The sequence below is a fragment of the Schistocerca nitens genome, chromosome 9 (genome assembly GCF_023898315.1).
Source record: "Schistocerca nitens isolate TAMUIC-IGC-003100 chromosome 9, iqSchNite1.1, whole genome shotgun sequence".
Lineage (NCBI taxonomy): Eukaryota > Metazoa > Arthropoda > Insecta > Orthoptera > Acrididae > Schistocerca > Schistocerca nitens.
Window position 1 is genome coordinate 506,680,838 of NC_064622.1, and position 1,153,433 is coordinate 507,834,270.

General features: G+C 44.8%; 2 protein-coding genes, 1 long non-coding RNA gene, 2 other non-coding genes and 5 pseudogenes across 5 annotated transcripts; 3 read left to right on the forward strand and 7 right to left on the reverse strand.

Annotated features, from left to right (window-relative positions):
• Positions 1–38,259: 38,259 nt before the first annotated feature.
• Positions 38,260–149,518, reverse strand: LOC126203263 (ankyrin-1-like). The gene is made up of 3 exons (XM_049937518.1): positions 149,439–149,518; positions 58,822–59,398; positions 38,260–38,833 (listed from the first exon to the last, which is right to left on the reverse strand). The coding sequence occupies exons 2-3, from the start codon at positions 59,385–59,387 to the stop codon at positions 38,347–38,349; spliced, it is 1,053 nt and encodes a 350-aa protein (XP_049793475.1). The 5' UTR covers positions 59,388–59,398; positions 149,439–149,518; the 3' UTR covers positions 38,260–38,346.
• Trnaa-cgc (transfer RNA alanine (anticodon CGC)) lies at positions 64,467–64,539 on the reverse strand. Its single transcript has one exon. It is a non-coding gene; the product is annotated as a tRNA-Ala (tRNA).
• Positions 149,519–234,189: 84,671 nt separating the features above from the next.
• Positions 234,190–339,102, reverse strand: LOC126204381 (bifunctional heparan sulfate N-deacetylase/N-sulfotransferase). The gene is made up of 16 exons (XM_049938753.1): positions 338,945–339,102; positions 327,087–327,287; positions 326,540–326,792; positions 326,214–326,420; positions 318,941–319,144; positions 315,354–315,480; positions 314,417–314,532; positions 305,408–305,593; positions 301,401–301,529; positions 289,794–289,976; positions 287,310–287,530; positions 267,346–267,472; positions 264,273–264,424; positions 254,478–254,654; positions 252,657–252,777; positions 234,190–239,725 (listed from the first exon to the last, which is right to left on the reverse strand). The coding sequence occupies exons 1-16, from the start codon at positions 339,100–339,102 to the stop codon at positions 239,609–239,611; spliced, it is 2,679 nt and encodes an 892-aa protein (XP_049794710.1). The 3' UTR covers positions 234,190–239,608.
• Positions 339,103–339,309: 207 nt separating this feature from the next.
• On the reverse strand, positions 339,310–903,329 carry LOC126203868 (uncharacterized). Its single transcript, XR_007540400.1, has 3 exons — positions 902,692–903,329; positions 672,170–672,240; positions 339,310–339,428 (listed from the first exon to the last, which is right to left on the reverse strand). It is a non-coding gene; the product is annotated as an uncharacterized LOC126203868 (long non-coding RNA).
• On the forward strand, positions 397,697–397,769 carry Trnas-cga (transfer RNA serine (anticodon CGA)). The gene has a single exon. It is a non-coding gene; the product is annotated as a tRNA-Ser (tRNA).
• LOC126204484 (5S ribosomal RNA) lies at positions 874,485–874,602 on the forward strand (annotated as a pseudogene).
• Positions 887,164–887,281, forward strand: LOC126204823 (5S ribosomal RNA; annotated as a pseudogene).
• Positions 903,330–933,127: 29,798 nt separating the features above from the next.
• LOC126204801 (5S ribosomal RNA) lies at positions 933,128–933,244 on the reverse strand (annotated as a pseudogene).
• A 113,464-nt stretch (positions 933,245–1,046,708) lies between these two features.
• LOC126204382 (ankyrin repeat and MYND domain-containing protein 2-like) lies at positions 1,046,709–1,048,355 on the reverse strand (annotated as a pseudogene).
• Positions 1,048,356–1,150,741: 102,386 nt separating this feature from the next.
• LOC126204509 (5S ribosomal RNA) lies at positions 1,150,742–1,150,859 on the reverse strand (annotated as a pseudogene).
• Positions 1,150,860–1,153,433: the final 2,574 nt, after the last annotated feature.

Consider the following 1,153,433-nt stretch of genomic DNA (forward strand, 5'->3'; position numbering starts at 1 on the left):
TGTGGTCCAAGTCCACATTTGCCCTTGGAAATGTCTTAAAATTTAAAACCTGGGTTCCTTAATCTCTGTCTCACCATTATGTAATCTATCTGATACCTTCTAGTATCTCCAGGCTACCTCCATGTATACAACATTCTTTCATGATTCTTGAACCAAGTGTTAGCTATGATCAAGTTATGTTCTGTGCAAAATTCTACCAAGCGGCTTCCTCTTTCATTTCTTACCCCCACTCCATATTCACCTACTATGTTTCTTTCTCTCCCTTTTCCTGCTATCGAATTCCAGTCACCCATGACTATTAAATTTTCGTCTCCCTTCACCATCTGAATAATTTCTTTTATCTCATTTCATCAATTTCTTCGTCATCTGCAAAGCTAGTTGACATATTAACTTGTACTACTGTAATAGGCGTGGGCTTCGTGTCTATCTTGGTCACAATAATGCGTTCATTATGCTGTTTGTAGTAACTTACCCGCACTCCTATTTTTTTATTCAATCCTACTCCTGCATTACCCCTCTCTGATTTTGAATTTATAACCCTGTATTCACCCTACCAAAAGTCTTGTTCCTCCTACCACCGAACTTCACTAATTCCCATTATATCTAACTTTAACCTATCCATTTCGCTTTTTAAATTTTCTAACCTACCTGCCCGATTAAGGGATCTGACATTCCACGCTCTGATCCGTAGAACGCCAGTTTGCTTTCTCCTGATAACGACGCCCTCTTGAGTAGTCCTCACTCGGAGATCCGAATGGGGGACTATTTTACCTCCGGAACAATTTACCCCAAAGGACGTCACCATCATGTAACCAAACAGTAAAGCTGCATGCCCTCTGGAAAAATTACGGCCGTAGTTTCCCCTTGCTTTCAACCGTTCGCAGTACCAGCACAGCAAGGCTGTTTTGATTAGTGTTACAAGACCGAATCGGCCAATCATCCAACCTGTTGCCCCTGCAACTACTGAAAAGTCTGCTGCCCCTCTTCAGAAACCACACGTCTGTCTGGCCTCTCTACAGATACCCCTCCGTTGCGGTTGCCCCTACGGTACGGCTATCTGTATCGGTGAGGCACGCAAGCCTCCCCACCAACGGCAAGGTTCATGGTTCATGGTACAAACGTTTTTCATATTATGTGCATGATGCTGCCACCTACACCCAGGTACTCCATATCAGCGACCTCAGCAGTCCACTGTTTCCGATGTGATGGTGAAGTGGAAACGTGAAGGGGCACGTAGAGCACAAAAGCGTACAGGCCGACCTCGTCTGTTGACTAACAGAGACCACTGACAGTTGAAGAGGGTCGTAATGTGCAATAGGCAGACATCTATCCAAATCGTTACACAGGAATTCCTATCAGGGTCGACTGCAAGTACTATGACAGTTAGGCGGGAGATGAGAAAACGGATTTCATGGTCGAGCGGCTGCTCATAAGCCTCTCTTCACGCCTTTAAATGCCAAACGACGCCCCGGTTGGTGTAAGGAGCGTAAAAATTGGACGACTGAACAGTGGAAACGTTGTATGGAGTGACGAATCACGGTACACAATGTGGCGATACGATGGCAGGGTGTGTATATGACGAATGTCCGGTGAACGTCATCTGCCAGCGTGTGTAGTGCCAACAGTAAATTTCGGAGGCGGTGGTGTTACGGTGTGGTCGTGTTTTTCATGGAGGAGGCTTGCACCCCTTGTTTTTTTGCGTGGAAGTACCACAGCACAGGCCTACACTGATGTTTTATGCACGTTCTTGCTTCCCATTGTTGAAGAGTAATTCGGGGACGGCGAATGCATCTTTCAACACGATCGAGCACCTGTTCGTAATTCACGGCCTGTGGCAGAGTGGTTACACGACAGTAACATCCCTGTATGGACTGGCCTGGACAGAAAACGGATGACTCATTTTTCGTCTACAAAAACTACGTACAAAAGCTACTGGTCTCCCCTATGTATATCGTAACTATTGACAATTACTTTACCAAATTCTAAAAAAGGTGTGTGAAATCTTATGGGACTTAACTGCTAAGGTCATCAGTCCTAAGCTTACACACTACTTAACCTAAATTATCCTAAGGACGAACACACAGACACCCATACCCGAGGGATGACTCGAACCTCCGCCGGGACCAGCCGCACAGTCCATGACTGCAGCGCCTAGACCGCTCGGCTAATCCCACGCGGCACCAAATTCTACTATTGGTGGGAAACAATAAGTTTATTCACCTTCCTCATAAAACGATTGGTCTCTAAGTCAATGTTTTTCTGCACTCGGAAAGGGAAGAGGATGTACCCTCAATTAAACCTACACAAACACTGCCTCGCTAAGCTCTCCTTCATTCCCTTGAGTTGGAAAAAAACGGAATAGCAGAATAGGAACGTGACCACTCGTAATAGTCAAGCACGCTGTCCTCAAATTTGGAAATTTACACAGGCCATTGCTCAGACTATTATTACTTTGTCACAGCTCCTAACAGGACCATTTCTTTTCTTTCACATAACCAGTCCGAGTCTAAACAAATTTAATTAAGCAGTAATATATTTCCTTTCCAAAATAAAAATTCATGAGCTAGTTAATCAAGCCACACACTGAGTAGTACGACTTAAGACTGCACTCGCCAACCTTGACTGAATTCAGATCAAGCACACTCTCATCATAATTATTGTCTGCCCACCCAGCGGCCACGAGGTCCGCCACTGACAACGAGAGTTCAACGTACTCACATTGTGTACTTGCTGGTCGGTACATTTAATTTCGCACGATAGTAACCTCAGCTTAATATTACGCTCTACACGCAAATAATCCCACCTTCTTATCTGCATACGCAAAACTCGAATTCGGATCCAGCACGCTATGTGGAAATTGTATGTGTAACCAGTGACCACTACAGATAGTAGATTTTCAAAGTACCCACCATACACTCGTGGTTGCCTGTTGAAAGGAAATCACACTCAAATAGCTTACCATCCGTACGCGCAAGCCTCCTTAGAATTCGGACCAGGCACAATCTGTCCACTTTGCCCGCGTAGCTAGCGACCATGAGGTCCACTGGAGACAAAGTGTTTTCAGAGTACTCACCATATATTCGTACTTGCCCATTCAAAATATATGACACGCAAGTAAACTCAGCTTAATTCTACACTCCACACCCTTAGACTTGACGGTGATTTGCCTGCTGTCACACTGCTATGCATTCCAGCGTCGGTCCACTATCATATCTTAAAGCCCGCCAGATCTGGATATCACATGATTCGGCCAGCAGGCTACATTGAGCCTCATAAAGAGACCCTTATCAAACTCCGCCAGGTGTTGATTATGCAGTCTCACAGGAGGATGTGGCACCTCCCTGCCCCTCATAGTTATGTGACGCTGCTCTCGCCCTTTACATACCCTACCAGACCTGGTAACAATACTACACACCAACAACTCTAATGCACTCTGTTGGCGCTGTACATGACCCAGAGATCTGTAACTTGAATCATTTCTCTGGGTGCTTCACTTTTTTTGTCAGGCGATGAGTTTGGCTTTTGGTGTTCTAACAGGCTACGATCCTCTCCCCCCACCCACGAACCAACTACAAAGTCAAAGCTTCCTTCCTGAGAAACCTTGTATTCTTGCCTCATTCCACTGGCAGCCTGTGGAATGTTCTCACTTTCTGTTCCATCCCATTCAATTCGACAAGTATGAATCAACCTTAAATTGCGAACATGTATCTGGAAGTCAGAAACTGGCAAGGAATGGTCCGTTAATTCCGCTACCATAATTTTATAACTTACTCTTCTGGTAGCAGAGCACTTGCATTTATTTGCACAGACGAGTCCTCTGCACTTTGGAGAACTACAGATGCATGATTGAGTTTTCATTCTTTTTTTTAACTCCATGTTTGTGTCTGCTGATCCTAACATTTACATCTTTGCAAGTAACTTGAGGAGAGAACTAGGAGATTCTTACATTCAATGTGTGTGTGTGTGTGTGTGTGAATTCCTAAGGGACCAAACTGCTTAGGTCATCGGTCCCTAGACTTACACACTACTTAAACTATGTTAGGAACAACACACACACCCATGCCGAAGGGAGGACTCGAACCTCCGGCGGGAGGGGTCTTACATTCAATTAAATATTGTTGACACTGGTTCTGTATAAAAAAAAGTCACGAAAATCAATGAAAAACATCCATCCTGAATACGATTTTTCAGTGGTGAATTGGTGAAATGGAAACATTACGGTACTGTATTTCGTACAAATCTTAATCGTTATTGATAGCTTAAAAATATCTTCAAAATAGAAGTAGTTGTAACTGAATCTCGATATTATATACCCCCTCTCCGTTAAACAGGTTTTCGTTGTCTTTTAGTAAATACTTGGGTATTTGGGACAATAATTTACGTTTTCTTTTTGTTACCCTTTCAGACCCCCTGGGTGCAATTGTGACATTAATGTCTGCTGTTTATTAGCTGAAACAGAAATATTTTTCCTCCAGGGAAACTTCACGTACACAAGCGCTACCACCTGTTGCGCATAACTATAAAAATCAACAAGTGAAGGTATGCAGTATGCAGTAGTTTGTGGCTGCCAAAATAGACAGAAATGGTTGGTTAGTTATATTCCACTGTACAACTTAATACTATTATTGTGGTTTGCATGGTAATTTTTGAATGATCAGTTTATTTATAACAACAGTGAATTTTGCAAAATTTATTATTTTTTAATATAAAAAGAAGCCAAGTGTACAAAGTATGTTTTGAAAATGGGTACATATATATGCATATATCTGGCATCTAAATCATTAAAAAATCACCTAAGAGCATCAGATCATGAAGAAAAATTTTCCTTCCTCCAGAAAACGTTCAGGTCTGAGAGGGTTAAATTCTGTCATAAGTATGTAACAGTACTCTTTAGGTTAGCAGTACTACATTGCTACAATCTTGTTCTTGTGGTCTTCAGTCGATGACTTGTTTCCTCCTGCTGTCATGGCTAATCTATTCGGTGCAAACCTCTTCATAACTACTGCAAAAAAAAAAAAAAAAAAAAAAAAAAAAAGGGTTCAAATGGCTCTGAGCACTATGGGACTTAACATCTGAGGTCATCAGTTCCCTAGAACTTAGAACTACTTAAACCCAACTAACCTAAGGACATTACACACATACATGCCCGAGGCAGGATTCGAACTTGCGACCGTAGAGGTCGTGCGGTTCCAGACTGAAGCGTCCAGAACCGCTCGGCCACATTGGCCGCCCATAACTACTGCAGCCTATATCCATTTAAACCTACTTGTTGTATCCATTCATATGTTTCCCTCTGCAGTTTTTGTCTCCCAAATTTCCCTCCATTACCAAACAGACTATTGATTGATAGCTCAACATGTGTCATGTCAGCTCACTATGAACAGCACTGCATACATCCACCCTCAATGGTAGGGGTGCTGCCACTGCAGACCATTTTAACCCCACTCCCCCCCTCCAACTGCTACTGCTACATGGGATGCAGGCATCATGGCGTGCTTCCTATCTCTGCACTGCCAGGAAGTGGAGCAGGAGCAGCAATCCACTGAGAAAGCCGACAACAGTCGCGACCATAAGACCAGTCTGTTTCCATCGTAAATCCAATTTTCCAGTGTAAGTACCGTGTTCTTTTATATTAAAGCAGAGGAATCTGTGTGTGTGAAGCTACATTTGGCGCCATAGACGCTGCCAAGGCAGAGTATTTTAGTGAGGTGACAGCTCACATCCTCCTAAGAATTATTTTTAATGTATTTGTGTTGTGAAATGTTACAGACTTTATGTATGTGGATCTTTATACAGGTGATGTGCTTAATTTCCAAGATTGCATCATTGACGGACCGACTCTAAGAGAGGCCCTTGATGTGGTGTTGATGGCATGTGAGGTGGTGGGCATTCAATTCATCCCCGTAAATAATAGCTGTAATGTGGTTGAGCTACCGGGGGATGATAAACCGTAGCTCCTTCAGATGGTGGACGACATCATAGGTGATGATGTGCAGCAGCATAAATATATGGGCAATGACATTACCAGACTAGCAGCAAGCAGCCATGGACAATGATTTAGTCGTCACAGACAAGGGTGTGCAGCAGCAAATGGTTCAAATGGCTCTAAGCGCTAGGGGACTTAACATCTGAGGTCATCAGACCCCTAGACTTAGAACTACTTAAACCTAACTAACCTAAGGACATCACACACATCCATGCCCGAGGCAGGATTCGAACCTGCGACCGTAGCAGTCGCGCGGTTCCGGACTGAAGCGCCTAGAACCGCTCGACCACAGCGGCCATAGAGGTGTTCTGCACCACAGTGTGTTTTCCTGCTAAATTTATCAGAGCGTATGTTCCTGGAAGAGTCAGGCGCTTTATTGCTTCCTCTTATACGAGGGTCACTCCAAAAGAAATGCACACTATGCTTGTAAAAATACAGTTTTGATTCTGCACATGTGAAAGTTTTACAGTGTGTAGATACATGCTTCCCGCTTGTTTTCAAACTTATTTCAACCTTTTCCCGTGAGTGGCGCCGTCACAGGATGTCTTCAAGATGGCTGCTACACTTGACCTTCGTCAGAAGCAACGTGCTCTCATGGAATTCCTGTGCTATGAAAACGAGACAGTGGGAAATATCCACAAGAGGTTGAAAAAGGTGTATGGAGATGCTGCTGTCGATCGCAGTACAGTTAGTCGGTGGGCAAGCAGGTTACGTGATGAAAGCGGGCACGGCAATATTGAATATTGTCCTCGCCGCGGCAGGCCTCGTACTGCACACACTCCAGACAATGTGCAGAGAGTTAACGAATTGGTGACTGCTGACAGACGCATCACAGTGAACGAATTGTCACGCTACGTTGGGATAGGGGAAGGAAGTGTTTACAGAATACTGAAAGTGTTGGCTTTAAAAAAGGTTTGTGCCAGGTGGGTTCCCAGGACGTTGACAGTGGCTCACAAGGAAACAAGAAATACGGTAAGCAGAGAACTTTTGGAACGGTACGAGCATGATGGAGATGAATTTCTGGAAAGAATTGTGACAGGTGATGAGACATGACTCCATTATTTTTCACCAGAGACGAAGAGGCAATCGGCAAAAGCAGGATGTTTTGCTGTTGCACGACAATGCACGGCCACATGTCAGTCAATAAACAATGGAAGCGATCAGGAAACTCAGATGGACAACACAGAAACACGCGCCTTACAGTCCAGACATGGCTCCATGTGACTATCATCTCTTTGGGAAGCTGAAAGGTTTGAAGATGATGACTCCCTTGTGGACGCTGCCAAACAGTGGCTCCAACAGGTTGGTCCAGAATTTTACCGTGCGGATATACAGGTGCTGGTTCCAAGATGGCGTAAGACAGTTGAAAGGGATGGAAATTAAGTGGAGAAATGAAAATATTGTTCCTAAACGATGTATCTACACACTGTAAAACTTTCAAACATGTAGAATAAAAGATGGATTTAGGAAAAAATAGTGTGCATTTCTTTTGGAGGGACCCTCGTACATATCTCACGAAAAGACAATAAAGTTAAATTTAGTGTCAAGCTCCCATGGTGTCTTACCAAAAATCATTTTTCCAATTTTTAGACGAGACTTACGATGTCACTGTCAAACAAAACGTACCCTCCACCATAAGTTTGCTTGTGGAATATTTATGTATACATGGAGAAGCTTTCCTGTAGATTAGGGTCAAATGAATTTTGGAAGTCAACAAATACGGCCTCCACCTGAGAGGAGTGAGCCATTGTTTTCAGAATTTCATGTGAGAAAAGTGGGGTTTGGAGTACGCATGACTGATGTTTTCTAATTCGCGCTGGTTGTCATGGATAAATTCCTTGCTTTTGAGATACTCATTTACTGAGTAAAACTGAGCTTGCCAAATTTACATTGTAAGAGGCTGTCCTCGTTATCTTTTAGAAGTCAGATATGCGACTAGAGATGGACTTAGTTCACATGCTGTGCCGGCTCCATACAGCGTGTATTGGGTCACTAAATCACGTTGCAGTATCTTATTTACTTTGGCCATTCCACTGCACCGACTCTAATAAACTTCTACCCAATGTAACATTTAATTTGAAGATGGTAATTATAGTGATTTTGGACATATAAAAATATACATAACGCTGAATATTCAGTCTTTCTAAGGAAAAGCTCCGTGCTATAGTAATATGTCATTCTACGCTTATCACAGAAGTGCTCTAGCTAAAGTCGTTCAAACTCATTTGAAGTTGTTATCAGTTAGTGATACACATTTGACAAACTGTCAGAAGATGTGGTGCTGCGCCTCAAGAGTGTACATCAAGAAATGATCATAAAATTTGCATGTAAATATGGTGCGTAAATAGGTCGTGGCTCACATACACCATGTGAAAAGAGTTTTATAAAAGAGTCACTATTCAAGGAATTAATATTTTTACTTTAGTCCTTCAGACACGTAAAGAAATTATTGTTTGAAGTTTGTGTGTGTGTTTTTTTTAGACACCATGATGCGGCAAAAAACTAAAATAATTTGAAAACTTACTGTCTAAGTACATAATTTACACAAGGGCAGAAGCAACACTCGGTATCAGTAACTGTCCTCAGTTAACGACAAACGAGTGCAGTCCTGCAGACGGCATATTTAGCTGATTCTAGAGGAGTAGGGATACAGCTGTCACGGGGCTAAAATCGCACTGATGTTGCTCTGAAAAAACATTCCCGGAAAAAAATTAGTACACGCTTTTAGAGGCTTCAAATTCACTCGAGATTTATTGTTGCAGCAGTGCATATGGAGTACAGAAAATAATTACATTTACAGATCAATAGCCAAGCAATTCTAAGCTACCTGATGAAACACCCATACTACGAGGATGGTTTGAGAAGTTCTCGGAATCACCACGAGACGTCAGCACCAGCGTAACGAGTTGTTCACGTGACGTTCATTGGACTTTTGCCTGTAAACACGTGCCACGTCAGTGCTCTTGGAAGAGAGCTGTGGCGGTGACGTGGCTCCGCTGTTGTTCCCACATAGTGATTTGCGAAGATGAAAAACATCGAGATTCGAGCAGTTATTAAGTACTTCGTAAAGAAAGATATGACAGCAAAGGACATTCATGCCGATTTCCAGAATATGCTGGGGGACTCTGCTCCTTTATATTCAACAGTTGTAAAGTGGACAACTGAATTTAAATTCGGTGAGGAGAGCTTAGATTATGATCCGTGCAGTGGTCGGGGTCGGTGAAGATGTGTCACTACTCCAGAAATCATTGCAAAAGCGCACAAAATTGTCATGGAGGATCGCCGATTGAATGTGCATGAAATTGCTCATGCTTGCCAGATGTCATCTGAAATGGTATACCACATTTTAACTGAAGAATTAGAAAGGGAAAAATTGTCTGCAAGATGGGTACCGCGACTCTTGACGCTGGATCCAAAACGCATAAGAATGGAGATATCGGAACAATGTTTGGCCCGTTTTAGGAGAAACGAACAATATTTTTTGCGCCGATTTGTGACCGCAGATAAAACCTGTGAGCACTACTACACCCCAGAGACAAAAAGACAGTCAAAGCAGTGGAAACACGCCGATTCTATGCCACCAAAAAAAGCAAAGACAATTCCTTCGGCAGGAAAGGTCATGGCATCAGTGTTCTGGGATGCGAAGGAGATTCTGTATGTAGATTATCTCCCCACCGGGAAACAATTACTGTAGAATACTATGCTAACCTCCCGGACAAATTGCAACAAAAGAGTCGCGAAAAAAGGCCAGGTTTATCAAGGAAGAAAGTCATCTTCCATCAAGATAATGCGAGCCCGCACACATGTGCCGTCGTCATGGCAAAATTACGCGAACCAAGGTATGAATTGTTCTCATGCCCACCTTATTCACCTGGTATGACTCTGTCAGACTTCCATCTATTCTCAAAACTGAAAATTGTTCTTGGTGGACGAAGATTCACTTCAAACGAAGAATTGATAGCTGGTGTTGACAACTATTTTGCAGGTCTGGAGGAAACTCATTTTCTACATGGGATCGAGGCAGTGGAACACCGTTGGACCAAGTGCATTAATCTACAAGGACACTACGTTGAAAAATAAAAAACGTTCCAGTGATGTAAGTACCTTTTTTCTATTCCTTTGTCAGAACATTTCAAACCACCGTTCACGGGGGGCAATGGACGTACTGAATCTGGCATCCAGATCGATCGTACGGATGGCGAAGACTGTCCTGGGATACGTTATGCGATGCCTGCTCGATGTGTTCACGTAGATCTGTAAGAGTTGTTGGTTGACGAGCCACAAAAGTTACTTCTCATCCCATCATATACCACATGTGCTCGACTGGAGACAAGTCCGGTGGTTGTGTTGGCCAGGGAAGTCGCTACACGTCTTACAGAGCACGTCGAGTTACACAGGAAGCCATGGGGTTCTAGGCGCTACAGTCTGGAGCAGAGCGACCGCTACGGTCGCAGGTTCGAATCCTGCCTCGGGCATGGATGTGTGTGATGTCCTTAGGTTAGTCAGGTTTAATTAGTTCTAAGTTCTAGGCGACTGATGACCTCAGAAGTTGAGTCGCATAGTGCTCAGAGCCTTTGAACAGGAAGTATGTGGGCAAGTATTATCCTGTTGAAACAACATATCGCCCTGCTCTTGCAAGAACGGTAAAAGAGTGGGTCTAACAACATTCTGCACATACTAAGCACTGGTTACTGTCTCCTCTAGAAACAGCGCAGACCATAAGATCTCGAGGGGGGCCAGTGTGTCTCGGACGAATCCACGCTACGAGACAGAGCTCAGCAGGTCTGCATCGTACGCGCAAATGACCATCACTTGTGTGCAGCCAGAATCTGCTTTCATCGCTGATGACCACGACGCGCCAACCCGTCTCGCAAGTGATCGTATGACGACACCAGTTGAGCCGTGCGAGTCAGTGATGTGGCGTCGGTGGAAGATGGGCTACGGATGTGCGTGCCCATTGTCCCACTGGTAATAACTGGTATGCAATTATTGGTGCTGACATGTCTGGGCTCAGAAGCCCTCGTATCTGCACTGTGGTAACTGTACGAACTGCCACTGTTGCCCTTACGATATGACGATCCTGGCAGGCAACTGTGCAGCATGGACGTCCAGAACCTCACCTACGAGTGGGAGGATGTTCACGTGACCCGTGATACCAGCACCATTGCACAACTGGCGCAGCGCGTCCAACTTGTGTGGCAGTTCTCTGAAAGGACAACTGTACAACTTGGAAGGCCACAATTTGACCCCTTTCAAACTTGCTCAGTTGCCTGCATCTCCATGACATGGTTGCCTGCTTGCTTCACGTCTATCGACCGTACTGATCCTTCTGACTGTGAGCACTCCCTATTAAAGGGTAGATGCAGATGGCGCTCTGGTAGCTATGCCTCTATACTACACTACTGGCCATTAAAATTGCTACACCACGAAGATGACGTGTTACAGACGCGAAATTTAACCGACAGGAAGAAGATGCTGTGATATGCAAATGATTAGCTTTTCACAGCATTCACACAAGGTTGACGCCGGTGGCGACACCTACAACGTGCTGACATGAGCAAAGTTTCCAACCGATTTCTCATACACAAACAGCAGTTCAGCGGCGTTGCCTGGTGAAACGTTGTTGTGATGGCTCGTGTAAGGAGCAGAAATGCGTACCATCACGTTTCCGACTTTGATAAAGGTCGGATTGTAGCCTATTGCGATTGCTGTTTATCGTATCGCGACATTGCTGCTCGCCTTGGTTGAGATCCAATGACTGTTAGCAGAATATGGAATCGGTGGGTTCCGGAGGGTAATACGAAACGCCGTGCTTGATCCCAACTGCCTCGTATCACTAGCAGTCGACATGACAGGCATCTTATCTGCATGGCTGTAACGGATCGTGCAGCCACGTCTCGATGCTTTAGTCAACAGATGGGGACGTTTGAAAGACAACAACCGTCTGCACGAACAGTTCGACGACGTTTGCAGCAGCATGGACTATCAGCTCGGAGACAATGGCTGTGGTTACCCTTGACGCTGCATCACAGACAGGAAGGAACGCCTGCGATGGTGTACTCAACGACGAATCTGGGTGCACGAATGGTAAAACGTCATTTCTTCGGATGAATCTAGGTTCTGTTACAGCATCATGATGGTCGCATCCGTGTTTGGCGACATCGCGGTTGGAAGCGTGTAGCCGTCATCGCCATACTGGCGTATCACCCGTCGTGGTTACACGTCTTGGTCACTTCTTGTTCGCACTGACGGCACTTTGAAGACTGGACGTTACATTTCAGATGTGTTACGACCCGTGGCTCTACCCTTCATTTGATCCCTGCAAAACCCTACATTTCAGCACGATAATGCACGACCACTTGTTGCAGGTCCTGTACGGGCCTTTCAGGATACAGAAAATGTTCTAATGCTGGCCCGGCCAGCACATTCTCCAGGTCTCTCACCAACTGAAAACGTCTGGTCAATGGTGGCCGAGCAACTGGCTCGTCACTATACGCCAGTCACTGTGGTATCGTGTTGAAGCTGCATGGGCAGCTTTACCTGTACACGCCATCCAAGCTCTGTTTGACTCAATGCCCAGGCGTATCAAGGGCGTTATTACGGCCAGAGGTGGTTGTTCTGGGTACCGATTTGTCAGGATCTATGCACCCAGATTGCGTGAAAATGTAGTCACTTGTCAGTTCTAGTATAGTATATTTGTCCAATGAATACCCGTTTATGATCTGCATTTCTTGTTGGTGTAGCAATTTTAATGGACAGTAGTGTATTAGTTGTGGAGGACGTTGAAAGCATTATCAGTACACCTACTATCCCAAAGGTGATATATGCCGTCATCGTATCAAAATCAACGTTGTTTTTTCAGGTGTACTAATTTTTTTTGTTTGGGCAGTGTATTAAAAAGAGGTCTCAGTCAAGTGCTTGTGTGAACAACAGTGTGACACAAGACAATGTAAAGCGTGCACAGTCGTAAATGTCCGATTTCATTAACAATTTTAGTAAGTTATTCGAAGATTGTCATTCTACCTCTAGGTCGTATCATTGCTTGTGCTTTGACATGCTGGTTTGCTACGAAGTATACTAAGGTACTGAGTTATTTTGACGCTCAAATCTTGTCACTGAATACTGTGAGAACAGTTTTCACAGAGACACTGACTTTAACTGCGGTTTCTAGCCGGTAAGTCATTGGTTCGATATGGATGGTGGCCGTTGGTGTGAATGTGCTGGATGACAAAATTAAATAACCATTAACATTTCTACCAAGAACTTTGCGCTAGATACATATTATTACTGTTAAGTACCAAATTGGTGTGTTGTATTTGTGACCTTTTTTGAAAATACGGCGTGTCTTCTACACCACAGATCACACTGCTTTGCACAAAAAAATCTTTTACTGACTTTTCTTTGTAACACTGATATGTTTTCAGTTTCTATCATTAAAAGTTTTACAGTGAACAAATTTATAATGTTATTGTTGGCATTCGAGGTGATACCAGGCTATCGATTATCTAGTTCATCAGCATCCGTGGGAAACTTACGTTTTTTGGGAGGATACTCTGAAAGTGTGGTGCATCTGTGTAATAAGTGGCATATCATGGCGACGTATTCTAGGGCTCCGCCCCAACGTTTGTAAACATTATCAGGCAGGCAGGACGTCAGCCAGTAAAAGAGTTTTAAGGTGTGTTGCAGTGGCTTTAATAGATCAGAATTCTGTACAGCAAAGGGTAACTGGGATAATCAGAAGATAAAGGTAGCACCCCCAAAGGCTGTACTCAGTGGCAATAGGTTTAATAAGTGAGGGGTTCACGATTCATTTGCCACGGTCGCCAGCCGTCGGATGCCACTCATGAGCCCTTTCTGTGCCCGCTCTGTTTTGACTTTGCAGAGAGTACCTACGCTGGGGTCAGAGGAGAACAGTGCTTGCGACATTCATTATAGGTTACATCCATGCCCCATCAAGTAAATCCTCCTGTCGCATAGCTTCAGCCATTTGAACCTCTGCAGGAAGTTGGACTGATGTATCAATGGATCACTGCACGTGTTCGGTACAATGTGTCAATGGTGCGTCATTGATTTCAACAGTCGTCTTTGCAACATTCTCATACCTGTAGACCAGGATCTGGATGTCCATGTAGAACAGACCCATGTCAAAATAGATGTATTGCACTAACAATCACACATCATCAAAGGACGAAATCTAGGCACATGGTGCTCATGCTGTGTTGTCATGTACCATTGGGAACAGCCCACTTGCAGCGGACCTAAGAATGTGATGAACGTGGCAATGCTCCCACTGGCACAAAACGACAATGACGGCTACTCTGGTGTCGTGCAGGAGTCGACTGGACACTTGAACAGCACTCGCTCAAGACACGCAGGTCCTCCACAGGATTCAAGATGGCACGGAAAGGGGGTTGTGCATCGGTTACGACTTGCAGCTGCATTTGGTGTTTCTGCGGCATAAAGTAATCAGTGACTGCTACATTTCAGAGGCTGTTACCCTGAGTGCCACTAGCATTTCCTCATCGGGTAGGTGATGTGGATTCTCAGCAGGAAAGTGCACTGCACGGCAGCGTGCTCCTCATGGTGTACGAGAACTGACCTGGCCAGCAAGAGCACCAGACCTCTCGCCAACTAGATGTTGTAAGTAGGCTGTTTAGGTTTTTTTTGGTAACGCCACCTCTGTATGAAAATCACTGGCTGTGCTGTGTGCAGTCTGTGGCTGCTTTGCATTGTTGTAATACTCGCCATTGTAGCGTTAGGCAGCTGGCTGTGAACAGCGCGTAGCGTTGCGCAGTTGGAGGTGAGCCGCCAGCAGTGGTGGATGTGGGGAGAGAGATGGCGGAGTTTTGAAATTTGTCATGAACTGCTATATATATATATGATGATATTAAGGTAAATACATTGTTTGTTCTCTATTAATATCTTTCATTTGCTAACTATCCCTATCAGTAGTTAGTGCCTTCAGTAGTTTGAATCTGTTATTTAGCTGGCAGTAGTGGCGCTTGCTGTATTGCAGTAGTGGGAGAAACGAAGATTATTGTGAGGTAAATGATTTAGTGATTTGTGAAAGGTATAGTTTAATGTTAGTCAGGGCCATTCTTTTGTAGGGATTTTGTGAAAGTCAGATTGCGTTGCGCTAAAAAAAAATACTGTATGTCAGTTTAAGCACAGTCGTGTATAATTGTTCTAAGGGGACGTTTCATATGGCGACCCTGCCAGGATACCTCACTGGAATCTTCTGATTTTTTCTTGTAGTTTGTGTAATTAGTGTAGCTTTTGTTTATTGCCAGCATGTAATTATAGAGAGAATTTCCATTGTAGTTGTAGTTTTTCATTGTTGTACAGTAAAACAGTTGTGGCATGCATGTAGATTTGCACCAAGTATTTCGCAGCTGCAATTAACTAGATATTATTTTCAGTGTTATGTTAATGTGTTCTCTTATTTTTGCTCTTCAAATTGTGCTTTTCTGTGTTGTCGTGTGAAATATTGTGACAATAATGGCGTGTGAAAAACGTAATACTAGGCTCCAAAGTAAACTGAGAAATGACAGTGAAAACGAAAGCAGTGTGTTAGCGCCACCGAGTAATGAATTAACTGATGTTCAAAGTAGTAATTTGGTAATTGTGCATAGGGAAATGGAGCGGGCGGCAAACAATGGCGTGGACAGTGAAACAATTAGTGAGCAGGGAAGCATTATCGATCGATCGGTCGGCAGTAGCTCGGCTCAGGAATCCGAAATGACACGACACGATCTCGCAAATACTGTAGATTCAGGTTTTGGATCCTCACCGTTTTCTCAAATAAGTCAAGACACATTTTCTACTTGTCAAAATGTGAATGTTTCCGTTGCTAATTCACTGCCGAAAAGCACTGAGGAACATGTTTCAGACACCAATGCATTGTTATTACAATTAATGCAACAAATGGGACAAAAGCTTGAAAAGTTAGACACAATGGAACAAAATCAGAGACAAATACAGCAACAGTTAGACAGAATGGAACAAAATCTTCAAAAGTTAGACACAATGGAACAACACCAGAGACAAACACAGCAACAGTTAGACGCAATGGAACAAAATCTTCACACCACGCTTGAACAAATACGTGAAGAGTCAAAAAGTCTGTAATGACGTAAAAACTCAAATTTGTGAGCATTTTCTACCTATTTTTTCGCGGCATGAAAATGCATTACAGAATCACGAAGCAGCCATAAAAGAACTGCAAACTATTGTTCATGAAAATCATGAGACCTTGCAAGCTAAAATTGACTCAGTTGCGTCTACCGATTCGGTTACGCAACTTGCAAAAACTCAGGAAAACTTAAAGGACACAGTAGAAAGACACATGGAGGAAATTAGTACATTATCAGAGAAAGTAGTTGAACTTTCGGATCAGCTAAATAATTTATCTACGAAGGTAGATGATAATCTGAATAACACAAAACCGGTAGTCTTTAATGAGACAGAAGAGTGCGAACAAATTAGGAAACTGAAACAAAATCTGAATCAAATTAATACGCAACACCAAAGAGAAATCCGCGAAGTACAAGATCAGCTGACACAGTTAATACAAGAATTACGTATTTCAGAGGACACTCGCGCCCCAATACGGGAAGAGGGACATAGAAATACGGAAAAGACGCAAAATTATAACACAGGGCATTTCGGAAGTTATGAAAGAAACTGGCAATGTGCACCGAATTTTGAGATGGAACCGCCGACACGACCTAACAGTGACCGACATGCGACTCGCCGACATGATGATTTTGACTATAAGCTGTTCATTACTACACGTAAATTCAAAACATTTAAGAATTCTGCCAACGACATTCATCCACAAGCGTGGCTCCATCAATTCTCTCATTGTTTTCCTCCCAACTGGTCATTGCAGCACAGATTAGAATTTATGTGTGGGTATTTGGAGAATGAACCAGCTGAAATAATGCGATCGGTCATTCACGATTGCCACAGTGAAGGAGAATTTTATCATGCGTTCCTCTCAGCATATTGGTCTCAAGCTACACAAGACCGAGTAAAACATAGCATCATGATGATGAAACACTTTGAACAATCTGAATTTTCCAGTCTTGTCAAATATTTTGGAGACATGTTGCATAAGAATCAATATCTTTCAAACCCATACAGCCCTTCAGAACTCATCCGCATTTGCTTAATCAAATTACCTGAACATTTACGACATATTATTTTGGCAGGACGTTGCAAAGACGACATTGAAGCTTTTCAGGGACTCTTACAAGAATTAGAAATTGACACAGACAGTCGCGGGATGCGAAAACAGGAAAACAATCACTACAGGTCACATCCGTCACAATTCCGTGACGACAGAAACAATAACTGGACACGACAGGTCTATTCTTACAACGCAAATCGTGACCAAAATAGACACCACCCGTACGTCAACCGTTGGCAGAGTAGTAATAATTACAGAGAAAGATTGCATTTCCATAGTAATGACTATCACAGAGACAGCCAGAGAAACAGACGATATAGGAACCAAAATAAATATTATCAGGGGAGACAGAATAACTTTAGACGCAACGGTCCAGCGCGCAGTTACGACTCAGGGAGAAATTCTCCACCACATGACCAACAAACAAGAAACTATGTAAACTACCGACATGACGACAGACGATATATTCGTAACGACAGACCTGAATTGCATCAGAACTGGCGGGATTTAAACAGGGCAGTGCCTTCTCGTCAAAGTGAATTTGTAGAAGTTAGGTCTCCTAATCCCAATAACTGCGCGCGCCAACAAAGAGACAGACAATGACTCGCACAGCAGGCAGCCGCGTGCGCCAGCTGGCTCAGGGAAAAATAACATAGACGCTAACCTTGAGAAAAATTCCAGTATTCTTTAGCAACGTATACCACTTGACAATTGCGTTAAAGTTGAAAATCTGCCTACTAGGAAGAGCAAAGGGTTACACCATATTTCACATGTAAAACCATTTATTGAGAGATAATCTGCTTTTTAACTTAGTCTTTGTTATAAAACTTTTCACTTTACATTACTAGTATGCTTTGTAAGACTTAAGAAACTGTTAACATGTAACAATGTTTGAAGTTAAATATCCAGTCAAGAACCAAGAGAGCTTATTTAAACAGAAATTACGAATGCATTGTTATTGTGAACAGACGACACAGTGTTATTGTGTGTGTGCATTCTTGCTTGTTTGTTGCACGATTACGTAACGACTATAAGGCTTACATACTTAGGACACATACTGGTACTGCTAATTAGATTTTAATGCAACATTTTGGTTTATTTGAAAATACATTCTGAATTTAAAGTGCTTTCTGAGAGATACCAGATGACACAGAGGTTAGTTTATGTGACAGCTACACGATTTTTATCACGACGCTACTAATGAGTGACAATTTACAATGTTGCTTTTGCGGTGTATCTGTTTTATATCTGCACAATTTTTCTGAATTCTTCTGGAAAGTAAAACAGGTTTTAGTAGTAACTTTTGTGGTATAGCTACAAGGAGACAGCCTTTTCCGTAGCACAACAATACGTTACAGCACAATACTTTCTTCATCACAACAATAAGCGTAATAACTAAGATATCTATACTCGAAGCATTTCACTTTTGTTTATCATCAGGTAAGTACATTGACTTCTGCAGAACTTAGCTTTCAGAGGACGATAATTACGACACTTCCACAGAATTATCTCACAGGAAGACGCACATTTAGCGCTACAGGACACGCATTTGAGTGATTAATTTTGTACTTAAAACATTTATTTTTTTAAGATATTTGAAGTACAATGATATAAAGGTTTTCCGTGATACATTTCATTCCGTTGCTGTAATAGCTAATATGGTATTTGCTTATACAACTTTACACATCGGTACCATATTTCTCTAACACAGAATTACACAGCTATCTGATCATTTAACAGAGAAACAAACATTTTTTTATTACATCAGTGACACATGTTTACGCAATTTCACAGTTGGGTAATTTGACACTTATGAAATTGTATTTTGTCTGTACTTTGTAAACTGTTCATATTTTTTCGGAACCATTGTGATACTATGAGAGCTTTGAATGATGTATTTGGTATGGGATCATGATTTCTAAAGTACGTTTGAGGTAGATGACACTATTGAAATGAGCAGAGAATTTTTTTTTGGTTTCTTAATTATTGCAGAAAGCTATGACTTTTTCAAGATTTGACTGAGGTGTTATGATGTTATTATTACGACGACGATGTGTATTATGCTATTGAGGTATGTTTATGATCAATAAGCTGATGCTATATAAGGAATGTGATTACGTGTTTATATGTATATGAATAATGAATAGAAGTTAGGGACTATGGTTTGTGAAGAAGGTTGTTGGAAACCAAGAATCGTACTTTAAGAGTTATGAAATGTGTGTACATGTGTGAATGTATCACAATGCCACTGAAAAATTTTTGGACGCTTTTATATTTATAGGATTTTGTTTCTACAGATTTGTAACGCAAATTCTTGACCTATGAAATTTTTATATGAGACTGTCGCTGTAGCGAAAACTGCTGTCGTAAATATTTCGTTAAGAAAGGTAAGTGACCGTGAAGTAATTCGTTGTGAGCGGCCAGGTGTGTCAGACGCCTGGAGAAAAAGCCATTATTGCGAGCCCTTTTCAGCGGTACAGGTAGAAAAAAAAAAGGGGAGGCCATTATCCTCGCTATTGACGTTCCTTTGTAGAGAGCATCGCAAAAACGACACGGTCGAACTTGAAAACATATGTTGACACTGTGGAGCTCTTAATTTATGATATTTACAGAAATGCCTAATGAAATGACGAGAAATATTTTTACATCTGCACACCTGATTATGACAAGCGTCTTTCTTCGAGAGTTGAGAGAATGTCTACTAACTTATGAAATGTCACATGACTATTGAATGATATTTTTATGCTTTGGTTTGCGTAATTGCTTATTTCATTTGATATCTAGTTTCTAGCTGCACTGCAGCATTGGTTAAAATAAAATTTTATAGATGTACTAATATAAATATTTTCTGTCTACAGATCGAGTAAATAATAATTTTTTCAAAAAAAATGAGGGAGCACAAAAAGACATTTACCTTCACAGGAACTGCAATCATAGTTTTCTTTTCAAGTACTTGTTAATTTCTTTCGTAGGATAAATTGTGATGCATCACTCTAGTGTTAAGATGTGACATAGGTATTAGACATGGCCATTTTTAGTGTAATACTTTTTCTGCTTGAACTTTGTCATGTTTAGGTATAAGTTATGCTGTTTGCCAGGCATAGTGCTACTGAATTTTAATTTGTGTTACTCTGCTAAGCCAGATTTATTTTTCTTGTTTGCTGCACATTGCCTTATATTAGTCGTAATATTGCAATTGCTTCGCTAATTTCCTAAAATGCTGCTTCCTTTGCAAATCTGCACTTTTTTGTCATTGCTGTTTGCGTTAATTGTTTTATGTGCTGCTGCATTGCCTCGTCCCTTAGTTTAGAATCTGAGCTCAGTAGATTTAAGTTAGCTTAAGAGGGGATAGACTATATAAGAAACTAGTTGTGATGAATGGAAAGAAATGCATTGAAGGTATATGAAAACGTTTTGGGCCAAAATGAGTATTGTACAATGATCCGTAATTATTTTGAAAGAAATATGAACAGAGTAGAGAAATCAGGTATTGATAGGACTTTTTGGAAATAATGAGGAACGAAGGGAGATCTCCGAGAAGTAAAGAAAGTTTTGTTTGCAAAATACTGCAGTAAAAGAAACCCTGTCCTTTCCTTGTGTTATTCCCCTATGTGTTTGTGTACCCTTGTGTATTTGTTTTGCACTGTTGTATTACTTATCACCTCTCTTGTCAATTAAATAACCTTGTCCTTGAGGGTGTTGCATTTTTTTCTGCCAGTGTAGGACTCTTCTAGAAGACATATGACGTTTCTCCAAAACCCTGTTAAGGGAAAGTAGAAAACCCGTATTCCAGGTAAAATGTACAACTTTTCTGCCATCTGCTTTTTTGATCAGTGCAAAGATCTTTGGAATAATGTAAGGGTATTATGCCACATATGTGAAGGCATTACAATCTTTCTCCCTGCCCCACTAACGAAAGGAATCAATAGATTTGTGTAATAAGTACACTCTGCCATTTACTGTGCATTGCTCAGCAGGTTTCTGAAAATATCAGTATTCTGCAAACCACTGAAGTGCAAGGCAATGGATGTTTTCCGTTGTACCACATAGCACCATTTGTTTCCTTTTCATTCACATATGGAGTGCAAGAAGAATGACCGCTCACTTGGCTGTGTGTGCACTGTAATTAATCTAATCTTACCTTTGCTGTCCTTTACACAGAGGATTGTACTGTTTTCCTAGCTTCTTCAAGTAATACCTCTTTGCCACACTTTCTAGTATATTTTGTGGGATGTTTTGTGTCTTCTTTCAAGCATCTGCCGGGCCAAATATTCAAGTATGTCTGTGACGATTTCCCATGGATCAAATAAACCTACAACCATTCATTATTGATCTTTTTGTGTACATTTGGTATCTTCTGTTAGTTCTATTTCCTATGAATCCAAGACAATAGAAAAATATTCAGGTATGGATTGTACATGTAGGTACGGGAATAAAGCCAACGTGACACAAGTCTTCCGGATTGTTGCCCATCCCCCCAGTTCCTGTCCATGAGAGGGGGAGGGGGGGTAGATGTGGCAGTTTCTCACTGTTGATCTCACTACTCCCTACTCTTCCCTTCTTCCCCATTCCCTATAACCTCCCCACTCACCAATTCCTCTCCCCGACTTCTCCTCTCCTCCCCCACTTGGAAATTGGTGGGAAAAAGTCTTAGTCTTTATTGAGCTGCTGGAGAGGAAAGACGTAAGGTATTGTTTTGGGCGTTGTGTTTATTTGTTTGTATGTGTATTATCCTGCTGGAAGAATTTCCTAAATTTTGGCAGGGAAAACACTGAAAATTACCCTACAACCCTGCTGCTTGAAATTAAAATAAACACAACTTCTTAACATCTACATCCATGTGTGCCATGGTGGATCAGTCACGTCTCTTATCAACTTATGGGGTATGAATCTATCAATTGCTGTCGATACTGTATCTTTCAGTTTGAGCCATATCTGGTCTACACTTACATAATTAGCTTGAAAGGAATGGAGACTCTATGTTAGGAAAGCATCAAGCGAATTTTTATCTGCTGTTTTAGATAGATATATTTTGCCTTTATTTTTAGCGGTTTTGGTTGATATGATTTTGAACCTCGCTACAATGACCTTGTGTTCACTAATCCCTGTATCCTCTATTAGATCAGGATTATTTGTGGCTATGAGGTCAAGTGTGTTTTCGCAACCATTTACAATTCGTGTGGGCTCATGAACTAATTGTTCAAAGTATTCTCAGAGAAAGCATTTAGTACAATTTTGGAAGAATGTTTTCTGTCTACCACAGACTTTGAACATATATTTTCGCCAACAAATCGAGGGTAGATTGAAGTCTCCACCAATTATAACTGAGTAAAATTGGATGAGTGATAGAAAAATGCTCTCGTGAAATCTCGTGACTCGAAATGGGCTACAAATTCAATAAATATGTTGTTTATTTATTTTAACATTAGTTAAATTAATTAATTGAATTGATGGGGTATGTTTTCAACTGACGAGATGTTGATGTTGGACAAAGAGAAGATTAAAGGAGATGTGTATTCTATTACCTGTAACCATACAGCTGAGATTACGTCCATAGCCTTCTACATGAGGAATGAAAGAAAGATAATGGATAATCATAGGGTAAATACTATTCAGCAAATAATAGTGATGCAGCAGGATGGACTGGGGATGCATTTTGCAACTCCGCCTGTGTCGGAGCTGTTCATGTTCGCTTTTGTTTTTCAATTGCTAGTGAATCCACAGTGCAGGAGACGACATCGCCCTATTCCGCTACTCCAGACTGAATTAACCACGAATGTTCGCCTTGTTGTATGGGGCCAACTGAGGACGCTTGAAATAGGTTTTGTTCGCGTGTGTGTATACATTCACCTTGCTATATGCCCTAATCCACAATACCACATGAAATTGGTGGGGAACTGTCCTACAATCGCTGCCAGAAGAATTCCCTCCTACTGAACGACAAGTGTATAGCTGCTGAGGAACTTGAACACACACACATACATACTTGGTAAAAAGGGATGGGACAGCAGGCAATCACTAAAGTGCAGGAAGCCAACACACGCTTCGACAACTTATGGAAAATGCTTCACTGCTGTAATTACACATCGGAAACATCGTGAAAAACCCACCACTCATAAACAACGAATTATAATGCAACATAAACACTGGAAATTTAGAAAGCATGATACAGCCCTCTGCCCTATGTGATCAAAAGTATCCTTATACCTGACTGAAAATGACTTACAAGTTCGTGGCGCCCTCCATCGGTAGGGCTGGAATTCAATATGGTGTTTGCCCATCCTTAGCCTTGTTGAAAGCTTCGTCGCTCAGGTGCTGGAAATTTTCTTGGGGACTGGCAGCCCATTCGTCACGGAGTGCTGCACTGAGGAGAGGTATCGATGTCGGTCGGTGAAACCTGACACCAAGTCGGCGTGCGAAAAGTTCCCAAATGTGTTCTATAGGATACAGGTCAGGACACTGTGCAGGCCAGTCCATTACGGGGATGTTATTGTCGTGTAACCACTCCGCTACAGGCTGTGCATTATGAACAGGTGCTAGATCGTGTTGAAAGATGCAATCGCCTTCCCCGAATTGCTCTTCAACAGTGGAAATGGCTCTGAGCACTATGGGACTTAACTTCTGAGGTCATCAGTCCCCTAGAACTACTTAAACCTAACTAACCTAAGGACATCACACACATCCATGCCCGAGGCAGGATTCGAACCTGCGACCGTAAGCAGTCGAAAGCAAGAAGGTGCTTAAACCATCAATGTAGGCTTGTGCTGTGATAGTGACACGCAAAACAAGGGGTGCAAGCCCCCTCCATGAAAAACACGCTCATACCGTAATACCACCGCCTCCGAAATTTACTGTTGGCACTACACACAAAAAAATGGTTCAAATCGCTCTGAGCACTATGGGACTCAACTGCTGAGGTCATAAGTCCCCTAGAACTTAGAACTACTTAAACCTAACTAACCTAAGGACAACACACACATCCATGTCCGAGGCAGGATTCGAACCTGCGACCGTAGCGGTCGCGCGGTTCCAGACTGTAGCGTCAGAACCGCTCGGCCACCAGCGGCCGGCGCACTACACACGTTGGCAGATGACGTTCACAGGGCATTCGCTATACCCACACCTTACCATCGAATCGCCACATTGTGTACCGTGATTCGTCACTCACGCAACATTTCTCCACTGTTCAGTCGTCCAATGTTTTCGCTCCTTACACCAAGCGAGGCGTCGTTTGGCATTTACCGGCGTGACGTGTGGCTTGTGAGCAGCCGCTCGACCATGAAACCCAAGTTTTCTCACCTGCTGCCTACCTGTAATAGTACTTGCAGTCAATCCTGATGCGGTTTGTAATTCCTCTATGATTAGCTGCATAGATGTGTGCCTATTACACATTACGACCCTCTTCAACAGTCGGCGGTGTCAGTCTACAGACGAGGTCGGCCTGTACGCTTTTGTGCTGTACGTGTCCCTTCACTTTTCCGCTTGACTACCACAACGTAGACAGAGTACCTAGGGATGTTTAGGAGAGTGGGCATCTCGCGCACAGACGTATGACACGAGTGACACCCAATGACCTGACTACGAAGCCCGTGAGTTCCACGGAGCGCCCCACTCTGCGCTGTCAAGATGTCTAATGACTACTGAGGTCGCTGATATGGAGTACCTGGCAGTAGGTGGCAGCACAATGCACCTAATATGAAAAACGTATGGTTTTCGGGGTGTCCGGATACTTTTGATCATTTGGTGTACGTCTCGCTGTGGGAAGAAGCACCTCCAGAGGGCTGCACCCACCAGAGGGGTGGGCGCCGTGAGCAGCAGCCATTAGGTCAGTGCGGGCAGTCGATATTCAATACGCCAGTGCTGACCACCACTGCTGCTGCTGGCTGCTTCAAAAAATGGTTGAAGTGGCTCTGAGCATTATGGGACTTAACATCAGAGGTCATCAGTCCCCTAGAACTTAGAACTACTTAAACCTAACTAACCTAAGGACAGCACACACATCCATGCCCGAGGCAGGATTCGAACCTGTGACTGTTCCCGCCTGGCTGCTTCCAGCAGTGTCCCATATCGTAACACCCGTCAGCAAGCTACAACTCCTATCCATTCCCTCCTCGCTGTTTCATAGTATCCAAGTGACTGAAATTATGAACTCATTCTATGGACTGTTGTCTATGACATATAAGCAAACTGCCGAGGTCGGAGCTCTATAAGAAGCATTATTGTTGTTGTTTCCTCAGCTTGACACCCATTTTGGCAATTTTACCAGGTTTTCCCTAATTTTGACACATTTTACCTAAGTAACCGAATTCCAAAGTGCTGTTGTCGACGACTTGTTGTAGTATCCTGCCCACTCATCAAATACAGGGTGGCTAGGAATCTGTTTTTTTCGAATCGGTAGACAACAATTCAGGTAGATCATATTAATGGAGTTTATTAAGGGGAGCCGGAACGATGAAAATGAGTAAATTAAAGTTTTTTTCATTATGAAATTATTTGGAGTTTTCTGAATAAAACAAATCAAGTTTCACCCTTCTAGGTGAATTCTAAGTGTGTTTTTTATCGCTGCAAAGTTGACGCGCCGCGTAAACGGTTGTAGCGACTTGGTGTGTCACCTCTGATGGCGCCGTTCACTGGCTGCAAGCAGGGCATCTTTGCGGAATTAGATAGTGTTTTGTTTTCCGACGTTGTATGGCTTTATCTCTGTCACAAGTGACCGTTCATATCTGTAAACATAAACGCTATACCGTGTGTGTTGACTTGTGGAGTTTGCTTCGTGTTGTTTAGCTGTTCAGTTTCCTGTATTTGACAAATTCTGCTAGTACCTGTTTTACGTATTTGGTTTGTGGATATCAATATGCCCCGTTTCATCAATCGAGTGTTTAAGAAAAGGCACGACGAGTGGAAGAAGAAATCTTTTGTTGTTTCGAAGGGAGATGCTGCTCAGACTGCTTCACAGACTACTCCAAATGAATGTGTTAGAACTTCTTCCAGCAAGAAACTTTGTGACAGCAAAGAAAAATTTGAAAACTATGAAAGTGACAGTAATGATGTGAATGAAATAATTAACATTTCCTTGCTCTCTAATATTTTGAAACATAACGTATTATGCCAAGTTTGCAAAGAAAGAGGACTGGAATTGAAAATAACTTCACACATTGGTTTGGCGTGTAAAATGTTATTGAAGTGTAACAAGTGTGCTGCAGAAGGCTTGTTTTCTAATTCTAACAGTATTCCTCGTAGTGGTAATAGTGGAAAGAAGATGTATGATATAAATGTTAGGCTAGTGTATGGTTTGCGTTGCAATGGCAAGGGCAGTGCTGCAGGGACAATGTTATGTGGAACTATGAACTTGCCAAAACCACCAACCAAGTTTGGATTTTATAATGAATTGGTGGGATCTTCTGCTGAAGATATTGCTCAAGCAACAATGAAGAAAGCAGTTGAAGAAGTTGTGACAGATAATGGGAATTGCATAGATTTAACTGTTGCTTTAGATGGATCATGGCAACGTAGAGGTCATAAATTTCTAAATGGAGTTGTGACAGCTACCAGTGGAGACAGTTGCAAAGTAATTGATGTTGCTATTCTCTCAAAACATTGTAGATGTAAGGGCAATACCAAGGACGAACATAGTGAAAGTTGTGAAGCAAATTATCACTGCACGAGTGGAGTGATGGAAGTAGAGGGAGTAAAAGCAATTTTTTCCAGATCACAGGAGTGGTATAACGTTCAATACACTAACTATCTAGGAGATGGTGATTCTAAGGGATATAAAGCTGTAGAGGAACTCAAACCTAATGGCAATGAAATTCACATTAAAATACAGGAGTGCATTGGACACGTGCAGAAGCGCATGGGGGCTCGCTTGCGCAAACTAAAGCAGACGTTAGGATCCCACAAGCTTAGTAATGGTAAAACCCTTGGAGGAAGAGGAAGATTGACAGATGAAGCAATTGATAGATTGCAGAGGTAATATGGATGTGCAATTAGGCAAAATACAAGAAGCATTGAGCATATGAGGAGAGCAGAATAGTCATTATTTTTTCACACTGCATCAACAAATGAGCATCCACAACATGCACTGTGCCCAGAGGTGATGACACATGGTGCAAGTACCAATCAGGAAAGGAATATGCCCATAAAAACAGTTTGCCAAATGCTGTAATTGATGTAATTAAGCCCATATTAAGAGATTTATCACAGCCAAGTTTATTGGAAAAGTGTTTACATGGGAAAACATAAAATACAAATGAAAGTGTAATAATTTAACTTAGATTCGGATTCCCAAAAGTGTGTTTGTACAGATAAAAACATTGCATTTTGGAGTATATGATGCAGTGGCAACATACAATGAAGGAAACATTATCAAATGTGATGTGCTGAAACGTTTAGGTTTCCAACCAGGACACAGCACCATTTCCACAATACGCCTAATTGATGAAGAAAGTCTCAGAGGTGCAGGAAGAAGAGACAAAAGCTTACAACATACAGCAAAATGGAAGAAAAAAACAGTTAAAAGGAGACTAACACTGGAAAAAGAAGAGGATGGTGATAATCCATCATATGGGGCAGGAATGTATTAAAAAACTTTGGAAGCCATTTCCCATAACTTTAAAATTTTCATCTTTGAGGAACATTTTCTCAAAAACTGCTAATAGTATATCAATGAAATTTGTACGCAATATTGTGTACTTCTTTTCCTTCATTTTTATAACAAATTGTAAAAAAATATTGTACAATTCAAGAGTTGTAGAAGAAAAAGTGCATAATTTTAGAAAAAAAGTCTTTTAAAAAAAATTGTAAAACAAAAACCAATAAATATTTCTTAACATGGCATTATAACTTTGTGGAGAAATATTCACTGAACATGTAGTCCAAATTTCAGACCAATATGTTTCATGGTTTTAGAAAAAATGTTCCTTCTGTTTGCTGAAATCAACATGGAGGAGATGAATCGTTAAGGCTCCCCTTTAAGTAGGTTAAATTGACAATAATTAACATTGCGTATTCACAAACGTGTGCCGCAAGCAAATGGCGACTGGCAAATAATCAATATGCTTCGGTACATACAATTGCAATGCAATGAAAACAAAACAAGTCATTAAGTCACTGCTGTGGCGTTTGTACGACGGCTCGTGGTCCACTGCAGCCGCGGCTGGGCGGCGCAGCGCTTGTATTCTCTTCGTGTAGAGGCCGCTCCTGTCGTGGTATCAGCTTACTATTGGCTGACGTCGTCTCACAGCCCTCTCTGCTCTTCTGTTCTTCTGTTCTTGACCGTCGTGCCGGCGCTTGTCGTTACGCCGGAACACTTGTCACTTCAACAAAACGTCTCATTACGTCAGTCTCGTAGTGCTAGCTGTCAATGATATTGCAGCATGGTTCTCAATTTCTATATCATTGCTAAATCACCCCCTCCGTTACTTTGAGAGTACTAAATTGATGTTGACATATCCTGAATCCTGGTAACTGCCTACATCACATGATGTAAATACTATTTTGTGGTGTGAGAAATAGCCACCAGTAGAGAGGAACGTCAAAAACTACATTTCTTAGCCGAAATAATTACAAATACGGTCAGATTTTATTACGATTGGTCATCGTTCCCTATGTGGATGGTAGTCACAATGTATTCCTTCATTCGTAGGATAAAATTGAACATTGAAACATCTCAGTAATACCTTTGATGATTACTACCCCAACAAAAGAATCAGATCCATAGCAGCACTCTGTCCTCTATTTCGAAACGAGCTGCCCCTTTGGTGAACTTACCAGCTAAGGATCCTGAGCAAAACTCTACATGATCGCTGTGTGTGCGTCTTACAACTCTTCCTCTGTTTTTAACCAACCCTTCCTGCAACGTTGTCTCTGATTTAATTTGGATCCGGCCAGAAGTGGGAGAGCACTAGGCCCACTACATACGACGTCTCATTAAGGAAAAGAATGAGCTGAGCTTCATGTAGTCTGAAAGAGTATAACGCGTATTCCAAAGTTGCACTGCTGACTGTCACTAGTGATATGGACCAGTATTCTCATTCCACTTTGTACACCAACGTACATTTTGATTTTCTGCCATCACTTAGAGATCTGTGCCAGGTACTAAACCGACATTAACAGGTTTCGTTCCAATGAGCCTCGCAGAAAGCTGGACATCGCATGCTTTAAGCTCTTCCCACAATACACACGATGGTTGAAATAAAAGACAGAGGTGGTGTTTCTTATTGAAAAAGCTGAAGAAGACGTCGCAACATATGGAAATTTGAAGTGTCTGCAGCATCGTGGAGCGTTTCCAAACAGTTGTCCAAAGTTGATCTCTACATTTGATCTCAGGTTCCACAGTGGTGGGACAGCAGACGTCCCAGTGTCCCGTTTTCGAAGAGAGCTAGAATATTGATTCCTCATAATGATGGTGTGTATTGCACCCAAGTATATGATCACTATTTCGTTGTCCTAGTTGGTGGTCATCCTGATCACCAAATCTTTGTAAACTGCTTCTTTCATTTTTATGGCTTACAATGTATAGCTGCATGTGGAACAAGACTGTATCCTGCCCATAGAGTATCGATAGTATGCACCATCAGTTGTCTATCGCACAGGTGAAGAAACCGAATAATTTTCATACATCCTGGTTAGTAGGTAGGTACCCTTATTCTTTCACGTTTTTGTCACATTTTCGTCAATTTTACGTATTTGCTATTAATTTTCGCAGTTTTACCAAGTTTTTTTTTCCTGGTTTCAACGTATTCTACCCTATTACTCTAGTTCCAAACCACTGCTCTCGACAACTTGTCACATCAACAAAACGTCTTACTGCGTCGATCGCGTGATGTTAACAGCCAATGAGATTGCAGTATAGTTCTCAATTTCTGTATCATTGCTAAAGCACCCCCTCCATTACTTGCGACTGCTGTATACATGTGGGCATATCGTGAACCCTGTTCCACCGCCTGCACCACATGACACAGATACTGTTTCATGGTGTGGGAAATAGCCATCAGTAGAGAGGAGGTGCAAAAATGACATTGATTACCTGAAACACTTCATAAATTCGGTAAGATTTTATTACGATTGGCCTTCTCTCCCTATGTGAATGGGAGTCACAAAGTAGTCTCACATTCCTAGGACAATGTCAGAGATTGAAATATCTCACCAGCACCTTTGATTTTTACCACCCCAACAAACGAATCACGTCCATACCAATACCCTGCCCTGTATTTTGAACCGAGCTGCCCCTTTCTTGAATTTATCAGCTAAGTATCCTGAATAAAAATTTAGATGGTCTCTTTATGCATCTTGTAACTGTTCATCTGTCTTTAAGCAATCTTTCCTGCAATAATGTCTTGGAACTGACCAGAAGTATATCTGCTACATTCGACATCTCGTAATGGAACAGTATGAGCTGAGTTCCTCATAATCAATACACTTCGATATTCTGATTGTGGAAAGAGCATAACAGGTGTTCCAAACCTGCACAGCCGACTCATGCTAGTGATATTGAGAGAGTGCAAGATACTCTCTCACCAATTTTTCATAAAGATTTTGTTACAACGTTACGCAAGTTGAGCAAGACTAGAAAGTTAACAGCCTGAGCAGGCGTTGATGGAGCCTAGTAGGGCGCTAAAAGCATGAGGTATTTTTATGGATCTTAGTTGGTAGAAAAGGCATGTTGGAAGTTGAAAGCAAGTGGCGGTGAGTCCATCCCTCAGTAAATCTTGCTGGACAGGCCCACAGCCGTACAGAGCAGACAGAGCACCCCCTAGTCGAGACAGGTCTCCAGCAGGACAATGCCGTTATACCTACATTGGCGCCAGCTGAAGGCTGGGCTGGGGACGACGGACTGAAGGGACGTGTCTACACAGTGGAGTCATAAACCGGGCATTGTGTGCAGCGCCACGCCTAATAAAAATTCGCAAGTTTTAGTGTTCGCTGATACTGCAAATAGGCCTGTGACCCACTTCCATCGGTGCCTCGGTCGTATAAGAAACTCTGGCATCCGAGAAACGTTATAGACAGAATCTTTATGACACCTCATTACTAGGACTAACATGCTCCAAGGCACAGGCGATTTAGATAAAGATCTTTAAGATTCTATCTGCTCGCTTGTTGCCATGAGAAGCGATGTGACTTTGGAAAAAAAACATCTTCTCCACCCGTGAACACTTAAAAAGGCCAGTAATTGATGGTTTCTTTTTTTTTCAGAGACGGAGGTTTCTTAACTCTTGTGCTAGTTCGACATTGGTTTGTACTGTCGTGTAGCAGAGGAGATTTAGCGCCTCTAAAGCCCTGTGATTGGCTCAAGACAGGGTGTAAGTGGTGTCCTTCGTGCATTCTGCGGAAAAACGGAATTGTTTTATCCGGAGAAGTGCGAGCACTCCGGTGTTGGACTTCGGTCAGGGAGCAACGTCTGGTCGAAGATCTGGCATGTGAGGTTGGTACTTGGGACCTGTTCTAAGACTGACTTCACTTGCGAGTAGTTAGACTGGGGAGCCTGTGGTGAAGTTCTTACTGTACCGACAGTGTGACTTCAGACGTCTCGGACTACTCGTTTGCCGAGGGCACACTTATTCGTTTTTGGTTTACCAGTCTTGACGTTTGGTATCCTTGTGCTGTCGTATAAGTGAGCCATGGGTATGACCAGCGAACGGGTGTGTCACACACTGAAATCTACCGTGACTTCAGAGCTCTGGTAGAGAGTAAACAGCGATCCATCTGCCTGATCGCTATACCGTGAGATTTTGCATTTCTTTCGTGGCCACGATCGATTCCCAGGTGCCGCCTTACGCCTCGCCCCCGTCACACACACCTCGCCAGCTGCAACTTACATCACTACACGAAGCAAACAGGGTAGCGTACTGCAGCTCCGGCCTTGTCAGGGCGTACATATCACAATCGCCACTTGCTCTCAGCTGCAGCTGTTGTATCCACGGACCCAACCAACCAACCAATCAACCAAGTCGAGCACGCGCGCCCTGACCGTGACATCGCTGGCCACAGTTCCCGTCGCGGCCGTCGGCGTCTCAGGGCGTTACCGCCGATGGAAGAGGTCGCGCCATGGCTGGGCTCGGGTCCGCAGCGCCCTCTGCCTTCTGCATATAAGGAGGAGCGCTGGCCCCGAGACGGACAGTCTGTTGTCGATTGTCTATTGGTAGCCTTTCGTGGAGTTTATAGCGGAGCCATTGCAGTGTGATATTTGCTATTGTATTCGACTAGGCTCAGTACACGGAATACTCTGGGATATTACTTTGACTTGTTTTGCTGGTGCACGTTTCGTCAGAAATAAAGATAAGTTATCTCTTTATTCTAGCTGGCGCATTTCTTGTCATTAATAATTTTTCGGCCAACAGACATAGCTACATCCTGGTCACTACCCACGCTTTATACAATTTGTGGTGGCTGCCCCGAAAGTACCGCCGAGTACCTTGGGTTAGGGAGCCGTCACAAAGCAACTTCTGTAGATTTGAACAGTCAAAGGCTGCTTAGCGTGAGATTAATTCAGATTGCGTTATCCACTTTTTTTTAGGGCCGGAGTACTTGACTCGCTTTTGCCACCAGGATCCTTGTCCATTGTGGTCTTAAACCACCTGTGAGTTGTTAACGATATTCTGTCATAACGTGTTATGCATAAATTATGTTAGTCTTTGTTTTTTGGGAAAATAAATGTTGTCAGTAAACTAGATTTTGCATACATTCGCAATCATTTTTATATAGCCCACAAACAGGACTTTCATTGAGGCGTCCCATGCCAGATTAACTTTCATTCTGGCGTCCCATGCAGGATAACTTTCAATATAGGTCGGTATTATCATTCCAATATTGTAGCTGCCGCTCTATGAAGAATGTTCCGTGCCAATATTACTCACCTCACTCATCTAAGTACACAAAATCTCTCTAGATGCATGCATGAATGCTGAGGAGATTAGCACTCCTAATTGCTGCATAACAAATACGAGCCTGTAATCCTTGTTTTGTCACTACATGAGACTGAGTGAGTGCTGTATGCGAAGGATATAGTGGAAACATGAAGTCTGGAAACAATTAATTGTCCTACTGCGGTGCATCAGAAATCATGAGAGCAGACTCATGTAGTGATGCAGTTGATGGAAGCTCAAAGTCTGGTTCAAATGGCTCTGAGCACTATGGGACTCAACATCTTAGGTCATAAGTCCCCTACAACTTAGAACTACTTAAACCTAACTAACCTAAGGACATCACACACACCCATGCCCGAGGCAGGATTCGAACCTGCGACCGTAGCAGTCCCGCGGTTCCGGACTGCAGCACCAGAACCGCACGGCCACCGCGGCTGGCTCAAAGTCTGGAAACAGTTCTCTGTGTTGACTTGATTCCCACTCCAGTGTGTACAGAGCTGTGAACACAATGCAATTACGCTATCTCATGTGTTGGGTTCCCAGGCAGACGCCCCTGCGCTGTCTCACTCTCACTAAACCGACACTTAATGCGTGATGTGTGGTGGTAGCGCTCTGGGACAGTTTCCGATATTTTTAATTTTAATTAATTAATATCATAAACGTTTAGTCAAATAAAAAGCATACTGCTCTAATGTCATGAGATCCGTTTTTCACAATAGCGTTTTTCTGTCATCTGCCATTTTTAAGCAGTTGTGTTTTTTTTTTCAAGCAGCAAGGCTGTAGGGTAATTGTCGTTTTCTGTAAAAATTTTGCAAATTCTTCCTGCAGGATAATAAACATGTAAATAAATGGACATTATTCCCAAGACAAGTCCTTCCTCTCCAGCAGCTCAGCACAGACCAAGTCTTTTCCTATCAATTCCCAAGTGGGGAAGGGGAGGGGTTGATGAGGGGAGGGTCGAAGTGAAGGAAGGGAGGGGAAGGGGGTGGAGAGGGGGTGTGACGTTGCCACATCTACCCCCATGAGGAGGAGGTGGGGGGACCATCCAGGGAAAGCCGCCATTTTGAATAAAATTGTCAACAATGCAGACTGGTGTCACTTTACCTTTCTACCGCTACTCATGTGATATAAAACAATCTCCTTTGCAGACTCACAGTACTTTCTCAGTATCCTGTCAATGAACAAAAATCGGCCACATGCTATACCTGTGAATGAATCCACATGACTGTTGTGCTGATATCCTTGTAAATTGTTACCATCAGTTGTACAGGTTGATAGTTTTTGTTTTTGATTATTTATAGCAATATGGTAACATTTGCGCAACTATTAACTCTTGTCCAGATCTGAATATCTGTGCAGTTCTTGTGTCATATAGAACTTCATTCTGGATACCTGTATCTGCAACATTTGAGGTTATGAATATTGTGATACCATGTCATTAATGTACAACATACACAGCAACGGGTACAAGACACTTCAGTGGGGGACACCGGAAGTTACCTGAAATTCTGTCGATGACTCATCATTCAGCCGTGTCAGTCCCAAATTTCGTTTGGTATCCCACATGATGGTACTTTAGTTAACAACAGTATGTATGACGCCTAGAAAATGTTAAGATAAACTACTACACCTAGCAGCCTTGTTCTGTTGCTTTTTGGGTGTCATGTGAGACAATCGTGAGATGTGCTTTGTTGGCTTGCCTTTTTTGATAACTGTGCTGGTTGGTTCGGGTGAGGTCATAGTCTTGGACATTTTCATTCAATGAATATACTAAACCATGAGAAATATATATTTGCTGATCTAGTGATTTATCAACTGTACATTATGCATACAAAATCTAGGTCATTTACACTAAAACAACTCTCATATATGTATTAAATAAAGATTTAAACCTGTGGCTGATGATGCCCCAATGTAAGTACATAATACAAAGTGTCCATAAAGTCCATTTACAATTTCAAAATTTTATTACAACGGCAGTTGTTGAAGTATTTTAACAAAACTCCTTTTATTGTAATCACTGTTTACTAAAGTTTCTATATATACTAAAATTATGTGTTTCAGATACTCTGTTGATGGAAGGAACTGAACCTCTACAAAATGGCAACTATTCAAGAGGAGGCACAATGTGTGTCCTGGTTTATTGAGACAAAATCGAATGTTCAGACTCAACGAAACTTCAGAACGAAGTATGGAAGAGATCCACCATTGTGCCCTTCAATCCGTGCATAGCACAAAAAATTTATGGAGACCGCGATGGTCCAAAAGCGAATGTGTGGTGTGGAATCATGTGCAATTGAATAATTGGTCCATTTTTCTTCAACGAGTCAACAGTTACTGCAGATGTTTACCTCGACCTTCTGACCGAACACGTAACGCCACAGCTGATTGACTTACAATGAACCATCATTTTCCAGCAAGATGGTGCACCATCACATTGGGGACTGCATATTCGTCGGTTCCTCAATGAAACACTTCCAGGCAGATTGATTGGCAGGGATGGGCCAATTCCTTGGCCACCGCGTTCGCCAGATATCACTCCCTTGGACTTCTTTTTATGGGGGTACGTAAAAGATATCGTATATCAAACACAGATGCTGGACATTGCTGACTTGAAGCAAAGGATTCGTAATGCCACTACCCACATTGTTCACGCTATGCTACAGCGAACATGGCAAGAAATCGAGTATTGTCTTGATGTCCTTCGTGCAACTGAAGGTGCCCATACAGAGGTCTATTAAACACTGTCGAAAAAACCTTTATAAACACTGATTACAATAAAAGAAATGTTGTTAAAATATTTCATCAACTGCCGTTGTAATAAAATTTTGAATTTGTAAAGGGACTTTATGGACACCCTGTACTATTGCTGCATCGACGTACTGGAGTATGGAAGGCTCACTGCCTGTTCCTTTTGTTACTTGCATAGACGCACTAGAGCCTAATACATACAAAAATCCTGAAAAAATATTCCACTATAAGGTTAAAAAGGAAGTCAGAGAATTCGCATAATTACATCAATAAGGATATCAACAATTCAATCAATTAACGTAAATTTACTTGATTTATGGAGCAAAATATAGAACTTTGGTCGTGTACTTATGTTATTTTAATTACTACGTCAGGTGCGCCATTCTGCTTGACGTGTGTTTCATTTCATGTGTAGCATTGTGTAATATGTATGACTGTGTTGTATTCATAGTTGACAATCGGTTTCCTAACTAAGTCCAACTCTTTTTCTTTTGATAGTTGTAGTTTGATGACAAAGAAGATGCAAAGCTATCACGGTGATACTGGAATTACCCTTACTTTTCGCATTTACTATTTTTCATTTATGATTCCGTTACTGCATCTAGTTACTGGTTCAGTCTTTCTTACTGAAAAAAATGGACCTTTGATACTTGTTTAACTGAAAAATCACTTTTTTGTTGAGAATCTGTCACAAACAAGGTTGTATTACATTGCCATCATATAACAACTTAAAGGATAGGCTGCATGTACTGCCCCGTAGACAGCTGCTAATGATAATATTTTATCGCTCATTTTAGCGAACTGCAAACTTCTTTTCAGCTTGCCATTTTTAAAATAATATTAATACTACTGGCTTGCATACCTTCGAGGTGGAGTAGCGTTCCAGTGTCGTGTACTACGCTCAGTTTTCTGATCGGATTGCCCAGACAAATAGTCAGTTCTGTTTTACATTTCCCACGTGCCATATTTCCTGTGGACTGCAGCCTGGGGCAGCTGATGTGCCTGTCCGACACTGGTTCCTGTGCGGCGTGTTACATGGCGGCCCCCGCAGACACCCTGATTACCTGACACGGAGCTGACAGAAATGTACTGAAAGTGGACAGAACAAAAATGTGGAAAGAAGGAAGGTCGTCTGTAACATCCTGTAATGTAGGACTCAATATCTGTGTAGCTTGACACATGGTAATAAATCCTAACAGCAGCATTAAAGTTGTGTGGAGACTGAATTAATTAGGATAAGCACAACCGCTAGTTACAGGTCCTGTACGGGCCTTTCTGGATACAGGAAATGTTCGACTGCTGCCTTGGACAGCACATTCTCCAGATCTCTCACCAACTGAAAACGTCTGGTCAATGATGGCCGAGCAACTGGCTCATCCCAACGCGCCAGTCACTACTCTTGATGAACTGTGATATCGTGTTGAAGCTGCATGGGCAGCTGTACCTGTACACGCCATCCAAGCTCTGTTTGACTCAATGCCCAGGCGTCTCAAGGCCGTTATTACGGCCAGAGGTGGTTGTTCTGGGTACTGATTTCTCAGGATCTATGCACCCAAATTGCGTGAAACTGTAATCACATGTCACTTCTAGTATAATATGTTTGTCCAATGAATACCCGTTTATCATCTGCATTTCTTCTTGGTGTAGCAATTTTAATGGCCAGTAATGCACAAATAAACTGATAATACCATTTTAGATGATAAGCACATAACACTGTGAGAATATTAAACCCAATGAAACTTCCTGGCAGAGTAAAACCGTGTGCCCGACCGAGACTCGAACTCGGGACCTTTGCCTTTCGTGGGCAAGTGCTCTGAGCTACCGAAGCTCGACTCACGCCCGGTACTCACAGCTTTACGTCTGCCAGTATCTAGTCTCCTACCTTCCAAACTTTACAGAAGCTCTCCTGCGAACCTTGTAGAACTAGCACTCCTGAAAGAAAGAATATTGCCGAGACATGGCTTAGCCATGGCTTAGCCTAACCCAATGTCACATTCTAATTGAATACATTACCTACTGAACCGCCTGTATTGCGGAAACATGAGTAAATTTAGTCTGGAATTAGGACTTACGTGGTGTGAATATTGAGAATAATATCACACTGTAATTGCAGACACAAGTTACTGCACTATCTGCATGCCAGAAAAAGAAGTAAATTCAGTCTTACATATGAACTGAAGACACATCATAACTATAGAATTTATGTGTCAGTAAGCTGTGTAAGGTGAAATTTACAGTAGTTCACATAGCAGCAGTCACGTTCCTATGAAGTACTTTTCACTAATTAAACATTGCAGAAAACGTATGTTTATTAGTAATAGTACATTTTTCGATTTTTGTTAGAGTTTTTATGAAATGAAGTGTGCCTTTTGTTATTTACATTAGTTTATAGACATGTAATATATCACTATTGTGTGATGTTACTAGTGCAGTTATATGTACCACGTTGAAACAGGTACAATGAATAACTGCATAATTAACGTTTATTGTATTCTTCAACTAAAAAATAACCAAAAATGTTCTTTTCAGACTTATTTTTCGGACTGCTGGCTTCATCTTAGAATTTCTATCAGCTGCTGATGGTTCTTCTCCCAGGCGAGGTCGAGTGCCGTCTTGCCTTCATTATTTCTGGCTCTCCGGTCGGCCCCTGCCTGCAGCAGTGCAGTCGCCGCCTGCGCGTGGCCATTGAACGCCGCATCGTGCAGTGGCGTCCACCCGCCCTCACTCCAGGCGTTGGGGTCGGCGGAAGACGCCGTCAGCAGCCGCACCACTGCTGCGTGGCCGTTCCAGGCAGCCCTGTGCAGAGGCGTGTTCCCACGGGACGTCCTGGCACCCATTTCTGCGCCAGCCTCTACCAAACACCTCGCAGCCTCGACGTGTCCCTCTGCTGCTGCATAATGCAGGGCGGTTCTCCTGGTGCCGTACTCTTCTCTCGCCCCCACATCCGCCCCTGCTGCGAGCAGCGTCCGCACATCATCCACGGTCCCCTGCTTAGCTGCCTTGATTAGTCTCCTGTCCTTCTCTTTTGTACAAAGGCTCCTGCACAAAACAATGGGGTTATCACTCGTCTGTCCAAACACACTGAAGAAAACATACAACTACAGGGTGAAAAGTATTTAAACAGACAAACTCTGGGAGGTTGTAAGGGACATCAAAACAAATATTTTTCCCTAATGTCATTTTTTCCTACGAGGATTATTTAAACCGGTGCAGGCCATATTACGCTCTTCAGTTGTTAGAGGTCGTATTACCATCTTCAGTTGTAGGCAACTGCTGTCCACCAGTGTAGTAGTGCATTGTCTCTGTTTACTAATGGAGCGATACACCTGGAGCGAGTACACTGATATGGTTGGTGCGTACTACGTAGTGCACCACAACGGACGAGCTGCACAGTGGGTTGATCAACAACCATATCCTAATTGCCGTATCCCACATCATACGACCTGTGCTGCTGTCTACCAACGTCTGCGTGAGACCGGGTCATTTAACAGATTACCTGGACGGGGTCGCCGTCGCACGGTAAGAACGCTGCAATTTGAGGAAGCTGTCTTGCAGCACGTGGAGCAGCATCCTTCAATCAGACCTCGTGCAATTGCACGTAACATGGGGACGAATCAGACGAATGTAAGAACAGTCATTCAAGAGCAATTGTTACGTCCATTTCACTTACAGCATGTCCACAACCTGGAACCAGTTGACTATCCACCCAGAGCACAGTTTTAGCAGTGGTACCTGGAACAGTGTGAAACGCATCCTACATTTCCATCCTCTGTGTTGTTTAGTGATGAAGTAACGTTCGGGCGTGATGGAGTCTTCAACATGCACAATTCGCATGTTTGGAGTGAGGATAACCCACATGCCACAGTTACTAGCGCTCATCAAGTGCGGTTCTTTGTTAATGTGTGGGTCAGTGTCGTTGGGGACTGTTTAATTGGGCCGTAACTGATACCTCGGTCATTAAATGGGAGGCACTACTACAGTTTTCTAGCCAGAGTATTGCCAGAATTGCTGGAAGACGTCCTGCTCCCTACAGGACAACGCATGTGGTTCCAACATCACGGGGCGCCAGCACGTTTCAGTCGTCGTGTGAGTCGGTTCCTGGACCGACGGTTCCCAGAAACGTGGATTGGCAGAGGTGGTCCTGTACCATGGCCTGCTGGATCCCCAGATATGTCCCCTCTGGACTTTTTTGTGTGGGGAGAGATGCGCAACCTTTTTTACGCAACCCCTGTTGCATCAGAAGAGGATCTGGTTGCCCGGATAGTAGCAGCAGCAGGAAAAATTCAGAATACTATGGGGTTTTTCCCCATGTCAGACAGAACATGATCCGACGGTGTAGCCTTTGTTTACATGTCAATGGAGGCATTTTTGAAAATCTACTGTAATTGAAATTGGGTTGTGTTAATGTGTTGTCTCTTGGTCCTGAAAAAAATGGAAAAGTGTTTGTTTGTTTAATTTGCCGCCAGAGAAATCTTCCTCTACCGGTTTAAATACTCCTCATAGGAAAAAATGACATCAGGGAAAAATATTTGTTTTGATGTCCCCTACAACCTCCAGAGTTTGTCGGTTTAAATACTTTTCACCCTGTATAACTGTGAACTGTTCCAACAACCATCTGCCCAGTGACAACCAACGAATCTATTGTAAATTTTCTTCCTTCTATGACACAAAATGTTGGAAGTTCTCTGTATATTAAGGGACATATGCACAGCTGTACCATCCTCTCAAAAGTTTTCACCCAGTATCCTTTAAATATTCCTATATTCTATCTCTCAATGAAATCCGTTAACCCAAGCTACGACATAAAATATGCTTCATGCAATCAATACTAGTTCTTTGTGTGCAGTAAACCCTTCTCATGCTTGCAAATGTGACACACAAAAGTAAACATTTCTCTAGGTATTTAAAGAAAATTTCCGGTCATCTCAGAATAAAAGTTACTCAGTGGATTCAAAAATTCCATCACACAGTCTCGTCAGAGAAATTTACTGTCTCTCAGTACACGATTAAGTGGAAATATTTCTTATATAGCAATGACACTAACGCAATACCCCTGCCCTACACACAACCACACTTTCTGGTGTATGCACCCATGCACCCTTGCACACAGATAAAGGTGTTTCCATTAAAACCAGCATCCATGCATGCACACACGCGCACACACACACACACACACACACACACACACACACACACACACACACACACACACACACACACACACACACACCTTTAACAGCTTTCAAAATACATGGCTGCAATGTGCGTGAATGCAACGGCAAAACTGACGGGTTACGTGAGTAATATAACGTTTTATTCACTCTTCCAGATTATCATTCAAAATACTGCTTCAATCAAATCTTGGCTTGTTGAACAGACTGAAGATTTCAGTCACTAATGTACATACTGAGAAACACTTCGTTTCGTTTCCAAGCGACAGCCTCACTACAATAAGCCTAACAGACAAAACTTACATTCTGATACTACACACTGCGTACTTCCTCTGCTCCAGGATAAAATGATGCAAATTCTCCGTAGACTAAATATAATTTACAACACAGTCATTGTATTAATCTGCCAAGTGACTTATTACCGCTGATAAATACAATATCCATCAATCGATCAAGTACTCATCTTTTTCTGTAGCTATTATGCATACATACAGTTTATAAATTCGCTGTCTGTACTCGAAGTCCTACAGTTTATTTATTCAACATTGATATTAGTTTAGTAACAAGTATGTGAAACGCTTCTTGATGTTTTCTGTCGAATGGTGAGAACAGAAGACGTTAATTCTCAACTACTCTTCGTCAGCCAATGGCCTGAGTATCACTTTGACCCCATAGTGCTTTCCTAAGCCCAGTGCTGGTGAAGGCATGCGCCTTTGAGTGCCTCTAATCTGTATGCCGATTCATACATATCCACAGTCTTAAATGGAGTACTAGCAGTGGTGCTACTAAGTTTTAAGTCACATGGTTTATCGTTTAGCACAGTCCTGTTTGTGAGTAACAAGATGTAACATCTGTTTTCTTCGGGATCTTTAACTACTGATTATTTCCTTACATAAGGATAAGGTAAAGTTTCAACTTCGTACCTTATCTACTTTATGTTTCTGCATCTGGCAGTCATTATTGTGTCTCCTGACTACATTAGTTTCCCTACATACGTATCGATTCAGTTACTGCACCTCCTGGAGTAGTTGTATGTTATCTTGTTGCTGAGATTATCTGACATAAGTCCTTGAAGAGTGCCACTTCTATGAGCGTGAGCAATTTAACTCATTTCCACTGAATTGCTCGCCTATTTTCATTCCCTTTTAGGTCTTGGTGTTCTGAACTGTATATTGACGTCCACTGAAATGCAGAGGTGCTGCGACTAATGGTTTGTTGCCTCTTAGAATGTAGCTGAGTCACTCTGTTTATGATGAGCTTTTATGTAGACACATTTTTGTGTTTATACTTATATGCACACAGTGTGCTTTTAGACGTAATAACCCTGAGAAATATTTAACCCATAGTAATGAAATTTCGGTAATACATGAAGGGCTTATTTCAGTAGTGGTACAAGTCCTTTTTGATCATTCTGAGAGACAGAGTCTTAAAGTTAAAAGAGCGCTGAAATATCTGCAGTTGAGATACCAGAAATATCAAGTATATGTCTCAACTGCAGATTTTTCAGCGCTCTTATAACTTTAGGACTCTGTATCTCAGAATGAACAAAAATGGACTTGTACCACTATTGAAATAAGCCCTTCACATGTGTCTCGGTAATATATTTAAGTAATTGTCATCGCAAGATCATAGGTTAATGTTAGTGCCAGGTAAGCCATTGCAAATGGGAAAAGCATGTACATTAATAACCCGTGTAGCAGCCAGAACGTTCAATGGAAGCATGCAAGCGTGCTTGCATTCTGTTGTACAGGTGCCGGATCTTGGTTTGTGGGATGGAGTTCCTGGTCGGCCAATACAGGAACGGTTAATGCTGGCTGTTGTGATATTCGCTATTTTTGACTTCATTAAAACAGCAAATAGTTAATACTTTCATCCAGAAGGCAAATACTTGTTTATAAATAATGATTAATGTATAATAAGGCGTCGCATAGCGACGGTGGAATTTTCTAAATAATGTAATTCGTCGTCTTTGGGCGGCAATATAAACAGAAAAATACGGATAGATATGCGATCCTTCACTATTTTGTTCACTGGAGAACAAATGAAGCCTTGAGCGCTAAAGACTTGTACTGTTTTTCTTAAGTAATACGGACGCAGATTTGTGGCGGTCTGATCTAATTTTTTACTAAATAAATAAAAACGTGTTCCGTCGAAGTTTGAGTGAAGTGTAAGAAGAACTGTAAAACTTATCGTGACGACGCACGAGCGACTCAAGAGGACAATTGCTACACTCCTGGAAATGGAAAAAAGAACACATTGACACCGGTGTGTCAGACCCACCATACTTGCTCCGGACACTGCGAGAGGGCTGTACAAGCAATGATCACACGCACGGCACAGCGGACACACCAGGAACCGCGGTGTTGGCCGTCGAATGGCGCTAGCTGCGCAGCATTTGTGCACCGCCACCGTCAGTGTCAGCCAGTTTGCCGTGGCATACGGAGCTCCATCGCAGTCTTTAACACTGGTAGCATGCCGCGACAGCGTGGACGTGAACCGTATGTGCAGTTGACGGACTTTGAGCGAGGGCGTATAGTGGGCATGCGGGAGGCCGGGTGGACGTACCGCCGAATTGCTCAACACGTGGGGCGTGAGGTCTCCACAGTACATCGATGTTGTCGCCAGTAGTCGGCGGAAGGTGCACGTGCCCGTCGACCTGGGACCGGACCGCAGCGACGCACGGATGCACGCCAAGACCGTAGGATCCTACGCAGTGCCGTAGGGGACCGCACCGCCACTTCCCAGCAAATTAGGGACACTGTTGCTCCTGGGGTATCGGCGAGGACCATTCGCAACCGTCTCCATGAAGCTGGGCTACGGTCCCGCACACCGTTAGGCCGTCTTCCGCTCACGCCCCAACATCGTGCAGCCCGCCTCCAGTGGTGTCGCGACAGGCGTGAATGGAGGGACGAATGGAGACGTGTCGTCTTCAGCGATGAGAGTCGCTTCTGCCTTGGTGCCAATGATGGTCGTATGCGTGTTTGGCGCCGTGCAGGTGAGCGCCACAATCAGGACTGCATACGACCGAGGCACACAGGGCCAACACCCGGCATCATGGTGTGGGGAGCGATCTCCTACACTGGCCGTACACCACTGGTGATCGTCGAGGGGACACTGAATAGTGCACGGTACATCCAAACCGTCATCGAACCCATCGTTCTACCATTCCTAGACCGGCAAGGGAACTTGCTGTTCCAACAGGACAATGCACGTCCGCATGTATCCCGTGCCACCCAACGTGCTCTAGAAAGTGTAAGTCAACTACCCTGGCCAGCAAGATCTCCGGATCTGTCCCCCATTGAGCATGTTTGGGACTGGATGAAGCGTCGTCTCACGCGGTCTGCACGTCCAGCACGAACGCTGGTCCAACTGAGGCGCCAGGTGGAAATAGCATGGCAAGCCGTTCCACAGGACTACATCCAGCATCTCTACGATCGTCTCCATGGGAGAATAGCAGCCTGCATTGCTGCGAAAGGTGGATATACACTGTACTAGTGCCGACATTGTGCATGCTCTGTTGCCTGTGTCTATGTGCCTGTGGTTCTGTCAGTGTGATCATGTGATGTATCTGACCCCAGGAATGTGTCAATAAAGTTTCCCCTTCCTGGGACAATGAATTCACGGTGTTCTTATTTCAATTTCCAGGAGTGTATATAAAAGAGCGCTCAATGGACATGAAACGGACATAAAAATCTACCATCAATGTAGTACTAAGCTTAAGGTACAATATATGTTCTAATTATAATAAATATTTGTTCTGGGAATACTGAATCATTTAGCAGTGCTCCTTCCTATCATCTCCTCAGTACTATTTTCATTTTAATTATGCATTTTGCTAAGATTACAGACACCAAGATCAGCAGTCCAATGTGCGTGTTACATTGATACAAAGAATGTTTTATCGTCTTCTTGCATCAGCTTTAATATTGAATTTCCCTTTTGTGTGATGTTACAGTTGTTTTTGTGCCCTTAAGAACTTTCTGGTCCCTAAGGAAATTGTTTTGTCATAACAATAACTTCACAACCGGGTATGATCGTATCTACGATCATGAAGTAATTAGAAAGGCGAAAATGCAATTTCTTAATCAATAACACGCTAGCTGTGACTGCTTCAAGCCACGCGAAACTGCAGGTAAAAACTATTCATATTTCATAATGCAATATTTTATGACAATGGTCAATCCATGATTCTTACGCCAATTGTGATCGATAAAACAGTAAGAGAAATCTCAAATTCCAACTTTTCCATTGAATAACAACATCACTTTTATTTTGTTACATCACACTGTGGATGACGCTGGAGCTGTTCTCCGATAATGTCACCGTGATCTAGGGGTAGCGTCTTTGTCCTTGGGGTGAGAAGCTGCCCCTAAAGGTGGAAGAATCAGTAATGGTCAACGGTATGAGGATGAAGAAGGCAATGGAAACCACAGCATTAAAGACACATAACGTGTATCCACAGGACATGCGGCCTTTAACTGAAAAAGTGTCATCGTGATCTCTCCAGTGGCAAAAGATTCCGGAATAGTCCGTCATTCGGATCTTCGGGAGGTGAGTGCCAAGGGGGGAGGTGACTGTGAGACAAAGATTGAATAACCAGCGAAAGGATAACGTTCTACGAGTTGAGACGTGGAACGTCAGAAGATTGAACATGGTAGGGAAGCTCGAAAATTTGAAAAGGCAAAGACTCAGTCTAGATATAGTAGGGGTCAGTGAAGTGAAATGGAAAGAAGACAAGGATTTCTAGTCAGATGAATGTAGGGTAATATGAGCAGCAGCAGAGAATGGTGTAACGAGAGTAGGAGTCGTTCTGAGTAAGAAGATAGGGCAGAGAGAGTGTTACTGTGAACAGTTCAGTGGTAGGGCTGTTCTAATCAGAATCGACAGCAAACCAACATCGACAACGACAGTTCACGTATACATGGCGACGTCGCAGCCTGAAGTTGAAGAGATAGAGAAAGTGTGTGAGGATACTGAGAGGGAAATACAGTACATAAAGGGAGATGAAAATCTAATAGCCATAGGGGACTGGAAGGCAACTGTAGGGAAAGTACAGAACAAATGGTTACAGGAGAATATGGGCTTGGGACAAGAAGTGAGAGGGCAAGAAGTGAGAGAGGGTACAGACTAATTGAGTTCTGTGACAAATTTCAGCTAGTAATGGTGAATACTCTGTTCAAGAATCACAAGCGGAGGTAAACCTGGAAAGTCCGGGTGAATCGGAAAGATTTCAGTTAAATTACATCATGGTCAGACAGAGATTATGAAATCAGATACTGGATCGTAAGGCGTTTCCAGGAGCTGATATAAACTCAGATCACAATGTAGTAATGATGAGTAGGCTGAAGTTTAGGAGATAAAGAAAGGAGTGGGATACAGAAGTACTAAGAAATGACGAGATTCACTTTAAATTCTCTAAGGCTGTAGATGCAGCAATAAGCAATAACTCAGTAGGCAGTACAGTTTAAGAGGAATGGACATTCCTAAAAAGGGCAATCACAGGAATTGGAAAGAAAAACATAGGTACAAAGAAGATAACTGTGAAGAAACCACGTGTAACAGAAGAAGTACTTCAGCAGATCGTTGAAACAAGGAAGTACAAAAATGTTCATGGAAATTCAGGAATACAGAAATAAAGGTCACTGAGGAATGAAATAAATAGGAAGTCCAGCAAAGTTAAGACGAAATGTCTGCATGAAAAATGTGAAGAAATCTAAAAAGAAAAGATTGTCGGAAAGACTGACTCAGAATACAGGAAAGTCAAAACAACCTTCAGTGAAAATAAAAGCAAGGATGGTAACATTAAGAGTGCAACGGGAATTCCACTGTTAATGCAGAGGAGAGTGTGTAGGTGGAAACAGTACATTGAAGGCCTCTTTGAGGGGAGATTTGTCTGATGTGATAGAAGAAGAAACAGGAGTCGATTTAGAAGTGATAGGGGATCAGAATTTAAAAGAGGTTTTGAGGACTTACGATCAAATAGGGCAGAAGGGATAGACAATCCATGAGAATTTCTAAAATCATTGGTGGAAGTGGTAACAAAACGGCCGTTCAGGTTGGTGTGTAGGATGCATGTGTCTGGCGACATACCATCTGACTTCCGGAAAAGCATCATCCACACAATTCCGAAGACTGCTAGAGCTGAAGCAAGACTAAAGAAAAATCGAGATCCGTTCATAGGATTTGTTGGCCTGGAAAAAGCATTCGACAGTGCAAAACGGTACAAGATGTTCGAAATTCTGAGAAAAATAGGCGTAAGCTGTGGGGAGAGACAGGTAATATACAATATGTACAACAGCCAAGAGGGAATAATAAGAGTGGACAACCAAGAACGAAGTGCTTGGATTGAAAAGGGTGTAAGACAGGGATGTAGTGTTTCGCCTCTACTGTTCAATCTGCACATCGAAGAAGCAGTGATAGAAATAAAAGAAAGGTTCAGGAGTGGAATAAAAATACCAAGCTAAATGTTGTCAGTGATACGATTCGCTGATGACATTGCTATCCCAAGTGGAAGTGAAGAAGAATTACAAAATGTGCTGAATGGAATAAGCAATCTAATGAGTACAGAATATGGATTGAGAATAAATCGAAGAAAGACAAAAGTAATGAGAAGTAGCAGAAATGCGAACAGTGAGAAACTTAACGTCAGAATTGATGGTTACAAATTGGATGAAGTTAAGGAATTCTGCTACCTAGGCAGCAAAATTACTCTGACGGACGAATCAAGGAGGACATCAAAAGCAGACTAACACTGGCAAAAAGCGCATTCCTGGCCAAGACATATTTGCTAGTTTCAAACATAGGCCTTGATTTGAGGAGGCATTGTGTGGTGGTGAAACATGGACTGTAGGAAAGCTGGATAGAAGAGAATCGAAGCATTTGAGATATGGTGGTAAAGAAGAATGTTGAAAATTATGTGGACTGGTAAGGAAAGGAATGAGGAGATTCTGCGCAGAATCGGAGAGGAAAGGAATATGTGGAAAACACTGACATGGAGAAGGGACAGGATGATAGATCATCTGTTAAGACATCAGGGAATTACTTCGAAGGTACTAGAGGAATGTGTAGCGAGGAAGAACTGTAGAGGAAGACAAAGATTGGAATACATCCAGCAAATAATTAAGGACGTATGTTGCGAGTGCTACTCTGAGATGAAGAAGTTGGCACAGCAGAGGAACTCATGGTAGGCCACATCAAATCAGAAGGCTGATGACTCAAAAAAAAGTCCGATATGTTCTGGATTGGACACCGATCTGGTGAACGAACAGGCCAAGGCATATGTCGACACTCTGTAGAGCATGTTGGGTTGTGTGTGCGTGCGTTATACTGTTGGAAAGCACCCGCTGGAATACTGTTCATAGCCGGCCGGAGTGGCCGAGCGGTTCTAGGCGCTACAATCTGGAACAGGGCGACCCATACGGTCGCAGGTTCGAATCCTGTCTCGGGCATGGATGTGTGTGATGTCCTTAGGTTAGTTAGGTTTAAATAGTTCTAAGTTCTAGGGGAATGATAACCTCAGACGTTAAGTCCCATAGTGCTCAGAGCCATTTGAACCATTTTTTAATACTGTTCGTACAACAGGTGGAATCACCAGATTGACGTCCAAATTTACAGTCAGGTGCGTGGCATAAGCAAGAGAGTGCTCCTGTTGTCATACGAAATCGCACTCCAGACCATAACTCCAGGTACAGGTCCAGCGTGTCTAGCACACAGACAGGTTGGCTGCATTCCCTCAACTGTTTTAACCACCATACGGTCATCACTGGCACCGAGACGGAACTAACTTTCATCAGAAGACACAGGAAACCTCCACCACGCCCTGCAGACAGCTCTCACTTGACACCACTAAAGTCGCGAATGGCGGTCAGTGGAATGCACAGGGCGTTTGGCTTGGACCTGTCCTTGAAGTAGCTCAGATTGCTGCTGCAGATACAGTACGAGGCACCAGAGCCCTAAGCCGAACACGATTGTTTCCATAGCCCTATTACATGATCTTGTTCAAATTCAGTGAGGTGTTGATAATGGCATTCTTGTCACCTTATTGGCATTCTTCATTAACATTAACTCACTACGTCTAATCTCAAAGTTCACTAAGGCTCACGACCCTTACAGCGTTTATTTAAAGCAAATCTGATTTGCATCGTTATAGTGGCGCTTGTACCGCGACTCTTACGCGACTGACACGAAATCTGAATATACATCATCTTTCAGACGTAGAAGGACTCCTACCAACTTTCGTTTATGTTGGGCAACCCCTTTTTGATGTTGCAGTAGTTTTCCGTCACATTTTTTAAATTTTATTTTCTTATATAGCACATAATGGTGATGCAAACATTAGATGTTCTTACGTTGCAGTCCTTTGTTTAACCAATTACCCACTGACGTATCCATTTACTGGTGATGTAGCTTTGTGTAACAACTGGTCATTTCCTGATATTATCCAGTTAATTTCATTTTCCACAATTTCAATGAGAATACCGTTTTTGTAACTGCTTTTATTCACTTTTTGTGTAAACACTATACTGTCTTTCCTTGGTTGGATGCAATTAATTCATATTCGCTCCTGTGATCAGTTTCTGTTTCATGTATGTAATGTTGGTGCACCTGTGCATAAGCTTTGGCATTTGTTCTTTTATTGTGCAGGAACGCAAAAAGTTCAGCGCAACTCACTTCTCTAGACCTAACCAGATGCTATTTTTACTTTTTTTATATGCTCAATGGCAACCCATTATTTGATGTATGCCAAACGCTCATTTAATTTCATTTCATGTAATTGCTTTTACGCTGTAGCCATGATCATTTTAAACAATCATAATTACTGGTTCTGTTACATTGTGCATTGTTATTCGACAATCGATTGATGAATGAGTTGTATGGCTCTATGAACCTAGTGACAATACAGGTTTATATAACACCAGCATTTGTTCTCTTCTGTTGTCAACAACTCTAGTTAGTTCAACGAGACTAGCTTGCTATATTTTTAGCAATACACAATAGACACCAGGGTAGTTGCTTTAGGTCTTTTACATTTTCAGTCACAATGCCCTTTCTGTAACTAGTTATTCATTATGTACGATCGTTCCACGAGTTTTTATTAGGTTCCCAGATTATTTTCACAATTAGTTCATAACTGTATTTTATACCTAGCTACTAACTGTCACATGTGTCAACTGACGATGCAGTTTGGTGTAAGCTTTCACCTGTTCCCTTGTTATAGCTCATAGTTGTACTGTAAACATTTGTTAATATCTGTTTTTCAATTGTTGAATTAATTGTGGAGTGGATTTTATTCTTTGTCTCTTCTGTACTTGTACATAATGGTAGCAAGCTTAACACAGCGTTTCATTGTAAATACACCACTGAAACTACCCACGTTAATTATTTTAGTATTCCACATATTCAGTGACAACAAGTTGTTGTAATTGGTTTTATATCTTTGCTCACGGTCACTTTCTGTGAGCACGTTTATTGTTTTTTGCTATATTGTGTGTGTGAAAGTAGTTACTCACTGTTTTATCTGTCTACGCCATCTTGTGTAATCTTTGGCATCTGTTCCGTTATTGTACAAACATGTATTAAATTCAACATTGCTCGCATGTAGTCTGTTATGACCGTACAAGAACTGCGCAGCTCTTTTTATATGTTCAATGACAAGACGTTTTTTTGTTGTAACTGCTTTCTATTGTATAGAATTGATCACTTTGTACGAGCATAATTATGGGCTCAGTTGCATTATATGCAATTACTTCAATATCGTGATTCTTGAAGTTTTCCGGCGTACCGAATATTCTATGAGATTTCGTGATTGCAGCCGGATCATGTTGACTTCTTGCCACAGTATTTCGGCTGGAAAACGTCCGGAACCGCACTACGAAAGTTACGACAAAATTCTCGCACGATGGTCTTACCAGCCGATGATGGAAACGCCACCGTGCTGTTGGCACGGTGGTGGGGGGGAGGGGGGGGGTTATGGACCTAACTTGCTGAGTGAACCAATGTATCGAAAGACTGACACCAAAACATTTAGGTCTCATAGTTCCGTGCCACCCAGGTTATATGGGCTTCCGAAAATTCATAAAAAAGAGGTTCCGTTACGGCCGATCGTCAGTAATATCGACGCCCCCACGTATGATGTAGCGATACATCTTGCCTCTACTTAGACCTTTAGTGGGGAAGTGCGCGCATCATGTTCGCAACTCTGCTGACGTTATCAATAGACAGAAGTCACTTCAACTCAGTGAAACTGACTTACTAGTGAGCTTCGATGACATCTGACTTTTCATTAAGGTTCCTCTTATGGACTCACCAGGAAGAAGTTCACGGCCTATACAACAGCACTTTTGCATCATGTCCTTTCGTCAACGTACTTTTTATTTAACAACGAATATTTTGAGCAGAAAGACGGTATTGCCATGGGCAGTCCACTCTCCCCTCTGGTAGCAAACTTTTTTATGGAAGACTTTCAGGAAAGGGCACTTGTTCGACAGAACTTAAACCGGGAGTCTCCCGCCGATATGTAGGTCACACTTTTGTAGAATGGCCCTATGGTAAAGAAGAAATGTCACGCCTCTTGCAACATCTGAATTCATTCTATAAGAACATCCAGTTTACGATGGAATAGAGAAGGATCGTTGCTTACAGTTTTTGGACGTCTTGGTTACTAGGAGAGCGGATGGAAAATTAGAGCATTCTGTCTACCATAAGTCCATACATGCGGACCTTTACCTGGAAGCGTCGAGTTGCCATCACCCTTCACGAACTAACGGCGTCCTTAGAAGGTTGGTGCACCGGGCTCATGTTGTTTCTGATGGAGACAGCCTTACGAAGGAGCTAGAACACCTATAGTCGGTATTCAGAGGCAATGGTTACTCTCCACGTCACATTAGTACAACGCTAAGAAGGAAGAAACGTGACCACCCGCAACATGAAGAAGGCAAGCAGCTGTTCAAGTCCAGGGCGTTCCTTCCATACGTCGGCAACCTTTCGTCTAAAGTAGGCAGGATCCAAAGGAAATATCGTGTAAAATTAATTTTCCGGCCACCGGCGAAGATAGGTGTCCTTCTCGGTTCGGTCAAGGACGATCTGGGTCTGCGGAAGGCCGGGATTTACAAAATTTCTTGCCAGTATGGCAAAGCGTACATAGGTCAGGCGATACGCACAATACACGAAAGGTGCGTTGAACATGAGCCTGTCGCAGCCCAGTAAGTCGGCCATAGCTGAGCATTGTATTTTTTTCCTTTCTTGAATTTTGAATTTCGATTCGATTTATTGAATTTCTATTAATACGCCGCTCTTCAGCCGATAAAAGAGTTAAAAAACATAATAGGAAGATAACAAACAATATAATACAGGGGATAAAACAATGACTTTGTTAAAAGCAGTAAAGTGGCGGAAAAGTTGCGGAAGTTAAAATAGAAAAAAAAAACATGGGGTTGACGATGCTAACGAAGACATATAGTAAGTACACAGGCACAAGTTTAAATTGACTGTCACCTCGACTGGATCCCTCATCTCCGCTCTCCAATCCAAACCAAACAACCGCCTCCACCTCCTTAAACTCCTCTCTGGCCAGACATGGGGGTTGAACCCCTCTACCATCCTCCACACCGACAAATCCTTAATCCGTCCCACCCTATGTTATGCCACTTCCGCCTGGATATCCACCCCCCCCACCCCCCCCAAAGTCTATAAGTCCCTCTAGATTGTCGAGCACCATGAACTCTACCCCACCTTCCATATACACCTCCCGGCCCCCACGCGGTTCCTCTATGACCTGATTCCTTTCCCCAATCTGCTCCTTTTCCTCGAACATATCTGAGTCCTCTACACCTCCTGCCGACTTGGTCCCCCCTCCCCATCCCCTGGTTGCTCCTCTCTTCTCCAACCCCAGCCCACTGTCGCGCCTTCAACATTGTGTCCCCCCTCCCTCCCCCTCTACATCCTTCATCTCCTTTCCCAAGGAGGTTTCCGTCAACTCCCCCTCCCAGATGATGCTCTCTCTCTCTCTCTCTCTCTCTCTCTCTCTCTCTCACTCCCTCTCTCTCTCTATTTACCCCTCTTATCGACTCTGATCATCTTTCCCTCTGTCCTTTCCCCAGGCTCCCTCTCCCTCCCTCCATCATGTTTCTTCACTGCCTACCTTGTCTTTGACTCCATTCTCTCTCCCAAGTCCTTTTTCTTTCCCCTCAACTGCCTTCCCCACTCCTTCTCTCATCTGCCCTACCCCCCCTTTTCTGTGTCCTCTCCCTCCATTGGCATCTGTCCAGGTCCCCCACTCACCCATATGCCGTTGTACTCTATAGTTCAGTTTTCCATGAGCGTCCCCTTGAGGATGCAACGAGTGTTGCGAACAGCCATCATACTGTCGCTAGGTGTGTTTTTAACTGCTGTGAACAGGAACCAGACTGTCCTGTGTTGTTTAATTGTGCATATCTATTTGTTTTAATCAGCATCGCCAGCCGGAGTGGCCAAGCGGTTCTAGGCGCTTCAATCTGGAACCGCGCAACCACTACGGTCGCAGGATCGAATCCTGCGTCGGGCTTGGATGTGTGTGAAGTCCTTAGGTTAGTTAGGTTTAAGTGGTTCTAAGTTCTAGGGGCCGATGACCGCAGCAGTTAAGTCCCATAGCGCTCAGAGCCATTTGAACCATTAATCAGCATCACTGACCCTTTGTTTTTATATTTTCTTCGCACCTTTTCCACCATGTTTCAGTTTTAACAGTCGCCATTTTATTGTCTGCTTTTATTTTTATGATATCTCTGTTTTCTAATTTTTCTGTAGGCTGCAGAGGGGCGTATTGTACTGCTGCCAGCCCCCCCCCCCCCCCCTCCCGCCACCCCTTTGGAGGAGAATCGAAATCCAATAAAGAAAAAAAGCAGCCTCCCAGGTCATTCAGGTTGGAGCCCTGACAGTGTTTACTTGTGAGTACATGCGTGTTGTTCATTACAGTCATTAGTGTTGCTCAGCATTGTCTAGTTGTAGTGTGAGTCGTCATCGATTTGTCGTTCACTGAGTAAGGCAGCTTCGTTATTTTGAATTCATTATTTTGTATTCATCCCGTTGTACCGGGTATAGACAGGCGACAGGCATTCATGCCGATAGCCTGCCACCAGCAACCTGACTACATCAGTCAGGCTGGGGCTAAACATGAATAGGGCCAAGGACAGGAATCCCGGCCACTCAACAGCCATCGTGGCAAGCTGCCGGCTGTGCTGATACTGACACCACCCAATGAGCTAAGGACCGAGCGCATCTGCTTCCCACCACAAGTCACTGATAACCACTGAGAGTGATACTGATTCACATGAACCCTGTACACAGTATCGTGTGAGGGACCGATCGTCCTCTTCGTCATCTATTCCCGTGGCTGCCTGGTGACAGACCTCTCACCTATGGATAGTCAAGCCATGTTGGCCCCCAGCATTATTTCAACCAACCGTCATGCAGACGCCTTGCCAGGTGATGCTTCAACTCCACCATCTCGTCGCCCCTACAGTGCTATCTGGGGATTCTGACCCTGGTGGTCCCCTCCACGGTCGACACTCTATATGGTCTTCCACTCACGCCCGTCACTGCGGCCATGATTCAGATTCCGATGCCTCCGCACCTGCAGCAGCGACACCTGTTGCTGCCATGGACCAGGACATGGGTCCCCATCCCGACCCCACTTCTCAGAATCCGCCTCCACCACCACTAAAGAAGGAGAAGATCGCTCATATCATTGTTTACAATCCCAAAAACTACATGAAACTGAATACTGAACTGCAATGCCTTATTGCAACCCAACTGCATGCAGTATACCAGAAAGACCACGTCAAGTACCTGCTTAACACCATGGATGATTATCTCCAAGTCCTCAACTTTGTAAAGTCCAGGGCTTTGGACTACTACACTCAGGCTTCTACTGACAAAAGAACAAAAAACGTCATCAAAGACCTTCCTTGCGGAGTTACAGAGACAGATGTCAGGGTGGATTATTTCGTCTCAATTTCCTGGACCCTTTAGTCGACCAATACAACAAGAGGGACCCTGAGACCCGGAAATTTATCCCTACGTCCACCCATGTTTATTCGGAGGAAGGGCTTCGAAAGCATTTTCCAAATCAGGTATCTCCTGTGCACCAAGGTGCGTATTGAATCGTATGAAGGCTGTAAAGACCCCTCTATCTGCCGTAGCTATTAACATTCAGTCCACACCAGCAATTACTGTTCACTGCCTTTTCGTTGTGTCTAGTGTGCTGGCTTGCCTCCGTCAGGGGACTGCAGCCTCCCGGCCTCAGAAAAACCCACGTGTCCCCGCTGTTTGGGCACTTCTCAGGATCTCCACCACCTGGCTCCCTGGAAGGTTTGTCCTATATACCAGAAGGTATATACCACAAAGGAAACAAAGCATCATGCTCCACACCTATTTCCCCATCTCCAGCGTGAATTCTGCCACTGGCTCGCCAACTGGAAAACACAACAATGGGAGGACAAGATGTCTGCCTTCCTCCTCCAACATAAATCCAAATGGGCTTTTGTCTGAGTCCTGCATTGCTCCACAGTAAAGAACAACCATCCCATCCGCAGTGTTGATGGCTTAACTTATGATGCCCTCCATGTGGTAGAAACTCTGGCTGATGAATTTGAGGCCCAAACCCAGTCGCTCGTCCAGCCTCACGCCTGATAACCTACAAGATGCACACGATATTCTAGCGGCCATTGCCGCCTTAAGACAAAGACCACCTCAATCTGTCCCTCAACTTACGTCCACAGGGCAAATCCAGCGGATCCTCTAGTGGAAGCAGGGACAGTTGGCTCCAGGTTTAGATGGTATTTTAAAGGAACACCTCCATCGGCTCCCTCACAAGCCACTGGTCTTATTTACCAGTATGAAGAACTGCTGTCTCACAACTGGCGTCTTTCCCCCACAGTGGAAGTGGGCCAAAATCTTTGCCATTCCCAAGCCCACAAATGATCCCGCAGTCCCTTACTAACAATAGGCCCATTAGCCTTCTGAATTCTATGGTCAAGGTTCTCAAATCTTTGGTCCTTCATCACATTTCCCAGTCTCTGGTGGCAGCTGGGACAATCTATCCACAACAAATGGTTCAAATGGCTCTGAGCACTATAGGACTTAACATCTATGACTGAAGCGCCTAGAACCGCACGGCCACACCGGTCAGCTCCCATCCACAACAGTTTGGATTCGCTTCCCACCTGTCGGCCAAACTCTAAGTCCTTTGGATCACAGAACATGTCAGCAAGGGCTTTAACTCCACCGTGTCGACGTCAGATGTTTTCCTGTACCTGCAAAACGCATATGATAAGATCTGACAGGACAATCTTGTGTACAAAATGCTGACATAGAAGACCATCCCCGACATCTATGTGAAGATAGTGAATAATTTCCTCCATGATAAGACTTTCTCGGTTACTGAGCAAGGTCGACGCCCCAGCTTACGTCACATGTCGATGGGTACCCCTCAGGGCTCTGCGTTGTCTCCCACCCATTTTAACATTTGTGTTAATGATAGGCCAGTCCTCCCATACTGCCACCTGGCGCAATACGCCAATGATACAGCTCTCTTACCACCGGCTGCAACACAGACCAGCTTATTGGTCGCCTCCAGAGGGAGGTGGACGTGGTGTCGTGCCAACAAGATTTCCCTCAATGCCGCCAAAACTACGGCCATCTACATCACTAAATAGCGCCCCATCCTCTGCCACAACATCACTATTGCACGCGTCCAGGTCGTATGATTGCATGATACCAAATACCTAGGTGTCTGGATGGATAAGAAACTGTTCTTCCATCGCCATGCTGAATATGTAACGCAAAAGGGACTCAAGCTGATAAAAGCGTTGTACCAATGTTCACCAGCAGGAAACTGAACCTCGACACAAAGCTCTGCCTGTACCAGATGGTCATCCACCCTTCCCTCACCTATGGCTCCACTGCATCGGCTACGATTAGTGCCTCCTGGATGCAGACCCTCCAGCACCTGCAGAATAAGGTGCTTTGGTGGAGTCTGCATGCTCTTACCTTCACAAGGGTGGTTACTATCCACGAGGAAATGGGCATGGTCACTCTTAAGATGTCCATGCGAGAGAAGGCAAGGCGTCTCTATACCAAAGTAGAAGCCATATGTGACACAGTTGCTGGCTTACAAAACTTTGGCACAACGCCTCCCCGGCACTGGCACAGACACCTTGTTCCTCTCACCATCCTTGAGGACTCCGATTCCAACCATGGTTAACATTAGCCTTCTTACAGCCACTCATGCAGCGTTAGTATTGACTTGACCACTCGATGGGTGTCGATCATCATAAACCGCCGATGTTGATACCTAATGTGGTTCGTCGTTATGTTACCTCTCACCTGCACCTGAACTACCACCGTCAAAGGGTGATATCGGACTTCAAGTCCCACCGCCACACCTTCAACGTGCACTCCAGTGATGTCTTTAGAAAGGCATCACAGTCGAGTGGAACAGTTTTACCATCCACCAACATAGTAAGACCGTGGGCAACCAGTGAAGCTGTATTCCAAACTCGCAGAAAAAAAAAGCAGCCTCCAGTGGCAGACACTCACCTGAAAATGGCTGTACGGTTGCCAGCCGAACTATTGTGTCAAGAAGTCAACATGATCTGGCTGCAATTCCGAAACTTCACAGAATATTTCAATATCAGTTGTGTAATAAGTCGTATGGCGTTTGAAAATAATAATGATGCAGATCTGTGCAAACACTGGTGCATGTTCTCCTCCATAGTGAATAACTGTAGTTAATTTAACAGCATATGATAACCTTCAATTTGGTCGCTTTAGCTCTTTTTTATTCCCATTATTAATGGCTTAAGATCGTTCCGTTCGTGACATATTTTAAAGAAATATTTGAAACTGTATTTTATAATTATTCACTTATTGTCATAGCTGTCTCAATTGACGATGCAATTTGGTGTAAGCATCGTTACCTATCCTCTTGTTATTGTGAATAACTGCGTTTTTAACTTTTGTTCGGATCTATGTTTCAGTTGTTTCGATTAACTGTGCTCTCTTCAGTGTCAGTCTCGTACTTAAGGTTATGTCATTGTAACGACTATGAACGGACAGTCGACTGCCGCACTTGACAGAGGCTAAACATTACAAGTTTACCTCTGTTGTGGATCTGGCCTGTCTACACAGCTTGTGGTGTCTGTTCACCATACTTTTGCCAGGCGGTCGGAAAAACATTTTGTGACCAGTTTTTGGATTTGGTCTTTGACATTTTTCCCGACCACTTGTGTCGTGACTGCAGCACAAGTCGGTGAGGGTTTAGTATACGGCTGTTATCTATTCCTTAAGATTCTGTAGCTTTAGCGCAATTTTCTGGTCTGTTCAACTGCTGAAGACCTGAAGATGTTCACTGAACGAAGTCAGTGGTAAAACGATAAATACAGCTGAGGTGGTTGTGATTAAGCATCATCATTAGTGTCAGCTTTGGTGCTCGACATCCTCAAGGTTATGTCGTTCAGCGGCATTGGTTCAAATGGCTCTGAGCACTATGGGACTTAACTTCTTAGGTCATCAGTCCCCTAGAACTACTTAAACCTAACTAACCTAAGGACATCACACACATGCATGCCCGAGGTAGGATTCGAACCCGCGACCGTAGTGGTCACGCGCTTCCAGACTTTAGCGCCTAGAACCGCTCGGTCACTGTTCAGTGGCATTATGGCAGACCCTAGGTAATAGCGACTTGTACACATACAATTTGACAGCACAGATACATGTAAGGGAACTCAATGGCAAACATCATACAGTAGTTGCGGATGTACACACGCACGCACACATACATACAAATGGCAAACATCGACGAATGGCTGCTAACGCGCTTACCTGGTTTCTGCTGGTAGCTCTGAGAGCAGCCGACTGACATGGACCACGTCTTCTGGCTGGGAGCGGACTGCGTCAGCCCAGCCCTGCGTCGCCATCACTGGAACCAGGTGGGCCTTCATGAAGTTTACGGCGGCCTTTGTGAGGCTGGCCCCGGAGTGCCTGACTGCGAGAACGGCTGTGGTCGCCACATTCTCGACTGACAGCTGCGCGGCCACCTGGCGCTCGCAGTGAGCCTTCAGCACCAGCAAGCCGTACTTTTCTGCGGCTACCAGCAGCTGGGCGGCCATGCCGGGCAGCTGAGGGGCCTGGAGGGTGTAGAGGTAGGCGACCAGCTGGCGCAGCACCGCGCCCTCCACGTCTGGAATCGTGACCAGGCCGCTGCTGGCCTCCAGCGTCTCGTGCCGGAACATCGCGGCGAACACGGGACTCCTATCGGCCAGTACGGCCCTGTGCACCACGAGACGGGTGTCGCCCGCCGCCAGAATCACCACGGCTCCGTCCCCCGCGTCTAGGAGGGCGCCCAGGTTCACAGCTGTGGTCTCCTTAAATTCCTGAGTGGACTCCATTCCCGATGATTCTGAAACACCGCGTCACTAAGCAGTCCTTTGTCTTTAGACAGTATCCTCTACAATTGTCTTATTTACTGGCAGATCTGTATCTATGACAGCTCTAAATGTTATCAGTTGTACGTCAATAGCAGCAATGTAGTTTCCTTGCTGTGTCAGAAGGATGCCATAGGTGAACAGCTGCAAATAATTAATAATACCATGTAAGTCAGTCCCTATTTGTTTCAGCACATATCATTCTCAGGACAAACTCAAAAAGCGAAGGAGACTTCGTTTCCTTAATATCTTTCTACAGTTATTTCCTTGAGATGTCAGTGAAATGGGCATCTGGCATAATATTAACAAGGCCAGAATGCTCTACGATAGTACATTATTCTGTGAGCCATGTTCCTGACTTCTCCAGTTGCTTAAGGAAACAAGGATGTTTTGAGAATGGAATCTGCAATATTCTGCTCTTACAAAGATGGTTTGAAAAGTTCTCGGAACGGAATAGAAAAAAAGGACTTACATCACTGAAACATTTTTTATTTTTTTATTTTTTGATGTAGTCTCCTTGTAGATTAATGCACTTGGTCCAACGGTGTTCCAGTTCCTTGATCCCAACTCGAAAATGAGTTTCCTCCAGGCCTGCAAAATAGTTGTTAACTCCGGCTACCAGGTCTTCATTTGAAGTGAGTCTTCGTCCACCAAGAAAAATTGTTTTGGGAACAGGTGGAAGTCTGACTGTGCCATGCAAGGTGAATAAGGTGGGTGTGGCAACAATTCATACCTCAGTTCGTGTAATTTTGCTATGCCGGCGGCACATGTCTGCTGGCGCGCGTCAAGAGTCACGGCACCCATCTTACAGATCGTTTTTTCATTTCTAATTCTTCAGTTAAGCAAGCGTTAGAAATTTCATGCACTTTCAATAGGTGATCCTCCATGACCATTTTGTGCACTTTTGCAATGATTTCTGGAGTAGTGACACATCTTGGCCGACCACTTTCCGAACCATCATCTAGGCTCTCCGGACCAAATTTAAATTCATTTGTTCACTTGGCAACAGTTAAATATGAAGAAGCAGAGTCCCCCAGTGTATTCTGGAAATCGGCATCAACGTCCTTTGCTTTCATACCTTTCTTTACGAAGTACTTAATCACTGCTCGAATTTCGATTTTTTCCATCTTCGAAAATCACTACGCGGGAACAACAACAGAGCCACGTCACCGCCACAGCTCTCTTCCAAGAGCCCTGACGTGGCACGTGTTCACAGGCAACAGTCCAATGAACATCACATGAACAACTCGTTACGCTGGTGCTGACGTCTCGTGGTGATTCCGAGAAGTTTTCAAACCACCCTCGTAAAAGTTAGTCTTTCATGTTGTCATGAAGGTGTTAGTTAACACAGAGAATCAACCATAACCTACCAAAGACTGTGGTGCCTTTCCACCAAGCAAAACCTCCATGGAACAGGGGTAACCAGACTGCAACTCATTCTCAACATTCGTCACATAGTCCAACAGGACAATACGCAACCATACATAGGGCGATACATAAGGGCCAATCATAGAGAATATGCCCTTTTTGCGACTTATATATGTGTTATGGTCTTCTAGCTGATGTCACGCTACAACAGGTTTGGTAGTGGTACTGATAGGCGAGTACATAATTCATATTAATATAAGTTCTCAATTAGAAGCTCTGGTTCTCTTTCTCATACTCACTATCTAGAGTATCTACATTAGACGGTCAGGGTTAAATCACCTTCAGTTTATTACAGTTGTCTTCTATCAACCAACCGCAGTCATTGAGGGATTCATTTTAGAAGAGGAATCTGATCTACCTCTGCAACACCCAAGAAACCAAGCCCAGGAGTAAACAATTTTCCTCCAAACTTCTTAAAGTGGGAGGAATGGAAATCAAAGTCAAGTTATACACTGTGCTGTGTAACGCATCTGCATGGGGAAGTTACCAACAGATTTTGAGGTGAATCTCTTAAAGAACTGATAGGCTCCATCGTTTCAAAGAGTTGACCCCATGTTCTCAAAAAATCAGTTTGGTTTTGGAAGAAGCCAAATAATCTTAGAAGGAATATTGGCCTTAAAAGTAATTATAGAGAAATGTAAGCAAAGGAATTTAACAACATACATGAATGGTGACAAAGTTTGACAAACCAGTGTTCGAGTACATGTATGTAATGAGCTTCTGTATCACTCTGACTAATTTAGGAAGCAATATCACAGGAAGTGAAAGAATCAAAGAAGAAATACGAAGAATAACTCCCCAATAAAAAGAAGATATTAACATCTCAAGTGGTTGATTTGGGGGAGGGGATGAAGTAGCGATCGGTCCCATCTGATTAGGAAAGGATGGGGAAGGAAGTTGGTCGTGCCCTTTCAAAGGAACCATCCCAGCATTTGCCTGAAGCGATTTAGGGAAAACACAGAAAATCAGGATGGCCAGACGCTGGTTTGGACCGTCGTCCTCCCGAATGTGAGTCCAGTGTGCTAACATCTGCGTCCCCACGCTCGGTAAAGCTTAATGTAAGGACCAATAAATCGGGAAAAGCCTCCCAAAAGCATATGTTTGGAGTGTGACGGTGTATGGCTGTAAGAACTTGACTCTGGAGACAGAGGAAAGAAAAATACTGAACTTCATTGGGGTGTTGTGTTACAGGTGCATACTGGAATTCAGAAACGACTCTTTGGATGAAAAATGGCAATCTTTTAAAGAGTGAGGACAAGAGGAGTTTATAGAATTCCGTTGTAAACTATTTTGAGGGACATCTATTGAGATGTGAGGAGTTCCTAAACGCAGCAACAGACAATAAATCTCAGTTGTAGCGTACCGAGCGTATATGGGCGGTGTATTGAGTCAGCGCTGGCGGTAGGTGAGTGCCGGATGTTGTCAGTGTAATAACTGAACAAGGTCGACGCAGTTTCGCGAGACAGGTTCGTTTGTTGAAACAGCGAACTTAGTAGTACTGCACAGATTAGTGCAGCAAGGGTAAGCCAGATATCCACACTGGCAGCAGCAATGGCATTTTAGACTACGATAAGTTGGTGTCGTATAAGCACATCAGACGCGTTGCTGCTGGCTATAGGCACGGGACATTTTGTAACAAATTTGTTCTCAATGTTGCAGCCCCACCGGGTTTACTGGGCTGTGTCACACGAGATCACGATACGAACCTGCTAATGGAAGTCACCGGTTCGAGGCCATGGCAGGGCAACAGTTGTAAGCACTATCTCTCCCACCCCCCACCCCCCCAATAGTGCCAGACCAACACCACAGCCACTGCTCCCTGCATTGTGGGTGCCATAATTTGGTGTCAGAATTTGCATCAGCATCTTCAACCGACATGGAGTCTGAATCACGAGCTACTGTTATCAACGAGGTGCAGTTAGCGAAGAACTGATTGGTTTGTGAGACCTGAGTTTCTCCTGGCGTATACAACTTTCAAATAACTTCCGGGAATTCAGCCAGGTAACACTTTCAGCAACCGCGGTTGCTGAACGTGTTACCTGGCTGAATTCCCGGAAGTTATTTGAATGATTGGTTTGTGTTTTGGAGAGTGTAATAGACATGGACATGAGGCGTGACTGTCATCGTAATATAAAGGCTACCTTGTTTAGGCCAGAGGAGCCGACTGACTTATCTGAGTTTGGGGGTAACTGTAGAGAGCAGTATTTGGCGTCTGTACGGTGCACACAACTTGACTTACCTGCGCATACTGCGCAATGCTTGTAGTCTGTGCCTCTACTCCGTTGTTCATGTCGTTAATGGTGTCATATTGCAAGGCACTGTAGACAGTCTAGGTGGCTCATGATACAACGTAAAGATTGAGTCTGTGATCACTTTATTGGAGTTGCGACTTCTTGTTGTACTAGTGTACGAGATGAGAGTACTAATATTGTTACGAAAGGTTTCACAGCTAACAGCTGATAACAAGCAGCTACATGGGCCGATGACAGCCAGGGACGAACAGTTAGCATTGCTTCAGGTACCACAGTATGAGGTGGATCCAACTATGCGGGAATTCCCTATTCTGGAAAATCATCTGAGGATATGCTGTTGTTCGTAGAGGAACTGAAAACCTCGGCGGAGATGGGTGGTTGGACTGCAACTAGAGTGAGAAGCAAAGAGGTACGTGAGGTGTACAGAAGCATTAAATAATGTAGCAAGCTTCCAGCAGTTGGAGAAAGGGCTTTTGCAAAGCCACAAAAGAACAGAATAGTGCACGGTATTTTCGGGACCAGTTGAGCGCTATCGTGAAGAGTCATGGGGAAACTGCGGAGGATTTTGCTGATAGGACACGTATGACTTGAGGCAGAGTAATGAAGCACGCACAGTTTTGTTGCAAGAAGATGGGCAGATGATAGTCGAAATTGATACATCAAGAGGTTTATGACATATACATGTTGTATTTTCTGCAAACACTGTTCCAGGGGCCGGCCGGAGTGGCCGAGCGGTTCTAGGCGCTAGAGTCTGGAACCGCATGACCGCTACGGTCGCAGGTTCGAATCCTGCCTCGGGCATGGGTGTGTGTGATGTCCTTAGGTTAGTTAGGTTTAAGTAGTTCTAAGTTCTAGGGGACTGATGACCACAGCAGTTAAGTCCCATAGTGCTCAGAGCCCTTTGAGCCATTTTGAACTGTTACAGGTGTAGACAGAAGTGGAATTTACAGAGGCAGTTCCCCCAATCACAGGGAAGCAGAGGATATGGAAGGTATCAGTAGTCGAATTTTGGTCATGGACGAAGTGGTTGATGAGGAGGTGGTAAGCGGCCGTTAAATGCAGGGGGGAACCCAAAGTCCAGCTAAATGCATTCCTGTTCAAATTAAATGCAACAAATACGTATGCAGAGATGGAGTGTGGAGTAATGGGTGTTGTGAAAAATGGGAAGTACTTTTGTTTAACACTGGGCAGCAGATGTGGTGGTTAGTGTTTAACGTCCCGTCGACAACGAGGTCATTAGAGACGGAGCGCAAGCTCGGGTTAGGGAAGGATTGGGAAGGAAATCGGCCGTGCCCTTTCAAAGGAACGATCCCGGCATTTGCCTGACACGATTTAGGGAAATCACGGAAAACCTAAATCAGGATGGCCGGAGACGGGATTGAACCGTCGTCCTCCCGAATGCGAGTCCAGTGTGCTAACCACTGCACCACCTCGCTCGGTGGGCAGCAGATGTCGGTTGCCTCTAGAGGCTACAGACTTAGTGAATCAGAGGCAATCGAACCCACAGCCCTATGCGATTCGCGGGGTCAGCGATAACGATTTAAGACGGCTGGGTTCAGCAGACGTAAATTCTCATACAGGGGCTACTCGATTTAAAAAGTATGTAGAGACAGTGCTACACCTAAGAAAGGGCTACAGCCTGATCCTGAGATTTGACTTTTTTCGACCGACGTTGTGCTAAAACTGATCTTAGGCAATGTGTACTAGAATGACATTTACATCTACATCGGTACTCCGCTATCCACTGTGCAATGCGTGGCGGAGGGTACCTTGTACCACTACTAGTCATGTCCTTTCCTGTTGCCCTCGCAAATAGGAGGAGGGAAAAACGACAGTCTATATGCCTCCGTTCAAATGGTTCAAACGGCTCTGAGCACTATGGGACTTAACTTCCGAGATAATCAGTCCCCTAGAACCTAGAACTACTTAAACCTAAGTAACCTAAGGACATCACACACATCCCTACCCGAGGCAGGATTCGAACCTGCGCCTAGAGCCACTCGGCCACACCGGCCGGCTATATATCTCCGTATGAGCCCTTATTTCTCATATCTTACGTTCGTGTTCTTTTCGCGCAAAGTGTGTTGGAGGTAGTAGAATCGTTCTACAGTCAGCTTCAAATGCCGGTTCTGTAAATGTTCTCAATAGTTGACCTCGAAAAGAATGTTGCCTTCCCTCCAGATATTCCCGCTGAATTCCCGAAGCATTTCCCTAACGCATTCTTTCGAAGTTACCAATAACAAATCTAACAGCACGCCTCTGAATCGCTTCGATGTCTTTCTTTAATCCGACGTCACACAGATCCCAAACACTCGAGCCGTACTCAAGAATAGTTCGCATTAGCGCCCTATATGCCGTCTCCTTCACGGATGAACCGTACTTTCGAAGAATTCTCCCCATAAACCAAAGTCGACCATTTGCCTCCTCTCCCACAACCCACACGTGCTCGTTCTATTTGATTTCGATTTGAAAGGTTATGCTCACTTATTTAAAGGATGTGACTGTGTCAAGCAACTGTGTCGTTCTACTCATCCACATTAACTTCCATTTTTCTACATTTAAAGCTAGCTGACACTCATCATATCGACTAGAAATTTCGTTTAAGTCATCTTGTATCCTCCTACAGTCACTCAACTTTTGACTGTGCACTACGGCATCATCAGCAAACAACGTCAGATTGCTGCCCACCCTGACCGCCAAATCATTTTCGTATAGAGAGAACAACAGCGCTCCTATCACACTTGTGTGGGGCACTCCAGACGATACCTTGTCTCTGATGAACACGCGCTGTCGAGGACAACATACTGGGTTCTGTTACTTAAGAAGTCTTCGAGCCACTCACATATCTGTGAATCTATTTCATATGCTCGTACCTTCTTCAACAGCCTACAGTGGGGCATCGTGTCAAACACTTTCCGCAAATCTAGAAATATAGAATCAAATGGTTCAAATGGCTCTGAGCACTATGGGACTTAACATCTATGGTCATCAGTCCCCTAGAACTTAGAACCACTTAAACCTAACTAACCTAAGGACAGCACACAACACCCAGCCATCACGAGGCAGAGAAAATCCCTGACCCTGCCGGGAATCGAACCCGGTAACCCGGGCGTGGGAAGTGAGAACGCTACCGCATATATACACTCCTGGAAATGGAAAAAAGAACACATTGACACCGGTGTGTCAGACCCACCATACTTGCTCCGGACACTGCGAGAGGGCTCTACAAGCAATGATCACACGCACGGCACAGCGGACACACCAGGAACCGCGGTGTTGGCCGTCGAATGGCGCTAGCTGCGCAGCATTTGTGCACCGCCGCCGTCAGTGTCAGCCAGTTTGCCGTGGCATACGGAGCTCCATCGCAGTCTTTAACACTGGTAGCATGCCGCGACAGCGTGGACGTGAACCGTATGTGCAGTTGACGGACTTTGAGCGAGGGCGTATAGTGGGCATGCGGGAGGCCGGGTGGACGTACCGCCGAATTGCTCAACACGTGGGGCGTGAGGTCTCCACAGTACATCGATGTTGTCGCCAGTGGTTGGCGGAAGGTGCACGTGCCCGTCGACCTGGGACCGGACCGCAGCGACGCACGGATGCACGCCAAGACCGTAGGATCCTACGCAGTGCCGTAGGGGACCGCACCGCCACTTCCCAGCAAATTAGGGACACTGTTGCTCCTGGGGTATCGAGGACCATTCGCAACCGTCTCCATGAAGCTGGGCTACGGTCCCGCACACCGTTCGGCCGTCTTCCGCTCACGCCCCAACATCGTGCAGCCCGCCTCCAGTGGTGTCGCGACAGGCGTGAATGGAGGGACGAATGGAGACGTGTCGTCTTCAGCGATGAGAGTCGCTTCTGCCTTGGTGCCAATGATGGTCGTATGCGTGTTTGGCGCCGTGCAGGTGAGCGCCACAATCAGGACTGCATACGACTGAGGCACACAGGGCCAACACCCGGCATCATGGTGTGGGGAGCGATCTCCTACACTGGTCGTACACCACTGGTGATCGTCGAGGGGACACTGAATAGTGCACGGTACATCCAAACCGTCATCGAACCCATCGTTCTACCATTCCTAGACCGGCAAGGGAACTTGCTGTTCCAACAGGACAATGCACGTCCGCATCTATCCCGTGCCACCCAACGTGCTCTAGAAGGTGTAAGTCAACTACCCTGGCCAGCAAGATCTCCGGATCTGTCCCCCATTGAGAATGTTTGGGACTGGATGAAGCGTCGTCTCACGCGGTCTGCACGTCCAGCACGAACGCTGGTCCAACTGATGCGCCAGGTGGAAATGGCATGGCAAGCCGTTCCACAGGACTACATCCAGCATCTCTACGATCGTCTCCATGGGAGAATAGCAGCCTGCATTGCTGCGAAAGGTGGATATACACTGTACTAGTGCCGACATTGTGCATGCTCTGTTGCCTGTGTCTATGTGCCTGTGGTTCTGTCAGTGTGATCATGTGATGTATCTGACCCCAGGAATGTGTCAATAAAGTTTCCCCTTCCTGGGACAATGAATTCACGGTGTTCTTATTTCAATTGCCAGGAGTGTAGAATCCGCCTGTTGCTCTTCATCCATAGTTCGCCGTATGTCATGTGAGATAAGGGCAGGCTGTGCTTCGCATGAGCGATGCTTTCTAAAACCGTGTTGGTTCGTGGACATACGCTTCTCGATCTCAAGAAAATTTATTATATTCGAACTGAGAATATGTTAAAGAGATCTGCGGCAAACCGGTGTTTGGGATATTGGTTGTAACTCTGCAGGTTCGTTCTTTTGCCCTTCTTGTATACAGGAGTCACCTGATCGTTTCCCCAGCGGCTTGGACCCTTGTACCAGGTGAGAGATTTTTAATAAATGCAAGTTAGGTAAGGCGCCAATGCCGTGAAGTACTCTTCGGAAAACGGGATTGGGATTCCATTCGGTCCTGATGACTTATTTGTTTTCATCTCTCTCTGTTGTTTGTCTACGCCAGGAATGCTTATTACTATGTCGCCTGTTCAATGTTCAAAGGACAGCACGTCTGTACAATTATCCTGCGTGAACGATTTCTTGAACGTGAAATTTAAAACTTCGGCTTTCGTTTTGTTATATTCAAGTACCACATCAAACAGGTCGACAGGTAAATGGAAATGAGCGTTTGGCATCATTGGTCGGAAGGCCCCTTACGGGGCAGGTCCGGCCGCCTTGCTGCAGGTCTTATTACATTCGACGTCACATTGGGCGACCTGCGCGCCGGATGGCGATGAAATAATGATGAAGACAACACAACACCTAGTACCTGAGCGGAGAAAATCCCCGGCCCAGCCGGGAATCGAACCCGGGCCCGTAGGACGGTTATCCGTCACGCTGACCACACAGCTTTCGGAGCGTACGGTCGACAGGTGATTGAATGAAAGCTTTAAACTCTCTTAGTGATTTCATGTAGGCCCAGAATTTTCTCGGCTTGTCTGCCAGATCTTTTGCTGAGGCATGACGGTGGTAGTAGCTGTATGGTTCACGCATAGATCACAGACGCATGAGTCTCCACTAACCTTTGCTTGTTGTCATTTGCGGATTCTCTTCCGAACCAAGAGCACAACAGCCTCTGCATCCTGGGAATTTTCTTAATCTCGTTATTAAACCATGGTGGGCCTTTTCCATCCTTAATCGATATAATAGCACTCCGTCTTCAGGCCACGAGTGGCCTACCGTGACCATCCGACCGCCGTGTCATCCTCAGTGGAGGATGGGGATAGGAGGGGCGAGGGGTCAGCACACCGCTCTCCCGGTCATTATGATGGTATTCTTGACCGAAGCCGCTACTATTCGGTCGAGTAGCTCCTCAATTGGCATCACGAGGCTGAGTGCACCCCGAAAACTGGCAACAGCGCATGGCGGCCTGGATGGTCACCCATCCAAGTGCCGATCACGCCCGACAGCGCTTAACTGCGGTTATCTCGCGGGAACCGGAGTATCCACTGCGGCAATCTACATAATAAGCATCACATAATTTTCCAGACCGTGATTTACAAACTGCTTAAACTTTGGATGTAACTCCTATATGTCTATTGTACTAGAACTAAGTGAAGTCGTTTCACTGTCTAGGCGAGATGCTAATAATTGCTTATCTGTTCTTTGTAGAGTACACTCTCCTATCCTTTTAACTGATTTATTAATTTTCGAATGCTTAATTGCTGTAATGACATCATCCCGGTTTCTATACTGATGCTGTCGATAAGGTGTAGCCTGTTTGTAGTTACATCGTCTAAGACATTTCCATTGCATGTGGGCTACAAACCACAGTCCGCCTCATGCGGAAAGGCGGCCCTATTTTCAGCCGTTCTGTGCATCCCCCACCATTCATCGAAAAAGTTCAAAGAAGGGCAGCTAGTTATGTACTGTCGCGATATAGGGGAGAGACTGCCAGGGATATCATAGGCTAATTCGGATGGCAATCACCAAAACACGGGTGTTTCTCGTTGTGGCAGGATCTTCTCTTGAATTTTCAGTGCCCTACTTTCTCTACAGAGTGTGAAAATACTTTGTTGACGCCTACCTGCAAAGGGAGTAATGATCATCATAATAAAATAAGCGAAATTAGACCTCGCACGGAAAGATTAAAGTGTTCATGTATCAAGGGCGCTGTTCGAGAGTGGAACGGTACAGAAATACGAGGGCCGTTCAGAAAGTAACCTCCGGTTGATTTAAAAAAATACACCAAGTTAAATAAAAATATTTTAATATATACATCTTACAACTACATCTTTGCACTATTTTTCTACATAGTCTCCATAGCGATTGAGGCACTTATCGTATCTCTTCACAAGCTTTGAAATTCCTTCTGCATAAAAATCACCCGCTTGTGCCTGGAGCCAGCCTGTGACCGCATCTTTGAGCTCTTCGTCGTCATCAAACCGCTGTGACCCGAGCCATTTCTTCAAATGCATGAAGAGGTGATAATCACTTGGCGCCAGGTCTGGGCTGTAAGGTGGATGGTTGATAACGTCCCTTTTGAAGGACTCAAGAAGGGCCGTTGTTCTGCGAGCAGAGTGAGGACGGGCGTTATCGTGCAAAAAAACGATACCGGAAGTCAGCATACCACGGTGTTTGTTCTGTATAGCCCGTCGTAACTTTTTTATTGTTTCACAGTACACGTCTTGATTAATGGTCGTACCACGTTCCATGAATTCAACCAACAACACCCCTTTGGCATCCCAAAACACCGTTGCCATCAGTTTTCTGGCAGAAAAATCTTGCGAGGCTTTTCTTGGTTTGGTAGGCGAATTTGAATGTGCCCACATCTTTGATTGTTCTTTTGTCTCAGGGTTCACGTACTTAATCCAGGTTTCGTCACCGGTCACGATTCTGTTTAACAATGGTTCTCCTTCGTCCTCATAACGTGACAGAAAGTCTAATGCAGACGCCATTCTTTGAGTTTTGTGGTGGTCGGTAAGAATTTTGGGCACCCATCGTGCACAGAACTTACGGTAACCCAATCTTGCTGTCACTATCTCGTACAAGAGAGTCTTAGAAATCTGTGGAAAACCAGTAGACAACTCCGACATTGAGAAACGTCGATTTTCACGAACTCTTGCATCAACTGTCTGAACGAGTTCGTCAGTCACCAATGATGGTCTACCACTCCTCTCTTCATCATGAACGTTTTCTCGTCCACTTTTAAATAAACGTCCCCATTCACGGACAACTCCTTCACTCATAACTCTTGGTCCGTACACGGCACAAAGCTCACGATGAATAGCTGCTGCAGAATATCCTTTGGCTGTAAAAAACCTTATGACAGCACGCACTTCACATTTGGCGGGGTTTTCTATTGCAGCACACATTTCAAACTGCCATAAAAAACTAGCGCAGGTACGACGTTCACTCGACCACGGCTTGATGCCGACTGACCTGTTGAGTGCGTGAACGCACAGATGGCGTCGCTACTCCCACCACAACCCGCACTGTGACCAATCGGAGGTTACTTTCTGAACCGCCCTCGTAGCTTGAAGGTGGTTCGATGAACCCTCCACCAGGCACTTAATTGTAAATTGCATAGTAAGCAAATAATTCCTTGCAAGCAGTCGAGATGTTTTATAACCTTTTCAAATGTGAATATGAAAGTGAGACTTATATTTTTGAAGACTCAAAAACGAACGGCAGAAAACTCGCCTGCAACACAAATAGATGGTTTTGACAATGGTATTTTAAAGCACTCCGTGTTTGAAATGTGTATAAGAAGGGAATACTCGCCATCACAAAAACTCGTTGCAATTATGCCTGAGCAAACTGGCTTCACAGGTAACGCTTCGTCAATGCAAAGAATTTTAAAAGACGTTTGTTTCAAATCTGTTAAGAAGAGAGTTTTTAACTGAAATAAGTGACACAGAAACAACACGAACCACGTCCCTCATAAAGATGCACCATACAAGAGGAGGAGGTAGTTCTACAGTGTATTACCTTGATGAAATATAAGTGAACCATTCCATGAACGCGTGCAAGGTTTTCGGATACTTCTTCTGCAAACTTGTATTTAGGTGTAAGAGAAACAGTAGTAACTACCAGTCGCAAATGAACGCTGTCACTTTCAGGAAGTGGTTCACTGAACGATTGTTGCCGTACATTGCTTCGAAGTCGATCATTGTAATTACCTTGTCAGTTGTCATTCCGTTGTTACACAAAAAAGATCAACTACGAGTACCAGAAAATGGGATATTGTGCTCTGGCTGAAAAATAAAAATATCCCGGACAATATAAGCCAGACTCGTGTGCTGAACTCGCGCAGCCCGTTAATTTATAAGAGTCACGCGACGGAAGGTACAAACTGACTTTCATGCGTGTGAATGCGGCCACACAGTGCGTTTACCCACATATCACTACCAGTATAATCCGATAGAATTAATTTGTCGACAGGTTTCAAGCTATGTGCGAAGAAAAAAACAAAACATTCAAGATAACAGACACTGAAACGTTTTTGCACGAAGCAATAGACAGTACGCCCCTTCAGTGTGGGCACAATGTGTGTGGCACGATGAAAAGTTTCAGAAATAAGACTGACAGGGAGGCCAATATGGATAAACCCCTTGCAATTTTCATTCTAAATTTACAGTCAGATTATGCAGACATGGGCAAATGGTACTACGATGTAGACATTGAAACAAAGCAAAGCAATAATCATTCTTGGTTTTGAAGACTCATGATTTAAAAATGTTTTTGTCAACCTATCATTTGCATACATAGTACATGAGAACTTCCTAGCTTTTATTGGTTAGGAATATGTAGCCTTTGAAGTATTCAGACAATAATGGTCAACAAATTGCCCAAGGAGAAGTTAAGCTTTACCCAGCGTGTTGTATGCTCTAATTACTCGCGAGAATCCGGCCGGATAAATTCGTCAAAAACTCCAGTCATTCGACATGTAAAGTCCTGTTATTTTCAAGGCACGGTTTAGAAAATGCCTTAAAATAAAAGGGAAAGTCATCTGTCAAGGTATCTGCGGTTTTCGACGTTATCGGCCAGCATTACGTCGGCTTATTTACAGAAGATAGTTAATTGTTTGCTTCTTCAGTGGATTATAAATGCGTTCTTCCACTATAATATCGAACATACTGACTGCTTTTACGATAGTCTTTTGCACTAAACTTTGCTACCAGTAACTCCTTTATACACATAGTGATTTACATTGAACTACATTGAAACACACCCACCTACGCGCATTATACACAGCTAAAAAAACTGTATGCAGTAGAAGCAGTTATCAAACAAATATAATTATTTCGGTTTGAGTTTGAAGTTTATTTTGTAGTGTATTACATTTTACTTGTATTATTGTCCAAATCGCAATAAATAGTAATTATTGGAACCATTTTCGGTGATCTTGCCATTGGACACTCGTCGTTTTAAGTAAAGTTGTACTTGACGTCTTCACAGAGCTGTGTCAGCTGTTCTCGCCTTCTGACCTTTTTCAAGCAATGTCAGTCAGTTGGTTTATGCTTCATATGTCATTCTTTCTCCGTGTGTTGTGGGTATGGTCACTAGCATTTGCAGTCCACTCTGCACTATCTTTTGTGGTGTATATTACAGTTTTATATATGTACAAGGATGTAAAAGTTAATATGCCTAGTCTTTTGAAGCAGTTTCTGTATACTTTCATAAGTCTTTCTTCTCAATATGATCCTGCCTTTTTTTCTTTAATGTGAACACCCTTTATGTCTTGAATGTTTGAGTTTCCTGACACTATAACTCTACATTGCATGTATGGTTCAGAGAGTCCATGTTACATGGTGCACAGACGCTGTTTGTCTGTATAATGTGATAGCTGCCTCACTATGAATATGACAGAGCTGACTTCCTTACAGACAGTATTATATATTGTTTCCATTTCGGCTCGTTTTGCATTGTAATGCCTAAGAATATAGTGGATTCTACTTCTTCCAGTCTCGTTTCATCCACTTCTAAACCCATGTACACAGCCTTCCCTTTATTTCTGAACGCTGTACATATAATCTTTTTTAGGTTTATAACAAGTCCATTTTCCAGGCGCAACTGAGCTCTGGTGTTCGCTGACATGTATGTTCTTCTCTCAAGCTGTACCACATTTTGGTCATTGTTCAGATTGTCACACTATCTGCGTGTAGTACTTTCTTCTAATTCTCCTCAACACCAATGGCCTATTAAGAATCCCTGCAGCGCTCCATATTTGATGGCTTTAGTTTCTGACTAATATGCATCACCTATTGATACATGATATGTTGCGCAGCTTCAGGAAAAGAACTATATACTCTATCCAGCTAGTTGTTTTATTAAGACAAGTGTAGTACCCGTGCAAATGAGGTATGGCAGGAGAAATGTATCCATAATTGCAGATAATTTTGGCACAAACTAATTGACGTTAAGGAAGGGGATGCTGATAGCGAGTTTTGACATTCCAGATAAGGATGAATGGTACATAAGATGATGTAAACCACAATCAGCTGCAAGGCGCCATTAAGACTAGGGCTCTAATTCGAATTTGAGGATTTATTTTCCCCATGGGGCCTGTTGCCAGTGATGTCTGTGACACGAATCAGAATAGGGAATAAAGCACCGATATATAAGAAACTATATCACATAGCTAGATATTGGCAGCTGATTATAGAATATTTTATTAACCTGTAGTTAGCTGAGAGGATAAGAGAAGAGAGTAGTTATCTATGGAGTGCAGGAGTCGTGGTCATACAAAAAAAGTCTACAAATGGCCCTAGACAATACAGGTGCTGCTGTGATTACAGTCGCTTGAACATCGAGACCCCTGAGACTATCGATAATTTAGGACTGTGCAGTCCTCAAGTGTCAACTGCGCACCGACCACAGCAGCGCCACGAAACAGCATCAAGAAAGCGCTGACCAGCGCGGCAAAGAAAAGAGCGGGCAGCGCCACACCTCCAGAAAGAGTTCAGCGTCCCTCACCAACGCTGACTTAACCAGCTGCCCATCGCTGGTCTGGCCCAGTTCGGTCGCAGTCTTCGAGAGTATCAGTACTGAGTAATACAAAGATGATACTTACCCTGCATTCTGCGAGTGGTAGTAGAGAATAAAAGTAAATGCATGTAGGAAGCACAGGTAGCCACTTAATAACGTTTTTAGAAATGAATTCTGTTAATTTAAAAGTGTTGTGTACAGATCATTTTGCATTCCTGCCACTGACCATCGCAACTTCTCTCCATCCTTGTTTATGTCAGTGCTGACTTCCACAGTAGACAACACAACAAGGACAATACTGGTACTTTTCGACCATGGATTCAAGGAGTGGTTACCACAAATTTGAGGTTGTTCCTGAATACCAGCCGAAGATAGAATATTCGGTAAAATGAGCGTGCTATTAGTTCAGGAGAATGCTTTGGATTGAAAAATGTACCTGCAACGTTTCAGAGGTTATTGATGATGTACTGAGAGATTAAAAACTGGCCCTGTACCTAGTTTACTTAAACGATATCATCATATACTCAAAAAGGCATGGAGCAGGCACTACAGATAGCCACTGTAGGAAGTGTTTAAGAGACTGAGGGTTGCACGTCTGATGTTGAGCACAGAGAAGTGCCATTTTGCATTAGAGGAGGTAGGGTATTCAGACCAAGTAATTAGTAAAGATGGAGTACAGACAGACCCGAGGCTGGTGCAAGCTTTGCAAGGCTTCCCAGTGCATAAGTCGAATGGGAACTGGAATCCTTTCTAGGGATCTCAAGTTACTACAGAAAATTCGTGAAAGGGGTGCCGACACCAAGCAGTTGCTAAGCAGTGGTGTGAAATTCATATCGATATAAGAGTGCTGCGGTGTGTTTGAAGAGTAAGAGGGGACTCCGACATCCAGCGCAGTTCTAGTATTTCCAGACTTTCAGAAGGAATTCATTCGTTCATATGATGCTTCCAATAGTGTTTCGGGATGTGTTTAATACGGAAGATTAAGAGTGAGAAGCGGACTGTCGCCTATGTCTCGAGACAGCTGAATGCAGCAGAGAACAGTTATTCAATGACAAAGAAAGAAAGAGATGCTGAGTTTCGTTTATCGTGTCACGTATTTTAGATGTTATCCCTACAGGAAAAAAATACTGACCACCATGTTTTGAACCGGTTATCGGGCCTGACGGGACCCATCCAGCAGCCTGGCAAGATAGGTCCAGAGACAGCAAATTCGACTACGAAGTGGTACACAAGCATGCGATGAAGCGCAGGAGTGAAAATTCATTACGCAGGCGGGCAGCAGTGTTGAAAGCTCTAGGTAATGGTCTTTCAGTATAGCAGAGAGCTCACAGTGGCTGTAAACAGAAGAAGATGCAGTCAAAGTCTGCCAAATGTGATGAACTGTTGTGCAAGGGAAGGAGGCCAGGACTGCGGGTGGCAGTACAAATGAATTTTAAGGAGTTATCTGGTCATGCTGGTCATGAAGAGAGCAGAGCAACAAACCAGAGTGTGGCCAGGAGATACTGGTGGAGAACAAGAAAAACGGATGCAGATAAATACATGAGGAACTGCGTGCGATGTCCACAGCCAGCTCACTTGAATCGTAAATGTGTAGCCTGCAGAGGCTAACAGAAGCGTCAAAATCATTTGAAATGCTTTGAGATGACGTATTAGGACGGTTCAATCAAATGCCAACAGAACACCAATTCGTATTTGTTGTGTACATAGTTCCGCGTAGTCAGCGCGTACACAACTTTCCCAATAGAGCGCGCCCCGCTAAGCACAACAGCGCAGGCGCAGCGCTCGTCCGTCTCCGCACCACGAGATGGCGTTGCCTTAAAGACGGACCAAATTCTGCTTCCGCCGATCCGCGTATTAATATGTAACGCTGCTAATGAGATTGCTGCTAACGTAGAACCTTTTCTCCTCGCGGATCACACTCGCGCAGTGATACCTGAACGCTCGAGGTATTATAACGAGTGTACAGACCTCCGATTAGTCAGTCTGCATTTGTCTGCACCAGTCTGTACCAGTCCGCATTAGTTTGTACCAGTCTATAGTCAAGTTTCAGTCTGCACCTAATAAGATTATCATATTCCTGTACATAGCCATGAAGAGAAATGTATAGACACTTTGTCAAGTATGAGAGATATGTGAGAATAATATTAACGTACCAAGACCAAAGGAACTTCAGATTGTCAATTGTAAACAGCATCGAGAATCAAGTTAAGTAATTTTATGCTTGTTATTATTTTAATAAATGTGTGTGAAAATTAATCAAGTTCTGTTTAAAGTGGGTCACCGTCAATCTGCTACTCTAAGCGTGCAAATGGTATTTCTATCGTCTGACCTAACAGCAGAAGATAAACACGCCACAATAAGACCACGAGACATATTGCTGCCACTTGCCTACTTCGTTAGAGCGACAAGTCAAATAATCTGATGGTGTGTGTACCAAAGGTCTTACAGTACGCATAACACAGTATTAACGATGAGAGTATGCTTTACTCAGTATGTGGTGATCGTTGCTGTGCTGAACCAGCAGTCAGAGACAGTTGCACAAGCAATCTTTAACAGCTGGATGTTGAAGTTTGGCGTGCCAGGTACGATAAGTATGGACCAGACTACGAATTTCATGTCAGACTTACTGAAGGAATTGTGTCGGTTATTGTACGTGAAGAAGTTAAGAACTAGTCCTCTTCATGGACAGGCCAATGGTAGGATGGAATGGACACATAGAACGATTGGGAAAACTTTACGTTACTATGTGAATGCTCATGATAGTGACTGGGATTCATATGTAAGGTATGTCGTGTCAGCGTATAGTTAAAATTACACACTAATACTGGGTTTCCTCATATGAGGTTTTGTATGGTCGGAAAATGCCATCACCGCTTGATTTAATAAAGACAAAGAAAGGTAAAGATGGAGAGGCGGCACGCGGGTATGCGGAAAAATTTCGGGAAGTCGAGAACAGAATACCAAAACAAAGGCAAGGGGAATCAATGCTTCGCTGATTACTCCTGCTTGTCTGTCGCGTCTGTACCTGTACTTACCGTACGGCAAGTTTACCGCAGTACAAAGTGACATTAGCGAGTCCTTATACGCCGGAAGGCGAATACGAATAACCTCATCACTAGGTATCGAGCACCCTATCAGATGGTGGTGGCTACTTTGTCAGTTACGTGAAGCTTCAGTTGTCAACAAGAACGGCAGTTGTCTGAGGCAGCCTGGAGTGCATTCCAGGAGTTTCAAGAACGGAAGCGGAAAAGAATGCGAAGAGAAGGAATCATAGGAAAAGACAAGATGATGTGGTAGAGTCTGTGCACGAAGTAACGTATTCGTTAAGATCAAGACAATGAGGCTTGTTTCTGAATGATTTCTTTGGTGTTTACATTTGTGTGTGTATAGGACTGTAGCGAATACATTTTTTTAGTGTAAAGATTCTTCTGTTATCTTTTGTTGTTTGTGAATCGGCTTGCTAGTGACAGAGGCCTTCTAAGCAGGGGCGGGGGTGTGTGATATTTGTTCCCTTCACGATGAAAGTAATAACAATATTACATTTCGTCGCCTGGATTGGGGCGGGGCCTCTGCAGAACCAGTACCTGGAAAGATGAAAGCTGTTCTCGAGGCAACAGGATGTGATGGTTGCCAGCCGTCAGTGGGCGCTGTGGTTGCCAACACATGGGAAATGCGGAATGAAGTGAGGACGTTGAAAGAAGCGTTCAACGGACTTCGCGAAAGTGGTCAGAACATGGAAGTACTCAAGGAAGTTTCAGGGGAATGTCATAAACGAGGGACAAATGAGACAAGTAGTGGAGGCTGTGCTACATACACGGAGAAAGAGAGACTTAAAAACTGTGGAAAGAGTGAAAATACACAGATAGCGAATTTGGAGAGTGAAGTGTTGAAGAATGCACAGTTGATATGAAAAGTGACGATTAGAATAATGGATTATGCTAAGGCATCGGAGAACGTGATGAACCGGAATTTGGGATTGCTGCAAGCATAAGTGTTGTGACGCTTCCAAGCAGTCTTACATCTTGCCTTGCATGTATAACTGAGCTTAATCTTTTGTCACATGAACAGCACTTGTCGGGGTTAGAGAAAGCAAGTAGCGAACTATCGCTGAGTTAAGCCTAATTTGGTAACCCAGTAGAAAAAACTTTCCCTCTTACCGCCACATAGCATTGGAAGTGAAAGAAGACCGAGCACCATTATACAGGGTGTCCAACATAACTCTACCACCTCATATATTTTAGAAGTGAAACAAAACGGAGAAAATGCAATTGGCCAGGAATGCACTTGTGACAGGGGCAGGTACGAGGGGCGTTTGAAAAGTCCGTGCGAATTCCGAGAGATGGCACCATCGGCGTGTATCGAGGTCATGTTTAGTTAGTAGCATCTTTGGAAAGAACGCACACCAAGTTTCAGCCATATTGGTCTATTTTTTTGCGTTTGGCAGTCGTGTGACTCAAGAAAGTCGGATGATTGTCAAAAAAATTGACGAAAAAGAATTTCCTGTGGTGATTAAACATTACTTTATGAACGGCAAAACGCCTCAGGAGACTAAAGAGAAGTTTGATAAACATTACGGTGACTATGCATCTTCGATCAGAACAGTTTATAAGTGGTTTCAACATTTTCAGAGTGGCCATATGGGCACAAGTGATGCTGAACGTTCTGGACGCCCTGTGGAGGTTACGACTCCAGAAATCATTGATAAAATCCATGATATGGTGATGGATGACAGAAGAGTTAAGTTGCGTGAGATTGCTAGTACTGTGGGCATCTCGAATGGACGGGTACATAATATTTTGCGTAAAGATTTGGACATGAAAAAGCTATCCGCAAGATGGGTTGCACGGTTGCTCACGCTTGACCAAAAACGGAATCGTGTGAAGTGTTTCAAGGATGGTTTGCAGCGGTTCAGGAAGAATCTGTAGGACTTTAAGAGTCGTTTCGTCACTGTGGATGAAACATGGATACATTACTATACCCCTGAGACTAAACAACAATATAAAAAATGGGTTACCAAGGGTGAATCTGCACCAAAAAAGGCGGAGACCATTCCTTTGGCCAGAAAGGCTATGGCGACTGTCTTTTGGGATTAGCAAGGTATAATCCTCATCGACTATTTGGAAAAGGGTAAAACTATTACAGGTTCATATTCTTCATCGTTATTGGACAGTTTGAAAACGAGCTGCAAGAAAAACGCCGGCGATTGGACCACAAAAAGTCATTTTTCATCACGACAATGCACCAGCACACACATCAGCAGTTTCAGTCGCAAAATTAATGGAAATAGGATTCCAATTCGTTTCACACACGCCCCCCCCCCCCCCCCCCCGCTCCCTGTTCTCGAGACTTGGTTCCCTCAGACTACTATTTGTTCCCAAATTTGAAGAAATGGCTGGCGGAACAAAGATTTTATCCAAATGAGGAGGTAATTGCAGCAACTAATAGCTATTTTGCAGACTTTGGACAATTCCTATTATTCGGAAGGCATCAACAAATTAGATCAGCGTTGGACGAAGTGTATAAGTCTAAAAGGAGACTATGTCAAAAAATAAAAAAAGTTTACCCCAAACAGGTAAGTAGTTTTTAGTTTTGCTCGGACTTTTCAAACCATCCTCGTATTGTCAATTCAAAAATGTAAACAAACATGATTTTCAACGCAATTTCACGTTTCTTTTTTTTTTGTAATGGCACATGTATGTTTTTCTACGGAAATGAAAAATGGAGGTGCAATTAGTGAGGGCTGACTTGTTTTCACTGTTATGAACCTTATACCTACACAGACTTTTAAGAATGGCAACGGCGCCACAGTCTCTGCTGCAAAGTGCAGAGCAAGGGGTTGCCCAGTGCAGGCTTCAGGACATTGCTGACAACCCGCATTACGCCATTACAGCATTACGGCAGAAACTGTGTTACCATGCCAGTTACTTAAGGTCAATGTATTCCAGAAAGTATTAGAGCAGTGAAACCAAGTCTGCCTTCAGTAATGATACCTCTAGTTTTCATTTCAGTAGAAAAACATACACCTGCCATTTAAAACAAACGTAACTTTGCGTTAAAAGTGATGTTTGTTTACTTGAAGGTACTGTGCATTCCTGCCCATTCTATGATTTCTCCCCCCCCCCCCCCCTGACAGGTGTATCCATGGCCAGTCGTATTTTTCATATTTTGTTTCATTTCGGAAAAGTAAAGCTCAGCAGATTCTAATTCGATTCACAGTAACATGGAAATATGTACAGTTTAAGTGTTATGCCGTTCACACGTACCCAGTAAAGTCGGAAGATCTTGGAAAATTCATTTAGGTGAAGGTCCACGAGACGTTATTAATTTCGGGACATGGTAGCTGGGATGCAATAACGACGAAGGAACTATTGCAACACTGTCAAGGAGGGAAAGCTCAAGGAGACCAGACTGATTCAACTCAAGGATAGTGGGTTACTAATCAAGGGGACTACGTGCAACATAACGGGGCCGACCCATCTACTGGCCAGGATTTGGGAATGACACAAGGAAACGTCTCAGAATTGCTGTGGTTTTGGCCAGATGTAGCCCTGGAATTATTGCCAGCACCGAATATCACACTCCCAAATGAAACTTTAGAACCTGACCTAAACCATTCCCTGGATCGGATCATTGCTATGCAGGAAGGGCGCATTTCGGCTGAGCAATTAATGCACCACCGAGGAAAATTCAGAGAAAGACAGTGACACGTGGTGGCAATTTTGAGTGCCGCAATAGCAAGCGCCAGAGCGGTTTTAACTGTGCTGCGCATTGCTTTTATTCTTATGAGAGGGAGGGCTGACTGAGTATAAACGATCCAGATTCAGTTGACTGTATCTCGAGTGCATAAGAAAGAGAATGAAACTGTAACCTTGTGAAGTGAATGTAGAAAAGTGTAAATTAATTTGAGGGGGAAGGAAGCAGCTGGACAAGCCACCGAAGGTTAAATTGCCAGAAGCGCAAAACAAGTGTAGTAAATAGTCTCGTAAGTAACGTAGCAATAGGCAGCATAGTAAGGAAAATTGGATGTCGTATCTAACATGTGTGGGCAACCTGCCAGTTTCTTTTAATATCAGTTTCTCCGTATTTTGCACGAACATGTAGTGTAATGTAGAACTGATTTTGAGGGCGACTCAAGGAACCCGGACTCGTTCACGGAGGGGAGCTAACGTAGCACACCGACAAAATACATGTACACACAGATGAGCCAAAACGCTATGACCACCTGCTTAACAGCTTGTTTGTTCGTCTTTGGAACGAAATACATTACTGATTCTACATATCAGGGATCCGACGGTTTATTGGTAGAACTGCGGAGGTATGTGCCATTAGATGTCTACGCACAGGTCACGTAATTCGCGTAAATAACGGGCCGCTGATTTGAGTACGGGTGATGACGCCCGACAGTGACACAAATGGGTTCTATAAGATTTACATCACGCAAATCTGGTCGCCGAGACATCAACGTGAGTTCACTATAACGCTCCGCAGACCTCTGTAGCGCCGCTCTGGCTCCGAGACACGGACTGCTGACTTTGCCATCGGGGAAGACATCAAGCATGAAGGGATGCAGGTGGTTCGCAGCTGTCAGCTAGTTTTCGATTACTACCACAAGTTCCACGTATGGGCATGTCCATGTCCCCCATAACATAATACTGCTCGCAGCAGTCTGTGTGCATAGCACGTTGCACGTTTCGAGTTGCCGTGCACCTCGATGACGGCGTTAGTGGAGACGACCAGCGACCTAGTGTAGCAAAAGTGTGGTTCACCCTGTAACCACCCCCTTCCTAATCGGCCTACACAGATATAATTAACCGTGATCGCGTAAGGCTAATGAAATCTTACAGACAGTAAGACTATGGTTACCGAAGGAAAATAATATCGATTAGTTGGAGGAAGGTGTACAACAGACCCTTCTGAAGGAAAAATCTATTGTAAATCTAATCTAAATTATTGATGATACTTTTGAAATGGATGGAAATTTTGTGCAATCACTCACGAACCACACAGGGGGCGTGGCGAGGGGGGAGGGGAGGGACGAGGAGGGGGGAATGGTACCACGTAATATTTAATATAAAGCAAATACTGATTAGGAACAAAAAAAGGATAAATAAACGATCGCCAGCCTGTTACGGCAATGAATATCAGAAATCCTACGAAAGATTATGGTAAAGAAAATTAAGCAAATAATCACTGCCGTGGAAACAGAAGGTTGTCACCCTTTTCCAGAACACAACAGGTCACGAAAAAATAAATGAATCAGAAAGCACTGCGTTTGCAGTTAGTTATTCTGAAATTCTAAATTTTGAAGGTGAAGTTAAATCAAGTTACTGATTAAATAAATGATTGACTGAAACTGAAACTTTGTTTGTTCAGTAACCTCAGCGTAGCGTAATGCAAAATTTACCAAAAGGCAAGCAATTTACTTTTGATTATTGAGAGAGTGAACTGAATTTACTTTAAGCAAATGAGGAACTGATTTTACTTTTAATACAACAACAATAAAATACATACTAAGCCAGCAGAAGTCACTCGCTAAATACAGAATAAATGAAATTTCGCTCTCTTACTTTATGCTGTATGTTTAGTTATTAATTTTGCCAGTGAAATTTTACGTTATTTTAAGTGAGTGAAGTTAGTACTCAAAATTATAAATTAGTTAAGTCTCTGTTATGGAATACAAGAATGAACAATTACTGATGCAGCAGAATTTAGATTGAAACTGGTCATTAACAAGCAAACAAAACTAGCAGTAAGCAGTAAATCAATTTTCATACTTTTGCGACACTAGGTGACTGCTTGGAGATGAAAGGGACTCTGCTTGGTAATAATGTCTGAGGACAATGACAACACAGGTGTCCCAAAAGTTTTAACTATTGCAGGTAATTATTAATGGAAGTTAGTCGAAAACTGTGAATGCAATGCCATTGTGTACTGCCTCTATAATATTAGTTATACTTTGTCACTTAACAATTTTACGATATTGTAACTGCTGGGACGACGAAGAATGTAGCTGCTGCTGGTTGAGAACTACGAGTCGTCTCCCGAGCCACGGATAATTATGAGACAGGCAACAGATAGAATTGAAGCTCTCCTCCGCCAGTTCACTCCTACTGTGCTCCCAGGACTCGGGGATTAACAAAGTAGGTGCACTGGTACCTACACTGGCGCGATCATAGCTGCACACCGCGTTAGCGGAAGAACCCAACAAATTCTTCCTCACTCTTTCATGTCAAAAGCTACCCTGCTTCCTCTCTGTTCGCAGCGTGATAGAGACTCTCCATATGCAAAGATAAACAACGACACAGCTAGTGCTCTTTCGTTGTTGCTATCGATACATTTAAATAAAGTTACCTTGGCTATTACCGAACAATTTCCAATATTTACATTACAATTACAATCAGTTTCATACAGTCAGAAATAAATACATTGTTACATCCATTACATATTAAATACAGTTCCTGTAATAAGGCTTACAGATTCAGAATTACAAGTACAGTACAAGTTATCGACGGATACTAGACGGCGAAAAATTTTGGAATGATGCAGAAGGTACTTTACCTGCATTTTCGATGTTACAAGCCGAGAGGCCTATACGGTCGAATCCCGAAGGTCCCGTGCCCACTCGAATCGTAACTACCGATGTCGCTGGGTCAGTACGTGAACACGTAGGGGTAATATACTGCGGAGCTCCATGTTCGACAATGTACGATGAAGTGTGCGCTCCGAAACACTCGTGCATACACCAACATTGTGCTTTTTCGGCAGAGATGTCACAGATCATGATCTATCCTATTTTAAAGAGCGCAGAAGCCTCCGAGCCCCACGTTCTGTGAAGAGTCCCGGACGACCAACCATTCAGCGCGAAGTGGTAGTTTCTGTCCTACCCCTTTCCATACACGCTCACGATAGTAACACGTGAACATTCGACCAGCTTCGCCGTTTTCGAGATACTCGTTGACAGGCTCTGCTTAATAATAATCTACCCTTTGCCAGAGTCGCTTATCTGGATGGATTTCCCCATCTGCAGCCCGCGTCATCGTTAGGGTGATCCCCTGTCCGTGTCTGCTCCGCTTACATACTTTTGTTACCGCGACACGTGGAGACTGAACTAATTAGGATAATGCACAAGCGTATGTTGCAGGTCCTGTACGGGCCTTTCTGGATACAGAAAATGTTCGACTGCTGCCCTGGCCAGCACATTCTCTAGATCTCTCAGCAATTGAAAACGTCTGGTCAATGGTGGCCGAGCAACTGACTCGTCACAATACGCCAGTCACTACTCTTCATGAACTGTGGTCTCGTGTTGAAGCTGCATGGGCAGCTGTACCTATATACGCCATCCAAGCTCTGTTAGACTCAATGCCCAGGCGTATCAAGGCCGTTATTACGGCCAGATGTGGTTGTTCTGGGTACTGATTTCAAATTGCGTGAAAATGTAATAACATGTCAGTTCTAGTATAATATATTTGTCCAATGAATACCCGTTTATCACCTGCATTTCTTCTTGGTGTAGCAATTTTAATGGCCAGTAGTGTAAATTACACGTCTGTAAGACACTTTCAGAACTGCGAAAAGTATTGTCGACCCTCATCCTCCACAAAACATCAGAAGTCTCTCATATGTACTGCAAGATTACAATTAATCAGAAAAGTGGCCGACCCACTTCAACCTTGCCCATGAATTTTCAGCACCAGGCTGCTGCTGTGAGGTATACGATTCAAATATGTCAGCGGAAAGATGTGCACGTTTAATCACTCCAGATTTTAAGGTAGTTAATTTACCTCACGGTCCGAATGGGTAAGCAAACCATCTTCTTTCTATTTTAATTTTTACATGATTCGCTCTTAAACTTGAACTGTTGTAACTTACAAATGGTTAGAATTTTATGAGTCTTTTTGTCACAGTACCTTGTGATCTCATATGCAAGATCAGGAGCAATATTCCTGTAACACAGAGATGAGTTCTTTGACTGTATGTCACAAAATGTAGATAATTGCAGAGGACGAAACAGCAGCTCCCTGTCACCACAGGGGCACTGTCTTTAACATTTCTGGATGTTTCTATCACTTATATATTCCACACAAACTAACGTACTTTCGATATGTGACTAAGAGCTGTTATACTAGTTTATAGCTCTGGAGTCTATTACACACCGTTTCCCTCATGGAGCCAAAGTTACAGTTTTGAGATGTTTGATTACATTCCATTTATAGTTTTCTTCGCAGACTTCTGCAATTAATTACCCGCAGAGGGTAGCAATCACAATGTTTTGGCTCTTCGAGGTTTTCGTGTGAGACCGAGTGGTGTATTACGGCACCGCTGACACGAGACGAGCATGAGATGTTGTCACTGTTGTAATTCGAGAAGGCTGATGCAGTGTCGCAAGCTCGTCGAAGCAGCGAACTGGGGAGAACTGCTCTGACTAGTGCAGCAATGGGCAAGCCGTATTTTCTCAGTGATAGTGGCAGAAGTGTGTTAGGATACAGACAGGTAGTCCAGTGTATGTACAACGGGCGGGCTGCTGATGACTACATGCAGTGGACATTTTTTATTCTCAATCTTGCAGCTTACCAGGATTACTTGGCTGTGTCGAACGAGATGACCGTATGAACCTGCCTGTGGGAGGCCACGGTTCGAGGCCACGGCATGGCGACAGCAACCTGCGCCTTAAATTCCCCCGCCCGCACACACAGTGCCACAGCACAGCTGCGCGGCCGTCCCAGCTCGACACCAGAAGCACGTAATGCCCAGGGGACAGCGGGTCGTTGCCCGCGCAGACCAGCCGTCTACCGCCGCTGCAGGACGGGCGTGTTACCGTGGCAATCATTCAGACGCCGCGTGGACCCACTGCAGATACAGCACCGTCCAGCCTGCCGGCGATCGGTGGAGCAATGGCGACAGCAGCGCAGGACACGCCGGCAGCCGGTTGCCCACCGAGCCGGTAGCAGCGCAGCTGCGTCACTAGAGAATCGGTTACGTTTGGAGCTCCCTTTGTCTGGAGCCTCCAGACTCTTACCCCGCCTCCACCATCCGCTCGCACCATCCTATCTCGTAGCTGCTCGTCGTTGCACTGGTGACGCTTCACAGTGGGAATAGGTCTGTAGGAAGACCACGACTGCAGTATATGGATCACACAATGAAACACTTCAGCTTCAACTGCCACACGGGAACGAAGAAGAAAGAGACAAAGCGGTAGGTGGATCAAAACAAAATGTCCAGACACTCTGTGACCAAAATGGTACTGAAACAGAGGATGACAGACTAAAGAACGAAATACTAAATGTCTTTTTCCAAAGCTGTTTCACAGAGGAAGACTGCACTTCTATAGATTGTCGCACAGATGACAAAATTGTAGATATCGAAATAGACGACAGAGGGATAGTGAAACAATTAAAATTGCTCAAAAGAGGAAAGGCCGCTGGACCAGTTCGATTTTACACAGAGTACGCGAAGGAACTTGCCCCCCTTCTTGCAGCGGTGTACCGTAGGTCTCTAGAAGAGCGTAGCGTTCCAAAGGATTGGAAAAGGGCACAGGTCATCCCCGTTTTCAAGAAGGGACGTCAAACAGATGTGCAGAGCTATAGACCTATATCTCTAACGTCGATCAGTTGTAGAATTTTGGAACACGTATCATGTTCGAGTATAATGACTTTTCTGAAGACTAGAAATCTACTCTGTAGGAATCAGCATGGGTTTCGAAAAAGACGGTCGTGTGAAACACAGCTCGCGCCATTCGCCCACGAGACTCAGAGGGCCATAGACATGGGTTCACAGGTAGATGCCGTGTTTCTTGACTTCCGCAAGGCGTTCGATACAGTTCCCCACAATCGTTTAATGAACAAAGTAAGAGCATATGGACTATCATACCAATTGTGTGATTGGATTGAAGAGTTCCTAGATAACAGAACGCAGCGTGTCATTCTCAATGGAGAGAAGTCTTCCGAAGTAAGAGTGATTTCAGGTGTGCCGCAGGGGAGTGTCGTAGGATCGTTGCTATTCACAATATACATAAATGACGTTGTGGATGACATCGGAAGTTCACTGAGGCTCTTTGCGGATGATGCTGTGGTATATCGAGAGGTTGTAACAATGGAAAATTGTACTGAAATGCAGGAGGATCTGCAGCGAATTGACGCATGGTGCAGGGAATGGCAATTGAATCTCAATGTAGACAAGTGCAAAGTGCTGCGAATACATAGAAAGAAAGATTCCTTATCATTTAGCTACAATATAGCATATCAGCACCTGGAAACAGTTAATTCCATAAATTATCTGGGAGTATGCGTCAGGAGTGATTTACAATGGAATGATCATAAAAAGTTGATTGTCGGTAAAGCAGATGCCAGACTGAGATTCATTGGAAGAATTCTAAGGAAATCCGAAAACAAAGGAAGTAGGTTACAGTACGCTTGTTCGCCCACTGCTTGAATACTGCTCAGCAGTGTGGGATCCGTACCCGATAGGGCTGACAGAAGAAATAGAGAAGATCCAACGGAGAGCAGCGCGCTTCGTTACGGGATCATTTAATAATCGCGAAAGCAGGGGACACGCTCAGTAGCTCGGTAAGGGCTTTTGTTGAAATTTCGAGAACATACCTTCACCGAGGAGTCAAGCAGTATATTGCTCCCTCCTACGTATATCTCGCGAAGAGACCATGAGGATAAAATCAGAGAGATTAGAGCCCACACAGAAGCATACCGACAATCCTTCTTTCCACGAACGATACGAGACTGGAATAGAAGGGAGAACCGATAGAGCTACTCACCCTCCGCCACACACCGTCAGGTGGCTTGCGGAGTATGGATGTAGATGTAGACGTGAAGACACATCTGCTCCCAACTCATCCTCGGATTGAGCACTAATGAGGAAGATGAAACTGTGTGCGATCTACAGTAGGCAACGTAAAACATATTGCTGTATTGTACCAGTTTCAGTTCCTTGTACCTGCTTTAGTGTATCCTATCTCAGTCTCTTGAACTGTCACAGCCGTGTGGCGTTAACATTAATGGTCTGTGTGTTTGTAGCAACAGAGCTCTTCTTTGTCGTCAGGCACACTTCCGTCCAGGTAAATGCTTCCTCTTTTCCTGTACCTTGACTAGCAATTATAACTCCTCAAAAAGTGTGATTTTAAACTATGACAGCCTTCACGATGTTGATGAGTACTGTTTCGCATCAAAAACCAGACTTCTTGCATGACCCACTGCTGACTGGTCTATATAGTCTGCAACGACAGATGTCAACTGAACAGTCTTGCGAAGAAAATGGCATTCGTCATCTAACAAGTGCTCCGTTTCAGCCTCAGTCCAACGGAAAAGCAGAACGCTCCGTACGGGAACAGTCGCTGCAACTCTTTCTCGCCTCCTGTCGCCCCCAGCCACGAGGCGGAACTTCTGCACGACCGCCGCCATGGGACGCTGCTACACTTGCTACACCCACAGCAACATCAGGCGCCGCCAGTGGTGAGGAAGTATCGTTTTGCGACTCGCGATCTCGTTTTTCTTTTTTTCTTTTTTTTCAGGTTTTATGGAAACTGTGGGCGCTGGGAAAGAGGCGTGACCCAGGAACGCAATGGCTCTTTTATGTACTTGATTGCAGGTCCTTATGGTTTGCAGCACCGGCTCCAGAGCCAAATTCGTGTGTGTCATTTGCCCCGTGATTCTGCTGCTTTTCTTCCCGCAGATTCACGGGACGGCGCGACCTTCGCAGCCGGCCACTGGTGCCACCAGGGCACCCCAGGAGGAGCGGATGGCCATTGCGCCCTCGACCCCGCCGTCCCCGCTCGCCGACTCGATGGACCTGGACCCGCCATCGCCCCAGCACACGCCCTCAGGCCTGGACCTGTGCCGTGGCAGCAGTTTTCTGGAGGATGCTACCTCGCAAGCCAGATGGCGGGGTACTGTCGGGGGTCCGCCGTTCTCCACAGATACGGGGGCGGGATGGATCGGCATAAGCTGTCAGCAGCACACCAGTTGGCAAAGACGCGGCGTGAAGACTGGCATTAGGCGCTGGATCAAGCACGCCTATCACGAGAGAGGCCAGAGACAGACTTGCAAGCAACACGCCGCCAACGCCCTCTCGACAGCAAGTAATTAGGCCGCCGTCGCTGACCGGAGGGCCTCACTAGCTCCGTCACTGACGCACTAACTCACTCGGGTTACGACAGTGCATAGCGATCAGATCGAGACTAGCACTGTGACTAAAGTCTGTAATAGCAACATACCGATATAGTCAGCAAGAGGACTATTATGGATGAACTTGCACCACAACACATGGACTCTATTAAAGTTAAGTAACAGCTCTCTGTTCATGTAAATAAACAACTGTGTTAACCCACGTGTGCAGTTGTGTTGCAGAAAGAGGATACCAGCCACCAAACAACTCTCTCCCTTCAATCCTACGGTACAAGACGTCATAGTGGCGACGAAGACAGTTCATTAACACTCATGTACTCGCCCGCTCCGAGCTCTTGCGAGTATCTACCAGGAACTTCGAGACAAAAGCAAACCACTGTAGAATCCCAAAAGCATGCCAGGGTTCTAGAAAATTTTCCTAACGATGTTTTATGACAAGACGTGCTGAAAATATATGAAACCAATTTCCTTTTAATATTGGTGTCTACATTTAAAGCAAGGTTTACATACTAACAATGAAGTCCTATTTTTATTTATTTTTTTCCTTACAAAATAAATGCACGGATATCTCAAATTCGTGAGTGGAATAAAATTCATAAATACTTTATTATAAAATAAATTTTTATTTATCTGTGAAACAAAGAAGCGAAAGAGGAGAATTACACTACTGGCCATTAAAATTGCTACACCACAAAGATGACGTGATACAGACGCGAAATTTAACCGACAGGAAGAAGATGCTGAGATATGCAAATGATTAGCTTTTCAGAGCATTCACACAAGGTTGGCGCCGGTGGCGACACCTACAACGTGCTTACATGAGGAAAGTTTCCAACCGATTTCTCATACACAAACAGCAGCTGACCGGCGTTGCTGGCGAAACATTCTTGTGATGCCTCGTGTAAGCAGGAGAAATGTGCACCATCACGTTTCCGACCTTGATAAAGGTCGGATTGTAGCCTATCGCGTTTGCGGTTTATCGTATCGCGACATTGCTGCTCGCGTTGGTCGAGATCTAATGACTGTTAGTAGAATATGGTGGGTTCAGGAGGGTACTACGAAACGCCGTGCTCGATCCCAACGGCCTCGTATCACTAGCAGTCGAGATGACAGGCATCTTATCCACATGGCTGTAACGAATCGTGCAGCCACGTCTCGATCCTTTAGTCAACAGATGGGGACGTTTGAAAGACAACAACCGTCTGCACGAACAGTTCGACGACGTTTGCAGCAGCACGGAATATCAGCTCGGAGACCATGGCTGCGGTTACCCTTGACGCTGCATCACAGACAGGAGCGTCTGCGATGGTGTACTTAACGACGAACCTGGGTGCACGAATGGCAAAACGTCATTTTTTCGGATGAATCCAGGTTCTGTTTACAGCATCATGATGGTCAAATCCGTGTTTGGCGACATCGCGGTGAGCGCACATTGGAAGCGTGTATTCGACATCGCCATACTGGCGTATCACCCGTCGTGATGGTATGGGGTGCCATTGGCTACACCTTTCGGTCACCTCTTGTTTGCATTGACGGCACTTTGAAGAGAGGACGTTACATTTCAGATGTGTTACGACCCGTGGCTCTACCCTTCATTCGATCGCTGCGAAACACTGCATTTCAGCAGGATAATGCACGACCGCTTGTTGCAGGTCCTGTACGGGCCTTTCTGAATACAGAAAATGATCGACTGCTGCCCTGGCCAGCACATTCTCTCACCAATTGAAAACGTCTGGTCAGTGGTGGCCGAGCAACTGGCTCGTCACAATTCGCCAGTCACTACTCTTGATTAACTGTGGTATTGTGTTGAAGCTGCATGGGCAGCTGTACCTGTACACGCCATCCAAGCTCTGTTACACTCAATTCCCAGGTGCATCAAGGCCGTTATTACGGCCAGAGGTGGTTGTTCTGGGTACTGATTTCTCAGGATCTATGCACCCAAACTGCGTGAAAATGTAATAACATGTCAGTTCTAGTATAATATATTTGTCCAATGAATACCCATTTATTATCTGCATTTCTTCTTGGTGTAGCAATTTTAACGGCCAGTAGCGTAAATTACACTTGTGTAAGACACTTTCAGAACTGCGAAAAGTATTGTCGACCCTCACCCTTCACAAAACATCATAAGTCTCTCACATATACTGCAAGATTACAATTAACAATAAAAGTGGCTGACCCACTTCAACACTGCCCATGAATTTTCAGCACCAGGCTGCTGCTGTGAGGTATACGATTCAAATACACTCCTGGAAATGGAAAAAAAGAACACATTGACACCGGTGTGTCAGACCCACCATACTTGCTCCGGACACTGCGAGAGGGCTGTACAAGCAATGATCACACGCACGGCACAGCGGACACACCAGGACCCGCGGTGTTGGCCGTCGAATGGCGCTAGCTGCGCAGCATTTGTGCACCGCCGCCGTCAGTGTCAGCCAGTTTGCCGTGGCATACGGAGCTCCATCGCAGTCTTTAACACTGGTAGCATGCCGCGACAGCGTGGACGTGAACCGTATGTGCAGTTGACGGACTTTGAGCGAGGGCGTATAGTGGGCATGCGGGAGGCCGGGTGGACGTACCGCCGAATTGCTCAACACGTGGGGCGTGAGGTCTCCACAGTACATCGATGTTGTCGCCAGTGGTCGGCGGAAGGTGCACGTGCCCGTCGACCTGGGACCGGACCGCAGCGACGCACGGATGCACGCCAAGACCGTAGGATCCTACGCAGTGCCGTAGGGGACCGCACCGCCACTTCCCAGCAAATTAGGGACACTGTTGCTCCTGGGGTATCGGCGATGACCATTCGCAACCGTCTCCATGAAGCTGGGCTACGGTCCCGCACACCGTTAGGCCGTATTCCGCTCACGCCCCAACATCGTGCAGCCCGCCTCCAGTGGTGTCGCGACAGGCGTGAATGGAGGGACGACTGGAGACTTGTCGTCTTCAGCGATGAGAGTCGCTTCTGCCTTGGTGCCAATGATGGTCGAATGCGTGTTTGGCGCCGTGCAGGTGAGCGCCACAATCAGGACTGAATACGACCGAGGCACACAGGGCCAACACCCGGCATCATGGTGTGGGGAGCGATCTCCTACACTGGCCGTACACCACTGGTGATCGTCGAGAGGACACTGAATAGTGCACGGTACATCCAAACCGTCATCGAACCCATCGTTCTACCATTCCTAGACCGGCGTGTGTGTGTGTTGGGGTTTATGGGCGCTCAACATCGAGGTCATCAGCGCCCCCTAGACCGGCAAGGGAACTTGCTGTTCCAACAGGACAATGCACGTCCGCACGTATCCCGTGCCACCCAACGTGCTCTAGAAAGTGTAAGTCAACTACCCTGGCCAGCAAGATCTCCGGATCTGTCCCCCATTGAGCATGTTTGGGACTGGATGAAGCGTCGTCTCACGCGGTCTGCACGTCCAGCACGAACGCTGGTCCAACTGAGGCGCCAGGTGGAAATGGCATGGCAAGCCGTTCCACAGGACTACATCCAGCATCTCTACGATCGTCTCCATGGGAGAATAGCAGCCTGCATTGCTGCGAAAGGTGGATATACACTGTACTAGTGCCGACATTGTGCATGCTCTGTTGCCTGTGTCTATGTGCCTGTGGTTCAGTCAGTGTGAACATGTGATGTATCTGACCCCAGGAATGTGTCAATAAAGTTTCCCCTTCCTGGGACAATGAATTAACGGTGTTCTTATTTCAATTTCCAGGAGTGTATGTCGGCAGAAAGATGTCCACGTTTAATCACTCCAAATTTTGAGGTAGTTAATTTACCTCACGGTCGGAATAGGTAAGCAAACCATTTTCTTTCTATTTTAATTTTTACATGACTCGTTCTTATACTTGAACTGATTTAACTTACAAATGGTTAGAATTTTATGAGTCTTTTTGTCACAGTACCTTGTGATCTCATATGCAAGATCAGGAGCAATATTCCTGTAACACAGAAATGAGTTCTTTGACTGTGTGTCACAAAATGTATATAATTGCAGTGGAGGAAACAGGGGCTCCCTGTCACCACAGGGGCATTGTGTTTAACGCGGTGCTGCACACATTTCTGGATGTTTCTATCACTTATACATTCCACACAAACTTACGTACTTTCGATATGTGAGTAAGAGCTATTATACTAGTTTATAGCTCTGGAGTCTATTACATACCATTTCCCTCATGGAGCCAAAGTTACAGTATTAAGATGTTCGATTACATTCCATTTATAGTTTTCTTCGCGGACTTCTGCAATTAATGTTCACATCTAGGATGACTGTTACACCGAGAGATGCTGTGTCTACTACTGAAACACTGAGGTTTGTTTGAGAAGAAACAAGTACACTGAGGCCGGTTATCATTTAGTTTTTTCGTTTTCAGTGTTCGGTAATGTGAGCTGTTCTGCAGTCCTGTCCTGTTTGGATAATGTGTGTAAGACGCAGTAAACAACAGGACACCCAGTTTTTGGTCTCTACATAACTGAGAGCGAGTTATCGACAATTTGCTTTTCTGATCGAAGGAGTACAAATGAATGTGTTAGTCAAATGAAGAAAATTTTTTGATGAAGTAGTGTACCAATTAGGTCACAAATTGATGGGCTCCGAATCTGAATGACTTTTTTTCTGATGTCTACCCTACATTTACGGCAGTTTGTTACATTCACGTCTTCTACCATAAATAAAAACATTTTTCTGTGTATACCAATACAATACCAACGTAATCCTATGGCTGCAAGACAAGAAAGCATAAGTCCGCCGAAAAAACATCTACACCATGCATACCAGCTTGTCACAGGTACAAGTATAGTGGCAGCCATTGCCTATATTTCGGCCTTGGTCTGTGTTCCTCCGCTAATTGTAGGACTACCACATACAGACTAAACCGAGTCCAAAGCTGGAAGAGGAATTATCGACTGACAGTGCAATGGGTGACCTGCTCAGTATATCAAGAACCCGTACGAGTAATCAGGGCAGTCAGGTAGTGCAGAGCCGTTACTCACCCTAGAGTGAGGGAGGGGTGTCTCCAGTCGAGTGATGCTCGTTGCCGCAGCCAACAGGCAGAGTGTCCCTTCAGCTGCTGGAGTCGCAGTGTGCTCAGCGTCACTGCCCCCCCACCCCCCCTTCCTTATATATCTGCGGGTGGCCGATGCGGCCACGTCTCGCCACTGTGTCTTGCACATGCTCCTCGCGTGACCATCTTATCTCGAGTGCCTGTCATCGTTTGTGACAGTCTTAAATCAAGATTGCACCAAGCGACTGGGTTTATGCAGTCCGCGTATCAACTTTCACATGGACATTCGATTTCTCGGAATCCAAAATATAGGAAAGCATTGCGAATCTTACTAAAACTGGTACTGTGTGAATATTTTGCCCTGATCTCAGTTTTGATAACAGAAAACCGTTTTGGCACGGTCTGTAGAATGGTGTGATTGTGTTTCACATCTTTTTTGATCAGTTTTGTTTCACCTGAGTGATTAGTCTGACCTCAAACCGACTCAGCAGGACAGATATCCCATCAATAATTTACAAATCTTTTTAAATGAAATTAAATATTTTTGGTCTGCTGGCCAAAACAATTGCAACGCCAGGAGAGATAGCAAATAAAAAAATTAGTTAATGTATAAGTACAATACAGTAGTGAGAGTATATGATAAAATTTTAACATTATTTGGGCGTACAGAGGATGCCAAAATTAGTATACAGGATTGTCATGTCTGACATTAGCAGTGGCTGTAACCTGACTGGGTATTAGAAAGAACTGCACTAGGATGATAGACACAGACATGCGTGTCACCACGCTGCTCAAACTGTATGCGACAGTCCGTCACCCGTGGTGGCTGCTGAGTTGTGGCATGCCGGCCTCTAAATGACCAGTGAACACCTGCTTTCCAAGTGTGAGGAGAGGGATGTGGAGAACATACTGCCCTGGACAATAGTCGAACACGATCTCTACTGAGGTACATCAGGACTACATGGGCAACATGCAGCCTCGGGTTGATCTTTTGATTGATAATTTTAGGTTGACGTCGAAAGTTCGGCACAGCCATCAGCCTTAACAATCAGCAATGTAACGGCTACTGCCCATATTACTGTCCATGCATAATACATGTTGTTGTGTACCTAAGGGCATACAACAGCATCATAGCAATTATTGCACCTATATGATGACAAATTCAGTCTGTCCGTTCTCCTCACAACGCCCACACACAGACACATCTATCGTGGTGTCAGATGCAGAACGGGGAGTAGTCCGGAAAGACAGCACAATGTAACTGCTATGTACACTCCTGTTTTTTGGCATTCCTCTCTGCTGTTACATCAAGGGCATCTGCAATAATGGTCACCGTGTTGACAGCTGTAGCTATCCTTCAGCTGCAGGCATCACGAAATCATTCAAAAAATTCATCGCTCTTGCAGACCCTATCGCTCTGACTATTATAGTATCCTGACATTGTTACACTATCCGTGTGGATACTTGCCTCACCGCCAAGAAGCCCACTTCATGACTCAACGTACTTGGCATGGTTGTACATTACGAAATGGCCAAGGAAACAGTGTGGTTGTCCCCCAAGGCACCAATCGCTGAGGCTACTGAGATTTTGCATGGCGCTGAATATCTCCATCCTGAACTCGTCGATTTCATATGTCAATCGTGGTCTCCTGAAGGACAGCTTCGTAGCTTTGGAGAGAGACAGCAAAGGTGGTCACAGCCATTTTAGGGCAGTCGCTGCAGGCACTGATGAGAACTGGTCAAGCCTGACGTTACGAAGACATGGTTGCCACAGTTGCTTCCTGATCCTTATGACAGCCACACTGCCTCCCTGCATCTCTGACTGCATGGTACAGGCCCTGACCTATTATCCTGTCCTGACGGTGCTATAAGATAGATACGGTGCATGCAGTAGAGTCAGAGCACAGCATACTGTAAACACTACTTCCTTAAATACAACTCAACACGATTTTGCTAGAATAGCGTCATCTTTCTGTCTGACACTCGCAACCTAAGTTCACTAACCATTTGCGGTACACTTTGGTTCGAGCGGTACAAATCTGTTATGGCCCTATGGTCACGTATCTGAACTCGATGCCCGCCATCAGACCCAGTTAACCCAAATACTGGAGCAGTACTCCACAGCAGCTCCCACTGCGGTCCCTTGCATGGTGCTCTGAACAGATGCACTGCACTTTTCCGGAAGCCTTGCTCCTCCACTTTTAATTTCTCGCATTCCTTGATTTCATAGGGATTCATAGTCTCTATATTAAAAAACTAAAAACCCGCCTCGATTGCGAAAAAAGCACCTAGTGTTAACTGTTAACCCAGGTTTCGGCGTAGATAACTACACCTTCTTCAGAACAACAATAAAACCCACAAGTGCCTATGAAGACCTTTGTCAATGAATAAAAGAAAACTGCGTAGTTTATAGGCTAGTGTGAGGTGGAGCGTACACCATTAAGTTAAGTCAAATGTTGATGGTGTTAGGACAGCAACCAGCCACAAATTTACTTTGAGTTCCTTTATTCAAAGGAAACCGTTACCGGTTTCGAATAGTTGCGATTCATCATCAGACGGTTTACACGCTTTCTTTCTACATTTGGTGTGTTTTTATAGATTAATTGTCCTAAAATATAAATAAAACATAATTACAAACACGCCACACACAGATGGTTGCGTTGCAGATTTTCGTTGCTAGAATAGCGTCATCTTTCTGTCTGACACTCGCAACCTAAACGAAAATCTGCAACGCAACCATCTGTGTGTGGCGTGTTTGTAATTATGTTTTATTTATATTTTAGGACAATTAATCTATAAAAACACACCAAATGTAGAAAGAAAGCGTGTAAACCGTCTGATGATGAATCGCAACGATTCGAAACCGGTAACGGTTTCCTTTGAATAAAGGAACTCAAAGTAAATTTGTGGCTGGTTGCTGTCCTAACACCATCAACATTTGTCTTCAAAAACAGCCACGGTCTCCAACATGTCATCATATGACAAAATTGCATTAAGTTAAGTACTGGTTTCGACTTTGTACATATGTACTGTTTGCGTTTCCTTTTCTTTTTCGTTTATAAATGCATAGCTATGGTGTTCTTTAATCATTGACAAACGTCTCCTTAGGCAATTGTGGGTTTTATTGTTGTTCTGAAGAAGGTGTAGTGATCTACGCCGAAACCTGGGTTAACAATTAACACTAGGTTCTTTCTTCGCAATCGAGGCGGGTTTTTAGTTTTTTAATACAGGGTGATTCAAAAACAATACCACAACTTTAAAAATGTGTATTTAATGAAAGAAACATAATATAACCTTCTGTTATACATCATTACAAAGAGTATTTAAAAAGGTTTTTTTTCACTCAAAAACAAGTTCAGAGATGTTCAATATGGCCCCCTCCAGACACACGAGCAATATCAACCCGATACTCCAACTCGTTCCACACTCTCTGTAGCATATCAGGCGTAACAGTTTGGATAGCTGCTGTTATTTCTCGTTTCAAATCATCAATGGTGGCTGGGAGAGGTGGCCGAAACACCATATCCTTAACGTACCCCTATAAGAAAAAATCGCAGGGGGTAAGATCAGGGCTTCTTGGAGGCCAGTGATGAAGTGCTCTGTCACGGGCTGCCTGGCGGCCGATCCATCGCCTCGGGTAATTGACGTTCAGGTTTCATAACTAACCTTTTTCGTAGGACTCTCCATACAGTTGGTTGTGGAATTTGCAGCTCTCTGCTAGCTCTGCGAGTCGATTTTCCTGGGCTGTGAACAAATGCTTACTGGATGCGTGCTACATTTTCATCACTCGTTCTCGGCCGTCCAGAACTTTTCCCTTTGCACAAACACCCATTCTCTGTAAACTGTTTATACCAACATTTAATACACCACCTATCAGGAGGTTTAACACCATACTTCGTTCGAAATGCACGCTGAACAACTGTCGTCGATTCACTTCTGCCATACTCAATAACACAAAAAGCTTTCTGTTGAGCGGTCGCCATCTTAGCATCAACTGACGCTGACGCCTAGTCAACAGCGCCTCAAGCGAACAAATGTACAACTAAATGAAACTTTATAGCTCCCTTAATTCGCCGACAGATAGTGCTTAACTCTGCCTTTTGTCGTTGCAGAGTTTTAAATTCCTGAAGTTGTGGTATTCTTTTTGAATCACCCTGTATATTGACCAACTATTGCTAACGCGCTGCGATGTTGAAGGTTCTTAAATTCATAGTGTTACCCCCAAACATTTTTTACACTGTAAGTACCTCCAAAAATAGAATCATTGTTCATATAAACATCAATAGCTCCCGAAGTTTAGTAATCGGGTAACATGACGCAATTCTTTTTTATTTATATAAATATAGATTTTTGCAAAAAACGAAACCAGAAAAGCCATCAACAATTCTGTGCACTCATCCTGAGGTACTCTTTCCTGTAGACAACGATATAGTCTGCAAATGCCTGCAAATGCTGCTAGTGCTCTGATAAAACATTTAGTTCGTTAAGAATATTGGAGTCCTATTGTACCGTGTGTGAGGCTCATGAGGAGACTGGTTTCCATTGCGTTTCCGCCGTCTGTATAACGTACTGAGCGGAAAATTCTCTGATCTAGGTACAAGTTTCAGGAGGTGGATCATATGACTTTCTCGTAATAACCAATCGATAATGAGATACAGTAGCTAATGGATTTAGGCCTGTGCGAAGGTCTACTAGACATACATACGTGGCTGATATTTGCGGTACATCGAGTACGATAGAAATGGATGATCTGTCATTCGAGTGCTATTCCGTGAGTCCGTGCAGTGTCAGAGACGCATTCAGTGTCGCCGACGAATTTGCATTCTAATTCGGAATTCCCCTGCAGAGCCTTCTCCCCTACACTCGCTGTTGCCCCCCTGTAGTCCGCTGCCCACCTCCAGTAGGTACTGACCTCTCAGCTGCTCGGTCTGTCGGACTGTGCAAAATGGAACCCACGACCCTCTGTTCGGTCCTCACTGCTCCCGAAGGAGCAGAACGCAAAATCATTTCACATGTGTCTCCAATAATAGGGACTCCCATATCAGCTTATTGTTTACTTAGAGAGCTGGTTGCCAGGTGCGCTGTATGCAGAGAAATGCCAGCCTATTAGTCAGGTGACGTGGCATGACTTACACAGAATGTCTTTCTCTTCTTGTGTAAACAATGTAATTTTCTCACCAAGAGCTCGGTGTCCTAAGGATTTATAAATTCATTATTATGCAAGTTATAATAAGATATGCGAAATGCCATTACTTCCAGTGTCGCCATTTAAAAATCGAGGTGTGAGAATGGTCATTGCAACACATTTGAATGTGAAAATCATCGTTCAGTCACTTGTGGCGTCATCTGTACGACTGGTGTCGTTGTAGTCGTGGCGTTAAGATGAATTCCGTTTCATGTGTCTAAATAGCGTCCTATTAAACATATAGAATGGCTCATACTTTTTCTACAAATAATGCGCAGATTTTTAACAGTACATTCAATGTTTCAAAACTTTATAGAGCATTATCGGTGTGTTATGGAGCCGGATTTTCACCAAAAAATGTATTTCTTGCGATTAAATTTCTAACAATTATAGATTTGCTCTTTTAAATGTCCGATAAGCAAAAATCAGAATGTCAAATGCCTCAGACTGTAATGCTTCCCGCTGTTTATCAGTTTCGTTTCAGAATTAGATACCCAGATTATATCGGAGGGATATGAATTAGAAGTGTTCACCTCCATTATCCATAGTTGGGAACCAGCGACTCAAACCGCAGCTTCCGCTCTGCCTGTTGGTCAGACAGCTGTGGGACGGTGGCTGCCCTCCACCTCAGCCGTTGCTCTGCCGGCGCCGCCTCGGCCCACCACAGAGGCTGGACTCAGTGTCCAGTGCTGGCAGCCAGAGGCACTCGGGCGTCCAGAGGACCTCCCGAGGACAGTGTGCGGGGCGCAGGGACTGCAGACATCCCAGATGAAAGCTTTCAGACTAGGGCCAGCGGTCGGAACACTCTTTACAGTCAGCCATTCATTTCAGTCTTCCATGTGCTTCTCAGCTACACTACGTGTCGGACAGTCTGCAGTTTATCAGGCACTCCTGACACTAAAAAGTATTCATACTGAAAGCCAAGGGATGTGTGGCTTACAATTACCTCAATGAAGTGCATGGCAATACTAAATATATGTAAACTTTTCGAGATAATAATTCCAGGACAGGAGTTACAATTCTTGCTTTAACAAAACATTCAAAATCCTTAGAGATTGTTGGATATGAAGAATTCTGAATACTCTAACATGCAATGTAAATACTAGTAACTCTGATACAGTTTTCTATGTAAAGTCAGAAACATTATATAAAGCACTCCGTCTTCAGGCCACAAGTGACCCATCGGGACCATCCGACCGCCGTGTCATCTTCAGCCGAGGATGTGTATAGGAGGGGAGTGCGGCCAGCACACCGCTCTCCCAGTCGTTGTGATGGTTTTCTTTGACCAGAGTCGCTACTATTCGGTCGAGTAGCTCCTCAATCAGCATCACGAGAATGAGTGCACCCAGAAAAATGGCAACAGCGCACGGCGGCCCGGATGGTCACCCATCCAAGTGCCGGCCAAGCCCGACAGCGCTTAACTTCGGTGATCTGACAGCAACCAGTGTGCCCACTGCGGCAAGGCCGTTGCCAGAAACGTTACATGCCGAACGTTAAATCAAAAGAAACAGGAAAGCTGCCCTTAGTGTTGTGAAGTGTCTCGGATTTCAGTGCTCAATACAATTTGTTATGCTATGCCATCGGTTTACAGGACGCCATTCATATTTATTTTCCATATACTTTGTAACTTTTAATTACACAAACAGTTCACGACGAACCTAGGTTTTATTATTTAAATAAGTAGCTTTGGCAGCCATCTATTCGATCGGTGGTTCCAGTGAAACCAACCGATTCACATCTCTGTAGTCATCTGGTGGCTACTGTTAATAGAAGAAGTAATCAGACAGTGTTTGCGAAATACAGTTGCTTCTGATGGAGCGATATCCAGTAACAATCCTATTATTTCCACATGATCCCTTGTTATTCCTTATACACTTTCTTTCAGTTACATGTAAGAGACATATTATAAACATGAAATGTTATTTTCTCATTTCATGGCAAACAGTTCTTATTTTTGTCTGATTTTTATTTGCTTTAAAATTTCGCCTCATTTACTAAACACATCAACCAGGCATCAAACAACCTTTCCAAGTAAACAGCTTATAATGTCAAAGGTGCAGCTATCTACTCCTACTCGTATGTTTGTGACACGAAGAAATTTCTAGGAAGTAACATTTCTTGAGATACTTGATAGGTGGCCTTACGAAGATAACGTATTTACCGTGGTCATTTCACAAAGCTCAAGTGGGGACACTGCCCAAGCAAAACCTTAGTTGATAAGGAACCTCAGTTACTTACAACTTGACAGTTTTCAGAACTTTCTCAGTTATTTTGACGGTAATGAACACTGTACTCCTTGTCTATCATAAATTATACTCTGTTGTACTGACATTAAGAGGTGTTTATGTTAAAAAGTCAAATACAGCTGGAATAGCAAAGAGATACTAGCGAATTCAGTGGTATATGAAGTATGATTTTTCTCAATAATTTTTCTCAATACCCAACCTGAGGGAACTTATACGACGTAGACTTGTAGGGAGTTTTGTGTTCTGCAGGCAGACGCTGCGATTATTATGAAATCCCGCCCAACGTTTCCTGTCTGCTGCCTTAGCATACTTAGCGCTTCCTTTCCACGTCTACATCAATATTCCACAAGCCACCTTATGGGGTGTAGCGGAGGGTACCTCTGACGCCTCTCGTTTTCCGCCTCCTCCATTCCATTTCCGAATGGTGCGTGAAAAGAACGACTGTCTACAAACTTCTGTATGAGCTTTGATTTCCCTGATTTCTGATTGTGCACATGTCGCGAGATGTATGTGGCAGGAAGGAATATACTGCCGAACTCTTCTTCCAACACACTCTCTTAAAATTTCAAGAATAAACCTCAACCTGATACACACCTCTCTTGTAGCGTCTGAGACTGGAGTTTGTTGGGTGTCTCCATAACTCTGTAGCGTCGAGTAAAGGATTCCTTGATGAGATACGTCGCTCTTCGTCGAATCCACTCTCTTCAATTAATTCCTCTGTCGCACTGTCGTATGCTGGGGACTGTGCTCTGCTGTCACGCGGAGGCTGCAAAATTCGTCACCACATCTACAACCGTGTTTTGTGTATTTGTGCAAGCCAACAGAAACACCTCATCATGGATCTGTCAGCACTAAAGCTTCGTTCACACCCAAAGATTTGTAAGTCTAATTCTCACATATGTCATAAGGTTAACTCAAGAAACAGTCCATCATATTTTATCAGCAGGAAGCTATAAGACAGGTTCAACAACTTTTATATGTATAAAAAGAATTTTTCAGTTAATAATAGCTATGATCTTATAGAAGATATCATAGATGCAGCAATACCAGAGGGTGGCTAATTTGCCTCAATGGACACCAATATACCAGTTCTTGACACAATGCAGATAATGGAAAGCAATCTATTAAAACAAAAGTCGTCAAAGGCTGAGATACATAAACTCAATGAACTGTTAGAACTAATCCTGTCATATAACTAATTCTCTTTTAACAACCAAATTTACAGGCAAGAAGATATCATTGCAATGGCCAGCAATTTGGCAGGAATAACTACTGACATTTGCATGGATCACATAGAAAATTAATTCTTCAGGTTATATGTTTATTTAAAGACAACACAATTTGTTACAAAAGGTATGTTGATGTTACCATTATCCTGTATGCTGATGTAACTGAAGAGATTGAAAAACATGGAAATGCTCTCAGTAGCATGCACAACAAAACTTTACTGTAGAAAATCAAATAGATTATGCAATCAATTTTTTTATGTTACACTGTCAAATGTAAAAAACAGACCTGCCTTTCAAATTTACCAAAACTCCATCCCCAGAGGTTTGCCATAAGCATCTCCTCCTGTCACCCAACACAAAAAATGGAATTTTTCAGATCTAGACTTAATCATATACATCATGTCCCACTCAGTCTGCTAGATGAACAATAATAAATCAACATTATCAACGGAATAGATACAACCCAGATATATTTCATAAACTTGATAACAAAATTAATCAAAAGCAATGAACCCCTACCTAATAAATCAGAATCACAAGAACAACACATTTGCTAACATCCTGTTTATTCGAACCTTCTTCATAACAATGGTATTCAAATATCCTTCAAAGGTGACAATGTGCTATAGCAGCACTCATTTTATGGGGTTCTCTGTGCTTCTCTATCCTGTGCAGTATTAGTTTCTGAAAAACTACATCAAAGTACATTCTTATGAATCTGCTTACAGTATTCATCTTTTGCTCTCCCTCTTCAATTTTTATCCCACGTGCTCCCCTCCAACATGAAATTGGTGATCCCTTGATTCCTCATAATTTGTTCTTTCAGCTGATCCCTTCTTCTATTCCAGTCACAAATTTCTTTTCTCTCCAGATCTGTTCAGTACCTCCTCATTAGTTACATACTCTACTCATCTAATCTTCAGCAGTATTCTCTAGTATCATATTTCAAAAGCCTCCGTGTCTGAACTGTTAATCATCCATATTTCACTTTTATTCATGGCTACACTCCACACTAATACTTACAGAAAGACTTCCTAACACTTAAATCTATATTCAATATCAGCCAATTTCTCTTCTTCAGAAACACGTTTCTTTCTATTGCCAGTCTACATTTTATATCCTATTTCGGCTATAATCAGTTATTTTTCTGTTCAAATAGCAAAACTCATCTACAACTTTAAGTATTTGCTTTCTTTATATAAATCTCTTAGCATCAGCTGATTTAATTCTGCTGCATTCCATTATCCTTGTTTTGCTTTTGTTGATGTTGATCTTGTATCCTACTTTCAAGATGCTGTCCATTCCATTCAATTGCAACTGCATCCATTCTGTATATAATAAGTAATTGTGTGGTTCCACAAACATGTAACAATTACAGTTTTGTAATTTGTAGTATCTGGTATGTATCTGCAGGTGTAACAACTCTCTCCTTTTCCCCCAAGCTCTTTGACCATAACCTGTTTTCCAAAGTAAACACGTTGGATGTTGTGAGTGTATGTGCTCCCTAAGTTAATAATGTCTAATGTGTAACTACATTGTCAAAGACATAATATGGAAGCACCAGAAATTACCATGGTGGCTAATATAGGTTTAATGCGTAAAAACTGAAATATTTTAGGAAAAAATGGTGATACAAATAATGTGAAAATGATATGGGTACACCAGCTATATGTATTTATTACCATATTTTACAACAGATGTCAGTTTTTACATCCAAATGTTTCATTTGTGTCTAGTCATCAAGACAAAAAATTTTTTCTGATTTAAACAGTGATATCCAACACCAAGTATGGATACATGTACAACAATGTAAACCTCCTGAAGATGGGCAGAAACCGGCAACTGGTTGTGTGTTAAATAAAATCGCCTTCTGTTGTGACTATTAGCAGTTACTATTCTATGTCCTAAATTCACTAGGTTTTTCATTAACTACAGCCTACTAAAAAAAATTATAAATATTTCTGTGTAGTCAAATTTGTTAACAGTGGGTCCTTTACAGTAATAGTCTAACATTGTTCTTTTATTTTTTCTCTATGTCTTTCTTTTTTTCATATATATTTCAAGAGCAACAGTTGTGTCATTTAGTTTATCTTGTGCTGCTTCCAACACTGTCATGTTTTCATACCAGGCACATCATTAATTTTTATGGTACAGTTAATTCTCTGATTTGCCTCAGATAAAAGTTTGTCATAGTCATGTAATTCTAATTTGATACGTATTTCCTCCTCTTCCAATTTTTTTTCTTTCATGAAAGTTGCTTTTGATTTTTCTAGAATATATTTTTCTGTTTTTCTTCTTCTTCCACTTTTTCCTTCCTCTTTTCATATGCTTCTTTCCTCTTTGTTACACACTCTTCTTGTAACTGTTTTTCTTCCTCAAGTCTAGCTATGTAATGCTGATGAGCTGTACAATCTCTTTTCAAAAATACTTACATTATGGGGTCTTTGTGCATTTCATAATTGTATTGTTTCAATTAACCCTTGATAAACTCAATGTCACCTACGCAATTCTGGGAAAGATGTATTCTGGTGTTTGTGAGAAAATTATTATTATTTGAAAATCCTGTTTCTGGATCTGCATTACGGTGTGACTGTACTAATACATCTTTCGTCAGTCTCTTCACATTTGAGAACATATCACTACCTACTGAATTTTTATGGAAAATATTTTTTTCCAGTAGTGGTTAATTCTCAACTTCTTCATGTTACCACCAATGTCATTTATAATATACAAATCACCTCATATTGTTTGATAATGAAGAATTTTCCGCTCATTAGAAATGATTTCAAGTTACTGGAGGAGTTAGCACAAAGTGCCCAAGAAGAATATTTGTCAATGATGTCATCTTATCACATAAGACATGAAAATAAAAGTTCTTCACCCTGAAAAAAACAGAATATATTTCCCTGGCTATTTAAGAAAATGTAACTGAAGTAAAATTTTATCCAGTTTACACTGAATAATTCTATAAAATGTTGAGTTATCTTTGAATCTGTGTTTTCAAGACAAGATGTATTTCTGAAGAACAGCCCTCTGACATAAAATTCTTTCAGTATTCAGAAAGAGTGTTAACCATCTACAGCGTGCATGTCTGAGAAATTTCAACTTTGGAAGCAGAAAACATCCTGAATTTTCTTGAATTCAGTCAGTACAAGTTTTTCTGGGTATGTGACCACATTCTCAACATGTAAAATCCTCAAATCTTTGGGCCGCTGTTGTAAATGGTCTTCCTCAAGGTTTTTTTGCACTTAGCAGTTACCAAAAATATCCTAAGGCCATCTGCAACAGTGGACGAATCCTAGAAGCATTTTACACATTGGCATTGTGGTCACATAGCCAGAAAAATTTTATTCACTGTGACAACGGCTGCAGAAGTCTACATTTACATTTCTTGAATTTGCCTCTTCTTATCTGAGAAAGTTTAAAAAATTTTGTACATCAATCATTAAATCCACAGCTTCCTGCCCAGGAAATGCGATCCATTTTCCACAAGTACCGTGTACTTTATGTAACGTGCTGGTGCCAATGTCAATTATTTCTGGATAGTTTAACAGCTTCTTTTGTGCATGAATAATTCTATCAATTGCTTTGTTTACATTTGATTCATCACTTCCCAACATGATTAAATCTCTGATGACCTCTTGATTATTAACATTAGTTTTCATGATATTCACGGATGTGTCTTTTGCTGTAGTATGAGACATCAGGTAAGTGTTGAAATGACGAACTGTAACTTTATCACTGACCTTCATTTTATATTGAGCTGCTTTTTATGTTCTTCTATTTATTTAGTCTTCATTTACATAAGTATAAGGGCCTGATTTCACCTAATAATAGTAAATGGAAATGTGACCCTATGGCATCCGGTATGAAACAGAATAATTTCGAAGTAGACAGAGACATTATGCCAGCAACTGTACTATCAGGGAACATCGCCATGAACAGTTCATTCAAGTGCTGGACGGAATTGTAGCTTAAATTATTGTATGCCACTTGCATAGCACAAAGAAGTTACGTCTTTTTTGAGTTATTCCTAACAGACCCGCAGGTTACGTTTATTTACTGTTTCTCTTTCCATCAGGGAGAGATACTTGCAGTGTTGTATTCCTAACAAGAATAGTGGGTGCGTTCGCCTGGTTGTCTTCGACATGCCTGTGGGTTTTGACCCATATTTTGATGAAATCTTTGCTGTTCTAGGGATGTAGCGGAGCCACACAATTGAAATAAACGCTAAGGATGAGAGATGCCAAACGGAAACCAAATCCCGCAGTGTTGTCTAAAATAAGTTCATTGTGCTGAAGTCTCTTTCTCAACTGGATGTGTCAAAACAAAAACACTGGCTTCAGGTTTTCAGGAATTATCTCTCCACTGTTGTCTATATATTTTCTGAAACCTTTTCTTAAATTTGGATACGAAAGAATAAAACTGTCAGACATTTTTCTTAGATTTTCTTCCTCTTCTGGCCATAGGCTCACAATGTCATTGGGCGATTTTTTATTGTCCAAAATATCGAACTCTTTCACGAAGGATGTGAATTCTTCGCTGTTATTCCAAGTTAGCCTTTGCCTCAAGATGTCGCTCAGACTCCGACAGAACAGTTTACTATTAATTCGGGTAGTCATTCTGCTTGATTCTCTTCTGGGAACCACTGAAACTCCTTCGAAGCACCCTTCAGAAATAGCTTTCCCTGCCTCCTTCATTGAAACACCTGGCATTTCCTTCAGTTGTTCAAAGGCTGTTACTGACTTCTTAACTGCTCTTTATGATGAGACAATATTAACACTGTCCTTTTTTGGTAACTGTGATTACTAATCTCTTCACAAACATCAGAAAACTGTGCTATATTGATCACTAATTCAGGGCTAGATAGTGTTTTCTGCAATCCCTTGAACTCTACCCTTACAACTGACATTCTAGTGATATCATTCGACCTTCTGTTGAGCATTGAGAGCCTTGTAGGACTTCCATACTGTTTGTACTGCTCTAACGCTTGAGGCCACCCAACACACTGAGAATACTTTAGATATCTTCTTAAGTTTTGCATCTAACTCTTGTGCAACAGCTGACAGTTCATGGAGATTCTTTGGAGATTGATGACACAATGCACACAGCTTGTTAAAAAAAATTATAATACGATTCACACCAGTAACCTCTTCGATTGCATCAGCAACCACCGGCCGCGGTGGTCTCCCGGTTCTAGGCGCGCAGTCCGGAACCGCGCGACTGCTACGGTCGCAGGTTCGAATCCTGCCTCGGGCATGGATGTGTGTTATGTCCTTAGGTTAGTTAGGTTTAAGTAGTTCTAAGTTCTAGGGGACTGATGACCACAGCTGTTAAGTCCCATAGTGCTCAGAGCCATTTTATTGCATCAGCAACCCCTAATTCAGTTCGGTGGAACAAACAATGCTTTTTGAATAATTTGTTGTACTCCTTTCTAAGTCGTTCCGAAACACTTGATTTTTACCTAGCATTACACTAGCACCATCTCTGCAAGCTACAATCAAATTGTTATTCAAATAGCTTGAAGAAAAACCAGAGACATTTTAGAAGTTTTCCTTCTATTATTTTGCATCCGGTCTTTTAAGTTCAATAATATCCAAGAAGAAGGTATCCACACAACCATAACTGATTTCGGACCTTAAATACACTATTCAAACGGAGTGTGAACCAACAGATGTAGACTCATCAATGAGATCAATGAGTACAGAGAGTTTGGAATTCTTCATTATAATGGATGAACAGAGCTTATTCCTCACAGCGTCCACAATGCAGTCTATGATGTTGCTACAACTGAGTTTACTATGCAGTGTTTTGCCCATGTGGAGGCAATTTTGAATTTGAAAATCCACAGGCTTGTGAAAGTCTGAATATGGTTTGTTATTTTTTGCTACAAAATATGCTGTGCAAAACATTTTCCTTGTACTTTCAATAATGTTTTCCTGCTATTCAACTACAAGGTTTTCTGGAACATTGTCTTGTCATTCTTTTCGTTGTCTGCAGTTAAATGTGCTTCGAAATTCCTATGTTCATGAATTTTTTCTCATTAATGTTAACTGAGCTTGTTTACTTGCACAAACTGGACCCACCGAAATACTACTCCATTCTTTATACATGTACACTCCCTGTGATTTACTCACTTCCATGTTATCACTGAGCACCCCTGCTTGCCTTCCCTACACATTAACCTTTCATACTTAGTCTTAAATTCTCTCCATGTACTATCGTTCCAACAAACAGGATAACAAGGAATAACAAAGAATTACATCACATGGCTGGCTTTTATCTCCAACAACACTGGTTCCGGTGCTAATGTTCGTATACCAGCTTCAAGTTTTTTCGTACCATACGGACCACCTTCTGTAGCTGAAACCCCGGAACTAAATTTACTGAATTAATCTACTATACTGAGTTTCACACTGAAAAATCGCAACTTTCAATTACTGGCACAGTTCATACACTTTTCTCTTAAAAACGTATTATGACAGGCTTTAAAACGGCGAAGTATTACGTAGAACCGAAGGAGTCAGCAGAGCTGTTCACTACAACGACTATAACTCCACTGAAAACAAAGCTGAACAACAATATCGGTGCCGGCCTTGTACTGGCTAACGATTAACGCTGATAACAATCGGACTGTAAACGCACAAACGAAAGGCACGACAATGACTCGAAATAATAAATAGGTCTACCGTAATAATATCATAGCATAGAGCGAAGTCAAGAGCAAACATTCGATATTGTGGATGGATCGCTGAAGATCGCAATATCAGCATAATGACGCGGGAGATGTTTTTATTTTACTTATATCTTATCTTACAGATTAAGTTTCAGATAGAGGTCAGGTTTTGTTGTGTTATTAACCTTCAGGCACTCGCGGAATTTGAAGCAACGCTCGAGCGGTGGCATTTACTCCATCACGAATTGGTTTTCGTTTTCGAATGCCCATACATTACTACATCGGTCTACCGGAGCTCGTGATCTTGCGGCAGCGGTCTCCATTCGCGCGCACGGGGTCCAGGGTTCGATTCCCGGCGGGGTCAGGTATTTTCCCTGCCTCGAGATGGAGATGACTGGGTGTTATGGTGTCGTCTTCGTCATCATCATGTAATTGTCATCGTCGGAGGAAGACAATAGCAGACCACCTCCGCTAGGACCTTGCCTAGTCACCGGTGCGGGTCTTCCGCGTCGTCCCCTACGCTCCTAGGAGTATACCTCATCATCATCATAGAGTCAAATCAACCACATACCATAAGGTGAGCCGACAGATAATCAGGGATTACCTGAGAATAAAATGCGTAGAAAGTTACATGTTCAGAAGGTGGAGAAAATGCCGCCCACGCGAGCACCCCGAGGTGAAGAAGGCAACATCAGCGTGCCGAAGAAAGGAATTAAGTTTTCAGACATTATTATCATGTCAAACGATGTGAGCATCTAAATGCGGGTCAACATCGGATGTGCAACGCCACGCAGAACTGCACAGAGCTAGGATTGCCAGCTGTCGGGTTTTAGATTGGACTGTCCGGTTTTTAAATAAAAACTGTGGTGTCCGTTCGAACGTCCCGATTGGACGTCAAACGTCCGGTTTTGGGCTCCATTAAATTAGGCAAAATTTTTATTTACAAATTTCAGTTTTAAATTTTTGTACGGAAGCCAGATATTGAAAATGGAGTCAGTTAAACTTTACAGTTTGATTATTCTTTGGTTTCAATATTTTGTATTAGATTGAGTCACAATTTGGAAGCATCGTGGATTTGTCACAACGATTTCCAATTTATTTTAATGTAAGTTGGCGCGATCATTTGTTCGACAAGCTGTGTCAAAGTTCAAAGAGGCTTTGTATTTTTATTACATATTGGTCTCCTTGTCGTTAAATCATTTGAAGACTGCTCCAATAAGAGCGAACTAGGAAAGACAGGCCAATAACAGCTTGTATTTACTTACAGCTGCATGTCACTTCCACCTGGACAATAAAGCAAAATTGCCATACCAGTTTATGTGTGTGTGTTCTTCTTCACACACATATTATACAGCGGCAAACAACAACGAACAAAAGAGGTCGTGACAATGTTGCATTTTCATTTTATTATCGGTGCTTACAATAAAGACATACTAATTTTAAAAGGAATACCGCTGTCGAACTAATGTACGCACCAGTCATACCCACTGTTGCGCGCAACTGATTGATGCAGGTAAAGTATTTTATCATGAACCGCACACAGCATGTGTTTAGTTTAACATTGGAGTGTTTAAGAACGGCACTGTAGTGACTGAGTGATATGTGTACGTAAATAGCATCGTGTTGTAGTGAGCTTCTCAGATGCAGCATGCTGAAAATCACCGCCGTGAGTGTCATTCCAATGACAAATGGCTACAAGAAACAGATTTTAAAGATGGTGAATATACCGTATATTTTAAAACATGGCGTGTGAGTTTTACAATGAAATACGACTCAGTGAAATCGATAAAGCATCATGCAGTTCCAAGACACACATGACAAGGTGCGGGATGTGTTGCGAAACTCTGCTATTCAAAGGTATTGCGTGACAGTGGGAACTTTTCAGGTAGAGGAAGAGTCAGCAACGGAACTAATATTAACATATAATGGAGTGAAACAACATCACAGTTACCTTTCATAAGACTGTGGAAATCTTTTTGTTTCAAGATTGGAAACTGTCATCCAAAATTCACTGTGGACAGGCTAAAGCTGATGCTATTGGCGGTACATTCTCTGCAACAAATTTTGAAAAAAATGAAATGCTAAAACTTTATTCCCGATAGCATTTGATGCTTCAAATAAAGGAAATATGAATTTATTTCCAGTTGCTATCCGGTATTTCGACCAAGAAACCGGAACAACTTCAGCTATTATTGACTTTTAAGAAGACAGTGAAGAAACAACTTCTACAGCGAAGAAGCTTAAAGAGGGCATCATTAAGACTAGTCTTCCAGGATTGCAAATAGTTGCTTCTGGTGCGGACAACTGTTCCATCAATTACGGGAAAAACCAAACTGTTTTCATGGAGCTAAAAAAAAGTGTTTGTAGCACCACATCACTACATCTGACCGCAGGACATTGTCACATACATATACGCCACGATCGAAATATGGACTGAAACTACTGTCATACAATGTTGAATCGTTAGTGGTTAAGATATTTAATGAGCTTTCTTCAGGCGCGAAGATGGTGAGTGAGCTGAAGAATTTTTTGCTTCTGCACTGACAGTACTCCACACTACTCCAGCATGTTCTTATATACTTTTTGACTGTTTTTTCTTCTCTAGACAGATTGCTCCAGAAGTGACCTGTTTTCAAAGCCAGGATGAAACAGCATTGCCAAACTTATTTGGACATTTGTAGCCTATGAAAACTACAGTGAAGTGTACGATGAAGTAACACTCCCAGAGATTTACATTCATTTATTAAATACAACAATAAAGCATCTGGAAAATGATTGTATAAAAATAACATGAACCATGGACCTTGCCGTTGGTGGGGAGGCTTGCGTGCCTCAGCGATACAGATGGCCGTACCGTAGGTGCAACCACAACGGAGGGGTATCTGTTGAGAGGCCAGACAAACATGTGGTTCCTGCAGAGGGGCAGCAGCCTTTTCAGTAGTTGCAGGGGCAACAGTCTGGATGATTGACTGATCTGGCCTTGTAACATTAACCAAAACGGCCTTGCTGTGCTGGTACTGCAAACGGCTGAAAGCAAGGGGAAACTACAGCCGTAATTTTTCCCGAGGACATTCAGCTTTACTGTATGATTAAATGATAATGGCGTCCTCTTGGGTAAAATATTCCGTAGGTAAAATAGTCCCCCATTCGGATCTCCGGGCGGGGACTAACAAGAGGACGTCGTTATCAGGAGAAAAAACTGGCATTCTACGGATCGGAGCGTGGAATGTCAGATCCCTTAATCGGGCAGGTAGGTTAGAAAATTTAAAAAGGGAAATGGATAGGTTAAAGTTAGATATAGTGGGAATTAGTGAAGTTCGGTGGCAGGAGGAACAAGACTTTTGGTCAGGTAAATACAGGGTTATAAATACAAAATCAAATAGGGGTAATGCAGGAGTAGGTTTAATAATGAATAAAAAATAGGAGTGCGGGTTAGCTACAACAAACAGCATAGTGAACGCATTATTGTGGCCAAGATAGACACAAAGCCCATGCCTACTACAGTAGTTCAAGTTCATATGCCAACTAGCTCTGCAGATGATGAAGAAATTGATGGAATGTATGAAGAGATAAAAGAAATTATTCAGGTAGTGAAGGGAGACGAAAATTTAATAGTCATGGGTGACTGGAATTCGTCAGTAGGAAAATGGAGAGAAGGAAACATAGTAGGTGAATATGGATTGGAGGGAAAAAATGAAAGAGGAAGCCGCCTTGTAGAATTTTGCACAGAGCATAACTTAATCATAGCTAACACTTGGTTCAAGAAACATAAAAGAAGGTTGTATACCTGGAAGAATCCTGGAGATACTAAAAGGTATCAGATAGATTATATAATGGTAAGACAGAGATTGAGGAACCAGGTTTTAAATTGTAAGACATTTCCAGGGGCAGATGTGGATTCTGACCACAATCTACTGGTTATGAACTGCAGATTGAAACTGAAGAAACTGCAAAAAGGTGGGAAGTTAAGAAGATGGAACCTGGATAAACTGAAAGAACCAGAGGTTGCAGAGAGTTTCAGGGAGAGCATAAGGGAACAATTGGCAGGAATGGGGGAAAGAAATACAGTAGAAGAAGAATGGGTAGCTCTGAGGGATGAAGTAGTGAAGGCAGCAGAGGATCAAGTAGGTAAAAAGACGAGGGCTAATAGAAATCCTTGGGTAACAGAAGAAATATTGAATCTAATTGATGAAAGGAGAAAATATAAAAATGCAGTAAATGAAGCAGGCAAAAAGGAATACAAACGTCTCAAAAATGAAATCGACAGGAAGTGCAAAATGGATAAGCAGGGATGGCTAGAGGACAAATGTAAGGATGTAGAGGCTTGTCTCACTAGGGGTAAGATAGATACTGCCTACAGGAAAATTAAAGAGACCTTTGGAGAGAAGAGAACCACTTGTATGAATATCAAGAGCTCAGATGGCAACCCAGTTCTAAGCAAAGAAGGGAAGGCAGAAGGGTGGAAGGAGTACATAGAGGGTTTATACAAGGGCGATGTACTTGAGGACAATATTATGGAAATGGAAGAGGATGTAGATGAAGATGAAATGGGAGATTACTGCGTGAAGAGTTTGACAGAGCACTGAAAGACCTGAGTCGAAACATGGCCCCGGGAGTAGACAACATTCCATTAGAACTACTGATGGCCTTGGGAGAGCCAGTCATGACAAAACTCTACCATCTGGTGAGCAAGATGATTGAGACAGGCGAAATACCCTCAGACTTCAAGAAGAATGTAATAATTCCAATCCCAAAGAAAGCAGGTGTTGACAGATGTGAAAATTACCGAACTATCAGTTTATTAAGTCACAGCTGCAAAATACTAACGCGAATTCTTTACAGACGAATGGAAAAACTGGTAGAAGCGGACCTCGGGGAAGATCAGTTTTGATTCCGTAGAAATGTTGGAACACGTGAGGCAATACTAACCTTATGACTTATCTTAGAAGAAAGATTAAGAAAAGGCAAACCTACGTTTCTAGCATTTGTAGACTTAGAGAAAACTTTTGACAACGTTAACTGGAATACTCTCTTTCAAATTCTGAAGGTGGCAGGGGTAAAATAGAAGGAGCGAAAGGCTATTTACAATTTGTACAGAAACCAGATGGCAGTTATAAGAGTCGAGGGGCATGAAAGGGAAGCAGTGGTTGGGAAAGGAGTGAGACAGGGTTGTAGCCTCTCCCCGATGTTATTCAATCTGTATATTGAGCAAGCAGTAAAGGAAACAAAAGGAAAATTCGGAGTAGGTATTAAAATTCATGGAGAAGAAGTAAAAACTTTGAGGTTCGCCGATGACATTGTAATTCTGTCAGAGACAGCAAAGGACTTGGAAGAGCAGTTGAACGGAATGGACAGTGTCTTGAAAGGAAGATATAAGATGAACATCAACAAAAGCAAAACGAGGATAATGAAATGTTGTCGAATTGGGACGGGTGACGCTGAGGGAATTAGATTAGGAAATGAGACACTTAAAGTAGTAAAGGAGTTTTGCTATTTAGGGAGTAAAATAACTGATGATGGTCGAAGTAGAGAGGATATAAAATGTAGACTGGCAATGGCAAGGAAATCGTTTCTGAAGAAGAGAAATTTGTTAACATCGAGTATAGATTTTAGTGTCAGGAAGTCGTTTCTGAAAGTATTTGTATGGAGTGTAGCCATGTATGGAAGTGAAACATGGACGATAACCACTTTGGACAAGAAGAGAATAGAAGCTTTCGAAATGTGGTGCTACAGAAGAATGCTGAAGATAAGGTGGGTAGCTCACGTAACTAATGAGGAGGTATTGAATAGGATTGGGGAGAAGAGAAGTTCTGGCACAACTAGACTAGAAGAAGGGATCGGTTGGTAGGACATGTTTTGAGGCATCAAGGGATCACAAATTTAGCATTGGAGGGCAGCGTGGAGGGTAAAAATCGTAGAGAGAGACCAAGAGATCAATACACTAAGCAGATTCAGAAGGATGTAGGTTGCAGTAGGTACTGGGAGATGAAGAAGCTTGCACAGGATAGAGTAGCATGGAGAGCTGCATCAAACCAGTCTCAGGACTGAAGACCACAACAACAACAACAACGAAAAATTCTGCATTCTTGAAGTTGCGTACAGAAATTATTAACTGTAAAAGGAAAAACTTGTTCAGATTCAGGAGCTGAAGAAATGTCTACAATATGAACAAGCAAAATTTATCAGTAAAGCTCAGCAGTTCTATACTAATATTGTGGAATACCTACAAAAACGGTTTGACTTCAGCGAAGATTCAATTTTGAAGTTTAGCTCTCAGTTAAATCTTAAAGAGCCCCTTAAAATGGAGAAAAGAATGAAATTTATAGATTTCAACATAAATAAAAACGGTGACGAACTATTTTTGAAACACATGCACTGAATGTCGTCATGCCTTTCATTAAGGACTTAGCATACTCAAACATTTCAAACAAATGGGTGACATTTTTTATGGGATGCAAAGCGCAAAATTTGCTGAAAGATGTTCAACATGTGCTACCAGTGCCACCGTCCAATGCGTTTGTAGAGCGGATTTTCAGTGTGATGCTAAATATCTGGAGCAATGAAAGGAACGGAATGAAAGTGGAAATGATGAAAGCCGAACTCTCTGCGAATTTTAACTAGTGTATGAAATGTTCTGAATTTGCTAAATTTGTCAAATGCGACAATGGGAAATAACTTGTTAAAACTGTGAAGTCAGAAAAGAAGTATAACTTCAAAATACATCTAGGAAAGAAACTAGAAGCTCACAGAATTGGCTCTATTCACAGTATTATCGTGTTTAATAAATGCATGCTTCCTGTTCTAGCAGCTATAATGTATGTATTGTGTAATGTGTTGTGAATAATAATAAAAATAATAGTAATATATTAATAGTCATACATTTTTTAATTGTCCGGTTTCGGCTCCAGTTAAAGTTGGCAAGCCTGTGCAGAGCAGGCCATAAATGCCAAGAACGGAGCAGAGTCTTTGTAGGTGCACAGCAATGCTCCAGAATGTGCGCGCACGTTTGTGTCAATAATAATGGAAAATGAGTAATGCCGTCAAAACAAAGCACTCATTTCCTTTGATGTTCCGGCACTGCACTGAAGTTTTCATTGTTGTTGTTCATTGAGCGGCGTGGTTTGACGCCCACACCCGCGGCGCTGCGCCGAACCTTCTTCTGGGCTTTGCGCGGATGCCAGACCCCAAGCACCTGATGTTCATTGTTCTGTTTTATGGCGTTGTTTGTCTCTGGCCATTTATTAATGCTTACTTCACTTCACAGCTAATATGTCCTATGAGCTGTAACTCAGAATTGACGGTAATTTAGTTTAGAGAAACGGCGAAAGAGAATTTCTGTAACAATAAAATATTCTCCGTTTAAAATAGTAAGGGGGCGTTGTGAATCAGAAATATTACACCAGTTTCGAAGTAAATGTTCATTGCAATCCTTAACATTCAACCAAGCGCCACTAAAAGAGGTCAAATTCTTTGGATTTTTTATGCTTCATGTACAAGCTAAAAATAAACACACGCGATAATAAGTTTTGTTTCACACGCTAAAAACAATAACTTTTGTCTTTCATGCGCCAGTTTGTTTATTTTGATCTGAAAACTCATCAACATTTGTAAAAAGCTATAATTATTTCGCATTTCTAACACTACGCATGTATAGAATTTATGGACATGGAAGGCCATTAACGGATAAATATCGCATACTGGTTAAATGAATACGTCATTGTTCAGCCAGAGCCTAAACATGTCATCTTGAGCCCACCAAAACAAATGAAGCTGTAACTACCGTCTTGTGGTGACGTCATCCGCAAAAGTGCTAATCTGTTCAGGACACCGATTTACTTACTGCATTCAACATTCGCAACATTTCTTTTGTTGCAAATGAACTGATGCTGCTATGTAGCAATAATACTGAGCGCTACACTACCCATAACGTCTTGAAATTGCGGGAAATTCAAAATGAGACTTAAAAATGAAATTATTATTCTTTAAAGCTAAGAATAAAAAGTATCGAAAAAATATGTAAAGAAAAAGTAGGAGCCTTCCTACTTCAGAAGTAGGTCAAACGCAGGAGGAATATGATGCCTCAAATTCTCGACCTGTCAAACAGGCATAGCTAGTTCGGTAAGTGTCGTCTTACACATGGCTGCATCGAATACACACTAGGAATTTTTAGAGTTGCCGTCAGGTAGGGTGGAGTACTCTGTGTGCAGAAACCAAAAAAGTTCTTCAGCTCACTCACCTTCTTCGCGCTTGAAGAAAACTTGACCATTAACGATTCAGCAGTACAAATGCCGCTTGTATCAGCCATGTCGTGCCTATCGTTGAGAGGTTCTGCTGTTCAAATCGCTCTGAGCACTATGGGACTTAACATCTGAGGTCATTAGTCCACTAGAACTTAGAACTACTTAAACCTAACTAACCTGAGGACATCACATACATCCATGCCCGAGGCAGGATTCGAACCTGCGACCGTAGGAGTGGCGCGGTTCCGGACTGAAGCGCCTAGAACCGCTCAGCCACCGCGGCCGGCTGGTTCTGCTGTCATCAAACAAAATTGGTGATACCTTGTAGTAGTGTGAACAACGTAAGCAGTGACAGGGAAGGGAGTCTTGTTATTCCACAAGGCATATAGCTGTGATTCAGCGGACGGGATTAATTAACAAGAGCGTGACGTCTATGCAGAACGAGTTGCTCGATTGCACATTCCATCCGAAAAAAAAATATTCAAATGGTTGTTCGAACGGTTTTCGGACACGGGATCATTGGAACAAGATCGAGGGGTCGCGGTAGTCACTGCGCATTTGGCATGACCTGTATGGAGGAGTGAGTGCTGCAAACAGGGAGACGACAAAAAAAATTGTTCCAATGTGTGTGAAATCTTATGGTACTTAACTGCTAAGGTCATCAGTTCCTAAGCTTACACACTACTTACCCTAAATTATCCTAAGGACGAGCACACACACCCATGGCCGAAGGAGGACTCGAAGCTCCGCCGGGACCAGCCACACAGTCCATGACTGCAGCGCCTTAAACCGCTCGGCTAATCCCACGTGGCAGGGAGACGACAGTCTTGACACATGTGTGCGAAGAATTGGAGCTGCTGACGGCGCAAACCACTGTGTCCTGTGCGAGACGGTATTTAATCCGTATCTCTCACGTGCAAGCTCTCAGGCCACATGACCACCAAGCTATATTACAGTTATGCCAATGCATTCTGAGGCGGACCGCTGAAGATCCGCAGTTAAAAGCTCCAATTTGTTTACGAATGAGGGACGATTCACACACAGTGGAGTAAAGTATTATCATAAAAACCACGTGTGGGGAAAAGGCATCAGGTTCTCTTTAATATCAACGAGTTTTCAGGACTTGTATGTGACAATCTCATAGGATCAGATACATTACGCGGAAAATGCTGATATAATAAGTCTCTGGTCGACATATTAGCTACATTTTTGGGTAATATTGGGTGTATCAAAAAGAATCACCCAATTCTTTTAAAAAATCATAACTATATGTTATTTGAGATAAGTGCGTCAACAACGTTCTGTTGGAAAGAGCAAACTCTCGAGTTTTACACGGTTTCCGCTAGGTGGCAACAGTGTGCGCACGCTTCAATTCTAGTAGAAATGGTGTCGGGGCAATAGCGTTTTGTGTTCTATGTTTTGCGCATTGCAGGTCAGTAATAACTGTTCAGCATGACTTTAGTACTAAGTATGATGCGGCTTCTGCACAGAGCATTAGACGATGGCATGAATAATTCCGAGAAACAAATTGTTTGTGTAAAGACAAATCGCTGGACAGTCCCCGAGTGTCCGACACAGACGTCGACCGTATCCGCCTTAGTTTGACAAGGAGTTCGCAGAAATCCGTTCGCCGTGCAGCTCGACAGCTCAACATGCCCCCGGTGTCCGTCTGGTGTGTGTTGCATCGACGTTTACATGAAACCATACAAAATTCAGCCATTGCAAGCTCTCCGTGAAGATGAGAAACAACCACGTGTGGACTCCCTAAATTTCGGTCTTGGAAAGTTGGAGGATGACAGTTTTCTTCCACACTTAGTGTTTAGTGACGAGGCAACATTCCATTTAAATGGAAAAGTGAACCGTCACAATGTGGGGAATGGAACAATCACATGAAATTGTACAACTTGAGGACTCTCCAAAATCTACTGTGTTTTGTGCAGTTTCTCGTTAAAAGTTATTTGGTCCATTTTTCTTTGCCAAGAACAATGTTACAGGAAGCACGTTTCTCGATATGCTTGAGAACTTTCTTTTGCCACTGTTGGAGACTGATTCGAACGACTTCATTTATCAACAGAATGGGGCACCGCCACACTGACATCTGGACGTGTCCGAATTTTTAAATCAGAGGATTACTGAGCGATGGATCGGTCGCACTAAACCAAATGATTCAGCCGTACATTACTGGGTTCCAAGGTCACCGGACCTGACTGTATGTGATTATTTCTCGTGCGGGTTTGTAAAAGACTCTGTTTATGCCACTCCGTTACCAACAATAATGAATGAACTGAGACATTGCGTAACAGCAGCTGTGGAAGCTGTAACTAAAGACATGCTCGCTGCAATATGGGAACAATTTGAATATCGCATTGACATATACTGTGTATCTCAAGGGGAGCATATTGAACACCTATGAAAAGATACAAAAAGAAACTTTTTGAGTTTCCCGTTCATCAAAAATCAAAATTCGTTGCATATGTTTATTAGTTTCAGATATATAAACGTGGCAATCGGATGATTCTTTTTGATACACCCTGTATTACTCTCAAAGCAAAACAACGGCTGAGGTTTATGCACGACAGGGACCCGCCTCATTTTCTAAACCTCGCACGGCAGCGCTTAAAATACAAGTTTAACGAGCGATGATTTTGTTGGAAATATCCAAAAACGTGACTACCACCTAATTTCGATCCCTGAGATTTGTGGCTACACTTAAATACGTTGGTGGTTCACATATCCATTGACAGTTAGTACTTGTTCCAGGAGTGTGGGTCCCCAGTAGGTGAAATAATCCGAGGGCAACCACGTGTGTTCGAAAGATTTTGTGACTCTTTCCTTAGGGAAGGCTGGAGATGTGCAAGGATGTGTGGTGTGCTCATTGAGCAGCACCCATACCGCCACCAGACGGATGGCTGTCACTGGACAGAATAACCCATGGCTGACTATGTTTTTAGGCATCTTACTTTTTTTCTACACTTGAGGAGTGCTACATCCTTCAGCAATGTGGCACACTTATTCTGTAAAAATTCCTTATACTTGCCAAATCAAGGGGTCGGTCCCTGGCGGGCACAACTCTGTACCACTGTCATCCTGTTCCCATCTCGCGTACCGATGTATGGAGGAATGTCTGTCTGTGCACTTCCCTCATGTTGTACTCATTTCATGTGCAAGCCACTCTTTGGAGGCAGCAGAGTAGTTCCACAGCCTACAGTGTATACTGGTTCCATAAACTTAACCACAGGATTACGAGAGGACAGCGTCCCTTTTCAGCTAAAGATACCCGTTAGGTTCGCCCAGCATCTTGGAGCCTTATTTCTGGGAGAGGGGGAGGCGTTCGATAGGTTTGACGCGGGATGCCGCGACTTTCTCTCCGGTGCAAGACTCGTCACCTCAGAGCAGCTCCTACATACCACGTCCTCAACTGTTCGTGTCTGTGTCACGCGGCTGCCTTTATCCTCTACGGCACGCTCTGTAGTCTCCCTTAAATTAGATCACACCTGATCTTTAAGGTCTCGAGTTGCATTGTGGCCACGACAGGTAGTCCAGTCTCCTCTCTCTCTCTACCAAGAGGGAATTTCTTAAGCTTCTGCAAGTCGTACAAAAACCACGTTAAAGTCTGAAATTCACGTATGTTTTAAATTTCTAAAGTTTCTCGATGCATGTAGAAAATCTGCTCTTAAGTGTATTTTTTTTCGTTTCTCTTTTTCTTAACAGAGTTGTGGCTCTGCTTAATCGAGTGAAATTTTTCCATGCGAAATTCCCTATTTTGAAAACGGCTTGAAACTGATCACGTCATATTTTGAAAATATTGAACTCGCAGAAACACTTCGTTTTCGTTGGTTACTAAGTGTGTCTGTTGTGCGTAAGCTTCGGAAAAGGCTTTTCTTAATGTAATTTTCCCAATATTTTTCTCCAAACAAGTATAATGTTTAGATCCCCTACAAATATTCCAAACTTACATATGATGCATAGGTCTGCAGTGTCTCCTTAACGTAGCCCTTAAGATACGTTCCTGAGAATTCCCTGCCGCCGCGGCCCACCGAAATCCGCCAATGGCAAAGCGGTTGGTAGCCGACAGTTAAACCACAACGAACCTTTGGCTGTAAAATCATAACTAGTTTAATTCGTACTACATGACCATGGGAGTTACCCACTAATGTTTCAACTCGTGGTCTTCCGTCCTTTTGCTTTCTTCTAGTCTGTGTGTTCCACATATTCATTTCCCTGTCGATTCATCGGAGAACCGATTCATCACATCTGTGTAACATTATATCTGAAGCGGCTCGATTGTCTTCTCTTCTGGTTTCCCCGTGGGCCATGATTCTCTTGCATAGAAAACTGTCTACCAGATGTGATCCCTACCTCTTGTTGCCAATATCATTTTTGCTACGCCTCATTACTATCGTTTTTGATTTACCCTCCTCCCACATTCACTGTTCATTCTATTCCTCACGTTCTGCAATTCGAAATCACTGTCATAAAAGGTTGCAAGATTTGTCGTGCAGTTATTGGTTATTTTTGAGCATAGTTTGTAGCCAGTGTATAAAACACTGATGGCACGATAGCTTTTACTGTCAATATGTTTCCCTTCCTGGAAAAGAGAAATTAGTTCTGCTATACACCAGGAGTCTGGGATCATCGCAACATAGACTTATCACTTGTAAAAAGCTTTTACCTAGTGATAACCCTCCATATTTATTTATTTCTGCATTTATTCCTTCTATTCCAGTTGCTTTTCTGTTCTTCGTGCCTCTTAAAGCCTCTTTTAGCTCCTTCATAGTAACCGTATCCACCGTTCCACTGCACATACTGTCTCCAGTGATCACCTTCGGCCTTCTGTGTACACTTGTTCATTGGTTATAATGTTCAGTGATGCAGTACCTTTTTTCTCCTTGTTCAGGCTTTGTGGGATATATTTACTACGTTTCACACAGTTGCTGTTTCACTCAACGAGAATTCGCTGAGGTAATATGCTGGACTCTCGTCTGGGAGGACAGTGGCTAAAATCTCCAAATTTGGGTTTCTCTTGATTCCGGTTATGGCTGACACTCGCCTGTTGTCTGTGAGAGAGTCTTGCGCTCATCAGAATATGAGGCGTCAACTTACAGTAATGACAGGATGTATGGACAAAATGGTTCAAATGGCTCTGAGCACTATGCGACTTAACTTTTGAGGTCATCAGTCGCCTAGAACTTAGAACCAATTAAACCTAACTAACCTAAGGACATCACACACATCCATGCCCGAGGCAGGATTCGAACCTGCGACCGGAGCGGTCGCTCGGGTCCAGACTGTAGCGCCTAGAACCGCACGGCCACTCCGGCCGGCGATTTATGGACAAAAACACCGTTTGTTCCCTTGCATTTTGCGAGCTTATGCTTGGCTGTACATTTGAATCCAAAATTTCCTTTATCACGCCTGTTTGTTGTTCCCAGATGAAATATTAACTACCATTTTAAGATAGGATTATAAGTTACCAACGATTACCGAGTGATGGGAGACGGGCAGCAAGTGGAAAGAAAATATTTTTATTTATCATTCTGTGAAAACCTGTTTGATATTTCTAGAATGAAATTTTCACTCTACAGCGGAGTGTGCGCTGATATTCTCAGGCCCTGGGTGGAGAGGTACGTCACCCGGCAACACGGAGGATACGGTTCGCTGTTGCCGAGCCCAGGAGATGGAGAAATGAGCTGTTATTCCGGCACTCGTTGATTTGTGTTCTTCCAGATCTGATCCGATTATCATTGCACAAGGCTTTTGTCAAAATATCTAATATCTCAATCGGGGCTGACAGTTTCTTATGTATTAATATATCTAATCTATGAAAAGGCAGCTAGGAGTTTATTCATACACAATGCTTTGCTTGTAAATTTTATTATGAATATAATTGACAATCTCGTGTGCAGAAATAAGTTTCTTATAGCAGTTGATTCTACGACAAAAATGTGTTAGCCTTCATTCCAGTCACTCATTTCATGTACAGTTTCTTAGCTCCACTGAGCAAACGTGCGAGATCCACTTATTCTTACTTTTGTGTTGTGGTGTTTTTTGTTTTTATGAGTCACGTCTAGAGCAGCAGAGCTCGATTGGCGCAGGGAGTTGAACATTTCATTACGCAGTAGTCAGTTGGATATTCTCATAGGATTTTGATGCTAGGCCTCTAATAATGCTGGTTCCTCGAAATAAACTTTAAATTTTTACGGCATTCTCTAGAGCTAAAGATTAAGGCGCAGTGTAGTGAGCTTTCCTTACAGTGTAGGGGTCACATGCCACGTGTGCTGTTCCCGATGTACATCAGAGACGCTGCCCCCCCCCCCTCCCTCTACGAACTCCTCTGAACTACGCGGTTTCTCCAGCCGAGCAAGGCGACCTTCACTCCTCGAGAGAGCACGCATGACCTGTAATTTTTCGACTGGTTTCATAAGAGCGGAATTCCGATGAAGTCCACTCGATCATTTTAAATGTTTACTGGCATGAACCAGTAACCTACAAAACCCCATTGTCCCTCTGCCTGAGCAGAAATACCTTCTTGCCTAACTTTATGTTCCTTTTTACAGCCGTGTCTAGTGATTCTGTAACGGCCTTATGATTTCCTCTTCTACACTGAAGAGCCAGTGAAACTGGTACACCCAACTAACGTCGTGTAGGGCCCCCTCGAGCACGCAGAAGTGCCGCAACACGACGTGGCATGGACTCGACTTATGTCGCAAGTAATGTTGGAGGGAAACTTCCTGGCAGATTAAAACTGTGTGCCCGACCGAGACTCGAACTCGGGACCTTTGCCTATCGCGGACAAGTGCTCTACCATCTGAGCTACCGAAGCACGACTTACGCCCGGTCCTCACAGCTTTACTTCTGCCAGTATCTCGTCTCCTACCTTCCAGACTTTACAGAAGCTCTCCTGCGAACCTTGCAGAACTAGCACTCATGAAAGAAAGGATACTGCGGAGACATGGCTTAGCCACAGCCTGGGGGATGTTTCCAGAATGAGATTTTCACTCTGCAGCGGAGTGTGCGCTGATATGAAACTTCCTGGCAGATTAAAACTGTGTGCCCGACCGAGACTCGAAAGGCAAAGGTCCCGAGTTCGAGTCTCGGTCGGGCACACAGTTTTAATCTGCCAGGAAGTTTCATATCAGCGCATACTCCGCTGCAGAGTGAAAATCTCATTCTGAATGCTGGAGGGAACTGACACCGTGAATGCTACAAGAGTACGAGGCGGTGGTCATCTCTTCTGAACAACACGTTGCAAGGCATCCCAGATATGCTCAATAATGTTCATGTCTTGTTAGTCTGGTGTCCAGTGGAAGTGTTTAAACTCAGAAGAGTGTTCCTGGAGCCACTCTGTAGCAATTCTCGACGTGTGGGGTGTCGCATTATCCTTCTCGAAATGCCCAAGTTCGTCGGAATGCACAATGACGTTAATGGATGCAGGTGATCACACAGGATGCTTACGTACGTGTCACGTGTCAGAGTCGTATCTAGACGTATCAGGGGTCCCATATCACTCCAACTGAACACGTCCTACACCATTACAGAGCCTCCACCAGCTTGAACAGTCCCCTGCTGACATGCGAGGTCCATAGATTCAAGGGGTTGTCTCCATCCGCTCGATACAATTTGAAACGAGACTCGTCCGACCAGACAACATGTTTCCAGTCATCAACAGTCTATTTCGGTGTTGATGGGTCCAGTCGAGGCGTTAAGGTTTGTATCGTGCAGTCATCTAGGGTACACGAGGGGGTCTTCGGCTCCGAAAGCCCATATCGATGATGTTTCGTTGAACGGTTCGCACGCTGACACTTGTTGATGGCCCAGCATTGAAATCTGCAGTAATATGCGAAAGGGTTGCACTTCTGTCACGTTGAACGATTCTCTTCAGTCGTCGTTGGTCCCGTTCTTGCAGCATCTTTTTCCGGCCGCAGCGATGTCGGAGATTTGATATTTTACCGGATTCCTGATATTCACGGTACACTCGTGAACTGGTCATACGGGAAAATCCCCACTTCATCGCTACCTCGGAGATGCTATGCCCCATCGCACGTTCGTACTCACTTAAATCTTGCAGCAACAGTAACCGATCTAATAACTGCGCCAGACACTTGTCGTCTTATACTTAGGCGTTTCGACCGCAGCGCCGTTTGTGCCTATTTACATATCTCTGTATTTGAGTAAGCATGCCTACACCAGTTTCCTCGCCGCTTCAGAGTATATTAACTAACAAGGGGTGGTCTGACACGCGGATCACCGTTTATGATCAAATTTTGCAAGGCCATTCTATACTGAATATAAAGACAGGTGTTTCGACGTTTTACAAGACAGTCCTCAGTTTCTGAAAAAAAAATTCGAGTTCAATGTTATAGAAAGAGGCAAAACATGTATTTGTCGCACACACAAACGAAATCTCGCACCTATTGACATGCTTTCCGGTATGTTGTTCGTGGAAAGCATATCTGTTTCACGTTGTTAAAAATAGAGCTGTCAGATATCAATTCCAATGGACGCCAAGCGTATGAAAGCAAATCTTAAAAGACAGATGTAAACAACTGGTTAAGGACCAACACAAAAAATTTTGATAGCATTCGCCCTATGTTGTAATTATCAGCTCTGCCATGATGTCGCATAATTTTGAAATCATGGAATGTTATTCTTTAAATGTCGAAAACAGTAAATATCACACGGTTGAAAAATGTAGGTACATGTCGGTGTTATCACTTCTACTGTGCAATTCGGTTGACCATCATCATCTACGAAAGTTCTATCTAGCGCGTCACGTATCACGGTGAAAATTACTGTTAGTGCATTTTATACATTTACTTGATTATTGATCACCCCCCCCCCCTTCCGCGGTTTTATTTCAAAATAAGAAAGGACAGGTATGCCCATTATCATAATATTGTCACATATACCGAAAAATTCAGAATGACAAAAAAGCCATGAACAATAATCGAACACAGACCAGCAGTTAGGTAATCTAGTGTTTTTCCGTCCGACCGCCGACTTCGCTCTCCTAGACACACTGAATGACGGGTACCCAACCTACAGCATCAAAACACAAAAACGCTACTACCTCAATTGCTATTAACGTTGGATTTGATATTACATTAATAAAAACATTTGTTTTTAGACGATCTTCCGGTGACAGCATTAAAAACACAATTTTACTTCGTGAACTTTGACCTAGTTTTTTTCACAAACTAGTTTTTTTTTTCAAAAACTAGAGAGTGTCTAGCAAAATCCAAAACACGTGTCTCATTCCTTCAGTATAGGACGTCCTTGCAAAACCTGATCAAATTCTGTGACCCCCTTATCAGATCCACCCCTTGTGACTCAAAAAAGTTCGTAGCAAATAGGAAATCAAAGACGTCATTTTCACGAGATGGTCCTCTGGCTCCTCAATGTAATTGTAGGATAAGGCTTTTAGAACAAGTTCGAGCTATTCCCTACCACACGCGATAATCACTTATCCCAGGCTACAGCTGACCACTGAAATTTCCCACCAATACTATAACAAGGCGAGGAAATTTACGGTAAACGTTCCCCAAATTTCCTCTTAAATATTCCGCTACTACTGCTCCTGAAATAGGGAGTGTATAAAAGGGCCAGACTATCATAATGGCCCCACCTTAATATTACTCCACCTTAATATTATCTCCATTCAAATTATTTCCCATTCGGGATCTGTAGTAATCTTCGTAAACATTATCGTATTTTTTCCAATTACAAACACAACCACCATGCCATGTAATTCCCGCCACGTCTGCTCTTAACATTTTCGTCCAATGCGGCGATTACGCCTTTCCCTTCCTCTGCTTACATGCCAGTATTTCATCCTGTTAATGCGAATACACACACACAAGGCCGATTCAAGAACTTTGTTGCACATGTCAGCCTAGTACAAGGCTGCAAACATTTTTTTTTTAAAAAAAATCGGCGGACTGAGCAGGATCTACTTGAACTGGGGTACTACCCGGCTACGCGACTACCTTCATCGCGTTTCGGCAGATAAAGAAGAACGACGGTGAGATGGAAGAAACAGACACCTTCCAAACCGGCGTGTGTAAGTAACGGACTGTTCGCCGCTTACGACACGAGTCCTCGAAGGCTATCGACAGCCAATGTCAACAGTGAGTCAAGACACTGACTGTAACTTATGGAAGTAAATAACTAATTCTGGATCTTCTTTCACTGCACCTACCGGCGACAACAGGTCACCACCATCCTTCCGAGGATAACTGGCAAGCAATGAACTCGGAGAGTGCCTCCTGATAACAGAACCATCACTACATCCGCCCTCCCAACATTCGCCTCATGCAATATTTTCCACAAGCGACTTATCATTTGTCGCTACGCCTTGGAAGAGTTAAGCAGAAGTACACTCTGAGACAAAAGGAAAAACATAGGAAAAAAAAGATCACGAAGGTATTATCAGAATGAGACAGAAATCGGTAGATGTGATATACAAACGAATGGTTACTATTTACGATAAACTGGATGATTTATTCAAGAGAAAGAGCTTAACAAATTGAGCAACTTAACAACGCGTTGACACACTTCAGGCTCTTACGCAAACATTTATTCACGTCGTCAATGACTGAATGCATTCAGGGACATTGTGCCAATTTATGTCCAATTAGACAGTGAAATTCTCGAGTTAGTTGGAGGACCCTGCCCATAAAGCTCCAAACGTTCTCAACCGGGGAGAGATTCGGCGATCTTGCAGGCCGAGGTGGGGTATGGCAAGTAGTAGAAATTCTCGCCGTGTGCGGGTGGGAGTTATCGTCGTGAAATGTAAGCCCTGGATGACTTGCCACGAAGGGCAATAAAACGGGATGTAGAATATCGTTGACCTACTACTCTGCTGTCACAATGGTGAGAAAAGAAATGGCACGCCAGACCAGCTCTCTGGGATTTTGGGCTGCCGGGGACGTCGCCAGACACTGACTGGAATAAACTGTCTACAGTGATGAGTCCAGCTTCCAACTGAGCCTTAATGATCAGCGAAGACGTGTCTGGACACGCCCTAGACAGTGTTGAAACACCAAACTGTCTTCGGCCATACAGCTTGATAAGAAGGATGGTCTGCCTTGCCAGCTTATTTCATAGTAGGATCCGCTTGGTTGTCACCCCAGCAGTCGTACATCACAGCGGTATGTGGACGATATTCTATGCCCCGTTTTGTTGCCTTTCACGACAAGCCGTCCTGGGCTTACATCCCAGCAGAGGTAAGGCCCACCTGCACACGGGTAGAGTTTCTCCTGCTTTGTCTTGATGCTTGCCAATCCAAACTTGGCCAGCAAGGTCGCCGAACCTCTCCCCAAAGGAGAACGTTTCAAGCGGTATGGGGTGGGCCCTCAAACTGTCTGGGGATGTTGATGATCTAACTCCATCCAACGACTCTTTCAAACATTCCCAATCCGAATACCTGATTGCAAAAGGGCCAGAGGTGGAACAATGCGTTATAGACGAGCTCAATTTTTGAATCTCTCTCTCCTGAATAAAACATCCAACATTTCTGGAATTGCATCATTTGTTCGTCCATACAAGTACATCACATCTTACACATTTCCGTCGCATTCGGATGATTCCTTCGTAGAGCGTCAGTATTTTTTAGTGTATTTGGAAAAAAACGTACAAAACTCAGTACAAATACACTGACGGGAAAAAAGTCGCAACACCAAAGAATAATTAATGTACAGTAATGAAACTTGTGGAATACATCTGTCTAGGTCACATCTGTAAGTGATTAACATTGCAAGATCATAGGTTAATGCAAGCGCGAGATAAGCCATTGCGAGATAACCCAGAATATTGAATGCAAGCATGTAAACATGCACGCATTGTGCTGTACAGGCACCGGATGACAGTTTGTGGGATGGAGTTAGATGCCTGTTGCGCTTGATCAGTCAGTACATGGACGGTTAATGCTGATTGCGGATGATGGAGTTGTCGTCCAATGATGTCCCATAAGTGCTCGATTGGAGACAAGCCTGGTGATCGAGTAGGTCAAGGCACCACGTCGACACCCTGTGGATCATGTTGGGTTACAGAAGCGTTATGCGGGCGAGCGTTATCCTATTGGAAAACACACTTGGAATACTGTTCGTGAATGGCACACACCAGGTCGCATCACCAGACTAACATGTCAATTTGCAGTGTGTGGGATAACCACGAGAGTGCTCCTGGTATCATACGAAATTGGACCCCGGACCTTAACTCCAAGTGTAGGTCAAGAGTACCTAGCACTCAGACAGACTGGTTCAAAATGGTTCAAATGGCTCTGAGCACTATGGGACTTAACTACTGTGGTCAGTCCCCTAGAACTTAGAACTACTTAAACCTAACTAACCTAAGGACAGGACACACATCCATTCCCGAGGCAGGATTCGAACCTGCGACCTGAGCGGTCGCGCGGCTCCAGACTGTAGCGCCTAGAACCGCTCGGCCACTCTGGCCGGCGCAGACAGACTGGTTGGAGGCCCTGAACTGACCTCTTCCATGTGGTTTTGACTTTTGACAGGCTCGATGCTTTCCTTGAAGTAACTGATTTGTAACAGTTCATTGTGTCACTGTGAAGCCAACTGCTGCACGGACTCCTTCCTCTGTTCCAATACGATGCGCCAGAGCCATACACCGAACACTGTGGTTTTCCCTGTCGGTGGTGACACGCGGCTGTCCGGAGCCCAAGTCTTCTTGCGACAGAACATTCTGGTGACCACCGCTGCCAGCAATCATATACAGTGGCTACATTCCTGCCAAGTCTTTCTGGAGTATCGCAGAAGGAACATCCGGCTTCTCGAAGCCCTATTACACGAATTCCTTCAAACCTAGTGAGGTGCTGATACTGGCGTTTTTTCACGTTAAAAGCATTCTCGACTAACATCAACTCAACATATCCAATCTCAAAGGTAACGTCCGCTCGCGACCGTTACCGCGTGCATTTAAGGCAAACCTGAGTTCAATCCTTTTCATATCCTCTTTTAGATGTAGCAACACGCCTACCAGCTTTCGTTTATATCGCACAATTTCTTCTTGGTGTTATGATTTTTTGCCGTCGGTATATAAAGAGTCTGATAGAAAAGTTCAACAGGAAACAAAATTCTTCTTTTTATCACAGAATTTGAAGTTACACTACTGGCCATTAAAATTGCTACACCACGAAGATGACGTGATAAAGACGCGAAATTTAACCGACAGGAAGAGGATGCTGTGATATGGAAATGATTAGCTTTTCAGAGCATTCACACAACGTTGGCGCCGGTGGCGACACCTAAACCGTGCTGACATGAGGAAAGTTTTCAACCAATTTCTCATACACAAACAGCAGTTGACCGGCGTTGCCTGGTGAAACGTTGTTGTGATGCCTCGTGTAAGGAGGAGAAATGCGTACCATCACGTTTCCGACTTTGATAAAGGTCGGATTGTATAGCCTATTGCGATTGCTGTTTATCGTATCGCGACATTGCTGCTCGCCTTGGTTGAGATCCAATGACTGTTAGCAGAATATGAAATCGGTGGGTTCAGGAGGGTAATACGGAACGCCGTGCTGGATCACAACGGCTTCGTATCACTAGCAGTCGAGATGACAGGCATCTTATCAGCATGGCTGTAACGGATCGTGCAGCCACGTCTCGATGCCTGAGTCAACAGATGGGGACGTTTGCAAGACAACAACTATCTGCACGAACAGTTCGACGACGTTTGCAGCAGCATGGACTATCAGCTCGGAGACCGTGGCTGCGGTTACCCTTGATGCTGCATCACAGACAGGAGCGCCTGCGATGGTGTACTCTACGACGAACCTGGGTGCACGAATGGCAAAATGTCATTTTTTCGGATGAATCTAGGTTCTGTTTACAGCATCATGATGGTCGCATCCGTGTTTGGCGACATTGCGGTGAACGCACATTGGAAGCGTGTATTCGTCATCGCCTTACTGGCTTATCACCCGGCGTGATGGCATGGGGTGCTCTTGATGAACTGTGGTATCGTGTTGAAGCTGCATGGGCAGCTGTACCTGTACACGCCATCCAAGCTCTGTTTGACTCAATGCCCAGGTGTATCAAGGCCGTTATTACAGCCAGAGGTGGTTGTTCTGGGTACTGATTTCTCAGGATCTATGCACCCAAATTGCGTGAAAATGTAATCACATGTCACTTCTAGAATAATATATTTGTCCAATGAATACCCGTTTATCATCTGCATTTCTTCTTGGTGTAGCTATTATAATGGTTAGTAGTGTATTTTAGACACATCTAATAATAAAACGCTTAAGGCAAAAAAACTTCATGAATAGAACAAGAAGCAAATCTGTCTGCTGCTGGACAACTGAATCGTCAGCAGGACTACAGTAGAAATACGCAATGGGAAACTAATGGATATGGGTAGCGACAGTGGCATAAGGAGCAGAAGGGGGAATGCATCACAACTGTTCAGAAAGCCAAAACACAGTCGTAAGACATTCCTTCACTAAACAAGACGAAGTGAATATTTCATAATTCGAGACAGGAACAGCTGCCAAAATGTGTAACTTAGAAGCAGATATCCCCGGAGTAGAGAAGCAGCTTAAATCACTTAATAAAAGGAAGTCTTCTGGTCCAGGCTGTATACCTATTAAATTCCTTTCAGAGTATGCTGATGCAATAGCTCCGTACATAACAGTCACATACAAGCGCTCGCTCGACGAAAGGTCCCTATCCAAAGACTGGAAAGTTGCACAGGTCGCAGCAAATTCAAGAAAGGCAATAGGAGTAATCTACTAAATTACAGGCCCATATCATTAACGTCGATACGCAGAACGGTTTTGGAACATATACTTGTGTTCAAACATTATGAATTACTTCGAAGAGAACGATCTATTGACACATAGACAACAAGGTTTTTTGAAAACATCGTTCATGTGAAACGCAACCAGCTCTTTACTCACACGAAGTGTTGACTGTTAACGACGAAGCATTTCAAATTGATTCTGTCAGAAGGCTTCTAACACCGTACCTCACAAGCGGCTTGTAATCAAATTGCGTGCTTATGGAATTTGGACTCAGTTATGCGACTGGATTCGTGACTTCCTGTCAGAGTGGTGACAATTCGTAGTAATTCACAAAAAGTCATCGAGTAAAACAGAAGTGATTTCTGACGTACCCCAAGGTACCTATGTTGTTCCTTATCTTTATAAACGATTTAGGAGACAATCTAAGCACCCGTCACAGATTGTTTGCAGATGATGCTGTCGTTTATCCCTAGTAAAATCATCAGAAGATCAAAACCAACTGCAAGACGATTTAGATAAGATATGTGCAATTGACCCTAAAAATGAAAAGTTCGAGGTCATCCAAATGAGTGCTAAAAGGAATCCGTTAAACTTCAGTTACACGCTAAATCAATCACATCTAAAGGCCGTAAATTCAACTAAATACCTAGTAATTACAATTACGAACAACTTAAAATGGAAAGAACACCGAAAATGTTGTGGGGAAGGCGTTTCATTGGCAGAACGCTTAGAAAATGTAACAGATCTACTAAAGAGACTGCCTACAATACGCTTGTCCGTCCTCTTTCGTAATACTGCTGCGCGGTATGGGATCCTTATCAGATAGGATTAACGGATTATATCGATAAAGTTCAAAGAAGGGTAGCACGTTTGTACACTCCTGGAAATTGAAATAAGAACACCGTCAATTCATTGTCCCAGGAAGGGGAAACTTTATTGACACATTCCTGGGGTCAGATACATCACATGATCACACTGACAGAACCACAGGCACATAGACACAGGCAACAGAGCATGCACAATGTCGGCACTAGTACAGTGTATACCCACCTTTCGCAGCAATGCAGGCTGCTATTCTCCCATGGAGACGATCGTAGAGATGCTGGATGTAGTCCTGTGGAACGGCTTGCCATGCCATTTCCACCTGGCGCCTCAGTTGGACCAGCGTTCGTGCTGGACGTGCAGACCGCGTGAGACGACGCTTCATCCAGTCCCAAACATGCTCAATGGGGGACAGATCCGGAGATCTTGCTGGCCAGGGTAGTTGACTTACACCTTCTAGAGCACGTTGGATGGTACGGGATACATGCGGACGTGCATTGTCCTGTTGGAACAGCAAGTTCCCTTGCCGGTCTAGGATTGGTAGAACGATGGGTTCGATGACGGTTTGGATGTACCGTGCACTATTCAGTGTCCCCTCGACGATCACCAGTGGTGTACGGCCAGTGTAGGAGATCGCTCCCCACACCATGATGCCGGGTGTTGGCCCTGTGTGCCTCGGTCGTATGCAGTCCTGATTGTGGCGCTCACCTGCACGGCGCCAAACACGCATACGACCATCATTGGCACCAAGGCAGAAGCGACTCTCATCGCTGAAGACGACACGTCTCCATTCGTCCCTCCATTCACGCCTGTCGCGACACCACTGGAGGCGGGCTGCACGATGTTGGGGCGTGAGCGGAAAACGGCCTAACGGTGTGCGGGACCGTGGCCCAGCTTCATGGAGACGGTTGCGAATGGTCCTCGCCGATACCCCAGGAGCAACAGTGTCCCTAATTTGCTGGGAAGTGGCGGTGCGGTCCCCTACGGCACTGCGTAGGATCCTACGGTCTTGGCGTGCATCCGTGCGTCGCTGCGGTCCGGTCCCAGGTCGACGGGCACGTGCACCTTCCGCCGACCACTGGCGACAACATCGATGTACTGTGGATGTTGTGTCTAGACCATACAGCCCAGACACAATGCTGTAGCCGATAGGGCACGCAAGGCTAACGCAGACGGGCGTGAAGTCTGGAACATGAGACTTATAAATGCACTAAAGAAAAATACGTAGCTTTTTTAATACTTAACTTTATTCTCTTGTTGGAATACATCTCTCCTGCATACTCGTAGGCTATTGGCACTGATACAAATGGCGCCTTGCTAGGTGGTCGCCATTTAACTTAGCAGAGGGCTATTCTACTGTCTATCTCTCGGCAAATGAGAGCAAGGCTTAGCACGTCCAATCGCTAGCTATGTTGTCCGTACAACTGGGGGCGAGGTCTCCTCAGTCTCTCGAGACCTGCCTTGTGGTGGCGCTAGGTTTGCGATCCCACAGTGGCGACACGCGGGTCCGACATGTACTACAGGACCGCGGCCGATTTAAGTTACCACCTAGCAAGTGTGGTGTCTAGCGGTGACACCACAAATTCCAATGGACGCCAAGCGTATGAAAGCAAATCTTAAAAGACAGATGTAAACAACTGGTTAAGGACCAACACAAAAAATTTTGATAGCATTCGCCCTATGTTGTAATTATCAGCTCTGCCATGATGTCACATAATTTTGAAATCATGGAATGTTATTCTTTAAATGTCGAAAACAGTGAATATCACACGGTTGAAAAATGTAGGTACATGTCGGTGTTATCACTTCTACTGTGCAATTCGGTTGACCATCATCATCTACGAAAGTTCTATCTAGCGCGTCACGTATCACGGTGAAAATTACTGTCAGTGCATTTTATACATTTACCTGATTATTGATCACCTCCCCCCCCCCCTTCCGCGGTTTTATTTCAAAATAAGAAAGGACAGGTATGCCCATTATCATAATATTGTCACATATACCGAAAAATTCAGAATGACAAAAAAGCCATGACCAATAATCTGAACACAGACCAGCTGTTAGGTAATCTAGTGTTTTTCCGCCCGACCGCCGACTTCGCTCTCCTAGACACTCTGAATGACGGGTACCCAACCTACAGCATCAAAACACAAAAACGCTACTACCTCAATTGCTAATAACGTTGGATTTGATATTACATTAATAAAAACATTTGTTTTTAGACGATCTTCCGGTGACAGCATTGAAAACACAATTTTACTTCGTGAACTTTGACCTTGTTTTTTGCACAAACTAGTTTTTTTTCAAAAACTAGAGAGTGTCTAGCAAAATCCAAAACACGTGTCTCATTCCTTCAGTATAGGACGTCCTTGCAAAACCTGATCAAATTCTGTGACCCCCTTATCAGATCCACCCCTTGTGACTCAAAAAGTTCGTAGCAAATAGGAAATCAAAGACGTCATTTTCACGAGATGGTCCTCTGGCTCCTCAATGTAATTGTAGGATAAGGCTTTTAGAACAAGTTCACGCTATTCCCTACCACACGCGACAATCACTTATCCCAGGCTACAGCTGACCACTGAAATTTCCCACCAATACTATAACAAGGCGAGGAAATTTACGGTAAACGTTCCCCAAATTTCCTCTTAAATATTCCGCTACTACTGCTCCTGAAATAGGGAGTGTATAAAAGGGCCAGACTATCATAATGGCCCCACCTTAATATTACTCCACCTTAATATTATCTCCATTCAAATTATTTCCCATTCGGGATCTGTAGTAATCTTCGTAAACATTATCGTATTTTTTCCAATTATAAACACAACCACCATGCCATATAATTCCCGCCACGTCTGCTCTTAACATTTTCGTCCAATGCGGCGATTACGCCTTTCCCTTCCTCTGCTTACATGCCAGTATTTCATCCTGTTAATGCGAATACACACACACAAGGCCGATTCAAGAACTTTGTTGCACATGTCAGCCTAGTACAAGGCTGCAAACATTTTTTTTTTTTTTAAATCGGCGGACTGAGCAGGATCTACTTGAACTGGGGTACTACCCGGCTACGCGACTACCTTCATCGCGTTTCGGCAGATAAAGAAGAACGACGGTGAGATGGAAGAAACAGACACCTTCCAAACCGGCGTGTGTAAGTAACGGACTGTTCGCCGCTTACGACACGAGTCCTCGAAGGCTATCGACAGCCAATGTCAACAGTGAGTCAAGACACTGACTGTAACTTATGGAAGTAAATAACTAATTCTGGATCTTCTTTCACTGCACCTACCGGCGACAACAGGTCACCACCATCCTTCCGAGGATAACTGGCAAGCAATGAACTCGGAGAGTGCCTCCTGATAACAGAACCATCACTACATCCGCCCTCCCAACATTCGCCTCATGCAATATTTTCCACAAGCGACTTATCATTTGTCGCTACGCCTTGGAAGAGTTAAGCAGAAGTACACTCTGAGACAAAAGGAAAAACATAGGGAAAAAAAATCACGAAGGTATTATCAGAATGAGACAGAAATCGGTAGATGTGATATACAAACGAATGGTTACTATTTACGATAAACTGGATGATTTATTCAAGAGAAAGAGCTTAACAAATTGAGCAACTTAACAACGCGTTGACACACTTCAGGCTCTTACGCAAACATTTATTCACGTCGTCAATGACTGAATGCATTCAGGGACATTGTGCCAATTTATGTCCAATTAGACAGTGAAATTCTCGAGTTAGTTGGAGGACCCTGCCCATAAAGCTCCAAACGTTCTCAACTGGGGAGAGATTCGGCGATCTTGCAGGCCGAGGTGGGGTATGGCAAGTAGTAGAAATTCTCGCCGTGTGCGGGTGGGAGTTATCGTCGTGAAATGTAAGCCCTGGATGACTTGCCACGAAGGGCAATAAAACGGGATGTAGAATATCGTTGACCTACTACTCTGCTGTCACAATGGTGAGAAAAGAAATGGCACGCCAGACCAGCTCTCTGGGATTTTGGGCTGCCGGGGACGTCGCCAGACACTGACTGGAATAAACTGTCTACAGTGATGAGTCCAGCTTCCAACAGAGCCTTAATGATCAGCGAAGACGTGTCTGGACACGCCCTAGACAGTGTTGAAACACCAAACTGTCTTCGGCCATACAGCTTGATAAGAAGGATGGTCTGCCTTGCCAGCTTATTTCATAGCAGGATCCGCTTGGTTGTCACCCCAGCAGTCGTACATCACAGCGGTATGTGGACGATATTCTATGCCCCGCTTTGTTGCCTTTCACGACAAAGCCGTCCTGGGCTTACATCCCAGCAGAGGTAAGGCCCACCTGCACACGGGTAGAGTTTCTCCTGCTTTGTCTTGATGCTTGCCAATCCAAACTTGGCCAGCAAGGTCGCCGAACCTCTCCCCAAAGGAGAACGTTTCAAGCGGTATGGGCAGGGCCCTCAAACTGTCTCGGGATGTTGATGATCTAACTCCATCCAACGACTCTTTCAAACATTCCCAATCCGAATACCTGATTGCAAAAGGGCCAGAGGTGGAACAATGCGTTATAGACGAGCTCAATTTTTGAATCTCTCTCTCCTGAATAAAACATCCAACATTTCTGGAATTGCATCATTTGTTCGTCCATACAAGTACATCACATCTTACACATTTCCGTCGCATTCGGATGATTCCTTCGTAGAGCGTCAGTATTTTTTAGTGTATTTGGAAAAAAACGTACAAAACTCAGTACAAATACACTGACGGGAAAAAAGTCGCAACACCAAAGAATAATTAATGTACAGTAATGAAACTTGTGGAATACATCTGTCTAGGTCACATCTGTAAGTGATTAACATTGCAAGATCATAGGTTAATGCAAGCGCGAGATAAGCCATTGCGAGATAACCCAGAATATTGAATGCAAGCATGTAAACATGCACGCATTGTGCTGTACAGGCACCGGATGACAGTTTGTGGGATGGAGTTAGATGCCTGTTGCGCTTGATCAGTCAGTACATGGACGGTTAATGCTGATTGCGGATGATGGAGTTGTCGTCCAATGATGTCCCATAAGTGCTCGATTGGAGACAAGCCTGGTGATCGAGTAGGTCAAGGCACCACGTCGACACCCTGTGGATCATGTTGGGTTACAGAAGCGTTATGCGGGCGAGCGTTATCCTATTGGAAAACACACTTGGAATACTGTTCGTGAATGGCACACACCAGGTCGCATCACCAGACTAACATGTCAATTTGCAGTGTGTGGGATAACCACGAGAGTGCTCCTGGTATCATACGAAATTGGACCCCGGACCTTAACTCCAAGTGTAGGTCAAGAGTACCTAGCACTCAGACAGACTGGTTCAAAATGGTTCAAATGGCTCTGAGCACTATGGGACTTAACTACTGTGGTCAGTCCCCTAGAACTTAGAACTACTTAAACCTAACTAACCTAAGGACAGGACACACATCCATTCCCGAGGCAGGATTCGAACCTGCGACCTGAGCGGTCGCGCGGCTCCAGACTGTAGCGCCTAGAACCGCTCGGCCACTCTGGCCGGCGCAGACAGACTGGTTGGAGGCCCTGAACTGACCTCTTCCATGTGGTTTTGACTTTTGACAGGCTCGATGCTTTCCTTGAAGTAACTGATTTGTAACAGTTCATTGTGTCACTGTGAAGCCAACTGCTGCACGGACTCCTTCCTCTGTTCCAATACGATGCGCCAGAGCCATACACCGAACACTGTGGTTTTCCCTGTCGGTGGTGACACGCGGCTGTCCGGAGCCCAAGTCTTCTTGCGACAGAACATTCTGGTGACCACCGCTGCCAGCAATCATATACAGTGGCTACATTCCTGCCAAGTCTTTCTGGAGTATCGCAGAAGGAACATCCGGCTTCTCGAAGCCCTATTACACGAATTCCTTCAAACCTAGTGAGGTGCTGATACTGGCGTTTTTTCACGTTAAAAGCATTCTCGACTAACATCAACTCAACATATCCAATCTCAAAGGTAACGTCCGCTCGCGACCGTTACCGCGTGCATTTAAGGCAAACCTGAGTTCAATCCTTTTCATATCCTCTTTTAGATGTAGCAACACGCCTACCAGCTTTCGTTTATATCGCACAATTTCTTCTTGGTGTTATGATTTTTTGCCGTCGGTATATAAAGAGTCTGATAGAAAAGTTCAACAGGAAACAAAATTCTTCTTTTTATCACAGAATTTGAAGTTACACTACTGGCCATTAAAATTGCTACACCACGAAGATGACGTGATAAAGACGCGAAATTTAACCGACAGGAAGAGGATGCTGTGATATGGAAATGATTAGCTTTTCAGAGCATTCACACAACGTTGGCGCCGGTGGCGACACCTAAACCGTGCTGACATGAGGAAAGTTTTCAACCAATTTCTCATACACAAACAGCAGTTGACCGGCGTTGCCTGGTGAAACGTTGTTGTGATGCCTCGTGTAAGGAGGAGAAATGCGTACCATCACGTTTCCGACTTTGATAAAGGTCGGATTGTATAGCCTATTGCGATTGCTGTTTATCGTATCGCGACATTGCTGCTCGCCTTGGTTGAGATCCAATGACTGTTAGCAGAATATGAAATCGGTGGGTTCAGGAGGGTAATACGGAACGCCGTGCTGGATCACAACGGCTTCGTATCACTAGCAGTCGAGATGACAGGCATCTTATCAGCATGGCTGTAACGGATCGTGCAGCCACGTCTCGATGCCTGAGTCAACAGATGGGGACGTTTGCAAGACAACAACTATCTGCACGAACAGTTCGACGACGTTTGCAGCAGCATGGACTATCAGCTCGGAGACCGTGGCTGCGGTTACCCTTGATGCTGCATCACAGACAGGAGCGCCTGCGATGGTGTACTCTACGACGAACCTGGGTGCACGAATGGCAAAATGTCATTTTTTCGGATGAATCTAGGTTCTGTTTACAGCATCATGATGGTCGCATCCGTGTTTGGCGACATTGCGGTGAACGCACATTGGAAGCGTGTATTCGTCATCGCCTTACTGGCTTATCACCCGGCGTGATGGCATGGGGTGCTCTTGATGAACTGTGGTATCGTGTTGAAGCTGCATGGGCAGCTGTACCTGTACACGCCATCCAAGCTCTGTTTGACTCAATGCCCAGGTGTATCAAGGCCGTTATTACAGCCAGAGGTGGTTGTTCTGGGTACTGATTTCTCAGGATCTATGCACCCAAATTGCGTGAAAATGTAATCACATGTCACTTCTAGAATAATATATTTGTCCAATGAATACCCGTTTATCATCTGCATTTCTTCTTGGTGTAGCTATTATAATGGTTAGTAGTGTATTTTAGACACATCTAATAATAAAACGCTTAAGGCAAAAAAACTTCATGAATAGAACAAGAAGCAAATCTGTCTGCTGCTGGACAACTGAATCGTCAGCAGGACTACAGTAGAAATACGCAATGGGAAACTAATGGATATGGGTAGCGACAGTGGCATAAGGAGCAGAAGGGGGAATGCATCACAACTGTTCAGAAAGCCAAAACACAGTCGTAAGACATTCCTTCACTAAACAAGACGAAGTGAATATTTCATAATTCGAGACAGGAACAGCTGCCAAAATGTGTAACTTAGAAGCAGATATCCCCGGAGTAGAGAAGCAGCTTAAATCACTTAATAAAAGGAAGTCTTCTGGTCCAGGCTGTATACCTATTAAATTCCTTTCAGAGTATGCTGATGCAATAGCTCCGTACATAACAGTCACATACAAGCGCTCGCTCGACGAAAGGTCCCTATCCAAAGACTGGAAAGTTGCACAGGTCGCAGCAAATTCAAGAAAGGCAATAGGAGTAATCTACTAAATTACAGGCCCATATCATTAACGTCGATACGCAGAACGGTTTTGGAACATATACTTGTGTTCAAACATTATGAATTACTTCGAAGAGAACGATCTATTGACACATAGACAACAAGGTTTTTTGAAAACATCGTTCATGTGAAACGCAACCAGCTCTTTACTCACACGAAGTGTTGACTGTTAACGACGAAGCATTTCAAATTGATTCTGTCAGAAGGCTTCTAACACCGTACCTCACAAGCGGCTTGTAATCAAATTGCGTGCTTATGGAATTTGGACTCAGTTATGCGACTGGATTCGTGACTTCCTGTCAGAGTGGTGACAATTCGTAGTAATTCACAAAAAGTCATCGAGTAAAACAGAAGTGATTTCTGACGTACCCCAAGGTACCTATGTTGTTCCTTATCTTTATAAACGATTTAGGAGACAATCTAAGCACCCGTCACAGATTGTTTGCAGATGATGCTGTCGTTTATCCCTAGTAAAATCATCAGAAGATCAAAACCAACTGCAAGACGATTTAGATAAGATATGTGCAATTGACCCTAAAAATGAAAAGTTCGAGGTCATCCACATGAGTGCTAAAAGGAATCCGTTAAACTTCAGTTACACGCTAAATCAATCACATCTAAAGGCCGTAAATTCAACTAAATACCTAGTAATTACAATTACGAACAACTTAAAATGGAAAGAACACCGAAAATGTTGTGGGGAAGGCGTTTCATTGGCAGAACGCTTAGAAAATGTAACAGATCTACTAAAGAGACTGCCTACAATACGCTTGTCCGTCCTCTTTCGTAATACTGCTGCGCGGTATGGGATCCTTATCAGATAGGATTAACGGATTATATCGATAAAGTTCAAAGAAGGGTAGCACGTTTGTACACTCCTGGAAATTGAAATAAGAACACCGTCAATTCATTGTCCCAGGAAGGGGAAACTTTATTGACACATTCCTGGGGTCAGATACATCACATGATCACACTGACAGAACCACAGGCACATAGACACAGGCAACAGAGCATGCACAATGTCGGCACTAGTACAGTGTATACCCACCTTTCGCAGCAATGCAGGCTGCTATTCTCCCATGGAGACGATCGTAGAGATGCTGGATGTAGTCCTGTGGAACGGCTTGCCATGCCATTTCCACCTGGCGCCTCAGTTGGACCAGCGTTCGTGCTGGACGTGCAGACCGCGTGAGACGACGCTTCATCCAGTCCCAAACATGCTCAATGGGGGACAGATCCGGAGATCTTGCTGGCCAGGGTAGTTGACTTACACCTTCTAGAGCACGTTGGATGGTACGGGATACATGCGGACGTGCATTGTCCTGTTGGAACAGCAAGTTCCCTTGCCGGTCTAGGATTGGTAGAACGATGGGTTCGATGACGGTTTGGATGTACCGTGCACTATTCAGTGTCCCCTCGACGATCACCAGTGGTGTACGGCCAGTGTAGGAGATCGCTCCCCACACCATGATGCCGGGTGTTGGCCCTGTGTGCCTCGGTCGTATGCAGTCCTGATTGTGGCGCTCACCTGCACGGCGCCAAACACGCATACGACCATCATTGGCACCAAGGCAGAAGCGACTCTCATCGCTGAAGACGACACGTCTCCATTCGTCCCTCCATTCACGCCTGTCGCGACACCACTGGAGGCGGGCTGCACGATGTTGGGGCGTGAGCGGAAGACGGCCTAACGGTGTGCGGGACCGTAGCCCAGCTTCATGGAGACGGTTGCGAATGGTCCTCGCCGATACCTCAGGAGCAAGTGTCCCTAATTTGCTGGGAAGTGGCGGTGCGGTCCCCTACGGCACTGCGTAGGATCCTACGGTCTTGGCGTGCATCCGTGCGTCGCTGCGGTCCGGTCCCAGGTCGACGGGCACGTGCACCTTCCGCCGACCACTGGCGACAACATCGATGTACTGTGGAGACCTCACGCCCCACGTGTTGAGCAATTCGGCGGTACGTCCACCCGGCCTCCCGCATGCCCACTATACGCCCTCGCTCAAAGTCCGTCAACTGCACATACGGTTCACGTCCACGCTGTCGCGGCATGCTACCAGTGTTAAAGACTGCGATGGAGCTCCGTATGCCACGGCAAACTGGCTGACACTGACGGCGGCGGTGCACAAATGCTGCGCAGCTAGCGCCATTCGACGGCCAACACCGCGGTTCCTGGTGTGTCCGCTGTGCCGTGCGTGTGATCATTGCTTGTACAGCCCTCTCGCAGTGTCCGGAGCAAGTATGGTGGGTCTGACACACCGGTGTCAATGTGTTCTTTTTTCCATTTCCAGGAGTGTATTATCGTGAAATAGGGGAGAGAGTGTCACGGACATGATACAGCATTTGGTGTGTGAATTCATGATTAACTAATCTTCAAATTCCAAGAAAACTATCAGCATGGCTTTGACATTTGACTTGACGAGTTCTTTTGTCTTGGAGACAAGACTGATGCTTGGTCTCAATATCACAGCCGTAGAGCCCCGTCTCATTACCAGTTATGACTCTCTTAAGGAATATCTCGTTTTAATTTGCGCGGTCCAAATACTCTTGACAGATTGCGCGGTAAAGGTCTTTCTGGTTTTGACTCACGAGTCGTGGGAACAACTCGGCGGCAACACGATGCCTTGCAAGATGGTGTGTCAGGATCTCATGGGGTAATCCAACTGAAATGTTGCATTCTTCTGCAATCTCTCGGACAGTCAGTCTTCGATTGGCACGTACAATATCGTTGACGTCCTTGACATGAGCGTCGTCGGTAAACGTGGAAGGGCGTCGTAAACGAGGGATTTGGCGTGTCTCTGTAAAGGTTTTCTTGAGTTTCACGCAAAATTTAATCCAGACACGTTGCTCTTCTAACTCTGCCACATCGAAATTCGCAAACTGTGCGACACAACGTTCTACTCAATACAGTACTGAACAATAGCTAACAGACATACAACAATGAAACTTCCGGCAGTTGCACATTAAACATGTGCGGCTGCCTCACGAAAGAACGTATATGCTGTTGCCTCAAAGATAAGACACTTCTGCTAGAGAGAGAGCGACAGAGGAAGTGCCACTGATAAGAGCTTGCGCGCAGAGCGCTGCGAAATCGAGTTATTTCCTGCCCTCGCCCGTAAGAATAATGTAGTGTCGGCAGACTTGCCAACACTACGCACACTAATTGAAAGAGGCGGCCAAGATGCACGCGCTAACTCACGAAGGATGGAGTGAGGTCTGAAACAGGAGACTTAATGAATGCTATAAAGAAAAGTACGTAGCTCCTTTGGTACTTATCTTTTAATCCATCCTTTGTATACATCGTTCTTGATGAGACATCTGGAGATTGTGGCGATACAAGTGAGACTCTTTAGATACAAGCTATATAAGGCTAATGGCGCCTTGCTAGGTCGTAGACATGGATTTAGCTGAAGGCTATTCTAACTGTCTCTCGGCAAATGAGAGCAAAGGCTTCGTCCGTATAGTCGCTAGCAACGTCGTCGTACAACTGGGGCGAGTTCTCGTACGTCTCTCGAGACCTGCCGTGTGGTGGCGCTCGGTCTACGATCACACAGTGGCGACACGCGGGTCCGACATGTACTAATGGACCGCGGCCGATTTAAGCTACCACCTAGCAAGTGTGGTGTCTGGCAGTGACACCACAAATAACATAGCGGGAAGTTTTGATTTTCGCCCGGCGGGGCTGTAGTAAAATTGTATATAGGGTTTCTTAAAACACTCATCGAAGTCTCCAAAAACACAAAATGAGATAAGAGCACAGTTAGATAGATAAGAAAGAGAGGATCAAATATATACCTATAACAATATAGTTTAGATAAGAAATAACAAAGTTATAAGCAAAATATATAACTAAAGGCCCTACTTGATTTTGGAGCGGCGGGGCTCGTAAAATCTAGCAGCCCCGCGCCGCAGGGCGCCCCCTCTTTAACCACAGTTAGGTTATATGGAACATAAGTTAGTATACTAACAACTATATATATACATATCGGAGATATATATCACAGATAATGTCAAGTGCTGCTGCAATGTATATAAAGAAGCAGAGGGGGTGTTAAACATGTTCTTTAAAAAAAGTAACACATTGATCTTGCCAAAAGCCGAGAAGCGATTCTTCAGGGGCACTCTGGGATGCACTCTAGCCTAATCATATTTCGCTCCAACACATCACTGTCGCGAAATTACGAACGTTCTGGAATTTCTTGAACAGACCACGAATTGTGATGGAGGAAGATGCATAAATAAATATTTAGACATCTACAACTCAGAACGGTGCACGGTGTGTGGCGGAGAGCACCTCCGTCGAGTCAGCCTCGCTGCCGCACATTCTCCTCCCTCCCCTCCCCCCCTTATTCGGCCTACTACTGGCACTCTGCCCTCCTCCCCTCCCCCTACCCCCCCCCCTCCCACCATTGCCCGCATTGCTTGAGCAGTACGAGGAGGTCCCGACCTGTGGCGACGTGCAGCAGTTAGTTATTTCCTAACAGCGGAGGCCTGCATCCTGCCGCCAAACCGCTGTCCCGTGTGCGGCAGCTTTCAACGAGATGCTAGCAACGTTTGATCTCGCTGGCAAATCAGACGCTAGTGCCCACGGTGGGGATTCCATTTCCTCTCTTGCACAGTTCTGGGCCGAGCAATCCACCCACGCAATACAACACATAAATACGTCTCATAAATTTAAAGCATCTGGAAGTTTTACAATCACACAAGGTACAATGCCAGGTTAACGATTCAATGAGAGGTATGGATATCCATATGGAAGGTATTGAAGCCTCGCATGAGACACTGCAATGACAAACATTTATGTAATGACAATTTATGCTGAAGCCATTTCATTTAAAAATTGGTAGGTAAGTAACAAATAGCCTTGTGAAAACTCTACATTCGCATCGCAGGTACTTACAGATGAGAAATCCATACATATTATAAACGTTGATGTATGTATGTATGTATGAAATGTTGTTCATGCAAGACGGAACTCAACCCCATCAAAGTGGTGACAATTATTGAACTATATGAGATAAAAACGTAAATTAGTTAAAAATTAGGGCGTGCACTCACCTTATTTAACTTGTAAATGTCACTACAGATATTCGGATTTAGTTTATAACATGTTCGATATGTGTGCCATCATTGGCGATGATGTGGCGCTGACGAATAGCGAAATTCTGCATGACCCGCTGAAGTGTCAGAACATTGATGCTGTCGATGACCTCCTGAATGACTGGTTTCAGCTGATTAATGGTTTTGGGGTTATTGCTGTACGCCTTTTCCTTAATATAACACCACAAAAAGGAGTCACATGTGTTCAGATCTGGAGAATATCGCGGCCAATCGAGGCCCATGCCAATGACCTCTGGGTACCCCACAGCCAAAATACGGTCCCTAAAGTGCTCCTCCAGGACATCAAACACTCTCCTGCTTTGTTGGGGTTGAGTTCCGTCTTGCATGAACAACAGTTTGTCGGAATCAGGGTCACTTTGGATAATGGGGATGAAATCATCTTCCAAAACCTTCACGTACCATTTGGTAGTCATTGTGCCATCAAGGAATATCGCACCGATTATTTCGTGACTGGACATTACACGCCACACAGTTAGCTGTTGAGGGTGAAGAGACTTCTCGATCGCGACATGCGGATTCAGTCGCTCAAATGGTTACTTTTGCTCATTGACAAACCCATCCAAATGAAAGTGAACTTAGTCGTTAAACCAAACCATACAGCTCACACTAATTCCCATCATGCCCCGCGGCCAACCGTGAAGTTTGAATGTCGTAACGCAAACTGTTCAGAAGTTATGAGGATTTTCTTTCATATAGTTCAATAATTGTCACCCTATATGTACCACATCTCTTTCTTACCCAATGGATTAATTTCTGCCAAACCTGATGGCCTACACATATCACAAACTGTCTGAAAAGAACCACTGTGGGGTAAGAACCACCTCTCTCCCATCCGCGCGGGGTAGCCGAAAGGTCTCGAGCGCATTGTCACGGTCCACGCAGCTCCTGCCGTCGGAGGTTCGAGTTCTCCCTCGGGCATGGGTGTGTGTGTCGTCCTTAGCGTAAGTTAAAGTTAGATTAAGTAGTCTTTAAGCTTAGGGAATGATGACCTCAGCAGTTTGGTCCCATAAGATCTTACCACAAATTTCCAAAACCTCTCTCAAAGGGGTGGGGTTGGGTGAAGGAGTATCTTAGCTCGCGAAGAGCAAGTAGCCAGAATATATTCATCCACTGAGAATGGGAGCATTTAGTGATTTTCAGCAGTCTTTACACTCAATTGCAAACCCTTACGAGACCTTTCCTCGCTGACAACCCGTACAAAATGATGGAAGGAAAAAGGTTCATCGCTTAATACATTTTCTCTATTAATGGTGTAAAATGGCAACATCAGAAATGGCGTTGTAATTTCTTACTTCTTCATTGCTAAATATTTCCAATATGTTTCGTATACAGGATCCACGTATACCGCTGGATCTACCAACAGAATTGTATCACTGTACGTTGTAGTTTAGGAGATATGAGGTCAATAAACATTGGCCTGCGTGAAAACGAAACTTCAGGGCGAAATTCGCTAGTGTACAGATGAAATATGTGTGCAAACGCGAGTGAAATATATTAAATATATATGTGACATGTATGTATATATGAAACATATATATGGAATATAAGAGAGAGAGAGAGAGGAGATGTTCAGAAAGACCGGTAGGAGAAGGACAGAGAGAGGAGATGGGCAGGAAGAGGGGTAGGAAGACATGGACAGGGAGAGGGAGATGAACTAATAGAAGTCTGGAATAAATTCTACCAGGGCAACTCGGGTACACAGCTAATGGTTTTATATTTGCTCGAAAACTACCAGATACGACTTTAATTCGCGCCAGAATGTAATTCAACATGTTTTAAAAATGAATACGAGTTACTGTGAATTGATAGCGCCAAGAAAACCACAGTCAGTTACCAGCTGATGTGGAGTAGTAGAAGGAAACATATGTTGATACAAGTTACACGATTATTTAGAAATTAAATGTGCGTAATTACCTGACACAAACCACCAGCAGAGGTCGGTATTTTACGATGTAAATGACTGAACCAGATTACAGACCGCCAGCAATTTACACTGACTGCCTGCACACACGATACAACGCACTGGTCCGCTCCCCACTTTCTCAGCCTTCACAGGGAAAACGTGCGACGTTCCTGTGTCGGCTACAGTTGCCAATCGACTTTGCTGTGTATGGCTGCTGATGTTACGGCTGTCTAAGTGTAAACATGTTTGTTATAGAGACATGCCTTGTGTAATATTTTGTTTGATAAAAGGCTATCTTCACGGAAGTTTATGCAGTCAAGGCGTACACCGAACTACGTTAACTATTTCATCAGGAGTATCTTTACTCCCAGTTTGTTTTCTAAACATGAAATAAAATTTGTTGCGGAACAGCGCTGTTACGAGGTAAACCCTTCCTTTCACTTATATTCCGGCATTTAGTAGCAGGTCGAATTACTTCCACGACAATGGTGGCAATAAAAAAATATGCTATACATTCATGTCTTTTCATATTACATAAAGAATGAGAAAACACGTTGTTCCTTTTCAAACTGAACACAGTGAATATTTAAAATAGTAAAATACCTCTTTTGTTTGCCTGTGTAAACTGTTGTAACATAATTACTACCAGTAACAGTTACTGGATGTTATATGAATAAAGTCTATACATACCACAGGGCAACACAGGATACACACACAGATAAATATGCCACTGGATGCGTAGTATACTGTCTATGAAGTTTCGTCCATATCTAGTCTACATGATCCTGCTTTGAGCTTTAAAATAATTTAGATATGTCACAGACACTCCTTAACCAACATTGCACAACCTAAGATTTACCAATAGTAAAGCAGCCAGCGACTGCTTTAGCTAAGTCTACGGATTACGTTCCGTGGACTATTTAAACACCAAGTATCATAATAGCTGTGAATGGAAATATAATTGCATCAGTGACAAGTAGCGATGCGATGAAACTATTACTACCAACCAGTTTTCTCAAAAGCGCATGAGATATTATTACTGCCTTTGACAACGTCATGGTCATACGCGCTGTGATAAGAAGAAGGCCAGTGGCGAATGACTCGGGAAACTAGGGTTCTTTAGTCCGGGCTCGTAACGTTTATGTTGCACGCCCTTCATACTTTGAATAGGTAGAATGTAAGTTGTTCGTTTCGCAACGAAACTCTGTCAAGTGTCTTGCCTGCCATCGTCCAGCTACACGACCATATTATTCAGCTGATTTGCGGGAAAGAATTCATCAGTGCAATTCGCATTCTCGTAACAAACTGAGGTGGCAGTTCTGGAGAATCGTAAAAGTTGTCTGCGCCTCTCCTGCGGTGAAAATCGCCACCTCACTCGCGACAGGACGAACTTCATGGCTGCATGGCTCACACGGCACCAGAAACATCGCCTCCCTTAATTTTCGCGAGTGTGGTTTCTATGACGAGTAAACAGCCACGGCGTAAGTAGGCCAGGTCGGAGGGCGGCCCACACGAAGCAGAAATCGAGCGCCTACCTATGCAGTTACTCACAACACCAGACGCTGGAGACGGGTTGACATCACTCGCTAGCAGTCTGGCTCTGAGGCATGTTAATAAATTCACGTCTTACGAATCTGGAATGTGTAGAGAAACAGCCGCGCCGGCTCAGCGCTCCTACCTGTTGTGTATGTTTATTTACACCCGCTGCTGGTTCGAGATGAGACACGCCACTAGCTGCTTGCCACGCCTCGCGAATGATGTTCCGCAAAGTCTTACCGTCACGTGACTCCCCCCCCCCCCCACACCAAGTGCTGGAGGAGAAGGCTACTCCGCCTTCACCAGTAAAGACCCGACTGACTAATCGTTTCTTGCAACACGCTGGAGCATACTCTCCACTGTGACGTTGCTGGCGGACCACGAGCTCAGCTCCTCTCGAAGAATGAGCTCGCTTCACTGGGCATGGGGCTCGCACAGTTTTCGCATGTAACCCCAACATGTTTCAGCGCTACTATTCCATCACCATTAGGATTTATTTAAAACTGTAAATTGTAAAGATAAGTAGTCTACGAAAACTAGGCGTAAGGACAGATTTTATTTCTGTCAGTACTTTAATTTTACATTATACAGTTATGCAGGAGCATCTGCGCAGATAATCATCTGCTGCCAAAACATGTTAATACGAATTTCGTTGATGGGTTAACATGTAATAAATTGAAAACGCATTAGGGATAATTTACAAACTTATACGGGAATCACTGGAAGACAGGCATCGTAGTTGTCGAGTAACCCTCTCGTCTAACTCCAGAGGCCTGGTGCTGAAGAGAGACAGTGATAGCAAAAAAATGGTTCAAATGGCTCTGAGCACTATGGGACTTAACATCTATGGTCATCAGTCCCCTAGAACTTAGAACTACTTAAACCTAACTAACCTAAGGACATCACACAACACCCAGCCATCACGAGGCAGAGAAAATCCCTGACCCCGCCGGGAATCGAACCCGGGAACCCGGGCGTGGGAAGCGAGAACGCTACCGCACGACCACGAGATGCGGGCAGTGATAGCAAGACAAGCTGGTGGGAAGCAATTAGAAGTAATTCATTTGAAGTGGTCATTTAGGACATCGAAACGTTCCGGTCGACTGCTTATTGTGCTGCTATCCCAGCTTCCCTAAGCGCCTCCGCTTGTCCGACACCTGCCCTGTGATACGGCAAGTACCGTAGTTTGCAGCCACGCCAACGCAGTGCAGCGTGGGTCCAGTGTTTTGGTTTGCTGCTTCTGGACTGGCGAGTCCCTGGTTCGATTCTCGCTTCGCTCGGCGGCTGCGTGTGTGTGTTGGCCTCATCGTTTCATCTCATCTTCAGCGACGCCCAAGTCGCCGAAGTGATGCCAGATAGCAGCCACCCCAACAACCCCAGATGGGGGCTCGTGGCCGAACGTTTCATTTCAGTCTGGCTGACCGGCCATTGTGAGGCGCCAGTTCTTGCAGTAACCGTTATTTTTTTAGAAAAAAACGGCGGCGTAAGTAGGCCAGGTCGGAGGGCGGCCCACACGAAGCAGAAATCGAGCGCCTACCTATGCAGTTACTCACAACACCAGACGCTGGAGACGGGTTGACATCACTCGCTAGCAGTCTGGCTCTGAGGTGCAAAATTTGCTAAGACGGCAGAGAGTTAGTTGAAAGTCGGATGTGGACTTGTAAAGACGGACATATGGGACGGTCTCTGATAAATGAAAGTTACCTGTGCTGCGATTGGTGGATGGAGAACAGATCGAGTAATCGTCATATCTGTTATGATACCAAAGTGCTTGTGCCAAGGCCATCCGGTGAGACCGAGCGGTTCTAGGCGCTACAGTCTAGAATCGCGCGACCGCTACGGTCGCAGGTTCGAATCCTGCCTCGGGCATGGATGTGTGTGATGTCCTTTGTCCTCGTTTAAGTAGTTCTAAGTTCTAGGGGACTCATGACCTCAGCAGTTAAGTGCCATAGTGCAGAGGGATCTGCATTAAAATTTATCTGAAACTAAAAACTAACGATTTTCTACAGAATTTTTTGAAATATAATGGTGGAAAATACAATGACGTTATTTAAAAACTTTACCTCCGCAACCTTCAGTTACTTTAGGTAAAATAGCACATTTAATTTCAGCAGCTAGAGTAACTTTAACAACGTGCACAACCACAAAAAAAAGCTAGCTGAGCCGACGTGAAAGTAGATTCGTTTACTCCTGCGCTAAATATTTCTTTTGATAAAAGCTATAAAGACGATGGCAAAATTTAGAATGAAATACTGAAGTGCATATTAAATTTTTTTCAAAGCTTGCATAATGTTCTCTGCACATGTAAGTCACCATCTGACTGTAGCGTCGTTCACTAAATCGTCGCCGGCCGGAGTGGCCGAGCGGTTCTAGGCGCTACAGTCTGGAACCGCGCGACCGCTACGGTCGCAGGTTCGAATCCTGCGTTGAGCAGGTTCCATAGCAGAAATATAATGTGTGCAAAATTTGCTAAGACGGCAGAGAGTTAGTTGAAAGTCGGATGTGGACTTGTAAAGACGGACATATGGGACGTGTTGTTTTCTTAGTAGATGTCGGAGTGTGTGCTGTGGACAAACGCATTGTAGTACAGAGGCAGTCTGAGCACACAGAGACCGGTGAAACGAAGAAGTAGCCAGCAACATTGCTGCAGTAAAGCCGGCCAGTGTGGCCTAGCGGTTCTAGGCGCTTCAGCCTGGAGCGGCGTGACTGCTACTGTCGCAGGTTCGAATCCTGCCTCGGGCATGGATGTGTTTGATGTCCTTAGGTTAGTTAGGTTTAAGTAGTTCTAAGTTCTAGGGGACTGATGACCTCAGATGTTAAGTCCCATAGTGCTCAGAGCCATTTTTTGTTTACCGATATTGTGACTGAGAGAATGGACAGTGATGGCCTGATTAACTATTATCAAATTATTTAATGAGAGAGCCAAAGCACACGCTATTCAAAAGTGATAGTTCAAACAAAATGACGCCACTTGAGTGTCCATTGTACATGAAAAACATATACATCCATTTGCACCACTTTACATCATACTGTATATTAATGAAACTGAACTTGATAAACATGATAACACACTGAGGTGATGGCATCGCGTAGATAAGGTCTAAAATGGAAGTTCATTGGCGGAGCCGTCATTTGTACCCATCTGAAATGTTTCCGTCGTTATTACCGCTGCTTGACAGGAACTAACAGACTGAACGCGGAATTGTAGTTGGAGGTAGATGCACGGATGGGACATTCCATTTCGGAAATCGTTAGGGAATTCAGTATCCGAGATCCACAGTATCAAGAGTGAGCCGAAAATACCAAATTTCAAGTATTAACGCAGACGCCGACGGCCTTAAATTAACGACCGAGTGCAGTGATATTTGCGTAAAGTGCTAACAGACCAGCAACGCTGCGTGAAACAACCACGGACGTCAACGTGAGACGTACAACGAACGTACACATTAGGACAGTGCGGTAGTGGGCTGTGGCAGCAGACGACCGACGCGAATGCCTCTGCTAACAGAGCGACATCGCCTGCACCGCGTCTCCTGGGATCGTGCCCATAGCGGTTGGGCCCTAGACGGCTGGAAAACCGAGGCCTGTTCAGATGGGTCCCGATTTCACTTGGTAGCAGCTGATGGCAGGGCTGAAATGTGGAGCAGACCAGCCAAGCCACAGACCTAAGTTGTCAACAAAGCACTGTGCAAGCTGGTGGTGGCTCCATAATGGTGTGGGCTGTGTTTACACTGAATATACTGGGTCCTCTGGTCCAACTGAACAGATAATTGACTGGAAATGGTTATGTTCGGTTACTTGGAGACCATTTCCAGCCAAACAAGGATGGAGTGTTTATAGATGACAATACGCTATGTCACTGGGGCACAGTTGTTCGTGATTGGTTTGAAGAACATTGAGGACAATTCAAATGAATGATTTGGCCACCTAGATCGCCCTACACGAGCCCCATCGAACACTTATGGGACACAGTCCAGAGGTCAGTTCGTATAAAAAATTCTGCGCCTACAACACTTTCGAAATTGTGAACGGTAACAGAGGCAGCGTTGCTCAATATTTTTGCAGGGGGACGTGCAACGACTTGCTGAGTCATTGTACAGGGTGGTCCATCTGAAGTTCCGGATGAGATTATCTCGAAAACTATACATCGGGTAAAAATAGTGGGCAAGACAAGTTCGTAACCTCAAAGGGGGACATCAAATGACACTACACGTGACGTCCAGGCCCCGCCCCCTTGGGTGGGGCGGGGGGGGGGGGGGGGGTAGCGTTTAAATCTTAAATGGAAACACCCATTTTTTATTGTAGATTCGGATTCTCCATAAAAAAAGTAATCAAGTTTTGTCTGAAAAAAGTTTTTAAACCATTGACAGATGGCGCTGAAATCGAGAAAAATTAAAACTGGGGAAGAACTCCGATTTATTTAGAATGGTCCGAGAAGGACGCATCAAATCTATACAAAACGTGCACCAATTCTTTCATTACGCTAAATTAAGCTATTTTTTTACAAAATGTATCCTACCCGCCAGTTTTTGATGGAGTGAGGCCAGTATCCTCCTACAGAGGTTGTTGATATGATGTTAATTTTAGCTGAATGTCATAACAATTACGCTGCAGCTGCGCAATTGTACGCGGATCGTTTCCACACAGACGACATGCAAGCGAAAACATTATTCGAAATTGCACTCAACGTGCTCGAAATGGATACGTGCACCGTCCACCTCGTCATCGCGAATTCAATGAAAGTGACGCTCGTATCCTTACCGTTCTCGCGTGTGTTCAACTGGATCCCGAAATGACTAGTCGTGCGATTCAGAGACAAACTGGAATACCGAAATAAACTGTTTTGAGGATTTTGAAGGCACATAAATATCATGCATCTTATATCACACTGATACAGGCATTAACGCCGAAAGATATGCAAATACGCGTGCATTTCTGCCAATGGGCCTTGGAAATGGTAAGAGATGACAATGATTTTTTTTAATACGTTATGTTCACCGATGAAGCCACATTCAAAAACAATAGCGAATTAAATAGTCATGACGGTCATTATTGGTCCCCTGTCAATCCACACTGTCACAGGCCCGTTGGTACTTTTTTGACTGAAATGTTACAGGGGAATCTTATTTACAACAATGAAGCATTGTCTCAAAATATGATAGAAAACCCAAAGAGATTCTGGTCGTATGTAAAGTACACCAACGGCAAAAAACAGTCAATACCGTCACTGCACGATAGCGATTGAAATGTTACCGATGATGGTGCCACTAAAGCGGACTCACTAAATACAGTTTTCCGTAATTCCTTCACGAATGAAGACGAAGTAAATCTTCCAGAATTCGAAACCAGAACAGCTGTTAGCTTGAGTGACATAAAAGTAGATATCTTAGGTGTTGCGAAACAACTCAAATCACTTAAGAAAGGCAACTCTTCCGGTCCAGATGGTATACCAATCAGGTTCATTTTAGAGTATACGGACACAATAGCGCCTTTCTTAGCAATCATATAGAACCGCTGACTTGACGAAGGGTCTGTTCCTAAAGACTGGAAAGTAGCACAGGCCATACCAATACTCCACAAGGGAAACAGGAGTAACCATTGAATTACAGACCCATATCATTGACCTCAATTTGCAGTAGGATTTTGGAGCATATACTTTACTCGAACTTTATGAATCACCTTGAAGAAAATGACTTATTGATACTTAACCTGCACGGATTCAGAAAATATCGTTCTAGTGCAACACAGCTAGCTCTTTATTGCCATGACGTAATGAGTGCTGTCGACAAGGGATCTCAGATCGATTCCATACTCCTAGATTTCCAGAAGGCTGCTGCTACCGTTCCTCACAAGCGACTTTTAATCAAATTACGTGCATATGGAGTATCGTCTCAGTTGTGTGACTGGATTCGTGATTTCCTCTCAAAGAGGTCACAGTTCGTAGTGATAGACGGTAAATCAGGGAGTAGAACAGAAGTGATATCTGGTGTTCCGCAAAGTTGTCATAGGCCCTCTGCTGTTCCTGATTTACATAAATGATCTAGGTCATAATCTGAGCAGCCCTCTTAGATTGTTTGCAGATGACGCTGTAATTTACCGTCTAGTAAAATCATCAGACGATCAATTCCAATTACATAATGATCCAGAGAGAATTTCTGTATGATGCGAAAAGTGGCAATTGACACTAAACAAAGAAAAGTGCGAGGTCATCCATATGGATACTAAAAGAAATCCGATAAATTTTGGGTATACGATAAATCGCAAACATCTAAGGGCTGACAGTCGGACTAAATACCTAGGAATTACAATTATTAGCAACTTAAATTGGAAAGACTACATAGATAATATTGTGGGGAAGGCGAAACAAAGACTGCGCTTTGTTGGCAGAACACTTAGAACATGCGACAAACCAACTAAAAAGACAGCCTACATTACACTTGTCCATCCTCTGCCGGAATATTTCTGTGCGGTGTGGGATCCTTACCAAGTGGGATTGACGGAGGACATCGAAAAAGTGCAAAGAAGGGCAGCTCGTTTCGTGTTATCGCGCAAAAGGGGTGAGAGTGTCACTGAGATGATACGCGAGTTGGGGTGCAGTCACTGAAACAAAGGCAGTTTTCTTTGCGGCGAGATCTATTTAGGAAACTTCAATCACCAACTTTCTCTCCCGAATGCGAAAATATTTTGTTGACACCCACCTACGTAGGGAGAAATGATCATCATAATAAAATAAGAGAAATCAGAGTTGGAACGGAAAGATTTAGGTGTTCCTTTTTCCCACGCGCCATTCGAGAGTGGAGTGGTAGAGAGTAGTATGAAAATGGTTCGATGAACCCTCTGCCAGGCACTTAAGTGTGAATTGCAGAGTAACCATGTAGATGTACATGTAGGTGAACGCATTCGAAGAGCGTGTGCAACCATTCAACGGGATGTGCTGCTCAAAAGTGTGGACAACTTTTACAGACGATTGATTTATGCATTGAAGCAAATGGGGATAATTTTGAACAATTACTTCATGGTTAATTTCATTAATTAAGCACCCCAAATGGTGAGAGGCATGGGGAATCACACTAATGAAGCAACCAACATGTGAGGGGCAAGGGGACTCACACTAATGAAGCGAAGCAGTCCATGGGAGCATCATTATACTAGGTCCATGTTCCATGTTCCATAGGTTCCTGGGCAACGCTAACAGTAGCATACAGTACATTTTGTACAAAATAGTTTGGCGTAACGAAAGAATTGGTGCACATTTCTTATCGATTTGATGAGTCTTTCTCGGATAATTCTAAACAAATCAGAGTTCTTCCCCAATTTTACTTTTTTCCCGGTTTCAGCGCCATCTGTCAATGGTTTAGAAAATGTTTCAGACAAAACTTGATTACTTTTTTATGGAGAATCCGAATCTACAATAAAAAAATTAAGATTTAAAAGTTGCTCCCCGCCCTACCCAAGGGGGTTGGGGCTGGAGGTCATGTGTAGTATCATTTGATGTCCCCCTTTGAGGTTACGAACTTGTCTTGCCCACTATTTTTACCCGATGTGTAGTTTTCGAGATAATCTCATCCGAAACTTCAGATGGACCACCCTGTACTACGCTGGGAAAAAGGAGGTCGGATAGGATGTTTGGAGGCATCCCCATGATATTTGTCAGCTCAGTGTACACTGCTGTAGCAATCGTACGACAGACATCTCTTATTACTTTTTCCATACAATCTTCACTTTTACATACGGATTGCTCAATAGATACAATGGCTCATAACAGTTTATACCCATAAGGTAATGGCCTCTGGTTATACTGATGCACAACCATTCAGATGAAACACGGAAATAACTAATCTATTTAAGTTGTTGTATGAATATTGTGGTCTTGTATTTGTACATGTTTTGGGTGCACATTTGTACATGTGGAACTGAATCATCTGTCATGAACAAGAGCAGACGGCATACCAGCCACGCACTGGATTGGTTAAACCATTTGTTTAGCACTGAATTTTTTTGGCGAAACGCGGTACGTTAGATGGTAGGATTCCGTGAGTTTCTTATTGACAGTGACTGCATGTATTCAGTGGAATTCTAGCATACGAAAGCAGTACTCCGAGGGTACGAGTATTTAGGCAGTCAGTTAACCAATTAGCGTATATATTAATATATTAATCATTTTATCTTCTTTCATAGAACTGTTTTCTCTGGCGGTGCACCTAAAGCAAATAAAGTGTTGACTCTGCAGAAGCGAACAGTGAGAATACTGCATCAACTAGATAACCTTGCAGAACCCGGTTCCCAACACATTTACTCTTGAATGTGTTTTGTCAGTGACTACAAAAATCTGTTTTGGCCGAACTGCTATTTGCACAACACAACGTAAGACGCAAAAATCATTCAGACTTACCTGCATCTCCAGGGCTCAGAGTGGAATTGCATACTCTAGTGGGAAGATGTTCAAGGAACTTCCGTCTAATATGAAACAGAAAATTGGAAATCTGTATAAGTACAAAATAAAATTAAAAGCAAACCTCATTAGCCACCCTTTCTAAATGTTATCTGAATATCTATGTTCAGGAATTGAAATGCATGACACGTAATAAGGTGCTGTAAAGAGGAGTCAGTAAATATTGTCTTTGAGATAAAACGTTATAGATAAACAACAGCTGTCTGGTCTGTCTGGATAGGCAGCAACTCTTTTCAAACTACCAGTCCCCTTTCTGGTCTAGTCGATTAAATTTAGATGTCACAAGCGTGAAAGCATCAAGCAGATAGTCGATGGTTATTATAGTAAACCTATTGAGTTTCTGTGATTTGCCTGTCTTTTGTTAATGTATACCTCGACTCGTCCCACATCCGTGAATGCCCCCCTCCTTGACAGAATCTACGGAACACGACTGCTGAATAAATGTGCACAACTGGTCTGAGGGTCATCCGGGATGGCTGTGAACGTGCGAAAGGTCTACAGACATTGGAAGGCGGACAATTAAGTACCAATGACATAAAATTGTCTTGACTGAGAGAAGAGTGTACGTATTATTTTTCTGCCAGGCGTATGATATTCTTTTACACAAATACTTCTTAAATTCTCAGTTTTACTAGATTTTGGCGTGCTTGGAAACACGAGAAGAATAGTCGCAAATTGAAGGAACAATACCACTGGTAGCTTTCAGAAAATGTTCAGTTGCAAACAGACTATCGGAGAATGATGAAATAGTTTCGAGATCTCATGACAAATGGCTATTGGCTGTATTTGCTACCAGTCAAGTACATCCATTATATGTTGTGGCTTCTTTCAGACACATAGAGAACTGCCTATTAGGGTGCTTGGCACGTCTAGACGCAAGGTCAGTTTGAGTAGTTCATTTCTTTTTCCGAGTGATGGCTGGAAGGGAGATGGGGAGGGCATAAATCCAAAGTTGCGCTCTGAGATGATACAGTGGTTTGTAGGCCACACCATCCGTCTTCCTAACGCGTGGGGTAGCCGCGTGGTCTTGGGCGCCTTTCCACGGCTAGTGCGGCTGCCCCCTCGGAGGTTCGAGCCCTCCCTCACGCATGGGTGAGGATCGCCATTTGCGTAAGTTAGTTTCAGTTAGACTAAGTAGTTTGTAAGCCTAGGGACAGATGACCTCAGCAGTTTGGTCCCATAGGAACTCACCACCACCACCACCACCACCACAACCACCGTCTTCCTCCGAAACACAATACATGACCAGTAAGTAGTTGCAAGTTTCGTAACAGTAATGAGAACGAAAAGATTTTGTATGCTGATTATTGTGATATGATACTGTAAAAATATATGTTGTTTCTTCAGTTTCACGATACGAGCGTGGAGCGTGGAATTGGGGGAAGGTTCTGTCTTCGTACAATGACCCAGCTACCATTGCTGGGACACATTGCCATTGACTCGAAAGCCGTCTTCCAAGAAAGACACACTGAAGCACCACGCCCCACCTTATGGTCTCAATGAAAACAAATGAAATTTATAACTTTGAAATGAGGTGGATTGAAATATCTGTTCAGTTTTTGTTCAGGTTTGGGCACGGTCAGTTGTACGTCGTAATGTTTCAGACTTGCCCATGGAACAAAAGCATGTAATACTTGTTTAATATCTGGAATTTGGAAGGAAAAGGGCTCAGACTGTGGTAGGCTGCCAGATAGGATACAGGTAAGTCTTTCTTTTCTATGCATTGCAGTACATTGTTTATGTAAACAATTTCAGTTGTGCACCTAGTTCACAACAATACCACCAGAAGGCCCTGCACCCCTCCCCACCCATAACGTAATCCAAGACGGCGGTCTGTGGAAAAACAGGCGTGGGAAATTCGCTCAGTCCGTGCTGAGCTTCACAAGAGGACAGACGTAATTGTTTACTGTGTACTATGCGTTCAGGGAATGGGATGTCAGTGCTGGAGAAGGAGGAGTTTTTGAGTAAATTAGCTGTAATCATGCAGCTGAGGATTGCGTACATAACCACTTCCACAATGCTTGGAAAGGCAATGATATTTGGTGAATGTATGAAGAAGATGAATATGCTTATCAAATAATAAAGATGCAGCAGGATGGGGCTAAATTAAACATTGCAACTCATGCTGATAAATGCATGTTCTATAACTGTAGATCATTTGATAAAAGTCCAGTCAGTCTTCCGAAGTGCAAGAGGCAAGACGTTCAGCCACTATGGCCTGCGTGCCCCCTGCCCCAGAGTCTCCTTGCCCCGCTGGATGATGCCACGCACTGGGCTCACAGCGCCAGCATGTCGCAGCCGAAGGGGTGGCCGTTCGATAGGTACTCCCTGTTGCATTATAAATACCCGCAGCCTCTCACCTTCCAACCGCCAGTGCACGGATACCCTTTGTCACTGAACATGGTTCAGTTTGGGAGAGTGCTTAAGCAATGTGCGGAATATTGTTACGAGACCTAAAAGCACTACTGCACTCAGAGAGATAGAGCTTTGCAGCTGATGCAAGAATATTTAAACAATTTGCGATATAACTACATGTTTTATTAAGAGGAATACCACCACCGCACTTGAACACAGACTCTTAAAAAAGAACACGACATACTTGTGGAACCATCCCATTTCATACGAGCGCTCAAAAAAAAAAAAAAAAAAAAAAAAGTGGTACTGTTACATTAACTCAGTTCAACCTGTTTGTCCACAGATTGCAGAAGGTGCTCTCCTACTTCTGCTCAGTTTCCGCTTAAATTGGGACGATCACACGGACAAAACTGCTGGGACGGCGGAGAGAGACAGAGGAACAGTTACAAGATTCAGAGGGGAGTTTTACTGTAGCAGATAGGTGCGAGAAAGGTGACTCGTTTCGAGATGTGAGACAGTGTCAAGAATATGATTCACTAGTGACTGTAATCATTAAAAGATATCTCCATAGGATACAGTGCAGGTATATGATTGAATGGAAAGACTTGATTCCAAATCGCAGACAGAATTTCTGCCAGAAAGAGTGACACTATAGATCCAAAAAGCTTGTATTTTGGTGATATGATTTTGTACATTTTTTACGAACTCAGTCTAGTAAGTGATTCATCGCATAGCACACCATCTACTGCATGTGATCATTCTCAATGAACCATCTCCCTCCCCGCCCCCCCCCTTATAACTCAGTGGACACGTAGCAAAACCTCTGACATGTCATCTAGACAGGATGCGTTACTAATACTGTTTGTTAGAGTCAGATATATTTAGCGGTTACATCAAGGAGTTGCAAATACTGGCTTAGTACCACGTTCCTTAGCCGAATCACTGTTTAAATTCGTTGACAAGTTGGATTTTATTACATGCATACACCTACTGCAACACCACTTTTTATGCAGGGGAACAGTAACATAGTCACTGTGAGAGTGTTTTTAATGGGTGGACGATTATAAGAAGATACGTGTCTGTTGCTAAGGCACACTGGTACTACTCACAAGAAAAACAAATGAGACACGTCCAGCCATCACGAATTTTGACTAAATATTATTTGGTGTCACCAGCAATCACTTATTGATGAACTATTTTACTTAGTAGGGAATGTGTAATATATTCGCTGTGATCAGCAGATTTATAAAGGATGTATTGGGGTGTAAAATTAGTGTGGTCAGTGTTCCAACATGTGCAAAGAAAATGAATATGTCCTGTCGTAAGGGAAGGTATATTTAGATGTGGAAAATTGCAATAGCCGTAAGGGGGGTGAAAGATTTTACATGGGAAATTATGTCCAGTCATAATGATGCTACAGATTTTGATTATTCCGGAGACACACCCACCAGGAGAAAGCTTTCCCAGTGCTTTGCTCATTGTGGAATGTCATCAGATTGAAGCTGCAACCATAATATTTAATTGTAATTACAGTAATAAATATGTGGCTAGTTTCCTAGGACAATTCTGACTGCAGTGCGGGAGGGCGCGTGGCGAAGGTAGCCTGTGGCTTATGGTGGGAACGTCCGAATTAGACGAGCTGGGGTACAATGCGCTACTGACCTAACCATGTCGCCCTCTAGGCGGAGAAATGTCGAACTAATACACAGTATACGTTACGCAGCCTTCATTATTGCGTGTGTTGGGAGTATCGTTATTGGAAATTTGTGAAGATTCAAAAAGGGCGACTATTTGCACTCGACAATTATTCTCTCCCTTTTAAAGTATCATCTGCTTGACTGCTTCTACACGTTTCCCCGTCTTCATTTGGTTGAGAGAACATCGATTGCAATGTGTGTTCTGTGCATCTTGATGGTGAAAAACAGGTGGAACAGATGTTTGCTGGTTCTCTAGACATGCGAAACACTTTAATTGACTTTGTAAAGTTATTTGGAATCTCTTATATCATTGACATCGGCATTCGTTAAAAAAATGCGAGTGGAAGTACCAGTCTCCTCTATTTCTTTCAATTTTTACATAAAGGTCTTCGCAGACGTGATACGTTTCCAGTTACTCAATGGTTTGCAGCATGTTCCACCTCGCTAAAGTTTCGGGTTTCCAGAAATATAATTTGCACTCTTTATCTTCGGAATCATACTGCTCAAGTGATTGGTAGCATACTGCTATGTGGTTGATATCGAGAACTACCGCGTAAATGCTATCATATTCTAGAAAATAATGTGAAAATACACAGGTTCTAGTAATCTCAGAGTCTGGGGATGGTTGTAGAAAGCATGGCAGCAAGCAAGCAATTGGGTCAGCATGGAAACGGCAACGCCTTTGTGCAATGGAAACAAGCCCAGCCTTTGTATGTCAGTTTCGAGAGTGACTGCCGTCCGTGGAGGTCGTTCTGATCGCGCATCAGGCAAGCTTGTGCTCTGTGCAGTTGCCTGATAACCGTTGGCCACAGTGGATGACCGACCAGCATCACGAGAAATGTCTATGTTTTTTGGGATGTGTCTGTCTTCGCAGTATATCAGTGAGTGTCTGGTAGTCGATAGCTACATGCAGGATGTAGAAGTGTTGATTCTGGATGGTGCAGGATATCAATTGTGTTTACTATTTCGGTATGGTAACCGTTTGTGGTGATGTAGCGCGGTTGCGAAAGGGGTTTCACGCTGACACACTTAAGTTGTCCTCGACAGTAGCAGAGCATTGTAATTGAGGAACTGTCTTTGGCGATGGTTTCCGTATTTCACGATCTGTAGATCACTTTTGCAGGGTGTAAGTGTCAGTGCAATATGACTGCTGTATGTTTTTTTTTCTTTCCTGTACACAATAGTTTTGCCACTGAAAGACTCGTAAATTGTCCGACTGCAGAAAATGGCGGATAGTGCTACCGCACTGGCAGCAACAGCAGTTTGGCGGGTAAATTCAGTAAGAACGATTCAGAATGCTCCATTCACAGGAAGTTCCATGACGTTAGTGAGTCAGAGGACATACTTCATGTGGGGCACGGGAAACTCTAGAGACTGGTTCGAACAAGACAGGGGCAAAGTATCTATGTAAAGTTTCGTGACGTCAGAGAGTCGCGTGGTGTCTTCTTTATTCGAGCGTTAAGAGAAAAGCCCAAGCAGAGCATCCTTCTCTGGTCCGGGCAGGCTGTATGCTGTCCTCCCACCCGCCATTGAGGCTTTGGAGCTTCTCCAGACCAGCAGCTGTAGGACATCGGAAATTCACCGAAAATTGCAGTCGTTTTAGGACAGTGTTCCCAATTCTATTGTTTAATTGTTCTGATTGTCATATCTGTGCTTGGATACCAGCGTGCTCCAAGAAGTGAGGAAAATAGTGCACTGACTCCAGCAGCAAATACAAACTACGCCCACTCAGCGTTTCAGAAATGTGATGAACACCTCTGCAGTTGTACGACTCAGAAATTTTTCTTTCGCTGGTAGTGCTTCAAACAAGCAGCTAAAACTCGAAATGTGGGCATCTTGTTTAGAGTTACAGAGGTATTTATTTTGACTTCGAAACGTCGTCGTTTTGGCGAGTAAAATCGGAATGTGCTGCCGTTTCTGCTTTGGGATCTATTTCTTATAAAAGTGCGCTAAGTGTCTCAGGGAGGCTTCAGAATTGTGCTGCGATGTTTTCAGAGTCTGTGTTCAAGTGTGGCGGTATACGTCGCAAAATAGGCAAACTACTGTGCAGCGATCTTTTTGTAAGCGTGTTTAGAGACAGATTCAACTGGTTTTAGTAACTCCTGAAGAAGCTTGTGGTGAAAGACAAGGGAAGCATGTGGTACTTCCCACAAAAGCGTTAAAGGTGTCTCAGGGATGGTTCCACAAGTGTGTCGTGTTCTTTTTTAAGAGTCGGTGTTCAAGTGCGGTGGTGGTATTCCTCTTAATAAAACATGTAGTTATATCGCAAATTGTTTAAATATTCTTGCATCAGCTGCAAAGCTCTATCTCTCTGAGTGCAGTAGTGCTTTTAGGTCTCGTAACAATATTCCGCACATTGCTTAAGCACTCTCCCAAACTGAACCATGTTCAGTGACAAAGGGTATCCGTGCACTGGCGGTTGGAAGGTGAGAGGCTGCGGGTATTTATAATGCAACAGGGAGTACCTATCGAACGGCCACCCCTTCGGCTGCGACCTGCTGGCGCTGTGAGCCCAGTGCGTGGCATCATCCAGCGGGGCAAGGAGACTGGGGCAGGGGGCACGCAGGCCATAGTGGCTCAACGTCTTGCCTCTTGCACTTCGGAAGACTGGACTTTTATCAAATGATCTACAGTTATAGAACATGCATTTATCAGCATGAGTTGCAATGTTTAATTTAGCCCCATCCTGCTGCATCTTTATTATTTGATAAGCATATTCATCTTCTTCATACATTCACCAAATATCATTGCCTTTCCAAGCATTGTGGAAGTGGCTATGTACGCAATCCTCAGCTGCATGATTACAGCTAATTTACTCAAAAACTCCTCCTTCTCCAGCACTGACATCCCATTCCCTGAACGCATAGTACACAGTAAACAATTACGTCTGTCCTCTTGTGAATCTCAGCACATACTGAACGAATTTCCCTCGCCATTTTTCCCCAGACCGCCATCTTGGATTACATCATGTTAGGGTAAAGGAGGTGGGCCAACAGTCCTCTCTGGTGGTGTTGTTGTGAGCTATGTCAGTTGAATTCTGGATCTCAAGGTGAATACACTGGGTGGAACTACTCTCTATGACAACTCAAATTATTTATATAAAGAACATTTCACAATGCATACAGCACAGACTGAATATTTTCCCTCCAGTTTTCAGATGGGTCAGGGAGGAGAGGGGAGCTGTAGAAGGTAGCGGTTAAGTAACCGATCAATTTAATTAATTAGTCAATCAAACTTATATCAAAACTGTTCTTCGATCGCTGAGCGGAGTTCCCTGAGGGATGGGGGAGGAGGAGGTGTAAAGGGAAGGCGTGGGGTATGAGTGACATGGAAAAGCACTTAACTGAACATTATGTTAAGGACCTGTCAATCGAAAGGACTGATTGTGCACAGAGGATCATAATCCTCTTAGCAGAACAAAAGGTCAAGGACCTATCAGTCAAAATTGAACAATAGGTTTACCGCTGAATGTATACTTGACCCTGATGTAGGCAACCTGCCCTACTAGCACACTGTAGCAAGTGCAGCAGGAGTCAGACGAACCTCATCATGTGCTGCAAGTACCCTGGCGAGAATTGCTTCTTTATTGGGAACTTGTGTCACGTGTGTGAGGCGTTTCATACGGGGAAAAGAATCAAGAGACGTCAGATATTGGGAATGAAGGGGCCATGGAAGTTGACCTTTCGATCTAATGACTGGGATATGTGGCACTGAGGAGAGCACGTAATTGCATGGGAAAGTGAGCAAGTTCTCCATCCAGTTGTCATTTGTAAACCTCCTGTAATACATAAAATTGTTGAGTAAAGAGTACAGCATCATTTCAATTTTGGGAATCACCATTTTCACTTTAATAAATTCAACGTTCAACTTTCCTCCACGCTCCTACTTTCTTTAGGAAAAACATTATGAACCCTGAGTACTTGAAGTTCTGCCAACTGGCAAATATGTGATACATATGTTACAACTTTACAGAAGTCCACTAACAACTCTCCACTGCTATTATTGTCCTTCGCCTCTGACACGTTTAATCAAAAGTAACATTCGTTCTGAAACCTGTATAAAAAACATAGAAAATTTAACAGTAATATATTATGCTGCAAGAAGCAGTAGATGGCAAAGTGTGTAGCTGATGTGAACAGCTACAGGAGTATTTAAGCAGAATTGGTGCACTGCAGGCCTTGGAAAATAGGTGGGAAAAGAGAAAAATAAAGCTCCGGTCTTACTCTAGCTTTCATACACACCACTTTTAAGAACGGTGACACTGAGAACAGTGTCAATCTGAGGAAAGTGGCGTAAATACGTAGATACTTAACGAAACACGTCCACTCCACGCTGTAGCAGGCTGTGCCGTGGCGGTCGATCGCGGGTTCAGCCTTTTGTCCTTATCCTGATCGCGGCTGGGCCAGGCTGCCACCTTCTACTCATTTCGTCCACACTCTGCCCTGTGCCCCAGGCATCTCCCTCAACGATAACCTCTGCACGTGACAGACGGTCGATCAGTTCCCTCTCAGTCCCACACACCACAGCCGCCGAGCCCGCCAGACGATTGCAGCGCCTGTTGCGCAGCTCGTCCTCAGCATGCGGTCTCCACCGACTCTACGGCAGCCAAGGACGTGCACGCTGTAGTGAGGTCATTCCGGTGCCCGTTCTCTGAACTCCTCTCAGATACGCCCACTGTACTATTGTCGTAGTGGTTAGTGTTCAGAGAGATCTGGATGAATGGCAGAGTAATGCTAAGAAAAACGCTCACGAAAGTCACAGAACCACCTGCTGCGTGAACCGCGCCCTCCGCTCACGCTGGTTGAACGCCTCAATGCGCCGTCGGTGCACTCGATGCCTCACTTCATTTTATAAGAGGCCGAACCGTGACACGTCAGGCTATGTTACACACCTCTTGCCAGCTACTGCACAGTTTCTGTTGTTTGGCCTGTTAAGGGGGGTAGGACGTCAAACGGGCCGACTTGGAGCAGGAGAAGCACCACAGGACATTTTAATTTCCAGTGTCGAAACTTTTACAAATAAATTCATAAAAGTTTGTCAGCATGACCAGGAAGGATTCAAGATTTACACTCATTGCAGTGGAAGTTCAAAAACATAACAAAATAAATCTTTTTGCTTGTGAAAATTCATCATTTTTTCACTTACTAATGGCTGCATTTGTTGCTAAAGGTACACTTTTCTTCATAAGTTAGAGAGATTCTTCGATGAATTTTGCACAGCATACATACCATACTTACAGGTACATGAAACTCTAGAATTTATTTAATTTATGAAAAAACGAATGAGCTGTTGTATTTTAAACTTCATGTTTAGAGAAAAACGCAAATTTTGTAGTTAATTACCTCAATTTTTACCACAGTTTTTAATAGATTTGGAAAATTCTAGAGTTTCATACACCTCTAAGTATGGTTTGTATGCTGTGCAAAATTCATCGAAGAATCTCTTTTATTTATGAAGAAAAGTGTACTTATAGCAACAAATACTGCCATTAGTAAGTGAAAAAAATGATGAAATTTCACATGTAAAAAAAAATATTTCGTTACGTTATACAACCTACACTGCTAAGAGTGTGAATTCTGAATCCTTCCTGGTCATGCTGACAAAGTTTTATAAATTTATTTGTAAAATTATAGACAGTGGAAATTGAAATGTCCTGTGGTGACTCTCCTGCTCCAAGTCGGCCCGTTTCACGTCCTACCCCCCTTAAAGATCTTCAGTCTTGCGTGCTGTTCTGAGAAACGGCCTGTTTGCGAAGTATTTGATTCGAAGTGTCCTTTCCATGAAGTTCCCTTCTCAGTGCTCGCTCGGAAACTTCTAGCGAATGGCCAGTGTTACGTGTCAGCACGAATTCCTGTCGGGTTTGAAAATGAGTGTAAATGACAAAGTATGGTGTTTGTCTTCCGTCCCTCTCGCCTGCGAGTGGTACATCGTTACTCGTACAAATGTCACATTGATCTGATTGGTACACATGTAAACCGAGCAACTACGTTCAAGGTATGGTCAGAGGTACTTGTACATACAAACATGAAAACTCCTCTCTGGAAATTTATCACGTCACCACATCGATCTTTCTTACTGTGATGATTCCATACAAACGACTGCATCTTACGTATCACTTCACTGCCTTTTTGAGTTGCGTTTTCCTCCATTTCTCAGGAATCCAAACTGACATTTCCCAACGTCGGCTTCTATCACTTTTTTCATTCTCTAGTAGATAATTAGTGTTCTGTATTGCCACAGTGCTCCATAGCTCCATAGTATTCACACTTGACAGTATCTGCTTTCCTTGGAATTGAGATTACCACATTCCTCCTGAAATCTGAGGGTAATTCGCCTTCCTCGTGTATCTTGCACACAGAATGGGGTAATTTCGTCTTATCTAGCTCCCCCAAGCACCGCAATAATTCTGAACCAATGTCGTCTATTACAATGGCTTTCTTTCGATTTAGATCTTTAAGTCATACCTCAAATTATTATCGCATTGTCATATCTCGTACGATATATTCTCCTTCTTCCTCTAGTGTTTCTGTAATAGTGTCCTCAGTTTTTTCCCTTCATACTGTCATGTAGCAGCGTGTCCGCTCTACTTGCATTACACACTCAGAATATTCGTAATTCCGCCTTTCACTCTTCCGTGTTCCCAGATACATTTCTTTCGTTTCCTATCTCTCCCAATACTTCCCAACCGGCATCTCTCGGAAGTTCCGTCAAAAACATTCACATTTATAACAGATTTCACATGGAAATTCCGTGTCTCACTGCCACAATTCATTATTAATTACATAAGCTGGTTGTAAAATAACCATTTTAGGCGTATCAAAATTTAGTTCCGCGAACTCTGGTTATTTCACCAAAATCTCTCATGCCGTTTGTGTTCTCCTACTTCGTATTTATTTATTACTCACTCCAATCAGTCATAACCTTGAATGGTCTTAGTTACAAAATATGAATTGTCCCCATGACTTACTTATTCATTTACGTTGTTTCTTTTTCGATGTGTTCATTATACACTCCTGGAAATGGAAAAAAGAACACATTGACACCGGTGTGTCAGACCCACCATACTTGCTCCGGACACTGCGAGAGGGCTGTACAAGCAATGATCACACGCACGGCACAGCGCACACACCAGGAACCGCGGTGTTGGCCGTCGAATGGCGCTAGCTGCGCAGCATTTGTGCACCGCCGCCGTCAGTGTCAGCCAGTTTGCCGTGGCATACGGAGCTCCATCGCAGTCTTTAACACTGGTAGCATGCCGCGACAGCGTGGACGTGAACCGTATGTGCAGTTGACGGACTTTGAGCGAGGCGTATAGTGGGCATGCGGGAGGCCGGGTGGACGTACCGCCGAATTGCTCAACACGTGGGGCGTGAGGTCTCCACAGTACATCGATGTTGTCGCCAGTGGTCGGCGGAAGGTGCACGTGCCCGTCGACCTGGGACCGGACCGCAGCGACGCACCGATGCACGCCAAGACCGTAGGATCCTACGCAGTGCCGTAGGGGACCGCACCGCCACTTCCCAGCAAATTAGGGACACTGTTGCTCCTGGGGTATCGGCGAGGACCATTCGCAACCGTCTCCATGAAGCTGGGCTACGGTCCCGCACACCGTTAGGCCGTCTTCCGCTCACGCCCCAACATCGTGCAGCCCGCCTCCAGTGGTGTCGCGTCAGGCGTGAATGGAGGGACGAATGGAGACGTGTCGTCTTCAGCGATGAGAGTCGCTTCTGCCTTGGTGCCAATGATGGTCGTATGCGTGTTTGGCGCCGTGCAGGTGAGCGCCACAATCAGGACTGCATACGACCGAGGCACACAGGGCCAACACCCGGCATCATGGTGTGGGGAGCGATCTCCTACACTGGCCGTACACCACTGGTGATCGTCGAGGGGACACTGAATAGTGCACGGTACATCCAAACCGTCATCGAACCCATCGTTCTACCATTCCTAGACCGGCAAGGGAACTTGCTGTTCCAACAGGACAATGCACGTCCGCATGTATCCCGTGACACCCAACGTGCTCTAGAAGGTGTAAGTCAACTACCCTGGCCAGCAAGATCTCCGGATCTGTCCCCCATTGAGCATGTTTGGGACTGGATCAAGCGTCGTCTCACGCGGTCTGCACGTCCAGCACGAACGCTGGTCCAACTGAGGCGCCAGGTGGAAATGGCATGGCAAGCCGTTCCACAGGACTAAATCCAGCATCTCTACGATCGTCTCCATGGGAGAATAGCAGCCTGCATTGCTGCGAAAGGTGGATATACACTGTACTAGTGCCGACATTGTGCATGCTCTGTTGCCTGTGTCTATGTGCCTGTGGTTCCGTCAGTGTGATCATGTGATGTATCTGACCCCAGGAATGTGTCAATAAAGTTTCCCCTTCCTGGGACAATGAATTCACGGTGTTCTTATTTCAATTTCCAGGAGTGTATATTATTTCCATCCAGTTGCAACTGCTTTTAAGACCAACTTTCAAATTTGTTTAAAAAGTGTTTCCATTTGTTTTTGACTTTCAGTTGCACGAGGAAAGCAGTACGAAGTCTGCCGCAATATGAAGGCCCCTTTAAGATACGTTCCATTAAAACGGATTGTTTGTTTGTTTGCTTGCTTGTTCTCCCACTGTAGCGAGCTGGCAGCATCCACTAGATACATATTCGCGACAAGCTGCCAGCTGCAGCAGCGACCAATGTATCACAAAAAAGTATTTGTTTCAGTCTATAGTGGCACTTTTTGTTTACTTTTCGTGCTGGCTACCGGTTTCGGTTCCCAGTACCATCATCCCCAGATCCTGCCGTGGAACACACGCGTGACACACGCTTGCATCTCAGCCAGGTGTGTCAAAACGTCAGGTAACTGGGAGGCAAGCGTGAGGGCCATGTGCCAGGGGACGGCTGGGGGATGACGGCACTGGACACCGAAACAGATAGCCAGGAGGCAAAATAAGGAAACACTGCGGCCGTAGGCTGAAACAAATAGCTTCCAGTGGCGCTGCTGAGATCAGCTCCGGCGATGTGGACTCCTGCTTGCTTCGCTGCCGTTATTATCTCCATTTCTGCGTTTCTCACTGCAGAAATGCAATGCAATGCAATGCAATGCAAACTGTGGCACTGGCATGTTCGTACACTGTTCAGTACACGAACACACGCTGAATCAGTTTCTTCGCCCTCAAGGGTAATCAGTAAGTTTTTGTTAAAACCGAAGCTAAGGCTTTTATCAAATATATTAAAACTGAAAAATGTGTTAGTTAATGGTTGTTCCTTTGCCCCACAACTACATCCACGACTTGCAAGTGCTCCACGGCCATGTATCCACTTCCAAAGTCAATTTCTTTCTTGCTATTTTTAAAGTGCACTGCTTTACATTTTCAGCGTGATGATCATAATTTTAGTGATTATCTTGCATATCATGAAGTTGATAGGTGAATAATTATTTATGTCTTGTCTCCTTTTTTCTAAAGTAAAGCAGTTACATTATAGTCATAGTATTATTGAGGTTATGACATTGTGGCAGTAACGTCAAAATGTTTGGATAAAGACACCGTGCCGTGGACGGAGGGAAGAAACCAGGAAATAATAAAGATGATGATTCAACAGAAATTGCAAAACAGTAATACTGGAGAAGATATGTAGGCTACATAATTCTTAGGGAGTGGAATACTTCCCAGATGCCATGCAATGGCAAAAGAAGGTTGGGATTGGGTTGTTTGGAGGAAGAGACCAAACTGCGAGGACATCGGTCTCATCGGATTAGGGAAGGACGGGGAAGGAAGTCGGCCGTGCCCTTGCAAATGAACCATCCCGGCATTTGCCTGGAGCGATTTAGGGAAATCACGGAAAACCTGAATCAGGATGTCCGGACGCGCGATTGAACCGTCGTCCTCCAGAATGTGGCAAAATAAGGATTCAAGAGGAAAAAGAAAGTACTTTGCGGACCACTAAACAAAGATTTGAGGAAAAGACTTGCCAAATGTTACATCTGGAACGTTGCACTGTGTGGTGCGGAGACCTGGACATTGAGGAAGGAAGATGTAAGAAGATTGGTGGCACTAGAGATGTGCATATGGAGAAGAATGGAAAAAGTGAAATGGGAAGACCGAGTAAGGAATGAAGTGGTCCGTTTCTCTTGTACTGCCTGTATAATCCTTTCTTCTTTAACTTTTGTCGTGCTGTGGAACCAGTTGCGTCTGGTATTTTGTTGATAATTTTCACACTAGGTCATTTATCTACAACTAAACAGAATAACCAGTTTCCTCCCCCCCCCCCCTTGCCGGCCGCGGTGGTCTCGCGGTTCTAGGCGCGCAGTCCGGAACCGTGCGACTGCTACGGTCGCGGGTTCGAATCCTGCCTCGGGCATGGATGTGTGTGATGTCCTTAGGTTTAGTTAGGTTTAAGTAGTTCTAAGTTCTAGGGGACTAATGACCACAGCAGTTGAGTCCCATAGTGCTCAGAGCCATTTGAACCATTTGAACCTCCCCCCCCCCCTTCCATTTCCTCTTCCTCCATCCCCACCATTCCTCCACCTCTTCTTTCCTAATAACCTCATAGTGACATTTCTTTTTCAGGTTTTATTGCCATGTACCGAGTTCAGTTAGCGACTTTTACATCCACCTGCCCGGAAGTCATGATGGCTTCGGTTACACAGCTTGAGGCTGCAGTGGATGGGCACCACTATTGTGAGCCGGCAGTGGGGATCCAACCGACGCCCAGCATGTCCGAGTCCTCCGATCGGTCCTCACCAGTGGCCAGCCCGGTTACTGCTCGCACTGAGGTTGACCCCTCACCTGTGGTCGAGTGGGAGGTCGCCCCGGGGCGAAGCAGGCGGCGAAAGACCGCACGTAAGGCCTCCCCGGTTTGTCTGACAAACAGGTTTCAGGTGCTGTCTGTGGCGGACACTGTCACTGAGCCAGATGCAGTCGCTCGTCCTATTTCAGAGGAAACCACTCAGCCTGCAAGACCCGGACAATCATAGAAGGTGGGATTATTGATAGCTGGGAGCTCCAACGTTAGGCACGTTATGGGGCCCCTTAGGGACATGGTTGCCAAGGAGGGGAAGAAAACCAATGTGCACTCTATGTGCATACCGGGTGGAGTCATTCCAGATATAGAACGGGTCCTCCCAGATGCCATGAAGAGCACAGGGTGCAGCGAACTGCAGGTGGTTGAACACGTTGGTACCAATCATGTGTGTCACTTTGGATCACAAGAGATTCTCTCTGGTTTCAAGCGGCTACGGAAGTGGCAAAGGCTGCCAGTCTTGCTTGCAAGATGAAAGCAGAGCTGACCATTTGCAGCATAGTCGACAGGTAAATAGCCGAATGGAACATCTGAATCAGAGGCTCAGGCGGTTCTGCAACCGGATAGCCTGCCGATTCTCAACTTGCACCAAAGGGTGGTTGGGTTTCGGTTTCCACTGAATGTCAGGTGTCCACTATACGCAAGGAGGCGGCTACACGGGTAGCTGGGGCTGTGTGGCGTGGACTGGGCGGTTTTTTAGGTTACAGTAGCAGTAGTATGGAATTCTGCCTTACGGCAGGTTTTGTCATGGGTTAAGCCTCTTTCACTTTTGGCTCTCCATAGCCAGTCGCCGGCCGCGGTGGCCGAGCGGTTCTAGGCGCTACAGTCAGGAACCGCGCGACCGCTACGGTCGCAGGTTCGACTCCTGACTCGGGCATGGATGTGTGTGATGTCCTTAAGTTAGTTAGATTTAATTAGTTCTAAGTTCTAGGGGACTGATGACCTTAGAAGTTAAGTCGCATAGTGCTCAGAGCCTTTGAACAGGAAGTATGTGGGCAAGTATTATCCTGTTGAAACAACATATCGCCCTCCTCTTGCAAGAACGGTAAAAGAATGGGTCTAACAACATTCTGCACATACTAAGCACTGGTGCTCAGAGTCATTTGAACCATAGCCAGTCTTTTCATTTCTGAATATTTGTCTCCTTTGATATTTTCCAGCATTTGATATCTTCTTTCTTCTCTTCCCCTTTTCCCTCCACCAGTCCTTCTATTCCTTCCTTCAATAAATAGTCCCTTCTCAATGTCCAATCCAGTTCCGTTTTCTCTTTCTGATGACTTTTAGCATGTTTCTTTCTCCTCCAGCTCTTCTTAATACTTCTTTATTCCTTACTCGGCCTTACCATTTCACTTTTTCCTTTCTTCTGAATATCCACATCTCTAGTGCCACCAATCTTATCTTCCTTCCACAATGTCCAGGTCTCCACACCACACAGTGTAACGCTCCAGGTGTAACATTTGGCAAGTCTTTTCTTCAGATCTTTGTTTAGTGGCTCGCAAAGTAATTTCTGTTTCCTCTTCAATCCTTCTTTTGCCGTTGCAATTTTTTTCCTAATTTCTGTTGGGCAATACGTGACATCCATTATTACACTTCCCAAGTAACTGAAGTTATTCACTTGCTCTATTTCCTCTCCTCCTATTTTCATATGGCATTTTCTCCCCTTTCCTCCAATTACCATGCTTTTCGTTTTCTTCTTGTTACTCTTCATTCCATATTCTCCTAATTTTGTGTTCAGATGATCTAACACTTGTTCCATCTCTCTTGTACTCTCTGCCATCACAACGTCTCGGGAAAGAACAAGAAGAGCTTCAGTCATAGAGGGTGCAGGCTGAACACACGAAGAACGTAGATACAGGTACCATTGGTATAAAAGTTGTAAATTGCCATAGCTGTGTTGGGAAACTACCAGAGCCCCAAGCGCTGATAGAAAGCACTGAAGCTCAAATCGTTATTGGCACTGAAAGCTGGCTAAAGCCAGATATAAGCTCAGCCGAAATTCAGCCTAAAGGTGTTCCGAAAGGATAGGCTAAATACGGTTGGCGGTGGCGTGTTTGTTGCTGTTAGAAGTAGTTTATCTTGTCGCGAAACTGAAGTTGGTTGTTCCTGTGAGTTAGTATGTGCAGAGGTCATTGTTGGCAACCGGAATAAAATAATAATTGGATCCTTTTAACGATCTCGCAATTCAGATGATACAGTTGCTGAAATGTCCAAAGAAAACTTGAGTTTGAATTCAAACACGTACCCGATTCATACAATTATAGTTGGTGGTAACTTTTAATTTACCCTCTATATGTTGGCGAAAATACATGTTTAATTCCGAAGGTACGCATAAAACATCATCCGAAATTGTGCTCCGAAAATTATCTCGAGCAGCTAGTTCATGAGCCCACGCGAATAGTAAACGGTTGTGAGAACACACTTGACCTCTTAGCAACAAATAATCGTGAGTTAATAACGAGCATCAAAACGGATACAGGGATTAGTGAACACAGGGTTGTCGTAGCGAGATTGAATACTGTAACCACCAAATCCTCCAAATATAAACGAAAAATATACCTATTTAAAAAAGCAGATAAAAATTCAGTTGACATCTTCCTGAGTGACAATCTCCACTCCTTCCAAATTCATAATATAAGTGTAGACCAGGTGTGGCTTGAATTCAAAGAAATAGTGTCGGCAGCAATTGAGAGATTTATATCAAATAAATCAACAAACGACGGAGCTGATCCTCCTTGGTACACAAAACGGGTAGAACACTGTTGCAGAAACAACGAAACCCATATGTCAAATTTAAACAGACGTGAAATGCCCAAGATTGGTGATCTTTTACAGAAGATCGAAGTTTAGTGCGGACTTCAATGCGAGATGCTTATAACAGTTTCCACAACGAAACTTTGTCTCGAAACCTGGCAGAAAGTCCAAAGAGATTCTGGTCGTATGAAGTATGTTAGCGGCAAAAACAATCAATGCCTTCTCTGCACGATACCAATGGAGATACTATCGAAGGCAGTGTTGCCAAAGTAGAGGTACTAAACACAGCCTTTCGAAATGCCTTCAGAAAAGAAGAAGAAGTAAATACTCCAGAATTCGAATCGAGAACGGCTGCCAACAAGAGTAACGTAAAAGTAAATAACATCGCAGTAGTGAAGCAACTTAAATAAATTAATAGAAGAAAGTCTCCTGGTCCAGACTGTGTAGCAATTAGGTTCCTTTCGGAGTATGCTGATGCATTAGCTCCATACTTAACAATCATATACAACCGTTCGCTCGACGAAAGATCCGTACCAAAAGACTGGAAAGTTGCACAGGTCACACCAATATTCAAGAAAGGTAGTTGGAGTAATCCACTTAATTACAGGCCCATATCATTAACGTCGATATGCAGCAGGGATTTGGAACACATATTGTGTTCGAACATTATGAATTACCGCGAAGAAAACGGTCTATTGGCACAAAGTCAACTTGGATTTAGAAAACATCGTTCTTGTGAAACACAACTAGCTCTTTGTTCGCATATAATGAGTGGCATTGACAACGGATTTCAGATTGATTCCGTATTTTTGGATTTCCGGAAGGCTTTTGACACTGTACCACACAAGCGGCTTGTAGTGAAACCGCGTACTTATGGAATATCGCTTAGTTATATGACTGGCTTTGTGATTTCCTGTCAGATAGGTCACAGTTCATAGTAATTGACGGAAAGTCATCGAGTAAAACAGAAGAGATTTCTGGCGTTCCCCAAGGTAGTGTTATAGGCCCACTGCTGTTCCTTATCTATACAGGGTGATACAAAAAGGTACGGCCAAACTTTCAGGAAACATTCCTCACACACAAATAAAGAAAAGATGTTATGTGGACATGTGTCCGGAAACGCTTAATTTCCATGTTAGAGCTCATTTTAGTTTCGTCAGTATGTACTGTACTTCCTCGATTCACCGCCAGTTGGCCCAATTGAAGGAAGGTAATGTCGACTTCGGTGCTTGTGTTGACATGCGACTCATTGCTCTAAAGTACTAGCACCAAGCACATCAGTACGTAGCATCAACAGGTTAGTGTTCATCACGAACGTGGTTTTGCAGTCAGTGCAATGTTTACAAATGCGGAGTTAGCAGATGCCCATTTGATGTATGGATTAGCACGGGGCAATAGCCGTGGCGCGGTACGTTTGTATCGAGACAGATTTCCAGAACGAAGGTGTCCCAACAGGAAGACGTTCGAAGCAATTGATCGGCGTTTTAGGGAGCACGGAACATTCCAGCCTATGACTCGCGACTGGGGAAGACCTAGAACGACGAGGACACCTGCAATGGACGAGGCAATTCTTCGTGCAGTTGACGATAACCCTAATGTCAGCGTCAGAGAAGTTGCTGCTGTACAAGGTAACATTGACCACGTCACTGTATGGAGAGCGCTACGGGAGAACCAGTTGTTTCCGTACCATGTAGAGCGTGTTCAAATGGTTCAAATGGCTCTGAGCACTATGGGACTTAACATCTTAGGTCATCAGTCCCCTAGAACTTAGAACTACTTAAACCTAACTAACCTAAGGACATTACACACATCCATGCCCGAGGCAGGATTCGAACCTGCGACCGTAGCAGTAGAGCGTGTGCAGGCACTATCAGCAGCTGATTGACCTCCACGGGTACACTTCTGCGAATGGTTCATCCAACAATGTGTCAATTCTCATTTCAGTGAAAATGTTCTCTTTACGGATGAGGCTTCATTCCAACGTGATCAAATTGTAAATTTTCACAATCAACATGTGTGGGCTGACGAGAATCCGCACGCAATTGTGCAATCACGTCATCAACACAGATTTTCTGTGAACGTTTGGGCAGGCATTGTTGGTGATGTCTTGATTGGGCCCCATGTTCTTCCACCTACGCTCAATGGAGCACGTTATCATGATTTCATACGGGATACTCTACCTTTGCTGCTAGAACATGTGCCTTTACAAGTACGACACAACATGTGGTTCATGCACGATGGAGCTCCTGCGCATTTCAGTCGAAGTGTTCGTACGCTTCTCAACAACAGATTCGGTGACTGATGGATTGGTAGAGGCGGACCAAATCCATGGCCTCCACGCTCTCCTGACCTCAACCCTCTTGACTTTCATTTATGGGGGCATTTGAAAGCTCTTGTCTACGCAACCCCGGCACCAAATGTAGAGACTGTTCGTGCTCGTATTGTGGACGGCTGTGATACAATACGCCATTCTCCAGGGCTGCATCAGCGCATCAGGGATTCCATGCGACGGAGGGTGGATACATGTATCCTCGCTAGCGGAGGACATTTGAACATTTCCTGTAACAAAGTGTTTGAAGTCAAGCTGGTACGTTCTGTTGCTGTGTGTTTCCATTCCATGAGTAATGTGATTTGAAGAGAAGTAATAAAATGAGCTCTAACATGGAAAGTAAGCGTTTCCGGACACATGTTCACATAACATATTTTCTTTCTTTGTGTGTGAGAATTGTTTCCTGAAAGTTTGGCAGTACCTTTTTGTAACACCCTGTATAAACGATTTGGGATGGCCGCGCGGAGTGGCCGCGTGGTTTGAGGCGCCATATCACGGATTGCGCGGCCCCTCCCGTCGGAGGTTCGAATCCCCCCTCGGGCATGGGTCTGTGTGTGTGTTGTTCTTACCATAAGTTAATTTAAGTAGTGTGTAAATCTAGGGACCGATAACCTCAGCAGTTTGGTCCCTTAGGAATTCACACACAGTTGATTTGGGAGACAATCTGAGCAGCCGTCTTAGGTTGTTTGCAGATGACGTTGTCGTTTACCGACTAACAGAGTCATAAAAAGATCAAATCAAATTGAAAACGATTTAGAAAAGATCCCCGAATGGTGCGAAAATTGGCAGTTGCCCCATAATAACGAAAAGTGTGACGTCATCCACATGAATGCTAAAAGGAATTCGTTAAACTTCGGTTACACGATAAATTTGAAGGAACACACAGAAAATGTTGTGGGGAATCAAACCAAAGAGTGCGTTTCCTTGGTAGGACACTTAGAATAGTAACAGATCTACTAAGGAGACTGGCCTACACTACGCTTGTCCGGCCTCTTTTAGAATAATGCTGCGCGGTTTGTTATCCTTACCAGACAGGACTGACGGAGTACATAGAAAAAGTTCAAAGAAGAGCAGCACGTTTTGTATTATCACGAAATATAGGCGAGAGTGTCACTGAAATGACATAGGATTTGTGCTGGCCACCATTGAAAGAAAGGCGTTTTTCGTTGCGACGGAATCTTCTCACTAAATTCCAATCTCCAACTTGTCCTCCGAATGCGAAAATATTTTAGTGACACAGTAATACATAGGGAGAAACAATCACCACGATAAAAAAATAAGGGAAATCAGAGCTCGTACGGACAGATATAGGTGTTCGTTCTTTCCGCGCACTATACGAGATTGGAATAATAGAGAGTTGTGAACGTAGTTCGATGAACCCTCTGCCAGGCACTTAAATGTGATTTACAGAGTAAAAAATGGTTCAAATGGCTCTGAGCACTATGGGACTTAACTGCTGAGGTCATCAGTCCCCTAGAACTTAAAACTACTTAAACCTAACTAACCTAAGGACATCACACACATCCATGCCCGAGGCAGGATTCGAACCTGCGGTCGTAGCGGTCGCGCGGTTCCAGACTGTAGCACCTAGAACCGCTCGGCCACCCCGGCCAGCGATTTGCAGAGTATCCATGTAGATGTAGATGAAGTGTTAATTTTATTGTTGGCTCGTACCGTTGTTGTATTAATTTTTGTATTTTTTATTACTGGATAATATTATAAGGGGGTAGTTTGCGTTGTTGCTCCGGATGAGAATTACACGAATATTTTGCCAGGATTTGTAAGCGGTGGGTCCTTGAGGTACGGCAATACGCGATCACGAGAAGTAAGTTTAAACAGTTATATAAACAAAGGCTGATTGTAAAACACACACGCTACGCACACCCACTATCACTGTATGTGACATCCTAACACCGGTTAATTACGGTCGTATCGAAAGGCTCCATGGTGAGCTAAGGAAAGAGATATCCGCGCCCGAGGCCGCGCTACTTAACACTGCCCGCTGCGGACTGCGGCCAGTCGCGTACTCTCCGTTACATTGCGGCCAGATGCGCGTCTACTGACCAAGCAAACTGTCAGCATTCCAGACAGGTCGGCTGGCGAGAGCGTCTTACGTACCGTACGGCTGCGCGCACTCCGTAGACCCTTACAATACTGTAATACACTACTGGCCATTAAAATTGCTACACCACGAAGATGACGTGCTACAGACGCGAAATTTAACCGACAGGAAGACGATGCTGTGATATGGAAATGATTAGCTTTTCAGAGCATTCACACAATGTTGGCGCCGGTGGCGACACCTACAACGTGCTGACATGAGGAACGTTTCCAACCGATTTCTCATATACAAACAGCAGTTGACCGGCATTGCCTGGTGAAACGTTGTTGTGATGCCTCGTGTAAGAAGGAGAAATGCGTACCATCACGTTTCCGACTTTGATAAAGGTTAGGATTGTAGCATATCGCGATTGCGGTTTGTCGTACCGCGACATTGCTGCTCGCGTTGGTCGAGATCCTATGACTGTTAGCAGAATATGGAATCAGTGGGTTCCGGAGGGTGATACGGAACGCCGTGCTGGATCCCAAGGGCCTCTTATCACTAGCAGTCGAGATGACAGGCATCTTATTCGCATGGCTGTAACGGATGGTGCAGCCACGCCTCGATCCCTGAGTCAACAGATGGAGACGTATGCAAGACAACAACCATCTGCACGAACAGTTCTACGACGTTTGCAGTAGCATAGACTATCACCTCGGAGACCATAGTTGGGGTCACCCTTGACGCTGCGTCACAGACAGGAGCGCCTGCGATGGTGTACTCAACGACGAACCTGGGTGCAGAAATGGCGAAACGTCATTTTTTCGGATGAATCCAGGTTCTGTTTACAGCATCATTGTGGTCGCATCCGTGTTTGGCGACATCGCGGTGAACGCACATTGGAAGCGTGTATTCGTCTTCGCCATACTGGCGTCTCACCCGGCGTGATGGTATGGGGTGCGATTGGTTACACGTCTGGGTCACCTCTTGTTCGCATTGACGGCACTTTGAACAGTGGACGTTATATTTCAGATGTGTTACGACCTGTGGCTCTACCCTTCATTCGATCCCTCCGAAACCATACATTTCAGCAGGATAATGCACGACCGCATGATGCAGGTCCTGTACGGGCCTTTCTGGATACAAAAAATGTTCGACTGCTGCCCTGACCAGCACATTCTCCAGATCTCTCACCAATTGAAAACCTCTGGTCAATGGTGGCTGATCAACTGGTCGGCACAATACGCCAGTCACTACTCTTGATGAACTGTGGTATCGTGTTGAAGCTGCAAGGGCAGCTGTACCTGTACACGCCATCCAAGCTCTGTTTGACTCAATGCCCAGGCGTATCAAGGCCGTTATTACGGTCAGAGATGGTTGTTCTGGGTACTGATTTCTCAGGATCTATGCACCCAAATTGCGTGAAAATGTAATCACATGTCAGTTCTAGTATAATATATTTGTCCAACGAATACCCGTTTATCATCTGCATTTCTTCTTGGCGTAGTAATTTTAATGGCCAGTAGTGCAAATACAAAAGATATTTCCTGTACCCTGGCAGGACACCCCCCTGTAGGACATCCTCTTCCCAAGATTTTCTTACAGCAGTGGGAGGAGTAGACTGCCAGTTATCTGTATGCTCTGTAACTGTTCTTATATTTTGGGAAATACCGTTTTGACAGTCTGATACGTATATTGTGAAACACTACATTCTGTATTTTAGTTCATCTCTTAATAACCTGTGTTGTACATGATTATAATTTTGGTTTTTAAATTAATTTAATAATACGTCCCATCCAGAAACTAGTCATCAACTAAAGAAAATTGAAATCTGCAATTTTGGCTGTTTGCCTGTTGTATTGATTAACACAAGTTGCTGGCCTGCAATTATTCCAGCACGCTGGAAGTTCACAGCTTTATGTGTTCTACGCCTGTATAGAGAAAAAAAAGCAGTGCTCTGTGTGATGGTGAAAAAGGTTGACGTCCTTCAGAGGCATTTTACTGACAATACTAAACATCACCTTCTAATATAAACATTAATACTAATTACAATAATAGTAATATACTAAAACATGGAAAGTCTCAGTTACATTCGTACCTGTGTACGAGTTAACAATGGCTACGCTGTGTGCCCATAGGCTTCAGTGCAGTGCTGTGTAACGAGACCGTCCACGGTGATGTGTGTGTGAAATCTTATGGGACTTAACTGCTAAAGTCGTCAGTCCCTAAGCTTACACACGACTTAACCTAAATTACCCTAAGGACAAACACACACACCTATGCCCGAGGGAGGACTCGAACTTCCGCCGGGATCAGCCGCACAGTCCATGACTGCAGCCCCTAGACCGCTCGGCTAATCCCGCGCGGCACACGGTGATGTCACAGCTCACAGCCCACCTGCACGTGATCCCTGCTGTGTGTTCTAGCATCTGTGCGGCCATCTACAGGTCACCGACTTCACGGATACTAGAACACACGGTACGGGTCAAGCACAAGAGGGTCTGTGACGTCACTGTGGACCCTCTCGTCCCGCCGCATTCCGTTGAAGATTACAGGCACACAGCACGGTCGTGTTTAACTCGTACTAAGATACGAACGTAATCAAGAATGTTTTAGTAGATATATTACTGTTCTTCTTTTTATTATTAAGCTTTATGTTAGTTCCATTATTTTTTTCTATTGCCAGAGAAATGACAGTGGAAAGCCTCTGAAGGAGTTCACTCGCTTTCACCATCTCAGAGCATGCCGCTTTTTTCTGTGAGGGAAGACGCTCAAACAGGCTTAGACCATATTGACCTCTAGCATGGAGAAACCTCCTTATAATACTATTTTAATCTCTTTAACTGTATTAACAAGTTTTCTTTTTCTATTCTCGAAAGTTGTGTTATGACCTTCCTTAAACTTTTATCAGTTTTTGCCTTTGTTCAATTCAGTTTGCTTTTTTTTTCGGTATTCCCTCATTTTCTCCCTATGAAGTCTCTTCCTTTATTCTGTCCATGTTGTTCCCGATTTTTTATTTCTTCTGCTTTGAAAGCCTTCCAAATTTAGGATTTTAGTTTTAAAACGGTTTCTTTCTGCTATTTATGATTCCTTGATGTTGTTTCTTTCTCGATCTTTCCTTACTTCTGTAGTCCATGCTATTGTCGATTTCTTCTTCCAGAAATATAGGAGTATTTGTTTTGTTAGTCTATTTCCATCCATTCAGTAGAGGTGTCCGAAAAAGGTTAATCTTCGTTTGGCCATTCCTTCAGATATTTTCTCTGTATTTTTGTAGACCTCTTCATTACTTATTTTCCAACCATCTGCAATTTTTATCACACCCATTATTTTTCTAATAATCCTTCTTTCCAGTACCTCTAGACTGTCCATCTTATAGTTCATCGTTCGGCCTTCAGATCCATATAAGCATTTTGGTCGTACCACTGTGGTGTAGTGTTTTAGTTTTGTTTTTCTAGATATACATTTTTTGTTGTAAATATTTTTGGTCAAACAGTATGCTCTTTCCATTTCGTTAATTCTTACATGTATTGCAGATTTTTCTAGTCCATTCTGTTGTATACTCTCTCCAAGATATTTAAATTTATTTACTCACTCTATTTTACCGATTTGTGTTTCTATGAATTTTGCCGCATTTTTTTATACTTGTCATTAATTTTGTTTTTTCAGCTGAAATTTTGAGACCAGTTCTGTTTACTGTTTTATCCAGAAGGTTTATTTGAATAACTGCTTCTGTCAGGTTTTCTGAAAGTATTGCAAAATCGTCCGCAAAGCCAAGCAGTTTACTTTAATTCCATTTGTTTTTCTTCCCAGAGTTATTGGTTCAATTTTGTGATTTTTTTTAGCTCCGAATTCCAGATCCTTACAATTTTTTCTAGAATACAGTAAAGGTGATAAACCATCACCTTGCCTAACACTAGTTTTTATTTCAAATAGTTGAGATACTTCTCCCATAAATTTGACTTTAGATATTGTACTTGTTAGTGTTTCACGAATTATATTTGCTAATTTTGATTTAACATCAAATTCCCTAATGACTTTATCTATTGTTTCTCTGTCTATACAATCAAATGCGTTCTTGAAATCAATAAATGACACTATTACTGGTTTGCTGGTAAGCATTCTATGGCCAATATTGACTTTAAGTTAAAAATTTGTTCTGCACAGGATCTTCCTTTTCGAAAACCACCCTGATATTCTCCCAGTTGTTTGTCTAAAGTATGTACCACTCTGTCCTGGAGAACTTTTGGCAATATTTTGTATGCCACTGGCAGAAGTGACACTCCTCTGTAATTATTGACATTTTGTTTGTCTCCCTTTTTATGCAGCGAGCGGGTCAATGCTGTTTTCCATTCAACTGTAATCTTTTCAGTTTTCCAAATGTTCTCAAAATTCCGCTGTAGATCTTTTATGATTTTTGGTTCTGACCACTTCAATAATTCTGCTGTAATGGAGTCTTCACCACTTGCTTTATTGTTTTTGAGTGTTTTAATGGCTTCATTAATTTCTAACTCCGTTGGAGGGAAATCTTCCTCTGGATTTTGAGGTGTCTTTGGAAATTTTATTTATGTGTTGGAACTGGACATTTTGACAGCTTTTCAAAAAAAATTTCTACATTTTCAAAATTTTCTTTATTATTTAATCCCATTTTCCATTTTCTTTTTTGAAACAAATACTTGGTGCCTGATATCCCTGAAGTATGTGTTTAAAGGTTTGGTAAAAATTTCTAGTATTATTTTTGGTGAAATTTTCTTCTATTTCAATAAGCTGAAAATTTTCAAAGTTTCTTTTGATTTTCCGGATTATTTTTGATGTTTCTTTTCTTTGTTGTCTGAATTGTTCAAGGTCTTCCTCTCTTTTCGAACATCTCCATTTTCTCCATTTTTGAGCTCTTGCTATTAGTGCTTCTTCACACTCCTCATTCCTCCATATCTTCTTTTTATTCTTGACCTATCCTAAAGTTTTCTCTGCTGCTTGAGTTATTTGCATCTGGAGTTCACGCCAATCACCTTCCTTACTTGTCTCAATTTTTCTCTAAACTTTTCTATATTTTCTTTTGTAATATTAGCTGTAATGGTGTTGTATCTGATCACTTTCTTGATCGCCTTTTGTTTGCTTATTGCCTTTGCATTTTTTTCTTGATGATAACTTTCATTCCAATGAAAATGCGTACCTTTATGAAACACGTCATAGAAAAGTCTTCCATTCCTGGAACTTCTCATTTACAACGTCCTTTAACCTTATAAAAACTTTTGGGTTACGATCAATGAGACTGCTGTGGGATGCTGAAATTGTCTTTCCATTTTCAAAACAAATTCCATAAAACTTTCAATTGGCTTCATTAAAGATCCTATTGAAATTGTTTGAAGTCAGTTCTGTCCCGAAACATTTACATGATCAATTACTTTACCATACAAATGTGCTAATCGAGGGAGATTGTGTTTAACCCTGTCAGTAGCTGTGGAACATTTTCCCCTTTGTATCCGATGAAATTCTGAGAAGTTTCTCCCACTTCTGAAAAAAATCTCTTCAACTCCCTCGTAGTCACATTCACTTTCCTGTAGACAGTAAGTGTCTTTCTTCTCAGAAGATGACCCTTCTACAGTCGTATCCCAAGTTTCTGGCAATATATTAGCACTTGAAGCATCAGATTCTTTCTCAGCGTTGACAGAATTTTGCTCGTCCTGGCGTAATTCTTTGGGAGACAGTGATAGGCAAGGATGGTCATAGAATTTCCTCAGTCCTCTTACTTTGAAAAAGTAACTCTCAAGAAAATCTTGACTGCAACGTTGTCTTGTCCCGCGGAGTATGGATGTAGATGTAGATGTAGACATGACGTAGTTGTAGCCTTCCAATGTTAACTTCTTAGACAAAGATTCTGCATCGCCGTTCTTCTCAGAAGAATTTTCCACGGCCTTATCTGTGACAACATGCTATGTTGTCTTGGTTGGGGTGCCAGATGGGACCACCAGAGAAGCAAGCCTCTTCGGTAGGCAACCTGTCACATCCTTCACTTGGTTCAGCGCCCCTTTAAACAATCTGTGCAACCATTCTACACCTGAGGTGGAACAAGGGGGAGCACACCCTGGAAAGACACGTGCCACTTCTCCACATCTGAAGTGCTGCCGTCGTCTTGTCCCGTTCCTTACGCAGCCGCAAACGTGTCCACAGATATTCATAAATCTCAAGCATTTCACCACTACTAGCAGAGCTATATTTCTAATTATTTTATGTCGAGAATGTAAATAAAGACTTTCCTCATATTGCAACATTAGATTCTCTTTGCATCATGTGTCTGTGGCGGTTTCAGCTTTTTGATCTCCAGTTCAGGATTTTAATAATATTGTGTATCAACGAACAGATGGCTTTACTATGGGTAATTGCATCTCAGGCTTACTGGCTGACATTTTCACCAATAACTTGAGAACAGAATTTTTAATCTGAATCAGGATCTCTCTGATGACATTGTTTTTATAGAAGATATTTTCACGATTATGAGGAGCACTTATGATAAGGCTAAGTCCCTTTTTAATTTATTCAGTGTGCACCACGTGAAGACTAAAAACATGTTGGAACTTGGGGTTGATAGGAAATTGAGTTTTCTGGATTTACTCATTGGCTCTGAACACTATGGGACTTAACATCTATGGTCATCAGTCCCCTAGTACTTAGAACTACTTAAACCTAACTAACCTAAGAACATCACACAGCACCCAGTCATCACGAGGCAGAGAAAATCCCTGACCCCGCCGGGAATCGAACCCGGGAACCCGGACGTGGGAAGCGAGAACGCTACCGCACGACCACGAGCTGCGGACGGATTTACTCATTACAAGAAGAGATGAAAGCCTCAGCTTCTCAATTTTTTGAAAGCTGACATAATCTGGTGCTAATATACGCAATAATTCCAATCATTCCATTATACACAAGTTCGTTTACTTTTATAGTATGGTATCATGACTATTGAGTGTACTTCTAAAGGAGGATGAAGTTAATAAAGAGTTTAACATTTTGAAGCAGATTGTGGTGGCTAATGGTTATAAGCAATTGCTGATTTCCAATTTGCCTAGGAAGCATAGGCACATGAAACCACCATGGATACATGATGTAAAAACGTATGTAATGTTGCAATATGAGGAACCAATCTCTGAAAAGTTGGTCTGCTACTCCCCTAAAAGATTTAGGATAGAATTCTGGATGTGTGAGCCACTGAGGTATAAGTTGACTCGTAGACTCGGTAATCAGGAAGGTGATCAGGGGGATGGTAAATATCAGTCGTATATAAGATGCAATGTCAATCCTGCGAATTATTTTATATTGAACAAATGGGAAGAAGATTTGTCATTGTTTAAAAGAAAGAAAAGCATATGTGATGGGTCCTTCTAAAATGACGTGTTTGGACAGCATTTAGAAAATGAGGGTAATATAGATAACACTATAGGTTTTGCATTACGCATAAAAAGATATGCAGTTGGTTATTTCGGAAGAACTTTAGATTTTTAAGAGCAAAATCAAGAAAATGGAAAAAGTTTGGAACGAATAAGTCAATTTTGAGTTTAATCAATTATTTGCCCTATTCGATGATGATGGATAATTCTTACTCTCTTTCCCTTCCACTAATCCCTCTGTCGTCTCCACCAACCCATTGCTGCAAGTTCTTTTATACCCAATTTCCTACCCACCCACCCTTTTCCTATTCCTATCTCCCCCACCACCACTCCGCCAACTCTCCTTTTCTAATAACCTTGTACCAATATTTCGTTCCCTAGTTTTATTGTCATGTAAGAAGTCCAGCTTCTGACATTTTCATCCATCTGCCTACCGCACACAGCTCTTGAAACCCCCACACTTCCTACTTTTGCATTCTGCCGCCTTTCCCTCTCTCCTTCCACTTTCCCTTGACCCATCTGTCTGTAGTTCGGTTCTTTCAATTACATTGGTTTGGAATGTACTCTCCCTCATTAGTGTGTTCCATTGCTGATATACTGAGGAGTAAAACTTTTGATTTCAGTAAACACTATTGTCTGTGGTGTGTGGGGCTGGACGACAAGGGTTCTGTGTGTATTGTGCCTTTATGTCACATATGTTCCATGATTCGTATGCAGATTATTACACGCATTTTACTAGTTGATCATGTGGTCTTCACTACTAAATTATTTTAAAAATTGTTTGGTTTTTTTTTTGCTAGCATATTTCCATATGATTACGCCAGTAAAATATACAATGGAAATTCAATTTTATTTTCTCTGATTTTGCGTTTTTCACATTTCTATGCCATAAATTCATAGCCCCTTTCAGAAAGATCAATGCTAAAAATTCCCAGATTTTATGTACGATCTTCTCACTAAGATTCACCTCGATTTTACATTCTTACTTAACATCTCGCTTGACTATGCCGTATTCTTCATATTGACATTTGATGTGACTGAATGAGTTATAAGAGGCACAAAAGATAGACAATTTGCATCTGACGTGGGAATATTTTAGGCCATTGCGGACAGGGGACATATGAGAGAGGAAGTGCTGACATCATCCACGATCAGCATTGCCAACACAGCTTCCAGGGTATAGCTTCACCACCCAGTTATGATACAACTACTGGTAGGAGGCGGCAGCAACGGAGAAACAAGGCAGGAAATGTGAAGGAAGTGTTCTGGACTGAGCCAATACGTGATGAAGAGGCAGAGCTGGTATCTATCCTTGTGCCAATAATAGGTCAGTCTCATCTTTTTGCACGTATTTCCGATGCACCATATTCAGCAAGAATACCAATCACCATCCTTTTAAAGTCACACGCTGAGTCTCAAAGAATATGCTCGATTGGAATCCAGGAAACGTCGGCTATTTCCAGCTAGTGAGCTCTCATTGGCTGATGACTTCTGTCACCCAATACCCAGTGCCGTAACTTACACCACACTAATACATATAAAATGAGCTCGCCTGCAGTCAACGTAGGCTATTCCATTTGCTATGTGTGGCACCACAATTAACAATATGTTTTAAGTTAACAGATATGCAATAGCTTGCTCAGCTCTGTTGCAGTACTCAGTGATGATGGCATTGTGATGGCAGACAAATTGTTATAAATGTAACAAATGGCTGGGACATGGAAACATTGAAATCCATTAGTTGTACATATACGTGCTTTCACAAAACCTAGTGTGTTTACACTACAGCAAGTGGAAAGTTTGAAGGCAAATTGTGTGTTTTGACAATACTTCAAAATGCTCCACTTTGACCACTCAGCACAATGAACAAGTAAAAGTTTACAAGCAGTGAAATAAATACACTAGACACCACCATGGTATGTTGCACGATTTTCAAACCTATATCCCAACTGCATATGTTTTTGCTCGTCTTTAACATTTTCCTTGATTCTGAATTTCCCTCAATTTTCCACTTTTTAAGTCTGCACTGCTCAAAAACATAAAACAGGGTTTCATTTTTGATTATAAAAATGGCAAATAGTAGCTTTTGGTCCAATTTTAATAAGCTTGTTTTACTACTGTTGATTGTAAATTATTTACATTCTTGACATGATATACTGCCTGTTGGCTTCTGTCTTGAATTCTTCGGCCGATATTTGTTTAGTGGTTTTTCTAACAATTCGCCAGCATGAGTGGCTGGCGTTGTCTAAGCTGCACCATCCATTGTTGGTGGTGGACTGGAGTTAAGCTTGTCACCACAGATTACATGTACCTGGTGCGCCATTGTCCAAAGTCATTCCCTTCTTGCTACATGCGACAGTCATTTGCTGCAGCACAGTAATACATGATCTGTTCACCTTGGAGCTTTCTGCTTTCTTGTTGAAGCTATTGTCATGTTTGTGTACGGTATTTCTATAGCTTCTCTGAACAAGCAGGTATGATAGCTCTTCTCTACAGCGAGAACGTCCGTGTCGGCGAATTTTACTACGTGGTCGTTCTTATACAGCGTGTGCCCTGCCATGGCCAGTTTCTGCATCTGACCCAACTTGCAATTCCGCTTATGTTTGTTGATCCTGTTGCTGATTGATCATCCAGTCACTCCAACATAGACTTTTCCGCATGTATATAGTATTCGGCATATTCCCAACATTGCAAGTGGGTTCCTTTTCTCATTTTCAGATCTGAGACACTCTTTGTTCTTGTTTGTCAGTTTATAAATAGTGTTTCCACTTCGTTTGTGCATATATATGTAGCTGATTCTGTCCATCACTCTGGGATCTTCTTCGTGCAACTTTTTTAACCACAGACACTGGGCTTAGCACCTTGTAAACCTAGGGGTGATACAGATAAATCAGTGGTACCTTTGTTATGTGGAGCTGTCATGACGAACAGCTCAGTGACTTCCTAAGCCACTTGAACAGTCTCCATGCCAACATAAAATTTGCCATGGAGGTACAAAAGAACAAACAGCTACCCTTTCTAGATGCGCTGGTCATGAGGGATGATGAAAGCCTGGGACACAACATGTACTGAAAACCAACACACATAGACTGATACCTGCAAGGAGTGTCAAATTACCACCCAATCCAGAAAATAGGCATCATTAACACACTTGTAATGTGAGCGAGATGAATATATAAGCTGCAGCAACTCACACGTGAGATGCAACACCTGGAAAGTGTTCTGAGGATCAATGAGTCATCCACAAGTTACATAGAAGGTGTCGGGGAGTCAAACACTCACCACACATAGGAAAAAGAAATGTTGAGTACGGCCTATCTGCCATACATTCGCAGAGTGATGAAGAGTATTGACCTTATATTGCACAAACACGGATATTATAGATCTTATATTGCACAAACATAGTGTATAGACTATTTCTAAACCGATAAAGGTCAAAGAGCGTCTCAGATTCACAAAGGGAAAAAGGAACCCACTTGCAATGTTGGGAATATATCGCATAATACGTACATGCAGAAAAGTCTATGCTGTAATGACTGAATGATCAATCAACACCAGGATCACTGTACATAAGCAGCACTGCAGGTTATGTCAGATGGAGAAATTGGCCATGTCAGGGCATGCATTGTGTGAGGCCGACCACATAGTAAAATTTGCCGACATGGAAGTTGTCACTGTAGAGAATATCTATCACATCTGCTTGTTCAGAGAAGCTATATTGTTGTTCTTATGTACTTCAGTTCAGTGACTTCTTATACAGCTCTCCATGCTATTCTAACCTGTGCAAGCTTCTTCATCTCCAAGTACCTACAACAACCTACATACTTCTGAATTTGCTTGGTGTATTCATCTCTTGGATTCCCTCTACGATTCTTACCCTCCACGCTGCCCTCCAGTACTGAATTGGTGATCCCTTGATGCCTCAGAATATGTTCTACCAACTGATCCCTCCTTCTAGTCAAGTTGTGTCACAACTTCTCCCCAATTCCGTTCAGTACCTCCTCATTAGTTACGTGATCTAGCCATCTAATCTTCAGCATTCTTCTGTAGCACCACATTTCAAAAACTTCAATTCTCTTCTTGTCTAAACTCTTTATCGTCCACATTCCACTTCCATACATGGCTACACCCCACAACATTACTTTCAGAAAAGGCTTCCTGACACTTAAATCTACACTCGATGCTAACAAATTTCTCTTCTTCGGAAACGCTTTCCTTCCCATTGCCCTTCTACATTTTATATCCTCTCTGCTTATTTTGCTCCCCGAGTAGCAAATTCCCTCAGCATCACCCGATTTAATTCGACTACATTCCATTATCTTGGTTTGCCTTTGTTGATGTCACTCTTATATCCTCCTTTCAAGACACTATCCATGCTGTTCAACTGCTCTTCCACGTCCTTTGCTGTCTCTGACAGAATTACAATGCCATCGGCAAACCTCAATGTTTTTATTTCTTCTCCATGGATTTTAATTCCTACTCCAAATTTTCTTTTGTGTCCTTTATTTCTCGCTCAGTATATTGATTGAACAACATCTGAGATAGGCTGCAACCCTGTCTCACTCCCAACCACTGGTTTCTGTACAAATTGTAAACAGCATTTTGCTTCCTGTATTTGACCGCTACCACCTTCAGAATTTGAAAGAGCGTATTCCAGTCAACATTGTCAAAAGCTTTCTCTAAGTCTACAAATGCTAGAAAGTTAGGTTTACCTTTGCTTAATCTAAGATAAGTCGTACGGTCAGTATCGCCTCACCTGTTCCCACATTTCTAGGGAAACCAAACTGATCTTCACCGAGTTCGACTTCTACCTGCTTTTCCGCTTGTCTGTAAAGAATTCGTGTTAGCATTTTGCAACTGTGCCTTATTAAACTGATAGTTTGGCAATTTTTGCACCTGTCAGCACTTGCTTTCTTTGTGATTGGAATTATTATATTGTTCTTGAAGTCTGAGAGAATTTCGCCTGTCTCATACATCTTGCTCACCAAATGGTAGAGTTTTGTCAGGACTGGCTCTCCCAAGGCTATCAGTAGTTCTAATGAAATGTTGTCTACTCCTAGGGCCTTGTTTCAACTTAGGTCTTTCAGTGCCCTGTCAAACTCTTCACACAGTATCATATCTCCCATTTCATCTTCATCTACGTCCTCTTCCACTACCGTAATATTGCCTTCAAGTACTTCGCCCTTGTATAGACCCTCTATGTACTCCTTCCACCTATATAGAAGCTATAGAAATACACAGATATGAAAATAGCTTCAACAAAAAAGGACGCCTCAAGGTGACCACATCATGGATTCCCGTGACGCAGCACATGATCATTGGATGTAGCAAGGGGAGAAACACATCGGAAATGATCACAGATATGCCATGGGACATTGGTGGGTCAGGAACATATAACCAGAGGCTGCGAGACTGACTTCAGTCCACCAACAGCAGTGTGGGGTGAAGCTTTGACAATGCCAGCCACTTGCGTTGACGATACTGTAGTTCCTTGCGGTCGGCACGAAAGAACTAACAGTCAATTTGAACACACTTTATTACAATTAAAGGAAATAACGCTTTCTTGGCATAAACTAAGTTGTAAATGCAAAACCAACAAAAAACTCATAATGTGGTAGCAAACAGATACGGAAAACTAGACAACTAAGGAAAACACAGACCAAAACTATTCTGCAAAATACAAGTTGCTACAACAAGACTACGGCGAGTGAGTACACGGCTAGGGCCGGCTGAAGTACTGGCTGTAGCTGTAACTAGCGGTTGGTAAACACTGCCGGTCTGACTGTCTAGGCGTGCGTATAAAGCCAGGTCGGCGGAGTGCTACAACAGTCATATGAGTTCTGATTAGTAGAACACTTGTCACATGTTGGTCGGCGAAGTAGTTCCGTGCTTATTTGGAAAGTCTGTCACTGTTTCTGTCCACTGGCGATGTTTCTCTCCGCGCTGCTGAAAAGGGGTTTGCAACCCGTCTTGCGTGTCGGTTCTGCGAGTCCTCTAACAACAAGGGCCCGCCACGAAAGAAACGTCAGAAAAATCATCAAACACATGTCATCCAAAGAAAGGGAGACATAAAGACTGGAGCCAACAGGCAGTTTGTCCACAAGTGACCACATATGCCTTAACAATGTTGTCACATTTTCCCACTTGACCCATTTCTGGGCTCCTTCATCTTCATGCTTCCCTACCCCCATTTTCCCAGTCCTCCATCCTCCCTCCTTGTCTCTGCCCTTAAATCCACCACTCTTCCTTCAAGCTCTTCCAATTCCACCCACACCCCCATATGCCTGTGAGTGTGGTTGTGGTCTGCCTTCCCCTAGGATGACCAGTACAATTTTTGGCGCACTGTGAAAAACAGCTTAGCAAGTAAATGTCTGTTTTTATCTGGGAAATTGAAAAATCATTTTATCTTCTGTAGCTGTTCATTTACACTTTGTTATACATATGTGTATGTCATCTTGACAAGGTTGGGAAATACCATTTTAATATTGTGGCATATATAAGCCGAAGTGTTATGTTCTTTGGTTTTGATGTGCACTTAATAATTTGGTAACACCTGTATTGTACATTATTGTAATTTTAGTTTTCTGTCCTGTAGGATGATTTGAAAATAGGTCCCAACCTGAAATTAGTTGTTGAGTGAATAAAAGTGAAATTTGCAACTTTTGCTGATTTCTGTTGTATTGACATAAACTGTATCAATGAGAAACTCATATAATGCCATATTAAACTCTTTAACTGTATTAACAAGTTTCCTTTAACTATTCAGGGAAATTATGTTACCGCATTTTTCATTTTTTTTTTCAGTTAAGTGCATGACCTTAAGAAACAAATTACAGGAAAGTCCTCTACTCCTGAAATATCTCATTTACAGCGTCCTTTATCCTTACAAATCCTTCTGGCTTATGATCAATGAAATTGATGTGGAATTGTTGAAATTGTCTGTTTATTTTTAAAGTGAATTCCATAAAACTTTTAGTTTGCTACATTAAAGGCCATTTCAAATTGTTTGACGCCAGTTCATTCCCAAAAGATTCACATGATCAATTACTTTATCATGTTGTTGTTGTTGTTGTCTTCAGTCCTGAGACTGGTTTGATGCAGCTCTCCATGCTACTCTATCCTGTGCAAGCTTCTTCATCTCCCAGTACTTACTGCAACCTACATCCTTCTGAATCTGCTTAGTATATTCATCTCTTAGTCTCCCTCTACGATTTTTACCCTCCACGCTGCCCTCCAATACTAAATTTGTGATCCCTTGATGCCTCAGAACATGTCCTACCAACCGATCCCTTCTTCTAGTCAAGTTGTGCCACAACCTCCTCTTCTCCCCAATTCTAATCAATACCTCCTCATCAGTCATGTGATCTACCCATCTAATCTTCAGCATTCTTCTGTAGCACCACATTTCGAAAGCTTCTATTCTTGTCCAAACTATTTATCATCCATGTTTCACTTCTATACATGGCTACACTCCATACAAATACTTTCAGAAATGACTGGCATTTAAATCTATACTCGATGTTAACAAATTTCTCTTCTCCAGAAACGCTTTCCTTGCCAATTCCAGTCTACATTTTATATCCTGTCTACTTCGACAATCATCAGTTATTTTGCTCCCCAAGTAGCAAAACTCCTTTACTACTTTAAGTGTCTCATTTCCTAATCTAATTCCCTCAGCATCAGCCGAATTAATTCGACTACATTCCATTATCCTCGTTTTGCTTTTGTTGATGTTCGTCTTATACCCTCCTTTCAAGACACTGTCCATTCCGTTCAACTGCTCTTCCAAGTCCTTTGCTGTCTCTGACAGAATTACGATGTCATGGGCGAACCTCAACGTTTTTATTTCTTCTCCATGGACTTTAATACCTACTCCGAATTTTTCTTTTGTTTCCTTCACTGCTTGCTCAATATACAGATTGAATAACATCGGGGAGAGGCTACAACCCTGTCTCACTCCCTTCCCAACCGCTGCTTCCCTTTCATGCCCCTCGACTCTTATAACTGTCATCTGGTTGCTGTACAAATTGTAAATAGCCTTTCGCTCCCTGTATTTTATCCTTGCCACCTTTAGAATTTGAAAGAGAGTATTCCAGTCAACGTTGTCAAAAGCTTTCTCTAAGTCTACAAATGCTAGAAATGTAGATTTGCCTTTTCTTAATCTATTTTCTAAGATAAGTCGTAGGGTCAGTATTGCCTCATGTGTTCCAACATTTCTGCGGAATCCAAACTGATCTTCCCCGAGGTCCGCTTCTACCAGTTTTTCCATTCGCCTGTAAAGAATTCGCGTTAGTATTTTGCAGCTGTGACTTATTAAACTGATAGTTCGGTAATTTTCTCATCTGTCAACACCTGCTTTCTTTGGGATTGGAATTATTATATTCTTCTTGAAGTCTGAGGGTATTTCGCCTGTCTCATACATCTTGCTCACCAGATGGTAGAGTTTTGTCAGAACTGGCTCTCCCAAGCCCATCAGTAGTTCTAATGGAATGTTGTCTACTCCCGGGGCCTTGTTTCGACTCAGGTCTTTCAGTGCCCTGTCAGACTCTCACGCAGTATCGTATCTCCCACATTTATCATACAAATGTGTTAATTTTAATTTTTTTGGTTCAACTCTATTGCAACATATTCTGCAATCATATGTAACAGCTCAGATTTTCTTTCAAATCTGGAACATTTTCCCCTCCATTTTCAGTGCACTTCTTAAAAATGTCTCCTACCTCAGAAACAATCACTTCTGTTTCCTTTTTGCCACATTCACTTTCCTGTAGACAATAAGTGCTTTGCTTCTCAGAAGACTGCACTTCTACAGCTGTATCTCAAGATCCCACCAATGTAGTGAAGTATCAAATTCTTCCTCATTCTGTCATATACCAATTGATAGCATTTTGCTCACATTGCGGTTTTTGACTATTGAGTGTGGATTTTTTGATATTTGTAGTAGTTTCTTTACAGTACTTCCACAGAACTTTTAAAATATATGTGCAATTTCTTGTGGATTAGTGACTCTAGAGTTGTTGTGGATCAGAGTTATGTTTTCACATTCACAAGGCAGTCGGTTTGTTTTATTTCTTATCATATTCCACACCGCCATTGCTTTGTTTGAGGGAGTTGTCACACAGTTGTGATTTGCTGTTTGCTTGACTTGTGCTATGACTTTCTTAAGGATTTTGACAAATTTCTTAATATTCTCTCTTTAGAGGGGTTAATATTCGTATTTTTAAGTGCTTCAGCAGATCTCTCTTCCTTCTTCAAGTAACCTTAATGCCAGTTGTTATCCATGGCTTCCTTTTGTGTTCTTTTGATTTAATATCTTGGAATTGGAGAAAAAAAGGAATATTAAAGTGGCACAGGATTGTATTCTATATTTTGTCTGCTTCATACACATCATTCCATTTTATTGCTGCTAGGGCATCATTGATCATTTTCATGAATGAGATATTCACTCCGCAGCGGAGTGTGCGCTGATATGAAACTTCCTGGCAGATTAAAACTGTGTGCCCGACCGAGACTTGAACTCGTGACCTGGTAGGTAGGAGACGAGATACTGGCAGAAGTAAAGCTGTGAGGACCGGGCATGAGTCGTGCTTCGGTAGCTCAGATGGTAGAGCACTTGCCCGCGAAAGGCACAGGTCCCGAGTTCGAGTCTCGGTTGGGCACACAGTTCTAATCTGCCAGGAAGTTTCAGATCATTTTCATATTTTCACTGCTCCAACTTCTTGTTTTAGTTGTGTATTTTTTGTTGCAGCTTGAAGGAAGGATATTTTGTAAGGTAAAGGACTTGGGTACAGAGGTTGCCTGTATCCGGAGGTTCTAAGGTCTGGTAATGACAGTTTATTAAATATCTATTCTAGAGTTGTTTTGGAATGCTTTTTGCATCTTATGGGGAAAGTTATCGTAGCTTTCATACTGAATGAGCTTGTGAGATTCAATAGAGATTCTCTTACACGCAATGAAGACCAAAAATCAACATCAATGCTAGTTGTGACTCTATCACTACTTCTAAAATGTGTCTGTACATGTGTGGACCTGACATCTCCTTAATTTTGCCTCTTCTGGGATAGGAGGCTTGACCATAAATTTTTTTCTAAATTAAACACTCTAATTTGCATTATCCATGTGTTGTACTCTGCTTTTGCCTTAGATAAAAAGTTTGCCTTAGTGATGTTTTGTTCTTAATAACTGAGTGGCATTATGGGGCAATTTCTCTGCCACCAAGGTAAAAAAAGGTGATTATTTTCTTTTTCAACTTTTGCAATATTTTTCTTGTGACTACCACTGCACTTTAATGTCATGATGTAGGTTACATAGCAGGTCTGCAGCACCAGGAATGGATCCCACACTCTATTCCATTGAGATAGTGATGCTGTCCCCAGGGCTGCTGAGCAAGTAATACTTTCAGAAGATTCGAAGCCAACCAATGGGAGAGAAGAGACAGGCCACATGGGGTGTATGGGTTGGCCGTGAGACAGTGGCTGCAGCAGTGGATATCTCTCCTGTCTGCCAGCCTTCCTACGCTCAGACGTGTCCACCTGCTCCTCCTATTGAGGGCAAAATGGTTTTTTTTTTTCCTACTCTCTTTTCCATTACATATGCTAGAGTGAACAGGATCAGTCCTGGATGCCCATTTACACTCCTTAGCCTGTCCTGATTCCTAATGCATACAGTTGCAGACATCATTTGGTCCTGTTGCAATTACCACAATATCAGAAGCGCATGTTTTGAGTGTGTTGTGGTTAATGTTTTACAGGATGGAATCTGGATTACCTTGAAGGTAAACATAACCTAAAAATCAGTGTGAGCTTCTTCATTTAGAAATCTTGATACATCATGGCCTAGGCTGTCACCCTAGATGATAGCCTTAAACTTTTGGTCATTTGATTTTTGTTTTCCACAAAATTTCAAACTTCTGCTGTGTTTTGGGAATTACTGATAGATAAATTTGAGTTTGTGAGATGTATTCACATTGTTTTTGGGCAGATATTGGTTTCAGCTGATGATAGACATGGCTGCACTTTGTCTGAGCTTCTGATGATATCCACATTATTCCTGGAATTATCATTTGAAGCACTAGAATCATGATCCTCTCTCACAGTACTGAGATTGCTATTTCTTCTTTAGTGAAGTCAGATGGAATGGCTGATGGAGATTTTAAAAGAGTAAATACTGCGTAGTACATCACTGACACTCTAGGTCAAGTTGGACACCTGTTATGAGAAATGGAGGCAAAATTAAAGCCATTAGAGAAAATAATAAGTCAAGGACAGTAGAAAATGAAAAGTGAAAATAAAAATGCTACAGAGTAGGCCTATTACAAAAATTATGAATGGAGAAAAGGAGACAATGGAAAAATAGATGAGTTAATAATAAAATTCTGAAAAGCACCCTGAAGAAAAATGAGTGGATGAGTAGGAAAGGAGGTGGCTATGGGGTGGGGGTGGGGGTGGGGGATTGTGGCAACAGAGGTCAAGTCCAGGAGTGTTATGGAATGAGAGTGTATGTTGGAGAACAAGTCCTCATATTTGAAGATCAGTGAAATTTCATTGAGAATCCAAAAAGTCTTGCTGCTATGGCAGGCAAGCAGGTCTCATAGTCTTGCAGTACAGTATGTACAGGTGGACAATTTGCTTTGTATTCTAGCTGCCCAGTTTGGTGGTGATCATCACCATTAACAAAAGCTGTATTGTTCTCAACTGACATAAGTTCACTGCACTCTCTCAAGGAAGAACATGTAGTTCCAGAACCTGGTAGTACTGCTTTGCATTTTAAGCATTTCTATTAGGAGTACTGGGAGATGGCCTCCTGGAGCGCTTCTGTCTCTCTATAATTTTAAGAAAATATTGGAATACCCTGAAATGAAGTTTTCATTTTATATAATGGTAGAATCAGCTTGTTACTTCCTTCATGGCTAAAAACCACAAAACAGGAAGACTTCAGCCAACATTTGTACATGCATCAAAAACGTTTTGGACCTTCCATGTCAGCAGGGGACTCTTCAAGCTGGTGGAGGCTCTGTCATGGTGTGGAACATGTGCAGTTGGAGTGATATGGGACCCTTGATATGTCTAGATATGACTCTGACAGGCGACATGTGTATAAGTATCCTGTTTGGTCACCTGCGTCCATTTGTGTCCATTGTGCATTCCGACAGACTCACGCAATTCCAGAAGGACAATGTGACACCCGACATGTCACAAATTGCCACAGACTGTCTCCAGGAACACTCTTCTGAGATTAAACACTTCCAATGGCCATCAAACTTCCCAGATATGATCAATATTGAGCATATCTGAGATGCCTTGCAACATACTGTTCCCATGTTGTGTCTCCACCCCATCACACTCTTGTGGATTTATGGATGCTCTGCAGGATTCATGGTGTCATTTCCCACCAGCACTACTTCAGACATTAGTTGAGTCCATGCCATATCATGTTGCGGCACTTCTGCATGCTCACTGATGCTGTACGTGGTATTAGGAGGTTTACCAGTTTCTTTGGCCCTTCAATGTGTGTGTGTAAGGTGGGTGTGTGTGTACACACACACACACACACACACACACACATACACACACACACACACACACACACACACACACACACACACCCTGGCAAAAGTTAGCATCTGTTAACCCAAATGCCAAGAAATGTTGCCACAGGCATTTATTGTAAGCATTCCTGTCTTCTGCTGAATTGCCGTATGCAGGGAATGGCAATGGATATGTTTTTGGTGGGGTCATAGGTTGTGCCACTGTAGTCGTTAAACTGGAAACAGCACACAACAGCGACTGCTGTTCCACAAGAAGAGATTTAAGCACTGTCTCCATGTAAATTAAACTCAAAGAGCCAGTAACTGAAGTGGAACACATGGAATCAAATATCGTATGCATCACCGAAAAGTGTTTTAACCGAAGTGTGGAGTCATGCCCACTTGTCCCTTATGCTGCTGCATGCTGAAGGATGCTGCTTTCTCAGATAATGATAGAACAATTCAAGCATATCACATTAATAGTTTTTATTACAATAAAGAAGGTTGACTATATTTAACTTTGTATTTACAACAAGTTGTCACAAGCGATGTGCAACATACAAACAGTCAGTGTCCTTTGCTGTATAGAATGTTCATGCAAGTTTGTCACACAGTTTGTGGATCACTAATAATGGCTATCTTAGTGCTCTCTTCTAAAGTGTGTTTCTACTAGTCCGTCTTCTACTGCCCTTCTACTGCCCCCGAGGCTGGCAGGAGCGGCACTTATTTTCTCTTCATATAGAGGCTGCTCCTGATGTGGTACGCTCCTCGTCAATGAGCTGTTGGCTGACATTCTTCATTTTTGTGCTGCTGGTTGTGGCTAAGTCGGAACACCAAAAACACTAATTTACTGCTCGAACAACACACACATGAAAGATAAGGTACAATACAATTGTCAATACACAAGTGGCTGGTGTAGCCTTCCACTCTGGCCCATAAAATCGTTAGTTACAATATGGGGTACAAGCGGCTGGCAGTGCATGTAACTGCTGTTATATTAGCAGGCCTGGTTGCTGAAATGAGCACAAACTTTGTGTGTGAACTATGAAGTGATGCACACACAGAACTGTTAATTACAGCACAGGATTTCCTGAAACATCAAGTATAATGAATGAAAATAAGTTTGTAGAAATGTTTTTGAAGAATTACTCATTTAAATTACCACTTCTCAGTACATATAGTGTACTGTGGTACGTATAGCAAACTCACAATCAAACTTTGAACTAAATAAGGCCTCCAGCAACAGCACAAGGCGATTTTCCTTACTCTTGGGAGCCAAATTAGTTCAGAAACAAACTTACATCAAAACAAAAATTTTTAGACACATGCACAATGATGTAAAATGTCTGGAAAATAGCAAATTTAACATAGTTTGCATAAGTATAATGAGGAAACATAAGAGAAATGAGGGTGTGTTTTGAAGGATACAGGCAGTAATTTTTGTCTTGCTCCACACATGAAAGTAATTGCATAGAAAATTATTGAAATACTCTCTGCCATGCACTGTCCTTGACTATTACTGTATATATGTAGATGCAAATGTGGAATATACTGGTCTGATTATCCATGAGTCACATCATAAACAATGCAAGTCCAATGTTGTCTATTGTCTGTGACACTGTACGTCTGCCACAGGTCGCAACAGACACGGAAAATCAGTTCAATGTGATTGGCAGTGTCTCTAAAAGAGGTTATAAAATAAACATTGAGAAAATTAAGGGAAGGACAATGAAATAAAGTCAAATTAACACAGGTGTTGCTGAGAGGATTTGTTTACAAAATAAGATTCCGAAAGTGGTCGATGAGTTTTGTTACCTGGGTAGCAAAACAAACTGATGAAGGGAAAGTAGAGATGATATAAAATGCAGAGTTGCAAAAGTAAGAAAAGAATTTCTTAAAAAGATAAAACTGTTAACATCAAATATAAATTTAAGCATTACATGTTGTTTTTGGGAAGTATTTGCGTAGAATGTGTAATCTTGTACGGAAGCAAAATGTGGAGGATAAGCATTTCAGTCAAGAAGAGATTAAAAACTTCCAAAATGTCACAACACAGCAGAGTGCCAAAGATTATAGGGATAGATCAAATAACTAATGACAAGATACTGAATCGAATTGTGGAAAAAAGAAATTTATGGTACAATTTTACTAAAAGTAGGAACGAGTTGAGGCATTCCAAGGCATCACAAAATCATCAGTTTGGTAAAGAGGGAGAATGTGGAGGTAAGAACTGTAAAGGGAGACCAAAGCTTGACCACAGTAAGCAGCTCCAAATGGGTGTAGGCTGCAATAGCTGTGAAGAGATGGAGAGGCTTGCACAGGATAGACCAGCATGCAGAACTGTATCAAACCTGTCTTTGAAAGATATCACTTCATCATCAACAAAAACAACAATGTGGTACACCCAATGATACACCTCACTCTATTTCTTCTTCAGGAAATTGTTACACTGTGTACAAATTCTGGATGTGTCAGTCTGGGCAGTATCAGTACAGCATTTTTACAGGTTACATGCTTCCATTGGTAGGTGAAAACAGACACAGTACCATAACTGCAGATGTTCCTACTCACCAGTAAGCCATTACATATGAATTATTACTTTATGAATCAAAAGATGCGCAACTCTGATATATTATTCTACAATTATCGCTCTGATAACATCTGTAATCCAAATAACTTCATTTATATTGCAATAGTACCACAACCTCTTGCTAATGCTGTAGTTGGTGAGGAATAAATGTTTCATAAAAATTGCCAAAATTAAAGTCAGTCAGTTCACTTTCCCTCTACTAATGAGCTCAGAGCCCCCACATGCTGATGCTGGAGAATATCATCCACACACTACCTAGCACAATACAGTTCAATGGGCCTCTGTAGGATATGGCGGGACTTAATAATGTAGCTGTGTTGTGTGTCTAAGGGCATCAACTCACACTTGTCTCATTGCACCATTTTTTTTTTTTTAATGCAGGCAGGAAGTGCTACACTAGAAATTACGTACATACCCACAATTGGTTAAAGTATTTTGTAACTGAAGTTTACTGCTTCTCCCATAAACACTAAAAAATAAAAAATATAAATGACAATTTATTCTTGAAAACTCACAGTCTGATCAAGAGTTTATATATCAGTGCAGGCTATCACCTAATTCATTACAAGTTTCATGAGCTTGCCCCAAGAAAACTGTTGAAGTTCCACAACATCAGTTCAAACTAAAAGTCCCACACTTGCTTCCCACTAAAATTATTCTGACTCCAACTTGTAGCTGGATGCAAAAATCTAAAACTGATGAAGCTCCCACCAGCTTGTCCTACTCGTAACTGACACAGCACAAAATTCTCTAATCCAGATTATGCACTTATAGTAATTCCACACATGCAAAAACAAAAAAGTTCCCACAATTTACCCACCACAAAATTATCTAAGTCCAGAATTGGGGACTCAGAATAATAATTCAATGTTCACAAACTGCAGCTATGTTACCACTCATCAAACACAACAACTGAGATTGCCATCGAGACAAGTCTGTACAAAACTCATCATTTAAAGATAGACGCTGCCCTTAAACACCACTGGTCTATGACTTAGAAAGACAATTGCTGAAATTCACAATTCAAATATTTAACATTCCTCTTATATATCAGTTTTTATGGAAATTTTCTTAGACATCTCATGCTGTCATTTGTTTCCTTATATTTCACATAGTTTCTTTACAAATGACATTTTTCTGTGGCTATTCTTGTTTTTTCAGGTTTTTAGGAATAGGTATAAATAAATAATTTAAACTATACATTCTAATTATTTCCTCCTTTTTTTCTGTTCTATAGTACTGCCACTACTTTTAGGATTTTTATAGTTATTTAGCAAGAAAACTGTTTTTACAGCATCAGATGCACATTTTGGCCTGTCATTTAAAATGTTACCATGCCAGTGAGTCTACTACGATTCTCTGATACAGCTTTGAGACGTATCCATAGACACCGTATTTGTTGTAATCGCACAATGCATTGCCAAAATATTTGCTTTTGTAGTTAAAAACTATACATAATATTTAATTTACAATAACTTACAAAGTACCCCAGATACCAAAAGTGTGTCTTCAATCATGTGATCATCTCTTTCTTCTGCTTAAGATGAGCCTACTAACTCCTCACTGACACATATGGATCAATAGTTATTAATTTCTGAATAAGTTTCTTTTTCACAGTCATACAAATGCTGGCACGAGAAGATATCCATCGCCCGCTTCAAATGCCCAGGTTTTCTCCACTCGTAATCAGTGTGTCTCTCTCCTTGGGCTCTTCATGTCTCAAAGACACAGCCATCTGTGAAGAGAAGTGAACTGTTCCCTCCCACCCACCTCCCCATGAGCTCCAAACAAACTGATCTCAGCTGCCAAAACACGTGAACCTTGATCTTAATCTCTGCCTAGACACTTGCAATCACATGTTTACATTGGAAATCAAGGTCTCTTGCCTTCCCAGTGGGATGTCTCCTTACAATACTCCCACTTGCTAGACCATATATGCAGTAAGTAAATGGTGTCACAAGTAGCACTAAACACAGTATTGGCTCTCAGAAATGAATTTACACAAATCTCTTCCACTGCATACCAGAAATTTAACTAGATAAACTTATGAACTAACTTATGTGGCAGCACTTCCTATCTTAATGTAATTATTATTATTATTACAGAATTAATTAATACAGAGATCAATTAAAAACAACATTTTGTTGTATTCCTGCCAAGCCTCTTTATTCAGTATCTCCTGTATCCTGCAATATTCCATTATTCCATTGATGTTGTCATTACAAGAACATTATCATAGTCTCCTATATTTATGTTCACCAGGTGGTTTCTATTCAAAAATTTTCTTCGGTCATCAATATTCTGGCATTCTCAACAGATGTCGATACCACTTTAGAGATTTTCTTTCCATTCTGGTTATCAGCGTTTCATCTGCCTTCATTCCAGCTCTCATTTTTTCATTGGTTTTCTTTTCAGTTTTTGGTATTCTGGCACTCTTTTATAAATAATCCATTTCCACAGCTATTATTCTTCTTTTCAAGTCAGCTTTTAAACCAATAGTTCTGACCCATAGCATAGAACAGATTCAACCATTGGCCTACCCACTCTCTTCTTATTGTTATTAGAGATGTTTTTGTCCCACTAAAAAGAATTCATACACCCTGTAACTTTTCTGCTTTGTTGTATTCTCAATTTTATTTCTGCAGTACACAGTCCACTTAGTCAATATATGCCAATCGATATTTAAATTTTTATACCTGTTTCATAACTGCTCCTTCACTGCTGTGAACTTCAAATTTAGTGTCCCTATACCAGATATTTGGCTTTTGTCAGACCCATTTGCAGTTCCCATTTATCATATTCCTGATATAAACACTGTATCATGAACTGAAGATCAAACTCATCTTGTACTGGAACAGCTTGATCGTCAGAAAAATTTAACAAAAACAGCTGAGCCTCATTAATAATAATTCCCGTTCCTCCACAGCTGTTCTTCCGCCTTTGGAGAGCCACTTCTACACATAAATTGAACAAGGTGGGTGACGTACTACAACCCTGTCTCAGCCCTTTTCTGACATTAATAGGTTCTGATAATTTGGACTCTCTTTTAATCTGTACCCTATTATCTCTGTACATTTCAATAACAACCTGTAAAAGATGGTCATCCATATCTAAATGTTTCAAAGCTGCTTAGAGTTTTGCTCTAGGAACTGTGTCATAGGCTTTAGCCGAGTCTACAAAGACGATGTGTAACTCCTTCCCTAGTGCTATGAATTTATCCACAGGTACAGGAGGTTATCTTTACAGGATCTGTTCTGTGTGAACTCACTCTGGTCTTCTCCAATATGGTGTCCAACATTCTGTCTTGTTTTCACATACAAAATTTGGCCAAATAAACGGCTTATCATGCAGTTCATACTGCTGCCTCTGCAGAAATTAGCATCTCTTTCACTTCCCTTCTAGAAAATGGAGACTATATATGATCTTTTCCATTCCAATAGAACTTCAGTCTGTTCACAGCAGTTGTTCATAAAGTGTAGTATTCTTTTCTTCAAATGGTGTCCTCCAGCTTTCAATAATTCCACTGGAATATCTCCAGGGCCAGGTGACCAGCCATTCTTCATTTTAGCTCATGCGCTGTGTACTTTCTCTATCATTATGGTCATGTTTCGAACTGTTTGTTCAGTCCTACCTTCTTTGTCTCTAGTTTACTGGGGTCTGTCTTCAGTTAGAAGATCTGTATAATGCTTTTCCCATTCGCTTAAAGGAATTAAATTGTTTAGTGCTTTGTTTCCTGGTGTTTTCTATGCACCAGTGATTTCCTTCATACTTGTACTTCTGTCATTTGTGATCCACCTAGTAAACTCTCAATTTGGAGGCATTTGTGTTCCCACAGCTTGTTCTTTTCTGATTTAATTCTGTTCCTTAATTCCTGATTTATAGTCTTGTAATTTTGTCTGTCTTGAGGTGATTTAGTTGATAACCATTTTTGCATAATTTTTTATTTTCCCATATCAACTTCTTAAGGCCATCTGACATACATCCTGGAGGGTCCTGTTTGTCTACATGCTTACTCTCAGGCTCCAGTACCTCTAGAGCAATTTTTGTAATTGCTTGTTTAGTATTTACAGATTCCTTCTCAACATTTTCATCTTATGGCACCATTTTTTTACTCTAACCTTCATTGAAATAAATCCTTTATGCTGAATCACTTTGTTCATTTACTATCCCATGCATACCAAAAATCTGTACATTTTGTGTGGTAAACAAAATCAGCACATTTTGTATGGTAAACACAATAAATAAAGAAATCGGAATTAAATGTATGTGGCCATAGTTCCAGCAGCAAATGTACTTATAGTTCTCTACTTTATAGTGTTTGTCTTCATTCCTATTTTGCCAATTTGACCATTTTTATCATTGCATACATATACTGTGTAGCTCATACACTTCACACAACACCTTTTGCTGTCTGACTTCAGATGTGCCTCTGACTTGTGTCTATGATACAGCTTAGACCTTTGGTACAGTTGTCCGAGCCATCCTGCCAGCCAGTCCTCATGACACTAGGAAGAAACAAAAATTACCTAATGAATTTCATATCACCAAATGTGTCTGGGTGGCAAGGCCGTCTGTTTGAAAACCACCCCCTCTGCTATACAGACTCCACACAATCAGAACTACATTCAAGTGTGAAATTCAGCACAAACAAGCAAATAGTAGTATATGCAAGGAATGCATGCTAACTACAGACTTTTCATTCTTGATAACAGCAACTTGTGCCATTGAAGGACAGAAAAGCCCATATCATTGCAACTGCATAACATTGAGACAAAGCTTCTTCAACCAAACATGAAATCCTTTGCATTACTGTTAAATCATAAGTTGTTTTACTAATGAAAGAAAAAATAAAGTATATCAATTAACACCTATTTCACAATGCTACACAAAAAAATAATCTACATCCACTGAACAAATGATTCCATCAAAGAGCAAAAAAAATCTATATATCTACTTATACACAAACAACAATATTGTGTTATTCACTATAAATCATTTCAGTCCCATTCTCTTATAAGTAATTTTCTTCCCAATTATGGGCTGCACCCCAATGCACCAGAAAAGCTTGGTGTGTGATCAAAATAAAATCAGCTAGCAGCTGGACCCTCACCCTCACCCTCACCCCCCACCCCCACTGCCCAATACACCACATTGGTGTGTGATCAACAATAAAGAATAAACATTCATGTAAACAATGCATATGTACCTATCATATCTTAAATAATACACTCATGTTCAGAAAGAGTGGAACAGCTTGAATGACTGGAGATAGGATATGTACACTAGCATGATTAGCATTTCAGTCACATTGGTTCAGCATGTGTCCTGTTGCCTAGCAGGTACAAGGTCCACAATGGGCACTGATAATTTGTTCCATGCTTGATGTCACTGATGTGCATAAGGCACAAATGGTGTTGTGTGGTATGTCCATCCATGCTCTTTTCACCTGGTTCCAAAGTTCATTTATGGTGTTTGGGATTGTGTCACCTGTTGTTCATCATATCCCAAAAATTTTTGATTGGCAATAGGTCTTGTGACCTTGCAGGCCAGAACAAAAGGCTGACATCAAGAAGGCATTTGCTCATGCAGCAACATGTGGTCGTGCACTGTCTTGCTGAAAAATAGTGTCTGGGGTGTTGTGCAGAAAGGGTCATGGCTGAGGGTCACAGAATGTCATTAATGTTGGTCACATTGGTCGCAGTGCCCTGGACGTGCACCAACTGTGAATTGTTGTTGTACCCACACCGTAAGGCCTTTGATTTGATTTGTGCGAATGCAGTCACTGTGGTACTGCTTTCAGTCTGGGTGAATCGAGATATGGCCATCATTTTCAAACAAACAGAACCTGGATTCATCCAAAAACACCATCTGATGCCATTCCTGTCCCCAGGGATGTTGTGCCATACACCACTGCCATCTACCGTGTTTCTGCACATTCATCAAGGTAGGGGGAGAAGGCGACACGCACGTAACACTTGCCACAATAAATAGTGACAGACTGTCACCTTTTATAGTGTACAATGTGTTCCACTGTTCCACTGTTGTGCCAGAACCAAGGAGGATGCAGATCTGTCCTGCGATGGCATTTGTATGAGCTGTTGATATGTTTTTGGGGGGAGGGGGTTGGGATGGTGCAATCTGCCACATCTCATCATGTTCTACGGCCTTCCAAGAACCATTCTGTGCACACCCATTGCATCAGCAAAAGACTTCATCCCAAATAAGCAACAATTTCCCGGATGGATGTACCTCATTCTCTCATGCCATTAATGTACCCTGTTTCGAACTCATTGATTTGAAGGTATGGTTCACACAACATGAGTGTAATATACAGAATCATACTGTTGTGTACATAGTTCTGCATAGTCAGTGCGTACACAACTTTCCCACTAGAGCGCGCCCCGCTAAGCACAACAGTGCAGGCGCAGCACTCGTCCATCTCCGCACCACAAGATGGCGCTGTCTTAGGGACGGACCAATTTCTGCTTCCGCCGATCCGCGTATTAATGTCTCGCAGCCAATGAGATTGCTGCTAATGTAGAACCTTTTCTCCTCGTGGATCACACTCGCGCAGTGATACCTGAATGCGCGAGGTATTATAACAAGTGTACAGACCTCCGATCAGTCAGTCTGCATTAGTCTGCATTAGTCTGCATTAGTCTGTAACAGTCAATAGTCAAGTTTCAGTCTGTGCCTAATAAGATTATCATATTCCTGTACATAGCCATGAAGAGAAATGTATAGACACTTTGTCAAGTATCAGAGATATGTGACAATACGATTAACATACCAACACCAAAGGAACTTCAGATTGTCAATTGTAAATAGCATCCAGAATCAAGTTAAGTAATTTTATGCTTGTTATTATTTTAAAAAATGTGTGTGAAAATTAATCAAGTTCTGTTTAAAGTTGGTCACCGTCAATCTGCTACTCTAAGCGTGCAAGTGGTATTTCTACCTAACGGCAGAAGATAAACACGCCACAATAAGACCACGAGACATATTGCTGACTCTCACCTACTTCGTTAGAGCGAAAAGTCAAATAATCTGATGGTGTGTGTACCGAAGGTCTTGCAGTACGCACACCATACATACCCTCTACAATTTCCATTCAGTTACGTCATCAGGTGCTGTAAAGTAACTACAACTGCTGTATCCCATGTTACAATAATCATATCAGCTTCTGTCAGCTGTGGCCTATTTTTATAGGTGTTCTATCACTTAAATACAAATATATTCTGGTAATCCTTCCGAAAAATCTTAATTCTACCATCCCACATACAGAATATATCCCAAAAATAAACACATAAACACATATGCACAGTAGAAAAATACCTTTTCAAAAAAATCTTAAACTGAACACAAGGAAAATATCCATCAAAGTCTTCCCACAAAAACTTAGCCTCACACACACCTAAGAATATGACACAATTCTTAATCTACACATACACAAATAAATCATCTTTATAAAATTATTGTATTCATCATTAATACATCAGTTATAGTGGCTGTTCATATAACCATATTCCTGTCATATTTCTTAATCTGAAATGCTTCCCTGACTTAGGGCAATTTAACCTGTTTGCATCAGGGCAGGGACAGCTTTCTACAATGAATGGACTATAGTGCAGCTCAAATATTTTTTTTAATCTTCTTTTGTTGTTACAAGCATCAGGTCACTCACTTTGTATTAAGTAGGCTTGTACCTCGGATCGTGCCTATGCTTCTGCTGTAAAGCCCCCATTGTCATTTGTTCTGCAATATACTTTTGTCTTTCCTGTTCAGATATAGATGTTCCAGATGGGAAATCTGAGGTTGGCTTGTTTTTGTGTTCCACATCACCGCAAATTCCATGAACCCCATTGCACTACTGTTCACCCTGTTCATCACATCCTCAAATGTGGCAAACTATTCAGCCCAATACGTATCTTTATGACTGCAGTACTTCAACATGATCATCCAAGCTCACACATAAAGTGTTCTGCGGGATGTCCCGACAGGAGGTATACTGAGATTCTTATGTGGTTTATAACTGCCTGTTGCATGAAGTTTCCCCATGGTTTAAAGATGAACTGGGAGTCATTATCTGAAAACAATGCCTTTGCTTTCCCAATGTTCTTAAAATACTCTGTCTCCAGTTTCCTAATCATTGTCTTGTTGGTGGCCTTGTTCATTCCATATATTTTAACATATTTGGCAAATGCATCCACAGCAATTAGAATGTATTTTTGCCCACCCCTACTAGTTGGTAATGGACCAAATACATATAATAAATGGCCCCTACATTACAGGGCAAGATTTTCCGCATTTCCCCAAGACTACCACTGGTGCTGTGCTTCTCACTGGCACATGTCGCCTGCACCAAGCTGCTTCCACATCCTACAGTCCATGTTATGAAAAAGAACATAGTCCTATACACTTATGTTGCCCATAATGCCCATGACTAAGAAGCGCATAACTTATGAGTGACTGTACATGCTCCTCAGGCCAGTACAGTTGCCACTCTCCTTTGTTCTCATCCTTCCTGTCAAATAACACCCCCTTATAAATTTTATAAAATTTAGACAGCTTTCTTTGCCCATTAGTCCCTAAACTGATTTTCAATCTGCATCCATCTAATGTCTTTACATATGCTCCTAATTTGTTTCTCCCATGTCTTTGGTGTCATTTGCTGTAGAAATTTAGCAAAGTCCACCAAATCTTCAGCTTCATAATCACACATATCTTTCCCCATCCATTCAGTATTTAACCCATCTTCATTCATACCAACTTGTAATAAATTCTTAGGAACCAGAAAGGTATGAATTTCATTATCATTCTCACCATTCCCACTAAGTGAACTTCTGCTCACAGTACTATCATTCCCTAAACTGTCTTCCCTCATTATAAATACATGCTTTCCCCCCAATAATTCAAGATCTGTATCCCCATTAAAGATTTCTTTGGAAACATTTTTGTATTTGCCATTTCCTTCATTCAGTTCTGTGATATGCATAGCAGAATCATGCTTACTAAGCTCCCAGTCCTCATGTGCCCACTTTTGAAACCACTTGGCTTCTTTGTTATCCAATCTTAAGAATCAAAATCATTCTCTGTTTTATTCTCCCATCCCTCCTAAAATATATGTGCTGCCCAACTAATTCACTCATACCACTAGCAGCAGAATTTACGTCACTTTGATTTATTGAATCACTCACAATCCCTTCCACACAATCATTATCTGCGCATTACAACCACCACCAACAACATTATCTGATACGGGAAACATTGTCTGCTTACCAAAATTACATCCTCTGGGAACCACTGCCTGGTCACCATCAAATTCACACACATTACTGGAGGATGTGCTTTACTTTACACTTCCACTCACAAGAGAAACTAGATCCAGGCACAATTGTCTCCAAATAACTAACACTGACATGGTGACGGGCTGTCATCCCTGATTAGTGTACAATGTGTTACATTGTTCCAATGTACCTATATAATTTCTGTAGCTATTCACAAACTCATTTCCAATTCTACAGCACACATTCACTGTCTCATATTGCAAAGCTGATTCTGATTCATTAAATACAGATTCCAAACCAACACTATTTTCTTCAGAATTCACAACATGCCACCCCCTTCATTAAATAAACCATAGTATCAACTTGTCCCACAAGAGTTCTTGATTCTTTGCAAAATTTTCTCTTATTAGCCTTCCTCCTATCATGCTGCTTAAAATGACCCTCAAATAAACCATTTCCTAAAACCGCATCTGTTCCACAATTCTTCCTCCCCTTATCTCTTTGCTTTTATTATTATTATTGATAAATCCTGTGTTATTTTACCTAAAATTATTTTTCCATAATTTCTCTTAACTTGTTTCTTTGCTCCTGTTACTATTGAAAGAACCCTTGTTATTTCTCCTGCAGTTAATTTCCCATCTCATGTTCCGAGTTCCTCCATAATTCACTGTCTCAAAGTGGACTCTGTTTGGAACAAATCCTAGTTTAAAGAACCCTGTCCCTGTGGCCCTCCTTCATTAATCTCCCCTTTCCTGTCTCTATTCACACACCCTGGTCTCTGCTCATTTCTGTTATCATTGCTCCTAATTTCCATTCTCATCATCATATCTTCCCCTGTTCTCTCTTCATTACTCATTCTGACTTCTCTTCTCCTTAAAGTGGAAATTTCAGTTAGCACCCCCAATGGTCAGTCTAAATGCACCAATTTTCTCAATTCCTGCTGACGAAATTCCCTCGTACTCTTTCTGCCCCTGTTATACACTGCATCATTCAGAAATTCATTTCTAATCTGCTTTGTTTGTCTTGACCCCAATACCAAATTTGTTGTTGTTGTGGTCTTCAGTCCTGAGACTGGTTTGATGCAGCTCTCCATGCTACTCTATCCTGTGCAAGCTTCTTCATCTCCCAGTACCTACTGCAACCTACATCCTTCTGAATCTGCTTAGTGTATTCATCTCTTGGTCTCCCTCTACGAGTTTTACCCTCCACGCTGCCCTCCAATACTAAATTTGTGTTCCCTTGATGCCTCAGAACATGTACTACCAACCGATCCCTTCTTCTAGTCAAGTTCTGCCGCAGCCTCTTCTTCTCCCCAATTCTATTCAATACCTCCTCATCAGTCATGTGATCTACCCATCTAATCTTCAGCATTCTTCTGTAGTACCACATTTTGAAAGCTTCTATTCTCTTCTTGTCTAAACTATTTATCATCCATGTTTCACTTCTATACATGGCTACACTCCATACAAATACTTTCAGAAATGACTTCCTGGCATTTAAATCTGTACTCGATGTTAACAAATTTCTCTTCTTCAGAAACGCTTTCCTTTCCATTGCCATTCTACATTTTATATCCTCTCTACTTCAACCATCATCAGTTATTTTGCTCCCCAAATAGCAAAACTCCTTTACTACTTTTAGTGTCTCATTTCCTAATCTAATTCCCTCAGCATCACCTGACTTAATTCGACTACATTCCATTATCCTCATTTTGCTTTTGTTGATGATCATCTTATATCCTCCTTTCAAGACACTGTCCATTCCGTTCAACTGCTCTTCCAAGTCCTTTGCTGTCTCTGACAGAATTACAATGTCTTCAGCGAACTTCAAAGTTTTTATTTCTTCTCCACGGATTTTAATACCAACTCCGAACTTTTCTTTTGTTTCCTTTACTGCTTGCTCAATATACAGATTGAATAACATCGGGGAGAGGCTACAACCCTGTCTCACTCCATTCCCAACCACTGCTTGCCTTTAATGTCCCTCGACTCTTATAGCTGCCATCTGGTTTCTGTACAAATTGTAAATATCCTTTCGCTCCCTGCCACCTTCACAATTTGAAAGACAGTATTCCAGTCAACATTGTCAAAAGCTTTCTCTAAGTCTACAAATGTTAGAAATGTAGGTTTGCCTTTCCTTAATCTTCCTTCTAAGATATGTCATAGGGTCAGTATTGCCTCATGTGTTCCAATATTTCTGCGGAATCCAAACTGATCTTCCCCGAGGTCGGCTTCTACCAGTTTTTCCATTCATCTGTAAAGAATTCACGTTAGTATTTTGCAGCTGTGACTTATTAAACTGATAGTTTGGTAATTTTCACATCTGTCAACACCTGCTTTCTTTGGGATTGGAATTATTATATTCTTCTTGAAGTCTGAGGGTATTTCACCTGTCTCATACATCTTGCTAACCAGATGGTAGAGTTTTGTCACGACTGGCTCTCGCAAGGCTGTCGGTAGTTCTAATGGAATGTTGTCTACCCCCGGCGCCTTGTTTCGACTCAGGTCTTTCAGTGCTCTGTCAAACTCTTCATGCAGTATCATATCTCCCATTTCATCTTCATCTACATACTCTTCCATTTCCATAATATTGTCCTCAAGTACATCACCCTTGTAAAGACCCTCTATATACTCCTTCCACCTTTCTGCTTCCCCTTCTTTGCTTAGAACTGGGTTTCCATCTGAGCTCTTGATATTCGTACAAGTGGTTCTCTTTTCTCCAAAAGGTCTCTTTAATTTTCCTGTAGGCAGTATCTATCTTACCCCTAGTGAGATAAGCCTCTTTATCCTTATATTTGTCCTCTAGCCATCCCTGCTTAGCCATTTTGCACTTCCTGTCGATCTCATTTTTGAGGCGTTTGTAATCCGTTTTGCCTGCTTCATTTACTGCATTTTATATTTTCTCCTTTCATCAATTAAATTCAATATTTCTTCTGCTACCCAAGGATTTCTACTAGCCCTTGTCTTTTTAACTACTTGATCCTCTGCTGCCTTCACTATTTCATCCCTCAAAGCTACCCATTATTCTTCTACTGTATTTCTTTCCCTCATTCCTCTCTCTGTACAACCTCTGGTTCTTTCAGTTTATCCAGGTCCCATCTCCTTAAATTCCCACCTTTTTGCAGTTTCTTCAGTTTTAATCTACAGTTCATAACCAATAGATTGTGGTCAGAGTCCACATCTGCCCCTGGAAATGTCTTACAATTTAAAACCTGGTTCCTAAATCTCTGTCTTACCATTATATAATCTATCTGATACCTTCTATTATCTCCAGGCTTCCTCCATGTATACAACATTCTTTCATGATTCTTGAACCAAGTGTTAGCTATGATCAAGTTATGCTCTGTGCAAAATTCTACCAGGCGGCTTCCTCTTTCATTTCTTAGCCCCAATCCATATTCACCTATGTTCCCTTCTCTCTCTTTTCCTACTACCGAATTCCAGTCACTCGTGACTATTAAATTTTCATCTCCCTTCACTACCTGAATAATTTCTTTTATCTCATCATGCATTCCATCAATTTCTTCATTATCTGCAGAGCTAGTTGGCATATAAACTTGTGCTACTGTAGTAGGTGTGGGCTTCATGTCTATCTTGGTCACAATAATGCATTCACTATGCTGCTTGTAGTAGCTTAACCGCACTCCTATTTTTTATTCATTATTAAACCTACTCCTGCATCATCCCTATATGATTTTGTATTTATAACTCTATATTCACCTGACAAAGCCCACACCTACTACAGTAGTACAAGTTTATATGCCAACTAGCTCTGCAGATGACGAAGAAATTGAAGAAATGTATGATGAAATAAAAGAAATTATTCAGATTGTGAAGGGAGACGAAAATTTAATAGTCATGGGTGACTGGAATTCGAGTGTAGGAAAAGGGAGAGAAGGAAACGTAGTAGGTGAATATGGATTGGGGCTAAGAAATGAAAGAGGAAGCCGCCTGGTAGAATTTTGCACAGAGCACAATTTAATCATAGCTAACACTTGGTTTAAGAATCATGATAGAAGGTTGTACACATGGAAGAACCCTGGAGATACTAAAAGGTATCAGATAGATTATATAATGGTAAGACAGAGATTTAGGAACCAGGTTTTAAATTGTAAGACATTTCCAGGGGCAGATGTGGACTCTGACCACAATCTATTGGTTATGACCTGTAGATTAAAACTGAAGAAACTGCAAAAAGGTGGGAATTTAAGGAGATGGGACCTGGATAAACTGAAAGAACCAGAGGTTGTACAGAGTTTCAGGGAGAGCATAAGGGAACAATTGACAGGAATGGGGGAAAGAAATACAGTAGAAGAAGAATGGGTAGCTTTGAGGGATGAAGTAGTGAAGGCAGCAGAGGATCAAGTAGGTAAAAAGACGAGGGCTAGTAGAAATCCTTGGGTAACAGAAGATATATTGAATTTAATTGATGAAAGGAGAAAATATAAAAATGCAGTAAATGAAGCAGGCAAAAAGGAATACAAACGTCTCAAAAATGAGATCGACAGGAAGTGCAAAATGGCTAAGCAGGGATGGCTAGAGGACAAATGTAAGGATGTAGAGGCTTATCTCACTAGGGGTAAGATAGATACTGCCTACAGGAAAATTAAAGAGACCTTTGGAGATAAGAGAACCACTTGTATGAACATCAAGAGCTCAGATGGAAACCCAGTTCTAAGCAAAGAAGGGAAAGCAGAAAGGTGGAAGGAGTATATAGAGGGTCTATACAAGGGCGATGTACTTGGGGACAATATTATGGAAATGGAAGAGGATGTAGATGAAGATGAAATGGGAGATACGATACTGCGTGAAGAGTTTGACAGAGCACTGAAAGACCTGAGTCGAAACAAGGCCCCCGGAGTAGACAACATTCCATTGGAACTACTGACGGCCTTGGGAGAGCCAGTCCTGACAAAACTCTACCATCTGGTGAGCAAGATGTATGAAACAGGCGAAATACCCTCAGACTTCAAGAAGAATATAATAATTCCAATCCCAAAGAAAGCAGGTGTTGACAGATGTGAGAATTACCGAACAATCAGTTTAATAAGCCACAGCTGCAAAATACTAACATGAATTCTTTACAGACGAATGGAAAAACTAGTAGAAGCCGACCTCGGGGAAGATCAGTTTGGATTCCGTAGAAATACTGGAACACGTGAGGCAATACTGACCTTACGACTTATCTTAGAAGAAAGATTAAGGAAAGGCAAACCTACGTTTCTAGCATTTGTAGACTTAGAGAAAGCTTTTGACAATGTTGACTGGAATACTCTCTTTCAAATTCTAAAGGTGGCAGGGGTAAAATACAGGGAGCGAAAGGCTATTTACAATTTGTACAGAAACCAGATGGCAGTTATAAGAGTCGAGGGATATGAAAGGGAAGCAGTGGTTGGGAAGGGAGTAAGACAGGGTTGTAGCCTCTCCCCGATGTTATTCAATCTGTATATTGAGCAAGCAGTAAAGGAAACAAAAGAAAAATTCGGAGTAGGTATTAAAATCCATGGAGAAGAAATAAAAACTTTGAGGTTCGCCGATGACATTGTAATTCTGTCAGAGACAGCAAAGGACTTGGAAGAGCAGTTGAATGGAATGGATGGTGTCTTGAAGGGAGGATATAAGATGAACATCAACAAAAGCAAAACAAGGATAATGGAATGTAGTCGAATTAAGTCGGGTGATGTTGAGGGTATTAGATTAGGAAATGAGACACTTAAAGTAGTAAAGGAGTTTTGCTATTTGGGGAGCAAAATAACTGATGATGGTCGAAGTAGAGAGGATATAAAATGTAGACTGGCAATGGCAAGGAAAGCGTTTCTGAAGAAGAGAAATTTGTTAACATCGAGTATAGATTTAAGTGTCAGGAAGTCGTTTCTGAAAGTATTTGTATGGAGTGTAGCCATGTATGGAAGTGAAACATGCACGATAAATAGTTTGGACAAGAAGAGAATAGAAGCTTTCGAAATGTGGTGCTACAGAAGGATGCTGAAGATTAGATGGGTAGATCACATAACTAATGAGGAGGTACTGAACAGGATTGGGGAGAAGAGGAGTTTGTGGCACAACTTGACCAGAAGAAGGGATCGGTTGGTAGGACATGTTCTGAGGCATCAAGGGATCACCAATTTAGTATTGGAGGGCAGCGTGGAGGGTAAAAATCGTAGGGGGAGACCAAGAGATGCATACACTAAGCAGATTCAGAAGGATGTAGGTTGCAGTAGGTACTGGGAGATGAAGAAGCTTGCACAGCATAGAGTAGCATGGAGAGCTGCATCAAACCAGTCTCAGGACTGAAGACCTCAACAACAACAACAACATTCACCTGACCAGAAGTCTTGTTCCTCCTGCCACCAAACTTCACTAATTCCCACTATATCTAACTTTAACCTATCCATTTCCCTTTTTAAACTTTCTAACCTACCTGCCTGATTAAGGGATCTGACATTCACACTCCAATCTGTAGAATGCCAGTTTTCTTTCTCCTGATAATGACGTCTCAATTTCACTTTCATCACTCATCCCATGTGTGAAACAATCTTGTGTGCAGCAATGAAGTTCGCAGCATGGTATTTCCTTTCACCCTGTTGTGGTTATACCACTGGGTGCCTGTATAATGGGCCAACCCATATTTCCAGATGCACTGCATAATTCTAACTAACTTAATCTTAATATAACAGAGGGAAACATTCCACGTGGGAAAAATATATCTAAAAACAAAGATGATGTGACTTACCGAACGAAAGTGCTGGCAGGTCGATAGACACACAAACAAACACAAACATACACACAAAATTCAAGCTTTCGCAACAAACTGTTGCCTCATCAGGAAAGAGGGAAGGAGAGGGAAAGACGAAAGGATGTGGGTTTTAAGGGAGAGGGTAAGGAGTCATTCCAATCCCGGGAGCGGAAAGACTTACCTTAGGGGGAAAGAAGGACGGGTATACACTCGCACACACACACACATATCCATCCACACATATACAGACACAAGCAGACATATTTAAAGACAAAGAGGCAACAGTTTGTTGTGAAAGCTTGAATTTTGTGTGTATGTTTGTGTTTGTTTGTGTGTCTATCGACCTGCCAGCGCTTTCGTTTGGTAAGTCACGTCATCTTAATGTTAACTTCGTCAATTTCGACATTATTCTTTATCGTAACAGCACCAACATCTTCCATTTCCTTCCTCAGAATGCTATCTGTGCCTGCCATTTCACCCGTCAATAAAATTTTTATTTCATCACAGGTATCCACAATTTTTCTAACCTCCTCAACAAGAGCTTGCTGAGTCTCCTCATCCCTTGTATTACACAACTCCTTGCCTGAATCAGTCGAAACCCTCAATTCAGCTCAAGTTTATCAGTTCTGGCAAACACATTTCCCCTCCACTTACCCAAACTTTCCTTTTAAATCCTCCACGTGACTGGTTCATCCCTCAATTTTATCACTCAAATCATCTTTTAAATACCCAATAGAATTATCTGTTTTACTCCCTACAGAACTTTCCAAATTAGCCAAAGAATTTTCGATTTTACTATCGATATGAATCATCAACCAAATGACCATATCTTCCACAGTCATTTCCCTTGCTTCTTCCTGCTTCTGCAGGCCCCAAGGCTCACTTCCACTAGCATGGATTCACAGTCATTAACTCACTTTTTAGTTTCATGATCAGTTCCTTTGGCTGGCAAAGGAACTAAATAATTACAAAATTAATGTGCCTGCTGCGCTGCAAATGCTTAACTTTTGATGTGTCTATACTTCTGCTCCATTGTTGAGTCATCTGATGATGTGCATTGCAAAAGAAAGAAGGAAGGAAGATTAGGGTTCAGCATGCCTTCGACATAGAGGTCATTAGATATGGAGCACAGGCTCAGATTGTTTCAAAGCTTGGGAAGGAAATCAGTCATGCTCTTTTCAAAGGAACCAGGAAATCATGGAAAACTAAATTCAAGATGGCCAGATGCGGGTTGAACCATCATCGTCCTCAATGTGAGTCCAGTGTGTTAACCACTGTGCTGCCTCACTCAGTGATGTTTTGCACTGGCAAAGGACAGCACAATGTGGTGTGGGATGCCATACTGGTTAGCAGTGACTGACCAGATAGCTGGTTGGTGTGGGCTTGGACAATGGTCGCCGCAACTGCATTTCTAAAATTTATCGTAGATTTTCACACTAGTTCCACACAATCCCGCACTGCCTACTGAGTCCATTCAGTCTGAATTACACTGGATTGACCTCACAAACTGCAACCATACCATGGACTTTTGTTAACATTGTGGTGAGTGATGAATAAATGTTTTGTAAAATTTGCCAAAATTAGAGTCAGTCAGTTCACCTTTTCTCTATAAATCAGTTCAGAGCACGCACATGTAAGACACAAAAATATCACCCACACACAACCCAGAACAATACAGTTCAATGAGCATCTGTGGGATGTGGCTGGACTTAATAAAGCTGCTGTGTCCAAGGGCATCAACGACCATCTGTCTCAATGTACCCCTCCTCCCCCCCCCCCCCCCCCCGCCCCCCAAAAAAAAAAATTAAAAAAAAATGGAAAAAAATTACAGGAAGGAATTGCTGCACTAGAGATTACATATGCACTCATGGTTGGTTAAAGTTTTTTGTAACTCGAGTTCATTGTGTCTCCCATAAATATGAAAAATATAAATGACAGTTTATCTCTGAAAACTCACAATGCCATTGAGGGCTTATATACCAGCTATCGCCTAGTTCGTGATAAGTCCTGTGAGCTTTCCTCAACAAAATAATTAAAGTTTCATAGCACCAGTTCAAACTACAAGTCCCATGCTTGCTTCCCACTAAAATTACTGAAGTCCTTCTTATAGCTGAGTGCAAAAGCCTAAAATTGATAAAGTTCCCATGAGTTTGTCCTAATTGCAATAAACACAACACCAAATTCTCTAAGTCCAGATTGGTCACTTAAAATAATTCCACACATAAAAAAGGGTCATAAGTTCATACACAAGACCTATCACAAATTTTTCTAAGTTCAGAGTTAGAGACTTAGAATGATTCAGCATTTACAAATCATGACTATGTAGCTACTCATTGAGCAACAACGATTCACAGAGACTGCCTCTAAGACAAGTCTACACTGAACTTCCTGTTTAAAGATGGCCACCACCTTTAGAAGCTCTTGGTCTAAGACCACTAAAATCAAATCAACAACTCAGTAACGCAACTGCTGAAATTCATAATTCAAACATTTAACATATCTATCATACACCTATTTATATGTAAATTTTCCATGAATGTCATACTACTGTTTGTTTTCTCCTACTTGGCATAGTTTCATCACAAATAAGATTTTTCTGTGGCTGTCCTTAGCTTTTCAGGTTTTTAGGAATAAATAATTTAAACTATACATTATAATAATTTTCTACTTATTTCTAGTCTATAGTACTACTGGCACTTTCAGGATTTTAATAATTATTTAGCAAGAAAAACTGTTTTCACTGCACAAAATGTACATTTCGGTCAGTCATTTAAAAATGTGTACCATTTTAGGGAGTCTATGATGATTATCCAATAGAGTTCTACAAGATGTAGCCATAGACACATTGCTTCTTGTAATCACACAATGTGTTGCTGAGATAATTGTATTTATGTTTCAGAAAATATACATAATAATTAATTTACAATACCTCACAAACTAATGCAGATATCAAAAGTGCATCTTCACTTACATAATCATCTCTTTTTTTCTGCTGAAGGTGAGCTTACTAGCTCCTCAGTGACACATATGAATCAATAGTTATTAACTTGTAAATAAGTTTACTTTTCACACAGTCACAATAATATGACTATGAGAAGGTCTCCATTGTCCCCCTTGAACTGTTGAGTTTTTGCTGTTGGGAAGCATGTTGTGTCTCTCCTTTGTGTCTCAAAGGCCCTATCTGTAGAGAGAAGTGTGAACTGGCCCTCACATGCTCCTGTCAAACTGCTCTATGTGTGAAATCAGTCTCTCTTGCCTTCCCAATAGGCTGTCTCCTTAAAAGGCACAAGACAAATGTCAAACATTTGTAGCAAAATTTCACTACAAACATGGAACTGGTGCTAGTAACACTATCCTAAAATGTAACAGTTTTGTTATAGGAAAAATAATCTATTACACATAGCTCCAATTGCAATGTGTTCTTCTACCAAATAGTAACATCTGTCCCACAAAATATTCTGCATCCCTATTTTTAAATGCTCTAGCTTCAAATTAAGCTTTTTTTGCCTATTAATATTCATAATATGTTTTATCCCCATATGCTGGGAGACCGTGGATGTAATTTAAAAGTGTGTGTGTGTGTGTCTGTGTGTGTGAGAGAGAGAGAGAGAGAGAGAGAGGGGAAGTGAGTGAGTGTGTGCTGGCATCACACCAGTCAGCACTACGAACACTCTATAGTAGACGCTGTACTAAATGCGCCTATGACAAGATAAAACCAAGACATGTCTCCAAGCTACATAACTATAACACCCCCTGGGCAGCATGCATATTGGCTGCTGCCGCTGAGCGAGCTGTCTCAATCTCTCAGTCTAAGTACCTCAGTATGTCACAGCGGCACTCAGTTTGCATAGCATCTCAATATATCGCACTGTGCTCTCCTCTTCCACATTGATAGTCATCATCTCACACCTTAGCTAGCTATGAGGGAATGTTAGTCATTGCACATAGCTGTGATATGGACACGGACAAGATTCAAGAATCAGTACACGTTATTTTATTGCTGTAAACCACAGAACTTCAGACTGAACATAATTGAAGTTAAGTACCCAATTGGTTCCTATAATAAAAAGTATTTTAATCACCTGTGCATTTCGTGTTGTAGTGAGAGGAACCCAGCCACCCACCCATCATACCACCCTCTCCTCATCCAGCCCGGAACCACAAAACACTAGAAGAGGGCACAGCCACAACAAGTGGCACTGAATCTGACCAGCAAGTATTGTTTGCTTTTCATGTGCTGCAGGGGAGCTGCCACTACAGTGATTCTATTTGATAATTTGTTCTTGTTGTTGCATGTATTACAGGAGGGGAGCTGCAGAAGTAATCTATTTCTCTTTTCAGAGGTTTTGCACATTGATTTTCTATTTGTCTTTTAATATTTTGCTGTAATTTGTCTGTGTTAGAATGGCTACCTTGCCCCCTCTGCCCACTGCTCCTGCTCCTCAGCCTTGGACTGCTCCTGCTCTGGAACTAAATCAGATTTTTCAGTTTCAGAACCAGCAAAACACCACACTGCTGTCTACTGTACAGCAATTGCTTGCCGCACAAGTTGCATCGGCTGCCCAACTGACCAATCAACAAATACGACCAAACAGCATTCCACAGTTTCGGCACTTCGATGAAAAAGAAGAAGAATGGCTTGAATATCTCACCTATTGTCAAGTCCATAGATTTCAAGGTACTGTGATATCTCATTTCCTGTCCATCACGGGAACCCCTGTATTTCACTTAATTCAAAAACTCTTCCCTACATTATCTCCCAATGCACTCTCCTATGATGAAGTAGTAGGTGCATTAAGTCACTATTATGAACAGCAGATTCAGGTCTCGGCAACCAGATTTTAGTTCGTTTGTCTTAAGAAAAAGCCAGAACAGACCTTCTGTCAGCAGTATACCGACTTGCAGGTTCTCACTATGAAGTGTAAATTCAAATGTAGTTTGGCATCTTTTACAGTGACATGATGATCCGTGATGCGATCACATACAGCATCCCTGATAGCAGAATTAGAGAACAGATTCTCCAGTACTCAGATCCTTCACTCCATCAAGTGTTGCAAATATTAGAACAATTCCATTCAGTCGCCCTAGACGCCGATAAACGTGATCGGGTCCCAATTTGTCGGGTCAAGTCGAATCTTGCTCGTGACCTCTCCACCGAGCCACCACAACGAGCATACACACGGATCAGCAGGCAGCCTAGTGAACAATTAGCCAGGCCTGTAAATCTAGTGAAGTCTTGCCCTCACTGTTTTGCTCACCATAAGCAGCAAGATTGCCTATCACACAATGCGATATGTTACTCCTGTGGAAAGAAAGGCCACGTCCAGGCAGTTTGCTTGCAATTGCAAAAGAACACCAATTCTGCCCAATCTCACAACAACAAGCCTTATGCACATTCTGTGAAAGCAGTGTTTTCAAAACCAACTACAGGTTCTAGCAATAATTCAAATAAGGTTGTGCTCTCGTCTCACACCAGTGCGGTTTATTTATTTATTTACACATCAAGTACTGTGGGACCAAACTGAGGAGCAAATCTCCAAGGTCATGGAACGTGTAAGTACATGAAATTACAACATAAAAGTAGTAACAGATAAAAATAAAATGTTTATGAACTGAGAAAATGTCAAGCCATAAGATTCAGTAAATGCAGTCATAAATGTAACATAAAAATCAGCTTAATTTTCCAAGGAACTCCTTAACAGAATAGAAGGGGTGACTCATGAGGAAATTCTTCAGTTCTGATTTGAAAGCACACGGATTACTGCTGATATTTTTCAATTTTGTGGTAGTATATTGAAAATGGATGCAGCAGTATACTGCACACCTTTCTGGACAAGATTTAAGGAAGTGCGATCAAAATGCAGGTTGGACCTCTGCCAAGTATTAACTGAGTGAAAGCTGCTTGGGAATAAGCTGATATTGTTAGCAAGAAATGACAGTAAATAATATATTTATTGAGAGGCCAATGTCAAGATACCCAGACAAGTGAACAGGGGTCAACAAGAGGTTCGCGAACTTACACCACTTATTTCCCAAACAGCCCATTTCTGAGCCAAAAATATCCATTTAGAGTTGAATGAGTTGTACCACCATAATACCATATGACATAAGTGAATGAAAATAAGCAAAGTAGACTAATTTTCATGTCAAACAATCACTTACTTCAAATACCGTTCGAATAGTAAAAATTGGTAGTATTAAGTCTTTGAACAAGATCTTTAATGTGGGATTTCCACGACACTTTACTATCTACATAAACACTAACAAATTAGAACTGATCTGTTTCACTAATCATATGCCCATTCTGTGAAATTAAAACATCGGGTTTTGTTGAACTATGAGCTATACACTGTAAAAACTGAGCCTTACTGTGATTTAGCATTAGTTTATTTTCTACAAGCGATGAAATTATGTAATGGACTGCACTATTTGAAACTGAGCGCCCCCTCCCCCCCCCCCCCTCTCCCGAGACCCCACATCACAGCCACTGTGAATAGTGACTTTTTGCTGTCTGTCGTTAAAGTAAGAGGTGAACCAATTGTGGGCTACTCTCTGTATTCTGTAATGATCCAACTTCTGGAGCAATATTTTGTGATCAACACAATCAAATGCCTTAGTTAAATAAAAAAATTCATCTAGCATTCAAAACATATTGTTTAATCCATCCAGTACCTCACAGAGTGAAGAGAATATAGCATTTTCAGTTTTTAAATGACTTCTAAAGTCGAACTGTACATTTGATAACAAATTATGTGGTATAAAATGATCAATTATCATTACATACATAGCCTTTTCAATAATGTTAGCAAACACTGATGGCATAGGAATAGGTCTACATTACCCCTTACTTCATTTTTATAATGCGGCTTTACTACCGAGTATTTTAATCGTTCAGGAAAATGACCATTCCTAAAGGAAAAATTACAAATATGGCTAAGTACAGGGCTAACATGTGCAGCACAGTACTTTAATATTCTGCTAGGCACTCCATCATATCCATGAGAGTCCTTAGTCGTCAGTGCTTTAATTATTAGTTCTATCTCCCCCTTGTCTGTATCTCAGAGGAGTGTTCCAGACATCAATTTCAGAAATGCATTTGCCAAGAGAGTTATATGATTCCCTGTAGAAACTAATTTTTTATTTATTTCGCCAGCAATGCTCATAAAATGATTGTTAAATACTGTACATGTATCTGATTTATCAGTAACAGAATTATTTTTACTACGAACTGAGTTTATATCATCAATCCTGTGCTGTTGACCAGACACTTCCTTTCACAACTGACCATATGGTTTTAATTTTGTCCTGTGAATTAGCTATTCTATTTGCACACCACATACTCTTTGCCATCCTAACAACATTTGTAAGCACCTTACAATACTGTTTGTAATGGGCAACTGTAGTTTGATTGTGACTACTTCTAAAATTTTGATTATAATTCCCACTTTGGTGTACATGATTTCCTTATCCCACTAGTCAGTTACCCAAGCTGCATTTCACTGTTAGTACCCTGTTTAGAATGTTCTAATGGAAAGCAACTCTCAAAAAGCATGAGATATGACTAAGGAAACTGATCAACTAAGAAGACTGTCTAACTATGCTTGTCCGTCCTCTTTTAGAATACTGCTGCTTGGTGTGGGATCCTTACCAGATAGGATTGACGGAGTACATTGAAAAAGTTCAAAGAATGGCAGCATGTTTTGTATTATCGTAAAATATGGGAGAGAGTGTCATTGAAATGATACAGGATTTGGGCTGGACATTATTAAAACAAAGGTGTTTTTTGTTGCAACAGAATATTCTCACGAAATTCCCATCACCAGCTTCCTCCTCTGAATGCAAAAATATTTCATTGACACCAACCAACACAGGGAAAAATGATCACCATGATAAAGTAAGGGAAATCAGAGCTCTTACGGAAAGATATAGGTGTTCATTCTTTCTGTGCACTATACAAGATTGGAATAATAGAGAACTGTGAAGATGGTATGATGAACCCCACTGCCAGGCACTTAAATGTGATTTGCAGAGTATCCTTGAAGATGTAGATGGAGATGTAGATTTTATTTGTCATCGATGTTATCAGCACTATAAATATCCTGCCACTCTTGTTTCTTGACAAGTTTTAAAAAGGTTTCTATTGCCATTGGATTAACTACCTACAGAGTATGTAATTATATGAGACATTCATTTTAGTACAAAAGCCTTTTAGTGTTAAAATTTGTTCATCATGGTCTGAAAGGCCATTCACCCATTTACTAACAGAATGCCCCTTTAGTAATGAAGAATGAATAAAAATATTGCCTGTGGCTGTGCTACTGTTCCTCTGCACCCTAGTCGGAAAAAACACAGTCTGCATTAGATCATATGAATTTAGGAGATCTACCAACATCCTTTTTCTTGCACAATCATATACAAAATTAATATTGAAGTCACCACATATAAATAATTTCTGGCACTTCCTATAAAGTGAATCAAGAACCCTCTCTAGCTTGAGCAGAAATGCTCAGACCTATAAAGAACAAAAATTAGAAATTTAGTTTCATTAAATTCAACTGCCTCTGCACAACATTCACTGCAGTGCTGCTATACGTCCATGGGCTCAAGTGAAATACTGTTTTTTTACATACATGGCCACTCCGCCATCCTGCAAGGAACTCCTTGAAAGACAGCCAGCTAATCTGTATCCTGGTAAAGGAAGCCTCCGAATTGTCAAATTATTTAAGTGATGCTCTGATTACCAATAATTTCATAGTCAACATCTATAAGCAGTTAACTAAGTTTATCTCTAATGCCTCTTATATTTTGATGAAATATGTTAATTCCTTCTCTACTTGGAAACATGACATCCTCTGAAGGTGATTTCTTAGCTAGAGGAACCTCCTTTAAGCAGGTATACCTATCAGTTGACTTTGGTCTACAAAAGGTGCAGCTCTAACACCTATAGGAATTTTTCCATGAGTGATCCCACCATGCTCCACTACATTGTCACCTATAAGCTTTGTCAGCCTCCCCTTCTCAAAGCTATTGAGGTATACAACACCATTCCAACAAACCACTTGTAACACTACAAATTGCTGGCCATCGTGTTGACTTTCAATTGGACACAGGTGCTTCTGTAGCTTTGCTTAAATGTGCCACAAACGAACAGTTAGGCTCACCATGCCAGTCAAGATCTAACATGCACCTCACTGCATTCAACAGACAGCAAACACCAGTACTTGGACAGTGTAGTTTGCCTGCCACTCACAGATCTCGCACTAGGACAGTGAAATTTACTGTGTTGCAATCAAGAGACAGTGAAGATATTTTTGGCATAGATTTTTTTTTCTTGTTTGGCCTTAGCATCCAAGACAACATACTTTCAGTGACTACTTTAATCCAAAAGACAGTCAGTTAGTTTGCTTAAGGAATTTCCTGAACTCTTTTCTGATGGACTCATAGAAGCTAATAATTTTTTAGTGCACATTACCCTGACAGACAATGCACAGCCTAATTTTTTCCTGGCTCGCCCTGTTCCCATTGCTTTATGAGACAAAGTAGCCAGTGAATTAAAAGAATTGCAAGACAATGGTGTGATTGCTCAAATACAAGCTAGTCAGTGGCCAAGTCCATTGGTTTTGATGCCCAAGCCTTCTTGTCGCTTTCACATTTGTGCTAACTCCAAAACTACCATCAATCCATAGACAATAATTGACACTTATACGCTGCCTTGCCCTGAGGAACTTATGGACAGGCTTGGTGCAAGGAATTACTTTTCTAAGATAGATTTGTGTGATGCTTATTTGCAAATACCACTAGATGAAGAATCACAGAGTGTTTTTTCTTAATATAAACTTATGCCTGTTCAAGTATTTGCATTTGCCCTTTGGCAGTGCAGCCGCACCCACCATTTCTCAACATTACTTGGAAAAGGTGACTGCTCAGGTGCCATTCTGTTCGAACTATCTTGACCATATTGTCATCTCAGGTCATACACCGGAGGAACACATTGCCAATTTGTGAACTCTTTTTTGAGTGTTGTCAGATTCAGGGCTCAAGTGTCATCTGAAAAAGTGTGACTTTTTTCAGACAAAACTACAGTACTTAGGTCATGTGATAAACAGTCAAGGTTTGCACCCCCTCCAATCTCATCTGCTTGCAATCTGTGACCTGCCTGTTCCTCACAATGTATCTGAACTGCAGTCAGTGCTAGGCAAGTGGACATACTACATTTGTTTCATTCTGAATGCTTCACAGATTGTGGCTACATTGCATCACTTGTGTTCAAAAAATGTGCCTTTTGTGTGGACCAAAGGGTGTCATGATGCATTTCAAAAACTCAAAAATGCCTTGCTCAGTGACAGAGTTTTAGTGCATTTTGATCCTGCCAGACCATTGATTTTGCAAGTAGATGCTTCCTCTTACGTAATCAGTGCTGTGCTTTCACACAGAATTGGTGTACAAGATAGACATATTGCTTTTGCCTCAAAGTTGTTAACTCAACCTCAGTTCAATTATTCAAAAATTGAAAAAGAATCTCTTGCTATTGTGTATGGTGTGACAAAATTCCATCACCATCTGTTTGTTCACAATTTCTATTTAGCGTTGTATCACAAGCTTTTGCAGTCCTTTTTTCATCTGTCAAAGCCGGTTCCTACACATACTGCTCAAAATTTCAGTGTTGAGCATTGCTTCTCTCCCAGTATCAGTATGAAATTGTGTGCAGACCTATGGCACTTCACGGCAATGTTGCGCCCTTTCTCGCCTTCCAATTGGCCCTGACTCTGATTCTGATTCCTCTGACACATCTTGTTGCCAGATCGATGTGCAGGACTCTGAATCGTTGCAATCTTTTCCATTTAATTACAGAAAAATTTTACAGGCCACACAAGCAGATCCTGGTCTGAAATTTTGTTGCATTACATTCGCACCTCTTGGCCTCGCTCGTTGAACAGTATTCAGAACTCAGTAGTGCACCAATATTTTGCTCACCAGCATAGCCTTTCAGTACAACAAGGTGTGAGCTTAGTATACTCTGACAGTGGACAATTGTGTGTTCTCATTCCCAGAGTGTTGCAAAAGGATGTGTTACAACTGCTTCACCAAGGACATTGGGGAATTGTTCGCACTAAACAGTTAGCAAGCCGTCTCTGTACTTGGCAGGGCATCGACTGCCAAAATGAACAGATGACGTCACTGTGTCATGCGTGTCCAGAAAACAAATCCGCTCTGCCACATACATTCACAGTTTGGCCTAAAACTCAATCCCCATGGCAATTAGCACACATAGACCTTGCAGGACCATTTTGGAACACTCATTGGCTCATAGTGGTAGACTGTTTTAGCAAGTTCCCTTTTGTGGTGCCTATGAACTCTAGCATGTTACATAGCACCATTCAAGTATTTTCCTCAATTTTTTGCATTGAAAGATTGCCTGAAGTCATCATTATGGACAATGGACCACAGTTCATGTCACATAACTTTGAACAGTTTTGTGAACAAAATGCCATTCGTCATCTAACAAGTGCTCCGTTTCACACCCAGTCCGACGGAGAAGCAGAACACTTCATACAGACTTCTAAGGAAAAAACTGGCAAGCTTTGTGTCTTCCACACATTGGAACAGGCGCTGCAACTCTTTCTCGCCTCCTATCACTCCCACTCACGCGACGAACCATCACCGGCGGAACATCTCCACGGCCACCCCTATTGGACACTACTTCATTTGCTCCACCCAAGCAGCATCCGGCACCACCGATAGTCCACAAGTCTCACTTTACAGGATTTTTGGCTGACATCAGCACTGGGAGTGAGGCAATATCCAGAAATGCATTGGCACATGTATGTATCTAATTGCAGGTCCCAATAGTTTGCAGCACCATCACCAGAATAAAATTCACATCTGCCCACGATTCTGCTGCTTTTCTCCCCCAGATTCATGACTTCATGGGACCAGGTGACCTTCACAGCTGCCCTCTAGTGCCGCCACGGCACCCCAGGATGAGCCTATGGACGTCGTGCTCTCGCTGCCGCAACTGCTGCTCTCTGACCCGACGGACCTGGACCCACCGTCGCCGTCACTGTCATCACCTAAGGAGACGCTCTCAGGACTGGATGTGTATCCTGCGCAGTGTTTTCTAGAAGACGTTCCTCTGCTCTCGCAAGCCAGATGGTGGGGTATGGCTGGGAGTACTCCATCCTCCACAGCTACGGCTCCCGGCTAATCTCTATGTCCAGCTTTCTGCCTCCCCCACCATTGTCATTCACATGTCCAGTACACGACAGTGGTGCAGCATTTCAGAGGGAGAGGAGGGGGGGGGGGGGGGGGGGGGGAGGAATGTGCTGGCATACACCTTCACCAGCACGCTGGTCGACACTGGGAAACATTGGATAGCTGAACTAAGCGCGCCTATGACAAGAGAAGACCAAGAGACTATGCGCCGAAAATACCCCCTGGGCAGTATGCATACAGCAGGGTTGCCACAAGTTTCCCCAAGTGAAATTCCCAGATATTTCCCTGACTTCCAGACAGGTTTTAGTATTTTTCCCTGACAAATTTTGAGATCTCAAGGGTAGGTAAAGACACAAGTTGACAAAAAAATGCAAGGACTTCTGTATTCCTCCCCCATGTGAGCAAAAATCTTACGTACTAACATGAACATCTTTTGAAATGAACTGTTTTTAGATGGAGAAAGCAAGCGAAAAGGTATGTGTGTTTCATTAAGACCACTGTTGTTATTTTATTTCAATAAAATGAAACATCTTGTGACAAAAATATACATTTCCTTGGAGTTGCAAGACCGATTTGGAATACCTTCACTGATTTCAGAAATCCCTCTCTTTCTAAGAATTAATCCAGACTTGCGGGGTCTGCTGGTTAAACCGATGTGGCATGTTAATTTGAAGGCCTTCCTGTCACCACCCTGTACCCCCTGGGAAGGAATTAGTGTACCCCAACCATCTGCATCCAGTGTAATCCGTGGAAGAGTGCGAGTGTGTTCAGATGTTTGTGAGCTGTGTAACTGGGGCAGAACGTGGGGGCCAGCCCTATAGTCACCTAGCGGTATGTGGAAAACTGCCTAAAAACCACATAAATGCTAGCCAGCACACTGGCCCTCATCATTAATCTGCCGGGCGGATTCGATCCGGGGCCAGTGCACCTACCCGAGTCCAGCAAGCAGCACGTTTTTGGCGGGTCACCGATTTCAGAAATAACCTTATAAAAAGGTAGGCCTCTCGAAAGAAGTGTATAAGGCATGGAAGAGTTGTGTAAATCAACACTATAGATGACCACCCATAAAATGTTGGTCCTACTATGTTTGTTATTGTTGGTTATCACCCACTGTGTTATCTATATTATTTTACAGGTATTGTCCGATTTTTCTTTCGAGAAATATACGAGTACCTAGCATACAGACTGCCAGCAACTGCCACAATTTTCTTTTTCTTATCAACCACACTTTCTAATGTGTAAACTACTTTCAGAGTGCCAGAGTGTACTACAATAAATAAAATGTCTATAAAATGCCGCACTGAACAATGTACTTGTGGTGAGACAGTTGCAATTTCTGAAATCCATTGCCCAGGAGGAGTGCCTCAGTCCTGGGTCCATGGATAAACCAAGAAAACCTGCGGGCAGATCGGTGAGACCAGATTCGACGTGCAGTGCCTGCACATTAGTGGGAAACGGGCTTCAGATTGGCAGGCCCGATCCAGCAGAAATGGGCAGCGGTTTTGGCCTGTCACAGAAATCCACTCATATGGGCAGCTATTCACATGTCACAGATGATGAAACGAGACCACAGTGGTCAATCCGTGCAACAGATAAATGCTCAATTTCTTTTGAGAATCAATACTAATGAGGATAGGTAGCAACTTACCATAAAGATGATCACTGAGCCACAGACAGGCACAAAGAAAAGACAATCACACTCTCATAACTAAATTTTTGACAATAGTCTTTGTCAGAAAACGAGATCACATACGCGTTCACACAATCACTCAGACACAACTTGTGCACACACAACTGCCATCTTTGGCCTGAGAATCATATCCTAACAAACCACTCCTTATGCCTTCCCACCTCTCAGCAGCAGCTGATGGGCTAGTGGCAAGCAGTGGTTGCAGCACTGACTGCAAGCCGAGGGGAGTGGGAGGAAGGGGAGTGGCAGCAGGAATGAGGGAGTAGGGAAGTGGCGCACATTCTCAGCTGCACCCAGACAGCAGCAATGCATGACATCTCAGTAAACAAGCTATTTAATCTAGTGAGACAAAAATGAGATTCTTCCAGTGTTTTTTTATTTTCAAACTTCCCTGATATTTCCCTAATTTCCCTGACACGTTTGAAATTCCCTGATATTCCCTGATTTTCAGAACTTGTGGCAACCCTGTATAGGCCACTGATGCTGACTGAGCTGTCTCAATCTCTCAACCTGAGTACCTCAGTACGTCACATTGAGACTCAATTTGCATTGCACCTTAACACGTCGCACTGTGTTCTAGCCTTCCACAGTGACAGTCGTCACCTCACACCTTATCTAGCTGTGAGGAAACCTTAGTTATTGTATGTAGTTGTGACATGGACACTTTGACACAGAACTTCAGATTGGACATCTTTGAAGTTAAGTACTCAATTGGTTCCTGTAATAGAGTGTATTTTAATCACATGTGCATTTAGTGTTACAAGAGGTCACAGCCATAAAGAGAGAGAGAGAGAGAGAGAGAGAGAGAGAGAATCATAAGAAGGGTACTGTGGAAGGATTGAGACTACTGGTGACATCTCCATAGGAGTTCACAACAGATGGCTTAGCAGTCTTTTTGTTGTGCCAGTCTGCAACTTAACATCTGCTGTACGAGGTAAGTAGCAATCTATCTTTCTCATAATACTGCCATTATTCCATCATGGATTTCCTATTATTTGACAACATACAGTAAGATGCACAATACTGAAAACATGACAGGTGGATATGAATTTCCAGGTAGATTATTTATTTACATTGTTTATTGTCATCTTTTGCTTTCTTATATCCATTTAAATATTCTGTTACAATGCATAATACAGTTTCAATTGATATAAGTTCTATTTATATATGTACAGAAATAAGATGGCACAATTTATATACAATAAACTGTTTAGCACAAAAGGTAGCTTCACTTATACAGTATTTATGATTTCCAATGTATAAAACCTGGGTGATTTTGCTTTGCCTCTGTATTTAAATCTTGTAATTAATGGTTGCTAAATGTGTGTCTAAGAATTGTTGTAGCTTTGAATTGCATTCATGTAATACCTAATAAAATGCATTTAACATTTAATGACTGCAACCATAATCAGCAAGGCTGAATGTGGAGAAGTCCCCTTCATTTTCTTGACTCAGAGTGTGTGTGTGTGTGTGTGTGTGTGTGTGTGTGTTGATTTGTATGTGTCAATTTCCCAAGTAGTCAACGTGTGTGTTCAGAAATGGGAAAATGGAAATAAACATAACAAATTACAAACACTTAACATTTTAAATATCAGAATGATGCAATCATAATTAAGCTGTTGTGTAAACCCTTTCTGGCATGTTTAGTAAGATCAGTACTAATCTAAAACAAACAAAAAGGTGATAAATGCCTACCATAACATATTAGTAATCTGTCATATGCTGCAATAATCATAAACACACATTTAACTTTGTTAGCACTATTACCTATGGCATACATAATATATACATAAAGGTATAACAACAATTTTATTCTTTATAAATGAGAAACAATGTCTTTGATAGTAAAAAATGGAATAGCTGAATTAAACAACTACTAATCAATCATTGAAATTAATCAATAATTCTTTAGGAGCTGGCTGGCTTTGTGACATACATCATCTTCCCAATTTTATGTACACTCTCTTCATTGGTTATTTTACATGCATGGAGTACCAACTATATAATGAGGATTATAATTTGAAATATGAACAATTTGTTGTCCTGCTGCACACACACGTAAACCAGCTTGAGCCAGACTTTTGGGATCAGTGAGCAAACAGCAGTATGAAATAGACCATACTGCATGAGTGAAGCTTTACCCATTACAAAACGAACACATCAACAAATGAATTAATGATTAGTAAACACACATTATGTGACATTAAAAGTTTAGGTATTAGGCATACAGCAGCTGCGCTGAACACAGTCTTGGGTACAAAATTGCTCAGAAAGTTAAACAAAATGACAGCACTTTGTGAAAACCAGATATTGACTAGATAAAAATAATTAATCTCAGCTTCTGAAGATAGAGTAAACTCATACAATTCTATCAGACCCTTGAATTACACAGAGTGTCCTTTTTTGTGTGCTGAACTGGTTTGTAACATTCTTCAGTGTGCACTCCAGCTAAAGTAAACTTCACTACAAATATATTAGTAAAATCAGTTTCCTTCTCACAAATATTCTGCTAATCATCAACAGGAAAGATAGCTTTCTTGTGAACTGTTTGATGACATATAACTTAAAACCTGGATGCAATGTGTTGAAATATTTCCCTCATGTGTATCATGTTTGAAAGCCTGAACTTCAGAACTGGCACAGAAGAAAGTTTGTTCATTTTCAGTATCACTATGACAAGTTCACCAAGCAAATGCAGTGGAATGGTTATGATCATTCCATGTGCTTTAGTGTCAAGCTTTTAACTTTCCTAAGCTAATTATAAGAAAAAATGTTAACAGCTCCACATTTCAAAATAACAATTATTCACAAAAAGGAGAGAAACTGTGTTTTCAACATAAAGAGTAGTGAATGTTGCATGAATTTACTTTCTTTGCTGCAACAAGCTAATTTTTCTTGCATACATAAATTAACCATATTTTCAAAAAAAAGTTACTTGAAAAGCTTGTCAGCAAAATGGTGGAATGTTTTTAAATAGATTCACTGGTCTTTTGGTTAGCCACAAGAGAAATAACTTTAACATCATCTGCATCATGTTCCACATAATGTCCATCAAAATACTTTTTAATAGCTACACATTAATGATGTTTCAGTTTCAGTAGAGTATAGCCAATACACTGTTTATCTGAAAACTAATGCTGAACATTTATATATATCATTTACATTTACTATCACTCAGTAACAGATTAAAAAATCAATGTTCATCAGTATTACACAAATATTGTTAAAACACAAGCTGTGCAATACATTTACAAATCCAAATTGTTGCACCACTGTCCCTAGCAACACGAATCTTTTGTTATGGAAATATTTCCATTTGTATAATCAATTTGAGGTTTCTGTAGGTACATATGAAATCAAAGTTTTCAGAGTTTCTGCATTTGGTCTCCTTTAGAAAAGTGAAAAGGGTATTAACCAGAAATAAATATCTCCTTCAAACACAAAAATTACATTTGTTAACAAAGGGCTAGTTCTTGTTTTTGGTACTTAAGTTGAAATAACTCAACTAGAAACAGAAGAATTATTGACTTACCAGTTTAATGAGCTGCCAAAGTGACAGAGCTAATCTAGCAACAATTTTCACAATGTTTGTTTGTAAATCTGGATGAAGCACAGCTGACAGCCAGAGTTAGCTTCATACAATAGGTCAATCAATGCTGCCATGTTGTTACCATTTTTATTTCTGTTACAGCTACAGTACGATATGACGACATTCGAGAATTAATTATTGTCAGAATCTTGCAATGTTAGTATTAAGAGACTGCAGCAAAAATCATGAACAGTTTTTGAAGATGGTGACAGTGATGGTAAGACTTTGTACATACACTGTCCTATCACTGTAGATCTTCCTGATGCAAATAATTCATAATCTAGCTTAGTGACTGAAATAAAGGCTCAGATCTCTGATGATTATTCATCTATTTCTCTATGGTAAAAACAGTACATCTGTGTACCATCCATCCAGCTTTAAAAAAATATTTCAAAGTAAGGGGGGAAGGGAGTGTACAATAGTTTTGAGGTACATGAACTACAAGATGTCTCATAAACTATATATACCAGTGTTTCTCTATAATAGCTTGTGTAAAGTGTTAATAACAGTTAACGACAAAAAGTCTTTTGGATTCTAGCAAATTTTTAAACTTATTCCTTGATCAGAAAACCACACTGAAGAGTAATTATACTATTTCTCAGAAGGTCATGAGCACAATCATGGCAAATTGTGGTGTAACAGAATGAAGAAAATATTTTTTCAATAAGTTTCCGCAGTGCCCTGACTGAAAAATGTTGCCCTATATAATATGAAAAACATAGGGGAAAGTACATAATATTGAACAACAGCTGAGGTATAATAATTGTGAGAGAAATTTCTAGTTTGTAAGAGCTCTTAGCAGAGCAGGTAAAAGACAACTTACTTTCTGAAGTATGCAACATTCTAGAGAGCAGCATTTTGAGAGCTGAAAGTCAGTTGCTGTAAAGAATTGCGAATAATGAAAATAACATATAAAACAGCCATGTAGCAGCTGAAGAAATTACTGTTTTTATGGTAAATGGAGAAAGATAGGAAATGAATTCTGCCAGTTTTACTACTTTTTACTAATCCCAATTCTAAAATTAACTGCTATTTGACAAACAACAAGTCCACTCATGTTACCAAAACAACCCTAATTAATAGTTGGTCAGCCATGTAACAAACTATTATAGCTACTGAAATAAGCTGATGGATAATTATTGCTGTTCATATATTACAACTTTTAGAACAAAGTTGTCATGACAAGAGCTTCATTTTGAAAGCTGTACTTCTATTTCTGATATTGTTTTAATTTATTGCACTGAAGATTTCACAAATACATAGTAGTTCTATGTCGTTCCTGTAGAACACCTCACATTCTACTTTTTTTTTTTTTTTTAATGGGAGGCTGCTTTATGTAGTTGCGTACACTGATTTCTGGTAGCATGTTTGTTTTGAGTTTTCAGTGGAAATATATTTCTATAAACTGCTGATCACAGTCATGAGAGAAAGATAAAAATATTTTCACACATTTTTGTCCTTCACAATGTACACCAAATCAGAGGCTAAAACATGTTGATATGAAATGGGCAACTGCATACAGTTTAAGTATGCCCAGATGAGTGTGTCAATTATGAAATCTGTCAACAAGGTGTGATTAACATTCAGATGCAACTATGGGAGAAATGGGCTCTTTTTGAAATACAGTGGAATGTATTAATTGGAATTTAATATACTCTGTCATTAGTGGTAATATATTAGGGAAGTGTTTTGTTATCTTGGGCAACACAGTCACATATATAAATGGCAGGCTTTATGCACAAAGGCTACTTTACACCAATAGACATTTAAAAATGATTTACATTTTTACAGGAGACCAAATAGTGATACATATTGAAAACTGTTTTTCAAACTGATATGTTCTCTAAGAACTGACTGCTGTCACTGATTTAAGGCAAAAATAAAATGTGTAACAATGTTGTAATGTCTAGAAAGAATGCCATTCTAGATATGGTAAAATTACGAACATAATGTTGTGAGAAAATACCATAAATGAAGAGGTAATCTCTGAATTTTTTGTACACGACTTTTCAGGCAATCACTATAAAACCCCTACAGTTTAAGGAACATGTATCTGCAAAAACTTTGCTAGGGGGAAAAAACTTTCTCTACTAATGAAACTGTTGGGTTAAAGCTGCCAGACAGAAGTAGTATTTGGTACCTTCACTTCTTTCATGTCAAATGAGCATACCAACCTATGTCTCAACATAGACAAAAATTGTGTAGTGATACAATGTCGGCATACACAAATAAACAGCTCAACTGTAAATATTTTTATCAAATATAATGCTACAAATAGTAACATTCTTGTTCGCCTATCTCCAAGTGAAACACCTCGACCACTCTAGATTTCCTAAGTGCTTTTGGTTAATATGAACACCTAATATGACACGGATGTAATACAGTACAAGAAATCCAAAAGGCCAGTGCTGGTAACATGAGATCCCTGATAAATCAAAAAATACAGTAATCAAATATTAATGATCACAGAACAATGTTGAAATATGCACTGGTTCCAACATTACATGGTGCAGTGTCCATTTAATACACATGTACCACAAACAAAATTAAAATCACAGCCTTGCAGCTGCCATGTCCTTCAGAAGTCATTAAAAAACAAAGTACAATTTGCACAGTACCAAAACCGGCATCACAACACGAATGACAGTAAATCAGCAATGCCACTCCTGCACCACTGCTGTCACACTTGCTGCTTCCTCAAGTGTTCCACTTACGAACCAGAAACAATTTACACCCTCTCGAGTTGTAGATACTATACAGTGCATCACAATGAGAATACGTAGTCACTGATGCTGATACCACTGTCAGTCTAAGGTGGATTCTGTTTCTACGTACACACGTTACCACTTCCTCTGGAAGGACGCCCTTCGGTGAGGGCGCCGGAGACGGTGTCACGGTGGTGACACTACGGTGTCACTCAGGTCCTCTTTCAGCCACTGGGGTATTGTCCGCATACCCAGTTTCTTCAGCAGCTTCACCAGAGCTGTGTTGTGGGAAAGGTAGTACCGCTGCAAATAAGTAACGGATACTATACAATCTGTCAATTACAACCTAATGACATTGATATTTTCAAGGAACAATAAATAAAAGCAAAAAACATGCCATCTAACAATGAGTGGTAAACTTAATGAATAATGTGTAATACAAGTTTCATAATTTTGTATTTACTTTAACAAGCATCTTATGCCCATCATCAATAAAATTATGTTCAGTTTATGCTTCTCTAAAACACCTGAGGCCAGTCTTGTCAAATAACTTTAGTAACATGAGAGTGACAGTCTGTTCACCTGTAGTAATGTCACTAGAATAAGAAAATAGAAAATTCTATAAGTAAATACCAGCAAAGATAATTAAGCACCATTCTGTTGTGGGAACATGCTTGTGGTTCATTAACCAATGATTCTCACCAAACATTTTTTTATTTCCTGGCTAAAATATGCTTAAGTCTAGCCTATGTATAAGAAATAGGGTAAAAGGTTCATATCTAACTTGGATCCAATTTCATTTTTGCCAAAGTTCTCATAAATTCCTTAATTATCTGACCACAAATAACACACCAAAGCCATAGTTTAGATGTCTGAAAGTAGTTCATCAGATCATTCATAGATCATTGGCATTTGTGAGATGTCTGCAGGTAAAATATTAGAAATGTTTGAACATGTGAATCACACCATCCTTTCACATAAATCAGGATATCATCATATCGGAAGAAGTACTAAAAAATGGTTCGAGCCATACTTCTCTCAGAACAGATGAAGGATTTCAATAAAAAACAAATTAATAGATTAAGCTATCAGTCACTTCCTGATTGTAAATACAAACTATCCACATAAAGACATATTACTTTTCCCAAAAAAGGTGTCCATTACTCAGGTCACACATATTTAAAAACTTTCTAGCAAACATATTAAGTTTAGCTACTACCAAAGTATAGTTTCAGCAGAGCCTGAGGAGTTTATGGTAGCCAATTTCTTTTACTCTACTGACAATTTCACAGGACAACTAACAAAAAATATCACACAATGTGAGTTCTCTGTAATATTCAACTTCTGCGAAAAGTGTAGTAATACCTACTTTATAAAGAAACACTTTAAACTATTTTCTTTTGTCATTACTTGGCTACAATGGCCTAGGAACACAGTTTTAATCTGCCAGGAAGTTTCATATCAGTGCACACTCCGCTGCAGAGTGAAAATCTCATTCTGGAAACATCCCCCAGGCTGTGGCTAAGCCATGTCTCCGCAGTATCCTTTCTTTCAGGAGTGCTAGTTCTGCAAGTTTCGCAGGAGAACTTCTGTAAAGATTGGAAGGTAGGAGACGAGATACTGGCAGAAGTAAAGCTGTGATGGCCAGGTGTGAGTCGTGCTTCGGTAGCTCGGATGGTAGAGCACTTGCCCGTGAAAGGCAAAGGTCCCGAGTTCGATTCTCAGTCGGGCACACAGTTTTAATCTGCCAGGAAGTTTCATATCAGTGCACACTCCGCTGCAGAGTGAAAATCTCATTCTGGAAACATCCCCCAGGCTGTGGCTAAGCCATGTCTCCACAGTATCCTTTCTTTCAGGAGTGCTAGTTCTGCAAGTTTCGCAGGAGAACTTCTGTAAAGTTTGGAAGGTAGGAGACGAGATACTGGCAGAAGTAAAGCTGTGATGGCCAGGCGTGAGTCGTGCTTCGGTAGCTCGGATGGTAGAGCACTTGCCCGTGAAAGGCAAAGGTCCCGAGTTCGATTCTCAGTCGGGCACACAGTTTTAATCTGCCAGGAAGTTTCATATCAGTGCACACTCCGCTGCAGAGTGAAAATCTCATTCTGGAAACATCCCCCAGGCTGTGGCTAAGCCATGTCTCCACAGTATCCTTTCTTTCAGGAGTGCTAGTTCTGCAAGTTTCGCAGGAGAACTTCTGTAAAGTTTGGAAGGTAGGAGACGAGATACTGGCAGAAGTAAAGCTGTGATGGCCAGGCGTGAGTCGTGCTTCGGTAGCTCGGATGGTAGAGCACTTGCCCGTGAAAGGCAAAGGTCCCGAGTTCGATTCTCAGTCGGGCACACAGTTTTAATCTGCCAGGAAGTTTCATATCAGTGCACACTCCGCTGCAGAGTGAAAATCTCATTCTGGAAACATCCCCCAGGCTGTGGCTAAGCCATGTCTCCACAGTATCCTTTCTTTCAGGAGTGCTAGTTCTGCAAGTTTCGCAGGAGAACTTCTGTAAAGTTTGGAAGGTAGGAGACGAGATACTGGCAGAAGTAAAGCTGTGATGGCCAGGCGTGAGTCGTGCTTCGGTAGCTCGGATGGTAGAGCACTTGCCCGTGAAAGGCAAAGGTCCCGAGTTCGATTCTCAGTCGGGCACACAGTTTTAATCTGCCAGGAAGTTTCATATCAGTGCACACTCCGCTGCAGAGTGAAAATCTCATTCTGGAAACTTCCCCCAGGCTGTGGCTAAGCCATGTCTCCACAGTATCCTTTCTTTCAGGAGTGCTAGTTCTGCAAGTTTCGCAGGAGAACTTCTGTAAAGTTTGGAAGGTAGGAGACGAGATACTGGCTGAAGTAAAGCTGTGATGGCCAGGCGTGAGTCGTGCTTCGGTAGCTCGGATGGTAGAGCACTTGCCCGTGAAAGGCAAAGGTCCCGAGTTCGATTCTCAGTCGGGCACACAGTTTTAATCTGCCAGGAAGTTTCATATCAGCGCACACTCCGCTGCAGAGTGAAAATCTCATTAGGAATGCTACCTACCGGCTGCTGTCTAGGTCCACACGTTCTGGAGGGCTTTCAAACTCGACAGGCCCTGAAATGGGTGATTAGGACCTGAAGTGCCCTGGACAATGCTGCAGAAAGCGAGTCGGTCACACAGTCAGTGTGCCGGCTGTGGAGCCCTCCAGCTGAGAGAAGGAACGTGGGACATCAGGCAATTCACTGGGAACAGCAGTGTGGGAGATGACTGTTGCGGGGATGGACGCTGGGGCAAGGTCTCAACTTCTAAACCCGCATCCATGTGAACTGCTGAATTGTACCCATGTGCTTGAGGGGTTTGCGAGGGCAAGGACTCCAATTCTGAGTTACCCACTGGTGGTGGTGCAGTCAGTAGGCAAGGACAGAGTTAGTCAGCGTGCCAATGCTCCAAACTATTGACCATCATATGGTCCTACCAATGGGTATCCACAATCACAGCCAGTACCCACAAAGGTTTTGCTCCACAGGAATGTGACCAGATCACTGAACCTTAGGGGTATCATCCAGCATGTCGGATCGATGGTTCTCAGGCCTGTGGTGGTGGAGGAGAATATGTGGCTGGCACCCACAGAGAAGCTCTGCTGGGGTGGCTGGCACCCACAGAGAAGCTCTGCTGGGCTGTGGTCACGAATAGGGGTGGTCTGGTAGGTGTTCAGGAACATTGTGAGTGCCACTGTGGTGACAGATGTGCCCAATGCTTTCAACATTTGTTATTTAAACGTACGCACCATCTGCTCTGCTTCACCATTAGAGGAATGGTGAAAAGATGGGCTAAACAAATGTTTAATGCCATTGAAAACTGTTCAAAGGCCATTGGTGTGAACTGGGGCTTGCTGTTGGACAACAGAGTGTGGGGAAGGCCTTCGATAGCAAGAATTTGGGAAAGAGCATCACGTGAGGCAGTTGTAAGGGTGAATACCAAGTTAACCACATAGAGTTCAAAAAGAGAGCAGCAAATGAATGCGGTCTCAGGGACAAGGAGTGGGCCAGGGAGTGAAAGACTGAGAAGGAGCAGCCTGATGTTGAACACATGCAGAACAGCGCAGAACAGCTGCGCACCATAGCCTCTATGTTTGTGGTCAGTCCTGGCAAGTAGATATGTTGCCTGTCGAGGGCTTTCATCTGCCCGTGATGGAGGAGTTCCTAGATATGAGAGCATAAAGTATATGGGATGACAACAGGTAGATATCTGCCTCTGCCTCTGCATCCAGCAGGAGAACATTGAAGACAATGAGGAAGACTAACTCAGACATGGAGTTCTGAATCAGCAGATTTGGACAAATAAGTACACCACCCATGTAGCACACAGTGCATAACATGCCATAAGATAGGGTCACATCATGTGTCTGTGGCGATGTGAGTAGCAGTAGTGAGAAACCCATCCAAGGCATGTTGTTCTATGTCAATGTGGAAACAGGAGATCTCCTGCTGGACCAATACTGGAGTCTTTGAGCCATCCACTCTGGAAGCTGAGAGTGTGGCCCAAAGAGTGCTATCAATGGTTTGGGGTCAGTAATGAGGGTAAACTTAGTCCGAAAGAGGCACACGTGGAGTTTTTTAATGGCAAAGATGATCATTAAATCCTCTTTCTCGATCTGTATTGAGCACTAGCACTACACCAGTGCAACAGCAGGAAATATCAGCAGCCAAAACAAGGGGCATGATGAGGTAAATGGAGTAAAGCAGGGCACTGAACATAATGTGTGCTTCACCTGGATGAGAGCGTGCTCACAGGCTGTTGAGAACTGGAACTGAATGCCCTTCTTCTGCAGCTGCTTGGGTGGGTGCCCAATGTGAGCTACTTGTAGAATCAACTTAGAATAATAATTCACTTTACCCAAAAAAGCCTGTAGCTCCTGTAAGTTTATGGGAGGTGGGAGACAGTTAACAGCCAAAATGTTGTAGATAGTGTGCTGAATCCCATCTTTGTTGAGCAAGTGTCCAAAGTATTCCACTTGCCCCTGAAGAAACTTACATTTTTATTTAAACGTACGCACCATCTGCTCTGCTTCACCATTAGAGGAATGGTGAAAAGATGGGCTAAACAAACGTTTACATTTGTGTACACAACACCTGAGCCCTGCACCATGCAACATAGTAATGATGGTGCAGAGGTTGCACTGGGGTCTTGGCACTTAGCACCCATAACTATTAAGTTATCTCAGTAACTGGTATAAGCAGGAATGAACATGGTTAACTGTTCCGTGTATCGCTGGAAGATTGCTGGACCAGAAAGGTCCCAAAGGGCAAACATTTGTATTTGTAAAAAACAATGGGAGTATTGATGACCATAATGCACTGTTAATCCTGATCCAGTGAGATCCGTAAATAAGCATTGGCAAGGTGTATCTTACAAAAATGTTTATCACCGATGAGCTTTGTAAGGAGGTTCTCCAGACGTGGTACGGGGTAGGTTTCCACATGTGCCTGGGCATTAATTGTTGACTGAAAATCTCCACATAGCTGGAGAGAGCCATTTGGTTTCTTACCCACCCCCAGGGGTGTGGCACAAGCACTAGTTATGACAGATTCAAGTATCCTGCCTCCATGAAGGTGATAGAGTACAAGTTTAGCTGCTGTCCATAGAGAGACTGGAAGGGGATGTGCCCAACAAAAACAGGGCACTGCATCTGGCTGTAGAGAAATATGCACCTCAAAATTGGTGTCACACCCCAGGCCAGATTTGAATAAGGAGACACAAAGGTCATCACATTCCTGGAAGTAACCGTGTCTGACACAACCTGAACTTCCTCTGTGATGGAGAACTCAAACAGTGAGAAGGCACCTAGGCCGGAAATGTCACCAGCTGAGTGACTATTGACAACAAACAGCATTATTGGCTGTGTAACGTCCTTGTACACTGCCATATTCATGAACTGAGCTCCGAGGGGAACTGAGCTGTCAACATGTGCAATCAACTTGCGGGAGGGCAGGGTCTAAGCTGGGTACCCAGACAAGCTTATGTTAGGCCAGCACAAGAAACTTGATATGTTTGGAGATTTACCAGGGAAATTGAAACTCACATGTCTACCTGGAAACAAACATCCTGATGCACAGTTATGAGGTCAATAAACAACCCAGTGGTGAGAGGATTTCCCTGGGGAACAATGGTCTGGAGTTCACACACCATCCCTTGATGCAAGAGCACAATGCAGTTTGACTGTCCCAGTACTTGATGGAATACAGTTCGGAGATGCCCATCCTTTCCATAATGTGTGCAGTGTGACCACCAATCTGTACAGTCTGCATCATGAAACAATCAGGACAAGATGGAAGACCCTGTTGCTTATGTCTAGACAGTGTTACTGGCTGTTCAAAGGTTGCTGACATGTCTGAAAATGGTGAATCACAACACTGCTGTCAGGAAAAGGACTTATGAGAATTTCGATCCCTTGGTGGTGATTGAATCACTACCACCTGGAGACAAGCCATAAGATGTTCATTTGTCATCTGGGCAATCTTGAAAGAGTGCACGATTTTCAAACTGTTGTCCACAGAAGGATCATCCATCTTGAGAGCTGCAGTGCACAACTTCACATCAGGGGCCAATTGGACCACCATGTCTCTAATCGAGGAACCAGCATACAAGGTATTGCAAGACGGGTTTGCACAAGTGAAATCACAACATTGACCCAGTCCCTGAAAATCTGTTGCCTATGAGCAGTATGATTGACCAGGTTGATTGTGGTATTGATGTAATTCAAGGCATGATGTGATCACAAGGAAACTTTGTGAACACGATGTGAGTTAGTCGCCACGAAACAACGTATTTGCACAGGTTCTATTATGAAATATATTGCATGCAGAGGGGCATGCACAAGAATTCCATAATATTTCATTTTAAAAACAACAAACAATCAGGAATTTATTGAACAACATTAATATTTAAATAATATTATCATACAAAAGTATCATTTATAAATTATTTTACATTTTGCTATTACTGTAAACATAAACAATCAGGTATTGATCCAAATGTTTGGTAGTAAGATTGTGTCTTTGATCACTCAAAGCATGTTTATAATCAGAAAAGGACTGTTTTACATCAACTGAGGTAAATGGACAGTATTTGAATTTGGGTCCTATGTTCGCTCTTATTATTTCTGGCAAAAGTTCACTCATCCCGTTAACAAAACCATCAATTTGGGACAAGGGTTCAATGCCTGGGTTATAGCTCAAAACAATGAGAAGTTCACTACATTAATTTCATTCATTAACTGAATAGATTCATTTAGTGCCAAACCTTTAGTTTTAGCTTTTCAATACTCACAGGTACATGGGAAAAATGAGTGCTAAATACAGTAAAGTCTTTTTTCTTTTTTAATGCTAGCATCATCAATGGAATCATTAAATGCTTCCTTGCACTGGCAAACTGCCAAACCCTCTGTGCTATCAAAGTCATTTACTATGCCACTGATGGCCTTGAAATGTTCACTGTAAGACAACATAGCTTCAACACACATATCCCAACAAGTTACCACTGGTGTGTGAGATAAAGTCATATTTGACAGTTTTTCTTTGTAGGTCTTGATGCACACAGGCACCTTAAGAAAAACTTTCTCTGTGGATTATTTACAATGCCAAATGTGGGCCGTACTTCTTCAGAAAGGCGATGTACTCCCTGAGCAAAGCACATCACATGAATCGACTTGAGGTAAAATACTGTGAGGGCTTTCCTTGCTTTGATCATAAAGGGAGCAGTGTCTGAGGGAAGCACTCTATCATCTGCAGAAGATTTTGGAAATATTTTTCTAATACCCTCATTCACAAATCTGGTGATCATAAAAGATGTAATGTCCACATCTATCGTTTGTTTCATCAACTGAAACCCAAATAATGTTGTCCTTGAGTTCACTGCATATTTCTTCCAGCACATGTAGGTAAGTTGTCGGTACATAATTTATATGCAATTTGATTCATCTGGTATATTTTGATTTGAGCAATATTTCCACAGAAAACCTTTGAGGATAGGGTTTGTAAGTACTTGAAGAGGAAGGAATATTACTAGCAATGAATGCTTCACATAGACCCATGTTAATGCAATTTTTTTTTAAGTTCTTTTGAGGTTAAATCCTGCTAGTGCTACTTGCCACTGTCATAAGTTGTTGTCGTGGGCCTAAAAGGGCTTCAGCCAGAAAGGGTGCAGGCCGAAGAACACAGGAAGAATGTAGATACAGGAACCATCAGTATAACACTTGTAAACTGTCGTAGCTGTATTGGGAAAATACCAGAACTCCAAGCGCTAATAGAAAGAATTGATGTTCAACAGTTGGCGGTAGCATGTTTGTTGCTGTTACAAGTAGTTTATCTTGTCACAAAATTGAAGTAAATAGTTCTTGTGTGTTATTATGGGCAGAGGTCATTCTTGGCAACCAGAATAAAATAATAACTAGATCCTTTTACTGACTTCCCAATTCAGATGATACAATTGCTCATATATTCAAAGAAATCTTGAGTTTGATTTCAAACACACACTCGACTCACACAATTATAGTTGGTGGTGACTTCAATTTACCCTCAATATGTTGGCGAAAATACATGTTTAATTCCAGAGGTATGCATAAAACATCATCCGAAATTGTCCTAAACACATTCTCAGAAAATTATTTTGAGCACTTATTACATGAGCCCACACAAATAGTAAACAGTTGTGAAAACACACTTAACCTCTTAGCAACAAATGATCCCGAGTTAATAACAAGCATCAAAATAGATACAGGCATTAGTGACCACAGGGTTGTCGTAGTGAGATTGAATACTGTAACTTCCAAATCCCCCAAAAATAAACAAAAACTATACCTATTCAAAAAATCAGATAAAAATTCACTTGATTCCTTCTTGAGAGACAATCTCCATTCCTTCCAAATTAACAATCTATGTGTAGACCAGATGAATTCAAAGAAATATTATCAGCAGCCATTGAGAGATTCATACGAAATAAATTAACAAATGACGGGGAGCTGATCCCCCACGGTACACAAAACGGGTCAGAATCCTATTGCAGAAACAACAACAACAACAATAACAACAACAACAACAAACATCAAATTTAAACAGACACAAAATCTCCAAGACTGACGATGATTTACAGAAGCTCGAAATTTAGCATAGACTTCAATGCGAGATGCTTATAATAGTTTCCACAATGAAACTTGTCTCGAAACCTGGCAGAAAATCCAAAGAGATTCTGGTCGTATGTGAAGTATGCTAGTAGCATGACACAATCAATGCCTTCTCTGTGCGATAGCAATGGAGCTATGATCAAAGAAAGTGCTGTGAAAGCAGAGTTACTAAACATAGCCTTTCAAAATTCCCTCACAAAAGAAGATGAAGTAAATATTCCAGAATTCAAATCAAGAACAGCTGCAAACATTAGTAACCTAGAAATAGATATCCGTGGAGTAGTGAAGCAACTTAAATCACTGCATAAAAGAAAGTCTTCTGGTCCAGACTGTATACCAATCAGGTTCCTTTCAGCGTTTAACAATCATATACAACCATTTGCTCGATGAAAGATCCGTGCCCAAAGAGTATAAAGTTGCACAAGTCACTAACAAATTACCTTGAAGAAAATGGTCTATTGTCACACAGTCAACACAGATTTAGAAAACATCATTTTTATGAAACACAACTAGGTCTTTACTCACACGAAGTGCTGAGTGCTATTGACACTGTACTACACAAGTGGCTTGTAGCGAAATTGCCTGCTTATGGAATACCATCTCAGTTATGAGACCGGATTCGTGATTTCCTGTCAGAGAGATCACAGCTCGTAGTAATTGACAGAAAGTCATCGAGTAAAAGAGAAGTGATTTCTGGCATTCCCCAAGGTAGTGTTGTAGACCCTTTGGTGTTCCTTACCAACATAAGTGAATTAGGAGACAATCTGAGCAGCTGTCTTAGGTTGTTTGTAGGTGATGCTGCCATTTATTGATTAGTAAAGTCATCAGAAGATCAAAACAAATTGCAAAATGATTTAGAAAAGATATCTGTATGCTGTGAAAATTGGCAGTTGACCCTAAATAATGAAAAGTGTAAGGTCATCAACATGAGTGCTAAAAGGAATCCATTAAACTTCAGTTACATGATAAATCAGTTAAATCTAAAGGCCATAAATTCAACTAAATACCTAGGAGATACAATTACAAACAACTTAAATTGGAAGGAACACACAGAAAATGTGTGCATTTTTTGGCAGGACATTTACAAAATGTAACAGGTCTACTAAAGAGACAGCCTACACAATGCTTGTCTGTCCTCTTTTTAGAATACCACTGCATGGTGTGGGATCCTTACCAGACAGGACTGCAGAGTACATCAAAAAGTTCAAAGAAGGGGAGCACATTTTGTATTATCACAAAATAGGGAAGAAAGTGTCACTGAAATGATACAGGATTTGGGATTGACATCATTAAAACAAAGGCATTTTTCATTGCAGTGGAACCTTCTCACAAAATTTCAATCACGAATTTTCTCCTCGAAATGTGAAAATATTTTGTTGATGCCAACCCACATAGGGAGAGATGATCACCATGATAAAATAAGGGAAATCAGAGCTTGCACGGAAAGGTATAGATGTTCGTTCTTTCCGAAGGCTTTACAAGATTGGAATAATAGAGAATTGTGAAGGTGGTTCAATGAACCCTTTGCTAGGCATTTAAATGTGATTTACAGAGTATCCTCGTAGCTGTAGATGTCAATGAATGGACATGTGACTAACAACTTGCATAATTTAATGTAATTGTTGCTGACACGTGCAGTGTGACAGGGGAGAGGATTAAGTGGGGGCATGGGTGGCAGGTGCATTGACACTGCCTGCCTGTTCATGTTCAGTAGTTAGCTCGCCAACCCCTTTTCGGGTAGTTGATTGCACACACTTATAGGTCGCAGTACTCTGTGACACATCACAACTTGATCGAGCTAGAGCCTGTGTGTCTAGATTTTTAAAATGTCGTAAATATAGAGCAAAAATATGCATCATCAGCAGTTTTTAGTTAAAATATGCAATAATTGGTGAAAAAGAGCCAAATATGCAAATACATGTGGCAACATGCAAATGCACATAATCCAGTCTCTAGTCATCAACAGTCTGAAAAGGATCAAAGTGCTGTTTCAGCCATTGCATGTACATGTCCCAACGTTCTTTAGCATTATTAAATGGTGGAAATACGGGTGGGTGGGACTCCACCTGGGAAATGACCACAGCTTGAATGGGCTGTGCCCCTGAAGCTGCAGTGTTCCAACAAAAGCTGAATTTCCCATTGTAACTGTGGTGTCACCACCAGACACCACACTTGTTAGGTGGTAGCCTTTAAATCAGCCGCGGTCCGTTAGTATACGTCAGACCCGCGTGTCGCCACTATCAATGATTGCAGACCGAGCGCCGCCACACGGCAGATCTAGAGAGACTTCCTAGCACTCGCCCCAGTTGTACAGCTGACTTTGCTAGCGTAGGTTCACTGACAAATTACCCTCTCATTTGCCGAGACGATAGTTAGCATAGCCTTCAGCTATGTCATTTGCTACGACCTAGCAAGGCGCCATTATCATTTGATAGTTATCTTGGGATGCATGTACAGTCAGACCGATGTTCACCAATTATGGATTAAAGTTAAGTATTCCAGCAGCTATGTACTTTCCTTGATAGTATAATTACTTTACCTGTTCCAGACCTCACGCCAGCCTGCGTGAGCTTAAACGCGTGCCTTTCAGCTTCCTCCAAACCCCGTGAATTGGCTCCTGCCAATTCACAACAGTAACAAGTCGGTTTGCTGCTGTAATTGCTGCTCAGAGTGCTGTTGTGGAATTGGCGACATTCATCTTGAGGCCATAATTGTTGAAGTATTTTGTTAATTTTGTTACCCCACTAGTAGAAAAAAATTCTAGCTCCTTGTATTCTCTACCATCAAATAAAATCAAGGTTTCATCTGCATAGCTTCTGTTATAAATACATATGATGAAGCAAATGGGACAAAGTACTGAGCCATGAAATACACCTTGAATTACTGGATCACTGGTGGACTGAAAGCCCATATCTGTAACTAATTTGTATATTAGTTTAGTTAACTGCTTACCATTGCTATTAAGATGCACAGAAGGATCCCTGACATGACTTCCAGTTTTTTTAGAAGTAACTTACAGTTTACTGTGTCAAATGGTTTTGTCAGGTCTAAAAATGTACCTGCAGTTTGTATCCTCTGGTCCAACAGACAATGCATGTCATGGAAGAACTGCAGGGCTTCTCTGCTCATGATTAGCCCTTTTCTAAGGCCATGCTGAGAATCTATATGCAGTTTATGTTTTGTGAAACAGGCACTAAGCTGGAATAGGATGATACTTACTGAAGGAGGAAGTTAGTGATATTGATCTATAGTTTCTTCCATTTTTATACACTATTTTCATGATACTGGTTATAACAGCAAGATATGTGGTTTCTCTAGTGCTGCAATTAATCACAGGGGTAAGAGGTTTTGAGATTACTTTGATGCACAGCTTATTAATTGCACTGGATATGGCATCCCATCCAGATGAATTCTGTTCTTATCATGTTTATTACATTTCATACTTCCTGCTCAGTTCAGCTTTTCCTCGAGTGAACATTACTCAGGCATGCCTGAACAACATCCCTGGCCACTAGTTTGATGGTCCTTTATCCTCATGGCTGTAGTCTAAGGCTAATAGCTTACTCAAACAGTTCACTTAACTGAGAGAGTAGTTTGGCCTTTCTGTTTCTGTTTAAGTGCAGTCCACAGCTTATGTGTACAGCTCAGTTCATTTTACTTAAATCTAGCAAACATACATGGTTATATAATCTAATCTACATCTTGTTACATGGATACAGCTGCAAAACACACAAAATCCAGGATTATTATCCAAAATTATATTTAGAGGAAAAAATATGGTGTCTGCTTTCACAGAATGACCATGGCAATGCTCTAGAAATCTCTGTTGTGAGGAATAGATGACTGGTAACACACAATACAATGCACTGGTGTGAACTCTGAATATTTCCTTTGATATGCAGCGTACAGGTCAGTATGTGATGTAGAAGCAGAAACACAAAACGGGAAGTGTGAGTACACAGTCATATGAAGTGAACTGGAATTGTGCACAACTGAATTTTTCTGCTTTACTTATTTCAAACATTATCTCTCTTTTGAAAATTATTCTTCTTCTTATTCGTTTGATAAAAAGAAAATGTTAATTAACATGAAACACACCTGCAACAACTTGTATGACTTTTCTTCCATTGGAGGGTATTGCCTCCCTTTGCTGCGTCCAAGGCATTTTGTATGATCTCCATTTATCACCTGGCAGAAGAAACCCTTTTTGGGATCATATCTGTGTAACAGAAAACATTTTTTAAAAAAAGGTTTTTCAGTTATGAATTACATGAAAATTCATTTATAGATACAACATAGTATACACTTCCTTTTCTCATAAATGAAAATTGACATTCCCTTTCTCACAAAAACTTTTGTACCAAACACAGAAACACATTTCCAATCATGAAAATTATGTCCAAAATATCCTTTCAGGCCAGTAAAATTTTTAAAGTTACACAAGAAACTGTCTGATCTATGAAGCAATTACTCATGTTCAGCTGCATCATTCTAGAATACTGTAAAAAAAACTGTCATATGATTATCACATTTCTGATAATCCAATGAAAGACATTCTGGAACATTCCAACTACAAACAGGTAACGCCATTGTGAATGGGTACAAATTTACTTACCGGTATATGAGTTGGGTTGACGCTATGCTAATATATCCTATGTGTCTACAGTAACCAAATATCTGCTATATGTAACAGTTTTACAACTGAACAAAAAGGCATATTTAATCTTTACAGCTCATCAATAAGTCCCACAATTTTCATGGAAAACTTTACAAATTTTGTATTGTTCCCAAACTTGTGTGTGAGATAAAATACTTCTCATAGTTTTGCTGAAAGTATAACTGTTAATCTTTCTGTTGACAACATCTGAATATATTGAGAACACACACACACTTTATTACCTCATTGCTTATAGGAAATTAAGGCTGGAACACAAGCTAATGATCATAAGAACTGTGGAAAGTAATGACTGTGACCTTGTTAAACTAACCATCCCAAATTTCATATGAAGCACTGGAAATCTAACTCAAGGAATATAAATTTTTAGCTGGCACACCTGGAACACTATAAAAGTGTGTCACAGTTGCACCGCCTTACTTAGTACAAAAACTGTTTCTTTATTTCCCCCTTCCTGTAAGTGACAAGTACTGATGATGTGTATGTGCACATAAATTATGTGTGTAAAAAAACACAGTTCAACAAATAGAGTTCAAGTTACAAGACAAGGTTAAAGTGCTTAGCAAACCACTGATAATCTAAATTGTAGTGGTTGCACAAAACAGAAAATTTAGTTTCTTTGGAATTTTTATAAAGACCTTCACAATGGCACAACCTAATTCCCCTCACTTTTTTCTCCAACAAGTGATGCTACACTTTGTATACTTAAATACAGTCAGGTCCACAGAAAACATGCTATTCATAATATGCTGAGCACATTCCAAATATATCATCTGACAGGTCTTACTTGACTTTATACGCTACACTAAAACCTCCAGGACATGATCATCTTATTTTTTTCAACATATGTAATCTTATTCCAGCAATAATAAATTTCAATACTCAGTGACAGGAACACCAATTGACAATATAACTGAAAAATTAATTTCTACATAAAGATATTATGAAAAGGATAGTTGCTATTTACCATACCATGAGTCACAGATAGGCACAACAGGAAGACTGTCAAAAAATGAGCTTTCGGCCAACAAGGCCTTTGTCAGAGATAGAACATGCACAAATACATTCATGCAAATTCAATTGATGCACATATAACAGCAGTGTCTGGCTGATGAGGGCACCTGGCCTCAGCATCTTCATTCGCTATATGGTGAGTAGCAACTATCCTTTTCATAACATTGTTACATTTTTTTCATTATTGAATTTCTACATAAAGATTATGATAATTGTATGACCAAAATTACCTCAAGTGCTGGGAATAGTTAAATGCTGGCTGTATTTTCAAGAAACGTTGTAAGTCATTCATAGTTTCTACTGGATCTGATCGTAGCTGATCACCGTCAATTATATGCAGCTGGTTTGGGAGATAGTACGTCAGCCACCTCTCTAGGTGCTGTGCATATTTTCCAGGATTCAGACACCTGCAAAAAACAAACACATCTCTTCTTAAGATGTATATATTTCTGAGTTAAACAGCTCATTCACAACTGAAATACAGACTGAGAACATTGCATTCGGTTACATTAGATTATACGAGCAATAGTTCACAGACTGACTAGGAAGAATGTCTGGGCCATGCAAAGTAACCAAGGAAATATATTTTATTTAATTATAATTCAGACCAAAGAAAGCACCAGGGGAAGGTGGTGTAATTGCTGAAATACTGGAGATTGGAGGAAAATTCATGACTGATGGACAACACTGTAAAATATATAAGAGTGACAAGATGGTCCCGGAAAATTACTGAGACATTTCTCTTCAGACAAAACTATTGTCTCATGCCTTTCTTACCATATTAAGGCAATAGACATAATGTAAGGCAGGTGAATACCTGACAGCCTTTTGACAAGGCTGACTTTGTGCAGATCTGCTGGTCAATTTGCACAGTGGCCTCATTTGTGGATTCTAGAAAACCCTATGGCTTGACTGACAGCGACACTCTGTTTACAGCACTGCGTGAATATGTCACAGATAACAAAACAACTAATTTAGCCAAACAGATTTCAAGAAACACTATTTCTAAAATAAGATTCATGGGCAAAATTTCCAAATCATTGTTAGAAAAATGGGCTTAAGGCAAGGGGGTGTGTTATGTAAGACTCCCCTTCAATCTGGTACTAAATAAGCCCATGACAATATTGCTGAAAGAATACTTGGTATAAATTTTTAGCTGGCACACCTGGAACACTATAAAAGTGTGTCACAGTTGCGCTGCCTTACTTAGTACAAAAACTGTTTCTTTATTTCCCCATTCCTGTAAGTGACAAGTACTGATGATACCTGGTATACTTGGTATAAATATGGGAACAAAAAATAAAAGAATCCATAAAGAATTCCTATCTCTGTTGATTACATAGCATCACTGAATATGACAACATCACTCAGGTTCACTACCCAACACTTAGTGAAATTACTGGGAAGACTAACAATGTCAAATAAAGCAAAAAATCTCATACAGAAAAACTGTTTAAGGCCTACACAATCATTTGGAATATTTGTAACAAGAAATCACTTTCTACCACAGTCAAACTATGCCACTTTCAGTGAGTTATTTTTCCAGGAGCATTCTATACAGCTGAGACACTATTATCAAGTACCGAGGCCTAAAATGAGACAAATTTTTATTAGGAAAATTTTAGAAAAAAAGGTGCCTTTATCATCCACTGCCTTTCTGATGATGCAACAACAGCCTACCAGTTCACACTGGAACAGACTGAATCATCATCAGCAAAGCTGCCCAACCCAACAAATCATGCTGCAGGATAACCTGACTTGTGAGACTGAGGAATAGGTTATCTGTTATTTTAATGGCTTGTATTATTTGCTGGTATTTGTCATTTTTAATTAGGTGGTGTAGGTCATACCTCCTCTTTGCTTTATTAGCTTTTTCATTCTTTTTCTTCAACTGAGTGAATTTGATTTTAATTTTAATTAAGTCGTGGTCTGAGCCTGTGTCTACTCCTCTCAATACTTTAACACTGTATATTCTCTTATGAAAATTTTTGTTTATACAGACATGATTTAGTCAAGTGTTTCCATGTTTCAAGTTTACTTGGCTTCCACCTGAAGTATGCTGATTTAGAAATAAGGTTGTGTTCTCTGCAGAATTCTGCAAGTCTTTGGGCATTCTTGTTTGGGAAGTTATGTGAACTCCATTTTCCAATTATATCTTTATATTTCCTTTCTTTTCCCTGCTGGTCACTGAAGTCTCCCAATAAGATTTTTACTTTCCTTTTATTTATTCTGTTCACAGTTTGTTCGAGAAGGTCCCAAAATGTATCTACTTCATCCTTTGTTTTTGTGAGGAATTTTTTTTTTTCATTTGTAGGGACATGAGCATTTATAATTTGTAGGTTTTATTCATTATTTTAAAAGTCAGAGTTGCAATTCTTAGTGATATTGCATGAAAATTAGTTACTGAATCTATTATTTTTATGTTCACTATAAATCCTGTTCCAAATTGGGAACATTGCTTCATAACCCTCTGTCCTGGTTTCCCATTACAAATATCTGAATCGAGATTTGAATGGGTCCTATATCGTGCTTCTCATTTCTTGGAGCCCTGCTATTAAAAGTTATTGTTTGTTTAATTCGTCTGTGAAATTCTTGAGTTTATGTTGTGTGTTGCTATATAATTTATTTGCTTATATTGAATCTTCTTTTTGTGTGTCAGTATGCATTTGGCTGCCTAGTTGGCTACCCACCGAATCCAATGTAGTCTTTACCTGCCTTTTTGGGCAGGATGGTGGTATTTTTTCCTTAAAGGCCATTCCATATTTGACCTTCAAAGGTAATTAACCTTAGCTGGAGCAAGCTCCAATTTACAAAAATGGCTGTTAACCACATAGGGTATGTTTGGCCTACAAGAGCTATTTTATTTCACTCAAGTCCACCAGTAAGCTGGTTAGGACACCCCCCCCCCCCTCCCCTCCCCTATCTGCCTCCCGGGATGCGCCACTTAGGAGTATCACCTCTTCTCCTGCTATGACAGTGCAGTAAGTTTGTGTCCAGACATAGTATAATTGCTAGTCCTGTCATTGATCTCACCCAGTACATGCCAGTTTTTGAGCAAACTGACCCCTCTCACAAACCAGCAAACTTGACCTTTTATTAAAGGCATGCTCTATTAATTACCTACTTTCACCATAACAGCCATGTCACTGGATCCCGTGTGGAATTTTATCGATGTCATAAACATGTAAACAGCTTAGCCAGACATACCACACATGGATTGTTAAACTGCAGGGACTCGGCAGGAAATGTCATTTTGTAAACGCAGTATATAAGGAATCGTATGCAGAGGAGATGATTAGGGACACAGTCATTTGAGCAGCTCCAGATACAGAGGTTCATCAGAAGGCTCTTCAATATGAGGACCCTACTTGGGAGGACAGACATAGCTGCAGGCCACCAATTAGAATTCTGAGGTGAGGAGCGGCCGTCACAAAAGACACGGGAGAGGGCTCCAACTCTGCCGGTGCGGCAAATGTGGCAACAGTTGAGCACAAACACTGCTGCACTCTGGCTCTATCTCATAAACAAGGAAAGAAGTCCCAGCCTCCAGACCAATGCTCGTCTCCATCGTACCCACTGTTTTCAAACACGTGTCAGAGAAGACTGCCCCGACAGGCGAGCACAGTGCAAGGCTTGCCGGAAGGAAGGACGTCCTGAGTCTGTCTGTCACTCTTTTTCAGCTTTTGAATTTATCATCAAAGATTTGGTCCACATGGTCTTGAAACAAGTACCATTTTGAGAATCACATATTCTCAGGTTGAAGTACTCTCACATTTCCTCTGGGGGTATGGGAAAAGCAAAGAACTTTACCGGTGTGAATTACTTTAAAGAAATCAATGTGTCCTCACTTTTTCCTTGCATGACCCGTGTCCCTTGCACTGCAGGATGCTATCAAAATTGAGCCAAATTAATTGACAGTCTTCGACATCACTGAAACCATGTCTTCAACTCCTTTGCTTATTTAATAGAGGGAAACATTCCATGTGGGAAAAATATATCTAAAAACAAAGAAGCTGTAACTTCCCAAATGAAAGCGTTGGTATGTTGATAGAGACAATATAAACAATAAAAAACACACAAACACACACAAATTTCAAGCATTCGCAACCCAAGGTTGCTTCATGAGGAAAGAGGGAAGGAGAGGGCAAGACGAAAGGATGTGGGTTTTAAGGGAGAGGGTAAGGAGTCATTCCAATCGCTGGAGCGGAAAGACTTACCTTAGGGGGAAAAGATCTCTGCCCAAACTCTTTGTCTTTAAATATGTCTGCTTGTGTCTGTATATGTGTGGATGGATATGTGTGTGTGTGTGCGAGTGTATACCTGTCCTTTTTTCCCCCTAAGGTAAGTCTTTCTGCTCCCGGGATTGGAATGACTCCTTACCCTCTCCCTTAAAACCCACATCCTTTCGTCTTTCCCTCACCTTCCCTCTTTCCTGATGAGGCAACAGTTTGTTGCCAGCGCTTCGTTTGGTAAGTCACAGCATATATATATATATATATATATATATATATATATATATATATATATATATATATATATATATATATATATATATAAATAAATAAATAAGATTATGGAGTTGCAGCTTCAACAATTGGCAAAAATGTGACACAGCAGCATTATCGTCAAATAAATTTGTAGCGAACATAATCGCTGCGTTATTGGGGTGGTGATCAATGTACAATGCAAATGATTCCCATGATTTAAGAATTCCTCTTATTGTGACAGAAGATTACTGCTTTGCTGTTACTGCCGCTGCCTCCTCCTCCTCCTCCTCCTCCTCCTCTGAACTCCTATTCACAGTCCCTGCTGTGAAACAAACTGCAACTCCATAAGTTCTTCCATGGTCATTTCATGACTGTGATCTTCCACAAGCTCATTGATATCATTGTTATCCACTTCTAGTCCTATGCCCTTGGCCATAGACGCAATCTCGTTGACTACAGGCTCCACAGGTACTGACTGAAATGCATTTAAAAATGCACTCCAGCCAAAGCTTCTTCCAAGTAGAAGTGAGGGCTCTCTTAGTAACCCTTCTCACACCTTTTTGACCATCTTGATGCAAGCAACAATGTTGAAGTGATATTTCCAAAACTCTCTGAGAGTGAGATTCATAGCTTCAGTCAACTCAAAGCAATGCTCAACGAGTGCTTTGGCGTAGAGCTTCTTAAAGTTAGAAATAATCCACTGGTACATAGGCTGGAGTAACAGAATGGTGTTGGGAGGCAGAAACTGGATCCTGATGAACTGAAATTCTTCAAGGAGGTGGTCTTGTAGGCCTGAAGAATTTTCCATAACAAGCAAGATATGGAGAGGCAGATTCATCTCAGGCAAGCATATTTTCAACGAAGGACCAAACACTTCATTGATCCAATCACAAAAAGATCACGTCACCCAAGCCTTGTTATCAGACCTCCTCATCATATTTAATCTGCTATTCTGCACTTTAGGCTTCTTGAAGTCTCATGGAGTTTCTGAATGGTAAACAAGCAGTGGTTTAATTTTCAAATCACCACTTGTACTGGGCACAGATTAGCACTATGAGGCAATCTTTCATTGGCTTCTGACCATGCAACGCATTGTCCTCTGCTGTTATAAATGTGCAATTTGGCATCTTTTTCCAGAACAGACCCATCTCAACACAATTATAAACCTATTGTGGCAGATAACACTCAGAATCTACGAGCATCTTGAAGTTGGTGATGACATTCTCTGCTGCCTTTGAGTTAAAGCTGGCTGCTTCGCCGTGCCTCACAACATTGTGGATGCCAGTTCTTCTCTTAAACCTCTCAAACCACCCACACCTTACCTTAAACATTTCTTCAGCTGCTGATGATCCTGGCATCTTCAGCAAAAATCAATCTCGCCTTCTCACAAATGATGTTCTGGTTAATAGTGTTGCTTCATAATTATTTCATTTATACATATAAGGAGCAACCTTTTGACTTTGTGCAGAATACAAAACCATTGTTTAGGTACTCTAGTCATTTCCTTTGAAACATCTATCTCCTTAATCTTGTCCTTGTTCTAGAGGATAGTGCAAATAGTAGATGTAGAGTGATTGTATGTGTATGTTAAATCAGCACTGCTCGCAACATGTTCATGTTTTACAGTGATTTTATGTTTCATTTCGAAGATCATTTTCTTTCTGTTATGGTCGTCCTCTTGTGACTTTATCTTCCAGGATATTTCTATGAAGGTTATTTAAATTTGCACACAGAAAAAAAACAAAAAACACTGGGTGAACACAAGCTTCACTAAGATGGTAGCAGAAATAGCACTAAACCCAGACTGCAGTATGTACCAAAGACATTGTTCATATGCTGCTGCTGACAGTGAAAGAAAGGTGTTCATATTGTTGAATGTTTCCCCCACCACGCATGAACGGCTGGTGACGTCACACTAAATTTCAGCTTGTCATTATACTCTTTAAGCAAGTCATTTTTTTTTTTTTTTTTTTTTTTTTTTTTTTTTTTTTTTTTTTTTTTTTGCTTGTTATGTGAATTGTGTGCTATATGAGGTGCTAGTTAAGTGAGGTTCCACTGTAGTTTAATTTTGTACTGGAAAACATTTCCACCAGAAGCTGTGGTTTTTGAGTTCTTCAAACGAAACATAAAAAAGTGACCTTTAAAAGCCCCAACGCCATGCTCACACCCCACAGGTGAGGATTTTTTGTATGTTGTTCACACACTCTCTCCTACCACTGTACTAAAATTCCCCCAGTTTTCCTTCTTTGACGGGACTGACAGATATATTTGAAAATGTAATTGGATAAATAATTACTCACCAAGCTGTAGCAGGAGAACACACATAAAAGTTAAGGAAGTGTGCAAGTTTTCAGAGCCAGTCACTCCTTCTTCTGGCAGACAAGTTGAAAGGGAGGGAAAAAGGGATTAAGGAAAAAGACTGGTAAAGTTTACGAAATGGGGAGAGTTATGGAAAAGTAACGCAGAAATTTGGGTTAGGTAAGACTTAGCACGTCAACCCAGCTTTTTACATAAAATGATACATAACAAGACCTGGTGAACTACTCAGCCCATCAGGCAGCTTGTTGAGATTTTATGATCAGAAATCTGCCGTTTTCATCCTTTACGGGTCCATTTGAAATACTATAGGCAACAGTAAGTTGTTGAATAATACAGTATAATGCCCTGATGTTATTTTGACAGGCAGCATTTTGTGCCTTTCTGCTTTCTGTTCAAACCATTCTTTTTTGTTGGCTCTGTAACTGCTTTTGACTTAGCTGTGTAACTCTGCATATTTTCATCTAGCTATTTGAAGCTCTTCTTAATCTTTAGTTTGCTCATACTGTTGCTCTGACATCTTTCTTTAATCTGTCAGATGCGAAGTCCATTCTCAAATCCATTGCTTTTTCTGTGTTCCTCTCCATCATCCAACTGTTTCCTCCGCACATGTACTAACATCACTCTTCAATTTAAACCATTGAATTTCAGCCTCATCAAGCAGATACTGAAGTGCCTGGAATCAGTTTTTCAGGCTGACACAAATGAATTTTTTACTTCCTTATCTTTAAACTTTCCCATGTCAAATAGTTGCTCAGATTGTTGGCATTTTGTTATTTGAACTTTACTTTCAGGTCCACTCTGACAAAGATGACTTCCACTGGCTATTTATACAAGCATAATAAATTTCATTTACAATGTTTGTATAAATAGCCAGTGGAAGTCATCTTTGTGAGACACATGAACCTATCATGCTGCACATGTAAGTACAGACTATTTCTCAGTCTGAGTGGACTTGAAAGTCAAGTTCAAATAAAGGCACGAAATGCTTCATCTCGAAATGACATCAGGACATTATATCTTATAATTTGAGAACTTCCTGGTGCCTATAGTATTTCAAATGGCCCCATAAAGGATGAAAATGGTAAACTTCTGATCATAAAAGCTGAACAAGCTGCCTGATGAAAAAAAAAAATGGTTCAAATGGCTCTGAGCACTATGCGACTTCTGAGGTCAACAGTCACCTAGAACTTAGAACTAATTAAACCTAACTAACCTAAGGACATCACACACATCCATGCCCGAGGCAGGATTCGAACCTGCGACCGTAGCGGTCGCTCGGTTCCAGACTGCAGTGCCTAGAACCGCACGGCCACTCCAGCTGGCCTGCCTGATGAGTTGAGTACTTTAAAGAAATCTCAAACCAGCTCAACCTACTTCATGCCTGCAACTTCAAAAGTACTGTAGGTAATGGTAAAGAAAGGTGATATCACATAAGCCAAGATGTGTGCAACAATCACAACATTTAAAAGCAGTAAAGCAGCTGGTTTGGATGCAACCTCAGTGGAAATTCTGAAAAATGAAAGTCTGGACCTAATTCATCACTGTATGAAACTATTCAATACCTATTGGCAAACAAGGCAAGTTCAGGAATATTGGAGGTGAGGCGTCATTGTTAAACCACCAAAGAAAGGAAACCTAACCGAATGTACAAACTGAAGAGGTATCATGTTTATCTTGGTGCCAAGTGAAGTCTTTTGCCTTGTTCTTCTAAAATGGATACAAGAAGCAGCAGATTATTGACTATGAGAAGAACAGACAAGCTTCTGAATTATAAGATCCTTCTCCAAACAAATACTTTTTCTGTGAAACATAATAGAACAATGCATAAAATTCAGTGCAATTCAACTTCATTAATTTTTAAAAAGTTTTTGACATGTCACATCAATAATCACTGTGGAATATTGTAAGCCTATGTGAAATTCCTCACCTCTCACTTATATTTGTAATTCCTCACCATCTCCCTAATATTTTCAGAAATCTGTATCTAGAATCAAGTTGCGGTACTCCTCTATCATCCTACCAATGAGCATACAGTACATGCATATGAGACCTGGAAAATGTCAGCAATATCAGCACATTTGCTCAGTGTTTTCCACCACTGATACTTGAAGCAAAAATAAGCACATAAAATCAAATGACCAAAATCAGCACATAAGCTCACTGTTTTTCGCTGATAATGCTCGAGCAGGACACTGAATATCAATTTTTGTGATCATGTTTCAAATTATGAAGTGCTGAGAATAAGCCTGCACAAAATCATTGCTGAAAGAAGACTGAAGTCTGCAGGGCATCTTCTGTGCTTTAAAGACAGAAAAATCCCCTAATTGGAACTGTTGTGGAAACCAAAGGATGGAAACAGAAGCAAAGGAAGAGCTCATAACATTGGGAATGATCTTTTACAAAGCGTCTTCTATGCACAGACATGAAGTGGGAGGAAGCTGAAATCCTGGCAGCCAAGTTTGCTGGAGGAAGCTTGTTGCCCAATATGCTGCCTAGCAGTGAAGGAACTAAGTCTAGATACACAAATCAGGCTATTCAATCAATATGTACTGTAAATTCTCTCAATACTTTCACCAGACGTTCAACCAACACATTTGTGAGCACTAGAAGAAGAACAGGTGAAGTTCTTATCTATATCTAAGTAAAAGCCACCTCACTTATATAATTTAAATCCTGTCAGAGATCTCAAAGTCAAGCCAAACTGTTGAGCAGTTCAGTTATTGCTGTCTGCTTTATTTAATATCAACTTTTCTAATTTGAAACCTGCTTCTTTCCTGCTGAAGTTTATCTCATATTTATGAATTTGTATGGTATCCCTATATATTCTTGCATAATAATGATTATGTATCAGTAAAATTTTAGTAACAGAGAGTCACAATTTGTAGTACCATAACTACAGTGCTTGATCTGCCTCTGGTGATATATCTTTGCTACTTATTCAAAATTCCACTCTCCTCCCTTGAAAGATACATTGATGTCTGTTTTGGTAATTCCACGTATTGGGAATCGTTTATACTTCTGCTTTTGGCAGCTGTTCACTTTCACACTACGTATCTTGGCACATGTTGGAGGACAAGATTTAACATACCTAATGATGAGGATATTAGTGATAGAAGCACACGTTAACAATTGTTGTGAGAAGCACAGCAACATAAACGTTAAAGCGAGAGACCGGGAATTAAAATAAACTAAAGCTAATAACTGTAATAAACACTTTACCTGTTGCGAAGCTCTCGTAGTGGCTTGGGTGCCGTATCACTGGCTGTGATGACCTGATGGAATGAGTAGTTGAGTGCCACTGGATCTCTGTGAGCTCGAGTGTGCTGATACCAGCTGTAAGCCCTCTTTGCTGGAGATATGAGAATTGTAACCTTCACAAAAACAAACACAAAAATTTTTTAAACTCCTACATGTGCACACTCACACACAGACACACATTACATATACCTGTTGTGAATTAGTGCTTTGACAATTTTGGAAATGAAAAATGAATAATTTTCACTGAGACATCAAACTTCAGCTCTCTTTTCACACAGAGTTTCTTTCTACTCACAAATCAAGTCACAAAGTGACCATTGTATCCTCAGGAACATAAATATAGAGACAAAACAATTACTAACACACACATTACATTCGCTGTTTCCTAATCCAAGGAATTAATGGTACGATTTACCAAAAATGATTCAGTGTAATATTTTTAAATAGTTGGAATCACACAAGATACAGCAAGATGCAAAACTAGTAAAAAAAATTACCATCTGTTTTGTGAGCAAGGGAGGCCAACACAAGAAATATGATTCTTGCATGAAACATGTGTTGCAAAATAATAAAGAAAATTTGGCAGGCAGACAGAAATCAACTAGATCATCACATCAATCTTTGCACAGTAAAGCAATCGACAAGGTATAATGACATTGGACAGTAACGGAATTAAAGACACCTGTTTCAGGTTACCTTTTCTTCCAAGTGACAAGAAATTAATGTAAATGTTTAGGCTAATTATTTGATGAAAGATAAACAGTCTGAAGTATTTTACAATCTAAAGTATTTTACAGACAAGTGAAATACAGTATTTAAGATCAGAAATATCACATGATGTATACTGAAAGCTGAACAGGATAATCTTTCTCCAACAATCTTGAATAAGGACATGATGATAGACATTATCAACATCTGATAAATTTTAAAAGGTTGGTTGGTTGGTTTGGGGGACGAGACCAAACAGCGAGGTCATCGGTCTCATCGGGTTAGGGAAGGACGGAGAAGGAAGTCGGCCGTGCCCTTTCTAAGGAACCATCCCGGCATTTGCCTGGAGTGATTTAGGGAAATCATGGAAAACCTAAATCAGGATGGCCGGACGCGGGATTGAACCATTGTCCTCCCGAATGCGAGTCCAGTGTGCTAACCACTGCGCCACCTTGCTCGGTATAAATTTTAAAAGAATTGCTGTGATGGATGAGAGGAAGCAGAGACTGGAGGTTATTGATGGCTTCCAAAGATAAGATGCAGATAGATGACAATCTAAAAAGAGGACTTCAAATGATTGGTTCCATTTATTGACATATTAATGCATTTACCTATGTCACCTTTTTGTAAAGAGCTGTGGCCCCTCAGTAGGATGGTGCATTTTATTTCCCTCTTCCTATGGACTTTTCATATACTGCATAATCTTTTACTTTATCTTTAAGTAATATTTTTTTTTTACACATGTCAATTAAATTAAAAAATATAGGCAAAAATAAATAAGGACTAAAGTTTCTCCATGGGTATGTACTGGTGAAAGCTGACAGCTGCAGAAGCTGTTTCCTCTGATATTTAAAGAATATTTTTCAAACCCACAGCTTTGGTTCCCTTAATATACATATGATTTCACATTATGAAGACTGTGCTTCCATGCTGCTGTAGATGCAAGAATCAGATTCCTAACAGCTGATAAAAAAGTACCTCATGATATGCTATGTATACCATCTATAACATATAAGCAAATGGTCTTTAGTCAGAGTATCATGCCTCAACCTTTTCCATAGTTTGAAAACACAGAAAAATTTACTCTTCCACAGTTAAGGGATTGGCTTTTCCTAAGTTGGCAGTATTAGCTTCAAGAAGGAAGGAAGAAATTTTATAGTTTAACATCCTATAAACAAGATAATTACATACACGTATAAAGGCACTGGGGAAGAAATGACTCACAACCTGATGGGAGCAACAGCTTAGCATTCACTTGAAGCAAAACCACAGAAAAACTACATGCTTAAATTAACCTGGCCTGTGAGGTATTTGATCATCATCAGACTTAGCAATGCAATTGCACATCCAAAACAATCAGGCCCTTCTTTCATTAGGTGGTTTCTTGTGTGTCTTAATGGCCTGGACAAGCCACAATTAAAAGCACTGCGAGTGTGACCTTTAATTGTAGAAATATTTGCAGGATTATTTGCAATATTATCATTCATTAACTCCATTTATGAGAATCAAAACACGCACACATGCACACTGGGATTACAAAATAATGTACTTAATGACATTAATTGTTTCAACAGTTTTTACAGCATGTTTCATGCTAACATGGTAATCACAATCCATTATTAAGCAGCATATCAAAAAAGTGCCCAGTGTGATGATTTGGGCACCATTGGATGTAACATACAATTTAAACTCCAACAAGCGCTACACCAGAGAAATTTTTTGAGCCTCGGTACTGCTCCTGCTTCAGACAAACCACAGTCCAATGTCCTCTGGAAAACACCTTATGCTATAGATCTGTCCACCTAACATATCACACACTGAACAGGTCTGGATACAATTTGTTGATGACTTTCTTATCATGATCCTCCAACAATCAGTGTCAAGACATTATTGACTCAAATACAAACCTTACAGTGAGATTTTCCAGATGAATACATCTTTACCCTCCAAATCTATGCCACAATGTTCAGAAGCTCTGATTGCAGCATACTAGACTCTCAAAGTCTATGTTATCATGCACAAATTGGTAATCATAATGATTTCTGTATTGTTGAGCAGTTAAATTAGGATTTATGCTCATTTCAATCACATGTGTTCCTACTGCTGTTGCAGTTTTCATAAATGTTACTACATTTATTGAATTCTGATCAGACAGCAGAGATTTACCAGTGTGGCTACATGGTTCAGTTTTAAGAAAACATTTTCTTTCGTAGACAATGATGTAAAAGGAATTAATTATTTAAAAGCATTATTTTCATTGTGTATGTCTCACTAGAAAAAAAAAAGTTTAAGTGGCTATATTATGCACAGAAACAAAAACACTTACAAGCTTAGCATGAGGAAGCAGAGCACTTGCTCTTCTTGGTACAAGGTCACCATCAAAGTAAGTGGCACTTTTTTCAAATAAGTACTTTGCAGTGCCATTCTTCGGGACAGGGAAGAAGTTCATGTACCTGAAAAAGTAATTTTCAAGTTACAAAAGTTACACAAATAACAACAATGGAAAATAGCATTACTGAGAAAACATACTCTCACTTTACGCCAGAATGAATAAGCACTGAAAACATGGGTGGTTACTTAAGCTTTCAGTTTCACCAGTTACTTCTTGCCAGTTATTTTTGAGTGTGTGCTATTACTTCACTGCAAACAGCTGATTAGGGTGCTTTTTATATATTTACTATTGGATGGTTGGAATACGCTATTAAGTAAATATGTTTAAGGACTTAAACTCTGTAATGATGCATAAGAGGGAGGCCAACAAAATGATAAAAGTCAAAAGAAATTTGTGTTACACACATATCTTTCTCTAGCCTGCACAGAAATGTGATCAGCAACCCATCTAGCACACAAAATGGAAAACTGTAAAAGAAAATTGTTCATTTTACACACAAGTTTAGGAGCTTGGTTTGGATGAGGAGAGGCAATTAAGGGTGGTAAATAATAAAATATGCAAGGACGGAATGGGAGGAGTAACACCTTGTTAAAAAACCTGCGTCCAACTGGCTACAGATGGTATTACGCTGTGAGGGTCCCTGCCTAGGGTTACAGATGAAACCTGGCCAAAGGTCTTGAAGACATAAGAGGAAGTTTTATTTAATTCCCAATGGTGGAGAGAATGGAAGAGCCTAGTGGAGTGACCATGAATAAAATATCAAATTTCGAACTAATATCTTATCTGGGACTTCAGTTCCCTACGTTGTATGTAATACAATTTCAACTGCGGCATGGAAAGTCTGCAAAATGAATGCTTTACCCCACGTGGTAACTTGAGAGAGAAATCCACCACTGCATCACACAGTGCACTGGGACCAGGGGTTCTGGGGAGTCCCAACAACTGCAATCAGAAGGTTGAATCAAAGTAACCTTGGAATCCTTCTAAAATAAAATTCAAAATGAAATTCTTTCTGGGCACTTAAAATGTAAATTCTCTAATCAACATTGGTAAAGAAAATGAACTAGTAATACTTTTAGAGAAAAACAAAACTCAAATTTTAGCAGTTCAAGAAACATGATTTCTAATAGCAAATGCAGTAGATACTTGTAACTACAGAATCTTCAAAGGCAAACCAGCAATCAAAATCATGAATCAGATGCCATCATTGGGCACAGCTTTCTATGTTCATCAAAGTATAATAGGAAATGCAACAGAATTTAAGTCCACCTCAGAGAGAATGTCTTTCTTATCAGTTAAATGCAAAAACAAGATATACACCCTTGTTAATTGCCATGCACCAATAAATGAAGTCAATAGGAAAAATCCACAAAAAAGAGGAATTCTGGGATCCTTTAGAAACTGAAATATCTAACATTCCACAATGCAAATGGTATGAGGCTAATCAGTTTCTGTCAAAGCTCTCACTTGCAATGAAACTCAGTCTTTTTTAGAAAACTCCCAAGAAAAGCTAAAACTTAAGTATCTTTCAACCCAATGTTAGGAGAGTTTCAGTTAGATCATTTGGCTATTTCGCAAAAAAGTACAATGGAAGCTGTGAATGTGAAAGTAATAAGGAATGGTGAATTTGATTCTAATCATTATTTCTCTAAAATTAAAGCCAAGCGCCTACCAACTAAAGAACAAAGAAAGTCACAAAGGTTAATAAAAATTAATACAGGTAGACTTACTACACTCCTGGAAATTGAAATAAGAACACCGTGAATTCATTGTCCCAGGAAGGGGAAACTTTATTGACACATTCCTGGGGTCAGATACATCACATGATCACACTGACAGAACCACAGGCACATAGACACAGGCAACAGAGCATGCACAATGTCGGCACTAGTACAGTGTATATCCACCTTTCGCAGCAATGCAGGCTGCTATTCTCCCATGGAGACGATCGTAGAGATGCTGGATGTAGTCCTGTGGAATGGCTTGCCATGCCATTTCCACCTGGCACCTCAGTTGGACCAGCGTTCGTGCTGGACGTGCAGACCGCGTGAGACGACGCTTCATCCAGTCCCAAACATGCTCAATGGGGGACAGATCTGGAGATCTCGCTGGCCAGGGTAGTTGACTTACACCTTCTAGAGCACGTTGGGTGGCACGGGATACATGCGGACGTGCATTGTCCTGTTGGAACAGCAAGTTCCCTTGCCGGTCTTGGAATGGTAGAACGATGGGTTCGATGACGGTTTGGATGTACCGTGCACTATTCAGTGTCCCCTCGACGATCACCAGTGGTGTACGGCCAGTGTAGGAGATCGCTCCCCACACCATGATGCCGGGTGTTGGCCCTGTGTGCCTCGGTCGTATGCAGTCCTGATTGTGGCGCTCACCTGCACGGCGCCAAACACGCATACGACCATCATTGGCACCAAGGCAGAAGCGACTCTCATCGCTGAAGACGACACGTCTCCATTCGTCCCTCCATTCACGCCTGTCGCGACACCACTGGAGGCGGGCTGCACGATGTTGGGGCGTGAGCGGAAGACGGCCTAACGGTGTGCGGGACTGTAGCCCAGCTTCATGGAGATGGTTGCGAATGGTCCTCGCCGATACCCCAGGAGCAACAGTGTCCCTATTTTGCTGGGAAGTGGCGGTGCGGTCCCCTACGGCACTGCGTAGGATCCTACGGTCTTGGCGTGCATCCGTGCGTCGCTGCGGTCCGGTCCCAGGTCGACGGGCACGTGCACCTTCCGCCGACCACTGGCGACAACATCGATGTACTGTGGAGACCTCACGCCCCACGTGTTGAGCAATTCGGCGGTACGTCCACCCGGCCTCCCGCATGCCCACTATACGCCCTCGCTCAAAGTCCGTCAACTGCACATACGGTTCACGTCCACGCTGTCGCGGCATGCTACCAGTGTTAAAGACTGCGATGGAGCTCTGTATGCCACGGCAAACTGGCTGACACTGACGGCGGCAGTGCACAAATGCTGCGCAGCTAGTGCCATTCGACGGCCAACACCGTGGTTCCTGGTGTGTCCGCTGTGCCGTGCGTGTGATCATTGCTTGTACAGCCCTCTCGCAGTGTCCGGAGCAAGTATGGTGGGTCTGACACACCGGTGTCAATGTGTTCTTTTTTCCATTTCCAGGAGTGTATAACAAAAGAATCAATTAAAAACTATCAAGAAAAAATTAATGTTGCTAAACATGGCAACCAGCAAGAAATATCCTAAATGAGCTTTTTGTGGGAATCACTGCACAAAGAATAGATCACACATAGTGTATTTTACATGTCTGAAATGGACGCTGTTGACGACATGTTTACTCTTTGGAACTGGACACTACTCTTAGACTTGTTTGGTTCACTTTCAACAGTTTTAATAGTGAGTTATGCAAAATTAAAAACTTTCATTGTAGCATGTACAAGAGGGTTTTCACTGTTAAATGATGAACATGCAGGATCACTACATCCTTGTGACCCCGAAAATGCAGAAAAAGTCACAGGCAACAAAGACCACACAGAGTCATATGACATTGTATCAAGACATTGATTGAGCTCATGGCCCACTGCATCTGTTAAAGGTACCAGAGAACTTGCACAAGCAGATTAAGGATCTTGAAGATGCAACAGAAATGCAAGCTAGAGAAGAGACATGTCCACAATCACTGAGAAAAGACAAAGATTCAATACACAGACATGCTGACAAATAAGAGTTGCAAGTCAGCCCTAGAAGGCAAACTCCGTGGTTCTTAACTGACAAACCAGAATTATGGGTGGCAATGTTAGACCTAGCTGTAACCAGTTTTGACACTAGAGCTGCCACTATGGTCACAGGTGTCATATTGAAACCACTACCAAAAACAACAGTATACACAGCTAAGGAAAATGCTAATTGATTGGTTGTGTAAGTCAGTGCACAGAAAGCAGATAGGCAACAGAACACTAGCAGAATTCTGCCAACATTTATGAAATATCATCAGTGAAGAGGAGTTATCAGATGCCATGCTACGTTACGTGTGGATAGCACAGTTGCCAGTTATGGTGCAAGCAGCTGTTGTTACCTACAGCAGTACTGACACCAACACGATAACTCTGGTTGCAGACAAAGTGTACATAATGTTAGACAAGACAAATGCACTGAGTGCAATTAAACTGCATGAGGAAAGCAACATGTAAGAGACTGTGGCTGTATGAAAAGAGTGACACACAGATGTTAACAGGCAGTACAAACACTTGAAAGAGCAGATAGAAGCATTGCAGAAACAGGTAGTGGCACTGGTAGAAGATACAGAGGGTATACACCAACAAGACAGTGGATGTAAGAAGAGGAAAGATTCAACATGTTGTTATCATCGGTGTTTTAGGGAGCAATCCAGGAAGTGTCCTTCTCCGTGTTCAGTTTATATCCAAATGGCACCAGCAGTCGCCAATAGGTGCTGCACACCACAGAGCTCAACAAAAGCACCATACTAAGACAGTCAGTGTCTTAACAGAACCCCTAGTGAGTAACCAAGCCAGTCTACTAACATTGTCATGCAGATTGTATGTAAGAGATGTTAAGATGAATCACTACTATCTCGTCAATTCAGGTTCTGATGTTAGGACATTAAAAGTATGCACAGAAAAAAGAACACCCAGCCAAACCTACTCAGCTCATGGCTGAAAACAGTTTGCCCATAGCAATATATGTACATCACAAAATAGAACTGGATCTCAGATTTAGGAAAAATTCATGCAGAATTTCATGCTGTCAGATGTCTCAGAGCCTATCCTGGGAGCAGATTTTATTTGTTAACAGAGGATAGACATGAACCTCAATGCAGAACAGATAAAAATGAACAGTGAGGTCATCACAGGATCTCTGGGCCGAAGTGCTGTGAGCACCTCGGGTAGTCGAGAACAAGTAAACGCAGTGTTGCCAGTACACCACGTTAAGACCACACCGGGACAACGAGTCTCACAATGGCCGAGACGACTAGCTCCCAATTGTTTTGCAGCAGCAAAGGCGGGGTGCAAAAATGTGCAACAAACAGGCGTCATCTGCAGGTCAGATAGCCTGTGGGTGTCCCCACTACATCTAGTAAAGAAGAAAGATGGCATTTGGAGGCCCTGTGGGGAATACTGGGCCCTGAACAAACGAACAGTCCCAGACTGATATCTGGTTCCAAATATTAAAGACTTCACAAACGTACTAGAGGGATCCACAATATTCAGCATAATCGACTGCAAGAAGGCGTATGACCAAATACCAGTGGTGAATGAAGACATACTGAAGAGTGCTGTGGTAACTCCATTTTGATTGTTCGAGTTTTTATAAATGCCCTTCCAGTTAAGAAGTGCTGCACAGATATAGCAATGTTTTGTGGACAAAGTCCTTAGACAGCTGAATTTTTGACTTGCATACCTAGACGACATCTTGATATTTTCCAGAATGACTACAGAGCATAAAGAACACCTCAAAGCAGTCTTTGACCAAATACAGAACTATGGCATAGTGGTCAATGAAGCAAAGTGTTCTCTGGATCAGATGCAGGTAAATTTCCTCAGCTACTTCATTTCAGCATCTGGCATCCGACCTTTGGAAGACAAGATTGAAATCGTAAAGGACATCCCCACCCGACATACTTTCTTCGGCTGAGAAGATTCCGAGTAGTCATAAATTTCTACCGGTAGCACCTACCGGGAACATCTGAGATACAAACACCACTGACAGCAGCTCTAGCAGATGAACATGCTGCAGGTGAGCTGCCACTGCACTGGATAGCGGAGATGCAGTGAGCTTTCAACCTGGTAAAAGCTAGCTTGCAGAAGGCAATTTTGTTAGCCCATCCTGTACATGACACACCTTTAGCAGTAGTCACAGACACCAGCCAGCAGGCAATTGGTGCTGCCCTTCATCAATATGTTGATGATTGTTGGCAGCCCTTGGATTTTTTCTCCCACAAGCTCACAGCATCCCAAGTCAAATGGAGCACTTTTTATCGCGATCTATTAGCTGCATATCGAGCAGTGCGGCACTTTTGCCCGTGCACTGGAGCCGGACCATTCTTCATATACATGGATCACAAACCTGTAACTTTTGCCTCCAGCACACATAAGGACAACTATCCCCAATACAATTTTGGCAACTTGAATTTATTGGGCAGTTCAGTGCAGATATTAGGCACATAAACGGGGTCAAAAATGTGGTGGCTGATTTTTTTTCATGGGCCAGAGCCATCTCCTACATGGCAGAATACAGGTAGCTGACCACAGCACAGGACACCAATGCTCGGCTAACTGCTAAAAGAATATTTACGTTGTGAATTGACAGGACTGCAATTTAAACAGATACAGCCAGCAGGGGCTAAGGGAAATATCTTGTGTGATAAGTCACAAGACAAACCCAGGCTTATCATACCAGAACAATGATGCAAAGTTGTTTTTGATGGAATTTGTGGTTTAGCTCATCCTAGTGCAAACACAAGCATTAGGCTGCTGACAGAGCAGTTCATATGGCCCGGCATAAATAAGGATTGCTGCAGGTGGGCAAAATCATGCGCAGCATGTCAATGACGCAAAGTGAGCATGCACATCAACAAGAAAGTGGGAGAGTTTCTGGAAACAACAGACCGCTTCTCCCATGTTCACTTGGGTATTGTAGGACTGATGCCAGAGTCAGAAGGGTGCCAATAATTGCTGTTAGCAACTGACTGTTATAGTCAACGGGTAGAGGCAGTACCCGTCACTCACATCTCGATGGAGACAGCAGCAAAAATTTTCTTAACATCGTGGATAGCAAGTTTTGGCTATCCGTCACACATTACCACAGACAAGGGGTGACAGTTCGAATCAACGCTGTTCCTAGAGCTGGCTAAGTTTGTAGGTCCTGCCATCATCATACAACCAGCTACCATCCAGCAAGTAATGGGATGGTGGAACACTGGCAGATGACATTGAAAGCAGCTATCCTGCGTCACGAAGACAAGTGGACCTCTGCACTGCCACTAGTACTCGGCACCATACATAAACAAGATATATGAGTGTCAACAGCAGAGATGGTGTACGGGTAGACCCTACGTCTGCTGTCAGAATTTTGTTTGACACCACCAGAGCAGACATTCCATAATCTGCCATACTTTCTGCAACGAGTACAAAGCCACATTTCGAAAATTCAACTGCCATCAGCAACATGACATGGTGAACAAAAGTTTTTTATGCACTGGGAACTCAGCACATGTTCACATGTAATGCTGAGGACAGATGCAGTAGGTCCTTCTCTGCCACCACCATGTGCAGAGCCATACAGAGTCATAACACATGGCAAACATATGATGCAGATACAATGTAATGGCAAACAATAGACAGTGTCCCTAGAGTGGGTGAAGCTGGAATGTATATTGGCATCAGACAATGAAAAGCAAGGGGAAACTACACTCGCAACTGCAGAACAGACAGAGGGAGGAGAGCATGTGGAGCAAATGAAACACTCAACATGGCAAGCAGACCCAGAAGAAATGCCAGGAAAGCCAGTAGTTTGCACCAGGACCGGCTGATGTGTATAACACCAATACCCATACATTCCAGGAGCTCTGCTCTATTGGGGAGGGGAGGGGGCTGTGTGGGAATCACTGCAGAAAGAATAGTTCACATGTTTGGATTGGGCACTGTTGACAGAATGTTTACTCTTTGGAATTGGACACCACTCTTAGACTTTCTTACTTCACTTTTGATAGTTTTTAATAGCAAGTTATGTAAAAATAAAATTTTTTGTTGTAGCATCCCCAAGAATGTTTTCATTGTCTGCAGCAATGAACAAGCAGGATCACTACACTTTGAAAAGTAGAAACTTTTGGAAATAGACAAAAATTTCATAAAAAATAATACTTGTGACTTTTATCAAACTTTTAGGAACAAATTAAAGAGGTACCAAACTCCAAATGTCCAATTCAAAACTGAAAACAGCAAAATTGGATTAAGCAATACTGATAATTACGAAATACCAGGAAGATATTTTCATCAGCTTCTGAACTGTCCTGAGCCAAGTTGTAAATTTGTAAATTGGAGTTGTCACACATTAATGAAAGTTTGGGAGATTTACTACCAACTATTGAAGAAACTGAAGAAGTAATTACAACCCTCTAAAACAACAAAGCTGGTTGAGAAGATTCTATTACAGCTGAACTTCTGAAGTGGTCCTTGTCAAATATAGCAAAGGAGTTGAATTTACTCTTTGAAGAAATATGGAAAACAGAAAAAATCCCAGAGGAAAGGAAAATTGCCTTCATATATCCACTTCACAAAAAAGGTAATAAAGATGATGTAAACAACTACAGAGGAATCTCTTTACTGCCAATAGCGTACAAAGTATTTTCTGACAGTTTATTAAGCAGAATAAAAACAACACTAGACAGTATTTTAGGTGAATATCAAGGTGGTTTCAGGAGAGGGAGGTCATGCTCCGAACAAATATTTACTCTCAGTAATTCGCCACAGATTACTTAATTCAAAGGATACTGTAGTTATACATGTGAATTTCAGAAAAGGCTATTGATTCCATTAGCAGAGAAACTACAGATAAAATAATTCAAGAGTTTTGTGTAAGGTATAAACTGGCAAACCTAATCCATGAAACACATACAGATATAGTCTATAAAGTAAAATTTATGAGTGAAATTTCACAGCCTTTCAAAATACAAACAGATGTATGACAATGTGACAGCTTATCCCCAATTCCTTTTAACAATGTGTTAGAGAAAATGGTGAGAATTTGGAATGAAAGAGTTATTGAACTCAACATCTCATCTATAAGGTTAGGAAAAAAAATCACTTGTCTTGCACTTGCAGATGATTTTTCGATACTTTCAAAAAATGTAGCATTCGCTATAACAAAAATAAATGTCCTGGAAGAAATAGCCAGGACTGGCTTAAGGATTTCTGCACAAACAACAAAATTTGTAACAAATGTTAAGGATGCTCCAAAATATAGAGGGTAAAAAAATTTAAATATCTGTGGGAGATAATCCAAGAAAATGTTTTGGAAAAATCTGCAATAGAGAAAAGGTTGCATAAAATGGGGAGAGCACATAGTATCATCAACAACCTCTACAATAAAAAGTGCGTGCCCAAAAATGCAAAAATAAGGTGTTACAGCACTGTAATAAAGCCAGAATGCCTATGTCCAAGCAAATGCCTAGCATTAAAATATAATTTAGATAAATTAGAAGTGCCAGAAAGGGAATTATAAGGTAAGTATTATGACCACAAAGAACAGCAGAGGGGGGGAAATTGCAAAGTAATGTTGAAATATACCAAAATATAGCAAATATTTCAAATGTAATGAGAAAAATAAGACTCATGTTTTTTCGACATTTATTTCAAATGCAAGACAGTAGATTAACTAATAATATGTTCAAATTTTTGAGGGATAAGAAGTCCACAACAAACTGGGTCAACAAAGTAAAAAAGGATTTAGAGAGAAACAATATAAAAGCAAAAGATATAAGCAACAGAGAAGCCATTTGGGAAAAAGGATTCCAAGGCAGGGTAACTACAAAGACTGGTTCTAAATGGTCTGAAAACAGAAAGAAGAACCACAGTGAGCAGATGAAAGCATCCTGGAAGAAAAGAAAAGAACAACGAATGAAGAACTGAAATTGGAACATGGTCTTCAGATTGTCTAGTCACAGGGGAAAAAATGCAATGTTAATATTAACATGAAGTTTAAGATAGTCAATCAGAATACAATGACAAAAAAATAAATGTCACAATACAAATGACTCTGGTAGTGATGTATAAATGGTGAAAGTTGCTGTACCTACCCTCTCTTGACAACCACTACACACACAAAAATTATTTCAGCTGATAACACCACACAAAACAATCAAAAGGTTAGACTAATATTAACATGATTGTTAACAGTCTAAGGACAGAGTTGTATCACTGACAACTGAATGTACACTGGCACGAAGCTGGTTCAACTTGAGAATATTTGCATGCAGCAGAGAAGATGTAAGTGGACAAGGCCCCACTGGCAGTGTCACAGTGTCTTAGTATTTTCTGGCCGAGGCACTGGCAGTGGACAACAGTGACAGGAGCTCAACCTGGCCGCCACTGGTGCCGGATACAAATACTGCGATGCCAGACTGCACGGGCACACCGCCACATCCCTTCCCACTTCCACAGAGCAGGTGCCAAGGGCATCAGTAAACAAAACCACAAAGCACGACTATGCTGACTGAATCACTGCTGATGGAAGGTTGGCAAAGGTGAGGTAGCCACCACATCCACCCAGGTGTCACAACAAATTTTGACAGCAGTGACAGCAGTTGCGCAAATGCAGCTGCATGGCAATGGTGTCATCTGAAGTGGTGTCGCCCCCAGAAAGATTGATGGCCAGCTGTCTCCAGCCAACAAGGTGTGCCAACGGAAGTGTCCTAGATGATGGTGTGCCAAATGTGCAATGATCTCACATGTGAGGTCTCTGTGGACCATGTAGTGGCAAGAGACAGAGGCAGCAATGCCAAGGAAATGTCCACCCTTTGCCTCGATGAATGCCCAATGTCTGGGCAGCCGTCATTATTGACACCATTACGACCAGCACATCTGAGGAAAGAGCCTCCGTGGTATCCAGCCTGTGCGAGATGGTGACATCAGCAGGCGGATCTCCGACGGTGTCCATTGCAGTTGTGGCAGATCGTTACCCCTCCGAAGGCATAGTTGATTCGGACTGTGGGAGAAATATGCCTCACCAACATTCACACTGAATATTTGCCAGTTATGCATCTCATGAACAATAGCTGGCACCCATTCTGGCCACTGGCTGGATTGCCCACAGCATATTTTGAAGGCATAGCTGTGCCACAAGCTGTGGCACAGGATGGAGCAGGTGTAGCAGCATCCAGGGTTGTCATCTGGGTAGAACCTCCACTGGGTTGCAGGCATTCAGCACAGAGGTTGTGTGGGTGCTCAGGAAGGGAGACAATGCTATATCGGCAAGTGAGTCAAATGTGTCTTAAATGCACACACTGTATGTTTCACCTTGCCATTTGAGAGAGTGTGGAATGGGGTGGATGTGAGGTGAGTAATACCATTCTGGGTGCAGAAATCATGGAACAGTGCAGAGGCAAACTGTGTACCATTATTGTCAGTGGCAATCCTTCGATTGCATTAGAGCCCACACAGTAGTATCTGCCAAGGTGGAGTAAATGTGCACGACATACAGGTAATTAGAAAGTACATCCCCGTGCCACAAATGATTTATGGTTTGTGATGAGATGGAATTTGTTTCCATAAAGGAAAATGTGGCACTCGCACACCACACAGATGATCACCAATGCTAATATGACTACGAAGTCTTTTGCGACGGAGTCCTTGCATAAATAGTTCTCGGTTTACTTGCCACGTCAAATTTGGATAAAATCCTGAGCTTTTGGTGACTACTTCAGTTTTACCCCTGATGAAGATCACCAATGCTTCCTTTTCTATTTGCAAATAATTGCGTTGAGCCGCTGTCAACATCTTTGTGACGTATGGCAGAGGTTGATCCATTAGCTTCTCTGTGCGACAAAACTGACCTACTCCTTACTGGGATCCATCTGTGGCAAGACCCAGCAGGTACTGAGACATGGGGAAGACATTAGCAACAACTTGATGTGAGTCAACACCTTGTCACAGTCCACCGACAAAACAAAAGGAACACCTTTCTTCCACAAGTTGTATATGGGATGAATGACATCTGCCACATTGGGAATAAATTTTGAGTAGTAACTGATTCTTCCCAAAAATGCTCAGAGTTCTTTCAAATTCCATGACTTAGGAAGGCTGGCAATAGCCACTAGATGCTGCTGCCTAAGATGGACACAGTCCATCAAAAGACGATGGCCAACATATTCTACTTCTGCCTGAAAAGACTTTGACTTCTGCATGTTGCACTTAAGGCCTGCCTCTTGTAGTTTAGTGAAAAGACTCTGAAGGTTGTCAAGCTCTTCATGCCATGAGGACCCAGTGACGATAATGTCATCTAGAAGATTACACGACAGGGGACGTTGCCTAATAACTGATCTAAGACTTGCTGAAAAACAGTGCACAATCTTGTACTGACTGCAGCAATACCTGTGTGTATTGTGATATATTGTGAAATTCCGAACATTCATGAGTGCCATGATAGAATCGTACTTTTATTGTCAATTATAGGCTTAAACCTAATTGTGCTCTTTTCAAATTTTTGAGAACAGTGCATCTGTCCTCATTCAAAACAATCATTCTCTAATTTCATTGTACAATTACATGAGAAATAGGTTATTTTTAACAATTTCTGGATGCTTACAAAACTATATTTTCATATGTTACCATTACGAGTGTGTTGGATAAATAACTTGCTTTGTAGCAAATCAGTGTTTGTGGCTAACAGTCAGCCAAAGAATACATCACCCTTAAATTTTACTGCATATCAATGCAAATAAATGTACATTTTTGAGAATTTTCGGAAGCTACTGTTGTCCTTTGAATAATTTATGAGTAATCTGTGGTAAATTGGCATTTACCATTTAGTTACTGTAGCAGATATTCTAAATAAACATACTGTGTTACATCTACTTTTACCTTAAAGAGGAGTGGTCCTATATATTATCTGCATTTATTGTAAATTAACTCTGTTTTCAAGTTTGCTAACATCTGTAATTAACCTTAAACATTTTAGGAAGCTAGTAATTTTATCACAGGTTTTTGATTTGCCTTAATAGATATCTCATTCTGTGTATTTGCTTCAATTCTTGTAGGGAATTAGCAAGTTCTTAGCTCAACAGATTGAAAAACAATCAGCAGGCTTAATTTAGAGTTATTTGTTCACTGCCTTGTAATACATTGCACCAGCAAAAATGCAGCCCCACTGTGAATGCTATTAAAACACACGGGGCGAGTTGGTTGACGTTTGTAAGTAGCTGGAAATCACCCTGACTACTGTCAAACAGTTGGCAGCTGCTGCAAATTGGTGTGTTGGATGAGCTCCTGAGAGTCGTGTACATGCGATACCTGTACCAGAGGTAGAGTCCACACAGGATATGGTTGCCGATGATGAGTGACCAATTTTTGACCAGTGCAATGGGCGAGTTCATTGGTTTGTTCAGAGGGGGAGGCCTACACTGTCTGCCAACTTTCGGCTGGTTGGGAATGACAGAATCGAGGCACAAATCAAATGTTTTTACAGAAACTATTTGGTAAAAAAATTTAATTTTTACTTTACTTGTAGCTTTATATGACAGGTTCATGACAATGTACCCATCATTTCGTTAAAGGTCATGGTTATTATGATATTTACATGGAAATAAGACACTGCACAAAATTTGAAAAAGCCTGCAATGAAAAATAGGGGCCGCTATGATTTTGCATTTGGTGCATATTACATAATACGTTACTGTTTATGAAATGTAGCTAACATATTGAATTTTTCTTTAGACTTTGGTGGAGGTCTCCATCAGTCACTCAAGGAAATTGATCTGATGTAGAACACTCATTTTTGATAACGCCTTGCTAGCCATAAAAGCCAGAGTGAAATATCCACAATATTTCTCATATTTCACAAATGGTTTAAGATATCAAAATGAGATTTTGGCAAATGATAGTATGAAAAGAAAGGAATATTTTCCCTGTATGGTTATTATGCAAAACTTCATGATCTGCCGTGTTATTCCACTAACTACAGACTTTTTTGATGAGATAATGTAATGTTTAAGGGCTATCAATAGCTGGTGAAACGAGAAATGCTATGGGTTTTGGAACATAAGTGAAGACCCTTCATGTTCAGTTTGTACCGAGGATGTGTTTTTTGTAAGATACAGACCTTATGTTTCCTCAGTTCCTCACTTAATAAAGCACTTTTTCAAAATTCTCTCACAACTGTGTCTGCGCAACATGTTAGCAAGGTAAGAATGCAGAAACGCTGCTGTGTTTTGGCAAAAGAAGCAAATTTTAACATGGCAAGAAGAGAAATATGTTGCTTTTACTCAAAACTCACCACTCAAGATGCTTCTCTAAAAGTTACAAATGGTTAACAAGCCACGTAGAAATAAATCACTGCATTTTGAGCAGAATTCTTTTTCGGTACTAACCAAAGTGGAGGCGACAGACCTTTTTGAATGGTCATCACACAAGGGTCTCAGTTAACATTTACAAAAAATGTTAATGCAGGCTGCAGTTTAGAACGGCACTTCCCCCCTGGCACTTGGCACTTCCCCTACAGTGCCTGCCCACAGCGCACTACCACTGTTGGCATGTGTACCCTGCTGTCTGCGCAACTACCAGCCATAGTATTCTGCGCAGACTCTGCTTCAAGTACTATCCTCTCCTGTGCATCCTGTCTCCTCTGCAGGTAGTACAGGATCTGTCATTACTCATCCACTTGGCTGCAAATAGTGTGTCAGTGGTAGATCTCGGCATCCTGTACAGGGTGGATGGAGACCAGGGAGGACTCGGGGTGTTGTACTGGTCCCCCCTAACCAAATAGTTTGATATGCTGTCTTTTGTTGAAACCAAAACTGAGCCACTGGAACTCACTTCACCTGTTGGGGGAAACCTGTTTTGTCCAGTGTCAGGAGGAAGCAAGTGCAAAGGAGTAGGGGCCCATTAATCATCAGCAGTTCAAAAATATGGCGAATGATGGTACCCCTTAGCAAAAGGCAGAAAGAAGCAGGAAAGGACACCAGGTGCACTCAGAGTGTATGCCTGGGGGCCTCATTTAACATGTTGAAGAGAGGGAACTGGGTGTACTCAACTGCAGAGTGTAGCGCATGTTGGAACAAATGATGCCTGGCATCTGAGATCTGAGCTCATACTTTGGTCATTCCAGTGACTGGCATAGATGGCCAAGAAGACAAGCCTTGCACATGCAGTTTCAATGAAGCTCACAATTTGCAGCATGGTCCCCATAACTGATCATGGCCCTTTGCTCTGTGTCAAGTAGAAGGACTGAAGCAGAGACTATGAAGGTTCAGTGACAAGCTAGGCTGTGACTTCCTGGACTTGCACCATAGGATTGAGAACTGTAGGGTCCTTCTAAATTGGTCAGGTGTGCACTACAAATCAGAGGCTGCTACCCAGTGTGGAGTGCACACAAGAGTTTTCTACATTAGGTGACTCTTCATCTGATCCAGATAACGATAGCTGTATGAAACCCAGAAGTATCAGGGTAAGATCTAAAGAAATGCCTCCCACAGGTGAGAGCATTAAAATCCTAATGGTACGGTGGCCAAGCATTCACAACAGAGTGCCAGAGTTTGAAGCACTCATGAAAAGCGGTGGAGCTCACATAATACTAGGGACAGAGAGCTGGTTGAAATCTGAAATTGGTTGCAGTGAGATTTTTGGTGAAAATTTAAGTGTATGTCAAAAGGATAGGCAAATCGGAAATGTAGGTGGTGCATTTGTTGCAGTAGACAAAAAACTCAAACCCACTGGGATAGAAATTGGAGCTGCATGTGAGATTGTTTGGGCAAGACTCAATATCAGGTGTGGATCCTTCTATCGGCACCAGACTCATCTCCTGATGTAACAAAAACTTTAGAGAGAACATCAGTTCATGTGTACACAAGTTCCCCAACCATACTGTAATCATGAGTAAAGACTTCAATCATCCAACAATTAACTGGGAAAATTACAGTTTTCTTAGTGATGGGCATGATAAGACATCCTGTGAAACATTACTAAATGCCTTCTCTGAAAACTACATAGAACAGATAGTTAGGAATCCCACTCATGATGTAAATATATTGAATGTAATGACAACAATTACACCTGACCTCCTTGAGGAGATCCACATCAAAATTGGTTTCAGTGATCATGATGTGGTTGTGGCAACAACAGTTCCAAAGTACAAAGGACAATTAAAACAAGCAGACAGATAAATATGTTCAGCAAACTAGATGAAAGTCAGTAGTGACATATCTCAGTGAGGAACTTGAAATTTTCAACACAGGGCAGGAACATGTAGAGGAACTATGGCCAAAGTTTAAAAGAATAGTTGACCATGCACTAGATAGATGTGCACCCAATAGAACAGTTTATAATGGGAAGGAACCTCCACGGTATACAGTCACTTAAAAGAAACTTTAAAGAAACAGAGATTACTGCATAACACGTGTAAAAGAAAGCATAGGGCTATAGACAGAGAAATGATATATTAAACGTGTTTGGCTGTCAAGAGGGCAATGTGAGGTGCTTTCAATGACTAACATAGCAGAATATTGTCATATGAGATTTCACAAAACTCAAAGAAATTCTGGTGATATGTAAAGGCTCTTAGAAGCACCACAGTTAGTGTCCAGCCTGTAGTGAATGAGACAAGAACTGAAACTGAGGGTAGCAAAGAAAAAGTTGAGATGCTCAACGATGTTTCTCTATTTCCCTATGTTCCTTTACAAAGGAAAACCCAGGAGAATTGCCCCAATTTAATCCTTGTACTGCTGAAAAGATAATGAAATATGTATTAATGTCAGTAGTGTTGAGAAACAGCTAAATCATTAAAAGTGAACAAAGCTCCAGCGTCATGGAATTCCTGTCAGATTCTACGCTGAATTTGTGGCTGATTTTGCTCCTCTTCTAACTAAATCTATTGTAGATACCCACGACTGAACTTATGTGTTCATTCCATTTCATATCCCTACAAAGTGTTACACCCAGGTGTTCGTATGAGTTGGCTGATGTCAACAGTGGCTCATCAATATTATGGTCATAGAATACTACATTTTTTTCATTTTGTGAAGTGCACAATGCTACATTTCTGAACATTTCAATCAAGTTGCCAATCTTTGCACCACTTTGAAATATTTTCATAATCGACTGAATATTTATGCAGCATATTTCAGATAGTAGTTCATTATAGATAATGCATAATCTGCAAAAATCCTGATTTCCCTATTAATATTGTCTGCAAGGTCATCAAATCACAGCCTGAACAGCAAGAGTCCCAACACACCTCCCTGGGGCACACCCGAAGTTATTTCTACATCTAACAATGACTCTCTATCCAAGATACCATGCTGCATCCTCCCTACCAGAAAGTCCTCAATCCAGTCACAAATTTTACTTGATGCCCCATACAAATGTAGTTTTGACAGAAAGTGTAGGTGTGGTGCTTTTCAGAAATCAAGAAATACAGCATTTATCTGTTTGCCTCGGAACAAAACTTTCACTATATCTTGTCATAAAAGTGTGAGTTGTGTTTCAAATGATGATGTTTTCGAAACCCATGCTGGTTGGCACTGAGGAGGTCATTCTGTTCAAGATACCTCATTATGTCTGACCTCAGAATGTGTTCTAAGATTCTACAACAAATGGATGTCAAGGATCTTGGAAGGTAGTTTTGTGGATTTCTCCTACTATCATTCTTGTTGATGGATGTGACCTGTGCTTTCTTTTCCAAGAACTGGGAATGATTTTTTGTTTGAGGGATCTACGATAGATTATAGTTAGAAGCCATGAACCTCAAGGTGTTTTGCACAGTAAGGATGTAGATGTAGACAAGGTGGGTGGTAGCAATGCCAAAAGGCAAGTGCCTGTAACAATATATCTTGAATGGGGGTGTTGACATCTATAATCTGTCAGCATTAGGAGTTCAGATGAAGCTGTAGATATTCCGCCACCATACCAATTTTGTAAAAACATTTGCCACACGCCAGTTTTGCGAGGATTTCATCAGTCCGCATAATTGGATAAGAATCTCCTACCAAACGAGTTTCAATGGTGGATCTGAAATCTCCACACAAATGAAGAGTCCCTGAAGATTTGTAAACGACAACTAATGGCATAGCTCATCGGATAGAGGGAACAATGATGTATGTGCCCTGCAACCCATCAAGTTCCTCCTCGACTGTCGATCTCAGGAGGGAGCTGATCGTGATAAAATTTAGATATTGCCATTGGTTTGAGGGTGATGTGTGTCTCAAAATCCTTTGCTGCCCCCAAACCTGGTGTAAACAGGAGACCAAACTCACAGCAGCTGTCATCCAGTTCCTGGAACAGAATAGCAGAAACGAGATGGACCACATCTTGAATTTGAAATAAAGAAACCGTGAAAGCATCAAAACCAAAAATGTTCTCCGACATAGTACTGTCTACATCCATAAACATAATACCCCTCAGGGTACTTGATGGTTGACATCAATCGTAAACTCTCCTTCAACAGGAATGGGCTGGTTTCCATAACTGACCGAACGACAATTTGTGGACGAGAGAGCAGGTCGACCGAGACTATGATATGTTTCCAGTTTCACAAGGAACACAGAGGACCCAATGTTGATCTGGAAATAGATAGGTTGTTGCTGAATCAACAGCGTAAATGTAAATCTTGCTGGGGGTGTCAAGCTCTTGGTCACGGACAGGCATAAAACTACGCACTTCCGTGAACCCCGTGTCTGTGTTTGAGGCCCGGCTACACAGGGAACTACGACTTGGACATATGGCCTTGTCTGTCACAAGCATCACACACAGTGTGTTTATGCAGGTAACAACACAGAGAGTGTACACGGAAACAGTCACGACATGACGGAAAAGCGGGGTCGAAAACAGAGACATTCTATTGTGACCCAAATTAATTACGGAACAAATTGAGGGCATCAGGGAATGCTGCCAATGTTGTGGCAACAGGAGTGTGGATGTAATGTCTGTGACATCACCAAACTGTTCAGGTGCAACTTCTGACACTTCGAAAACCTTAGCTACAGCTAAAACCAACCATCGGATCTTCTAAACACAATGCCTCCCGATGGACCGGTCTGTCCAGGGCAGAACAAACAATGATATTGTGAATCACAGAACTGGCACAGGAGTGTTGGCAGTGGGCAAACACAAATTTACACTTTCTACTGATCCCGTAGAAGTTCGCTAGCCACGCTTGATAGGACTGGCCCAGTTTGTTTTGCCACTGGTGGAACTACATATGGGAAACCATCACGCAGGTTTGCTTAAGATAATAAGCACTAAGCAAGTCTTACATTTCAGAAAATGATAATGCTGATGGATATTTCAATGGGGAAAGTTTTCTAAGCATGTAAAACATTTCAGGCACAATCCATGACAAGAAAAAGGCTTTCCAGAATGACTGATCCTCTACCTGAAATGCTGCTGCAGATGTTGCTGGTATGTGTCCCAACCTTCCTTTGCTTTTTGGAATGGTGAGAAAGCTGGGGGTCAATGGGTGAGTAGGCAGGAGTAGCTGGAGGGCCATTTCTCCTAGCGAATATGCAAAGAATTGACAAAACAAGTCTAACTGCTACTACTGTTGTTGTAGCAATTGAACCAATGCCAGATCTATTTCACTCGTGAAAGACATGCACAGAATGTACTACTTCTTCACCAAAACTGCTGTATTTACAATATTTATTGACAACTCCTACATATACAAAAAACACTACATACACAAAAATGATGTCGGTTGACAACTGCACACCAAATAATAACAAGGGTAGAGAAGCACTGACACAAATATTAACAGGCAAAGTACAGAGTCCTATCACTGACAACTGAATGCACACTGGTATGGAGCTGGTCTGGCTCGAGAACCTTTGTGTACAGCAAAGAAGATACAAGTGGATGAGGCCCCAGTGGTAGCAGCCCTACGTGGCTGTATTTGTTGTCCAGGGCAGTGGCACGCTTGCTTCACTGGGCCACCACTAGCACCAGATACGAGCACTGTGGTGGTCGACTGTGTGGGTGTGCCACCACAGAAGAAGCTTATTGGCCAGTACGAGGAGGATGGGGAGGGAGAATTTAGTAAGGAAAGTGTGAACGAAGAAATCATAACTTAACATAATTTTGTCTATATTGGCTTTGTTCTGAAATAATGGTATGTGGATAACTATCTTCTCTTAAACATTATTAATCATTGTATTTTGGTAAATTTATATACAATAGCAAGTTAAAGTACCAGTCGAGGCCACGATAGTAGTTCTTCCCATTGAAGAACTGGATTTCCTCAAAGGTGTCTGGGCTGGGAAAGTTACTGCTGATGTCTGGATGCATAGAGAGAAACATGTAGAGGGCAGTCGTCCCAGTTTTCTGTGGTCCTATCACCAGGAAACGAGGCAGCTGTTCACAGGTTTTATTCCGAGACCAGATCCGTTGATGACGTATATCATTGCAAGGATTCTACGAAATATAAAAACGTGTAAATTAGGTTTTGTCATTGAAACATTTCTTACTATGGTAAGTGATGTAAATGGCTTCAACAGATTACAACACTAAATTATGTGTAAATGGAGCCAGAAGTTACAGACTATATTAACACAAAATACACAAGATAATAAGGATCCACTATTTCATAAGACAGTAAGTGGCAGCAGTATGAAATACACATATTTCGGCTTTTCTATCTAAATGTTCTATACTACAAAGGTAACTAAAAGACAATGCACATCCATAAGTTTCATAAAACAGAGAGTTGCAAATTATTTCTTTTTCTCCCTGTTAGCTGCTATAGAGATAAATCCTAGTTCCAAAAGCTTAACACTTTTTTTAGTATTTGTTACGGCACTACTAGCTGCTATTTTGGCCAATATAGTAGCTATTTATTTCAATTAGGTTAATTTCTCATTTTAATATCACTGTCTGATTTACGGAAATAACAGTTCAACAGCTTGATGTATCTAATATGTTGCATTTAAAAAAGATGATAGGTAAACAAGTTCATACTCTTCCCTATCTCTTCTGTTCCATGAACATCATGTATCACAGATGAAATTCTTAGAACATTCCATTATGACGAATTACACTACTGGCCATTAAAATTGCTACACCAAAAAGAAATGCAGATGATAAATGGGTATTCATTGGACAAATATACTAGAACTGACATGTGATTACATTTTCATGCAATTTGGGTGCATAGATCCTGAGGAATCAGTACCCAGAACAACCACCTCTGGCCGTAATAATGGCCTTGATATGCCTGGGCATTAAGTCAAACGAAGCTTGGATGGCGTGTACAGGTACAGCTGCCCATGCAGCTTCAACATGATACCACAGTTCATCAAGAGTAGTGACTGGCATATTCTGATGAGCCAGTTGCTCAGCCACCATTAACCAGATGTTTTCAGTCGGTGAGAGATCTGGAGAATGTGCTGGCCAGGGCGGCAGTCGAACATTTTCTGTATCCAGAAAGGCCCATACAGGACCTGCAACATGCTGTCGTGCATTATCCTGCTGAAATGTAGGGTTTCGCAGGGATCGAATGAAGGTAGAGCCACGGGTCGTAAAACATCTGAAATGTAACATCCACTGTTCAAAGTACTGTCAATGCGAACAACAGCTGACCAAGACATGTAACCAATGGCACCCTATACCATCACGCAGGGTGATACGCCAGTGTGGCGAAGACGAATACATGCTTCCAATGTGCGTTCACCACGATGTCGCCAAACACAGATGCGACCATCATGATGCTGTAAACAGAACCTGGATTCATCTGAAAAAATGACGTTTTGCCATTCGTGCACCCAGGTTCATCGTTGAGTACACCATCGCAGGTGCTCCTGTCTGTGATGCAGTGTCAAGGGTAACCAGAGCCATGGTCTCCGAGCTAATAGTCCATGCCGCTGCAAACGTCATCAAACTGTTCCTGCAGATGGTTGTTATCTTGCAAATGCCCCCATCTGTTGACTCAGGGATCAAGACGTGGCTGCACGGTCCATTACAGCCACACGGATAAGATGTCTGTCGTCTCGACTGCTAGTGATATATTCCATATTCTGCTAACAGTCATTGGATCTCGACCAACGCGCTTTATCAAAGTTGGAAATGTGATGGTACACATTTCTCCTCCTTACGCGAGGCATCACAACATCATTTCGACCAGGCAACGCCGGTCAAGTGGTGTTTGTGTATGAGAAATCGGCTGGAAACTTTCCTGATGTCAGCACATTGTAGGTGTTGCCACTGGGGCCAACCTCATGTGAATGCTCTGAAAAGCTAATCATTTGCACAGCAACTTCTTCCTGTTGGTTAAATTTTGCATCTGTAGCACGTCATCTTCGTGGTGTTGCAATTTTAATGGCCAATAGTGTAAATATTATCTAGCGTGTTGTGGGAAAATTTGTTTTCTTACAGAACTAAAGAAAAGATATGTCTCCCAGCACATAAGAGGCAAAGCAGTTTTAAATGATCTGATAATGGTACAACTTCAGGTGCTTCAAAAGCTCTGTTTTGTATGTTTTATTCATAACTTGTCATCTTAGTTGTAATTACTTACATTGCTGAATATATATTAAATTGTACAATAATTATGGAAATAGATGGTCATAACCAATTACAAAACAGAATAGAGAGGATTATGAGTACTGTGACTGACGGTAAATAAAACTGATATCTGAACATACTTGTCCACGGAGAAACAAGGTCGTATTGGCATACATACCCCCCAGATGGGATCCACTTCTTGTGGGTAGAGCTGAAAGTATCGTTCACCGAGCTGCAAGGGAGGTGCAGTTTTCAACCTGAGATTTGTCCAGCACTGCAGGAACTTTATCACAGACTCAAATGTGTATTGTGCCAGGCGGTCATTCCCATAATTTGACATGTGTGTCATAAATATGTTAATCTGGAACAAGGATATTGTTAATAAAAATTGTTTTACAGAGGTAGCATATGGTCAGTAGTTATCACACTGTGAAATCAACATGTTAACACAGAATACAAATTTTAATGATGGACCTCCTCCATTACATTTCATAAGCTCACGAAAGTCTGAAATTTAAAGTGCAGCAGCTCTGTCCAGAATAAATCTAATAAGTGCATCGTTATTGAGCATACGAAATGCACTGAAAACATGAATCTCCAAAGCATACTATTTGTGTTGATGGTCACACCATTAGGTTAATATTTCATTGCTTCTTTTACTACTTACAATCACTTTCCTTATTATTTATGTCAGTACTCATTTTATGCCAATAGATAAAAGCACCCTTCCTCAAAATTGATTAGCGGTAACATAAAATATCTTACATGATAAATTATTCATGTCTAAACCCTTTTTTAAAATCAGGATCTAAAACAATCAAATGAAAAAAAAAATGTATAAGAGAAGGAAAAATGACTAAGCATTTCTGGAAATTAATGACACATATGTAATGGAAGAATTTAACTATCCACATACCACTCCTAGGAGAACAATACAATATCCGTGCACAGCAAAATGGCGCTATCAGCAACCAGTGCCACGGCAACTGTAGTTCACTACAGGCCATAGATTACAGGGTGCATGGCGGCTGCAGACGTGTGTACAGGTGAACAGACATGCAACTGTTGAGCAACACACCACCGAGGTGAACTGAGGGGCTACCAATAGTGTCTCCTGAAGAACCGTTCGGAGAGTCTTACTGCGTACAGGCCTCCGTAGCAGGCACTCGATTCGTGCACTTGTGCCAACTGCTGTTCGTCAGCAATAGAAGTTGGAATTTGCGTGCCAATACTGCAACTGATGGTCCACTGAGTGGCAAAATATGGCCTTTTAAAATTAATCACATTTTATGCAACATCATGCAGATGGCCATTGGCATGAAATGTCTGAAAGCAAACATCCTGTAACCAGGAGGCAGTGTTACGGTCTGGGGAATGTTTTTGTGTGATTCCCCGGGTAGTCTCATCATTCTGGAAGGTACAATGGAACAACACGAGTACATCTCTGTCCTCGGAAACTGTGTCGACCCCCACAGACAGTTTGTTTTTCCTCGGTACGATGGCATTTACCAGCAGAACAGTGCAATGAGTCCTACAGCTTGCAATGTACGTGTGTAATTCGAAGAGCACCGGGATAAGTTTATCGTGCTCCCCTTGCAATGAAACTCCCTGGGCTGAAACCCAATTGGGAACCAGTGGGACCACCTCAATCAGGCTGTTTGCATCGTGGATTCTTATCTGAGAAACATCCCTTCCAGAACCAAACTGACTCTCTTCTTGCACGTCTCACAGTAACCTATGCTCTAAAGGTGGTTATTCAGGTTTTTGACAGTTGCTCACATTAACGTGCCTGGACAGTGTAATGTAGGTTATGTAATTTTTAAGGACAATAAAGAGTAATTCCAAATTGCTGCACTATTATGTGTAAAAACTGTAGTGAAGGTGGTGTCACGTCTAGTATTTCTGATAAATGAAGGCAGAGAAAAACAGTGGGTAATCAAAATTAAACCAAATACGAAAATTGTAGAGGCAGTATGTGGAAACTTTCTCCAAAGCCCTGCTTTCAAGACTTGAGAATGAAAAATGGAAAAAAATAAGTAGTACAGTGCCCGACTACAAATCCACAAACTATGGGTTCAAAACTAGGTCAGCCCAACATTTTTCTCTTACCCATCAATTATCACTTCCTTCAATTTTGGTTTTGTTAATGGGAGGAAATGGCTTTATGTCTTGTGTGATATGTCTCTAGTAATACATTGAATTTACTGGTAGCACATTTTTATTTATAGACTGATTTCTTACATTACTATTTATTGACGCTCACAGGACAAATTATTGGTTTGGGAAAATAAACGTCAAGGAATATAAATCTGTCAGTGGGTATCTTGCTAGCATGTATAACATGGATAATCAATGACCTGCATTACTATTACTGTGTCAATATAGAAAGTATATGTTTAGTTCTCGAAAATCAGTTACAGTGAAATTGCTTTTTCCAATTTTTTTATGTTTTTGCAGAAACATATTTTCCAGATTTCCCCAGTATACGAGAAGGTTATTAGGTTCACAATGACTCACTGACAAAACATTAATGCGGGGATGAAAAAGATATATTCAAAGCTTATAAGCTACTAACTTCGACCACAAACATCTCAGCAGTAAAATCTGAAATGGCTTCAGAGAATACGGAAAAAAAGCTTTATCTGGTTGCTTCCATTATTCACGAAACATCAAGATAACTGAAATAAAGGCCTATTCTTGGTGTTCATCAAACATGTACCGTGCTTCACACCAGACTATTCAGTACATTCTATTAAATGAGTAGCCATATATGAATGTCATTCTCTTAAGCCATCTACCAAATAATGAAAGCCATCTACCAAATAATGAACTACATCATTCACTTAAGCCATGTGCCAAATAATGAACTATGTCATTCACTTAAGCCACGCATCAGATTATGAACGAGAAGTGCTGTTTTGGTGTCACTTGGCAGACCGATGCCTTTCTCTAATCAATAGGTGACTGCATTTCACATCATGACACTATCTAGTTGTACATATACCCCACACGCAGTCTGGAAGAAAACACGGTGGCACTGTGACGATTGGCCACTCTCTCTAACACAGGTTCCATAGGAGCTCCCTCCGATGAAATGTGCCAGAATCTGACAAATTAGCTAGCCCTGTGTCAGTCTGAGTCAGTTGTGATACTGTATGTGGAGTGTGCCACCAGTCTGGCTTACGTGCATTCTGCTTATTGTAGGTGTAACTTGTTCTTACAAATGTGCTAATATTAATAATATTATAAAGAACTAATTTAGTTTTAAATGTTTCTGTGGAAATCCTCCTCAGTGGGGTATAAAAAGAGTTGGACCACACAGAGTTCATGAATTCAGTCTCACATACTACTGTATCAACCATATGTTGGGACAGTTAAGTATTGTTTAAAAAATAAGACAATGAACAACTTGAAATCAGTGGTTTTTTAGAAAGTAATGGGAAATCTGTGATTCATAGCAACACAACACAAAATCAGTACTGTTTAGTGGAATGTCACAGAAAATAGCATTTTTGCCTCTTCTCTGCGAAAAATGTCCTAAATCTGAGGATGTCAGCAACAGATGGTAGCTATTTAATGTTGAAAATAGATATAAACTTTTTCATCTGGGCTAATTGTGGCATATAATCTAGTTTAGGATAATAGTTCATTTCCTGCATTAAGAAGTGAGCTTGTGTGTAACTCATTCTTACAAAAGTGCTAATATTAATAATATTATGAAGAACTAATCTAATTTTTAAATGTTTCTGTGGGAATCCTCCTCAGTGGAGGAGCCTCTGCTTCCTGACAAATAATAATAGTAGCAGTATTGAATATGTAAATATATTACATAATTTAAATTTCCATTCGGCTAAACATTTCAACATTTGTCATGTAGGCAAAAGCACCACAAACTCTTATACATGTCACTGTGTACTCAGCATGAAATGCATAGAGACTTATGAAAATATTATTTGATATCTCCATAATTTTAAGGATATTGTTTCCAAAAGATGTTGCAAGAGTTTCTGCAATCAGAGACAAATCTGTGGCATTGTTTATCAAGTCAAAATTTGTCTTGCTGGACATTTTTTGTTCATGTAGTTGATTCACATAGATGTTCAAAGTTTTCAGCAGTGCAGCAAAATAGACATTTTCTCCAAAATTCTTATGAAATCTGGAATGGGAGAAAGTTCTGCCTCTATTCAAATACAGTAGTCATTCAGCTTAAACTCATTGACAAGCATGTGTGTTGACATAATTCACGATTGTGAAAATGTCAAAGCCTGCACTGACTGCTATTGGATAGGCATGGGAATCTGAAACCACACAGTCAAGACACTATTTTGAAACATGTGCAGATTGGAAAGTACAAGACAACAAAATTAAGCAGTCTAGTTTGCCAATAAAGTGGCAGTCTTCAATTAGCACCATTTTTGAAGCAGGGGAAAAAAAACAAAATGCAACTGTGGATATGTGGACCACAGCACTGTGGAAACATTTTTGAGGGACAAAATTCCACTCCAAAAACTGGAAAACCAAGATTGTAAGCAGTGGATGAATGAATACATTTAAGACAAACAGCTTTTTGTTAACAGCAAAAAGATACTTCACTTAAAAACTTCAGGGCTGGTAGGCCATGGTCAATGTGTAAAACTTATCCCTGACGTTTTGTCTCTGACTGCAGGAGACATCCTCCAAGGTAAAGTGGTGAGCTGCGAAAAGAACTTGAGGAAGCACTGATTATATAGGCACTACAGAGGGCACCACTGTCCATCACATGGTGTCGGCTATGAGACTGTCTCTGGTAATGCCAACATTCTCTATTGAAAATAATTAATCGTCATGCTTCCGGCGCAACGCTGACATTCAAATTTTACCCAGTTTAACACCTTCATCTTTCCTGTTAAAATTATTACAGTGTTTATCAATCCCGATAGCCTCACTACACATGTGGGCGAGGTTTTAGATATGACGCTCATCTCGCTGAATATATTTCATGATTACCTTCCTGGTAAACATGTTCTGCTATGGCTGATTTATCCATGTGACCCAGGCAGCAGTTCCTCGTAGGTTCAACAAGATGGGTGTTCACACTTCTCTTTGTGGGACCGATATAAACCTGTCCACAACTAGAAGGAATTTTATATGAACAGATTGACAGGGTGGCTATGGGAAGTCCTCTCATTCCTGCTGTGGCTAACTGTTTGTGGAGACTTTTGAACAATGGGCGTTGCAGACTGCCAGTAAGAGACCAGCCAGATGGTATCGCTATGTCAATGACACATTTGTAGTATGGACGCAAGGAGCAGAGGAGTTGGATGCCTTCCTGACACATCTAAACAGCATTAATCTGAAAATCAAATTTACTATGGAGGCAGAGTAATGGGCAACTGAATTTCCTGGATGTGTCTGTGATTAAATGACAGGACAGAATGTTTGGCCATAAAATGTATAGAAAGGCCATACATACTGATCGTTATCTGCGTAAAGATTCAAACCACCAACCTAGACAAAAAAGACAGGGTGTACAAAATTTGTAAACCTGTTTACTTAAAAGATGAGATTGAACATATATGGTGAACTTTCATGAAGAATGGCTATTCTACCAAGGATATACATTGAGCATTTTGCTCTAGGCAGAGAATCAGGAGCAAAGGCGAACAACAGTTGCCTAACGGCAAGGTTTTTCTTCCATTCATTAGTAAGGTCACAGATCGCATTGGGAAATTGTTAAGCGAGTATGGAGTAGAAACTATTTTCAGACCCACCAGGTAAATAAAGGAATATTTAAGATCAGCAAAAGATACATGACACCATTTGGCTACAGTGGGGGTATATAAAATTCCTTGTAGTTGTGGACAGGTTTATATTGGTACAACAAAGAGAAGTGCGAATACCTGTCTTGTTGACATAAGAGGAATTGCTGCCTGGATCACATGGATAAATCAGCCATAGCAGAACATGTTTACCAGGAAGGTAATCATGAAATAAAATTCAGCGAGATGAGCACCATATCTAAACCCTGGCATTATTATGCGTGCATATATATAGAGGCTATTGAGATTGATAAACACTGTAATAATTTTAACAGGAAAGATGAAGGTGTTAAACTGGATAAAATTTGGATGACAGCATTGCACCAGAAGCATGATGATCGATTACTTTCAATAGAGAATGTCGGCATTACCAGGGACAGTCTCATAGCCGACACCACGTGATGGACATTGGTGCCCTCTGTAGTGCCTATATAACCAGTGATTCCTAGAGTTCTCTTCACAGGTCACCACTTTACCTTTGAGGATGTCTCCTGCAGCCAGAGACGAAATGTCAGGGGAGAGTTTTACACATAGACCATAGCCTATCAGCCCGGAAGTTTTAAGTGAAGACAATACCGGCCGTGAAAGCCTAAATTGTATGAGCAAAAATAAAATGTTAAAGCTTAATATTTAACAGAGTAATATATTTTACTCTAGCAAAAAATTAAACTATTTCAAAAATCAGATACCTACTGTAATAATTGTTTCTGTTTAGGTGCTGGTAACATCCCATGTGCAAAAACAATGAGAGGAAGTATCTTGTCTTCAACACAACTGCTATGAAAAAATGGTAGGGAGCAGCTAGCAGAAAAAGATGAGCACTGATGAAGAGGCCATTTTGTTTTCATCATATTGTTTAAACTTTTTGTTACAAGCACACAGTTTCTCAAGATAGCAAACCGACACAGTGTGCTCGTACAATTTTGGGGCTCTTCAGAAATACAGTATACAGTACGATAATGTGAAAGCCTGCTAAGTGATGGTGCTACAATGAAAAAATGTGTTGATTCCTTGAAGACAATAAAAGGTGATCATTTAAACCAAATTGAGTGTAGAGCACATACACTGAATACAATTCCAAACTTTTTTTCCAAAGGAACTTAGTAAGTTGATCACTATGAAACATTTGTACTCGTAGTTTGTCAAGGAAAAGAACATTGATGCAAGGCTTTCTCCTCTTCCAGTTTTAAGACACTAATACACCTCCACAGTCACTTACATAGCAGAATTTTTTGAAGAAGTGATTGAATTCTTTCAGGGTGAGACATTTGGTAGCTACCTAACACAGGCATTGAGTATGTCAATTTGCCGTTAGATGACGAAGTGACTTGGATTTTTGTAGTGGCCACGTTGATTGAAGAACATACCAGTGACTTAATATGACAGTCTTCTTAGAGATTTTGAAATATCCAACTTCATATGAACTTTATTCAAAGTTATAAGAGCTTTAAGAATGTTTCAGTATTGTGGGGAAAGGAATTTTTGGTGATGTACCAAATAAGATTTTGAAATGTACAGAAATTTCTGGTTGAAAATTACGAGTTATTTAGGAGTAAAAGAGACAACTCACTGAAAGGCAGAAGCATCGCATTGTCGATAGGCACACAAACGAAAGGTACAGAGCTTTGCTAGCTTTCACAATGCACTTCCTTTTTCTAGGTGTAGGTAAAACATGGACACAAACACACTCACTCACATGAAAACACCTGGCTCTCTACTTTGTGCTCAGTTGATTGCCAGCTCTTTACTGGCTCACAGTGAGTGTACTGAGGTAAGGTGGGGGTGTGGTGTGGGATGCAGTGAGGGATGGAGAGAGGTGGGAGGCATAGGGGGGTTGATTGTCATACCAATGTAAAATGCTGTGCAGTGGTGGGGCGGCGGGTGGTATGATTGTTTATATATAATGTAGAATTGTAATGTAAATGCAGAAAAGATGCATTTCCCGGCCGATTAACCATATGTGGGGCGGCGGGTGGAATTAATTGTTATATAAATGTTCCTATTATTTATGCTGTCTTTTGCCGTTCTCAACACTGTCTCTCTAACTACAATATTGGCAACCAGAAAGTGATTAGCAAAACGTGAAGCCTGTAATTAGAATTCCTAGTGCCCACTTCATCTGAGAAATACATTTATAGCTACAGCTTATAGCTCTGAGGAATTAGGAGATTGTCTGGGATTCATAATCAAAAAACGATCCTGTAAAAACGTTCGCTATATTCTGAAAGTCACAGATCAAAAAAAAAAGCATCCACACAATCCAACTACCAGAGGAGTTCAGAGTCTAATGCGCTGATGCAACTATAACTGTCCAAATTAAATGTTTAAGTGAATGCTCGCCATAATTTGATGATAATGTTCATCAAACGCCACGCTAAATAATGGTAGGATGTCTGTCCCGTGGCGGCATGTGAAAATACGACATACGCAAACTGAAGATAGGTCATTAAAGTCATCCCACAATTAACACTTCACTCGAAAAGCGATTTCATGGTTACGCGTATCCCGAGTGACTTATTATGGCATCCGAGGCTGTTTATAGCAATGATACCGACGCGACGCGACTCCCGACACAGGTGGTGTGCTATTCAGCGTCTGGAGAGAACTGGGGCCTTTTCTCCTCGTGCAGCATTCTTATATATAAAGCCGCGGTGCGGACAGCTAAGGGAACGCCTGATCAAATCGGCTCTCCCGACTAGCCGCTGGGCTAGTAATGCACCACTTTAAGTTATTGAATAAATCATTGCTTCCTTTGCTGATGGCCGATGAAGCTCTCAATTTAAATGTGCATTCAGCACACAGGTAAGTAATCATAATAAAAGTCTGACGTGGCTAAGTCAAATATTAATTTAATTACACTACACGCAGTAGACGAGCTCTGAACTTGCCCTTTGGAGATACGCTATCGTTATAGTTATATAGTTAATGAGTTGAAACTTCTCACATCTTTATGATTACAGCGGATCTCCATTCTACTTAAATTTAAACACCCTAGCCTTATTTATTAGCCTACTTAATCTATCTTGCTTCCTTAATTTTTAAGATAAAAACCAGAAAATCATGAATTTCAACTAAAATCTTAATTTGTGAGATCCAGAAGACTGTTCCTACTAAATTATTATGAAAAAGGAATCTAAATATAAATTTTTAAGTCTCTAGCTCTTTTCTGTTGCGCCAATGATTTTTACAGAAAAACGTCCAACTTTCGAAAATGGTTAAAGTTATTGAACTGACATTCAACACATGTTGATTTAGTATTACTCCTGACATTCTAGAAATGTTTCAGGTTATTTACTTGATTTTTAAAGTATTGCGCAACATTTATGACGTCAGAGCTAGTTACAGCGGACTAGGCTGGCACACAATGGAAAGACTGATGTGAATTTTATACAGCATGAGTAGGCTGCTTCCCTACACAGTGGTTGCAACAGAGCTAGTATATAACATGGCTGCATTCACAGATGGCCCATGCTCTGATGGAGTAGGATAAGACTGTCACAGGACTGGAGTACGTGGTGCTGGGTGGCTGGATTGGGCAGGTCTTGCATCTGGGTCTTCCACAGGTGTATGATCACTGTGGTACGGGATTGGGGGTGGGAGTGGCATAGTGATGAACTAGGATATTGCGGAAGTTGGGTGGCCAGCGGAACACCACTCTGGGACGAGTTGGAAATATCTTGGATAGGATGTCTGTCATTTCAGGGCATGATGATAGATAGTCAAAGCCCTGACAAATGACGTGGTTAAGTCGCCCGAGTCCAGGGTGGTATTGGGTGGTGGGGGTGGGGGGGGGGGCACTTCTTAGTGGTGGCCAGGGCAGATGTTAATCTCCTCTCAGATGTCTCCATCCACACCTCAGTCCACATCCAAACCCACCAATCACCAACAGCACCTGCACTCTGACAGCTGCTACCCCTCCCACACCAAAACATCCTTCCCATACAGTCCCAGTACCCCACCCAATTTGTGTCCCCACATCAGTTAGTTGTGTGCTGTTATCTCATACCCTAATCATGGGCCCAGTCATCTGCCACCTATTCCCTATACCTGCACTGCTAGCTAGCCCATAGACAGCTTCCCACTCTCCCATGAGCTGCTAGGCACTTGCCCCCAACCCCATGGCTCCCACCTCATTCCTTGCCTCACCCCACTGCATCCCACACCCCCATCTCACCCCAGTACACTCACTGTGGGCCAGTAAAAAGCTAGCAGCCAACTGAGCCCAACATAGGCAGCCAGGTGTGTGTGTGTGTGTGTGTGTGTGTGTGTGTGTGTGTGTGTGTGTGTGTGTGTGTGTCTTCATGTAAGGGTGCCAACTCTCATGGCCCCGAATCAAGCCTTAGATTCATGTTTTACCCAAGGGCAATAAGCTTGTATGCATTAATGCACACATAGCAAGTGACTGACCTCTATAGTGCAGATACTCAGAAGGGGTATAAATCTCTTCAGAACTTTGCTGAAAAGCAAATGTCCATGTACCCAGGAAATGTTGACATAGTCAAAAGTCTGCAGGCCACAAGAACTGATAATCAGCCATTTTAAACTGTTGCACTAAAGGTTATTTACATTCCCTGATACAAAGTAGACAATGAGAGCCTATTTTCTAACTACAATGAAGTGTTAAAACATTAATATCACAATCTCTTGGAAGATAAATAAGGAATCATGTGAATGCCATCATTTGAAAAACTGTCTTCAGTGCTTTGGCCGAAAACTTACTTGCCTTAAAATGTTATTTTTTATTTAATTATCAAGTATAACAAATATTTTCTTCCCTTTTTCTTCTTCTGAAGTCAGCATAATACGAATAAACATAATGTTTATGGTGTAATAAATATAATGTACATAATAGATATAGTTTCATTTTCAGCACTGGAAAATGGTTAAATAACTTGAATATAAATAATCAAAAAAAGAAAGCTGTAAATATCACCAAAAAATAACAGCAAAATTTGCAAATCATAACACAAAAATTGGTCATAAATAAAATGACTTTTTTCTGTCCCTACCCATAAAGAATCCAACCTGTCTGATCGTTAAATAAATCTGCACTCACACATTTGAGTCCTTTTTGCCCTAATATTAAATCCTTAAAATCCATCTAGAATTAGATTTGATGCTAGTATTATGTTCAAGGTGGCAGTATTTTTTTAGAAAACTGGTAAGAATGAAGGACATTAATGTATGAATGTATTTTGAAACAGTTATTAAAAAAAAGAAAATGAAGAGATATCTGAAGAATGTTCTGGCTAGAGTAAACACTGTATAACCTGTATAATTTTTATAACATGCTTTTGTGTCCTGAAAATACTACTGCTGTAAATTGAGATGTCCCAAGAAAGTATTCCATGACTCAGTAGTAATTGAAAATATATGGAATAAGTGTATACAGAATGTACAGTCATTTATATTTCAAGTGTAGCTGAACTAAGTTTCTTCATTAATGTGGGTTATGGCTGTGGTTTATCTGCAGACCTAAAAAGTAAACATTGTCCAACAGACTGTGGCATTCTGCAAAGTATTTACTGGCTCTTGCCAAAATGTAATGATAACAGTCTTGGGTCCTCTGTTGATGCTCTCTAATATTTCCTTACATGCATTTCTTTCTTCCTTCTGAATGTTAAAGATAACTGTCCAACATAAGAAGAAGTTAGCATTAACATATGAGATTAGAAAGAGTCAAAATATCATACTCTAAAGTAAATCACTATCAGTCCACCACGTACTTACAAAAAGAAAAACAGTAGAATAGAGTTGCACATTCTCAGGAACAGATGGCACAGCAATTCAGTAGCCAAAGTTTCTTTGTGCGACTGAAGCAAAACATGTTTGTATGCTCTACTTTCTTGAGAGAGAAGCAAGTAGATTGGAAACTGAAGATAGTATTATGGAATGTTGAAAGTGAATATGTTATGATCTGAAGATCACAAGGGATAAATTGAGTACTAAACAATGTTGCTAAAGTAAACTGCATTATATAAACTCACAGGATTGTAGACGATAGTTTGGAAAAGTTCTCCGCCTTGAATAATCTCGTCTAGTTTTGTAGGTCCCCCAGGATAATCTCGCATCATAATAGTATGGGTGAAGAGGCCACATGTCTGGCGTGGCAATACCTGTTGAAGAAAGACTTAAATGAGTAATACCTAATCATCATACCCAAACTTACATTTTTCACAACTGTTTGTAAAGAGAGAAAGCTTTTTCTATTTTCTGTGTTTTTTATGACACACTTATAGTTAATAATCTAAATACCTTAAAAACTAAAAGAATATGCAATTAATCAATTATACTTCATATTTGGCTCATCAGATTACACTTCATATAATTTATCATGCTTGGACAGTCTTACTTTCACACAGAGAAAATGAATAATGTGAAATTAGGAAGAAAAAAGTTACGGAATGTTGAAAATAAATTTGATTGCATGAATGGATAAGCAATGAAATCAAAATTTTATTAAGAGGATTGTATGTAATAAAGCTTTGTCAGGGAGTGATTATTTCATAGAATATTATCTTTACTGAAATTAGAGTGAAGTGTGTTTTGTTTCACAGAATAGCTATGTCTACACATCACAAAATGTTTGACTGTCAACATTATGCAATGATTTCTGTGTGCATGTGTGAATCAAATGAGGAGGTAAGTAATCATTTATATAACACTGACATGATCAATGTGAGCTTTCATGACTGACACTATGATTTACTTCTTTGAAAACATCTCTATATTTGGGACTTACTCTTATGGCACAATTTTCTTGCTAATGTATTTTTTCCTACTGATGGAGACATTGTCAGAGACTGTAAAGATAGATGTGTAAATCCTCTGGCTTTAAAATGTTTCAGAAACTGATTATAGTAAATCCCTAAATTAACAAAGTTGCTTTTAAGGAAGTTCTGCTTTTAATTAATATTTCTAGTGGTCCCAGCAAAAATCCCGTAACAACAATGTTATTTCACCCTGCTTTAATGAACATCGCTTTATGAAAAAGTCCCCTCTTAAGGAATAAACATGAAACGTTTCACAATTTTAAATCAGTTTTTATGTAATTCCTAACATGTTCTAGTGAATTTATGCTTTCTTTCCACTTCACACATCATAATTTTTGTAGTGTGGCACAGTAAATGGTAATCGATTTAGCTGTTTGATATGTCAATAACTTAACTTCTCTTGTAATGGTACTGACAGATGTGTCAAAAGAATTTCTGTGCGACTTTGCTCATGTGATCTGATTTCAAAGTCACTGAGGCTATGAAACACAAAAACTATAGTTGTTTCATTAGTAAAGTGTCAGAGAAATCAATTTTACTTTTTTGGAGTTGTGGCCTGCAAACAATTCAGAAAAAGCTGATTTTGACAATCTTAACATGAATATTTTGAACAACATGGAGAAGGAATCTGATTTAGTGCAGTCTACATGTGTGGCATATTCAAAATTAAGAAGCAGTCTTTAATGCTGAAGCTAATGATTCCTGTGGATCCAAAAAAGAACATTCATATGTCTATGTTCAGTGATGTGGAAAGTTGTTTTCTGAAGTTGTTTCACAGACTGAGCAGCTGAAGAATCACTATAAGGGGAAACATACTGCAACGGAAGGCCCATGAAATTGCTTTGTCAAGTAACTGTTCAAATCATTTAAAAAGAAATCTGTAGTTTCAAAGTGTATGTGGAGAAAGTGAGGCTCTGGTCACAGAAAGTGTGAAGAATGTTACACTGCCATGACTGATACAGGGTTATGAGACCAGACACATTCTGAATGCTGATGAAACTGGCACCTTTTATAATTTACTTCCTGCAAAATCGTTGTGTTAAGGCAAAAAATGCCATGGAGGTAAAAAAAAAGGTAAAGAAAGGATGGCAATGCTACTGTGTGTAAATTGTGATGGAAGTGAAAAAATGCCACCACTATTAACTCCCGGATGTTTTGAAAACATAAAAATGCTACCAGTAGTTTGCACTTACGGTACAACAGCAGTCTCTGAAGATGTCAGAAATCTTTACAACTTTTTTGGGCGTTTAGATGCCGAGATCAGTGCATTGTGAAGGAAAGTTGTATTTATTATTGACCGATACTCTGTAGGCCTAAGCATGGAAGAAATAATTTCTGAGGAATGTAAATATTGTGATCTTTCCTCTATGCCCTGGACTTGGGCATAGTACAGTCTGTTAAAGCCAAATACAGAGTAGCAGTTGTTCAGAAGTCAGTTTAATTCTTTGAGAGAATTCAAGTGAAGAGACAGCACTGTACAAGCTACACATACGTTTGTTGCACTCTGGAATTCTGTACCACAACAGACCATGTTAAATTGTTTCACAAAGGCTGGCTGTAGTACACCAGTTTCTGTTGAAGACATCATTGCAGAAGAACAACACAGTAGCAAAACTAATTTTATGAAAATGCAACATTCCAGGACATTGTTTGTTGTGATGATGACATACTGACCTCCAAAATCAAGACTAATGCAAGTGAAATCCTTATGACAAAACGCAGGTAGGAACTGGCAGTGACAATGAAGAAGAAGAAGAAGAAGAAGAAGAAGAAGAGGACATTGCATCAAGTTTTGTTGCTACTGTGCAAAGAATTGATACTATCAGGAATCTCTTTTCCTCTTTTAATGTAGATGAGTCAACTCTAACTTACATCAACCAGCTGGAGCAACTGCTTCTTTCATTACAATATGTTGGAAGAACAAAATAAACACGACTTATTCATTTTTAAAAACATTAAGGCTGTGTTCTGTGAAAAGTGTAATAATTATATTTTTGCTTCATTTAAATTTGTAGCACAGGGTATAGCTATTTTTGTAATTAAACAGCACATCACCAGGGCCAACAGCCTTGCTGCAGTGGTAACACTGGTTCCCATCAGATCACTGAAGTTAAGCCCTGGAGGGCTGGGCTAGAACTTGGATGGGTGACCATCCAGTCTGTGGAGCACTGTTGGCAAGCGGGGTGCACTCATCCCTTGTGAGATAAACTGAGGAGCTATTTGATTGAGGAGTGGCGGCTCCGGTCTCGTACACTGACATACGGCCAGGAGAGCGGTGTGCTGACCACATGCCCCTCCATATCCACATCCAGTGATGCCTGTGGGCTCAGGATAACATGGTGGCTGATCAGTACTGTTGGGCCTTCCAAGGCCTGTTTGGATGGAGAGTTGTTGTATATCACCAAAACATGCTTGATTTACGATTCTCAGTCACTCCTTCCACGTACTCTGGCAAAACCCTCATTTTAGGAAAATCACTATTTAACAAAAAAATATTTGGGCCCCAGAGATTGATTAAAATGAGTTTTACTGTACTTCCAATGCTTCACTAAGAAATAGTGAAGCAGCTGAACAGCTTCCTCATACACGCATGGTGGCCACCACATTTGAAATCATTCGAATGTTACCAAAGACCACTGTGTTGAACTGAAGTGGCATCTCGAGCTTTTTCAGTGCATGAATTACTGCCATTTGTTTTATTTAATCACAGAACACAAAACTTGTATAACATTACTCTTTCTTCTTTGAAGTTCCATTAATGTTTCAAATTTTTATCACCACTCTGCACAGTCTGTTTCTACCAGTAAATTATCCTCTCTATACACTCAATTTCTACCAATAAAGTGTTCAAAGTTTTGCTTTATGAAGGACAAAACTTCATAAAATGTAAACACCTATTTCCATAAACAATGAGAATATCTTCAACACATGGAGACAAAATTTGAGGCAGAAAATTATGCCTCAGACCACAGAGGAAAACTCAAAATGCCATGAGCCATCACAAAGTGATATAAAAAAAGAAAGAAAGAACAATAACAACAACTCAAATTACATTAAAGATACTTAAGTATAACACAAGTGATTCCTCGATGTTGATATTTTTAGAGGTAGTAAAAACTGGTGAATCCTTTTCATCTTTATTGAAATTGTTTCAGTGTACATAAGGAAACAAACAATATTGATCCAAAGATATTTATTCACAAACACAATTAGTTTCTCACCATTATATTTCGGTGAATAAATCCACGTCTCAGTCTCGCTGGTCGCAGATGTGGGTATTCCTCTGTCGAAGTTACCCGAACGTTCCACACTTTCTTCCAGGCCTCATACAATATCTCATGAACAGGATACACACCAGAGTGGTGAGGTGCTATAGAATAACCAGAATCCACTGGGATACCATGTTCCTGTCAAAAAAAAGTGTAACAGGTAACAGAGGCATTTCATAAAAGACAACTGGGGAAATTATACAAATGTAAATCATTTATAAATTGTGGCACAACAGAACTGGTAGCCAGTACTTACTGGCCATCTGATTCTGCTGTGACAGTTTTAGAATCATTCAAAGAAAGTATCTGCTCTGTAGTTCATAAATACCCAGATTGTCCAGCACTGGTTGTAGGTGACTTTAACCTACTGAGTATAGAAAGGGATCTCTACAAATTCATTCTGGGTGGTACAGACAGGTAATCTTTTGAAATACTTTTCAACATGTTTTCTAAAAACTGTCTCAAGCAGTTAGTTCAACACTCTACACACAACAGAAATACTTTTCCCCTTGTAGCTACAAACAGGCCTGATTTTATCAAAAAAATCAGTATAGAAACATGGATTAGTGATCACAATTTGTCATTATAGCAATGATGGGTAACTAAGTTAATAAATGATATCAATATAATAGAGGGAAACATTCCACGTGGGAAAAATATATCTAAAAACAAAGATGATGTGACTTACCGAACGAAAGCGCTGGCAGGTCGATAGACACACAAACAAACACGAAGATGATGTGTGTGTGTTTGTGTTTGTTTGTGTGTCTATCGACCTGCCAGCGCTTTTGTTCGGTAAGTCACATCATCTTTGTTTTTAGATATAAGTTAATAAATGCATTGAGAAGGCAGGAGAGTATTTTTTTCTAGAAAGTGTTGCTAGCATCTCACTTTGGCCACACATGGACATCATTTTGTTCCAGTTTGATGGACATAGAGGAACTGTGGGTAAAGATTAATCAGATTGAGAATAGTGCTTTTGAGAAGTATGTGCTGAGTATGTGGAATAAGGATGCAAAAGTCTAACCATGGTTTAATAATAAGATTCAGAAAATGCTGAGAAAGTAAAGACTATTGCACTCTTGTTTCAAAAAAGAATGCTCAATGATGGCATGCAAAAATTATTAGAGATTCATGACTCTTTAAAAATATCGATGCACGAGGCATACAACAATTACCACCGTCGCACCTTAGCAAAAGATCTTGCTGAGGACCTGAAAAAATTCTGGTCCTGCATAAAATCACTAAGCAGATTGAAGGTTTCTACCTAGTCACTTGCTGAGTAGTCTGGCGTGACAATAGAAGACAACAAAATGAAGGCCAAAGTTTTAAATTTCTCATTTACAAAATCATTCACACAGGAAGATCATACAGACATATAATCATTTGATCATTGCAGAGACTCTTGCATGAAGCATAGGCAACCAACTAAAAAGCTGGAAATAAATATCACCAAGTCCAGATGGAACCCCAATTCGGTTTTACAGAGAGTACTTAGCTCGCATCACAAATTTCTCGCCCATCAAAAATTCCCAAGTCAATGGAAAATAGTGTATGTGACACCTGTATATAAGAAGAGTGAAAGAATGGACCTGCAAAATTCAATACTAATATCTTCAATATCTATTTGTTGCAGAATTCTTGAAAATGTTCTCATTTCAAATATAATAAATTTCCTGGACACAGAAAAGCTTTTGCCTGAAAGCTTGTCATTTTCTAACACAACATCCTGCAAACCATGGACAAAGGACAACAGGCAGATCCCATATTCCTAGATTTTCAGGAAGTGTTTGATATGATGCCCCACTGCAGACTGTTAACAAAGGAACAAGCTTACAGATTAGGTTCCCAGATATGTGGGTGGCCTGAATACTTTTTAAGTAATAAAAACCAGTTTGTTATCTTCAACGGCAAGTGATCAGATATGGGGACATTATCAGAGTGGCAACACGAAGAGTAATGGGACCACCCTTGTTCTCTGGCATAATCTGTCAGACAGGTTAAGCAGCAATCACTGGCTGTTTGCTCATGGTGCCAAGGTGTACAGGAAGATGTCAGCATTGACTGACTATAGGAAGATACAAGATGATCTGGCCAAAATTTGTAGCTGGCGTAATGAATGGCAGATTGCTCTAAATGTAGAAAAGTGTAAGTTAATGCAGATAAATATGAAAAACAATCCCGTAACATTTGAATACAGCATTAGAAGTGGCTTGCTTTACACAGTCGTGTCTTTTAAATATCTGAGCATAATGTTGCAATGCAGTATGAAATGGAATGAGCATGTGAGGATTATGGTAGGGCATGTGAATGGTCAACTTTGGTTTATTGGAAGAAATTTGAGAGAGTGTGGCTCATTTGTAAAGAAGACTGCATTGCTGGTGTGACCTATTCTTGAGTACAACTTGAGTGTTTTGAATCCACACCAGGTCAGATTAAAGGAAAACATCAAAGCAGTTCAGAGGCAGGCTGCTACATTTGTTACCAGTAAGTTCAAACAACATTCAGGTATCATGGAGATGCTTCGGGAACTCAAATGGGAATCCCTGAAGGGGAGGTGACATTTTTTTTTTTTGAGGAACATTACTGAGAAAATTTAGAGACCAGCATTTGAAGCTGACTGCAGAACAATTCTACTGCCGCCAACACACATTTTGCATAAAAACCACGAAGATACAAGAAATTAGGGCTCATTTGGAGGCATATAGACAGTCATTTTTCCCTTGCTCTACGTGTAAATGGAACAGGGAAGAAAGTGACTAACAGTGGTATAAGACCTCCACCACACATGTGGTGGCTTGTGGAATACGTACGTGGATGTAGATATTGCATCTCCTGCATGTAGAAATGGGCTAGCATTTCTGTCTCATTATTTATTAGTCTTCTTGACTGAATTTTACTTTTGATACAAATAATTTGTAGCATGCTCTTATTTCATTTTAAAATGAAATGGATGATCTACTTCAATCTGTTTATTACATTTCAGTACATTTCTGTGAACCAGTTACTTTCTTCCATTAATTCTAACATGACTTCACTGTTGTACAGTTTTCCTGGCGTAATTTAAGATTCCAAGAATGAGCCCTCATCTCACTTGATCGGTGTTATTTGATCTGTGATATGTTTGTACAGCTATAATGAAAACTGCATGATACTGACAAGTATTTCTAGTTACTGCAGAAGTATTATGAACTGCTTCTACAAGAAAAAAATATTTTTAAAGAACAACAAAGACAGGCCAGAACAGACTACACAGTGAGATATATACAGTTCTCACAAAATATGTTTATAATGACTCATCAATGTTTTCGGGTTGATTTTGATACATTTCATATTATCTACCTCCTCTGTTAAACACTGACCAATCTCTCTGAATAGGGTTCTTATAATAGTTCTTCATTCCTCATTTCCTTTTAAATTTCTATCTTTATTTCCCCTGTTAAAAGGGACATTGCATTAAGAGTCCTGACACTCATTTTAATTCCACATTCTATTACTATCCAAATCGGTGTTCAAGAGCTAGATGACATTTTTGGTATTGTATGTTTTCAAATCTGTTCTCTGACAGATAATGAATGTTAATGTTAACTGAAAACTAGGACCATTACCTATAAGGTAATTAATATAATAAAAAATACTATTACATTACATATTTACACCATTCTTCTCCCTCCAAATTTTGTTGTAATAGGCTATACATGTAGTATTCATTAATATAAAACACTATGTATCACACAGGGTATCCACATGAAACCTCCCCAGTTTCCAAATGAAATTAAAGAAATTTGAGACACAAATATTTTGAGTCTGTGGCTGCATATAAGGAGTCTCAAAAAGTTTTTAGTTGATTTTTTCACAGTCCCTCCCATTTTGTTTCGGATGCTAAATAATTACCAGCTATGGAGTAGCCACAATTATATAAGTCCATTTTGTAAAATGAAGGAATCGCACAACAGTTGCTTAATCTATAGTCTTTTACTCTGTACACAAATGGTTTTGGAAGACTTGAAGTCCAATGATCTGGTGTAAACTATAATAATGAAAATATTATGTTACATGGTAATGGGAGGGAATCCTCAAGTCTGAAATGTCCAATGAAGAAGTATGTGGCTACTATTTCTAAAATGTATTAAAATAAATTAAAAGAGAGATCGGGATGTTACTTACAAATAAAAGCACTTTAAAATCTGAGGTCACACTCAACACAGTGTTGTCATGGAACGAAATGTTCCGTGTCAAAAGGATAAAAATGACCTTGAGAAATCTGAAAAAAATTGACATCCTGACCAGACAGAAAATGTCACCAGAATCTTGAAACATGCAAAATGGAATACAAAAAGGAGGAGAGAAATCACACATTGCATAGAATTACTTACAGAAATTCCATAAAAACAGTTCCTCTGTGCTGTATGGCTGGGAACACAAACAGGGAGTCTAAATACTAGCCGTGAGTACTGAGGCTGCACACAACCCATACCATAGATGCGGTATGTGATTGGTGAAATGTTAAACCTGGAAGAGTGGGAAGTAACAGCAGAAAGGAGATGGAACCATCACAACAATAAGTGGGAAGAAGACCTGTACATTTCTTTTTCTTTATTTTTATTTTAAAGGAAAAAATAATACATTATATGGAAACCTTATGCTGCCTATGTTGTTCTATATGGAGGCAGCAGTTAAAGGTGTGGCAATTTGCAAAACAAACTTAATACATTCCATGGAAAGATTTCTTTTTCTGTTCAGCATCAGATAATGGGGCCTTGCTATATTTAGACTAAAGATCACCTTCAATTATGGCAAGATGGAGATTGGCATCTACAGAAAAGAGCCTACCGCTGATTTAGTCCTGAATGTAGCTTCAAACCACCCATTTAAACATAAAAGTGCTGCCTTTCAATCCCTCCTAAACAAAATAATGGTCCCCTCAGATCACAGACACATGAGTATGAAAGGAAGTTCAGCATAACCAAGAATATTGCTCTGCATAATGGGTATCTGGGGTCTATGATTGAGAAATTGGAGGGGAAAAAATACTAGTGAAGTGTGGGGAAGCATGGAAGGGAGAGACTCTAAATTCAGTAGAGACAAAGATAAAGAAGAAGTTTTGTATGATTCCATGTCATGGATATGTAACAAAGAGCCGGCCGCTGGTGGCCGAGCAGTTCTAGGCGCTTCAGTCTGGAACCGCGCGACCGCTGCAGTCGCAGGTTCGAATCCTGCCTTGGGTATGGATGTGTGTGATATCCTTAGGTTAGCTAGGTTTAAGTAGTTCTAAGTTCTAGGGGACTTATGACCTACGATGTTGGGTCCCATAGTGCTCAGAGCCATTTGTAACAAAGAGGAATAGAAAGCCAACATAGCTCCAGCATATTCACACTGAAAAATTCAGGCAGTAGGTTAAGGAAATGTGAAGTGTTCAATAAGGATCCTTGAGTGTGATACAAGCCAGTTTTATAAGAGCAGATATATTGGCCACACATGCAAGAATTTTTATATGAGATTTAAAGAAGATAAGGACCTGGCCAATTCCAGATCAGCTGCTCAGCTGCTCTGACAATGCATTTGATTGATAACCAGCATCTGCTGCAGTGGGTTAGCAATAACTTAACTGTCTTACATGCCACAGAGAAAGGTTGGATATTCAGTGGCCTGGAAGAAACTGAAATCTTAAGAAGTCTTCATTCCCATCCTCTCAATACACTGCACAATGCACTGACCTGCACAAAAAAAATATTTTAGTTAAGTATAGCATTATTCAGGCAGATTAAGTGATCCATATAACATAATATTTTTTTCCTTGGTCTCTCTCTCTCTCTCTCTCTCTCTCTCTCTCTCTCTCTCTCTTTTTCAATGTACTGGCCCTCATCCCTCTTAATGTTGCAATGGTTCCATCTTCTTTCTGCTGTTACTTCCCACTTTTCCAGGTTAAACAGTTCACCAATCATATATCTGTCTCATACCATGCCTGCACCATGGGGTGTGTTTGGTCTCAGTGCTCATGGCTATATATACAGTTTTTCTGTTTGTGTTCCCAGTCATGGGAACTGTTTTTATGGAATTTATGTAAGTAATTCTATGCAATATGTCATTTCTCTCCTTCCCCCCTTTTTATTGCATCTGACATGGTTAACATTCTGGTTATTTTTGGTGTCTGGGTTTTTTAGATTTTTCTATGTCCCTTTTATTCTTTTGGCATATAACCTTTGGTTCCCCAAAAACACTGAGGTAGGTAATGCCCTGTTCTCTCTTTTAATTTATTTTAATTCATTTTAGAAATTTTAGTCACATAGCTCCTTCTCTGAAATTTCAGACTTGAGGATCCCTACTCCACTCATTGTCATGTAATAGAATATTTTCATTATCACACTTTACACCAGATGATGGAACTTTAAGTGTTCTGAAATCAGTTGTGCACACAACAAAAGAGTGTGTATTAAGCAACTGTTGTACAGTTTTGCAATTTTACAAAACTACCAGATATAATTACACATTAAGAGAGAACCCAGTGTATGGTGTGGTACATGGAAATGAAATCACTCACTGCTGTTCAGAGAGATTTCTGATGATAATTTCAAGGGTAGCCACCACATGTTAACACATTTAAGGCTTGGTATGACAAATTCCTAACCAGTGGGATTGTAAACAGAAAATCAATTTCTGGCAGAAAATGCACATCTGATAATCTTTCCAAAAACGTCCATCAAAGTCAGTTCAGCAAACATCACAAGAGCTATACATCCCTCACTCAACAGCTTACAAGGTGCTGCATAAACAACTTCACTTACACACTTACAAAGTAAAAACTTTCTAAGCACTGAAGCGAAATGATGCCCCATGAATCTGCTACTGAAATGCTGGACTGGATTGGAAAAAATGCCTATTATCTAGGAAATGTCTTTTCCCTGATGAAGCAACCTCCCAGAAATGTGGGAAGGTTAATCTGCACAACATTCACATTTGTAGTTCAGAAAACCCCTACAGTTTCAGGAAACATGCCAGAGACAGAGAAAAAGTGAATGTGTTGTTTGTACAAATGAAAGACAGCATAGCTGAACCATTTTTCTTCACCGAGCAAACACTAACAGGAATCATTTATTTGGACATGCTTCAGCAATTGGCTTTTTCTTTGTTTCTTCCAGGATGATGGTGCACTGCCACACTGGAATTTCCATGTTTGTAACTTCCTGGACCAAATATTTTCACAGCAACAAATAGGACGTGACAGACAAACTTAATGACCCCTGCAAACTCCTGACTTAACACCTCTTGATTTCTTGCTGAGGGGTTCTATGAAAGACAATGTGCATGCTTCATCTAAAAGTTACATTGGTAATCTCTACAGAAGAATTGTGGATGCAACAGCCTCCATCACCCAAGACATGCTTGTGCACATGTGGGTCAAGACAGAGTATTGTCTAAGCATTTTACAGGTTATGAAAGAAGCACATGTACCAGGTGTACAAATATGAAATATGGATTTCAGACACAGATGTCGCACCAATGCAGTTTGTGCTATAAAGATTTGACACTGCACCATTTTGTTGTGTTATCAACAAGTGACAGATATGCATGTGTGATAAATTGGAAAAGTTTGTGCATAGTGTTGTGTTGTTGTGTTCAATATGTCAAAATTTATACCAAACTAAGAGCATTCCTGACAGCATTATTTTTTTGTTTTCATTTGAAGAAAACTGTTGCTTAATCATACCGATTACTTCAAGAAGCTTAGGGTGAACATGCTCCATCACAAAATATGTGTAAACAATGGTTTCAACATTTCAAAAATGGTGTCTTCAGTGTCGCAAGCAAAGAACATGGAAAATTGGCAAAAAAAATAGGAAGATGTGGACTTGGAAGCACTGTTGAAAGAAGATAATTTGCAAGCACAAAAACAACTCACCAAGCAATTGGAAGTTAGTCAACAAGCTGTTTCCAATCAGCTATGAGAGATGGGAAAGATTCATAACAGTAGATGGGTACCACACGAGTTGAATGACAGGCAAATAGAACAGCACAAAAACGCAAGATTTTGCTCACTCAGTACAAAAGGAAGCCATTTTTGCAATGTATAGTTACATGGGATGAAAAGCGGATTTATTATGAGAATACCAAGCACAAAAAATCATGGGTAGACCTAGGAACATGATCGACATCGATTACAAAACCAAATAACTTTGGCAGAAAGATGATGCTCTGTGTTTGCTGTCTATTATGAGCTGTTAAAACCTGGGAAAATGGTTAATACTAAACATTACCAACAACAGTTAACTGATGTAGACTGTTTGCTGCTTGAAAAAAGGCCACATTACTGAAAGAGGCAATGCAAAGTCATTTTTCTTCATGACAATGCTCCTACACATACAGCAAAACCGGTTCACAACACGTTGGGAGCACTTGGCTGGGAAGTTCTACCCCATGCAGCTTACTCACCAAACTTGGCTCCTTCCAACTACCAGTTTTCTGCATCGATAGGTCACACATTTGGTGAGCAGTGCTTTGATTCATAGGAAGATGTGAAAAAATGGCTCAGTGAATGATTCACAGCAAAAGTGGAAAATTTTTACTGGCATAGTATTCACAAATTGCCTGAAATATATTTTTATATAACAAACAATGGAGTGTACTTTGAATAAAGTACTATTTATCATTCTTCTGAATTTAATATACATATACAAAAAAGCCATGTTTCATACTTTTATACCTGGCAAAGGTGAATTAATTTTTTGTACAAAACTTTCTGAGTTACTTTACATGTTGTTCCAAACTGCAAATATCTTCATCTCATTTTTTTTAACTGTGTTTGGAAATCTGTGGTGTTTCATGTGAACACCCTATACAATAAATATTATGCTTATAGAAGGAAAATGTCACACTAGTTGGAAGATAGACAAGTGGATCCCAAATGCAGCTTCAGCTTGGCCCACATAACGACAAAAGAGGCAGTAAAGGGGATCACTGTACCTTAGCAAACTGCTTGTTGAGTGCCATGTCGAGCTCCAGTTGTGTGAGGTTGTCATACAGATGTGGCTGCTGGTGGTTCCACATGTGGCTGAACCACATGAAACTCCCAACATTTTCTGCAAACACAATATTAGTTAGGTACTCTTTACTGAGAGAAACAGTGTGTGTGTGTGTGTGTGTGTGTGTGTGTGTGTGTGTGTGTGCACATGTGTGTGTGAGAGAGAGAGAGAGAGAGATATGAAACAGGAGGGGGCAGGATGACAAAAGCTCATGGGGAAGAGAAAAAAGAGCTTTCAGTATCGTAAAGGTGACATCCAAACAAGCAGAATACACTGATGTACACAGTAGAACTGTCCGCCCTGGGGCTGTCCAGTACACAGGCACTGAGCATGTTACACCATACGGGACACATGGATCTTGCCTTCCAACACTAATTTCTGTAGACATGGGAACATGCTAGACAATGTATCCTCCTACATTATCAACATTCCAGACATAAATTTCATTAGCAGTCATTACTCTTCCTTTAAATATATGGTGTTTATCAGATTTTTTTAAAGGAAAGAGGAAAACAGGAATTTAAATCAGAGCATAACGATTAGGAACTAAAAGCAGAATTTACATATGGCTAACCATATATTAATCACTTTACTATTATCTATAAAAATATGAAGCTAAATTATAATTAACAGTGGTAACAGAGAATACAGAAAAAGAATAAAATTATGCACAGAATGGGGGGAAGGAGAGGGAGAGAGAGAGAGAGAGAGAGAGAGAGAGAGAGAGAGAGAGAGAGAGAGATGTTATTACTTTACTTTGATCAAATTCCATATTATATTGTTACAAGACTGTTTACAAACTCTCATTTGCTTTGCCTGCCAGTCAAATTTGTAGAACATTTCAAACTGAAATAAATCATTCACATATTACAACTTACCAAGCAACATGTCATCTCCCAGGTTTTCTTCCGCATTCCCATGGTGGAAATATTTCCCCGAGAAACCGAGGTTGAACTTGAAACCAGGTACCAGCTGTTGAATTCTTTCCTGTGTCTCTAAAAGTGCCTGTGTGGAGATAGATAGAACAAATATTACACAAACAGCAAGTGGAATATTACTCCCAACCAATTCAGCTATCACATGAAAAGTGAAATGATTAAACTACACCACTGGCCATTAAAATTGCTACACCAAGAAGAAATGCAGATGATAAATGGGTATTCACTGGACAAATATATTATACTAGAACTGACATGTCATTACATTTTCACACAATTTGGGTGCATAGATCCTGAGAAATCAGTACCCAGAACAACCACCTCTGGCCGTAATAACGGCCTTGATATGCCTGGGCATTGAGTCAAACAGAGCTTGGATGGCATGTACAGGTAAAGCTGCCCATGCAGCTTCAACATGATACCACAGTTCATCAAGAGTAGTGACTGGCGTATTGTGATGAGCCAGTTGCTCGGCCACCACTGACCAGACATTTTCAATTGGTGAGAGATCTGGAGAATGTGCTGGCCAGGGCAGCAGATGAACATTTTCTGTATCCAGAAAGGCCCATACAGGACCTGCAACATGCGGTCGTGCATTATCCTGCTGAAATGTAGTGTTTCGCAGGGATAGAATGAAGGGTAGAGCCACGGGTCGTAACACATCTGAAATGTAACATCCACTGTTCAAAGTGCCATCAATGCGAACAAGAGGTGACCGAGACGTGTAACCAATGGCACCCCATGCCATCATGCCGGGTGATATGCCAGTATGGCGATGACGAATATATGCTTCCAATGTGCGTTCACCGCGATGTCGCCAAACATGGCTGCGACCATCATGATTCTGTAAACAGAACCTGGATTCATCTGAAAAAATTACGTTTTGCCATTCATGCACCCAGGTTTGTCACTGAGTACACCACCGCAGGCAGCGTCAAGGGTAACCGCAGCCATTGTCTCCCAGCTGGTAGTCCATGCTGCTGCAAACTTCATCGAACTGTTCATGCAGATGGTTGTGCCTTGCAAACGTCCCCGTCTGTTGATTCAGGGATCGAGACGTGGCTGCATGATCCGCTACAGCCATGCGGATAAGATGCGTGTCATCTCGAATGCTAGTGATACGAGGCCAATGGGATCCAGCACAGTGTTCCGTATTACCCTCCTGAACCCACCGATCCAACAGTCATTGGATCTCGACCAACGCAAGCAGCAATGTCGTGAGATGATAAACCGCAATCGCGATAGGCTACAATCCAACCTTTATCAAAGTTGGAAATGTGATGGTGCGCATTTCTCCTAATTACACGAGGCATCACAACAACGTTTCATCAGGCAACGCTGGTCAACTGCTGTTTGTGTATGAGAAATCGGTTGGAAACTTTCCTAATGTCAGCACGTTGTAGGTGTTGCCACCGGTGCCAAGCTTGTGTGAATGCTCTGAAAAGCTAATTATTTGCATATCACAGCATCTTCTTCCTGTCGGTTAAATTTCGCGTCTGTGGTACGTCATCTTCGTGGTGTAGTAATTTGAATGGCCAGTAGTGTAGTTTCATTGTTACAAATTAGCATACAAATATTTTAATATGGCTTAGTGTGATAAGAAAGATACTATAAGCACAATTCACTGCCAGATTGTTAACGGACTATGCCAATGTTAAATGGGCTGACCCAGACATATTTAAAATTACTAGTTTCTGTACTTTGTTCTATAGAATACTAATACCAGCTATAATTGCTGAAATTTGTAGAAAAATTCTCTAGACTAGTATTAGTGTCAAATATTACAATCTACGTTACACAAAATGGTCTATGTGCACATTATTTTGTGTTTCAATTAATTTGTAAGTTCAGCTACATGCAGATAGTGACACTGCAATATTTGGCTAAATGCATTAATGTAGTCACTTACTTCAGGCACTATGCTAAAATAGTTTGTTGTTATAGATCAAAAAGGAAATGCACAGGAATTACTCTTTATCAGTCCTGGAATATGGGCAGTTCCAGTGCAGCTGATATGAATAACTTTGGAAAAAAAATTGGGAATAAGGTATTCATTTTGCAACTGAACCTGGACTTCTGTATGATTTTCCATCCCATCTGCACACTATTTCTGTATCACTGCCATTCCCCCTCCATTGTCTTCATTTTCTTTGAGGAATCTATCCATGTCAAAAGCATGAGACTTTTCTGTTAGAATTTTCTTTCACACTGTTGATATTCTTGCTCTGACAACATTGATGGACGGTTACTGTCTTTTGTTTTATAATGTCAGAGACAAGCCTCAATTATGAAAATTGTCACAAAAATGGAACTGCATTCCACAGAAACAAAATCGTACATAGATGGTCACTAATAAATGCAAGAGTTTGGATTCCCCCAAAACACTAACACCATATTAAGAGGTCTCAAGAACAGACTAACTACTAATGCATCAGAAGAACAGTGGATACAAACTTAAACAAGGGACTGCTCAATATTCTTATGTGCGTTGTGGAACTAATGTTTGTATCCTACACTAAGACAGTCTTTTATTACATTAAGTAGCCTTGAAGTCATCTCTTGCAGCTAGTTCCAAAATCTCTTTGCTCAGTAATCTCTCGTGTTCTGTACAACTTTCCTTATCCATTCTGTCAACTACTTAGCAAACATGTGTCACTACACTAAAACGTAGGTTTTTAGGTTTCTTTCATGTTTGATACAAGTTCTTCTCATAAAAAATTTACCTTGTCATCCCTCATTCATGTTACTCTCTATTGGCATTCTCCTTCAGTAGGCTCATTTTTCCCCCTTGCATTGATTATACATTTTTGTTTGATAAGATGCATCTCTAATTCACATGACTACAGTATGCTCTTTTTGTTGTCCAGGATTTCATTTCTTTTCCACAAGTAATTTACAGTGTTTTCACTCTCTGTTGTCTCTGTAATGGTTCTGTAGCCTTTTCATGCATATTAATAGATGCGATTGTGAAAATAAATTTATGTTGGAGGTGATGCTCTATATTCCGCATGTAGATTCAAATTTCATAACAATAACTGTATTTCACTGTCATGCATAACTAACTTCCTTTGCCAAGTAAAACCATGAACATTTCCTTGCCTATTACAGTTTACTTCCTTATTATTAGTGTAGATTTCTTTATGTGCATCTCAAAGTAGTAGTACAATAAATAAAAGAATATGTAAGTGAAAACACCATATATTATACTCCGATCAATATTAATTTGTGATTGACAGACTGTCATTGTGTGGAGCAGTGTTGCCAGTCTGCAGCCAGTCATGCTACACAAGGTGCCGTGTGCACCTATAAAACAGGCAATGCAGCACGCACGTGGGACTCAAGAAAGAGTTATGATTGGACAGCGGCTGGCCCCTACCACTCAACTCACAGAACGTTGATCACATAGTAATTTTAATCGGATTATTGCAAAGTAATTGTTTATTTCTCCATTGATATATTGTAATCTTTATTTCCTATTGGATATTTCTTCATAGAAATGACATCCAAATTCTAAACAACAAACTGACCTCAACATCATCTTTCTTGAGCCGTGTGCCCCTCTCGCCGACAAAGATATCATCAATGTCCACCAGTATGTATCTCTTGAGGCTTATGCTCAGCTGCCCGTGGCTCAAATAGGAAAGGCTGTCAAGGAACAGCAGTTTGTGCATCCAGAAGTTCAGACCACTTCCAAACAGTACTCTTTGTATTCCATCAAAGAGTCCATGATCCTGAAAAAGTTTCCTATTTTCATTAATTATTATCCTAGGTTGTAATCCCAAAGGCTAACTCAGAACTCAGACATGGTTAAGAATTCATTACTTGAATCAGCTTATTACTGGATTAATACAGTATTTTCGAAAATGAATAGGAAACATTCTGTGTTATACTGCTGGTAAAAATAAAAAAGAATAGTATCAACATGTCTATTCTGAACAGCTGTAGGTATTTAACTGTCTGAATGAAAACATCATTACACTATACTTTACTTCCCAGTTACATCCAAGAGGCTAATGTTTTACAGTACACTCATATCCTACTGCACCAATACTTTTTATTTAGAGATGTGTTTTTCACCTGAAAATTAAAATCTACATCATATTACAGACATAAATTTTCACTTATTTCTGAATCAGTGTATAATAAGTTTTCAGAAATTCATAATCTTTTTTGCTCTGAAAATTGCTGACTGATACTGTGTATAGGGTTCAGTTACAAACACAGACACCTCACCTTTCACAAACAGCACACTTGCCCTCCAGGTTACCCATGTACTTCTCATAGTCAGATTCAAACCTTCAACTTGCCCAAAGAAAGGTACAGATCAAGCCCTGGTTTGCCACAAAGTTTTAATCTGTTAGCAACGTGGTGTGATTTAAGACATGACTTGCTATTACAGGAGGTGAGGAGACACATTTAAATCTTGATAATTTTACCACTGAAAACAATAAGAGTAAAACACAAACACAAAGAAACTTATACTGGACCGACACTATTTCTCATCAGTTTGTACGCCACTGTCTTTTCTAGAGTGATTCCTACTCACATTAACGAGGCCAAAACAATTGATAAAACCAGTCCATACAAAGAAAGGGCACGTTTTAAATGAATTCGCCTGAATTCAAGTCACAGATTTTAACAGCTAATGAAATCAAGGATCAAATGACCACAATCATGTGTTGAATACAAAAATATAAAGCAAGAACATAAACTTAATATGCAAACTTCCCCCAGTAAATTAACAGTGCACAGAATTGTGAAACTAATTACATGTTGTAGAAAGATAAGACTAATAGTCAGTGATGTCAGAATAATTATGTGATTACCATAACTCACTCTTATTAAAATTCCCAATGTGGCACTGGCTGTTAGGAAAAGCTGTTTCCATTCAAACTTTGTTTGCAGTCCACACGAGTGTAGAGGGAGACATTTACCTACATGTTCTCACATCCGTGTCACGTGGAGGTGGACAACCCTATAGCTCAAGAAGTCCTCACCCCTGTCACAAAGACATAACAGTGGTAGGTCAATGCAGAATGCAGTCTCCCTGCACAGCTTGCAAGGCAGATTCTGTTTCTAGTTGTGGAAGTACACTATACATATTTAAAACAGGTGGGGACACCCTGATCTGGCTAACTAGCTACTCAGTTGTATCTCATTCATTTCTCATTTGTTTACCATGACTTCTTTGTTGATGTGAACTCAGGTGCAGCAATCTGATACCATGATAGTTGACAGCACACACTATCTCCTTTACCTCGGAGTAAGACTTGCACTTGCGAAGCCTGACATCGCTATTAATTCTAAAACGTCATGAGAATACTGCATTGACAGACAGCATAATTGAAGCCATGCACACTACAAACTGCCTGCCACCATCATGTTGTCTCTAAGCTGACTCTCTCACTGTGTAACCCCCCCACCTTATCCAAGGGTATTTGAAATTCAATTCATTTTCTTTATTTCTTACGCAAGCATGGTAGTCAATTTGTCTGCTGCCCTCTTGTCATTTCATTTTAACATGTGCAATGGATTAAGTGAACTTATCTATATTTCTTATTTTCTTTCTTTCTTTTTTTATTTTCAATTTAAATATTTTCCCATGCATACCAGGATTAGTTCCACTGTCAGTCCAACATCATGGACTAGTGTCTCCATAATGGAAAGGCCGCCACAAACTTTATTTGTGTTGAACAGTAGATCTGAATTATGTTAAAATTCGCTCTGATTTGTCTGTAGCCACCCCACCTGTCCTAATATAATTCATACAAATTTCAACAGAAACATCTACAACACGGCAAGAAGTTTGACCCTACCATAAGTGTAGTGGCAGGAGAATTATCTTGAAGCAAGAAATTACTTATCTGAGAGTAGGGAAAGAAGCAACAGTTTGAGAATCAGGCCAAGTCATATGAATATTTTTAATATTCCACAAGAAGTATTTAGTCAATTCTTTCATCAGAGTGAGTTTACAAAATTCTACCCAATTAATCAAACTCAAAGTTTTCAGACTGACCCCAAGTGATAAAAGTTAAGATCGTAAAAGGCACAGTAACTAAGAATGGACAGAAATCTGTACAAGATTCCAAGATTGCATTAAAGGGCCATACAGTTTAAGAGATGAATCAGAAACACAGACATGAAAATAAAGACTCTGGTAGTAACGCCATACGAGATGTATAAAACCACTAGTGCTATCAAGTAAGGAATGGCACTTGGAGATGACTGCGTTTCAATGGAAACTGGGGACAAAGTAACACAGAAGTAAGCTGAAAAATTATTTTCAGTTTATCTTCAGAAAACAGACTCTATCTCAAAGCTGGGGCAACAGTTCTGCAATTTTTCTGCTCCAAAGGAAACAAGACAGTTTATTTGGGTTTTGTTTTTGTGTTTCAATTCTTAAGTGTCTATTGATAGTTCCACACGTCACACTAACCTTGTTCATTTTCTTTTGGATAGCACAGCCCTAAATTAAGTCACAATTTGGGTAGTTAAAATGGTTTACCTGGCAGTATTTTTAGTTCAGATAAGATTTTCGACAAATGAGTAACTATTTTATATGGAATCAGAAATGAAGGCTTCATGAAAAAATTTCAGGTAGAAAGCTTTCATGAAAACTTAGAAGAAAATGAAAGAATACGGAATGAACATTTCAAAAGAATGAATTCAGAAAAACTATCAAGGAACTAAAAAAATTGTAGCCAAGGAGATCTTGACAGTTGACAGACCAAGAGAAAGATGGGGACTGCAACAGCCAATAAATGGACCCACTTGCGCAGTGAAAAAGAAGAACATGAAAGAGAGGAATTATCTAAGATTCATGCATATTTGAATTCTGAAAAATATCTGAATCTTCTAATAGGCACAGCAAGAGTATACAGGATCCCTCATACGTACGCTTAGGTGTACAGTGAAACCAACAAGAGAAGGCTGGTTGAAATTCTAGTCTTCACATGCCCTTCAGGCAATTATTGTCTTTTCTATACTTATGCTATTATATGTTCCACACAAATGCTTTCTGTGAAAATGGCTGATACATAATTATACAATACCCAAACTATCACACACAGTATTTCATGAGCAATGATGTCCATATGATTTCCCAATTCTCATCTCACATGAGATAACACAGTGATTAAGATAAAAGACTCAAAATCAGGTGTGGGATTCTAATGCCAGTCCAGCTACGCCCATTTGAGCTTCCAATGGTTTTCCTAAGCTAACGTGAATCCTGAGATGATTCATTTGAAAAGCACGTTAGTTGACTTTATTCCCCATCTGTATGCTAATCTCTAATGACATTAATGTTGAAGGTAAATTAAGCTCTAATCTTACATCATTCTAATGTCTAGGACTATGCTGTATCTGAACAAAGAAAAAGAAAAAATCTAATGTTGAAACATCTTTGTGTCAATATACAATTAAATCCATTCTGCTCCATACAGCATGTCTGAATGGATACTGTGTTTGTATGGGCACTGGTTTTAGTTCATCAATTTAAAAATCTGTTTCGTATAACATAAAAACACTAACACAAAGCACCCAAGTAAATGGACAACATATGACTGAGAAGATAGTTTATACAAGATTTCAATGGGTCAACTATCCACCATCTTCAGGGCAATATGCTGATACACTATCTCACTGGAACTATCTGGTGGGATACTACATCAGCATACTCACTTGAAGATGGCAGCCAGGTGGTTCATTGAAATATCATGTCAAGATGACTACAGTATCAAGCTGCATATCCAAGAAGAGTATTTTCAGCCATTATTCCAGGAATAAATTATGGGAAATAAAGGCCCCCGGAGTAGACAACATTCCATTGGAACTACTGACGGCCTTGGGAGAGCCAGTCCTGACAAAACTCTACCATCTGGTGAGCAAGATGTATGAAACACGCGAAGTACCCTCAGACTTCAAGAAGAATATAATAATTCCAATCCCAAAGAAAGCACGTGTTGACAGATGTGAAAAATACCGAACAATCAGTTTAATAAGTCACAGCTGCAAAATACTAACAAGAATTCTTTACAGACAAATGGAAAAACTGGTACAAGCTGACCTCGGGGAAGATCAGTTTGGATTCCGTAGAAATATTGGAACACGTGAGGCAATACTGATCCTACGACGTATCTTAGAAAATAGATTAAGGAAGGGCAAACCTACGTTTCTAGCATTTGTAGACTTAGAGAAAGCTTTTGACAATGTTGACTGGAATACTCTCTTTCAAATTCTGAAGGTGGCACGGGTAAAATACAGGGATCGAAGGGCTATTTACAATTTGTACAGAAACCAGATGGCAGTTATAAGAGTCGAGGGGCATGAAAGGGAATCAGTGGTTGGGAAGGGAGTGAGACAGGGGTGTAGCCTATCCCCGATGTCATTCAATGTGTATATTGAGCAAGCATAAAATCCATGGAGAAGAAATAAAAACTTTGAGGTTCGCCGATGACATTGTAATTCTGTCAGAGACAGCAAAGGACTTGGAAGAGCAGTTGAACGGAATGGATAGCGTCTTGAAAGTAGGATATAAGATGAACATCAACAAAAGCAAAACGAGGATAATGGAATGTAGTCGAATTAAGTCGGGTGATGCTGCGGGAATTAGTTTAGGAAATGAGACACTAAAAGTAGTAAAGGAGTTTTGCTATTTGGGGAGCAAAATAACTGATGATGGTCGAAGTATAGAGGATATAAAATGTAGACTGGCAATGGCAAGGAAAGCGTTTCTGAAGAAGAGAAATTTGTTAAAATCGAGTATAGATTTAAGTGCCAGGAAGTCGTTTCTGAAAGTATTTGTGTGGAGTTTAGCCATATATGGAAGTGAAACATGGACGATAAATAGTTTGGACAAGAAGAGAATAGAAGCTTTCAAAATGTGGTGCTACAGAAGAATTCTGAAGATCAGATGGGTAGATCACATAACTAATGAGGAGGTATTGAATAGGATTGGGGAGAAGAGAAGTTTGTGGCACAACTTGGCTAGAAGAAGGGATCGGTTGGTAGGACATGTTCTGAGGCATCAAGGGATCACCAATTTAGTATTGGAGGGCAGCATGGAGGGTAAAAATCATAGAGGGAAACCAAGAGATGAACACACTAAGCAGATTCAGAAGGATGTAGGTTGCAGTAGGTACTGGGAGATGAAGAAGCTTGCACAGGTTAGAGTAGCATGGAGAGCTGCATCAGACCAGTCTCAGGACTGAAGACCACAACAACAACAACTACAACAACAACAACAATGCCAGGAAAGCCTATGCAGTCACAGTTCCCACATGCTATTGAGTTCCATGGAACATGGAAACAACTGGCTAACCAATTAGTAAAAATGTGTAAAATGTGGCAGTATACACATCAACACATTTATGTTGACATCAACACATTTCTGTATTAGTAGCGCAGTACAAGGGTGAGTCACAAATGCCAGAATACTACAGACTGTTTAAAATTTTGCATTTCCAGAGGATAATAGCATATACTGGGTGGATGAGATCCAATACATGAGTATTTTTGGGCCAACATTTAATGAACTGCAACCAGCGCAAGACAGCAGATGTGCCACAGGAGTGTACACATTTAGAAGAGTACAATGTTGTGAGATCCTCCTTTGCCAAAGGATTATCCAGAGATGAGTTTCATCATGAAGAGCTTCATGTGTATGGCAATATCTGTATATTACACAGATCTGTGTGGAAGTTCCTACAGGAATTTAACAAACAATGGAAAAGGATCACAAACAAGGACTGTCTTTGTCATTCTGTGAAGTGACGCTACATTACTATGTGTGGAGTAAATGATCTGATGAGCATCATGTGACAATCAATGACATGGGACATGCCATAGATTGTCATAACATAACTGCAAACATCAAAACTGAAAATCAGTTGAATTTTAATAAAATTTGTGAACAATGCTTACCCCACTAGTTTACTTCAGAGTGGAAATGGTAGAGCTTGGACATACCCATGCAGGTCTCCCCTAGCTACAGTAAAGAAGGAGACAATTTCCTATCATGGAGAAAAAATCATAGGTTCAGTACTATCAACCTATTTTAAAGTGATCTTCCATAGCACAGAAAGACACCATTCCCAAGGGAATGAAAAGCAACCTCAAGACAAATCAATTGGATCAGAAGTATTATCTTAAAGAAATTCCAGCCTCATTGTGCAACTGTTAATGCCACATTTTGCTCTACCACTCAGCACGGTGTATGACAGGCACTATGTCACCAGTAGCCTGGACAATTGACTTCTTGTTCTTCCGAATGAAATTTCCTGCCCTCACACGGCAAGACCATTAGGCAAGATTTATTACAAACATTTCATTGGTAACACTTGGAACATCCACCATAGAACCCCAAAGTAGGGCTCAGTGATGTTCACGTTTGGATCCCTTTAAAAGCATCCAGGTGGAGAGAGCACTTTTGAAGATTTTGTGCCTGTAGCCTGATAGCTCACGCATTGGATGTGACAGATACGACAAGAATTCTTTGCTGCAGGTTTTTGAGGCTGTGTCAGATGGTGGGATAAGCACCTGAATTCACTGGGAAGTCTACTGAATAGTACAATGAATTTCTACCTAGTACCTGTGGGATTGGTGCTGCTATCCTGTTTTCTGACTTACTTATTGACTCATCCTCATTTATTAGTAAGCAGTTGAAATTACAATTGTTTTTAAACTAATGATGGCAGGAACGTTCTTCCAACTGATGGCAACAGTTTGTCCCCTCCAGTCACTGTACTAACAAACAAAAAAACACAATTGCTTTTCCTACAACCTGAGACTTCACTTCACCTGTATGACTGTGATGAGAGGCTGGTGTGGTTCATGGTAGTTTGAATTCTGCATATCTTCTTGCCTGCGTGTTGCCCATGACAGCGGCTCATATGTAGAGTGGTTTGGGGTAAAGACAGTCCAATCTTCACCTGGAAGAGGGCCCCAAGCTGTCTCTCCAGCACGTGTCAGTCGGAGAATAGGTGAAGCGGCATTTAAGCTGGCATCCTACAAAATCACAACTTAGATTAATTAAGTATCTATATCTGATATTAATACTGGTGCAGTAAAGATAAGACACAGAGAGGGAGAGAGGGGGGGAGGGGAGGAGAGATTCATCTTTTTACCTGGAGCCTTAGATTGGTATGCACAAACAGTGGGAAACCATGCAGTTCTGCACCGACAAGGGTCTCTTCACTCGGAGGAATGAAGCCAACTATTCCCACAGAGTATTCACGGCAGTACTTGTCCAGCAGCTCTCTATTCCATTTGTCCATCTGCAGATACTTATAGAGGTTCTCAAACACTATGACACCATATTTTCCTTTGTCCAGGTTTGTTAAGACAGGTAATGACTTCCCTGAGACTTCCACTTTGTACCTGTGGAAAAACATATTTTTTGTTATTAACCCATTACCGATAAAGAGAGAAGCGAAGGAAATCAATTACTCAGTATAATTGAAGTTCCATTAGAATTAATAGCATTTTGTGTTTGTATCTCAAGAGCAAGGCTCTAAACTCCAATGAGACCCACTTTGGTACAAAACATCTACATGAGAATTAAGGCTCATGCCTCAAACTAATTGCCACGCAGAAGTAATTACTGTGGAATAACTGAAAAATACTTCAGACAAACATTTCAATATTTCTGTACATTACAAGCAAAGCACTCACTTAATCCTGTTGTAAACAAGTAGTTCGGAGATCTCTCGGCCGAGGCGGGAATAAGTAGTCTCCACGAAAACTAGTACTTTCGGATCGATGCGGAGACGGGCATCTGATCTGTGGTCGTGTGCAACACCAGGGACCCTTGTTGCTCCTGACAGGATGGCACATTTAATGGATGGCTCAGGTCGCTTCCCATGTCCGATGAAACTGAAAGAACACATTAATACAGAGTTTATCAAATTCAGTTGTTTTCATTTGCTTAAGAGCAGTACTATTTGAGTATGCAATGTACATTTGGGCATTATAACACATGGTGTTGCAAAACAAAAATGAAAATCCTTATAGCAAGCTGGTATTTTTGAAGTAATTAATTTCTTACATACATATGTACTACAATACATAGACCAACGACCAAGCAGTTTGGTCTCTTTCCCCCCTTTTTAAACCAACCAACCAACTACAATACAATTTCAAATTTAACACATGATGAAAAATACTTTTTTGCGTAAATTTTGGAGCGTTATCTTTATGTCAGTCAACTTTGGAGTGTAGTATAAACTACAAGTAATGTAGCAGTACAACTCTGATAGCACACAGAAACCTCATAGTGTTACATTACTTGTGAAATAGAAAAAAACTGATTAAAGATGGATAGGGAATATGCCCATCGTGTACAGCTGTTGGGGGGACGGACCACTGTTTCAAACAGCTGGTAGCTGTGTCGGTAGGCAGGCTTCAGGCTGCTGCCCGGGTTGTGATTGCAATGGAGCAGCTGAGACGAACGATTTGGCATCTCCGGGCCTACAGCATCACCCGGGATCCCCGATATCACGATGCCTTCCGATTTGTACATCTCGTATGCTCGACACTTACCAGCTGGTGACTGGCCGACAGGGGCAGAGTCACGAGTCTCTGGGTAGAAGGTAAAAGTGGGTACCAGCTGTATAGCTGTTTCTTTACACCTCAAAAAGAGATTTAAGGTACTGCCCACTGAGTCGATGTCAGATGCCTCACCTTATGGTACTGGGGCTGTGGCGACTCCTTTCATCACCTCCATCTGTAGCAGCATATTACAGGCTGCTAGACCACAAACCTGCCCTCCAACACCCTCACTGGACACTTCCACCGGAGAGAGAAGTTAGACGGCCACACTTTCTGGAGTCTAGGCCCAGTCGTGCTCTCAGAATTTCGCCAGGATACGTGACAACTGCAGAATTCTTATCCCGCACTCGTTATCATCATTCTGTCGCAGTTCATTTATTAAGAGGAGTGCTACCACATTTTTTCTGAGCTGCCTTCCCGAGGTGCCTCTCCTCGAGGTGCTTCTACTGACTACAGGTGTACAAAGCCTGATGCCGGACACCTTGTACATCCTCCCAGTATCAGCAATTGGGATACTGCATGTAGTGTCGTGCAAATAGGGCGATGAAGTTCAGTACACGCCAGGAATACCGGGCTGATTTGTTACTATTCTATACCCGGCCATTTCGGCACCCCTTTGCTGCCAAGCACGACGCCGAACAAAGGTTGTACGCCACCCACGGTCCACCTGGTCCAGACCCTCCTCAATTAACATGTATTAGCTTTTGGGTTAATATGTTACAACGAGCCCACACAGTTCTTCCAGCACATATTGCTGTTTTTTTTTTTTTTTTAACTAGCACTCCGCTTAGGCATGTGCACCCATTATGTGAGTAGAATTGAACATAAATCGTTCCTTCAGGACCCAACTTTCTAATAGGACCGGGCAAATCCAGATGGTGGAGTTCCTTGTCATCAGGAGCTCCAATGTTAGGTAGGTGTCGGGGTCCCTCAAGGAAATAGCAGGCAGGTCGGGGTCTCATCTGCGATGTGGAGGAAGCTCAGCCGACAGCGAATGAGCACACCGGGTGCACCCTGGTGCAAATTGTGGCTCGTGTCAGCACGAATGATGCCCGCCACCTGGGTTGAGAATCCATACTCGGTTCTTACAGGCATCTGGCTGATTTGGTTGAGACAGCTGCAAGCAGAGCTAGCACTTGTATTCCCATAACCGATCAGGGTCCTCTGGTTTTGGGCAAAGTGGGAGGCTTAAACCGGAGGCTCAGACTATTCTGGGGCGATCTCGGATGCGAATTTCTCGACCTCCTCCATCGGGTGGAGAAATATGGGTCTCCTCTTAATAGGTCAGGCGTACACTAGGAATGGGAAAAACTGATGGGTTAAAACTAATACCAGTATTTTTGTTCCGAATAAGCGGTAATTTTTTGGTCTCTGTTGTAACAGGTGCTTTTTATTTTTACTAATAACTGAGTAAAAAACTGAGATATCAATTAGGCATAGCAGAAATGCTAAAATTTTTAGTTTTTAAATAAACCTATTTCAAAAAAAGGAGTAATTTTTATTCGTAAAATTTTCATTGGCTCGATATATTGCGTTGTTACAGAAAATGAGAGAAGCGATCAGTACTGTTTTAATAACAATGCCGACAGAAAAGAGCAACAAAGACACGGCATAAGAAGTGACACAGCACTGCTGAGACAGTAATGTCCGTGTCGCCGTGTGTTGTGGCTTCAGGTACGCTAGCAAGTGCATAGCGCGGGACTTGACTAGATTTGCTGGTGACAAACAGACCTCAACTTTTCGTCAAAGTTAGCATAGAAAAAGGAATCAGTGCTCGTACGACCGTCACAGCGTCACTTAATACGACTGTAAATAGGAATACAAGGAAAGAGGTAGGAAAATCAATCTGCTTAGGAAGAGCGGCAAGGAACTGATTTCAGGTTGCCTGAGAGGCCAGCACGAAAATTTCTTTCGCGGCAATGACAATGTTGAGCATCACTGGACAAAGTTCAAGAGCTTTCTACGACCCGGTTTAGACAGCTATGTGCCAACCAAAGGTGTGAAGGAGGATAAGACCCGACGTGGTTCGACAACCATATTAGAAAGCTGCAGCGAAAGTAAAGAGAGCTTCATTGCAAATTTAAATGTGGTCGAATCGTCACAGAAAAGCAAAAACTAAACGAAGCCGTGGGTGAAGCGTTCGACGAATTCGAATGTAAAATTCTGCGTGCCGACTTCGACAGACAATCCTTAGAATTTCTGGTCTTGTGTTAGTAAACGGATCGAAGCCATCTGTCCAGACATTCTGTGACCATGGAGGATGGCACAGAAAAGGTCGAAATACTAAACGTCTTTCTCCAAAACTGTTTCACAGAGGAAGATTGCACTGTAGTTATCGAAATAAGTGACCATGGGATAGAAAAACAACTGAAATGGGTCAACAGCGGAAAGGCCAGTGGGCCTGACTGGATATCAGTGCGATTCTACGTAGAGGATGCGAGAGAACTCGCCCCTCTTCTAGCAGCAGCGCACCGTAGGTCTCTGGAGGAGCGAAGGCTTCCTAATGATTGGAAAAACCACAGGTCATTTCCGTTTTCAAGAAAGATCGTCGAACAGACACAAAAACTACAGCATTATACTTTTGACGTTAGTCTGTTGTAGAATTTTCGAACACGTTTTATGCTCACGTATTATGACATTTCTGGAGATCAAAAATCTCTTCTGTACGAATGACAATGGGTTCTGAAAACAACGATCGCTTGCTTGCTTGCTTGCTTGCTCCGTTCGTCCATGTGACCCAGAAAGCAGTTGATACGAGCGCCGAGGAAGATGCCATGTTCCTTGGCTTCCGGAAGGCATTCGATACAGTTACGCCAGTTACACACTGTCGCCTAATGAAGAAAATACGAGCATATGGAGTAACAGACTAACTGTGTGACTGGATGGAAGGATATTTGGCAAACAGAACACGGCATGTCGTTCTCAACATGGACGAGTTTTCAGACTTCTGGAGTACCCCAAGGCAGTGTTGCGGTTTCATTACTTTTCACAATGAACACAAATGTAATAGTAGACAATGGCGGAAGTTCCAAGAGGCTTTACACGGATAATGTTGTAGCGAAATGCAGGAAGACCAGAAGAGGATCAGTGACTGGTGCAGGAAGTGTCAGTTGAGCCGTAACATAAACAAACGTAACGTGTTGCGAATACATAGACAGTAAGATACTTTACTGCGTGATTACAATATTGCATAACAATTGTTGGAAGCAGTTACTTCCATAAAATATTTATGAGTATGCCTACAGAGCGATTCAAAGAGGAATGACGACATCAAATTAAACGGGAGTAAGGTAGAAACCAAACAGATACATTGGATGAATCCTCAGCAAATGTAATCCGTCAATAACAGAATTAGTTTACAAAACACTCGTTTGATCAATACTTGAATATTGCTTGGCAATCTGAGATCCGTCACATAGGATCGATAGAGGAAATAGAGAAAGTCCAAACATGATGATGACTGGTTTGTGGGGTGCTCAACTGAGCGGTCATCAGCGCCCGTACAAAGTCTCAATCTTTTCACACGCCAATATTTTATGCAGCCCAATCTAGCCACTACCTCGAATGATGATGATGATGAAAACACAAACACCCAGTCCTCTGGCAGGCAAAATCCCCAACCCGGCCGGGAATCGAACCTGGGACACTTGATCCAGAGGCTCCAAAGAAGAGCAGCATGTTTCATTACAGGTTGATTTGGTAGGAGCGATAGCGTTACGGAGACGATCGGTTACCTCCAATCGCAGACGCTGCTGCAAGAGGGGTGCTCTGCATCACGGTATGGTTTACTGGTGAAGTTCCGAGAGGATATATCGCAGCAAGAGTCAACAAATATAATGTTTCCTCCTACGTATATTTCGCGAAAAGGTCACGACGATAAAATTACAGAGAATCGAACCAACATAGAGGATCACCAGCGGAACATGAAGCCTATGAATGACTTGAAATGGTCTTAAAGTAGCCGAACATAACCATTTCCAGCCAATGATCGGTACAGTTGGACCAGAGGTCCCAGTCCATTCCGTGTAAACACAGCCCACCAACATCTTGCACAATGCCTTCTTGACAACTTGGATCCATGGCTTCGAGGGGTCTGCACCACACTTGGACCCTACCATCAGCTCGTATCAACTGAAATTTGGAGTCATCTGCCAGGCCACGTTTCTCCAGTCGTCTAGCATCCAACCGATATATTCACGCGCCCAGGGGAGGCGCTGTAGGCGATGTCATGCTATTGGTAAAAACACTCGCATCGGTCGTCTGCCGCCATAGGACATTAACGCCAGATTTCGGCATACTGTTATAACAGATACGTTCGGCGTATGTCCTACATTGATTTATGCGGCTATTTCACACTCTGTTGCTTCTCTGTTAGCACTGACAAATCTAAGCAAATACTGCTGCTCTCGGTGGTTAATTGAATGCCGTCGGCCATTGCGTTGTCCGTGGTGAGAGGTAACGCCCTAAATGTCGTATTCTCGGCACACTCTTTGTACTGTGGATATCGGAATGTTGAATCCCCAAACTATTTGTGAAATGGGATGTCCCATGCGTCTAGCTCCAACTACAGTTCTGCGATCAGAGTCTTTAATTCCCGTCGCGCGACATAATCACGTCGGAAACTTTTTCACATGAATCACCCGAGTACAAATGACAGTTCCGCCCATACACTGCCCTTTTATATTTTGTGTACGCGATACTACTGCCATCTGTACAGTGTGACACAGAGTAACGGGAATGTTTGAAATGAGTAGTGGCAGCCATGGGCAGGTGGCAGCGCTGCGCGTTCGTGACAGCGTGTAAACAGTCCGCCATTTCAGTAACATTGGAGCAGTGGAACGGGCAACTGCGTGCGTTAGCCATAAAAATGTTTTATAAAAACAGTGATAAGTTTGGTAGCGGCGCAGGAGTTTCGACGTTTTTATAATTTGAGTCGTCATGATGCCGTTCCGTCGAAACACGCGATAAAATGTTGGATTAATAACTTTGAAGAGACTGGATCTGCCCTCACAACAGCTCAATTCATGGAATCAATACTAGGAATAAGAATAATCTTCACAAGGATTTAAAGTCACTTAGTCTAGTACAAAAAGGTGTGCACTATTCAGGAACACACATTTTCAATAACTTGCCAGCAGCCATAAAAAGCTTAACAACCAATGAAATTCAGTTTAAGAGAAGCCTAAAGGATTTATTGGTGACCAACTCCTTCTACTCCATTGATGAATTTCTTAGTAAAACCAACTTATTTGTATATAAGTACAACATAACTTCTGCACAATTTCAGTGCAGTAATGTGTTCATTGTAAATAAGCATTACAGTAGTTGTATTACATGTTTATTACCTTATAAGTAAATAAAAAACTTTTTTATTTTAAATTCAGTGCATTGGTATTTGTAAAATGACTTAGTGTTCATTAAAAAATGACGATCATTCCACTTAGGACCTGTGGAACGGTACATTGGCTTATTTGTTTTAGTTGTAAATATTTGTCACGTATTGTTGTTTTTCTGACATGTTCCACATCCTGGAGGACCTCCTCACTACGGATCAATTGGAATGAAAGTAAATCTAATCTAATCTAATCCAGAAGAAACCAACAGGACTACCAAGAAGAGTGCGTTCTCCAGCGAAAATTGATGTACACGAGTCTGTCATACGGAGCCCACGGCGTTCAATTCGTAAGCAAGCAGCAGTGGTTGGAATGTTCAAGGGGGGAGTGTTTGCAGAATTCTTCATCTTGTTTTAAAATTTCATCTGTACGAACAAGAGGGTGCAACAGTTTAAGGACAACGATTTCCGATTACGATTAGGATTCTGTCAACAAATGATAAGAAAAATAAACAATGACGATGAATTTCCAAACAAGTTGGGGATGTCACATGAGGCACCTCTTGATCTCACAGGTTATGTGAATAAACAGAACTATCGTTACCAGGCAAACACAAATCTTAATGACGTTCATTAGCGCCCTTTACACGCTCGTAAAATGACAGTATGATGTGGTACTTCATCACATGGAATTATCTGACCGCATTTTTTCGCAGACGAACAGGGAAACACAATAACTGTCAAAGCCTACCGTTACGTGGAGACGTTACGAACTTTCCTTAAACCTGCACTGAACAACTTTCCAAACGTCAAGAAGCTCGGTTTCAACAGGACGTAGCGACATCTCACACTGCAGGGCAATCAATGGCATATGTGCGAGAATTGTTTGGCAACCGTGTGACCTCACGATTCGATAACATTCCGTGGCCCCCTGGATCGCCACATTTATCCGTCTATGATTTTTTCTTGTGGGGCTACCTCAAGAGCAAAGTATACACGACTCGACCAACAACCATGGATGAGTTAAAACAGAGAATTCGGGATGTAATTCACAGTATCCCAGCTGAGATGTTGCAGCGGTCAGTGAGGAATCTCAACAGCAGATTTCACGAATTTATTCGTAAGGAAGGACGCCATCTAAAGGACGTAATTTTTAAAAAGTTTTAAATGCCATCAACGTTTCGAAAATGACAAAGTTGTAAGGTTAAAATTACTTCGAATGCAATTTCTTTCCTTCATCACTCTGAGTTTTATTGGAGTCAAGAAATGTTCCCGTTTTTCTGTGTCACCCATGTGTATATCGCTAGCCCCATTACGTTCCTCACCTCAGTGTACGTTCAGAAAAGACTTCTAAACATTTAACTCTATATTCAATGTTGGAAAACTTTTATTTCTTAGAAACTGTTCCCATGCCGTTGCTAGTCTGCATTTGATATCTTTTCTACTTCGGTTATTTTGCTGCCCAAACAACAAAACTCATCTACTACTTTTAATGACTCATTTCCTAATCTAATTCCATCAGGATCGCCTCATTTAATACGGTTGCAGTCCATTACCCTTCTTTTACTTTTGTTCATGTTCATATACTCCCAAATTCTAAAGGTGGCAGGGGTAAAATACAGGGTTGTACAGAAACCAGATGGCAGTTATGAGTCGAGGGACATGAAAGGGAAGCAGTGGTTGGGAAGGGAGTGAGACAGGGGTGTAGCCTATCCCCAATGTTATTCAATGTGTATATTGAGCAAGCATAAAATCCATGGAGAAGAAATAAAAACTTTGAGGTTCGCCAATGACATTGTAATTCTGTCAGAGACAGCAAAGGACTTGTAAGAGCAGTTGAACGGAATGGACAGTGTCTTGAAAGGAGGATATAAGATGAACATCAACAAAAGCAAAACGAGGATAATGGAATCTAGTCGAATTAAGTCGGGTAATGCTGAGGGAATTAGATTAGGAAATGAGAAACTTCAAGTAGTAAAGGAGTTTTGCTATTTGGGGAGCAAAATAACTGATGATGGTCGAAGTAGAGAGGATATGAAATGTAGACTGGCAATGGCAAGGAAAGCGTTTCTGAAGAAGAGAAATTTGTTAACATCGAGTATAGATTTAAGTGTCAGGAAGTCGTTTCTGAAAGTATTTGTATGGAGTGCAGCCATGTATGGAAGTGGAACATGGACGGTAAATAGTTTGGAGAAGAAGAGAATAGAAGGTTTCGAAATGTGGTGCTACAGAAGAATGCTGAAGATTAGATGGGTAGATCACATAACTAATGAGGAAGTATTGAATAGGATTGGGGAGAAGAGGAGTTTGTGGCACAACTTGACTAGAAGAAGGGATCGGTTGGTAGGACATCTTCTGAGGCATCAAGGGATCAGCAATTTAGTATTGGAGGGCAGCGTGGAGGGTAAAAATCATAGAGGGAGACCAAGAGGTGAATACACTAAGCAGATTCAGAGGGGTGTAGGTTGCAGTTCGTACTGGGAGATGAAGAAGCTTGCACAGGATAGGGTAGCGTGGAGAGCTGCATCAAACCAGTCTCAGGACTGAAGACCACAAGAACAAAACAACATGTTCATGTTATAAGCTGTTTTCAAAACATTATCCATTCTGTTCAACCAATCTTTCAAGTCCTTCCCTTTCTCTGACAGCATTATGATGCCGTTAGCAAACATCTTTTTTATACGCGATTGCAGACTTTCCAGGCGTGCGCTGCTGACGAAATGTTCGGGCTTCCACCAGGATGGCTGCACTGAAATTCCGCGACGTTTGTGTGTCACTCTCATCATATCCTGGCGAAGTGTGCGCGGGCTTCCCATATACACAGGATATCCCAAAAAGTGCCGACAAGCTTTAGGGACAATTGCTTTACACCAAAACAGGAGAAAAAAATGTCTGTTAAATATGGGTTCTAAAATGCATACCTTAGAGCTATCATCAGTTTTCCAGCAGAAGAGACGCGTTTCACAATAGCGACGATGAACACGTTCTCATAGCTCTTCAGGTACGCATTTTAGACCCCTTTTCCCGTCGCTCTATTTGCGTATAGGACAGAAAAGGAAATGACTAGTGGTGGCCATCGCTCAGTGGCTTGTGGAGTATGTACAGGGTGACAATTATTAAACTACGGCGCGCATACACTTTATTCAATACATAAACGTCACTACAGTTATGCGCATTTAGGTTATGACATGTTCGATATGCCTGCCATCATTGGCGATGATGTGGCTCTGACGAATAGCGAAATTTTGCATGACCCGCTGAAGTGTCGGAACATCGTTGCTGTCGACGGCCTCGTGAATGGTTTTTTTCAGCGCAGCAGTGGTTTTGGGGTTACTGCTGTGTGACTTGTCTTTAATACAGCCAAACAAAAAGGAGTCGTGTGTGTTCAGATCTGGAAAATATGGCGGCCAATCGAGACTCACATCAGTGGCCTCTGGGTATCCCAGAGCCAGAATGCGGTTCCCAAAGTACTCCTTAACGACATCAAACACTCATCTGCTTCGATGTGGTCGAGGTCCGTCTTGATGAACCCTATCTTGTCGAAATCAGGGTCACTTTGGATAATGGGGATGAAATCATCTTCCAAAACCTTCACGTACCATTGGGCAGTCACCGTGCCGTCAAGGAATATCGCGCCGATAGTTCGGTGGCTGGACATTGCACACCACACAGTCGCCCGTTGAGGGTTAAGAGATTTCTCGATCGCGAAATGCGGATTCTCAGTCCCCCAAATGCGCCAATTTTGCTTATTGACGAATCCATCCAAATGAAAGTGGGCTTCGTCGCTAAATCGAACCATGCGTGTGCATACTAATTCCCCATCATGCCCTGCGGCCAACTGTCAAGTATGAACATCTAACGCAAACCGTTCAGAAGTTATGACGATTTTATTTCACACATTTCAATAATTGCCACCCTGTATGTAGAAGATTCAATATCATCGATTTTATTTCCGGTCCCATTAATTTAATTCCCTTTCCAAATTTCACAGTAGTTTCCTTCACGGCTTGTTCAATGCAGAGAGTGTATAGCATCGGGAATAGATCACAACCCTGTCTAAATCCCTTCTGAATTATTGTTTCCTTTGACATGTACAACTGTAGTCTTATTACTGTAAAAGCTGTAGGTAACTTTTCACTCTCTGTTTTTATCCATGCTATCTTCAGGATTACAGAGAAAGTACTCCAAAGATCAACATCCAAACCTTTCTCTAAATCTAGAAATGTACTGCCTTCAGTGTTCCTAAATGTCTCCAGAACCGAAAATGATCTGCTCCAATATTGGCTTCTATATCTGCACACTAATTTTTGTGTCTGAGGTAACAATGTGGCCATCTTCAGTTGCCAATGTTTCATTTACGTAGACACTATCTATTATCACGCTCGCATTTCTGTTATTTTACATGGCACGACAAGCACAGTTTTCCTTCACCTAAAGATTAAAATTTAATCTTCGACGAGCGGTAACATCGAAAGAAAATCATCAGCAAATTTGGAAATTCGCCCCAATTTGACGAAAATTACAATCTCGCAGTTATTTGCTAAGTAAAGAGTACATCTGTTAGAGAAGATGGCCAAAAAGTGAGGTTTCAAGTCTAACATGTGATATATCGTTTTGCAGAATAAGTTGCAAATGGCCATTTCATCAAGGAAATCCTATAGAGGGACAAAAGCTGGGAATTATTCTGAATTTTGAGCTAGGGTTATTTCCTTTACACGAGTTAGGAGAAAAGATGAGGGTACCTACTTCCTGACAATCATCATGTTACAGGCCGCGAAAACTGCGAAAACTTTAAATATTTCACAGACAGAATCCCGTGGGAGCATTGGTTAGTGTCACAGGTATTTGGGTATAAGTGCCCTCTCTGTCCGATGAAGTACTTTGCTAGCACAAAGATAGAGCAGTAGCTGCCCCGCCTCTGCAACAGGGGAGCAATGCCAAATGAGGTGCCCGTATGTTGGGGCACGATATGCAAGACATGAGGGGAGGGAGGGATGGAGAAGATGGGCGGAAAAAGGGGAAGACGAGATGGAGAGAAAGAGGGGGAGAAAGAGGAGACCAGGTGAATGTTGGGAGTAGGAGATGGGCAGATAGAGAGGCAAGGAGATGATGGGCAGAAGGAGAGGAGGAGATGGACCAAGAGATACGTGCATTACACATGACATATATGTAGACAGGAGAACCTGTGGGGGAAAAGGCTACTGTATACATGTGTGTGTGTGTGTGTGTGTGTGTGTGTGTGTGTGTGTGTGTGTGTGTGTGTGTGTTTATGTTAATGCAGGTACATGTGTATGTGTCGTATCTCCTCCTAAACTAGTCAATCGGTTTCACTCACATTTTGTACACATACAAGTTGTCTGAAAGGAAGTGCTGTGAGGACAGAACGGGTCAGTAATGCCCGACATCTAGGCAGCCCTGCACGACTGAAGTGTCACGGGGGTAGTATCGCAAGACTGAAGTGTCACGCGGGTAGTATCGGAGTGCATTCCAGAGTGTTTGCATGTGGACAGGCACAGCTGAGCAGTGAGAAGGGAGAGGAGGAGATGGATAAAAAGAGTGGGAGGAGAGGGGGGGGGCAGGAGAAGACGGATCGGGAGAGGGCAGAGGAGGAGATGTCGACTGAACTGGTGTGAAGGGTTACCCGACTCACCTGGTGAGCGGGGACAGGGTGAAGTACTGGGAGTAGCCCAGCACGGAGATGGCGCTGGCGGCCAGCAGGCAGAGCAGCAGCCGCTTGACGGTGGTGAGCTTGGCGGCGCGGGGCCGCGGGCGGCGCGCGGGCAGCAGCGGCTCGCTGGAGCCGGCCATGGCGGGGGTGGCGGCCGGCGCCTCCTGCCCCACACCCAGGCCCAGGCTCGCTCGGGGCGGCGGTGGCGGCGGCTGCGGCTGCGGAGGCGGCAGCGGGGGCGGCGCGGGCTAGCCGCCATGCCGGCCCGGCGCGACCGCCCGCTCGACGCGGCCCGTGCTCCCTGCCGTGGTCGCCGACGGCGGAGGCGTCGCTGGCGCCGTCGCCCTGTCGCCGCTGCCGCTGACGCTGCCGGGCACCGCGCTCTCGTCTCTCACTGCTGGGCGCCCCTCCGCTTCAATCAGCATCGCCCCGCACCCAGTCCGGTAGCCTCACACTGGCTGCGACTCTGGACAGACGTGTCAAAATGTTACCATTTGCAGTTCATTCTGATAGGAAAATTAAGTAAGGCTTACGTACAGGATTTGACTGGACAAACTTGATGACATCTAGCTGCCTTACCCAGAAAAAAATAGTGCGTGATACACAGGATTTGTCCAGTACACTGAGGCGCTAAAAGTCGTGAGAATAGTACTGAGCCGTGGTAAAATTTGCTATTTTGAAGAGCCCGCCGCAGCGCGCAGCGTAAAGCAGGCGCCTTCCGTTTCTGGCGGTGGCAATCGCAGCTTTGTGGGAAAGGGGAAAACTTGCTTGTTCACGTGCATTTAAGGGGCGCTATGAGCTCGGCAATTAGTCAAACTGAGTCGGTCAGTTGGAGTGAGTGTGGGGTCACACTGTCATTCTCGGCGAGTCTGGTCAGTTGGTCAGCCGGGGCAGTGTGGGGCAACCGGAGTCTGCCTGTCGTCCAGAGTGCTAGTATGTGTTAGGCCGCCAGTCTGCTCGAGTTTGTTCAGGCAATGGGCATTGGCTGTTAGATCGATCAGTTGATCGGTCGCGCACTGGGACACAAGATGACTTGTCCGTCTTGAGCGTCGGCGCATGTGAGGTCGCCACGTCAGTCCAGTGGGCCTCGGCGTATAGCGAGGGGTAGTGACTTCGCGGTCGAGACGAGAGCAACAGGAGTCAAACCACGACGTCGGTCTGGCCGGTGCGAGCTGCAACGCCGTGAGACGGGAGATCGGCGCGCCTCCCTGCGTCCGTTGAAGCGGCTGGCGGCGGACGGTTCGGGAGAGCGTTTTGGGGGTGCTGCGCCAGGTGTCCGCTAGCCATCGCAGTTTATTAGAAGTTTAGGTGATTCGTGATGTTGTTTCATTTACTTGTCAAATTCTACTAATTTTCTTGGTCAGTCTCTCGTCACCAGCTTGTTCGTCAGTCTCTCGTCCGCATTTGTTAGGCAGTTAGTGTCTGTCTGTCTGCCGTACGTTAATAGTTGCCTCTGTCATGTTTGTCGGATTCGTTGTTAACGAATGTATTGCTTAAGGTGTAAAAGCCGAATTCTTGATATATGTTTTTATCTTGCTTATCATCTTGAGAGGCGGTATATGTGTGATGTAGACCATGTTTGTACATTTTATGTAAGACTGCATTTCATGGCTTTTTATTTTAATGGTCATTTTAGTATATAAGGTTGCCACCCTTCCACCGCAAGAGTTCTTTTAAAAACAAGTTGCACCTTCGGTGGCAAGTTAATTTTTTCTAATGTTAGTGTTTTGTACCATTTCTATCCCTCCTGCAGGGTGCATAGTTTATGTGCTTCTGTGAGTTGTTAAAATTTTTAGTTTAAATAAATCTGGTGTGTTGCAGATTTGCACCAGTGTAGTCTTTGAGAGGTTGTTGTGAGCGGTCGTGACTACGGCCTAGTTAAAAGGGAGTGGCAAGCTTCTCAGCCCGAAAGCTAATTCTCTAAAGTCATTTCTGCCTATCAATAAATTGTAACTTGATATTTAGAGGGTGCTTTCTGATTATAATTTTAAATCTGTTTTTTTCTTTACAGAAAAGGTTTTTAGGAATAAAATTTCCATATGTTGAAAGAAATTTCTTTTCATCAGTTACTCATAGGCAACTGCTTCCACGCTCACGGAGTGTGATTAAATGTGTTAATATTCTTGATGAATCGCTAGTAAATAAAGTAGTCTTTAAGAAAAGATTTTGAAATTAAATTCACGGTTCAAGTACGTGATACACAGGATTTGTCCAGTACACTGAGGTGCTAAAAGTCGATAGAGTATCGTGTCCGGCATCCTTTTGCCCGCTGTGGTGCAGCAAGGCGACATGGCACGGACTCAAAATGTCGTCCGAACACCCCTGCAGAAATATTGAGCCATGCTGCCCCTACAGGCGTCCATAATTGTGGAAGTATTGCCGGAACAGGATTTTGCGCACGAACTGACCCCCAGATTGCGGCCGACAGCCGCTGTGGCCGAGCGGTTCTAGGCGCTTCAGTCCGGAACCGCGCTGCTGCTACAGTCGCAGGTTCGAATTCTGCCTCAAGCATGGATGTGTGTGATGTCCTTAGGTTGTTTAGGTTTAAGTAGTTCTAAGTTCTAGGGGACTGATGACCTCAGATGTTAAGTCCCATAGTGCTACACTACTGGCCACTAAAATTGCTACACGAAGAAGAAATGCAGATGATAAACGGGTATTCATTGGACAAATATATTATACTAGAACTGACATATGATTACATTTTCACGCAGTTTGGATGCATAGATCCTGAGAAATCAGTACCCAGAACAACCATCTCTGGCCGTAATAACGGCCTTGATACGCCTGGGCATTGAGTCAAACAGACGTTGGATGGCGTGTACAGGTACAGCTACCCATACAGCTTCAATACGATACCACAGTTCATCAGGAGTAGTGACTGGCGTATTGTGACGAGCCAGTTGCTCGGCCACCATTGACTAGACGTTTCAAGAGTGTCAGGCATAGGGGGGATAAAAACGCGTAACCCCACAAATGAAAGTGACAAGGTGAGGTCTGGGGGCCTGGAAGGTCACTGGCGATGAAGTTCATCTCCTGCTCCTCCTCTTCCAATCCATCTTCCTGGAATGGTGCCACTGAGGTAATGTCGGACGAGCTTAAGAGAACTGTGTGAAATAACCGAAGAAATCAGTATGGGACGTACGACGAACGTATCCGTTAAGACAGCGCTGCGTTAATGGTCTATGGCAGCAGACGACCGACACGAGTGCATGACATCGCCTGCAGCGCCTCTCCTGGGCTCACGACCGATATCGGTTGGACCGCAGACGACTGGAAAACCGTGGCCTGGCCAAGCTAGTCCCGATTCCAGTTGGTGAGAGCTGATGGTAGGGTTCGAGTGTGACGCAGATCCCACGAAGGCATGGACCCACGTCAATGAGGCACTATGCAAGCTGGTAGTGGCTTCATAATGATGTCGGCTGAGTTTACGCGGAATGTTCTGGATTCTGTAGTCACACTGAACCGACCATTGACTGGAAATGCTTATGTTCGGCTACTTGAAGGCCGTTTCAAGCCATTCGTGGGCTCATCTGCCGAAACAACGATGGAATTTTTATAGATGGCAATGCGTCAAGTCACTTAGCCACAACTGTTCGCGACTGGTTTGAAAAGCATTCTGGACAATTCAAGCGAATGATCTGGCCATCCAGATCGCCCGACATGAATCACATCGCAAATTTATGGGACCTAATCGAGAGGTCAGTTCTTGAGCAAAATACTGCATCGGCAACAGATTCGCAATTACGGTCGGCTTAAAAGGCAGCACGGTCCGATATTTGTGGTGGAGACTTGCAGTGACTTGTTCAGTCCCTGCCACGCCCACTTGCTGTACTACGCCAGGCAAAAAGAGGTCCGACACGATATCAGGAGGAAATTAGGATTAATACCTTCAGCTGCTGACGGGCGTTGATATATATCAACGGCGACAGGTGAAAATGTGTGCCCCGACCGGGACTCGAATCCGGGATCTCCTCCTTTCGTGGCAGACGCTCAATCCATCTGAGCCACCGATGGCACAGAGGACAGCGCGACTGCAGGGACTATCTCGCGCACGCCTCCCGCGAGACCCACTATCTCACCTTGTATGTCCACACACCACATTCGTAGTGTCCCACCCCAACACACTCATTACTCGTGGAGGACATTCTTCGCAAGTCCCGTAAGAGTTCGAGGAATATGTGTGCATCCGCAAAGAAGAAGAAGGTCATGGCCGGTATTGCCAGAAGTATATACTTACATGGATATATCTGTTCTTTTGGACATGTCCGAAGGAACAGACACCATATCCATATCTTAAGTAATAGAACCCAGTACGTTGTCCTCGATGGTGAGTGTTCATCGGAGGTGACGGTGTCATCTGGAGTGCCCCACGGAAGTGTGGTAGGTCCGCTGTTTTCTATCTACATAAATGATCTTTTGGATAGGGTGGACAGCAATGTGCGGCTGTTTGCTGATGATGCTGTGGTGTACGGGAAGGTGTCGTCGTTGAGTGACTTTAGGAGGATACAAGATGACTTGGACAGGATTTGGGATTGTTGTAATGAATGGCAGCTAACTCTAAATATAGATAAATGTAAATTAATGCAGATGAATAGGAAAAAAATCCCGTAATGTTTGAATACTCCATTAGTAGTGAAGTGCTTGACACAGTCACGTCGATTAAATATGTGGGCGTAACACTGCAGAGCGATATGAAGTGGGACAAGCATGTAATGGCAGTTGTAGGGAAGGCGGATGGTCGTCTTCGGTTCATTGGTAGAATTTTGGGAAGATGTGGTTCATCTGTAAAGGAGACCACTTATAAAACGCTGGTGCGACCTATTCTTGAGTACTGCTCGAGCGTTTGAGATCCCAATCAGGTCGGATTGAGGGAGGACATAGAAGCAATTCAGAGGCGGGCTGCTAGATTTGTTACTGGTAGGTTTGATCATGACGCGAGTGTTACGGAAATGCTTCAGGAACTCGGGTGGGAGTCTCTAGAGGAAAGAAGGCGTTATTTTCGTGAATTCCTACTGAGGAAATTTAGAGAACCAGCACTTGAGGTTTACTGCAGTACAATTTTACTGCCGCCAACTTACAAAGATAAGTTAAGAGAGATTAGGGCTCTAACAGAGACATATAGGCAGTCGTTTTTCCCTCGTTCTGTTTGGGAGTGGAACAGGGAGGGAAGATGCTAGTTGTAGTACGAGGTCCCTCCGCCACGCACCGTATGGTGGATTGCGGAGTATGTATGTAGATGTAGATGTATATATCAGGAGGACGCGTCCCGCGACTTTTGTCGCGTCTGTGTACGTGTCACTGCTACATTAGCAGCAATTTAAACTGCTCCCTCAGGTTCCAGCATAACCATCACATTCTCGGGTATAGCGACATATTCGGAAATGAACAGCCAAATATCTGAGACAAGCGAGGAATTATAAATGTCATGTACTCTTATGTTACTGCCTAACCACGTACTCGGAAACCACTACATACTAGCAAATGAAGTACAAAATATTTATCTCATTCCTAGTTTCTTATCAGACCAATATAAAATTTACGTAGCACAGTATATGGCAGAAAATGTTTGTATTGCATTCATACGAAAATCATAGAATGTGCTAAAAAAAGAAAAAACACAGCAAGACGCGAACCTACGGACCTACTTCCTTCGGCACTGCAAACCACGACATTCCGAACACGCTTTCAGCCTTTTTGTTTTGGGTATCATAGTGTCTCTCGAAGGTTTATGTCGATGATGCGTCGGTAACTGTCATTTGGTGATAGGGACGACGTGTTTGTTGCAAATCCTCAATGCCTCCTTGTCTTGAAACGGCATACTGCAGGTTGAAGTACAAAACAGCAACAAATGCCAATGTACGCATGACGTCTGCCGCATCAAGTCACTCCTCTGCCATACTCTGCCTGTTTATATCCTGGGATGGGCGGGGAATCTGAATCACCGCCGAAGACAACGCAGTTGTCAGGTTCGGCTAAACCTCGTCACAATGTAACACAAAAAAACACGCCGCGACAAATAGTCCCTCAGCAGAAAGGACAGCTTCGTTTCTCTCGCGTCAGACTGGTGTTTTTAGGCGGCTTGCGACACTCGGTCTGTGAATTAGCAAACTGCGATGCACTAGTCGTTCCGCGCAGGACACTTGAGGCAAGAGAAAGCTCCTTTGTCGGTGATCAATGCTCTGTGAAAGAACACCGGACGGCCAGAACGATAGAGGAACGGCCACAAAGAACGCTTCGAGGACCGCTGTCTACCTTGTGTCTCGGGAACTTTATGTTGCACTGTCCCATCCTGCCGCAGAGTTCACTACAATCAACATTAACTTGCTCAGTCTTACTATGAAGTCATACAACTCACCAAGCAGAGCTACGGCACAACGAGTAATAGCGATACCATTCCATTTATAACACTTTTAAATACAATTTTCGGTACACGTAATGTGTTTTTCTCTGGTTTCTCCCCGTACTCTGTAAGCCATTCGTCGAACGATTCTCTTCGACTGTCTGGTTGCAACGGAGGGTATCCATCGTCCCGTGCAAGAAAGTTGCCGACATTTCAAACAATCTTTCACTGCTGTAGGCAAAGCAAACTCACACGGGTTTGTAGATCGAGGAATAGTGGTGTAAAATGTCTGGACGTTCGTAAGCTGGGACAAGTGCCCAGGACAAAAAACCTGGGCTAATGCCTACAGTTCATAAATGCCCGGACATTCATGCGTTTTAAAGATTAACTGATAAGCGGCGCTTATAAAAAATTTTATGCTGATATTTTGTATCGGAAAAGTTGTTTTGCAACACTGTTTCTGTAGTGGTTGTGCAACCATGTTGAAAAACCTGCTTGAGATATAGGGAAGAGTTATTAGAGGAAATAAATTGGACTCGAAACATAACTTTTTACATTTTTAATTAGGTCAATTCTTGGGATAATACATAACAAAACTAAAGTTTAAGAACAATTTTTGAAATAAAGTATAGTTTATATTAAGTACCTAGTCTGTAAGTAGGATTTTTACTTATACCACGCTACTGCAAAAAATAAGAGTAAAAAAAGTTTATTCATAATGATTTTAATTAGGTCTGCGTCATGTGCCGATTCCGATTCCACGATTTGAAGAATTCCCGATTCTCTAGGAATCGATTAGTAACGGAATCCAACGATTCAGCGTCTTGGGTATCGATTCTTTGCTGTTAAACCTTTTTCTTTACGTTAGTGTTCTCATTCTGCCCTCACAGCAGTGCAGTCATATGCGAGTAGTAAATGAAACGAGCAGAACAGTAAGCTACAGTTGTCTCAAATCTCGCTACGTCCGACAATAAAGCATTTTTCTTTGCAAAAACAGACATAATGTCTGATGAGATAACCGCAGTCGCTGGTTTTTTCAATGTTATTTATAATCCGTCTTGATTGCAAAAAATGTTTATTCACATGACCCGTTTCAGATCCTCTAGAACCATCTTCAGATCTGCAACGATAATTATATTAATTTACTATTTCACAAATGCAAACCTTTTTCATCCTATCCAGTCAACATCAAATGTACCAGAACGCACCTGCAATTTCGGGTCTAAGGCGCTGCAGTCATGGCCTGTGCGGCTGGTCCCGGCGGAGGTCCTCCCTCGGGCGTGGGTGTGTGTGTTTGTCCTTAGCATAATTTAGGTTAAGTAGTGTCTAAGCTTAGGGACTGATGACCTCGGTTCTAGGCGCTTCAGTCTGGAACCGTGCGAGCGCTACGGTCGCAGGTTCGAATCTTGCCTCGGGCGTGAATGTGTGTGATGTCCTTATGTTAGTTAGGTTTAAGTAGTTCTAGGGGACTGATGACCTCAGATGTTAAGTCCCATAGTGCTCAGAGCCACTTTTTTTGAACAACGAAACTTCACGAGAATGGCTGCATCCGCGGCGCTGGAGATGCCACTGAGCACTTTGGCGGGTTCCCTTCTTCCAGCCCCTGCCGCGAAGCAGCAGCGCAGGCCGTATCGCAGGGACAGCGGCGGGAGGCGCGCGCCTCGGGTCCCCGGCTCACGCATTACGCATTCATCGCGACAACTGTGCGTCGCGCCACGCACGGCAGCCGTGCGTCATACGTAAGCGAGCCGAGGCGTCGCCCGAGCGAGGAGCCACGTTCTGGTCGTGAACGGAACAAGGGAGAACGTCACCCTGAGGTGGCGCTGTGTTCACAGCGTGCGGGGCGCCTACATAGCGTCACCTAGCGAAGCCCTTTACCTAACAACCCAAGTCAGGTCCTAACCAATCGCCCGTGTTACAAAAACTCGGAATATATACAGAAATGGGGGGCGGGGGTAAATGAAACATCGGGCGTACGAGCATTATTGCAACCAATACCCTGTCTGACGAAACGTATCCAGGCACCTACCAGCGGATACTCGCTTGAACTCTGGTGGAGACGCTTCCAGTGAGGTGTTACGTCTATGGAGGAATGGCAGCTCATTCTTCCTCAAGACAGAGACAAGAGAAGGTAGTGATGCTGGACACTTGGGTCTGGAGACAAGTCGACGTTCAAACTTATCCCAAAGGAGTTCTACTGACAAGAGAACCTCCCCATCGCACCCCCCTCAGATTTAGTTATAAGTTGGCACAGTGGATAGGCCTTGAAAAACGGAACACAGATCAATCGAGAAATCAGGAAGAAGTTGTGTGGAACTATGAAAAAAATAAGCAAAATATACAAACTGAGCAGTCCAATGGCAAGATAGGCAACATCAAGGATAATGTGAGCTCAGGAGCGCCGTGGTCCCGTGGTTAGCGTGAGCAGCTGCGGAACGAGAGGGCCTTGGTTCAAGTCTTCCCTCGAGTGAAGAGTTTACTTTCTTTATTTTCGCAAAGTTATGATCTGTCCGGTCGTTCATTGACGTCTCTGTTCACTGTAATGAGTTTAGTGTCTATGTTTTGCAACCGCACCGTAAAACCGTGCGATTAGTAGACGATTTGATCGCAAGGTCATAGGACAACCGATTCCTCCACAGGAAAACACGTCTGATATATTCTACACGACACAGGGGACGGCAAGTGCGTCACATGACAGGAATATGATGTCGACCCGCCTAACTTGTACACTTGGCGAATGGGTAAAAAGATTCTTCTACCTTGCCCGATTTAGGTTTTCTTGTGGCTGTGATAATCACTCCCAAAAAAGTGATGAAAACATAAGAGTTTGTCACATAAACTGCAACAAATGAATGCAACAGTTTCACAGTCGCACACTTTTCCCTGTGCTCTGTCAAAACATATGTTTTTAAAGTTTTCAAAATTTTCCGTGTGTAGACCGTCAAATTCTGCATATGTTCAAGCAAATCTGAACATGTCCTGGTATTTTGGAGAGCGAAATTGATTATGTGTGAGTGCCTGAACTTTGATAATTGTCTGAAAATAAAAAAAAAATTAAACTTTTCACTAGAGGGAAGACTTGAACCAAGGATCTCTTGTTCCGTAGCTGCTACGGCTAACCACGGGACCACGGCGCTCCTGAGCTCACACTCTCCTTGATGTTGCCTATCTTGCGCATGGACTACTCAGTTTGTATATATTGCTTATTTTTTTCATAGTTCCACACATCTTCTTCCTGTTTTCTCGATTGATCTGTGTTCAGTTTTTCAAGGCCTATCCACTTTGCCAACTTATAACTAAATCTGAGGGGGGTGCGATGGGGAGGTTCCCTTGTGAGTTCAGTTTGGGACTCTGGGCAGGCCAGTCCATTTCAGGAGTATTACTGCCTACCAACCATTGGCTCGCCTTTGCGACAGGGTGCACTGTCGTGTTGATACGAACAGTCATCCATCGTATGCAGTACACAGTACTGTACGATGTGCTCACACCCTTTCTTTAGTGCAGTACTGGGACCTCACCCTAATCACCAAAAACATACCAATACGTTAACGGCACCTCCTTCATACTGCGATGTTGGGTCTACATCCGATGGGAGGTGACTTTCTACAGGCATTCGCCGACTCTGCACACTCGGGTTGCCAGAAAGTACAGCGTGATTCGACAAATAACTTTTTTGCAGTCATCCACTACAGAGCGGCGTCCGCCTTTACGGCACGTCAAGCGTGCCTCAGCACCGTCTGTCGAAATGTGTCGATTATGAGGAGCTGCCCCACCAGTGGATCGCACTCTTTTTAACACTTTTACGCACACCCATCGCGGTAGCTAGAATGCCGGTAGCACTTGCAGATCACGAGTGATTTCTTCTTCTAATTTCTTGCAATTCATATCATACTCAGCAAGCCACCTAATGGAGTGTGGCGGCGGGTACTTTCGGTACTAGTATCTGATCCCTCCAACCCTGTTCCACTCGCGAATAGTGCGTGGGAAGAATGATTGTCGGAAAGCCTGAGTATTGTCTCTAATTTCTCGAATTTTCTCCTCGTGGTCAATACGAGAGATATACGTCGGGGGAAGTAATATGTGTCCGACTCCTCCTGAAAAGTGCTGTCCCGAAATTTTAATAGTATATCTCTCCGTGATGCAGAACGCCTCTCTTGTTAAGTCTGCCAGTGGAGTTTAACATCTCCGTAACGCTCTCCCGCCAGCTAACCGATCAGGTGACGAAACGCGCCGCTCTTCGTTGGATCGTCTCTATCTCCCCTGTCAGTCCTACCTGATAGGGATGCCAAATAGACGAGCGACACTCAAGAATCGGGCGAACAAGCACCTTATAAGCCACTTCTTTCGTGGATGAGTTACATTTCCTTAAGATTCTTGCGATGAATCTGAGTGTGATATCTGCTTGTCCCACTATCTGTTTTATGTGGTGACTCTGCAGAGTTACGCCTAGATATTTACAGCAGACGCTGTCTCCTGCTGTTTATCACCAGCAGTCTATCTGTACAGTAGTCGATTTATTTTCCTATGTATGCGCAATATGTTACATTTATTTACGTTCAGGGTCAACTGCCAGAGCCAGCACCATTCATCAATTCTCTGGAGATCGTTCTGCTAGTTCTTACTATCTTCTTGCGTTGCTACTTTAGTATAAACGACTGCATCATCTACGAATAACCTTAAAGAGCATCCGACGCTTTCTATTACATCATTTATGTATATTGTAAACAGCAACCGCCCTATCTCACTTCTCTGTGGTACTCCGCATATTACCTTTACATCTGTCGCCGGCCGGAGTGGCCGAGCGCTTCTAGGCGTTGCAGTCTGGAACCGCGCGACCGCTACGGTCGTATTTTCGAATCCTGCCTCGGGCATGGATGTGTGTGATGTCCTTAGGTTAGTTAGGTTTAACTAGTTCTAAGTTCTATGGGACTGATGGCCTCAGAAGTTAAGTCCCAAAGTGCTCAGAGCCTTTTGAACCTTTACATCTGTCGATTTTGTTCCGTTAAGAGCGACGTGTTGAGTTCTATCAGCAGGAAGGTCTGGAATCCAATCGCAGGCCTGCCCCGATACTCCGTAAGCTCGTATTTTTTCATTAAACGGCAATGCAGGAAGGTGTCAAATGCCTTACTGAAGTCAAGGAAAACTGCTGCAATCTGAGCGCCGTTGTCCACTGCGCTGTGGATCTCATGGAGGAACAGAGTGAGCCGAGTTTCGCGGAATCCATGTTGATTTTTATAGAGGAGCTGTTCATTTTCCAAGAACGTCATAATTCTTGAGCATAAAATAATTTCCATAATTCTACAACAGATTGACGTCAACGATATAGGTCTGTAATCCTGTGGGTCAGTCTTACGGCCTTTCCTGAAAACGGGAATGGCCTGAGACTTCTTCGAGTCGCTAGGTACCATTCGTTACTCCAGCGATCACCGATAAATTACTGCTAGAAGAGGCGCACGTTCTTTCGTATAATCTTTGCAGGATCTTATAGGTATCTCATCTGGTCATGACGACTTTCCACTGCTAAGCGATTGTACATGCTTTTCAGTTCCGCGATCGATTATCTCAATATCTGCCATTTCGACGTTCGCACGACGATCGGAAGGAGGGACAGTGTTACGATCTTCCGCGGTGAAACAACTTCGGAAGACCGAATTTAGTATTTCGCTCTTCTCCCTGTTATCTTCCGTTTCGGTGCCGGTGTGGTCGCTGAGAGAATGAATAGATGATTTCGACCCACTTAGTCAGTCTAATACGACCAAAATCTCTTAGGATTTTCACTCAGCAGTGCTCAGCGGTGCCTGTCCATTGGCACACGATGTGCGCCTGGTTCTGGTGTGGCTGTGGCTGTCCCTTCGCCTTTCCACTTCAGTGACGTCACTGACAGCAGACTTTAACATTCTGGTAGGATGAAATGTTCCAGGTGACATCCAGTGTCCATCCGCGTTCGAAGCCACTGACCTCAGCTGACCGACCGCTTCTGCTGTCGCTCATTGCTCCACTGTTGACAACGCGATACTCCCCGTGTCCTTTTGTTCTGACAGATCAGCCTCTCGTGACTTTTAGCCGTCAGTTCCGCGTTACATAGGGGCGCACGGATGCTTCTGATCAGATGGTGTACAAACAGATAACTTAGATGTACTTATATTTCGGTATCGATTGGCTTTCCTGCTCCATTCGCGACTGTCACGTGAAAAGCACGGCTACCGGTAAAACCTCCGTATGAGCGCTACTTTCTTAGATCTTCTCCTCATGGCAATTTCGCGATACGTGTATGTGAGAAAGTAAAATATAGCCGCTGCCTCTTGAAATTTCGACAGCAAACCTCACCGCGATAGACAACGACCCTCTTGGAGTCCGTTGAGCATCTCTGCCCCGTTGTCATGCTTGCTGAACAATCCCGTGACGTAACGTGCCGCTTCTCTTCGGACCGTTTCTGGTAAGGGCACAAGTTAAATCGCATAGTGCTCAGAGCCATTTGAACCATTTGGTAAGGGCACTGAGACGCCCGCTAAACCCGTTGGGCAGAACAGGTAATAGGATTGTGGAAAGGGCCAAGGGTTGAGGTCAGTTTCGGCTTCTAATTGTCATTTATTGTAATTTAGCAACTCTTTCACGGCTGAAGGCCTCCGACAAGAAATCTTAACAAGATAAAAATCCAATTAAGATAGTAATAAAATAATTCAAAAAACAACATACGCAAAGTGCAATACAAATGGCTGAGGGCCACAATTAATTTCCAAAATTTTAGAACATATTACCACAGACCTTTAAAGGCAGATGGCCAATAAGAAATCTTTAAAAAATCAAAAATTCATTTAAGATAGCAATAAAATAATTTAAAACCGACATATGCAAGGTGCTGTGGCCTTCTCCACCAGACATCACAGCGCCTAGAGTATCAGCAACCAAACTGACAGCCTGCAGCCGCGGGTTGCCGCCTCGCAGGCACACCGAAGCACTACACAACCGACAGGCAAAATTGAGGAACGGCCACAACAACAACAGCAATAACAACAACACAGCAAAGACACCAGCGGCCACCAGGGGCCACTACCGGCCCACATAAACATAAGAAAGAGGTCGCTGCAGATCCCGGAACTATTTTCATACGTCAAACCACGTGATCGAAAATAGTTCCGAGGTACTCATCCGCCGAAGCGCTATAAAGGCCGGCGCTCGGCCGCACGTCGGATCCTGTACACCTCCCGTACACTCGACCCTCCTCACCCGCTCGTCTCCCCGATCCTCTCCCACCCTCGCCCGCTGCCGCGCCTGTATTCCCACGTCCCGCCCGGTCTCCATCCGGCCACCCTCCTTACCCTCTCCCAAGGTGGCTTCCGCCAGCTCCCCCTCCCTGATGATGCCCTCCTCCCCTCCATCTACCCCTCCTACCAACTTTGATCCTCCCGCCCTCCTCCTGTGCTTGCTCCTCTGGGCACCCTCCCTCCCTTCTCTCGCTTTTTCCCACCCTCCTCCTTTTCTCACCCCTCCTCCCCCGGGCCATCCCTCCCCTGTCCCTCTCCTCCTGCCCCCGTCTCCGCCGCCATTGGCATCCTTTTTCTCCCCTCTCCCCCACCTCACCCCTGTTCACCTCTTGGCAGGTCCCCGGACTCGCACACGCTAAGTGGACATTCGCGCGCCGGAGATCACCGCCGTCAGTGTTTCGTGTGTGCCGTCATGTTTAGTGTTCCGTGTTCACTGTCGCACTCCCTCGTTCACCAGTGCCATCGTCATCTTCAGTGTTTGTGCGTCGTCTCATCTGTTAGCAGTGTGGATTATCGACGAGTGTGAACGGCTCCGTATTTGTCTCTCTGTGTCTCCTGTTTTATTGCCCACCTTTTGTAACTTTTATGTTTTCTCCTGTTTGTATATTCTATGGCTGAACAGCAGCGTAGTGTGCTGCTGACAGCCTGCCTGTTGTACAGGCTTTAAAGTAACAATAAAGTAAAAAAAAAAAAAAACAGCCGCACGTCGGCAGTTCATCGACCGCCAGCAGATGTGGATAGCTGCCGCCCCGGCAGCTCGGCTTGGATCCTCTCGCTGATCTCTGGATTAGGCTTGGCATATCGGAGAAGTCTCTGGCGGAGACTAGTAGGAAATTAATTCAGTTGTTTTCTATATTATTCTTGTATGTAGTTGTGATTCGAAGACGGATCACTGTTTTGTGTTGGTGTTATACTTGGAGAATATGTTTTGCTTAATTCAACAGTCCAATAATTTGATTTCGCACTTTGATCGTTAGTTTCATCTGCTTACGCAGACATATCACAAGGTGCAACACAAATGGCTGAGGGCCACAATTAGATTTAAAAACTTCAGAATATATTAGCATAGACCTTTAAAGACAGAAGGCCAGCATGTTTAACAACAAGAAATCTTAAAAATCAACAAGATAAAAATCTAATTAAGATAGCAATAAAATAATTTAAAGAAACAACATATGCAAGGTGCAATACCAATGGCTGAGGGCCACAGTTAAACTTCAAAATTTCAAAATATATTTCCATAATCTTTAAGGCAGAATGCCGCAGTGTTTAAGCTTGACAGATTAATTTAAAAATTAATTTTGCAAAATTTTCAGAAACGATAACAAAAAGCCCTAAAATTTGAAATAGCTGACAACAGATAATTGAACACCGGTGGCACTCAGAAGGCCTCCAGGAAGGTCGGTCTGCCCTCGTTCAGTTAGGTGAGACAGGTGGTGAGCCCAACTACACTTCAGCCGTCGGAACCCAACCAGGGGGCAGTCACGGACCGACCGACACAACAACTTGTTACCCGTCAATCAGTACATGAGAACCCCAAGCGGCAATGTTGCACAAGCGTGATAATCCACAATGGAGTACGTATTAGTTGTCAAAATTACACACTATGTTGGACAGCGACAACAGGTAAGGAAAGGACGCTGCCTGAAATTACGTTAGTGGCCAGGGCAGGTAACCGGAACACTCAAAATGGTTCAAATGGCTCTGAGCACTATGGGACTTAACGTCTGTGGTCATCAGTCCCCTAGAACTTAGAACTACTTAAACCTAACTAACCTAAGGACATCACACACATCCAAGCCCGAGGCAGGATTCGAACCTGCGACCGTAGCGGTCACGCGGTTCCAGACTGAAGCGCCTAGAACCGCACGGCCATACCGGCCGGCAACCGGAACACTAACGGCCAGTAGGCAGAAAATTCCGTTGGTACACTTGAATTTGAAACATGGTAAAAGTTAACTCGCTCAAAAGAACACAGCCTGAATTTACGTCAGTGCCCAGGTCAGTTAACCGGAACACTAACGGCCACAAGACAGAAAATTCCATTGGTGAACTCAAATCGTAGTCGACCAAAATACTTAATTGCACCGCATGGCGGCTAAATCTCAGCAGTAGAACGATTCGTTGTTGCTCACCGGAAAACCTCCCCAACAGCAAATCACCGAAGCGAACCACCACAACATGAATAGACGTGGCTTGGGTAGTTGAAACCACTACTCAACTTGGACGTCCTGAGTCGGAGAACCACGAAGCTCACAGCGATCGGACAGCTCCACACACGCTCCGACACTGCGTAGGGACTGCCAGCGGCCCCAGCCGACTGCACCGCGCGGAGAACCTCCCTCGTCCGCAACAACCGACCGACTCACTCACTCCAGACCCCCTTGCCGGAAAATAAATGCACCACACCAAAGATCGTACACGGCGCAAATATCGATACACATGCTGAAGGACGAAAAACCGCGACAAGGGCGGGAAACCAAACACAGATAGCGAAGTTCACGAAAACGCATAGTTGGGAGAGAGCACGGATCAGGCACCAGACTGTCGACCAATGCTCAATAATCAGACTTACTAGTATTTTGTAAAAATCTAAAGCGTTTTGTGAGCCAAGTCTGTCGGGGATGAGTTACGTTTCCTTCTCAGCGTGGCATCTGCTTTTCTTACAATTAGCTCTAAGTGGTCGATTACTCTAAAGCTTCTACATCTACATCTACATTATTACTCTGCAATTCACATTTAAGTGCTTGGCAGAGGGTTCATCGAACCACAATCTTACTATCTCTCTCCCATTCCACTCCCGAACAGCGCGCGGGAAAAACGAACACCTAAACCTTTCTGTTCGACCTCTGATTTCTCTTATTTTATTTTGATGATCATTCCTACCTATGTAGGTTGGGCTCAACAAAATATTTTCGCATTCGGAAGAGAAAGTTGGTGACTGAAATTTCGTAAATAGATCTCGCCGCGACGAAAAACGTCTTTGCTTTAATGACTTCCATCCCAACTCGCGTATCATATCTGCCACACTCTCTCCCCTATTACGTGATAACACAAAACGAGCTGCCCTTTTTTGCACCCTTTCGATGTCCTCCGTCAATCCCACCTGGTAAGGATCCCACACTGCGCAGCAATATTCTAACAGAGGACGAACGAGTGTAGTGTAAGCTGTCTCTTTACTGGACTTGTTGCATCTTCTAAGTGTCCTGCCAATGAAACGCAACCTTTGACTCGCCTTCCCCACAATATTATCTATGTGGGCTTTCCAACTGAAGTTGTTCGTAATTTTAACACCCAGGTACTTAGTTGAATTGACAGCCTTGAGAACTGTACTATTTATCGAGTAATCGAATTCCAACGGATTTCTTTTGGAACTCGTGTGGATCACCTCACACTTTTCGTTATTTAGCGTCAACTGCCACCTGCCACACCATACAGCAATCTTTTCTAAATCGCCTTGCAACTGATACTGCGAACAACCTATGAGAAATGCTCAGATTGTCACCCTGGCCATTTATATACATCAGGAACAGCAGAGGTCCCAGGACGCTTCCCTGGGGAACACCTGATATCACTTCAGTTTTACTCGATGATTTGCCATCTATTACTACTGCATTTTAGTGTTGTTACTGTTTACAATCGGTTATCGGAAATAGTACAATCCAACAGTAGTGGATCTCATGTTCGGCTTATATGTTACATTTACTTACGGTCTTGTCAACTGGCAGTCACTGTATTATCGATCCTCCGCAGATCCTCTCGTACCTCGCTAGTCTTCTCACATTGCAACCTTCCTACAGACAACGTAATTACAGTGCTTACAGGTAAATGCACTATAAATGTACATTGCACTTTTTTGGCTTTTTCAGAAATGCCATTTTCGACTTTTTGCTGACTTGAAAATGGATCGCGACCCGAAACCAGCCATCGAATGAAAAGTAAAATATTTGCAGCTTGGACTGGTTTCTCGTATTGTCTGAGACTGGTTTGAAAAACATTCTGCAGAATTCGAGTGCCCCACATGAATCCCATAAAACAATTTAAGGGGCATAATCAAGAGGTTAACTCGTGCACAAAATCCTTTACCTGCAACAATTTCCCAGTTATGGACGGCTATAGAGGTAGCATGGCTGAATTTTTCTGCAGCAGACTTCCGATGACATGGCGAGTCCAAGCCACGTCGAGTTACCGCACTGCGCCGGGCAGAAGCAGATCCGACACGATATTAGGAAGTATGCCGTGACTTTAGTCCCCTCAGTGAATTCTTGTGTAGTGCTGCTAACGAATACGTTACTGAAACTGGGAAAGTTAAGACAAGAGACAGGTAATGGGATTAATAAAATGCTTTTTAAAAGTATTTGTGTCTGGTTACGCTCTTCGCCAATAATCCTCAACGGCCGCGGAGTTCGCTTGGATCCAGTACGGATAAAGTAATTCTCGGCTTGCCAGAGTTAAACCGATTTTACAACTACGCTGTACATTTGTCACTGTAGCACGTGAAGGACGCGCGCTGGGGTTACGCGCGGCTGGAGGGTGGGTGGGTGCAGTCGGTGGCTGGCGCGTCCACCTGCTAACTGTTCTCCAAACACGGCAGCCGCCGCCACCGGCGCTTCATTTATTTGCCCTGGGCGCGGGATCCGGCCCATTGTCATTCTAATCGAGCAACTGGGGGAGGGAGAGGGCAAATAAGTACCGTGGGAGGCGAGGGGGGGGGCGCTAATGGGGAGGGAATGCGCCGGCTGTTGGCTCAGGTGCGGGCTGCCGGCGCGCGTCTCTGGCCGAACAGTCCGAGCGCGCGTCACAGCGGCAGTGTCGCTTCCACCTGCGCACTCGAGGCGCATTATTCTGACAGTCAGTCACGACGGTGGTCAGTAATGGGACATATCGAGGCAAATAAAATAAATTAAAAATCCTACATTTTTGACGTAGAACAATTAATAAGACACTTAACGAAGAGTTTTAGTACACTTAGGTTGTACAACCTTCACTGGCTGAACGCACACCGAGCCTGACCACCTCAAGGCGTCGAGCTGCTTTCTCGAATGTACACTTGAAGACAGAAAAAAATGACGCATACCCAAGAAGCAACGCCAGAAGATCGTAAAAATTTCCAGAACGACCTGCAGAGAACTGATGAATGGTGCAGCCTCTGGTAATTGATCCTGAACGTAAATAAATGTGACATATCGCGCATACGTAGGAAAAGAAATCAAAAAAAAATGGTTCAAATGGCTCTGAGCACTATGGGACTTAACATCTGAGGTCATCAGTCCCCTAGAACTTAGAACTACTTAAACCTAACTAACCTAAGGACATCACACATATCAATGCGTAGCGGTCGCGCGGTTCCACACTGAAGCGCGTAACACCGCTTGGCGACACCGGCCGGCCTAAGTGGAATGACCACATAAAATAGATAGTGGGAGAAGCAGATACCAGACTCAGGTTCATGGGAAGAATCTTAAGGAAATGTAACTCATCCACGAAAGAAGTGCCTCATAAGGCGCTTGTTCGCCCGATTCTTGATTACTGTTCATTTATCTGGGATCCCTATCAGGTAGGACTGAAACAGGAGATAGAGAAGATCCAATGAAGAGTGGCGCGTTTCGTCACAGGCGAGAGAGCGTTACGGAGATGCTAAAGAAACTCCGCTGACAGACGTTACAAGAGAGGTGTTGTACACCACGGAGTTGTTTTGCGTGGCACATCACAGTACAGACCTCTACACTCATGTTTTAAGCACCTTCTTGCTTCCCACTGTTGACGAGCAATTCGGGGATGGCGATTGCATATTTCAAGACGATCGATCACTTGCTCATAATGCACGGCCTGTGGCGGAGTGGTTACACGACATAAACATCCCTGTAATGGACTGGCCTGCACAGAGTCCTGACCTGAATCCTATAGAACACCTTTGGGACGTTTTGGGGTAGCCGACTTCGTGTCAGGCCTCACCGACCGACATCGATACCTCTCCTCAATGCAGAACTACGTGAAGAATGGTCTGCCATTCCCCAAGAAACCTTCCAGCACCTGACTGAACGTATGCTTGCAACAGTGAAAGCTGTCATCAAGGCCAAGGGTGGGCCAACACCATATTCCACCATTACTAATGGAGGCCGCCACGAACTTTTAAGTCATTTTCAGCCATGTTTCCGGATACTTTTGATCACATAGTTTATTATTTCCCGCCACATATATCTCGTGTATTGACCACGAGGAGAAAATTCGAGAAATTAGAGGCAACACAGAGGCTTACCGATAGTCATTCTTCCCACGTACTATTTGCGAGTGGAGCAGAGTTGGAGCAATCAGATAGTGGTACCGAGAGTACCCTCCGCCAAACACCGTTAGGTCGCTTCCGGGGTATGATGTAGATGTAGGTTCACGACGGACTTATCGGAATGGTACAGAAAATGGTAGGTGTGATGTACGTGTACTGACAAACAAATGATTGCAATTTCAAAAACATTGCATCCTTCATTCGAGACGAATGAGGGGTATCGTACCGTATTCTGTCCTTCTGGCGTGTCAGAGCGTCAAAATCCCGACCTGGTTGGAGGACCCTGCCCATAATGCTCTCAATTTGGGACAGACCCGGCGACGTTGCTGACCAATGTAGGGATTGCCAACCAGGAAGACAAGCAGCAGAAATTACCGCTGTGTGCGGTCGATCATTATCTTGCTGAAATGTAAGCCCAGGTTGGCTTGCCATTAAGGGCAACAAAACGGTGTGCACAATACCGTCGACGTACCACTGTGCCTAAGATGCCGCGGATGACAACCGAGGGGTCCTGCCATGAAGGAAATGGCATTCCAGACAGTCACTACACGCCGTCAGGCGGGCAGCAGTCCCGTTGGTGTCCTACCGCTGCCCGGGGCTCCACCACACACATCTTCGACCTGGAATCTCATTGACTGGAACAGAACTGCCTTCAGTAAGGGTCCCGCTTCCAACTGAGCTCCGACGCCAGCGAAGACGTTCTTCGAGATGCTCGGACAGCGGTGGGGCACCAACTCGACAGCCCAATAACCAGGAGCTGTGGTCTGTAGGTCTCGAAGCCACACCAACTGAACGGCTAACAGAAGAAGAAACATCTACAGCAGCTTGTCCGCATTTTGGGAGGCGTGCCATGTACTGGTAAGGGCTAACGTGGGCTATATGATCTCGTCAAATATAGGAACCTTTTCAAGTTTGATTTGGCACGATACATTCATGCTGTAAATTTCTTGAAATATTTTACTGATGTTTTATCCTATTATTGAAATGAATATGGAAAGAGTGTATTTATCAAGAGCCGCGTCAGTGTCGAAGCTCTTATTTGGGTGGTAGTAACTGTTGAGGACTGTCATACAGTAAATGAGTTTGAAAGTAAGTTTCTGTCGAAGGTTTGTCGGCATGTTATACTCAGGTATATTAGAAGAACAGGGAGTCCAAAGATATTGCTGTCCTATAATGGGCTATAATTTGTTTCTGTAAGACTTGAAGAATGCTTGGAAAGGATAAATACGATACAATTGCGTATTTTTGCCATGGTAATATGAGTGAGAGATTAACGAATTAATTAAATGGCTTATACAGGGGGTACTGTTACGGAAAGCATTCAGGCTGGGCCAGTCATATTACCGTTCTTGGGAAATTTGTTAATGACTTGTGGCACGAAACCACAGGGTTTGTGCCGTGTGACCCGAGTAATGTTATTTTCGTGATAAGAAAACTGGGTTTGCAGGAAAAGAGGAGGTTAGCTCAGGGAAGGATGAAAAGGAAGCTGGTGGGAGAAAAAGAGAGAAGATAAGATCAGCCCCGTCACCTCTGAAGCAGCGCATCTAAGTTTGCTGAAGACTAAGGAGAAATCCAAGCGAATAAATGCGAGGTGGAGGAATTCTGTGTCATTCATCATGGTCCGTTGCAGATAGTAGGTAAACGACACGACACACCTTTTCCCTTCATCATTTTGTGGATAGTGTCGGAGAGAAGATGTTTCGTAAAGGTTTGAAATTTTGTCTGAAGTTTATTGCAAATCACTGTGTGTGCTCGCATTCTGAAATGCTGGACGAGTATACTCTGGGTACTAGCGCCGCTTCATGGCATACAGAGAGACGACAACAGTAATACTTCTCTTACAGTGTTCAACATTTCACATAAGATTATACCACCCAATTACGTCATCATTTTAAATTTTTAAATTATGTGTCTAGTTATAAGAAATACCGAAAATCAAAACTTCCGTTGCCCCTGGAAGCCTTAAACATCTAGCCCGCAACTGGGTCCGGGTTCCGTCACCCAGTAATGCAGACTCATCTAGCCAATAACATATTTGTGAAGAGACTCCGCCGGCGACGTGATACAGCGTCGTAAGTCTTCCGGAAATCTAGGAAGACGTACAACACTGTGTGTCGAACACGGATTCTTGCCAAAATCGAAGCTGTTTAGCTGGGACCCTAGTCACGGATGCGTAAGTCAGTAACAACGGTGTTGCGCACAGGCAATGTTTTGAGTTCAGAGTCCCGGTGGGGGACACATTTTAATCCGTTAGCGAATTTCGTCGCGGTTCGCTGCAGAGTCAAAGGTCTGGGGGCAAACAGTGAATAGTCAGGGCCACACTACGTGCCGGAAGTTTGCAACCACCTAACCCTGAATTTGTGCGTACAACGGTCTCTGTGATGGTCTAAAGCGCCACATTGTTTACGTTGCGATACGAGCACACAAGCCCCTGTCGGAGGGCCTGTATCCTTCCGGGCTACCACGATATTACCGCTGCCCTGCACGTCTTCCGTACAATGCTACCAGCGGCACACGTACGTCGCTTCATTCGCGCTGAGCAGCTGGCGTGTCAAGACGGCCATTAAACGATCCTTGTCATACATCTCGCACATGTCTTCGCGTTTCAGAAGAATCGGAAGCTTGGAACGTCGTAAAAGACAGTTTCATGTTAAAAATCCGGCAAGTGCGCGTAGCACTGGCGCTCTAACTGTTGCGCACAAACTGAACTATGTACACGGGAGCGCCAAAAAACTGGCATAGACACGCGTATTTAAATATTGACATATGTATAGTGGCAGAATACGGCGCCGCTGTCGGCAACGCCTGTATAAGACGACACGTGTCCGGCGCAGGTGTTAGATCGGTTACTGCTGCTACAACGGCAGGTTGTCAACATTTAAGTGATTTTGAACGTGGTATTGGCACACGAGCGATGGGATACACCATCTCCGAGGTAGCAATGAAGTATGAATTTTCCAGGATGAACATAGTACGAGTGTACCGTAAATATCAGGAATCACCTAAAACATCAAATCTCCGACATCGCTGCGGCCGGAAAAAGATCCTACAAGAACGGGACCAACGACGACTGAAGAGAATCGTTCAGCGTCTCAGAAGTGTTGATACTCTTCCGCAAACTGCTGCAGATTTGAGTGCTGGGCCATTAACAAGTGTCAGCGTGCGAACCATTCAACGAAACATCATCGATATGGCCTTTCGAAGGTATTCTTGGTGACTGCACGACACAAAGCATTACGCCTCGCCTGGGCCCGTCAACACCGATATTGGACTGTTGATGACTGGAAACATGTTGCCTGATCGGACGAGTCCCGTTTCAAATTGTATCGAGCGGATGGACGTGCACGGGTATGGAGACAACCACATGAATTCACGGACCCTGCATGCCAGGAGGGACTGTTCAAGCTGGTGGAGGCTCTGTAATGGTGTGGGAAGTGTGCAGTTGGAGTGATATGGGACCTCTAATACGTCTAGATACGACTCGACGGGTGACACTTTCGTAAGCATCCTATCTGATCACCTGCACCCATTCATGTCCATTGAGAATTCCGACGTACTTGGGGAATTCCATCATGACAACGTGACACCCCATACGTCCAGAATTGCTACAGAGTGACTCCACGTACACTCTTCTGATTTTTAACACTTCCGCTGGCCATCAAACTCCCCAGACATGAACATTACTGAGCATATCTGGGATGCCTTGCAACGCGCTGCTCAGAAGAGATCTCCATCCTCTTGTACTCTTACGGATTTGTGAACAGCTCTGCAGGATTTATGGTGTCAGTTCCCCCCAGCACTACTTCAGGCATTAGTCGAGTCCATGCCACGTCGTGCTGCCGCACTTCTGGGTACGCGCAGAGGCCCTACACAATACTAGGCACGTGTGTCAGTTTCTTTCACTCTTCAGTGTAAATGGATAGAAAGTAGTTAATCTGTCAGTTTTGGTGATGAGTGACTTTGCGAGTACCAAAATACGTGACACAGCCGTATCTTTTGATTGGACTGACTTGGAAGCTTACATTTTTTATAGCACCAAAGGTCCGTAGTGTGGTCTTCACTCCTGAGACTGGTTTGATGCAGCTCTCCATGCTACTCTATCCTGTGCAAGCTTCTTCATCTCCCAGTACCTACTGCAACCTACATCCTACTGAATCTGCTTAGTCTATTCATCTCTTCGTCTCCCTCTACGATTTTTACCCTCCACGCTGCCCTCCAATACTAAATTTGTGATCCCTTGATGCCTCATAACATGTCCCACCAACCGATCCCTTCTTCTAGTCAAGTTGTGCCACAAAGTCCTCTTCTCCCCAATTCCATTCAATACCTCCTCATTAGTTATGTGATCTACCCATCTAATCTTCAGTATTCTTCTGTAGCACCACATTTCGAAAGCTTCTATTATCTTCTTGTCCAAACTAGTTATCGCCCATGTTTCACTTCCATACATGGCTACGCTCCATACAAATACTTTCAGAAACGACTTCCTGGCGCTTAGATCTATACTCGATGTTAACAAATTTCTCTTCTTCAGAAACGCTATCCTTGCCATTGCCAGTCTACATTTTATATCCTCTCTACTTCAACCATCATCAGTTATTTTACTCCCTAAATAGCAAAACTCCTTTACTACTTTAAGTGTCTCATTTCCTAATCTAATTCCTTCAGCACCACTCGACTTAATTCGACTACATTCCATTATCCTCGTTTTGCTTTTGTTGATGTTCATCTTACATCTTCAAGATATTATCCATTCCGTTCAACATTTGGCATAAATATCAACTTGATACCTCTATCCGTTCATACGGAAAAGGAGGCTTAGCAGACGGACTACAAATGGCAAAAAATTGTTATGTGACATAATTAAAAAATAACAAATTTCTAATCTTCTCCTTTCCTTGTACTGTGAAAACTTGCTCCTTGCCAAATTTCATGATTCTACGTCAACTGAAAGTATGCAATAGGTTCTGATGAGTGAGCCTGAGAGTATCAAAATACGTGACATAAATTGAATTTTTTAACCGCCAAGACATTTCAGAATTTGACATAAATTTCAACTTGATATCTCTATTCGTTCATTAGAAAAAGTGGTCTTCGCAGACGCACAGACAGACGGAAGACAAAGTGATCCTACAAGGGTTCTATTTTTACCGACTGAGATACGAAACCCCCAAAACCACCTCAAGCTGCCAAAAATTTTTATTTCCATTATTATGCAACCAGTTTCAATCTGGGGTCATCGTTTGGCAGAACATGCAGGAAATACATAACACGAGAATAAGTGGTGAAGTTCTCTGGTAGAAAAAGAGAGGGCGTAACTAGGTGCCCAGTGAAAGTAAATCCTTCTTTCACCTCGTAACTTACATCATCACATCCTACTTCTTCATACTAGACTGCACATCACCCCGCCGCACGGGCTAGCCGCGCGGTCTTGGGCGCCTTGCCACGGTTCTCGCGGCTTCCCTCGTCGGAAGTTAGAGCCTCCCTTGGGCACTGGTGTGCGTGTTGTCCTCAGCCTAAGTTAGCTTACGTTACATTAAGTAGTGTGTGAGCCTAGGGACCGATGACCTCAGCAGTTTGGTCCAATAGATCAGTATACCACATGAATGAAATATGCAAGTAATAAAACTTTAAAATTTCTAGTAATAAAACGAAAATAATGGCATCCTGACGAAAATACCGGTCCGATCAAAAACTATTTTGGATAATTCCATTTTAAAACAAGTCTCTCAAATCACATATTTAGGCAGTTCTATAAGCTGCGATTTTAACTCTGATATTGTAAACAAAATACACAAATTTCAGGTTGTCTGTGGTATTTTAGCGGAACATTGGGCCATAAACTACAAAAAATTATATAAATGATGACGGTTCCTGTGTTATCCTATGGAAGTGAAAGCTGGGTTACCACAAATAAGTAAATAAATAAAATTAAAACAGCGGAGATGAGATTCCTTAGGACGACGAAAGGCTGCTCAAGAAGAGACATTATTAGAAATGAGGATATAAGAACAGAATTAAATATTTTCGTTGTGAAATAAAAAATTTTAATAGTCGTAAAGATTATAGACGACGTCGCATCATAATTTTCCAGAAGATACTGAACTACAAGCCGAATGGGAAAAGGAGACATTGGAAGACCTCGAAAAAGATGGTAATGATTTTGTTTGTGAGTTCGGTACAGGCAACATCCTTTTCAAGGTGGTGGTGATGATGATGATAATGATGATGATGCGTAGATTGCAGTGCTACTTACCACATACATTGACAGTTCGTGATATGCTGTCTAACCTCTAAATAGATTGAGTGTAGAGCCCTAATTCAGCTGTTTTCTAAAGCAAAGTAAACAGTAAATAGTTGAAAGGCTTCCCGTTCATACACAACCCGGTGAGAAAGTTGACTGTACAGTATGTAATGCGAAATTTTGCACTGGACTCAAATAACTCGTGTGTAGCCAAACAAATACGAACTGTTCAGACCAAACCATCGAGAGGTGAACTAATTGATCCGTAAAGGTGAAGTCAGCTAAGGATTTCAAAAAGCCATTAACGCAGGTGTGAATCAAACTGTGAGGCACAATCATTGTTTCAGGTTGATCACCTTCGACAAAAATTAAAACGCTACTTCACAGAAAGTTTTCATGCTCTCGAACTAAAACGGAATCAACCATCGTAAATGTACCTGCGCCATCCTTCGGCTGGCTTCTTCCCAGTAACCATTCTTTCTAGTGCATCCTTCGTTCGGCAGTCTCTTCTCATCCAGTGTCCTAGTCAATTTCTTTTCCTGCTCTTGTTTTCAGTATCCTCTTTTCTCATTGGTACACTATGCGTAATACAGCTTCAATTGTTATTGTCTTTGTCTATTTTACACCTTCCACTCTTTTACAAATCTCAAAAACCCGTAAGTAATGCATCTGAATTTATGTTAAAACATTTGAAAGCTTTTTAAATAAAACAAATTTTACTAACATTCGACATCTCTATTCTTCATGTCTACAGATTTATTCTGATTTGATCCATTATACATGGTTTTTGAAAGCCTGCGACTGTGAAAACAATAGGTTTGTTTGTAAATAAATCTTCTGCTACCAGTCACGATTTTCTTTATTTACTTTTAACACGACGAGTTTCGTGAAATGATTCCCAATTCCGAATGCGTTTTTTTGTGTGTATTATGCCACTTCTATTGATGTCGTCGATGTGTGAGAGTCTGCTTCATTTCGTTGACTTTACTGCAATATATAAGGATCACAGTCGATATCTTACATAAATAAAACCGTTACATAGATGTTCTTACAAGTACCGGTAGTCCACCGAGATAACATTACAGGTCGCCCACAGATTATGACAGTCGCCCACAGATTATGACAGTCGCCCACAGATGCTTTTGTACAGAGGTTATTTGCCTTAACAATTTGGATCATAATTTAGTTATACAGATTTTACAATTGTGCTTATACAGGACACCCATTCGGAAAAATAGAGCAAATTGTCAAAGTACTCCACCGACAAAATAAAGGACATAAAATGGATTTACTAGAAGAACTGGATATATATTCACATTACAGAAAATATGAACATAACATATTAAACGAAAAACTTGAAAGTGAATCAGTGAATTTTTCAGATGTTTCGATAGTATATTTAAATAAAAATAGTAACATTTAGAAATAAGCACAATTGTAAAATCGATATAAGTAAATTATGATCCAAATTGTTAAGATAAATAACCTCTGTACAAAAGCATGTCATAATCTGTGGAAGACCTATAATGTTATCTCTCTGGACTACTTGTAAGAACATCTTAGTAACTGTTTTGTTTATGTGAAATATTTTCGATGTTTTAAGTGTACAACAAGTTGCGTATGATGTTTATTTTTTGTGTGAGACTCTGCACAAATGGACCAGTAGAAAACTGTAAGTACAAATTCTTCTAAATTTCGCCACTAAATTCACAAAAGAATCGATAACCAACTAAAAAATGGGGTGTTTCTCGTATATTGCAGTAAGGTCAACGAAATGAAGCAGACTCCCACACATCGACGACATCAAATAGAAGTGGCGTAATACACACAAGAAACCCACTTGAAAATGGCAATCATTTCCCGAAAATCGTCGTGTTAAAAGTAAATAAAGAAATCGTGACTGATAGCAGAAGATTTATTTATAAACAAACCTATTACATATTTATTTCTGAACATAGTCACACTGGCGACGAATATACTGCTCCCAATGAGAGACCAGTGAGGCTAGTGTCTTGATACCGTCACTGAATGACTTTGTTTACGGAGCAGCATCCTCACCTCTGCTGGCACCGCTTCATCACTATCACAGTGAACAGATGAAAATTGGAGGAGCCAAGTCGGGGGAATGTACGGAGGGTGATGGGCGACAGCGAACCCGACACGTCGGCGCAGTACTCACCACACACAGCTTTCAGTCTTGTGGGATTTCAACCGGGGAGGGGCACGGTTTGCGCAGTCCGAAACTCGATTTCAGCACGCTGTTCCTCATCGTTCTGTTACGTTAGGCACCGCCACGTGTCACGCAATAGATGGGGGAAGCTCTCTGGAGGCAGAGGGTTGGAACTTACGTCAGCGAAGCGGGAAACACGACCGAGTAATATGCATGACACGTAATACCTCAACCGATATTGGCTCCAGAATAAAAAAACTCGGAGGCGTTATTTTTCAGCAGCCCTCGTGTTTTTCCTATGTCTGCCGTAATGTCCACAGTTCGGCACCACATATGGCAACGCTCCATGCAAAACACTTCACTAAAATTTTCTTAACATTTTTTAAGGAAAACGTTTCGTAATGTATTGCAAAATTATATGTAATTGGTCATGAACCGGATTTCAGCTTGTTAGACCATCTTCGGTGACAACTGAATGTCGCAAACAAACAAACTTGTTGTGCGACATACACAGATATTATTTGTAGAGAAGATAGAGAAGATACAGAAATTACATAAACTACGAAAATGAGAAGAAGGGAGTTTTTATGTGCAGATACATGTAACAACTGAAGAGAAATAAGATGAATTTACATTATGAATCTAGTATTTATAGCGAAAACTTAATTTAACGAATGAGGAAAAGGAAACTTATCATTTAATATTAAGCTGTTATTCTTTCTCACGTATTTGTTTTTTTTCCAGTATTTCTACTTTTCTTAAGAGAACGTAAAACTACCTAGTCTACATCACATGAATGGTTTTCTGTTAAAAGATGATCGGAAAAGGCTGAATCCTCCTTTTTTTAATCTCCAGCTTCTTTCATGTTGAGATAACTTAATTGCCACAGCTCTGCCTGACCGATCAATACATACCTTTTACACACCGCTTGCGCGTGATTTTATACTCACCCCTCTGTGCCAAGGGCTGCAATTTGTCTTTACTACTGAATAAAAATTTTGATATGCTGATGGTTTTATAAAATGCAGGTCTGTAGTTGCGATGCTTTAACTTTTTTGCGAGGTTGTCTGAAATGTTGCCAATATATGGGATTTTGCACCAGGCTTTGTAACTACTGACTGCTGTTGGCCAGCGTACAGAACTGATGTAACTTTCCGCTTTATATATTTTGTAGTACATTATCAATCACGGCAGAGCTATAGCCATTGCTGGAAGGGACATGTTTGATGTTCCGTAGTTCTATTTGAAGGGCTGGCTCAGATAATGGAACAGATGACGAGGCGATGCACCATCGAATGCAAAACTGCATGTTTGTGGCAGTATGGATGTTTAATTTTATAATGATCTTAATGAAACATAATTCACATCACCAGCCACTCGATTTCAGTTTCATTTACTTGCTGTTTATCTACATAAAGACATCGTAGTTATTGTATCTGGTCTACTCCCTCAATTCTTGTTCAAAATTTGCAGTATTGGTGTTGATACCCAAACTGTGTGCCCAAAATCTTTATTAATCTCCTGATTTGCTGAAATAAATTAGTAGTAGTAGTAGTAGTAGTAGTAGCAGTAGCAGTAGTGTGTGTGTGTGTGTGTGTGTGTGTGTGTGTGTGTGTGTGTTTGTACGACAAAAATTCAACCAAGGTCTGATTTTCATTCAATTGTGTTGGATTTTTTTGTGCAATGTTATGCAAATGAACCGGGTCTGGCTAAACTTGGGGTCGCGTTTAAAAATATGAACTAACTTTCTTCTGTAATTAAATATAGCGAAATTCGAGAGCGGTGGCGTTTTACTGCTGACGGATGACTCGTGACAAAGCACTGCATCAGCTCTAGCGGAAACAAGAAACAATGAGGGCCCTATCTAGCGAGAAGATACGTTCGACGCGACACGTAACCGCAATAACGCTCGCCAGCCACTGTGAATAACAACTGTCCGTCGATACCGGCTCGTCATTTCCGAACTGATGCTTCGGAAGGACAAAAGCAGCAAAAAGAATGGAAAGCACTTAACGACACTGTGTATTCTCTTTGCGAAACAATAGCACGCTACCGGTTGGTCGGCGCTTCGGCAGGACTTTATTGTATCCCGTCCGCAGCCAGGGCTGCCAAAGTAACACGCACAACGCGTCGGCAGGTACGATTCAATTACGGCGATAAACGGATAGCGGCGCTTTCTTAAAAAGTCCTGAAAACGCACCGTTCTGTTTCGCGTCGATGGGTACTGCAAATTTCAACAACGATACGTTAACAGTTCTCCCATTTTCAAGCCACCAGTGTCTATATGTTCCGTTCGCAGCCGTATTTAGAATTTATAGCTGCTACGGGGAGCCTGTTGTGTGGGCTACACCAGGGCAAGTTTTGTGATAACGAAATCGCGAAAACGTGGTTTCAGAACAATATTAGAACTAAAATCCTGTAATGCAGAATTTAACGTTTATTATCCCACTGGATTAAATTCTACTGTAGAACTGTGTGACTTCATGAACTGATGAGGTTCAAAAGTGATAGTATTTAACGCCATTTACTGACACCGTTATGAAAAACTATATTAAAACAAAAGGAACACCGTTAAGATTTAGGACTACACACAGTCAACGTTTCAGTTTAAATAATGATACATCGTAGCTGTGCGCTATTGGCAGTGGTAGAATTATTACGACCAAACTATATTTATTCAGGGTGTTTGTTTCAACTTGGAACAAATGTTCCAGATGCAAAGTTAATGGTTTCGGGAAGGACATCTGTCCGTAATAAAACTGGTCGTACATTAACCCGCCAGTCGTCACATGGCCGGGATCGACTATTTTTAGAAATGGGAACCCCTTTTTTATGATATATTCGGATTCTACACCAAAATACCTAGGATTTACTAGAAACATTTTTTTTCCATTCATGGTAGATGGTGCTGTTATCGACAAATACACTCCTGGAAATTGAAATAAGAACACCGTGAATTCATTGTCCCAGGAAGGGGAAACTTTATTGACACATTCCTGGGGTCAGATACATCACATGATCACACTGACAGAACCACAGGCACATAGAGACAGGCAACAGAGCATGCACAATGTCGGCACTAGTACAGTGTATATCCACCTTTCGCAGCAATGCAGGCTGCTATTCTCCCATGGAGACGATCGTAGAGATGCTGGATGTAGTCCTGTGGAACGGCTTGCCATGCCATTTCCACCTGGCGCCTCAGTTGGACCAGCGTTCGTGCTGGACGTGCAGACCGCGTGAGACGACGCTTCATCCAGTCCCAAACATGCTCAATGGGGGACAGATCCGGAGATCTTGCTGGCCAGGGTAGTTGACTTACACCTTCTAGAGCACGTTGGGTGGCACGGGATACATGCGGACGTGCATTGTCCTGTTGGAACAGCAAGTTCCCTTGCCGGTCTAGGAATGGTAGAACGATGGGTTCGATGACGGTTTGGATGTACCGTGCACTATTCAGTGTCCCCTCGACGATCACCAGTGGTGTACGGCCAGTGTAGGAGATCGCTCCCCACACCATGATGCCGGGTGTTGGCCCTGTGTGCCTCGGTCGTATGCAGTCCTGATTGTGGCGCTCACCTGCACGGCGCCAAACACGCATACGACCATCATTGGCACCAAGGCAGAAGCGACTCACATCGCTGAAGACGACACGTCTCCATTCGTCCCTCCATTCACGCCTGTCGCGACACCACTGGAGGCGGGCTGCACGATGTTGGGGCGTGAGCGGAAGACGGCCTAACGGTGTGCGGGACCGTAGCCCAGCTTCATGGAGACGGTTGCGAATGGTCCTCGCCGATACCCCAGGAGCAACAGTGTCCCTAATTTGCTGGGAAGTGGCGGTGCGGTCCCCTACGGCACTGCGTAGGATCCTATGGTCTTGGCGTGCATCCGTGCGTCGCTGCGGTCCGGTCCCAGGTCGACGGGCACGTGCACCTTCCGCCGACCACTGGCGACAACATCGATGTACTGTGGAGACCTCACGCACCACGTGTTGAGCAATTCGGCGGTACGTACACCCGGCCTCCCGCATGCCCACTATACGCCGTCGCTCAGAGTCCGTCAACTGCACATACGGTTCACGTCCACGCTGTCGCGGCATGCTACCAGTGTTAAAGACTGCGATGGAGCTCCGTATGCCACGGCAAACTGGCTGACACTGACGGCGGCGGTGCACAAATGCTGCGCAGCTAGCGCCATTCGACGGCCAACACCGCGGTTCCTGGTGTGTCCGCTGTGCCGTGCGTGTGATCATTGCTTGTACAGCCCTCTCGCAGTGTCCGGAGCAAGTATGGTGGGTCTGACACACCGGTGTCAATGTGTTCTTTTTTCCATTTCCAGGAGTGTACAAAGCGTGCTTGTCTTTGCAATCAGAAACCGGCTCATTTGATTCTGCTTTTCTATAAAAATGTAAACTCTTCTGTTGCAAACAGTTGGTATTATTGATAAAATTTTAATTTAGCATTGCAAATTTGATGCTACAGTAAAAGTATTACGTTTAGACATTCAAAAGCTTGGCAAGGTAGCTACATTTAAAAGTACGGAGTTTCCCGTTGCCTTCGGCGACTCTTCACACCGCCGGGAAGCCCGATCTCGGCAAATTCCCTCGAGCGTCACTGCAGCGCCATCTGTTACGAATGGAAAAAACTGTGACAGATAAACCTTTGGTATTTAGCGACCTAGGATCCGAATCTGAAAGAAAGGAGATGCTTCCGATTCTTAAAAAAAAAAAAAAAGTTTACCGCCATGAGGAGTGGTGGTTCAGTGGGTGGTCAGTTTCGACAGACAGATGTCCCCTTTCAAAATATTAACATTTCATCTAGAACCTTTTTTTTTCGTACAACGTATATTTTTCGAGATATCTAGTTGATCCAAGATAAAACAAATACCCCGTATAAAACACATTGGTATTTTCTTAAATGCATTTGCTTATCTACGCTACTAAACTATCTACTAAGTACGCACGGTGTTCGCTTTATGTGACGAGTCAGTAGGTTATTTGTTATGCGCTATGGATCTTAAGCCATCTTGTACGTTTCCGACATTTCTTTAAGCAGACTAACAAATCTAAAGGCTATAAATTCAAATAAATACTTAGATTTACCATTACAAATAACTTAAATTGGAACGATCACATAGATAATGTTGTGGAGAAAGGAAACGGAAGACTGCGATTTATTGGCAGAATAGCAAATACGACAGGCCTATTACAGAGACTGCTTACACCACGCTCGTCAGCCCTCTTCTGAATTACTGTTCTGTTTCGCGATCCGCATCAGACAAGCTTTACGGAGGACACTGAAAAAGTTCACAGAAGGACAGCTCGTTTTGTATTCTCGCGAAGTAGAAGTGAGAGAGTGCCACGAATATGACAGCGGAATTGCCATGGAAACCATTGAAACAACGCCGTTTTTCGCTGTGGCAGAATCTTCTCATGAAATTTCAATCACGAACTGTGTCCTCAGAGTGAGAAAATCTTTGTTGGCGTCCACGTCCACAGCCATCGCAACAAAATAACAGAAATCAGGACTCACACGGAAAGATGTAAGTGGCGCCAGCTTATCGAGAGTAGAACAGCATGAAGTTGGCTCGCCAAACCCTCTGCCAGGCACTTAAATGTGAATTGCTGAGTAATCGTCTACATGTAGACGTGCGTGGGTCGGCCAAGAGAGCGCAGAGACTTCGAAAGTGGACACTAGATATCACCTGAGGAACAGATCCATCAGGGACATTTGCACCCTTATAACGCTGCCCAAATAGTCCGTTACTGACGTGACTGTGCAATGGAAACGCGAACCCGTAATTGAACCGTCGTCCTCCCAAAGGCGAGTCCAGTGACAGCGCCTTGATGAACTTGTGGATAGTATCCCACGATGAATACAGGCATGCATCAATGCAAGAGGACGTGCTACTGGGTATTAGAGGTACCAGTGTGTACAGCAGTCTGGACCACCACCTCGAAGGTCTCGCTGTATGGTGGTACAACATGCAATGTGTGCTTTTCATGAGCAATAAAAAGGGCGCAAATGATGTTTGTGTTGATCTCTACCCCAGTTTTCTGTACAGGTTTCGGAACTCTCGGAACCGAGGAGATGCAAAACTTTTTTTGGTGTGTGTACAATAATGTTGGAAGCTGAATAAATGAATTAAAGTTTGTGCCGCGGTGGGGACTCTAATTTGCTTAGTAGGCAGAAATGCTGACCACTACACCACCACAGCAGTATGGTCAACATTGCTGCACGAACTACCCATGTAGAATGCCCTCCACAACACAAACTTCAATTCACATCTCCAGCTTTGTGCTGTGGAGGGCACTCGACGTGCGTGGTGCGTGCACCAATGTTGACCATAGTGCTACGGTCGTGTAATGGTCAGCATATCTGTTTGGTAATCAGGAAGACTCCGGTCAGAGTCCCGGCCGCGACACAAATTTTAATTCATTTCTTCAGCTTCCAGCATTATCATATAAAGATGAGACTTATAAATCTCTTGGGGAAAATTTAATTATAAGATCGTGACGCAATCTTTTCTGGCTGACATATATTGGCCACGACATCTTGGTAGATGATTGTTGCAGTGTCTGTGTGTTTATGGGTTGCATGTTTTCATATGACTTGTCAAGCCAATGGCAGCACGGCATTTCTTGCCGCAATTATCACGAGTGTATCTGGCTGCTGAGGCGGGAGCAGTGGTAGCATTGCGAAGCTTTTTCTGCCTTGATCAGTCTAACAAGCCTTCATCATGCTTCGACATTCCAGATGATATATCATCACGCCACTCTGGTCTCATGCTAGCCCGTGCCTCCCATCTGTTTGTGTCGATTCCAAACCTCTCCATACCTCGTTTACAAGAGTCCTTGAACCATAATACAGGATGTCCTACAGGTCATTTAGGTATAGCATCACCTCACGTGGTAATCTGTCAGGATCCATACGGTGGACATGTCCCAGCCAGCGGAGTCGTCTCTCCTTCAAGATAGCTGAAATACTGTTCCAGTTAGTTTTAGATAGCACTGCTTCGTTGGTCTCTCGGTCCTTCCACGTTACTCCGAGGATGGATCTCAGGCACCGCATGTGGAAAGCATTAAGGCGACGTTCTTGTTTGGCATAGGTAGTCCACGTTTCCGATGCATACAAAAGGATGCTGATAATATCCCTCAAATGGACTGGCCTGCGCAGAACCCCAACCTGAACCCCATAGATCAGCTCTCGGCTCAGTCAGAACGTCGAGTACGCTGTAGACCCCAGCGTCCAACATGCTACCTCCCCTGGTTTCGGGTCTTGAGGAATAATGGGCTGTCATTCCTACACAGACATTCAAGACACGTCACTGACATTGACCCGAGCAGAGTTCAAGCTGCCATACAGACGAAGGGTGGACTTGCCCTACATTAACGACCACTAATTCGTGATCAGATAGCCTGCACAGACACGAGGCAATCCTCTTCCCTGACAATAAGGGCGAACTCCTGACTCGCGTGGCGACAGTGGGGCAGCGGTTGGCGGGCTGCCCGGCTGCGGTGTTACAATTCTGGTCACGGGCTGGAGCGCACTGGAGCGACCAGCTCGGAGTTTTTGTCCCTGGTTTCCTAGCCGGGTGATCGAGCAATATCGCCACCGGCGCTCAGCGCCCAATGTCCGGCCCTGGCTCATTCCCCGCACCCAGCCGCAGCCGCCTTAATATCGGCCACGAGGAGGGCGAAAACCACTCCCCGTGTGCACCACCACGGCGCCCACGCGTCAACCGCCGACCGCCGCGTGCAAAAGTTCTATCTGTCCTCTTTTACTACCCCGAGTAAAACAAACACTAAAAACCTCATATTTATAACCGCGAGACCGCCGTTCGAGGCAAAAATCTCTGTCCAAGGTTTCGGCTTTAAAAAGCTGGACACATCTACAGGGGCTTTAACATGCTTCGGCGCAATTCCGTAATATCAACCAGCGATACGAACTGACCGTTGCGTGGATACGTAACTTAAACACAAGACTTGCCGAGCTTGTTTCAGAGTGTAACTGCTTTCTGAGTCGCCGGCCGGAGTGGCCGAGCGGTTCTAGGTGCTACAGTCTGGAACTGCGCGACCGATACGGTCGCAGGTTCGAATCCTGCCTCGGGCATGGATGTGTGTGATGTCCTTAGGTTAGTTATAGGTTTAAGCAGTTCTAAGTTCTAGGGGACTGATGACCACAGATGTTAAGTCCCATAGTGCTCAGAGCCATTTGAACCATTTTTTTGCTTTCTGTCGCTAAAGCGTCTGATGGCGTCTCGAGCATCGGGGAACGAAACGTCAGGCAGAGAATTACGCACTGGATCACGTCCTAACTTTCATAAAACAAGTATCAGCAGTAACGCAAATACCGGCCGTGGAAACGTGCATTCTATGAGGAAAAACTCAGTTCCGACGTGGGTTTCTTCCCTTGGGCCACGTCTGCAGCGAAATCGTGCTACCGACGAAAGTTGAAGGCGCGCTTGTTGCTCCACCATATACCAGGGGTAGTTCAAGTTTGAATTATCACATAAAAAGGTTACATAATTAATTTTTTCAATTATCCTTACCAGGTGGGATTGACGGAGGACATCGAAAGGGTGCAAAAAAGGGCAGCTCGTTTTGTATTATCACCTAATAGGGGAGAGAGTGTGGCAGATATGATACGCGAGTTGGGATGGAAGTCATTAAAGCAAATAAGTTTTTCGTCGCGGCGAGATCTATTTACGAAATTTTAGTCACCAACTTTGTCTTCCGAATGCGAAAATATTTTGTTGAGCCCAACCTACATAGGTAGGAATGATCATCAAAATAAAATAAGAGAAATCAGAGCTCGAACAGAAAGGTTTAGGGGTTCGTTTTTCCCGCGCGCTGTTCGGGAGTGGATTGGTAGAGAAATAGTATGATTGTGGTTCGATGAACCCTCTGCCAAGCACTTAAATGTGAATTGCAGAGTAGTCATGTAGATGTAGATGTAGAATTATCATTTGTTGTTGTTGTGTCTAGACAAGACAGCCTAGACACAATGAGAGGAAGCCGAAAGGCACGCGCTTAAACTCACGCAGGCTGGCGTGAGGTCTGAAACAGGATACGTAATGAATGCTATAAAGAAAAGTACGTAGCTTCTGGAATACTTAACTTTAATCCACATTTGTGGAACATCGCTCTTGATGATACATTAATAGAATCTCAATATCAACTGAATACGGCGCCTTGCTAGGTCGTAGCAAATGTAGCTGAAGGCTATCGTCTCGGCAAATGAGAGCGTATTTGTCAGTGTGGCTTCGCTAGCAAAGTCTGCTGTACAACTGGGGCGAGTGCCAAGACGTCTCTCTAGACCTGCCGTGTGGTGGCGCTCGGCCTGCAATTACTGACAATGGCGACACGCGGGTCCGACGTATACTAACGGACCGCGGCCGATTTAAAGGCTACCACCTAGCAAGTGTGGTGTCTGGCGGTGACACCACAGTTGTTTTTACAGTCTTAAGCGTACTGCTATTTGAGAATGTTTACACCTGACGCTTTCGTTTGTACACTGATGGTAATAAAATCGCAACACCACGGAGAAGTTGTGCGACACAGACGTAAGTTGGTAGGCGTGTTTCTACACGTGAAACATAATGTATATTCAAATTTCACGCCAGTCGCATGAGAGTGGTGCAGGTAGCGCCACTATGAGGATACGGATCTGGTTTGCTTTAAGTACACTCCGTAACGGTCGTCAGCGTTAGTCACCTTTGAGATACGCCGTGGTGAGCTGATGTTATTCAAGAATGCCTTTAACGCTACAAAGATGCCATTATCAACACCTCTCTGAATTTCAACAGGGACGTATAATAGTGCTATGGTTGCTGGCAGCGATGGTCTCGAGAATGTACGGTCGCAAGAAGACCTGACTCTGTACAGTCACGTGGCACTTCCGACAGGAAAGACCATCGTGTTCGGCGAATGGGACTGATGCATCGTACTGCATCTGCAGCAGCAATGTAAGCAGCACTTGGCATCATAGTGACACAGTCAATTATTACAGCAGGCCGCAGTGACAGAGCGGTTCTAGGCGCTACAGTCTGGAACCGCGCTACCGCTACGGTCGCAGGTTCGAATCCTGCCTCGGGCATGGATGTGTGTGATGTCCTTATGTTAGTTAGGTTTAAGTAGTTCTAAGTTCTAGGGGACTGATGACCTCAGATGTTAAGTCCCATAGTGCTCAGAGCCATTTGAACCATTTAACAGACTGGTGGTTACACCGGCTATCAATGTACCAGGACTTCACATTTGCAATAGCTTATCTCGCGCTTACATTAACCTGTGATCTTGCAACGTTAATCAGTTAAATGTGTTACCTAGACAAACGGATTCCCTAAATTTCTACAGTAAGTTTTTGTTTTGTGATTTTTTCCGTCAGTATATCAGCATTAACGCAAATACTGACAGTGAAAGCATGTATTCGATAATGAAAAACTTGTTCTAATATGGGTTGTTTCCCTTCAGCCAACTTACTACCGCTTCTTTTTTTTAATGGAGTATATGCAATTTTGTTTATAAATTTGGAGTACAGTTCCTCTTTTTTATGTATTCTGAAATAGAAAGGATTTTATCCCGTTGGTGGTAGAGGATACAGTAGCAAAATTTGGCTCTACATTCTCCCTTAGCGGCTTCGCAGATTTCACGGACTCATTTTGCACTTCTTTTTCGTATACGTGTGTGTGGGGGGGAGGGGGGGAGGGAGGGTAGGACTGGGAAGAGAAAGGGGGGCAGGGAAGAGAAAAAACAATGTTCCGAAAAACTTTTTTCCATCGTCATTAGTTTTCGAGTGAACCGCAGGACACTGATAACAAAACTGCCGACAAAAATGGGGGATGCCGCAGATTATAGTGTACTAAAATAAGTGAAACAGCTTTTTGGCAGACTGCCACGAAACACACATACTGTAGTAATTTCGTCCTGCTTATCATTATATTCAGTAAACAACAGCAGCAACTTTGAACTAACGGAGGGCATTTTGAACACTTTACCTAACAAATTGTTACATTTTGTAATCGATAGGGCCTTATGAACATTTTATGCAAGAAAAGATGGTGGTGCACTTTACACACCAAGAAATTGACAAAGGAGAGAGAGCACACCACGAAATAGCCTAGATTGACAAAGGAGAGAGAATTAGCTCACTGCCCATGTTTCTGTAATTCGTGATGTAAACAGATCGCTCACTAACATCACTGCGGCATCTACTCGCAATAACAGCAAACCAGGTACATAGAATAAAGTATTACTTCCCAGAATAAAAGAAATTAAGATGGTTTCTAACTTTATGTACGCACAAAGTAGTAATCTTTTTTTCAGCAGGTCCGATGTTAACGCCGTTCCAATGGGTCTCTGCATTTTGATGTAGTGGCGATCATTTGTACAGGAACTCCAGTCATCTTTCCTTCATCTCTGCAAATTTTTCAATCACCCTTTGATTGAAGTGAGAAAGTACTAAATCGAACATTGCGAGAACTGATAGTCTTACTGGTCCACAGTATACCGCAAGAACGTTTTGATGCGTTTCAGTGATGAAAAACAACGCTCTGCTTCTGATGTGGTTCAAATGGCTCTGAGCACTATGGGACTTAACTTCTGAGGTCATCCGTCCCCTAGAACTACTTAAACCTAACTAACCTAAGGACATCACACACATCCATGCCCGAGGCAGGATTCAAACCTGCGACCGTAGCGGTCGCTCGGTTCCAGACTGTAGCGCCTAGAACCGCTCGGCCACACCGGCCGGCTCTGATGTGGTCATTGTAATTGTAATTACTGTTACCAAGAGTTTCACTGTTCCGCTCCACGTATCACAAAGATTATTATCTATTACGTAATGCAGCAAGGTCAAAGCTCCACGCATACTTCTGAACTCCTTATTCTCTTTCATAAATAACACTTATTTGTTTCCAAAAAAGAACAGCGTTCAATTGGAGCTCTGGGAGAACTTTCTGGTTCAAATGGTTCAAATGGCTCTGAGCACTATGGGACTCAACTTCTGAGGTCATTAGTCCCCTAGAACTTGGAACTAGTTAAACCTAACTAACCTAAGGACATCACAAACATCCATGCCCGAGGCAGGATTCGAACCTGCGACAGTAGCGGTCTTGCGGTTCCAGACTGCAGCGCCTTTAACCGCACGGCTACTTCGGCCGGCGAACTTTCTGGAAAACTGGAAGAGTAAGTATTCAAGTTCTTTGGTAGAAAAAGAGGGGACGTAACTAGGTGCCTAGTGAACGCAGATCTTTCTTTCGCCTCACTTCTTCTTCGTACTAGACTGCACATCACTCCTCCATCTTCAGTTCTCCCTCTTTTGAGATACCCGTACAAATCTGTTGAATTTTCATTCACTTCTGTAATTTTGTAATTTCACACACGTAAGCTGTCAGCTGATCTCGTGCGTAAGATGGGCCAGTATTCCTTTTCTGTTGATGCTTATACAAAATACCGAGATGGATCACAAATTTGTGAGTAGACGAGAGTCAGGAAATGAATCTTTTGTCCTTTAAAATCGTTACTATGCCACAGCCTTGTAGGACGGAGTTTTCTTTACACAGTTTTTCCCCGCTGCTGCTGTAAATCAAGCACTTGATAGTATCTTCCCTACATTCGAAAACAGTATTTACACTTCTTGACAGGAAATTCCGTCGACTAGGCACTGAACGTGGCAGTCGTTTTCGTACTATTTCGTCGAGAATTGCTGTTCTTTCTGGAGATGCTGAAAAGAAGCTGCAAACTTTCTGAAGTTTAATGAAAAATATTTGCACATTTTTTACTAATCGAGGCGGCAATAAGCATAATGAGATTCATCTGGACATAACAATGAATGTATGAAGTACTGGAAAACTAATCCTGATCGAGATCGTGCACTCCACGTCACGTGGCACCCTTCACACGTTGGAGCCGTTAATTTTTGCGGACAGTTCTCCAAGTGGTCATTTATCTGTTCTGTCGTGTACATTGCAAGGACTGGACATCGTGCTTTTCTGGTGCTATGAAGTCCCAAAATCATTCAACTGGTCTTCCATTAATGATGGGTCTACACACTATAAGCAGTTGGAAATCGCAGGCTGCACATGTGGTTTCGTGAGCTTTTTTTTTTTTCCTCCATCAGTAGCACTTGCAACCTACGTCCTCAATTATTTGCTTGACGTATTCCAATCTCTGTCTTCCTCTACAGTTTTTGCCCTCTACAGCTCCCTCTAGTACCATGGAAGTCATTCCCTCATGTCTTAGCAGATGTCCTATCATCCTGTCCCTTCTCCTTATCAGTGTTTTCCACATATTCCTTTCCTCTCCGATTCTGCGTAGAACTTCCTCATTCCTTACCTTATCGGTTCACCTAATTTTCAACATTCGTCTATAGCACCACATCTCAAATGCTTCGATTCTCTTCTGTTCCGGTTTTCCCACAGTCCATGTTTCACTACCATACAATGCTGTACTCCAGACGTACATCCTCAGCTATTACAGCTAAAAACTCCGCATCTTTCCTTTCCTGTCTTCGTCTCGGCAGACTTAGAAGCATGCAGTCTGGATGGCTTTAGAGGCGCCTTTGAAAACTGTTGCTTTTTCTATATGCGATTTTCACAGTCTAATTCTTCACTAAAATTAGTCAAGGCGCGGAAACCACGATTCAGTCTCATCACGCTCTCTGAGTGCAAGTTCCAACGCACCACAGAAACGTATAAAGACAGTAATTAGATTTAGTATGTATATATTAACAATAACTTTTTGGTCGTGTAATGCAACAGATCTTCTGTGCCCACTCTGCAATTGGGGAGCCATATTTACATTCGCGAGACTTTACAGATTCGAAACGTTATTCACATGAAACTTGCTGATGGTTAAAACTGTGTGCGGGACCGAGGCTCGAACACGGGACCTTTGTCTTTCGCGCTATTCACATGGACTGAAAAAAATCATGTAGGGGCGCTGAATGTCACAGACGCCATTTTTAATCGAAGCAAGCTCTCCTGCAAATAATAAGCAAGGAAAACAAAATAAAGCGTTTTTCAAATGACAACCACAAAGTAATTCATGTTTTCTGTGCAGTTCAGAGTTAAAATTTCTACTGAGTTGAGGACTTTTCGTTTTAACTGTCTGCGAAATAGTCAAAGCAGAAGTCGACCTACCTCGCCTCTCGATTTCTATTTTTTCATCAAACTGCATAAACTTAACGGTTCAGGGAGCAACGTAATTTGTGACTCATTATTTCACGGGTTTACTAGTTACTCGAGCTCCAAGATTAACTATAACACGGTCGCAGCTAAACGTGAACTGGTAAGAAAGGATGAGAATCCCGCTCTGTTCGAAGATCTGACAGTTCGGATTCTCACCGGAAGAGTTCGGGTCCTGTTTCTGCGGCCGGCAGGTTGGCTGGGGAGACGTGTTTGTACACACAAGGCCCGTATGCGAGAACGCTGTTGCCAAGCGTCGGCCCGCACCCCGCAACCCCGATCGCGGGCGCACTGCAACCCCTGGCCGTTGTCGGCACATTTCCGTCAAACTCTGCTGCGTTCGGCGGGAAGAGCCGGAGCCCCGATAATTCGAAAGAGATAAACGGTGCGCTACTACCGCGTTTGTATAGAAAGCTCAAAAAGCAAACTCAGTCGAACAACATTATTTCTGGGGGCGGAAACCTGTAAGCGATGCAGGAGCCATCCCTGGTTTCTGGAACGTCAGTGTAATACGAGGGCTATCCACAAATTACATTACGTATGGAATTAAAAATAAAGTATTGGAAATATTTTTTATTATATACAGATGAAAGCCACACTTAAATACTACTTTTCTACATAGTTGCCATTTAAATTAAGGCACTTATCGGAGCAATGGACGAGCTTGGAAATTCCTTCGTCGTAAAATTCGGCCGCCTGCGCCTTCAACCACATGGTTACCTCTTCTTGAAGCTGTGCGTCGTCATCAAAACGCTGCATAGCTATCCACTTCTTCATTGCTGGGAATAAGTGGAAGTCGCTCGGTGCCAGGTCGGGACTGTACGGCGGATGAGGAAACCCACTTAAAAGATTCGAGAACCTCACGAGCGGCATTTGCCGTGTGGGCCCGGGCGTTTTCGTGAATCAGCAAGATGTTTGAGCCCAACTTTCCCCTGCGCTTGTTTTGTATTGTTCTTCTGAGGTTGTGCAGAGTTTGGCAATACCTTTGAGAGTTTATTGTAGTGCCTATTTCCAGGAAATCCACAAAAATCACACCTTTTCTGTCCCAAAAGAGGTAACCACGTGGCTGAAGGCGCAGGCGGCAGAATTGTACGACGAAGAAATTTCCAAGTTCGTCCATCGCTACGATAAGTGCCTTAATTTAAATGGCAACTATGTAGAAAAGTAGTATTTAAGTGTGGCTTTCATCTGTATATAATAAAAAAAAATCCAATACTTTATTTATTTTTAATTCCAATACGTAATGTACTTTGTGGAATGCATTCGTTTATTCTTCTTCTAGGCGGGAGGAATGTTCCCTAGAGGTCTGGCCATGGCTTTCTGTGACGCCCTGTGAATACTGCTACTGTCATCCAGGAAAAGAGGAAGACGAGAGGGTATACATCCATATGAAGATGTAGCAAAACGGGCACACCTTGGTCCAACGAGAATGATAAACATCCTGGTTAATTTTCACGGTAATCTGAATGAGAGGGCCGAAGTCGAGCTGCGAAAAAGACCCCCAAGACATGACACAATCATCTTCGGTCTGAACTCCAGAAGTCTCATTGGGCCATCGATGCTCTCGACCTCTCGGATCACTGGAAGCGGCAAAACTGCGACTCGTCGGTCCACACGAGACGCCTGCAGTCAGCCTCTGTCAACGGCTGGCCCGCTAAAGACGTGCAGCAATATGTGCCATTGTGAGCTGTGCCCTACTGTGAGACATTCGACTCCAAACGTCGGCTGAATGACGCTCGCTTCGCAACGCTCACCAAGAAACTGGTTTAGAAGAACTGCATTCACTGACAGCCACAATGGCTGTCGGGTTTGGAAACGATTGTGCTCAGGTCGAAGTCGGTTAGAACCTCGTAACGACAACTGTTGTTACGCAGTGTTACACGATATACAGGGTGGTCCATTGATAATGACAGGGTCAAATATCTCACGAAATAAGCGCCAACGAAAAAAACTACAAAGAACGAAACTCGTCTAGCTTGAAGGGGGAAACCAGATGGCGCAATGGTTGTCCCGCTAGATGGCGCTGTCATAGGTCAAACGGATGTCAACTGCGTTTTTTTTAAAAAAAGGAACCCCCATTTTTATTACATATTCGTGTAGTACGTAAAGAAATATGAATGTTTTAGTTGGACCACATTTTTCGCTTTGTGATAGATGGCGCTGTAATAGTCACAAACCGATAAGTGCGTGGTATCACGTAACATTCCACCAGTGCGGATGGTATTTGCTTCGTGATACATTACCCTTGTTAAAATGGACCGTTTACCAATTGCGGAAAAGGCGATATCGAGTTGATGTATGGCTATTGTGATCAAAATGCTATGTAGGCTGCTCGGTATCCTGGACGACATCATCCAAGTGTCCGGACCGTTCGCAAGATAGTTACGTTATTTGAGGAAACAGGAACAGTTCAGCCACATGTGAAACGTCAACCACGACCTGCAACAAATGATGATGCCCAAGTAGGTCGTTTAGCTTCTGTCGCGGCTAATCCGCACATCAGTAGCAGACAAACTGCGCGAGAATCGTGAATCTCAAAAACGTCGCCGCTGAGAGTGTTACATCAACATCGATTGCACCTGTACTATATTTATATGCACCAGGAATTGCATGGCGACGACTTTGAACGCCGTTTACAGTTCTGCCACTGGGCACAAGAGAAATTACGGGACGATTAAAGACTTTTTGCACGCGTTCTATTTAGCGACGAAGCGTCATTCACAAACAGCGGTAACGTAAACCGGCATAATATGCACTATCGGGCAACGGAAAATCCACGATGGCTGCGACAAGTGGAACATCAGCGACCTTGGCGGGTTAATGTATGGTGCGGCATTATGGGAGGAAGGATAATTGGCCCCCATTTTATCGATGGCAATCTAAATGGTTCAAATGGCTCTGAGCACTATGCGGCTTAACTTCTGAGGTCAGCAGTCGCCTAGAACTTAGAACTACTTAAACCTACCGAACCTAAGGACATTACACACATCCATGCCCGAGGCAGGATTCGAACCTGCGACCGTAGCGGGCAATCTAAATGGTGCAATGTATGCTGATTTCCTACCTAATGTTCTACCGGTGTTACTACAAGATGTTTCACTGCATGACAGAATGGCGTACTTCCAACATGATGGATGTCCAGCACATAGCTCGCGCGCGGTGGAAGCGGTATTGAATAGCACATTTGATGACAGGAGGATTGGTCGTCGAAGCACCGTACCATGGCACGCACGTTCACCGGATCTGGCGTCCCCGGATTTCTTTCTGTGGGGAAAGTTGAAGGATATTTGCTACCGTGATCCACTCACAACGCCTGACAACATGCGTCAGCGCATTGTCAATGCATGTGCGAACATTACGGAAGGCGAACTACTCGCTGTTGAGAGGAATGTCGTTACACGTATTGCCAAATGCATTGGGGCTGACGGACATAATTTTGAGCATTTATTGCATTAATGTGGTATTTACAGGTAATCACGCTGTAACAGCATGCGTTCTCAGAAATGATAAGTTCACAAAGGTATATGTATCACATTGGAATCTTCAAAAGTACCAACGTTCTGTATTTTAATTTAAAACACCTACTTGTTACCAACTGTTCGTCTAAAATTGTGAGCCATATGTTTGTGACTATTACAGCGCCATCTATCACAAAGCGAAAAAAGTGGTCCGACTAAAACATTCATATTTCTTTACGTACTACACGAGTATGTAATAAAAAATAGGGGTTCCTATTTTTAAAAAATTCAGTTGATATCCGTTCGACCTATAGCAGCGCCATCTAGTGGGCTAACAATAGCGCCATCTGGTTTCCCCCTTCAAGCTAGATGAGTGTCGTTCTCTGTAGTTTTTTCGTTTGACGCTTATTTCGTGAGATATTTGGCCCGGTCACGATCAATGGACCATCCTGTATAGTAACTTCATTCACGGTAAGGCCATGGGGCACGTCCAAAGACGACAGCTCTTTTCTGCCTTTCTGTTACGTCTCCATGTCAATGCGCTTTACTGCGATGATTCCACGCAACCGAATGACATCTACAAACACCACTTCTCTGTCCGGGGCCCACGAGAAATGTAGACCCCGCAATGAACTTGTGACGTCACACTAGTCCCCTCCTTCGTCACGCTTCGCGAACGTTCGGCTCCTTGCAGGCCGCACGGGAAACCAATATGTCGTTGAAAAGGTGCCCACTAAACGTCTTACCTTTGTCGTGTGTTATCGAGGGCTAGCATTCATGTCAACGCAAGAACTACTAAACTCGTCTGAAGTAGTTAATCGCTCCCCACCGGAGACTGTTTGCTGGTCTCGTCACTGACGTCATGGGCAGATGGTCACGTGACTGCCTGGTCCCAACTACACGTCATCTGTACCGCTCCAAATCGACCAGCGTATTATTGTAACCGGATCACTAATGTTTTCCTTTGTGAGCGAACAAGAAACCCCTCGAGTGCGCGGTCGCAAGTTCAATATGGCTCATTTGAAAGTGTTGTGTTAACAATTACGGCAGGAAAAATCTTACGCGGTAAGGCTTCGCCATGTGCATCAGGAGGGCAACAGAAAATGAATGTCCCGGAGATGCTGAGACCAACCTTCTATGCGATGTACATATTACACTTCACAAAATGGACATCGTCGACATTCAAGAAATGTTCAAAACAAACTATTAACTTGCAGTGTGAACACCTAACTAAAAATGGAGCGTCACAGTGACCACAAAGGTTCGCACCTGGTCGAAGGCTAAATCCTTGGGAATTACACTGAAGAGCCAAAGAGATTGATACATGCGAGCGTACTCAAATACTGAGACGTGTAAACAGATGGAATATGCCGCTGCGGTCGGCAACACTTATATAAGAGAACAAGTGTCTGGCACAGTCGTTAAAGCGGTTAATACTGCTACAGTGGCAGGTTATCAAGATTTAAGTAAGTTTGAACGTGCTGTTAGAGTCGGCGCACGAGCGACGGGACACAGTATCTCCGACGTAGCGATGAAATGGAGAGTTTCCTGTACAACCATTTCACGAGCGTACCGTGCATATCAGGAATCCGGTAAAACATCAAATCTCCGACATCGCTGCGGCCGGAAACAGATCCTGCAAGAACGGAACCAACGACGACTGAAGAGAATCGTTCAACGTAACGGAAGTGCAACTCTTCCGCAGATTGCTGCAGATTTCAACAGGACCATCACCAACTGTCAGCGTGCGAACCATTCATCGAAACATCATCGATAACGCAAAGTTTTACGCCTCGCCTAGGCCCGTTAACAACGACATTGGACTGTTGTTGATTGGAAACGTGTTGCCTTGTCGTACGAGTCTCGTTTCAAATTGTATCGAGAGGATGGACGTGTACGAATACGGATACTCTAGATACGACTCTGACAGTGACATGCACGTAAGCATCATGTATGATCACCTGCATACATTCATGTCCATTGTGCATTCCGACGGACTTGGGCAATTCCGGCAGGACAATACGACACCCCATTCATCCAAAATTGTTCAGGAACACTTCCGCTGGCCACCAAACTCCCCAGACATGAAAATTATTGAGTAGGTCTGTGATGCCTTGTAATGTGCTGTTCAGAAGTGATCTCCACCCCTCGCAATCTTACGGATTTGTGGGCAGCCCTGCAGGATTCGTGGTGTCAGTTCCCTCCAGCACTGTTTCAGACATTAGTCGAGGTCATGGCACGTCGTGTTGCGGCACTTCTGCGTGTTCGCAGGGGCCCTACACGATATTAGCTACGTGTACCAGTTTCTCTGGCTCTTCAATGTACAGACTATGCAAGACATTCAGTTAGGTATCCACTATGAAAGAACGCATTGATGAAACGGAGTGATGAGAACTGGTGGAATGTTATGACATGCAACCGAATGCGAAACAGTCTCTCGTGGAGCTTATCGTGAAACTGGCTATCTTTTAAGGTGTACCTGCACATAGTGCGACAATTTGTTTTATAGGCACGGAAGAAGCAAACATCCAGAGGTTGAATTTGCCCAGTCGTTCCAGGGAGTACGAATTGCCATGTGACATACTTTTCAGGAGGGATAGTTTGCTCTAAAGGAGCTTAATTTTTATATACAGGCCACGAATCAAGCAAAATTAAGTTGACTAGCTATTGGCCAAAAGGAGTGCTCATACCATAGTTATAGTTCTCTTACTCCCTTGTCCTACTCTTGCTTACTATCCCCTACTGCACTTGCATGCAACGCACACGAGAAAGAATCGTAGGGATCAGAGCCTTTCCAACATCTCGCAGCAAAACAAGTAACATTCCAGCAAATTTACCATCGAGACTAACAGTCGGTATAGCTGTACACGAATGCATAAAATGATCTTGATACAACTCTCTTGCTACATCCAGTTTCCAGGGTTCCTTTAATATGCAAATCCCGATTGGCCGAAATGGAAATAAATTCCTTACTGAACGATGGGAAAGCTTCTTTAGCTCATCTATAAATTTTCTGTCCGATTCCGCAGTTTGCTGTGCATCATCAAGTTAACGCTTTGTTTGAAATTTCTTGAGCTTACGTCCTCCAAAACAGTATCACTGTTTGAAGTTATCCACCCATCCACTCCTTCCCTTGGAATCACTGTAATCTGTGTCACGCTAATCTGATGTGCATAACATAGTAGGTCATCATGCACATCCTGTAAATTGTATTGGGCATACCTGAAACGCGCAAACACCAGTTTTCGTAACAAGTCTGCGTTGTCCTCCCATGAAGATCCGTAGTTTTTCTTATGCACTACAAGGCCATATTGCTGTGTACTTAGTGGAAATCTGTTTTTTTTTTTTTTTTTACTGCGCTGCGGATGAACTTCCATGTAGGTAATTATGTTTAGTACCTCCTCCTTGGACAACAATTCTCCTTTACTACGTTTCGTTGGAGACAGCATTTGTGGCTCCCTGTACGGCAAGGATGATGGAACTACATGGCTCGACATCTGTTTCAATATGACTTCCACTTGTAAAACACGTAGCGACATCACTGTACTCCCCATGTACATTGTCCACAGAGTTCAGTGTATACAAAACCACAGATTCCACTGACTCACCTTGCAGAAACGCTCGTATTTCATCTGCCACTTCTTTCTCACGCTGATGGCCGGAGTGGCCGAAGCGGTTCTAGGCGCTACAGTCTGGAACCGCGAGACCGCTACGGTCGCAGGTTCGAATCCTGCCTCGGGCATGGATGTGTGTGATGTCCTTAGGTTAGTTAGGTTTAAGTAGTTGTAAGTTCTAGGTGACTGATGATCTCAGAAGTTAAGTCGCATAGTGCTCAGAGCCATTTTTTTTTTTAGTTACTCGTCGACTGGGGAGTTTAACAACGCTCCGTAGCCTCATGCTGTGCTCATCATTGGATATCTGCGGTCCCGCCCTATGTTGCCACTGGCAGCCAATATTTTGGTTCCGTGTAAGTGGGTGACTCATATTTTACTTGGCGAGCTTACGTGAAGTCTGCACTCTGCACGACTCTCTATTAGGTTAAAGAGCTGTACCGAAAATGATACTGACCCAAAAATCATGTGCGATACTATACTGTTTTGAGCCGACACGTGCAGAACATGTACGGAAAATGTACTCCACCATTCAAAGCGAATTATTTTACAACATATAAAATAATTGTGTTTCCTGGTATAAGAAACTCGTGCTTTTTGTCTTTTCATGGTATGTTCGGTAATGATAAAAAATTAAAATTATATTAAAAACGTTTAACCATCTGTCCGGTTGCACGTATCTAATTAAACGTCCTCGTAATGAGTCCCTATTGGGCCTGCATAACGCCATAATAATTTGAAAAAGAATAATGTTATGCGAGCTGAACGAATATGTTCGCATTCAGACGACCCTCCAATTACGGAGCTCTAATTACGCCGTTCCGAAATTACGCTTCTGCTAATGGAGCCGGGGGAGCGCGCATCACTCGCTTTGCCTCCGCTGTTTTGTTTTCGTTAAGCGATGTTTATCGAGCAGCTCTGTAGGCTAGTGAATACAAACTGCTTTTAATAATGTTTTAACAGTTCCAATTAACAATTTACCAATTAAACGCTCGGGGCGGACGCTGAAAGCGGCGAGCCCCGTGTCTTCAGCGGATGCAGTTGGCCTTTGCTCCAGCGCCGTGAGGGGCGGCCGGCTGCGCACGGGGTCAGAAACGAGAAGGCCCGAAATCTGTGTCGGCGCTCGATTTATTCCTGTCTCGTATCAAAAAGCTTAAGCTCCGCATCCAACGCATTTCAAATGTCCTTTTATATGCGACAGTACAGAGAGACACGCAACCGTAGCTGGGCACCGTTAATCAGAAAGTTAACTTCGCCGACCGGCGTGACCGAGCGGTTCTAGGCGCTACAGTCTAGGACCGCGCGACCGCTACGGTCGCAGGTTCGAATCCTGCTCGGGCATGGATGAGTTTGATGTCCTTAGGTTAGTTAGGTTTAAGTAGTTCTAAGTTCTAGGGGACTGATGACCTTAGAAGTTAAGTCCCATAGTGCTCAGAGCCATTTGAACCAAAGTTAACTTCGCTAATCGTTACTAAAATGTTAACTTCGTTACACGTTAAAGCGTTACTTTACAGCAGATGTATGGAACCTTTAAGTTGATCGCTAACTCGTAACAGTAAAGTTCATGTTGCGAGCCTAGTGGGATGAGCGAGAGAATCAAACATTTTACGGCTGGACAAATAAAAACGTTTTGGTTAGGGAAGTTTAAGTAGGACACTGAATGTAAATAAAAATGCATTGGTCCACACTAGCTTGAGACACACCGCTACCAACTGGTGCGATGCCAAAAGACTCTGAGTCGTTCTCTTTAAACACGATTACGGCTACTGGCTCCGCTGTCGATACTGGAATGTCCACGATCAATTTCTTTTTCTGCTTTTGTCGACAGGACACTGCCTTCGCTGTTTCTTCAAACCGTACACAACGCGATTCATGCGCTCCTTATGTGTTGTTTCAAATTGTTAAGGTTTGAAGTGTGATCCCTAACTGTTGATTTTTACAGGCAATCACAATTTACAATGGAAAAGTACTTGTTCTCCCGATCACCATCATCATCATCATCATCATCATCATCATCATCATTATTTAAGACTCATTATGCCTTTCAGCGTTCAGTCTGGAGCATAGCCCCCCTTATACAGTTCCTCCATGATCCCCTATTCAGTGCTAACATTGGTGCCTCTTCTGGTGTTAAACGTATTACTTCAAAATCATTCTTAACCGAATCCAGGTACCTTCTCCTCGGTCTGCCCCGACTCCTCCTACCCTCTACTGCTGAATCCATGAGTCTCTTGGGTAACCTTGCTTCTCCCATGCGTGTAACATGACCCCACCATCTAAGCCTGTTCGCCCTGACTGCTACATCTACAGAGTTCATTCCCAGTTTTTCTTTGATTTCCTCATTGTGGATACACTCCTGCCATTGTTCCCATCTGCAATCATCCTAGCTACTTTCATATCCGTAACCTCAACCTTGTTGATAAGGTAACCTGAATCCACCCAGCTTTCGCTCCCATACAACAAAGTTGGTCGAAAGATTGAACGGTGCACAGATAACTTAGTCTTGGTACTGACTTCCTTCTTGCAGAAGACAGTAGATCGTAGCTGAGCGCTCACTGCATTAGCTTTGCTACACCTCGCTTCCAGTTCTTTCACTATGTTGCCATCCTGTGAGAATATGCATCCTAAGTACTTGAAACCGTCCACCTGTTCTAACTTTGTTCCTCCTATTTGGCACTCAATCCGTTTATATTTCTTTCCCACTGACATTACTTTCGTTTTGGAGATGCTAATCTTCATACCATAGTCCTTACATTTCTGATCTAGCTCTGAAATATTACTTTGCAAACTTTCAATCGAATCTGCCATCACAACTAAGTCATCCGCATATGCAAGACTGCTTCTCCCGATCTGGATACAAAATTAACGTAATCACTCAAATGTGGAACGAATTTTTTATTCTGTGTTGTCAAAGCTTTGCAGTACCTAAGCAAACGGTTCGATTTTACTGACAAAAACTGGTTATTTACAATAAGCGATATGAATTTAAGAATCAGTGTTGAATTTGTTCCGGCGTAACGAAAAGCGACGGCACGAAGATGAAGAACGCGACAGCAGAGAAGGCTGAGAGACGACGTCAGCCAGGAGCCCGCTGACTACGACCGCACCACGACAGGGCGGCCAGAATGAGATTTTCACTCTGCAGCGGAGTGTGCGCTGATATCAAACTTCCTGGCAGATTAAAACTTTGTGCCGGACCGAGACTCGAACTCGGGACCTTTGCCTTTCACGTGCAAGTGCTCTACCGACTGAGCTACCCAAGCACGACTCACGCCCCGTCCTCACAGCTTTACTTCTGCCAGTACCTGGTCTCCTACCTTCCAAACTTTACAGAAGCTCTCCTGCGAACCTTGCAGAACGAGCACTCCTGAAACATTCGCAGGAGAGCTTCTGTAAAGTTTGGAAGGTAGGAGACGAGGTACTGGCAGAAGTAAAGCTGTGAGGACGGGGCGTGAGTCGTGCTTGGGTAGCTCAGTTGGCAGAGCACTTGTTCGCGAAAGGCAGAGGTCCCGAGTTCGAGTCTCGGTCCGGCACACAGTTTTAAGATGCCAGGAAGTTTCAGGAACGGCCTTTAGAAGAAGAGAAAATAAGCGCCGCTCCTCCAGCTTCGGCCGCAAAGTAGTAGACCCGGTCTGGCAGACAGGACAGTAGGAGACGGACACTAGTGGAGCAGTTATTAGTGATCCATATCCATTGCTTACATGGACATTGTATATAGTGAAGGACACTGACTTATTTGGATATGGACCATCGGTTGCGACACCACTGTAAATCCAAAGTTAAGTATTGTCAATCTTCTTTATTGTAATAAAAACTATTACAGTAATTTGTTGGTATCGTTGTACAGCTATCTGAGAAAGTGGCATCCTTCAGGCATCCTATAAGAGACGAGTGGGCCGGACCCCACAGAATTTGACTATTATGTTAACATAGTCGAAAATTAAGAGCTAAAAAAATTCAATTTAAATATGGATAGTCTATGAGGAAACTGCGTTAATGTATTAAACAACATTATATGATCGAATATATACTGTACTTCTGAAGGTTTTGACATATACCTTGCACAAAAATGGCAACAAATATTTAATAACACAGAAGATGATTTTAGAAATTTATACAAATTAATTTCGTTTGTACTGTCGAATCACGCCACTTCACCACAGACAAAGACAGAGTTTATCTGATCAATATTACGTGCCAAGACGAAAGAAACGAAGCATCTGTGAATTTTCTATGAAAAGTGAATTATTTAATTACGTTACCTTAAATATTGGCTGCAAAGTAGCTCTGATGCTATTTAGCAGTGACAGTTATTTATCAGATATTGCTAGAAGTAATGAAATATATATTTAAAAAAAAATAATCAAGCAAAATAAGTAATACTTTATTTTGGTACACTGTACTTTTTTCCTACCTTTAACAACCAATATTCCTCATTTGCTAAAAAATGTTGTAACTCAGCACCTGCAGACCCGAACTAAAACATGATTTTTGCGGGCGGCGCGGCGTCAATTTTGTCCAAAGTACTAGGTAACTAAGTAACGAATAACGGACTGATGGAAATTTAACAGAAGTTAAAGAGACATTTAACGTTTTCTCAAATTAACTTAAAAAGTTAATCCATCACCCAAAAAGTTAATTTCGTTAATAACGGATTGATGGTCTTGTGCCAAGCTATTCATGAAACTTGAGACATTCATGACCCAATACGCCATCACTTGCCAAATACTGATGATTAAAGCTACCACCTCCACCACCACCACCAGGATTCGATCTGGCGACCTTTGGCTCGAGCACCAGTGCACTGGTGTGGGTTAGCCACTTCAGCTACAGACGTGGATGTGTGGCATATACCGAACTCGAGAGAAAAAATACTTGCCCCACAAGGGCAAGATTTTGCCGCATAGGTCAACTAACAGAGCTTTTTTTTCCTCCTGTTGAGCCCAGACATTATAATGTTTAACTACAGCAGTTCTCGAACCTAATGGACAGCTTCCCCGAAGCCTGAGACATCTATAGGCCGGTCGCCGTAACCTGCAAGCCACCGTACGGAATGTGGAGGAGGATATTTCCGATAGAAGGCGCACAAACTGACTTGGCTCTTGCCTGCGCAGTTGGCGCAACTGTGGACGGGATGACGATGGTGGGGGCTGGGCGGGGAGAGGGGCTGCTGTCGTGAACGACCGCCGCACTGTAGGGGAGCTGCAAGTCGAGCCTCTGCGCAGACGCGATCTCGTTTAATGTGTCAGCTGCAGCTAGCCACTGTGCAAACAACTGTATCAAAAACATCAAAAGGCTCTGAGCACTATGGGACTAAACATCTGAGGTCATCAGTCCCCTAGAACTTAGAAGTAGTTAAACCTAACTAACCTAAGGACATCACACACATCCATGCCCGAGGCAGGATTCGAACCTGCGACCGTAGCGGTCGCGCGGTTCCAGGCTCAAGCGCCTAGAACCACTTGGCCACACCGGCCGGCAAACAACTGTGTCGACAGGTGCTACGCTCCAGGCTAATATCCCCGACGGAGACTAAAAATTCGTCCAAATGTTACCTCGGGAACTCTCCGAAGACAAAGTTCCCAAGTCAATGATGATGACGTTTGGTTTGTGGGGCGCTGAACTGCGGGGTCATCAGCGCCCGTACAAAGTCCGAATTTTTAGACAGTCCGATTTGTACACAATAGAATCTAGCCACTGTCACGAATGATGACGAAATGATGAGGACAACACAAACATCCAGTCCCCAGGCAGAGAAAAACACCCAATCCGATCGGGAATCGAACCCAGGACACTGTGATCCAGAAGCAGCAACGCTAGCCACTTGACCATTACCTGCGGACCTGAGTCAATGAACGGCGGACTGCCAGGTGGAGGCAAATGCTGAGGATGATGATGCCGTGCGGCTAGGGCCTCCCGTCGGGTAGACCGTTCGCCTGGTGCAAGTCTTTCGATTTGACGCCACTTCGGCGACTTGCGCGTCGATGGGGATGAAATGATGATGATTGGGACAACACAACACCCAGTCCCTGAGCGGAGAAAATCTCCGACCCAGCCGGGAATCGAACCCGGGCCCTTAGGATTGACATTCCGTTGCGCTGACCTCTCAGCTACCGGGGTCGGACAATGCTGAGGAAATCGACGCAAACACAGAAGCTACTGCAGCACTTGGGAACAATCGGAGAGCCGGAGTCTGCAAACGGAGAGTGACGTTATCGTGGCGGCTGAGAGACACTGTCTCACTATAGTCATGTCGAGGCACGGACGAGGATTGCGTTGTTGACGATTCCAAGCAACAGCTGGGGTAGGCACACGCGCGTGCTTTCTGCTCGAAGAAAGCGTATATCCTGCAAGTTATGACTTGCCTATGCGGAATGTGTCACTTACCACCAATATCAGCGACGTCAACCCGAAACAAATGGAATAAAAATTCACTAAACAACTCGCTACGATAACTTTTAATGCCGGCATTAGCTACGGAATTCCGAGCAGAGCGCTCACAAACCTACTGAGCTGTCGGAGGTGCGCAGAACAAGTCTAAACTCGACCGCCACCGTTTGCGACTCCCAAGTATAGGCAAAGCGGGGTGTCGCAAGGCGGGCCTAGGCACAGTGCGACAGTAAGCATTCGGTCACCGAACCGGCAGAAAAGAACCTTTGATAGGGGAAGTTGGCTAAGTCTGAAGGCATTAGGAGAACTGACAACGAGGGAAAACCAGGACACGCGATGTCAGAGCCATCCCCACAGCCGCAGGACGCACGGGAAGCGACAACATAAATACTCCGGCCTTCTTAAGGAATATCAGATTGCCGAGTCCAGATTGTAAGTGCATAGTCTTCGTTTCAGTTAACCTATCCGGTGAGGGAGGAGGCTACGGAAGCCGACCTTTCGGCACACCTAGACCTCTCGGTTCGTCTACGGAGCCACGTGTCTCACCGAAAGGACTCGGCCACTGCCGACTTCCGAGTCGACGCTGACGGGGAGCGAAGACTGCCGTCGACCGGAAGGTCTGACATGGGCTCCACCCGCGCGAATCGTATGCTGTCCGTCGTCTGCCTCCGAGAGGGAGCACCCCTGCTGCCGTTCGTCCCGTTTCTGTGGCAGGCGCCGGTGCTGCCAGCTTCCGTCCCGTCGGTGCGTCCGAGGGCTGACATCTGCGTGACAGCGGGTGAGATGGCGCGCGCCGCTAACCTGTCATCTTCTTCAGAGCGCGCACTGTATCGATTATAGTTCGCTGTCCTGGTGCGGGTGGCACTGCGTTGGCGATTTGCTATGACGTCGCTGGCGTGTGTTTGCGGTGGCCGGCGGAAAGCGAGAGGGTAGTTGGTTTTTCCGGGTATTGCATGGAACGTGAAGTTCGCTCTGCCTGACCGCCTAGTGACTAGCGGCAAGGTGGTTGTGCCTCGCAATATGAGCAGAGTGGTCTGGGGCGGAGGCGACTCGAAGCTGTGCTGGCCATGCGGTGGTGATTAATTGGAGTCGGCGTACTTGTTCTTCCTGCCTGTCTGATGTGGAGGTCCGGTCGGGTCCTGTGATACTCTGGCCCGGAGACAACTAGTTGCTGAATTTTGGAGTCGTCTGCCAGGTTAGGGTGTGGGCTCGTTTGGCTCTTCAGATTTTCCCCTGGAAGCTCCAGCAGCGGTTTCTGAACTTTTCTGATGTGGGACGGTGTTGTTGGAACCTTTTTCTGTGTGTGTGGCTCGTTACGATATTTGTTGGTACTAATTTATTTGCTCAACTGGAGTCCTGCCCGGAGTTGCGTTCTTGTATGGTACGTTTGGCAGTCGATGTGTTAGGTAAAGTCTGCCTAAGAAGTGCGTTTTTGTACAGTATATACACGGTGAATTACTGCTGCTTGGTATATGTGGTCTTCTGGGACCTGAACAACCTTGGCTTTTATTTTTTCGTTTTAGGAAGCGAGAATTGTTTGAGATTTCTGTGTTGGCTTCCGGCACTTATTAAGAGCGCCCGAGTTAACGGCAATGTGGTCATCATGTGCTGTCGGGATGTTATACTGTATTTTGAATTTTACCTTGTGTTGATATTATCTGTCGTGTGTTACAGAACATAACCAACGTGCGTAAGTGATGGGCAGTTGTGGGAGGCACGTCGGGGAGCTCTCAGCGGTTTATTTCGGGGACCGTTTCTAGTGGGAAGGCTCCGAAGCGTTGAGAGCTCGCTCGTCTGTGATTGCGTTGGGAGTTGCCCGCGCCCTTTGGTTGTACCGAATTATTATTTTGTTATTATATTTATTGCCTGCGTGTTGCGTTTCTTTCATTTTATGGTGCCAAGCGCCATTATATTTATCAAAGTTTTTTTTATATAAATCATTTTAAATTGTAATGCCAATTTAACTTATTATTGGATTTTGTCTTCTGGATAAACTCTAAAAGCACTATTGTAAAAGGTTCTTGATTTTACGGTGGCAAGCCGCCGTTATTGTTTTTAAAGCTCATTCTTTAACAATTTGTTAAGTTTTGTAAGTTACATGAATTTGTTGTTACTTAAAACTGTTTAGTATTGGCAATTTAATAAATTGTGTACAGTGTCTGCTGTTTGGATATTATTGGGTGGAACTCATTGGATAGTCGTCCTATAAGAAATTCATATAAGTTGCAAAACTTAACAAATGCTTAAAGAATGAGCTTTAAAAACAATAACGGCGGCTTGCCACCATAAAATCAAGAACCTTTTACAATAGTGCTTTTAGAAACTTCCTGGCAGATTAAAACTGTGTGCCGGACCGAGACTCGAACTCGGGACTTTTGCCTTTCGCGGGCAAGTGCTCTACCAACTGAACTACCCAGGCACGACTCACGCCCCGTCCTCACAGCTCTACTTCTGCCAGTACCTCGCCCCCTACCTTCCAAATTTAACAAAAGCTCTCCTGCGAACCTTGCAGAACTAGCACTCCTGAAAGAAAGGATATTGCGGAGACATGGCTTAGCCACAGCCTGGGGGATGTTTCCAGAATGAGATTTTCACTCTGCAGCGGAGTGTGCGCTGATATTCTGGAAACATCCCCCAGGCTGTGGCTAAGCCATGTCTCCGCAATATCCTTTCTTTCAGGAGTGCTAGTTCTGCAAGGTTCGCAGGAGAGCTTCTGTGAAGTTTGCAAGGTACGAGACGAGGTACTGCCGGAATTAAAGCTGTGAGGACGGGGTGTGAGTCGTGCCTGGGTAGCTCAGTTGGTAGAGCACTTGTCCGCGAAAGGCAAAGGTCCCGAGTTCGAGTCTCGGTCGGGCACACAGTTTTTATCTGCCAGGAAGTTTCATATCAGCGCACACTCCGCTGCAGAGTGAAAATCTCATTCTGGAGTGCTTTTAGAGTTTACCCAGAAGACAAAATCCAATAAGAAGTTAACTTGGCATTACAATTTAAAATGATTCCAGCGGGTAGTTCGGGTGGGTCCGGAGGCGCGTCTCCCGAGTGCAAATCTTCGCAGAGCACTTTGGTGATCTATACGTGGAGCTGGAGGCCACCGGCGTCCACTGCTGCCACCCGACGCCTCACCGCGCTGGAGGAACTGCCAGTGGAGCGCGTGCAGACCTCCCCCTGCAGACGAGGCTGCCGACTGGACCGCAGTTACTCGTTCATAGACGTGTTATTGCCAACAATGTTCTGACGGCGTTCTCGAGCGCAGCTACGTCCTCACCACCGCGTCCTGCCCGGCTCTTTCCTGACGACTGTAGGGGTCCGTGACTGGATCCCTGTACAGCTTACATCAGTGCGACCGGTAAATCGGCAACTGTAGACGTTCAGAGGCACTGTGCGGGTAGTAACGCCAGTGACAACCAAATGTGGCTTTTATTGGCACTCTCTCTGAGGAAGCGAAGGAAGAATCCACATCATAACTAAAAACACTAAGGTAAATTTCGTCACCGAACTGTGCTGTCGCGAAGACAATTTCTCATTTATTTGCAAACGCCTCGTGAAAAATTCGAAATGTTATACAATCGCATTGAACCGAAAATCTTGTGTAACACCAGTCGTCGATCATCAACTGTCCAGCCACAACACAGAAAGGAAAACTAATTAAACATCTGAGACTTTTATTACCTGGTTTTCCACAAGCAACAGCTTATTTTCTGTGTACGAATAATTATCATATAGAACTGTTGACTATAAGTTTGTGCAAAATCTTCCGAACAAGAATATGTAGTAGTATATATTACACAACTATGCATTTATTAATTTTTTTCCCACCAGTCTTCCAAAGTTTGATGCATCCCTCCACAACCTCACTCCTGCACCAACTTCTTCAACAGGAGAGCTGTGAAACACTGAGGCGTCGCCAAAGCGACCTTAACGCACTCGTATTTCCTTACTGGTCGAGGTAACCGCGTGAAGCGAACGCGCCGAGCCCACTGTGACTGTCAGGCCGAGCAATTTTTTTTCGTGAGTCATGTCTTCTGACTGGTTTGATGCGGTCCGCCACGAATCCCTCTCCAGTGCCAGCCTCTTTATCTGAGAGTAGCACCTGCGACCTACATCCTCAATTACTTGCTGGATGTATTCCAATCTCCGTCTTCCTCTACAATTTTTGCCCTCTACTGCTCTCTCTACTATCATGTAAGTCATTCCCTCACGTCTTAAAAGATGTCCTATCATCCTGTCCCTTCTCCTTGTCTCTGTTTCCCACATATTCCTTTCCTCTCCGCTTTTGCGTAGAACCTCCTCATTCCTTACCTTATCAGTCCACCTAATTTTCAACATTCGTCTGTAGCATCACATCTCAAATGCTTCGATTCTCTTCTGTTCCGGCTTTGCCACAGCCCACTGTTTCCCACATATTCCTTTCCTCTCCGCTTTTGCGTAGAACCTCCTCATTCCTTACCTTATCAGTCCACCTAATTTTCAACATTCGTCTGTAGCATCACATCTCAAATGCTTCGATTCTCTTCTGTTCCGGCTTTGCCACAGCCCACTGTTTCCCACATATTCCTTTCCTCTCCGCTTTTGCGTAGAACCTCCTCATTCCTTACCTTATCAGTCCACCTAATTTTCAACATTCGTCTGTAGCATCACATCTCAAATGCTTCGATTCTGTTCTGTTCCGGCATTGCCACAGCCCATGTCTCAGTAACATACAATGCTGTGCTCCAAACGTACATTCTCATAAATTTGTTCCTTAAATTAAAGCCTATGTTCGATACTAGCAACCTCTCTTGCCCAGGAATGCCCTTTTTGCCAGTGTTGTCTGCTTCTGATGTCCACCTTGCCCCATCCGTCAATGGTTATTTTGCTCCATAGATAGTAGAATTCCTTATCTTCATCTACTTCTTGACCATCAATCGTGATGTTAAGTTTCTCTCTGTTCTCATTTGTGCTACTTCTCTTTACTTTCGTCTTTCTTTGATTTACTCTCAATCCATATTCTGTACATATATACTGTTCATTCCATTCAGCGCATCGTGTAATTCTTCTCCAGTTTCATTGAAGATAGCACGGGCAGAGGGATAAGTAGCGCGGCCACTGCGGCGTAACAGGATGTGAGGCGGGAAATGTTTGTCTTCCAGTAGGATAATTCACGGACGTGCGCGAGTCGGACCGATCATCTGCTATGATATAAATTTTGACACGGAAGTAACATGGATTCGTGAATGCGCATTACAGAGTGGGTCATCTTCAAATGCGGTACATACTCGCTCCAAGGAATGTGAAATGAAATTAAAGATGTAATACATCGCAATGAGTACAATAAAAATGACATTCAACACTTAGTAAACGTGTGTAACCGTCTTTCATACTGCATAACGCATTTAAACGTAAGTACAGTTAGTGTTATTAATCAATTAATCATCCGCTCACAAAGAGAAAGCAACAGAACTTCGCCAGACACTTACAGTGTCACTACTCTTGGATAGCTGAGGGCGGCAGCAGTCTGAAACAGACAGCAGGCGACGCCGAATGAGCCAGCTTTCGCTCACCTCTGTTTGGGGGCCGTTAACCGCGCCCTTACCGCAGCGCTGGAGGCTCGTAACACACTAACATAACACACTAAGTTATGTAGGTTACCAACCCTACACATGCGACTCTAAGTGCCGACCTATAATGTCAGTATTGGCTTCTGAGCAAGAACGTTTGACAACAATCGCTGAACAGGGGCCTCCAAGATACCCACTCCAATTTGTCACCTGTTGGCCCAGTTTCTTGTGCGAATTGCTAAGCACCACACCTGCAAACACAAATCACCTAATTACCGTAAATACCGGAGAGGGGGGCGATGAGCTCTGACGCCACGTTAAATCGCATTTCAGACAGATGTGACGAGTTGGGGGACCATCATATCAAATGGAACTCGCCACTGTGTTTCTCGAACCAATCCACCTTATTTCTGGCCTTGTGACAGTGCGCGTTATCTTGTTGAAACATGCCACCGTCGGCTAGCGAGGCCCATCGTTAGGAGCGTTCGTTGCATTGTGTGTTGAGATACACTTGTACCCTGTCCAGCATTACAGTCTGATGTTAGTTCCACCACAGTTCGCCACCTGTCCTGTTTTACCAGTCTGCCCAGCCTACGACGTACGAAATCTGTAACGAGGGATGGCCGCCCATCCCCACGACGTCTGGACATGGCTTCACCTTGGTCTCACCACCTTTTGAAGACACTAGCCACAGCACTCCTCGAACACCAGACAAGTCGCGCATTTTCCGAAATGCTTATGCCGAGCCTCCGGGCCATCACAACCTGCTCTCGGTCAAACTCAGACATATCGCGTGTCTTCCAAATTATACACATGGACAGCACGCTCACTGACAATACAAGCAGCGTGCGATTCTCTGACTAGCAGTCATTCCTCGCCAGATGACGCTACTGTTGCCTGGACGCTTTTAGATCGATAGTAGGTAGGTGGTTATTATGTTCTGGTTGATCAGTGTATACAGATGACGGTAGTATTATGTAAACAAGGCACAAATGGGCAGTGCATTAGCGGAGTTATTATTTGTACTCAGGTGGTCCACGTGAAAAGATGTCCGACGTGATTGTGGTCGCACGAAGGGAATTAACAGACTTTGAACGCGGAATGGTAGCTGCACGGGATATCCCATTTCGCAAATCGTTAGAGAATTCAATATTCCGAGATCGAAAGTGTCAAGAGTTCGTCCACAATACCAAATTTCAGGCAATACCTGTCATCATGGACAAAGCAGTGGCCAACGGCCTTCACTTAACAACCGAGAGCAGCGGCGTCTTCGTAGAATTGGCACTGCTAAGAGACAAGCGGCACAGTGAGAAATAACTGCGGAAATCAATGTTGAATAGACGACGAAGGTATCCGTTAGGACAGTGCGGAAAAAGTTGGCGTTAATGGATTATGGCACCGACCGAGTGTCTTTACTAACCGCAAGACAGCACGACATCGCCTACAGCGCCTCTCCTGGGACCGTCACCATTTCGGTTGGACCGTAGATGACTGGAAAACCGTGGCCTTTCAGATGACTCCCAATTTCAGCTGATACGAGGTGATGGTAGAGTTCGAGTGTGGCGCACACCCCACGAAGCCACGGGCCCAAACTGTTAACAAAACACCGTGCAAACCGCTGGTAGCTCCATAAAGGTGTGCGCTGTGTTTACATGGAATGGACAGGGTCCTCAGGTCAAAATAAACCGATCATTGACTGACAATGGTTCAACTAATTGGAGACCATCTGCAGCCATGGCGTCATGTTCTCAGACAACGAGGGGATTTTTATGGATGCACTTCTCACTTGGCCACAATTCTTCGAGATTGGTTTGAGTAACATTCTGGACAATTCGAGGGAATGATTTTTCACACAAATCGCCCGACGTGACTCTCATCGAACATTTATACGACATACCGAGGGAAGTTGGTTGCATACAACCCTGCACCAGCAACACTTTCCCATTTATGTACGGCTATAGAGGCAGCACGACTCAGTATTTCTGCAGGGAACCTCCAACGACTTGTAGAGTCTATGCCACGTCGAGGTGCGGCGCTACGCCGGGAAAAAGGAGGTCCGTCACCATATTGGTAGGTGTCAGACGACTTCTTTGTCTCCTCAGTGTAGTTACTTTTCAGCGAGTTCAATATACACCGAAGAGCCAAAGAAACTATCACACCCGCCTAACATCGTGCAGAGAACCGCCAGTACGCATAATTGGTATGGACAAACGTCTGAAGTAGTGCTCGAAGGAACTGACTCCATGAATCCTGCAGGGCTGGCTGTAAATCCATAAGAGTACGTTGCAAGACATCCCAGATATGCTCAATAATGTTCATATCTGGGGAGTTTGGTGGCCAGCGGAAGTGTTTAGACTCAAAAAAGATACTCTGTAGTAATTCTGGACATGTGGGGTATGCTGGAAATGCACAGGTCCGTCGGAATGCACAATGGGCATGAATGGATGCAGGTGATCAGACAGGATGCTTACATACGTGTCACCTGTCAGAGTCGTATCTAGACGTGTCAGGACTCCCATATCACTCCAACTGCACACGCTGTACACCATTACAGAGCCTCCAACAGCTTGAACAGTCCCCTGATGACATGCAGGGTCCATGGATTCATGAGGTTGTCTCTGTACCCGTACACGTCCATCTGCCCAATACAATTTCAAGCGAGACTTGTCCGACCAAGCAACATGTTTCCAGTAATCAACAGTCCAATGTCGGTGCTGACGAGCCCAGGCGAGGCGTAAAGTTTTGTGTCGAGCAGTCATCAAGGGTACACGAGTGGGCTTTCGACTCCGGAAGCCCATATCGATGATGTTACGTTGAATGGTTCGCACGCTGACACTTGGTAATGGCTGTTGGCACAACTGGCTCTGAGCACTATGGGACTTAACATCTGAGGTCATCAGTCACCTAGAACTTATAACTACTTAAACCTAACTAACCTAAGGACATCACACACATCCATGCCCGAGGCAGGATTCGAACCTGCGACCGTAGCAGTCGCGCGGTTCCGGACTCAGGCGACTAGAACCGCTCGGCCACCGCGGCCGGCACACTTGGAAATGGCACAGCACTGAAATCTGCAGCAATTTGCGGAAGGGTTGCACTTCTGCCACGTTGAACGATTCTCTTGGTTCGTCGTTGGTCCCTTTCTTGCAGGACCTTTTACCGGCTGCAGCGAATCGGGGAGATTCGATGTTTTACTGGGTTCCTAATATTCATGGTACATTCGTGAAATGGTCGTGCGGGAAAATCCCCACTTCATCGCTACCTCGGAGATGCTGTGTCCATCGCTGGTGGGCCGACTAGAACACCATTTTCAAACTTAGTTTAATCTTGATAACCTGCCACTGTAGCAGCAGTAACCGCTCATACAACTGCGTGAGACACTTGTCTGATACAGGCGTTGCCGAACGCAGCGCAGTATTCTGCCGGTTTACATATCTCTGTATTTGAATACGCATGCCTATACGTTTCATTGGCGCTTCATTGTATTTTACCCTGTCCGCCAGGAAGGGCATGATCATTTGGGTAGATGAAATGCTGCATGTCAAGGTATAACAAACAAAATGAGTCGAGACCTCCTGCTTTAACAACCCAAGTACCGGTAGCTGTGTTCACTGAGTATTGAGACTGGCCACAGTGAGCCTCGCGGCGGTCAGCAGTGGAGCGAAGCTGCGCCGGCGGCACTGCTGGACACGCCATCCCACCTGCCGACAGCAGCCGCGGCGCCTACGGCCACAGAGGCAGGCTGCCCGCCCCACCGCAACGTCAAGCGGGAAGCCGCAGCCTCGCCATCAGGCGCTGCGGTGCACAGTACTGGGGCGGACGGAACGGTGAAACACAAATGATGCCTGACGCTCCCCAACGAAGTGCTTGTTATTGGCCCTATCACGTTCCTATCTCCGTAAACGATTCAGGAGACCATCTGAACAGCCCTGTTAGACTGATCGCAGATGGTGCTGTCGTTCACCACCCAGGAAACTCAATAGAGAATCAAACCTAACCGTAAAATGATTTGGACAAGATATCAGCTTAGGCGAAAAACAAATTTATAGGTTGTCGATTGAACTAAATACCTAGGTAGTACTACTATGCACAACTTAAATTGGAACCATAACAATGAAAAACGTTGCGGGGATGGCAGAAAGAGTGCGCTTTATGGGCAAAACCACTTAGAAGATGTAACAAAACAGACTACCTACAATAAGCCTGTCCGTCCTCTTCTGATGTACTGCTGTGCGTTAAGAGATACTTACTACACAGAACTGGCGGAGGACATTGAAAAAGATCACAGAAGAGGTGCTCCTTTTGTATTATCGCTAAACTGGGGGCAGTGTGTCATGGGTGAGATATGTGAGCAACTATTAAAACAAAGGCGTTATTTGTTTCTTTTCACAAAATTTCTATCAAGAATGTTCTATCACGAATGAGAAAATATTTTTTCCGACTCAATTTGTACAGGGCGAAATGATAATCGTAAAAAAATAAGATAAAGTAGAGCTCGCATTGAAACATTTCAGTATTTATCCAGGTGCTGTTACACAGTGAGACAGTCGAGAAGTACTCTCAACGTAGTTCCATGACCCTCTGCCAAACACTTCAATAGTCGCCGGCCGATATGGCCGAGCGGGTCTAGGCGCTTCAGGTCGGAACCGCGCAACTGCTACGGTCGCAGGTTCGAATTCTGCCTCGGGCATGGATGTTTGTGATGTCCTTAGGTTAGTTAGGTTTAAGTAGTTCTAAGTTCGAGGGGACTGATGACCTCAGATGTTAAGTCCCAAGTTGGTACTGGTTATGCTGCCGTTGCGTTCCACTTAGCGTCGTCCCAGACAGTTCTAACACAATTTTATCCCTATATGTAATTATTACACACGTCAAAAGAAGGTTTGTATCACCCCAGTTCCCAGAACTTCAGAAGATAGACGTTGACTGTGAATATTCTATCACAGACACAGTCCCTTTGACTGTCCAGACATGTTACTATACCCGCCCAAAGATGTAAACAACCATACATGAGCAGCGCCTATTAGACGGAGGGGGGGTCCGAGAGCCGATCAGTTCCAGTCATTCCACCAGAAAGGAGGTACACGGCTCCTGTTGTCGGCAGTTCAACCATGCCTAGACGGTCAATACCACGCTTCGATCGTGTCCGCATTGTTACTTTGTGCCAGGAAGGGATCTCAACAAGTGTCCAGGCATATCGCAGTGAATCAAAGCGATGTTGTTCGGACATGGAGGAGATACAGAGAGACAGGAACTCCCAAAGACATGCCTCGCTCAGGCCGCCCATGGGCTGCTACTGCAGTGGATGACCGCTACCTACGGATTATGACTCAGAGGAACCCTGACAGGAGCACCACCATGTTGAATAATGCTTTTCATGCGGTCGCAGGACGTCGTGTTACGACTGAAACTGTGCGCAATACGCGGCATGATCCGCGACATCACTCCTGACGTCTGAGGCAAGGTCCATCTTTGCACCCACGACACCGTGCAGCGCGGTACAGATGGGGCCAACAACACGCCGAATGGACAGCTCAGGATTGGCATCACGTTCTCTTCACCGATGAGAGTCCCATATGCCTGCAACCAGACAATCGTCGGAGAATCGTTCAAATTGCTGCAGATTTCAATGCTGGGCCATCAACAAGTGTCAGAGTGCGATCAAATCAACGAAACATCATCGATATGGCCTTTCGAAGGCAAAGAATCACTGGTGCACTCTTAATGACTGCACGACACAAAACTTTACGCCTCGCCTGGGCCCGTCAACACCGGCATTGAACTGTCGATGACTGGAAAGATGTTGCCTGGTTGGAGAAATCTCGTTTCAGATTGTATCGAATGGATGGAAGTGTACGGGTATGGAGACAGCCTCATGAATCCATGGACCCTGTAAGTCAGCAGGGGATTGTTCATGCTGGTGGAGGCTCTGTAATGGTACGGAGCGTGTGCAGTTGGAGTGATTTGGGACCTCTGGTACGTCTAGATACGACTCGACAGGTGACACGACAGGTGGCATTCTATCTCATCACCTGCATCCGTTTATGTCCATTGTGCATTCCGACGCACTTGGCCAATTCCAGCAGGACAATGCGACACCCCATATGTCCAGAATTGCTACACAGTGGTTCCAGGAACAGTCTTATGAGTTTAAACATTTCCGCTGGCCACCAAACTCCCCAGACATGACTGTTATTGAGCATATCTGGATGCCTTGCAACGTGCTGTTCAGAAGAGATCTGCACCCCTCGCACTCTTAAGAATTTATGGACAGCCCTGCGGAGTTCATAGAATCAATTCCCTCCAGCACTACTTCAGACATTAGTCGAGTACAAGCCACTCGTGTTGCGGCACTTCTGCGAACTCGCGGGGACCCTACACGATATTGGACATGTGTACCAGTTTCTTTGGCTCTTCAGTGTACATCGGCAGCGATACGACCCGGCCGAGTTCTCTTCTGTGCACCGCGGCAGCCACTAGTCATCAGTCACGAGCCGAGGAGACGGCGTCCGACCGCCCACACCGCGGCCGATGACTCGTGGAGGCGACGGCCAGGAAATAACTCCGGAGTACCGCGACCGCGGCCGCTCCTCGAACGGAAGCGGCGCCGTTACACCCGGGACATCGCCTCTGTGATCCTCGCTGGCGATAAAATTAATTAACACGCTCCGGCCTCCAGAACAAAAACACCCGGTATGTGACTGGACTCACACGGTGCATCGATCCCGTACGTTGATAAAGAGTGCTCCGTCACGGGACGCGGAAGTGGAGATCGCGTGGGAGACTGGCTCCCTCTATAGCAATGACATATGGATGAAATAAATCGAAACTAATTCATTTCTTTTTTAACGGTGTATTTGGGCGACCTATGGCATCATTCCATTTCGGTTTGGCTTTCGAATTAAATGTCTAAAAAGTGAATAACTACTGTGACACTTACTGGCAGATTAAAACTGTGTGCGGGACCGAGAATCGAACTCGGCACCTTTGCTTTTCGCGGGCAAGTGCTCTACCATCTGAGCTACCCAAGCACGACTCACGCCCCGTCCTCACAGCTTTACTTCTGCCAGTACCTCGTCTCCTACCTTCCAAACTTTACAGAAGCTCAGACGAGGTACTGGCAGACGTAAAGCTCTGAGGACGGGGCGTGAGTCGTGCTTGGGTAGCTCAGATGGTAGAGCACTTGCCCGCGAAAGGCAAAGGTCCTGAGTTCGAGTCTGTGTCCGGCACACAGTTTTAATCTGCCAGGTAAGTTTCACATCAGCGCACACTCTGCTGCAGAGGGAAAATCTCTTTCTGAATAACTACTGTTTATTTCGTCCATTTTAATTGTCTTGCATGGTGTTCTAGATCTTTGTTATGGATCAAGAACGACGAATTGTGCACATATACTAAATGCATTGGTACAGCGTAAGCTTTTCAGGGAGGGTGGCACGGATGTTAAGAGGCACAGACTGTTTGCACTTAAACATAGATGGGCCTCTTATCTTGCTACTAGCAACTCGACAATCTCATTTCTCACGCCATTCACCCTCTCAAATTATATTTAGTAATTGTTTCGTTTACCTTTCTGTTCACATTGTCTCCACTGCCCCTGCCATTACGATACTGTACACAGAGTGCATACCGTATTACCTTTCGCTATAGACCAGTGGTTACCACCAGTTCTAAGAACATTAAGACTCAACGACATTAATTGTCATCCGATACTCCCAAGTAAGTTAAGTACTCAACTAAACTTCGAGTTGGAAAACGTAATTAATCTATACAATTATAAGATTAATAAAATGCTCGAATACATCGTGTATTGAAATAAAAATCCCGATTAGTGGCTGAAGACGATTTGTTTCATTTTTTATAAAAAATAATGTTTTGTAGATGTTGTATTACACTAGGAAATAATTAATCATTGAGACAGTTGGTACTGCTTATTTCTATCATCCTATTTTAAATTATATTTCATCTAGGTCACTGCACATTATTCAAATACCCACGTTCACACGTCTAAGAGTTGTGCCGAATGGAATCGGTATTCCCATTGCTTTTTCCAAAGATAACAGTCGCAATCAAATTTTTGCCAGTGTGTTTGCTGTTCTACTGTATCAAAGATTATCATCATTACGTCCTCCTCGCGAAGATAAAGACGTTGTACTTTCAATTAAATTACGTATATGACAATATTACTTCGTTTGCTGAAAACTGCCTTAGAACTCGAGAGTTTATCTTTTTCGATTCCCCCACGCAGTAAGTACAATTTATTGCTGACTTACTTTATGTGTGTTGTTTTCTCGAATATCATTAACAAATGGCTCTGAGCACTATGGGACATCTGAGGTCATCAGTCCCCTAGAAGTTGGAACTACTTAAACCTCACTAACCTAACGACATCACACACATCCATGTCCGAGGCAGCATTCGAACCTGCGACCGTAGCAGTCGCGCGGTTCCGGACTGAAGCGCGTACAACCTCTCGGCCACCGGAGATTTGCGTCGTTAAGTCCTAAGTTTACTGCGAACAACTCCAACCTTATTGTGCGCTGTTAGACTATTCGGCGTTTTCCGTATTTATTGCTCGAAAGAAATCAACAGGGTGTGCCACTTTGGAAATAAATAACCTGTCAGGCTGGGTCGTTCGGCGGACGACAGCTGTCTGGCGGATCACTGGACGACGCGCGAGGCGATCATTCGGTCCGACCATTGGACCACGCGCCCAGCAGAGACAGAGAGACACAGAGCGTGCCCTCAGTTTAGCGCAACCAGACGTTCGTATTTGACAATTATACAAAAAAAAAGAGAAATACTGTAATGCCGCACTCGCAAGGGATGTGATGTCATGCTTATAACTACACTGCGCTTGCGGAAAAGTAGTAGTTATCAGAGTTGAAAATCAGTAGCGAAACTACCAAAAACAATGCAACAGTGCAAAATGTTTTCTTTTATTTTATGAACGGTTCCGATCTGTACGTTCATCATCAGGTATGTCTGTCATTGCGACTAGGATATAAAACATAAGAAACCTGCTGGCAAGAGGAGCACTTCCAAAAGATGTGAAAAAAACTACGTATGATAAACAGATACAACTGACTAGCAGTGTGCGACCACAGATAGTATACTCACGTACAAGTTTTTTTACGCCTTATGTACTAGTTTAGAACGCAGTCGTATTTGACGACTATCGTTATGAATCGAAAAAGAGTCATAAAGTAAGAGAAAAAAAATTACACCTGACTGTTTGATATTCTACAAGTTTTACCCATTACGATGCTATGAGGTGCACTTAATTACGCCAATTTCATCAAAACTTTGTTATTTGTAAGTACTGAAATTCCAATATTTATATATGTTCCCAAGGTGATCCAGAAATGACAATACCCTCAGGTACAGGTGTATCTTTCGTCGATTTCTTTTCTTTTTTTGCGACTCAGTAAGTAATTATTAACATTAATAACTTGGGAATTACCGCCACCACCGCGATTCTGTTAAAACGAAGTGTTTGTGGTAAGGAGCTCATCCTCACGCGTCGGTTGTGGTGGTAAAAAAATCTTTCACTCTTTCACTGCCTTTTATTTTTTCAGGGTGATGGTTATTCTAATTAACCTCATTGTCAGAAGTAATACCACGGGAAAAAGATTTCCGGCCGTCTCGTTTTCCAGCGTGGGGAGGAGAAAGAGATACAAGATTATTGATAACTACCTCTGGGTGACCACTACAAGACACACAGAAAACACACACCAGTTTTTAAGACACACTACAGGTGGTCAACACGGACACAGTTTGTCGCACAGCAAATGTCAAAACGAGCACCTAACTCACTGACACGAGTTGTCTGAGAACGCGCGGCAGGTCCCGCATTGCAAATCTTTTTATTGGTTTCCTACCTCCAGGCGCGCACTAACTCGACGCGACAATACGGAGTCGAGCCGGGCGGAGGGAAGCATGGGATTAACAATGAAACATAAATGATACATGCGTCCCAAGGGTTGTGGCAGGGGCAAACAGAACCCAGGGAGAACTGCCACGTCAGGGAATAACGTCCACGGTAGTAGAGGGAGCTGTAGAGGGTAAAAACTGTACAGGAAGGCGCAGCCTGGGATACATTTAGCTAATATTTGAGGATGTAGGCTGCAAGTGCTACTCTGAGATGAAAAGGTTGGCACCGGAGAGGAAATTGTGGCGTGCCGCATCAAACGAGTAAAAGACTGATGACTGGAAAAGAAAAAATCATGTCTGATGATAGGAGCAATCTTCAGTGCTACTACCTGAGATTCAGTTGTGTATACACCTGCAGACAAGCAATCTCTGTTTTATTTGTGTCTGAGTGCGGCATTTCCCTGACTGGTGTCTGTTAAGCTACCCTCTTGTCCAGTAATTTTATTTGTTGTCCTAATCATGACTAAGGAGAAAGAAATGATCATAGTTTCAACCCGACAGCAGCAAAAGAAATCTGGTGTTTTGATATCACAGTCCCTACAGTAATTTTTCAAGCGGTTTCCTACTTTCGATAGAAATAGACAAAGGGCAGACGATAACGGAGACACTATGCCGAGATAACAAAGGAAGCATTTATAATACATCAGAGTTTAACTGAAATACTTTGAATAGAAACCAACCCCCAGTTACAAGGGTCGAAAGACATGGAAGTGAATCAGTGGTTGATGAGGTAGTTAGATGGTGTTATAATCTATCGACAACGTTATTGAATCAGAACATTGAGGAAGTTGTAAAAGAAAGGAGGAGGAATTTGGAGAAAGAGTTAAAGTTCACGGAGAAAACAAAGTCAGGTTTGCTGACGACACTTTGGTTCTATGAGACATGGAAAAGCGAGTTGGAAGAGCACGTGAACGCAATGGACGGTGCCTCGAAAAGATGTAAGTAGACCTACATTAACAAAAGTAAAGGAAGGGCAATGGAGTCTAGTCGAATCACACCATAAGATGCTGAGGGACTTGGATTAGGAAATGAGATATTAAAATTAGAAGTTGAGTTTTGCTATTCGGCCAACAAACTAACTGATGGTGGAAAAACTAGAGAGGATATAAAATGCAAACTGGCAATAGCAATAAAAGCATTTCTGATAAAAAGGAATTTCTTAAGATCTTATATAAATTTGTGCCAGGAAGTCTTTTTTGCAGGTATTTGTCTGAAGTGTCACCTTGTATGGCATTGAAACGCAGACAGTTCAGAAAAGAAGAGAACAGAAGATTTTGAAATGTGGTAGTATAGAGGAGTGCTGAAGATTAGATCGGTGGACAGAATAAATAATGAGGATGTTCGGAATCGAATTTGGGGAAAAAAAAGAAAATTATCGCACAACTTGACTAAGTGGAGGATCGTCGATAGGACACGCCCCGAGGCGTCAATGAGTGTTAAATTTGGTGAAGGGGATGAAAACTTCAGAGAGAGACCAGAGCTCGAATACAGTGACCTAGCTCAAATGGATGCAGGTTGCAGTAGCTGTATGCAGTTGAACAGGCTTGCACAGGATAGACCAGCGTGGAGAGCTGCTGCAAATACCAAGTCTTCGAACCGTTGATCAGAACGAAATAGTGATGATAGATGTGACTATTTATAACATAATTTTGTTTTCGAGTTTATCTTCCCTGAAGTAATTACCCCACGGCGAGAACCACTGCTGAAGGCTCATCGTCGTTTGTAATTCTTGGAATGTTAGTAAGAGCAGCTTCCTCAGAAGCGCGGCTCTGCTACAAGAGTATGAATCCGAAACCTCCACAACTTCCTGCCATTCATGTAGCATTTAGCTTACACACACCCCCTCACCATACTCAGGCTGACAATCATGAAGGGCACTCCACGGTTATCGAACATTCTCTCTCTCTCTCTCTCTCTCTCTCTCTCTCTCTTTTTTTTTTTTTTTTTTTTTTTTTTTTTTTTTTTTTTTTTTTTTACGGGACATGAAATTCAGAGGTAAAATATCATTCTCATGAAGCAGTTTAATGTGGCTGGCAAACGATCTCGACAGAATCGAAGTTTTCCGAGCGTCTTCAGTTCACCAAAACTGGCACAATATTCCGATGGACGGCGTGGATCTGTCGTAGAGTACTCCTCTATTATGTGGGCGGAACCGGTTCGATCTCGAACCGACAGAAAAGTTTAAACGAAGGTGCAGGTTCTGGGAGCATTTTCTCGAAGCGTAAAATGCACAAAAACGGAAAAAGGGCGGTAACGCTCTAAAGTGATAATTGCTGGTTCAAGTCTCGAATTAGTCATTATTTTTTCCATTTTTTCGTTAAATTAGAATACCCACGTCATTTAAATATACAATTCATCATATACAGGGTTTATCTGAAATTTGTGTAGAAAATAAGATGGATGGTAGAGGGTAATAACAAATCTATTTCAAATAGCAACCATGTGCGCTACCCTTAGCGTACAGCGCTAGGCTTCGCACCAAGCGTCGCGCACTGTCAAGAGGGTTTAAAAATGGATCAAATGACTCTGAGCACTATGGGACTTAACATCTGAGGTCATCAGTCCCCTAGAACTTAGAACTACTTAAACCTGACTAACCTAAGGGCATCACACACATCCATGCCCGAGGCAGGATTCCAACCTGCGACCGTAGTGGTCGCACGGGTTCAGACTGTAGCGCCTAGAACCGCTCGGCCACCCCGCCGGCTCAAGAGGATAGGCACGCAACATCGCATCCGAGACGTCATGGTAGCATGTCTGTAGGGCAACGTTTTCAATGTATCTGTGGCACCAAGGTAAATGGGAAGTCGGTGTGAAGTTTTATTTGAAAACAGTTACAAAACGTGCTCGAAATTACTCCCTCCTGCTTGAAGGTAAGACGTGCAACGACGCTGGAGTGACTGTCGCACTCTTTCAAACACCCCTGGTAAAGTGGACATTGCCACGGAAGCTGCCATAATGTGCAATGTCAGCTCTTCATCAGTCTCAATGGTTGTTTCATAGACAACAGACTTCAGGTGGCCCCAGCAGAAAAAATCAGTGGGCGTCAACATGGGAGAACGTGCAGGACATGCCACCGGCCCACCCCGCTCTGTCCAGGTCTCACAAAAGATTTCATCCGAGTGCGTACGGAGTGCGCAGCTGCGACATCGTCTTGGTACCCCGAAGAAAGGCGGCGTGCGCGGTTTCCCGTGCCCACACGTCTCTAGTGTAGCTGTTGAATATGCCCTCTCGTGTAAAGGAGTCCTCATCCGTAAAAGATACGCGGTTCAGAAAGTTCGGTTGAATGACACACCTTTGCAAAAACTACTGGCAGAATGCAATTCGACGTGCAAAATCGTCTGGGTTAAGGCCGTAAACCTTGTGAAGGCGGTAGGGGAACAAATCATCTTCGTACCATCCAAGCCAAATAGTAGAATGGCTCACATCCATTTCCCGTACAACAGGCAGCGAGCTTATTGAGGGTGTGTTTTCCAGCAGTGACAACGCCTCCTCTCCAAGCCCTGGTGCACGCACTGTGCGTTGACCACCGCGTCCGTCAGGCCTTCGCACCAATAACACAAAATTAGTACATCGGGTTTCGAAGTAGGCCTCAGATACACATGTGCCATTACGAGAACGTGCCAATGGAAAACGTACAACCTCTCTCATAGGGACCTGTGGATGGCAGTAAATGTGCGTGGATCTAGCCGAACGTACAAACGTTGGGCATCCGCCGCCTGCTAAGCACAGTGCATATCTGCCCTTTCGTCCAAAGAATAGCGCTCCATACCCTGCCCGCTCCACACGATAACAAACTGACGCATGGCGAACCAGACTCCGGAGTGTGTACAGGTGCTTCCGTCTATGCAACTCCAATCAAACAGGCATTTGCACGGCCAAAAGCAACGCGTCCACGTCTTAGTAAGAGGCTGAAACGCCGTAGTGTTATCGCGCCAGGAATATCCGCAATTATGTCGACTACAGCGTTTCCAAATAAAGGTCATAAAACTTCAACCCGACGTCTCTTTTGCCTTGATGTCACAAATACATCGAGATCGTTGCCCTGCAGACCTGCTACCATGACGTCTCGGGTGGCATGTTGTATGCCTACCTTCTTGGCGACGCGGTATGCTGATCAAAGATGCCTACATGGGTTGCTGTGTAAAATATACTACCAGCCCCCTCATTTTCTACATTCATTTCAGATACACCCTGTATTGCTACTTAACACACATCTAATTATCGTTTTCATAAAAATCACATGTGAAGTACAGGGGAAATGCAATAAAAATGCAACATTTGTACCGAGAGATCGATGACGCGAGAATTATGGTTTTCCGTGTTTTTCGACGCTTATTGCTCTGGCTCCTGCAAGCCCACATCTGTGGTAAATAGCAATGGACAACGTCCAGATGAAGAATATTTGATTTTTCATTTTTGCTCAAAAAATTTAATCTGAAATTTTTAAAATCTACGGTCTTTATTAGCAATCTTTTATAAAAGATCGTTAATTAATAATTTATGTTAGCAATTAAAACTGGAATTACTCCGTGAGTATGAAGATACGCAGGTTTCATAAAAAATGATGGTGCCATAAAAAATAACTGGCACATACCAGCTGAATCTTATATTTAGATGCTGTGGGTATTCAATTTGAATAGAAAAAAAATAACATGACTGAGACCGGAACCAGCGATCAAGTCTCGAGCGCAACCAGTCTTTTTCGTCTTTATTTATTTTAAGCTCACAGAGCATGCAACTTTCTTCAAAGAATTGCAGTAGTCGGTACTTGCACCCAGGCTGCACTCGTGGGAGGCAAGCATTTCACCACAAAGCCACGAACCCTCTAACATTCTGCGTGGTGTCTGTTTGTTCTAAGTCGTGTCTCCCTACCACTTTCGCGCAACGACGCTCTGAGCGTGTCTTTTAGGGAATTGACTAGTTTGAACATGGGACCTGTTGCTGGTAAGGAGACGCCAGACCACACATGACATGTAGAGTTCAGAAGAGTTCAGTGAGACTAGCGATGATATAACCAAATAATGATTTCAGCGTCAGCTCCACTGCACTCCCTGTAAAAGAATCTTAATACTAACTAAATTTAGTGGAAGGGGTTCAAGGCTTTCCTATTTTTAGGTAGCTGGTAAAATAACGTCGAAAAAGCAGTTAAGTTTACCATTCGAATTTTTATTCTACTCACAAAACATTGTTTATAAATTGCACTATTGATAAAAGGAAATATTTTAATACAGGATGATAAAAACCAACTGCGTTCAACAAAAATGTGAACGAATATTCCCTGAATGGGTTTCCAAGTTCTACAATGGATCGAAGGATGACCAATGCCATATCACATCTATAATCTAGGTTTAAGTTAAGTTTCATAAAAGAGAAAACTATCAAAATGGTCTACAGTGACCCTCAATTATCTTTAATCATTTAACTTGTCGTAAATTACAGTGGCTGATGTGGCTTCTCAATAATTATATAACAGAAAAATCATCGCGTTTCAGATTTTAACTTCTAGTAGCAAATGTGAACACCATGAGCTTTAATTGACGATCGACACTAGTATTACGTAAAAAGGGGATGTAACAGATGAGACTTCTGCAGTTCTGAGTGAGGAGTTATGCGCTGTTATGCGGCATCGTGTGCGTTCATGACGGTGTTTAGGCAGCGTCAGGGGGCGGCGGACGGCACAGCTCCATGCATCTCGCCGTCTCGGAAGCATCTCTCTCTAACCTCTCCTTACTACAATTTACCGAAGTTGGTTTAAAAAAAGCTATCTGGCTGTGTTTTCAACTGACCAATCAGGGTCTCAATGTTAACCTTAAGCTCCGCCAACAAAAATTCTGTCTATCCAATGAGAAACGTTATACTTTTCGTGGTGGGGCAATGTTTTTAACGTTTGCAACGTAACAGAGACGCGATAAAGTCTCACGCTAAAACTTGCAGCTGGTGTGGCCCTTTTAGTGTTATTGTAAGATATATACTGTTCTTCTGGAGGGCTCTATCTTTTAACATGGGCTGGGGGGGTGGTTCTGGCGGTCGGCTGGCGACGTGGGTGTCCGTCCCTTATCGTAGGGCCTCCTAGTCTACACGATTCTGCTCTCGGCTTCTGTTCTCGTTTCTCCCCTCGGAACTGCGTCTGTTTCACAGTGGGGAGGTATGACATGCATTTAGGCATTCTTGTGTTAGTCTGTGGTATTCCATTTGCTCACTCGTTGATCGTATTAATTAGGATAATTTAATGTCAGGATTTATTCGGAACTATGTGACATACTATCGGATTTGCTATCATGTCACGGTTTTCATGGAAGGTGTTGGATTTGCCTGACACCTTACAACCCCGTCGAAAAATTCCTTTAACTTGTGGTAAACTAAAGACGCTCAGTTACCCTCCAAGTCAATTTAGTCGAGAATTTTTGACAGTTCCATCGAATTGCTTTGCCGGACTGATGCTTGACTTGCGAACATCGCGTTCCAAAAATATAAAAAAACTACAAAAGTCTAATTACCGTGTGTTCGCCTCGTTAGCCACACAGCGCAGCTGCGAGCACACGGACAGACGGAAACGACCAGCAGGCGTCTGCCTCATTCCCTCGTCGCTGTCGCGTTGCCAACTGTTCGGCCACTAACCTCGGGAGGCGGCTGCCAACTTTCCCGCGACGAAGGGCGATCTGTGGGCGTGGCGCCACTGGCCGCAGTTGCGAAACGGGGCTTCCACCGGCCAGCAGCGGTCGGGCGTGGATGACAGCCCGCATTACGACCACACGATATCAGGAAGTTGGTGGAAAATATTCGATACCATCAGGTGTGTGGATATAACTAAGTTTAAACGCTACTTGACAAACGTAACGATTGATGGGAACACGACGGTGCTTATGTAGCTCTGTCGGTGTTGGTAGGCCAGCGGTCTTGCCGCAGTGGTGGAACCAGATCCCTTCCGTACACCAAAGTGAAGTGCCGCCACGTTGGCTGGCTCTACGATAGGTTACCGTCCAGGTCTGCCTAGTGCTGTTGGGAAGTGGGGCGCACTCAGCCCTTGTGAGGCCACTTGAGGAGCTACATGACTTAGAGAAGTGCCGGCTCCGAACACGAAAACTGACAACGACCGAGAGAGCAGTCTACTGTCTACATAGGCCCTCCTTCTCCGCATCCAGTGAAGCATATTGTTTGAGGTTGACATGGCGGTCGGTCCATACCGTTGCGACTTCCGAGAGCTGTTCAGACCGGGTTTACTTTAGATGTTCGTAGTGGTGAAGCCTTGTCTTGTTGTGGTGTGCGTACTGTAAGACCTTCGGTACACACACCACCAGATTATTTGACTTTTCGCTCTAACGAAGTAGGCGAGTGCCAGCAATATGTCTCGTGGTCTTATCGTGGCGTATTTATCTTCTGCCGTTAGGTCAGACGATAGAAATGCCACTTGTACGCTTAGAGTAGCAGATTGACGATGACCCACTTTAAACAGAACTTGATTAATTTTCACACACATTTATTAAAATAATAAAAGGCATAGGCATTACGTAACTTGATTCTGGATGCTGTTTGCAATAGAGAATCTGAAGTTCCTTTGGTCTTGGTACGTTAATCTTATTCTCACATATCTCTGATACTTGACAAAGTGTCTATTCATTTATCTTCATGGCTATGTACAGGAATATGGTAATCGTATTAGGCGCAGACTGAAACTTGACTACAGACTAGTACAGACAAATGCAGACCAATGCAGACTGATGCAGACAAATGCAGACTGACTAATCAGAGGTCTGTACAATCGTGATAATACCTCTCGCGTTGATGTATCACTGCGCAAGTGTGATCCGCGAGGAGAAAAGGTTCTACGGTAGCAGCAATCTCAATGGCTGCGTTACATATTAATACGCGGATTGGCAGAGCAGAATTTGGTCCATCTCTAAGGCAGCGCCATCTCGTAGTGCGGAGACGGACGAGCGCTGCGCCTGCGCTGTTGCGCTTAGCGGGGCGCGCTCTAGTGGGAAAGCTGTGTACGCGCTGACTACGTGGAACTATGTACACAACACTTGTAATCTAGACTGAGGTGAAAAGAAGTCATGGGATAACGATATGTACATATATACATGGCGGCAGTATCGCGTACACAAGATAAAACGGCAGTGCATTGGCGGAGCTGTCATTTGTATTCAGGTCATTCATGTGAAACGGTTTCCGATGTGATTATGGCCGCACGATGAGATTTAACAGACTTTCAAATCTGAATGGTAGTTGCAGCTATACGCTTGGGACATTTAGTTTCGGATACAGTTAGGGAATTCAATACACTGAGATCCACTGTGTCAAGAGCCTGCCGAGTATACCAAATTTCGGGCATTATCTCTCACCACGGACAACGCAGTGCCCAACGGCCTTCACTTAACGATAGAGAGCAGCGGCGTTTGCTTAGTTTTGTCAGTGCTAACAGACAAACAACACTACGTAAAATTACCATATAAACCAGTGTGGGATGTACGACGAACGTATCCTTTATGACAGTATTGGGAAATTTGGCGTTAATGGCTGAGCCCTGCGTGGCTCGTGTTCCGCCATCATGCATTTTACACCCTGTATTTAACGTACTTGCACCTCACTACGTTAATTTAAATTACTACTGTCACTGAGTTGTTGCTTTGCCTGACCGTGAGCGGCAACAGCAGTGCGTATCGAGATATCCCCTCTCGTAGTATCTTTGCTCGACTGCTATGACTTTCCGGTCGTTGTCTTTCGTAAGCGAGTTCGGGCCGCGAGTTCGTGTCTGCCAGTCAGTTGGGACGTGTCTGGAGCACAGTCCGGACCTGCCAGTCGGGGAGTTGCAATGCGGCGCTAGAGCAGTCGGGGTGGAGCAGCAGTGAGGTCTGCGTCGACATGGCCCGCCCGACCATTGCCGCCACGCACCACTTGATCCGGGCCACGGTCTTGCTGGATGGTCGGTTGGTCGTCCTACCGGACGATCCGTTTTGGCTCGCCGATCGTTCATGAGTCGGCTGTGTGTGTGCGCGCATCGACTCCCGCTTTGTCTTCCTACGTGCTTAGTTATTGTTGTGTATCGTTCAGGTCATCGTGTAAGTGTTTGTCCGGTTGTGTGTGAAGTTGGCCTTATTTCCACTGAGGACTATTTTATATGTTGTCGGCATTCTGGGAGGAGTCGGTCGGTCGCTGCGGACCAGGGAAGTTATCTCCGCGCCGTCCAGTCGGCTGAGTCCGCTGGCGGTCCCTGCGCAGTGTCGGGGCGTGTGTGGAGCTGTCCGATCGCTACGAGCTTCGTGGTTCACCGACGCAGGACGTGAAAGTTGAGTAGTGGATTCAACTACCCAAGCCACGTCCATTCATGTTGTGGTGGTTCGTTTCGGTGGTTTGCCGTTGGGGAGGTTTTCCTGTGAGCAACACCGAGTGTTTCTAATGCTGAAATTTAGCCGCCATGCGACGCAATTAACTATATTTGTTGAGTACAATTGGAGTGCACCAGCGGAATTTTCTGCCTTGTGGCCGTTAGTGTTCCGGTTACCTGCCCGGGCCACTAACGTAATTTCAGGCAGTGTCCTTTCATCATCTGTTGTTGCTGTCCAATATGGTGCGTAGTTTTGACAGCTAATACATGTTTCATTGTGGATAATCACGTTGGTAACCTTTTGTGTTTGAGTTTTCATGTACTCCGTTGTGGCAAGCAAGCGGTTGGTCCGTGACTGTCCCTTGGTTGGATTCGCACGAATTAAGTGTAGTTGGACTCACCACCTGTCTCGCCTAAGTGGACGAGGGCAGGCCGACCCACTGGAGGCTCCTGAGTGCCGTTATCTTAATTATCCTTTTGGCAGTGTTAATGTTGTCGTAATTTAAATGTATTTTATATTTTTAATTTGGCAAGGCTAGTTGTGATCCTTCAGCCCTGGAAACATGTTCTCAGAGTTTGCTTCAAGTCCAAACATTATCGCCTTCTGCTCTTGAAAGGTTATTGCAATTTCCTCTGAAAGATTTTACAAGTTATTGTGGGCCTTCCGCCGCTGGTGTTGCGAAAAGCAAATTTTTAACTTAATTTACTGTTTTACCGATTGTTCCAATATATGTTTCCTTAATTTGCAGAATTTAACTTTGCGGCCTTCATCCATCTTATTGGGTTTGTTTATCTCTTTCTGTGCACCTTGTTGGCCATCAGCCCAGTCAGCATCTTAAAACATTGTGGCCGTCTGCCTTCAGTAATCATCATAGTATAGATTTAATCCGGCGACTTTCAGTCGCTCCGCATGCTGATCTCATATATGTATACGATTTACCTTATTCGTGAATTTAACTGTGTGTCATGTCTTTTCAAAATTGAACTTATTCTAAAGCATCTGCTTGACCATATCGATTGGACCCTAGACTACTGGAAAACCGTGAACTGGTCAGAGGAGTCCGGATGTAAGAGCTGATGGTAATGTTCGAGTATGGTGCATACCCCACGAAGCCATCGACGCAAGTTGGAAGCAAGGCAGAGTTGGAGGTGGCTCCATAATGGTGGGGGCTGTGTTTACATGGAATGGACTGGTCCCTCTTGTCCAGCTGAATCTATCACTGACTGTAAATTGCTATATTCGGCTCCTTACAGACCATTTGCAGCCATTCACGAACTTAATGTTCCCAAACGACGATGGAATTTTTATGGATGACACATTTCCTCGTGATTGGTTTGAAGAACGTACTGGACAATTCGAGCGAATGATTTAGCCAACCAGATCGCTCGAAATGAATCCGATCGAAAGTTTTTAGGGCATATTCGAGAGCTCAGTTCGTGCACAAAATCCTGCAGCTTGGCTCAGTATTTCTGCAGGCGGCTTCCAACGACTTGTTGACTCCGTGCGACATCAAGGTGCTGCACTACGCCGAGCAGAAAAGATCAGAAACGATATTAGGAGATATGCGATGACTTTTGTCACCTCAGCGTACGAACTAAGCCCGCTAGTCTTGTCCCGTGGGGAACTACTGGCCGTAGGAGTACTAGTGCGGGACTCTTTCCTGACATTGAACTGTGTGCTAACTCTGTGACAAGTTTCGTCAAAGCCGTCGTACGCAGCTCAGTGGGAGAGGTGGAGATGTTCGCCGCAGACGAATTCTTCTGCTCCGCCAGACGGCAGAAAAGAGAGAGTTCCGGCACAGCTTCACTGACGCAGACACACACAAACGTTCTCTTACAGCAAGAAACGAACCCAGGCGAATGTGGATTGAAACTGGTTCTACTTCGAAGGTTACAGTCAGTACCTCAACATACCTGGTATGTATACTAATTAGATGCATCAGTCTCGTTTCTTTAGGGTTAGATGTTGTCCGCTCTAAAGAAATTTTCCACCGCTATTGAATAAACTTTGTCACGGCAGTTGCTATGCGATTCCAAAGACGTATACGTAAGATGAAAACAGGAAGCGATGCGCTGCAGCAGAGATGCGGTTAGATGAGAGAGATGTGACTTGTCACTTTTTTTTTATTTTAAGTCGGCGACAGAAAATGAATCCGGCCATCGTCTATCACAAGTACTGCATTTTCAAGAAAGATATGCCGACCCCACGAAGACATGTGATAAGGAGAGGAAGAAGAAGATGGAAGCAGAATAGCGAACATAAGAATGGTGAATATGAAGTAAGATAAAGCAAGTACGGAACATGGTCAAGATGCACAACTACAACAGTGAAGCCAAGTGAGGAGAAAGCTGGTCAGAAAAGGAGAATGGTAAAGCTGAAAAAGGGAATAGTGGTCGTAAGAAGTGACGTTAAGAAAGTCGAGAAACGCGAGAGTGTTCATAAAAGGTGTATACCGAAGCCTAGCGATGAGTATAGAAGCAAAACAATATTAAATGACAAACTTCGACAATGAGAATGGCGAAGTTGAGCAAAGAAAGGAGAACGACGATGTAGAAACTGGAGAACGGTCACGCTGAAAGTGGATGAGAAGGCATAATTGGAAGTGGTAGGAGGTAAAGCAGACAGTGGACAGGGCAAAGCTGAAAGTGGAGGACAGGGAAAGGTTGAAAGAGAAGGACGGCACGGTTGAAAGTGAAACTTGCCAAAATCTGAATGTGGAGGATGGTAATTTTTGGAAATGCAGGATGACTGATTCGATATGGAAGACAGTGAAGTTGAAGTACAGAACAGCGAAGGTAAGGGCAATGTCGAAGTTGAATATGAGCAATGATAAGAAGGAACGCGAATTCTTTACAGACGAATGGAAAAACTGGTAGAAGCCGACCTCGGGGACGATCAGTTTGGATTCCGTAGAAATATTGGAACACTAGAGGCAATACTGACCCTATGACTTATCTTAGAAAATTGATTAAGGAAAGCCAAACCTACGTTTCTAGCATTTGTAGGCTTAAAGTTTTTGACAATGTTGACTGGAATACTCTCTTTCAAATTCTGAATATGGCAGGGGTAAAATGCAGGGAGCGAAAGGCTATTTACAATTTGTACAGAAACCAGATGGCAGTTATACGAGTCGAGGGACATAAAAGGGAATCAGTGGTTGGGAAGGGAGTGAGGCAGGGTTGTAGCCTCTCCCCGATGTTATTCAATCTGTATATTGAGCAAGCAGTAAAGGAAACGAAAGAAAAATTCGGAGTAGGTATTAAAATCCATGGACAAGAAATAAAAACTTTGAGGTTCGCCGATGACATTGTAATTATGTCAGAGAGAGCAAAGGACTTGGAAGAGCAGTTGAACGGAATGGATAGTGACTTGAAGGGAGGATATAAGACGAATATCAACAAAAGCAAAACGCGGATAATGGAATATAGTCGAATTAAGTCGGGTGATGCTGAGGGAATTAGATTAGGAAATGAGACACTTAAAGTAGTAAAGGGGTTTTGCTATTTGGGGAGCAAAATAATTGATGATGGTCGAAGTAGAGAGGATATAAATTGTAGACTGGCAATGGCAAGGAAAGCGTTTCTAAAGAAGAGAAATGAGTTAACATGGAGTATAGATTTAAGTATCAGGAAGTCGTTTCTGAAAGTATTTGTATGGAGTGTAGCCATGTATGGAAGTGAAACGTGGACGATAAATAGTTTGGGCAAAAAGAGAATAGAATCTTTCGAAATGTGGTGCTACAGAAGAATGCTGAAGATTAGGTGGGTAGATCACATAACCAATGAGGGGGTATTGAACAGAATTGGGGAGAAGAGGAGTTTGTGGCACAACTTGACCAGAAGAAGGGATCGGTTGGTAGGACATGTTCTGAGACATCAAGGGATCACCAATTTAGTACTGGAGGGCAGCGCGGAGGGTAAAAATCGTAGAGGGAGACCAAGACATGAATACACTAAGCAGATTCAGAATGATGTAGGTTGCAGTAGGTACTGGGAGATGAAGAAGCTTGCACAGGGTAGAGTAGCATAGAGAGCTGCATCAAACCAGTCTCATGACTGACACAACAACAACAACAAGAAGAAGGATCGTGGAGAATAGAGAATTTTTTTTTAAAGTTGAGAAACTCGTAGTAAATGTTTACATATATGATAGATATGAGCGGTTTTTTTCTGTCGGATTAATGGGCGAGGGGTCGTTGCCGTGCGGCGGATGTTTGGGTGTGACGGAAAGAGTGGTCGGATGACGAGGCGGTTAAGGCAACCGTTCTAGAGAAGCGGAGCATCGAGGTTCGATTCCAGGCATGGCGTTGCCGCAGTACAGTGTGCTGCTGTGAGGCTGACTAAGTCGGAGGAGTGGGAAGATAGGAAATACGGTGCAGCCTCGTGTGAGGCGAGGAAGCGCCGTGCCTCAGCGAGAGTGTGTCAGGCGACGGCAACAGGTTGGGAGCGCCGAGACCTGGGAGTCGGCCTCACAGGGCAGCAGCGCCCGCCAGACACACACATTCCGCCGGCAGGGCAGGGCAGGAACGCCGCACCGCCTTTGATGCTGCCTGAGGCGGCCGCATTCCTAGCGGGCCATACCTGGCTGGCCCGCCTCCTTACAAGCAGGGCGCGGCGCGGCGCGGCGGCCCGTCGATAAAGTAATCACGGCCTCCGCTCCCTGCTTGCAGGCGGGGAGCCCGCAACAGCAGTCTGAGTCGGGGCGCAAGGAGCACTCCCACCCCCTGCATCCAGACTTCACTAGCAGTGGACGGTATACGTGTTCTTCCTGGCTCTTTGTATCCATTTGGCGCGATATTCTGCTTGGCCAGGATGGAGACCAGCCACACGGTCGAATCACGTTAATGCGACCACCGCCTATGTTCGACGACAACGTGCAACAACCACTGATAGGCAGTGGCAGTGCTAGCAGCGGAGGGTACATAGGGCGTGTCGGGGTGGCGGAGGGGGTAGGGGCGCGGACAACAGTGCAGTCGAATTAATGACGTCCAGAAGTGCTTGATCACTGGATCTGGGGCTAGGGGCGAAAGGATTCCCAAAATGGCTAATTTTGGAAACTGTTCGCGTGCCACCGAGGGTAAAGCAAACAGTGCATTGCAGAACGGCCATGTCCAAAACTGGGGCGGAGGCACCTGTGGTGCATCACGGGCCACATATGACAGGCGTCAACGACTACTATGGAAATGTGTACTGCCGAATAGACGTGCGAATGTGGGGCAACTAAGGGCCCAGATGAACCAAGGGCGCCGGCCTGAGTGGCCGAGCGGTTCTAGGCGCTACAGTCTGGAACCGCGAGACCGCTACGGTCGCAGGTTCGAATCCTGCCTCGGGCGTGGATCTGTATGATGTCCTTAGGTTACTTAGGTTTAAGCAGTTCCAAGTTCTAGGCGACTGATGACCTCAGATGTTAAGTCCCATACAGCTCTGAGCCATTTGAACCATTCTGAACCAAGGGCTACCAACTGTGTCTCCTCAACGACCGTTCAGCAAACGTTATTGGCTATGAGCCACGGCAGCAGGAGCCCGGTCCATGTAACCATGCCGACTGCTGTTCATCAACGGCGAACGCCAAAATCTGCACGCCAGTACCGGAACTGGAGGTCCACAGAGTGGCGACAGGTAGCCTTTCCAGACGACAGATTGGCCGTTTTTTATAAGTCGTGAAAAATCTGAATGAAAACACTCTACAATAATCGTCGGAAGGGTCCAGGCTGGAGGAGGGAGCGTTACGGTCTGGGGAATGTTTCCACGGAATTTTCTGATTCATCTCGTCGTTCTGGAATGCACGAAGGATCCTTGGTGACCAGGTCCATCCCTACATGAAGTTTATTTTTCCTTCGCACAATGGCAGCTACCAGCAGGTCATTGCAATGCACCTCGCAGCGTTCATGCGTGTTTCGAAGATCACCATTGTGATTTACCACGCTCTCCTGGCCACTAAAACCCAGTCTAGACCGTTGGATCACCTCCAACGCGCTGTTCGCGCCGTGGATCCTCAACTGAGAAACGTAGCGCAGCTGGCCACGCCATTGGAATCGACATGGCTCCACGTCCCTGTCGTCACCTACCAGAGCCTCACTGACACTCTTCCTGACCGAGCGAGGTGGCTAGACACTGGACTCGCATTCGAGAGGACGACGGTTCAATCCCGCGTCCGGCCATCCTGATTTAGGTTTTCCGTGATTTCCCTAAATCGCTCCTGGCGAATACTGGGATGGTTCCTTTCACAGGGCACGGCCGACTTCCTTCCCCGTCCTTCCCTAATCCCATGAGACCGATGACCTAGCTGTCTGGTCTCCTTCCCCAAAGCAACCCAACCCCCAACCCCACTCTTCCTGCACGTCCTGCAGCATTCCACCTGCTAAAGCTGGTTATTCAGGCTTTTGTCAGGTGTCGCATTAGCGTGAATTGGCAGTGTATCTCAAGGTCTATATGGAAAGTACCTACCCAACGTTGCCTCGCGCTCCCAACAGGTCGTCTGCCTTCGCCTTTCAACGAAAAGCTGCGTTTCGCTGTTGTTTTTTGGTCTCCTCGAAGTACGTGTCCGTACCACGGTAGGCCGGCCGGTGTGGCTGAGCGGTTCTAGGCTGGAACCGCGCGACCGCTAAGGTCGCAGGTTCGAATCCTGCCTCGGGCATGGATGTGTATGATGTCCTTAGGTTAGTTAGGTTTAAGTAGTTCTAAGTTCTAGGGGACTGATGACCTCAGATGTTAAGTCCCATAGTGCTCAGAGCCATTTGAACCATTTTTTTGAACGTACCATGGTAGACGACTTTCCTCATCCTGTCAACGATAGGTGTCACTCCATGCCGTCTGCGAATTTCTTCGGCGGTCAGATGGTCTTGAACTGTCAGGACAGAAGTCCAGGAAAGCATTTTGGTTTCAGTTAAAGAAAGTCGTTTCTCTCCTTCTTTACGATGGGCTGTCTCCATCGATGTATTAAAAACGCTCGATGTGTTGTATGGATGCATCGAAGTGAAACAATGTGTTGCTAACGCTCCGACATATTGGATAGATGCTTTTCATACGGTGCATTGGTTACGGTGACGTACTTCCGTATTTGTTCCCGCCATCTCAGGGTTCGGGATATGCGGCATACGCTCATTCGTTCTTTTTGTGTTTCGTAACGCAATTATCACCTCAGCCAAACCGAAGACACACAACTGAAACCCACAGATGCCTGCTGAATGTTCGTATTACTTTCACTTTCTTCTGATTCCATTACTTTCCTCATAAGTACAAACGGAGTTTGCCGTTGTTTAGTTCAAAATAATTTGAAAAGGTTACGAGGTAGAAAATAATACACTGTTCATCGTAAGATTTACACGAATGTAGACGTTACACCTTGTACCATTCCACGTTACCTGTTACGGCACGAAGTTAATTTTTCATCAACTTCTCGGTATAAATATTCACGCCCCGTCGTGTACACACGCGAATGATTACAACAGCAACTTCGAAAGAAATACATGCTCAATTACTAAAAATAGTGAACGAGGTGAAAATAATGATTTTGCAGACACTCGCATATAATTAGTAAAACTGAAGCGTTCGTCGGTTAAACTCGATTAGCACATTTCTTACCCGAGTCAGCGAAAAAACACTGTCGCAAACAGAGCATAATTTATACGGGTGCTGGAAGGAGCGTATTAACGACACACCATCGTGTAGCCAAATATTGTGGCCACTAAGGAAAGTACTTAAAAGTAGTCCTTCGGTAGTATCTTAGCCTGTGTATCTGAATCGGAAGATTTCCCACAGTTCTCTGCGTTGATTTCCGTACATGCAGCATTGCTTGGTACGTCTGTAACCCCGACAATGTGGGTAGCAGCCTTGGGATTTAGGAGGAACTGTATTTTTTTATAACTGTTGAAACTCCCCGGCAGAAACATTTGAGCCATGCTGCCTCTATAGTCGTCCACAACTGCAAAAGAGTTGCAGGTGCAGGATTTTGTGCACTAAATGACCTCTAGATTACGTCCCATAAATATTGGATGGGACTCACGTCGGGTCAAGCCATTCGCTAGGACTGTCCAGAATGTTCTTCAAACCGATCGTGAACGATTGTGGTCCGCTGACATAGCGCACAGTCACCCATAAAAATACCCCCGCTGTTTGTGAACATTACCATTTTCAGTTGGACCAGAGGACTCAGTGCATTACGCGTAAAAACAGTGAACACCACTATGGAGTCACCACCAGCTCGCACAGTGCCTTGTTGACAACTTGGCTCCATGGCTTTGTAGGGTCTGCGCCACACTCGGAGCCTACCATATGCTCTTACCAACTGAAATCGGGACTCACCTAACCAGGTTACGGTTTTCCAGCCATCTGGGGTCCAATCGACACGGTCACGAGCCCAAGAGAGGCGCTGCAGACGATGTAGTGCTAATAGCAAAGGTACTCGCTTCGGTCGTCTGCTGCCGTAGGCCTTTAACGCCACTTTTCGCCGCACTGTTCTAACGCATAAGTTCGTCGTACGTCCCACATTGATTTCTGCGGTTATGTCACGCAGTGTTGCTTGTCTGTTAGCACTGGCAACTCTACGCAAACTGAAGCTGCTCTCGGTCGTTAAGTGAAGGGCGTCGGCCACTGCGATGTCCGTGGTGAGAGGTAATGCCTGAAATTCGGTATTCTCGCCATACTCACGACACTGTCGATCTCGGAATACTGAATTCCCTCACGATTTCTGAAAAGGAATGTCCCATGCGCCTAACTCCGAGTCCGCGTTTAAAATCTGTTAACTCCCGTCGCGCAACCATAATGACGTCGGAAACCTTTCCACATGAATCACCTGAATACATGTGACGGCTCCGCCAGTGCAGTGCCATGTTATACCTTGCGCACACGACACTACCGCCAGCTGTATATGTGCAACTTGTTATCACATGACTTTTGTGATTTCAGTGTACGTGCTCCCAAGAACGTCTGGTCCACCAAAACGACCACGTCCGACAATGTTCCTGGACACCTCTCGCCATATGAGGAACGCTGATGAAACTTGTCTGAGGTTAATGACGCAGTGTTCAACAGATAAGCGCTTAAACAACATGGCTGTGACAAAACGTGCCATCGTCTCATCAACGAGATCGTCAGAGATTGAAAAGCTAAGTCCCGATGGACGGAGTAGGGCCTTAACTGTCGCCCTACCCAAGGCTAGTCCACAGTGTTTACTGTTGACAGCCAGGTTGCTCGATTGGCAGCACTTCGTTATCACACTACTATTATTATCATGGTTTAACAGACGTTCATGTCAGAGATAAAGGCTCTCCACAGCAGTACAACTTTTTAGAACGATAATTACGTAGAACAATATGATACAGAGAACGTTATAAACGGTCCAGTTAGACTAATGTAAACACCGCCTATGTTCGCCGTCATGGTGGAATAACAAGTGGCAGGTGGCACCATTAGCAGTGGAGGGTATATTACTTGTATCCGGGGCGGGAGGGGGGACGCAGAGAACAGTGCAGTCGAAACTTCCTGGCAGATTAAAACTGTGTGCAAACACTAGCCCGCGAAAGGCAAAGGTCCCGAGTTCGAGTCTCGGTCCGGCAAACAGTTTTAATCTGCCAGGAAGTTTCATATCAGCGCACACTCCGCTGCAGAGTGAAAATCTCATTCTGGGAACAGTGCAGTCGTTGTCGCAATGCGGAAATGTAGCGATTTATCTGACGTCCAGAAGGACATGATGATTGGATTTGGGGTCAAGGGCGGAAGCATTCCCCAAACGGCTAATTCTGGAAACTTTTTACGTCCCGCCGTGGGTAAAGCGCACCTTGCATGGCAAAATGGCTCTATCCAAATCTGGGGCGGATGCAGCTGAGATGTACGACGGGCCGTAGATTATAGGGGTCAACGACGGCTGCGGAGATGTGTACGGGCGAATAAAAGCGCAAAAGGTGAAGCAAGGGGGCTACAGCAGTGTCTCCTCAACGACAGCGAACGTTGCTGCCCATGGGCCTCCTCAAGAGGCGCCTGCTTCACGCACCCACGCTGACTGCTGGCTGGGATTTCCACGCCAGTACCGCAACTGGAATCACGTTTTATGCCTCGCCGGACAGATGGCCGTTGGCCTGTACCACCCTGCAACAATGGTCGGGACGGTTGAGGCCGAAGGAGGGATCGCTATTATCTGGGAAATGTTTTCGTGATCTCATCATTCTGGAAAGCACAATGGATCAGCACACGTATGCTTCTAACCTCGGGGACCACGTCCACTCCTAGACGCAGTTTGTTTTCCCTCGGCACCATGACACCTACCAGCGTGACAATGCAACGTGTAACACAGCTCGCTGTGTACGTGCGTATTTCGAAGAGCACCAGGAGTACCTTGACGTACTCCCCTGGCGACAAAACTCCCCGGATTTAAAGCCAATCGAGAATTTGGAGGAGCACATCGATTGGGCTCCAGACGAGAAACCGAGAGTAGCTGGCCACCGCACTGGAGTCGGAGTGGCTCCCTGTCTAGGCCGGCACCTTCCAGAACCTCACCGACACCCTTCCAGCACGTCCGTGCTGCAAAAGGCGGTTAGGCAGCTTTCGACAATTGGTCACATTAATATGACTACATCGTGTAGCAGATGAAGCGGTAAACACCAACAATAATTAATTTTTTTTTTTACTATTTGTGTTTGTTGAGACTTGCCGGACGTCAACCCTGTAAACATATGTCGCCCATAATTGTCCCCCTCGTAGAATCTTCTTTCATTTCCTCATTCTCTCTTAATCATTCGGTCTACTGCTCATCCAAGATTCTTCGGCATATGTACTTCACCTTCTCTGGAAAATCAATTCACTTTGGTTATAAAACTTTCACCGTTTTGAATATCCTCTTCACATACGTTCATTTCTTATAAATTCTTTTGATCTATTCTGAGCTATTTAGTTCTATAGTTTTGCTGTTGCTGCTTGCCGTCAATACCCGTCATCTCGCTGTTTCGAGATTGTGACATACAATGTGTTGCAATACGCTTCATTTCGGTAACAAGTCTGGATAAGGGAGAGTTACGTATATGCATGCACGAGAGACGACGGATGGGTTGGCTTGCGCTCCCCTACATAACAAACAAGGCATTTTACAGGTTAAAATAACTTTTTGCATCAAATGGGGCTCTTCTTGTGTACGAGTGTGCGACGTAGTCTCCTTAGACAAATACAGCAATAGCGTGGTTTGCGACACATTTCTCATCTGTGAGTGGCAACCAGCAGCAAGAAACACTTGTAACTATTTAAAAAGAAATACTAATAATTTCTCGATTTTGTTCGCTGACGGTCTAACTTGATCTCCATAGCGTCACTGAAACTTACAGCGAAGTAATTTGTTGTGAAAAACGAGCATCACCGCTGAACAGTCAGTTCAATACAAGTGGCTTCTTGTAATTTTATCTCGATCCTTGAACACGTCAACCATCGAGGTCCATCACGTGAGTCCGGAAATTTACAACTGGTATTCAGTGCCATTATCCATAAAGCTTGTTTTAATTTCAGTTTAGAGAATGTATGTCGAAGTCCCAAGCAGTTCTCAATCCTTTTCAAAGAGTGAACCGCAATGTTTCACCAGCGATGGTCCTACTGATGACGGAAAATCCTTGTCTTCCTCCTATTGCACAGCAGTTTTACCCAGCCAGATGCAATGGAAACTATGGTTTAACGCGACCCCGAACAAAGCGTAACGAGGAATGTTTCTTGAAAAATAAAACATTTCCTAAGATGAAAATCGTGTTAAATTAGAGATGGTACCAAGTCGGAAACTTTGAACTCGTTACGTTCGCGCAAAGCTACCAAGTTAGAGCTCAATACGTGTAGTAACTCGTATAGATAAAATTTTAGAAACGGGCTTACATACATAACCTAGTCGTCCGAACATTCCTTACCATACCGCAATGGCTACATTTTTTGTTATTTTAAGTAATTACAACAGACACATCAGTATTTGCAACATTGCAAAAGAACATATGGTGAAGCGAGTTTAGATCCCTTCGACGTTGTAAATACCGTCTGATTTTCCACTAAAAGAAAATCATTTACAGTTCTCTGCTCGGAACGTACATCCGTTACATACGCCATTTTCAAGGCTACATATAGCACCACTACCTATCAGAAGTCCGCTAAGGTAGCGCAGCGGTAGCATTACCGCCTACCACGCAATGGGGCCCGGGTTCGATTCCCGGCAGAGGACTGAGTGTCGTGTGTCCTTCATCATCATTTTCATCATAATTGACACGCAAGTCACCGAAGTGGCGTCAACTAAAAAGACTTGCAATACGGCGGCCGAACCCCGAAGGGGATATCCCGGCCAATAAATGCCATACCATCACTTCATCACCTATCAGAACTTCATGAAACTACAGGGGCTAAAGCTGGAATATTCCACGACGTACCACAACGAATTCTGCATTTTTTTCAACCGAAATTGGCAGAGAAAAAAATGTAGCGCATTACTTACCGAACGCCGCTCGTATCTCGAGGCAGCCTAACTCACGGCGCGCAATTCACCCAGATCATATTCGTCCACTGTCTGAGAATGGCAGTATTTGTGCATGGGGGCTTAATTATTATGCAATAGTTTTAGTAGCTGTGTATCCGGTTACGAAGTCTCGTAACAGGTTGGCCCTGAGTAGTATTAGTACGCAATCTGACTGCATAAAATAACAATAAAGAATGAAAGGAAATTTCCGTTAATACGATTAATTAAGTCCCCTGCAACTATAAAAGCTACGAAACTACAAAGGACAAGTGTAACTGTCTGTGTGTGGAAGTGTGATTCAAGGTACTGTACATGAATCTGGCACGGTTCTTCCTCAGTAGGACAAAATGTTTTAAACACCATTTACAATGAAGTAATTGAAAAACCAGAAATACTAAACTGCACATAGAAACCAGAATTACAAGTCTAACACATGAACACGAGCCAGATGCTTTGTTGACTGAACCTGTGACCAAGAGGCATTGTCATTAAGGAAATGTGAAATAAAATTTTTTTGTTACCTCCATATATATTGGCGAATAATACACTGTGATCATTGCAACATCTTCCATCTATACATTACACCAACCGAGCAGCATCTATTCTCGCGCCCAACAGAACAACAACTGCACACTGCATCCTCTCAACTAGTACTGCTCTCGAGATCCTCTGAACTGCTACTGCACCAGTGGAGGCGGCGCAATCTCTGGCGCTGTGACTCAGTGTAGCCACCTTTCACTTGGTAGCGAGTTCCAACAAAGTTTACGCATAAGCTGACAGATTTTTCATGAAGTACAAGTTCAGCATCAGGCAGTACTGTTTAACTTGTAACTCGTTTACTATCATCGCATGTAGCCGATTTTCGCAAATCACTTTGCACAGGAATTCACATACACCACTGAACCACTGAATGTAACTACAAAATGGCATTATTTTATGGCCCTTAGTCAGGAGATACGGCGCCGACAATACTCAGATGCTTGTGAAAACTAGATTTTGTTTAAACGGAGCGCAAAGAGCCCAATTTGAGTTTTTGATTAGTTTATACGTAGATAATCCTGAACTAATAAAACCAACATAATTAAAGATTTGTGTCGCCATTAACACGGTTTTTATGTGTTTAAGGTCAAATATTTCACACATTAACTGATTCGTTAAGTAATGAGACGTTTAGAAGATTTTCTGCACGTAGTAGTTACTCTGAAAAATCAGAGGTAGGGTAGGGGTTACTGATTGTCGACTATCTGTTTCACGGTAATCTCGGTGCTTTATGCAACAAACTTGCACTTCAATCTTTCCTTCCGCTTTACATTGGTGACAGTGACAAGTAGCACTGCTGACATGGCTAAAAATAGATCAAAAAACCCGCAGTACAGAGGAGTTAAAGATGAGGTGCGGACTGTGGATGACGCATTCGCCTCGGCTCCAGGTCTCTCGGCCTGATACAAGCCAGCAGATGCCGCCGCTCGCTCGGAACTTCGAAACGCGTCTGACGTCACCCAGGTCACACCTCGTCAAGTCAGCTCGCAGCGCCGCACTCCCACCCACAGCTGCACGTTGCGTTGTTACACCGATGTGCAGTCTCGCGTTCCGGCGGATCCGTACGACACACCAATGAGTTTCTTCCCCCTTGGTATACGTACAAACTTACTGAATCAAAAATCGCAGCTGCTCCGTTGTACAGCGCAAATTTTCGTACAAATTAACACGCCGTCACAGCTACTAAAATACCGATCCGATAGGAATTGGACAAGGCAGTTCACAAGACAGTAATATGAATATGGCTGTGGTCACACTTTCCAACAGTAACTACCTACGCTTCAATGAGAAGTGGTTGAACACGTAAAATGGAACTACACGGAGCTACAATAGCGCGTCAAAAATCGGGAGGGGAACCGAATAAGAATCGACAAGTCTTCTAGCAGAACGGTAGATGATGATGCTGGCATAGTTATTCGTGATTAGTCAGTATGGCAACAGAAGACCGACAAAAATGTACAGGCAGGTGGAGAGAGGAGTGATTCGCGGCACGTACGCACGGATGCAATTCCTGGCACAGGCAGAAGAAAATAGAAAAGTAATTAAAGTTTCGGAATTCATAAGCATATGAGGAAGACTATGTCGCTACAAGCAAATGTCCGGATCGTCCTCTTAATATTAGGCTGATGCATAAGTTCGAAGAGTTTTTGTTTTGCATATTGGTATTCCAGTTGCTATGGGTTGATTTATAGATTGTTGCTATGGGTTTACAGGGTGACAATTACTGAATTACACATGAAATAAAACTGTCATAACTTCTGAACGGTTGGCGTTATGACGTTCAAACTGCACGGTTGGCCAAGGGATATGATGGGAATTAGTATGCGCTGTAAGGGTTGGTTTAGGGACGAAGCACACTTTCATGTGGATAAGCAAAATCGGCGCATCTGGGGGACTGAAAATGCGCATTTCGCGATCGAGAAGTCTATCGACCTTCAATGGGTGACTGGCACGGAATAATCGGTACTAGTCCTTGATGACACGGTGACTACCGAACGATACGTTAAGGTTTTGGAAGATGATTTCATCCCCGTTATCCAACATGACACTGATTTCGACAAGATGTGGTTGATACAAGACGGAGCTCGACCCCATCGAAGCAGGAGAGTCCATGAGGTGTACTTTGGGGTCCGAGGTACCCAGATGCCACTGGCATGGGCCTCGATTGACTGCCATATTCTCCACGTCTGAACACATCCGCCTCTTTTTCGTGGGGCTATATTAAAGACACGGTGTACAGAAATAACTGCGAAGCCACTGCTGAGCTGAAAACAGTCAAATCCGAACATCTATAGTGACGTATACATGTTGAATGATGTGTGTCCACGCCGCAGTTTGTAACTATGTTTTTTTATATAGTTCAATAATTTCACTCTGTATTTATAGATAGTCATTTTTATTGGTAATTCACTGTTGTTACTGTCATTTCATCATTATCAGGTAGTTAGGCAGCTGTTGACGCTAGAAACTGGGGTACCAAGTGGAGAAATGCGAACTTATCGGACATATTCTTCGGATTGAGGGTGACAGCTGCGGAACCAACCAGAAACATTTGCGCCGCGTGTGGCAGCATTGGCATTGGGCAGACACGGCAAGAAAATTGTTTTCTCGTTTTAAGAAGAATCATTTTGACATTCGTGATTCTTCACGTTCAAGAGAATCTTAGGGGTTTGATTTTTTTTGTAAATTTGAGGTAAGATCCTATGGGACCAAACTGCTTAGGTCATCGGTCCCTAATCTTACAAACTACTTAATCTAACTTAAACTAACTTACGCTCAGGACAACACACACACCCTTGCCCGAGGGAGGACTCGGACCTCTGACAGGGGGAGCCGCGCGGACCATGACAAGGCGCCTTAAGCCGCGCGGCGACCCTGGGCGGCAGGGGTTTCATGGAAGATCGTTTAAACGCATTAATCCAGGATGATGCACGCCACTGTACTAGAGATCTGGCAGATGTGGTGAACTGTGATCATTCCAACATCGTGCGTCATCTGCATGCAGTGGGGAAGGTTCAAAAATTGGGTGTATGAGGGCCGCATGGTCTAAGCCAAAATGACACACGTCTGCGGGTCACCGAACGGCCATCTCTGCTTGCTCGTCTCGTGAATAATACCGACACTCCCTGTCCTGTATCGTTACTGGTGACGAGCAATGTTGTCTTTATACTAACATGAAGTAAAGAAAGGAATTGCTGAGCATAAACAAAGCAGAAATTCCCCGCACAAAGACCTACGCACATCCACAAAAGATAATGCTGAAGACTGACTATACACAACTGGGAAGTCATTCCGCACCCACCTTATTCACCCGAACTTGCTCCCTCAGAGTTTCATCTTTTTCGGTCTCTATCGAGCAATCTTAGAGGAATTTTCTTTCCGGAGGAAAACGCGCTGCGGCCACGATCGGTCGAGTTGTTTGCCTTAATACAGAGTGATTTCTGCAGTCGCGGACTCGAAAAGTCGCCCCATCGTGGGCAGACTGTTGTAAATAGTGAAGGAGAATATATTATTGACGACTAAAGCTTCTGTTACGTAAGTCAGCTGCGTTTATTAAACCTACGGAAAAGCGCTACGAAGTCACGCAGAGATCCAATACGTCTGGAAATTTGAAATAGGAGACGGCTCAGGTACAGTCAAGGGGAGAAAGAAGAAGGAAAATTACCAATTCTCGTGCGAATGGTGTCTGAGGTAGGGCGGCAGCTGTTAGTTCTGTCGACATCATCGCCAGCAGAGACGGAGCACCGGCGAAGATGTAACACTTGATGGTCCCTGTAGGAAAGGTATAGTCCAACCACGGAAAAATGAAATCTAACTGGCTGGGGCGGCATTCCTATGCGGTTTTCCACGAAAAATAGTCCAGCGCGGTTTTCCACGAACGATAGTCGAGCGCCTGTACCATCGCGCCACTTCTCCAGACGGGCCGACGTTTACAGCCACAAATGTTGAAGGAAGGAGGGCAGGCGACATGTCGTGTGTCATTCTGCACAGTTCTTCGGACGCGTACGATGAGCCGGCCAGAGTGGCCGAGCGGTTCTAGGCGCTACAAAAAATGGTTCAAATGGCTCTGAGCACTATGGGACTCAACTGCTGAGGTCATTAGTCCCCTAGAACTAGTTAAACCTAACTAACCTAAGGACATCACAAACATCCATGCCCGAGGCAGGATTCGAACCTGCGACCGTAGCGGACTTGCGGTTCCAGACTGCAGCGCCTTTAACCGCACGGCCACTTCGGCCGGCTCTAGGCGCTACAGTCTGGAACCGCGCGACCGCTATGATCGCAGGTTCGAATCCTACCTCGGGCATGGATGTGTCTGATGTCCTTAGGTCAGTTAGGCTTAAGTAGTTCTGTTCTAGGGGATTGAACGCGTATGATGATTACATCTACATCTACATCTACATCCATACTCCGCAAGCCACCTGACGGTGTATGGCGGAGGGTACCTTGAGTACTTCTATCGGTTCTCCCTTCTATTCCAGTCTCGTTTTGTTCGTGGAAAGAAGGATTGTCGGTATGCCTCTGTGTGGGCTCTAATCTCTCTGATTTTATCCTCATGGTCTCTTCGCGAGATATACGTAGGAGGGAGCAATATACTGCTTGACTCCAAGGTGAAGGTATGTTCTAGAAACTTCGACGAAAGTCCGTACCAAGATACTGAGCGTCTCTCCTGCAGAGTCTTCCACTGGATTTTATGTATCATCCCCGTAACGCTTTCGCGATTACTAAATGATCCTGTAACGAAGAGCGCTGCTCTCCGTTGGATCATCTATCTCTTCTATCAACCCTATCTGGTACGGATCCCACACTGCTCAGCAGTATTCAAGCAGTGGGCGAACAAGCGTACTGTAACCTCAGTCTGGCATCTGCTTTGCCGAAGATCAACTTTATGTGATCATTCCATTTTAAATCACTCCTAATGCGTACTCCCAGATATTTCATGGAACTAACTCCTTCCAGTCGCTGACCTGCTATTTTGTAGCTAAATGATAAGGGAACTATCTTTCTATATATTCTCAGCACATTACACTTGTCTACATTGAGATTCAATTGCCATTCCCTGCACCATGCGTCAATTCGCTGCAGATCCTCCTGCATTTCAGTACAATTTTCCATTGTTACAACCTCTCGATATACCACAGCATCATCCGCAAAAAGCCTCAGTGAACTTTCGATGTCATCCACAAGGTCATTTATGTATATTGTCAATAGCAACGGTCCTACGGCACTCCCCTGCGGCACACCTGAAATAACTCTTACTTCGGAAGACTTCTCCCCATTGAGAATGACATGCTGCATTCTGTTATCTAGGAACTCTTCAATCCAATCACACAATTGGTCTGATAGTCCATATGCTCTTACTTTGTTCATTAAACGATTGGGGGGAACTGTATCGAACGCCTTGCGGAAGTCAACAAACACGGCATCTACCTGTAAGCCCGTGTCAATGGCCCTCTGAGTCTCGTGGACGAATAGCGCGAGCTGGGTTTCGCACGATCGTCTTTTTCGAAACCCATGCTGATTCCTACAGAGTAGATTTCTAGTCTCCAGAAAAGTCATTATACTCGAACAAAATACGTGTTCCAAAATTCTACAACTGATAGACGTTAGAGATATAGGTCTATAGGTCCGCACATCTGTTCGACGTCCCTTCTTGAAAACGAGGATGACCTGTGCCCTTTTCCAATCCTTTGGAACGCTACGCTCTTCTAGGGACCTACGGTACACCGCTGCAAGAAGGAGATTGTAGTAACAGCCGAGTGGATATTGCCTAAAATAGCTGACAGAGAACGGTAAGGCCGGCCGAAGTGGCCGAGCGGTTCTAAGCGCTTCAGTCTGGAACCGCGCACCCCTACGGTCGCAGGTTCGAATTCTTCCACGGGCATGGATGTGTGTGATGTCCTTATGCTAGTTAGGTTTAAGTAGTCCTAAGTTCTAGGGGACTGATGACCTTAGATGTTAAGTCCCATAGTGCTCAGAGCCGAGAGAACAATTAAAATCGCTCAAAAGAGGAAAGGCCGCTGGACCTGATGGGGTTCCAGTTCGATTTTACACGGAGTACGCGAACGAAACTTGCCCCCCTTCTTGCAGCGGTGTACCGTAGGTCTCTAGAATAGCGTAGCGTTCCAAAGGATTGGAAAAGGGCAAAGGTCATCCTCGTTTTCAAGAAGGGACGTCGAACAGATGTGCGGAACTATAGACCTATATCTCTAACGTCTATCAGTTGTAGAATTTTGGAACACGTATTATGTTCGAGTATAATGACTTTTCTGGAGACTATAAATCTACTCTGTAGGAATCAGCATGGGTTTCGAAAAAGACGGTCGTGTGAAACCCAGCACGCGCTATTCGTCCACGAGACTCAGAGGGCCATAGACACGGGCTTACAGGTAGATGCCGTGTTTGTTGACTTCCGCAAGGCGTTCGATACAGTTCCCCACAATCGTTTAATGAACAAAGTAAGTGCATATGGACTATCAGACCAATTGTGTGATTGGATTGAACAGTTCCTAGATAACAGAACGCAGCATGTCATTCTCAATGGAGAGAAGTCTTCCGAAGTAAGAGTTATTTCAGGTGTGCCGCAGGGGAGTGTCATAGGACCGTTGTTGTTGACAATATACATAAATGACTTTGTGGATGACATCGGAAGTTCACTGAGGCTTTTTGCAGATGATGCTGTTGTATATCGAGAGGTTGTAACAATGGAAAATTGTATTGAAATGCAGGAGGATCTGCAGCGAATTGACGCATGGTGCAGGGAATGGCAATTGAATCTCAATGTAGAGAAGTGTAATGTGCTGAGAATATATAGAAAGATAGTTCCCTTACCATTTAGCTACAAAATAGCAGGTCAGCAACTGGAAGCAGTTAATTCCACAAATTATCTGTCAGTACGCATTAGGAGTGATTTAAAATGGAATGATCATATAAAGTTGATCGTCGGTAAAGCAGATGCCAGACTGAGATTCATTGGAAGAATCCTAAGGAAATGCAATCCGAAAACAAAGGAAGTAGGTTACAGTACGCTTGTTCACCCACTGCTTGAATACTGCTCAGCAGTGTGGGATCCGTACCAGACAGTGTCGATAGAAGAGCCAGAGAAGATCCAACGAAGAGCAGCGCGCTGCGTTACATGATCATTTAGTAATCGCGAAAGCGTTACGGAGGTGGTACACAAACTCCAGTGGAAGACTCTACAGGAGAGACGCTCAGTAACTCGGTACGGGATTTTGTTGAAGTTTCGAGAACATACCTTCACCGAGGAGTCAAGCAGTATATTGCTCCCTCCTACGTATATCTCGCGAAGAGACCGTGAGGAGACAATACGAGACTGGAATAGAAGGGAGAACCGATAGAGTCAGGGTACCCTCCGCCATCCACCGCCAGGTGGCTTGCGGAGTGTGGATGTAGATGTAGATGTAGATCCACTACGGCAAGGCCGTTGCCATTACGTATACACAGATACTCCTAAATTTTAAAGTTTTAAATAGTAATGGAGCAAGAGGACACAGCGCATTAAAATCGAATGCCTTGCAGGAGACAGGCCCATGGTGTGGTCTGGTGCGGTCTACGAGTTCCCGCGGCTGCTGGTTGTTGTGAGGCGTGGCACGCGACTCGACTCGCCGGCCCGGGCAGCCGCAGCCCGTCCCCCGGCACGTGCTGTCGCGGCGGTGGGGGCCGAGCAGCCGCCCGCCTCAGAACCGCGACGCCAGCCTCCTGGCAACCCGTCCGCTTCAGGACTGACGGTGCGGAGCGTTTACTGCGCTGAGGCGCAGGCGGGGTGAAGCGCGGCACGCACTCAGCCGACCTCACCGTATCCTGTAGCCACACCTGCTCCCCACTATTACAACGTTCCCTCGGCCGTAGCGACAACTCACAGTAGCCACACCTTCAACACACCACCACAACACTTCTCGGTTGCACTATGTTTTAAATAAGAACGTTGATATTTTTAAAAGTAGTGGGAATCCGATAAATAGATATTTATAAAAATATCATTGTCAGCTCTCGACATAACGAAAAGCGTATCGATATATCGGCGGAAAAAATAGCGACCTACCTTCCTATAAAAATATCGGCTTGTAATGTTGCTTGAATTACGTAACCATTACGGCAGCTCACCTGAACCTCTCGATACCAGCAATACTCTACTGTGTTTCTGTAAAGTAGTTAACATGTTTCTGAGACAACATTCAGATTGGTTTGCATTAATGTAGAGATACTTTGATACATCGATATGTTTATGTTGCAAAGATATTATTCTTATGTGTATTCTTTCTTTTGTCACTATGATCTTTGACGTACTTCTAACTCTGATTCTTGGTCGCGTAAGCGATAGTTAGTTGTTAGAGAGTCGGACCTTGAGAAGGTCAAGTCTTGGACGTCATGTTGGAAAGACGCATATTGTAGCCAGTTTATAAAATGTGAAATTTAACAGTGTGGAAGATGTTTTCAAGTATGTTTTGTATCGTGAAGTGATGTTTTGTGTGTTACGTGATATTGCAACAAAAGCAATAAAAAAGAAGTGTAACTTAAATTCGGAGTGCTGATTACTTTTTTACATCATCATTGTCCTGCAAAAGTGTAATCTTCAAGAATGGTTTGTGAAACACATCTATAAAAGTTTTGAATATAGCAGAATAAAACCTAGGCCTCTTTGCATCCGAGCTTCGAATCATCACCACCTAGATTTTCGACGACTGAGCCACGATTTTACGAGAGCAGCGTGGGAAACACGAAAAGATCAGTGCCTAATTTATTCATTATCACATGAAATGACTTTATTAACTGTGCTCTTATGACACCTGCCACAGCCGGCCGCGGTGGTCTAGCGGTTCTAGGCGCTCAGTCCGGAACCGCGCGACTGCTACGGTCGCAGGTTCGAATCCTGTCTCGGGCATGGATGTGTGTGATGTCCTTAGGTTAGTTAGGTTTAAGTAGTTCTAAGTTCTAGGGGACTGATGACCACAGATGTTAAGTCCCATAGTGCTCAAAGCCATTTGAACCATTTTGAACACCTGCCACAAAATAACTTTGTTGTTGCCCGAAAATGCAGTATTTTGCAGCATGAGCAACACCACAATCATTATTAATTTTTGACCTTGATTGTGGTAGGGTTGTTAGAGGCTGTACACTGTAAATATACTGCCAGGTTATGAGCTGTAAATTTAAGTATTGATTTATTATTAGATATTCTGCACATCAACGAGCTAGCTGTCTACTCCTTGGATTGAAAGGATAACGATGCACGTTCACGCTGGGCGATAACCACTTTGCTAACAATGGTAACTGCTTGTAAGTGGCACAATAAAATTATCCTATGGGTCCGTCGTTCAGATTTCTGCTCACTTCATGTCGACTACCTTGTTTTTTGATTTCTGCCACCGCCAGCGACCTAACAGTTGTAGTGTCAAAATTGCGTGATTATGATAAACGATGCAGTTTCTGTTGGTGGCACCGAGCGCCGATTACGTCACCATTTCCTCTGCCCGCCGAAAAGAGCAGTCTTCTGTGTGTGTGTGTGTGTGTGTGTGTGTCAATTCCTGAGAGACCAACGTGCTGAGGTCATCGGTCCCTAGAAGTACACACTACTTAAACTAACTTATGCTAAGAACAACACACACACCCAAGCCCGAGGGAGCACTCGTTCCTCCGGCGGGAGGGGCCGCGTAATCCCGGCAACTCCGCGCGGCACCGGTCTTCTAATTAAATTTTCCTTCATCATTTTCAGCAACTGTTTTTGAAAAATGGCGGTATGTACAAATAGCAGGCTGTTGGTGTTGTGGTCTTCAGTCCTGAGACTGGTTTGATGCAGCTCTCCATGCTACTCTATCCTGTGCAAGCTGCTTCATCTCCCAGTACCTACTGCAGCCTACATCCTTCTCAACCTGCTTACTGTATTCATCTCTTGGTCTCCCTCTACGATTTTTACCCTCCACGCTGCCCTCCAATACTAAATTGGTGATCCCTTGATCCCTCAGAACATGTCCTACCAACCGATCCCTTCTTCTAGTCAAGTTGTGCCACAAACTTCTCCCCAATCCTATTCAATACTCCCTCATTAGTTATGTGATCTACCCATCTAATCTTCAGCATTCTTCTGTAGCACCACATTTCGAAAGCTTCTATTCTCTTCTTGTGCAAACTACTTATCGTCCATGTTTCACTTCCATACATGTCTACACTCCATACAAATACTTTCAGAAACGACTTCCTAACACTTAAACTTATACTCGATGTTAACAAATTTCTCTTCTGCAGAAATGCTTTCCTTGCCATTGCCAGTCTACATTTTATATCCTCTTTACTTCGACCATCATCACTTATTTTGCTTCCCAAATAGGAAACTCCTTTACTACTTTAAGTGTCTCATTTCCTAATCTAATTCCATCAGCATCACCCGAGTTAACTCGACTACATTCCATTATCCTCGTTTTGCTTTATCCTCCTTTCAAGACACTGTACATTCCGTTCAACTGCTCTTTCAAGTCCTTTGCTGTCTCTTACAGAATTACAATGTCATCGGCGAACCTCAAAGTTTTTATTTCTTCGCCATGGATTTTAATACCTACTCCGAATTTTTCTTTTGTTTCCTTTACTGCTTGCTCAATATACAGATTGAATAACATCGGGGAGAGGCTACAACCCTGTCTCACTCCCTTCCCAACCACTGCTTCCCTTTCATGTCCCTCGACTCTTACAACTGCCATCTGGTTTCTGTACAAATTGTAAATAGCCTTTCGCTCCTTGTATTTTACCCCGCCTGAGGTTGGCTTCTACTAGTTTTTCCATTCGTCTGTAAAGAATTCGGGTTAGTATTTTGCAGCCGTGACTTATTAAACTGATAGTTCGGTAATTTTCACATCTGTCAACACCTGCTTTCTTTGGGATTGGAATTATTATATTCTTCTTGAAGTCTGAGGGTATTTCGCCTGTCTCACACATTTTGCTCACTAGATGGTAGAGCTTTGTCAGGACTGGCTCTCCCAAGGCTTTCAGTAGTTCTAATGGAATGTTGTCTACTCCCGGGGCCTTGTTTCGAATTAGGTCTTTCAGTGCTGTGTCAAACTCTTCACGCAGTATCATATCTCCCATTTCATCTTAATCTGCATACTCTTCCATTTCCATAATATTGTCCTGAAGTACATCGCCCTTGTATAGACCCTCTATATACTCCTTCCACCTTTATGCTTTCCCTTCTTTGCTTAGAACTCGGTTTCCATCTGAGCTCTTGATATTCATACAAGTGGAACTCTTTTCTCCAAATATCTCTTCATTTTCCTGTAGGGAGTATCTATCTTACCCCTTGTGAGACAAGCCCCTACATCCTTACATTTGTCCTCTAGCCATCCCTGCTTAGCCATTTTGCACTCCCTGCCGATCTCATTTCTGAGAAGTTTGTATTCCTTTTTGCCTGCTTCATGTACTGCATTTTTTTATTTTCTCCTTTCATCAGTTAAATTCAATATATCTTCTGTTATCCAAAGATTTCTACTAGCCCTTGTCTTTTTACCTACTTGGTCCTCTGCTACCTTCACTACTTCGTCCCTCAAAGCTACCCATTCTTCTTCTACTGTATTTCTTTCCCCCGTTCTTGTCAATCGTTCCCTAATGCCCTCCCTGAAGCTCTCTACAACCTCTGGTTCTTTCAGTTTATCCAGGTCCCATCTCCTCAAAATCCCACCTTTCTGCAGTTCCTTCAGCTTTAATTTACAGTTCATAACCAATAGATTGTGGTCAGAGACTACATCTGCCCCTGGAAATGTCTTACAATTTAAAACCTGGTTCCTAAATCTCTGTCCTACCATTATATAATCTATATGAAACCTGTCAGTATCTCCAGGCTTCTTCCATGTATACAACCTTCTTTTATGATTTTTGAGCCAAGTGTTAGCTATGATTCAGTTGTTCTCAGTGCAAAATTCTACCAGGCGGCTTCCTCTTTCATTTCTTACCCCCAATCCATATTCACCCACTATGCTTCCTTCTCTCCCTTTTCGTACTCTCGAATTCCAGTCCCCTACGACTATTAAATTTTCGTCTCCCTTCACTACCTGAATAATTTCTTTTATCTCATCATACATTTCATCAATTTCTTCATTATCTGCAGAGCTAGTTGCCATATAAACTTGTACTACTGTAGCAGGCGTGGGCTTCGTGTCTATCTTGGCCACAATAATGCGTTCACTATTTTGTTTGTAGTACTCCTATTTTTTTATTCATTATTAAACCTACTTCTGCATTATCCTATTTGATTTTGTATTTATAACCCTGTATTCGTCTGACCAAAAGTCTTGTTCCTTCTGCCACCGAACTTCACTAATTCCCACTATATCTAACTTTAACCTATCCATTTCCCTTTTTAAATTTTCTAACCTACCTGCCCAGTTAAGGGCAATCCGTAGAACGCCAGTTTTCATTTCTCCTGATAACGACGTCCTCTTGAGTAGTTTCCGCCCGGACATCCGAATGGTGGACTATTTTACCTCTGGAATATTTTACCCACGAGGAAGCCCTCGGGAAAAATTACGGTTATAGTTTCCCCTTGCTTTCACCCGTTCGCAGTACCAGCACAGCAAGGCCGTTTTGGTTAGTGTTACAAGGCCAGATCAGTCAATCATCCAGACTGTTGCCCCTGCAACTACTGAAAAGGCTGCTGCCCATCTTCAGGAACCCCACGTTTGTCTGGCCTCTCAACAGATACCCCTCCGTTGTGGTTGCACCTACGGTACGGCCATCTGAATCGCTGAGGCACGCAAGCCTCCCCACCAACGGCAAGGTCCATGGTTCATGGGGGGCACCTGCAGTTAGGTTCGATTTAATTTTATCCATATTTCGCAGCTTCAAACGTGACTATATTGAATGAGGTGAGAAATGCATATTCCTGCCACGAAAGGGTTTGTTGTTAGGTTGATGGAGCATCCAAGATGGCCGCCGAGTAAGTGACGCCAGAAACCATTTCCAGAAAGTTAAGTGATTTAGACAGGAATATAATTTAGTTTAACGCCGACAACAAATTAAATACGTGCATTAGTGTATCGTTTAGTCTTGTCGTTAAAGGTTTGACTTTTCTTTGCGTATTTTTTCAGAAAACACAAAAAGATCGTAACTTCGCGAAGTCGCGCTTAGGCTTAAATTTTGTAAACGTGTGTGTTTCTTGTTTCACGGTAATTTAACTAGTTTCTCGGTAACAAATAAGTAAACTACCGTAAATAGCTTATAACGTCATTGTTTTAATACAGATTTCAGAAAAACACCGTAACTTTATACCAGAAACTTGCTTATATACATTTGTTTATAGGCCTAATTCTCGAAACGTTTTTGGAGAATCAAAGTTAAAGTATCTCGTTTAATTGTCCTTTTTTCCATTCTATCGAGTGAAATATATAATAAATAGCGTATACCTTCATTGTTTTAATACAGATCTCAGAAAAACAGCGGAATTTTAAATCAGAAACTTGCTTATATACATTTGTGAATAGGCTTAATTCTTGTAACGTCTTTTTTTTTATTTTCGGTAATTTAATTGATTTATTCTAGCTAAAGTATTATTTTTGCCATGAGTGAGAAGTGCCTGACTTGCCGTAGAATTGTTAGTTCCGGGGTTTGGTGTGATGGATGCAGTAGTTTTTTTCACTCGGGGGACTGCAGTGGCGTGGGTGTCGGGGAAGTGGATCAGGCTCATCAGTGGTTATGTAGGATTTGCAGCAGAGATAGGAAGATAGTGGAACAGGCTGAGCTAGATCAGGCTAGGGAAGATCTGGACAGGTTAAGGAGGGAGAAGGGCAAAGAGAAGTGGGAAGTGGCAACAGGTAGCAGAAGGAACAGGCCTAGAACTAAGTCTGACAGTTTTGTGGTGAATGTCAAAAATAAGTTTGACCTGTTGCTTCAGTTAGAAACTGATGAGCCTCAAGCAGAGGTAGGTGTAGACAGGACACAACAAACTTTCAATAGGAAATTGAAAAAGAATGTAGGAAAGTCATCGAAAAGGAAGAAAGTTTTGTTGTTAGGCAGTTCTCATGCCAGAGGTGTAGGCCAACTTCTGCAGGAGGAATTAGGACCAGAATACCAGGTCACAAATTTTTCTAAACCAAGAGCTAGTCTGGATCAGGTGACAGAGGATTTAGGTTCACTCTGTAAAGGATTTACCAGGGAAGACACCGTGGTTATTGTGGGAGGGCCAGGGAACAGCATCGACAGAGATCCTGGGTACAGTATAGAGTGTGACCTGGTAAAGATTGCGTCGGCATCGAGACACACCAATGTTGAATTTGTATCTGTCCTGAGACGCCATGACCAGCCTCATTTGAACTCTTCTGTTGGGAGAGTTAATTTGGAGTTGGAACGGCTGGTTGGGTCGGGTGCGGGGGCTCATATTGGTGTGGTTCCTGTTGATTCTCTCAGTAGGTGGGACTATACCAGGCACGGCCTACATCTCAACAGGAAAGGGAAGGGGAAACTGGCTGGGGTAATAGCAGGAAATTTAAGGGGGGGAGGCACTGCCATGAATGGTAAAATACCAGTGGTTACAGGTGTTGGAGCAGCACCTTTTTTAGGATAGGTAAGACAGAAAGATGTCAAGTTCTACGAGAGGTCAGGATTGAAACAAATCTTCAGTTTAGGAAAGAAATTAAACAGCACAATTCTAGCACATTGGATCACCAATCACAGCTGTCCATTATAAATTTTCACCAATCACCAGAAATTTTATCTCCACCAAGTTGTATCTCAGTCCTAGGTAATTGCATTGATGAATTAAAGTCACCCAACCCAGTTGACATAATCTGCCTCTCTGAACACCATGTGACCACTGTTATAGGAACTAGGCCTAAGCACAATGGGAGACTCAGACAGGAGAGTACTGCAAATGTTAGAATAAGGAAAGGTTCTCATAAAAGTATAATTAAAAATAATTTAAGTATATTTCATCAAAATATTGGGAGTTTAAAGAATAAAATAGATGAGCTTCTGGTTTGTTTAGAAGATTTAGAAGCTGAGGATGAAATAGATATACTATGCCTGTCTGAGCATCACATTGTTACTGATATGGAAAAGGTAAATGTAAGTGGATATAAGCTCTCTGCACATGTAATGAGAGAAAATATGGAGAAAGGAGGAGTTGCCATATATGTCAAAAGTTATCATTGTGCAAAAAGTATAGAAACAAAAAAGTTTTGTGTAGAGAAACATATAGAAGCATGTGCCTGTGAGCTTAAATTAAAGAAAGGCACATTTATAATTGTAACTGTATATAGGTCCCCATCAGGAAATTTTCATCTATTTCTGAAAAATTTGGACTGTCAGACAGGGGGAAGCATATTATTATTTGTGGGGACTTCAATGTAGATTCTCTGAAAGAGGGTAATAGGAAAAAATGACCTTGAAGTATTACTCGGTTCTTTCAATTTGACACCCGTTATTGATTTTCCTACTCGGGTGGTAAAGGATAGCAGCTCACTGATAGATAACTTCTTTATAGACCAAGGTAAGTTTAACCAGATAAATGCTCAGCCTGTTGAGAATGGTCTTTCTGATCATGGTGCACAGCTAGTTACAATATATGAGATAGCTCCATTCAGCAATACAATACTAAACAGTCCTCCAAAGTAGTACGTTCAGTCAACGATTTAACAATTGCAAATTTCAGGGAAAGCCTACAGCAGTTAGACTGGGATGAGGTGTACCGTGAACCTGATGCCAATTTAAAATATAATTTATTTCATGACATTTTTGTAAATGCATTTGAGAACTGCTTCCCCAAGAAAATAGTTAAATATACTCGTAAGAAACCTTGTAACAAACCATGGCTTACTAAGGGTATAAACATATCTTGTAACCGGAAAAGGGAAATGTATCTGACAGCAAGAAAGAGTAGTGACCCAGAAACTATCAAACATTATAAAAACTACTGTGTTATATTAAGAAAAGTTATTAAAAAATCCAGGAGTATGTGTATCATGTCTGAAATCAGCAACTCTGATAATAAAATTAAAACAATTTGGAATATTATTAAAAGAGAAACAGGTCAACCAAGAGCAGAGGAAGACAGTATTACCATAAAATTGAATGAAAACTTTACGAACAAAAAGTCAGAAGTTGAAAATATTTTTAATAATCATTTTCTAAATGTTGTGGATATAGTAGGATCCAGGTGTTCATTAGAATATGCTAGGCTGTTAATGGAAGAGGCCATACCTATGCAATTTGATACAATTGAAATCTCACCCACTTCTCCCTCTGAAATTAGGAAAATAATAAACTTGCTTAAAAGCAAAAACTCACATGGAATTGATGGCATTTCCAGCAAAATACTAAAAGCTTGTTCTCAACAGATAAGTAATAGCTCTCTGGAACAGGGCATTTTCCCTGATAGACTGAAATATGCTATTGTTATACCTTTGCATAAAGAGGGGGATGGATCTGATGTCAACAATTACCGTCCAATCTCCCTTCTAACAGCTTTATCCAACATTTTTGAGAAAGTAATGTATTCAAGAGTAGCTTCACATATCTGTAAAAATGAAGTACTAACAAAATGTCAGTTTGGTTTCCAGAAAGGTGTTTCAACAGAAAATGCCATATATGCTTTCACCAATCAAATTTTGAATGATCTGAATAACCGAACACCACCCATTGGGATTTTTTGTGATCTCTCAAAGGCTTTTGATTGTGTAAATCATGAAATTCTGCTAGACAAACTCAAGTATTGTGGCATGAGTGGGATAGTGCACAAATGGTTTAATTCGTATCTAACTGGAAGAGTGCAGAAAGTTGAAATATGTAGTTCTCATAACATGCAAAGATCAGCACATTCCTCAAACTGGGGAACTATCAAGAATGGGGTTCCACAAGGGTCAGTCTTCGGTCCTTTGTTGTTCTTAATATATATAAATGACTTGCCATTCTATATTCATGAAGATGATACAAGTATAGTAATCACACCTGACAAACAAGAATTCACTGATGAAATTGTCAATACTGTCTTTCAGAAAATTACTAAGTGGTTCCTTGTAAATGGACTCTCACTGAATTTTGATAAGACACAGTACATACAGTTCCGTACAGTGAATGGTATGACGCCATTAATAAATATAGACCTTAATCAGAAGCATATAGCTAAGGTAGAATATTCCAAATTTTTAGGTGTGTCCATAGATGAGAGATTAAATTGGAAGAAACACATTGATGATCTGCTGAAACGTTTGAGTTCAGCTACTTATGCAATAAGGGTCATGGCAAATTTTGGTGATAAACATCTTAGTAAATTAGCTTACTACGCCTATTTTCACTCATTGCTTTCATATGGCATCATATTTTGGGGTAATTCATCACTGAGGAATAAAGTATTTATTGCACAAAAGCATGTAATCAGAATAATAGCTGGAGTCCACCCAAGATCATCCTGCAGACATTTATTTAAGGATCTGGGGATATTCACAGTAGCTTCTCAGTATATATACTCTCTTATGAAGTTTGTTATTAACAACCAAACCCAATTCAAAAGTAATAGCAATGTGCATAACTACAATACTAGGAGAAAGGATGATCTTCACTATTCAAGATTAAATCTAACTTTGGCGCAGAAAGGGGTGAATTATACTGGCACTAAAGTCTTTGGTCACTTACCAAATAGTATCAAAAGTCTGACAGATAACCAACAAGTATTTAAGAAGAAATTAAAAGAATTTCTGAATGACAACTCCTTCTACTCCATAGAGGAATTTTTAGATATAAATTAAGAAAAAAAAACAAAAAACAAAAAATATTTAAAAAATAAAAAATAAATGAATAAAAAAACAAAAAAATAAAAAACGTTGTTATATTAACTTAAGTATGTTGTTAAATTAATTATGCCATGTATTGGAAAATTTGACTCGTTCCACATCATTACGAAATATCGTATTCATGATCCATGGAACTAGTATTAATCTAATCTAATCTAATCTATGAATTTCGTAAGTCAAACGCGGAAAATATTTGCGAAATAGTGGAAAAGATGAACATTGTACACTTACCGCATAATCCACGAAAACCATTTTTAATGTTTTAGCACAAGCAAACATTCGTTTCTCTATGGTTTTCGTATGTCGCTTGTGCTAAAACGTTAAAAACGCTTTTCTTGCACCTTGTGGTACGTTTACACTGTTCCTCTTTTCCAGCATTTCACGCATATTTTCCGCAATTGACTTACGAAATTGCCGGATGCGGTGGCCGAGCAGTTCTAGGCGCTCCAGTCCGAAACCGCGCGACTGCTACGGTCGCAGGTTCGAATCCTGCCTCGGGCGTGGATGTGTGTGATGTCCTTAGGTTAGTTAGGTTTAAGTAGTTCTAATTTCTAGGGGACTGATGACCTCGGATGTTAAGTCCCATACTGCTCAGAGCCATTTGAACTATTTGACTTACGATATTCATAACCTAACTTCAAACCATTTCGTGACAGGAATATGCATTTCAGCTCATTCAACAGAAAAATGAAGCATGCATTAAGACGAATTACACCTGATGATGGACCCACATGGTCCGAAACGCATCGTGTACTTAATACAACACGAAAGGTTGTGACTGAAGGCGTTTGTTAATTCATACCTCCAGTGTATTTATGTTCGAGCTTATATTTGTCGCATTGCTGCCAACGCTTGTACAACAATATTTTCAACAAATACTTTCACGCTTCGGCTCGTTAGCTACTGAAAGCACGTGAGAGGAACGTTTCCCGCAGCACTGGCGACTCCGCCCCTGACGCCATCGACTGCGGCCGCCCACAGCCCGCCACCGAGCGTCGTGACCGCGGCCCCATCCGTGCCAGCCCTCTCTCTCTCTCTCTCTCTCTCTCTCTCTCTCTCTCTCTCTCTCTCTAACTCGCTCTGACGCCTGTTTATGTTTTCGGCAATCGTACGACGACTCGATAAAACGCCAGTTCAGGCCGGAATAAACCAGACTGCCCAACAGCCACTTAATTCTCGCTCTCGTATACTGGCGAGTTTGGTTCGACATTTATAAATTATGCGTGTACTTTGGAAGTCAGGACTGGGATCTGGAGAGATTGATTAACAGTCCCTAACCGCTCTTACCACCAACCTGTCCTCTTCCAGCGAGGTGTCCCCAGCGCAAAAGACAGATCGTCGGTCGTGGCATCTTCTTCGGCGGAGGCTGCTATGCTGTCAACTTGAACCTGTGATGCTTTTTATGGGATGCCAGTTGCCAAGGTTAGTCTCCGTATCTACAGAGGGCAAGATCTGTAGTACTGTCATTGATGGTAGGCGGCACTTCTCATTACTGTACCCTGTTTGGTTATATTTTAAATAATCACACATTTTACACTTTTACAACACAGGGGCAATAGCCTTGCCGCAGTGGATACACCGGTTCCAGTGAGATCACCAAAGTTAAGCGCTGTCGGGCGTGGCCGGCACTTGAATGGGTGACCATCCAGTCGCCATGCGCTGTTGCCATTTTTCGGGGTGCACTCAGCCTCGTGATGCCAATTGAGGAGCTACTCGACTTAATAGTGGCGGCTCCGGTCAGTGAAAAACATCATAACGACCGGGAAAGCGGTGTGCTGACCACACGCCCCTCCTATCCGCATCCTCAGCTGAGGATGACACGGCGGTCGGATGTTCCCGATGGGCCACTTGTGGCCTCAAGACGGAGTGCTTTCTTTTTTCTTACAACACACGACATGGCTTTCTTAATTGTACGGTAACTTTTCCACCCAATTTTCGATACAGAGTACGACTCTGGGGAACGCCCAGAACAGAGCTACGTATCCGTCCCTATAGAACACCCGAAACAGAATGACTATAGCGCAGTCGAAGTACTTCGTCCCACGCGCCAACCGAAACGAAGATGTCCGAGGCACTTCGGTTGAGTTAGGCGTTTTTGCGCCTAGCAACCGAACGAGCCGACCAATCACACGCAAGTTCAGTACAACTGGTGCACTCTCCCACGGGTCTGGTACATACTGTGACATCTGTCGCTTGCACCTCTCTCCACTTTTTTACCATATGCTACTCCGCATGTATCAAGCAGCATCAAGGCGAGCTTCTAGCAAAATAAAATACCGGCGGCCACGGCCAGGAATATCACACACTGTCTGCTCCACCCATCACCGATACGCAAAGCTCGTTGCAGATCAGCAGAGTGTCGACTTTAGTGTTGCCTTTGCCACTGAGTAGGAGTGTTAACATTTGCTGAGATAAATATCTGAAAAATACGTAGCATTAAAGCAGACCATCATTCTTGCGGCACTGTTTAGCATAGTTACATGAAATGAGAATCGAGTTGAATGCACTCAAATGGAATGAGTGGACCGCTGGACATAAGACGAGTGTGTAGTGACAAACGAAAATCGCTGCTACGGCGGGACTCCGCTCAGACGGCAGATGCGAGCAGACAGCGCACGCCCCTCCCTCTGCTGTGCTGACGTTCGAAACCGGAGCCTGTGGCACGTGACGGAGGACTAAAACTCGACTTGAATGAGATTTTCACTCTGCAGCGGAGTGTGCGCTGATATGAAACTTACTGGCATCTTAAAACTGTGTGCCAGATCGAGACTTGAACTCGGGACCTGTGCCATTCGCGGTCAAGTGCTCTACCAACTTTCAGTTTTAAAAGTCGACTAAGTGTAAAATGTAAAATTTCAAGGCCGGAATTATTACAATTAATAAAATACTCCGGGCTATGTTGCGGATCTGTTTAAATATTGGCCCACAACCACGTATTTCAAATGCAACGATGAGTTCTACGAACAGCCGAATGGTGTCGCTATGGGAGCCCCTTAAGCTCGTTTATAGCGAACTTCTCTATACAAAAATTCGAGGAGCAGGCTTTGGAAACGGCGAACAAGAAACCGAATATTTGGTTCCGTTACGTGGATGATATGTTTTGTGGCGACACGGCAGGGAGAAACTGGATCGTTTTCACAAACATCTGAACGGGATCAATCCGAAGATTCAGTTTACGAAGGAGTAGGAGGCATTCAGAAGATTAAATTTTCTTGATGTACTAGTTTTCAAGAAAGAAGTTGCTAGCTTGGGCCACACAGTTTATCAAAACCCACGCACACAGACCGTTGCCTACACCAGAATTCGAACGTCCAACCACAACAAAAGCGAGGCGTCATAAAAACGTTGGTGGATATAGCAAGGAAAATCTCTGAAGCAAAGCTGCTTGACGCAGAATTAAAACATCTCACCACTGCGTTGCTCAAGAATGCTTATTCGTTCGCTGACGTGAAAAGGGCGTAGAAATCACAGTGATGCTAAAGCGCCGGTGAATTCCAAAGTTTTCTTGCTATTCATTAAGGACGTGACTGACCGCATACGAAAAATCTTGAGAAAGCGGAACATCGCGGTAACTTACACACCCACACAGAAGACTCAGTATCATCTAAAAACAATCGAGGAAGCTCGCCAACCGCTGCAAAAAGTTGGAATTTATAGAATTCCGTCTAGTGGTTGGGAGGTGAATGCGGGTACTACAAAAAGAACTGTAAAAAAACGACTCGAAGAGGACAAGGGCAATTGCACAATAAAATAGTTCTGAGCACTATGGGACTTAACATCTATGGTCATCAGTCCCCTAGAACTTAGAACTACTTAAACCCAACTAACCTAAGGACAGCACACAACACCCAGCCATCACGAGGCAGAGAAAATCCCTGACCCCGCCGGGAATCGAACCCGGGAACCCGGGCGTGGGAAGCGAGATCGCTACCGCACGACCACGAGATGCGGGCAATTGCACAATAGGCAGACTGACCGATCAGCTGTTAAGTAACACGCTTTACAGCCATGAGACCACCACATTTAGTTTGGCCGGACTCAAGTGCTGACAGCCACAAACAGATACCACGAAATGTTATACAGAGAGGCCATAGAGATTGTGAAATTGAATGAAACTTGGATTTCGGTGCCGAAGAGGATGCGTACCAGTCTTCCACCATGGGATGACAGTAACAGCGGACGACGGCCAGTTGTGTTCGCGTATTCACAACACGTGACGTCACTGCGCGGGAGCTCGCGCAGGTGGAAAGTTGCTGTAGTCAGTAGCGAGCCAGTGTCTGACTCGGACGTTCAACGAAGCTAAGATCCCCCTTGATAATGTCCTCCGCAGATGGGGGCGAGACGTCGTGTTCTGAAGTGAAATCCCTTAGACCACGGCATAATAGCCCGGAATATTTTATTAAATGTAAAAGCCGACTGCCTGTCATTACGCAAAATGCGAAGTGGAGCCGACGCAGTTTTTTTCTTTTTCTTTCTTTTTTTTTCATTCACAGCAGAAATCAAGTATTGATTTTGACAACTGAGCAACTTGCTGTATTAGTATCAAGCATTTAGTAGTACAGTTAACCGTAGTTTCTCTGTAATACGCAATGTTAATGGGATGGTCACCTTCTTACAAATGGCCAAGTGAAAGAGTAACAAACAGTTTCGAGTACTGTACTGACAGCACTTCCTTTTTACTACAAAAGAGCACAAGAGGCCTCAGAAAGCCCAACCGACCGCCATGTCCTCCTCAGATCAAAGGCGTCATATCCGATGCGAACAGGGACTGGCACAGCTCTCGCGACCGTTGCCAGTTCTCGCAAGCTGTTTTTCTTTCCATAGCAGGCGCAGCTACCCATCCTCAGTGAATTCGTAATTTCGTCCCACTGTCAGTCATGCAATTCACCGCTTCCGCAGGAGTAGACAAAAAATCAGTTTTGCAGGTAGCATATAAGGTGTAGCACAAAAATATGGAACCCTGAAAACCACATTATCCACCCTAATATGGAGTAGGAAAGCCGTTGGCATTCAAAACAACATTTTCAAGGGAATCTTATACCATGATTGCTGCTAAACAGTGGCAAGTTCGTGTGATGACACAAATACACTCCTGGAAATGGAAAAAAGAACACATTGACACCGGTGTGTCAGACCCACCACACTTGCTCCGGACACTGCGAGAGGGCTGTACAAGCAATGATCACACGCACGGCACAGCGGACACGCCAGGAACCGCGGTGTTGGCCGTCGAATGCCGCCGTCAGTGTCAGCCAGTTTGCCGTGGCATACGGAGCTCCATCGCAGTCTTTAACACTGGTAGCATGCCGCGACAGCGTGGACGTGAACCGTATGTGCAGTTGACGGACTTTGAGCGAGGGCGTATAGTGGGCATGCGGGAGGCCGGGTGGACGTACCGCCGAATTGCTCAACACGCGGGGCGTGAGGTCTCCACAGTACATCGATGTTGTCGCCAATGGTTGGCGGAAGGTTCACGTGCCCGTCGACCTGGGACCGGACCGCAGCGACGCACGGATGCACGCCAAGACCGTAGGATCCTACGCAGTGCCGTAGGGGACCGCACCGCCACTTCCCAGCAAATTAGGGACACTGTTGCTCCTGGGGTATCGGCGAGGACCATTCGCAACCGTCTCCATGAAGCTGGGCTACGGTCCCGCACACCGTTAGGCCGTCTTCCACTCACGCCCCAACATCGTGCAGCCCGCCTCCAGTGGTGTCGCGACAGGCGTGAATCGAGGGACGAATGGAGACGTGTCGTCTTCAGCGATGAGAGTCGCTTCTGCCTAGGTGCCAATGATGGTCGTATGCGTGTTTGGCGCCGTGCAGGTGAGCGCCACAATCAGAACTGCATACGACCGAGGCACACAGGGCCAACACCCGGCATCATGGTGTGGGGAGCGATCTCCTACACTGGCCGTACACCACTGGTGATCGTCGAGGGGACACTGAAAAGTGCACGGTACATCCAAACCGTCATCGAACCCATCGTTCTACCATTCCTAGACCGGCAAGGGAGCTTGCTGTTCCAACAGAACAATGCACGTCCGCATGTATCCCGTGCCACCCAACGTGCTCTAGAAGGTGTAAGTCAACTACCCTGGCCAGCAAGATCTCCGGATCTGTCCCCCATTGAGCATGTTTGGGACTGGATGAAGCGTCGTCTCACGCGGTCTGCACGTCCAGCACGAACGCTGGTCCAACTGAGGCGCCAGGTGGAAATGGCATGGCAAGCCGTTCCACAGGACTACATCCAGCATCTCTACGATCGTCTCCATGGGAGAATAGCAGCCTCCATTGCTGCGAAAGGTGGATATACACTGTACTAGTGCCGACATTGTGCATGCTCTGTTGCCTGTGTCTATGTGCCTGTGGTTCTGTCAGTGTGATCATGTGATGTATCTGACCCCAGGAATGTGTCAATAAAGTTTCCCCTTCCTGGGACAATGAATTCACGGTGTTCTTATTTCAATTTCCAGAATTTTATTATTCTTCAAATTCTTTACATTAATGGATAGGTCGTCAATGATTTTTACGGCTCAGTACCTCACTCCTTTATGTGCCACATTAAGGCTATGGCAGATGGTGTAAATGATTTCTCTTCCTAATACAAAAATGGCTCAAATAGCTCTGAGCACTATGGGACTCAACATCTGTGGTCATCAGTCCCCTAGAACTTAGAACTACTTAAACCTAACTAACCTAAGGACATCACACACATCCATGCCCGAGTCAGGATTCGAACCTGCGAGCGTAGCGGTCACGCGGTTCCAGACTGAAGCGCCTAGAACCGCACGGCCGCACTGGCCGGCTCTTCCTAATACAGTTCGGCGCAGTTAAAAGTGGCCCCGCCTCGCCTTCGAATGCGAATGCAGTATTTCGACTTCTGAAATAAACAGTTACAGCAATGAACAGTTGTACGCAATAATCAGTCGTTAGCATTCTTCTATCAGCACTTTAGTTTATTTCATCAGTGAAGTTAGACGTTTCTCTTTGCGATGTGCAAAATGACTTTCTCGTTAGAATAAAAGAATTGAAATTGTGGGAGCATGTATAAAAACAGGTTCGATTACGGAAACTCACGAAATTTTCGGGGTCAAGTATCCGAACAGAGGACTACATGTAAAGTGAGCAATATACACTACTGGCCATTAAAATTGCTACACCAATATAAAATGCAGATGATAAACGGGTGTTCACTGGACAAATATATTATACTAGAACTGACAAGTGATTACTTTTTCACACAATTTGGGTGCATAGATCCTGAGAAATCAGTACCCAGAAAAACCACCGCTGGCCATAATAACGGCCTTGATACGCCTGGGCATTGAGTCAAACAGAGCTTGGCTGTCGTGTAGAGCTACAGCTGCCCATGCAGCTTCAACACGATACCACAGTTCATCAAGAGTAGTGACTGGCGTATTGTGACGAGCCAGCTGCTCGGCCACCATTGACCAAACGTTTTCAATTGGTGAGAGATCTGGAGAATGTGCTGGCCAGGGCAGCAGTCGAACATCCAGAAACGCCCGTGCAGGACCTGCAACATGGGGTCGTGCATTATCCTGCTGTAATATAGGGTTTCGCAGGGATCGAATGAAGGGTAGAGCCACGGGTCGTAACACATCTGAAATGTAACGTCCACTGTTCAAAGTGCCGTCAATACGAACAAGAGGTGACCGATACGTGTAACCAATGGCACGCCATACCATCACGCGGGGGTGATACGCCAGTATGGCGATGACGAATACACGCTTCCAATGTGCGTCCACCGCGTTGTCGCCACACACGGATGCGACCATCATGATGCTGTAAACACAACCTGGATTCATCCGAAAAAATTACGTTTTGCCATTCGTGCACCCAGGTTCGTCGTTGAGTAGACCATCACAGGCGCTCCTGTCTCTGATGCAGCGTCAAGGATAACCGCAGCCATGGTCCCGATCTGATAGTCCATGCTGCTGAAAACGTCGTCGAACTGTTCGTGCAGATGGTCGTTGTCTTGCACACGTCCCCATCTGTTGACACAGGGATCGAGACGTGGCTGCACGATCCGTTACTGCCATGCGGATAAGATGTCTGTCGTCTCGACTGCTAGTGGTACGAGGCCGTTGGGATCCAGCACGGCGTTCCGTATTACCCTCCTGAACCCACCGATTCCATATTCTGCTAACAGTCATTGGATCTCGACCAACGCGAGCAGCAACGTCGCGATACGATAAACCGCAATCACGATAGGCTATAATCCGACCTTTATGAAAGTCGGAAACGTGATGGTACGCATTTCTCCTCCTTACACATCACAACAGCGTTTCACCAGGCAACGCCGATCAACTGCTGTTTGTGTATGAGCTATCGGTTGGAAACTTTCCTCATGTGAGCACGTTGTAGGTGTCGCTACCGGCGCCAACCTTGTGTGAATGCTCTGAAAAGCTAATCATTTGCATATCACAGCATCTTCTTCCTGTCGGTTGAATTTCGCGTCTGTAGCACGTCAAATTCGTGGTGTAGCAACTTTAATGGCCAGTGGTGTATTAAAACTGTCGCATCTACCCAACTGTGCAAAATGTAAAACGACAAAGAACTCCTTCAGTTCGCATGCTAGAAGTTATTGCAGACTTTCGCCGGGGAATGATTCAGAGCCCTAAAGAAGTGTCCACGTAAACTTTTCATACAGGCGCTTAGAAGTAGGAGTTGCCAGCGGATATTAGGAATGTCTTAATTTTAAGCCATGTCGTGTGATGGTTATCTGCGGTCGGTCTGTTCTACTGCGAGCGGTGGCCTGCAGACAGCGTTCGAGAGTAGCCCGGCCAGCACTAATGGGGCGCTAGCCCGCACGTGATTAGCAGCCGCTCTCGTGCCTGGGCGGTTTCGCGCCGGCGAGTATTTCAGGCGGCGGTCTCCAGAGTTGGGAACGGAGGTGCGGTAGGTCGGCAGCGACCGAAACAGCCGTGGTTGGGGGTTGGGGGGGGGGGGGGGCGTGGGGCGGAGCGGCGGACGCGCATTCCAGGCGTGGCTGGCCGAGTCGGCCGACGCCAACGTGGCGCCCTGCGAGTTCTGTGACGTCACTTCCTGATGTTTCCCGTTGGAGAGCCATTTCGTCACGTGGAACACAAATTACGTCCCGCGGTATCTCGGCAACGTGTCACGTACAGTAGAACCAATAGGAAGCAAGAACGCTTCCTACGTCACAAGCAGAAGGCAATACGCCACACTGTATCTGTCGTGTTCAGCAGAAGCCGATATTCGCCGGATTTTGCATCATATGTTTCACCATATGCTGTTTCTAAGCACCAGCACGTTGAATGCGTCGAGAGTGATCGTTGTTGGTACGATTTGTTGTAATGAAACCACAGTGAACGTCATATTGGTCGCTAGAGAATTTTCATATTTAGTTATTTTGGCGTCGTAAGTCCCGTGTTACGAGAGTAGGACGTTTTAAGCCAATGATGCACCGAAGATTAATGAAACCGTGCCGCTCCTGTTAGAATTTGTTGTAATTAAATGTCAATTAATAACATTTCGCCGATTACAGCCTATAAAAGACCATAAGATAAAATAGAATGTGAGATATAAGGAAACTACAGCCTTGCATAGTGATTAGAGGCCCCGTGTTATGCAACTGAAGTTAGGCCTGCATAGGATTCGAATCCTTTTCCACCTTCGCATTTTTCAAAAGGTTGTGGGACATTCTTAAGAAATTAATACAAACACTTTCTGTAATACTTGATGTTATGTATATACGAGTGTCACTCCAAAAGAAATGCACACTTTTTTGTTAATCCATGTTTTATTCTACATGTTTGAAAGTTTTACACTGTGTAGATACATCCTTTAGGAACAATATTTTCATTTCTCCACATAATTTCCATTCCTCTCAACCGCCTTACGCCATCTTGGAACCAGCGCCTGTATACCCGCACAGTAAAATTCTGGACCAACTTGTTGCTGCCACTGTTTGGCAGCGTGCACAAGGTAGTCATCATCTTCAAACCTTTTTCCATGAAGAAACTCTTTCAGCTTCCCAAAGAGATGATAGTCACACGGAGCCAGGTCAGGACTGTAAGGCGGGTGTTTCAGTGTTCTCCATCCGAGTTTTGTGATCGCTTCCATGGTTTTTTGACTGACATGTGGCCGTGCATTGTCGTGCAACAGCAAAACATCCTGCTTTTGCCGATGTGGTCCAACACGACTCAGTCGAACTTGAAGTTTCTTCAATGTCGTCACATATGCATCAGAATGTATGGTGGTTCCACTTGGCATGATGTCCACAAGCAAGAGTCCTTGGGAATCGAAAAACACCGTAGCCATAACTTTTCCAGCAGAAGGTGTGGTTTTTAATTTTTATTTTTTTTGTGAATTTGCTTGATGCCACTCCATTGATTGCCTCTTCGTCTCTGGTGAAAAATGATGGAGCCATGTTTCATCACCTGTCACAGTTCTTCCAAGAAATTCAGCTCCACCATTCTCGTTCTGTTCCAAAAGTTCGCTGCATACCGTTTTCCTTGTTTCTTAGTGAGCCACTGTCAACATCCTGGGAACCCACCTGGCACAAACATTTTTTAAAGCCAACACTTCCAGTATTCTGTAAACACTCCCTTCCCCTATACCAACGTAGCGTGACAATTCGTTCACTGTGATGCGTCTGTCAGCGGTCACCAATTCGTTAACTCTCTGCACATTGTCTGGAGTGTGTACAGTACGAGGCCTGCCGCTGCGAGGACAATCCTCAATATTGCCGTGCCCGCTTTCATCACGTAACCTGCTTGCCCACCGACTAACTGTACTGCGATCGACAGCAGCACCTCCATACACCTTTGTCAACCTCTTGTGGATGTTTCCCACTGTCTCCTTTTCACAGCACAGGAATTCTATGACAGAACGTTGCTTCTTCAAGTGTAGCAGCCATCTTGAAGACATGCTGTGACGGCGCCACTCACGGAAACAGGTTGAATTTGAAAACAAGCGGGAATAATGTATTTACACAATGTAAAACTTTCACACATGCAGAATGAAAACTGTACTTTTACAAAAATAGTGTGAATTTCTTTTGCAGTGACCCTCGTATAAGTGTGTTCTCCGTCAGGATGAGTTTATTCGATTTGGTGAGCTTATATAAGCTGATGTCTTTACTGACTGGACATATATCTACCATTTTTGTCTTATTACATGTTCACCGATACTGAAGTTTTCATTCATTCATGGTGTAGACAGAACAACACGACTACATGGAAGGTAATGCGCGTTTCAACAGAGCTAACGTAGGAATTTTACGATAAAGCCGACCACCGTCGCTGGAGAACGGCGAGGACGCAAAATCACGTTAACCCGGTCGTCCGGTGTGCCGGCGGCAACGTTCTGCTTCCTGCGCCAGAAACACAGCGCTGTCTGTGGCACGCATGATGCTCCTCACTTGTCTCAAAGACGCCACACTTGATTACAGTCAAAATCTCGCTCCACTCTCCATCAGATGGGCCCTCCGAAACAATTTCTACTGCACCACTACCAAGAAATTTGCAGAAGTTTGCAATGGGAATTAAACTACAGATAGAAAAACTTAAAACTTTAAGGTCTGCCGATGACACTGTAATTCTCCCAGAGACGGAAATAGACTTGGAAAAAAATTTGAATGGAATCGACGGTGTCTCGAAAATAATTTAAAAGACGAACATCAACACGACTAACAAATGAGTGATTCAATTTACTCGAATTATACCGAGGGAATCACATTAGGAAATCAGAGACTAAGAGTAGCGGAAACTGACGGTTGCACAAGTCCGTCAGGATCAGTAACTGCACGTCCATCCATTAGGAACATTTCAAACCTCCTCGAGCAGTCCAAATCGGCTGTTGGTAACGGGACTGTGAAACGAAAACGCGAATGAACAATCACTGCTAAACCAAGAGACAAGGTAGACGTCGTGTTCAGGTGGTTCCGTGTAAAGTTAATTATCTACACAGGTAGTTCATCTGTTGGTTTTGATGACTGAGTTTTCGAGCATCAAAATATGTAACATAAACGCCGTATCTTTTGATTGTATTGAGTGAGAAGCTTAATATTTTTTAGATGCGTAAGAGACTGCAGACATTAATATTTGACATCAATTTTAACTTGATATTTCTAACCAATGCTGAAAAAAAAAAGAGTTCTTAACTGACGGACAACAAAGTGATCCTCCAATGGTCCCTTTTTCAACTGAGATACGGAACCCGAACACTTGCATGAAATCATCGAAAGAAATCACTCGTAAGTTCCCAAGTGCCTCCAGCAGTCCAGCATTACTCTCCGTAGGGACTTACTCGTAAAATCAAAGGGGACAGTTAGCGATGAGCCAATTCGGAGTAGAAAGTATGCTTGAACCGAGTTGCCAACGCAAATTGCCATTTAGTCCACTTAACCAACCTGGGCTTCCTGGTTTCCCAATCACGACCGTGATTGATACTACATAGGGCGCAGTTTTTGGTATTTCGACTTGAAATTTTGAAGACAGGCTTGTCCAAAACCTGTTGAAACAACATGTATAGATTTTGAGGGCTATCGGGCGATCGCAAGGTAGCCAAATGTCTGTTTACGATTATGACTGCGTACCACACTACAGCCAGGAAAATTATAATAGCGTCAATCTTCCTCGATAGCGTCTGCGCGGTTTGCAAATCGATTTGAATACAATTTTGTTTCTTATGTCAAATTTACGATCAAATCGAAAACACTGTTTTGTTGTTTGACAGTCAAATATCTGACGTAAAATCAACATGTGCCACCTATTACAATTTTTTTCTTCCAAGCTAGAGATTTAATATTATACAAAACTTCTAACACACTCAATTTTTTTTCCAGTGGGCAGTTAATAATTAGCGGTGTAGTAGCCAAGTGCCTCGACACAAGCTACCACACTCCAGCTCGCAATTTCGACTCCGTTGCAATTCGAAGTCATTCTGACCAGTGGTGTTATTTCTACGCGGTTTGAAAGTTTAATTTTAATTATAATCACTCTATATATCCCCTAAACTGATTTTTTTTCTGTGTGTGATAATCGGAAAGTGTATGGTACAGGTAACGGAGCGAAAGTGCTCATTGTGCCGTTCCGTGTTTATTTCTGCAGAGTGCATTTTCAGTTCGAAACAGGTGAGATATTGTGTGTTCCACAATTTTACAACAAACACGTTCAGCCACATAAAAGCATATCTTAAGCTCTACGTTCCACGGCCGTCCGCATTTTTCTAAACGCTTTGCACGCTTCGACGATGCAGCGGCCTACTAAAAGGCGATCCCGGAAAGCTATTCTGTGTCCATTGATCTTTACGTCCATTTTGCAACGTCCGTATGATCACGGCAGCACGAAGCGCAGTAGTATCTTGCTGAATGAAGCAATTTCGAAAGACGCAATTGATGATTTCGTCTTTCTGTTTGTTTCCTCCATTCCAGTGGCTACTAAGCAAGCGTTCGACGGAGAGAGAATCCATTCGCAAGGCGTACAGATACGTTAGCCTCGCGGTGTTTGCCTCCATATCGCTGTTATTCACTTTAAAGAAGGATGGAACAGCAGACACAGTCCTTAGAATTGTTTACAAAGTCCGCAGACACCGTTCTACGAAACCGAGAAAGTAACAACGTTTTTCCGGAAGACTTGCGGAGAATCAATATCCGCAGCAGTGAGCTGAATGAAAAGCAAGCGTGACCTCGAAACGCTGCGACGTGGCTTTTTTCAGAGAACCGACGGCAGGTTACTGGAATTACTACCATCCGTCAGATTCAGCGGAGAGGACTTTTGAAACTTTCTACAGCCGAGTCAACACGCGATGCAACATCTAAATGTGAGAGAAAAATGATGGAAGATCACGGTTCAGTTAAGACTACAGGAAAGAATTGAAATTCATTAGAATAGTGTCCAAATAAAAAGGCGGATGCATCATGCGTTTCTGCGCAGAAAGAAAGAGAAAGAGAGAGAGAAAGAGAGAGGAAAAATATATTGCACAATGTCATCCATAGGGAATGGTGGGACGTACTTACCGCTTCTGTCCGTTGCCATCTGTACAGCATTCATCAAACGTGGCAGGCGGAAGAGAGAGACCAGTACACTTACCTGAAAAGATAGACAATCAGTGAATATCAGCACACGGAACAAACCGCACAACAGCACCTACATCTCACAGAAATCACTAGAAACGTGGACAGAAACCAAAGATATGCGTTTTATTGAAATTCGGTACAGCTGAATAGTTACAATTTACGAAGTACTATAAAATAGACTGGTGAACATTAGTTATACTGCAACTAATGTCATTGTGAGACTAGTTTAATTTACATCAAACCAACTTGAAGAAGCTGTGTGAAAATATTTTTCAATAGCAACAAAGGATTTGCTCAAGAAAAATCGCACGCTTGCATAACTCCAGCGTACTGGGTATTGCGGGACAGCAACTGATTTTTAGATTGTGACGCAAAAAGAGACAGCCAAAGTTGCAACTAAAATGGATGTTTATTTAGCCGGTGACCGGTTTCGGGCCACGCCCGCTCTCAAACCGACCAATATTTGCCAAGTAAAACGTCCGTCAAGATAGCAGTAAACGAAGTGCGTACTCGTGCGTATGGTCACAACTAACGTTCGTGTGTTCTGTTCACTGTAGTCATGCCTCGTTCTGTATCACCCCACTTGCCTGCAATACCAAATACACATTTTACCAACACTTGCTTTTAGTCAGGTTGTGCGCATGGAAGTCGCGTCTCCCCAATTCTAATCCGTACCTCCTTATTAGTTATCCGATCTATTCAGTTAATCTGAAGTGTACTTCCGTGACGTCGTATGCTAGTGCTTCTTACTTTAAATGTTTAGAGACGTAAAACTGTACACTTGGCAAAACAGGAAAGCATGGTAAGCTATGTCTAGAGTACGAACGCTACAGTACTGGGATCGGTCAGCGCATACCAATACCCTCGTACAACACTTTGTACGGAAATGAAATGGACCGATCACGCTTGCTCATTTGTAGGCAAAGCAGGCGGCAGACTTCGATTTAGAGGTAGAATACCAAGCAAGTGCCGTCAGTCTACAAAGGAGCTTACAAACACTCCCGTAATCCATCCTAGAACATTGCTCAGGTGTGTGGGATCCGTACGAAGTAAGATTAACAGCGAATCTTAAAGGTAAACAAAGAACGGCAGCATGCATATTCACAGGTTCGTTTGACCAGCATAGATGCTCAAGAAACTGAAATGGAGAAGAATTGACGTAGACGCAAACTGTGCCGAGAAAGTTTACTTACGAAGTTTCAAAAACTGACTACAAGTGATGATGTTTGGTTTATGGGGCGTGGTCATCAGCGCCCGCGCAAAGTCCCAATTTTTACACAGTCTAATTTTTTTTTACACAGTCCAATCTAGCCACTGTCACGAATGATGATGATGAAATGATGAGGACAACACAAACACCTAGTCCCCAGGCAGAGAAAAATCTCAGGAATCGAACCCGGGACCCCGTGATCGAGAGGCAGCAGCGCTAGCCACTAGATGAAGAGCTGTGGACGACTTTAAGTGATGAATCTAGAAATGTACTTCAATCTCCTTCGTATCACTCCCGTAGGGATCGTAAGGACTAAACCAGCCACACTATAGGCAGGTAAACAGTCATTTGGTCCTCGTGAATACAAGGGAAGTAAGAACCTTCAACATCGCAGCGCGTCAGTAATCGTTGGTCAATATATTAAAAAACTAGAAAACCGCATCGATTGCGAAAAAAGCACCTAGTGTTAACCTAGGTTTCGGCGTAGATAACTACACCTTCTTCGAAACAATAAAACCTACAACTGCCTAAGAAGACCTTTGTCAATGATTAAAAGAACACCATAGCTATACATTTATAAACGAAAAAAAGGAAAATACGAACAGTACATATGTACAAAGTCTAAACCGTTACTTAACTAAATGGTGCTACCTCCACCTCACACCGGCCTGTGTTCGATGGGCCATGACCCGCCATAAACTGCCTGATTAAAAGAACACCATAACTATAACATTTTTATGGCCCATCGAACACAGGCCGGTGTGAGGTGGAGGTTACACCATTAAGTTAAGTAACGGTTTTGTACATATGTACTGTTTGTGTTTTCCTTTTTTTCGTTTATAAATGTGTAGCTATGGTGTTCTTTTAATCATTGACAAAGGTCTTCTTAGGCACTTGTGGGTTTTATTGTTCTGAAGAAGGTGTAGTTATCTACGCCGAAACCTAGGTTAACACTAGGTGCTTTTTTCGCAATCGAGGCGGGTTTCTAGTTTTATAATACAAGGGAAACTAGCCACAGTAGGTGCTGCATCTAGATCTACATGATTACCCTGCAATTCACATTTAATTGCTTGGCAGAGGGTTCATCGAACCACAATCATACTATCTCTCTACCATTCCACTCCCGAACAGCGCGCGGGAAAAACGAACACCTAAACCTTTCTGTTCGACCTCTGATTTCTCTTATTTTATTTTGATGATCATTCCTACCTATGTAGGCTGAGCTCAACAAAATATTTTCGCATTCGGAAGAGAAAGTTGGTGACTGAAATTTCGTAAATATATCTCGCCGCGACGAAAAACGTCTTTGCTTTAATGACTTCGATCCCAACTCGCGTATCGTATCTACCACACTCACTCCCCTATTACGTGATTACGAGCTGCCCTTTTTTGCACCCTTTCGATGTCCTCCGTCAATCCCACCTGGTAAGGATCCCACACCGCGCAGCAACATTCTAACAGAGGACGAACGAGTGTAGTGTAAGCTGTCTCTTTAGTGAACTTGTTGCATCTTCTAAGTGTCCTGCCAATGACGCGCAACCTTTGGCTCGCCTTCCCCACAATATTATCTATGTGGTCTTTCCAACTGAAGTTGTTCGTAATTTTAACACCCAGGTACTTAGTTGAATTGACCGCCTTGAGAATTGTACTATTTATCGAGTAATCGAATTCCAACGGATTTCTTTTGGAACTCATGTGGATCACCTCACACTTTTTGTTATTTAACGTCTACTGCCACCTGCCACACCATACAGCAATCTTTTCTAAATCGCTTTGCAACTGATACTGGTCTTCGGACGACCTTACTAGACGGTAAATTACAGCATCATCTGCGAACAACCTAAGAGAACTGCTCAGTCACCCAGGTCATTTATATAGATCAGGAACAGCAGAGGTCCCAGGACGCTTCCCTGGGGAACACCTGATATCTCTTCAGTTTTACTCGATGATTTGCCGTCTATTACTACGAACTGCGACCTTCCTGACAGGAAATCACGAATCCAGTTGCACAACTGAGACGACACCCCGTAGGCCCGCAGCTTGATTAGAAGTCGTAAATCCCCTCTGCCATGCACTTCACAGTTGTTTGTCGAGTACGATTGTAAAAGGAGATGAAAAGGAAACCTCACTACTTAACGATGACGTCGCGTTGTGGTCCGTTCCGTCGACATCCACTGTCAGTCGGCTTTAGATGGGACGAAAATAAACCGCGGGAGCACGCATCGGTCGGCATATTCGCGAGGAGGTGCAGCTGACGTCGGCAGGGGGGACATAAAAACCGCGCAGAGAACGCAAGCAGCGTAATCGCGACCGGAAGCGGGTCACGCGAGCTACGCGCTGGGGGACGCAAACACGTGGCGGGCGGCGCGGGAAGGGGCGTGACGTCACGGCGGAAGTGGCTGCCGCTGCTACCGTGCCAACCGCGGCCTACATCTCACAAGGGAGCCTCCCCATCGCACACCCCTCAGATTTAGTTATAAGTTGGCACAGTGGATAGGCCTTGAAAAACTGAACACAGATCAATCGAGTAAACAGGCAGACGTTGTGTGGAACTATGAAAAAAATAAGCAAAATATACAAACTGAGTAGTCCATGCGCAAGATGGGCCACATCAAGGAGAGCCTAAGCTCAGGAGCGCCGTGGTACTGTGGTTAGCGTCAGCAGCTGCGGAACGAGAGGTCCTTGGTTCAAGTCTTCCCTCGGGTGAAAAGTTTAATTTTTTATTTTCGCAAAGTTATGATCTGTCCGTTCGTTCATTGACGTCTCTGTTCACTGTAATAAGTTTAGTGTCTGTGTTTTGCGACAGCACCGCAAAACCGTGCGATTAGTAGACGAAAGGACGTGCCTCTCCAATGGGAATCGAAAACATTTGATCGCAAGGTCATAGGTCAACCGATTCCTCCATAGAAAAACACGTCTATACGACACTGGTGACGGCATGTGCGTCACATGACAGGAATATGTTGTCGACCCACCTAACTTGTACACTTGGCGAATGGGTAAAAAGATTCTTCTACCTCGCCCGACTTAGGTTTACATGTGGATGAGATAATCACTCCCAAAAAAAGTGATGAAAACAGAAGAGTTTGTCACATAACCTGCAACAAATGAATGCAACAGTTCACAGTCGCACAGTTTTCCATGTGCACTGTCAAAACATAATTTTTAACGTTTTCAAATTTTTCCGTGTGTATACCGTCAAATCCTGCATATGTCCAAGCAAATCTGAACACGTCCTGGAATTTTGGGGAGCGAAGTTGATTATGTGTGAGTGCCTGAACTTTGATAATTGACACACGATCACGTAAACAATACTGCTCTGTGTACCTGTGCAGCTTCGCAAAATCATAGAATCTTTTCATAAAGTATTTCACTTGCCGAAACCCAAACACATCTAACGGTTGCATAAGAGGTGTACAACGTGGAGGAATGGTAATCACGTCTTCTCCCACACTAAAATTGTACAATGCCTGATTCTTCTGTCCTATATAGCTGTCACGAAGATAATAATCGTCTGAAAATTAAAAATTAAATTTTTCACTCGAGGGAAGACTTGAACCAAGGACCTCTCGATCCGCAGCTACTCACGCTAACCACAGGACCACGGCGCTCCTGAGCTCAGGCTCTCCTTGATGTTGCCTATCTTGCGCTATTTTTCTCATAGTTCCACACAACTTCTTCCTGTTTTCTCGATTGATCTGTGTTCAGTTTTTCAAGGCCTATCCACTGTGCCAACTTATAACTAAATCTGAGGGTGGTGCGATGGGGAGGTTCCCTTGTCAGTAAAGAAGGTGGTCAGGAGTTGGTAGCGCACACTTCCTGATCAACACACTAGCCAGTGAACACTGTCGTACTTTATTATTATTATTATTATTATTATTATTATTATTATTAATTTCGATTATTCCCATTTAGAGAGAGCGTTTGAACTTGAATTCCTTTATGATGATTGTTTATGTTTTTTTTCTGAGCACAAATTTTCTTCATGTGTTCAATGTGTTGTTTCTTTCGCTCCGCTGTCCATTTGCATCCTGGTCTCCTCCGTGTTGTGGTGTCAAATTTATGTTTTTTGATGATGTTCCTGAATTCAGTTCTATTTTCTGCATCGTTTACCGTTATGTGTGCTTGTCTGAGGTCCTCTTCAACTTCTTTCATCCATTTTGTTTTTCCCCTGCCTGAGTTGATGACTTTAAGAATTCGCTTTGAAATTCTGTTTTCATTCATCCTGTGGATATGTCCGTAGAACTGCATTCTTCTTTTCGTTATTGTATCCGTAATCTTGTCTGTGTATTTATATAATTCTGATGTTGGTCTCTTCTTCCAGATTCCTTGCTCCTGTATCGGGCCAAAAATTTTCCTGAGAATTTTCCTTTCTTGTTTCTCTATTTCTTTGATTTTAGTTTGCCCACCTATTTGTGTTGTTTCAGATGCATACAGTGCCTTCGGAAGTACGACAGTGTTGTAGTGCCTCAATTTTGCCCTAATGGATATGAACTTTTTGTTATAATAGTTCCACTTGAGTTTATATGCTTTCTGTAGATTTTTTGTTCTTTCCTCACTGGCCTTTAGGTTGATCGCTGATGGCTGGATGATTTCTCCCAGGTACTTAAAATGTGGTACTTGTACGATTTTCCCATGGTCACACTAGGCAATTTGCCTTGTGGGTTTTCTCATACGAAATTTGCAGTCCAGTTCTTTGTGCAATTTCGTGTAACTTCTCTATGGCTTTAGTGGCTTCTTTTCTATTATTTGTGAAGATTGCAGGGTCATCTGCAAAAGCTATACACTTCACATTGAATCTATTATCTTTTCTAATGTCAATTTGGATTCCTTTGACTTCTTTTTCCGATGTCCTGATATTTTTTTCAAAAATGATATTAAAGAGCAATGGTGAAAGCCCGTCACCCTGTCGCACTGCAATTTGGATTTCAAATGGTTCAGAGATATCCCCCATAAATTTAACCTTGGACACTTTGTCAGTTAATGTTTGCCGAATGATTGCTCTCGTCTTTCTGTCAATGCTGAATTCTTCAAGCGTGTTGCAGAGCGCTACTCTGTCTATTGAGTCGTAGGCCTTTTTAAAATCTACAAAAGTGAGCACTGTGTTTCGGGTGTTTCTCATCTGGAGAATCATTTTCAGATTCCAGATCTGTTCTATGCATGATCGTCCCTTGCGAAAACCAGCCTGGTATTCTCCTATTTGTGGTCAGCTTGTTCTTCTGATCTATTCATGAGAACTTTTGATAGGATTTTATATGTGACCGGCACGAGTGAGGTACCCCTGTAATTATTTGGTTCAGTTTTGTCCCCTTTTAGTGGAGTGGGTGGATGAGTGAGCATTTCCATTCAGAAGGGATCTGTTCTGTTTCCCAAATGTTTATTATTATTATTATTTCTTTCCATGTCCTTGAATTCCTCAGCCAGTTGGATGTTCAAAATGGCTCTGAGCACTATGGGACTTAACATCTATGGTCATCAGTCCCCTAGAACTTAGAACTACTTAAACCTAACTAACCTAAGGACAGCACACAAACCCAGCCATCACGAGGCAGAGAAAATCCCTGACCCCGCCGGGAATCGAACCAGGGAACCCGGGCGTGGGAAGCGAGAACGCTACCGCACGACCACGAGATGCGGGCCCAGTTGGATGTATTTTTCAATTTTTTTTCTCCTGTTTTCTTCTGTATATTTGTTGTATTGGGTATGGATATTTCGATTAGTTGTGTTAATTTCTTCTTTTTATTGGTGAGTATGATGTCAGGTTTGTTATGTGGTGTTGTTTTATCTGTTATAATGGTTCTGTACCAGTATAATTTGTATTCATCATTCTCCAGTACATTTTGTGGTGCATACTTGTATGTGGGAACGTGCTGTTTTATTAGTTTATGTTGTATGGCTAGTTGTTGATGTATTATTTTTGCTACATTGTCATGTCTTCTGGGGTATTCTGTATTTGCTAGTATTGTACATCCGCTTGTGATGTGATCTACTGTTTCTATTTGTTGTTTGCAAAATCTGCTTTTATCTGTTGTGGTATTGGGATCTTTAATAATATGCTTGCTGTAATATCTGGTGTTTATTGTTTGATCCTGTATTGCAATCATGAATCCTTCCGTCTCACTGTATGTATTGCCTTTTCTTAGCCATGTGTTGGATGCGTCTTGATTGATGTGTGGCTGTTAGATGATACGGGTGCTTGCCATGTAGTGTTTTCTTTTTCCAATTTACTTTCTTCGTATCTGTTGATGTTATGTGATCTAAAGGGTTGTAGAAGTGGTTATGAAATTGCAGTGGTGTAGCCGATGTATTTATATGAGTGATTGCTTTGTGTATTTTGCAAGTTTCTGCTCGTTCTAAAAAGAATTTTCTTTCATTATCTACCTGTCCATAATGTAGGTTTTTTATGTCGCTAAATCCCCTTCCTCCTTCCTTTCGGCTTAATACGAATCTTTCTGTTGCTGAATGTATGTGATGTATTCTATATTTGTGGCATTGTGATCGCTTCTATGCAGTCGCTGTGGTTATCCAATACGTAATCTTCTTTTTTAGTGTGTTTTCCGTTGACTATGCTATTTTTCTTACATTTGTCTGTTCCAAAAGCCATATTTATATCATTGCTGAATACTTCTGTTATCTTTAGTAATTGGTTGAGTTGTTGATTTGTTGCTGCCAGTAGTTATAATAATAATAATTATTATTATTATCGTTTGATATATTAACGAGTTAGTGGATAACATCGTCTGCTCAGAGATGATGATGTCGTCTATAGAAAGGTAGCGAATTTCAGGAAGACCTGCAGAGCATCAAAGATTGGCGCAGGGACTGGCAGTTGGATCTGAACGTAAAAAAATGTGATTTAGTTCGCATAAGTAGTCGAAGAGAGCGATCTAAAGTGGGAAGACCACAAAAAACAAAATGTAAGTGAAGCTGATGTCAGGATAAAGTTCGCGTCGAGAACTTTAAGGAAATGTAATTCACCCACTCCGTCCGAGGCCCTCACCAGATAATTATTCAGTAGAGACAGAGAAGATTCAACGGCGAGGGCCATTTCATCACGCAGTCGGCTGGAGTGCTCGATAAACGCCACCGGCAGGACGCTGAAACGCAGGCGTTGTGCATCGCGGAGAGGTTTGCTATTGAAGTTCCGAGAGAGTACGTTCCGATAACATTTGGGGAACAAATTACGTCCTCCCATACACATTCCTGTGAAATGCAATCAAAGAGATCTGCGAAATTAGCGCTGATACGGAGGTTTAGCGACAGTCAGTCTTCCCGCGCGCCATTCCTGAATGTAACAGGGAAGTGGGGAACAGATAATTCCACCACAGCTGCCGTCTCCAACTCTCCGTTAGGCGGCTTGCGGAGGATACACGCAAATTTTGAACCCAGATTTCTCGGAAATGCCTGAGCAGCGCATCATGCTAGAGCACCATTCGCTGCAACAAATTAAGCATAATTGCAAAATGTGGTGCAACACAACGTGGCAGTACACAAAACTGGCGCTAATAGCACAGCCACATAAGGAACACACACGACACGGATATGTAAGTCCACGGTATTGGTGATAAGTTGAGAAACCCGTCCCGAAACACATGTGCTACAAAACGCCACTCTTTCCCGCGCATGTACCCGGATCAGGTGGTCGAGCAGCTGCCATTGTTGCGCCACTGCCTGTCGGAGCTCCTGAAGTGTCCTACGGGTTTGAAGACGTGCAGCGATACGTCGACTCAGAGCAGCCCAGACGTGCTCGATGGGGTTTAGGTCTGGAGAACAGGCAGGCCACTCCATTCGCCTGATATCTTCTGTTTCAAGGTACTTCTCTACGATGGCAGCTCGGTGGGGCCGTGCGTTATCATCCATCAGGAGGAAGGTGAGAACCACTGCACCCCTGAAAAGGCAGACATACTGGCGTAAAATGACGTCCCAGTCCACCTGACCTGTTACAGTTCCTCTGTCAAAGACAAGCAGGGGTGTACGTGCACCAATCATAATCCCACCCCACATCATCAACCCACGACCTCCATACAGGTCCCTTTCAAGGACACGAAGGGGTTGGTAACTGGTTCCTGGTTCACGCCAGATGAAAACGCGGCCAGAATCACTGTTCAGACTATACCTGGACTCGTCCGTGAACATAACCTGGGACCACTGTTCCAATGACCATGTACTGTGTTCTTGACACCAGGCTTTACGGGTTCTCCTATGACCAGGGGTCAGTAAAATGTACCTTGCAGGTCTCCGGGCGAATAAACCGTGTCTGTTCAGTCGTCTGTAGACTGTGTGTCTGGAGACAACTGTTCCAGTGGCTGCAGTAAGGTCCCGAGCAAGGCTACCTGCAGTACTCCGTGGCCGTCTGCGGGCACTGATGGTGAGATATCGATCTTCTTGTGGTGTTTTACACTGTGGACGTCCCGTACTGTAGCGCCTGGACACGTTTCCTCTCTGCTGGAATCGTTGCCATAATCTTGAGATCACACTTTGTGGCACACGGAGGGCCCGTGCTACGACCTGCTGTGTTTGACCAGCCTTCAGTCGCCCTAGTATTCTACCCCTCGTAACGTCATCAATATGTGTTCTTTGAGCCATTTTCAACACACAGTCACCATTCGCATGTCTGAAAACGTCTGCACACTTACTCGTTGCACCGTACTCTGGGATGCACCAACACACCTCTGCGTATGTGGACTGCTGCCAGCGCAAGCGTGCGACGACCGCAGGTCAAATGCACCGCATGGTCATACCCCGAGGTGATTTAAACCCGCAAACCGCCCACCAGAGCGTTGTTTCACCATGTATCAGCATTATCCTTAAGTTATGAGCATGAGTGTACATTAAGCACCGCACTCGCGCGAAACACGAGCAAACTCGCAGAGCCGTTGCGTGCATACTTGCTCGATCAGAAAGCAGACAAATACAGGTTGGGCAAAGTAGAAATGGTCCAGAAAATATTTACAGTAGGACTAACGCGCTACTCACCACTAATAATGAACACCTCAGGAGATGCTAGAAACTCCGATAAATCTTCCGGGTTGTATCGTCGTGGTCGAGGAAAACTGTTCTGTTCCTAACATTTCGTCCGCAGCTACGCTGGACATCTTCACAGGTGCTCCTGGGTCCTCTCGGGCGGACGTCGGACGCCGACGTAAATCCTGTGACGAAGGGGGCGCGGCAGAAGCTTGCAAGAGGCGACCGCCGTCCGCCGACGTCTACACAGTGCCGTGCTACACTTGTCAGACTGAGAGACGGGCGTAGCGGCCCCGTCTGACGCGCAACAACAACAGCAGCAGCAGCAGCAGCAGCAATAGTGTTTCAACTGTTCTGCTGTCGCTCTTGTAGTGTGTGACTGTTATCAGAGTACACTTTACAGCCCGCCTACTCTCTTCGCTGCATTAATGATTTGATGACCCGTGTTGTCTAACGTTCCGTAACCGCCAGGGTAGCCGCGAGCGCTAACGCGCTGCTTCCTGGACTCGGGTAGGCGCGCCGGCCCCGGATCGAATCCGCCCGGCGTATTAACGACGAGGGCCGATGTGCCGGCCAGCCTGGATGTGGTTTTTAGGCGGTTTTCCACGTCCCGTTAGGTGAATACTGGGCTGGTCCCTATGTTCCGCCTCAGTTACACGGCTCGCAGACATCTGAACACTTTCGCACTATTCCGTTGATTACACTCAACGCAGACAGTTGGGGTACACTAATTCCTTCCCGGGGGGTACGGGGTGGCGGCAGGAAGGGCAACCGGCAACCCCGTAAGCATTAACATGCCAAATCCGATTAACGATGGCTGACCCTGCGGGACAAGGCTCAAGCGATAAATAGTTGTCTAACGTTCAATATTTTACACAAAAGGCATCGATTACGAGGAATAATGTTAGCCGAACGCCTCCAAGCAAGATTATAACTTATCGCTAACGCACAAATACTTTCGTATATGACAGCGGTCGGAACGAAATTTCATATGGAATTAAACAATGCACTGTAGTTACCTATAATTTTGAATATGCAACTGAAACATAACATACTTTTGATTACACAATAATAAATTGCGGTCGCCACCGCAAAAGTGTGCAAAAGTTAATTGTTGACTATTAAATTGAAACTGAAATTACGTAACACTATTGTGCAGGCAGACAGAAGGGGAATAAAATTGCACACGCGCGAACTTGAATGGTACAGCTACGTATGACAATATAACTTTAAGCTAATTAAAAATGCATTAGAATTCTTTGTATTTAATGGAACTCGTTAATTATTAGCTATTAGTAACGCATGACGCGGGGTGTACTGACCAACATAACTCACTGTAACGCTGTCTGTCGTCAGGCTTTGTGAAGCAAACACCCAATGCTAATCACTATTTCATAGTAAATATTACTTCAGGAAAGTTCGTAGTGACTTCAATAATTAACAGCAAAAACCAAAAACATATGAAATATGTTAAACACGCTAAAAATATGTAATAAGCACTTCTGTTAAAATTATATATACGCTTTAATTTACCCAAGTTACATTTATTTTGCACTGCTTTTACTTATTTGCTAATAAGTGCAGTGTGAACACTACACTGCACCTTGGGCTTAGTTTTGTGAACTGATTGATTTTAACTTAACTGGCAAATGAAATAATATTTCAGTTGAAATAGTACTATCACACGCCCGGGTTCCCGGGTTCGATTCCCGGCGGGGTCAGGGATTTTCTCTACCTCGTGATGGCTGGGTGTTGTGTGCTGTCCTTAGGTTAGTTAGGTTTAAGTAGTTCTAAGTTCTAGGGGACTGATGACCATAGATGTTAAGTCCCATAGTGCTCAGAGCCAGTACTATCTCTTTAACATACGATTCATTCGGCAAGAGCGGTGAACGGATGAGAACCTACTGACACTTAGTGAAGTACCATAATGAGCAACACTCCGGTTGCTCGAATGAAATTTTCACTCTGCAGCGGAGTGTGCGCTGATATAAAACTTCCTGGCAGCTTAAAACTTTGTGCCGGACTGACACTCCAACTCGGGACCTTTGCATTTCGCGAGCAAGTGCTCTACCCAAACACGACTCACGACCCCTCCACACAGCTCAAAGGCAAAGGTCCACAGTTCGACTCTTGGTCCGGCACACGGTTTCAATCTGCCGGGAAGCTTCAACACCCTAGATCGTTACAATTTAACTAAATGCACTATAATGCTCAAATACTGCACCTTCGACGCTGACAAGCCGTGTATATAACCAAACAAACAAATGGCTCGATCTTAATTCGTGGAAAGTTGCAAATGATGCGACGTAACGCCTTACGTGCCAATGATTGATCGCAGAGGGTTCTTCAATAACAAGCAACTCTTTACAGCACTCTTCTTCCAACACTTCAGTTACCAACTCTTCTCGCATACTTAGTACGTACTCGCTCCGCCATTTACAGTGAAGCGTCTATATAAGACGACTTGCATGCTCGCAAGGTCGCTGGCTGAACTCTGCGAGGACGACGGTTTACAAACCGATCAAACACAGCGAAATATGTTCTCATTAGTTAAGAGAGGAGGACATAGAACGAGCATCAGTTTATTCAGTCCATATAGAGGAAAATGCTGAATTACCAGTGCAGCCTTGTCACATTACATACGTCTCTTCTTGCTTATTCGAAAAGTATAACGAAAACAAAGTTACATTACGAGGCGAAATGTGTTGTACTCAGGATCAAATATGCATTTAAGATCAGAAAAACGTCTGAAAATACCTTGCTGAGACTGTGTTATTTACGAAAGCACTGTGACACTTACAGCATGCACACGACAGAAATTAAAAAGAAGCAGCAATTGTAAGGAGTAGTTGCTAATGTTTTGGGGCGTCCGATATGGCGGCGCAAACTTCAAAGTAGCGTACATCGTGAGTCTGTAGCACCATCTCCACTTATTACACATCCATGCTTGAAACATATTCTTTGGAAGTTATATGGTACAAACGTCCTTGACTCGGACAACATTTCTACCACAAAGTTCTACAATATTTTTCTTCAATCATTTTGTTATAAATATATTACGGTTTTTAAAGCAGCGAATGTTAAAGAAAGGCCGGCCGGTGTGGCCGAGCGGTTCTAGGCGCTTTAGTCTGGAACCGCGCGACCGCTACAGTCGCAGGTTCGAATCCTGTCTCGGGCATGGATGTGTGTGATGTCCTTAGGTTAGTTAGGTTTAAGTAGTTCTAAGTTCTAGGGGACTGATGACCTCCGATGTTAAGTCCCATAGTGCTCAGATCCATTTGAACCATTTTTTTGTTAATGAAGTTAGTAAAGTACACTCATATCGAAGAAACAACATAAAAATTAAAGAATTAATTAATGGTTAACGCTGAGGAGCCGTGTTGTGGTGTTGACCTTTCAGTTTGCCACACAGGCAAGAACTCGTGGTGATCGAGGTGGCCAGGAGACTGCTCTGTCTCTTCCGATCCTCTTTTACCTTCTTCAGACGCCTCGCGCACTCGTCACAGGGTTGTCAACACGTTGACTACTGTTGATCCACCTTGCTGAAAATATCCATACAGTCTATCACTTTCTGTGAGTTGATCCACGTATGTTGAAAACTGTTTCTGGATACACCGGTTAGAACAGTTTGATGAAAGAATCCGTTAAGATGCGAACATTAGACACTGCGCATAAGATTACGCAACAGTTCTGCAGAGTATTCGTGGTGTTTTTCTGAAACATAACAGTGCATGTTCTGTGACTTCACATACTCTCAAAATCTGAACCAAGCTTCGTCTGACGAAATGAAAAGCTGAGAATGCAGAAGGCCTCATTCGACTTGTCTCAGAAACCACCAACAGCACTCATCAGCACCCGAACGTTCATGTGGGTACAGTAACTCATGCACAGCAGTAAAATTGCTACGTTAGATAAGCAGCACCTTATTAATAACGTTTGGAGACGACATTCTTTTAATCCCCACTTGCAAAGACGAAATGTATTGAGATTTCGTCGGATCTTGTTCCAAGCTTTCCTTCACGCGGGCAATGTTTCCTGGTGTTCGATCGCTTTTCGGATAGTTACAGAGAGCCCGTTTCGTGCCATTCTGCCACTAATTTTTTGCACTGCAGACTTCGCTGAAGGTTTCGCCAAAACACTTCCAGTCTTAAACTAGGAGGAGGAGAGTAGCACTTAGCGTCCCGTCGACAAAGTGGTCGTTTGAGACGGAGCCCCTTCCGGCATTTGCCAGAAGTGATTTAGGAAAATGACGGGAAACCAAAATCAAGATGGCCGGACGTGGGTTTGAACCGACTCACCACTGCCTCAGCCGCCTCGGCTCGGTTCGGCTTCCAGTCTTACACTCTCGCACAAACAGTTCCACGAACAGTCGAGAACGCGCACATGCTGTCTGACCGTCGACATCATTTTGCGTTGCTCCTCTCATTCACGCACAGTGAAGTACTGTGGACGGAGCACGCTTGAGATGCGCATGCGCAGACGTGACAGCTACCGAATGGCGCATCGAAATCACGGTTTCCAGCATTTCCTGTGAAAGGCAGTTCTCGTGTTAGTTACTAGTCGACGCAATATTACTTCACGTGAGGGTGAGGGCGCCTCGGTCGGGATACCGTGAGTTTTTATGACGATATTACACGAGAACACGTCGAAAGACTGAACAGTATATGCACAATTGTCATGAAAGCTATGGTGTCACCGCCAGGCACCACACTTGCTAGGTGGTAGCCTTTAAATCGGCCGCGGTCCGTTAGTATACGTGGGACCCGCGTGTGCAACTATCAGTGATTGCAGACCGAGCGCCGCCACACGGCAGGTCTAGTCTAGACTCCCTAGCATTCGCCCCAGTTGTACAGCCGACTTTGCTAGCGATGGCTCACCGTCTACATACGCTCTCATTTGCCGAGACGACAGTTTAGCATAGCCTTCAGGTACGTCAATTGCTACGACCTAGCAAGGCGCCACATTCAGTTACTAACAGATAATATTGTGAATCATGTACCGTCAAGAGCGACGTTCATTATTAATGGATTAAACTTAAGTATGAAACTAATTACGCCCGCTTTCTGAATTCTCATTCCTTGTCATGTTCCAGACCTCACGTCAGTATAGTTCTTCCCTCTTCACCCCAGCCTGCGTGAGCTAAAACGCGTGCGTTCGGCCTCCTCTAGTAACACGGTGTTGGCTCATCTGCCAACTACAACAAAAGCATCCACAGCGCGATGTTTACGGTAACGTCGCAGCGTATTTCCGGTAGCGGCCACAGGAGGGCGAGAGCAATAATATCGTGGTCGGGTGGTAACAAGATCCGCGTCGGTCATATGTTGCGGACCTTTCTTGCTTGTACTGAAATGCAGGAGGATCTGCAACGAATTGACGCATGGTGCAGGGAATGGCAATTGAATCTCAATGTAGACAAGTGTAATGTGCTGAGAATATATAGAAAGATAGTTCCCTTATCATTTAGCTACAAAATAGCAGGTCAGCGACTGGAAGCAGTTAATTCCATGAAATATCTGGGAGTACGTATTAGGAGTGATTTAAAATGGAATGATCACATAAAGTTGATCTTCGGTAAAGCAAATGCCAGACTGAGGTTACAGTACGCTCGTTCGCCCACTGACGCTTTTTGCGGATGATGCTGTGGTATATCGAGAGGTGCCAGACTGAGATTCATTGGAAGAATCCTAAGGAAATGCAATCCGAAAACAAGGGAAGTAGGTTACAGTACGCTTGTTCGCCCACTGCTTGAATACTGCTCACCGGTGTAGTATCCGTACCAGATAGGGTTGATAGAAGAGATAGAGAAGATCCAACGGAGAACAGCGCGCTTCGTTACATGACCATTTGGTATTCGCTAAAGCGTTACGGAGATGATAGATAAAGTTCAGTGGAAGACTCTGCAAGAGAGACGCTCAGTAGCTCGGTACGGGCTTTTGTAGAAGTTTCGAGAACATACCTTCACCAAATCTTCCACGAACAATACGAGACTGGAATGGGAGAACCGATAGAGGTACTCAAGGTACCCTCCGCCACAACCCGTCAGGTGGCTTTCGGAGTACGTATGTAGATGTAGACGATGCTTTGCACATCCTGTACTCTGGCAGGGCCCCTGACCCCGCAGGAATCGGCGACTCCTGCCTCCCGAAGCCCACGACCAGGGTGCTGGGGCAGTGAGCCGGTAACAGCCTGCAGCCTGTGTTTACCTCTGCAGCTCTGGCGTTCCCGCGTTCCTCCAGCTCTCGGGAGTCCTTCGGCACCTCGTCAGTCGGCCAGGGGCGTTCAACACAGCAGACAACACGCCGAACAAGCAAACCGCCGGCTGTTGGCCCCCAGCCAGTGCCTGGGGGGAGGGGATCCATATTTGTATGCGGCCAGCAGGAGCGCCGCGTCTTGCTCAGGCTACCAGCCTAAGGCTGCCTTCACATGCTGCCTAGGAACGGAATTACGAAAGATGCCTGTACTTTGTACAGGACGCTACTGCGGTCTTCAGTTCTCAGACTGGTTTTGATGGAACTCTGCACGTTAGTCTAGCATGTGCAAACCACGGCTCAAACTTCTGTAAACTACATCCATTTGAAACTGCTTACTGTAGTTAAGGCTTGGTCTCTCTCAACAATTTCTACTCCCCCGCCCCCCCCCCCCCCCTTCCACAGAGACACACAATACCTTTCATAAGCTAACTGACGATTCCTTGATGCCTAGGGATGTGTCCTATCGAACGATCCTTTTTTTCTTTTTTTTTTAGTCGAGTTGCGCTGCACATTTCTTTTTTCCCCATTCCATTCAGTACTCCCTCATGATTTATTGCATCTTTCCATCTATTTTCGACATTCTTTTCTACCACCTCATTTAAAAATCTTATATCCGCCGTCGCTCTCATTATTGATTATTTCGTTAAAAATTTTTAAGGTAACTGGAAGCAGTTAATTCCATAAATTATCTGGGAGTACGCATTAGGAGTGATTTAAAATGGAATGATCATATAAAGTTGATCGTCAGTAAAGCAGATGCCAGACTGACATTCATTGGAAGAATCCTAAGGAAATGCAATCCGAAAACAAAGGAAGTAGGTTACAGTACGCTTGTTCGCTCACTGCTTGAATACTGCTCAGCAGTATGGGATCCGTACCAAATAGGGTTGATAGAAAAGATAGAGAAGATCCAACGGAGAGCAGCGCGCTTCGTTACAGCATCATTTAGTAATCGCGAAAGCGTTACGGAGATGATAGATAAACTCCAGTGGAAGACTCTGCGGGAGAGACGCTCAGTAGCTCGGCACGGGCTTTTGTTAAAGTTTCGAGAACATACCTTCACCGAAGAGTCAAGCAGTATATTGCTCCCTCCTACGTATATCTCGCGAAGAGACCATGAGGATAAAATCAGAGAGATTAGAGCCCACACAGAAGCATACCGACAATCCTTCTTCCCACGAACGATACGAGACTGGAATAGAAGGGAGAACCGATAGAGGTACTCAGGGTACCCTCCGCCACACACCGACAGGTGGCTTGCGGAGTATGGATGTAGATGTAGATTATTTTTAAGTTGTTCGCAGAAATGATACGTTAATCATTTCCTAAGATAGATAGTGTCTTAAGAAAAAAATTAATTTTTGACGTTAATATGTTTATATTTAATTTTAAATATTAACTTATTTATTCTTTAAGGGATAAGCTTTAAAGTTATTAACCTATAATTTTCTTATTTTAGGAAATAATAGTAGGCTTTAAACCTGCTATATTTAAATTACGTTTTAGTTCATTATTTTAGAATTCGATTTGTTAATTATTTTAGGTATTTTATTAAGACTTTTGATTTAATTTAATAATCTTTGTAATAATGATGGAATTAGTAAATTTATTTGTGTTTAGTATTTGCTGTTGTTAACTTTTTATAAGAAAATAGGCAAAATTGACCTCTGCCTGTTTATCAAATACATGTCCTCTTGATAATATTTTGAGGTCTGGCATGCTCACTGAGTAAATTTTTGAAGAACTGCGCTATGTTGGCTATGCAAAGGTAGCATAATCATTAGTCTCTCAATTAGTGGCTGGAATGAATGGCTTGATGCAAAATCATCTGTCTCTTAATAAAGTTTTGAATTTAACTTTTAGGTCAAAAGCCTTAAATTTATCTCTTGTTGTCTGAACTGTTCATCATTTACGTTTCACTTGTGTACAAGGCTACACAACAGACAACTGTAGTCACACGGTGTAGCCGCGAGGTCTAGGGCGCCGTGTCACGGTTCGCGCGGCTCCCCCCGTCGTAGGTTCGAGTCCTTCCTCGGATATGGGTGTGTGTGTGTCGTCCTTCGCCTAAGTCAGTTTAAGTTAGATTAAATAGTGTGTCACCTTCGGGACCGATGACCACACTAGTTTGGTCCCATAAAAGCTTGCCACAAATTTCAAATTTCAGACAATTACCTTTAGGAAAGACTACCTAACACTTAAAATTATATTCGATGATAACAAATTTCCCCATTTCAGAAACGTATTTCTTGTTTTTTCCACTTTGTATTTTATATCTCGTGTACTTCAGACAGTGCCAGTTATTTCTCTGTCCAAATAAGGAAACTCGTATGCTGTTTTTAGTGTCCCATTTCCTAACCTCAGCATCGCCTGATTGAATTCCACTATATTACACTACCCCCGTTTGACTTTTGTCGATATTCATCTTACATGGAAGAGACTAACAATTCCGTTCACCAGTTCTTCCGAGTCGATTACTGTATCTGACAGAATTAAAGCTTTTATTACTTCAACCTGAACTTTAATTCCCTTACAAATTTCTCCCTTGGTTTCCTTTACTGCTTGCCCAATGCACCGATTGAATAGCATCGGGGAAAGGTCACAAACATGTCTCACTCCCTTCTCAACTGCTGCTTCTCTTTAACATGCTCCTACTTTTATAAATTCAGTCTGCTTCCCGCACAAATTGCAGATAACCTTTTCCTCCCTGTGTTTTATACCTGCTCTCTTCAGTATTTAAAACAACATATTCCTGTCAATATTGTCAAAAGCTTGCTCTGCATCTACAAACGCTATTAATATAAGTTTGCCTTTACTCAATCTGTCTTATAACTCGTAAGGAGAATATTACCTCGTCCTTCCTATACTTCTTTGGTATCCAAAGTGTTCTTCCCAGAGGACGACTTCCACTTTTCTGTATGTAATTCATGTCACTATTTTGCAGTCTTCACATATTTATTTTGATTCTGTAATACTAACACCTGTCAGCAGCTGCCTTCTTTAGAACTGGGAACATTGTAGTCTATTCTTCTCGAGAACGCCGTAGACGATGAAATTTTTACAGTTCTGTCACCTTACATTAATTTCGAGTGTCGGTGAAAAAAAAATGTACGTTTTGACATTGTTAACCCACAACACGCTTATGAGCAGAGTATTTATGGAAGGTGTGCCAGAACGCCTTTCTGTGACGTCTCCTGCACGAGTTTAGCGAGAATCTCAGTAACATTAACCCATTTGCTAGGCGATGGCACCGCCTGTGCAGTTGCGCTTGATTCGGTGGTAGCTGTTTCGAACTGTGCGGGTAGAAATTTTCATCGTTAGTATTTGAAGTGAGAGTTAATGGCGCAGAGTCCCTGATCGCCGGATTTCCTTGTCAAATTGCAATCCTCTGCGCATTGTGTGATGTGAAGCTGTTGACAGTGACCTGGTACTCACTCCCCAACACTTCCTGCCACTGCTGGCCCACACCTCTACCGTGTGAACTACCGAAACTGTGAAAGCATATGTAAAAACCGATTCGATTACGGAAACTCACGAAATTTTCTGGATCAAGTATCCGAACGGAGGACTATCAGCAAAGCAATATAGAGTACGTATTAAAATAGGTGCTCCTGTGGGACTGTGCGAAATGCAGAACGTCAAAAAATTCCTTCAGTTCTCACATCAGAAGTTATTGCACACATTCGCCGAGGAATTATTCAGAGCCCAAAGACGTGTCTACGTAAATTGTCTCAACATCCACATACATATAAAAGTTGCCAGCGAATATTCGAAAGCCTTAATTTGAATCCATTTCATCTGACGGTTATGCAGCACTTACGGGAGGATGACACTCAGAAACTTGTGGATTATTGCACGTGGCTTTTGAATATCGTCGCCAATGGTTAGTTAGACCCTTTTCATTATATCATGAGTTATGAAGCAAACTTTCATCATTCCGGTCATGTGAATTCACAGATCACGAGGTACTGGGCAACGGACAACCCTAACAATGTGACGGCAACGACTCCATAATGAAAAAATTGTTTGGTGCAGTGTAAGAGGAATTCACATCACTGTGTAGACCAAATTTTTTTGACCTTGCCCTCCACAGATTGCATTTATTGAAATTTCTGATACATTCTGCGCTCAACTTACTGAGTATGAAAGCCAAAACTGCTCCTTCCAGCAGGACGCGGCAACATGCCACATGTCTAAGGTATCCGTGGAAGAGTCCATGATTTCTTCACTGAGGAACGGACTGTTAGTAAACGTCTATGGCCATCACCTACGCCGGATGTTAAATGGTTCAAACGGCTCTGAGCACTTTGGGACTTAACCTTTGAAGTCACCAGTCCCCTAGAACTTAGAACTACTGAAACCTAGTTAACCTAAGGACATCACACACATCCATTCCCGAGCCAGCATTCGAACCTGCGACCGTAGCGCTCGCGCGGTTCCAGTCTGAAGCGCCTAGAACCGCTCGGCCACACTAGCCGGCACCTAGCAACAGAACCGTCTTCTTTCTGTTGGACTTTGCACCTGACCTAGGCCCCCTAACTGCATGTTCCCTACACCTACAGCTACAAGGGACTCCATTCAACTCTGACAGTTGGTTAGAGCTATTGCATGTACGCAAAGTATAACTGTCTGAATACCTCACCCTTCTAGTTGCCTTCTTGCCAACTGCCAGTTCCCATTCCCCAGCACCCTACACACCCTTCTAGTATGCGGTTTACAGCACACGTTTACTGGACTTTTATGATTCCAGTATCGTGTACCTTCAACCGTAGGCGCTTACGCCATTAATTATGATACACCCGGCACACTGCGAGGAAGGAGGGTGTCGTGTACGACTATGTACAGATCGGTACGGAGAGGTGGCCTACACAGTGGAGGCGCAAGTGCCGTGGGAAGGCTGGACAGGAGCAGATGTGCTCAGCAAACGAGATAGAACAACAAACAGAGGATTTACTTAAGTGGTAATTCTCCAACCGTACGAAAACTCGTAACAAATAACGGAGCAAGATGGGATAGTGTGAGATACTTGCTTAACTCGAGTTGCAGCATGTAGATGTCTTTGTTGAGTAAGTCTCTTTTTTACAATAAGACTTAATTCAATTTAGAGGCATGTGATTTAGTACTTGCTTGGGCCAATTTACTTTGGTGTTTGACTACAACTTAACCGTAACTGCGAATAATATTTTCTGATGTAGACTGCTTATGGTATTAGATGGCGAGAATTTATTAACTTCACTTTACACCGTCTATATGCATTTTTTTTCCTTTTACTTGGCTAGATAGCGAAATACTATGGATTTTACAACCAATTACTCTATTAAAAAAGAACCGCTATTAATCGATCGACAGTATCAAAGACATCACAATAGCCAGTACAGTAGAGTTTACATCTCTCGACATAGTTAACCTCTACATCAGCATACCCTCAACAGAGACACTCCCGATAATCAAAGATATTGCATCACATAAAGATAAGCAATGTATAAATCTATAATATAACGGATCTCCTTGAGTTGGTACTGTCTCACAATTAATTTTCCTTTAATAACAAAACCTGTCTTCAGAATGATGGTTTAGCAATTAGCAGTAGCTACTAGCTGACTTCTATCTGAATGATCTAAATTTTTTTTAAAGCAAACAAAATAGAAAACGACAAGAGCATTTATTACAGCCGTTACGTTGACTATTGATGACACCTTGATACTATGCAATGAGATAACCACTGAAATAGAAAGCTTAGCTGAAAAAATAATATATAGTACATCAAAAAGTAGATTTTACCGTCGAACGCCAAACACCTCATGAAGTTAATTTTCTTAATCTGAAAATAACCTGTCACGACAACAAACATAAATTACAAAGTTATAGAAAACCCACGACATCAGATTTCATTATAAATAACCCATAATGCAATTCAAATCAATACAAATTGCCATTTTTCAGATCAGCATTGAACTCTGTACACAAAATACATGTTGAACGTGATGTAAAAACCAAATACCTAATATTTTAAAAACAACAGCTCACAACAATGCTTATGACCCATGTGTAGTTGAGAAAATTAGATGAAAACATAAAAACCAACCAAACAGCATAAACAAGACAGTCTTAATAGCAGAAGAAACTAAATATATCTCCACGCCTTTCCTCGTAACATCTCATATCAAGTTGCACAAGTTTTTAAATCACACAAACAAAATACAAAACAAAATATTTCATAACACTAAAACAGCCACCCACCATTTCACAGATCTGGTATATATAAATTAACCCGTGACAGCTGCTCCTGGCGCTACAGAGGGTAAACTGGAAGAAACTTTCCAATTCGATACAGAGAGCACACTTACAGCAATGTGCAATGTAAGTGAACAAAGAAACTCCCTGCTCCAATACAAACTCTCAGAACGCGACTACAGCCATGCTCCTTGGTTTATTTATGCTTTGTAAGGCTTGTGGAAGATGTTATCTGTGGCTAAATTTGTGACTTGGTGTACAATTAACGTCACTGGAAAACATACGTCACGTTTTCCAAAACAACGGGGCCACCAAGAACAAGCCAACAGATACTACTAACTGTGTAAGTGATGCAGTTAAATCGATGTCACAATGTTAATAAATCTCGCCATATTCAGTGCTTACACGTATCGTTTATATACGAGGTGCGGCTAGAAAAAAACCGGACTGATGCTGGAAAAAACTTTTATTTACAATTATTTACAATTTCATGTTATCTCCTTCAATGTACTCTCCTCCTCGGTCTCTACACCGCTCCATACGAATTTTCCACTGTTCATAGCAATGCTGCAGATCATTTTCGGTAAGTCCATACATTACTTCCGTCGCTTTTTCTTTTACTGCTTCAACAGTCTCAAATCTAGTTCCTTTCAAAGCTGACTTGACTTTAGGGAAAAGAAAAAAGTCACAGGGGGCCAAATCAGGTGAGTAGGGTAGATGATCTAAGATGGGAATGTTGTGTTTTGCCAAAAACGTCTTCACTGACAACGCACTGTGAGCTGGGGCATTGTCTTGGTGAAGGATCCATGACTTTTTTCTCCACAAATCGTTCCGTTTTCTCCGTACTCCCTCACGTAGGGTAGCCAGGACGCTAATGCAGTAATGCTGATTCACTGTTTGTCGCTCTGGTACCCAATCAATGTGCACAATCCCTTTGATGTCAAAAAAAAACAATCATCATTGCCTTGAATTTCGATTTTGACATTCGTGCTTTTTTTTGTCGTGGAGAACCAGGAGTTTTCCAATGCATCGATTGGCGTACATTTTGTAAGAAGGTGGGATCACTTTCAATGTTTTCCAGGATGTCAGAACAAATCATTCTTCGGCGTTCCTTCTGTTCAATTGTGAGACACTTTGGAACCATTTTTGAACACACTTTGTTCATGTTGAAACTTTCATGAAGAATCTGCCTAACACTTTCCTTGTCAACTCCTGTTAACTCAGACACTGCTCTGATTGTTAAACGGCGATCTTGTCGAACAAGTTTACCGATTTTTTCAATGTTTGCATCAGTTTTTGCTGACAATGGTCTGCCAGTGCGAGTGTCATCACTGGTGTCTTCGTGGCCATCTTTAAATCGTTTAAACCACTCAAACACTTGTGTTCGCGATAAACAATCATCGCCGTACACTTGTTGTAACATTACAAACGTTTCACTTGCAGATTTTCCTAGTTTGAAACAAAATTTGATGTTAACACGCTGTTCTTTCTGTACACTCAACATTTTCCGACGCACAGACAAAACGTCAACTACTTAAAACAGACGCCACGGGCAGACTGAGTGCAGGAGGCAGATGAAACTCGAGCAGTAGGCGGAGCGAGAGTCACGTGACAGGCCACGTGACTTTCAGCCTTATTTCATTCGTTTTATTGTTTCACCAGTACTAGTCCGGTTTTTTTCTAGCCACACCTCGTATTTTGCCGCAGCTAAACGACCCCCACAATGCAATAAACATGCAATGCATATGTACCATCTGATAATGAATCGCTAGACAATTCGAAACCGGTAATGGAAAATAAAAAAAGGAATAATAAAACAAAAGGCTGATGGTTGCAGTAATTTGTGGAAACCTTTATTCATCACAAACGCGGTGATCCACATACATAATGGATAAAAGTTTTAACGCAAAGTTGATTAACAATCTACATATTTATTCTTAATATTTATTTTTCAGCGTGGTCGCCCTGACGGCGGACACAGTTCTCCCAGCGGGTGGTAGTTTGCCGACACCGTCACTGTACAATATTTAACTTTGTTTACTCTGTTTACACTCACTAAGTGAAGTCCTGGTAGTTGATACTTGGGTTTTGTAAATAGATGAAAATCGAATAGGGCCAAGGCGGGACTGTATGGAGCACGTTCGCTGATAGCAGTCCAAGGCGTTGGATTGATTCAGAAGTCGCAGCGTTCGTGTGTGGTCTGAAACAGAGGGTTGTGCATGTGCACACCATCTCTCGGGATTCGTGCTTTTAGTCTTCTCACGGTCTCTCTCGCAGCGACACTACCCTGTCACATAGCGCCCCATTACATGCTGTAATTGGGAGCCCTGTAGCAGCAGAGGTTGCAACTTGCGCCAACGAAGCGAGAAAGTCGACCGAGTAATATGGATGACGTGTAATGCTTCAATCGATATTCAGCACAGAATACAAAATTCAACGCATCACTTTTCAGCATGCTTCTCCCCTCCCCCACCCATCATTGTACGACACAACATAGCTGTGGAGATGTGATGTCATAGACACTGAGATGCGTGAAAAACTAGCTTTCCTTAAAAGGCAAATTACTGAGACTATACTCACTCACCTCAAGAAGAATATAATAATTCCAATCCCAAAGAAAGCAGATGTTAACAGATGTGAAGAGTACCAAACTATTAGTTTAATAAGTCACGCCTACAAAATATTAACGTGAATTTTTTACAGACGAATGGAAAAACTGATAGAAGCCGACCTCGGGGGAGATCAGTTTGGTTTCCGTAGAAATATTGGAACACATGAGGCAATACTGACCCTACGACAGATCTTAGATAATACATTAAGGAAAGGCAAACCTACGTTTCTAGCATTTGTAGACTTAGAGAAAGCTTTTGACAATGTTGACTGGAATACTCTCTTTCAAATTCTGAAGGTGGCAGGGATCAAATACAGGGGGCGAAAGGCTATTTACAATTTGTACAGAAAACAGATGGCAGATATAAGAGTCGTGGGACATGAAAGGGAAGCAGTGGTTGGGAAGGGAGTGAGACAGGGTTGTAGCCTCTCCCTGATGGTAATCAATCTGCATACTGGGCAAGCAGTAAAGGAAACACAAGAAAAATTCGGAGTAGGAATTAAAATCCATGGACAAGAAATAAAAACTTTGAGGTTCGCCGATGACATTGTAATTCTGTCAGAGACAGCAAAGGACCTGGAAGAGCAGCTGAACGGAATGGGCAGTGTCTTGAAAGGAGGATATAAGATGAACATCAACAAAAGCAAAACGAGGATAATGGAATGTAGTCGAATTAAGTCGGGTGATGCTGAGGGAAGTAGAGTAGGAAATGAGACAAAGTAGTAAATGAGTTTTGCTATTTGGGGAGCAAAATAACTCATGATGGTCGACGTAGAGAGGATATAAAATGTGGACTGGCAATGTCAAGGAGAGCGTTCCTCAAGAAGAGAAATTTGATAACATCGAGCATAGATTTAACTTTCAGGAAGTCTTTTCTGAAAGTATTTGTATGGAGTGTAGCCATGTATGGAAGTGAAACGTGGACGATTAATAGTTTGGACAAGAAGAGAATAGAAGCTTTCGAAATGTGGTGCTACAGAAGAATGCTGAAGATTAGATGGGTAGATCACGTAACTAATGAGGAGGTATTGAATAGGATTGGGGAGAAGAGAATTTTGTGGCACAACTTGACTATAAGAAGGGATGGAGTGGTAGGACATTTTCTGAGGCATCAAGGGATGACCAATTTAGTATTGGAGGGCAGCGTGGAGGGTAAAAATCGTAGAGGAAGACCAAGAGATGAATACACGAAGCAGATTCAGAAGGATATAGGTTGCAGTACGTACTGGAAGATTAAGAAGCTTGCACAGGATAGAGTAGCATGGAGAGCTGCATAAAACCAGTCTCAGGACTGAAGACCACAACAACAACTCACTCGGAGTTTGATAAAGAGATCACTTAGCGACTTCCAATAATCTTTAAACGCGCTGTTTTACCCATGCCTGTTCGAGTCTTTAAAGAATCGGGGATAGACGTTATTTGTCTTCAAGATTCTTGGCCAGCAACACCTCCCGGGAATATTGAACAGCCTTTTCTACTTTTTCCTTTACATCTATGTAACTGAGGCATATCCCCAAATGCTTGCTACTGCTACTGGACATCACATACACGTGAAATGGGCGATAGATCCCGGACGAGGTGTGTGTGACACGCGACGCTGTTGTTTTAGCGTGTGTCGGCTCGCCTTTCTGTCGACAGACGTCACCAGAAGGGCACGCGTCGCTCCCAAGAAAAACAATCTAGCGGCGGCCTCTTTGACGTGAAACTCGTAGGCATGTCGCCAGCTGATAAAAGACTTGGAGTCGGCAGCCAATACCGTTCCGTAGCTGGTGCAGTGCTTCATTTACATGTCTGCTGCGTAAGACACAGCACAGTACGTTAACCATCTTCTCTTGTATTCAGTTCACATGTTGAGCGGGGGATACCATTTCTGTCTTTACTCTCGGTACGTTACAGACTCGCCATTTTTTGTTTAGGTTTTTATTACTTTTTCCCGCGTGATCCGTACGCAACATATACTGTGGTGACGGAATAACTGTCGCACAGTCTCCTCTACATTTAGCGAACAGTATTTCTCGACAATATCGACGCCTTTATTCTCATTTATTTCTCTTAACACCAGTTTACATAGCCCCAGTAGCCCTGTTTCGCTATACAGGGTTAGCAAATCCGTCGGAATGCACAATGGACAGGAATGGATGCAGGTGATCAGATAGGATGCACATACGTACGTGTCACGTGTCAGAGTCGTATCTAGACGTATCAGGGGTCCTACATTACACCAACTGCACACGCCCTACACTATTACAGAACCTCCGCCAGCTTGAACACTTCCCTGCTGACATCCAGGGTACACGGATTCATGAGGTTGTCTCCTTACCGTACACGTCTATCTCCTCGATACAATCTGAAACGAGACCCGTCCGACGAGGCAACATTTTTTCCAGTTATCAAACAGTCCAACGTCGGTGTTGACGGACCCAGACGAGGCGTGAAACTTTTGTGTCGTGCAGTCACCAACAGTACACGAGTGGGCCTTCGGCTCCGAAAGCCCACATCCGTGATGTTTCATTGAATGGTTCGCACACTGAAACTTGTTGATCTCCCAGAACTGAAATCTGCAGCAATTTGCGGGCGGGATGCACTTCTGTCACTTCGAACGATTCTCTTCAGTCGTCGTTCGGCCGGTTCTTTCAGGATCTTTTACCGGGCCGCAGCGATGTCGGAGATTTGACGTTTTACAGGATTCCTGATATTCACGATACACTCGCGAAATGGTCGTACGGGAAAATCCCCTCTTCATCACTACCTCAGAGATGCTGTGTCCTATCGCTCGTGCGCCGACTATAACGTACGTTCAATGTCACTTATATCTTGATAACTTTCCATTGTAGCAGCAGTAACCGATCTAACAACTGCGCCACACACTTACATAGGCGTTGCCGACCGTAACGCTTATTCTGCCTGTTTACACATCTCTGCGTTTGAATACGGAAGTCTACACCAGTTTCTTTGGCACTTCACCGTAGAAAGGAGGTGGAATCATTCGGCATACGCATGCCACTACGCGCCAGATTGTCTTCGGGCGTGAGAACAGTGGGGTGAGACGGACAGTTTATCGTGCCGGGACGTAGAGAGACAGTGATGATTCACCTACGAAGCTTTACACTTAATGATTTAATATTTAAATGTTAATGTCTATTTCCAACCGTACTGCTGACGTTACTTCAACTGACAACTTGCTAACAATAACTTCTATAACTTTCTATTCCCATTCAGAGACTAATTACAAATGTCAGTTGTTGCTGATAGATACCAGGAACCAATCGGTAACGCACTGTTAGCGGGCGGGCGCCAAGCTGTTACGATAACTCGGAAGGACACTACGATCAGTTTGCGGGAGACAAGAAGTGACTTAATGTATGAAGTGCAATTTCGCGTAAAGATGGAAGGAATCAAAAGTTACGTCGGGAAATATATGAGCACTCTCGCGTGAATTCCAAGATCGTGTGAAGCATTTTGTTGTGACTTTTTACGGTGCTCTTGAAAAAAATCAATATCCGTAAACTTTATTATAAGCACGAAAAGTAGACTGGCTCTAGGACTCGTTTTCCTAATTTTTTGATTCTATGAATAAAAGAGATTCAAAGGCCGCCGCAATACTTCATAATTTCAGTTTTAGTAGCACTAAGACTTTTTTGATTTGCCACTTCGTTACGCACTGTTTATTACATACAAGCTCGAGTCCACGGCCGGCGGAGGAGAAACGTTTGGAGTGACAGCTGTGAGTCAGCGTTGCAAGACGAGAGGTAAAAAAGTCACCTCCAGTTGTGCCGCGAGAAACAGCCGCGGACATTAGTTCAGAAATCCACCATGTAGCGTACGAGGGTTACAATTTGCGTTTGCCATCAAAGTGGCAATAGTTTCAACATTGAATTCCACAATTATTTTTCTTGGCGTCCCCGACAACCCGCATATTCTTTACGCATATTTGTTCATCTTCCCTACTGTGCAACACATCTTTTCTACTGAAACCCCTGTGCTCTGAATGTTTTGCGAGATGGTAGTATGCAACAAAACAAAAGTATGTCAAGTAAACATGGACTCAAAGTGAATACCTTGAGACTTATAAGCACTTGTTCATGTTCGCTACTGTGAAACACATCTCTTCAACTCAACGTTGAAAAAATGGCTCTGAGCACTATGGAACTTGTGAGGTCATCAGTCCCCTAGAAAGAACTACTTAAACCTAACTAACCTAAGGACATCACACACATCCCTGCCCGAGGCAGGATTCGAACCTGCGACCGTAGCGGTCTCGCGGTTCCAGACTCTAGCGCCTAGAACTCAACAAGTCCCCATTACTCTTAAGGTATGCATTTTAGAGTCCATGTTTGCTGCACATATTTTTCTTCTCTAGGTTGTACAAGGTCTGTCATATTTCTTTCTTTCTTTTGCTTGCGCCGTTTTTCCCGCGGATAAGCGGGGTCGGCATGGTTAATCTGATGTGGCAATGTTAGTGGAAGGCGTGGCCGGTTGCCCTTCCTGCCGCCACCCCGTACCCCCCGGGAAGGAATTGGTGTACCCCAACTGTCTGCGTCGAGTGTAGTCCACGGAATAGTGCGAAAGTGTTCAGATGTCAGCGAGCCGTGTAACTGAGGCGGGACGTGGGGACTAGCCCAGTATTCACCTAGGGGGATGTGGAAAACCGCCTAAAAACCACATCCAGGCTGGCCGGCACACTGGCCCTCGTCGATCCGGGGCCGGCGTGCCTACCCGAGTTCAGGAAGCAGCGCGTTGGCGCTCTCAGCTAACCTGGCGGGTGTGCAAGTTCTGTCATATAACACCACAGAAAGAAATCTATGGCTGTCAGGTCCAAAGCTCCAGGTGGCTAGGAGCAGAACACAGCATCGTAACTTCCAGTGCGACTAATCCAGCGGTTTGGAAGATGACGATTTAAGAAATGTTCTGAAAATTTGTCGGTGGAGTTCTGGCTCGTGTTGTATATGTGGTGTCATGATTTTCATATCGACTGCAAATTCTGGAGCAGTACTCTTAGTTTTCTAAGATAACTTCAAAACGACGTGTTCATCTTGGGCGCGGAAAGCGATCTCGCACCGTATTGCGTCCCGTATCGTTGCATATTGCCGAATATGACAGGACTCGATGCTTCACAACGAGAAATTCAGACTGTGATGTCAGAAGATCCATCCCATTCCAGATCCATGTTTCCTTTCGCGTGCCGAGTGATGACGACTTTTGGGAGGACATTGCAGGTGCGCTCACTTTCACAACACTTCACCTGGCTAAATGCCAGCATACATATCACGTGCCTGTAAATCAGTGGCAGCAATGCACTAGAATAAGTCAACAAGTATCCTGCTAAATGAGCTCCGTTGGCAGTCTTCAAACTCCGTGATAAACAGCAGTACTTGTAGTAAGAGGGACCGTTAAAAACTTTCGGGTTATCAATTTCCCAGCCCTGCACACTCGACCACCTGCTCCGGACGGCTGGCTCCCCCACTCTTCCGTTCATCCACATCTACAAACATACTTCAAAAGTCATTTTATAGTGTGTCCTGGAGTGTACCTCTGGTGCCTCTTTGCCTTCCGCCCTCCCCCTCTTCCTTCTTTCCCTGTCCCGTTCAAAAGTGAAATCGAGCGTGGGAAGAATGGCGGTGGGTAATGTTCCATATGAACTTTAATTTTTGTGTCTCGACATGGTCGTTTAGCGAGGCATATTTCGAAGCGGATATGTAGGTCAACCCATCAGGGAACGTAAGCTCTTGGTATTTCAGTAGTAAAACTCTTCGTGACGCACAAAGCCTGTTGTAGTTTGTTGAGTATCTCCGTAACGCTCTCGCGCATACTAAACAATCCCGTGACGAAACGCGCCGCTCTTCTTCGGATGTGTTTTATTAATCCATCTTGTTTAGGGACTAATGCTGGAGAGAAAAGATCAAGAGTTACATTTCCTAAATACTCTCCCAGTGAACCCTATCCTAGCATCCGATTTTACTGCTGTTTGTTTTACGGCTATGTGGTAATTCCAATTTAGGTTACTCCGGAAGTTTATCCTTTCAGCTGTTCGTGTTCCCAGCGCTTTGTCGCCAAGAGTATACCCCTACCTCGGTACAGCGCGTTACGCTTATTTAGGATTAGGGTCAGCTACCAGTCACCGAAGCAATGGTCAGTCCTCTGCAGGTCTTCCTCCACCTCGCTCTTGTGGCGTTGCAACTTTCTCATCGTCCGTGAACACCTTCCGACGTTATCCACTGGCTAAAATGGCTCTGAGCACTATGGGACTCAACTGCTGTGGTCATTAGTCCCCTAGAACTTAGAAGTAATTAAACCTAACTAACCTAAGGACATCACACACATCCATGCGCGAGGCAGGATTCGAACCTGCGACCGTAGCAGTCGCACGGTTCCGGACTGCGCGCCTAGAACCGCGAAACCACCGCGGCCGGCGTTATCCACTGGATCGTTAATGTAAATTATAACATTTATCTCTACTTATGCCGGTTTTGTTAACTACAGAACGAACCGTTGTGTTTTGTCTCCAAGGAAGTCCCGTACTCACAAGGGAACCTCCCCATCGCACCCCCCTCAGATTTAGTTATAAGTTGGCACATGGACTACTCAGTTTGTATATTTTGCTTATTTTTTCATAGTTCCACATAACTTCTTCCCGTTTTCTCGATTGATCTGTGTTTAGTTTTTGAAGGCCTATCCACTGTGCCAACTTTAAATCTGAGGGGGGTGCGATGGGGAGGTTCCCTTGTCAGTCGCAAGCTTGGTTCTGTGTTTGGTAAGATGGCATTCTGTTGACTAGACGGTACTGCGCAGCTCCGTCGAATGCCTTCCCGAAGTCACGGTGTACGGCGTCAGCTGGGCGATGTGGATCTCGTGTACAACCAGACGACCCGCGGTTCGCTAGATCCCTGTTTGTGGAATCCGTGTGGATTTTTACAGACGAGATTCTCGTTCTCCAAGACGCGATGACGCGCAAGCGTAGACTGACATCAGCGACATAGCCGTGTAATTACGCGCGTGGGGCACCCGCGCACGAGAAACTGCTCACTCCCGTACAATGGGCCGGGTAAGTGAGTTCCAAACAAGAGAGTATCGCGTGTAACAGGTCTACGTCTAGTGAGGCACTGGGATGGCGACACCACCTTAGGGTACATGACGGCTTCATCTGTGTAGCGAGGAAATGAAAATGAATACAGTGATTACAAACGATTTAAACTATTTAATGCATACCAGTAAATCGGTATCAGTGTTTAAAAGGAAATTCAAAATATCGATTGGTGAGCAAGCGCAGTGAATCGGAAGTCGACACACGCTCGGTGAAGTACACTACTGGCCATTAAAATTGCTACACCACGAAGATGACGTGCTACATACGTGAAATTTAACCGACAGCAAGAAGATGCTGTGATATACAAATGATTAACTTTTCAGAGCATTCACACAAGGTTGGCGTCTGTGGCGACACCTACAACGTGCTGACATGAGGAACGTTTCCACCCGATTTCTCATACAAACAGCAGTTGACCGGCGTTGCCTGGTGAAAAGTTGTTGTGATGCCTCGTGTAAGGAGGGGAAATGCGTACCATCACATTTCCAACTTTGATAAAGGTCGGATTGTAGCCTACCGGAATTGCGGTTTATCGTATCGCGACATTGTTGCTCGTCTTGGTCGAGATCCAATGGCTGTTAGCAGAATATGGAGTCGCTGGTTTCAGGAGGGTAATACGGAACGCTGTGCTGGATCCCAACGGCATGGTATCACTAACAGTCGAGATGACAGGCATCTTATCCGCATGGCAGTAACGGATCGTGCAGCCATGTCTTGATCCCTGAGTCAACAGATGGGGAAGTTTGCAAGACAACAACCATCTACACGAACAGTTCGACGACGTTTGCAGCAGCATGGACTATCAGCTCGGAGACCATGGCTGCGGTTACCCTTGACGCTGCACCACAGACTGTACTCAATAACGAACCTGGGTGCACGAATGGCAAAACGTCATTTTTTCGGATGAATCCAGGTTCTGTTTACAGAATCATGATCGTCGCATCAGTGTTTGGCGAAATCGTGGCGAACGCACATTGGAAGCGTGTATTCGTCATCGCCCTACTGGCGTATAACCCGGCGTGATGGTATGGGGTGCCATTGGTTACACGTCTCGGTCACCTCTTGTTCGCATTGACGGCACTTTGAACAGTGGACGTTACATTTCAGATGTGTTACGACCCGTGGCTCTACCCTTCATTCGATCCCTGCGAAACCCTACATTTCAGCAGGATAATGCACGACCGCATGTTGGAGGTCCTATACGGGCCTTTCTGGATACAGAAAATGTTCGACTGCTGCCCTGGCCAGCACAATCTCCTGATCTCTCACCAATTGAAAACGTCTGGTCAATGGTGGTCGAGCAACTGGCTCGCCACAATACGCCAGTCACTACTCTTGATGAACTATGGTATCTTGTTGAAGCTGCATGGGCAGCTGCACCTGTACACGCCACCCAATCCCTGTTTGACTCAATACCCAGGCGCATCAAGGCCGTTATTACGGCCAGAGGAGGTTGTTCTGGGTACTGATTTCTCAGGATCTATGCACCCAAATTGTGTGAAAATGTAATCACATGTCAGTTCTAGTGTAATATATTTGTTCAATGAATAGCCGTTTATCATCTGCATTTCTTCTTGGTGTAGCAATTTTAAAGGCCAGTAGTGTATTTTTCTTCACTGAGGTAAGTGTTTCAACAAAAGTCCACCTGGACATGTTTGATACGGATTCCACGAATTAAATGGGGAACGGACTACGGTCATTATTAAATCGATATCTTCCAAACCGCCGGGTAGGTAGCACTGCATATTACGACGCTGTGTTCCTGGCCACGTAGACCGTTGGTTTTATTTTTGTAGGGCTATGTGAAAAACTTTGAGCATGTACCTCCTTGCAGGAAACATTTCCAGAACTTCAAATGCTCCTTTCTAAACTGCTCGGCTCGACGAAATGGACTACTATAAGCGCATATACACTCCTGGAAATGGAAAAAAGAACACATTGACACCTGTGTGTCAGACCCACCGTACTTGCTCCGGACACTGCGAGAGGGCTGTACAAGCAATGATCACACGCACGGCACAGCGGACACACCAGGAACCGCGGTGTTGGCCGTCGAATGGCGCTAGCTGCGCAGCATTTGTGCACCGCCGCCGTCAGTGTCAGCCAGTTTGCCGTGGCATACGGAGCTCCATCGCAGTCTTTAACACTGGTAGCATGCCGCGACAGCGTGGACGTGAACCGTATGTGCAGTTGACGGACTTTGAGCGAGGGCGTATAGTGGGCATGCGGGAGGCCGGGTGGACGTACCGCCGAATTGCTCAACACGTGGGGCGTGAGGTCTCCACAGTACATCGATGTTGTCGCCAGTGGTCGGCGGAAGGTGCACGTGCCCGTCGACCTGGGACCGGACCGCAGCGACGCACGGAACACGACAAGACCGTAGGATCCTACGCAGTGCCGTAGGGGACCGCACCGCCACTTCCCAGCAAATTAGGGACACTGTTGCTCCTGGGGTATCGGCGAGGACCATTCGCAACCCTCTCCATGAAGCTGGGCTACGGTCCCGCACACCGTTAGGCCGTCTTCCGCTCACGCCCCAACATCGTGCAGCCCGCCTCCAGTGGTGTCGCGACAGGCGTGAATGGAGGGACGAATGGAGACGTGTCGTCTTCAGCGATGAGAGTCGCTTCTGCCTTGGTGCCAATGATGGTCGTATGCGTGTTTGGCGCCGTGCAGGTGAGCGCCACAATCAGGACTGCATACGACCGAGGCACACAGGGCCAACACCCGGCATCATGGTGTGGGGAGCGATCTCCTACACTGGCCGTACACCACTGGTGAACGTCGAGGGGACACTGAATAGTGCACGGTACATCCAAACCGTCATCGAACCCATCGTTCTACCATTCCTAGACCGGCAAGGGAACTTGCTGTTCCAACAGGACAATGCACGTCCGCATGTATCCCGTGCCACCCAACGTGCTCTAGAAGGTGTAAGTCAACTACCCTGGCCAGCAAGATCTCCGGATCTGTCCCCCATTGAGCATGTTTGGGACTGGATGAAGCGTCGTCTCACGCGGTCTGCACGTCCAGCACGAACGCTGGTCCAACTGAGGCGCCAGGTGGAAATGGCATGGCAAGCCGTTCCACAGGACTACATCCAGCATCTCTACGATCGTCTCCATGGGAGAATAGCAGCCTGCATTGCTGCGAAAGGTGGATATACACTGTACTAGTGCCGACATTGTGCATGCTCTGTTGCCTGTGTCTATGTGCCTGTGGTTCTGTCAGTGTGATCATGTGATGTATCTGACCCCAGGAATGTGTCAATAAAGTTTCCCCTTCCTGGGACAATGAATTCACGGTGTTCTTATTTCAATTTCCAGGAGTGTATTTTGTCTGTGTGAGCATGGGAAGTCAAATATAGGGGTTGGACAAAAACATGAAAAGACAGCGAGAAATGCATACGTGAACATAAATGCAGATGCTACACAAGCCTGTATTTCTCCACGAACGGAACGTGCCCAATGTCCTCAAAACACTGCATGTGTCAGCTGTGACCGAGTGACCGCTACGGTCGCAGGTTCGAATCTTGCCTCGGGCATGGATGTGTGTGATGTTCGTAGGTTAGATAGGTTTAATTAGTTCTAAGTTCTATGCGAATGATGACCTCAGATGTTAAGTCACATAGTGCTCAGGGCCATTTGAACCATTTTTGTCAGCTGTGGTCAGAAGAGTGTTCTGTGTAGATGTGCCTGCCATGCCTCGGAGATAGATGAATTCGAACGTGAGAAAATCGTTGGTGCTCATATGGTGGGTGTTTCTGTAACCAAGGGAGACGACGTGTTCGAAGATTTATACCGCGTACAGAGAAAGCATAAGAATATCATCCAATAAGTCACAACGGGGAGGAAAGTGTGTGTGTTGAGTGGTCGTGACAGACGGTCACTGAAGAGGGTTGTGGTGAGAAAGAGGACGACAGCTACGAAAGTCACTGCAGAACTGAATGTCGCACTCCCGAACCCTGTCACTACCCAAACCACACGAAGCGAGCTCCAGAAAAAAGAAATGGCAGGGCGAGCTGGAACTCCAAAACCACTCATCAATGGTACAAATGCCCCTAAACGCAACGAAAACGTGGTGCTGAAACCGTAAAACCCAGCACTAGGCAGCAACGAAGGGAAAGTCTCGTTGAACCGTGATTTGTTTTCAAAGAATATTCTAAAGAATTTATTTTATTTACTAGCGATTCATCAAGAAGATTAACATATTTAATCACAGTATTTAAGCGTTGAAGTAGTTGCCAGAGAGTAACTGATGAAATCATAACCAAATTCCTTTAACAAATGGGAAATTTATCCACTTTAAAGGTGCATACAAGCATTTTTTTTTTTAAGAAACAGATTTAAAATTATAGTGTATGAGCTTTCGGGCAGAGAAACTTGCCGCTCCCTTTTGACACGGCCGCAGTTACAACCGCTCACAACAGCCTCTGAAAGACTACACTGGTGCAATCTGCAACACACCAGATTACTTTAAACTAAAAGTTTTAACAATTTACACAGGCAGAGAAACTATGCACACCCGAAGGAGGGATGGAAATGGAACAAAACACTAAAAATTAAAATATTAACTTCGACACCGAAGGTGCAACTTGATTTTAACTTCTAAGAAATGTCTTACGGTGAAAGGGTGGCAACTTTATTTACTAAAATGATCATTTAAATAAAAGCCCGTAAAATGGAATCTTATATAAATTTCTACAAGGTTGGCCAAACAAGTTAAGATGCTCTACGGAACACAGATACCGCCTCTCAAGATGATAGGCAAGATCAAAACATATTTCAGGAATTAGGCCGTTACACTCCAAGCAATAAATTCGTTTACACACCAAATCCGACAAACATAACAGAGGCAGCTCTAACGACAGACAGACACTAACTGCCTAACAAATGCGGACGAGAGACGGACAAGCGAGCTGGCGACGAGAGACTGACCAAGAAAACAAGTAGAATTTAACAAATCACACAACATCACCAATCACTTAACTTCTAATAAACTGCGATTTCTCGAGAAGACCTGGCGCAGCACCCCCAAATCGCTCTCCCGAACCGTCCGCTGCCAGTCGCTTCAACGGACGCAGGAAGGCGCGCCGATCTCCCGCCTCACGGCGTCGCAGCTCGCACCGGCCAGACTGATGTGGGTTGACTCCTGTTGCTCTCGTGTCGACCGCGAAGCCGCTACCCCTCGATATACGCCGCAGCCCACTGGACTCACGTGGGGACCTCACATGCGCCGACGCTCAAGACGGACAAGTCATCTTGTGTCTCAGTGCGCGACCGACCAACCGATCGATCCAACCGCCAATGACCATTGTCTGAGCAAACTCGAGCAGACTGGCGGCCTAACACATACTAGCACTTCGGACGACAGACTGACTGCCCCACACTGACCCGGCTGAGCAACTCATCCCACTGGCGAGCTCAAAGCGCCCCTTAATTGCACGTGAACAGGCAACCGTTTCCCTTTCCCCCCCAGAGGGAGACACCAAAGCTGCGATTGCCACAGCGGCGCCACCGCCAGAAACGGAGGGCGACTGCTTCACACTACGCGCTTCGGCGCGTTCTTCAAAACAGAAATTTTTACCATGGCTCACTAGTGTTCGGATGAGTCGTATTCCACACTGTTACCAACTTGTGGCCGTGTTTACGGCCCAAGAGTGAAACATGGCGTGAGCTGGGTGATGGTTTGGGCAGCCACAACGTGGCATTCCAAGGACCGCACGGTCACTCTGCAAGGTCGCATTGCTGCTAAGGACTTTGTGACCATTTTGGCTGATGAGGTTCATCCCATCATACAACGTTCCACAGTGGCCATGCTGTGCTGGACAAGGCCCCTCGTCACACAGCTGGCATCGTCCAGCACTGTTTTGCGATCACGGAGATGAATTGTCGTACCTACGCTGGCATTACGGAGGTATTCAACCTTTCTGGTCTGCTATGAGGAAAAGGGTGCGAGACCGCTTCCTACCTGCATTAACGTTACCTAAATATGCAAATATTTTGCAGGTCGAATGGTATAAGATTCCCTATAACGCCATACTGGACCTGTTTTTATCCATTTCGTCACAACTGGAAGTTAATTTGAATGTGAACGGGTTACCTACACGGTATTAGGCATGGTTATCTGTTCTGCTTTTGGTGTTTCCATAAATGGATATGTTAAGTCGATTAGATGAGGATGAACATTTCTTGAACAAAATGTGTGAATTCCTAAGGGGCCAAACTGCTGAGGTCATCGGTCCCTAGACTTGCACACTACTTAAACCAACTTATGCTAAGAGCAGCACACACACCCATGCCCGAGGAAGGACTCGAACCTCCGGCGGGACATGGCCAAAATCTTTTCTGACGAGTCGACCTTTCACTTACGTGGTCAAGGTTAACACATAACTGCAGGATTCGGCGCAGTGGAAATCCACATCAAACATTGCAACATGTTCGTGATAGCCCTAAAAAAATGGTTCAAATGGCTCTGAGCACTATGGGACTCAACTGCTGTGGTCATAAGTCCCCTAGAACTTAGAACTACTTAAACCTAACTAACCTAAGGACAGCACACAACACCCAGCCATCACGAGGCAGAGAAAATCCCTGACCCCGCCGGGAATCGAACCCGGGAACCCGGGTGTGGGAAGCGAGAACGCTACCGCACGACCACGAGATGCGGGCGTGATAGCCCTAAACTGAACGTTTTTTTGTGCACTGAGCAAGAACAAAGTCAACGGCCCCTTTTTTCAGTTAGAGAACCATCAACGCGATAGTCTACCTGGACACGTTACAACAATTTTTGATACCACAGATGGATGAGGATGATCAAGAACGAACTATTTACTTCATGTGAGATGGTGCACCGCCCCACTACCTGGTTGACGTCCGAGATTTTCTCAGTGGCCGCTTTCCAGGTCAATGGATTCGCCGTGATGCCTAATTGCATGGCTGCCACGTTCCCATTTTTTTAAATGGGGATTCATAAAACATATCATGTTTGTACCTCTTGTGCCGGCTTCTCTACCTGACCTTAGAGCAAGAATTTACGCCGCCACTGAGCGAGTTACACCTGCAGTGCTACAGCGAGTTTGCGAAGAAATTGACTTCTACATCTACATCCATACTCGGCAAGCCAAGTGTGGTGTGTGGCGGAGGGTACCTTGAGTTCCTCTATCGGTTCTCCCTTCTATTCCAGTCTCGTATTGTTCGTGGAAAGAAAGATTGTCGGTATGCCTCTGTGTGGGCTCTTATCTCTCTGATTTTATCCTCATGGTCTCTTTGCGAGATATACGTAGGAGGGAGCAATATACCGCTTGACACCTCGGTGACGGCATCTTCTCGAAACTTCAACAAATGCCCGTAACTCTTGCAGAGTCTTCCATTGAAGTTTGGGCCGGCCGAAGTGGCCGTGCGGTTAAAGGCGCTGCAGTCTGGAACCGCAAGACCGCTACGGTCGCAGGTTCGAATCCTGCCTCGGGCATGGATGTTTGTGATGTCCTTAGGTTAGTTAGGTTTAACTAGTTCTAAGTTCTAGGGGACTAATGACCTCAGCAGTTGAGTCCCATAGTGCTCAGAGCCATTTGAACCATTGAAGTTTATCTATCATCTCCGTAACGCTTTCAAGCAGTGGGCGAAGAAGTGTACTGTAACCTACTTCCTTTGTTTTCGGGCTGCATTTCCTTAGGATTCTTCCAATGAATCTGTCTGGCATCTGCTTTACCGACGATTAATTTTATATGATCATTCCATTTTAAATGTGGTGCTACAGAAGAATGCTGAAGATTAGATGGGTAGATCACATAACTAATGAGGAGGTATTGGACAGAATTGGGGAGAAGAGGAGTTTTTGGCACAACTTGATAAAAAGAAGGGACCGGTTGGTAGGACATGTTTTGAGGCATCAAGGGATCACAAATTTAGCATTGGAGGGCAGCGTGGAGGGTAAAAATAGTAGAGGGAGACCAAGAGATGAATACACTAAGCAGAATCAGAAGGACGTAGGTTGCAGTAAGTGCTGGGAGATGAAGAGGCTTGCACAGGATAGAGTAGCATGGAGAGCTGCATCAAACCAGTCTCAGGACTGAAGACCACAACAACAACAACAACAACAACAACGCCTACTCCTAGATAATTTATGTAATTAACTGCTACCAGTTGCTGACCTGCTATATTGTAGCTCAATGATAAAGGATCTTTCTTTCTATGTATTCGCTGCACATTACACTTGTCTACATTGAGATTCAATTGCCATTCCTTGCACAATCATTCAATTCGTTGCAGATCCTCTTCCATTTCAGTACAATTTTCCATTGTTACAACCTCTCGATATACTACACCATCATCCGCGAAAAGCCTCAGTGAACTTCCGGTGTTATCCACAATGTCATTTATGTATATGGTGAATAGCAACGGTCCTACGACACTGCCCTGCGGCACACCTGAAATCACTCTTACTTCGGAAGACTTCTCTACATTGTTGATGACACGCTGCGTTCTGTTATCTAGGAAGTCTTGAATCCAATCACACAATTGGTCTGATAGTCCATATGCTCTTACTTTGTTCATTAAACGACTGTTGGGAACTGTATCAAACGCCTTGCAGAAGTCAACAAACACAGCATCTACCTGCGAACTTCCGATGGGCCACATACAACATCTTTAGTTTAAGGTAAAAAGAACTTCATGTGTGTCCCTACAAAATAAGACTAAACCCAGCTCTACATCTTCTTTCAATAAATTTATGTGAATATTTAAAGTTGCTAAGTCCTGTTTGAAACACCCTGTAGTTGAAGCCGTTTGTAAACGCTGTTTATACAACCAAGAGATATCACGCAGCAACTTTCCCGGCGGAGGAAAAACTAATCGGCGCTCGATTTTCTGTTGCTCACTAGCCGCGCGAAAGGTAACAGTGACACACACACACACACACACACACACACACACACACACACACGGCCAGCAGGGAACACAGAGAGCAAGCAGCCCGCGATGCTGGAGCTAGTGTGAAGTGGCTAAGGGGGGCGGCGTATACCTGCCCTGGAGTGAGCTGTTTGCAGACGCCGCGGCTGATTTACGAGCTGGGGGTGGGGGAGCCGACTCGGGGACAGGCGGATCGTAAAAGGCGCCACACCGACGGCCGAGGCCAGGCTCACGGGCGGCGCCGCAGCACGATGGAGGAGCCCCGGTCCTCCATGGGCCCTGCACTGCAGCCCGCACCTCCTCACAGTCTTTCTGCCGCGGTACGAGCACTTCACAAACTGGACACGGTATAATGCAGTTCTGACGTTGCGGCTGATAGTGCAAGTAAGGCTAAAGAGAAACCGACATACTTTTCCAGCACTTGTCGACCTGGAAAAAGGGTTCGACGGTGTCAAATGGTGCCGGCCGCTGTAACCAAGCCGTTCTAGGCGCTTTAGTCCACAACCGCGCTGCTGCTACGGTCGCAGATTCGAATCCTGCCTCGGGCATGGACGTGTGTAATGTCGTTAGGTTAGTTACGTTTAAGTAGTTCTAAGTTCTAGGAAAAATGGAGAAGAAATAAAAACATTGAGGTTCGCCGATGACATTGTAATTCTGTCAGAGACAAGCAAAGGACTTGCAAGAGCAGTTGGATGGAATGGACAGTGTCTTGAAACGAGGATATAAGATGAACATCAACAAAAGCAAAACGAGGATAATGGAATGTAGTCGAATTAAGTCGGGTGATGCTGAGGGAATTAGATTAGGAAATGAGAAACTTCAAGTAGTAAAGGAGTTTTGCTATTTGGGGAGCAAAATAACTGATGAGGGTCGAAGTAGAGAGGATATAAAATGTAGACTGGCAATGGCAAGAAAAGCGTTTCTGAAGAAGAGAAATTTGTTAACATCGAGTATAGATTTAAGTGTCAGGAAGTCGTTTCTGAAAGTATTTGTATGGAGTGTAGCCATGTATGGAAGTAAAACGTGGACGATAAATAGTTTGGACAAGAAGAGAATAGAAGCTTTCGAAATATGGTGCTACAGAAGAATGATGAAGATTAGATGGGTAGCTCACATAACTAATGAGGAGGTATTGAATATAATTGGGGAGAAGAGGAGTTTGTGGCACAACTTGACAAGAAGAAGGGACCGGTTGGTAGTACATGTTCTGAGGCATCAAGGAATCACAAATTTAGCATTGGAGGGCAGTGTGGAGGGTAAAAATCATAGAGGGAGACCAAGATATGAATACACTAAGCAGATTCCGAAGGACGTAGGTTGCAGTAAGCACTGGGAGAAGAAGAAGCTTGCACAGGATAGAGTAGCATGGAGAGCTGCATCAAACCAGTCTCAGGACTGTAGACCACAACAACAACAACAAAGTTCTAGGGGACTGATTACCTGAGATGTTAAGTCCCATAGTGCTCTGAGCCATTTCAACGGTGTCAAATGGTGCAAATGTTCGGAATTCTCGCAAGAATACCGCTAAGCTATAGTGACACACGGGTGATATACACTGATAGAGCCGAATAAACTGGTATAGGCATGCGTATTCAAACACAGAGATACGTAAACAGGCAGAATACGGCGCCGCGGTCGGCAACGCGTATATAAGTGTGTGGCGCAGTTGTTAGATCGTTTACTGCTGCCACAATGGCAGGTTATCAAGATTTAAGTGAGTTTGAACGTGGTGTTATAGTCGGCGCACGAGCGATGGGACACAGCATCTCCGAGGTGGCAATGAAGTGGATATTTTCCTGTACGACGCTCTGAGGAGTGTACGGTGAATGTCACGAATCGAATCTCCGACATCGCTGCTACCTGAAGAAGATCCTGTAAAAAACAGGACCAATGACGACTGAAGAGAATCGTTCAACGTGACACAAGTGCAATCCTTCTGCAAACTGCTGCAGATTTCAATGCTGGGTCATCAACGAGTGTCAGCGTGCGAACCATTCAACGAAACATCATCGATATGGCCTTTCTGAGCCGAAGGCCCACTTGTATACTCTCGATGACTGCTCGACTCCTCACCTGGGCCCGTCAACACCGACATTGGACTGTTGATGACTCGAACCATATCTCCTGGTCAGACGTGTCTCGTTTCAAATTGTCGAGCGGATCAACGTGCACAGACAAGCTCATGAATCCATGGACCCTGCATATCAGAAGGGAACACTTCAAGCTGGTGGAGGCTCTGTAATGGTGGGGGGCCTGTGTAGTGTGCAGTTCGAGAGATACGTCTAGGTACGACTCTGACAGGTGACACGTATGTAAGCATCGTGTCTGATCACCTGCATCCATTCATGTCCATTGCGGATTGCGACGGACCTGGGCAATTCTAGCAGGACAATGTGACACATCACACATCCACGATGTTACAGAGTGACTCCAGCAACACTCTCCTGAGTTTAAACACTTCTGCTGGCCACCAAACTCCCCAGACATGAACTTTATTGAGCATATCTGGGATGCCTTGCAAACGTGCAGTTCAGAAGACCTCTCCACCCCCTCGTATTCTTACGTATTTATGGACAGCCTTGGAGGATTCCTGGTGTCAATTTCCTTCATCACTTCTTCAGACACTAGTCGAGTCCATGCCACGTCGTTCTGCGGCACTTCTGCGTGCTCACGGGGGTCCTACACGATTACACGATATTAGGCAGGTCTACCAGTTATTTTGGCTCTTCATTGTACAATAGGTAGAAGAACCTACAGCGAACAACAAGAGTGGAAGATCAAGAACAAAGTGCTGTAACTGAAGAGGTGTAAGAGAGGGATGTAGTCTTCCACCGCTACTGTTCAAACTGTACATCGGAGAAGCAACGACGGAAATAAAAGAAACGTTTCCGAGCGGAATTAATATTCAAGGTGAATTATCAATGATAAGATTCGCTTACGACATTTCTATTCTCTATAAAAGTGAAGAAGAATTACAGTATCTCCTGAATGGAATCAACAGTCTAACATATGGATTGAGAGTGAATCAAAGAAAGACGAAACAAGATCAAGAAGTAGATGAAGGTAAGGAATTGTGCTATGTTACGTAGGCAGCAAAATTGCCCACGACGGACGTATCAAGGAGGGCAAAAGCAGACTAGCACTGGCAAAAAGAGCATTTTTATCCAAGGAAAGTCTGCTAGTATGAAACATAGGTCTTAATTTGAGGAAGAAATTTCTGAAAATGTACGTTTGGAGCACAGTATGGCAGTGAGACATGGACGGTGGGGAAACCGGAAAAGGGAAGAATCGAAGCACTTTAGATGTGGTGCTACAGAAGCACGTGAAAAATTAGGTGGACTGATAATGTAAGGAATGACGAGGTTCTCCGGAGAATCGACGAGGAAAGGAATATACGGAAAACACTGACAAGAAGAAGGGACAGGATGATAGGGCATCTGTTAAGAGGTCAGGCAATAACTGTCATGGTGCTAGAAGGAGCTGTAGAGGGCAAAAACTGTAGAGGAAGACGAAGTCTGCAATACAGCCAACAAGTAATTCATGACGCAACTTCTGCTGTATGTTCGACGTCAGTGTCTGGCGAGAAAGTTTATTTGCCACAACAGTCAGCAGGCTGAGAGCAGATTAACCATTCTCCTACAAGAAATAAGTAAAGATCTGCGTCAGACCTTCCCATCTGCTAGTGGCAGCATTAGAATCAGAGCGTACCACGGAACACCAAAATATCAGAAATGCATGCGGAGAGACAGATTGACACTATCGCTGCAAGTGGTTTGGCAGTGAACTTCGAATTCCGAAAAATATGGCGCGATAATCTGTGTTCTTGCTTTACAAAACAGGAGTAATAGATGATAAAAAATTTTATTTTGCTTTACGGGAAGGTGAAGTATATTTATTTGTAAAACCCAATATTGCAATTTCGACCGTGTTGCTGTTATCAAGTAGAAATTATGTTCCCGATTACGATCTTGTTTGAAGTACAACGTAAATGTGTTGCTCTTACGCTGCTTAATTTTTGCTATTATCCGTAAATGATTTCATGTTTGTTTTTGTTTCATAATAAACTGAAGCTAGTTTCGTCGCATGGTATTTTGTTGACTCTTGTCTATTGATTACTGCTAACAAATCACTGTGTGAACTGCTCGATTCAAAAGCACTGGGAGTATACTGATCGTATTCTATTTTATTTTTGTTGCCGTCCGTTTCTCGTACAATGGCATTTAATGGAAACCACGGAAATTTTCATTGACTTCGGGTAAAATTTACCGCTTTTCGTAGCAGCTGAGAACGTGTCAAAACATTTGCCCAACTACTGTCTTATTTCTAGCGTTTGCAAGCAAGAATGCTCCAGTCACCGAGACCACACCTACAGCTACACTCTGGAAACCACTGTGAAATGCTCGGCACTCAATGGAAAGAAGCGACACTATTAAAAGCAGAATTACACGCTAATTCCGTGATAGGGATGTTCTAAAACTGAATACCAGAACTGTCAAAAGCAATTCCCCACCAGACATGAAAGAAACGGAAAAGGGGTGCAAACAAAAACAACGTAGAGTACGAACAACATATTGCAATGCATTAAAATGCAGCCGTTCACAGATAGATTCGTAAGCAATAACAGATACACGCACGCCAACAGAACACCGTGCAACAAAAGCAGCTTCTGTTTTATTTGAAAGAATCGCATAGCCCGCCAAATATTACGGATGCGAGAAGAACGCAATCAAAATTGGAGCAAAGAGTGAAATACATACGATAAGTCGTTATCAGAACTACAATACGATTAAACCACCACGTTCTGTTAACTATGAAACGGAAACAAACGTGTAAGGTTAAATATCAGCCAATAAGAAAGCGAGATGATAGGCTGACAAACTTGTAGCGCCCCGAGTGGCCTGGCAGAGGACTAAGGTCGTGTTACCTGAAGACCCTACGTGACTTTCACTTCCGTGGTGCGTACCATCGACTACCGGATTGAACCAGATAGCTACATAGTCCGACTTGGAACTCCATTCACATACAGGTTGGAAATCCTCGATATTCACTGCTGAAGAATATGAAAACTGCTTTGTCACAATTAATTCCAGTTTCTGTGCTTACCTTAACCTTTGCTGCCCACAGTCTGTTCACGTGTACACTGACGGCTCCCGAAGACACGAGACTTCAGCAGAACGCTGTCCATTCCTTGTCTCCAAGCTGAAATACTCCAAGAAATTTCGTCTGCCCCACATACTGGTCAATTTCTACAGCGGAAAAGACAGCGATTCGAGTGAGTATCCAATATACTCGTGATGTCAGAATCCAGATCCTGCTAACAGTAGCACACTCAAAAAGCGAAATGCAACCTACTGAAAACTCGGAGTGGAACAATAGGACTGACATTCAAATACTGGAAATCATACGAGCGTCACCGATGAATAAACGAAGCATTACGAGAATACCCTTCCTACGGGCCCCAGTCCATGTACGATTGGTTTATAATGAAAAGATCGACCAGTTGCGAAGAAAGCCAGTGTTTCCGGCCGCGTAATGAACTTCAGTGTACCGTCCTTCGAATTCAAGCTATGGATACGGAAACTGGCCGAGGAAGAATGGGCAGAGGACTGGCGCCTTCCAATCTGCCATGCAGGTCAACACAACGCTGCTATACGACCAGCTGTTAGATGCAAGCCCCTCCCGGTTTCGAGAATTTCAGGCGATCAGGTAGTTGATAACTACCTCGATACGATTGTGTACCATACACGATTCAACTCCTCCTCACTTACATCGAACAGGCATCAGGGATAAGCCTATCTGACAGTAGTAGACGAAAGGAGGAGGAGATGTCGACCACTGCTGGAGACGCAGTTCTGTTGACGCACAGCAAAACAGCTCACATCGAGACCTCACGAATTTGAAGGTGCTTCAGCCAGGAAATGCTTCTGTTTATTGTGTTATGAAGACGCCTAAAGACTTGTTTTGTTTTCTACAAGATTCTAACGTGCCTGTACGAAATTTAGTGTTGTGTATGCGGTTGCATAATCACTCTAATTTCGAGTATATGCTTCCCAATCTGTATTGGGCTATTTTTCTTTTCCGTTTTGTCTCCAGTTAGTAAGTCAACTTTCCTTAGATATATGTATTGTACCTGTGTTTAAAGCATAAAACAATTTTACATTATTTTACAGAGCTGTAGTTTTGTCTGTACCGAGCTATTGGCAATACGATTCAGTATACCTAAGCCAAGATAACAAAACTTGGCCAAGTGCGAGAGACACTCGGGCACCGAGGGTTCAGTGAAATCTTGATTACTTGTACAGAAACGCCAGTATAGTTCACCCATCCTGGAAATCGAGAAAATTTTTGTCTGTTTCTGATATAGATACTTGCAAAATATCGGTTCCGGCCATTCCAAGACCGTATAAAAATCTCTACAGCAGTTCCTGACGTGCAGAAAGAAGCGTGCAGGGGACTTCAGTTTATGTACATGTAAATATACAAGATTTAATAAAATATTTATATTTAATTACTAAACCGTGACTACAATTTACATTTTATTTGGTAATGTTTGTCTATTGTGCTTCTGGCGGATGATGAATGCAGTGTGTGTTCTAATGGTAAGTGGCCGAGCGGTTCTAGGCGCTTCAGTCTGTAACCGCGCGACCGCTACGGCCGCAGGTTCGAATCCTGCCTCGGGCGTGGATGTGTGTGATGTCCTTAGGTTAGTTAGGTTTAAGTAGTTGTAAGTTCTAGGGGACTGATGACCTCGGAAGTTAAGTCCCATAGTGCTCAGAGCCATTTGAACCATTTTTTTAGAACCGCTCGGCTACTGCGGCCGGCTAGGGTCAGCTCAGTACACTTCGTGTTGTACCCCGTGCTCTCCTGAATCACCTACAAATTTAATCGTGTTTTTTATATTATTTATTTATTTATCCTGATCGTATGAGAGCCTTCAGGCCCTCTCTTACATCGTACCAGGGTTTTGCAAATACAGTACTTTTTTTTTTGCATCATAGTTACCTAAGAAAATTTTGGAAATTTGTCGTATGAAACTTCCTGGCAGATTAAAACTAGACCCGAGTTCGAGTCTCGATCCAGCACACAGTTTTAATCTGCCAGGAAGTTTCATTTCAGCGCACACTTCGCTGCAGAGTCAAAATCTCATTCTGGAAGTTGTAGTAAGCTACTATGGGACCAATGTGCTGATTTCATCGGCCCCTAGGCTTACACAATGTAACTTAAACTAAGTTACTCTAAGGACAAGACGCACACCCGTGCTCGAGGGAGGTCTCGGACCTCCGGCGCGGGGAGCCGCGCGAACTGTGACAAGGCGCCTCAGACCGCACGGCTACCCAGCGCGGCAATTACCTAGGAAGTAACAATAATTTCATTATCACAAACAGCAATAAAATGATCTGAATGTCTTTAGAGATAATGTGCATAAATAGTACTTACTTAAAACTAATCACGTTATTGCTGGAGGTACTTCTGCTGCTGCCATTGACAGTAATAACGGAAATAATAACAGTGACAAAAATAGTGGAAGATATAAAAAGAATTTACAGGCGTACGAAACAGGTATTTACTACATATCGAGTTCTGGAGAAAGAAAAACTGCATCAGCTAAGAGCACTGGGGTGAGCAACATCTGGTTGAAAAGAAGGCCGTAGCGGGACGAGTGTAGACATAACCGCTGCTTCAGTAGATGCGTCCTTAACAGTCTTTTGAAACTGGACACTTTATTCAGTCCTCTACTATGAGGGACGTTAATGCGTAGTCGGGCCCTTGCTACTGAAAAGGACTTCGACAAAGTGGTGACCTGTAGAGTGGGACATAAAAGGATTTCGCTCTGATGGGACCTTTCGTACTACACCGCGTAAGCACACAAGCTGTCCTTCCCGGTGACTCAAGTTTAACGGCCAGCAGTGGCTTTTGTGTCTTGACCTCTTTCAACTGCTGTACCCCCCACGTCTCGTAATTAACATCAGACCTAACATAAGAATGAGAAGTGTTAAAACTCGAGCTTCTCCCGACGTATCAAATGTTCGGGTAACTTACGGTAATGCAGTCGGGTAACGTCGTCGACGACCGGCGATACTTCTACACGTGAACGGCCGTCATTTTCAAGGCACAAATGCAGCGAAACATGGCTGTGCGTTACAATTCAGATAATAAAAAAGCCTAAATGCGCAAATAAGGCATCCACTTTAATTAATGCGCTTATGCCAGTCAATGAGGATAACCGTAAAAATCCTGAAGTTCATGAAGCTTCGGAAACGTTAGAAATCATCATCTCGAAAATTCCCTCAAACCATGTTAAAATGTTAATGGGTGAGTTTAATGCTCAATTAGGTAAAGAGAAGAAATACAAGAAAACAGTGGGTGGATTTCCTGCGCATTAATGGACAAACCAAAATGGCCAAATACTTGTTGAAACATGAAAAAATTTTAACCTTAAAATCAAGTCAACATATTTTAAAAAGAACCCTTCTAAAAAAAAAATAGGCGGACATCCAATACATTTATTGGGGAATTTCAAATCGACCATGTAGCAATTGCATACCCTAACTACAAAGAAAATTTAAATGTCCAAGTTAGGAAACGGGATAATATAGATTCCGACCATTATTCAATGCGAATGAAAGTAGAACTTCAACCTCAAAATTCAAACTAAAAAATATTATCCCAGAATTTGACACTGCTAAAATAGCCCCAACTCTAACAAGCGAACTTGACAAAAACAATCGAACAAAAGAAAAGTTCATCACAACAGCACGAAATTTAATTCTGCTTCGAAAGAAACAAAAACACCCTCAGTGTAAACCGGATTGTGAAACAGCCGTTAAGTCTAGGCACGAGGCATTCAAAAATTGGAACAGTAACAAAACTGAAAATACGTACAACACCTTTGTAACTGTAAGAAAAGAAGCATCTAAATTAATGCGACAGAATAAAAGAAACAACGAAAATGGCCAACTTTTAGAAATCGGAAGGGACTTCCAAAAGAATAATACAGAAACTTTTATAAAGCATTCAAAACAAAACTAACTGGTTAGCAACCTCAACGTCTTTGCTTCAGAAAAGAAAATGGCTGTTTGGTTCTAACAATCAGGAAAATTTTAAAGTAGTTGCTAATTATTTTGAAAAACTATTAAACTGTCCAGAACCAGCGAATAAATTCCAACCACAGCATACGAATAATACTAACCCTAACTCTAAAGATCCTGACGAAATCGGAATAATTAAACAAATTAACAGACTTAAAAACAATAAAGCATACGGAGAAGACGGTATAACTGCAGAACTACTAAAATCAGCTGGCTCTAAAAAAGAGGTCTCTCAACTAACAGGACATATCCGGCAAACTGAGAAAATACCCGAGGACTTAAAAACTGCCCTAATTCATCCACTGCATAAAAAAGGGGATAGAACCAATGTTAATAATTAACGAGGAATCTCTCTTCTCCCTGTTACATACAAAATTCTCTCGCATTATTTACTTGATAGAGCCCAACAACAGTTAGAAACTAGAAGAGGTGAATACCAAGCAGGATATAGAGCAGACAGATCCTGCCCGGAAAAAATTCTTAATTTAAAACTAATCCATAGGCACCAAAGGATTTCTGGTAACAATACTGTATGTACATTTATGGATTTTTAGAAAACTGTAACACTGATTAAGGAAACGTTAACTGACTATAGCTCTAAAGTAAAATTCATAGGAAAAATTTCTGAACCATTTGATATAAAGACTGGTGTTAGACAGGGAGATGGGCTCTCCCCATTACTGTTTAACTGTGTTTTGGGAAAGGTCATTACACAATGCCGATAGCAAAAGTCAAAATATAGATCAATCAATCAAGTCAGGCAGAAGTATTATTAGAGCAGACTGTCTTGCCTTTGCAGATGATATGGCAACTTTAACTAGGGATTTACCAGAGCTTAAAAACATATTGAAACTCTTAAAGAAATTGCGGAAAAAGTAGGATCACAAATAACATTCGAAAAAACAGAATATATGTCATGCAACGAACAAGCACCAAAGTTTTTGAACACAAAACATGGAAAAATAAAAAAGGTTTCTCACTTTAAATACTTGGGGGAAATCATACAAGAAAACGGTCTGGAAATATCTGCAAACGAAGATCGCTGTCAAAAAATGGCAAATTCATTCAGATAAACACAAAATATTTATAATAAAAGATCGCTTTCTAAATTCAGTAAACTTAGGCATTACAGCACTGTAATTAAACCTGAATGTCTTTATGGAGCAGGAACTTTAAAATTAAATAGAAAGAGGGGTGTTGAAGAAATTCAAAAGAAAGAAAGATTACTAGGAATTTATTAGACCCCAAAAATTAATGATGGAGAAACTTATAGGCTTAGAAGTAATAAGCAATACAAGAATACAAAGACATACATCGTGACATGAGAAAACGAAACCTTAAACTTTATGGGCACATCAAAAGAATGGCACCCTCTACGTTGACAAAACAAATAGTAGAATTCTACTAAAACAGAAGTAAGGTCAAAACCGAGCCAATTAAATGGATCGCTGGGATTGAGGAGGATCTTAAAGCAGCTGGTCTAACACAGGCAGATGTTACACATAGAAACACATTCAGGCAAAAGTTATTTGCTTGGGAAGTTGGTCATAGGGAAATTAGAAAACGCACCGGAACACCGTGGTCTGATGAAAGAAAGAGACGTCATTCTGAAAGGACGAAACAAATTTGGTCACAAAGGAAGGCCAACCATCAAAAGCGACATTGATGAATAGTACCTCGCGTGGTACGTAATAATATAAAAGAGAATTGCCGTTTCATTTGCACTTAAACAATAGCAGCCTGTTCAGCTGTCGAAATATCGGCGGTAGTCGAGGACGCTGCGCGAAGTTATTTGAACATGATAAGTGTAATATCATCAAGACCAGTAAAAAACCGTAAGAAATTCACTAGATAAACTTAGAACTAGTGAAACAACGTATGAAAGGCGATCGTTAGAAGCCCGTACTGTCCAGAATCGGGCCGGCAATCCGGCAAAATCACTGTCAGCACCGCGGCAATCACACCACCGACGCTCCATGTTAAAGACGCCCTCGTGGTAAAGCACCGTGACCCTGTCCTGCTGCGTGTCCTAGGAATCGTCGACACTTGGAGGTCTTTTGTAAGGGACGGAATGAGTGATAATCGAACGGGAAGAGATCAGGACTACAGGGCGGTCACTCGTGTGTCTTCCATTGGAGTCGGCGGAACTTCTGTGTTACGACATTTGCGATATGCGCAAGTGCGTTTGTCATGAAGCAGCAGGACCCCAAGGCGCAGCATTGCAGAATGGTGGTATTCGACAGGCATACTGCCCCGTACACATTCTCCGTTCTCCGCTCGTTGTCTATCGGTATTTTTCCTTCGACAGCCGTTTGGACGCATCTCGTGATAACGTTTTCGCATTTGCTGCACTTACTGTTGGATCGGAGAGACACGAATGCCACACTAATCCCATGCCTACTTGTCGGTGCTTATATACACGCATCGGAGTAGCGCTACGTTACTTACACGCTGCAGCACTGCCCTCGAAAGGGAAATTTTTGATCGCCTCTTATATTAAATACACGCGCAAGCGATCTGTCTACTGCTAATCCTGTTCTAAAGTTTACAAATTGGTACCCGCAGGAGGGAACAAAGTTGCCTTCGTTTTTCTTTTGATGTATAGAAGCTATAAAATAATTGAGAACTTTAAAAACTGCAAACACGATGAAAAATTTAATTATAAAATATAAATTAAACAGGTTGTTGTGGTCTTCAGTCCAGAGACTGGTTTGATGCAGCTCTCCATACTACTCTATCCTGTGCAAGATTCTTCATCTCCCAGTGCCTACTTCAACCTACATCCTTCTGAATCATATTAGTCTCCTTCTACGTTTTTTACACTACAAGATGCCCTTCAATACTAAATTGGTGATTCCTTGATACTTCGGAACGTATCTTACCAACCGATCTCTTCTTCTAGTCAAGTTAAGCCATAAATTTCTCTTCTCCCCAATTCTATTCAGTATCGCAACATTAGTTACGTGATCTACCCATCTAATCATCAGCATTCTTCTGTAGCACCACATTTCGAAAGCTTCTATTCTCTTCTTGTCTAAACTATTTATCGTCCTTGTTCCACTTCCATACATGGCTACACTCCGTACAAACACCTTCAGAAACGACTTCCTGACACTTAAATCTGTACTCGATGTTAACAAATTTATGTTCCTCAGAAATGCTTTCCTTGCCATTGCCAGTCTATATTTTATATCCTCTCTACTTCGACCATCATCAGTTATTTTGCTCCCCAGATACCAATACACATTTACTACTTTAAGTGTCTCATTTCCTAGTCTGATTCCTTCAGCATCACCTGACTACATTCGACTAAATTCCATTATCCTCGTTTTGCTTCTGTCGATGTTCATATTATACCCTCCTTTCAAGACACTGTCCATTCCGTTCAACCGCTCTTCCAGGTCCTTTGCTGTCTCTGACACAATTACAATGTCGTCGACAAACTTCAAAGTTCTCATTTCTTCTCCATGGATTTTAATTCCTACTCCGAATGTTTCTTTGTTTCCCTTACTGCTTGCTCAACACATAGATTGAATAACATCGGGGATAGGCTACAACCCTGTCTCACTCCCTTCCCAACCACTGCTTCCCTTTCATGCTCCTCGACTTTTTACAACTGCCATCTGGTTTCTGTACAAATTGTAAATAGCCTTTCGCTCCCTGTATTTTACCCCTGCCACCTTCAGAATTTGAAAGAGTATTCCAGTCAATGTTGTCAAATTCTAGAAACGTAGGTTTGGCTTTCCTTTATCTTCTAAGGTAAGTCGTAGGGTCAGTAGCGCGTCTCGTGTTCGAACATTTCTCCGGAATCCTAACTGATCTTCCCCGAGGTCGGCTTCTGGCAGTTTTTCGATTCGTCTGTAAAGAATTCGTGTTAGTATTTTGCAGCTGTGACTTATTAAACTGATAGTTCGGTAACTTTGCTATCTGTCAACACCTGCTTTCTTTGGGATCGGAATTATTATATTCTTCTTGAAGTCTGAGGATATTTCTCCTGTCTCGTACATCTTGCTCACCAGATGGTAGATGTTTGTCAGGACAACCTCTGTTTCTTTCAGTTTATCCAGGTCCCACCTCATTAAATTCCCACCTTTTTGCAGTTTCTTCAGTTTTTAAAAAAAATGGCTCTGAGCACTATGGGACTCAACTGCTGTGGTCATAAGTCCCCTAGAACTTAGAACTACTTAAACCTAACTAACCTAAGGACAGCACACAACACCCAGCCATCACGAGGCAGAGAAAATCCCTGACCCCGCCGGGAATCGAACCCGGGAACCCGGGCGTGGGAAGCGAGAACGCTACCGCACGACCACGAGATGCGGGCTTCAGTTTTTATCTACAGTTCATGGCCAATAGATTGTGGTCATATTCCACATCTGTCCCTTGAAATGTCTTACAATTTAAAACCTGGTTTCTAAAACCATTGTACAATCTATCTGATGAACCCTTCCAGTGTGTGCAGGCCTCTTCCATGTATACAATCTTCTTTCATGATTCTTAAAGCAAGTGTTAGCTATGATTAAGTTATACTCTGTGCAAAATTCTACCACGCGGCTTCCTCTTTCAGTCTTTACCCCCATTCCATATTCATCTACTACTTTTCCTTTTCTTCCTTTTCCTACTATCTAATTCCAGTCACCCACGACTATTTAAATTTTCGTCTCCCTTCACTACTGAACGTATTCTCTTATCTCATCATGCACTTCATCAATCTCTTCGTCATCTGCGGAGTTAGTTGGCATATAAACTTGTAGTACTGTGGTAGGTGTGGGCTTCGTGTCTCTCTTTGCTACAGTAATGCGTTGATTATGGTGTTCGTGTTAGCTTACCCGCAGTGGTATTTTTTTATTCATTATTAAACCTGCTTCTGCATTACCCCTATTTGAATTTGTATTTATAACCCTTTATTCACCTGACCAGAAGTCTTGTTCCTCCTGCCACCGAACTTCACTAATTCCCTCTATATCTAAATGTAACCTATCCATTTTCCTTTTTAAATTTTTTAAACTATCTGCCCGATTAAGGGATCAGACATTCCACGCTCCGATACGTAGATACCAGTCTTCTTTCTCCTAGTTAATAGGTATGATCCCACAACTGTAAAATCAACATTTGGAAGGGCAGTAAGAGGTACGTATAATGTTGCAGCCATCAGTACCGCGACTGGTGTGATGCAGCTCTCTGCGCTAGTCCACCACGTATCGTGCAGCGAGCATGTTCATCGACGCACCGCTGCTGCAGTCTGGATCCACTTACACCTGCTTACGCTGATCTCCCACAACAATTTTTACACCACACGGTTCACTCACGTACAAGGTTACAGAATTGCGAGGTCAGCACCAAAACATAAAGCTCTTCTTTTTCACCCTTAAAACCTCAACAGACTCGCTATTGCACAACGAGCCAAAATATGCCTGTATGGTGACACATTTATTGACTTTACTCACCTGTTGTACGGAAAATTGAAAACGACGAAAAAGTGAATGATATGCAACTGGTAGAGCGTTTACGTGGACTGCAACTCAATCGCGTATTTGCTGATAGTGCCATGCTTATCAGCCATTCGAGGCTGATTCACGGAACAACACGCGCGTCAAGTGTCGAAAGTGTACCGAGCCGTCGAGGCAACAAGCAAAGCTATGTTACACTTTCGGCTTCTGGTGGCTTTTCCCCTGCTCGGCATAATTCTTAATTCATCCGCCAGACGTATGAGCGGCTGTTCTATATCGGGAACCGACACTCTAAGAGCCACACAAAGTGGCCATTCGGCTGAGTGGTGTGCGTGCGTGCGTGTGTGTGTGTGTGTGTGTGTGTGTGTGTGTGTGTGTGTGTGTTTATAAACAGAGAGTGCAGATTTTCGCACGGAAAGGCAGCTCAACTTAGCGCTGGCTACTATGTCAACCACAACCACCCTAAAAGACTCTGCATTTAGCTCGTACTGGAATGTCCGGTCAACGACCCGCAGAAAAAGAAAAGTTTCACATAGCTTAAGGTCTGGTTTTGTGACTGTAACTGCTTATGTGTGTACACCAGAGAGACACTCCATCAGCTGAGTACCAGATATTTCGTTGCGTTCACGTTATCGACGATTGTGCATCTGAAATTTGAGCTATAGGGGCGGCCACACAGGCACGAGAAAACAGGGCACTTCACGAGGAGCAGTGCCATGTACAAGGACTGCTAGCTTGGCTTACTTATCAGCCATTTCATCTGCTGTAGTGTTTCAAAGTCTATTCATTACGCATAAACTTTAATTTTTTCATATTTATTTCACACTTATTGTATGAATTTTTCTTAGTGCTTCACTTCATGTATTTTATCTCTATTCTGATTTTTGCAGTTCTCAATCTTTTTATTTCGTAAGTCGCCATGTGTGAATATAACAACGCTACGTTCGAACCAATCGCCGGTGCAGCCTTCCAGAGCAGAGACACAGTGTCCACTCACTCACTCACTCACACAAACACACACACACACACACACACACACACACACACACACACACGCTTGCGTCTAAGGCACTTGGCAAAATACTATTTCTGTTCAGTCGTACTGAGTTTCGATTTTTTATTTACTTGTGTGAAGGTTGTTGTCTCTTTATTGGTAGTTACGTACACTATTCGTCATTAGGTCCTCAACACCATGAAGGCGGGATACAACAAAGAGTACTAAATGCTTCGATAAGCTCTTTATCATTTCAGCGCAACCATATAAGGCAGGTAGGAGTAACATCAAGTACATTCTACACACATCAAAAAGAGTTTTGCATCACCACGGTTTCCAGAACTCCTGAAGATAGACGTAGATATTGTATCACAGACACAGTCCTTTGGACTGTTCAGAGATGTCACTAAACCCGCCCAAAGATGTAAACAACTATGCATGAGCAGCGACTATAAGACGGAGGGGGGTCCTACAGTCGATCAGTTGGAGTCATTCCACCAGGAAGGAGGTACACGGCTCGTGTTGTCTGTAGTTCCACCATGCCTAGACGGTCAGTACCGCGGTTCGATCGCGTCCGCATTGTTACTTTGTGTCAGGAAGGGCTCTCAACAAGGGAAGGGTCCACGCGTCTCGGAGTGAACCAAAGCGATGTTATTCCGACATGGAGAAGATACAGACACAGTAACTGTTGATGACATGCCTCGCTCCAGCCGTTCAAGGGCAATTACTGCAGTGCATGACCGCTGCCTACGGATTATGGCTCGGAGGAACCCTGACAGCAACGCCACCATGTTGAATAATGTTTTTTGTCCAGCCACAGGACATCATATTACGACATAAACTACGAGCAATAGGCTGTATGATGCGCAACTTCACTCCCAACGTCAATGGCGAGGTCCATCTTTGCAACCATGACACCATGCAGTGCGGTACAGATGGGCCCAACAACCTGCCGAATGGACCGCTCAGGACTGGCATCACGTTCCCTTCACCGATGAGCGTCGCATATGCCTTCAACCAGACAATCGTCGGAGACATGTTTGGAGGCAGCCCGGTCAGACTGAACGTCTTAGATACACTATCCAGAGAGTGCAGCAAGGTGGAGGTTCCCTGCTGTTTTGGGGTCGCATTATGTGGGGCCGACGTACGCCGCTGGTGGAAGGCGCCGCAACGGCTGTACGATACGTCAATGCCTCCCTCCGATCAATAGTGCAACCATATCGGCAGCACATTGGCGACGCATTCATGGACGACAATTCACGCCCCCATCGTGCACATCTTGTGAATGACTTGATTCGGGAAAACGACATCGACTAGAGTGGCCACCATGTTCTCCAGACGTGAACACTACCGAACATGCCGGGGATAGATTGAAAAGGGCTGTTTATGGACGACGTGACTCACCAACCACTCTAAGGGATCTACTCCGAATCGTCTTTGAGGAGTGGGACAATCTTGACCAACAGTGCCTCAATGGAGTAGTATGCCACGACGAATACAGGCATGCATCAATACAAGAGGACGTGCTACTGGGTATTAGACGTACCGGTGTGTACAGCGATCTGGAGCACCACCTCTGAAGGCAACCAGCATGCAATGTGTGGTTTTCATGAGCAATAAGAAGGGCGGAAATGATGTTTATGTTGATCTCTATTCCAGTTTTCTGTACGGGTTCCGGAACTCTCGGAACCGGCATCTCTTCATGCGTGATGTCCTCCCTGACAACTGTCCATGTCACAAGACCAGAATCGTGCTACTGTGGTTTTAGAAGCGCGACAGTGACCTGACGTTGACATCTTGGCCACTGAATTCGCCTGGCCTGAGCCCCACGAAACACATCTGGCATGCTATTGGACCCCACCCAGTGCCCGCAAATACCGGACAGAAATTTACAGGAACTGCATAACCTGTGGCTAGACATCTGGTGCCACACAGATCCAGAAACCTCGGATCCACATCACGCAGAACGGCTGCTGTATTGCTTTTCAAAGGTGGACCAACACGGGCATTGTGTAGATGGTCACAGTGCTTTGGCTCATCAGTGTAGGAATACGTACAATAGAACAAAACTATCGGATTTGAGGTGTTGAACTAGATCAAGATTCAAGTCTCACTGTGGAGTAGTGAGTGACGCAAAGAAACTTGGTGACATGCACTGTCCAGGCGTCCAGCCACGTTAATGTGAGAACCTCTCAAAATGCCTGACTGGCCACCTTTAGCAGTGCGGACTGCTGCGGGACGTGCAGTCAGTGACGTTGTGGAAGGTACCGACACTGCTGTTGTCAACTGCACCATATTACTCTGCTGAGAATCCACAGTGCGAACAGCCTGATTCAGATGCTCCTCCAAATTCTCAGTAACCAGGAGAGAACGGTAAACTCATCCTGGTGCTCTCCAACCCAGGCACGTACACTGCCATCTGTGATACGCGTTGCCCTGTCCTGCTCGTAGATTCCATCGTGCAGAGGAAAATGCACTTGGGGGGTGGACACGGTCCCCACGGATAGACGCATCCGCTCCCTCCTCCAGCCTGGATCCTTCCACAACTGTTGCAAGGCCGTACACGCCAAAGCCCATCTGTCCAATGGAGCATAAAACGTATTTGAAAAGGTCACCTGCCACCACTGAGTGGACCTCCAGTTGGTAGCCCCTCGGTTCGTCTGGTCAGTCAGCAGCTCAACAGTTCGCCCAAACACATTACAAACTTCCTGTGCGCCACCACAGTTGCCTCGGCGCCTGTTATAGAGAGAGCCAGTTTGCCTTGCACGATAGGCTTTAACCAAGGCGGTAGGCGAACAGTTTACGTTCGGGAAATGCTTCCACCCATAGCCCGAAAACCAATGATCGTGCGCTTTTGGACGTCAGATAAATCGTTACTATAACGACTGCACTGTTTTCCGCGTCCGCCCGACACACTTTTTATACCCTCCACTGCTAGTGCTGCAACGTGCTGTCTATAAGGGGTTCACGTTGACATCTAAGATAGGCGGTTGTCAGATTAATGAATGTGGACCGTGTAATAGCGCTTCGTGCATGAACGGGGCTCGAAGCAGCACTGCCCCATATCACGCACAGTCAGCTACCTACGAAAAGCGTTTGAGATGGTGTCCAATTGCAAGCTGCTAACGAAGCTGTGAGCATGCGGAATAAGTCCTCAGATACACTACGTGATCAAAAGGATCCGGACACCTGGCTGAAAATGACTTACAAGTTCGTGGCACCATCCATCGGTAATGCAGGAATTCAGTATGGTGTTGGCCCACCCTTACTTTGATTTTTAGCTTCTGTCTCGCAGGCATACCTTCAATCAGATGCTGGAAGGTTTCTTGGAGAATGGCAGCCCACTCTTCACGGAGTGCCGCACTGAGGAGAGCTATCGACGTTGGTCGGTGAGGCCTGGCACCAAAACGGCGTTCCAAAACATCCCAAAGGTGTTCTATAGGATTCAGGTCAGGACTCTGTGCAGGCCAGTCCATTACAGGGCCGTGAATTATGAACAAGTGCTCAATCGTGTTGAAAGATGCAATCGCCAAACCCGAATTGCTCTTCAAGAGTGGGAAGCAAGAAGGTGCTTAAAACATCAATGTAGGCCTGTGCTGTGATAGTAGCACGCACAACCACAAAGGGTGCAAGCCCCCTCCATGAAAAACACGACCATACTGTAACACCACCGCCTCGGAATTTTACTGTTGGCACCACAAAAGTTGGCAGATGACGTTCACCGGGCATTCTCCATACCCACACCCTGCCATCGGATCGCCACATTGTGTACCGTGATTCGTCACTCCATACAACGTCTTTCCACTGTTCAATCGTCCAATGTTCACGCTCCTTACATCAAGCGAGGCGTCGTTTGCCACTCACCGGCGTGATCTGTGGCTTATGAGCAGCCGCTCGACCATAAAATCCAAGTTTGATCACGTTCGACGTGAGTTTCGCGGAGCGCCCCATTCTGCTCTGTCACCATATCTAATGACTACTGAGGTCTTTGATATGGAGTACCTGGCAGTAGGTGGCAGCACAATGCACCTAATATGAAAAACGTATGTTTCTGGGGGCGTCTGGATACTTTTGATCACAGAGTGTATGTGAGTGGCTCTAAGGCTTCTTAAGTAACAGAACCCAGTATGTTGTTGTCGACGGCGAGTGTTTATCAGAGACAAGGCTATCGTCACCAATGCCCGAGGGAAGTGTTATAGGACCGGTATTGTTCTCTATGTACATAAATTATACGGCAGACAGGATTGTTTGCTGAAGATTTTGTGGTGTACGGTAAAGGTGTCGATGTTGAGTGACTGTAGAAAGACACAATACGACATACGCAAAATTTCTAGTTGGTGCGAAGAATGGCAGCCAGTGGAAAAGCGTGAGTTACGGAGAATACGAAGAAGAAACCTGTAGTGTTCGGATACAGTTATCTGGGGGTAGCGTTACACATCGATCTGAAATGGAAAGAGAATGTGAGAACTATGGTAGGGAACGAATGGTCGACTTGGGAGAATTTTTAGGAAAGAGTGGTTCACCTGTAAAGGAGACCGCATATAGGACGCTGGTGCGAACTTTTCTTGAGCACTGCTCTATTGTTTGAGATCCCCAACAGGTGGGATTACAGGAAGACAATTGAGAGGCGGGGTGCTAGATTTGTTGGCGCTAGCTAGGTTCGAACTCAAGTGGGAATTGCTCGAGGGAAGGCGACATTCTTTTCGAAGAGCTCTATTGATAAAATTTAGAGAACTGGAGTTTGAAGCTGACTGCAGAACGATTCTACTGCTGCCAACGTAAATTTTGCGTGAGGACCACGAAGATTAGAGAAATAGGGCTCGTACGGAGGTATGTAGACGATCATTTCCCTCGCTTTATTTGCGACTGGAACAGGAAAGCAAATGACCAGTAGTGCTACGACGTACCCTCCAGCACGCACCATACGCTGACTTGCAGAGTACTTGCCGCAGGTGTAGACGCAGAGCTGACGGACACGCCTCCCAACTGTCTGTACTCCTGCTGTCTTTTTGCAAGCCCAGCCAGGCTGTCCAGCACACGGCGCTGCTCTGGCGACACGGGGGGAGGCGGGGTTTCAGCCACAGCCTGCGGGACGGTTCAGAATTTAAATTTCCGCACCGCTGCAGAGCTTTCCGCTGGAATGAAATAAATGACGGCCGGATAAAAACTGCGTGCCCCCTGGATAGTTCTTTGAAGGGATTTGTATAATACACACAGGTTTTACAAAAGGCGTATCACGAGAGAGATAGCGTGGGTCACTGAACGGTGGAGGGGGGAGCTGCAGCCTTTAACGGCACGGAAGAGAAAATACTTTAGTACGCCCCTTTGTGCAAACGAATGATTTTGATGATTGTAAAGTTTAAAAAAGTGTGGAGAATAAATTCAATCAAGTGAGGAAAAAATAGAAAACCAAACGCTTGTGTGAACAACGTAATAATAAAATCTGTCCATTGTGTTTTCAATAAGTGCTTTAACTTTGCGAATGTGCAGTCCATAGCGAAGTCACACCATCATCATCAGGGGTCAGCTGTTATGTAACCACTTTCAAAGCGAAATCAACATACCAGCAATACATAGGTTCGCTTTCTGTAATAGTTCGTCATGGTTTATGTTCTTCTGGTTTCTTTTGTTTGTATAATATTATTTATGAACGTTTAGGTAGACGAATTTATCGTGCGTTCTTAATTGAAAGTGTCGAGAAGAACAGAATATTTTTACCTGTAAAACATGTAAGAAAAAAGATTTGTTCAAACATTTTGCTATATAGTATGTAGTTACTTATTATTTTTATCCTGCTGAAATTTCCATGCAGTTGGTGATGTCCCTGAAGCTTCTACTTTTATCTTTCAAAACTGCTTGAACAACATGTGAAGTTACTTCATTGTGTAGTCACACACGACAGAAAACAGCACAATTCATAGGTAAACTGTAACTCTTAGGAAATGTCCACACACATTCTTCTGTAATTAAATACGTGCTGAAACAGAATTCGACAAACTCCGAGAGGTTGTTCAGGGACGCCTTCTGAATATTTCAGTCGTCAGGGGCCCACGGTATTCGGCAGCTAGCAGCAGAGTTATTGCCTGACTCTACGAGCTTTTGACAACGGCAGGATCCTCTTTACTCTTCACCCTCAGTGCTGTACTCAGCCCTTCTCGCTTCTGTGTCGAGCTTCTTTTTCCGGCAGTGGTGGTCGCACGTTAACAGTGACAGACAGCAGTGCAGATAGGTTTACTCGTGAAGAGTTGGGTTGGGTTTACTGGAGGCAGCTGGAGAGTGGCGCACGAACGCTATGCTGGCCTGCTGCCGCAAGTCACACTACTGTTTTTAGCCTTGTGGTAGTTGGGTTACTCTGTTCTGCGTGGTGCACGTGTTCGTAATTTCCTTCCCTCCCTCGTTCTCTCTTTCTTTCAGACGTCGTACACGTAGTGAATTTCCCAGCGTGTTTCGTGTGCAGCGTCCGGCGGTATGTGGGCGTTGGCGGGCAAGGTTCGCTATTTTAAAGGGAAATAAATGGGACGCGGTGTCCTTCCAAGAACTTTGTAGGGCGATAAAATCGTTTGCGACGCGACGCGAGAAAATATCGGGCTCTGTCCGTGAGTTAAGCGCCGATTTAATGCGGAGGAACCAGTTCCCAGTCACGAACTCTCGATCTCATCTTATTCCGCTGTGGAGATCAACATCAGCAGTTTCGTTTCGTATAATGCCTTAGAGCAGTTAGTCCATGCTCTGCAATTTACGCTGTAGAGGTGTTAAATTTTCTTCTCCTAACGTTCCTTTACTCTGGACGGATGAGGTTTGAGATGACACTCCTTCGATCCGCTCAAAGCAGCAAATGCTCCCTATTTCTTCCTTTTTTCCATTAGGCATATGCCGTGAAAGAGGACAAAGCTAGCTAGCTAAGTGATCCAGAAGTTTGCTGCTGGTTCTGTGGGAAAGCGCACAGTTAGCGGTGGAATCCTTTCTTACTTAAATCTGATACCGTTGTAACAGCCTTAATGCGCGCAGTATAGCGTACCGGTTATTACGGAGAAATACAATCGGATCCAGACTTTAAGATTAAATTTGCAGCGATCGGCTACTTTATCTTTCCTATTTACGCCTGGTCATCTTTGTCACAGAGATTAGTGAGCGCAGGGGGGAGAGTCTTTGGAGGTGTGTGCAGTTGAGGGTTGCACCTTGGCTGGCAATGCGAACAGTCGTGCAGTGACTTCTGGATTGGCTTGCCACGTGATAGCGTGTAGGTTGCACGGTGTTTTTGGCGGGAAGTAGTGGCCTGTATGAGGAAGTAAACACACCCGGCCTAGCTGGAGAGAAACGAGTACACCGTACGCCGGTGCTTATGGAGGTTTCAGTGCGGGCTGTTGGCACGGAGCAACGCGCTAGTTGCAGCCCGTAAGGAAATATGGAATGACGGCCTCGGTGTTTGTGTGAGACGCACAGACGAGATTCGTCTGAGGCTGCCATTCCGGTTTTTATAGATCAGCACTGAAATCAACAGCTTGCTGCAGCGGCGAGCATGATTATTATTTGCTGTACCACCTCCTCAAGATTCTTCCGCTACCGCCAGCCGTTCTACGCACTTTGAATAGCCTGACTAGTCTCTGTGTCGGCTCAATCTGCCCCTCCCTACATTAAGATATTTTGTGCTCTGTTTCTTTAACAGCTCCACGGAGAGAGTGTTTGCTGTGTGCGATTTGTCTGGCGTCTTGGTATCTCTCGTGTGTTTGCTTAATTGGCGGCTGGGGCAACGAACTTTTATTTCAGCAACAAAAAAATGGTTCTGAGCACTGTGGGACTTAACTTCTAAGGTCATCAGTCACCTAGAACTTAGAACTACTTAAACCTAACTAACCTAAGGACATCACACACATCCATGCCCGAGGCAGGAATCGAACCTGCGACCGTAGCGGTTCACAAGCAAGAATGCGCGAAATAACCGTAGAGACCTGAGCCTTGGCGTTGCTGGCGCGCCAGCCTATTTGCAAGTACCTCGCCTTCACGCCCTTATCTTTGCTTGTGGCTCGTACTGAGTTTTGGCTGCCTTATCCTTGCCGGAGGAGTTAACTGGAGGCTCTCGCCAAGGACGTGAACAATTGGCGTTGGATGTTACCTGAGGCCGGAGTGCGCTTGTAGTGGAGCGGGAACCGACCACGTGTCTGGTGGAGGTCCTTTCCTGTAGGCTTGTTGCTGCCTTGGGTTGGGCGCTGCTAGTTCCGGACACGGCTGTCTACGGTCGTCCGCTGCCTTATTGCCGCCGGCTGTACCCGACGCAAGCCATATCGGACGTCCAGCGAAAAGTTAAATGAGATTGTACTTACGCATGTGTGTGAAGGTGTTGACCGCTGCTACCTCACTTCTGGTAACTGTAAGCGCATGGGTGTCAGCATGGAAGTAAAGGTGTGCCTATGAAGAGTTCATGGTGTTTACCGGTGTTGAATATTCATATAATGCACAAGCGTGCCTCTTCCAGCTCGTGGGAAATTGATGTAATACGTAATAAGCTGCAAGGCCGTAATCTGTTTATCAAATATACTGCAAATGGTTCAAATGGCTCTGAGCACTATGCGACTTAACTTCTGAGGTCATCAGTCGCCTAGAACATAGAACTAATTAAACCTAACTAACCTAAGGACATCACACACATCCATGCCCGAGGCAGGATTCGAACCTGCGACCGTAGCGGTCGCTCGGCTCCAGACTGTAGCGCCTAGAACCGCACGGCCACTCCGGCCGGCTAAACATACTGCATTCGAGAGTTTGGTAGCCTTAGCGCAGCGAGCCCCAGTAATGCTTATAACGAAATTTTCAGAATTGTACTCGTTACGGTTTTCACTGAACACTGGGCCATAAGAGTTCACGTAATTTAATTGTGACTAAGATTGGAGTGCCCGCTGGCCTTGCTAGTAATTGTAAGGTTTTTTTATTACCTTAATAGCGGGCAGTTCTCCATAAGGTTATTGATAAGATTTGCGCTGTTGGTTGTACGTTGTCTGTGTAGTTCATTCGTAGTTGCGCAAAGGCAGTGTGCCGTTTTACTAGTGAATAATTTAACCTCTTATTCAACATCTTTTGGTGGTTGTTTACATTGTCCCTGTGGACCTGTTCTGTGCGCTTGTTAAATGTTACAGCTGGCTGGCTGGTGTTTTGGAGTAAGCGCTACCTTTCCACCTATGGGTACCGGGGCTGTAAAATCCCGGGTAGCGGGAGGCGACTCCGGGTCGAAGCACGAGAAGTGGCCCTTGTACGAACTGCCGCCTCCCGCCTTGGCCTCGCCAAGTTAAATTTTCGTTCTGCCTTCGAGTGACTTGGCGTCACTACTCGGAAATTAATTCTGGCGCTAATTATATTTACTTCGGTATTTATATTTATTAAACCTTGTCTCAAGAGCAACATACAATTGTGAGAGGTTGTTGCTGTGCTTCTCTTAGTAAGACTTTGCGCTGACTAATTGTGTTACTGGGCATTGGAGCCGAAATTTGAAACCTTAGTAAGCCTTTGTGATACTGATCGAGTCTTGAGTGTGAAAAAAGTGCCTTTGTATTAACTTCATTCTGCTATTTATTGGGTGAATCTCTGGCATGTTCTAGGCGCTGCAGTCCGGAACCGCGCTGCTGCTACGGTCGCAGGTTCGAATCCTGCCTCGGGCATGGATGTGTGTGATGTCCTTAGGTTGGTTAGGTTTAAGTACTTCTAAGTTCTAGGGGACTGATGACCTAAGCAGTTAAGTCTCATAGGGCTCGGAGCCATTTGAACCATTTTGAACCTAAAGTAAACAGGGTTAAGATATTGTTGTTTTAAAGGTATTTGTAGATATGATTGTTAAATAAAACGAGTGATAACAAAAGGGGTCCGGTCCTTCCTATTGTCTCCCTATTCCCTAGTAGAAGACCGTTTCAAAACCAACGTGGGGGCGTACGATTAAAGTGTGCCTTAGGACAGTGCGAGGAAATTTGTCGTTCATGGGCTGTGGCAGCAGACGACCGACGATAGTGCCTTTGCTAACAGCACGAAACCGCTTGGAGCGCCTCCCCGGGCCTCGTCACCACATCGGTTCGACCCTACTGGAAAACCCTGACATGGTCAGATGAGTCCCAGTATCGGTTGGTAAGAGCTGATGGTGCTGTGGCGCAGGTCTCTCGATGCCATGGACCCACGCGGTCAACAAGACACTTTGCAAGCTTTTGGGTACTCCATAATGGTGTGTGATGTGTCTATATGGGACGGACCGGGTCCTCTGGTTCAACTGAACCCATCACTGACTGGAAATACCTATGTTCGACTGCTTGGAGACCATTTGCAGCCATTCTTGGGCTTCACGTTCGCAAAAACGGATGGAATTTTTTTGGAAGTATGTGACACGTCACCGGGCCTCAGCTGTTAGCGACTCCTTTTAAGAACACTCTGAACGATTCGAGCGAATGCTGACGGCCACCCGGATTGCACGACACATGTCAACCCCATCGAAAATTCGTAGGACAACGACGAGAGGTCAGGCTCCCAGTAAATGCTGCCCCGGAAACACTTCCGTAATTATAGGCGGCTACAGAGGCAACGTGGTTCAATATTTCTGCAGGGAACTCCTAACGACTTGTTGAGTCCATGTCACGTCGAGTTGCTACATTACGCCGAGCAGAACAAGTCAGACGCGATATCCGGAGGTAACCCATGAATTTTTCGTCTAAGTGTCGGTCTCTATACTGTATTTAAGTATGTCACGATGTGTCGTTAATTTTAGTTAGGGCCGTGTTGTAACTGCGACCAGGACGGTCGCGGGAAACAAACTCGTACACGAACCAGGAACAAAGCAGTCTAGCGCAAGCGAGGTGTAAACCGACGAAGCGAGATTAGACTGACTGGACGAGCTTTTTTTTTTTCTTCTTTATTGATTTTGAATTCTCCCCCCCCCCCCCCAAGGGGGCGGGCTGGCAGCAGCTTAGTACGCTGCTCTACAGCCTACAGACTTTTTTTAAAAAAAGGAAGAAGAAAGAAACAAGAAAACAGGCGATAAAATGGTGACTTAAAGTGTAAAATGGCGTAATAAATGCGGAAAGTTAAAACAGAAAGCAAAAGGGGTTGACAATGTTGATAAAATACACAGGAATCAGACAAGTAACATAGTAGACACACAATTAAAAAACATGGCGACAGTCTGGTTTCTGTTCACAAGAGATAAAAAATCACACCCAGCGACAGTATGATGGCTGTTCGCTACACTTCCCAAAAGACACAACACGGAACACTCACTGTAAAAACACTCACTGTAAAACACTGCACGAAAATGGCGGCACAAATATGACACTCCCAAGCCAAAAGCAGATGGGGGGGGGGGACCTGGAGGAGGGGGAAAAACAAGGAGGGAGGAGAGGAGAAAACGAAAAGGGGGGGGGGAACCAAGGAGGGAGAGGACTCATAAAGGGGGGGGGGAGGAGCAGGGCAGACGCGAGAGGGAATGAGAAGAGGCAGAGGAGGGAAATGCAAAAGGACTCGGGGGAGAGAAGGGGGCAGAGAGAGGGGAGGTGGGGAAAAAAGAGGGGAGAGGGATCCCAGGAAAAGGACAGAGGAAAGGAGGGGAGGTGAGGATCAAAGTTGATAGGAGGGATGAATGGAGGGAGAGAGGGCATCATCCGGGAGGGGGAGTTGATGGAAGCCACCTTGGGAAAGGAGATGAAGGGTGTAGAGATGGAGGGTAGGGGGGACACAACAGTGAAGACGTGGCAGGGGGCGGGGATGGGAGAGGAGAGGAGCAACCAGGGGGTGAGGGGGATCAAGGCGGCGGGAGGTGTAGAGTATGCGGATATGTTTGAGGAATAGGAGCAGATGGGAGAAAGGAATGACGTCATAGAGTATCCGCGTGGGGGACGGGAGGCGTATACGTAAGGCGAGGCAGAGTGGATGACGCTCAAGGATCTGGAGGGACATAGAATTTGGGGAGGGGGGGCATATATCCAGGCGGGACTGGCATAACAGAGGATGGGACGGATTAAGGATTTGTAGGTGTGGAGGATGGTAGAGGGGTGCAACCCCTAGGATGAGCGAGTGGCCGGCGCCGCTATTGGCCGCTGGGACCACGTGTTCCACTGTGGCGCCCTCCTCACACTAAAAGCGGGCCAGGAGGCGCGCGCCGCCACAGCTTATGGCGCGATGGTGCAGAGACCTCTAGGGGTCTTCGACGTCCATGAAGTCTGGCGCGGATTCAAATTCCGCAGCGCGCGGTACCAGAGGCCGGAAGTACGTTTTTTCGCCGTACACGGGATATTTTCGCGTCCCTGCTGCAGAAATAGCACGCACAACGGTTTGCGCGTTGGAAGTGCAAACCCAGTGGTAGCTGACAGCCGGCACTGTTGTACTGCCGGCGTCAGCAGGCCGGTTCGCTACCTGTCAAACGGCAACTAGTTTAAGTTAACACACGGGACACCAGTGGCACGGGGTGGGTGGGGAGTTCCAGATAGGGCCTCACTCACCTCTGTATACAAACTGCTGCTCTTTCTCCACTTAGCGGTCGGTGTCGATAGGCTGGCTCTGCATGGAGTATAAGCAAATAGGTCGCTTTTTCTGGTGACGCAGGAAAACTGTCATACAACTTACGTAACGTGATCAGTGAAAACTGAATTTATTCTGCACTTCATTTTGTTCGAGCGTTCAAACATTGGCGATATCATTCCGCACCAAATACACATTCCCCCAACTCATAATTAATTAAAATTACTGCGAGATCTGAAACTGACGTGTAACCAATTGCAGATGCGCGCACTTAGTCAGGATACTGCAGTCGTTAACGCTATCACACATACTGAGCCTGACTCGGATGTGGCAGCAGGATCGTGCCTCGAGCAACGACTCTTCGCTTTCTGTAACATTTTACGTACTTCAGAGTTGTAATGGCAGTTCGTACGTTATCACGTACGATCGGAGATGATCACTTCACGTACGGACGTCAATTCTTATCGCCGACTCGACATGATGGTCAAATCTTCTGAGTCATTAGGCCGTGTTGTATTCTTCTACAGACTTCTTCTGCGTCGGACGTTTCTATGCCTCTGCTTCCATCTCGCTCTTAACGGAACTAAACCGAAAGATGTAAAGGTAATATCCGCAGTACGACAGGGAAGTGTGACAGGGCCGTTGCTGTTTACAGTATATGTAATTGATGTAATAGAAAGCGTCGGATGCTCTTTAAGGCTATTCGCAGATGATGCAGTTGTCTATACCAAAGTAGCAACGCCGGAACGTACTAAGAATTTGCAGAATGACCCGCATAGAACTGATAATTGGTGCGGGCTCTGGCAGTTGACCCTGAACGTAAATAAACGTAACATATTGCGCATACACAGAAAATGAAATCCACTACTGTACAGCTACACTATTGATGACAAACAGCTGGAGACAGCTTCTGCCGTAAAATATCTAGTTGTAACTATTCAGAGAGATCTTAAGTCGAATGACCATGTAAAACAGATAGTGGGAAAAGCAGACACCAGACTCAGATTCATCGGAAGAACCTTAAGGAAATATAACTCATCCACGAAACAAGTGCCTTATTAGGCGCTTGTATGCCCGATTCTTCATCTATCTGGGATCCCTATCAGGTAGGACTGATAGAGAAGGTGCAACGAAGAGCGGCGCGTTTCGTCACAGGATCGTTTGGCTGGCGAGAGAGCGTTGTAGAGGCGCTAAACGAACTCCACTGACAGACGTTACGGAGAGGTTTACTATTGAAATATCCGAACAGCGTATTGACCAAGAGGAGAAAATTCGAGAAATTAGAATCAATACAGAGGCTTACGACAATCATTCTTCCCACGCACTGTTCGCGAGTGGAACAGGTTTTTTTTTTTTTAATCTCATTTTTGTTCGCTTTTGTTCGTTGCATCTGCTCGGGGCGGACGTCGTAAGATATCCGTTTAAGTTCGTTATTGATCGATTAACTCAGTTTTTCTATTACAGGTGGCAGCGAATCCTCTGACCGAACACGCTTTCTTTTTGTTGCATTTTGTTCATTGTTGATCGTTCTGTTCGGTCGTTGCGGACGTCGCAATACATCCTGTTCAAGTTCGGTGGTTGATCCTTTCACTCAGTTTTTTATTACAGAGGCCAACCGGCTCTCTGGCCGAACACTCTGAGCTACCGTGCCGGCGAAGTGTTGGAGGGGTCAGATAGTGCTACCGAAAGTACCCTCCGCCACACACCATTAGGTGGCTCGCGAAGTATGACGTAGATGTAGCTGGAGATCTTCTTCAGCGTTCCACTGGTAAAAAAGCGATTCTTTTCTGGATAAGTGGGGTTTACAGGGAAAAAAATCTTCAGGCTGCTACTGGTTGGCCTCGGTCGTTGGGAAAATCATGAAAGCAGATACCGAAGGGTGGAGAGGAAGGCGTGGGAGGAGGGTGGTTGTTACGCCACCTCGTTTGTTGCCTGGTAGTGATGTTTCTCGCTCGCAGTGGCGGCATGTTTACTTCCGACATGACGGGTAGCCACGAAGGCAGAAGACCGTAGCCGTAATTTCTGTCGAAATTTCACTCATTTTTCGATATTTCTACTGCTTCGCAGACTTTATAAATAATACATATCTGGCTAACAAGCGTATGTTCTTAAAATTCATAACCTGGTCACATTCTTCTTCGTGCTCCGCTACAGCGAATTCTACATCTTGTTTTAAATCGTGAGTGGCGTTCGTGCTCTTTAACGTGGTCTTTTATTATCGTTTGGACGAACACTTATTGTTGAAATTGGAACACCGCAGCATACGTCTTCTCGTGTTAATCCAACTTCATCACCACTTGCTACTGCAGTGGGCACAGGGTCATCGAGACTGGGACGTGGACCACTGGAAACGAGTTGCCTGACCGGGAGGCAACACGTTTCTTGTAACACCAGGCCCATATAGGTGGTGCACTGCAAGAGCACGAAGGCCGACTCTGCAGCGTAAATTTATTTCTGTACTACACTTTATTTCCTGCGACTGAATCAATCGTGCCTCTTCATGCTATTTAAGAGATTCTGCTAATAGTTCCGTTCCATGCGTGTTTTTTAAAAAAAAGTAGCCCTGGATGAAACAGCCTGATGAATATTAAGTGGGGTTTTTAAATTAACCTTTGTGTTTCGACGATCTACAATTCCAAATAATATCATAATATTTACGCTCTGTTTCCTACTAAATTTCCATGTAATTATATCAGTTACAAGCGCAGCTGGATGAAAACACCAAGGATATAGAGCTGTGTTAATAAAATAACGAATATATCAAAACCATATTAATAAATGCAAAACCGGTGGGCGATTGATTTCCACAGTGAAAGGGCGTTTATTAAATATGACATTTTTCTTTCATTGTGACGAAGCATTTATACTTACAACAGGTTTACTGTGTAGTATTTATTTTGTGGAGACTAATATAACTATCTCTCTCTCTCTCTCTCTCTCTCTCTCTCTCTCTCTCAACATCACGGCACCATCAGCTATAAATCAGTTCTGTGATTAAAACGGAAGACGCAGCGACAGAATCAATAAACGTCTCTGGAAAGGAAAACCCGTTATGATAATCATATGTGATTTGGTACGTAGTATGGACGAGAGGTGAATATCCTGCTCTGCGTGACTTACCTCAGGAAATTGACTATTGTGTCCGTATTCCCTTGAACAACAAATACACTGTTCAAAAGAATTAGGAGAACACGTGTAACAACGTCCGGTGTGTTAAATCTACACTCCTGGAAATGGAAAAAAGAACACATTGACACCGGTGTGTCAGACCCACCATACTTGCTCCGGACACTGCGAGAGGGCTGTACAAGCAATGATCACACGCACGGCACAGCGGACACACCAGGAACCGCGGTGTTGGCCGTCGAATGGCGCTAGCTGCGCAGCATTTGTGCACCGCCGCCGTCAGTGTCAGCCAGTTTGCCGTGGCATACGGAGCTCCATCGCAGTCTTTAACACTGGTAGCATGCCGCGACAGCGTGGACGTGAACCGTATGTGCAGTTGACGGACTTTGAGCGAGGGCGTATAGTGGGCATGCGGGAGGCCGGGTGGACGTACCGCCGAATTGCTCAACACGTGGGGCGTGAGGTCTCCACAGTACATCGATGTTGTCGCCAGTGGTCGGCGGAAGGTGCACGTGCCCGTCGACCTGGGACCGGACCGCAGCGACGCACGGATGCACGACAAGACCGTAGGATCCTACGCAGTGCCGTAGGGGACCGCACCGCCACTTCCCAGCAAATTAGGGACACTGTTGCTCCTGGGGTATCGGCGAGGACCATTCGCAACCGTCTCCATGAAGCTGGGCTACGGTCCCGCACACCGTTAGGCCGTCTTCCGCTCACGCCCCAACATCGTGCAGCCCGCCTCCAGTGGTGTCGCGACAGGCGTGAATGGAGGGACGAATGGAGACGTGTCGTCTTCAGCGATGAGAGTCGCTTCTGCCTTGGTGCCAATTGGTGCCAATGATGGTCGTATGCGTGTTTGGCGCCGTGCAGGTGAGCGCCACAATCAGGACTGCATACGACCGAGGCACACAGGGCCAACACCCGGCATCATGGTGTGGGGAGCGATCTCCTACACTGGCCGTACACCACTGGTGATCGTCGAGGGGACACTGAATAGTGCACGGTACATCCAAACCGTCATCGAACCTATCGTTCTACCATTCCTAGACCGGCAAGGGAGCTTGCTGTTCCAACAGGACAATGCACGTCCGCATGTATCCCGTGCCACCCAACGTGCTCTAGAAGGTGTAAGTCAACTACCCTGGCCAGCAAGATCTCCGGATCTGTCCCCCATTGAGCATGTTTGGGACTGGATGAAGCGTCGTCTCACGCGGTCTGCACGTCCAGCACGAACGCTGGTCCAACTGAGGCGCCAGGTGGAAATGGCATGGCAAGCCGTTCCACAGGACTACATCCAGCATCTCTACGATCGTCTCCATGGGAGAATAGCAGCCTGCATTGCTGCGAAAGGTGGATATACACTGTACTAGTGCCGACATTGTGCATGCTCTGTTGCCTGTGTCTATGTGCCTGTGGTTCTGTCAGTGTGATCATGTGATGTATCTGACCCCAGGAATGTGTCAATAAAGTTTTCCCTTCCTGGGACAATGAATTCACGGTGTTCTTATTTCAATTTCCAGGAGTGTATTTGGGTACTGCCGATTTTCACTCCACGATACAGGGTGTTACAAAAAGGTACGGCCAAACTTTCAGGAAATATTCCTAACACACAAAGAAAGAAAATATGTTATGTGGACATGTGTCCAGAAACGCTTACTTTCCTTGTTAGAGCTCATTTTATCACTTCTCTTCAAATCACATTAATCGTGGAATGGAAACACACAGCAGCAGAACGTACCAGCGTGACTTCAAACACTTTGTTACAGGAAATGTTCAAAATGTCCTCCGTTAGCGACGATACATGCATCCACCCTCCGTCGCATGGAATCCCTAATGCGCTGATGCAGCCCTGGAGAATGGCGTATTGTATCACAGCCGTCCACAATACGAGCACGAAGCGTCTCTACATTTGGTACTGAGGTTGCGTAGACAAGAGCTTTCAAATGCCCCCATAAACGAAAGTCAAGAGGGTTGAGGTCAGGAGAGCGTGGAGGCCGTGGAATTGGTCCGCCTCTACCAATCCATCCGTCACCGAATCTGTTGTTGAAGAGCGTACGAACACTTCGACTGAAATGTGCAGGAGCTCCATCGTGCATGAACCACATGTTGTGTCGTACTTGTAAAGGCACATGTTCTAGCAGCAAAGATAGAGTATCCCGTATGAAATCATGATAACGTGCTCCATTGAGTGTAAGTGGAATAACATGGGGCCCAACCAAGACATCACCAACAATGCCTGCCCAAACGGCACAGAAAATCTGTGTTGATGACGTGATTGCACAATTGCGTGCGGATTGTCGTCAGCCCACACATGTTGATTGTGAAAATTTACAATTTCATCACGTTGGATTGAAGCCTCACCCGTAAAGAGACATTTGCACTGAAATGAGCATTGGCACATTGTTGGATGAACCATTCGCAGAAGTGTACCCCTGGAGGCCAATCAGCTGCTGATAGTGCCTGCACACGCTGTATATGGTACGGAAACACCTGGTTCTCCCGTAGCACTCTCCATACAGTGACGTGGTCAACGTTACCTTGTAGAGCAGCAACTTCTCTGACGCTGACATTAGGGTTATCGTCAACTGCACGAAGAATTGCCTCGTCCATTGCAGGTGTCCTCGTCGTTCTAGGTGTTCCCCACTCGCGAGTCATAGGCTGGAATGTTCCGTGCTCCCTAAGACGCCGATCAATTGCTTCGAACGTCTTCCTGTCGGGACACCTTCGTTCTGGAAACCTGTCTCGATACAAACGTACCGCGCCACGGCTATTGCCCCGCGCTAATCCATTTGCAAACTCCCCATTTCTAAACATTGCACTGACCGCAAAACCACGTTCGTGATGAACACTAACCTGTTGATGCTACATACTGATGTGCTTGATGCTAGTACTGTAGAGCAATGAGTCGCATGTCAACACAAGCACCGAAGTCAACATTACCTTCCTTGAATTGGACCAACTGGCGGTGAATGGACTCGAGGAAGTACAGTACACACTGTATAGCTCCCTTTCGTAAAATCTGTGTTACAAACCAATGTAAACGATAGCAATTGTAAGCATTCGATGTCGCTTTTAAAAGTTTAGCTTACTGTCCGCAAAGGCCGGGAAATTTTCCTTATTACCACGTCGTTTTTCTCCACGGACTAGCCTTAGGTGTACCGAGATAAGCCTAAAGTGTAAGGCTGGAGGAGGAAAGAGAGACAGCTGCCCGGTACTCAGACGAAGCACAGGTGTTGTGCCTGGCAGCCCACTGCCTGCAACAGGCCAGGCCAGGCCAGGCCAGGCCAGCCTTATCAGCGCGGCCGCCTAGCTGCCGGCCACTGTGCTGTGCGTAGTCCCCGGCGTGGGGCCTGCTCTGCTCTGCTGCGGTCGCCGGCATTCATTAAGTTGGGACGCTTTGGCTGCCACGGGGCGTCGCGGTGTCTCCGGGTGCAGCCAACACCGACTCAAAGGAAGGCCTCGGCGCTTTTTGGTGACGTCACGTCAGCTAGGCACGGCGAACGCCAGGTCTGTTGCAGGCAGAAACGCCTGGGCGTGCTTATCACTACAAATCTCTTACTTTCGGACAAAATGTTTGGTATTGTTTTGGATTCTGCAGTTTTATTTAGATGAAAGATTTTCTTACTGTCGTAAAGCTACAAATGAAGATCACAGTTCTGTATTACTGAATCCTGTCGAAACAAACGTAGATCAATATGAGAAGATGCGTTGCCCCATTGCAAGCTTCGGAAATTTTACATTCAAGCAACTATATGTACTTGATCTATTTTGTTATCGAAACTTACCCCAAACCCCCTTACAATGAACTCGTTTCTTTTATTTATTTATTTTCGTTTCACATCGTCACTGGAAAGCTGAACGAATTTACATGTGTAAATGTCCAACTGTTGCCAGTCATTAGATTACAGTCAGGAAACAAAATAGCTTCATACATCGAAAATACTGCTGAGCTTAAACTTTTTTAAACATGCACATTAGAAAAGATAAATATTCCCCTCTTGCAACTGAAACGAGAAACTTTATAAGATAAAAAAAAATTTATTTGATAAAACAAGTATCTCTCTTTTGCCTCTTCTTCTGTCCCCCACCCCCTCCCCCAACGTGTACAATCGCAAGATATTTCATTAACATTCAGTACTCCTCACCCCATAGTCAACCAAGATACCTAAAGAAGAGCACTAATTTGTTCATAGTTTCTTGTAAAAGCAACCCAGTGCAAACGTAACTTCCTCAGATTCACAAATAAGGTAAAGAAGCACGAATTCTGTTGCTGCTGGACCATGAAGTTGTTTTTGTATGTCAATCCTTAAAATAGGTGGAAATTTAAGTTCAGGAGTACACGATTTGTTAAGAGGTATAATGAATTGCACAATTAATTCATTGCAGAAATCTCTCAGAACGATGTGTGTTGGTCAACTACCGCCAATAGTTTCACATTTTCCTGTGTCAGAGAGGGAGACACCACCATTATGAGTATGCCTGCAACAGACCTAGCGTTCGCCGTGCCTAGTTGACGTGACGTCACCAACAAGCGCCGAGGCCTTCCTTTGAGTCGGTGTTGGTGCAGCTCGCCCAGCTGCCACTCGTCCCCACCTGCTGAATACGGGCGACGGCTTACACCTAGTGGGCGGCTCGGGTCACACTCGTAAGCGAATGGATTAGCACACGCCAGCCCGCGACACCACCAGAAACAGAATCTTCATCTGCACGACGTGGTGTGCTGTGTCTAACGCTGTCACTTCGGTCCTTTTCTCTCCCAGCTGACAACGGTTCGCGGGAAGAACGACTGTCGGCAGGCTGCTGTGCGGTCTCCAGTCTCTCTAATTTTACCTCCGTGGTCTTTTTGCGAGACGCACGCAGGAGGATGCAATATACTGGTTTTCTGCGAACGTGTGCCCTCAGAATTTTAACAGTAAACCACACTGCTAGTAAAATGGAAACGAGGCAGAAGTAAAGAAGCACGTAAACTGTTTATCTGAAACGTAACCGCCGTAACTGTTTATGAATTTATCGGATTGTGAGACGGGACGGTCATTGCCTCGACAGAAAAACGTTTGCACCTGCCTACGGAGCCAAAATTCCACCCAAGCGCAGTACTCGTCTCCGTGGGCGGCCCCATACTATGACCAAGTTGTTTCGACTGCACTGCATGCAGAAGTTTCGGTGGGAAGCCCTTACTTACCCTCTGCGCAGTCCCGATCTCTCCCCACGCGATTTCCATATTTTTGCAGCCCTTATGAAGGACATTCAACGCCGTCCACTTCCTTCGGACGAAGAAGTGCATCCCTCCGTGCGTAGATTCACGGTACAGTATGCAACCGCAAATACGAGGGTCATTCAATAACTAAAGAGACGAATCAGTCTCGAGAAAAAAGCGTTTATTTTTACAAAACAATACTTTTTCTACTTTTCAACATAATCCCCTAGAGCACTTATGCACTTGTTCCAACGGGCTACAAGCCTTTTGTTCCGGCTGCAAAGAACTCTTTATCTCGATGTTTGAACCAATATCCCACAAACTTTTTCACGTCCTGCAACCTCTTCCCACGTAATGCCTCCTTCAGTGCACCAAACAAATCGAAATCCCTGGGTGCTAAATCATGACTGTAAGGGTGATGAGGCAGCCCATTTTATCGATGGTTTCCCGAGTTAGCTGAGCAATATGAGGACGTCTTCCTGTAGAATCACACCTCTCCTCTGAGATCCACGACGTCTCTCTCTCATGGCTGGCTTCGCCTTGTTTAAAAGCAAATCCGAGTAGTACTGGCTCTTCATTGTACGCTGGTGTTCGAGATAATCACAAAAATCTGAACCTTCAGCATCCCAAAACACCGTCAACATGACTTTTCCTGCTGATGCTTGGGTCTTGAATTTTTTCTTGGCAGGTGAGTTGGTACGCTTCCTCTCCATGCTTTGCTTTTTTGATTCTGCCTCATAGTACTGAAGCCAAGATAAATCACAAGTTAAAATTTTGTTGACGAAGTGCTCACCTTCTCTTTCATAACGTTGCTTTAGCTCTGTGCGCACACTCAGCCTTGTTTCCTTGTGTAGCCGCATCAACTCCTTTCGGATCCATCTTGAGCATTTTTTGCGGTACTTCAGCTTGTTACAGATAATGTTGTGAACCGTACATGTACTAACTTGAACCTTATCAACTATTATTTCCACAGTCACACGGCGATCGGCACGAATAATGTCACCAATTCGACTTTCAAGTGAAAGGGAGAAATGATCGTCATAATAAAAAAAGAGAAATCAGAGCTCGAACGGAAATATTTAGGTGTTCCTTTTGCCCACGCGCCATTTGAGAGTGGAATGGTAGAGAAGTAGCATAAAAATGGTTCGATGAACCCTCTGCCAGGCACTTAAGTGTGAATTGCAGAGTAACCATGTAGATGTAGAGTTGAAACTGCAACTGATCGGCCGGAACGTTGTTCGTCAGTCACTGAGTCGCGACAATTTTTGAACTGCTGTACCCATTTGTAAACATTTGCACGATTCATACAACCTTCACCATAAACTTTAGACATTCTGCAGTGTATATTCACCGGTTTTTCGTCTTCAGCAAGTCGAAAACGAGTGACAGAACGTTGTTCAACTAATGTGGATGTTTCAATCGGACGCGCCATCTTGAAATGTAACTTTGAGCTCATAAAAAAAAATTAAAAAAATGTTGATGCTTGAGCTGATCGGGGCTCATCCCAGTGTTGCACTTAAAACCATAAAAGTACCAAACCTGCCCTACTAACAGTTTTTTCGCCGGACCAATGCATCTCTTTAATCATTGAATGACCCTCGTATTTTTCCACGAAGGTTCAAAAATGGTTCAAATGGCTCTGAGCACTATGGGACTTAACTTCTGAGGTCATCAGTCCCCTAGAACTTAGAACTACTTAAACCTAACCGACCTAAGGACATCACACACATCCACGCCCGAGGCAGGATTCGAACCTACGACCGTAGTGGTCGCGCAGTTCCAGCCTGAAGCGCCTAGAGCCGCTCGGCCGCTCCGGCCGGCCTTCCACTAAGGCAATGCCCGACTTGTCTCATAAGCCGAGAAATATGTAAACAGTTATGGTGAGTACTTTTTTTCGCTCTGTGTCGTTTCCGTCTCACTGCCTGTTATACCACCTCCGGAGGTTGACTACACTCGCTTACGATTGCTCCAATGGACCTCACTGTGGCATCCGGGGTGCCCACAACTGGTTTTGTGTGGTCGTTCCGCTTTAAATCGTTCCGTAAGCATGCAGCCAGATTTTTGGTGACTGTTAGTCGATCCTCCTGCCATATCCTCCAGCTCACCGCTAAAAACTTCCTAGCGTCGTGACTCGTCTGTGTACGACAGTCTCATCCGCGAACACTGGCTGCGGCGGAGGCTCGACGCTGTCCGCTAGGTCATGTAACTACGGCGTGCGCCGGGGACGCCGAATGGCGGACGGAAGCGCTCTGACGCTGCGTGGGGCTGAGGACTCGACGCAGCTGAGTGGCCACGCGGGCGCTGAGGCGCGCCAGACACGCGGCGTGCGGCGAACACCGAGCAATGGGAGCGCTCGTCACGGCATCCACCGCATACTCTCGAAATGACGAGCACGCTGTACAGTACACACTCCTGGAAAGTTAGATGTAAGAAACGAACGCCAGCGACGAATTCGTCGCCCCAGGAGGGACGAATCTTAATGACACACTCTAGAGGACGTATACAACACACGATTAGACAGACAGAGCAGTACGCACGTGAGTACAGTCAACGCTGGTAGCGTGTATACCCTCGTTTTGCAGCAATGCAGGCTGCAATTTTCCCATGGAGTTGATCGTAGGAGGTGCTGAATGTAGAGTTCCGGAATGGCCTGCAGTGCAATTTCAACCTGGAGCTCCAGTCGGGCCAGAGTTTGTGCCGGACCTGCAGACTACGCAAGATGACGAATCATCCGGTCCCAAACACGCCCAATGGGGGACAAATCCGGCGATCGTGCTGGCCAGGGCGGTTGACGTACACCTTCGAGAGCACGTTGGGTGGCACGGCGTACGTGTGGACGTGCACTGTCCTGTTGGAAAAGCCCGTCAGCTTGCCGGACCATGAACGGTAGTATGATGGGTTGGATGACGGTCTGAATGTGCCGTGCACTGTCCAATGTACCCTCCACGATCACCAGAGGAGTAGGACCGGTGTAGGATGTTGCTCCCCACACCACGATGCCGGGCCCTGGCCCTTTGTGCCTCTGTCGTATACACTCCTGACTTTGGCGCTCACCTGCACGACGCCACACACGCTTACTACCATCACTAGCACCGAGGCAGAAGCGACTGTCATCAACGAAGACGACACTTCGTCCTTAAACGCCACTGGAGGCAGGCTGAACGATGTTACGACGTGAGCGGAAGACGGGACCTTAGCCCTGCTTCACGGAGGCGGTTGCCGATGGTTCTCGCTGATACCCCTGGAGCAACGGCAACCTAAGCTGTTGTGAAGTGGTGGTGCGGTCCCGTATGACAGTTCATAGAATCCGACTACCTCGGCGTCCATCTCTGCGTCGCCGCTGTCCGGACCCAGGTCGACAGGCGTGTGAAGCTTCTCCTGGCCTCTGGCGACAACATCGATGTACTGTGCAGATCTCACGCCCCGCGTTTTACGCAATCCAGCGGTCCGTCCACCCGGCCTCCCTCAGGACGACTATATGCAAACGCTCAAACTCCGTCAATTCCCGAAACGGTTCACGTACACGGTGTCGCGGCAGGCTAACAACGTTGCAGACTCAGGCGGAGCTCCGCATGCCGAGGGGAACTGGCTCCCACCGGTTCTGGCGGCGACCAACCGCTGCGCAGCTAGCAACGTTCCACGGCCGATGACGCGGCTCCTGGTGTGTCCGCAGAGCTGCGCGTCTGATCACCGCATGCACCGCCCTCTCCTAGTGTCCGGTTCATCACGCAGGGTCTTAGTGACTAGCGTCAATGTGTTCTTTTTCTTTTTCCAGCAGTGTGATTAGGTGCACTTTGTTAAACACCGAGCACTCTGGGAACAACGAATATTCGCCTAGCTGCAGTTGTTCCGTGCAGGAAGATATGTTGTAGTGATCCTGCTTCAGCTGCTTTCTTAGTCACGGCTTGCGATAGAATCTTGATTAGAGGGAAAAAAAAAAGAGTGGAGACGGTGGTGGATGTCCCCACTGTACCACACAAAAATGTAACTTTATCTGTACTTATCGTCTGGTTGGGACGACCTTTATCCAGTAGAAATCCTGCACTGCCCTCAGCAAACACTTGTGCTGCTCTTCGATGACAGCTCCGCTTTCTAATATATCCCCTGCTTTATGCAAGCAATGAGGCATTCTTCTTCTTCAGTTCAGCAAGAGTGTTTCATGTACTTATTTATTTCCATTTGTTTCCGAGCATTTTATTCCGGTTGTTATCGTTAGGTGAAGAGGAATTTCAGATCACTGAGTCATGTTTATGTAGCTCCAAAGACTCAAATACAGTATCGAATACTGAGAAAACGACCAATGCGCGCGAAAGAACCTGGTATAGGCATGCGTATTAAAATACAGAGATAAGTAAACAGGCAGAATACGGCGCTGCGGTCGGCAGCGACTATGTGAGACAACAGGAATCTGGCGCAGTAGTGTGATCAGTTACTGCTGCTACAATGGCAGGTTATGAAGATTTAAGCGAATTTGAACGTGGTGTCATAGTCGGCGCACGAGCGACGCGAACCAGCATCTCCGAGGGAGCAATGGAGGGGGGATTTTCCCGTAAGACCATTTCACAAGTGTACCGTGAATATCAGGAATCCCGTAAAACATCAAATCTCCGACATCGCTGCGGCCGGAAAAAGATCCTGCAAGAACAGGACCAATGACGACTGAAGAGAATCATTCAACGTGACAGAAGTGCAAACCTTCCGCAAATTGCTGCAGATTTCAATGCTGGGTCATCACAAGTGTCAGCATGTGAACCATTGAACGAAACATCATCGACATGGGTTTTCGCCACCGGAGGCTCACTCGTGTACCCTTGACGACTGCACGACACAAAGCTTTACGCCTCGCCTGGTGCCGTCAACACCGACACTGGACTATTGATGACTGGAAACATGCTGCCTGGTCGGACGAGTCACGTTTCAAATTGCATCGAGCGGATGGACGTGCATGGGTATTGAGACAAAAAAATGGTTCAAATGGCTGTAAGCACTATGGGACTTAACATCTGAGGTCATCAGTCCCCTAGACTTAGGTTACTTGGCTTTTAGTAGTTCTAAGGACAACACACACATCCATGCCCGAGGCAGGGTTCGAACCTTCGACCGTATCAGCCGCGTAGTTCCCGACTGAAGCGCCTAGAACCGCTCGACCACAGAGGCATGCGGTATGGAGACATCCTCATGAATCCATGGACCCTGCATGTCAGCGGGGGACTGTTCAAGCTGGTAGATGCTCTGTAATAGAGTGGTCTGTGTGCAGTTGGAGTAATATGGGACCCCTGATACGTCTAGATACGACTTTGACAGGTAATATATACGTAAGCACATGTCCATTGTGCATTCCGACGGACTTGGGCAATTCCATTAGGACAATGCGACACCCCACACGTCCGAAATTGCTAGAGAGTGGCTCCAGGAAGACTCTTCTGATTTTAAACACTTCCGCTGGCCACCAAACTCTCCAGACATGTTTTTGAGCGTATGTGGGATGCCTTGCAACGTGCTGTTCAGAAGGGATTTCCGCCCCTCGTACTCTTACGGATTTATGGACAACCTTGCAGGATTCATGGTGTCAGTTCCCTGCAGCACTAATTCAAACATTACTCGAATCCATGTCACGTCGTCAAATTCATGTCACGTCGTGTTGCGGCACTTGTGCGTGCTTGCGGGGGCCCTAAACGAGATTAGCTAGGTGTACCAATTTCTGTGGCTCTTTGAGTGTATAAGAGTACGGCTACGCGGACACAACGAGATTAAAAAAAGTACATTTGTCTGAGAGCGCCATCAGAATATTAGCGAAAACTGACAACTGAGATCACGTGACGTTGGAGGCACACACACACACACACACACACACACACACACACACACACACACACACACACACACACACACACGCGCGCGCGCGCTCACAGACATGCAGGCACACGCCCGCCCTCGCAACGACGTGCCGGCCGATATGCCCGAGCGGTTCTAGGCGCTTCAGTCTGGAACCGCGCGACCGCTACGGTCACAGGTTCGAACCCTGCCTCGGGCATGGATGTGTGTGGTGTCCTTAGGTTAGTTCGGTTTAAGTAGTTCTAAGTTCTAGGGGACTGATGACCTCAGATGCTAAGTCCCATAGTGCTCACACCCATTTGAACCACTGTTTTGCTATCCAAGTCGCTGATCCTGAAGCTGCCATTGAAGTGGGCCGTCACCAGTCGGTCCCGGCGCTTATGTCCTCTTCACATAGAGGCCGCTGCTGCCGCGTTGTCGTCCTGGAGCGAGGTGCGGTCAGCGCTTGACTGGCTGACTTCTTCTCGCAGCCTTCTCTTCCCTCTCGTTCCCGACTGACTTTACGCCGTAGCAGATATAATTGACGGAGGGCACAGAAACATAGGGGAGGGAGTGTCACGGATACGACACGCGAGTTGGGGTGGTAAATATTTGAAACAAAGCCGCTTCTCGTTAGGGCGAGATATTTTCACGAAATTTCAATCTCCTATATTCTCCTTCGCACGCAAAAATATTTTGTTGAGATCCATCTACACACGGAGAAGAGATCATCGTAAAAAAAGGGGAAATTAGAGCTCGCAAGGAAAGATTTAAATGTTTCTTTTCCGCGGGCGGTGATCGAGACTGCAACGGTAGAGATTCAGAGCGAAAGTGGTGCTCTGACAGGCACTGCAGCGTTAGTCGTGTAGATGTAGATGTAAATGTCGATAGACTCAGTATCAAGGAAACAGACAGATCTTTCAGGTAAGCCGTAATTTATCTGAAAAACTGCAGGACGAGGAGTTGTAGATACGATACGCTTGCGATCATCGACAGGAATGAAGCAAGTCGTCTTATGAAATGGTCGTCTGCATATTTCTTTCTTTACTGCTATCGTCACGAATGATGAAGCAACGCTGTATACTTCTCCAGGGCATCGCAGACCTGGAATACACGAGACAAGTGAGAACTAAATCGAAATGTTCACGTTTCAAATGTATTTTTACGAACCATGGCAATGAGTCACGCTGGGCAATGTCTCATGCTGGAGTCAGTGACAGCTCATAACCACACACCCGCAGCTATCTCGCAGAAGGCGGACAAAAGTTTACTGTGACGTCTGCGCTCCTTTTATCGTGTTCTTTCTCATCCGTGACAGTAGAAAACACTGTATACAGAACAAAGACTGTACAAAACAAAGAGGAAGGTTAAGGTTTAACGTGCTGTCGACGATTATGTCATTAGCGACAGAGCAAAAGCTCGTATTAGGAGTAATATGGGGAAGGAAATAGGCCGTGCCCTATCAAAGGAGGCATGCGGGCATTTGCCTTAGGCTGTTTAAGAAAATCGTGTTAATCCTAAATCTCATTTGCTCGACGAGGATCCCAGTTGCTGTCCTCCGCCGGCCGCGGTGGTCTAGCGGTTCTAGGCGCACAGTCCGGAACCGCGCGACTGCTACGGTCGCAAAAATGGTTCAAATGGCTCTGAGCACTATGGGACTCAACTGCTGAGGTCATTAGTCCCCTAGAACTTAGAACTAGTTAAACCTAACTAACCTAAGGACATCACAAACATCCATGCCCGAGGCAGGATTCGAACCTGCGACCGTAGCGGTCTTGCGGTTCCAGACTGCAGCGCCTTTAACCGCACGGCCACTTCGGCCAGCGCTACGGTCGCAGGTTCGAATCCTGCCTCGGGCATGGAAGTGTGTGATGTCCTTAGGTTAGCTAGGTTTAAGTAGTTCTAAGTTCTAGGGGACTGATGACCACAGATCTTAAGTCCCATAGTGCTCAGGGCCATTTGAACCATTTTTTGCTGTCCTCCAAATACGACTCCGCTGTCTCACCACTGCCGCAGGGACCTCGTTCGACACGAAAGGAGTGCCATGCATATTATCAGCAAAGAAACTATTCAGACAAAAAAGTAGTATAAAGAGAAAAGTAACCAGTGACTTTCAACAACAGTACACTGTAACTGGATATGAGGCACAATTTGCAACGTAAGAGTTACGGAATATAATGAGACTAAAAAATTACATTTTTCTGACACTACCATCTATACAACCGAGGTGCGTCCAGAAGGAAAGTACGAAACAACACTGTGGGTGTAACTGAAGTCTTTAGTTAAAAGTAATCGCCACTGTTTCACGAGCCGAAGAATTCCCTGTTCCCGTAATTCCTGTGGCTGACAGAGGAGCCAGTCCTCCACTGTGTCCTTTGTCGTCCGACCTGAAGGGCTACCCTTGTTTTTTATCGGACCAAACACGTGCAAGGGCGACACGTGCGGGCTGTAGGGCGGATGGTCAACCTGCAGCCCTTTGAACTTGGCCACTACACTTCGTGTGGCCTCGGAGGCGTGTGGACGCGCCTAACCCTGGAGCACAATCACTCCCTCCGTGAGCAGGTTTGTAGACTACGGAGTGTCTCATAGTACACGTCACTGCTGACGGATTTTTCCGCGGTCGAGGAATTCGGTGAGTCTCGGACGTCGGATGTCACCTAGCCTGATGGGGGCACAACTTTGAACTTCGTAAGGGGAGGTGACGACGAGTTGCTTCTATTCTTTACATGTGTCTAGGCTATGGGGTATCACACCATGCCGATATGGGGAATCGGCATACGCAAATATCAACGGATTTGTTTTTTACAACGTTTCGCACCTTTTCATTTGAACACTCATTATATTACTCAATTACAGCCCACCGCCGAGTTCTGCTGTGAAGGCTAATCTCCCTACTGTAAGGATATTAATAACATTTTCATTAATCGGTACACTGAGCAAGGTTCGTGTATACAATTTATAACTGCAGAAAGGACGATTGTGCAATACGTGTATTGTTTAATGCACGTTTCACGACAGTGAAAGAAGCCACTACCCCGTCAGCTCAAGAGCAGGCCGCATCTGGCTAGAAAAGTAGTAAACAGCGGCCACAATTGCAAAGGGCAGCGAAGCTCGACCAAGATCTACAGGGTGTTACAAAAAGGTACGGCCAAACTTTCAGGAAACATTCCTCACACACAAATAAAGAAAAGATGTTATGTCGACATGTGTCCGGAAACGTTTAATTTCCATGTTAGAGCTCGTTTTAGTTTCGTCAGTATGTACTGTACTGCCTCGATTCACCGCCAGTTGGCCCAATTGAAGGAAGGTAATGTTGACTTCGGTGCTTGTGTTGACTTGCGACTCATTGCTCTACAGTACTAGCATCAAGTACATCAGTACGTAGCATCAACAGGTTAGTATTCATCACGAACGTGGTTTTGCAGTCCGTGCAATGTTTACAAATGCGGGGTTGGCAGATGCCCATTTGATGTATGGATTAGCACGGGGCAATAGCTGTGGCGCGGTACGTTTGTATCGAGACAGGTTTCCAGAACGAAGGTGTCCCGACAGGAAGACGTTCGAAGCAATTGATCGGTGTTTCTTAGGGAGCACGGAACATTCCAGCCTGTGACTCGCGACTGCAGAAGACCTAGAACGACGAGGACACCTGCAATGGACGAGGCAATTCTTCGTGCAGTTGACGATAACCCTAAGAAGTTGCTGCTGTACAAGGCAACGTTGACCACCTCACTGTATGGAGAGTGCTACGGGAGATCCAGTTGTTTCCGTACCATGTACAGCGTGTGCAGGCACTATCAGCAGCAGCTGATTGGCCTCCACGGGTACACTTCTGCGAATGCTTCATCCAACAATGTGTCAATCCTCATTTCAGTGCCAATGTTCTCTTTACGGATGAGGCTTCATTCCAACGTGATCAAATTGTAAATTTTCACAATTAACATGTGTGGGCTGACGACAATCCGCACGCAATTGTGCAATCACGTCATCAACACAGATTTTCTGTGCACGTTGGGGTAGGCGTTGTTGGTGATGTCTTGATTGGGCCCCATGTTCTTCCACCTACGCTCAATGGAGCACGTTATCATGATTTCATACGTGATACTCTACCTGTGCTGCTAGAACATGTGCCTTTACAAGTACGACACAACATGTGGTTCATGCACGATGGAGCTCCTGCACATTTCAGTCCAAGTGTTCGTACGCTTCTCAACAACAGATTCGGTGACCGATGGATTGGTAGAGGCGGACCAATTCCATGGCCTCCACGCTCTCCTGACCTCAACCCTCTTGAATTTCATTTATGGGGGCATTTGAAAGCTCTTGTCTACGCAACCCCCGTACCAAATGTAGAGACTCTTCGTGCTCGTATTGTGGACGGCTGTGAGACAATACGCCATATCAGCGCATCAGGGATTCCATGCGACGGAGGGTGGATGCATGTATCCTCGCTTACGGAGGACATTTTGAACATTTCCTGTAACAAAGTGTTTGAAGTCACGCTGGTACGTTCTGCTGCTGTGTGTTTCCATTCCATGATTAATGTGATTTGAAGAGAAGTAATAAAATGAGCTCTAATATGGAAAGTAACCGTTTCCGGACATATGTCCGCATAACATATTTTCTTTCTTTGTGTGTGAGCAATGTTTCCTGAAAGTTTGGCCGTACCTTTTTGTAACACCCTGTATACGTATCACCTGTCAGCACACCTTAGAAATTTACGGCCTGCCGCCACGTTTTACTTAGTGTATGTGAAGGGTGATCTGAGGCGCTGCTGTGACGACTTTGCAACGGTATTCCCTGACAGACGGACTGCTTCACAGGGGAGGTCTGTGTATGTATGTCGCCGCTGCACCAGACAACACGTCCAGCCGAAGATACGTATATTTAGTGCAAAGCCGGGACGGCCTCACTTCTTAAAAATACACAAGACACAATTTGTGACACTACGTAGAAAAAGTATTTATCACATTCTATTGACAAAACATAAATAACTATAACGTACTCGAGCACAGAAACAGAACGACCCATCACTGTGTCATTACATGATTGCAGACCAATCAAAATGGTTCAAAAGGCTCTGAGCACTATGGGACGTAACATCTTAGCTCATCAGTCCCCTATAACTTAGAACTACTTAAACTAACCTAAGGACATCACACACATCCATGCCCCAGTCAGGATTCGAACCTGCGACCGTAGCGGTCGCGCAGTTCCAGACTGAAGGCCTAGAACCGCTCGGCCACACCGGCCGGCCGCAGACCTATCACTCGATGCAGTTACTCCCATAAAATACCTTGAAGCAGGAGCACGGGGCTAGTTGAAGTGGAACGACGATATAAAATCAATCACGGGCGAGATGAAGAACCGTCATGGAATGAAGTCGACCAACAAAGGCAGTAGCTCACAAAACAATCGTTCGACCACTACTTGAATACTGGTCGTCAGTCTGGAATCCATACCAGAGGGGACTTAGATAAAGCAGAGAAGATTCAAAAACGATAAGCGCGCTTCGCTGTCGGTTCATTGAGTAAGCGCGGGAGCGTCACGGCGAAGTTCGACAAACGCAGGTGGCGGACGTTGCACGAGAGGCGCTCTGCACCACGGTACGGCCGACTGTTTAAATTCCGAGAGCGTACATTCATAGAATATTTGACCGATATATTTCTTCCTCCTGCGTACATCAAGCGAAAAAAACCATCGAGATGAAATGAGATCCTTCCCGCGGACTGTACGCGACTGGAACAGGGAAGGGGGGAAGGCCGAAGGCACAGTGGTAGATTAACTACCCTGCGCCACATACCGAAAGGTCGCTTGCAGAGTACAGATGGGTCTGAGCACTATGGGACTTAACTGCTGTGGTCATCAGTCGCCTAGAACTTAGAACTAATTAAACCTAACTAATCTAAGGACATAACACACATCCATGCCCGAGGCAGCATTCGACCCGCGACTGTAGCGGTCGCGCGGTTCCACACTGTAGCGCCTAGAACCGCTCGGCCACCCCGGCCGGCGCAGAGTACAGATGTAGACGTAGAAATAGCTGTAAGTACAATGCCCTACTGAACGGGGCACGAGTCGCAGTTTGGAGGCGGTATTAATTTTAACAAATTTCTTGTTTTATTAGCGGTCTTTTAATCTCAGTATTGAAAAGTCAAGCCATCTGTTGCTTCATCGCCCAACATCATGCGCCTTTGATATTACGGTTCACGTCAGTTAACACTATCGACTCCGCCTTCGTTTTGTGGACGAATGTGCAATGAAAATTACTGAACGTTAGGGGCATCTCCCTACGACGCGTGTTTGCGCCCAATACGCCCATCGTCAAGAGAATACACCCCGCACTTAGTCCCGGTCACGTGATTTGGCAACTATTCCATCCACCGTGGCAACAGGGTCTCTCTCTCTCTCTCTCTCTCTCTCTCTCTCTCTCTCTCTTTGTCTGTCTCTACCTCCATCCAGTACTGCTGCCACATCTAACTCAGTTGCTCATCAGTGTATAAAGCGTTAGATCGAATTATTTTCAACAGCGTGGCGTTGTTGAAGCTGGCTTTCATATTTCTTCTTTTTAGGGAGAAACATGCGTTGTGTGGGAAACAGCAGGAGCAGCAACGGCCAAAAAAACGGCTGTTTTTCTCGTTTATCTCAATCAGCGGACGCGCCTGGGAGGAAAAAGTACAGCGAATTTCAATTAAGTTGCCTGACTGCCGCATCGTGTATGTGCACGCGCGATCGTGTAAAATTTATGAAACACGGTGTCTGTCCGTCGACTGTTGATTGTGAAAAGTGCGTGGTTGCAGTAGAGACTAGGCAGTGCGTGCTTTGAAAACTCCACTGTAGCGTACTTTTCCTCAGAATGAAAGATACCCGTCACGCAACGATTTGTGGATTGCCCGAACGATGCACCAACCACACAAATTCAAACTGTAATCGACAAAAGGACCAAAATTAGTTATTCTCAAAACTGATAAACGGTGTTTTTTGTTTTTTCATGACATGGAAGCTTCTGTTTCTAGCTATCGATGGAGAAATGTAGACAAATAACGAGTTTAGTTCAAAAGAACAGCTTGTCGTAAATCAGGGATAGCATAATCTGTGTCTTTACATCTAAACATACATCTTGTAAATACTTCGGTGTAATGATATTGTAACTTTTATAAACGTATATATGAAATATTGCTGTAAATTTTAACATACTACCGTAAAATCGGTGGAGAAGGCCGAGGGTACGATAGTTGAAGAAAAGCAACTGGGTTGATAGCGCGAGAATGATTTATAAGTTGGATGGGCTGAAACGTGAACGTATCAGAACGGGAATTTCAATGACTAAAATATAACAGTTAGTGAAAAAGGTGCATACAAGTGCAGACAGACCGTGCAATCTCAAGCGATAAAATCTGTTGAGATTCTGGGAATGATTTTTGAGCATGGAGGCGCTACAATACGAGCTGCAAACAGAGAAAAAAAGTGTTTCGTATCGGCACACGTAACAACGGCGCGTAGTATTTAATTACTAAACAACACTTCTGTAAATGCATGCCATATACTGTTTCCGTGACGTTGTTACAAGCTTTCAGGAATGATGGAGAAGTGCAAATGAATCAATTTGAGGTGCGGAAACGACAAATCGAAAACTATAAGCGAAAATCGTTCTGATACTTCTCACAGTGGACCTACTGCAATCTTCTTGCTTTCCATATTTTGGGAGGCGGTAATATGAACCAAAACAAGAAAGAAATGGCCTGGCACACATGAGCACGTTCATGTTTGCTACTATGAAACACATCTCTTCGACTCAACAAGTGCTGGCGGCACGTACAACTTTCAGTTTTCCCTTCAAACCTCATACTGATACTTGTACCATTTCCGTCAGCCCTGAAAGTTTGTACCATCATCTCGAAATCATCCTGCACAATTGCTTTGTGTCTTTCCCTGTTTCATAAACGATCGCACCTTTCCGTGAAACGTCACTTGAAAATCGGTATTTCTGAGTTCTACCTTTATCTCGAACGCTCCTACATATAATGCTTCAAATTAATTTTGTAACCTTCGACACAGTTATTTGACTCCAGCCAATTTGTTGTCTACGAGCGGTAGTAGCAATCTGATGAGTGTATATTCACGTCAAATCGAAACCCGCCCGTAAAGGGTGGCGCACAGTGCCCGAACTAGAGAGACAAATTAACGACCGAGGGGGCCGCTCTCCGGTGGTTTCCCACGCTCGTCTGGGCAAACGCTGGGTTCGGCCGGAAATTCAGCCTCAGAAAATATGACACACAAACACTGAAAATACGACAACACAAGGGACAAAGCTCCAGCGGTCCACAGGAGGGTGGCGCACGCCAATTCCCTACCTCATGCCACGTTGACGACTGCGCGGTTAGGAAGTGCATCCAGTAACAGAATTAAATATGAAAGTACACTGTGCTAAATCCTGAATCCCGTATTACAAGGGATGAACTCTGGAGAAAAGAGCGAAGAAGATTCACTGAGTAGGGCCATCGGGCCCTGTCTTACGTCGGACGTGGTTCCCTCACATAGAGTTTATATTAATCACAGTAACCTAGGAAAAGACAATTATAATATGGCAAGTAGTATTAAAATGAGTAATAAAGTTAATACTAGCAGTACTATTACGCTGCTGTTGCCACTAAAAGTGATAATAGTAACGTAATAATACTGACAGCAACAAAAATAATGATAGTGGAAGATATAAAAAGAATTTATAGGCGTAGAACACAGATATTCTCTGATGTAGCTGGTTCTGGGGACAGCAGCTAAGAATACTGAGAAATGAGGAAGATTTGTTTCCAAACAAGGATGTAGAAGGGTAAAGAGTGCGTACAAGGACAATAGTAATCATTATTGTTGCTTTAGAGAACATGTCAATAAGTGTCTTCTGAAGCTGAAAATGTGCGAGGTGGCGCAGTGGTTCCCACACTGGACTCGCATTCGGGAGGACGACGGTTCAAACCCACGTCCGGCCGTCCTGATTTAGGTTTACCGTGATTTCCCTAATTCTGTTCAGGGAAAGGCAGAAATGGTTCCTTTGAAAGGGCACTGCTGACTTCCTTCCCTATTCTTCCCTAATCCGATGGGACCGATGACCTCGCTGTTTCGCCCCCGCCCCAAATCAACCAACCAACCAACCAACTGGAGCTGAAGATGTTATTCATTTCTGTACTTAAATGCGGGAGGTATTTGCAGAGTCGGCTTCCTGCTACTGACAAGGACTTGGAGAAAGTGGCTGAATGATGGGGTGGGGCAGTTTACTCTGACGGCAGCGGGAGTTTTTGCCGTGTTGTTGTTCACACAACAGAGATAAGGTCGAGGAGAGGCAGTGTGGGTTGTTAAGACGGTAGAGAAGACAGAGGCCAAGGAAACCTCTGTGCTTGTCTCCTCGCCGCCAGGATAACCGTGCATATGATGGTGACATACGATCGAAGAGTCGAACTTCACAGATATGTCGAACACAGGCATTCATAACCAGTTCCAGCACCGTGAGCTTTCCTGTGAAAAGAACTGCAGGATAACATCGCTGAAGTCAGTAATTGGATGTATAAGCTTTTGTACAAGATCCTTTCTCAGGTCAACAGGGAAGAGCATTTTATATTTTTGTAGGACATTGTAGTTACGTGCACAGTCAAATTTAAATTTTCATGTATTATTACTTCTAGACTCTTTGCTGAAGGATAGAAGTTGATACCTGCTCCATTTGGGTTAAGGATAGTACGGATTTCCATCATTCCGGCTGATGAGCCTAGGATGACCAAACATTACCGCCTGTGTTTTGGATGGGTTGAGCTGTAACCCTACATTCTGTGCCCATTTTGATGGTGCATACAGGTCAGTACCGAGGTGCTCGACAGCTGTCTTCTCTTCAATGCTTATTGGTTTTGCACTTAAGTGCTACTGGCAGTTATCAGCGGACATGTTATCTTAGAAATATCAGCGAGACAGAGGGATACAGAGGTCGTGGTACGAACAAATGTCGCACCCGCCTGGTCAACACGAGGTGGGGCAGCGCTGCAGTCCGCCCACCTTTCCAACAGAAGACAGCAGATAGCACATGGTGGCGCTTAGACAATCCGTGCCGTAGTGGACAAAACAGAATCGAACTGGTTGCTTGGATGATGTGTGGGAGGAGACCAAACAGCGAGGTCATCGGTCCAGTCGGATTACGGAAGAACTGGGAAGGAAGTCGGCCGTGCCCTTTCATAGGAATCATGCCGGCATTTGCCTGGAGCGATTTAGGGAAATCACGGAAAATCTAAATCAGGATGGCCGGACGCGGGATTGAACCGTCGTCTTCCCGAATGCGAGTCCAGTGTGCTAACCACTGCGCCAAATCACTCCGTAATCGACTTGGTAGCCGGCCGGAGTGGCCGAGCGGTTCTAGGCGCTACAGTTTGGAACTGCGCGACCGCTACGGTCGCAGGTTCGAATCCTGCCTCGGGCATGGATGTGTGTGATGTCCTTAGGTTAGTTAGGTTTAAGTAGTTCTAAGTTCTAGGGAACTGATGACCTCAGAAGTCCCATAGTGCTCAGAGCCATTTGAACCATTCGACTTGGTAAAGATAAATTGCTGCAATGGCGGTTATAGTTAATGTACACACAGTTAACTAATTCAGAAAGAGCAAAAGAAATTGTTCTCGTACTTGCTCATTTCGGTAGTCTCTGCATTTCCAGTGACCATTTATACCACGATGAAGTTTAATAGAAAGTTACCTGGTGCCATTAACGCCTGACGTAACCGCCTGCCTCAGCTTTAAAATACTGACGTCGAGGCCACGATATACAGCGACCAAGTTGGCACACTGCACTCTAACTGACCTGAAAATATCTGAAGATGACCAATAAAGACCGATATCGATAACCAACTGTATTAGGTGGCACCTGTGACAGTAAAAAATTATCAGTCACATACTGAAACTGTTGCTTCCACACCCTTAAGACACCTTGAAATAGACAACATTTCCTTTATGAAAAAGTCATGGCAGTACAAAAACGACCAGCGTTAGAACTATCTGTGCTTGTCCCTTTTCTTACATGTGTGTTCCAGATCCCTTTTCTCTTGCAGGCCAAAGCGCCATTTGCCTTAAAAAATCCATACCTAAATTTTAGACAAAGAGGCGCCTGTATCATAATTACGGAATCATCAACTGAGGTTTAGCTCTGCGTGAAACTGGTGTAGCGCTGATATGATGTGGGTTGTTGTCTGTTCCCTGAGTGCAGGTAGTCCAAGGCCGGTGATTCCGTCGCCGTCGCTTAATTGTTTAATTCCCCTACGCCTTTCCCCTTTTACCGAGCGACGGAGAATACCCTCGGTTCCCTAGTCTGTTCGCGTTTCCACGTCTCACGATAACACAGCGACTGTGACACCCGGCAAATGCTATGTGCGAGCGCATTCCAGGTGCCTATTCAGGCAGGCGGTGTGTATACACTAGTCAAGGCGGATATTAGAAAGGGCTCTTACGTGGTAAGGTCTTATGAGACCAAACTGCTGACGTCATCGGTCCCTAAGCTTTTTTTTTTTTTTTCGTCATCAGTCTACTGACTGGTTTGATGCGGCCCGCCACGAATTCCTTTCCTGTGCTAACCTCTTCATCTCAGAGTAGCACTTGCAACCTACGTCCTCAATTATTTGCTTGACGTATTCCAATCTCTATCTTCCTCTACAGTTTTTGCCCTTACAGCTCCCTCTAGTACCATGGAAGTCATTCCCTCATGTCTTAGCAGATGTCCTATCATCCTGTCCCTTCTCCTTATCAGTGTTCTCCACATATTCCTTTCCTCTCCGATTCTGCGCAGAACCTCCTCATTCCTTACCTTAACAGTCCACCTAATTTTCAACATTCGTCTATCGCACCACATCTCAAATGCTTCGATTCTCTTCTGTTCCGGTTTTCCCACAGTCCATGTTTCACTTCCATACAATGCTGTACTCCAGACGTACATCCTCAGAAATTTCTTCCTCAATTTAAGGTCGGTATTTGATATTAGTAGACTTCTCTTGGCCAGAAATGCCTTTTTTGCCATAGCGAGTCTGCTTTTGATGTCCTCCTTGCTCCGTCCGTCATTGGTTATTTTACTGCCTAGGTAGCAGAATTCCCTAACTTCATTGACTTCGTGACCATCAATCCTGATGTTAAGTTCCTCGCTGTTCTCATTTCTACTACTTCTCATTACCTTCGTCTTTCTCCGATTTACTCTCAAACCATACTGTGTACTCATTAGACTGTTCATTCCGTTCAGCAGATCATTTAATTGGTTCAAAATGGTTCAAATGGCTCTGAGCACTATGGGACTCAACTGCTGTGGTCATAAGTCCCCTAGAACTTAGAACTACTTAAACCTAACTAACCTAAGGACAGCACACAACACCCAGCCATCACGAGGCAGAGAAAATCCCTGACCCCGCCGGGAATCGAACCCGGGAACCCGGGCGTGGGAAGCGAGAACGCTACCGCACGACCACGAGATGAGGGCAAATCATTTAATTCTTCTTCACTTTCACTCAGGATAGCAATGTCATCAGCGAATCGTATCATTGATATCCATTCACCTTGTATTTTAATTCCACTCCTGAACCTTTCTTTTATTTCCATCATTGCTCCCTCGATGTACAGATTGAAGAGTAGGGGCGAAAGGCTACAGCCTTGTCTTACACCCTTCTTAATACGAGCACTTCGTTCTTGATCGTCCACTCTTATTATTCCCTCTTGGTTGTTGTACATATTGTATATGACCCGTCTCTCCCTATAGCTTACCCCTACTTTCTTTCAGAATCTCGAACAGCTTGCACCATTTTATATTGTCGAACGCTTTTTCCAGGTCGACACATCCTATGAAAGTGTCTTGATTTTTCTTTAGCCTTCCTTCCATTATTAGCCGTAACGTCAGAATTGCGTCTCTCGTCCCTTTACTTTTCCTAAAGCCAAACTGAACGTCACCTAGCGCATTCTCAATTTTCTTTTCCATTCTTCTGTATATTATTCTTGTAAGCAGCTTCGATGCATGAGCTGTTAAGCAGATTGTGCGATATTTCTCGCACTTGTCAGCTCTTGCCGTCTTCGGAATTGTGTGGATGATGCTTTTCCGAAAGTCAGATGGTATGTCGCCAGACTCATATATTCTACACACCAACGTGAATAGTCGTTTTGTTGCCACTTCCCCCAATGATTTTAGAAATTCTGATGGAATGTTATCCATCCCTTCTGCCTTATTTGACCGTAAGTCCTCCAAAGCTCTTTTAAATTCCGATTCTAATACTGGATGCCCTATCTCTTCTAAATCGACTCTTGTTTCTTCTTCTATCACATCAGACAAATCTTCACCCTCACAGAGGCTTTCAATGTATTCTTTCCACTTATCTGCTCTCTCCTCTGCATTTAACAGTGGAATTGCCGTTGCACTCTTAATGTTACCACCGTTGATTTAATGTCACCAAAGGTTGTTTTGACTTTCCTGTATGCTGAGTCTGTCCTTCCGACAATCATATCTTTTTCGATGTCTTCACATTTTTCCTGCAGCCATTTCGTCTTAGCTTCCCTGCACTTCCTATTTATTTCATTCCTCAGCGACTTGTATTTCTGTACTCCTGATTTTCCCGGAACATGTTTGTACTTCCTCCTTTCATCAATCAACTGAAGTATTTCTTCTGTTACCCATGGTTTCTTCGCAGCTACCTTCTTTGTACCCATGTTTTCCTTCCCAACTTCTGTGATGGCCCTTTTCAGAGATGTCCATTCCTCTTCAACTGTACTGCCTACTGCGCTATTCCTTATTGCTGTATCTATAGCGTTAGAGACCTTCAAACGTATCTCCGTCATTCCTTAGTACTTCCGTATCCCACTTCTTTGCGTATTGATTCTTCCTGACTAATGTCTTGAACTTCAGCCTACTCTTCATCACTACTATATTGTGATCTGAGTCTATATCTGCTCCTGGGTGCGCCTTACAATCCAGTATCTGATTTCGGAATCTCTGTCTGACCATGATGTAATCTAATTGAAATCTTCCCGTATCTCCCGGCCTTTTCCAAGTATACCTCCTCCTCTTGTGATTCTTGAACAGGGTATTCGCTATTACTAGCTGAAACTTGTTACACAACTCAATTAGTCTTTCTCCTCTTTTATTCCTTGTCCCAAGCCCATATTCTCCTGTAACCTTTTCTTCTACTCATTCCCCTACAACTGCATTCCAGTCGCCCATGACTATTAGATTTTCGTCCCCCTTTACATACTGCATTACCCTTTCAATATCCTCATACAGTTTCTCTATCTGTTCATCTTCAGCTTGCGACGTCGGCATGTATACCTGAACTATCGTTGTCGGTGTTGGTCTGCTGTCGATTCTGATTAGAACAACCCGGTCAGTGAACTGTTAAAAGTAACACACCCTCTGCCCTACCTTCCTATTCATAACGAATCCTACACCGGTTATACCATTTTCTGCTGCTGTTGATATTACCCGATACTCATCTGACCAGAAATCCTTGTCTTCCTTCCACTTCACTTCACTGACCCCTACTATATCTAGATTGAGCCTTTACATTTCCCTTTTCAGATTTTCTAGTTTCCCTACCACGTTCAAGCTTCAGACATTCCACGCCCCGACTCGTAGAACGTTATCCTTTCGTTGATTATTCAATCTTTTTCTCATGGTAACCTCCCCCTTGGCAGTCCCCTCCCGGAGATCCGAATGGGGGACTATTCCGGAATCTTTTACCAATGGAGAGATCATCATGACACTTCTTCAATTACTGGCCACATGTCCTGTGGATACACGTTACGTGTCTTTAATGCAGTGGTTTCCATTGCCTTCTGCATCCTCGTGTCGTTGATCATTGCTGATTCTTCCGCCTTTAGGGGCAATTTCCCACCCCTAGGACAAGAGAGTGCCCTGAACCTCTATCCGCTCCTCCGCCCTCTTTGACAAGGCCGTTGGCAGAATGAGGCTGACTTCTTATGCCGGAAGTCTTCGGCCGCCAATGCTGATTATTTATCAAAATTTAGGCAGCGGCGGGGATCGAACCCGGTACCGAAGACGTTTTGATTATGAATCAAAGACGCTACCCCTAGACCACGTAAATTCAAAAGCTAAGCTTACACACTATTTAATCTAACTTAATCTAAGTTGCGCTACGGACGAAACACACACACCCATGTCCGTGAGAGGACTCGAACCTCCGCCGGGGGGAGCCGCGCGGACCGTGGGGCTCTTAAGTAATTCATCTTTAATGTATGACGACAAAGGCTGTTGACGAAAACCACTTACAGCAACTGATTACTTCAATTTTTTGTTGTTGACTCGCCTGTTTCTGGGATAGGGGAATGTGACACCTCACACTTCAGTTTGGGTAACAAGAGCTGTTTCATTTCCAGTTAGGATTTGGCTCTATTCAGTTCGTAGTTCATATTTCAGCGATTTTTTCTTTATGGTTGTTTTAGGATGGTCTTACAGCAGTCATACTGCTCTTCAGAGATGGTAATGGTGTGGCTAGTATAGTGACTACGGTGATGATGATGATGATTATTATTATTATTTGCGGCAAGTCCTTGGAGGTCCCTCTCAGGATAGTGGAATGAGGGACAAAGGGGATTGGTGGTCAGCTAAAGAGGGTGGGGGGTGGGGGGGTGGGGGGTGGGGGAAGTCTGACTGATATACAGGTAACTGAAAATGCTTTTAGGTACTTAAGTATGCTCTAAATTTTAGGGCACAAAGCGATTAGGAGTTTTGAACAAACGTTAAACGTGACACAATTAGTAGTATTTGGACTTTATCATGTAGCGCAGCGCAGAGTACAGCTTTGCACAGCCTTGATTCCTTCTGGGTTTTGAGACTCCTTTTCAAACGTTTGGAATAACGGACGCGCTTCGGGAAGGAATGTGTAGTTACTTGACGAGTTCTGTAGATGCTAAGAATGACAACTTCGATAGCGGATTTGTAGCGTCTGGCAGGTTTTGTAGCAGATGACAGAGAAATCAAGGTTCTTTTAGTTTCATGGATCACGAGTGTTTGATTTAAACACCAAGGACGGCATAGGATTGAGAGAGAGAAAATAAGCTAACTAAACTGAACTCCGTCTGAACACGTCTCGGAAGACCCTAACGGTACCGACCGACCGACCGACCGACCGCCGTGTCGTCCTCGGCCTACAGGCGTCACTGGATGCGAATATGCAGGGGTGTGGGGTCGGAACGTCGCTCTCCCGGCCGCTGTGTTTTCGTGACCGGCGCGCTACCTCTCGATCCAACAGCTCCTCAGTTTGCCGCTCAAGGACTGACTGCACCCAGCTTGCCAACAGCACTCGGCGGACCTGGTCGGAGACCCATCCAAGCCCGACAGCGCTAAACTTCGGTGATCTGACGGGAACCAGTGTTACCACTGAGCAAGGCAGTTGGCAGAGAAGCAGCATTACGGAGTGAAACAGCGCTTCCAGTTTCGTTTCGTTTTACAGCTAAATATATCTACACAGTCCCGAATAGATTAGTTTAACTTGTACGAATCAATAAAAGTCTGGTAAAAGCCCAGTAGCGGGCTTCTACGTCCGCTGGTGAACCTTGTTGCGAATCATTTGTCTCCAGCCTCTTCCCAGCTTATTCTCTCCTGGCGGGAACACAAAATGTCAGCCTCAGCATAAGGGAAGCAGCCGCATCCCTTAAATACTTTTGAGTACGCGCACGAAGCGATTTACACTGGAACGGCCACATAAAACTAATCGCTGTGGAGATAGATGGCAGACTGACCGAATCGTTAGGCAGTGGGTTTCATCTACGAAGAAGATGACAGCATAACAAACCTCATTTGACAGGTATTGCAACACTGCTTGTCAGTCTGGACAGGACTGACGGAGTCGATCCGAGGAAGAGCTGGTTCGCTTAATAAGGGTGAAAGTGGCACGGAGGTGGTCATCCGGTTCCAGTAGTGGACGATACACCAGAGGCTTCACGTGCCACGGTGTGGTTGACCGACAAGACTCTGAGGGCGTGCGGTCCTACACTCAGAATGATTCGAAAGGTCGCGCACAAACTGAAGGAGCTGATAGGGCAGTCGAACACAACTACTTTGGAAAAGCCACTTTTAGGCTCGGAAGCGATGCCCAGCCGGATGGAACTACAGGAGCAGAACAACCGGTGAACACGCGCCGTAATTTCACCAAAGATAACCTACTGTTTCCGCGTACGTACCAATATTTGGCGAGGCGTATGGAAAGCCTTGTTTATGTGGCACGAGTTTGCGATCGAACGTTCACGATTTTACGTAAATTCAGTTTGCGTTTCAAACTGACGGCAAACTGCGTACAATGACTACTTGTTTCTCAATTGGCAGCTCTTATAAAACTGATATTTTGTGACCAGTTGGTCTTATAGCTGTTTGTTGCATAGTAAATATCGTTTGCTTGCACCAAGTACGGACAAAACTTTTATACTGGATACTGGATTCCGAGTCACCGGGCCCTGGGTGCGGCCTTGGCAGTAGCACAGGTCGTAATTTTAGCTTTCGCGAAAGGTTCACCCTATCACTCACTGGAGTATTTGCAACGTATTTATTCTGGCAGCTACTGATATTATTATCACTTTTATTTATGAACTGAACTGTCTGCGAACTAAATGGATTGTCATTAAACAATTATGGCTATCGACTACTGATTCCAAAGTAACGGCTGGACACACGGGCACAATCGTAAAATTCGCTCCGTATTACCACTGACTTAATCGTAGCACTGCCTACATTCAGTATCATTTTGATACTGTGAATACTTCCATCCTTTGAATAGCTACAGGGAAAAAGTGGTCGAACTTAAACATTGATATTTCTTTACGTACTACACGAATATGTAATAAGAAATGGGGGGGGGGGGTGTTCCTATTTAAAAACACGCAGTTGATATCCGTTTGACCTATGGCAGCGCCATGAAGCGGGCCAACCATAGCGCCAACTGGTATCCCCATTCAAGCTAGACGAGTTTCGTTCTTCGTAGTTTTTTTCGTTTCATGCTTATTTGGTGAGATATTTGGCCCGGTCACTATCAATGGACCACCCTACATATTACCTCTGCTCAACTTAAGGCGCGTGTTGTCTGATTTACCTTATCGTTCCTCAGATTCGGAATCTTTCACTGGCTCAGGATTACTTCCAAGAAGGTTAGTTCTTATTACAAAGTAGTTGTAGACTCTAAGGGAAAAAAAGTGAAAAAAGGAAAAAAAAACAACGAAACACTACGAAGGGATTGTCCGAATGGGTTCGTTAGGTATAGACAAACAACAAACATATGACTACAGTTTTAGAGAAATTGGATGATTTATTCAAGAGAAGGTGTTTGACAGATTGAGCAAGTGAATAAGGCGTTGGTCCGTCTCTGGCCCTTATGCAAGAAACTTCTCGGCTCGGCAATGATTGCTAGAGTTTTCTAATGTCCTCCTGAGGGATATCGTGCCCCTGCTCACATTGCTCCAAACGTCCTCAGTTGGGGAGACATCCGGCGACCTTGCTGGCCAAGACAAGGTTTGGCAAGCACGAAGAGAAGCATTAGCAGTTCTCGCCGTCTGCGGGTTGGCATCATCTCGCTGAAATGAAAGCCCAGGATGGGTTACCATGATGGGCAACAAAACGGGGCGCAGAATACGGTCAACGTACCGCTGTGTTTGAAGTGTGCCGCGGATAACAAGCAAAACGGTCCTGCTATGAACTGAAGTGGTGCCCCAGACGATCACTCCCGACTCTCGGGCCAAATGGCGGGCGACCCCACCGGTTTCAGAGGCGTCTCCGCCGGTCTTCGGGCCTGTTCGAAGCGGGACTCATCACTGTAGACAGTTCTACTCCGGTCAATGCGATTTCAGGCCGAAGACGTGTCTGCAGACGCCCCGGGTAGCTGTGGGACACCTACCTGACTGTTGCTCGCCGTACGGTCTCACATCCAGAAGCGCTTGTCTAAAGTGACATTTCTTATCATCGCAGGACCCGTTTGGTGGTCATCCACGGCATCCTTATAGCATAGCGGTACGTCGACGATGTTCTAGATCCCCCGTTTTGTCGCCCTTTATGGCAATGCTCCGAGGGTTTACATTTGAGCAAGACAATACTCGCCGCACTGCTTGTCTTCGTGGTTGCCACAAGAAAGTTGCCGGATCTCTCTCCAACTTAGAATGTTTTGAACATTATGGGCAGGGTCTAACCTATCATCTGGACAGAATTTGGCTTGATACCCCTGAGGAGGACGTCCAAAAACTCTATCAATCAAAGCCAAGCCGAATGACTACTTCGATAAGGGCCAGAGGTGGAGCAACGCGTTACTAACTTGCTCATGTAGCTCTTTCTCTTGAATAAATCGTCCAACATTTCTGACAATGTCATAATTTGTTTGTTGTTTATCTGTGAATGTGCACACATCTACCGATTTGCGTCCCATTCGGATAATTCTTTCGTGGTGCGGTTTCTTTCTTTCTTTTTCTCCTTGAGTGTATTTAGACGCCTCTACCGGCTGCTGCATTTTTTGCGCAACCCTTTGAATGACCCCGTATATCTCGCGATGACGCCACTGTGATGAAATTAGACAGAGGTCATACGGAGGCCTAGAGACTGTCGGTTCTTGTCGCCAGTGTCCAGTGTCCCGGAGTTCAGCTGCAGGTCTCGTGTGTCTCACTCGTGAGCGCTCCCGCACACACAGTTACGAGTAGCGTGTCTGTTACCGCAATTGTGACCGGCTGAAAAAGAGAACCCGAACAGTAGCGCATGGAGCGCCGGACTAATTCGCGGCGTCGTTTTTAATTGCTAATTAAGACCCGTCGCGCAGATAACAGAGGGACGCCCGAGGCAGGCGACGCGTGCTCTGTTCCTGTGCAGAGAGGGAGGGGCAGAAACAGAAAAAGGGGAGCGGGTGGAGCAGGCAGTCGGCATCAGCAGGCATTCTCCGGAGCACGTGTAGAGCTGGCGGCGGACGGATCGCGTGTTTATGACGGCCGCCGCAGCCATTAGCGTCTCCTCCTCCGCCTCTACCTGGCGCCTCCCGCGCAGCACCACGTCTGATACGGGGCCCTCGGCCCCCGCGCCGGCCGCCCTCTCTTAATGCGGCCCACGGCAGGAGGGGAATCGATTTTGCCATCAGGTGTCGCCGCTGCAACAGCAGGCGCCGCTGCCGCCGCCGCCGCTGCATTGCCTGTCTGCCGGCGAAGCGCGCAGTTCTCTGCGACGAGCAGTGGAAGGCGAGTTTCACAGCTCGGCTGTGACGTCACGCTCTTCAGGCAAGGTAGCGCGTGTTCATTCGAGGTACTAATCGCAAAATCGAGCCTAAGGCCGGATAATACACTACTGGCCATTACAATTACTACACCACGAAGATGACGTGCTACAAATGGTTCAAATGGCCCTGAGCACTAAGGGACTTAACTGCTGAGGTCATCACTCCCCTAGAACTTAGAACTACTTAAACCTAACTAACCTAACGACAACACACACATCCATGCCCGAGGCAGGATTCGAACCTGCGACCATAGCAATCGCGCGGTTCCAGACTGTAGCGCCTAGAACCGCTCGGCCACCTCCGCCGGCTGACGTGCTACATAAGCTAAATTTAACCGACAGGAAGAACATGCTGTGATATGCAAAGACTAGGTTTTCAGAGCATTCACACAAGGTTGGAGCCGGTGGCATCGCCTACGACGTACTGACATGAGGAAACTTTCCAACCGATTTCTCACACACAAATAGCAGTTGACCGGCGTTTCCTGTTGAAACGCTGTTGTGATGCCTCGTATAAAGAGGAGAAATGGCTACCATCACGTTTCCGACTTTGATAAAGGTCGGATGGTAACCTAACGCGATTGCGGTTTATCGTATCAAGACATTGCTGCTCGCGCTGGTCGAGATCCAATGACTGTTAGCAGAATATGGAATCGGTGGGTTCAGGAGGGTAATACGGAACACCGTGCTGGATCCCAACGGCCTCGTATCACTAGCAGTCGAGATTACAGGCATCTTATCCGCAAGGCTGTAACGGATCGTGCAGTCACGTCTCGATCCCCGAGTCAACAGATGGAGACGTTTGCAAGACAACAACCATCTGCAGGAACAGTTCGACGACGTTTGCAGCAGCATGGACTATCAGCTCGGACACCATGGCTGCTGTTACCCTTGACGCTGCATCACAGACAGGAGCGCCTGCGATGGCGTATTCCACAACGAACCTGGGTGCACGAATTGCAAAACGTCATTTTTTCGGTTGAATCCAGGTTCTGTTTACAGCATCATTGTGGTCGCATCCGTGTTTGGCGACATCGCGGTGAACGCACATCGGTAGCGTGTATTCGTCATCGCCATACTGGCGTATCTCCCGGTGTGATGGTATGGGGTGCCATTGGTTACACGTGTCGGTCACCTCTTGTTCGCATTGACGGCACTTTGTACAGTTACATTTCAGATGTGTTACGACCCGTGGCTCTACCCTTCATTAGACCCTTGCGAAACCCTACATTTCAGCAGGATAATGCACGACCGCATGTTGCGGGTCCTATACGGGCCTTTCTGGATACAGAAAATGTTCGATTGCTGCCAGCCGGCCGAAGTGGCCGTGCGGTTAAAGGCGCTACAGTCTGGAACCGCAAGACCGCTACGGTCGCAGGTTCGAATCCTGCCTAGGGCATGGATGTTTGTGATGTCCTTAGGTTAGTTAGGTTTAACTAGTTCTAAGTTCTAGGGGACTAATGACCTCAGCAGTTGAGTCCCATAGTGCTCAGAGCCAATTTGATTGCTGCCATGGCCAGCACATTCTACAGATCTCTCCCAATTGAAAACGTCTGGTCAATGGTGGCCGAGAAACTGGCTCGTCACAATACGCCAGTCACTACTCTTGATGAACTGTGGTATCGTGTTGAAGCTGCATGGGCAGCTGTAGCTGTACACGCCATTCAAGCTCTGTTTGACTCAATGCCCAGGCGTATCAAGGCCGTTATTACCACCAGAGGTGGTTCTATGCAACCAAACTGCGTGAAAATGTAATCAGATGTCAGTTCTAGTATAATATATTTGTCCAATGAATACCCGTTTATCATCTGCATTCTTCTTGGTGTAGCAATTTTAATGGCCAGTGGTGTAGTTGCGGATGGGTCCACTGGAGTCGCTGTAACGAACACCCCAGCATCCGGTACACGGTTAACCATAAACATGTTAGTCGCGTTAGTCACGACTTCGGTTAGCTGTAGTGGCGAGTGGAGTGGGCCTTCAACGTCTTCGAAAGAGTGTCGTTCCGACCTAGGCCAGACTTGGTTTCTCAAAATACAATATTTGTGTCACGTGCAGAAGTATAGGTTGTCCGTAAATTATCTTTACAACCTACAGACTTTAATAACTTTAAAACTCTACTAGATATTAACAAATGCTTTGAAAATTGAAAATCTGATAAAATGTGGACGCCGCTGTAGAAAAGTGTGCAGCCTGGTTCACACAGACGGCGTCCGATACCCAAGAGCAACGGAACTTACGAACACGGTAAGGAAGGCAACCACCGTTCCGACCTACTACTGGCGCTTGGCCTACATCATTTATGAAAACAGGCAGCGTTCTCTATAAAAAGGAGGCGGGTCGCCCATTTGTTTCAGATGCCGCTGTGGACATGGTACGGCAAGCGTTTGCAAGGAGTCCGACAAACTATGCGCGTACGGCGGCCAGACAATTGGAAATGACAGTTCAGCAGTGCACAGTGGCTTGCATGAGACTTACCGCTACATCCCTACACGGTTCAGCTGCTTCAGGCACTAAAACCTACGGACAAACCTCGGCGCGATAATTTGCAGTGGATGTGCTATGCGAAATTGACGCAAACTACGACTTTTTGGAAAACATTTGTTTCTCCGACGAGGCAACGTTTAGTGTATCCGGCAAACTGAATCGTCATAACGTTCGTCTCGGGGTTCAGGGCATCCTGATGATACACTTGAAATGAAAGTCCCGAAGTGACTGGTGCGCTGGCTGATGTGGCCGAGCGGTTTTAGGCGCTACAGTCTGGAACCGCGCGACCGCTACGGCCGCAGGTTCTAATCCTGCCTCGAGCATGGATGTGTGTGATGTCCTTAGCTTAGTTAGGTTTCAGTAGTTCTAAGTTCTAGGGGACTGATGACCTCAGAAGTTAAGTCCCATAGTGCTCAGAGCAAATTTGAACCATTTTTTGAGTGCTTGGTGCGGACTGCATCAATGGTCCACTCTTTTTCATCGGGTTTGCCATCAGCGGCGTTGTTTACCTGGACACGTTACAAGAGTTTGCTGAACCAAAATTGGAGCATCTGTAATGTGATATATTCCTGCAGGATGGGACACCAACCCAGTGCTCCCTAACTGTCCGTCAATTTCTGGATGAAAAGATGGACGACGAGATGGTCCAATTCTATGGTCGCCACGATCCCCTGACCTGACACCACTAGACTTCTCCCTTTAGAGTTTTGTAAACGATCTGATGTCCCGAACAAATTACTAAATGTAGGTTCCGCCTTTTATGCGAAACACTTGTTTTTTCTTGTTACCAAAACATTTTTCCGCACGTCTGTGCCATCATCACTGACCGAGCGGGGTGGCGCAGTGGTTAGACACTGGACTCGCATTCGGGAGGACGACGGTTCAATCCCGCGTCCGGCCATCCTGATTTAGGTTTTCCGTGATTTCCCTAAATCACTCCAGGCAAATGCCGGGGTGGTTCCTCTGAAAGGGCACGGCCGACTTCCTTCCCAATGCTTCCCTAATCCGATGAGACCGATGACCACGCTGTCTGGTCTCCTTCCCCAAACCAACCAACCAACCAACCATCATCACTGGGGTTTTGTTTGTTGAAAAACTGTAAAAAGTGAACAGATTTTAGGTTGTAGCAGATCTAGCAAATTCAGGCCTAAAGACGATCTTTGTTCGATTTTGTTCTTAACTGGATTTTACATTACAGTATATGATTTTGCAGGACCGTCTGCATGGTGTCCTGCACTGGCAGCTTATCATCTGCAAAACAAAACGATGTAAATGTGAATTTTATCCGCAAGTTAACACATCCCTTGATTTTTTAAAACCGTGGTTCTCTTGTGACAAAATGTTTTGAGTATATATTACTTGTTACTCGCGTTTTGTTGTGACTGATGCTGATTCTTTCATGTTCTATGGGCACTACACACTCATATTACATGTACTTTGCGTAATTTCAGTTATACGAATACTTTATTACTTCTCAAAACGCGGTGTACTCGATGCTGTTTTGTGTCCTAACTCCCTTTGCGTTCATTTGTTCCCGTTTGAGTTTGGCGCCGCATTTGAATTTTGTTTATTTTTCCTCTCTCTTTTTGTGTGTGTGGTGGTTGGTTCCTTGATTCGGCGGATGGTGCCAAACAGTGATGTTTTCTGTCGGAGAGGATCAGGTAAGGATGGCGGTCGTGCCCTTTCAAAGGGACCATCCCGGTGTGTGTAATCTCCTTTATCTGCCTGTGGTGCCTTTTCTGTAAAGTTTCTTTGATGTTTTAACTAATGCGCCTTTACAGAGTGTTGTGTATTCATTTAAAACATGTTGGCCTTCTGTTATTGCCTTATGTATGTGGAAGTTTTCTTCTGTTGTTAGTTTGACAAATAGTTTGTAGCTGGATTTCAGCATTTTTAAATCTGTTGCTGTCGTAGTTGGATAGCTGATATGAGCTGTTGCGTGGAGTTACTTTTTTAGGGCTCTGAGGCTTTGTAAGTGTCTTGTTTCAGTTCCTGCATGTTTTCCCTACGCATACTGATTGGCATGTACTGCATGCAGCTCATATATTCCTGATCTGTTGAATTTATGTGTGGTTGTCTCCTGTGTTACGAATTTTTTCTGTGTTGTGTTATCTGTCCTGTATCCTACTTGAAGTCCGTGTTTCTTCATTGTGTTGCCTATTCCGCAGCAATTTTGTAATTGTCGGTGAGTACGTGCCTTTGTTTTACATGTGTATTGTCGCACTGTTGTGTCCTGCATGGGGTCATTGTTTATGTGTTGCGCTGATCTGTGTTGTGTAATGTTTTGTATGTGCGTGGTGCGTTAGTTTCTTTCCCATTTACAAATTTATTCGTTTAATTTCTGTATCATATGGGGCGTGTAACCATTTTCCTCTGCTATTTCTTATATTGTGTTTCAGCTCCTGTGTGTAGTTCTGTTTGCTTATGGGTGTTCTGTTAAAAAAAAAAAAAAGTTTCAGATGGCTCTGAGCACTATGGGACTTGACATCTGAGGTCATCAGTCCCCTAGAACTTAGAAGTAGTTAAACCTAACTAACCTAAGAACATCGCAGACATCCATGCCCGAGGCAGGATTCGAACCTGTGATCGTAGCGGTCGCGCGGTTCCAGACTGAAGCGCCAAGAACCGCTCGGCCACACCGGCCGGCCGTTCTGTTCAACCTGTGGAGCATGAATCTGAAGCTTGCATGTGTGCCACCAGATGGTTCGATAGACTGTGAATGTGAGGTGTACGGGCGAATGGACGTGCAGCTGTTGAGCGCGAACCGAGGCCGCTTACCCACAGTGTCTCCTCAACGACCATCCAGCGAACGTTGCTGTGTACGGGCCTCCGCAGCAGGCTCCTGGTTCGTGCTCCTGTGCTGACTACTGTTCATCGGCGACGGAGGCTGGAATATGCACGCCACCATCTCAAGTAGAGTTCCACCGAGTAGCGACAGACGCACTTGTCGGTTGAATCACGTTTTATGCTCCATCGAGCCGATCAGCGTTGGCGTGCACGGCGTGAAGCGTCTGAAAGCAGACATCGTGCGACATTTGTCGGCAGGGTTCACGACCGAGCAGGGAGCATTACAGTCCGGAGAATGGTCTTGTGGTATTCGCCGACTCATCGCGTACTCTCGGAATGCTCAACGGATCGACACACGTACGCATCTATCCCCGGGGACCGCCGGCCGGAGTGACCGAGCGGTTCTAGCCGCTACAGTCTGGAACCGCGCGACCGCTACGGTCGCAGGTTCGAATCCTGCTTCGGGCCTGCATGTGTGTGATGTCCTTAGGTTAGTTAGGTTTAAGTAGTTCTAAGTTCTAGGGGACTGGTGACCTCAGAAGTTAAGTCCCATAGTGCTCAGAGCCATTTTATCCCCGGGGACCACGTCAACTCCAACACGCAGTTTATTTCTCCTCGGCGGGGTGACATCTGCCGCCAGGGCAACGGAACCTGTCACACAGCTCGTAGTGAGCGTGCGTGGTTCGAAGAGCGCGTGGACGAGTTTACCGTACTCCCCCGGCTAGCAAACACCCCGGATTAAAACCAATATATATATATATATATATATATATATATATATATATATATATATATATATATATATATATATATATGATCTAGTAGATAGTGTCGGAAGTTCCATGCGGCTTTTCGCGGATGATGCTGCAGTATACACAGAAGTTGCAGCATTAGAAAATTGTAGCGAAATGCAGGAAGATCTGCAGCGGATAGGTACTTGGTTCAAATGGTTCAAATGGCTCTGAGCACTATGGGACTCAACTGCTGACGTCATTAGTCCCCTAGAACTTAGAACTAGTCAAACCTAACTAACCTAAGGACATCACAGACATCCATGCCCGAGGCAGGATTCGAACCTGCGACCGTAGCGGTCTTGCGGTTCCAGACGGCAGCGCCTTTAACCGCACGGCCACTTCGGCCGGCAGGTACTTGGTGCAGGGAGTGGCAACTGACCCTTAACATAGACAAATGTAATGTACTGCGAATACATAGAAAGAAGGATCCTTTATTGTATGATTATATGATAGCGGAACAAACACTGGTAGCAGTTACTTCTGTAAAATATCTGGGAGTATGCGTGCGGAACGATTTGAAGTGGCATGATCATATAAAATTAATTGTTGGTAAGGCGGGTACCAGGTTGAGATTCATTGGGAGAGTCCTTAGAAAATGTTGTCCATCAACAAAGGAGGTGGCTTACAAAACACTCGTTCGACCTATACTTGAGTATTGCTCATCAGTGTGGGATCCGTACCAGATCGGGTTGACGGAGGAGATAGAGAAGATCCAAAGAAGAGCGGCGCGTTTCGTCACAGGGTTATTTGGTAAGCGTGATAGCGTTACGGAGATGTTTAGCAAACTCAAGTGGCACTCTCTGCAAGAAAGGCGCTCTGCATCGCGGTAGCTTCCTGTCCAGGTTTCAAGAGGGTGCGTTTCTGGATGAGGTATGGAATATATTGCTTCCCCCTGCTTATACCTCCCGAGGAGATCACGAATGTAAAATTAGAGAGATTCGAGCGCGCACGGAGGCTTTCAGACAGTCGTTCTTCCCGCGAACCGTATGCGACTGGAACAGGAAAGGGAGGTAATGACAGTGGCACGTAAAGTACCCTCCGCCACACACCGTGGGGTGGCTTGCTTAGTATAAATGTAGATGAAGATGTAGGTGTGTGGAACCACCTCGAGCAGGGCTGTTTCAAAGAGAAACGTACCGGCACTGGGTTCGGCGTGGCTCTGCATCCGAGTCAGAACCTTCCAGAAGCCGACCGACTCTCTTCCTGTATGCCTCGCGCTGTAAAAGGTGGTTAGTAAGGCCTCTGACAGGTGGTCGCATTAGTGTGAGTGGACAGTGTAGTTTCAACTGATGACGACGTCAGGGTGAGAGGAACCAGAACGGGCGTGGAGGGAGCTGCAGAGCGGCAGGGTCCAGCCTGCAGCCGGCCGCATTCCTGCGCGCTGCCCGGCCTTGGCCAGAGTCGCGAGTCGGTGCCAGAGCGGGGCAGAGCAGGCGGGCGGAAAGCGCGCGCCACCGGGGCGCCGTCCGGCAGCCACGTCGCCGGAATGCCGGCCCACTCACGACGCGGCGACGCCGTGGCCGGCCGGCATGCCGCGTCCACCGGCCCCCGGCAGCCGCTGGCGCACACGGAAACACTGCCAAACTGCACGCGGCCGTTGTCTCAGAGTCTCCTTATGTGAGACGATACTGGAGACAAGGAGTGCTGCAAACACTCTGACACCACCACTGTCTCCTCGACTAGCAAAGACCGACTGGATCGTGCCGTTTGTCGGGCAGAAGTGTGCACGTGTAATATCTCTTTATATTCGATGAATTCTACATCTACACGATTACTCTGCAATTCAGATTTAAGTGCTTGGCAGAGGGTTCATCGAACCACAATCGTACTACCTCCCTACCATTCCACTCCCGAACAGCGCGCGGGAAAAACGAACAACTAAACCTTTCTGTTGGAGCTCTGATTTCTCTTATTTTATTTTGATGATTATTCCTACCTATGTAGGTTGGGCCCAACAAAATATTTTCCCATTCGGAAGAGAAAGTTGGTGACTGAAATTTCGTAAATAGATCTCCCCGCGACGAAAAACGTCTTTGCTTTAATGACTTCGATCCCAACTCGCGTATCATATCTACCACACTCTCTCCCCTATTACGTGATTACGAGCTGCCCTTTTTTGCACCCTTTCGATGTCCTCCGTCAATCCCACCTGGTAAGGATCCCACACCGCGCAGCAATATTCTAACAGAGGACGAACGAGTGTTGTGTAAGCTGTCTCTTTAGTGGACTTGTGGCGTCTTCTAAGTGTCCTGCCAATGAAACGCAACCTTTGACTCGCCTTCCCCACAATATTATCTATGTGGGCTTTCCACCTGAAGTTGTTCGTAATTTTAACACCCAGGTACTTAGTTGAATTGAAAGCCTTGAGAATTGTACTATTTATCGAGTAATCGAATTCCAACGGATTTCTTTTGGAACTCGTGTGGATCACCTCACACTTTTTGTTATTTAGCGTCAACTGCCACCTGCCACACCATACAGCAATCTTTTCTAAATCGCTTTCCAACTGATACTGGTCTTCGGATAACCTTACTAGGCGGTAAATTACAGCATCATCTGCGAACAACCTAAGAGAACTGCTCAGATTGTCACCCAGGTCATTTATATAGATCAGGAACAGCAGAGGTCCCAGGACACTTCCCTGGGGAACACCTGATATCACTCCAATTTTACTCGATGATTTGCCGTCTATTACTACGAACTGCGACCTTCCTGACAGGAAATCACGAATCCAGTCGCACAACTGAGACGATACCCCATAGGCCCGCAGCTTGATTAGAATTCGCTTGTGAGGAACGGTGTCAAAAGCTTTCCGGAAATCTAGAGGTTTCGCTCAAATGGCTCTGAGCACTATGCGACTTAACTTCTGAGGTCATCAGTCGCCTAGAACTTAGAACTAATTAAACCTAACCTAAGGACATCACACACATCCATGCCCGAGGCAGGATTCGAACCTGCGACCGTAGCGGTCGCTCGGTTCCAGACTGTAGCGCCTAGAACCGCACGGCCACTTCGGCCGACATCTAGAGGTTTCCCGACTGATTACACAACGCCCCCAAAAATACGAGACATTTTATTTGTACAGATTAGCAGACTGCCGCAAAGCACGAGCCTCCAGAGAAGAAGAATCATCGCCTGATTTTATTCTAGCAAGTAAAATTTCTGAATCATTTTGAGTGACTGAGTTATGACTGTGTTTCCAATTATGAATGATTGATTGCTCGAACGAATTGAGAACTACATAATTACATAGGTAGGAGGAAAAATTACAGACGCTCAGAAAGGAGAATGTTACGAATCCCACAGGAACAAGTCCAGAAAGGAGCAGGAAGGAGGAAGAACATGATTAGCCACCTATTCGTCATTCGTGGCAGGTCACTTCCCATCCAGAGAATAATGGAGGGAAGAAGAAGAAGAAGAAAAAGAGAGAGAGAAGGGGGGCGTTTACAGTTCAAATTAACGTAAGGCACGACAGCATAGCGATAACAGCACCGAGATGCAGGTTAGTGTTACGGCACGTCCAACGGTTGGGCTGAGGAGGAAAAGAAGACGCCCGTCGCTTAGGTGTACACCGGGTGGTTATAAGAAAATTGCAGCTACTCATAGACGCCCAGAGTGAGCTGAAATAATCGCATGGCAGCGAACACGTTAATACATCTACACATCTACATCTATACTCCGCGAGCCACCTTACGGTGTGTGGCGGAGGGTACTTATTGTACCACTATCTGATCCCCCCTTCCCTGTTCCATTCACGAATTGTGCGTGGGAAGAACGACTGCTTGTAAGGAATACGTTAATGCGGAACCGACTGACGCTGGAAGACAGGTTACTTCCAGCTGTGGCCACTAGGTCCAAGTCTTGCGCTGAACACTTTTTGTATGACGGTACAATATCCACGCAGTCATTTGACAAGCCATAGCGTGACTGAAAAATATACCCGTCGAGAAGAGAGACCGTTTCATGTGATCCCCCGTCCGCCCATCCCGATTTAGGTTTTCCGTGATTTCCCTAAATCGCTCCAGGCAAATGCCGGGATGGTTCCTTTGAAAGGGCACGGCCGGCTTCCTTCCCCGTCCTTCCCTAATCCGGTGAGACCGATGACCTCGCCGTCTGGTCTCCTCCCCCAAAAGCAACCCAACCCGCTTCATGTGAACGGCAGCAGTTACTGTGCTGCGCTGACACAGTTTAGCCTACTGAAAGGTCCGAGGGGGCGCCCGGTGCCATTAAATGGTTTAAAGAAGATGACAATGAAATTAAAAAACACGAATGAGTTTGGCGTGGCAAGTGAAAGGGGAAGGCCTCCTACTCGGGTCGGAGTTGCTGACGAGGCCGCTGTTGCGGTGAGCTCGTCCCCTGCATACTGCTGGTGCCCGTACAGTGTCACGAGGACTGCCCGCCCACGGCCAACAGTACGGAAACTTTGGCGGCCCATTATTCACAACATCCAGATCATGATCCACAGCAACGTTCTGAATTTGCTCTTCGGTTTCTGGCACGGATCGAAGACGATGACTTGCGCCCGGGCAATATTCTGTGGAGTGACGAGGCACGCTCTACCCTAGAGGGTGCAGTGAATTTATAAAACTGCCCAATTTGGTGCACTGATAATCCGCAGAGCCATTGCCCTCGCCGTGTGTGACTGCGTGGTGTGGATTCACAAGCACCTTTATTCTCGGTCCGTTCTTCTTTGAGGAGAATACACCCGGAGGACCCACCAGGTCCACCGTGGGCTCTCCACGTTATCGGTATCTCCTTGTACAACATGTGACACCTGCTTTGGAAGGCGGCAACCTGTATGGAAACCGCACTTCTCACGCAACATGGGTCAACATCTCACGTCGCTCGCTGAGTGAAAGATTCGCTTAATGCAACCTTTCACGTAAGTGTTGTATGCAGAGGTTTTTCCAGATGCAACGACTGCAAGATCGCCTGATCTTTTGGCTCTGAGGATATCTAAAAGAATTCGTTTGCCATTGACACATTCGATCTCTACCGGGTCCAAAGCCAGAACGTTGCAAAACGTTGCTCTGATTTCACCGGAACTGCTGTGAGCAAGTATTGTTTGTTTGTTTGATTCGTGGGAAGAGACAAAATAGCGCGGTCATCGGACCCATCGGGTTAGGGAAGGATCGAGAAGGAAATCGGCCGTGTGCTTTCAAAGAAACCATCACGGCATTTGCCTAAAGCGATTTAGAGAAGTCATGGATAACGTAAATCGGAATGGTCGGACGGAGGTTTGAACCGTAGTCCTCCCGAATGCGAGTCAAGTGTGCTAGCCACTGCGCCACCTCGCTCGGTCAACTGTTGACCACGTCGTTTTACGGATGCAGCATCTCGTCGAAGTCTCCGGTGCTCCTATTGAACAAATCGTCTAAGGAGCGATCAATAATAAAATCAACATTATGCCTTTCCGACTTGTTTGACCTTTTCTGCCATGTCCCGTTCCTAAACCATTACAAATGCAACATTTCCACACGTCTTTCTTATGTTCACAGCACCAAATTTCCACCTGGTGGACAAAGTTGGAACTAATTTTTGCCAGCATATATCACCTCTGCATTAACGCATTAGCATATCTACCGAGCTTGGCTGCCATAAGGTAATTACCGCCCACACAGAACCTCCGTCTCGAGCTGCACTTTGAAAATAAGAAACCGGTGTTTGGGAGACTTATAGAACCGTCGCGTAATTTCGACTTAAACAGCCGGACAGAATCCCCAAGAAGTTTTCGTGAGAAGGTACGCCCGCAAGGTCTACATTCACTTAAGCAGTAACGAGTAACGTATGTTGTTGACATGTAGGCCATTCTATCTGTGTCAACAAACGTAAGGACTCAGAGGCGCCTTCTTGAAGTCCATCGCTCATTTCTCACTGGTTGTCTTTCTCTCTATATTTACTCCTTTGGCTTTGATGCTATTGAGACAATCACTTCAGAAGTTGCACACTGTGGCGTACCCCTCGTCAAAGAGTCATGAGCTCATATACACATATATCTATTTCACCGCATGTATGGAACACACGCTCTGGTAACGTCAGTACGTTCACGATGTGTGGACGCCGTTTCCCGCAGGGACGCGGCACACAGCCACACAGAATGACCGCCCCAGTTATCACCAGACACCACGGAGGGCGCAAACGACAAGCACTATGTTATGCCTCCGCCTTGAGTCACGCAAATAGCGCCCAAGTCGACGTGCATCCGCCAAATACGAAAATTAGCGGATGCACGCCTCCACTCAAGGACAGCTTGTATCAAGTGTTAGTTAAGCGGTATCAGCACCGCGTCGCAAGATAAGTACATCACTTATATCAACTGGTTTTGTTGTCAGACAGTTTTCTTTCTGTCACATTTACAAAGACACGGAAATACCAAAAACACAACACATTACCATGCAAAATACGGCGTAGGAAAACCGTTGGCATTCAAAACAGCTTCCAGTCATCTCAAGTTTCCTGCCTCGCCCAGTACGCCCCTCCTCAGCTAACCTGGTCGCCCAAGACTCCTCTTCTACATCTACATCTACATCCATACTCCGCAAGCCACCTGACGGTGTGTGGCGGAGGGTACCTTGAGTACCTCTATCGGTTCTCCCTTCTATTCCAGTCTCGTATTGTTCGTGGAAAGAAGGATTGTCCATATGCTTCTGTGTGGGCTCCAATATCTCTGATTGTATCCTCATGGTCTCTTCGCGAGATATACGTAGGAGGGAGCAATATACTGCTTGACTCTTCGGTGAAGGTATGTCCTCGAAACTTAAACAAAAACCCGTACCGAGCTACTGAGCGTCTCTCCTGCAGAGTCTTCCACTGGAGTTTATCTATCATCTCCGTAACACTTTCGCGATTACTAAATGATCCTGTAACGAAGCGCGCTGCTCTCCGTTGGATCTTCTCTATCTCTTCTATCAACCCTATCTGGTACGGATCCCACACTGCCGAGCAGTATTCAAGCAGTGGGCGAACAAGCGTACTGTAACCTACTTCCCTTGTTTTCGGATTGCATTTCCTTAGGATTCTTCTAATGAATCTCAGTCTGGCATCTGCTTTACCGACGATCAACTTTATATGATCATTCCATTTTAAATCGTTCCTAATGCGTACTCCCAGATAATTTATGGAATTAACTGCTTCCAGTTGCTGACCTGCTATTTTGTAGCTCATAAGCGACCATATTGATGGCCATCTCCGTGCGGACGGCAGATCAACAAAGGATACCGGGAGACAGTATTCGCACCCTCAGATCATCCACCACACCCGGCCTCCAGGTCGCTGCATCACAGGAGCACGCCACCACTCCCAGCCTCTAGTCGTCTCTGAACGAATAAATATATATCCTGTATTATTTTAAGGGGAATCTTATAACGTCCTTCCTACAAGACAGTGGTAAGGTCAGGTAACGACGATGCAGGTGGACAGTGATCACGCACTCTTCTCTGCAAAGTAGATCGCAATGCCTCAATAACACTGACGTCCGGTGACTGTGGCGGCCACGACAGATGGGTCAATTTATCCTCGTGCTCACGAAACCAGTCCTGGACGAAGCGAACAGTGTGAGCTAGGGGTCTGTCTTCTTGGAACAATGCACTGGGGGAGCAAACATTGTACGACTGGATGGGCTTGATCGGTCAAAATGGTCACACAATGCTCGCACAGCAACCATGGGAGCACTTGGAATAGCACCGAATCCCCGCCACGTCTCTCTCTTGGGACGTAAACTCGGCCAGAAGTTAAAAACAGCGTGAAACAAGACTCATATGAGCTTAATGCTTTCCACGTGCGGTGCCTGAGATCCATCCTCGGAGTAACGTGGAAGGACCGAGTCACCAACGAAGCAGTTCTATCTAAAACTGCAACAGTATTTCAGCTATCTTGAAGCAGAGACGACTCCGCTGGCTAGGACATGTCCACCGTATGGATCCTGACAGATCACCACGTGAGTGATGCTTGGAGAGATCTCTATACCTAAATGACCTGTAGGACATCCTGTATTATGGTTCAAGGACTCTTGTAAACGAGATATGGAGAGGTTTGGAATCGACACAAACAGATGGGAGGCACGGGCTAGCATGAGACCAGAGTGGCGTGATGATATATCATCTGGAATGCCGAAGCACGATGAAGGCTTGTTAGACAGATTAAGGCAGAAAAAGCTTCGCAATCCTATCACTGCTCCCGCCTCAGCAACCAGATACACTTGTGACAATTACGGCAAGAGATGCCGTGCTGCCATTGGCTTGACAAGTCATATGAAAAAATGCAACCCATAAACACACAGACATTGCAAGAATCATCTACCAAGATGTCGTGGCCAATATAGGAGCAAATGATATTCTTTCTTTATCCCACAGTCCAGATTCTGTGGCTTCGATGTCAAGTTTTCCTGCTATGCGCATCTACAGCGCCGATGAGTGGTTCTGGAATTCCAGCTATCCCTGCAACTGCCTGTTTCTGGAGCACTTTTCGTCTTGTTTTGGTTCAAAAATGGTTCAAATGGCTCTGAGCACTATGGGACCTAACAGCTATGGTCATCAGTCCCCTAGAACTTAGAACTACTTAAACCTAACTAACCTAAGGACAGCACACAACACCCAGTCATCACGAGGCAGAGAAAATCCCTGACCCCGCCGGGAATCGAACCCGGGAACCCGGGCGCGGGAAGCGAGAACGCTACCGCATGACCACGAGCTGCGGACTCTTGTTTTGGTGCTGACAGGGTTCGTGAATGCAACATTCAGCTCGGAAAAACTACGGCTAAAATATCTGTCGTCAGAGACACCAAGTTGGCGTCACGGGTCGCAAAGCCCACGGTCAGCAAGCTGACGGCATCGTAATACACGTTTGCAGCGGCCGCATGCACTGCACTATTGCAACTGAATGTTCATTACTAGTCGACATTTGCCGTTTTTCCCGACTTACTGAACATCTACAGGGCTCTCAATACCGCCTTCAAATGCTCCTGTTTCCCTGCGCCACGGTGTACATAGGAATAAAAGAAATTGTTGATGGGCAGCAACAGGGGATCGTGAATTGGACAGGAGAAACGCCAATCCCTGTGTCCCGTGAACAGTTCTCCATGCAGCGCACTTTGCAGTGACTGATAAGTGATAACACAGTTGACGTGATGAGTCCCGTCGCGTGTTTGTGGCCGGCCGAAGTGGCCGTGCGGTTCTAGGCGCTGCAGTCTGGAACCGCGAGACCGCTACGGTCGCAGGTTCGAATCCTGCCTCGGGCATGGATGTGTGTGATGTCCTTAGGTTTGTCAGGTTTAACTAGTTCTAGGGGACTAATGGCCTCAGAAGTCCCATACTGCTCAGAGCCATTTGAACCATTTTTGAACACGTTTGTGGATGCTTTTACTAGCGGAATGAAATGAGTTATGACAGTGAAGGTTGACGATACTCTTACGGCTCTCGCTTTCCTTTCAGGTACCTGTGCTAAAAGCTTTGCTTTTGGCAGAATGTCGACATCAGCTCCATCCCGAGCTTCATTTCAGCCTCATCAATGAAAGCCAGCAAGTCTAACCTACAAGTCGTCCGCTCATTGTGAGGGTCGCGCCGCAATCGTGAGAGCTTCCGGTGATGGAGAAGCATAAAGAAAACTAATTAATGCGACACAAAGGCCCCCATTCATTTCTCCTTTCGGCGTAACAATAGATGAGAGCAGGGTTACCGCGCAGATACGCCGAGCGGATAATACAACTCGAAATACTGCACACAGTTGCACTGCCCTCTGGACGTGATAGCGAGGGTACAAAAAATGTGAAAGCGGTCATACGGAAAAAACGAGACTAATTCTGGTGCTGTTCAAAAAGCAGCAAAGCACCCTGCTGTCGCGTCATTTTACTCGCTAAATTGTATCTCTCGCAAAAGTCAGCAACTTACTTTTCCCTCACTTTACCGAGCTCCATTCAACTTTAAAAGCATTCGTCCAAGAGGAGATCCATATTACATCGAGATATGGGATATGGAAGACGGTAGTTTCGTGTAGCGCAAAGAAACACGCGAAGTAGCGCATTGCAGTCGGCCAGCTTTGATTCTTTTGAAAATTTCTGCTGAGGCAGATGTGGTTACGCTGAGCCTGTGACAAAATTAACCATCTTTGGATGCGTGAGATATCGATAACGGATGTTATGGCGATGGCGATGTACCTGGATTTGACTGGACTTGAATTCTCGTGCTGGAATAAATTATCTCCGGTATATGGTCAGCAAGAAGAGTTTCTCGTCACCCCACCGATCTTCAGCGTCATGAATTAAATCAGAAATCTCTACGCCGAGTCTCACGCACTGAACGAGTAAGTTGGTATTTAGAATTCATGAGTGCGGAGAGAAACCATCAGACTTTTGGAAAAATGTCATTCGCACAATCCTGAACAGAGGCAGATAGGAATGAAAAATATCGCACAATGACGTTGACATCTTATGCACCCGAGCGTCTGACAAGAATGATATACAGAATAATGGAAGAGAAAACTGACGCTCTCTTAGAAGACGATCAAATTCGCTTTACGTATGGTAAAGGCATCAGAGAGGCATAAATGTGTACAATGGGGCAGATATATGAAAACCGGTTAAGTTATATGTGGTATCGATGCCACAGCGTAGTTCCGCTCTGTTAGGTTGGCACTACGAGAGACACCGACGACAGCGCCCTCTAGCCGGCGCTGTCGAGGTCTACGAGCTCCGCGACTGCTTCAGCCCATTTCATCAGGCGCAGACAGCCAGGACACTTAGCTTCAACTTCGCACCACCTTGCAATGTATGTAATATGTTTGCATATGTTTATCCACTAGTAAAGGTGCTTACTCCGTATTTTCAGTACCGAGAGATTAGTACCTTTTGCTTTTCCTGTTCGTTACCCACGCGCCGCCTCACAGGCGGGATACAAAATTATATGCTATAGGTAAAGACGGGTAACATTCAACAGGTACAAGATAGAGGAGGAAAAAGTAAGACTGGAAAAAACACAGAAGTGCTTTGACAAGGCGACCGCGTTTACTCTTCACCACCGATTTCGTCCACATTTGTGGTACATGAAGGGCTTGGCCAGAAATGAAGGAGACAGGAGGGAAAGCTCCAGATGGCCAAGCGTTTAGAAGGAACAGCATTTTTCGTGCGGGTCGGGTGAGGCATAAAGCAATTGCCTCAGAGGAGTTGCGCAGCAGAAATAAGCCTATAGATCGGTCATCCGAGGGTCAGGGATCGAAATGAAACGTTCTTTTTTTTATTTTCTTTGTTCTCAATTTTTACGTTCAGACTGCCTGGTTCCAACAGGATGGGGCGACTGCACATACCACCCAAAAGGCGATGAACTTTTTTAAGGACATCTTCGATGACCTCATCATCTCTCGAGGACTCGCGCCTCCGCATTCACCCGCCATGGTTCTACCGGATTACTTTCTATGGGGTACGTTGAAGGGGAGGGCCTATGTAGGCAATCCGCGCACCATACGAGAACTCCGTGCTGCACTGACACGTCACATTCGGAACATTACTCCCGATGTTGTACACAACGTCTTCAAGTTCAAGGCGATCACTGCCAGCGTGTCTTATAACTTCCATGACTTTAATATGGCAAGTTATGAACTGCATAGTTACTTATTGAACAGCCTGTATTTCCTGTCATAATTGTTAGCACTTTCAAATGAGCCTCACTAAAGACTGAACTAGCGACCTCGCACTCAAGGGGTTCCTTGTCAGTTTCTGGACGCACCTCGTACCATGACATGTCCAATATCCTTGTAGAAATGACGCGCGGACCAACACTTCTATTGAACTTGTACAGCTCGTGAAGCGTAGTCGTATGGTGTGCAACCCTGGTAGACCCCGATGGATAGTTTCACCCACCTAACTGGAAAGGTTTTTCCCATCCTGCTGTGTGGTTAAGTGTACCTGTCAAGTGTAAGTGACTTGGTTCAAATGGCTCTGAGCACTATGGGACTTAACATCTTAGGTCATCAGTACCCTAGAACTCAGAACTACTTAAACCTAACTAACCTAAGGACATCACACACATCCATGCCCCAGGCAGGATTCGAACCTGCGACCGTAGCAGCTCCGCGTTTCCGGACTGCAGCGCTAGAACCGCACGGCCATGTAAGTGACTGTTTTGTGTGTGTGTGTGTGTGTGTGTGTGTGTGTGTGTGTGTGTGTGTGTGTGTGGTGTGCGCTGTAGTGTCGTGTTCGTTTTGGGGGTCATGAGGAAAGGCAAAGGGCGAACCCGGTGCTAACGCACGGCCTACTCCAATCGAAGAGCAGCAAGGGTCGCCGAGTGTAGCGTCCCAATGTGACGGACGGACCACCATCTCACCATCTACAGTGGGTCACGAGTCCTCACTTGGTGAGACACCGAAGAGGAGTTTTTGGAATTTACTCCAGGACACTAGTGGACAGACTTTGCGCCACCATCCCTCATGCCCCCTCTGTGTAAAGGCAAAGGGAAAACTGTCAACGGCGCACCGCCGGCCGGAGTGGCCGAGCGGTTCTAGGCACTACAGTCTGGAACCGCGTGACCGCTACGGTGGCAGGTTCGAATCCTGTCTCGGGCATGGATGTGTGTGATGTCCTTAGGTTAATTAGGTTTAAGTAGTTCTACGTTCTAGGGGACTGATGACCTCAGAAGTCCCATAGTGATCAGAGCCATTTGAACCATCAACGGTGCACCACATTCCGGGACGGTTGCCCAAGCAAGTAGTGGCCGTGCCCGACGGTGCTTAGCGTCGGCGATCTGACAAGAACCGCTGCAGTGTCCAGCTCTGCACGGCCGTTGACTGCCGCTGCTGCTACTGGTTCTGCTACTACGAATGGCGTTCAGTAAGTAACGGAATGTAGTTTGGTTTTAATCAGGATTCCAAAAAACCATATTATTGTCCAATCTTTTGGCTAGCAAATCTTGTTTTTCGAAATAATCTCCGTTTCAGTGCGACGGCGTAGCGCCACCTTAATGGGAGGGCGTGTTTGACCGCACGGAAGTACTCTACTTGTTGACGTCGGAGCCAACGTCTTCCTGCATCAAAGCCGTCTCCACCATGCACGTACTGCTTCCTGCAGAGTGCACCCTCCATTGGGCCAAACAGATGCAAGTCGGAATGAGATCCTGGCTGTAGGATGGATGAGGAAGAACAATCAAATGGTTCAAATGGCTCTGAGCACTTGGTACTTAACACCTGAGGCCATCAGTCCCCTAGAACTTAGAACTGCATAAACCTAAATAACCTAAGGACATCACACACATCCATGCCCGAGGCAGGATTCGAACCTGCGATCGTTGCGGTCGCGCGGTTCCAGACTGAAGCGCCTACAACCGCTCGGCCACTACGGCCGGCGAAGAACAATCCAGTGAAGTTTCGAGAGCTTCTGTCACGTGCGCAGATTTGTGTGAGAAGGACAAACTCGTTTGCATTTTTGGGTCGACGAACACGCTGGAGTCGTTTCTTCAGTTTCCTGAGGGTAACACGGTACACTTCAGAGTTGATCGTTGTACCGCGAGGGAGGACACCAAACAGGATAAATAACCCCTCTAGTGTCCCAGCAGACCGTCTCCTGACTTTACAGGATGTCGATACGGCAGGTGGTGCGAGGCACTCCATGGATTGCCATTTGGTTTTCGGTTCGAATTGATGAACCCATCGTCTTTGACGACGTTCGACAAAAATTGTCACGATGATCCTCGAAACGTGCAAGGAACTCCGCACGTGGTTCCGGCGGAGGTTCGAGTCCTCCCTCGGGCATGGGTGTATGTGTTTGTCCTTAGGATGATTTAGGTTAAGTAGTGTGTAAGCTTAGGGACTGATGACCTTAGCAGTTAAGTCCCATAAGATTTCATACATATTTGAACATTTTTGAACTCCGTGCGGATGGTCCTTCGTTGCCCTTTTTGGTCTTCCGTTAGGCGGCGAGAAGCCCAGTAGCCGAACTGGTAGACCAACAGAGACGTCCAGATGAGCAGCGAAGCGTTTCACATAAGAGAGTCAGTCCGTTTCTGCATTGCAGGAGTCACAGCTGTGTGCGGCCACGTGCCACACGGGGGGATCGGAGGTGTCTGAGTGACATTGTTCCACAGATAACAGATGCGCCGCCACGTATCGGTACTTGATGAAACAACAGGGGCTGAAATTGGAATATTCCACGGTGTCCCACCACAAATTGCGCAATTTTTCCAGCCGAAATCGGCGGAGAAAAAGAAAATGTGTTGTATTACTCACTGAACGCCATTCGTGCTACTGCTATCACCACCACCACCACCACCACCACCACCAGCTCCTCCTCCACAATGTCTAGTCGACGGCGAGGTCATTACAGACCGAGCGCAAGCTTGGAGTGAGAAAGGACGGGAAAAAGAACCGTGTTGGCATTAGGTCGAGCGGTTCAGGAGAATCACGGGACACGGCAGTCTGGATGGCTGGGCAGCGATTCGAAGTGGCGTTTCCCGGAATGCGCCTCGAGTTGTGTCCTACCCGCGCGAGACCTCGCAGGGCTCCACTGCAGTCGGCTTTGAGCTGCCCTCCAAGCGCCTGAGTGCCGCGCGCCGCGCCGTGCCGTGTCGGGGGCAGCGCGGCCGCCACCTGCTGCTCTGCCCCTCGGCCCCTCGCGCTGGAGCTGGCCTCGTCTGCTGGAGAGGCTTATAGTGTCAGCCAGCAGAGCAACAGGTACGAGCCACCGTCTGGCCTGGCGGCAACACGTGCCCGCCGAGGGGAATCCCCCGTCTCCACCCTGTTTACACTCTCTCCACTCTCTGCTGAGGTGGCCTGCAAGCACGAGCGGTGTAGTATTCACACTTCTCGCCCACTGGTTTGCTACGACTGGTCGCGAAAACGCAGTCGAGAGCACGTCGCGTCTCGCCTTCACATTGGAGTCACTCAGGGCCGGCGCAAGGCACGTGCGAAACGTGCGGCCGCACGGGGCGGCACTTTCCGAGGGGCGGCAAATCTGCCGCCGCCCCCCCCCCCCCTTTTTCTTACGACAAACATTCGTGCCCAAGAGGGGATTCGAAACCAGACCTCGGAGGGAGCTGTTTCGGAAACTGTGGCAAGGCGCCTCGACTACCTGCCCGCCGCCCCTGTTGAACAAGGAGAGGGAGGAAGACTAACTTCTTCCTCGCCACTGCGCAGCACCGTCGTGTTTACGCCGGAGGAACAGAGAGGGGAAAGCAGTCTGGGGTACACGGCAGTATTCTTTTGAGCGGAGCGCTGCCAGACTGTTACGCGCCGTGCGTTTACTCACAAGTAATTTTGCAGAAAACGAAATCTAATTTGGAAATTCGAATGCAATGTTCGATACTGCGGTTACATGTTAAGCCTGAAACAGTTTTGCTAAGCCCTTCAATGGCAGTTTCCGAGTGTTTTATTCTTCCCGCATTATGGAAAAAAATGGTTGAACATTACTACAGTCAAACATGTACAACACCTACAATGGCTAGAAGTATTCCGAATGGGTAAATACGCTGCGAGTGATTACAAGGGATAAAGACATTGCTAATAAGCCTGGCATAAGTTGGGTTTCTAGGTAGTTTTGAAAATTTTAGCTATCCGTTTCTGAGTGATAGTCGGACGGTTTGGTTTTTCAGCCATGAAACACCTCTCTCCGCCTGCATGAACAACAATTAAACTCTGACCGGCACTTTTGTTTGACAATACTACTCGCACTCTCACTTTGTCAACATTTATTTACTGTATAATGCGTGTGAATCCACGTTTCATCTTAGTAAAATACTGATCGCTTTGATTCCGACGAAAATCTGAGAAAGTATGGTCTTTTAGCAACAATGCCCTCGTTAATTTCGACACCATCTAAAACAAAAATCCACAGACAGAATGTTGTGTCTAGACAAGACAGCCTAGACACAATGAGAGGAAGCCGAAAGGCACGCGCTTAAACTCACGCAGGCATCGCTCTTGATGATAGATTAATAGAATCTCAATATCAATTGAATACGGCGCCTTGCTAGGTCGTAGCAAATGTAGCTGAAGGCTATGCTATCGTCTCGGCAAATGAGAGCGTGATTGTCAGTGAACCATTCCTATGAACGTCGGCTGTACAACTGGGGCGAGTGCCAGGACGTCTCTCTAGACCTGCCGTGTGGTGGCGCTCGGTCTGCTATCACTGACAGTGGCGACACGCGGGTCCGACGTATACTAATGGAAAAAAATGGTTCAAATGGCTCTGAGCACTATGGGACTCAACATCTTAGGTCATAAGTCCCCTAGAACTTAGAACTACTTAAACCTAACTAACCGAAGGACATCACACACACCCATGCCCGAGGCAGGATTCGAACCTGCGACCGTAGCAGTCCCGCGGTTCCGGACTGCAGCGCCAGAACCGCTAGACCACCGCGGCCGGCTATACTAATGGACCGCGGCCGATTTCAAGACTACCACCTAGCAAGTGTGGTGTCTGGCGGTGACACCACACATAACATTGCTTCTAAGGGTTTCCTTGGTAGCCTTGAAGCTCATTTCTGTTTGACAAAATTTGTGCAGTTTTCGCAAAGTTCGTATTTCTTTCTATTGTTCGTAATGCCATAGAAATTGCTGCCTGATAATACATTTATCCATATTACCTGTCACATACTTATTGTGAGCTTCTTGCTTCTTCTTCTTGGGCGCTAGTTTAACCGTAGCCTCGCTGTACCTCGTCACGTGACCTAGTTCCTGGCACTGCCGCGTCACCACTTCGCCTTTTCAGGCAACAGGTATTGTTGCGTTCTCTACAACGAAAACTACAGAATTTGTTTCGGCAGTTGGCCGAGGGAGTCTACTATCATTCTACGATTATCTTTTAGATATAGTAACCAAAGCTTTGGATGAGAGATTCAATCAAGTGAAATCTCATTGTGCTTATTTTGATTTTCTCTACGACATCGGCGAGCTGAAGAATGCACTTCCTGACAGTCTGGACAGAAAGTGTACAAATCTCGCAGCGGTTTTGCAAGATCATGAGTCAAGTGACATTGATGCACTGGAGTTGAGGGAAGAACTAAAAGTGCTCTCAACAATGTTGAAACCTGGAATGGGTCCAAAAGAGACTCTGAAGTTTATAGGAAGACATAATTTTTGTCCTAATGTTAACATTGCTCTGAGAGTTCTCCTAACACTCCCAGTGACATCTGCGAGTGAAGAGAGGAGTTTCTCAAAACTGAAATTGATATAGACGTACCTCCGATCAACGATGAGCCAAACTTGTTTGAATGGTCTTGCAACAATATCGACTGAGCACGAGCTTGCACAGGACTTAAATTACACGATCGTGTGAAAGAGTTTGCACAAGCATTCGATTTGTCTACTATTTTTTAAAATTTTTATATTATGATCAGTGTCTTGGTTATTTACTGTGTTGTTTCTTATTTTGTTCAATATTAAATAGTTATTGTAAATATTATTGTTCAAACCAAATTATCGTTAAATTGTAAATATATTTTGTTTTCCGTTAGATACATTATCTGTTCACAACCACTGAAAAATGTTTATCTACGTTAATTGTAAGTTCATGCCGCGCGGGTTTAGCCGAGCGGTCTAGGGCCGTGCGGTCTTGAACTGTGCGGCTGGTCCCGGCGGAGGTTCGAGTCCTCCCTCGAGCATGGGCGTTTGTTTGTGCTTAGGATAATTTAGGTTAAGTAGTGTGTAAGCTTAGGGACGGATGACCTTAGCAGTTAAGTCCCATACGATTTCACACACATCTGAACATTTTTATAAATTCACAACTCTTATTAAAATTAGCTAGATTTCTTCAGTCAGGTTTGACCCCATTTTTGAGCTGGTGCCCAGCGACTGTTTTGTACAAATCTGTAGAGAATGTCACGAATCAGTCGCAATTTTTGTTTCTATTTTCCAGATCTACATAGATTTCGGGCACAGTGTGGCTATTCTCAGTGCTTTGAGTTACGTTTACATCTATACCGTCTTGCTGAATGTAACTGTCAACATGACGGTTTAGATGTAGCCACATATTAAAAGCTTTGAGACTGGCCACTTAGTGGCTGAAACCTAGGTAGATCTAAAAAGTAAAAACAAAAACTGCGATTGAATGCTGACATTTACTGCAGATTTGTTTAAATAAAATTCCACAAACGTTTTGTTAAAAAAAAAGAAAAAGAAAAAGAAAGAAAAAAGAGGGGGGGGGCAATTTAGCAGCTCGCACAGAGCGGCACTTGGGCTTGCGCCGGCCCTGGAGTCACTTGATGCAGGATGTCCCAGGAGGAACGGGCAACGTTTAGGGATAAGACAGGAACGATCACTTGACCCAAAAATCATACCGATATGCGACCTACTCCAAATGATTTGCGAGCTACAAAACACTGAATATACATAGTCATTTACTGTCTGAACTATTCACTACAAAGTGGCAGGTTTAAAAACGTACACACGTAAAACGCTTAGTAACCATTACAAGATTCGTTTTACAAAGTATCAATTGAAAAACGCGTATTTTTAACACATTCACCTCTCATCATTATCGTGCATGTCCATTACAGCTGCGTGTAGTTCACGTCCCACAGCCGAGTTCAGTGCCCTCGTGCTCTCCTGAGAGAACATGTGTTGCTTGTCGCAGTGGCTCTGCACTTCCTCCAATGAGGAAGCAGCGTCCACGATGCGAAGAAATAGGTCTTCTCGAGTACTCACATTTCGTTTGTAAAACTCAGACTCCATCTAACCCCACAAACAAAAATCTGATCGCGTAATGTCTAACGAACTCGTGCTCGTGGCCAGTTTATTTCAGTACCACGACCAATCCAGCGATTAGGGTAGGCGCGGTTAAAAATTTTCCCTCTCGCGTATGATAAAACGTGGAGCAACTCCGGCATGCCGAAAGTACATTTCAGTCCAAAGGAACGTTCTCAGGGTGTTCAACAAACGAATTTTTCACAAAAAAGGAAGTGATTCTGTGCTGTCATTAGCTCTTGTAAGATGAATGGACTTATCAACATCTTACCGATCATGACGCACGGAACACGGATCGAACAGTGAACTTGGAAATTGGTTTCACTGTAGCCTGATTGATTTTCCTGCGACCATCGACGATCATTACGTGTGTTGTTGATTCCAATCCATGTAAACGAAGCTTCGTCAGCGAAAACTAGCAATGGAAACAAATGACTATTTGTGGCCAAATTCAACTTATCTCGCATTGTCGGCATTGTGAATAGTGTATGCGAAATGCGAAACGCGCAAAAGAATCTGGTATAGGCATGCGTATCGAAATAGAGAGATATATGTAAACAGGTAGAATCCGGCGCTGCCGTCGGCAATGCCTATACAAGACAACAAGTGTCTGCTGTAATTGTCAGATCGTTAACTAAAATGGCTCTGAGCACTATGGGACTTAACATCTATGGTCATCAGTCCCCTAGAACTTAGAACTACTTAAACCTAACTAACCTAAGGACAGCACACAACACCCAGCCATCACGAGGCAGAGAAAATCCCTGACCCCGCCGGGAATCGAACCCGGGAACCCGGGCGTGGGAAGCGAGAACGCTACCGCACGACCACGAGATGCGGGCAGATCGTTAACTGCTGCTACAATGGCAGGTTATCAAGATTTAAGTGAGTTCGAACGTGATGTTATAGTCGGCGCACGAGCGATGGGACACAGCACCTCTAAGGCAGCGATGAAGTGAGGATTTCCTCATTACGACCATTTCACGAATGTATCGTTAATATCAGGAATCCGGTAAAAAATTAATCTCCGAAATCGCTGTGGCCGGAAAAAGATCCTGCAAGAATGGGACCAACGACAACTCGAGAGAATCGTTCAGTGTGACAGAAGTGCAACGCTTCCGCAAATTGCTGTAGATTTCAATGCTGGGCCATTAACAAGAGAGCGTGCGAACCATTCAACGAAACATAATCGATATCGGCTTTCGGAGCCCAAGACCCACTTGGGTATCCTTGATGACTGTTCGACACAAAGGTTTACGTCTTGCCTGGGTCCGTCAACACCGAAATTGGACTGTTCATGACTGGAAACATGTTGCCTGGTCGGAAGAGTCTCAAGTTGTATCGAGCTGATGGACGTGTACGGGTATGGAGACAACCTCATGAATCCATGGACCCCGGATGTCAGCAAGGAACTGTTCAAGCTGGTGGAGGCTCTGTAATCTCGTGCAGTTCGAGTGATATGGGGCCCCTGATACGTCTAGATATGACTATGACATGTGACATGTACGTAATCATCCTGTCTGATCACCTGCATCCATTCACGTCCATTGTGCATTCCGACTTGGGCAATTCCAGTACGTCCAGAATTTCTGCAGAGTGGCTCCAGGCACACTCTTATGAGTTGAAACACTTCCGCTGGATACATGAACATTACTGATCATATCTGGGATGCCATGCAACGTGCTGTTAAGAAGAGATCTCCACCCCCTCGTACACTTACGGACTTATGGACAGCCCAGTAGAATTCATGGGGTTAATCACCCCCACCCCTACTTCAGACATTAATCGAGTCCATGCCACGTCGTGTTGCACCACTTCAGTGTGCTCGTGGGGGCCCTACAAGACACTAGGCGGGTGTACCAGATTCTTTGGCTCTGGAGTGTAGTTTTCCGCGCTTTCGAGGGACACTGATACGTGCAGAAAGTCGCCGTGTACTAGTACTACACTGCTCCATTTCATTAATATTGTTCTGGTCCTGCACAGGTCGTGGAATTAACGTTCAGAATAAAAACAGGAACTGTACTGAAAACTCTGGTAAACACTCTACTGTCGGGAATTCGATGTGTCGCAAAGCGCCGACGGTACTGTTCGACAGCAGGAGGAGCACTAGCGCCGCAGAAGCCGGTAAGCATGCACCACATCTGCATGTTCTTCATCACAGCAGATGGGTGGCGCTCTCGCCAGCGTGTGTGCAACACAGTTACCCGACGCTGACACACTCTCATTCCCTCACACTACTTCACTCACAACACACCACAGACAACTGGGCGTCCAACGGGCTAGTTTCATGGCAGAAAAGAAGGTTAGAAGGAAGCGGGTAGGCTGCGTTAGAATAAAACGTCAAAGAGGTTGGGTGAGCAAGACACATACGCGCACGCTACTAACTCAAAAATAAATGGACATTCAATGTGTTCTGTCTCGGAAACGATTCGTAAGAGGGCATAATTATGTCCATATGACGTTAAGCTTCAAATGATCGTCCCTGTCACATTTCCGAATATTGACCAGTCCGAACCATAAGAAGTTAAGCTTCAAATGATCCTCCCTGTCACATCCCTTAATACAGGCCAATCCTCCTGGGACATCCTGAATAGATATCATTATTAGACTGCACCACTTGAAATTTCGGAAGGATCATTCCACCTCTATTGTCCAAATTAGGAACAACTGACGAAAATTACTCGCAGATGATGGCTGGACCAATTTCGGCTTCAACCACAGCTGCTCGATATCTGTACTTCGTCATTTTTAATATGTACCAGCAATGACGGTTTCTGTCTCCTATGAGTAAAATACCTGTTTTTACAAAACCTTTCTACTTATTTTTGTACTCGAGGAATTTACATCCCTGACGTACCCTGAAGAGTTGTCGTCCGATTGTGAATGGCGGTTCACCAGTCTCAGTACAGAGACTGGGTACGGGGCTCGTCCAATAAGCACCTACGACCAGCCAAATCCCATTATGGTGGATAGCATGGATCATCTTGGAATAAGAACGCCTCGACAATCCGTAAAAGGTACATCCATAGTCTAGCCGCGAACGCACGAAAGCTTGGGGAGCAGACGCGCCCTGTCAACTCCCCGAGACCTGTGGCTAAGGCACTTTATGATGTTCAGTGCCTTCAGGGTTCTGGCTTCCAGGCCTCTCAGGTGTGGCAATCACTGTAACCTGGGTATAAAAAGAGGTCCTGAAACCTCAAAGACTCTCTAAAATGTAGAATGGTGTCCGTCATATGCGAGTCAGGTAAATTAAAAACACGACGAGAATGATTAAAATGAACACACAAACACACACACACATCTGCAGAAAACCGAAAACCCATCTGTGCAGCCCATTCCTCTAAACCACGCATATTAAGTTGCAACTGACGGCTCGCTGTTGCAAGACTGGAGGAGGAACAGAAAACAGCAAAATCTTTCACAAATAAGGAGCACTGTACATGACTCCTTACTGTAGACGTGATACTGCCATGGCTATGGCAAAGAGGGTAACACTTGAAACACTGCTCTAAGGAACACCATTCGCCTGCTCAAAACAATCCGACAACACGTCACCAACTGGAGACTTAAAAACCGGCTGAGACAGGAAGGACCCTATGAAGATGGGGAGATGGCCGCAAAAGCGTCATTGATGGAGTTGCACGAGAATATTGCGTCTCCAAGTAGCGTCGTACGCCTTACTGATATCAATGAATATGTCGAGACAGTGATGTTCACGTAGGAAAGCTTACTGAATAGCCGATTCTAATAGAGTCCGGTTGTCGACAATGGACCAAAGTCTCCGGAGTCCACCCTGGGAGTGGCTAAGTTGACGGTTAAACATTCACTCCATGATATTCCCAACACAGCACGTCAAGGCGATGCTACGGTAACTAATGGGCCATTTCCACGAGTTAGGAAGCTCGCCTGTCTGGCATATACAATTAAAACATTCCATGAGGTTTTCCTTTGGCGTTAATGGCAAATGTCGAAGCATGAAGTAGAGGATTTTGTCGTGACCTGGAGCAGTGTCACGAGTCTCGGATAGTGTCGATTCCTGGTCCCCCATGGAGAAAGGACTGTTGTAAGACTCAGAACTGTGGGATCTGAAGTACAGTCCGGCCCTCTCTACAGTCGCACGGCAGTGGCGAAACGCTGGATCCTAGGCTTGTTTGGAGGAACCCGTGTTTCAGCACCGCTGCTACTGGTAAACGGAAATCCTACTTATGGGTTCCCATACGTTTGTATAAAAGGTGGAACGGCTGGCATCCAGGAAGTTTTCTTGCTCTTCTTAACTACACTTCTAGCCTCGCCTCTGATGACCCAGAAGGTTACGAAGTTGGTGGCTGCTGGGCGGTGTTTAAACGGTCGAAGAGCCGCACGCCTGTACCGTATTGCTGAGCGGCACTCACTGGTCCGCCAAGAAACAGTTGCCTCCATAGGTGACCTGAGGACGTTTGTCATTTGTGTGATGTGGTCACTTGTGTGATGTAGTCCACCCATTCCTGGATGCAGCCGCAATGTTCAAACACAGCCAGCTGGCTCAACAGGGTCATTTAGCCCTGTTAACCATCCATTTCGGTGGCTTTTATTCAAGCAGTCCTCCATTCAATAGGTGAATGCAAAGTGGGAAGTGGTCACTGAATTGAAGGTCTTCAATAACTTTCCCCTGAGTCTGCGAGGGCTGGAGAGCAGAAAGAGAAAAGCAGCAGTACCTGTGTTGAGGACACACACAAATCGTGGGATGTCATAAGGATTTGGGATTTGGCAGGCTCCACAGAGATTGCTCGCTAATGACTGTTGTCACCGGCACGCAGCACATCTTGAATTTTAGTTGTTTAGTTGTTTTCATATAGGTTTTTAGCTTCCTCGCGAACCGGGCTGTCAACCCGAGATCCTCATTCCCTTTGACAACTTTCCACCACCGCGCCCCAAGATGGTCACTGAAGTGTGCGTGACAGAAAACTGGCGGAGCTGACCAGTCCCCAGCTCAGGAACCCCAGGGTCGCCAAGCCCGTTCGCAGTTGGTTGGTTGGTTTGGGTTATAAAGGGACCAAACTACAGGGCCATCAGTCCCTATGTCCTTACGTAACGAGTGTGGGGCAGCGCAGCACCAGACGTCGTTGCACACCCGTCAGGCCGTTGTCCTTCTGCACGAGGGGTGAGGCGGGGGTCGCAGGGAGGGCGGAGCGGATCAGCAGTTCGTAACCCACCACTGTAGCCTGCACTACTTGAATGCGACTGTTTTCAAGCTATTTCAGATATTGGGTTTGATTTCGAACTACGATTAATTGTGTAAGACGATTCTGACTTTGTTCGTATCAATATTGACTTAGACTTACGTTTCTTGCACTCTTAACCTAACCTAACCTGACCTTCTCTCTCTTTTTCACTTCTGGCCACCGACTTAATTACGTCGACCGCGGGAATCTTTCCACAGTTAAAGCAATCGGTCGTAGAGACACTGTTACGTATGCCGATAATTGCTTGCATGAAACCGACGCCTCTCTATAAACGCGGCTAGATTTACAGGCACCAACTAGCAGAGAGCCAGTCGCGAACATAGAACTACAACAACCTACATCCATTTCAACATGGCTACTGTATTCATCCCATGGTGTCGCTCTACTTGTTTATTGCCTACACTTCCCTTCAGTACACAACTCAGAATGTGTCCTAGCCACCAATTCCTTCTTTTAGTGAAGTTCTGTGATAATTTCTTTCTCGCCAATTGTACTCAATACATTATTTATCCAGTCTACCGATCTAAGCTTCAGCATTCTTCTGTGGCATCAGATTTGAAATACTTTCATTCGCTTTTTTGTGTGAACTTCTTAATCGTTGGCATTTCTCTTTTGTATGAGCCTACATCCCAACTACCTACAGACAAAATTTCCTATCACTTCAATTCATACCAGAAATGTAAACGTATCCTTGAGTTTTGGATGTGGCCCAATTTCCGGTTGAAAAAGTATGCTTTCCGGATCGGAACATTATAAGTAAAGTAAGAGACGTCGCATAATCGTATCTGGGCGATTAGGATCGCAGAGGCGAATCCAAATGTAGACATGTTGCTATTCGGAAGGAGTGGCAATAATCGTGGTGTTACGACAGTAGAAAGCCGCCGCGCTTGTGCGTCACACATGCAGTGTAGCGGGAAGGCGCGGCTCAGGTGCCCCCGGACTGCCTGCTCCGTGCTTTGCCAGTGCTGCGGGATTCCACAAGACTGGCAGTCCACACTGAGCGTTGCGGAATCCAGTGACTCCCACCTGAGGCGTTAAACGTTGCGTAGGTGTATCGATACCGTGACTGGGACCGAGAGGAGTGGACCGGGACGATACTGTCAGATGCATCCCTGTTCGGTGCAATGGGCGATTCTGAACATGATTTGGCTTGCAAATGATGATGAATATCGCGATACTGGCTCTGACAAAACTATACCATCTGGTGAGCAAGACATATCAGACAGGCGAAATACCCTCAGACTTCAAGAAGAATATAATAATTCCAATCCCAAAGAAAGCAGGTGTTGACAGATGTGAAAATTACCGAACTATCAGTTTAATTAGTCACGGCTACAAAACACTAACGCGGATTCTTTACAGACGAATGGAAAAACTAGTAGAAGCCGACTTCGGGGAAGATCAGTTTGGATTCCGTAGAAATGTTGCGACACGTGAGGCAATACTGACCCTACGACGTATCTTAGTAGCTAGATTAAGAAAAGGCAAACCTACGTTTCTATCATTTGTAGACTTGGAGAAAGCTTTTGACAATGTTGACTGGAATAATCTCTTTCAAATTCTGAAGGTGGCAAGGGTAAAATACAGGGAGCGAAAGGCTATTTACAATTTGTACAGAAACCAGATGGCAGTTATAAGAGTCGAGGGACATGAAAGGGAAGCAGTGGTTGGGAAGGGAGTGGGACAGGGTTGTGGCCTATCCCAGATGTTATTCAATATGTGTATTGAGCAAGCACTGGAGGAAACAAAAGAAAAATTGGGAGTAGGTATTAAAATCCATGCAGAAGAAATAAAAACTTTGAGGTTCGCCGATGACATTGGAATTCTGTCAGAGACAGTAAAGGACTTGGAAGAGCAGTTGAACGGAATGGACAGTGTCTTGAAAGGAGGACATAAGATGAACATCAACAAAAGAAAAACAAGGATAATGGAACGTAGTCGGATTAAGTCGGGTGATGCTGATGGAATTAGATTAGGAAATGAGACACTTAAAGTAGTAAACGAGTTCTGCTGCTTGGGGAGCAAAATAACTGATGATGGTCTAAGTAGAGAGGATATAAAATGTAGACTGGCGATGGCAAGGAAAGCGTTTCTGAAGAAGAGAAATTTTTTACCATCGACTGTAGATTTAAGTGTCAGGAAGTCGTTTCTGAAACTATTCGTACGGAGTGTAGCCATGTATGGAAGTCAAACATGGACGATAAATAGATTGGACAAGAAGAGATTGGTTCCAATAGCTCTGAGCACTACGCGACTTAACTTCTGAGGTCATCAGTCGCCTACAACTTGGAACTAATTAAACCTAACTAACCTAACACACATCCATGCCCGAGGCAGGACTCGAACCTGCGACCGTAGCGGTCACGCGGTTCCAGACTGACGCGCCTACTACCGCACGGCCACACCGGCCGGCTGACAAGAAGAGAATAGAAGCTTTTGAAATGTGGTGCTACAGAATAATGCTGAAGATTAGATGGGTAGATCACATAACTAATAAGGAGGTATTGAACAGAATTGGGGAGAACAGGATTTTGTGGCACATCTTGACTAGAAGAAGGGATCGGTTGGTAGGACATGTTCTGAGGCATCAAGGGGTCACCAATTTAGTATTGGAGGGCAGCGTGGAGGGTAAAAATCGTAGACGGAGACCAACAGATGAATACACTAAGCAGATTGAGAAGGATCTAGGTCGCAGTAGGTACTGGGAGATGAAGAAGCTTGCACAGGATAGAGTAGCATGGAGAGCTCCATCAAACCAGTCTCAGGACTGAAGACCACAACAACAACATCGCGATAGTACACCGAATCGTGCTAGAAGTTGCAAATTTGGGTGGACACTGAGTTACTGGCAGCAGGAGAGCGCCACGATGAATGCGAAACTCCACTCCGTAGAGTAGCGCCAAGTTCGGTCACAGGAGGATGGTATTTTATAGACACAGAGGAGATTAGACTTCTGTGTGGACCACTGGGCCCTGGCTTCTCTCTGTCACAGATGATGACGCGTTACCACATCACCTCCCGGGCTCGTGACTGATAGGTTGGTACCCATCGGGAGACGGATGGCACCGCAGAGGTCTCAGTGAAGCTGCCTGGTCTTTTGTTGCCCCACCTCCGCCGGCACGCCGTCCGGCCCTTTCTGTCGCGCCGGCTGCAGCTAGCCGGCCCACGTGCCGACAGGCGGCGCGGTGTCAGCTGGCCCTCCACCTCCCGTGCAGCTTCGCGCCGGGCCCTCTGCACGTGGGGGCCGGCCGGATGTGCCCGCCGGAGCCGGGGCGGGATAATCCCGCGGTGCTGTGCCCCGCGGCGCCCGCTGCCTCTACGGCCTCACAGAGTGGTGACCTCTACCAGACTGAAAGACCACCGCGGGTCCTACCGACAAGATCTCCGTACTCTTCACGCGATAGCCGCCAGCGCTCTGCGGGGTACACGACATCCAAAACTCCTCCGACAAACTTTATGAAGTTGTTCAGGGATACCTTCTCAACACTCGTGTTGAAGAAATGTCTTGTTTATAAACAAACTTGTTCCATTCGCCCACGGAGCTCGGTGCTAACGACGGTACAGTAGTCCCAGAGTGCGTCCTCAGGCCTCCACTACTCAGTTTCCTCTCCGATTTGTGTTTCCGGCGTTGTCAGTTGTACTCAGCAGTATGCACAGGTTTACTGGCGAATAGTTGGCCGACATGCACATCGAGTACGGGTTCCATGAATTCGTTGGAATAGCGATACAAAGACCCTAGGTTGAGGTGTCCCCGCTGCGACGGCAACTACCAACGGCCAGCGTAAGTATCTCGTCTGAAAGTTGTAACAACACTACGTTATGTCTTACAGTTTCGTGATTCATATTTTCGTGAACGTATTTTCAAAGAAACAAGAACAACTGCAGTAACAAACACGATAACCGACAATTACACTATTTGACTGTAACGAGCCGCTGGAGAAAGCCGGTCCCTTACATCAAAATACTCAGAAGCTGTCCCAGAACAACCACTGGAAGTTTTTCGGTAGAGTTCTGATTCGTCCTGTATATGTCGGCTATCGTATTGACACAAATCAATCAGAATGGCTCAAATGGCTCTGAGCACTATGGGACTCAACATCTTAGGTCATAAGTCCCCTAGAACTTAGAACTACTTAAACCTAACTAACCTAAGGACATCACACACACCCATGCCCGAGGCAGGATTCGAACCTGCGACCGTAGCAGTCCCGCGGTTCCGGACTGCAGCGCCAGAACCGCACGGCCACCGCGGCCGGCTCTGAATGACAGATCCGTTGCGTAAATGGTCCTCATACAGAGGGTCCCAGAAGGAAAGCTCTCTTTTCAGGAATATGACAGAAACGATCATTCGACGTGAAAAAAGTCTAGCAAACATGGGCTCTAATATGGATGCCTTAAGACCTATGAGGACTTCGTCAACTTCGATATTGTGAAACAAAACTCTTCAATTGCAGGCTAGTTCATTTTCGTTACTGTCAAACACATCTCTTCTACTGCTCATAGCTCTTACGAGGAGAGTTCAAACTAAAACTTCACTTTAAAAAAAAACCTTTAATGGCTATTTCATATCTTTGGAGTGTTTGCTCTTAGAAACCAAAACGATTTGGCTGCATTCGAATTACAAGTACGTCTAAGAAATAGTTGAAATACGGACTCCACGAGGAGCGACGGCACGCGAAGTAGTCAGGAGAATACCTGTGCATCACACTTTCATGTGATGCATCATTGGCAAGATGCACTGATGGCAACACACAACATGCAAATGAAAGTTAGCATACTGTAATTTGGTCTGGGGGAGAAAAAACTTTTGTGTCTTATAGAAGCTATTTGTCAGTTGAATATGGGATGATTGAAGACTGAAGAAAGTAGGAGTCACAGCACTCTTTTATCACCCTCCCAGAAGAAGCTGTGTTTCTCTAAAAAATCAACGACAGATCAAGTAATCCACAAGATGCTGCCTGGGGAAGGATAAATTCAAGAAAATGGCTCCACGAACAGGTTTCAACAACAAGAAGCAGGAAGGAAAAACATATGGTGCTGGTGAATTTTAATGGGTGTGTGTCTTGTACTAGCATTCTCTTCTAATAAATTTTAAGTTTGTTTTTCTAAGTTCATTGCTAACAGTTTTAAGCTAAATATTAACTAGTCTCAAAGAATTTTTTGCAGAAAGTAGTCTTCAGGTATTTGAATACTTTTATGCATTAATATTATCGAAAATTTAGTTTGTCTATTTTATTATCAGATATATGTACCGATAATTAAACAAACTTTAAATTTGAAACTAGAAAGAAATACAGAAGGTGAATTAATTACGTTTCTCTTAAAGTGAATGCACAGGACTGTTGAACTATGCCTTGTAGATGTATCTAAAAAAATCTGTAATGTGAAAGTCTAGGTCTTAGTACCGAAAGTTGGTTTTCAAAAGTGCCACTAAAAACTGGATTAAAAATTCAAACGTCCAAAACCAATTAAGATCTGGACTTCAAAGCTTGGGTACTGCTGCTTCTTTAATGATGGACATTTTGAAATTCGGTTTAAATTGGAAAAGTACAGGGTGATGAAAAAGTCAGTATAAATTTGAAAACTGAATAAATCACGGAATAATGTAGATAGAGAGGTACAAATTGACACACATGCTTGGAATGACATGGGGTTTTATTAGAACCGAAAAAATACAAAAGTTCAAAAAATGTCCGACACATGGCGCTTCATCTAATCAGAATAGCAATAATTAGCATAAAAAAGCAAGACAAAGCAAAGTGATTTTCTTTACAGAAAATGCTCAATATGTCCACCATCATTCCTCAAAAATAGCTGTAGTCGAGGAATAATGTTGTGAACAGCACTGTAAAGCATGTCCGGAGTTACGGTGAGGCATTGGCGTCGGATGTCTTTCAGCATCCCTAGAGATGTCGGTCGATTACGATACACTTGCGACTTCAGGTAACCCCAAAGCCAATAATCGCACGGACTGAGGTCTGGGGACCTGGGAGGCCAAGCATGACGAAAGTGGCGGCTGAGCACGCGATCACCACCAAACGAAGCGCGCAAGAGATCTTTCACGCGTCTAGCAATATGGTGTGGAGCGCCATCCTGCGTAAACATCGTACGTTCCAGCAGGTGTTTATCAGCCAGGCTGGGGATGATGTGATTCTGTAACATATCGGCGTACCTCTCACCCGTCACGGTAGCAGTACTGACGTTTTGCTGTCCAGCGTCATCTGTCGGACATTTTGTGAACTTTGTTTTTTTTTTTTTTTTGTTCTAATAAAACCCCATGTCATTGCAAGCATGTGTATCAATTTTTACCTCTCTATCTGCATTATTCCGTGGTTTATTAAGTTTTCAAATTTATACTGACTTTTTGATCACCTGGTAGAAGAAAAGTTAAATTTTTGGATGGAACCTCCCCTTAAGATATGCATTTTAGTGTACACCTTTCTCTTGTTTTGGACCATACTGCTTCCTCGCAAAATATAGAAAGTAAAGACTTTGCAGTAGAGCAGATCAGTTACATACACAGTATCGAAAACGAAGAAGTGGTCATAGTTCATTTCAGAGCTCATGTTTACTACACACTTCTGCTTCGATTGATCTTCCTGTCACATCCTCGAACACTGACCGTGCCGGAAACCCTGTACAGAGAATGGTTACCACGTAGTTGGTGTGGCTGCGCTGGAATGCTAATGACTTGCTTATCCGAGCACGTGGTACGCTCCACGTCACTTTGACGTTTGCTGCACGCCTGCTCCTTGGCGAGCAGCATCGCAGGAACGGCAGCCAGCTGTGCTCGCAGCGATCAGCCCAGCCAGGTACGGCGGCAGCGCCCGCTCTGCCCCACACCCTCCGGCGTTCCCCTCTCACTGCGGCTGCGCTCCCTCTGCCGCCTACCTGTTCCCGTGCGTCTCCGCTGGAAGTGACCTCGCTCTGCTCGCGGGCGCCCTCACTTTCTCGCTCCCACAGGAAACGGCACAGCGGCACGCAAATCCACCGAGGCCGGCACTTGTAAATACCGCAGCTAAGACAAAGCCCAATACAGAGGAGCATCCACCCTGCGTATGGCGTGGGACTGCAGATCCCCTGCACAGTCAAAAGTCTGCACAAGCCGGAAAGAGAAAAAAATAAATGGCGTGGGGTGAATATCATAAATACACACACTATATTTGAAGACCAGGAATTTCAAACTTTTTTTTTTTTCACAAAACGCAATTAAAGAGCTATTGTCTTCCTGGTACTCTGTATCATCTCATCGGATTTGTTTCAAGTGCCACAGCATGGACAAAATGTTTCATTCATTCATTACGAGATGGCGCATGTTCTCTGTGCAAAGTACTTTCCCCTCTGGAGTTATGAGTGCCACTTGTAGAGTTGCAGAACTACTGTAGCCTACAGCAGGTGTGCGTACACTATTGTAGCTTTGGTCAGTAAAGGTTGTACTTTGCGGTACCTGTACGTCATGTGTGTTGCATATCTATCTGGCGTTACCTTATTTCGATCGCTTTGTTTGCATATGCAATCAGTGTCTCACTAGATTCCCCTGAAAATCGGTAGCGCTGAACCATACAGAAACTAAATGTGGATATGAAAAGAGCCGTCTAACCTACGGAACATTTTTCTTCTACATACTTATCCTCTTATCATTACATAAAAACAAACAGTATTTATAGCAAAAATACGATTACCACTCTTTAATTCAAGTTTCATTCGGAAACTGTTGATCTGTAACGCGAACCACAGGATGTTGTAGGAAAAATAAATAAAACAATACAGATTTACGATACAGCACTAGGAAACACAATTTCCTCAATAAAATGGTAAAATTAAAAAAAACTCAAACATCGCTTCAGTACTTAGTCAAACTAATATACACAGAAGCGCCAAAGAAACTGGTGTATAGGGACCGATCACCTCAGCATTTTCGTCCTACAGGAACTTACCGCAAGTTTCCAGACTTGTATAGGCACGTGTATTCAAATACAGAGATACGTGACCAGGCAGATTACGGGGCTGCGGTCGGCAACGCCTATACAAGACAACTAGAGTCTGGAGCAGTTGTTAGATCGGTGGCATTGTATTGTATGGAACTGGGGACGTAGAAATGACGGAGAGGCTTCGTCCCCGCCGTAGCCCTCGGTGGTTCACAACCCCACAGCAGGCTACAGCAGTCCACTCACCCCACCGCCGCCCCACGCCGAACCATGGGTTATTGTGCGGTTCGGCCCTAGTGGTCACTAATTCGGCTGGCTGATTCGCGCCGGGGATCGGCACGCCTTCCCGCCCGCAAAGCAGTGCATTAGACCGCACTGCTAACCGGGCGAGCGTTAGATCGGTTACTGCTGCTACAGTGGCAGGTTATCAAGATTTAAATGAGTTTCAACGATGGGACACAGTATCTCCGAGGTAGCGATGAAGTGGGGATTTTCCCGTACGACCATTTCACGAGTGTAACGTTTTGGTAAAATTAAAAAAAAAAACGCAATACAATAATCCATCAAACATGGCTTCAATATTTTGTCTAACTTACGTAGTATATGTGACAAAACCTTTCTATTTGCATACAGGGTGTCTCACAAGGAATGGTCACTCGTCAAGGACACGACATGAACGATGATTTGAAGGAAAAACGTCGTATGCACATGTGGCTTATTGCAAATGGTTTCCGAAATAGAACAGATTTAATATACATTGCTATTTTTCTTCTGAATTACTCAGTACATTGTCAGGTTTACAAATGTACACATGTACAACTGTTAGTAAACATTATAACATGCGTTTTACGAAGTATACATTAAAAAAACTTTCAGCCCTAAGCGTTACCGTACATATCTGATTACAGCTGCTGTACAGTTCGTAATAAAAGTTGCAATATCCGGCAGTTGACTTCAGTTTATTTGTGCTCTCTTGCGAGAACGTGTTACGTTGCTTGTCTGAGTGCCTCTGCACGGTCCTTAATGATGAGAGCTACAGCGACCAATCAAGCGATCAGTGTAAGTGCGGTTGATTTGTTGCCTCACACGTCTGCTAAAATGTGGAACGTCTCCATCACTCTGGAATTACATCGTAGTCCGTGTGAACTAAGGAACAGCTTCAAACGAATTTTCCAAAAAATCTAAGGAATTCTGTCCCCTCATTCGTTCTTATAAAATCATTGGACATATCAACGTGTTAATGTGTTCTACATCGGAAAGCATTCGAAATACGGCACACGTCCGTCTGCAGTTTTCTGCTTCAAATGATCGTTCCTATCACATCTCTCAATACTGAGCATTCCTTCTGGGAGACCCCATATTCCTTCTTTCCCGTACAGTACACGCCCATCTTTTCGGAATTTGATGGATTTTGTTTTTGATATTATTTAACTCTGTGGCCGTGGTCGTCAAGTACCCTAAGAGACGGAAGTTGTGTCGCCATACATCCGCGAATCGTGCGAACTCTGTTCTGCGTGTTATCGTACTTTCACTGTTTGTGTGCCGCATTCTCTCAGGCGGAATTTGAAGCCAGCCCAGCATTTGCCTAACGAGCTGGGAAACCGCTGACAGGTGTGCTTGCCCGTAGTCTTCAATCCACTGCGCGGATTTAATCCGGGTCTGCATCACCTCACCTCCCTGTCTCATAAGCTAACGCACTGTGCGTTATGCTATACGAGTAGCCATATCGTATACCATATACGAAATGGATTAAATGCATGGGACCTGGATAAACTGAAAGAACCAGAGGTTGTACAGAGTTTCAGGGAGAGCATAAGGGAACAATTGACAGGAATGGGGGAAAGAACTACAGTAGAAGAAGAATGGGTAGCTTTGAGGGATGAAGTAGCGAAGGCAGCAGAGAATCAAGTAGGTAAAACGACGAGGGCTAGTAGAAATCCTTGGGTAACAGAAGAAATATTGAATTTAATTGAAGAAAGGAGAAAATATAAAAATGCAGTAAATGAAGCAGGCAAAAAGGAATACAAACGTCTCAAAAATGAGATTCACAGGAAGCGCAAAATGGCTAAGCAGGGATGGCTAGAGGACAAATGTAAGGTTGTAGAGGCCTATCTCACTAGGGGTAAGATAGATACTGCCTACAAGAAAATTAAAAGAGACCTTTGGAGATAAGAGAATGACTTGTATGAATATCAAGAGCTCAGATGGAAACCCAGTTCTAAGCAAAGAAGGGAAAGCAGAAAGGTGGAAGGAGTATATAGAGGGTCTATACAAGGGCGATGTACTTGAGGACAATATTATGGAAATGGAAGAGGATGTAGATGAAGATGAAATGGGAGATATGATACTGCGTGAAGAGTTTGACAGAGCACTGAAAGACCTGAGTCGAAACAAGGCCCCCGGAGTAGACAACATTCCATTGGAACTACTGACGGCCTTGGGAGAGCCAGTCCTGACAAAACTCTACCATGTATTGAGCAAGATGTATGAAACAGGCGAAATACCCTCAGACTTCAAGAAGAATATAATAATTCCAATCCCAAAGATAGCAGGTGTTGACAGATGTGAAAATTACCGAACTATCAGTTTAATAAGTCACAGCTGCAAAATACTAATACGAATTCTTTACAGACGAATGGAAAAACTAGTAGAAGCCGACTTCGGGGAAGATCAGTTTGGATTCCGTAGAAATGTTGGGACGCGTGAGGCAATACTGACCTTACGACTTATCTTAGAAGAAAGATTAAGGAAAGGCAAACCTACGTTTCTAGCATTTGTAGACTTAGAGAAAGCTTTTGACAATGTTGACTGGAATACTCTCTTTCAAATTCTAAAGGTGGCAGGGGTAAAATACAGGGAGCGAAAGGCTATTTACAATTTGTACAGAAAGCAGATGGCAGTTATAAGAGTCGAGGGAGATGAAAGGGAAGCAGTGGTTGGGAAGGGAGTAAGACAGGGTTGTAGCCTCTCCCCGATGTTGTTCAATCTGTATATTGAGCAAGCAGTAAAGGAAACAAAAGAAAAATTCGGAGTAGGTATTAAAATTCATGGAGAAGAAATAAAAACTTTGAGGTTCGCCGATGACATTGTAATTCTGTCAGAGACAGCAAAGGACTTGGAAGAGCAGTTGAATGGAATGGACAGTGTCTTGAAAGGAGGATATAAGATGAACATCAACAAAAGCAAAACAAGGATAATGGAATGTAGTCTAATGAAGTCGGGTGATGCTGAGGGAATTAGATTAGGAAATCAGACACTTAAAGTAGTAAAGGAGTTTTGCTATTTGGGGAGCAAAATAACTGATGATGGTCGAAGTGGAGAGGATATAAAATGTAGACTGGCAATGGCAAGGAAAGCGTTTCTGAAGAAGAGAAATTTGTTAACATAGAGTATAGATTTGTTAGGAAGTCGTTTCTGAAAGTATTTGTATGGAGTGTAGCCATGTATGGAAGTGAAACATGGACGATAAATAGTTTGGACAAGAAGAGAATAGAAGCTTTCGAAATGTGGTGCTACAGAAGAATGCTGAAGATTAGATGGGTAGATCACATAACTAATGAGAAGGTATTGGCTCTGAGCACTATGCGACTTAACATCTGCGGTCATCAGTCGCCTAGAACTTAGAACTAATTAAACCTAACTAACCTAAGGACATCACACACATCCATGCCCGAGGCAGGATTCGAACCTGCGACCGTAGCGGTCACGCGGTTCCAGACTGTAGCGCCTAGTACCGCACGGCCACATCGGCCGGCGAGGAGGTATTGAATAGGATAGGGGAGAAGAGAAGTTTGTGGCACAACTTGACCAGAAGAAGGGATCGGTTGGTAGGACATGTTATGAGGTATCAAGGGATCACCAATTTAGTATTGGAGGGCAGCGGGGAGGGTAAAAATCGTAGAGGGAGACCAACAGATGAATACACTAAGCAGATTCAGAAGGATGTAGGTTGCAGTAGGTACCGGGAGATGAAAAAGCTTGCACAGGATAGAGTAGCATGGAGAGTTGCATCAAACCAGTCTCAGGACTGAAGACCACAACAGCTAATACGTTCAAATTCAATAATACTAAGAGGAGGACATTCAACCTGTAGAATTAGGACTGATTAATTCAGATACATTTAATCAAAATTCGATATCTGATGAATGAAGCCATTTGATAGCAGAGGAGCAGCATTAATAAAATCACTGAATGGTCCCGGGCAGTCTGTTACGATCACAGCCTGGAGAGTCCCGGAGTCTCCACTCGTCCATCACAGCATCACACCTGGCGTGACCGGTTCTTATCCTCTTCAATCGTGTCCACTCACTTCTCTTCAGGTCAAATCCTGGTAGACTGGCAGTTGGATCTTTAACACCTTTATGTTTTACTGTTGCAGTATTCCATCTCCTGCACCACTCTTCTTAAAGGTCAAACTTCTTGTTGTTTCTTTCATTAGGCCACAGCGGAGTGCGTCATATCAAGTGGTCTGGAGAAGCCTCCATTCTCGATCGGTTACTTCTCGGCGTCGCAATTCAGGTGGGGGAACTTTATGGACAGTGTGCAACGAAGAGATTTGTGTGGATTTTTGTGTACCCGTAGTAATTCTCATTGTTTTATTCAGATGGGTGTCTAGTTTCCTTGTGTGAGCACTGTGTTGCCATACTGGGGCAGAATATTCAGCTGCTGGGTATACTACTGTCGCAGCTGCAGTGCGTAGAGCCGAAGCTTCAGCACCTATTAACGATCGATCGAGTGTAACACCGAGATATTTGGGCTCGAAATTGTGTCTAATCCTCTGGTGACAGAAACTCACATTGAGCTGTTTGTTCGCGATTCTGTTGTTTAAGTGGAAAACGCAGACTTCTCTCTCGGCTGCATTTGGTTGGAGTCTCCATGCTTTCTAATACGTGTTGACACTTTCTAAGTCTGTAGACAATACATTTTCTCCTTTCTCGAGTGTGCTGCTTTGTAAGGCTATGTCAAGGTCATCGGCGTAGCAAAACTATTTGGTAGTTGTGTTTGTCATGTCATTGGTATATAGGTTGAAGAGCGAAAGTGCTAGGACGGTTACTTGGGGAAGCCCATTTTTTATGGTAAAAGACTATTTTTGTCCAACGCTAACCTTGAAGTAACGGTTGGCCGACACACTTCCCACGAGTGTGGTCAGTTTCTTACTCGGGACATCCTTTTCTTGCTTCAGCAGTAGCCCATGTAGAAGCACAGTATCATACGCTGCTGACAGATCAACAAAGGCTACCGATGTCTTCAGTTTCTTCTGGAACCCAGCCTCGGTGTAGGATGTCAAGGCTAGAATGGGAATGAAATGACAGCCTGACACGTACACGGTAGGGAAGTTTGATTCGTGGCAGGAGGCGCGCTGGAACAGTCCGACTGTTGGAGGACCGTCCACCATAAGTAGGTAGTCTGAGTCGTGGTCTCGAATAAGTTTTCAGCTGTCTCTATACGTTTAATAAGATACTGCGTTCCGTATACCAGAACGTTTTGCACTGATACAATTTCATGCCACTGCCTCTTCACCTAAATTCATCCCACTAATACATTCCTTTCATGTCAGTGAATTTAATTACATTAATATTCTGTAGCCACAATGCCGATAAGTGCACAGTGTGAAAAGTTGAAGTTACAAAAAAGTGTAATGGAAAAACAGGAAACTAGACTTCTTCGCATCGATTGATCGGCTTATCTACATCATATGCGACCAGTCATGATTGCCGTGCGTGTTAGCACGCCGCTACCGAGACGGGGAGGTACACCGGCAACGGGTCGAATGCGCCCAGTGGATTAATGACGAACGGTCTACTACGGTGCGGTTAGCCTGAATGTGCGTCAAAAAAAAAAATGGTTCAAATGGCTCTGAGTACTATGGGACTTACCTTATGAGGTCATCAGTCCCGTAGAGCTTACTACTACCTAAACCTAACTATCCTAAGGACATCACACACATCCATGCCCGAGGCAAGATTCGAACCTGCGACCGTAGCGGTCGCGCAGTTCCAGACTGTAGCGCCTAGAACCGCTCGGCCACCCCGGCCGGCGAATGTGCGTCCTAGGCGGTTTTCCGCGCCCCACTATGTGCATACTGCACTGCTACCCATATCGAACTTGAGCTACACGATTCACAAATCTTTAGTAAGCTTCCGCTCACTCACATGAATAACACTTCGCAGACAACTGGGGTCCATGCATTCTTTCCAGAAGTGAGGGAGGGGTGCTGCTGAAAGCCAGGGCATTCGGCCACCCTTAAATCCGTTAATAAGCCTGTGTGCCGAAGCGACATTACAGTGCCGGTCGGGGTAGCCGAGCGGTTCTAGGTGCTACAGTTTGGAACCGCGCGATCGCTACGGTCGCACGTTCGAATCCTGCCTCGGGCATGGATGTGTGTGATGTCCTTAGGTTAGTTAGGTTTAAGTAGTTCTAGAGGACTGATGACCTCAGAAGTTAAGTCCCATAGTGCTCAGAGGCATTTTGAGCATTACAGTGCAAGCCAAAGAAGACGATGTACATTTTACGCGATGCAGAAAGCAGGGAAAATCAAATATCAACAGGGAAATGAGGAATCGAGCGGCCTTTCATAGCACGGCAACGCATTCGAATGGCGCTGCTTGCTCGAGCGAATAGTCTAGACAGCGGGTCGCCTCGGCCGTAAGGCAGGACCGTATCACACGTAACACAACGGTGCACCATTGTCTCGCGGACACAGCAAATATGTTACGTGTGCGCCGAGGCGAATGGATTGTCTGCACGACAACCCGGCCGCAAACACGCGAACGGGAAAAGCTGCAAGCTGAGGAAAAAGCTCAGCAAAGCGAGTAACGGATTCCGCCGTATCATTGTTCTAGGCTTCCTCCGGGCAAATCTCTCTTAATACTGTCACTGTTTAAAAAACGAAAAAACGAACATTTAGATGATATAATACCCTGTAGCCTCTCCCCAACGTTATTCAATCTGTATATTGAGCAAGCAGTAAAGGAAACAAAAGAAAAATGCGGAGTAGGAATTAAAATCCATGGAGAAGAAACAAAAACTTTAAGATTCGCCGATGACATTGTAATTCTGTCAGACACAGCAAAGGACTTGGAACAGCAGTTGAACGGAATGGACGGACAGTGTCTTGAAAGGCGGATATAAGATGAACATCAACAAAACCAAAACGAGGATAATGGAATGTAATCGAATTAAGTCGGGTGATGCTGAGGGAATTAGATTAGGAAATCAGACACTTAAAGTAGTAAAGGAGTTTTACTATTTGGGGAGCAAAATAATTGATGGTCGAAGTAGAGAGGATATAAAATGTAGACTGGCAATGGCAAGGATAGCGTTTCTGAAGAAGAGAAATTTGTTAACATCGAGTATAGATTTAAGTGTAAGGAAGTCGTTTCTGAAAGTATTTGTATGGAGTGTAGCCATGTATGGAAGTGAAACATCGGCGATAAGAAGTTTGGACAAAAAGAGAAGCTTTCGAAATGTGGTGCTACTGAAGAATGCTGAAGATTAGATGGGTAGATCACATAAATAATGAGGAGGTACTGAACAGAATTGGGGAGGAGTCTGTGGCACAACTTGACTAGAAGAAGGGATCAGTTGGTAGGACATGTTCTGAGGCATCAAGGGATCACCAATTTAGTATTGGAGGGCAGAATGGAGGGTAAAAATCGTAGAGGGAGACCAAGAGATGAATACATTAAGCAGATTCAAAAGGATGTAGGTTGCAGTAGGTACTGGGAGATGAAGCAGCTGGCACAGGATAGATTAGCATGGAGAGCTGCATCAAACCAGTCTCAGGACTGAAGACCACAACAACAACAACAATGCAGCCCGACCACAGTTGCGACTTTTTTCGTTATTCGTTCTAGGATGGTTAATTTCACTGTTAGACTATTATCAAGTACCTTTACTAAAACTTCTTCGATGGTGCATTATACCATATAAGTGGCTGCAGTTATTCTTCCATCTGTGATTTTTTTTATATAAAGAAGGTACTTAATAGTGGTCTAAGACCGAAATTGTTCAAGCCCACAACGAATAAGGAAAAGACTTACATCTGTAGGCGACATTGCATCATTTAAACATTTACTGTGCTCGTACGCTCAATAGATAGGGTTGCCATCCGTCCCGATATATCGGGACCGTCAACATTATGTTCTTGTCCCAATGTTCCGACAAGACCCAATTTTGTCCTGATTTTGCAAAAGACTATTACGACCTTGGCTCAAGCACCGAAGTAACGCCATCTGATAGAGCAACATGTAAATGCAGCCTGCCGCCCAGAGCGGCCGCGCGGTTTGAGGCGCCATGTCACGGACTGCGCGGCCCCTCCAGCCGGAGGTTCGAGTCCTCCCTCACTTCGGAATTATAAAGCAGCAGGTGAGTACCAACTAGTGGCAGAACTTTGGAAATATGCAAATGTACAAACTATTCAGAACTTACACAAACATCTTTCTGACATTTGGAATACTGAGAAGTTATCAGAGAAATGGAATGTTGCAATAATCAATGCATTACACAAAAAAACGAGATAGATCGGATCCAAATAATTATAGGGGTATATCCTGCTGGATATTACTTATAAAATTTTTTCCAAGGTTATGTATTCCAGAATTCATGGGCAGCGCCATGGTGAACTTCGCGAATATCAAGGAGGCTTTCGTCCAGGACGAAGCTGTCCTGATCAAATTATTAGTCTCAGATGGATAATGAAACATCAAAGGGTCAGGAACAAGAAGCTAGTGATCACGTTTGTCGATTTTAAAAAAGCCTAAGATAGTACCCATCACGAATCTCTACTGTCAATTCTTAAAGAATTTGGTTTACATCAGAAACTTGTCAACCTCGTTACAGCCACCCTTCGAAATAGCAAAGCTACAGTAAGGTACAGAAATGAATTCTCTGAACCTTTTGAGATCCATACTGGCCTTCGACAAGGCGATGGATTCTTTCTATTATTGTTTAATTCTGTGCTGGAGAAAATCATGAGTGAATGGAACCAGATATGCTCACCATCTGTTAAGATTGGAAGAAAGATTCAACTTAACTGCCTTGCATTTGCAGATGACTTGGCGCTGTAAGCAAACAATATTGATGAAGCAAAGGTTCAGACAGAACTACTAGAACGATTAGCGGCAAAGGTTGACTTGCAAATTTCGTTTGAGAAAACAGAATTGAAGCCCAGATTCCCAGTTGACATACCCCATATCATACTCCATAATGATCAAACAATTACAGTAATAAAAAAGTTTAAATATCTTGGTGAGACTATTACCTGGAATGCTAATGAAAAAGCATCAATAGATAGTAGAACATTAAAACTACAGCAAGCGCAGAGAACCACGTGGCCAACCTCTTTCAATAAATGCTAAATTTCAACATTACTCCTCCGACATTAAACCGGGAGCAACATATGCAAGAGAAACACTACTCAAACTAAATACTTAAGCAACAACCGACAAATTGCAGAAAGTTGATAGAAGAGTACTCCGAACAATTATCAGTAAAGAACATCAAGTTAATGGGTAGTGGAGACTTTTGCCCAATTCAGTAGTGTATAAAAAAAAGTGAATCCATTATTGATACAATGCGGAAAAGAAGGATTGCATTTTTCGGTCACATATCTCGCCTACCAAAATACTAGAATCCTGAAGCAACTTTTTGACTACTTCTGGAACAGTAAAACAAAAAACATCTGGTTTAAAGAATGAATTGAACATCACCACACACCAAATTCAACATAGAGAAGAGAAACTCGTTCTGAAGAACAAATATACATGGCTGACATTCAAACCATCAGAACGGAAGACGTATGTCATATCTGCAGAAGAACTAACAGCAGAATCACAGCGAATGAAGAAATTATGGGAAACGAAGGAACTACTGACTGCTAAGACCTAAACTTTATCATTGTAGATTCTGTTGTATTACGTATGGGAGTTGACCGCGGTGGCCTAGAGGCTCTGGGCGCTTCAAAAAATGGTTCAAATGGCTCTGAGCACTATGGGACTCAACTCCTGAGGTCATAAGTCCCCTAGAACTTAGAACTACTTAAACCTAACTAACCTAAGGACATCACACACATCCATCCCCGAGGCAGGATTCAATCCTGCGACCGTAGCGGTCGCGCGGTACCGGACTGTAGCGCCTAGAACCGCTTGGCCACTCTGGCCGGCTCTGGGCGCTTCAGTCAAGAACCGTGCAACTGCTACGGTCGCAGGTTCGCATCTTGCCTTGGGTATGGATGTGTGTGATGTCCTTAGGTTAGTTAGGTTTAAGTAGTTCTAAGTTCTAGGGGAGTGATGACGTCAGATGTTCAGTCCCATAGAGCTCAGGGCCAATGTGGGCGTTAACTATGTAAGTAAATAGATTTACCACTGTAGCGAACGTAATTATTGTTGTTTACGTTTGCAACATTTCACCTGATTATATAACCGAGTATGATATTCAAGCTATATAAACTTGATAAAATGGGATTTATATATCACCTGAAACATGTATTCAACACCTCAATACAAAGATCTTCATAGTCATTAAAAAGTTATTTTCTAATACTGTTGTTATGATGTATATTCTTTGTACTTTGTCATAATGTTTCTCTTCTGCTATACGATGCTTGCAACTAATAGTTTCCAGGCGCCATATTTGTTCTCAATATATGAGACTATACTTTTGATGCGTTACGATAGTAAAAGGAACCTGTGAGCACTGCGGGTACTATATTTTACTTATATTATTTTCACCGTGACATATACATTTAGTTTTTTGTAAAAAAGAACCAAAACGATTTTCTGATATAGCGTTTTGTTGCTCCAGTACACAGTGTCGTCAGTTCCTCCAAAAAATCGCGAGACACCACACACACGTCATGCTAACAAATGTAACTCGACCGGATGATGGATATTTACGCCTTTGAAAGCGTCATAGAGATAAATAAACAGTGACTGGTAACAGAAAACGTTTTGTTTCATTTGACGTCAAGAACGGTCACGGTCAAGCCTAACACAAAATGTTCGCATTTAAAGTATAGTCAGTAGCATGGACTGACTTACAATACCACAAATATGTATTAACGGCGACTTATTATTTCTTATTTTGCTACCAGTAGGATTTATATAGCATTCTAGCACAGTGCATCCTGTGTTCCATTTTCTTCTTGCAGACTCCTTTTCGTATACGCTGACCGTACACATTGTTTTAGATCGACTCAGTACTTCGTTTGCGAACGGAATGGCCGCTCGGTTAGAAGACTCACGTCACTGATTGTGCGGTCCCTTCCGCCGGAGGTTCGAGTTCTCCCTCGTGTGTGTGTGTGTGTGTGTGTGTGTGTGTGTGTGTGTGTGTGTGTGTGTGGGTGGGTGGGTGGGTGGGTGGGTGGGTGGGTGTGTGTGTGTTTGTTGTTCTTACCATAAGTTACTTTGAGTACACTACAAGCCATTAAAATTGCTACACCAAGAAGAAATGCAGATGATAAACGGTTATTCATTGTACAAATATATTATACTAGAACTGACGTGATTACATTTTCACACAATTTGGGTGCATAGATCCTGAGAAATCAGTACCCAGAACAACCATCTCTGGCCGTAATAACGGCCTTGATACGCCTGGGAACTGAGTCAAACAGAGCTTGGATGGCGTGTACAGGTACAGCTGCCCATGCAGCTTCAACACGATACCACAGTTCATCAACAGTAGTGACTGGCGTATTGTGACGAGCCAGTTGCTCGGCCACCATTGACCAGACGTTTTCAATTGGTGAGAGATCTGGAGAATGTGCTGGCCAGGGCAGCAGTCAAACATTTTCTGTATCCAGAAAGGCCGTAAAGGACCTGCAACATGCGGTCGTGCATTATCCTGCTGAAATGTAGGGTTTCGCAGGGATCGAATGAAGGGTAGAGCCACGGGTCGTAACACATCTTTAATGTAATGTTCAATACGAACAAGAGGTGACCGAGACGTGTAACCAATGGCACCCCATACCATCACGCCGGGTGATACGCCAGTATGGCGATGACGAATACACGCTTCCAATGTGCGTTCACCGCGATGTCGCCAAACACGGATGCGACCATCATGATGCTGTAAACAGAACCTGGATTCAACCGAAAAAATGACGTTTTGTCATTCGTGCACACAGGTTCGTTGTTGAGTACACCATCTCAGGCGCTCCTGTCTGTGATGCAGCGTCAGGGATAACCGCAGCCATGGTCTCCGAGCTGATAGTCCATGCTGCTGCAAACGTCGTCGAACTGTTCGTGCAGATGGTTGTTGTCTCGCAAACGTCCCCATCTGCTGACTCAGGGATCGAGACGTGACTGCACGATCCGTTACAGCCATGCGGATAAGATGCCTGTCATCTCGACTGTTAGTGATACGAGGCCGTTAGGATCCAGCACGGCGTTCCGTATTACCCTCCTGAACCCACCGATTCCATATTTTGCTTACAGTCATTGGATCTCGACCAACGCGAGCAGGAATGTCGCGATACGATAAACCGCAGTCGCGATAGGCTACAATCCGACCTTTATCAAAGTCGGAAACGTGATGGAACGCATTTCTCCTCCTTACACGAGGCATCACAACAACGTTTCACCAGGCAACGCCGGTTAACTGCTGTTTGTGTATGAGAAATCGGTTGGAAACTTTCCTCACGTCAGCACGTTGTAGGTGTCACCACCGGCGCCAACCTTGTGTGAATGCTCTGAAAAGCTAATCATTTGCATATCACAGCATCTTCTTCCTGACGGTTAAATTTCTCGTCTGTAGCACGTCATCTTCGTGGTGTAGCAATTGTAATGGCCAGTAGTGTAGTGTATAAGTCTAGCGATGGATGAACTAAGCAGTTTGGTCCCTTAGGAATTCACACACACACACACACACACGCGCACGCGCGCGCACGCACACACACACACACACACGCACACACACTCACACACACACACACACACACAAAGTCCTTTGTTAATCCAGTGTATCTTCCTACCACCGTAGCCGGCAGGTTTGGCCGAGCGGTTCTAGGCGATGCAGTCTGGAATCGCGCGACCGCTACGGTCGCAGGTTCGAATCATGCCTCGGGCTTGGATGTGTGTGATGTCCTTAGGTTAGTTAGGTTTAAGTAGTTCTGAGTTCTAGGGGACTGGTGACCTCAGATGTTAAGTCCCATAGTGCTCAGAGCCATTTGAACCATTTCCTACCAACGTACGATTTAAAACTAATGTCTACCATGAACTGTCAAAACAAATTGTAATATAACTCTTCCTACATTGAGATGGCTGCGTGGGCAGTCCCTACAGCCAATAAATTTAAAAAAAATTGTCGTCTTCCCGAATGGAACAAGAAAAGCGGACAAGACAGCAGACGAGAGGTTTCTGTACTGCTAATGCCAATGTGGTGAACTTCCTTTGAGCCCGGCAACAAGCGGAACACGGGCGAATGCTGACCAAACACGACCCGACGCCGTTTGCTCCGAGCATTTATCCCAAAGCTTAGTCCGCTGTTGCACGTGCGCTCGCTCGCGCCCGCTGCGGTGTGAACCGGGCTTAATGCGCCGCATTCACGCGGCGAGGTCGCGGGCACGCGACGCCACGCACGTGGACGCCCTGCGTGCGCCGGCCGATCACGTCACACCAGCGGGCGGCGGGGCCGCGTCCGGCCGACGGTCGATGTGGTGTGTGCCGCGCCGTATCACACAGATGGGTCCACTGTTGAAATTTCCGCGCACGATTACACAGTTACGGTGGAATACCAACAGCTCAGATGCTTCGCGAGATAGCTGTCTGCGTTACGTGCTCGCTTTCCTAGACTGTGAAGGTGTGCCGTTCCTGTCGCTTGCCTTCTACGGCACAATCACGGACGGAACAGCCGGGCGTGTCGGCACCTCAAGGCTCAAACGAAACACTGAACTCGTCCTGTAAGCGGGACCTACATCCGAGATTCCACACCCAGATGCAGTCCGTGACTAGTTAACAGAGAGACGTCTGCAGAAGTGTTAGCTTAAACAAGGTGAGGCTCGAACGTTTCTGTCCATACAAATTGTTGCACGCTGGTATTTGTACGACGAGTTTTGCGTTTACATTGTACGATGAGTTTTGCGTTTACAATCATGATTGACTGTTTCTGTAATCATAGGATACTAAGTTTTTTCGTAATAGCACAATTTGCAATCATAAATATTAACAAAAGCTACCAATCTTTGCACCACTTTGAAATGTTACCGCGGTCTGATTCAACATTTCTGCAGCTTTTTGCAACCATTACTTCACTATGCGAGGGAGGGATTGATGAAAGGAGAAAATACAAAAATTCAGCAAATGAAGCAGGCAAAAAGGAATGCAAACGTCTCAAAAATGAGATTGACAGAAAGTGCAAAATAGCTAAGCAGCAATGGCTAGGGGGCAAATGTAAAGATGTAGAGACATATATCACTAGCAGTAAGATAGAGACCGCCTACAGGAAAATTGCAGAGACCTTTGGAGAAAGAGAACCACTTCTATGCACATCAAGAGCTCAGATGGCAAACCGGTTCTAAACAAAGAAGGGCAGGCAGGAAAGTGGAAGGAGTATACAGACGGTCTATACAAGCGAGATGTACTTGAGGGCAATATTTTGGAAATGGAAGAGGACGTAGATGAAGTTGAAATGGGAGATATGACACTGCGTGAAGAGTTTGACAGAGCACTGAATGGCCTAAGTCGAAACAAGGCCCGGGAGTAGACAGTATTCCATTATGAAATGATAATTAAGACCCTAAGCTGCCGACAGGCATTATAATACATCAACGGGGACATATAAAAATGTGTGCCCCGACCGGCACTCGAACCCCGGATCTGCTGCTTACATGGCAGATGCTCTATCCATCTGAGAACTACTGGTAGCCTTGGGAGAGCCAGCCCTGACAAAACTCTACCATCTGGTGAGCAAGATGCATGAGACAGACGAAATAACCTCAGACTTCAAGAAGAATTTAATCATTCTTATCCCAAAGAAAGCAGGTGTTGACAGTTGTGAAAATTACCGAAGTATCGGTTTAACAAGTCACGGCAGCAAAATACTAACACGAATTCTTTACAGACGAATGCAAAAATTGGTAGAAGCCGACAGCGGGCAAGATCACTTTGGATTTCGTAGAAATGTTGGAATACGTGGGGTAACACTGACCCTACGACTTGCCTTAGAAGATAGATTAAGGAAAGGCAAATCTACGTTTCTAGCATTTGTAGACTTAGAGAAAGCTTTCGACAATGTCGACTGGAATACTGTCTTTCAAATTGTGAAGCTGGCAGGGGTAAAATACAGGGAGCGAAAGGTTATTCACAATTTGTGCAGAAACCAGATGGCAGTTATAAGAGACGAGGGGCATGAAAGGGAAACAATGGTTGGGAAGGGAATCAGACGGGGTTGTAGTCTATCCTCAATGGTATTAAATCTGTATATTGAGCAAGCAGTAAAGGAAACAAAAAAAATTGGAGCAGAAATTAAAGTCCATGAAGAAGAAATAAAAACTTTGAGGTTTGCCGATGACATTGTAATTCTGTCAGACGCAGCAAAAGACGTGGAAGAGCAGTTGAACGGAGTAGGCAGTGTCTGGAGAGGAGTATATAAGATGAACATCAACAAAAGCAAAACGAGGATAATGGAATCTAGTCGAATTACATCAGGTGATGCTGAGGGAATTAGATTAGGAAATGAGACACTTAAAGTAGTAAAGGAGTTTTGCTGTTTAGGGAGCAAAATAACTGATGATGGTCGAAGTAGAGAGGATATAAAATGTAGACTGGCTACTGCAAGGAAAGCGTTTTTGAAGAAGAGGAATTTGTTAATATCGAGTGTCAGGAAGTCTTTTCTGAACGTATTTGTATGGAGTGTTTCCATGTCTGGAAGTGAAACATGGACGATAAATAGTTTAGACAAGAAGAGAATAGAACCTTTCAAAATGTGGTGCTACAGTAGAATGCTGAAGAATAGATGGGTAGGTCACGTAATTAATGAGGAGGTACTGAATAGAATTGGGTAGAAGAGGAATTTGTGGCACAACTTGACTAGAAGAAGGGATCAGTTGGAAGAACATTTTCTGAGACATCAAGGGATCACCAATTTAGTATTGGAGGGCGGCGTGGAGGGTAAAAATCATAGAGGGAGACCAAGAGATGAATACACTAAGCAGATTCAGAAGGATGTAGGTTGCAGTAGGCACTGGGAGATGAAGATGTTTGCACAGGATAGAGTAGCATGGAGAGTTGTGTAAATCCAGTCTCTGGACTGAAGACGACAACAACAACAACAACAACAACAAGGCAGTTCTGAAAAGTAATGCCTCCGATTTTGGTGCGTGAAAACTCTTAAATCTTTTTAAATAAAAGAAACGTCTTTAGTCTTCATGTCTACGTATTTGCAGCCCTGTGTCGTTAGAGGGCTCCGAATTGCACCGTGTAACACGGTTGTGTGTTACGTAACTATGTCAGTGCGTGAGGAGCAGCGGGTTGTAATCGAGTTTCGGATTCGGACAGTTCTTCCACACACACAGCAACAACGCCAGATCACACTCGAGCGCTGCGACATCTGCAAAAATCCGACGCCTTGGCTTCACTGTCATCGATCATCCTCCATGCAGTCCCGACCTGATCCCACCCCAGTTTCGTCTGTTTCCAAAACTTGAAGTACACCATCGAGGACTTCACTTTGATAGTGTTGAAGCGGTGCGAGTAGATGTGAGTTCGTGGCTATGTCGACAAAGTCAAACGTTCTGTACTGACGGAATCAACAAACTGGTCTCTCGTGTGGGGAAATATGTTCGTGGACAGCGTGACTATGTTGAGAAACAAATATGTTGTTATGGATGTACAATGTTGCAACGTGGTTTATTTAAACGGTTTTAAGAGGGTCCGCATAAAAAAATTCGGAGGCAGTACTTTTCAGTATGCTCTGCGTAACTGTATCGTCTGCGGGAAGTCTGAGGGAACTATTAATACGATGTGCCAAGTCATCAATATACAACACGCAGAAGAAGGGTCCGAACATCTCTCTCTCTCGAGCACATTTATGCTTCCGTCGATGACTCATCATCAGGCACCGTCCTACCTACCAACAAATCGCGAACCCAGTCACAAATTATGTTTCATAGTCCAAATAATAGTACTTTTGTTAAAAGTGTAGGCATGAGGCATCCTAAGAGTTTAAAACTTATGCCAGATTGGGACACGAAACCGGAACCTTTGCCATTCGTGGGGAAGTGCTCTACCGAGAGAGCTATTCAAGCATTAAGACATAATCCTGGCATCACAGACCTACTTCCGCCAGTACCTCATCTCCTACCTTCCAAATTTCACAGAAGCTCTCCAGCATAACTTGCTAGACAAATTCCTGGAAGAAAAGAAGTCCAGTCCCACAAGGTATGCTGGAGAGCTTCTGTGAAGTTTGGAAGGTAGGAGATGAGGTACTGGTGGAAGCAGATATGTGAGGGCAGGATTGTGTATCATGCCTGGATAGCTCACTCGATAGAACACTTGCCCACGGAATGCAAAGACCCCATTTTCGAGTGGCAGTCCGGCACACGGTTAATCTGCCAGGAAGTTTCAAATCGGCGCACAGTCCACTGCTGGAAATGCTCTTCGGAAGTAAAGAAATGCTGCATCCTCTAGAATGCCTTGGCTTTCATGGTGTCAAGGAAGATAATCGAAAGTTGGATTTCGAGTGACCAATGCCGTGGGAACCCGCGCTGGTCGACACGGAAGGGGTCGATCTGCTCGAGATTTAACATTATTGTGTAAACTGAAGGTGGAGGAGTAGAGAGGAAACGAAAGGGAAGGAACTAGTCGTGTCAGCTGCATTGGGACTTGTGCGGAATCAGCGGCGACGAGTGAAAATGTGTAACTATCTCGGCTTGCTACCCGGCCGACCCCCAGTGACACTTGGCGGTGCCTGCCCGCAGTCCCCGTCCACGTTGGAAAGAACCCCCACCACGCATTCCTACAATACGCTGAGGTGACAAAGGTCAGGGGATGCTTCCAAGTATCGCGCCGCACTTCATTCTACCCGGTGTCGTGCAGCAGCTCGACGTGGTATGGACTCTACAAGTCGCTGGTGTCTCCTGCAAAAACACTGAGCCACTCTGTCTCTACAGCCGTCCATCATTGGGAAAGTATTACCGCATGCAGGATTCCGTACTGGAACTGACCTCTCGACTACGTCCTATAAATGACAGATGGGATTCATGTCGGGCGATCTGGGTGGCCAAGCCATTCGCTGGAATTATCCAAAATATTATCCACAACGTTGTCCAAACCAGTCGCGATCAACTGGAGCCTGGTGATATGGCACACCACCATCCATAAAAATTTCATCGTTGTTTGGTCTCCAAGTAGCCGAACATAATCATTTCCAGTCAATGACCCACTTCATTCCAGGTAAACGCAGCCCACTAAACCATGGAGCCACCAGCAGCTTGCACAGTGCCTTGTTGACAACTTGAGTCCGTGGCTCCGTGGCATCTGCAATACACTCTAAATCTACCATGACCCATCTGGCCAGGCCACGGTTTTCCAGTACGATATGGCCACGAGTCCAGGAGAGGCGCTGGAGGCGATGTCGTGCTGTTAGCAAGGACACTCGAATCGGTCGTCCACTGCCATAGCCCATTAATACCAAATTTCGCCGCACTGTTCTAACGGATACGTTCGTCGTTCGTCCTCTATTGATTTCTGCGGTTATTTCAATCAGTGTTGCTTGTGTGTTAGCACTGCCAAGTATTTGGAAACGACGCTGCTCTTTGTCGTTAAGTGAAGACCGCCGGCCACTGCCTTGTCCGTTGTGAGACGTAATGCCTGAAGTGTGGGTATTCTCGCCACAGCCTTGACACTGTGGTTCTCGCCATATCGAATTCTCCAACTATTTCCGAAATGGAATGTCCCATGCGTCTAGCTCCAGCTATCATTCAGCATTCAACGCGTGTTAATTCACGACGCGTGCCCATAATCACGTCGGACAAATGTTCAAAATGTGTATGAACTCTTATGGGACTTAACGGTGTGTGGACATTTGCCACGGCGGACATTTGCCACGATTTTACCTGCTTGGAAGTGTTGGGTCCCTTGTCTCCCCCCCCCCTCCTCCTCCTCCTCCTCCTCCTCCTCTCCCGTCGCCCGACCCGCAGTACAGGTACTTACTGAGACTTCCCGCTGGTTTACTTAACATAAGACCAGAATCTCTATGGATTTTCCATCACATTTCTAGAGAGAGTTTCGTTGTGGAAACTATTAAATGCATCCCGCATTGAAATCCGCACCAAATTTCGAACCTCAGTAAAACTTCGCCAATCTTGGAGATTTTGCGTGCGTCTAAATTATACGTGCCTTTTTCGGTGCTCCTGCAGCAGCTTTCTGTCGTGTTTTGTGTACCATGGGGGATCAGTTCCGTCTCTTATTAATTTATTTGGTATGAATCTCTCGAGTGCTGTTGATACTATTTCTTTTAACTTAAGCCACTTATGGTGTTCATTTACATAATTTGGAAGGATTGGAGACTGTCTCTTAGAAAGACGTCAACCGAATTTTTAGTTGCTTTTATAAATATATATATTTCGCGTTTAGTATTGGTGAATTTCTTTGTTACGGAATTGAGCCTCGCTACGACTGTGTGTTCACTAATCCCTGTACCCGTCGTGATGCTCACGATTATTTGTGGCTAAGAGGTGAAGTGTGTTTTCGTGACCATTTACAATTTGAATGGCCTCGTGAACTAATTGTTCAAAATAATTTTATAAATGCATTTAGAACAATTATGGCAGTTGTTTTCTATCTGCAGTATGGTTTGAAACTGTATTTTTGTCAACATACGGTAGGTAGATTGAAGTCACTGCCAACTGTAATTATATGAGTAGGGTACCTATTTGCGATGAGACTCGAGTTTTCTTTGAAATGTTCAGCAACTGTTTCATCTGAGACCGGGGGTTGGTAAAAGGAGCCAGTTATTAATTTATTCCGGTAGTCGAATATAACCTCTGTCCATACTGTCACACGAACTATCTGCTTCAATGTCGCTTGTGAGCTGGAACAGACATTACATTATTTTTCCGTAAGTTGTGTTTGTTGTTTCTGTTGTAGTGGAGATCATTACAATTACGGCTTTTCCCCCCAAAACCCAGGATGCTTTCTCTGTGACCCTGTAAATACCAGAGCTAAACAATGTAGAACAACAACGTTACGGTACAACCATAGCATTCTGTATTACTTCATTTTCTTATTTCTAACATTTTAAAATTGTACGTCGATTTTAGATGACATGTCAATCATAGATGTTCTTATCTCTGTTCATGAGCGTAGTTTCAGTCATGTTTTGAACATTGTCCAGCTACACTTTATTAACTAATATTTCGCCGCAAGGGATATCGGATTTTGAAAAATTAATATGGAGTATGTCGTTCTCCTTTTCAAACATTCACATACCCATTTCTTCTATCCTTATTGTCTTTTGGGCTTGCAGTTGTAATTAAAGTAGGCACAAATGCAGCGATCAAAAAGAAATGATTAGCGTACATTCTGTTTACAGCGTTCCTTTCTTGTTGCTCCCATGGCGATGGACTGTTTCTATCGCAATCAGTAAGCGTGAAAGGAAGCTACCGTAAAACAGAGCATAGTTATACTTGGCAGAACTAATTACATACTGACATAATCGTCGGTATTGCTTTCGTTTCCCAAAAGATATAAATATTTCGATTTCGGAAAAGAAGCTCTGTATTTCGCCAAGATGTCGAAGAAGAAGGTCCCTTACGTACTGGTTGTATCGAGTAAGATGTGGAGACGACGGTTTGAAAGCGGACAGAAGAAGTACGAGGAAGGGCGTCCCTTACCTGAGGGATCGCTACCTGGCGAAGGGGCAAGTGTGGCATACGTCCGGCATTCGACTTAACTGCTAAGATCATCAGTCCCTAAGCTTACACACTAGTTAACCTAAATTATCGTAAGGACAGACACACACACACCCATGTCCGAGGGAGGACTCGAACCTCACGTCGGACAATTTTCACGTGAATGACCAGAGTACAAACGAAAGTTTCGCCATTGTACTGCCCACGTGTACGCGATATTTCCGCCACGTGTATACGTGCATATCGCTATCCCGTGAATTTTGTTTCGAGAAAGGTGCAGCCGCAGCCACTCTGCCAGGCTGAGCTGCCTTACGTAACCACTGTACGTACAGCACAGTACAGCACGGTACAGTAGAGGGCAGCGCGCAGCAGGCGCTCGCCGGACCCTGTCACGTGGCGTGGCGTGGCGTGCCCTTGGCCGATAAGGCTGCTTAGACGGCGCGCGGGAGATTTTCTCAGAATCAGATACCGCCTTGATTGCACCAGCAGGGTAAAAGTGTTCCACGCTGCCTTATCTAAATGAATAAGTTATCTCTCGTATTACCGCATCTGACGTAATGGCACCGGCTTCAAAGATAGAGCTATCGCTTCAGACTTTACAATTAGCAGCGACGCCACGACTTTCTGCGCATTTGTCAGCGCCTGTCGTTTCCCCGGGTGAGTGCACGATGGAAAGGTGACACGCCTCTGGGCTAGGCAGGAGAGGTGAGCCTCAAAAGGTTGCCAGACAAAAACTAATTAAACGAAAGATTACACAACAAATACAGCCAACAAACACAATACACACACACCACGACTAACAACAATAACGCAATAAAAACCCCACACGGACAACCACACGCAGTGACAGAACAACGACGACACAAACAATAGATGACAGCAAGGAAGAAGACTCAAGAGAGTACACAGTGATATACGAGCACAAACACACACATAAAACAACAAGCATTTTTAAAAGACGAAACATAAACATAGCATTTAAGAACTTTCAACATCGAAGCGCGTCAGCAATTGTTGGTTAATATATCAAAAAACTAAAAACCAGCCTCGTTTGCGAAAAAGCACCTAGTGTTAAGTGTTAACCCAGGTTTCGGCGTAGATAACTACACCTTCTTCAGAAAAGCAATAAAACCCACAAGTGCGTAAGAAAACCTTCGTCAATGATTAAAAGAACACCATAGCTATACATTTATAAACGAAAAAGAAAAGGAAAACACAAACAGTACATGTGTACAAAGTCAAAACCACTACTTAACTTCAACATAGCATTTCAGTCCAAAAGTAGATCGCAAAAATAACGAAAAGGGGGGGGGGGGGCTCTGAGCACTATGGGACTTAACATCTATGGTCATCAGTCCCCTAGAACTTAGAACTACTTAAACCTAACTAACCTAAGGACAGCACACAACACCCAGTCATCACGAGGCAGAGAAAATCCCTGACCCCGCCGGGAATCGAACCCGGGAACCCGGGCGTGGGAAGCGAGAACGCTACCGCACGACCACGAGCTGCGGACAAATAACGAAAGAGACAGACATCTACCAGAAGGCAGGCGTATACCAACTACCACGCAACGCATGTGATAGAACGTATGTGTGACAAAACAGCAGAATAGTTGGCACCCGATTCACAGAACATGTTCAGTGCACGGAAGTATGGGACAAACCACTAAACTTTTACAAAACATTTAAGAGACACGAATCATGAGCCTATTACAAAAGAGAAACACATGAAAGCAAAATAAATAATGAAAGATATCTGCCGACTTTACACGATAATTACATTTACACGAAACAATTTCTTGAACAATTAGAAATTTTCATTCTTAAACTAAAATCACCCCAAAAAATCCTGAATGAACAGACTGAGTCCACGCAAAACGTTTTCTTCCAGAACTTCCAGGATATCATGGCGCCAAAACAACAAACATGACAATATTTCATCTTCCTGCATTAATCTCGTCCTTTTCGGTGTGTAACGACTATGGTATTAGCCGAGCGGTCTGAGGCGCTGCAGTCATGGACTGTGCGGCTGATCCGGGCGGAGGTTCGAGTCCTCCCTCGGACATGTGTGTGTGTGTTGGTCCTTCGGATAATTTAGGTTAAATAGTGTGTAAGCTTAGGGACTGATGACCTTAGCAGTTAAGTCCCATAAGATTTGACATACATTTGAACATTTTTTTGACTATGATATTCTGTAATTAACAAAATGTTTTTAATTATGTATTAAATATTCACCTTGTGTATGCAGCTAGCAACATTCACTGAAATATAAAATCTGTACTAGTGATATTTGTATCATAATACAGGGAGTCCCAAAAAGAATGACCCAATTTTAAATAGAATTATTTATTAGGAAGAAGGGCTTAACATCAACAAATTGCATACTGAGTTACTCAAAAAAAGACAGAAGTTTATAAAAATCCATTATAAATGTTCAATATGTCCTTCATTGGCTGCACGGACGACATCTAGCAGATAGCCGAATTCATCCCAAAATAGCGTGTCTTCTGTCACTGAAGTTACAGCAGCTGATACTCTGATTCTTATACACCCTATCCAAGATTGAGGCACGTTGGCATTGAGGAAACTGCGCACGTTGTTGTGCCAGTGCGGTTGTGCTCCATCTTGCTGATAGATGAATCTGTCAGAGTCAAGTTGTGGGAATAACTAGTTCCGTAGCATTCCAACATATGATTGTCCTGTTACGGTTTCTTCCTCAAAAAAGTAGGGTCCATAAATCTTGCTTTGCGTAACAGCACAAAAAAACATTCACTTTTCGTGAATCACGTTCGTGATCAACTGTTTCACGAGGATTTTCGAGCCCCCATATACGCACATTATGACGGTGAACCTTACCGCTAATATGGCAAGTTGCCTCATCACTGAACATCAACCGTGTCATCTTCCATGTCCTCCAGAATAGCATTGCTAAAGTCCACTCGCTTCACTTGTACCAGTTGTAATCGGTATAGTTTGAGGGCTAAACGAAGCCGTAGCACACGCCAAACTGTCACGCGCGGTAACGCAACATCACGGTCAGCACGACGCGTAGCCTTGCGGGGCCTCCGCTCAAATGCTTGTCGGATTTTCTCCAGTGTTTGTTCAGGAATGCGTGGCCGGCCAGGAACTTTGCCTTTACAGAGGCACCCTGTTTCTTCAAACTATTTATACCACCATCGAATGTTCTTTGGTGATGGTGGTTTGGCACGAAATCGAATACGAAACGACCGCTGAACTGCGATCACTGACTGCTACATTAAATAACACAATACGCCTTCTGTTGCGCGGACGCCATATTACGCGAGACTGGATGCACACTCCAGGTTAGCACTCGTAGCGACATCTATCGGATTTTTCTGAAATTCTAGACCATGCCGATTACAAAAAAATGGCTTTGAGCACTATGGGACTTAAAGTCTAAGGTCGTCAGTACCCTAGAACTTAGAACTACTTAAACCTAACTAAGGACATCACATACATCCAGGCCCGAGGCAGGATTCGAACCTGCGACCGTAGCGGTCGCGCGGTTCCAGACTGTAGCGCCTAGAACCGCTTGGCTACTCCGGCCGGCCATGCCGATTACATATAGCACTGTTTCAGTTACCTAGTGACATTTGTCTCAATATTATTACAAGTTAAAATCGGGTCATTCTTTTTGGGACACACTGTATAATGCATCTCTTGTCAAAGACTATTACGCAGTAAAGTGCAGTATCTGTCATATCCAAATTCTTTGTAAAAACATCGAATGTTTACATCCTGTGAGCCAGTGTAAAAGTAAGTGTAGCTACATACTGTTATTTGTGTACACAGGTTAATAATGCACGTTACAAGAAGCAATCTGATGGGAATACCAGAAGGCAGTGCAGTCTATGTACTTAAAACATAAAAAGCTTTCGGATTCGTAAATGTTTTTCCACCGACTTCTAAATTTCCGTCATTTCCGCCAACGGCACCAGCACTGCATCTAGCCCCACTTGGTCCACAACATAATGTTTCTGCAACACCTCCATCTGAAGATGAGCCTGTAGTTGCTCGAAAACAAGTTCATGGTTGAATAAATAGTAAAAAAGCGGCTGGTTGCATATTTATTACCAGATAAATGCCAATCGTCATAATATCTTTTCTTTTCGTTACACTGTTAACTCAAGCTCCTTGCTGCATCCAGAGATTCAGATATCGATACTTGTGATCAGGTTTGAATGGTCCCACCACCAGTGGCGCGCATATTCGACTCCATATATCAATATCCGTATCGTTGGATACAGTACATCTTTCAGTAAGGGTGTTTAATATAATAGTATCCTTTTTGTTTAAATTTTGTAACCACATGCAACAGCACTCTTCCAGCTTGGCATTCCTTCACTCCTACAATGTGTTGTCGAGAGTGCGCACACGCTACGTGCGGAATTTCTGTGGTGGCGGTGACAAGTTGTCGAGTTCGGGTGCTGAACAGGTGGGAGCTGCGGATTTTACGCGAGCCGAGATCTGCTAGCCACACGGAGGAACGGAGACTAGTATTCAACGTCCCGTCGACGACAGGGTCATTAGAGACGGGGTCACAGGCTCAGATGAGAAGCAGCAGTCACAAAGGAGGCGCCACAGCACTCGGTTTCCTCCGACTGTCCGCTGCGGGGCTGTGACGGCGGGACAATAATGTTTACCTGCACCGTGAAATAAATAACAAAGTAACTACCTAACTTCATTTTTTCGAAGTGATTTTTAAAATTTTACGGAGAGGTCCGTCCGTAAAGCTACAAATCGTACTTTTGTGGTACTCAGTGAAATGCTTTCCGCAACTGAAGAACTGTGAACTTACTGGCGCAGGGATGGATTGTCCTCCACATTCCCCCGATCTGACGCCTTGTGACTGCTTTCTGTGGGGCACAGTGAAAGCACTGCCTACCTCTACCGGAACCATCCCACCACCAGGACGAGCTCGAATCGGCGGCCAGTGTGGTTCTCTTGACACACTACAGGAGCCGACGGCAAATTCCGCTGTTCGTTGTCGCCAACTCCCTACTGCGAGAGGGGACATTTCGAAAGGACTTTGATGTGGTTGCAAGGACTGCTTGCAGAGGACGCATTTAATTATCCACGCTCATACTGTATAGCAGCCACACAGCTTACAGTGCCATCTATTAGCAGCTTTTCCACCTATTTCGAAACTTCTGCACAACTTGTGTATAAAATTCTTACAGATACCACAATAATCATATCTTTGGAGCATTCGTCTACAGAACTTACTTTTCGAGATACTGTATTTTGTTTTGAAATCAGGGACCGCTTCGCTAGACCGCCTGTAAAAATATTAATGTTGTGGTGATTGGATTCAGACATGGAGTTAAAACTAGAATCAAAAGTGCCGCACGCTTCTGTCGTTCTCTAACGCGCAGGTGAATCGTCTGACCTAATATATGTATGCGCCCTTCCATCTGAAGCGAAGATTTACTGCATCTACCGCACCGCCTTCACCCGTAGTTTTTCGAATGTCACCCGAGGAAAACGCGAGATAGGATCCGCTTGAGCCACGGAATCCGTGCTGGCTGACAATTCGCTACAGCGGAAAGCATACGTTTGAGTGAAGGCTTAGGTTCCTATCGGGAAGATTCTTGTGTCACCGGAGGCGCTTCACGCATAAGTATACATACAGGGTGTTACAAAAAGGTACGGTCAAACTTTCAGGAAACATTCCTCACACACAAATAAAGAAAAGATGTTATGTGGACATGTGTCCGGAAACGCTTAATTTCCATGTTAGAGCTCATTTTAGTTTCGTCAGTATGTACTGTACTTCCCCGATTCACCGCCAGTTGGCCCAATTGAAGGAAGGTAATGTTGAACATGTGGCTTTACAAGTACGACACAACATGTGGTTCATGCACGATGGAGCTCCTGCACATTTCAGTCCAAGTGTTCGTACGCTTCTCAACAACAGATTCGGTGACCGATGGATTGGTAGAGGCCGACCAATTCCATCGCCTCCACGCTCTCCTGACCTCAACCCTCTTGACCTTCATTTATGGGGGCATTTGAAAGCTCTTGTCTACGCAACGCCGGTACCAAATGTAGAGACTCTTCGTGCTCGTATTGTGGACGGCTGTGATACAATACGCCATTCTCCAGGGCTGCATCAGCACATCAGGGATTCCATGCGACGGAGGGTGGATGCATGTATCCTCGCTAACGGAGGACATTTTGAACATTTCCTGTAACAAAGTGTTTGAAGTCACGCTGGTACGTTCTGTTGCTGTGTGTTTCCATTCCATGATTAATGTGATTTGAAGAAAAGTAATAAAATGAGCTCTAACATGGAAAGTAAGCGTTTCCGGACACATGTCCACAAACATATTTTCTTTTCTTTGTGTGAGGAATGTTTCCTGAAAGTTTGGCCGTACCTTTTTCTAACACCCTGTAGACTTGCCTCGAGTTGCGCTCAACTGGTAACAGCAGCGTGGGGCTGCAAGTTCGTGGAGTCGGCTGGAAGGCGCCCAGCCACGTGTTCTCTGCCGGAACACATGTCGGCCTTGCACAACTCGTAGTATATTGAGGGCTGTCGCAGCAGGAACGCTTAATAGTCATGGCTATGACAGGAACGATCATTCGAAGCAAACGTGTCTAGTAAAGGAGGCCTGTAAAATGCATACCTTACAGCTATGAACGCTTGTTCAGTGGAACACACGTGTTTTACACTAGCGAAAATGAGTAAGTGTTCATAGTTCTTAATGTGTGCATTTTCCCAGACTTTTTGCTTGGCATCATCCTTGGTTCAAATTCCGTGAATACTGACCATTCTTCCTAGGACACTTTGTCAATGCGGCACCAGCATCCGAGGCATCTTGCCACTCCAAACGCGTAGACTTCGCTTTAAATGAGACTATCAGGATTGTCGCTGGCTGTCTGTGCACAAGATTTACCTACTAACACCACCAGATGTTCAAATGTGTGTGATGTTCAAATGTGTGTGAAATCTTATGGAACTTAACTGCTAAGGTCATCAGTCCCTAAGCTTACACACTACTTAACCTAAAATATCCTAAGGACAAACACACACACCCATGCCCGAGGGAGGACTCGAACCTCCGCCGGGACCAGCCGCACACTCCATGACTGCAGCGCCTCAGACCGTTCGGCCACATTATCGTAAAATTTCACTCAGCATTCCTGTGTTTTCCTTCATTTTCCGGCCGCGGTGGCCGAGCGGTTGTAGGCGCTTCAGTCCGGAACCGCGCGACTGCTACGGTCGCAGGTTCGAATCCTGCCTCGGGCATGGATGTGTGTGATGCCCTTAGGTTAGTTAGGTTTAAGTAATTCTAAGTTCTAGGGGACTGATGACCTCAGATGTTAAGTCGCATAGTGCTCAGAGCCATTTAAACCATTTTCCTTCATTTGCGGTCAGCGGACACTCCGCTTTAGGAGCTAGCAGCGCTGAACATCTGCATTCGACTTCCGGTGCGGGCGGAACGTTCTGTGAAAGGCAAACACAGCGTGTGGCCGCCCTTCATCGAGAATTACAACTACAGCGTCGCCCGCCAGCTAACGTCGCCGGGTTTCCGCGAAGCCGCTCGTGTCTCCACGATTTATCTATTAGCTCTTGACAAGCGAATGCTGCAACTGGAGAGACGGCTAATCTCTAGAGCGTGGAGGTAGTAACGAATTCAGAAGAAAGCCGCAGCTGGGTGACAGCGTGTTAAGTGGTGACACATCTCGCTCGTCACGAGTTGGCCCGTCGCCAGACAGACCAACTTAGACGGCTGAAATGCTGCCATCTGCAGACATAAGAAACACAATGAGCAATGCATCTACCGGCCAAGGGTCGGTCGGTTGTTTGCTGTGCGTATCTGACGTCGGAGGGTTCGTAAAACAGTCACAGTTGCGACGGTGGGCAGAGACAGAAACTGAAGCTGCAGGCGAGACTGTTAGGGCAAGACTCAGCAGCATCAGGGGTGAGCATAAAATAATAACTGGATCGTTCTGTTGCCCAACATAGTCATCCCCTGATGTAACCGAAAACTTTAGAGAAAACGTCATTTCATTTGTACGGAAGTTCCCCGGTCACACTAGTCGTCGGCGAAGACTTTAATCATGCAACAATTAATTGCGGAAATTATAGTTTCGTTAGTGATGGGTGCTAGAAGACATCCTGTGGAACCTTAGTAAATGGATTCTCTGAAAACTAGCTAGAACAGATAGTTAGGAACCCCACTCACGATAAGAATATATCGGATCTAATGAAAAGAAATAGACCTGAGGATGTCCACGTCGAAACTGATATCAGCAACCATGCCGCGGTCGTGACAACAATGATTATCAAAGTACAAAGGACAATTATAACATCCAGAAAGATATACGCGTTTAGTAAACCAGATAAAAAATCAGTAGTGTCACATCTCAGTGAGGAACTTTAGATTTTCAGCACAGGGCAGGAGCATGTACGAGTGGCGTTTGAAAAGTCGGTGCAAAAATAAAAACTACTTACGTGTTTAGGGTAAACCTTTTCTTTTTTTCGACATAGTCTCCTTTTAGACTTATACACTTCGTCCAACGCTGTTCTAATTTCTTGATCCCTTCCCAATAAAAGGAATTGTCCAAGTCTGCAAAATAGCTACTAGTTGCTGCAATCACCTCCTCGTTTGAATAAAATCTTTGTCCCGCCAGCCATTTCTTCAAATTGGGAAACAAATAGTAGTCCGAGGGAGCCAAGTCTGGAGACTAGGGGGGATGTGAAACGAGTTGGAATCCTATTTCCATTAATTCTGCGACCACACCTGCTGAGGTGTGTGCTAGAGCACTGTCGTGGTGGAAAGGACTTTTCTGCGGTCCAATCGCCGGCGTTTTCCTTGCAGCTCTGTTTTCAGACCGTCCACTAACGATGAATAATATGAACCTCTAATAGTTTTACCCTTTTCCAGATAGTCGATGAGGATTATCCCTTGCAAATCCCAAAAGCCAGTCGCCATAACCTTTCCGGCCGAAGGACTGGTCTTCACCTTTTTTGGTGCAGATTCTCCCGTGGTAACCCATTTTTTAGATTGTTGTTATGTCTCAGGAGTATAGTAATGTATCCATGTTTAATCCACAGTGATGAAACGACGCTTAAAGTTTGCTGATTCTTCCTGAACAGCTGCAAACCATCCTTGCAACACTTCACCCGATTCCGGTTTTGGTCAAGCGTGAGTAATAGCGGAACCCATCTTACGAATAGCTTTCTCATATCCAAATGTTTATGCAAAATATTATGTACCCGTTCATTCGAGATGCCCACAGTACTAGCAATCTCACGCGACTTAACTCTTCTGTCATACATCACCATATCATGGATTTTATCAATGATTTCTGCAGTCGTAACCTGCACAGGGCGTCCAGAACCTTCAGCATCATTTGTGCCCATATGGCCACTCCGAAAATTTTGAAACCGCTTATAAACTGTTCTAATCTAAGGTGCAGATTAACTGTAATGTTTATCAAGCTTCTCTTTAGTCTCCTGAGGTGTTTTGCATTTCACAAAGTAATGTTTACTCACCACACGAAATTCTTCTTCGTCCATTTTTTTGACAATCACTCGACTTCTTGATTCACACGAATGCCAAACACAAAGAAATAGACGAATATGGCTGAAACTTGGTGTGCGTTCTTTCCAAAGATGCTACTAACTAAACATGACCTCGATACGCGCGGGTGGTGCCATCTCTCGGAATTTGCACGGACTTTTCAGACGCCCCTCATAGAGGAACTCTGCCTCACGTTTAAGAGAATGGTTGACCATGCTCTGGATAGATATGTACCCAGTAGAGCAGTTCGTATGGGAGGCAGACTCCATGTTATAGAAACTTCTAAAGAAACAAAGATTATTGCATAATGGGTGTAACAGAAAGCATACGGCTATAGGCAGAAAGATATTGAGTGAAACGCGTTTGACTGTTAAGACAGCAATCGTGATGCCTTCAATGACTACTATAGCTAAACATTGTCAAATGATCTTTCAAAAAACCCAAAGAAATTCTGATCGCATGTAAAGGCTGTTAGTGGCACCTAAGTTAGTGTCCAGTCCCTAGCGTATGAGACAGGAACTGGAACTGGAGGTACCAAAGCAAAAGTTGAAATGCTTTACTCATATTTCAAATGCTCCTTTACAAACGAAAACCCTGGAGAAGTATGCCAATTTAATCCTCGTACCACGAGCAGTTGAACGGAATGGACAGTGTCTTGAAAGGAGGATTAAGATGAACATCAAAAAAAGCAAAACGAGGATAATGGAATGTAGTCGAATTAAGTCGGGTGATGCTGAGGGAATTAGATTAAGAAATGAGACACTTAAAGTAGTAAAGGAGTTTTGCTATTTGGGGAGCAAAATAACTGATGATGGCCGAAGTAGAGAGGATATAAAATGTAGACTGGCAATAGCAAGGAAAGCGTTTCTGAAGAAGAGAAACATGGACAATAAATAGTTTGGACAAGAAGAGAATAGAAGCTTTCGAAATGTGGTGCTACAGAAGAATGTTGAAGATTAGGTGGGTAGATCACGTAACTACTGAGGAGGTATTGAATAGGGTTGGGGAGAAGTTTGTGGCACAACTTGACTAGAAGAAGGGATCGGTTGGTAGGACATGTTCTGAGGCATCAAGGGATCACAAATTTAGCATTGGAGGGCAGCGTGGAGGGTAAAAATCGTAGAGGGAGACCAAGAGATCAATACACTAAGCAGATTCAGAAGGATGTAGGCTGCACTAAGTACTGGGAGATGAAGGAGCTTGCACAGGATAGATTAGCATGGAGAGCTGCATCAAACGAGTCTCAGGACTGAAGACCACAACAACAACCACTGAAAAGGTAAATAAATAAGTATTAGTGTCAATGATATTGAGAAACAGCCTGAAATCATTAAAATTGAACAAAGCTCCAGGGATTCCTGAGAGATTCTATACTAAATTTGCGGCTGAGTGAGCACTTCTTCTAACCATAATGTGTTCTACATCCCTAGAACAAAAAACATGCCCAGTTCTTGGAAAAAAGCACAGGTCACACGCCTCTACACGAAGGGTAGTAGAAGTGATCCACAAAATTGTCGTCCAAAATCCTTGACATCGAATTGTTGTAGAATCTCAGAACATATGAGTTCAAACATAACGACGTATCTTGAAGAGAATGACCTCCTCGATGCCAACCACCATGGATTCCGAAAACATCGATAATGTGAAACCGACCTCGCACTTTTCTCACAAGACATACTGACAGCTTTGGATCAAGGCAACAAAGTAGATGCAGTAATTCTCGATTTTCGAAAAGCATTTGACTCAGTACTACGCTTACATTTATCGTCAAAAGTACGATCAAATGGGGCATGAAGTGAAATGTGTCACTGCATGGAGGACTTTTTGGTAGGGAGGAAGCAGTATGTTATTTTGGATGCAAAGTGATTGTCAGATGTAGAAGTAAGTTCGGGTGTACCCCAGAAAACTGTGTTGGGACCCTTGCTGTTAATTTTGTACATAAATGACATAGCACACAGTATTAATAGTAACCTGAGACTTTTTGCACATGATGCAGTTATCTGTGATGAAGTACTGTCTGGAAGAAGCTGCATAAATATTCAGTCAGATCTTGACAAGATTTCAAACTGATGCAAAGGTTGGCAACCTGCTTCAAATTTTGAGAAATGTATAAGTGTGCACAAAACGAAAAAACGTAGTATCCTGTATCAGTGAGTCGCTGTTGGAATCGGTCAACTCATACAAATACCTGGATGTAACACTTTGTAGGGATTTGAAATGGAATGACAACATGGGCTCTGTCATGAGCGAAGCAGGTGGTAGACTTCTGATTATTGGCAGTCTACAAAGACGATTGCTTACAAATCACTCACCTGACCCATCCTTGAATACTGCTCAAGTGTGTGTGACTCGTACCAAACTGGCCTAGCAGGGAATATTGAACCTTTAAAGAGAAGGGCAGCATGATTGGTGACAGGTTCGTTTGATCTATGGGGAAGAATCACAGAGATAATGTTGAAACTGAACTGGCAGGCTCTTGAAGACAGACGTAAAACTATCCCCAGAAAGTCTATTAACAAAGTTTCAACAACCGGCCTCAAGTGATGACTCTAGGGATACGTTCTACGTATCGCTCACATAGGGATCATGAGCATAAGATCAGAATAATTACTGCATACAGAGAGGCATTCAAACAGTCATTCTTCGCCCGCTCCATACCTGAGTGGAACAGGAAGGCACCGTAAAACTGGTACAATTGGATGTACCCTCTGTCATGCACCTCACGGTGGTATACACAGTACAGAAGTAGATGTAGTGAGATCTGGAAAGACGGGAGTGTCCACAGCGTACTCGCCACGAATGTCTAGAAAAATGGTTCAAATGGCTCTGAGCACTATGGGACTTAGAACTTACTTAAACGTAACTAACACAAGTACATCACACACATCCATTCCCGAGGCAGGGATTCGAACCTGTGACCGTAGCGTCGCGCGGTTCCAGACTGAAGCGCCTAGAACCGCTCGGCCACACTGGCCGGCGAATAGCTAGAAGAAAGGGTGATATTCGGTCACCGAAAATGTTAAAATAAACATGCTGCTTCATGTTTACGGTAAGCTGAATGAACGACACAAGTCTTGGTTAGACAAACACCGCCAGAATGTGACAGAACACGCTGCCTCGCTGGACCGTCGGTGTTCTGGACGCGCTAAAGTCTGGAACCGCGCGACCGCTACGGTCGCAGGTTCGAATCCTGCCTCGGGCATGGATGTGTGTGATGTCCTTAGGTTAGTTAGGTTTAAAGCAGTTCTAAGTTTTTTTTTTTTTTTTTTTTTCGATCGGCCCACGTATACTGGAGGATGTCACAAGACAGGAGCACTTGTTGTAAGGGGCACCATGTACTCCACAAGGTCTTGCAGGAGGCGGTTTTGCTGTGTTTCCAAGAAACTGTAGGGAAACAGGGGCAAGTGCTTTACACCTCCTGCCCCTCTTTTCTTCTGAGTAACGCTACCAAACAGCATCTCTGTCCCGGGGGGCACGGGCCTGGAGAGACGACATGCTTCCTGCCCTCAGGGTCGATGGCGACAGACTACCATGTCAAGCACTCCAGGCTACTCACAAGAATTGTTTACAAACATTGGAGCCTTGTAACTAATCACACATGACCATAGGGTTTTAACTCAAATGCGGGCATTCACACTCGTCATCACCTTCCCTACAGTGACACTTCTCTGGTAAAGGCTGCCCGGGGACAGAATTTGTGGCCGTATTACTTACCACTTAATGCGGCTCAGGGAGTATCCGGCATCAGCGGAGGAGTCTCCACCTTCACCGAGCCTAACAGACGTGTAGCAGAACGTTGAGCACGCTTTACGTCTCTCCCCTGGAGCAAGACCAACCAGTCAGCTCCCTGCTGCTGACGAAAGCGAACGACTGGCCCGTGGGACCTGCCAATGTCTTTCTTGCAAACACTGGTTTATTCCATATCTTGCTTCGCTGGCAGACAACGTCGGGTTCCGAGGCAGTGACCCAGTACCATAAAACTGCACCCTACTTAAGGCTTTAGATTCGAAAACGATATTCTACACTGTCTGTCAACAGGAAACAAAAAGAAACTTTCACAAATCACCGGTGCGTTTGCTAAAATTAAACTAGTGACGGATTAGAACTGTGTACCGTATCCAGCTCCTTGACTTTCCAAGGAAGCGTTGTCATCAACTGAAATCGCCGAATAATCAGTGTTTAGAGAATCTTCAAAGTAGGGCACGGCGCAGCTCTGAGAACAGACGGTGTGGCGTAAGCAGTTTGTACGCATATGAAAAGCACACTGTTACAGAAGCGACGCGACTACTGCCGTCTGTCGACAGGCAAACACGTGCAGCACACTCGCGCGAGATGCAACTCCGCCGTCCACTGGCCATAAACCTTGTTATCTGGCCCAGTAAAAATAGTGGGCTACCGTGGGCGCGGGAGGCGACCACTGCCTCAAGCACAACAGCGTGGCGTCCGGTTTTAGCACACCGCGACGATCTCATTCGTTGTGTTACAAATGCGGGCTTAGTAACCGAAAGATAGCATGATCGAATCCGGTAGGATTACGTATTATTTCAGGGTTCGTGTTTTGTATGCTCGATGCTCTTCAGCTTGAGTATTCTATCTATCTATCGCTTGCGCCTTCGTCCCGGATTGTGCGCGGGGTTGCCGTGGTTAAATCGGATTTGGCATGTTAATGTGAAGGGGTAGCCGGATGCCCTTCCTGCCGGGACAGAATCAGTGTACCCCGTCTGTCTGCGTATATTGAAAATCAGGGAAAAGTGCGGATGTGATTCGAATGTCTGTGAGTAGTGCAACTGAGGCGGGACGTGTGCACCAGCCCGGTATTCACCTAGAGGGATGTGGAAAACCGCCTAAAAACCACATCCTGGCTGGCCGGCACACCGATCCTCGTCGTTGTTAATACGGCGGGCGGATTCGATCGGGCCGGCGTGCCTACCCGAGCCCAGGAAGCAGCGCGTTAGCGCTCTCGGCTAACCTGGCGGGTTCTCTTCAGCTTGAGTGTGCAGGTTTATAATTCCAAGTACTCACTAATTTTTGTGTCTTTTGCAGATCGATATTTATAATCGTCATAAAGATTTTACACTTTACAGCCTCTTCGTTTAATGCCGAGGTGCACAATATACAGTGCGTTTGTTTTCATTTGAGACAACTAAATATCTCGAACATGACGCTTCGTACGAAAAAAATGTTATTAATAATAAAAATGATATTAATAAAGGGGACGTCTGGCCACTTGTTGACCACCGTCCTGCTCGCACTGGGTCACCCTCCTATTTAAATTGGGAATACCCATTTTACTGCATACTCAGATTCTACGTAAAACACACGTACAGTTTACTCAAACCACTGTTTCTCAATAGTGGTAGATGGTGCTGTAATCGATTATCATCTGTGCCTGGTTTTGGAATTAACTACCAACGCATTAGATACTGCATTTCGTTAACGGTTGACACTGATGTTACAAACGTTACTTTAGAGCTGCAAGTGTGACTGCAACTCAAATAATATGGCTAGATAATGACATTTCCGGCAAATAGGCTACTTGTATAGTAACGCAGTTTTATGTTCACTACGGGGTTGATTGTGGCGAGTCCCCAAACTACCGCAGTGCTTGATTTCGGCGGCCGCTCTCGAACCCCGGGCGATTGACCGCAGTGCGTGTTTCCATCCAACAGCCGTAACTCTCGAACTGGCCACTATGCGGCTACAGGCAGAATACGAACCACAACCGTTGTTACAAGGTACAATGTCCACGAAGTGATAGTGACAGGGCACCTGCCATGGATACTCACCGAAATCAAGCATCTCAACGAAAAGAGGCAACGGGCTTCGCCGAAATCAAATACCCCAACCCTGAAAGGCATGGGAACCCACTGTTATCAATCATCCCGACGGGAACAGAAAACTATTACATCCACGTCACTGTTTCTGCATCGTGCTAAACGTAGTTTCTAACCAGACATTCGAACGGCTAAGCATCTTGTATTGTACAATCAAATCTGCAACACTAAATTAAATGTCGAACATATACTAGAGACCTAAACAAACTGGTACACCTGCCTAATATCGTGTAGGGAAATGACACCAAGGATCCTGCAAGGCTGTCCATAAATCCGTAAGAGTACGAGGGGGTGGAGATCTCTTCCGAAGAGCACATTTCAGGGCATCCAAGACAGGCTCAATAATGTTCGTATTTGGTGGCAAGCGGAAGTGTTTAAACTCAGAGGAGTGTTCCTGGAATCTCTCTGTATCAAGTCTGGACGTGTGGGGTGTCGCATTGTCCTTCTGCAATTGCGCAAGTTCTTCGGGATACACAATGAACATAAATGAATGCAGGTGATCAGAAAGGATGCTTAGGTACGTGCCACCTGTCAAAGTCGTATCTAAACGTATCAAGGGTCCCATATCAGTCCAACGGCACACGCCCCACGCCCTTTAGAGTCTGCATCAGCTTGAACAGCCCCTGCCGACTTGCAGGGTCCACGGATTCATGAGGTTGTGTGCATACCCTACACGTCTATCCGCTCGATATAATTTGAAACGAGACTCGTCCGACCACGCAACATACTACTAGTTTTTAAAAGTCCAATGTCGGTACTGACGGCCTCAGGCGAGGCGTAAAGCTTCGTGTCGTGCCGTCATCAAGGGTACACGAGTCGGCCTTCGGCTCCGAAGGCCCATATCGATGGTGTTTCGTTGAATGTTTCAAAAGGGCTCTGAGCACTATGCGACTTAACATCTGCGGTCATCAGTCGCCTAGAACTTAGAACTAATTAAACCTAACTAACCTAAGGACATCACACACATCCATGCCCGAGGCAGGATTCGAACCTGCGACCGTAGCGGTCGTGCGTTTCCAGACTGTAGCGCCTAGAACCACTCGGCCACAGCGGCCGGCCCATCGCTTGAACGCGAGTATAACACCCTTTTTCAAGCCCACTGAAATCTTAATAACCTGAGATTGTAGCAGCAGTAACCGATCTAACAACTGCGCCAGATACTTGTGGTATACAAGCGTTGTCGATCGCAGCGCAGTATTCTGCTGTTTACATATCTCTGTATTTGAATATGCATGAATATATCAGTTTCTTTGGCGTTTCAGTGTAAATATCAAACGTTGGAACACAAAGGTTTGTGAAACTTCCAGCAGATCAAAACTGTGTGCCGGACCGAGACTCGAACTCGGGACCTTTTCCTTTCGCGGGCAAGTGCTCTACCAACTGAGCTACCCAAGCACGACTCACGCCCCGTCCTCACAGCTTCAGTTCTGCCAGAACCTCGTTTCCTGCCTTATTAACTTTACAGAAGCTCTCCTGCGAAATAAAGGTTTGTATTTACATCGCAAATGGAATGTAGAAGAAAGTGGGTTTTTGATTGCAAAAGCAGGCATAATTGATATTTGTGCATTACAGGCGCCGTCTAGCACGAACGGGAAAGAATGGTGTGACTAGCGAAAAAAGTAGGAGGTTCCTATTTGAAAATACGAAGTTGACCCCGCCCTCGCCCTCGCAGGAGAGGTAGTTAGGAGCTGGCCAGTTGTAGCACAACTGGCGTTTCTTCGCAGAGAAAGTAGTTATCTTTGATTGATGAAGTGGACTGAGTACAGTGAAGCATTTTGATCAGATTGATAACAGTTACATGAATTAGCTACCAACTAATTATTCCTACTTTCATCAACTGAGAGAAGTTACGAACTTTAACTTGAAGCCCAGGGAGTTGGATGAACATTTATCAGGGCTATATTGACTGTTAATCCTGGCGCATTGTCAGGGGACCGGTCAGAGACCCATTCAGCTGGCGCGGCACCTGTATCCGGTTTTAGAATCTTAGTTCTGATTCGGAAAGCTAGAAAGTGGACATAATTCATAACACCGACTATGATATAACATCTCCCAATAGGCGGAGCGGCATAAAGTCACTCAAGCGTTGGAAACATGCTTCATTCTGAAACGAGATTTTACCCTTGACACTTCGTGACAGATTAGAACTGGGTGACGTAACGACATTCGAACTCGGGACCTTTGCCTTTCGCAGACAAGTGCTCTACCGATTGAGCTACCGAAGCACAGCCTCAATTCGGCCAGTATCTCGTCTTCTACCTGTCGAGCGGGTTTGGCCGAGCGGTCTTGGGCGCTGCAGTCATGGACTGCGCGGCTGATCCCGGCGGAGGCTCGAGTCCTCCCTTGGGCATGGGTGTGTGTGTTTGTCCTTGGGATAATTTAGGTTAATTAGTGTGTAAGCTTACGGACTGATGACCTTAGCAGTTAAGTCCCATAAGATTTCACACACATTTGAACACATTTCGTCTCCTACCTTCCAAAATTCACAGCTCTTCTACGAACCTTGCAGAACTAGCATTCCTGGAAGGAAGGATACTGCGGGCACATGTCTGTGAGGACGGGTCGTGAGTCGTGGTGGGGTACCTCAGTCGGCAGAGCACCTGCCAGCGAAAGGCAAAGGTCCCGAGGTCGAGCCTCGGTCTGTCACACAGCTTCGTATGAGCGCGCACTCCGCTGTAGAGTGAAAACTTCATTATGGAATTTTACTCTTGCCGGTGAGCGCTGAGATACGTTGACGCTCGAAATGCTCCGCACCTCTCCCCCCACCTCCTCGCCTATAACCGTGATTGGGTGGTTCGTTTGTTTGTTTGGCGGAAGGGACTAAACAGCGATAGCATCGGTCCCTTGTAACCATGCAGAGAGGTGCTACAGAAAGTGCCTTGTCGTCGCCGTTTTGCAACAGTGCATGTCAGGCGTGTAGGCGGGTAGTGTAGCAGACTAACAACGGTATCTTATGTACACATCTCTTATAGTTACAGCTAAGCAGCGAAAGTACAGGGTTGGAACATATTCTGGCGCAACAGCCACGTTTGTTTAAAAAGAGGAACACGAGAACGTACAAAGTGGAGTGGCCAGGTGCAACTGCTACGCCGTTCCCGGAGCAAAACAGAGAAATGCCATGAGTTCATAGATGCTGATGTTGTATACACTAGCGCAGTACGCCAGAAACAGTACAAAGCGTAATGCTGGCCGCTACTGTTCTGCAACGCCGGAAACAGAAGCTACACGAGCTAGTGCGGCGAACGAAGCTCACGAGATAAGCTCGACGCGGAGACCTGAGACGCTGCACAGATCACACGAGTAGGTTACCGGGACGACAGAATAAGCAAGAAATTAAAAAAAATTGTTGGCGTGGTCATTTTCTGGAGCATAAAAACGTTCGTTCTTAAACAAAACGACTTTTCTTCCAAAATACTGGTGTCTAATTATCCTATACGCGTTTTGCCTTTCATACGTAAGGTATCTTCAGTGTTGTTCTGGGCGGAATGGAAAAGGACAAAAAATAATTTTTTTACGAAATAGGACGTGAAATTTTTTGAACCTGCGGAAAATAGATGCAAAAAGAAAAATTTGTACTCTTCGAAATAACACGTGATGATATCTCTTAAAGAGGTACTGAAGTTAGAAGTAGACTCCAGAACCTATTTTTTAGCGCGCACTTAGCAATACCAACGCACTTTCAATAAACTTTACTAGAGATCTTAACATCACCACTAAAGAAATTTAAAAATGCCAGTTTCGTTCATTGTTGTTGACTATTACTATCAACGCACACCTTAAACGGATACTTATATGTAACGAAGACCCTGAACATGGAAATACTGACTGCGACATTCACTTGGGAAAGTCACATGGAAAGTCACATCTGCTACTGAGACTTACATTTTTGGGTCAAGTTTAACTGAAAATCCGTACAAGAATTCATTAAAAACAAATAGTTTCTTCAAAAATTTAAAACATAAGGCAACTGAGTAGTTTGCAGTATTTTAAAAACGTGGGCTTGAAGTAACCACCCCCCCCCCCCATCCCTAGTATTATCTGAGAATATTATTGCACATGTAACGAGAAAACAAATTTTTCCGTATGTCATAACGGAAATCGTACGATTTTCGAAAGAGTAGTACACCAAAAATTAACAATTTTCAGCACAGGTGGATGAAAATTTGATTTCTACAATCTTCTAAAATGATTTCGCAAAGATCGTTGTAATGATGAGCGACCAACAAATAAATCTTCAAGTACGAAACATAAAAAGTCTACATGAAAATTTATGAGTGCAAAACTTATTGAACAATTTCGTAAAGGAACGAAATTTTACTCTACGCTAAACAGTGAAATGTATCGCCGAGCAGCAGATAGTCTTGTAATATAAAAATGTCAAATGGAATCATTGGCTGGGGTATGCCTCGGACTGTGTTCAACCACCTGTCGAAAGGATGTTTCTTCCTCGGCGCACACTGGACCCCTTTCTTGCCGATATGTGAGAGCTGTGTCGTATTAATATTTGTAAAGAGTAGGTGATGTAATGGAAGCATGTATAGTTAATGTTTGATGATGACGAGAGGGAATTTAATCCTGGACACTGACGCCAGCACCTCTCCTCTCCTTCCCTTGCTCCCCTTATACTGGCAGCCAAAACTTCATCCACCACCAACATTCGAACCGGCTTACCTCTGGGTCGAGAGCCACTGCAGAGGCGCGTGTTAGCAGCTATTGAGGCCATCTTCTAAGTGTGAATTTAAAACAAAGTACAATGCAATTAAAATCTGCCGAAATGAATTTAATTATGTTGCTCGCAGAATACATACTGCAAAAGCGTTATTAATGTCTTCGCGTTTTTAGTTTTATAACGACACGTATAAAACAAGAATTAGGTAACAATCATTTAGAGGTACTATCTGGAACAGTAAGCCGCGTAGTTTAATTTGAAAAAACGAATCTGATACCAGCATCTCTGTAGTTAAAGACGTTAATGTAAAACACTGACCGCTATTTTCTCGATATGTTTAAGGAATTTACAGTGAAACGTATTATTTTAAGAAATACAGCAACCAGCTACTTTTTATGCATTTTTATTTATGCCTTTACGCGTTTCGGGCTTTGACCCATCCTCAGTTGGCTTAATGCGTGTTTGAATCTTCAGTTCGTACATCGTAAAAACTCCGACAGCAAATTGGAAGCTGCAGTTGCTCGATGTAAAATAACAATTTTGTTAAGCTACTGCACTCCGCGAGTTGTATCTAAATATATTGCTGGTTACGTGTACTTCCTTTCTATTCTGCTTCTTGTTATTTGTAGATATTACACAACCGCTTTTACACTTGAAACTTGCACAAAACAGTGTGGTATCCGCCTTGCTCCTGACTCACATCTTTATTTAATCCGAAAATTGTATATTTTGCTTACAAGTACCGAAAGTACTGTTTATAGTTTACGCTTCTCTATGACAGAAAAGCACTGAAATTGTGTAGCATAAATGTGCCGAGTATTGTGTATGGTTATTAAAATAAGTGCATTAGTATCTGTTTAATTAAGTGCATTAGTGACTGTTTAATTAGACTACACGGAATATCATAAAAATAGAAGTACTGCAGTACATTTTATGCAAAAGAATAAACTTAACATATTTTACTCACAGTTGGAATGACATTTACAATGAATAAAGACAGAAAAACAGATTTACACGACATCGAACTACTGTATGCATTAGGTTACCTCACGCCGGATTATGTTTTTCCAAGGTTGTGTCACACTGGACTCGCATTCGGGAGGACCACGGTTCAATCCCGTCTCCGGCCATCCTGATTTAGGTTTTCCGTGATTTCCCTAAATCGCTTCAGGCAAGGGATGGTTCCTTTGAAAGGGCACGGCCGATTTCCTTCCCCATCCTTCCCTCATCCGAGCTTGCGCTCCGTCTCTAATGACCTCGTTGTCGACGGGACGTTAAACACTAATCTCCTCCTCCTCCAAGGTTGTGTCGCTGTCTGAGCAAATTGTGGAAAATCATTAGAAAAATTTTCTTGGGTAACTATGTTTGGTCATTTAGGATGAGAAGGGTATATCTCACTTCCATATTGTGAGAAGCAACTCCGCGTTTGCAATTGAAATGGCGCTAAAAGTCTTCTACAGGAAAAACCGCTCAGAGATTAGCGCTATACAGGTGGCGCATTAGACAGAAAGAAAGAAAGAAGAAAAAAAAGAAAGAGAGAGAGACAGACAGAGAGTACGGCTCTCGGAAAGAGGTGAGCGAACGCAAGTTAATGTCGCCACTGCGTCGCCGATTCACCAGCAACGGCGTTTCACTGCTCGAAGTTTGGTAGCCGCACGTGGTCAAAACCTGGTCAACACTCGCCAGTCTCCGGTCCCGGTGCAGCTCTGGCTGGCGAGGGTCGCCCTTCGCGGTGTCGCGATTCCGATCACGATGCCAGGGCAGGTGCCTGTCCGTCTCAAGTAATTAGCGACCTGGATCACGGAAGTGGACACGCCGCTGCATATGAAAAAGCCAACCCGAGGCCGCAGGCCGCGTACTAGAACACGCGAAACGTGATGAGAATACTTAACGGCCGTTCTGCGGACTAATGACTGAGGCATTGCAGGTACTTCACTGATAACAACACTCTGTCAGACGTCAAGGATAGCTACGAAGCAACTTACGTATGATCGCCCTCGTCGTTCACGTTATTTTCCAAACGTAGCACAACATACAGTGATGACCAGGCGACAGATGCAGGTTGTAACGTCGGGTGACCCTGCAACTCTCATCACAAAGACCGCTTCGGGCCTGTGGAGAATCATATTCTGTGATAGTCTGCCTCGCCAGTTCCTTCTACTAGTCCTTAGGCGGTTCTGTAAAGAGTCGCAGAAGCAGGCATTCACCCCAAGACCAGTAACCTCTGAACACCGACGAGCAGGACACGACGACGGGTGATAGCGGACGTCTCCAGTTATGACCATTCCCTTTTGTTGCCGTCTGGAACTCGTGACACGACATTTCATCATACAGATGCTCTACCATCTTTCTAGTAACGGACCGGATGTTCCAGGCACACTCCCATGAGCAAGTCTACAACTACATACACTATATGATCAAAAGTATCCGGACACCTGGCTCAAATTACTTACAAGTTCGTGGCGCCCTCCATCGGCAATGATGGAATTCAGTACGGTGTTGGCCCACCCTTAACCTTGATGATAGCTTCCACTCTCGCAGGCATACGTTCAACCAGGAGCTGGTAGGTTTATTGGGGAATGGCGGCCCATTCTTCACGGAGTGCTGCACTGAGAAGAGGTATCGATGTCGGTCGGTGAGGCCTGGCACGAAGTCGGATTTCCAAAACATCACAAAGGTGTTCTATACGATTCAGGTCAGGACTCTGTGCAGGCCAATCCATTACAGGAATGTTATTGTCGTGTAACCACTCCGCCACAGGTTGTGCATTATGAACAGGTGCTCGATCGTGTTGAAAGATGCAATCGCCATACCCAAATTGCTCTTCAACAATGGGAACCAAGAAGGTGCTTAAAACATCAATGTAGACCTGTGCTGTGATAGTGCCACGCAAAACAACAATGGGTGCAAGCCCCCTCCATGAAAAACACGACCCACCAAAACACCACAGCCTCCGAATTTTACTGTTGGCATTACAAACGCTGGCAGACGACGTTCACTGGGTATTCGCCATATTCACACCGTGCCATCGGATCGCCACATTGTGTACCTTGATTCGTCACTCCACACAACGTTTTTCCACTGTTTAATCGCCCAATTTTACGCTCCTTACAACAATCGAGGCGACGTTTCGCATTTACCGGAAAGTGATGTTCAAATGTGTGTGAATTCCTAAGGGACCGAACTGCTGAGGTCATCGGTCGCTAGTCTTACACACTACTTAAGCAAACTTAAACTAACTTATGCTAAGAACAAGACACACCTATGCCCCAGGGAGGACTCGAACTTCCGGCGGGAGGGGCCGCGCACAGTCCGTGACATGGCGCCTCAAACCCTCCACCACTCCACGCGACCTACGGGAGTGATGTGTGGCTTATGAGCAGCTGCTCGACCATGAAAATTTCTCGCCTAACTGTCATAGTACTTGTAGTGGATGCTGATGGAGTTTGGAATTCCTGTGTGATGCTCTGGATAGATGTCTGCCTATTACATATTACGACTCTTCAACTATCGGCGATCTCTGTCAGTCAACAGACGAGGTCGGGCTGTACGCTTTCGTACTTCACTCTCACATCGGAAACAGTGAACCTAGGGGTGTTTAGGTGTGTGGAAATCTCCTGTACAGACGTACGACACAAGTCACACCCAATCACCTGACCACGTTCGAAGTCCGTGAGTTCCGCGGAGCGCCCCATTCTGCTCTCTCACGATGTCTAATGACTACTGAGCTCAGTGATATGGAGTACCTGGCAGTAGGTGACAGCACAATGCACCTAATACAATAAACGTATGTTCTTGGAGGGTGTCCGGACTCTTTTGATCACATAGTGTACATGTGGTGTCACCGCCAGACACCACACTTGCTAGGTGGTAGCCTTTAAATCGGCCGCGGTCCATTAATATACGTCGGACCCGCGTGTCGCCACTGTCAGTGATTGCAGACCGAGCGCCGCCACACGGCAGGTCTAGAGAGACTTACTAGCACTCGCCCCAGTTGTACAGCCGACGTTCATAGGAATGGTTCACTGACAATCACGCTCTCATTTGCCGAGACGATAGTTAGCATAGCCTTCAGCTACGTCATTTGCTACGACCTAGCAAGGCGCCATTACCAGTTATATTGAACTTATTATACTTTTGTATCATCAAGAGCGATGTACTCCAATTATGGATTAAAGTTAAGTATTACATCATCCACGTACTTTATTTGCAATTCTCAAGACATTGTCCTGTTCCAGACCTCAAGCCAGTCTGCGTGTAATTAAACGTGTGCATTTCGGCCTCCTCTAGCAACACGGTGTTGGCTCTTCTGCCAACACTTCAGTACATATTCGGCAGGTCACCGTAGGGTGTGCGGCGGAGGGTACCCTGTACCGCTACTAGTCATTTCTTTTCCTGTTCCTCTCGCAAACACAGGGACGGAAAATCCTGTCTACGGGTATGTGCCTCCATATGAGCACTATGTTCTCTTATCTGATCCTCGTAGTCGTTACGAAGAATGTACGTTGACAGCAGAGAAACGTTTTGCAGTCAGTTTCAAATGCCGGTTCTCTAAATTTTCTCAATAATGTTCCGCAGAAAGAACATCGCCTTCCCGGCAGGGATTCCAACTTGTGGTCAGGAAGCACCCCCGTAATACTAGCGTGTTGCTCGAACCTACTGGTTAATAAACCTAGAAGCCCCCTTCTGAATTGCTTCGATGTCCCTCTGTAATCCGACCTGGTGGGGATCCTAAATACTCGAGCAGTACTCAAGAGTGGGTTGCACAATTGCTCTACATTTGGCCTCCCTCACAGATGTACGACACTTTCCTAATATTCCCCGAGAGACAGAAGTCGATAATATGCCTTCTCTATCACAGTCCTCACATGCTCCTTCCGTTTCATGTAAGTTTTCAACGTTATGCCCACATATTTAAATGATGTGACTGTTTCGAGCACTGCGGGTTTGTTTCTCCTGCTCATCCGCATTAACTTCCATTCTTCTACATTCAGAGCCAGATGTCATTCATCACACCAACCAGAAGTCTTGCCTCAGATTGCTGCTCACTTTGTCCGCCAGATCATTTAACTTTTTGAGGCTTCAGTCTTATAACTGGTTTGATGCGCGCCGCCACCAATTTCTCTCCTGTGCCAACCACTTCATCGCCACTTGTAATCTACGTCCTCAAATTACTGGCTGGATGTATTCCAATCGTTCCTCTACAGTTTTACTCTCTACAGCTCCCTCTAGTACTATGGAAGTTATTCCGTGATGTCTTAAGAAATGTCCGATCATCCTGTTCCTTCCTATATAGTCAGTGTTTCCCGTATATTTATTTCCTCGCCCATTCTCCTGAGAAGCTCCTCATTCCTTACCTTATCAGCCCACCTAACTTTCAGCATTCTTCTGCAGCATTACACCTCAAATGCTTCGATTCTCTTCTGTTCCGGTTATCCCACAGTCCACGTTTCACTACCATACAGTGCTGTGCTAGAAACGTACATTCTCAGAAATTTCTTCCTCAGATTAAGACTTACGTTTGATACTAGCAGACTTATCTTGACCAGGAATGCTGTTTTTGCCAGTGCTAGTCTGATTTTTATGTCTTTCTTGATCCGTCCGTCATGGGTTATTTTGCTACCTGGGTAGCAGAATTCCTTAACTTCATCTACTTCGTGATGACTAACCCTGATGTTAAGTTTTTCGCTGTTCTTATTTCTGCTACATGTCATTACTTTCCTCTTTTTTCGATTTACTCTCAATCTATATCCCGTAGTGATTAGGCTATTCAATCAATTCTTCTTCAAAAATGGTTCAAATGGCTCTAACATCTGAGGTCATCAGTCCCCTAGAACTTAGAATTACTTAAACCTAACTAACCTAAGGACAAAACACACATCCATGCCCGAGGCAGGATTCGAACCTGCGACCGTAGCTGACACGCGGTTCCAGACTGAAGCGCCTAGAACCGCTCGGCCACCAGGGGCCGGCAAATCTTCTTCACTTTGACTGATGAGAAGAGCGTCATCAGCGAATCTTACTGTTCTTTTATTTCCCTCATTGCTTCTTCCGTGTGTACATTGAACAGTAGAGGGGAAAGACTACATCCATGTCTGACGCCCTTCGTAATCCGAGCATTTCACTTTTGGTCGTCCACTCTTATTGTACCTTCTTGGCTCTTGCGCATATTGTATATTACCTGTCTTACCCTATAGCTTACCATTATGTTTTTTCAGAATTTCGAGCATCTTGCACCATTTTACAATGTCGAATGTTTTTTCCAGGTGGACAAATCCATCCGTGTATGGATTTTTCTTTAGCCTTGCTTCCATTATCAACCGCAACGTCAGAATTGTCTCTAGGGTAGCTTTACCTTTCCTAAAGGCAAACTGATCACTTCTAACGCATCCTCAATTTTATTTTCCATTCTTCTTTATGTTATTCTTTTCAGCAACTTCGATGCACGAGCTGTTAACCGGATTGTCGATAATCCTCGCACTTGTAAGCTCTATATAGCAAGTAACAGCGGTCCTATTACACTTCCCTGGGGCACTACGGGGAAACTCAAGACTTTTAGCAACTGGCAAAAGGTATTCCAGGTTGCAATATAGTACTCGAAACCAACAGTATATTATTTTACGTATTATTCCACAAACATGAGAACGAATATATGAATCACCTAATGAAGAATTTATGGAGGTTAATTTTATTTCACTTATGTACATTTTGAACACACTTAGCTTTTCACATCTCTATCTTCTTCGATATCCTTTCTTTTTATATGTAAGCTTTACATCATCCACAATGTAGCAACTCTGAATGCAGCTGATTGCTGCAGCTATTAGTTTGTAAGATTGCAACCGCTTATTAAGGTTTTTGTGGTCAGCGGGCTTTGTGTTATGAAGCATTTCGTATTCTTGGCACTTTGATCACTGCGGTGGTAGCCGCACACCAAATATACTTCGTCGTTTTATAGCTTAAATGCACTAAAGCAAGCGAAGAGACATCTAAAGAACGGCCCTCGCTCTTTTATCACAGATCTCTGCTATAAGCGTCCCTACTGTACTGCCAAAGATTTGACGAAAGGGCCCAGGTAAGTATTTGTCGGCGGCCGTCAACACTACTACACGCAGTCGGGCTGTGAACACTACATTGCTGACGTCACATGGATGTGCGCGCAGGCCCGTATTTATCGTTGGCCACGGTTCGGGCGGTTTTCATTGGTCGGCGGCCTGGAGGACCTTCATTGGTGGCGACGTTCAAAGCATACCACAGCATTCGTCTTGGAAATACATGTAGTCTGCGCAGTTACGCCACATCGCTACGACGGCTGCATTGCTGTCTCTCGGCCTGGAGTTACAGGTTCTCCCTCTGCTTCGCTTGAACGACCCGTACACATTCATAGCGAAAAACTGACAACTCTGTAAACAGCTTCACAGTGTAATCGCAAAACTGCGTCGCCGTAGTTTCTTCAAAAGACGCTTAGCGAAGAGTCAGAGACAGAAATCTACTGTCACGGGATGGCGCACAAACTTATGGTAAATTCTGTTATTTTATCCTTGACAGTTCTCGGCGAGGAGTTAAGGTTTCCTTTATTACCATTAATTAAACTGCTGACCTTGGTTGCCAGCCAAGAATTACAAAAGCTCAGTTATCGCAGGCAGAGACTCCCAAGAAATGAGGAACAACTCGCAAGCACGCAGAGAAGCGAGTAATAGGCAGCCAAAGCAAATGCCGTACCGCAGTGGCTAACTCGCAGCTTGGACAGATTTTCGGGAGGACCGAGGTTCATACCCCTGTCAAGTCATTTTGATTTACTCTCTCCCGGTTTCCTTCAATTAACTGAGGCAAAAGCTGACACGGTTTCTTTAACGAGCTAATGGTCCAGTGGTTAAAACACTGGTCTCGCATTCGGCAGCAGGGTTTCTGACAATCTCGTTCGGCTATCTAAATTTCGGTTCTGCGAGATTTTCCAGAATTGACTGTCGTTGCTGTCGAGATGGCTGATTTAAAGCGTTCACGTCATATTTCCCCCACACCCTCGTTCAGTCGCTGCCTGCGGTACATTTCCACTGCCCGTATCGTCGACTGGCAGTTAGTTATAGCCTAGTACTTCCTTCATTCCTTTCCTCGGCGTTGGCCAATCCCAACTTGACCCTAACGTGAACAGACAGCCTCTACGTTGTCAGAATTGGATCGTAACTGTCATGACTGGTACAAATTATTCACTGATGGTTCCAAAACGTCATTATGACAATAATTCTTGCTATCGAAAGGAGCGTCGGTATTACCTGGTGAATGCGTTGCCGCTCATCGATTTATTCTTCACACAGTCGGTTTACAAGCTTCCCGAGTCCTGATACGTACTGTCTCGGCGAATGCCCTACAGCCTCTTACGAACGCAGCCGAAGGAAGTGCATTGGAACCCGATACGCTGCGAAGTCTCAGCACAGCAAAGGAGGTGCGTCAACCGGTTAATCTACGACGGATACTGGGTCGTGTCGGTATTAGTGGCAACGGACGTGTAGATCAAACTGGCGAAAATGGTACAGCATCTGCTTCCCACCGACATAGCCCACGAGACAAGCAAGAGAAACGAAATGGACAATTTTAGTACGCATGGTCGGCGACATCAAAAGCATATGGTACTGGGCGGTTCAGCAACGGATTCCACACCACCCTCGGTTTCTCAGCTTGGTACATCACGAGAAAAGGAACTGTTACTGTTAACAAAGAACAAGTCACACGTATGCTCATAAAACGAACCATTTGTTGAAATTAAATCCCCCTCCGTGTCGCGATTCCTGCCTCAGTGAAGAGGACGTTGTACATTTGTTAAAAGAATGTGATAAACATGCAGGAACCGTTATGCTCTACAATATTATAAAAACTAACGATTATTTTTTTTCTTAGTGTAGCTCTTACGTCCATAAATACTTCGTTACCAAATGTGTTCACCATTTCATCCGTCTTTCGAAAAGAAAACCTTATAATTTGATACCCGCATTTATACTAACGAAACATGAAACGCTTCGCAATTGCTAAATAAAAAATGCCGTGTGGCTAGGGCCTCCCGTCGGGTAGACAGTTCGCCGGGTGCAGGTCTTTCCATTTGACGCCACTTCGGCGACTGGCGCATCGATGGGGATGAAATGATGATGATTAGGACAACACAACACCCAGTCCCTGAGCCGGGGCCGGCCAGAGTGGCCGAGCGGTTCTAGGCGCTACAGTCCGGAACCGCGCGACCGCTACTGTCGCAGGTTCGAATCCTGTCTCGGGCATGGATGTGTGTGTTTCCTTAGGTTAGTTAGGTTTAAGTAGTTCTAAGTTCTAGGGGACTGATGACCCCCGAAGTTAAGTCTCATAGTGTTCAGAGCCATTTGAACCACTTTTGAACCCTGACCCGGGAATCGAATCCGGGCCCTTAGGAATGACATTCTGCGCGCTGACCACTCAGCTAACGCGGGGGGGGGGGGGGGGGGGGGGCGGACATTGCTAAATTACGTATGGGAATTGAATACACGTCTCTCTCTGCCCATCTCCTCATCCCTCTCTACACCTCCTCACCCTTCCTCCACCCTCTCTCTGTCCATCTCCTCCTTTCCTCTCTCTCTACCTCCATTTCCCTTCCCACGTTCCCTCTCCCCCTCTCAGATCATCTCCTCTTTCTCTCCCTCCGACTGACCTTCAGCCTCGTTTAGCTAACGAAACCTTGACTGGGAATTGAATTCGCTCAAAATGAATGCGTAAAAAAATGGCTAAACTTAAAACTACTTAAACGTAACTAACCTAAGGACATGACACACATCCAGGCCCGAGGCAGGATTCGAACCTGCGACCGTAACTGCAGCGCGGTTCCGGACTGAAGCGCCTAGAACTGCTCGTCCACAGCGGCCGCCTAATACCTAAATCGACTGGAATCACTTGTGTACAAGGCATGGGACACCTCTGCCGCTGCTGGTTCTGTCAGGGTAGTAGCTACAGTGACAGTATTACGCATCGTATTAATCTGCAAACAGGTACTACAAAGTTTTATAACAATTTGCATTCCGTAGTAGTAGTCTAACAGATATATACACACTACAAAAACATAACAACGATTATAATACCACGCCACTGATACATACACGAATGAAGAAACAACTTTTTAACATACAGCATTGCTACATTAGCTGTCAACCATAGCTGTCAAAACCACAACATTATATACAAGCGATAAAGGACCTAGCTTACACTTGCGAACAACAGCAGTTAACAAAGATTAAGATAAATATTTAAAAACTTGCCTGCAGATCGAAGCGCCCTATGCAGCATTAAGATTATAACACAGCGACAGCGCCGCCATGCCATGCGGATGCAAGTACTAGCATGCAAGAAAACAAAATTGTAATTTGTTATAATGTTACAACTTTTAACAAAGCGTATTTGGTTGCAGTTAGTCTGAAGATCGCGATACTGCCGAAATAGGCCTTCTCCTAATGTAAAACGTCTAGCAGTTACTTACAGCAATCTGACACATTACCATCTTTTATTATATGCCGATAATCCATAAATATAATTTTCCTGTTTTCTTTTAAAACCTACTACAAGGAAGAAAACAAAACAGCACGTAATTGTTGTAAGTAGGTTGTTTAGGTTTTATATTGGTAACGCCACGTAGCGCTCTGTATGAAAATCACTTGCTGTGCTGTGTGCAGTCTGTGGCTGGGTGGCATTGTTGTAATTGTGGTGTCACCGCCAGACACCACACTTGCTAGGTGGTAGCCTTTAAATCGGCCGCGGTCCATTAGTATACGTCGGACCCGCGTGTCGCCACTGTCAGTGATTGCAGACCGAGCGCCACCACACGGCAGGTCTAGAGAGACGTCCTGGCACTCGCCCCAGTTGTACAGCCGACTTTGCTAACGATGCTGCACTGACAAATACGCTCTCATTTGCCGAGACGATAGTTAGCATAGCCTTCAGCTACGTCATTTGCTACGACCTAGCAAGGCGCCGTATTCAATTGATATTTATATTGTGAAGCATGTACAGTCAAGAGCGATGTTCTACAATTATGGATTAAAGTTAAGTATTACAGCAACTGCGTCCGTTTTTCTAAGTTCTGATTTCCTTGTAATGTTCCAGACCTCACGCCAGTCTGCGTGTAATTAAACGCGTGCATTTCGGCCTCCTCTAGCAATACGGTGTTGGCTCTTCTGCCAACACAGCAGTAATATTCGCTATAATAGTGTTGGTCTGTTGGCTGTTACCAGCGCGTAGCGTTGCGCAGTTGGAGGTGAGCCGCCAGCAGTGCAACACTGCAACACTACGCGCTGTTAACAGCCAACAGACCAACACTACAACAGCGAATATTACAACAATGCCACCCAGCCACAGACTGCACACAGCACAGCCAGTGATTTTCATACAGAGCGCTACGTGGCGTTACCAATATAAAACCTAAACAACCTACTTACATTGTGAGTACAATTTTCCTTTAAAATCATGTACAACGAGGAGGACTAGATATGGGAATAATACTCTGTCAAATGCTCGACATGCCCTCCTATCCTAACTGAGACAGAGGCCGAAACGGCAGGCGTCCGCAACACAGCATAGCGCAGCATTTTCTGTTTCGCAGTCGGCTTTAAAAGAAAAGCTGTACATCGTTGTTTAAGAAAATATACCGTATTTTACGGAGTACAAAACGCACTTCTTCTTCGAAAAACTGCCTCAAAAATTCAGGTGCATCTTATACTCGCAAATAACATAAAAAGTCCAGTGTTTGATTTAAAGTTTCCACCAGTCTTAATAACAGCCATATATTCGATACCGCGGGGACCCTATCTCTATCTGGCAACATCGGATTCAACTGGCAGCAGGGGATTCACTAAATTTCTACCACTATTAGGGAGACACCACAAACCCACAACACTGTCTAGCCTAAGGTGCTTCATTGCAGTCTACGGGTCCAGTGAACTTGAACTGAAAGCGATTTGGATTATCGGTAACAGTACAATATTTTTAGCAGCTAGTTTCGTAGTAGAAAAAAATAAATGTATTCATATGATGCGGGCTATAAATTGAAAGTCATAGCATATGAACAAGGAAACAGGGGAGCTGAGCGGGACTTCCGCCCTCCACCAACAAAAAAAAAAAAAAAAAACCATTCGCGATTGGAGGACTAGTAAAGAGTAAATTAAAACCACGAGGAAGAGTGAATGTGCAAATACAGGACTCAATGCAAGATGGTCAAAGCAGAAAGATGATGTATTGAAATGGATTCAAGGACACCGTCAAAATGGCACTGGAACTATTACAAAAATGATTCAAATACACACTCGTAAGCTAGCGCGATGTGGAGCTTCACAGATGTTAAAGATACAGTTGGTTGGCGCAACATGTTTATGAAGTGCCATGGACTTAGCAGGCGAACCAAAATCAAAATACCTCATAAAATGCCACAATAGTACGAAGAAAAAATATTCTCATCGCTTCATTATTCAACATAGAAAGAAAACCAGCGTGGAACTAAACCAAATAGCGAATATGGACGAATCTCGTCTGGCATTTGATGTGCCGACTAAGATACCTGTTGCAATGAGAGGTGCTAAAACTGTAACTATACAAACAAGTGGACATGAAAACTTGCACCACACTGTTGTCCTTTCATGTTGTGCTGATGGCACTAAACTAAATCTATTTTCGAGCGCAGAACAATGCCAAAACCCTCTGAAATACCGCCAGGTGGTGGTGTTCACATACATGACAAGGGTTGGATGGACGAGGTTGATACGAAATTATGGATTAACAGAGCGCGGGATAGAAGGAAAGGCCTTTTATCGAAGAAGAGTTTTCTTCTTGTGCTACATCAATTTAGTAGTCATTTGATAAATTCTGTGAATGAGAGACTGAGACGGGGAAATACAGAGCTTTCTGTTATTCCGGGAGGACTTCTTTCAGAACTGCCACCTCTTGATGTCTTGATAAATAAACCATTTAAAGAGTATATGAGAGAGGAATGGAACAGAAGGGAGGATGGATGTAACCCAACATGAATTCACACCAAAGGGAGCTTTAAAATAATATATAATTAAACAAGTGTGGTAGTGGATAAACAGTCGTGTTCTAGAGTGGAACTTTCAAGTGCGGCATAAGTAACACTCTCGATGGCGATGAAGACCATCTTAGGTATGAAGAGGACAACGGTGACGACGAACAGGAAGAAGAAGAAGAAGAAGAAGAAGAAGAAGAAGTAGTTCAGATAACGACTTTAAGAAATTACAAAGGTCAGTTCGGTTTTATAAATCAAGAATTTTTTTTAGTCTGGTTTTGGTATCTAATAACAAAAATGGTAAAAATGCCATTTTAAAGAAAAAATGCTTAAAAATTAAGGTGCGTCTTACTGTCCGTATGGTCTTATAGCCCATAAAATACGGCACGGCCTACGTCTCTCTGAATGTATATTAGAGTATTGTGTAAATCTTTGAAGTTGGTCAAGAGCTTCTCGAGATTCTTACAACAACCTTTCCCTATTATACACTACTGACCATTAAAATTCTTACACCAAGAAGAAATGCAGATGGTAAACGGGTATTCATTGGACAAACATATTTTACTAGAACTGACATATGATTACATTTTCACGCAATTTGGGTGCATAGATCCTGAGAAATCAGTACCCAGAACAACCACCTCTGGCCGTAATAACGGTCTTGATACGCCTGGGAATCGAGTCAAACAGAGCTTGGATGGAGTGTACAGGTACAGCTGCCCATGCAGCTTCAACATGATCAAGAGTAGTGAATGGCTTATTGTGACGAGCCAGTTGCTCGGTCACCATTCGCCACACGGTTTCAATTGGTGAGAGATCTGGAGAATGTGCTGGCCAGGGCAGCAGTCGAACATTTTCTGTATCCAGAAAGGCCCGTACAGGACCTGCAACATGCGGCCGTGCATTTTCCTGCTGAAATGTAGTGTTTCGCAGGGATAGAATGAAGGGTAGAGCCACGGGTCTTAACACATCTGAAATGTAACGTCCACTATTCAAAGTGCCGTCAATGCGAACAAGACATGACCGAGACGTGTAACGAATGGCCGGATGATACGCCAGAATGGCGAACACGAATACACGCTTCCAATGTGCCTTCACCGCGATGACGCCAAACACGGATGCGACCATCATGATGCTGTAAACAGAACCTCGAGTAATCCGAAAAAATGACGTTTTGCCATTCGTGCAGCCAGGTTCGTCGTTGAGTACACCATCGCAGGCGCTCCTGTCTGTGATGCAGCGTCAAGGGTAACCGCAGCCATGGTCTCCGAGCTGATAGTCCCTACTGTTACAAACGTCGTCGAACTGTTCGTGCAGATGGTTGTTGCCTTGCAAATGTCCCCATCTGTTGACTCAGGGATCGAGACGTGGCTCCACGATCCGTAACAGCCATGCGGATAAGATGCCTGTCACCTCGACTGCTAGTGATACGAGGCCGTTGGGATCCAGCACGGCGTTCCGTATTACCCTGATGAAGCCAACGATTCCATATTCTGCTAACATTGGATCTAGATCAACGCGAACAGCAATGTCGCGATACGATAAACCGCAATCGCGATAGGCTACAATCCGACCTTTAGCAAAGTCGGAAACGTGATGGCACGCATTTCTCCTCCTTACACCAGGCATCACAACAACATTTCACAAGACAACGGCGGTCAACTGCTGTTTGTGTATGAGAAATCGGTTGGAAACTTTCCTCATGTCAGCACGTTGTAGGTGTCGCCACCGGCGCCAACCTTGTGTGAATGCTCTGAAAAGCTAATCATATCACAGCATCTTGTTCCTGTCGGTTAAATTTCGCGTCTGTAGCACGTCGTCTTCGTGGTGTAGCAATTACAATGGTCAGTAGTGTACATTACGTACATTTATATACAAGAAATATTTAGCCTGTGTCGTGTACAAGTCTGAATTAAATCGGTCGAGGACTTTTTGAGTTTTTCGATATGAACGTTAAACAACCACTTGTCTTTATATAATAATATAGTCGTAGATACAGATTACAGATCGAAGTGTAAAAATTTGTAGCTCCTATTCGAATGGTGCAGTCACACTAATCTCGCAGGTCGTTCGATTGTCTTTCCATAATTTGTGTTTTATGTTTTATATTTATTTTATTTTTTTTAAATTTTGTTATCAAGTGTGATAAATTTCCTGTTAGTATGATTATGTGACTTTATCTGCCTCTGCATGAAATCAATAAAAAAATGCCTACTTGTGTTGCATCCCTAATGAACTCTCGGGATACCACATCCGCCTCCCCTCCCCTTCCTTCCACACAACAGGCGGCGGTCCACGTGCACACAGCACACATTAGGGGGAGCGGTCGGAGTACGCGAGGCCGTTTGGCGGCGCAGGCGAACTGCACGAATTGCGTCATCGCGAGGCGAGAGCGCCAGCGGACGGCACGGAATATTAATGCGCGGCCGAAAACGTACCACGCCATAAGCGTGGCCGATCAAAGAGAAAAATTAACCGGCGCAGAGCGAAATTTATGGCCCGATCGGAATGAAAGTGGAGCAATAGGCGCAAAAAGCCGCGCCAACTAGGGTAATGGGCGAGACAGCCGATACCTAAAGAAGCTGCAGTTATGAAACACTTTAATGAATGCTAACGGCGTGGAACGACAAAGCAGAATTAGATGACGCAACCCCAGAAACGAGAAACATGGATCACACGCAAATTCAAGACACTGTGAAGTAGTTAATAGACGCAAAACGGAACTACACTTATTTTCGCAACGAAAGGTCTCGTCACAAATTTTAGGAGAGTGCACCCACATGCAGTGCAACGAGGTCAGAGCAAACTGCAGACCTTTTTATTGTACTCTTCCAAGAGCGACGGCTCGTAATTTAATGTCCCGAGCAAGAACTGACGGCGAGATCGACAAAGTGCTGCAACAAGAAAGCTCGGTGGTGTCTGCAAAACCGCAATGCCGAGGTTGCTTCCCTGCATGACCGTGGACAGTGGCCTGTGTTGAGTGAAGCGAGACATTTTCATGGAACTGAGTTGTAGCTGTCGAGCATTTCGGTGGTGAACATCTAAATGGAGATCTATCGATCGCCAGTGGGCACTAAAACTAGGCCCTTGACTCTGAAGTGACGTCAATGCAGAACTAAAAGAATGCACCTTATGTCCTGTCATGCGTATTGGGCCTCAATTTGTTACGGAGCAATTACACTGGACTGAGGTAGATTCACATTCACATACAGCATGTATCGTTTACTTGTTTCTCTACTGTAATTGTAGGTTTTGAACAATTATGGCACAGCAGACTTCAGCTGCTAGCTGATTATCGTGTTTATTAACCACTGTGCCCACTAACATCAAGCGTTCATTTCGTCCGAGAAAAACCGTGTTCTGGGCAGATTCTCAACATAATTCTGCATATACGTAAAGAACAAATACGACAGAGGGCAGTGATACAGTAAATCATAACAAACTCGTGAGGAATATTCATACACTCACCAAGGAATGCAGTTTAATGCACTTCATCCAAAGTCTACTACAGAACAGGCAGTTCTTTTTCACCCTGAACAACAGGTAAAGACGAAGGTGAATCCAGAAGAACGGTCTACCTCAAGGCAGTGTGTTGGCGCCTCTGATGTATAATATCTAGACCGATGACGAATCTGTCGGAACAAACAGAAGATCTTTCCTTTGTGCCGACGATACAGCTGTTGCATCCTAACAAGAACGGCTGAGGACATACAAATGGAACTGAGTGCATTCCTGCAAGATGTGGCAGAATACTATGACAATGACAATAACCACCTGAAGCCCAACCATTCGAAAACACAGGTCTGTACGTTTCACTTGAGAAGTAGACAAGCTGGGAAAAAATTTGAAGTAACGTGGTGGGGCAACCAACTACGATACTGGTATACCACTATATACCTCCGAGTTAATCGCGACAGCACACTGATTTTCAAAGACCATTGCATGAAGCTGAAATTCTGCGACCGAAATAATAATATACGCGCGATCACTAACAGCGGATGGTGAGCTCAACCAAATGACCTACGTACGTCTGCACTATCCGTACGTTTCTCTCCGGCAGAGTACGCTGCACCAGTCTGGCAGAACTCCAGACACGTTGGCAACGCTCTTAACGAGACAGGCAGCATTATAATTGCTTGCCGCGACCAACTCCAGTCGACAAAATCTATCATCCTGTAGGCATGTCACCCCCGGATATCAGACGAAGAACAGCGGCAAAGGTTAGGAAGAAAAAAACACGAAAATGATTCCAGGCGTCCCATGTCTGGAAGCGATACATCACGTCCTAGGCTAAAATCAAGAAAGAGCGAACTTTCTTCGAACTACTAAAGCAATTACATCCTCACCTTGTGCTTGCTGAATAGAACTGTGGCGAAATAAGGCAAGTACAAGTAATAGCCAAAACCAAAAGGAAGCGCCCGCTGCCGGATTCCAACCACCCTAACAGACATGGAAGACGCTGAACAGACTGCGAAGTACTGTGACCAGGTGCAAACCAAACGTGGAGCGCTGGGGCTCTTTACTGGAGATGTGACCCGCTTCCAGATGATGAACATCAAACGGGCTGCCCGAAGTGTGCCCGCTTGATCACCTGGTTAGCTGGATCACCTGGTCTTCGCAAATGTTGCAACAACCACCAAGACAGCCAATTACTGGGCTTTAAAATCTGTTTCACATTTACAACGTCTTGCGTATACACACTGAAATGCCAAAGAAACTAGTATATTCATGCCTGCTCAAATACAGAGATACGTAAACAGGCAGAATATGGCGCTGCCGAACGCGTATATAAAACAACAAGTGTCTGGCGCAGTTGTTAGATCGGCTACTGCTGCTACAACGGCAGGTTACCAACATTTAAGTGAGTCTGAAAGTGGTGTTACAGCTGGCGCACCAGCGATGGGACACAGTATCTCCGAGGTAGCCGATGAAGGAGGATTTTCCCGTACGACGCGTAAACCGCGAATATCAGGAATCCTGCAAGAACGGGACCAACGACGAGTCGAGAGACTCGTTCAACGTGACAGAAGTGCAAACCTTCGATTTCAGTGCTGGGCCATCAACAAGCGTCAGCGTGCGAACCATTCAAGGAAACATCGTGGATATTGGCTTTCGGAGACGAAGGTCTACTCGTTTACCCCTGATGACTGCACGACCCACAGCTTTACGCCTCGCTTGGGCCGTAAACACCGACATTGGACTTTTGATGACTGGAAACATGTTGCCTGGTCAGACGAGTCTCGTTTCAGATTGTATCGAGCGGATGGACGTGTACGGGTATGGAGACAACCTCATGAACCCATGGACTCTACTTGTCAGCAGGCGACTGTTCAAGCTGGTGGGGGCTCTGTAATGGCGTGTGGTGTGTGGTGTGTGCAGCTCGAATGATATGTGACCCCTGATACGTCTAGATATGACTCTGACGTAAGCATCCTATCTGGTCGCCTGCACCCATTCATGTCCATTGAGAATTCCAACGTCCTTGCGAAATTTCAGCAGGACAATGCGACACCCCACACGTCCAGAATTGCGACAGAGTGGCTCCAGGAACACTCTTCTGAGTTTAAACACTTCCGCTGGCCACCAAACTCCCCATACATGAACATTATTGAGCATATCTGGGGTGTCTTTCAACGTGCTGTTCAGAAGAGAACTCCACCCCCTCCTACTATTACGGATTTCTGGACAGCCCTGCAAGATTCATGGTATCAATTCCCTCCAGCACTACTTCCGACATTAGTCGAGTTCATGCCACCGTGTTGCGGCACTTCTGCGTGCTCGCGGGGGCTCTACACAATATTAGGCAGGTGTACCAGTTTCTTTGGCTGTTCAGTGTATATTTGTACTTGTAAATAACTTTACAGTAGCGTCCTTGGTGCAAAGACGATAATAAGTGTTTATCATATCACGCTGGCATAAGTAAAAGATCCGTTAGAAAGAGTCGTACTAGACACTAAAGTAATTGTCAACTGGGTCGCTAATGATTTGCACCGACAACACTGACGAGATATTACGTATCACTTTATCAGTGCCTTGTGCCCGTGGCTGAAAAGCATCAGTAAATTAATAAAATAAGTAAGTACTTCAAAAATTAAGTTGCATAAATCGTTCCACGCTAGGACCATTGCGAAACAAGAGTGGCGCATAGTCAAAGAAGAGTGTGTGTTCCAGGTTTTCCACAGGGAGAGTTCTGCATCGGCACAGATAACCCGTGCTTCGCACTGTGCGAGAGAAACGGCGTCGTAACTGGGAAGTTTAAGTGTGATTCTGGCGGTGTACGCAACAAATGCGTTGTCGCGTCCAGGTTTACTAAAGTGGAGCCAACGGTCTGACCGAGGCCGCAGAGACGTGGGTGATGCTGTCAGCGAAGTGCAGATGTTTCACCGTGCGATTTCGTCCTTTTCGGTAAGCGGAAGGAACACGTGGGGAAAGAGATTTTCCGGCGATGAGAGGTTCCCACAGCGAACGGAGACCTCTCATTACTACAGTGTGTTGAAAAACAGCAACGTATTTGAGTGCAGAGCAGCACTCAATAAAAATAACCTGGCCTGCCATAATAATGTGTTACTTACTGAAGTCCCCTTGTATTTGTTCTCCAGTGAATTACAGTCACGTTATGTAAGAAAAAAAATCAGCTATGGCTTAATACGTTTTCAGTAACATCCACCATACAGTATAGTTCTTTGAGACTTACGTCGCAGCTAACACAAAGAGACATTATCCGTGCCCAAACCGCTACTAGAAAATTAAAATGTCGCGAGGCGAGAGCAAACGAATCGCAATGAACACGGAACCGTCCAGTATCGCGAGGAGGCAGATAAGTTCATTACGTAATTGCTCTTGAAGTTGTCACTGCTGTGAAGGACAGAGACTTGAGTGTTGCCAAAAAGAAACAAAAGTTCGAAAATACGCTGGGAAATTTCTGAACACGCCTAAGACGTTTATTACACACAGGCGGTTCATATAAAGGCTGCAGTGTAACTGTACATGTGACCAAAAGCATCAAACGCAGTATTTTTCGCTACTAGCAATAAGTGGTAACTAAACAAACTCCACTGAAATTACTTGGAGAAGGTAAGTAAGAGAATGTGGCGCTATGACTTCAAACAGTCGCTTTACTGGCTTGTATAGCCGCAACGTAATATTTGGGCGTGTCGGTCTTGTCCATCATTCTTAAGTTAATGCGAAAAATTTGCTTTGCGTTTTGTGAGATATGTTTGTAGTGCTACATTCATTTTAAAGATAGGATTTTTTTTTTACTTACAGCCTGACTCTTTAAATCGTTGTTTATTCACTTTCGCAGAGGAAATTATTGCTTACGGTAAACGAGAGACTCAGAGGGCCACAGACACGAGTTCCCAGGTAGATGCCGTGTTTCTTGACATCCCCACAGTCTTTTAAAGAACAATACCTTCAGCTGAGTTACTGGCATTAGATGGTCCCTCTGGTTGCTTACCGACGTACGGTTCTAAATTCAAAGTGTAAGCTGTTTTTACATCAACTTTTAATCCATACTTTGCTGGTTTGCTAGGGATATATTGCCTGAATGGAATGGGCAGTTTCTTCTAAATGCCAAAAGCTGTTCGTCAACAGTAAGATATTCACTAGGCAAAAAATATTTTTGGCAATTGTTCGTGAATAGTTCAAGTACCTCTCTGATAGGACCCGTCAGTCTCTCTGCGGACACCTCTATCACGGATATTATCAAACTTAAGACATCTCAACAGAAACCTGAATCGGTTTTCACTTATGCATAAATGACATGATTCAAGCCATTTCCCTTTGAGTTATCCCACAATTTCGATATACTCTTCCTAGAACATCTCAAAGATCCACACAGATATAAGAAACCAATGAAAGCTCTGATCTCTATCGCATCCCATTCCCTAGAGAAGTTACCACAAACTTCACTGATGGATATATTAGTGCATGTTGCGATAATGCTTATTATGTTTTCATCCAAGAACAAATTCAGAATTTCTATTTCTTTTTTATACGAGCTTGATTTTTTGGTCCAGGCAAATGCGTAATAATATTACAAGATCTGCTTCTAACAATGGTAGGATATTTATTTTTCCTCCATTTAGTTATTCCATGTTTCGCTAAAAGAAATGCTTCCTCTTGAGTTACTTCTTCCTGGGCCTCATATTCATCATTCTGTGGCACTTCTTGTTCTGTTCCTGAATCATGGCCGCTTTCATGAACACAGTCTTCAGTCTCTGAGTCAGCGCCATCACTGTGAGCATCTTCATCACTCAGCTCATTGAACCATTCCAACCATACATTGGGATCTCTACAAAACTCTGTCCGAGGTTTTTTTGCTTTTGACATTTCTTCCACAATCTGAAAATAAAGAAAATACTAGATAACACGGAAGGTAACTGCAGTCAGTTTCAATTAGTCCCTATTTACGCACATAAAAGATTGAATCTAATAATTACTTTGTTTCAGATTGTGGCAGCAGAGCTCTCGCGGATGACTGGCGTCCTCCAGACTACAATAATGTTTCACAAACAATGTACCTTTTGTAACTGAAAGCTAATGCTAACTGCTGGAGAATTAACAGAAAGGTACTGAAAATGGCGCGACCTCAGTCCTGCCCTGTCAGACAAAACTGAGCGGGAAAGTCATGTGGATGACGAGTGTCTAAAGCACCGTGTGATTCTTCTCGCTCGTGTAATTCTAAGTGATGCCGCTAGGAACATTGCCTTTAGTTCATAAAGATGCCACCCCGAGCGTTTCCTGCCTGCAGCCATCTATGGCTTCCTCTCTGTGTTTCCTGTGTCGTTATTTTAAGTTTTCTTCCTTTCGAACACGAATTTTATGTCCGTTGAAACTAAAAAGAGTAAAATTGTTAGTGAATGTTGTATCTTGAGTAAAACAAAGGGAGCATGAAATATGTCGTTGCAGAAAAAGACAACAATCCAACGTGTGTTAAACTCTAACGAAGTTATTGCTGTTCTTATGCAATAATCGTTGCCCCTCCGAAAAAAAAAAGGTTGGTGCACAATTTGATAAATTGAAGGACAAGACACATGAACATCAGTTCGCAACGTTGAAACGTGGACTTTGTTCTCCATTTTAATCAACTGAACAGAAAGCTTCAAGGGAAAAACAATGCTGTTTGAGACATTTACACACATGTTAGCTTTGACATAGATGCTGACACTTTTTGTTTTCTCACACTTCGCCAGTTGCGGCTTATAATGATAATGTTAATAAGGGGTATTCAGCCAGAGAGACCTAAGATTACGCGATGTTGGGCAATATGTTGCCTCTGGATTGTGTGTGTGTGTGTGTGTGTGTGTGTGTGTGTGTGTGTGTGTGTATGCATGTGTATGTTTACGCAATGTTTTGCACCGCCATCGTAACTGACACCTCACTGAGTGAAACTTTAAGACAACAGCAGTTGGAAACTCAGTCTAAAAAAAATGAAGGCAATGGAGAATAAAAGGTAGAAATTGCTAAGAAGGCTATTTGAATCTAATGAATCGCAAGTCGAAAGAACTAATTCTGCAAGAACAAGGGCTGATAAGTGGAAGAAACTACTAAAAGCAAGAACAAGGGAAAATGTGAATAGGCTTATTTCTGATGTCGTCATTAGTATTCTGTAAAAATGGCAGTTTTCCACATGGCAAGACTCCACGCTGCCTCATCTCTCCAGGTGTAATTTCCGCTTCCCTTTACGTCGTCTATCGCCTTGTATCTCCTCGTTCCCCTGAGTCTCCTTCCAAAGCTTCTGTTGCCAAGTACTCCCGTCTCAACTAATGTTCCAGGCAGTTCTTTCTTGCCCTTACTGCCAGCAGCTGTCTGATGAAAAGGATGAAAATTACCTTTGTATTTACTGCGGGAAACGATACAAGCAATCAAAAAGAAATCAAGAATGGGTACATAGATGTAAAAGGTGGGCGCACAAGGATTGTGACACAGGAAAAACATTTTTTGTGTGCGTAGCTTTCATTTTGGACAATGACGATGAAGAGCCCTTTAAATAACATTCAAACTTCTATGTAGACCGTATTATGCTAAAAAAGTCAGTGAAAAATTTGTTTACTGCGAGTAAAATTTTTGTGTTTTACCATGTTCAGTGACTACCAATAAAACATATTTTGAAAATTTCAGTGCTGTGTTTTGTATACTCATTGTCGTGTTTTACGACACGCGTAAACGCGCTGCCGTACGTGCGTTGTACCTGGAACACGTTTATGCACTCGAATGGAGCATAAATTGAAAGTATTTTGCACTCTTAAACGCAGAGCCGGCCGCGGTGGTCTCGCGGTTCTAGGCGCTCAGTCCGGAACCGCGCGACTGCTACGGTCGCAGGTTCGAATCCTGCCTCGGGCATGGATGTGTGTGATGTCCTTAGGTTAGTTAGGTTTAAGTAGTTCTAAGTTCTAGGGGACTGATGACCACAGATGTTAAGTCCCATAGTGCTCAGAGCCATTTTTCTTAAACGCAGAGTCAGAATCACATGAGATTACTCTAATAACCTCGTTAATAAGCCTAAACAATTTTAAGCACATTTAATCTAATCTGAAAATTTAAAAAATTCCGCAAAATAATCCTCGTAAATGTGGTCCGGTCTCCCCGGCGCAGACAACTTAGACGTCGGTTTCCTCTAAAACTAGCGACTGTAGTAAGGAAAGCCGATAGGCAAGTACTCAGGAAAGGCCCCTTTACAATGTACCTAAGATTTACCAAAATCCGGGATTAACACGTCTGACGATCCCCTTGGCAGCTGCTATAGTTCAATTCTTTAACTTGGCGGCTCGCGCATGCCCGCCCAGACGCGGGATATTGCTGCGTTGCCAGTTGCACGCGCCAAGAAAAGCAGCGCCATAGTATAGTTCGCAAACTTACGTATAGGGGGGGAGCGCGCACCACGGCTGCATTAACCCTTTCGCTGCTACAGAGACGTGCTCCCCGCATTCCGCGCTGTGCGCGATTTTGTCATCGCTGCACTGTTCGCCTGTGCAGACACACGGTGTTTCGACTGCTTCGACACACTTTATCATTCGATTTCACAAAAACTATTTGGCCCAATAATTTGATTTTTACACATCTTCTTGACTGATACCTTCCCCCCATAAATGGCTTAATTTTGTTTCGATGTACGACGCAGTTATTGTGCAGCATTAGATGTAGTAAACTATTGCACAAAATTTTGAAGAGTATGGTCGATTTTAGTTGCCACTAGAAATTTCAAAAAATTACATTCAGACGAATAAAGAAAATATTAAGCACCGAACACGGTATGAACTCAGAACTCTTCGCTCAGCATCCCAACAAATTAACCATTACGCTAACGCAGCTCATCATTTAATAGATCTTCCGAAGGACTTTAACATATCACGCAAAATACCGACAAACACTGTTGGTATGACTATGAATTACTCACGTTTCGTCGAAGTACAATAGGAAATAAACAATTACTGCTGATCTTAATTACGAAAAAGCGGTTAGTGAGAATGATACAAGCACCTTTCCTTGCTACCGCCTGAATTAGGAGGCTTATTGCTTGTTTGGTTTAATTAATTAATAGAATATGAAGCAATTGGTATAAAGAATGCTTTTTCCAAACTTTCTATAAAAGAAAGTCTGCTATCAAGACATTGCTTTTGTTCAATTACTTTATTTATGACTGAACGTTTCGAAAAGAAGACACTCGTCCGTGCTGTACACTGCAGTCGAGCTCTGGCAACGTCGTTCTCTGTCCATTGGCTGACTGTGTTTTGTGACGTCAGGTGCGCAGAACGAACTTAAACTCGGCCGCCGTCGTAAATGACGCACACTTTAGCACACTCCCCTCTGGCCGGTAGCTTCTGAACCGAGGGCCGGGAGGGAGATGCATCACGGACCAACCAGTGGTGTGGGCGTGTGCGCGAGTACATTGGGGTGCAGGGCAGGCAGGGGGGAGGGGGGGGGGGGAGAGACGGGCTCCGGATTTAGCGCGTCATCAATAACGCGGCGTCGCGGACACGCCGAGAGCTCGAGGCCCGCAATAAATCACAACCCGCGGCCGGAGCCACAAAAAGCCCAGATTGGAAATTCCCGTAGCGGGCGGCGGGCAGCCCTGTGACCGCGGATCCTCACCGCCGAAGCCCTCCGCTCTGCTGTACTGTCCGGTGTACTCACGTTTCAGTGGAGCCGCAGGTGCGCTTCCATGGGTGTGTCGGCAGCAGCGGTGTACGCCTCCCGTGCTCCGCCTGCAACACAACAACACGGCATCGCTCAGTACACGCCACTGCACACAGTCTATATTGACGTTCTGGGCCAGCACCACGCGAAGTCTGCTCCGCGGAGCCTTGGACCTCCGCAAGCCCTCTGAGACGGCTCCGCCAAAATAAACTGAAACGCCATACAAACTGCTATAGGCATGCATATTCAAATACAGAGATATGTGAAAAGGCAGAATACGGCGCTGCGGTAGGCAACACCTATATAAGACAACAAGTGTCTCCCACGCTTGTTAGATCGGTTACTGTTGCTACGGGGGCAGGTTATCAAGATTTAAGTGAGTCTGAACGTCGGATCTCCGAGGTAGCGATGAAGTGGGGATTCTCCCGTACGACCACTTCACTACTGTACCGTGAATATCAGGAATCCGGTAAAATATCAAATCTCCGACATCGCTATGGGCTTTCGCAGCCGAAGATCCACTCGTGTACCCTTGCTGACTGCACGACGCAAACCTTTATGCCTTGCCTGGACCCATCAACACCGACACTGAACTGTTGATGACTGGAAACATGTTGCCTGGTTGGACGAGTATCGTTTCACATTGTATGAAGTGAATGGACGTGTATGGGTATGGAGACAACCTCATGACTCCTTCGACCCTGCATGTCAGGCAGGCCGCTGTGGCCGAGCGGTTCTAGGCGGTTCAGTCTGGAACCGCGCGACGCTACGGTCGCAGGATGGAATCGTGCCACGGGCAAGGATGTATATGATGTCCTTAGGTTAGTTAGGTTTAAGTAGTTCTAAGTTCTAGGGGACTGATGACCTCAGATGTTAAGTCCCATAGTGCTCAGAGCCATTTGAACCCTGCATGTCAGCAGTGACTATTCAAGCTGGTGAAGGCTCTGTACTGGTGTGGGGCGTGTGCAATGACATTGGAATACACGTCTAGATACGACTCGGACAGGTGGCACGTACATAAGCTTCCTGTCTGATCACCTGCATTCATTCATGTTCATTGTGCATTCCGACGTACTTGGACAATTCCAGCAGGACAGTAAGACACCCCTTACGTCCAGAATTGCTACAGAGTGGCTCCAGGAACACACGTTCTCTGGCTACCAACCTCCCCAGACATGAACATTATTGAGCATATTTGGGATGCCTTGCAACGTGCTGTTCAGAAGAGATCTCCACCCCCTCGTACTCTTGCCGATTTATGGACAGCCCTGCAGGATTCATGGTGTCAGTTCCCTCCAGCACTACTTCAGACATTAGTTATGCCACTTCGTGTTGTGGCACTTCTGCGTGCTCGCGGGGGCCCTACACGATATTAGGCATGTGTACCAATTTTTTTGGATCTTCAGAGTAGTTAACACACACTATTTAGACATACCCCGAAATTCTTAATTTTTAAGTGGTTTGTAGTGATTTAAAGATTTTAAACGCCATATGTTAGGAATTTTTAAAAAAAGAGAAAGAGCGCAGTTCTCTGAAACTCACATATAGCAAACGTAATCCGAAAAAAACTTTGAGAACTTGGCAAGAGAGGTATTTTGGTAATTAACAAATAAAGTGTTTTTGTGTGTACAACAGCTGTCGAGATATGGCGTGATACGTTTGACGCACTAATTGAAATTAAGGACAGATATTTGTCATGTTACAGACACATCCATACCTCAAGTCAATTCTAAATTTCTAACGCGTTTTTTGTGCGATGTACATACAGTTTTCTACCGCAGCGGATAGAGAAGCGCCACTTTGCTGTAACTACGACAGGAAATCGTGCAGGAGGCGGGTGACCATTTCTGATGATTTTCATTATGAGTCTAAAAAAAGCTCACAGGTCGCAGAAAGTAGTCACCGGATGTTAACGGAACTCTTATTTTCGTTGAGCGTTTCAGACGTAGCCCACCACACGACCGCAACGCTCTATGAGTAGACTTACAAGACACGACGTTACTATATTGATGTAACAGAAGTACACAGAGACAACTAGCAAACGAATGGTAGGTGTCTATATGCCACACCGTTATTTCTGTCCTTACGTGACTGTAGTAACTTGATGCCTTACGGGTCGAAAGACAGCCTCGTCACAGCACTGTACTCTTACTGCTTTGTGGCATAGGGTGACAGGCTACCCGCGAAACACGTTATGAATATAAAGCAGTTTCATTACCATCTAATCACTATTTTCTGGACGTGTCAGCTTTTTTACAATAATTATTTTAAAATAAGTCCAAATTTACATCAGACTATAATGGATCAACGACAATTTTCCACCTGACATGCCAAAACTTTGCGACGTTTCATTCGTACAGCCTGACTCTTTACAGAATGGCGTGGCGGAGAGCGATAGTAATTTTTGACAGCGGAATCTCGAGAAACGCTAGACGTTATTACGGAGTCGCTAAAAGAGAAAATGGCGTCACATTCCTGAACTGAAGTAATATGAAAATGTTGAATAGCGAGGTAACGACGTTTCGTAGCATTTTAATAACCAAAACGTTCGGGACTAGGACCTTTCTCATACAGCCGTAGCTGCGGATTCCAAAGGCTTGCATACGAGCCAGCAAGGCATTGCTCGTGCACTGCAGTAGTAATGAAAATTTCCAGCGGCTCGCACATCCACAAACGCGCGAGACTCGACATCCAGCGAGTAGCTGGAGCGGCGGGCTTTATAACAACGCGACGACACAGAGACGCGCGGTCACGCTGAGACGGGTCTTTTTGAGCGCAGGCGCCGTCGCACGGTCGCAGGGTCGCTCAGGTCGGCTCGCGGAATGTAATTACTGGCGCCGAGCTCCCCCGGAGCACAGGATTCATCTCCATCTGGCTGGATTCCCCGGCACAGCCGCGGCGATCTTAATTTTCTGCACAGCTGGTTCACTTAATTAAATGACGACCGCTCTCGACCCGAGCTGTGACTTAGAGAGAGAGAGAGACGGCTTCGTAACTCCCACTGTGTTTCACTCCCTCCCCCTCCAACATGACAGCGGGAGCCCACCCGTGTCGCGGAGTGACGAAATTCTCTTCCCAACCATTTCCCAGTTCTCTGCACCACGTCCATTGCACAAACTGTTTTCTTTATTACGCTTCATTTACTATCAGCTTCATATGGCTAACGTGATTTTTCTTCAGGCGGAGTATCACAGCCACGAACTGACTGAAGGCTAGAGGCATGACATTTAAGTAGCGGCATTGATATTTATTGCATTTTACACGATTGCCCATTATCATATGCTATCTAAAAATCGAACAGATTAAAAACCCAAAACTTTCTGGCAGACGAAAACTGTGTGCCGGACCGAGACTCGAACTCGGGACCTTTGCCTTTCGCGGGCAAGTGCTCTACCGATTGAGCTACCCAAGCACGACTACCGCCCCGTCCTCACAGCTTTACTTCCACCAATACCTCGCTCGCCTCCTACCTTCCAGACTTTACAGAAGCTCTCCTGCGAACCTTGCAGAACTAGCACTCCTGAAAGAAAGGATATTGCGGAGACATGGCTTAGCCACAACCTGGGGAATGTTTCCAGAATGAGATTTTCACCCTGCAGCGGAGTGTGCGCTGATATGAAACTTCCTGGCAGATTAAAACTGTGTGCCGGACCGAGACTCGAACTCGGGACCTTTGCCTTTCGCGGGCAAGTGCGCTACCAACGGGGCGTGAGTCGTGCTTCGGTAGCTCAGTCGGTAGAGCACTTGCCCGCGAAAGGCAAAGGTCCAGAGTTAGTGTTTCGGTCCGGCACACAGTTTTAATCTGCCAGGAAGTTTCATATCAGCGCACACTCCGCTGCAGGGTGAAAATCTCATTCTGGAAAGATTAAAAACCCGTGTAATTGCGAGTAGGACTCTCACACCGAGAGTTCCGTACAATCTTCACTATGTATTCAGATAGTTCATCCATCACGGAAAACTAGATTTTCGACATTTTTTTCCTGTTATCCATATCCATACTGGCAAGACATCAAAATATGTAACTGCGTTGACTTGCATGCTTAAATTTTCTGCAGAGCCAAGACATCAGAGACCTTAACATGAGACAGTTTTCAACTTGATACCTCTACGTGTTCCTGAGAAATAGGAATCTTAACAGTCCGATAGATAGACAGACGGACATAAACTGATCTTATAAGGGTTCTGTTTTTACCGATGGAGGTACGGAACCGAAAAAATATTCACAATTTTATCCAATACAATTGGCTTCCTGACATACAAAAAGGGCAGTAACTTTGTACTTACAGGTACCAAAAACGCAACAGGATGTGCGCGAGTTCATTATCATAGCTGCTAATGTTCACCATGCCACGTCGAAGCACGAATAGATGTCAGTCCGATAATAAGAAAGAGACGTTGTCGATTCACAAACGAGAGCGTACTCGTGCAAGCGTCAATTTTAACAATAATAACTGCAATACAATGACGCTCATCATTAACACGTTAGTAACACTCGATGTACTCACTTTCGTACTGATTCAGGAACTGTCTCTGCTGTTCGCACGGGAATCAACCTGAGCAAACATGCAGTTCTATACAGCAGTGGTTAAACAAATTGAAATTCTGGTAAAGGCTGTAGTCTATGACAATTGGATTATACACTGAAGCGCCAAAGAAACTGGTATAGGGACGCGTATTCAAATACAGAGATATATAACAGGCAGAATACGGCGCTGCGGTCGGCAACGCCTATATACGACAAGTGTCTGACGCAGTGTTAGGTCGGTTACTGCTGCTCCAATTGCAGGTTATCAAGATTTAAGTGAGTTTGAACGTGATGTTACAGTCGGCGGACGAGCGATGGGACACAGCATCTCCGAGGTAGCGACGAAGTAGGGATTTTCTCGTACGACCATTTAACGACTGTTTCGTGACTATCAGGAATCCGGTTAAGCATCGATGCGGCCGGGAAAAGATCCTGCAAGAACGGCACCAACGACGACTGAAGAGAATCGTTCACAGTGACACAAGTGCAATCCTTCTACAAATTGCTCCAGATTGCATTGCTGGGCCATCAGCAAGTGTCTGCGTGCGAAGCATTCAACGGAATATCATCGATATGGGCTTTTGGAGCGAAGGCCTACTCGTGTACCGTTGATGATTACACGGCACAAAGCTTTACGTCTCAGCCCGTCAACACCGACATTGGACTGTTGATGACTGGAAACACGTTGCCTGGTCGCACGAGTCTCGTTTCAAACTGTATCGAGCGGAAGGACGTGCATGGGTATGGAGACAACCCCATGAATCCATGGACGCTGCGTGTCAGTATGGGACTGTTCAAGCTGTTGGAGGCTCTCTAATGGTGTGGGCCGTGTGCAGTTGGAGTGATATACGATGTACGACTCTGATAGGTGATACGTACGTTAGCATCCTGTCTGATCACCTACATCCATTCGTGTCCATCGTGCATTCCAACGGACTTGGGCATTTTCAGCAGGACAATGCGACACGCCACACGTCCACAATCGCTACAGAGTGGCTCCATTAACACTCTTCCGAGTTTAAACACTTCCGCTGGCCGCTAAACTCCCCGGACATGAACATTATTGAGCTTGAAACTTCCTGGCAGATTAAAACTGTGTGTCCGACCGAGACTCGAACTCGGGACCTTTGCCTTTCGCGGGCAAGTGCTCTACCATCTGAGCTACCGAAGCACGACTCACGCCCGGTCCTCACAGCTTTACTTCTGCCAGTATCTGGTCTCCTACCTTCCAAACTTTACAGAAGCTCTCCTGCGAACCTTGCAGAACTAGTTCTTGCAGAACTAGTCCGGGCGTGAGTCGTACTTCGGTAGCTCAGATGGTAGAGCACTTGCCCGCGAAAGGCAAAGGTCCCGAGTGCGAGTCTCGGTCGGGCACAGAGTTTTAATCTGCCAGGAAGTTTCATGTCAGCGCACACTCCGCTGCAGAGTGAAAATCTCATTCTGGATTATTGAGCTTATCTGTGATGCCTTGCAACGTGCTATTCAGAAGAAATCTCCACCCCGTCATACTCTTACGGATTTATTGACAGTCGAGTATAATTCATGGTGTCAATTCCCTGCAGCACTACTTCAAACATCAGTCGAGTCCAGGCCACGTCTCGTTCCGGCACTTCTGCGTGTTAGCGGGGGCCCTACACGATATTAGGCGGGTGTACCAGTTTTTTTGGCTCTTCACTGTACGTATCTATTTAGGGCCTATATATTTAAAAGGCGCCTACACGATAGAACATAATTATTTTCAGGCTCGAATGACAAGATAAAGAGACACTGACCAAGTTACAATTAAAAGAAATCTAATTTCAGACAGAGGCACCAAAAGGTACATTTAATACTTGAGACAGAGTGACGGAGAACCATGGGCTATTAAGCGTGGCGGGAGCATGCTCAACGCGGGAGCACATGGGTCAATCAATTAACGAATACGTTACCCCCAAAGGGCAAAATAGACGGTACCATAAATGAGCAACACTCACATAAGCAACTATGCCTCCTTAATCCAGGCTAAACCGACTGCGTCGACATTGGGCCAAAGTATTTTCGACCAACACAACTCCACCGACCACCAGCTGCTTAGACAATAGTGCGCCAGTAATCTCCGTGAACAGGTCACTATATGTCCCTCTTTTCTCTCTCTCTCTCTCTCTCTCTCTCTCTCGCCCGCATCTCGTGGTCGTGCGGTAGCGTTCTCGCTTCCCACGCCCGGGTTCCCGGGTTCGATTCCCGGCGGGGTCAGGAATTTTCTCTGCCTCGTGATGGCTGGGTGTTGTGTGATGTCCTTAGGTTAGTTAGGTTTAAGTAGTTCTAAGTTCTAGGGGACTAATGACCATAGATGTTAAGTCCCATAGTGCTCAGAGCCATTTGAACCATCTCTCTCTCTCTCTCTCCCTCTCTCTCCCTCCCTGACCGTAAACGACTGCCTGCCCATGTGGTCGACAACCCACTCCAAGAAACTACAACCAAAGACTCAACTAAAAGGCGACCAAAGCGCTACCCGGCAACTAGACAGAGACGTATTGCGCCAGTACGCAAAGGTATAAGAACACAGAACGAGCCGACACGCCTTACACAACTTTGCTTGTCAACGCGTTAAGTACAGGGCGAGTCATGAGAGACGTAACACCTTCTTCATTTCTTGCACGGCTCTAGGTCTCTAAACGAGATATCTGGGAAATAGTAGTACACTAAGAGGTAAGCTATAAAGTGTCCTGTTGTATCGATCGAGATATTGCGCCAGTAATTTTTCAAATAAAATTATTTACTTTTTTAACGGAATCGGAAAGCGATTGAAAAGACGAGTACAGTGATACAATGCTTGTTAGCGTTGAGGCTGGAACTCTTCGCAAAATAATACGAGAAATATTCTAAAACGGTAAGGCAAGTCGACCGGCTACTGCGTTATAAACACGCTCCCGCCAGGATACGTCGTTGTATCAAGCCTCTCGAACGCTTACTCGTCTGCACTGCGGAACTAGCAGGAGCTGTGTAGTCTATCGACAGGTCATTTCTGCTTCAACACTCCTTTAAATGAAACAACAAGTTTAATGTTACCAGTCACTATTTATTTATCACCACTATGCGTTTCAAAGGTTTAAAGCTCCATCATCAGGTGGATTTACATTTATTAGTATGACATGTGCGTGTGTGATTTTTTGGAGGAACTGTCTAATGGAGAAACAAAACACTATTTCAGAACATGGTATGGGTTCTTTTGAAAAAAAAAAAACCTAAACGTATACCTAACGGAAAAAATAAATAAAATAAGTATATAGAGCACCTACAGTGTTCACACGTTTCTTTCACTGTCGTAACACAGCCGGCCGGGGTGACCGAGCGGTTCTAGGCACTACAGTCTGGATTCGCGCGACCGCTACGGTCGCAGGTTCGAATCCTGCCTCGGGAATGGATGTGTGTGATGTCCTTAGGTTAGTTAGGTTTAAGTAATTCTAAGTTCTAGGGGACCGATGACCTCAGCTGTTAAGTCGCATAGTGCTCAGAGCCATTTGAACCATTTGTCGTAACACATCATATGTATATTGTCACATTTTGTAAACAAATAAGACGTCTGGAAACTACTGGTGCGAGGATCACGTAGCAGAAGAGAAACATTACCACAAAGTACGAACAATATACATCGTAACAACATTAATACAGAATAAATTTGTAAAGGGTTTTGGAGAACTTTGTTTTGAGGTGTTGAATACACACGTTAGCATAAAAATTTCAGGTGGTATATAAATTCGATTTTCTCAACTTTAAATAGCTTAAACTTCATACTCGTTTATATAATCAAGCGACTTGTTGCGAACTTTTAAGTACAATAATTATTTTGGCTACAGCAGTAAAATTATATGCAAATAACTATTTTGTCTGGGATCCACAGACAGAGGCATCCCAGATATGCTCAATAATGTTCATGCTGGGAGAGGTTTGGCAGCCAGTGGAAGAGTATAAACTCTGAGGAGTGTTCCTGGAGCCACTCTGCAACAATTCTGGACGTGTGGCGTGTCGCATTGTCCACCAGGAATTACCCAAGTCCGTCGCATGCTTAATGGACATGAATGGATGCAGGTGATCAGACAGGATGCTTACGTACGTGTCACCCATTAGATTCTTATCTCTTGTTGTTGTTGTGGTCTTCCGTCCTGACACTGGTTTGATGCAGCTCTCCATGCTACTCTATCCTGTGCAAGCTTCTTCATCTCCCAGTACCTACTGCAACCTACATCCTTCTGAATCTGCTTAGTGTATGCATCTCTTGGTCTCCCCCTACGATTTTTACCCTCCACGCTGCCCTCCAATACTAAATTGGTGATCCCTTGATGCCTCAGAACATGTCCTACCAACCGATCCCTTCTTCTGGTCAAGTTGTGCCACAAACTCCTCTTCTCCCCAATCCTGTTCAGTACCTCCTCATTAGTTATGTGATCTACCCATCTAATCTTCAGCATTCTTCTGTAGCACCACATTTCGAAAGCTTCTATTCTCTTCTTGTCCAAACTATTTATCGTCCATGTTTCACTTCCATACATGGCTACACTCCATACAAATACTTTCAGAAAAGACTTCCTGACACTTAAATCTATACTCGATGTTAACAAATTTCTCTTCTTCAGAAACGCTTTCCTTGCCATTGCCAGTCTACATTTTATATCCTCTCTACTTCGACCATCATCAGTTATTTTGCTCCCCAAATAGCAAAACTCCTTTACTACTTTAAGTGTCTCATTTCCTAATCTAATACCCTCAACATCACCCGACTTAATTCGACTACATTCCATTATCCTCGTTTTGCTTTTGTTGATGTTCATCTTATATCCTCCCTTCAAGACACCATACATTCCATTCAACTGCTCTTCCAAGTCCTTTGCTGTCTCTGACAGAATCACAATGTCATCGGCGAACCTCAAAGTTTTTATTTCTTCTCCATGGATTTTAATACCTACTCCGAATTTTTCTTTTGTTTCCTTTACTGCTTGCTCAATATACAGATTGAATAACATCGGGGAGAGGCTACAACCCTGTCTTACTCCCTTCCCAACCACTGCTTCCCTTTCATGTCCCTCGACTCTTATAACTGCCATCTGGTTTCTGTACAAATTGTAAATAGCCTTTCGCTCCCTGTATTTTACCCCCGCCACCTTTAGAATTTGAAAGAGAGTATTCCAGTCAACATTGTCAAAAGCTTTCTCTAAGTCTACAAATGCTAGAAACGTAGGTTTGCCTTTCCTTAATCTTTCTTCTAAGATAAGTCGTAAGGTCAGTATTGCCTCACGTGTCCCAGTATTTCTACGGAATCCAAACTGATCTTCCCCGAGGTCGGCTTCTACTAGTTTTTCCATTCGTCTGTAAAGAATTCGTGTTAGTATTTTGCAGCTGTGGCTTATTAAACTGATTGTTCGGTAATTCTCACATCTGTCAACACCTGCTTTCTTTGGGATTGGAATTATTATATTCTTCTTGAAGTCTGAGGGTATTTCGCCTGTTTCATACATCTTGCTCACCAGATGGTAGAGTTTTGTCAGGACTGGCTCTCCCAAGGCCGTCAGTAGTTCCGATGGAATGTTGTCTACGCCGGGGGCCTTGTTTCGACTCAGGTCTTTCAGTGCTCTGTCAAACTCTTCACGCAGTATCGTATCTCCCATTTCATCTTCATCTACATCCTCTTCCATTTCCATAATATTGTCCTCAAGTACATCGGCCTTGTATAGACCCTCTATATACTCCTTCCACCTTTCTGCTTTCTCTTCTTTGCTTAGAACTGGGTTTCCATCTGAGCTCTTGATGTTCATACAAGTGGTTCTCTTATCTCCAAAGGTCTCTTTAATTTTCCTGTAGGCAGTATCTATCTTACCCCTAGTAAGATAAGCCTCTACATCCTTACATTTGTCCTCTAGCCATCCCTGCTTAGCCATTTTGCACTGCCTGTCGATCTCATTTTTGAGACGTTTGTATTCCTTTTTGCCTGCTTCATTTACTGCATTTTTATATTTTCTCCTTTCATCAATTAAATTCAATATTTCTTCTGTTACCCAAGGATTTCTACTAGCCCTCGTCTTTTTACCTACTTGATCCTCTGCTGCCTTCACTACTTCATCCCTCAGAGCTACCCATTCTTCTTCTACTTTATTTCTTTCCCCCATTCCTGTCAATTGTTCCCTTATGCTCTCCCTGAAACTCTGTACAACCTCTGGTTCTTTCAGTTTATCCAGGTCCCATCTCCTTAAATTCCCACCTTTTTGCAGTTTCTTCAGTTTTAATCTACAGGTCATAACCAATAGATTGTGGTCAGAGTCCACATCTGCCCCTGGAAATGTCTTACAATTTAAAACCTGGTTCCTAAATCTCTGTCTTACCATTATATAATCAATCTGATACCTTTTAGTATCTCCAGGGTTCTTCCATGTATACAACCTTCTATCATGATTCTTAAACCAAGTGTTAGCTATGATTAAATTGTGCTCTGTGCAAAATTCTACCAGGCGGCTTCCTCTTTCATTTCTTAGCCCCAATCCATATTCACCTACTACGTTTCCTTCTCTCCCTTTTCCTACACTCGAATTCCAGTCACCCATAACTATTAAATTTTCGTCTCCCTTCACAATCTGAATAATTTCTTTTATTTCATCATACATTTCTTCAATTTCTTCGTCATCTGCAGAGCTAGTTGGCATGTAAACTTGTACTACTGTAGTAGGTGTGGGCTTCGTATCTATCTTGGCCACAATAATGCGTTCACTAAGCTGTTTGTAGTAGCTTACCCGCGTTCCTATTTTCCTATTCATTATTAAACCTACTCCTGCATTACCCCTATTTGACTTTGTGTTTATAACCCTGTAGTCACCTGACCAGAAGTCTTGTTCCTCCTGCCACCGAACTTCACTAATTCCCACTATATCTAACTTTAACCTATCCATTTCCCTTTTCAAATTTTCTAACCTACCTGCCCGATTAAGGGACCTGACATTCCACGCTCCGATCCGTAGAACGCCAGTTTTCTTTCTCCTGATAACGACATCCTCTTGAGTAGTCCCCGCCCGGAGATCCGAATGGGGGACTATTTTACCTCCGGAATATTTTACCCAAGAGGACGCCATCATCATTTAATCATACAGTAAAGCTGCATGCCCTCGGGAAAAATTACGGCCGTAGTTTCCCCTTGCTTTCAGCCGTTCGCAGTACCAGCACAGCAAGGCCGTTTTGGTTATTGTTACAAGGCCAGATCAGTCAATCATCCAGACTGTTGCCCTTGCAACTACTGAAAAGGCTGCTGCCCCTCTTCAGGAACCACACGTTTGTCTGGCCTCTCAACAGATACCCCTCCGTTGTGGTTGTACCTACGGTACGGCTATCTGTATCGATGAGGCACGCAAGCCTCCCCACCAACGGCAAGGTCCATGGTTCATGGGGGGGGGGGGGGGTCTTATCTCTTATATCACTCCAATTGCACAGGCCCAGGCCCCACACCATTAGAGCGCCTCCACCAGCTTGAACAATCCCCTGCTGACACGCAGGGTCCATGGATTCACAAGATTGTCTCCAAACCGATGCACGTACCTCCGCTCGACACAATTTGAAGAGAGACCCTTCCGACCAAGCAACATATTTCCAGTCATCAACAGTCCAATGCCGACGTAGACGGACCCAGGAGAGACTTGGGGGGGGGGGGGGGGACTGGGAGCTTTGTGTCGTGCAGAGGGCAAAAAAGTGGGCCTTCGGCTCCCAAAGCCCATATCGATGATGTTTCATTGAATGGTTCGCACGTTGACATCTGTTGAAGTTTGAGCATTGAAATGTGCAGGAATTTGGGGAAGGGTTGCACTTCGTAACTCTGTACCTGAATACGCATACCTATAGCAGTTTCTTTGGCGCTTCAGTGTAGAAGGTCAGATCGAGTAACTAACAAGGAGGTCCTGAATCGAATCTGGGAAAAAGGAAATGTGTGGCACAGTTTTCTTGAAGGCAGTGATCAGTTGATAGGAAGCATCGTTAGCCGTCAAGGACTCGTCAGTTTGCTAATGGAAGGAAGCGCGCGCATGTGTGTGTGTGGAGGGGGGGGGGGGAGGGGGAGGAGGGGAGAAAGTAGCTGCAGTAGTTATGCAGAGATGAAGGGACCTCCAGAGTACAGCCTGGCAGAGCAGTCTTCTGCCCACAACAGCAGAGGCAGAGCCAGGGCAGCGTTATCACGCGAGGCGCCCCCCGCCCCTCCCCACCCCGTGTGACGTGGCGGGTGGCGGTCGCGGCCGTCTTTTGACCTTTAGCGGCGCCCGGGAGCGACGCGAATGTCAAGCCAGGGAGCAGCGTGCGCGCTCTCCCTCTGACTGCTGTCTGCCAGAGGCTGCGTGACGTCGGCCGCAATGAGCGTGCTGTCCACCGCAGGTTAACGCTCGAGGAGGAGCAAGCGTCGCAGTGAACAAAGGACACTTTGGTCGCTTCTTCTAAAGCTGTGACACCGCAAAATGATGAAGCGAAATCACTCTAGATACGTTCCTAAGTGGGTTGGAACTTACAATACTGGCAACTGCTTATTTACAACTTATACAGAATAGATACACGTTTCAAAGTCTCACTGTCGTTCAAAGTCGTCACCAGAATTGCGTATAACCGGCAGCCAGCGATATGGAAGGCGTGGCAGCGCCAGTTGTGCTGATAGTTCGAGTGGGCAGGTCAACTGCCCGCCGCACCTCTGAAGCGATTGCCAAGAAATGTTCCTTCAATTTAGGAACCAAATCCGAGAGGGCCCATGTCCGGCCAACTTCCCAGCCCCATCGATCTACAAATCAGTCAAAACTGGCGCCATACGCGCCCGAGCACTGTCCTGAAAAATGATGGGCGTGTCGTTCAGAAAGTGTGGTTGTGTTCCAGAAATGAAAAGCTTAGCGAAATAAGCGACCACACTTTCTGCCGTGACATCCCATCATTTTGCACAACTACGCTCGAGCCCGTATGGCGCCAGTTGCCTCATTTGTCGATCAATGGGGCTGGGAAGTGCTGTACCATACACCACACTTACCTTGTCAACTTCATTCCAAAATTCAACGAAGCTCTTCATGGCATTCGCTTCAAAACTGTTACAGATATTCGTCGGGCAACAGACCGCGCCACTCGATCACTCAACACATCCAGCGTTGCTACGGAGAGTCCACGCATTTCACATCTCTGGCTAAGGGTTATTCAGAATGCTGCTTTTTACTGTGAAGGGCAGTAAAACTGTGAAAAATGAATACACCACTGGCCATTAAAATTGCAACACCAAGAAGAAATGAAGATGATAGACGGGTATTCATTGGACAAATATATTATACTAGAACTGACAGGTGATTACATTTTCACGCAATTTGGGTGCATAGATCCTGAGAAATCAGTACCCAGAACAACCACCCCGGCCGTAATAACGGCCTTGATACGCCTGGGCATTGAGTCAAACTGAGCTTAGATGGCATGTACAGATACAGCTACCCATGCAACTTCAACACGATACCACAGTTCATCAAGAGTAGTGACTGGCGTATTGTGACGAGACAGTTGCTCGGTCACCATTGACCAGACGTTTTCAATTAGAGAGAGATCTGTAGAATGTGCTGGCCAGAGAAGCAGTCGAACATTTTCTGTATCCAGAATGGCCCGTACAGGACCTGCAACATGCGGTCGTGCATTATCCTGCTGAAACGTAGGGTGTCGCAGGGATCAAATGAAGGGTAGAGCCACGGGTCGTACCACATCTGAAATGTAACGTCCACAGTTCAAAGTGCCGTCAATGCGAACAAGAGTTGACCGAGAGGTGTAACCAATGGCACCCCATACCATCACGCCGGGTGATACGCCAGTATGGCGATGACGAACACACGATTCCAATGTGCGTTCACCGCGATGTCGCCAAACACGGATGCGACCATCATGATGCTGTAAACAGAACCTGGATTCATCCGAAAAAAATGACGTTTTGCCATTCGTGCACCCAGGTACGTCGTTGAGTACACCATCGCAGGCGCTCCTGTCTGTGATGCAGCGTCAAGGGTGACCGCAGCCATGGTCTCCGAGCTGATAGTCCATCCTGCTGCAAACGTTGTCGAACTGTTCGTGCAGATGGTTGTTGTCTTGCAAACGTCCCCATGTGTTCACTCAGGGTTCGAGACGTGGCTGCACGATCCGTTACAGCCATGCGGATAAGATGCCTGTCATCTCGACTCCTAGTTATACGAGGTCGTTGGGATCCAGCACGGCGTTCCGTATTACCCTCCTGAACCCACCCATTCCATATTCTGCTAATAGTCATTGGATCTCGACAACGCGAGCAGCAATGTCCCGATACGTTAAACCGCAATAGCGATAGGCTACAATCCGACCTTTATCAAAGTCGGAAACGTGATGGTACGCATTTCTCCTCCTTACACGAGGCATCACTACAACGTTTCACCAGGCAACGCCGGTCAACTGCTGTTTGTGTATGAGAAACCGGTTGGAAACTTTCCTCATGTCAGTACGTTGTAGGTGTCACCACCTGCGCCAACCTTGTGTGAACGCTTTGAAAAGCTAATCATTTGCATATCACAACATCTTCTTCCTGTTGGTTAAATTTCGCGTCCGGAACACGTCATCTTCTTGGTGCAGCAATTTTAATGGCCAGTAGTGTATTTTTTGTAAATAAATAGTTGCCAATACCAAAGTTGCAACTCACGTATTTTTAAAAGTTTCATCTTAAACATTCCTCTTTTCCTACCGCTTACAATCAGTAGTTTTTTCCTAAGTCTTTCTTAACTTGTCTATTTCAGTTTGCTGTTGAATTTTTTTCCTAAGGTATTTGAAGATCCTTCTGGTTATCCTGTTGTCATCCGTTCTGTTAATAGGTTCCTCATCATTGTTTCTGATATGTTCTCTTTGTTGCGAGCAATATCACTTCTTATTTTCCAAAATTCTTAACTTTTTACAGGAGGTAATATTTTCTTTATATTTCTGGTTTTATAATTTTTCTAACTTTTCAATCAATACTAAGCATTCGCTGGCATTCCAGTTCCCACTGTATAGCAGTGCCTTATTTTAAGATTTTTAGATACGAATTTTTTGTTAAAGATATTCTTAGTTTTATTGTACGCTGTTTTCATTCTGAGTATCCGTTCTTCTATAGCGTATTTCCGAAAACCGTTTTCCTTGAATTGTGTCCCAAATATCTGAATTTACCTACGCTTTGCATTGCACCAACATCTTGTTCCGCAAATTTGGAAGCATTTTATATACCTGTACTAATTTTGTTTTCTGCTGTTTTAACGGAACAAAAATTGTAGGGCAGAAAGGATCGCAAATTTCTTCTTTCCAGATTTATTCACAGGCAGCACTTATGCAGTCCGCCGGCCGGTGTGGCCGTGCGGTTCTAGGCGCTTCAGTCTGTGACCGCTCCGGTCGCAGGTTCGAATCCTTCCTCGGGCATGGATGTGTGTTAGTTAGGTTTAAGTGGTTCTAGGGGACTGATGACCACAGATGTGAAGTCCCATTTGAACCATTTTTTGACTTATGCAGTCCGCATCTTCCAGTAAAATAAAATTTGGTTTACGCAAATGTCTGGAACCAGTATCTACTGGTAACAACAAAGTAAACGCAAGATACTGAATGAAATTGTTCCGCTGCATTGATCAAACTGTGAGAGAGTATTGGCGGTGTCATATAGAGAAGGTACTGGGGAACAAACATTAGAAAGCGACAGGCTGATAAAAGATACTGACAGGAGAAAAACACTAACAATTTTCTGCGTGAAGCGGGTGCAATGAGGTGGAGGCAATCCCTCTGTCACTGGTAAATTAAGGGGCACCTCATTCTTATATTAGGTTGGCAGTATCAGTAACACTAACATTTAATTAGCTAAAGAAAGGCACTTCATATTTTAAAAGCAAATCATTAATGAAATGATTCGGGAAAAAGTTGTTTTTGTGGACGATGCAAAAAAGATCTACAGAGAATTGGAGAAAGATGAAGTTAGCTATTTTCAAAGGAGTACTGTCGTGCTTCGCAGAGAAGGGACATGCGTTTTACCGCTTCGCAAATACACTTTGCACTGTGGTAAGTTCCTATGGGACCAAACTGCTGAGGTCATCGGTCCCTAGGTTCACAGACTACTTGATCTATCTTAAGCTAACTTACGGTACGAACTAAACACACACACACACACACACACACACACACAAATATATATACCCATGCCCGAGGGAGGCGGGGTGGAGCCACGCGAACCGTGGTAAGGCGCCCAAGACCACGCGGCTACCCCGCGCGGCACCAAATATAAATCGCCTTCGCAAGTAGTAGTCCTATCCTGCGCCTGCACGAGACTAAATCTGCCTCAACAAAATGGGCGACGATGGCTGCGATTACGCTTCAGAGTGTCTGTCCTTTACGTCTAGGTTCGTTGAACGCTGAGTACACAGGCCCTAAAATTCGCCCTATAACAAAGTTAGGCGAAACTGGTGCAAAGTATATATGTTTCACTTAAAACGCAAGCGGTATCGCCAGCGCTGCGCAGGTATACCAAACAGAGGAGAAAAACAATACAGCGGAGGAAGGTGCCGATCACAGCACGACGCTACGGCCCGTTGCTCGGACTCTGTGTGGCAGCTGACGAGGCAGTAGGTTCAAATGTTCCAAATGACTTAACAGCTGAGGTCATCAGTCCCGTAGATTTAGAACTACTTAAACCTAACTAATCTAAAGACATCACACACATCCATGCCCGAGGCAGGATTTGAACCTGCGATCGTGGCAATAGCGCGGTTCCGGACTGAAGCGCCTAGAGCCGCTCGGCCATTGCGGCCGGCAAGGCAGCAGGTCCGTGCAACATTACGCCTCCCCACAGGGTCGTGTTCAACAATGTTCCTGGGTGCAGCCATTCGAGGATACGCCCGTTGTCGAACACGACGTTATGGTGGTCCGGGTTAACGTTGTGTGGGGAGGCATAATGTTGCACGGACGTACTGCTCCAGATCTTTGAACACGGCACACTCACCGGTCATCTTTACTGCGACACTACTCCTTCCCCACGCGCGTCTTTTGTGGGGTGACTGCACCGGAAAAAACGAAACCCTTCCACGATGACTCTGTTGTCCGCCGTGTGTCTCTCCGACTGTTAGGAACCTTTTTCTTCGGCAGCGGATACACCTATCAAGTTGAAGTTCGTGTCACAGACTAGGATCCGTTGCCCTCCGGCAGTGCAGGAAATTTGAGGTTCTACGTCAATGCAATCAATAGATGCGGCCATTTATCTCATACATTTTTATATCTTGCCAGTATCGATATCGATAACAAGCAAAAAACGTCGAAACTCTCGATTCCCGGGACGGATGGACTGCCTGTACCTGTGATTAAGTTTGTACGGATCCGTCGGTGTGCGAGTCTTCCTCGCACTTATCCGGATTTTTATGAATGATTGCGCCCGAACGCATCGAATTTCGCGTATACATGAGAACGAGAATGGATTCTCCCCGACCCAAAACCCATCGAACACTTGCGCGATGTGCTGGGGAGGCGAACTGCACCGCGTCCACATCACCATCGACCATCCAGCAGTTTCTAGAGGAACGGACCGGGCTTCTACAAGAGGTCCTTACCAACACTGGTACCAGCAGGGGAGCACGTTGCACAGCACGCGCCGCCGTTCGTGGCGACCACGCACCCTACTGACAGCCTCGTCCCATCTTCTGTAGTGCCCTGGAGGCCATCGTGACTTCAGTGTTATCATTGCCTTTGAATCAACGTGTGGTTCAGTTCGTCTCGTTCCTCATTTCTTTCAGTTATCTTCCGTACTGCACTGTAGCACTTCTTTCGGTGTATCATCCAAGCTCCATCGGGCTGCGTTACTTGGCAGTGACACATCTTCCTAAAGTTACTTTCGTTCTCAAGTTCTGCACGCGAGAGAATTTCTTTGAATTGAAGCTACCTGTGGCCTACGCTTACACAGCTAGTTTGGAAGGAAGGCAGGCTTGTCTCTTACGACGACGTGAAGCGAATTTTTAGCTCCTTTTTTAAACATTTATTTTCCGTTAAATTTTGGTGAATTTGCTTCTCCCGTTATTCAAACTCGCTACAATGACTTTGTGGACGGTAACTCGACTACCCGTCACGACGCTATTTGTTCAGGATCATTTGTTACTACAAGTTCAACTATACTGTATTTTCGCAACCATTTATACTTCGAGTGCGCTCCTGAATTAATGGCTCAAAATAATTTTTGGAGAGAGCATCTAGTACAATTTCAGACGATGTTTTATCAAAATGTCTCTGAGCACTATGGGACTTAACATCTATGGTCATTAGTCCCCTAGAACTTAGAACTACTTAAACCTAACTAACCTAAGGACATCACACAACACCCAGTCATCACGAGCCAGAGAAAATCCCTGACCCCGCCGGGAATCGAAGCCGGGAACCCGGGTGTGGGAAGCGAGAACGCTACCGCACGACCACGAGCTGCGGACGAGGTTTTATCCCTACCACCGACTTTACACGTGTATTTTCGCCAACATATAGAAGGTAGATTGAAGTGACCAGCAACGTCAGATCTGCAACTGGCTGTTTCAAGTCTGAGCATCGTTGAAGAGCACATTCTGATGTGCTCTCTTATTTTCTGATCAACCACAGCTGCATTTATAGTACTACGGGACCCTTCACAAAATCAATGTTGTAGTTATGAACCTCCTTGTTGGATACATGTAGATACTTTGGAATGCGCGAGAGCTGTAGTGTGGCGTGCAATTAGTGGAACACGAATTACGGGAAGTATCTTCGTCCAGTAAAGAGTAACCCCTGACAAGTACGTGAACAATATGCTACAACCTCTTTTTTAGGAAAGCAACACCTCATGAAAAGACCGACAGTTATTCCATGCCGAACAACCCAAGATCACACACCGCCAGTGCGTCTATGACGACGTTACTGAATGATTTTGAAGACACAAACTATCTCCAAAGCCTGGAGTGAGACGACGATTTTGTCGGACTTGTTTGAATGAACACTGCTAACTCGTCTACGTTATCTCTTCGGATAATTTCCATTTGTACAGTTTCCCCGGGGTATTTAAAGCTGACAGCTCTTTCCACCTTACCATGATCTACCTTCAAGTGATGAGAGTTGATGTTTTGTAATATGTCTTGCCTTTCAGAAGAACTTCCGAGTCCGACTTTTTCGGTATGCTCCTTTAGTATATTTACCGGCAGGGTAACCGTGTCAGTGATCGTAGACAGGACGGGCAGATTAGGCAATATGGCCCCGAAAGGAAACGGAGATACGACGTGCGCCACAAGCAGGGCACGGTCCGGCCACGTCGTTATCCTAGCGCAATCCTGCCTCACGCTTACACATATAAATCAGCAGGCGAAGAGACAGACAACACGTGCGCAGCACGTGGCAAGCGTAAATCGAAACTAGGACGCGCAAGACAAGTGCCTTGTGCGACCACGCCGAGCATTCGCACTTCGTGCCGCGTGGCTTGTGAACACTTTCTTCATTATTCCTTTTTGGTTTTGCCACACGACATTATCATGTCAAAGCACTAAAGGAGTAATCATCATTTTATAAAGTATTTTTATTATAAATAAATTTTTTATATAACAAGCACAAAATAATTTTCAGAATGAAACTTTCATCCTTGAAGCGGAGTGTGCGCTGATATGAAACAAAACAGTTTCTCCAAACACCGTACAGATTCCTAACCCCATACTACACTGAAGAAACTGATACACTTGCCTAATATCGTGTAGGGCAAGCACAACTGCCGCAACACGACATGCTATGCACTCGACTAACGTCTGAAGTAGTGCTAGAGGGAACTGACGAATCCTGCAGGGCTGCCAACAAATCCGTAAGAAAACAAGGGAGTGGAGATCTGTTCTGAACAGCACGTTACAAGGCATCCCAGATACGCTCAATAATATTCATGCCTGGGGAGTTTGGTTGCCAGCGAAAGTATTTAAACTCAGAAGTGCGTTTCTGGAACCACTCTGTCGCAATTCTGTACGTGTGGGGTATCGCTATTGTCCTGCTGGAATTGCCCAAGTCCGTCGCAATGGACAATGAACACGAATGGATGCAGGTGATCAGACGTACGTGTCACCTGTCAGAGTTGTATCTAGACGTATCAGTGGCCCCACATCACTCCAACTGCACACGCCCCAAACCATTACAGAGCCTCCACCAGCTTGAACAGCCCCCTGCTGACGAGCACGGTCCATAGACTCATGAGACTGTCTCCGTATGCGTACACGTCCATCCGTTCGATACAATTTGAAACGAGACTCGTCCGACCAGGCAACATCTTTCCAGTCATCGACAGTCCAATGTCGGTGTTGACGGGTCCAGGCGAGGCGTAAAGCGTTGTGTCGTGCAGCCTTCAACTCCGAAAGCCCATATCGGTGATGTTCCGTTGAGTGCTTCGCACGCTGACACTTGTTGGTGGCCCAGCATTGAAATCTGCAGCAATTTGCGGAAGGGGTGCACTTGTGTCACGTTCAACGATTCTCTTGAGTTGTCGTTTGTCTCGTTCATGTAGGATCTTTTTCCGGCCACAGCGATGGAGATTTGATGTTTTACTCGACATTCTACTTCATTACTAAATCCTATTCTGCCCCTCGCATTGCATCTCGTTAAATGCCAAAATATAATGTAGCAGAATATCCTGAATTGGGCGTCTGGGTTTCGAACACGTCAGTTCGCTGCTAAGCGTCGATAATGGAAATTTTTTCTTGTCGTCAGTCTACTGACTGGTTTGATGCGGCCCGCCACGAATTCCTTTCCTGTGCTAACCTCTTCATCTCAGAGCAGCACTTGCAACCTACGTCTTCAATTATTTGCTTGACGTATTCCAATCTCTGTCTTCCTCTACAGTTTTTGCCCTCTACAGCTCCCTCTAGTACCATGGAAGTCATTCCCTCATGTCTTAGCAGATGTCCTATCATCCTGTCCCTTCTCCTTATCAGTGTTTTCCACATATTCCTTTCCTCTCCGATTCTGCATAGAACCTCCTCATTCCTTACCTTATCAGTCCACCTAATTTTCAACATTCGTCTATAGCACCACATCTCAAATGCTTCGATTCTCTTCTATTCCGGTTTTCCCACAGTCCATGTTTCACTACCATACACTGCTGTACTCCAGACGTACATCCTCAGAAATTTCTTCCTCAAATTAAGGCCGGTATTTGATATTAGTAGACTTCTCTCGGCCAGTAATGCCTTTTTTGCCATAGCGAGTCTGCTTTTGATCTCCTCCTTGCTCCGTCCGTCATTGGTTATTTTACTGCCTAGGTAGCAGAATTCCTTAACTTCATTGACTTCGTGACCATCAATCCTGATGTTAAGTTTCTCGCTGTTCTCATTTCTACTACTTCTCATTACCTTCGTCTTTCTCCGATTTACTCTCAAACCATACTGTGTACTCATTAGACTGTTCATTCCGTTCAGCAGATCATTTAATTCTTCTTCACTTTCACTCACGATAGCAATGTCATCAGCAAATCGTATCATTGATATCCTTTCACCTTTTATTTTAATTCCACTTCTGAACCTTTCTTTTATTTCCATCATTGCTTCCTCGATGTACAGATTGAAGAGTAGGGGCGAAAGGCTACAGCCTTGTCTTACACCCTTCTTAATACGAGCACTTCGTTCTTGATCGTCCACTCTTATTATTCCCTCTTGGTTGTTGTACATATTCTATATGACCCGTCTCTCCCTATAGCTTACCCCTACATTTTTCAGAATCTCGAACAGCTTGCACCATTTTATACTGTCGAACGCTTTTTCCAGGTCGACAAATCCTATGAAAGTGTCTTGATTTTTCTTTACCCTTACTTCCATTATTAGCCGTAACGTCAGAATTGCCTCTCTCGTCCCTTTACTTTTCCTAAAGCCAAACTGATCGTCACCTAGCGCATTCTCAATTTTCTTTTCCATTCTTCTGTATATTATTCTTGTAAGCAGCTTCGATGCATGAGCTGTTAAGCTGATTGTGCGATAATTCTCGCACTTGTCAGCTCTTGCCGTCTTCGGAATTGTATGGATGATGCTTTTCCGAAAGTCAGATGGTATGTCGCCAGACTCATATATTCTACACACCAACGTGAATAGTCGTTTTGTTGCCACTTCCCCCAATGATTTTAGAAATTCTGATGGGATGTTATCTATCCCTTCTGCCTTATTTGACCGTAAGTCCTCCAAAGTTATTTCAAATTCCGATTCTAATACTGGATCCCCTATCTCTTCTAAATCGACTCCTGTTTCTTCTTCTATCACATCAGACAAATCTTCACCCTCATAGAGGCTTTCAATGTATTCTTTCCACCTATCTGCTCTCTCCTCTGCATTTAACAGTGGAATTGCCGTTGCACTCTTAATGTTACCACCGTTGCTTTTAATGTCACCAAAGGTTGTTTTGACTTTCCTGTATGCTGAGTCTGTCCTTCCGACAATCATATCTTTTTCGATGTCTTCACATTTTTCCTGCTGCCATTTCGTCTTAGCTTCCCTGCACTTCCTATTTATTTCATTCCTCAGCGACTTGTATTTCTGTATTCCTGATTTTCCCGGAACATGTTTGTACTTCCTCCTTTCATCAATCAACTGAAGTATTTCTTCTGTTACCCATGGTTTCTTCGCAGCTACCTTCTTTGTACCTATGTTTTCCTCCCAACTTCTGTGATGGCCCTTTTCAGAGATGTCCATTCCTCTTCAACTGTACTGCCTACTGCGCTATTCCTTATTGCTGTATCTATAGCGTTAGAGAACTTCAAACGTATCTCGTCATTCCTTCTTAGCGTATTGATTCTTCCTGACTAATGTCTTGAACTTCAGCCTACTCTTCATCACTACTATATTGTGATCTGAGTCTATATCTGCTCCTGGGTACACCTTACAATCCAGTATCTGATTTCGGAATCTCTGTCTGACCATGATGTAATCTAATTGAAATCTTCCCGTATCTCCCGGCCTTTTCCAAGTATACCTCCTCCTCTTGTGATTCTTGAACAGGGTATTCGCTATTACTAGCTGAAACTTGTTACACAACTCAATTAGTCTTTCTCCTCTTTCATTCCTTGTCCCAAGCCCATATTCTCCTGTAACCTTTTATTCTACTCCTTCCCCTACAACTGCATTCCAGTCGCCCATGACTATTAGATTTTCGTCCCCCTTTACATACTGCATTACCCTTTCAATATCCTCATACACTTTCTCTATCTGTTCATCTTCAGCTTGCAACGTCGGCATGTATACGTGAACTATCGTTGTCGGTGTTGGTCTGCTGTCGATTCTGATTAGAACAACCCGGTCACTGAACTGTTCACAGTAACACACCCTCTGCCCTACCTTCCTATTCATAACGAATCCTACACCTGTTATACCATTTTGTGCTGCTGTTGATATTACCCGATACTCATCTGACCAGAAATCCTTGTCTTCCTTCCACTTCACTTCACTGACCCCTACTATATCTAGATTGAGCCTTTGCATTTCCCTTTTCAGATTTTCTAGTTTCCCTACCACGTTCAAGCTTCTGACATTCCACGCCCCGACTCGTAGAACGTTATCCTTTCGTTGATTATTCAATCTTTTTCTCATGGTAACCTCCCCCTTGGCAGTCCCCTCCCGGAGATCCGAATGGGGGACTATTCCGGAATCTTTTGCCAATGGAGAGATCATCATGACACTTATTCAAATACAGGCCACATGTCCTGTGGATACACGTTACGTGTCTTTAATGCAGTGGTTTCCATTGCCTTCTGCATCCTCATGTCGTTGATCATTGCTGATTCTTCCGCCTTTAAGGGCAATTTCCCACCCCTAGGACAAGAGAGTGCCCTGAACCTCTATCCGCTCCTCCGCCCTCTTTGACAAGGCCGTTGGCAGAATGAGGCTGACTTCTTATGCCGGACGTCTTCGGCCGCCAATGCTGACTATTGATCAAAATTTAGGCAGTGGCGGGTATCGAACCCGGGACCGAAGATGTTTTGATTATGAATCAAAGACGCTACCCCTAGACCACGGGTACCCGCTAATGGAATTAGCGGTGTTTATTGCGCCGCTGTTCCCTTACTTTTAAATGATCGCTCACAGCCCACTGGCACCCTTTGGGCCTAACTGGTCTTTCACGTGTCTAACACAGCGTTGCCGCTGATTACAAAACTGCAACACACTCTCTGTTATTGGATGATCAAAAATCTCTTCCAGTTAACGCTGATGATGATTATGTTTGGTTTTTTGGGGCGGTCATCAGTCCAATTTTTACACAGTTCAATTTTTAGACAGTCCGATCTAGCGATGATGATGAAATGATGAAGACAACACAAACACCCAGTCCCCGGGCAGAGAAAATCCCCAACCCGGGAGGGAATCGAACCCGGAACCCCGTGATCCAGAGGCAGCAACGCTAGCCACTAGACCACGAGCAGCGGACGCAGTTAACGCTGACAATAATATTGACGTTGACGTCAAAAAATAACGCCGATGACTTCTTTATTTCCATTAATCGGCTTTTGGACAGTGCCATCTCAACAGTAATGTCAGTTAACACGATACGAAAGTAAGAACAGCGAAACCACCCAGTCCCCGAGCGGAGAAAATCTCCGACCTGGCCGGGAATCGAATCCGGGCCCCTTCGCTTAGGAATCCGCAGCGCTAACCACCCATTTACCGAGGCGGACAATGATGTCGGCACAAACAACAGTACCGATGGCGACACACGTGGAGTGCTCCTGCCCGTGCCGGCAATCCCCCGGCACTGAGCCCGAGAGCGGAGACAATTTCATGCAAATCGGTCAGGCCAGGCGCGCGCCGATTCCTCTGCGCAAGAGCGGAAATCGTGTCTGAGTGGTCTGGTCTGCCCTAGCGAGTGGAAGGGTCTCTCTTCACGGGAGGGGAACGTAACTTCTTTTCAAAAGGGGATTACTGTCTACCGCTGGGAACCGAAGCATAACTTCCTTTCACTCTGGGATTACAGTTATTTATACGACCTTCTTATTTGGATAAATTCTAAACATTCTTTGCACTACGCGCCGCTGTAAAATCTAAGGCGATTTACACATCTAGCATACGTAGCACTTCTGCACAAACCAGACTGCATTTATAATAGTCTAAGGACATGAAAGGAAAGCAGTGATTGAAAAGGGAATGGGGAAGGACTCTCTCTTCCATGTCATTTAAGCTAAGCAAACAGTAAAAGAAAACAAGTAGAAATCTGGAAACTGGATTCAAGTTCATCGAGAAGGAATAATGACTCAAGAGATTTGCCAACTATACTTTAATTCTATCAGAGGTGGAAAAGGACTTGGAAGATCAGTTAAGAAGAATGAAAGTCTTGAAATGGCGTTATAATTTGAACATAAACTAAAGTAAAAACACGAGTAATGGGATGTATTCCAATCGAATGAAGTGGTGCAGAAAGTATTAGATTACGAAATGAGACACTAAAAGTAGCGTATGAGTTTTGCTATTTAAGTGGCACATTAACTGATGGTGGCCGAAGTACTGGGGATCTACAATGCCCAGACAAATTAATGTGGACACCGCCTACATTCGAACCGGTCACAGACGCCAGGTGTTAGCATTAAGCGTATCTGGAGGACGCACAAAACAGTGCAGTCGCTGCCGTAATGCGGAAACGGAGCGATTTCTCTGCCTACCGAAAGGACTTGATCATTGGCTTTCGGGCCAAGGGTGGAGGCTTAGTTTGTAAACTGTTCACGTGCCGCTGTGATTAAAGTATACCGTGGATGGAAAAATGGCGCTGCGCGGACCGTAGGTGACACGGGTGAACGACGGCTGCGGAGACTTGTACGGGCAAATAGACGTGCAACTGTTGACCACCAGACCGTCCAGATCAACCAAAGAGCTACCAACAGTGTCTACTCGACGACGGTTCAGCGAATGCTGCTACGAATGGCCCTCCACAGCAGGCACCTGTTTCAGGAAACTGCGCAAAAAGGACGCGATTTCGGTAGCTCATCAGCGTGCTTTAGCACTCAAACGGTGTACTTGCATAGCAGACAAATTATAACGCTCAAAAAGTGAATACAGGAAGCCTTTACCGACCGATATGCTGTTTCAGGTCATTTTATTGTGACAAATTGAAGCTGAAACGACGCGTTTTCACGAGAGAGTCAATTTGCTGATCCCCTGAGGCTAGTTATATTCATACCACGAACTCTCTGAGAAACAGAAGAGAGAGAGAGAGAGAGAAGAGAAAGAGAGAAGGGAGAGAGAAAGAGAGAAGAGATAGAGAGAAGGGACAGAGAGGATGGGGGAGAAAAAGAGAGAGGGAGAGCGAAAGAGAGAGGGGGAGAGAGAAAGAGAGAGGGGGAGAAGGGTAGAGAGGTAGACAGAGGGAGATAAAGGGGGGAGAGAAAGAGAGAGGGGGAGAGGGAAAGAGAGAGGTTCAAATGGTTCAAATGGCTCTGAGAACTATGGGACTTAACATCTATGGTCATCAGTCCCCTAGAACTTAGAACTACTTAAACCTAACTAACCTAAGGACAGCACACAACACCCAGCCATCACGAGGCAGAGAAAATCCCTGACCCCGCCGGGAATCGAACCCGGGAACAAAGAGAGAGGGGGAGAGGGGTGTTAGATGGGTAGTTGGAATAACTAATGAAGAGTTTGTTAACCGAACCGAAGGAAAAATGTAGCACAAAATCACTGAAAGAAGGTACCTGTTGACAGGACACATCCGGAAGCAGCAAAAGGTCGTCACTTTGGTAAGAGAGGGTAGAGGGGGAGGGGGGTTGAGGGAAGTTGCGGACAATAACAGCGGCGGTTCTGTCACAGCCTCTGGTGCCTGTTTGCTCTGACGTAAACACGACGGTGTTGCCCTGTTAGTCAGGTCTTAGCTGGGTAGCACGACGCTGCCTCGCCGCACCCCGGACTTCCCCCTGCTTGGAGCACCAGCTTCATCAACAACAACACGACCCGGAAATGGAGTGCGCTGACCGCGCCCCTCTAGCAGCAGGCCCGGTAATTCCCTCGCGGGCCCCCGGACAGACGAGCGAAAATCCGCCATCGGAACTCCTCCGTCGCCCTGCTTCCGCCGCCAACGAAATTAGTCGCCTAATCGCGCAGCCCCGGCGGGGCCATAATTGAGCCATTACAGCATTTAATACCGTTTGCCACCCCCTGACAGGCGCGGAGCGGATAACCCCAGCCCGGCTGGCTGCCTGTCTGGCTCCAAACAAGGCACCTCCCCCTCCCCGCCTCTCAACACCCCCGCGGCCTCATCGGCTCTGCTTAACAGCGTTTGGCGGCGCCGGCGCCGCGCCTCTTACCAGATCCACTGTGCGCGGGATTTCGACTCATCATTAACTCGTTCTCGGCACTTTTAGCTAACGCCGTTGCCATGGACGAGCTTTACAAAGATATCTGGACACCTGGCAAGGACGCGGTTGGCGTTCCGCTTTTCTCGACTCATCGACAACGACTGATAGCACTCCGATTAGTGTTACTAAAACGGTTAAACGGTCACAATGACGCAGCTGCAGGTGCGGGTTACCTATCTAGCGGCTTCCAGGGGCTAAAAAAGTTCTGTTTCCCATACGTGATACACTGTACAGGCACACGACTGTGACAGCCCGTCGAAAGCCTGAGTAGCCATCTTTTTCAGCGGACACCGCGGCGGGACGGGAATCTTTTAGGTCCTGCAAGGCAGCGACAGGCGCGAGGGGCCGCGCCGACTACTGTGTCGTGGCCGGCTCCGTTACGTCTCTCGGCTGATGGCCCACGGCACCCGAGGTGGTCCCACAGATTCTAGATTCGGTGTAAATCCGGGGAGTCTGGTGGCCAGTTACGACCAGTACACTCATCCTAGTGCTCTTCCAACCGAGCACGTACACTGCGAGCTGTGTGACACGTGGCATTGTCCTGCTGGAAGAGGCCATCCTGTCGATGACATGTGGGGATGGACACGGCTTCCCAGGGTAGACGCATCCTCGAGTTGATCCACTGCGCCTTCCAGACTGACGAGATCACCCAGGGAACGCCACGAAAACACTCCCCAGACCACGACGCTCTCTTCTCCGGCCTGGACCACTCTGTACACGCCAACGCCGATGGAGCCTAAGACGTGACTCGTGTGAACGGGACAGCTGTCGCCACTCAGTGGGCGCCCAGTTACGGCACTGGCGAGCAGATTCCAGCCTTCGTCGCCGATGAACGGCCGTCAGCATAGATGCTGCGCAGCCCCATACGCGGCAACGCTCGCTGAACGGTCGCTGAACAGACACTGTTAGAAGCCCCTCGGTTCCTTCGGCTGGTGAGCTGCTGAACATTGCTCGTCTATTGGCCCGTACACATCTGCGGAGCCGTGGTTCATCCCTGTCATCTATGGACCGAATCTAGGCACCGGTTTTGGATAGTCATTTTCTCATGAACAGCATACTTCAACCATAGCGCCACGCGTACAGTTTACAAAATTAGCATTTTCGGAAATGCTTCCAACCTTGGCATCGCGCATGCCGTTCGGACGTCAGACAAATCGCTCTGCTTCCGCAGTGCGACTTAGACTGCACTGTTTTCCGTGTCCTCCGACACGCTTATACACTCATGCCCGTAAATTAAGGATAATGCTGATACGTGGTGAAACAACGCTCTGGTGGGCGGTTTGCGGGTTTAAATCACCTCGGGGTATGACCGTGCCGTGCATTTGACCTGCGGTCGTCGCACGCTTGCTCTGGCAGCAGTCCACATACGCAGAGGTGTGTTGGTGCATGCCAGAGTACGGTGCAGCGTTAAGTGTGCACACTTTTTCAGACGTGCTCATAGTGACTGTGTCTTGGAAATGGCTCAAAGAACACGTATTGATGACGTTATGAGGGGCAGAATACTAGGGCGACTGGAGGCTGTCAAACACAGCAGGTCGTAGCACGTGCCCTCCGTGTGCCACAAAGTGTCACCTAAAGATTATGGCAACGATTCCAGCAGACAGGAGCTACAGTACGGGACGTCCACAGTGTACAACACCACAAGAAGACCGATATCTCACCATCAGTGCCCGCAGATGGGCACGGAGTACTGCAGGTAGCCTTGCTCGGGACCTTACTACAGCCACTGGAACAGTTGTCTCCAGACACACAGTCTACAGACGACTGAACAGACATGGTTTATTCCCCTGGAGATCTGCAAGATACATTCCAGGAGAGCCCGTAAAGCCTGGTTTCAAGAACACAGTACATGGTCATTGAAACAGTGGTCCCAGGCTACGTTCACGGACGAGTCCAGGTATAATCTGAACAGTGATTCTGGCCGCGTTTTCATGTGGCCAGGAACCGGATACCAACCCCTTAATGTCCTTGAAAGGGACCTCTATGGAGGTCGTGGTTTGATGGTGTGGGATGGGATTATGATTGGTGCACGTACATCCCTGCATGTCTTTGACAGAGGAACTGTAACAGATCAAGTATATCGGGACGTCATTTTGCACCAGTATGTCCGCTTTTCAGGGGTGCAGTAGTTCCCACCTTCCTCCTGATGGATGATAACGCACGGCCTTACCTTGAAGCGGAAGATATCAGGTGAATGGAGTGGCCTGCCTGTTCTCCAGACCTAAATCCCATTGAGCACGTTTGGAATGCCGCACGTCTTCAAACCCCTAGGACAGTTCAGGAGCTCCGACAGGCACTGTTGCAAGAATGGGAGGCTATACCCCAGCAGCTGCTCGACCACCTGATCCGGAGTATGCCAAACCGTTGTGCGGCCTGTGTACGTGTGCACGGTGATCATATCCCATATTGATGTCGTGGTACATGCGCAGCAAACAGTGGTGTTTTGTAGCACATGTGTTTCGGGACGGTTTTCTCAACTTGTCACCAATACCGTGGACTTACAGATCTGTGTCGTGTTCCCAACGTGCCTATGATATTAGTGCCAGTTTTGTGTAGTGCCACGTTGTGAGGCACCACATTCTGCAATTATCCTTAATTTATGAGCATGAGTGTAGAAGCCTCCACTGCTAGTGCTGCCACCCGATCTCTGTGAATGGTTATTGAACGCTGACGTCAACCACGGGCGGTGGTCACATTAATCTGCCCCTTCCAGAGACTCGCTCAACTTGTCCCTCACTTACCCTCGCTTCTTGTCACTCTTGTTTGCACAGCTTACAGTTTTATCGCTATGCGCCACCCAGGCGCCTCTGGTCAGTGTTTTCTCCGATGCCTCTAGGAGGCTCTGACATTTTGTAACCTCCCAAAAAAGTATGGCTGCTGTCACGCCGAGGCGACCAATATCTCTTGTCTCCTAACTTCCCTTCGTTATGTTTCGAACTCACAAGACTTAGTTGTTTCCTGTGGTTATTGCAATCCTTGGATGGCTCGGTCGATAGAGCACTTACCTACGAAAGGCAAAGGACCCATATTCTAGTCCCGGTCCGGCACACAGTTTATACTGCCAGGAAGTTGCAAACTAGTACTACTGTGTCTTTTTTTTTATGCCATTTTACACTTGCAACAAATGGGGGTTATATAGTACTGTGCATGTTAACTTCGACTTGTTATTTTTGACTTTTTAACAGACACCAGGCCAGAATTCGTGAACGGTGCTTGGCTGGTTTAGAATTAAATGAATCTCGTCATAGATTCTTGCCGCTATTACTACCAGGATATCAAACATCGGGCAACTACAGCAAAAAAATTCCCTGTTAAATGATGCGCCACGCTACCAGTCTACCACTCTGCTCCAAAAGCTTTAGGGATTCATGTACTACGTCAAAGTCTAATGTAACTGACAGCCACGAACGTAAAAATGCCGGGCAAGGGAAGACTAACTTCGTCCACGAAAGTGGATGGGTGGAATACAATCGTCAGTACTTGCTGTTATTGCTTTATGTCTTCGGACGATATTCGCTGAGTTCTACATTTCCTTCATGGATAAAGCAATTTAGGCTTGCTGCTGTTCTCCTGAGAGGATAGCTTCGAAACGACTCCGTTTCTAAAACGAAGGAACTTTAGCCGGACTTGTAACCGCCGGTACAGCAAGGTCACAGCTGTTCGGGGATTAAGTACTGTTCATTTCAAACTCTTTAAATAAATATGATGGTCATCTGAAATTTTACGGAAAATACAGACCTACTAACAAGTAACCTTCTACTGTCATTTATACGGTTTAGTGACAGACAATGGAGTCAGTGTGGCGGAAATGGGTGGGCACAATAAAAAAATAAAGCCCGGACACTATTTCGCGCCCCTTAAACAGGCAACACAACTTACATTATCCGTCCCATGGTGAGGAAGATGTAATTTTGGTTGCCTATCTAAAGAAGCGTCAAGTATTTCTATGTATAGAAGAGCATTTCAAAAGATAGAAAGCTTTCGACAGCAAGTGGAAATAAGAAAGAGATTTGTCATGTGTTTTGTCTGGAGTGCACAATTACAGTATTTATATGGTAGTGATTTTAAACAAAGAAGAGAAAAAAATGCTTCGATAGTTCCGACTTTTGGTTGTGGAGACAAATGCTTACAGTGAAATGAGGGGGGAAAGAAAATCAGATAACAGTATGAAAAATTAAGAAATACACTCTAAGACAAGAAAAACGAGAGCGGCGCACCGTGAAGGAATTATCCGAATGTGACGGGATCGGTAGACGTGATGTACAAGCACAGACAAACAAATGATTACAATCTCAGTAGAACTGCATGGTCACCGGATCTCTGCAGTCGCGAACGTTTGGATCACTATGGGTAGGGCGCTCCAGCCAGCCCGATACTACGAAGAATTCCATGAGGAGCATTCCCCTTAGGAGGCTATCCAACAACTCTATCACTCGATGCTAAGCCGAGTAACTGCTTTCCACACGGGCCAGATGTGGACCAGCGCATCATTGACTTCCTCTATTCGTGCGCTCTTTCATTTGAATAAATCACCCAGTTTTTCTCAAACTGTCTATACATGTACATCACATCTACTGATTTCCGTTCCATTCGGATAATTTTATGTTTTTGTTTTTCTTTTCTGTCTTAGGATGTACTTCGAAGAATAGGGAAGAAAACAAACCTATTAAAAATTGTAAAAAAATCCAGAGAACAGTAATGAGGATAGACAACAGCTATCGCACCAGAAATGATTACATTACGTATAGAGGGAATGCTGGAAGAAATTGAAGAACATGAGACGAAATAGCTCGACAACGTTGAAAGAATGGCCATAATATAGGGTGTTCCACGAGAAATAGTAAATTTCTCAGTTGCGACCCTTCTAAGATGTAGATGTGCTCGCGCCATCCACCGTATCTAATCAGATCCACGGAGGAGGAGATAAATGTTTAACGTCCTATCGACAACGAGATCATTAGAGACGGATCACAGGCTCGGATTGGGGAAGGCTGGGGAAGGAAATCGGCCGCGCCCTTTCAAAGGAACCATTCCGGTATTTGCCTGAAGCGTTTTAGGGAAATCACGGAAAACCTGAAACAGGATGGCTGGACGAGGGATTGGACCGTCGTCCTCCCGAATGAGAGTCCAATGTGCTAGCCACTGCGCCTCCTCACTCGGTAAATCGGATCCGCATAGTCCGCCGTTAGTTCAGCATGCGAGACTGGCCAGCGCAGGTGCGTGTCGAGACCGTGACAAAGTAGTTCTGTCGTGTGCATTGTGTCGTGTGTGCGCAACGCGCCATGCGTCGTGGATGAGACCGCCATTTCCGTGTCCCAGACAGAAGGACGATATTCATGTGGGCAAAACAATGGTGCGAGGACGGGGTCTGTTACCAGGGTGAAGCGTAAGGGGCCTGAAATGACGGTTCGAAGAGCCGGAAAATGTCCGACGAGTTCCAGCAGCTCTGGAACGAACGCCACTGCGCCGTGTACATCACCATTCCAGAACATTACAAAACCTCTCACACGTCTTTAGTGAGCAGCAGCGATTTCTGCACAACAATAGTGGACAGCGCAGGCCAGGATGACGCGTTTCCGACAAATCTTATGTCCGATCAGTCGAAGTTTCATCTGAATGGGTTGGTCAATAAATTAGACTTCCGAAATTACTCGGGCGTACATTCGAAGCTCATTCCCGGAAAGGGCGAGGGTAGTCTACATGTCGTCGCCTGGTGTACTATTGCACAGTCCACTGGAATCGTTGGACCACGTCTCAAGAACAGCCGGCCACTGACTCTTAACGCCGAGCGGCTTACAGACATGATTAATGATTTCTTCATTTCACGGCTGCGGGGACATTGCCGTTATACACTCGATATGGTTTCAGCAAAACGGGGCTACTCCCCATACAGGCCGTAATTCGGCCACTACACTAAGGCGCCACTTCAGACATCGATTAACGATTCGGCGATGTCTCAGGGCTTTGAAGCCCTGATATTCCTCTTTGGAGAATAAAAGTTTTTCACGGCGACCCCACAGTACTGATGAGTTGAATGCCGTAATCAGGGAAGAGATAGAGGCCATTCCTCAAGAAATGACTGACAACCTAATGAGGTGCTTCTATGAATGTCTTCAGCTATGCAGCCAGCCAGAAGGGCAGACAGTTCTAGGCGCTACAGTCCGGAACCGCGCGACTGCTACGGTCGCAGGTTCGAATCCTGCCTCGGGCATGGATGTGTGTGATGTCCTTAGGTTAGTTAGGTTTAAGTAGTTCTAAGTTCTAGGGGACTGATGACCTCAGAAGTTAAGTCCCATAGTGCTCAGAGCCATTTTTTTTCCGGCAATGCACTGCGAATGATGTAAGCCGTTTGTGTGGCGTATTTTGTAAGAAATAAACTCGTGGTTGTATTTTCAGTAATAACAAAGCGTGTAGAACATTTATCTGTTATTTATACATGCAGAATGAAGTGACGAATGAAACTCTGTACCACGGCCGGCATTCGAACCCGGGTCTGCTGCGCACAAGGCGGATGCGCTAACCACTACGCCACCCTGGCACAACTGCACCGGCTACAGCGCCACGCCTCCCCCCTCAGTCCAAATTCCCATTCCCGCTCCAGCCCACTAAAATATAACAGGAAAAATTTGGAAATTTGTGGTAAGTTACTATGGGACCAAACTGCAGAGGTCATCGGTCCCTAGGCTTACATACTACGAAGTCTAACTTAAGGGGAGTTGGAACGCCCTGTCCCGACAATGTTAAATTAAATGACTTGGCTTCCCTGTATTTCAGGAATCACTGTAGCCACTGACATGAAACTTTTACAGGACATTAAACTGTGTGTTCTGAGTCTACTGAACAACAGTAATTGCATTTCAGCCACTGCTGTCGGAAAAACAATTTTTTAACTACACGGTTAAAATTTTGTGTACTTTTTTGTGCGTTATCCTAAATAATTATACTGATACATAACATCATGTTCTTTTCAGTAGACTCAGGATATGTATGTTATTATTCCGTGAAAATTTGAATACTCTATTCGAAATGCTTTCTGAGATTTAGGGAAAAATGCAACAGAAAATGTAAATTTTCAGGAACGGCTTCTAAAGTTTCAAAAGACTGTAACTCAATATATGCTTAATTTTTTAATTTTAGTCACTCAGACGCACCCTGTGCCACACTGTATATCACCATCTTGATATTTTCCCAAGTTTTTTTTTCTTCTTTTCTTCTTTCTGGACTCCTTAGTGACCAACTGTACTGCATACTCTGCTTTATTAGTGCGAACCTTGTCCATCGTTCAAGCTCTCTGATGCAGTTTGCACCAGGATTAATTCCCATATGCTTACCCTACCACTGTTTCCGTCATTAAAAGCAATAACAGCATCAATGACCCCCCACCCCCACCCCCCACCCACTTAATTTTCTTCATTCCAACAAAAACATTTTTTGGTATGCGAGTCCATATAAGCCTACTGAGCGACTCATTGGGATTTTGAGTCTGACTATTCAGATACTTCTTCAATAATTCAGGATTTACCAGGTCTCTGTAAATAGGTTTCATGAGATCCATGACTGCTCCTGGGATGGAATGTATATGGGTGTATGAACTGTTTGAGTATTGGGCATTGCGGTAATTGCACCATGAATCAGGTCCAGGAGGGCAAAGGTGGTGAACTGGTTTTTCATCAGTTGACAGTCTGTGGAAGAAGGTAGCCCATACTGCCTGCTTCATTTTCAACAAATCCTCAGTATTATTTCTAATGGCCATCCCATAATACTGCTGTAGTTCATCAGTCATTTTGTCTGTCATTCTGCCTCTTATGGTTTTACCACCAGAAAGTTTCTTTTCTCTCAAACTTTGTTTCAACTTCCTCAACATGGTGCCCATCCTCTTCTGGACACATTCCAGTTTTGTGATAATCTTCTCACCATAAGGCTGAGCGCCTACTACAATGTTATATGCTTTTGAGTCTCCATCACCTAAGTACTTAGTGTAATACACTCCTTTTTCGTTCACAGATCGACTAAAGACTTCATTAGCTGCAGAGGCCTCCATACCACCACTTGTTCCTTCATAATTTCTGTCACAGATATAACCTTCATTCCCTGATTTACACTTATAACAATGTTTGGTTAAAATATGTAAATCTGTTACCTTTCCAGTATCCACACTGAACAGAAGAATTCTTATAACTGTAGCTGCACTTCTGCCAAGTGCCATCAAAAGCTACTGGTATGTCGGTCATACCATCATTTATTTCAACAGCTTCGTTTGCAGCACCCTTCATTGACTCACATGCAACAGATTCCACAGCAGCTCCAATGAATCCTGCATACTTGTCGATTTTACAAGGTGAGCGTGGCATATTCATCACGGCACACATTGTTTCTGATGCAGTATGTCCTCTGCCAATAGCTCTCAAATCCATAAAACCACGTCACATTTACTTCAAAATAATTATCTTTAAACTTATCAGATTTCCAAAATGAATGAATATGTTTACAACTGGCACAATTAACGATAATTTTCTTGGGTAGTTCATTTGATTCCTCACAGTCTTCATGTAAACTAACTGGCCTTCTGCATATTTTACAACATAGACATTCACCTAACACCGTTGTTAGGATGTGTAAATCTGTCATTTACATCACTTTAGTTTTGAGAAAAATGTGTATCACAACATATAATTTTCATATTCGAAGCACTAATGGGTGTTTCTCTAGATACTGATGAGTTTGCCTCTATTTCACTGTCTCTAACTGCACACGCCACATGTTGAACACAAGGTTTCCCTTTACTCGAAAATCTATTGCCATGAAACTCACGTTTCTTAAAAACACTTCGTTTTGGCGTCATACTTTACTTTTTGAGAGACTTACCAATGTATTCGTCTCTTTTCCTAGGAAAAACGTTAGCACTTCCACATACAACATGTGCTTATACTGTGAAACGATAAGATACTGTTTTTGACAGTGCTACCAATAACCTTTATAACACAGCAATCCACAGGCTTATATATATATATATATAAAATTGCCGATTTTATTAGATCTTGAAGTAATGCACGTAAAATTTTAACATTTTCAACCAGTGTAGATTATATTTCAAAAAATAAAATAAAATACTTCCCGTGCAAGTTTATAAGTAATGTATATATCATGTTATTCGGAAAATAGGAAATTTTATGATGAGATAAAAATCCAAAAATGTGAAAAAAAATCCTTTTCCAACTCCCCTTAAACTAACTTACGCTAAAGGACAATACACACACCCATGCCCGAGGGAGGGAGGGAGCCGCGTGAACCATGGCAAGGCGCCCCTCACCGAGCGACTACCCCGCGCGGCAGTAACAGCATTGCAGAGATACTGAAATAGCACCTGATATTCGAACGAAATGAGGGATCCTGCCTGAAACCCAGGTACAGATGCTTTAATCAATGAAACTACGTGGTTCAAGAGACCATTTCAAGTCGCAAGACGCCTGAAACTAGAAACAGTCTCTGGAACCACATAGTTTCATTTGATTGGTCTGTAAGTTATACTGGTGTAAATATACGGTGAACGTCACATTAATGAAATGAAAATGCACTACACCCCGTCGGTCATCCTCTAGATATCAACAAATAATGTACAACTACAGTGCAATGGAGAAACGTAGTAAAGGAAGACCACAGAAATGCGAATTTTGTAATCCTCGAATATGGGGCAGTCGTACGAAGACTAATCCTTGATGCTGCACGGCGCTTCTGCTGATGATCAAAGAAAGCTAGCGGATATGGAAGAAAACACCTTAGCTGGATCATATATTGCTAAAAATTGTCTGCAACGATGAGTTATCGAATGAAAAATTTGCTGGCCGGCCGTTGTGGCCGAGCGGTTCTAGGCGCTTCAGTCTGGAACCGCGCTGCTGCTACGGTCACAGGTTCGAGTCCTGCCACGGGCATGGATGTGTGTGATGTCTTTAGGTTAGGTTTAAGTAGTTCTAAGTCTAGGGGACTGATGACCTCAGATGTTAAGTCCCATAGTGCTTAGAGCCATTTTTTTGAAAAAAATGCGGGAAAGACAAGAACAGGAGGAAGGTGAGATGGAATGCTGGATGCCATTAAAAGGGTCGAAATTACCAGTCAGTTAAGGTAGAGACACAGGTTAGAGACAAACCGATATCTTCAAGTCGATTCCTGTCTCACGAATGATACACCGAAGAAGAAGAAGAAGAAGAAGAAGAAGAAGATAGGAGAAAGGAACTACTATTGTGTCAAGCCGCACGGAGTAATACCAAGTCATGAGCATGTATCGAAGTTTCAAAACAATTTTATGAGTTTCGTTCCCGGTAGCGTATGAAAAGAAATAGTTGTAACTCTTTTTACATTGTGTAGTCGACTCCCGGTTGTGGCCGTTATCCATTATCTAGGTTGCGCCAGCTAGTGACTCTGAGGCAGCTGTCACGATAAAGATGAGCTCCGGCGTGTTTTCCTGGCGCGGCTGACACAGGGCCGGGCGCTGGCGCCAGTAAACAGGCTGCGGCGACGACGGAGAATTCCCGGAAGGCCGCAGCCAGCCAGCCAGCCAGCCGAGGGCGCGCGATAAGCCGGCCGTGGACCACGCCACGCCACGCCACGCCACGAGCACAGCGCATTCCCCACCTGCCGTCCCCTACCGTCCCGTCCCACGGCCTGGTCCCACGCACACGCAGCCCCCCCCCCCCCCCCAGCGCTGCAGCAGTCACCGCCACGGCTGTATTCTGTACATTAGGCTCGTCGCCCTTCCAGCTGCTGGCGGAAATAACGAAGGCGCCCACATTGGCGCTAAACCTAATTTAGTCATTTCGTAAATCGGCTTACCTGAACTTCATCACAGATTCGTGTTCGTTTCTTCACCTCTGAGGGATCCTCGTGACTAAGACTGCAACTCAAGTCTATTTTCTTTCTCATTTTTCCTCTTCAATCGTGAACCTTCCAGATTCTGCCAGAAGACGTGAATTGTCAACGTGACTCATGTACAAAATGGATAGAAATATATTGCACTGTTTTACTCCCTCCCCCCCCCCCAAAAAAAATCTCTCTTTTGCCTTTTCCTACGAGCTGAGCATCCAGCGCTGCACGGGTATTTATTTATTCCAACGTTCTATTAGTCGATCTCCTCTCCCTGTTCATCTGCTCCACTTTCTTTTCCTGTCCATCTCCTCCACTGCCCTCTCTCTGTTCATCTACTTCTCTTCCCTTTATCTGTCCATTCCCTCCTCAACCTCTTTCTGTTCATCTCCTCCTCCACCCCCTCTCTGTGTATCTCTTCCCTCCCCCTACCTCTCACCATCTCTTCCTCTTTCTTTCCTCTGTCCATCTGCTCCTCCCCTCTCCATCTCGTCAGCCCCTCTATCTGTGTTCATCTCCTCCTCCCCCCTCGCTGTCTGTCCCTATCCTCTTCCTCTCTTCCAGGTTATCGCTCTAGCCCCAGTAGGAAGCCAGTGCTTCTTTCCAGATCGGAAGTAATACGTGTACAAAATCTGGTTGAACTCGACCGAAGGGTTTAGGACGAGCTTCTTGTCCGTGGCTTCACCCGTGCACGCACATGTCAGATATATTTAACATATTTCACACCTATTTCACCTTCACAAAATTTCGCCCTTCTGTTTCATTTTCACGTAGCTTTATTTTTTATGAAAGTCCTGAACTACACTGAGGAGCCACAGAAACTGGTACACCTACCTAATATCGTGTAGGGCCCCCGTGAACACGCGCAAGTGCCGCAACACGACGTGGCATGGACTCGACAAATGTCTGAAGTAGTGCTGGAGGGAACTAACACCCTGAAACCTGCAGGGCTGTTCATATATCCCTAAGAGTACGACGGTGTGGAGATTTCTTCTGAACAGCACGTTGCAAGGCATCCCAGATGTGTTCAATAATGTTCATTTCTGGGGAGTTTGGTGGCCAGCGGAAGTCTTTAAACTCAGAAGAGTGTTTCTGGAGCCACTCTGTAACAATCCTGGACTTGTAGGGGCGTCGCGTTGTCCTATTGCCCACGTCCGTTGGAATGACGCACAATGGACATGAATGGATGCAGGTGATCAGACAGGCTGATTACGTTCGTGTCACCTGTCAGAGTCAGATAAACGTATCAGGGATCCCATATCAGTGCAACTGCACAAGCCCCATACCATTACAGAATCTCCACCAGCTTGAACAGTCCATGGATTCATGAGGTTATCTCCATTCGCGTACACGTCCATCCCCCCGATACAAATTTAAACGAGACTCTTGCGACCAGGAAACGTGTTTCCAGTCATCAATAGTCCAATGTAAGTGTTGACGGGCCCAGGATAGGTGGAAAACTTTGTGCCGTGCAACCATCAAGGGTACAAGTGTGGGTCTTCGGCTCCGAAAGTCCATATCGAGGATGTTTTGTCGAATGGTTCGCACGCTGACACTTGTTGATGCCCCAAAACTGAAATCTGCAGCAATTTTGGAATGGTTGCACTTCCGTCACGTTGAACGACTCACTTCAGTCGTAGTTGGTTCCGTTCTTGCAGGATCTTTTTGCGGCCGCAGTGATGAAGGAGATTTGATGTTTTAGTGGATTCCTGATATAAATGAAAACATCGTACTTCATGCACCAGTTTCACTGCATGAAAGCTAAAGTGAAGTAAGCGATGAACTTTCGTCCCTTTCATCATTTTGTGGTGGCCGTGAGCGAGAAAATTTTCGCAAGGACTCTATCTAGAGCCACTAAGCACTCTCATTCTCAAATACTGGATGAATGAACTCTGGGTATTCGCATGTAGTAGACTACACTGCTTCTTCACCCTCATCTCTGTCCCTTTGATAGGTAGGTGGTTCTTACACCCAGAGTGATGATTTTCAGACACTAATTGATACGTGTACCGAGATTGGTGGAATCGGCCTAGTGGTTTAGGAGAATACGTGAAACATACATACATATCTACATCCGTTTATTGAACAACTGGCAACATGTAACCACGTCAATTTCTCTTCTTTTTTTACCTACTTTGGTTGGAGTCCAGTACTGGAGTCTAGCCAGCGAGTACACGTTACAGCAAAACTCGCAGCAACTCAAGATGAGGGCTTGGTCAGTCGTGGAAATACTGTGCCTAAGACGCAAGCAGCTATTCAGGAGCACAACCGGAAGCACTCTTTCAATCAGTCGCGCCGAGAAAACTTGAGAGACACATGACTCAAAGTGTTCCAAGCAGAGTCCAAGCTGTCGTAAAGGCGAAGGATGATCACACCCCAAATTAACATCCATCAACAGGTGCCCGTCTACTTCTGATCGGCGTATGTTGCGAATTACCTGGTTACGCAGAAGAACAAGCAGGTGGATCAGGGGACAGACTGGAATGGGAGACATCATTATGACTGTGATGGGGTGAAGGCTATTTCGGCGGAACACGAGCCACGAGCGTAGATAATAAAGGAACCCGAAAAGTTCTTTACAAGAATCCAAGATAAAAGAACTAATACGACAACTTAATCGAATGCAACGTCAGAAAACACTGAGCATAACACGGATACAAGGTCTGATCAGAAAATAACCGAACTTCACTTTTTCAAACTTTATTATTTTACAGATTATTGGCCCTTGTTCCCTTCCAAGTGCTCCACTCTCCTATCCACCCACTTTTCCCAGCGGTGTTTCCATTTCGCGGAGCAGTCCTGGATACATTCATTTGAGTTGGCCTTTAAGGTCTGTGAGCAATTTGTTTTGACGCCATCAATACTCCGAAAATATCGTCATTTCAGCACGATTTTAATTTCCAAAATACGAGGGTCGTTCAATAAGTAATGCCCCACATTTTTTTCTCAGAACATATTTACTGTTAAGTGTCAGAATTTGGTGACAATATACACCAATATGTCTTGTCCATGTCCTATTTTTCTACGTAGTTTCGATTACGTTCTATGTACGCACGCCAAAGTTGTGGAACAACAGGTATTCTTGTCCTGTAGGCGTTGCCATGTTTTCACTGCATGACTGATACTCTCGTCATCTTCAAATTGTGTTCCCCGTATAGAATCTCTAAGCGGCCCAAAGAGATGGAAGCCCGAGGGTGCCAGGTGTGGACTGTAGGGTGGATGAGGCAATGACGTCCAACCCAAACTGGCGACGTGTTCCCGGGTTCCCAGACTTGTGTGTGGGCTTGAATAATCGTGTTGGAGCAAGATTTGTACTGGGTTCCTGTTCGATCGAACAAGTCGGAAACGGTTCTTGAATTTATTAAGTCTTCACGTATGCCTCTGAGTCGATGGTTGACCCTCTTGGCATCACATCCAGAGAATGACGCCATCACAATCCCAGAATATCGTCACCGTGACTTTTCCGGCAGAGGGTGTTGTCTTGAATTTCTTCTTTTGCAGTGAATGAGAATGATGCCACTCCATGGACTGCCTTTTTGTTTCCGGTGCAAAGTGGTGCACCCAGCTTTCGTACCCCGCAACCACCCGTGACAGAAAGGCCTCAAAACGTGTAACGCCGGAAATGCATATCCTCCTATTTCCATCTACTGTACTATATTTTTTTTCCTTGTTTTGTTACCTCAAGATATGACATTTCTGTGTCTTTCTATATTGTAATTGTTTTACTATTTGTATATATATATATATATATATATGCATTTATGTCGATGTATAATTGGTTTGTTTTGTAAATATTATTTGTATTTTACGCTGGGTCTTGCCTGGGGAAAACAATGCTATCGAACGAATACATCGATAGGTCGTGTGAAGAACGAAAGTGTTTAGGATCTTTGGTAGTGTTTACTCTGCCGCGTAGAGCGCGGGCTGAGCAGAGGGAGTCTGGCTGGGGTAGTGCAGTGGAGCAGGTGTGTTGTGTGACGCTCCCGCGAGTTGCCGCGCTTTCGGGGTTTGGCAGCATGCAATTGCGCTCGACTTGCTATGATAGTTTCTAACACGGTGTCGCGGACGGGAAGCATTAGCTGGCGCACATCAAGAGCCCGTTTCGCCTGGTGACCGTGTCGAGAAGGAGGCGCGCTAACATCCAGCTTCTGCAACAGCGACGGCCGACAATGAGTGACTGTCGCCACCTCCTCGATCGACGGCTTCAAACCTTCAATCAACCAACAACGAAGGCTGGAAGCACGTAAAGTTTTAGAACTGTATGGCAGACCTCAGCTTTTAAAACTGTTCAAATCACAAAATTACAGCAACGTAGCATGAACCTTTGTTGTTCATTGTCCCAATTGCATTACCAAGCAGGGTCCCTTCCTTTTCCGGAATGAACCCGAGTGTCGTTGAAATTCAAACGCCAGCATTAAAGCAATATTATACTATTTCACTGCTTTAATTTCAAAGTTCAGTTAAAGTATTCATAGCTGGCTGCAATATTTAGCTTACACAAGCACAAATTATGAGTGCGAGTTTTGTTACCATATTTTAGCTTACCTGTGACTACAGCTCAGCTTGGTACGAACTAAGTTTTACTATTGTTAATTGTTCAGAATCATTTAATTCAAGTAGCTTTTGAAATGATTGTTGAGGTAGCCCAAGACTAACTGTATTTTACTGAATTTCGATATGCTTCAGAAACAAAGTTCACTATTAATCTCAGTCACTAAATTTACTTTCAATTTTCCGGTTTTATTAATTCTTTTGCTAAATTAAGTCAGAGTGTCCTTATGACTGGCGACCGTAATTTCCCCTAAATCTCAAATATCTAATTACCGCTAGTTAATTGTTAACGTAACGGCCGCACATTTACTTTCTTTATTAACTTTACCCTTTTTCAAAATTAATTTCCACCAGTTTCATTTGCATTTTTCCTTTCATTTAGATGTAACCCTTTCCTCCCCCTTTACCGACAGATTAACTTCGGTGACGATTGCTTTTCCCAAATTTCCATTAGGTACACGCGGTTTAATTTTTCACTGTCATTAAGGTCGATAAGTGAGGGGGAGGTTACAAACGCTCCAACAATTCAGATGGGATGCCCTTTCTTTGAATCTTCTGGTCCGCTACGAGCATTCGTGGAACTCATCGTGAGCAACTCTTTCAATGTCCAAGAGTCTCGATCATTGCAGACGCACTTCCAATGCTGATCGACAACTACAGAGCCTATTGTCGAGCTGTAATGCTCCGGTCGGCACGAATAATGACACTCGCGCGGTTCAGCATGTCTGGAGCAGTGGCTGTGACTGGAGGTGGCTGATCGTGGAGCTCTGTTTCTGCAGTTCCTGAGGCTGTAACTTTCTTTAGCCATCGCCCAACTGTACTATCAGCTGCAGCATCGCCATACTCTGCACACAAACGTTTATGGATGTTCAGCACGATTTCTTTATCTGCACACAAGAATTCAATAACAGCACGCTGCTTCTAACGCATCGTTGCTCCACAAAATCGCACAGTCAAAAAATCTGCACTAACATATGAACAAATTGCTCTCACATAACAATATCACGAAAACTGCACGAGATATCAGCACTAAAAACACGTGGTTACAAACGAGATACTGCGCACGGCTGTGCTCACAACTGGTTAACACTAACACTAACTCCGTAGGCGTGTAATTCAAAATGTTTGGCTATTTTCTGAACAGAGCTGGTATGTATACCTGAAGATCATGGTGGATGATAACGGCTCCTGCTGCTGCTCATGACGATGATGAATTGTCCACTCCACGTAGCTAGAATATCGCAAGGATGATTTGAGGAAAATGTTGATGGTTTCTGGTTGATATCTTTGCCCTCAAAATCGGCGCGTAATAAAATAACCGCGGGTAACCTCGGAATTCATCACTCATCTCTTAATACTTAGAGCTGAATGGGAACATGTTGCTGTGTACCGCAGACTACGTATCGAGCAATTACGCAGCCAATGACAGAACGAAAAGCGGTTCAAACCGGAAACCAAAAGGAGCCAGCTTTTCTGCCTCTCAGCCCTGGGCCGTCATGTAGTATAATAAGGATTTTTCTTTTTAGTTACAATTTAACAACGTTCGATAGACACACATGTAATCGAAAACAGAATTTTAACTTATTTGGACGATGAGTAGTAGTTCGGTATGATCTTGCACATCCACTGCTAGCTATTCACATCAAGAAATTTTCGACAACAATGAAAAATTGAAACCGGGTTGTTGGGCGGGATATGAACCTTGTTCCTGTCATACAGCAGAGCCGGGTCTTTGCTGCTGCGCCCACTTCTGTTAGTTCGGTGTCATGGAGTGCAGCGACGCCATGACGTACCCAGTAATCACATGCATCACCAGTATCCTGAAGTGCCCTTCGTTCAAGATTACTCTTTTTCACCATACGTGAGTGTGATTTGTACAGTAACATGTCACCATTATTCGCGGTCAGTTTCATGTGATTAAAAAGCATACCTAGCGCTACAATGACGTTCGTATGCTTCCTCCAGCCCAGAGTGGTATCACTGTTTTCTCACTATAGGACTGTGTACGTAGCTGTTACGGAAACACGGCGCATCATCACAGGCTATCTCCACTCGCGCCTCTGGAGAAGCTGGAATAGCACCCCCAGACACACGAAGGCTTTCGGGAGAAAGAGAAGACCGAAGGAGATCATATACAGCTCAGCCCCTGCTCGGACGCCTGCCAACGCAACCGAGACTCAAGCCAAGGAAGAGGTTCCTGGGAAGAACCGACGTTCTTGTAGAACCAGGAAAGCAAGCAAGACTACTTCAGGACTGGCGCACATGGAGCCAGAACACCAGAGACTGGCTAGAACCACACGAGAAACTACCCCCTGGCCACACAGAGAACTGGGCCGCTTGTAAGACACTCAGTCGACTTCTACGTGGTGTCACACGGTGCAGACTCGAGCTACGCACGTGGGGCTGGGCGACAGACTGCAGGCCGCCTGCCGCAATGTAGTGTGTGCCCGGACTGCAGCACTGCCGAAGATACGGCCAATGGTTCCACCAACGCACCCTCTGCAGCCACTTACTCATCTGGGAAGAATGTCACACACATGGAACACCTACTTCTGTTTGACTATCATTACACACGCACTGATCAGCCAGAATATTATGACCACCGGCCTGCTATCGATATAAACCTCTCCAGGCGATAGCAGCGTCACCAGCCGAGGAATGATTGCCATTCAGACACACGCACGCTGCATTTAGTATCAGTGAGCTTGCTGTCTGCGTGTAGAACGGGGAAGCGAGCCATGTGTCTGAATTTGACCGAGGGCAGACTTTGATGGCCCGCAGGAACTGCACGACTTGTCGCGTGTTCCAGGAATGCTGTGGTGGGTGTCCTCAACACGTGGCGAAACCAAGGTGAAACTGCGTCCTGAAGTCGTGAGGTTGGGCGGTCGTCCATCATTACAGACGTCGGATGCCGTAGGCTGGGCACACTGGTGAAGCGGGACAGGCGGCGAACTGTGGCGGAACAACATCAGACATCACTGCTGGGCAGAGCACAAATGTATCTGAACACACAGCGCACTGAACGCTGCTAAAGATGGGCCTCCGCAAACGGCGACACATCCGTGTGCCAATGTTAACACCACCACATCGGCAACTTCGACTGAAAGCGGCACGTGGTCATATCGGCACTTGACGTTGGCGCAGTGGCAGATTGTTGCATGGTCTGGTGAATCTTCTTCATCACGCCCAAGAGGGGCGCGATTCCGTCGTCTTCGAGGGGAATATCTCCTCAACACCCGTATTGCGGGGCGGAGACAAGCTGACGGCGGCTCCATTATGCTCTGGTGATCATTCACGTGGACATCCTTGGGTCCAGTGGAGGCCGTGCAAGGCACCATGACGGCCAAGATGTACACTGGTTGCAGGCCATGCACACCCCTTCATGACGATCACACTTCCCGACCGCAGTGGCATTTTTCAACACGATAATGCGCCGTGTCACAACGCCTGGAGTGTGACACAGTGGTTCGAGGAACACAGTGGCGAGTTCTAGATTATGTGCTGGCCCCTCCGCTCGCTAGATCTGAATCCCGGTCGAACACATCTGATAAGTGATTGAACGCGGCGTCAGAGCTCGTCGACCCCCTCCCCGGTATTTACGGGAATTCATCATCATGAGTGTTCTGCCTAAAGGCAGGTTTTCACATGGTAGTTCTCCAGGCTGTCCGGCCTTCTGCCATCCTCTTCAGGACTGTATAATTTCCTCTTCCCTTTATGTCGTCTATCACCTTGTATCTCCTTCTTCCTCTCAGTCTTCTCCCAGAAACCAATCCTTCCAAAGCATCTGCTAGCAAGCACTCGCTTCTCAATGAATGTCCCAACCAGTTCTTTTTCCTCTCTCTTACAACCTTCAGCAGACATCTTCTCTCACCAACCCTTTCCAATACTCTTTCATTAGTCACGCTTTCCATCCAGCTTATTCTCTCCATTCTCCTCCACATCCACATCTCAAATGCTTCTAAACTTTTTTGATCCTCTCGTCCATGTTTCTACCCCATATAGTGCCACACTCCAGCCAAAACATTTGGCAAGCCTTTTCCTTAGTCCTTTATCTAATTTGCCACATAAGAGTCTCCTCCTCCTGTTGAATGCCATCTTCGCTATGGCAATTCGAGTTTTCACCTCCTGGTGACGTCTCAAGTCTTCAGTTATTGTGCATCCGAGATACTTAAATTCACTTACTTGGCTAATGATAGATTGGCCTATTTTAATATTGGACAGTCTGCGTCTTGCACTGATGACCATACTCTTTGTTTTTGCTGTGTTTATTTGCATCCCATATTCCACACAAGCTTCATTCAGATCTTTGAGCATGTTATTCACTGTCCGCTCACTTTCTGTCACTAATACCATGTCATCAGCAAATCTTATACATTCTATTCTCTTTCCACCAATACATATTGCTCTTTTCCCATCTAAACTTTTCGCAATAATCTCTTCAAGGTATACGTTAAACAACAGCGGGGAAAGGCAACAACCTTGTCTAACGCCTCGTCCAATGATGCTCCCTTCTGACATTTCATTTCCAATCCTTATCCTTACTTTCTGGTGTACATATACATTTTGTATCAGTCGTCTCTCTTTCCAATCTATCCATCAGCTTGTTCCACTGAACTCTGTCAAAAGCCTTTTCTAAATCTATAAAAACAGCAAAGATTTCTCTACCCTTTTCCATATAACTTTCCCCTATAGTTCTTAGCAGGCCAATAGCATCTCTTGTTCCTTTTCCTCTTCTAAATCCGAACTGCTCCTCTGCAATCCCTCTATCCAGGGCATATCCCCACTATCCGGGAATTAGGTGACTTGAGTGTGTGCAGATGTGGTGGCAACTCTCCGCAGCGACCTCATTGCTCCCACGCCACGACGCGCCGCTACTGTTATCCGTGCCAAGTGTGGACATACGGGCTGTTGGGTAGGTGGCTATAATGTTCTGGCTGGTCAGTGTATGAACTGCTTCTGTATATTCCTGTTTTAGTTATTACGATGGTTGTAACTAAGTTACTGTGCAGGTCCTTGGTGTTTGAATGTTCCTGATAGGAGAAATCTAAACTACTACATAAATACAGATCGTTGTTTCACATTGTTACCACAAATGCCGAAAAGTGCTCGACCAACTTACTTCTAATTTTAACACGATACTCTAATGAACGAACATAGCGCCAAACGATTATTTTAAATTAAAATATACTGTTTTTCTGTTAAAACCGACTGCGAGACACAAAACCTACTGCTGTGGAAACGTGCTGTTCGGTTTTCTTTCTTGGAGTTTTAACTGCGATATCAGGGCATTTAAACCACTAGACTAATTGCTTCTCCCACACAAGTACACGTACTTTCTCGTTATATATATTTGTAAATAAAAATTCTATACACAACAATGTGCTGTTTTGCTTTTTTCCACACAGTTGGTTTTCACAGAAAGTAAGAAAGTTGTATTTGTAGCTAATCGGTTTATTGTTACAATACTACTGTGGAATCTGAATTTGCAATAACAATAAATAGGGCTCAAGGTCAGACAGAAGGGGAAGAGAAATGGGCAGATAGGCAGAGTGGGGACGTAGGAGGAAAGACACATAGATAGGGGGAAGGAGCGTATAGACTGAGAAAGAGGAGGAGATGTACTGTCAGAGGGCGGAAAATAACATGGACAAAAACATGGGCGAAAAGGAGATTAAGACGTATATCCAATTCCTATAAGTATTTAGCAACTGCGAACCGCGCCAGAGTCTCTAGTAAATAAATAAATAAATATACCAACATATCGCTACAGGGTTGGTAGAGCAATTGCCCGCCACAGGCAAAGGTCCCGAGTTCGAGTCTCGGTCCGGCACACAGTTTTAATCTGCCAGGAAGTTTCATATCAGCGCACACTCCGCTGCAGAATGAAAATCTCATTCTGGAAATATACCCCAGGCTGCGGCTAAGCCATGTCCCTGTAATATCCTTTCTTTCAGGAGTGCTAGTTCTGCAAGGTTCGCAGGAGAGCTTCTTTAAAGTTTGGAAGGTGGGAGACGAGGTACTGGCAGAATTGGAGTTGTGAAGACGGGTCGTGAGTCGTACTTGGGTAGCTCAGATGGTAGAGCACTTGTCTGCGAAAGGCAAAGGTCGCGAGTTGGACTCTCGGTCCGCCACAGAGTTTTAACCTGCCAGAAAGTTTCATATCGCTACAGGGTTTCGTAAACTGAGCCGTCTATTTTAGAAGGCATGGAGATTCGGCCCAATTTAACAACTTGACGAGTCTTCTCGGAGACGACAGTACATGCCTGCTCGTTTATATTAGACCCAGCCCTGAGCCTATACTGCTACCCGAAACACGTACTCTGGTGTCGAAATACAGTGCAAAAAACTGGACACTGATCGCCCAACATCACTCGTCTCAACGAGAAATAATTAACAGTCCCACGCCTGTGCGTGAAACTGACTAAATATCAGTCTGGTGGAAGTTGTTGGTCCCATCCCATCGTTTCCCCACCCCTCCCACGCAGGCACGCCCCAGGCGCCGGCATTGTTGGCTCCTAATTGGCTCATCAATCAGGGCGCGATTGGACCACCCCCGCCCCCCCCCCCCTGCCCGCAGGCACTGGCAGATAGCGGCCACAATGCCGTCGCGATCCGTTGTGTTTCTATGGTTAGAGCCGGTCGCACGGAAGTAAAACCTCGCCGCGTGCTGCTGTGACGCCGCTGCGAGCTCATTACAGCACCGGACCAAATACTGGCCGCTGTGCACGGCTCCGTGGCGACATCAGAACGATACACGAAGTAATTAACCTAACTTCTGTGCTTTTCTGAACACGTGTCAACAGCGAACGCTCACATCTATCGAATAAACGCGCGATGTTATATGCGCGTGACCTATTTAAGGCGCAGTTCAGTCGTAACACGTGTTGATGCGCGACCGAACTGAAGAAGTCAGACGACGAGCGATGGAACAGATACACGCTTGTGCAGTCTGTTTCGGTTTCACATATCTTGCACGCGTTTGTTTGGTGGCTGGGCTAGAATGTTGATTCAAAATTGGAAAATCAACATGTATGGAGTCATTCGTCAAATACGCAGAGTTCAGTAGGTGAAAGTAGAAGACATTATGAAGAAATTTGAGTTGAAATATCTCAAAGATTTGAAAAAACACGCAATGTCTCCTCGTTGCATCGGAGATTATACTGCACTTGTAAACATTTCTTCTCTAGTGCTGTTGGCGCTACATTGACTCTTAACTATTGCCTTATCTGGGTAAACATTCGCACTTATAGAGGAGGACAGCGCCTCAGGAAATTTCAGACATTCCCTTCTATATTAAAAACTCACTGCAAAATCTTTCGATGTACGTTAACAAATGCCATGAACAGAAAACCACGACACGTCACTTCTTAGACGATTGTAGGTGATGAAGCATTTGGGCTGTTCAGTGTTGTATGAATTCATGTAAACGATATGCAAATAACAAGTAAGCGCACCGTGGTTGAAATACTCGAGGCTGGCGTACACACATACATTCCAGACACGACGGCCCCAGGAGCTTTTAGTTCGAGAGAGGCAGAACACACACCGGGAGGCCGGTCCCTTCAGAGGACGAGTCAACCTCGGCCACCCGTGGAGCAGACAGCGTGTGCCTGAGTGAAAGGGGGAACGATCCCGTGTTCGTGTTCGGCTTAAAAGCAAATTCCGCTACATTGTGTGGGAGCGTCCAACCTATGCATTCTTTACACACAGCACGCAGTTTCAGAGATTTTCACAGCGAGACAGCAAACGCCAAATGCTGATACTACAGATTTCCGGATTGGTCGCCTTAAACGAAACGTCATTCTCCCGTTTTAGAAGAGCAATGCTGATTGGCAGACAATATTTCTGACGCCTTGAGCTGAAGGAGTAATCGAAGAGACCAAAAGATACACCCCTTCACGTCTGGCGTGGAGAGACGCAGTTCTGTTGTCGCTCTTGGAGCGAGGAACAAGTCTCTCCTCAGTACTTCACTGGGAGAGCACCTCTGTCAAGACCGAATCAAAGTGCCACTCTATATCGAGTCCTTGCGATTAAGCGTTGTTCACTGTATTGGCCGACACACTTATTGTGCGGTGTGAATGGACAGAGTTATCGTTAAATGCTTGTGAGCGAATTTTTGAGTGGCATCGTCGTGGACTGGTTATCCGACCGGTGTACCACGCCAATAGTTAGACTAGGGGCAAATAGGAATCCTTGACTTTCAAGGCGTAGGGAGAGTTTGATTGGCGAAGGTCAATCCAGATAGAACGAGAGTTATTTGTCTGCAGCGAGCAGTGGCTGGCTCTGAGCACTATGGGACTCAACTGCAGAGGTCATTAGTCCCTTAGAACTTAGAACTAGTTAAACCTAACTAACCTAAGGACATCACAAACATCCATGCCCGAGGCAGGATTCGAGCCTGCGACCGTAGCGGTCTTGCGGTTCCAGATTGCAGTGCCTTTAACCGCACGGCCACTTCGGCCGACAGCAGCGAGCAGTCATCATAGCTTACGGTATTGTGCGCTACAGCTATTGCGAGCCCCATATTTCCTCCACAACAGTACACTTCAAAAAATGGTTCAAATGGTTCTGAGCACTATGGGACTCAACTGCTGAGGTCATAAGTCCCCTAGAACTTAGAACTACTTAAACCTAACTAATCTAAGGACAACACACACATCCATGCCCGAGGCAGGATTCGAACCTGCGACCGTAGCGGTCGCGCGGTTCCAGACTGTAGCGCCAGAACCGCTCGGCCACCAGCAGCCGGCAACAGTATACTTCACTGCATGTCACACGCGACAGCCTCGACCATACCTAGCAACATTCTAACGGATAATTATTCAAGTTGAGTAGGCGCGCCTCTCAGCCATTCTGCCAAGTCAATAACAATCTTAAACTTTGAATAGAAATTTCATTAGCGAATCCTATCCTTGAGAGGTAACTTCACATTCCGAAAAGAACCAGGATATAACTTGTTCAATTCATAACTAAAAGTGCCATTGTGATTTCTCAGAATTTTTGCAAAATAAATAATAATTTTCGTTAGTTTCATGTTTTTCTTACACTAACTAGCACTACTCCAGTACCCAAGTAACCCACTAGTTACGTAAGAAATTTTGTGAATTTTTGTGTCATTTCCTTACAGCGGACGACTCCAGAAGATATTTATTGCTGAAAGTTTTCAGGCGTTTCTCTTTAGAACGTTAAGAGCGTCTGTCTGACTTCTGTAGTGGTGTGGGGGTGGAAAATGCATCTTGCAGGGGCCACAGGGTAAAGGGTACATCTCAGATCAATCCGTTGCGCAGAATAACAGAATAGCAGATCAACCCCACGCTCACACCTGTTAACGTTGAAGTTTTTCTTACCTGCATTTTTCTTTTTTTTCCGGGTCGTAGAAGATCAAAACCATTTCTTCGCAAACTCGCCGTCTCAAAATTTTATTTGTATGCAATTCGAACACTATATTCCAAAATGCTGGTCTTTTTTCTACTTCGAAAATCAGCAGTTCCACGTCAATATTCTCCTCTTCTAGTATCCAGATGCCTGGAGATCGTAAACCGATGAAATAACATGTGTGCTGAGCTTGAGTTTCCTTTAATCCGCACGTACTTTCTCTCTAACACAACATTTCCTCCGTGCGTCTCTCACAGAAAGACTTGTTGTACAAAATCCAGGAGGACTGGCGGCGGATGTGCACAAACATTGTGATATTTTTGGCTTATTCAGCCATCATATTAGGCTCCAGGAAGCTATTCCCAGGCCAGTGGAGATGCATAGAGATGACGCAATGTGGGATGAGGTACCGGTGACAGATATTAGATTCGGTACCATACCCGTGAGAAAGACCGCCTGTATGATGCTGCTGCTCTGTGATTGGCTGCTGTGTTCGCCGGTTGGGCACCAAAACGTTAAACTTTAGTTACTATTATTAATTGAACCTGTCATCCAAATTACTTTATCTTTTTAAATAAACATCTCTCAACAGCCAGCTATCAATCAGTCATTTCAAAATTATTAAAATCAAAGTATTACTAAAACAAAAGACTGACGATCTTACTGCCGATGCACTTCGGTGGCGTTCGGGTCACGCCTTGCTGGCTTGGCGCGCGAAGTGTCTCGGGCAGTCCGGCTCTCCAGTTCTGACCGTTCCAGTAGACAGACATGTTGTCTGTTATAGTAGTATTTGTTTCATGCAACTTTATTTACTACAGTTCCGACCGTCGCTAGCTACAGACATGTTGTCTGTAATAGTAGTATTTGGTTCAATAATGGTTCAAATGGCTCTGAGCAATATGGGACTTAACATTTGTGGTCATCAGTCCCATAGAACTTGGAACTACTTAAGCCTAACTAACCTAAGGACATCACACACATCCATGCCCGAGGCAGGATTCGAACGTGCGACCGTAGCATTCGCGCGGTTCCGGACTGAGCGCCTAGAACCTCACGTGTACTGCATGCACAGTACAAATGTGCTCAGTGACACGTCATCTGCAGTAAAGCAGAGGAGGTAAAGAAGGACGAAAGTATTAATACTATCTCACTTTTATTCCTTTTTCTTGCCGTAACATACGGAAGGTAGAGATGCTCAAATTGAAATTCGCGCTATTCTGAGGTATTGTTTAATTCTCTTGTTGAGTCTATTCATCGTATCAACACCATAGTCGGCCAAAATTCCTCTGGAATCACGAGTAAAAGCATGCAGGCTTAACAGAGTGGAAGGTGGGCGGTTTCAATTCCAGTCCCGGCATCTGGATCTACGTTTGATGCCGTTTCATTTAATCAAAAATGAAAACCATTATAATTGTTGCAAATTGTCCTTTGCGATTACTTACCCCCTATATTGTTCTGACGGAGACCTCACAAGTGAGAAATATTCAGTGGTAAAACAAGAAGCGGATCACGGTTGCGTGTACCTTGCTATTGTAAAGGGCTCCATCGCGTTATCAATTTACTGTCAAATTCGCCGCTGTGGCGCTGATTTAATGCTACACTACGACACGGTAATCTTGTTGAGCCTGTTATGGACGTCATTAAAAAACTGGAGCGTATATGAGACAATTCATATCGCACGATGTCCCAACACGACGCCAGCATGTCTCGATTTCAACCCAATTAGCTGCACCATCCACGTGGATGCTGCCATATTAGATAAGGTGGAACGCAAAGCAGTTATGATTCCACTGAAGACAGAAGGGGTGACGAAAAAAACGGAAACACTAAAAACACAACACATTACGATGCCTAGTGGCGTGCAGAAAAACCGTTGGCAGTCAAAACAGCACCCAGTCGCCCGGGAATGGATACATACAGAACCTGTACGGTTGCCAAGGGAATCTTATACCATTCACCCTGCGAAATACACTTAAGTTCAGCTAACGATGATGGAGTTGGATAGCGATCAGTTACCCTTCTGTCCAAAGCAGATCACAAAATCTCAATGATATACAGACTGAATCGCCTAGAACCGCTCGGCCACCCCGGCCGCCATAGTTGAAATACCACGCACATCGGCTCCCTTGGTTGTGGGAGCACGAATCATACGGGCACGGACGATTTCCCCGTGTTCGGATGCACTCACCTCTCACAACTACACGGAGCAGTGTTCCAATCACGACCGACTCTTGCAACGTACTGAGGAGTCTGTGCACATGCCGTTCGTGCTCAAATACAACCGCGCAACCTGCACGCTTGGCTGGCGTCTGCGTTTATGTTCAAGCATGCATGGATGTACCCTGGTGTTTCCATATTTTTGTCCAGCCCCTGTAAAGCGTACGTGGAAAGCAGCAACCACTGCCAGGCCGGCACGGGAACCAGCAACCGTCCGCCGAGACTACAGAGTCTGACCGTTCTGCTGTAGTTACGGGACGTAGAGCAGATCCGGTCCTCAGCAGACACACATGAAACAGGGAGTGCTTTAACTGAAACACCAACACCAACTGAGCATTTTACATTGGGTTAGAATCTTATTCTGGTTGAACATAGTTAGTTACTTAGTTAGTTGGTTGCGTGTTCCGTTGATGAATCCCACGGTACGGTAGCCGTTATGGTGTGGAACGTGTCAAGTGCACAAGAAATGCACATATGAAACAAAATTATATATATATATATATATATATATATATATATATATATATATATATATATATATGAACACATTGACACCGGTGTGTCAGACCCACCATACTTGCTCCGGACACTGCGAGAGGGCTGTACAAGCAATGATCACACGCACGGCACAGCGGACACACCAGGAACCGCGGTGTTGGCCGTCGAATGGCGCTAGCTGCGCAGCATTTGTGCACCGCCGCCGTCAGTGTCAGCCAGTTTGCCGTGGCATACGGAGCTCCATCGCAGTCTTTAACACTGGTAGCATGCCGCGACAGCGTGGACGTGAACCGTATGTGCAGTTGACGGACTTTGAGCGAGGGCGTATAGTGGGCATGCGGGAGGCCGGGTGGACGTACCGCCGAATTGCTCAACACGTGGGGCGTGAGGTCTCCACAGTACATCGATGTTGTCGCCAGTGGTCGGCGGAAGGTGCACGTGCCCGTCGACCTGGGACCGGACCGCAGCGACGCACGGATGCACGCCAAGACCGTAGGATCCTACGCAGTGCCGTAGGGGACCGCACCGCCACTTCCCAGCAAATTAGGGACACTGTTGCTCCTGGGGTATCGGCGAGGACCATTCGCAACCGTCTCCATGAAGCTGGGCTACGGTCCCGCACACCGTTAGGCCGTCTTCCGCTCACGCCCCAACATCGTGCAGCCCGCCTCCAGTGGTGTCGCGACAGGCGTGAATGGAGGGACGAATGGAGACGTGTCGTCTTCAGCGATGAGAGTCGCTTCTGCCTTGGTGCCAATGATGGTCGTATGCGTGTTTGGCGCCGTGCAGGTGAGCGCCACAATCAGGACTGCATACGACCGAGGCACACAGGGCCAACACCCGGCATCATGGTGTGGGGAGCGATCTCCTACACTGGCCGTACACCACTGGTGATCGGCGAGGGGACACTGAATAGTGCACGGTACATCCAAACCGTCATCGAACCCATCGTTCTACCATTCCTAGACCGGCAAGGGAACTTGCTGTTCCAACAGGACAATGCACGTCCGCATGTATCCCGTGCCACCCAACGTGCTCTAGAAGGTGTAAGTCAACTACCCTGGCCAGCAAGATCTCCGGATCTGTCCCCCATTGAGCATGTTTGGGACTGGATGAAGCGTCGTCTCACGCGGTCTGCACGTCCAGCACGAACGCTGGTCCAACTGAGGCGCCAGGTGGAAATGGCATGGCAAGCCGTTCCACAGGACTACATCCAGCATCTCTACGATCGTCTCCATGGGAGAATAGCAGCCTGCATTGCTGCGAAAGGTGGATATACACTGTACTAGTGCCGACATTGTGCATGCTCTGTTGCCTGTGTCTATGTGCCTGTGGTTCTGTCAGTGTGATCATGTGATGTATCTGACCCCAGGAATGTGTCAATAAAGTTTCCCCTTCCTGGGACAATGAATTCACGGTGTTCTTATTTCAATTTCCAGGAGTATATATATATATATATATATATATATATATATATATATATATATATATATATATATGATGTGGGTACTGTAAGGCGTTCGGTACACACACCATCAGATTATTTGACTTGTTGCTCTAGCGAAGTAGGCGAGTGTCAGCAATATGTCTCGTGGTCTTATCGTGGCGTGTTTATCTTCTGCCGTTAGGTCAGACGATGGAAATGCCACTTGCACGCTTAGAGTGGGAGATTGACGGTGACCAAAATTGACAATCTGAAGTTCCTTTGGTCTTGGTACGTTAATCTTGTTCTCACGTGTCTCTCATACTTGACAAAATGTCTATACATTTGTCTTCATGGCTATGTACAGGAATATGATAATCTTATTAGGCGCAGACTGAAACTTGACTATAGACTAATGCAGACTGACTAATCGGAGGTCTGTACACTCATTATAATACCTCGAGCGTTCAGGTATCACTGCGCGAGTGTGATCCTCGAGGAGAAAAGGTTCTACGTTAGCAGCAATCTCATTGGCTGCGTTACATATTAATACGCGGATCGGCGGAAGCAGAATTTGTTCCGTCTCTACGGCAGCGCCATCTCGTAGTGCGGAGATGGACGAGCGCTGCGCCTGCGCTGTTGTGCTTAGCGGGGCGCGCTGTAGTGGGAAAGTTGTGTACACGCTGACTCCGCGGAACTATATATGAGTTAAAGATTAATATTTCTATTATTTACCCCATTCCCTTACATGGCACAAAATGCATATACTATATTTATAATTTATTTATTCCTATTCAAGAATTCGTCTATGGAGTTGTCACAGAGATGTGATTTCAATTTATTTTTGAAGCTATTACTGCTGTCTGTCAGACACCTTATTTTGGCTGCAAAGTGTCGATCACACCGGTGCGAGTATGACTGCCAGCAGCTCTTGCAAACACACATTCGAACTCAGTAGTAACATTAAATGCAGCAGCTACTGTAATGCGTTCGGTTTAATTTTTGCAGCCAAATTATGAATTATTACCAACGCACAAGTGCACGAATTGCAGTTTCGAGAAAACCAAATAAACAGAAAAGTCGACTTGTAATTTAATTTTTCCTTGATATTCGGGAGAGCGGCTGATGCGATGCACGCCGAGTTTCACACGGCCGCAAATAGCTTAAATATCTATCATTTCGTTGCGAATTGTTATTAGTATAAAGCTTTTTCGACGAAGAAGTTAATCAACACAAGATGTCACCGTTCTTCCAATCTAATGGGATACTGTACAGCTGTCTACATAAACGGATTACGCCGCGCAGAGTGAAAATCAAATTTGCCTGCGAGAGTCTGATGAAAAGCGCTCCGCCTTTTTCTGTCCTGTTTTTTTTTTTTTTATCTCATTTCCGGCAGGGAAATTGTGCAGCCGTATTTCACATTGAGTGACAGTCGATTCAAAACGGGGGGCTTCGGCTGGGCGGCCAGACGTTCTGCGAGAAGAGCAACAGCAGTGAACGTCAGCCGGTGTTACGGGCCGAGGAAACAAACGACGGCGCTACGAGTGCTTCCAAACAACTGCGGGCGGCGCGCACTGGTCGGGCACTGCGAAAACTTTAAATATCGCTCTCGCACCGGCCGCGCGGTTCGTCTGGCGTGATCAAACCTACCCTCTTCCAATGCCAAAGGGCCCTACCTTATTTAGAAGGTTCTTGCTCCACTTCCAGAACTCATTATTACCAGTTTTAAGCACTCACACCGCCCCACTGCCGTCTACATACACTTATACACTCCGCAAACACAGCACAGTACATGGCGAAGGGTACTTCGTACCAGCACCATCGTTTTTATGTCCTATTCTACTCTATGTACATATTAACCGACGAAGAAATTATTTTCCTTATTACTCTGGACGCGCGTAACCTCCCACATGTTACCAAAAAAAAAAGGTTCAAATGGCTCTGAGCACTATGGGACTTAACAGCTATGGTCATCAGTGCCCTAGAACTTAGAACTACTTAAACCTAACTAACCTAAGGACATCACACAACACCCAGTCATCACGAGGCAGAGAAAATGCCTGACCCGCCGGGAATCGAACCCGGGAACCCGGGCCCACATGTTACCCTCATGATTTGAACAGTGTGGACGGCGCCTGCGGGGTATTTTGCGAGTGTCACGAAAATAAGAGAAAGAAAACTACACTGAACGTCAAGCCACTGCATACGTACACTGTTTGAGGAGTGATATTACAAGGTGGTGTGCTACTTAAATATATAGGGGAAAGAAAAATTCGCGAACTCCGACTTCGCAGCGCAATTCCTCACATGCTAACAAAAAAAAAATCTCACAAAATTTCGTCCTGCGCATATTTTGGGCATAAGTGGACGTTAAAGACTGGCAACCTGCCAACACTGTAATCACTTATACGGTAAGTATATAACAGCAGTGCTGTGCAGTTGCAGCAGTGGATAGCGTTTTGGGTCAGCATGCAGGAGGTCGACGGTTCGAGTCTGTGTCGAGGCTTATTTGTTTTTATTTGCTAAAAGTAGTCTGTGTCGCATGGTATCGGCCGTCTTACTCATCATACAGCGATTACAGTTGGTCTTCTAGAAAACATTTGCAGTTACGTACTACGAACACAGAAATGGAAGTACAATCGTTTTCATTGTGTAAAGAAGCCTTTTGCACGTCGCGGACACGAATGGTTTAGCGCCACTACACCTGCTAAATTAGAAACCTGTTTACCCAATGGTCCCATCGAAATTATTTGCAACGCACGTTGCTAGTCCTGCTGGTGCCGTAACGAAATGTAATAGACCTGAACGTGGCAAGAATAATAGTTGGCATTAATGGATGAGACCATTGGAGGAGGGTACACACAAAATAAGTTTCGAATCCAGTAGATGCACGAGTGCGAAACGATTCGCGTGCACGAGCTGCAAAAGATTTCTTTGAAAGCAGTGTAAACGATTGTATTTCCATTTCGGTGTTCGTAGTAGGTAACTGCAGAAGTTTTGTAGAAGACGCACTGTAATCGCTGTATGACGGTTAAGACGCCAGGTACCGTAACACACATACTTTTAGCAAATAAAAATAAATAAGCCTGGACCGAGACTCGACGTCCTGCATGTTAACCCGAAACGCTGCCCGCTGCAGAACTGCAGAGCACTACTGCTGTCTTCTGGCAGAGGTGGTTACCGCACACATGATTACAGCGTTGCCAGAGTGCCAATCTTTAACGTTGACTTACTGACCAAAATACGGGCAGAACGAAATTTTGTGACAGACATTTTTGCATTGTTACTATCTGAGGAATCGCTGTGCGATTTTTCTTCGCCATCTATATACAGGGTGACTCAAAAAAATGTACTAACACTTTCAATGAATATAAAAACTTTACTTATGAACAGAGCTTAAGGGCTTGAATTACAGAAGGAAAATGTACTTAAAGAATCGTGTTTGTAAATTTTCAGACTGATAACCATCATTGTCCAGACAAAGCTGATAACGCGACGCACCAATGGATTCGCAAACGTCACGACACAGCTATTTTGAAATTTCGCGACATTGTCGTTTCAGTTCCAATTTAAGTGCAGTTGTTCTAGGTTTTATGCGATAAACTCTTGTGTTGGACGTATCCCCATAGAAAGACGTCCATTGACGCGAGGTCTAGGGGACGCACAGGGTGTTCGATACTCTCTCTTCGTTCAATCCATGTGTTTGGAAAAGCTGCATCGAAGTGAGGGAGATGTTCCATCTTGCTGAAAGTAAACCTCGTCATCGCCAAACATCTCCTCAATGTGTGGACCGATGCGATCCTGCAGCAAGGTTGGCTAACTGGGACCAGACACAGTTCTGGAAAAACAAAAAGAAAAACGGGTCCCATGATGCCCAGTGCTGATATCCTACGCCAAACTGTTACCTCTGGTAATCTTAAATGTTGTTCAACAAAACATGGGAATTAACAATACCCCAGTGGGTACAATTTTGGCGATTAATTGCGCTACTTATTTTGAAGGTGGCCTCATCGCTTCAGGCAATTCTGTGTGGGCACCCTGCATCTTCTGCACGTTTTGGTTGGTTGGTTGTTTTGGGGGAAGAGACCAAACTACGAGGTCATCGGTCTCATCGGATTGGGGAAGGACACGGAAGGAATTCGGCCGTGCTCTTTCAAAGGAACCATCCCGGCATTTGCCTGGAGCGATTTAGGGAAATCACGGAAAACCTAAATCAAGATGGCCGGACGCGGGATTGAACCGTCATCCTCCCGAATGCGAGTCCAGTGTGCTAACCACTGCGCCACCTCGCTCGGTTTCTGCACGTTTTGGCAGCTACGATTCACAGAACTGAACTATCCGGGCTGGACGTTCTTCATTGAGAGTATGGCTTAGTGTTGGTACGTAGCATTTCCAGCGCAGACGCTTCAAGGTGCGATGAACGCTATCTTCGGAAATGTGTGTCTGCCGAGGCGTTTGTCATCGAGATTACTGTGGCGATCGAATGAGGGTTTCCCGCACCTGCACCCCTCTTTTAGGGCCGGTGGATGTCCGGGGTCGTTCAGAGTGGTTCTCGTCGATATTGTGAACGGTTTCACCTACTTCAAATCTCAAATTTATCTCTGGTGCGAACAATGGTACGGTCCGTTAGTGGCGGTTTATCGAACTCCAGTCTGAACCGTCATTGAACTTCCGTGGCGGTTCTAGGCGCTTCAAACTGGAACCGCGCGACCGCTACGGTCGCAGGTTCGAATCCTGCCTCGGGCATGGATATATGTGATGTCCTTAGGGTTACTTAGGTTTAAGTAGTTCTAAGTCTAGGGGACTGATGGGCTGAAATGGTAAGTCTCGTAGTGCTCAGAGCCATTTGAACTTCCGTGGCGTTTTAGGTTTACCATTAACATTTACGGACAAACTTTCTCCTAGGTAAGTTGTTCTCCTGCCATTCTGTCACATTAGTTACACTCAACAACAAAAAAGTCAAGACGTTATGCGCAGTCAAAGTATGATTACATTTTTTGGGAAGCACACGCAAGTCAGGTGGTGTGAAGTGAAACTCATTATTATCCTCAATAATTGGGCAGAACTGTACTTATTTAAATTAATCATACGTTTGCGGAGCGCCAGCGACTGAAAATAAAGTTACGCTGACAAAACTGACGGTGACAGTCGCCCACAACTCTTGCAGCCACGAGGATCCGCGTGTGAAGTTTACAGACGCGAACTCCAGATGTAGCGACTGTTGTGAGGTCTGCTGATGTAAAACGTCATCAGTTTCTGTAGTTGAAACAAAGGCGGCTCCCAAGTTGGCCTACTAGTTTGTTTGCAGTCAGCGTTTAAAGAAAAAGTGTTGACAAAAAATGAAACTGTCTAGTGAAGGTTTACGTAAGAACATAAGTCAGCGACAACGCTACGAATAGGTTCGTTCAACTCTTAGTAATTAGTACGCTTGAGGAAAGCCCTTTCTGAATTATTTTGCAGACTGTTGTCGCAGTTGTGCTTCCGCCTGCGATTCATTTCCTGACGGTCGACCAAAGTAGGCTCTTCTGCCAGAAAATATACAGTGTGTAAGGTCGACGCGTCACCTTCTGTGAAATAGGGGCATCCTTACACGTAACGCAGACTGCGGTAGGCCTGGATCAGATTCTCCTAGAAAATTTACCTTTCAAAAACATGACCTGATCTATACGTTTTCTGCAGAATTAAAAAGAAAAGACTTTTCTCAATTTGTGTAAGGAAATGCGCAAAAACAAAATCAACCGAGGAAATACAAAATCTGTATACAACCTCTTCACGGGAGCCGAAATTTTTATATACTCTCACGAGCGAGAAACAGCAAGCAACTGTTTGGGTACTACTTTGTCGAAAACTGCCACTTTGTATATCTGGTATCGGGCTGCGCCGAAGTCGAATTATCGCCGGACCAGATGGACCTCGATGGTCAACAGAGTGTAATGCATACATACATTCCCTTCACGTGTTTAAGCCAAGTATTACGCACATTTATGCGGTCGGGAATGCCCAGTAGCAGGCAGGCTACATGTACATTTAACAATTAAGCGTCAGCAATGTGCATCAGTGATGAAATCATAGGAGGCAATGTTGTGCAACCTTAGTAGGGATAAGATCCGACTATTCAGGAGTAGGATCTTACAATCTGAGACAGTGTTCTGAGACAAACTTCCGCCACAATGTCCGCAAACGTGAAGTCAAATCCGCCTACCTACAGCGATCTGAACGCCCATTGGCTGAAGGTTTGGATACATATATGTGTAGGAAACGAGAGAAGTGTCCTTATTGGCTGAGGGAGAAAGGGGGGGTCTCTCTTGTCCTTCGGGAAGACACGGTGAGTTAGTCGCGAGGAGCCACTCAAAACGCACGGTCGAGTGACCGGCGCGGCTCTAAAAGAATGGTCGCGAGTGCAAATGTCCGATGTTAAACAAGATATAAAGTGAAGTTATCAGTTATAAGAGCGCCACGTGTCGTGGGCAGTGTCTATCATTATGTAAAGTCAGAAAACGTTGTTAATGTGTGTAAAGGGTCGAATATAACGGTGTAAATGGCTCGGAGCACTATGGGACTTAACATCTGAGGTCATCAGTCCCCTAGAACTTAGAACTACTTAAACCTAACTAACCTAAGGACATCACACACATCCATGCCCGAGGCAGGATTCGAACCTGCGACCGTAGCGGTCGCGCAGTTCCAGACTAAAGCGCCTAGAACCGCACGGCCACACCGGCCGGCTATAACGGTGTAGTCCAGAGCCGCCATGTTGCAAATGCTGATTCTGTGACGTGTGTGACAAAGCAATTTCAGTATTAAAACAAGTATACTACAATCGTTGTTGAAAATTAACAAATGGCATCCCTAAACACTCCAATTCAGCAGGATGACCACCTACATGGAACCTGGCGACTGAGCGCTACTACTGTGCGACGAGGGACTTACCGAAGCAGCAAGACACTAGGTTAGTGATGCTTCCTTCTCGCTACAATGCCACTGAGGATGTTGTAAGAGGGCAGTGTCGCCGCAGCACTGCATAAATACCGCCGCACCTCGCCCGACAATGCAGGGTAAAATGCTGCCTCACCCCAACCGACCGACACAGAAGAAGCGAAGAACCCTCTGTCAGTCACGTACTTCATCCCACAGCGTTCGCTTTGTCTCTCCTCCGCACTACTGACTACTCGCCGACAACTTTGCTTTGCTTTTGGTTTTTCTCTCTGATCTCATTTTGGATTGTGGTTCCTCCGTCGCACTTCGTTGTACCATAGATTGCCCTGCCCTTGTGTCGGGTCCGCCGTTCGTCTGACCTGGGTTCGAGTCCCGACCGCAGGCGCTCGTCCCGCCTTGCGTAGTCATCGTTTCTCTTCCGTTTTTGTGACGTGTGCATCAACATTGCAATATAACGGGTGTAACGGCCTAAGTAACCTAAAACTAGAATGTTCTATCTTCGATTTTTTTACATTATTTTAATTTGTTATGAGGTACACTTACAGTTAAACACGTCATTTTTTGCCCTGGAGCGCCACAACCCGAAGAAACTTTCGCCGCAAGATGAAAGAAACAGTCGACGCTTAACGTAAACAACAGTAAATGTAATACAAACATGAACAACCATCCGAAAATGAATCTGTCGGTTCCAAACTGGTAACGTCGCTATTTCTTTAAATAAACAGCATTATTAAGCCGCGCGGGATTAGCGGAGCGGTCTAAAGCGCTGCAGTCATGGACTGTGCGGCTGGTCCCGGCGGAGGTTCGAGTCCTCCCTCGGGCATGGGTGTGTGTGTTTGTCCTTCGGATAATTTAGGTTAAGTAGTGTGTAAGCTTAGGGACTGATGCCTTAGCAATTAAGTCCCATAAGATTTCACACACATTTTTGAGCATTATTAACGGTGGCTAGTTGCTTCTTTCCAAGATTTGACTGGTACCTATTACAGTGTTCCAGGATGTATTAAAACCAATGAAAGTGGTTCATTTGTGATGCGCTGTAAAGAAAATGATGGCTTGTTGCTTTCGTTAGATTGGACATGTCGCGCTGATTGCTTTCAGAGGACCGGTTACCGAGGAGCGGTACACAATACGTTTGCCAGAAGCCATCGATGAAATCAGCAAAAATTACCGAAAACGTCGCATCGTACATCATCGTAACAATATCAGCTGACCAACGGCATGTCGCAAAATTCATAATGTGACGTAGGAAAACATGAAATTCACTTGGTTCATCGCCTAAAGTCTACTTTATGGTCCATTATGTCAAACAAAAACTGCGAAGACACAGATTTACATCGCCTCAAGAAACTGTCAAATTCTTACAATACCGTGTTTTGGAGCTACCAGCACCAGAGTGGAAACAATGTTTCCAGCACTGGTTCGGAGGCATGCAGTATTGTATAACTTTTAAATGCAAATATCTTGAGAAACAATCAAATGATTTGTATCAAAAAAGATTTGTCTTTCATTGTTTTTACAAAACACTTGAAAGTCATTCCTCGTGGCTATTACCGGTCGCTGCGCTTTTGTCATTCGCGGTTGGCCCAACAGAGGTTTATGATCCGCCTGGGAACTAGATTTTCTTTGGTCATTCCGACACGCGGCTATCTTGCTCGCTGGCACAGTTTTTCTTCGGCCTACACGATACGCGGCTGAGATGCTGGGAACTGCGTACTGCCGCTGTGTGGGGACCGCGTGATAAGCGGCGGGCCGCGGCGTCTTCCGCGTTGCAGAGGAGCCTCGAGAGTGGACCGTGCCCGCCGGCGGTGTTACGTCACAGCGGCCCGAGCGCGCTTTGGTGACGTCAGCTTTGCAGTAAAATGTAAATGTCGTGTGACTGGGGCCTCCCGTCGGGTAGACCGTTCGCCGGGTGCAAGTCTTTCGTTGTGACGCCACTTCGGCAACTTGCGTGTCGATGGGGATGAAATGATGATGATTACGACAACACAACACCCAGTCCCTGAACGGAGAAAAATCTCCGACCCCGCCTGGAATTGAACCCGGGCCCTTAGGATTGACATTCTGTCGCGCTGACCACTTTTTTTTCTTTTTTGTTTTTTTTTCTTTTTTTAACCACTTTTTTGTTTTTCTTTTTTTCATGTTGTTTGAAAACCCTTTAATAAAATGGAAACTACAAAAAAAAGTGCCACCGCCACTTTTCATCCTATAACAAAAAAATCTGGTCCACTTCAGGCGTTGGCTCCTGACTAAACCTACCCCAGAGAGCTGCCTATATACCAGGGGAAATATGGGAAATCAAGGTTAGGGCTATCCATACAAACAAAACAAAATCTTCCTTTTTCTGAATTTTATTTTTATTGTTTTTATTTTATTTTTTTGTTTAGTTTTGTTGTGTAATTGATCAGAGGCCTTCTGCGCCCCGCTGGTAATATGTTGAGTCACGTCTTCTCGAAATTGATGTGTTCCGTTCAATTGGTCAGAAATGAGCATTGGTTCAAACAGGAAACCTTCTTCTCTCTTGGCTTAACACATTCCAGCTGCGAGGCGGCTCGTGGAAAGCACTCGTCCAAAAATCGAGTACTGAGTTTACAGTTTGTCCAAATAGGTAGTGAATGGCATGTCCGCGAATCCAATTCACAGCATTGGTATTTGTCCGAGGAAAATAGTCAGGTTCCGGAAATAATAATGAAAGGGGAGTAATCCGATCCGGAATGTCCCGCGTTAGAAAAGCCACAATACGTCGAACCAAGTGCCAAACCTCCGCCCCCGGTCCGCAAACTAACCGATGTTCATCATTGTCTGGCACTCCACACGTGGAACATAGAGGTGATTGGGCGAGGTGGATACGATGAAGGCGAAATTGGTTGATTTGTTTACCTTTGACAGTTAGGTACCAGACAGATTGAACATTCGTGTCAAGGTAACAGGCGAATACCCCGCGGCGTACATGACACCAGTCAACCTGGGGGAACTTTTGTTCAATCGGGTTAGGTGGACGACCTAATTGGAGGACATTGTATATTGCTTTTGTTTTGAGTAAAAGCTGTCTTGGTAAGGTGAGGCGTAGATAACTGAGTTCCAGAAAGAAGTATCGTATATAATGGAACTGGGCCGGAACATCCGAGATCATCACTGGGGCTGACAGTGAGACCGGCGAATATGCCGACAGGAGGAGACCAGTGAGGCTCGATGGGCAACGTGTCCATACCGTCATCTGGGAGCTGATAAATAGGGCGCGAGCTCTATCCGGCACGTGAAACAGACCTATCCCACCTCGTTCACGGGGAAGAGTAAGGGTTGCATAGTTAACTTTGAACAACAGCCCAGAGCTGACGAAAGATGCCATCGCTGCCAACATGCGACGTGCCACAGTAAGCAGGAAAGGTAGAACTTGTGCTACATGCGGAACTCGGGCTGCGATATATATATTTACATATCGAGCTCGTTGGAGAATGTCTAGGGATCGAAGGCGATGGTCCATAAGACCTGCTCTATTAAAAGGAGGCGTCGGCAGTTGATGGTGGCTGAACGCCGGAGATCAGATGAAAAATCTATTCCCAAACAGCGAATGGTATCAACGAGTGGTGAGAGGTGTAACGCACTCCACGGGAAGTCCGTTCCAATGAACATAACTTGTGACTTACGTACGTTTAAAGAGCTACCCGACGCCTCACCATAAGTCGCTACCCACGTCAAAACAGCTCGAACCTCGTCGGCATTACGTAAACAGATGACTACATCGTCAGCATAGGCCGTGCAACAGAATGGGTAGCGATCTATGGACAACCCTACCAAACGTTGTCTTAGTCCACATAGCAAGGATTCCAAGGAAAAGGCGTACAAAATTGCTGATAGAGGGCAACCTTGACGTACGGATTGACCTATTATTATCGGTGGAGTGAGTCTGCGATTGTACATAATCCTGGATGAGGCACCCCGCAGAAGGCGCATCACTACCGTGATAACGGCGACTGGGAAACCCATATGGTGGAGAACGGCCGTAAGGAACGAATGGTCAACCCTATCAAAAGCTTGAATAAAGTCCAAAGACGCAAGTGCCCTAGAGAGGCGTTGTGCCTGGGTAACGGCGATCATATCCCTGTAGCGGCATAAAGCCGTGCGGATATTATTATCCCCTCCCAAAGATGCTTGGTCTGGCGACACAACACATCGGGCAACGTTTTTAAGTCGTGCCGCCAAAAGGCGAGTGAAGATTTTCATATCACTGTTAAGGAGGGTGAGGGGCAGATAATCACTGATATTGTTGCCACCATGCGGTTTATGTACAGGAATAATAATTCCTTCCATGAAAGCGTCCGGCACAGGTACTTCCGGAGACATCAGTTCCCGACAGATGGAGGTGAAGGTGGACTCTAACAAATCACGGAAGGTGCGATAAAATTCGAGGGGAAGACCGTCGGGTCCTGGGGAGCGATTGATGGTTCCTGCCCGGATCGCATCGCGGACTTCCTCATCAGTCACCTCTGACATCAAGTCAATCGCCGCATCTCCTGGGATACCACCGAAGTTGAGCTGTGTGACTTCCTCGATCAACTCTGGGGAATGTGGAATGTGGAATTGCGGCGTATAGCTGCTGGTAGTGGGCGTGAAGCACATTCCTTATTGCAGATTCGATTACGTAGCGACGCCCTTCTTGATCTGTTAGGACGTGAATCAATTTTCGGCGTCGATGTTGGCGTTCTTGGATGATATGGTACATCGACGGATGTTCATAAAGCATGCGATCAGCAGTACGAGATCGTACTATCGCTCCTTCCAAATTCCTTCGCATCAGATTGGTGATTTGGTCCTTAGATATGGTTCATCCTTGTATGGCTCTCAGGGGAGGCTGGCATCGTGGAGCATTCTCGCAGGATCCTGTAGTAAAAGTCCATAGTGCTCTTCCTCCAGGCGACAACATCTTTGCCATACCGGATTAAAGTTTTTCGAAGAGCAGTTTTGCACACTGGATCCACCAGGATATGGTAGACGGATACGTGGGTCGGCGTCTATTACATGTGATCCAAGTGTCTTCTATTAGAAGTTGAGTCAGGTTGTAACACCTCCGTTTATTTATCCCGACCTGATCTGATCGAATAGCAGCCCAATAATTATTATTAATGTGACCGTGTACCTAATGGGGCTGGCAATCGGAATTGACTGCTACGGAAGTTGTTACTTTCCAGTTCGTCCTTCTCAATAATGAAATGTCTGGTAACAAGAAAAACACCATATTCGTCTCATAAACACAAAAAGGAGGAGACAGCCACTGCCTTCGTCATACATATCTAAATACGGCTAATCTCAGCACAGGCTTCTTCATTTTCCATTATCATCCCACGCTAATCCATCACTGCAATCCAACACTGCAATCCAATGTGATGCCGGCGCGGTAGACGCGAAACCAAAATATCGGCACTAGAAATGTCACTGACCACTTCCGTAATGATACTTCTTCACTTTCCCGGTATTATTTCTAGTACAAAGGCGTCTAACCACGGCGATGGCGACTCCCTTCTCCGTTAAAGCCTTGCATTTCAACAACTGGCCTCCAAACACCTCTACCCGCAACATGGCACTCCTCAACTCCACACTCGCTCTCGCAACACGACACAATCGATTGTTCGCCCTATCGACCTGTGCCGAGTGCAAATTTATAGTAAGGGCCTACAGACCCCTTACATCCCCGCCCTCGAAAACTTCTTTGGAGCCTCTGGCGTAAAAGAATCGGCAAAGCAATTAGATATTATTACATCTGAACAAAACACACACTGTAAATAATTAATGAAATTACAATTCACCAAATTATCCCTCGACTCCGGTAGTGGGCTGCCTCCACAATAACATTCTACAAAAGGTTATTACATCTCACAAACATGGCATTGTCCAAATCACAATTTTTTATAAGCAGCAATAATCCTCTATAGTCCATATTGAATGTCACACACAACATACAATCAAAAATTATTACGTGAACACATGACATATGAGTTATTATATTACAAATTAGTTGTTACAGGTTTTACACCCATTCTCAGGTAATCGTCGATATGAAATGTGAAGTTCTAGTTATAATACATCAGAAAATACAATGCAAATAAACATTCCCCTTTTTTCAAATGTCCGTTTAACAGGAGGAGGAGGAGATTAGTGTTTAACGTCCCGTCGACAACGAGGTCATTAGAGATGGAGCGCAAGCTCGGGTGAGGGAAGGATAGGGGAAGGAAATCGGCCGTGCCCTTTCAAAGGCACCGTCCCGGCATTTGCCTGAAGCGATTTAGGGAAATCACAGAAAACCTAAATCAGGATGGCCGTAGATGTGATGTCCGTTTAACAACTAAATGTTCTAAACATGTCTTAGTAGGTTTATTCTGGTCCTCGTCGCTCTCACTCCTGACCGGACCTCATCTGGAGTGTCATTCAGTTTTCCGGTCTCGCCACCTCTTCTATATGCACTGTGTCATTCATTCGCCTATCCCTTCCTCTCTCATGATCTCTTGGTTCTTCACTCCTTCTCCAATCTTTTCTCCATTGCCTTTCACCACCATGGTTCCTATACTTATGGCCACCACCTCTTCCTCTATAATCAGACGAATTATTAAAATGATTCCTTTTGTCACTAGTTCCCTCTCGGTTTTGATCATTAGCTTGATTGTGTTCCTGTGATCGAACAGATTGCAACTGTTCCAGTATCTCCATCAAGACCTCCCTATCTTTAATTACGCTCCCGGATACAGTTTCTTGCATTCTCCGGCTCAATCTTCTTTTTATCGCTGATATCATTATGTCATCACTCAGGGGTTGTTCCAAGGTCTCGTTCAATTCCCACAAATGTTCGGCAAACTCTCTCAACGTTCCTATCCATGTATTAAGTGACTTGCGGTGTAGTAGGTCCTCAAGTGCTGCACACTGATGACTTTTGGACCAGTATTTCTTCAAGAATTCCCCTTCAAACTGATCATAACTAGTAGTTCCTTCCTTCTTCCTGACTCCCCAAGTAAAGGCCTCACCTTCTGTCCTATCTATTGCAAATTGAATCTTGTCTGCGTCTTTGAAATGTGCTGGGAAAACTCCTTTTAACCATTTCATAAATATCATTGGGTGCAACCCTCCTTTCAGTTTAAACTTCTGCCCTGTATTATTCTGGACGTATTATTCTGGACGTACCGATTATCACTGCTCATCAAGGTAACGACTCTACCTTCCCCAACGGTTAAAGTGGCATTGCTAATTCGTTTATCAATTTCTTCTGTCTTGCTCTCCAATTGTTTCACTCCCTGTTGTAATTTCCTGACCTCCATTGCAACCCTCTTGTTATCCTCTTCTCGTTGCACGGCTATAGCATTTCTCAGATTGACAGCCAGTTGGTTTTGCCTAGTTGCACGGCTATAGCATTTCTCAGATTGACAGCCAGTTGGTTTTGCCTATCTCCTATCCCCTTAACCGCATCATTGCATTGTTTCTGCATCTGCGTCACCTCGGCGATTCGATGATTGCAATTTGTTTCCACTTTGGTGCTCCTTTCTCCCAATTCGGCTTTAGTTTCTTCAATATCGTCTTCTATCTTTTTTGTTAACTTTCCTTCCATCTTCTCCACGTCTCCCTGGACTTGGTCTATGCTCTTCTGTAGCTTACTCTCTCTCTCATTGATGTCCATCTTCAGTCGTTCTTGTAACTCCTGTATTTCCTTCTTCAGATTATATTCTGTTCTTGTAACTCCTGTATTTCCTTCTTCAGATTATATTCTATCTTCATTTGCGATGTTTTGATCTCTTGTGCTAGAGTCTCCTTAAATGATTTTTCTAAGCTTTCTTTGGTTTCTTGTAAATCTTTCTTTAATGATTTTCGGAATATTTCAAACCTTTCTCTAGTTTCTTGTAAACCTTCCTCTAATGATTTGCGGAATATTTCTTCCCTTTCTCTTGTTGCCTTGGTTTCCTTTAACAAGTCTGCTAACATCGACCGTATATCTGCACCCTCTGAAACTGGCTTATCTCTCGTCGTTTGTCCCGGTGTCTCGGGGTAACTAGTTGAATGTGCTAATGGGCTTTCTACTGACAATCCATAATCACTGATTCCTGAATCATCTCTGTCTTCCTGTCCTATCCCTTTCCTTTCCTTTCAACTACTGCCTCACAAACCTGCTTATCTTCAGTAGTTTGGTTTATTTTTAATGCACAGGCAAGTAATATAAAATAACCTCTAGTAACCCAAAACACTCCTAATTACCGCTAAACTAATCAAACAGTAACTGTAGTATCTTCAGTTAATCCCAAAATTGATACAATACGTATGAGTACTGAACGTAACGACTCTCAAAACGTAATAATTTCAAATATTAATTTTCACATACACAGTTTATGTAAAATGTTTTAAATAAGACAAATCACACCATTCATTAAATCTATAAAGGTAAAATCTCCAAAAACAGTGAGCGTATCTGTATAATCACCATTTAGACAGCGCAGTATGCATAAATAAGTATGCTATATTTCAGGGTATGTTTCGCCAACTTTTCGGAAATTACTGTAATTGGGCACTTCTCCTGAGGTGAAACACAGTTTAAAACTGTTTATTTATCGTGAAGACAGTATACTGCAATTTAATGTTATGCTAACCAGTTGTCTTCACTCACCAACTTACGTTACCACGAGTCGCGATGTTTTGACGTTTGAAGTGGGCGTGGTGCTTTACTGCCGCCGGAGCCGCGTGAAGTCGCGCTGAAGATCTGTGTCGAGTCGTCGTAGTTCTCAGTCGGCCGCTCCGTGGCGCTGCAGGCGGGCGTAGTTTGTAGTTCGGCCGCTAGATGCCGGGTTGGCGCCCGGTGTCTCGAAGTCGCGCTGATCGCTGTCAGTGTAGTGATCCGCGCCTGACCTACTCCTTGCACAGGTAGTTGGGATGACGTGTGAAATCACCTCGCAGATCGAAGCTCTTTGGCGCAGCTGCTGCACGGGTCTGCGTGACGTCATTCAACAATTGCGTCGCCACATAAATTGTCGCCTGCATAACAGTTTATGGGTCCACATGAATTTGCTCGATTCTCATTATTCAAAAAGCAATTTCGATCATAACATTACTACTAAACACTTCTTTAAAGCTTTCGTGACGAATTCTTGGCTCGTTTTGTTGTGGTAATGTTCTCACGTGTCTTTCTTTGGTGTTCACTTTTCACAGTTTCTCGTGCGGATTTACGCGTTTGCACATTATAACACAGTTTATCGACACTACTACTCTCATCTAATATGGCGAGAAAAAAAAACAGTTTATTCACAATCGTAAGATGCTATTACTTTGTATTGTTCAAGGTGCATTGTTTCTTGTCGCGATTTTAAAGTTTATACTCTGTCTTCATCCGAAATTGGAAAAATATTTTCTCGCGTTAAGCAAGATAAAATTACCTATTGTTCTTTCTGGAAGTTGTTACTTTCCAGTTCGTCCTTCTCGATAATGAAATGTCTGGTAACAAGAAAAACACCAACACAGTTTCACTAATTACGAACCTACATTCGTCTCATAAACACAAAAAGGAGGAGACAGCCACTGCCTTCGTCATACATATCTAAATACGGCTAATCTCAGCACAGGCTTCTTCATTTCCCATTATCATCACACGCTAATCCATCACTGCATCCAACACTGCAATCCAATGTGATGCCAGCGCGGTAGACGCGAAACCAACATATCGGCACTAGAAATGTCACTGACCACTTCCGTAATGATACTTCTTCACTTTCCCGGTATTATTTCTAGTACAAAGGCGTCTAACCACGGCGATGGCGACTCCCTTCTCCGTTAAAGCGTTGCATTTCAACAACTGGCCTCCAAACACCTCTACCCGCAACATGGCACTCCTCAACTCCACACTCGCTCTCGCAACAGGACACAATCGATTGTTCGCCCTATCGACCTGTGCCGAGTGCAAATTTATAGTAAGGGCCTACAGACCCCTTACAAGGTGAATTAAGAAGTGCCGTGTTCAGTTTCAATAAACCACGTCCGTGCCATACTGCCTGTCTTGTGAGAACAACATCACAGAAGTAAGCCTCATGATCTGAGAAAGCAACAGGCCAGATTTCAGCCTGTCGAGTGTGTTGAATTAGGGATCGCGAGATGTAGATGCGATCCAGTCGGCTAGAGGAGTGCGCAGTGTAGTACGTAAACCCCAAAAGATCACCGTGAACATGTCTCCACGTGTCGACAAGTTGTAGCCGCGTGACCACTGTTTCCAGAGCTGCGCATGGTGAGTGACGCGGCAATTGATCCTGAGGTCGCTGGGTGCAGTTGAAGTCTCCACCCATGACTCAGTCATCGTGTGGTCCCATAAAAAGGGGTGTAACTTCATTCGCGAAGAAGGCATTGCGTTCACGACGGTAGCTGGAGCCGACGGCGCATAAATGTTGACGATGCGTACACCAAAGAGAATAAGGGCCATACCTCTGCCGTTGGGGAGGTATAGGACATCTTCGGCAGGAAGACCTTCGCGTAAGATGATGGCAACACCACTATCGGTGTCCGAAGCGGGAGAAAGATGCGCCGTGAAGCCACGTGGTGGTGAAAAATCGGCGACATGCACTTCCTGAAAAAGCGCAATATCTATGTCCGTATCATAATTCATATCGCGGAGCAGCGCTAGTTTGTGGGGCGCACGAATGGTCGCGAGGTTAATCGTTGCGACACGATAATGCTGGTGTTGGAGTCCCACAGGCACAGGTGGGGCTCCTTCTTCAGGAGCGAGAGGTCGTCGATCTTGCCGGTCCGCCGAAGAGGCTGCTATTGGGGAGAGTTTGCGGGCGCGGGCGCAACCGATGGGGGTGCCCCATCAGCAGCAGCGTCCACCCCAGTCCCTTCGATCTCCACGTCGTCTGCCCAGGAGACTGATACTGCGGTAGGGCATCGGCTGTGCACATCATCCACGCGGAGCGGAGACGTAGTTTTCGGCTCAGCGGATAGGCTCTCTGCAGCGTCGACCTGTGGGGGCGACGGCGCCAGTGAGGAGGGGTGTTCGTTGCCAGTGGTCGCCTGTGTCGGGTCTTTCGCATCAGACTTTTGGTCACCAAAGAGCGGTTTGTCGTCCATCTTAGGGTCTGCATCCCTGGTATCCATCTGTAGAATGGATTCATCAGGGGGTGTACGGCTACGTTTCTTTCTCTTTCGTGTCGACCCTTGTTTTCGAACAGGTCGTTCAGCGTCCGATTGCGGGTGGCTTTCGTCTGACTCCGGACCAGTCTGAAGGAAAGCAGAAGTAGGTACCACCCCCGGATCAACGTCCATCTCAGTAGCATTTTCAGTCACAGTACCGCGATGATGCGGCAGGTCAGGATATGGTGTCTGTGGCACCTCAGAAGGAATTTCAGGAGCGGTTGCATCTACCTGATCAGACGACGTCAACGGAGCAGGAAGTCCCTGTGTAGAGGTGCTACCTTCCTGGGCAACCTTGGCATATGTGACAGGGATCTGAGTGATCACCGCTGGGGACGCTTCCTCGCCGACCGGCGTCTGGATCAGGCGGCGTCGCATGCAGGCGGATCTGACGTGGCCTTCTTGTCCACATCCCGCACATGTTCGGGGTTGGCCGTCGTACATGACAATGGCTCGCACTCCGCCAATTGTCAGGTATGATGGTATATGTTTTTTCAGTTCAATTTTGACCTGACGCACACCATTAAGGACATGGTAGGTCGTGAAGGTTTGCCATTTTTCCTCTGCGTAACCGATGACGTTACCGTATGGTTGTAACGCAGAGACAACTTCGTCCTTCGGCACTTCAAAAGGTAGTTCAAACACCCTAATCGTGCGTTGACCGTACTCTGCGAGTTCAAGTGTTTCAGCTCCGACGTGACCATCAGAGTATTTGAACTTAAGTCCATTGGCATGGCGGCGAATAACATCTTCACACACCTCGGTGTTTGTCATTTTAATATGAACGACACAACTCGTGATCGAAAAATGGATTCCGATAACGTGATTAGGATCTAAACGAACTTCTTCACGTATGAACGTTTCAACTTCATGTGCACGAGGTCGCGCATGTTCAGCTGGGAAGGAAACTTTAAGGGTCGCACGGCGGTAAGCGCTCGACATGTTGTTCACGGTGGACGGACGCAAGCCTTAAAGCTACGACGCGGAAGTAAACAACGCCTGCAGCGAAGCACTGGCCGGCGCGCGGGGCCCTCCGCACGCTGCCACGGCTGAAAGCCAACTACTTGCAGTGCTGCGGCCGAAACACAGCCTCTACTGACCCAGTTCAGCATGCACCGACCCTCGCGTATTAGCCACTTCTGCTTCGCAAATTTACATATGGTGTTACTTTTCGTTGATTATTATTTTCTCTCAATACTAAAAAAATAATACTACTCTCAGTAATTCTATTATCTTTAAATTACTTCAAACCTTTGGCTTCAAAAGAGTCTGATTAATACAATTTAACAACACACTGTACTGATATACTTCACTACTGCATTTTAGTTACCAAATTCTCTCTCTCTCTCTCTCTCTCTCTCACACACACACACACACACACACACACAAGCACACGAAGACTTACGGGGGGGGGGGGGGGGGGAAATGGATAGATAGACAGATATATAGAGAAAAAACAGGACACAGGATAACAGTGCAAAACATGCTCTAATATGGTATTTACAGGTAATCACGCTGTAACAGAATGCGTTCTCAGAAATGATAAGTTCTCAAAGGTACATGTATCACATTGGAACAACCAAAATAAAATGTTCAAACATACCCACGTCCTGTATTTTAATTTAGAAAACCTACCTGTTACCAACGGTTCGTCTAAAATTGTGAGCCATATGTTTGTGACTATTACAGCACCATCTATCACAAAGGGGGAAAAAATGGTCCAACTGAAAGTCATATTTGTTTACGTACTACACGAATATGTAATAAAAATGGGGGTTCCTATTTTAAAAAACGCAGCTGATACCCGTTTGACCTATGGCAGCGCCATCCAGCGGGCCAACGATAGCGTCATCAGGTTTCCCCCTTCAAGGTAGACAAGTTACGTTGTTTGTAGTTTTTTCGTTTGACGCTTATTTCGTGATATATTTGGCCAGAGCACGACCAATGGACCACCTTATATAAGTGTTCTTTGTTTTATACCTCACTACAGCATACAGGGTGATACAAAAAGGCCGGCCGTTGTGGCCGTGCGGTCTAGGCGCTTCAGTCTGGAACCGCGTGACCGCTCCGGTCGCAGGTTCGAATCCTGCCTCGGGCATGGATGTGTGTGCTGTCCTTAGGTTAGTTAGGTTTAAGTAGTTCTAAGTTCTAGGGGACTGATGACCACAGCAGTTAAGTCCCATAGTGCTCAGAGCCATTTGATACAAAAAGGTACGGCCAAACTTTCAGGAAACATTCCTCACACACAAATAAAAAAAAGATATTACGCGGACATGTGTCCGGAAACGCTTAATTTCCATGTTAGAGCTCACTTTAGTTTCGTCAGTATGTACTGTACTTCCTCGATTCACCGCCAGTTGGCCCAATTGAAGGAAGGTAATGTTGACTTCGATGCTTGTGTTGACATGCTCATTGCTCTACATCACTAGCATTGTTGGTGATGTCTTGATTGGGCCCCATGTTCTTCCACCTACGCTCAATGGAGCACGTTATCATGATTTGATTCGGGATACTACCTGTGCTGCTAGAACATGTGCCTTTACAAGTACGACACAACATGTGGTTCATGCACGATGGAGCTCCTGCACATTTCAGTCCAAGTGTTCGTAGGCTTCTCAACAACAGATTCGGTGACCGATGGATTGGTAGAGGCGGGCCAAGTCCATGGCCTCCACGCTCTCCTGACCTCAACCCTCTTGACTTTCATTTATGGGGGTATTTGAAAGCTCTTGTCTACGCAACCCCGGTACCAAATGTAGAGACTCTTCGTGCTCGTATTGTGGACGGCTGTGATACAATACGCCATTCTCCGGGGCTGCATCAGCGCATCAGGGATTCCATGCGAAGGAGGGTGGATGCATGTATCCCCGCTCACGGAGGACATTTTGAACATTTCCTGTAACAAAGTGTTTGAAGTCACGCTGGTACGTTCTGTTGCTGTGTGTTTCCATTCCACGATTAATGTGATTTGAAGAGAAGCAATAAAATGGTCTCTAACATGGAAAGTAAGCGTTTCCGGACACATGTCCACATAACATATTTTCTTTCTTTGTGTGTGAGGAATGTTTCCTGAAAGTTTGACCGTACCTTTTTGTAACACCCTGTATATAATTTGAAACATTGCGCCTCACATTCTGTCTCACCAATGAACTTCACTCATATACTATGGCAATGGAGAGTTCATCTCCAAATATTAAATGAACCACCCCCAAAAAATTGTAAAAGTCAAACACACTTGTCCAGCGGACTTAGTTTCAGAGAACAAGGCTCCGTTTGCCTGTTATAATGATATTAAGGCCCTCCTACATGTTCAAAACTTTTGTGAAACTTTACTATGCCAAATATTTGACAGTGCAAAATGCTGTCCTTAGTGTTTCTCACACAGAACGCGTTTGACGTGTTTGCCAGAAATTTTGATCGACAGAATGTTTGACAAGACGTTATTTGTGTCCCTGTTTCGTCGCATGTATATAGTGCATAAAAATTCTTTTATTACAATATACTTCATTATATCCTGACATTCCACAATTATGGAAAGCACGATCAAGGATGAGAACAAAATAACATTGGCAACTACCAAGCCTGTTTCCAGCCATATATTACGCAGAAAGAAGTCAAGAAGAAAATCGACACTCTACGCGTAACATACAAGCGGGAGTACTATGAAATAAAAATATGGAAGTTCTCCGATTCTTAACGGGACGAAGTAGACGATATATTCCCGCGTTGTGGTAATTTACTGTACAGTTATTAGAGGATCTAGAAGAAGATAGTAAATTTTCGCATACTTGTGTCTTATTTTTCAATGTGAGGGCGTTATTAAAAACTTGACTGTCCATCCGCAGAAAGTTGTTGTAATCGTCAGGTTTCCTTTGACAGTTTTGCGTGAGCATCTATACATGTCTGTCATTTAAAATCATTCCCCGAACCAGCAACTTGTTACATCTTCTTATCCTTCTTCTTCTTCTTCTTCTTCTTTATACACAGTGCCAGAGTGTTTGCATTTGTGGCCAATCTCACTACCGCCAAGACACGAACAGCGTCTGCTTCAAAGAGTGGTTAAACCGAGACACTTTGTTTGTTCGTGCACGGACTTGTTTGACAAAGCCGGGTCTAGTTAATGGCCAATTCGATAGATAATATTGCTCGTTTCAAAAATGGTTCAAATGGCTCTGAGCACTATGGGACTTAACTTCTGAGGTCATCAGTCCCCTAGAACTTAGAACTACTTAAACCTAACTAACCTAAGGACATCACACACATCCATGCCCGAGGCAGGATTCGAACCTGCGACCGTAGCGGTCGCGCAGTTCCAAACTGTAGCGCCTAGAACCGCTCGGCCACCTCAGCCGGCATTGCTCGTCTACGGCGGCCTTTAATCTGGTATTCGTTTGTTTTATTGGCCTTCGACACCGCGTTTGATTGATTGCCGCGATCTGCATTCCACCATGTTATTTTTTATTTATTTGTCTTTTTTGGATTAGTATCGGTTTCGCTTTTTCGTCTTTGATATCAACCGTTGCATCCTCTTTTTCGTGATAGTTACGTTTCCAGTATTTATTACTTTCGAGATTTCGTTGATTTTTTCTTAGATTCTAGTTTTTGGTCAAAAGTCCCAATTTCCCGCGGTTGTTCCGTCACGTTCAATACTTACTTTTAAGAATTTATACAACCAATAGAATGGGTGATGCCATTGTCGCCATATCGAAATCATGTTTGTGCAGTATTTCTGGGCTTATGATGACGTCACTGGTTCAAGGCGAGAGAGCTGTATAGAAGACTACGGTTTATACAGAGTTTCTTGCCTTTGTAACACAACATTCGGCAGAAATCAAGAACACGACGACTGTCGACCCTCTCCCTGAAGAAGCAGCCATCTTACCTTCATCCAACAGCATGAACAGTGAAAAATTAACGAACTATTCCAGGTAAATTACGGAAATTTGAAGCAACTCTACCAAGCAACGGAAGTCACGGAATACGTCCCACGGAAAAACTGACCTAACTGGACTCATCCATTCTCAACGAGCTCCATTGTCCGAGGAGCGTTCGGTAAGTAACGGAACACGTTTATTTTTCTCGGCCAGTTCCGGTTGAAAACATGATGAATGCATTGTGGGACATTACTTAATTTTTCCGCTTCAGCCCTTGTAGTTTCATGAAGTTCCGATAGGTGTCGTTGCTATACGTAGCCTTCAAAATGGCGTCTGTGACGGAGGTACGTTCTAAACAAAGAGCTGTGACTGAGTTTCTTTTGGCGGAAAACCAGAGCTTCGTAAATATTCAGAGACGCTTGCAGAATGTCTACGGCAACCTGGCAGTGAACAAAACCACGGTGAGTCGTTGGGAGAGGCGTCTGTCATCAACGCAACGAGGCTGCGCAAACCTGTCCGACCTGCCGTGTGCCGATCGGCCGCACACACGTGTGAAACTGAAGAAACGATTTCAGCGTGTTCGTAGCCACAAAAAAATGGGAACGAATTTTTTCTTATCCACGTGAACGCATGAGTAGCTCACAAAATTTCAGTGCACTGTTTGTTCTTCCTCAGCCACCGTACAGCCTCGATCTCACACCTTCCGACTTGCATCTGTTTGGGGCACTGAAGGATGCACTCCGCAGGAGGTTACTGATTGAGCAACAGTTGGCTTCCACGTCGACCAGTGGAGTGGTACCATGCGGGCGTACAGGGCCTTCCCAGTAAGGTGGAGTGAGGCTGTCGCACTGAACGGAGATTATGTTGAAAAATAAAGAGTTTTGAACCCAAAAGCGTGGGGAACAGTACCGCGTATTGGAATTCTGAATAAAACGAACCTGCTTTCAGAAGAAAAGTTCTTCCATCACTTACGGAACGCGCCTTGTATACGTTTTTTTTTCCAGTGGTCTTCAGTCCTGAGACTGGTTTGATGGAGCTCTCCATGCTACTTTATCCTGTGGAAGCTTCTTCATCTCCCAGTACCTACTGCAGCCTACATCCTCTGCTTGGTGCATTCATCTCTTGGTCTCCCTCTACGATTTTTACCCTCCACGCTTCCCTCCAATACTAAATTGGTGATCCCTCGATGTCTCAGAACATGTCCTACCAACCGATCCCTTCTTCTAGTCAAATTGTGCCACAAACTCCTTTTCTCGCCAATTCTATTCAATACCTCCTCATTAGTTATGTGATCTACCCATCTAATCTTCAGCATTCTTCTGTAGCACGACATTTCGAAAGCTTCTATTCCTTTCTTGTATAAACTATTTATCGTCCACGTTTCACTTCGATACATGGCTACACTCCATACAAATACTTTCAGAAACGACTTCCTGACACATCTATACTCGATGTTAACAAATTTCTCTTCTTCAAAAACGCTTTTCTTGCCATTGTCAGTCTACATTTTATATTCTCTCTACTTCGACCATCATCAGTTATTTTGCTCCAAAAAATAGCAAAACACCTTTACTAATTCTCATTTCCTAATCTAATTCCCTCAGCATCACCCGACTTAATTCGACTACATTCCATTATCCTCGTTTTGCTTTTGTTGATGTTCATCTTATATCCTCCTTTCAAGACACTGTCCATTCCATTCAACTGCTCTTCCAAGTCCTTTGCTGTCTCTGACAGAATTACAATGTCATCGGCGAACCTCAAAGTTTTTATTTCTTCTCCATGGACTTTAATACCTACTCCGAATTTTTCTTTTGTTTCCTTTACTGCTTGCTCAATATACAGATTTAACAACATCGGGGAGAGGCTACAACCCTGACTCCCTCCCCAACCGCTGCTTTCCTTTCATGTCCCTCGACTCTTATAACTGCCATCTGCTTTCTGTACAAATTGTAAATAGCCTTTCGCTCCCTGTATTTTACCCCTGCCACCTTCAGAATTTGAAAGAGAGTATTCCAGTCAACATTGTCAAAAGGTTTCTCTAAGTTTACAAATGGTAGAAACGTAGGTTTGCCTTTCCTTAATCTTTCTTCTAAGATAAGTCGTAGGGTCAGTATTGCCTCACGCGTTCCAACATTTCTACGGAATCGAAACTGATCTTATTATATTGTTCCTGAAGTCTGAGGGTAATTCGCCTGTCTCATACATCTTGCTCACCAGATGGTAGAGTTTTGTCAGGGCTGGCTCTCCCAAGGTTATCAGTAGTTCTAATGGAATGTTGTCTACTCCCAGGGCCTTGTTTGGACTCAGGTCTTTCAGTGCTCTCTCAAACTCTTCACGCAGTATCTTATCTCCCATTTCATCTTCATCTACATCCTCTTCCATTTCCATAATATTGTCCTCAAGAACATCGCCCCTGTATAGACCCTCTATATACTACTTCCACCTTTCTGCCTTCCCTTCTTTGCTTAGAACTGGGTTTCCATCTGAGCTCTTGATATTCATACAAGTGGTTCTCCTTTCTCCAAAGGTCTCTTTAATCTTCCTGTAGGCAGTATCTATCTTACACCTAGTGAGATAAGCCTCTACATGCTTACATTTGATCTCTAGCCATCCCTGCTTAGCCATTTTGCACTTCCTGTCGATCTCATTTTTGAGACGTTTGTATTCTTTTTTGCCTGCTTCATTTACTGCATTTTTATATTTTTTATATTTTTATATTTTCTCCTTCCTTACCTGTATTTATTTACCCACTATTAAAGCAGGTAGTCAGGTGGAAAGATGGGTGACAAATTTGCAGAGGTGGATTGGAGGTCCACGTGGAAATGGCTCCACGCCTGAATCGGTCTATCGTGAGTGAATGAGCGCGCATCAGTAAACACGCACGACCTGGGTGGGTGACGGGCGACCCCTGGCTGCGCAGACACGCCCACCGGGCAGTTCCGCCGAGCCTTTCTTTACTGGGCGTGGCGCTGCCCGGCCTGGGCCACTTTGCGCTATCTCAGTTACCTCCATTAAGGCCCGTCTCCTAAGGAGGAGGTAACTTAACGACTCGCCGCTAATTGGCCGTGTCCGCTTCAACAGAGCGAGCGTCATCTCACTGCGGTCCCGTGTCGTCTACTTTTCGTTCAGCAACGGAGTACCGTAAGTACACTGCGTTTCTATTCCCGCGGCGAGATTTCAAAGCGTTAATTTGAATAATCTCAGGATAACAAATTCTGAAACAAGAAGAATTCTCCCCTCCCCCTGCCCCCGCTAGCTGGATTACAGTGCCTCCGAAAAGCGACTTTTTCAAAGAAAGAAAGGAAAATTACAATTTAATGTTCCGTCGCCGACGCGGTCATTAGGGACACAGCGCGCTCCGCCGACGCCACGCCGAGACCGACACACGTAAACACCAGGCTTGTGAACCTCGTGTGAATTTAAAACTGCTGTACGAGTTTTTACGGCAGTGGCCGTCAAACGTTTCTGCTCAAGAGCCAACACTAACATTAAGGGGCGGCGTTTCGGGCCCCGTGTGTAGCGATCTTATTAACTGGTACACTACATAAGCCGGCCGGTGTGGCCGAGCGGTTCTAGCCGCTTCAGTCTGGTACCGCACGACCGCTACGGTCGCAGGTTCGAATCCTGCCTCGGGCATGGGTGTGTGTGATGTCCTTAGGTTAGTTAGGTTTACGTAGTTCTAAGTTCTAGGGGACTGATGACCTCAGAAGTTAAGTCCCATAGTGCGCGGTCTCAACAGTCTACCTCAGTGGTCGGCGAACTCATTAGTCAACACAGTCAAATATCAACAGCACAACTACCGAAACTGCTTTTGGGAGTCGAATTTTTTGAACTTTCAGTAAACTGGAACGCGAATTGTTATTAACTCAATTAAGGTACTACAAAGTTGTCCATTGCTAAGAAACGCCCTGAATCACGTACACCCCTTGCAACGCTTCCATCCACACTCGTCTCGTGTATCTGTTTCGTCTGTCTCCTACCATTCATTCTGTCTACAAGCCCAAACCATCTCCACATACCTTTCTGAATACTCGACACTACGTCTTCTTTCCTTCCACAAATCTCCACACACTTAGCTTAATAAACTTTTAAGTCTTACGTTTTAAGGTGCAATGAATGATACTCGGTGTCATAACGATATCACTTATTGATAAAACTGAATTTTTAGGTATCCATAACGTTAAAGCATAACAATGACTAACAAACAGTAATTTAACAATGAACTCGCATCTCCTTGGAAGTTTTGATAAGGTAAATTCATATGTTGTAAATTTTAGGCACAATGCCTGGTTCTCATCAATAAGACGACATCTCAGCTTAGTAAGGTTCATGCTTAAAAATGGTTGTTCGCATGAGTATGAAGAGCCGAATGCGGAAATAACAGCAAACGCGATGTTTTTTGGTATTATATAAATCACGAACACTATTCCAGTTATTGAAAATCAATGTACCTGCCTTCTCCAGGTCTTTCAAAACAGACTACTTCCGCTGCGAATTTGCTTCATATTTGTTTTCCGACAGGATTTCTAAGAAACCACAAAAACGTTCAAATTTCGAGCTCCACAATTCTTTGTTTTTAAAATACGGCAATGATACTTCAAAGTTACCAGTGTCAGTATTACAGGGGGGACAATGTTACACTAGCTTTAAGAAGATGTTTAGCAAAGACTAACGTGGCTCTCCTACTTCTGAATTACTGAAACCTTCTGATAAAACTTTCCTCATAATTTGAAGAGTTGTTTTGAAACAGCAAATACTACCGTCAGAATAATTTCCTGTGCTGTGTTCCAAAAGACTTGGAAAGTGAATGAAAGTTTCTCTCACAAAACCTTGATCAAGTTAAAAATTATGTCACGCGCTTGACTTTGAAGCATTATCCGATTATCCACCCACCACTTTTGAACAGCGGTGCGGACGACAGCCAGTGGACGTGCTCTGTCGGTCGATGGAGAGCGGCGATCCCACCCACGCCAGGTCTTCGAACTAGACTCACCCACGCAACAAACCGAGTTCGGGGCGTGGGTTACAAAGTTTCAGTTGCGCTGTGCTTGCGCTACCGCACATAGTATTTTGCGGAAGAGGCAAACTCAAAGGGACAAACAGCCGCGTATCGCTCGCGAGCCGCGGTTTGCTGACCGCTGGTCTAGTTATGGTAAGGGCGCCTTAAGCTGCCCACCCGCCCCCGAGAACTGATCGTTAAATGTCGGCACTTTTCGGAACACTTCGTGTCGAGCGCTGTCTGGTTCAGACTTCTACCACCCTCAGCAACCCAAAGATGGTGACACACTATTGCGTGATGAAGTATTCTGTTGTATGTGTGGGCGGATAATAATTGATTAACAACAGTAAATTTACTTACTTATAAATCCATTATTCAATATGAGACACGATCACAAATGGTTACAAAATATTCTGAATGTCATTTTCCTTCTGCTCATTGCGTCATATAACAACAACCTTAATTTCATTTCATATCACTCACTTCTTTACAGCCTGTGATGATGTCTCCAGCATTAAGAAATTAAATGTTAGAAGCAGAAAGATGCGTAAGACCACTGACTAACGTCCAAATAACAACGACTAACAAAAGGTTGATTATTCTTGGATTACCGTTAGGCTGTTTAGTTTTACTCTGTTGCTGGAATTTTTGCTACGGAGACGCCTTGTTTAGTGTCGGTGTATCTCTTCAGAATTTCTACCGTGAAGCATTAATGAACTCATGTTAGTATAGAGGTAAATGTTCACTTCGCTGGTTAGCCCCGTCTTCCCTTGCGAATTCGAGAAGCAACCAACACGTCTCCAAGTTTTTCACGCGGAACTGAAGGAACATAATGTCTGTGACATCATTCACGCTTATGCACGCCACAATTCCAGGGCGATAAGATGTGATTTTCATCTCTACTTCGATATGTGCTGATTGCCAAACACTGTTTGCTTCGTGTAGTACTGCGTTCACCAGCAAATAAATTCCTCAAGCAGTCAGCTCGGTCTCCCCCTCCTGAGGGTTTTGATGTCCGCCTGGAGCGTCTAAGTCTGGTGAAACTTTAAAAAAGACTAACATTCACTTCCTATTGGGATCATAGACAACATTAACACCATCATACTTGGTTCTGTCCAGTGCTCGAAACAACCGCAGAGAGCTACCTACAGTTTATGTGATGCGGCATTACGATGAAATTCCACAAGTAAGGCAGATTCTCAAATCCACAGCTCCTCTGGATAAACGTATTTTGGCCGGTTTCTGCCAGGACTGCAGCGCCAAGGCTTCATTCAGTGTTTGCAATAATAGTCGAGGCTGGGTGTAACAAACAGAAACTTTGCGGAATATTTGTTCGTCTGGCTTGTATGCATTAACAGCAACACAATCGCTGCTTCAGTTCCGCCATATTTATACAATACAGCGTCATCTTGAAATCTGAAGCTATTAAAGTGTCTGTCTGCTACGTCCCTATCGATAGTCCACCACATATCTGACCTCCAGTTGAGGAACCTGCTTTTAACATTGACGACATTGTTATGGCGTCAACTGAATCGCACGGGAGGACTACGAAACTGAAATTGAATTGTTTCTGGGCAAACTATTACGAAAATCATTTCTGCGTCTTCACCGATGCTGTGATGAGTAAATAGTCATAAAAATATCGCATTTTAAATAAAACTAGTAATTAGGAACGAGGTATTTTGATCTTGCACTTCGATTTGAATACCCAATTAGCTTTAAAAAATTATTTCAAGGAAAGTGTCATTACTACGTTGAGTAGTGCTTTCCACACGCACTGCGGCGCTATTACGTGAAAGATATCTCCCGCAAAACCCGATATGTCATTGCGAAACAGATGCTTTCCTGACTTCCATTACATGTCAGTAAAGCTGACAATAATCTTTAAGCCGGCCGTGGTGGCCGAGCGCTTATAGGCGCTTCAGTCCGGAACCGCGCGACTCCTACGGTCGCAGGTTCGAATCCTGCCTCGGGCATGGATGTGTGTCATGTCCTTAGGTTGGTTAGGTTTAAGTAGTTCTAAGTTCTAGGGTACTGATGACCTCAGAAGTTGTCCCATAGTGCTCAGAACCATTTGAATAATCTATAAACTAGAAACTTAATACATACATGTGGGCCACTCGAGGAAAGCTGATAAACTAAACTAAACTAAAGAGATCACTATAGGAAAGGACGAATAGTTTGAAGTAATTTTATTTAACAATCAAATAGCCGAGTCAACGAAGACCAAAAACACCCGATTAGGGGGAAAAACCGTGTAATCGCAAATTCTTGCACAGTGCTAGGAAGGAGTGTCGTAATCAACATACTAAAATTCCTGACGTATGGGGTATGAGTGTTGACACAGGGGTGGGTTTAAAGGCCAGTTTTCTATGTTTTTCTCCAATAACTCGAAAACCGTCGCTTCTAGAGAAATTTTGTCATCTCATGCACGTAGACAAATTAACATCACTGAGCTCGTGTGTACATAGCGGAGTTATTTTCAGTTGATTAAGTGAGTACTCACTGCATTTCTTAAGTGAGCTATTATGTCAAGAAGCCGCCCGCATCTCGTGGTCGTGCGGTAGCGTTCTCGCTTCCCACGCCCGGGTTCCCGGGTTCGATTCCCGGCGGGATTTTCTCTGCCTCGTGATGGCTGGGTGTTGTGTGCTGTCCTTAGGTTAGTTAGGTTTAAGTAGTTCTTAGTTCTAGGGGACTTATGACCACAGCAGTTGAGTCCCATAGTGCTCAGAGCCATTTGAACCATTTGAAGCTCAACAGCCGGAGTTGTCAAGTATTTGCCCCAAGTTTAAGATACCATCAGTAAGTATTCAAAAGCGTCGATTCCATCGTCTCAACTATGACCGCTTGCAATACTGTTCACAGCACGAGGGATATCAAATGCTTCACCCGAGCCACAGCTCTCACAATATCTGAAGAGACGTTGGAGCTTAAATTGTCTCCCTCTGGAACATAATCAGGTCTTCTATGTGTTATGGAATTTCCGACATTTTAATATAAGTGCATTGCAGTAGAGTATACTTGCACGTGATTAGTCACAGCCGGCCGGGGTGGCCGGGCGTTTGTAGGCGCTACAGTCTGGAACCGCGCGACCGCTACGGTCGCAGGTTCGAATCCTGCCTCGGGCATGGATGTGTGTGATGTCCTTAGGTTAGTTAGGTTTTAGTGGTTCTAAGTCTAGGGGCCTGATGACCTCCAATGTTAAGTCCCATAGTGCTAAGAGCCATTTGAACCATTTTCATTAGTCACATTCCACCTGACATATTCACACCCACCTTGCAAGACACACTGTGGATGAGTGGCTCCACTCGGTGCAGCCCACTCTACAGGAGCCAGAAATTCCTGAATGGAAGAGATTTACGCAACCCACGAGTAACGCAATTAATGGTGACGGCAGTGTACTGGTTTCCTGGTCATTCATTAATGCACCACCAAGCAACTGCAACATAATTACATGGCTTCACACCATGCAGTCAATGATAAACAGGAGGAAGACGCCACATCGCTCACATCCCACTAGTCAGGAATTTTAATATGTTGTTCAGAACACTCCCTCCTAGCACTGTGCAATAATTAGCGACTGCACGGTTTTCTCCACTAATTTTCCATCGTTGACTGGTTCAAAAAGTATCTGTTACAGAAGAACCACCTTTTCTAGGAATTGATTCAGTGCTGACGAACGAGGGCCCTTCCTTCTGAAGCAATCCATTAGGAACACATTGGGTGGCCGCAATCGATCTCGGATTTATAAGGAGAACGGTGACTTCGATAGAATTACACTACTGGCCATTAAAATTGCTACCCACCGAAGATGACGAGCTACAGACGCGAAATTTAACCGACAGGAAGAAGATGCTGTGATATGTAAATGATCAGCATCACAGAGCATTCACACAAGGTTGGCGCCGGTGGCGACACCTACAACGTGCTGACATGAGGAATGTTTCCAAACGATTTCTCATACACTAACAGCAGTTGACCGGCGTTGCCTGGTGAAACGTTGTTGTGATGCCTCGCGTAACGAGGAGAAATGCGTACCATCACGTTTTTTTTTTTTTTTTTTTTTTTTTTTTTTTGTGGTTTTAGGGCGCACAACGTCAACGGTCATTAGCGCCCAGACTACTTTAGGAATGCACCGCGAGTCACAAGTTTAAAACAGCAACAAAACGGAGAACACGATGAAAGACATACTGACAGGCATAGGATTAAAAAAGAAAACAGCATAATCAAATGTCCTTTGAGAGGGTTGTCAAATTGATAAAATGAAGAACGCGAGCAGCTGCTCGTGGGTCATCCGCTAAAATGGCTTCTACAGTACATGGCAGGCCAATATCGAGACGTAGGGTGTTAAAATTCGGACACGACGTTAAAATGTGGCGGACCGTCAGCAATTGCCCACATGGGCAGAACGGCGCCGGCGCAGCCGTCAGCAGATGGCGATGGCTGAACCGGCAGTGGCCAATTCGCAACCGGGCCAAAACTACCTCCTCCCGCCGAGAAGGGCGTGAGGAGGACGTCCAAGCCACGGGTAGAGCTTTCAAGGCCCGAAGCTTGTTGTCTGAAAGTGCAGCCCAATCGGCATGCCACAGCGAGACAATGCGCCGACAAATTACCCTGCTACAATCTGACGAAGGGACACCACAAGAAGCTGTCCGAGGCTGGAGGACCGCAGCCTTGGCCGCGGCATCTGCAGCTTCGTTCCCAGGGATACCGACATGGCCAGGAATCCACATAAAGCTAACCGGAGAACCGACGTCCACCAGCTGCTGAAGAGAGCGTTGGATTCGGTGCACGAAAGGGTGAACCGGGTACGGATCACCGAGGCTCTGGATAGCGCTCAGGGAATCGGAGCAGATGACATGCAGAATGTCGGTGGCGGCAGATGTAAAGGACAGCCTGGTAGAGGGCAAAGAGCTCAGCTGTGAAGACCGAACAATGGCCATGGAGCCGATATTGGAAACTTTGTGCCCCGACAATAAAAGAACACCCGACCCCGTCATTGGTCTTAGAGCCATCTGTATAAATGAAGGTCGTATTAATGAACTTCGAACGAAGTTCGACAAAACGGGAGTGGTAGACTGAATCGGGGGTAACCTCCTTCGGGAGTGAGCAGAGGTCAAGGTGGACGCGAACCTGAGCCTGGAGCCAAGGTGGCGTGTGGCTCTCGCCCACTCGAAAGGTGGCAGGGAGTGAAAAATGAAGGTGTTGAAGGAGGCGACGAAAGCGACCTCCAGGGGGTAGCAGGGCGGAGACATACAACCCGTATTGACTGTCGAGAGAGTCATCAAAAAAGGAACGATAAGATGGGTGGTCAGGCATTACCAGTAGCCGACAGGCATACCGACAAAGCAGTATATCGCGCCGGTAGGTGAGTGGCAACTCACCAGCGTCAGCATGAAGACTCTCGACGGGACTAGTATAAAACGCTCCGATCGCAAGTCGTAAACCCCGATGTTGTATGGAGTTGAGGCGGCGTAAGATGGATGGCCGTGCAGAGGAGTATACGAAGCTCTCATAATCCAGCTTGGAGCGGACGATCGACCGATATAGGCGAAGGAGGACGGTTCGATCCGCTCCCCACGACATACCACTGAGAACACGGAGGACATTGAGAGAACGGGTACAACGGGCAGCCAAATAAGACACATGTGGAGACCAACTAAGTTTCCTGTCAAATGTAAGACCTAAAAATTTTGTTGTCTCCACGAGTGGGAGAGCAACGGGACCAAGTCGTAAAGACGGTGGGAGAAATTCTTTGTAGCGCCAGAAGTTAATACAGACCGTCTTCTCGGCAGAAAAACGGAAGCCATTGGCGACACTCCACGAGTAAAGACGGTCAAGAGAACGCTGAAGACAGCGCTCCAGGAAACACGTACGCTGCGCGCTGCAATAGATGGTAAAATCGTCCACGAAAAGGGAGCCTGATACATCAGCTGGGAGGCAATCCATTATTGGATTGATCGCTATGGCGAAGAGAGCGACGCTCAAAACTGAGCCCTGTGGTACCCCATTCTCCTGGCGAAAGGTGTCTGACAGGACAGAACCCACACGTACCCTGAACTGTCGATCCATTAAAAAGGAACGAATAAAAAGAGGGAGGCGACCGCGAAGACCCCATGTATGCATGGTGCGGAGAATGCCCGCCCTCCAACAGGTGTCGTAAGCCTTCTCCGAATCAAAGAACACAGCCGCGGTCGGGCGCTTCCGCAAGAAGTTATTCATAATGAAGGTCGACAAGGTAACCAGATGGTCAACAGCAGACCGGCGCCTACGAAATCCACATTGTACATTGGTAAGTAGGCGTCGAGACTCGAGCAGCCAAACCAATCGAGAGTTAACCATTCGCTCCATCACTTTACAGACACAGCTGGTAAGCGAGATGGGTCGATAACTGGAGGGCAAGTGCTTGTCCTTCCCCGGCTTTGGAATCGGGACAACAATAGACTCGCGCCAGCATGCGGGAACATGTCCCTCAATCCAGATGCGATTGTAAGTACGAAGAAGAAAACCTTTACCCGCAGGAGAAAGGTTCTTCAGCATCTGAATATGAATAGAATCAGGCCCTGGAGCGGAGGACCGTGATCGGCCAAGTGCGGTTTCGAGTTCCCGCATGGTGAATGGGGCATTATAACTTTCACGATTCGAGGAGCGGAAGTTAGGTGGCCTAGCCTCCTCTGCCTGTTTGCGGGGGAGGAAGGCAGGGTGGGAATGAGCGGAACTCGAAACCTCTGCGAAAAAGCGGCCGAAGGCATTGGAGACAGCCTCAGGGGCCACAAGGACGTCATTCGCGACCGTCAAGCCAGAAACTGGTGAGTGGACCTTAGTGCCAGATAGCCGGCGCAGGCTACCCCAGACAACAGAAGGAGGAGTAAAACTGTTGAAGGTGCTTGTGAAAGCAGCCCAGCTGGCTTTCTTGCTTTCTTTAATAATACGACGACACTGTGCACGTAATCATTTATAATTGACACAATTCGCCACTGTAGGGTGGCGTTTAAAGGCGCGTAAAGCACGTCGACGAGCACGTAGAGCGTCTCTACATGCTGCGGTCCACCAGGGGACCGGTACGCGACGTGGAGAAGAAGTAGGGTGAGGGATGGAATATTCAGCAGCAGAGAGAATGACTTCCGTGAGGTGTGCGACCTGACTATCGCAGCTTGGGAATGTTTGATCCTGAAAGGTCGCCCTTGAAGAGAAGAGCCCCCAGTCTGCTTTGGAGATGTTCCAACTAGATGAGCACGGAGAGGGGGTATGCTGCAGGAGATGGATAACACACGGGAAGTGGTCGCTCGAATATGTATCAGAAAGAGCATACCACTCGAACCGGCGTGCAAGTTGGGGAGTACATATAGAGAGATCTAAATGGGAATAGGTGTGAGATGTATCCGAAAGAAAAGTAGGGGCGCCAGTATTGAGGCAGACGAGATTGAACTGGTTGAAAAGGTCTGCTAACAGGGAGCCCCTCGGACAGGATGCTGGAGAGCCCCAAAGGGGATGGTGGGCATTGAAGTCTCCAGTTAACAAAAATGGTGCAGGTAGCTGAGCAATAAGTTGCATCATGTCTGCCCTGGTAACGGCAGACGACGATGGAGTGTAAACGGTACAAATGGAAAATGTAAAAGTGGGGAGAGTAATGCGGATGGCAACTGCCTGCAGGCCGGTGTGCAGCGTGATGGGATCGTAGTAAATATCATCCCGGACCAGCAACATAACCCCTCCATGAGCTGGGATACCTACCACAGGGGGTAGGTCAAAACGCACAGAGGTGTAGTGTGCCAAGGCAATTTGATCGCATGGGCGTAGCTTCGTTTCCTGGAGGGCTACGACGAGCGGACGGTGCAAGCGAAGCAGCAACTTCAAGTCCTCTCGGTTGGAGCGAATGCTGCGAATATTCCAGTGAATAAGTGCCATCGTAAGAAAAAAGAAGGGGTCACCTCGAAGGCCGCTGAGGGCCTGGCTTCGAGCGAGCACTGCCGCCGCTATCAGTAGGCGGACAGTCATCGTCCATTGGGTCTATAGGTTCATCGGCCATCTTGGGAAGATGGCCGGGAGGGGGAGCTTCCTCCGCCGGTGAACGGCCAGATGTTCGGCTACCAGCGGTGCGGCCAGGCGAAAGGGATGACGGCCTGGGGCGGCAACCGCTGGGTGGCGCAGGAGAAGAAATGCGCCGTGGCGGAGAAGGAGAACTGTGCTTCCTATTAGCCTTCTTGGATGGTCGTTTGGTGGAAGTACCGGACGAAGGCTGGGAGGTCGAGGTACGTAGGAAGTCTGCACGGGACGGTTCCTTCTTGAAGGCCCGTGCATCTGACTTCTGGGTCTTCGTCTTAGCAGAAGCTGATGAAGGGGCTGGTGTCTGTGGGGTGATGGGACGAAGAGGAGACGTCGACCGCGCGATCTTAGCACTGGCCGAACGGACGACCGTGGTGCTGAAGGTCAGATCGCAGGTCTGGGTTGCCACCTCCCTGGTAGTCCGAGAAGAGGCGAGGACAGTACTGTATTTCCCCGCTGGGAGCAGCGTGGGCTTCCTACTAGCCAATAGCTTGCGAGCAGCCGAGGTGGACACTTTCTCTTTGACCCGAATTTCCTGGATACAGCGTTCTTCCTTATAGACAGGACAGTCGCGGGAGGATGCAGCATGGTCACCCTGACAGTTCACACAACGAGGAGACGGAGGTGGACAGTCACCCTCATGGGCATCCCTGCCACAAGTGACACATTTAGCCGCATTGGAACAAGATTGGCGAGTGTGATTGAAACGCTGACACTGGTAGCAGCGCGTAGGTGTCGGGACATAGGGGCGAACAGAAATAACCTCGTAGCCCGCTTTGATGCGCGATGGCAGCTGAACACTATCGAAGGTCAAAAAAAGTGTCCGGGTCGGTACAAGGTCATTGTTGACCTTTTTCATGACCCTATGGACAGCCGTCACGCCCTGCTCAGCGAGGAAAGATTGAATCTCCTCGTCAGTCAAACCGTCGAGGGATCTAGTGTAGACCACACCACGAGACGAATTCAAAGTTCGGTGAGCCTCCACCCGGACAGGGAATGTGTACAGGAGTGTGGCCCGAAGCAGTTTTTGTGCCTGAAAGGCGCTCTCAGTTTCGAGTAATAAGGTACCGTTACGCAACCTGGTACAGGATTTGACAGATCCGGCTATGGCATCGACGCCCTTCTGGATAACGAAAGGGTTGACAGAGGAAAAATCCTTTCCGTCCTCAGATCGAGAAACGACGAGGAACTGTGGGGCAGGCGGTAGTACTTTTGTCACTGGTAGCTGGTCACGTTTCCGTTTTTGGGCAGAAGGCGAGAGAGATGGAGTGAAATCCATTGCGGAGAAATCCCCCATGATTGCCAGCGTCTCCGATGGCGCGCTCCTTCCTTGTGGGGACCCTCTCAGAGGGCACTCCCGCCTTAGGTGAATGTTTACACCTCAGGTCACACCTCCCGAGAAACAGACGGAGGGACCAATCGGCATGGTCAGAAGGTATCAGCTCAGGCAATCACCCCTCCCCGGGCCTGGCCTTTACCAGGGGGTACGCGCGTGTCTTACATGTCTACCCAGGGCGGGGAATTACGCGTTACCCCGTCACCGGCTACGCGTGCGAACGCGTGGGTCGGCCTTCAGGCGCGCACAGGGAGGAAGGAAGAAGAGGAAAAAGGAGAGAGAGAGAGAGAGAGAGAGAGAGAGAGAGAGAGAGAGAGGACAGTGTCTCAAACGCCGAGGCGGAGACCAGAGAAGGCAAGGAGAAGAAGGCAATGAGAAGGCAATGAGAAGAAGGCAATGAGAAGGCAAGGAGAAGAAGGCAATGAGAAGGCAAGGAGAAGAAGGCAATGAGAAGGCAAGGAGAAGAAGGCAATGAGAAGGCAAGGAGAAGAAGGCAATGAGAAGGCAAGGAGATTATGCAGGGGAAAGAGTAAGGAAGACAGTGAGGTGGAGAAGAGCAAAGAAAGGAACCAACCAAAGAAAGGAAGAAACGAGAAGTGAAAAAGCAAAATGACCGCAAATAGAGGTCGTGGAACCGTCCGTCTCCGGACGCAGGCGCTAACTACCCCCTTGAGGGGGAGGGACTCCTTTTAGTCGCCTCTTACGACAGGCAGGAATACCTCGGGCCTATTCTTACCCCGGACCCGCAGGGGGAGTACCATCACGTTTCCGACTTTGATAAAGGTCGGATTGTAACCTATCGCGATTGCCGTTTATCGTATCGCAACATTGCTGCTCGCGTTGGTCGAGATCCGATGAATGTTAGCAGAGTATGGAATCGTTGGGTTCAGAAGGATAATACGGAACGCCGTGCTCGATCCCGACGGCCTCGTATCACTAGCAGTCGAGAGGACAGGCATCTTATCCTCATGGCTTATCCCTTGACGCTGCATCACAGACAGGAGCACCTGCGATGGTGTACTCAACGACGAACCTGGGTGTACGAATGGCAAAACGTCATTTGTTAGGATGAATCCAGGTTATGTTTACAGCATCATGATGGTCGCATTCGTGTTTGGCGAAATCGCGGGGAACGCACATTGAAAGCGTGTATTCGACACCGCCATGCTGACGTATCACCCGGCGTGATGGTATGGGGTGCCATTGGTTACACGTCTCGGTCACATCTTGTTCGCATTGACGGCGTTTTGAACAGTGGACGTTACATTTAAAATGTGTTAGGACCCGTGACTCTACCCTTCATTCGATCCCTGTGAAACCCTACATTTCAGCCAGATAATGCACGACCGCATGTTGCAGGTCCTGTACAGGCCTTTATGGATACAGAAAATGTCCGACTGCTGCCCTGGACAGCACATTCTCCAGATCTCTCACCAATTCAAAACTTCTGGTCAATGGTGGGCGAGCAACTGGCTCGTCACAATACGCCAGTCACTACTCTTGATGAACCGTGGTGTCGTGTTGAAGCTGCATGGGCAGCTGTACCTGTACACGCCATCCAAGCTCTGTTTGACTCAATGCCCAGTAGTATCAAGGCCGTTATTACGGCCAGAGGCGGTTGTTCTGGGTACTGATTTCTCCGGATCTATGCACCCAAATTGCGTGAAAACGTAATCACATGTCAGTTCTAGTATAATATATTTGTCCAATGAACACCCGTTTATCATCTGCATTTCTTCTTGTTGCAGCAATTTTAATGGCCAGTAGTGTACATCCCATCATGCTCATAATGATGGTCCAGTCTATGACATATACTTCGTATATTTCGCATGCATACCAAGTCCAAGTCCAACACGGCGGCGTGGGTATAAAAAGAGGAGCGATAGCTTTCTTATTACAGTCGATGCTAGTTCTGTGTCTGGAAAACAGCACTTTGTGGACACTATTTTGTCTGTGTGGTCTGTTTTGGAGTATTGTGTTTCAGAGGAACCTTTTGCTCAAGGTAATTTAACACATTTGCATTGTTATATAAAGATGAAAGAGAAAATGTTATTAAATGACGTACGGTCTGGTATAGAATTCATGTTCGGCAGTATTAATGGCGTTTTTGATGTTCAGAATTGTAGAAGTCGATAGTCTGCACTAATTTACATTACGAAATATGATTCTCTGCCAATTTCGAATTGTAATGATTCTTGTTTGTCTTTTAATGTTCGATTGCGTAGGTGTGCAGATCGAACCAGTAGGATCGATTACACTGACCCGATTTTAGTCAACAATTGGTCAAGGATACGTTTCGTTGAGAAGTATTTCGATTCTTTTCAGGCAAATCGGTTGGTTGTCAGGTCTCTGAGCGAGTGTCATCTCGACTAGTTTTGACAGTTATTTACGCCGTGGAACACGTTCCACGTTTCGGCCAACAGAGAGCGCGCACAGCGACTGTGCCGTCACTGGTTAGCGGGCGGCCGCTAACGACGTCACCAAACAGGCGTGACGCAACAGTCGGGCAGCGGCCAGCGCTGGCTGTCCAGGCGAGAAAGCTGGTCCCGCTCCAGGCCTTGGCGCGACTACTAGCGAGGTGATTCACAGGAGCCAGACCGAAAACCGATTCTGTCAGCAGCAATGAGGAGGGGACCACCAATACATGTGAGCCGCAAGACCTCATGGAAAGCTACCGTGAGCAAAGTTAAATCGAGTTATTAATGTAGCTTCCTGGAATAATAAATGGAGGGTAAGCGATCTGGTCACGAACTTTACGGTGCAATATAAATAACGGTGGAATGATAAATAGCTGTTTTTCGAGACTTGGTGGCATATGACAGATTTAAAGCCGATCTCAGAATCCGTGTGTTTACAGAAAAAGGCATGCTGGAGGGGAGCGCCCATCGGTCGAAACGTTCGTGTGCGCAGGCGGAAACTCATTCTGGGGGGAGGGGGGGGGGGGGAGTAACGACGACAGCAGATCTCAGTCGGAAACAAATGTGCTGCGCTCTTTTTTTTTTCACTACATCTTTTATCATCCCCGATACCAAAACCACCGATACCACCTAGTTCATTATTGTTGGATATAGGTTCCGCCTTTTAAGCAAAACAGTTTTTTTTTTCTTGCTATCCAAACATGTTTCGGCACCAGGGGCACACATTCCGGGTTTCCCGTGTCTGTCGGTGGCCCGCCACGCGAGGCGTGACGTCACTGACAAGCTACTGCGCCGTGTCTACGGGACTTCGGACGAATTGCTAGTGCTGTCGGTACGAATTGCTATCTTTTGTCATCTAGAGACTTGTTCACAGTAATTTCAGACTGGAACGAGCAAAAACACATTGTACTGTGCTGCTGCTGTGTACAGTAACTCTGGGCGTAGAACCGAGGGAATCCCTTACGAACGGTTTTCGAAAGACTTAGACTCCAACTTGAATGGTTGTCTCGTTGTAAACAAGGCTACAAGATCAATACTAACAAGGGAACCTCCCCATCGCACCCCCCTCAGATTTAGTTATAAGTTGGCACAGTGGATAGGCCTTGAAAAACTGAACACAGATCGATCGAGAAAACAGGAAGAAGTTGTGTGGAACTATGAAAAAATAACCAAAATACACAAACTGAGTAGTCCATGCGCAAGATACGCAATATCAAGGGCGGCGTGAGCTTAGGAGCGCCGTGGTCCCGTGGTTAGCGTGACCAGCTGCGGAATGAGAAGTCCTTGGTTCAAGGCTTCCCTCGAGTGAATATTTTAACTTTTTATTTTCAGTTTGTGACAAACTCTTCTGTTTTCATCACTTTTTTGGGGGTGATTATCACATCCACAAGAAAACCTAAATCGGGCAACGTAGAAGAATCTTTTTACCCATTTGCCAAGTGTACTAGTTAGGTGGGTCGACAACATATTCCTGTCATGTGACGCACATGCCGTCACCAGTGTCGTATATAATATATCAGACGTGGTTTCCTGTGGAGGAATAGGTTGACCTATGACCTTGCGATCAAATGTTTTCGGTTCCCATTGGAGAGGCACGTCCTTTCGTCAACTAATCGCACGGTTTTGCGGTGCGGTCAAAAAAACACAGACACTAAACTTATTACAGTGAACAGAGACGTCAATGAACGAACGGACAGATCATAACTTTGCGAAGATAAAGAACGTAAGCTGCTCACGCTAACCACGGGACCACGGCGCTCCTGACCTCACACTGTTCTTAATATTGCCTACGTTGCACATGGACTACTCAGTTCGCATATTTTGTTTATTTTTTTCATAGTTCCACACAACTTCTTCCTGTTTTCTCGATTGATCTGTGTTCAGTTTTTCAAGGTCTATCCACTGTGCCAACTTATAACTACATCTGAGGGGGGTGCGATGGGGATGTTCCCTTGTAAGAAGGATATGTTCCGAACGTTTTCGTCCAAAGGATGGGACACGCAAAATAAATTCCTGGGTTTACCTACAAGAAAGTTGCTGAAGTCACAAGCAATTCCATCCCAGAAAATACCTAATGGGCACAGAAATAAACCTCTTGCTGCAGGTTCTCGTAATACAGAAGACAACGTAACAGAAAGAGAACGTCGGAGTAGCTCCAGAGCGGTGCAGAAGAGGGCTCTCAAAACGTTTTAAGTTTTGCCTCCCAAGAAAACAAAACTGGACAAATCAGTTAACACAGAAACTACTCCTGATTCGATCGCTATAAGCAAACAGCAATAACTGAAGGAGTAGAAGAAAGAATTGGCTATTGTGAAGAGCAGCAACGCTTTACTGAAGCAGAAAGTGGTAGCTATGAAGAAAGCTAAGAAACAGGGTGTTCCACTCAAAATACCTGTTTCTGCTGCGAAGAATACGGGAAGTGTAAGTAGGGAGGTTAAAATTATACTGTCTCGGTGTTTTACCTAAGCACAAATTTGGTGCCTGTTGAAAAAACGTCCATACTTTACGAGTTTACTTATCTAAGAAGAAAGAACTGTCCTTTGCCCTGTCTGTCAACGATCCCAAAATGGACAAGGCATCTGAAGCGTCAAGCAAACATTTTAAAAGAAGCACTACATTGAATTAACGGTAGGTCAGTAACGTTTACATCATTTGCGGCCAACGCTGTCCGAAGCTTCGATGAAACAAACATTGAGCTACAATGTCACACTTCGACCATGCAAGAACGTTCGAGGAGCCATGATAAGAAGTTTATTTTCAAAGTGCCAATATATTACGATTTTGATGTGAAAGTGACATGTAATTGTTGCAGACAATCATTACAGAGCTTAAAGTAGTTGGGGTTCGTGTTGTAGCAGTTACATGTGATACGGGAACGAAACATTCGAAAGTATGGAAACAACTTGGTGTATCCACAAGTAAGACGTATTTTTCGAACCCTGTGGGTAATGTAAGGAAAATATGTCTTTTCTATAACGTATTACATTTGCTAAAATTATTAAGAAATCACTTGTATGACGACGGAATGACCGTGCCTGGCGGTATTGTATTAATAGAAGATCTTGTGCAACATCAAACAAGTGATCTTTCGATCATCTAGAACACACCGGAAGCTCACATGAACGTGAGTGGACGTGCACCTCAGAACGTTGAATGGCTGCACAGCTATTTTCACGTCGCACTCCCCAAGTAGTGAGATACGTACTCCATAAATATCGTGAAGGAAGCGTCATCGAAAGGATAAAAGAAGTTTTCGATGTGTTGACTCGAGGCACACCGAAGATCAAGAAGCACCTCATAGAAGTGGTTATGGTTTCAACCTCAGAAGTCAAGAACATTCCTTGAAGAGGTTTTTGGACATTTGTTCGAATATGAGAGAAAGGAGGAGAAGGAGAAGTATACTCCCGTTTCAAAATACATTTGTTACATCAATACATTCACTTTTCGGACATTTCGCAGATGTGAAAAATGACAGTGCAAACCACATGCTGACTGCCAGATTGAATCAAGCGTGTCTCGCAATATCGTTTTCTAGAATTCGTGGTCTTGGTGCACTTTATAATAATCTGACGCCCTTTGACGTTAGTAATAGAATTTGCCAACTAATACTGACTGGCAATGCGACAAATATACTTTTGTGCCTTGTTGCTTCTAATGAGGAGGACATAGATCAAACTTGTGCATAAGAAACAGTGGACGAATTCGAGAATTTTATTTCTAGCGAGCTACAAAACAAAGTAGTTGACTCATCACGTCACGGTACTTCAGAAGAGGAATATTTGCGTCGAGATGGCGATATCAGTAATTTACTGAGCTCCAGTGAAGAAAATACTTGGCCGAATACATCGTATTACAGCAAAATTCCATGTCGATGCAGAATTAACAGCTAAACAGGACCGGAAAAGTGTACATTCAAAAGGTGTGTTTACTCCTCCAACACCTGATAGTTTTGATATGATAGAAGATTTCGAAATTTTTGCATCTCTTCATGGAGCAAATATTTCACTTTGGAAACGCGTGATGGAATCATTAACGGCAGTAACACAATCAAGACTTCGGGCAATCGGAAAAAAAATCACAGATTCGCACGTAAGAAGGAGAACTTTAATCCGCATTAGATTTTTGAATAAAGGAGGTAAATGGGATGCAATGACGTGGGCTTCGGCAAAAGGAAATCTTCTCCGAACTGCATCGTCTTCAACAACTTCAAATTAAATTTCCGAGACCTCATCATCAGGCAAGTTTCGTCATCTCTATAAAAATATTCTCTAGACACGTCTGAACGAAAGTAGCGCGTCAAACTGCAAAATTTTCAGCGTAAGCCGTAAATTTCAGTGACGATCACCTACGGCTAACTTTGGATCTTAACAAGTGTTGTTACCAATGGTTTTACTGTTTAATATCTCCTTTAGAATACTCTGAAACCAATTCTTTCGCATCCTCTTGAAACCCATCAATGAGATGCTCAAAATCGAATGAGAAGAGACGTGAAAATTTGCGTTACTGTGTGAGATTCCTGTTAGCTAGAGCGTCAGCGCTTTGTGGCAAGTGACATAGCACGTCGCTCACCAGTCGGAGCGTACTCGCCGGGATAGGCTACCTTTCTTATCTATATACCTTGTTTCGGCGCCTGTGTTCCATCATCAGTGATTTTTTTTACACTGAAAAACTGCAAAAAGTGAACATATTTTAGGTTGTAACTGATCTAGGAAAATGAACCTAAGGAAAAAATAAGAAAAGTCTTAAGGCCTCATTTTGTAAGATCACTTACAATCTAAAATATGTTCACTTTTACAGTTTTTCAATAAACAAAACCCACTGATGATGGCACAGAGGTGCTGAAACATGTTTGGGCAATGAGAAAAAAAAACAGTTTTGCATAAAAGGCAGAACCTGTGTCCAATAACTTTTACTGCAAACTCCGAAAAAATATAAGGGCTGCAAACCCAAGATGAACATACACCCAATTTATATTCTACCTAAACAACATTTGCAGTCATCTCAACTACGGATGCATGGAAAAACAAATTATGTTCTGCGGCATTCATACATAGAAGGACGTTCTATATCGGTTTCTGTTAGACCGACGCAGATGTTATGCCTTCCTTTACTTTGTGCACCATCTACAAAGAAAAATTAATTGTGAATGTTTATATGTTTTCAGATAACAACATCGATATGTTTTCACCTTCAGAAGCTGTTCGGTCTCTACGTGAACTCATAGAATGTACGCTGAAGGGCCAAAGTAACTGGTACACCTGCCTAATATCATTTAGAGCCTCCGCGGCCAGGCAGAAGTGCGGCAACACGACGTGACATGGACTCGACTAATGTCTGAAGTAGTGCTGGAGGGAACTGACATCATGAACCCTGAGGGGCTGTCCATAAATCCGTTAGGGCACGAGGGAGTGGAGATTTCTTATGAACAGCATGTTGCAAGGCATCCCTGATATGCTCAATAATGTTCATGGCTGCGGAGTTTGATGGCCAGCGGAAGTGTTTAAACTCAGAAGAGTGTTCCTGGAGCCACTCTATAGCAATTCTGGACGTATAGGGTGTCGCATGGTCCTACTGGAATTTTCCAAGTCCGTCGGAATGCACAATGAACATGAATGGATGCAGGTGATCAGACAGGACGGTTACGGACGTGTCACCTGTCAGTGTTATATCCAGAAGTATCACGGGTCCCATATCATTCCAACTACACACGCCCCACACTATTACAGAGCCTCCACCAGATTTTTGGACAGCCCCCTGCTGACATGCAGAGTCCATTGATTCAGGAGGTCTCTCCATCCGCTCGGTACAATTTGAAACGAGAGTCGTCCGAGCAGGCTACATGTTTCCAGTCATCAACAGTCCAATGTCGGTGTTGATGGGCCCAGGCGAGGCCTAAAGCTTTGTGTCGTGCGGTCATCAAGAGTAAACGAGTGGGCCTTCCCTTCCAAAAGCCCATACCGATGATGTTTCGTTGAATGGTTCGCACGCTGGCACTTGTTGATGGCCCAGCATTGAAATCTGCAGCAATCTGCGGAAGGGTTGCACTTCTGTCACGTTGAACGATTTTTCCAGCCGCAGCGATGTTGAAGATTTGATGTTTTACCGTATTCCTGATATTCGTAGTACACTGGTAAAATGGTAGTACGGAAAAGTCCCCAGTTCATCGCTATCTCGGAGATGCTGTGTCCCATCGCTCGTGCGCCGGCTACAACAACACATTCAGACTCACTCAGATCTTGATAACCTGCCATTGCAGCAACAGTAACCGTTCTAACAACAGCGCCAGACACTTTGTCTTATATAGGCGTTGCCGGTCTCAGCGCCGTATTATGCCTGTTTACATATCTCTGTATGTGAATACGCATGCTTGCACCAGTTTCTTAGCGGCTTCAGCGTAGTTATGAATGAAACAAAACAGCAACCGTTGAAATAAAAATGAAGAGAAATTTAGTAATACTAATTGTTGATGTTCTTATTCTTCACATTTATCCCCGTCTAGAACGGGATACCTGTACGCAGTGGTTTAATTTCTTTGGCGTTTCAGTTTATAAAACGTATCCACAGTCCTGTAAATTCAATGCAAAGTTTATACCCATACGATGCGTCACTGTAACATAGAAATACTGTACACATAAATCAATACATGTGCCTGGAAATGATTGCGAACGGAAATAGATCACTTCTTCTTTATTATATTACGAACTTCACCCACAGATGAGAACTACGTAGGCTTCCAATCGGTGTAGCGCGCACTTGCCAGGTACTCAAGCGACTGACTAGTAATTCGAAACTGGATATGTTCGTTTGTCACGTCAGAGGGATAAATTCCTTCGCTACAACTCCCTCAGTGACAGTTTTTGTTCAATGAGCGTGGTCGTCAAAACAAATGCTGGTTACAAGAAACTATGTACATACAGTGTGGTTCAAATGGCTCTGAGCACTATGGGACTTAACATCTGAGGTCATCAGTCCCCTAGAACTTAGAACTACTTAAACCTAACTAACCTAAGGACATTCACACACATCCATGCCCGAGGCAGGATTCGAACCTGCGACCGTAGCGGTCCCGCGGTTCCAGACTGAAGCGCCTAGAACCGCTGGGCCACACCGGGTGCTACATACAGTGTGTTTAGAGCTTAGAAGCAGACACTAGGGGCAGCGCTGCACGTGGCTATGACGAATGCCGGACATTTGCCACAACGGACATTTGCCACACTCGCCCCATCGCCAGGTAGCTTGAGTAGCGATCCCTCAGGTAAGGGACGCCCTTCCCCGCACTACCTCTGTCCGCTTTCAAACCGCCGTCTCCACGTCTTACTCGATACAACCAGTACGTAAGGGACCTTCTTCTTCGACTTCTTGGCCAAATACAGAGCTTCTTTTCCGAAATCGAAATATTTATAACTTTTGGGAAACGAAAGCAATACCGACGATTATGTCAGTATGTAATTAGTTCTCCCAAGTATAAATATAGATTCCTCTGTCTGTACGGTAGCTTCCTTTCACGATGAAACGAGAATGCGAATGTACGCTAATCATTTCTTTTTGATCACTGCATTTGTGCCTACTTTAATTACTACAACTGCATACCCAAAAGACAATAGGGAAAGAATAAATGGGTTTGTGAATGTTTGAAAAGAAGATCGAATGCAAGCATGCGTACTCCATATTAATTTACTCTCTAAAAACATTAGTTAATAAAGTGTAGCGGGACAATGTTCAAAACGTAACTGAAAACACGTTCAAATGGCTCTGAGCACTATGGGACTCAACTGCTGAGGTCATTAGTCCCCTAGAACTTAGAACTAGTTAAACCTAACTAACCTAAGGACATCACAAACATCCATGCCCGAGGCAGGATTCGAACCTGCGGCCGTAGCGGTCCTGCGGTTCCAGACTGCAGCGCCTTTAACCGCACGGCCACTTTGGCCGGCAAAACACGTTCACTAAATAGAGATAAGAACATGTATGATTGACATGTCATCTAAAGTCGACTTACAATTTTAAAATGTTAGAAATAAGGAAATGAAGTAATACAGATTACTACGCTTGTAACGTATATTGTTGTTCTACATTGTTTAGCTCTGGTATTCACAGGGTCACAGAGAAAGCATCTTAGGTTCTGGAGGGAAAAGCCGTAATTGTAATTATCTGCACTACAACAGAAACAAGGAGGACAACTTAAGGGAAATTAATGTAAGCTCACAATCGACTTTGAAGCACATAGTTCCTGTGACTTACTATGGGCAGAGGTTATATTCGACAAGCGGAATAAATTAATAACTGGCTCCTTTTACCGACCCCCTGTCTCAGATGAAACACTTGCTGAACAGTTCAAAGAAAAGTCTCATCACAAATAGGTACCCTACTCATTGAATTATAGTTGGCAGTTACTTCAATCTACCTTCCGCATGTTGACAAAAATACAAAATGGCCCTGAGCACTATGGGACTTAACATCTCTGGTCATCAGTCTCCTAGAACTTAGAACTACTTAAACCTAACTAACCTAAGGACATCACACAACACCCAGTCATCACGAGGCAGAGAAAATTCCTGACCCCAGCCGGCAATCGAACCCGGGAACGCTGGCGCGAGAAGCGAGAACGCTACCGCACGACCACGAGCTGCGGACCGACAAAAATACATTTTCATACCCTACTGTAAATAGAAAACAACTTCCGTCATTGTCCTGAATGCTTTTTTTTTAATTATTTTTAACAGTTAGTTGACGAGGCCATTCAAATTCTAAATGGTTACGCCGGCCGCGGTGGTCTCGCGGTTCTAGGCGCTCAGTCCGGAACCGCGCGACTGCTACGGTCGCAGGTTCGAATCCTGCCTCGGGCATGGATGTGTGTGATGTCCTTAGGTTAGTTAGGTTTAAGTAGTTCTAAGTTCTAGGGGACTGATGACCCCGCGAGACCGCTACGGTCGCAGGTTCGAATCCTGCCTCGGGCATGGATGTGTGTGATGTCCTTAGGTTAGTTAGGTTTAACTAGTTCTAAGTTCTAGGGGACTAATGACCTCAGCAGTTGAGTCCCATAGTGCTCAGAGCCATTTGAACCATTTTTTTGACTGATGACCACAGATGTTAAGTCCCATAGTGCTCAGAGCCATTTGAACCATTTGTAAATGGTTACGAAAACACACTTGAACTCTAAGCCACAAATAATCCTGAGCATCACGACGGATACAGGGATTAGTGAACACGCAGTCGTAGCGAGGCTCACTTCTGTAACAAAAAAATTCACCTAAACTAAACGCGAAATATATCTATTTATAAAAGCAGCTAAAAATTCGGGTGACGTCTTTCCAAGAGGTAGTCTCCAATCCTTCCAAACTATGTAAATTAAGACCATATGTGGCTTAAGTTCAAAGAAATAGTATCAACAGCACTCGCGATATTCATACCAAATAAATTAATAAGAGACGGAACTGATCCCCCATGGTACACAAAACACGATAGAAAGCTGTTGCAGGAGCACCGCAAAAGGCACGTATAATTTAGACGAACGCAAAATCTCCAAGATTGGTGAAGTTTTACTGAGGCTCGAAATTTGGTGCGGATTTCAATGCGAGATGCATTTAATAGCTTCCACAACGAAACTCGCTCTAGAAATGTGGCGGAAAATCCAAAGAGATACTGGTCCCATGTTAAGTAAACCAGCGGAAAGGCTCAGTAAGTACCTTTACTGTGCGACAGCGACGGTAATGTTACTGTAGAGAGTGCCACTAAGGTGGAGTTAGTAAATGCATTTTCCGAAATTCCTTCACCAAAGAAGACGAAGTAAATATTCCAGAATTCGAAATGAGAACAGCTGGAAATATAATTTAGGAGTAGATATCCCTGGTGTTGCAAAGCAACTGAAATTACACTGTCAGTGACAGAGGAAATGATCAAATATCTTTTCAAAAAGTCTCTAATGTATAAGAAAAGTAGGTTTAATACATTTCTTTCTGATGTACTTTAGTAACAATTAATTTTCAGTAGTAAGCTCCTTGCTTTTACTGACCTGTTTAAAGATAATCAACAATTTAGTAAGAAATTTTAATTTTTAAAGGACTATATCTAAATGTACTTAAGTAGATTTACATCTACTATAAATGTTTGCAGCTAAACTTAAATAAAAAACATTTGAGGTGCCAAAATTGTCAACCTTAGGATCAGATCAGTTTTGGGATGTCAATTTTAGGTGCAATTCAAAGGTTCAGTTCCCATTTTCTTTTACAAAAGCGTATACTATCAGTTTAACAAACCATGATATTTTAGGTGATAGTTGCGATTCTGAAGCTTCAGAAAATTATTTTAGAACTCACAATTATTTAATAGTATGGCCATAATATTGGAAGGTAGAAAAAAGTTATCTTAACGTGACAACAATAGGGATACTTTTGTGAGGCTTGAAACACTTTAATTTTTACATTAAAGGCTGATTCGCATCACACTTTGCACAGGCTTTGGACCGTGAAAATGATAAATGACCATCTACCATTCTGGCGTGTGTAAAATCATCCTAAACACGCTGAACTAATGTACACTTTATTTACAATTACAACTTAGTATTAGCTCCGATAATGCTGCTTCAATGTTTTAAAAATTTATCTCAGTAATCTGCGAGGACTCAGTGGTCTTCATAGCTTTTAATACATTTTTAACGTATTTTAGTCCAGTTTCTGAATATGGGCAATGGCTTTCAAGCAAGGCCTAATGTTGCCAGTCTCTTCATAATTCTTTACGATTCTCTCTATCCTGTCGTCCAGCTCCAAGTACTTCTTCTTCCTCTTCTTATCTTCAAGATTCATTTCCAATTTCATGTACATGCAGTTTGTGAGCTCTGCTTCCTTTTTCAAGCACTCCACCAAATAGTTGATTCTAGGGTGAGGGTTTCCTATAATACTATTTATTTTGTTTTGCCACCCTTCTACAGCATTCGTCGTTCGGTGCCTTTTTTCCGTAACAGTCCCACATTTATATTGCGATATCCTCATTCTCTAGCCAGTTATCCACAAAGTAGTCAAGGAAATGAGAGAACCTTCAGTTATCAGGAGCTTCTGCATGAATCTCAATCCATCCGTTGCTTACGTTCTCCGGTTTTACAACTGCCAGCGCTGCACGCACGCTGACGTGAAGTCTTAAATCCTCGTTCTAGCGGTACTCCTCAGCTAGACCGAGAACTTTAGTTCTTCTCCATAAACTGTTCTTCATATGGAAATAGAATCCATATATTTCAGTTGTGGGAAAAACTTGACGAATGGTCGATATCGCGGCTGCCTCAAAGTCCACCTTTACTTGTTTAGGACACCACTCAGACACTGCCTGTTTTATCAGACGAAACAGACGAACATACGTGTCTTTCTTCTTATTAGGGAGCAGTTCAAATACAGTAGGAAGAATGTTTGTTTCTTTAATCGGGCCTCCTAAGTCTACGTGTATGGTGAAGGTCTGTACAAACTGCTTGCTGCATCTCTTAAATGTTCCATCCATAAAAAATGGGGACATGTTTTTAAAATTTCTTTTCCTTTGCTTCCACTAAAAATCATTATTCTCGCCTCTAATAGATCGTCTTCCAGAAGAAAACTACTGCCATCTCCCATTTTTAATAGATCATGAAGATAAATTTCATAAGAGTTCTTAGGCTGTTGTTGGTTCTCTCATAGATTCTGAATTAGGCATCACTGTAACAAAGTCACAAACTGTATTACGTAGATTTCCCATTTCATCCGCGTATATCTCCGATAACTGTGTAGTTTCTTCTCGAGACCTTCTCTCCGCCCTTTCCACTTGCTTTCTCACTTTCAGAGCTGCATCGTCAGGTGGTCCACAGAGATGTTCTAATATGCTCGACACTTCTTGTTCCTCGAAAGCAGCTTTCCCGTGCAATGATCCGCTTTTCGGGGTAAACACATCCATGTAACAACACCTTCTTTAGATTCCCTCTGTTTAAGATACGCGTAACCTTTCTAATGAGCAGGAGGCCTGCCCTTGTTTGTTGTAATATCTTCCATACTGATGTCACGTTCGGAACTTCGAAAGCAAACTGGGCGGCCGGGTGAGGAGAAGGAGGAGGAGGGGGGGGACGACGACAAGGGACCCGACCCTTCGGAGCAGGTGAAACCCACCGGCTATGACATGCGCTGTCGTATCCTTCAGCCCTTAACACATGCACTCTTTCAAACACTCCGGTCTACATTCACTCACATGCATCGGCTCACACGCTCCTGTCACCTCTGCACATTGTCGATGTGACGTAATCCGAACGGAGCCAGCTGTATTGCAACGACTGTGAGAGTTTTTCTTCCGTTGTACTCGCACTTACCTCAGTCCTTGCCTATATTAGTCCGTGCTCGTTGGCAGTGTTGAAACTGTTTAGAAAAACAGGGACATCTTTAACAATATGACGATAATTCGACAGTATGAAGTCTGTGGCATTTTTAACATTGAAGTTGGAACTTCTCCATGTCAATTTCCGGACAGCACGCTTTTTGCAAAACGTGTTCGTTATAGGCATTTTAGTATATTCTGCAAATTGTACAAGTGGCTCTCCTCTCTCATTTCTGTAGCCGATCCAGTAGCTTACCAACTACCATTTGAGCCTGTTTGCGGGTTTGTAACTTAACGTTAAAATCACCGATAACGAATTTAAAATGGCAATTTCTTCCTTTTTTTCACATGTTTCGATAACACTCTCGTAGAATGAGTTAGTCTCTTCGGTTGTGTAACTCGCAGTGGGAGCATGCAACGGCACAATTTGAATTTTTTTTATCTCGACATATTCTGCTGGATGCAATCAGCAATGTTTTGTTTGTTAAGAAACCAAGTTCATTTCGTTTCCCATTCGGGACAGCAAAGAAATAGCATGTATTTCCAGATCCTTAAAGAAAAAAGATTTCTCGTTTGTTCCGCACTTCGCTGGGACCGACGGTACTCCAATTTTTCTTTTGCAGTTGCTCCTCAATTTCTTCTAATCTATCATTGTCTAGTAGTGAACGGCTACTACAGCAGCAGAGCAGTATAATGTTGATGTTGTTGTCGATACATGAAAGTTTCTCCCACTCGAAGATCAGATTGTGTGGCTATTTGGGAAGCTTTCAGCTCGAAAGTACTAATGCTTAATTACTACGTGTGCTTTTGTGACGGACTAAAGAGTTTTAAATGAAAAGACACCCTTAGGCCTCGAAACAAACTACCCTTGGGGTCGAAAAAAACAAGTCGGTCAAGAGACGCCGACAAAAAAGTGGTAATATTCGTGCAGATCTTACAACAGATGTGTAACTAATTCTGCGCAACGCTGAAAGTATCGCAACAAGTCTTTACGAGAGTGTGAGAGATTCGGAAAACGGGGAGATGCTGTTCTGGTGCAGCCATGTTGGGTTAATTTAGGAGGACTGGTATTTGAGAAATACTGCGTTGTAATTTTACTGGCATTATTGTGGACTAACTATGGGCCTGTGCTTCGCAATGGAAGTTAAAGAAGAGCCTTTGCCTATTATCGCTTCTTAGCCTTCCGTACTTCAGTGGGTAGAAGTGGAACCCTTATAGGATCACTTCGTCAACAAAGACGTTCAACGAGGTTAAATATAAATGATACCTATGGAAAAAAGCGAAGCAGATTCCTTAAGTTCTTAATACGCGATGCGAAATAAGAAAATCCATATATCCTAGCCAAGGAAATCCAGTGTTAGTTTGCATTCGTAAAGAGAAGATGTTGTTGTAGTTGTGGTGGTGTTCAGTCCTGAGACTGGTTTGATGTAGCTCCCCACACTACTCTATCCTGTGCAAGCTGCTTCATCTCCCAGTACCTACTGCAACCTACATCCTTCTGAATCTGCTTATTGTATTCATATCTTGGTCTCCCTCTACGATTTTTGCCCTCCACGCTGCCCTCCAATGCTAAATTTGTGATCCCTTGATGCCTCAGAACATGTCCTACCAGGCGATCCCTTCTTCTAGTCAAGTTGTGCCACAAGCTCCTCCCCAATTCTATTCAATACCTCCTCATTAGTTATGTGATCTATCCATCTAATCGTCAGCATTCTTCTGTAGCACCACATTTCGAAAGCTTCTATTCTCTTCTTGTGTAAACTATTTATCGTCCATGTTTCACTTCCATATATGGCTACACTCCATACAAATACTTTCAGAGAAGATAGCGGCGTTTAATACTGTCACTGGCGTAAATTACCGAAAATGCTTATTGCACTCGGTTAAGTAAAACTAGCAGCCCTATCTGTTGGTTCCTGGTTGTACCACGAAACCAACAGCAACCTGTGTTGGTTCTTTAGTGTAGTACGCTGTCACCAAGTTAAATATCCAGTTGTATGAACGTGTGGTGTCTGTACTTTCGAACATGTCTGAAAGAACAGATACTACACATTCATGTAATCTGATAGGCCTAGCTGGGCAATGAATCCACCTTCGGTGCTGATGCACAAACACGTCCCACCTCCAGTAGGAATCTCGGAAGAGCGAATGTGGAGTATAATGGACAGGGCGCAGTTGTTACCGCACCTGCCTAGTAAGCAGCAGATCCCGGGTTCGAATCCCGGCTCGATATACATCTTCACCCTTTGCCGCCGATTCCGCGTAATGTGCAGCTGACAGCAGCGATCCCTTTACTTTATTGCCGTCTCCACCATCAGTTTGCATTAAACATGCAAACTACTAAGCTAAGCAGACACCTAAAACTTCAAATTATGATACCTTTTCTTGCGCGATACAATTGTGATTAAATAAAGCCTAGACGTTCCCCGAAGTCACGGTCAACTTAGCTTTGAAAACCCAGTGAAAATTCGTCTAGTAGTTTTGGAGATTAGTGTGTTCAAACAGACAGGCAGGCACGAGGTTTTACAGTTTTATTATTAAAATACAGTCGCGCACACAGAGGCGAACCTGCAATCACTTCTCCCTCGCTCATTACCCGAGAGAATGGGACAGAAAACTAATGATATTGGTACTGGACACTGTGACAGAAGATACAGTGCGACTTTATATGCTGCATGCATCATTATTGAAGGAAAGGGCTGCCTTGCCAAGAAATACAATTTCACTTTCTGATGTGAAGTTTTGTGTCGATTACACTGTGTGTCGCAAACCTGGACGTAGAGTCATCCTTTCAAAGGTTGACACCACGGGCACATTGCCATTTCTCGAGCTTCGTTCTTGACTTATGAGAGAAGAGAATAAGGCAGGCATTGAACGAGCACAATAAAACGGACTGCGGCGCTTCGGCTACAAAAGGAGTCTCATTAGTTTCGTCTTATTAGGACAGCCCCGGGGCGGCGTTTCGACTAGACGGTGATCATCGTCACTCACGCCGCGCGCTCGGAATTAATTACGGCGGCGGCTGAAGATTTACGCTACGGAGGGCAGAGCAGCGGCGTAAACCAGCCTTGTGTTCCCAACCGAGCATCTGCCAGCAGCTGGCGAATACCCGCAGCTCGTGCAGCCAGAGGTACACCCACCGGCTTGTAAGAGTATCACACCTGCTACACTCTGTTTATCAAAAGAATAAACCTGAGATGAACGTTACGCCACGTATTCTTCCGCTTTTGCTTGGATCTCAATGGATTTCGTTTCACGTGGAGCGGAAGCCACCAAGCTGCGTCCAGTACGATCATGCTGTGTTCACACACACACACACACACACACACACACACACACACAGAGACTCAGCTGAAATTGCGGGACAACAGCTTTACAGGCGCATTGAACTACGGCGGAACTGACCTGCCAGCTGGTCCAACTATCCTGCAATGATGTGATCAGTTGCAGGCCAGACGTAAAAAGTGACGAGCAAAGAAACAAAATAGCTTCGAATGTCATTCAATTTTTAAAGAAAATGAAATAATATCCGGCAAAACTCCACCGCTGCGGCATGCTTCTCAGCTGACCAGAAGGAAAGCATAAGATGCTCTCGTTGCAGTACGTCTGGCAGGGCAACAGTCGCGTCATTTCTCGGACCAGATCAGTTCTGTTGGGTTCATATTGTAATTGTACAGTGGCAAATGTAAAAATGCAGCATCTGGAAGGTGTGCTCGAAACTGTGAAACTGATTGTTTTTCATGTTTCTATGGCACTAATCACTCTGGTTCTTGTGAGACGACAAATGTGCTGTAAAACAGTGGACATAGTCCAAACAAAAAGTATGTGGTTTTTCATTCTTGCCCCAAAAATTAAATTGTTAGGTTTTCTTGATTTAAGCGACCTCTATCAACAATCTTTCATAAAATATTGATAATTAAGAAATTTATATTTGAAATGAAATGAAAACAGGAATTTCGCGTGCAATAAGTAATTATTCATAAAAATATGATGAATTTTACAATTACGTGGTGTAGCTATTTCAAGCTGAACGAAAACAAAAGATCACTAGGGCGAGGCTTGAACCAGCGATCCACGAACTGCGCTAGGTTAGGAAGCTACTCCGCTACCGATTCCTCTACAGGGTGTTACAAAAAGGTACGGCCAAACTTTCAGGAAACATTCCTCACACACAAAGAAAGAAAATATGTAATGTGGACATGTGTCCGGAAACGCTTACTTTCCATGTTAGAGCTCATTTTATTACTTCTCTTCAAATCACATTAATCATGGAATGGAAACACACAGCAACAGAACGTAAAAGCGTGAGTTCAAACACTTTGTTACAGGAAATGTTCAAAATGTCCTCCGTTAGCGAGGATACATGCATCCACCCTCCGTCGCATGGAATCCCTGATGACAAGAGCTTTCAAATGCCCCCATAAATGAAAGTCAAGAGGGTTGAGGTCAGGAGAGCGTGGAGGCCATGGAATTGGTCCGCCTCTACCAATCCATCGGTCACCGAATCTGTTGTTGAGAAGCGTACGAACACTTCGACTGAAATGTGCAGGAGCTCCATCGTGCATGAACCACATGTTGTGTCGTACTTGTAGAGGCACATGTTCTAGCAGCAAAGGTAGAGTATCCCGTATGAAATCATGATACCGTGCTCCATTGAGCGTAGGTGGAAGAACATAGGGCCCAATCAAGACATCACCAACAATGCCTGCCCAATCGTTCACAGAAAATCTGTGTTGATAACGTGATTGCACAATTGCGTGCGATTTCTCGTCAGCCCACACATGTTGATTGTGAAAATTTACAATTTGATCACGTTGGAATGAAGCCTCATCCGTAAAGAGAACTGTGGTGTCACTGCCAGACACCACACTTGCTAGCTGGTAGCTTAAATCGGCCGCGGTCCATTAGTACATGTCGGACCCGCGTGTCGCCACTGTGTGATCGCAGACCGAGCGCCACCACACGGCAGGTCTCGAGAGACGTACGAGAACTCGCCCCAGTTGTACGACGACGTTGCTAGCGACTATACTGACGAAGCCTTTGCTCTCATTTGCCGAGAGACAGTTAGAATAGCCTTCAGCTAAGTCCATGTCTACTACCTAGCAAGGCGCCATTAGCCTTAGATAGCTTGTATCTAAAGAGTCTCACTTGTATCGCCACAATCTCCAGATGTCTCATCAAGAACGATGTATACAAAGGATGGATTAAAAGATAAGTACCAAAGGAGCTACGTACTTTTCTTTATAGCATTCATTAAGTCTCCTGTTTCAGACCTCACTCCATCCTTCGTGAGTTAGCGCGTGCATCTTGGCCGCCTCTTTCAATTAGTGTACGTAGTGTTGGCAAGTCTGCCGACACTACAAGAACATTTGCACTGAAATGAGGAGTGACACATTGTTGGATGAACCATTCGCAGAAGTGTACCTGTGGAGGCCAATCAGCTGCTGATAGTGGCTGCACACGCTGTACATGGTACGGAATCAACTGATTCTCCCGTAGCACTCTCCATACAGTGACGTGGTCAACGTTACCTTGTACAGCAGCAACTTCTCTGACGCTGACATTAGGGTCATCGTCAACTGCACGAAGAATTGCCTCGTCCATTGCAGGTGTCCTCGTCGTTCTAGGTCTTCCCCAGTCGCGAGTCATAGGCTGAAATGTTCCGTGCTCCATACGACGCCGATCAATTGCTTCGAACGTCTCCTGTCGGGACACCTTCGTTCTGGAAATCTGTCTCGATACAAACGTACCGCGCCACGGCTATTGCCCCGTGCTAATCCATACATCAAATGGGCATCTGCCAATTCCGCATTTGTAAACATTGCACTGACTGCAAAACCACGTTCGTGATGTACACTATCCTGTTGATGCTACGTACTGATGTATTTAATGCTAGTACTGTAGAGCAATGAGTCGCATGTCAACACAAGCACCGAAGTCAACATTACCTTCCTTCAATTGGGCCAACTGGCGGTGAATCGAGGAAGTACAGTACAAACTGACGCAACTATAATGAGCTCTAACATGGAAATTAAGCGTTTCCGGACACATGTCCACATAACATCTATTATTTATTTGTGTGTGAGGAATGTTTCCTGAAAGTTTGGCCGTACCTTTTTGTAACACCCTGTATACATCCAATCTGTATTGTATCTCTGCTGTATTAAATACAGTCTCTCGGAAAACTTCAAAGCCGACTTTTTTCTGTAAATTTATGGTTCAAATGGTTCTGAGCACTATGCGACTTAACTTCTGAGGTCATCAGTCGCCTAGAACTTAGAACTAATTAAACCTAACTAACCTAAGGACATCACACACATCCATGCCCGAGGCAGGATTCGAACCTGCGATCGTAGCGGTCACGCGGTTCCAGACTGAAGCGCCTTTAACCGCACGGCCACAAGGGCCGGCTGTAAATTTATGAAAAACATTAAGAGCAAGCTATTTCTTGGCACTTTTTAACCGTGTTCCACACGCATTTTTCACTACGAAGCAGGAGGCAGCGTCAGCCATTTTCATACTGCGTATTAACAGCGCGACAATCAGAGCACGACAGTACAGAGACTGTGACTGTACACAAGTTTTGAAATGTAAACTAAATAACTAAAGCGTGATTAAGAAAAACGGCCGTGGCTGTTAATACTCGTACAATAGGACGTGTTAAAGTTGCATTTAACGCAACTTAGTAATAATATATCTAATGGATACGTAGGACGTATTTCCGAAAGCGTAACACCTACGGCTTCTGACCAATCATCGCGTTGGTGTTTGTTTACCTGAGGTTTATTGTTGCGGTGAACAGAACATAACAAGGGGGCGCGTCGCTCGCTCTCGTTACCGGTCGCACAAGCTCCGTCGTAGCGCATTAACTCGCAATTACTGCTGTCTCCACGGGAATTCAAATTCTCGCAGGCCGCAGAAGTGAAGTTACTATCGGGCTCCACTTTGGCGTAAAGTGCGGTGAACCGAGCCATTTCTCCACTATTCATGTGCGATAATGCCTTTGCTACCAACCGATTGTTGCTCTTGTACGGAAACCAATTCGGTGAACTTTACTAAAAAGAGACTGTTTTCGAAAATGTCTAGTAGACAAATAATGACGTCAGCGAGTTAACTAAAACCTGCTAGGGAATGACACAGTTCTAGTCCTGTAGATCGAAAGCTACGAATCGAAGATCATGTCACGCAGAAATATGTAACGTCCCCAACAAGCAAGAGCCGTTGCTATGCAGCATATTAATCTAAATAAATTTACTCCCCGTGACAACCACGACCGGAATACACTCTTTAACGTTCTGAATTTATGGAACAGCGACCTAAAGACAGTGTACAACTGGTACAAATGTGTACAATCTGAAAGGATGTGTGAGAGATTTGTAGCTTAACCCCCTCCCCCATTACATACGTATTATTCAACCTGTAAGTTCTCCAAGCAGAAAAAGAAACCAAGACAAATTTTCGAACAGAAATTAAGGATCAAGGAGAAAAAAGAACTGACAAGGTGCTAGTAGGGCTACGCGCTGAGGGTTTCGTAGACAATTATGTATGTAGATAGTTTATTCATTCCGGTAATCGAGCATGTTGACGGTTTTTGCCAGTCATCGACATTCATACTAACAAGACATCGGTCCCACTAATTCCGAGACTTTTGAAAATCTTTTTATGTCAAGAGTGAAGTCGAATAACAAACAGCAGAAGAAATATAATTACAAATGAAATTTCGGATTTTTTTCCTTTATTTATTTTGTGAAACCTTGCTTACTGCCAAATTTCAAAATTATAGATCAACGGGAGGTACCCCTATAAGTTTTGATGAGTGAGTCTTCGAGTATCAATACGTGCGACATAAAAGGCCGTATCTTTCGACTGAACTGATATAGAAGCTTAAAATTTTACAGCGTCGAAGGTCCATAGACCTCAATACGTGACATAAATTTGAACTGGATGTGTGCACACGCTCCTGAAAAAGAAGGGTTATTAAGAGTTAGACAGACAGACGGACAAGAAGCGATCGTACAAGTGTTTCCATTTTCTAGATTGACGCACGGAACCCTAAAAACGAAAATTAAAGTTGATGTTGAGCGAATCAGATTAGGAAATGAAGTGCTAAAAGCAGCAGGCCAGATTTGCTATTTCAACGGAAAAGTAGCTGACTGCGACAGAAATAAAGAGGATATCGAACACAGGGTAAACTATAAATCCACCTACAAAATTTTGGGTCATGTTAAAGTATGTTTTCCGCGTATTTTTCGATCTGTGATCCCCAGGGGCTCATTACAGCGTAATTGCATTTCGTTTCATACCTACTTCTCATAAGCTATGCATCTTCATTGCGCTGCAAATATCTGCACAGTAGTACAAATGTCGAGGACGTGCGCAGTTTGTCCTTTAGGGGAACTAGTTTGCTCCATTTCCTCACGACACTTTCTGTACACAACAGCAGACGCCCGCTCTAATCTTCGCCCTCAAGCTCCCTCTCACCACGGCTCGGTTCCCTCCCGGGTTTGTTCCTTTGGGAGCGTTAGCTGAACAATAGCAGTGGCGAAGAGTTGGCTGAAGTGCCCATCGTGTTCGGGTTCACTGAATGCAGTGGAAGAGCGGAATAACGACGCCAGGCTCACCTGTTGCCACAGCGACGGCAGCCACGCAACAGTAGTTTTGCGGCAGCGAGTCCTTCAGCGGCCGCACTACACCACGTGCACCAATCAGACACCAGCCTGGGCACTGGGAGCCATCTTGTTTGTGACGTAGGCGGAATAGATCTGTTGTTCGCAAGCCGTGCGTCTCGTGATGTGTTGCTCAGCATGTTGAACTTTGCATTAACTTGTGGATTAAGTACTAGCTGCTACAATCTTCCGTTACCACAGAAAACTTTATGAATTTGTAGTTCTCTCAACAGTAATTACTTCATAAATGCTAATATAATAATTTTTTGGGACTACTTAATAAGCGGAGAACACTTGTGTTTCATTGAGAGGTTATGCCGAAGGCTGCATTGTAAACTAAATAAACTCATGTAAATACGTCTTGAAATGTGTATATCTACACTGAAAAAGCTACATTGAATTTCTGTTTTCAGTACTGGTTAGAAATGCCAAGGCGCTGTAGTGTGGCTGGCTGTAAAAGTAATTACAGATCTCAAAACGAAGCTGTCAGCACATTTTCTTTGCCAAGCGATAAGAAACTAAAGAAAAAGTGTCTAAGGAAAATTTCCACCGATTTTTCAAAGTTAAAGAAACTAGCAATATGCGTAGAAAATCATTTTACTGGAGACTGCATAATCAAGACAGAAAGGAAACTTTCCTGGCAGATTAAAACTGTGTGCCGGTAGAGCACTTGCCCGCGAAAGGCAAAGGTCCCGAGTTCGAGTCTCGGTCCGGCACACAGTTTTAAACTGCCAGGAAAGTTTCATAACAGCGCACACTCCACTGCAGAGTGAAAATCTTTTTCTGAAGACAGAAAGGTTTGTAGTTGATGGAAAAATAAAGACACTGAAAGACGACATCCCAAGCTGAAACCAAATGCACTGTCTTCAATTTTTCCAAATTTGCCACAAGACTTGGCAACAGCTGGACCTTCATGTGGATTATGTAGTGTAGAATGTGACAATCTTGAGAAAGTAGTGGCAAGAAATTTGGAAGGTTATAGGCAATATGTAGAACAAATCTCTATTCAAAATTTGGGAGACACAAGTAATTACTTTTAAAGTGCAAATCGTATCAACAAGAAACAGTGGTGTTTTATCAGGTATGAACAGAAGATAGTGCTGAGTTTCATTGGAGTCACTAATGAATTACCATCCATTTTAGTTCCTTAACTATTAATACTTGTTTAAATGTCCTACTTTGTGTCAACGGATACAAAATTCCCCAGCGTAAATTTCCCACTGAATATAAGTCAGCAGAAACCAAGCATGTATTTGACAGAATACTGTAATATGTTGAGTCAATAGTGTCTGAAGGAGGCAATTTAAACAAGTGTTTGGAGGTTGAAGATACATTTAAAGTGCTAGAAGATAAATTTTCGGGTGATACATGTACACAGCAACAGCTGATGTTTGAGCAAATTCAGTTCCTCACAAAAAAAATGACAACAGTCGTACATATTGTGGGAATGCATTATTACTGGCAACTTCTCTGCATTTTCATTCACCGTCAGCATACACAGCTGTGCACGATAGTGGTTACCCATATTTGCCACATCAGTGCACTGTCAGAAAGCTGATAGGTAAGTTCAGTTCACATAGTATAAATGTAAATGGCACTGTAGAGTATTTGAAAGTTAAGAAAACATTTGAAAGATCATGAACTTGTGGTAGATGTGTTTACATTGAGCCTCACTTGATATTTAAAGGAGGTACATTTTATGGTGCCAATAACGCTGATAGCAACGATCTTGCCAAAGTAGCTTAGGTTTTCATGACATCCAGTGTATTTTCAAAATTTAAAGCTTTTGCGACTACGGTACCAGCTAATAATTTAACTGCTCAGCAGCTAAGAAATATGTTAGTACATATAATTACAGAAATAGAAAAAGGTGGATTTACTGCGCTGGCTTCAATTTCAAATAATACTGCAGTAAATCGAAAAGCTTATGAGTTATTCACACTCAGTGGTATTTTGCAGCCTTTTATTCAACATCCAAATGACAGTACTAGAAAGTTGTTTCTAATTTTTGACACAGTACATATAATGAAATATATCCCTAATAACTGGATTACTAAACCTGACAGAGTCTTGAAGTTTCCAGATTTTAAACATTTTGAAGTTTCAGTATTTAGAACTGATGTACAAGAAGAAATAAGGTTCGTTGGTGAATAATCTTGCACTCAAGATTGTTGGTTACAGAAATGTTCCTTTAAATGTCTTAGCTTCATGAGAGACACGTTTTGCAGGCTCTGAACATACTTCATCTTTCATACAAATAATTTGTAACAGGTGGCACATTGTTAATGTGAAAGGTTTATTGATCAATATAGGCAGCCTGTTAGGGGTAAACAGCTTTTTACAGTTAAATTTTTTTAAGAACAGTGTCTTTATGGTTAAAAAATTCGAGGCAGCGTGTTCATAACTCCCATACTTTGAGCTAGCAAACTTTTCAGGCACTAATCAATACTCTTGATGGGTTTTTACGACTGATTCTGTAAGTATTTGAACATTATATGACAGACTATATATTACAGAGTAAGTTTAAGAATGACAACCTGAAACGTAGACTTAGAAGTTACCGTCAAATGAATGGGGCAGGTTATTATGCAAGTTACATTCAGATACTTGAGGGTGAAAAGAAATTAAGATTCAGAGATATGGTACTACCTAATTCTTTGAATAAAAATATTCCTCTGTATACATTGCTTCCTTGCTCTGGAATATTCTATAAATGCGTGAATGCTGACAAATATTCGGCAGTGTTACGGGAGAATTCTGAAGTGTCACAGATACCAGAAAATTTCCTGCGAGTGCTGATGTAAATTTCTGGTTGTGCTCAAAAAAAGGAGCTTTTTCTTTAAAAAAATTGAGAGATTTGCATCTCTTGGGTGCTACCTGATAAGTCAGTCGAAATAACCATTCCAAATTACTTCATAAAAGAGTATGACCGTGGAAAGTTGACGATTCCCACTGAAACTGCTGTTACAGTGGCTGGCCTTGCTTGGTTCATGCTGAAAGTAATGTTAGATTTGTATTCAGTTAGCCCCATTGGCGATTCACATCAACTTTCTGTCTTGCACAAAATATGTTGCCTAAAGTTGGGGAGCTGCGATTTTACTGACGCTGAAACTTCCTGGTAGAACTGTGTGCCGCACCGAGACTCGAACTCTGGTCCTTTGCCTTCCGCGGGCCAGTGTTCTTACTGAGGATGATTTAAGTGATTTTTGCAAATGTCAGAGAACTTTTAAGTGCATAGTGCAAAATATTAACCTCTGATATGCGTATGTCGAAAAATTAAATGGCGAGACTGAACGCCACTAACAGTTATATATGAGCATCATTGTGAGTGGGTGTTACGCCATTTCTTTTTATACGAAGTCCGAACAGTATATTGTGTTGTTAAGTAATTTAGAGATAATAGAATTACTCAGAGTAGTATTCAATTAGTACTGAGAGTAAACAGTAATCAACGAACAGTAACGTCATTTGTAATTTTGCGAAGCGGAAACAGCAAAGAAAGAAAATATGTTATGTGGACATGTGTCTGGAAACGCTTACTTTCCATGTTAGAGCTCATTTTATTACTTCTCTTCAAATCACATTAATCATGGAATGGAAACACACAGCAACAGAACGTACCAGCGTGACTTGAAACACTTTGTTACAGGAAATGTTCAAAATGTCCTCCGTTAGCGAGGATACATGCATCCACCCTCCGTCGCATGGAATCCCTGATGCGCTGATGCAGCCCTGGAGAATGGCGTATTGTCTCACAGCCGTCCACAATACGAGCACGAAGAGTCTCTACATTTGGTACCGGGGTTGCGTAGACAAGAACTTTCAAATGCCCTCATAAATGAAAGTCAAGAGGGTTGAGGTCAGGAGAGCGTGGAGGCCATGGAGTTGGTCCGCCTCTACCAATCCATCTGTCACCGAATCTGTTGTTGAGAAGCGTACGAACACTTCGACTGAAATGTGCAGGAGCTCCATCGTGCATGAACCACATGTTGTGTCGTACTTGTAGAGGCACATGTTCTAGCAGCACAGGTAGAGTATCGCGTATGAAATCGTGATAACGTGCTCCATTGAGCGTAGGTCGACGAAACTAAAATGAGCTCTAACATGGAAATTAAGCGTTTCCGGACATATGTCCACATAACATCTTTTCTTTATTTGTGTATGAGGAATGTTTCCTGAAAATATGGCCGTACCTTTTTGTAACACCCTGTATAAGACGACAAGTGTCTGGTGCAGTTGTTAGATCGGTTAGTCCTGCTACAATGGCAGGTTATCAAGATTTAAATGAGTTTAAACATGGTAGTATAGTCGGCGTACGAGCGATGAGACACAGCATCTCCGAGGTAGCGATGAAGTGGGGATTTTCTCGTACGGCGATTTCACGAGTGTACTGTGAATATCAGGAATCCGGTAAAACATCAAATCTCCGAAATCGCTGCGGCCGGTAAAAGATCGTACAAGAACGGAACCAACGACGACTGAAGAGAATCGTTCACCATGAAAGTAGTGCAACCTTCCGCAAATCGCTGTGGATTTCAATGGGGCTTTCGGAGCCGAACGTAGTCCTTATTCCGGCCTACCAATTGTACGTATGTTGAATGAATTTAAAAAAAAGCAATAAATTAATGAGACAATAATTTTAAACTGCTTTAGGTGAAATTCCTGTAGTGTATCTTGATTGACAATGAACTGCAAGCGCCAGTTTTCTGTTAAGTGATTCGTTGTGCGTGGCTTGCCAATGCGTGAAATCTTCAGCAATATTTATGACTTTTCATTCCTGAGTGAGAGTCATACGATGAAATATCACTGTGGCGAACCTGCCTTCCCGCGATGCTTGTGGTGTTCGCAATTTCTATGTTTCGAATGTTTCCGCCATCGGTATCATACAATGGAATGCACCAAATCTTCCGGTAGAATAAGCGTATTAATAAAATATACGAATTACTATAATAATTAATTAAGAATGAAATATAAAAATACAAGAATAAGACAATAAATGTATTTCAATTACTGTGAAGCATAGCTGTAATTTTACGATTAAGATAAAGCCCTAGGCCCACCACCTTGATAAGAAACATCCGTGTGGTAATCTTCTACCGACATCGGTGGATAAATGAAAAATATAGTAAAATAAAATAAATAAAAACAATAACCTGGTTTCGAACACGAGACGCAAAACTCTCAAACCGCGACGCAAGCCACTGTGTCACCACTTCAACTGAGATTCTGGCGCACTATGATGGAATCGCGAACGATGGCGGACGATTTTATGTTTGTTCTGTACATCTACGTCAACCAGTGAGGGTTCAGTAGTATTCTCACCGCTTGGCAGTGAATCGTAGGCGATGCGAGCATTAAACGTGGCCGTAGCGAGCTGTTTCGTTAATTTTTATTCCATCTGTGCGAGCTGTCACGGCTGATGGTGGCGGTAAGCGACAAATTCTGCACAAGCAAACGGGAGACATAACTTGCAGTACACAAGCCTTCCTTGAAAGCGGAGGGCACGTGTATGCGCTTCCCGCAACAGTCGCTTGCAACCGGCGACAATGCAATTCCCAGTCCGTGTCTCGACCTACTCGATCCGCCGTCGTTCGTGAATCGACCTATAAAAAGACAACTAAAGTACATCTAAATCTCTGACCTCTGACGCGGTGCCGGCCGGTGTGGCCAAGCGGTTCTAGGCGCTTCAGTCTGCAACCACGCGACCGCTACGGTCGCAGGTTCGAATCTTGCCTCGGGCATGGATGTGTGTGACGACCTTAGGTTAGTTAGGTTTAAGTAGTTCTAAGTTCTAGGGGACTGATGACCTCAGATGTTAAGTCCATAGTGCTCCGAGCCATTTTGAATCTGCCGCGGTCGAAATTCCACGGATAAGTCGAAACACGAGATCCTTTATTTTCAATCCTCTTCAATTGAGCGAAGATTCTGGGAAATTAAGTTGTGGCACTTGCCGCGTTCTGCTCGTGAGTGGACAGCGCGGCAGACTGCGACTCGGTGGATCCAGGTTCGCTTCCTGATACTGCCAGGGAGATTTTCTCGATGGTACAAACGGAACGGGCCGCGGTCAGCCTCGAAAGATGCCAACTGCAGAACTACTCGGCCGAGGCTGCAGGCCACGAAAACCGACGGTATCAGAACAGGGGCAAAATATAGTCGATATAAAGTTGTAACATGACACTGTGTGTTTCGTTTTAAAAAGTGAGGAAAATATATTTCAGTACAACAGATCAGAACATTAAATCACAGAGTTCCGTCCAGTGACACTGATCTGATCACCTATAAACCCCTTCTGCAACGGGGAATGCTGCGAGACGTGCTGGCCATCGAGATTCTGGGAGGTGCCAACAGGGAATGTGGAGCCACGCCCACTCCAATCCCGTGGCCTGCTGTGCTGGCTTTCTCACTTTACGATCCGTGGCGCCAACAGCCCAAACGAGGTGCTCCCACAAGATTCTCGACTGGGTTCAAATCAGGCGAGTTTGTCTAGACAGCGGAGTACAGTAAACTCGTCCTTGTGCTCTTCGAACCACGGACGTACAGTGCGTGCTGTGTGACACGTTGCATCGGCCTGCTGGAAGATCCCATCGTGGCAAGGAAACGCACACACGCTACATGCTGGGGTGGACAGGGTCCCCGGCCTGGACCATTCTGACGATCGTCGCAGGCCGTACACGCCAAACCCCCCCCCCCCCCCGCACCCAACGTACAGGCTCTTCTATGAACCCTCCGCTGCTACAGCTGCCACCTGCGGCTGTGAGTGGTTATTTCACGTTGACGTCGAACAGGCAGTGACTGGACCGTGTACGAAACTGAGTACGTGAGACTTTCGCATTCCGTTCAAATTTTAGTATATGTATTCGGCTTCATATTTAAGTTCAATAGCAAGTCTGTGATTTGAAAGCAGCTCATACATGGGAAAATGTACAGCTACATTATTGATGACGAACAGCTTGAGACAGCGTCTGCCGTAAAATATCCAGGCGTAACTATCCAGAGCCACCTTAAGTGGAATGACCGTATAAAACAGACAGTAGGGAATGCAGACTCCTGACTCAGATTCAGTGGAAGAATCTTAAGGAGATTTAACTCATCTGCGAAAGAAGTGGCTTATAAGGCGTTTGTTCGCACCATTCTTGAGTACTGTTCATCTATCTGGGAACCCTATCAGGTAGGACTGATAGAGGAGATAGAGATGATCCAACGAAGAGCGGCCCGTTTCTTCACGGTATCTTTAGCTGGCGAGAGAGCGTTACGGAGATGCTAGACAAACTCCACTGGCAGACGTTGCAATAGAGGCGTTGTGCATCACGGAGAGATTTACCATTGAAAATTCGGGACAGCAGTTTTTAGGAGGAGTCGGATAGCATATTACTTCCCGTCACATACATCTCGCATATTGACCACGAGGAGAAAATTCGAGAAATTAGAGCCAATACAGAGGCTTACCGACAGTCATTCTTCCCACGCACTATTCGCGAGTGGCCACACTCCATTAGGTGGCTTGCGGAGTATGATGTAGATGTAGGCAAAATTAGTAACTATGTCTCTGTAGGTGGTCCCAGTCTCAATTTCTTTCACATGATCCCTACGCGAGATGTAAAATGGTGGCAGTAAGACTGTCGAAAAGTCCTCCTGGAACACGTAATTTTCCCTAAATTTAGCCAACAGACCCTTTTTGCCGAGGATTCCCATTTAAGCATCCGATTATTTGTCATACACATTCATATGTGTTGTCGCGACCGACATGTACATCCACATGTACATTCCGCAGACCACCTTACGGTGTCTGGCAGAGGGTACCATTTGTAGCGCTGTCACTCTCCCCCCCCCCCCCCCCCCCACCCTTTCCTATTGCAATAGCGAATTATTGGCGGAAAGAACGACTGCCGGTATGGCCCCGTGTGGGATCCAATCTCTCCAACTTTATCTACACGGCCTTTCTCAAGATATGCGTACGAGGAAGCAATGTATGTGTTGAATGTTAAGAATAAACAGAAAGCCTCTCTTGAGCCGCCTGCCACTTGAGTTGGTTGAACATCTCTGTGACGCTTTCGTGCTTACTAAATGAGGCTGTAGCGAACGCGCTGCTATTCTCTGGATCTCCTCTGTTTCCTCCCTGGTACACATCCCAAACTGACGGGCAATATTCGAGCACTGGCCGATCGGGTGTTTAGTAAGCTACTTCGTTTTGTGGGACTACATTTCCTGACGATTCTTCTGCCGAATCTCAGTCTGGCAGCTGCCTTACGCGCCATTAATGTTTATGTGGTCGTTCAATTTCAAAATGGTTTTGTTCGCTTACTCCGAGGTGTTTCAGGTATTTTATGGGAGTAACTGCTATTATCTTACTAGAAATGCATCTCTGAATTCTTTCGATGACGGCTCTTATCCGTCCTAAAAACGCTGGAGGGATTGCTCTCGTAAAGTGGCAGCAGTAGCGTCTCGTATACGATCTCCTTTGCGTAAGTGCAGCACTTTATCCAGAGCCTTGCATAAAATGTTAGCCTACCGTTCTCCATACGCGTGCGTTTCACGTCGTAACGCTTCCCCCTACTACCCTTCGGTCTCGAAACGATGTGACCAGCTTCGTACATTCACCAGGCACCTCGTAATATTTCACTTAGTCGTTAAATTTTTCTGAATGCAAAGTACACTGATCGTGTGAAAAGACGATAGCGGCGTTGACAAATGGGCCAGGTGGCGGCATTTTGCACGGACGGAAAGCTCGCCGGGCTCGTGCCGAGATTGAACACGAAGAAGAGCGGCCCGGCCGAGGTGCCCGTCGACCGCCCGGCACTCTGGGTTCCACGGAGGAGCCTACTACGGAGGCCTCCCTTGCCCTCCGTGAGCCACAGACACCCGCAAACACCCCCAGCTCAAACAGCTCTACCCTGTGCTTAACAAGCGTAGCACACTGAATAGGAGGGTGTCTAGGTCCATGTACCTGACACTTATTCGACCCCAGATGACGTACGCAGCCCCTATCTGGGGATACGCTGCGCCCACTCGCCTGCGCCGTCTGCAGCTCATACAGAACGAAGCACTCAGAATCATAAGCAACGCTCCGCGCTACACACGCACTGCGGACCTTCACCGGGAATATCGGCTAGGTACCATCTTGCAGGTATTCCAAAAACTCTCCACACGACTGTACAATAACACGAGACACTTGCGCAACCCGTTTATCCTTTCTCTGGGTAACTACGACCACAACCATAGATGGAAACATAATAGAACACAGACACTGTTGGCAAGGAACTAAACATCTATGGTCCACAGCACGCTAACACGACAGTACTGGCGAACCCCTGCAACACAGCTACTACTGGTAACCCCAGATGCTCGACCTGCCGACGCAGGGAAACCGTACTGTACACAGCACGCAAACCAGCTACACACACCCCCTACACCGTCTCTGAGCAGATCTATGACCGATCGCGCACTGATGTATGACGACCTTGAACTGTTGCAGGGACACGGCAACTGCAGCAAGCCCCGCAACGAGCTCCAGCAACGACAAAGGTAACGATGCACGATACCCCGCACTAACATAACCACACCTTGCATGCACTGTCGCAGCTAGCAAGCCGCTACTGCCCTTACTACCCGTCCTACTGTCGCCGAGTTTTTTTTTGCCTTGCCGCTTGCCTTGGCACTTTTTTTCCTCTGCCCTTACAACCGCTACCCTTCGATCGCTTTCGTCCACCTTCTATCTCCTGATGTTAATGAGTAATCTTACCCACACGCATGGATAACATCACAGCCCGAATCCTGTGACTCCTGATTCAAAAACTAACATGTTATACGGAGGTGACAGTAGAACTTTTGGTTTGGTCACAACGTTGGTGTGGGAGTGCAGGGGCCCCATCCTTTGGAAATTGGAAAGCCGGAAACACCCCCGGTACAGCAGGTTGGTGAGAGGGCAGCCGCGGCTTTAAGCCGTCCTCACACGGCACGTTTTCCTCATCGCGAAGCCCGCCAGACGTGGCGTCCGCCGTGGTCGCTGCACGCTCTTGAACGACCTCCTCCCTACGTCTCACGGAACGTGATGTGACGCGACGTGACGTGATGTGCTCATCATAGTGACCTGCGGCCACAGCGCTCACAAGGGGGAGCTCCTGGCTGCACAGTTCCTTTGCGAAAATGAACGCGCGTAAAACAGCTGCGTTAATTAAAGATTCTCGAAGAAGAGCGGAAAAAATCGCGAAGAAGATCCTGGTCTCTTTGATGGCTTGAACAGTGAATGTCTGGCAGATCTGAGACACGTACTAGCGTTAGAAGTTACTCGTCACCTCAACTGAATCTTGATCCCATTTTCGGTTTTGAATCGGATACGTTATAGCACAGCGAAACGTCAGTTTCCGTGTGCGTAAAATGCATATTATCGATATTAAATTAACTACTATCACTCTAAAGTGACGTACTTCACGTACGTTTCAAAATCGGGATTCGAATGGAAGAGGAGACTTTTTCGAAGTAGCTCACCATCACTGAAAAAGATATCTACCGCTAAGATACACACCGCCCAAACGCGAGGCACTCAATAAAACTGGGAGATAAGTATACAGGGTGATCCATTGATAGTGACCGGGCCAATTATCTCACGAAATAAGCGTCAAACGAAAAAACTACAAAGAACGAAACTTGTCTAGCTTGAAGGGGGAAACCAGATGGCGCTATGGGTTGGCCCACTAGATGGCGCTGCCATAGGTCGAACGGATATCAACTGGGTTTTTTTAAAAATAGGAACCCCCATTTTTTATTACATATTCGTGTAGTACGTAAATAAATATAAATGTTTTAGTTGGACCACTTTTTTCGCTTTGTGAGAGATGGCGCTGTAATAGTCACAAACATATGGCTCACAGTTTTAGACGAACAGTTTGTAACATATAGGTTTTTTTAAAGTAAAATATATAACGTAGATACTTTTGAGCATTCCAGTGTGATACATGTACCTTTGTGAACTTATCATTTCTGAGAACGCATGCTGTTACAACGTGATTACCTGTGGATACCACATTAATGCTATAAATGCTCAAAATGATGTCCGTCAACCTCAATGCATTTGGCAATACGTGTAACGACATTCCTCTCAACGGCGAGTAGTTCGTCTTCCGTAATCTTCGCACATGCATTGACAATGCGCTGACGCATGTTGTCAGGCGTTGTCGGTGGAAAAAAAATGGCTCTGAGCACTATGGGACTCAACTGCTGTGGTTATCAGTCCCCTACTTAAACCTAACTAACCTAAGGACATCACACACATCCATGCCCGAGGCAGGATTCGAACCTGCGACCGTAGCAGTCGCACGGCTCCGGACTGCGCGCCTAGAACCACGAGACCACCGCGGCCGGCGTTGTCGGTAGATCACGATAGCAAATATACTTCAAATTTCCCCACAGAAAGAAATCCTCGGACGTCAGATTCGGTGAAGGTGGGGGCCACGGTATGATGCTTCGACGACCAACCCACTTGTCATGAAATATGCTATTCAATACCGCTTCAATCGCACGCGAGCTATGTGTCGGACATCCATCATGTTGGAAGTACATCGCCATTCTGTCATGCAGTGAAACATCTTGTAGCCACATCGGTAGAACATTAAGTAGGAAATCAGCATACATTGCACCATTTAGATTGCCATCGATAAAATGGGGGCCAATTACCCTTCCTCCCATAATGCCGCACCATACATTAACCTGCCAAGGTCGCTGATGTTCGACTTGTCGCAGCCATCGTGGATTTTCCGTTGCCCAATTATGCCGGTTTACGTTACCGCTGCTGGTGAATGGCGCTTCGTCGCTAAATAGAACGCGTGCAAAAAATCTATCATCGTCGCGTAATTTCTCTTGCGCCCAGTGGCAGAACTGTACACGACGTTCAAAGACGTCGCCAAGCAATTCCTGGTGCATAGAAATATGGTACGGGTACAATCGATGTTGATGTAGCATTCTCAACACCGACGTTTTTGAGATTCCCGATTCTCACGCAATTTGTCTGCTACTGATGTGCGTATTAGACGCGACCCCAGCTAAAACACCTACTTGGGCATCATCATTTGTTGCAGGACGTGGTTGACGTTTCACATGTGGCTGAACACTTCCTGTTTCCTTAAATAACGTAACTATCCGGCGAACGGTCCGGACACTTGGATGATGTCCAGGATACCGAGCAGCATACATAGCACACGTCCATTGGGTTTTTTGATCACAATAGCCATACATCAACACGATATCGACCTTTTCCGCAATTGGTAAACGGTCCATTTTAACACGGGTAATGTATCACGAAGCAAATACCGTCCGCACTGGCGGAATATTACGTGATACCACGTACTTATGCGTTTGTGACTATTACAGCGCCATCTATCGCAAAGCGAAAAATGTGGTCCAACTACAACATTCATATTTCTTTACGTACTACACGAATATGTAATAAAAATGGGAGTTCCTATTTGAAAAAACGCAGTTGATATCCGTTTGACCTATGTCAGCGTCATCTAACTGGCTAGCCATAGCGCCATCTGGTTTCCCCTTCAAGCTAGACGAGTTTCGTCCTTTGTAGTTTTTTCGTTTGACGCTTATTTCTTGAGATATCTGGCCCTGTCACTATCAATGGACCAATCTGTATACGGTTGTTCCAGAAATGTTGCGGCGAACTCTGAGGCGTTGCAGAGGGTGTCTCGAGGAACAAATCGAGGCCAGGTAGCCGTGTCAGGGAACGTGGTCCAGCTACGCTGCAGAGCGTCGACGTTATAGGCGCCGGCGCCTGCCAATAGGCCACCCCACCGGCAGCAAACGTGACCCTGTACGCTGACGGACCGTAGGCGGAACCTCTCGCTGTGTTGTCTGTTGTTCAGTGATGGCGACTCGCTGCCACGATCGCCACTGGGGAACACGAATGTACGTAGCTGCGGCGCAGGCAGCCGTGTCTCCTATGAATGATTCAAACGGCTCTAAGCACTGTGGGACTTAACATCTGAGGTCATCAGTCCCCTAGAACTTAGAACTACTTAAGCCTAACCAACCTAAGGACATCGCACACATGCATGCCCGAGGCGGGATTCGAGCCAGCGACCGTAGCAGTCACGCGGTTCCAGACTGAAGCGCCTAGAACCGCTCTGCCACAGCGGCCGGCTCTCCTATGAGGGCTTTGCTCTGCTACCTCGGTGGATGTCTGTTTCGGACACGGGTTGCTACGCTCGACTTGTTCCTCAAGACAATCTATACAACCTCTCGAAGTCTGTCGCAACATTTCTGGGGCACCATGTACATCTTATACCAAGTATCATAACATTAATAAACCTCCATTGTGTAGCTTGTGTGAATTTCAGGTAAAAATGGTCATTCCCATCAAGATTTTTGGCCACCGGGGAAACATTCCAATCTCCGCGTATGCAAAAAGAATTGCAGAAAATACATTATTTGTAGGTCAAATAAATAAGAGCGACTACTGCATATAATACTTCAATTAAATAATATGAAGGACCCAGAATATTTCAGAAAACAAAAGGTGAAAAAAATGGTAATAGCACGACGCGAAACTGCTACTTTTGTCTTCGAAGTTCACGACACTGCCGACTATGCTGCCGCTTTGACATGACTGTAGTGCCCTAGTTAGGCGGTACACACTGCGTAACGGCTGTATCTACAATTCTAATTATCTGGTGTTTAACAACCAGAAACTGTACCCAAAACTACACGCTGTTGACAGAAAATCGTCGTGCTACAGCAGTGAACCGGTATCGTTTCATAGCACCCAAGTTTACAACACGGGAAGCTTCAAACACGAGAAGTCTTTAACTATCGATATGTACTTTCCAGTCATTTTATACAACAAAACGTACCTCCAACGACGCGTTTCCGACAGATCCTCAATGCGCCGGCACTTTGAAACACGTTGAATTCATACGCTGTAATATAAAAACGACCAAACATGGAGTTCAACTGGGTACAGCTTAACACAATACGGTGTCTCCAACGTTGTGTTTGTGACGTAAAACCAATGCCGAATCTTCCTTTCACGCTTCGCAATACAATGGAGCGTGGAATTGTGTCTAGGAAGCCTGCATTCTCGGTTAGCTAGACAAACATTCAAACAAATTGTATAAATGAGTTTTATTACAAAGAGAAAATTATAATACTTAGCTTTTGCAATTACACACACCTGTCGCAAGCAAAGGGCGACATACAAAAGCTGCTGCCTGTTTCTTATATGTTTGATACCTCCGTTTTAACGTAATATTTTACGTAAATCGATACCGATATAGGTACTTCTAACTTCCCACGCCAAATTGTGGGTGCTATGTTTTACATTAAGCAACCGTGTATGTTTGATGTCATGTATGTATGGGTTTTGACCCAGTGCTTATGGGGAAGCGTATAACCATTGTTATAATAATGTTAGCTTGTCCAAAGGGACAAACGAGATGTACATCATCATGTCGGTTAAATATGATAGCAAAATTGTTTGTCTACACCTTCGAAACTTTTTTATAATGAATATTGTGTTTCACGGCATTTTAATTATTAGGTAATGGCATTTTCGTACTATTACTGTTTTTATATACACTCCTGGAAATTGAAATAAGAACACCGTGAATTCATTGTCCCAGGAAGGGGAAACTTTATTGACACATTCCTGGGGTCAGATACATCACATGATCACACTGACAGAACCACAGGCACATAGACACAGGCAACAGAGCATGCACAATGTCGGCACTAGTACAGTGTATATCCACCTTTCGCAGCAATGCAGGCTGCTATTCTCCCATGGAGACGATCGTAGAGATGCTGGATGTAGTCCTGTGGAACGGCTTGCCATGCCATTTCCACCTGGCGCCTCAGTTGGACCAGCGTTCGTGCTGGACGTGCAGACCGCGTGAGACGACGCTTCATCCAGTCCCAAACATGCTCAATGGGGGACAGATCCGAAGATCTTGCTGGCCAGGGTAGTTGACTTACACCTTCTAGAGCAAGTTGGGTGGCACGGGATACATGCGGACGTGCATTGTCCTGTTGGAACAGCAAGTTCCCTTGCCGGTCTAGGAATGGTAGAACGATGGGTTCGATGACAGTTTGGATGTACCGTGCACTATTCAGTGTCCCCTCGACGATCACCAGTGGTGTACGGCCAGTGTAGGAGATCGCTCCCCACACCATGATGCCGGGTGTTGGCCCTGTGTGCCTCGGTCGTATGCAGTCCTGATTGTGGCGCTCACCTGCACGGCGCCAAACACGCATACGACCATCATTGGCACCAAGGCAAAAGCGACTCTCATCGCTGAAGACGACACGTCTCCATTCGTCCCTCCATTCACGCCTGTCGCGACACCACTGGAGGCGCGCTGCACGATGTTGGGGCGTGAGCGGAAGACGGCCTAACGGTGTGCGGGACCGTAGCCCAGCTTCATGGAGACGGTTGCGAATGGTCCTCGCCGATACCCCAGGAGCAACAGTGTCCCTAATTTGCTGGGAAGTGGCGGTGCGGTCCCCTACGGCACTGCGTAGGATCCTACGGTCTTGGCGTGCATCCGTGCGTCGCTGCGGTCCGGTCCCAGGTCGACGGGCACGTGCACCTTCCGCCGACCACTGGCGACAACATCGATGTACTGTGGAGACCTCACGCCCCACGTGTTGAGCAATTCGGCGGTACGTCCACCCGGCCTCCCGCATGCCCACTATACGCCCTCGCTCAAAGTCCGTCAACTGCACATACGGTTCACGTCCACGCTGTCGCGGCATGCTACCAGTGTTAAAGACTGCGATGGAGCTCCGTATGCCACGGCAAACTGGCTGACACTGACGGCGGCGGTGCACAAATGCTGCGCAGCTAGCGCCATTCGACGGCCAACACCGCGGTTCCTGGTGTGTCCGCTGTGCCGTGCGTGTGATCATTGCTTGTACAGCCCTCTCGCAGTGTCCGGAGCAAGTATGGTGGGTCTGACACACCGGTGTCAATGTGTTCTTTTTTCCATTTCCAGGAGTGTATTTGACTCCTTAGTCTTAACGTAACAGTTTACGTAAATCACGAACGTTGTACTTCTAACTTCCCACGCCTGATGGTGGGTAATATGTTTTTTTTTTTTAAAAAAACTGTGTTATACCTCATTTCATGCTATTCATATATTATTTTTTTCCTTTTCTTTACCTTTTACTTGTCCTGCACTCTGACGACTTATTATCGATCTGTCTTGTAAGTTGGTTTTATAAAAAACAATACCCCAGTGTATTTTAGATGTTTCCTTCCCCCTTCGTCTGCTATGTTTTTAGGTAAATTTTAAATTTGAATTATTTCATGAGTCACAAATGCACAAGAGGTATTTTGTGTTAATATCTTGTAAAACCAGTAATATTAATTCTTCACGTGACATAGGTCACATAGAGGGCGTTCCAAGCCCTGTCAAAGCGAGGTCTGCTGTACAGATGGACGTAACCAGCGGCCTCAGTTTATGTGATCGCTCTAAGCTTGTGGTTATAGCTTGATACCACTGCCTACCAATTTTAATTGTATACTACAGGTATGTTCCTACCAACTGTTATGTTCATACGCAGATGTAGTTGTGATTTTCGGTTTTATACTCTCTGATCGTTATGTGAAAATTTTTAACTTCTAGCACTGAGGATGGTCACTAAGTGACCGAAAATCGATGTTGCTGACAATAAAACAACAAAATACGGCCAATGTTGATTTTCCTTCCAATTCTATCCACTATTTGGTCGTGGTGCACACAACACGCCATGGAGTCGCCAATCAATACAAAATATTCAATCCTCCTCCTATGCGCTACATAGTACAAGCGAAACAACTAGCGTTCATGCTTCTATGCAAGTCACTTCTTGAAGCAGCCACTGGACTGGGCCGTCAGCAGTCGGTCGCGTCGCTTACGTCCTCTCCACACAGGGGCCGCAGCTGTCTCGTTGTCGTCCTGGAGGGAGGTCCGGTCAGCGTGCGATTGGCTGACTTCTTCTCGCAGCCTTCTCTTCCCTGTCGGTCCCGACTGGCGTGCCGGCGCTTCACTTTATCCCGTAACAGGAACTCCACACTGTGGAATAGACAGTGCCTCGTCCACGTACGTCTGCGCGTCCCTTCGCTGGCCGGTGAGCGATTAGCCCAGACTCTGCTGCTGCTGCTACCGCCGCCCACCACTCCCTCCGCCTTACGCCAAGAAAGGAAGAATGAATTGATTGTTGGTGTTACTAACGATCATTCTCCTTTACCTCCTCTGCATTACTGCAGATGAGGTGTCACTGAGAACATTTGTTCTGTGCATGCAGTACACGTGAGGCGCCTAGTTGTTTCCATTGCACTGTGTGGAATACGAAGGTTCTGTTATAGTTCACTAACCTGCTGGCTTCAAGCTGAAGTCCCCAGCGCAGAAAACAGCACGCAGGTCGTAGGTTCTGAAATAATGTATCACTTCTTTGGGATGCCACCCGTGTATTTTAATATAGGCACACGAAAAGACTACATGATGTTAATACAACACCTTCTGATACAGCAAAGTACATGATCATACACAATGTTTAGGACAATGTATCTGTACACTATTTGTGGCACGTGTCTGTGCCTCATGACCACTGGAGTGAATCTTTTAATACTGAATACTGGCAAACACATCCTGCCACAGACAACATGACTGTACATCTCGACTGCCTAATACAGAGTGACGAACAGGCACTTGAATAAAAATTGGAAACACATCCTACGACAGACAACATGTCTGTTTTTCTAGACTGCCTAATCCAGAGTGACGAACAGCCCAAAACATTTCGCGCGCCATACCGGAAAAGGCGTGACCCGAACGCTTCCGAAGTGCTTCGTCTGCAATTTCGTCAGTCTTTTGTTTTTGATTTAAATTGTTTTTAATAATTCTAAAATGACTGATTTATAGTCAGCTGTTGAGAGATATTCCAGTGAGTAGTTTAACTAATAATAATAACTATACTTTAACGTTTTGGCGCCCTTACTTCGAACACAGCAGCCAATCACAGAGCAGTAGCATTATGCAGGCGGTCTTTCTCACGGGAATGGTACCGAATCTAGCATCTGCCACAGGTACCTCACACCACATTTCGTGATCTACATACTTCTTGCATCTGCACTGCTCTGGGAACAGCTTCTTGTAGCCTAATGCGATGGCTGACTAAGCCAAAAAGATTACAACCTATAGCCTATTAAGACCGACACCGCAGATGCTGTAGCTGTGCGCCGGAAGCAATAACCGTTTCCGGTGGCGTCCCGGCAGACGGCTTAGGAATACCTGCCGCGCGCCACGGCTGGAGGCAACGACACCTGGACACACTCACCCCAGCCGCCTCGAGAGCCCACCCCGACACCAGCGGCAGAGATTCTGTCCTAAACGGCGCGCTGCAGGCTGCGGCTGATTATTTGCAAGTCTGCCCGCGCTGATCTCGCTGGATGACGTGGCGGTCTGTTTCCGTCATTTCCTCATTCTTCTCTAAATACACTGCGGATGACGCCGCCTCGCTTCTTCTGTCACATCACAGTTTGTTTCCTTTTCCTAACCCCGCCGTCCTGAACACTTTACGTGCTGCGCCTCTTATCAGCCCACCAGCTCACAAATAAACAACACATCTCGGCCAGTCACCGGTGAATCGATTATTCTCGTACGACACTTTTCAATGCAACTAGCTACTCCCAGGCACAGCACCCTTTTCTTTCTGGTTCCGTATTAAGCCGTGAAGCACGATTTTTAATTGAGCAGCTACTAGACACTGAAAAGTTTCAAACGTAGCTAAGCCATGAAATAAGATTGGCCACGGTACACAACACGTTCTTCCACCGCTGCCACGGTACGGTTAGACTCGTCTGCAGTCTCCAATTATCAACGTGGCGTAAAAAGAAAGGCATTTTGTTCCTGCCATCACGAGGCAGACATCCAGTCTTTCTCAGACCTTTACGTTTTATACCGAGGTTGAACGGTCGTTTATTGAATGTTTCGAACATACTGTCCGCAGCTCAGGGTCTAGCGGCTACCGTTGCTGCCTCTGGATCACGGGAGTTGGGGATTTTCTCCTCCAGGGGACTGGCTGTTTGTGTTGTCCTCATCATTTCATCATCATTCATGAAACTGGCCAGACTGAACTGTGTAAAAGTTGGAAATCAGTACGGGCGCTGATAACTGCACAGTTGAGCGCCCCACAAACGAAACATCGTATTATTATCATCAGCATCATCATCATCATCATCATCATCCAACATGCTTTATTCAAAGTATGTGTTGGGAAATAACATACAATTACAACTACCAATCAGAAGCCAAACTTCAGTGCAACAGCAACTGAGAAAACTTAAGATTAAAGTTAAATGCATATTGCAAAAAATGGTTCAAATGGCTCTAAGCACTATGGGACTCAACTGCTGAGGTCATCAGTCCCCTAGAACTTAGAACTAGTTAAACCTAACTAATCTAAGGACATCACAAACTTCCATGCCCGAGGCAGGATTCGAACCTGCGACCGTAGCGGTCTTGCGGTTCCAGACTGCAGCGCCTTTAACCGTACGGCCACTTCGGCCGGCAATGCATATTGCAAATTCAGCTTTACTCGTAATTCAAATTTCTATTCATCATAAAATTACTATAGTAATTATAATTTTGTGTGAGGCACTAATTTGATGTCAACATCACACAGAAAATCACTGACGCAGAAAAAATGTAACATCTGTATTTTTTTTTTTTTTTTTCAGGAGTTATTCCCATTGTCAGCTGAGGAAGTACACCACTTATTTCACTTTAACTTCCAATGCGGCTAGCTAATCCTAACACTAAGTGATATCACGGTTCCCTGACACTTGAACGCTCTGTTCCTCATCAGTGATCACTAGTTTGTTGTAGTGGTCATCGTCCACAGAAGGAATGAATATACTTCAGGAGGCGCATGAGATCTGCCGCCTTTCCCCTGCTAATGGCACGAATACTTGACTATAGGGCATCCTCGTTTACATTCACAAACTCACCCTAAAGAATGGAAAATCTTCGCAAAAAGGTGTCTTGTGCTGTAGAGTGTGAATAGTCTTTGTAGTCAATAAAATCATTAGGATTCATTTCAGCTGCTACAAAGCGATTCCTTGTTTCTCACTAACGGATTACACAGTACCAGTCTTTTGGTGAGAAGCTGTTTCGTGTCTGCCTCGCTTTGGATTCAACTACACCGAAGGCGGAATCCTTCGGCGGATAGCTGTGTCCAGGTGTTGAAATCCGCCATATCCACTCTGCTGAACTTTTAGGAGCTTCATCTGCATGAATCAGAGTAAATCAGAGTATGCTTGTGGCCTGTTGCGTTGTTTGTGGCATGTAGCTACTTCTTGTGCTCTGAGAACTTTCTGCTTCTGGCCATACGTACGTAAACCCTTTGCTGTTATTCAAATCATGACAAGAAAAGTTGTATACAAACAAGTGTCGTTTACAATACGCATTTGATGTTAGCTTTGCCGAAAGGATCGGGGATTAAATACGAAGAAGCAAACGCAGTGAAAATACAAACACGAAAATTGAAGTTAGTCACTCCGAAAGCTGTAACAGAATGTTCAGTTGCCGTGTGAGGAATTAAAATCTACTAGTGCAAGAATTAATGAACGTGTACATGAATGTGAGGTTTTCGAAATCAAAAGTACAAATATTGTAAAAAAATTACAAATATCGTAAAAAAAAAGTTATTAGGTTTGGCCTCTCATTGGCACAGTATCAAGAGTTAACTGTCTTATACTAAAGATATTTATCTAGAATGTGTCTGATACCTCACAACTGGCGTTGAGATAATTTTAATGGAAAACAGATGGAAGATGGACCCACATATTTCGTCATTTGTTGTTTCATGGAATACAGCTTATTGCTTAACAACGATATTATAATCACAACTTAAAAAAGCTTGTTAGAAGAACACCACCACTCACAATCATGTAAAAGACTTAAACGGCTTAATTCATTAATAACAAAGTTTAACAATTTATGCAATTAAGGGAAGGGCTTATAACCATCAGTATACAGTTTCCAAATACGAGAAGGAACTTACATCAACTAGGCATGGCTGCACGACCGTTCAAGAAACAATTGCATCAGTAAAATTAATTACAATGACAGCAACTAAATGTACTAACAGTTTCCAGGCATGGGTAACACCTTACACACGTGGATAAAGCCCATCCAAAATACAGAAAAGGCAAGTCACACTACTGATTGTGGCTGTTGGAAAACCCTCAACAATGCATAAGCCATAATAAAAATTTCTTAAGCAACAAAATACATATCCCCCAAAATACAGGTAAAGCTAAGAAGGCATACAATTTAAATGTGATTACCAACTGGTACACACTAGCATGATCGTTCCAACAAGGAAAAAGCAGGTTTAAATGGCTCTAAGCACTATGGGACTTAACATCTGAGGTCATCAGTCCCCTAGAACTTAGAACTACTTAAACCTATCTAACTTAAGGACATCACAGACATGCATGCCCGAGGCAGGATTCGAACCTGTGACCGTAGCAGCAGCGCAACAAGCAGACAACGAGTGGAGTTACCTAATGAATGTGGATCAAAGGAAAGGTTCAACGGTTCATATTGATAAATAATGGGCCTTAAATACGTTTCAGAAGTAGCAATAATGGTGCAAGATTTAAGCGCGTGGTTAAAGAGCAGGTATAGCGGGAAGGAACTTCGGTCTTGCAGAACACGCTTTAAACCTAATGAGCATACTGAATTGACCAAATAGGACGGAATAACCATCCCGGGATAATAGGCGACACTCCGCCGTGGCACGCATCGAACGATCACCTTCACTTAACTTGAGCCACCACGGCGTGGCTGGTAGGGGCACCACTGAACGCGGAATGGTACCTGGAGCTAGAAGCATGGGACATCGGACTTCGGAAACAGGCAATTCATTATTTCGAGATCCACGCCACGGACAACGCAGTGGCTGACGGCTTTCCGAGAGCAGTAGCGGTCGCGTAGAATTGTCAGTGCTAATAGACAAGCAACATTGCGTGAAATAACTGCAGAAATCAATGTGGGACGTACGATGGACGTACCCGTTAGGAAAGTGCGGCGAGACGTAAATGGGCTGTGGCAGCAGATCACCGAGGCGAGTGCCTTTTCTAACAGCACGGCACTGCATCCAGCGCCTCTCCTGGCCTCGTAACCATATCGGTCAGATCCCAGACGACTGGAAAACCGTGGCTTGGTCACATGAGTTCCGATTTCATTTGCTAAGAGTTGATGGTAGGTGTGCCATTTCTCTGGCGCGTTGCGTATCCGGCACTATCGATAGCGACTTGTATTTCTGTTTCCGTCTGGTTCGGCCTGCGCAGGCGCTGAGGCGGCTGCTGTCCTCTGGAGTGTTTCTCGCGGGGGGCCGCGCGCGCTCGGCTCGCCAGTTAGATTCGCACCGAGCTGGCGGTGTTTGGCCTTCCACCCCGGCACGGAGGTGTGGTCTCGTTGTTGGCGGGCCTCGTCGATTTGGTCGTTGGGCGGTTAGGCGTGTTGGTGACGTGCTGTAGTGGACAACTGATGGATCCCCGCACGCGATCGCTCGAGGTTTTTCGCCTCTGAAAAGGGTGCCACGATATCGCTCGGGTTTCCGCACCCGGGAGTTGTAAGAACTACAGGGCAGGCTTTCTGTGTGTTTGCTCTGTCCGGTCTGCATGGCGGGGTTCGTTTCACCTTTCTTCAGCTGTTGTTTATTTTCTGCGCGATTCCGTTTTGGCCGGAGTCTAGGTGTCGAGTTTTCTGCTGGTGTGTACCCGGTCGTCGCCCCCGTTTTCCCGCCCGGGGGGCAGCCGTATCTGTTGGTGGGAATTATTTGGCAGTGTGTGTTTTGCGTGGACCCGGTGTGCTCGCGCGCTCTGATTCTGAGTTGAAATTACTGTGATCAGGCTGGCTGGTTGCTGGAGTGTGTGTTATTGGTTTTCTGGCTTGCTGGGGACTGCGCGCGCGCCTGTTCCGTTTGTGATGTGGCAGCAGTCTGATATTTTTATGTGTGCTTGTCAAGTTGCTAGCAATTGCTTTTAGCCTTGTGCTCACTTATTTTTATTTAAATTGCTGGGCATTGTCATTTATCTGTTCTTTTACCTTTATTTATTTGTAGTGTCAATTAAGCCTAAGACGATGCCCAAGGTGCTAGCAATTGATTTTAGCCTCGTGTGTACTTAATCCTATTTAAATTCTTGGGCATTGCCATTTGCTTGTTCTTTTACTCTTATTTATTTGTTGTGCCAGTTAGCCCTAAGATGTCAGACCTTGGTATCTGTCAACCTTATTTTGGCTACTAGCGCCCAGGTGCAATATTGCCGGGCCTATCCCGGAATTGTCATTCATTGAGATCCTTTTATACTGTATTTTTAGTAGTAAGTTTGACAAGTGCACTTGCGTATGGTATTTACACTCCTGGAAATGGAAAAAAGAACACATTGACACCGGTGTGTCAGACCCACCATACTTGCTCCGGACACTGCGAGAGGGCTGTACAAGCAATGATCACACGCACGGCACAGCGGACACACCAGGAACCGCGGTGTTGGCCGTCGAATGGCGCTAGCTGTGCAGCATTTGTGCACCGCCGCCGTCAGTGTCGGCCAGTTTGCCGTGGCATACGGAGCTCCATCGCAGTCTTTAACACTGGTAGCATGCCGCGACAGCGTGGACGTGAACCGTATGTGCAGTTGACGGACTTTGAGCGAGGGCGTATAGTGGGCATGCGGGAGGCCGGGTGGACGTACCGCCGAATTGCTCAACACGTGGGGCGTGAGGTCTCCACAGTACATCGATGTTGTCGCCAGTGGTCGGCGGAAGGTGCACGTGCCCGTCGACCTGGGACCGGACCGCAGCGACGCACGGATGCACGCCAAGACCGTAGGATCCTACGCAGTGCCGTAGGGGACCGCACCGCCACTTCCCAGCAAATTAGGGACACTGTTGCTCCTGGGGTATCGGCGAGGACCATTCGCAACCGTCTCCATGAAGCTGGGCTACGGTCCCGCACACCGTTAGGCCGTCTTCCGCTCACGCCCCAACATCGTGCAGCCCGCCTCCAGTGGTGTCGCGACAGGCGTGAATGGAGGGACGAATGGAGACGTGTCGTCTTCAGCGATGAGAGTCGCTTCTGCCTTGGTGCCAATGATGGTCGTATGCGTGTTTGGCGCCGTGCAGGTGAGCGCCACAATCAGGACTGCATACGACCGAGGCACACAGGGCCAACACCCGGCATCATGGTGTGGGGAGCAATCTCCTACACTGGCCGTACACCACTGGTGATCGTCGAGGGGACACTGAATAGTGCACGGTACATCCAAACCGTCATCGAACCCATCGTTCTACCATTCCTAGACCGGCAAGGGAACTTGCTGTTCCAACAGGACAATGCACGTCCGCATGTATCCCGTGCCACCCAACGTGTTCTAGAAGGTGTAAGTCAACTACCCTGGCCAGCACGATCTCCGGATCTGTCCCCCATTGAGCATGTTTGGGACTGGATGAAGCGTCGTCTCACGCTGTCTTCACGTCCAGCACGAACGCTGGTCCAACTGAGGCGCCAGGTGGAAATGGCATGGCAAGCCGTTCCACAGGACTACATCCAGCATCTCTACGATCGTCTCCATGGGAGAATAGCAGCCTGCATTGCTGCGAAAGGTGGATATACACTGTACTAGTGCCGACATTGTGCATGCTCTGTTGCCTGTGTCTATGTGCCTGTGGTTCTGTCAGTGTGATCATGTGATGTATCTGACCCCAGGAATGTGTCAATAAAGTTTCCCCTTCCTGGGACAATGAATTCACGGTGTTCTTATTTCAATTTCCAGGAGTGTATTATGTCCCCCCCCCCTTCTTCCTCTTTCGTGTAAGCTGATTTTGGTAACATTGCTAGGTGGCCTGTGTTCTTTTATTACCTATGTAAGTTTGCCCGCTGCCGCAGTCGTAACATGTTTTGACCGGCAAGCGACCCATGTTGGCTAGAATTTGAATGTGGTCTGCGCTGTTGATGTTGGGCTTTGCCGTACATATATTTATTATTTGAGCTAGTCATGTTCGTGTTGTTGTGTTATGGGTTTTAGGGCACTTTTAATTGAGATACTTTCTGGAAATTTTATCACTCTTTTAAAGAAGGTATAGGAAGGAGTAACTTCGCCTGAAAACTTAATTGTAAATTATACATTTGTGCTTCACATGCCCGCATCTCGTGGTCGTGCGGTAGCGTTCTCGCTTCCCACGCCCGGGTTACCGGGTTCGATTCCCGGCGGGGTCAGGGATTTTCTCTGCCTCGTCATGGCTGGGTGTTGTGTGCTGTCCTTAGGTTAGTTAGGTTTAAGTAGTTCTAAGTTCTAGGGGACTGATGAGCATAGATGTTAAGTCCTATAGTGCTCAGAGCCATTTGAACCATTTTTTTGCTTCACATTATAAAATTTAACTGTATTAGGTGAAAGTAGGTAGTTTAATGCGCAATGATCATTTGTTAATGTATCAAATTGTAAACAGCTTTGAAGTTTCTCTGATCACCTATGGCATATAACATGTTCATTACCAAATATTGTAAGCAGCTTGATTTGTTCGTGTCACTGTAATTTGTAAGCCACAGTGTAATTTATTACAATTAATTAGTTGTTTTGGGGAAATAAACCTTGAACTGTATGTCCCCTTTTCATCCAAATCGTCCTCTCAGTAGGGTTTGAGTGTGGCGCAGAACCCACGAAGCCGTGGAGCCAAGCTGTGTACAAGGCACTGTGCAAGCTGGTGGTGCTTCCATAATGGTGAGGGCTGAGTTCACATGGAACGCGCTGGGTACTCCGGTCCAACAGAAACGACGACTCACTGCCAATGGTTATATTCGGCTACTCGCATACCATTTGCAGCCATGGACTTCATCTTCTCAAATAACGATGGAATTTTTATGGATGAAAATGCGCCGTGTCACCGGGACAAAATGGTTCGCGATTGGTTTGAAGCACATTCTAGACAGTTCGAGCGAATGATTTGGCCACCCAGATCGCCCGAAATGAATCCCACCCGACAATTATGGGACATAATCTAGAGGCACACAATCCTGCACAGGCAACACCGCCGCAATTATGGACAGCTATAGCGGCAGCATGGCTCAGTATTACTACAGGGGAACTCCAACACCTTGTGGAGTCCGTGCCACGTCGAGTTGTTGCACTGTGCCGGGCAAAAGGGGGGCCGACACGATATTAGGAGGTAGGAGGTACCCCACAACTTTTGTCACCTACTGTATACAGCACATCATCACTAAAGGAAGGGCACTGTTAATAAGCCACATCCTCAGACACTGACGAATCGTTTGGAAATGAGGGGTGGGGGGTGGGGGGGAACGCTGGGCTCCAAAATGTCTCTGAGCACTATGGGACTTCTGAGGTCATCAGTCCCCTAGAACTTACAGGGGAACCTCCCCGTCGCACCCCCCTCAGATTTAGTTATAAGTTGGCACAGTGGATAGGCCTTGAAAAACTGAACACAGATCAATCGAGAAAACAGGAAGAAGTTGTGTGGAACTGTGAAAAAATAAGCAAAATATACAAACCGACAAGTCCATGTGCAACATAAGCAACATCAACGATAGATTGAACTCAGGAGCGCCGTGGTCCCGTGGTTAGCGTGAGCAGCTGCGGACCGAGAGGTCCTAGGTTCAAGTCCCCCTTCGAGCGAAAAGTTTAATTTTTTATTTTCAGACAATTATCAAAGTTCAGGCACTCACACATAATCAACTTCGCTCTCCAAAATTCCAGGACATGTTCAGATTCGCTTGGACATAGGCAGGATTTGACGGTCTACACACGGAAAAATTTGAAACATATGTTTTGACAGAGCACAGGGGAAAGTGTGCGACTGCGAAACTGTTGGATTCATTTGTTGCAGTTTATGTGACAAACTCCTATGTTTTCATCACTTTTTTGGGAGTAATTATCACATCCACAAGAAAACCAAAATCGGGCAACGTAGAAGAATGTTTTTACCCATTCGCCAAGTGTACAAGTTAGGTGGGTCGACAACATATTCCTGTCATGTAACGCACATGCCGTCACCAGTGTCGTATAGAATATATCAGACGTGTTTTCCTGTGGAGGAATCGGTTGACCTATGACCTTGCGATCAAATGTTTTCGGTTCCCATTGGAGAGGCACGTCCTTTCGTCTACTAATCACACGGTTTTGCGGTGCGGTCGCAAAACACAGACACTAAACTTATTACAGTGAGCAGAGACGTCAATGAACGAACGGACAGATCATAACTTTACGAAAATAAAAAAGGTAAACGTTTTACTCGACGGAAGACTTGAACCAAGGACCTCTCGTTCCGCAGCTGCTCACGCTAACCACGGGACCACGGCGCTCCTGAGTTCATATTATCCTTGATTTTGCCTATTTTGCCATTGGACTGCTCAGTTTGTATATTTTGCTTATTTTTTTCATAGTTCCACACAACTTCTTCCTGATTTCTCGATTGATCTCTGTTCAGTTTTTCAAGGCCTATCCACTGTGCCAACTTATAACTAAATCTGAGGGGGGTGCGATGGGGAGGTTCCCTTGTTAGAACTACTTAAACCTAACTAACCTAAGGTCATCACACACATCCATGCCCGAGGCAGGATTCTAACCTGCGACCGTAGCGGTCTCGCGGTTCCAGACTGAAGCGCCTAGAACCGCACGGCCACACCGGCCGGCAAACTGTGTGCCGAGTTCGAGTCTCGGTCCGGCACACAGTTTTAATCTGCCAGGAAGTTTCATGTCTAATGTCTGTTCGTGAGCGCGACAGTTCAAAGAAGACTTCCTCGCCTGTAAAGTTGGCATTTCCGTGGGATCTGTGCACACGATCCTGCACGAAGACCTGAAAATGCGAAAAGTGTCGCCCAGGTGTGTGTGCCACGAATGCTGACGGGCGACCACAAGGCTGCGCACGTGGCACGTTGCCAGGCAACGTTGACGCGTGGCGGCGGCAGGAACGGAACTTTCTTCTCATCGATTGTGGCAGTGGATGAGACACGGTTGCCACTTTTCAGTCCTGAAACGAAGCGCCAGTCAGTTCAGTGGAAGAACGCCCACATTCAGCGCCGCCAAATCATTGCGGGCGAGCGCCAGTGCTGATGAATGGTGGTGGTCGCGTTCTGGGACAGAGGTGGCGTAATCTTCACTGACTGTATTCCGAGGGGCCGTAGGGATTTTTGAAGAAAAATCTCATTCCAGCGTTGGGCTAAAAGGCTGAGCATACGCTCTTACGCTACGAAAACGCACCAGCGCATCGGCAGAAGGCGACGCTGCAGTTTCTTGGCGAAAACAACTATGAAGTGGCTTCTCGTGTCCCCTACTTACCTTATGGTGATCCTGGCGCCGTTTGGCAGTTTCCAGCGATGGAAGACGTTCTCCCTGGTCGCAAATTCACTAGCTGTGACGCTATTGCATCACCGATTGACCAGCGCTCGAACCAGACTGCTATAGATGCGCTCGCATCTGCCTTGCAATCATGGCGTCGAAGTTGTGAAAAATGTGTCCGGCTGCAGGGCGATCACGACGAGAAGTGACAAGTTTCACCGTTTTCCGTGTGATTAGTTTGTGAGAAAAGGAACCGGGGCTGTTACGACTTGAACGCATCTCGTAAGTGGGTTCTCGTGGTTAGAAATCATCTGTCAATTTATTACAATCTACTGCGAACCAAAAGATTTTAATGGGACCTCTCTAAAATGAGTCAGAGGCAGGCGAAAAATGGTTTAAATGTAGGCATCAAACACGTCAAATTTTACAAGTGCATCCTTCATCGTCAACACTGTCTTTTGTGGTTAGTTAAAAGAGTCTACAGTATACAATTATTTTATACATGTACAAATTTACAAACTCCATTGTTGCTAGGGTCAGAGGTTTACGTGGATTTCCTCGAGGAAACGTGCTAATATATTGTTAATTCCACATTTTTCTGACTCATTATGGTTTACATCTTTGCCAGCAGGGGAACCGGTATTTTCACGACATTTTCCCCAATTTATTTAGTAATTACATATAGTAAGTAAATACGTAAGTAAATAGTAAATAAACGTGGTCCAGCGCACAAGGAAGAGCCGACCACTCCGACAATATTTAGGTCGGCCGGAAAACAAGCGTGCCGCAACTTTATTCGCATAACTGATGGCAAACGTTTCCTCTAAAAATTTTTGCGCCTGTACTCTGGTTTTGTCGTCAAGGTGTGCTCGTCTGAAGCGTACATGCCTCTTTTTTTCTGTTCCGCCGGCCGGTGTGGCCGAGCGGTTCTAGGCGCTACAGTCTGGAACCGCGCGACCGCTACGGTCGCAGGCTCGTATCCTGCCTCGGGCATGGATGTGTGTGATGTCCTTAGGTTAGTTAGGTTTAAGTAGTTCTACGTTCTAGGGGACTGATGACCCCCGAAGTTAAGTCTCATAGTGCTCACAGCCATTTGAACCATTTTTGAACCTCTGCTGTTCCCATTTGTGGCACATCCCTTTCTGTTGAGATACGGAGAGGGTATAAATACGAAAACTTTAGAACCAGCTGCCTCCCTTCTTTGAGACAGGCATTTCCAAGGACGTACACCACTTCGTTCGCTCCAACAGCTAGGCGCCTGCTTCAACCACACGAAATTTTCATTATAAATTCCACCACGCCATACACAGAGCTGCTATCGGCTGCCTATTTTTGATTCTCTAAGCATTTATACTGCAGGTGACAATTAATGTATTGCTCCACATATGGGTCCTAACATAATTGTTTCTTCAGTCGCTGTTACTTTTGTAGAAAAACTCTACATACGCGTGCTGACGATGTTTCCCCTGTCTGAAAAACACGGAAGTAATACAGGCAACCGACGCACTTATCTGCTAAAAGGATGCTTTGTACCGCAGCGTGGGGACGTGACCGAGCCCTACAGGGAGACGTTGCGTCACTGCCGCGGGCAGCTGTCATCCTATCGGGGGCAAATCACGCGCTTTTGGGAGGTTTCCCACATCCGGTTAAGCACAGACGGTCTGGCCGAGCCGCTTAAACACAAAAACAACACCTCTGAAGATAATACTGTCAGTTCCACTGTAAGTTAAGATTGATGGCACGAAAACTATGAAATGAGAGAAGAAGGAAGTGGAGCAGAAAGAAAAAGAAGTTTAGTTTTTCTCCCCCTCGTCTGTCCTCTTAAATTTCACGCTAACGTTCCTGTTTTCTTTCCTACATTCGCATAACCCTTCCATGTGCGAGTATGAAGACCGACCTGTGAACAACAAGACTGTCAGCTTACCTGCGTGAGCCGGCTGTGACGTCGACACGGCCTTCCTCACAAGTCACTCGCATGCAGTCCAGCAACGCGTGGCTCTTACCTGAAACAACAGAAAAGGTGTTTTAGCATGAATCTAGAGTAGATGATCTCTTGTAAAATGAAAGCAGCGAAGAAACCTGTAACAGATAAATATTTTGCAGCCATCACGCTCTAGTGTTCATTGTTACAAAAATGGTTTAAATGGCTCTGAGCACTATGGGACTTAACAGCTATGGTCATCAGTCCCCTAGAACTTGGAACTACTTAAACCTAACTAACCTAAGGACATCACACACACCCATGCCCGAGGCAGGATTCGAACCTGCGACCGTAGCAGTCCCGCGGTTCCGGACTGCAGCGCCAGAACCGCTAGACCACCGCGGCCGGCTAGCGACTACAGTTTTTGATTATAACGGCATACGGTACTGAGACAGTCATAGTTGGAAAATAGTTTGCTCAGCCCAATCTCGCCACTTGCATGAATGATAATGAAACCATGAGGACAACACATACAGCCAGTCATCTCGAGGCAGGTGAAAATCCCTGACCCCGCCAGGAATTGAACAAGCAACCCCGTGCTCGGGAAGCGAGAACGCGACCATAACACCAAGAACTGCGGACATTCTTGACAAGAGTCGTGTGGTTACTATCCACATTGCAGTGAACGAGAAGAATGGGAAAAGTGTCGTTCCAAACATTTCAGAAAAATCAGTGTTTATTTGCTCGAGAAAATATTTAGTTACAAACATACTCATGAAACTCAAATACTCCTGTCAAAGAACATATACGAGGTTTTATTTCTGAGTGTCAAATAATATCGAAGATTATTTTCCTCATTTAAATAGATCTGACTTTGTCGGTATTGAAACGATGTCCTTTAAACGTTCATCCATTTACTTTATTAATCATGCGTATCTCTGTCCAAATATTGTGAAACGTAAATATTTCGTCTCTCTTGTGGAAGAACATTACTAGGAAAAATAGCAGGTGATCGACAAACCTTCGCAATGTCTCACGAAAACAAAATGAAGAACAAAATGTTTAAAAGTACACAAAAATAGACTAGACTGACACGAGTGAGTACGGCGCGACAAGCTTCCTACGTCATCCGCGAACGCACAGTTCCCTGTTTCAATGCACGTGCAGTCTGCAGCGTGCTGAAAATTTCTGGCCTTCGGCCTCGGAGCAGTCAGCATCGATCACTGGCGCCACTGGATCCTCTCACGGCGTGTCAGGCGACTGACTGGCATGCAGACACGTGAGGAGCGCCCTGACCGAGTGGTCGCGCCCTGACCGAGTGGTCGCACCAGACACTTGTCGTCTTATGTAGGCGTTGCCGACTGCAGCGCCGTATTCTGCCTGTTTACATATGGCTGTTAAATAATTCGAAAGGGACTTTGCCACAGACATGCATAAAAAATTGTGTGTGTAAGTGTCCGCCAACCGGAGTGGCCAAGCGGTTCTAGGCGCTACAGTTTGGAACTGCGCGACCGCTACGGTCGCAGGTTCGAATCCTGCCTCGGGCATGGATGTGTGTGATGTCCTTAGGTTAGTTAGGTTTAAGTAGTTCTAAGTTCATCGTTCGTATGGGCACGTTGCAGTTTCCTCAAATTCGATTGAACGGCTGGATAGCGGAGAACACGCGAGAATTCTAAAAGAACAGTTTTTAATTTTTTTCGCGCTGAAATTAAAAGTTTTACTCAGAAAATAATTACAGAGAGAGACGTAGTATTGCTTCATCTACATGAAACAGATTTTGTACTCAACACGAGATGACGTGAAATTTCGCGCCCCAACAATCGTGCGATACAGTGAACCGACGAGTGCGCTGTGTCGCGCCAGGCGACACGACGTAGAACGTTATCGGTCCTGTTTCGCTGTCGTCCCAGTCGCTTTAAGTTGTGTGCCCACGCGCTCGGCCAGCACAGTGACTGGCGCCCGGCCCGCGTGTCGCAGCACGCAGGAAGTGCGGGGCGTGTCCCCACCGCCCGGCGCGTGTTGCCACAGCCGGCGCCGTGCTGCGCATGCGCCGCCGGCCGCTCCACCTGTGGTCCCCGGCGTGCCGACCTACGCGACACGGCCGCTCGCAGGTCGATGCGCTTCCGGCCAGCCCGGCCCGGCCCTTGCACCAGGTCCGGGCGCGCTGCTCCGCGACACACACACAGACAGAGGGGCAGGGGAAAGCAGCTCTCCTCTCACAAAAAAATCTTCACAACCCAACTCCCATCAGTCCACTGTACGTTTGCGGAAGCCTACAGCGTGGTAGAAGCCTGCGCAGATAATCAGAAAGACGCTATCATCATCGCGTCAACAAGTCCTGAACCGTATCATCTTCATCTCTGCCTAGGTGCGGCGTGTCGTCTTCCGGAGCCTCGGCTTTGCTCTGCCGCGATTGGTCCGTTTACTTTTAAATTTCGGAGGGCGCTGCGTTCTGTGGAGAGACCTGCTGACGACGAGGGTATCGAGTGCTGTTGCCGGAGTGAGACGGGGAGTTTAGTTTCCGGTTGTGTGGCAGCGCAATGTTGCGGGAAAGGTGGTGTAACTTCCTGTGAACGCACGTGATTGCTACGAGCGTGTGTACTCGGGACGGCGGCAGTCGTTCTGGACGGGCTGTGTGATGAGGAAGCTCGGCGTGGCAACTGTTGACGCGGCGTGTCCGCGTTGCTATGGCGGAACTGGGCCGATTGACATAACTCGATTTGGTGCTGGTTGCAACCTGTCGCCGAATGCTTGTCTGCCTTCTGGACTAACGGTGAGAATTTCTTGACTCGATGTGTCTCACTCGGGTGTGTTTTGCTTTAAGGTCGTGTGCCATGGTGTTTCGCAATTTTAGTAGGCTCAGATGTGCCCTAAATCCCGATTCAATGATCTGCTGTTATACTGCCAAGTGTACATATCACTATAAAAGAGTGTTAACTCTCTGTGCCTTAATAACTGAACCTAAAATATTATCTGTGGTTGAAATTTTATTCTGACCCAAGCGCAATAACGATCTTGTATTTTACAATTTTTTGAGTGGTATTATTATTTAGTACTGGCCGTCACATTTACTAAGTCGAAGATTTACGAAGGCCAATGGGCGTCATTAACAGTTCCTGCCTAGATAGGCGTTATATTTTGAATCATGTGTTTCAATATTTAGTCATTTTTATTTTATGTGTTATAGAGAGTTGCTGTCATGCCCTATGTGGACGATTCGCCACGTGGGTGAAGTTTCTAGTTGTTCTGCTGGTCTGTGCCATATTGCTAAAGCAGGCAGTCCTAGCACAGCTGATTGTAAATTTTTCCTAGTGGTGACGAGCACGGGCTGGTTTTAAGTGCTAACTCACTAACTTCAACCATTCTCAAATATTTATTACTACTGATATTCAGGCCCTTCAGTCCGAGTGGCGACGTCACTACCCCTTTTTGGTTGTTAATTTTATCTTGTTACCTTGTTTCATAAAAAAAAACCTTGGTATATGAATTTGTCATTTGGTCTTTACTGCTCCTTTGGACGAAGTAAATTAACTGTTGGTTTTGCATTCTTGTAGCATCATCAAAACAGCATTTGTGGTTATGTTTGATTGGCCCTTCTGGCCGAATGATTAAAGTCATTCCTTTCAGTAACTTATTGTATTGGTCCATAATTAATCAAAGGTGTTGGATCCTTCAGACGGTGATTATCTCCTTATGTTCAATCTTAAGATTGTCATTCTGACATTACAGTTGTGAATGTTCAGCGGCCCTTCAGGCCTGGAGTTTAAAAAAATTGTGTTTTGTGATATATATACCAGTGAACTCCTGAACACACAGGACTCCTGAACACAATCATAGAGGGATATGTCGAGGGAAAAAGACCAAGAGGACGACCACGACTGAGGTACATGGATCAAATCGTGAAAGATGTGGTATGTAACACCTATAAAGAAATGAAGAGAAAAGCTGAAAGACGCACAGAATGGAGACAAGCTGCCATTGTAGCTGTTGCAAACCAATCCTTGGATTGACCACTACAGAAGAAGACCAGTGAACAAGTGTTATTTAATGCTTAATAAAATTAAATTGTGTTTGAAACTGTAACCTCATTTGGGTCTTCGCTTTCACTCCCTGAAGCCTTTGAGCTCTGCTTACCTTACGTTTTGGTTAAGTTTTCCCATACCACGACGTATCAAGTCCCTTGTCAGCATACCTGTGTCTCTCACCCCATCCGCAGATACTGAAGCACAGTGGAGACACGTTTATCTGGGGTAGATTAGATCTTAGTTCATTCGGGTTCTCTAAAATTCAGAAATCGGCGGGTGGATTTGAATGGCATACGTTACATCTCATGAACACACACTCGCTGCAAAAAGATAGGAGTTTAAGGAGATGTGTCCTGGACACTCTGAAACAACCAGAGATTGTAGAGAGTTTCAGAGGGAGCATTAGGGAACGAATGACTACAACAGTGGAAAGAAATAGGGCAGAAGGAGAATGGATAGCTTTGAGCGATGAAATAGCGAAGACAGCAGAGAACCAAGTAGGTAAAAAGACGAGGGCCAGTAGAAATCCTGGGGTAACACAAAATATATTGAATTTAATTGATGAAAGAAGAAAATACAAAACGCAAAAAATGAATCGTGTGAATTCCCTTTCGCCTATCTTAAAATGATACAAACAGGGGCTAGAAAATGGCTACGCAGGAATAGCTGGAAGACAAATCTACGAATTTAGAAGCATGTATCACTGGGGGGAAGAAAGATACCGCCTACAGGAAAATTAAAGAGATCTTTGGAGAAAAGAGAACCACCTGTATGAATATCAATGGTGCTGGTGGAAAACCAGTCCTAAGCAAAGAAGGGAAAGCACAAAGGCGCAAGGAGTATATAGAGGGTCTATACAAGAGAGTTATACTTGTGGGCAATGTTTTGGATATGGAAGAGGACGTAGATGAAGATGAAATGGGAGATACCCATACTGCGTGAAGAATTTGACAAGCACTGAAAGACCTAAGTCAAAACAAGCATCCGGGAGCAGACAACATTCCATTGGATCTACTGATAGCCTTGGCAAAGGGTAGCCATGACCAAACTCTTCCATGTGGTGATAAAGATGTATGAGACAGTCGAAATGCCCTCAGAATTGAAGACGACTGTAACAGATCCAATAGCAAAGGAAGCAGGTGCCGAGAAGTGTGAAAATTGCCGCACTATCAGTTGAATAAGTCACTGTTGCAAAATACTAACACGAATTCTTTACAGAAGAACGAAGAAACTGGTAGAAGCCGACCTCGGGCAAGATCACTTCCGATTCCGGTAAAACGTGGGAGCAAGTGAGGCAATAGTGACCCTACGACTTCTCATACAAGATAGATTGAGGAAATGCAAACCTACGTTCATAGCATTTGTAGACTTAGAGAAAGCTTTTGACAATGTTGAGCCGCGTGGGATTAGCCGAGCGGTCTCAGGCGCTGCAGTCGTGGACTGTGCGGCTGGTCCCGGCGGAGGTTCGAGTCCTCCCTTGGGCATGGGTGTGTGTGTGTTTGTCCTTAGGATAATTTAGGTTTAGTAGTGTGTAAGCTTAGGGACTGATGACCTTAGCAGTTAAGTCCCATAAGATTTCACACACATTTGAACATTTGGCAACGTTGAGTCGAATATTCCGTTTCAGATTCTAAAGGTGGTAGAGGTAAAATACAAGGGGCGAAAGGCTATTTACAATATGTACAGAAACCACGTTGCAGTTATAAGAATCGAGGGGCATGAAAGGGAAGCAGTGGTTGAGAAGGTAGTGGGGTAATGTTGTAGCTATCCCCGATGTTATTGAATCTGTACATTGAACAAGCAGTTCAAAGATCAAATGTGTATGAAATCTTATGCGACTCCACTGCTAAGGTCATCAGTCCCTAAGCTTACACACTACTTAACCTAAAATATCTTAAGGACAAACACACACACCCATGCCCGAAGGAGGACTCGAACTTCCGCCGGGATCAGCCGCACAGTCCATGACTGCAGCACCTTAGACGAACAAGCAGTAATAGAAACCCCCCTCCTCTCATTCACATAAAGTTGATGGGTCCCAGAAATAGTTCCATTTGGCCATACTATCCTTTGTTCTACGCACCCGACATCTTATTCTGTTGAGGGACTTTGGCGTTTTCCATTGCAGGAGGGCCCCGAAAAGGTGGTATCCATGATGTGATATCTGCTACTTTTATGGTTGTTCACGGGTTTTGTAGTGCCACTGACGGTGATGTATTGTCATTGACGGAAGTTTTTAGAAATCTCCTCCTAGATTTTACACTGTTTAGTGGAGGTTGGTGTCCACGCAGCGTTTAGTTCCACATTGCGTCTCTGTGTGTTCGCGTCAACTTCCTGTCGTATATATCAGGTGGGGGCTATCCCCGCCAGGCTGTGGGGTTTGCCGGTAGACGTAGCCGTCAAGCATCCTGCACGTCTTGTTGAGGGCAACATCCACATCCCCGGCACGAACACGTCTGTACCCAGCAGGGCAGGCGTATTCATCGGGCGAGAGACACAATGCTAGTGCCGATGTTCCGAGCACAGTCGGTTCGGTACCCCAGCCCACTCCTTGCGAGCTTTCTGGTGACGTCACTGTGTTCAGGCAGCGCTTCCTAAACGTCAGCGCACGGTCCAGCGTGGCCACCAGACATTTTCGATTATGACAGTGCTCCATGCCACCCCACACGAGTTTTTATTTTCTGAAGGCATTTTTGTTCCGTAGATGAAAAGCGCATACTTGAGTTGTAGCTGAATTCAGTTTCAAGTAATTATTTTGGTATGGTTCTGCGAGGGAGTGAAGCCTATTTTTTAGCTGCCTGTCTACTGTTTAAAAATACAGGGTGATTCAAAAAGAATACCACAACTTTAAACATGTGTATTTAATGAAAGAAACATAATATAACCTTCTGTTATACATCATTACAAAGAGTATTTAAAAAGGTTTTTTTTTCACTCAAAAACAAGTTCAGAGATGTTCAATATGGCCCCCTCCAGACACTCTAGCAATATCAACCCGATACTCCAACTCGTTCCACACTCTCTGTGGCATATCAGGCGTAACAGTTTGGATAGCTGCTGTTATTTCTCGTTTCAAATCATCAATGGTGGCTGGGAGAGGTGGCCGAAACACCATATCCTTAACATACCCCCATAAGAAAAAATCGCAGGGGGTAAGATCAGGGCTTCTTGGAGGCCAGTGATGAAGTGCTCTGTCACGGACTGCCTGGCGGCCGATCCATCGCCTCGGGTAGTTGACGTTCAGGTAGTTACGGACAGATAAGTGCCAACGTGGTGGCGCTCCATCCTGCTGAAATATGAATTGTTGTGCTTCTTGTTCGAGCTGAGGCAACAGCCAATTCTCTAACATCTCCAGATACTGTAGTCCAGTTACAGTAGCACCTTCGAAGAAAAAGGGACCAAAAACTTTATCGGCTGAAATGGCAAAGAAAACGTTCACCTTAGGCGAGTCACGTTCATACTGAGTTGTTTCCCGCGGATTCTCAGTGCCCCATATACAGACATTGTGACGGTTGCTTGCTGGATGCGTGCTACATGTTCATCACTCGTTCTCGGCCGTCCAGAACTTTTCCCTTTGCACAAACACCCATTCTCTGTAAACTGTTTATATCAACGTTTAATACACCACCTATCAGGAGGTTTAACACCATACTTCGTTCGAAATGCACGCTGAACAACTGTCGTCGATTCACTTCTGCCACACTCAATAACACAAAAAGCTTTCTGTTGAGCGGTCGCCATCTTAGCATCAACTGACGCTGACGCTGACGCCTAGTCAACAGCGCCTCAAGCGAACAAATGTACAACTAAATGAAACTTTATAGCTCCCTTAATTCGCCGACAGATAGTGCTTAGCTCTTCCTTTTGTCGTTGCAGAGTTTTAAATTCCTAAAGTTGTGGTATTCTTTTTGAATCACCCTGTATTTGGGTTGAGGTACAAACTCCAGATACACAAATTATACATTTTTTGACACAAATTTCTTGCGCTGCACTTACTTTGTTGCAGTGTCTATCCCTTCTTTGGACTTCCCAGACTCTTTCGGCCAATCGGAATACAATTTCTAACTTTGTAAGGTGGCCTGCCAGTCTTCGTTCTGTCGAGATGTTCTCTCCATTTTTTTCCACTGTCTTTTATTTAATACAGTCAACATGTATAGTTCCTTCCTAATGCTGTGGTTTCTTGATCTGTCCACTATGCTACAGCCTTTCATAGCGCTAAGAAATCTCATTTCAACTGCCAGGATCGTACTTTCTTGTCGTTCTTAAATAGCTAACGATTCGCTTCCGTAAAATAATGTCAGGGTGTTATTTTTGTGTCTTGTTTCTAAAGTATCTGTTTATCGTTCTACACGAGTTTGCTACTTGGTTTACGTCTGTGTCATATTCGACCTTTGAGATTCCAACACCGAATTCGGTAGCAATGTTTTTCAGCAACTCTTCTTTACTCACCCTCTACAGTGCATGTAACTTTTTGTACATGAACCCCACACGGTCTTCATCCTTGACGTAATTTCACTCTCGCTACAAATGTGAGGGCAACGGCCTAGTCGCAGTGGATACATCGGTTCCCGCGAGATCACCGAAGTTAAGCGCTGTTGGGCGTGGCCGACACTTGGATGGGTGACCATCCAGCCGCCATGCGCTGTTGCCATTTTTCGGGGTGCACTCAGCCTCGTGATGCCAATTGAGGAGCAACTCGACCGAATAGTAGCGGCTTCGGTCAAGAATACCATCATAACGACCGGGAGTGTGGTGTGCTGACCCCACGCCCCTCCTATCCGCATCCTCCTCGGAGGATGACACGGCGGTCGGATGGTCCCGGTAGGCCACTCGTGGCCTGAGGACGGAGTACAAACGTGGGCAGTCCGTTACTGTAAAGCTCTAAGATGACCTAGCCGATGCCGCGGCACGGCGGTTCACTGAGTTTAAATTTAACGATTGTCGTTGTCGATTGTTGCCACTATTATTTCCGAAGTGTCAGCTGCTGTGTTAAAAAAGAAGGACGTGTAGCAAAAGGAGATCCGGATATGAACGGCGTTCCATTGGGCAGTGGGCAACCTGCACTCGGCCGGAATTTTCGTCTGCTGGATTCGGACCTCTTAATTCACATTCCATATGGCAAAAGCGTGGAGGACGAGCACGGTCACATTTTAGAACAACACAGTCTTCAGTTTTGGGTGTACGCGACCGCGTCTCCCCGGATTAGTCCTGGTTTTTTAGAAAACTGTCGGCGGTCACCCCGGCAGCTTATCGTCGACGGACTATATGTACGCGTTCGGCAAAATAATACGATTCGACCCTGATGTGCGGGGTTTTCGAATTGTTTGTCCGGGGTCGGCAATTTAAGCGATGGCAGGGCTACTTCCTGCCGCGTAGGATAAGCCGAGCGGTCTGAGGCGCTGCAGTCATGGACTGTGCGGCTGGTCCCGGCGGAGGTTCGAGTCCTCCCTCGGGCATGGGTGTGTGTGTTTGTCCTTAAGATAATTTAGGTTAAGTAGTGTGTAAGCTTAGGGACTGATGACCTTAGCAGTTAAGTCCCATAAGACTTCACACACACATTTGAACATTTTTATAAACTTCCTACTGTAATTATTGAAGGAAATCGTTTGTAACTGTCTGCAGAATATTTCCTCAACACAGAGAAGCCGACAAGCTGTCGGCACATCTATCGTACCGTTAAATGTTACTCACCTAGCTTGTTCACCATGATGTTAAAACTCATTTAACGTAAAGTCAAAATAATAAACGTTGCATTTTGTGCTTTAAGATCAGAATACCTTTGACAGGGCATCGGAACGGACTAAAAGACAGGTGAACTCATCAAACGAAATGAATTTCGCGACTGATGTTCCTCCATGACACACACACACACATACTCTCTGGTGGCGCTTGGACGTTCAGTGACTTGCTGCCGTCTCCATCACATAATTCGAACACACCGAACGACGTGTCACCCTGCATTCGCACTCGGTAGAACAGAACAACGGTCGAAATCCCCGTCCGGCCATCCAGACGCAACTTTTCCGCGATTTCACTAAATCGCTCCAGGCAAATGTCGGAGTGATTCCTTCGAAACGGGGAAGGCCTTTTTCCTTCCCCATCCTTCCCTACAGAGAGTTTTGTGCTCCTTCTCTAAATGAGTCTTATTCAATGAGACAAACTCTACACTTTCGTCCCTTCATTCCTGTTTCGGCCAGCTGCAGAGGAAAAGGCCGTACGGCGTACAGACGACTGACGATAAAGACAGACGATTTTGTCCACAGCAACGTCTTTCTGGGACTCCATTATTAAAGAATCCGTAGAAATACGACTGGCGGAAAATCTGTTAAACCGTGACAGCGGCTACCAGCTGGACAGTGCATGGAACCCCATCATCTCCACGATTTGCTCAAATCGAAGACGACAGAGTGCATCGACCGCCGTGGCAAACTGCAACGCAGAGGGCGACTGAGTTCCGCTATTCCACCAGCGAGGGCGCTGCCGGCGGGCAGTGTGGTTCAACTATCAAGTTTCGACGCATGCGCAGAAGTTACAGTACCCTATATATTGCGGAACGGAGGACGTTATCGCCAGTCTGCGACGGCTCACCTGAAGATGACTGGCGGGTGCCCAGTTGAAATATCGTGCGAAGTATTGAACGACGACCGGCTGCAAGCCCGAAATTTGTTTGAACAAGACAGAGGCAGTCGTTGAAACCTCTAGTACACAAACAAATGTGACGCGGCAAGAAAACAGAGAACCAGTCATCCGGGGAATCAGCCTCAAATCCGCAATTTGGTGGTAAGTTCGTATGGGACGAAACTGCTGAGGTCATAGGTCCCTAAGCTTACACACACTACTTAACCTAACTTAAACTAACTTACGCTAAGGACGACACACACACACACACACACACACACACACACACACACACACACACACACACACACCCGAGGGAGGGAGTCGAACCTCTGACGGGGGGAGCCGCGCGAAACGTTTCAAGGTGCCCCTGACCGCGCGGCGGTAACCTTCCCACCTCCACCCAGGTGAGGTACTGAGGGAGACGAGTGGAGGGACGAAGGGGTTGGCTCAGTAGTAAACTGAAGCCCTCGCCCCTTCAAATACATTATTAAAAAAAAATAAATCAAACGGCACACCGCGAGGGAATAATCCCTGAAATGTAAGCTCAGGATGGCTTTGTTGAAGGACAACAAAACGGGCCTCAGAATATCGTCGACGAATGGCTGTGCTGTAAGCGTTCCGCGTGTGGCAACCAAAGCTGTACTGCCTTGATAAGAAATGGCAGTCCACACCATCAATGCTATTTGGAGGTCGACAATCAGGTTGGTATCTTACAGCTGTCTGGGGCGTGTCCAGACATGTCTCCACTTGTCACAGGGGCTGAGTTCAAAGCGAGACTCGTCACTAACGACAGTTCTAGTCTAGTCAACGAGATTCCACCCTTACAGCACTGCGGTACGTCGACGAAATTCTACGCCCCTCGTCTTCGTGCTTTCCAAATACTGCCTTGGCCAGCAAGATCGCTGGATCTGTCCCCGACTGAGAACGTTCGAACTATTATTGGCAGGGCCCTCCAACCACCTCGGGATTCTGACGATTTAACTCGACGTTTGTCAAGAATTTGGCACGATATTCCTCAGGAGGGCATCCGACAACTCTATCAATCAATGCCAAGCTGAGTAACTGCTTGTGTAAGGGCCAGACGTGGACCAACGCATTACAGACTTTCTCAATTTGAGTAGCTGTTTCTATGAAAAAAATCATCCAATTTTTGTGAAATTGTAGTAATTTGTTTATCTCTACATGTACATGACCTTTACCGATTTCCATCGTATTGGGGTGAGCCAGATCGCTGGTCGATCATCACCGAGCGGCTTGTTATCTTTGGCGCGTCCCCGGGCATGAGCATCTTTGCGTTTTCGGCTGGGGCGCGCGGGACGGCGAGAGGCAGTCGGTTTGGGGCGGCCGGTGAGACAGGCGGAGTTGTGGCTCGGGCGTAAGCACATGGGTGATGTCTGTTACGCTGCGGCTGTTTGCCTATCGTGAAACTCCTGCGGCGGTTACTAGTTGCCTGGAAGGCACCTCATGTAAACTGTGCCAAGCCTCGCAGTGAGAGGGGAGTCCGGAGCTGGTGTTGGCCTAGATGTTTGTACAAATTGAGGTGCCTGTGTGAGAAGCACGGAGTGAGCCTGTTGGTTGCTTCGTCCTTCTGGCAGCCACCGCAAGCGGATGTTCCGCCGGAATGTCTACAGTTTGTGGTGAGCATAGTGTGAACAAGTTCTCGTAGGATGTGCTCCCGGCCTGACTCTTAGCCTGTGTTATTTGTGGGTGCCGACCCCTTGTCTGTTACTGCTTCCGGGTGTCCTGTAAGATTTCACAGCAAAACTGTGTTTTTGTGGCATTCTGTGTTTCTGGCTCAGCCTCTGCCTAGAAAGGGGAAAGATTTGGAATTCCTTAATGCTGTAATTTAAACATCTAAAAAAATTGTTCTTTCAGAATAAGCGCCTGTTTCTTTGAGACACTGCAGTTCAAATAGGAGTGGCGTAATGTTTGTTAATCGTCAAATGAAGTGTATTTAATGTCTTGCTGTTTTCTCCGGCACGCAGCTGTGTTATTGAACTCATTTTGAAGCGTTCTGTCGGGTGAATGACTGCTCCCCAGTTCAGTGTATTCGTTTGAGTAGTATTGTAAGGTTTCTTGGATATTTGTCAGTGGGGTGTATCGATTCAATTTTGTTTTTCTCTTTCTTTTGAATTACGGTGAATTGTGTAGTTTACCTGGTTATTGGCTTAACTCGCGCTTCACGCACTAAATCAGCTGATACTGAAATTGGTTTTTTTTTTTAGTCCTGTTTAATGTCAGACAGATTCAAATGTAACTTCATTTACGTTATTTGAAATAAATGTGCTGGATTGACCTTAATGAATTATGTGCAATCGAAGTAAGGGACCGAGTCCTTCATTAGTGCTTAACAGTGGCGTGTGGTTCGGGTTGTGAGCCCTGTGCTCGGACCAGGGGCAATTTCTTCGTGGTGCGTCTTTTTTTGTCTTAGAGTCATGCTGTCATGTCTGACAAGCCGCAGATGGCTACGATTTTAAAAATAATCGGAATATTTGACTATTGTATTACAATGTTTTCTGTACTTTGTTGATGTGCTGGCGTAAGCTGTCGCCAGCACACCGATCGGCAAGGACGCAGCGCCAACATCGATAGTAGGTGCCGGATCAAGCGCGCGTATCACGAGAGAGGCCAGAGACACACCCACAAGCAACACGCCGCCAACGCCCTGTCGACAGCAAGTGTTAAGGGCGCCGGCGCTGACCGGAGGGCCTCAGACACTAGCTGAGTCGCCGGCCGGTGTGGCCGAGCGGTTCTAGGCGCTTCAGTCTGGAACCGCGCGACTGCTACGGTCGCAGGTTCGAATCCTGCCTCGGGCATGGATGTGTGTGATGTCCTTAGGTTGGTTAGGCTTAAGTAGTTCTAAGTTCTAGGGGACTGATGACCTCAGATGTTAAGTCCCATAGTGCTCAGAGCCATTTGAATCAGCTCAGTCACTAACTCGAACTCCACTTTGTCATCTGTCATTCATTCACAGAGTGAGCTTAGGCTACGACAACATATAGCAATTACGGTAGTGTTTACAGCGGGACTTATACTTCACCAACAGTGAGGCTAACGCGCACAATTATTGGAGAGCTTATACGACAAAACATCGACTCTATTAAAGTTAATTCCACCAATAACCACCTCCTCTCCCGTGCTTCCTAAGACTCTGCAGATGACACAGCTCCAGCACAACTTCCATGAAATCGCAGTTTAGATGAATACATCATCTGAAAGGGAATTTTCCAAAAATCTGAGATCCGCATGTGTCGTGCAAACTTTTTAAGAACTGAAATAGTAGCAAACTGTCACAACTTCGTATTTTATGCGCTATGAAACCAATGTATGGGCTCAGCGTTATCAACATTTCACGTAGCTGGAAGATCGTGATCACAGCCCTACAGACCACAGGTACGCGAGCACACGAACGGGCAGAACGCTGTCTCTTTCTGCCGTTTCCACCTACGCTAGAGAAAGTCGCTATTTCTATCAAGCAGAGCCCCTTTCCCCTTGTGTAGTGCCTTCCCTCGGTTTCCTGTGGCCAGTGTCTTATCACCTACTGGCTTTTGCTAGCCATAATACTCTCCGCAGTGGTTCAGACCGCAAACTAGTCCTTGTGGGCCAACAGCTAAATGCAGGAAGATCTGCAGCGGATAGGCACTTGGTGCAGGGAGCGGCAACTGACCCTTAACCTAGATAAATGTAATGTACTGCGAATACACAGAAAGAAGGATCCTTTATTGTATGATTATATGATAGCGGAACAAACACTGGTCGCAGTTACTTCTGTAAAATATCTGTGACTATGCACTGGGAGATGAAGAAGCTTGCACAGGATGGAGTAGCATGGAGAGCTGCATCAAACCAGTCTCAGGACTGAAGACCACAACAACAACAACATGCGTACGGAACGATTTGAACTGCAATGATCATATAAAATTAATTGTTGGTAAGACGGGTCCAGGTTGAAATTCGTTGGGAGAGTCCTTAAAAAATTTAGTCCATCAACAAAGGAGGTGGCTTACAAAATACTCGTTCGACCTATACTTGAGTATTGCTCACCAGTATGGGACCCGTACCAGGTCGGGTTGACAGAGGAGATAGAGAAGATCCAAAGAAGAGCGGCGCGTTTCGTCACAGGGTTATTTGGTAAGCGTGATAGCGTTACGGAGATGTTTGGCAAACTCAAGTGGCAGACTCTGCAAGAGAGGCGCTCTGTATCGCGGTGTAGCTTGCTGTCCAGCTTTCGAGAGGGTGCGTTTCTGTATGAGGTATTGAATATATTGCTTCCCCCTACTTATACCTCCCGAGGAGTTCACGAATGTAAAATTAGAGAGATTCGAGCGCGCACGGAGGCTTTCCGGCAGTCGTTCTTCCTGCGAACCATACGCGGCTGCAACAGGAAAGGGAGGTAATGACAGTGGCACGTAAAGTGCCCTCCGCCACACACCGTTGGGTGGCTTGCGGAGTGTAACTGTAGATGTATATGTAGATGTCAGGAGCGCAGGTGAAAAGTATCCTCTTTTAAACGAATTGTTTTTTAATTTGTTGCCATTTTCGAGAGACTGAGTTCTCACGATACTGGGCTTCCCGACTAGAGATGGGTAGTTTGCGAACGAACGGGTGTAAAGGAACGGTTCAGCAAGATGAACGAAAGAACCGAGGAACGAATTCCAAGGAACGATCGGTTCATAATTCACTTCGGTCGCGGCGGTCTACTTATAGTTCCCGGGAACGAGAAACGATCGGTTCATAGTTCACTAGCTCACTTCGGTCGCGGCTGTCACTTGGGCAGTTCTCGTTCCAGCCTCGGTCGCGTGCTCCTCTCAGTCTCGGCCTCCCTCGGCCGCACTCGTCGTTCTTCGCATGACCACCTGTCTCAGTTCCACTGCCGACTGCTCCTAGCTAGTTCAGTATCCCGTTGTTCGTTTCGTTCACTGCGCTCGTCCATTTTACATGTGTTCCAAACTGTTCTTGCACTTGGGTCTGGCTATTCAGTGTCCACGACCAGAATCAAAAAGTATTTTATAGTTACGTAAATTACATAAAAATTACGTTGTATGTAATAGGTAAGTATTTTCAGGTAACAAAAGGGCATATCAGCTCACTTCATTATATCGATGAACAGCAGAAGACATAACAAGGCAAGGTTTTTTTTTCTTATTCATATATTTTTTGGTTTCATCGATTTGATTTAGCAACTAACTTTCCATAATTTTTAGTGTAAGAAAATTCATATAAAACGATTTTCGTGTAACTTTCATATACAAAACATATTTAGGAAGGCCTATGCACTCAGAGACAACGTGAAGTATATATAGGGTGTAGACGATTATTGTTTACAACGTAGCATAGCTATGTAGTGGAAGTCAAAACGAAGAATCTTATACAAGACACTTGTGGTCTATTAAGTTCGGAAACAGCCACCAACAGGTTTACAAGACTACGTGGGCTATAGCCCATGCGCGTCGCGTGAGATTTTCATGTTCTCTTCTACAGGTCTTCACACATCGTCATCCATTGTTTCGCAATTGTTGCTCGCATTAGCTTGTTATTTCTTCACTGCCTAATTATTACATGTTTGTCTGTTTGTTGTATCTGCTCGTAACGGGCAACACATCGTAATTGGGGAGCAGTCTGTACTCGAGGCCGGTTTTTCGTGCGCCACCCTATATTATTTCCCTGCGATCAGCCACACAACGCTACAGTTGGCTAAACGAGAGGTTCTGTAGAATCACAGAAATTATTTCTAAAAGTGTATACGAATTCTGTAATGAATAAAAACTGTATACTCCAGAGGGGAGGCAAGTGCCCCCTCCTGGTGCCCTCCATCTACATCTACATTTATACTCTGCAAGCCACCCAACTGTGTGTGGCGGAGGGCACTTTACGTGCCACTGTCATTACCTCCCTTTTCTGTTCCAGTCGCGTATGGTTCGCGGGAAGAACGACTGTCTGAAAGCCTCCGTGCGCGCTCTAATCTCTCTAATTTTACATTCGTGATCTCCTCGGGAGGTATAAGTAGGGGGAAGCAATATATTCGATACCTCATACAGAAACGCACCCTCTCGAAACCTGCCGAGCAAGCTACACCGCGATGCAGAGCGCCTCTCTTGCAGTCTGCCACTTGAGTTTGCTAAACATCTCCGTAATGCTATCACGGTTACCAAATAACCCTAAGACGAAACGCGCCGCTCTTCTTTGGATCTTCTCTATCTCCTCTGTCAACCCTACCTGGTACGGATCCCACACTGATGGAGCAATACTCAAGTATAGGTCGAACGAGTATTTTGTAAGCCACCTCCTTTGTTGATGGGCTACATTTTCTAAGGACTCTCCCAATGAATCTCAATCTGGTACCCGCCTTACCATCAATTAATTTTATATGACCATTCCACTTCAAATCGTTCCGCACGCATACTCCCAGATATTTTACAGAAGTAACTGCTACCAGTGTTTGTTCCGCTATCATATAATCATACAATAAAGGATCCTTTTTTCTATGTATTCGCAATACGTTAGATTTGTCTATGTTAAGGGTCAGTTGCCACTCCCTGCACCAAGTGCTATCCGCTGCAGATCTTCCTGCATTTCGCTACAATTTTCTAATGCTGCAACTTCTCTGTATACTACAGCATCATCCGCGAAAAGCCGCATGGCACTTCCGACAGTATCTACTAGGTCATTTATATATATTGTGAAAAGCATAACACTCCACCGTGGCACGCCAGAGGTTACTTTAACGTCTGTAGACGTCTCTCCATTCAGAACAACATGTTGTGTTCTGTTTGCTAAAAACTCTTCAATCCAGCCACACAGTTGGTCTGATATTCCGTAGGCTCTTACTTTGTCCTTCAGTCACCTACACTACTAGTTTTCAGTTTTTAATAAGAACCATATACCAGGCACAAATGAACGGTGAACGAGTAAAAATGAACGGTTCCCAAAAAAGAACGATCAGCAGTCAACTAGTTCCCAAGGATGAACGAGTTTGCCCATCTCTATTCCCGACAGCTTTAAACGGTTGCCCGCACCTAGTATTTGCAACAGGTTGTGTGGGAATACAGCGAGGAGTGAATGGCGCGAATGGTGGTTCGCGCCATAGCCACCCCACTCGCTCAGGGCCGGCCACACGTTGCAGGCGGCAGGCCGAGCCCCCCCCCGAGCACAGCACGATCCGCTGCCCCCCCCCCCCCCGCCCCCCCTTTCGCAGTAATCCGGCGCCGGCGGATACCTCTGTAAGACTGCAGCAGCAGGCGGCGGCGTCGGCCTAACTCCACAAAGGCACCCCCCTCTCCAGCCACACCCGGCACGGTGCTAATTAAGAGGCCTCGCGCGCCTTTGAGGCGAGGCGAATTCAGAGGCGGCAGATGGCGCCACCCCGGAACCTGCGCCTGCCTCTGATTTCCTTTCGGATCGTCGCAGCCGCGTTTCTCCTTTTAATTACGTACAGCCCTCCCTGCCACCGAAAGAAGCACCGAGGCTGTAATCCGCTAATCAAAGTTGCGCGGTCGTTCTCACCAGAATGTGAAGAAAAATTTGAGGAGAACCTTTCCAGTCCGATTCCGTCCTCTGTCCGAGTCGCGGGCTCGAAAATCTCATACTTCAAGAGAGACCGTGAAAGATCCCTCACGTCCGAGCTCAGCAAAACACTGATCTCGAGAAATGCCACAAACTGACACCGACATAAATTGCAGCTATCGCAGCTGAAGACACGTGCATCTTCCTGGGTAGTACATCTACATCTACATGGATACTCTGCAAATCACATTTAAGTGCCTGGCAGAGGGTTCATCGAACCACCTTCACAGTTCTCAATTATTCCAATGTCGTATAGCGCGCGGGAAGAATGAACACCTGTATCTTCCCGTACGAGCTCTGATTTCCCTTATTTTATCTTGGTGCCGGCCGGTGTGGCCGAGCGGTTCTAGGCGCTTCAGTCCGGAACCGCGCGACTGCTACGGTCGCAGGTTCGAATCCTGCCTCGGGCATGGATGTGTGTGATGTCCTTAGGTTAGTTGGGTTTAAGTAGTTCTACGTTCTAGGGGACTGATGACCTCAGAAGTTAACTCCCATAGTGCTCAGAGCCATTTGAACTTATTTTTTTATTTTTTATTTTTTATTTTTTTTATCTTGGTGATCGTTCCTTCCTATGTAGGTCGGAGTCAACAAAATATTTTTGCATTCGGAGGAGAAGGTTGCTGATTGGAATTTCGTGAGAAGATTCCGTCGCAACGAAAAACGCCTTTGTTTTAATGATTTTCACCCCAAATACTGTATCATTTCTGTGACACTCTCTCCCATATTTCGCGATAATACAAAACGTGCTGCCTTTCTTTGAACTTTTTCGATATACTCCGTCAGTCCTACCTGGTAAGGATCCCACACCGCCCAGCAGTATTGTAAAAGAGGACGGACAAGCGTAGTGTAGGCAGTCTCCTTAGTAGGTCTGTTACATTTTCTAAGTGTCCTGCCAATAAAATGCAGTCTTTAGTTAGCCTTCCCCACAATATTTTCTGTGTGTTCCTTCCAATTTAAGTTGTTCGTAATTGTAATACCTAGGTATTTAGTTGAATTTACGGCTTTTAGTTTACACTGATTTATCGTGTAACCGAAGTTAAATGAGTTCCTTTTAGCACTCATGTGGCTGACCTCACACTTTTCGTTATTCAGGGTCAACTGCCACTTTTCGCACCATTCAGATATTTCTTCTAAATCGTTTTGCAGTTTGTTTTGATCTTCTGATGACTTTATTAGTCGATAAACGACAGCGTCATCTGCAAACAACCGAAGACGCCCGCTCAGATTGTCTCCCAAATCGTTTATATAGATAAGGAAATAAATAGCGCGAGAGGAATCTCTTAAAAGCAATGACGAGTCCCTGACTGGCACTCCATACTGGCCTTCTGCATCTTTTTATGTACTGGGTGCCCAGATTCTCGTAAGGTGGAAAGTTCTGGAACGGCGTCCACTGAGCGTTGCGACGCCGTATGAGGGGCCGATCGATGAAAGAAGAAGCGACGTAGTCGCCTGAGCCACCGAAGTGACCCCATACAGAAAGGCTCGCATCAGGCTGGTAAACCACACGATATTCACTAAATCTAGTTTTTGACTCTTTTAGGGCACACACACAGCACTTCGTTACGGTACCTGTGTCGCCCTTCGATTACACTCGTTACTCTTTGCACAGAACGTTTCACGTTCTGTGTCCAGTTCTGTGCACGAGCCAATAGCGGACTGGCAGCCTCTGAGAGACGTAGACTCTGCGAAGCCATTCCTCGAGCTGCACGCCGTTGCAGCTTCGAAAACACAACGTTAACACTGTCACAGACACACTTGGGCTGTGTGTGCTTGCATTGTCCTGCTTGAAATAACTTTAGGTCTTTCCGTTGCTTGTTACATCTTTGACTAGCCGTGGCGCTCTTTCAGGAACAGCTCTAGACTTCCCGCTAGAGGTCCCGGGTTCAATCGTGGGAAGTACTGTGCATTTCCCTCGTTCTCAGATTAGGCAGCCTTTCATCTATCAGGAAGGATTAATAGGAATGATGTTCGCATTTAGGGTTCGCAAAAGCCACACGTTGCTATTGAACATGTTCGTGATAGCCGTAAACTAAACGTCTTGTGCCGGCTAATGCACGACAGGATTGTTGGGCCGTTCTTCTTTTCGGAACAAACAATGAATGGGGCAATGTATCTGGACATGTTGGAGCAGTTTGTGTACTGTGTACTCTCAGATACAAGACTTGCAGTCCAACATCATTTTTCAACAAGATGGAGCTCCGCCGCATTGGTCTACGACTGTTTCCCAATCGTTGGATCGGACGCGGAGGACCCACTGCCAGGCCACCACGTTCACCCGACATTACGCCGATTAATTTCCGTGTATGCGATCAAAGTGGACGATATTACTACGTTGCGACATCGTATCACTGACGCGATTGCAACAACAACAGAGGAAATGTTACAAAGAACTTGGCAAGAAATTGAATATAGACTCGACATTCTTCGTGCTACAAATGGTTCACATGTAAAGTTGTATTGATGATAAAGTCTTTGGGATGCTCTACAATGTGGTGCATTTTTCATTGTCGTATCAACTTTGTTTTTTTTCCCTCGGTCTTTGAAATCAGGGAGGTTTGAGTGGGACACCTAGTATATCGTTTCAGGGCATGCATACGATTTTTTTAAAAAAAACATTTAACTCTTAAATTTTGTTTCTCGCCGGCCAGAGTGGCCGTGCGGTTCTAGGCGCTACAGTCTGGAGCCGAGTGACCGCTACGGTCGCAGGTTCGAATCCTGCCTCGGGCATGGATGTGTGTGTGATGTCCTTAGGCTAGTTAGGTTTAATTAGTTCTAAGTTCTAGGCAACTGATGACCTCAGAAGTTAAGTCGCATAGTGCTCAGAGCCATTTAAACCATTTTTTTGTTTCTCGCTGTCATTAACCACACGAACAACTACTTGCTAAGGAACCTCTTTCATTGATCGAGTATACTCAGTGCAGATTGTATTAAGCTATTGCTGACGACTCTCGTATTAAAATTTTATTTCGTATACCTAGGATGCAAACAACAACGGTGCATTAAAAACCGATTCCCTCGTGGGATACGGGAATCGACCCTGGGTCAGACTTTCCCAGGCAGCGGCGCCGACATTTTGTGTGAGCCGAGACGAAGACGTATTCTTCGGCTGCAAAGGTGAAGTAAACCTGCCAGACATGTCGTATGTAAATTACCGGCATCTCTGTGACGGCAAAATGATGTACGTCGCCTAATCACACGGTATAAAAGGACAATCACTGTACACTCCCGAGAGTCGGTAGTCTGCTCCTTACGAAGAAAATTGAAGCATAAAGGCATCTAGTACCTCACGAAGGCTGTTTGGAAAGTTCCAAATCCGGTTTCGAAGGCAGAATACGCTAACGCTCTATGCATTCCGTCCGTAGAAGCCGTAAGAAAGAAAAAGAGGACTAGCCACCCTTGTTACTGCGTCACAAGAAGGCATTCATCCCACGCTCCACCCATTAATGGAATGGAAAACGAATTAATCTATGGTATTGTAAAAGGAAGTTAATGGAACGACAGAGATTCATGGAAACTGCACCACGGACAACGCCAGGTATTCTGAAACCAATATAATTAATAGCATCTCCTGCCAAACGGTTTACAATAATACTGACAGTTTCGATGGAATATAAGGCAGCAAGGAAGCATTCTCAATTCAGATATTCAACATGTATTGTGTGAAATAAATGAAACGTCAGACGAAATTCTGCAGATCTATGAAACTTCTTTGGATCACAGCCCGTGCAGAAAACGCGGAAATGGCGACATCTTCATTTGTATATCGCAGAAATCACGCGACCTGATGGTGAGCGTTGCTTCTCAAGACCGGTAATGCTCGAAATAAACTGCATCAAAGTGACCTCACGTTCATTAAACATTCATGCTCATCTCATAACATACACTATGAATTACTCAGTATGAAAACCGATTTGAAACAGTATCACTCATTTCAAAATGTTACCGGGTTCTCAATAAAAACACACACACGTGCTGATCAGCGGATGCTGGAATCAGTTGTGACACAAATGCACTCTAAGACGAAACAAGAAAACGACGCATCATAATGGAATTATCCGAATCGGACAGAAATCCGTAAATGTGATGTACAGACAACCACTTGGTTATAACTTCAGGAAAACTGGATGATTTACTCAAAGGGGAAGAGCTTCACAAATTGAGCAAGGCAATAAGATATTCGGCCTGGCACTGAATTGATGGAATTGGTGGATATCCCCCCGATGGACATAGTGGCAAATCCTGTCCAATTGGTGCGTTAAATCGTCAAAATCGCTAGATGATCCGGCCTGGCAACGGAAGACAGCAAAACGAAAGCTGAAATTTTAAATTTAGCATTTGAGAAGTCTTTCACGCAGGAGGATCGTACAAACATACCGCCGTCTGAGTCTCGTACAGATTCCCGTATGGAGGACATAAGACATCCCTGGGGTTGTGAAGCAGATGAATGGGTTGAAAATAAATAAATCGCCAGGTCCTGATGGGATTCCAATTCGGTTTTACAGAGAGTACTGCATTGGCTCCTTACTTAGCTCGCATTTATCGCGAATCTCTTGCCCAACGTAAACTCCCGAGCGACTGGAAAAAAGCGCAGGTGACACCTGTATAAAAGAAGGGTAGAAGGACGGATCCTCAAAATTACAGACCAATATCCTTAACCGGTTTGTTGCAGGATTCTCGAACAAATTCTCAGTTCGAATATAATGAATTTCTTTGAGACAGAGAAGTTGTTGTGCATGCATCAGCACGGCTTTAGAAAGCATCGCTCTGCATGCCATAATAATTGACTTCCGGAAAGCGTTTGACTCGGTGACCCACTGCAGACTCCTAACTAAGGTACGAGCATATGGGATTGGTTCCCAAATATGTGAGTGGCTCGAAGAGTTCTTAAGTAATAGAACCCAGTACGTTGTCCTCGATGGTGAGTGTTCATCGGAGGTGAGGGTATCATCTGGAGTGCCCCAGGGAAGTGTGGTAGGTCCGCTGTTGTTTTCTATCTACATAAATGATCTTTTGGATAAGGTGGATAGCAATGTGCGGCTGTTTGCTGATGACGCTGTGGTGTACGGGAAGGTGTCGTCGTTGAGTGACTGTAGGAGGATACAAGATGACTTGGACAGGATTTGTGATTGGTGTAAAGAATGGCAGCTAACTCTAAATATAGATAAATTGAAATTAATGCAGATGAATAGGAAAAAGAATCCCGTAATGTTTGAATACTCCATTAGTAGTGTAGTGCTTGACACTGTCACGTCGATTAAATATTTGGGCGTAACATTGCAGAGCGATATGAAGTGGGACAAGCATGTAATGGCAGTTTTGGGGAAGGCGGATAGTCGTCTTCGGTTCATTGGTAGAATTTTGGGAAGCTGTGGTTCATCTGTAAAGGAGACCGCTTATAAAACACTAATACGACCTATTCTTGAGTACTGCTCGAACGTTTGGGATCCCAATCAGGTCGGATTGATGGAGGACATAGAAGCAATTCAGAGGCGGGCTGCTAGATTTGTTATTGGTAGGTTTGATCATCATGCGAGTTTTACGGAAATGCTTCTGGAACTCGGGTAGGTATCTGTAGAAGAAAGGAGGCGTTCTTTTCGTGAATCGCTACTGAGGAAATTTAGAGAACCAGCATTTGAGGCTGACTGCAGTACAATTTTACTGCCGCCAAGTTACATTTCGCAGGAAGACCACAAAGATGAGAGAGATTAGGGCTCGTACAGAGGCATATAGGCAGTCATTTTTCCCTCGTCCTGTTTGGGAGTGGAACAGGGAGAGAAGAAGCTAGTTGTGGTACGAGGTACCCTCCGCCAAGCACCGTATGGTGGATTGCGGAGAATGTAGATGTAGATGTAGATGGTTGAAGCTCCAAACGTTCTCACCTGGGGAGAGATCCGGCGACCTTGCTGGCCGAGGTTTGGCAAGCACGAAGACGAGCTGTAGAAATTCCCACAGCGTACGGGCTGAAATGTATGCCCATGATGGGTTGGCACGTAGGGCAACAACACTGGAGTAGCACTGTGCTGTAAGGGTGTCACGGATAACAACCAAAGGCTGCTGCTACGAACTGAAATGGCAGCCCCGACCATCAGCCTTGTGTGTCGTGCCGTACGGCAGACGACGATCAGGTTAGCATCTCACCGCCTTATGGGGTATCTCCAGCCACGTCTTGGAATCTCTTCAGTGATGAGCCCCCCGTCGAACTGAGCACCGACAACCAGCGAAGACGTGTCTGGAGACGCCCAAAACAGCGGTGGGACGGCAACTCGCCTGTCGCCTGTCACACGGTCTGGGGTGGCGTTTCACTCCACAGCAGGAGGCCTGTGTTTGGCATCCGTGCCACCCTTACAGCTCACTAGTACGTCGACGACATTCTAGGATCTGTTTTGTTGCCTCCCATCCAAGACATACTGGGCCTGCATTTCAGCAAGATAGTGTACGCCGGCAGACGGCAAGAGTTTCTACTGCTTGTTTTCGTGCTCACAAAACCACTCCTTGGCCACCGAGCTCGCCTGTTCTCTTCCCAACTTGAGCGCGTCATGGGTAGGGCACTCCAACCACCTCGGGATTCTGACGATCTACCGCGCCAGTTGGACAGAATTTGGCACGAGACCATGCCGAGCCGAATAAATGCTTGGATGAGGGTCAGAAAAATGGCTCTGAGCACTATGGGACTCAACTTCTGAGGTCATCAGTCCCCTAGAACTCCGAACTACTTCAACCTAACTAACCTATGGACATCACACACATCCATGCCCGATACAGGATTCGAATCTGCGACCGTAGCGGTCTCACGGTTCCAGATTGAAGCGCCTAGAACCGCTCGGCCACAACGGCCGGCTAAAGCTGCCGCACACGGACCGTGCATCCGAACGTTGAGCGTTGGGCGTGCCGAGTTTCTGACGTCATAGCGTCGAGTAGCACGTTCAGGAGTCTTCCCGAACGTGCAGAGCGACAACTTTCATGTCAGATATTCTGAGCGTGCGCCTGAGCGTTGACCAATGAGATGGCACAACGCCACCTACGTCACAAGCACGCCGTGTCCCTTCAGTACAGAATTGTGAGACGCGATTTTGGCATTCATTTCAAGCCTACATGTATATATGGCGTTTCTGAGCACCAGCAAATTGAGAATCACTGGAAAACCCGTTGTTAACTGTGTGATTCGTTCCAATAAAATAATGAGAAACATCATATTCGTGGCAAAAGAATTATTGTAACTTGCGTATTATGAGAGTATGCTATTTGAAGGCAGCCACACACTGAATATCCACCCAAAACGCATTGTTCTTGGTTCAATTTGTTATCATTAAATTTCAATTAGTAAAATAATTATCTACGATTAACGTTGTCAGTAAGGGGTAAGATAATATGATTAAGTACAAGATGCATGATGTTGGTTTAGCGTAATGAGTAGCGTCTCTGTACAATAATGAGTTTTTGTTGAGGCGGTGGTTCGCGTCTTAAAACTTCCAACTTTTTCCTAACATTCGCGTTTTTATTAGGTTCTGATACTTTATTATTAGTTTAATATATGTATATGCTATAATATTTGATGTTATGTAAATATAAGTTCACCTTTTTTTTTGAGGGGTGAGTTTGTTCGATTGGCTTAATCTACAGGACAGCTTGCGCTACTTGTATAAAGTTATTTTGCTCCTTCTTGTTTTACGCTTCGTAATTCACATGTTGCAAAGATTCTGCTACTGGGTAGAAACAGTGATCAAGTAAGAGTGACCTTAGGGTTTTACTAAAATGTGGGAATGATGAAATAATGTTTATCTTATGCGGAGAAGTATTCCAAATTTGTACCGCACTGTTTTTAATCGAACTTTTACAAGCCTGTGTCCTTATTGATTGGACACGGTACTTTCCGCGTTTTAATACCGCTAACGTGGTAATTTTACGCGCGCCCGTTCAGTAAACAGTGTGATTTACGAACTAGAAACATCCCTCAAACTGCCGCCGGAGTGCGGTGCGGTCGCGTATACCACGCTGGGGCCCACGTCCCGTGTGCACGAGTCGCATCGTTCCTGAGCGTTCAGCAGCACGTTCAACTTGGCACGCTCAACGTTAACGTTCGGCAGCACGGTCCGTGTGGCGACGGCTTAAGGGTCAGAGGTGGACCAACATGTTATGGAGTTGCTCAATTTGTTAACCTCTTTCTCTTGAATAAATCATCCATTTTTTCTTAAACTGTAATGATCTGTTTCTCTGTACATGTACATCACATCTACCGATTTTCGTTTCATTCGGATAAATACTCCGTGGTGCGTAGTTATTTATTTACTTTTCTCTCAGAGTGTAATTACGATCGGGAACGTATCGAGAGAAAAATAGGGAAGGAAGTCGACGGAGTCAAAGAATTGATTCAGTCATTGGCATTATGTGAATTATAGAAAACATGGGAAAAAGTACATCTGGACTTCCGGAGGGGATCTGGAACGCCATTCTCCCGAAAGCGAGTCTGCTGTGCTGACCACATCCCTGGTAACAAGTGGGTAGCTCGACTGTACCGGGGGTTCCCGTTAACCGGCGAGAACGTCGCAGTTCCGACTGGTGCTACGATAGGAGGCGATTAGCAAACGGATGGAGCGGCCATGTGGTCAAGTGAGAGGGTCACTCCAAAAGGAATGACCAACTTCTTTTTATTTACAACATCCGAGTTTTGTTCTACATGTCTGCTACCCACATGTATTGAAATTTAATTCGACCTGTTCCCAAAAGAAAAAAAGGTCGCTCTGTCGTTGAGCTCTCTCCAGTTGGGTACTGAATTTGATGATCGTCTGGAGTAACGTGAGAACGACAGAGTAACAAATATCCACAAGATACTGCAGAAGGTGCACGCGCCTACCGCTGTGCTGGTAGACGCTGGACAGGCGGGATAGCCGGTGAAAGTGGGTTCAAATGGCTCTGAGCACTATGGGACTCAACTGCTGTGGTCATCACTCCCCTAGAACTTAGAACTACTTAAACCTACCTAGCATAAGGACATCACACACATCCATGCCCGAGGCAGGATTCGAACCTGCGACCGTAGTGGTCGCGCGGTTACAGACTGTAGCGCCTAGAACCGCTCGGCCACTCCGGCCGGCCCGTGCGGCGGCAGGCGGAGCACTGCACCCACACACTCCTGACACTTGGCTGCGTGTTCACCGTCTGATTTTGGCTGACAGGTGCTTAACAATGAACCGAGTGTCAATCCGACAGGGAGTAGCAGAAGCGAGTGTGTACAGGAACTGGGGCGCTTGCGGCACGCTGGTTCCGACAACGTTGACGAATGCCCCCAAAGAAACAAACTAACATTGTGCAGCGAACGTTTGAAACGGCACGAGAATTGGAAATTTGTGTAAAAGCCTCTGCATTCGCTCTAATTTCTCGAATTTTCTCCTTGTGGTCAATACGCGAGATGTATGTGAGGGGAAGTTGTCCGATTCCTCCTTGAAAGTGCTGTCCCAAAATAGTAAGTCTCTCCGTAATGCACAACGTCTCTATTGTAATGACTGCCAGTGGAGTTTGTTTAGCATCTCCGTAACACTCTCTCGCCAGCTAAACGATCCGCTCTTCGTTGGATCTTCTCTATCTCCTCTGTCGGTCCTACCTGATAGGGATCCCAGATAGATGAACAATACTCAAGAATCTGGCGAACAAGTGTCTTATAAGCCTCTTCTTTCGTGGATGAGTTACATTTCCTTAAGATTCTTCCGATGAATCTGAGTCTTGTGTCTACTTTTTCCACTGTTTTATATGGCTATTCTGCTCAAGGTGGCTCTGAATAGTTATACCTGGATATTTTACGGCAGAAGCTGTCTCCAGCTGTTTGTCATTAATAGTGTAGCTGTACAGTAGTGAATTTCTTTTCGTATGTATGCGCAATATGTTACATTTATTTACGTTCAGACCAACTGCCAGAGTCTGCACCATTCATCAATTCTCTGCAGGTCGTTCGGCAAATTCTTTTATCTTCAGGCGTTGCTAATTTGGTATAAACAACTGCATCATCTGCAAACAGCGTTAAAGAGCATCCGACGCTTTGTACTAGATCATTTGTATATATTGTCAACAGCAACGCTCCTATCACACTTCCCTGTCGTACTCTGCATATTACCTTTACATCTGTCGGTTTTGTTCCTTTACGAGCGACATGTTGAGTTCTGTCTGCAAGAAAGCCTTGAATCCAATAGTAAGTCTGCTCCGATACTCCGTAAGCTCGAATTTTTTGTCATTAAACGGCAATGCTGGACGGTAATGGAAATAAGCGTTTGGCGTCATTGGCCGGGAGGCCCCTTACGGGGCAGGTTCGGCCGCCTTGGTGCACGTCTTACTACATTGGACGCCACAATGGGCGACCTGCGCGCCGGATGGGCATGAAATGATGATGAAGAGAACACAACACCCAGTCCCTGGGCGAAGAAAGTCCCCGACCCAGCCGGAAATCGAGCCCGGGCCCGTACGACAGCAATCCGTCACGCTGACCACTCAGCTATCGGGGCGGACCATGCTGGACGGTGTCAAATGTCTCACTGAAGTCAAGGAAAACGGCATCAACCTGAACGCCGTTGTCCACTGCGCTGTGGATCTCATGGAGGAGCACAGCGAGCTGAGTTTCGCAGGATCTCTGTTTGCGGAATCCATGTTGATATTTATAGAGGAGCTGTTCATTTTCCAAAATTGTCATAATTCTTGAGCATAAAACGTGTTCCATAATTCTCAATTTCCAAAAATGGCCAAATTCTTGAGCATAAAACATGTTCGCCGGCCGGAGTGGCCGAGCGGTTCTAGGCGCTACAGTCTGGAACCGCTGCGGTCGCAGGTTCGAATCCTGCTTCGGGCATGGCTGTGTGTCATGTCCTTAGGTTAGTTAGGTTTAAGTAGTTCTGTTCTAGGGGACTGATGACCTCAGATGTTAAGTCTCATAGTGGTCAGAGCCATTTGAACCATAAAATATGTTCCATAATTCTACAGATTGACGTCAACGATATAGGTCTATAATAGCGTGGGTCTGTCTTACGGCCTTTCTTAAAAACGGGAATGACCTGTGCTTTTTTTCCACTCGTTAGGCACTGTTCGTTCTCAAGTGATCTACGGTAAATTACTGCTAGAAAGGGAGCAAATTGTTTCGCATAATCTTTATAGAACCTTATATAGGTATCTCATCTGGGCCTGAAGCCTTTCCACTACTAAGCGATTGTAGCTGCTTTTCAGTTCCGCGATCGGTTACCTCAATATCTGCCATTTCGACGTCAGTACGACGATTGAAACGAGGGACAGTGTTCGGATCTTCCGCGGTGAAACAACTTGGGAAGACTGAATTCAGTATTTCGGCCTTCTCTCTGTTATCTTCCGTTTCGGTGCCGGTGTGGTCGCTGAGAGAATGTGTTGTGTTAGCAGAAGAGCCAACATCGTGTTACGAGCGGAGGCCGAAATGCACGCGTTTTAGCTCACGCAGGCTGGCGTGAGGAGGGAAGGACTATACTGACGTGAGGTCTGGAACATGACAAGGAATGAGAATTCAGAAAGTGAACGGAATTAGTTTGATACTTAACTTTAATCCATTAATGATGAACGTCGCTCTTGATGGTACATCATTCACAATATTATCTGTTCAGAATACATAGTGATTGTAGTAACTGAATATGGCGCCTTGCTAGGTCGTAGAAAATGACGTAGCTGAAGGCTATGCTGAACTGTCGTCTCTGCAAATGAGAGCGTACGTAGTCAGTGAACCATCGCTAGCAAAGTCGGCTGTAGAACGTGGGCGAGTGCTAGGGAGTCTCTCTAGACTAGACCTGCCGTGTGGCGGCGCTCGGTCTGCTGATAGAGGCGACACGCGGGTCCGACGTATACTAACGGACCGCGGCCGATTTAAAGGCTACCACCTAGCAAGTGTGGTGTCTGGCGGTGACACCACAGAATTAATAGACGATTCTGACCCACTTACTGATTTTACATACGACTAAAATCTCTTAGTGTTTTTACTCAGGTCGGTTGACAATGTCTTACTTTCGAAATTATTGAACGCTTCTCTCATTGATCTCCTTACGTTCATTTTCGCTTCGTTCAGCTTTTGTTTGTCAGCTAGGTTTTTACTTCTCTTGAATCTGAGATGAAGTGCTCTTTGTTCATGTAGCGCTTTTCTAGCACGGCTATTAAACCATGATGGATCTTTCCCATCCCTTAAAACCTTACTCGGAACACACTTGTCTAGGGCATGCTGAACGATGCTTCCTAACATCTTCGTCCTCATCACCGAATATTTGATGCTGACTGCTGGTTAGTTGTCTGTTTCGCTGCGTCCGTCAAAGCAACTGCGCCTCCTCCTCCTCCTCCTGCTCGGTGGCAGCTGCAATGACGACAGCAAGTCCCCTTACAGCGGCGCGGCAAGTGGATTACGCAATGGCGGCGGCGCCCGCGCCGAAGAGACCCGCCGAGGACCTCAGTCAGCCGGTCCACCGAGTCACAACACGGCCAGCGACTGGCTGGGGCGCAAGGTGGCTCGGGGAGGCGCACACAGCGGCCGGCTCCCAAAAGGGCTCAGGAGGGGGGGGGGGGGGCTGCCAACCCACGTAATTAAACCGCACGGGCAGAGGCGCGTCCCGTAAAGGGCCGTGCCGCGGCGCAAAAAAGCGACGACCTCATTTAAATTAGCGCATTTTATGCATTCGCTAAATTAATTAACCTGTCCTCATTTCGACGGCCAATTTATAACTGCAAACAGAACGAGTGTGGGCGACAGCCGAGTCGCAAACGCAGTCTCACCACTCCGGCAAGCTCTTTTTTTCTCCTCTTTAAATTTTGCATAATGCGCCATAGCGATGGGCGTGCACAGACCAGGCGCCAGATCCAAGAAGTTTAGCGGAGGAGGTTCATGACGGCCACACCAAACAACGTTTTAGTACAAGAAGCGTTTGTAGCAGCTACCAGATTTCTCAGTCGGCTTTTGGTGAATAAAGGTGCATAAAAATTAAAGTCTCGTAAAAGGCATGCAGCTTTACACTTCGCAAAAGCTGAGGTGATAAAAGTAGTGGAATACCTCCTAAGATTGTGTCGGACCTTACTTTGCCCGCCATAGACCGACAGCTCGATGTGGCGTGGTCTCAACAAGTCATCCGAATTCCCCAGGAGAAATACTGAGCCATAATAATTGCGAAGTTACTGCCGGTGCAGGAGTTTGTGCATGAACTCGGCGCTCTATTATGTCCCATAAATGTTCGATGGGATTTATGTCGGCCGATCTGGGCGGCCAAATATTTCGCACGCATTGTCCACAATGTACTCGAAACCAATCGAGAAAACTACTGTTGCCGGCCGGAGTGGCCGAACGGTTCTAGGCGCTACAGTCTGGAACCGCGCGACCGCTACGGTTGCAGGTTCGAATCCTGCCTCGGGCATGGATGTGTGTGATGTTCTTAGGTTAGTTAGATTTAAGTAGTTCTAAGTTCTAGGGGACTGATGACCCATAGTGCTCAGAGCCATTTTTGAAACTACTGTTGCCAGGTAACATGGTGCATTGCCATCCACAAAAAGAGGGAATATGAAATCCACGAATGGCTGCAGATGGCCTCCAAATAACCGAACATAACCACCCCCAATCAATGGTCGCTTCAGCTGGACCAGAGAATCCAGTCCATTTCATGTAAACACAGCCAATACCACCATGGAGCTACTCAGCGCACTGCTGACAACTTGGGTTCATGGTGGGGTCAGTTCTTACCAACTGAAATCGGCATTCACCAACCAGGCCCCAGTTTTCCAGTCCTAGGGTCGAATCGGTATGGTCACGAGGCTGCTGCCATAACACATTAAAGCCACATTTCACCGCACTGTCCAAACGGATACACTCGTCAGACATCCCACATTGATTTTTGCGATTACTTCACGCAGCGTTGCTAGACTGTTACCACTGACAACTCTACGCTAGTGCCACGGCTCTCGGTCGTTAAGTGAATGCCTTCGGCCACTGTATTGTCCGTGGCGACAGGTAATGCCTGAAATTTCGTATTCTCGGCAGACCCCTGACACTGTGGATCTCTGTGTATCGAATTGCCTAACAATTTCCGAAGTGGAGTGTCCCATGCGTCTAGCTCCAACTATCACTCCGCGTTGAAAGTCTTTTAATTCGTGTCATGCGGCCATAATCACGTCGGAAACCAATTCACATGAATCACCTGAGTACAGCCGGCCGGGGCGGCCGAGCGGTTCTAGGCGCTTCAGTCTGGTACCGCGCGACCACTACGGTCGGAGGTTCGAATCCTGCCTCAAGTATGGATATGTTTGATGTCCTTAGGTTAGTTAGGTTTAAGTAGTTCTAAGTTCTAGGGGACTGATGACCTCAGAAGATAAGTCCCATAGTGCTCAGGGCCATTTGAACCATTTCACCTGAGGACAAACGACAGCTGCACCAATGCACTGCCCTTTTATACCTTGTGTACGGCATACATCTGCCGTCTGTATATGACTTTTGTCACCGCTACATCTACATCTACATCCATACTCCGCAAGCGACATGACGGTGTGTAGAGGAGGGTACCTTCAGTACCTCTATCGGTTCTCCCTTCTATTCCGGTCTCGTATTGTTCGTGGAAAGAAAGATTGTCGGTATGCCTCTGTGTGGGCTCTAATCTCTCTGATCTTATCCTCATGGTCTCTTCGCGAGATATACGTACGAGGGAGCAATATACTGCTTCACTCCTCGGTGAAGGTATGTTCTCGAAACTTCAACAAAAGCCCGTACCGAGCTACTGAGCGTCTCTCTTGCAGAATCTTCCACTGGAGTTTACCTACCAGCTCCGTAACGCTTTCGCGATTATTAAATGATCCTGTAACGAAGCGCACTGCTCTCCGCTGGGTCTTCTCTATCTCTTCTATCAACCCCATCTGGTACGGATCCCACACCGGTGAGCAGTATTCAAGCAGTGGGCGAACAGGTGTACTGTAACCTACTTTGTTTTCGGACTGCATTTCCTTAGGATTCTTCCAATCAATCTCAGTGTGGTATCTGCTTTACCGACGACTAATTTTATATGGTCATTCCATTTTAAATCACCCCTAATGCCTACTCCCAGATAGTGTATGGAATTAACTGCTTCCAGTTGCTGACCTGCTATATTGTAGCTAAATGATAAGGTATCTTTCTTTCTATGTATTCGCAGCACATTACACTTTTCTACATTGAGATTCAATTGCCGTTCCCTGCACCATGCGTCAATTCGCTGCAGATCCTCCTGCATTTCAATACAATTTTCCATTGATACAACCTCTCGATATACTACAGCATCATCCGCAAAAAGGGTCAGTGAGCTTCCGACGTTATCCACAAGGTCATTTATAAACAGGGTGTTTCAAAAATGACCGGTATATTTGAAACGGCAATAAAAACTAAACGAGCAGCGATAGAAATACACCGTTTGTTGCAATATGCTTGGGACAACAGTACATTTTCAGGCGGACAAACTTTCGAAATTACAGTAGTTACAATTTTCAACAACAGATGGCGCTGCAAGTGATGTGAAAGATATAGAAGACAACGCAGTCTGTGGGTGCGCCATTCTGTACGTCGTCTTTCTGCTGTAAGCGTGTGCTGTTCACAACGTGCAAGTGTGCTGTGGACAACATGGTTTATTCCTTAGAACAGAGGATTTTTCTGGTGTTGGAATTCCACCGCCTAGAACACAGTGTTGTTGCAACAAGACGAAGTTTTCAACGGAGGTTTAATGTAACCAAAGGACCGAAAAGCGATACAATAAAGGATCTGTTTGAAAAATTTCAACGGACTGGGAACGTGACGGATGAACGTGCTGGAAAGGTAGGGCGACCGCGTACGGCAACCACAGAGGGCAACGCGCAGCTAGTGCAGCAGGTGATCCAACAGCGGCCTCGGGTTTCCGTTCGCCGTGTTGCAGCTGCGGTCCAAATGACGCCAACGTCCACGTATCGTCTCATGCGCCAGAGTTTACACCTCTATCCATACAAAATTCAAACGCGGCAACCCCTCAGCGCCGCTACCATTGCTGCACAAGAGACATTCGCTAACGATATAGTGCACAGGATTGATGACGGAGATATGCATGTGGGCAGCATTTCGTTTACTGACGAAGCTTATTTTTACCTGGACGGCTTCGTCAATAAACAGAATTGGCGCATATGGGGAACCGAAAAGCCCCACGTTGCAGTCCCATCGTCCCTGCATCCTCAAAAAGTACTGGTCTGGGCCGCCATTTCTTCCAAAGGAATCATTGGCCCATTTTTCAGATCCGAAACGATTACCGCATCACGCTATCTGGACATTCTTCGTGAATTTGTGGCGGTACAAACTGTCTTAGACGACACTGCGAACACCTCGTGGTTTATGCAAGATGGTGCCCGGCCACATCGCACGGCCGACGTCTTTAATTTCCTGAATGAATATTTCGATGATCGTGTGATTGCTTTGGGCTATCCGAAACATACAGGAGGCGGCGTGGATTGGCCTTCCTATTCGCCAGACATGAACCCCTGTGACTTCTTTCTGTGGGGACACTTGAAAGACCAGGTGTACCGCCAGAATCCAGAAACAATTGAACAGCTGAAGCAGTACATCCCATCTGCATGTGAAGCCATTCCGTCAGACACGTTGTCAAAGGTTTCGGGTAATTTCATTCAGAGACTACGCCATATTATTGCTACGCATGGTGGATATGTGGAAAATATCGTACTATAGAGTTTCCCAGACCGCAGCGCCATCTGTTGTTGACAATTGTAACTACTGTAATTTCGCAAGTTTGTCTGCCTGAAAATGTACTGTTGTCCCAAGCATATTGCAACAAACGGTGTATTTCTATCGCTGCTCGTTTAGTTTTTTGAAACACCCTGTATATTGTGAATAGCAACGGTCCAACGACATTCCCCTGCGGCGCACCTGAAATCACTCTTACTTCGGAAGACTTCTCTCCATCTTACTAGCTGCGTGCGACGCAGTATACTTTCAATTCCTTATTCGTGCCGTACGGGTCACCCACTGCAAGTCTGGAAATCCCCACTGTTTCGTCCGGATGGGGGGCGAAGAACCTGTGTGGCATCGTCGCACGTAATAAAACCATGTTAAACATAGTTTCTTTTATTCCTCAGAATACACCTTGTCGCCTCGTCTTCCACGGTCGCTTCTGGCTTCGAAAGGCGCTGTGAATCTGGTGAAGCCGCTTGCCGTCGCCTGGTCCGCCACGGATGACACCTCAACTGCGGCGCGTCTACGTTTGGCTCACACGCCATCCCGAGAGCAGTCGGTCCCTCTCAGATCACTGCCCATCCTGTCCCACTGGAAGGACCACAATGTCAGATGCAGTGGTGTCGTGTCACATGCTGATCCTGGCCCGACACTTCAGTAGGCCGTCTGACCAAGTTGCTGGCCTGGAGTGGCACTGATAGACTCGTGGACATCCCATGAGTGGCAACCTCAGTAATGGATGCTAGTTCGTAGTCATCCATGGCTACAGATCAGTGGTAATCACATTAGGCAGCAAGAGTATAACCAATACTGGAACAATCGTACACAAGATGTTACAATATAACACTCACACAATAGAGTGCAAACGACATGAACACCATCAATACCGTTGACTCACTGACTCTGGGCTAGCAGGGTGGAGTATTTACGGTGTCGAGGAGCGGGTTTGGTGTACAGGGTCATCTGTAAGGACCAAATCAGTCTCGCTTCTTACACGTTCTTGTGTCCTACCTATTGCTCCTTACATAATGTTACGAGAGTAACGGAAGCACGCTGTTCTGTACTCGTCTTACATTTTCCCGCTGAGCTCGCTCGTACTCACACACACAATGTGTGCTGATGTCGAATTCTTGGTGACCGACTAACCACGTCAAAATGTTTACGCATTGGCGGAGCCGTCATTTGTATTCAGCTGATTCATTTGCAAGGTTTCCGACGATTATCGTCGCATGGCGGGAATCAACATACTGTGATCGCGAAAATGATAGTTGGAACTAGATACATGTAAGATTCCATTTCGGAAATCGTTAGGGAATTCAACAATCCACAGTGCCAAGAGTGTGTCGACCATAGCAAATTTCAGGCATCACGTATTACCAACGAGAACGCAGTGGCCTACAGCCTTCATTTAACGACTCAGCTCAGCGGCGTTTGCGCAGAGTTGTCAGCTCTAACAGACAAGCAACATTGCGTGAAATGATCTCAAGAGGTCAAGGAGCGACGTACGACGATCGTATCCGTTACTGCACTGCGGCGAACACTCCTCATTCGGCCTTTCAATCTGAGGTCACCAGTCCCCTAGAACTTAGAACTACTTAAACCTAACTAACCTAAGGACATCACACACATCCATGCGCGAGGCAGGATTCGAAACTGCGACCGTAGCGGTTGCGCGGTTCCAGACCGTAGCGCCTTGAACCGCTCGGATACTCCAGCCGGCTTTCAATCTAATTACTGCTGTCTTCTCGCGTTCGGAAGTGGAAGTTTCTCTAAGCACAAAGACGATGATGGTTTGTGGGACGCTGAACATCGTGGTCATCAGCGCCCGTACAACTTAAAATCTTTCCATTGCCAGTCTCGACACTACCTGAATGATGATGACATGATGAGGATAACAGAAAGACCTAGAAAAAAGATGCCCGACCTGTCCGGGAATCGAACCTGGGACCCTATGATCCAAAGGCAGCAACGCTAGCCGTTAGACTACAAGCTGCGGACTCTAACCACAAAGATATCAGAAAGAACCACAGCCAGCCTTCCCCAGAAGAATGCACACATGACTTTACCTGGCGATGGCTGTGTCATGATCCTCTCTATAGAGAATTCACCCGCCATTACAATAAGACCTGTCTTTTGGATTCCTGTTCGTACTCGTGACACAAAGTCTCATCTCCGTTGATGACGATGTTCAGAAAATTGTATCTATCAGGGCGTGTAGGCTTTCACGGCCGGCGTCTTCAGTAATTAAAACTTCCGGGCTGAGAGGCCGTGACGACTAACCCAGATGACGTTGCCCGCAGCTGGCAACGAAACGTCAGGGAGAAGTATTTCTACTATTGGACCACGGCCTCTTAGCCCGGAAGTTTTAATTACTGTATCTATCAGCCTCGCCAGCCGCTGGTGGCCGAGCGGTTCTAGGCGCTTCAGTCTGCAACCGCGCGACCGCTACGGTCGCAGGTTCTGTGGTATACACCACTTCTAACAAACACCGAACAACGCGCTCCAGTACGCGGCCGCCAAATACATCGCTGGCCGCACTTCTCCTCGCGGCTCGCGGCTACCATCGCTGGCCGCCTTCGCGCGCGCGCGTTTGTCAGCACACAGCAATTGGCTACGCCAGGAAACATTGCGATTGGTTTTCCCTGGAAAACAGCGACCCCAGCCGATGGCTGCATTAACTAGCAAGCCTTATATAAACCCGGCCGCCGCCGCAAACGACAGTTCTCATCGGGAAGTGCAGTACGCCGTGTTCCAGCTGCTTGTGGATGATTCCCCGCACCACTCGAGGTTACCTGTCTGCTCGGCGGAAATCTAGCGACTTCACTTGGAGAGACTGAACTACACTGGACTTGGGAATAATTACGGGACGTGCACCCCACTATGCACATTTGGACATTGGTATAACCAAACTTTAATTATGCATTACTTCTGAGTGTGAGCCTGGGTAGACGCTTGGGTAACATACTTGTTAAAATGTCATTTGTCATTTAATAAACCAGACTGACGAGGTTATTGTGTTATTCCTGGTTATAACAGGTTCGAATCCTGCCTCGGGCATGGATATGTGTGATGTCCTTAGGTTAGTTAGGTTTAAGTAGTTCTAAGTTCTAGGGAACTGATGACCTAAGATGTTAAGTACCATAGTGATGAGAGCCATTTGAACTATCAGCCTCGGATATATTCAGCAGGTCGCGACAAATTTTCATTCGATGATTTTTTTTTTTTTTTTTTTGTCTCGTACAAGCATCCGCGGGGGATCATCAACTTGCACATAGTTTGTGCACATTTTGTCTGAGGCATTACAGCCGACATTCCGTTCTGCACTACGTTTCTTCATTGTAATCCACCTGTTATCACGGAGGTGCTGCTCGCTTTGGCAGACTTTCAACCACTGGCGAGACGCACTACGCTTACTGTAGCGTCCCCACGCACCTTCAGCAAGAGTTAGATGGATTTTAACTGACGGAAGGGGTCAGCTGTGAGGGATTCAATTCGACATCTGTGTTTTATACGCACCTCGATGACAGGTGCCATTCTGGAACGCTCCGTTCTGCTGCTGCTGCCGGTGCCAAGTGTCGCGAGAGGACGAAACCAGCACGGCATCGGCGGGGAGATTAAACAACTAGAACCACAGCGACATAACACGACACAGAATAAATACGAACCGCTCTTTTCGGAATGACGCCGTACTTGTTTCCACACTAATCTGTATGTAGCCGTGCTGGTCCAGAGGGTAGAGCACTAGTCTCCAGCCCTGGAGGTCCTGGGTTCGATACCGCTGAGGGCGCGGAATTCTCTTCGTTGCAGTCCCTCCAGGTCGGTCCAGTTCCTCACGGCCTGCTATCCAACGGGTACCGGGGGTCTTTCCCGGGCTAAAAGGAAGCTGCGGGGCTGGGCTGGGCTCGCCACCCGCCCCACCTTAGTGCGACGCGGAAGAAGGGGATCCGTAGCAGTAGCCTGGTGACGGGACTGAGCCACAGACTAACCTTTACCTCCAACAAAAATCACCTTGTATTTCAACAATCTGATCACGCTGACGACGAAAAAGAAGGCGATGTCCGCAGTTCGATAGGAATTCACAAGAAGGAATCGGCAAGAGAAATGATTGGCAATAAACTTACTGTGTTAACGGAGACGCTTCTTAGTAATGGGCTTTGATTCGGGTTACCCGGCCAGCCCGAATATCCGTACGAAGGAAAAGTAGCGTGTGGGGGGGGGGGGAGAACGGGGGGAAGGGGGCGGAACAGTGGGAAGGGTGACAGGGGGAGGGGGGGGGGCTGCGGCCGTGGCAAGGCGCCCGCTGTCTCCACCGTCCAGTATATCTGCGAAGCTCTTAAAAGAAGCTCACTGGGACTGTCTCAGCTTTTCGTTTAGTGTGTTCTCTCCATGGCTACGAAGTCTTTCGCGACGTATTTCTTGAATAAAAATCTCTCCGTGTACATGCCGCGTCTATTCAGGATAAAACTCCAAGCTTTCGATCACTACCTCCATGGTTGTCGTCAGGGCTAAAACTGACTGTCGTGAACTAGCGAGGTTCCCACTTTCATATGCAGAGGACGGCTTCTGATTGGCTGGAATACGTCATAGCAACAGCGATATGGCGCATAGTGAAGTGGTGCCCTCTACATCTATGGAAGTAGAGGGCACCACTTCATTACGCACCATATCGCTGTTCCTATGACAGCTTGGAGTTCTATCCTGAATTGACGCGGCATGTACACCGAGAGATTTTTGTTCTCTCCATGTTTCTTGTAGTGAATGAAGATTGCGTTTGTGGCTTATGTTTATTTTGTGAAGTATTGTACTCTGTTATCAAAGGAATCTCCCATGTCCTGGACGTGCCCTACGGCAGATTTATAGTGTGTGTCGTATCGAAACGCATTAAAATGTTCTTGGAATCTAGTTCGGAAGCTTTCCCCGGTCCGACAGATATATTGCTAAGTAAACAAAAGCCACAAACTCAACCTTCACAAAGAACTGCAAATTTTCATTTACAACAAAAAACATGGACAGAACACACTAAATGAAAAAGCTGATACGCAGATAATTCGCACATATACTAGATGATGCGCTATAGCTCTTTCCACTTTCTGAGCGACCATAATAAAAGACAATTCCCAAAGCACTATACAGAAAATAAAAGCACTCCGTCTTCAGGCCACGAGTGGCCTACCGGGACCATCCGACCGCCGAGTCATCGTCAGTGGAGGATGCGGATAGGAGGGGCGTGGGGTCAGCACACCGCTATCCCGGTCGTAAGATGGCATTCTTGGCGGAAGTAGCTCCTCAATTGGCATCACGAGGCTGAGTGCACCCCGAAAAATGGCAACAGCGCATGGCGGCCTGGATGGTCACCAATCCAAGTGCCGACCACGCCCGACAGCGCTTAACTGCGGTGGTCTCACGGGAACCGGTGTAGCCACTGCGGCAAGGCCGTTGCCTAAACCTCTATACAGAAACATAATGTCGATACTAATTCTGCATATTTCATATTTTTTATTTTTTGTTTACCATCTTGTATCTGCAATGGTAATACTTCTAACAAGTTGTTGTAAAGAATGAAACACATTTATAGGTGTCACATGTAGCATGTTCAAATGTGTGTGAAATCTTATGGGACTTAACTGCTAAGGTCATCAGTCCGTAAGCTTACACACTACTTAACCTAAAACACACACACACCCATGCCCGAGGGAGGACTCGAACCTCCGCCGGGACCAGCCGCACTGTCCATGACTGTAGCGCCTGAGACCGCTCGGCTAAGCCCGCGCGGCTCACATGTAGCACGTATCGTCCACAATGTAAAGTAATAATTAATGATCTCTGAGTCAGGGTACTATCTCTTTACATCGTTACATTCTTTAGTTTGTTTTATTGGTTCAAATTCTGTGAGACAAGTTATAAATATGTATTTAGGACGAAGCGCAGGGTTCTGCGCGATGGAATATAGTGCAGCTAACTCTTACCACCTTTTGAAATTTATAATCTTAGAGACATTTTACGCTAGCAAGTGTATGTGTACGTTTTGGTAGTAAAATGAAACCATGAATCCAGGAATCAAAAATGTAACACAATATCATAGTTCCACCTGAAGACAAGAGTGTGAACTCTCAAAACACGCCGGTCGGTGTGGCCGTGCGGTTAAAGACGCTTCAGTCTGGAACCGCGTGACCGCTACGGTCGCAGGTTCGAATCCTCCCTCGGGCATGGATGTGTGTGATGTCGTTAGGTTTAAGTTCTAGGGGACTTATGACCACAGATGTTGAGTCCCATAGTGCTCAGAGCCATTTGAACCATTTTTTTTTTCCTCAAAACATGTCGTGTGACGATATTAAAAATAGTGACCGAGGCATATAACTGATTCATTTGAACTTTCATACCCTGTAGCGTTTGACTCGCACTGTTGATAGTAGAGTGATCGCTCCCTGCACTGTTTGCGCACGCGCACGTTTAGGACTTTCGCTACGCTGTGGACTCTGCCTTCGTTGCGCGCCTGTTTGTTCCACTGGCCTCTGGCTCACCGACAGTGCGAGTCATCACAGCCTGTGCTCTCCCTACGCCGATCAGGACAGAAGAGACACGGCGTGGGAGGAGCTGGGCCCGCCGCACGCTGCACGCAGCAGAGGCTCGGGGCAGGACATTAGCTGGGGCAGCCCTCTCTCCTGTTGTGCGGGTCTCTCCCTCATTATTCCTCTACCTGCGCCCTCATTCCGCCCTCGAATGCCGGACATTTGCCACGCCGGACATTTGCCACATTGCGCCTTCGCCAGGTAGCTTGAGTAACGATCCCTCAGGTAAGGGACGCCCTTCCTCTTGCTTCTTCTGTCCGCTTTCAAACCGCCGTCTCCACATCTTGCTCGATACAACCAGTACGTAAGGGACCTTCTTCTTCGACATCTTGGCGAAATACAGAGCTACTTTTCCGAAATCGAAATATTTATAACTTTTGGGAAACGAAAGCAATACCGACGATTATGTCAGTATGTAATTAGTTCTGCCAAGTATAGATCCCGCTGTCTGTAGCGTAGCTTCCTTTCACGCTTACTGATTGCGATAGAAATAGTCCATCGGCATGGGAGCAACAAGAAAGGAACGATGTAAAGACAATGCGAATGTACGCTAATCATTTGTTTTTGATCACTTCATTTGTGCCTACTTTAATTACTACAACTGCATGCCCAAAAGACAACAAGGAAAGAAGAAATGGGAATGTGAATGTTTGAAAAGAAGAACGACATACTCCATATTAATTTACTCTCTAAAATCCGATATCACTTGCGGCGAAACATTACTTAATAACGTGTAACCGGACAATGTTCAAAACATGACTGCAAATACGTTCACTAAATAGAGATAAGAACATGTATGATTGACATTCATCTAAATTCGACGTACAATTTTAAAACTTTAGAAATAAGGAAACGAAGTAATACAGAATGCTATGCTTGTAACGTTCGTTGTTGTTCTACATTGTTTAGCTCTGGTATTTATTTACAGGGTCACAGAGAAAGCATCCTAGGTTTTGGAGGGAAAAGCCGTAATTGTAATGATCTGCACTACAACAGAAACAAGAAGCACAACTTAAGGAAAAATAATGTAATGTGTGTTTCAGCTCACAAGCGACATTGAAACAGATAGTTCCTGTGACTTAGTATGGGCAGAGATTATGTTCGACAACCGGAATAAATTAATAACTGGCTCCTTTTACCGACCCCCGGTCTCAGACGAAACAGTTGCTGAACAGTTCAAAGAAAACTGGAGTCTCATCACAAATATGTACGCTACTCATACGATTATAGTTGGCAGTGTCTTCAGTCTACCTTCCGTATGTTGACAAAAATACATTTTCAGACCCTATTGCTTCCGTAATTGGTCTAAATGCTTTTTTAAAAATTATTTTGAACAATTAGTTCACGAGGCCATTCAAATTGTAAATGGTCACGAAAACACACTTGACCTCTTAGCCACAAATAATCCTGAGCATCACGACGGATACAGGGATTAGTGAACACGTAGTCGAGCGAGGCTCAATTCCGTAACAAAGAAATTCACCAAAACTAAACGCGAAATATATCTATTTATAAAAGCAGCTAAAAATTCGGTTGACAGCTTTCTAAGGACAGTCTCCAATCAATCCAAACTATGTAAGTAAAGACCATATGTGACTTAAGTTGAAAGAAAATGTGTGTGTGAAATCTTATGGGGCTTAACTGCTAAGGTCATCAGTCTCTAACCTTACACGCTACTTAACCTAAATTATTCTAAACACAAACACACACACCCATGCCCGAGAGAGGACTCAAACCTCCGCAGGGACCAGCCGCACAGACCATGACTGAAGCGCCTGAGACCGCTCGGCTAATCGCGCGCGGCGAGTTCAAAGAAATAGTATCAACAGCACTCGAGAGATTCATACCAAATAGATTAATAAGAGACGGAACTGATCCCCCACGGTACACAAAACACGACAGAAAGCTGCTGCAGGAGCACCGAAAAAGGCCCGTATAATTTAGACACACGCAAAATCTCCTAGATTGGCGAAGTTTTACTGAGGTTCGAAATTTGGTGCGGATTTCAATGCGAGATGCATTTAATAGTTTCCACAATGAAACTCTCTAGAAATGTGGCAGAAAATCCGAAGAGATTCTGGTCCTATGTTAAGTAAACCAGCGGAAAGGCTCAGTAAGTACCTTTACTGCGCGATGAGGAGGAGGAGGGGGAGACGAGGGACCCAACCCTTCGGAGCAGGTAAAATCGTTGCAAATGTCCGCACACCGCGCCCTCTTGCGCCGTCCCCTCGAGACACGCCGATTCGGCGCGTTAAGCCGTCGGCACACGGACCGTGCTATCGAACGTCAGCGTTGAGCGTGCTCAGCTCAGTTCAACGTGCTGCTGAACGCTCAGGAACGATGCGACTTGTGCACACGGTACGTGGGCCCCAGCGTGGTATAAGCGATCACAACGCACCCCAGCGTCAGTTGCGGGATGTTTCTAGCTCGTAAATCACACTGTTTACTATGCGGGTGCGCGTAAAATTCCCACATTAACTCTATCTAGACGCACATTTCCTCCATTGCCCATAGGCTAGTCACGTTATTCTATATGTAATATACACAAATAAAAACTTCAATACCCATGCCCATGTTTTAAGACGATAAGGAAACTACCAATAAGTAAGGATACAGGCTTATAAAAGTTCTATTACAAACAGTGCGATACAAATTTCCAATAGTTCTCCACATAAGATAAGTATTATTTCACCATTCCCACATTTTAGTAAAACCCTAAGGTCATTCTTACTTGATCACTGTTCCTACCCAGTAGCAGAATTTTTGCAGCAAGTGAATTACGAAACGTAAAAGAAAAACGAGCAAAATATCGTTATGTAGGGCAAGCTGTCCTGTAGATTAAGCCAATCTAACAAACTCACTCCTCATAAAAAGGTGAACTTTTATTTACATAACATCAATTACTATAAAAGTGGTTCAAATGGCTCTGAGCGACTTAACTGCTGAGGTCATCAGTCCCCTAGAACTTAGAACTACTTAAAGCTAACTAACCTAAGGACATCACACACATCCATGTCCGACGCAGGATTCGAATCTGCGACCATAGCGATCGCGCGGTTCTCGACTGTAGCGCCTAGAACCGCTCGGCCACCCCGGCCGGCTCAATTACTACAGCATATGCTTATATTAAACTAATAATGCGTCAGAACGTATTACGCAAATGTTAGAGGGGGGTGGGGGAAATAGATGTGGCTAGACGCGAACCATCGGTATTTCATGAATTTCGGTAGAAGTCGGTAACGCTACTCACTGAGCTAAGCTGACAACAAACCTCGCATAGTCATACTTAGTATACTGCCAGTTGCTAAAAGCTTTAATCGTGGCTATGTTACTAATTGAAATTTAATTATAACAAATTGTACCAAGAAAATTGTGTTTTTGGTGGATCCTCAGTGTGTCGTTGCCTTCAAATAGCATACTCTCATAACACGCAAGGTACAATGATGCTTTTGCTACGAATAACATGTTTCTCATTATTTTTTTGCAACAAATCACACAGTTAACAACGGGTTATCGAGTGATTCTCAATTTGCTGGTGCTCAGAAACGGCATATATACATATAGGTTTGAAACGAATGCCAATATGCCTCACAACTCTGTGCTAAAGGGAGATGGCGTGCATGTGACGTAGGTGGCGTTGCGCCATCTCATTGGTCACCGCTCAGAATATCTGACCTGCTAGATATTGCCCTGCACGTTCGGCAAGACTCCTGAACGTGCTATTCCACGCTATGACGTCAGAAACTCGGCACGCTCAACGTTCGGGTGCACGGTCCGTGTGCCGACGGCTTTAGTCAGCAGGCGAGCTTGACTGCGTGAACGGCAAAGTGCCCAAGCAGGCCGATCGGCAGTCTTTCTCAAACGATTCTCGCACGTCTAATAGCTTCAAGATGAACTGCCTTAAGTTTCGTTAATGGTCATACCCATTGTGATATTTGGAAAGAGGTAAACTACTACAAGAAATTCTTAAAGCGTTCTGCCTCGTGGGCCCCTACCACCACGGCACAGCGCGTCCCCAGGTTGCGGATAGGGGATACGGCCTTCAGATATGAGAGGTAGCTGCGAATACAAAAAAAAAGCAGTCGCGGACAGCCGGTGGGGAGCAGGCGATGGCGTGATGAACCATCCCTGTTTCTTCTTCTCTTACTGTCAAATATATTCATCAAGAATCAGCAACATTAATGGGCATGGGTCCCTTTGAAGTAAAATATTCTGGAGGTAAACTAGGTTACCGTTCGGATCTCCGGGCGGAACCTACTTCGAAGAGATTCAGGCCGAAAGGAACTTTCAGGTTGGGAACATGGAACGTTAAAAGTTTGAACAGGCCCAGGAACATTCCAGACATTATTAGACGAATTAGACAGATACGATGTAGACATTACAGCTATTCAAGAAACTCGGTGGCAGGGGGAGGGTAGCATAAAGAGGGGTAACTATGCATTTTTCTATGGAGGTGCGGATGCTCACAGGTTTCGCAGTACAGAGAAAAGTGCTTCACGCAATCAGAGATATAAGGTTCATTAGTGAGTGACTATCAGTTATAGTGTAGTCCGGCGGGTGGAATAGACCAGTAGTAATTAATGTACACGCACCAACTGAGGACACTGAAGAGGTTGTTAAAGACGGCTTTTATGAAGGACTAGATGAACTGTGGGAGTAGTTCTCCTCGTCGGATAGAAAATTAATCATAGGTGATTTTAATGCGAAGATAGGGAAGCAGGAAGCATTCCGGCCTGCAATTGGGAAAGAAAGTTTGCATAACATTTCGAATGATAATGGCACAAGGGTGGTTAATTTTGCTGTTTCAAAAGACATGATTGTTGAGAGCACGTATTTCAAAAGGAAGGACATTCATAAGCACCTTGGGTCTCTCAGGATGGACACACCCGAAACCATATTGATCATGTTCTTGTAGTTCGGAGATGGCACACTGGTATAGAAAACGTTAGGACTTTCAGGGGAGCAGACTGCGATTCTGATCATTTTCTTGTAGTTGCCAAATTTCACCAACGGCTATCTACAGCAACTTCATGGTGTCACAATTCAGAACTTGTTAGGTTCGACACTGACAAGCTAAATGATGAAAACTTTAGAAGAAGGTACATGATAGAAATTTCAAACAGGTTTGATGCTCTCAGGACACACGAAGATCAAGACGAGGATGTAAATAAACAGTGGATCACTGTGAGGAATAATATCAAAGAGGCAGCGAAGGTCACAATAGGTACAATTAAGAAGAACAGGAGGAAACCGTGGTTTGATGAGGAATGCATGAAATTGGTAGAGGAAAGGAGAAAAGCGCGATTAGATTGGGATAGAATGGGAGAAAGGAAACGAGAGGAGTTATTGAACTTGAGAAGGGGAGTTGGTCGTAGGCTACGGGCAAAGAAGTGGGATTATTTGAATAATCAAATTACAAAAATGGAAACAAACAGTAAAACAAAAAACATTAGGGAACTTTACCTAGACATAAATGGGTATAGGAAGGGCTTCAAGGCTAGGACAAATGCACTTCGAGGGGATGCTGGGGGAATACTGACAGACCCCAGTGTAGGGCGTATTTTGAGCATCTATTAAATGTACACCAGGAAGCAGGAAATGAGCAGGCGTACGAAATACATACAGCAGAACCCCAGATACCTGAGCCAACGTTAAAGGAAGTAAGAGATGCAATCAACAAATTGAAGAACCATAAAGCACCAGGATCAGATTGCATAACTGCAGAATTACTTAAAAATGGGGGACAGAAATTGGTGGAAGCAGTTCACAAAGTGATAACTAAAGTATGGAACTAAGAGATGATACCTCAAGAGTGGCAGGAGTCGATTCTGATCCCAATTTTTAAGAAAGGTGACAAAATGGATTGTAGTAATTATAGAGGCATATCGCTATTACCAGTATGTTCCAAATTTTCTCGAATATTCTGCTAAGCAGGGTTACACCATATGCAGATGAAACTGTGGGGGATTACCAAGCCGGTTTTCGGAGGAACAGATCAACTATAGACCAAATATTCACCCTGCGTCAAATATTGGAAAAGAAATGGGAATACAATAAACCATTTCATAATCTTTTCATAGATTTTACTAAAGCATATGATTCAGTATTACAATCAAAATTGTACAGAATTCTTTTGGAACTTGGAATACCAAAGACGTATGTTAGACTTATAGAAGCGAGTTTGAAAAACACAAAAGGTAGAGTACGCGTGGGGAAATTGGAGTCAGAAGAATTTGTAATAAAGAACGGACTTACGCAGGGATATGCCCTGTCTCCGCTACTTTTTAATTTAGTCCTAGAATATATTGTACGAATGGCAGCAGATAATTAAGAGGGTGTGGAGTTAAATGGGAACATTAAGATATTAGGGTATGCAGATGATCTAAACATCATTAGCGACAGGAAAGAATCTGTAACAGCAAATGCGAATGCGTTAATCAAGGCTAGTGAAGATGTAGGTCTAAGGATAAGTGAAGACAAAACTAAATACCTGGTTACTACTAGAATGCCAACAGCAGTAGATCAGGAAATGTTAAGAGTTGGAGACATGCAGTTTGAAAAAGTGAACACATTTAAGTATCTAGGCATGGACATCACTTCGAGAAATGAGATGGAATCCGAACTGAAGAACAGATTACGGGCGGGAAATGCGTGCTACTTCTCACTGAATAGATTACTTGCTTCACAGATATTGCCTAGGAATTTAAGGATTAGAATATACAAAACTATTATTCTACCAGTTACGCTGTATGGGTGTGAGACTTGCTCTCTCACTGTGCAAAATGAAAAGCCGTTCCGAGTATTCGAAAACAAAATTTTGAGGAAAATTTTCGGAGCAAAAAGGGATAACATTAGCGGAGAGTGGCGAAAACTGCATAACGAAGAGGTTCACGGACTCTATTCAAGCCCTGACATAATCAGTATTATTAAATCACGTAGGCTGCGATGGACGGGTCACGTAGCTCGAATGGATGAGGGAAGGGCAGCGCGCAGAGTACTGGTAGGGCACCTAGAGGGAAAACGTCCTGTGGGGAGACCGAGACGTAGATGGGAGGACAATGTGAAGGCCGATTTGAGGAGCCTAGGTCTTAATGGTGAATGGAAGGAAATAGCCCAAGACAGGGACAGACGGCGAAAATACGTTGCTGCGGTAATGGACTCTCGAGTCCGGTATGACCAGTGAGTAAGTAAGTAAGTATCAATTAACGTTTCGTGCATCTTATACCATATGTTGCCGTGTATGAATTGTAGCTAACATGTTGAATTCTTCTTTAGACTTGGAAGGATCGACTCTAAAGCTGAACGTTGTCACCAGTGCTAAAGCTAGAACGCAATATCCATACATCCCTCATAATTCATAAATGATTTGAGATATCGAAACAAGATATCGGTAAATGACAGCACACAAAGAGGGGACTATTTAACCATTGATTAATATGCTAAACTTCCAGATCTACGACAATATTGAAGCAAATACAGATCTTTTCAGTAATACAATGTAGGATGAAACTGGAAGCCGGTGGCAAAGGAATTACATTACAGCAGTCATAAGTATTACTATTATTTGATTGACTGATTCAGCCAGTCGGGGTGGCCGAGCGTCTCTAGGCGCTACAGCCTGGAACCGCGCGACCGCTACGGTCGCAGGTTCGAATCCTGCCTCGGGCATGGATGTGTGTGATATCCTTAGGTTAGTTAGGTTTAAGCAGTTCTCCGTTCTAGGGAACTTATGATCTCAGATGTTAAGTCCCATAGTGCTCAGAGCCATTTGAACCATTTGTTTTTGGCGGGCTGTCCACTGGACCCTTTTACTACTAAATCAGTAGGAGGGGGGGCGGTGCGGTGGGGTGCGTCGTTTCCTTTGTTAGTACTCTCATTTGATTTTTTTTTCTATCCTCAAGTTAAAATGGTTCAAATGGCTCTGACCACTATGGGACTTAATTAATGAGGTCATCAGTCGACTAGAACTTGTTGTTGTTGTTGTTGTTGTGCTCTTCAGTCCTGAGACTGGTTTGATGCAGCTCTCCATGCTAATCTATCTTGTGCAAGCTCCTTCATCTCCCAGTACCTACTGCAACTTACATCCTTCTGAATCTGCTTAGTGTATTCATCTCTACGATTTTTGCCCCCCAGGCTGCCCTCCAATGCTAAATTTGTGATCCCTTGGTGCCTCAGGACATGTCCTACCAACCGATCCCTTCTTCTAGTCAAGTTGTGCCACAAACTTCTCTTCTCCCCAATCCTATTCAATACCGCCTCATTAGTTACGTGATCTACCCACCTAATCTTCAACATTCTTCTGTAGCACCACATTTCGAAAGCTTCTATTCTCTTCTTGTCCAAACTATTTATTGCCCAATTTCATACATGGCTACACTCCATACAAATACTTTCAGAAACGACTTCCTGACACTTAAATCTATACTCGATGTTAACAAATTTCTCTTCTTCAGAAACGCTTTCCTTGCCATTGCCAGTCTACATTTTATATCCTCTCTACTTCGACCATCATCAGTTATTTTGCTCCCCAAACAGCAAAACTCCTTTACTACTTTAAGTGTCTCATTTCCTAATCTAATTCCCTCAGCATCACCCGACTTAATTTGACTACATTCCATTATCCTCGTTCTGCTTTTGTTGATGTTCATCTTATATTCTCCTTTCAAGACACTGTCCTTTCAATTGCTCTTCCAAGTCCTTTGCTGTCTCTGACAGAATTACAATGTCATCGGCGAACCTCAAAGTTTTTATTTCTTCTCCATGGTTTTCAATACCTCCTCCGAATTTTTCTTTTGTTTCCTTTATTGCTTGCTCAATATACAGATTGAATAACATCGGGGAGAGGCTACAACCCTGTCTCACTCCCTTCCCAACCACTGCTTCCCTTTCATGCCCCTTGACTCTTTTAACTGCCATCTGGTTTCTGTACAAATTGTAAATAGCCTTTCGCTCCCTGTATTTTACCCCTACCACCTTCAGAATTTGAAAGAGAGTATTCCAGTCAGCATTGTCAAAAGCTTTCTCTAAGTCTACAAATGCTAGAAACGTAGGTTTGCCTTTCCTTACTCTAGCTTCTAAGATAAGTCGTAAGGTCAGTATTGCCTCACGTGTTCCAACATTTCTACGGAATCCAAACTGATCTTCCCCGAGGTCGGCTTCTACCAGTTTTTCCATTCGTCTGTAAAGAATTCGCGTTAGTATTTTGCAGCTGTGACTTATTAAACTGATAGTTCGGTAATTTTCACATCTGTCAACACCTGCTTTCTTTGGGATTGGAATTATTATATTCTTCTTTAAGTCTGAAGGTATTTCGCCTGTCTCATACATCTTATTAGATGGTAGAGTTTTGTCAGGACTGGCTCTCCCAAGGCCGTCAGTAGTTCTAATGGAATGTTGTCTACTCCCGGGGCCTTGTTTCTACTCAGGTCTTTCAGTGCTCTGTCAAACTCTTCACGCAGTATCGTATCTCCCATTTCATCTTCATCTACATCCTCTTCCATTTCCATAATATTGTCCTCAACTACATCGCCCTTGTATAGACCCTCTATATACTCCTTCCACCTTTCTGCTTTCCCCTCTTTGCTTAGAACTGGGTTTCCATCTGAGCTCTTGATATTCATACAAGTGGCTCTCTTTACTCCAAAGGTCTCTTTAATTTTCCTGTAGGCTGTATCTATGTTACCCCTAGTGAGATAAGCCTCTACATCCTTACATTTGTCCTCTAGCCATCCCTGATTAACAGTTTTGCACTTCCTGTCGATCTCATTTTTGAAACGTTTGTATTCCTTTTTGCATGCTTCATTTACTGCATTTTTATATTTTCTCCTTTCGTCAATTAAATTCAATATTTCTTCTGTTACCCAAGGATTTCTAGTAGCCCTCGTCTTTTTACCTATTTGATCCTCTGCTGCCTTCACTACTTCATCCCTCAGAGCTACCCGTTCGTGTTCTACTATATTTCTTTCCCCCATTCCTGTCAATTGTTCCGTTATACTGTCCCTGAAATTCTGTACAAGCTCTGGTTTTGTCAGTTTATCCTAGTCTCATCTCCTTAAATTCACACCTTTTTGCAATTTCTTCAGTTTTAATCTACAGTTCATAACCAATAGTTTGTGGTCAGAGTCCACATCTGCCCCTGGAAATGTCCTACAATTTAAAACCTGGTTCCTAAATCTCTGTCTTACCATTATATAATCTATCTGATACCTTTTAGTATTAACTTAGTATTAACTTTTAGTATTAACTTAGAACCACTTAAACCTAACTAGCCTAAGGACTTCACACACATCCATGCCCAAGGCAGGATTCGAACCTGCGACCGTAGCGGTCGCTCGGTTGCAGACTGTAGCGCCTAGAACCGCTGGGCCACTACGGCCGGCTGCCCTCAAGCAATTGTTGCGGTACGCATGTAGCTGTCACGAAATATATTTGTATCTGTTGTTGTTGTTGTTGTGGTCTTCAGTCCTGAGACTCAAACCACCGTGAACTGCATGAAAGACAGTACGTCCCACTTTACCAGTCACTAGGGTTTCTTCCCATTCTATTCATTTATGGAGGGCGAAAAGAGTAGTGGTTGGACTGCCTGTGTGGATGCTACTCTTGCCCTCACGATCCCTATGACACGTGCCAATCCTGTCTACAGCCTCCAGTTTGCACTGTAAAGGCCGCTGAAACACGCGAAATCTGGAACATACGAAATGCAGGCACTATAGTTTGACTATCACGAGAAAATCTGTAGTTTAAACTTTTTTTACTTTTGTCATTGGCAGTATGCATTTAGAGTAGGGCCGCATTAAGTTTTGTTATAACGGAAAGGCCTCGTCACCTACAAAAAGGTAGAGAGCTCCAGAGCTCCGAAGCAGAGTCTGACTAGAGAAACGCAGTCGCGGCGGAGACTGCCCTCGCCCCCGGTGCGGCCAGTGTGCGCCGGCTGGCCTGCGGAAACTCCGTAAGGTACGTACAGGGTGCGGCTGCGACAGGCCGAAAGACTCTGCCACCCTGCTGCAAGTTCCGTGGCCGGAGCGCCTCGTTCCCTGGAGAAGGGATTTCTTCCCTGGCAGAGGCAGTTCGCCAGCAGATGACGTGGCCCGCACGCGCCGCGTTTACTGCCTGGGAGACAGAGAGGGAGCGGGGGCAGGCGGTATGTCCGCGGCCGCGGAGCGCAGTAAACACTGGGGCAGAGGACTTGTTTTACGGCCGCAGCAGCCGGCTGTCTCGCAGGGCAGCCCCCCTGGTAGCCGCGCCGCGATGGCGCGGAACACCCGCCGGCATTCCCATCTACGGCAAACGCAGAGGACGGCTACTCCCTTCCCCGTGCCTTCATTTCTCTGCACACATTCGACAAGTAGCGCTCATGTCTCGGCAACTCAATGTGACGGACATTAAGGCCAGTACTTGCACAAAGCGTCGTCAAAAAGTCTGTCGATTATGAACGTAAATTGGCATCCTTTTTTCCATTTTTATAACCACCTGAAAAGAATCCGTAAGGTGCCGAAGCACCGTACTCGGCCGAAAAAAAGCCGCACTTCCCTCCCAAATTCATACGCGAAAAAACTGGATGCGGCTCGTCTTTGCGACCCTGCAAATAACGGTATATTTTCGCATCGCAAAAGCTTCAACTCTAACGGCCGTCCCTAAGTTGCACTGCGCACAAACCTAGTTATACAGGGTGTTACAAAAAGGTACGGCCAAACTTTCAGGAAACATTCCTCACACACAAATAAAGAAAAGATGTTATGTGGATATGTGTCCGGAAACGCTTAATTTCCATGTTAGAGCTCATTTTAATTTCGTCAGTATCTACTATACTTCCTCGGTTCACCGCCATGATTTCATACGGGATACTCTACCTGTGCTGCTAGAACATGTGCCTTTACAAGTACGACACAACATGTGGTTCATGCACGATGGAGCTGCTGCACATTTCAGTCGAAATGTTCGTACGCTTCTCAACAACAGATTCGGTGACCGATGGATCGGTAGAGGCGCACCAATTCCGTGGCCTCCACGCTCTCCTGCCCTCAACTCTCTTGACTTCCATTTATGGGGGCATTTGAAAGCTCTTGTCTATGCAACCCCGGTACCAAATGTAGAGACTCTTCGTGCTCGTATTGTGGACGGCTGTGATACAATACGCCATTCTCCAGGGCTGCATCAGCGCATCAGGGATTCCATGCGACGGAGGGTGGATGCATGTATCCTCGCTAACGGAGGACATTTTGAACATTTCCTGTAACAAAGTGTTTGAAGTCACGCTGGTACGTTCTGTTGCTGTGTGTTTCCATTACACGATTAATGTGATTTGAAGAGAAGTAATAAAATGGGCTCTAACATGGAAAGTAAGCGTTTCCAGACACATGTCCACATAACATATTTTCTTTCTTTGTGTGTGAGGAATGTTTTCTGAAAGTTTGGCCGTACCTTTTTGTAACACCCTGTATATATTTCATACACAATGGATGGAGTTGGCCTCCGTGACTGTTCCCTGTAGGGCGTAGCATAATAACCACTACCGCTCACAACGAAACGTTATCTTATTCAACAGACCATCGGTTTCGGGTTTGTGCCCATCTTCAGGTTCTTCACACTGAGATACATGTTTTCATACTCAGTGCTAGAGATATCTATTTACGTCAAAAACATAATATCATGTAGACTGTGTTGTAAAATATTATGGCACTTACATATAGCTGGTGCAACCATACTGTTTTCACATTCCAAAAAAAATGGCTCTGAGCACTATGGGACTTACCATCTGTGGTCATCAGTCCCCTAGAACTTAGAACTACTTATTTTCACATTCCATTTAACACATTTTGAAAACGGTACGGACATACCAGCGACATGTAAGTACTATAATATTTTACCACACATATCGTTTAGCCGCTTCCAGATGTTTCATTTGAGTCTTCTTAGTCTACATAATATTATTTGTTGTTGTTTTAGACACTGGTCTCTACCACTGAGTATGGAAACCAATGTAAACCATCTGAAGATGGGCACAAGCTCGAAACCGGTCGTGCGTTAAATAAGATCACCTTTCATTGTCCGTGGAGGCAACGGCCTTGCCGCAGTGGATACACCGGTTCCCGTGAGATCACCGAAGTTAAGCGCTGTCGGGCGAGGTCGGCACTTGGATGGGTGACCATCCAGGCCGCCATGCGCTGTTGCCATTTTTCGGGGTGCACTCAACCTCGCGATGCCAATTGAGAAGCTACTCAACCGAATAGTAGCGGCTCCGGTCAAGATTACCATCCCATCATAACGACCGAGAGAGCGGTGTGCTGACCACACGCCCCTCCTATCAGCATGCTCCTCAGAGGATGACACGGCGGTCGGATGGTCCCGATGGGCCACTTGTGGCCTGTAGGCGGAGTGGTTTTCATTGCCCGTGGTAGCGGTTATTATGCTACAGCAAAGACCTACGTTATAAGTGCAGGTCTGACTTCAAAATTTCATTGCTTAACGTCGTAAGCAATCCATCCAAACATTGTCCCAAAAAACACTACTGAGATTGGCTTTTGGAACGGCAACATGCACCCGATATGTACAGGAAGGTTAAAAAACCATCATTCAGCGTTATGTGTAAGTAGATTCGCTCTTTACGGCGCGCAGCAATGCCAGATTGTATCATACTGACTCTCCAGTGACAAGGACTAAGTGAGGAGAATCTACTTTGAGACAAGAGTGACGAAAATAGTGACAGATACGAAAAAAATTCTCGTAGTGAAACTAACACAACAACTAACCCCCCCCCCCCCCCGGTCAAAAGTGTGCGGAGGAAAGAGCAGTGGCCGGCCGAGGTGGCCGAGCGGTTCCAGGCGCCGCAGTCTGGAAACGCGCGACCGCTACGGTCGCAGGTTCCAATCCTGCCTCGGGCATGGATGTGTGTCATGTCCTTAGGTTAGTTAGGTTTAAGTGGTTCTAAGTTCTAGGGGACTGATGACCTCAGCAGTTAAGTGCCGTAGTCCTCAGAACCATTTGAATCATTTTGTGAAAGAGCAATGCAGCCCACGGCGAGTGGATACGAGTGGATACCCATACTTCAGTCATGCAGTATTTCAGAATGAGAGCACTAAGAGACTTGTATCACACTTTACACATAATTTCAAACCTTTGGCAAATTTTTGCCCGCTCACGATCGCCAAAAAGATATGAATATTTATAACTTACTACATTTTCGGTGTTCATGCAGTAAAATGCCGCATGAAGCTCAACGTTTTAATTTATCACTTATTTACTGCCAAATCTATTCCTTACTCATTTTGCACACACTGTTTGCACATGTCACTGAATGTACCAGAAATGTTATATCATTGTACGGCACTTAATTCAGGAGACATGACATCATAAATACTAAGATGTTCGAAAGACTACATGGAAGGCGTTTAAATTTATTACTTCATTGCTAATATACTAGTAACACGTTTCGCAGACAGTTGCCACATGTAACACTGGATGCATCTACAAAATTACATCATTGTACAGCAGATAGTTCAGGAGATACGTGGTCATAAACACGGCGCCGCTTGAAAACAAAACTGAAGGGCGAAATTCGCTGGACATACAGCTGACCTGTGTATAGATGCGTGTGAACTATGTTAAATATATGTGGAATCCACATGACGTGCGTATTGCGGCAATGCCACGGATAGAAAGGTCATCCTAAAGCTCTGCAAAGATTTCAAATTTGGTAGAAATATTACTTACAGTCTGGAAATAAATACAATAGTGGTAAGAAACGTGGAGAGAGGAGGAGGGGGGGGGGGGGAGGAGATGGCCCGAAAGCGAGGGTGAAGGAGAACAGTAGGAGGGGCAGGAGATGGACAGAGAGAGAGAGAGAGAGAGAGAGAGAGAGAGAGAGAGAGAGAGAGAGGAGATGAATAGAGGGAGCAGCAGACGGACTTGCAGCAGACTGGAATAAACACACATCCGTGAGACGTGGGCGCTGCTCAGCTAGTCACAGCATAGGAGAAGTGCGACTAGGAGTAACCATGTTGCCAGTTCTGAGACGTGCAAGGCTCGAGTTTATCCCATTTATTGTTGGTCGTCTTCTATTACGGTACTGCTGCCTCGTTTCCATTTACTGGCGTCACTAACTCCCTGCCTTTCTTGCCCGTGAGCGGCAGCAGCAGCGCGCATCGGTAATTGCGGTGTCGTACCATCTCTGGAGCGACCGACAGTATTTCCGAGTTGTCGTGTGTCTGGCAGTCAGTTGGAGGCGGACCAGCAGTGCAGTCGGGACGCAGCAGCAGTGAAGTCGGGGACGGAGCGCCGGTGAGGCGCCGACAGCCAGTGCTCGCTGACGGCGGGCGACATACACGAACTGTGCGACGGTGGGAGATTGGAGCGGGCCGACCGTTGGTTGGTCGTCTCACCGGCACACGTATACTTCGTCCTTTCACCGTTTCCGGGCCTCAGCAGTTGGTCGGTTGGCGTGGAGCAGCGAGGAAATCTCCGCGGCGCGTGGTTTGGCCGGGCCTGCTGGCGGCCTCTATGCGGCGTCGGAGTGTGTGGTGCTGTTCCCATTGCTACGAGGTTCGTGGCACACCGATCCTGGACATGAAAGTTGAATTTTGACTGCAAGTCACGACTGTTCACACTGTGTCGTGTGGAGTTCGTTGTCGGCTGTTGGGAGAGAGCAACAACGTGTGTTTTCAAGTTGGCAAATTGTAGCCACCGTCCACTGGAGTTTAACTGTACTTGGTTATTTGAACTGAAGTGCACCAGCGGAATCTTCTGCCTTGTGGCCGTTAAGGGGGGCAGGACGTCAAACGGGCCGACTTAAAGCAGGAGAGGCACCACACGACATTTTAATTTCCACTGTCTATACTTTTACAAATAAATTCATAAAACTTTTTCAGCATGACCAGGAAGGATTCAGAATTCACACTCATAGCAGTGGAAGTTTGAAAACATAACGAAGTAATTTTTTTTACATGTAAAATTTCATCATTTTTTTCACTTACTCATGGAAACACTTGTTGCTATAGGTACACTTTTCTTCATAAGTAAGAGAGATGGTTCGACGAATTTTGCACAGCATACAAATCATACTTAAAGGCGTATGAAACTCTACAATTTTCCAAAACTATTAAAAACTGTGGTAAAAATTGAGGTAATTAACTACAAAATTTGTGTTTTTTCCAAACATGAAGTTTAAAATACAACAGATCATTCGTTTTTTCATAAATTCTAGAGTTTCATACACCTGTAAGTATTGTATGTATGCTGTGCAAAATTCATCGAAGAATCTCTCGACCTTATGAAGAAAAGTGTACCTATAGCAACAAATGCAGCCATTAGTAAGTGAAAAAATGATGAAATTTCACATGTAAAAAAATTACTTCGTTATGTTTTCGAACTTCCACTGCAATGAGTGTGAATCCTGAATCCTTCCTGGTGATGCTGACAAAGTTTTATGAATTTATTGGTAAAAGTATAGACACTGGAAATTAAAATGTCCTCTGATGCCTCTCATGCTCCAAGTCGGCCCATTTGACGTCCTACCCCCCCTAACATTCCGGTTACCTGCCCTGGCCGTTGACGTAAATTCAGGCAGTGTATTTTCCTCATCGTGTTGTGGCTGTCCAGTACGGTGTGTAGTTTGACAGCTCAATTGGTTGTGGGTGCCAATACCTTTTACGTTGTTCCATTGAGCTCCCTGTTGTGTGCTGGTCGGGTGAAGCAGAGGTTATCTTGTTGGTGGATACTTGACTGTCGGATCGACAGTGGTTGGGCCCACTGCTTCTCTCACCTAAGCGGGCGTTAGTGTTTGAATTCCAGGCCGACCCTCGGAACTTCTGAGCGCCCTTGCTTTGTTCTTGTTCTTTGTACTTGTATGGCTTCTAGCCGATATTTAGAATAACGTTGTTTTTCCCTTAAGGCGTCAGATGGTTTGGGCCTTCAGCCTAATTTAAGAACTGTTTTATGTAAAGCCTTTGGCATTTATTAAAAATTAATGTTATTGAGTCTGAAGTATTGGCCCTTCAGCCGATTTTGAATTTAAGTTGTTTGCTCTTAAAGTATCAGGTTCTTTGGGCCTTCAGCCTGATTAAGGAACTGTTTTAAGATAAGGCTTTGCCTATTAAATTTCTGATTTTGGTTGAGCTTTAATTTAAAAAACGGCTGAAAGCCAATAACTTAAAGTGGTCTTGCCCTAAAGGCATTACACTGTACGGCGCATTCAGCTGCTAATTAAGTTCCAAAACTAAAGCTGTGTTTTTATTTATTTATTTTTTTATTCTTGTCTCATGTAATGTTTGATGAAACAAAAGGTTGTATGTTCGAGTGTAACTGACAGCCGCTTATTTTGGCCCCTTTCCAGAACCTGCACTACTTGTCCTGTCCTGCAGGCTTAGCAGGGAGTCTCAAGTTCCTTTTGTAAATGGGTAAGGTAAAAATGTTGTCCCTTCCTTCCCGCCTTTCTCCAACCCCTTCCGCTGATCCCTCAAACATTAGGGATTGGGCTTACATTCGCGCCATTGCATTAACTTGCGCCGTTACTACCGAAACCTGTACCATATGAAGTGCTAGAGGGGAGCTGACACCACTTGTTTATCTGAGAACGTGGGTAGGCTTAAAAGTTGAGCAGGTAGGCAAAGAGAAACTGTTAGTAAAAAGGTAAAAAAACCATATCGTCGAAAAAATAAAGGCACTCTTTACGAGATTGCATATGTGTGAAACCAAAACGTGCTGCTTCGATAACATAGAGAATGAGTAGAAATGAAGAAGGAACGGAATTAGAGACGGAACGCTAGCCGGTATTAACGAAGAATGAAGGAGAGAAATAGGTAGTGTGTTTATCAGAAGAACCATCGCAGCATTCTCGCCTTAACTGATTTAGGAAAAACCTAGAGATGAATGGACGCACAGGGATTTGAACGGCGATCCTCCCCAAAACGAGTCCTCTGCGCCTCCTACCTCGCTGGTATGAGTAAGGCGGGTCGGGTTGGACATTACGGAGAAGAGGCTGAGAGGCTGCTGGTGGAGCTTATAACGGGAGATCGCAACAGTTTAAATGTAGTTGTGTAATCTTCCCGCCTACTCATTCCATAAGTTGCACTCAGGAATTAGCCTGGCGTTACGGGTAGCTCAGCGAGTTTTGCGACACACATTCCGGCAATAGCGTACGTGTTTCAAAACCGTTTACGGGGGATTATGGCGTCTTTGGCACCGGGCAAGGTGGCACAGTGGTGGGTGGAGGCACGCCGCGAAGAGCGGGGTTCATATTTCGGTCTGGCCGCTTACTTTTAAGTTTCGCTAGATCGTTCATGGCAACTAACGGGCAGAAGGCAACAGCCGATATTGTTCCCTTGTTCCCCACTCTGTGTCTTATCCCAGTTTCACCTCTGAAACGCCTGCTAAATCACGCAGGGCTGACAGGTAATTAGGATTGTGGAAAGGGCCAAGGGAGTTGCTGTCCGATCCATTTCACAATTGTAAATTATTATTATTTAGTTCAGAAAAACACCTTTGAAAGAATTAAATTTGCTTCGCGGCTGAAGGCCTCCAAACAGATGCTTTGGAATAAGTCCAATTTTGAAAAGACATGACACACAGTTAAATTTACGGAGAAGATGAATCGTATACATATATGAGATGAGCATGCGGAGCGGCTGAAGGCCGGCGGATTAAATCTCCAAAATTCCAAATATACTATGACGATTACTGAAGGCAGAAGGCCACAATATTTTAAGATGCTAAAGGGCTGATGGCCCGCAATGTGCACAGAAAGAGATAAACAAACGCAAATGGTTCAAATGGCTCTGAGCACTATGCGAGTTAACTTCTGAGGTCATCAGTCGCCTAGTACTTAGAAGTAATGAAACCTAACTAACCTAAGGACATCACACACATCCATGCCCGAGGCAGGAGGATTCGAATGTGCGACCGTAGCGGTCGCTCGGTTGCAGACTGTAGCGCCTAGAACCGCACGGCCACTCTGGCCGGCAAACAAACGCAATAAGATGGCTTAAGGCCTCAAGGTTAAATTCTAAAAATTAAGGGAATATATATATACTGCAACACTCGATAAATCAATACATTAAGTTTACAATTTTCCTTTTGCAACACCAACGGCGGAAGGGCCACAATAACTTGTTAAAACTTTCAGAGGAAATTACAATAACCTTTCAAGAGCAGAAGGCGATAATGTTTGGACTTGAAGGAAACTCAGAGAACATTTTTCCAGGGCTGAAGGCTCACAACTAGCTTTGCCAAATTAAAAATATAAAATACAGTTAAATTACAACATCATTAACACTGCCAAAAGGATAATTAAGAGAACGCCACTCAGGAGTCTCCAGTGGGTCGGCCTGCCCTCGTCCACTTAGGCGAGACAGGTGGTGAGTCAATCTACACTTAGTTCGTGCCAACCCAACCAAGGGACAGTCACGGACCGACCGACCAACGGCTTGCTTGCCACGATGGAGCACACCAGAATTCAAGGCCCCAAAAAATTCCCATTACCACTATCCCCAAAAAACTGAGCTGCCAAAACTACACACCATGCTGGGCAGCAACAACAGGTGAGGAAAAGGCACTGCCTAAAAACTACGTTAGCGGCCAGGGCAGGTTACCAGAACACTAACGGCCATAAGGCAGAAAGTTCCGCTGGTGCACTTGACTATGGGTAAACTAATTTGATCAATTCTACCTGATGGCGGCTATCTCTAACACTTCACTCGTTGTTGCTCAAAGGAAAACCTCCACAACAGCAACGCCGGAACCAACAACGTAATGCTGAGAACCATTCAACCTTCAGGTCCTGGGTCGGTGAGCGACGATGCTTGTACCGATCGGACGGCTCCAGACAGACTCCGACACTGTGCAGAGACCGCCAGCGGCCGAGTCGACTACCCCTCACGGAGATGTCCTCGCACCAACCGACCGACCAACGATCCACCAAAGGTCCAGGACCAACTCACGACCCGAACTGCCGCCGTCAACTCTCCTCCTCGCACCTTCCGACTCACTCCACGGCAGATGACAACCGGGAAGTAATAGCAGCCGAGCAAGGATCCTATCAGAGGGGATATGTCGATACGCGCTACTAGCGCCGATGACGGTCAGGTAAAACTGCAACTCAGTAACGTCAATAATTTAAATCAACGTGGTGAGATGGAAATACGTTAAAACAGGGTGTAAAATACCAAACAGTGGAACGACGAGCCATGCACGACTCAACTTCAGTCTCAAATATTAACTTCATTGACAGGCCGTTAAACGCTAAACTTCCTTGCTTGACGTTCACAGAAGTCAGTCTTGTAAACTTGCTTGACGTTCACAGAAGTCAGTCTTGTAAACGAAAAATTGGCCCACACGAGAAATAAATACGATGCAGTCTAAACTGCTTGCGTGACGTGAAATTGTTGTACGAAATAAACACGAAAGAATGCACAAATAATGCAACATCTTTGTCACTCGAATGAAAACTACTAGGTCGTCCAGAAACACAACAGTTATCTCAGAAACAATCGTCGCAGCTGTTGAGATACCCGCACCATCGACAGATAACGCGGCCACTGACCTCGGACTTCTCACAGAAGTCTTCGGACGCGCGCCAGTCCACGGGCTTGCCAGCAGCCGACAGGGTTACACAAACTAGTCCGGTGGCAGCTCCGAACATACGGCGAAATGTCATGTGCTACCCGCCTGAAATCCCTCTCCAGTTTCCACATGTTCGAATGAAACCGACCTAAACGATACCACTAAGGCGCACTCTACTTTCTGCACCCGTCAAACGTTTCATATCTTTGGTCATTTAACGCACACTTTTTTTTTTTTAACAGTGTCACTAATTCTTGTAATGAGTTATTAACTTCATGACTGGCATTTCCCGTTTATGTGAGCATCACATCTCGTCGTTCAAAATGTTACATGCACTACTGGCCATTAAAATTGCTAAACCAAGTAGAAATGCAGATGATGAATGGGTATTCATTGGACAAAAATATTATATTAGAACTGACACGTGATTACATTTTCACGCAGTTTGGGTGCATAGATCCTGAGAAATCAGTACCCAGAACAACCACCTCTGGCCGTAATAACGGCCTTGATACGCCTGAGCATTGAGTCAAGCAGAACTTCGATGGCGTGTACAGGTACAGCTGCCCATCCAGCTTCAACACGATACCACAGTTCATCAAGAGTAGTGACTGGCGTATTGTCACGAGACAGTTGCTCGGCCACCATTGACCAGACGTTTTGAATTGGTGAGAGATCTGGAGAAGGTGCTGGCCAGGGCAGCAGTCGAACATTTTCTGTATCCAGAAAGGCCCGTACAGGACCTGCAACACGCGGTCGTGGATTATCCTGCTGAAATGTAGGGTTTCACAAGGATCGAATGAAGGGTAGAGCCACGGGTCGTAACACATCGGAAATGTAACGTACACTGTTCAAAGTGCGGTCAATGCGAACAAGAGGTGACCGAGATGTGTAACCAATGGCACCCCATACCATCACGCCGGGTGATACGCCAGTATGGCGATGACGAATACACGGCTCCTATGTGCGTTCACCGCGATGTCGCCAAACACGGATACGACCATCATGATGCTGTAAACAGAACCTGGATTCATCTAAAAAATGAAGTTTTGCCATTCGTGCACCCATGTTCGTCGTTGAGTACACCATCGCAGGCGGTCCTGTATTTGGTGCAGCGTCAAGGGTAACCGCAGCCATGGTCTCCGAGCTGATAGTCCATGCTGCTGCAAGCGTCGTCGAACTGTTCGTGCAGGTGGTTGTTGTCTTGCAAACGTCCCCATCTGTTGACTCAGGGATCGAGACGTGGCTGCACGATCCGTTACAGCCATGCGGATAAGATACCTGTCATCTCGACTGCTAGTGATAGGAGGCCGTTGGGATCCAGCACGGTGTTCCGTATTACCCATATGAACCCACCGATTCTGTATTCTGCCAACAGTCAATGGATCTCGACCAACGCGAGCAGCCATGTCGCGATACGATAAACCGCAATCGTGATAGGCTACAATCCGACTTAGTCGGAAACGTAATGGTACGCATATCTCGTCGTTACACGAAGCATCACAACAACGTTTCACCAGGCAAGGCCGGTCAACTGCTGTTTGTGTATGAGAAGTCGGTTGTAAACTTCCCTCGTGTCAGCACGTTGTAGGTGCCACTACCGGCGCCAACGTTGTGTGAATGCTCTGAAAAGCTAATCACTTGCACATCACAGCATCTTCTTCCTGTCGGTTAAATTTCGCGTCTGTAGCACGTCATCTTCGTGGTATAGCATTTTTAATGGCTAGTATTGTATGTAACTCGCAATATCATCTGCAAGTATTTAGAAAGTACAGCGTATATTGCGAGAAGTAGTCATAACGGTTTAACTGCCAACTCGAAAGTTATGTAATTAATGTTTTGTTTGCACAACATGTCTGCAGCCCTGTCAGATACTATGACGCCCGCGCCACAGTATAGCGGCCAAAACATTTTGACGATCGAAGTTGGTAGACTTACTCGGTTGCCGGACGCGTGATATCTTCGTTTCCGTAAAATAGTGCTGTAGTGGATAGGAACCGAGCGGTACCACATCTACTTCCGTTGCTGGCCAAACAGCAGCGACGAACATTTCTTCTACGACCGAGATTTGAACAGGCTACCTCCGAGCCCAACGGCAACACACAGGCGTGACTTAGCGACCTCGGACACGGGAGCGCGTCACTTCTGAGGACGAGTGTTTCACGTCCGCTGTGGTAACCCTGGGAGCGCGTCCGTAGGGGCGGCGCGTCACCACGCCACAGCCTCTATTCCGTACATCTGCACCGACATCACATGTGTCTCCATTGCCTTGTTCGTGGTTTGTTCTCTTGCACCCTGATTCTAATCTCGACTCTCAATAAGTTCGACTTCCCGACGAAGACGAATGTACAGCACAGCGTACTCGACGTCAAACAGTCCTCGCGCGGAACGTGGAAGAGAACGAGAACCTGGTTTCTCCGCCGCGGTTGCTGTACGCACAGAAGCGGTCACACGGGACGTGCGCAGCAACGTGGATCTGCGACCGCACAACTCTCCAACCGTAGTTGTCGGCAACACCTTGCCGACCAATCGCACTCACTTTGCTTCCCAAAATGGACACGCGTAAAGTACTATCGTTAACTTCATTAACGATTCTCAAAGATGCGCGGGAAACTCGAACAACTTTGTGAAAACAAAGGTACCTAACACTTTGAAGAGAGCTCTTCAGTAGTTTGGTTCCATACAAAACACACAGATGATATTTTTGAGGAAACAAAAAATATTTCGAACATTTATGAAAAGGTATTTTTTTAATCTGCGTATAGAAATCTAACAAAGATGTGCAAATTGTAAAAACAGTACGCTACGAAACATGACGATTTGCCTACAAAACATTTTTCGTCGAAACTGAGTTTCCACTTCAACATCATTAGTAGAGATGTAGACGGAGACGGCCGCTGGTGTGGCCGCGCGGTTCTAGGCGCCACAGTCTGGAACCGCGCGAACGCTACGGTCGCAGGTTCGAACCCTGCCTCTGGTATGGGTGTGTGTGATGTCCTTAAGTTAGTTAGGTTTAAGTAGTTCTAAGTTCTAGGGGACTGATGATCTCAGAAGTTAAGTCCCATAGCGCTCAGAGCCATTTGAACCATTTTTTAGACGGAGACTCGCTGAGTAAAATATGTGGAGCGGTTAAGACTTCCATACTCTACTTAAGCCGTTTTACTCTCCGAAATTCTCTTCCAGAACATTTTATCGTAGAAAATCTTACTAGAGGCGATTAGACATTTTTTATACATCTCAAATGTGCTAATGCCTTGGAACAGCGCATTTTCATAGCTCGCAACTTCTAATACAGTCGCCACGGCACTTCAGCTTCTGTACGCTGCATTACAATACGAGACCTTTTCGTTTGTACATTTGTCGTGGAAGCCGATCTTACGTGGTAGCGGTTCGTGGCGTACTACGTAACTGAGATCCGAAAGGAGGCGGTGTGCTGTTCAAGCGCGTGAATGCTGCGTAACGTGAAATTCCACGCCGTACCGTCACGCAAGTCGTACCGCTTACAGATGGCTTTTGTTGGCATGTCTCTTCGCATCAGGCACGCATTTTTAACGAGTTTTTAATTACAGACGGTTCCACTGGACGAACTTTCTGGAGTTGCCTTGTAAGTAGTGCGGTAGTTCTCGTGGATTAAGAGAGCGAGTGCGCTGCCTCGCAGCAGAGTAGGCGCACGTAGCTGGCGCGCGCGGCTGCGGCACACACAAGTGGCCGGGTAAGCCCTTTACTGGACTGTGTGCGAGGGGCGGGCAAAGTTTTACCGTTACCGCCAGAGCGCGGCGCAACTCGCGCTTCGGACCACTGGCGCAGGCGCGCCCCGCCACACACTCCCGAGAGTTGCCCGCCAACTCGGCGACGCCACTAGTCTCACGTAAGATGATACGGAATGCACGCAGGCCAGAGCAGGGGGCTAGAGCACGACACTGTCAAACAAATGCTAATCGCGAACATTCTAGGTTAGGCTTCACCGTGACTGTTATTGACATTAAATGAAAGAACAAGTTTATTGTTACCAGTCACCGTTTTATTTATTTCCACGACGCGTTTCAAACGTTTAAACCTCCATCATCGGGTGGATTTACATTATTTAGTATGAAATTTGTCTGTGTGTTGCGTTACGATTTTGGAGGAACTTGTGGCACTGCCTAATGGAGAAACAAGACACTATTTCACAAGATGGTTTTGGATTTCTTCTGACAAAAAAATTAAACATATCTAATGGTAAACATAAAATAAATACAGTAGAGTACCTCCAGGGGTCACAGGTTCCTACTCGCTGTCGTGACACATCACATGTATACTGTCATATTTGTAAACAAATATGGCGTCTGGAATTCGCTGAGTGCAAGGTTCGTATAGCAGAAGAGAAGACATAATCGCAAAGTACATAGAATATACATCTTAACAACATTGTTACAGAATAATTATTTAAAGGATTTGGAGGTGTCGAATATATGTGTGTGTACTTCAGGTGGCATATAAATGCGATTTTGACAAGTTAAAACAGCTTAACATTCGTACTCGTTTATACAATCAGGTGAAATGTTAAAATGGCTTAAATTTCATACTTGTTAATAACAATCAGGTGAAATGTTACAGACTTTAAGTACAACGCGAAAACGGACCGATTTACCTGACGTCCTGAAGGACGCGATCATTGGCTTTTGGGCCTACGGTGGAAGCATCTTCGACGCTGCAGCATTTGTAAACCGTTCGCATGTCGTCGTAGTTCAAGTACATCGTGCATAGCAAAATTACGTTATCCAAAACCGGCGCTGAGGCATCTGTGGTACACCACAGGGCAAAGATTACAGGGGTGGACGACGGCAGCGATGTGTACGGGCCAACAGGCGTGCAACTCTTGAGGAACTGACGGCTCAGATGAACCGAGGGGCTATCAACAGTGTCTCCTCCACCACCGTTCAGCGAACGTTGCTGCGTGTGGGCGTCCGCGTCAGGTATCTGGTTCGTGCACTCGTGCTGGCTGCTGTTCGGGACGGGGGGTGGAATTTGCGAACCATAGACAACGAGGTTATTAGAGACGGAGCACAAGCTCAGATTAGGGAAAGGATGGGGAAGAACATCGGCCGTGCCCTTTCAAAGGAACCATCCTGGCATTTGCCTGAAGCGATTTAGGGAAATCACGGAAAACCTCCCCTCAATTACACTGCGGCCCTACACAGCGTGGCAAAGGCCTTGCCGCAGTGGATACACCGGTTCCCGTCAGATCACCGAAGTTAAGCGCTGTCGGGCGTGGCCGGCACTTGGATGGGTGACCATCCGAGACGCCATGCGCTGTTGCCATTTTTCGGGGTGCATTCAGCCTCGTGATGCCAATTGGGGAGCTACTCGACCAAATAGTAGCGGCTCCGGTCAAAGATAACCATCATAACGACCGAGAGAGCGGTGTGCTGACCACACGCCCCTCCTATCCGCATCCTCATCTGAGGATGACACGGCGGTCGGATGGTCCCGATGGGCCACTTGTGGCCTAAAAACGCTTACACAGCGTGATTCCTTGCGTGACAGAAATACGTGTCTGCAACAAAGTTTAGTGCTGTTCGGTACGAAATGGATGTGTGCGTGTGGCACTTCGGCAACAGTATAATCTGACATCCGAAACGTATCTTCAGTCAGCGCTGTGTAATAAAATTTGCCACCTTACTGCTATTACAGCTCGTGTCGTCCTGTGCAAGGAACCCATTTTAATTTGGAACTGGACCAGAAAAAAACGTAGCCTACAGTAAATGGAATTACGAGTATTCTACATCCAGATTTCCAATTGTTTTTTAGAGGCAAAACACAATGCTTAAAACTCGGTATGTGGTCATTTCACATACTTCACTGCGAAGACCAACAATTCGAACCTGCCTAGATTACCTCCTTGAGCAGAAGCGTATGCGGCAGCGACAACTCTGAGGCAAGCACAGAGAAACGTATCCAACAACTACCTACACACATCTCCACAACCGGCCGTCAGTATTCAAGAAAACCATTACTTTAAAGAAGATTTTTATTGAAATTTACCATGTTTATAAATGAGAAGGTGCGATCTGTTTTACTTCCTGTGGGCGAGATCGCTTGAATACTTATTTATCACCTACAACCGGGTTCGACAGGCTTCCCTGTCATCTTCTGTGACAATAATGTTTGAAGACGAGAATGTAACAGCAAAGCCTGTCGAAACCGGTTGTTGATAATAAGTATTCATGCGATCTTGCCCATAGAAAGTTTTTTACCAAGAAGATTTTTAGTGCAAAATACGGCCTTCAGTCATCAAGAAGACTTGAATCCCGAGAAGAATTTTTAGTTGCCAGTGTTTAAGAAGATTTGAGGTTTTCATGAAGAGTTTTGAATCTCGAAGATTCATGAAAAAGTATTTCATATGTTGTTTTTTATATTTAAAGTAGCTTCTTGTATTAAAAAGATTAACATAATTATAAAAAATTAGTTCACTTCAGGGACGATTGTCAACTAGAATGATCGAGGTGAACAGCTAAATGGTTTCGTTTACTGATTTTAGCATCAAGGAGGAGTTGCTCTCCATTTTCTTTTGGGGGATAGGGAAGCAATAAACGTTAAAGGAATTTTTAAAAGTACAACAGTAAAAACACTATTGCACGTTCATTTCTTTGTTAGTGACAATAACAACAGGTGTTCTTATCAAATGTGCCGTATGACAATTAAGGAACCAGATGGCTTACGATGAATACCAAAAGCAGCAGACAATAATAACAAATAAGTCCACGCCCGGAGTCGAAAGGTCTCGACCCACGATCCAATTAGCGAGGTACCGCTTATTACTCCCTGTTGTATGAATGCACATGCCGTACGTTGCCATTCTCTCATGTCTATTTGCTACCGAAAAGTCTACGAATGACGCAATTTCTTACAGATGTTTTTGTACGGTTATTTGCACAAGGAGCAGCAGTGTTACTCCGTACTTGGTCCGTTGCCTTTTTCACTGGAGTTCGAAGCAACGCAGGGCTGTCCAGACGGGGCAGCGACACCAAGGAGCTGGGGAGCTGAGTCTGCGACCCCTTTTTGCCACCCCTCGCCGGCGCTGGCTGTTAATTTCGTCGCAGATGCCGCCCCGTGCAAAAACTTCGACACAGCGACCCCGAAGCTCTGCCCTGCACGTATATCTTGTCACCCTATTGAAGATAAATAACAAGGACATCGTAACGACGCAACAGGGCTGCAAGTTTTCGTAGTAAGAAATAACCAGTTTCTTTCCGACCCGGAAAGAGACGTCGTCTAGCTACTACTTGTAATAATGCTGCCCCATAGGCAAATATTGATGTCCCAAGTGATGCTGGACTTTGTCATCTCCTATCATAGTGCGAATGCTACAGAAAAAGTCGTAACAAAGATTAATTCACAGTTTACATAAAACCGTTTTAATTGCGTTTTGACCAAGATGCAAATTATATGTGCTTTCGGATCCTATCATAATATGAGACATGTGCTGTGCGTACTGTAAGACCTTCGGTACACACACCATCAGATTATTTGACTTGTCGCTCTAACGAAGTAGTGGTCTTATCGTGGCGTGTTTATCTTCTGCCGTTAGGTAAGACGATAGAAATGCCACTTGCACGCTTAGAGTAGCAGATTGACAGTGACCAACTTTAAACAGAACTTCATTAATTTTCACTCTCATTTATTAAAATAATAACAAGCATAAAAATAACATAACTTGGTTCTGGATGCTATTTACAATTGACAATCTGAAGTTCCTTTGGTCTTGGTACGTTAATCTTATTCTCACATATCTCTGATACTTGGCAAAGTGTCTATGCATCTCTCTTCAACGCTATGTACATGAATATGATAATCTTATTAGGCACAGACTGAAACTTGACTACAGACAAATGCAGACTGACTAATCGGAGGTATGTACACTCATAATACCTCGCGCGTTCAGGTATCACTGCGCGAGTGTGATCCGTGAGGAGAAAAGGTTCTACGTTAGCAGCAATCTCATTGGCTGCGTGACATATTAATACGCGGATCGGCGGAAGCAGAATTTGGTCCGTCTCTAAGACAGCGCCATCTCGTAGTGCAGAGACGGACGAGCGCTGCGCCTGCGCTGTTGTGCTTAGCGGGGCGCGCTCTAGTGGGGAAGTTGTGTACGCGCTGACTATGCGGAACTGTGTACACAACAGGCAGAATAGGACGCTGCGATCGGCAACGCCTATATACGACGACGAGTGTCTGACGCAGTTGTTAGATCGGTTACTGCTGCTACAATTGCAGGTTATGAAGATTTAAGTGAGTTTGAACATTGTGTTATAGTTGGCGCACGAGTGATAGGACACAGCATCTTTGAGATAGCGATGAAGTGGCGATTTTCCCGAACGACCGTTTCACGACTGCACCGTGAATATCAGGAATCCGGCGAAACATCAAATCTCCGACATCGTTGCGGCCGGAAAAGAATCCTGCAACAACGGGACCAACGACGACTCAAGAGAATCGTTGAACGAGACAGAGGTGGAACCCTTCCGCAGACTGCTACAGAAATCAATGCTGGGCCATCGACAAGTGTCAGCGTCCGAACTATTCAACGAAATATCATCGATACAGGCTTTCAGAGCCGAAGGCCCAGTCACCCCTAGTGACTGCAAAACACAAAGCTTTACGCCTCGCCTGGGACCGTCAATACCGACATTGGACTGTTGGTGACAGGAAACATGTAGCCCGGTTGGACGAGTCTGTTTAGAACTGTATCGAGCTGATGGACGTGTTGGAGTATAGAGACAACCTCATGAATCCATGGACCCTGCATGTCAGCAGGGCACTGTTCAAGCTGCTGGAGGCTCTGTAGTGGCATGTGCAGTTGGAGGGATATGCGAATCCTGATGCGTCTAGATACTAGCCTGACAGGTGACATATACGTAAGCATCCATTCATTTCCGTTGTGCATTCCGACGGACCTGGGCAATTCCAGCAGGGCAATGTGACACCCCACACGTCCAGAATTGCTCCAGGAACACTCTTCTGAGTTTAAGCACTTCCGCTGGCCACCATACTCCCCAAACATGTACATTACTGAGCATATCTGGGATGCCTTGCAACGTGCTGCTCAGAAGAGATCTTCCAGCCCATCGTTCTCTCACGGATTTACGGACAGCCCTGCAAGAATCACGGTGTCAATTCCCTCCAGCACTACTTGAGACATTAGTCGAGTCCATGCCACGTCGTGGTGCGGCACTTCTGTGAGCTGGGGGAGGTCCTACATGATATTAGGAAGGTGTACGAGTTTCTTTGTTTCTTCAGTCTAAATAACACGTTCGATCGATACGCGACGAGAAAATGGAGGGGGTCAGAGGAAGAGCAGTTCGTTTCATCACTGGTTCGCTTTGTATGGACGACAGCGTCACGGTCTTCCAAACTACAAAAGAGGCGTTGTGTTTCACGGTGGGGTTTGCAGTTAAAAATCCGAGAGTGCATGTGCCTACGTATACGTCGCCAAAAGGTCACGAAGGTTAACATTAGAGAGATTGCGCGGAAGATCGGCAGGGGGTGTTTTGGTGTGCCTCGTTCGCGACTCCATCAGGAAAGGGGGCAAACGACACGACGTACAGCTGCACACGAGCAGAGTTTCTCCAGAACTGGCTCCAGACCGGCCCGCGCCACTCGCCGCCGGCGCTCAACTCAATCTGGCGCATGTGACGTGTCACTTCTGACGTCACGTGCGGAGCCCCGCCCTCCGGCAGTTTTGATGGCACCGGCGCCACCGCCGCACTATTCTGGGCCGCCGGCCGCACGCCACACGGCAGCCCTCACGCTGCGCCTACTTTAAACGGAAGGTTTTCTGCCGGTCTACCTGTTACCTGTGTTAGGAAAGCGGACGCTCTCGGAATGCAGGTCGCTCTCGCGGAGGGCGTGCAACCTCGGTACGTCGCCACATTTCCGCAGCTCCACCGTCGTCGTCATTGTGGCAGGTGCAAGTGGGGATGAGCTATGTTAACTGAGAAGCCTAGCATCAGCCACTCCCGGAATTTCAGTCCCTCAGCTTACACACTACTTACTCTGACTAAAATTAACTTACACCCATAACCGAGGGAGGAGTCGAAACTCCGACAGGGGGAGGCGCGCAAACTGTGGCAAGACGCCTGAGACCGCACTGCTACCTCGTGCTATGATGAAGGAACCACGTCATCGCTGGCCTGGCTGGTAAACACCTGCTGAAGGCACGAGTTTTATACAGGACTGCGCGCCACTCCATACTCTCTCTGGGCCATATCGTTGCTGATCCACCACTTCCGTCGCGCCTCGCCTCCCAGCTTGGCAGACCTCAGTTTGCGTGATTGTTGCTGATGTTCCACTTCGTCAGACATGCCCGACGACAACATCAGACGGCATCATACGCTCTGATACGCTGTACAGTGCTGTTCACAACATTCTCCCTTGACTGAATGACGACCGACATGTTGAGCATTTGTTCTCAAAGCCAATTGTTACGCTAATTATTGCTAATTTTGTGTAACGTACGACGCCGACCTTGCACCGTCTCCCACTGGGTACAGAAACAAGTGGCATACTGCTGGAAGATCAACTGACTGACTGCATAATACACTACTCGCCATTAAAATTGCTACACCAAGAAGAAATGCAGATGATAAACGGGTATTCAATGGACAAATATATTATACTAGAACTGACATGTGATTACATTTTCACGCAATCTGGGTGCATAGATCCTGAGAAATCAATACCCACAACAACCACCTCTGGCCGTAATAACGGCCTTGATACGCCTGGGCATTGAGTCAAACAGAGCTTGGATGGCGTGTACAGGTACAGCTGCCCATGCAGCTTCAACACGATACCACAGTTCATCAAGAGTAGTGACTGGTGTATTGTGACGAGCCAGTTGCTCTGCCACAACTGACCAGACGTTTTCAATTGGTGAGAGATCTGGAGAATGTGCTGTTAGGGCAGCACTCGAACATTTCCTGTATCCAGAAACGCCCGTACAGGACCTGCAACTTGCAGTCATGCATTATCCTGCTGAAATGTAGGGTTTCGCAGGGATCATATGAAGGGTAGAGCCACGGGTCATAACACATCTGAAATTTAACGTCCAATGTTCAAAGTGCCGTCAATGCGAACAAGAGGCGACCGAGACGTGAAACCAATGGCACCCCATACCACCACGCCGGGTGGTACGCCAGTATGGCGATGACGAATACACGCTTCCAATGTGCGTTCACCGCGATGTCACCAAACACGGATGCGACCATCATGATTCTGTAAACAGAACCTGGATTCATCTGAAAAAATGACGTTTTGCCATTCGTGCACCCAGGCTCGTCGTTGAGAACACCATTGCAGGCGCTCCTGTCTGTGATGCAGCCACAAGGTTAACCGCAGCCATGGTCTCCGAACTGATAGTCCATGATGCTGCAAACGTCGTCGAACTGTTCGTGTAGATGGTTGTTGTCTTGCAAACGTCCCCATCTGTTGACTCAGGGATCGAGACGTCGCTGCACAATCCGTTACAGCCATGCGGATAAGATGCCTGTCATCCTGACTGCTAGTGATACGAGGCCGTTTGGATCCAGCAGCGCGTTCCATATTACCCTCCTGAACACACCGATTCCATATTCTGCTAACAGTCGTTGGATCTCGACCAACGCCAGCAGCAATGTCGAGATACGATAAACGGCAATTGCGATAGGCTACAATCCGACATTTATCAAAGTCGGAAACGTGATGGTACGCATTTCTCCACCTTACACGAGGCATCACAGCAATGTTTCACCAGGCAATGCCGGTCAACTGCTGTTTGTGTATGGGAAATCGGTTGGAAACTTTCCTCGTGTCAGGACGTTGTAGGTGTCGCCACCGGCGCCTACCTTGTGTGAATGCTCTGTAAAGCTAATCATTTGCATATCAAAGCATCTTCTTCCTGTCAGTTAAATTTCGCGTCTGTAGCACGTCATCTTCGTGGTGTAGCAATTTTAATGGCCAGTAGTGTAACTTATTACGTCGCTATAGCTTACATTTATAAAAAAAAATATTCGCATATAGTTTTCAGGAAGTAGTTACTGCCATCATATGTGGTTGATCCTCGAGAAAGCTACGTACAGTTATACAGGGTGACTCAAAAACCCGTTGATATTTGAAAATTCAATTCTTTACCGAATATTATAGTAAGAGAGGTAACAAATTAACGACATGTTCTAAGTTTAAATGACACGAAATTTTTACTGGAACCAAATAAAAGTGCACATAATTACCAATAATTAGCGTAACAATTGGCTTTCAGAACAAATGATCAACATGTCGGTCGTCATTCAGTCAAGGGAGAATGTTGTGAACAGCACTGTACAGCGTATCAGAGCGTATGTTGAGACATTGCCGTCTGATGTTGTCGTCTGGCATGTCTGACGAAGTGGAACATCAGCAACAATCACGCAAACTGAGGACTGCCAACCTGGGAGGCCAGGCGCGACGGAAGTGGTGGATCAGCAACGATGTGGCCCAGAGAGAGTATGGAGTGGCGCCCAGTCCTGTATAAAACTCGTGCCTTCAGCAGGTGTTTACCAGCCAGGCCAGCGATGATGTGGTTCCTTCATCATAGCACGAGGTAGCAGTGCGGTCTCAGGCGTCTTGCCACAGTTTGCGCGCCTCCCCCCGTCGGAGGTTCGACTGCTCCCTCGGTTATGGGTGTAAGTTAGTTTAAGTCAGAGTAAGTAGTATGTAAGCTTAGGGACCAACGACCTCAGCAGTTTGGTCCCATAGGAACTTACCACAAATTTCCAATTAACCGTCACGCTGACAGTTTGAAAAGCAGCACCCCTCATTTCCTCGAAGAAAAAAAAGGTCCGACCACGATCGATGTGGTAAATCCGTACCGCGCAATTTTCGATTGCCCAATTCTGTAGTTGTGCGTGTGTGTTCTCATGCGGCGTCCCTGACGAGTTGTACAGCACAGTCTGTTGGCCGGTTTTTTTCGCCGCTAAAACCCTATGTCATGTCAGGCCGGTCTAGTCAAGTTTTACCGCTCTAAGTATATTATTCCGTGAATGAGTGTATTTTAAAATGTTACCGAATTTTTGAATCACCCTGTACAAAGACATATACTTAGACACTTTAAACATTAGGAAGTTATTCAACAATTCAGCGATTGTACACCATATATTTGATGATATATCTGTGCATCTAGCGGATTATGCACATATGAAAATGGGAACTACACTACTGCCCATTAAATGTACTACACCACGAAGATGACGTGCTACAGACGCGACATTTAACCGACAGGAAGAAGATGCTGTGATATGCAAATGATTAGCTTTTCAGACCATTCACACAAGGTTGGCGCCCGTGGCGACACCTACAACGTGCTGACATGAGGAAAGTTTCCAACCGATTTCTCATACACAAACAAGGGTTGACCGGCGTTGCCTGGTGAAACGTTTTTGTGATGCCTCGTGTAAGGAGAAGAAATGCGTACCATCACGTTTCCGACTTTGATAAATGTCGGATTGTAGCCTATCGCGATTGCGGTTTATCGCATCGCGACATTTCTGCTGGCGTTGGTCGAGATCCAATGACTGTTAGCAGAATATGGAATCGGTGGGTTCAGGAGGGTAATACGGAACGCCGTGCTGGATCCCAACGGCCTCGCATCACTAGCAGTCGAGATGACAGGCATCTTCTCCGCATGGCTGTAACGGATCGTGCAGCCACGTCTCGAACCCAGAGTCAACAGATGGGGACGTTTGCAAGACAACAACCATCTGCACGAACAGTTCGACAACGTTTGCAGCAGCACGGACTATCAGCGCGGGGACCATGGCTGCGGTTACCCTTGACGCTTCATCACAGACAGGAGCGACTGCCATGGTGCACTCAACGACGAACCTGGGTGCACGAATGGCAAAACGTCATTTTTTAGATGAATCCAGGTTCTGTTTACAGCATCGTGATGGTAGCATCCGTGTTTGGCGACATCGCGGTGAACGCACATTTGACACGTGTATTCGTTATCGACATACTGGCGTATCACCCGGCGTGATGGTATGGGGTGCCATTGGTTACACGTCTCGGTCACCTCTTGTTCTCATTGACGGCACTTTGAACAGTGGACGCTACATTCCACATGTGTTACGACCCGTGGCTCTACCCTTCATTCGATACCTGCGAAACCCTACATTTCAGCAGGATAATGCACGACCCATGTTGCAGGTCCTGTACGGGCCTTTCTGGATACAGAAAATGTTCGACTGCTGCCCTGACCAGCACATTCTCTAGATGTCTCGCCAATTGAAAACGTCTGCTCAATGGTGGCCGAGCAACTGACTCGTCACAATACGCCAGTCACTACTCTTGATGAATTGTGGTATCGTGTTGAAGCTGCATGGGCAGCTGTACCTGTACACCCCATCCAAGCTCTGTTTGACTCAATGCCCAGGCGTATCAAGCCCGTTATTACGGACAGAGGTGGTTGTTCTGGGTACTGATTTCTCAGGATCTATGCACCCAAATATCCTGAAAAAGTAATCACATGTCAGTTCTAGTATAATATATTTGTCCAATGAATACCCGTTTATCATCAGCATTTCTTCTTCGTGTAGCACTTTTAATGACCAGTAGTGTAGTTGCCCAAAACCGGCACTCTGAATATTTTTATGTATCTCGGCGATTTGGACGAAATAAAGTTTTATACAAACAGTGCAAAGGTTGCATACTACGAATTGGAACGTGTGAAATTTCAAAAAAAATTAAGAGTTGTATTATTTTTTTGTATGCATACATCTACATTATGCGCCGAAGGCTACCTTACGCTCTGTGGTGGAGGGGTATTTTTGAACTTCTGGTAGCACGACATGCACCCCCCTTTCCCTGTTCCCATCACGAAGGATGAACGATTGATTGTTTGTACGACATCAAATTTGTCTAATTTTCTCATCGTCACCATTTCATGAGACATGCGTAGGAGGAAGCAGTATGTTACTCGCCTCGCCTTGGAACGTACGCTCTAGAAATTCCCACTGTAGCCCGGTCCGTGACAGTCACAACGCCTCTCTTGCAGTGCCTGAGGGCCTCAGGATCTCCGTAGCGTTCACGCACCGAGTAAACGACACTCTGACCAAACGCGCCGCTCTTCGTGGGATCTTGTCCACCTCTTCTGTTAATCTAATCTGGTAAGGATCCCACACTGACAAGCAGTACTCAAGACTCGGGTCGAACGAATACTTTACAAGACAGTTCTTTCGTGGGTGAATTAAATTCCTGAAAATTCTTCCAACGAATGTCGTCCTGCCGTCTGCAATTTGTGTTACGTGGTCATTCCACTTCAGGTCACACTGGGTGGCAGTAACCATAGGGAATTTACAGCAGCTGCCGTTTGCGGTGATTTATCGCCCACCGTGTGATGGTAGAGCGGCGCGTCTCTTTGGCTACCTGTGCGCAGTACGTTGCGTTTATTGACGCTCTGGGCCAACTGCCAGTTCCTGCACCAAACGTCGATTCTCTACACATATCCTGCGTTGCAACCTTCGTACAGACAACGCACCACCGTCCGCGAATAGCGTCACGGAGTTTCCAGCGTTATCCACTAGATCATTAATACACAGGACTATTACAAATGATTCACTCGTTCTCAAAGTTATGTAGTCTCCGAAGCATTACACATCCAAATGTAACTGATGCATGAATAGAACCGTAAATTCTCCAAATCTGCACTGTCCCCACCAACTGGTGTTAATAGTGCAGTGCGTTGACAGAATGGCGACAAGCAAGTTTTTGAGCGTTGGAATACGCGAGACGTTCCATTTATCTGGGTAGGGTAATCGCCACAGCGGGAGCGTAAGGGGTACTGAGAATTCTCATGAAATTGGGACGCGTAAACGAGATTCGCCGAAGGTTTATGTTTTCAGTACAGAGTTACGGACGAAGACATATGGAATTTTCTTTTCCTGTGACAAGAATGACCGGTACCTTTTACCTCGATATACAGAGGGGTTCAAAAGACGTATCCAAAGTTTAAAAGTCCATAACTGGCAAATTAATTGACGGGGTTGTCTCATATTTGGTAGTGTAATAGTTTGTAGTTGCGGCAATCGCCACACAAGCGTTGTATTGCGTTGTTTTGTTCTGTCAGATGACAGTCGCCAGATAGTCAGTGTTTTGTTCTTAGTTGTACCTAGGTACTCGAGTAAACATGGCTGGCGCAAGGGTTGCATTCGATGAAAGGAAATCAGTTTTGAAGTGGTATTTTAAGTACGAAAACATTTATGAGGTTCAAAGGCAATGGGGAAATGAGTATCAAACAGAGCCACCGACACGTTTAACGATTCGTCGCATTCGAGACAAATTTGAAGCCGAAGGCTGTGTTAAAGATGTACACAAACAACGATATGGACGACCTGTGACAGTAACAAGTCCAGCTAACTCCCGTCGTGTGTTACAACAATTCACTCGCTCACCACAGAAGTCTGTGAGACAGTGTGTCCGTGAGACTGGAGTGAGTCGCTCGAGTGTTCGGCGAATTTTGAAGACAGCAAAGTGGAAGTGCTACATACCACGATTGCTACACGCAATCAACGACGACGACCCAGATCGTAGAACGGAGTGCTGCGAGTGGTTTACTGACATGGTGCGCAACGATGAAGAGTTTGCAGAGATTATTGTGTGGTCTGATGAGGCACAGTTCAAACTCAATGGTACAGTAAGTCGCCACAATTGCATCTACTGGGCCGCCGAAAATCCGAACGTCCACGTAGACAAAGTCATGAATTTGCCAGGAGAAAATGTGTGGTGTGGGTTGTCGTACCGGGGCTTCATTGGGCCATTCTTCTTTGACTGCACAGTTACCGGTGAGGTGTACCTTCAGAAGCTTTAGACATCCATTTTACCTGCCATCTGAGACTTGTATGGAGACGGAAGCGTTTACTTTCAACAAGATGGTGCCCCAGCCCACTACCAAAATCGTATTAGGGCGTATCTCGACGAAAATCTACCAGGAAGATGGATAGGCCGTAGAGGTGCTGTGGAGTATCCACCACGTTCCCCAGACCTAACTCCTCTGGACTTTTACCTGTGGGGAACACTAAAGGACGTCGTTTATCGACAAAAGCCACGCACATTGGATGAACTTGGAGCATCCATCGTCCATTCATGTGCAAATATACAACTGAACACGTTGCAGTCAGTAGTTTGTGCTGCAGTTCGGCGGCATCGTTTGTGTGTGGATGTTAATGGTGACCATTTCGGACACCTACAGTGATATCTTTAGGTTGGACTTTAAGCTACACTTTCACCAAAAATGAGGCAGCTCCGTCAATTTGTTTGCAAGTTATGGACTTTTAAACAGTGGATGTATTTTCTTGCAACCCTCTGTATTGTAGCTGGGTTGTTTCCACAACAGATTGCTCGCTTTTTCTGGTGGCCCTCCTGCGGACACGGCCATGTTTCGAGTACATGCAAACAGAAAACTCTACCAGCCGTTCAAAAAATCTAATACTTACACAAATGAAATAACTTAAGATGACTGCCGTATAAATCTTGAGATACATCATATTTGTTGTCCCGTGTGGAGGAAAATTATGAGGCAAATTCTTGCACAAAGGTGAGAAGGGGACTGTAGCATCTCTCCAAATCAATGTCACAAGAGACTTGGCACAAATTCCAACTAGGCTGGATCAAATGGCTCTGAGCACTATGCGACTTAACTTCTGAGGTCATCAGTCGCCTAGAACTTAGAACTAATTAAACCTAACTAACCTAAGGACATCACACACATCCATGCCCGAGGCAGGATTGGAACCTGCGACCGTAGCGGTCGCTCGGTTCCAGACTGTAGCGTCTAGAACAGCACGGCCACTCCGGCCGGCTCCAACTAAGCCTGTATTACACAGTAAAATAGCTTTGCGAGACGTATTTTATAAATACCGTTCTATAAAATCATTAAGAATGTGCTAGAGTACTTCATTATATCTTTAAAACATTGTGTCGTCGCCTTAGCTTTTACAAAAGTGGCAATTGACTCTTTCGTATCATGTCGTCAACATGATTATTAAACGGAATCCGCTAAATTTCGGTTAGACGATGAATCACACAAATCTAAAGGCCGTGAATTCAACTAAATACTTAGAGATTGCAGTTACGAGCAACTTAAACTGGAAGGATCACAGGGATAATGCTGTGTGGAAAGCGAACCATAGACTGTGATTCGTTGGCAGAACACTTGGAAATTGGAACAGGTTTACTAAAGAGATTGCCTGCACTGACCGTTCTCTTCAAGAGTATTGCTGTGCGGTTTTGGATCCGCATTAGATAGGACTGATGGAGGACATCGAAAAACTTCAATGAAGGGCAACTCGTTTCGTATTATAGAGAGACACGGTAGAAAGTGTCACGGATATCATACACGAATTGGGTTGACAATTATTAAAACAACGGCGTTTTTCGTTGCAGCAGAATCTTTTAATTAAATTTCAATCAACAACTTACTCCTCTGAATGTGAAAATATTTTGTTGCTGCCCACCGACACAGGGAGAAACGATCATAATAATCAAATAAGAGAAATCAGAGCTCGCACAGGAGTGAAGTGTTCGTTTTCACGCTAGCTGTTCGAAAGTGGAACGTGAGTGTGGTTCGGTGAACCCTCTGCAAGGCAATTAACTGTTAATTGCCGAGTAATCATGTCGATGTAGATGTTCGTCAAAGATCAGTGACAGTATAACATAGACCTTCGACAGGGTCGAAGACAGAAAATGTGAAGTAGCCTTTGCCAAGAAAACATCCCACCGTTCAGCTGACGTTATTCGGGGAAACCAAAGTGAGATAAAATGTGAATGAGATCGAAGATCTATGCTGCCGACTATAAAGCAGTGCAGTATCTTATGCACCAACCTGTCTTCCATGTTCATGTATGGTCACGAAGTGTAAAAGAGTTGTGGTTTAATTACAACTGCCAATCTTTGTAAGTAAAGCAAACCCAATGCGCTGTACTTAAAAAGAGTTCCTACATACGGTACTCGTAGGTATTAGACAGAAGGCCTATGTAACAGTTCCGTTTCATATTTCAACAAATGGTTACACCGGGATTTTTGTAAGGGTTCATCACTAATGTTGTAGCCATAGGATACTACGTTTTGTGAAGTGCACTATATTACATTTTTGAACATTTAAAACAAGTTTCCAACCTTTGCACCACTTTGGTATCTTATCAACAAGTGACTGGATCTTCGAGCATCTTTTTTCTGACAGTACTTAGTTATAGATAACTGCATCATTTGGTGAAGTGCTAAAAGGTTACTATTAACAAGTTACTTCTCCATCTGACGACAACTCTCTACCGCCGGCCGCGGTGGCCGTGCGGTTCTGGCGCTGCAGTCCGGAACCGCGGGACTGCTACGGTCGCAGGTTCGAATCCTGCCTCGGGCATGGGTGTGTGTGATGTCCTTAGGTTAGTTAGGTTTAAGTAGTTCTAAGTTGTAGGGGACTTATGACCTAAGATGTTGAGTCCCATAGTGCTCAGAGCCATTTGAACCATTTTTGAACAACTCTCTACCCAAGATAACATGCTGCATCCTAACAAAACATCCTCAGTTCATACATAATTTTCGTTTGGTAGGACTATAAGATCATAGTTTTCACGAGGGTTATCGGTAAAGCAATGTAGAACAATTCAGATGTGTTTGGAAAATTTTGTAATCCCTGTGCGCTAACTGCGAATTGTGTCACCGCCATCTCCCACGTTATCACCGATCGAGAGATTTTAACACGCTACAGTACTACGGAACTGACTTGTTTGTTCAATAAGAACAATTTGTGGCGGACTAAGGCTGGACACTGAAGAAATGGATGCAACAGATGTACACTGAAACTAGAAAACGACTTGACTGCAGCAAATAACGAACTGTTAGAATCGTAAGCATTACCAGTGGGTTCAATGGGATAAGTGAGAATTTCGCGATAATAAATCCTACAGGAAAGACAGGTTTCAATATTATAATAAATCGTGAATCAACAACTCTGTTTTATCAATGATGTATCTGTCGGACTATCTTCACTCGCATTGGGTTTCGATGGACACAACGTGTAAACACGGAAGAAAGGTTGCACACAGGATCCGTCTGCCCTACGTCAGTGCTGCTAGTACAAGAGTACACTGATCGTGGTACCGGGACTCCCCACAAATTACCGAGCGAGGTGGCGCAGTGGCTAGCACACTGGACTCGCATTCGGGAGGACGAAGGTTCAATCCCGTCTCCGGCCATCCTGATTTAGATTATCCGTGATTTCCCTAAATCGTTTCAGGCAAATGCCGGGATGGTTCCTTTGAAAGGGCCTTCCCAATCCTTCCCTAACCCGAGCTTGCGCTCCGTCTCTAATGACCTCGTTGTCGACGGGACGTTAACACTACCCACCACCACCACCACCACCCCACAAATTCTCCGAACTGCAAGCATCTGTGGCCACACACACTACTGAATGAGCAACGGGAAAACTCGTAACTGAGCTGCAACCGCGCTCGTTTGTTCAGATTCTGGTAGTAAACAGGGCAATCAGCAGAGATGGGGGTAGTTCTCTGACCTGTACAAGAGCGCAACGACGCGTGGGCGCAGGAAACACTGGCTGGCGCCTGCCGCGTCCCCCCCCCCCCCCCCCATCACAATCTCTCTCTCTCTCTCTCTCTCTCTCTCTCTCTCTCTCACACACACACACACACAGAAGCCTGCCTTACCTGTCTCCGGTAAGCTGTGCTCCGCCCTTCAGGCCGAGAAGCTGCTACGCTGTTGAGAGTCCAGGCAGTTCCTTATGTACGTAATTCTGTTTCTACCAACCTTGTAGAGGAAGTTCCACTTTGCGTCCACTACAACTGTTACACGCCTACTGTACGATATGCATCCTCGGTACGTCAGAGATGTCACAAGACGTCACCCTGGAGGTTATGCACATACACTGACGCCGCAAACGGTCCAGCACACACCACCGTACATTTCTATACACTGCAGTTTACTTATCAAACTAACATGCGACTGTGCGCAAGAAAGCTGTAGCAACAGTAAGTGAACTCTGTCCTTCTAAGGCAAACACACAAACAATTTCACACGTACATATCACGGTAGAAACTGACACACAAAAGATGATAGCTACAGATCCAAAACCGTTAAGTTCGTTTTAAAATCTTCCGTGATCCGCAACATCACATCGCTGAGCGTTTTCAAGCAACAGTGCTTCGAATTACATCTCCGAGCTGCGACCACAGCAGTAAATGCGAAGGTTATGCAGTCCACCGGAGAGGGAAGAGAAACAAAGTCACGCGCAGTCTCCACGGCCACGACTGTCCCACCCACGCCCGACGCACACGACCTGCAATGGCGCCCTCTGCACAGCTACTGAAGGTAGCGAGCTGCCGCCGATCAGATGCGAGAGATTCCGGGCGCGTAACGGCGTCGCGCATGCGCGGTGCAGCGTCCCCCCCTCCCCCTCTTCCCCCTCCATTCCCAGCCAGGGCGGCGCCTGCCCCCACCACACGTCTGATAATAACTGGTCCAAGAGCGGGCGTAAGCAAGTTACACGCCGGCTGCGTTACCTTAGCGTCTCCGCGAGCACTGCTGGGCGAAAAATTAAATGCCTGGCCAGGAGGAGCGGTTGGTGCCGGGAGCCTCGCTAACAGCGTAATAAAACGCAGCGAGAATTCAGGCAGCGAGGCAGACTGGGGGCGCCCTCACAGCCTTTGTGGCGCCGCTGTGTGATACGTGCACAGAGCGCGATGTGGAGCGACTAACTTCTGAACTAACGGTCAAAGTATGTTCGGAGATAATTACGAGACGACGACAAGGATCAACACCTTATTTAAGCTTTCAATTATATTTACATAATTTATACCTTAATATTTCTTTCTATCCTTTTTTCATTCGTATGTTCTTACTACGCTCTTGTTACTGGGAATTTACCGCCACTGGTGTAAATTTTTATGAGGAACAAGGAATTAATCAAACGGCAAAAACAGGAACAGGGATAAAAATGCTATGGAATCATACGAATATTAACGTTGGCAGATAAATTTCCACTATGATCGAGAGAAAGCAATATTTAATTTGGCTCTTTAATAAAATGGAACATGTGCCAGCTGATGGCTACTGTACGTAAACCAAAAGGCGATTATGCTCGACGGCTAAACATCGGATTTTGTCAAGTGGCTCTCGATGTGATGCACGCGTTTTCTCATCTCAAAGGTAGACGAGATAAACAAGGCAGATGCAAGAAAAACACACTAGCAACGACAACCCAATGCAAGAGCAAGATAAAGACGTTATGTGTAGGTTAAACATGTATACAAAGTACTAAACATGAAACATCCGAAATGATCACCACTGCCATCATCCACGTGTTTATCATCTACTGCTGGATACAGGGCTCATCGAAACGTCTCCATACATAGAGATCTTCAGTTTTTGCATGCACACTCGTCCCTTTTTTACTTTATGCGGTCAATCCACTTCATGTTAGGCTGTCGTCTAGAGCTTTCCATATTAGGAGGAATCCAATGCACAATCACCTCATCCTTTTCCCAACATATCATCTCGCAATACGCCGGTGCCATCTGCATTCCAGTTTGGTAACATTCACTATCAAATCCATCAACTCTTGTCTTTTCCTTTATCAATTCGTTTCCTTTTTCTGTTCCCCTATTGTTATGTCCGACATGCACCCTTTCATTGGTCGTTGGGCAACTCGACCTTTTATAACTGTTCGAGCGTTTAATGTCCGCGTTTTACTTCTGTAAATTGCTATTGGCAGTATACACTGGATGTAGACTTTTCGTTTAAGGTAGATTGGGAATGTAGCTCTGAATATGTAATTTAGTTTCCTAAACTTTAGATTCCTGTTTATTTATTTAAGCATTTGTCCGTTTATTGGGTTCAGCGTTTGAGAACCAAGGAGCAGAACCTACAACAATGTTTCTTGAAAAAATATGGTTCAAATGGCTCCGAGCACTATGAGACTTAACTTCTGAGGTCATCAATCCCCTAGAACTTAGAACTACTTAAGCCTAACTAACCTAAGGACATCACACATATCCATGCCCGAGGCAGGATTCGAACCTGCGACCGTAGCGGTCGCGCGGTTCCAGACTGTAGCGCCTAGAGCAGCTCGGCCACTCCGGCCGGCTGAAAAAATATATACGACAAGATGAGAAGAGAGTGAAAAGCTCAGAATTGATAAAATAGCTGAGGCATGTTTACTCAGTTTCACAAAACTATTTTCTGTAACCTCCGAAGTGCTCTTCAAATCATTGAACTCGCAGAGCAAACAGATACTACTTTAACTAGCTTCTACGAGCACATGCCAGTGTTTTGCTCAATTCAGATCCACAATAATTTAGTCATAAGACGGAGGAACTAAAAACAGCAAATATGACAGTAGAACTGAAGATCAGTTACAGTATGCCAAAAATAATGTACAATCATTATGTCAGTGGGAGAATACAAAATATAAACGATGAATATGAATAGTTAGGGCAACTGAAAACAATTGATCAGTTTGCGATGTGACGCTGCAAAAATATGTTAAAAGCTAGACGGACAAACAGCAGTGTGAAGTAAGAGAGTATTAGGAAAATGAAATAAGAATAAAATGTAGACGAAAGAGACGAGGAAGGAAGCACGTCGAAATCGACATCATTAGAGAAACAACGCTCTTTGTTGATGCAATGGTTGGAGAACAAATCGAGGCTCTCCAAATGGTGGTAGGACTGCCTCTGACATTCAAAATATCGTCAATCCAAACTATTGAAAAGCGCTTTGCGGCACATTACACCATTTATGGAAAGCAATCTCTTCTAGTTCCCCGACATATTCCAGAAGACGGATCGATGACCTAGCAGTTTGGTCCCTTCCCCCCTCCACCCCCCACCCCCCTCTTTAAACCAACCAACCACCCCGAGCACGAAAACGAGTCCTTAATTGGTTTTATGGTACATCGATAATACTATATAAAGACAAGAAGTTGTTACCAAAACTCTTGAACGACTTTTTTCAAATTTTTACATGAAATTCTAATAAAATTGCAGACCAACATAGGCTACACATTTTGAATACAAATAAAAATGGGAAACGTTGCTAGCAAGGATCTCGAAGACAAATAAAAATGGGAAACGCTGCTAGCAAGGATCTCGAAATGTTCTTGACTGATTTACTTGTAATTTTACACAATACTGTACTGAACTTCCGGAAACACATATGCTATGTACTTTTTAAACAAACATGTACAGGTTTTCCGTTAAAAGCGACTGCGACAAAGAAAATGTTTTGCTATAGTGCGTTCGGAAAAAGTACGGTTTAGTTTTCCTTGACGCAGTCAGTTATAACTACGATAGCAGGGCACTTAAAACATTCGACAAATTGTTTCTTCCATTTATAATCTTTCTCCTTATATATACGAGGGTTGAACTTTAATAGTGGCAACAATTTATTTACAGCTCGTACAAAACAGATACGTGTTTCAAAGTTTTACTGATCTTCAAAGTAGTCACCAGCATTATGTATAAACCGTTGTCAGCGGTGTGGAAGGCGTAGGGTACTCTTAGCAGCGCCAATTGTGTGACAGTTCGAGCGGCGCGGTCTATTGCCCGACGATATTGTAGCAGTTCTGACGCGAATGCCGTGAGGTGTTTCCTTCAGTTTAGAAATCGAGTTGAACTAATGATTAAGTCAGGGGAGTGCAGTAGGTGGTAAAGCACATAGCCGCCACATCAGTCAAACAAATCTGTAACAGCTTGCACTGTACGTGCTTGAGAATTGTCCTGCAAAATGATTGTCAGGTCCTGCAGAACGTGCCATCACTTCTGTCTCTATGGTGTTCGTTTTTGGAACACAACCTACGACCAGCTTAGAGACAGAAGTGATGACACTTTCTGCAGGACCTAACCATCATTTTGCACTTATGTGACCTGAAATGTCCGAAGCTTTGTAATGCGTTCGCAGATTAAAACTATGTGAAATACTGACGTTAGAAGGTACTATCCTCACAGCTCCAGCAGCTGCAGAGGTTTCTGTCACACCCCGTATATGCGTACACCAATGATCCTAACACACACACACACATTTTAAGCAACTTCGATTCTCATTCAAGATTTTGTTTGCAATAAATAAATAAGGCTCAAGTTCCGGAAGAAAGGACGGGAGTATACGAAGAGAGAGGGGAGTGGGAGAAGGGGGAAGGGGGGGGGAGAAGGAGGAGGAGGAGGAGGAGGAGGAGTGTGTGTGTGTGTGTGTGTGTGTGTGTGTGTGTGTGAGAGAGAGAGAGAGAGAGAGAGAGAGAGAGAGAGAGAGAGAGAGAGAGAAGGTGGTGAACCGAGAGAAGGGGGAGAAGGAGGAGATGGATGAAGTTAAGCGGGAGTAGGAGGTGAACACAAGAGCGGGGACAGGAGGAGGTTAGCGCGCATTTCCAATTCAAATAGATAATGTAACGATTCGAAGCTCCTAGGTGCAGGGGCATCGCATGTCAGGAGCGATATAGTTTTCATACTAGCCGATCAATCAAGAAAGCCTCAAAACGTGTAAGTCAGTAAGGCTCTGAACTGTTGCGTTGAAATCTGGGCCGCAGACATTTGGGGGGGGGGGGGGGGGGGGCTCTACTCGCGCGGGTCTTTCTCCTGCCACTGCAGCAGGTTACCTAATCTTAAATGCCAGGTGGTCTTCGCGCCCCTCCAGTCAAAAGGCCGCAGGAACTGCGACAGCGGCCTTCCGGTAAGGCTGGCTACAGTAGGTGCATTCTTTCGAAGTAGGTACACGACTGAACAGCAATAATGCTGATCCTTAGGTACCGTCTATTCTGCTGCCCAATAGTGTCCTCTAGTGCGGCTTAATAGTCCAAATGTGAGAAAAATCGACGTTCAGCTAAATGCAGCAATAGGACAATAACACGTTGCATCGGATCTACTCCTCTTTACTGGTTACCACCCGTAAGCCACACACACATTGCGCCACAAGATCCCCAAAGACAGAATGCCCTTCTCAAGGAGCGTGAAAAATTAATTACCAAAAAATTCCTCAGCTCCCAATCCACACTGATGTACGTGCACTTAGAATGAGGAGATTAAAATTACAGGCAGTCATTTGCCACACTGACAGAATCAATGTGCAAGCAGTGGATTTCGACCTGAGCAGAATATGTTGAGGAACGTGAAATAATATTCCCCATGAGAAACATCCGACCCTCATAAAACATGGCACAAGATCATCCGGCTTGGAATTACCACCACACAATTGGAAAACAATTAACAGGATTCGTACAGCGATGGGAAAAGTCTTCTTCTTCTCAACGTGACTGTCGCAACGAACATCAGGTCATTAAACACATTGTAACAGATGAGCATACCCTGAAAATCTAGAAGATTTCTTTGAAGTGACAGCGGTAGCCCTTAAATGGACTTAAAATTTAGATATTAATTTGTGGATTTAGTTTTTAATTCTACTTATTTTGCAACATTATTCAATTCATGAATGTTAGTTGCTGTCGAGTTTGCCGTACGGTAAATAAATACCTGGAAGTTTGTAACTTTATTACAGAATACCCTATATATTTAGTACCATAAAATGTATTGAGTACAGCACAGACACACGATGCTGGGAGATTAAGTCACTAGTCTGTAGACAGGTGGAGAAGGTTTATTTCCAGTTGTAACGGGACATCGTCTTCTAGCATTACTTTTCCTCAACAGTACACAACTGGAACTAATGTGTTTTCCATCGTAAACCGGATCCGCATTAACGGATTACCATATCTACTATGTTTCGCTGCCTTAAGACGATTACAGCTCACACTGAACTTCCGCGAGTAGTTGGGCTTTAATTATAACCACCCGGTTCATGCCTTCGACCACGGTACACACTCAAATCCCCTGCAGTCTGCAGTACTTTCCTTTGTCTGCTCCCGTACGCTGCGACTCAGAAAGTCAAATTTTCTCGTTCGTGAAGTGCTGTTCCAACAGGCAGGTCACTTCATATTTCTAATGCGTATACGCTCCTCGCCACCTGTACAAGTGCAGCTGCTTTCGCTCTTCGTTAACTTTTTGAACTCTCCTCACCCACACTAAAATCGTGACTGCATTCATACGTACATTGTCTCTCCACATGTTCCTCTTTTTAAAATTTTTCCTGCGTCGCTGAGCAAGCACGTTGACATAATTTTCACACGATAGTTATACCTACGATGTTCCGCCGTTCGCATCTCTCCTCCTACCTTGCTTGTTGGGACGCACGCCTCTGGTGGAGGCGTACTTTTTACCAAACGAATTTCCTCTTCTTTACAAACCACATGGCACACATTTTTGTACTTCTGGTTGTAGTCTGATATCGTCCCTGTGATCTTCAGCGTCTCCCTGATGTTTGTGAGAGGGTCTGGACGAAACTCAAGGTTGTCACAGACAGAGCTCAGAACTTCAGCATCAAGCAAGTTTCGGGAACTAGAAGTCTCTCGCCCCCCCCCCCCCCTCTCTCTCTCTATTTATCTATCTCTCTCTCTTTCTACCTGCGAGCAATCTCTTAAAACGTTACGCCGAACACCGAACAAGGAACACACGCTTCCCTTTTAAGTAACAATCCACTAAATCAGCGAATGGATAAGCGCGATTAAAAGCACAAGGTTACAACGGAGGGCAGACTGTCAATACACGTTCTTGCTTCCTATCAAACATGACACAGTCTTTCATTTCAGTAATTTATCGATATCTACATCTACATCCATACTCCGCAAGCCACCTGACGGTGTGCGGCGGAGGGTCCCTTGAGCACCTCTATCGGTTCTCCCTTCTATTCCAGTCTCGTATTGTTCGAGGAAAGAAGGATTGTCGGTATGCCTCTGTGTGGGCTTTAATCTCTCTGATTGTATCCTCATGGTCTCTTCGCGAGATATACGTAGGAGGGAGCAATATACTGCTTGACTCCTCGGTGAAGGTATGTTCTCGAAGCTTCAACAAAAGCCCGTACCGAGCTACTGAGCGTCGCTCTTGCAGAGTCTTCCACTGGAGTTTATCTATCATCTCCGTAACGCTTTCGCGATTAGTAAATGATCCTGTAACGAAATTAAAATGCGTGTGAAATCTTACGGGACTTAACTGCTAAGGTCATCAGTCCCTAAGCTTACACACTACTTAACCTAAATTATACTAAACACAAACACACACACACACACACACACACACACACACACACACACACACACATGCCCGAGGGAGGACTCGAACCAGCCGCACAGTCCATGACCGCAGCGCCTTAGACCGAATCCTATAACGAAGCGTGCTGCTCTCCGTTGGATCTTCTCTATCTCTTCTATCAACCCTATCTGGTACGGATCCCACAACGGTGAGCAGTATTCAAGCAGTGGGCGAACAAGTGTACTGTAACCTACTTCCTTTGTTTTCGGACTGCATTTCCTTAGGATTCTTTGAATGAATCTCAGTCTGGCATCTGCTTTACCGACGATTAATTTTATATGGTCATTCCATTTTCAATCACTCCTAATGCGTACTCCCAGATAATTTATGGAGTTAACTGCTTCCAGTTGCTGACCTGCTATATTGTAGCTAAATGATAAAGTATCTTTCTTTCTATGTATTCGCAGCACATTACACTTGTCTACATTGAGATTCGATTGCCATTCCCTGCACTATGCGTCATTGTTGCAGATCCGCCTGCACTTCAGTACAATTTTCCATTGTTACAACCTCTCGATGTACCACAGCATCATCCGCAAAAAGCCTCGGTGAACTTCCGATGTTATCCACAAGGTCATTTATGTATATTGTGAATAGCAACGGTCCTACGACACTCCCCTGCGGCACGCCTGAAATCACTCTTACTTCGGAAGACTTCTCTCCACTGAGAATGACATGCTGCGTTCTGTTATCTAGGAATTCTTCAATCCAATCACACAATTGGTCTGATAGTCCATATGCTCTTACTTTGTTCATTAAACGACTGTGGGGAACTGTATCGAACGCCTTGCGGAAGTCAAGAAACACGGCATCTACCTGGGAACCCGTGTATATGGCCCTCTGAGTCTCGTGGACAAATGGCGCGAGCTGAGTTTCACACGATCGTCTTTTTCGAAACCCATGCTGATTCGTACAGAATAGATTTCTAGTCTCCAGAAAAGTCATTATACTCGAACATAATACGTGTTCCAAAATTCTACAACTGATCGACGTTAGAGATATAGGTCTATAGTTCTGCACATCTGTTCGATGTCCCTTCTTGAAAACGGGGATGACCTGTGGCCTTTTCCAATCTTTTGGAACGCTACGCTCTTCTAGAGACCTACGGTACACCGCTGCAAGAAGGGGGTAAGTTCCTTCGCATTGTGTAAAATGGAACTGGTATCCCATCAGGTCCAGCGGCCTTTCCTCTTTTGAGCGATTTTAATTGTTTCTCTATCCCTCAGTCGTCTATTTAGATATCTACCATTTTGTCATCTGTGCGACAATCTAGAGAGGGAACTACAGTGCAGTCTTTCTCTGTGAAACAGCTTTGGAACTCTAGCTTTGGAAAAAGACATTTAGTATTTCGGCCTTTAGTCTGTCATCCTCTGTTTCAGTACAATTTTGGTCACAGAGTGTCTGGACTATTGTTTTGATCCAAGTACTGCTTTGACATAAGACCACAATTTCTTAGGATTTTCTGCCAAGTCAGTACATAGATCTTTACTTTCGAATTCGTTGAACGCCTCCCACATAAATCGCACGTTTATTTTACGTCCGATGTTTGTAGACAGCTGTAACACCGGTTCAGAAATACTTTTGTGCGCCATACTGAAGAAACTAACTTGCTGAAAATAGCCTTACTGCACTATAGTGATTTATTCAGATACGAACGTGAGTTGTCAGTATGAATCCTCAGGCGGCGAGACTCACCGGAGACCGTTGTCGCTTAGATTCACAACAGCCTTAATTACGTGACTGCCAGAGCGAGCAGGTATTATGGTTCTCAAATGATTCAAATGGCTGAGCACTATGGGACTTAACAGAAAAATTGGTTCAAATGGCTCTGAGCACTATGCGACTTAAATTCTGAGGTCATCAGTCGCCTAGAACTTAGAATTAATTAAACGTAACTAACCTAAGGACATCACACACATCCATGCCCGAGGCAGGATTCGAACCTGCGACCGGAGCGGTCGCTCGGCTCCAGACTGTAGTGCCTAGAACCGCACGACCACTCCGGCAGGTCGGGACTTAACATCTGAGGACATAAGTCCCGTAGAACTTAGAACTACTTAAACCTAACTAACCTAATCGGAGCACACAGATCCATGCCCGAGGCAGGATTCGAACCTGCGACCGTAGCGGTCGTGCGGTTCCAGACTGAAGCGCCTAGAACCGCTTGGCCACTCCAGCCAGCTATTATGGTATTCCCACATTTTTACTGCATACTAGCTGACAAACCCAGCACTGCCCAGGTACTCAATTTGACAATTTTCTAACAGTCACTGTAAGCTGGACGCAGCTGAACGCGTTTCTACAACGCGATTGTGTAAACGTCTGTACGGCAACGCCTTTTCATATCTCTATATACGGCTATCTTTGGGGCCTATAGTTGTTTGCGCTTCTGAGTGGATAGTTGGCAAACCCGCAACCATGTGTCAGAAACTGGCTTAATTTGACTCGACTGTAGGTGTGACCTTGTAATAAAGAATAAAACTTCGAGCATAAGCGACACCTTCTCACCTTTATGACGCAAATCTCCTGCTCTGAGCGTCATACACTGATATCATTTTGTAGGTACAGTTAGGGATATATGTCGATACTGCCCGTAAAAGTATTGCGAATACAGTTACTAGCAAAGAGGTAATATTTTTAAACATCATGCAAAATGCGGCAGTTTCTCTCGCATCGCAATATTTATGACGTCACATATCCCGCATTATGATAGATAGGTGATTGTTACCCCCCACAGGTATTGTTGTCTGACGGTGAGGGATATGTGTATCAAGGTTGCTTAAAACCGGTCCAGTGGTTTAACAGATGTGGAACACACACACACATAGATATGTAGATATACATACAATTTCTATAACTTATACGGACTATGATACTACGCAAAAAGTTAAGTAACTGTCTCCATTTTTTCAATTATCCTGATTGATGCCGCTTTAATCCGTCAAACAGAACAAAACTTAAGATTTTAATACAAACTTCTACATCAACTGCGTGCGATTATTTGAAGAAATTTGAAGTCAAGTATTATGAGATCGAAGAGGGGAAAAACCTGTGACGCTATCCAACCATAGCGGTCGTTTTGGAAGCCGACGTCTTGCGTGGAACTCGCAATTTTCAAATAGAAAGGGGGTCGCATGTGACGTACCGAATGGGCAGAGAACTTGCTGTGTTCACATAATGCAAGCTTCCACGACCACATGCCGTAGTTTCTGGTTCCTCTTCCAGGTTGTCCGTTCAGGCGTGTGGTCCGGGGCTGCGCTGCACACCTTGAGCGCTCTCGCTGACTCCTCAGGCGGCGAGGCTCAGCGCGGACCGTCGTCGCTTAGCTTCACAGCAGCCTTAATTACGTGGCTGATGAGTCAGTGCTATCCTAGAGACTTTTCGTGATAAATAAATATCGTTTATCCGGGATCACGCTTTCTTGTCGAGGCGGGCAACCAGATATTTCGACGTCTTGCTCCGTTCAGTTGGGTACCCAAAGATATCTGCGGTGGACGACGCCCGTTGGTGATCACGCTTTGGCCTTTAGTGACGTTCAAGTTGACCGTCCATTTCGCAGGCTATTCTTTAAGCCGTTGCCGAAATCCTCTCAGACGTCCATGCCCAACTGCCAGCCAACTCCTAGGCGCGAGGAGCGCAGGGTCATCGCCGTAGGGCCTGACGTGGCAGTGATTGCTCGCGGCGACTATTTGGGAGCTCTATTGTCCCTCCGCCCCGCTTCTCTCGATCGGCCGTCATCTTGGCCGTCCGAAAAATACTGCCTCACCAGCGGACTTCACTGTCAACCCTATCCTGTTTCATTCTTTATCCTTTATGGTCTCACTCTTCCTTTTATTTTTTAAATTTCCACGCAGACATCAGATCCACATGAAAAATCTTAAGAAACGGATAAGAAAATTGTACCGTTTGCGATGATGTAGCTCAATAAAACGAAATGTCTTATGGTCACGAAAGAAACACTTTTCAGCAGTTATATACACGGTACCTGTATTAAAAAATGGTTCAAATGGCTCTGAGCACTATGGGACTTAACATCTGAGGTCATCAGTCCCAAAGAACTTAGAACTACTTAAACCTAACTAACCTAAGGCGCCCGAGGCAAGATTCGAACCTGCGACTGTAGCAGTCGTGCGGTTCCGGACTGAAGCGCCTAGAACCGCTCGGCCACAGCGGCCGGCTGCGACTCTCGAAGAAGAAGAATCTGCCATTTGTCCGCTGACATTCGGACACCTTATTCACAGTGTCCCCAGCCGAGTTCGAGCAAAATTAATGTCCACTAATACGTGTTCATCTACTTTCGATCAGACAGTGTATAGGTGCTTTCTCCAACAACGTAAAACACGACGGATCCGAGCTCACACGGAAGATTACCAACAATCCCTCGTTCTTTGTGCGCCTTACTTGATGATGATGGTTGGTTTGTGGGGCATTCGACTGCGGGGTCATCAGCGCGCTACAAAGTTCCAATTTTTACACAGTCCAATTTGTAGACAGTCGAATCCAGCCATTGTCACGAATGATGATGACGAAATGATGAGGATAACACAAACATCCAGTCCCTGGGCATAGAAAATCCCCAGCCGAGAATCGAATCCGGGACCCCGTGATCAAGAGGCAGCAACGCTAGCCACTCCACCACGAGCTGCGGACACGCGCTGTATTCGCAACTGGTAAATAAAAAGGATCAAGTGGCAGTGGCACACAAAGTACCCTCCGCCACATACCGCCAGACAGTTTACGGAGTACAGATTGAGGTGAAGATACAAACGCAAATCTTACGAGAAAACTACACTTATGAACCTTGTTTCGAAGGAAGTGCGTCAAAAGTCTGGGTACCCTCCGCCACACACCGTCAAGTGGCTTGCGAAGTATGGATGTAGATGTAGATGTAGAAGCCATATTACTCGAATGCTCGAAGATGCTGTAATCGTGGAAAATAGAATAATTTCATTTACTTTTTAAAATAAGAAACTTCTATGTTTATCCTTATGGTCGTTGGAACGGCGTCAGCTATTAAGGCCTGTTCCAGGCAGTAGACACTCAAAGGTAAAGCGTAAGGTGGAGGAGTGAGGGGAATATTTTTAAAGCAAAAGCGGGCTGGTAAAGCAAACAGGGTGCCAGGCAAGAGTGCCCCCCCCCCCCCCTTAAACAGCTGACGCGGCCGCGGCCGACAGACTGGACTTGACAGCGCCTCTATCGTATCACTTGGTACCCCATCGTATCAGGGGCGGCTCCACACGCACGCCACACGGCCGTTACGCGGCGCGGCCGATGCGTTAATTACGGAGGCGGCCGGATACCAGCGCGCGCTAATCGCTCGCTATTATCTTCTGTTCAGTGGAAATTACGCCTACGCTCCGCCTGCTCGTCTGCGCAGCGGGCGACGATTTCCCCCATTCCGAGGACAGCGCCGCTACCGGGTCACACAACCACAGCACTACTCTTGAGCAGGAGGAGGCGACGGATGAGGAGGAGTAGGAGGAGGAGGAAAAGTTGGTTGTGGTTGTGGTGGTGGTGGTGGTGGTCACATAGTGGGATACCGACTCTCGCAGCTCTGTGATGTCACGTCAGCAGGCCTGTACCATCTGAACAGCGCCGATTACAGCAAAGTGTAAGAGAAATGGTAAGGAGAGAGGGGCTGCACCGTGATACAGCAACTGTTGTTGTGGGAAAGCTGGACCGGAGCAGAAGTAATCAGTCAACAAGATAACTGCAGTAAACAGAAGATTTACATAATTTGTATTTCACCGAGCGAACCAAGTCTCATTACAAATAACGCAGCAAGAAGGAGTCCAACTCGTGAATGTCACCAAGGACGTGGCTCCCTGAGGTAAGGACGTAGGCTGGAGCGGCGACTACGCGGCCTCTGCGTAGCGAGACGTAGCCAAGTGGCTGCGAGCACGAGGGGGTCTCCGGCGGCGTGAGCAGCGGCCGCTCGTGGTACATAGCCGCACCGTCCCGTGCGCCAGATTCTGCGCCGCGACCGCTATTGGCGTCAAACGGAAACTTGGAGTCAACTGAGGCTTGGGATACAAACCGCCAGCTTTGACCAATGACATCATACTTTACTCGTAATGTCTTCATTTTCGATCCATAGATAATACACTACTGACCATTAAAATTGCTACACCAAGAAGAAATGCAGATGATAAACGGGTATTCATTGGACAAATATGTTATACTAGAACTGACATGTGATTACATTTTCACGCAATTTCGGTGCACAGATCCTGAGAAATCAGTAGCCAGAACAACCACCCCTGGCCGTAATAACGGCCTTGATACGCCTAGGCACTGAGTCAAACAGAGCTTGGATGGTGTGTACAGGTACACCTGCCCGTGCAGCTTCAACACGATACCACAGTATTGTGACGAGCCAGTTGCTCGGCCACCATTGACCAGACGTTTTGAATCGGTGAGAGATCTGGAGAATGTGCTGGCCAGGGCAGCAGTCGAACATTTTCTGAATCCAGAAAGGCCCGTACAGGACCTGCAACATGCGGTCGTGCATTATCCTGCTGAAATGTAGGGTTTCGCAGGGATCGAATGAAAGGTAGAGTCACGGGTCGTAACAGATCTCAAATGTAACGTCCACTGTTCAAAGTGCCATCAATGCGAACAAGAGGTGACCGACACGTGTAACCAATGGCACACCATACCATCACGCCGCGTGATACGCCAGTATGGCGATGACGAATACACGCTTCTAATGTGCGTTCACCGCGATGTCGCCAAACACGGATGCGATAATTATGACGCTGTAAACAGAACCTGGATTCATCCGACGCTTTGCCATTCGTGCTCCCAGGTTCGTCGTTGAGTACACCATCGCAGGTGTGTCTGTGATGAAGCGTCAAGGTTAACCGCAGCCACGGTCTCCGAGCTGATAGTCCATGCTGCTGCAAACGTCGTCGAACTGTTCGTGTAGATGGTTGTTGTCTTGCAAACGTCCCCATCTGTTGACTCAGGGATCGAGACGTGGCTGCACGATCCGGTACAGCCATGCGGATAAGATGCCTGTCATGTCGACTGCTAGTGATACGAGGCCGTTGGGATCCAGCACGGCGTTCCGTATTACCCTCCTGAACCCACCGATTCCATATTCTGCTAACATCCATTGGATCTCGACGAATGCGAGCAGCAATGTCGCGTTACGATAAACCGCAATCGCGATAGGCTACAATCCGACCTTTATCAAAGTCGGAAACGTGGTGGTACGCATTTCTCCTCGTTACACGAGGCATCACAACAACGTTTCACCAGGCAACGCCGGTCAACTGCTGTTTCTGTATGAGAAATCGGTTGGAAACTTTCCTGATGTCGGCACGTCGTAGGCGTCGCCACCGGCGCCAATCTTGTGTGAATGCTCTGAAAAGCTAATCATTTGCATATCACAGCATCTTCTTCCTGTCGGTTAAATTTCGCGTCTGTAGCACGTCATCTTCGTGGTGTAGCAATTTTAATGGCCAGTAGTGTAAATTGGTTATCTTTTGTGGCGAGGCGTCATCATTGTAAATTGAAATAAAGGAAGGTGTTTTTAAAAGCTAGACATTGTGTACGATTTTCGTCGCTTGTATTAATTTAAATCATTGGTTCATTCCAATTCATTCGAAACTTACTTTTATTCTTAGTAAGTCTGAAATATGTTGGAAGAGCTGTTTTTCTATCTGAACGATTTCTACTTTTTGATTTTCGGTTGTAGGTGTGGATTTATCTGTTCTTACGAACATGGAAGACTTGAAGCAGGATTTGATAACACTACGGAATACAAATTTTACAGTTGTCGCTCTTTCCGCCTTTAGTAGTACAAGTATTACTACGATATTTTTCACTCGATACTACCACTATCGAAGGCGAAAAGACCGACGTATGAAAAATTTGTATCGTGTACTTCAGTTTACCTATATAGATCAACTAAAGTACCAGATCCTAGTACCAGCGAACACGAAAAAAGTGACATACTGTACTTAACATTTGCATCCTGTATCTCACTTGAAATACGAAACTAATATCCTGTTCTTCAAATGGTTCAAATGGCTCTGAGCACTATGGGACTTAACATCTGAGGTCATCAGTCCCCTAGAACGTAGAACTACTTAAACCTAAGTAACCTAAGGACATCACACACATCCATGCCCGAGGCAGGATTCGAACCTGCGACCGTAGCGATCACGCGGATCCAGACTGAAGCGCCTAGAACAGCTCGGCCACACCCGCCGGCCCTGTCTTTCAGTTGACATATATAGGTCAAGTGAACTACGGAAAAAAAGTGTGGACAAACTACTGAGGTTACACACTACTTAATCTAACTTAAACTAACTCATGCTAAGGACAACACACGTACACACACACCCATGCCCGGGGCAGGACTCGAACCTCCGACGGGGGGAGCCGCGCGAACCGTGGCAAGGCGCGATTAAACCGCGCGGCTGAAGTAGGTGGCTGAAGTACGGGATCCAAATGTTATGTACGTTGCTGTTTTTCGCCTGCACTATTACTAATATCCTGTTCTTCAGCTCACCTATATAATTCAACTGAAGTATGCGATACAAATTTTACTGTTTGTTTCTTCGTCGTCGGTAGTACTTCTACGATATCGTTTCGTCGATACTGTTAGTATCGAAGATGAAAAAAAAATTGTATCCCATCGTCACTACTTTTACGTATGTCGTTCTTTTCGCCTTCGCTAGTACCACTATCAATTAAAGAATTGCATACTAGTAGTAGTGTAAGCGAAAAAAGGAACACCTGTAAAATTTGTATCCCGCATTTCAGTTGAAGAATAGGATACTAGTGCTAGAGAAGGCGAAAGGTCGACATATGTTAGTTTGTATCCGGTAAAGCAAATAACCTATATAGATCAACTAAAGTTCGAGAAACAACTCATACATGTCAAATGAGGTATTCCATGCTACTACTGTCCATTTTTTCTCTCTTTTTTGCGCTAGTATCCCATTCTTCAGTTGAGCTATTTCAGGTCAACTGAAGAATAGGATACTAGACTCAAAGAAGCGATATGCTTAACATTATGTTCGAAATATGAGTTTACGTGATATATGTCTACTATCTGTTTTCCCTGTCCTGCGTTCTTTTGTTTCTCAACATTCGTCTTTGCTGTTAAATCTGTGCAATACATCATCTCTGGTAACTTCTGACGTCATTGGTCAAACCCGATGGGTTGTATCCCATTCTTTAGTATACCAGAACTTTCCAATCCATTGCCGACCTCAATACGCCGACGGGTCGTATCGTACATGATACCACAGAGACAGCTTTCCGAAACAACGCGAACGTAATAAGTATATTTGTAACTGCAAGGCCAAATGATTTCAATGAAGGAGGAGAACACGTTGGCAAAGAAGAAGCTGGCGGTTTAATGACACGTCGATGTCGAATTGCGGAAACAACTGTCCCGGATTTGTTTTTAACTGTTGAGAGAAACCGGGAAACACAGTAAATCAGGATGGCTGAGTGGGTATTTGAACCCCGAGTCCTTCAGAACAACCCGGGAAACATGCGTCTCTGCGATTGTATACGGACTATGGTTCAAGTCCAGTAGAGCCTTATCAAACTAGAAGAAATTTACTGTTAAATAACGAAATGAAAGGCAAGTCTCTACATTCATCTACTGCTGGGTAACATTCATTACCGTAACACTCCACCCCCTTCACTGAAACATCTTTGGATCCTTGGAAGCATTTCCTGTCCTGTCGTTCTCAGTTGCGTTCAAAATGGTTCAAATGGCTCTGAGCACTATGGGACTTAACATCTATGGTCATCAGTCCCCTAGAACTTAGAACTACTTAAACCTAACTAACCTAAGGACATCACACAACACCCAGTCATCACGAGGCAGAGAAAATCCCTGACCCCGCCGGGAATCGAAACGGGGGACCCGGGCGTGGGAAGCGAGAACGCTACCGCACGACCACGAGCTGCGGACCTCAGTTGCGTATAATATTACATTGTTAATTACTACTTTAGAATGATCTAATCACAAACAAATCAGACAATATTTTCTTGCCATGCGCGTATCGTGAATATTATTTGCAAGGCATCTTCAGTGGCCAAAAATAATTAGATATTTGCGTTCATAATATTTTGTTTCACTTTTTGGACATTTTCTATTGACGTTACGAACACTTCCATCAATTTCTGCATATCTATGATGTAGCGCGAACATAAATTTTTACTTACAAATTTCGTAGATGCAGATCTATATGTGTACTTTTCCTGTTTGCAACTGTTCTTCTTCTACCTTCTGTCATAAGAAATTTCCTTTTCAGAGCACTGGGAAAAGAACACTGTTCCCTTGGTGTTATGATCTGGACAGTGTTACCAAATGCTGAATGTTTCTTTTTGATAGCAGACAGACAGAGAGAGACAGAGACAGAGAGAGAGAGAGAGAGAGAGAGAGAGAGAGGAAAAGATCACTGACATTACTAAGAGACATTCAACAGTTTGCAACAACATCCAAAACATAACATCAAGTAAGCGAATGTTCATTTTCTAGTGATGAAAAAATGAAATATCATATGACAATAAACAGAACAGCAGCAGCTGTAAAACAGGAAAAAGGAACATATGTAGGCCAGCATCTACGAAATTTGTGCAGAGAAATTTAAATTATTACTACATCTTAGATAAGCAGAAACTGCCAGGACTCTTTGTAACCTCAATATAAAATGTGCAGAATGTACAGAGAAAAGCTACACACACACACACACACACACACACACACACACACACACATTTATATATTCTAGGCCCCTGAAGATGCCATGTATATAATAAATAATATAAATAGCACATACGGTAGGAAAAATAAAAATGGATTTATCCAGTTGTTATTAGACAGCTGTAAAGTAATAACAATCAATAAAATGACCGGATCCTAGTTGTAGTACTGTGCCCAAGGTAGTTGAGGCATTGCAGCTCAAGACTCTACTGTCCTACTCTTCGGCCTGCTGAGGTCATACAGTGTATGAAGACAGTGCCTTCGAAGATGCGCTGCAACACTGAGATGGTCTCTAGCACGGTCAGTGTCAGTAGACACCACCGCCTGCGGCTCAGCAGACGCCACTGCGTACTGCTCACCAGACACCGTAACCTGCTACTGAGCGGACTCCACAGCCTGCCGCATGGCAGGCACGACGCTGTAGTGCTCAGCGAACCATAGCATAGTGCTCAGCAGACCCCATAGCTTAGTAGACAGAACAACACAATGCTCAGCACACACTATAGTCTGCTGACCAGCAGAGTATACTGCACAGCAAACACTATAGCCTGCCATTCGCAGACATCAAAATGTGCTGCATTCGGTTGCTTCCTTCCTCATGGATGTAGGCACCTATGAACTGGATACCATGTGATCACTGTTAACCAGCTGAAAAGATACAGATATCGCTGAAATGTTGGCTGTAGAGCCAGAGAGTAGTTCGGAGGATCCTGTCACGATACTGTTACAGATTTAACTGTTGGACCCGCAGGGCTGTACGCCTGAAACATCATTCATCTCCAGTTTCTTTCATGGTCTTCTATGACGATTGTGAGGAGTTGAACACCTCCTGCACTCTTTGTGGGGGAGAACTTAATGTCACTGACCATCAGCCAATCTAAAAAAAAATAAAAGTAAACTCTGCATGAACAGGCCTTGAAGGGCCAACGGCACCGACGCGGCATTATGTCATCCTCAGCCCACAAGCGTTACCAGATGCGGATACGGCGGGGCACGTGGTCAGCACCCCCCTCTCCTGGCCGTATCTCAGTTTACGAGACCGAACCCGCTACTTCTCAATCAAGTAGCTCCTCAGTTTGCCTCACAAGGAGTGCAACCCGCCTGCCAACAGCGCTTGGCAGACTGGATGGTCACCCATCCAACTGCTAGCACAGCCCGACAGTGCTTAAAACTGGAGCAAGGCTCTTGTCCATTAACTATTCTAGCTGTTCAGTTGCCCACCTTGTTTGTCCACCACAGAGCTGGGGGCAGGGCAGGCTGGGCTGTTCTGCTGTTTGTAATAGAAAATTAAGAGGTCAAATTCATTGTGTGGTGGCAATTGCATACTTTCTGGATCGACACAGCCATTTCAGTTCCCTCCAAAAAGGGAATACTCGGTTCTCTTGCACTTTTGATGGAGGGGGATAGTGATAAAGTTGGGATTATCTGCTCGAAAAAATAAAGTCGCTCCATTGTTGTTTTTTTTTCAGGTAAATATCTGCAATTATGGAATACGTTGAAATCCCCATGCCACTAGACGAGCCAAAATAGAATGACGCAGTCGATCTCCACTTCATCCATGGGTTCAGCATTACAGACAGGAATTTGCAAAAACCGAAAAGGTCAGGCGGTAGAAAGTTCAGTTATTAATAACAGTAACTCTTTTTGGTTACAAATAAGGTTAGGTGACTATCTCTCATTCAGTTAACAATAATTATGAAATTATTGCCATGAGGCAAACTGCGAGCTGTAAATAAATATGGCTGGGTGTTGTGTGCTGTCCTTAGGTTAGTTAGGTTTAAGTAGTTCTAAGTTCTAGGGGACTGATGACCATAGATGTTAAGTCCCATAGTGCTCAGAGCCATTTGAACCATTTTTTTTGTAAATAAATAAGGGGGAACAAAGTGACCTCAACGGTATATGAAGTACTAATCAGTACTACTGTATGAATTATTCAAATACAGTCTTAATGTCATTTATCATTATTATACCGCCAACCGGTTTCAACCCGAGGTAGGGGTCATCTTTAGGGCGTTTACACTATGAAATTACATAAATCCGTCAGAAAGACTCCATTATACAACAGCTAAAATTACGTAAATTTAAAATATGTGACCCACTGGTCGACTGCTGGTGGTGTCACTCTTGTCTACGTAACGGCAGGAAACTATGCGAGACTAACCCTTCGTATGGGCTTAAATAGCGTACTGAGATCACGTGAATAGACGTCAACACCCCCAGCGGCGATCAACGGCATTTAATAAAGTTTATTTTATGTAATTACTAGTCACCTTGGTTTAACATAAATTTAAGTGTCAGTAAATAAAATAAAACGGAACCATTTCATTTAAAAAGAGTTACAATTATAGTGTTAATTATAAAATAATAACAAATGTTCCATAGTCAACTCGTAAAATTCATAAAAGTATATTACATTATGTACCATATTATAAAGTAAAACAATTTGTGACACACAAAAACGGTTGTCGTCTTATATTAATATATCTATTCGTACATTTACGTAGAAAACATTTGAGTCAATTTACTAAAACGGTTAATATGGAAGGACTTGTGGTGAGGACGCCGTTGCCGTGGATTACAAAGCATATATCAGGCGCTCTCTAGTCTGTGTAGCGAGGACGCCGTCGCCATGGGGGCAGCTCATGTGTTCGTATGGTGTTATCTTTGCCCTGGCCACGGCGTCCGTTGCCATGGTAGCGGTATGTCATGGCTCTTCATCCACAGAGAAGTTGTCACTTAATTGATGTTATCGAAGTATCGACAATCAAGGATAACCTAAAAAATCTAAAGATAGGATGCGATTAAGACTGTTTTTGAACAATTGATTGATCATACTAATCGCTGCTTCATCTCCACAATCATGTTGTCCAAAAATCTAAGTACTACTGTATGTTGTGCGGTAGTTTTTACAGTGCGTCAAGTTAGTCAGTTGTCGCTCGTACACGATCCAGCCGATATTTCTATGTAGGCTATGATCTCAATATTTTCCACTTTCGATATTATTACGTTCGTTAATATCAGACGTGTGTTTCTGTAGAGATAGCGGAGTTTATTTACAATAAATTCGCCGCGAACACACTTCTGCCACTCCTTTATTGATGCTTGCTACCGGGAATCGTTTTGGAAGCCACACATCGTCAGCTTACAGCACGATTGCGCTACGGATCGCAAGGGACACATAAGGAGGATTGCAACACGGAGTGCGTAGGTGGCTCTCTCAACGTATACTCGAGAGGTTTAATTCTAGGACGGACTAACCTCGCATCGCCTCCTTCAGTAACACGGTACGGCACCCAGGTCTCACTGCTGACTGGCGAACACGTGTTTCTCATTAGCGATGTTACGGACTAAGCGTGAAGGGCTGTCGTAACTGGGATGGTAGGGTTCGTGCTCTCCTTTAGTCGGGGCCAGGGAGAAGTTGCTGGTGGTAGAGCTGTCTCTGCGATGTGACACTGGACTCCTGCCGTAGGGAGGAGGGCAGGGGTGGTTCTGTGTGTGTGTGTGTGTGTGTGTGTGTGTGTGTGTGTGTGGGGCGGGGGCATATTGTGCGGGTTCTGTGGGGGGTCTACAACTCACAATTAAGTGCCTGGCAGAGGGTTCATCGAACCACCTTTAAGGTATTTCTCTACCGTTCCACTCTCGAACAGCGCGTTGGAAAAATGAACACTTAAATCTGATTTCTCTTATTTTATTACGACGATCATTCCACCCTATATAGGTGGGCGCCAGTAAAATATTTCTGCACTCGCGGGACCAAGCTGGTGATTGAAACTTCATGAGAAGATCCTACCCAAACGAAAGAAGCCTCTGTCATAATGATTGCCATCCCAGTCGCCCATCATATCCGTGGTCCCCTATTTCGAGATAATAACACAAAACTGGCTGTCCTCTTTTGAACTTTTTCGATGCCGTCCGTCAATCCTATCTGACGCGGATCAGCTGGCGGGGTGGCCGAGTGGTTCTAGGCACTACAGTATGGAACCGCGCGACCACTACGGTCGCAGGTTCGAATCCTGCCTTGGGCATGGATGTGTCTGGTGTCCTTGGGTTAGTTAAGTTTAAGTAGTTCTAAGTTCTAGGGAACTGATGACCTCAGATGTTAAGTCCCATAGTGCTCAGAGCCAGTTGAACCAGCCAGTTGATGCGGATCTCACACCGCACAGCAGTATCAGTCTCTTTGGTAGACGTGTTCTGCCAATAAATCAAAGTCTTTGGTTTGCTTTCCTCACATCATCTATGTGATCGTTCGAAATTAAGTTATTCGAAGTTGTAGTCCCTAAGTTGGTTCAAATGGCTCTGACCACTATAGGACTTAACTTCTGAGGTCATCAGTCCCCTAGAACTTACAACTACTTAAACCTAACTAACCTAAGGACATCACACACATCGATGCCTGAGGTAGGAGTCGAACCTGTGACCGTAGCAGCCGTGCGGTTCCAGACTGAAGCGCCTAGAACCGCTTGGCCACTCCGGTCGGCTAGTCCCTAAGTAATTAGTTGAATTTATAGCCTTTAGCTTTGTACTATTTATCGTGTAACAGAAATTTAACGGATTTCTTTTTGTACTCATGTGGATCACCTCACACTTTTCATTATTTAGAGTCGATTGCTACGTTTCACTCCATACAGACAGATTCCGTCAAAATCATTTTGCAATTTGTTGCGATCATGTCATGACTTTAGTAAACGCTAAACGACACAATCAGACGCAAACACTCTAAGAGGGCAGCTCAGATTATCTCTTAGATCATTTATACAGATTAGCAACATCAGAGATCCTTTAACAGTTCCTTCGGGAGCGCCAGATATTACTTTTGTATTACTTATGACTCTTCGTCAATTACAACGAACTGTGACTTTTCTACCAAGAAAGACGTTAAGGTAACCTCTGGCGTGCCACAGGGGAGTGTTATGGGACCATTGCTTTTCACAATATATATAAATGACCTAGTAGATAGTGTCGGAAGTTCCATGCGGCTTTTCGCGGATGATGCTGTAGTATACAGAGAAGTTGCAGCATTACAAAATTGTAGCGACATGCAGGAAGATCTGCAGCGGATAGGCACTTGGTGCAGGGAGTGGCAACTGTCCCTTAACATAGACAAATGCAATGTATTGCGAATACATAGAAAGAAGGATCCTTTATTGTATGATTATATGATAGCGGAACAAAAACTGGTAGCAATTACTTCTGTAAAATATCTGGGAGTATGCGTGCGGAACGATTTGAAGTGGAATGATCATATAAAATTAATTGTTGGTAAGGCAGGTGCCAGGTTGAGATTCATTGGGAGAGTGCTTAGAAAATGTAGTCCATCAACAAAGGAGGTGGCTTACAAAACACTCGTTCGACCTATACTTGAGTATTGCTCATCAGTGTGGGATCCGTACCAGATCGGGTTGACGGAGGAGATAGAGAAGATCCAAAGAAGAGCGGCGCGTTTCGTCACAGGGTTATTTGGTAACCGTGATAGCGTCACGGAGATGTTTAGCAAACTCAAGTGGCAGACTCTGCAAGAGAGGCGCTCTGCATCGCGGTGTAGCTTGCTCGCCAGGTTTCGAGAGGGTGCGTTTCTGGATGAGGTATCGAGTATATTGCTTCCCCCTACTTATACCTCCCGAGGAGATCACGAATGTAAAATTAGAGAGATTAGAGCGCGCACGGAGGCTTTCGGACAGTCGTTCTTCCCGCGAACCATACGCGACTGGAACAGGAAAGGGAGGTAATGACAGTGGCACGTAAAGTGCCCTCCGCCACACACCGTTGGGTGGCTTGCGGAGTATGAATGTAGATGTAGATGTAGAGTCTGTAATTCAGCGCATTGGTGTGACCTATGCAACTCTCCTTGGGTTTGGATCTTTCATCCAGTGAGCGGTTGTACACGATTCTATCAGCATAATCTGAGAGGAGGTTCCTCTGTTATACAATCTGAATATCTACATCTGCATCTACATGGATAGTCTGCAAATCACACTTAAGTGCCTGGAAGAGGGTTCATCGAAACACCTTCATAATAATTCTCTATGCCAATCTCGTGCAGCGCGCGGCAAAAAGAGCACTTATACTTTTCGGTGCGAGCTCTCGCTTCCCCCATTTTATCATGGTGATCGTTTCTCCCTATGCAGGTCGCCGTCAACAAAATATTTTCGCATTCGGATCTTCCGACCACGGTTTATCAGAGTTTTCTCACCCTTTTGGCTAGTGGATAAGAACTGAAAAATAAAAGTTGTTTGAAAAAACATTTAAAGGTCCCGAGTTCGTTTCTCGGTCGGGCACACAGTTTTAATCTGCCAGGAAGTTTCATATCAGCGCACACTCCGCTGCAGAGTGAAAATCTCATTCTGGATTTAAAGGATACGTTTCCCGAGACCAATAACGTTTTACTATTTTCTTTCGTTGAAATTTTCGACACCTATCACTCATCGCACATAATCACGATTGACAGAGATAAGACGAAGTCATAGTGGGACTTTTCGATTATTCTGTACAAAAGAGCTAATCTCATTACAGTTTTTACATAACTCAGTCACAAGAACGTTTTGCTCGCACTTCGCAGTTAACTCAAAATTGCGACTTCGTGTCCACAGAGACAGACAGCTTCATTCACTCTAGAGTATGGAATCCAGCGAACAGCTCACACTGCAGTGCTCGTATACAGCCAGCCTCTTCAAACAAAATTCCTTTTCTCTTGGCAGGCGTCGTCGCCGCCGCCTTCAAGGAGATATCTCCTCAAAGCTTCATTTCTTTCCTTTCAAAGCGCACGCATCCGGCTCAGGAAAAATGACAAGATTCTGGCGGGCTCAAGTCTTGTCAGACGGGACGTCTTCAGAAATACAAATCCATTCTCAACTGCTATGCCGTCAAGAAACTTCTGATGTTCTTCATACATTCGTTTATTAAAACGGAATACCTCCTTTTTAAAAGCTAAACTGTAACTGTTTTGAGGTTACAAGTACTGGGAATGGATGTAGAAATTAACAGAATGAATTTCTCACTCCGCTGTTATTTAATGCCGGCCGCGGTGGTCTCGCGGTTCTAGGCACGCAGTCAGGAACCGTGCGACTGCTACGGTCGCAGGTTCGAATCCTGCCCCCGGCATGGATGTGTGTGATGTCCTTAGGTTAGTTGTGTTTAAGTAGTTCTAAGTTCTAGGGGACTAATGACCACAGCAGTTGAGTCCCATAGTGCTCAGAGCCATTTGAACCATTTGTTATTTAATGCTGGAGAGCAGTTTTTAATCTTTGTACATGCATTGCGAATTAGCAAATAAATAAATAGATAAATGGTTTAATATATCCTCTGATCTTTCACTCCACCTGTACCCTATAAATCACTGTTCCCGAATAACAGACATGGAAATCAAAAACGTGCATCATGAACATCACAGCCTTAGATCCAACTCCTTTCATATACTTTTATACTAAATTGCCTCGTCCACTCGCTTCTTTTTTCACCAACATCTATATCCATTCGACTTACAAGGGTCGTAGTCAGAACTGAATTGAAGTACATATTTTAGATACGAGGGTTGGAACTTTAATAGTGGAAACTATTTATTTACAGCTCGTACAAAATAGATACGTGTTTCAAAGTTTTACTGACCTTCAAAGTAGTCACCATCGTTGTGTATAACGCGTTGCCAGCGATGTGGAAGGCGTAGGGCACTCTTAGCAGTGCCAGTTGTGTTGACAGTTCGAGCGGCGCTGTCTATTGCCCGACGATATTGTAGCAGTTCTGAAGCGAATGCAGTGAAGTGTTTCCTTCAGTTTAGAAATCTAATTGAACTCACGAGGGCTTAAGTCACGGGAGTGCAGTAGGTGGTATAGCACTTAGCAGCCCCATCAGTCAAACAAATCAGTAACAGTTTGCACTGTACGCGCTTGAGCATTGTGCTACCAAATGTGATATTTACAGTGTGCTTTAGCACGTTAGCGTATGTCCACTGGCCGCCCTGGATATCTCGCAGGTACGTCAATCTCAATATTTGATTTATTTTAGCACTTCTACTACGTGACAGCAGTATGCAATATAATGTAATTCTGGCGCATTGCATGACAGGAAGAAAGTGGAGTGGTGAAAGGCGCTACAAGAGGAGACGAACAGCGCAACAGCGCTCTGCTACGCTGTTGTCCTCAGAGCTAAATTCGGCACGTGGTTTCCAGAACGCGCCCTAGCAAACTTTTTCGGCTGTGGCCACGCAACAGAATTAAGATCTCGCCGATGATACGACAAATGAGGCGATATTTCTGCGGACGAAACGACGGCGCGTAACATAAACGTCCCGCTCTCTCCCAAAAGAAACGGCGACTCTGTTTCTTCAGCTGCCATGAAAATTAACGGACCAGAAGGCGAGATTCCTGCGGAAATGAGGAGGCGTCCATTGTGGAAGATCCCGCTGGGAGGAACCAAGCCGAGTCCAGTCCGCAGACACGAACAATCCCCCGAAATAGCTGCTAAGCGCCTCTCCGTAGCAGGCGTGGGCAGTCTGCGAAAAGAAAGTCGCTTCGCCCAGCACGAGATTCGTCACGATTTAACTTTAGTGGAAAATGTTGCAGGCAATGGTTTAACGATATTTAGAAGTCTTCAATAATTATGGTAGTATGGGGTATCGGGCGAAATTTCTGACTGGATTGAAGACATCTTGGAAGGGAGGAAGCAGCAAGTTATGTCGAATGGAGAGTCATCGACGGATGCAGATGCAGCTTCGGGTGTCTCCTAGGGAAGTGTGATGGGTCCCTTGCCATTCGTGTTGTATATTAATGGCCTTGTGAACAATATAAAGGCTAACCTTAAAGGTAACCTCATACTTTTCGCTGATGATGCTGCTATCTACAATGAAACAGCCAGCTCTAGAGAAGATTTGAAAGAGGTACAAAGATTGGAAAGTTGTTCTATATCTTCAGAAGTATAAAACTGTGCACTTCACAAAACGAAACAGCGTAGTAACTTTTGTGATGTGTAGTAACTTTTGACTATAATATCAGTGGGCCAACACTTGGAACTCATATACACTCGTGGTTGTGGCACTTAGTAGGGACATGAACTGGAACGATTATATACGCTCAGCCGTGGGTATAGCAGGTGAGAGACTCCAGTTTATTGGTAGAATACTGGGGGAAGTCAAGCACAGTACGAAGGAGACTGCTTACAAATCACTCGGGCAAGTCATTGTAGACTATTGCTCAAGTCTGTGAGACCCGAACCAGATAGGACTGACAGGCGAACGTACGCAAAGAAGGGCAGCACGAATGGTCACAGCTTTGTCTGAACAACGGAGGGTGTTACTGAGATGTTGAAAGGACAGGATTTGGGACGGACATCATTAAACAAACGTGCTTTTCGTTGCGGCAGAAACATCTCACGCAATTTCAATCACCACCTTTCTCCTCTGAATGCGAAAATATTTTGTTGACACCGACCTACATAAGCAAAAACGATGACAATAATAAAATAAGGGAAATCAGAGCCCGCACGGAAAGATATAGGTGTTTCTTCCTTCCGCGCGCTGAACGAGATTGGAATAATAGAGACCTGGGAAGGTGATTCGCTGAACCCTCCACCAGGCACTTAAATGTGATTTGCGGAGTATCCATGACGATGTAGGAAGAACTGAACTAGCACAGCCGGCCGCGGAGGCCGTGCGGTTCTAGGCGCTTCAGTCCGGAGCCGCGGGACTGCTACGGCCGCAGGTTCGAATCCTGCCTCGGGCATGAATGTGTGTGATGTCCTTAGGTTAGTTAGGTTTAAGTAGGTCTAAGTTCTAGGGGACTGATGACCTAAGATGTTAAGTCCCATAGTGCTCAGAGCCATTTTTGAACTAGCACACTGTTGAAGACTGAAGTAAACTGTGCGGAGAAAGCCTCGTCGCAAAATTTCAGGAGCCGGCTCTCTATGAATATACTACAACCCCCAACATATCGCTCATACAGCAATACAGCAATCTTGAGGACAAGATAAGAATAATTACAGCACGCTGAACGCCGTTTAAACAATCATCCTTTTCCGCGCTGCACACGTGAATGAAACGGAAAAAAACCCTAATAGCCGTTACAACAGGACGCACCCACTGCCATGCACTTCACCGTGGCTTGCAGTGCTTGTAGATCAACAAGGGTAGGCCAGACGCTACACCCTAATTGTTTCGATTAGCTTCGGAACACTGATAAATTCGTGGGTAAAGCAAGTGATTGCCTAGTACTTGAAACACTAAAGTAGCTCCCCTGAAAGGATTTAGGACACTATATTTGACTTTCTAAAGCAAAAGCAAGGGCAAACATCAAGGTGTAGGATCCGTTCCATATATGATGGAATCGTTAGAAAACTCTATGAAAGTAAGTATTACTTAGTCACTACAAGAATGCGAGAAATCGAAGTAGTTGTGATTTTACTAAGGTTACAAGCTCCTCTTGATGTTCTTCCGTGTTTGCTATTTAAGAATTGGGTTGTTTTCAAAATCAGCCTTATGCAAACACAATTAGTTTATTTTATATTTACCCAGACATGTTTCCACAACCATGTGTCATCTTCTGTGGGTCACATTTTTATTCCTGTAAAACACAATATAAAATTTATAATAATTTAACTACAGTAGGCCTAAAAATAACAATATGTGCAATTGCTTTGTCTTGTTTAGACGCTCACCTTAAAATTACATCACTAACTGAAGTGCATTATTATACGCCGGAGTGCTCTCGAACAGCCGACTGATTGGGCTGTAAGAGACGGGACTTCCTACGATGTTCTGTGCATCCTTCACGGACTGTACAAGTCATGTGACCTACGTATGGAAGGCTATACTCACGGGGGATCTTGTAAACCCCAGCCTCTCGTACATCGGACAGACGACTGACGGAGCAGTTCAGAAAAGGTTCGATATAGCGCTTAAAGTGTACTGGATCTCGGTAAGTACCCTCGCAGTCAAACACCGGATGACTACAGTCTGGACAGTTTCCGCTCCGTTTCAAGCGAATGCGAGTTTTTCACAAATTTCAATGTTCATAACGTCGTAGCTCCGGAACTACAAGTTGTACACTGATATAATTTTACAGCTGCTGAGAGCAGTATATGAAGATACTGTGGGGAAAAGATAGTCGGTAGCACACAAGTGATAAATTAAACCACCATGTTTGATGTTACGTTTTGCGCAAGAATATCGAAAATGTAGGAAGCGAAAAAGTTCTCTCCTTTCAATATTTTATGAGCGGGTGTCAGCGACGAAATTTCTGAAGAACGTTTGAAACTGTGTGGGAAGTTTGTTGGAAGTCGCTAATTGCTCTCATTCGCAAATACTGGATGAATAAAGTCCGGGTACTTGCGAGCCGCCAGTTGCTCTGTCTCGAGATAAACGCACACTTTCTAACTGCAGTACTTGTCTTGTTGTGATGAAACGTCAACCGTTTCGTCGCTGTGGGCTGTATACGCCGTTTCCCAGGAGTCGCGGATGTGTGTAAGCGCGCCGATTTCATTTACATGCAGTGCTATTGACGTCTATCCGTCCTGAGTTGCCGACACCTCACTGCTGCAGACGAGATACTTCTGCATCTCGGTGAATAAAAAAAATTGTATTTGTCATACAACATATGTGCCTCATTGCGTGCTACCATTTGCAAAAAATTTCGTTTCGGTATCTCGAATCATTTACGAGAGATGACAATTGTTGTCATCATACGATTCACTACGGACAAGGACGCGAAAGGGTGCCACCAATCTTCAGATAGAAAACTTAATACCTCTAGAACGAAATGAGATAGCTTCCTGCTCTCACTTTTAAATAAAATTTCTATATCTTATCGACAGTTAATTCAGTGCAATGTGTGAGCTAAAATCAACCGCGCGGTGAAGTTTACGCAATTAGTTTTTACCGCTGCAAAATCTCTGAAGTTTCGCGCAATGCTGCAGTTAATCTGATGCAGCGCAGCATGATGGATAGCGAAATAAAATTGAGTTCTTCATCGAGTGAAGATATCAGACTGTAGTAAGTACGAAAATCAAATATTTTCATCTAATAATAAAAAAAGCACTCCGTCTTCAGCCCACGAATGGCCTACCGGTACCATCCGAACGCCGTGTCATCCTCAGATGAGGATGCGGATAGGAGGGGTTGGGGTGAGCACACCGCTTTCCCGGTCGTTATGATGGTATTGTTGACGTAAGCCGCTACTATTCGGTCGAGTAGCTCCTCAACTGGCATCACGAGGCTGAGTGCAGCCCGAAAAATGGCAACAGCGCATGGCGGCTGGATGGTCACCCATCCAAGTGCCGGCCACGCCCAACAGCGCTTAACTTCGGCGATCTCACGGGAACCGGTGTATCCACTGCGGCAAGGCCGTTGCCCATTTTCATCTAATAGTTATCGTAAAATGAGGTGATAGGTATTTCACATCGGCCAGAGCGCCGTCTGCCAGCACAGGCTCAAGCACGTGGCAGGTAACACTTCTGTAGCAGCGAAAGGGTTGGGCCGCGCGGGATAGCCTCGGCGTAAGTTGAATTAAGTCGTGTGTAAGCCTAGGGAGCGATGGCCTAAGCAGTTTGGTCCCACAGAAACTTACCACAAATTTCCCATTTCCACAACGGTTAAAGCATTTTAAATTTTTAAATTAGGGCAATAATTAACAGGAAATACTGAAAAACAGATTTTTGTTGTCTGTACAAGCCGTTAGATAGGTAATCCCAGCAACTGTGGTCGGGTTCCGCTGTGCTCGCTTGGTAACGCAGATGGTACGAGTACACGTGAAGAAACTGATGGACACTCTCTCTCGCCATTGTGAAGAATAGGGACGACGTTACCGGCTATCAGGGTCACGCGTGCCGTGAAGTGAGAAGTACCCGTCTAAATCAAAGCCTCCTAGATACAAGGCCTACGCACAGCGACCATATTGGGACGTGAAGTCACAAACTGTTGGCCATCTTATCTTTAGTCGGTAGTCCTGTTGACGTGTATGTTGTGTTGAAAGTGTGAGCCACGTGAAACTGGTATAGATTTGATACAGTATTCGCCTACAATTCTTTGAAGTATGGGATACAAGTGTTGCGTTCCATTTTGCCAGGGAAATTATAAATCCCAAAAAGGTATGAAAATGCACATGTTTCGATTTCCCAAATGTGTCAACTTGAGAAATAGCTAGATTGCTTCTATTCCCAGACAGGAATTTGTGTTTACGCATCATTCAAGGGTAAGTAAATGACAAAAAATTTATAGCGTGTTATTTCTTTCCATTGCACCACATCTGCCAATTCTTTTTAGAACCAGTTATGTATCATGTACCAGTATAATTTGTTTCTTAATTCTCGACCATTGCTGCGAGGTTAATACGAAGCTGGCTGTGAAATGTCTCTCATATTTGCAACTACTGTCACACAGAATAGTTATATTAATTAGTGTGGCTCGAAAATGTTAGTATTCCTTATCATTACTACCAGATTATTGAGTTTCCAGTACTTTTATTTGGAAGAACTACAGAATGATTTTGTTCAGTTTTACATATACAGCTATTCGGAAATAATTTCAATTTGAGTAAACTATCTTAGAAAATTGTTTTAATGAATTGAGTGTTCGACAGATTAAGCAGTATATAAAGCAGAATTTCGAGGTAAGTGCATTGTGATTAAATTAACACCACTCTGTGACACCAATTTCAGTCAAGGATATAGGAGAAACAATCTTTTCATGTTTAAGGTTCTAAAGCTCTGGAGAAACAGGGAAATAAAATATTTTTTCGGGTTTTTTGAGTTATTAAACATTATGTTAGGAGGTGCTCCATTTCGTCGAATGGTCTGAGTTTCGTGTGAGGTCAGCAAATTTTGACGTGGAAAGGAAAATTTACGAAAATAACAGGGGAAACAAATTCTCAAATTCTGTAGGAGCTCCAGCTTCTTTGTTTAAAACCGAAAACGTCTGTTTGTTGTTGCATATTGCCGATTTTTTACTGCAAGAAAACGTAGCTCCTGAGGTAAAAGACAGAATTTAAAATTACCGTTTGTATTAGAACCTAGAAACGGGTATTTAAAGGAAATCGTCAAAATAATTTTACATCTTGAAATAACATAGGGCAGTTTTGTTCAGTTATTTTACGCAATGATATAAATTTCCATACTTTCATTACAAGGCCATGTAGAAGAGGAAAGCACGAGAATCCCTATGCGGTCTCAGTTCTAAAACTCGTAAAGTTCGTATAGCAGCAGACTGCTTAACAGGAGCGTTCCGATACAGACCCGGCCATCAGTATGTGACGTCACAAGTGTGCGCGCAGGCCTGTAGTCTAGGTGGTGTTGCCTGAGTTCGGCAGATTCTCGCTGAAGCAGCAACACACACACACACACACACACACACACACACACACACAAGCAGTGTGATGTGCAGGTGGCTGCTGGCTTGACGGGACGGAACTGTCCGTTCCCGGAGAGCCAGCGCCAGCCGCAGACAGATGGACGGGCGAGACGCGTGGAGCGTCGCGACGCACAGTGGACAGGAATATAACGCGCAGTGCGCGCCGCGGCCGGTCGATGTCGCGGCGGTGCGGGTCAGCGCCGGATTTGCGGCCGCCCACTGCCTTACTGCCGCGAGGCACGAACGCACGGCGCCCTAATGCGATTGTCTGATTTGCGGCGAATCGATGTGTGTGCTGTGCTGTGGCGTGGCGTGGCGTTTGTGGCGCCGACCCGTTTATCTGTCGCCGTCCCCTGGCTGCTCCGGCCTGGTTCTGCCTCGTCTGGACGCCACTTCACTTACGTCTTCTGCGCTGCACTTGTCGCCGCCAGACGGGACACGACTCCACCTGCCGCCAGGTCCGAACACTCGGCGCCGACCCGTTTCACTAGGCGAGGTCGATGGCTGGCTGCAGGTTTTCGTGTGCGTCGTAATGACAACAGGTCACTTTGCTGCGTCACTACGAGTCTGATCGCAACAATGAAATATCGCACCACGGCAAAAAAAAAGTGACGAAAAAGGGCAGAGCGTGCACGGAAAACGTCGCATCTCTATCTCGCAACACGTCCGCTTCACAGACGTTGTGCCAGTTTTGTTGTACGCTACTTCATGATTCACCACGGCAAGATGTAAGGGGTCATCCGCCGCTTACGTGCTGAGAGCAATATATCTTTGCCTCATGCAGGTCGCAGTAGGTACTACCGATGGTCAAGCGCCCAGTGCGGCAGAGGGTAGTCAGCTCGGGATTAGCCGAGCGCTCTATGGCGCTGCAAAATGGCTCTGAGCACCATCGGACTTAACTATTTAAACCTAAATAACCTAAAAACATCACACACACCCATGCCCGAGGCAGGATTCGAACCTGCGACCGTAGCGGCCTGGCGGTTCCAGACTGTAGCGCCTAGAACCACTCGGCCATCCCGGCCGGCGCAAGGCGCTGCAGTCATGGACTCTGCGGCTGGTCCCGGCGGAGGTTCGAGTCCTCCCTCGGGCATGTGTGTGTGTGTGTGTGTGTGTGTGTGTGTGGGTTTGTCCTTAGAATAACTTAGGTTAAGTAGTGAGCAAGTTTTGGGACTGATGACCTTAGCAGTTAAGTTCCATAAGATTTCACACACACCTGAACATTTTTTTTTTGGTAGTGTTCAGACTCGAGCAAGCAAGTTGTCTGCCAAGCGAGCAGGGCGGATTTCGGCAGAATGACCGACCGCGCTTACAACTTCTTAACGGCTGTGTGTGCCACTCAAAGCCGTGCGCCTGTCCTCCAGCAACAGCGTAAATGGCGTCAAGTGAGTGATTTGTTTGACGTGTTTAAGTGTTCATCTGCGCACTGTGATTACGAGACAACCGCACTGGACACCCACGATTTGGACTGCAGTGAGGATTGTGTATTCAGTGCCACATGAAGAACATCGGCGTGTGACGACATTTATAGGCAACCTGTGACGAGTTATCCGTTAATACTGTGTCGTGCTGTTTAGACAAAAGATGTAGAACATTAACAACAAAGTATGTACCTGTTATTGCTACCTGACATCCTAATTAGCTTTATTGGATTTGATACGAAACAACTTCCGTGCAAATATTAACCGATCAGCTTTTATCAGCTGCACACGGTCAAACTGTTTTAATCGGCTATAATCACAACGGTGGGCTGAATACGAACTGGTTCCCAGAGAACATCGGCACTTCGGCGTTGCTGCTGGCTGCCGTGTGCGGCTCATTCGAGAAGAGCGGCACTTTTACGGCGTAAGCTAAGCTGGATGACATTTTTAACGTAACTGATTCTTACAATGTCTGTCTTTACACCGTCTCTTTATCTTTCGTTATAATGTCCTTCAGGCGATATTTTTAACGTAACTGATTCTCACAATGTCTGTCTTCATACAGTGTCTCTATCTTCCATCATAATATCCTTCAGACATTTATGAACGAACGAACACTGTTTTCACGATTGTAAGTGTTGTAAATATTACGAAATTTCATACGGTGCGGGGTACAAGAAATAAATGGATATTTCTGCTGTAAAAAATTCATATTGAAGCCCTTTTCTCGGCGAAAAGCATTCCTACATTATATAAGCCCACATCTGATTCTATGTTTTCGTAAATTGTGTTCTTTACATTGTATGTTACTGATGTTGCTTATTGTATTCCATTAACTTCCATACACATTAATTTTGTATGTTGCATTCTTCTGACAAAGCAATTTGAAATTCCAGAATGAGATTTTCGTCCGCAGGTCGTGGTCGTGCGGTAGCGTTCTCGCTTCCCACGCCCGGGTTCCCGGGTTCGATTCCCGGCGGGGTCAGGGATTTTCTCTGCCTCGTGATGACTGGGTGTTGTGTGCTGTCCTTAGGTTAGTTAGGTTTAAGTAGTTCTACGTTCTAGGGGACTGATGACCATAGATGTTAAGTCCCATAGTGCTCAGAGCCATTTGAATGAGATTTTCACTCTGCAGCGGCGTGTGCGCTGATATGAAACTTCCTGGGAGATTAAAACTGTGTGCCGGACCGACACTCGAACTCGGGACCTTTGCCTTTCGCGGGCAAGTGCTCTACCAACTGAGCTACCCAAGCACGACTCACGCCCCGTCCTCACACGAGGTACTGGGAGAAGTAAAGCTGTGAGTACGGGGCGTAAGTCGTGCTTGGGTAGCTCAGTTGGTAGAGCACTTGCCCGCGAAAGGCAAAAGTCCCGAGTTCGAGTGTCGGTCCGGCACGCAGTTTTAATCTGGCAGGAAGTTTCAATTTGAAATTGTTTTTCATTTTTTATTCTAACTGAAGTACTAATTTTGCCTGATACGGGTTCGAATGTAGTACTATGATATAATAAGTAAAGAAAAGTGTATTATTTGGGATGAACAACTGGTCAAAGTATCACATCAGCGGACATACCAACAAAACGAGGAACGTGACACAGCTGAAAGCACTACTAAGTGCCTGACAACACCTCACATTCTACAAGAGCAGAAGTACATTTCCATGTAACTGTTTCATAGAATGTAATGGAATTTACTAGCAGAAACCGTTATTTGAAATTTAAAGGAAGCTTATCTACTTACATGTACGTTTCATAGAATTCCAGAAGTTGAGTTTCCTCAAGTATTGCACTTTTGAGTCGGGTCCATGTTCCTCCGGATGCGATATGATAGGTATCAACACTTGCCTTGTAGGTTAAGCATTAGGTTGTAAATGATTTTTTTTCTTTAAGTAACATTCATTTTCTGAAACTACAAACTGTACGTATTTCATTGTTTTCTGCTTCATGAGTAGGTGCAGCAACTAATGGGTCATCTGCCGTGTACGAGACGCTGGCGCCGCTAGACTTACTCTTCATCTAGCCGATGGCTGCGGGAAACAACAAAATGTCGAACGCTACACTATTCTCTATGTCCACTGTTTTCGACAACGTAAACTTATTAAAAAACACGTTACATGTAATGAAATTGTTCTGTGTGCACTGTGGTTCCGATTGAGCTATATAGGTACTGTATCTAACTTCACTGAAAGTCTTTGCGTGGCTTATGCTTGTATTCTGCGACGGAAATAAATCCTATCTAGAGTAGAGAACTTGCCCGCGGAAGGCAAAGGTCCCGAGTTCGAGTCTCGGTCCGGCACACAATTTTAACCTGCCAGGAAGTTTCATATCAGCGCACTCTCCGCTGGAGAGTGAAAATCTCATTCAGCGAATACCTGATTGTCTTATGAATTACACAGAAAACGGACTGGAAAAAATTTAGACACATTACTTGCTGATCCTATTAATTCCCACCACATCGAACTTCTCCGGTGCGCGGCGTCTCAAGAGGTACAAACCACAGGCGATCACGCCGCCAGGCGAGTGACGTCGCTGTGGAATCCTGCCCATCAGAATCGATACAGGCGTCTCCAGCGGCTGGAGGACATGTCGACGGAAACTTCACACACTAACGCGTTCTGTGGGCAGCCGTTTACCTCGAATGAGGAACTGAGGAACTGCTCGTCAACTAAGGCACCACCTAAAAACTTACAAATCAAAGACGTACTGCAGAGAAGCCAGTGCAAAGACGAGCCAGTGTAGTAATCTTTTTTCTCCGTTCCGTCAGAGAAAGGAGTGTCACTGATACAGTGTTTCCTGCAAGAAATAATACGTACGGATACGACATAGCCCTACGGAAGCATACTAAACTAACGTAACGCCCAAGCCTGTGCTTCTACATATAATCGTCTCGCTGGGTGACACATTTCCGCCAGCGGTTATGCATATTGCGTCAGACTTTATTTTCCCAGAACAATGAACTTTAATTCTGAGGCCACTGTTCTGCTTTAGTGGTCACGTCATACCTCGTATCCATGCAGCTTCGTTTCTCAAAGACATCATTAGATCGGTGCAAAACGAGGAGAGAGATAATAATTTAAATCTCTACTGCTAAGTTTCTGAATTTAGCCAACTTGCGTGGTAACTGCAGCATTTTGTGTTGCGGTTATAGTCTTCATGTCTTCCGAAAGTAAAGACCATTTGATTGATTGGTGTCTGACGAATAGTTCTACGCCCTGACTACTGAATATTCGTGTGGAAATTGGACTTACTAACAGTCCCTGACCTTGGCGGGGCAAAAACCTGACAGTTGCGACCCCCCTCCCCCCCTCCTAGCCCTCGAGCGTTTGACATCGAATGTCAAAAATTTAAAAAAAAATCGATTTTCCAAAAATATGAATCTTTCTGAAGAGTTTGATATATGAAACGTACATGTTCGAGGAAATAGGAGACATATTATTTGGGGTGCCGAAGTGCAGTGCAACGCCTCTTCACACAGCATTCTTCTATCGCACGTCACTGTATTTCGCCCAGTGGAATTAAAACATGTATATTTTGTAAAGGAAGCCATCAAGCCTATATTAAGGGCAGTGGAAATTAAAATATCCTGATGTGTCTCTTCTGCTCCCAGTCCGGCGGTTTGACATCTTGCCCCTCTTTAAAAAAAACTCAATACTAGGTGAGATTATTTGTGTACGGGAGAATAAGAACTCTTCATCAGAAAATTTGCACTCTTTACTGCCTATTAATTAATAACTTTCTCTTTTGTGTGACATAAAATTAAATATAGGAAACATAAAAATAGTTACGACAAGAGACAAGCAAGTCAGTACACATTTCTTCAATCCTAAAGTTCTAGCACTTTTTTAATCTTGCTACAGCTCTACACGGCATGCTTTCCTTTCTGCGAAAGGACGTTGTTTGATATTGAAAAAGCTGTTAATACGAATAGTATCCAAGACTAGCGTGGTTTCTCGATTTGATTACGTCATTTTGTTACTGTCTGCTAGATAAAACGAAATAGGCCTTTCTAAAATTGCAGCAGTTGTAACACACAGAAAATAACCGAGACTGTTTTGGCAAAAATTGTCATATTCATATACCTCTTCTACATGAGTAACACGACATAATATAATTCACGAAGTATCTATATCCAATGCCTATTAGGCCTACTAAAAGCAAAAAGTTTTCAAGTTAGGAAATAGTTTCCCACTTCATTCATATTCTCCAGCTCTCAAGCATGAGACTGGAAAGTAGTGGTAGCACGAAATTTTTGTACAAATTTGGAATCGTCATATCGTTCCATATAATTTGTGTGATGTCCCGGTTTCTTCTCCTTCCTCGTTCTAACAAACAATCTTGTCATCACTAAAGTAAGTATTCCTGTCACTGTCAGAACTTTACTCCGGTTAACTTCGCTAACCCTGCCATAATCACTAGTTATCCCGCATTTATTCTCCAGTTAGGCTTTATTACGTATTCGTATAATGCATTTTCCGCGCTATTCCTAGAATAGAATTAAGTGGCTGCTAACCGGGGATTGTACAACTGGTCCTTACTAGTATTGCGATCTGGCAAAAATTTTCTGTCAAAATTTCACATTCTTCAAAATGGTTCAAATGGCTCTGAGCACTATGGGACTCAACTTCTGAGGTCATTAGTCCCCTAGAACTTGGAACTAGTTAAACCTAACTAACCTAAGGACATCACACACATCCATGCCCGAGGCAGGATTCTAACCTGCGACCGTAGCAGTCGCGCGGTTCCAGACTGTAGTGCCTAGAACCGCATGGCCACTTCGGCCGGCTTTTTCTTCAATAAACCGAGAAGATAATTTGTAATCATTCTTTCGTGTTAGTCGTTTATTTCCACTCTTGTGGTCTGAACGTGTAGATTTCGGTAATTATTATAACAACGCTTATCATTCGCACACTCAATCAACCACATAAACTAACAGCGATTGGCATTCAACCGTTGGGGTTTGTTAGGCTCAGCTCGTATAGCCCCGTCCCCCTTTGTCTGCGGGAAAGTTTTATTTTATTTCTAGATGCGACGGGGATTCCCCCGGCAGACACATCACGTACACCATGCACGCATTCAAAACTCAACTTATGACTCGTTCAGAAATCAACTTAGAATGTGTTCAAAAACCAGCAGGGATGCGTTTCAAAAGCATATGAACAATCGATAGAGCAACGCGAGCTGGATGCTAGGCGCTTTGTGAGACAAGGGTTTTGGCACACCATGAAATTGCCGCCCCGGGGCAGATACCCCGGTTTGCCCCCCCCCCCCCCCCTCCTTCCCACTAGAACCGGGCCTGCTTACTTAACTGCTTACATCAATAATGGTACTACGGCTGGCACTCCCTTTTTCTGCCCCCGACTTTTCACGCTCTTATGCAGAGTTGCCAAATCAGCTTTTTTAGGGCTAACTCTGGTTTTTTAAATACCGAATCAAAAAAGTGGCTCTGAGCACTATGGGACTTAACATCTGAGGTCATCAGTCCCCTACAACTTAGAACTACTTAAACCTAACTAACCTAAGGACATCACACACATCCAAGCCCGAAGCAGGAATCGAGCCTGCGACCGTAGCGGTCGCGCGGTTCCAGACTGTAGCGCCTAGAACTGTCCGGCCACTCCGGCCGGCGCAGATATTGCGAAGTTCGTCTTGTAAGTACCTAGACGAAACATTATTTCCATTTTTTTCTTTTTTGTGAGAAAAGAAAGTTACGTGAAAGAAGCCGACATGAAGATCTTTGTTTAAATACTCGCACATTTTTGCGTCAAAATATCGACGTCTTAAAAATGGGCTTATATTTTATATCCACATCACAGACCTGAAATCTCAACTTGCTATATCTGCATTCGAAATATGCCTGCATTGAGAAATCATTTCTCTAATGAGATGCACATGGCACGCCTCTATATTTTTATTGTTTTGTGTTTTTCGAAAACTTAAAGTTTCTGAGTGTCTGATACATTTTCTCTACGACTATTAAAGCCATTAAAATGAAATGTCGGGCACGCATTCAAGATATCATGCAAAATTCTATGGAATCGTTATTTCCTGTTGTTTCAATTATGCGCCTGATACGAGCAAATGTGAGTAAATTATATTTAAAGAGCTTGATTCCAACGATAAAAATTCTATCAAAATAATATTAAGGTTGATTACTTTTTTGCATGTCTGTGTATAATATATAATACAATCATTCTTCATAAAATTCGACTTATCTAACAGTATGTCCCTTACTGATACCTATTAAATACCTTACACAGTATAATTATTGAAAAAATGAAATTGCACAGTTATACACTTTGCTTTGCTTCAGCTTTTTTTATGATTTATTTCGCTTATTGCGTTTTGGAGAGTCATTGCTGACGTTTCGCATCAAACGGCTGTAGGCAGTGACGTCGTACTAGAAAATATGGATAATTCGCAGATGTTGATAAAGTAAGATTTTGGATGTTTTCCGTCGAATGATATAGCAACAGTGACCGACTAATCGGTTCACTCGCGGATACGAAACCAGTGGACAAATCAGTATCGCATTCCCACTTAGCCATTACCGTGCGTTTGCGGGTTATATTATTATTTGAGCAATTCTAAAACTTCAGTGAACTTTTTAAAACGTGATAGTTTAGTCTGGAAAAGCAATACGGGAATGGCAAACCAGTGTGAAAGTAGAACAGTGTGGCTGCTAATAAGAGGTATGGTTGGGTCTAGCAATTGTTAGGACGTTTGTTACTAATTCAATGAACGAAGCAGATGGAACAGCCTTCTCATTTAAACTGAAGAAGTAATGACTTTAATAACCGTAAAGAAAAGAGACGCGTTTTCGTTTTACGCAACGTGGTCAGGTTTGAAATTTTTGTTTCGTTGTGCTTTATGGGCGCAAAGAACAACAAATGAAAACTATAGAACACGAACACAAAGAGGAGTTAAACGACTATACGTCAGTCCCAATGGACAGAATAGGAGACAGCTAAAAACAGGCACGTGGAAAAAGAGAGGGCCGAGGGCGCTGGGAGAGGCTCGAGACTTAATAAGTAGAAGCTTATTCTCGTGAAGGACCATTGGCGGTGCCAAAGGGACACCACCTCCTGACAGACGGCGACGCAGAGATCATCGGAGGGAATGTAGGTACTCGCGGGCTGAGGTAAGAGGACTGCAGCCTGGCAGCTGCGTGAGCAGCCTCGTTTCCTGGCAGACCGACATGACCAGGAACCCACAGAAACATCACACTGACTCCACCAAGAGCGAGCAAATGACAGTCCTCCTGGGCCCGCTGCACTAAGGGATGAGCAGTGTACAGCGCACAGAGACTTTGGAGGGCACTGAGTCTGAGCAGAGAACACAAATGGAAAGGATGTGTCGCCGGATGTACTCCGTGTCCTGATACAAGGTGAGAAGTTTGCCGGAAGGCGATATCGAAATACACGGGTGCCGATGACGAAGGCACACCCGACCCCACGGTCAGTCCGACAGCTATCAGTGTATACAACGGTACTATCGCGAAGTTCCATGCAAAGGTCGTGCGTGAAACTGGAGGCAATGGACCGAGGCTTAGGAAACGAATGAAGGCCAAGGTTAACATGGGGCCGCTTCACGAAGCCAAGGTGGTGAAGGGTTCATACCCACTGGGAAATGAAGCCGACGTAGCAAGTGGCGAAAGCAGACTCCAGGAGGTAACAGAGAAGAGGGACGAGCCCATACTGACGATCAAAGGTATCATCAAAGAAGGAGGCACGGGAGGGGTGGCCACACGTGGCAGACAAACGGCATGCATATCTGCTGAGGAGAAAGTCATGGCTGTAGTACAGTGGTAGTTCAGCAGCTTCAACATACAGACTCTCAACCGGACTGGTGTAAAAGGCACCCATGGCCAAACTGATGACACGATGGTGTATAGTGTTGAGACGGCGTAAGAGGGATGGGCGTGCAGACGCATAAATAAAGCACCCATAGTCGAGTTTCGAACAGACAAGGGAGTGGTACAAACTGAGGAGAGTGGTTAGATCGGCACCCCAGTCTGGGATTTCCGAAGAAAACCATTCATGACATGGGTGGACAAAGTAACAAGATGGCCAACTGCAGAACGGCATGCTCGAAATCCACACTGTGCAGTCGTTAGTACATTGCGAGACTCGAGCCACCGTACCAGCCGGACATGAATCATATGGCCCATCACCTCTGGGCGGAGAGCACCTCTACGTGCGCGAATGGCGTCGCAGCATGCCTCAGTCCACCACGGGACTGGGACATGACGTGGTAGTGAGGAAGTGTGGGGGATGGAACGTTCTGCAGCAGTAAGGATAACGTTTATGAGATATGCGACCTGGTCATCACAACTGGGGAAATCTCGTTCTTCGAAGGTCGCCAGGGAGGAGTAAAGCTGCCAGTCAGCCTTAGGAAGCTGCTATTTAGGTGTGGATGCGGATGGGGTAGGAGTCAGCAAACAGATAGCACACGGAAAATGGTCTCTCCAGTTGGTGTCAGGAAGAACGAACCACTCATGATGATGGGCAAGCTGGGCAGTGCAAAAGGATAGGTCCAAATGGGAATAGGTGTGCGAGGAGTCCGAAAGGAAAGAGGGTACTCCAGTGTTAAGGCAGAAGAGGTTAAGTTGGTTAAGAAGGTCAGCCAAGAGGGCACCCCTTTGACAGGTCCTGGGAGAACCACAAAGGGGATGATGTGTATGAAAGTCACCGAGTACCAAAAACGAGGGAGGTAGCTGCCCAATAATTTGAAGGAAGTCTGCCCTGGTGACAGCGAATGATGGGGGACAGAGGGAAAAATTCAGGTGGAGAAGGAACAGGCGAACTGCAACAGCTTGAAGATTGGTAGTCAGGGAGATGGTCTGACTATGAATGTCATCCCGAATGGGCAGCATTTGACGCTCCCATGAGAGAGAATGCTGACCTCACAGGGAAGGTCAAAAAGAAACGGTAAGAAATGTGAAAGCTCAAAGCATTCGTGAGGGCGCAATTTCTTTTCCTGAAAACAGAGTACGAGGGGACGCTGCGACGCTAAAAGCAGCCGTAAATCCTCTTTGTGGGACCGAAGGCTGCGAATGTTCCATTGAAAGAGAGTTATGATGAGGAAGAGACGCAGGGGTGTCACCTTGGCGGCTGCGGAGCGACAGCTGGGGAAGAGGCGCTACTAATGGGCACAAAAGCAGGAGGATCCTGCTCCATAGGGTCCACAGTAGCATCAGCTTGCTTGTGCGGTCCGTCTGTGAAGTCCAATGCCGAAAAACGGTTGTTAGTGCACACCGGCGACATGGAGGCTGGCCAGGTGAAGGTATCACGTGCCGACACCAGCAAAGAAGATTTTCGAGGTAGGAATGAGAAGACCATTTGCCTTCGGTGGACTTCTTCGAGCCTTTCTCGTTAGATGAAGACTCGGGTGTTGTTTGGCTGGAGTAACGGAGGAAGTCTTCATGGGAGTACTCCTTCTGTCCTTTCCAGCCTACTGGTTGTGTAGCTGGTGGGTTCGCCCCTTGAGGCGAGAGTTTGATGGCTTGTTGCACAGCTGGATGGGGGGATGGCGATGCTACCTTGACACTGGGCGATTTCACAACCTCAGAGCTGAATTGGAGGTCGCATGTCTGCGTGGCCATGTCCTTCATCGAGCGAGTGGTAACAAGAGCAGAACTATAGGTAACAGACGGGAGAACGCAAAGTTTGTGACTAGCCAGTAACTTGCGAGCGAATGGATAAGGTACTTTACCCAGATCTCTTGAACAGCCCACTCATCAAGATACGCTGGAAACTCCCGAGAGGCGGCGGCATGGCCGCCATTGCAGTTGATGCAACGGGGAGAACGGGGTGGACAATCGCCTTTGTGTGCATCCCTACCACAGGTGACACATTTCGCTAGGTGTCGACAAGACGTTCTGCGGACTGAAACGATGACACTGGTAGCAGCGCATCAGGTTCAAAATGTATCGCCAGACGGTGATAATTTCATAGCCTGCTTTGAGTTTGGACGGAAGCACCACTCTATCAAAGGTGAGAAAGAGAGTACGGGTGGGCACTGAGGAGGAATCTACCTTTTTCATTACATGATGGACGGTACTGACATCCTGATCAGAGGTAAGATCGGATTTCGGCCTTGGTAGGACTGTCGAGCAGCCTGGTGTAAATTACACCATAGGAAGAATTCAAAGTTCTACGGGCCTCGACACGAACAGAGTAACCGTGCAGAAGCGAGGCAGCAAGCAGTTGTTACGCTTGAGAATCAGAAGTGGTCCCCAAAAGGGAAGTGCCATTCTGTAAACGAGAGCTGGATTTCACAGGGCCAGCAACTGTATCTACATCTTTCTGAATAATAAATGGATTTACAGTGGTAAACGACTGACCGTCTTCAGTATGAGAGACCATGAGGAACTGTGGTGCAGTGGGAAGGGTCTTTGAATCTTTAGCCTCATTGCGTTTACGTTTTGTAGACGTTGAGTGGGAAGATGACTGACTCATCGCGAGGAAATACCCCATGATTGACAGTGTCTCCGATGGCGCGCTCTTTCCCACTGTGGGCCCCCTTCATAAGGGGGCGCTCCTGCCTTAGGTGACCATTCACACATCACCTCCCAAACACTTGACGGAGAGACCCATCGGCAATTCGGGAAGGTTACAGCTCAGGCAATCACCCCTCCCTGGGCGTGGCCTGTAGCAGGAGGTATGTGCGAACCCCACCTGCCGACCCGGGCCTGGGAATTATGCGTTACCTAGTCACCTGTAACGCGTCAGACGCGTGGGCCAGCCTTCAGGAATCCACAGGGAGTAGGAACGAGAGGAGAAGGGAAACAAGAAAGGAAAAGGGAACGAAAACCAAGATGAGTTTGAAAGTTCCTGGCAGATTAAAACTGTGTGCCGGACCGAGACTCGAACTCGCGACCTTTGCCTTTCGCGGGCAAGTGCTCAACCAACCTTTCTTTCTTTCAGGAGTGCTAGTTCTGCAAGGTTCGCAGGAGAGCTTCTGTAAAGTTTGGAAGGTAGGAGACGAGGTATTGGCAGAAGTAAAGCTGTGAGGACGGGACGTGAGTCGTGCTTGGGTAGCTCAGTTGGTAGAGCACTTGCCCGCGAAAGGCAAAGGTCCCGAGTTCGAGTCTCCGTCCGGCACACAGTTTTAATCTACCAGGAGGTTTCATATCAGCGCACACTCGGCTGCAGAGTGAAAATTTCATTCAAGATGAGACTCTTTGTACGTTCGCGACAGAATGCAGAACATTCCCAATAATTACCGAGAGATGTTCCCCAAGAGAGGGGAAAAAGAATAGCAACACGATAGACATGCAGCACGGAAGGAAAAAAATGCTGCAAAGGCTGGGGCCCTGTGGTAGCTAAGTATGAACATTCCAAAGACTGGCGAGCCCCCGGGGAGGGGGGGGGGGGGGCAGGTTTGATATGAAGCGTGTTCCTCCATTACTCATGTCTGACTGCTGCAAAGAACACTGTTTCAGTTAAGAATCTTCAAAATATACCAGGAGGGTGTTACACACTCGAAGTCAGATTCCCTGCATTTTGCGAACAGCTGACTTAGAAATGCCAGGCCGCCAGAGCACGGCTGCAGGCCTCGCTGGCACAGTTACATGCCTCGTGGTACGAGAAGCCACTCTGTCACCCCTGATCCCAGGTAACCCCGTGTAAGGGAACCTGTGAGACTGGGAGGCGTTCGCAGACAGCCGACTGTTTCAGGCGACTGCTCATTACAATGAGCAAATCCCTGCTGGAGTCGGTTCTGGCACAAATTTTCTTCAGTCACAATGTATCCTATACACTGCAGATTCAACCTCTATGAATGGTTTCGACTGCTATTATTTTAAGCCATTGAATCTTCAATGATTTCATTGCCATTTCAGTATCAAATAAAAATCTGACTACAGATATTTGGTACAGCGATTATACATAAGCACAATCTCTTCTACAGAAAGGTGCCACTACTATTGGTACACTACATAAGAACAACAGAGAAGGGCCTAAACTGTTTCTACCACACCAAGATCGTGGAGTAGGTTCTAACATTTTTGGCCTTCAAAAACCTCTTGTCTCACATGTTCCTTTAAAAAAAAAGTCTGTTGTTGCACGGTCGGTGTGTCGAACCTGGGACTCCAGGTGGCAGCGCTGAATCCGGGACCCTCCACGCCTTATTTTGTCAGGATGCCGAGCAACTGCAAGAGCATCAAAGGGCAGTGCAGAGTGATACAGCGGTATTAGGTAACATTCGTTTATTCAGATAATTTAGAGTACTCGACGGGTGAAGCGTCGTGTCGGCGCGCCGTCCGCGTGCTGTCCTGCTAGTCCAGCCGGCTCAGGAGAGTCCTGGTACGCCGAGCCACGGCTGCCGCCGTCAAGGCCGCCCCACTGGAAGTCGGCTGCGCTCTTCCGGTCGCCGTACGCCAATGCGTTGCGACCTGCACCGCACTGCTGCCCACAATTCCAGAGACTGCTACAGTCCCAGGTCCTCGCAGCCCTCTGCCCTATTTGGCCTGCTCTGTCCGACCACGGGACGGAGGTGGGTGCAGTGGTCACCCGTGGCCCTCGGACTGCCTCTGCTCCCAGCACACGACCAGACTCGAGCCCGCACCCGCCTGGATGCAGTGCCGCAACTTGCCGCTAGTGGTGCTTGCCGGATGGCAACACCCGCCGCCGTTTCTGGCGCTGTTGTAGCGCTGCTGCGCCTCGCCCGGACCCCGGTACACCAGGTGGGAAGCGAACGTGGCCTGTAGACTCGACTGGAACCGAAGCCCTCTGGACCCCCTGCAGACCACTGTCACTGGCCTCTTTGAAGCAGACCGAGTTCCAGGCTGCCGTTATGTCCCGTCCCAGTGTTGTGTCCCCAGAGGCGGAATATAGCTCGAACAAGTACATAGAGAACAGAATACAAGTTTAAGCAGAATACTTGTAACATTGCTGCCAGACTGGCCCCTATAAGTGAAGACCACCAAAGGTCCATCCCGACGCTCGACTGACCTGGCACACTATCCCGAGCTAAAATTGTCCGTCTATTTATACCAGTTTTTCCCTCGCTTCTGACGTAGTGTCAGAGAGAGACAGAAACTATGGCAGGGATAAATTCCCACACATTAGCTACTTACATATTGCCACTGTTGGCTCTGGCCTAGTGCCCTGCCTCATACATCGCAATAACTTAAAGCAACGCTGCAATTTTCTGCCTCGTTGTTACTCCACTGAAAACAAATTGTTCGTACAATACTGTCATCGCAGCTCCACGCCCGCGAGTGCCATGTTTACCTTGCCTGACCCGCTGGCTGTTGACTGTTACAAAACTCTGCCAGCGGCCCCAGACTTCATCGCCCAACCGTGCCTTAATTGAATTTTGACAAAATTTCCCTTTCCTTAGACTAGGACTAATACTAGCATAGCACTGTGTTGCTACTTTCAACAATGCAAGATGATGGAGTTGTGGATGAAGAGCCAAGGAAACCTGCGACAGTTTCAGATTATAACACGACGAACGGAGGAGTAGGCAGAGTTGATTAGTTATGCGGCACACTCGGCGTTCCTCGGGTGACAAACAGGTGGCCATTGGCTTTGCTTTATGCAATACTCAACAGAGCAGCAATAAGTGCCTTCAAAAGTAACAAAGCCAATCATCAAAACAAACCAGTCAGTAGAAGAAAATTTTTGAGGAATTTGGCTCTTCAGATGATGAAACCATGCCTGATTATTAGATCAAGTACTATGTCACTGCCACTGGGTGTGAAGGCATTTTTTCAGGAGTTATAAGGCACAAGACGAAGAACTAAGAGGAAGGAAGGGAGATGCGAGATTTGTAGAACAGCTAAGAACAAATTTACACTTGTAAAATATAGAACCTGTCACTGTTTTGAGTCGGCAGATCACTCGAACACCACTACTGTATGTCAAAATTGTGAGGATAGCACCAATTACCACGATTCTACATAAAATGTCTGTACATGACAAAATAGGTAAAAAGCAAGTGATTAGCGCTGTTCTGTTCATTGTTTAGATGGTTTTTTCACGTATAAATCCAATGAAATTATAATAATTCTGTTTTTCTTATTAGTGAACACTATGACCTTTAGTCACAGATCATGCTTAAATATTTATATGTAAAAATATTGTCTAATTTCGAAATAATTTTGTATTTCTTCTATTTTTAGGCCTAACATAATTTTTGTACCAATTCAGACACTATTAACTGTGAAGTATAATACCACTACAGTAAACCATGTTTGTGATTACGTTCACTTTGTAGATATATGCTCGGTTTATAACTTGGAAAAGACAATGGCAGCAAATCTGCATGGTGGCGTCGCTGAAGCCATTATATTGAAATTGGCGCTGCTGCGCGAGGGTTAATAAAACAATGGAAATGTGTGAATGGCTTAATATTATACTAATAATAATAATAATCGCTGAGACTGACTACGAGCACAGGCACAGCGCTGTAGCACAAATAATCCCCTGGAAATTATTCCGAAAGTACCATCTATTGGTGGCAAAGAACTAGTGGGGCCATAAGTCAGAAACAGTCGGGGAAAAGAACATGTCACAATGCTGTGGGACTTTCCACTTGAAACAAAACGAGTGCTGCATCGCAAGGCATCAGAAATCACAACTGTGGAAGAGAAGAAAGTATGGGTGACTGACGTTGCCATGCCAAGTGAACCTGCGACAGACGAGGAACAGATGTAAGAACTTCCCGACTACAACGAATTGAGGATCGAACTACAACGACCGTGTCGTAAACCGGCGAGAGTAATGCTAGCAGTGCGGAAAGACCTTAGTGGGCACTGATGAAGTATTAGTTAGGCAACTATATAAGGCCACTTTGCTGGCAGCAGCGCGAAATATCCGCCGATAGTTCACGCACTCCTACATGCTTGGGAAGTGTCAAACTACTGACAAAATATAAAATTCCGCTTAATGATCTCATTTGCAGTGTTCGCAGTCATGCTAACAGTAATAAAAATAATTGGTGACTAGTACATTGATTCAGAATAATTTACATGAAGCTGCCATTTATAGAAATACACTCCTGGAAATGGAAAAAAGAACACATTGACACCGGTGTGTCAGACCCACCATACTTGCTCCGGACACTGCGAGAGGGCTGTACAAGCAATGATCACACGCACGGCACAGCGGACACACCAGGAACCGCGGTGTTGGCCGTCGAATGGCGCTAGCTGCGCAGCATTTGTGCACCGCCGCCGTCAGTGTCAGCCAGTTTGCCGTGGCATACGGAGCTCCATCGCAGTCTTTGTCTGGAAACTGAAGAGCGAGCAGCGCTTTTGGTGGGGGAAGTGGCCTTTCCCGGAAGAACGGTGTCACCGGCCTACAGGGGCACCCAAAATCTGTTGCATGTTATCGGTCTAGCGGTGTAGATAGGCGTGCAGTGATATACGTCGTTTCTGTTCGTGGGGTCTTAGTTGCCCGTGTCACTGAGTTAACTTTGTATACTTACTGATGTACTTCGATATCCGGAAGTGATGGATAACCGTCTAGCATTGCAAGAAAATATGCAGAATACGAAGAAGTGGAGGTATTTGCGGAATAACGAGCGTTCGATCGTCTCTAATATTATTACAGAAAGAGGCGGCCCAAAAAGAATTGTTGGCTAATATTACCAGTCCTAATTAAAGGGCTGCAATCTATGCAAACGTCAGCCTCACCCAATAGGACACATAAGTAAGGAACGGAAAAATAAGCCGCACGGTTTGCTGGAATCGCCACGAAGAAAAACTAATAATTTTGGGAGGAAACCCATCGTTATAGACAGTTTCAAAATCACGTAAAAACTTTGATGCTTATGGAACACTAAATCTGTATCTCGGTCACTATTCACCTGATTCTAAGACATATTGCTTAAAACATGTGCGCAATAGCTATTCTAAACACTGCTGAAATTTCCTTCGAAACATGTACAGCGATTCTGGACTTCTAAGCAAAAAGATTGACATTCGAGGTGCGTTCACATATTCAATTTTATTTTTTGGTAAGAGCTTTATTTGTTAATCTACAGCAATGTTATCCTCTTCAAAATATCCCCCAATACATACTATACACTTTTGTCAGTGCTTTTTTCCAATTCCCGAAACACTTTAGGAGCTGTTTCTTCGGGACAGTTTATACGTCTCTTAACTGAGCATTTTTAATCTCATCCATGCTTGTAAAAATCGCTGTTCTTTAAGGTCTTCTTTGAAATGTTTATACCACATGTCTGCCCTTGGCTTACTCATAACAGTCTCACCAAAAGCAATATTTACCATTTCTAAAAATTTCATACACTTTATACCATTCTTATAACAAAATTTAATACAGATTCTCTAACTTATTTTTATACAAAACAAATTATCATTGATGCTACCAAAACACATGTAACCTTTCTGACAGCTGACAACAGAGTCTTCAGCGATGAGAGTCGCTTCTGCCTTGGTGCCAATGACGGTCGTATGCGTGTTTGGCGCCGTGCAGGTGAGCGCCACAATCAGGACTGCATACGACCGAGGCACACAGGGCCAACACCCGGCATCACGGTGTGGGGAGTGATCTCCTACACTGGCCGTACACCACTGGTGATCGTCGAGGGGACACTGAATAGTGCACGGTACATCCAAACCGTCATCGAACCCATCGTTCTACCATTCCTAGACCGGCAAGGGAACTTGCTGTTCCAACAGGACAATGCACGTCCGCATGTATCCCGTGCCACTCAACGTGCTCTAGAAGGTGTAAGTCAACTACCCTGGCCAGCAAGATCTCCGGATCTGTCCCCCATTGAGCATGTTTGGGACTGGATGAAGCGTCGTCTCACGCGGTCTGCACGTCCAGCACGAACGCTGGTCCAACTGAGGCGCCAGGTGGAAATGGCCTGGCAAGCCGTTCCACAGGACTACATCCAGCATCTCTACGATCGTCTCCATGGGAGAATAGCAGCCTGCATTGCTGCGAAAGGTGGATATACACTGTACTAGTGCCGACATTGTGCATGCTCTGTTGCCTGTGTCTATGTGCCTGTGGTTCTGTCAGTGTGATCATGTGATGTATCTGACCCCAGGAATGTGTCAATAAAGTTTCCCCTTCCTGGGACAATGAATTCACGGTGTTCTTATTTCAATTTCCAGGAGTGTACATCATTTGGAAAGCTTTGGTCTAAATATTTGGGACGTACAGGGGTCAGTGGTGGACACATGTTATGGAGGCCCCCGGGTCCATATCACCAGAGTGAAACATGACGACTTGGTCAGCCATAGCGTGTTCCATGGGCCATGTGATCAGTGTGCAAGGTCGCTCTGCTGCCAACGATCGTGTGATCATTTTAGCTGATCAGATCCATCCCACGATGCAATCTCTGTTCCCCACCAGTGATGCTGTGGTCAAAGACGACAGGGCCAGTGTTGTTGCTGCTCGCACCGTCCAAGACTGCAAGACTCGCTGTGTGAGCACGGTCGGCAGGTTTTAAAGTTACTTACCTCCTGTGGGTGACTTTGGAGAGGTGAGTGCACGATCGCTATCCACCTCTACCGTTGTTACTTGAACTTACAAGTAATTTGCCGGAAATCGAGTGGAAAAGGAAAGGAACTGGCTGGGTGGTAAGTATTAATTCAGCATTCGTCTGATGTTATTGCGCGAATCCTCAATCAGGCTGGACGCTGGTATCGAACTCACGGTCACAGTGTGGATCACAGCGGGGCTGTCTTGAGCAATCTATTAATTTATGACCGAATGACAGACCGCTTCGAGGCTGCCTTGTGACTCTTCCGTAGGTGTTGGGCCGCCCGCATCCGTTCTTATGAGAAACCAACTGCGAGCGATAATGCAGCACAGTATTTCGCGGACAGCAAAAGAATATAGAAACTAACGTGACGAAAGTCTTGGGATAGCGACATGCACATATACAGATGGAGGTAGTAATGCGTACACAAGGTGTAAAGAGGCTGTGGGCTGGCGGAGCTGTCATCTGCACTGATTCATGTGGAGAGGTTTGCGACGTGGTCACGGCCGCAAGACGGCAACCGAACTTGGGTTGGTAGTTGGGGCTAGGCGCGTGGGACATTCCATTTCGGAACTCGTTAGGGAATTCAGTATTCCGAGATTCTCAGTGTCAATAGTGTGCCAAAAATACAAAATTACAGCATTCCGTCTCACCACGGACAACGCAGTGGCTGGTGGGGTTCACCTGGCGACCGAGAGCAGCAATGTTTGCGTGGAGCTGTCAGTGCTAAAAGACAAGAAACACTGCGTGAAATTACCGCAGAAATTGATGTGGGCAGTTCGATGAACGTATCCTTAGGACAGTGCCGCGAAATATGACGTTAATATGACGTTAGTGTCCGCCCCCGGTAGCTGAGTGGTCAGCGCGACACTGTCAATCCTAAGGGCCCGGGTTCGATTCCCGGCTGGGTCGGAGATTTTCTCCGCTCAGGGACTGGGTGTTGTGTTGTCCTAATCATCATCATTTCAGCCCCATCGACGCGCAAGTCGCCGAAGTGGCGTCAAATCGAAAGACTTGCACCAGACGAACGGTCTACCCGACGGGAGGCCCTCGTCACACGCCATTATATATATTGTGACGTTAACGGGCTGTGGGCAGCAGAAGACAGACGCGGCTGGCTTTGCTGCCAACACGTCGTCGCCTGTAGCGCGTCTCCTGGAATCGTGACCGTATCGGTTGGACTCCAGACAACTGTAAAACCGTGACCTGGTCAGATGCGTTACTGTTAACTCTGCTTGTGCAACTGGGGATCTCTCGATAAAAACATTCACCCTCTTGGATTACACACAACGCTGTTAGAGCGAAGATCTTCCTTTCATTTGGTCGTACCCTATATATCAGAATGACAGTGCACCTTGTCATAAGCCGATATCTGTGAGGCAATGATTTGTGGTTAATAACATTCCCAGAATGGAATGGTCTGCCGAAAGTCCCGAAATGAGTCCAATATAACGCCTTTGGCATGAGTCAGAATGTCGATTTCGCTTCAGACCCCAACGTCCTTCTGTAGTTTCGGATATTGAGGGAGAATGGGATTCGTTTCTTTACATATATTCAAGTAGCTCATTGGAAACTAAGCAGGCTTCAAGCAGATGGTAGAGCAGCGCAGACCCGTCGAAGCCTGGACCCAAGTCGTCAATAAGGCGCTCTGCAAGCTGGTTGTGGCTCCATAATGGTGTGCGCTGTCATTACATGGAATGGACTGGGGCCCTCGTCCAACTGAACCGATAATTGACTGGAAATGGCTATATTCGGCTACTTGGAGACCATATGCAGCCATTCGTGGACTTTAAATTGCCAGAGAACGACGGACTTTTTATATATGACTCTGCACCACTTCACTGGCTCACAATTGTTCGCGCTTGGTTTGAAGAACATACTGGAGATTTCGAACGAGTAGCGCACGATTTACCCACCCATCGGGTCCATTGTCCGCGGCTCGTTCTCTTGCGGTAGCGTTCTCGCTTCCCGCGCACGAGTTCCCGGGGTCGATTCCCGGCGGGGTCAGGGATTTACTCTGCCTCGAGATGACTGTTCTGTGACTCTCATCATCATTTCATCCTCATTCACTCGCAAGTCGCCGTAGTGGCGTTAAGGAACTTGTGGAGCGGCGGCCGAACCGACCTGCGACGGGTCTCCCGGCCACCAATGCCATGCGCTCATTATTATTATCGGGTTCATTTACGGGACATTATCGAGAGGTCAGATGGTGCACAAAATCCTGTACCAGCAACACTTTCGCACTTATGGACGTCTATAGAGGCAGCATGGCGCAATATTTCTGCAGGGGACCTGCAACGAGTTCTTGAGTCCATCTGGCGTCGAGCTGCTGCAGTACGCCGGGAAAAAGGAGGTCCGATACCATGTTCGGAGGTATGCTGTGACTTTTGTCACCTCGGTTTATACTGTACTGTGTGCCTCGTAATGCACCGCCATGTAGGGCGTGACGTTTCATCCCGGCCCGCTGGCCGTTGCGCCATCAAACGGCTCGTTAAACAGGCGGGAGAGTAATCAGCGTGCAGATGGCGCGTTGCGACAGCCGCCCTCTTCGCAGCACACTGACCGGTCGTGGCAATCCGGAGCCGCAGCCGCGTTAAGGGTTTTACGGCCGCCGCGGCGACCTATCGACCTGTCCGCGGCGGCTCCGGCTCGACTCGACTCGACTCGCAGCCGGTGCCATCGGCGCCGCAGGTCCCCTCTGGGCAGACACGTCACTCCGCGGCGGGTAGGCTACTGCCTCAACACGGCGGCAACCTCACTGTGCGGCCGAGACCTCCAGTAAAACTTGCGCTCAGCACCGCTGTGCTTTACAGCTACACACCCATCCTGCACGTCAGCATGCCGCCTCCGGGATTCGGGCAGATGCGACGGGCGCGGATCGAGCGTCGGTGTGTCGGCTAGCCTGAGTGTGGCATTTAGGCGGTTTCCCACATCGTACTAGACGAATACCCAACTCGATACGGAAAAATTTCGAAAACTTTCGCACTCGAATAACAGTATACGGAGACAGACGGAAGCTTGTAAGATCACTTTGTTATCCGTCCGTTCGTCCGTCCGTCTGTCTGTCCGACCGTTTTTCTCAGGATCAGGCAAATGTATCATGTTGAAATTTACACTACTGGCCATTAAAATTGCTACACCAAGAAGAAATGCAGATGATAGACGGGTATTCATTGGACAAATATATTATACTAGAACTAACATGTGATTACATTTTCACGAAACTCGGGTGCATAGATCCTGAGAAATCAGTACCCAGAGCAACCATCTCTGGCCATAATAACGGCCTTGATACGCCTGGGTATTGAGTCAAACAGAGCGGATGGCGTGTACAGGGACAGCTGCCCATGCAGCTTCAACACAATACCACAGTTCATCAAGAGTTGTCAGTGGCGTATTGTGACGAGCCAGTTGCTCGCCCACCATTGACCAGACGTTTTCAGTTAGTTAGAGAGCTGGAGAATATGCTGGCAGGGCAGCAGAAAGGCCCGTACAGGACCTGCAACATGCGGTCGTGCATTATCCTGCTGAAATGTAGGGATTCGCCGGGATCGAATGAAGGGTAGAGCAACGGATAGCAACACATCTGAAATGTAACGTCCACTGTTCAAAGTGCCGTCAATGCGAACATACCATCAAGCCGGGTGATACGTCTGTATGCCGACGACGAATACACGCTTCCAATGTGCATTCACCGCGATGTCGCCAAACACGGATGCGACCATCCTCATGCTGTAAAAAGAACATGGATTCATCCGAAAAAATGACGTTTTACCATTCGTGTACCCAGGTTCGTCGTTGAGTACACCATCGCAAGCGCTCCTGTCTGTGATGCAGCGCAGCCATGGTCTCCGAGCTGATATTCCATGCTGCTGCAAACGTCGTCGAACCGTTCGTGCAGATGGTTGTTGTCTTGCAAACGTCGGCATCTGTTGACTCAGGGATCGAGACGTGGCTGCACAATCCGTTACAGCCATGCGGATAAGATGCCTGTCATCTCGACTGCTAGTACGAGGCCGTTGGGATCCAGCATGGCGTTCCGTATTACCCTCCTGAACCCACCCATTCCATATTCTTAACACTCATTGGATCTCGACCAACGCGAGCAACAATGTCGCGATACGATAAACCGCAATCGCGATAGGCTACAATCCGACCTTTATCAAAGTCGGAAACGTGGTGGTACGCATTTCTCCTCCTTACACGAGGTATCGCAACAACGTTTTACCAGGCAACGCCGGTCAACTGCTGTTTGTGTATGAGAAATCGGTTGGAAACGTTCCTCATGTCAGCACGTTGTAGGTGTCGCCACCGGCGCCAACCTTGTGTGAATGCTCTGAAAAGCTAATCATTTGCATATAAGAGCACTTTCTTCCTGTCGGTTAAATTTCGCGACTTTAGCACGTCAAATTTGTGGTGTAGGAATTTTAATGGCCAGTAGTGTATGTCACGTATTAACGTCGAACATCCCTTGATGGTGTAAAAAATTTAACCTTTCAAGTCAATGCAATCAAACGATATGGCCATTAATGTTACATATTCCCATACCCGAAAATTCACTCAGCAGAAAGTATACGGTACTTTCCATTGACCCGGAGGCGTGAAATATGGCAATAAGCTAGGTTTCACAGTACAACTAAAGGAAAAGAATCCGAAAATTCTTCGTTTGTTATTATAACAGACGAAAATTTTTCGCCTTTTGTTATCTGACTGACTGTCCATGTGTCTGTTAAGACAACTTTTTTTCTCAGGAACGGATAGGCGATTCATGGTGCAATTTATGTCTCATACTATGGCCTATGGTCCCCTGACGGTGTCGGGAATTTTCTCAGTCACTGCACACAATATTTGTGTCATATGTTTCGATACTCGGAAACCCGATCATCAAAACCTGTATGGTGCTTATCGTTACTCTATCATGAAGAAATTTGCCAAGTAGCAAGATCTGACAGTACTAGATTGGAAAAAAATCCGAAAATTGTTGGTCTGAGATTATATCACACGAGAAAATATTTTTGGTCTGTCAAGACTCAATTTTCTCAGGAAAGGATAAACATATAGCTTCTCTGTATCGATATCGATAACAGGTAAAAATCGTCGATTTATGAACTACTGTGCCTATATGCATAACGAAGTTCGCACGAACCCTCGGTGTGAGACTCCTAGTCCCACTTATTCGGGTTTTAAGTTTTTCTTCCAGAGCTGTAGCTGTGGCCATTACTATTCTTTTCACATTGTGGCGTTATGCGTTTAGACACACTACTTTTTTTGAAGGAGCACCAGCAATTGAGCACGCGCGAGCACACATTACCATCAGTATTCGTTTATTTTTGTGCAGTCAATACATTCGGCGCCAATGAGGACTTAAGCTAGGGGATTATGCCATAAAACATATTAGTGGCGGCATGCAAAATATGATAAAACGTTGGTTTGTCTGCGAAACTAGAAAGCAGCAACAATGGTTCAAATCGCTCTGAGCACTATGAGACTTAACTTCTGAGGTCATCAGTCCCCTAGAACTTAGAACTACTTAAACCTAAGTAACCTAAGGACATCACACACATCCATGCCCGAGGCAGGATTCAAACCTGCGACCGTAGCGGTGGCGCGTTTCCGGACTGTAGCCTCTACAACCGCTCGGCCACCCCAGCCGGCTAGAAAGCAGAAAACTATTGTTGTTCACATCTCAAAGTTATGTGAATGCTTTGATTACATACGTAAACATAGACAGAAATGTGTTTTCGTGACGCTCCCTACTTAGCAATCATATACAAGCGCTCGCTCACCGATAGATCTGTACCTACAGATTGGAAAATTGCGCAGGTCGCCCCAGTGTTTAATAAGGGTAGTAGGAGTAATCCATCGAACTACTGACCTATATCATTGACGTCGGTTTGCAGTAGGGTTTTCGAGCATATACTGTATTCAACCATTATGAATCACCTCGAAGGGAACGATCTACTGATACGTAATCAGCATGGTTTCAGAAAACATCGTTCTTGTGCAACGCAGCTAGCTCTTTATTCGCACGAAGTAATGGCCGCTATCGACAGGGGATCTCGATTGCGTATTTCTAGATTTCCGGAAAGCTTTTGACACCGTTCCTCACAAGCGACTTCTAATCAAGCTGCGGGCCTATGGGGTATCGTCTCAGTTGTGCGACTGGATTCGTGATTTCCTGTCAGGAAGGTCGCAGTTCGTAGTAATAGACGGCAAATCATCGAGTAAAACTGATATCAGGTGTTCCCCAGGGAAGCGTCCTGGGACCTCTGCTGTTCCTGATCTATATAAATGACCTGGGTGACAATCTGAGCAGTTCTCTTAGGTTGTTCGCAGATGATGCTGTAATTTACCGCCTAGTAGTAAGGTCATCCGAAGACCAGTATCAGTTGCAAAGCGATTTAGAAAAGATTGCTGTATGGTGTGGCAGGTAGCAGTTGACGCTAAATAACTAAAAGTGTGAGGTGATCCACACGAGTTCTAAAAGAAATCCGTTGGAATTCGATTACTCGATTCTCAAGGCTGTCAATTCAACTAAGTCGTTGTTGTTGTGGTCTTCAGTCCTGAGACTGGTTTGATGCAGCTCTCCATGCTCCTCTATCCTGTGCAAGCTCCTTCATCTCCCAGTACCTACTGCAACCTACATCCTCCTGAACCTGCTTAGTGTATTCATCTCTTGGTCTCCCTCTACGATTTTTACCCCCCACGCTGCCCTCCAATGCTAAATTTGTGATCCCCTGATGCCTCAGAACATGTCCTACCAACCGATCCCTTCTTCTAGTCAGGTTGTGTCACAAACTTCTCTTCTCCCCACTCGTATTCAATACCTCCTCATTAGTTACGTGATCTACCCACCTAATCTTCAACATTCTTCTGTAGCACCACATTTCGAAAGCTTCTATTCTCTTCTTGTCCAAATTATTTATCGTCCATGTTTCACTTCCATACATGGCTGCACTCCATACAAATACTTTCAGAAACGACTTCCTGACACTTAAATCTACACTCGATGTTAACAAATTTCTCTTCTTCAGAAACGCTTTCCTTGCCATTGCCAGTCTACATTTTTATATCCTCTTTACTTCGACCATCATGAGTTATTTTGCTCCCCAAATAGCAAAACTCCTTTACTACTTTAAGTGTCTCATTTCCTAATCTAATTCCCTCAGCATCACCCGACTTAATTCGACTACATTCCATTATCCTCGTTTTGCTTTTATTGATGTTCATCTTATATCCTCCTTTCAAGACACTGTCCATTCCGTTCAGCTGCTCTTCCAGGTCCTTTGCTGTCTCTGACAGAATTACAATGTCATCGGCGAACCTCAAAGTTTTTATTTCTTCTCCCTCGATTTTAATACCTACTCCGAAGTTTTCTTTTGTTTCCTTTATTCCTTGCTCAATATACAGATTGAATAACATCGGGGACAGGCTACAACCCTGTCTCACTCTCTTCCCAACCGCTGCTTCCCTTTCATGCGCCTCGACTCTTATAACTGCCATCTGGTTTCTGTACAAATTGTAAATAGCCTTTCGCTCCCTGTATTTTACCCCTGCCACCTTTAGAATTTGAAAGAGAGTATTCCAATCAACATTGTCAAAAGCTTTCTCTAAGTCTACAAATGCTAGAAATGTAGGTTTGCCTTTCCTTAATCAATTTTCTAAGATAAGTCGTAGGGTCAGTATTGCCTCACGTGTTCCAACATTTCTACGGAATCCAAACTGATCTTCCCCGAGGTCGGCTTCTACACGTTTTTCCATTCGTCTGTAAAGAATTCGCGTTAGTATTTTGCAGCTGTGATTTATTAAACTGATAGTTCGGTAATTTTCACATCTGTCAACACCCGCCTTCTTTGGGATTGGAATTATTATATTCTTCCTGAAGTCTGAGGGTATTTCGCCTGTCTCATACATCTTGCTCACCAGATGGTAGAGTTTTGCCAGGACTGGCTCTCCCAAGGCTGTTAGTAGTTCTAATGGAATGTTGTCTACTCCGGGGGCCTTTCAGTGCTCTGTCAAACTCTTCACGCAGTATCGTATCTCCCATTTCATCTTCATCTACCTCCTCTTCCATTTCCATAATATTGTCCTCAAGTACATCACCCTTGTATAGACCCTCTATATACTCCTTCCACTTGCTTATAACTGGGTTTCCATCTGAGCGCTTGATATTCGTACAAGTGGCTCTCTTCTCTCCAAAGGTCTCCTTAATTTTCCTGTAGGCAGTATCTATCTTACCTCTAGTGAGATAAGCCTCTACATCCTTACATTTGTCCTCTAGCCATCCCTGCTTATTCATTTTGCACTTACTGTCGATATCATTTTTGAGACGTTTGTATTCCTTTTTGCCTGCTTCATTTACTGCATTTTTATATTTTCTCCTTTCATCAATTAAATTCAATTTTCTTCTGTTACCCAAGGATTTCTACTAGCCCTCGTCTTTTTACCTACTTGATCCTCTGCTGCCTTCACTACTTTCTTCCCTCAGAGCTACCCATTCTTCTTCTACTGTATTTCTTTGCCCCATTCCTGTCAATTGTTCCCTTATGCTCTCCCTGAAACTCTGTACAACCTCTGGTTCTTTCAGTTTATCCAGGTCCCATCTCCTTAAATTCCCACCTTTTTGCAGTTTCTTCAGTTTTAATCTGCAGGTCATAACCAATAGATTGTGGTCAGAGTCCACATCTGCCCCTGGAAATGTCTTACAATTTAAAACCTGGTTCCTAAATCTCTGTCTTACCATTATATAATCTATCTGAAATCTGTCAGTATCTCCAGGCTTCTTCCATGTATACAGGCTTTTTTTATGATTCTTGAACCAAGTGTTAGCTATGATTAAGTTATGCTCTGTGCAAAATTCTACCAGGCGGCTTCCTGTTTCTTTTCTTACCCCCAATCCATATTCACATACTACGCTTCCTTCTCTCACTTTTCCTACTACCGAATTCCAGTCACCCATGACTATTAAATTTTCATTCTCCTTCACATCGACATCTCAAATGCTTCTAACCTTTTTTCATCCTCTCGTCTCAGCGTCCATGTTTCTGCCTTTTCCTTAGTCCTTTATCTAATTTGCCACATAAGAATCCCCTCTTTCTGTTGAATGCCTCCTTCGCTATGGCAATTCGAGTTTTCACCTCCTGGTGACATCTCAAGTCTTCCGTTATTGTGCTTCCAAGATATTTAAATGCACTTACTTGGCTAATGATAGATTGGCCTATTTTACTATTGGACAGTCTGCGTCTTGCACTGATGACCATACTCTTTGTTTTTGCTGAGTTTATTTGCATCCCACATTCTACTCAAGCTTCATTCAGATCTTTCACCATGTTATTCACTGTCCGCTCACTAATACCATGTCATCAGCAAATCTTATACATTCTATTCTCTTTCCACCAATACATATTCCTCTTTTCCCATCTAAGCTTTTCGCAATAATCTCTTCAAGGTATACGTTAAACAACAGCGGGGAAAGGCAACAACCTTGTCTAACGCCTCGTCCAATGCTGCTTCTTTCTGACATTTCATTTCCAATCCTTATCCTTACTTTCTGGTGTAAATATAGATTCTGTATCAGTCGTCTCTCTTTCCAATCCACTCCTTTCCTCTTCAAAATATCCATCAGCTTGTTTCACCGAACTCTGTCAAAAGCATTTTATAACTATTTTCTTTTTCTGTCGCCGTCCTGAATTTGTCGATTACGTATTCAGGTTAAGTGCGAGCAGCAATACTGCAGCCTTAACACACCAATATCTTCCCGCTCTCGACTTCTGACACGCGCTGGAATGCGTTTCAGCTTCTTACACAGAAGATAACAAGAGCTTATCAACTAACACTGAAACGTGACTTCCGAATGAGAAACCTACTGCGTAATCTTCCTCATAAACGGTCCTTTGCTAAATGGAGACAAAATGCACGAAACGTTCGCTGAGAGGAAAGAAAGCAGAAAAGATCGTGCTCTCCCATGGCCGGAAATGCGCTCCAGGGGAGGCACACGACTCGAAGGTGGAGACTTGGTTAACTGTGAAGGTTGTTCCTGGTTATAAGTGAAACTTAAACTTGCAGGAGCTTGTAGCAAAACCGCTGAGAAGCGTCGCGTTAGCTATCGCTGGGTGGTAAGCGCACTGTGGCGGCGACGTGTAAGTTACAGCGACACACATTCACAAAAGCATTGTGAGAGGGGCTACTTCAGTTCAGCAAAACGTGCATCGCCGGCCGGAGTGGCCGAGCGGTTCTAGGCGCTACAGTCTGGAACCGCGGGACCGCTACGGTCGCAGGTTCGAATCCTGCCTCGGGCATAGATGTGTGTGATGTCCTTAGGTTAGTTACGCTTAAGTAGTTCTAAGTTCTAGGGGACTGATGACCTCAGAAGTTTAAGTCCCATAGTGCTCAGAGCCATTTGAACCAAAACCTGCATAGTGCAGCGGTAAACAGGGCGGTGTTACCGCACCAGGGCAAGAATCCTCTTAACGAGTTACGTGAATGCGTGCGGTATTTTAGTGCAACAAATTCGCCTCGGAACCGTATAAACGGCTGTAAGTTTTGAGGCAGCTTCATTCGGAGTGCAGCGGCAGCACCGCGACACGGGAGCCGCGCTGTCCAGCTGCAGCCAGCGGTTCGAGACCGGGTCGGGCCAGCCGCGTACTGCACCGCCACTGTCTCGTGTCGTCAATCACTGTAGCTGAAACCCAGTAAAATATTACTCTCGACATCCGTCTCTCACTGGGCCGCAATGGCCCGCCACTCCGCCGCGCACCTATACAATGGCGGCAGAAATCGGCGCCACCCCTACAACCGAAACCACGCGTGGGAACAAATAAGGCAAGTCCTCTGTGTGTAACAGTGTTTTAGCTCCGTATTCGTGGGGGCACTGATGTGGAGCATCAGACCATCGGCTAGCAGCCATATTACGCTCCGTACCCCCCAAGGCACGTCTTCCGGCATCGCACGCAGTGTCACCCGCGGAAAGGGCGGAGAATTGTGGAAGGGTCAGAGGCGGTCGCCAGTAATCGCCACCCACGGATTGTGCCGTTCAGCCATCATTGTGTAGCGATACTCTGTAGCGCATAGGTTCGAGTTGTCAAGGTTGACGATATCGCCCGTCTGTGATTAGGATGGATGATAGAAATCGCAGCACCGTTGTTCTTTGCTGATGAAGCTGTGGTGTAGGGCAAGCTGCCGAAGTTGAGTGACAGTGGGAAGACACGAGACGACGTACACAAAACTTCCAGTTGGTGTGATCTAAACGTAGAATGTATGTTGACATGGATTAGGAAGAACCAACCCGTAACCTTCGGATACAGCATCATTAGTCTCCTGCTTCAGACAATCCTGTCGTTTAAATATCTGCGTGTGACGTCGCAAAGTGACGTGAAATGGAACGGGCATAGGACCAAAGACGAATGGTAGACTCCGGTTTATTGTGAGGATTTGAGGAAAGAGTGGTTCATCTGTTAAATTGGCGCATATCGGACGCTAGTGCGACCTATTCTTCAGTACATATCCAGTGTATGGGGTCTGCAAGTGTTCGGGAGCTCAAATGGAAATCCCTAGACGGAAAGCGAAGTCTGCCGCGCGGGATTAGCCGAGCGGTCTGAGGCGCTGCAGTCATGGACTGTGCGGCTGGTCCCGGCGGAGGTTCGAGTCCTCCCTCGGGCATGGGTGTGTGTGTTTGTCCTTAGGATAATTTAGGTTAAGTAATGTGTAAGCTTAGGGACTGGTGACCTTAGCAGTTAAGTCCCATAAGATTTCACACACATCTGAACATTTTTGAAAGCGACGTCTTTTCGAGAAACACTATTGAGAAAATTTAGAAAAGCGCCATTTGAAGTTGACTGCGCAACGATTCTACTGCCGTCAACATGGATTTGGCGTAATGATTACGAAGATAAGATACAAGAAATTGGGGCTGATAGTGAGGCACATAGACAGTCGTTTTATCCCCTCGCTGTATTCGCAAGTGGAGCAGGAAAGGAAAAGAAAAGGAATAAATAAAGGATTGCTCCTGTGATAGGCTCCAGAAGTCAGGGAGAGAGAACCAGCGCTCTACCCAACGCCAGCCCGGGGCATCGGGTGCTGTGCCGTCATACGCTCAAAAATTCTGAACGACGCACAGCTCGACGTCAGCACCCTGGAGGAGATGATCGGGAACTCCCGCACCTTCAAGCCCAGCTTCAGGAGGTCTCTAGCGGACTGTGGGGACGATGTTCCCTTCCAGTTCAGGGTGGCCGATGAATGTGCCACGTTCTGGACGCCGGGACGGAGATCGAGATTGGCGTGCCCGATGGACTGCGTGTTACGCTTCGCCGCCTTATGCTGGTAGCCCCAGCCGAGTCGGAGGTGGTCTCCGGCTATCTGGGCGTCGACGAAGCGGGCCTGGCCGTCTCTGACCGCGACGATGTCAGGCTTGCGGAGTTCTTCCGGTGTTCGAAGGTGGCCGCTCCACCGAGACGTCGAAGCCCCTTTGCACGAGTCCACGCGCGAGGTACTTCACGACGGCGTCGTCACGTTTCACGCGGGGCCCGTGCATGACGTGGTTGGCGGTCCCGACGGCCCTACAGCCCGCGCGGCAGCGTTTGTGCGTAGATGTAGACGTTTATGTAGATGTGCGACGAACCGGGCAAAAAAAAACAGCCGCCGCGGAGACAAGGCTGTAGGTAGCACGTAAGTCCCGCACGGGTTGTGAAGCGATACGGTTAGCGGCGGGGCGGTTGCGGTGGTAGTGGAGAGTGTGGCAGCCTGCCTGCTGCCGGTACAGCGGCCTCTGCCAAACGCCTTGTATCTCGACGTTCAGCTGGGTGCACCTTCTAACAACCCTACCACAACAAAGGTCACAAATTAATTATGATTGTAGTGTTGCTCATGCTGCTAAATATTGCATTTTCGGGTAACAACAAAATATTATGAGGCAGGTGTCATTAGAGCTCAGTTAATAAAGTCATTTCACGAAATAATGGATAAAGTAGGCACTCATCTTTTCGTGTTTCCCACGCTGGTCTCGTTGTGAACTCATGTCTGAATCGTCGAAAATCTAGTTAGTGATGATTCCAAGCTCGGATGCAAAGAGGCCTAGGTGTTATTCTGCGATACACAAAAGTTTTATAGATGTGTTCCATAAACCATTCTTGAAGATTAAACTTTTGCAAGTTAAGACTATGGTGATGTAAAAACGTAATCAGCACTCCGAATTTAAGTTACACTTCTTTTTTATTACTTTTGTTGCAACATCAATTCACAATATAAAACATACTTGAAAATATCTTCCTCACTGTTAAAGTTCACATTTCATAAACTGCGTCTTTGCGTCTTTTCAACATGACGACCAAGACTTGACTCTCTAATAACCGCTTACGCGCCCAAAAATCCGAGTTACAAGTACGCCAAAGATCATAGTGACAAAAGAAAGAATACACATAAGAATAATATCATTGCAATATAAACATATCGATGTCTCAAAGTACCCCTACATTAATGAAATCAAATCTGAATGTTGTCACAGAAATATGTTAACTATTTTACAGAAACACAGTAGAATATTGCTGCTATCGAGAGGTTGAGGTGAGGTGCCGTAATGGTTACGTAATTCAAGTACCACAACAAACTCCCCTGCAACGCTTTTCTGACTCCAGGTCCACATAACCTTTCTTGTTCCCTATACTCTCAGGGATAGTTTCCTACTGCTCGTCCCCAATTAGTGAAATCACCCTCCATACAGAGTGGAGATGGCGTTACTTCTAATGCTCTGCATATCCAAATGTGTAGTACACATTGTACAAATCCGAGAGTTTCTTGCACGCAGCCTTTGCAGTATTCTGCATTTTTAAACGGCGTTGCTTAACAGAGTTCAGCGGCCACTGTCTAACTCGACGTTTAATGGTCTCAGTACTTTTTACACATGCAGCTACTCACAAGTGCTCAACTTCGGTTACGGACTTTGTGATCGTCTGCATAAAGTACGCAAACGGGCTTTTCCAAGCATTCATTCACTGTGTGTGTCACTTACAACAAGTAACGAAAATACGACCACTACCAGGTTGTACTTACTCGGTTGGCTATTTCTCGTACTCACCTGTTCAGCCACGGGGAGCGACTACAGAAGCTCCGTATACGGAATGAACAGCTTACCTGCAACATCAAATGAGATAAGATCGAAACAGAGAACTATCACAATCACTATCGATACAATTATTGCACTGATGATCATAAACGTTAAACTGTGGACAAGACGCAGGAAAGTACCGACGTACGACTACAATATCGATGAGTGACTACTGGAACAGTCAACTCGTACAATACGCAGGTGCAACAATTTGCAGGGATACGCAATGGAATGATCACACGGGCTCAGTCCTTGGTAAAGCAGGTCGTAGAATTCACTTCATTGGTAGGAAACTTAAAAAAAAAATCAGACTAGCTACGTAAGTGACTGCTTACAAAACACTCGTCCGACCCATCGTAGAATATTGCTAAATAAACAGGAATAACACGAAAAATTAAGGGCAGCACGAATGGCTACAGGTATGTTCGACCCATAGTAGACTGTGCCAGAGATGCTGAAGAAACTCACCTGGCACACACCTGTAGATAGACGCCAATTATTCCTCGAAACCCTACTTACAAAGTTTCAGCAACTCGTACTAAGGGAGTAATCTGGCAATATACTGCGGCCGCCTACCTATCGCTCCCGAAGGAAACGCGAAGACAGATTTATAGAGTTACACTACGCGCAGTGGCTTGTAAACACTCGTTCTCTCTGCGATCCATATGCGCATGGAAGAGTGTGAAGACATCTGTAACACTTGGTAAAATGGTATGTGCCCCCTGCCACGCAGTTTCCAGTGCTTTTAAGAGAACGGATGAAGATACAGACCTAGATTCAGAGGACTGAATATTGGGAAAAATTACTTTCGATTATCTGACTGTCAAAATGAGGAACACAGACTTTTCGATCGCAGCTGTTCAGAATGGATGTAACTCAAGAAGCTACGCCCAATAAAGCAGGTGACATTGTGTGAAAGGGGCAAAATGTTAGTCTTCTGTGAAAATGTCACAAGGGACGTGCAGGGGTCTGAACTAGATGACAGAACAATTGCACAAGGATAGGAAATACCTTTTATTAAAAACCAGTAAGAAACTAGTAATCTTCACAAAAGTAAAATTAAGGCTTTCACAGTAGACGCTAAAACTCCATGAAGAGGGCGGCAGCAATGTTGTTTTGGCAGTTATATGTTTCATCTTGATCGGACAGTTTTTCGATTATCGGTTATCAGATCTATCATAAAACAGAAACGAAAGTACATAATGAGTAAGTACACTAGAATTGAGACAGATATTGTTTGTCGTGACCTGCTGAATGTTACACAGAGAGAAATAAAAAATATATCATACTCGGCACGACTGCGTACTACACATGGACCTTTCTTTCATTGTATGCGGTGCTGGAACTCACGTTTTCTATTTACAGACCATAATTTAATGAAATTACTGTTACAAAGATACTTTGCTACATTGACTAACGAAAGTATTGTTGCATGTATTATTAGTTACTCGAAATCTTACAATTCAAGTTGTGTTATTTGATGCGCCTGAGATAGTTCCTTGGCCGGCCGGAGTGGCCGTGCGGTGCTAGGCGCTACAGTCTGGAGCCGAGCGACCGCTACGGTCGCAGGTTCGAATCCCGCCTCGGGCATGGATGTGTGTGATGTCCTTAGGTTAGTTAGGTTTAATTAGTTCTAAGTTCTAGGCGACTGATGACCTCAGAAGTTAAGTCGCATAGTGCTCAGAGCCATTTGAACCATTTTTTGAGATAGTTCCTTGAAACTGTGTGAAGCAGTTAGTTTGGCCGTAACACGCCCGCACTCGGAAGTAAAGTTTTGACGATGAACTGTGTATGTATTTCAGGGAGGTCATATTTTTATGGTTATATTTCTGTCTATGTTTTTAATATTCAATGAGACAGGACAAACAATATTTCAGGACAAAGTCTTCATTGCTGATCATGAAAGTTCTGAGCTACGCGTTTCTGACCTTCCGGTTTTCGGTTTCACGTCTGGAGCTATCGAGTTTGGATTTCCAGCTTCACGAGTTCGCCTAAGAAAAAATGTGCACGCTGCACACATTTATACACCTTTCAATAACAAAAATGAATGCTCCGTTTTGACTAACATTCTCCAAGAGAACGAACGCTGTGAATGACAATACTTGTGAATAAAACAATGGAAAATCCAGGATGGAATGTAACAATACTATGAAAAAGATAGTTTCTGCTTACCATATACCGGAGATGCTGAGCCGCAAATAGGCCCAACAAACAGATTGTCACAAAATGAGCTTTCAGCTCACAATGTCTGCTGGCCGGAGTGGCCGAGCGGTTCTAGGCGCTACAGTCTGGAACCGCGCGACCGCTACGGGCGCAGGTTCGAATCCCGCCTCGGGCATGGATGTGTGTGATGTTCTTAGGTTAGTCAGGTTTAAGTAGTTCTAAGTTCTAGGGGACTGATGACCTCAGAAGTTAAGTCCCATAGTGCTGAGAGCCAACAAGGTCTTGTCGAAAAAAGATAACACACACACACACACACACACACACACACACACACACACACACACACACACACACACACGTGACCACAGACAGACGGGGCGGGGCAAGAGGTGAGGTAGCGGAAAAGGAGACAAGTAAAAAGACGGTGCATTGGTGGAATTGAGGGTTGTCCAGTGCTGGAATGGAAACAGGGAAGGGGCTAGATGGGTAAGGACAATGACTAACGAAGGTTGAGGCCAGAAGGATTATAGGATCGAAGGATATATTGCAGGGAGAGTTCCCACCTGCGTATTTAATAAAAGTTGGTGTTGGTAGGAAGTATCCAGAGGCACAGGCTATGAAGTAGTCATTGAAATGAAGAACGTCGTGTTGGGCGGCATTCTCAACAACTGGGTGGTCCAGTTGTTTCTTGGTCACAGTTTGTCAGTGGCCACTCATACAGACTGAAAGCTTGTTGGTGTTCATGCCCACGTAGCCATCAGCACAGCGGTTGCAGCTTAACTTATACACGACTGGTTTCACAGGAAGTCCTACATCTGATGCGACAGCTGGTGTTTGTAATCAGACTGGAGTGGGTGGTGGTAGGAGGATGTATGAGACAGGTTTTGCATCTAGGTATATTACAGGGATATGAGCCATGAGGCTAGGGGTTAGGAGTAGGGTTTGTGTAGGGATGGAAAAGGATATTGTGTAGGTTCGGTGGGTGGCGGGAAACCACAGTGTGAGCGGTGAGAAGGCTAGTGGCCAGGACATTTCTCATTTCAGGGTGTGATGAGAGGAAGTCGAAACTCTGGCAGATAATGTAATTCAGTTGCTCCAGTCCTAGGTGGTGGTGAGTCATGAGAGGATGCTCCTGTGTGGCTGGACAATGGGACTTTGGGTGGTGGTGGGTGACTGCAAATATAAGGCACAGGAGCTCTGTTTTTGTAGAAGGTTGGAAGGGTAATTACGGTCTGGAAAGGCCTCAGTGAGATCCTCGGTATATTTCGAGAGGGACCACTCGTCACTGCAGATGCGACAGCCATGTGTTGCTAGACTATATGGAAGGGACTTCTTGGTACAGAATGGGTAGCAGCTGTTGAAGTAGAGGTATTTCTGGTGGTCTGTAGATCTGATAGAAGTATTGATTTATCCATGTTCGATGAGGAGGATGGTGGCCCGTTTGGTGGAGTAGGACCAGGTGAAGTGAATGGGGGAGAAGGTGTTGAGGTTGTGGAGGAATGTGGATAGGGTGTCCTCATCCTCGATCCAGATCACAAAGACATCATCAATGATTCTGAACCAGGTGAGGATTAGGGATTCTGTATGTTTAGGAAGGATTCTGCTAGATGGTCCATGAATAGGTTGGCATAGGATGGTACCATGTGGGTGCCCATAGCCATGGCCAACATTTGTTTGTAGGTAATGCCTTCAAAGGAGAAGTAATTGTGGGTGAGGATATAATTGGTCATGTCGACTAGGAAGGAGGTTGTTGGTTTGGAATCCATCAGGTATTGGGAAAGGTAGTGTTCAATTGCGGTAAGCCCATGGGCACTAGAGATGTCAGTATGAAGCGAGGTGCATCAACAGTGATGAGCAGAGCACAGTGTGATAAAGGAACAGGAACAGTGGAGGAAATAGTTGGTATCTTTTATATAGGAGGTTAGGATGTGGATAATATGCTGAAGGTGTTGGTCTATGGGAGCAGACATTCTCTCAGTGGGGGCACAGTAGCTGGCCACAATGGGGCATCCTGAGTGGCTGGGTTTATGGACAGTAGAAGGTTGGAGTGAGGGGAGTGGTAGGGATGAGGAGAGAGTTGGACTCTGGGGAGTGGTTCAGGGATGGGCCAAAGATGTGAGAAGAAACTGGATCCTGCTGGATTTCTGGAGTGGGATCACTGTGGCAATGTTTGTAGGTGGATGAATCTGACAGCTGGAATGTGGTGAGACAAGGTTTGAGGCTGAGAAATTTTGGAAAGTTGACAGGGGATGATTTCAGGGCAGTGGGATTGGATCATGGTTCGATGGAGGAATGAAGTGAGTCAGGCAGACTATAAAATTGGTCCTTCGTTGAGTCTTACTGGTAGGATTGGTGGCGAAAAATGGATCAGGAGAAGGAGAGGTCTTTAACAAGCCTTTATGATTGAATGTGGGAACAGATCAACAGAGGAGGCCTTTGAAAAGGAGTGATATTTCTGCATTGCTAAGACTTTTGGAGGACAGGTTCATGACTATGTTTTGGATCCGTTTAGGTTCTGGATTCTGTGTGGTGGTGGGAGGGTGTTCTGTAGGATGGGGTAAACCGAACATACACAAAATCTTCAACTGTTTCTACACATCCCCTGGTCCGAATCCCTTGCCTCATGGCTCATATCCCTGTAATAGATCTATCTTATGCATCCTTCGTCACAACCTACTCCAGTCTGGTCACGAACATTAACTATCCCATTAAAGGCAGGGCTACCAGTGAAACCAGTCATGTGATGTACAAGCTAGCTGCAACCACTATGGAGCATTCGCCCAACATGATGTTCTTCATTTCAATGATTGCTTCACAGCTTGTGCGATCTGGATACGTGCCACCAACTCCATATTCCCTGAAATGCGCAGGTTCGTTCACTGCAATATTTTCTTCGTTCCTGTAACCCTCCTGACCTCAGTCTTCATTAGTCATTGTCCTTAGGCATCTAGCCCCTTCGCCATTCCCATTGCAGCACTACACAGCTCTCTATTCCACCAACACACCCAGTCTTTTTACTTCTCTCCTTTTCTGCTAGCCGCACTCATTGCCACAACTGCACCTAGCTGCTCTACCCTCTGTCTACCTCGTCACTGCACGCTGTCACTAGCAGCACTTTACTGACCCCAACCCCAACCCTGCTATCCCCCCCAGTCTCCTCCTTACCCTCATACGGTTCTTCTCCCATCATGTGCTGCTGCTCATAATCTGGCTTCAGCTGCCAGTGACTATGATCATGTGTGTGTGTGTGTGTGTGTGTGTGTGTGTGTGTGTAAGATGCGTTTCCGAGAGTGTGAGCGTGTCTTTTTTCGACAAACACCTTGTTGGGCAGAAGCTCATTTTGTGTCAGTCTATTGTGCCTATCTACGACTCAGTATCTTCGCTATATGGTGAGTAGCAACTATCATTTTCATAACATTAATACTTGTGAATACTGTTTCACTGACTGGTATGTGATAATGGACGGATACTGCAAGTCGAAATTCGGATCCTCATAGCCACCAACACATGGACCACTACCCACAAGACATTCAGCACATGTACGAAAAGTGTGGAATCCGCAAGTAACCCAACTAAACTGATTTCAATATTTAAACCGGGCTTGCATGTTCTGATCTTAGTTCATTCTACCAACTAAACTATTCAGCCAACTAACGGAAAAATTTAAATATTTCTAACTGAAGTTTGATCTGAAAAAATAGTAATTATAATGTATGTTCTAGCTGTTGAATATTTCATGAATGTGAAATGGGGCCGGCCGCGGTAGCCGAGCGGTTTTAGGCGCTTCAGTCCGGAACAGCGCGACTGCTACTGTCGCAGGTTCGAATCCTGCCTGGATGTGTGTGATGTCCTTAGGTTGGTTAGGTTTAAGTAGTTCTAACTCCTAGGAGTCTGATGACCTCAGATGTTAAGTCCCATAGTGCTCAGAACCATTTGAATGTGAAATGAACATTATTCTTCTTTTTAACAAAGTTAAGCATGAAATTTTATAAAGTTTTTAAGGATGTAGGGATTTATATGTACAGTACCAAGGTAGGTGAAATTGAAAACAGTATCGTAACATTAAAAAAAAATTTAGATACTCCTTATCATCTCAGTTAAACGCAGTTCAGTTTTGAGGAATATTCCAGGAGTTGAATCACATTACAACATCGTCATGAACGTACAAAGGAGAGCCATAGTGAATGTAACCACCTTATTACAAAGATGTATTTCAATAAGATTATAGATTTACTGTCGGTGGGTTCCGTATTCACGAACTATGGTATTCAGCTTACGTATTAGAATACTAACAACAACTTTGAATTATGGACAACAGTCATTTTATGGAATCTTTCTTGGGACGACTGCTTTCATCTTGGTCATTAGTGCAGCGGTAAATATACACATCACAGACGCTAACAGGGACTGTTTTGACTTCATTTGTATGTCCAGCGACCAGTAATGGCAAGAACTAATTCATTAATCCGTGACGGTAAGGGTCACGTGCACTAGGTAACAAGAGCGACTGACAGGCGTTTGTCAGATTTCACAAGGAGACTGCCCGACGATCAGGATTTTGTGATTTTTTGTACGTATGGTACATGAAGTTTAGAACTCAAGTATCAATTAGCGAAAGCAATTCGATGCGTCTCTCAAACATTCTCGAAAGAATCGACTTTGAAGACTTTGAAGATTTCTGAGAAAGTGCAATTCATTAAGGGTAAGGCGATTTTCATGACGAGTAGCGTTAGAGGATGATAACTGGGCAATCAATGGGTTAGTGTTTCGAAGCTCGCTAGAGTCTTCTTCTTTTTCGTTCATTTCGAATATCTACATCATTTACATATAAAATTCATCAAATTAACACCGATCTAATGATAATTTTTTATGAAAAATGTATATCACGTTGTTTCTAATTACCCACTGCACGCAAAATTCCACTTCCCCTGCACGCAAAATCCCACTTCTCATTAGAAACACAAATTCTTAGATATCGACATTTTAATAAATAATTTAATTAATATACTAATAAATTTGTAATATATTTTTAAAATTTAAACAATCTTTCATAACATTCGATAATTAAGAATTTATATTTGCAATGTGTGCGATATGCAATTAGAAACAAGAAGACGTGCATTTTTCATAAAAACATGATTAGATATGTGTTAAGTACTACATATTTGATGAATTTTAAACTTAAATGCTGTAGGAATTCGAACTAAATAAAACGAAAACAAGAAGACCACAGCAAGATTCGAACCAGCGGTCCACTGATTACATGTGCACGGGCGCCGACAGTCCTCATGCCGCACGTCATCTGGTTGTGGTACTTTCGGTGACCCACCGGCTACGCACACAAGGCAACAGCCAGCTGTGGTCACATTATCGACACAGCAGGCGCCAGACTGATTTTGCAAAAACTGCCTACAAGCAAGATCCTTCATTTTGTAAAAATAAATAAATGCAAATTTAAACATTTAATAACATTTAGGAAGATCCATTTACTCGAAAAAACAGCGGTAATATAATTGTATTAAAATTGTAGTATACTGCGAAATAAAGAAATGTCCATTATGTCATCTAATACGGGATCTATTCACTCCTCATGTGGAAACCGTTACTACAAACTTTTTAGTAGTATCCACGAAGGCTAGTTGATCTGTCTGAAAACCCTCGAGTAGATGCCGGGCTCGATTCTCGTAAAGGTCACAGCGTGTTCGTGATTCGGGGTGATTTTACAAATACGTTTCACTTCCCCCAACTCTGTTGGGCGGTAGCGAATATCAGAGACGACTACAGCTGCAGAATTTCTTTTTATCTCCAGCATGCAGGCTACTTTCACTGTAGATTACCCGTGTCACAGTGACTCACTCTCCACCTCTCCTACACAATCCAACTTTAATACGGCTCATGTATGAATATTTCAGTATAATCATTATAATATGGACTGCATATCGACTGTGTCTTTGTCGACGCAACACGCTGTGCCACTGCTGAAAGCTACGCGGCAGAAGAAGCCACGTTCAGACCTGTCTTGGCGCGCCGTCCCGTCGGAGATGGGGCATCCCTACAGGGTATCAGAGGAACGGCATGAGGACAGCCCTAATGTCTGGGACAGTGCTGAGTACGTGACGATGCAGACATAGAATCAGACGAGGCACTGGACACCAGGAACAAAGTATTCCGAATTGCTGACTGTCAGAATGGACGATAACGGTAGACTCTCTTCGATTCCATTAATTCCAGATACAACACTTCAGAATCGCTGTTACAATGAGAAGCTATGTCTAACATAAAAATTTCACAAAGTATTTTGTGGAAGACGTACACATATCCTAAATACACTTCATAATGTATTATCTTTTCGTTGATATCAGATTATCTTTATTGTTCACTTCGACTACCGACAAAATAATAATAATAATTAAATAACTGTTACATCGTTACAGGGCCACTTCAAAGAAACTGCAACTCAGTGAAATATATCATTTGAAAATATAGAGATGCGTATATCATACTATCGATTTCAGAACCGTAATATCGACATTCCTCCAGATCTTTGACAAGAACATAATTTAGGAGATTTAAAAGCGAAGTATGCCCTTACCAGTGTCAATATTTCTCTTACCCCTAGGTTTCTCAATAGAGGCCTGCCGACTGCGCTACCTGTACGTGTTAATGGGTTTCAGTTGTTCGTTTCGGCCGTTACTCAATACCTTTGGCAAAACGGTCAGCCGATCTAACTGTTGTTCAGTGTAAGTTCTTTCCCTCACTCAACTTCCCCGGATTCACAAACTAATCGCATTGGTTGAGGCTGGCTCCCAAGCCAGTAACTCAAAAGTACATTGCCTGCCGCTTTAGATGATCTCACATCTCATAAAGTACTATTATTCTCCATGTCGCTGACAGTAGTAGGGCGAAGTTTGTATGGCCCCGCTCTGCACTGTTGCCAAATTTATTCAAGATGATGGCTGTAAATGTGGCAATGTCGTACTGATGACATTGTGGGAAATTCAAATTTTGGCGGAAAAGAACGTCAATTGGGCTACCTCCACTAACCTGTGTTGTGTGCATCTAGATGGTGATAAACAGGCGGAAGAAGGGTTTGCTGATTCTCTAGACGTGAGAAACACAAACGATTATAACTTGACTTTGTAAAGTGCAAGTATGATCTGGAATCTGTTATATCGTTGACTTTGGTACTCGTTAAAAAATACAAGTCGAACTACCAGTTTCCTCTATTTTCGAGGTTTCACAAAAAGATCTTCGCGGGCGAGGTAAGTTTATAGTTATTCAATGGTCAGCAGGACATCCCACACAATGACCTCCCTATAGTTTCTGGGTTCTAGAAACATAATTTACAGTCTTCATCTTCGAGATTATGCTGTGCATCTGCCATGTGGCACATATGGAGGACTGTCGCGCAAATTGTACGATATTCTGGCAAACCATGCAAAAATACAGGAAATTTTCAAATGCTACTCGATGATCTCAGCATAAAAGTGTCATAAACGCGTCGTTTTTTCACGTGTAACATCGGATATTGCAGCTGATATCGGTTTCGAGATTGGCAAATTAATTCGCGATAGACGTAACATTCCTCATCGACAGTGCTCAGAAAGTAAATGTTCTCGTAATCTCAGCGTCTGGAGACGATCGCAACTCGTAGCAGAAAGCACGGCAGCAAGCGGGCCAGATCGGAAACACTACCGTTAGCGGATGCCTTTATGCCGGCAAAAGTCTGCGGAGGGCGCTCCGATCGCGCATGTGCTTTTTTTTCTATTTTGGGATCTTTTCATGTCTTCGCGGTATATACACGAGCGTCTGGTGCTCGATACCTACAAGCAAAACGCAGAAGTGGTGATATCGTATGGCGCAGTATACTAATTGTGTTTACCACATCGATATGGTATGGTGGTACAATCGTTTGTTGTGATACAGCCCGGTTGAAGCTTGGTTTCACGCCGAAAAGCCTTCCGTCGATAGTAGCAGAGCAGTGTAATTGAGAAAGTGTCTTTGGTGGTAGTTTCCGTGTTTCATGATCGGTATACAGCATTTGCAGGGTTTAACTTCAGTGCAATATGACTGCTGTATGTTTGTCGATCTGTACAAAATAGACTGGCTGAAATTCTAGTAATGTGTCCCTCTGCAGAAAGTGGCGGGCAGTGCTCCGACACTGGCAGCAGCAGTTTTGCGGGTAAACCAGAAGGCTCCAGTCACAGGAAGCTCCATGACTTCAGAGGGTCACAAGACGTCCTTGTGCGGGTCATAGGAACATCTACACACTGGTTTAGAACAGGACAGGGGTAAGGTTCCTACAAAAAGTTCCCTGACGTATGATAGTCACGTGATGTCTTCTTTGTTCGAGTGTTCAGAGCAGACCAGCCTCCTCTGGTTCAGACACGTGGGATGCTGTCCCCCACCCGCCACTATGGCTTTACAGCAACTCCAGAACAGCAGTTCATGGACATCGAAAAGTCCTCCTCGCCTCTTACATGTGCCGTCTGGTTTCTGTAAAAGTTGTAAATAATCTTACACTGTCGGAACCGTTGCATAAATCTTGAAATGCTATGAACGAAGATTTGTCTTTCCCGAACCGGTATTCAGAGATAAGTAGTAGGGTCAGTATTGGCTCGCGTGTTCCTACATCTCTCCGGATCCCAAACTAATCCTCCCCGAGGTCGCGTTCCACCATATTTTCCAGTGTTCCGCAATTCATTCGTATGGTAACTTCGCAACTACCATGTGTGAGACTGATAGTTCCGTAATATTCACACCTGGCAACACCGGCCTTCATTCGAAATGGAATTACTGTAGTACGCTTCAAATCTGAAGGTATTTCGCCAGTTTAAGACATCTAGCTTAATGACGTGAAACAGTTCTGTGGTGGTTGGCCCTGCCGAGAACCACCGAGCGAGGTGGTGCAGTGGTTAGCAAACTGGACTTGCATTCGGGAGGATGGCGGTTCAAACCAGCGTCCTGATTTCGTTTTCCGTGGTTTCCCTTAAGCGCTTCAGGTAAATGCCAGGATGGTTCCTTCAGAAGAGCACGGACGACATCCTTCCCCATCCTTCCCTAATCCGATTGGACCGATGACCTCGCCGTTTGGTCCCTTCCCGCAACTGAACCAACAACAACTCTGCCCCGGCCGGAGTGGCCGAGCGGTTAAAGGCGCTACAGTCCGGAACCGCACGACCGCTACGGTCGCAGGTTCGAATCCTGCCTCGGGCATGGATGTGTGTGATGTCCTTAGGTTAGTTAGGTTTAAGTAGTTCTAAGTTCTAGGGGACTTATGACCACAGCAGTTGAGTCCCATAGTGCTCAGAGCCATTTGAACCATTTTTTGAACAACTCTGCCAAGAACCGCAGAAACTTTGAGGGACGATGAAGTTTGGTTTGTGGGGCACTCAACTGCCCGGTCATCAGTACTCAATCTGTGCAGAGTCCAATCTCGCCACTTTCACGAATGATGCTGGAATGATGAGCACAAACACCCAGTCCCCGGCCAGAGAAGATCCCCAACCCGGCCTGGACCCCGTGATCCAGAGGTAGCAACGCTGCGGACAACTTTGAGGAAACATTGCCTACTGCAGACGCCTTCTATCGCGTTGGACCTTTCAGGTGCTGTTTGAAAATGTTTGGTTCGGTATGTTGTCGTTTGGATGGGACCGTGACCCCTGTGACCCTTCCCTTGCATCCGAGCCTGCAGGAAACAGTGACAGCTTAGCAAACTGAGGAGGGGCGCTCCAGAGAGAGACCCCTAGTGGTTGCTGTACGTGTACAACACGGCGGCGGTTGCGGCGGCGGTGTACAGTACACAGTAGCTCCGCTCCTCTTCTTCCGGCGGCGAGTCGGCGCGGCTGTTTTTCTGCCGCGTCCCGCACCGCACCGCAGCGCAGCACAAAGGAGGGCCACTGAGCAGACCGCAGGGGTAGCCATAGCGCGCGCGCGCGCGCGCGCGCGCGCGCACGCCGCTGTGTGAATGGGCCGAACCGCAGCTCCGCCGACGTCCCGGAGGTTGTCGAGGGACGGCTACTGGCTATTTTGCCGCAAGAGGCGCGTCGTCTCCGGTGGACAGTTACAGGCTAACAGCGTTTCGTTTGACTCATTCCCGCGCTAAACTCCCAAAATTTTAGCTTCCAGAGCTATCTCTCCCCAAAGCTATAATGATGACAAATTACGATTTCTGAAAACTTGTGTAAAATGTACAATGAAAAATCATTTATCATAAAATGCTGTTCAGAAATTCAAATTAAAACATAATTTGTTACAAGCAAAACAACAAAACCACAATATTTAATACACTGAAGATCCAAAGAAGCTGGTAAACCTGCCTAATACAGTGTAGGGTCCCCAAGAGCAGGCAAAACGATGTGGCATGGACTCAACTGGTGTCTGAAGTAGTGCTGCAGGGAAAGGACACCACGAATCCTGCAGGGCTGTCCAAAAATCCATAAGAGTACGAGGGGTTGGAGATCTCTTCTGGAGAGCACGTTGCAAGACATCCCAGATATGCTCAATAATGTTCATGTCTCTGGAGTTTGGTAGCCAACGGAAGTGTACAAACTCAGAACAGTGTTTCTGAAGCCACTCTGCAGCAATTCCACACGTGAGGTGTCGCACTGTCCTGCTGGAATTGGCCAAGTCCGTCGGAATGCACAATGGACATGAATGGATGCAGGTGATCATACATATGTGTCACTTGTCAGAGTCATATCTAGACATATCAGGGGTCCTATATCACTCCAACTGCACACGCTCCACACTATTACAGAGCCTGCAGCAGCTTGAACGGTTCCCTGCTGTCATGCAGGGTCCACAGATTCATGAGACTGTCTCCACGCAGCTTGAACAGTTCCCTGCTGACATACAGAGTCCACAGATTCATGAGATTACGAGAGTCGTCCGAGCAGACAACATGTTTCCAGTCATCAACAGTCCAATGTCTGTGCTGACAGGTCCAGGCGAGGTGTAAAGCTTTGTGTCATGCAGTCATCAAGGGCATACAAATTGGCGTTTCGCTCCGAACGCGCATATCGATCATGTTTCGTTAAATGGTTCGCATGCTGACACTTGTTGATGCCCGGCATTGACACACAGAGGTGTCCGTTCGGGTCCTGCAAGCATGAGGTGGCGGCATCCATTTCATACTTGATACCTGAGCAATTCCTGTCGAAATACGTGTTCACCAAGGCACGGTTGCTGGCGCAATGACGCATAGCTGCGGTGCAGGTCCAGCATAGAGAGATATTTGCATAGCAGCTAAAAGGTTCTCAGTGTTACACCAACATCACCTATCTATGTGACTAACAGTCAAGTCCCCCATCTGGTGTGCTATCTAAATCTGTTGCATTGCTTCCCAGAATAGCACAGCCTGCATTGTTCCAACGATCCTAATGGGACATGCAATCTGCATCTAGCTGTGCACGTGTGCTTACCTACCCAGTGTGGCTGACGCATCGCCGTGAAATTTCGTCTTGCTGTCAACATACGTCTCAGAAACGTTAAATGTTCTCACCACTAAAAGCCTTCATCATGTCTGTGGATGCTCGCAAAAACACTGTTAATCACAAAAGCATTCTTGTTGTTTGGAAAGAGAGCACTGTCTATGCACAGACAGGGGGAAATCGAAACAATTACACAAACAGAATTCGAAACACTGTCTTACAGAAGAGAAAAATGGCAGGAATTTTTGGTATCCTACATCTACTGGTTTGGAGATGTCCTAATGCCACACTGGTGGGTGAGTGACAGCATGCCCACCAGAGATGGGTGGTCTGCTTCAACTTGTTTTTGAACACCTGGTTTCTCAGAACTTTCCATAGATACCTTGCTTCCACCTTGTTAGAATCAGTTTGTACATGCTCCTATGTCCCGGCACAAAGGATGTCTTGTGAATGAATGGAGCATTATGATTGGCTCTTATTGAATTTACCTGTCGAATAACTGATACCGCCAGTGTGGGAGCACAGTCTGCCTTTCTTTTTTCTCTCTGCAAACGAGACTTTCAGTGGCAAAAACTATTTTCTACAGATCACCATATTGCACTGACAATTAAACCCTGCAATGTGGCCTACAGATCGTCAAATACAGTAAGACTCTTACTCACACTGCTCTGTGACTGAGGATGGGAGCTTGAATGTTAGAGTGTGAAACCGATCTCCAACCTGGAAATATATAAACGTATACAGTGTCGATGTAGTAAACATTCAATTCGTATCCTGTGCCATACAAAATCGCCCCTTTTACATCATGTGGATAGCTATCGACCGCGAGACACTCGTACATATACCACAAAGACAGACAGCACAAGCTGCACTAGATATTTCCCGCGAGGTTGGGCAGTCAGTCACCGCAGCCGACGGTCACAAGTCGTCCACTCCTGACACGTAACCAGAGCCCCCTCAGTGGACCAAAGTCATTCTCAGAACTGTTGTACAAAGTCGGGGTCGGTTCCCCACAGCACAAAGGCATTACTGTTTCTGGCTCTGGCCTGCTTGCTTGCTTGCTTTCTACACCTATCTACAGACTCTGGGATTACAAGAACATATGTAATTTCACATGGTTTGCCAGAATATCATGCCATTCTCGCGATACTTCTCGATATCAAACATATAGCAATATCACGTGCATAGCAGTACCGCTCACACAACGTAATTCCAAATATATAGCCTGGACATTATTTCTCTAAAAACCGGAAACTTAATCCAGGTGGAGCGTGCTGTAAACCATTGAGTAAATAGAAACTTATCCCATCTGTGAAGGCCTTTATGTGAAAACTCGAAAAAAAATAGAGGAAACTGATAATTTCCACTCGCGGATATCGATGTCGGTGTTGTAACAGATTCCAAATCATCCCTATAAATTAAAAAGTCAACTAAGGTCTTTCCCATGTCTAGAGGACAGGCAAACGTGTCTTCCACATGCTAGATGAATGCACCACAATCGATCTTCTCTCAACTAAATAAAGGTGCGAAATGTGCAGAAGCAGTCAACCAAACAATTTACATGGGAGGGAATAAAGGCCCAGCGCAAACACACGTCCATATTGAATCTTCGCAAATTTCCACACGATCAGGAAAGCTGCTCAACACATACTGAGTATTAGATCGCTATTCGGCCATTTAGAGGACGACACAGTTAAGTCAGCTACATTCCTGCATCCCAACAGGCCTTTCCAGTCGGACAGCTCCTACGGCAATTTGCAATTGTGTCGCGTTGAAGATTCTTTTCATTCGTCGTTCCTCCCGTTCTTGCAGGATCTTTTTCCGCCCGCAGCGATGTCGGAGATTTGATGTTTTACCGGATTCCTGATATTTACGGTACACTCGTGAAATTCTCATACGTGAAAATCCCCACTTGATCGCTACCTCGGAGATGCTGTGTCCCATCGCACATGCGCCGACTACAACACCACGTTCAAACTGACTTAAATCGTGATAACCTGCCATTGTAGCAGCAGTAACTGATCTAACAACTGCACCAGATACTTGTTGTCTTATATAGGCGTCGCCAACCGCAGCGCCGTATTCTGCCTGTTTACGTCTCTCTGTATTTGATAAAGCATGCCTATACCTGTTTCTTTGGCGCTTCAGTGTATACACAGCAGGTGCTACCGTCTCTCCGCGTAGCAGAGTCGCTTTGCTCCCTTTTCCTGCTCGGTACATATCGGCACAAATTGGTAGTCGCCGTGACCATGACGTCATGTTCTCAGCTGCTGCCAGCCGCAACGTTCAAACAGTTGCGCTGTAGCTGCTCGGTGAACGTGTATTAATAAAGAATTTAGCGATGAAGGCTTCCCTGGCTCATGGCGCTCACGTACAATTCCACCTTCCCAAAGAGTTGTGGAAAACAAAGGACGATATGACATGAGATCTTCAGTGAAGGCTTTAAAAGTAATTTGTTTTCTTCTCATTGAGGAGTGTTACAACTGGAATGATTTAACCTAATATTCATTACTACAAACGAACAACACATTTGAACACGAACGTAGCTATAATACGCTCTCACGCAACGGTAATTCCGTGTGCCGTTTGTACCGTAGCAGCCGATCGGTGCGTAGCAGCCGAGTCCGTGAAAGCAGACTGTACAGACGCGCATGTTCAAACACTCCTCGCGCTAACCATTTCTCACTGACAAACGAAAGACGGCACGTCACCATGCTATTAGATCGCTCTGGCTACTGCCAGTCGCAAACTGAAAAGAGTCGACGGAAGTCTACCGATATGTACGGTTCGCAATTTCAGAACGAACCTCCACTTATCTTCGGTATAACGCCCCCCAAACTGACGTACACATACACACAGTACCGCGCTAGAGGTCCCTGGCCATTGCATCGCGTACATTGGCACCGGCTCAGCGGCAAATTATAGTTATGTTGCGATTTAGTACACGTGTATTATTTTAAATCTCCAGTGGCCACTTGTTCAAGTGACTTAAAAAGATCCCTGGGAAGTCCTGGAACGCAGTTGCGGCCGAAATTAAGCCTTGCTTATCCCCACCTATCTTTCTATCTGCATTACTCTGGAAGTTTCTGCACAACAATCCAAAACCATGAATATGCAGTCGACCAAACGTATAACACAAAGCAGGGAGTAATGCAAAAACCTTTACACAGGTCCAAAACTACTGTTGCATACCAAGTTATACTGATGCATAGAATGACCGACGAAGGGAGAGACTGCCTGCACCCGAAAGGCCTCAGGAGCTGACGTCACAATGACGTGGCCGAGCGTCCGTGTCAGACGTTCGACACTGTACGTAGCAGCTGTCTGCTTTGAAGAACTTGGAAGGGGCCATATTGTATTTCGTATTTCAAGGTTTTCGTATCATAACTTGCGTGTTATTAAAGCATACCATTTCAACGTAACAAAGCACTGAAGCTTTATCAAAGACACGTCGTTTTTGGTTCGATTTGTTAGAATTAAACGTCAGTTAATGATATGAAGCCACTTGAAGCCTTCAAGAGATAGTAAGATGAAACATATAGTCATACATTAACGAAATTCACTATGACATTGTGGGTAACGATATACAGTTAATAATGTGTGAAATTCTACATTCGCGTCCTGCTAATTCGAAACATTTTTGAATCACTTTCGCGTTTCTAGAAGATCCTGAGACTTTCTTATTTATTTAATAGGCATAAGTTCCGTAATATTCGATGCTGTAAATGCTATAGAGCAATAGCTTGCCGTTTGTGTTGAAATTTTCAAATGCATAGTCATTATTCTATTTGCTATATTAGCTTTCAGAAATAAAAACATGTAGTTCACACGTGAACTAATCATGAGGTGTCTGTTTATTCACCTATGTTACAACATCCATATACCTTCTCCAGCTATATTTACAAAAATTTATGTGCTCTCCATACTTGTATAATTTAATACAGTATTAGTACACGTACTCCAGAAATAGTGCATGCAGAAGTCAGAAACGTGTGAAATTGGTCTGGCAGAAAAAGAAACAAGTGATTATATTCTGAATTACATATTTCTGAGAGAGGTAGCTTTGTATGTATATAACGTAGAATATTGTAGAAAATACTCTTAAATTAATAACTAAGCCCCAGAATATTTTAGAAGCGCGATGACGTACAAAAAATGTTTGGAAGTAGCAGGGCGCGGATGCAGAACTTTACACTTTGTATAAAAAAAAATGGCTCTGAGCGCTATGGGGCTAAACATCTGAGGTCATCAGTCCCCTAGAACTTAGAACTACTTAAACGTAACTAACCTAAGGACATCACACACATCCATGCCCGAGGCAGGATTGGAACCAGCGACCGTAGCAGTCGCACGGTTCCACAGTGTAGCGCCTAGAACCGCTCGGCCACTCCGGCCGGTCACACTTTGTATACCTCTACCCACTATGCCACACTGAACTTCCCTAACGCATGACCACGCTGAGCCGCGGCTGCTCCTGTTGCCTTTCTCATTGTCTTCCCGGCGCCTTCTTTCACTGGCGCCCCGATAGGCGGCGCGAATTTGGCTTGCACCTTTCGTCGATCATGGCTGGCTCAGAAAGTTTGAAATAGGCCGGCAGTGGGTTGTGAGATGAGAGGGGGCAGGAGGGGCGCAGCGTGAGGGTACCACGCAAGGGTTCCTCCGGCCGTTAGTTCTGTTTGCGCCGAGATCGACTTGGCACTCACTTGTGTAGTGGCGATCGCACCGCTGCATAGACGGTGTCCTTCTACGGCTTTCAGTGGATTTGCACTTTCCCGTTCATCCACGTTGAGCGGACCTGGGACGCTTGCAATTTTGCGTATGCAACGACCATTAGCGGAAAATTTTGCAGTCAGTATTGTTCACACACTGATATCTGCGTCTCTGCTGTTCGTGCCCTATGCCGAGTGGCATCTTTGCACTTATTTCCATTGGCTGCATAAAGTACTCGTGGTCTTACCGACCTATCTCAACATTAACTTAGCTAGAACAGCCTGTGGCATCCCTTACAAGATCTATATACTGGGTGTAACTAAATTGCCTTTGCCGGCGGTGGTGGCCGAGCGGTTCTAGGCGCTACGGTCTGGAACCGTGCGACCGCTACGGTCGCAGGTTCGAATCCTGCCTCGGGCATGGATGTGTGTGATGTCCTTAGGTTAGGTTTAAGTAGTTCTAAGTTCTAGGGGACTGATGACCTCAGATGTTAAGTCCCATAGTGCTCAGAGCCATTTGAACCATTTTTTTTAAATTTCCTTTACAGACTTTGAGGACTGGATCGTTACAGCAAATAAGAAAAAAAGAAGTGTAGCAAACATCGGATCCAGAACGCATACCTAAAGAGCTATTAGCACTTGTTCATCTTAAGTTCTGTGAAACACATCTCTTCTACTGCAAGATTTTTGCTTTCCACTTGTAGGAGAACCAAAACAAGAAATGTCCGGTAAACATGGGCTCTGAAGTGCATAACTTAAGTGATATTGAACAGATTTTCATGTTCGCTATGAGAAAGACATCTATTCTATTGAACAAGTGCCCATAGCTCTTAAGGCACGCATTTTTGAGCACACGTTTACTGCTCATTTTTCTTGTTTTCGTTTGACGAACGTGTCATTAAAGACTGTAACAGTAATTTAGTTACATCTTGTACAGATATGCATCTTCCCACATGATTAACGGGGTTTGAGGTGATATCAAAAATACTTGAGCCAGTTATTTCTTGAGCGACTCGTTGTGTAGTCTTAAGAAAAGAAACGAAGTTTTTATGGACTTTAGAATGACTGTGAAATGATGTGTAGTGTCCATCTTAAAGAGATATTCTGAGCCCAGAACTGGTCTTCTATTTCGCGAAACAGCAATATTTCCAAAGTTAGGGAGAATTTAATATTGTGCTTAATATTACACTAATATTAATTCACCTGACGTCTTTGAGCTCCAACCGTATGTGTAAAACATCATCTTTTGTTCTCTGGCATCAGCTAAGTGAACGTCAATTTTGAAAACAGTCGTTTAACTGAATTCTGATGTTGCATAACAAGCTGTACAATTCTGTAGTTACCCAAAAAAGCAGGTTCCCCATGAACGCATATCCACGCGTGATCTTCAGTTGTTATGGATCCTCAGTTGATAGTAGCGAAATCATAGAGTATAAATATCTATGGAGTGAGCATAGCCTTCTGCGCACGTTCTCAACATCAAACCGACCAATTTGGACGTCGCCGCCTGTCTGCAATTTGTGGTAACAGCGAAACTTTAATATTACATGTATTCACTTGTTTTTATATATGTTTTTACACGTTTCAGTAGTAATACCAGCCATGGTGGAGCATTGTTGTTGCTACAGATGTAAAGAGAAGTACGTGAAAGCAGGACCAGTTACTTTTCATAGGTACGTACAAGAAATCTCTAATAGTGAATATCATGTTCATGCGAGCCGCCTTATATGTGTAAAAATATAAAAATATCTAGACATGGTATTATAATGTCTTGTATTGTAGAGCAAATTTCTGCGATATTTATTTATTTATTTTTGCCCATGTGTTTACGAGAGAAATGCTAGATAAATTTGCAAGTGCGTTTAAGCTGCCAGTCAGTGTTTACGTATTTGTCCTATGTTCGTCTGCAGATGAAATTTATATAAGACTGTATGATTAATTTCCTGCAGTTTATTCAGGTCCTAAAGCCGTTGTGTGTATCTGCATGAGACATTTTCCTACATTACATAATTTTTGTATTCTAGTTTCCCGAAAGATGAACTAAAAGCCAAAATATGGCTCCACAAAATAAAAAGAAAGAATTTTGTCCCTACAAAATATCCCCCCCCCCCTTCCTGTTCTGCATTGGCAACCAACAGTGTCACTGTGACGTTATTAATCAGAACGGTGATTCGACAACATGAATAAGTGCAATAGAAGATCTAAAAAGGTATTGCTGGCTGTCACTTCTTTTCCCGAAAATACGTAAGTAAAGTGGAACTAAGCTACGATATTGTGACGAAAATGCACAATACCCTTGCTCTTCACAACTTTAAAACTATTTCAGTTCCAGGTGAGACGTCTGTAAAACGCATATACAAAGTTTCGGGATACTTCTGAAGGTGACCTATCTGTTCTAGCGAAGTAATAACTCTCAAAATAAGCTAAGCGCTATACGGAATAACATGTGCCGTCTCAACATCACGTGACTTGAGCAACAGGAGATGCTGCGGACAGATTTCTCGTTGCGCGCATCCGAATGCTCACTCCACAGATATTTATACTCTACGAGCGAAATACGGGGTAATCAGTTTATCTGGTTTCAATATTCGAAATATTCATTACTTACAGGGATCTGAAAATACGATTTTACAAGGATTGTACGATATCTACAAAATCAGCAAGCAAATAACAATGTTGTGCGATTATTAAAAACATGTCTTATGTATACCAGAAACAGAATTTAGGAAATACCAGTTTAGGTTAGGGTCAAAGAGTCTGTAGCAAGGTCTCGCGATCGACTTTGCTTCGATAACCGATGAACCGCTAACCTAAATTACATCTCAGGGCTCACTCTCTGCAGGAGCGCCTGTGCTCAGTACGGGTGACGGGCGCTCCGCACCCCCTACAAACCGATATTAATATCCCGGCCAACGTCTACATCAAAACACCCTGTCGCCCCTTCACAAATATATCGCACTCACCCAAAAGGAGGTGGGCTCGCTTTGTTCGGCTCCCTTTTATGCCGGCGCTTTGACAGCAGGCAAACACGGCCTGCTATAACACTGGCGAGATTTCAATGGCAGCTGGAAAAATGGTCCGATATCCTTTCACGTGAACAGAAAATACAGTTTCAATATATTTCAGATTCAGGGGCGTCACTCTCAACAGGCAGAAAGCTATTAGAAATTTGTACTCTGACGTACTAAAGACACGATAAATAACTTGCGAATATATGCAAAACACGTCCGCGGATTAAGCCGCCACAGAATGTAGTGGCACATCCTGTTTTCATTCAGTCATCACTTCGTGGAACACACTGTATTACGAACACTGTCGGTTCAGATCACACTAAATACAGCAGACAAAGATTTAGTTCGCAAAAAGAACAACAACACAAGCACACGTACATGCATACTCTGCATCCTGGCATACGGTGCACGGCGGAGGGCATCTTGTGTTGAATTCTGCCTACTCGTCGAATATGGGGTGTCTAGGAAGCCAGCCTTCTCGGATCGCTCGACAGCATTCAAACAAATCGTATTAATGAGTTTTATTACGAAATGAACAATGACAGTACTTATCTTTGACAATAACACAGAAGTGTCGCAAGCAGAGGGCGACATGCAAATAAAAAATCTCTTCAGTATATACAATTCCTAAGTCACTGATCTTGAAGTGCGTAATCTTGATGCTGCTATAGAAGTGAGCTGTGGCCAGTCGGCGCGGCGCTTATGTCCTCTTCGCATAGAGGCCGCTGTCGTCGCGTTGTCATCCTGGAGAGGGGTCGGTCAGCCTGCTATTGGCTGACGTCTTCTCACAGCCCTCTCTTCTCTATCGTTCCCGACTGGCGTGCCGGCGCTCGACTTTACGCCGGAACACTTTGTACCACCGCTAGTCACTGTCAGTGCAGGCTTGTCTGCAACTTCGTGACGCATCCCTTGAGTCAGATACACCTGCGAGCACTCTTTCTGCACAACCACAAGTCCGGATTTGGGAAGAAAATGTCTCTGTCCTTTCCACACAAACCATCCCTTGCGTTCAGGGGCAACGTTCATGAAATTGACTGAAAATGTCAATTTTCAACTAATTTTTATTTATTTATTAGTAAAACTCACAGACAATAAGTTCAAAAACTTTCACTGACCAATTTGCTTCGAAAATTCCTGAAAAAATAATTAAATGTGTGACACGACCTTTCTGCATTTTTGAACCAACATGTCAATACTAGCTCAGTGAACGACGATTCCGTAGATTAGGTGAACTTTCAATTGAGAAAGTTCATTGCATTGGACTGATTCAGAAGAGAATGGGCTCTAAGACTGAGGGAACTTGCTATTGATGTGAAGGGCAAAAAGTTGGAAGATGGAGAGGGCACTGGTGGATACAAAAAACTCACTAAGAAGGTGATAGACACTCTTATAGTGTAACAAGGCTATTAGACATTGTAAGTGGCATGAAAAGTGCAGCATGAGCTAAGTATTTCCACATGGTGTCAACAGATGAACATCTTATTGATCTGTGCCACATTAGTTGTCCAAGTATCTAAAGGCTCAGAGGGAAGTCCTATATTCAGAAGGAGATGCGGCGCTGGTGGTCACGGAAGGCGCCGTAACGGCTGTACGATACATGAATGCCATCCTCCGACCGATAGTGCGACAATATCGGCAGCATATTGGCGAGGCATTCATCTTCATGGACGATAATTCGCGTCCCCAAGCGTGCACATTTTGTGAGTGACTTCCTTTAGGATAACGAAATGACTCGACAAGAGTGGCCAGACATAAACCCTATCGAACATGCCTGGGATAGATTGAAGACGGCTATTTATGGACGACGTGACCCACCAACCACTGACGGACCTACGCCTAATCGTCGTTGAAGAGTGGGACAATCTGGACCAACAGTGCCTTGATGAACTTGTGGATAGTATGCCACGATGAATACAAGCATGCATCGATGCAAGTGGACGCGCTACTGGGTATTAGAGGTACCGGTGTGCACAGCAGTCTGGACCACCACCTCTGAAGGTCTCGCTGTATGGTGGTACAACATGCAATGTGTGGTTTTCATGGGCAGTAAAAAGAGCGGAAATGATGTTTATGTTGATCTCTACTCCAATTTTCTGTACAGGTTCCGGAACTCTCGGAACCGAGGTGATACAAAATATTTTTTTTTGTGTGTGTGTATTATGCTGAAGTAATATAGGCTAAATTCATTTTTCTTTATAAAATGATGTTACATTTGTTTGATGTCTTTTAAAATACCTCCACACATGTTTCAAATGCAATTATGGTTCAAAATTTCAGTGTTCCAAATGATTCCAGGTGCCACGGTGACTTGGAAAATTGATTAGATTAAAATTTATAGGAGGGTTCTGGTAGGGAATGTTCATCCTTGGAGTGCAACGATGTCAGAGCCCAATACATTGAAGGTTCTAAAGTTGAAGTGTGCAATATTTAAATATTAATTTTCACCAAAGTCTTCATTTCCTGGTTCCGGTACTTTTGGATCCGTACTGAGATAACTACTGTGAGGTGCACGGTAGAGGGTACTTCTTATTTTACAACACGTTAGGGTTTCTTCCTGTGGTAGCTTGCAGCACACGCCACCATCTGACTGCAACTGTTGTCACAGTGACCCCACGGCCCACGAATCAGTGAGGCAGCGAGTGCAGTGCAGTGTGTCCGCCGGGTCCTTCTAGAGAACGCGAGCGTCCCCCTGGGCCTGGGCGGAAGTCGCCTCAGTGGGTATCGATCTGCCGGTGACTCGTCCAGCTGATACACGGCACACTATTCCTGCGCTTGGGGCTAAAGGGGGAGGAGCGACGGTCTTCTCGATGGACTTCTTTGATTCGCGTTTATGCGTCACGCGCGCTGCCAGCGTTCCCTCTTAAATTTTTACACAGGATCGCCAGTCGGCGCAACTGTTGTGATATTACTACCGGTTTAAAATGGATCGTGTTTTTTTTTTTTTTTAATAATGGCAATTCAGAAATTGGCCTAGTAGTTTAGTTACAATGGGCGTTCAAACAAACAGAAGATTTACATCTCAGGTGAAGGTTTCTGCTGGGCGATTTTTTTCACTGTCTTCCGAGTAGACGTAACTCGAATCGCTTCCTCACATTTTTTTTGATCGGTCACCTTCGGGAAACACCGTCTGCAAGAGATTTGCTGAATTTCGTCGTGGTCGTGCCTGTGTCAGCAATTAATTTCGTGAAGTTCGACCAATACCGATTGGTGTTCCAAAAAGCAGCGATGCTACGACCAACTTGACTGAAGACGATGGATACGTCATACACTGCGACATACAGACATTCCTAGGCATGGTAAATACTGCGGTACACTCGATTCTGCATGAAAATTTAGCTCTGAAAAAGGTATGTTCCCGACAGACTACGCACAATTTGGCCGAAACTTAAAAACGGGCAATTCTACCTAGGAAATGCAAAGATGTGTAAAAATCGTAACGGAAGACGAAATTTTGATGTATTCACGCGAGCCGGAAACGAAGCACCAGTCAACTGTTCGGGTGTTGGAAACCGACAACAGGGATTGCTCGTTCGCGAAGACTTGCAACGAAGCGGCAGCGCACTCGGCTGCCGCCGCCACTGCTGTAATGAGCAGAAGCACGACTAATGCTGTGCGGTTAGCGCCCTGTACGTTCGCCTCCAGCCGCCGCCACTGCTGTAATGAGCAGAAGCACGACTAATGCTGTGCGGTTAGCGCCCTGTACGTTCGCCTCCAGCCGCCGCCACTGCTGTAATGAGCAGAAGCACGACTAATGCTGTGCGGTTAGCGCTGTACGTTCGCCTCCAGCCGCCGCCACTGCCGTAATGAGCAGAAGCACGACTAATGCTGTGCGGTTAGCGCCCTGTACGTTCGCCTCCAGCCGCCGCCACTGCTGTAATGAGCAGAAGCACGACTAATGCTGTACGGTTAGCGCTGTACGTTCGCCTCCAGCCGCCGCCACTGCTGTAATGAGCAGAAGCACGACTAATGCTGTGCGGTTAGCGCTGTACGTTCGCCTCCAGCCGCCGCCACTGCTGTAATGAGCAGAAGCACGACTAATGCTGTGCGGTTAGCGCTGTACGTTCGCCTCCAGCCGCCGCCACTGCTGTAATGAGCAGAAGCACGACTAATGCTGTGCGGTTAGCGCTGTACGTTCGCCTCCAGCCGCCGCCACTGCTGTAATGAGCAGAAGCACGACTAATGCTGTGCGGTTAGCGCTGTACGTTCGCCTCCAGCCACCGCCACTGCTGTAATGAGCAGAAGCACGACTAATGCTGTGCGGTTAGCGCTGTACGTTCGCCTCCAGCCGCCGCCACTGCTGTAATGAGCAGAAGCACGACTAATGCTGTGCGGTTAGCGCTGTACGTTCGCCTCCAGCCGCCGCCACTGCTGTAATGAGCAGAAGCACGACTAATGCTGTGCGGTTAGCGCTGTACGTTCGCCTCCAGCCGCCGCCACTGCTGTAATGAGCAGAAGCACGACTAATGCTGTGCGGTTAGCGCTGTACGTTCGCCTCCAGCCGCCGCCACTGCTGTAATGAGCAGAAGCACGACTAATGCTGTGCGGTTAGCGCTGTACGTTCGCCTCCAGCCGCCGCCACTGCTGTAAAGAGCAGAAGCACGACTAATGCTGTGCGGTTAGCGCTGTACGTTCGCCTCCAGCCGCCGCCACTGCTGTAATGAGCAGAAGCACGACTAATGCTGTGCGGTTAGCGCTGTACGTTCGCCTCCAGCCGCCGCCACTGCTGTAATGAGCAGAAGCACGACTAATGCTGTGCGGTTAGCGCTGTACGTTCGCCTCCAGCCGCCGCCACTGCTGTAATGAGCAGAAGCACGACTAATGCTGTGCGGTTAGCGCTGTACGTTCGCCTCCAGCCGCCGCCACTGCTGTAATGAGCAGAAGCACGACTAATGCTGTGCGGTTAGCGCTGTACGTTCGCCTCCAGCCGCCGCCACTGCTGTAATGAGCAGAAGCACGACTAATGCTGTGCGGTTAGCGCTGTACGTTCGCCTCCAGCCGCCGCCACTGCTGTAATGAGCAGAAGCACGACTAATGCTGTGCGGTTAGCGCTGTACGTTCGCCTCCAGCCGCCGCCACTGCTGTAAAGAGCAGAAGCACGACTAATGCTGTGCGGTTAGCGCTGTACGTTCGCCTCCAGCCGCCGCCACTGCTGTAATGAGCAGAAGCACGACTAATGCTGTGCGGTTAGCGCCCTGTACGTTCGCCTCCAGCCGCCGCCACTGCTGTAATGAGCAGAAGCACGACTAATGCTGTGCGGTTAGCGCCCTGTACGTTCGCCTCCAGCCGCCGCCACTGCTGTAATGAGCAGAAGCACGACTAATGCTGTGCGGTTAGCGCCCTTTACGTTCGCCTCCAGCCGCCGCCACTGCTGTAATGAGCAGAAGCACGACTAATGCTGTGCGGTTAGCGCTGTACGTTCGCCTCCAGCCGCCGCCACTGCTGTAATGAGCAGAAGCATGACTAATGCTGTGCGGTTAGCGCTGTACGTTCGCCTCCAGCTGCCGCCACTGCTGTAATGAGCAGAAGCACGACTAATGCTGTGCGGTTAGCGCTGTACGTTCGCCTCCAGCCGCCGCCACTGCTGTAATGAGCAGAAGCACGACTAATGCTGTGCGGTTAGCGCTGTACGTTCGCCTCCAGCCGCCGCCACTGCTGTAATGAGCAGAAGCACGACTAATGCTGTGCGGTTAGCGCTGTACGTTCGCCTCCAGCCGCCGCCACTGCTGTAAAGAGCAGAAGCACGACTAATGCTGTGCGGTTAGCGCTGTACGTTCGCCTCCAGCCGCCGCCACTGCTGTAATGAGCAGAAGCACGACTAATGCTGTGCGGTTAGCGCCCTGTACGTTCGCCTCCAGCCGCCGCCACTGCTGTAATGAGCAGAAGCACGACTAATGCTGTGCGGTTAGCGCCCTGTACATTCGCCTCCAGCTGCCGCCACTGCTGTAATGAGCAGAAGCACGACTAATGCTGTGCGGTTAGCGCTGTACGTTCGCCTCCAGCCGCCGCCACTGCTGTAATGAGCAGAAGCACGACTAATGCTGTGCGGTTAGCGCTGTACGTTCGCCTCCAGCCGCCGCCACTGCTGTAATGAGCAGAAGCACGACTAATGCTGTGCGGTTAGCGCTGTACGTTCGCCTCCAGCCGCCGCCACTGCTGTAATGAGCAGAAGCACGACTAATGCTGTGCGGTTAGCGCCCTGTACGTTCGCCTCCAGCCGCCGCCACTGCTGTAATGAGCAGAAGCATGACTAATGCTGTGCGGTTAGCGCCGTGTACGTTCGCCTCCAGCCGCCGCCACTGCTGTAATGAGCAGAAGCACGACTAATGCTGTGCGGTTAGCGCTGTACGTTCGCCTCCAGCCGCCGCCACTGCTGTAATGAGCAGAAGCACGACTAATGCTGTGCGGTTAGCGCTGTACGTTCGCCTGCAGCCGCCGCCACTGCTGTAATGAGCAGAAGCACAACTAATGCTGTGCAGTTAGCGCTGTACGTTCGCCTCCAGCCGCCGCCGCTGCTGTAATGAGCAGAAGCACGACTAATGCTGTGCGGTTAGCGCTGTACGTTCGCCTCCAGCTGCCGCCACTGCTGTAATGAGCAGAAGCCCGACTAATGCTGTGCGGTTAGCGCTGTACGTTCGCCTCCAGCTGCCGCCACTGCTGTAATGAGCAGAAGCTCGACTAATGCTGTGCGGTTAGCGCTGTACGTTCGCCTCCAGCTGCCGCCACTGCTGTAATGAGCAGAAGCGCGACTAATGCTGTGCGGTTAGCGCTGTACGTTCGCCTCCAGCTGCCGCCACTGCTGTAATGAGCAGAAGCACGACTAATGCTGTGCGGTTAGCGCTGTACGTTCGCCTCCAGCTGCCGCCACTGCTGTAATGAGCAGAAGCGCGACTAATGCTGTGCGGTTCGCGCTGTACGTTCGCCTCCAGCCGCCGCTACTGCTGTAATGAGCAGAAGCACGACTAATGCTGTGCGGTTAGCGCTGTACGTTCGCCTCCAGCCACCGACGGAATAGTGTGAGAGAACTGCGACAATCGCGCAGTCCTCTCTCATCCCAACGTTACCCACCACGCAGAACGTCAAACAACAGGCGAAAACATCGAGAAAGTGTCTCACTGCGGGTATTCATCTGATCCATCGCGTGAACACTCCTTCACACTCGTTGTTGTTGTTGTTGTTGTTGTTGTTCTTATCTTCAGTACGGAGGTTTGTGTGTGTGAAATCTTATGGGACTTACCTGCTAAGGTCATCAGTCCCTAAGCTTACACACTACTTAACCTAAATTATCCTAAGGAGAAACACACACACCCATGCCTGTGGGAGGACTCGAACCTCCGCCGGGACCAGCTGCACAGTCCATGACTGCAGCGCCTGAGACCGCTCGGCTAATCCCGCGCGGCTACGAACGTTTGTTTAATGTGTGTCTCCAAGGCAATATATCCCGTGCAAATCTTTTCAACTCTCCATTTCTTTACTGCAGCCTACCCCAGTTTCATCTGGCACACTGGAAATGTTTTGCAATCTAAAATTTTTTTCGAAATCTCTATCTTAGCATCACGTAATCTAACCCTAACCTTCCGCTGTCTCTGGACCTTTTTCACGTACATAACATTCTTTCACTACTGTTAAACCACGTGGTTCCAATACGCAAATTGTGCTTTGTGCAAAAACTGACCATTCTCTTTCTTGTTTCACTCCGCCGCGCGGGGTAGCCGTGCGGTCTTAGGCGCCTTGCCACTGTTCGCGCGCCTGCCCCCGTCGGAGGTTCGAGTCCTCCCTCGGGCAGGGGTGTGTGTGTGTTGTCCTTAGCGTAAGTTAGTTCAAGTTAGATTAAGCAGTGTGTAAGCCTAGGGACAGATGACTTCAGCAGTTTGGTCCCATAAGAAGTTACCACAAATTTCCAAAAATATTTCACTCTTTCCCGTTAGTTCATGTTCTCATCCTATTTCTCCACAGACCTTTTTCCCGCTATCGAATCCCAAACTAATTTCGACTGACTTAGTGACCAGCATATTTTCTTTTACGTACTCATACAGTCTTCGAATGTCCTCATCATCTGCTGTTTCGTTACATCAACTAAAAAAAGTGTAGAAATTCATTTGCCATCATTTCAAGGACCAGCTGAATTCCTCCAGAGCATATTTTTGACATATATAAGAGGGGGAGGAAAAATACAATTTCGACATTTCAAATGCTCGCAAAATTTGTATTTGTACCACAATTTTTTCCTTCGTTGCTTTTCCAAAAATTTAAAAGAGTGCCTTCATATATACTTGCTATCATTTGTAGTAACGCTCACATATCAATAGTTTTCTTTCCATAATATTCATTGAGAAAAGGGTCACGAAAAAAAATCGATAAAAAACTGTTTCATCAGACACTACATTATCAAAAATAAATACAAAAATGAAAATTAGGTAATATCTAGTATGTAGTATGGATGCCTCTTTCAAGGAATCAAGTTGGTATAGATATAAAATTATTAAATAGCATTGAGCTGACCGAAAAGAAAATAAAAAAAATGTGTAGTTCGGCAGAGCGTAAATTTCATAATACTTCTACACGTAATAAAGTCAGCTGACCCCACCTGTCTCCCTGTTTGCGTAAGCAAAGCTGGTGATCCACGCCCCTCGTGCCCCCTCTCGCCGCCCCCAGCTGCCACAACAAACGACACGAGGTGCACACGCCGAATGCTGCATGCGGACTGATGTATACACGGTGCAGTCAGCTCAGTGCGACGTGTCAAGGTCCAGTTACCATTCAGCTGTGGCAGGTGGCAGCACAGGTAATGGACGGTATATAAAGCGTGTCAGGGGGATGCGGACAACAGTGCAGTCACTGTCGTACTTCCGAAATGGAGCGAATTATCTGACGCCCAAGAGACGATGCTCATTGACTTCTGGGCCAGGTGTGGAAGCATTTCCGAAACGGCTCAGACCGTAAATATTTGGCGTACCCCCGTGATTAAAGTATAACGTGCCTGGCAAAATGGGTCTATCCAGAACTGGTGCCGAGGCAACTGTAGTGCAGCACAGGCCATAGATGGTCGGGCTAAATGGCGGCTGTGGAGATGTTTATGCGCGAATAGACGAAATCTTGAGGAACCGACTCCCCAGATGAACCGAGAGTCTACCGACAGAGCCTTCTCGACGACCGTGTGGGCCTCAGCAGCAGGCACCTGGTTCGTGCACCCGTGGTAACTGCTCGTCACTGGCGACGAGGGCTGGGAATTGCTCGCCAGTAGCGCAGCTGGGCGTCCACTGAATGGTGACAGCTGCCTTTTTCAGACGAATCACGTTATCGGACAGATGGCCGTTGGCGTGTGAGAGCAGACATACTGCAACAGTCGTCAGAACGGTCCAGGCTGGAGGAGGCAGCATTATGGTTGTGGAAGGCACAATGGATCAACACAAGCGTACACCTATCCTCGGGGTCATGTCCACACCTACATGCAGTTTGTTTTTCCTCACAGCGATGGTATCTACCAGCAGAACGCAAGGCATCTCACAGTTCGCTATGTACGTGCGCGGTTCGAAGAGCACCAGGGTGAGTTCACGGTGAAACTCGCCGAATTAAAACCCAGTCGAGAATCTAAGGGATCACCTCCATAGGCCTGCTCGAACCGTGGATGCTCACCCGAGGAACCTAGCGCAACTTTCAGTGATACTGGGGTCGGCATGGCTCCACATCCCTGTTCGTATCTTCCAGAACCTCACTGACTCTGTTCCTATGAGTCTGGCAACGGTCCATGCTGCATAAGGTGGTAATTCAAGCTTTTGGCAGGTGGTCGCGTTAACGTGACTGGACCAGTGTATGATGCAGCGTTCTATCGAAGTAGCTACACGTTATACAATGTGTGCATTATCCAACGAATTCTATAATTATTTAAAATGGTTTTGTTCACTGCTGTAAAAAAAGATGTTCCATTCCCTACTTCACCCTCTTCGGGTTGATATTTGTTTTCTTTCTTTCTTTCTTTTGCTAAAACAGCGGATATTCTTCCTCAGAGTCGAACCCTATCTCGATACCAAGTTTCATCAAAATAGGTTCAGCGGATCACTCGTGAAAACGTAGCAGACGAAGCTACTTTCGCGTTCATTACGTTTTTGTCGCATATAAACTAAAGCGCCCCAGCTCTTTTTTCTGTCTGCACGTGACGCGTGACGACTATCTCAGGCACTACCGTATGAATTCTGATACGGTTTTCACTAACAGCTAGACTGATTCACGAGTGAAGTTGGTCTATGTAATTTACTGCCTCTACGCCTGGTAACTCGTTCGGTCATAGAAGCACCCCATCCGATTTTCTTAATTTTTTTGTATTTATAGTACGTGATGTTCAGAGCTGAAATACCAATCCACGAACACCAGTTCGATGCAACCTCAAAAATTCTCGAGAAGATAGAGTTTCAAGTTTTCTGACTATCCTTAATATAATAAACCAAGGTCAGTCTTTTACAAGCAGCGTGGCTCTGAATCAGGGCCACGCCTGCGTGCGACGCGGCGACCTGGGTTCGATATCTGTCGGATTCGGTTTTTTTAAACGAAATTGCACCTTCTAGGAGCATTTCCGTGTAGTGCAAAATAGGAAAAGGGAAAAAATCGTTAGCGTCTGAGACTGGTAATCGCTGGATCGAGTATAGTTTCTATAATTTTTTCGTTTTTTCTTCCCAGTTCAGTTCCAATATCTACGTTATTTAAAAGTAAAATTTATCAAATATATGCTAATTGACCCATATTTGTCATTTTTATAACAAATGCACGTTTCATTGCAAATAGAAGTTCTTAACTACCGACCTTTTGCAAAAGATTATTAATCAAGATCGTTTAAATTTAAAAAAAAGCATTGAAAATCAATTTTTCCATCTTTATGTGTTTTATGCTTGCTCATAGAACATGCAACTTTGTGTAAAAATTTGAATGCGTCCGGAATCGAATCCGGACCTGTCAAATGCAAGGCGAGCACTCTACCAAAGAGCGACGCCACTCGTAGCACGAAAGGCCTCACACTGGTGCACTAAACAAGATCGGAAAACTCAGCGTTCTGAACCCCACGTACCACAAATACAGAAGATAACAAAACCCCGATTGCCGCGTGGTCTCCTCGTCAATGCTAACGGTGCGAAGACGTGCTGCGGTCGACAGTCGCAGTGAAACCTGAATCTGTTCGCATCTGCACTCAGCGGCGATAAAATTCCGCCTTAAAAGTCCCTTCGTTTTAATTTTATGTTCATTGTTTCTAAATGCGGTGAAATTTTCCTGTCCGAGAATCAGCTTCAAAGTTAACACGACATATCATGAAAACCGTTGATGTGTCTGAGGTACTAATTATCTTGCTCGGAAACAGATCTTTCCAAAGTTTCGTGTCGCACTTCTGTAACTGTAACTCGTTCAAGCATGACGTTTAAAGTTTCTATCTCCAACAAGAATGACGTAAAATTGGGAACTTACATCTGTAGTTCCTCTACGTAAGTGAAACTCTGCTCTTAAATCGAAAAAGGCCTGCAGTAACAGTTATTTCCTTTTTTTTCTTGAATCAGGCGTGCTTCCTGGTGGAAAACTGTGAGGTGCGATTCTTTGCGTCAGTACGGCCGCCCACTGCTGTGAGGGAACCGGCGCGCTCTGTCAAACGGCGACTCGCTATCTCGCACAGCAGGCCGAGCAGCACGCGGAGGCAGCGCCACGGCGACCCAACAAGTAGCTACCTAGCCACGATCGCACGCACGGTCGGTCGCTTATCCACGCCCGGAGAGCGAAGCCACTATTGAGGGACGTGCCGGGCACGGAAAGCGGCTGGCTGATGGGACACGCGGCTAGCGAGATCTGTAACGTGACGTACGGTACGGCGCCGTACAGTACGGTACGGTACGTGCGGCCGCAGGCAGACCGCCGCAACTAGGTCAACGGCGCTGCTTCCAAACGGCTAACTGTGTGTTTGTGTGTGTGTGTGTGTGTGTGTGTGAGAGAGAGAGAGAGAGAGAGAGAGAGAGAGAGAGAGAGAGCGCGGGGGGGGGGGGGGGGCGCCCCGCCAGACGAAACGAGACACCCCGGGCTGCAGGGCAACGTATCTGGCTGCGCTGCTTCCCTGCCATCCCCTCTCCGGCAGGCGCACAGCTCCGCGTAATCGCCCTGTACAGTTTACTCTCTGTTGCCGGTAAAAGCAGAACCCGAGTCGCACTACTGCTGGTTTTTAGCCCGTGTCACTGCGTACGACTGCCTAAGATCGTACTCAGAAAATATCGAAACGGTACGTCTTAGCAAAAAAGAAAAAAAAAAGTATGTATGAATTATATATCAATACCTTGTAGAATTCGTAACAGGGATGAACAGGGGCAATGAGGGAATAATAGAGACGAGGAAGAAGATGAGCCGGCCGAGGTGGCCGAGCGGTTCTAGGCGCTGCAGTCTCGAACCGCGCGACCGCTACGGTCGCAGGTTCGAACCCTGCCTCTGGCATGGATGTGTGTGATGTCCTTAGGTTAGTTAGGTTTAAGTAGTTCTAAGTTCTAGGGGACTGATGACCTCAGATATTAAGTCCCATAGTGTTCAGAACCATTTGAACCATTTGAAGAAGATGACGGCCGTCTTCTGTATAACCACAACTATACACGAAATATAAAGACATGAGACGCTACAAGGCAACGATGAGGAATGCAGTACCATACGCGGCTGGAACAATATGAAGAAAAACTGGTGCAGAACAGCTAAAAAATGAAAAGACATACATAATCAGGAAAGTACTGAGTCCTAAAAAAAAAAAGAGTATGGGGTACAACGGGTAGGACAACAGGAAACACAAGGATGAATCGGTAGGAACTGGGGCTCGATGTGGCAGGTAAGTAAGACTGGAGAAGCAACTGAACACCTACCAACATGCCAGAGGTCAACGACGCAAGAACGATACACGCATCGCTGTAGCAGACGAGAGCTAAGAAGAGGGGGGAGGGGGGGGGGAGAAGCAGAATAATGATATGAATATAAGAAGAAGATAAAGGAGAAATAAAACAGATTCTGCCTCACCCGCTTGCTTACTGTATCATTATGAGTTGCGATGCTTCACGCCATGACATTCATGTTGAGAATTACGTAGTTACATCCTTGGTGTTAGTGCAGAGAATTGACACCTTTTCACATCAGCACACCCAGTCTAATGCGGTTATGTTTCTTTTTTACTGCTGCTGTTTCTCCTTTTCAGAAACAGCATCGTTAGTGTTAAGAACGTATCCAAGAGTAGTGTGTACTTACAGGTAAAACAGAACAAAAAGCTGCATACTACCATTTGGTGTATGCGCTCTTCACTATGCCTCAGGTGTTACACGGCATGTCGTACAAAGATATTCCACGTATCAGAGACGGGGCTACATTTATATCAGTAAACAGTTTCGGTGACATGAACAGCAACCGCCACTGCACGCAGGAAGAGATGGCGATAACATGTGTAACTTATGCCGTGAGGTGGATAGTAAGCAAACTACGCAACTCAGTAAAAAGTGGTTCAAATGCCTCTGAGCACTCTGGGACTTAACATCGGAGGTCATCAGTCCCCTAGAACTTAGAACTACTCAAACCTAACCAACCTAAGGACATCACACACATCCATGCCCGAGGCAAGATTCGAACCCGCGACCGTAGCAGTCACGCGGTTCCGGACTGAAGCGCCTAGAACCGCTCGGCCACCGCGGCCGGCCATAACTAACTAGCCATAATAGCAACAATAACAATAATAGTAATTATTACTATTATTATTGTTATTCCTACTGGCTCTGCAGCTTAGCGCAAGTCTTTCTATTGGACGTCATTTCGGCGACTCCTGTGTGCGGAATCTACTCCACTAATCCTAGCGTGAAAAGCAGATCTACAGTTCAAAGTATGAACCACGTGTCGTTCCTGATAAATGTTAACGTCACTGAGAGGTGAAGGCTAGGTCAAACGCACACTGAAATATTCCGTGACCCGACTGGGATTCGATACCGCGACCTTTCGGTTAACGGGTGGTGCCGGATAAGGCTAACAGGAAGTAAGCCTATGTCTGAGCTCTCATTACTTAACTGGGTGCTCGTGGTCCTTACGACAGTATTACGTATGTGCCTGGAGAATCCCCTCGAAATCTCTTCTTGGAATTTTAGAAAGCCGTTTCCGTGGGAAATGACGCGTCCCATTGTTTATTAAAGGATCTTACCGAAAGTATTCTGATATTTTGAAACTTTTCTGCTTCATTCTGGCAAATCTGAAACGAGACTCAGACCAAACGCGCCATTTATTATTAGAATAATAGAAAATTGTGAAGGTGGTTCGATGAGCCTTCTGCCAGACACTTAGAAGTGATCTGCAGAGTATCCATGTAGATGTAGATGTAGATGTAGATCCTCCTCCTTATGTGTGCTCGATAGCCTTCTTTAGCCCAGCCTGAGAGAGGTCTCGCAATAGCTTTCCACTACCAGAGTTGCTATCTACTCTTCGAATGAAACACTAGTGAAACGACTGGATTTACGACATCCAGACATTTATGACACTACACAATACTTTCGTTTATTTGGAGAGATGCATATGGGGCCTGAAGATGGATTGGTGTAATGCTGAAATCGGCAGCCTTCAAAATAAACTAAAATAACATCTTAAGTTACACGGCCGTTGGAGAATTTCACTGACAGTTACTTAAACAGCTGAAGTCCATTGTCCATGATGGACCAACAGAGAATAAACTTGGTACATTTTACTGTCTGGACAGAAATACTATTGGGGTAAGTACCACCAACGTCCCGTTGGAGTACGTTTTTTTTTTTTTTTTTTTTTTTTTTGTCATCAGTCTACTGACTGGTTTGATGCGGCCCGCCACGAATTCCTTTCCTGTGCTAACCTCTTCATCTCAGAGTAGCACTTGCAACCTACGTCTTCAATTATTTGCTTGACGTATTCCAATCTCTGTCTTCCTCTACAGTTTTTGCCCTCTACAGCTCCCTCTAGTACCATGGAAGTCATTCCCTCATGTCTTAGCAGATGTCCTATCATCCTGCCCCTTCTCCTTATCAGTGTTTTCCACATATTACTTTCCTCTCCGATTCTGCGTAGAACCTCCTCATTCCTTACCTTATCAGTTCACCTAATTTTCAACATATAGCACCACATCTCAAATGCTTCGATTCTCTTCTGTTCCGGTTTTCCCACAGTCCATGTTTCACTACCATACTATGCTGTACTCCAGACGTACATCCTCAGAAATTTCTTCCTCAAATTAAGGCCGGTATTTGATATTAGTAGACTTCTCTTGGCCAGAAATGCTTTTTTTGCCATAGCCAGTCTGCTTTTGATGTCCTCCTTGCTCCGTCCGTCATTGGTTATTTTACTGCCTAGGTAGCAGAATTCCTTAACTTCATTGACTTCGTGACCATCAATCCTGATGTTAAGTTTCTCGCTGTTCTCATTTCTACTACTTGTCGTTACCTTCGTCTTTCTCCGATTTACTCTCAAACCATACTGTGTACTCATTAGACTGTTCATTCCGTTCAGCAGATCATTTAATTCTTCTTCACTTTCACTCAGGATAGCAATGTCATCAGCGAATCGTATCATTGATATCCTTTCACCTTGTATTTTAAATCCACTCCTGAACCTTTCTTTTATTTCCATCATTGCTTCCTCGATGTACAGATCGAAGAGTAGGGGCGAAAGGCTACAGCCTTGTCTTACACCCTTCTTAATACGAGCACTTCGTTCTTGATCGTCCACTCTTATTATTCCCTCTTTGTTGTTGTACATATTGTATATGACCCGTCTCTCCCTATAGCTTACCCCTACTTTTTTCAGAATCTCGAACAGCTTGCACCATTTTATATTGTCGAACGCTTTTTCCAGGTCGACAAATCCTATGACAGTGTCTTGATTTGTCTTTAGCCTTGCTTCCATTATTAGCCGTAACGTCAGAATTGCCTCTCTCGTCCCTTTACTTTTCCTAAAGCCAAACTGATCGTCACCTAGCGCATTCTCAATTTTCTTTTCCATTCTTCTGTATATTATTTTTGTAAGCAGCTTCGATGCATGAGCTGTTAAGCTGATTGTGCGATAATTCTCGCACTTGTCAGCTCTTGCCGTCTTCGGAATTGTGTGGATGATGCTTTTCCGAAAATCAGACGGTATGTCGCCAGACTCATATATTCGACACACCAACGTGAATAGTCGTTTTGTTGCCACTTCCCCCAATGATTTTAGAAATTCTGATGGAATGTTATCTATCCCTTCTGCCTTATTTGACCGTAAGTCCTCCAAAGCTCTTTTAAATTCCGATTCTAATACTGGATCCCCTATCTCTTCTAAATCGACTTCTCTTTCTTCTTCTATCACATCAGACAAATCTTCACCCTCATAGAGGCTTTCAATGTATTCTTTCCACCTATCCGCTCTCTCCTCTACATTTAACAGTGGAATTCCCGTTACACTCTTAATGTTACCACCGTTGCTTTTAATGTCACCAAAAGTTGTTTTGACTTTCCTATATGCTGAGTCTGTCCTTCCGGTAATCATATCTTTTTCGATGTCTTCACATTTTTCCTGCAGCCATTTCGTCTTAGCTTCCCTGCACTTCCTGTTTATTTCATTCCTCAGCGACTTGTATTTCTGCATTCCTGATTTTCCCGGAACATGTTTGTACTTCCTCCTTTCATCAATCAACTGAAGTATTTCTTCTGTTACCCATGGTTTCTTCGCAGCTACCTTCTTTGTACCTATGTTTTCCTTCCCACCTTCTTTGATGGCCCTTTTTAGAGATGTCCATTCCTCTTCAACTGTACTGCCTACTGCGCTATTCCTTATTGCTGTATCTATAGCGTTAGAGAACTTCAAACGATCTCGTCATTCCTTAGTACTTCCGTATCCCACTTCTTCGCGTATTGATTCTTCCTGACTAATGGCTTGAACTTCAGCCTACTCTTCACCACTACTATATTGTGATCTGAGTCTATATCTGCTCCTGGGTACGCCTTACAGTCCAGTATCTGATTTCGGAATCTCTGTCTGACCATGATGTAATCTAATTGAAATCTTCCCGTATCTCCCGGCCTTTTCCAAGTATACCTCCTCCTCTTGTGATTCTTGAACAGGGTATTCGCTAATACTAGCTGAAACTTGTTACAGATCTCAATTAGTCTTTCTCCTCTTTCATTCCTTGTGCCAAGCCCATATTCTCCTGTAACCTTTTCTTCTACTCCTTCCCCTACAACTGCATTCCAGTCGCCCATGACTATTAGATTTTCGTCCCCCTTTACATACTGCATTACCCTTTCAATATCCTCATACACTTTCTCTATCTGTTCATCTTCAGCTCGCGACGTCGGCATGTATACCTGAACTATCGTTGTCGGTGTTGGTCTGCTGTCGACTCTGATTAGAACAACCCGGTCACTGAACTGTTCACAGTAACACACCCTCTGCCCTACCTTCCTATTCATAACGAATCCTACACCTGTTATACCATTTTCTGCTGCTGTTGATATTACCCGATACTCATCTGACCAGAAATCCTTGTCTTCCTTCCACTTCACTTCACTGACCCCTACTATATCTAGATTGAGCCTTTGCATTGCTCTTCAGATTTTCTAGTTTCTCTACCACGTTCAAGCTTCTGACATTCCACGCCCCGACTCGTAGAACGTTATCCTTTCGTTGATTATTCAATCTTTTTCTCATGGTAACGGGGTTACGGGTAGAAAAGGTGAGGTGGAGGAGGAGGGGATCGTGTGTGTGTGTGTGTGTGTGTGTGTGTGTGTGTGTGTGAGAGAGAGAGAGAGAGAGAGAGAGAGAGAGAGAGAGAGAGAGAGCGGGGGATGGGGGTGGGGAGGGAGGGAAAGAGGGATAGACTAATAGAAGATTGGAATAAACACGTACCAGCGCAATGCCGCGTACTGAGCTACTAACGCGAAGTAACTGAGGAACGACAGAAAACATAATAAAACATGCTGGAAGACTTAGATCTGCTGGCAGGTTTCAGGGAAAGTGTAGTATACGCACAACAAACACTCATACAAAACGCTAGTGCGCCTAATTCTAGAGTGCTAACGCAGCGTTTGGAGGCGTTGTGAACCAGATGTGACAGCAAACATCGCACGAATTCACAGGTACGATGGTAACAGGTTCACCTTCGCGTCGACGACGAGGTCATTAGATACGGAGAGTACCGGGCGTTGGGGAAGGAGAGGGAAAATAATCAGACGCGTCCTTCTGAAAGAAATCCTCGTAGCCGTCGCATTATGCGATTTACAGGGACAATGGAAAACATAAATCTGGGTGGTCTGTCGGGGATGTGAACGGGCATGCTCCGGAAAGTAAGTCCTGTGTCTAGACTCTGTGGCACGTCGCCCGGTAACCCATCATCAAAGTGTAAGGGCGGTGTTTGGGGAACTAGTACTGAGGGCCACGTTGTTCTCGCGAATCGTTGCTGATAAATTTAGAGAATCTGCTTTACAGGAAGAAGCTGTGACCGTTACGGGTTAACGATCGTGTATTTCGCGTAGGGACCATAAGAATAACACGAGAAAGGTTAGGGCGCCTAAAGAGGCAGACAGATAATTAATTTGCCCCTCGCTCAATATGTGAATGCAATACCACATAAAATAGCTAATAATGTGTGAAGTACCCTCCTGCAACCAATGTACGGTGGGTGCAGGATATGTATGAACGTGTACAGACTTCACACTCATTTCATTGCACTAGCTGTGGAAAAAAAAAAAAGTGTTCAGCTTACTATGCCTCACACACTGGGGCTCTCCACCACATGTCAGTCCACACACATCGATCCACATATGTACACACGCAGGCACGCATTCGTAACACGTGTTACCATTTACCGAACTTTTTATTTACTTGGTTATTTATGTGTTTATCTTACGAGCACGATTGGGGACTTCAAGCCGCCTTTTACGTCCAACCAGTCCTCATTCGTGAGTAAACAATACATGTAGTACATGATGACTGCATAATAATAATAATAATAATAATAATAATATCGGTAGGTATGCGACAGCAAGCGCCACCTGGCGCATTTAAAAAAGCCGCGCTTAACAAAGCATTCTTCTTGGGCTCATGCTCGGGTTCTATTGGCGATACAAAGGTAGGGTCAAGTGTTCTGAATAGTTCTATACCTCGGGACCATTTGTATACTCAACAGAAGGATCGTCTTAGTGTCACTATGCTACAATACAGGGTCAAAATTTTTATATGACACACTTCCTCCAGTTTAAGCAGTGTGGTCTACGGTCTGCCTTAAGGTGCTTACGCAGGCACCATAGGTTCACAGGCAGTCCCTTAGAAAACACAAATAAGGTTTTTTTACTACTTTTTGTACCAAAATCGAGCCGCGGACTCCGAGACACTCAAACGCACTCGTATTTATGTTCGAGCATGCGTTTCTCGCAGTGTTTCCACATTTTTTTCACCCCTGCAACCTAACCACTTTCTGGCATTAACAGCTAGAAAATCTAGCGCCACTGTTCTTACGAGGCCACGCGACAGTGCAAATATTGCGCGACTTGCGTGTGAAAACGTTAAATCAGACAGGTACATGTTGACTAGATTTTGTTTACGTCTCAGAAATCCTCATACTGCAGTATTTCAAAGTCAATATAGGTACTGGCTCACAAATAGTTTCAATATAGGCATGCAGAATTTCAGCATATTTTGGGAACAGTTATATTTTTTATTCTTTTACTTAATACGACATTGCGTACAAGAAATCTTACATTAATTCCAGTGGTAATACGTCACGTTTCATCTCCCTTTTAACATATTTTGTCAGATTTTTATATTTATGAAGATTTTATGTGAACAATGCTGTTTCCGGCAGAAGTAATATCTGAACGGAATCTCGTTTCTTTGAGAACCAGAAAGGTCCAGCGGCATTACCACTGTACCTTCGCCACTCACGAGGAGAACACGACTAGTGCCGTAACACAATTTTCCAGAAACTGTGCTTAGTTGAAGAAGGGCCAAAATAAGCAAACGACGTACACGTATACACTAGGTCGTTTCTGACAAAACAACGGTCACAGGTTTTGACGTAATTTAGATGCGTTTTAGCGAGTGATAACCTCAACCGAAATGGCGCCGCAGTGACTAGCATCGCAGCCTCTCGACTTTTGCGCCCTTTGTTTCGAAACCCGACCACTGTTTTTATTTATTTATTTATTTCATTTGTCTACCAGTGTCCGTAAAGGGTAACTACACGAATGTTTTCTTATCAAGTTAGGTTCTACAAAGGCATATATTAATTGCAAAATTACAACTTGATTTCACAGTAAGTGTGCTGTATTTATTACACAGAGTGAAGATTAATAAAACCGACAAAGTGCAGGGACGGATTCCTGACTGGGATGCACGAAAAACGCCGCATGAACATGTGCCACGGTATACGGCGCCGACGAATGACCACGTGCCCTGTGTTGCTCGTGTTGCAGGCTGAGTAATTGACGCATCGTACTGTAAGCAGCAGGATGGTGCGGTATTCGTGTCGGGAACAAGCCGAGATGGTTTCTGTGTACGGCCAAGCAGCTGGAAACAGTCGAGAGGTAGCATGGCTATAACAAAATGAGTATCCTCACAGCACCAACCACGTGATACAACATTTCAAGCGCTTTTTGGGCGTTTGTAGGATCGCGGTTCGTTTCAGACAGACAAAGGCGCAGAGAGGAGGCGGACTGTGTGCACACCACACTTGGTGGACCAGTCTCTACAGAATATTGAGACGAACCCTAGTACAAGCTTCTGGCAAGTGATCCACGAACACTGTAAAAGCCAAACCACGATTTTGTGTATGCTACATGACAACTGCTAGTATCACCATCACCGGCAACGAGTGCAAGGATTAAGAGAGACTGATTTCCTTCTACGGGAAGGATTTTTTCGATGGTTTTTGCAGCACACCATCAGAATTATGGGATTTACGTCATCAGTCCTCTTAACACTAGGCTGCAACACACAAGGAACACACAGCACGTGGTCAAAGGAACTGTCATTCGTCAGCGCCATCAACCGTGGGTTAGACGTCGTTCTGGGCACATGTTCATAGGGCCTTCTCTCCTCCATTTCAAGTCAGGAATCCGTCCCTGCAGTTTGTCCGTTTTTTCAATGTTAACCCTGAATAATACATGCATGTATGGTATTTCCACGGGTTACTACCTTCTTAAATTCTGATATTCTTATATTTCTTCTTATGTCAATTCTTATTTTAATTCTTATATTTTATTCTTATGTTTATTAGTGTTGGTTAAAAACAGTCTTGGTTGCAATTTTGGTTTTTTTATTTTTCAACGACGCGTTCGCCTTATTTAGGCATCTTCAGGTTATTTTTTCTAGATGGACGCGAGTGTCACCAAGAGCGCGTTCTCGTTCACAGGAGCGTGTAACAGAATTCGTCGTTGAAAAATAAAAAAATAAAATTGCAACCAAGACTGTTTTAACCGATACTGTTAAGCACTGGTTTGCTGTATGCCATATACGGAATGGAAGAATTTCTTATGTTTATTCTTGAGGATGACGTGGTGCGTTCACTTGGATGATACGGTAGTCGAAATATTCGAAACTTGGAGATTCCGAACACCGCAAGCATTGCGCAAAGACAGTTTTGCTACAGTAACATTTTTTTCGTATGAATCTCACTCGGGAAAGAAACTTCTTTAACACTGCTGAAGATTTCACTCGTTGGCACTTTTATCGTTGTAAACCACACATAACGGTTCACTTCACCGAAACTGGCGCTTGCAGTTGATTATGAATGAAGAAACACTTCAAGGATTTCTCAAAAACTATTTCAAATAATTTTCTCATTCCTTTTTTTTTTATTCATTCAGCTGACATGAAATTAGCAGACGCATAATGAGAACGTTATTTGATTATGCACTGGAAAATACAGGTGTAGTAATCTTCTACGGACAGGGGTAGATAGATGAAACACTAAAATGAAAGTAATAATAAGGTGTCGAACACGGCGCGCGAAAGCGTGAAGCCGCGGCGCTAGCCACTTGCACCACCGCTTCAGTTTTGAACTATTTATTCGGTAAAAGGCACATAAAGTACATCGAAAACTCTCACTGTCGTTTTCCTCGTCACTGCTGTCGAACTCGGTAACGATTTAAAGGCCGGCGTAGGCAAACATACTGACGTAACCGTACAGCGTTCACGAACTCGCGCTACTTGTCTACCCATCCGCCGCGCCGGCTGTCTGTTTTATTTTCGTTTCCTAGATGCGCGGCGCCGCCGTCGATAGCAAAGCGGCCGGCAGTGACGGCGGGAGTCGAATCGCTGGCCGGCGGGTCCGGCGCCTGTCAGCCGGCCGTGCGTCACCCAGCCAGCCAGCCAACCGCCGCCCGCGACGCCACCAGGGTAGGCCACACGCCGTACCGACTCAGCGCTGGCCGCCATGCGCCGCGGCGTTCGGCAGCCCAGTTCTCTACTCTGGAGCGCTGCGAACGGCAGTCCCCACAACGCTACACACCACGCAAACTAAGCACTCCCCAGCAACTTCTATCTAGTAACCTAACTCCGCCTCTCGTCCCGACAACGTCCTCAGTTCCGTGAAGAACAGTGTCCGCAAGTTGCTTCACGTGTGCCATATCCAGCTCAATCCAGGCATTTACGATTACACCCAACAGAGCTGAAAAATTGCATTGTAACGGACATATTTCAGCCTCTTCGACGATTACAAAACAGCCGCACTGGCTCAGTTTGCATTCGCCATCGTGTCGCGTCTCAAACGTGAGTGCTGTTGGGGATTGAGCGGGCTCGGTAGGAGTGAATAAGCCAGTTGGCCTGCGTGAGAGGGAGTCTTGACCTAAACATTCCTCCTTGCAAATATACGGCAGATAAAGAAATTCAGCACCAAGAATGAGCTGTGCGTGATAAACAAAAGTTGGTAGGCGTCTTTCTACGTCTCAAAGATGATGTCTATTCAAATTTCGCGCCTGCTGCGTAAGAGTGGCACTGGTGACACCATTATGAGGGGGCAAATCGGGTTTGCCTTAAATACACGCTGTAACAGTCGTGAGCGTCGGTTAGCTTTGACACTGGAAGTGGCGAATTGGTGTTAGTCAAGGATACCTTTACGGCGACAAAGATGCCATTATCAACACGTCACGGAGTTTGGACGAGGTTGCCTAATACGGCTACGAGAAGTTGGATGTTCCTTCCGCGATACTGCAGAAACACTTGGCACGAATATCGCCACTGTACACGACTGCTGGCAGCGGTGGTCACCAGAATGTACAGTCGCAAGAAGACCGGCCTCTGGACGGCCACGTGGCCCTAACGAAAGGGAAGACCATCGTGTTCGGTGTATGGCTGTGGCGAGCCGTGCTGCATCTGCAGTTGGCACCACAGGGACACAACTAACTATTACAAATCGGTTACTTCGAGAACAGTTCCGAGCCAGACAACCTGTAGCGTGCATTCCACTGATCTCCAAATCACCACCATTTGCGACTTCAGTGTGCCAAGCGAGAGCTCGTTGGAAGGCAGGGTTGAGGCCCGTTGTGTTGTTTTCTGATAAAAGCTGGTACTGCCTCGGTGCCAGTGATGCCCGTGTGTTGGTTAGGAGGAGGCTAGTCGAGGACCTACAACCAACCTGTCTACGGCCTAGATATACTGGACCTACACCTGAAGTTATGGTTTGGTGTGCAATTTCGAATGATAGCAAGAAGAACACTGCCGTGGTTATCGCTCCCCCCCACCCCAAAAACAAAATTGTACGTCCATCAGGTGCCATCATGAACAACAATCCAGGGGGTGTTTTCCAACAGGATAAAGCTCGGCCTCATACCACTGTTGTAACCCAACAAAGCTCTACAGGGTGTCGATATGTTGCCTTACCCAGCTCGATCACCAGATCTGTCTTCAATCAAAAAAATGGTTCAAATGGCTCTGAGCACTATGGGACTTAACAGCTATGGTCATCAGTCCCCTAGAACTTAGAACTACTTAAACCTAACTAACCTAAGGACAGCACACAACACCCCGTCATCACGAGGCAGAGAAAATCCCTGACCCCGCCGGGAATCGAACCCGGGAAACCGGGCGTGGGAAGCGAGAACGCTACCGCACGACCACGAGCTGCGGACTGTCTTCAATCGAGTACATATGGGACATCATCGGACGACAACTCCAGCGTCGTCAACAAACAGCTCTAACCGTCCCATTATTGACGAACCAAGTGCAACAGGCACGGAACTCCAACCCACAAACAGATATCCGGCACCTGTACAACACAAAGGATGCACGTTTGCATGCTTGCACTAAACTTTCTGGCGGTTAAACCAGTTACTACTGTACCAGTATCTCACACTAGAAATGGCTTCTCACGCTTACATTAACCTCTGATCTTGCAATGTAAATCACTTAAACATATTACCTAGACAAATGCATTTCCCAAATTTCACTGCTCTGCATTATTTTTTGGTGTTCCTTTTCTATCCGTCAGTGTAGGATAAGGACTAGAAGGCAGCTTGAAATAATCTCGACAAAAAGTGCTTTCTAATCTCTAGTTTATATCCTAGCATGGCTTCCAACCTCCCAGGATAGACAAGAGCGCTAACGCGCTGCTTCCTGGACTCGGGTAGGCGCGCCGGCCCCGGATCGCATCCGCCCGGCGGATTAACGACGACGGCCGGTGTGTCGGCCAGCCTGGATGTGGTTTTTAGGCGGTTTTCCACATCCTAATAGATGCATACCGGGCTGGTCCCCACGTCCCGCCTCAGTTACACGACTCACAGACATTTGAAACACATTCACACTCTTTCACGATCTACCCTCGACGCAGATAGCTGGGGTTCACTGATTCCGTCCGGGGGGGTACAGGGTGGCGGCAGGAAGGGCATCCGGCCACCCTTACACTTATCATGCCAAATCCGGTTAACCACGGCCGACCCCGCGGGACAAGGCGCAAGCGATAGAATAGAATAGAATCCTAGCATGGCTTCTATACAGCTACTTTTAAAACTAACTACAACTAAACTCCTCCCGCACAGGCTATGAAATCCCAAAGGTACTGACCGACCGCCGTGTCATCCTCAGCCCTCAGGCGTCACTGGATGCGGATATGAAGGGACATGTGGTCAGCACCTCGCTCTGCCGGCCGTATGTCAGTTTACGAGAACGGAGCCCCTACTTCTCAATCAAGTAGCTCCTCAGTTTGCCTCACCAGTGCTGAGTACACCCCGCTTGCCAACAGCGATCGGCAGACCGGATGGTCACCCATCCAATTGCTAGCCCAGCCCGACAGCGCTTAACTTCGCTGATTTGACGGGAACCGGAGTTACCACTTGCGGCAAGGCCGTTGGCTTCCGCTACTTTTACTGGTTGGTTTTCGTACCCACAAAGTCTTTATACAGAGACGGTGATCTGTTGGCATTCCTGATATTCACGGTACACTCGTGAAATGATCGTACGGGAAAATCTCCACTTCATCGCTCTACCTCGGTGATGCTGTGTCCTATCGCTCGCGCGCCCGCTGCAACATCACGTTCAAACTCACTTAAATCATGATAACCTGCCACTGTAGCTACACTCCTGGAAATTGAAATAAGAACACCGTGAATTCATTGTCCCAGGAAGGGGAAACTTTATTGACACATTCCTGGGGTCAGATACATCACATGATCACACTGACAGAACCACAGGCACATAGACACAGGCAACAGAGCATGCACAATGTCGGCACTAGTACAGTGTATATCCACCTTTCGCAGCAATGCAGGCTGCTATTCTCCCATGGAGACGATCGTAGAGATGCTGGATGTAGTCCTGTGGAACGGCTTGCCATGCCATTTCCACCTGGCGCCTCAGTTGGACCAGCGTTCGTGCTGGACGTGCAGACCGCGTGAGACGACGCTTCATCCAGTCCCAAACATGCTCAATGGGGGACAGATCCGGAGATCTTGCTGGCCAGGGTAGTTGACGTACACCTTCTAGAGCACGTTGGGTGGCACGGGATACATGCGGACGTGCATTGTCCTGTTGGAACAGCAAGTTCCCTTGCCGGTCTTGGAATGGTAGAACGATGGGTTCGATGACGGTTTGGATGTACCGTGCACTATTCAGTGTCCCCTCGACGATCACCAGTGGTGTACGGCCAGTGTAGGAGATCGCTCCCCACACCATGATGCCGGGTGTTGGCCCTGTGTGCCTCGGTCGTATGCAGTCCTGATTGTGGCGCTCACCTGCACGGCGCCAAACACGCATACGACCATCATTGGCACCAAGGCAGAAGCGACTCTCATCGCTGAAGACGACACGTCTCCATTCGTCCCTCCATTCACGCCTGTCGCGACACCACTGGAGGCGGGCTGCACGATGTTGGGGCGTGAGCGGAAGACGGCCTAACGGTGTGCGGGACCGTAGCCCAGCTTCATGGAGACGGTTGCGAATGGTCCTCGCCGATACCCCAGGAGCAACAGTGCCCCTAATTTGCTGGGAAGTGGCGGTGCGGTCCCCTACGGCACTGCGTAGGATCCTACGGTCTTGGCGTGCATCCGTGCGTCGCTGCGGTCCGGTCCCAGGTCGACGGGCACGTGCACCTTCCGCCGACCACTGGCGACAACATCGATGTACTGTGGAGACCTCACGCCCCACGTGTTGAACAATTCGGCGGTACGTCCACCCGGCCTCCCGCATGCCCACTATACGCCCTCGCTCAAAGTCCGTCAACTGCACATACGGTTCACGTCCACGCTGTCGCGGCATGCTACCAGTGTTAAAGACTGCGATGGAGCTCCGTATGCCACGGCAAACTGGCTGACACTGACGGCGGCGGTGCACAAATGCTGCGCAGCTAGCGCCATTCGACGGCCAACACCGCGGTTCCTGGTGTGTCCGCTGTGCCGTGCGTGTGATCATTGCTTGTACAGCCCTCTCGCAGTGTCCGGAGCAAGTATGGTGGGTCTGACACACCGGTGTCAATGTGTTCTTTTTTCCATTTCCAGGAGTGTAGATTAACCTATTGTAGCAACTGCACCAGATGCGTGTTGTCTTATTTAGTCATTGCCGACTGCAGCGCCAAATTCTGCCTGTTTATATATCTCTGTATTTGAATACGCGTGTCTATAGCAGTTTCTTTGGTGCTTTAGTGTATATTTTACGTAATGAACACAGCAATAGAGGCAGTTTTGTATTAAAGTTTACATTTAAAATTATAAATGTTCACCGAAAACGTTTTTGTTCACCTCATTGATGTTTTTACGAACTCTTTTCGCTGTATTGCATTCACCGTGTTGAATTTTTCAATTTTGATATAAAAATCGTTATAAGAAGGATCAAGGGCTCCATCACACCCATTTCTGCCGTACTGGAGCAGATTTTGAGGTTTCGGCCAGGTTTTCAGGATTCTGGCCCACTGTGCGACGCCCGGCTGCAGCCCCGCTTTTCTCCTGTCCTGTCCCTCCTCGGCCCTCAGCCCCACGCGCCGCGGCGCTCGGAGCGCCGGGCAGGAGCAGCGACTGGCCGGGCCTGTTGTGTACGCGCAGCAACCGAAATTTTTTTACTTCCCATCTTTTCTCGTGCGCAGCATTGTAGCGTTTACAGTACTACTTCTTTACAGCGAAAGCGCCCACACGCTACGCCCAAAGTCACGGTATCCGCCAGCCCCCTCTCCTCAGGCCGAACTGTGAACAGCGCTTCGGGGCACTGCCTGTTTTTCGACTCGCTGTGTTTACACCGACAGAGCCTTCTAAATCCCTCACGCGCCAACGGCGCCGCTATTCGTCGTCGCCGGCTGTAAAATGGCGCGAACGGCAGAGCAATTTAATTACCGCGATTACCAATCGGCCGGGAGATCCGCACTAAAACAGGCATGCTAATCGGATGAATTACGACGCCGAGAGCGCAGCGCTCGCCGACTAATCGTTCAATCACAGGGCTCAGCGGCGTGTGCCAAACTCGCGCCGTGCCGCTGGTTAGCTCGCAGTGCACCGCGCGACGCCTCGCAGTACCTCCACAATACTGGCCGCGCAGGCAGTTAGTTGGCCCCGGCGCAGGTAACACTGCTGGAGGGGAACGCGCTGCCTCGGCTCCTGTCGGTCGTTCGTATCTCTTGCTGTGCTGAGGTGGCTGTCTGCGTAGAGCCAGCTTAGCGCCTCCAGCTCCGCTCGCATAGGCTATGTCGGCGCAGTTTTTTTCCTTGTTCTTCTGCACTCGAATTTTTATGTTGCCAGAATGAAATATTCACTCTGCAGCGGAGTGTGCGCTGATATGAAACTTCCTCAAGGTTAAAACTGTGTGCCAGATCGAGACTCGAACTCGGGACCTTTGCCTTTCGCGGGCAAGTGCTCTACCAACTGAGCTATCCAAGCACCACTCACGACCTGTCATCACAGCTTTACTTCCGCCAGTACCTCGTCTCCTACCTTCCAAACTTCACAGAAGCTCTTCTACGATCTTTGCAGAACTAGCACTCCTAGAAGAAAGGATATTGCGGAGACATGGCTTAGCCGCAGCCTTTGAGATGTTTCCAGAGTGAAATTTTCACCCTGCAGCGGAGTGTGCATCGGAGAAGTGTGGAAGGTAGCAGACGAGGTACTGGCAGAAGTAAAGCTGTGAGGACGGGGCGTGAGTCGTGCTTCGGTAGCTCAGTCGGTAGATCACTTGTTAGCGAAAGGCAAAGGTCCCGAGTTCGAGTCTCGGTCCGGCACAGAATTCTGCCAGAATTCTTATGTTCTTCACAAACTGCATTGGCGGGACTGTCATTTGCATTCAGGTGGTTCACGTGAAAAGGTTTCCGATTTCATAATGGCCGGATGACGGGAATTAACAGACTCTGAACGCCAAATGGTAGTTGGAGCTAGACGAATGGGAGATTCTCTTTCGGTGCAATGGTTAGCACACTGGACTCGCATTCGGGAGGACGACGGTTCAATCCCGCGTCGGCCATCCTCATTTAGGTTTTCCGTGAATTCCCTAAATCGCTCCAGGCAAATGCCGGGATGGTTCCTTTGAAAGGGCACGGCCGACTTCCTTCCCCGGCCTTCCCTTATCCGATGAGACCGATGACCTCGCTGTTTGGTCTCTTCCCCCAAACAATCCAATCCAATCCAATCCATTCTATTTCGGAAACCGTTAGGGAATTCAATATCCCGAGATTCACATCGTCAAGAGTGTCCCAGGAATAGAAATTTCAGGCATCACCTACCAACACAAACAACGCTGTGGCTGCAGCCGCTGCCTTCACGACCTAGAGCAGCGGCGTTTGCGTACAGATGTCGGTGCTAACAGGCAAGCAACACTGCACGAAATAACCGCAGAAATCAATGTGGGACGTACCGTGAACGTATCCGTTAGGAAAGTGCAGGGAAATTTGGAGTTATTGGGCTATGGCAGGAGACGATGGACACCGGTGCCTTTCCTAACAGCACATCTCCTGCAGCGCCTCTCCTGGGCTCGTCACTACATCGCTTGACTCTAGGCGACTCAAAAACCAACCGTGGCCTGCTCAGAGGAGTCTCCATTTTCGTTCGTAACAGCTGATGGTAGGGGTCGAGTGTGGCGTAGACCCCACGAAGTCATCGACCCAACTTGTCAACAAGGGACTGTGCAAGCTAGTGGTGGCTCCACAACTATGTGGCCTGTGCTTGCATGGAATGGGCTGTGTCTTCTGGTCAAACTGAACTGATCATTGACTGGAAATGGTTATGTTCGGCTCGTTGGAGACCAATTGCAGCCATTTATCGACTTGATGTTCCCCGACAACGACATATTGTTATGGATAACAATGAACCTCGTCACCAGACCACAGTTGTTCGCAATTCGTTTGAAGAACATTCTGGATAATTCGGGTGAATGGTTTGGCCCCCCAGATCAAACGACATGAATCCCTCTCCAACATTTACGGGAGAGGTCAGTTCGTGCACAAAATCCCGCACCTGCAACACTTTCGCAGTTAGGGACACCTATGCATGCAGGGGACTTCCAACGACTTGTTGAGTCCATGCCACGTCGAATTGCTCCACTACGCCGGGTAAAACGAGGTCCGACACGATATTAGAAGGTATCCCATGATTTTCGTAACCTCAGTACATGTCCTGGCCGGTCGGAGTGGCCAAGCGGTTCTAGGCGCTACAGTCTGGAACGACGTGACCGCTACGGTCGCGGGTTCGAATCCTGCCTCGGGCATGGATGTGTGTGATGTCCTTAGGTTAGTTAGGTTTAACTAGTTCAAAGTTCTAGGGCACTTATGACCTCAGCAGTTGAGTCCCATAGTGCTCAGAGCCATTTGAACCATTTTTTTTGCATGTCCTGCTAAAATGAATTCTACACAAAACAGTTAAAAGGTGAAGCCGTAATTAATCCCCATGGAAGTCCGATGTCTTCTGCAAGAATAGCAATGCCGGCTTAGTAGCGACTTATCAGACTGCCCTCCTCTAACCTTATCAGCTTGTTTTACTCCAGCCTGAATACGGAGCTTGACAAATGTGTCTCCTGTGTAGGCGTTCGCACAATCTGCAGACTGCCGACACACAGGCTGGTTGGTTGGTTTGTGTGATTGAAGGGACCAGACTACTAGGGTCATCTGTCCCTTTTTCCACGAACTTGAAACACCCACAAAGAATAAGAACAGACAATCGAGATGTCAAGAGACGACACAGGACAGGTAAGACAGAGACCAGAAAAAAGAAATTAAAATCACACCGAGCGTGACAGTGGTTGGCCGATCATGGAAACACAAAAGGAAAAACCAACCGCCAAGAAAAGCACTAAAAACCCTAGTCTAAAATCGTAGGCCAAAGGCCAGACTCAAGACAAAAAAAGGACAAACATCAAGCGATAAAAACCCCCTGCACGAATAAAACTCTAAACTAAAAATGCCACCGCAACGTCATCTGTTAAAATTGCAGGAAGCGTATCAGGCAGCGCAAACGTCTGCCTGAGCGGAGTTAAAAGCGGGCAGTCCAACAAGGTGTGGACCACCGTCAAAGCTGACTCGCAGCGACATAAAGGTGGGTCCTTGTGGCGCAATAAATAGCTGTGCCTTGAAGATATCTCCCGCACTCGGAGACGAAACGTTGGGAATCGACACAGAATTCATCAACCGACCACGGCATAACAGCCCGGAAAATTATAATGGACAAAATAGCTGTGCGTCATCCACGTGTGGCCAATGCGCAGCCGGCAGAGGACAACAGAGTCCTCGCGAGAGACCGGCAAGGGGGAGCGCCACACACCGGTAGCCTCCTTGACAGCCCGAAGTTTGTTAGGTGAAGGAAGGGCGCGCCATTCTTCACCCCAGGTGCGAAGTACCTTCTGCCGCAAAACTGACCCGAGGTCACTCTGCAAAAGGCCAGTCTCAAGGTTGCTGCACCGACAGCCTTTTAGGCCAGCGTGTCAACACGTTCATTTGCCGGGATGCCGACAAAACCCGGGGTCAACACAAAGGCCACCGAGCGGCCGCAACGGGCAAGAGTATGGAGGGACTCCTGGATAGCCATCACCAGACGAGAGCGAGGGAAACACTGGTCGATAGCTCGTAAACCGCTCGGGGAGTCACTACAGATAACGAAGGACTCACCTGAGCAGGAGCGGATATACTTTAGGGCGCGAGAGATGGCGACCAGCTCGGTAGTGAGAACACTGCAGCCAGCCGGCAGTGAGTGTCGTTCATAGTCATCCCCTAGAGTAAGGGCATAACCGACACGACTAGCAACCATCGAACTGTCAGAACAGACAGAGCCTTGAAACGCGGCAAGGATTGAAAGAAAGCGGCGGCGGAGGGCCTCCGGAGGGACTGAGTCCTTCGAGCCCTCTGCCAATTCTAGCCGAAGGCATGGGCGCGGCACACACCACGGGAGTGTGCGCAGAGGGGACCGGAAAAGAGGTGGGAGAGAGAAAACCTCAAGTCCAGAGAGAAGAGCTCTCACGCGAACTGCAATCGTAGACCCTGACCGACACACAGGACGCGGCAGGTGTACGTACAAGTGCGGGGGCAATTAAAAGTGGTTCCAACGAGTGGATACGATTGAACGTGAATATAACCATATAACCACACCCCGTGACGCGCACACTACGTGTACTCCTACCATGTGATCCACACCGCTTCACAGGGTAGTGCGAGCTGTGTCAGTGTGAGTGGAACAGTGCAAAAGCGATGGTGGAGAAGCGGGTTTTCGTTGTAGAAAAGTTACGTGACAAAAGGGTCGCGGAAACGGTGTGGTGAGTTGTTTGCTGAGAAGTGTAATGGTCTCAAAGTGCCAGCAGAGCGTGTCACGCAACGCTTTGTCCGAAAATGGTCTCAAACAGGATCTGTTTTGAACAGGTCATAAAAATATTCCAAAACGTGCCTGGACACCAAAAACTGTGGCTGTAGTTCATCAAAAGATGCTTCAGAGCCCTACCAAATCAACCCGACGTGGGTCGCAAGAGACCGGCATATCACGTCAATCAAGCGGACCAATACTTCCCTTGGATCTGCACAAGCATTCCTACAGTGTAACTGTTGTTCGTGCATTAACACCAGCAGATGCTCCTCAGCGCCTCCAGCTTTGTGAGTGGCTCTTCACTGACACGGATCTGTTCTTTATGTCTGATGACGCCTGGCTTCAGCTGAGTGGTTATGTCAAATCACAGCTTCTGGGCATCGCAGAATCCGCATAATTTCCACGAAATTGCATGATCAGAAGGTTGGGGTTTGGTGTGCTCTGTCTGCACGTCGCACTTATTGGTTCCATCTTCTTTCATAACACTACCAACATTTTTAAACCATTTGTGAAAGACCTACAGTTACTTCCAACAGTATGGAGCAACTGCCTATACAACCGGCCGAACCTTGGCGCACATTTATACAATCTTCGCGCCTGACTCAGTTGTTAGCAGAGGTCAGTGTGGTCGCGGCCCTAGCTGTCCACCCAGGTCACCTGTCAGTGTGCCATTACTTTGAGTGGGGATGCCTCAAATCTAAGTGTTCAAGAACTGCAGCGGAACATTCAGGATGAGACTGCAGCAATTCCAGTGTCCAGCTTCGATCCACCTTCAGCAACTTGCTGACCAGGGACCCAAAGCTACAAGAGATGGTGCTCACTTTCAACATCTGCTATCATCAGGTTAGTACTGTATTTCCTTTCCTCTGCTGTGTCTCTTTGTACCACGAAATTCTGTGTTACGGGCCACTTTTATTTGCCCCATCCTGCAGAGAGTAGTCGGCAGCGCGGCGTACAGAGGCCGCGAGATGCGGCCCGGACACCTGTCAGGGGAGAGGCGACGAGGAGGCTGCAGAGCAGGGGGCCGTTTTAGTAAGCGCGGCTGCGTCAGGCGCAGGGCGGGGTGTTTGCCGGGCGGCGCGCGCCGAGCCCTCGGTCAACACGGGCCCTCTGCCCTCTGCGCGCCGCCCACGCGGGCCACGGGCGCGCTTTGATGGGCGGCACTCGCCGCCGCTCACACAGGGGCCGCCCGCACCGCCGCCCACTCCATACAGCGAGGCGCCAGCAGGGACGCGTCACACGGGCGCAAGTGTGGCGGCCGCGCGAGCCGGCTGGCGCCTCTCGCGCTTTGAGCAAACAGCCGACACCGACTCTCGTGCGCCGGGCAGCCGGCGATGTGTGCGGGACGTCCTGGACCGGGGCCGCTCTCTCAAAGGCCCGACGCCACCTCTGTCTGTGACACGTCCCACTTTTATTCCAATGCCAACCACAGTCGCACCACTGACAGGCAGCTAGGGGCACGCTGACGAGTCGACCACTAGAACTCCTAATCACGGACTTCGATGACAGCTATGTTGGAGAGGAAAGCGTTCTGAGTACCTGCCAAGCGTCTTTCCACGCGACGGGCCCCAGTCTCCGAGAAAATGTTCAAGTCTTACGCGTACCTCTTATATCTACATCTGATGGCTTGGCGCAAAAGTTGGTGACGTTTTTCCGTAAGTTTAATAAACACACCAGGTGTACGTAACAGAGGCTTTGCTCGTCAAGGAATTTCCTTGAAGGCTGTTCGATAGAGAGTGAAAAATGTGAAAATATGAGGGTGTGGTGTCACCGCCAGACACCACACTTGCTAGGTGGTAGCCTTTAAATCGGCCGCGGTCCGTTAGTATACGTCGGACCCGCGTGTCGCCACTATCAGTGATTGCAGACCGAGCGCCGCCACACGGCAGGTCTAGTCTAGAGAGACCCCCTAGCACTCGCCTAGTTGTACAGCCGACTTTGCTAGCGATGGTTCACTGTCTACATACGCTCTCATTTGCAGAGACGACAATTTAGCATAGCCTTCAGCTACGTCATTTGCTACGACCTAGCAAGGCGCCATATTGAGTTACTATTCTGAACAGATAATATTGTGAATCATGTACCGTCAAGATCGACGTTCATCATTAATGGATTAAAGTTAAGTATCAAATTACGTCCGCTTTCTGAATTCTCATTCCTTGTCATGTTCCAGACCTCACGTCAGTATAGTTCTTCCCTCCTCTCGCCAGCGTGCGTGAGCTAAAGCGCGTGCATTCGGCCTCCTCTAGTAACACGGTGTTGGCTCTTCTGCCAACACAACAGAGGGCGCAAGATTAGTTGGATAAGGTCGGTCCGGAATGACTTCCCAACTCAACTCCTGTGTACCGTTTTTTGTCAGTCTAGCAGAACGCGGGCGGGCGTTGTCTTGGAGCAACATCACTTCGCGCAGTCTTCCTGGACGTTGTTCTTGAACTGTGACTGCAAGACCTCTCAGTTGTTGACAGTAAATGTCAGCAGCGACAGTTACCCCTCAGCGAAGAAATTAGTCGTACACCACACCGTCGCTGTGCTACCATACGCGCAACACTATCTTTTGTATATGCCAGCACGTCTTTGTAAGGGCAGTGCTGCTTTGTTTGGGCTTAACCATTGCTTTCCTTTCCTAATGTTAGCTGACACACAGCATTCCTCCTCATTAGTAACAATACAGGACAGGAACAGCAGACGTCGTTCACGAGCCAGCTGATGACGAGCAGGCACAGGCGGACAGATGGCCACCCACTGAGTTTTGTGATTTTGTCTTAGAGCAAGCAGTACCCACACACCCGATCTTCGAACCTTCTCCACTGCATGCAAATGCTGCACGATGGTGCAATGATCACAGATCATCACACGTACCAGTTCTCGAGTACACTGAGGTGGCTCGATGTGTTTAAACGATCTTCTTCAAACCAGGAAGGTCTTCCTGAATGTGGACAGACACTAATGTCAAAACGAGAAATGCTTTTTCGTGCCGCACTCTGTCCAACGGCATTATCCCCATACAAAGTGCAAATATTTCTGACTACCTCCGCTGCTGTAGACCCTCTATTGAACCCAAACGCAACAATATGTCTGAAATTTTCCTTTTCCTCTACTTGGCATTACATTTTCTAGTATCCACATCTTAACTCACTATCTCCAAATGACGAAATGATAACATAAAAATAAAAAATGGCAATCGATAAGTAAACCAAAGCACAAATAATAATAATAATAATAATAATAAGAATAAGAATAAGAATAAGAATGTTGTTGTTGTGGTCTTCAGTGCTGAGACTGGTTTGATTCAGCTCTCCATCCTACTCTATCCTGTGCAAGCTTCCCCATCTCCCAGATTCTACTGCAACATACATCCTTCTGAATCTGCTTGGACTCCGTCTACGATTTTTACCCTACACACTGCCCTCCAATACTAAATAGGTGAACCCTTGATGCCTCAGACCATGTCCAACCAAACGATCGCTTCTGCTAGTCAAGTGTTGCCACAAACACCTTTTCTCCCCAATCCTATTCAATACCTCCTCATTAGTTATGTGATCTACCCACCTAATCTTCAACATTCTTCTGTAGCACCACATTTCGAAAGCTTCTATTCTCTTCTTGTCCAAACTATTTATCGTCCACGTCTCACTTCCATATACGGCTACACTCCATACAAATACTTTCAGAAACGACTTCCTGACACTTAAATCTATACTCGATATTAACAAATTTCTTTTCTTCAGAAATGCTTTCCTTGCCATTGCGAGTCTACATTTTAGATCTTCTCTACTTCGACCATCATCAGTTATTTTTCTCGCCAAATAGCAAAACTCCTTTACCACTTTAAGCGTCTTATTTCCTAATCTAATTCCCTCAGCATCACCCGACTTAATTCGACTACATTCCATTATCCTCATTTTGCTTTTGTTGATGTTCATCTTATACCCTCCTTTCAAGACACTGTCCATTCCGTTCAACTGCTCTTCCAAGTTCTCTTCTGTCTCTAACAGAATTACAATGTCATCGGCGAACCTCACAGTTTTTATTTCTTCTCCATGGATTTTAACACCTACTCCGAATTTTTCTTTTGTTTCCTTTACTGCTTGCTCAATATACAGATTGAATAACATCGGGGAGAGGCTACAACCCTGTCTCACTCCCTTCCCAATCACTGCTTCCCTTTCATGCCCCTCGACTCTTATAACTGCCATCTGGTTTCTGTACAAATTGTAATAATAATAATAAAATGTTGGTGCTCGCCTCGGCCAACGGTCAACCCGTGTTCTTTTTCTCCCCTGTCGCTTCGCCGGAATTAGTTAGTCTTTGACAATAGTGGCCTCTTGTGCTGGAGAAAGTTTTGAAAAAAGACCACTATACGAGAGATCCTGAGGCGAGCGCCGACAGACAACTGATCGAGAAGTGGTCGCGAAAACGTCAAGAATATAATAACAGAATTTGTCGTAATGTCGAACACACACACTGTTTTCCCTAACTGCTCCCCTGCTCACTGGCTGCGCACCTGCCAGCAGCTACGCCGGCCACCTGCCGTGAGTTGAGCTGCCGCCATCGGGTGCTGAGTGTGAGTGGGCGGCGGCTCGCGGTCCGCTGGCGCTCAAACTCCACTTCCACAGCGCGGCGCCTCCCAGAGCCGCCTTATTAAAAAACTTTTCCCACCTGACGGAGCCTTCCCTCCCCTCGCCGAGTTCTCTACCCCTTACGACTGCAGGTGGCTCCGGCCAAGTTTCAGAAGAATCGACACACCTTTGCGCCTCTTCAAGTGCCGGTGTTGGGTCCGTGCTGTCAACTTTTCCGATAAAATAACCTTCTTCCTTATGTTCGCAGTAGAATCGTCAGCTACAGGAAAGACTGTCCTATTGTGCATGCATTCACAAAGTTCTGAGACTGTAACTCGGATTTTCTGGAAATGTGTCTCCACATCAACTCAAATTATTACAGAATTTGTTTCCTTTAACACCAGAAGATTTTCACAAAAAATTAACGGTAGACTGTCGACTTCGAACCATAGCGACCATCTTCAGATATCAAGAAGAGGGAAAACAAATTGCAACATCTAATTGCAGAAACAGCAATTCTCACGAGTATCAACACTACGGCACTGTGGAGCGTGTAACGTCCTAACTCCAGTATGAGTAGAGATATGGTCAAACAATTGTTTTTTCTCATCCCATGGCACATAGACTGCCCTCCGCTACAGTCGTGAGGTTGAGAGACCACCTGAACAAAGAGTCTGTTTGCCCGTGGAACTTGTCCTGTCCAGTTTTCGCTATTTTGATGACTACTTGCTCGGTTTCACAAAATCATCGCTAATGTGGAATAACATGTAACTTGACCGTCGTTGAGGGACATGGTCGGATGATTAGTGGCGAAATGCGAGCTATGTAAATTGGGAAAGTCTAATCAAAACTTACCCAAGGGCCTCCTCCAGTCAAAGAGAGAATGCCGCCCTATGGACAAGTTTTCATCGATTCTGTGAGCCCCCCTTCGCCATACTAAGACAGGTAATCGTTACATCTTGGGGTTGTGGATAGCTTTCCCCAGTTCAGTTGGCTTATCCCTGGTAGCGAGGTTACTATCGCAATTACTATCATCTTTCGAAGGTGTTTTCTATATTTGGTCCGGCCAGGGCCTTACACAGTGACAATGCCCCAGCCTTTGTTTCAAAAGAGTTTAAGCGGTTTTTTTTTTTTCAGAATGCCATTACACATGCCCTACTATTCACAGGCCTCGTTTGCTGAGAGAGTAAATAGGAACCTTAAGGCAACTCTCATCATCTTTTATACAAAGACCAGTACCAAGCGGGATGCCTCGCTCCCGTGGATAAACCTTGCCTTTCATTCCACACAACATGAGGTTATGAAGGCCAGTCCCACTTCGTTAATGTTTGCTTAGACGCTCATTTGTCCCTTGTCCAGTCTGTGGGACATTAACGACCTCTTCCCACAAAAGATCGCCCCGGAGGATATTCAGCTGAACTGAGACACGGATAAGCGAAATATCCAATCGGTTCGTCGCCGAAGAGCCAACCGTTATAATCAGGGGTGGTAGCCCGCTCGTGTGACAGTTCGGGATCGAATTTTTGTTCGCAATTTCGGCTCTGGGGGTGGTAGCGATGCCGCTATTTCTAGAACGCTTGCGCCGCATTTCTAGAACCTTACCAGGTCCTCCAGGTTCTAGGTCCTGTTAACCTTTTAGTCTGTGATCTAGCTAACAGTAGGACTTCCCAAGTATATTTCAGTGAGATTAAACAAGCCGGGTAGAGCCCCTCCGTTCTCCTACTCCTCTGTCACGACTAAGCTGGAGGTGACTATTGTTTTAGTGGAGGAGGTTGAGCCATGTCGGCTCCTATCGATTTGTCTTGCGAGCGACTTCCTCTGCTTGGTCTCTCTGCTCTGGTCGTCCGGTGGCCCTGCCGCCGCGCCGCTCCTGGTGGGCCGAATTTTCGCGCCGTGCGAGTCTCTTTTGGACAGCGCTGAGAGACAGCTGGGGCTGGGCTGTGAGCTGAAGCGGTCGGGAAGATGGTTGGCCGACTGTGCGGGAAGTGGCCAAAGGTTCTGTTGCACGAGAGTTGATGACTACTGGTTTTCCATCGAAAGTGTGTTGCCGCCGCCGCCGCCGCCCATTGTGTTGCTACCTCTCGAAGTGATTTCTGGGCAACAAGCTGTCAGTTGGCAATTCACTTGCAACCTTTTCCCTTGCCTGTGATTTCATCGGGAACGACCGTTGGTTGGTCGGTCGGTCGTCTCCGTAGACAATGTGTATTGGGTCTTTTGGCCACTGCTGGGTTCTGTGTGCCCCTGATTACTTGCAAGTCGCCCATGTTGTGACTGGATTTAGTATTGTCTGAGTTGTTGTTGTATTGTTTTTTGGTAGATCTGTGAAGGGGTCCAACTAATTGGTGTCCTACTGGTACAGGCAGGGTAATTATTGCTGCGAGTTGTTAAATTCTTTTTTAATTGTGTTTTAGAATTAGTCATCCAATGGGGTGTTTGTTACCCCTAGCTGCACAGGCACACGGCTGTCATGCAGCAGACACTGTGGTCTGTTGATGAATGGCCTATACTAGTAAGGTGCAGTATTTGTATCTAGTGAAATTTTTGAATGGGCAGTCAATCTTAACGTTGTCCGAGTACAGGAATTGTGGAGGCAACTTGCTGTAATTACCTTGCATTAATAGCACTAACATAAGGTTGTGAGTTTTGCAGGCTGGGCTAATAAACCATTTTGTATTCTGACTACTGACAGAGCTCCTGGTTGTCCGATCGGCAAACAAATAGTTCCGGTGTGCCTAACCAGCCTGCCGACTTGAGTGGAGAGGAAGCGGCTGCGGTTCTGGTACTATGACCTCACTGGGACCGCTATTTCGTGCCGAGTTGGGGTTGCGAGTTGTCAGTCACTTAAGTTTTTATGTTTATCATCTTTACTTTCAAATTACTCGTTAAATTTTCCCCGTGACTGCCTTCCCCTCCCGGAATCAACGAACAGAACAGTGCAAATAGGAAGATTTCAGACCATCATACAGTTACTAAATTTCACCAAGTTAAACTCTATTGCAAGTTTAGTTCACCACAGCCATACATATATACACTACAGCGCCACAAACACTGCTATAGGAATGAGTACTGACATACAGAGTTATGTCAACAGGCAGAAGACGGAGCTGCGGTCGGCAACGCCTACATAGGACAACAAATGTCTGGTGCTATTGTTAGATCGGTTACTGCTGTTACAATGGCAGGTCATCAAGGTTTAAGTGGATCTGAACGTGGTTATACAGTCGGCGCACGAGCGATGGCACACAGCATCTCCATGGTAGTGATGAAGCAGGGATTTTCCCGTATAACCATTTCACGAGTGTATCGTGAATGTCCAGAATTCGGTAAAGCATCAAATCTCCGACATCGCCGCGGCCGTAGAAAGATCCTGCAAGAACGGAAGACTGAAGAGAATCGTTCAGCGTGACAGAAGTGCAACCGTTCCCCAAATTGCTGCAGATTTCAATGCTGGACCATCAACAAGTGTCAGCATGCGAGCCATTCGACGAAACATCTTCGATATGGGCTTTCGAAGTTCCCAGCCCCACTCGTGTACCCTTGATGACTGCACGACACAAAGCTTAACGCCTTGCCTGGGACCGTGAACACCGACAATAGACTGTTGATGACGGAAACATGTTATCTGGTCGGACGAGTGCCGTTTCGAATTGTATGGAGCTGACGGACGCCTAGGGGTATGGGGGCAACCTTACGAATCCATGAACCCTACATATCAGCAGAGGACTTTTCAAGCTGGTGCAGGCTCTGTAATGGAGTGGGGCGTGTGCGTTGTAGTGATGTGGGATACCTGATACGTCCAGATACGATTCTGAAAGGCGACTCGTACGTAAGCATCCCGTCTGATCAGCTGCACCGATTCATGTCCACTGTGCATTCCGACGGACTTGGTCAATTCCAGCAGGACAATGCGACAGCCCGCACGTCCAGAATTGCTACGGAGCAGCTCCAGGAACACTCTTCTGAGTTTAAACATTTCCGCTGGCCACCAGCCTCCCAGACATCAACATTATTTAGCATATCTGGATGCCTTGTAATGTGCTGTTCCATCCAGTCCATCCAGGCCTGCTTGCTGTCGCTTTTTTCACATTTGTTGTTTTTCTGGTAGCCACCACTGTGGCCTAATTGTTTTGAAAAGTGGCATTTACTCTCTTACATGATTTTGGAAGAATTGTAAAATATCTTGATCTACTTCTGTTCAAGAGATTTTTTAAATTTTTTAAAAGGGAGTATTTCTAAGCCTCCGAGGCTTAGTGATTATTAATTTTGATCTTGTAAAATTTTGTTAAGAGAGAATTTAAAAGTAATTTCTAACGCTTTGGCGATCTGTGATTATTGATGTTGATCTTGTTGTAATGTTTTATTTAAAAAAAAAAAAACAGGGATAAATTTTGAAGCAAATTTTTAAGCCCTTCTGGCCCTCTGTGATTATTGGTTGTTCTTAATTGGCTTTCGCTTCATTCCATACTCAAGGACAATTTTAAATGTTTTTACGAGACAAATCTAGCTATTGTCAAACACAAGTGATGCTGAACCTGGAGCTTGGATTTTCCATGAATCGCTGTCACCACGAATGAAATAACATTTCAAGTGTAATAGTATTTGGGGGGGGCGACTTGAATTTGCACGCGGAACGGCCTCATTGGCTAAATTTAATATTAAGTCGGCACAACGTATTCAATTTTTTTCTTAAAAACTTTTTCCCAGCAGAACCTATCCTGCAACTCCCTTACAACAACACTGTTTTGACCTCCGTGTACATTCGAAGCTAACATATCTCTCTTTCTGAGAAACTATTTATTGGTATTAGCAGTCAGCATCTTATACACTACTGGCCATTAAAATTGCTACACCACTAAGATGACGTGCTACAGACGCGAAATTTAACCGACAGGAAGAAGATGCTGTGATACGCACATGATTAGCTTCTCAGAACATTCACACAAGATTGGCGCCGGTGGCGACACCAACAACGTGCTGACATGAGGAAAGTTTCCAACCAATTTCTCATACACAAACAGCAGCTGACCGGCGTTGCCTGCTTAAACGTTGTTGTGATGCCTCGTGTAAGGAGGAGAAATGCGTTCCATCACGTTTCAGACTTTGATAAAGGTCGGATTGTAGCCTATCGCGTTTGCGGTTTATCGTATCGCGACATTGCTGCTCGCATTGGTCGAGATCCAATGACTATTAGGAGAATATGGAATCGGTGGGTTCAGGAGGGTAATACGGAACGCCGTGCTGGATCCCATCGGCCTCGTATCACTACCAGTCGAGATGATAGGCATCTTATCCGCATGGCTGTAACGGATCGTTCAGCCAATTCTCGATCCCTGAGTCAACAGATGGGGACGTTTGCAGACAACAACCATCTGCAGGAACAGTTCGACGACGTTTGCAGCAGGATGGACTGTCAGACCGGAGACCATGGCTGCGGTTACTCTTGACGTTGCATCACAGACAGGAGCGACTGCGATGGTGTACTCAACAACGGACCTGGGTGCAGGAATAGCAGAACGTCAATTTTTCGGATGAATGCAGGTTCTGTTTACAGTATCATGATGGTCGCATCCGTGTCTGGCGACATCGCGGTGAACGCACATTGGAAGCGTGTATTCGTCATCGTCATATTGGCGTGTCCCCCGGCCTGATGGTATGGGGTGCCATCGGTTACACGTCTCGGTCACCTCTTGTTCGAATTGACGGCACTTTGAACAGTGGACGTTACATTTCAGATGTGTTGCGACCCGTGGCTCTACCCTTCATTCGATCCCTGCGAAACCCTACATTTCAGCAGGATAATGCATGACCGCATGTTGCAGGTCGTGTACGGAGCTTTCTGGATACAGAAAATGTTCGACTGCTGACCTGGCCAGCACATTCTTCAGATCTCTCACCAACTGAAAACGTCTGGTCAATGGTGGCCGAGCAACTGGGTCGTCACAATACGCCAGTCACTATTCTTGATGAACTGTGGTATCGTGTTGAAGCTGCTGTACCTGTACACGCCATCCATGCCATCAATGCCCAGGCGTATCAAGGCCGGTATTACGGCCAGAGGTGGTTGTTCTGGGTACTGATTTCTCAGGATCTATGCACCCAAATTGCGTGAAAATGAAATGAAATGTCAGTTCTAGTATATTTGTCCAATGAATACCCGTTAATCATCTGCATTTCTTCTTGGTGTAGCAATTTTAATGGCCAGTAGTGTACGATCTCCGCTTCGGCCAGGATCACGTATTTTGTTGCCTAAATAACACAATTTTTCTACTACTTCCAGTGTCTAATTTCGTAATCGAACTCTGTCAGCATCGCTTCATTCTATTCGTCCAGATTCCATTACCCTCTTTGTGCTTTGTTTTATTTTTATCCTATAACCTCTTTTCAAGACACTATTCATTTCGTTGAAACTGCTCTCCCACGACCCTTGTTGTCTCTGTCAGAATTACAAGGATACAGGCAAACCAAAAAGCTTTTGTACCTCCTACATGAACTGAAATCCCTGTTCCTGATCTTTCCTTGATTTCCAAGACAAACTGAATTATTTGTTATTTTTTTAATTATTTTTTGTGCAAGCTGCATTAAAACTGCTAGGGCCCGCCATCTTAGTACTTCAGGCAGGCCGCAGCGGCCCACACAGCACTCTCAGCCGGGATCCACGGGCCCGACCGCGCAGTGGAGGCTGCTGCCACTGCTGCCCGCGGAGCACTACGTGGAGGCGCCGCTGTCTGCGTCTGCGTGGAGTTCTTTTGTCTGCCCTCTGGTATTCTTTTATTTCTTTACAGCAATTAAACTTATTTTTAAAGAAAAATATATGAGTCTGTAAGTAGGAAATTATAAATTTACGGCATATTTTACGAAAACAACAAAAACACGACAGCAAAAAGTACATATAGATGTCCCATCCCCAACACTGCTTGAGGAAGGGGACTTGGTATTGCACTTCAAGTCCAGTGTCCCTTTGCGGTGCTAGCCAAATCAAATGGTTCAAATGGCTCTGAGCACTATGGGACTTAACATCTGAGGTCATCACTCCCCTAGAACTTAGAACTACTTAAACCTAACTAACCTAAGGACATGACACTCATTCACGCGTGAGGCAGGATTCGAACCCGCGACCGTAGCGGTCGCGTGATTCCAAACTAAAGCGCCTAGAACCGCTCGGCCACATCGGCCTGCCGGTGCTAGGCGCGTTACTATTATCCGCATGAGCATCGCTCCTCAGGGAACCTAGGTTTGTGCAGTTCATGTGATCTAATCTATGTTGTTTGTTTGCATGCTGTGTCTGTTAATGTTTTGTTTGGTTAAAAAACAACTACTGCTTCTAGCGTAGTAAGTATTGTGTGGCTTTGGAGAAATATCCTACCACGACGTACTCGAAGTAAGTTATTCACAGAGCTTACGTGGCTGTAGAAAGAAATAACAAACCACAATTGATCCAACTGTTAATCTTGTTCACGGTAAATGATAACAGCCAAACAGTTGCAGGATAAAGATTTATTAAAATCCTTGACCACGGTTTCGGTATATCTAAATATACCTTCATCAGAAGTAAAATACACCAAAGTATTACTAGCACAAAAACTTTTAGTCACTTACTAAAAAAAATTACCGTGAAGAATTTCAACACTTGCTGTTTCAGCGATGTTTAAAACGGCGTTAATCTTGTAAAAACAACTCTGTATAATAAAACTAGTTTCTTTAGATAGTGTCCTTGTTAACTGCATATACATTGCGTAATATCAATGACGTATCTCTGTTGCATATCAAGACTGAATTACTGCTGTGTATTTGTATGTTACTTTATATTACGTCCAAATTATTACATTTACAATGATGTGTTCATTTATGTTATTACTTTACAGTGGTGCATACAAGTTTAACTTAGATTCTAGTATAATATCTGTCCACAGACTATTCTAATTACTTCCACTCTGAATTAAGTACATGCATAATGAGACAGAAATTGCGATCTTTGACTAATGTTCATGTTGCTTGTTGTGTATGTTTTGTGTTTCATGTTGAGAGTGTTCTGTGCGCCTGTGTTGTATCAGTGTTGTGTCACTGGTTTCATCGTGACTACCGCACTATTTACGTCGCCCTGTCGTTGTCTCCTACACATTCGCAATTGATAAGTCTCTTTATCTACGTCATGTTATGCTTCTGAGATGTTGTTAGCGACTGTGTTAAGTTGTGTACATGTATTTGCGTTCCTCAGTCGTCCGTATGGCGTAGTTTCTGTAATATGTTCTTTGTTGTTACGTAATTGCCTGTATCAAACGCATCTGAAAGGGAATTGTCGTGGGGAACCAATTCCTCCGCAAGTGCACCGATTGCTTCGGAATGCGACACGTGCTGCAAGTGCGTGGGGAAAGGGCGGTGTCCAGGTACAAAATGAGCCACGCCCCGGCTCTGGTTGACATGGAGCATCAGTAACCGCTCCTACACATTGGGGAAAAGTGAATAGACTGGATGACACTTATCACGTTCGTCCCACTCTTTCTGCCAAGTGCCCACCCGCCAATCACTCGGCTGGCGCCTATCTTGTGTGTGTTTCCCAGTGATCTGCGATAGTCCCTCAGATCCATCCGTCTTCAGACAGCATGCTGCAGCCCCAGATATGATGCTTATAGCGATCCGCTGTATTCCAACCAACACATACAGCGAATCGACTGATGTGATACCGAACGTCCTAGTCTAAGTAGCATATTCCTCCGCCCTTACTAATAGTGACGCTGTTCGTGACGAGGACAAGTCTATGCGCCCATGTACTAGCACATTATTAAGTCTGTAAGTGGTAGCCTGTGTCGGGTCCGGTTTACTGTCGCTAGGTTGTGAACCTTACTTTGAGCTTTCTTCGTGATTCGTCACTTGTATTTATTGAAGCTGTCATTTATCAATGTGTCCCCCGACACATCGAGTTACAGCCTCGTGTTTTATGTTTGTGTTGTTGATTGTAATGATCCTTCGAGCATTACGTATGCTGTTTACTGTGTTGCTATGGGTAATATGTATTGTGGGTCGCATACCATTCACTGGCCTTGTTTTGCAACATAGCTCACGTGTTGGCTGATATCACAACTAACGGGTCGTCAACATAAGCAACGTTCAAGACTGAGTGTTCATATCTCTCAAATTCAAGAGAGGTTTCCAGAAAATTAGATTGCAGATAAAGCTTTGTGGATATTTTTTCATAATGCTTTTGACAACTTTACGGTAAACCTCTTGCCACTTTGTTCCAACAACAGTCTCCGAGACTACACTACAGGTATAGCTCTCATGGCCACCAAACATTATCAAACGCGTCAGTAAGGACTATAAGAATCGCAACTGCGTACTTCCATCGTGTCTGCTCTACATTTAAAGCCCAATTAATTGCGTCGTCAATAGATATTACCGGTCTAACACCAAACTGCTGTTGACTGCGGCCACGCAGTTCCCTAGGAGTAAGCAGACCGTTTCACGGAAGCCTCTCATGAACCTTAGCCAATGCATTTAGCAAGCAAATTGGTCGCTTTGATTTTGGTTCTGATGGATCGCTATCTGCGGCTCTTATAATAATTTCTGTGTCAACTCTTTTCCAGACCCCGGCACTCGACCCAGTCACAGGACATCATTTATTATATTCGTAAAATATGGGGTTATCTGCGATGAGATCTGGACCAGACTTTCCGAGTGGATAGGTGTGGTCCCGGTGCTTTCTTGTTTTTCAAGACGACAACCGCCAGTCCCGTCACCTCTCGCGCAAATGGGCAGGTGACGGTTTCTGTTTCATAAATCTAGTGTCCCTAAGCTGTGTTTGTGCCTGTGAATTTGCTCGGAAGTACCCGTGATATAGGGTGCCTGCGCGGTAGCTCAGCGCGTTCTGTAATAAAAAAAAACTGAGTGACGGGATCAACGACGAACTTCGACGGTTGTCATGGGACGTCCGCACCGAACAAATTGAAAGAACCAAAAAGAAGAAGAAGAAGAAGAAGTTGTAGCGTCTTTGATCAGTAATCAAACCGTCTCCGGTCCCGAGTTCGAATCCCGCCACTGCTTAAATGGTGATAAATAATCACCATTGGCGGCCGAAGACTTCCGGCATAAGAAGTCACCGTCAATCTGCCAATGGCATTTCAAAGATGGTGGAGGAGCGGACAGAGGTTCAGGGCATTCTCTTGTCCTAGTGGTGGGTTGGAAACTGCCCCAAAAGGGGGAAGAATCAGCAATGATCAACGGCATGAGGATGCAGAAGGGAATGGAAACTACCGCAGTAAAGACAAATAACTTGTATCCACAGGGCAGGTGGCCTTTAATTAAAAAGGGTCATAATGATCTCTCCACTGGAAAGAGATTTCGGAAGAGTCTTCCATTCGGATTTCCGGGACGGGACTGCCAAGGGGCAGGTCGCTATCAGAAAAATATTTAATAGTCAACGGAAGGATAACGTTCTACGAGACGGGGCGTGGAAAGTCAGAAGCTTGAACGTGGCAGGGGGTCTAGAAAATCTGAACAGAAAAATGCAAAGGATCAATCTAGATACAGTAGGGGTCAGTGAAGTGAAGTGGAAACAAGACAAGGATTTCTGCTCAGATGAGTATAGGGTAATATCAACAGAAGCAAAAAATGGGATAACGGGGGTAGGATTCGTTACGAATAAGAAGGTAGGTCAGAGAGTGTGTTAATGTGAACAGTTCAGTGATAGGGTTGTTCTTATGAGAATCGACAGCAAACCAACACCAACAACGATAGTTCAGGCATACATGCTGACGTCGCAAGCTGAAGATGAAGAGAGAGAGAGGGAGAGAGAGAGAGAGAAAATGGTTCAAATGGCTCTGAGCACTATGGGACTTAAATTCTGAGGTCATCAGTCCCCTAGAACTTAGAACTACTTATACCTAAGTAACATAAGGACATCACAGACATCCATGCCCGAGGCAGGATACGAACCTGCGACCGTAGCGGTCGCGCGGTTCCAGACTGTAGCGCCTAGAACCGTTCGGCCACTTCGGCCGGCGAAGAGAGAGAGAGAGAGAGAGAGAGAGAGAGAGAGAGAGAGAGAGAGAGAGAGAGACAGAGAGAAAGTGTATGACGATATTGAAAGAGTAATACAATGAGTAAAGGAAGATGAAAATCTAATAGTAATGAGGGACTGGGATGCAACTGTAGGAGAAAGAGTAGGAGAAATGATTACAGGATAATGTGGGCTTGGGATAAGGAATGAGAGACGAGAAAAACTAAATAAGTTCTGTAATAAATTTCAGCTAGTAATAGCGAATGCTCTGTTCAAGAATCACAAGAGGAGGGGAAAAGGCCGGGTGATACGAGAAGATTTCAGTTAGATTACGTCTTTGTCAGACAGAGATTCTGAAATCAGGTATTAGATTGTAAGGCATACCCTGAGCACATATGGACTGAGATCACAACGTAGTAGTGATAAAGAGTATGCTGAAGCTTAAAAGATTAGTCAGGAAGAATCAATACGCAAAGAAATGGGATACAGAAGTATTAAGGAATCACAAGATACGCTACAAGTTCTCTAAGGCTATAGATACAGTAATAAGGAATAGCTCAGTAGGCAGTACAGTTGAAGTGGAATGAACATCTCTAAAGAGGGCCATCACAGAAGTAGGAAAGAAAAACACGGGAACAGAGAAAGAAACTGCGAAAAAACCATGGGTAACAGAAGAAATACTTCAGTTGATCGAGGAAGTACAAAGATGTTCCGGGAAACTCAGGAATACAGAAATACAAGTCGCTCAGGAATGAAATAAATAGGATGTGCTGGGAAGCTAAGACGAAATGGCTGCGCGAAAGATGTGAAGAAATCGAAAAAGAAATGATTGTCGGAAGGACACTCAGCATAAAAGAAAGTCTAAACATCCTTCGGTGACATTAAAAGCAAGGGTGGTAACATTAAGAGTGCAACGGGAATTCCACTGTTAAATGCAGAGGAGTGAGCGGATAGGTGGAAAGAAGACATTGAAAGCCTCTATGAGGGGGAAGATTTGTCTAATGTGATAGAAGAAGAAACAGTAGTCGATTTAGAAGAGATTGGCGATCCAGTATTAGAATCAGAACTTATGAGGACTTAGGATCAAATAAGGCAGAAGGGATAGATAGCACTCCATTAGAATTTCTAAAATCATTCGGGGAAGTGGCAACAAAAAGACTATTCACGTTGGTGTGTAGAATGTATGAGTCTGGCGACATACCAAGTGACTTTCGGAAAAGTATCATCCACGCAATTCCGAAGACTGCAAGAGCTGACAAGTGTGACAACTATCGCACAATCAGCTTAACGGCTCCTGCATCCAAGTTGCTGACAAGAATAACATACAAAAGAATGGAAAGTAAAATTGAGGATGTGTTAGATGACGATCAGTTTGGCTTCAGGAAAGGTAAAGGCACCAGAGGCAACTCTGACGTTGCGGTTGATAATGGAAGCGAGACTAAAGAAAAATCACGACAAGTGCATAGGATTTGTCGACCTGGAAAAAGCATTCTACAAATTAAAATGGTGAAAGATATTCGAAATTCTGAGAAAGGGCTAAGCTATATATTATATATATATATATATATATATATATATATATATATATATATATATATATATATATATATATATAGAGAGAGAGAGAGAGAGAGAGAGAGAGAGAGAGACGGGTAATAAACAGTATGTAAAAAAACCGAGAGGGAATAATAAGAGTGGACGATCAAGAACGAAGTGCTCGTACTAAGAAGGGTGTAACACAAGGCTGTAGCCTTTCGCCCCTACTCTTCAATCTGTACATCGAGGAAGCAATGGTGGAAATAAAAGAAAGGTTCAGGAGTGGAATTAAAATACAAGGTGAAAGGATATCAATGACACGATTCGCTGATGACATTGCTATCCTGAGTGAAAGTGAAGAAGAATTAAATGATCTGCTGAACGGAATGTACAGTCTAACGAGTACGCAGTATGGTTTGAGAGTAAATCGGAGAAAGACGAAGGTAATGAGAAGTAGTAGAAATGAGAACAGCGAGAAACTTAACATCAGGATTGATGGTCACGAAGTCAATGAAGTTAAGGAATTCTGCTACCTAGGCAGTAAAATAACCAATACGGACGGAGCAAGGCGGACATCAAAAGCAGACTCGCTATGGCAAAAAAGGCATTTCTGGCCAAGAGAAGTCTACTAATATCAAATACCTGCCTTAATTTGAGGAAGAAATTTCTGAGGATGTACGTCTGGAGTACAGCATTGTATGGTAGTGAAACATGGACTGTGGGAAAACCGGAACAGAAGAGAATCGAAGCATTTGAGATGTGGTGCTATAGACGAATGTTGAAAATTAGGTGGACTGATAAGATAAGGAATGTGGAGGTTCTGCGCAGAATCGGAGAGGAAAGGAGTATGTGGAAAACACTGATAAGGAGAAGGGACAGGGTAATAGAACATCTGTTAAGGCAACAGTGAATGACTTCCATGGTACTAGAGGGAGCTGTAGAGGGCAAAAACTGTAGAGGAAGACAGAGATTGGAATACATCCAGCAAATAATTGAGGATGTAGGTTGCAAATGATACTCTGAGATGGAGAGGTTGGCACAGGAGATGGGTTTGTGGCGGGTAGCATCAAATCTGTCAGAAGACTGATGACCAAAAAGAAAACAAAATTGTTTATGGTCGTCATGAGGGAGGACTTTGTCGAGCGGATATTGTGCTGCATCTCTTTATCCCCCTGTCGTAGTTCCGTCATTCTGCCTTAGCGTGGCCAGGACAAGAGTGGAGTGAATTTTTTCTGTCATTATTTTGTATGTTATTCCTCTTGTCTTCTATTATAGGTGTGTTGTAAACTAGTGTTCCAAATGTTCTTGTATAGTCGTGATTAGTAGTATTCTGAATGTAGTTTTTGCGTCCCTGTATTCTTTAGTCGAATCTGTCTGTGCAGTGTGGTGATTGTGCTTTGGTAAAGCCTCCTCTTGCTTCTGGTATCCTGTCTCAGTCTAGGCAGTTTGGGGCTGCAGGAAGCATCTGTCTTATGCTAGTTAGTGAAGGTCGGAATGTATTTTCGTTTGGTAGTTCATAACATTTGCTGAAGTCTGTGTGCACTTAAGTCTACACTTTCCTCTACGTCACCGCAAGTTTATGTCTCAGAAAGTTTTCAATTACTTCCCAAAAAATGGTTCAAATGGCTCTGAGCACTATGGGACTCAACTGCCGAGGTCATTAGTCCCCTAGAACTTAGAACTAGTTAAACCTAACTAACCTAAGGACATCACAAACATCCATGCCCGAGGCAGGATTCGAACCTGCGACCGTAGCGGTCTTGCGGTTCCAGACTGCAGCGCCTTTAACCGCACGGCCACTTCGGCCGGCAATTACTTCCCAGTTTTCCCTACTTGCTAAAGTATTGGTTCGCTTGCGTGTTCGTCAGCTCTTAAACGTACAGTGTCTTTTCCGTAGAAGTTATGGATAACCTTTCGCTCTCTGTATTTTATCCGCATAACATCCGGATTTTCAAAGAGTGTAATGTCAAATTCTCTCAGCAGCAATAAACATATTTACGAGAATACCGAAAGAAGAAGAAGGCAGAAAAAGAATGATAACCGTCGGAGTCTGCCAGTGAGCATACTAAGTTGCCACTCTAAAAGACCGAAATCCGCGGTTCTTGAAAAAAGTGCGTTGTTTTTTAGTTCTGTTACAGGACTAAAGAGCAAATCCGTACAAAATGTAGATTTATTCACACCAAACAGCGATATCTCGCTGAAACTAGCTACTAGTGACTGGCTATTTCCTGAAAACAGCAAGGGACGCAACAGTTGCTCTTCCTAGAAATATTTGCATGGCGAGCACTATCCTCATTGCGCAAATACGAGATGATTGATGGAATGGCGGTTCGTGAAACGGACTGAGGAAAAGTGTAGCGAGGGAAGGGGTACACTGACGTTCGCGGAACTTTCCACCCACTTCTGAGGCACAGTAACAGCGGGGGAGAGAGACCTCGCGTGTGTGTGTGAGAGAGGGAGAGAGAGAGAGAGAGAGAGAGAGAGAGAGAGAGAGAGAGAGAGAGAGAGAGGCATGGACAGAACACATGCCCCGGCTGTGTATTAAGCGGACGCAGACCGAACTGCGTCTTCGCTAGGCGAAGTTTTTTGCAAACTCGGGCGAGGTTCGCCGCGGCTGGGGTGGGAGGGAGGGAAACGAGGCCGCAGCCACCGAGCGACAGACAGGGCGTCTATCGGGCGTCAGAGAGAGGGCGCACGGCAGACCAGCGCAGAGCCTCGGTACGTGCTGCCCAGTCTGGCACGCCTGTCTGGCTGACTCCTGGCCAAGGATCGGCAGATCAGACCGCGGCGGAGCGCGTTCGCTGGTGTAACTTCCCGTCTCCTCCTCATAGATTCAGACCGCAAGGTCGTACTTCGTGCCGCTCTGTGTATAAATGGTTCAAATGGCTCTGAGCACTATGGGACTTAACATCTGTGGTCATCAGTCCCCTAGAACTTAGAACTACTTAAACCTAACTAACCTAAGGACATCACACACATCCATGCCCTAGGCAGGATTCGAACCTGCGACCGTAGCAGTCGCGCGGTTCCGGATTGAGCGCCTAGATCTGTGTATAAAGAAACCAAGTAAATCGACAAGCAGTACCGGAACTGATGACGTGTACTTGGGAGGAAAAGAAAAAGAAACGTGTGCGGCGCGCAGTACCATTTCGGTAAACGCAAGCAGCCGACATTCACTGAGGTGACGAAAGCCATGGGACAGCGATATCCACACACACATATTGCTGTAGTACCGCGTACTACAGCAATGCACTGACGGAGCTGTTACTCTTACTCGGGTGATTCACGAGATAACGTTTCCGACATGGTTATGACCGCACGACGGGAACTAACAGACTTTGGACGCAGAAAGGTAGTCGGAGCTAGACGCATGTGACATTCCACTTCGGAAACCGTTAGGGAATTAATATTCCGAGATCCACAGTGTCGAGAGTGTGCCGAGAATACCACATTTCAGGCGTTACCTCTCACCAGGGACAACACTGCGGCCGACAGCCTTCACTTAACGGCCGAGAGCAGCGGCTTTTGCCTAAACTTGTCAGAGCTAACAGAATAGCAACACTACGTGCGTAAAGTAATCGCAGAAATCAATGTGATACGTACGATGAATTTATCCGTTCGGAAAGTACGGCGAAATTTGGAGCCAACGTGTTATGTTAGCAGAAGACCGACACGAGTGCCTTTGCTAACAGCACGACATCGCCTGCAGAACTTCTCTCGGGCTCGTGACCGTATCTGTCGGACCCTACACGACTGGAAAACAGTGGCATGGACAGATGAAAAAAAATGGTTCAAATGGCTCTGAGCACTATGGGACTCAACATCTTGGGTCATAAGTCCCCTAGAACTTAGAACTACTTAAACCTAACTAACCTAAGGACATCACACACACCCATGCCCGAGGCAGGATTCGAACCTGCGACCGTAGCAGTCCCGCGGTTCCGGACTGCAGCGCCAGAACCGCTAGACCACCGCGGCCGGCTGGACAGATGAGTTCCGGTTCCAGTTGGTAAGAGCTAATGGTAGGGTTTAAATGTGGCGCACACCCCACGAAGCCATGGACCTAAGTTGCCAACAAGGCACAGTCGAAGCTGGAGGTGGCTCCATAATGGCGTGTGCTGTGTTCACATGGAATGGACTCGCTCCTCTGGTCCAGTTGAACGATCACTGACTGGACATGGTTATGCTCGGCTACTTGGAGACCATTTGCAGCCATTCCTGGACTTCATGTTCCCACACAACGAAGTAATTTTTATGGATGACAATGCACCCCATCACCAAGCTACAGTTGTTCGTGATTGGTTAGAAGACCACTGTGGACAGTTCGAGCGAATGATTTGGCCACCCAGATCCTCCTACATAAATCCCACCCAACATTTATGGCACATAATCGAGAGGTCACATCGTACACAAAGTCCTGCGCCAGTGACACTTTCGCAGTTTTGGCCGGCTATAGAGGCAGCATGGGCCAATATTTCCGTAGGGCACTTGCAACGATTCGTTGAGTCCATGCCACGTCCAGTTGCTGCGTCCCACCGGGCAAAAGGAGGTCAGAAACGACAGCAGGAGGTATCCCTAAGTGAAAATTACAGTGCCGAGCGTCTCCAGCCGGCCGACTGGTTCGACGCAGCTCTACACGCTAGTGACTCCTGTGCAGGATTGCTCATCTCGGCCCAGCCACGACAGACTAGGTCCACTTACAACTACCCACTGTACTCAAACCTTGCTCTCTTCTAAATTTTTTACCGCCCACACTTCCCTCCATTATGAAATTAACTATTCCTTCATGCCACATTATGTAACCCCCCACCCACCTGTCATCCTAATCCTTGCTTCAATCAAATTTTCTCAAACTCCGTTCAGTACCTCTTCATTAGTTACTAGTTACTATACTCGCGTGCGAAAGTTAATAATGGAAGTAACTTTGTCAGGGTGTGTCACTGCTAAATAACACGTCTGGATGAAACTTGGACCATACATAGAACTACACTGAAGCGCCAAAGAAACTGTTACAGGCATGCGTACTCAAATACAGAGATATGTAAACAGGCAGAACACGGAGCTGCGGTCGGCAACGCCTATAAGACAACAAGAGGCTGGAGTAATTGTTAGATCGGTTACTGCTGTTGCAATGGCAGGTTATCAAGATTTAAGTGAGTGCGAACGTGGTGTTATGGTCGGCGGACGAGCGATGGGACACAGCATCTCCGAGGTAGCGATGAAGTGGGGATTTTCCCGTATTACCATTTCACGAGTCTATCGTGAATACCGGGAATCCGGTAAAACATCAAACCTCCGAGATCGCCGTGACCGGAAAAATATCCTGCTAGAACGCGACCGACGACGACTGAAGAGAATCATTTAACGTGACAGAAGTGCAACCCTTCCACAAAATGGCTGCAGATTTCAATGCTGGGTCATCAACAAGTGTCAGCGTGCGAACCATTCAACGAAACATCGTCGGTATGGGCTTTCGGAGCCGAAGACCCACTCGTGTACCCTTGACGACTGCACGACATAAAGCTTTACTCCTCTCCTGGGCCCGTCAACACCGACATTGAACTGTTGATGACTGGAAACATGTCGCCTGGTCGGATGCGTCTCGTTTCACGTTGTATCGAGCGGATGGACGTGTACCTGCTATGGAGAATACATGGATCCTGCAAGTCAGCAGGGGACTGTTCAAGCTGGTGGAGGCTCTGTAATGGTGTGAGGCGTGTGCAGTTCGAGTGATATGGGACCCCCGAAACGACTCTGACATGAGACACGTACGCAGGCATCCTGTCTAATCGCCTGCATCCATTCATATCCATTGTGCATTCCTATGAACTTGTGCAATTCTCGGATGCCTTGCAACGTGCTGTTCAGATCTCCGCCCCCCTCGTACTCTTACTGATTTATGGACAGCTCTGCAGGATTCGTGGTGTCAGTTACCTCCAGCACTACTTCAGACACTGGTCGAGTCCATGCCACGTCGTGCAGCGACACTTCTGCGTCCTCGCGGGGCCCTAGACGATATTAGGCAGGTGTGCCAGTTACTTTGCCTCTTTAGTGCATTATTTCCTGTAATAAACGAAGAAATCGAACAAAGATAAAAAATTCTTACCCAGTTTCAAGATATACACAATCAAAATATAAAATTAAATAGCCAAATAAAAGAAAACTTACTCCTTCTAAAGTTCGCTGCTTTTCTCGAAAAGTGATACGTGGTTCAATACTATAAAAAAATTCCCAGTATTCCCCTACCGATCCTAATTTTTTCCAAAATCAGCTGAAAAATCATGCTACAACTGGGGTCACATCGATATTTGGGCATTACGAATGGTCAGTGCTAAAGGGATTATGTAGATCAGCCACTTTTTTATTTTTAATGTATACCATGAATGAGTTATTAAGTTTTTAATTTATTTCAGTTACCGTAACTTCCTTCCTCTTTTAGTATCTCATAGAAATGGCAGACAAACCCTTAATCTCTAAAAGCAAATAAAACGCTGTATTTCATCGCTACGTCAGGTCGTAAAAATATTTGTCGCGTAGTGTTGGCGCCATTTTGCAATACAACGCATGTCCCGCGACGACAGAACGAGGAATTACGGTATAGATTAGGAAGGGACAAGTCGTGCACACTGCACGTACATATCTGCGATAAGCCGCGACTCACGACAACAGGGACATTACTTTCTCCGCAATAGTATACCAATTCTTACGCCACGTTTTCCTTGCTCGTTTCTGTCGGCACTGCTATTGAAATTGCACTGATCTTTTTTCCTATTTTACTTAATATCGCAATATATAAATTTTACGAACAAAAATTACCCTTTATTAAAAACTAAAAATTTTACCATGGCTGCTACGGTTTTTTACTCGGTTATTAGTAAACTATAAATAATACCTGTTATAACCGACACGACAAATATCAAAAGGTATCTGTTATTCAAAACTTAAGTATCTATTTTAAATGGTCGGTTTTCTAATTCTTAATGTAATTATTAGTTCGTGGTACTACAATGTATAGCACAGGAAGTAAAATTTCGTAACACGCTACATTTCCGGGTGTTGCAGTTTCAACGCATTTATATGAAGTATCTTCAGTATCAGTTTCTCCGAGGGTTAGAAACAGAGTTATCACGTAGCGTTCGTGCCTTTACTGGAGAAAGCCGCGAACCTATCAAAAATGTTCAAATGTGTGTGAAATCTTAAGGGACGTAACTGCTAAGGTCATCAGTCACTAAGCTTACACACTACTTAATCTAAATTATCCTAAGGACAAACACACACACCCATGCCCGAGGGAGGACTCGAACCTCCGCCGGGACCAGCCGCACAGTCCTTGACTGCAGCGCCTTAGACCGCTTTTTTTAAAAAAAATTCTTTATTGCTGAAACTTCTCACATAATTTTCTGCATTGCCCCAACTTATCAAGACAAGTCTCTAATAAATTTAAAAGCTTTAGAAGCTTTTTATAATTATTCCAAGATAACCATTAGGTAACATCACATACCACATAATTTATTATGTGTGTTAATCAACAAACAAGAAAGACAGGACAAATAGTTATAGATACATAGCAATAGTTTTGGCCATGTTGTCTATGGAATTTATCACACATTAGTTACTGAACTGCACTGTGAACATAAATTTCTTTTCTTTTTCTCTCTAAAGAGTGGGAAAGGAAAGGAACATACTTTACTTGCAATGGCCACATTATCCAATGTACAATGACAGTTAATCACATGTTACATACATAGAAATACAGAAAAAATGAAATGATTCCCGTAATTAGAAAAAAAAGAGATTTTGTAAACCATTACAGTAAGCTATTCAACTTCCATTACTTCACTTGAAGACCCCTTAATTCTGAAGTTGGAGGACCAGCTCATGGTTTAGCCTTTATGGAAACTTGAGTTAACTTTGTACATGCTTTCTTATGCATAAACCAATGGAGACGTTGACATTCTCTGTTACAATACTGAACTGCTTTACATTTAGAGAACTTCTTTGTCGCTCCTTCTTCACCACATGATGAGCAGCAATGGGTGCCACTGTCTACAAAGCCCCTCTGCCCATTGATGGCAGCAGAAATAATGCTCAGAGCAGAAGGGGAGTCCTGTTGAGCTAAAGTTGTAAGCATTTGGCGGAAAACTGTACATTCAGGACATGAGAATTCATGAACACATCCCCTCAGAAAACTTTCCTGAAACTCTGGAGACCCATTGTCGCCACGCCCACATTTCAGCATTTTCCGAGCAAAGCGTTGCACAGGATCTGACCGCTTTTCTTCTGTATTCTCACTATCTTTAGTTTCTTCTTTCTTTCTCTCCTGTTGTGCTGCTAATTGCCTTTTTCTTCATCGGTCAATCTCAGCAACTACACATGACAAGTAATGGAATTTGAATGACATAACCTCATTTGCTCCAAATCCTCTTTTCATTTCTCTTACACTCATGAGTTCCAAGATTTTCTGAACTTTCTCCAGATTGAAACTTCCTGGCAGATTAAAACAGTGTGCCCGACCGAGACTCGAACTCGGGACCTTTGCCCGGCAAGTGCTCTACCAACTGAGCTACCCAAGCACGACTCACGCCCCGTCCTCAGAGCTTCACTTCTGCCAGTACCTCGTCTCCTACCTTCCAAACTTTACAGAAGCTCTCCTGCGAACCTTGCAGAACTAGCACTCCTGAAAGAAAGGATATTGCGGAGACATGGCAGTTTTAATCTGCCAGGAAGTTTCATATCAGCGCACACTCCGCTGCAGAGTGAAAATATCATTCTGGAAACATTCCCCAGGCTGTGGCTAAGCCATGTCTCCGCAATATCCTTTCTTTCAGGAGTGCTAATTCTGCAAGGTTCGCAGGAGAGCTTCTGTAAAGTTTGGAAGGTAGGAGACGAGGTACTGGCAGAAGTGAAGCTGTGAGGACGGGGCGTGAGTCGTGCTTGGGTAGCTCAGGTGGTAGAGCACTTGCCCGCGAAAGGAAAAGGTCCCGAGTTCGAGTCTCAGTCCGGCACACAGTTTTAATCTGCCAGGAAGTTTCATATCAGCGCACACTCCGCTGCAGAGTGAAAATCTCATTCTAGAAATTGTCTCCAGATTTTCAGCTAATAAAGGTGCCTTCTGCAGATTCAGAGCAACCCTGACTGGAGGAAGATTTACCTGCATTGCAAATTTACGCAATGGTGCAGCAAGCACAGGTGTCAGTTTAGGCTCAGTCTCTAAACCTCGAGGAACTGTATAATAGTCAACATCAGCTTTATGTACAAAATTATTAATGACTGCCACACACGCACGGTTTCCAACAAATGCGGCCATTTGCGAAGCTGTTCTTCCAACTGTATTGGTTGCATGACTCTTGGCCCCTGCCACGAGCAATAAACGACATAACTCTGCGTTCCCTAACAACGCCGCAAAGTGTAACGCAGAGTAGCCATGCTCATGTTTTCCAGAATTTACGTCGGCCCCCTGCTCTGCTCTACATATTCGATTAAGACTGACTCGGCTAATCCCGCGCGGCGCGAACCTATCCATCAGTGCGGTGTTCGTCCCGCCTTTGGCAGCAAAACTTTACCGTTTAATCAATGCGGTAGGGTTAACACGCCGGTACGGAACAGTTGGCATCACTGGCCGCAGAGCAGCCACGCGGCAGGCTGGCCCCAGGGCGACCTCTCTCCCGGCTGCCGGGGCTGCGCCAGTGGACGCGAGAGCCGCTGCTGCCGCCACCGTGTGTACGCAAGGCTGGCAAACACTTGTCGGACGCTCGTACCCCAGAGAGCGCCGCGGCCCAACTTGGTCGCCCCACAAACCGGCGGTCCGTCGGCGCCTCTCAACTGCAGTCTCTGCAATCGATACTCGCCGGCTTCGGTGTCCACGGCAGCAGCGCGGCTCCATCCGCATCACTTCTGACCTCCCTGAGGATTTTTGTGTAAGAGGCCCCCGTCTCTGGGTAACAGTAATTACATTTCGGTTGGTTTCTTAGCTCACTTCCCTTTGTATCTCCTTTGCACCACAAATATCGGCACAATACTGCAAATGCCGACGGTGAGCGGCGTGGATCTTGTTTGAAAACAAAGTTTTAGCCGGCCGAAGTAGCCGAGCGCTTCTAGGCGCTACAGTCTGGAGCCGCGCGACCGCTACGGTCGCAGGTTCGAATCCTGACTCGGACATGGATGTGTGTGATGTCCTTAGGTTAGTTAGGTTTAAGTAGTTCTAAGTTCTAGGGGACTGATGACCACAGCAGTCAAGTCCCATAGTGCTCAGAGCAATTTGAACCATTTCTTGAAACGAAGTTTTACCATGCGCTCCCGGTACTTGTGTCGGCAACAGCATTGCCTCCCTTCCTCTTTGCCCTCAAGCTTACATATAGAAAACTAAATGGCTAAATTAATAAGCTGGTTCCAATTACACGATGCCTATCTTACAGGAGCAACGAAAATTTTAATTTTCAATGTTTCAGTTACACTGAGGTGACAAATCTCGCGGTGGGAAGTTCCTTGGACTGTGTGGCTGGTCCTGGCGGAGGTTCGAGTCCTCCCTCGGGCATGGGTGTGTGTGTTCGTCCTTAGGATAATTTAGATTAAGTAGTGTGTAAGCTTAGGGACTGATGACCTTAGGAGTTAAGTCCCTTAAGATTTCACACACATTTGAACATTTTTGGTAAGTTCCTATGGGATCAAACTGCTGAGGATGACATCGGTCGTGGGGCAGTGATACGCACAAGTAGGATCGCGATACGAAAAAGGGGCGGGGCATTGGCGCAGCAGTCATTTGTACTCAGATGAAGCGTGTGAAAAATATTTCCGATGTATGACTGCACGACGGGAATTAAGAGACTCTTAACACGGAATGGTAGTCGGGGCTTGAATCATGGAACGTTCCATTTCGGAAACCATTAGGGAATTCAATCTTTCGAGACCAACAGTGTCAAAAGCTGCGCTGACAATACCAAATTTCAGGCATTACCTGTCACCACGGACAACGCAGTGGCCGAAGAACTTCACTTAACGACCGAGAGCGCAATGGCGTCTGCGTAGATTTGACAATGAACTCTGCGTGGATTAACAGCAGAAATGTATGTGGGACGTACGTCGGAGGTATCCGTTAGGACAGTGCGGCGAAATGCGGCGTTAATGAGCTCCGGCAGTCGCCAATCGAAGCGAGTGGCTTTGCTAACAGCACGACGCCGCCTGCAGCCACTTTTCTGGGATCGTTACCGTTGCTTGGTTGGTTTAAAAGAGGGGGGGAGGGACCAAACTGCTTGGTCACCATCGTGACCGTACCTGGAAAACGGTGACCTGGTCAGATGAGTCCCGATTTCAGTTGCTGAGAGCTGATGGTAGTGTTCGAGCGTGGTGCAGACTGCACGAAGGCATGGACCCCGACTGTCAACTAGGCACTGTGCAAGTTGGTCAAGCCTCCATGATGGTGTGCGTTGTGTTTACGTGGAGTGGACTGGGTCCTCTGATCAAAGTGAACCAATCATTGACGGGAAATGAGTACCTTCAGCTATATGGATACGATTTGCAAGCATTCGTGGACTCGTGTTCCCAAACAACGATGCGCCACGTCACCGCGCCAGAACTGTTCGCAAAGAACACTGTAGACAGTTCCAGCGAACGATTTGGCAACCCAGATCGTCCGACATAAATCCCATCGAAGATTCACGCGATGTCAGTTCGCGTACAAAACGCTGCACCGGCGACACTTTCGCAACTGTGGACAGGTTCAGAGGCAGCACGGCTCAGTATTTCTCCAGGGGACTCCAAAGACGTGTCGAGTCCATGCCCCGTCGAGTTTCTGCACTTCGCTGGGCAAAAGGACGCCCGACACGATGTTAGGAGGTGTCCCACGTCATTTGTTACCTCAGTGTAGATGAGTATGACGACAAAATGTGACTGTGGCGGATATCGGGGTACGGAGTCCTGTGCTAAGTGTGCCAGTGAAGGTACCCTCGGCGAAATATAGCGGCGAAATATAGCGGCGAAGCAAGAAAGCAATGAACGCAGCCCAATTTTGACCTGATAAACTCTGATCTCCTGACACGCAAAATAAAAGTTACGTAATTTTACAAGTTATAGGTCATTAGGTTACGGGTATAAGGTAAAACTTTCAATGGCGTACACTTTTGCTCCAGGAAACTACTGTACAGCCGTCGCACGGAGTGCAGACTCACCTCCGCTGGCCGCGGTGTAGTGCGCTGCCCTCAGCGAACTGCGCCGTTACGCACGAGCGGCGTGAGCTCGGCGGCCCTTCGCGTAATTGCGGTACTGTACTCTGCCGTACTACTGTATTGTATTGAGCTCTTGGCAGCTGATGCGATGAGGCGCGGTGCTCAGCCTCTGCTGCTTTTCCTGCCTCGTTACCGACACCGGCGAACGGCACGGCACAGCGTACTGACGTGTTTCCTGCTTTAGTCTCTACCCGTCGTGGTCACAATCTCATTTCGAGGCATCTCTGTCACCTTACGCATTATGTACGTCTGGTCCATCCGACTGTTTGTTCTCGCCAGTGCTTCATACGGCTGCGTCCAATTTACGACCTGCCACACACTGTATCTACTTCATCGGCTTCTCAGAGTGAGAGTGCCCGGTACTTCGCATCACACATCGAAAGTATATCTCATGTCATAGTAACACCAGGTCTCACTTACAAGCGGTAGTCAAACTTTTAGTTATCACTATGAAAAATTATGCCTGTAGGCCGAGTCTGCTGTACACAACAAGCATAACGTGACTGACGGCTGCGAGGCGGCTGTCCCAGGCATCACCGAGACTCTTCCATTAAGTAGCTGCTGTTTCATTTAATCACTTTTCACACAATGTGTCTACTTTGTGGTGATAAAACGTTTTCTATGAATAAGTTATACACCAGTTTTACACATTTTATTGTGATGTTAACTACAGAAGCTGTTGCTACATATTCTGTAACATCCTACGTTCTACTGTTAGGCGCGAAGTTAGCGTCGTGAAACTATTTTAATTATTGACCATGTGTAACCTATTTTAGATTAAAAAACCTATTAATGTACCTGCGTGCGCAAAGCATTTCCTTGAAAGCTCCTGAATACACTGTCTATTTCTCTTTCCCTCGGAGCTAGAGTACGCGGTGGGGGGGGGGGGGGGGGGGGGGAAAGCTCTTGCCCCTGGGTATCGTCGCTCTTGATATAACTTGTGAGGACCGGTACAAAGGGAGTAACATAATTTCCTGCACAATATGTTTCACTTCTATACGTATAAATGACTGAACAAGCGTTTGCCAGAGAGATTCCAATTATTTTTAATTAATGGACGTCAGCACATCTTGCCAAGAGAACGGAATGTAAACAGTGGCTAAAATTTGGCTACGTTCCTTTCTTTTTCAGGTACCGCTAAGGAAATTCATATGCTCGATTTTCTACCCTCAGTGATAAATAAGCTTAATTAGTTACGTCTCCTTTGCATCTGGAACAACTTAATCCATAGCAGTACAGTAAGCAGTTTTAAATGACGAAAAGAGGAATTACCGTATTCAACACATACTTCAATGAATATACGATACGTAATGATTAATTTTTGTGTACTGCCGGACATGTCTTCTCATACCCTCGGTATAGGTCTACCCTCTGGGGGGGGGGGGGGGGGGTGGGTGTATATGTACCATGGCTGTGTACAACTCCTTAGCTGAACCAATAAAAGAACTAAACACTGGTTTCACTCTGAAGAACGAATGGATAGCTCAGTCGACTAAAACACTTCAAAGTGATGAGCTGAAAGATAAAATGCAGACTTGTTTCAGTCGGAAAGAGAGAAACGAATAATTCGGTCAATATCCAAAACCACAGCGCCCCGTGTCGGCTGTTTTCGTTCGGTTGTTCACGCAGGCAGGTTTCACAAAAATCAACGAATAACAATCGAAACGATCCGTAGAACTACAACCATCTGAATCCACTGTTTCGATTCGGTTGCTACTGTAGCGACAGAGACGTTGGTTGATGAATGGAACTGAGGAAACTGACGCCTACCAGCGTTTCCCTATCAGACAGGCGGAAGCGCTCAGCTCAGTCGGCTGCCAGCCGTCTGTCCCTGTGTCGTGAAGACGTCAGGCTGCTTCTGTTGGCAGATGTTAGATGTTTTATCGCCTAACTGGTGGTTTCACTTAAAGAACGAGAGACGATGGGAAAACTAAAGAACAATGAGAGCCAGAAAATGCGATTAAATCTGAAAACATATTGCAGGAAAACCACAAATGCAATGTGACTTGTCAGAGCGTTCTACAGAAAGCACGCACAGTTGTGGATGAGTGGGCACGGTGCCGCCTTGCAGCAGGAGAAGGAATGGGAAGAGAAAACATGGCACGCAGTGGGAAACCGAAACGAGAAACCAAACAGGTCTACTTATCTTTGTGACTAGTTGGATAAGGAAGTCTGCAACACCGGATGCAACATAACGCAAAAAGGCCCTCAATGGATAAGTGCAAATAATTGTACGCAAACTTCGCAATGCATAGCAAATGCAATTTACAACCGTCTGTTCACTTCTAAGAGTTCACTAAACGACGTTCCCTGTTAAGTCAGCCCTGGACAGGTCTGTGACGTCATGACAACTCCCCAGGTGTAACTTATAACTGCCCACGTCGTGTTGTGCCGACTCCACTGTAGCTTGAATGGATTTTTAAGTTTGTTTTACATGCCCGACTTCTAATTTCACCACCCAAGTGTCCAGGGTTGAGCATTTATTACCCCATGACGGCACGCAGTACAGTTCGTTAAAGCGGAGTTCGCCGTTATTAATTATATTTTTAATTTTATTACTCGTACAGACACTCAACGTTCCTTTGTTTAACAGCGCGTCGTCAAAATAAGAAATGCTAATGTCTTTGCAATACATAATGTCGACTATTGGGTTAAAGTTCGTACCTGTTTTGCCATTTCAGAGAAGAGAAACCTTACGCGCTTCTGCTTCTATAGTCTAAGTATCAAATGTTCACTAATTTCAATTTACTTCCTATCTCAGTTCAGTATTTAACACAAATTATATATCAATGCCATTTCAGAGATATTACTTCGGTTTCACACTAACGGAATAACACATTATTGTCATTTAACATCACTTTTATTAATAATCCTTTTTCTTATGACGTAAATGTTAATGAATGATCACTATCTAGGAGGAAAGAGGGATTGATCCTAATCATGAGATAATAGCGTTTAATGAGCCCGCAATCGTTAATTAAATAAAAAGTCACGTTCAAGGATGATATGCGAACAACTTCCGTTACGTCCGTTTTCACGTATCTGTCAAAACTAATCCTGTCGCCCACAATTCAAATCAACACTGACGTTAACCCCTTTTGTCGGAACATCGAATCGTAACTACTAAGTGAAAGTTTGTTCTAGTCCCCGAATTAATTCCTTTCAGATACGCGCACGACAATTTATTCAGCTATTTAACGAAACCATCTAACAAAAAATAAAATAAATTTATCCCAACGTAAAAGATCCGTTATAAACTTCACGATCTGCCGCCTGCCGCCTGCCGCCAGGGGCGCGACCTTCGCGCGCATTTCCCGTACAGACCGTCAAGTCAGCAGCTATACTATTTCTGCGCACCGCCCACTGTTTGTCATCTGTGTGCAGTGCGCTAAGATTTTATGTACGCGACTGACAATGGAGAAAACAGTGAAAACATCCGCCGTAAAGAGTTTCATTGTGGATGTGCAAAGTATCAGTTTCTTAAGTCACTATTAAGGAAAATCCTCTAGTACGAAAGCAGCCGTTTCGTCATAAACTTCTCTTATTAGTTATTAGAAACGTATACGAAAAACAAAGATTTAAATATGAATTACAAGACCATAACAATGTCTTAAATATCTTTCCTGAGGCTGTGTTATTCACGAAAGCTTTGTACCATTTTCTCTGTAAAACAACTGTTGTTTGCACACGACAGACATTAAGGATAAGAAGCACTCGTACACAGTAGTCTGCTAATATTTTGGGGCATCCTGAAATGGTGGTGCCGCCTTCAGAATAACGTAGCGCGATCTGCCTTATACCTCCTTGCGGCAGAACCACTGCGTCCCTTCTTGAGCAATTGACTGGTTAGTAGTGGCGGTTTACCTGAGAAGCTACAAAGTGGCTACGTCTTCCCAAGACAAAACGTGTTCATTTTGGGGCGCACAAAACTCAGTGTAATGGAGTGTAATGGCAGCAGACTCTTGCCTGAACGGCCTTCCGTGTGAGGGCGACCACAGTGTGCCGTTTCCAGATCGCTGCTCTGCATACTGGCGCTTACCTGGTGGTACTGTTTTGTTTTGTTTTGTTTTAGGGCGCAGAAACAACTAGGGTCAAACGTGTCCGTGCCCGAACACGAAGAGAAAGAAAGCAATTAAAAACGACTACACGTTAATCCCATAATCCCAATCGACGTAAGAGAAGACAGTTAATGACGGGGTCGTGAAGAAAAGTCTATAAAATATGCCATAGAGAAACGGAGGTGTGACTCGAGGCTGTTATTTTTATATTACTTAGTTCCTCCTGCCGTCTTCCTCCCTGCAGATCCACACAAGTACAGCCTTTGACCACGGCACACCGTTTGGGTGTTCTTCCTGACCATATATTGTAGACAACACAGACGTGGCAGGACGTCATTTTAATGAAACCAGCATCTAAATCACGTGACTCGGGGCACGGAGTCGAGCATGTCATTACGCATTTATAGTGCATAATTTATGACATTTCTGTTACAGATCAAATCACGTGCTTTTTACTAGCTGCACAAGTAAATATCTTCGCATATGCTCAGATTAGTCTTGTTTTGTACCCTAAAAATTAGGAAAAGTGAGGAAAATCTAAGTTGTATAAGTGAATTACTTTAAAATACTTGCAGAAGTGTTTCCATAATTTAAAAGTTAGGACAGATGTTGCTCCTTGGATGTAAAACTTGGTGAGTGACTAAGACTTTGAGATGACACATCGTTAGCGTGTAGCTCACTACACCAGTATAATCAACATTTTGTATCATATTACGCTTCCTACCTTGATATCGTTTCGGTATCTGTACTGGATTTAACAAATCTCAGGAAACATACGTGCTTATTTTGTGTAAATACCTGAAATTATGCACATAACGAATTTTCTTTCTTACAAAAGCATTTCACACATATTGCTGTGGAATCGTTAGAAAATGCTACGTTCAGAATTGTTATTATGTGTTCCACTCCTGTGGAAGCGGCAAACTACAAGAATTCACAGTGCAAAACAAAACAAATCAAAACAGAAAACGAAAAAAAATTCACCAAAGAACAGTCATTCTGTCGGTTGTTAATAGAACTGTCAATACGTTTAAATTTGCCCACATGTAGAAACGATAATCACTGCTTTATTATCAGGAATTTCGGAGAAACTAGGTTAACTGCATACTACATATGTAACAGTAGTACTAAAAATGGCTCTGAGCACTATGGGACTCAACTGCTGTGGTCATAAGTCCCCTAGAACTTAGAACTACTTAAACCTAACTAACCTAAGGACATCACACACATCCATGCCCGAGGCAGGATTCGAACCCGCGACCGTAGCAGTCGCACGGTTCCGGACTGCGCGCCTAGAACCGCGAGACCACCGCGGCCGGCAACAGTAGTACTACAGTTCGTTGAGTTGTCAGAATCAATGCTTGATTTCAGCTATAATCAGAGAAACTGTAACTGTCAGCTCATTTCACACACCGCTTAATGACAGGAACTCAGTTTTCTGCCCCGAGTCACGTGACTTGGATGTCGGTTTCAAGAGATATGGATATGCGCTGTCTATGTTACATATGTTCCTGACGCCACACCCTCATCCTAATCTGTCGGGAGGAATGCTCGCGAATCGCGTGAACACTGGACCCTTCGTGTGTTGTGTTTAATTGTCGGTGTCGTTGAAATTAAGTTTCGCAGAATGGTCCGGTGTTTGCGTGGCGGCCAGCTGAGGGAGCCGCTCTGAGGTCGCGGTGTGACGTCGTGTCCGGCGACCCGGCAATCAATTAGATAAGGCGCGGGCCGCCTTCAAAGCAGGAGCACGGCCGGCCGGCCGGCCGGCCGGCGACGTGGACTGCCCGTCGCAGGGAAACGCGGCGATCTGTGAACAGCCGCCCGCTGCTGGCGCACCTCCACGCCACCGCCGCTTCACAGTACGTGGACGGCTCTTAACACACTGCACGTTCACGAATCGCAAAGGGCAAAGCGTTTGTCTTTTTTGCGTGCTGATCAGTCGCACCATAATGCTTATTTATTTATTTACACTACTGGCCATTAAAATTCCTACACCACGAAGATGACGTGCTACAGACGCGAAATTTAACCGACAGGAAGAAGATGCTGTGGCTTTTCAAAGCATTCACACAAGGTTGGCGCCGGTGGCGACACCTACAACGTGTTGACATCAGGAAAGTTTCCAACCGATTTCTCATACACAAACAGCAGTTGACCGGCGTTGCCTGGTGAAACGTTGTTGTGATGCCTCGTGTACGGAGGAGAAATGCGTACCATCACGTTTCCGACTTTGATAAAGGTCGGATTGTAGCCTATCAAGCCGGCCGGTGTGGCCGTGCGGTTAAAGGCGCTTCAGTCTGGAACCGCGTGACCGCTACGGTCGCAGGTTCGAATCCTGCCTCGGGCATGGATGTGTGTGATGTCCTTAGGTTAGTTAGGTTTAATTAGTTCTAAGTTCTAGGCGACTGATGACGTCAGAAGTTAAGTCGCATAGTGCTCAGAGCCATTTTTTGTAGCCTATCACGATTGTGGTTTATCGTATCGCGACACTGCTGCTCGCGTTGGTCGAGATCCAATGACTGTTAGCACAATATGGTGGGTTCAGGAGGGTAATACGGAACGCCGTGTTGGACCCCAACGGCCTCGTATCACTAGCAGTCGAGATGACAGGCATCTTATCCACATGGCTGTAACGGATCGTGCAGCCACGTCTCGATCCCTGAGTCAACAGATGGGGACGTTTGCAAGACAACACGAACAGTTCGACAACGTTTGCAGCAGCGTGGACTATCAGCTGGGAGACCATGGCTGCGGTTACACTTGACGCTGCATCACAGACAGGAGCGCCTGCGATGGTGTACTCAACGACGAACCTGGCTGCACCAATGGCAAAACGTCACTTTTTCGGATGAATCCAGGTGGAGTGGCCGAGTGGTTCTAGGCACTAGTCTGGAACCGCGCGACCGCTACGGTCGCAGGTTCGAATCCTGCCTCGCGCATGGGTGTGTGTGATGTCCTTGGGTTAGTTAGCGTTAAGTAGTTCTAAGTTCTAGGGGACTGATGACCAAAGAAGTTAAGTCCCAGAGTGCTCAGAGCCATTTCGGCCACTTTTTTGATGGTCGCATCCGTGTTTGGCGACATCGCCGTGAACGCACATTGGAAGCGTGTATTCGTCATCGCCATACTGGCGTATCATCCGGCGTGATGGTATGGGGTGCCATTGGTTACACGTCTCGGTCACCTCTTGTTCGCATTGACGGCACTTTGAACAGAGGACGTTACATTTCAGATGTGGTACGACCCATGGCCTTACCCTTCATCCGATTCCTGCGAAACCCTGCATTTCAGCAGGATAATGCACGACCGCATGTTGCAGGTCCTGTACGGGCCTTTCTGCATACAGAAAATGTGCGACTGCTGCCCTGGCCAGCACATTCTCCAGATCTCTCACAAATTGAAAACCTCTAGTCAATGATGGCCGAGCAATTGGCTCGTCACAATACGCCAGTCACTACTCTTGATGAACAGTGGTATCGTGATGGAGCTACATGGGCAGCTGTACCTGTATACCCCATCCAAGCTCTGTTTGACTCAATGCCCAGGCGTATCAAGGCCGTTATTACGGCCAGAGGTGGTTGTTCTGGGTACTGATTTCTCAAGATCTATGCACCCAAATTGCGTGAAAATGTAATCACATGTCAGTTCTAGTATAATATATTTGTCCAATGAATACCCGTTTATCATCTGCATTTCTTCTTGGTGTAGCAATTTTAATGGCCAGTAGTGTATTTATTGCCTAGTTAGCTTCACCAGATTAGGACCTCAAGACCCTCACTTAGATCTGACCAGGAACAACACATACTAAAGATGTTACAAAGACAGCCACAACAAAATAATAACGATAATACGTGACACTAATGACAATAATAATAAAAAACTAAAATGATCATATCGCATTGCCGGCCTGGAGGCTGTGGGGCGGCGAGTTAAGAAGGGAGAATAATATTGTTGCTGTATAAAAGTTTGTTTGTTGAATCAGTTTCTGGCTTTTAGAATGTTGTTAATGCTGTCTTTCGCCGTTCTCAACACTGGCTCTCTAATTCCTTTTTAGCCCCCAGAAAGTGATTTAACAAAACGTGAAGCCTGTAATTAGAGTTCCTAGTGCCCACTTCATCTGAGAGTACCATTATAGCTGCGGCTTATAGCTCTGAGGAATTAGGAGATAGTCCGGGATTTCTAATCAAAAACGATTTTCCAAAATAGTTGAGTATATTCTCAAAGTCACAAAAATTAAAAAACACAAGTATCCCTACAACCTAACTAACAGAGCAGTTCAGAGTCTAATGCGCTGATGCAACTATAAATGTCCGAATTAAATGTTAAAAAGAATGCTCGCCATAATTTGATGAGAGTATTTCATCAAACGCCACGCTAAATAATTGGTAGAATGTCTGTTCCGCGACGGCACGTGAAAATACGACAATACGCAAACTGAAGCTAGATAATGAAAATCACTTGAAATGATTTCATGGTTACGCGCATCTCGAGTAACTGAATACGGCATCCGAGGCTGTTAGTAGCAGTGATACCGACGCGACGCGACTCCCGACACAGATGGCGTGTTATTCAGCGTCTGGAGAGAACTGGGGCCTTGCTTCCTCTTTTTTTTTTTTTTTTTTACTTTATTGTTATTTTAAAACCTGTACAAATCAGGTTGGCCGGCAGCGGCACACTACGCCGCTCTTCAGCCATAGCGTTTTACAAGAGTATAAAAAATGGTGAATGACAATGAACAAAATGACGGGCAAAAGAGAGAGGTCACAGAGACACAAAAAACACGGAGTCGTTCACATGTGACGATAACAACACTGAAAACACGGTGGCACGGCGCACAAAACACTGATGAATCCGACGGCACAAGTGAACGTAGTAGTGGGACGGCGGACACCAAAAACACTATACGACGTCACACACACGAGACACAGAAGGCGACGATCTCCGGCGCGCAAATGTTCACTATGCGTGTGCGAGTCCGGGGACCTGCCAAGAGAGGAGGAGGAGGAAGGGGAGTGGGAGAGCGAGAGGGGAGAGCAGAGATGCCCCAGGCAGGGGAGAGAGGGGGGAGGGAGGAAGGGGGAGAGGAAGCCCGGGGGAAGAGGGGGAAGGGAGGGGACGGGGAGATGGAAAAAGAAGGGAAGAGAAGAGAAGGGAGGGAGGGTGCCGAAAGGAAAGGACACGGGAAGTGGGGGGCGAGGCAGGGTCAAAGTTGATAGGAGGGGTAGATGGAGGGGACGAGGACAACATCAGGGAGAGGGAGCTGGCGGAAGCCACCTTGGGAGAGGGTAAGGAGGGTGGACAGATGGAGACCGGGCGGGACGTGGGAATACAGGCGCGGCAGCGGGCGGGGGTGGGAGAGGATCGGGGAGACGAGCGGGTGAGGAGGATCAAGTTTACGGGAGGTGTACAGGATCCGTATCCTTTCAAGGAAAAGGAGGAGGTGGGGGAAGGGGATGAGATCATACAGGATCCGCGTGGGGGAGGGGAGACGGATGCGATAGGCGAGGCGGAGAGCATGGTGTTCAAGGATTTGGAGGGATTTATAAAAGGGAGGGGGGGCGGAGATCCAAGCCGGATGGGCATAACAAAGGATAGGGCGGATGAGGGATTTATAGGTGTGGAGGATGGTGGAGGGGTCCAGACCCCACGTACGGCCGGAGAGGAGCTTGAGGAGGCCGAGTCGGGAGGGTGCCTTGGCTTGGATTGTCCGGAGGTGGGGAGTCCAGGAGAGGCGACGGTCGAGGGTGACGCCAAGGTACTTAAGGGTGGGAGTGAGGGCGATAGGACGGCCATAGATGGTGATGTAGAAATCAAGGAGGCGGAAGGAAGGGGTGGTTTTGCCTACAATGATCGCCTGGGTTTTGGAGGGATTGACCTTGAGCAACCACTGGTTGCACCAAGCGGTGAACCGGTCAAGATGGGATTGGAGAAGGTGTTGGGAGCGCTGCAGGGTGGGGGCAAGGGCAAGGAAGGCGGTGTCATCGGCAAACTGGAGAAGGTGGACGGGGGGTGACGGCGGCGGCATGTCCGCCGTGTACAAAAGGTACAGAAGGGGGGAGAGGACGGAGCCTTGGGGCACACCGGCGGAGGGGAAAAAGGTGTAGGAATCTGCGTTATGGATGGTGACATAGGAAGGACGGCGGGAGAGAAAGGAGCCGATCAGACGGACGTAGTTAATGGGAAGGGCGAAGGTTTGGAGCTTGAAGAGGAGACCGGAATGCCATACGCGGTCAGAGGCACGTTCGAGGTCCAGGGAGAGGAAGATTGCGGAGCGACGGGAATTAAGCTGTTCGGAAAGGAGATGAGTGAGGTGAAGGAGAAGGTCGTCGGAAGAGAAGGACGGCCGAAAGCCACACTGGGTAACGGGAAGGAGGCGGTGCTGGCGGAGATGCTGGTGCATGCGGCGGGTGAGGATAGATTCCAGGACCTTGCTGAAGACCGAGGTAAGGCAGATGGGGCGGTAGGAGGAGACGGCTGACGGCGGTTTGCCAGGTTTAAGGAACATGAGGATACGGGAGGTTTCCCACAGGTCGGGGAAGTAACCGGTGGACAGGACTACATTGTAGAGCCTGGCCAGGGTGGAGAGGAAAGAGACAGGAGCTTCACGAAGGTGACGGTAGGTGACACGATCGTGGCCAGGAGCGGTGTTGCGTTTCGTGCGGAGTGTAGCAATGAGATCCTGTGTAGTGATGGGGGCATTGAGTTCCGTGTGTGCAATGTTGTCCAAGTACTGGAAACCAGGAGCGAGGGGAGGGACAGATGTGTCAGTTCGATCGCGGATATCCGGGAAGAGGGAGTAATCGAACTGCGGATCATCGGGAATGGAAAATACATCGGAGAGGTAGGAGGCAAAGTGGTTGGCCTTACTAAGGGAGTCAGGGAAAGGGTGATCATCATGGAGAAGAGGATAATAAGGGGAGGGCTTAGTTCCAGTAAGGCGACGGAAGGCCGACCAGAACTTGGACGAGTTTATTGGTAGGGTAGCATTGAAACGGGTGCATGTCTGTCGCCAGTCCCGGCGTTTCTTAGCCGCGAGCAAATTACGAATGTGTCGCTGGAGTTGCCGGTGGCGTCGTAGTGTGTCCGGGACACACGTGCGGAGGAAGGCACGGTAGAGACGACGGGATTCACGGAGAAGGAGGACGGCCTGTGGGGGTAAGGTAGGACGGTGGGGGTGGATGGCGACAGTAGGGACGTGGGCCTCCACGGCCTTAGACAAGGTCTGCTGGAGAAAGGAAGCGGCGTGGGTAACATCGTCAGCGTGGTGGTAGGTGAAGGGGCGGCTATCGACCTGGGTGGAAAGGGTATCCCGGTAGGCATTCCAGTCGGCACGGGAGTAGTCATGGACATACTTAGGGGGAGGGTCATTACGAGGGTCGGGGCGGGGGCTTGCTTCCTCGCGCAGCGTTCTTATATATAAAGCCGCGGTGCGGACAGCTAAGGGAACGCCTGATGAAATCGGCTCTCCCGACTAGCCGCTGGGCTAGTAACGCACCACTTCAAGTTACATAATAAATTATAGCTTCTTTTGCTGATGGCCGATGAAGCTCTTAATTTAACTGTGCATTCAGCACGCAGGTAAGTATTGATAATAAAATTTTGACGTGGCTAAGTTAGATATTTTGGGCGAGAGAATTAATTTAATTACAATGCACGCAGTAGACGAGCTCTGAACTGGCCCTTTGGAGATACGCTATCGCTATAATTTTATAGGTATTAAAAAGAAACTTTTCACATCTTCATAGTCACAGCGGACCTCCAACCTATTTAAATCTAAACATCCTAGCCTTAATTACTAGCCTACATAATCTATCTTGCTTCCTTCAGTTTTGAGACGAAAACCAGAAAATCATGAATCTCCACTAAAATCTTAATCTGTGAAATCCAAAGTACTGTTTTTATTAAATCACTATGAAAGATGAATCTAAATATAAATTTTGAAGTCTCTAGCTCTTTTCTGTTGCGCCAATGATTTTTACAGAAAAACGTCCAAATTTCGGAAACGGGTAAAGTTATCGAACTGATATTTAACACACATTAATTTCGTATTACTTCTGACATGCCAGACAAGTTTTAGGTCATTTGCTTCATTTTTAAAGTATTGCGCAACATTTATTACGTCAGAGCTAGTTACAGCAGACTGGCTGGCACACAATGGAAACTGATGCGAATTTACTACAGCGTGAGTAGGCTGCTTCCCTACAAGGCCCCATCTGGGGAAGTTCGGCCGCCGACTGCGTGTTACTGCAGTCGATGCCACATCGGGCGACTCGCGTGCCGGTGATGACAACGCCCACTCCACGAACCGAGAAAATCTCCAACCCGGCCGGGAATCGAACCCGCGCCCGCTGCATGGGAGGCAAGCACCTAACCACTCACCTAAGCAGGTGGACACGATAATAATAATTGACAATAAATAAAAATGTAAATAATACTATGAAGAGCCAAAGAAATTGGTACACCCGAATAATATCGTGTAGGGCCCCCGCGAGCATGCAGAAGTACCGCAACGAGACGTGGCCTGGACTCGACTAATGTCTGAAGTAGTGGCGGAGGGAACTGACACAATGAATCCTGTAGGGCTGTCCATAAACCCGTAAGAGTACGAGGGGGTGGTGATCTCTTCTGAACAGCACGTTGCAAGGCATCCCACATATGCTCAATAATATTCTTGTCTGGTAGTTTCGTGGCCGCCAGAAGTGTTTAAACTCAAAAGAATGTTCCTGGAACACACTGTAGTAATTCTACACGTGTGGCACGTCGCATTTCCCAAGTCCGTCGGTATGCACAATGGACACGAATGGATGCAGATGATCAGACATGATGGTCAGAGTCGTATCTAGACGTCCCACATCACTCCAACTTCACACGCCACATTACAGAGCCTCCACCAGCCTGAACAACCCCTGCTGACATGCAGGGTCCATGGATTCGTGAGGTTGTCTCCATACGCGTGCACGTCCATCCGCTCGATACAACTTGAAACGTCTCGTTCAGGCAACATGTTTCCAGTCATCAACAGTCCAATGTCGGTGTTGACCGGCCAGGCGAGGCGTAAAGCTCTGCGTCGTGCAGTCACCACGGGTACAGGTGTGGCCCTTCGGCTCCTGAACGCCATATCAATTATGTTTCGTTGAATGGTTCGCACGCTGACACTTGTTGATGGCCCAGCACTCAAATCTGCAGCAATTTGCGGAAAGGTTGCACTTCTGTCCCGTTCAACGATTCTCTTCAATCGTCGTTGGTCCCGTTCTTGCAGGATCTTTTTCCGGTCGCGGCGATGTCTGAGATTTGACGTTTTACCGGATTCCGGATATTCACGGTACACTCGTGAAATGGTCGTAAGGGAAAATCCCTACTTCACCGCTGAGATGCGGTGTCCCATCGTTCGTGCGCCGACTGTAACACCACGTTCAAACTCACTTAAATCTTGATAACCTGCCATTGTAGCAGCAGTAACCGATCGAACAACTGCGCCAGACACTTGTTGTCTTATATAGGCGTTGTCGACCGCAGCGTCGTATTCTGCCCGTTTACATATCTCTGTATTTGAATACGCACGCCTACACCAGTTTCTTTGGCCCTTCAGTGTAGTCGACAGTAATAACAACAACAATGACAGTAATAGTAAAGGGCGTTAAGAACAATTTACATTGATATAGCATATTTGAATACATGTTCAGTATTACAGAAGCAGAAGGGATGAAGAAAGAGTAGAAGACACAAATGACAGTGACAGCGGCTGTTAATGTAGAACAGAATTTAAATAAGGAACTGTACCTACCTGGTGGAGGGAAAAGTTGTGGGGAAGGGGCATTGACGAGAACGAGCTGCAGACACATCGGACAGATGACTGTAGTGAATACGATGGGTTATTCACCGTCTTTTGAAGTTTGGACGGAATTTAATTTCTCTGATTCTTTTGAGGAAGATTGTTGTAAAACCGGTTTCCTGATAAAGAAAATGATCTAGAGAACATGGTGGTGTTGTGTGATGTTACAGAGAAGATTTCACTTTGTTGAGAACAAATATTTCTGCTACAGTCGTTGAGACAGTACTGTAAGAGCTGAAATTAAATAACATGGAGCGGAACCATTGGGAAAGCGACAGAGCAGATACAGAGTACAGAGCCTCTACGCCCATGGGCACGCAAGCCACGATTATTGCTCGTAGGAAGCAGTGACGGGGTCGAAATAGCGTACACCACGGACGTGTACGTGAATGGACCTCTAGGAGAGGGGGTAACGGGAAGAACTCCAGACAGCAGACAGAAGGGACCGGATGCGAAGCGCAATCGTAAGCCCTGACCTGCGCCGCCGATGCGGGAGATGAACCGCCGTTGTTGGGAAAAGGAGACGGTACTTCAGATGCGATGGAGAGCTACGAACGTTTGCAACGTAACTGGTGAGTAGATGTCTACGCCTAAACCTTCAATGGAGGGACTCCGGACTCCACCAGGGCACTGGTCACCGGACGCATTATAAAAGCTCCCGTCGCTAGGCGAACACCACAGTGGTGCAGTGGTTCGAGTAAACGTAACGCTGAGGGTGCCGCCGAACCGTAAACCAGACTCCCATAGTCAAGGCGCGATTGAACAAGGGCTCTGCAGAGCTGCAGGAGCGTAGAGCGATCTCCATCCCAGTTGGTGTTGCTCAGGCGGCGGAGGGCGGTGAGGTGCTGCCACCACTTCAGCTTAAGCTGACGAAAGTGAGGAGGCCAAGTCAACCGGGCGTCGAAGACCAGTCCTAAGAACCGATATGTCTCCACCACAGTGAGTGGATCGTCGTTAAGGTAAAGTTCTCGTTCTGTATGAATGGTGCGACTTCGACAGAAGTGCATGACACACGACTTCGCGGCAGAAAACTGGAAGCTGTGGGCTAGAGCCCATGACTGCGCCCTGTGAACGGCTCCCTGTAGGCGCCGCTCGGCAACACCAGTACTGGAGGAGCAGTACGAAATGCAGAAGTCATCCGCATTCACAGAAGGGGAGACCGACGGCCCTACAGCTGCCGCTAGGCCGTTAATAGCCGCTAAAAATAGAGAGACACTCAATACAGAGCCCTGCGGGTCTCCATTCTCCTGGATATGGATGGAACTGTGGGAGTCACCAACTTGGACACAGAAAGTACGGAGCGACAGGAAGTTTTGGATAAAAATCGATAGCGGGCCCCGGAGACCTCACTCATACAATGTGGCAAGGATATGATGTCGCCAGGTCATGTCGTATGCTTTACGTGAGCGCAGAGTTTGTAGGCAGTAGTGGCGTGGGTGCCACCTCAGTGCCTTGGTTCTTGGTGGTCTTTTTCTTTTTAGGTTTCTCTCGTTGCTCCTTAGGTTTGTCCGGCTGGGGGGGGGGGGGGGGGGGGCTTCACTGATACAGTCTCAGGGACTAAGGAGGACCGTGAAGCCCTACGACCCGCTACCTGTTGTTGATTCAGCCACTGGCAGCTGGCAGTTTTGAGACTGGTAGGAATCTGGGAAGGGAGTGACGTAAGGGATCCCTTCCTGGCGAGAGGAGCCGAAGAAGACTTAAGTTTCTCCGACTGAGAAGTGGGGCTGACGTCCCGATGGTTGGGGGGGGGGGGGGGGGATGGCTCCTCAAATACGTGGTGCAGAAGCAACAGGGAGGGAAGTGCCCCCCCCCCCCCACCAATCAAGGAGGCAGGTGGAGTCTGACGGTGCTGACAGCCAACTGTAAGCGGCCGAAAGGAACATGGTAGAAACTCTGCGGCATGCGTTGACGTCATATGCACAGAATGTAGCCTCTCATATTTTCTCTTAGCCTCAGTGTAGGTCAGTCGGTCCAGGGTCTTGTATTCCATTATTTTTCTTTCTTTCCGATTTGCGGTATAATGTTCAGACACACCTAAAGCTGTTTTTATTCCCTTATTTTGCCATGTCTCTTACTGTGCGGTGTATATATGGATTGCGTTAAGCCCTTCAGCATCAATTACGGCCTGAAGATAGCGCACTGAACGGCCGAAACTGGTAGCTGCACAATAAATAACATCATAAGGATGGCTGTAGGCGTTTCATTTTCTTACAACAGTGAACGGCAGTGCTCCCCATGACCTCCAGTTAGAAGGATGGATGTACAAAAAAATTCACTTACAAGTCGCACTCAAAACGAAGTCATAATGAACATCACACCTTCCCTTCCACTCAGAGACATGTCACGACAACAGGCTGCAACACTCTCCAGTTTAGCACAATCCCGATGTGTCCCGTTACCAAGTTCCATAAAACAGTGTTAGTGAAGAATCTACAGATATTGTTGAGCCGTCTACGTGTCGTTCCCATACGGACTGTGGAAACAAGATTACTCTAACTACAGCACACACAAAGGCCTTTAAGCGGTCATTTTTTCGTCCATTCCATAGCTGATTGGAAAGGGAAGGAACCCCAACATCGGGCACAGTTCTAAGTACACTCCACCACACGCTTCATAGTGGCTTGCAGAGTACGTACGTACCCTACCCGATCAAAAGTACAGTGACAACTATCAGTGGGCACTAATATCGGGTGTGTCCACTGTTCGCCTTTAATGGCAGTTTCGACTCTTGCTGGGGACACTGTATATCTCGTGTGTCTGCAGGAATGTCAGCCCACTCTGCCTCGAGAGCCGAAACCGGAGGAGGTGGCGACGTAGGAGGCTGGGGTCTGGACCGAAATCAGCGTTCTGACTGAGCCCAAACATATTCCATTGGTTTCAGGCAGGAACTGGTCAAACCAGTCCATATCAGGAATGTTGTTGTCCGTAAACCATTGACCCACAGACGCTGCCCGAAGAGAGGGTGCACTGTCATCACGATACAGTCATCATCTCGAAACTGTTTCCAGTTTTCGCCGATAAATTTAGCGGGGACTTCAATGAGAGATGCACATAATACTATCCACGACGAAACTTTGTCTCGAAGCCTGGCAGAAAATCCAAAGAGATTCTGGTCAAGCACGTTAGCGGCGAGACACAACCGATGCCTTTTCTACGCGATAGCAATGGAGATACTGTGGAAGAAAGTGCTGCGAAATCAGTGTTATTAAACACAGCCTTGCGAAATTACAGAATTCGAATCAAGAACACCTGCCAACATGAGTAACGCAGAAGTAGATATCCTCTGAGTAGTGAAGCAACTCAAATCACTTAATAGAAGCAAGTCTTCTAGTCCAGACTGTATACCAATTAGGTTCCTTTCAGAATATGCTGCTGCATTAGCTCCATATTTAACAATCATATATAACCGCACGCTCATCGAAAGATCAGTACCCAAAGACTCGAAAGTTGCACAGCTCACGCCAATATCCAAGAAAGGTAGTAGGAGTAACCCACTAAATTATAGGCCCATATCATTAACTTCGATATGCAGGATTTTCGAACATATACTGTGTGCGAACATTATGATTTACCTCGAAAAGAAAAAAAAAAACGGTCTATTGACACATAGTCAACATGGGTTTAGAAAACATCGTTCCTGTGAAACACGAAGTCTTGAGTGCTATTGACAAGGGATTTCAGATCGATTCCGTATTTCTGGATTTCCGGAAGGCTTTTGACACGGAACCACACAAGAGGCTCCAAGTGAAATTGCGTGCTTTTGGAATATCGTCTCAGTTATGCGACTGGATTCGTCACTTCCTGTCAGAGAGGTCACAGTTCATAGTATTTGACGGAAAGTCTTCCCGTACGACAAAAGTGATTTCTGGCGTTCCGCAAGGTAGTGTCATAGGCCTTTTGCTGCTCCTTATCTATATAAACGATTTGGGAGACAATCTGAGCAGCCGTCTTAGGTTATTTACAAATGACGCTGTCATTTATCGACTAGTAAAGTCATCAGAAGATCAAAAATTCCAAAACAACTTTGAAAAGATACATGTATGGTGCGAAAAATGGCAATTGACCTTGAAAACGAAAAGTGTGAGGTCATCCACATGAGTGCTAAAAGAAATCCGTTCAACATCAGTTACACGATAAATCAGTCAAGTCTAAAGGCCGTAAATTCAACTAAATACCTAGGAATTACAATTACGAACAACTTAAATTGTAGGGAACACACAGAAAATGTTGTGATGAAGGCGAACCGAAGACTGCGTTTTATTGGCAGGACACTTAGAAAATGTAAAAGACCTGCTAAGGAGACGGCCTACACCACTCTTGTCCGTCCTCTTTTAGAATACCGCTGCGCGGTGTGGGATCCTTACCAAATATGGTTAACGAACTACATCGAGAAAGTTCAAAGAAGGGCAGCACGTTTTGTATTATGGCAATTTAGGGGAGAGAGTGTCACTGAAATGAGACAGGATTTGGGATGGACATAATTAAAACAAAGGTGTTTTTCGTTGCGGAGCAATCTTCTCACGAAATTCCAATCACCAACTTTTTCCTCCGAATGCGAAAATATTTTGTTGACGCCGACCTACATAAGGAGAAACGATCACCACGATAAAATAAGTGAAATCAGAGCTCGTAAGGAAAGATACAGCGTTCGTTCATTCCGCGCGCTATACGAGATTGGAATAATAGAGAATAGTGAAGGTGGTTCGATGAATCCTCTGCCAGGCACTTAAGTGTGATTTGCAGAGTATCCGTGCAGTTATAGATAAATAACTCTTCGGACATCTCGTACCAACACGTCAGTCTGCGTATTCACTGGACGCTTCGGTGCAATGTGGCAACAAATAAGAAGGAGACCCAGATGCGTCTCCAGGCAAGAAAGCTGTTAAAATGACTGATACTGACATGGGAACCACGTACTGGAAGAGCAGCGCAAACACAGATCAGTAAATATGTTGCTAGCAGTTAGAGCTATTACTTGAGGAACAGACCTCAAAGTGACACCTAACATCTGCTGAGCACTTGTTCATCCGCAACTGGAATCTACAGGCATCTGGTTAATGGTCTGCAATGTCTCATACACTGTTGAAATTGAACTGAATTCGTTATAAGGCGTTAAAGAAAGGTGTCGGCAAGATGAAATCGACAGTGACAAGGGCACTGTTATGTGAGGCATTATAAACACTACCGGATTTTCGATGGCATTATGCTACCTCCTATTGAAATTATTGTGAAGGGCAGTCAATTTAGGAAATCACAGTGACGCACAAAACCCGAACTGTCGCAAGCGACTTAGTCACAGGATGATAGCCGTAGACTGACACAGAGGACTAGTTTGGAACAGAAAAGTTTCAACACTGGGTGATGGGCGCCACAACTCATCTTGTCTCATATATCCTTCAAACTCGTGACTGGAAAAAATGCGACCGGCGTCTGTGATAACCCCTTTAGAACACGTCACGTCAGTACAATAAGTCTTAGGACACGTGACGGACGTCAAACTACTGTAAGCGGACGGAGGCAAAGTTTACTACAAGAGCCGGGTGCGCATTCATAGATGAAACAGCCATGTTTGCGGCTACTAGAGATTACGGCAGAATTGACAAACATTCTGAAAGCACAGAAGCAGGGAGCAAACAGAACTGAGGGCGAAATTATTACCTAAACTCACTCCCGAGCAGCAGTCTTGATGGCGAATAACGATTTTCCACAGCGACACAATAAACCTGCCACTCATGAAAATATTCAACTCGTCAGTGGCTAACACAATCAAAAGTGCCACAGCGTGTAACGCCACCACCACTGAGGAGGTTATTAGGCAACCAGCAACGCCTCTGCACATACCTGATGTTTTTGCGGTTTTGTACCTGACTCCTGTACGATGTTGTAAGATATTTTCTATTGCAAAAAGTGGAGAAACAAGAAACGATTTACTTCTGGTCCCACGGTGTTACTTGCATGGATACAGTAAGCACACAGAAAACGCCACGTCTGCACTCGATGAGTTACATAACTAATGCGGCGGCTTTCATTCAAACATCACTCAGTGGACTTTTTGTTGCCAGCGCACTCATTTCCTACAGCGACTTAACGGTGACAGTGACTTGGGGACGATTGTTGAAAAAGAAGAACTAATTGCAAAGGGGAAAAATTGAAGCAAAATACGCCCTGAGATCCCGAAATCTCACTAGTATATTCAGAAAACGCTATCAGCGCTACTTTACGACAATCGTACCACGTATGAAATTTAATCGCGGTCGTGTTAAAAACAACCTACATCTACTAGGACTGATTGACTCTCCTCTTTGTACATGCGGAGGCGAAGGAGATGAGAATCACTTCGTCAGAAACTCCGTTATCGAGCTACAAGGCGATTTGTGACAAAGAGTCTGGGAAAACCATTCACAGTGGGCAAAAAAAGCCAACATCGCGACCATTGTGGCAGCACGTAATTTCAACGACGGCCACCAGGCATTGTGGATATTATGCAAGTGCTCGAACTTGAGATCGTACCAGCTTGTTACAACCTGTGCACAAACGCAGACGAGAAACGTATCAGAGCAGTGGATGCCAAAAGTTTCCAAAGAGGCCAGCTTGTTACAACCTGTGCACAAACGCAGACGAGAAACGTATCAGAGCAGTGGATGCCAAAAGTTTCCAAAGAGGCCAGCCCGCAGCACCGCCACGGCCACGAAGGAGGTGGAGCAGCAAGGGGGAACCTCCTTTTGGATCCGGAAGGGTTTCTGTGTCATCCAGGGATCGTTGACTACGGGTATGTTTAACTTAACTACAAAAAACGTAACCCTAAATTTTAAGAGCGTTTTTCTCGAAACTTTTTTTTTTAATTAGCGGGAAATTTAACTTCAGAACGGTCATGCGATTTTATTGGCAGCTGATGCTGGCATTCTAAATTGAATTCCCTATCAGCATACGCAATCCATTGTTTGGGCATTCTGTTAGAACTTTTCAGCTATCTTTGTATACTGATAGAAAATACTCTGACGCGCCAAAGATACTGGTGTAGGCTTGCGTATTCAACCACAGAGATATGTAAACAGGCAGAATACGGCGCTGCGGTCGACAACGCCTCGCCTATCTAAGACAAGTGTCTGGTGCAGTTGTTAGATCGTTTACTACTGCCACAATGGCAGGTTAGCAAGATGTGAGTTTCTACGTTGTGTTATAGTCGGCCCAAGAACGATGGGACACATCATCTCTGAGGTAGCGATCAGGTGGGAATTTTCCCGCACAGCCATTTTATGAGTGTACTGTGAATACCAGAAATCCGGCAAAACATCGAATCTCCGACTTCTGTGCGGCCGGAAGAAGATCCTGCAAGATCGGGACAATTGATGACTGAAGAGAATCGTTCAACGTGACAGAAGTGCAACTCTTCCGCAAATTGCTGAAGATTTCAGTGCTGGGCCATCAAAAGGTTTCAGCGTGCGACCCATTCCACGAAACATCATCGATATGTGCTTTCGGAGCCGAAGGCTCACTTTTGTACCTTTCTACCCCTTGACACAATTTCCGCCTCACCTGGGCCCGCCGACACCGACATTGGACTGTTGATGACTAGAAGCATGTTGCATCGTCGGACGAGTCTCGTTTCAAATTGTGTCGAGCGGATGGACGAGTTCGGGCATGGAGACAACCTCATGAATCCATGGACCCTGCATGTTCAAGCTGGTGGAGGCTCTCTAACGGTGTATGGCATCCGCAGTTGGAGTAATATGGCACCCCTGATACGCCTAGATACGACTCTCACAGGTGACACGTACGTAAGCATCCTGTCTCATCACCTGCATCCATGTATGTCCATAGTGTATTCCGATGGACTTGGGAAATTGCAGCAGAACTATGCGACACCCCAGACGTACAGAATCGCTGCAGAATAGATCCAGGAACACTCTTCTGAGTTTAAACAGTTCTGCTGGCCACGAAACTCCCCAGATATGAACATTGAGCAGATCTTGGAAGCCTTGGAGCGTGCTGTTCAGAAGAGATCTGTACCCCCTCGTACTCTTACGGATTTATGGACAGTCCTACAGGATTCTTGGTGTCAATTCCCTGCAGCACTACTTGAGACATTAGTCGAGTCCATGCCACGACGTGTTGTGGCACTTCTGCGTGCTCGTGCATGCCCAACGCAATATTTGGAAGGTGTACCAGTTTTTTCGGCTCTTCAGTGTATACTGAAAATGAGTCACACAAAATTATATTGTCACAGGTCCAGTAGAAGGATTTCGGGAATTCCCGCCGATGATCAATGTTCCAGCTGCAAGGGGTCCTTTCAACGGGTGCAGCCGTTACAGAAAGCGTCGGATGCGGACACAAACATGAAACTGTAAGTAACAGAACTGTATAATCAGATTTAACATTACTTCTTACTTTACTTACAAAAAAATCAGGAACATCGCCTATTTTTCATGCGTTCAAAGAGGGCTAACTCCTTAACCGGCATGAGGTACAACCAACACCACCTGTCTAGAGGGCGCTGGTGCTACGCGTCCCCCTCCCCCCTCCCCTTCCCATCCACTTGTGACCACTCCCTCAGTGTCCTTGGAATGACAGGCGTCGCAGTTTATAACTTTTTGTACACAGTGCTCAAAGAGTTGGAGGAGTCAATACATAATCCGCCACTGCGAAATGTAGACCCTGTTATTTAAACAAGATGTGTGCGGTACTATTAACATTGTTACAACAGGACTCTTGACCTTGCAATTCGACACCATATGGGATGGGCTCACACCGAGGTAAAAGTTACACGTCGAAAACGGTTCTAATGGCTCTGAGCACTATGGGACTTAAATCTGAGGTCCTCAATCCCCTAGAACTTAGAACTACTTAAACGTAACTAACCTAAGGCCATCACACACATCCATGCCCGAGACAGTATTCGAACCTGCGACCGTAGCAGCAGCGCGGTTCCGGACTGAAGCACCTAGAACCGCTCAGCCACAACGGCCGGCAGTTACACGTCAGGAGGGAGCGCTAACAAAAAGGAAAAAGGCATCCGTGTCATCGGACTGACACGGGACAGAATACCAACTGGACATACATACCACAGTGTACACATATGGTGGAAATTTAACACCTGCTTCCTGAAAAGTACACTTGTAGAGTACAGATCCAAAGGACTGGAGCTGGATCAACACTTGCTCCTAGGATGATTGTTATAGTAGCTTCTTTCACGTACGGCACTGTTTGTTTGTTTGGAAAATGTTTTTGCGGAAGTATTCGCCCGAAATGTAGTGATACATATAAGTGAAACGAAGGTTGGTTCAAATGACTCGGAGCACTATGGGACTTAACTTCTGAGGTCATCAATCCCCTAGAACTACTTAAACGTAACTAACCTAAGGCCATCACACACATCCATGCCCGAGACAGTATTCGAACCTGCGACCGTAGCAGCAGCGCGGTTCCGGACTGAAGCGCCTAGAACCGCTCAGCCACAACGGCCGGCAGTTACACGTCAGGAGGGAGCGCTAACAAAAAGGAAAAAGGCATCCGTGTCATCGGACTGACACGGGACAGAATACCAACTGGACATACATACCACAGTGTACACATATGGTGGAAATTTAACACCTGCTTCCTGAAAAGTACACTTGTAGAGTACAGATCCAAAGGACTGGAGCTGGATCAACACTTGCTCCTAGGATGATTGTTATAGTAGCTTCTTTCACGTACGGCACTGTTTGTTTGTTTGGAAAATGTTTTTGCGGAAGTATTCGCCCGAAATGTAGTGATACATATAAGTGAAACGAAGGTTGGTTCAAATGACTCGGAGCACTATGGGACTTAACTTCTGAGGTCATCAATCCCCTAGAACTACTTAAACGTAACTAACCTAAGGCCATCACACACATCCATGCCCGAGACAGTATTCGAACCTGCGACCGTAGCAGCAGCGCGGTTCCGGACTGAAGCGCCTAGAACCGCTCAGCCACAACGGCCGGCAGTTACACGTCAGGAGGGAGCGCTAACAAAAAGGAAAAAGGCATCCGTGTCATCGGACTGACACGGGACAGAATACCAACTGGACATACATACCACAGTGTACACATATGGTGGAAATTTAACACCTGCTTCCTGAAAAGTACACTTGTAGAGTACAGATCCAAAGGACTGGAGCTGGATCAACACTTGCTCCTAGGATGATTGTTATAGTAGCTTCTTTCACGTACGGCACTGTTTGTTTGTTTGGAAAATGTTTTTGCGGAAGTATTCGCCCGAAATGTAGTGATACATATAAGTGAAACGAAGGTTGGTTCAAATGACTCGGAGCACTATGGGACTTAACTTCTGAGGTCATCAATCCCCTAGAACTACTTAAACCTAACTAACCTAAGGACATCACACACATCCATGCCCGAGGCAGGATTCGAACCTGCGACCGTAGAGGTCGCGCGGTTCCAGACTGAAGCGCCTAGAACCGCTCGGCCACCCCGGCCGGCTGAAACGAAGGAAAGTGAGACCATTTGAAATTTAGTGGCACCGAAGAATTCGAAGATTAGATGGGAAGATTCGGAAACCAATGAGAACGTTCTGAATCGAACTGGGGAAAACAGGTTTACGGTACAAGTTGAGTAAAAGAAGAGGTCGGTTGGTAGGACACATACTGAGCCATCAAGGAACAGTCGAGGGGTGTGTGGAGAGGGGAAAATTGTAGAGCGCGCAAATGGCCGAATGCAATAATCAATCTAATGAATGTAGGTTGCACTTATTCGGAGATGAAGAGGCTTGCGTAGGATTTAGTAACGTGACGAGCTGCACGAAACGTGTCTTTGAACTGAAAATAACAGCATGTGCCGACATTGCAGTCAGAGTAAACACAAATTTCAACAGTCTATAGCGGAATGACTTCCTTCAAAAATTTCACTGAGGCTGTGAGTCAGCTCACAACAAAATACTTACATAATATTTTCGACTGAAAAGTCTTTAGATGTATGGTCCGGCACAGTATGAAATACTGGGAATGGACAATTCGAAGTAATTGTAAGCTGGAAGAGATCTAGAACAGTCTAAATACCGTAGGACTGATGAGACCCAAACGTCGCTAAGATAGACGAACATCGATGGTCTTGGTAATCGACGGATTTTTGCTCTCCAGGTAGACCAAATGAAAGGTGGAGAGACGGAAGCGATGACGACTTGCAGCAGATCGGGGTAGAGGGTGACTGGTGGTTCAAAGCGATAAACAGAACCCAGCTAGGGAGAGGAGCGTTGTAGCTGCGCGCCGTTCTCTGGACCTGATCAGGAGTCTCTCTGCTGTGTACATACCGTAGATTATAGCCAACTATGATCAATGTTCACATGTACAAATTATGAATGGCGGCATGGTGATAGAAACAAAAGCAAATGTAAGACAGAAAGCTAAAAAAATGTTTGAAGGTACAGCAATAAATTACTGATCGTATTCTATGCGACACTACCACTTCCCCTCCTCTTCGCCTGCTTACAATGATGAAAGTTTCCTTCACCGTCAGCATTCCAATAGGCTAAATTTATTTATTTTTTTTTTTTTTTGATAGGGACTCGAACCCGGGATCTCCTGCTTACATGGCTCTATCCATCTTTTTGTTCTTTTTTTTTTTTTCTTTTCAGGGCACTAGTTTCTGCCCTTTTTTTTTACAAGTGAATCACTTTTCTTGTGAGGGTTTATTATTACTATTATTATTTTTTTATTAAGGAAGGTAGGAGAAACAGAAACCTTTATTATTCACAAGATGAACATAGTACGTCCCGACACATGATAACTGTCCTGGAAGGAACCTCGCTGCCGTCTTACCATGCAGCATGAAATAACAACAAAATCAAAGTGGGGCCACCTCCGGCACCCTAAAGAAAAGTATTTATAGATATGAAAACAAATTGTGAAGTACATCCATTTGCTAACTGTGCAAGCGTTAGTTTTTCCTAGATCTCATACTCGCATAGCGTTCTTAGTCGATCACTTTACTTGGTCGGTTTCACAACGAAAGCATCGCCGCTCATCTTTGCGCACCCGGCACACCCCAGGTATATGGCGGGTCCGCAAAAACCGTTACTAGGTAATTGGCATACCAATCCTTGTACTTTTGTAGCCGTAATAGTTTGGTGTGTCCATCTTGCAAGTATTGCCAGTAATCCAGGACGTTCAGTACGTTCGTACGTGTGTCTCTATAGATGTAATGGACCGTCATACCTGTGATCCACGCCACTGCGTTCGTCTTATGACGCGGAAAATACGTTTCCTCTGGAAAAAATACTATGTCAGAACAGACTGCTGTACAGATAGTGCGCCGCATGAACGCTATTATCTTTCTTGCGAGAGTCCAGACAGCCAATGCCTCGCCGCAGACCAGCCGATGGTCGTCCGTATCCAGCACGCCGCATTGCTGACACAAGGGCGAATCCGCCAAATGTATTGCGTACTTTTTATCATTTGTAGGGTATTTTCGGTTCACGACGATGTACCATGTTGTTCTGACTGTTGTAGTTAGGTGGGGGTGGTGGACCGTGCGCCACACCACATGCCAATTAACAGCTGGATGTTTCCGTTCCACCCTATTCTGGGCGATCTGTCGAAGAAGCAGACGGTACACGTCCGATGTCGACTGTCGGGTCATCGGTAAACGCTCTCGAACGTAACTGTGTTCCACGATGAACGTGCGCACATACGTTGAAGGGGGCGATATATGGCCGACACTGACTGGAGGAAGATGCGAAGTTGGTACTAGTTCTTCGATGATCGTCCCCGTAAGCGAGTGATTCCTGTTGCGCCACCGTTTGAGCATAGTATTAATATACATGGCACGCGCCTTCTCGTGCACGTTCACTAAACCAACGCCCCCCTCTCGCGCTGGGAGGGTAAGCGTGTTGTACTGTACCTTAAAGAGTTGTCCCAGGCATACATAGTACCCAAAAGCCGCCTGAATCCTCATAGCCATCGTGCGCGTCAAGGTGTGTAAGGTGGCCTATCATGGGCGCGAGATAAAGGTTGGCGAGTAACACTCGCTGCAGCATATCCATCGACCGTAGGGCGTTTAGTCGTACTGCCGTGCGGACTTTGAGTAACAGCCTTCGGTAGTCGTCCGCAGCCGTCCCCGCTGTCTCTTTATGAAAGGTGATACCCAAACAGTGGAGGGTTTGCACGGCAGGTAAGGGTCCTTCCGTTCCTGGCTCTAGTCCACGCCCCACATGCATGAATTGTGATTTTCGGTAGTTGACCACACTTCCAGCTGCCATCCCATACGTCTGTAGCCAATCCAGTGCTGTTTGAGTCTCCCCCTCATTGCGTACGAGGAACACAATGTCATCCGCGTATGCTCTGCATTTGAATGATAAATGCCGTAGGGAGATCCCGGTAAGACGGCGGCGAAGGCCTGCGAGGCACGGTTCTAAGGCGATCGCATAGAGGAGGATCGACAAGGGGCAACCCTGTCTCACCGATCTTAAGATCTTAAAATACTCAGTTCTCCCTCCGTTGACCACCATCGCTGATCTGGCGCCGTGCAACAGCCGCATCACAGCAGTGGTCAATAATGGCGAGACACCCATCCTGTTCATTATCGCCGCGAGGTACAAATGATCCACGCAATCAAAAGCATGATCGAAATCTACTGCAACCATCGCCCCCCGGAGGCGGCATACAGCCGTGAGGGCGACAACGTCACGATAGTCTCCCAAGGCTGTGTGGATATTACTGATGCCGCTAAGACAAGTCTGATCGGCATGTATGCGATTCTCCCAGGATGGGCATGAATATCTTGTAGTCACTATTAAGGAGGGTCAAGGGGCGATAATCACAAGGCCGTTTGCCACCACGGGGCTTCGGGATCGGTATCATGAGCCCTTCCGTGAATTGAATGTGAACCGGTACTTCTTGCCGCAGAAGCTCATTAAACATGCATAGCCACATCGGTGTCATAATGGTCACAAAGGCACGGTAAAATTCCAACGGGAATCCGTCTGGACCTGAGGACTTGTTGCAGGCACCTCGTGTAATCGCTTCCTCCAGCTCTTCACACGTAATTTCAGATAACCCGTCCGCTTCCCCGTGCACACTCGTCGCGTCTGGGATCTCTTCCAGGACGTTCCCCAGCTCCCTCTGACCCTCTCCGTTGCTCACATAGAATCTGCTAAAATGATCCGTGAACGCCTGTGCTATGCCCCTTTGTGTTGTAAAACGACGGCCATCGCCGAGATCGATCTCATGTATTAAATTCCTGCGTCTTCTTCGTCTTTCCTTTATCACATAATGCATCGAGGGAACCTCGTTGGGCAGGAAATCCTGCGACCTCGCGCGTATCATCGTACCTGCCATCCTCTGCGTCGCAAGTTGTACCAGCTTCGCCTTAACTCGGTGGACGGCCGTCTGGCGTTCTGGTGTAGGTGGTTGAGCTAACAGCTCCCGGAGAGCCGTAAAGTAAAACTCAGTGGTCGTGCGCTGCCATTGAGAAACCTCCTTCCCGTAACCTACTAACGTCCTCCGTAAAGCTGGCTTCGCTCACTCGATCCACCACTGCAGGACAGAACCGAAAGAATTTCGTCGACGGAGACAGCCATGCCACGCGTCCTCCACCACGCGTCGGCATTCTGTATCTCGCAGGTGGGAGACGTTCATCTTCCAATTACCCCTCCGTCTCCATACCTGCTGTCTATCTAGGTTAAACGTACAAATGTGTGCCTCGTGGTCTGTATACGCTGTCGGCCATATTTCTGCGTCCACCGTCGACATTGCTAACGCCCTTGAAACACATACCCGATCCAAACGGCTCGCGGAGTGGCTAGTAAAAAAATGTATATCCTGGTTGGTTGCGATACTTCAGGTCCCATGTATCGACTAATTCCATCCCGTTGGCCAGCTCCCTAAGTTCTTGGCTAGTAGTATAGTTAGGTTGTTGGTCCTTTCTATCGAGCACACAATTAAAATCTCCGCCGAGTATGCAACCATCGTATCGTCCCTGGACCAACGGTGTAACCTCATGGGCGTAAAAATCTGCCCTGTCCCTTCTCTTATCCGAGCCTGACGGTGCGTATATGTTGATCAAACGTATTCCACCTATGGTCACGACCGTACCACGGGCAAAGGCAAATACTCTACTTCGTCTGCACGTATCCTTTCCTTTAATAGTATAGCTGTGCCAACGCCTCTCTCGTCACACGGAGAACACCAAATGTCGTAACCGTAAAAGTCCGTGGGGGGAAGTACCCGAACTTCCTGTAATAGTGCTACGTCTAAATCCGCAGCCTTTATCATGTCACTGAGCATCTTGATTTTTAACGGCGTCCCAATGCTATTGATGTTAACAGACCCTATCCGATAAGCTTGTTGCATGGCTGTCAACGTCGATAGGGCACCGTACGGTACCTAATTCTTCCGTACGTAGGCTGCTGTCGGACTAACGTCCCCCGCCGTCCCCTCATATGGTCTGTCATTATTCCGTGCACTCTGCCGGTCTTACACCGGGAGAGTGCGTGGGAGCAGTTCCTCCGGCATCATCTGTTCCCCACGGGGGTGGCTCTTCTGACCAGTCCCCTAGTGTCCCATCGTTGTCGTGCGGTGCAGGCGCCGTAGCCTCCTCAGTAGCCTGTTGCCGTCGATCGAACTCCTTCGCTGTGTCTGGAGCATCGTCAGCGGTATGTCGTGTCGCCGTCCCGCTGGCCACCGTTGCATCAACGCTAGGCAGTTCTTCTGTATCCATGGTCGTCTGCTCTATACCCGATAACGTCTCAGAATTGTCTGCTAGATCAGAGTGGTCGTTCTCCACCGTGAGGCGGCGCTTCTTCCGGCGTTTTGGTCATCGCTGTTTATGTTGCCGGGCCTCGAAATCAGAAGTCAGCATGGTCTCCAGTTGTTCGTGGGGGACGTCGGAATCGTGCGCCGTCGTATTATCGACGTCTCCATGTGCCTTATCTGAAGGGGGCGCAAGCGGCACCGAAGAGAGGGCGTCCTGTGACTGCTGCAGGCGGTCCAGCACAACGTCGTCCTTCCGTGGCTCGCCACGATCTGCCGCTGTCTGTGTGTTCTGGTACGCGTCTGTCTCGCGGCCCACGTCATCGCGTAATGCGGCGACATAAGTCATGGGGAGCACAGTCGGATGCGGCGTGAGGGGCGGTTCATCCCGTGGCAGCTGTAATAACCTTCGTTGAGCACACTCAGAACGTACGTGTCCCTCCTTCCCACACTCAGAGCACGTCCTTGGTTGTCTGTCATAGACGACAATCGCCCTACAACCAGCGATGTACAAGTATGACGGAACGTGTTTTCGGAGTTCGATCCGTATTCGTCTGACGCCATTGAGGACAGAATACGTCTTGAAACTCGCCCATTTTTCAGCCACGTGCGATAGGACCGTTCCGTAAGGACGCAGGGCGTCTGTCACCAATTCTTCTGGCACTTCGAATGGAAGCTCAAAGACGCGGATCGTTAGGAGTCCCATGCCGGCGTGTTCAACTGTTACATTCCCGTCCGAATGACAGAAACGAAGTCCCTGTCGGTGTCGAAGGAGTAGTTCGTCACATGCTGCTTCATTTATGAGCTTCACATAGACCACGCTGCTGACTATAGATTATTCCAACTAGAACGTCAGGTTCGATTTTCACCTCGTCCCGTAAATAATGTTCGATCTCGTAAGCCTTCGGTCGAGCATATTCGTTAACAACAGTAAACTTCAGTGTCGATTTGCGGAACGACAAGGCCATGATTCGTTCTATGTATACCGCGGCACACCGCTACACACTTAACGTAAACACCTCTCGCGCAGACGTGCGGCAGGGACGTAAACACCGTCCGAACCGCTGCGCCGCTGAAGGCTGACTGAGCTACCCAAGCACGACTCAAGCCCCGTCCCCACAGCCCTAATTCCGCCAGTACCTCGTCTCCTACCTTCCAAACTTCACAGAAGCTCTCCGGCAAACCTTGCAGAACTAGCACTCCTGGAAGAAACGATATTGCGGAGACATGGCTTAGCCACAGCCTGGGGTTGTTTCTAGAATGAAATTTTCACTCTAAAGCGGAGTGTCCGCTGATATGAAACTTACTCGCAGATTAAAACTGTGTGCCGGACCGAGACTCAACTCGGGACCTTTGCCTTTCACGGGCAACTGGTAGAGCACTTGCCCGCGAAAGGCATAGGTCCCGAGTTCGAGTCTCGGTCCGGCACACAGTTTTAATCTGCCAGGAAGTTTTAAACCAACCTTTCTCGGCGCTCAAGTTAGCGTCCACGGTCGATTTAATGAACGCGTCTGGTCGCGCGCATGTCATTTCCACAGAACTAAGTACTCCACATTTTCCATTCCAAATAATGACATTCTGATATACAGTTAATGGAATTATTTACAGGTACTTTTATACCGAGGACGGCACTCACCCGAAGAGCACTACGACAGAAAACATCAAAACAATTCACTGTAAATTGAGAGCTGGAATATTGCCTGTCGCCTACATAAAAGGATAACGCACGGCAAAAAACGCAACTCTGCCTGTTGTGCCACAGTTTACTCAACTCAGACGGGTTCAGACATTGCGAACAGAGGTCATATATGACAAGTAACATTACATTATTGGAACACGCAGCAGTTTAAGCAAATTTAACGGGGATCAAAGGCTTAGCACAGAGCGCGCGTAACTTCTCGATTAAATTGCCAGCTTTCGTTTCGAAACTGACGGCAACGCACATACTGCGATCACACGCTAAACAGAACCGGCAGGTACGTGACGTGCAAACGGCGTAACAAAGTGTTCGTACTTTGTGGTAGCCAGGAGGCTGCAGCCTCAAAGCCCAAGCGAGAATTCCAGCACGCGTGTTTCTGTGCAAATCTGCGGACCATCACACACACTCACCGGATGTCTAAGAACACCGCACTGAATTACCCACTCCGGGTGACGTGACGCTAGTGCCTTCCTCTGGCTCTGATGACACCCTGAATTCGGGGAGAAGGAGAGTCCATACGATTCTTCAAGGTACGCCATGCACAGTTAAAGTCATTCATCGATTACTACACCCCGCAGTGCTACCGAATAGCGGAGATGTCGATTGCGACGTATCGCCTGCTATTCCGAATAGTAAACAGACGTATAGCAACATATTTTCAAATACTGATGTGGGCTGAGCGAACACCTGAAGATGAGCCACCAGGGCTCGAAATGCATCGTGTGCTGAAACTGTAATCACGATTTGTGACCGAAGGCGCGCCGCCCAACAAAATCCACCTGTTTTCATTAATGAATTCGTACCGACGTAGATTTTCTTCCGAGCAGGAACCATATACACATAGCATAATTACATGTATTTGTAAGTAGCTATACGAGGTGTGATTGGAAAGTTTTAAGAATGGGCTTGCAATTGTAGAACGGTGGTACTTACATGCTACTGTGATGCATCTCCTTCAAAATTGTCCCCTTCTGACTGAACTCCAACGGTGTTTCCACTTTTGGAAACATTCTTGGAATTTTTTGAAGTGTATTAAGAACGCTCTCCGTATTTGCCTGGATGTCCTCAATCGGGTCAAATCGCTTGCCTTTCAGTGAAAATTTCCGTTTAGGAAACAGAAGTCCGCAGCGGCCAAATCAGGGGGATATGGCGGTTGTGGTAACACAGGAATTTTGAATTTGGTCAAAAATTCAACGATGGAGAAGACACGGTGAGCCGGAGCATTGCCATGGTGTAGCACCCAACACCTGTCTTTCCACAATGCAGGCCTTTTCTTCAGCACCTTTTCGTGCAAAAACTCAACAACACATTTGTAGTATTCCTGGTTAATTGTCTGTCCTCCAGGGGTAAATTCATGATGCACAATACCAGTAGAATCGAAAAAAAATCACCAACATTGTCTTCACCTTCGACCGACTTTGCCGTGGTGAACCTGGAGTCTTCCACTGCGAAAACTGCACTTTGGTTTTGGCACCATAACCATATACCCACGGTTAGTTAACTTTAATTACTGTATTTAACAAATCTGGGTAATTTTTAGTCCGATTAACCAGTTGGCACACTTTAAGTCGATATTGTCTCTGGTCACTTGACAACACTTCAGGAATGAATTTTGCGGACATTCGACGCATGTTCCGATCTTCAGTTAAAATTGACTCAGCTGCACAGAAACTTAAATTAAGTTCATCAGCCGCCTCCCTAATTGTAAGTTTACGATCAGAGCGCACTAAGTCGCGAACTTTCACAACATTTTCATTCGTTTCTGAGGTGGAAGGACGGCCGAACCGTGGTCTATCTTCACATGATTCGCGGCCATTTTTAAATCTGTTCAACCAGACAAAGACATTTAACTGGCTCATACAATTATCTCCATAAGCTGTTTTTAATAGTTCGTAAGTCTCAGAAGCTGATTTTCCGGTTTTAAAACAAATTTTCACACAAAGTCGTTGCTCCGTTTTTACGTCCGTGTCCATTTTCATGCAGACAGAATCCGGCAACAAGCCCTGACAGACCCGACCTCAATAACCTGCCACAACGAACTGAATAAAGGAAATGCAGTTTCCTGTCAGAGGGCGTTCAGGGACAAGGCAATGACTCACTCCCCACCCTCCGTGTACCTACCCGCGAAACCAGTAAGCAGTAGCGGATCCATTCTTATAAAACTTTCCAATCACACCTCATAGTGTGTACCTTCTAACCGCAATGCAAATGAAATCGTACGTGATTGCACGATATTTGTGACCTTTGTGTGACCACTTCGTCCGTTCTCTAAAGGACAGTCAAAAACAAGACAGATGGAAAAGTAAGTAAACTGATTATTATTATTTGAAAATTAATCGCCATAGCTGTTAATATGCTTATCCCACCGTGACAAAAGGCGGTCCCTGCCTTCATGGAAAAATGCTGGCGGTTGGCTTCGAAACAGTAGTTGTACCCAGCCGTGCATATCTTTGTCCGAAGCACATCGAAGGCCACGAACGTCTTTTTTAAGGACACCGAAAATATAAAAATGGCATAGTGAGTGACCGAGGCAGCATGGAGCATGTTGCAAAGGCTTCCCAGTGAGACTTTTGCAGCGTACTCTAAACAACCTTGGCAATATGGGGGCGGACATTATCTTGCAACTGAATGATGCCGACCGAAAAAAAAAAAAAGTGAAATATATACAGGAATTTTGGAGATCATATAGTGTTAAACTAAAATTCATAACCGTATTACAAAAAGTATACATACTGCGATCGTACAGGTTGTTTGGGAATGTGCACCTGCTGTGGATGACGAAATAAAATACAATCTTCCTCACCAACTCGCCGAAAATCAGAATACTAAACTGTTCACAAGTTCTGTATCAGCTCAGAGCCTCCACGTGCTACTGCAAGAAAAGATTTACCCACACATTACACAACACAAACACTTCAATTGGCTCACGTAAAGTTGAACTTACAAGTTTGGCTACGTTTCGTATATGGGGCGTCAACTCAAATTCGTCGCAATGTGCCCGATGTTCCACGAAAGTATTTAATATAAATGCAGGCAGGATTTGTAATGCAAAAATAAGGTACGCACTCAAACATTTTTTGAAGTTTCACAAATTCGAGTTTATTTCCTACAAGAACATAAAAAACCAAAATTAAAGTTCACAATACATTAATTCCAGAGCGTGGCCAAGTTTCTTAAGATCTTGCAGGCGGTTGAATACGTCACGTTTAACTGCGTGCGTTATCTTTAGAAAGCCGTTAGAGCTCTACAGTATATCGAACTATGAATTCCAAAGTGGCTACATACTGACTTATAAGTGCGGCTTGTATCACATGCAACCCGAAACATAGCAAGTCCATCAGATACCCGAAAAAATCTATGTCCAAAAGTAGGAACTCAGAAAAATTCATATACGCGAACAAGCGGCTACTTCACCGCTCATAAGATAAAACTTTCTCCTAACACTGACAATCTGACCGCCTCCAGCGGCGTCAGAACCAAGACTCCCCTACCAATTGAAGTATTCGCTATCGCCGCTGTTCACCCAGGAAACCTCGATCGAGGACCACTGAAGTCAGTTAAACTATTGAACGTGCAAGATGCCGAAATTCTTAATTTTAACCGTTTGTACATATATGATACACCAAATCACACGGAAATTTTCCAAGAAGTATTATGCTGATATCAGTTTTCTTTTATCTAGCATAGTTTATTCATAAACAACAATTTCTACGATTTTCCTCCGTATTCAGATTTATAAATGTAAATATTATCACACAAATTAAATTACACATTAAATAATTTCCTATATATCTTAAGTTTACAGTACTGCCGCTACCTTCAATGTTTCTCTATTTATTTTGTAAGAATAGCTGTTTTTAATTGCGCAAAATTCACTTTTCAGCCTCTCATTTAAATATGTAATTGCAGTGGCTTGACTTTCACAGTCCGATACAGTTCTACGAGATATATCCATAGATATCTCATTAGTTGCAATCGCATAATGCATTGTCGAGATATTCTCTATTACCATACAGGAATTATTTATACGGTCGCAGGTTCGAATCCTGCCTCGGGCATGGAGGTGTGTAATGTCCTTAGGTTAGTTAGGTTTAAGTAGTTCTAAGTTCTAGGGGACTGATGACCTCAGAAGTAAAGTCCCATAGTGCTCAGAGCCCAATTATTTATAACATTTAACTTACAATAACATGTAAACTAATGCGGATATCGAAGCCGCGTCTTCATACTTTTCTGCTTCAAATGAGTCTACTGGTTCTTCAGTGACGCATACGACTTCGTGTTTATTAATTCTGGGATATGTTTTAAACCTGCACTGGTCACGAAAAGCGGTCATGAGAAGCGAGCAGCCGTTGTGATGCCCAAAGGAAGGGTTTTCCCCGTCACGAGATCACCATAGCGGCCGGTGGAAGTCCAGAGACATTCACATCTGTGGAGCATAGTGTGCAACTGGGCCTCCACGTGCTCCTGTCACGCTGATTTCAACTGTCAACAGGAACATGACTCAATCTGAGCCGTTACCTGTGCGTCTGCGATCGCGTGTTTGTGACTGAATAAAGTCTCTCCCTTCACAATAGGCTGTCGTGTTACAACGCACACAGGATAATTTGGAAAATATTTCGAGTAGATTTCCCCACCATGTTATAGTTCTGGGTGCAGATTATAATTTGCCGGATATAGACTGGGAGACTCAAACGTACATAACGGGTGGCAGGGACAAAGAATCCAGTGAAATTTTTTTAAGTGCTTTATCTGAAAACTACCTTGAGCAGTTAAACAGAGAACCGACTCGTGGCGATAACGTATTAGACCTTCTGGTGACAAACAGACCCGAACTATTTGAAACAGTTAACGCAGAACAGGGAATCAGCGATCATAAAGCGGTTACTGCATCGATTATTTCAGCCGTAAATAGAAATACTAAAAAAGGTACGAAGATTTTTCTGTTTAGCAAAAGTGACAAAAAGCACATTACAGAGTACTTGACGGCTCAACACAAAAGTTTTGTCTCAAGTACAGATAGTGTTGAGGATCAGTGGACAAAGTTCAAAAGCATCGTACAATATGCGTTAGATGAGTATGCGCCAAGCAAGATCGTAAGAGGTGGAAAAGAGCCACCGTGGTACAACAATCGAGTTAGAAAACTGATGCGGAAGTAAGGGGAACTTCACAGCAAACATAAACATACCCAAAGACTTGCAAACAAACAAAAACTACGCGAAGCGAAATGTAGTGTGAGGAGGGCTATGCGAGAGGCGTTCAATGAATTCCAAAGTAAAGATCTATGTACTGACTTGGCAGAAAATCCTAAGAAATTTTGGTCTTATGTCAAAGCGGTAGGTGCATCAAAACAAAATGTCCAGACACTCTGTGACCAAAATGGTACTGAAACAGAGGATGACAGACTAAAGGCCGAAATACTAAATGTCTTTTTCCAAAGCTGTTTCACAGAGGAAGACTGCACTGTAGTTCCTTCTCTAGATTGTCGCACAGATGACAAAATGGTAGATATCGAAATAGACGACAGAGGGATAGAGAAACAATTAAAATCGCTCAAAAGAAGAAAGGCCGCTGGACCTGATGGGATACCAGTTCCATTTTACACAGAGTACGCGAAGGAACTTGCCCCCCTTCTTGCAGCGGTGTACCGTAGGTCTCTAGTAGAGCGTAGCGTTCCAAAGAATTGGAGAAGGGCACAGGTCATCCCCGTTTTCAAGAAGGGACGTCGAATAGATGTGCAGAACTATAGACCTACATCTCTAACGTCTATCAGTTGTAGAATTTTGGAACACGTATTATGTTCGTGTATAATGACTTTTCTGGAGACTAGAAATTACTCTGTAGGAATCTGCGCGAGTTTCGAAAAAGACGATCGTGTGAAACCCAGCTAGCGCTATTCGTCCGCGAGACTCAGAGGGCCATGGACACGGGTTCCCAGGTAGATGCCGTGTTTCTTGACTTCCGCAAGGCGTTCGATACAATTACCCACAATCGTTTAATGAACAAAGTAAGAGCACATGGACTATCAGACCAATTGTGTGATTGGATTGAAGAGTTCCTAGATAACAGAACGCAGCATGTCATTCTCAATGGAGAGAAGTCTTCCGAAGTAAGAGTGACTTCAGGTGTGCCGCAGGGGAGTGTCGTAGGACCGTTGCTATTCACAATATACATAAATGACCTTGTGGATGACATCGGAAGTTCACTGAGGCTTTTTGCGGATGATGCTGTGGTGTATCGAGAGGTTGTAACAATGGGAAATTGTACTGAAATGCAGGAGGATCTGCAGCGAATTGACGCATGATGCAGGGAATGGCAATTTAATCTCAATGTATACAAGTGTAATGTATTGCGAATACATAGAAAGAAAGATTCTTTATCATTTAGCTACAATATAGCAGGTCAGCAACTGGAAGCAGTTAATTCCATAAATTATCTGGGAGTACGCATTAGGAGTGATTTAAAATGGAATGATCATATAAAGTTGATCGTCGGTAAAGCAGATGCCAGACTTAGATTCATTGGAAGAATCCTAAGGAAATGCAATCCGAAAACAAAGGAAGTAGGTTACAGTACGCTTGTTCGCCCACTGCTTGAATACTGCTCAGCAGTGTGGGATCCGTACCAGATAGGGTTGATAGAAGAGAGAGAGAGGATCCAACGGAGAGCAGCGCGCTTCGTTACAGGACCATTTAGTAATCGCGAAAGCGTTACGGAGATGATAGATAAACTCCAGTGGAACACTCTGCAAGAGAGACGCTCAGTAGCTCAGTACGGGCTTTTGTTAAAGTTTCGAGAACATACCATCACCGAAGAGTCAAGCAGTATATTGCTCCCTCCTACGTATATCTCGCGAAGAGACCATGAGGATAAAATCAGAGAGATTAGAGCCCACACAGAGGCATACCGACAATCCTTCTTTCCACGAACAATACGAGACTGGAATAGAAGGGAGAACCGATAGAGGTACTTAAGGTAACCTCCGCCACACAGCGTCTGGTGGCTTGCGGAGTAGGATGTAGATGTAGACACCGTCCGAACAGGCCTTGAAGGCACCGACCGGCCGCCATGTCACCCTCAGCCCTTAGACATCACTAGATGTGGATACGTACATCTGTGAATTAATTGCCGCGCGTTGTTGAAGGAAGTCAACGAGCTGCGGGCCCTTGCAGTCAAAGAAAAGCCGAAGTTTCGCAGTAAAATATACAGGAATTTTGGAGATCATAGTGTGTTAAACCAAATTTGATAACCGTTTTACTCCTAAAAAAATGCACACAACGCCCGAACAGGCGTTGAAGGCCCAACCGTACCTAATGGCTGTCGTTGCATCCTCCGCCCTTAGGAGTCACCGCTGTCAGTTTTCGTGACCGGAGCCGCTACCTCTCAGTCAAGCAGCTCCTCAATTTGCCTCGAATGGGCCGTGAACACCCCGCTTGCCAACAGCACTCGGCATACCCAGACGGTGACCCACCCAAGTGCTTGCCAATCCCGACAGCGCTTAAGGAGGGTAGGACATCAAACGGGCCGACTTGGAGCAGGAGAGGCACCACAGGACATTTTAATTTCCACTGTCTAAACTTTTACAAAAAAATTCATAAAACTTTTTCAGCATGACCAGGAAGGATTCAGGATTCACACTCATAGCAGTGGAAGTTCGAAAACAACGAAGTTCGATGAATTCTGCACAGCATACAAACCATACTTAAAGGTGTATGAAACTCTAAAATTTTCCAAATCTATTAAAAACTGTGGTAAAAATTGAGGTAATTAACTACAAAATTTGTGTTTTTTCTAAACATGAAGTTTAAAATACGACAGATCAATCGTTTTTTAATAAATTCTAGAGTTTTATACACCTGTAAGTATGGTATGTATGCTGTGCAAAATTCATCGAAGAATCTCTCTAACTTATGAAGAAAAGTGTACCTATAGCGACAAATGCAGCCATTATAAGTGAAAAAATGATGAAATTTCACACGAAAAAAAATTATTTTGTTATGTTTTCGAACTTCCACTGCAACGAGTGTGAATCCTGAATCCTTGCTGGTGATGCTGACAAAGTTTTATGAATTTATTTGTAAAAGTATAGACAGTGGAAATTAAAATGTCCTGTGGTGCCTCTCCTGCTCCAAGTCGGCCCGTTTGACGTCCTACGCCCCTTAACTTCGGTGATCTGACGGGAACCGGTGTTGCCACTGCGGCGAGGCCGTTGGCCCCTAAAAAGAACTCTGAAACTCAAAAGTTGCTGATTTTTCGTGAACAAGAGCTGTGACAAAGGCAAAGCATCATTTAGTTATTATTCATACTCACTGAATCAGGAGACGCAAGCACGATCTGGAACGGAGAGCTTACCTGCAAAACAATAGAAAAAGTTTATTAATAAACTTGAGAAAACTACAGCAATACTGTTCCAACACATTCAGTAACATTTCATAGAGAAAATGGTAAATTTTGGTAATGCTGCTGAACTACAATATAGGGGAATAGTACCTAAGACTAGCCTTGGAAGACAGACCGAGGAACGACATACCTTCACTCAAAGTATTTGCAAATTAATAAGAAAGCCTTTGACGGCCTTGACTGTAATTCAGAAAGGATAATACGCTGGGGGCAAAAGGTCATTCACCAATTACAAGAGTGGAAAGACTTGAAAGGGAAGCAGTATTTGAGAAGCGAGCGAGATAGGGCTGTAGCTTATCCGCCATGTTATTGAATTTTACTTTGACGAAGCAATAAAGGAAGCTAAGGAGAGATACTGGCAGTCTTCGAAATGAAGATCGCAACAACAAGAAGTTAGTGAATGGGAACTGATTTCTGCGACTCGGGGGAAATAATACGTTACACGATTTCTCCGAACGCACGTTTTCTGGATGTTATCGATGAACCTCTACGTCCTTGAATTGCACAAACAACATCACAACCCGTAAGCAGAAACAAATAATAATTTAACCTCACGATAATTGCGCTACACACAACAAAAGAATAACAAAAACATAATGAAGTAACAAATATGCCATTATTACACAACCCAATTATTATATACACGAACAAACGAGTATTACATGCCACAGTCGATGCAGCTGTGTTACCTATACTGTCGCGGTGGTGTAATGGCTAGCACACCTGCCTAGTCTCACATTTCGTGCATGTTTATTTATTTATCAGGCACAGTTCCGCGCTTTATTTATTGTATCGTGCACAGAGCTGCTGTTTGCATCAAGCAAGGCATTTCTTTTTGTATTTCAAGAGCCACTTGTAGCTTTAGATTCCTTAGTCAAGTGACAGCTATCATAGCAGCAGCAGTTCATCAGAGTACTGTGATTTACTTTCTATTTCGTCAGCGTTCTTTAGCTTCAACTCCTGTATTTTGTGTGAGTCTGTGTATTTCTCAGGTCATCTTTAGCGTGGATAGAAACTGTGATTGCTGTGTTCAGAAACGAGCCAAGCTGGTGACTCCTCGCTCACAGCTCCAGGTGCTGTTCGCTTGGGTTATGCAGTTGGAGACTGTTGCCAATGGCATCACTGTGGGGGCCGGACAGGGTGATCCAAGGGACATCCAGAAGCGACCCACGTGTTCCCTGATAGATCCACTACCGGGGTCCCCCCCAAGGTACTCCCACACTGAGGTCGGTTCCCCACTGGTGGTCGAGTGGGAGGTCGTTCCAACGTGTGGCCGACAGCGAAGGACTTCCTGAGAGGGACTCCCCGGTTCGTCTGATGAACAGCTTTCGGGCGCTATCTCTGGACGATGAAGTCACTGAGCCGGATGAAGTCGCTCGCCCTGTTCCAGAGGAATCCTCTCGGCCTACAAAGATCTAAGCATTCACAGAGGATGGTATTACTGGTGGTTGGGAGCTCCAATGTCATGTGTGTAATGAAGCCAATTAGAGACACTGCTGCAAAGATGGAGAAGGAATCAAATACGCACTCTGTGTGCGTACTGGGAGGAGTCGCTCCTTATGTGGACTGGGTGCTTCCAGGTGTCATGAAGAGCACAGTGTGCAGCCAACTGCGAGAGGTGGCTCATGTTTGTCACTTCGGATCAGAAGGGATTTGTTTTGGTTGGCAGGAGAGCCAACACCGTGTTACTAGAGGAGGCCGAAAGGCACGGGTTTTAGCTCACGCAGGCTGGCGTGAGGTCTGGAAAAGGACAAGGAAATTAGAATTTAGAAAAACGGACGTAGCTGGTGGAATACTTAACTTTAATCCGTTAATGAAGAACGTCGGTCTTGACGGTACATGAATCAATATCAATAGTAACTGATAATGGCGCCTTGCTAGGTCGTAGCAAATGACGTAGCTGAAGGCTATGCTAAACTATCGTCTCGGCAAATGAGAGAGTATTTTGTCAGTGAACCATCGCTAGCAAAGTTGGTTGTACAACTGGGGCGAGTGCTAGGAAGTCTCTCTAGACCTGCCGTGTGGCGGCGCTCGGTCTGCAATCACTGACAGTGGCGACACGCGGGTCCGACGTATACTAATGGACCGCGGCCACAGAATTCTCTCTGGTTTCAGGCAGCTAGCTGAAGCAGTAAAGACTGCGAGTCGTGCTTGCGAGATGGTCTACCTTTGGTAGAGGGCCGAGTGGAGGCTCTGAATCAGCTCAGACAGTTCTGTGACCGTGTAGGTTGCAGATTTCTCGACTTGGCGCCACAGATTGGTGGGTTCCTAGGTTCCACTAAATAGATCAAAGTCCATAACACACAGTAACTGGCTACATAGGTACAGGGGGCTGTATGCACGGTCTGGGCAGTTTTTAGGTTAGAGGGTCTCGAGAACGTGCATAAAGGGCTTAAGTTTCAAACGGTGCAGAAGGAGCACAAGAAGAGGATAGTCACAGGAACAATCGATATTGTATAGATTTCCTTTGCTTCACATCTATGGTCACAAAATTTTGTCATCAGACTACTGGTTTCGGTCTATAATGACCCTCTTCAGATTTGTTTTATAAAACCATGTACTAATATACTTGAGATATAGTGGCATCGTCAAATACTAAATACAAAATCAGCGGCAGCACTGTCAAACAAATAGATACATAGAGATGTTATGTGTTACCTCGAAGAAAACGATTTATCGAGAAACAGAAAACACGGATTCAGAAAACATCGTTCTTGTAAAACGCAACTGGCTCTTTATTCTAACGAAGTAACGAGTGTTACCGGCAGGAAGTGTTATAGGCCCTCTGTTGTTCCTGATCTGCATAAACGATTTAGGAGACAGTCTGAGCAGTCCTCTTACATTATTTGCAGATGATGTTGTCATTTACCGTCATGTAATGTCATCAGATGATCAAAATGATTGAGACAAGGTATCTGCACGGCGCAAAACGTGGCAATGCACTCAAAATCATGAAAAGTGTAAAGTAATCCATATGACCACTAAAAAGAATACACAAATTTCTGTTACACGATAAATCTAAAGACTGCAAACTCAACTAAATACTTACGGATTACAATTACGTATTACATTAACTGAAACGATCACATAGATAATGTTCTCAGGTGAGCCAGACCAAAGACTGCGGTTTACTGGCAGAACACTTAGAAAATGTGACAGGATTACTCAAGAGACTGCTTACGCTAAGCCTGTCCGCCGTCTTCTGGAGTATTGCTGTACGCCCTGGGATTCGCATCAGATAGGATTGACAAAGGACATTGAAAAAGTTCAAAGAAGGGCTACCCGTTTTGTATTATCACGAAATACGGGAGAGAGTGCGACGGATCTGATACACGAATTGGGGTGGCAGTCATTAAAGCAAAGGCGTTTGCTGCGCGTCCGCAGCTCGTGGTCGTGCGGTAGCGTTCTCGCTTCCCACGCCCGGGTTCCCGGGTTCGATTCCCGGCGGGGTCAGGGATTTTCTCTGCCTCGTGATGACTGGGTGTTGTGTGCTGTCCTTAGGTTAATTAGGTTTAAGTAGTTCTAAATTCTAGGAGACTGGTGACCATAGATGTTAAGTCCCATAGTGCTCAGAGCCATTTGAAGTTTGCTGCGCCAGGACGTTCACATGAAATTTCGATCACCAGCTTTCTCCTCAGAGTGCGAAAATGTTTTGTTGTGAACCGGCTGCCCAGGTAGAAATGATCATCATAATAAAATAAAGAGAAATCAACCTTGCACGGAAATATTTAAGTGTTCGTTTTGCCCGCGCGTTAGTCGGGAGTGGAATGTTAGAGAAGTAATGTAAACGTGGTTCGATGAACCCTCTGCCAGGCACTTAAAAGTGAGTCGCACGGTAATCATGTAGACGCAGGTGTAAGCCATCTTATATACTCAATGACGACACCTTCCTGTACTCCAGAGTATCACCAGGAAACAAACCCAGTTTGCTGCTCATCGTGTCCGTGAGATCGTTTATGTACAGAGAAGAATTGTGGTGCTGTCGCACTTCCCTGGGGAACTCCGGGCGATACCCTCGGTCTCTGATGAACGCACGCCGTCAAGGGCACATACTGGGTACTATTACTTATTAACTGGTCGAGCCACTCACATATCTGGGCGTCTGTTCCCTATGCTCGTAGCTTCGAAACAGTCTGCAGTGGGGCACCGTGTGAAATGCTTTCCGCTTGCTAAAACTGGAAACTGCTGTCTGATGATGTCACCCAGTTTAAGGGACGAAACGTTAGGCAGATGCAGACGCCCTGAACCACTGGCTACTGCTCGTAAAACTAACTTCACCGAGGACTTAAAATCGACAATTTGAGGGCCTTATGTGGGGTACACTTGTGGTGCTGCAGCAGGAGACGACCTCGGAGCAGAGCAGGCGCGGCCCTCGCGGTGCCCCGGTTTTATTGCACGGCGCCCCCCACGGCTGCCTTCTACTTGCTGCTACCTGCACCAGGGGGGAGGGCACCCCCGGCCTAAGCAAACCGGCTTGTGCCGCGACTGGCCTCACGACACGGAAACCCTTCTAGGAGGCAGCCCTGGCCCCTCAACTTAACATTCCTACTGCCTAGAGCCTGCCCTACACTGATGCAACTCGCTCTTCTCCACAAACCTGCCGCGTGCCCCTAAACAAGTCTCTCTCTCTCTCTCTCTCTCTCTCTCTCTCTCTCTCTCTCTCTCTCTCTGTGTGTGTGTGTGTGTGTGTGTGTGTGTGTGTGTGTGTGTGTGTGTGTGTATGCCGGGCGGCTCTCCTGTCGTCTTCTTTCCTTCAACGTATGCATCTCCTGGCGGCGGCCTATATTTTGTATTGTCTTCGGCTTTCGGCTTACAGGCTACAAAGCCATCAATCAGAGCTTCAGCAATTTTCTAGGACTATACACGAAAAGATTACATCAGTTCAAGTAATTCATCGTTATTTTTACGCATTAATGTATTATCTTGATGAGAGAGAATCGCCATTCGCCATATTAAGGTCGGTTCACACCGGACTTTCGCGGAACGGCGAGACATACGAGGAAGACAGGCCGCGCGGCGCGTGCGTCACGGAGGCAGGCCAATCTCGCTCAGCTCAGCAGACAAACTGTCAACTCGTAAATAGGTGTCTAAGAGAATTGAATCTTCTACTGGAATCCGCTGTAATGGAGTCTTACTGTCATTAGTCCTACAACGATAGGAAATCCATAGGCCTATTAACAATTTGTTATGGCTGTACTGGGGTACAATAAGATTAAAATCGTGCCAAAATGATTACTAGTTGCATAAGGCACCACATCTTCTATGATCATCATCATCATCATCATCATTTAAGACTGATTATGCCTTTCAGCGTTGAGTCTGGAGCATAGTCCACCTTATAAAATTCCTCCATGATCCCCCATTCAGTGCTAACATTGGTGCCTCTTCTGATGTTAAGCCTATTACTTCAAAATCGTTCTTAACCGAATCCAGGTACCTTCTCCTTGGTCTACCCCGACTCCTCCTACCCTCTACTGCTGAACCCATGAGTCTCTTGGGTAACCTTGCTTCACCCATGCGTGTAACATGACCCCACCATCTAAGCCTGTTCGCCCTGACTGCTACATCTATAGAGTTCATTCCCAGTTTTTCTTTGATATCCTCATTGTGCACACCCTCCTGCCATTGCTCCCATCTACTAGTACCTGCAATCATCCTAGCTACTTTCATATCCGTAACCTCAACCTTATTGATAAGGTAAACTGAATCCACCCAGCTTTCGCTCCCATACAACAAAGTTGGTCGAAAGTTTGAACGGTGCACAGATAACTTAGTCTTGGTACTGACTTCCTTCTTGCAGAAGAGAGAATAGATCGTAGCTGAGCGCTCACTGCATTAGCTTTGCTACACATTGCTTCCAGTTCTTTCACTATGTTGCCATCCTGTCAGAATATGCATCCTAAGTACTTGAAACCGCCTACCTGTTCTAGCTTTGTTCCTCCTATTTGGTACTCAATCCGTTTATATCTCTTTCCCACTGACATTACTTTTGTTTTGGAGATGCTAATCTTCATACCATAGTCCTTACATTTCTGATCTAGCTCTGAAATATTACCTTGCAAACTTTCAATAGAAACTGCCATCACAACTAAGTCATCCGCATATGCGAGGCTGCTTATTTTGTGTTCACCTATCTTAATCTCACCCAGCCAGTCTATTGTTTTCAACATAAATAATATGAACAACAGTGGAGACAGGTTGCAGCCTTGTCTTACCCCTGAAACTACTCTGAACCATGGACTCAATTTACCGTCAACTCTAACTGCTGCCTGACTATCTATGTAAAGACCTTTAATTGCTCGCAAAAGTTTGCCTCCTATTCCATAATCACGTAGAACAGACAATAACTTCCTCCTAGGAACCCGGTCATATGCCTTTTCTAGATCTATAAAACATAGATACAATTCCCTGTTCCACTCGTAACATTTCTCCATTATTTGCCGTAAGGTAAAGATCTGGTCCTGACAACCTGTAAGAGGCCTAAACCCACACTGATTTTCATCCAATTTGTCCTCAACTAATACTCGCACTTTCCTTTCAACAATACCTGAGAAGATTTTACCCACAACACTGATCAAAGAGATACCTCTGTAGTTGTTACAATCTTTTCTGTTTCCATGTTTAAAGATTGGTGTGATTACTGCTTTCGTCCTAGCAGTAATCACATCAATCTTTAAATATGCAAACAGAAAAGATTGTAACAACTACAGAGGTATCTCTTTGATCAGCGTTGTGGGTAAAATCTTCTCAGGTATTGTAAATGATGCTGGCAACAATCAGATCATCTTCTATGAAATGAGACTAAATGCTATAAACTAGCCGTTATACTATAGATGTCGAGAACTGATTTTCAATTTTTCTGTACGACTAGTAATCAGTAACAACTGTGGCTTGGTGACATATTTGGGAGCACGGAGTCCATGAGTGGCTGCAAATGGTATCCAAGTAGCCGAATATAATTACTTCCAATCAATGATCGGTTCCACTAGACCAGAGGATCCTCTCCAGTCCATGTAAATACAGCAAAAACCATTAGGGAGTCATCACCGACTTGCGTAGTGCTTTGTTCACAACTTCAGTCTGTTCAAAATGGTTCAAATGGCTCTGAGCACTATGGGACTCAACTGCTGTGGTTATCAGTCCCCTAGAACTTAGAACTACTTAAACCTAACTAACCTAAGGACATCACAAACATCCATGCCCGAGGCAGGATTAGAACCTGCGACCGTAGCAGTCCCACGGTTCCGGACTGCGCGCCTAGAACCGCGAGACCACCGCGGCCGGCAACTTCAGTCTGTGGCACATCAGAACCCTACGAACTGAAATCGATACTCATCTAACTGGGTCACAATTTTTCAGTCGTCTAGGTTCCAGCCCATACGGTCACGAGCCCAGGAGAGGCCCTGCAGGGGCGATGTCGTCCTTTTAGCAGCATATTAACGCCAAATTTCGCCGTACTGTCCAAACGGATACGTTTGCCGTACGTCCCACACCGATTTCTGCAGCAAATTGGAAATGCCGTGTACCTAGGGCCTCCCGTCGGGTAGACCGTTCGCTGATCTCGGTCGTTAAGTGAAGGCTGCCGGTCACTGCGTTTTCCGTGGTGAGAAGCAATGCCTGACATTTAGTATCCTCGGCAATTCTTGATACTGTGGATCTCGGAATACTGAATTCGCTAACGAATTCAGAAATGGAATGTCCGATGAGTCTAACTCCAACTACCTTCCCGCGTTCAATTTCTGTTAATTGCCGCCGTCCGGTCATAGTGATGTCGGAAACCGCTCCACGTGAATCACCTGATTACACATGACAGCTCAGCCGATGCACTGCGCTTTAATACGTTGTCTACGCGATACTCCTGCCGCATGCATATGTGCATTACGCTATCCCACGACTTTTGTCGCTGCAGTATACACAATGGAAAGCCAACGCAACGTTTTTTCTCTTAGTCCAGTTGCGAACGATGGAAATAAGATTATGAGGTACCGACTGTAAGAGTACACTAACCTAACATATAATTATTATCGTAGATATCCTATAATATAAAGTTTATAGCTGATGCAACCAATGCCTTTCAGGAAGCACAACAAACAGAGACATCAACGGCTCACTTCATTGCGAGCAACGATTTGGTTAGAACGTTTATGTCGCTCGTCCGTACCTTAATATTTTCAGAGTGTAATTTTGGCAGACAGCAATAGGCAGGCCATATTTCTATACACGTGGCTTAAAGATTGAAGAAATCATTATCTAAATAATGCATAAGTTAAATGTGTAATTCAACTTTGTCTAGACACTGTCTGAATATACTGAACATCACCAAATAATACAAAGAGGAAATTACTTATAATCACCGCAGGAAGTATAAGTGAAAGAGGAGGTGGCATGCTTACGCGTCCGTAACACACAAAAGTCGGAATATAATGACAGAATTAAGGAACCAAGTACGATAAAGTTTATAAAGGCCACAACTGCTGACACGTAAAATAATAGCAACAGCGTCGTCCAAACATTTCAAAACATCGATTTTTTTGTTGCTACTGAAATTATATACAAACATATCGAACAATATTTAGAAGGTAATACAAACAGCCTTCCAACCTTAATACGACGGTCGTTCAATAAATAATGCCCCCATATTTTTTTTAAAAAAGCCGTTAATACACATAGAGAAATTTCCTTGTTGGTGCTTCACATGTGATGTTTGTTCTGTTCACCGCTAAAGTGTCGAACCGTTCTGGCAGATGGCAGAGCCGTAATACAGCGTCAAAATGGTGTCTACATACAACTCACGTTACAAGCAGCTTGCTGTTATTGAATTATTGTGTGCAGAAAAAGAAAACGTAGTGAACATCCATTAACGTTTGTGTGCAGTGTATGGCGATGCTGCAGTTCATAGGAGTACTGTTGGGCGATGGGTAAAGAAAGTTGCAGCCTCAGGAAACGCAGAAACAAAGCTCCACGCTCAGCCACGCTCGGGGCGTCCTTGTTGGGTTGTTTTTGGGGTAAGAAACCAAACAGCGAGGTCATCGGTCTCATCGGATTAGGGAAGGATGGGGAAGGAAGTCGGCCGTGCCCTTTCAAAGGAACCATCCCGGTATTTGCCTGGAGCGATTTAGGGAAATCACGGAAAACCTAAATGAGGATGGCCGGACGCGGGATTGAACCCTCGTCCTCCCCAATGCGAGTCCAGTGTGCTACGCACTGCGCCACCTCGCTCGGTCGCGGGACGTCCTGTCACAGCCACTGCTCCAGACGTGCTGAATCGTGCGGACGCCATTGTTCGTGCCGACTGGCGCATCAGAACTCGACAGTTGGTTCTACAGTTGTCAGTCAGCTTTGGGAGAGCGTCTGCAATGATCGAGACTCTCGGAAACCGGGAACACATCGCCGAATTGGGGTCGACATCACTACCTCATCCACCCTACAGTCCGGACCTGGTACTCTCGGACCTCCATCTCTCTGGGCCGCTTACTGATTCCCTACGGGGAACATACTTTGAAGATGACGAAGCCGCGCGGGATTAGCCGAGCGGTTTAAGGCGCTGCAATCATGGACTGTGCGGCTCGTCCTGGCGGAGGTTCGAGTCCTCCCTCGGGCATAGGTGTGTGTGTTTGTCCGTAGGATAATTTAGGTTAAGTAGTGTGTAAGCTTAGGGACTGATGACCTTAGCAGTTAAGTCCCATAAGATTCCACACACACATCTGAACATTTTTTGAAGATGACGAGAGTCTCAGTCATGCAGTGAAAACATGCCTACGCCTATAGGACAAGAGCTTTTACCAGCAGGGAACAGACGCTCTTCCACAACGTTGGCGTACAACCATAGAACGTGATGGAGACTACGCAGAAAAATAGGACGTGGACAAGACATGTTGATGTGTATTGCCATCAAATTCCGACTGTTAACAATAAATATGTTCTGAGAAAAAATGTGGAACATTGCTTACTGAACGACCCTCGTAACTGTGCCTTCTTTTCCTCCTTCTGAGAAGGAAATAACGCCGATAACAACAGTGTTTTTCTCTGCAAAATGAGCTGACTTTTCACTATTATAATGGGGTCATTTAATGTAAAGTCTTTTATCAATTGATGTTGTCATTTATGCACAGTAAGCCGTGACGATCACCGACTAGGTTAACAGCATCGACTAGAGCGCGTTGTCTCTGTCTTCGGCCAAGGTGTCCGGAGCATGTGCGCGGAGCTGGCAGACCGGCGAGTGTGACAGGGAAGTCAACACGTTAAGGCGGCGATGGCCGGCGACAGCTGAGTGAAGGGTAGCCGTGGACAGTGCGCCAGTAGTGCCGGCCAAGCCCAGCAGTTAATTCGGCCGAGCCGCCCACGCCTCGTGGTTTGTACCAGCAGTCGGGCTGGGCCCGCGCTGTACGGCGGTAAGGCCGGTATTACACTATCAAATTTCTTTGTCAAAGATTTGATCAAAGATGTGATCAAATATTACGTGAAATATACACTACTGCCCATTAAAATTGCTACACCAAGAAGAAATTCAGATGATAAACGGGTATTCATTGGACAAATACATTATACTACAACTGACATGTGATTACATTTTCACGCAATTTGCGGGCATAGATCCTGAGAAATCAGTACCCAGAACAACCACCTCTGCCCGTAATAACGGCCTTGATTCGCTTGGGCATTGAGTTAAACAGAGCTTGGATGGCGTGTAGAGGTACAGCTACCCATGCAGCTCCAACATGATACCACAGTTCATCAAGAGTAGTGAACTGGTGTATAGTGAGCAACCAGTTGCTCGGCCACCATTGACCAGACGTTTTCAATTGGTGAGAGATCTGGAGAATGTGCTGGCCAGGGTAGCAGTCGAACATTTTCTGTATCAAGAAAGGCTCGTACAGGACCTACAACATGCGGTCGTGCATTATCCTGCTGAAATGTAGGGTTTCGCAGGGGTCGAATGAAAGGTACAGCCACGGGTCGTAACACATCTGAAATGTAACGTCCACTGTTCAAAGTGCCGTCAATGCGAACAAGAGGTGACCGAGACGTGTAACCGATGGCACCCCATACCATCACGCCGGGTGATACGCCAGTATGGCGATGACGAATACACGCTTCCAATGTGCATTCGCCGCGATGTCGCCAAACACGGATGCGACCATCATGATGCCGTAAACAGAACCTGGATTCATCCGAAAAAATTACGTTTTGCGATTCGTGCGCCCAGGTTCGTCGTTGAGTACACCGTCGCAGGCGCTCCAGTCTGTGATGCAGTCAAGGGTAACCGCAACCATGGTCTCCGAGCTGATAGTCCATGCTGCTGCGAACGTTGTCGAACTGATCGTGCAGATGGTTGTTGTCTTGCAAACGTCCACATCTGTTGAGTCAGGGATCGAGACGTGGCTGCTCGATCTGTTATAGCCATGCGGATAAGATGCCTGTCATCTCGAGTGCTAGTGATACGAGGCCGTTGGGATCTAGCACGGCGTCCTGTATTACCCTCCTGAACCCACCGATTCCATATGCTGCTAACAGTCATTGGATCTCGACCAACGCGAGCAGCAATGTCGCGAGACGATAAACCGCAATCGCGATAGGCTGCAATCCGACCTTTATCAAAGTCGGAAACGTGATGGTACGCATTTCTGCTCCTTACACGAGGCATCAGAACAATGCTTCACCAGGCAACGCCGGTCAACTGCTGTTTGTGTATGAGAAATCCGTTGGAAACTTTGCTCATGTCAGCACGTTATAGGTGTCGCCACCGGCGCCAGCCTTGTGTGAATGCTCTGAAAAGCTAATCATTTGCATATCACAGCATCTTCTTCCTGTCGGTTAAATTTCGTGTCTGTAGCACGTCATCTTCGTGGTGTAGCAATTTTAATTGCCAGTAGTGTATTTGACAAAGATCTTTGACGTAGCGCTGGAAGGGGTATTACACTGCCATCATATTTTTCGTCATAGTTCAAGATGGCTGACAACAACAACCTGTTATTAAGCGCAGCAGTTGCCTGTACCACAACAGCACTGTGTGCACTTGTGGGAAAGAAGCGGGGGAAAAAAGGAAACGTACCTGGGTGAAACCGTGGGCTTTACGACGACACGATAAAAGCATTCAACAAAACTTGTTTCGTGAGCTTATAGTGGAAGACGTCAAGTCGTACATCAATTACTTACGAATGGATGAGCATACATTTCTGTATGTGCTTAGTGCAGTGTATCCTCATATCACAAAGCACAATATTCACCTAAGTACTGCTACATCTGCAGAAGACAAGCTAACTGTAACAGTCAGATTCCTTGCTACAGGAGAGAGAGGTTAGGTTAGGTTTGGTCTCCAGTCTTCTTAATCTATTTTTGTATTCAGGGTGCGTCACGTTGCAAAGCGCCTCATCAGCTTTATACATATCTATTAATTTTGTGGTTGTCGGTACAACCAATTGTATTTACCGGCAGTGTTTATAAACACACTACGGATGACAGAACGCTGCAGCGATGCTAGCGCTCCACGTGCAGTGAACAGAAGACAAGCGACTTCCACAGCGAGGCCCTAGATTTGATCAAATATTTGACGACATCTGACAAAGTTCCCTGTTACACCATCAAATTTCTTACAAGCCTAAGGCGCGGTCTCCGTCTGCCGCGTCTGCGTGGCGGACGTGGGCCACCTGTGCTGACCTCCGTGCCCCATTCACGCTCCGGCCTGAGGTCGCGGGCCGGCTCGGCACGTGATGTGCTCCAGCGCTCCCAATGTCACAACTACAGCGTCCGTGAATACGTTCAGTGCGTGCGGGACCGATACGAATGGCACACGTTTCCTAACACGCAACGCCTATTAGCTGGGCCTCAAAACACCCGTTTCTTTGAGTACATTAATTTTATGTTCATCTTGAGGTGCTTACCTTTATTTACTCGTCGTGAACGTTGTTCTTTTACTTACAATTTTTTACAATACCTGTCTTAAAATTTTCCATTGCAAATTTCTGTAACGCCGTTAGTAAAGAAACAATGTTTACTACACGTAAATTATTCTAAACACCTGAAGATGTCATCACGGGTAAATAATGCCGATAAAGGCAATGGGTTGCGTCACTGGGTCTGGTTATATGCATACATTCATGTCGAATCGTATCCACTCGTCCGGGCCACTGTTATTTTCCTCACCTAAAAATAAAAAGCTCCTCCAACTGGTACAAACACTCAAACTGACAATTATTGATTACAGTGAAGTTATCCTCCAAGGCCTTTCTCAGGAAAACTTACGGCACCTGGAACTAATTATGAATACCGGTGTTTGTTATATCTGTGGTGTTCGACACATTGATCATATTTAATCATAATACCCTATGTGATCAAAAGTATCCGGACACCTGGCTGAAAATGACTTACAAGTTCGTGCGCCCTCCATCGGTAATGCTGGAATTCAATATAGTGTTGGCCCACCCTTAGCCTTCATGAGTTTCCACTCTCGCAAGCATACGTTCAATCAGGTTCTGGAAGGTTTCTTGGTGAATGGCAGCCAATTTTTCACGGAGTGCTGCACTCAGGAAGTATCTATGTCTGTCGGTGAGGCCTGGCACGAAGTCGGCGTTCCAAAACATCCCAAAGGTGTTCCATAGGATTCAGCCCATGACTCTGTCCAGCTCAGTTTATTACATGGATGCTATTGTCGTGTAACCACTCCGCCATAGACCGTGCATTATCAACAGGTGCTCGATCGTGTTGAAAGATGCAATATCCATCCCCGAATAGCTCTTCAACAGTGGAAAGCAAGAAGGTACATAAAACATCAACGTAGGCCTGTGCTGTGAAAGCGCCACGCGAAACAACAAGGGCTGCAAGACGCCCCCAACAAAAACACGACCACACCGTAACACCACAGCCTCCGCATTTTACTGTTCGCACTACACACGCTGGCAGACGACGTTCACCGGGCATTCGCTATATCCACACCCTGCCATCGGATCGCCACACTGTGTACCGTGATTCGTCACTCCACACAACTTCTTTCCACTGTTCAATCGTCCAATGTTTACGCTCCTTACACCAAACGAGGCGTCGTTTGGCATTTACCGCCGTGATGTGTGGCTTATCAGCAACCGCTCGACCATGAAATCCAACTTTTCTCACCTCCCCGCCTGACTGTCATAGTACTTGCAGTGAATCCTGATGCAGTTTGGATGGAATTCCTGTGTGATGGTCTGGTCAGATGTCAGTCTATTACACATTACGACGCTCTTCAACCGTCGTCGGTATCTGTCAGTCAACAGCCTGTAAGCTTTTGTGCTGTTCGTGTCGCTTGACGTTTCCACTTCACTGTCACATCGGAAACAGTGGACCTAGGGATGTTTAGGAGTGTGGAAATCTCGTGTACAGACGTATGACACAAGTGACACCCCATCATGGCCGAGCCGTTCTAGGCGCTTCAGTCTGGAACCGCGCGACCGCTACGGTCGCAGGTTCGAATCCTGCCTCGGGCATGGATGTGTGTGATGTCCTTAGGATAGTTAGGTTTAAGTAGTTCTAAGTTCTGGGGGACTGATGACCTCCGCTGTTAAGTCCCATAGTGCTCAGAGCCATTTGAACCATTTTAACACCCAATCACCTGACAATACACAAGTCCGTGAGTTCCTCGGAGCGCCCTATTCTACTCTCTCACGATGTCTAATGACTACTGAGGTCGCTGACGGAGTACCTGGCAGTAGGTAGCAGCACAATGCACCTAATGTGAGAAACGTATGTTTTTGGGGTCTCCGGATGCTTTTGATCACATAGTGTACACACATCATTGCGGATGTACTTAAAGTTTATGCACGTATACAGACATATTCATATAAAGTTAGTGTTTCCATAAAGTTTTGAACTGTATATATCTATACAGTGATTGAAAAACATCAAAATGGCCACAATAAACAAATGCTACTCCTTCCTCAATTTTAAACATTTTTGATTCAAACTTTTTTGTGAATACGTTCCTTGATAACGATCAACACCAGTTATCGGTCTGAAAAAAAAGAGACTTTTTCAAAACTCAAAAATTCAAAAGTGATGAAATCAATTGTTTAGCAAATTGGATTTAACCACTGAATTCAGAATGCCAAGATAAGTACGAAAGAAATTGCCATCCTCCTGCAATTTTTTTATGACCGAGTTGAAATTTTACCGGTACCTCGCCTGTAAAAGACAAGGACTAGTAGAAATCCTTGGGTAACAGAAGAGATACTGAATTTAATTGATGAAAGGAGAAAATACAAAAATGCAGTAAATGAAGCAGGCAAACAGGAATACAAACGTCTCAAAAATGAGATCGACAGGAAGTGCAAAATGGCTAAGCAGGGATGGCTAGAGGCTTATCTCACGAGGGGTAAGATAGACACTGCCTACAGAAAAATTAAAGAGATCTTTGGAGAAAAGAGAACCACTTGAATATCAAGAACTCAGATGGAAACGCAGTTCTAAGCAAAGAAGGGAAAGCAGAAAGGTGAAAGGAATATATAGGGAGTCTATACAGGGGCGATGTTCTTGAGGACAATATTATGGAAATGGGACCTGTTGCTGGTAAGGAGACGCCAGACCACACATGACATGTAGAGTTCAGAAGAGTTCAGTGAGACTAGCGATGATACAACCAAATACTTAATGATTTCAGCGTCAGCTCCACTGCACTCCCTGTAAAAGAATCTTAATACTAACTAAATTTAGTGGAAAGGGTTCAAGGCTTTCCTATTTTTAGTTAGCTGGTAAAATAACGTCGAGAAAGCAGTTAAGTTTACCATTGGAAATTTTATTCTACTCACAAAACATTGTTTATAAATTGCACTATTGATAAAAGGAAATGTTTTAATACAGGATGGTGAACGAATATTCCCTGAATGGGTTTCCAAGTTCTACAATGGATCGAAGGATGACCTATGCCATATCACATCTATAATCTAGGTTTAAATTGAGTTTCACACAAGAGAAAACTATCAAAATGGTCTACAGTGACCCTCAATTATCTTTAATTACTTATCTAACTTGTCGTAAATTACAGTGGCTGATGTGGCTTCTCAATAACTATATAACAGAAAAATCATCGGGTTTCAGATTTTTAGTTCAAGTGGCAAATGTGAACACCATGAGCTTTAATTGACGATCGACACTAGTATTACGCAAAAAGGGGGTGTAACAGATGAGACTTCTGCAGTTCTGAGTGAAGCTTTATGCGCTGTTATGTGGCATCGCGTGCGTTCATTACCTTGTCGGTGTTCGTCAGGGGGCGGCGGACAGCACAGCTCCACTCACCTCGCCGTCTCTGAAGCAACTCCCCAGCAACTCTCTCCTAACTTCTCCTTACTACAATTTACCGAAGTTGGTTTAAAAAAAAACTATCTGGCTGTGTTTTCATCTGACCAATCAGGGTCTCAATGTTAACCTTAAGCTCCGCCTACAAAAATTCTGTCTATCCAATGAGAAACATTATACTTTTCGTGGTGGGGCAATGTTTTTAGAGTTTGCAACGTAACAGAGACGCGAAAAAGTCTCACGCTAAAACTTGCAGCTGGTGTGGTCCTTTTAGCGTTATCGTAAGATCTATATTGTTCTTCTGGAGGTCTCTATCTTTTAACATGGGCTGGGGGGTGGTCCTAACGTAACAGAGACGCGAAAAAGTCTCACACTAAAAACTTGCGGGTGGTGTAGCCCTTTTTGTGTTATCGTAAGATCTATACCGTTCTTCTGGAGGGCTCTAGCTTTTAACATGGGCGGGGGGGGGGGGGGGGTGGTGGTGGTCCTAACGTAACAGAGACGCGAAAAAGTCTCACGCTAAAAAACATGCGGGTGGTGTGGTCCTAGCGGTTAGCTGGCGACGTGGGTGTCCGTCCATCCCTTATCGTAGGGCCTTCCAGCTTAACACGGTTCTGCTCTCGGCTTCTGTTTTCGTTTCTCCCCTCGGAACTGCGTCTGTCTCACGGTGGGAAGGTATGACATGTATTTAGGCATTCTTGTGTTAGTCTGTGGTATTCCATTTGCTCACTCGTTACTCGTATTACTTTGGTTAATTTAATGTCACGATTTATTCGGAGCTAAGTGACATACTACTGGATTTGCTTATCATGTCAGGGTTTTCATGGAAGGTGTTGGATTTACCTGATACCTTACAAGAGCACTGAAAGACCTAAGTCGAAACAACGCCCCGGGAGTAGACAACATTCCATTAGAACTACTGACAGCTTTGGGAGAGCCAGTCCTACCATATGGTGAGCAAGATGTATGAGACAGGCGAAATTCCCCCAGACGTCAAGAAGAATATAATAATTCCAATCCCAAAGAAAGCAGGTGTTGACAGATGTGAAAAATACCGAACTATCAGTTTAATAAGTCACAGCTGCAAAATACTAACGCGAATTCTTTACAGACGAATGGAAAAACTGGTAGAAGCCGACCTCGGGGAAGGTCAGTTTGGATTCCGTAGAAATGTTGGAACACGTGAGGCAATACTGACCTTACGACGTATCTTAGAAGAAAGATTAAGAAAAGGCAAACCTACGTTTCTAGCATTTGTAGACTTAGAGAAAGCTTTTGACAAAGTTGACTGGAATACACTCTTTCAAATTCTGAAGGTGGAAGGGGTAAAATACAGGGAGCGAAAGGCTATTTACAATTTGTAGAGAAAGCAGATGGCAATTATAAGAGTCGAGAGACATGAAAAGGAAGCAGTGGTTGGGAAGGGAGTGAGACAGGGTTGTATCCTCTCCCCGATGCTATTCAATCTGTATATTGAGCAAGCAGTAAAGGAAACAAAAGAAAAGTTCAGAGTAGGTATTAAAATCCATGGAGAAGAAATAAAAACTTTGAGGTTCGCCGATGACATTGTAATTCTGTCAGAGACAGCAAAGGACTTGGAAGAGCAGTTGAACGGAATGGACAGTGTCTTGAAACGAGGGTATAAGATGAACATCAACAAAAGCAAACCGAGGATAATGGAATGTAGTCATATTAAGCCAGGTGAGGCTGAGGGAATTAGATTAGGAAATGAGACACTTAAAGGAGTTTTGCTATTTGGGGAGCAAAATAACTGATGATGGTCGAAGTAGAAAGGATATAAAATGTAGACTGGCAATGGCAAGGAAAGCGTTTCTGAAGAAGAGAAATTTGTTAACGTCGAGTATCTATTTAAGTGTCAGGAAGTCGTTTCCGAAAGTATTTGTATGGAGTGTAGCCATGTATGGAAGTGAAACATGGACGATAACTAGTTTGGACAAGAAGAGAATAGAAGCTTTCGAAATGTGGTGCTACAGAAGAATGCTGAAGATTAGATGGGTATGAAGGGGTATTGAATAGGATGGGGAGAAGAGAAGTTTGTGGCACAACTTGACTAGTAGAAGGGTTCGGTTGGTAGGACATGTTCTGATGCATCAAGGCATCACCAATTTAGTATTGGAGGGCAGCGTGGAGGGTAAAAATCGTAGAGGGAGACCAAGAGGTGAATACAGTAAGCAGATTCAGAAGGATGTAGGTTGCAGTAACTACTGGGAGATGAAGAAGAAATTAAAAGAATTTCTGAATGACAACTCCTTCTACTCCATAGAGGAATTTTTAGATATAAATTAAGAAAAAAAAGAAAAAAATATTAAAAAAAATAAAAATAAAAATAAAGAAAAACAAAAAACACAAAAAAATAAAGTTGTTATATTAACTTAAGTATGTTGTTAAATTAACCTAATTATGTCATGTATTGGAAAATTCGACTCGTTCCACATCATTACGAAATATCGTATTCATGATCCATGGAACTAGTATTAATCTAATCTAATCTAATCTAATCACAGGATAGAGTAGCATGGAGAGCTGCATCAAACCAGTCTCAGGACTGAAGACCACAACAACAACAACAACAACAATGTACAACCCCAGCATCAATTTCTGGTTTATACTTATGTCTAAAAGCGGGCTATTTTACCATCATAGAGGAGAGTCACAGGATCAAAGTATTTGATTCCGCTGACCAAAGGCACTTTTCCGCAGCGTGTACACCCAAAACTGTGCCTGAAGTGATGAATGGCTTTCTCGTCGCCAGCGGCGCCTCAATACCTGCGAACTGTCCCACAGCGACAAAAATACTTCAAATGGCTCTGAGCACTATGTGACTTAACATCTGAGGTCATCTGTCCCCTACACTTAGAACTACTTAAACCTAACTAATCTAAGGACATCACACTTATCCATGCCCGAGGCTGGATTCGAACCTCCGACCGTAGCAGGAGCGTGGTTCCAAACTGAAGCGCCTGGAACCGCTCGGCCACAACGGCCGGCCCCACAGCGACAGCAGTGTGCGTCGCGGCTGTATGTTGGCTAAACTGTGACTGTCCTTTCTTTTTCTTTTTTTTTCCAACGTGGGTTTCCTGTACCGCAACGAAGTTTTGATTGATTGGGTTGATTTGTGGGAAGAGACCAAACTGCGAGGTCATCGGTCTTATCGGATTAGGGAAGGATGGGGAAGAAAGTCGGCCGTGCCATTTCAAAGGAACAATTCCGGCATTTGCCTGAAGCAATTTAGGGAAATCACGGAAAACCTAAATCAGGATCGCCAGACGCGGGATTGAACCGTGGTCGTCCCGAATGCGAGTCCAGTGTGGTACCCACTGCGCCACCTCGCTCGGTGCAACGAAGTCTATGTCGTCATCACATAAAATCTTATGTTAGTACATGTTCTCCACTTATTCCTTCTCCCTTGATCGTTATCGTCATGATTGTCCAAGGGATCTTTTGTGCCGTTTCTAAAAAGAACCTTTCCTTTGGACAGGCATGTTGAGAGTGAAGTCATAGCTGTAACAGGATGCAGAACTAGCCAGGAGAAGAACGACACAAGACCGACGAGTACCTGACTCCCAGAAATTTTACTTCTTTGTCGTTAATCGGGATGCGTTACAAAGTTTCGCGATTACAGATAATCCTCCCGGTTTCAACCAGTCACGCAAACGGTGGACCAAATTACACCGAATACCCTCTGGCCACGGAAGAAGTGCCGATGCCCTCGCTAAATGGTGGAAATTTCCGTCTCGTCCTCAAAACGTGACGGCGGAGCCGAAAAGCAAACAATCCGGCAGATAAAGGGAGAATGTTCAAATCAAGTTTATTTGTAAAGGTCCGTCTAGACCACACAGATTTTAAAATTGCAGTTACAAATATTGTTACAGATCACAAGATGGCAGTAGCCGAAAGCGGTAATACTGAACAGTAAAATTTTTGTGACCGAGACGGGCCTTTACAAATAAAATTCCCTAACACGATCGCGGACACATGTACAGACTTTGTGTGTTCAATAGATCAAGTTCAAATTGAGTCTACAAGGGACCATTCAACGATCTGTTTACAGGTATGGATGGGGCGGTTATTTATATCCGATGTCTGGATGTTAATTTGCTACTATGTTTGCTATATATTCGACTGTATTGTTATACGAATGTATACGTGTAATGATGTACGCCACACGACGAATGATACATAAATATGACTTGAATGGTAGAAGTGACAGCGGTGAGCAAGCTTTCCTGCGTCTGACATTATTAGGTGGCTTGCGGAGTATACGTGCAGGCGCAGATGCCGTCCTAGGACGCGCCTCGGACTACGTGGGGTACGACGGCCTCGTGTACAAACTTTCTGTAGACGGGGTACAGACGTCGCGCGTGGTCCTACTGCGCTCGTGTATCTCGGGCCGCAAATTCCACGTCCGAGCAGAACCGACCGGCAGATTCGAGCGGCAGTGCCGCAGGGGTCGGTTCTCGGCCCCCTGCTGTACTCCCTGTACACCGCGGGTGGCACGCGTGGAGTTGGCGCTTTATGCTGACGATAGTGCGTTGTCCACCCGCAGCACGAATGCGGCCGAGATGCGCCGCCGCCTCCAGCTCGGATGTGACGTCCTGGGCGCCTGGTCCACGAAGTGGCGCCTAAAGTACAACGCTGGGAAGAGCCAGGCTGTCGTCTTCAGCAGGAAGAGGCTACCTCCGGACCTGCCGCCGGTCACGATCGTGGGGGACCCCGTCCCACGGCTGCGGACCGGCAAATACCTCGGGGTCAAACTGGACAGCCACCTGACGTGGCTGCCCCACGTCCGCGACGCCAGAGGGTGAGCAGTGGGGAGACTACGAGTGTTGTACCCGCTGCTCTACACTACCTCCGCGCCACGGCCTCTCCTTGTACCTGGCCTCGGTACGGCCGTTTCTGGAATATGCGGCCGTGGTGTGGGGCAATGGAGCAGCGACGCACATTGCGATGCTCCAACGTCCAGAATAGGGCGCTGCGACTTGCGCTCCACAAGCCGTCTCGCTATCCCACGAGGCTGCTCCGCGAGGAAGCAGCCGTCCCTTTCCTGCGGGATCGCTTCCAGCAAATCGCCAGGGTGCTTTACAACAACGCAGCACACTCCGACAGCCGTCTAATTCGTGGGCTGGCCAACAGGTCCACCACAGGCCGACAACACGCTGGCCCGACCTACTGCGGGATTAGTTCTCTCCCGCAGTCCCGACGAAGATACAAAGAGCGTCTCTATAGCCAGGGGCGCTCACTGAGGACAGCTCGTCAAGACTGGTCCCACTGCCAACACCACAGGTCTGCGCAGGAACAGCAGCTCCGCTGCTTACACTGCCTCTACACCTGGTATATGTCGCCAGTGTTTTACAGCGAGCGAGCGTCCTAGGACGCATTACTGGCGAATTGGAGACGTGGAGGGGAAACGACAGTGGTAGCAGCAGTACCACCCGCCCTACATCACAAGGGGGCCCGCAGTGTACTGCTGTATTTCTGAGTGTGAGCTGAGCTGAGGTGAGGTGAGGTGAACACGTGTCACGTGCGCCAGCCTGCCGGCGCCAGCCAGCCATTTTACGCCCGTTTGCGCGGCCAGTTGCGAAGCGGCCAGTTGCGAAGCGGCCGTGAGGCGCAATCAGGGCACTTGACTCGCGGGTCGGCTGATGTTTCGGCACGCGAGCGAGAACTGCGCGAGGCGGGGCACGCGGCACCAGCTTGCGACACCACGGGGCGTCCGGGGCTCCGTTCTGCCCTCGAAATCTTACCAAAACCAAGTAAAGGCACTCAACTGGCACAGCCGCAAACAGTCCAGATACAGCGAACATGCTATCTACACGAATTGAACTGCTGCATTAGATATTAGCCTCTATTGCTGCCGGCCGGTGTGGCCGCGCGGTTGTAGGCGCTTCAGTCTGGAACTGCGCGACCGCTACGGTCGCAGGTTCGAATCCTGCCTCGGGCATGGATGTGTGTGATGTCCTTAGCTTAGTTAGGTTTAAGTAGTTCTAAGTTCTAGGGGTCTGATGATCTCAGCAGTTAAGTCCCATAGCCATTTGAACCATTTTTGAACCTCTATTGCTCCCGAGGCCCTTTGTCACGTAACGCCATCGGTATGCGACGGATGGGATAAACGTGCTGGTGCAAGCTGTCGCCAGCACTCCGGGCGCCAAAAGGTTCCGAGAAGATCGATAGAGGCCAAAGACAGACTAGCAAGAAACATGCCGCCAACGCCCTCTTCGCCGCCAGTATTTAGATCGTCGCCACGGACCGGAGGGCCAAGTCAATCAGCAGCCCCAGTCAGTCATCCATTACAAAATTGCAGCGAAATGCAGGAAGACCTGCAGCGGATAGGCACTTGGTGCAGAGTGTGGCAACTGAGTCTTACCATAGACAAATGGAACCTATTGCGAATACATAGAAAGAAGGATCATTTATTGTATGATTATATGATAGCAGAACAAACACTGGTAGCAGTTACTTCTGTAAAATATCTGGGAGTATACGTGCGGAACGAAGTGGAATGATATTATAAGATTAATTGTTGGTAAGGCGGGTACCAGGTTGAGATTCATTGGGAGAGTCCTTAGAAAATGTAGTCCATCAACAGAGGATGTGGCTTACAAAACACTCGTTCGACCTATACTTGAGTATCGCTCATCAGTGTGGGATCCGTACCAGGTCGGGTTGACAGAGGAGATACAGAAGGTCCAAAGAAGAGCGGCGCGTTTCGTCACAGGGTTATTTGGTAAGCGTGATAACGTTACGGAGATGTTTAGCAAACTCAAGTGGCAGACTCTGCAAGAGAGGCGCTCTGCATCGCGGTGTAGCTTGCTGTCCAGGATTCGAGAGGGTGCGTTTCTGGATGAGGTATCGAATATATTGCTTCTCCCCACTTATACCTCCCGAGGAGATCACGAATGTAAAATTAGAGAGATTCGAGCGCGCACGGAGGCTTTCCGGCAGTCGTTCTTCCTGCGAACCATACGCGACTCGAACAGGAAAGGGAGGTAATGACAGTGGCACGTAAAGTGCCCTGCACCACACACCGTTCGGTGGCTTGCGGAGTATAAATGTAGATGTAGATGTAGAGTGAAAGATTCGAGTCTTCAGCCACAGGCCAGTGGCAGTGGCAGCCTCCAGCTCACAGCCAGTCAGCACCTGGCGAAAAGAGGAGTGTGGCTAGTGGGACTCGTACTTCACGAGCAGTGAGCCTAACGTGGACTAACGGAAGAGCTTGTACCACAACACTTGGACTATCTTTAGTTAAGTAGCTTCCTGTTTATGTTAATAAAGAACCGTGTTTATACACGTGTGCTGTTGTGTTATAGAAAGAGGAGACCGGCCGCCAAACAACATCCTCTCCTTGCTTCTCATGGTACAAGCCTACAGTCACAACGGGACGAAAAGAAAAATAAAAATTTACGAAACTAGATTCGTGCTTACTGCACGGGTCAGTAAGAAACACCGATGGCGAAATGAACTCTGAGTACTATGGGACTTAACATCTGAGGTCATCAGTCCCCTAGAACTTAGATCTACTTAAACCCAACTAACCTAAAGACGACACACACATCCATGCCCGAGGCAGGATTCGAACCTGCGACCGTAGCGGTCTCGCGGTTCCAGACTGAAGCGCCTAGAACCGCTCGGCCACACCGGCCGGCTTTTAAAGCGGAATTGAAAGGGTTCCCTTGTGCTACACTCCTTGTATTCTGTACAAGTGTTCTTCGCATTAAACCTTTTTTTCTTTCTTTGGGCCGTGTTATTACGGATTTGGCAGTGTTTGTTGCAGAGGGTGGCCGGATGCCCTTCGTGCTGCCACCCCAAACCCCCCGGAAGATAAGTATTGTACCCCAGCTGTCTGCGTCGAGTGCAAGCCATGAAAGAGTGCGCACGTGTTTCAAATGTCTGTGTGTCTTGTAACTGAGGCGGAACGTGGGGACCAGCCCGGTATTCACCCAGCGGGATGTGTAAAACCGCCTAACAAACCAAACCCAGGCTGGCCGGCACACCGGTCCTGGTCGTTAAGCCGCCGGACGGATTCGATCCGGGGCCAGCGCACCCACCCGAGTCCAGGAAACAGCGCATTAGTGCTCTCGGCTACCCTGGCGGGTATGCTACTTACCTGTATACGATACTAAAGATGCCTTGAGGCATGCTCGCTGGCACGCAACATGCGGGACGCACGATGTGCTGAACGGATCGGGAATGAGCATGGGTAGTAGATAATTTCAAGCTAATACATGTTTAATGTTATAAGCAGTTTATCAGATGAACGAAGTGCTCAACCCAGTGTTACCAGATTTTCCTTGTGTTTTGCATATTCACTCTTCTTATAGGCATTTGAAATGAGACTGCGTAAATTTCCTTTGAGGCCTCTGACAGTTTCTGATCCGCACGGGGTAGCCGCGCGGTCTCACGCGCCTTGCCACCGTTCGCTCGGCTCTCCCCGTCGGAGATTCGAGTCCTCCCACGTGCATGGGCGTGTGTGTGTTGTCCTTAGCTTAAGTTCGTTTAAGTTAGATTAAGTAGTGTGTAACCGTAGGGACCGATGACCTCAGCAGTTTGTTCCCACAGGAACTTAAACCACAATCAGAGTTTCGGAACAACGGCGTGCTAAAATTATAGAAACGAGTGCTCTTCTTTCCTCATTCTCTTACTTCAGTTGCTTCGATTCAACATAAAGCTAGAACTAATAGACTTTCTAGCTTTATTTTGAATCGAGATAACTGAAGTAAAAGAATAGGAGGAAGGTTCGAGAATTTCGTGAGATGCGGCGTTAAAAAATTAAAACGGAAGCTGGAACACAAAATAAATTTCGATAGAATGTCTGAAAAAGCGAATTATGAACACCACCTCTTATTTACTGAAGGAACTCTCCAAGTTTCAGCTTCGGACCGTTATAGGAGTAAGCAGCGTAATATTTTCGTCTTTGCTTTTTTACATGCCCTCTGGTTCGGAAAATGTGTTTCGTTATTTTAAAGTACTAACAGAACGAGAAGAGAGCTGTCAACGACAAAACGAATGTTTATTGACACTTCTTTGAATTTCAAATTGTGGTTCACAGCTACAGTTGCCACATCTACCTGGGACCTCGTCGGGACACTTTGAGATGGGGTGTAGAAATGAAGTAAAAAATTTATTTAATTACTTGGAGCGTTTTGCGGCAGAAGTAGTTGGAACACCAATTCTTTCGGAAGACTGCACCTCTTTCACAAGCTTTTTTCCCCCCCTTTTATGTGATGATAAAAACTCTGTCCAAGTCAGCTTGTAGTTAAACTGGCACTGTAAAATCGATTCCACAGTCCCTGGCAGCAGTCGATTTCTGTCATCACTCCACTGGACCAACATCAGTCCACAGCAGCGTTGTGTGCGGGAGCAGAAAACAAACACTCGCACAATTTTTGCAGAATGACATTTGCGTCCAGGATTTTCGGTTTCCTAAAGAAAGTAAATCCACCTTTCTTCCACGGAGTGTTTACGTTTCCATTCTTCCAATTCACCCTCAGTTTCTAAAAAGCTCTTCAGATACATATATTCCTGAAAACAACTGTCGCCTGGAATCTTCACTATTTTTTGTCAGGCATATAATAATGTTTTCAATCATAGCTTCATCCAATCACATACTTGACATTTATTAAAAGAAATAGCCTATTTCTCTAACTAATCAACTGCTACGGTATAGAAAGTCACTCTCTTTCCAAAAAATTTAGAGACCAAATTAATTATTTCTTGGTTACGGTTCTCAATCTTTAAGTTGTTCAGATACATCTTGGTTTCCATGCCAATAAAATTGTCAGTGTTCCTTTCATTCACACATCTTTGAGTTTCGATTAATATATTTCGTATTTCAGTTAACGAGACTTTTTTCTTCTCCACACTTTTCGTATTCTCTTTTTAAACAGAGCCCAGTTTCAGTGCAGAAACATGAAGTAAATTTCACTGATGTGCCTACTGAAAAAAAATCTGAAATTATTTTGGGTGGCCTATCTTCGACGTTAAAAATTGCTTTAATAAACCAGAAGCTTAAGAATTCTCTTACCTACAGGCATTAACAGCAGCCATCTTGTTTTTGAGTGAGAGAGAAGATCCTGCTGACTGACATCACCGTACAAGCAGATCCTTACCGTATATGTTGAAAAATAATAAAATATTTTCATGACGATTATTTAAATGTATACAGTTACGACTCCAACACCGCTTGATATGATACTGTGGAGAATATGGGCAGGGCATCCAATTCCTGCAACATTTTTCCAATTCTTGCTATATTTTTTCTTACTTCTTCCTTAATTTGGTGAAACATATTATCGGCCGCGTCGATGAAGCTCTCCAAATTTGCTACTAGCATTGTCTCCACAAAAAGCGATTAATATCTATTGGAATTCGCAGATGTCTTGAAGTGTCTAGACAACATGCTATGTGATCAAAAGCATCCGGACACCTGACTGAAAATGACGTACAAGTTCTTGTGGCACCCTCCATCGGTAATGCAGGAATTCAGTACAGTCTTGGCCCACCCCTAGCCTTGATGACAGCTTCCACTCTCGCAGACATATGTCCAATCAGGTTCTCGAAGGTTTCTTGGGGAATGGCAGCCCATTCTTCACGCTGCACTGAGGAGAGGTGTTGATGTCGGTCGGTGAGGCCTGCCACGAAGTCGACGTTCCAAAACATTGCAAAAGTGTTCTGCAGGATTCACATCAGGACTCTGTGCAGGTCAGCCCATTACACGGATGTTATTGTCGTGTAACCACTCCGCCACAGGACGTGCATTATGAACAGGTAGCTGCGCGGGGTAGCCGCGGGGTCTGGGGCGCCTTGTCACGGTCCGTGCGGCTGACCCCATCGGAGGTTCGAGTCCTCCCTCGGGCATGTGTGTGTGTGTGTGTGTGTGTGTGTGTGTGTGTGTGTGTGTGTTGTCCATAGTGTAGGCTTAGGGACCGATAACATCAGCAGTTTGGTCCCATAAGACCGTACCACAAATTTGCAAATTATCCACGGGTGCTCGATCGTGTTGAAAGATGCAATCGCCATCCCCGAATTGCTCTTCAACAGTGGGAAGCAAGAAGGAGCTTAAAACATCAATGTAGCCCTACGCTTTGATAGTGCCACGCAAAACAACAAGGGGTGCAAGACCCCTCCATAAAAAACACGGCCACACCATAACACCACAGCCTCCGAATTTTACTGTTGGCACTACACACGCTGGCAGATAACGTTCACCGGGCATTCGCCATAGCCACACCCCGCATTAACCGGCGTGATGTGTGGCTCATGAGCAGCCGCTCGACCATGAAATCCAAGCTTTCTCACCTCCCGCCTTACTGTCATAGTACTTGCAGTGGATCTTGGAGCAGTTTGGAATTCCTGTGTGATGGCCTGGATAGATGTCTGCCTATTACAGAATACGACCCTCTTCAACTGTCGGCGGTCTCTGTCAGTTAACAGACGAGGTCGGCCTGTACGCCTTTATGCTGTAGGGTCTCTTCACGTTTCCACTTCAGTATCACATTGGAAACAGTGGACCTAGAGATGTTTAGGAGTGTGGAAATCTCGCGTAGAGACGTATTACACAAGTGACACCCAATCACCTGACCGTGATTCCGTGGAGCGCCCCATTCTGCTCTCACACGATGTCTTATGACTACTGAGGTCGCTCATGTGGAGTACCTGGCAGCAGATGGCAGCATATTGCATCTAATATGAAAAACGTATGTTTTTGGGGGTGTCCGGATACTTTTGCTCACATAGTGTACAAGTGGCTAAACTGGCTGCTTGAAGATAAGTGCAGAGATTTCCATGTCTCTGTCTTCTCTACTCTCTTATCAACGGCCCCTGTCCTTCACGTCTCTCCTCGACATTAACGCTCTTATAATTTACAATTTGTACAGAAAGCAGTTTGCAGTTATAAGAGTCGAGGGATATGAAAGGGAAGGAGTGGTTGGGGAGGGAGTCAGACAAGGTTGTAGCCTCTCCCCGCTGCTATTCAATCTGTATATTGAGCAAGCAGTAAAGGAAACAAAAGAAAAATTCGGAGTAGGCCTTAAATTCCATGGAGAAGAAATAAAAACTTTAAGGTTCGCCGATGACATTGTAATTCTGTTAGAGACAGCAAAGGACTTGGAAGAGCAGTTGAACGGAATGGACAGTGTCTTGAAACGAGGGTATAAGATGAACATCAACAAAAGCAAAATGAGGATAATGGAAAGTAGTCGAATTAAGTAGGGTGATGCTGAGGGAATTAGACTAGGAAATGAGACATTTAAAGTAGTAAAGGAGTTTTGGTATTTGGTGAGCAAAATAACTGATAATGGTCAAAGTAGAGAGCATATAAAATGTAGACTGGCAATGGCAAGGAAAGCGTTTCTGAAGAAGAGAAATTTGTTAATATCGAGTATAGACTTAAGTGTCAGGAAGTCGTTTCTGAAAGTATTTGTATGGAGTGTGGCCATGTATGGAAGTCAAACATGGACGATAAATAGTTTAGACAAGAAGGGAACAGAAGCTTTCGAAATGTGGTGCTACAGAAGAATGCTGAAGATTAGATGGGTAGATCACATAACTAATGAGGAAGTATTGAATAGGATTGGGATGAAGAGAAGGTTGTGGCACAACTTGACTAGAAGAAGGGATCGGTTGGTAGGACATGTCCTGAGGCATCAAGGGATCACAAATTTAGCATTGGAGGGCAGCGTGGAGGGTAAAAATCGTAGAGGGAGACCAAGAGATGAATACAGTAAGCAGATTCGGAAGGATGTAGGTTGCAGTAGGTACTGGGAGATGAAGAAGCTTGCACAGGATAGATTAGCACGGAGAGCTGCATCAAACCAGTCTCAGGACTGAAGACCACAACAACAATGAACAACATGGCAGGAACACCCGTTCCCATCAGAGCAAAATCCTTTCTTTCTCACTTCATCGCCCAGCCACTTTCTCGAAGTCCTTCTCTCTAGCAGAAACCCTATACTGGAATAATCTCCCGCATTATATTAAACAACGCAATAACATCGATCTTCAGAAGAGAGATAATGACATACATGCTAAAGCAACAATAAGAACTTCCACTGTCTGTGTACTCACGCCGGCCGGCGTGGCCGTGCGGTTCTAGGCGTTTCAGTCTGGAACCGCGTGACCGCTACGGTCGCAGGTTGGAATCCTGCCTCGGGCATGGATGCGTGTGATGTCCTTAGGTTAGTTAGGTTTAAGTAGTTCTAAGTTCTAGGGGACTGATGACCACAGATGTTAAGTCCCATAGTGATCAGAGCCATCTGAACCATTTTTGTGTACTCTCTCTTTACCCTTGTACATTCTTCTTTCCACCCAGATCTTTCTCTTTTTGCCAGTATTCCTAGCTGGTGCTGTCTCCTTAAATTTTCTTTCTCCCAGAACTCGCTCTGTCACAAGCCATGAACCTTGTGCACCTGTTAATTCTTTTTATGTCTGCCACTATCATTATTATTATTATTATTCGTGGCAGCACCTGCATCATTCCAAGTACTGCCATTATTAAGTTTCTTATTTTACAGTCAGTACTCATTACCGACGTTGCCTCTGTAAGATAATTTTAATACTATCTGTCATATTGTTATTTTGTAGGAAACTACGATGTAGTGTCGTTATCAGATACTGGAGCAATTCCTGTAAGACGAGACAGCGACTGAAGTGCACGCGAACCCCTTCCCCTCCCCCTCCCTTCGACGACGACGCCGGCCGGCCCTTCCCCTCCCCCCCCCCCCCCGCCCACCGCGGCGCTCCACCCCGCGGCTCGTCTGTTTCCGCCCGCATTCTTCGTTTCGCCCCTTCCACGCGCCACGCGCCACGTGCGCTCGCCCGCCCTACTCACTCGACCCCCTGCGTGCATCTCCGTGCATAACGTAATCGAGTTTTGAAGAATTCGCCGTTGATTGCAGAAGTTCTCCGAGAGAAAATCTCATTCCGCGTGCGGCGGCAGAACTGCCAGTGTAAGCACGGACATCACATTTCACCACGTCAGCAGCGGCGCAACCAGCAACCCCAGCCGCGGAACTCGCCCAGGTGTGACGAGCCGACCCCGCTCCGGCGACACTGAGACACTGCACCAGCCTTCGGGTGGGGGGGGGGCAGCGATTCAAACCGCAGTCCCGCCACCCACACTTAGGTTTCCCACGATTTCCCTAAATCGCACGGATGCTTCCTCTGAAACGGTCTCGCCAATTTCCTTCCCCACCATTCCACAAGCCAGTCTTTTACTCCGTCTCCAGTGACCTTATCTTCTGTATCTCTACACACATCGTCTGACAAAAAAATGAAGCGCCTGAAAGGGGAAAAAGAAACGAAGTGTGGTGGTGTGCATACTGAAAAACCTTCGGTACACACACCATCAGATTATTTGACTTGTCGCTCTAACGAAGTAGGCGAGTGTCAGCAATATGTCTCGTGGTCTTATCGTGGCGTGTTTGTCTTCTGCCGTTAGGTCAGACGATAGAAATACCACTTGCACGCTTAGAGTAGCAGATTGACGGTGACCAACTTTAAACACAACTTGATTAATGGTTCAAATGACTCTGAGCACTATGGGACTCAACTGCGGAGGTCATTAGTCCCCTAGAACTTAGAACTAGTTAAACCTAACTAACCTAAGGACATCACAAACATCCATGTCCGAGGCAGGATTCGAACCTGCGACCGTAGCGGTCTTGCGGTTCCAGACTGCAGCGCCTTTAACCGCACGGCCACTTCGGCCGGCCAAACTTGATTAATTTTGACACACATTTATTAAAATAGTAACAAGCATAAACCTTACTTAACTTGATTCTGGATGCTATTTACAATTGACAATATGAAGTTCCTTTGGTCTTGGTACGTTAATCTTATTCTCACATATCTCTGATACTTGACAAAGTGTCTATTCATTTATCTCCATGGCTATGTACAGGAATATGGTAATCTTATTAGGCACAGACTGAAACTTGAGTACAGAGTAATGCAGACTCACTATTTGGAGGTCTGTACACTCGTTATAATACCTCGCGCGTTCAGGTAACACTGCGCGAGTGTGATCCGCGAGGAGAACAGGTTATATGTTAGCAGCAATCTCATTGGCTGCGTTACATATTAATACGCGGATCGGCGGAAGCAGAATTTGGTCCGTCTCTATGGCAGCGCCATCTCGTAGTGCGGAGACGGACGAGCGCTGCGCCTGCGCTTAGCGGGGCGCGCTGTAGTGGGAAAGTTGTGTACGCGCTGACTGTGCGGAACTACGTACACAACACGAAGTCAAACTATACGGGTTCAAAGAGTATGTGATGGTATTTCAGCGACTAAAAAAGTCGAGTTAAATTTACAAAGAACTTGACAGCATGAACCCACTTGTCACGACGATGTATTACCCCCTCTCGCCACGATGCATGCACTGATTCGGTTGAGAACGGCGTCATAAGCAGCTGCATCCTCTCATGGGGGAAGCTGCCACACCACTGTTGTAACTGGTCCTTAATCTACTCTGAGGTGATAAGTGTGACGGGGTAGCGATATGCACATATACAGATGGCGGCAGTATCGGATTCACAAGGTATTAAAAGGCAACGCACTGGAGGAGCTGTCATTTGTTCTCAGGTGGTTCATGTGAAAACGTTTAAGACGAGATATCGGCCGCAAGACGGGGATTAAGGCCTTGAACGTGGAAAGGTAGTTAGAGCTAGACGGACGGGACATTCCATTTCGGAAATCGTTAGGGCATTCAGTATTCACAGATCTGCAGTGTCACGAGTGTGCTGAGAATAACAGATTTCAGGCACCTCCCCTCACAAAGAGAAACGCAGTGGCCGACGCTCTCACATGAAGGCCAAGAACAGCGGCGTTTGTGTAGAGTTCTCCGTCATCAGGCAAGCAACACTTCGTTAAATAAAACACTTCGTGAAATAACAGCAGAAATCAATGTGGGACGTGCAACAAACGTATCCATTAGGATAGTGCGGCGAAATTTGGCGTAAATGGGGTACGGCAGTAGACGACCGACGCGAGTGCTTCTGCTAATAGTACATCACGTACAGTGCCTCTCCTTGGCTCTTGACCATATCGGTTGGAGCCGGCCGCTTTGGCCGAGCGGTTCTAGGCGCTTCAGTCTGGAACTGCGCTGCTGCTACGGTCGCAGGTTCGAATCCTGCCTCGGACATGGGTGTGTGTGATGTCCTTAGGTTAGTTAGGTTTGAGTAGTTCCAAGTCTAGGGGACTGATGATCTCACACGTCAAGTCCCATAGTGCTTAGAGCCATTTGAACCATATCGGTTGGACTCTTAGACGATTGCGAATCCGTGGTCTTGTCTACGGGGAATGGACTAGGTCCTCCGCTCCAACTGAACCGACCAATGAGTGAAAATGGATATTCTCGGCTACTTGCAGGCCATTTGCAGCCATTCATGGACTTCATTTTAATGAATGACAACGCCCCGTTTCGCTGTATAACAACTGCTCACAGTTGGTTTCAAGAACGTTATAACTGAGCGAGGTGGCGCAGTGATTAGTACACTGTGCTCGCATTCGGGAGAACGACGGCTCAAACCCGCTTCCGACCATCCTGATTTTCTGTGATTTCCCTAAACCGCTTCAGGCAAATGCCGGTATGGTTCCTTTGAAAGGGCATGGCCGACTTCCTTCCCCACACTTCCCTTATCCGATGGGACCGAAGACCTCGCAGTCTGCTTCCCTCCTTCGAATCAACCAACCAACCAACCAAGCAAGATTGTTACGGACAATTCCACTGAAAGATTCGGCCACCCATCTAACATTTACGTGGCATAATGAGAGGTCACTTCATGCACAAAGTCCTGCAGCAGCAACACTTTCACAATGATGGACGGCTATAGAGGCGGCATGGCTCAATGTTTCTGCGGGAGACTTCGAACGACTTGTTGAGGCGATGCCATGTCGAGGCGCTACACTACGTCGGGCAAAAGCAGGTCCGACACGGTAATGGGAGGTAATCCTCGACGTCCGTGATTTCAGTGAACTGTATACTGGCATTAGGACAGAGTTGATAGAGGAGACAGGAGTACCTCAGCACCACGCAGACAGTTCATAGAACTTGTACCACGTGCAGAAGAGCACAGTTCTCTTGAAGAAAGAGCGCCACAATATTGTCTCATTAGAGGTAATACACGAGGATGCAGGAGCCCGTGACGTACCATTGTGCTGTCACAGGTCCCTCAGTCACAACCAGCCGCGACTGCCCCTACACTGTGACACCAGGAGTGACGCTGGAAGAGAGAGACTTCTCCCCATGCCGCCACCACAGTAGCTGGCGATAGTCATCCAGAGCTAGTGCGGAACAGCGATTCATCACGGAACATAATACGCTAGTCATTGGCAGTAGATGCTTCCAGGTCGGCGCACCACTCCCAACGCAGCCGGTGTGAGCTGCAGCTGTGGCCCCTCTGCCTCCTAGTCTCCGGTCAGTGGTGCAGGATGTCAGAGAATGTTGCAGGGACTCCGTCAACTGTTGTCGGATGAGAGGTACAGATGTCAAGGTGTTACGATGGGCTCGGTGCACAACACGGCGGCCCACCCCTGTGGTGGTCAGACGTGGTCGACGGGAATCTCGACGACGAGTATGACTGCCCTCACAATCCCATACAGTCCAACACATCCGAATGCCCCACAAATCTGGACACTGCACAATTCGAGCACCCCGCCAAATGGAGACACGCAAAGAGACCCGTTTCAATGTCAGCCTGGTGCTGATAACGCTGTCTCACACGAGTACGCGGCATCCTTCGCGTTGACCAGTAAACATCTGACGCTATTCACGCCTCTTATATACCCTACCCGCCCTGCTAAAAACAGTAAACGCGGAAGGAGGCAGTCTTCAGGGAACGCCTTTGTTCCGGGCTGGGGCTGGCCCATCCTTTCTACACCGGTTTGGTGAGTCCGAGAAAGCTTCCTGTTTGCCACAGCTTATGACGATTTCACTCGCGACTCCGCCTGAATGAACTAACAACCAGTTTGCGTTGAGCCGCTTTTGTGGCCATACGTGTTGCAAGTGTTCTCCGGGGAAAAATTGAGTGATTCAGTATCGATTACTGACGAGTGTTGGCGCTAGAGTGTTGACAGCGTTGGAACTCCTGCCACTCAGGTCCTCCGGGGGAGCACCTCCACAGCTGGCGGGCCTCTCTGTGGCTGACTCGCGCTTCCGCGGCTGCTGCTGCGGCGGCCGTGGACTGTGTTTACGGCAGTAGTTGCCTCCGGTCTCAGAGCGCTGGCTCTGTACTGCGAGAGGGCGCCCGGAAGGTGCGTACGTGGGACGTAAGAGTGTTTTCAGCGACCTCAGGCATCTAGCCGTGAATGGATCGCGTTTCTCAATACGTCGCAGTGGTACTTGTTGTTGTTACTATCCTATCATGTGGTAGACCCTTTCCTCCCTCCTTCATCCTGGTCTAGCTAAGAGCCAGTCAGAAAATTCACTTAGCAGACCAGTAGTGAACGGGAACTAATAACCGTGACGGGATAAATGCACGCCGAAATTTGAAATTCCAACTATCATTTCGTACATCACCGCTTCCAATCATGACGCCAATAATAATGCACTACTGGCCATTAAAATTGCTACACCACGAAGATGACGTGCTACAGACGCGAAATTTAACCGACAGGAAGAAGATGCTTTGATATGCAAATGATTAGCTTTTCAGACCATTCACACAAGGATGGCGCCTGTGGCGACACCTACAACGTGCTGACATGAGGAAAGTTGCCAATCGATTTTTCATACACAAACGGCAGTCGACCGGCGTTGCCTGGTGAAACGTTGTTGTAATGCCTCGTGTACGGAGGAGAAATGCGTACCATCACGTTTCCGTTTTTGATAAAGGTCGGATTGTAGCCTATCGCAATTGCGGTTTAGCGTATCGCGACATTGCTGCTCGCGTTGGTCGAGACCCAATGACTGTTAGCAGAATATGGAATCGGTGGGTTCAGGAGGGTAATACGGAACGCCGCTCTGGATCCCAACGGCCTCGTATCACTAGCAGTCGAGATGACAGGCATCTTATCCGCTTGGCTGTAACGGATCGTGCAACCACGTCTCGATGGGGACCATCTGCACGAACAGTTCGACAACGTTTGCAGCAGCATGGACTATCAGCTCGGAGACCGTGCCTGCGGTTACCCTTGACGCTGCATCACAGACAGGAGCGCCTGCGATGGTGTACTCAACGACGAACCTGGGTGCACGAATGGCAAAACGTCATTTTTCGGATGAATCCAGGTACTGTTTACAGCATCATGATGGTCGCATCCGTGTTTGGCGACATCGCGGTGAACGCACATTGGAAGCGTGTATTCGTCATCGCCATAATGGCGTATGACCCGACGTGATGGTATGGGGTGCCATTGGTTACACTTCTCGGTCACCTCTTGTTCGCATTGACGGAACTCTGGACAGTGGACGTTACATTTCAGATGTGTTACGACCCGTGGCTCTACCCTTCATTCGATCCCCGCGAAACCCTACATTTCAGCAGGATAATGCACGGTCGCATGTTGCAGGTGCTGAGCGGGCCTTTGTGGATACAGAAAATGTTCGATTGCTGCCCTGGCCAGCACATAATCTTCTAGTCTCTCACGAACTGAAAACGTCTGGCCAATGGTGGCCGAGCAACTGGCTCGTCACAATACGCCAGTCACTACCCTTGATGAACTGTGCTATCGTGTTGAAGCTGCATGGGCAGCTGTACCTGTACGCGTCATCCAATCTCTGTTTGACTCAATGCCCAGGCGTATCAAGGCCGTTATTACGGCCAGAGGTGGTTGTTCTGGGTACTGATTTCTCAGTATCTATGCACCCAAATTGCGTGAAAATGTAATCACATGTCAGTGTCCAATGAATACCCGTTTATCATCTGCATTTCTTCTTGGTGTAGCACTTTTAATGGCCAGTTGTGTACATTTGGATTATTTAATGAAATTTCTCGTCAAAAACATACCATTACTGTTTATGCACACACTCTACTGATCCGTGTCCATCTTTTTATTTCCAGCAATTTTAAACTGTGTGTAAATGTTTGAAACAAATTGTTTAAATGCCTATATTTACGATTTAATAAATATTTCCTGTGGAACATTGTCTGAAGCAACATTTGTGTCTTCTTCAAGATATGATATACTCCACTAGATTTAGTATCTCCTGAAGCATTTCATGAAGAGTACCAGAAGAAAGTGTACCAGTAAAGCTGGGGCAGTTTAGAGTCCATGGTGAAATGAAATATCTAATGCTAGTTCCTACGTCACCTGTAAAGGGAACTACAGCTCTCTCTCTCTCTTTGTAAGCAACGATATTTTTTTAAGTGTAGTTTTAGTCAGCCTGCTACTAGTTTAGTGACACATCAATTTTTATGTGTGTGCGAAATAACTGCCACGTCAGCTTTATATTCCCTAATCACCATAATCTGACTGGAAATTAATTATTTATTAACTTCAGCAGTATTTTTCGACAGATTCTCAGGCACTTGCTTTGGAAGGAAGGTGTCTCTCATGTCTTGGTATGCGACGGGTTGGTTCACGCATGCAGAAACAGGACATGGCAGGGGACACTGACACGATGTGTGCTTTTGTTCACGGGATTTGCATGGTACTCCACGGGGCTGTGGAGCAGCCGACTGCAGTGTAGCGAACCCGCTGCCGTTTCCAAGTCCCTCCAACACGCTCTGACTGGGCAGCCTGTGTGGGTGGCAAGACGCAGGAAAGCTTATAAGATATGTTTATGCGATCTGTGATTGTGTAACTACGTGTTTCTTTACATGATCAGAATGAAAAAGCGCCACAATTGTTTAAATATACCACCCACTACAATCAATTTCCTGAACAACACTTTACATAAACTATATTCCATACACCACCTTGTATCTCATAAATTGTTTAAATAAACAATATTCCACATGTGATTCTTCAGTTTCTCCCGGCGTATTTCTTGCTCGAACAATCAATGGGTGTACTGCCGGTCCATAGTGACCAACGGGCACAATATTTCGGCTATCAGACATGTCGCCATCGTCAGGTGCGCGCCCGCCCTTAGGAGCTCGGTTTGTTAGCTCCCTTGACGATGGCGACATGTCTGATCGACGAAATATTGTGCCCGTTGGTCACTATGGACCGGCAGTACACCCGTGGATTGTCCAAGAAGTATACCACATCTTTTCTAAATTGTTTAAACAATATTCCATACATTGTGATCGATCAGTCAATATTTCCAGAAGGGAGGGACAAGGATATAGATTTAATTAATTAACTAGTCCGTCCATTTGATGCAGAGGTAGGGGGAGGCTACTTGAATAACCTTAAGCAGCTAGTCAATACCGAAAATGGCACGACTGAGCTATTTCCCGCCAATTTTTAATGTTTAATTAATTAGTGAGTTAATTTGATATCAGAAATAGTGCCTGGTTTCTGAGAGGGGAAGGGGTGGGACTGACATGGAAAGCCACTGAATTGAACAATAGTAGCGGGTATAGATGGATAACAAAAAAATCCGTTTTTTTCTCGGGTTTTCCGGTTAAAAATACACTTTTTCTAATCTCAAAATACACTTTCTCCCAGGTGAAAAATCACTTTTTTCCAAGTGAAAATTCACTTTTTCTCTCCATGTTAATTGACAAAAAATGTTCAAATGCGTGTGAAATCTCATGGGACTTAACTACTAAGGTCATCAGTCCCTAAGCTTACACACTACTTAACGTAAATTATCCTAAGGACAAACACACACACCCATGCCCGAGGGAGGACTCGAACCTCCGCCGGGACCAGCCGCACAGTCCATGACTGTAGCGCCTGAGACCGCTCGGCTAATCCCGCGCGGCTGTTAATTGACAATATACTTTCCATCGGAGTTATAAAACTGCTCAATACTTTGAATAGTGAAGGTTTTATACACTGGCTTAGAACTTCCCGGCACTTTAGGAAACGAAACCCAGCAAAAAACAATACGTTTTGTAAAAATCTTTGATGCGCAGCAACATTTACATTGAATATTTTCGTATTACGAAAGTATAAACACAAATTTCACCATCCGAAGCACTTAAATGTAGACTCCGACGCACTTTTTTCAGCCAGTTATAGTTCATGTTACGCGATCTCACCACCTAATGACATCAGATGTTCAGAGCATAGGACATGTGATGTAGTCAGCCAACAGCAACGTCACTGTTAGGTAACGCGAACAAACAAATAAGAAAACTTAATGGTTTAAATTAATATGCTTGCATATATACACAGACCGACAAGAAAAGCTAAACTTTCACATATAACATTGATCATCAAAAAGTTTGCTAAGCTAAGACCACAGCTTAAATTGCAGCAGCTGAATATCTCTGATGAGCACGATTATAAATTTCACTGCTGTGCACCGAACATATCGTAGGTTATGGCAGATTACATGCTCCGTCAAGCACTTACTTTTCAATAGAAAAGCAAATTAGGTGTTAAATTGCTCAAGAACTCACTTTGCACTTTTTTTAATAATAATTACACTATTTGCCATCTTTATGCCATAATTTGTAATCTATGAAAGCACTAAAATAAGTAAGAGAAACTAACCTTCAAACGTGTTCTTGTTACCCTTTAAGATATATCAAACACAAATGTGCCAGTAAAATTTTAAGTAGTGGCATAATTGGCTGGCCTTTTGGTACCAAAATTTTTCAAAGGGCCTGGTTCTCAATGTTAAGTTTTGAGTAAGAGTCGAATGAAGAAATTGATCAAACATTCTCACACATAACGTAATTCATCTTACGCAAAACGAAATTTACTTTGAAAGTAACGCTTCTCAAACCACTATTCGCAATATTTTTCCATGACTTGTTAAAAATGTAAACTGTTGGGATGTCACACTCATCGAGGCCTATGAGAAAACCACATCGAAAGCAGTTTGTTGTTACAAAGTATTGCATGGTCTGACACATTTTGGTGTCAGCAGATGCCTCTGTGTGCAGTGTGTTTTGATGTTGTAAATGCCAGTTTCTTTGCAACTGAAGCTTTCTTTCGGTGCTATTCTCGTTTATGTTTTATTGCAGCAGTAGCAGGTTAAAGTAAAATCTTTCTTACAATACCAATTCTTACTCGGCAAAACTGCAACAGTTTTAGAGAAAAATAAAACAATGAAAAATTCCTGGAATTCTAAAAATTTTCCGCGTTTCTTCCGGATTTCCCCCGAATGAAAAAATTCCCGCGCTTTTACTGGATTTCCCAGTTATCCTGGGACGTATAAATCCTGAATAGGTTAAGGACACGTTATTCCTAGGGGATCATAATCCACTAAGCAGAATAATAGGTCAAGGTCTGTCAGTCAAAAGAGAACAACAGGTTTGCTCTGAATGAAGACAATCAGCTCTAATAAACTCTGCTAATGCCTGTCTTGCCCTACTACCAGGGCCTACCGTGATGTAACAACAAAATTCTGAAAATGCTGAGAAAACTGAGATTGGTGCACTCTCGATCCAAAAAAGAATGTGGAAATGTCAAAAGTTACCGAAAATTCGTGCCTCTATGAAAAGATCAATGCGCAAGGCGTTAACGCCATACTATCAAAAATATTAGAGGTTGAAAATTATATGCACCTTCGACGACTGTAAATGAGGAAGGGGCTGTACAACTTATTATAATTTTAATAATAATTACATGGGACTAAGTAACATTAATGTGACCATTTGTCAAAAGCCTGAATAAACAGCTTTTGCTGGGATACGTGCAAGAAGAGAGTCAGTGAGGTTCTGGAAGGCGCCGCCAGTGGTGTTGAGCCACGCCGATTCCAGTGCTGTGTGGCCAACTGCGCTGGATTTCTCTGTTGAGAGTCCATCACGTGAGCAGCACGATTTGGTGGTCTCACATGTTCTCGATTGGGTTCAAATGCTGGAAGTATGGTTGCCGCGGTAAACTCATCCTGCTGGCCTTTGAACCATTCACACAGCTGTGAGCTTTGTAACACATTCCATTGTCCAGCTGGTAAATGCCATAGTGCCGAGGCCCGTATGTAGGGTGGACACGGTCCCCAAGGATAGGTGCATTATTCTGTTGCTCCACTGTCCCTCCCTGAATGACGAGATACGCACAGAATGCCATGAATACATTTGTGAGACCATAACACTCCCTCCTCTGGCGTGCATCCTTCCAGTGATTGTTCCAGAGTGGTTGCTTTCAGACATTTCACCCCATACACGGTAACAGTGGTCCATCATCCTGTTGTCACACAGTGTACGACCAGTTGTCCAGTTGCAACACTGGCGAGCAAATTCCAACAGCAGTCGAGCCGAGTGCAAGAACAAGGCCTATACGCAGCAACTGTTACTGAACAGTCGTTAAGGAGAAGCTGCTGGTAGCCCCTCGGTTTGCCTGGGTGGTCAGCTGCTCGAAAGTTGGCGCGTCTATTCGCCCGCACACATCTCCGCACCCGTCATTCACCCCTATCGTCTATTGCCTGTGTTGCACAACAGTTGCCTTTGCACCTGTTTCGGCTAGCGCCGTTTTGCCATGCACAGTATACTTTAACCACGGCAGCAAGTGAACAGTCTACAAACTTAAGACGTTTCGAAAATGCGTACACCTTGGCCCAAAAGCCAATGATCCCACCATTTTGGGCGCCAGATAAATCGCTCCGTTTCCGCATTACGACAATAACTGCACTGCTTTTCGCGCCCCCCCCCCCCCCCTCCCATGCTACAGATACCCTCTACCCCTAGTGGTGCCACTTGCCGTCTGTGAGTGGTTACTGCTCGTTGATGTCGACCATAGGCCTTGGTTACATTAGTGTGACTGGACCGTGTACGTGGATGATTTTTTATTCGTTTTGTATTTTTAATGTCTGTCCCAGTACTCGTGCAGCGAAGCGGCTGTTGCATTGAACAAGCAGCACCAAGCGGGATCTCAGAGTGCCGCGATATACCAGTGAAGACGTAAAGCAACAACACCACTGAGAAATGAAGGGAGGAAACCCTCATAAAACTGCTGTTCAGTACGACTTTAGCTGTTTCCCAGACCACACATCTACATTCACTTGTATAGTATAAGTCCACTGTTATGTAAAAATGTTATAAGTTATTAGAGACAAATAATGACAGCTGACTAGAAAACATCTAGTTATTACGAATAAAGGAGAGTTTTGCAACTAAATGTTGAAAAGAGATTGTTAGTTTTGAAAATTTAGGAACGCTATGTAAGTACAGGTAATAATGCGAAGTAGACAATACTTGAAAACGTCATTTAATAAATTTGTTTATCACATTATTGGGCTTGACAGCTCTTGCTATGATACCAAATTCTGTACACCACCAGCACACAGCCAACTCATTTACTAGTGAGTGTGTAGTAGCACTGAACTGCACAGTGCATCTCGTGGTAACCAAGTCAGGGAGACACCCGCCTGGACAGGTGCACTCTGTGTGTGGTCTGTGTCATCTGAGACTTAACATCAATTTTAGGAAGGTAAGGAAGGGTTTCTTGTCTCTATATTTCCTATACATGGATACTAGCTCATACTATCAAAATATAAATTGTTACACTAACACCATTTCCTTAACCCTAGATTACTAAAGCATCGAATACGATTGTAGTCAGGGTTGTAGCCTCTCCCCGATGTTTTTCAATCTGTATATTGAGCAAGCAGTAAAGGAAACAAAAGAAAAATTCGGAGTAGGCATTAAAATTCATGGAGAAGAAGTAAAAACTTTGAGGTTCGCCGATGACATTGTAATTCTGTCAGATACAGCAAAAGACTTGGAAGAGCAGTTGAACGGAATGGACAGTGTCTTGAAAGGAGGATATAAGATGAACATCAACAAAAGCAAAACGAGGATAATTGAATGTAGTCAAATTAAATCAGGTGATGCTGAGGGAATTAGATTAGGAAATGAGACACTTAAAGTAGTAAACGAGTTTTGCTATTTACGGAGTAAAATAACTGATGATGGTCGAAGTAGAGAGGATATAAAATGTAGACTGGCAATGGCAAGGAAATCGTTTCTGAAGAAGAGAAATTTGTTAACATCGAATATAGATTTAAGTGTCAGGAAGTCGTTTCTGAAAGTATTTGTATGGAGTGTAGCCATGTATGGAAGTGAAACATGGTCGATAACTAGTGTGGACAAGAAGAGAATAGAAGCTTTCGAAATGTGGTGCTACAGAAGAATGCTGAAGATAAGGTGGGTAGATCACGTAACTAATGAGGAGGTATTGAATAGGATTGGGGAGAAGAGAAGTTTGTGGCAGAACTTGACTAGAAGAAGGGATCGGTTGGTAGGACATGTTTTGAGGCATCAAGGGATCACAAATTTAGCATTGGAGGGCAGCGTGGAGGGGAGACCAAGAGATGAATACACTAAGCAGATTCAGAAGGATGTACGTTGCAGTAGGTATTGGGAGATGAAGAAGCTTACACAGGATAGAGTAGCATGGAGAGCTGCATCAAACCAGTCTCAGGACTGAAGACGACAACAACAACAACAACGATTGTAGTTGGTATCTCATTGCAGTTCCCACCAATATGGACACACGAGCGTCACGTGCTCTTGAGTACCTTCATAACAAATATTGATGTCCACAATGGCTCAGTTATTTATTACTCCATCCGAGTGGTTTGTTGACACTGTCGCTCTTCTAGTAAATATTACGAATGTTTAGTAATGGTATGCTAGCCCGCCCGGCTAGCCGCGCGGTCCAACGCAATGCTTCCCGAGCGGAAAGACGTGCCGGTCCCCAGCACGAATCCGCCGGCGGATTAGTGTCGAGGTCCGGTGTGCCGGACAGCCTGTGGATGGATTTTAAGGCTGTTTTCCATCTACCTGCTCATTTTTTCTGTAGGACTAACAGTTCGCACGTAGCGAGAGAGAGAATATGAAAATGCCCTTATTCCGCCCCAGTTACACTAGTCGGTGATTGCTGCGTAAACACCGTCTCCACGTACGGGTGCACCATCATTACTCGAACACGCCAATATTTGGGGCTACACTCGTCTGGTATAAGACGTTCCTTCGGGGGTCCACTGGGTGCCGAACCGCACAATAATCCTGGTTTCGGTGTGGGGCGGCGGTGGGGTGGGTGGACTGCTGTGGGGTTGTGAACCACTGAGGGCTACGGCGGGTCGAAGCCTCTCCGTCGTTTCTAGGTCCCCAATTTAATACACAATGGTATGCTTGTTTTCTAATAGGCGGAATATTTATTTTATTGCTTAGGATTTATCTTCGAGAGGCGTCATAGGTGAAATGTCAAGCAGTCTTCAGTGTTAATCTCTTTTTCTACTGAAATTAGCGCAATACGGACTGTGCTGAGTCTGATTTTGACAGCAATATACTAAGTGATTCGCGTTGGGGACCTCACATGATCAGCAGCAGCAGAGCCTACAACCACCCCAAGTAAGAAAAGTATGCACATTTTGTCCTTCGAGCGAATAAAAAATGACAACATTTTGTAACCACCACTCAGGAGCAATTTGCTCAGTACACTGAGCTGGGACTTGCTTAGGTTGTAATACAAGTTTCTAAAGCAGAAGAACCTAATCGTTTTGTGTGGAGAGTACCGTACTCTTGGAGCTATAATAATTAAAACAACTCGTTCCTATTGCATAATATAAATTATAACTTATTTTCCAACAACAGTGGAGGTCGATCAAATTGTAGTAACTAATGCAGAACCTATAAATCATGACTTTATTTCAATAAAATTTGGAGTAGTAAAATTTACGATCGTTTACTAGTAATCTACCATTCTAGGGTTAAAGTAGTTTTCATTTTTATTTGATTGTGCTATATGTTAGACCAATAACGATTTTCCCATGAAATTATGACTGTAATCCAAAACATGTGTGTTTAATGTGTTAAATATTGTAAGTGTTCTTTCTATTCTGATGACAAAAACCAATAGTTGCTCCGCACCTTCTATTCTAATTGCGTTTTTCTGGTATGTATGCAGTTGTTTGAAAATGGTTACGCGATCGAAACTTGGTAGTACACAATAGGAAAATAAAATGGATGTAAAAAGGACAGCCAATACAGAAACGTAATCTTTTAGTTTGTTTGCAGGACCTGTGTGCGGCGATGGCTGTCACTGCAATGTCCGCACCATTCCGCTGCACTCCGGCTGCACAGTTTCTAGCTGGCTGTATATGGCTCCCCTAATACAGTGCTGGGACGCGAACTGTTCCCTGCCAGCCATCACTGCAGACACGTCCTGCAAACAAACTAGAAAATTATCACGTAACTTTACTTTTGCGATGTGATAGTTGAAAGTTCATGATACTCCTCGTAAATATCCCAACTGTCTCAACTTTCAGGCACGGGCGGCATATTTCTGAAATTACCAATTGTAATATGAGTGATTCGATGAGTACGAAAACGAGTCGTGCTCCAGCAACTAAATTTGACAATAATTACACACAATTTATTGTTCTCCAGACGACTGATAGTCATCCCGTTAGTTTCTTTAAAATATATTACTTTGATAAATAAATGATAAGCGTATTCACTTGTACGAGTATACGCAAAATACATCTCTTTTATGTTATTACTATGAATACACGTGCCGCCTTTTCCATTTAGCGATCCTAAACTGCATCCTCCTGTAATTAAATCCAGCGTATCCAAAGCATTATGAAATACAGCTACAAAATGTTTACAAAAAATTATTTATAGCCCCATTATGTGGTGTGAAAAGAAAATTAAAACTCTGAATCAAAAAAAGTCTTAACAACTGAGAAAATTCTCATGAAACCCACACGAATGGCCAAAATAAAAACTCCTCATAGCAGAGGAACGGACTGTAAACTTTCAAAAAAAAAAAAATGCATATTACATTTGAAGTCATCTACAGCTCTCTCTTTGCTCACTCCTCGTAAATGTTCCAACTGTCTCAACTTGCAGGCACGGGCATATTTCTGAAATTACCAATTTTATAACATTAATGGACGCAATTCAGTTCATCAATTCCGTGCTTTCTGTTCAAATGGCTCTGAGCACTATGGGACTTAACTTCTGAGGTCATCAGTCCCCTAGAACTTACAACTAATTAAACCTAACTACCCTAAGGACATCACACACACCCATGCCCAAGGCAGGATTCGAACCTGCGACCGTAGCTGTCGCGCGGTTCCATACTGTAGCGCATAGAACCGCTCGGCCACTCCAGCCGGCGTGCTTTCTGTGTTTTCGTATTGACAGACATGACTAAAATCGAATAAAACGTGTTTTTAAAATTACATTTTTTTGTTTTTTAGGCTTGGTAAAGCAAAGTCTGGTCTGCAAAATACAAGACGATTCAGCTGCCCGTACGAGTGTCTTTTATGCAACCCGCAATGCTATATCTGGCCTTCAAAGCCCACGCGTGAGATTTTCATATTCCCTCGTTAGCTACTCGCAAACTATTATTCTTACAGAAAAAATGAACAGGACGTCTTTGCATGAAATTTAATAGAGCTGAATTTTGTACTGGTGAGACGTTTTCGCTGGATGCCACGGTTCTCGAGTTACTCAAGACAAACGTACGAAAGTCATGTACAAACGCGCCTCCATCCCCACACTCACGCCTGCCGGTCAGAGTTTCTAGTACGTTGTTCGTCGCACTCCCTAAAACCACTGTACAAATATTTCCGACTTCACGAACTATGCTCCATACTTGACCTTTTTTGGTGTCTACTGATTGGACTATTACGACACCACCACAGCCTGCTATTTCATTAATATTATCAATTCATACGTGCCCGCGAGGGGAATGAAAAAAATTGCGCTAAAACTAATTACGTCGATAATTCGATCCGAACTTAACCCTAACAAGCACAGAGTTTCGTAGTCAGAAGACCTGATGAATACACAGATTTAATTGCTTATTTCAAGCCGTTAAAATTCACAAAACTGCTAGGTCAAATTTACAAAAGTCAATCTTACACTCTGTAAGAGCTCAACTTAGCGGATGCCATAATAATACCACACAATGAAAATAAAAAAAGTCGAATTTGGGTAATACCTCTTGCAGTCGCAAACATTTGTACAATGTTAGGAGGGAGTGCGATGAACGACGTACTGGAAATCCTGAGCGATGGGGGTTGAGTGTGGAAGTGGGGTGGGCGTGCGCCTGAAGGCCATTTCTGTACGTTTTTCTTGAATAACTCGTAAACTGCGGCCTCTAGCGAAAACGTATCCCAGTACAATATTTAACTACATTCAATTTTCCACCAAAATGTCCTGCTCATTTTTCCTGTAGGACTAACAGTTCGCACGTAGCGAGAGAGAGAATATGAGAATGTCAAATGGTTCAAATGGCTCTGAGCACTATGGGACTCAACTGCTGAGGTCATTAGTCCCCTAGTACTTAGAACTACTTTAACCTAAGGACATCACACACATCCATGCCCGAGGCAGGATTCGAACCTGCGACCGTAGCGGTCGCTCGGTTCCAGACTGAAGCGCCTAGAACCGCTCGGCCACTCCGGCCGGCCGATCTCAGCAGTTAAGTCCCATAGTGCTCAGAGCCATTTGAACCACTTTTGAACCAGCTACTCATAGCAGCCGGTATGTCCACCTTTGTCACGGATAAAAGAAGCGACGCGTCCGTGGCATGGAAGCAGTGAGGCCTTGGAAGGTCGCTGGAGGCAGCCGGCACCACACCTTCACACTCAAGCCTCGTAATTCGCATAAATTCCGAGGAGGGGCCGATGAGTGACGCCACGTTCAATCACATCCCATATGTGTTCGATCGGGTTCGGGTCTGGTAATTTGGGGGGGGGGGGGGCAGCACATGACTGGAACCCACCACTGTTCATCAGACCACTCCACAACACTGCTGGCCTTGTGAAATGGCGCATTATCTTGCTGAAACATGCCCCTGCCATCGGGAAACACGATCGTCATGATGGCGTGTACGTGGTCCGCAACCGCTGTACGATACTCCTTTGCCGTCATAGTGCCTTGCACGAACTCCATGAGACCCATGGATGCCCACGTGAATCTTCCCCACAACATAATGAAGCCACCGCCAGCTCGTCTCCGTCCCGCCGTATAGGTGTCAAGAAGCTGTTCCCCTGGAAGACGACCGATTCGCGTCCTCCCATCGGCATGATGAAGAAGGTATCGGCATTCATTAGACCGTGCGACGCTCTGCCACTGCACCAACGTCCAATACCGGTGGTCACGTGCCCACATCAGTCGCAGTTGCCGATGTCGTGGTGTTAACATTTGGCACATGCATGTGTTGTCAGCTGCGGCGGTCCACCTTTAGGAGTGTTCGATGCACTGCCAGTTCAGACACATTTGTACTCTGCCCGGCATTAAAGTCTCACGTTAGTTCCGCTACACTTTGCCGCCTGTCCAGTTTTGCCAGTCTGCTCAGCCTACGATGTCCAACATCTGCAATGAAGAGCGATCGCCCAACCCCACAATGACTTCGCCATGTGTTGAAGACACTCGCCACAGCACTTCTCGAGCCCCCGGCAAGTCGCTCAGTTTCCGAAATGGTCGTGCCGAGCCTGCGGGCCGTCACAGTCTGCCCTCGGTCGGACTCAGATAGATCGCGCGCCTTCCCCATACTACACACGGGCAGCATACCCACTGGTACTACATTAACTGTGCGTGTGTCTGACTACAGTCATTCCTCGGCAGGACCGGTTTATATCGATAGCAGCGCGTAGCTCATAATGTTCTGGCTGATCAGTGTATGTCCCCACACAGAGATAAGCATGTCCCACATATCTGTGGTGCTGCGATCATGCGTGTTGCAGCGAACAGGCGCATTGCTAGGCACTTAATGCGCGAGATATCGCTTGTTGTGCGTGTAAACCAAGTTGACACTCGGCGCGGTAGCTGATGGAAATGACTGTAAATGGAATTGCTTTGCCTTGGTTTGCGCGTATTACAGTTGCTTCAGTTGTGCATTGTGTGCCTTTTGTTTTGGCGGTTTTATGTATTTTGTCCTGTCTTCAATAGATAAGCTCATTAAACGTATTTACTGTTCAAATCATGTATATGTGAATTCCTAAGCGACCAAACTGCTGAGTTCATCGGTCCCTAGACTTACACACTACTTAAACAAACTTAAACTAACTTATGCTAAGAACGACACCCACACCTATGCCCGAGGGAGGACTCGAACCTCCGGCGGGAGGGGCCGCGCAATCTTTGACATGGCGCCTCAAACTGCGCGGCCACTTTGCGCTGCTATATTTATTGTCTCTTTTGTATTATTTCGCTGGCCGGTGTGGCCGAGCGGTTCTAGGCGCTACAGTCTGGAACCGCGCGACCGCGACGGTCGCAGGTTCGAATCCTGCCTCGGGCATGGATGTGTGTGATGTCCTTAGGTTAGTTAGGTTTAAGTAGTTCTAAAAAATGGCTCTGAGCACTATGGGACTTAACAGCTATGGTCATCAGTCCCCTAGAACTTAGAACTACTTAAACCTAACTAACCTAAGGACATCACACAACACCCAGTCATCACGAGGCAGAGAAAATCCCTGACCCCGCCGGGAATCGAACCCGGGACCCCGTGCTCGGGAAGCGAGAACGCTACCGCGAGACCACGAGCTGCGGACTAAGTAGTTCTAAGTTCTAGGTGACTGATGACCTCAGATAATTCCCATAGTGCTCAGAGCCATTTGAACCATTTTAGTATTATTTCCATGAAATATTCAGATTTCTGCATATAATTATTGATAAAAATCTTTTAAATTCTTTTAGTGATTTTGCCTTATGGGGAGAGTGCGCAGAGAATTTCTATTTGTGCCTTTTGTTCATATTTGACTCTAAATTTTTAGATTTGCATGCTTTACTCGGTGCTGTAACCTCATCTTACTTATCTTGATTTGATGTGAGACGGAAAAGTCATCAACTCGTGATTTGTTTTTCGTTCTGACTGCTTGGCTTCCCCTTCTCTTTACATTTCTCCCAGCTGAAAGCCGACTTGCAAAATCAAGGCGAAAAGAAAGTTCGTCACCTTTTCCTCCGTTTTCACAGTTACACATGACGACACTGTTCGCTACTGCAAAGTTCAAAATAAAGAAAAGAGACGATGCCAGCACTTGAGTGATCCTACTGCCAGTAGCACGTCTTGCTCTCCACTGGTCGAACCGGTCTACATCTGCCATTACAGCTGCATACTCTGCTATGGACGCAGGGCACAACATAGCCGAGGTTACAGCATCTCTACTTTTCCTTGTGATCAGTCTTATATATTTCGGGTGGTGAGCATCTGAGAAAACTCGACGTGGCTTATTATTTTGGAATTTGTTTGACATAATAGTGGTACTTACTTTCTTCTTTTAACAGATCACAATGCGTGAAAAAAAAAAAGCTTTTAATGGGACGTACGAGTCCCATATGGAGCAGGAATAAATTTAGGGAACGTTGTAATCCTCCTCGAGTCCAGTGGGACATACATGTCCCACTTCAAATAATTATAAAACTACAAACAACAATCGAAATTTAGAACAAGGTGTCACCCAGTATCCATTCCAAAAGCAGAAAACCAGTTTCGACAGCACTATGCGAAATTTTAATAAATTCAGTCACGAACGGGCTAATATGCAGTTTACTAGCATTGAGGACAATCATTGCTTGAAATTCGACAGAATTCTGCAGTGAATATAAAGCCTACATCCAGATTCCAGGAGTGGGCGAGTGCTCGCCAAAACCACCTCATCATCATCGTTAAAGGTTTTCACGTCGATAGCTACAAACCAAAGCGCTGAGCAACCTTCTCCTGCTCTTCTCCCCTGCAGTCGGATTGAAGAGGGCCTCCGTCAGACCGACATCGGAAGTGCACCCATTCGGCGGGCCACGCGACGTCGGCTGTGATGTGCTGCGCACGTATCCGTGCAGACCGTCCTGCATCTCCCCACGTCCCAGACACCCGTCAGCCTCCCACCATCTTTGTTTCAGGAGCCATTCATTAGCGGCTGTTTGCTAAGGGGAGTGTTCGATAACTTTATACACCCCGTGCCTCTCAGCATCAAATAGCAGCGAAGAGGCGTCGTCTCGGAACAAAACAGTTCGGATAAAAACACTCGGGCGAATGGACGAACTCGAGGGGGGGCAGGGCAGCTACAGTGCAGCGTCGAGTGGCGACAGCTGGCGGACGCAGGCTGTGAACGGTGCTCGGGGTTCCGACCGAAGGGCGTGGCAGGGTCTGCGCGGGACAGCACACGCTGCGGATACGCAGTAGTACACAAGGCGAGGCAGCTAAGCCAGCCACCCTAGATACACTGACGGAAAAAACCCAAAGCAAAGAAATAACTGACGTAGAGCAATGAAATTTCGGGAATACATTTATGTAGGTAACACGCACACATCAAAAAAAGTTTTGCATCACCCCGATTCCCAGAACTCCTGAAGACAGACGTCGACTGTGGATATTGTATCACTGACACAGTCCCTTTGACTGTTCAGAGATCTCACTAAACTCATCCAAATATGTAAGCAACCATGCATGAGCAGCGCCTATTAGACGGAGGGGGTCCGACAGCCGATCATCATCATCATAATCATCATCATCGTCATCATCAGTGTTCTGCCTAAGGGCAGGTTTCCACATGGTAGTTCACCAGGCTGTCCGGTCCTCTGCCATCCTCTTCAGGTCTTCATAATTTCCTCTTCCCTTTATGTCGTCTATCATCTTGTATCTCCTTCTTCCTCTCTGTTTTCTCCCACAAACCAATACTTCCAAAGCATGTACTAGCAAGCAGTCCCTTCTCAATGAATGTCCCAACCAGTTCTTTTTCCTTTCTCTTACAACCTTCAGCTGACATCTTCTCCCACCAACCCTTTCCAATACTCTTTCATTACTCACTGTTTCCATCCAGCTTATTCTCTCCATTCTCCTCCACATCCACATCTCAAATCCTCTCGTCTCAGCGTCCATGTTTCTGCCCCATATAGTGCCACACTCTAGACGAAACATTTGCCAAGCATCTTCCTTAGTCCTTTATCTAATTTGCCACATAAGAGTCTCCTCTTTCTGTTGAATGCCTCCTTCGCTATGGCAATTCGAGTTTTCACCTCCTGGTGACATCTCAAGTCTTCAGTTATTGTGCTTCCGAGGTATTTAAGTTCACTTACTTGGCTAATGGTAGAGTGTCCTATTTTAATACCGGACAGTCTGCGTCTTGTGTTTTGCATCACCCTGATTCCCAGAACTCCTGAAGACAGACGTCGATTGTGGATATTGTATCACAGACACAGTCCCTTTGACCAGAGATATCACTAAATTCATCCAAAGATGTTACCAACCGTTCATGAGCAGCGCCTATTAGACGAAGGGGGTCCGACAGCCGATCAGTTCCAGTCAATCCAACAGGAAGGAGGTACACGGTTCATGTTGTCTGTCGTTCATCCATGCCTAGACGGTCAATAATGAGGTTTGATCGCGACCGCATTGTTACTTTGTGCCAGGAAGGGCTCTCAACAAGGGAAGTGTCCACGCGTCTCGGAATGAACCAGAGCGATGTTGTTCGGACATACAGGAACTGTCGATGACATGCCTCGCTCAGGCCGCTCAAGGACTACTACTGCAGTGGGTGACCGCTACCTACGGATTATGGGTCGGAGGAACGCTGACAGCAACGTCACCATGTTGAATAATGCTTCTCATGCAGACACAGGATGTTGTGTTACGTGTCAAACTGAACGCAATAGGCTGTATGACGTGCAGTGCAATTTCACTCCCGAAGTCCATGGCGAGATCCATCATTGCAACCGCAACTCCATGCAGCGCGGTACATATGGGCCCAACAACATGCCGAATGGACCGCTAAAGATTGACATCACGTTCTCTTCACTGACGAGTGTCGCATATGCCTTCAACCAGACAATCGTCAGAGACGTGTTTGGAGGCAATCCGGTCAGGCTGAACGCCTTAGACACACTGTCCAGCGTGTGCAGCAAGGTGGAGGTTCCCTGCTGTTTTGGGATGGTATTATGTGGGGCCGATGTACGCCGCTGGTGGCCATGGAAGGCGCCGTAATGGCTGTACGATACGTGAATGCTATATCGGCAGCATATTGGCGAGGCATTCGTCTTCACATCTTGTGAATGACTTCCTTCAGGATAACGACATCGCCCGACTAGAGTGGTCAGCATGTTCTCCTGACATGAACCCTATCGAACATATTTGCGACAGACTGAAAAGGGCTGTTTATGGACGACGTGACCCACCAACCACTCTGAGGGATCTACGCCGAGTCGCCGTTGAGGAGTGGGACAATCTGGACTAACAGTGCCCTGATGAACTTGTGGATAGTATGTCACGATGAATACAGGCATGCACCAATGCAAGGGGACGTGCTACTGGGTATTAGAGGTACCGGTATGTACAGCAATCTGGACCACACACCTGAAGGTCTCCCTGTATGGTGGTACAACATGCAATGTGTGCTTTCCATGAGCATTAAAAAGGGCGGAAATGATGTATAAGTTGATCACTATTCCAATTTTCTGTACAGATTTCGGAACTGTTGGAATCGAGGTGATGCAAAACTTTTTTTGATGTGTACATTTAAGTGATTAACACTGCAGCATCACAGGTTGATTTGATACTGTGTGAGACAAGTCATTGCAAGTTTGAAATACTGATACATTAATAACCATATAACTGCCAAAATGTTGAATGCATCACGCAAAAATGCATGCATTGCATTGCGTAGCTGCCAGATGTTAGTTCGTGCGATGGAGTTCCATGCCTGTTGCACATGGTCAGTCAATACAGAGACGGTTAATGCTGGTTGTGGATGAGGTGGAGTTGTCGTCCGATGATATCCCATATGTGCTCGATTCTCTTGTAACTGGGCAGGTCAAGGCAACATTTGCAAACTGTGTAGAGGATGCTGGGTTACAACAGCGGTACGTGGGCGAGCGTTATCCTGCTGGAAAACATTTCCTGAAATACTGTTCATGAATGGCAGCACAACAGGTCGAATCAAGACATTGACAAATAGATTTTCAGTCAGGGTGCGTGGGGTAACCACGAGAGTGGTCATACGAAATTGCATGCCAACCTGTAACTTCACGTGCAGGTCCAGTGTGTGTAGCACACAGACAGGTCGGTTGCAGGCGCTCAACTCGACTCCTCCCAACCAACACACGGCCATCACCGGCACCGAGACAGAACCAGCTTTCATCAAAAAACACAGCAGACCTCCCGCATGCCCTCCGATGAGTTCGCGCTTGACACCATTGACGTCGCAAATGGTCAGTGGACTGTACACTACAGTGCGTCTGGCTCGGAGCTGTCTTTGAGTAACCGATTTGTAACAGTTCGTTGTGTCACTGTGGTGCCAAGTGCTGTCCGTACTGCCGCTGCAGCTGCTGGGAGTACGATGCTGCAGAGCCATAGGCCAAACATGATGGTTTTCCCTCTCAGTAGTCCAACGTGGCCGTCCAGACCCCCGTCTTCTTGCGACCCGTACATTCTCGTGATCACCGCTGCCAGGAATCATGTACAGTGCCTACATTCCTGTCAAGTCTTTCTGCACTATCGCAGAAGGAACATCCAGCTTCCGGTAACCCCAATGCATTACCTCGTTCAAAATCAGTGAGGTGTTGAGAATGGCTTGATAACATCAGTTCACCACGTCCACTCTGAATGGTAACTCACACTCAGGGCAACGTGTGTATTTGAGCAAACCTAACTTGCATCCTCGTAGTGCCGCTAGCACGAAATCTGAATAGATGTCATCTTCCAGATGTAGAAACACGCTTACCAATTTTCGTTTACGTTGCACAACTCCTTCTTGGTGATGCGATGTCTTTTCCGTCAGTGTATATCAAGAATCAATAAACATATCGAGATGCAATTTTCGCCAAGCTACAGCGGTCAATATGGCGAATTTCCTGACGTTCGGACGTAATTTTTATCGTCTATAGTCCCTACATTACGACATCCACTTTGTTTTTCTCTAATGGAACTATATACTTTTCCTGTGGCATCTGACAGAAGTTTCCGATGCAAGCAAGCACATAACTCAGCTACGGTTCGAGTGCTTATTATCCCTGCTGTCATACTAGGAGCTCAAGGTGTTGACCTCGGTCACAGCTACACGCTACCACGTGATTCTGGAGAAACAATACTTCATGTTGAATTTCGTCTGGAGTTAAAGGCAGCACAAGCCCGTGTTACAAGGAATGTCATACCTTGTCAGATTTTCCTGATAGACCTCTTGTTTAAGCTTCTGCACAGATATGAGTATGAAAGTGTTAAGTCTGGTGTGTTTGCTGTCCATTTTGCGTTTTCTGAACGACGGTTCCAAATGATCTCCAAATGTTCTCTTAAGAGGGTCTGTCATTACATGTGCAAAATGGAAGGGACATATGTCATATCGGTACCAACTTCATTTCCTTATGTCCGGCGGGATGTCTCAATAACTGCGGCAGCAGCACATCATAGGAACTCGAGATACTTGAGCGTATTTGAATTCCCTTCAATAAAACAGGGACCACTGATGCGGGCCATGAAAATCACGTACCAAACGTTTATAGACCAAGAGCGTTGTTTTTCTCCACTTCTTTGAGTCGCCGTGCATTTTCAGCTGACGATTAGTCCATACTGCGAAGATTGACTTTACACATTGTTTGTAAACGATGCTTCTTAAACAAAATTTTGCACAGATATGCTACATCACTTACCACCTTTCGAACACAGCAGTGTGAGAAATGTAACAAGTTTTGGAGGTCACTACCAAGAAGCTGTAGATGCAGCGAAATGTGAAGAGGATGAAATGAGATGGAATGTAGTGTTCGTAGAACACTCATTTGGCTGACCCCACTGGTACTTCCAAGATGCCACTTGGTGACATTTACAGTGTGTGTTACTACTGCCAAAATGTTAGTTTAATTTCTTTCATCATTTGCTCTTCTATTTCCTTGGCGTACCTTATTCTCCACACTTCCAGTTCCTAGAATGATTTTTTACAATGTCTGAAAAGACATATCATGAATCCTTGGCACGATCTGGATATTCTTCAGCATACAAGCACGCCACTGCTGAAATAGTTTAGTGACATTCACCATAAACAGTACTCACTTTTTCGTCTGCCGTAAACATTGTGAATATCACAACAGCTCTACGAGCAAGTTACTACAACAGCAGAACACAAAATGAAGCCTTCAAGCGCACAGGCAAATACAAGCACCATACCTGAGTTACGAGTTTGCTCACATTTGCTATAACAGGGCAGACGTTTGTGGAACCTCTTTTCCTGACGGCGAGACAGTGTTCTGAGGTGCTATTATTTTGATGCTAAGTATATAATGCTATTAGAAAAAAAGTCTGTGTCGCAATTCGACGACCATAAATGAAAAAATTACTTGCGAAGTCAGGAAATTCGCCATACCGTCCGCCGTATCTTGGCGAAAACCGCCTCTCGCTACATTTATTCATTCTGGATGTATATGTGGTAGCCTGTCTTAGCCACCTCACCCTGAATCCGCAGTAATAGAGAGTGTGCGCATAAAAGCCTGTGTGTGTGTGCATACCCGCTTGTGTTTTCGCGGATGTCCGCAGTAGTAACTACTTTGCGGTTAGCAGTTGAAGTACGGACGGAATTCCGGGATATCGGCTCGTACGTGCAGTATCCTGGAGACGGTAGACGCTTTGATGACGTCTGCAACGGAATGGCCCCCACGACACCAGGGGCAATGAATCTGAAAGACGAATGGGCGTGTTTCGTCACAAAGACATTCAACAAAGTCAGATGTAGCTGAGCCGAACTTTGCGGAACAGTGAGTGGCAGCTATCATATACCAACACACGGACAGACGTTATGCAGACTACTACAAGGACTCCCTACACGACCACGGCACTCCGCTGGAGTTGCCGGTCGCCCAGCTTTACCTCCGCCTTAAGCACGGGAGCTTCTCACCGCCACAGCTGGCTGACTCACGCCCATGTGACTGTGGCGAGCAGGACGGCATCGAGCACATCATTTTCAGCTGCCCACTGCGACATCACGTGACAACCTACTTACTACACTGCTCAGTGCCTCGGGGACAACAACTTCCCGCCAGCATGAAGACGCTACTTACAACGAACGATGTCTCACTACATAAAACTGCAGCACAACTCGGGGCAGGACGCAACAGCGGGGCACAACGGGGTGGTGCTGTCTTCAAGTCTGCGGCATGCTGCAACCTATTGCAGTGATATGTAACTATGACTGGAAGGGAAAGTGCGACAGCCATTTTGACTTGGTTTTGATACGAATTGTTTGTTAACTGTTGTCCTTCGCGTTTCCAGTTGGGTTTTTGTCACGTTTGGCGTATTTCACCGAAAAGATAGGCCGTTAATTGTTAATCGTACACCCTTAAATGGCATATAATCTTGAAGTACACGCCATTCGCTTTAGTGGCTATATGGTATGTTTACAGATGTGAGTTATTAGAGACAATTAGTGTCGATAAAAGTTGTTAACCTGCAATGTGCACCTGGAGATGAATGGAGTAGGGTCCCGTTTCTCCCCTTCATTTTTTGGTATGTCAGATCAATAGAAATGGCAGTATCATCCGTTTTATTTTCTGGAAGTTTTACATGCTTTTAAGGGTTGTAACGTACCCAAATCGACGTTGGAAAGATACCTTCAGAAAGCTATGAACAATCCCACCTAAGAGTTGAGAAATCAGATGGGAAATTTGAAAACTGTGTTCACTGTAGAACAAGAAGACGAACTGGTAGCATACGTGAAGTCAATGGAGAGCAGACTCTTTGGTCTGACGATGAAACACCTCACCAACACGCTATTAGCCTATCAACTGGCAGAAAGAAATGACTTTCCCCACAGATTTGACAAAAAAACTTGTCTATCCGGGCAGGACTGAGTTACAAGAATTATCAATTGTCTATACAGAAAATACAATACGTACATCTGTCGCACAACCGATGAGATTCAACAACGTAACAGTAAATTGATATTAAGCACTAAAAATAAGTGTACGTTTTTCAATATAGCATTAAAAATTTTTTTTACTGTTAACAATTATTTTTTGACGTTCATTGTCCCCTCGTCTAAACTGTTAGTGTCTTAGTCTCTTAGTTTTAAGATGGTGTTCCTAATAATTTAACGTTTATGCAACAGTCTCACAAAAAATTACCTAATCCCATTCTGTTCCGTGAATAGGACAGAATGGGAAATAAGCAAGCATTTCTTCCAAAAACTATATAAGTAAACGACAGTTTTAAATGATTTTCAAGTAGGGTACGTTGGAATACATTACAAGATAACTTTGTGATACTTTTAACAAGTGCTTTTTGTGTTTCTTATTTTACAAAAATTATTAAACATTTAAGTATCCCACTCCGCCCCAAGTTCCCCTGTCGTTCTTAATGGGACGAAATCGACAGATGTGAAGACAATTTTGACGGTCGCAACTGTGGCAAATTATTAAGTAATTGAGGGATGTACACTTGATACTTTATAAAGCCCCAAACGAGAAAATGAAATAGCCTCAGGTCAGGTGAACATGGAGGCCACAGGAAAAGAGCTGACCATTACGAGCGACCCAGAGGTCAAGAATTTCGGCGCTCAACCACTCTCGCACAAAGAGATGTCAATGGGGAGAGTCTTTATCTCGTTGCCGAATAGTTTTCAAGTTCACCTTCGAATTGACAGATGAGTCATTCTTGGAAAGCCTCCATATAAGCCGGATGGAGTGGCCGAGCGGTTCTAGGCGCTACAGCCTGGAATCCCGCGACCGCTACGGTCACAGGTTCGAATACTGCCTCGGGCATGGATGTGTGCGATGTCCTTAGGTTAGTTAGGTTTAAGTAGTTCTACGTTTTGGGGACTGATGACCTCAGAAGTTAAGTCCCATAGTGCTCAGAGCAATTTGAACCATTTGAACCATCCATATAAGCCACCCCTCTTATGGTAGCTTCACCGAAGAGAAAAAAAGGGACAAAGTGCAGAAAACGTTTAATTTTGCGGAATCTCCTTCATATTCTAAGAGTTCACGAGGATGTTGTGATCCTCAGATATCGAACATTATGCGTATTTATGTTTCGACTTAGATCAAGAAAATAATTTTCCTGCTGCCCCTATCCACTTGCAAAGTTACAGCGTGCAAGACAGTCATCTGGCTTTACAGCATGTACCAACTGTAGCAGCCGGTATGGATACATGTGTCAACGTTCCACACTGTCTTCTGTGCCACTTGAACTTCAAGACTTGCTTCCCGGGAAGCCTTCTTACGAACGCAAAGGTAAGATGCTCTCAACATCCCCTTCATACCCTTTCGGTCGTCCACACACACACACACACACACACACACACACACACACACACACACACACAGCATCTCGGTTTGAAATACCGATACCATCAGCGCATGTTTTTGTTGCATGATGCATCACAAAATCCACAACAAACGAACGCTGAACTGAAATTACCGATTCACTCTTTGCAAACTGTGCGTATGTTACGCTGCAAGTGGTAAACGAGTTACTCTTTAATTGCGGCCTTGAATCAACATTCTCCCACCCTTACAGCTGATATTGTTGAAACTTATAGCTGGGACATTCTTTGACGGGTACACTGTATACGATCTAGTGGATAAAGCCGGATGCTCCGCGAAGCTGGTTGCCGGTGAACGCTGCCGTCTACACCTGTGCTGCGACACGGACTGGTGACTTGACCCTCGACGCAGATGAACGTATTGTACTGGTCCACTACCGTTCGATTACGCTATTCCCGGTAAATCAGTGGAAAAGAAACAACTGGAAAAAGTAAATACTTGTTTGTAAGCGTACGGAGCTATCTGAAATGGACTGGCCACATAAAACAAATTGTAGGAAAAGCAGATGCCACATTGAGGTCCAGTGGAACAACCCATCCACGAAATAAATGGCCTCGTTCCGTCGATTCTTGAGCACTGCTCATCGGCGTGGAACGCTTACCAGGCTTCATTCATAGAAGGGACAGAGAAGATTCGACGTAGAGCGACGCGTTTCGTCGCGGGATCGCTCAATGAGCACGATTAGCGAGATGTTCAAGCAACTCCAGTGGAAGAGTGTGCAGGCAAAGCATTGTACGGCATGAAGATGTTTACTGTTGCACTCTCGACACGATGGAATCCACGAAAACTCCGGTAACATGTTACTTTCCACGAAAGACCTGTAGCGAAATGACCACGACGACAAAATCAGAGAACGCCCATAGAGATGCTTATAGACACTCACCATTCCAGAATGGATCAGGAAAATGGGGCGGGGGGTAAGGTGGTCGGTGTGGTACCCTCTACCACACATTGTCCAAATGGCGGACATGCGAACAGATTAGCCACACATCAGAACCCGACGTAAAAGGAGACAAAAGGTAGGTTTACGAGAGCCATACGAACTGCCAACGTTGCCGGTGGACTTGAAGTGTAGCCGCGTGTTCGTTAACACTGGTGCCCGGTATTACAGGCAATGTTTGCGGCTACACATTTCCGGGCCCAATCTGTTTACTCGGCCTACAGTACGGCTGCGAAATGGGCGACAGTGAGCTGGTGGAAGTGAGTGCGCAGCTCCTGCTTTTAGACTAAAAACTAAACTCCTCCCGAACAGGCCATGAAGGCCCAACGCTACCGACCGGCCGCCGTGTCATCCTCAGCTCAGAGGCGTCACTAGATGCCGGTATGGAGGGGCATGTAGTCAGCACACCGCTCTCTCGGCCGTATGTCAGTTTCCGAGACCGGAGCCGCTACTTCTCAATCAAGTAGCTCCTCAGTTTGCCTCACAAGGGCTGAGTGCACCCCGCTTACCAACAGCGCTCGGCCGACCGGATGGTCACCCATCCAAGTGCTTGCCCAGCCCGATAGAGCTTAACTTCGGTGATCTGACGGGAACCGGTGTTACCACCGCGGCAAGGCCGTTGGCTCCTGCTTTTAGGCCTCCTCTTAAAACGTACTTCTCACCGATAAGCCTCTTGGTAATAGAAGTTTTCAGGGCTTTGGCAGAAGCACACAAGAAATTCACTATGGTAAGTTTGAAAAAAGCAATCAAATGTTTGTTGATATTTCACTGCAATTCATCACCACAGTGTGAGAAAATGAATTTCGTAATTGAGATCTATCGGGTGATTCAGCTTCCCCCACCTACGGGTTTTATGCTCTCCGCAACGCCTTCAAAAACCGTATAAGAGATTTTTATGATCTTTTGCTCGCTATGCACAAACTATTAGTCGCACAGAAAAAAATGAACAGAGCCTTTTTGTAGAAAATTTAAAACGCATTTGCAGGACACTTGGCCTCTTGCGAAAACATACCCCAGTAAAAAGTTCAACTACATTAAATTTCCTACTGTTCGTTTTTTCTGTAGGACTAATAGTTCACGAGTAGCGAATGAGAGAATATGAAAATCTCGTGCGTGGTTTTTCAAGGCGTTGCGGGTTGCATAAAACCCATCTGCAGGTGCAATTGGAAGGTGCAATTGGATTACCCTATATGAACGACTGAACTTAGGGGGTGAGGAAGAAAGACCGTAATCGAAAAAAGGGAGTTGACAAGTTGTTTCCTCGTGAATACGGAAACAGGTGTGACGAAGTTTGTAAAAATTTCAGACTTCTTAAAAGATACACACAAGGCAAACTCCTGCAGAGTTTCCAATGCGGCAATAGGAGCGAGAAGGTCGTTTTTCAGATATTGGTCAAGGTACGTATTCCTCTCTGAGTTCCATAGCTTTCATTGTAGATGTATCACACTTGCGAAATCCATGGTACAGCGCTGTTGCTCCGGTTGCAGGTTCGAATCCTTCCTCGGGCATGGATGTGTGTGATGTCCTTAGGTTAGTTAGGTTTAAGTAGTTCTAAGTTCTAGGGGACTGATGACCTCAGATGTTAAGTCCCATAGTGCTTAGAGCCATATGAACCATTTTTTGAAATCCGTGGTTCTTTCCTTTGTCCACTTGTACATTCCTGGAGACAACAAACAAATCAGCGTACGTGCACAAATGTTGAAGCGGAATAATGATATTTCACAGCTTGGAGGGGTAGACGCAAATATGGAAATACCGAAAACACATCACCATGTCTAATACGGTGACGGAAGTCGCTGACATTCAAGAGAGTTTCCAGCCCTCTCGGAATGGTTAAGCATAGGTCCTGTATGATTTCCAAGTGAATGTTGTATCACTCTTCTTGCAAAATAATAGCAGTCTCAGGTAAGGATGATTGAAGTGGACAGCGAATACGCAGCCTTTTCTCCAAAGTTGACCACAAAGACTTAAATCATCACTAGGAAGCAAACACTGTACCACGTGATGGTCGTGACCAGCCTAAATGGTCACACAATCCGTGACAGTAACGCTGCCTTGCAGGGCAACCGTGGTGCCCATAAAACACCACCATATGGCTACCCAGATCTTCACCGAACCGCCGCCATATTTGACTCTTCCGAAGCAATGTCGGCCAGAAGTTGAAAAAGGACTCATCCGGCAAAGTGACTTTCTTCCATGGTTCTGTAGTCCAAGATTTTGACCTCAGGACCTCGTTTTCCTGTTACATGTTTTGCGTCACTAATGTGTGGTTTTGTAATTCCAGCGCGCCCTGCGGTTCTCAGCTTACGAAGCTCCCTTTGCGTTCTTTTGGCGCTGACTGGGGTCCGCGAGTGCGACGTACAGTTCTGCAGTGACTTTTGAAGCCGTCGTCCAGAGATGGGTCGTTCGCGAACTAACGGGTCCAAAGGAACGGTTCACCACGATGAACGGAACGAGTGAGGAACGAATTCTAAGGAAGGGTCTTTCATAGTTCCTTTCGGTCGTGGCTTTCTACTTATAGTTCCCAGGAGCGGCAAAAGGTCGGTCTCGTTCCCGTCTGTCTCGGTCTCGCTAGGCCCGACTCGTCCTTCGCGTGACCATTCGTGGCAGTTCCACTGCCAGTTCAGTATCGAGTTGCTGTTCGTTTCGTTCGCTTCACACGCCCATTCTAGATTTGTTTCAAACCTTCTTTGAACTCTGAACATCTGGTTCTTTTCGTATTCTACTCAGCGTCACGACCGATAATTAAAATGTATTTTATAATTACGTAAATTACGTGGTATGTAATACATACATCTTTTCAGGTAACAAAACGGCGTATCAGCTTACTTCACTATTTCGATAAACGGCAGAAGAAATACTTGTAAAAAGGCAAGATTTTTTGTTATTAAAAAATACGCAAAGGACGCCGGCACGGCACACACGAGTGGCCATTTTCCGTCTTTTTTTGATCCAAGGTAAAAGAGCATGTTCATTGTTGTGGAAGGCAGACCGACTTACAACCGAATGAAGCCCGCACTTCGTAATCAAGTGCCTGGTGTCATATTTTGTAAAGAGAGTACGATAACTTATACAATATTATTTCAGAGGTACAGGGTGGCGCTCGAAAAATCGGCCCCGAGTACTAGACTGCTCACTATCACCCACCAATCGTCATCTATTCTTTCGAAGTTGTTGTTTGCATTAGCTTATTTGTTA

What these genes read in the sequence shown, in the direction of transcription:
- LOC126203263 (XM_049937518.1), bottom strand. Translation starts at nt 59,387, where the DNA reads ATGGAGTCCACTCAGGAATTTAAGGAGACCACAGCTGTGAACCTGGGC. An exon ending in GAGCTACCAGCAGAAACCAG is followed by an intron (nt 38,834 to 58,821) that starts GTAAGCGCGTTA and finishes TGTTTTGTGCAG; the next exon opens with GAGCCTTTGTACAAAAGAGA.
- LOC126204381 (XM_049938753.1), bottom strand. Translation starts at nt 339,102, where the DNA reads ATGGCCGGCTCCAGCGAGCCGCTGCTGCCCGCGCGCCGCCCGCGGCCC. An exon ending in TACTATCGTGGCCTCGACTG is followed by an intron (nt 267,473 to 287,309) that starts GTACTTTAACTT and finishes TTACTTTTTCAG; the next exon opens with GTACATGAACTTCTTCCCTG. An exon ending in TGCTTCCTCATGCTAAGCTT is followed by an intron (nt 264,425 to 267,345) that starts GTAAGTGTTTTT and finishes GTTTTTGTGAAG; the next exon opens with GTTACAATTCTCATATCTCC.